The sequence below is a fragment of the Chiloscyllium plagiosum genome, unplaced genomic scaffold, assembly GCF_037043375.1.
Source record: "Chiloscyllium plagiosum isolate Xiang-an unplaced genomic scaffold, Cpla_swu_hap1 HiC_scaffold_6, whole genome shotgun sequence".
NCBI lineage: Eukaryota > Metazoa > Chordata > Chondrichthyes > Orectolobiformes > Hemiscylliidae > Chiloscyllium > Chiloscyllium plagiosum.
In genome coordinates, this window is record NW_028270144.1 from 61,718,044 (window position 1) to 62,871,476 (window position 1,153,433).

Consider the following 1,153,433-nt stretch of genomic DNA (forward strand, 5'->3'; position numbering starts at 1 on the left):
TGCAGGTCAGGTGAATTGGCCATGCTAAATTGTCCATAGTGTTAGGTACGTTAGTCAGAGGGAAATGGGTCTGGGTGAGTCATTCTTCCAAGGGTCGATGTGGACTGGTTGGGCCGAAGGGCCTGTTTCCGTGCTGTAGGGAATCTAATCTAATCTTATGCCTTTTAAGACATCCAGCACCTCCTCCTTTGTAATATGGATATTTTTTCAAGATGTCACCATCTATTTCTGCACATTCTATGTCTTTCATGGCTTTCTCCAAAGTAAACACTGATGCAAAATATTTGTTTAGTATCTCCCCCATCTCCTGTTGTTCCACGCATACATCAATGCTCCGTAGCAGTAGGGTACAGTCTACAAGATGCACTGTTTGAATTCACCAGAGATCTTTACACAGCATCTTCCAAATCCAAGACTATTTGCATTTCGAAGGTGTGTGTGGGAGAGAATTTTGGAACTACAGCTTAAGTTATAAAAAAGAGCAATTGAATTTTAGCAAGATGGTGGGTGAATTAGCAAAAGATCCTGAGACAATACCTTCCCAGCCTATGACCATTTCCATCTGGATGGACAAGGGCAGCAGGTCCATGGGAACATACAACCTGCATGTTCCCTTTGAAGGCACACATCATCCTGACTTGGAAATTTAATTATGTTCCTTCACTTGGAATTCCCTCCCCAGTGGCATTGTGGGTCTAAGTACAGCAAATGCATTACAGCAATTCAAGAAGACTGCTCAGTACCACCTTTTTAAGGGCAACTAAGGATGGGCACTAAATATTACCCAGCCAGTCATGCCCACATCATTCATGGGGAGAAAAAAGGAATTGATAGTTTAGTTGAAAAATACAGTTTTATTCAATAATTACAAAGTTTTACTGAGTTTTATATGTTAAAAGCTGCATCAGAGACAAAGAAAGACAATTCAATTCTAAGCAGGGATTGTTGAAATCGATTTGAAAATATTTCAGACAAAGAAAAACATTGATGCAAAAGATGTTGTGGCAATGGTTTTCACACAGTCAATTAAAGATAGAATCTTATTGATTGAAATCATTTTGAGACAATTTCCGTCTATTTTTGGAACTCCTTCAGTCACCTTGTAAAATGAAATATCTTTATTCATCCCTATGAAGATTACATATTGGTAAAGGAAAAACACTATACATTGGAAGTAGTATTTAGAGCAGCAGAAACATTAATAAATTTCAGTATTAATCCTGTGACAACAATCTTGCCAACAACAAAATTTCAACAGCACCTTTAATCGACAAAAATTGCCATAAGGCAACAAAATGAGGAGGTCAAAGTCCAAATAACCATTTTCCAAATCAGGAAAATGATCAACAACTTCAAGTACCTATCAATAATTAGTCATAACAACAACATTCACTGTGACCAGTCTTTCCACCAGGTTGCTGTTAACTTAATTTGACAGATCATCAAATTGGCAAGAATGGGAAGCACAATTCCTTTGATCTTGAACAACTTCAGCATTGGACACTAAATTAAATAAAGAACAGGCTAGCATACTTCTTGAACACATGGGAAGGACACCAGATCATGTAATACATAGAAAGCAGATCAATGAGAAATAAATTACCTTTGAAAACCTTATTACAACTTTTGATTAACATTTCATAGCCAAGTCCTGTTTATGTCTTATTGATTTTGCTCTCAGCTGAGCAGACCTTTTTTCTCCTTTTCACGCCTTTCCCACTATGATTACTCCCTTTGACATTTTGCACTCAGCAACCTCAAAATCTGTTCTATTTTCTCCTCTTTCACTGCTGTCAACAGCATAAATAACACCACTTTCCAGTTCCTTTCAACTCTGAACAAGAGTCATACCAGACCTGAAATGTTAACTCTACTCTCTCCGCAGATGCTGCCAGACCTGCTGAGTTTCTCCAGCACATTTGTGTTTATTTAAGTTTCACCTCATCAGATAAGATCATCTTGCCCAGCTCTGGACCTACAATGGATGATGAGGGGAGATCAGATTACTGACTACTTAAAGCACAGTAGAACATTCAAACAAAACAGGCAAAGCACTCATCTGAAAAACATACCATATTTTTCAACTTTAATGCAAAGTCTTAAACAATTTAATGTTATAGTATTTTGTCACATGTCTGGTTCCAAACCCCTGCATCAGCAAAGACAAAGCTGTCCAGTCTTACTGAACAACATATCCTCTACAGGAAAAGAAGCCACATAGAAGATGTGTGACAGTCTAAAGAGCACACAAAATATCAACACAATTTGTTCCCAATTTAATATGCGTATACTTCACTTGGAACAGAACCTGGAAGAAGAGATCAATAGTGTAATGGGACCATTTTCTTTTTACAAGGAAGGAAGGATGACATCACTCTTTTCTCAGAGAAGTAACACTGTCACACAATCCAAATTCTATTCACACAGAAGAAATAATGCAACTTTCCTATGCATTCCTGTGGTTGCATCAAAGCAAGACACTTCATCAAGTTCTACAGGTTCAAAATGTGTCGTCAGGCCACCAGATTAGTTTAAATCTCTGATCCAGCAGAGACCAGCAGTAAAATAAAAGGAAACTCATGATCTTTATCTCGAATGTCTATACTTTGTCCCAGACTTTCCATAACCACCAATCAACACAGATGAAACAAGTCCAAGTCTTGGAGGGGGGGGGGGGGGGGGAAGATAAAGAAAAACTATACAATAAAATAATATTAACTGAATTTAAAAATGATGCATTAAAAGAAGAATGGATGCAGCTCCCTGTGACAACATTGTGCATCTATCTACAGCAAGCAGACTGCGGTGCTTCAAGAAGGCAGCTCTCGAGTGCAACCAGAGATGGACAATAAATGCTAGCCCTACCAACAATGTCCACATCCATAACTGAACTGTCGAAAAGAAGAGACCTAGAATGAACTTGGGGACCAGTTCAGGGAATACCTATGGTCCACACACTCCAATCAACCCCAACTTCCAGTTGCCAGCAATTTCAACTTACCCTCCCACTCCCCCAACGACATGCCCATCATGGGCATCCTCCACCATCAAGATAAGGCCACACGCAAATTGGAGGAATATCTCATCTTCCGCCTCGAGAACTTACAACCACATGGTCTTAACATAAATTTCAACAGCTTTCAACAGCTCCTCACTGCCCAACTCATCCCAGGTCCAGCCCTCCCTCTCCACCCCACCCACTCCCCTTGACCTGACCTAACCTGTCCATCTTCCTTCCCACCTAACTGCTCACTGACCAATCACAATCACCTCTTACCTGTATCTACCTATCGCCATCCCACATACCTTTCCCCCAGACCCAACTCCCTCCCTCTATTTATTTCTCAGATCCCGATGGAAAATTCTGGCCTGAAACATTAACTCTCCAGCTCCTCTGATACCGCTTGACCTGCTGTGCTTTTTCCAGCTCTGCACTTTATCAAATCTGACTTTCCAGCATCTGCAGTCCTCACTGTCTTCAACTCTAGAAAAAAAGGAAGACAAGTAACACACTTGAGAACCATGAACTTTTTTTTTACAATGTTCATGATGTGGAGAAAAAAGCTTGGGAAGGACATTGTGCAAAAAACTTTAGGAGTGATGTTAGGATGATATCATAGAACTGGTTCCCACAGAGCATGAATAGCACAGGATGGATTGACTTCCTCACATGGATGGTTAGATTGAAGATGGAAGATTAATAAAGCACAATTTCATAATAATATCATAAGTTCAGAACCTGATATCTCTGATTACCATGTATAGGCACATATCATGTTAACCTGCAAAAAATAGAGTTCTACAGAAGACTAAGTTTGAAGACAACTCATGACTCTGCCTTGTCCTCAGGCAAACCACCTTGAATCCAAACCATCAGGTGTGGCCCTAAAACCATCTGATTAAATCAACTGTTCTGGAACTCTCAAAGATCCTAATAAGGTTAAGTAGCAAGGTGGCAAACAAAAATATATCAATTTAATGCAAAAATAAATAAAACTAAATCTCAGTCAAAACAGTGCAAAATTATATATTAACAACAAAGATTAAGGGGTGGCGCAGTGGCTCAGTGGTTAGCACTGCTGCCTCACAGCACCAGGGTCCCAGGTTCGATTCCAGCCTTGGGTGACTGCCTGTGTGGAGTTTGCACATCCGCCCCGTGTCTGCGTGGGTTCCCTCCGGGTGCTCCAATTTCCTCCCACAGTCCAAAGATGTGCATTTCAGGTGAATTGCCCATAGTGTTAGGTGCATTAGTCAAAGGGAAATGGGTCTGGTTAGGTTACTCTTCGTAGGGTCAGTGTGGAGTTGTTGGGCCGAAGGGCCTGTTTCCACACTGTAGGGAATCTAATCTAATTTTACTGAAGCAAATGGGTTTTGATTTGTCACATTTGATTTGAACTAACTTTTTGTAGACTGTCATGAAATAAACATGAGAAATGAATATTGCTTATCAGAATGGTCTGCTGAGTGTTTAAGTAGCAGCTTTATCTTAGTACTTAAGTATATTCTAGACACATGAGTGCATAATCAAGATTGGTATAGTGCAATACTGAGGAACTGCTGTACTGTTACAGGAATTGTAGTAAGGCCCTATCTGATCTCTTGGTCTTTGTAAAAGTCCTTGACTGCCACATTTCCGAGATTGCAGCAGTGATTATGCTTTAAATGTGTATCTCTGCCTGTAAATTATTTTCTGATATTTTTCTTATCTTACCAAAATGAAAGACTGAACACTGAAGTTTAAAATAATCTCTTCTAAGAGCATTTAATGTCACATTTACCTTAATATGAAAATTATTTTTGTAAGTAAAATACAGAGAAAGGTGCTGAGTGAAGAAATCAGCCAGGTGCCAGAGAATACCTTTCTTTTTTGCCCAGCAATCATGCTCTGGCTTGATAAAGATGTTGAAAGTTTAACAGCTGAAAGCTAGAATAATAAATTGATATAAAATGAATGCATCATGACTGCTGCTGGAATAACAATATATATCTGCCTGGGGCTCTTGTAGTTTCCCTGCCTCAGAATCATGAGACCTGGGTTCAAATCCACCCTGCTCCAGAGATGTGTCTTGACATCTTTTAATAGATTGATGAGAAGATATCTATATCAGCCTGGTCTACTGTTTGCTGTCACTATATAGCTGCACTGGTGAGATTTCACAAAACTATATGTGCAATCAATATCACACAAGATAATGGAAGAAATCACTATCCTGTTCAGTGTGTGTATTCTTCCTGATGGAACACAACAATGTTTTCCCTGGCATACAGAGGTTTTGACTGTGATATGTTAACTGTGCCACATATTCCAATCTGGAAAGATCTCGATCGAGAGAAAGTCAAGGAGCCACTGTAAATGCATCTGGCAGTGTTACTGTTACCCTGTTCTGAAGCCAAAGACTGATTGATTCAAAGATGCAGCATATTTCTTTGAACATCTGTATTATGAAGATAAATAAAATCTTCCTGGAAGTCCTAGGTGGAAGGCCTTTCTGCCTCACTTCCCCTTTTCTCTGCTTGTCATCTTCTTTGCTGACTCTGCACAATCTCCTTATCCTGCTGTAGTCTAGGAGAACTGCAATTGTACCCACAGCCAAGAACAAAGCCTTGTGCCCAGGCTCCTTACAGCAGAAATCAATGCCTTCTGCATGTATATCCTTCCAGTCTTTACCAACCTCAGCAACTGCAAGCAATTCTCAACACAGCCACACTTTCCAAAGCTCAAAGCAAGGCAGTAAAAAGTAATAAGCAACTAACCTGCAAGTTTTTATTGGTCACTTTAAGTAGAACTGGTGGGGTGTTTGTCTTGGTGCTGAACTTCCAGTTGTGTATGTATAGGAAACAGCGTAAATTGGAATCTCAAGATTCAAAATAGCAACACACACAACGATGTCACAAATACCCTCACCGAGATGGTTATGAATAGAAGCAGTGCAGACACCATTTTGGAACTAAAATGGCCTCTAACTATCAGCGCTACACGAGAAGGCTTTTGCAGTCATAATATCATATTGTAAAGTAATCTTTTTTTTGTTACAGAGAAATGAATTCACTGCTGCTTGATTCTACTTCTATCCATCATGCAATAAATTCTGTCCCTTGACAATTACCAAGCATGACAGCAAGTTAGCTGATCCTTTTCGCCATACTTCATGATTAATTAATATATAATGAGATAAGTCAGACGCAGTGTGAAAGATGAATGTCATCTGGTCAACAATCTGCCATTCATTCTGAAAAAAATATATTTTCAGCATAGAGGGAGATGAAGGTAAGATATATTGTTCAGATTTTATAACACATAACATCAATATCTATTTAAATTCCTTTACTGCCGATGCATGTGCTACTGTATTTGATCTGCTCTCCAAGGGAAACACTGTAATGGTTTTTAGAAAATAAAGATCAGGGCCATTAAAACAGTTATTATCTTTATCTCCGTCCACTAGGCAGTGACATGAATACAAAGCACTTTATAATGCCCTTTTCTGAAGGCAAGTTTACCAATAGACTGTTTCCAATGAGTGTTGAGCAATTTGACAAATATTCAGATTAAATTCTTAAGAAAGAAATTAAATTCTTGAGAAAGAAATTAAATAATTCTGAAAAATATTTCAAAACCTTACAGACTTGCAATTCTTACTGCCAGCTGTTAAACATCAAGTAGATAAGGAGTTTGCTGATGTGGCTCTCGTGTTGGATACAATCCTCTCACTAGTCTTGATCAATTGAACCTATTTAGAAGTTGGTTAATTGGCTTGTTTTCTTAAAAAAAAATCTTTCACTAGTATTGCACTGTGAGAAAGTGAAATTCAATTAACAATGATTTTAATATGTAACAATAATGTAGTTGAAATATGTCACTATCTTGTTTGTCATTATTATTAGCATTTGACAGTTGGTGTGATCAGCAATACAACTGAGCAGCACTCGTTAAGCAACAACCTGCTCTCTGACACTAGGTTAGGGTTCCACTAGAGCTATACATCTCGTGACCTTATTACCGAGTCATGACTCAATGGGGTAGCATGCTGGAGATCAAACCCTGCTATTGCCAGAGTCATCACAGAAGTTAAAGATTTTAAAATAAATACACACAATTCATTAACTTACCTGATAGATCTAGGTTGATAGAAATCATTGACCACATTTCTGTACTTCACAAAAATGACTTTATTGCACGTAAATGAACTCTAGATATAGGTAAACAATTATAACCATTTGGTATATAATATGACTAATTAACATTCTAATCCTATTCCAAACTCCCTTTATATACGCACGCAGACAGAGGGAAAAGCTGGGAAAGCACTTTATAGTTTCTGTTCACAAAAGTTGCTGAGATAATTTTTATGATTCTCGTACTGGTCAGAACACCACTTCTCAGTCATCTTTCTTCAGACGAATCCACTGGTTTACAAGATGCATACTTTGACTGATCCCATCATTGAAAAGATCCCTGATTTATCAATTAAAACCATTGCTATAGCAACAACTAAAAAAAAGACATTTTTCAGGTTTAAAGTGGCTTTCTGCAGAGAACAGGGAGAGAGCTCCTGGCTGGTTAGAGACTATTTATTAAACTTGATGGCTTCTTTGTTACTTGTTCCAAACCTCAAGCTTTTCAGTTATTTCAGAACCACTTATATGGTTGTTGGCAGGCAGAACGCCTTTCTCATCAATAACTGGATACTAGTCCAGAAACCAAACAATGTTTTGTTATCAACCAAAGCTCCATCTGTGCACACTCTATTGGTTCCAGTTCATCTGCAAAAATGGCTGTAGTCCACAGCTGTCAAAACCGTGCTTACAATGAGTTTCAACTTACTTTCAAGCCATGCAATGAGCCTTGGCATTTAAACAGTCCTGCAGCATCTCTGCACAGAGGGAGAGTTAGCAGATGCTGTGTTTCAGGAGGCAGTCTCACCTGCAGGTTAAGACCCTCAAATTTGGCCAGTGGTCAGGAGAATGTGGGCACAATGCTTTTGTGGGTGGCATGGTGGTTAGCACTGCTGCCTCACAGCACCAGAGTACTGGGTTCAATTCCCGCCTCAGGCAACTGTCTGTGTAGAGTTTGCACATTCTCCCCGTGTCTGTGTGGGTTTCTTCCGGGTGCTCCAGTTTCCTCCCACAGTCCAAAAATGTGCAGGTTGAGTGAATTGGCCGTGCTAAATTGCCCGTAGTGTTAGATGAAGGGGTAAATGTAGGGGAATGGGTCTGGGTGGGTTGTTCTTCGGAGGGCCGAAGGGCCTGTTTCCTCACTGTAAGTAATCTAATCAAATCTAAACTGGATCCTCCCCTTCTTACTCCAATATTCTTTCAAACTGGTTTGAGATTTCCCTTATGCTGGCACCAGGCAAGCAACACACCAGGTGGAACTCTTGATCCTGCTTACAAGGATGCTACCTGTACTCCTAATTATAGAATCCCTGACCACTACCACATTTCTTTTTGTTCTCCTTGTGTGAATGGCGTTCTGTGCCACTACCCACAGTAGTCAGTTTTCCTAAACCTCCAACAGTCCTTATCATCATACAGCTGAAATCATACTAAATGGAGGATCCCTCTTTGCCTTCACTTGTAGTCATACCCTCCTATACCTGACCACTGGCCAGATTTGAGGGTCTTAACCTGCAGGTTAAAACTGCCTCCTGAAACACAACATCTGCTAACTCTTCCTCTGTGCAGAGGTGCTGCAGGACTTGTCATGGCCCATGATGGGACCAACAGCGGAGGCAAGAAGTGGCATGATGTCCTGTTTGGAGAATATCAGGAATTAAAAATAAAATTAAAGATAGAACCTCAAGAGTTATAATCTCTAGATTATTACCCAAACCACACGTAAATTAGCATACAGATAAGACAATTAGAGAAGTAAGTGCATAAGTAAAAGAATGGTGGGGGAAAGAGGAGTTCCATTTCATGACCATTGGCATCAATATTGAGACAGGAAGTGATTGTACCATCGGAATGGGCTCCACTGGTTATAATTTGAGGGCAATGATTCTTGCAGAAAGGTTGAATAGGGAGGGTGGTCAGCCTGGGGTCAGTCTCATGAACATTTGTTGCATTCCCTCTATGGTAAGAGAAACTAAAAATGCAAGCAATACCGCAGGAATGATCTTATCAAGGCCTTGTATAACTGTAATAGAGACCCTTACTTCTGAACTCAAATCCTCTGAGCTGAACCTCCAAGGGGAGGTGAAAATGATTGACATCAAGGCCACATTTGACCGAATGTGTCATAAAGAAGGGCCTAAAAAACTGAAGTCAATGAGAATTAGGGAGAAATATTTCCACTGCTTTGAGTCAAACTTAGCGCAAGGGAAAACAGTTGTGATTACTGAAGATCAGCCATCTCATCTCCAGACCATCTCTGCAGAAGTTTCTTAGGGTAGTGTCCCAGACTTAACTATCTTCAGTTGCTTCACCAATGCTTTTCCCTATATCATAACCTCAAAAGTGGGGAGATTTGCTGGTGATTGCACATTGTTCAGCACCATTTGGACTCGTCAGATACTGAAAAGTCCATGTTCAAATGCAGCAGGACATGAACAATATCCAGGGGTTTGGGCTGACATGTATGTAACAAGTACCATTCACATTATACAAGTACCAGGCAATTACCATCTCTAAAAGTTGCTCCTTGACAATCAATAGCAAAACCATCTCTGAGATCTTCCACTATCAACATCCTGGGGATTACCATTGACCAGAAACTCAATTGGACTAGCCCTATAAATAGTGGATACAAGAGCAGATCATAAGCTAGGAATCTTGCAGTTAGTAGCACTATGATCCCTTAGCATTCCATCATCTAAAGGCACAAGTCACGAGTGTGACAGAGTACTTGCCTAGATGTAGTCATCTCCAAAAATACTCAAGAAGCTTGATACGATCCAGCACAAAGTAACCACATCCACCAACATTCATTGCCTCCACCATTATTGCTCACTAGCAGCAGTGTGTGTCAGCTACAAGATGCACTGCAGAAATTCACAAAGACTTCTCAGACAGCACCTTCAAACTTGCAACAACTTCCATTTAAAAGGACAAGGGCAGCAGATATGTAGGAGTACACCAATTGCACAATCCCCTCTATGCCACTTAATATCCTGATGATATATCACTATTACTCGAGGTTGCTGAGTCAAAATCCTGGAACTCTCTGCCTCATGGTATTATAGTTGAATGCAGCCAATGGAGTACAGCAGTTCAAGAAGGCAGCTCACCACCATTTTCTCAAAGGCAACTAGGGTTGGGCAATAAATGCTGGCCCAAAAAGTCTTGCCCACATTCCATGAGTAAGGAAAACAATTTGAGTAACTGTGGTGGTTGGAACCAGATTGACCTCATTGACTACAAGGTTGTAAACCTGGGCCAATCAGGAAAGCCCTGGCTGACCAATGTAACCAGAAGATATAGATGGGCACTGTGGGGTATGAAGTGCTTTATTCCACCACCACACTCCCCCTCCCCAACCACCTCCACCCCTGCTGACTCTATTTTCATTTGATCCCTGCCCTTTGTTGAGAAGGGAACTGCTTGTCACTGGACACTCCAGTGTTTCCTTTCTTCCTGGTGATGGAATATAAATAAAGATTTCTGCACTCATTGTTCTTCATTGTGTCCTACATCTGCATACACACAACATGGGCGCTGGGGAATGAGTAAGCACTGCTGCTGTTAGGTGGTAGTGTGGGGATTGAAAAAACAAACGTAACCAGAAAATATCTATTCGTAAATAATTGTAACCAGGAGAAAGGAAAAGCATATGATGGCAGTCATTTTGGTCTTGTTTCTCTTGAAGCTGTCCAGTTTAATGCATCAGCATGGTTCAGCTCTGACAATCCATGTCTTCCAAATTTTCTTTGGCTGTCAGTCTAACCGTCTGCTGTAATGTGGTGCTCTGAAGTGAAAAGTACAGTGGGTGATTTCATTAATTTGTCTTTGTTGCTTTTTAATATACTTCAGTACATACTTCATTTCATAAAAAGGCTAGTGTCTGAGCTGATGGGTTATATAATTGCTGTTAAGGGCTTGTAAATACTTTAAAGATGTTATCAGATCTGTAAAGAAGAATCTGTTATCAGAATAAATAGTTTTTAAAAAAATGACCAGAAGATTTAGAATCTCCTCAGTTCAAGTGACAGATTCTGAGCTGGCTAGCCTCAGCCGGTCTTACTGTGGGCTTTTGTTTTTTGGTTTTATTTGATTGTGGGGAACTAGCTCTTGAGCTGGCTGGCCGCAGCCAGTATGTCCCTGGGTTTTTGTTTTTGGGTTTATTCATTAATGGGGAACTGGCTCTTGAGCTGTACTAGCCACTGCTGTTGGTCTTTGTTTTGAGGGGCCTGATTTTTGAACTGTGTAGAACTGATCTACACAGCCAATTTGTCCTTTTTTGAGGACTGATTTCTGAACTGGCTGATCTTCACAGTGTGCTACTATTGTATGTCAGTTCTCACCAGGGTACTATTGTTTTACTGGCTCGTTGCAGCCTATGTGTTTCTGTTTTGGTTTTCTTCTGAGCAAGGACAATGCTGATTTTGTGCCAGTGCTTAGGCCCTGCACTCTGTGTTTTAGTGACTGCACTTTCTTTTTTGCATGTGTTTTCACTTTTTGGTCTTTGGACTGAGCCTCTGTGAGTCATCTGCATCTTTCCAGATGAACTGTTCCTCTGTGAGTTGGGCCTGAGCCTCTGTGGATGGAACAGGCCTCTGTAGAAACAGAACACCTGTGTATGTGGTGTGAGGTTGCCAGGAGTGTCTGTGACATATGCACTGTTTTATTCTTCAGTTGATTGGACTGTTTTGTATGTGTTTGTGTTACTATTTTCAGTTTAGTGAGATAAGGTGGGATTTGAGGTTTGTTCTCATTTCCCTGCAAACTGGTTGTACACTGGGGTTTGGGGTTTGGCCATGCTGCCCCTTTCCCCTGTAAATTGTCGTTTCTTGCAAACTGCTGCTCATTGTTCATACATATAAAAAAACCAGAAGATTTAGAATCTACTCAGTTCAAAGACTCCAAGTTGGCTGGCCACAGCCAATGTTACTGCGGGTATTAGGTTTTGGTTTTGGTTTTATTTGCTTGTGGGGAACTAACTCTTGAGCCAGTGGCCACATTCAATGTGCCCTTGGCTCCTGGCACTTGAGCTGGCTGGCCATAGCCAGTGTCCTGGGATTTTTTTGTGTACTTTCTCCTGGGAAACTGGCTCTTGAGCTGGCTGAACACAGCCAGTGTGCCTTGGGTTTCTGCCTCTTGAGCTGGGTGGCCACAGCCAGTGGTTGGTGGGGCCTTTTATTTTAATGGAGCTGCTTTTTTACCTTCTTCAGGAACTGACTTTAAGCTGACAGGGTACAGCCAGTGGCACTGCTGGGTTTATTCCTTTTCCTTGGGGAACTGAACTTTCAGCTGGCTAGTTGTACCAGCGGTATTGTGATATTGAGAAGATGTGTGAGTGGAAGAGGGGACTTGCCGTTGGGACTTATTATTTGCTCGATGGTCAGCTGTTTGGGCTGAACTTCTTACCTGCCCTGCCTCGATTCCTGTGAATGGACTAAACATCCATGGTGAGCCCAACCTCATGGAGGAGGCCGATTCGTTGTATGTGGGCTAGGTCTCCGGGAGTGGATTGTGGTGATGTGAGTGGACCGGACCTCATGGGGTAATCCAAGTCTTTGTGTGCAGTGTGTGCACCCTGCCAATGGAAGGAGGACCTGCCATCGGGAGCAAACCCTGCTATCGGAGGCAGGTTCCAGTTTGGGAAGTGGATTCTGGGTGAGATGGCGAACTCTAGGAGTGGCCCTGTGTCAGGGGCAGCCCCCATTTTGTGAGTGGACTATGTCTTGGAATGGACTCTGCCTCTCGCAGTTAAGCTCTGCATCTTTATGTGTATATTGTGTTTGCACTGTATGTTATCATGTATTTTGTGATTGAATTGTGTTTCTATATGTACATTGTGCTTTGTGTATCTCTAGGGAGAGTTAAGTTCGCTGTGCGTGCTGGCATGTGGGTTTCCTTTTATGCACTTTTTTGGTTGCTTGCTGTGTGTTTTTATTTGGAGGATTGTGATGTGGTTTATTTTGCTGGTTCTGTGTGTTGCTTTTCCTATTGGTTATTAGGGAACTTGAGGTGTTTGTTTTTGGGACCCTGTTTCTTTGCACTCATTTTTATAACTGTTAACTGTTGGTGTGTCATGTGTTTGTCAATTCATATAACATTGAATTAAAAAAAAACATAACCAGAAGATTTAGTATCTCCTCAGTTCAGGGGACTGACTCTGAGCTGGGTAGCCACAGCCAGTGTGTTACTGTGATTCTTTTTTGAGACCTGATTCTTGAACTGGCTGACTAATTTAGCCAATTTGTTACTGCTATTCCTAAAAAAAAGAAAAAAAAAGAAAAAATATAACCAGGAGATTAGAATATCCTCAGTTCAAGCGACTGACTCCAAACTGGCTGACTACAGCCAATAATTTGTGCATAAGTAAATAAAGGGTGGCTTGGTGACAGGATACCGGCCTCTGTGCAGTTATTTCACTAACATTATTGAGACTCTTCAGCTATTACAGTTTTATTTTCATTAGCATGGCTGCAGTCTCCAGGTCTAGGCAGAGCACTGTGGAGACTTTTGGTGACACTTCACATCAGTCAAAAACGCTTTCCAGTTCAACCGAAGAAACTTTAGAATGTGATATTTGGACTGTTTATACATTCCTCCTTTTAGAAACTTAATGACAGACAGGACAGACCAAAATTTAATTCTATGCTTTTATTTGGTTTTAAAAGTAGAATAATATCAACACTAGCAGCAATTGGAGCTGGGCAAATAGCCAAGTCAAATAACAGCATAGGAAGAGAGTCTCTCGGTTACTGCTTCTTACTGATGTCACTTAGCCACTCTAGATAATGTAGGTTACAAAGATTGGACCTAGTCCAAATTGAACATTATTTTAAAAAGATTAGAAGCTTTCTATTTTGTTATCGACCTTCCATTATCCTTCCCTTCCACATGAGGATCCATTTCCCACAACATCTGTTCTTAAATGTTGCTTGGGTTAACCCACCTTAATGATATTAAATTGCGGGCAACTGTGGAGGTTGTGGATTTTCTACACATGAATTTTATCAGGCAGTTGTCTTTTTGCCATTTCTAACAAATAATAAATAACTTAGTTTATATGATCTCTGCCAATATCTGTTTCCTCAGACTTAGGACTGGTATTCAAGGAAAAGGCAGGTTTGGCAGAAAGCAAAAATCTATAATTCCTGTCCTCTACCAATAGATAACAAAGCAGAATTAACAATTTTAAAAATGCTTCACCTGACAGAGTAACACTTAGGAATGAACACATTCACAAAATTGTCTTTGAAAACTTGTTTTCTTAAAACTTTTGTTTTGCAAGATAATTGCTGAAGATGCTCAGCAGGTCTGGCATCATCTGTAGAGGAAAAACAATTTACATCTTGAGTCCTGTCATCCTTCTCCAGAACTAGAAGCAGCTAGAAAAGCATGACTTTTATGCTGATGATGGGGGAACAAGATGGTATAAAGAGTGAGCAGATAGGTGGACAGGAAGCCCAAAGGGAGAAGAAAAAAACGTATGCAGACAAGGGGATCATTGGTCGTCATAGGTCAGGGAAGAACAGAAGCTAGTTAAGTGATAATAATTATTTGAAACTGGCTTATAGGTACTGAAAGCAGCCCATTTCATGGCAAGACCTGTGATAGTTTGGGTAGGTGATACCTTTCAGTAAAGGGGTAAAAACAATGACTGCAGATGCTGGAAACCAGATTCTGGGTTAGTGGTGCTGGAAGAGCACAGCAGTTCAGGCAGCATCCGAGGAGCTTCGAAATCGACGTTTCAGGCAAAAGCCCTTCCTGATGACGTACCTTTCAGTAAAGTCCATCGTAATATGTACATGACAGATGATGAAGTGATCATCGCCACTTCCCACAGCACCTTCACAGGTTTCTCAAGTTCTAGTTCACTTTTGGCCATCATTCCTCTCTTTTCATGTCATCGCCACTGAAATTCTACACCATTAAGATGCCAATGTTCAATTTGCAAGCACTAAAGGTATGGTGCAAATCATTGTTGACTAGTATTTGAACCTAAGCACATTCACTCTACTTATGTTGCAAATAAGCGATGAATTATTGTAACTGAAATAAAACTGCAGTTTTCATGCTCATGCTTCATGTATTATCCCTTCAATGTCCTTGCGTTCAGCAGACATGAATCCCACACTTCCACCCATTAAACTGACCCTGACTCTACCTACCCTGGACAATGACCCAGTCACACAATAGTGGTGACAGGAAATGAACCTCATGGTAGAAACCAACAGTACTGGGCTTCGCCTGACAGCCCAGTACCTCCACAGAGCCTCCATGCCTCATTTGCTGTGCCCTGATATCACCATGAGGACACACATTGAACTTTGCTGACTCATTGTCCCTGAAGCCTAATATTATATCTTCATGATGACCAGCCTGGTCCTATATATTCCTATGCATGCTCCGTGGTTGTCACTGCCAATTATAAACACATCCATGACCAATTATGCCAACTGCGATCAAGCCCTTGGACTGTATGCAGACTGTGCCCATGACTGACACTACTAGAATCCCCTAACTGACAGTGCTCCCCCGCCATTCATCTCTTCCTCTTGACTGAACTGATGAGCAGTTCCCAACAACTTTCCAACATGGTTGAATACGCCTGCAGTGTAATTGCTGAGAAGGCAATTGGCACACATTGAGTATTCGATTGATGTTTCAATATGTTGCACAACAAGATGACACGAATAGATCTCTACTAACAAGTATGATAGGCAATTTGCCTGTGTGTCTGCAGCATAAGAGTCAATATGTTAGTTCTGCTAGTCTTCAGGCTCTGACTGAAATGCCATAATCAAGGCTGGAGGAAAAACAGAGGCATCTGTTGAAGTAGGGATAGGGACAATGATGGGGAAATGTTAACAGGCATGGCACAGCAGGGCAAGGCAAGGCATGGATGCTGCAAGCATACAGGTAGGCACTCAGTGAGTAAGTGTTAAGAGAGTAAACAAGCAACCCTGGAATGCAGCCTGATCATTAATATAAATTTTCCTTGCAGTACCCATTCAATGCTGGTGACTTCTGCGCCCTGCAATGCAGGTCTGCACTTCCTAAGCATCCTCCAAATGAATCAGTGAGGTGTCATAAGGATCTTGAGGGTTACCAATTCTATGTACAAAAGTTGAATGTGGCTGTGCCCAAGAATCATGCACTGAGATGCTGATTTATGGTGACTGACATGTAGGCTCTTCACAGCCAGGCATGAGCTAAACTCGCCTGATACCTGTTCTGTTTTCATGTCAAGAATTATCAGTGGTCACAGCAGGTAGTAGGATAGAAAGCTTCATATTAATGAAGTGAAACGTGCAGTGCATAATTCTGTTAACAAGCAATAATCTCCCTTAATAAGCATCTCACAGCTGCCTAGTGAGAATCTTGCGTTGCTACCTGGAACTTTGTGTGTTGCTACTAACATCAAGATAGATCTCACTGGGCATCTTGTGTGATTCTATTCCATTTCACATCATGGTCCACATTGTTCAGGTCACTCGATGACTCTGTACCAATGTCATCTGGGTACAAGTTTTTTTAATGCAAAACAATCTGGCACGCTGGCTCAGTGGTTAGCACTGCTGTCTCACAGCACCAGGGACCTGGGTTTGATTTCAGTCTCGGGCAACTGTCTGTGTGGAGTTTGCACATTCTCCCCATGTCTGTGTGGGTTTCCTTCAGGTGTTCCGGTTTCCTCACATGATCCAAAGATGTGTGGGTCAGGTGAATTGCCCATGCTAAATTGCCAATAGTGTTAGGTGCATTAGTCAGGAGTAAATATGGGGAGTGGGTTTGGGTGGGTTACTCTTTGGAGGGTCGGTGTGGACTTGTTGGGTTGAAGGGTCTGTTTCCACATTATAGGGAATCTTATCTAATCCTTATGACTGCAACCATGACTTTCTGCAGCATGGACCTTATTGTGTTCCCAATATTGGTGGCTGGTGTCTTTTACATGCACTTCTCCTGTTGATGCCCCAGGGTACTCCTTGTCTTACAATCCGGGTTTAGAACACCATCTTTGTTCAGCCCATCTGGGATACAGCATCATCCAAAATGGTTTTTAGTGGATTAGGATGGAATTCACTGCTCACCTGTCCATGCCTCCTATGGTAGTGTCTGCATTTGTCAACAGATTAGTCTACTGATTATGTAGGTCTTAAAATCATTTGCCTGCTGCATTAAACTGTTGCTGGACTTCAGTTCAGGCATGCCTCATCACTTACCTCTGATTCTATGGTCTGGTCTGAACATTAACGCGTTTTATTAAGCATAATGAGATGATAAGATAGGACAGCTCTGGAATCCTACAGACTCAGGTCCCAGTTACATACGATCTGTCAGCATTATGACATCGTTCCTTACCTGGATTGGCTCCTTACCTGGATCTTAGAGTAAAACTATGTTTCTACTAGGTTTCTCAATTCCTCCATTCTCCAAAATAAAGTTAACACTTGCAGTGTGATAGAGTTTGGGAACTCATAATAGTGGTGTCATATAATTTTGAGGCAGCGGGTTCCATTTCTGAAAACATTAATGTCAATAAAATAAATTCCTACTGCTGATGCAGGACCATCAGTGTTAGTCACAGATGCCTTCCATCTCTCATACAGTTCACCAGTTGATTTTGTAATGGTTCACTGCCTCAGCTGGGCAAGTTAAACTACGTAAACAACCAACACAAGAAAGTTCATACGCACAAAGGCCCTGTGGTGTAAATGCTGAGAACTGTAGTGACCTTTGTTAGTATTGTTCGTAGCTGGCAAATAATTACGGGTTTTCATAGCTGCAAGGAAAATGTTTTGGTCACAGCCTCCATAGTGAGTCTGATGCTCTTGTAAAACTGCTCCTCTGCCATTTTCTGAGTCTGTCACAGTACGTTGCTTACTGCAATATTATGTACTGTGAGTCATGCCTCTCTAATGCTTCATACACCCTTGAGCCATTCTCTCCCACTGGCTTGTTTTATCATATACTCTTAAAAGACTTGCTGTATCCATTTTTATGGACAGAAAAGTCTCTCCTCTAATTACTTCTTCTGTTGTTGTGGTGATATTTTTAAACCTTCGCTTTTGTTAAAGTCAGGAACACTAGTTCTGACCTGGGAAAAAAAAACGCTTTTTTCATTTTTGATTGTGCATCTACACAAATTCCTCTTTATTTATGAACCCCAGTTGTTTGCTATTCTGATGCTTCAGCAATCTTCTAATGATTTTTGAACAAAGGAACTTTCAATGCACAACTCAGGGAAGAACATTCAAGTAGCATTTTTGTTACAACCAAGTCAGGAGGAATGAACACCCTCCTGAGCTAGTGACAACAAAGTTTGAATTTAAAAGAAGAGTGGTATTGCTAATTTAGTAAGTAAACGCTTTGCTGTGTATAACTTGGTATAAGCCAGCCAGTTTTGTAACGTTAGCAAGTAAGAAAATATTTTTATTTCTAAAACTCAATCAAAAACAGGAAATACTGACAAAAAGTTTAACATACATTCAAATATCCATTAGTGCAAACAAAACACACAATCTTGAGGACGTAAAAAAAATTATAATTGATCTCTACAAACTAACAGATCTTAAAATTTTGCCAAGTCAAATTTAAAGTCAGAAGAATACTTTCATGGATTATCTGAATGTTTGTTTTCAGCTGAGGATCACTTTCCACAGTAGCTTCTTGACATAGAGCTTCACACTGGAGCAGACATGGCTTTATTGATTTCTCTTTTCCCCTGGAGACATCAGTGTTGATTCAGAGTTCTCCTTTTAAGATCTCTCAGCTTGCAGCAATTAGATTTTTTGATGGGTTTTCAAATCAGAAACTTCGATAAGAGAATTTTCAGAGAAAGACAGAAGGTCAAAGCTATTGTCCCTGTGTGACTTCTCTCTGCCTATCTCTTCAAGTAAATTTATATATTTCCCTCCTATAAATGGATTGTCATTACTTTTCTTTCTCTCACTCTCCCACTCAAAGCATTCAAGATTTGGTGTCTTAATCAAGCAGTGTTCCTCACAGATGGAAGATGTTAGCTGCAGAGGCCTACGTCCATTATTTTGAAAAGCGTTCTTTTAAAAAACATCAAGGTAAATATATATTTAGCCAATGATGTAGATATATTAACCATATAAATAAAGATCAACCAGCCTAGAGCATTACAAAGTAATATTTTAGATGGCACAACTTCCTAACACTTTCTAATGATATTATACAGTTGTTATTCACACATTTCTTTATGCCAAGGTTTGCAAGGAGAAGAAAATATGACATTGTAAGATTTTGTTATTGCTGTAGCATTTATCATTATAGAATCAATTATATCTTATTGGGAAGTATCACGCTATGTGTGAGGCTTCACATGGAACCACACTACATTACAAGATAATGTGCAAAATTTGTTGTTATAATCCTTATCTGATACTTCTAAAAATGCATTTTCACTGTGTGTTCTATCTTGGTACAGCCAGTATTAGGTTGTTCATCATTGTTAGGTCTCATAGTTTCCAATGAGAGTCTGAGCCTGGTGGTAGCTTCAGGTACAGCTTTATTTTGGTACAACACACTGTTACAGCTTCAGATGTTCTTCACAGTAAGGCACACAAAAACATCAGATTGTATACAGTTAAAACTTAGAGTGTACATGCCACCCACGCCCCCATCAACCATGTCAGCCATATTTTGCTGTCTTCCGCTGGCCATTTTCTATTCAGTTAAGGGCAGTATTTGACTATTTTGTACTACTTAATTATGGGTTGCCTAACAATCATATAATGACAAAAACTGCTGGAAATACTTAGCCGGTCTTGCAGCCTTATGGAAAGAAAACAGTTTCAGGTTGATTATATTTCATTGGAGTTCTGATAAAAGATCATGAATCTAAAATTTTAATTTTGTTTTTCTTCACATATGTTTCCTAACTTGTTGAGTATTTCTAGCACCTTTTGTTTTTATTGTCAATTTCTACCATTCGTGGTATTTTGTAATAATTGTTTATCCCTAATCTTTCAGAAAAAATAATGATAACTGGGTCTTTTGTTAAGATTCTTCAGAAACAAATTACGAGATAACCATGATTCAAGTGAAATAAAAAGTGAGCTACACAGAAAGTTCACATGACTCAAAATGTTAATTCTGTTTCTCCAGCATCCACAGCATTTTGATCTGAAATAAAACGCAAGGTTTCCTTTCTTAAATTGTTGCTCTTACTGGACATTAGTAAACTAGTTTAATTTCTCATAGGCACAGGTACTGATATCAGCTTTTTATTTATTGACCATTTTTAAACTGAATACAAATTTCAGGCTGCCACATTGAAATTTGAACACATTTTCACTGGATTGTTGTCACAAGCATATTTTACCTTTATGGAGAAAGTGAGGTCTGCAGATGCTGGAGATCAGAGCTGGAAATGTGTTGCTGGAAAAGCGCAGCAGGTCAGGCAGCATCCAGGGAACAGGAGAATCGACGTTTAGGCATAAGCCCTTCTTCAGGAATGGGGAAAGTTTGTCCAGCAGGCTAAGATAAAAGGTAGGGAGGAGGGACTTGGGAGAGGGGCGTCGGAAATGTGATAGGTGGAAAGAGGTCAAGGTGAGGGTGATAGGTCAGACTGGGGTGGGGGCGGAGAGGTCGGGAAGAAGATTTCAGGTTAGGAAGGCGGTGCTGAATTTGATGGATTTGACTGAGACAGGGTGGGGGGAGGGGAAATGAGGAAACTGGTGAAATCCGAGTTCATCCCTTGTGGTTGGAGGGTTCCTAGCCGGAAGATGAGGCGTTCTTCCTCCAACCGTCGTTTTGTTGTGGTCTGACGATGGAGGAGTCCAAAGACCTGCATATCCTTGGTGGAGTGGGAGGGGGAATTGAAATGTTGAGCTACAGGGTGGTTGGGTTGGTTGGTCCGGGTGTCCCAGAGGTGTTCTCTGAAACGCTCCGCAAGTAGCCGGCCTGTCTCCCCAATATAGAGGAGGCCACATCGGGTGCAGAGGATGCAATAGATGATATGTGTGGAGGTGCAGGTGAATCTGTGGCGGATATGGAAGTTTCCTTTGGGGCCTTGGAGGGAGGTGAGGGGGGAGGTGTGGGCGCAAGTCTTGCACCTCCTGCGGTTGCAGGGGAAGGTGCCAGGAGTGGAGGTTGGGTTGGTGGGGGGTGTGGATCTGACGAGGGAGTCACGGAGGGAGTGGTCTTTACGGAATGCTGATAGGGGAGGGGAGGGAAATATATCCTTGGTGGTGGGGTCCGTTTGGAGGTAGCGGAAATGACGGCGGATGATGCGCTGTACATGGAGATTGGTGGGGTGGTAGGTGAGGACCAGTGGGGTTCTGTCCTGGTGGCGGTTGGAGGGGTGGGGTTCAAGGGCGGAGGAGCGGGAAGTGGAAGAGATGCGGTGGAGGGCATCGTCGACCACGTCGGGGGGGAAATTGCGGTCCTTGAAGAAGGAGGCCATCTGGGTTGTGCGTTTTTGGAACTGGTCCTCCTGGGAGCAGATGCGGCGGAGTCGAAGGAATTGGGAGAATGGGATGGCGTTTTCACAGGGGGCAGGATGGGAGGAGGTGTAGTCCAGGTAGCTGTGGGAGTCGGTCGGTTTGTAGTAGATGTCCGTGTTGATTCGGTCGCCTGAGATGGAAATAGAAAGGTCGAGGAAGGGGAGGGAGGAATTTGAGACTGTCCAGGTGAATTTGAGGTCGGGGTGGAAGGTGTTGGTGAAGTGGATGAACTGTTCAACTTCCCCCCCGACGTGGTCGACGATGCCCTCCACCGCGTCTCTTCCACTTCACGCTCCTCCGCCCTTGAACCCCGCCCCTCCAACCGCCACCAGGACAGAACCCCACTGGTCCTCACCTACCACCCCACCAATCTCCATGTACAGCGCATCATCCGCCGTCATTTCCGCTACCTCCAAACGGACCCCACCACCAAGGATATATTTCCCTCCCCTCCCCTATCAGCATTCCGTAAAGACCACTCCCTCCGTGACTCCCTCGTCAGATCCACACCCCCCACCAACCCAACCTCCACTCCCGGCACCTTCCCCTGCAACCACAGGAGGTGCAAGACTTGCGCCCACACCTCCCCCCTCACCTCCCTCCAAGGCCCCAAAGGAAACTTCCATATCCGCCACAGATTCACCTGCACCTCCACACATATCATCTATTGCATCCTCTGCACCCGATGTGGCCTCCTCTATATTGGGGAGACAGGCCGGCTACTTGCGGAGCGTTTCAGAGAACACCTCTGGGACACCCAGACCAACCAACCCAACCACCCTGTAGCTCAACATTTCAATTCCCCCTCCCACTCCACCAAGGATATGCAGGTCTTTGGACTCCTCCATCGTCAGACCACAACAAAACGACGGTTGGAGGAAGAACGCCTCATCTTCCGGCTAGGAACCCTCCAACCACAAGGGATGAACTCGGATTTCACCAGTTTCCTCATTTCCCCTCCCCCCACTCTGTCTCAGTCAAATCCATCAAATTCAGCACCGCCTTCCTAACCTGAAATCTTCTTCCCGACCTCTCCGCCCCCACCCCAGTCTGACCTATCACCCTCACCTTGACCTCTTTCCACCTATCACATTTCCGATGCCCCTCTTCCAAGTCCCTCCTCCCTACCTTTTATCTTAGCCTGCTGGACAAACTTTCCCCATTCCTGAAGAAGGGCTTATGCCCGAAACGTCGATTCTCCTGTTCCCTGGATGCTGCCTGACCTGCTGCGCTTTTCCAGCAACACATTTCCAGCTATTTTACCTTTATGTTGACTACAATATGTTTCATCTGCAGTTTTTAATGTTGACATCTTGAGAAAACCGGTATCAAACGAGAGAGGAACATGGTTGTGGTACATTAGCATTTGTGTAGAAATTTCATTGATCATAATTCCTCTGCACATATTTGCTGATTCAAGCTATATCAACAGTCAGAGACATTGAGCACTTGGACAAATTTCAGCTGATCATACTGAAGCAACTTGGGTTTGTAAAGGATAGGCCATGTCTACTAATTTTATGGGTTCTTTTCTGAATGAAAGACAGGGAAATATTTATGAATATTGTTTATATGTACTTTTAAAGAGTAATTAATAAGTTTCTTCATTTGAAGATATCATTTGAAAAATGAAAATGAACAGATTTAAAGTTAACCCTGTGAGATAGGTTGGTAATATGTTCAGAGATAAAAGGAAGAAACAATAAAGGGAATGTGCTCAATTGAGAAGAAGTTTTTAAAAATGATGTTTCCAAGGATCGGTAATGGAGCCTGAGGTTTTCAGCATTTTTATACATAATTTACAAAATATATATTTATATGTTAAAGGAATAGAGATTGTTAAATTATTTAGTCACTCTCAGTAGATGTGAAGATTGCAATGCACAATTAACCCATATCTGTTATATGCAATGCAGTCAGCATGCCAATTTTGCCTGCTCATTGGAATGATATCTGTGTCCATGCAATATGAATCATGCTTTACATTGGCTGCACCAAATGGTCTATTGTTCCATATGTTCTCTCTGCCACTATTCTCAGCTGAGGTGTTCTTAGATTTCTTTTTCCATTCTAATTTAAACCCAACACACAACAAAAGAATCTTTCAGCTATTCAAGATGCTATTACTCCTCATTTTTAACATATGTCACTTAGAGTCAATGGGTTTTAGCGGGCAAATTGAAAGAGCACCTATGCAATGGCATAATATCAGTTGAAATTGCTTCAATATCAAATTGCAGGCTGGGAAAAAAAATTCCAAAGTTTTAGATCGTAGCAATGCTGAAAAGAGTTTCGAATGTGGAATTAGTCCATTTAGGATTTAAAGTAAGACCTATCTGAATAAAGTGTAAAGAAAAAGCAAGAACAGTAATATAACATTTTTACAAACATAGTTTGTCTAAAACTGCTTTATAAAAAATAACATACTTTTGAATTTTCATCTTTGTAACATTAGGTAAATAGACAGCTACTTACATTCCCAAGACGTTTCTTCTGCAGGATTTTGAGATATTACTTTGAAACCCTGTGCCAGGTTTTGATTTGAACCCATATCCTATACAGATGTTTCTAATTTAAAAATATTTTGGCATAGTGGTAGTGTCCCTATCTCTGAGTCAGGAGGTCCCAGTTCAAGTCCCCCTGCTCCAGAGATGTGCATAACATCTCTTGAAGGGATTGATTTAAAATATATCAAACTTGGCTACACCTCAGTCAAGAGACCCAGATTCACGCCAGAAATTTGAATTAATAGCTCTGAACAGATTGATTAAAAATATCTAAAAAAAAATCAAATTCATAAGTAGATATATCGCCAATGGAAGCACATTCATTGTGTTGTACCTAACACAGCTGATTATGTTAAAAATCACACAACACCAGGTTATAGTCCAACAGGTTTATTTGGAAGCACAACCTTTTGGAGCACTGCTCCTTTGTCAGGTAACTAGTGGAGTAGGATCCTAGGATACAGAATTTATAATAAAAGATCATAGTGTCATACACTGATGCAATATACTGATTATGACTGTGGTTAAAAACAAACTTACAACTGCAGAAGTCCAAATACATAACCTGGCTGCTGAATATTGCCAGAAGTAAAACAGATGTAAATCTGTTGAAGAAAATGTATTACATGCAATGAAGAATAAACTATACTCAAGCGAGCCTATAAGTAATCACTAGAGACATTTCTGATTTTGGCTTTATTCCAGCCAGCCCAGAGGACATTAGAAAGTGTAATATTAAAACAAAATCTGACATAATCTCAGCCTAGGTTACATACTTAAGTCCTAGAACAGGGGATGAATTTATCATGTTTTGACTTAACGGGGAGAACACTATCACAGTGCAAGTTGACATTTGTACAAGTTGTACATTGTTTTTAGCATGAGGTAGTAAACTAGAAATATAAAACATTATGGATCAAAATATATATTTGATGAAATAAAGCTACTTAAAACAAAATAAGTCTCGTGGAATGAATAAATGTAATGAATTTTGTTTCTTTGTGAGGGAGACCCAAAGGGCCAATTTTCCTGAAGTGCTGGCACATGGAACATTAATCTACTGAAGACCAGGATGGCCGAAAATCAGCCTTAGAAAGGATGAAAGGAAACCAATTCCAAGACAGTGAGGTTAAAAGGCCCATCTTCATTCAGAGAAAATGTGGCCCCCTCCTTTACATCAATGGAAACCAGCCTTATACTTGCTCCCTTAACATCCCTACCTTTTGTGTCCATCTTTTACCCTCACACCTTCCCCTCACTCCCTTTGAACACCTTCAACACACTCACTACCCTATAGCTCAAACAACTACCTCTAATCTATTCACCAATCAGAACTCACAAGCTCTATAATACTTTTTAATTTGTTTTTATAGAACTCATAAATCTGTGAAATCTAAAAGAAATGAAAATAGTTTAAAATTTAATACATTTATCAGAACAAACACCAGAACAGGACATTTTAAAAAATCCTCTTTGAAAAGCTCATAAACAAGTGATATTTTTACAGTCTCCATTACACAGATTTACAAGGGGCTGCCAGTGCACTCTTAACAAAATAACCCACAATGTTTATTACCCACAAAAGGAAGAAAATCAAACTGTTTGAAATGGTCTTATTACAAATATTAGAAATGAATATTTAACTTTTTACTCTCAACAAGTACCTTATAGTTACTCAAACCTTAATGAAAAGTGATGCTGTCTCAATCTTAAAGCTCCTTGTTCACTGGACACAGTTGTAACAAACACAGAAACTGTTGGAGAATCTCAACAGGTGCAGCAGCATCTGCAAAGAGAGCAACAGAATTAGTTATTCGAGTCCGATATGACTCTTTCACAATAACACACATAGCTGGCACAGCTGTGTTTGGTTTCTGGAACTTTTTTCTTCCTAATTTTTAAACACTTTCAGAGGAAACACACTAGTTATCCATATGTTCAGCCTCGAGGCATGGTTTCTGGACCTTTTTTTCCTGAACACTGATTGTTTGAAGACTATTAAGTTAACAGACGTTTTGCTGTCTGACTGAACCTCAACACACTCCCTTGCTTTCTGGATTGTTCTGTCTGTCTGTCTCCAAGTGAATTAGGACATCCTGTTGCTAGGCAGAAGCTTTTTAAAAATATCTTCTATCTCTGTTTCTATTGCTCTGACCAGTTTACTTCAAGAACTTCAAGCATTTCTTTTAGCTGCAGGTAGACAAAATGTCAGGCAACCCTATATCACTCACAACTCAAAATATGAAAATAAAACAATGTCCTTCTCCTTCTTTGCTCACATAATTTAAAAATAAAAAGAAGTATAAAAATATCTTTAGGCTGAGGGTAATTGTAATGTAATATTTTCTGGATTATGGCTGCAATGTTTTATAATAGTGCTGTGTTTTCAACCATCTCTTAAATGTTTGAAACAATGGAGAAATGAAGAGAATCATGTGACCTGCTATGAATTCTATCTGACAGCTAGCTTGCATAAATTGGTTACCATGGAGACAGAGGTCCAGATTGAGACTTACTGAGAACAAGATGGAAATGTTCATACTTGAAAACAAAAGCAAGAACAGCTGTGCTGACTGTGAGTAGACTTTCAGTTTCAGAGATTTAAGAGAGAAAGAGAGCATTTGCAGAGACAAAGGCTGCAGCTGAATTGGTCAGTAGTGTGAAGAAGGCTGCAGGTCCCCTACAATTTACCAAGCAGAATGCTGAAGGAAGAAACTCTTACTGCAGCAGTTTAAAGACTCACAAATATTTGTCTTGACATGGTCAAAAACAAAGGACTCACCAGAGCGGATTTTACATCTGGTAATAGTCTATGTCTATGATCCAATTAAAGCTGTTGACAGAACGAGAGTGAGATAGTGCTAGTGGAGGAGCCTACCACAATATCCTGCCAGAAGTTCCATAAAAAGACTCTCCATACTGAAGATTGGGCGACCTAGGGGATTTCTCAAAATACACGTGATCTCAAAATGCTCATAGTCACCTACAAAAAGACGAAGTTCAGATCTGTGATAGGAATCAGTGTGGAGGCTTGACCCCACTACAAGAATGCCTGTGGCCACTTTGAGCTTTGCACCCACTGATACAATAATTTCATTCACCCTCTAATGATCCTCCAGCATCTTGTTGAGAAACTATTTCCACAGCATCGCCAGGCTCCTGATACTGTGAGGAACCATTCATAACATGATCATATTCAATGTAGCATTTGAAAGTGAAAAACATGAATCAGATTTTTAAAGTAGAGTTTTAAATTTAGGTAAGGTCAATTTTAATGAGATGAAATTACAGATCACACAGCATCAGGTTATAGTCCAACAGGTTTATTTGGAAGTGCAAGCTTTTGGAGTTACCTGATGAAGGAGCAGCATTCTGAAAACTTGTACCTCCATATAAACCTGCTGGGCTAAAACCTGATGTTGTGTGATTTTTAATTTTGTCTACCCCAGTCAAATACTGGCATCTCCACATCTTAATGAGATGAGACAGAGCCTGCCTACAGACAACTAGGAAAATCTGCTAGTGGGTAAAATAACTGAAGAACAGTGGAGAATATTTAAATAAACATTTAACACAATGCAATACAAAACCATTTTATACTCCACAGAGAAAACAGCCATGGATAGTCATAGAGATACGGGACAGCATAAAACTAAAAGTAAGGACTTACAAAATGCAAAGAACAGGACAGATCCTGTTGAATTCAAAAGATATATTGACCAGCAAAAAATTACAAAGCAACTTATAAAATCTACTGAAAAGGATTACAAAAGGAAACCTACCAGCGACATCAAAATCAATAAGAATAAATGTTATTGTTACATAAAAGTAAAGTTGACACAAAAAAGTCTGAAAGTGGGGATATTGCTGATGACTATGGGAAAATGGCAGACATGTTGAATAATTAGTTTACCTCTGTACTCCCTCCCTAATGGTATTGTGGGTCTACCTGCAGCATGTGGATTGCAGCAGTTCAAGAAGGCAACTCACTGTCACCTTCTCAAGGGCAACTCGGGACAGGCAATTAATACTGACCAGTCAGTGATGCCCACATCCTATGAATGAATAAAAAAGTATTTACAGTAAGAAAGGAGGATGGCTTGCCAGACATCTGGAGGAAATTTATATTGGATCAGGAACAGAGACTTAACAAAGTTGATGTAAGTAAAACATCGGTAATGAGGAAATCAATGGTATAAAAGAGCAACAAGTCCCTGGGACCTGATGGTTTCCAACCAAGTGTGTTAAAGGAAGTAGGGGTGCACATTGTAGATGCCCTGACTAATTGTTCAAAGTTCCCTAGATACAGGAGTCATCCCTCTGGATTGGAAATTGCACATTTCTGTCCACTTCTCGAGAAGGTCAAAAGAGGAAAAGCAGGGAATTACAAACCAGTTAGTGTAGGGAAATTGTTGGATTTGATAATCAAAAATGTGGTAACTGAACACCTTATAAATTTTCAGGTAATCAGGGAGAGGCAGCACGGATTCATTGCACGTAGATCATTTCTGATAAACCACACTGAATATTTTGGAAAGGTAGCTAAGGCAAAGGACAGGAAAATGCTTACAGATGTTGTTTATATGGATTGCCATAGGCACTTGATAAAATCCACATGAGAGATTGTTAAATAAGGTAGAAATCCATGGAGCTGTGGACAAATTACTGATGTGTTTGGGGAATTGATTGAGCAGCAAGCAACAGAAAGTCACAATAATGGGTAAGCATTCAAATTGGCAAGACGTAACCAGCAGTGTCCCACATGATCTGTTTTAGGGCCTCAATAATTCATATTATTTATTAACAACCTGGATAATGGAATAGAAAGTCATCCATAAGAATTTGCTGATGACATGATGTTGGGTAACATTTTAGACAGTTTAGAAAATAGCATGAAATTACAAAGGAATATTGATAGACTAAGTAAATGGGCAAAACTGTGGCAGATGGAGTTCAATGTAAGAAAGTGTGAGGTTATACATTTTGCATCAGGAAAAGACAGGTCAGGGTATTTTCTAGATGGTATGAAGTTAAATACAGTCGTTGCCCAAACAGACTTGGTGTTTAGATGGACAAGCTTTTAAAGTGACAGAAAATAATCAAGAAAGCTAATGGAATGCTGGTCTTTATATCTAGGGCCTGGAGTACAAGGATGGAGAAGTTATGCTGCAGTTATATAAAACCTTGGTTAGACCCCACATTGAGTACTGTGAGCAGATCTGGGTACCATGTTAAGAAGGATATGTTAGCCTTGGAGGGAAAACAATTTAGGTTTACAAGAATGATACCAAGACTTCAAGGGTTAAGTCATGAGGAGAGATTGTACAAATTAGGCCTATTTTCTCCAAAAGTGAGAAGGTTAAGGGGTGATTTGATTGAAGTCTTCAAGATATTAAAAGACAGAGCAGATAAAGATAAACGATTTCCATTGAATGGGGATTCTAGAACTAGGGGACATTGAGAATTAGGGTCAGATCATTCAGGAGAGATATTAAGAAGCATTCCTATACATGGAGGGTGCTAGAGATTTGGCACTCTCTTCCACAAATGTTAGTGGATGTCAGATCATTTGTTAAATTTAAATCTGAGACAAATAAGTTTTTGTTAAACAAGGTCTTAAGAGATATGGGCCAAAGGCAGATATACAAAATTAGGCCCAGATCAACAATGATCTCATTGAATAGTGAAACAGGCTTGAGGGGCTGAATCTTCCTAATGTCCAGAAACTTATACTTCTTGAGGAAACTGCCTTTAACTAGAGCCTTAATTGCCTTAGTGGCTTAACCACTTCTGTGTGGCAAGTGTCCATTGCCAGTGGTAGCACATCTCTGGAAAATACATGAGGAGTTGAGCGTGATAGCAATTGCTATTGCTTTCCAAGGCTCCAACTTCCAAATCATCCCCAACAGGACATGAAGATTACTCCCTAAGTTTATAAATCTTTCAGAATTTACAAATCAATTGTGAAGAAGAGCACCAATGAACAGGATTTGGCTATATGGTTCAGATGCAGAAAATTGTAATATGAAGAGTTGCACAGACTTGAAGAACCAAATTACTTACATCTATTCCAGAATTCTTTATGTGTAGTTTAACATGGTGGAAGTAATAGTAAACAGCCTATTGCTGCTATAACTTGTTTAATACAGTTTCTGAAGTCATCAATAAATAAAGACACCTGAAGTTTTATCCTTGTTACCTTTTAGAACTTAACATTCGAATTCACAGATGTATTTGGGTGAGAGTCTTCATTATCAGGTTAAAAAATTCAACTACTGTGTAACCCTCTCCAGTTCAGTACTTATAAAAATACTTGCATTTCTCTCAGTTACTAAAGTTAGTGATAAGATTCTTAATTTAATCTTATTTGTGCATCTTCAGACTCATTGATTCGATTTTTATATGGCATCTAACCGAGAATAGCACAAAGTAGAAGTGTATTTGTGAAAGGATGGTGATAGGAAGTAAGGGCTTTCAGAATTGGAGCTAAAATTGATATACACTTCTTGAAATGTTAATGCATAATGTAGTTAAATCAATATGTGCCAAGGAAACAAAAGCATGCCTGAATTCTACGTGTTTAGTGAAGGGCTCATCGTACACATTGGGATAAGTCATGACAACAGTCCGTTATCTGTAATGAGCAAGACATGGCCATTTGCAAGTAATCATATTACTCATGGGTTCCTGTTGTATCTTCATTCTGTGTATTCCCATTTGTGTCATATACTCTACTGGGGAGAAATTTATGATGGAGTAACTGCAGGCTCATTTGTGTCCAATGTTGCTGGAGTTTCATGCTGTGACAGCATGCTGTGTTCATTTAAGGGTGGTTTTAAGAATTCTGTGTTTCATTGTTGTCATTAACAAAGATACACTTTTATAGACTTAGGCAAAAGCACCCAGGGGATGGAATTTCCCTTTGTACAAAAACAGAAATTCAAATGATATTGGACACCGTGTTCATGAATCAGGTAACAATGCGGATCAAATACCAACACTGCCATTTTACGCTCCGGCCAATGCCTTGCATGGCTAACTATGACGTTGAGCAGAATAAAGGAACCCCATAAAATTATTTAGAGGGACTATGAACTTACAGGTTAGTTGGATTATTTATTCTGGCTTCTGGAGCAATTCTCTATGTTGCCGGAGCACTTTTATATTTGCTTGATGTTTGTATAAACTGCAGGAAATGGGCTGGTTGGCACTAAATACTTTTTTGTTCATTTAACAACTTGAACTGAAGCATGTTTCTAGACATGGTCTAGTCAGTATTCATTTTCTTCATTCTATTATGGGATATGAATGTCAGCAGAAATTGGTCCCCATCCCTATATGCCTGTGAGAAAGTATTAGCCAGCTGCCTCCTTCTTTGTATATGTACCCACACTGCTGCTGAGAAGGGGATTCCAAGGTTTTGATCCTGCAGCAGTGAAGGAATGGTGATATAGTTCCAAGTCAGGATAACATGTGGCTTGGAGGAGAACTTGCAGATGGTCATGTTCCCATATGTCTGCTGCCTTTGACCTTCTAGATATTATTAGTCACATGTTTGGAAGGTGTTGAAGGAGCCGCGAAGGTGCATTACAGTGCATCTTGTAGATGGTATACACCACTGCCACTATGCATCAGCGGTGAAGGGACTGAATGTTAAAATTGGTGAACAGAGTGGGCTGATTTGTCCTGGCTGGTCTCAAAGTTCATGACTATTCATTCCAAACCTCTGGACAGTATTCCACCACACTTATTCATGCAAGCAGATGTGGTAAGCCTTTGCGGAGACAGGAAATGAATCATTCATCACAAAATTCTGACCCTTTGATCTCCTCTTGTGGCCTGGTATTTATATGAGTTGAAAAATGTGGTACTGGAAAAACACAGCAGGCCAGGCAGCATCCGAGGAGCAGGAGAATCGACGTTTTGAGCAAAAGCCCTTCTTCAGGAATGAGGCTGGTGTGCCAAGTGGGCTGAGATAAAAGGTGGGGAGGAGGGAATTTGGGGGAGGGGTGCTGAGAATACAATAGGTGGAAGGAGGTGAGGGTGAGGGTGAGGGTGATAGGCCAGAGAGAGGGTGGGGGCGGAGAGGTCGGGAAAAAGATTGCAGGTCAAGAGGGCGGTGCTGAATCCGGGGGTTGGGATTGAGATAAGGTGGAGGGAGGGGAAATGAGGAAGCTGGAGAAATCTACATTTATCCCATGTGGTTGGAGGGTTCCTAGGCGGAAGATGAGGTGCTCTTCCTCCAGGCGTCGTGTGGCCAGGGTCTGGCGATGAAGGAGGCCAAGGACCTGCATGTCATTGGCGGAGTGGGAGGGGGAGCTAAAGTGTTCAGCCACGGGGCGGTTGGGTTGGTTGGTGCGCGTGTCCCAGAGGTGTTCCCTGAAACGTTCTGCAAGTAGGCGGCCTGTCTCCCCAATGTAGAGGAGACCACATCGGGTGCAGCAGATACAGTAAATGATGTGTGTGGAGGTGCAGGTGAATTTGCGACGGATATAAAATGATCCATTGGGGCCTTGGAGGGAGGTGAGGGGGGAGGTGTGGGCGCAAGGTTTGCACTTCTTGCGGTTGCAGGGGAAGGTGCCAGGAGTGGAGGTTGGGTTGGTGGGGTGTGTGGACCTGACGAGGGAGTCGCGGAGGGAGTGGTCTCTCCTGAATGCTGATAGGTGTGGAGAGGGAAATATATCCCTGGTGGTGGGGTCTGTTTGGAGGTGGCGGAAATGACGGAGGATGATACGATGTATCCGGAGGTTGGTGGGGTGTAAGGTGAGGACGAGTGGGGTTCTGTCCTGGTGGCGATTGGAGAGGCGGGGTTCAAGGGCAGAGGTGCGGGAAATGGAGGAGATGCAGTGGAGAGCGTCGTTGACCACGTCGGAGGGGAAATTGCAGTCTTTGAAGATGGAGGCCATTTGAGTTGTTCTGTAGTGGAATTAGTCCTCCCCCACCAACCTCCGGATACATCGTATCATCCTCCATCATTTCCGCCACCTCCAGACAGACCCCACCACCAGGGATATATTTCCTTCTACACCCCTATCAGTATTCAGGAGAGACCACTCCCTCCGCGACTCCCTCGTCAGGTCCAAACCCCCCCAACACTTTAGCTCCCCCTCCCACTCCACCAATGACATGCAGGTCCTTGGCCTCCTCCATCGCCAGACCCTGGCCACAGGACGCCTGGAGGAAGAGCGCCTCATCTTCCGCCTAGGAACCCTCCAACCACACGGGATGAATGTAGATTTCTCCAGCTTCCTCATTTCCCCTCCCTCCACCTTATCTCAGTCCCAACCCCCGGATTCAGCACCGCCCTCTTGACCTGCAATCTTCTTCTCGACCTCTCTGCCCCCACCCCCTCTCTGGCCTATCACCCTCACCCTCACCTCCTTCCACCTATTGTATTCCCAGCCCCCCTCCTCCAAATTCCTTCCCCCCCACCTTTTATCTCAGCCTGCTTGGCACACCAGCCTCATTCCTGAAGAAGGGCTTATGCCCGAAACGTCGATTCTCCTGCTCCTCGGACACTGCCTGGCCTGCTGTGTTTTTCCAGTACCACATTTTTCAACTCTGGTACTCCAGCATCTGCAGTCCTCACTTTCTCCTGGTATTTATATGATCCAGTTCAGTTCTAGTTTTAGTAACCCCCAGTATATTAACCATGAGTTTCTATGCTATGATAAAGCAACTGATTATGAAGAGAAGACGATTAGATTCTTGTTTAGGATCATCAATGTCTGGCACCTTAGCGGCATGGAATTTATTTGCCAAATATATATTATCTCACTGGGAGATGAGATGCATTGAGAATGATGCTGAATATCATGTAATCATTAGTGACCATGCACATTTCAGGTGTAAAATGGAAAAAAGTTCATTGATGAAGCAGCTAAATGTGGTTGGGCCTAGGATAGTCTCACGTGAAACTCCCACAAAGCTTTCCAGAGATTGAGATGATTGACCTTCAACAAATACAAACATCTTCCTTTTGTGCTCGGTATGACTGTAACCACTGAAGGATTTATTTTCCATTTTCCCATCAACTTCAGTTTTGCTCAGGCTCCTTAATGTGACAGGGAGGAGAAAGTGAGGATTGCAGATGATGGAGATCAGAGTCAAGAGTGTGGTGCTGGAAAGGCACAGCTGATCAGGCAGCATCCAAGGAGCAGGAGAATCGACGTTTCGAGCATAAGCTTTCCTGATTCAGAGCTTATGCTCAAAACGTCAATTTTCCTGCTCTTTAGATGTTGCCTAACCAGCTGTGCTTTTCCAGCACCACACTCTCGGTCCTTAATGTGAAATTAAATTAAATGCACCCTCACTTGAGTTCAGCTTTTGTTCATGTTTAGACCAAGTTTGTAATGAAGTGAAGTGCTGTCTGGTCCTGGCAGAACCGAAACTGAGTGCCAATGAGTAGATTGTTGAACATGTCTGGGAGAATGAAGAAAAGCCACACAAAGCAGGCTACAAAAAAGAGAAGGGATCCCTAAGGGTCTTTAGGGAGAAGGTTACTTATCTCAGCTTTAGCAAGGATTAATGCGAGATATTTTTATTTCAAAGAGGTTATGATTAAAACCTGCCATCTTTAGTCAAGGCAATGACAGCAATACCTGTACCTTTCAAGACAACAATTGTGTTTAACTTCTATGCATCTTAGAATCCCAACAGTGTGGAAGCAGGCCATTCAGCCCATCAAGTCACACCACTCCTTCGAAGAGCATCCCAACCAGACCACCCCCTTGTAATCCTGCATTGCCCATGGCTAATCTACCTAGCCTAGACATCCTTGGGCACTGTGGGACAACGTAGCATGGCCAATCCACCTAACCTGCACATCTTTGGACTTTGGGAGGAATCCCACACAGACACATAAAAAGAATGTGCAAACTCTACACAGACAATCGCCCAAGGTTAAAATTGAACAAGGGTCTCTGACACTGTGAGGCATTAGTGTTAACTATTAAGCCAACCATTGATTATCTGTGCTTCCAGGTTGCTTCTAGACCCAGAGAAACCCTTGTTCTTTTCCCATATCACTGCAATTTTTTTTCCTTCAAATAGTTATGTAATTCCCTTTAGAACACTACTATCGAATAGGAATCAATCACACTGCCAGACTCTGCATTCCAAATGCAAACCTCTCGATGCCTAAAACAAGTCTCATGTTGTCCCTGGTTCTTACACTAATTTATATCTAAATTGGTGCCTTCTGGTTATTGCTACTTCATGCACTAGGATGAGATTCTCTGTAGTTGGTCAATCCAAATGCCGGAAGGGTCTTGTGGTTAAATGCTAGTCCCTCTACCTCTGAGCCAGGAAGCCCGGGTTCAAGTCTGATCTGTTGCAGAGGTGTGTCACAATACCTCTGAGCATGTTAATTAGGAAAACATCTTAATAAACTTCCTGGGCCTTAAGGAAAATAACCCCAGCTTCTCCAATTTAGCCAAACTAATACTTGCTAATTTTTGACTATTTAAGAATGAATCTGAACATGCTCCAGAGATAATGGAGAGCAGTTGATGTACACTACTTTAAATACTTATGGGCTGTTTTTCCATCTGCTCTAGAGGTATGCCATAACATTTATGGACACATTGATACTGAAGAAAAAGAAAAAAGACTGTTTTGCCTCAGTAAGGAGAGTTGGAGGGTTTGGAAGGAGAGAGCAGACTGAAGTTTTTATTTGACCTGTAACTGTAAGTAAACAGTTGTGGAATACAGACTGACTCCTGCTCCTATAAATGTGATCAGCAATATAATATGGTAACAAAGGATTAACTTTAAAGTAAAACAAAAAATTGTGATGCTGGAGATCTGAAATACAAACACAAATTGCTGGAGAAACTCAGCAGGTCTGAGAGCATCGGTGGGAAGAAAGCAGAAGTGACAGTTCAAGTCCAGTGACTCTTCACCACAGCATTTAGTTCTCTTCTGGTGGGAAGATAAAAAATAAAAATATTTGTGACAAATGTACTGCTTCAGGAAGCACTTTATGCAAAATGCTTGAGTCATATTGCAGATTCTCTAATTATAATTACACACTATTTCTTTTTATTGATTTTAATCTTATGATCAACGGAAGAATGAGATGGAAATGTGGACTCTGGTTTTTCCAAAGAGTTGATGGGGTATTAAGTTGACTTTGTCTTTACTGGGATAAATCAGATTAGAAGTGTTTTCAAAACTAGATGTAAGTGCCTTGGACACCAAACAAGGATTTCCAATTCTACTCCAATTCACAGACAAGAGTTACACGAAAAGATGTTTTGCTGAAAGATGGCTGACCTTTGCTAAACATAAGATAGATACCCAGTTCATGGAAGAATATGTCCATGGATATAGAATGACAAGGACAGCAAAAACATGGGAACATCACCATTTGCAAGTTCTCTTCCAAGCCACTCACCAGCCTGCCTTGGATATATACCACATTTCTTCAGTGTCACTGGTTAAAAATCCTAGAAATACCTCTCTAATGGCATTTGTGGTTCTATCTATAGCACATGAACCATAGCAGTTCAAGAAGGCAACTCACTATGACCTCCTCAAGGGTAACATGAAATGGGCAATGTATGCTGACCTAGTCAGTGCCACCCATGTCCCATAAGTGAAAAAAAATTGAAAAGTTCCATAAAATACTAAACAAAAGTAGTATTCCTGAGTCTGTGCTTACATTCAAATTATCCGATTGTGTGTAAGTCACACATATAGACAGGGTCCTAGTCTTTGGCATTTGTACAAAGAGGGAGATACTGCATGATGATCTGATATGACCGTACTTTTATCAACTTTTGGAACCAGGCAAAATACTAGGCAGTAGAATGGCAGCAGCAAGCAAATGAAACAAGAATGATACCTGGACTTCAGGAGTTAAGCTATGGAGGGAGATTATACAAATTAAGCCTGTTTCTCCAGAATTTAGAAGGCTTGGGGTGATCTAATCAAAATTGTCAAGATATTAACAGGAAAAGATAGAATAGATAAAGATAAACTAGTTCTACTGGTTGGGGAGTTTAGAATCTGGAGGCTCAGTCTGAGAATTAGGGCTGGATCATTCAGGAGAAATGTTAGGAATCATTTCTACATGCATGTATGGAACTCTTTTCCACAAATGGCAGTGGATGCAGGATCAGTTGTTAATTTTAAATCAGAGATAGATAATTGCTTTTGTTAGCAAAGGTATGGGCCAAAGGCAGATGTATGGAGTTAGGCCACAGATCAGCCACGATCTCACTGACTGGTGGAACAGATTTGTGGAGCTGAATGGCCTACTCCTGTTCCTATGTTCTTATGTTTCTAAGAAATGAGGAACAAAGGTAGCAATACTAAGGAATTATCCATAAAACAGGAATTGAGTATTTGAACTAATCTGTTAATTGGAAACACTTGATATGTTAGATAAATGTAACATGCAAAAATACAAAGATACAACCTACTTCAGCTTCAGGGATGATAGTGCATTTAAAACAGTGGTCTTCCTTTGTGAAACAGCAGGAATGTGCTGATGTGGTCCCATGCGATATACCATTTTCACTAAAGAAATCTACAATGAAGAAAAGAAATATTTGATTCAACATAGAGATTGACAATAAATAATATAAAAATACCTGAGGATCACTTTAGTTCTAGTGGTCTAGATATTATGAGAGACAGGACATAGGGAATGAAGAGATCTGGGAAACATCTATAGATGTGAAGGGAAGACTGTACTAGTATAACATGGAAATCAGATCACAAAGCTATACTAATACAACATGGAAATCTGAACACAAAAGCAAATTGCTCACAAGTAGTAGGGATCCATTAATAACTTCCAACTACTGAGAACAGGATAGAAGGTAGTAATGATGATGTAAATCAGAGACCGATGTACTCTGTGAGTTCGAGACAGAGGGAGAGGATCTGATAGATCTGATAGGGATAGATGCTAATGCATGTTCTGATCATAATGAACAGGAAAGAGAATCTCATTCGGGGGTCGTCTGCCAAAAGTTGGGTTCCCAGCTAGTGCACCAGCCAGATAACTGGAGAAAGGTAATGAAAGTCTGGTTACCTTTGACGATTCCACCATAAGATATAGGAGCAGAATTAAGCCATCACTTCTGCTCCACCATGTGATCATGGCTGATATGTTTCTCAACCCCATTCTCCTGCCTTCTCCTATAACCCTTGATTCCCTTACCAAACAAGAATCTACCTATCACTGTCTTAGATATACTTAATGACTTGGCCTCCATGACCCTCTGCAGCAATAAGGCCCATAAATTCACCACACTCTGGCTGAAAAAGATTCCTCCTCACCCCAGTTCGAAAATATTGTCCCTTCACTCTGAAGCTGTGTTCTTTGATCCTAGTCTCTACTACGAGTAGAAACATCTTCCCCACATCCTCTCTATCCAGGCCTGTCGGTATTCTGTAAGTTTTAATTAGATCCCCTCCTCATCCTTCTAAACTCCACGGAGTATAGACACAGAGTCCTCAACCTCTCCTCATATGATAAGCCCTTCATTCTTGTAAATCTCCTCTGGACCTCGTCCAATGCCAAAAGCCAAAACTGCTCACAATATTCCAAACATGGACTGATCCAAGCCTTGTACAGCTTCAGCAGTATATCTATGCTCTTGTATTCTAGCCCTGTTGAAATGAATGGTAACATTACATTTGCCTTCCTAACTACCAACTGAACCTGCATGTTCACCTGAAGAAAATCCAGACCTACGACTTTGTGCTTCAGATTTCCAAAGCTTTTTTCAGACTTTAAAAACAAGTCTACACCTCTACTCTTCCTACCAAAGTGCATAATCTCAGTTTGCAACATTCCATCTGACACTTGTTTGCCCACTCTCCTCACCTATCCAAGTCCTTCTGTAGCCTCCCCACTCCTCAACACTTCCTGTCCCTCCAGCTATCTTTGTAACACCTGCAAATTTAGCAACAATGCCTTCATTTACTTCATCCAGATTGTTCATGTATAATGTGAATAGTTGCAGTTCCAATGCTGACCCTTGCAGAACACCACTAATCACCAACTGCCATCCTGAAAAATACCCCTTTATCCCAACTGTCTACATTCTGCCAGTCAGCCAATCCTCTATCCATGCCAGTACCTTGCCTTTTACACACTTGGACTCTTATCTTATTTAGCAGCCTTCTGCACAGCAACATATCAAAGGCCTTCTAGAAATCCAATAGATCATGTCCACTTGCTCTCCTTTGTTGCTCATTACCTCCTCAAAGAATTCTAACTGATTTATCAGGCATGACATCACTTTGACAAAGCCATGAAGAATCAGCCCTATTTTACCATGCACTTCCATGAACATTCCTGAAGAAGGGCTTATGCCCGAAATGTCGATTCTCCTGTTCCCTGGATGCTGCCTGAACTGCTGCACTTTTCCAGCAACACATTTTCAGCTCACTTCCATGAACACCTCAATCTCATCCTTAATAATGAACTCTTAAATCTTCCCAACAACCAAGTTCAGACTATAATTACGTGTTCTGCCTCCCTTCCTTCTTAAACAGGAATGATACATTAGGCAGTTTCCAGTCGCCTGGGACCATCCCTGACTCCAGTGATTCCTGAAAAATCAACAATAATACCTCTACAATCTCCTCACATATCTCCTTCAGAACTCTGGGGTGTAGTCTTACTGACCCAAGTGACTTGTTGCCTTTAGACCTTCCAGCTTCCCCAACACATTCTCCTTAATGTTGGCCAGTCACCTCTGCCCCCTTTACTCTCTTGAAGTTCTGGTATACTCCAGGTCTTTTCCACATAAAAAGTGATGCAAAGTACCTGTTCGGTTCCTCTGCCATTTCTTTGTTCTCTTTGTTGTGGGTGGCACGGTGGCACAGTGGTTAGCACTGCTGCCTCACAGCGCCAGAGACCCAGGTTCAATTCCCGGCTCAGGTGACTGACTGTGTGGAGTTTGCACGTTCTCTCCGTATCTGCGTGGGTTTCCTCCGGGTGCTCCGGTTTCCTCCCACAGTCCAAAAATGTGCAGGTCAGGTGAATTGGCCATGCTAAATTGCCCGTAGTGTTAGGTAAGGGGTAAATGTAGGGGTATGGGTGGGTTGCGCTTCAGCGGGTCGGTGTGGACTTGTTGGGCCGAAGGGCCTGTTTCCACACTGTAAGTAATCTAATTCAATGTAATCTAATCGAATAACTATTGCTCCAGTCTCATTTTCCAGAGTCCATTGCACACTCTTGCCTCTCTCTTACCTTAGATATCTAAAAAAACCTTTGCAATCTTCTTTTATATTATTAGCCAGCTTACTCTCAAATTTCATCTTCATATGTCTTCTGTTGGTTTTTAAAGGCTTCTCAATTATCTGGCTTTACACTAATCTTCACCACATTATATGCTTTTGCTTTTATTCTGTTCCTGACTTCCCTTGTCAGCCATGGTTTCCTCATCTTCCTTGTTGAATGATTATTCTTTCTTGGAATGAATTAGATTAGATTACTTACAGTGTAGAAACAGGCCCTTCGGCCCAACAAGTCCACACTGCCCCGCCGAAGCGCAACCCACCCATACCCCTACATCTACCCCTTACCTAACACTACGGGCAATTTAGCACGGCCAATTCACCTGACCTGCACATCTTTGGACTGTGGGAGGAAACCGGTGCACCCGGAAGAAACCCAGGCAGACACGGGGAGAATGTGCAAACTCCACACAGTCGTTGCCTGAGGCGGGAATTGAACCGGGGTCTCTGGCGCTGTGAGGCAGCAGTGCTAACCACAGTACCACCATGCCACCCACAATTTTAGCTGTACCTCCTGAATTACCCTCCAAAACTTCTGCCATTGCTGCTCCACCATCTTCCCTGTGAGTCTTGTCTTTCAATCAACTCTGGCCAGCTTCTCCTTCATGTCTTTGCAGTTACCTTTATTCAATTGTAATACTGTTATATCTGATTTCAGCTTCTCTCTCTCAAACTGCAAGGTGCATTCTATCATATTATGGCCATTGCCCCCTCGGGGTTCCTTCCCATTAAGCTCCCTAATCAAGTCTGCCTCATTAAATATCACCAAATCCAGAATTGCCTGTTCTCTAGTGGCAAGCTGCTCCAAACAAAAATTTTGTTAACATTCACAAATTCATTTTCTTAGAATCTGTTACCAACCTGATTTTCCCAGTCCACCTCCATATTGAAGTCCCCCATGATTATTGCAGTAGTGCCTTTCTTACACATCGTTTCTGTTTCCTGATTTATTTTCTGCCCTACATCCTGGCAACTGCTAGAAGGTTTGTACACAGCTCCCATCAGGGTTTTTTTCCTTTGCAGTTCCTCAACTCTACCCACACAGATTCTATGCCTTCCAACTATTCATTGCTTTTTGCTACCAATTCTATTTCATTTCTTACTAATAATGTAACCTTATCCTCTCGGCCCATTTGCTTATCCTTTCAATATAATACATGTCCTTGGATATTTAGTTCGAAGCCCCGATCCCATGCAAACACATCTCTGTGATATCCACGACATTACTTGTTCTGGAAAATTTATTAACTTTTGCAAAGCCCTCCCAATTTTAACTTCTTCTGTAATTTTCTATGCAACTGGATCCCCTCCCCCACTATTTAGTTGGAGCAGCATTAATTCATTCAACCCATTAAGATTGCTCTGCAATTAAATCATGATGATATGTTTGTTAACCCCATTCTCCTGTCTTCTCCTTGTAACCCCTGATTCCCTTACTAATCAATAAGCTCTGTCTGAATGAAATTCAATGATTTGACCTCCATAGCCTTCTGTGGCAATGTGTTCCACAGATAAGTCTGTGGACAAATAAAAAAAATGTTTAAGTATGCAAAAGAAAAAGAGACTGGACCATGGTTTGGCAAAAGGAATACAAGAATTGAAAACAAGAAAACATTGCTCAATGTCAATTAATGATTTCAGGAGATACGACAAGGACGAAAAGGTTAAATATTGCAAAGACCGTTAGTAGACAGTTTGTCTATAGCAATATAGAGATACTAAGGCAATAGAATAGAATACCTTTTATTGTCACCTGCACTCGAATGATATGTTTGTAATGTCCCCTCTTGGCACTATCTTAGGTACAGGGTACCTAGGTACATGTACTTTAAGTGTTGTTACAGAACTGAAATACTAAAAGAAAATAGGCTAGCATGGGAATACAGAGTTTAATAAGTCCCGAATGAAAATAAAAAATATGTTCAAAGTAGTCAAGATTAGATTACTTACAGTGTGGAAACAGGCCTTTTGGCTCAACAAGTCCACACCGACCCGCAACCCACCCATACCCCTACATCTAACACTACGGGCAATTTACCTTGGCCAATTCACCTAACCTGCACATTTTTGGACTGTGGGAGGAAACCCACGCAGACACAGGGAGAACTCCACACAGAGAGTCACCTGAGGCAGGAATTGAACCCAGGTCTCCAGCGCTGTGAGCAGTGCTAACCACGGTGCCACCGTGCTGCCCATAAAGACATTTTCCACTGAGTCTGTGCTTGCTGGGCTTCTGAACACAAGGCCTCACTGCCTCCACACGCTGGCCTCCATCCCAGCCTCGTCTTCATGACTCGAGTCCCCGATTGGCCAATGCTTGCTTTGCTCTTGCTCTAAGCTCTGGTTGCGACCACTCTGCTCTCCCACACTAGGCTCCTAGCTTCGGCTCTAACTCGATTCTGAGACTCGGCCCGCACTCCCTCTGCTCCCGCACTAGGCTCCTAGCTCCGGCTCTAACTTGATTCTGGGACTTGGCCTGCACTCTCTCTGCTCCCGCTCTGGCTCCTGGTTCCTGCTCTAAATCGATTCTGGGGCTCGGCCCGCATTCTCTCTGCTCCGTGCACTGAGCTCCTGACTGCAGCTGTAACTTGATTCTGGGACTTGGCCCGCATTCTTTCTGCTCCCACAATGGGCTGCTGGCTCTGGTTTCAACTCGATCCTGGGACTAGGTCCGCACTCTTTCTGCCCCCGCACTGAGCTCCTGACTACGGCTGTAACATGATTCTGGGATTCGGCCCACACTCTCTCTGCTCCCTCACTGGGCTGCCGGCTCTGATTCCAATTCTCTGCTCATTGCTCTGGGCTCCTGAGTCCAGATTGAGTTTAGAAGACTGAGAGGGGATCTGATTGAGACGTATAAGATTATGAAAGGATTGGACACTCTGGCAGCAGGAAACATGTTTCCGCTGATGGGTGAGTGCCGAACCAGAGGACACTGCTTAAAAATACGAGGTAGACCATTTAGATTAGATTAGATTAGATTACAGTGTGGAAACAGGCCCTTCGGCCCAACAAGTCCACACCGACCCGCCGAAGCGAAACCCACCCATACCCCTACATTTACCCCTTACCTAACACTACGGGCAATTTAGTATGGCCAATTCACCTAACCTGCACATCTTTGGACTGTGGGAGGAAACCGGAGCACCCGGAGGAAACCCACGCAGACACGGGGAGAACGTGCAAACTCCACACAGTCAGTCGCCTGAGTCGGGAATTGAACCCGGGTCTCTGGCGCTGCGAGGCAGCAGTGCTAACCACTGTGCCACCGTGCCGCCCACAGAGATGAGGAGAAACCTCTTCACCCAGAGTGTGGTGGCTGTGTGGAATGCTCTGCCCCAGAGGGCAGTGGAGGCCCAGTCTCTGGATTCATTTAAGAAAGAGTTGGATAGAGCTCTCAAAGATAGTGGAATCAAGGGTTATGGAGATAAGGCAGGAACAGGATACTGATTAGGAATGATCAGCCATGATCATATTGAAAGGCAGTGCAGGCTCGAAGGGCTGAATGGCCTACTCCTGCACCTATTGTCTATTGTCTATTGTCTATTGTCAGGTGTAACTCATTTCTGGGACTTGGCCCACACTTTCTCCGCTCCACGCACTGGACTCCGGCCCACAATTCGATTCCCAACTCGGCCTGCGCTCCTTCTGCTCCCACTCTGATTCCAGCCACTGCTCACTTCAAGGCTTCAGCCCATGTTCGCTCAGCTCCCACTGCGGCCATGACTCACTCTGGGACACCGCCCCACCAGCCACAACTTTTCTCCCATGCCAGGCTGGTCTTGGACTCTGTTCTGTAATCTCTCCCGGTAGGTACTTTCAGAAGTTGTAAGTTGGGAGGGAGAAGAAAAACTGAAGCAAAAGGAGACAAAAGAAAGAAATAGGAAAAGGAGCTGGTGATCAGAGGAGTTCAGGCTAGAGCGTTTCACTCTGCCACCATCTTAACCAGAAATCTAAAATAGAAACCTGATGAGACAACAAAAAACTAACCAAAGTGGAGGCCTTCTCTGCAAAACAACAGAATCAGAAATCCCATCAGAAAGAGGCATTTTAGGTACTGATCAATCAGAAGATAAAGTAATAAGAGCGGATAAAGTTAGAAAATATGAAGGAATTTTGGGTATATTCAAAGGATGATAGAAGCTAACCTGTTTTACCTCAGACAGATATCTACACAGACAAGATGTCTTATAAGGTGGGATCTATACAGTCAATGATAAGTTGGTAACCAATGCAGTTCTGAACATATTCAGCAAAAGCGAAAGATGATTTTGAAAATTGTTGGCCATGTTACATACACATTCACGGAGGGGTAAATCCATAGGTTTCAGAAGCAGCTTTCCTTCCTAGTAACCTGCTTCAGAAAAATGTTTCGCCAGCCTCTGAAGAGTGAGTCCAACATTGAAGGGTAACTCTGGACCTTCAATAAATGTGTCTTGTGAAATGCGTGATACCTGATGGTGTGGTACTTTTTGTTTGCAACTGCTTGCCTTAAACTGGGAGAATCAGAGTGATGTCATGGATTCATTGACTGGTAAGGAACTACTATTAGAGATTGCCTTGAAATAGATCTAAATTAGAAAAATATATTGTTAGCTGATTAACTGAAAACACTAGGGATAAGTGAAAGTCACAACCACCTAAATAAAGTAGATAAGCAATAATAAGATAAATAAGCCAAAGTAGGATAAGAGTATAAAATCAAGGTTTTGAGTGCAATTAACAGAAAGTACAAACAGTAAAGAGTAGAGCCTGGGAGTTTCGAAAAGGTGACAGTTTGGTGAAGTGGAGGAAGGATTACCATGTCTTGTTTTTCAAACCAGTTCCACAATCAGTGGGAGTTGGAAAAATGGTGAGGACCCAGAGCTGGGAGAAAAGTCGCAACAGTCGTACAACACTGAATGAACACACCAGCTTAACATCACAAGCGGCACAATGGTTAGCACTGTTGCCTCACAGCGCCATGAACCTGGGTTTGATTCCCGCCTCGGGCGACTGTCTGTATCGAGCTTGCACGTTCTCCCCAGATGCTCCGATTTTCTCCCACAACCCAAAGATGTGCAGTTTAGGTGAATTACGTGAGAGTGTGGTTCTGGAAAAGCACAGCAAGTCAGGCTGCATCCGAGAAGCAGAAGAATCGAAACTTCAGGCAAAAGCCCTTAATCAGGAATGAGACTGAGAGCTAAGGGGGTGGTGAGGTAAGGGGTAGGGCACGGAGCTATGGAGAAGGTAGCTGAGAGTGTGATAGGTAGGTGGAGGTGGGGGTAATTGTGATAGGTCAGAGAGGAGGGTGGAGCGGATAGGTGGGAAGGAAGATGGGCAGGTAGGACAGGTCATGAGGGTAGTGCCGAATTGGAAGGTTGGAACTCGGGTAAGTTGGGGGGAGGGGAAATGAGGAAACTGGTGAAGTCCACATTGATGCTGTGGGATTGGAGGGTCCCAAGGTGGAAGATGAGGCATTCTTCCTCCAAGCGTGGATGGTTAGGGAATGGCGATGGAGGAGGCCCAGGACCTGCATGTCCTCGGCAAAGTGGGAGGGGGAATTGAAGTGTTCGGCTACGGGGCAGTGGTGTTGGTTGGTGCAGGTATCCCAGGGATGTTCTCTGAAGTGCTTTGCAAGTAGGCATCCTGTCTCCCCAATGATGAAGACACCGCATCAGTCACAACGGATACAGTAAATGCAGGTAAAACTCTGATGGATGTGGAAGGCTCCTTTGGGGCCTTGGACGGAGGTGAGGGGGTAGGTGTGGGTGCAGGTTTTGCAATTCCTGCAGTGGTAGGGGAAGATGTCAGGAGGGAAGGGTGGTTTGGTGGGGGTCGTGGGCCTGACAAGGGAGTCGCAGAGGAATGGTCTTTACAGAAAGCAGATGGGGTGGGGGGGAATATATCGCTGGTTGTGGAGTCCATTTGTAAGCGGTGGAAATGGCAGAGGTTGGTGGGGTAGAAGTTGAGGACTGGGGGGGTTCTGTCCTTGTTGTGGTTGGAGGGGTGGGGTTCGAGGCCGGAGGTGTGGGAAGTTGATGATTTGTGCTGAAGGGCATCATCAACCACGTGGGAGGGAAAATTGTGGTCTTTAAGGAGGGAGGCCATCTGGCGCGTTCTGTGGTGGAACTGGTCCACCTGGGAGCAGATGCGGTGGAGGCGGAGGAATTGGGAATAAGGGATAGTGTTTTTGCAAGAGGCAAGATGGCAGGAAGTGTAGTCCAAATAGTTGTGGGAGTCGGTGGGTTTGTAGAAGATGTCAATGTTGAGTCAGCCACCCATTGATGGAGATGGAGCGGTCCAAGAAGGGAGGGAGGTGTCTGAGATGGTCCAGGTGAACCAAAGGGCCTTAAGTCTGAAGCCCATCTCACTTACACTATTCCATTCTCGTCCATATGCCTACCTGATGGCCATTTAAAGTTGACAAGTCTATCTCAGTTGCAGGCAGGGCATTCCACGCCCCTAATACTCTCTGAGTAAAGAAAATACCTCTGACATCTGTCCTATATCTATCACCCCTCAATTTGGAGTTATATCCCCCTCATGCTAGCCATCACCGTCCAAGGAAAAAGGCTCTGACTGTCCACCTGATCTAACGCTCTGGTTATCTTATAGATCTCAATTAAGTAACCTTTCAACCTTCTTCCCTTTAATGAAAACAGGCTCAAGTCCTTCAATCTTTCCTCATCAGACTTTGCCTCCTTACCAAGCAATATCCTTGTAAATTTCCTCTGAACTCTGTCTAAAGCTTCCACATCCTTCCCATAATGTGGTGACCAGAACTGCACACAATACTCCAAGTGGGGCTGCACCAGAGTTTTATACAGCTACAGCATGACCTCATGGTTCCGAAACCTGATCCTTCACACCATATGCCTTCTTAACAGCCCTATCAACATGGACACTGAGATCTCTCTGCTCATCCACACTACCAAGAATCTTACCATTCACCCAGTACTCTGCACTTCTGTTACTCCTTCCAAAGTGAATAACCTCACACTTTTCTGCACTAAACTCCATTTGCCACCTCTCAGCCCAGCTCTGCTGCTTATCTATGTCCCTCTGTAACCTACAACATCCTTTGGCACTATCCACAATTGTACCAACCTTAGTGTCTGCAAATTTACTAAGCCATGCTTCTACACCCTCATCCAGGTCATTTATAAAAATGACAACAGCAGTGGGCCCAAAACAGATCCTTGTGGTACACCACTTGTAACTGAACTCCAGGATGAACATTTCCCATCAACCACCATCCCCTGTCTTCTTTCAGCTAGCCAATTTCTGATCCAAACTGCTAAATCGCCCTCAAGAGGGTCAAGTGCTGGGGCTAAGAATACCTCATATGGGCTGCAGAGTAACTTGGAGTAGGTCCAATTATTGTGGTCCAGTAATATAGGTAGAACAAGTAAAGATGCTGAGGGAATGTGAGCAGCTAAGAAATGAATTAAAAAGAACTACAAATGTAATAATTATGGATCACTACCCAAGCCATGAGCTAATTGGCCCTTGACCTCACTTCAAGGCAATGCTTGAAGAAACACAAGTAGTTATCTGGTGTTATCACTAAATCCTTTTACTTTCTGGTCATGGAAAAAACGGGACATATCTCCAACATAGTTACTTTTAGAGTACCCTCCAAAATTTGGCAAAAGTCTGCACCTTGACCAAATTTTTTCATCCTACCTTCCTGCTGTCGCTCATGATGCAGTTCTGTCAGGAGATGAGTACATTTCTTGCCCAGTCACAAGACAAACCCTGGCTCATGGAACATCACTACAACCAATTTACAATTATGAACAGAAAACAAATAAAAGCACAGTTACATGATTCAAAGTGACTAATACAATACATGAGTAAGTAATGTTTTGGCTTCCAGATCTTTGGAGTATGTGTTGTGTTCAAAGTTTGTGAGAAGATTTGTAGCTCGGGTGCTCGTTGTTGTGGTTCTGTTCGCCGAGCTGGGAATTTGTGTTGCAGACGTTTCGTCCCCTGTCTAGGTAACATCCTCAGTGCTTGGGAGCCTCCTGTGAAGCGCTTCTGCAATCTTTCCTCCAGCATTTATAGTGGTTTGAATCTGCCGCTTCCGGAAGATTCAGACCACTACAAATGCTGGAGGAAAGATCACAGAAGCGCTTCACAGCAGACTCCCAAGCACTGAGGATGTCACCTAGACAGGGGATGAAACGTCTGCAACACAAATTCCCAGCTCGGCGAACAGAACCACAACTATGTGTTGTGTTGATTGAAGTGGCCAGATCTGTAAAGTACTACGTAGATAATGGATCACTTTGGAATAAAGTATATAAACATGAAAAGACTGAGAATGGATATAGCATAGCTAAAGAGAATGTTGGAGAGATGAATATCCAGAAAGGCATAGGTAACTACAAGTCACCAATTTTGGCCCATTCTAACAAAAGGAATGCCTCTATTGTTGGGGGTCTAGGAAGAAGAACCTCTCTCAATGTGAACCTTAGGAATACTTTAATGTGTATATGTTTGTCTTTTCTTTGTGCGTCTGACTAGACCAGCATTTATTGCCCATCCCTTATTGATCTGAGGGCAGTTAAGAGTCATTCACATTGCTGCGGATCTAGAGTCACATGTAGGTCAGACCATGTGTATAACTCATTATCTTCCCTAAAAGACACTTAGTATGTCTTTTAAAGTTTGATTTTCCCCAGAAAGGGGAGATACCAAACTGTATTAAATTATGAAATGTCTATAAACATTTGTGGAATACAGACTGACTCCTGCTTCCTGCTTCAGTAAATGAATGACTAGCAATACAACAAAATAATAATAATCCCTTTTCCCTCGATCTGTTGCAATCAATCCTTTTTATACAGTCAACATGGCCTAGACATTGTTCCTAAAATGTGATGCCTAAAATTGGAGGAAACATCTTGGCTGAGTTAAATTTCAGCAAATATTTAGCATAACTTCTTGAATTTTGCACTCTTTGCCTTTATTTGTAATTTTCAGGTTTTCATGTTTAGCAAATCTCTTCCACCTTCTTCAAACCTTTGTGTACAAATAACTCAAGGTCTCTCTTTTCTTGTATGCCCCATTTAAAAAACTGTGCCTTTTAATTTTCATTGTCTCAAATCGTTTCTCCTACCAAATTACATCATTTCATTGGGCTGTTATGCATTGAATCCAGTGTTGCCTGGACAAACATAGCTCAAACAACACTTGAATCTCAACAATTGTGTTATAACTTTGGAACTCCCAGCGGCATTGATTTTGTCTAGGACACATGACTGCAACTGATCAACAAGGGAGCACACTACCTCCTCACCACAATCAAGAATTGGCAGCAAATTGTGGCCCAAGCAGTCCGGCAGCATCCAAGGAGCAGGAAAATCGACATTTCAGGCAAAAGCTCTTCATTTAGGACTGAAGGCAGGGAGCCTCCAGGATGGGGGGTGGGGTGGGGAGAAGGTAGCAAAGAGTACAACAGGTGGATGGGATGAAGGTGATAGATCAGAGAGGAGGGTGGAATGGATAGGTGGGAAGGAAGATTGGCAGGTAGCACCAGTCCACCTTCCACGCTGACCTAACACCTTCATCCCCACCCCCATCCACCTATTGTACTCTTTTCCACCTTCTCCCCACCCCCAGCCCCTCCCATTTATCTACTTCACCAGTTTCCTTGTTTCCCCTCCCCCCACCTTACCCCAGTTCCAACCTTCCAGCTCAGCACCATCCTCATGACCTGTCCTACCTGCCAATCACCCTTCCCACCTATCCGCTCCACCCTCCGCTCTGACCTATCACCTTCATCCCCACCCCCATCCATCCATTGTACACTTTGATACCTTTCCCCATCCTCCTCCCTGACCTATCACCTTCATCCCCACCCCCCCCCCCCCAACCACCTATTGTACTCTTTGCTTCCTTCTGCCCACCCCCACACCCCTCCCATTTATCTCTCCACCTTGGAGACTTCCTGCCTTCAGTCCTGATGAAGAGTTTTTGCCCGAAACGTCAATTTTCCTGCTCCTCGGATGCTGCCTGACCTGCTGTGCTTTTCCAGCACTACTTTAATCTAGACTTTGATTTCCAGCATCTGCAGTCCTCTCTTTTGCCCAGCCCATTCATCACCTTATACACTTACTCTCTACCCCCAACTTACAGATGATCATAATGTAGGCCATTTACAAGATACATTGCTGAAATTCACGAAGACTTCTTTGTTTGTTCGTTCAAAACTCTGTACCTCTGTAGGAATATTATCAGGATCTTGAAATGGATGATTTTTGAACAAAAATCTGCTGAAAATTGTTAATATAAACTACATACATAGCACGAATTGGCTATGCTATTTTGTTCATGGATGTGCAGGTTAAGTGCATTAGTCAGGGGTAACTGTTGATAGGGGGAATTGGTCTGGGTGGCTGACTCTTTGTAGGGTCTGTGTGGACTTGTTGGGCTGACTGGCCTGATTCCACATTGTAGGGATTCTATGAATAAAAATCATGCTTAGCATATATTTAACATCACATAAAAGTGCCATCTGCTATTTCTTAGGTTACATCCCATTGATACTAATACTACCATGGAGGATCAGATTATGATAGATTTTTGTTACACAAGAATCAATATCCTTGGGATTATTGTCTTAACGAGGATATAGTTCTGGGAATAAATAATAGGCTATTGACAATTACGTTTTCTACTTTGATAAATGTTTTGTTCATTAGAGTAATTCCAATTGTTCTGGCATTAGCGCAGGATGACATTTAATGATTTATTGTCTGCTAACCCCAATCAACCCCATTCAAATCTCACCCAGGCTCACCAAGGCTCATTCAACACAGCCTGCCAAAACCATGAACTCTGTCACCTAAAAGGACAAGGGCAGCAAATACATGGGAATACCTCCACCTGCAAATTCCCATCCAAGCTGCACAAAATCCTAATTTCGAACTATGTTGCAGTTCCTCCACTGTCACTGTGTCAAAATTCTGCAAATCTTTCCTGTCAAAACTGTGGGCGTGCCTATACCACACAGACTGCAGCGGCTCATGAAGGTGGCTCACCACCAACTTCTCAAGTGCAATTAAGGTGCATGCTGGTCTTGCTAGTGATGCTCCCACCACACAAAGGAATAAGTAAAAAGATTCTTCTCCCTTTCCTGAAGTAGTTTGTGTTTCTTCTGCAGCTGGATACTGCTCTCCGTGCATAACTATGCATCACCGGTCTTGACTAGACAGTGGATCTGCATCTGAATCTGCATTCCAAACCTGCAATCTTCAATAACTTTGCTTGTTGACTGTATCACTTCATACTTTACTTCAACATGAGAAATGAAGGTTCCTTTATTCTTAAAATCTATAGAAATCTCTGCCTTGCTCTGCAAAGAGAATTGCGGAACTGTCTCATTATAAATGTATTGGGTGCTGTGCAACAATGGACAGTATCTTATGTCTGCAATCACTACATAGCTCAACATTTACAGAATGGTATTCTTTCTCCTAAAAAATACTACAGAACCCATTGATTGATATATTCACAGGCATATGGATATAATCCAATGGCCTAGAGATATTGGTGACTTTAAAACATTACCAGTATTCTCTCAACAATGTGAAGTTGCATCCATAAGTAAGTAAATTAATAAGCCAGCTCTATTTAGCAGTACATCTGTCATCCCACCTAATATAATTATTGAATTGGGAAAAAATATTAATACCTTTACTTCACAGACATGGTAAATGCATTCATGATTATTTCCAGAATGCCAGGTGACTGATGTAGCATATTCTTGAGATATTCATCTTTGTAGCTATTCAAGTAAGCAACTGATGGTAAATGTTTCTTGTCTGGATAGTTAACCAAGAGATTAGGTCAGCAATATATGTTTTTTTCCTTGCAAATTACAGGAACTGAAAGGTTTATATGTTCTTTCCAGCAGGCGTGGTCTGCAGGCCATATTGTTAGACTACCCTGTAGTCACCCATGATGTCTGGCTGAAGCAGGCATTAGGCTATTGCTTCAACAATTTTTTAGAATTAGAATTAAGTTTATTATCATGTGTCCTCAAGTACAGAAGTGCAGGAGTGCAGTGAAACATTTACAATGTCACCCCTCACGGCACCATCTTAGGTACAAAATATCTAAGTACACATTTTAGATACAAAATAGAAAAATAAAGAAGAAAAGTTACATTACCTTACAGTGATTCATAGTATAAGATAGAAAGTAAGAAATAAAGTTAGAAGGATAAAGATTACTATCAGATAAACATTACATTGCAGCAATGCAGCATTAAATTGGGAATGTAGCTTGGTACTTCAGCCCCTTTCTGATATTGAATCATAATGCGCTGCAGTATGGGTCATATAAGTTCAGGTAACTAACTAATAAAATAGTAGACCTTACATGTTTTACTTGCGTAAATGTGGAAACAGATGGAGCAGAACTTTAACTCTTCTTTCCACATCAAAATTACTATTTCCCACTCTCTCCTTTCCAGGCCCATGGTAGATCTGGTGCTGGTGTGTTCCGTAGCTTCCCTTTACCTTGTTTTGATATACCACCTTCTAGAGAATCACACCAGAATCCTGGTTGAGTTCTGATGATGCAAGAGAACAAATTTTTCATGATCCACTAATTTCATGTCCGATACCAGACACAGACTACTTTCCTGATCTCCTCATTTGTGTCCAGCATACATGGAAATACTTCTGACCCTTTTGTTCATCATGGAGGACAAAACACAAAGGGCTCCTTGGTCTTCTTCACTGATCTAAAAACAGAATAACATTCATATTTGCTTGATGTACAGATGAGATGCTGCTTAAGAGATGTTACATATCTCCTCAGTGAATGTTTGGAAAGAACTAGAGGTGTAGAAGCTGGTAACCATGTTAATGACAAGAAACACTGGCAATAGGTATCCACCAAACCCCTCATGGGTCACACTCAAATAAAAGCAAAATATTGCTGAGCTGGAAATCTGAAACAAACACAAAGACTTTTGGAGAAACCTAGTTACCCTTGGGAAGGTGATGATTAGCTGCCTTTTAAAACAACTGTAATCCATTTGTGTAGGTACACCCACGATGCTGTTAGGGAAAGAATTCCAAGATTGTTGCAAGTTCTTCAGCCTTATCTGTTATGTAGATGTACTTGGCTCCTACATTGTTGAGGATTTGAATATTTGGGGATGCTCCTCCTTTAGAGAGTTAGAGTTAAAATGTCCATTAAATTCAGTGCTGCACTGCATTTTGTAACTTATGTTTTCAATTAAAAAGGTTGCAAAGGTTTCAATGTGAAAATGTCCAGGTTTAACATTGTCTAAGTCTCTGATGTTCAAATTGCCCCAGGTTCAATCTGCTCAATTACACATATCGTTGCCATTGTCAATATTGGCTATTCCACTATTTTGAATTTTCAGGATAAGGATGCCACTAGCAAGGCTGATATTTTTCTTCCATCTCAATTATCTTTGAAATGGTGATGATAGGCCCCTTCTTGAACTGTTGTAGACCGTATTATAAAGGAATTTTCACAATTTTATTGAGTAGATTTTTACACAGGACTTCAGCAATTGTTCTGCAATTGGAAGGAACAAATGCATGTTCCTCATCCAATCCTATTCCAGAAATACTTCTTGGAGATTGCTAAGATCCTTTGCATCTGCGTCCTGTGCTTCTCCTATTAGACAACCTTGCAATCAAAGTACGCTAGAAATGAAATTAAACTTGCTGTAAGAACTGCCTTCTTATCTTTAAATAAACCAAAGGAACACAAATCCTGCCAGACACATTATAACAATGCCCAGGAATTGAAATATTCCAAGCTTTCTCTCAGCAGCTGAACATGAATTTTAAAATCACTTTGCTATTGACCCATTCAAAACCCATCCAGTGTAACAATGAGGACCAATACCTTTTATAGATAGAAAATGTCACCTTCACAATTTTATGCAATGGGGAGCATAGCAATGCAGATTCCATCCTGTTTTACCAGTGTTGTGTCAATAAAACCACTTTTTAGTTTGAAGTCTGAGATTTGTTGGGAACATTGTTGGTTTTTAGTCCTATTTTATTTCTTTATATATTAATGATCTGGATGAAGGGACTGGGGGCATTTTGCTGAGTTTGTCGATGATACGAAGTTAGGCAGACAGGGAGATAGTACTGAGGAGATGGGGAGGCTGCAGAAAGAGTTAGACAGTTTAGGAGAGTGGTAAAAACAATGACTGCAGATTCTGGAAACCAGATTCTGGATTAGTGGTGCTGGAAGAGCACAGCAGTTCAGGCAGCATCCAAGGAGCAGGGAAATAGACGTTTCAGGCAAAAGCCCTTCATCAGGAATAAAGGCAGAGAGCCTGAAGCGTGGAGAGAAAAGCTAGAGGGGGGTGGGGGTGGGGATAGAGTAGCATAGAGTACATTAGGTGAGTGGGGGAGGGGATGAAGGTGATAGGTCAGGGAGGAGAGGGTGGAGTGGATAGGTGGAAAAGGAGATAGGCAGGTAGGACAAGTCATGGGGACAGTGTTGAGCTGGAAGTTTGGAACTAGGGTGAAGTGGGGGAAGGGGAAATGAGGAAACTGTTGAAGTCCACATTGATGCCCTGGGGTTGAAGTGTTCCGAGGCGGAAGATGTGGCGTTCTTCCTCCAGGCATCTGGTGGTGAGGGAGCGCCGGTTAAGGAGGCCCAGGACCTCCATGTCCTCGGCAGAGTGGAAGGGGGAGTTGAAATGTTGGGCCACAGGGAGGTGTGGATGATTGCTACGGGTGTCCTGGAGATGTTCCCTAAAGCGCTCTTCTAGGAGGCGCCCAGTCTCCCCAATGTAGAGGAGACCACATCGGGAGCAACGGATATAATAAATGATATTAGTGGATGTGCAGGTAAAACTTTGATGGATGTGGAAGGCTTCTTTAGGGCCTTGGATAGAGGTGAGGGAGGAGGTGTGGGCGCAGGTTTTACAGTTCCTGAGGTGGCAGGGGAAAGTGCCAGGATGGGAGGGTGGGTTGTAGGGGGGCGAGGGCCTGACCAGGTAGTCACGGAGGGAACGGTCTTTGCGGAAGGCGGAAAGGGGTGGGGTCCAGGAAATGGCTGATGAAATTCAACGTAAGGAAGTGTGAGGTTTTGCAGTTTGGAAAAAAGAATACAGGCATGGACTATTTTTTAAACGGTGAGAAAATTCATAAAGCAAAAGTGCAAAGGGATCTGGGAGTGCTAGTCCAGGATTCTCGAAAGGTTGATTTGCAGCTTGAGTCCATGATTAAGAAAGCAAATGTAATGTTGTCATTTATTTCAAGAGGGTTGGAATATAAAAGCAGCGATATGCTTCTGAGACTTTATAAAACTCTACTTAGGCCTCATTTAGGATACTTTGTCCAGTTTTGTGCTCCACACCTCAGGAAGGACATACTGACACTGGAGTGTGTCCAGCGGAGATTCGCACGGATGATCCCTGGAATGGTAAGCCTAACAAATGATGATTGGCTGAGGATCCTGGGATTGTATTCATTAGAGTTTATAAGGTTGAGGGGAGATCTAATAGAAACTTACAAGATAATGCATGGCTTAGAAAGGGTGGAAGCTGGAAAGTTGCTTTCATTAGGCGGGGAGACTAGTACCCGTGGGCAAAGCCTTAGAATTAGAGGGGGTCAATTTAGAACGAAAATGAGGAGCCAGAGAGTGGTGAGTCTGTGGAATTCATTGCCATGGAGTGCAGTGGAGGGCGGGACGTTAACTGTCTTCAAGGCAGAGATTGATAAATTCTTGATCGCGCAAGGAATTAAGGGCTACGGGGAAAGTGCGGGTAAGTGGAATTGAAACCATCAGCCATGATTAAATGGCAGAGTGGACTCGATAGGCCGAATGGCCTTGCTTCCATTCCTATGTCTTATGGTATTATTTCCCCTGATTTGTTGTGTTTGCTCTAGATCTCAGTAACTCAAAGCAGTTTTAGCAACCAAATATACCCAAGTTCCTTTGTTAAAGGACACTACGCATAGACTGCAAAATAATAACACATCACAATTTTACAAACAACCCAGGTCTTTTTCATTATATAATTTCAGTTACATCACACTGTAAACGTTTGCTATAAATTCTGTGTCTTATGATCATATACTCGACAACCACCTGATTGAGGAACAACGCTCCGAAAGCTAGTGCTTTCCAATAAACCTGTTGGACTATAATCTGGTGTTGTATGATTTTTAACGTTGTACACCCTAGTCCGACATCAGATTGTCCAAATCGTTATTACCCAATCAATGCTTACAATCACGTGAACCTGTGTAAGGATCAGACTGAAATACATGTTCATTCTCCATGTCAACCTTCAGTTGCTGATCCATCTTGAAGTAGCTAACTAGTTGCTCTGAGATAGGCTTTCTTATACCTTTTTTTTTCCCATACAGACTGGCTACATGTTCAAACTTTGACACTGTCCAGGGTCAAGAGTGTGGTGCTGAAAAAGCACAGTAGATCAGGCAGCATCCGAGGAGCAGGAGAATGGACATTTTGGGCAAAACCCCTTCATCAGGAATGACCCTGTCCAGTCAAAATAATTGATCTGTTTGTCTGATGGCAAATATCACAAAAGTGTTGTGTTTTCCATGGCCAGCTTGATGAAGTACTCTAAGCCTTTTTGCTTGTTTCTGCAGAAAGAGACTTATCTTCCAGTTTAAACTAACTTTGACCTCAGCCTGAGCTTGATCATGCTGTTGCCACTTTATGTCACATAATCAGCAGTATGATATTTAAACAGCAAAGTTCTATGAACAAGTATTCTCTGTTTAGCTAATAAATGATCCACATTACAATCTAGTTTCCTATGTTTGTTTTAAATTAAGACACTAGCCTTTTAAGACATACTGTGACAGTTTAGTTTACTATTGTTCAGTTATAGCACTTAATCCAAGCACACATTCTTTCAGACACAGAAACACATTAAGACCAGTGACCTTTCTAATCATTAGGTCATCATCCATCCATTAACCTTTTAACAGAGCAGGCTTCATATATTTTTTCTTCTCAATTCATTTTGCTAGTCCAGCATATTGTAGATTAATATCTATAGCAGCAACTACCGTTTTGAAATGATTTATTGTCATACTACAGAATTGGTGTTTTTTTCTGGTTTTAAAACTCTAGGTATCAGCTACTGTTCACCTATTTTAGGAAAGCAAACTGCATTCCAATTTATGGAGGAAATTTAACCTTAACGCACATTTGAGGAGGAGAGTAGAAACCAAACAATATCCAAGGAAGTGAAAAAAATACAGAATAATGGAAAAGTATCAGTGCAGCAGGAAACCAGGGCAAATGGGAAAGGAGCAGAAAAAAGACATAAAGACACCTATGTTTGAGAGATAAAGAAAAAAAAGAGAAAGATTGTTAGAGAGAGAGATGCAAGACAGAGACCAAAAATTGAAGAAGTGGAGAACAAACATAAGAACAGAACTGATTGAGGGTCATCGGAACACAGAAAATATGAGAAGGAATAGGTCATTTGTTCCATCAAGCTCATTTCATCATTATTTTTCTGTATTATCTCCATATCCTCTAATGTCTTTAGTCTCCAGAAACCCAATAATTTATGTCCTGATAATGCTTAAAAATCACATAACACCAGTTTATAGTCCAATAGGTTTATTTAGAAGCACTAGCTTTCGAAGCACTGCTTCTTCATCAGGTGGTTGTGAAGCACAACCATAAGACACAGAATTTATAGCAAAAGATTACAGTGATAAAATAATACATTGAACAAACCTAGACTGTTAGGTCTTTCATTATTTTAGAATGGGTTTGCTGTTTTCCAATCTTTAACATGTAAATCCCAGAACTTCTTTTATATTACATTCTCAAGATAACTTAAGGTTTTATAACAAAAGGTGACATCTCAGCTCAGACAATGCATTAAAGGTAGGAGGTTAGAGTCTGTCTGTATCCCATTCTTGACTCAGACTGGTTCTATTTCCAAAGTGGATTTTACAAAATATTACATGGATTGACTGCCAGCATTAACTGCTTGCAGATTGTATATTTTTTGTGCAGTTACTCATGTGACTGAACCAATATTGTCTATCTCATATGCTGCAGGCAAGGATACCCTGAGGCATGGTACATTGGTGAGACTGAGCAGATGCTATGACAATGGATGAATGGACACTACACAACAATCACCAGGCAAGGGTGATCTCTCCCATTTGGGGAACACTTTGGCAGTCAGGGACATTGGGCCTTGGACCTTCGGGTGACCATCCTCCAAGGTGGACTTCGGGACAAGCAACAACGCCAAGTGGCCGAACAGAGGCTGATAGCGAAGTTCGGTACCTATGGGGATGGCCTCAACTGGGATCTTGAGTTCATGTCACACTACAGGTGACCCCACTGCATTATACTCTCTCTCTCTCTCTTTCTCTCTCTGTCTCTCTCTCTCTCTCTCGCACACACGCACACTCTTACATACTCACACAGACCCTCTCTCATACACAAGCTCTCTCTCATACGCACACACATACATCCACCACACTCACACCCATGCATAAACCCTCTCACAGGCTTATACACCATCACACCTACACACACATTTTACCAAGTTTGCACACACACAAACACGCACTCTCTCACATGCACTCACACTCACACGCACACACTCACATGCACACACTCACTCTGTGTCTCTCTCCTGCATGTGCACACATGTATAAGTCTATGGGGTGGATTTGTATTTGCCGAATTATATTTGCAGATACATTCTATTTTGCTCAAAAAATACAGAACCTGCAAGCAGTTAATGCTGGCAATCAATCTATGTAATATTTTGTAAAATCCACTTTGGAAATAGAACCAGTCTGAGTCAAGAATGAGATACAGACAGACTTTAACCTCACACCTTTAAGGCATTGTCTGAGCTGAGCTGTCACCTTTTGTTATATAACCTTAAGTTATTTTGAGAATGTGACATAAAAGAAATTCTGGGATTTACATATTAAAGAACCGAAAGTTTGTTCAATGTATCATTGTATCACTGTAATCTTTTACTATAAATTCTGTGTCTCATGGTCCTGCTTCACAACCTGATGAAGAAGCAGTGCTCCGAAAGCTAGTGCTTCCAAATAAACCTTTGGACTATAACCTGGTGTTATGTGATTTTTCAGTTTGTCCACCACAGTCCAACACCAGCTCCGTCAAATCCTGATAATGCTTAATTGTGAAGATTTACCAAACTCCAAATGAAGAAATTCCTTCTCAACTTAGTCTTAAATGGCCTGTCTCTAATTATGAGAAAGTGAGGACTGCAGATGCTGGAGATCAGAGCTGAAAAATGTGTTGCTGAAAAAGGCGCAGCAGGTCAGGCAGCATCCAATGAGCAGGAGAATCGACATTTTGGCATAAGCATTCCTGAAGAAGGGCTTATGCCCGAAACGTCGACTCTCCTGCTCCTTGGATGCTGCCTGACCTACTGCACTTTTCCAGCAACATATGTCTCTAATTATGGGACTGTGCCATTGGTTCATGTATCACGAACCATAGAAACTATTGAATTTATATACCCTGTCATGTCCTGTAAGAATTGTGTAAGTTTCAATATGATCAGCTTGCATTCTTCAAAACTCTAGGAAATAAGGGTCCAATTTTTACAATCTCTCATAAGAAAATCTCCCCATACCAAAGATTAGTCTGGTGAACATCCAATGCACATCCTTCCTTAAATAAGGAGACCATAACTGTGCATGATATTTCCTGTGTGGTCTCAGAATGGTCCAATACAATTTCACCAGGACATCTTTACTGTTGCACTCAAATCCCCTTGTGGATGATAGCCACATGCCAGTTGCTTTCCTAATTGATTGATACAACTGCATGCTAGCTTTTAGACACTTCCTGATATCTCTAACAAAAGTGCAGTGCAAGAAATGAAGTCAAGGGTGAAAATAGCTTCTTCTCCTGTGGACATCACACTACTGGAACAGACCTATGGCCATGGCATTTCCATGAGCTGGGTGCTCTTCATCTGCTTCAGCATTCTGCTGCTGCTGTTGGGCTTGCCATTGACCCTATCTCTCCTGCATCCACCTTCACCTTCTTAGAAGGGTCCTGCCCAAAATCTCATCTTCCTCGGATGCTGCCTGACCTGCTGTGCTTTGTCCAGCATCACACTTTACTGACTGATTCTCCAGCATCTACAGTCCTCACTATCTCCATGGAGGAGAGTGAGCTCAGCGTGGAGGAGCGTGAACCCATTGGGGAGGAGAGGAAATCCTGAAGTGATGTCAGTGAGATAGCCCCAGTGGCAAAACATGGTGCCTAAAGATCGATGACTTCATCGTTGGCTGAGTCTGGTGCTGGCGGTGGCAAAGCCGTGGCGGGAGAGCACCACAGCAACATGGACTATGGAAATGACCTCTGATGTTGGTGTGCCCAGCACGGGCAGTGGTGAAGGCGAAACGGCCCAGTGGCAAAAGATGGTACCTGAGGATTTGCAACTTCAACGTTAGTTGGTGAAGCAGTTTTGGTTCTGGGCCATTTCAGAACTCGTACGTAGATGGACTTACCTTTTCATTTTCTCTTATTCTTAAAGTATCAAAATGGCGCCAGATTGTAGTGACAAATTAAGACTTACCCCACTACTTTATTGCATTCCACTGTAAAGTCTGTGTGATAATAAATAAGTAATTCATTGTCTCATGTTCAGCACAAGGATCCTATGCATTCGCCCATCTAACTGATACTGACTGTGCCCTTCTGGATATTGTCCCAGCCACACTCCACATTGCATTTTGCACTAAGAGAATGGCAAGTGATGGCAGGGAACTCAGCTCATGGTGGACACTGTCAGCACTGGGCTCTACCTCGTTGCGAGGTAGCAAGCCCCTCCACCCCATCAGAGCCTCTATGTCTTTTACCTTATACTACCACAATAGCCCTTTTTCACTTATCTCCACCACATTGAGCTTCACCTCCAACATTCTCCTTGCCTTCTGAGCCCTGATATTACAACTTTAATAATACTCACTCTGTTCCCACATGCTTCCCCTGTAGTGTGGTCATGTGCTACTCTTCTGTAGCCTACCATGTTGTGCCTTGGTGTTCTGCCTTCCCCTCCCCTCATATGCCGTGAGCTCCATCCGGCCATTGATATTATGACTATTTCGACAAATGTCTCTTCTTTCCCCAACCAGCCGTCGCTTCCCCAGCCTTTTGGCAGTAATCTCCTGCTGCCCCTTCCGGTCACCTATTCAATGGACTGACCTCCAGGACTGTATTCTCCCATATCCCTGACTGAATTCAAACAGCCCATACATGACTTATAGAACCTTGACCTCTGTTTGCAGCTCCCTGACTGATGATATGAAATTCCCTTGACTGCAGTCGTTGATCCTATTGGACTGATTGTTGTCCATTCCCCAGACTTTAATTTGAAAGATCCACTGACCGTGGATCAGCCTGAGTGGATGAATAACCATGGCCAAGCGCTTGGACTATGGTTGCGACTGTTGGTACCAGAGTCCCCTATCAAATACCAGTCCTTAGGTAGACGAAAGACCAGCCGCATCCATTTTCTGACATTTGGTTGAATAAATGTACTGTGTCTCAGCCCACAGACAGTTGGCACATGCTGTAGATGTTAGGTTGACAACTCGGTGTATCGTATGACAAAATGTCCCCCTGTTACCCCAGACAGTTCCTTACTGACAATTGTGACATGCAGCCTTCTTTGTGTCTGCGAAAAAGGCCACATCCATGTGCCTCTGGCTGAAGTGACAATGTGTTAAATGGCATGGCCCAGCAAGATATGGAAAATGTAAGCAGGGAGGTACGGTAGTTCCCAAGTGAGAAAGCACTAATAGTGCAAATGAGCAACCCAGTGAGAGGCAGCCTGGTCAATCATTGAGCTGGATGTCTGTCCTTGTGCACAAAGTTTCCTTGCTTTAGCCTTTCAATGCAATGCTAATCTGTGTACAAGGGGTGCACGTGGCTGGTGTCTGTAGAATGTGTCCTGAGATGCAGTTTGGTGGTGAGTAACATGAAGGTTCTTCACAATCAGTGGTAAATGAAGTGGCCAGATACCTGCTTGGACTTCCACAAGAAGCATTCCTGAAACTTATTGAATCAGAGTGTTTAGTGAGATAGAAAGTGGAATATCAATGAGACAAGTTGTGCCATTAATAATGTGTTTAATAAGCTATAATCCTGGTTAATTGGAAACTCACTGCTTCTTAGCAAAAAACTTGCCTTGCCACTTTGTAAAAGATACAGTGAGTTGCTCTTGATATTGATTTAGGCCTTTTCAGACTTTTCGCCAAATTATGTTCATATTGTCCTTTCCCTTTCTTTACCAGTTTCTTCGTCATCCTTGGTTATAATTGCTCTAAAAAAATCATTGGCAAACTTATAAGCTACTTTCTTTGATCTAATTCAATGTTTATCTTTTTGTTTGTTAGCCATGGTGGATTCACCTTTACTATTGAATTTTGTATCATGAGGAATGCACATTTATTATAGACTATGCACTGCTTTGCCATTGTTTATCTATCATGAAACATTGAGATGTATTTTCCCAATCCACAACAGCCAATTTACATGCTAAATCTTCATTGTTCTTTTGTTTGGATTCAGAATCCTAGTTTCAGAATTAACTCTATCACTTTCATAGAAGATAGGAGCATGAGTGAGATGTGTTCCACTGGATTATAGAATCATAGAATTCCTATAGTGTGGAAGCAGGCCATTCAGCCCATCTAGTCCACATCGACCCTCCAAACAGCCACACACCCAGACCCACTTCTCTACGTTGTCCCTGTAACTCCGCATTTCATGGCTAATCCACCTACCTAGCACATCCCTGGACACTATGGACAATTTAATGTGGCCAGTGCACGTGACCTGCACATTTTTGAAGGAAACTAAAGCACCCAGAAGAAACTCACAGAAGCACAGGGAGAATTATGCAGATTCTACACAGGCAATCCCCAAGGTTGGTATAAAACCTGGGGCCCTGGCACTGTGAGGCAAAAGTGCTAATCACTAAGCCATTTCAATTTCAAACTTCAAGTAAAACTCTATCATGCCATTACTGTTTCCTAGTGGCCATTCCTTATTGACAAGTACTTGATCTAAAGTAGCCATATCCCTAGTTAGTTCGCAAAGCACTGCTGTAGAAATCCATCTTTTATACACTCCAGAAATTCACCCTCTACTGCATTAATGCTAAGTAGGTTTACGCAATCTGAATATAAATTGAAGTTTTCCATTATTACTCTTTTAGCCATGTTAGATGAAGTTCTAATTTCCTGATTTTTACCATACCCATCATTATCATTACAGGATCACTACAGCAGGTGAATGAATCACTTCGAGTGAACAACATTATTATCCAGTGTAGTGATTTGCATATGAAACAAGACCACTGCTTTCCACCCACATGTGCTGAGCTAAATTTCTTGACATAAGGGAATACATATAGTACCTTCTGGAGGATAGAAATAGCTGTGTAATTTCAAGAGAAGATTGTGTTTACAGCCTCTAGGCTTTTCACATTACCTGTTCATACTGAATCATGGTGGAGGCGCAAGATGAATGTTCTTTATAATTGTACGCTATGAACTATCATCAGTAGACTGCCTCTAAATCTAACTCATCAAGCTATACTCATTATCATGACCAATAGCAGAAATGACTACAAGCCTAGGAATGCTGAATAGGATTGTGCAGAAGGTGAGGGAGGACAGGAATGATTGAAACGATAAGAAAAATCCTGGAATGCTTTTTAAGCAGGAGGAAAGTATAATGTTCACAAAAGTCATAATGATTTTGAAACCATTCACATATTGCAAAATCTTACTTATATTGGAAACTGACAGAATAAATGAAAAATTGTATCACCATAAATTATAATTTGACATTGTTTGCAATTATCTACCTATACAGTATTGAAATTGCATGATCTTATGAATTTCATGAAAAATAATCTCAAAAAGAAATCCTGCTTTCAAATTTTATTATACATGTAAAATTCTACAACCTGCAATTTCATTATAATTTCAATGCAAACTGAAATAAAAGTCAAAGGAGATAAATCAGGATGACGTATTTGAAAAAAAATGCTAAGTATGGGGGGAGATTTAATTCGGGTATCACGGTTGAGAAAGGGATGTCTAGTGATTAAATTACTAAAGAGGTGAAAACCAAATCTCATTCTTTCGTGATTATGTCTATTTCCCTTTTAACTGCAGCAAGTTTTGGTTGTCCATGTAACCCACTTTGTGAAGGGTTCTTGTGGAACTCTGGTAGTATCTCTACCTCTGAGCTAGGAGGGCTGGGTTATAGTTCTACCTGCTCCAGAGATGTGTAATAACATCTCTGAACAGGTTTATTAGATAGAAATCTAACCCACTCTGGGATCACAGGCCTATATTAAAGTAGACTTTGTAATGCATAATGTAGGCTAGCCAGACATCCTGGAGTTTGAAGATTATGAAGTGGGGAAAGAAGCAAACACTGCAGGTAAGTTTCTTTGGAGCATTGCTTGTGGATCATAGAGGCACGTTCCCTTGGTCATTCAAAAAAAAGTTCTGTCATGATGAGCTGGTGGTAATCTCTCAAACCGCTCTGATCCACGAGCTCTAACAATTGGTGAACTCCACTATAATTCTGATCGACAACTAGTATGAGTTGCTAATGAATGTCCCAATACTCCTTGGCCACAAACTTCTTCTGTTGGCATTCCTGCCGAGCAGCTAGCCAGCTTATCAATTTAATCATTGCCAATTTAAAAAAAACATAGAAAATAAATAATAACAAGGTCCTACCATTAAATTTAACTGGAACACCACATTTGTGACACTTCGCAATTCAACCTCTCCCCCCCCCCCACCCCCCATCCCCAATTCCTGCAAACACTTGCTTTACCATTTGCTCCTCAGTCATTCCACGGTTTGTATCTATCTTAAGAAGAATAGGGGAGTTTATCTCAGTGTCCTGGGCAAAATTAGGACCCTACCAGCATCAATTATACATCAATCTGGTCATTATCTTAGTCATGTTGTGGAACCTTGCTGTATAACTTAGGTTGCCACAATTCCCTGCATAGGCAGCTACATTTTAAAAATGTATGCAATTAGTTATAAAGCATTCAAAACATTTGAGATCAAAGCTGGCCCTATATTAATGCTAATTCTTGCTTCTCTTGCCCATGTTAATGATGAGGTCTACTTGGCATTTTAGAGAAAATAAAAGAGAATTGAAAGTGTCACTCTTAATAGGGGGGCTTTCATTCATTTTGCTTCTTTGACATCTGTCTGTGCCATTTGCTTGGGGATGCCAATCTGTGAGGCACTGCTTCAGACAAGTAATGATAGGTTTCCCATGAGGAACCTACCTGTTCCCATTCTTTGGGGAAGAATAAGAACAGAAACAAATGGAAGTCCGCCAGACTGAAAGCACATGATATTCACTCATTGTTATACTCTGTCCAGAATATGCAGGCAGCATTACACATTCTCTCCTTTTTCACAGCAGTAGTTACTTAGAGACTTTGCTTTACTGAAGAAGCTTTCATTGGGTTATACTACACACAGTAATAGGAGGAGAAAGTGAGGACTGCAGATGCTGGAGATCAGAGCTGAAAATGTGTTGCTGGAAAAGCGCAGCAGGTCAGGCAGCATCCAGGGAACAGGGTTCCTGAAGAAGGGCTGATGCCCGAAACGTCGATTCTCCTGTTCCCTGGATGCTGCCTGACCTGCTGCGCTTTTCCAGTAACACATTTTCAGCTACACACTGTAATAACTCATCTCCACTGTGGGCATTGCAATGCCACTTGTTATTAAGGTCATAGTATGGAATGAGCTGCCAGAGGAAATGGTGGAGGCTGGTACAATTGCAACATTTAAAAGATATCTGGATGTGTATATGAATAGGAAGGGTTTAGAGTGACCACCCCACCAATCTCCATGTACAGCGCATCATCCGCCGTCACTTCCGCCACCTCCAAACAGACCCCAGCACCAAGGATATATTTCCCTCCCCTCCCCTATCAGCTTTCCGTAGAGACCACTTCCTCCGCGACTCCCTTGTCAGATCCACACCCCCCACCGACCCAACCTCCACTCCCGGCACCTTCCCTTGCAACCGCAGGAGGTGCAACACTTGCGCCCACACCTCCCCCCTCACTTCTCTCCAAGGCCCCAAAGGAAACTTCCATATCCACCACAGATTCACCTGCACCTCCACCCACATCATCTACTGCATCCGCTGCAGCCGGTGTGGCCTCCTCTATATTGGGGAAACAGGCCGCCTACTTGCGGAGCGATTCAGAGAGCACCTCTGGGCCACCCGGACGAACCAACCCAACCAACCTGTAGCACAGCATTTCAACTCCCCCTCCCACTCCACCGAGGATATGCAGGTCATTGGACTCATCCACCGCCAAACCACAACAACCCGACGGTCGGAGGAGGAGCGTCTTATCTTCCGACTGGGAACCCTCCAACCGCAGGGGATGAACTTGGACTTCACCAGTTTCTTCATCCCCCCTCCCCCCACCTTGTCTCAGCCGGATCCCTCCAGCCCGGCACCGCCTTCCTGACCTGCAGTCTTCTTCTTGACCTCTCCGCCTCCATCCTACTCCAACCTATCACCCTCACCTTGACCTCTTTCCACCTATCACATTTCCAACGCCCCTCCTCCAAGTCCCTCCTCCCTACCTTTTATCTTCTCCTGCTGAACACTCTCTGCTCATTCCTGAAGAAGGGCCTGTGCCCGAAAGGTCGAATCTCCTGTTCCCTGGATGCTGCCTGACCTGCTGTGCTGTTCCAGCAATAAAGTTTCAACTTTAGAGTGATATGGGCCAAATGCTAGTTTGTTGAAATATATATCACTTCAGCTTGCTTGTGTGGACATCAGTATCACTAGCCATTCATTTGTGCAGGTAAGTAATGAATTCATTGTCTATTAAAGCAAGTAAATTCATCTTCTTGTTGGGCAATTAGCAGCAAGAGAGGGCACTCAGGTTTTATAAAGTTGTAGGACTTCCCAAGCGTAAACGAGTGAGAATGTTCACCATTATTTCTGAGCTCCCTTGCTGCTTTCCTACATCAACAGAAAGATGCCATAGGTCAGGGCTAATACAACATTCAAAGTAGGCTCTAATTGATTCCCCACGAGCAAATTCCAGGTAGTGCTGCAGTGGGACATATTGATTGTGATTTCAATAGAGTAATAGAGTCATAGAGATGTGCAGCAGGAAAACAGACCCTTCAGTCCAACTAGTCCATGCTGACCAGATATCCCAACCTAATCTAGTTCCATTTACCAGCATTTGGCCCATATCACTCTAAACCCTTCCTATTCATATACACATCCAGATGTCTTTTAAATGTTGCAATTGTACGAGCCTCCACCATTTCCTCTGGCAGCTCATTCCATACATGCACCATCCTCTGCATGAAAAGGTTGCTCCTTAGGTCCCTTTTTATATCTTTCCCGTCTCACCCTAAACCTCTGCCCTCTAGTTCTGGACTCCCGCACCCAGGGGAAAAGACTTTGTCTATTTATGCTATCCATGCCCCTCATCATTTTATAAATGTCTGAGGTGACCCCTCAGCCTTCAACAGTCCAGGGAAAACAGCCTCAGTGTATTCAACCTCGCCCTATAACCCTGGCAAAATCCTTGCAAATCTTTTCTGAACCCTTTCAAGTTTCACAACATCCTTCTGATATGAAGGAGACCAGAATTGCACACAATATTCCAAAACTGGCCTAACCAACATTCTGTACAGCCACAACATGACTTCCCAACTCCTATACTAAAAGCCTTCTTCACTATCCTATCTACCTGTAACTCTACTTTCAAGGAGCTATGAACTTGCACTCCAAGGTCTCTTTGTTCAACAACACTCCCTATGACTTTACTATTAAGTGTATAAGTACTGCTCTGATTTGCCTCCCCAAAATGCAGCACCTTGCATTTATCGAAATTAAACCCCATCTGCCTCTCCTCAGCCCATTGGCCCATCTGATCAAGATCCCATTGTAATTTGAGCTAACCTCTTTCACTGTCCACTACACTTCCAATTTTGGTGTCATCTGCAAACTTACTAACTATACATATGTTCCTTCTATGTTCATATCCAAGTCATTTATATAAATGACAAAAAGTAGTGGACCAGCGCCGATCCTTGTGGCACTCCACTGGTCACAGGCCTCTAGTCTGAAAAACAACCTTCCACCACCACCCTCTATCTTCTATCTTTGAGCCAGTTTTGTATCCAAATGGCTAGTTCTTCCCATATTCCTTGAGATCTAATCTTGCTAACCAGTCTCCCATGGGGAATGCTTAATGAAGTCCATATAGGTCATGTCCACTGCTCTATCCTCTTTGTTATTTTTTCAAAATACTTTTTCAATTTCATGAGACACGATCTCCCATGCACAAAGCCATGTTGACTATTCTTAATCAGTCCTTGCCTTTCCAAATATGTATAAATCCTGTCCCTTAGGATTCCCTCAACAACTTGCCCACCACCAATGTCAGGCTCACCGGTCTATAGTTCCTTGGCTTGTCCTTCTCACCTTTCTTAAATAATGGTACCACGTTAGCCAACATCCAGTCTTCTAGCACCTCACCTGTGACTATCAATGACACAAATATTTCAGCAAGGAGCCCAGCAATCACTTCCCTAACTTTCCATAGAGTTCTAGGGAATACCTGATCTGGTCCTGGGGATTTATCCACCTTTTCAAGAAATCCAGCACTTGCTCCTCTGTAATATGGACATATTTCAAGATGCCACCATCTATTTTCCCACATGCTATATCTTCCATGTCCTTCTCCACAGTAAACACTGATGCAAAGTATCTCCCCCATCTCCTGCGGCTCCACACAATACATTTTATTTATGCCAATGTACAAACTATTTATTTAATCTGAGTCTTCCTAGGTGGTCTATCAATTGCAGTAGTGTGTGAGGTAATTTGTTGCTGTGGAACAGTAGGAGACTCTTATGTCTGTACTGGGCCTCATGCCACTGAAGCTGCAATTCCCACCAACTTGTAGTTCCATGGCAGCTGACCCTGAGTCTTCTGCCATATACTTTATTATCCCTAACCTAGAAGACTTTGACAAAGAAAATTTGTTTAATTTCCTGGTCTCTTTTTGTTGTACTCTGTCTCTATTTATTATTAAAGAGCTCATTCTGAAAAGCCATAGAAGGTGATTATACTCCACAGCACTTTGAGCAGATCGTGCACACGTGCTAAAGCCACATGTAGAAAATGATTAGCATAAATAGATATAAATCAAAGCTCACAGATTTGTAAAATGCACCACTTTTACATCACTGAGTAAGAAACAGTTAAGGTATTATATAAAACTAATTAAATGAAGAAGTAATTGCTGCATTATATTATTTCATCATTTGATTTCAGAGACAATGCTAATTAGACTGCTGTTGAGAGATGCTGCTTTAGAATGTTTGGGTGGATTTTAATAGAAGCCTGAATGCTGTGGGCTCCGCTGAGATTTGTGGCAGAATTAGACAAGAGGGCTTATGTAGGGACCAATCTGTGACAGGTTTTATGCACCTGCCCAGCAGCATATTGAGTTTCACACTCAGCAGCAGTGATTGCCAATGCAAGTTGTTGTCCATGCTTTGGGCACTTCAAACAGTTTATGTATTAAAATCACTTTGCCCAAGCTCTTGTCAATGAGGCAGACAAAGGGACACAGAATTTGGTTTACAGTTCAACTCAATTTTATTAACAAAGAATTCCTTACTAAAACACCATGTTAGTATTTCCCAAATTCCCACAGCATTTACTCTCTATCTAGCTCAGAGAAAGGATATTATCCACAAAAATCTATGTGTCTGAGCTGGGCCTCTGGAATCTTCTTCCTCTCTGATATGAGGCTGGCTGTCTTCCACAAAGGTGAGGCTCACAGGTCAGAGTGGATCTTCTCCTTGCTTTTCTTAAATTGCCGTGCAATTTTTTGGCATGAGTCTTGATGTGAGTTTTCACTGAGAGAGTGACTTCCAAATGTGTGTTTTTAGTTCCCTCACCCAGACCTTCCAGAAAGTTCTGTGGCCTTTTGGCCAATGAGGTCATGAGCTGCGTTCAAAGCCTCTCATGGATTGCACCAACACCCACCACACTCCATAGGCACTGACCACATGCAACTCACATCCATAGATGTTGGCATTCAACATGTACCAGACTCTAGGAACCCTCATGTTATACCTCTGATCCACTTACAGGATGCTTTTGCACCTCACCACAGCTGCATCAGTATTCATCAACGTAATGCTGCAACAAGGACACTGTGTTCACGGACATGCACCCAGCTCATGGACTGGATCCAACTGTATGTTTGGTCTGTTTGTTTGCTATTATGGTGCTCACTCACTGTTGACATTCCTGCACTACCTCACTCATGGCAATTTTTCATGCTGATAATTGCCATACTAGGAATGGGTAAAGTGCATGTCCTCAGGCACTGGCTGAAAATTAAGGTGCCAAGGTGATCAAAGATTCTTCAATACACACCCCTCAGGCTCATTGTAATTGAGTCAGAAGTCACATGATGCCAAGCTATAGTTCACATACTACCCACATCATTGTAACTGGTTCCCCTGAACATTTGTGACCTCTTTGACCTTGGTTTCCACTTTTGCCGATAACAGCTGGCTACTGTTTAATTTAGTTTGGCCAATTTTTGGTCAGGCCCAATTTCTCCATCTGTGGATCAATTTAGTATCTAATTTTGGGCCCATGGTCACTTAACCACGAGGTGGATTATAGCCTGTTAAATAACTTATTAACTTTATAATGGGCCACATTAATATTCAGTTTCTTATCTTATCAAATGGACTGAAGAAGCTAGATGGCAACAATTCTTGACATGGAAGTCAAAGTGAGCATCTGATAACATCATCTTGCTACTTCCTCCAAAAGGTCTCCTTGCAGGGCACTGTGCACCAAATTCAGGGCCACACTCCATCGGCACAGACCACATGCAACTCACATCCATAGATGTTGGCATCCAACATGTACCAGACTTTAGGAGCCCTCATATTACATCTCTGTTACAGGACTCTTCTGCACCTCACTACAGCTGCAACAGTATCCATCAACGTAATGCTGCAACAAGGACACTGTGTTGAGGGACACGCACCCAGCTCATAGACTGGATCCAGCTGTATGTCTGGTCTGTTTGTTTGCTATTGTGTTGCGCACTCACTGTTGACATGTTGACTCACTGTTCCTGCAGTACCTCACTCGTAGCAATTTTTTAATGCTGATAGTTATCAAATTGCTTGGTTATTGAAGACTTCACAACTAAGTTTAATCTTGTTATTTCCTGATGGAATATTAATGTGCAACCTTTGAGGAGAAAGTGAGGTCTGCAGATGCTGGAGATCAGAGCTGAAAATGTGTTGCTGGAAAAGCGCAGCAGGTCAGGCAGCATCCAGGGAACAGGAGAATTGACGTTTCGGGCATAAGCCCTTCTTCAGGAATGAGGAAAGTTTGTCCAGCAGGCTAAGATAAAAGGTAAGGAGGAGGGACTTGGGGGAGGGGCATCGGAAATGCGATAGGTGGAAAGAGGTCAAGGTGAGGGTGATAGGTCAGACTGGGGTGGGGGCGGAGAGGTCAGGAAGAAGATTGCAGGTTAGGAAGGCGGTGCTGAGTTCGATGGATTTGACTGAGGATATGCAGGTCTTTGGACTCCTCCATCGCCAGACCACAACAACACGATGGTTGGAGGAAGAGCGCCTCATCTTCCGCCTAGGAACCCTCCAACCACAAGGGATGAACTCGGATTTCACCAGTTTCCTCATTTCCCCTCCCCCCACCTTGTCTCAGTCAAATCCATCGAATTCAGCACCGCCTTCCTAACCTGCAATCTTCTTCCTGACCTGCTCCCCCACCCCAGTCTGACCTATTAATGTGCAACTCATGACAAATATCATACAGACATAACAGGAGTAGATAAAACAGGAACTCCTATATGTCAAGCAGGAGTGGAGATACTTTGAGTTATTTCCCCTTCCAAAGCTCAGAGTGACATAGTTAATCATAGTTCCATAATTGATCTCTCATTTGAGATTGGCTCATTGAGTAGGAAGCTGAAATTGAGTCTGACATCTTCAAGTGTATATAATTTACAGTTATCAATGTTTGAATTGTTTAGGCAATCCCCCATTATGCAAAAACATAGTAATTGCTTTTCTTGGTATTACTGACTTTAGATTGCAATATTTTTATTTTCAGATAAAGTGGTCATTTATTACATGGACCTTGCATTATTTATTATGTTTAATATTTTGAAATATATCAGCATATCTTGTGTAAAAGTCTTGAAAAGGACATTCACTTTTAAGAAATTGCCATTTCAATTCAGCTGGTTGGTGCTGATAGTGTCACTAGCTTTAATAAACCTCAACTAATAAGAAATCATTCTTCCTGCAAGATGATTACAACTGGGATGTAGACAGCTGAAATGTCCATTGAAAGCTAATGGTAAAAAAGAAGGAAATATGAGGCCAGTGTTTGTATACTGTTTTTCCAGTGCTTCCGGAATCTCTTCAGCAGTTTCTTACTTTTCTCATGTCAGTCAACCCTATCTTTTTGATGGTCAATGCAGTTAAAATGGAGACTGGGGAAAAGATGCCATTATATCATTTCATTCTACAAATGCTTTCAGTCTCAAGAAATAGAAGAGTCTCTTAATTTTTAAAGTTTGAGTTTAAGTAATTATCCTATGTGGCAGACTAATGTTAGATTCCAAATCAGTCGTTAATGAGTATACCACTGCAACAGATGTGGATTTCATGCTATGCTCATGACAGAGCAAGAATAATTATATAGTGCCAGGTACCACCATCAATCAAGGTCTATTTACTAGCCAACAATTTTGACTTCAAAGTTAAAAACATGTACCTATAAATAATTTCTGAAGGCAATTTGAAAGGACTGAAAAGTGCACAGAAATATATAGAAATTCAATATTCATGTAGCTATTGAGAATTTTAAATCCATAACTTGCATTTTATATCATAATCTATACTTAATTAGAAAGCAAACGAATGATTTGTATAGATAATGCACAACAATCAAGTATTAAATATCATGTACTAGCTGCATCAAGAATTAGACTGCTAAAATATTAAGGATTACTGTAGTCAGCAGACTTGAAGTTGCAAGGATAAAGGCACTGGCATAGAATATTTTGTCATGCCATTTGATTTAGAATGACTAATAAGTCACCTTGATGCCTCAGATTTTAGAAGTAGACCTCAATTAGCAAATGATTATAATTCAAGGTCTTTTTTATTGAGCATATATTTGCTACTGTTTTATACAGATACCAGCTCAAGGAAATATAAGCCAAGCTTAAAGGAGGAGCAATCTATTAAGCTGCTTAAAATGGTCAAAAAGTTGATTAAGTAAATAGAAATATGATGTCCTGTGATTAAAAAGCCAGGAGTAAATGGGAAATAATTTTAAAATTAGATCTTGGTCATTCAAGAAAAAAACCTTCACACAAAGGATGATGTAAATCTGGAAGATTCTCACCCCAAACAAAACTAGTGAGGATAGGTCAATTGAAATTTCAAAGCTGATTTTTTAAACAAGTGGTATTAGGGATATAGAACTGTTCTATGTTGATTGAATTAAGATGAAATTTAAGTAGAACACACTGAAAAGTCTTCACTTTTCCTATATTCTCAAGAAATAAGAAAAATTTACTTATTACTTGCAGTAGAAACCTGTTTCATTATCCAAGCTTAGCTGAAAGTCCAGAGATCCATTAGACTGTTGGAACAACTGCTCTACACTGTCAATTGTCCAATGTGCATTAATATAAGGCAGTGTAGTATGTTTCTATGTTGATACTTAAAATGTCAAGAGTGTAGTGCTGGAAAAGCACATCAGGCCAGGCAGCATCCTAGGAGCAGGACAATCGACGTTTTGGCCATAAGCCCTTTTCCTGCTCCTCGGATGCTACCTGACCTGCTGTGCTTTTCTAGCATAACACTCCCGACTCTGACGTCCAGCATCTGCAGTCCTCACTTACTCCTCTCAATATTTAAAATGGTCAGGATGGTTGTTAATTTTTTTAGAATTACAGGGGATTCTTGATTATCTGAAGGACATGGGCGGGCAGTATTTTGTTCGGTTAAACGAATTCCGGGTAATCGAATGCCAGGTAACACAATTTAGCCAAGCACTGGGACATTGAGCTGGCCATTTTGGGAATGCAGAGTTTGGGCTTGAAACACACACAGATAGCACCTTTAGTCTACACATGAATGAGATAGGGAATCCTGAAATGGGTGCCAGTTCCCCCTTTTTCACCTCCATGAAAATCCAACCCTTGACCCTTGAAAGGGCAGCTTGAGAGTGTCGGACAGCCAATATCAGTGAGGAAGTGCTCTCCACTGACACTACAGGCAAGAGGGCAGGAAACTAACCATCTGAAAAAATTCTGGTCTTAGAAAAAAGCAATCTTAATCTTCAAATCCCTACATGGCTTCTTCCTTCAATATCTCTCTAATCCCTTACAGCTTCTCAAATCTCTGAGATATTTGTGCTCTTCTAGTTCTGATCTATTGTGCCTCCCTGATTTTAAGCACTCTAATGTTGGTGATTGCATCTTCAGTTTGACTCTGAAATTCCCTTCTGACAGTCTCCCTTAAGACACTTCTGAAAACACACTTCTTTGATCACACCTTTGTTAAACTGATGTAGTATCTCCTTCTGTGATTTAGAGCCTTATTTTGTTTTATAATACTTCTGTGAAATACCTGGGGCTACTTATTACAATAAATAATTGTAACTGTTTGTTGTTGTAGTATTGTTTTCTTTGGTTAAGTATCATTTTTATCTGATTATAAACCTGTCAAACACTTCATTATACTATTTATTATTACATTAAACAAGCACACCTAAACGTACATTGATGTTGATAGCAATATACTGAATGTTACTGACGATTTTTACCAGTCTATTCTCAGTGCTGTGAACAGAATCAAAGCTTGATTGGAGAACCTCAAGCAAGGAGAGGCATAAATGTAGTTGCTTAGCAACAATGCATTTCAGGACTTCAAAAAGAAGTGGAAGGTTGAGAGAATAGAAATATATAGAATTTTTTTTTCGAAGACTTAACACCAGTATTTAGATAGGATAAAATTAATATCAATCATTATAGATCTGAGAGGGGCATGTTGGGTGGTCTACAGCTGGAATGGAAGAGGGTCACAAAATTCGGTGGTGGGATTCCAGCAAGATAAATTTAAAGACTGTGGAGGAGGAGCTGAAACTATCAAACAAGAGAGAATGAAAATTCCGAATTATGAGGGAGCAGAGATTAGCAATGGCAGAGTTAATGCACATATTTTGGACATGCAATTATAAACTGACACATTAGTTTTGATATGAAAGCTGAGTGTGTGAGAGCTGGTTGCTGGAAACAATTATTTGAATCAAAAAGGTGCTTGAGTTGATCTGAAAACAATAAGAAAGCTTGACTGAGGAATATAATTACTAATGGAAATGAAAGAGGGGAATTAGCCATTCCCTGAACATTGTGGACAAAGGCATGTCAGATGAAAAAATATATTGCGAGCAGAAAGTTAGACTCTCAATGAAAGACAACAAAATCCAGTTGAGCAGCAATAATCTGTGTGTTTACATTAACATCTCATGATTACCTAAACTTCCCCGATGTATATGAAGCTTTCCTTTTTACCAGGCAGTGCAGAGAAACGAGATGGTCACATTTCCCAACATGAAATTTAGAGGGATAGCTGATGGATCCAGATTACTGCCTGCTCCTCTGGACCTCCTTCTTTGCAAGCCATCCCCAAAAGCTTGGGCCACTCGCCATGGGCAGTGATTGCTTCCATCTGTTTTCCACAGAGGATGGTATTGGGCATTTATTAACATCACCACATCTTCATGGCACATCTCCAATTCCCATAGAATATATCTCCACTTAAATATTGCAGTTTGGAGTACACAGACACTTTTCATTGTAATATTGTTGCCAGTATCATCACTGGACTGTTAATTCAGAGACCCAAATAAGATTCTGGGGACCCAGGTTCGAATCCTATCATGGCATATGGCAGGATTTGAATTCAATAAAAGAAATCTGGAATTAAGAGTCTAATGATGACCATGGGTCAATTGTCAGAAAACCCAACTAATTCACTAATGTCTTTTAGGGAAGGAATTGCCATCCTTACTTGATCTGGCCTACTTGTGACTCAAGACCTACAGCAATGTAGTGACTCTTAACTGCCCTCTGGGCAATTACGGATGGGCAATAAATGCTACCCTTGCCAGCAATGCCCTCATCCCATGAATGAATAAAGAAAACAAAAGACTATTTTGCATTCAAGGGCAAGCACCCATCTCATGCCTTCTCGCTTGCTCTGTATGCGCTTATTGACTTTGCATGTACTTGGATACTCATCGAATGTTCTGCTTGCCCTGACTGTATTTCTGTGCATTGTCACCTATTCAGAACTTACAGCCTCACAGTACTTCTTTCCTGCCTTGTCTTTTAGTGCAGACTCAAAGCCAAGCAGCTTGTTATGTTTATCAACAATGGTCACTCAAGGGAGTGGATTTGTCACTGTACAGCACCATATTATGTCAGTGCCACACTGCAGCATGTGCTAACAGTTTATGTGGCAAACACACTGAATGTGCTTCAATGAAATGATCAAGTTTCAAAGTCAAAGAGGACAAATTCTCAGTCAGTCAAGTAAAGGGAAACTGTCATCACTTAGGGGAGTGGGCCAAAGGGTATTTTCCGATTTCAGTCCACGGCCTTAGATTACTTACAGTGTGAAAACAGGCCCTTTGGCTTAACAAGTCCACACCGACCCTCCAAAGAGCAACCCACCCAGACCCATTCCCCTATATTTACCCCTTCACCTAACACTACGGGCAATTTAGCACGGCCAATTCACCTAACCTGCACATTTTTTTTGGACTGTGGGAGGAAACCGGAGCAAACCCACGCAGACACAGAGAGAATGTGCAAACTCCACACAGACAGTTGTCTGAGGCGGGAATTGAACCCGGGTCTCTGGCGCTGTGAGGCAGCAGTGCTAACCACTGAGCCACCATGCCATCCTGATATGGTCAGTCAGCCATTTAAGGCAGTCTGAATTAGTCATTCTATATCATTACAGTCCAGCAATTGGGCCATGGTCAATCATGCAGATCCAGTGCAACCATCCAGTGGGTGGCATGGTGGCTCAGTGGTAGTGGGCGACATGGTGGCTGGGTGGTTAGCACTGCTGCCTCGCATCGCCAGGGACCCAGGTTTGAATCCAGCCTCAGGCAACTGTCTGTACAGAGTTTGCACATTTCCCCCATGTCTGCGTAGGTTTCCTCCAGGTGCTCCGGTTTCCTCCCAGAGTCCAAAGATGTGTAGGTTAGGTTAATTGGCCATGCTAAATTGTCCATAGTGTTCAGGGATGTGTAGGTTAGGTGCATTAGTCAGGCATAAATGTAGGGGAATGGGTTTAGGTGGGATACTCCAGAGGGTGGGTGTGGACTTGTTGTTTCTATACCGTAGGGATTCTATTTAAAAAAATCCAAGGAGTGATAGTAGGTCAGTTATGGAGCTGCACACAGATCGCTCAGGATCTGGTCAGTCATCAGTCAATATTGTTATTCAAAGTTATTCAAGCAGCTTACTGATGGCCCCCTTGGCTGGGGGGGGGGGGGGGGGGGGCGGGGTGCGGTGTTGCACGGGGGTGGGGTGCAGTGTTGCACGGGGCTGGGGGCGAGGTGCAGTGATGCATGGGGGCGGGGGTGGTGTCTATTCACTGAAAATTGAGTAGGGGGCAGCAGTTATCAACTGTTGTTTGGACAATTTGTGGAGGTGAACAGGGCACTGGAGGAGGTATGCCAGGATAATTTCTGTAGCTGACAGTGAGACATCAGAATGGTGCATTGCCCCCCTTGGTGCCAGGATCAAAGATATCTCGAAGAGGGTGCAAATATTCTCAAAGTGGAGAGAATGCAGCAGGAGGTCATTTTACAAATTGGAACTAATGACATACAAAGAGAAAAGGATGAGATTCTGAAGGGAGAATATAGAAAGTTAGGCAGAAATTTAAAAAGGAGGTCCTTGAGGTAGTGATATCTGGATTACTCCCGGTGCTACGAGCTAGTGAGGGATGGAATAGAAGGATTGAGCAGATGAATGCATGGCTGAGGAGGAGTCTGGAGGGACAGGATTTACATGTATTTGGAAAGGCAAGGGATGATAGAGATAGTAGACATGGCTTTGTGTGTGGGAAAGTGTGTCTCACTAACTTGACTGAGTTCTTGAAAAGTGACAAAGAGGATTGATGAGAGCAGAGTGGTGGACATTATCTGTATGGACTTGAATAAGATTCCTTATAGTAGACTGGTTAGCAAGGCAAGGTCACATGGAATACAAAGAGAATTAATCATTTGGATACAGAACTGCCTCAAAGGTAAAAGACAGAGGGTAGTAGTGGACAGTTGCTTTTCAGACTAGAGGCCTCTGACTCTTCCACAACTACCCTCTGTCTTCTATGACCAAGCCAATTTTGTATCCAACTTGTCAACTCAGAATGGATTTCATGCATCTTAATCTTCTGGATCAGCCTAACATAAGGGACCTTGTCAAAAGTAACATAAAGTCCATGCGGAGAACATCTATTGTCTTACCCTCAGCAATTATTGTTGCCACTTCCTAAAAAAAACTCAATCAAGTTGTGAGATGAGAACTCCCTCACACAAAGTCAAACTGACTATCCTAACAAATTATTATTCTCCAAAAATGAGTGAATTCTGTCTCTAAGAATCTTCTCCAATAATTTTCTTACCACTGGTGTAAAGCTCATCGGTCTATAATTCCCTGGATTATCCCTGTTGCCCTTCTTAAACAAAAGAATGACATCGACCATTTTCCAGCCTTCTGGGACTTCACCTGTGGCTGAAGAAGACACAAAGATCTCTGTCAATGCCTGAGTAATCTTTTCACCCTGTGTATCCCACCAGACCCTGAGGACTTATTTTTCAAGGCACCCAACACCTCCTCCTTCTTAATATCAACACACCCCACTATAACCTTACCATCATTCATGTTCTTTTCCTTGATGAATACTGACACAAAGGTCTTACACACTTCTTCAGGCGCTACGCATAAATTCCCTTCTTTGTCCTTAAGTGGACCTACTCTTTCCCTTGTTACCAACTTGCTCTTAATATATATATAAAAAATATCTTGGAATTCTACTGCTAAGGACATTCCATGGCCCTTTCTAGCCCTCCTAATTCCTTGTTTAAGTTCTTTCCTCTTTTCTTTATATTCCTCAAGGGCATTGTTTTATTTTAGTTTCCTAAATAGTACGTATAATTCCTTTCCCTTTTTGACTGAACTTTCAATAGCTCTTGTCAACCAAGGTTTCTGAATCTTGCCATCTTTATCTTTCATCCTCACAAGAACTCTGATCAACCGGCCCTAAAGACTCCCAAATGGCAGATGTGGATTTACTGTCAAACAGCTGCCCCAATCTAATTTCTCCATTTCTTGCCTAATGTTGTTATAATTAGCTTTCATCTAATGTAGCACTTACATCCAAGGACCAGTCTTATCCCTATCCATGACTACCTTAAATCATATGGAATTATGAACACTGTTCCCTGCATCTAACAGGCTTCCAGTCAAGATAGCAGGGGAGTAGGACACTCCAGCCAGATCTCTTCCACTCTGTCTGTTTCCATTCCTTTTTAAAATCTCCCCCTTTGGTGTCTTGGCAGGTCTCAGCCTGGTCTCCTGATGGCTCGTCGTAGGCTCTGCCTGGTCTCTCAGTCACTCGTGACAGCTTTCAATCTGATTTCTCAGCAGCTCATGGGTGTGTCCCAGCCTGGTCTCTAGATGGCTTATGGTAGCTGTCAGCCTAGTCTCTTGACCACAATGGCAGGTCCTGGCCTGGTCTCTCCGTGACCTGTGGCGGGTCCTGGCTTGCACTCTCAATACCTCTCAGCCTGGTCTTTGGCAGTATATGAGCTGGTCTCTTGGTGGCTCGTGAACAATGCGTTGGTTCGGTATGGAGTGACAGGGCATGTTCCCGATGCACTGGGGGAGATCAGAGAGGCAGCAGTTTCAGCAGCAGTGATGGTATCTGCGGCGGTGCTGTCAAGAACAGACAGCAGAATGTGATAAGTGGAGGATTCATTAAAGACTGTTAAACTGTTAACTTATTCCTTTATTTTCCCAGTTTAAACTATGAAAGACTTGAATGAAAACTATTACCTATTTCTTTTTTTTTACTATTCTTAGAAATAATGCTTAACTTTTTAAATTCTCATTTCTCTTACTACATTTGTGAAAATGCTAATCTTTTAACACAGTTATGTTGTCCTCATTTTTTTTCAGAGGGGTCATAAAGGCAGAGGTTCCGATATGTTTGGGTTTATCTACTTGAAGAAGCTTTTAAGTGTTTTTAAGGCAACAGTTGTACAATGAAAAGGGAGTGGCCAGTTAACCAAGTACAGTTTTTCTCTGGTTTGTTTTAGTTTTAGCAGTCTGACTATTCAGAGCTGCTGGTCAGTTTTGAGGCTGCTAGTAAAGGAGATAGCTCTGTACTGATCCTCAATCTCTCTCTCTCAGACATCTCTTCTGTGAGAACCTGTATTTGATTTTACCTTTTTTGCCAAGGGGGTGTTTATGGGGACTGTTGCAGGCATTTGGAGCAGCATCATTAAGTTGGGTTAGTCCGTTGGGTTTTTGAATAGGTTAAGTTATTTGGTATTTTGGTCTCTTTTGTTTGTGTTTCATTTCGTACTTTGTAAATAGATTTGTTTAAAACCAAGTCGTTATGACCAGCTTCATCACCCCTGGAATATCCAGTAAAAACCTGTTTAAAACAACTAGAAAAGTTAGGGTTTGGGCTGCTTTCTTGAAACGTTTTGAGGGGTCTGGCCTGGTCCATAACACCTTGTACCTAAGCTTTTTTGTCCATAAGTACCTTGGTACCTAAGCTGGCCGCAAGCATTATGCACTTTTTACTATACTCCTACACTTCTGTTCTTGAGTACAGAATCGAATCTAAAATCTAAATCAAATTCTGCCCCATCTCAGCCGTGGCACTAAGGGACGTTAAAACTACCCATTACCCAACTCTGTTACTTTTACATCTTTCCATGACCTATTCCCCTCTCCAGCTGGCCATTGTGATTGCCTGTTTCTTATTTCTGAGTTATAGCCATGTGGTCTTACTGGATGAACCCTCTTTGTGCAGCTGTGATTTTCTGTTTAATTAGTACTGCAATTCCCCCACCCCTTTTATATCCCTCTTTAACATGCCTGAAACATCTAAACTTCAGAACACTGAGCTGCCAGTCCTGCCCTTCTGATTAGATTAGATTCCCTACAGTGTGGAAACAGGCCCTTCGGCCCAACCAGTCCTCACCGAACCTCCGAAGAGTAACTAATGCACCTAACATTCCAGGCAATTTAACATGGCCAATTCACCTGACCTGCACATCTTTGGACTGTGGGAGGAAACCACAGGACCCGGAGAAAACCCGTGTAGACACAGGGAGAATGTGAAAACTTCACACAGACAGTCACCCGAGGCTGGAATTGAACCTGGGACCCTGGTGCTGTGAGGCAGCAGTGCTAACCACTGAGCCACTGTGCCGCCCCATATGACTAAGGTGCACAAAATTAAGAACATTAAATGCCATTAAAGTTGGCGGGTTTACTACTGTTGCAGACAGTGCATTCCACACCCCTACTATTCTCTGAGTAAAGAAACTATCTCTGACATCTGTCCTAAATCTATCACCCCTCAATTTAAAGCTATGTCCCCTCATGTTAGCCATCACCATCTGAGGAAAAAGGCTCTCATTGTCCAACCTAACTAACTCTCTGATTATTTTATATATCTCAATTAAGTCAATTCTCAACCTTCTTCTCTCTAACGAAAACAGCCTCAAGCCCCTCAACCTTTCCTTGTAAGACTTTCCCTTCATACAGGCAACAGCCTAATAAATCTCCTCTGAACCCTTTCCAAAGCTTCCACATCCTTCCTCTAATGTGGTGGCCAGAACTGAACGCAATACTCCACGTGCAGCTGCACCAGAGTTTTGTACAGCTGCAGCGTGACCTCATGGTTCTGAAACTCAATCCCTCTACCAATAAAAGCTAAAAGCTAGATTCTTCACTTTTGTAGTGGCAGATGCAGTGTGAGGAGTGATAGCGAGGACCAGAGGCCCAACTGGAAGGTAAATTTAAAATATATTAAAGCTTATCGCAAGAGTTCAGCATTCTTGATTTTTTCACCGGTAGTTGCAATGGGAGGAGCAACAGCGAAGACCAGAGGCTCGACAGGAAGGTAAATTTAAAATTCATAATAGACTGAATTATTGTAGGCATTACTGATGAACCAGATCTATTCCAGTCCAAAGAGCAAGAACCAAGATCAATCCTTAACTCAAACTCTGAACAGGAGGTTTTTAGAATTCATTCAGTTCTTAAGGTAGGGAATTATGAAAGACAAACATAACAAGCCAATGTGGCAAAAAGCATAGACAACAGGCACTAAAAGCCCTTGTCCATGCTGTGGAGTAAAGGACTCTCCCAGCATGATCCGGACCAAGCTATTAAGACTGAATGTTTTTATTTCAAAAATGTGCTGAAGTAAAAGACTGTCGCAGAAAAGCAAAAGCCCTATGAGCTACCCACACAAGGAGATAACTGAGGGAGAATAGTTTCCATTGGAAGGTTAACCAAATATTTTCTTTAGGGTATTCTGTGACCCCAAATGTCTCATTTTGGCAAGCTGATTTTTTGTTTTAGACATAGGTGTTAGCGTCAGAATGTTGTCAGCTATCAAATTTGTTTGAAAAATTACTGTACAGATGACAGATGTACAACTATATGGTCTGGGGGATATGGCAATTAACACTAAAGATCTGTTTTGAGCAAATCACTAACATAGGTGACAGCAAACACTAGAAAACCTATATGGACTTCACAACCAGGAATTCTCATCCCAGAGTAGGAAGACATGTCGCGATTTCAAACTCATTCGAAAGCTAGATAGGTTTGAACAACAAAAGGTTAGGAACAGACAGTAGAAGACTTTAGAGTATTCTGTACAATCTTGGTGGAACCTAAACAAGATGTAGTGAACATCCATAATGCCAAAATGACTACTGCACTGGCATAGACATGGCTGGTGCCATCATCTTAGATATGACAGGACATAGGAAGTATCTGGGCATGCACCAATGCCACTGTTGTATTCTATGTTGAGGGTGTCAGAAAGGCCAGGTGGAAACTGGGACCCTACTGGGTACAGGGACCAGTGCCAGTATCAGGCCTATACTGGAAACATGGGAGGAGGCCTGCACTTGAAGTTGGAGCAGAGATAGACCAGTAGCAGGATTCAGAGGAAGCCTACATCAGAGCTGGAGAATGGCCCACACCAGGATGAACAACAAAGAGTGGCTTGCACATAAAGTGGCAACAGGGAGGTGCCTGCTATACCACTGCCCTCAATTGGGCTACCTGAAGGTTCCTTCATGCTTAACATGACATCTATTCTGGTTATTAAAGGTCTGTCTTTAGAATGAAGGGAAGGTAGATAACTTACTTGAAATTGTACCTTCCTGGTCAGGAAGAATTGTGGTATGGCAGGTGCTGAGGGAGGCAAATGTGAGTGTACGGATTCTCCAAACTGTAAACTTGCCTCCCTGGAATAATTTTATTCCATCCTAAAAGGAAATAAGCACTTCTTTATTATTGTATGGCATTTCGGCATCCCTGGCAAACCCAGCATTTACGGTTCACCCCTAGCTTCCCTTGAACTGATTAGCCTTCTGGGCCTCATCAAAGGGCAGTTAAGAGGTAACCATTTTGTTGTGGATCTTGAGTCACATGTTGGCCGGAATGGGTTAGGATGACAGATTTCCCTCCCTAAAAGGAATTACAGATCAGTATTTACAGCAGTTAACACATGGTCACCGTTAGGCTAGCTTTTAATTACAGATATTTATTGAATTTAAATTCCACCAGCTACCATGGTGGAATTCAAACCTATGTTCTCAAAACAGTAGTCTGGGGCTCTAGTTTACTTTGCCAGTGACATTACACTATATCAGTACCATCTCCCCTAATGCAGAGTTAACCTTTATCCACCTAAATCAAAAATAAGAAAATGATGAAATTTTAAAACTTGTTGTGAAAATACTTTTGTTATAAATGTGATGATATAAATATATATATAAAACAGTTATTTTTATATGAACATGTTTGTTTGCATGGCAAAGTACATATCAGTAAATTCAGAGTTGAGAACAAATCTTTACTGAAATCTTAATCTCTGCTTCTTACATTGACAGTTGCAAAACCTTTAAACACTGAAAGCCTGTTATTAACTGAAACAAGCTCTTATTCACCTACTCAACAACACAGTATTTTTCCTGAGCTGTAATTCCTTAATTATTCCTTTTTACCCACCTACATAGATCACAGAGAAATATGCCTGCTCTGTACTGAATGTTCTCACCATGGCTATAATTTTCATAGTGACCTCTTAACTAAAAGTCTGATGGGTGAGTGAGACAGAAATTTAAGAAGTGGGTGTGTTCAGTCATTTAAAAAAAAACAGCAGCTGGTTGATCGGTCATGCTTTCCCTTTTTTATTTGAAGTCATGCACCATGACATCTCACGTGGGACATTAATCTCAGAATGATTTCTGCTCCCAATCATAATAATCAGGAGTGCACATATTAGTTTCATTTACCCAAAGAAGATAGAAATATAACTTTGCTACTAACTTCTTAATTCTATCCTATCTTTTTAACAATGTTTCAATCAATGTTGAAATAGGAATAAAACAAAGAACTGCAGATGTTGCTAATCTGAACTAAGTAAAAACAGGAGTTGCTGGAGAAATTCAGCAGGCATGGCAGCACCTGTGGAGAGAAATTAGAGTTAGTGTTTCTAGTCCAGTGACCCACAGATGCTGCCAGACCTGCTCAATTTCTCCAGTAATCACTGTTTTTGCTTGTGACTGAAGTAGCTGAGCAAATTTCTTATTAAAAGCATTAGGTAAAGGAGTGAAATAAAGGAAGACAAGGGTGATTTGAGGATCTGTCCCTGAGGTTTTGTCCAAAGTGCTATTCAAGAAGTTTGGGGATCAATGAAAGTGTTATTTGGCATGAAGCTGTTGTGGTTATGTGGACTATAAATCTGATGCACATAAATCATCATGGACCTTCTTACCTCCAGGAATATTTTGAAATGATGCTCTCCATAGCAGTCGGCATTGTAAGGATATATGTTAAGTTTTCAAATCTACCGAAGGATAGGACTGGATTACATTCTGGAGGGTGGAAAGCTTGCCCACAGTTTCAGCTCCCAATACAATCTGTGCTAGAGATGCTGAAACAATGCAATTTTTAAACGTAGATGAGCAAATTGGCTGGCTGTTGTTTGTTACATGACTCAGACTTATACAGAGGTCATACCAGTTTGTATCTAGATTACAAGCTTTATTTACAATGCTTTAAAATATTTCCTCCACGTATCTCTGAACTTTGGTTCTATTCACAATTTATTTACTTATCCACAGAACATAATTAAGCTTAACCATTCAAGAATATTGAGCATCAATTGTAAACAATCTGACATACTATATTGGACCATATCTTATGCATTTTCTCCAAATTTTGAAACAATCTTTGATGCATGAAAGTCTCTAATGACTGCACTGAGATCAATGAACTTGTGGTTATGGTTGGTACTTGGAAACCCACTTGTATAAATCTATAACATACTCATTGACTACCTGATCATTTGTAGATGCTTAAACACCAATAACCAAATCAAGCATTTGGTAATCAGGGTACTGAAAGAACCTTCTATTGTAGAGATGCATGTGCTAATAGTCACAAGAATATATGCAGACTGGGTTTTCTCGCTCTCCAGTATACTATTGGTCTCCAGATTCCAACAATGCTTTGGAACATAAGCAATTTATCATTCAACTTCCTTAAATATACAGTACCAATCAGAATGCCTGGGGTGCATCTGTTGTGACATATGTTGCTGCATGTGTGGTGAATTATGTGAGGACAAGTGGAAATCGTCACCTTCAACATTTAAAACACCGTTTATTGTGCTATTATCCATTTCTACTCAGCATCTTTGCACAATAGTTTTGAAAATGATTCCACAATCTCATAATAAAATATGTGAGTCCCAAGGGATATTGCAACTCTTTCACATTCGAAGGGTAAGAAACATATGAATGGTTTCAATGTAGTCATATGTCTTCTTTACTCTAGCTGCTGTCACTCTCTACCTTAGAAAGTGAATCACAGTTACCATGAGTGTACCTTTCTCCTTGTTAAGCGGCAACTCTGTTTAACAGTTTGAGTAGGTATCGCAGATAATCACTGATCATGTTCTGCTCTTTAATTGACAATGCCATCTTTAAATAAGTTGAGTGCCCATCAATGCCTGACAAAACTGAAGGAAAGATATTTTAGAATGTGCTAAAAACTGTACTTAGCTCACAGGGCATTCTGTGGCATCTTCATGAGTAACAAAAGATATAAGATATTGATTTTATTCTGCCCTTCAGATCTCCTTTAGTGATGTCTGGAGATAAAATTGAATAGAATAGAATACAACAGCCTTTATTGTCACATATACTCAATGAATATAGTAAAAAGTTTATACGTTGCCAATTACAGTGCCAATTTAGCTTCAAAGGTATCCAGACACAGCTTCTTTGTTACAGGATTTGTTACAGAAATAGAATGTCTAGCATTACAGAAAAGAGTTCAGTACAACAGACCAGCTTCCAGTCTTCACCAGTCTCTAGTTCCACACTGTGCTGGTGACACCCCATACCAGCTGCTACAGGCAGCTGGAAAGTTGCCACACCACACTGGCCACCTGTACAGGAGGAGGCTGCTGTGCCAGGCCAGGGGGTCACCATGACAACAGTGAAAGGTTGCTGCGGGAGGATAGGAAGTCGCCATGCCAATGCTAGAAGGCCATTGTAGGAGGACACCATGCCATGATGAGAGGCTGCTGCAGGAGACTGCTGCACCTGGCCAAGGAATCGTCGTCGGAGACCAGGAATTGTCCCCCACCAGAGGCCAGGGGTCGTCACTCTTGCCAGAAAATGCTGGAGGCCGAGAGTTGCCACCGAAGGCTGGGAGTCGAAGAGGAAAAAAAAGGAGAATAAGAAAGAAAAATAGCTCCATCAAATATTGGTGAAGACTGAAATCATGAAGGAATGCAGATAGTTCTTTAATTGCAGGAAGTGACTATTTATCTGTGAAGAAAGATTTATTGACAACATTGTGGTTATTTTTTGAATTATGTGCAATTACTAAAATTGATAACCATAACAATGAGTCAATTCAGTCAATGATATCATCTTCTTGTAGTTATTTCTGTTCCTGTGACTTTTTGACACAGATTACAAATGACAACTGTCTCACATTTTATGAAATTGGTGGAATTGATGTGTCAACACAATAAAGTGACATTTCCCCTCAATCTCCCTAAATCTGGAATCTAAGGAAGGACACAGTGTGTGTGTGTGATCTCCATTATGGATAACACTAATGTGTGCTATGGTGGGGTTTTTAGGTTTGAATCCAAGTCTATTGAAAATATATGCTTCCCTAAACAGTTAGGTACATAGAACAACATGACCCTGAGAACTGGAGTTTGTTCCCAAACATAGAATAAGATTTAATGCAAGATGAAGAGTGAGAGAGACTTGTGAAAAATGCCAATGTACAGCTTGTTGCTCAAAATAGATATTTCCACACCAACATCGATGAGAAACATTGTTGCAATGTTCATAATATCAATTCAACAATCTTTACAACGATCACTAAAATCCAAGTAAAGTATTGTAGACACTGGAAATCTGAATCAAAACTAGAAAAAACCCAGAATTTATGTTTCAAGTTAACAGGATTCTTCTTCAGAACTAAAGATAGGTAAAAGTATGATGGGTTTTATCATTTATTGGTTATCCAGAAGCCATACTGCAGTCACTGCACAATGTATAATGTGATGAGAAATATCTGGATATGTTGTTCCAGAATACAGTTTTTTTTTACATTAGATTACATTAGATTACATTACAGTGTGGAAACAGGCCCTTCGGCCCAACAAGTCCACACCGACCCGCCGAAGCGAAACCCACCCATACCCCTACATTTACCCCTACCTAACACTACGGGCAATTTAGCATGGCCAATTCACCTGCCCCTGCACATCTTTGGACTGTGGGAGGAAACCGGAGCACCCGGAGGAAACCCACGCAGACACGGGGAGAACGTGCAAACTCCACACAGTCAGTCGCCTGAGGTGGGAATTGAACCCAGGTCTCAGGCGCTGTGAGGCAGCAATGCTAACCACTGTGCCACCGTGCCGCCCAGTTGTACAACTGTAAATAGGGTTATATATTTCTTTCTTCAATCGAATCAGAGAATCATACAGCACAGAAACAGACCCTTCAGTCCAACTCGTCCAAGCCCACAAGACATTCCAATTTGACCTAGTCCCATTGCCACCATTTGGCCAATATCCTTCTAAACCCTTCCTATTCATATACCCATCCAAATGTCTTTTAAATATTGCATTTGAACCAACCTCCATCACTTCCTCTGATAGCTATTCCATAAACACACTACCTTCTGCATGAAAGGTTACCCCTTAAGTCCCTTTTAAATCTTTCCCCTCTCACCTTAAACCTTTGCCCTCTAGTTCTGGACTCCCTCACCCCAGGGAAAAAACCTTGTCTATTTACCCTAACCATGCCCCTCATGATTTTGTAAACCTCTATCAGGTCACCCCTCAGTCTCTGACGCTCCACGGAAAATAGTCCCAGCCCAATCATCCCTCCCTATAGCTCAAATCCTCCAACCCTGGCAACATCCTTGCAAATCTTTTCTGCACTCTCTCAAGTTTAACAATATTTTTCCTATAGAAGCATGACCAGAATTGAATGCAGGACAAATAAAGATTCTGCATGGTCATTATGATGAAATAGGCATCAAATTAAGAAGCAGAGCATCAAACATAAGGATCCCTGGGTTTTTAGGTAAAAACAATGACTGCAGATGCTGGAAACCAGATTCTGGATCAGTGGTGCTGGAAGAGCACAGCAATTCAGGCAGCATCCGAGGACAAGCAAAATCGACGTTTCGGGCAAAAGCCCTTCATCAGGAATAAAGGCAGAGAGCCTGAAGCGTAGAGAGATAAGCTAGAGGAGGGTGGGGGTGGGGAGAGAGTGGCATAGAGTACAATAGGTCAGTGGGGAAGGAGATGAAGGTGATAGGTCAGGGAGGAGAGGGTGGAGTGGATAGGTGGAAAAGGAGCTGGGCAGGTCGGACAAGTCCGGACAGGTCAGGGGATCGAGTTGCTGGAGGTTAGAAGCTAGGATGAGGTGGGGGAAGGGGAAATGAGGAAACTGTTGAAATCCACATTGATGCCCTGGGGTTGAAGTGTTCCGAGGCGGAAGATGAGGCGTTCTTCCTCCAGGCGTCTGGTGGTGAGGGAGCGGCGGTGGAGGAGGCCCAGCACCTCCATATCCTCGGCAGAGTGGGAGGGGGAGTTGAAATGTTGAGCCACTGGGCGATTTGGTTGATTGGTGCGGGTGTCTCGGAGATGTTCTCTAAAGCGCTCTGCTAAGAGGCGCCCAGTCTCCCCAATGTAGAGGAGACCGCATCGGGAGCAACGGATACAATAGATGATATTAGTGGATGTGCAGGTAAAACTTTGATGGATGTGGAAAGCTCCTTTGGGGCCTTGGATAGAGGTGAGGGAGGAGGTGTGGGCACAGGTTTTACAGTTCCTGCGGTGGCAGGGGAAAGTGCCAGGATGGGAGGGTGGGTCGTAGGGGGGCTTGGACCTGACCAGGTAGTCACGGAGGGAACGGTCTTTGCGGAACCTGACCCATGCATAAATTGGTATGAAGCATTAGCAAGACGAATATGTGGCATGGGGGAGTGGGTCCAGTGGGGCACTGTCAAGTGCTGGGAAAAGTGGGGGAATTTATTGTTGGAACAGTATACAGCCAAACCACGCTGTGACAAGTATTCTTGCAAGCCACATAACTACAGCAGTTGAATGGTTTGAAACTAAATAGCAGTGGAGAGGGATCAAATTCAGGCATTTCTGGTAAATCAAAAAGTACAGAGAAGGCAAAGAGAGCAAGATATTAATCTGAGAAATTATAATCAGTACGGGAAGTAATAGAGAGTATAGATCTAAAAACAAACTAGCAAATAAGTCTAGAGGCTACAAAAATAAGAAAAACACAGATGAATTGATAGTGCAAATTGAGATAAATGAGTATGATCTAAATGCCACTACAGATAGATGGCTGCAGGATGATGCAGATTGGGACCTGAATATTGAAGACCATGTGACATTTCAGAAGAACAGGACTTTAGGAAATGCTGAAAGGTGGCTCTGATGATAAAGATGATAGTAACAAAAGAAACAGCAAATATCTAAGTTCAAGAAACCCGGCAAAAGAAATGTTTTGAGAAGAGACAAAAGGTGAAAAAGGCAAGAAGTTACTTGTAGGAGTGGTGCACAAGCCATCTAATAGGAACCATATGGTAACAATGGATATAAACAAAGAACTAGTGGGGGTTTCTCCAAAGGATATAGTGATTATTATGGGTGATTTAAATCTAAATATAGACTGGAAAAATCAGATGATCAAAGGTCATACAGATAAAGAGTTTAGAGAAATCTTTTGTAATGGTTCCTTCGAATAGCATGTTCTGTCACGAACCAGAGATGAATCTACACAGGATTTGGTATTGACCAATGAGATAGAATTAATTAATGATTTCATAATGAAGGCACCCCTAGGTAGCAGCAATCAAAATATGAATGATTTCTACATACAGTTTGAGTGATATAACAATGGTTTAAAACTAATATATAAATTTAAATAGGGGCTAGATTATTCAAAAGCTCATGCATGGTGCAGGAGGTAACATAGTAGAAGATTAATTGGCTGGCAGATAAAAAAGAGAACCAGGAAATGAATCCTTGTTTATTTGGTAGGACGTAACAATTGGAGTCCCAAGGCTTTTGCTATTGCCTCAATATTTTACAATTTGCACCATTACTCAGTTGAGGGGAGAAAAGGCATGGTGGCTAAATTTGCAAATGTCACCTGGATAGGTGGGAACACACATTTTGAAGATGACATAGGAAATTGCAGACAGATATAGAAAGGTTGAGTGTGTGGGCAAAAACAATCTGGGAGATGGAGTATAATATGGGAAAATATGTAGTTGTTCACTTTAGCAGGACAAAGGTAAAAGCAGAGTAATACTTAAATAGAGAACAGCTGCAGAATTCTGAGGTGGAGAAGGATTTAAAAGTTCTTGCACTTGAATCACAAAAAAGTTAGAGTGCAGGCACAGTATGTAACAAGAAAGCTAACCTTTATTCTGAGAGGAAATTGCACATTGAGCATTTGGCTTAGAGATTATGAACTGGAGGCTGAACTATAGACATTGCAATTCATCAGGGAGGGGACAAATTACCTGGATTCTTTATACCAGGAGGTAAGCCCATCTATGATAAGGTGTTCTATAAGGTCAGTGTTCATTGGAAAAGAGGCTGTGATTGAAAGTGAGGCAAGTAAGAGGACCCAGAGGACAGGAGTACAGGATTGTCAGCCTCTGCAATTGTCCAATAGTTTTGAGGGTTGTCTCAGCTTGTTTGAATGAGATTGGGGACTGTAGGATGGGTGAGCTTAATGACTATGGCACTATGCTACAGGAAGCCATTCAAGCAAGAGGGAGCCAAAATAAATGTAGTTGGAATTAAGACGGCATTGTCAGAACTACTGACACTGTTTTTTACAGCAAAGAGTGTGAGTCCAGACTGCAATGTCATCTACCTGGTGCCAGGGTTCAGGAAGCTGAAACAGGAGGATCATTCACAGAAGGTAATACAATGCTGGTCTAAGACAGCAGAAGAGCTTCTCTGGGACTGCTTGGAATTGGTGGACTGGACCATATTCAAGAACTCAGCGGAAAAGCTAGACAAATGCACCACCACCATCACAGACTTCATTAACAAGTACATGGATGACTGCATGCCAAAGAAATCAATCCGGGTGTTCCCCAACCAGAAACCTTGAACGAACCCAGAAATCCACTGCCTATTGAAGACCAGGCCCACAGCATTCAAATCAGATGACCCAGACTTATAGACAAAAACCAGATATGACCTCCACAAAGCCGTCAAAGATGACAAAAGGCAGTACCGGACCAAATTAGAGGCCCAAAGCAACCATACAGACTCCCACTGCCTGTGGCAAGGCTTACAAAAGATAATGCTCAATGCTTTCTATGTCGGTTCGAGCAGAATGCCAGAGGTGTGGTTACCTGCACCAACAGCCCCGGACGCACCTTTTCCCAAAGATTAATGTTGGAGAAAAAGGTTCCAGTCCATGAGGCACGAATACTTGGGAAAGTGAAATCTTTACCAGTGGGATGGTCGACACCTGAACTGTAATGGCATTAGTGTTCTTAGGAACAGCCGAACTAGGAAAGTAGAGTAGGTTTTAAACTAATAGTGGGGGCAAGGACCCAACTCTGTGAGGATGTGGTGAATCAAAAATTGAGGAAAAGGCAACAGCAGAAGGAATTAAAGAGAAAAATGAGAAACAGGCAATAACAGAATCAACATGGAATACAGAAGGAACAGCAAAACAGCAGATAAGACTAAACACTGCAAAAATAATAAAAGAACAAACTTAAAGCAGTGTTTAAATCCACATAGTATTTGAAACAAAACAAATGAGCTAGTAGTAAAAACTGAGTTAAAAATATATGAACTGGTGGCCATCATTGAGATGTGGCTGCAGGATGACCGAGATTGAGAGCTGAAAATACATGACATTCACGAAGGACTGGAAGCAAGGGCAGGATGGAGAAGTGGTTTTGTTAATTAAAGATGATGTTAGCACAATAGAATGGGATGACCTAAGGCAGGGAGCTGGGATATAGAAACATCTGCATAGAGCTTTTGGATAATCAAGGCACGAGGTTACTTGCGGAAGTTGGAGACATGCCCCCAAAGAGTAACCACATAACAGGATGAGGTATAAAGGAAGAAATAATGGGAGTTCATCAAAATGGATATAGATAGGTTAAGTAAGTGGGCCAAGATCTGGCAGATATACTATTATATGGGAAAGTGTGAAATTGCCCATTGTGACGGGAAAAATTTTGAAAAGAAGCATATTATGTGAATGGCGTGAGCTCTGGGATGCAGAAAGGTCTATGTGTCCTAGTATATGAATCATAGAAAGGTCATATACAGGTTCAGCAAGTAATCAGGAAAGTAAATAGAATTATGTTTTATCGCGAGGGGAGTTGAATGAAAGACTAGGGAGGTTATGCTTCAGTTATACAAGACTTAAAACTACATCTTGAATATTCTGTACAGTACTGGCCACAATACTAATAGAAGAATGTCAATGTATTGGAAGCAGTTTAGAGAAGGTTTCCTAGTCTAATATCTGGAATGAGTAGATTGTTTCATGAGGAAAGGCAAGACAGGCTGTGCCTGTATCCTCTGGAGCTTAAAAGAGTCAAAGGTGATTTAACTGAAACATACAAGATCCTGAGAAAACATTCTGGGTGGATAATGAATGCATGTTTCCTCTTGTGAGAGAATCTAGAACTAGGGGTTAAAGTATAAAAAATAAGTCACCCATTTAAAACAAAGACAAAGAAATAAAAGTTCCCTGAAGTTTGAGAGTCTTTGGAAATTCCCTTTCTTGAAAGGCAGTGGATGCAGAATCTTTAGTATTTTTATGACAGAGGTAGTTAGATTCTTAATAATTAGGGGGATGAAAGGTTACCAGGGATATGCAGGAATTTAGAGTTGAGTTAAATTAGACTAGCCATGATCTTATTGAATGACAGAGCAGCCTCAAAGGCTCTGGTTTGTAATTTGTATGTTTGTATGTTCATATAAAAGTAAGGATGTTATGCTTCAATTATAAAGGGAACTGGTGAGACCATTTGCCAAATGATGTATGCAGTTTTGGTCTCCATACTTAAGGAAGGATGTAAGTGCATTGAATGCTTTTTGGAGAATGTTTAGAATCATTCAGAATTATAGAACTCCTACAGTGTGGAAGCAGGCCATTTGGCCCAAGTCCACACTGACCCTCCGAAGAGTAACCCTCCCAGACCCATTCCCCTAACCTATTATTCTACATTTGCCCCTGACTAATACATCTAACCTACACAACCCTGAACTCTATGGGTAATTTAACATGGCCAATTCACCTAACCTGCACATTTTTGGATTGTGGGAGGAAACCAGAGTACTAGAGGAAATCCACGCAGACACGGGGAGAATGTGCCAGCCGCCCAAGGCTGGAATCAAACCCGAGCCCCTGGCACTGTGGTGCCCCTAGATTGATATCTGAAATATATGGGTTGTCTTATGAAGATGGGTTAATCAGGCTGGGCTTGTTTCGACTGGAGTTTAGAGAGTGAGTAGTGACTTGATGGAAGTGGATAAGATTCAGGATGATGTTGACAATGTGGATGTAAATGTGATGCTTCCTTTTGTAAATTCATCCAGAACTAAAAGCACTGAATTTTAAAATAATTTTTTAGGTTATAAAATTAGTGGTCATTCTTTCAGGCCAGTGATGAGGACAATTGTTTTCTCGCAGCAAGTTGTACAACTTGGAATTCCCTGCCTCAGAAGGTAATGGAGACACGGTCATGGAATACTTTTAGGATAGAGGTGGGTCGATCTTTGTTAGGCAAGGAATCGAGGATTCTCAAGACTACATAGGATTGTGAATTGCTAACACAATTATGAGGGCTTAAAAGCAATGTAGCCAAAGTGGACTGGCGATTCAGGTTAAACCCACAATGCCAGACATTTAAATGGCTATTTTGTAATGTATAGAATATATAAATTCCAATGAAAGAAAAGAAATTCCCAAGAGGAGAACCCGCTTAAGAAGCTGAAGATCAGAGTCAAGCTTAAAGAAGATCCATTCAACTGTGCAAAGCTGAGTGGCAGGTCAGAGAGAGGTAAAATATTTAAGGAAACCAAAATGATTAATGCATTAATAGACAGGGAAATTAGGAAGAAGAGGGAGTCAGTTCAAGTGTTAAAACAGGTACTGGAAATATCTACAGCTATCCTAAAAGAAAAATCAACAAAATGATTTTGGTGCACTAGAAAATGTGTCTGTAGATTTAATAATGATAAATGGGAGATGCAAGATGAATTGAAACGGTATTTTGCTTTGTCTTCGCTGTCAGAATGCAAGTAACATCTTCGAAATAGCTGTCAGAGTGAGGAATTCAGGAAAATTGCAATATCCAGGGAAGTAGTACTTACTAAGTTGCTGAAAGGACAGATTGAGAATTCCTGGGTGTTAAGGTCTTAAAAGAAATGGCTAGTGAAATAGTTTTCAAAATTCTCTACTTCAGGTAATAATCCACTTGATTGGAAAGTGTCTAGTGTAACTCCATTATTCAAAAAGGGAGAGAAAAAGCAGAAAGCTATAGGCCAGAAAACTATAAAGAAAATGTTAGAAACTGTTATTATGATGTCCTAACAGAGTACTTAGATAATGTCAAGTAAATGAGGCAGTGACAAAGTGGTTTTCTGACAGAGAAATCATATTTAACCAAATTTATTCAAGTTCTTTCCTATCCTCCAAAATGCAGGATAGGAAAGAAAACTGTGGTTGTAAGAGCTTTTTTGAGGTGGTTTCAATGTTGGAGATGATTCCCTTGAATTCTAGGAGCAGTGATTATGTTTTTATAAGCTGTTGCATTGTTTTGGAACTTTGGGGAAGAAAGGATTTAAACAATGGTATTTTAAAATGGAGGAAGACAGGTAAAGGGCAGTGATGCAAATGGAGATGAACTATTATCTGACCTCGCAGTAACCTGCATAGCTACTGCCTTGCTGTCTGTTTTCAACTATCTCTGGACATTGGACTTTGTTCTAAGAAAAATAAACAAACAGCAAAATTCACAGCTGACCTGTTAGAGGCAATGCAGGGAGGGAGGTAAACTGAAGATACAATCAGGTAGATGGGTGACCTCCAGGAAAGGTAAGAAAGGGAGGCAAGTAATGCAAGAGTACCCTGTAGCTATCCCCTTCTCAAACAAATATGCAATTTTGGAAAATGTAGGGAGTGATGGACTCTCAGGGGAATGTAGCACTCATGGCCAGGTTTCTGTTACTGAAACTAGCTCTAATGTAACAGCGGGTGCCTCAGGTTCCAAGAAATCAATTATGATGGGACTGTCTCTAATTAGAAGCACAAGCAGATGATTCTGCAGCCAACAGCGAGACATCAGGATGGGGTGTTGTCTCGCTGAAGTCAGAATCAAAGGTATCGCAGAAAGGGTGCAGAATATTCTCAAAGCAGAGTGGGACCAGCAGGATATGGTTGTACACATTGGAACGAATGATATAGGAAGTGAGAAGGATGAGACTCTGAGGAGAGAATTTGGAAGTTAGGCAGGAATTTAAAAAGTAGGTCCTCAAGGGTACTAATATCTGGATTATTCCTGATGCTACAAGCTAGTGAGGGTAGGAATAGGAGGATAGAACAGATCAATGCATGGCTGAGGAGATGTTGCAAAAATGTTGATTCACATTTTTGGACCATTGGAATATCTTCTGGGATATAAGTGACCTGCATAAGAGTGGATTGCAACTGAATTAGAAGGGGACTAATATACCTGCAGAGAGATTTGCGACCGCTGCTTGGGAGGATTTAAACTGGTAAGGGACAGAGGTGGGGGTGAGACCCAGGGAGATAGTGAGGAAAGTGATCAGTCTGAGCCTGGTACATTTGGGAAAAAGAGTAACTGAATCAGAAGGGTAGACAGAAACAAAGTTGAGAATGAGGTAGGACTAATAAATTAAACTGCATTTATTTCAATGAAGGAGGCTTAAGAGGTAAGGTAGATGAACTCAGGGTATGGTTAGGAACATGATGTGGGGATATCATAGCAATTATAGAGACGTGGCTCAGGGATGGACAGGATTGGCAGCGTAATGCTCCTGAGTACAGCTGTTACAGGAAGAATCGAAAGAGAATTTTCTGATTCAGTATGAGGATGTACTTACTGGAGAAGGTGCAAAACTTGACCTACTCTTGGGAAATAAGACAGGGCAGGTGACTGAGGTGTCAGTGGGGGAGCACTTTGGGGCCAGTGTCTATAGCTGTACTAGTTTTAAATTAGTGATAGAAAAGAATAGACCGGACCTAAAAGTTAAATCTCTAAATTGGAGGAAGGCCAATTTTGACAGTATTAGGCAATAACTTTCAAAAGTTGAATGGAGATGGATATTTGCAGATAAAGAGGTGGCTGGAAAATGGGAAGTCTTCAAAAATGAGTTAACCAGAGTCCACAGACAGCATATTCCTGTTCGAATGAAGGGTAACACTGGTAGATGTAGGGAATGCTGGAGGACTAGAGAAATTGAGGGTTTGGCACACTGACCTTTACACTGCTGAGGCTAAACGCCAGCTCGTGGACACCTCCTCCTACTGCCCCCTTGACCATGACCCCATCTCCCAGACTATCCATAACCTCATCACCTCAGGGGATCTCCCATCCACCGCCTCCAACCTCATAATCCCACAACCCTGCACCGCCCGTTTCTACCTCCTGCCCAAAATCCACAAACCTGACTGCCCCGGCCGACCCATTGTCTCAGCCTGCTGCTGCCCCACCGAACTCATCTCTGCATACCTGTTGTTGAACAAAGAGACCTTGAAGTGCAGGCTCATAGTTCCTTACAAATGGAGTCACAGGTAGATAGGATAGTGAAGAAGGCATTTGGTATGCTTCTTTTATTGGTCAGTGTTTGAGTATAGGAGTTGGAAGGTCATATTGTGGCTGTACAGGACATTGGAAAGGGCACTACTGGAATATTGCGCACAATTCTTGTCTCTCTGCTATAAGAAGGATGTTGTGAAACTTGAATGGCTTCAGAAAAGTATTACAAGGATGTTGCCAGGATTGGAGGGTTTGAGCCATGGGGATAAGTTGAATAGCCTGGGGCTATTTTTCCTGGAGGGTCAGAGGTTGAGGGGTGAACTTTATAGAGGTTTGTAAAATGATGAGGGCATGGATAGGGTAAATAGACAAGGTCTTTTCCCTGGGGTGGATACGTTGAAAACTAGAGGGTATAGGTTTAAGGTGAGCGAGGAAAGATTCAAAAGGGACCCAAGGGTCAACTTCTTCACATATTGTGGTGCATATATGGAATGAGCTACCAAAAGAAGTGGTGGAGGCTGGTACAATTAAATATTTAAAAGGCACCTTTTGGATATATGAATATGAAAGGTTTAGATGAATATGGGCCAAATGCTGGCAAATGGGACTAGATTTATTTCGGATATCTGGTCGGGATGGATGAGTTGGACTGAAGGGTCTGTTTCTGTGCTGTATATCTCTATAACTCTAAGTAATATGTGGATAAAAGGGGATCAAGTACGTTTTCACAAGATATTTGACAAAATCCCATATCAAAGTTTATTACAGAAAATAAAGCTAATGGTGTGGGGGCAACATATTGACATAGATAAGTGAGTGGTCAACTAACAGAAAACAAAGCAGCCATAAGAACAAGGGACCTTGCACCAAACTGTTTGACATACCACTGGACAGAGGCTTCCAATCACTAAAACAACTTTTAACCAGCATCCTCTGCCTCCTGCCCTAGACTAATATTGGATCCAATTTGCCAAAATGCCCTGAATCTCAAGGCATTTACCTTCTTGACCAGTCTCCCATGTTCCCTTGACATTATTGCTTCACTCCCTGTCTCCTTTTTAAATAACTCTCACTTTTCTGATATGGGTTATCTTACAAATAGCTGCTTCTAGTCCCCTTTAGCCAGAACTTATCTTATCACATAAAAATCAGACTGTCCCCAAATCAGAACCTTTGTTACCAATCTAATTTTGTGTTAACTGTCAATTGTCTCCTATCACACTTCTGCAACCGCCCAGTTTTATTTTTATTTCCCCAAAATTAATTCCAGTATCATGCCCTCTCTTGTAGGATTTTCAACATGCTGGTTTAAAAGAATTCTGCAGCCTCTAAGTCTTTCACACTTTGCCTGGCCCAGTTAATATTGAGAAAATTGAAAACCCCATTATTATTAATCTATTATTTTCACACTTCTCTGCAATTTGCTTATATATCTGATCTATATATCACCATGACTGCTTGGGGGTGTTCATACACCTCCAATAAAGTGATTTCACAATTTTTATTTTTACTTTAACCCATGTGACCTCAGCTGGGAACCTTCTGAAATATCGTCCTTCCTCTTTGTATTTTTTAAATATTGAAATTCATGTCCTCTTTTACAACTCCATCTGCTGTCTTGCCTGAAGATTCTATACCCTGAATATTGAATTAATTAATTGATTGATTTATAGTCATGTGTTCTGGGGTACAGTGAAAAGATTTATTTATGAGCATTACAAGCAGATCATAGTAAGCAAGAATGCACAGATCAAAAAGACTTAGCTGAAGGCATACAGAAATTTTTACAGATTTAGAATTTAAGTTTAGAAATGTAGAACATTTATAAAAAATGTTTTTTTAGATCTGCTGTTGTGAGTTCTCAAGGCGTTGCATGGTGTTGGCACCATCTTGAATCTTTGCTAGTCCTGCCCTCCCTCAACCATGTCTCCAAAGTAGCAATAATATGATTTCCTAACCCTGTCCAACCCATTTCCCACACTTCTGCCCTCATCTCTTCTCTTCTCTTTGCCACAACACCAATAGGTTCCCCCTGGTTCTCACTTTGCATACCAGTAGCATTGCAACCAAAGGATCATAGTCCACTATTTCTTTCACCTTCAGTGATGCTACATCAGACATATGCCCCTCCCCTCACTTGTCAGCCTTCCCACAGTTACTGCCCTCTCTGGTACACCTTGGTCCACTCCTCCTCCACTCCCAAAGTCTCCCCACACCACCTTCCCATGCTATCACAGAAGGTGCAACACTTGATTGTTTTCATCCTCCTCCTCATTATCCAGGGGTCCAGAAATACCTTCCACGTGAAACAGTGAATTACCTACACTTCACTCAATCTAGTCTAATGTGTTCGCTGCTCATTGTATGGTATCTTCGTCACTGGGGAAATAAAACGCAAACTGGATGACTGCTTTTTGGAACATCTATTTTCTGTCTACAAAAATGACCTTGAGTTTCCATTTACCTGCCACTTCAACATACCACCATGTCCCCTTACCAAAGTTTCTGTCTCAGGCCTGCTGTCGTGCTCCAGTGAGGCTCAGCCCAAGCTGGAAGATCAGTATCTCATTTTCTGCTGAGCGACCCTGCAACCATCAAGACTCAATATCAAGTTCAATAGTATTAGAGCCTGAATCCCTCCTTCCATGTCCTTTACTCACCCCCAAAACTCAGGTCCCATCATGGCATGGACTGCTTTCAGCACAGCCAATGCATTTTCACCTACTTGTGCTCCTCATAATCAGCTTTCTTTCTGCTGAGCATACTGTCATCCATCCCTTTGTTTGCCTAACTATTGTTTTTTTTCTCTCTCTCTCTCTCTCTCTCTCTGGACTCCCTCTCTACATATGCACTCACTCCTTCTACACTAGTGCCTTCTACAAAACGGTGATTGGTGCATTCTTGGCTGGAATGGTCAGGGATGGAAACATTTCTTTGCCTGAAAAAGTGCTCGTTGTGCTCAAACTAGCAATGCTGTGCAGTCCAATTTTGTGGCTCGTATTTGCAAGCAATCCTTGCAACAGGGTTTGTCAACTATCTGAGCATTTTAACAGCAAAGTTACTCTACTTACTGACAAAAAATAAATAGATGATTAAGTATGACTGAAGTATTCATTCTTATGAAAATGTACTCTATCTTATAAAAGTTTTGCAAATTTTAAAAATTCCTTACTAATAATGTATGGATGCTTGTGCATTATGATTAAACATTACAGGAGATAGTCTGCATTGGATAAGCAGTTTTTAAAGTGTATTAATATATGTTGCTAAAATAAGTCAAGATGTTCCACTTTCTGTACCTTAGTCATTTTCATATCATTGATTTCAATTTGTCATAAATGTGATTATTAATAAGGTAGTGTAGGCAGATGTATTTATTCTCCGTTCATTCTTGTTGTGCTAGCCCATTTCAGAGTTCTTTAACATTTCAAAACATTGGGAAAAATACCTATTTTAAAAGTTTAAAGAATGGTAATCATCTTTTCTCTTTCTCAAGTATCAAAACATTAAAAGCAAAAAAGAACATAAGACAATTACATAATAATTACAGAACTGTCATACCTGTCACTTGATAAGAATTACCATTGAAAATATTTAATTTGTAAGGATTCCTTAAAAATGATATAACCTGTAATGAATTTATTCTTGGTTCACACTTCTTTGTGTACTGACATTTGCACATTGAATTAATCCAAACATTTTCTACGATCAGAACTATTTAATTAAGCAAATGACTTTGGGTATTTGATACTGGGAACATATAAATTCCAAACTGTCTTCTGGCCACTGGTCTTTCATTCCATTTGAACTTTTGGGTTTCAGGATTCTTGCATAAGTCAGCTGATTGTTTGCACTATTTATAGTACAGGTGATTTATGAAGGGAAGGAAACTGTTTGCAGAGTCTTGCATATTAAAAATTGCTCAAAATTTAAAAGAAAAAGAAAAGTAATCTCTTTACGAAAATGGATAGTTTCTTTACATCACCTTGTGATACATCAGTTTAAGGAAACTGACCTCTCTCAATCTCAGGGGAAGAATGCCACAAGGTCCTGCCATGATAATATGCCCCCTTTCTGTATAGCAACAGGAACTTTACAGAATGCATAGCTTTGGGAATAGCAAAGAAAAAGCAGGTAAGAGTTGTGCAGAGAGACATCATCCCAACATTGCTGTCTCTTTCAAAGGGTGTATACTGTTCACTTTGTTCAGAAGCATCTCCTTCTCAATTTTTCAAAAGTCTTTACTGTTTTAGAAATAATTATCTTTTCACATCTTTCTTTCCTCCAACTAACTTCAACCTTGTAAAATGCAGGTTAATCTCACAAATCATTACTGATAATTTTTTTCTTCTCTGTAACTTCATTCAACGTCATTATTGCACAGTATTTTCACCTAGTTTTATTTTTCCATTTTACCGCACTACAATTCTACATGCATTCTAAGATAGCTAACGATCCGCATCCATGAACATCAACTAGCCACGAAACGACACGACCAGCTATCCCTAGTAGCCACACACGCAGAGGACAAGCAACATGAATTTGACTGGGACAACACTACCATTATAGGGCAAGCCAAACAAAGAACAGCCAGGGAATTCCTAGAAGCATGGCACTCATCCACAAATTCCATCAACAAACACATCGACCTGGACCCAATATACCGGCCACTACAGCGGACAGCTAAAACTGACAATCGGAAGGGGCAGGGACAGGCCACTATAAAAGCCGGAGGAAACACCACAGAAGCGCTTCACAGGAGGCTCCCAAGCACTGAGGATGTCACCTAGACAGGGGACGAAACGTTTGCAACAAAAAGTTCCAGCCCAGCGAACAGAACCACAACAACATGCATTCTATTTATGCTCTTGTCTTGTTTCTGTCAGTAACAGAATGTGCCTATCCATAACTTATCAGTACATATGCTAGTCATGACGCAACTATATTTGAACCCGTTTTGGGTAATTCTATACATTTGGGTGAAGCCAAATCCGAGGGATAGGATTTACATGTAATTGGAAAAGCAAGGACTGATTAGGGATAGTAGACATGTCTTTGTGCATGTGAAATAGTGCCTGACTAACTTGATTGATTTTTTTGAAAAAGTAACAAAGAGGATTCGTGAGGCCAGAGCGGTGGACGTGATCTATATGAACTTCAGGAAGCAACAAGGTTCCACATGGTAGACTGGTTAGCAAGGTTAGGACACATGGAATACAGGGAGAACTAAACATTTGGATACACAACTGGCTCAAAGGTGGTGGAAGGTTGCTTTTCGAACTGGAGGTCTCTGACCAGCAGTGTGCCACAAGGATCAATACTGGGGTCCACTGATTTGGATGTGAACATAGAAGGCATGGTTAGTCAGTTTGCAGATGACACCAAAATTGGAGGTGCAATGGACAGCAAAGAAGGTTACCTCAGATTACAATGGGATCTGGATCAGATGGGTCTATAGGCCAAAGAGTGGCAGATGGAGTTTAATTTAGATAAACGTGAGGTATTGCAGTTTGGTAAGGCAAATCAAGGCAGGACATGTGTACTTAATGGCAAGGCCTTGGGGTGTGTTCTGAATTAACAGACCTAGGAGTGCAGGTTCATAGTTCCTTGAAAGTGGAGTCCCAGGTAAACAGGATAGTGAAGAAGATGTTTGGTATGTTTGTCTTTATTGGTCAGTACAATGAGTATAGGAGTAAGGAGGTCATGTTGCAGTTGTACAGGACATTGATTAGTCCAGTTTTTGAATAATGCATGCAGTTCTGATCTCCATGCTATAGGAAGGATGTTATGAAACTTGAAAGGGTTCAGAAAAGATTCACAAGGATACTGGAGAGTTTGAGCTATAGGGAGGGGATGAATAGACTGGGGCTATTTTCTCTGGAGCATCAGAGTCTGAGGAGTGACTTCATAGAGGTTTATAAAACCATGAGGAGCATGGATAGCGTGAGGTCTTTTCCCTGAGGTGGGGAATCCAAAACTAGATGGTAAAGATTTAAGGTGAGAGGGGAAAGATTTATAATAGACCTAAGGAGCAATTTTTTCATGCAGAGGGTAGTGCGCCTGTGGAATGAGCTGCCAGGGTAACTGGTAGAGGCTGGTACCATCACAACATTTTTAAAGGCATCTGGATGGATGTATGAATGGGAAGGGTTTTAGACAGATATGTGCCAAATGCTAGCAAATGGGACTAGATTTATTTAGGATATTGGTTGGCATGGATGAGTTGGACCGAAGGGTCTGTTTCCATGCTGTACAACTCTATGACTCTGTGACAATACATCTCTGAGTGGCCATGCTGAATAGGAGAATATTCCACATCGGAAGCTGAGGGGTGACCTTATAGAGTTTTAGAAAATCATGAGGGGCATGGATAAGGTGAATAGCCAAGGTGTTTTTCCTAGGATGGGAGGGTCAGAAACTACAGGGCATAGATTTAAGATTGGAGGAGAAAGATTTAAAAAGGACCCGAGGGGTAACTTTTTCACGTGGGGCAGTGTGTGTATGGAATGACCTGACAGAAGAAGTGGTGGAAGCACATATAATTACATTTAAAAGGCATCTGGATGGGTGCATGGATAGGAAGGGCTTAGAGAGATATGGGCCAAATGTTGGCAAATGAAATTAGGTCAGGTTGGAATGTCTGGTCAGCATGGATGAGTTAAATCTGTTTCTGTGCTGTATAACTCTATGATTCTAACTTAATTTAACCTCCTTAGTGTGTATTTTGCACGTGTTTTGTGTCAAAATATGGTAAATCAAGAAACTTGTCTTGCGATCTTACATTTAATATTTAATCAGTCACACATAGCTCAACTTGTTTTTGTGGAATTGTGCACAGCAAATTACATTTTAACTGCAGGACAATAAAATGATTGTAAATTCATGGGTTAGATTTCTTGAATGCAGTACTATACTGATAGCTTTCTTATATTTTGCCATGAAGATTGACTTTATGGTTGCTACAAAAATTAAGTACACAAAAATGTTTGGTTTCACTCATACAAGGGAAATGGACTTCATTGCCTGGGCCAACATTTATTGTCCATCCCTAACTGTCCTTGAAAATGTAGTAATGGAATGCCTTCTTGAACCTCTATAATCCATCTGGTGTATGTATTCACAATATCATTAGGGGGGATGGAGTTTCAGGATGTTGACCCAGTGATAGTGGTAGAATGGTGGTATATCTCTAAGTCAGGGTGATCATAGAATCCCTACAGTGCAGATAGAGGCCACTTGGCCCATTGAATCTGTAACACCTGTCAAAAGAGCATGCCATCTTATCTCCGTAACCCCATATTTACCATAGTTCACCCACCTAGCCTGCACATTACTGGGTAATTTAGCATAGCCAATCCAGCTAACCTGCACATCTTTGGACTGTGGAAGGAAACTGAAGCACACAATAGTGAGTGGTTTCAAAGAGAACTTGTAGATGCTAATGTTTCCATGTACTTGCTGCCATTTCTTCCGAAATAGTAGTGGTTGTGAATTTAGAAGATGCACTCTAAGAAGTCTTGATGAATTTCTGCAGTGCATCTTATAGATGGTACACGCTGCTGCTACTAAGCATCAGTGGTGAAGACAGTGAATGTGGTGCCAATCCAGTGGGCTTCTTTGACTTGAATAATGTCAAGACAAAAGATGGAAAATTTTAGGCCAATTAGCCTAACTTCGGTTGTTGGTAAAATTCTAGAATCCATCATTAAGGATGAGGTTTCTAAATTCTTGGAAGAGCAGGGTCGGATTAGAATAAGTCAACATGGATTTAGTAAGGGGAGGTCATGCCTGACAAACCTGTTGGAATTCTTTGAAGAGGTGACAAGTAGGTTAGACCAGGGAAACCCAGTGGATGTGGTCTACCTAGACTTCCAAAAGGCCTTTGATAAGGTGCCACACGGGAGGCTGCTGAGCAAGGTGAGGGCCCATGGTGTTCAAGGTGAGCTACTGGTATGGCTTGAGGATTGGCTGTCTGACAGAAGGCAGAGAGTTGGGATAAAAGGTTCTTTTTCGGAATGGCAGCTGGTGACAAGCGGTGTCCCGCAGGGTTCAGTGTTGGGCCGCAGCTGTTCACATTATATATTAATGATCTGGATGAAGGGACTGAGGGCATTCTAGTGAAGTTTGCCGATGATACAAAGTTCGGTGGACAGGCAGGTAGTACTGAGGAAGTGGGGAGGCTGCAGAAGGATCTAGACAGTTTGGAAGAGTGGTCCAGGAAATGGCTGATGGAATTCAATGTGAGCAAATGCGAGGTCTTGCACTTTGGAAAAAAGAATACAAGCATGGACTACTTTCTAAACGGTGAGAAAATTCGTAAAGCCAAAGTACAAAGGGATCTGGGAGTGCTAGTTGAGGATTCTCTAAAGATAAACATGCAGGTTGGGTCCGTGATTAAGAAAACGAATGCAATGTTGTCATTTATCTCAAGAGGGTTGGAATATAAAAGCACCGTTGTGCTACTGAGACTTTATAAAGCTCTAGTTAGGCCCCATTTGGAGTACTGTGTCCAGTTTTGGTCCCCACACCTCAGGAAAGACATACTTGCACTGGAGTGTGTCCAGCGGAGATTCACATGGATGATCCCTGGAATGGTAGGTCTAACATATGAGGAATCGCTGAGGATCCTGGGATTGTATTCATTGGAGTTTAGAAGATTAAGGGGAGATCTAATAGAAACTTACAAGATAATACATGGCTTGGCGAGGGTGGACGCTAGGAAATTGTTTCCGGTGGGCGAGGAGACTAGGACCTGTGGACACAGCCTTAGAATTAGAGGGGGTAAATTCAGAACAGAAATGCGGAGACATTTCTTCAGCCAGAGAGTGGTGGGCCTGTGGAATTCATTGCCGCAGAGTGCAGTGGAGGCTGGGACGCTAAATGTCTTCAAGGCAGAAATTGATAAATTCTTGATGTCACAAGGAATTAAGGGCTACGGGGAGAATGCGGGTAAGTGGAGTTGAAATGCCCATCTGCCATGATTGAATGGCGGAGTGGACCCGATGGGCCGAATGGCCTTACTTCCGCTCCTATGTCTTATGGTCTTATGGTCAAAACGTTTTAAGTGTTGGAGCTGCATTTATCGAATTATTATTCATCACACTACTGACTTTACCTTACACTTGGTAGTTGGGTCTTTGGGAGTTAGGAGGTGAGTTACACAAAACAGTATTCCTAATCTCTGACCTATTCTTGTAGCTACTTTATTTAGAAGGTTAGTCCAGTTCCATTTCTGGTGAATGGTAACTGCTAGAATTTTGAAAATGTGGGATTCGATGATGGTAATGCAAGAGAATGTTAAGGAACATTGGTTAGATTCGCTCTTGTAGGAGCAGTCATTGCCTGGCACTTATGTGACATGAGTGTTACTCGCTACTTGTGAGCTCAAACTTGATATTGTCCATGTTTTGTTGTATTTCGACATGGACTGTGTCTTCAGTATCTGAGGAGTCACGAATGGTGCTGAACATGATGCTACCAACAATAAACATCCCCACTTATGAGCTATTAGGAGGGAAGGTTATTGATGAGGGATCTGAAGATGGTTGGAATTAGGGCACTACCCTGAGGAACTCTTGCAGAGATTCACTAGAGCTAGGATGACTCAAACATCCACAACCATCTTCCTTTGCAGGTTTAATATCAGGGTCACATTTAGTTCACCTCTCAAATTCAAATCAGCAGGTTGTGGCTAAGCAAGTGCTGCTTGGCAGCACTGTTGAGGAGAGCTAATAATTGAGAGGAGACTGATGGGATGGTAATTGCCAGGTTGGATTTGTCCATTTTGTGTACCTGGCTGTACCTGGGCAATTTTCCAATGAACAATGTTGTTGAGAAGATATTAAAGTATAGGCTTTCCTCCAACATTTTTGGCATAAGCTCTTGGCAGAAAATAGTTTCTATTGATCGATTGATCCCCCTGTTAGCTGAAACCTATATCTTTGTAAGATCTAAATGAGTTGCAGAATTAATGACTACAGTTTAATTATAGTATGGCACATTGCTATGTGCATGCCAAAAATGCTAATCTGTGATTACGTACAGAAAATGCTGGAAACAACCAGCAGGTCTTGCAACATCGATAGAGATGGAATTAAATTGGGCAGGAAAAGATCAAATTTAACATTACTTTCGCAGGATTTAATTCTTAGTGCATACGTAAATAGACTTCCCTGGAGGGGTTAAGATTTTGTCGTGAAACTCGACACGTGTAATTAAATACATCGGCCCCAAGTTGAGTTTTATTTTATAAAAATCTATTTTAAGTTCCGACCTACTGGAAAGAAAGGACAAAATGTTTAATTTCCAGAAAACTCTTGGCCCTGAATTCTTCACAGCACCAATGTCAGTTTTGCAGAAAAAGGTAAATATTTTCTATATTCAAGTCACAAATTATTTCAGTTGTCAAATAAATTGTATTTCATTTAAATGATTAAATTGTATTTCATTTACATTCATTTGGTTTCATAAGAAGTGAGTTGAAAAGTGTGGTGCTGGAAAAGCGCAGCAGGCTAGGCAGCATCCAAGGAGCAGGAGAATCGATGTTTCGGGCATAAGCCCTTCTTCAGGAAGCCTGAAGAAGGGCTTATGCCCGAAACGTCGATTCTCCTGCTCCTCGAATGCTGCCTGGCCTGCTGTGCTTTTCCAGCACCACACGTTTCAACTCTGGTCTTCAGCATCTGCAGTCCTTACTTTCTCCTTCATAAGAAGTGAGACTGATATTAACAGCTTCTTCAAAAATCTCATAATTGATGTTTTGATCTGTAAAATATTGAAGTCTATGTTCAGATAATTCTCTTATAAGTTAAAGATTAATGCAACAAAATTACACCAAAAGAGCAGTATGTTAATGCATAAAAGCCAGTGGCTGTTTGAGCCATAGCACACACATGTAATCAAGAATGATATGACAGAAAGGGAAGAGACCTAAAAAGTTGCTAATATAAAATTAAGCCTCGGAATTCAGAGCATTTTACAACTTTTGCAAAAGATGACCAAAACATGAAAAAGAGGGAAAAGAGAATGAGAGTAAACCAGCAAGAAACACAAAATCAGAGTGGTTAAAAAAATCCTATTCTGTTTATGAAAGGAAAAGAATGTAACTCCACTATAAACAGAGTCAGGAAGGTTTATAAGAAAGAATAATGAAATGAAAGAGAAACCAAACAATGACTTTGTGCAAGTCTTCGGAGGAAAATTCTAAAAAAACTCCTGGAAATAAATCTAGGATCAATGTAAATGAGGAATTGCAAGATATTAATAATAAAGTGTGAGGGAAATGAATGGAATTTAAAACAGATAGATCCTGTGAAATTGATAATCTAAATCCTAGAATGTTGAAAGGGGTGAGTGGCTGTAGTGATCATAAATGCAATGGGGATAATCATTCAAAATTCTATAGACTTTGGAATTGTTTCTGCAGATTGGAAGATGGCAAATGTAACTATACTATTTATAGAAAAGAGGGAAAGAGAAAACAAAACTACAGACCAATTTACCTAACATCAATCATAGGGAAAATACTAAAGCATTAAATAAAGGTACACTTAGAAAATAATGTTTGGATTTGGGAGATCCAAATAAATTGATGAAAGGAAAGTCATTTTTGATAAACTTGATGGAGATTTTTGAGGTTGTAATGTGCAGATTAGATAAGGAGAACTAGTGAACATGAATAATTTTGCTTTTCAACGGGCCTCTATAAGGTCTTGCACAAGAAGTTGCAAACAAAAAAGCAAATAGGATTGAGAACCAGTTTATGAATACAAAAACAGACAATATGAACAAATGTACCATTTTCAGGTTGGCAGGTCTTGACTACTTGGGGCACTTCAAGGATCAGTTTATTGGTTCCAGATACTCACAATTTATATTAATATTTTAGACATGAGGGTTAAATCCAATATTTCCATTTTTGTGAAGAGGGTGCAAAGACATTTCAAGGGGTATTGGCGAGGCTACGTCAGTGGATGCAAATTTAGCATATGAAATACAATGTGGAGAAATTGATGTTAGCCACTTTGGCAGGCAAAAGGGAGTGTTTCTTAAAATTTAGGAGCTGATAAACTTGGAAGGATTTTCAGTGTCCTTGCTTATGAGTCACTGAAAACTAAAATACAGCTACAGCAACCAGTTAAGACAGCAAATGATATGGTGGTATTTATTACAACAGGATCTGAGTACAGGAATAAAGATGTCTTGCTGCAATTATAGAGCACCATGGTGAGACCATAATTTGAGTATTGTGTACATTTTGGTCTTACATGAAGAAGGGTAAACTTGAAATCAGGAGAGATTTCGAGTTTAATTCCTGTTATGGGGGTGTTGTGTAATGTGGAAAGATTGAATAGACTGGTCTATCTTCTCAGCAGTTAAGGAGAATGAAAGGTGTTCTAATTTAAAGTTTTTGCTGAGATCAACATAGAAGATGCAGAATCGATATTTCTAGAAATAAAAGGACCTGGAGCAGGGGCAAACAGTCTCAAAACAAGGGGCAAGTGTAGTGTTGTGTTTTAAAAAATCTCCAAAGCAGGTTGTTAAGGTTTAATCATTTAAGGTTTATTGAACGTAACCATGTGCAATTGAAGAAAGTGAAAAATTACTTCTTTGGAATGTGGGCTTTGTGAAAAACAGCCTATTTTGGCTGGAAAGTGACTGTACTGACCTTGGTTTGGGCCTTGGATTGGGACCTGAGAAGCAGACTATTATGCAGTTAACACACCTGGAGTTGTTTTTGCGTGAAATGCGTGAAAAGCTTTTGAAAGTACTAAGAAACAGTGATACAGCATGTTAGATTCAGAACAGTAGTGATATTGGAATTGTGCCCCACTCATAGAATCATAGAGTCATAGAAATGTACAGCATGGAAACAGACCCTTTGGTCCAACCTGTACATGCCGACCAGATATTCCAACCCAATCTAGTCCCACCTGCCAGCACCCGGCCCATATCCCTCCAAACCCTTCCTATTCATATACCCATCCAAATGCCTCTTAAATGTTGCAATTGTACCAGCCTCAACCACATCCTCTGGCAGCTCATTTCATTCCATACACGTACCACCCTCTACGTGAAAACGTTGCCCCTTAGGTCTCTTTTATATCTTCCCCTCTCACCCTAAACCTATGCCCTCTAGTTCTGAACTCCCTGACCCCAGGGAAAAGACTTTATCTATTTATCCTGTCTATGCCCCTCATAATTTTGTAAACCTCCATAAGGTCACCCCTCAGCCTCCGACGCTCCCGGGAAAACTGCCCTAGCTTGTTCAGCCTCTCCCTGTAGCTCAAATCCTCCAACCCTGGCAACATTCTTGTAAATCTTTTCTGAACCCTTTCAAGTTTCACAACATCTTTCCGATAGGAAGGAGATCAGAATTGCACGCAATATTCCAACAGTGACCTAACCAATGTCCTGTACTAACTCCTGTACTCAATACTCTGACCAATAAAGGAAAGCATAACTCTTGGGAGTTATATACAGGCCCCCAAACAGTAGTCTGGATGTCGGATGTAAGTTGAATCAGGAGCTGAAATTGGCCTGTCGCAAAGATGTTACTACAGTTGTTATGGGAGATTTCAACATGCAGGTAGACTGGGAGAATCAGGATGGTATTGGACCTCAAGAAAGAGACTTTGTGGAGTGCCTCCGAGATAGATTCTTAGAACAGCTGGTGCTGGAGCCGACCAGGGAGAAGGCAATTCTGGATCTGGTATTGTGTAACGAGCCAGAATTGATCAGGGACCTCGAAGTGAAGGAGTGACCATAATACAATAAGCTTCAATCTGCAATTTGAGAGGGAGAGGGTACAATCGGAAGTGACAATATTTCTGTTGAATAAAGGGAACTATGGAGCTATGAGGGAGGAGCTGGCCAAAGTTCAATGGTGCAATACCTTAACAGGGATGACAGTGGAGGAACAATGGCGGATATTTCTGTGTATAATGCAGAAGATGCAGGATCAGTTCATTCCTAAAAGAACGAAAGATCCTAGGAGGAGGCATGGGTGGCCGTGGCTGACGAGGGAAGTTAAGAAACATATAAAGTTTAAAGAGAAAATGTATAACATAGCAAAGATAAGTGGGAAAACAGAGGACTGGGAAGCTTTTAAAGAACAACAGAGGATTACTAAGAAGGAAATACGCAGAGAAAAAATGAGGTACGAAGGTAAACTGGCCAAAAATATAAAGGAGGATAGTAAAAGCTTTTTTAGGTATGTGAAAAAATGGTTAAGACTAAAATTGGGCCCTTGAAGACAGAAACAGGGGAATATATTACGGGGAACAAAGAAATGGCAGAAGAACTGAATTGCTATTTCAGATCTGTGTTCACTGGGGAAGACACAAGCAATCTCCCTGAGGTAACAGTGGCTGAAGGACCTAAACTGAAGGGAATTTATATTTGCCAGAAATTAGCGTTGGAGAGACTGTTAGGTCTGAAGGTTGATAAGTCCCCGGGGCCTGATGGTCTACATCCCAGGGTACTGAAGGAGGTGGCTCGAGAAATCGTGGATGCGTTGGTGATTATTTTCCAGAGTTCAATAGATTCGGAATCAGTTCCTGCGGATTGGAGGGTGGCTAATGTTGTACCACTTTTTAAGAAAGATGGGAGAGAGAAGCAGGAAAGTCTGACCTCAGTGGTGGGAAAGATGCTGGAGTCTATTACAAAGGATGAAATTATGACACATCTGGATAGTAGTAACAGGATAGGTCAGAGTCAGCATGGATTTATGAAGGGGAAATCATGCATGACTAACCTTCTGGAATTTTTTGAGGGTGTAACTCTGAAGATGGACGAGGGAGATCCAGTAGATGTAGTGTACCTGGACTTTCAGAAAGCTTTTAATAAAGGAGGTTAGTGAGCAAAATTAGGGCGCATGGTAATGGGGGAAAAGTACTAACTTGGATTGAAAGTTGGTTGGCTGATAGGTAACAAAGAGTAGTGATAAATGGCTCCGTTTCAGAATGGCAGGCAGTGACCAGTTGGGTACCACAGGGATCTGTGCTGGGACTGCAGCTTTTTACAATATATGTTAATCATATAGAAGATGGTATTAGTAATAACATTAGTAAGTTTGCTGATGATACTAAGCTGGGTGGCAGGGTGAAATGTGAGGAGGATGTTAGGAGATTACAGGGTGACCGGGACAGGTTTGTTGAGTGGTCAGATGCATGGCAGATGCAGTTTAATGTGGATAAATGTATGGTTATCCACTTTGGTGGCAAGAACAGGAAGGCAGATTACTACCTAAATGGAATCAATTTAGGTAAATGGACAGTACAAAGAGATCTGGGTGTTCTTGTACACCAGTCAATGAAGGTAAGCATGCAGGTACAGCAGGTAGTGAAGAAGGCTAATAGCATGCTGGTCTTCAAACAAGAGGGATTGAGTATAGAAGTGAAGAGGTTCTTCTGCAGCTGTACAGGGCCCTGGTGAGACCACACCTGGAGTACTGTGTGCAGTTCTGGTCTCCAAATTTGAGGAAAGACATTCTGGCTATTGAGGGAGTGCAGCATAGGTTCACGAGGTCAATTCCTGGGATGGCGGGATTACCTTACGCTGAAAGACTGGAGCGACTGGGCTTATATACCTTTGAGTTTAGAAGACTGAGAGGGGATCCTTTAATAATATTAGATTATTAAAGGATTGGACACTCTGGAGGCAGGAAACTTGTTTCCGCTGATGGGTGAATGCTAAACCAGAGGACACAGCTTAAAAATACAGGGTAGACCATTTAGGACAGAGATGAGGAGAAATGTCTTCACTCAGAGAGTGGTGGCTGTGTGGAATGCTCTGTCCCAAAGGGCAGTGGAGGCCCAGTCTCTGGATTCATTTAAGAAAGAGTTGGATAGAGCTCTCAAGGATAGTGGAATCAAGAGTTATGGAGATAAGGCAGGAACAGGATACTGATTGAGGATGATCAGCCATGATCATATTGAATGGTGGTGCAGGCTCGAAGGGCAGAATGGCCTACTCCTGCACCTATTGTCTATTGTCTATTGCTCTCTAGCTAAGGTGTTAGAGAAGTCTTCCCTCAGTCTCCCTCCTCTTCTTCTGGTCCATCTTCCATCTGCCTGGACTACTAGAGAAAGACTGCTCTCTAAGAATCACCTGATGAGAACCGTTGCTTGCAATGCCTGCTTGATGAGAACTCGCCTCTGAGAAAATTCCCCTTTGCCCCTGGGTCTAGATCCCTGCGTGGTATCCCCAGTGTGGAATTGGCCAAGCCAATGCATGCTTCCCCAGCAACTCCTATCCTGAGTTCTCCTCTCTGAGATTAGCACTATCTTTTTTATTGTCTTCATTGGGGCACGTCACTTCCACTGCCAATCAATTGTCTGAATCCTTTTGGCTGTAAGCAATGGGACAGCCACTCATAACATCAGATCATCGTTGTCCTCTTGCCTGCCCTCGTCTGAGGGTTAATTTACCATCCTTTCCAATTGCTTATTTTCAAAACAACACGTTGATAAAAGACCGAAAGAACTGTGATGCTGTAAATCCGAAACAAAAACAAAAGTGCTAAGAATGCTTTCTCTGTGAGAGAAATCAAAGTTAACGTTTTGGGTCCAATGACCCTTCCTCAGAACTGGACCTGCGAAGTTAACTTTGAGCTCTCTTCACAGATGCTGCCAGCCCTGCTGAGATTTTCCAGCAACTTCTGTTTTGTTGTTGAAATTAATAAAAAGTTGTGTTTGGCACCAGATGAATTGTTGTTGCTAGTCTTGGGCATTGCAACTTCTGTCTTGTTTTGTAGTTCTTCTTCCCTTTGTTTTCATATCTTTCCAAAATCCTATGAAATATAAGTACTGCTTTCGGGCTGTTAAGTGTAATCTCATGTTGCACAGTAAGTATTAGGGAAATTTCATTAAGGGATCCCAATCATAGAATCCCTCATATGGAAGTGGGTCATTTGGCCCATCAAGTCCACATTGACCCTCTGAAGAGCATCCCTCCCAGGCTCACTCCCCAATCCTATGCCTGTAACTCTGCATTTCCCATGGCAAATCTACCTAAACACAATGGGCAATTTAGCATGGCAAATCCACCTGACCTGCATTTCTTTGGAATACATTAGAAAATAAAGCTTTTCAAAAGTTGTTATATCTTTACTTGCAGCTTTGTTCATCTGGAGATAGATGCTGAACCTCTGGGGTCTTAAACCATATGAGTAGATAAGAGAAATGTGTGACCATCTGACAGAATTTCCAGAGGCATTGTGTGTCCTTGAGATAAAGTCCATCACAGCCGTGTTTCTGGCATTTGAGTACATGACTGCTTCCACTGAATGAGTGGGAAAAAGTGAGGACTGCAGATGCTGGAGATAAGAATTGAAAAGTGTGTTGCTGGAAAAGCATCGCAGGTCAGGCAGCATCCAAGGAGCAGGAGAATCAACATTTCAGTCATAAGCCATTCATCAGGAATGGGGGCGGTGGAGCTGAGAGATAAATAGGAGAAAGGGTGGGGCTAGGGGAGGTAGTTGGGAAGGCAATGATGATAGGGCAGAGGAGAGGGTGGAGCAGATAGGTGGGAAGGAAGATGGACAGGTAGGACCATTCAAGAGGCCTTTGCTAAGTCAGAGGGTTGGATCTGGGATGAGGTGGTTGAGGCCATTGAACGAGGGGCCAACTTCATAGAGAGTCTTATATGGTACATCAAAGAATGTATGTAGGTGGACAACAATAGCTTCTATATGGTGGGGGTGAACTTGAGAAGCTATGATCAAATAATTGCCTTACCGGTTAAAACTTGCTCTCAAAAGCAACCAAGTGCTCTTTTGCTGTTGGTTAAGAAGAACTGCAGATTATTCCTGTTCTGAGGACTCTGGTTCACGTCCTACCATGGCAGATGGTGAAGTCTGAATTAATTAAAATAATATCTGGAATTAAGAGTCTAATGATGACCATGAAACTATTGTTGATTGTCAGAAAAAAAACTATCTGGTTCACTAATATCCTTGAGGAAAGAAGCTGTCATCCACACCTGGTCTGGCTCACTCGTAACTTCAGACCCAAACCCTGGCTCTGAGCAATTAAGTATGGGCAATAAATGCAGGCCTAGTCAGAGATGCCCACATCTCATAAACAATTTTTTTTTTAAAAAACTGCCTCACACCCTAATCTTCCCTGCCTTACTGTCTCTTTAAATGTTATTCGAATGACTGTCATGCATTTTGCAGTATGGGGGCTTATCTTTCAAATTGTTTTCGATTTTGCCAATTATTCAATCAAGCTACTGCTTTTGAATTTCTTCTCACTCTTAATTTTTTAGATGGATTCCTTTTCTATCTATTACAATTTTCAAAGCCCAGTAATTATCGCAAAACTGTGAGCAACAATGCGCCGTTGGAATTGAGTACTGGGATGATGTAGGAAGTAAATGACATCAAAAAGTAACGAGCAAGAAATAAAGTGGGAGAAAATAGTGGTAAAGTTTGGAGTAATGGGATGCAATAGAGATTATGGTCTGGCAGTGAATTGAAGGGATTATTTCCTAAAGTGTTTGTGAGAGTAGTCAGGAAGGCCTTAAGGACACCAGTTAGGCTATGGCATGAGCTTTAGTGGACTAAAGAGATGGAATGGGGCATCTCTTATGACAGGGTAAGTAACACTTCAGCAGCAAATCCAAGAAAACCTGAAATAGTCTTGATGTAATAAAAGGTTGGAAGTCTTGGGTGAACTTTATGCTTCTCAGAAACAAAAACCTGCTGGAAAAGCTCAGCAGGTCTGGCAGCATCTGTGAAGAAAAATCAAAGTTAATGTTTCGGGTCCAGTGACGCTTCGGCAGGACTGTTCCTGATTTACAGCATCTGCAGTTCTTTTGGTTTTGTGCTTCTTAGGACTGGCTGAAAGACTGAATCATTTGTGGCTGGCTGACTCCGATATTTTAAAGACATTGTATAAAGCATCATATGGCCAAAAATTGTGCAAAACTGGCCAACTGGATGAAGGAATAGTGGGCAGCTCACCCAATCAGGTGTTGAGAGTGGGTGACCTCACAGAAAAGTAGCCATGCACTTAAAAACCCCATGGATTGAGAGCAACTTCTAGTTTTCAGGCATACATTTTGCAACCAGCTGTGAATTCCTTTGAACTGTTGGAGCGGGTTGCATTTACATTTTGGTTATGATTGTGCCAGCATTGTTTCATTCATGACTTTTGCCAAGCAGGAAAAAATATTTGAGCACAGTTGTTCCATTCTTCATATGGATAGAGCATCTACAGAAAAATACTCAAATATTCTCAGAGTCTGTAAGGTCCGCCATATGATGGAGAGAATAAAAGCAGCAGTTAAGAGGCCCAGATACAGGTTTATGATGGTGTGATGATGTCTCCCTGCGCATCTACCTCTGCTGTTAGTGACCAGCAAGAGACTTTCAGGGATGTCATAGAGTCAAACTGCCCAAAATGTCCATCCATGTTAACCCCATTTCCCTTCTAAAACATTCCTTTCTGTATATTTATCCAAATGCCTTTTAAATGTTGTTAATGTACTAGCCTCAACCATTTCCACTGGCAGCTCATTCCATATGAATACCATCCTCTGTAAAAAAAAATGTTGCCCCTCAGATTCCCTTTTATTCTTTGCCCTCTAACCTTAAACTGATATCCTCGAGTCAACAATAATCTACAATATTCAGACTGTATATTTCTTCCATTGATGGACTGGTAATTGTTATGCAGGTCACTGGTTGGATATTGGGTAAGCATTCTGATCCAATTCCATCACATTATATATGAATTCAGTCACATCCATGTCCTGGCTCCCCTCAGGAAAGCATGTGACCTCAGGACCATTGGACCTCAGGAAGGTGGATAAATCACTGTTGGCACCAAGGAGCAGCCTTTCCTCTGCCCTGCACCATTCCCCCAAGTGCATCAGAATGCCACAACAGTAGGTAAGTGTGTCCTGCCACTCCCATCAAGCTGAACCTCTCATAGCAACCAGAGTATAGCCACCAAAGTCTTCCCAGGCAAAGGGAAATAAAAGCTGGGAGCCTGTTTCCAGCACAGCTGTCAGTGAAAGGGATACACCATAGAAATAGCAGTCAGAAACAATTTAAGAAAACAAAATATGAGTCACAAGTGGTGTCACAAGAATGTCTAAAATAAAACAAAAGAATTACAAATGCTGGAGATCTGAAACCAAAACAGAAACTGCTGGTAACAGTCAGCAGGTCTAGCAACACTCTGGGGAGAAAGCAGTTAGTGTTTCGAGTCTGGTGACTCTTCATCAGAACTGCTAGCAGCTAGGAAAAGTGGCATTTTATGTTGAAGTCAAGGTTGGGGTTGGAAAAGCTGGGGGGAGGGAATAGGTGAGCAGTTAGGTGCAGATAGAGGCCAAAGAGAGAGAAAGATATGGAAGAGGTGGGCAAATGAGGGCATTATTGATAGTAGATTCTAGATTAGAGTGGTGCTGGGAAAGCACAGCAGTTCAGGCAGCATCCGAGGAGCAGGAAAATCGACGTTTCGGGCAAAAGCCCTTCATCAGGAATAGAGGCAGAGAGCCTGAAGGGTGGAGAGATAAATGAGAGGAGGGTGGGGAGAAAGCAGCAACTCCCAGGTACTCTATGCTACTTTCTCCCTACCCCCATCCTCCTCTCATTTATCTCTCCACCCTTCAGGCTCTCTGCCTCTATTCCTGATGAAGGGCTTTTGCCCGAAACGTCGATTTTCCTGCTCCTCGGATGCTGCCTGAACTGCTGTGCTTTTTCAGCACCATTCGAATCTAGAATCTGGTTTCCAGCATCTGCAGCTCTTGTTTTTACCCATTATTGATAGTAGCCCAGCTCAGAAGACTATTGAACATTCTTTATTGTCACATATACTCAAGAATGGAAGTACAGGAGTAGGTGAACATCTACAGTGTTGCCTCTTATGGCACCACCTTAGGCACAAAGTACATAGGTACAGATTTAAGACACAAAATTCAGAAATAAAGGGAAAAAGAAAGAAAAAAAGTTACATTGCTTACAGTTGTTCATAGTATAAATTAGAAAAATTAGAATAAAGTTTAAAAAGATAAGCATTACAGTCTTTCCATAAAGGGCCTGCTTTAGATCAGCACAGGGTTTTTCCACATGTGGTCTGCCTGGGCTGACCATCTGCATCAGTCCACGGTTCAACAACCATCCCTCTCCTCTTGGGCCTGCAGCCCACTCTGCTCCATACCTCCAGCCTGCTCTACATCAGAAGAGAACACCAAAAGGGGGACAGGAAGAAAAGAGAAGAAAATGGGGAAAAAAGCAGAAGGAACAGAGGAGCTCCAATTGGACTTCACTGTCTTCTTGACCAGAAATTGAACAGAAGAGAAGCTGACTAAGTGATAATGAGAGCTGAGAGTAGAAGAGAATAGGTAGGCTGTACTGAAAGAAACCCACATCGTGATAGGACCAGGGTGTGGGAGTGAGTAAAGAAATACATGGAAGGATGGAATTAGGCTCAAGTTATTGAATGCAAGGTTGAGTCCTAGAAGTTGCAGGGTCCTCACGAGATGCTGTTCTTTGAACTTGCACTGAGGCTCACTGGAACATTGCAGCCGGCCTGCAAAAGAAATATTGGCCTGGGAACATATGTTGAAGTGGCAGGCAACTGGAAGCTGGAGTCATTTTTACAGTCAATGTAGATGTTCTGCAAAGTAGTCACCCAGAGTGCATTTTATCTACCCACTGCAGAGGAGACCAGATTGTGAATACAGTAGACTAGATTAACTGAAGTCAAAGTGTGGTGCTGGAAAAGCACAGCAGGTCAAGCAGCATCTGAAGAGCAGGAACGTCGATAGATCAGGCATAAGCGTTTAATCAGTAGAAAGCTCTCCCCCTCACCCCTCCCAAGCTCGCCTTTAGTGTATGTATCACATTTTCCTAGTTGCTATCAGTTCTGATGAATAATAATTGAATTCAAAACATTTACAGATTTATAGAGTCATACAATGAGTCCACATTGACCATAATCCCAAAATAAGCTAGTTCCACCTGCCTGCACTTGGCCCAAATCCTGCCATACATTTCATATTCATGCACTTATGCAAATGTATTTTAAACGAATTAACTGTACCTACATCTACTAATTCCTCTGCAAGTGGATTCCACTCACAAGCCACTTTGTGTAAAGAAGTTCTTCCTCATGACTTCTTTAAAACTTCATCCTCTCAACTTAAAATTATGCCCCCTTGTTTTTAAACCCCTCACCCTAGAGCAAAGACATTCACTTCATCTTAGGGTTTTGGTTTTCCATCAGTTATTTTCTAATCTTTAAGTGGTTCAAATCTCTCCCATACTCCTGGTTCTGGACATTAGTCTTACTTGGGAAATGTGAAATGAAGAGGTAGTAAACATATGTTTCAGGGCAAGAGAATCTCTACATTTATTTAAATTATAAAAGGTAATTGTAACACAAGAAATAACATAGGTTCAAAGTTCTTTAGGAAGGTTTAAAGCAATATAGGCCAGCTGCTGGAAAATGGGACTAAATTTATTCAGATCTGATGAAAGGTTCCGGCCTGAAATGTCAACTCCCCAGATCCTCTGATGCTGCTTAACCTGCTATGCTTTTTCCAACTCCACTCTGTATTGACCATTAGAATACTATAACACAAGAAATAAGTATAGGTTCATAGTTTCTTGAAAGTGGAGTCGCACATAGATAGGATAGTGAAGAAGGCGATTGATATGCTTTCCTTTATTGGTCAGTGCATTGACTATAGGAGTTGGGAGGTTATGTTGCGCTGTACAGGACATTGGTTAGGCCACTATTGGAATACTGTGTTCAGTTCTGGTCTCCATGATATAGAAAGGAAGTTGTGAAACTTGAAAGGGTTCAGAAAAAATAACAAGGATTTTGCCAAGGTAAATGGATTGGGCTACAGGGAGAGACTGAGTAGACTGGGGCTATTATCCCTGGACCATTGAAGGCTGAGGGGTGACCTTGTAGAGGTTTATAAAATCATGAGGGACATGGATAGGGTGAAGAGACAAGATCTTTTCCCAGGGATGAGGAAGCCCAAAACAAAAGGGCACAGGTTTAAAGTGAGAGGGGAAAGATTTAAAAGAGACCTAAGGATCAACTTTTTCATGCAGAGGGTGGTGCATGTTTGGAATGAGCTGCCAGAGGAAGTACAACAGCAACATTTAAAAGGCATCAGGATGGGTATATGATTAAGAATGTTTAGATGAATATGGGCCAGCTGCTGGCAAACGGGACTACATTTATTCAGTTCTGATGAAAGTTTCCGACCTGAAACTTTGGCTCCCTGCTCCTCTGATGCTGCTTGATCAGCTATGCTTTCTCGAGCTCCACTCTTTATCGATGATTAAAATACCATTCTACTGACACACAGAGAAAACAACAGTGTTTAATTTCAGACTCTTTAATCATAATTTCTACCCTTGAGGTCCCAATGCACTATCACTACTTGACTTCCCCTCACTGCTAGCTAGGTTGGAAATTTAGAGTCTTAGGGGTTTGTGTTCACTACTCAGAAATGTGGTTTTAAGTGCTCCTGGTTATTCATAGAACATAGAACAATACAGCACAGAACAGGCCCTTCGGCCCACGATGTTGTGCCGAACATTTGTCCTAGCTTAAGCACCCATCCATGTACCTATCCAATTGCCACTTAAAGTTCGCCAATGATTCTGACTCTGCCACTCCCACAGGCAGCACATTCCATGCCCCCACCACTCTCTGGGTAAAGAACCTACCCCTGACATCTCCCCTATACCTTCCACCCTTCACCTTAAATTTATGTCCCCTTGTAACACTCTGTTGTACCCGGGGAAAAAGTTTCTGATTGTCTACTCTATCTAATCCCCTGATCATCTTATACACTTCTATCAAGTCACCCCTCATCCTTCTCCGTTCCAATGAGAAAAGGCCTAGCACGCTCAACCTATCCTCGTTCGACCTATTCTCCATTCCAGGAAACATCCTGGTAAATCTCTGCACCCTCTCCAAAGCTTCCACATCTTTCCTAAAGTGAGGTGACCAGAACTGCACACAGTACTCCAAATGTGGCCTAACCAAAGTCCTGTACAGCTGTAACATCACTTCACGACTCTTGAATTCAATCCCTCTGCTAATGAACGCTAATACACCACAGGCCTTCTTACAAGCTCTATCCACCTGAGTGGCAACTTTCAAAGATCTATAGACCCCAAGATCCCTCTGCTCCTCCACCTTACTAAGAACCCTACCGTTAACCCTGTATTCCACATTATTATTTGTCCTTCCAAAATGGACAAGCTCACACTTGACAGGGTTGAACTCCATCTGCCACTCCTCAGCCCAGCTCTGCATCATATCTAAGTCCCTTTGCAGCCGACAACAGCCCTCCTCACTATCCACAACTCCACCAATCTTCGTATCATCTGCAAATTTACCGACCCACCCTTTGACTCCCTCTTCCAAGTCATTAATAAAAATTACAAACAGCAGAGGACCCAGAACTGATCCCTGCGGAACTCCACTTGTAACTGGGCTCCAGGCTGAATATTTACCATCTACCACCACTCTCTGACTTCGACTGGTTAGCCAGTTTTCTATCCAACTGGCCAAATTTCCCTCTATCCCATGCCTCCTGACTTTCCGCATAAGCCTACCATGGGGAACCTTATCAAATGCCTTACTAAAATTCATGTATACTACATCCACTGCTCTACCCTCATCCACATGCTTGGTCACCTCCTCAAAGAATTCAATAAGACTTGTAAGGCAAGACCTACCCTTCACAAATCCGTGCTGGCTGTCCCTAATCAAGCCGTGTCTTTCCAGATACTCATAAATCCTATCCCTTAGTACCCTTTCCATTACGTTACCTACCACCGAAGTAAGACTAACTGGCCTGTAATTCCCGGGGTTATCCCTATTCCCTTTTTTGAACAGGGGCACAACATTCGCCACTCTCCAGTCCCCTGGTACCACCCCTGTTGACAGTGAAGACGAAAAGATCATTGCCAATGGCTCTGCAATTTCCTCTCTTGCTTCCCACATAATCCTAGGATATATCCCATCAGGCCCGGGGGACTTGTCTATCCTCAAGTTATTCAAAATGTTCAACACACCTTCCTTCCTAACAAGTATCTCCTCTAGCTTACCAGTCCATTTCACACTCTCCTCTTCAACAATACGGTCCCTCTCGTTTGTAAATACCGAAGAAAAGTACTTATTCAAGACCTCACTTATCTCTTCCGACTCAATACACAGTCTCCCACTACTGTCCTTGATCGGACCTACCCTTGTTCTCGTCATTCTCATGTTTCTCACATAAAATGCCTTGGGGTTATCCTTGATCCTATCCGCCAAAGATTTTTCATGCTCTCTCTTAGCTCTCCTAATCCCTTGTGTCTGAACTGGCAACTCTGCTAAAGTCCCCGCAATGGTTGCTGGGGAAAAGGCAGCTGTGGAAATGAACTCAGGAATGTGAGGAGGCTTACCAGCAGGTGAAGCAGCCCTAAAAGTGTCAGAAGAGTTGACTTGTTTTGACTCAAAATTGCCACTGGAGTTGATGTGCGACCCTTCACCTAATGGGGTTGCTGCTGTATGGTCACACAGAGAGGAAAGGTCAATTGCATTCACTTCGAGGTCACTAACAAATACAGAGGAGAGGTGTGCAAAAGGAATAATTGAGCATCATGTTCAGTGTTAAGAAGTTCACCCATTTTCTTTAGGGTAGGCACACTGTGCTGCTGACAGACCACAGTTTGCTAACCTCTGTTTGTGATCCACATACAGGGACACCGTCAATGGCAGCAGAGACAGGCACCGATTCTGTCAGCTCACTCATTTGAAATCAGACACCTACAGGCAGAGAAACACGGTAATGCAGGTACTATGTCAAGGCAACCAGACTGTGAAATAAGAATGTTCATGACTGGAAGCTGAAAATTATGTACTTTTCCCAGAAAGACAAGGTACTGGCAACAACAGTCAATCTGAGAGGAAGGTACTTGCAACAGGAACTTCTGGAAGCATGGGTGACTGCACTAGAAAAGGTTCCTGAGACAAGGAAAGCGTCTTCTGGAATCGCCATTCTCCCAAAGACTAATCATGTCAATATAGACTATGGAAGAGTCATTTTATTTTTCCATTCTTTTGGCAAATATTCCTGGCTAATGTATATGATGGCTTCAAAAGATATATAATAGTTATAATTGTTGGATGTATGTGTGTAATATGGAAATAATGAGGGAGGGATATTATCAGAGCATCCCTAAAGTGTGTAAGTAGGACATTCATCCCATCAAGTCCACACTGCCCCTGAAAAAAGCATCCCGTCCCCTGTCCTATGCCTGTAATACTGCAGAGGTGGCGTGGTGGTTCAGTGGTTAGCATTACTGCCTCACAGTGCCAGGGACCCGGGTTCGATTCCAGTCTCGGGTGACTATCTGTGTGGAGTTTGCACATTCTCACCGTGTCTCTGTGGGTTTTTTTCCACAATCCAAAAATGTGCAGGTCAGGTGAATTGGCCATGCTAAATTGCCCATAGTGTTAGGTGCATCATTGATGGGAATGTGTCTGGGTGGGTTACACTTCGGAGGGTTGGTGTAGATTTGTCAGGCCGAAGGGCCTGTAGACATACTGTAGGGAATCTAATCTAATTTCACATGGCTAATCCACCTATCCTGCACATCCCTGGACACAGCATGACCATTTCACAATCCACCTAACTTACACAGCTTTGGACTGTGGGAGGAAACCAAAGCACCCAGAGAAAACCCACAAAGACATTGGGAGAATGTGCAAACTCTACACACAGTCACCTAAGGCTGAAATCAAACCTGGGTCCCTGGCACTGTGCTGCCCAATATGTATGGCGTTGCTCCTTTATTAGAGTGGGTCAGGTGAACTGGTTGCAAGAGCTAAAGGGGCAGTCTAGGACTGACTGTGGGGCTGAGAGGACACGCAGTGAAGTATTCCCTACATCTACCTCATGTCCTATGTATGGCTCTAGTGAACCACAATTAAGTGATGTTATTCAAAAGTGATATCAATAAGCACCACGTTCTACAATGTTTCTACAAAAGGATTTTGTGGTTTGAAGGATTGAATGGTTGCCATAAACAATGCAATAATCCTTTAAATATTACTTAGTACTCATTTCCTTAGTACTATAATGTATGATAATGTATTTTTCAAATCTATATTAGCCATTTGTTTCCTTGTAACTTCATAATTTCCTTTGCTCAAAATTAAAACACTGGTTTTAAATTCAATGACTTAGAATCCCTACAGTATGAAACAGACCATTTGACCCAACAAGTCCACAGCGGCTCTCTGAAGAGTATCCCACCCAGACCCATTCCCCCAATAATTTACATTTCCCCAGACTAATGCCCCTAACCTACACATCCCTGAAGCACTATGGGCAATTTACCTAATCTGCACATCTTTGGACTGTGGGAGGAAACCCATGCAGATACAGGGAGAATGTGCAAATTCACACAGACAGTTGCCCAAGGTTGGAATCAAACACAGGTCCCTGGCACTGTGAGGCAGCAGTGCTAACCACTGAGCTACCCTTGCACAGGCTTCGATGGAGGATATGTTAATATGAGGCACCACTTTTTGCCTGATCTCTGATATCTCCCGAGTTGGATGTGGGTGATGAGCAGAGATTGATTTCACTCTCCTGGGTTTCAGAGAGTGAAGTACTACCCGGATATCTTTCAAACTTGGCACCCGAACATTGGAATCATGATTCCAGCAGGTTTCAGAAGTTGCTACACATAAAATTCAGCATTTTTCTCAGCATGAATATGTACTAAGCTGAGAAGAATGTAATTGTCTGGGAAACCCTGACCCACTCCCAAGCAGAAGTCCCTCCTAACTGAAGGCTGGCCCTATACTTAGTCTCAAAAGAATAAAATTCTGCCCAATATTTCCACTCAGACGAGATAGTGAAGAAAACAATTAGAGATTACAAATATAAGAGAGGCTCTAAAAAAACCCAAAAGGAAATTCCAGGATGAATTTCTTTACCAATGGAGGGAATCTTCAGCTGGCTACTAGAGGGAGTAATTGAGCCAAGAAGCATTGACGTACTTAGCTGGAAGTAAATAACCATGAATATTATGATCCAGCTGTGAGGATACTGGACAAATTGGATCTTTGTACTTATCAAGCTTGATTAGCCCTAATCTTTTACAGAAAATAATGTGTGGAAGAACAAAGAGTAAGCAAGTGAGTAACAGGATTCCAGGTTTGAGCTGAAATGTAAAAAAAACTTAATTAAGCGGACTTAAACAAAACAACATAAGCAACAAAATGTCTAAACAGTGCAAGGAACACAGCACCATGTTTTTAAAAATTTTTTTTGTACTATGGACTGAAACTTAGAAAAATTGATACTGCTTTAAAAAAGGAGAATATAATGATTTGTTGCAGCTTGGAAAAATCAAGTGAAGCTAACTGATGCATGGACTTTCTGGAGACACTTCATCCAGACAAAGCAGCACCACTTCTATGTGTTTAGGATTGCTTTTTCCAGAGACAGTTTTGTATTTGGCTTTTCAACTGGTAGTAGTTGCTGTTGGTTCAGAAGACTTCAGCATAGTAACAATTTTCTGATTGGATCAGCTACAGTTTTACACAGGGTAAAAACAATGACTGTAGATGCTGGAAACCAGATTCTGGATTAGTGGTGCTGGAAGAGCACAGCAGTTCAGGCAGCATCCAAGGAGCTTCGAAATCGACGTTTCGGGCAAAAGCCCTTCATCAGGAATAGAGTTTTACACAGACCCTGTGAGAAGAAACAAAAACAGATGACAGGACTCTCAGGAGCTTGCAAGATCAATAGCTCTCTCCCTTTCTTCTCTCTCTCTGTTCCCAAATTTTCAGAAATTGTCTATTCCAACTCTCCATTAAAAGAACAGGAAAAACTAGATTCAAAGTTGCTGAAATAAATAATTCTAAAACCCAAAAGTGAAAGAAAGACCCAGATCCAACCAAGCAAGAAATAAAGACTGATCATTGTTGTGCAAATAACATTACAATATCATTGAAGAAAAAAAACATATTGTAGAAGCAACCCATCAACACATCTATTTTTGCAATTTTAGACTGGTGATACAACTGTTCCTGTGACTAGTCTTTTTTTCACTTTTTCATAATATTTGCATTATGTCCATTTTTCTTTGTGTTTCTGTGTGTTGAGGGGTGGGGGAGCAGGAGCAGGGATTTTCAAAAGAGATAAAATTTAAGTTGCATAAATTTGAGTTCCTGTACTTGTACTGTTCTTGTTAAAGATGAGTGTGATAATAAATTTATTGTCACTAAAACAACCTGGTGTGGTTTGATTTTATCCTGGGTAGCAGTTAGTCAGAGGCAATGTGGAATTCATATTCATTTCATTGAATTTTAATATTTTCACAACTCCAGGAAAAGTCAGGCTTGATTTCCAGTGTACTACCCCAGTGAATCCTGAAAATAGGTGAACAGTATGTTAATGATTCAAACCACATACACTGCATTTACAACTTGGACTCTGGCATTTAGCATTAACATAAGGTTATTTTGAGTTAACAGTTAAATTGGATGAACATCAGCACTTTAAATGGCTGATGCAATCAAGACAGGTTCCCATCCTAATATAAGTGACTCGATAGATCACCAAAGTTTAAAATGTTGTCTTGTTCACAAGGAATTTTAAGTCCTCACTTTTGATCATCAGATTTTGGGAGTCCCTTAAAAGCCTCTCCAACTCAGGCTGCCTCAACCATTGCTTCATCTTGGTAGTTCAATCCACTCCCCAGAGATGCAGTTTTCCAGAACATCTGACCTTACTTCAAAGATCTAATTACAGATACTGTTTCAACTCCATGAAAAAGCCACTGAATTCCTGAATCTTTTTCAGCTGTCTCAAGCAAATACTGCTTGTAAGCTACCCCTCCAGCCCTGCTCTCAGCCATACTGAGCTATCAATGAATCCTAGGGAAGTCTCCTCTCCTAACTGGATATATGGCAAAGAACCGAAACCAGCAAATCCATTCTAAAAGATGGAAGAGTTAGCAATCTAAGTTTGTTCAATATATCATTTCAGCTGCACGCCACTGTAATCTTTTGTTATCAATTCTGTGACTTATAGTCCTGCTCCACAACCACCTGATGAAGAAGCAACGCTTCAAAAGCTACTACTTCCAAATAAACCTTTTGAACTATAAGCTGGTGTTGTGTGATTTTTAACTGCATGTAGTCTGCTAAAAGCAGTGCTCCTGTTATCTAAAGCTACGCCTTTGTTTCAGCACTCTCCCAATATCAAGATGCAAAAAACTTCTCCCAGCAAAGTACAACGCAGATAAATTGAAACCAGAGAACTTTCTTAAACTATACCCATGTCCATGACAATGTAATGTTTCTAGACACTTTAACCATTTAGAATTTCCTGAATTTTAAGGCTAATTAACTCTCACTGGATTGCCATCACTAACAGTTATGTAAACACCCTGCCTCCAGCTAAGACAACTATCTACTGCTTTCATAGCTCCAGCTCTTCTAATCTGATTCTATCAAACAACTACTGGCATTGTAGGAATCACCAAAGCCCAGCATTTTAATATTTTAACATCCTGGTTGTTAACCTCTTACAGCATTCTGATCCCAATCTTTTCAGTGCACTATACTTCAATGATTGCAATTATCCCATTTTCTATTGTTAAACTTTAATGCATAAAATCATACACTAAAACACATGAATCATGCTATATATTTACAATGCAAGGGAAAATAGAATTGAAGGATATGTTTACATTGTATGAAAAGGGCAGAGAGGAGGCTTATATGCAGCATACAACACCTTTTGCTCTCAATGGCAGTTTCTCTGTGTAAATGTTACTTTGTAATATATAAGTAATGTCAAAGTTAATTGTGGTCAAGGTGCAATCAGTGTGAAACAGAATTGACATGTACACATTGAAAAGTAGGCAAAGATTTAACAAAATAATTCTTTGATACTTAATTGTTTTGGTAACACTGCCTTCTGACAAACACCCACTGCCCCACTCAAAAGCCACCAGCTGTCTTCCTGTTCGGCCTTCCTTGCAGGAGAAGAAAGGTCTGGTAATCTAAATGAGGAGGCACAATCAGAGAGGCATCAATTTCATGGCCCTTAAACCATGAAAGGGCTAATTAAAATGCTCTGAAAATAACAAATGCTGGAGACCACAGCCGGTCAGACATCATCCATCGGGGCAAGCTAATGTTTTGAGTCTAGGTGATTCTTCATCAGAACTGAAGTGAAGCGTAGAGGAGACAGCATTTATGCTATAGTTTGGGAGACGTAGGGTTAGTGGGTATAGGGTGCTGATGCAGAAAATATGTTGATAGTTCAGATTAAAATGCTCATTAGATTGCCACCTGGTGGAACTTGTATGCATTTTAGCTTATTGACATGTAAATTGCTCTTGAAACGAATTGAAAACAGAATGGCTTTTATGAAGCACATATGAATTCAAATTTCATGGAGAAATGTTAGATTTTCACTTGCAAAGTCGGCAGCATGATTGTTGTGCTTCCGAGCATGAGGTATGGGCCAATTTGATGTCAGGGCTTATTTAAATCACATTGTCAATCTCTGTGCAAAATTGAATACCCCATTGCAGTTTAAGGGCTATTATATCACCTTGCCCCAAGGCAGAGTAGCAGGAATACAATTGCCCAGGAATCATGGGAAGCTGAACAGAGGAAGTGGTGAGGAGTGAAGCAAGGGATTCCTTGACTGTGCTGGCAATGGGCTGGAACTCAGCGGTTGGAGGAATCAACAGGAGTACCTTTACTTCTACTAAGTTCAGAGAGAAAAAAAACTGAAAGCTTCTTAAATCATTTTTTGAGAGGCCTACAAGGGTTCTTTCAAGTATCACTTGTTAGGCTGCTCCAGACTTAAACATCTAAGTAGGAGCACATGTCACAAGGTTCATTTATTATGCTTGATTATTGCTTTCTGTTATAACCCATACGATACCACCTGAGGTTACCATAGAGAATTCTGCTTCTTCCCTTATCTGAGGTGTGGCAGCCCTTCGGTTAAACCACCACCATGTATCTCTCCCTAATGTCAGAGCAGCCTATGGCTCAATAGCCTTTGGCAACTTTACCCATCTATAGGAATATTGTAAGAACTCCTGTAGTTTGTTTCAACTGGAAGGTTGGAACTGGGGTAAGGTGGTTCCAACCTTCCAGCTCCGCACCTCATGATCTGTCCTACCTGCCAATCTTCCTTCCCACCTATCCACTCCACCCTCCTCTCCCACCTATCACTTTCTCCCCCACCTCCATCCACCTACTGCACTCTCAGCTACCTTCCCCCTAGACCCACACCCCTCCCATTTATCTCTTCACTCCCGAGGCTCGACTTTCCTGCTCCTTAGATGCTGCCTGATCTGCTGTGCTATTCCAGCACAATTCTAATCTCTTTTTTAAAATTCAGTTAATCAGCTAAATCGTTGATTTTATTTAAGTTTTATATTTTTGATATATTTTAAATTTTTTTCATTATTTTCTGGAGAGAGTTAATTTATTTTATACATAAGGTGTTATTGAAAGTTCATCTTTTAAGCTGAATATTATTAAAGAGAAAGTGAGTCTGCAGATGCTGGAAATCAGAGTCAAAAAGTGTGGCGCTGGAAAAGCACAGCAGGTCAGGCAGCATCTGAGGAGCAGGGGAATTGTCATTTTGAGAAGAGGTTATGCTTGAAATGTCGACTCTCCCGCTCCTTAGATGCTGCCTGGCTAGCTGCACTTTTCCAGCACCACATGCAGTGTTATTAAGGCCATATATGAGGTACAAAGTGAACTGGCTCGTAGATTTAGAAACATTATTACACAGCACGGTATAGTGACTCAGTGGTTAGCACTGCTGCCTCACAGTACCAGGAACCTGGGTGCGATTCCAGCCTCAGGAGACTGTATGGAGTTTTCACATTCTCCCTGTGCCTGTGTGGTTGTGCCCCAGTGTCCTCCCACAATCCAAAGATGTGCAGGTTAGGTAAATTGCCCATGGTGTTCAGGGATGTGTGGGGCTGGGGCATTAATCAAGGATAAATATAGGATAGTAGGAGAATTACTAGTGAGTGACTTACTGTTTAGACTGTCGGTGTGGACTTGTTGGGCCAAATAGCCTGTTTCCACATTGTAGGGATTCTATGATTAAAAAAGGCAGGATCAGTCCAATAGATGGGTGATTGTCGGGGAAGGTAAGAAAGTAGTTCAAAAATCACTGGTAGCTTTTCCTCTATCAAATAGAGATTCAGTTTTTGGGACTCTAGAAGGGGTTAATCTCTATCAGGAAAATAAAAGGGCCAGCCAGTTGTTGGACAGTTGGAATGATTCTTGTTAGGCAGCGTTTGACAACATTTAATAGAATTATTGTTATAGGGGACTCTCCTTCCCAGCTACCTTCCCCCAGCCCCACCGTCACCCTCTGATTTATCTCTCAGCATCCTCCACTCCCCATTCCTGATGATGGGCTTACGTTCAAAACATCGACTCTCCTGTACCGCAGATACTGCCTGACCTGCTGTCCAGCACCACACTTTTCAACTCTCCAGTCAGGGGCATGGACAGGAGATTCTGTGTAAGTGACCAGAAATTTTGAGTGGTTTGTTGATTTTGTACTGCTAGGATTAAGGACGTCTCTAAACATTTCAAGCGTACAGTTAAAGGTGAGATTGAGAAGCCAGAAATCATGGATTACATTGGCAGGAATGGCATTTTAAGGGAAAAGATTACAGCTGTACAGAGTGAATTAGGAGGTTAGATAGAAGATTAAAAAGATGGAACCTTAAAAGTAATAACTTCGGGTTTAATCCCAATGGCAAATTCAATTGAGGAAAGGAACAAAAATTTAAAGGAGATAAATCCATGTTCAAGGATTCCGGTTTTTGGACAATTGGAATGTCTTCTGGGATAGAAAAGACGTTTTTCAAAAAGGATGGGGCTAACCTAAACTGGAAAGGGACCAATATCTTAGGAAGGTTTGCTGATTCCATTAAGGGAGACTTTATACTGAAAAAGAGGGGGAATGGAAGAATTCTACGTAGCAGTGTAAATAGCAAGATTAATGGGGAAGGTTCTGAAAGTGAGGAGAGTGCGTCAATTTGAAAAGAAAGACAACAGTGAGTCAGAGTATGTAATAACGCTGAAGAACTAAATTGCATTTATTTCAATGCAAGGGGTCTTCCAGGTAAGGCTGATAAACTCAGGGCATATTTAAGGAAATGGGATTGCGACGTCATAGCTATTATAGAAACTTGGCTGAAAGGTTTCAGTGGCAGCTCCATGTTCCAGGTTTTAGACACTATCGGAAGGGTAGAAAAGGAGGCAAGAAGGGCAGGGGCAGAGGATGTGGCATTTTTGATTAATGAATGCATTACTACTGTAATTAGAGAAGATATTTCTGAAATAAATAATCCAGTGAAAATATATGGGTAAAAATTGCAAATAAGAAAGGAAAGATAGCTTTGATTGGATTATATATCACCCCTCCCCCCCAATAATAAGAGGGAAATTGAGAATCAAATATACAAGGAGATCTCAGATATATGTAAGCACAATAAGGTTGTAATAATGGGGGATTTTAATTTTCTAAACATTGAATGGGGCTACTATAATGCTAAAAGGTTTGGATGGTGAAGAATTTGTCAAATGTGTTCAAGAAAATTTCCTTTATCAATATGTGGATGCTCCTACAAGAGAGGGAGCAAAACTAGACCTTCTTTTAGGTAATAAGGCAGGGTAGGTGACTGAAGAAAAAGCAGGGAAATATTTGGGTCTAGTGATCATAATTCTATTAGTTTCAAAATAGTGATGGAAAAGGATAAACCTTCCATAAAAGTTAAAGTTTTTAATTGGATTAAGACAAATTTTAACAGTATGAGACAAGAACTTCCAAAAGTTGATTGGAGTAGACTGTTCACAGGTAAAAGGACGTCTGACAAGTCAGATAAAGGAGGAGCCATTGTCATTCAGAATAGAACAGATTACTGCAAGGAAGTGTACCGAAAACTGAACAACCAGGAACACTACAGGCAACTACCAGCTGATCCAACCAAAGAACACACCCGAGAATTAAACACACTGATCAGAACTTTGGATCCAGTCCTTCAGAGTTCCCTACGCGCCCTCATCCCACGTACTTCTCGTGTAGGCGACTTCTACTGCCTTCCAAAGGTACACAAAGCCAACACACCGGGACGTCCCAGCGTGTCGGGCAATGGGACCCTATGTGAGAATCTCTCCGGCTATGTGGAAGGCATCTTGAAACCTATTGTACAGGGGATCTCCAGCTTCTGTCGCAACACTACAGATTTCTTTCAGAAACTCAGCACCCACGGACCAGTCAAACCAGGAACATTCCTCGGGGACGTTTCCACACTCTACACCAGCATTCCCCTCAATGATGGCATCGCGGCAACAGCCTCAGTACTCAATACCAACAACTGCCAGTCTCCAAACACCATCCTACAACTCATCCGCTTTATCCTCGATCACAACGTCTTCACCTTTGACAACCAGTTCTTCATCCAGACACACGAAACAGCCATGGGGACCAAATTTGCACCCCAATATGCCAATGTTTTTATGCACAGGTTCGAACAAGACTTCTTCTCTCTGCAGGATCTCCAACCAACATTGTACACCAGGTACATTGACGACATTTTCTTCCCCTGGACCCATGGCGAGGAGTCACTGATAAAACTACACAGTGACATCAACAAGTTTCATCCCACCATCAAACTCACCATGGACTACTCTCGACTATCTGTCTCATTCTTGGACACATGTGTCTCCATCAAGGATGGACACCTCAGCATCACACTCTACCACAAACCCACAGACAATCTCACAATGCTACACTTCTCCAGCTTCCACCCAAAACATATTAAAACAGCCATTCCCTATGGACAAGCCCTATGCATACACCGGATCTGCTCAGATGAGGAGGAACGTGACGGATACCTGGAAGTACTCAAGGATGCCCTCACAAGAACGGGGTACGATGCTCAACTCATCGACCCCGCCAGTTCCAACGTGCCATAGCAAGGAACCGTAATGACCTCCTCAGGAAACAGACACGTGCTGCAACTGACAGGGTACCCTTCGTTGTTCAGTACTTCCCAGGAGCTGAAAAATTACGCCATGTTCTTCGTGACCTGCAACACATTATCAATGAGGATGAGCACCTCACCAAGACCTTCCCCACACCTCCACTACTTGCCTTTAAACAACCGCCAAACCTCAAACAGATCCTTGTTCGTAGCAAATTGCCCGGCTCTCAGAACAACTCCATACAACCCTGTCACGGTGGACGCTGCAAGACGTGTCAGATTGTGGACATAGATACCACTATTACGCGTGGGAACACCTCCCACCTTGTACATGGCAGGTACTCAAGTGACTCAGCCAACGTTGTCTAGCTTATACGTTGCAGGCAGAGATGCCCAGAGGCGTGGTACATTGGGGAAACCGAGCAAAGGCTACGACAACGGATGAATGGTCACCGCACAACAATCAACAGACAGGAGGGTTCCCTCCCAGTTGGGGAACACTTCAGTGGTCCAGGACATTCAGCCTCGGACCTTCGGGTGACCATCCTCCAAGGTGGACTTCGGGACAGGCAGCAGAGGAAAGTGGCCGAGCAGAGGCTGATAGCTAAGTTCGGTACCCATAGGGAGGGCCTCAACCAGGACCTTGGGTTCATATCACATTACAGGTGATCACCATTAAACTACATACACTCACAGATATTCCTACACACACACACACTCAACATACACACGGACACAGGTTCACACAGATGTGCACACAGACACCCACACACACCCCCACACTCACACATGCACCCCCTCACAGACTTAAGACACTCTGCACTCACTACACACACACACACACACACTTTCTCACACTCACAACCCCCACCCCACACAGACAGACAAAGACCCACATGCACACATATATTTTGTGGGGTGAATTTGTACTTGCAGAGTTACATTGTACTTTGCTCAAAAACTGCATGCATTCATGTAGAACTCTGAGCTCAAAAACTGCATGAATTTATGTAAAACTCTGTTATATCACTTTTTAGATTAGGATCAATCTAAACATCATGGCATAGACAGAGAACACAGGGGGCTAACACCTTCAACATATTGTCTAGCTATCACCATTGTTAACAGCTAACCCGAGAATGCAACTTTTTTAAAAAAAGGTTTTGTGATTTACACATGAAAGAAGTGAAACTATCACTGTATTCTAACAGATGAAATGCTTAACAGACAATCAATTTTTCAATGTATAATTTCAGTTACATCACACTGTAAATTTTTGCTATAAATTCTGTGTTACGATCGAGCCCTCCACTATCACCTGATGAAGGAGCGTCGCTCCGAAAGCTAGTGTGCTTCCAATTAAACCTGTTGGACTACAACCTGGTGTTGTGTGATTTTTAACTTTGACAAGTGAGAGACTTTCAAGAGTGTGAAGATGAGAATTTCGAGGTATTATGTTCCTGTTAGAGTGAATGGTTCTGTGCAAGGTGGGACTATTACAAAGCAGATGGTCTACACCTGAACCAGACTGGAACTAATGTCCTTGGGTGAGTTCTTGCTACTGCTGTTGGTGAGGGTTTAAATTAATGTGGTAGGGGACTGGAAATCAGAAGAGAAGACTAATAGACAGTGAGGTGGAAACTAGCGACTGTAAGGAACAGGGTCATGCATTTGGCATTACAAAGGGGAAGATTAGGCAGAGAGCAGATGAACACAAAGGTAGTGGTGGTCTGAAGTCCATTTGCTTTAATGCAAGGAGTATAGTGGGTAAGGCGGACCAACATAGGGCTTGGATTGGGAGTATGATATCATTGTGATCACAGAGATTTGGTTGAAGGAATGGCATGATTGGCAACGAAATGTTCCAGGATATAGATGCTTTAAACAGGACAGGAAGGGAAGTAAAAAGGGGAGAGGAGTTGCATTGCTGGTCAGGGATGATATCACAGCTGTGCTAAAGGAGGATGCTATTGAGGGCTTGAGCAGTGAGGCATAATTAGTAGAGCTGAGAAATACGAAGGGTGCAGTCACATTGTTGGGGCTGTATTACTGGCCTCCCAACTGTGAGCATGAGGTAGAAGAACAAATAGGTAAACAAATTATGGAAAGATGTAGAGGCAACAGGGTGGTGATGATGGGAGATTTTAATTTTCCCAACACTGACTGGGGTACACTTAGTGTCAGAGGTCTGAATGGCGCAGAATTTGTGAGGAGCATCCAGGAAAATTTTTTAGAGCAGTATGTCAATAGTCCAACTAGAGAAGGGGCCATATTGGACTTTGTTGGGGAATGAGCCAGGCCAGCCGATAGAAGTTGCAGTGGGGGATTTCTTTGGGAATAGTGACCATAACTCCGTAAGTGTTAGAATACTTGTGGACAAAGATGAGAGGCCAATTATATCAAAATTCGGCAGGAGCTGGGAGATGTAGATTGGGGGCAGCTATTTGAAGGGAAGTCCACACTTGATATGTGGGAGGCTTTCAAAGATAGGTTGAAGATAATGCAGGGCATGTCCCTTTGAAAAAAAGGGATAGGAAAGGTAAGATTCATGAACCATGGATGACAGGAGAAATTGTGCAACTAGCCAAGTGAAAAGGGGAGTGTACATAAGGTCCAGGCAGCTAAAAATGGAACAGGCTTTGGAGAAATATTGGGTGAGTGGGACCAATCTTAAACGAAGAATCAAGAGGGCTTATAGGGGCATGAAATAACTTCAGCTAGCAGAATTAAGGAGAATCCCAAGGCCTTTTATTCATTTAAAAGGAGGCAAGAGGGTAACTAGAGAAAGGATTGGTCCACTAAAGGATAAGGAAGGAAGGTTGTGTGTCAAACCTGAGAAAATGGGTGAGATTCTCAATGAACTCTATTAAGTTGGTAAGGCATGATCTCTCCCACACAAAACCAAGTTGCCTATCACTGATAAGCACATTCTCTTCCAAATATAAATAGATTCTGGATTAGTGGTGCTGGAAGAGCACACCAGTTCAGGCAACATCCAAGGAGCAGCGAAATTGATGTTTCGGGTAAAAGCCCTTCATCTTGCCACTAATCTAATTTGTGTGGGAGAGATCATGCCTTACCAACTTAATAGAGTTATTTGAGAAAGTGACCACATTGATAAATGAAGGAAGGGCTGTAGGTGTCACATACATGGACTTTAGTAAGGCATTTGATAAGGTTCTCCATTGTAAACTAATGAAGGAAGTGAAGTCACATAATATGCAGGGTGTTCTAGCTAGGTGGATAAAAAACTGGTTGAGCAACAGGAGACAGAGAGTAATAGTTGAAGAGAGTTCCTCAAAATGGATAAAGGTGACCAGTGGTGTTCCATAGGGATCAGTTCTGGGGACACTGTTGTTTGTGATATACATAAATGATCTGGAAGAAGACATTTGTGGTCTGATCAGTAAGTTTGCGGATAACATGAAGATTGGTGGAGTAGCAGAAAGCATAGAAGACTGTCAAAAAATACAGGAGAATATAGATAGACTGGAGAGTTGAGCGGAAAAGTGGCAGATGGAGTTCAGTCCAGGCAAATGTGAGCTGATGCATTTGGAAAATCTAATACTAGAGCTAACTATACTATAAACAGAAGAGCCTTGGGAAAATTTGATGAGCAGAGAGATATGATAGTTCAGGTCCATTGTACTCTGAAGGTGGTTGCACAGGTGGATAGAGTGGTCAAGAAGGCATATGGTATATTTGCCTTCATCGGACGGGGTATTGAGTATAAGAGCAGGCAGGTCATGTTAAAATTGTACAAGACTTTGGTTTGGCCACATTTAGAATATTGTGTACAGTTCTGGTCACCACATTACCATAAGAGGGTGAATGCTTTGGAGAGGGTGCAGAGAAGGTTTACGAGGATGTTGTCTGGTATGGAAGGTGTTAACTATGAAGTGAGGTTGAGTAGGTTAGGATTGTTTTCATTAGAAAAAAGGAGATTGAGGGGGGACCTGATTGAGGTCTACAAAGTCATGAAAGGTATAGACAGGGTGAATAGAGATAAGCTTTTTCCCCAGGGTGAGGGATTCAATAACGAGAGCTCATGCATTCAAGGTGAGAGGAGGAAAGTTTAAGGGGGATACATACAGAAAGTACTTTACACAAAGGGTGGTAGGTGTCTGGAATGCATTGCTAGCAGAGGTAGTAGAGACAGGCACAGTAGATTCATTTAAGATGTATCTGGACAGATGCATGAGTAGGTGAGCAGCAGAGGGATACAGATCTTAGGAGTTGGGAGATAAGTTTAGACAGTGGATTTGGATCGGCACAGACTTGGAGGGCCAAAGAGCTTGTTCCTGGGCTGTAAATTTTCTTTGTTCTTTTCTTTGTTTTTTGGTAGGCTAATTAGTAAAGTTAGGTCACATGGTATTCAGAGTGAGCTTGCCAATTGGCTTAATGGCAGGAGACAGAGCGTCATCGTGGAGGGTTGATTTTCAGATTGGTGGGCTGTGTTCCACAGGGATTGGTTCCGGATCCTCTTTTGTTTGTCATTTGTACAAATGATTTGGATCAGAATATAGAAGGCATGGTTAGTAAGTTTGTGGACAACATCAAAACTGCTAGCATCATAGACAGTGAAGAAGGTTTCCTAACATTACAAAAGGATCTTGATTAAATGAATCAATGAGCTGAAAAATGGCAGATGGAGTGCAATCTGGATAAATGCAAGATATTGCACTTTGGTACAACAAACAAGGCTAGGGCTTATACAATTAAAGGAAGGGCCTTGGGTAGTGGTGTAGAATAGAGGGACTTAGGGCTGAAGGTACATAATTCTTTGAAATTTGCATCACACATAGACAGGGTGGTTAAAAAAGCTTTTGGCACATTTACCTTAATTGCTTAGACCTTTGAGTATCGGAGTTGGGATGTCTTGTTGAAGTTGTACAGGACATTGGTCAGGCCTCTTCTGGAATACTGTGCCCAGGTCTGGTCACCCAGTTACAGGAAAGACAGTATCAAGATGGAGAGGATTCAGAAGAGATTTCCCAGGATGTTGCCAGGTTTGGAAGGTGTGAGTCATAAGGAAAGGCTGAATAGGCTGATAACTGTTGGAAAATAAAAGATACAATCCTCTCCTCACATGACTTATATAATGTACATTTCTGATACTTGTAAAATAAATATTTAGGATATCACAATAATTCTGTCTAGTATTTCAGTTCTCCTTGCATAAGGGTCTGTTGTCCAGGTGCTAATCGTTAACAATATCGCATGTACAGTTAACATAAGGAACTGTCAGTTTACACTCCCAGATATTGAAAGGAATGGGTGGGGTAATTGATAATGTCCTACTCAGAATTTTCTAAAAGTTTCCAGATTCAAAAATAGTGCTTTTGGATTGGAAATTTGTAAATGTCACTTTTACCTGGGAAAGGAGTGAAGGAGAAAGCAGATAACTACAGATATGAATCAAACAAAGCACTGCAGATGCTGGAAATCTCAAATAAAAACAGAAATTGCTGGAGAAACTTTGCAGATCTGGCAGCATTTGTAGAGAGAAAGCAAAGTTAATATTTCAGAACTAGTGACCCTTCTTCAGACATATCAGTTCAACATTAGTTATAGGGAAGAAACGAAAACTTATCATGATCAGGATGACTGAGCTATTAAAGAAGTATAAACTGATCAAAGTGAGCTAACTAGATTTCTGAACAATAAATCATGTCTGACTAGTATAATTTATGGTTTTAAGATGATCATCAGTTGACAGGAGAATGTTAATGAACATTGTCTATATGAACAGTCTGAAGGTATTTGATACGCTACTGTGCAAAAGGCTATTACAAAAATAATAGTGCATAGAATTGTATGTCACCTTGCCATATGGGTTAACAATTGATTGAAAGATATGAGGTAAAGAGTAGTGATAGAGAAAATACAGTATATTAGCAGAATGTAATGTGATGTAATGTTGCTCAGGAACCATTACTGGGAATTCAGTATTCAATGAGACACGTTAAAAACTTGTTTAATGGTATAGAGTTGTATATTCAAAGTTATAGATGACATGCAGTGGCACAGGCAAACCACGTTCCCGCCCCCCACCATAGCTTTCACATGCTGGCAACTGAGAGGAATCTATGATGTAGGAGCCGGTGTTGGATGGGGAGGACAAGGTCAAAAATCACATGACACCAGGTTATAGTCCAACAGGTTTATTTGAAGTCATAAGCTTTCGAAGTGATACTCCTTCATTAGGTATACCTGCATTACAATGCCTCATGATAGATTTGTGAGAAAAGTTATAGGTATACCTGATACAAGAACAAGGAGGTGACACTAAACTTGTATAACGTACATATTAGACCTCAGCTGGAGTAAAGTTGTGCATATTACATTATAGGAAAGATAAGAATACACTGATGAGGGTGATGAAGCACTTTTTTAGAATGGTTGTAAGCATGAGAAACTTCAGCTATGAGGATAGATTAAGCTGCTCATCCTGGATAGAAGAAGGCAGAGGGGAGATGTGATTGAGGTTTTCAAAATTACGAGCAAGTTGACCAGAGTCTAAACAAGACTGCATGCTTTAATCAGACAAAGGGGAAGTAACAGGGAGCTGGAGCGCTGCCTCAATGCAATCAGGTTTGGATGGATCACAAATCATGACTGAAGATGGGTGCAGACATAATCTTTAGCTTTGAGCTATGCTATTTATGAGTGAAATTGGGAAATTATGTTTGCATGAGCAGTAATGTAAATCTTTCAACACTTACCCCCAAAAGCCTGGGGTTGCTAATTCAACCAAATTTCTTAAGACTGAGATAAGCTTTTCTTAGGAGTAACAAGAGATGTGAGGTAAAGGCATATAGATGTAATGAAAGTGTAACTCAGCATTAATCTAATAGATTGTTCTAGAGGGGATGAATGATCTCATGTTCCTTTATCAGCTACCAGGCAAAATTGTCCTCCTTTTGTCAGAGTGATTTTACAAAAGTAAGGGAAAGAATCGACAAATGTTGAGATAGGTTTCATTTCACTATTTAAAAGTTGATTTAATTATGCCATGTTAATTCTAATATACAACCTGAGGGAATGTTTACAGTTGACAACTTCAAAACTCATCTCAAGATGTCACAGAACTGTTTATTTTTGCTGGTTTTCAGAGGAGCAACTGTCTTACTGCTCTCTTTACCAATGCAGATGGAAACTGTTGGATACATAGACAGACTATCAACCTAATGATGCTGATATAATCGCCAGCTGGAGCTTAGAAAATGCTTATGTTATAGGATGAGATATTGGTGTGTTACTTCCACAGTTAAAGCTATAACTATGGTACTGACAGATTGTATTCCTAATCCTCTGCAATTTACAGGAGATTACTGGGTAACATCCTGTATGTAGAATTTAAATTGCCAACTTTACTGTTACCAGGAAAGAGAAAGATAATATCCGCAGGGGTCATTGACCTGTCTAGGGTATCCATCTTCTCCTCCATTCGTTTTGCAATGGTGAATTAACCCAGAAATAAATCTGTGGTAGTCATATATTGATTGAATGCATACATCAGTCTTTCCTCTTCAGAGCGAGTGGATTAACATCAATTTTTAGTTGCAAGACAATAGGACCCATGTTACAATTAAGGTTGCAACAACCCCATTTGCTGTGTATTAATCCAAACAAATGTATTTAATATTACTCAGGGTTGCAGTAAAATTTCTATTGTTTGAAAAGGAGCATTATGATTTGAGCAGTCAAAATGTTCCCATTTTTAACAATATTTATATGATAATCTCATTGGGACTATTTTGATCCTGCTCCTCAACCTCCAGATGCACATTTATTTCCTTTGTGTAACATTGTTATACAAAATGTGCTGGATGGTGACAACTTCTCATAATTTATTATAGCTGTTGAATCACTTCTGGAATGACCCTCTGACATTTACTCAAATGTTCCAAACAATAAACTCTTGTCTGACCAATATCCTGCACTGTGTCTGGATAACAGCCTAATCTTGATTGTTGCAGGACTGTATGGAGTTCCTAAATTGTTGTCAGGACTCATGTTTCCATTGTTAGCCCAGATTTCCTGAGAGCTATGTGGACATTCTTTCCCCAACATAAAAAAAATGCAGAGAATTAACCTAATTTGCATCATAGAAGTGTGAATGCCTCCAAGACTTGAAACATTTAACATTGTTGTAGCTTGAAATATGATTCACATTGTTAGAGTGGGAATAATTTCTATTTTTGGAAATGCAAGAATGAGCAGTTTGAGTTGATAGAAGTTCTGGGTTTTTTTCCAGCGCTACCCTTTTTCCATAGGATAGTGATAGAATGATCCACCCATGCAAAGAGGTGCACTGTGTAATATTTTTTATAAACTGGACTGGTTAACTGGCAACTTGCTTTAAAGTTAGTATTCTTTAGTTTTGAATTATAAAGGTCTGGAATTAAGCCCCATTCTAAGATATGAGAGTGTGGTGCTGGAAAAGGTCAAGCAGCATCCGAGGAGCAGGAGAATCAACGTTTCCGGCATAAACCCTTCATCAGGAATCTAAGATACAAATGTGTAATCCAGGCTGAGTGTATTGCTGAGACAGACTTGCATTTTTGGAGGTGCCATCTTTAGGTTAAGTTGCTAAACATATACCTGTTCGATTGGAAATGAACAATGCCATGAAACTCTTCAAAAGGATGGTGATGGCAGTGTAGCATTTTTGCTGGACTACCAAGCCAGGGACCCAGCTAAAGTTCCAGTGCCCCAGCTTCAGATCCCAATCCAGGTTTTAATTGAAATCTGAATTAAAACAATAAATCTGGAATTAACAGTCTAATGATGACAATGAAATGATAACTAATTATTCTAAAAACCCATCTGGTTTCATTAATGTCCTTCAGGAAAGGTCATCTGCCATCTTTACATGTGACTCCAGATCTCCAGCAATTGTGATTGATTTCTAAACTGCTTTCTGAAATGACTTAGCAAGCAATTCAGTTGTATCTAAACTCAAAACAGAAACAAAACCTGCACTGACCTTAGCACTGGAAATGACACTGACAAATGTATCAACTCCTTACCAATGTATGGAGGCTACTATCAGCAGCAATACTAGCAGCCACCTGACAAATAAAATGTTATCAAGGTATGTCCTGTACACAAGAGGCAGGACAACCCCAACCTGGCCAATTAAAGTCCCACCAGTCTACCCCCAATCATCAGTAAAGTGATAGCAGTGTCATCAACAATTCTATCAAGCAGCTTTTGCTCACCTGTCCAGTGTGGGTTCCGTCAGAGCCACTCAGCTCCTGACATGATTGCAGCCTTAGTTCAATCACAGGCAGAAGAGCTGGGTTCTGGATGTGAGGTGAGAGTGACTGGCTTTACAATTTGGCTACATTTGACTGAGTGTGGCATCAAAACATCTGAGCAAAACTGGAGTCAATGTGAATCAGGGGGAAAACTCATCATTGTGTGAAGTAGTACATGGCACACACCAAGGAAAATGGTTGTGGTAATTGAAGGTCAGTCATCTCAACTCACAGGATATCTCTGCAGGAGTTCCTAATGTCCTCAACTCAACCATCTTCATCTGCTTTGTTAATGATCTTCCCTCATTCATAAGATCAGAAATGGAGATGTTTGGTAAAGAGTGCACAATATTCAGCTCCATTCACGACATCGCAGACACTCAAAAAATTGATCTCCACATGGACCAAGACCTGGACAATATCCAGGTTTGACCTGACAAGTGACAAGTAACATTAATGCTATACGTGTGCCAGGTGATGAAAATCTCCCACAAGGTAAGACCTATCTCTCATTTCTTGGCATTCAATGGCATTGAATTCCCCACTATCAACATCCTGGGAGAGATCACTGACTGGAAATTTAATTGGAGTAGACATATAAATACTGTGGCTACAACAGTAGATCAAAGGCTAAGAATCCTGCAACGAGTAACTCACCTTCTGACTCCCCAAATCCTGTCCACCATCTACAAGCACAGGGCAAAAGTGTAGATATTCTTTAATCAACCTATTCAGATGTGTTACCTTACAACTCTGGAGCAGGTCGACTTAAATCTGGGTCACCTGGCTCAGAAGTAGAGATTTTACCACTGTGCTACAAAATCGTCCCAAGTCTGGGTGAGATCAACTCCAACAACACTCAAAAAGCTTGAAACTATCAAGGACAAAGTAACCCATGCAATTGACTTCACATTCACACATACACAATCAAGCCTTCTGCTCAAGAGCAGCAATGAGCAACACCTATGAGATGCACTGTAGAAATTCACTAAATATCGTTAAAGGACACCTTCTAAACACAGGACCATTACCTCTTCGAACTGATTTGGAGGTGTCAACTGTTCAGATGAGGAGGAACATGACAGGCACTTAGAAGTACTCAAGGATATCCTCATAAGAACAGGGTACAATACTCAACTCATCGCCAGTTCCAATGTGCCACAGCGAGAAACTGTAATGACCTCCTCAGGAGACAAACACGGTACCCTTCATTGTCCAGTACTTCCCAGGAGCCGAAAAACGATGCCATGTTCTTTGCAGACTGCAACACATTATCGATGAGGATGAGCACCTCACTAAGAACTTCCCCACGCTTCCACTTCTCGCCTTTAAAAAACCACCAAACTCAAACAGATAATTGTTCGCAGCAAACTGCCCGGCTTTCAGGACAACACCATGCAACCTTGTCACAGCAGATGCTGCAAGACATGTCAGAGTGTCAACATGGATACCATGATTACACGTGGGGACACCACCCACCATGTATGTGGCAGATACTCATGTGACTCTGCCAAAGTTGTCTATCTCATATGCCGCAAGCAAGGATGCCCTGCGGCATGGCACATTGGCGAAACCGAGCAGAGACCAAGGCAACGGATGAATGGACACCGCACAACAATCACCACCCAGGAGTGTTCCCTCCCAGTCAGAGAACACTTCAGCAGTCTGGGACATCCGACCCCGGACCTTCGGGTTACCATCCTCCAAGGTGGACTTCGGGACAGGCAACAATGCAAAGTGGCCGAGCAGAGGCTGATAGCCAAGTTCGGTACCCATGGGGGGATCCTCAACTGGGATCTTGGGTTCATGCCACACTACAGGTAACCCCACTGCACTACACACATATGCACACATGGGTACACGCACACGCACACATACATACACACACACACATACATAAGTTTGTGGGTGAATTTGTACTTGCAGAATTGCATTTTATTTTGTTCAAAAACTGCTCCTTCATCAGGTGGTTGTCAACCATCTGATGAAGGAGCAGCGCTCCGAAAGCTAGTGCTTCCAAATAAACCTGTCAGACTATAACGTGGTGTTTTGTGATTTTTAACAATATGACTTGAGAGGTTTGTGATTGGATTTAATACCACAAAATTATTGCAAAGTTTTGCAATAACTAGGTGTAAGTTCTTTGTTTTAAAGATGAATTCAGTGAAATCAGTCAGAAACAGTCACCTTTGGAATCACTATTGTATGCTGTTACAAATATTGGCCTCAGGGGAAATCCATTTTACCGGTATTCCTGCTATGATTCCTGAAGGAGATTGGCAGAGTGTTTAAGAAATAGGCTGTATCCAAATGTGGCAATGCCAGCAACACCATGATTGATTTTATCAAATGCAGAACATCTCCACATCTTGCAGAAGAATGGATGTAAAGAGGACAGAGCTGCAGAGGGACTCCCAGCGTTGGAAAGTTCAATTTCCCCATCCAGTTTAAGGGTAGAGATCAATGTGGAAGGATACACAGAGATTATTAAAGTTTCCAGAACAAGTAATAGGTGAAAGAGTATGAAAAAGGTCAAGAAATAACTTCAGGTATAGCTGTTGAGAGGACAACTATGAGACTAAGGGTGTTGTAATTAAATGCATGCAGTATTTGAAACCAGGCAAATGAGCTTCTAGTGCAGATTGAAATTGGCAGGTACAATTTTGTGGGTATTTCAGAAATGTGGCTACAAAGAGATCAGTGCTGGGAACTAAATATCCAAGGTTATGCTTCCTACCTCAAGGACAGGGTTTTCTTCTTAGCAAGAAATGAAACTAAAGTGAAAGCAAAAAATGATAGAGTTGAAAAGCATAGAAACTGTGTGGGTAGATTTGAGGAACCGTAAAAAAAGAAAGACCTTGATGGGAATTACGTACAGGCTTCCTAGCAGTACTCAAGAAAACAAATCAGGAAATGAAAAAGGCACTTTAGAAAAGCACAACTGCAATAACCATGGGGGCTTCAATATGTAGGTGGACCGAAAAAAATTAAGTTGAATCTCAAAGAAAAAGAATTTTTGGAATGTTAGTAAGATTTTCTTTTGGAGCAGATCTTTTGGAACCCACTAGAGAACAAAGGTAAAAATCACACAACACCAGGTTATAGTCCAACAGGTTTAATTGGAAGCACACTAGCTTTCGGAGCGACACTCCTTCGTCAGGTGATAGTGGAGAATGTGATAGTAAACAGGTGATGAAGGAGCGTCGCTCCAAAAGCTAGTGCTTCCAATTAAACCTGTTGGACTATAACCTGGTGTTGTGTGATTTTTAACTTTGTACACCCCAGTCCAACACCGGCATCTCCAAATCATTACTAGAGAACAAGCAATTCTTTATTTGGTGATGTGTTATGAGGCAGACTTGATTAGGGAGCTTAAGGTGAAGAAACCATTTGGGGGCAGTGACCATAATATGATAGATTTCACCCAATAGTTTGAGAGGGAGAAGTTTGAATCAAATATAATGGTATTACAGTTGATAAAGGCAACAACAGAGATAGGGACTGCCAGAGTTGATTGGAGGAGAAATCTAGCAGGAAAGACATTGGAGCAACAATGGCAGGAGTTTCTGGGAGTAATTCAGAAGACATAGCTGAAATTTATCCCCAGGAAAAAGAAACATACTAAGGGGAGAACAAGACAACCATGGCTGACAAGGGAAGTCAGGACAGCATAAAAGCCAAACATAAAGCATGCAATGTGGTGGAGATTAGTGGGAAGCCAAAGGACTGGGAAGCCTTTAAAAACCAACAGACAATAACAAAAATTAAGTAAGAGGGAAGAAGATGAAATATGAGGGTAAGTTAGCTAGTAATATAAAAAAGATTCCAAAGGCGTTTTTGTTGCATATCCAAAAAGGTAAGAGAAAGACAAAAATTAACATTGGACCACTAGCAAATGAGGCTATAGAGGTAGTAATAGGGAACAAAGAAATTATGGAGGAACCTGAATGGGTATTTGTTTTGATTCGATTTATTGTCACATGTACCTTAGTACAGTGAAAAGCTTTATTTAAGAACAGTTCGAGAGATCATAGTAAGCAAGGATGTACAGATCGTAGGGTGAAAAAATACTTGGACAGAGGCATACAGGTTCCATTGCATAGGCTATACACTGGGCAAGATCAGCATTAGGAAGATCAACATCTTTTGAAGTTGGAGAGTCCATTCATCAGTCTACTAATGGCAGGGAAGAAGCTGTTCTTGAACCTGTTGGTGCATGTGTTCAAGTTTCTGTATCTCCTGCCTGACGGAAGACTATTAGAAGAGTCCCTATTAGAAGAGGTGTCATGGCTCTTTCTCTGTTTGCAGCCTTTCCATGGCAACAAGCCATGTAAATGGAGTCCATGGATGGGAAGTTGGCTTTCTGTGATGATCTGGGTTGTGCATACAACCTTCTGTAGTTTCTTATGGTCCTGGGCAGAGCAGTTGCCCATACCAGGCCATTATGCAGCCAGACAATATGCTTTCAATGGTGCATTTGTAAAAGTTGGTGAAGGTTCATGTAGACATGCCAAATTTCCTGAGCTGCCAAGGAAGAAGAGGTTTTGTTGAGCCTTCTTGACTGTCACATCTACCTGGGAAGTCCAGGACAGGTTGTCAGTTATCATCACTCCTCAGAATTTGATGCTTCCAACCCTCTCAACCTCTGCTCCGTTCATGTAGATGGGGTATGTTCTCCTCCTTTGCATCAGTTTTCACTGCAAAGACACCAGCAGCATACCAGGATATCAAGAGAGTCAGGGATCAGAGGTGAGCATAGTGAACATCACTAAGGAGAAGGTGCTGGGGAAGCTGAAAGGTATGAAGGTAGATAAATCAGCAGAGCAAATGGACTACCCCCCAGACTTCTGAAGAGATAGCTGAGAAGATTATAGATCCACTGGTGGTGATCTTTCAGGGATCACTGGAGTCAGGGAGGTTCCCAGAAGTCTGGAAAATGGCTCATGTAATACCCCTATTTCAGAAAGGAGGGAAGCAGAAGACTGAGAACTATAGGCCGGTTAGCCTGACCTCAAATGTTGAAAAGGTGTAAGAGTCCATTACTTAGGGTGAGATGGCAGTTTAGCTAAAAAATGCATGGTAAATTAGGGCTGAGCCAGCACGGCTTCATAAGAGGATGTTATGCCTAACAAATTTGTTAGACCTCTTTGAGGAGGTAATGAGCAATTCAGACCAAGGCGAGGCAGTGGATGTGATATTATTGAATTTCAGAAGGCCTTTGACAAGGTGTCACATAGGAGGCTGCTAAATAAGAGTTTGTGGAGTTCAGAGCAAGGTACTGGCATGGATGAAGGTTCGGCTGGCTGGTGGAGGGCAAAGAGTCTTTTTCAGGATGGCATTCAGTAACTAGTGTAGTTCTGCAGGCATCCATGTTGGGACCACAGCTGTTCACATTATACATTAATGATCTGGACAAAGGTACTGAGGGCTTTGTTGCTAAGTTTGCAAATGACACAAAGATAGATGGAGGGATAAGTAGTGTTGAGGAAGTGGGGAGGCTGCAGAAGGACTTGGAGAGGCTAGGAGAGCGGGGCAAAGAAATGGCAGATGAAATACAATGAGGGAAAGTGTGAGGTTGTGCATTTTGTCTGGAAGACTCAAGGTTTAAACTATTTTCTGAATCGAGAAAGGCTTCAGAAAGCTGAAGCACAAAGGAACCTGGGAGTTCCAGTTCAGGATTCTCTTAAGGTTAACATGCAGTTCACTTGTCAGTTAGGAAGGCAAAGGCAATGTTAGCATTCATTTCAAAAGGGCTAGAATAGAACAACAGAAACATACTGCTGAGGCTGTATAAAACTGTGCTCAGATCAGATTTGGAATATTGTGAGCAGTTTTGGGCTCCGTATCTAAGGAAGGATGTTCTGACATTGCAGGAGGTCCAGAGTACACTGATAAGAATTCAGAGTGATGGGATGACCCTTTAGAACTGTGACAAAGAAGAATTCCTTCAGCCATAAGTTGGTTAGACTGTGGAACTCTTAGCCACAGAGAAGTGTGGAAGCCAAGACATTGAGTTACTTAAAACTTATTGGTAAGAGAATCAAGGATTATGGGGAGAAGGCAGAAGAGTGGGTTTGAGAAACATATCAATCATTATCAATGACTGAGCAGACTTGATCAGCCAAATGGCCAAATTCTACTCTTATGTCTTTTGATCTTATGATTTTGTGGATAACGGTGAGGTAGATTGACTGCAAGTGAAGACTGTATAACAAGGTGGGAGATTAAAATGGCTAATTGGAACAGAATTTTGTTTTACAGCCATACATACAAGCCAGAGGAAAAGAAAGATTAAAGAACATTGAAATCACCGGGGTGATTAGATGTCAACCCTCTGTAGTTCCCGACACTTTAAGACCATAGGACTACAAGAATATAAGACAGAAGATGTGCAAAGCTGTGCAGGTCCAGTGGATTGGCAATGCTAAATTGCCTATAGTGTCCAGGGATGTACAGGCTAGGTGGGTTAGGCATGGGAAATGCAGGGTTACAGGGATAGAGTAGGGGTCTGGGTCTGGGTGTGGGTGGGATGGGCCAAATGGCCTGCTTCCACACTGTATGAATTCTATGATTCTAGGAGCAAATCAGAATATTCAGCCCATCAGGACTGCTTCACTATTTGATCATAGCTAATATGTTTCTCAATCCCATTCTCCTGTCTTCTCCCCATAACCCTTGATCCACTTAAAAAATCAAGAATGTCTCTGTCTCTGTCTTAAATACACTCAATGACTTGGCATCCGCAGCCTTCTACCCTCTGCTGAAGAAATACCTCTGCACAATTGCACAACATGCTTGTGATCTCTTACAATTTGCTCTCACAATTTGCTTCTAACTGTTTACGTTTTACTTGTAGACTACCTTGAGGCTCAAACAGATCAACTCCAATGTCAAGAGAGAAAGGTTGATGTTCTCGGACTTTGTATTTAAGACCTGAATTCTTCAGCTATGCCCTTGCCCAGGAGGGATCACAGGGTGTCCACTGGTAGCCTTGAAGCTTTAAGAGATACATGATCACCGCAGGGCTGAGGTGTATTATTTCTCCCAATAACACCATTTTGATTTAGTCCCCTCCCTTGTCGCCACCATCCCCCATTTCTATGGTTATTGTTATATTGCCATTATTGGGAAGCGTTTGTTAATAGATTACCAAATTTGATAACTTGGTAGCAGGTTATTAAAAAGATTTTCTTGTCCTGCAGGGCCCTTGTTTCCCAGATTAATTCCCCTATTCTGCAGGATACATCTAGTGCTTCAGACAACAAAATGCTTTAATTTCCAGTCCTTACCATAGCTTTCTTCTGAAAGCACTATTTTCTGGGACTGTTGTGCTCAGGTCCTTTTCCTATTCAGACCTAGCCAGGTTTGCAGGAGTCAGTCAATGTGACAGCCTCACATGGGCAGACCACATGGCCTGGCCAGGCTTCATCTTGTACACTATAACTCGTTGTGTAAAGAAAAGCCTTCATTCTGAGGGAGCCAAGTTAGTGATGAAGAATGTACAGCCCTGAGGAAGAAGTCGACCCTGCCAGGTGCACTGCTCAGCTACATTGTCGGGTTTGTGAACACACTCATTTCTCATTTTTACTATACAAGATTGCACCTGTCAAGATAATTACTGCATGCTGGGGTGATAATGAGTATTCCTGCAATGCTAATGAATGCAAAAGAAGTTCTTGATCATGAGCGTCAGGAAAGCTGACCTGCCTGAAAGGTTCTGGGAGGTTACCAATAACAATTGGCCCACTGTCAGGAAACTGAATTTTTGCCTCCTGTTCAATCACATTCTCCTTCCCACCCTTGTAAACACTTCAAACATCCCTGATAGATTCAGTTCAGGGTATGTAAATTAAAATCAGTAAAGAAATTACGTTAAGAAAAACTGCAAAAGACATTCTACAGTTAATTTGCAAAACAAAAAATAGCCTCTTAAGGAGTAAGCCAACTAGAGTTAGAGATAGATTAAAGACAATGCTCATCGTTATGATAGGGAAATCACCTCAATATAAACAGGGATACAATGGCCTGGTGGTCCAGAGATCCAGGTAAGCTCCTGGGGATCAGAGTTTGAATCAGGCCATGGTAGAATTTGAATTCAATTTTGCAATCAGCAATGTAGTTGACTCTTAACAATTAGGAATGGGCAATAAATATTGGCCTAACCAGTGATGTCCACATCCTGTGAATGAATTTTTAAAAATTTAATGTCCAGTGGGACACTGATGAATAGTATACAGGCCTTTGATCAATAACCACGACGTGGAGTCATAGAGTTATAGAGATGTACAGCATGGAAACAGACACTTCAGTCCAACTCGTCCATGCCAACCAAATATCCCAACCCAATCTAGTCCCACTTGCCAGCACCTGGCCCATATCCCTCCAAACCCTTCCTATTCATATACCCATCCAAATGCCTCTTAAATGTTGCAATAGTACCAGCCTCCACCACTTCCTCTGGCAGCTTATTCCATACACGTACCACCCTCTGTGTGAAAAAGTTGCCACTTAGGTCTCTTTTATATCTTTCCCCTCTCACCCTAAATGTATGCGCTCTAGTTCTGGACTCCCCGACCCCAGGGAAAAGACTTTGCCTATTTACCCTATCCATGCCCCTCATAATTTTGTAAACCTCTGTAAGGTCACTGGGTGAGTGTGATAAATGGACAGCAATAATAAGGGGCAATTTTAATTTACATATAAACTGGAAATATCAGATTGGCAGTAGTATTTTTGTTTCTTAGAGCAACACATTCTGGAACAAACCGGTAGCAGCCTTTATTAGACTTGGCATTGTGTTTTTATACAGGATTTTTTGTATATTCACTCATGGGATGTGGACTTCACCAGCTAGGCCATTATTTATTGCCCATCCCTAATTGACCTGGACAAGGTAACAATGAACTGCCTTCTTGAACATACCCTTTGTGGATTTTAGCTACTTAAATAATTCTGAAAATCACTGAACACTGCGAGAGCCAGTAAAAGTCAATCAGATCAATTTGAGTATTAAGGAGGGCATTGGGGCGGCACAGTGAATCAGTGGTTGTTGGCACTATTGCCTCACGGTGCCAGGTTCAATTCCTGCCTTGGATGACTATCTGTGTGGAGTTTACACATTCTCCTGAATCTGTGTGTGTTTCTTCTGGGTGCTCCAGTTTCGTCCCACAATCCAAAGATGTGCAGGCCAGGTGAATTGGCCATGCTAAATTGCCCATAGTGTTCAGGCATGTGTAGGTTAGGTGCATTAGTAAGAGGTAAATGTCGAGTTATAGGGTAGGGGAATGGGTTTGGGTGGGATACTCTTTGGAGGGTTGGTGTGGCCTTGTTGGGCCAAAGGGCCTGTTTCCACACTGTAGGGATTCTATGATCTCTCAATTTTCAGAGGACTAATAGCAATTGAGAAGTACAATGTCATACAAATGTTTCTCAAATACAGTGTTTTGCATTTGATTCAGCATTATTTTTATCACAAAAACCTTTGTACTGTTTTGTATCAATCAAATTTTTTGAGTAATGGGTTTTTCTATGATATGATTTTGTTTGTGAAATGTTCAAACAGTTCCCATTTTGGCACAAAGACAACCACTGAAATAAAAAAAATTTAAAATCCTATGTCAAATCCAATCCCACTGTCCATTCTTATAAACAGCTCCTTCACAGTTCTACTGAGTCGAAAATGATTTTTTTTCATAAAATCAGAACTTATTCTGCAGGTAAACATGAGTCCAGTGGCCACTGAATAAAATCTCATGAATAAGGGACCTGGGACTACTCAACATCAGGAAATATTCTGCAACACTGACTCAAGTGACATTTTCATCCTTGCAGAGGTGAATACCTACATAACAAGTAATGTCATTCCTTTTCATTGTCAAACACGGTGATATTCATCAGCAGCAGTGATTATTGGCAAATATATTCAGCTTTTGAAATGACAGCATTAATTCTCAGCAGTCATGGGTTTATGCACTCAGGTAACCTGGTGAATAATTTTGATGTCCCACAGCTTGCTTCTGCATGAATGCATCTGATTTGTCTGTATGTAAAACTTGGATCATGTTCTCGCTCTTTCCAGATTTTAAGTCATTTTAAAAATATACCATTTAATATTGTTGCATTTTACACTAATCTCTGAAACCAGATCAATGTGTTATGGGGGTTCAAAATAAAATAATAATTAACAAAATCTAGTCTTTGTGAAAGCAGAATGTTTCACTGTTCTAGTGAACTAGGAACTAGTAACAACTGCTGATTTTGCTGCAATCAAATATCTTTTAGTTTCTTAATAAAGTACAACATTATATTATGGACACAGAGATCTGTAGCTTCTGTGATGCAACAATCTCTACTTTTTTCTGAACAAAACATGCTTTGAAACATATAGGATGCTTAGGGGGCTTAACAAGGTAAATGTTGGCAGAGAATTTTCCCCATATGGGAGAGTTTAGGAGCAAAGGGCATAGTCTCAGAATAAAGGGGTGCCAATTTAAGACTGAGAAAAGGAGAAATTCCTTCTCACAGATGGTTGAGAGTCTTTGGAATTCCTTTCCACGGAGAGCTGTATGGGCACAGTCCTTGAGTGTATTTATAAGTGTGAGATAGATATATTCTTGACTGGTAGGGAAAATCAAGGGTTATGGGGAAAAAGCAGGAAAGTAGACATAAAGCATGTTGCTCGAGGGTCCAGACAAGTTATTTCTTGTTCCTATTTCTTATGGTCTTAAAACAAGAATTACAAGGTTGATTGAATAATAGGACCATACAGCATAGGAGCAGAAATTAGGCCATTGAGCCCATTGAGTCTGCTCCGCCATTCAGTCATGGTAGATAAGTTTCTCAAACCCATTCTCCCACTTTCTCCCCAAACCCCTTGATCCCCTTTACAATCAAGAATCTACCTGTCTCCATCTTAAATATACTCAGTGGCCTGGCCTCCACAGCCTCCTTTGGCAGTGAATTCCAAAGATTCACCACTCTCTGACTGAAGACATTTCTCCTTATCTCTATTCTAAAAGGTCTCCCCTTTACTCTGCAGTTGTGTCCTCAGGTCCCAGTCTCTCCTACCAATGGAAACATCTTCCCAATTTAAGTTTCAATTAGGTCTCCCCTCATCCTTATAAACTCTAATAAGTATAGACCCATAGTCGTCAAATGTTCCTCAGATGTTAAACTGATCACTCTTGGGAACATTCTCGTGAATCTCCTCTGAACACGCTCTAGGGCCAATACATCCTTCCTGAGATATGGGGTCCAAAACTGCATACAATACTCCAAATGTGGTCTGACCAGAGCCTTATAGAGCCTCAGAAGTATCTCCCTGCTTTTATTTCAAGTCATCTTGAAATAAATGCCAACATTGCACTTGCCTTCCTTACTACTGACTCAACTTGCAGGTTTACCTTCAGAGAATCCTGGACTGGAACTCCCAAGTCTCTTTGCACTTCAGACCTCAGAATTTTCACTGTATTTATAAAATCGTCCATGCCTCTATTCTTTCTAGCAAGGTGCATGACCTTACACTATCCCATGTTGTACTCCATCTGTCACTTCTTTGCTCATTCTTCTAACCTATCCAAATCCCTCTGCAGCCTCCCCAACCCCTCAATGCTACCTGTCCCTTACCTATCTTCATATCATTTGCAAACTTAGCCAGAATGTCCTCAGTTTCTTCATCTAGATCGTTAATGTATAAAGCGAAAAGTTGTGGTTCCCAACACTGACCCTTGTGGAACATGATTTGGAGATGCCAGTATTGAACTGGGGTGTACAAAGTTAAAAATCACACAACATCAGGTTATAGTCCAACAGGTTTAATTGGAAGCACACTGGCTTTCGGAGCGCTGCTCCTTCATCAGGTGGAAGGAGCAGCACTCCAAAAGCTAGTGTGCTTCCAATTAAACCTGTTGGACTATAACCCGGTGTTGTGTGATTTTTAAACTTGTGGAACACCACTTGTCACTGGCTGCCACCCTGAGAGGAACCCTTTTGTCCCTATTCTCTGCTTTCTGCCAGACAGCCAGGATTCTACCCAAGCAAGCACCTTGCCTCTATCACCATGGACCCTTATCTTACTCAGTTGCCTCCTGTGTGACACCTTGTCAAAGGACTTCGTAAAATCCAGGTAGATAACATCCATTGGTTCTCCTTGGTCTAATCTGCTCGTTACTTCCTCAAAGAGTTTTAGCAGATTTGTCAGGCATGACCTACCCTTGATGAAACCATGCTGACTCTGCCCTATTTTACCATACGCTTCCAAATATTCAGAAATCTCATCCTTCACGATGGATTCCAAGATCTTACCCGCTGCTGTGGTTAGGCTAATTGGTCTGTAATTTTCCGTCTTCTGCCTTACTCCCTTTTTAAACAGGACTGTTACGTTCATGATTTTCCAGTCCTTTGGGACAATCCCTGACTCTAGTGATTCCTGAAGGATTATCATTAATGCCTCCACTATCTCGTCAGCTATCTCCCTTAGAACTCTGGGTTGTAGTTCATCTGGTCCAGGTGATTTATCCACCTTCAGGCCATTCAGTTTTTCTAGCACCTTCTCTTTGGTGATGGCCATCATACACAGCTCTGCTCCCTCATTCTCTTAAAGTTTTTGGGAAATTATCCATGTCTTCCATTGTGAAGTCTGACACAAATTATTCAGTTCCTCAGCCATTTATTTGATCCCCAGTACTATCTCTCCAGAATCATTTTCCAGCAGCCCAATACCCACTTTTGCCTCTCTTTTGCCCTTCATATATCTAAACAAACTCTAACAGTCTTCCTTTATATTACTGGCTAGCTTACCCTCATTTAATTTAATTATCTCCCTCCTTATTTCTTTTTTTTGTTGCTTTGTTGTTCTTTGGGAGCTTCCCAAGTCTCTGGTTTCCCACTGTTCGTTGCTACTTTATATGCTTTCTTTTGTTTTTATGCTATCCCTGACTTCCCTGGTCAGTTGTGGTTACCTCGTCCTCCCTGTACCATACTTCTTTTCCCTCGGGATGAATCTCTGCTGTGTCTCCTGAATTATTCCCAGAAACTTCTGTCACTGCTATTCCACTGTCTTTCATGCTGGAAAAGCGCAGCGGGTCAGGCAGCATCCAAGGAGCAGGAGAATCAACGTTTTGGGCATGAGCCCTTCTTCAGGAATGAGGAAAGTGTGCCAAGCAGGCTAAGATAAAAGGTAGGGAGGGACTTGGGGGAGGGGCGTTGGGAATGCGATAGGTGGAAGGAAGTTAAGATGAGGGGGATAGGCCGGAGTGGGGGTGGGGGCGCCCACACCTCCCCCCTTACTTCCCTCCAAGGCCCCAAGGGATCCTTCCATATCTGCCACAAATTGACCTGCACCTCCACACACATAATTTACTGCATCCGCTGCACCCGATGTGGCCTCCTCTATATTGGGGAGACAGGCCACCTACTTGCGGAACGTTTCAGAGAACACCTCTGGGACACCAGGACCAACCAACCCAACCACCCTGTGGCTCAACACTTCAACTCCCCCCCCACTCCACCAAGGACATGCAGGTCCTTGGACTCCTCCATCGCCAGACGGAGGAAGAGCGCCTGGAGGAGCGCCTGGAGCGCCTGGACGGCTGGAGGAAGAGCGCCTCATCTTCCGCCTAAGAACCCTCCAACCACAAGGGATGAACTCCGATTTCTCCAGTTTCCTCATTTCCCCTCCCCCCACCTTGTCTCAGTCCCAACCCTCGAACTCAGCACCGCCTTCCTAACCTGCAATCTTCTTCCTGACCTCTCCGCACCCACCCCACTCCGGCCTATCCCCCTCACCTTAACCTCCTTCCACCTATCGCATTTCCAATGCCCCTCCCCCAAGTTCCTCCTCCCTACCTTTTATCTTAGCCTGCTGGACACACTTTCCTCATTCCTGAAGAAGGGCTCATGCCCGAAAAGTCGATTCTCCCGCTCCTTGGATGCTGCCTGACCTGCTGCGCTTTTCCAGCAACACATTTTCAGCTCTGATCTCCAGCATCTGCAGTCCTCATTTTCTCCTACTAAATCCAGTATTGCCTGTTTCCTGGTAGGCTCCAGCACAAGCTGCTCCAAAAAGCCATCTTGTAGACATTCCACAAATTCCTTTTCTTGCAAATCACTAGCAACGTGATTTTCCCAGTCTACCTGCATATTGAAATCCCCCATGATAACTGTAACTTTGTCTTTCCTACACGTCTTTTCCATCTCCTGGTGTATCTTATGCCCCAGCTCCTGACTACTGTCTGGAGGCCTATACATGACTCCAACTATGGGTTTTTTTATGTTTGCGGTTCCTCAATTCTACCCACACAGATTCTACACCATCTAACTCTATCTTATTTATTACTATTGATTTAATTTCATTCCTTACTAATACCCCCACCACCACCATCACCCACATGCCTATCCTTTCGATATGATGTACGTCCTTGAATATTCAGCTCCCAATCCTGATCACCTTGCAGCCATGTCTCTGTGATGCCCACCACATCATACCTGTCAATTTTGATCTGTGCCACAAGCTCATTTACCTTGTTCCTTATACTGAGTGCATTCCGATATAACAGCTTCAGTCCTACATTAATGTTCCTTTTCTCACTGTCATTTGTTTGTCCAGTGCACTTGAAGTTTGATTGCTAACCCTTTCCAGATATGCTCTCCTATTTGTGTCTGTGCTGGCGATTTTAATAACCTCTCCAGAGTTCTGCACTCTTACCTCCTTTTAATTCGGCTTTTCTAATTTCTCCTATAACTGAACCTTTCCCCCCTCCTTCCCATTTAGTTTAAAGCCTGTCTACAGCCCTAGTTATGTGATTTGCTAGGAATCTGGTCCCAGCACAGTTCAGATAAAGACTGTCCCATCTGAACAGGTCTCTTTTTCCTGAGTACTGGTACCAATATCACATGAATTCAAACCCATTTCTCACACACCAATCTTTGAGCTATGCATTTACCTGCTTAAACGTATTGACCCTGTGGCAATTAGCTGGCAGCTCAGGTAGTAATCCAGAGATTATTACCTGTTTGGTTCTGTTTTATTTTAATTTAGCCCCTAGCTGTTTATACTCCCTTAGCAGAACCTTTACCCTAGTTTTGTCTATGTCATTGGTAACTGCATGGACCTCGACCACTGGATCTTTACCCTCCCACTCCAAGTTCCTCTGCAGCCCAGATGAAATATCCCAAGCTCAAGCACCAGACAGGTAACACAACCTTCATCACTGCCAATCGTGCTCAGAGGACAGTATATATGCCACTAACGACACTATCACCAATTACTACAACATTTCTCTTCTCTCCCTCCATTTGAATGGCTCCCTACACCACAGTGCTGTAGTCAGTTTGCTCATTCTCCCTACAGTCCCCATTCCCATCCACATAGGGAGCAATATCATGAACCTGTTGTACAAGGATAAGGACTGAGGCTCCTGCAACTCTACTTCTTGGCTCGCTCCACCTGCTTCCCTCACAGCCACACTCTGCTGTTCCTGACCACTTGCTGAATTAGAGTTAGTTCATCGGCTGTCCAGGTAACTCTCCCCCTCCCTAACATGTTGCAATGTTTGAAGCTCAGATTCCAGCTTTTCGACTCTGAGGTGGAGTTCTTTCAGCAACCAATCACAATGGGGTCCACCAGCTCCCACATCATGCAGAAATGACACATCACCAGACCCTCCAATCTTATTTTGTTTAATTACTTTTAATTTCTTTTTACATTTTTAACTGTTTTTGTATCTCTGCTTTTGCAAGTAGTAATCAATAAATAAATTATATCCAATAAATTAACTATTCAAATTTAACAGACTCCTTATTCGCCAAACTATTACAGCCCTCCTGTGACATCACCTTTCAGTTTCCCAATCAGATTCAGAAACAGAATCGCCCACCTTCCCAAGTTGCTCTCTGCTCAACTCTTCTCCCGAAGTGAAAGTCCCAAGTCCACGTAGTAAGTTTTTATATCATTTACCTTCCCAAGTTGCTCTCTACTTGGGTCCTCTCCCAAAGTCGATAAAAGTAATGACCACAGCTGTAGAGGCATTAGCGAATCTTCAAATATTAGAGATTATTAACTTACTCCAATAGGATGATGTCTACTAGCTTATGGCAGCAAATTATAGTGTTGTTCAATAGATTTTAGGATTTTAGTTGTACATAAGCAACACAAACACTCAACTAAGGGCTAGAATTGAAGTTACAGCCTTCCACAATTTAATATAATATTAAATGCTCCCACAAGAGAAACACCAACTTTAATTTAAATAAGTACATCTTTCAAATTAAAACAGGTTAACATTTTAATATTTGTAGATATTGCACTCAATGATCCATTTTCATAAGCCCTGTAAAACTTCTCCTTTGTAATAGATGCAGTAATGACTCCATTGTCACACACTGGATGTAAGTTCCACAGATATCAGAACTTAAATTGCTGAAGTAAATGTTCTTCAATTAAGATTTTGTATGGTAGCTTTGGTCTAAATTTAAAGATATAATTCAACTGATGTAAGGGTAACTTGCGTGTGCAGGCAGATGATATGGGTATAGTTCTCATGAATGCCTTTTTCACAATAGGGACAGATAATGAAGTTATTGCAATCAGGAAATAGTGTAAAATATTAGGTGAAAAGGAACTTTGAGGAGTTTAAAATATTTGAGGTGGATAACCCTAGCAAATAAACAAACCAAGAGTGGAAATAGTAAAAGCTTTGACAATATTTTTCAAATCCTTTTTGCTTACACACAGGGTGCTGGAGTACTAGAGGACATCTAATGTTGTGCCATGATTTAAAAAGAACAGTGGTATAGAGGTAAAGTCACTGGACTAGTCATCCAGAAACCTCAGTTTATTTTTCTGGCGACATGGGTTTGAATCCCACCTAATGGTGATTACGTAACCATTGTCAATTGTTGTAAAAACCCATCAGATTCACAAATGCCCTTTAGAGAAAGAAATCTGCAATCCTACTTGGTCTGACCTACATGTGACTCCAAACTAACAGCATTGTGGTTGACTCTTAATTACCTTCTGGACATTCAGGCTTGGCCAATAAATGCTGTCTCAGCCATCATTACTCATATCACATGAACAAATAATAAAAAGAATAGGCTAATTACTGTTTAGTCCACCTCACCTCAATGGTGAGAAAATTGCTGGAATAAATTCTAAGACTATGGATAATCCTTATTCAGAAAGACAAGGATTAATCAAAGAAAGCAAGATTTCCTGAAGCAAAGTTGTGTCTAACTAACATGATTGAAATTTTGAGGCAGTAACAAAAAAGGTCAAGAATGTGGTGCATTTCATCTCATATATATGGATTTAGCAAGGATTTTGATAAGGTCCAACAATAGCAGACATGTCAAAAAATGTATGAGCAAATTACTGCAGATGCTGAAACTAACAAATGCTAGAGATCATAGCAGGTTGTATCCAATAAATTAACAAGATTCAATTTAGGACAGATTCAAATTTAGCAGACCCCTTATTAGCCAATCAATTACAGCTGTCCTGTGACATCACCTTTCAGTTTCCCAATCAGATTCAGAAACAGAATTGCCCACCTTCCCAAGTTGCTCTCTGCTTGACTCTTCTCCCGAGGTGAAGGTCTCAAGTCCACGTAATAAGTTTTTATACCATTTACCTTCCCAAGTTGCTCTCTGCTTGGCTCCTCTTCCAAAGTGTATAATTGCTGGAAGTAATGACCATGGCCGTAGAGGCATAAGATCTATGGAGAGAGAGCAAGCTAATGTTTTGAATCTAGATGACTCTTCATCAGAGCTGAAGTAAAGTACAGCATTTGCCCCAAAGTTTTTTTTTGGGGGGCAGGGTGGATCTGGTGAGAGCAGCTATTGTGTGTAGGGTACTGGTGGAGAAAAGATGCTGGTAGTTCAGGTTAAGTGACTGCAATGTGAGAATGGCAGAACAATGGTGCATCTCCTGCCAGACTTCAAAGGACAGACAGTCCCAATGGGATGGGGTGGGGCTAAGGACATGATAACAGAATGTAACAAGCTAAAAGGAAGGGAAGAAATGGAAGTTGGTTCACAATTTGAAAGTGTTGAACTCAATGTTAAGTCCAGAGGGCTGTAAAGTGCCTAGTCTGAAGATGAAGATGTTGTTACTCCAGCTTGCGCTGTGATTCACTGGAAAACTGCAGCATGAAATGTAATGCCCATGGAATCCAAAGCAAAGAAGTAAGTTGGATCTAAAATTGATACAGAGGCAAGAAGCAAACAGTAGTACTTGGAAAAGTGTTTTTCCATCTGGACAGCTGATTTAGTGGGGCTCCATAGGGCTCAGTACTAGCTCTTTATGTTTTTTTGTCTTAGCATGTGACTGATAATGAAGAAGAAAACTGTATACTGCAAGATGATGTCAATGGCCAAATCAGGTGGGCATAACCACAGAAAATGCAGTTAAATGCAAAGAAGTGTGAGATTTGCGGAAGGCCAAAATGTTAAGAGAATACACAGTAAATGGTAGGATTTCTAGAAAGATTCTCCTTCACTGTTGTTTCATCAAAATCCTAGATCCTTCTTTGTAATAGCACTGTGAATATACTTATACACCAACTCACTATCAGCTTTTAAGAGTGGTTAGGGATAAACATAGAAACATAGAAACAAAGCATGGGCTAGTATGTGCTACAAACGCTGGCCTAGCTAGTGATGCCTCAACCAATGAATGCATTTTAAAAAAATGTAGAGAAGCAGCAGGGCATTAGAGTGCTTGTCCACAGATCACTGAAGATGATCGGACAGATAAATAAGGTGGTCAAGAAGATATATGGAATTCTTTCTTCATTGGCTAGTAAAGTGGTAAAGCTCGAACTGTTAAAACATTGGTTGGATTACAGATGAAACACTGCATGCAATTCTGGTCACTGCACATTAGGAATGTTGTAATCACATCATAAAGGCTACAGAGGAGACCTAAAGCGAGGTTGCATGGACAAGAAGCTTTTAGTTATGAAGTAAGATTAGATAAGGCTAGGACCTTTACTTTGAAACAAGGAGGGTAAAGGCTGTAGGAGCTCCTATCTTTTATAAAACACCCTATTTTTGCATTTGTTGACAAACATATTACAATAGAACAACTTACTCAAAACGTTATGTTAAATGGGTTTAAGTTTTACATGTTTACAGATATAACATGGGCACAGATTTGAAATGGTTATCCAAAAACTGAAATGGTTACCAAAAACAACTGCAGATTTAAGACATTGGAAAGCAGTTGTTTTAGTACTTACTCACAGCTAATCAATTCTTCACTGTTATCTTGTTTAAAAATTTTCAAATAATTTACTTTTCAAGCAGTAAGTAAATATGCCACAATACCTAAGTCAAGTATGCTGTTATGTGTGGTCACATAAACACCAGAAGCAGCCCATTACATACCCTTTTCCTGAAGATCAATTGGTTCTCTCTTAGAACTCCTTCTGCCAAGATATGACAATGCTTTCTTTGATTGCAGTAAATGTCTCTGTTCAATCTTTTAAACTTTATGTTTGGGGGAAGGAATTGTGTTATTTTGACAAGGCGCACCATCCTATGAAACTTCTTTTAAGCACAATGCCCAATTAACTGGAACACAGTCCTTTAACTTATCTCTGTTCAAGCCATATCTTCATAACTATGATGTTCCCTTGATAGTGTTAGCTCTCAGTTTGATATGTTCAGTAAGTCTAATTTTTTTTAAAAAAACAATGAATAAGTGGCTCTTCACCTGAGCATTTTATTGAATTTCAAGTTATAATTGCTGACACGTTTTATTGTTCTATTGAGCAAACCTAAGTAAAGTTAATAAAATTATGAGTGAATAAGATTGCCCTCATCTCCTTGTTGGACATGGATTTAGGATAAGAGGTAATCGACTCAATGAGATTTGGAGAAAATTGTTTTACCGAAGGATGGTGAGCATCTGGCGAAAGGGCTGTGCCTTGTGAAGGTGGTAGAGGCAGACACCCTCATAAAATTTGAAAATAAATGAAATCTTATATTGAAGTACGATAAAATGTGGTCCAAAGTTGGATGGTTCCTTGCCAGCCTATGTGGATGTGTTGGGCTGAATGGCCTCCTTCCAAGCTGTAAATTTATATCATTCTGGACATCAGTCAGCAAGGATTGATTCTACCAATTACAGTGATGAGCAACATTCACTGGGAGCACATCTCATGTTGATATAAATATTGTTACAAATCAACAGCCAGTGATTTTCTATGGAAATTAATGGTCCAGAACTTGTGGCCCACACACTAGTGAGTTTCTGAGACTCTAAGAGTGTCAGTTTGCAGAATCACTTTTAAAATCACTTCTAACTGTCATTGGCACCAAACAATTCAAACACAGATTGTTGAAATGTTATGTCCCACTGTCAACAATCATAAAATCATTGAATGATACTAAAGTGCATTGGACTGTTTATGAGCAAATCCCTCTGGAAAGGCATGTTGCCCACTAACAGATGTTAATCATTTAATTGGAGCGATATTTCAACAGACTTTCAAATTTAACAGTGCATTCACAGATCTCTTGAGCTTCCTGAAACTCAATGGCAAAAACAAAACAACACTGCATTAATTGACCAAATTGATTGAAACTTTGGAAATATTGCACTAAATGCTCAATATTGTCAGCTATCATTCAAAAGGGTTGAATTTTCATAGGATAGCAGAAGCCCTAATGCTGGGACTCAAACTAAGAGGTGACCTTGCTTTGAAGCCTGATCCAGGGTGGCATTAACAACAGCTGGAGATAGTCAAGCCACAGTAGCCAACCAAATACATTTAGCTGCCAACCTCAAGAGTTGCTGACTCAATCACAGGCTGGATGTTTGATGGCACCACCACCAGTGGTGACTGCTGTTCAGGCTGCAGATAGACAGAAAGAGCAGGTCAATGGCCAGGATCCCATGAGGAAGGGTAAATATTGTTGGTGGTAGCTAGGGCAAGATAGGGAGATCCTCATTTGTGGAGTGGGATTGGTGCTATGATAGCACCATAGATATAGCAGCAGGTATCCTGCGGCACGGTGGCACAGTGGTTAGCACTGCTGACTCACAGCGCCAGAGACCCGGGTTCAATTCCCGCCTCAGGCGACTGACTGTGTGGAGTTTGCACGTTCTCCCCGTGCCTGCATGGGTTTCCTCCGGGTGGTCCGGTTTCCTCCCACAGTCCAAAGATGTGCAGGTCAGGTGAATTGGCCATGCTAAATTGCCCATAGTGTTAGGTAAGGGGTAAATGTAAGGGTATGGGTGGGTTACGCTTCGGCGGGGCAGTGTGGACTTGTTGGGCCGAAGGGCCTGTTTCCACACTGTAATGTAATATCCATGGACAATGGAGTGTCCATATGTCTGTAACTCCCCTTCTGGAACCTGCTAGTTGGCCATCGGGTTTTAATGCGCAAACTTCTCACAAAGTGGTGGAACCACAAACAGAAGTGCTCTCTACGAGCATCTGAGCCACGAACATATCTTCTGCTAGCAAAATGGCATGATAGCAGAAGACACATCCTCTTCAGCATCCTCTTATGCTATTTTGCTGGCTTTACGATTGCCTAAATCATCCACAGAAAATCCTAGCTAATGTTATAGAAGTATAGCTTTTCATTAGACACAAAATAGGTCCTTGTAAGGGAAGAATGTTGTGGCTTCACTATTATGAAGGTGGCCATATTTCACTCAAAGTTGAATGAAGGCACTATTTCTTTGCATTTGTTCATGGAATGTTGGCATTGCTGATTAGATCAGCATTTATTGCCCATCACTAATTCCCCTGGAGAAAGTGAACCACTGCTGGAGTGTTAGAGATTACGTTCAGATGATTGAAGGAGTCTGGTGAGTTACTGCAGTGCATCCTTGAGGTGGTACACACTGTTGCGACTGTGTGGTGTTGGTGAAGGCAATTAATGTCGATGGTGGTGAATGGAATAGAAATGAAGTGGGATGTTTTGTCCTGGATGGTGTCAAGATTATTGAGTTGTGTTGGATGTTTACATACCCAGACAAGTGAGGAGTATTCCATCATATTCCTGACTTGTAACTTTTATAGATGGTAAACAGTGTATGTTGAGACAGGAGGTGAATCACATGCCACAGAATTTCGAGCTTTTGAGCTAATCTTACAGCCACAGTATCTACATGCCTGGCTATGTTCAGTTTTGGTTAATAGTAATCATCAGGATGTCAGTAGTGGTTCAGTGATTGAGTTTTGAATGTCATGCAGATTGCTGATTACACCAGGTAGCTGGGAGTTCCTCATCTCCCTACCTCTGTTAACTAGGGATATCAAAATGCCACTGATCTCTACTACTTCTCATATCATTCGTACGTATCATATTGGCAATGCAGCGTTTAGCAAAACAAACAGTTTTATTCCCCAAAATAAATGAAAACTAACCTTCAAATTAAGCTGAGCAAGTGAGGAACAGTTATTTGATATCGCAAGTAGTTGTCCTTTGGCTAGTAGAATTCAAATGGATGATTGGTAGAGAGTAAAGTACATAACCCTCGAAATAGGGCATATCAACAAGTGCTCTGGGTCAGATGATAGTCTTCTTCATGGCTGTCCTTGTCAGGGTTTTATTCATCATGAAGCTGTCTTCTTCAGATAGAAGATGGAAGAGAAGAAATTGGAGGAAAACCCAGCAAAGAGTTCCATAACACTTAGGCTAGAGAGTAGGATGCTACCTTCACAACTTTAATGGCACCAACACACTCCAGTGTTAACTGTCAGTTTCCTTTCTGGTATGAGTGAACTATCCTCAGTTGTCATGGATTGTATACTTTCTTTTTCCTACTTAACTAATGTATCATAAGTAAACTGCTGCTTCTTAACAACTTTTATAAAATAGCTGAAATTTCCTTCAGAATAGTCAACTGTCTGTTAGGTTACAGTGATCACAAAGCCCCAAAATCTAACAAAGGTGAATGACAGTGGTAGGTGGTTAGCTGAGTATGTGAAGAATGTGTAGAAAGAGAAGGTTGCATGTTATTGCAAAGTAATTGTGTGAGAGTGATGTGTTTAAAAATGCTCTTGCCAGTTTGCCAGTTAGGATTACTCAGGATGACAAAGATAGGATTGCAAATAGAGGAGATAAGAGTTTTCATTTTTGTGCATCTGACCTTATTATATCTCTGCCAATAATGTGTTCAAGAATCAAATAAATTCCCTCAAAAATACACTTTCCATTCAGTGTTAGCCCTTTGCCTTGTAGGCATTTTTACATTGTATGGGCAGCTGTTTCCTCAGCCACTTCCCTATGTATCAATATGTCATCCATGTGCATATGGCATCTTCCATTGAACATAATCCAATGGAAAATCTCTGTGGCTTATGTGATTCTGAATGGCAGTCTACTTACATAAATTTCATCAAATAGAGTAATAAATGTAGTATGCAGTCTTATCTGTTCCTTAAATGCTAACTGTTTGAACCCACTGTTGCATAGAGTTTCAGAAAAAGCTTTACTTTTTAACAATTTAAATAAACTCTAAACAAGTGTAGACATAGGATGGATTTCCCTCACTATGGCCTTATTTAGCTATTCTAGGTCAACACATAGAATGTAGAAGCAGGCCATTCAAGTCCACAGCAATCCTTCAACCAGCATCCCATCCATACTTACCCTATCCCTGTAACCCTGCCTTTCCCATGACTAATCAACCTGGTCTGCGCACTGTGGGCAATTTAGCACAGTCAGTCTACCTAACCTGCAGCTCATGCAGACACCGGGAGAATGTATAAACTCCACACAGTCATCAAGGCTGTAATCAAACTCAGGTCCTGAGCACTGTGAGGCAGGAGTGCCTACCACTGAGCCATCATGCCACCCACTATCCTAATGGCAATTGGATTTGGGTACAATTTGCTTCTGAACTTGATTTATTAAGATATGTGTAATCTTTCAGGGTGTACAAATACATAATGGCTTAGTATACTTAACTTGAGACTACATTTGATATTAACTTTGTCTAATTTTTTGAAAAAAAATTAAGGTATTTCAGATTGAAATAATTATAAAATTATATTCAAACTTCTTCAAAAGTATTTATGCCTCCATTTGTATTTTGGTTATTTATCCACTTTAATAGATGGTGATATCTGCTGCCCTTCTCCTTGGAAGTGTTTGTGATTTTTGAAGGTGCTATCTGAGGATCTTTCATGAATTTCTACAGTGCATCTTGGAGATGGAACACAGTGCTGTCACTGAGCTTCGCTGGTGGAGCCACTTGATGTTTGTCAATATGGTGCCAATCAAGCAGGCTGCTTTGTCCTGGATGGTGTCAAGCTTCTTGAGTGTTTGTTGGAGCTGCACCCATCCAGACAATTGTCACATTCTTGATTTGTGCCTTGTAAATGGTGGCCAGGATTTGTGGGAGTCAGGAGATCAGTTACTCACTGCAGCATTTCTAGCCCCTCTCCTGCTCTTGTAACCACTGTTTATCTGATGTTTCCAATTGAGTTTCAGGTTAATGGTAACCACCAGAATATTAATAGTGGAGGATTCAGTGATGGTAACACTACTGAATGTGAAGGATGGTGTTTTAGATTGTTTCTTATTGGAGACGATCATTGCCTGGCATCCCTGTGGTGCAAATGTTACTTGCCACATGTCAGTTCAGTACTGGTTGTTGTACAGATACTGTTGCATTTGAACATAGACTGTTTCAGTATCTGAGAAGTTGTGAATGGTGCTGAACATTATGCAATCATTAGCAAATATCCCCACTTCTGACCTTATGATGGAGGGAAGGTTATTGATGAAGCAACTGAAGATAGTTGGGCCTATGACACTACCCTGAGGAATGCCTGTAGAGATGTCCTGGAGCTGAAATGGCTAACCTCCAACAACTACAACCATCTTCCTACATGCATCGGACAATTCTCCTCCATACCAGTTCAGCTCAGGATCCTTAATGCCACACACAGTCACTTGCAGCCTTGATGTCAAGACCTGCCTTTCTCATAGTCATAGAGACACAGAAATCAGTCCATGCTGACCATAATCCCAAACTAAACTAGTCCCACCTGCCTGTGCATGGCCCAAATCCATCTAAACATTTCTTATTCATGTACTTACCTAAATACCTTTTAAATGTTACAATATATCTGCACCATCATTTCCCCTGGAAGTTCATTCCACACAGGAACCACTCACTGTGTTAAATAAAAATTGCTCCTCATGTCCTTATTAAATCTTTCCCCTCTCACTTTAAAAATATGTCCCTTTGTCTTGAAATCCACAACTCTAGGGAAAAAACACCTGCCAATCACATTATCTACAGCCCTCGTTATTTTATAAACCTCTCTAAGGTCACCCCTCAATTTCCTGCGCTCCAGTGAGAAATGTCCCAGCCTATCCAGCCTATGCCCATAACTCAAATCTCCCATTCCCGGCAACATCCTGGTAAATCCCTTTTGAATCCTTTCCAGCTTAATCATATCCTCCCTATACCAGTGCAAACAGACCTGGACACTGTACTCTAGAAGAAGACTCACCAATATCTTGGATAATCTCAACATAGTGACCCAACTCTTGTATTGAAAGGTTTGAGCAATGAAAGCAAGTGGGCTAAACACCTTCTTAACCACCCTATCTATATGTTACACCAATTTCAAAGATTACCTGAACCCCCTAGGTTTTGCTGTTCTATAAGTCCTTCCCTTGTTTGTTTTGTCAAAAGGCAATACCTTGTATTTCTTCAAATTAAACTCCATCTACCACTGTTCAGCCCATTGACCCAATTGATCAAGATCACTTTGTAATCTTAGATATCCTTTTTTACTGTTCACTATTCCACTAATTTTGATGTCATCTGCAAACTTACTAACCACGCCTTCCCTATTCTTATCCAAATAATTTATGTAAATGGCAAACAAAAGTTGATCCAGCACCGATACCTATGGAACACTGCTGGTCACAGGTTTTCAGTCTGAAAAACAATCCTCTCCCATCACTCTGTCTCCTGCTGTTAAGCCAATTACCAAGATTATAGTTTGTATCCTAAGTCTTCAGCTCTTCATCATCCTTTCTTCATAATTCCCTACGTTTTAGTCCATCTTCAATGTAGCAATACAGCATTCTCTTGGCCAGATTCCTGAAATAAAAGGCAACATAAAAAATGAATCCAGATTTATCAGATAGCATATCTAATAATAGATATAAATCTGAACTATTCATCCCTGTATGTTTCTTTAATTGCCTGGTTGAGTACGCCATTGCAATGCTATCCTTGTGGCTGCAGATCAAGCAGGATTCCGCAAGGATCTGTTTTGGGACCATTGCTGTTTGTCATTTTTATAAATGACCTGGAGGAGGGGCTAGAAGGTTGGGTGAGCAAGTTTGCGGATGATACGAAAGTCGGTGGAGTTGTTGACAGTGAGGAAGGATGTGTCCAGTTACAGCGGGATATAGATAAGCTGCAGAGCTGGGCAGAAAGGTGGCAAATGGAGTTCAATGTAGGTAAGGGTGAGGTGATTCACTTTGATAAGAGTAACAAAAAGATGGGGAACTGGGTTAATGGTCAGATACTTGGTAGTGTGGATGAGCAGAGGGATCTTGGTGTCCATGTACACAGATCTCTGAAAGTTGCCACCCAGGTAAATAGTGAAGAAGGCATATGGCGTACTGGCTTTTATTGGTAGAGGAATTGAGTTCCGGAGTCCTGAGGTCATGTTGCAGTTGTATAAGACTCTGGTGCGGCCGCATCTGGAGTATTGTGTGCAGTTTTGGTCGCCATCCTATAGGAAGGATGTGGAGGCACTGGAACAGGTGCAGAGGAGGTTTACCAGGATGTTGCCTGGTATGGTAGCAAGATCATATGAGGAAAGGCTGAGGCACTTGGGGCTGTGTTTCATTGGAGAAAAGAAGGTTTAAGGGTGACTTGATAGAGGTGTACAAGATGATTAGGGGTTTAGATAGGGTTGACCATGAGAACCTTTTTCCATGTATGGAGTCAGCTGTTACGAGGGGGCATAGCTTTAAATTAAGGGGTGGTAGGTATAGGACAGATGTTAGGGGTAGATTCTTTACTCAGCGAGTTGTGAGTTCATGGAATGCCCTGCCAGTAGCAGTGGTGGACTCTCCCTCTTTATGGGCATTTAAGCGGGCATTGGATAGGCATATGGAGGATAGTGGGCTAGTGTAGGTTAGGTGGGTTTGGATCGGCGCAACATCGAAGGCCAAAGGGCCTATACTGCGCTGTACTTTTCTATGTTCTATGATTAATAACTTGCCTCCAGCTTCTTCTATTATTATTGCTCTTCTGCAGTGAATAGCAAGAAGCCCAGTTTTGAGTTTGAGCTTGTCATGCAGTTCACTTCTTTCTGAAAGGAGGTGAGTTTCACCAGAAACCCAGCTGAGAAATGACAGATTCATCACAGTTTCACAGTTTACAGAAAAAAAATTAGCAACATTACAGCTTCTGTGGCTAACTCAAGTCTTTATCATCTCAGAACTACAGATAATATTTAATTTGTAACCCACAGGACATGAGGGTAACTTTGGAATTCATATGTACGCACCTCAATTCTATCATGTTCAAATTATTGCAGGTTTAAATTAGTTTGTCCTTTTTAAAATGAATACAAATGTTACATTCTATGGAGTTCTCTGATGAAACAGAACAGTGGCAGTTCACACTTTTTCTCTGTAGTAATCCTGCAGAATCTTCAGGCAGTTTCATGTGCATGCCAATATTCCTCAAGTGATAACATATCAAATTCTCACTATAAAATTAACAAGCAATGCTTGTCCATGCATAGTTACACATCTACAAAGGTGCTTTTGTTTAATATTGTCAACCTTTTCAACTGTTCAAACTGAAAATCTACTTGTTGGATATTGGTTCTTAATGTAATTAAGAACTATCATAGCCTCCAACTAAAATACCAGGTTCTGCATTTATTTCTTGTCAGTATACTAGTGAATATGTACACTTGGTCTCCACGTCTAGAATGAATGTGTCTCCAATTGAATATGATTATACAGGAAAAACTATAATTGAGTTTGGTGTGCTGAGGCTGAAAAATCTCATCAGTATTCCACTCATTCAGTATCATATTTGAAATTGCACAACTGCTTCACCATCGACAGTTTCCAATCTCACGCAGTCTGGGAGAATATTATCACATGCCCACATGGAATTTATTTAACAGCATAACTAAGCAGATTAAACATTTCCAGTCTTAAGGGTCATTTCTGTGAAACCAGTTTAAGATGTCAGTCTGACGAGGGTTCTAGTTATAAATAAATGTATGGTTGGTACAGCTGTTCAAAGTAAACAATAAAACAGCATTGAATTCCATAAAATAGAATCCCTACAGTATGGAAGCAGGCCCATTCACCCAATAAGTCTACACCAACCCTCTGAAGAGTATCCCACCCAGACCCATTCCCCTATAATTATCCATGAAGACTTCAGGGAATTTAGCATGGCCAATTCACTTAAACTGCATATCTTTGGATTGTGGGAGGAATCGCGCACAGACAATGTGAAAACCCCACAGAGATAGTCGCCTGAGGCTGGAATTGAACCCAGGTCCTTGGTGCTATGAGGCAGCAGTGCTATCCACTGAGCTATCATGCCATACTTTAAATATGATAGCAATAAAATTACTTGGTAGTAGGAAATGCCTCATAAGATGCATGCTTGAAAGCTGTTGAATGAGCTAGCTTTCCTCAAGTTTGCAGTCTTCTTTCCCATTTGTTCCTGTGCCTGACATAGCATTTACTCTTTCAGCATCTCCTGAATATCTCACCTCTTTACTGGATGTCTGAACATGTTGGAGAGAGTAGCTCATTGAATTCATATAGAAACATCTCAAATGTTAAAGTATCGAGATTATGCTTCAATTATACAGGGCAGTTATGAGATTACATCTGAAGTTGTATAGTATTGTTCACTTAAAGGAAAGTATAAATGCATTGGAGGCAGCTAAGGGAATGTTTACCAGAGTAATACAGGCACACCCTGGATTGCGAACTGGTTCCATTCTGGAGTCTTTTCAGAAATCGATTTATACGAAAGGTGGAACACAATGCAGGAGAATGTAAAACGACTGTTCGTAAGTATAGGAAATGATCATATCTTGGATTTTTAAAATTACACCTCTGTATGGGACATGTTTGCAAGACGAACATTCGTAAATAAGTGAGCCCCCCAACATATCTGGAAATGGCAGGTTGTCTTGTGAGGAAAGGGCAGCAAAATAGGCTTGTATCTGCTACAGTTTAGAAGAATGAGAGATGACTTCATTGAAACATATGGTCCTGAAGGGCCTTAACAGGTAGATGTGGAGGGGATATTTCTACCTAAAACTAGGCATTTAAAAATTAGTTCTAATCCTAACTCATTTAAAAAAGACATGAGATGAATTTTCTTCACTCAGTGCATCATGAGCCTTTGGAATCTCCTTCCTCAACAGATGGTGGAAGCAGAGGACAGAATATTTTTTAAGTCAAAGGTGGGCAGATTCTTGGTAAGCAGTGGGATGAAAGGATATCAGAGATAAACATTATTGTGGAATTTAGCAAACAGCTAAACACATTCAAAGCATTGAATGTCCCATTCTTTCTTCTTATTCATTGCTTTTAAGTATCAATTTTGGACTGTGTTCGTTTAAGCGCTGAATTTGTAACCACAGTTCCACTTGACAATAAGACAACACGTTACATTACCCTCTGTAATCCCTCAAGCAACAATAGCAAAATAAAATTCATGTCAACTGTCAGGCCACTGCACTGACAGGAGTTCACTATGAGCATGTTATGATTGCAAATTCAGGCATTTTGTGAGGAAAAAGCTACAAGCTGCAAATTTGCACAATGTCTCATACTAACACATAATTTTATTCTTATATAGCTATATGTTGTAAGAGGTACTTTCCTCATGCATTTGCATTCCAATGGGATAGAAACATTGAAACTAGGAGTAGAACTAGGCTATTCAGCCCTTCAAGCCTGCTCCGCCATTCATTATGATCTTGGCTAATCATCCAACTCAATAACCTATTCCTGCATTTCTCCTGTATCATTTGATTTCAGAAGAATAGACTGGAAGAAAAAGAAAGTGTATAAATTTTTGGTAAAGGAAGAGATCATGCTATTGTGAAAATTAATGTAGGCACTGACGATCAAGATGTCAAATCAGTCTGAGCAGAAATAGGAAATGGCAAGGAAAATATGTCCCTATTGGGAATAATCTGCAAGTCCCAACACAGCAGTTCCACAGTGGGATACTGTATAAACCAAGAAGTACTGCTGGTAAGAAAGTTACACAAAAATGGTGGGTGATTTTAATTTGAATATAGACTGGATTAATGAAATCGGCAATGACAGTCAATGGAAAGTTAATTGAATCTTTTATAAATTGAATTTTGGAGCAATATGTTGGGGAACCAATGAGGGAGCAGGCTAAAATAAAGCAAAAAAAAGTGGATGCTGGAAATATAAAACAAAAACAGAAATTGCCAAAGAAACTCAGCAGGTCTGGTAGCATCTGTGGAGAGAAAACAAAGTTAACATCTTGAATCCAGTGATCCTTCTTCAGAATCTGGCTGGTTTTGGACCCACCTGCTGTTGGGAACATCCTTTCTGCATCTGCTCTGTTTAGCCCTGTTAAAACTTCATAGGTTTCTATGAGCACCTCCAAGCACCCCATCCCCATCCACCCCAACCCCCTCATTTTCTGAACTTTGTAAACCTTCACTGTACTCCCACTGTAGCAAAAACATCCTGCCTCAGATAAGGAGACCAAAAATGCACACGATATTCCAGGTATGGTCTCACCAAGATCCTGTAGAATTGCAGCATGACATCCCTGCTCCTGTACTTGAATCCTATCACTGTGAAGGCCAACATATCATTTGTTATCTTTTCCACCTGCTGCACCTTCAATGACTGGTACATGAAAATACCCAGGTCTTATTTCACATTCCCCTCTCTCACTTTATAGCCATTGAGATAATAGTCTCCCTTCCTGTTTTTGCAACTAAAGTGGATAATTTCACATTTATCCATATTATATTGCATCAAACATTCACTCAACTTGTCTAAATCTCACCTGAAACATCTCTGCTGCATCCTCACAGTCCAGCCACCCACCCAGTCAGTCTGCAAAATGTGATCACATGTTGGTTCTGACATTTTTTTTTAATCGTGAGTTACTCATTAGGCAAATGTGAGGACTGCAGATGCTGGAGATCAAACTCGAGAGTATGGTGCTAGAAAAGCATAGCAAGTCAAGCCGCATTCAAGGAGCAGGAGAATTGAAGTTTTGGGCATAAGCCATTCATCAGGAATGAAGCTTGTGACCGAGGGTGTGGAGAGATAAATGAAAGGGGGGTGGGGCTGGGGAAAGGTAGATGAAAATGCGATACATAGACGGAGGTTGGGTAAAGGTGATAGGTCGGAGAGGAGAGTGGAGCAGATAGGTGGGAAGGATGATGGGTAGGTAGTACAGGTCATGAGGACGGTGCCAAGTTGGAAGGTTGGAACTGGGATAAGATGAGGGGAGGGGAAAATGAGGAAACTGGTGAAATTCACATTGATGTTGTGTAGTTGGAGGGTACCAAGGCGGAAGATGAGGCGTCCTTCCTCCAGGCATCTGGTGTTTAGGGTGTGGAGGAGACCCAGGACATTCATATCCGTGACGGAGTGGGAGGGGGAGTTGAAGTGTTCGGCCATGGGGCGGTGGGTTGGTTAGTGCAGGTGACCTGGAGATATTCTCTGAAATGCTCTACAAGTAGACGTCCTATCTCCCCAAAGTAGAGGAGACCACATCGGGTGCAATGGATACAGTAAATGATGTGTGGAAGTGCAGGCAAACCTCTGATGAATGTGGAAGCCTCCTTTGGGACCTTGGACAGAGTTGAGGAGGGAGATGTGGGTGCAAGTTTTGCAATTCCTATGGTGGAAGGGGAAGGTGTCGGGAGGGGAGGGTAGGTTGGTGGGAGGGCATCAACCTGACAAGAGAGTCACGGATGGAATGGTCTTTACGGAAAGCAGATGGGGAGGGGAGGGAAATTTATCTGTAGTGGTGGGATCCATTTGTAGGTGGCGGAGGATGATGCGATTAATGCAGAGGTTTATGGGGTGGAAGGTGAGGACCAGGGGTTCTGTCCTTGGTGTGGTTGGAGGGGTGGGGTTCAAAGGTAGAGGTGCAGGAAGTGGATGAAATGCGCTGGAGGGCATCATTGACTACATGGGAGGGGAAATTGTAGTCTTTGAAGAAGGAGGCTATCTGGTGTATTCTGTGGTGGAATTGGTCCTTATGGGAGCAGATGCGAATGAGACGGAGGAATTGGAGGTAAGGGATAGTGTTTTTACAGGAGGTAGGGTGGGAGGATGTGTAATCCAGGTAGCTGTGGGAGTCGGTGGGTTTGTAGAAGATATCTGCGATGAGTCGGTCACCATTGATGAAATGGAGAGGTCCAGGAAGGGGAGGGAGGTGCCTGAGATGGTCCAGGTGGACATAAGATCGGAGTGGAATGTGTTGGCTATGTTAACTATGCCTGTCTCTTTGTGGGTTACATGGAAAAGTCCATCTTCTGCAGTTACACCGGCACATTTCCTAGCTTTTCCTCTGTTACATTAATGACTGTATCAGCGCCACTTCGTGCTCCCATGAAGAGGTTGAACAGTTCGTCAACTTCACCAACCCATTCCACCCCGACCTTAAGTTCACCTGGACCATCTCAGATACCCCCCTCCCCTTCCTGAACTTCTCCATCTCCATCCCCTCTCTCGATAGTTACTCATTAGTGCCTATCAACGATTCTAATAGTCGTTATTTCTGTCAGAACACAGTGACTGATTTCTTGCTTGGGATTGTTAAATTGTTTCAGTAATATAGAAATGAGTAGATATCTGGCAATTTGAACTTGGTGTGAGCTATTGTCTCACTACTGAACACTAGATCATTTCATAAGAATGTTATCAATCTAGATACAGTGTCTCCAATTAGATTTGTAGTTGCAGGAGTGAATTACTGCAGATCTCTATACTGTAAACAAAACATGCTGGAAATTATAGCGGGTCAGGCAGCATCCGTAGAGAGGCAGTAAGCCAATGTTTCGAGTCTACATGACTCTTCATCAGAGCTCTGATGAAGAGTCGTCTAGACTTGAAACATTGGCTTGCTGTTCTCCATGGATGTTGCCTGACCCACTGTGATTTCCAAGTTTGCAGTTGTTTGTACTGCTGGTGTTCTGTGATTGCTTGATTTAGTGAACATTTTGTGTTCAGTCGCATTCAACTTGTGTTGCAGCTTGCAAATGTCCACCGAGAGTTCTATTCATGCAATTCCTCCAGGCCTCGCACTTCCCAAGTAAATATTGAATATTTGCAAGCACAGGCAGAAATTTTAGATTGTTTTCGCCAAAAGTGTAAACAAAGGCTAAACCGATTTGAAAATCCAGTTTTAACATATTACTCTGACCCCCTATGATATTTGTCATAATTTGTACTTTACTGGAGGTATTGAAAACACACCTAAGGCATAAAATTAGATGTAAATCAAAACCACAAAGGGTGATTTGTCTTTTATTATGACATTCGCAATATTGATTCTCTTCAAGTTTATGGAATTGAATATTAGATGAAGAATAGAATGCTGGAGAGCTACAAGACTTGAAAAATCTCTTGAATAATGGTACTTTGCAGCCTCGATTTTGGCAGTCTATGCCTTCTAATTCTGCTGCGATTTCATGATCTCAGTTTGAGCTTCCATTGAAGTGTTCAGGCAATGGGCAGCTTCTGTAATTGAAGCTGAAACTATTGTCATCAGCCAATGGTTGAAGCTGGTGGTGTAGCGGCAACATCACAGGACTAGAGTGTGGTTGGGAGGGGAACTTGCAGCCAGTTTGCATTTAACCATAAAACTGCAGAGTAGTTGAAATTGGTGCTGGCTCACATGACATTAGACCCCAGCTGTGTTTGCATCCAGCCAACATTGAGAAGTGCTAGATTGCAGAATATAATTATAGGGATGAGTAAAAAGCAGAAGCTTTCCTGTATCACTTCCACTCAAAGTGGGGTCATTGAACGTTGCAATCCCAATGTCTATCATTTTTTTCCCTTCCAATCATAGATTCATAAATTCATTACAACACAGAAAAATACCATTTGTCCCACTGTGTCCTTGCCAGTTCTCTCCAAGATCAAATCTCACTCACCCACCTTTTCTCCATGCAAACCTTTTTTCTTCAGGTGCCTATCCATTTTCCTTTTGAAAGCCAAGACTGAATCTGCTTCCACTGTTCTCTTAGGCAATACAATTGAGATTCTACCCATGTGCTACATAAAAATATTCTAATCATATCTCCATTATTTATTTTGTCAATGTGCTTTTGCAGTTCCCTTTTGCTTCCTGATATTTCTGTCAATGGGAAAGTTTTTTCCAACTAACAATCTATGCCTCTATTTGTGAAACTCAAGGTTCCACATGCTTTTAAGTCTCTTCCTCAACCTGTCCTGTGTGAAGAAAGGTGTGTGATTTACATATACATTAATATTGTTTATTTTTAAGTTTGGATCTTTGATCTCAGGATAATTAAGAGTGACACCCGCTGGTTATAGTAGAATAGCAGCATATATCAGATGAACACATGGCTAAAAGATGGTGTGAGGGGAATGGTTTCAGACTCCTGGGGCACTGGCTCTGGTTTTGGGGGAGTTGGGACCAGTACAAACCAATGGGTTACACATAAGCAGGATGAGGACTGGTGCCCCTGAGGGCGGTATTTGCTAGAGGGGTTTGGAGGCTTTAAACTAAATTGGCAGAACGATGGGAAACAATGCAAGGAGTCAGAGGAAGTGGAATGAAGAACAAGAGCAAAAGGCAGAAAGGGGAATAAGAAAAGTAATAGAGAGAGGAATCAAACAAGACTATAGTAAAGAAAAATGTGGGAATGGGACAAGGAACATTAAAAAGACGAGCTTTCAGGCTCTGTTCCTAAACCCATGAAGTATTCAAAATAAAGTGAATGAATAAACGGGTATGATAGAGTTGGAATTACAGAGGCATGGCTGCAAGGTGCTGGGGGTGGGAACTGAATATTCCAGGAACTCGATCTTTAGGAAGGGCAAACAAAAAGGAAAAAGCAGTGGTTAAAGAGGATATTAACACTACACTGAGGAAAGATATTAACTAAATAATGTGGAAGCTGTGTGGGTAATAATTGAGAAATACCAGGAGGCAAAAACATCAGTAAGGGTGATATATCAACCACCAAACTGTAATGGTGATATTGGGGATGGCATTAAACAGTAGATCAGAGTTGAATGAGGTAAATTATGGATGGATTTAATCTTCATACAGATTGGATGAATCAAATTCATCACAAAACTGTAGGATGAGAAATTCCTAGAGAGTACTACATATGTGATGGTTTTTCAGGACCAATATGTTGAGGAACCAACTAAAGAACAGAACATCTTAGAATGCAATGAGAAAAGAATATTTGATAAAGTAATTATGACAGACTCCTTGGGATGAGCGACCATAATATAGTAGAATTCTTCATCAAGGTGGAGAGTGAGGCAGTTGATTCCGAGAGGATTCTGGATTAGAGTGGTGCTGGAAAAGCACAGCAATTCAGGCAGCATCCGAGGAGCAGGAAAATCGACGTTTCGGGCAAAAGCCCTTAAGCAGGAATACAGGCAGAGTGCCTGAAGGGTGGAGAGATAAATGAGAGGAGGGTGGGGGTGGGGAGAAAGTAGCATAGCGAACAATAGGTGAGTGGGGGTGGAGATGAAGGTGATAGGTCAGGGAGGAGGGTGGGGGAAGGCTTTTGCCCAAAATGTCAATTTTTCTGCTCCTCGGATATTGCTTAATCCAGAATCTGGTTTCCAGCATCTGCAGTCATTGTTTTTATCTAGTTGATTCTGAGAGTACAGTCCTGAAGCTTAATGGAAACCACAATGGTCAGATGTAAATTGGCTATGATGGATTGAGAAATGTCACTGGAAGAAATGACAGCAAATATGTAATAACAAACCCTCAAAGAGCAAATGGGTGAACTGCAAAGATTGTTTATTGCTGTCCGGCACTAGAATGCAAGGAAAACAATGGCCAAACCTGGCTGATGAGTGACTTTAAAAATAGTAACCGAATCAAACAGGATAAAAAAGGAGAGCTGAGGATTGGGAACAGGTTAGAAGCCAGCAAAGGAGGACCAAGAGTTTACTTAAGAAGAAGAAAATAGAGTAATGGAGTAAGAGAACATAACAACGGACTGTGAAAGTTTTTATAGATATGTAAGGAGAAGAAGATTGGTGAAAACGAATGTCAGTCCTTACAGTCAGAAATGGGGTGTTTATTAAAGGGAATAAAGAAATGGCTGCTGAACTAAATTCTTAAATGAAAGCAGAAATTGCAGGAGAAACTCAGCAAGTCTGGCTATATATGTAGAGAGAAAGCAGAGTCAATGATTTGGGTCCAGAGACCTTTCAAAATTGATTGTGGAAAAGAAAACTCATGGTATATATGCAGAAGACAAAGTGGTGGGGGGTGAGGATTAAACAGTAAGTGGAAATGGAGCCAAGAGAGAGCCCAGAGCTGTTGTTTATTTCTTCCTCTTTCCTCCACCTTCTGTTGTCAATGTAATACCATCTTTTCCCAGCCACAACTAAAACATTAATTCTACTTTATTTCCACAGATGCTGCCAGACCTGCTGAGTTTCTCCAGCAATTTGTTTTTCCTTTCAGATTTCCAGCACCCACAGTTCTTTGATTTTTTTTAACAAATTTTGTGCTTCACTTTTGTCTGCACAACTGGGGATGTGCATAACATAACAGAAATAATGGAGATCACACTTTGTCAAGGAGGAACTGAAGCAAATATGTTTTAATATAGAAATAGCATTAGGGAAATTGATGGGATTAAGGCCAAAAGGTCCCCAAAACCTGATAATCTACATCCCAGAATATTTAAGGAAGTTGTCATAGAAATAGTGAGGCATTAGTGGTCACCCTCCATTATTCTTTAGATTCTGGAACATTTTATACAGATTGGAGTCATGATTTGGAGATGCCAGTGTTGGACTGGTTGTGTACAAAGTTAAAAATCACACAACACCAGGTTATAGTCCAACAGGTTTAATTGGAAGTACACCAGCTTTCGGAGCGACGCTCCTTCATCAGGTGATTGTGGAGGGCTCGATCGTAACACAGAATTTATAGCAAAAATTTGCAGTGTGATGTAACTGAAATTATACATTGAAAAATTGATTGTCTGTTAAGCCTTTCATCTTTTAGAATACAGTGATAGTTTCACTTCTTTCATGTGTAAATCACAAAACCCTTTTTTTCAAGTTGCATTCTCGGGTTAGCTGTTAACAGTGGTAATAGCTAGACAATATGTTGAAGGTGTTAGCCCCCTGTGTTCTCTGTCTATGACCTGATGTTTAGATTGATACTAATCTAAAAAGTGAGATAAGAGTTTTACATAAATTCATGCAGTTTTTGAGCTCAGAGTTCTACATGAATGTATGCAGTTTTTGAGCAAAGTGCAATGTAACTCGGCAAGTACAAATTCACCACATAAAATATGTGTGCATGTGGGTCTTTGTCTGTCTGTGTGTGTGTGTCTGTCTGGGGTGGGATTGTGAGTGTGAGAAAGTGTGTGTGTGTGTTGGTGAGTGCATAGTGTCTTAAGTCTGTGAGGGGGTGCATGTGTGGGAGTGTGTGTCTATAAGGGTGTGTGTGGGTGTCTGTGCGCGTCTGTGTGTACCTGTGTCTGTGTGTATGTGTCTGTGTCTGTGTGTGTGTGTGTGTGTATGTATGTGTAGTACAATGGTGATCACCTGTAATGTGACATGAACCCAAGTTCCCGGTTGAGGCCCTCCCTATGAGTGGCTGAGCAGAGGCTGATAGCTAAGTTGGGTTCAATGTATAATTTCAGTTCCATCACACTGCAAATTTTTGCTATAAATTCTGTGTTACGGTCGAGCCCTCCATAATCACCTGATGAAGAGCATTGCTCCGAAAGCTAGTGTACTTCCAATTAAACCTGTTGGACTATAACCTGGTGTTGTGTGATTTTTAACTCTTTACAGATTGGAGGGTAGCTAAGGAAACCGCACTATTTAAAAAGTGATAGACAGAGAAAACAGTGAATTAAAGACCAGTGCATCAGACATTGGTAGCAGGGAAGATGCTAGAGCCCATTATCAAATATATTTAAGCAGAGCGCTTCGAATATATTAAGGACAAAAGGGTAACTAGGGAGAGAATATGGCTCCTCAAAGATCAGCAAGGCAGCCTTTGTGTGGAGCCACAGAAAATGGGGGAGATACTAAATGAATATTTTGCATCAGTATTTACTGTGGAAAAGGATATGGAAGATATAGACTGTAGAGAAACAGATGGTGACAATCTATTACAGATTACAGAGCAGGAAGTGCTGGATGTCTTGAAATGGTTAAAAGTGGATAAATCCTCAGGACCTGATCAGGTGTACCCGAGAACTCTGTGGGAAGCTGGAGAAGTGATTGCTGGGCCTCTTGCTGAGATATTTGTATCATCGATAGTCACCGGTGCGGTACCGGAAGACTGGAGGTTGGCAAACATGGTGCCACTGTTTAAGAAGGGCGGTAAAGACAAGCCAGGGAACTATAGACCGGTGAGCCTGACCTCAGTGGTGGGCAAGTTGTTGGAGGGGATTCTGAGGGACAGGATGTACATGTATTTGGAAAGGCAAGGACTGATTCGGGATAGTCAATATGGCTTTGTGCGTGGGAATTATGTCTCTCAAACTTGATTGTGTTTTTTGAAGATGTAACACAGAAGGTTGATGAGGGCAGAGCAGTAGATGTGATCTATATGGACTTCAGTAAGGCGTTTGACAAGGTTCCCCATGGGAGACTGATTAGCAAGGTTAGATCTCACGGAATACAGGGAGAACTAGCCATTTGGATACAGAACTGGCTCAAAGGTAGAAGACAGAGGGTGATGGTGGAGGGTTGTTTTTAAGACTGGAGGCCTGTGACCAGTGGAGTGCCACAAGGATCAGTGCTGGGCCCTCTACTTTTTGTCATTTACATAAATGATTTGGATGCGAGCATAAGATGTACAATTAGTAAGTTTGCAGATGACCACAAAATTGGAGGTGTAGTGGACAGCGAAGAGGGTTACCTCAGATTACAACAGGATCTGGACCAGATGGGCCAATGGGCTGAGAAGTGGCAGATGGAGTTTAATTCAGATAAATCCAATGTGCTGCATTTTGGGAAAGCAAATCTTAGCAGGACTTATACACTTAATGGTAAGGTCCTAGGAAGTGTTGCTGAACAAAGAGACCTTGGAGTGCAGGTTCATAGCTCCTTGAAAGTGGAGTCGCTGGTAGATAGCATAGTGAAGAAGGCGTTTGATATGCTTTCCTTTATTGGTCAGAGTATTGAGTACAGGAGTTGGGAGGTCATGTTGTGACTGTACAGGACATTGGTTAGGCCACTGTTGGAATATTGCGTGCAATTCTGGTCTCCTTCCTATCGGAAAGATGTTGTGGAACCTGAAAGGGTTCAGAAAAGATTTACAAGGATGTTGCCAGGGTTGGAGGATCTGAGCTACAGGGAGAGGCTGAACAGGCTAGGGCTGTTTTCCCTGGAGTGTCGGAGACTGAGGGGTGACCTTATAGAGGTTTACAAAATTATGAGGGGCATGGATAGGGTAAATAGGCAAAGTCTTTTCTCTGAGGTGGGGGAGTCCAGAACTAGAAGGCATAGGTTTAGGGTGAGAGGGGAAAGATATAAAAGAGACCTAAGGGGCAACTTTTTCACGCAGAGGGTGGTACGTGTATGGAATGAGCTGCCAGAAGATGTGGTGGCGGCTGGTACAATTGCAACATTTAAGAGGCATTTGGATGTGTATATGAATAGGAAGTGTTTGGAGGATATCTGCCGGATGCTGGCAGGTGGGACTAGATTGGGTTGGGATATCTGGTCGGCATGTACAGGTTGGACCGAAGGGTCTGTTTCCATGCTGTACGTCTCTATGACTCTATGACTAATAGAATGTCAGTTATAACAAGTAAGTGAATATTTCTCAGAGCCTACTGGAAGCTATTTGCATTGACTAGTGTCTTCGGAAACTACGTAAAAGAAATCCCATGTGCCTGTGATATTACAGATCATGCAAGCTATTTAAGTGAACTGGCCAGTTACTTCTCTCATTTTAAAAAAATTATCTCTTCTTTCTCTATTTGTCGGTCTGCCTTTGTATGTGTGGGGGCGAGACTCAAAGACATCTCAGTGAAATCATATCCATTAATTAGATTACCTTGTTTAACTTTGCTCTGCTAAAGATACTGTATTAATAAGAATTTGTAACTTTTTTTATCTATAAACTTGATTTCTGGTATTAGTTATTCAAAGAATATGGTTATAAACCACTGAGGCAACTTTGAGGATCATTTTAATTTTAACTATCCTGTGAATACAGGGCGAGGGAAGCTGATTTTATTTGGGTATCTGTCTCCGCGTCATGTTAATATACACAAAAATGTTAAAGTAAGGGTAGCTTAGGGCTGCTAAAAGCAGAGGGATTATCACGACTGAGCCGGGTGCCGGCACATGGGACTAGATTAGGTTGGGATATCTGGTCGGCATGGATGGGTTGGACCGAAGGGTCTGTTTCCATGCTGTACATCTCTACGACTCTATGACTCATTGTGTACTGCACTGGAAGTCAAGCCCCGCTATTCCCAGAGTTGTCACAAATATGAAAATTTGATTAAACTACCAAATTGCCCAATTCCTCTTAATTTTTCTAATTCAGGTTAAATGAACATGCTCACCAGAATTTTAATTCCCCCTATTAATCAAATAATAGATTTTTTTGTAATCAAACTGTTCTGACAATGGTAGAAAGTGGTCACATTGAACTGCCAAATTATTATTTTAAAACATAAACATTACTCCCTCAAACAATTATCATTCACACATACATGGGCAAACAAGACACAAATATTAAATGTGGACAGGAAAAAGCAGGGCAACACAGTTCATTAGCACCAGTTCAGACCACAGATGTTGATGAGTTTTTTGTTTTCAGTTTCTTTCAATTCCTTTTAATTTCTCTGGCTCTTTGCTGAGGCAAAAGTGAGGACTGCAGATGCTGGAAACCAGAGTTTAGATTAGAGTGGTGCTGGAAAAGTACAGCAGGTCAGGCAGCATCCGAGGAGTAGGAAAATCAATGTTTTGGGCAAAGGCCCTTCATCATTCCTGATGTACAGTATGGAAACAGGCCCTTTGGCCTATCTTGTCATAGCCGACCAAATATCCTAATCTAATCTAGTTCCATTTGCCAGCACTTGGCCCATATCCCTCTAAACACCTCCTATTCATATACTCATCCAGATGCCTTTTAAATGTTGTAATTGTACTAGCCTCCACTACTTCCTCTGGCAGCTCATTCCATACATGCACCACCCTTTGTGTGAAACAGTTGCCCCTTAGGTCCCTTTTAAATCTTTTCCCCTCTTACCCTAAAGCTATGCTCTCTAGTTCTGGACACACCCACCCTAGGGAAAGGACCCTATCCATGCTCCTCATGATTTTATAAAACTCTACAAGGTTACCCTCCGCATCCAATGCTCCAGAGAAAACAGCCCCAGCCTATTATCTGGAATTTTCCCTCACTTCTCCAAAAGGCAACATTATGTATAAATTCACAATGTGCACTGTTAACTTTTTTTTAAAACTGCAACATTTTCTTATACAGCTACCATGGTTTAAACAGAATCTTTTCCTATTTTTTGTCTATGTTTCAAAAAACAAATAAAAGTAATTTTTTTTTAAGAGTTCTTGATTAGATTAGATTAGATTAGATTACTTTACAGTGTGGAAACAGGCCCTTCGGCCCAACAAGTCCACACCGACCCGCCGAAGCGCAAACCACCCATACCCCTACATTTACCCCTTACCTAACACTACGGACAATTTAACATGGCCAATTCACCTAACCTGCACATCTTTGGACTGTGGGAGGAAACCGGAGCACCCGGAGGAAACCCACGCAGACACGGGGAGAATGTGCAAACTCCACACTGTCAGTCGCCTGAGGCGGGAATTGAACCCGGGTCTCTGGCGCTGCGAGGCAGCAGTGCTAACCACTGTGCCACCGTGCCACCCACGAAGTGGGCTTAATAAATAGTCATAAAGTAGAAAGCACAGTTACACTCTACAATTATAAGTCATTTGCAAGACGTAAGTGGAGAATTGTTTCAAATACTGAGCACCGCAATTCTATTAGAATGCCAAGTCTCTCTGGAGGACAATGGAGATTTACTAGAATAATGCCAAGAATTGGGATGTCAGTAATGCTGAGAGTCAACAGACGCTCGGATATTTCTCCTTAGAGCTAAACAAATTAAGAGGAGTTTTGGCGGTGTTCATAATTATCAAAAACTCTGATGAAGAAATTGAGGAAGTTTGCTTACCATAGAAGACAGATAAAAGAGACAATATAACAAGGGAGGTGATGATGAGATGTTGTTTATGCAGTGACTTAGGGTGATTGGACCGAACTGCCTGGAACTATTATAGTAGCTGATTATAATTTCCAAAAGAAAATTGGATATTTGCAAGGCTGTTGGAAAAGAGCAGGAAATGAGGCTATTTGGAAGTGTTATGCAAGCTATGAATGGGTACTAAAAATGATGATTCCCCTGAATATACTGTCAGCGTATTACAGCTAATGGTTCAATTTTATTTGACAATGAGCTTGATAGGGATTGCCTGTATTGATGCAGCAGATTTACATTTTGGAGCTTTCAAAGTCAACAAAATCAAAATGTGAGACATTTTGAATGCATTTGACTGTCCATCATAACAGGAAGACCGTTGCTAATTGTGTTTCAATTGTGTTTGATCATTAGCAGTGGCAGGCATTCAGTCACACTCTTAGATTTTCCTACAGACTGCAGCTGTCATGGTTTTGGTGGAGATGTATGCTTACATTTTACAGAGTTACTTATTGCATGTATAAAATATGGCTGCAGTTCTACCAATCCCCAACTGACTTTTATGAATTGTACAACTATTACAATTTAGAGCTTTAATGATGTTCTGCTGCCTGATATCAGATCCACAGGTGTGGGGTACAAAGAAATTAAATGCACGGGAGTGAGATGCACAAAAGTGAATAAGAGAAAGATACTCAGCAGCAAGACTAAGTTATGGAGTTGGTATGTTTATAGACATAGTGCCAATCAAACAGGCTATTTTGGCTTGGATGGTGTCAAGCCTCTGGAGTGGTGTTGGAGCTGTACTCATCAGGCAAGTGGGAAGTAATCCATCACACTCCTGATTTGTGCCTTATAGATGGTGGACAGGTTTTTAAAAGTCAAGAGGTGAGTTATTTGCTGCAGTATTCTGAGCCACTGACCTGCTTTTGAAGCCAGTGTGTTAGTATGGTGAGTTCAGTTGAGTTTCTGATCAATGGTAACCCCAGGATGGTCATGGGGGATTCAGTGATGGTACTGCCATTAAATGTCGTGGGGTCAAAGATGATCTCTTAGTGGAAGTGGTCATTGCCTGACATTTGGTTGATACAAATGCTACTTGTCACTTTTCAGGCCAAGTCTGGATATCGTGGTGACCTTGTTGCATTTGAACAGGCACTACCTCAGTATCTGAGGAGCCACAAATTGTGCTGAACATTTGCAATCATTGGAGAACATCCCTACTTCTAAAATGTGATGGAGAGAAGGTCATTGATGAAGCAGCTGAAGATGGTTGAGCTTTGGATAGTACCCTGAGGAACTCCTGCACATTTGTCCTGAAGTGATGGCTGACCTCCAACAACCACAATCATCATCTTTTGTACCAGGTATGACTTCAGCCAGTGCAGAGTTTTCCCTCTGCTTCCCATTGACTTCAGTTTTGCTAAGACACCTTGATTCAACATTCAGTCAAATGCAGCCTTGTTGTCAATGGTGGTCACTCTCAGGTCAATCTCTGGAATTCAGCTCCTCTGTCCATATTTGAATGAAAGCTATAATGAGGTCAGAAGCTGAGTGGCCCTGGTGGATGCCAAACTGGGTATCATGGAAACAAAATTCAGAAGAATTGTAGGGTTCTGGCTTGTTGTCAGTAATTTGTTGATCTTTTTAGGTGGTTCAAATCAACGCAGAACCCTGAATTTATTTAAGGAATGTGAAATGAAGAAGGCAGTAGACAGGTGTTTCAGGGCAAAAACATCTGTGTTTACTAAATACAAAAAGGTAAGTGTAATCCAAGAAGTAAAGGCAAGTGCAATAAACAGTGAAATTAGCACAATTATCCAGAGGACAGTAATCAAATGCACTATCAATTTAAACACAGGTTAACACTATTAGAAGCTAAACAACAGTTTTAATCACAAACACTTTCATCAGGCTTTCTACCCTTGGGATTCCCTGTATTGTCACCACCCACCTTTCCCTCCTTGCTAGCTAGATTGGAAACGTTGGGGTCTCGGGAGTTTAACCTCACCACTGGGGATAAATGCAATTTTGAAGTAAAGCTGGCCGTTCCCAGTTCCTCGATGAAGATTTTGGACTGTGTAGGCTTTCAGACTGGATTGAGTTTGCTGATGCGTTTTGGATTTATCAGGTGAGTACTTGGTTTACTGGTGGTTTTGTGGGCCAGTTTTCACAACAGGATGTGGCTGAGGCCTTCAGGAGTTGGTCAGTTTGGTGGTTTTTCAGAAGTTGTGAGTTCTCAGGTCCTCTGGTCGTGGTCAGTTGCCATTGGTCCCCCTTGTATGGAACAAACCTGTGACGATAGGTTTCAGGACTGTTCTTGGGATCTCCTTTTTTAATTCAAAAATCTATTTTATTCATAAATTCTCTTTGTACATATACATTGACACAAAAGCAGTTCTGCACAGTTTCATATCAAGTGAACACGCAAAACATTGGAGTTTGACTATCCACAAAACAAAAGACCCCTCTTTCACATACTATTTACATATATTTGCTGTCGGGATCCCTCTTTAGAAGATAACTGTGCAGATAGCTCTCTCAGATGAGACCAGGGCCTACAATTATATTAATTGTGTGCCTGTTATCTTCATGCAAAATCTGTGCTTGTCATTGTGTTACTGGTTTCCCTTTGAGGTCAATTGGCTTCCTGACTATTAAGAGTATGCGGGGATCTATTTTGATTGATACTGAATGGCCACTATCTCTGTGAATGAATATTGATCTTTGAATGTCTGGTATCTGTTGGGGACTCATTCTGTCTGTGTTGGGTGTTTTTAGGCCTGGTTGATCGTTCTTTGAGTCGTGGTGTGAATTGGATTTTCAGGCTGAACAATAGTGCCAGGCAGCTGTGTCTGTGTATTTTTCCCACAGCATAGCCCAGCTGCTTTTGTTTTGCTTTTAAAAGTTTTCGTAAATTCCAGGCTTTTGGTGCAGTATGTTAGATGCTAGGGATGTTTGCTCAATCCTGCAGAATTGGCCTTTAGTGATTTATCGAAGTATTCACGAGCATCCAAAATGGCTTAACGTACAACAAGGTGAATAACTTAAGCCTTGAAAAACATTGTTTCCTCCAACAGCTGCACTAATGTGTGTGAACATTTGAGAAATGTGTGCTTAAGACATTACTGAGCCCTGAGCTAAACTTACAAAGCTAATGCCATTGTGGAGGGGGCAAAATTGGGGACTGTCAAATTTCATGTGACTGTTCCACTGGAAACAGAGAGGAAGGACAGTATTCTCCTAACCCCCCCCCCCCATGCAAAAGAAAGGATTTGCACAGGTAATGTAGGACCACAATTCCCCATTTTATCTTCAAAGTAAGTCATAGACTTAGATTTGGCATGTGTGTCATTTGGAAGAAAAGGCAATAAAGAGATGGGTATTCATCCAAGGCTGAGCTAAACTATCTCAATGTATCTCAGCGAAGAGGCTGGTGGAGGTGGAAGTGAGCACACTTTCCTATGTCATGCCAAACATCAACTGGAATGTCAAAGAACAAAGAACAAAAAATGGTATAGCACAAGAACAGGCACTTTAGCCAACCAAGACAACAGTGACATATGATCCCTTTCTGAAATAAAACCTTTTGCCTCTATGTAGTCCATATCACTCTCTTCCCTGCCTATTCATATAGCTGTCAAGATGCATCTGAAGCATTACCTTTGTATCTGCCTCTACCACCGCCTCTGGCAGTGTACCCCTGAGACTTAACACCCTGTGTATAAAAATAACTTGCCTTTTACATATCCTTTAAATTTTCTCACATTTACCGTAAACCTATATCCCCAGTAATAAACATTTCTACCCTGCCTTAAAAATGTTCAATGATCCCCACCTCCAGCACCTCCTGAGGCAGAGATTTCTAACTTTGCACACCCCTCTGCAAAAACATTTCTGCTTATCTCTGTCCTAAGACAGCTACCCTGCCAACCCACAACATTCGGCTTATAGGGCTAATTGTCCTACAGTAAGTGCCTACAATGGAGGGGTTCATGTTCATACCATCATGATAAATGCTTTGACCCTTGAGGGGTTCCTGCTGACTTTCCTATACAGCATGGGCATCAGTTGGCACTACATTATCCTTCTCTTCCTCCAAGGAATTGATGCTTCTCTATCTTCAAGATCCACACCTCTCTGAAGGGTCATGTTTTTAAAAACAGTCCGGACACTGCAACCACATCTCTGAAAAGCTGATGGTTTGCTTTTCAGATTACACAAAGGTGTCAAAAGGCATTTCTAGAGTCATCCCATCATCTCCCAGCAGCTGCCCAAAGATTCTTGTTGATGCTATGAAGATCTGTGACATCTTCAGTTTTGGGAAGGATGAATGTGTCATGGCAGCCATTTAGATTGCGAGTACACAAGGGCTTGTTATGGCTGTAGACCAAGTGAACTCTCAGGAGTAGAAACCTTATCAATCTCCCTGACTCCATCACTTAGTACCTTGATGGAAATGGATGCAAATCAATGACTCCTAGACCTGAGGAATCCAGTAATGGACACATTCCAATTTTCTTTCTTCATGCAATTGCTCAGCATTTGGAAACTCCACATACTCCCCTGCTTTCATAAATAGGCCAATCACAGTTTATGCAATTGTGACCTGAGAAATGCAACCAAGCCCCATTGGCAAACTTTGGAATTAATTAAAAGGAACTTATTTTAAAGCTATTGTGACCATAATTGCTATTGACAGGTCAGATCCACAAGACCTGCAAGATTTAAAGTGATGTTCTAGGAGGGCAGAGGTTAGGAGCTTTCTACCTGGAGAGACAAACTCTGCTACAGCATCATTATTCTGAGTTGAGGTAGCTTATTCCTTAATATCCACCTTACTCCTCCATGGTCTTCCTGCTCCATATTCCTTTCCTCTGCATCCTTCATTCCCAAGTGTCTGCATCTGCTGCTGCATATATTGCTCTTTGTCATTACTTGCCCCTTTCCATTCTCATTCTCCACACAAGCAAACCTCTATCAAGAAGAGTTCAGCACTGGAGATGCTAAGCTCTGCCTCCACCTCTGAGGAGGAAGCCACCCAACATTCAGAGGATGGACAAGCAAGCCTTTCGCTTGCACGCTCCACTAGTTCAGAGGACATTCAGAGTTGAAAGTCTCTATCGAGATTGGACTTGGGAGCATAATCTGGTGAGTACATCACTGACATGTCTCTGCAGCTGGTTGAAGAAGATATGCGTCAAGATTAGAGTGGTGCTGGAAAAAGTACAGCAGGTCGGGCAGCATTCCAGGAGCAGAAAAATCAACGTTTCGGATAAAGGCCCTTCATAAGGAAAGGCTTTTGCCCGAAACATCGATTTTCCTGCTCCTCAGATGCAGCCCGACCTGCTGTGCTTTTCCAGCACCACTCTAATCTTGACTCTGATCTCCAGCATCTGCAGTACTCACTTTCGCCCTGAAGAAGATATGCCCCTGGTGTCCGACATTCAGAGGACTACCAGAGACCAGGCACCTGCACAGGCCCAGATAGAAGGTGATCCCATGATCTCTGCCATTAATGGCTTCATCAAAATGCGCAGACAGATACAAGATCGACTGGCAGGTTTGTCAGAGGCAGCTTGTAAACAATATCGAAGGATCAGAGATTCCACCAATGTTGCCAGCGCCATGTTCGTGACAGCATTTGTGCATGTGGCTGTCTCCATGGACAGACTGGTAACTGTCATGGTGAATCAGATCCATCACACTCAGTGTCTGCTACATAGTCACATAAACCTGCACTCCATCACTCTCGGCAAAGGTGCTCAGCATCAATGACAAGGTGAGATGGGGATGAGAGACCACAACCCCTCTTTGGATGTCCTTCCATCTCAGGGAGATAGGCTGATGCCTGTGGGGCTCATACATAGAAAGGGCCACAAAAATGACCTTCAGACTCTTCCTCTCAGGAGAATCCAGAGGTGCCTGGGTCTTCCAGTGCCTCCTTGCCTGTGATGCTCACACATGTAGAAGTCCAAATAGAGCAATGTGAGCCTGTATTTAGCCCTCAGTAGGCTGAAACACTCTAGACACCAACATCTTTAAAGATAACCGGTCACATTTTTCAGGGCAACAGGGCCAACTGTAGAGCAGGATCTCTCTAACCTAACTGCAGATGTTGGGACTGTACTTTGACATAGTGGGAGGGAAGAAAAAGCTTACTGAGGACCCATTATGACACTGGGAACACATCAATAACCCTGTATTTTTGTAAATATATGTTCACTTGAAATCTTAAAACGTCTGCTCTTGTCTTTATGTGGCTGTCGGACTTGATGAAGTTGAATAGTTTTGAGAAAGGGTGGACGAAAAGGAAATGACTAGGCATTGCTCATCTCCAACAGGACATAACACTTTATCAATCTTTGGCCTATGACACTGAAGACTGCAATCAAAGGGACTTCAATGTAGACAACACTGAGCCTGCAAACAAAGCACAGGGATTGTGGTAGGTATGCCCTCTACAAATCATCCTCAAATCTCTCACTTTGAGTGGGAGGACGGAATTTGTGATAATTACACATGCTTCTAGAGGCAAATGTCCATTATATCAGTCAGTTTTTCAAGGGAGTGCACGACTTCTCAAGGCTGGAGATGTTGAATGGACTGGTCACATGGACATATTCCCTCATGGTTCAGTGGCTTGCTGCGAAAACCTACATGAAATACTTTAATTAAGCACTTACCTACTTGATGCCTTTCACACCTAGGAAGTGGGACTGAATTAAGATGACAGGGTCAAAGTAGGCCATTCAGACCATTGAGTCTCCTCTGCCACTCAATGAGCTTATAGCTGATCTGATAATCCTCAACTCCACTTTCTTTCCTTTTCCCCACTACCTTGATTTCCTTTCTGTTTAATTATCTGTCTATCACAACCTTGAATATACTTAAAAATCCAGCCTTGACAGCCCTCTGTAGTAAAGAATTCCAAAAATTCACTATTCTCTAAGAGAGAAGAAATTCCTCCTCATCTCTGTTTTAAAAGGATAACCCCTCATTCTGAAATTTGGTTCTTGACTCTCCCACAAAGGGAAACAACCACTCTGCATCTCGCCTGTCAAGTTCCTGAAAAGTCTTATTTGTTTTAATGAGGTTGCTTCCCACCTTTCTAATCTTCATGGAATACAGATCCATCCTATTCAAGCTGTCCTCATAAGACAGTCCCTCCATTCCTGGGATCAGTCTATAGAACTTTCTCTTGACTGCCTCCAATGACATTATATCTTTCTTTAGATAAGGGGCCCAAAACCTTTCACAGTATTTGAGCTTTGGTCTTGCATACTTTTAATAAGACTTCCCAATTTATGTACTCCACTCCCTTTGGAGTAAAGGTCAACATTCCATATGCCATTCCTGCTGAACTTGTATGTTAGTTTTTTGAGATTTATGCATGAGGACTCTCAAATCTTTCTGTGCTGTAGCTTTCCACAGTCCTTTTCCATTTAAATAATATTCAACTCCTCTATTCTTCCTGCCAAGGTGCATAACCTCAAGGTGATAGCCTGGTGGTATTATTACTGGACTGTTAATCCAAAGGGCCAAGTAATGTTTGGGGGACCTTGGTTTTAATCCCACCATGGCATGTAGTGAAATTTGAATCAATATTTTAAAAAAAGGCCTGGAATTAAGATTTTCCAGTAACATGGCAGCAGAATACAATGTTCAAGCTGGAGATCCTCTGCTCTACCCATTCTTTATCCTCTCTTTTTTTTCTCCCTTTCTCCTCCTCCTTACTCTTGAACTCGGATACATGGCCGTGGCCTCCAATCTATGGCCTCCAAAACAGGGTCAGCAGAGAAGCCAGCAGCTGGAGGGAGGATGATACCAGTAACACACAGCCCAAAGCAAAGATGCCAACAGCTGGAGCAAGGATGTTGGTGAGCAGTGGCCTGAAACAAGAATGCCAGCAAACAGCAGCCAGAGTGGGATTGCCAGTAGCCCAATGCGGAGCCAGTACCCTGTGGTCAGACCACAAGGAGGCCCCCTGCGCTGCGTCTGTCGCAGAAAGCTTTTAGAGAGAGACTGTGATGTTTATCATTTTAACTTTTCTTGTTTTCTGACTCATGGTTATGCTGTGTATAGCTGCAATGTAAGCTTTTTCTTCAATTCTCTACTGTGTAACTAAGGATTGTATCAAGGTACCTTTGTACCTAAGGTGGGGCAATAAGTGGCAACTTATAAACTTTTCAATGTACTCATGTGAGTACATGAGACAATAAAACTAATTCAATTCAATTCAGTTCAATTTTACTGATGATGATGAATCCATTATCAATTATCCGGAAAACTCATCTGGTTTACTATTGTCCTTTAGGGAAAGAAACTGCCAGCTAACCTGTTCTGGCCTACATGTGACTCCAGACCCACAGCAATATGATTTGACTCTTAATTGCCTTCTGGGCAATAAATACTGGTCTAACTGGTAATACTGTCATCTCGTGAACAAATCTTTTTAAAAATGATCTACCATCTGCCAAAACTTTGGCCACTCATTTGATCTGTCTATATCCCTCAGCAGACTCCTTGCATCATTCTCACCACTTGCCTTCATATTGATTTTTGTCATCTGCAAACTTCGTTGTAGTAGTCTCTATTTTCTATTCTCTAGTCTTTATTGCACAACCCACTTCCCTTATCCATATCGTTCATATATATTATTGCATAATTTCTCCTCAGCTACTTACGTATTACACTCTTGAAAAACATGATTGATTCTCCCTCCCTCAGGCACTCCAATCTTCATTCTAACCATGTGCTGTGGCAATTTTATTTACTCACTCTTTAGTTCTTTGTCAATTACATTTCATGGGTGTTCTCCGATTCTCGACCCTTCGCCAATGGTAACAGTTATTACTTATCTACCCTGTACAGACCTCTTATAATGTTATGTACCTCTGTCAAATTTTTTTCGCAACATTGTCTTCTTGAAGGAAAAGCCCAAATATCTTCAACTTATCACTAAATGAAGTTTTCCCATCCCTTGTGCCATTCTAGTGATACACCTCTCCAATACTTTCACTTTCTTCCTAAATAAGAATGCCCACAATTGGACACATTAGCCCAGCTGAGGCCAAACTAATGTTTAAAAAGGTTCACCTTAGCCTCCTTGTTCAAAGTACACTATGTCTCTACTCCACAACCATGAAGAAAAACAGCTCTTATATATATTTCCTACAGCCTGCAGGAATACTGATGTGTACTCGTATAACAATTTCTCCATGATCTCTGCTTGGAGTAATGAGAGGGAGAGATTAGACATGAACAGTGTGAAATCAGAGCTCTAGATTGGGATCATTTTTGCACGCGTGTTTGTGCAGAGGATTGTACGACTCGAGCATGATTTGTACCTGGCATTACTGACCTCTCCAGTAGCCATCCGAGCATCCATCCATCTCTGGATCCATAACTACAGAATCTCCAAGTAAAGAGATGTGACCAGTGGACTAATTCTGCCTCTTCAAGTACTGGCCTCATTAGGTACATGCCATATAAACTACACCAACAAAGTTGCATTTTGAATGACCACAATCCAATTTCTAGGGCATGATGCTCCAAATTGTCATGTGCTAAATATCACAGATATCACAGTGGTGTCATGTGCTAAGTGGAAGGCTTTTAAATAGAGACAGCTATGACAACTAATTAACTGTCCTTTCAGCTCTAATCTTTTCATTTGCATATGAGCCAGACACTGCTCCATTGTATAGCAATAAATTGCACAATGGCAATAGCAGGCTCATATCATCAGAATAATGTGATTAAGCCAGAGATTTCACTTTATGATGGCTGTAAGATCGAAGTTGCAATTATTTTTGGTAAATGAACTTTATCTTCATGACAGAATTGCAATTATACTTCTTAGTATGGTTTTTGAGCCTGCACTGTCTTGTTATCAACTGGTTGACCTTCAAACACCAGGCTTAAAATACTGGATCAGTGACTGGATTCTGAGAAACTGATCGAGACAGGAACTCATTATACTTCTCTTATACTTTGAAGTATTGTGTATATGTGTTTTTTTCACACAGTGACTTTAAAAAAATCCACTAAAATTTTAAACAGAAAAAAAATGACCAACTGTAGTTTAGCAATGATGCTGAGATTAAAATGTGATTTAAGCATTTGAAATCAGCACTATCCTTAACATATAAACATAGCAATTAAACATTGCTAAAATCACTAATTCTGACATTTTTCATCTTGCCTTCATCAAATTAAGATGTGAAAAACAGACCATAAAAAGAGAGCGCGATCATTTTTTACAGGGTAAGGTTGGACCATCATTGGTTTGGAGATGCAGCAAGAACAGTTAACTGTCAATTTTAATTCTCAGACCAGACAGGTAGATTCTAATTGGTCAGAGCACTGCCAATGGGATGCAGTAGAGTTTTGCTGTCGCCGTGATCCCTTTATTTGAAAATCCACCAGGTTCCATTTGCCCCAGTACTGGCAGCAGTGCCCATGAGCTGGAACCTGCTTCTCCTACACCAGTCTTTGACCTATGCATTCACTTCATTATGCCAATTTGTCTGTGGTTCAGATAGTAATACCAAGATTGTTAACATTGAGGTTTGCTTTTAAAGTTAGAAGCTAACTCCCACTTTTTCTGTAGCCCTGCACAGATATCTCAGACCCTGGCACTGGGCAGAGATTACAGCCATCGGGACTTGTACTCTTTACTGCAGAAAACAATGTCAATCCCTCACTGCACTTTCCCTGACTTCCACCACAATTCTTCTGGATTCCCTTACCACTGTGCCATAACTGGTTAGCTCTCACACCATATATTCCTTACTCTTATATAAACAAGCTAAGGAAAAGCTCAAACGAATTGGACAATTGTAAAAGCTGAGGCTCCAGCACTCCTGCTCTCTGCCTCCCCTGAACTGCTTGCCTTGCAGTCATACCCTCTGTCCCTGACCACTGATCAAATCAGATGAACTTGCCCTAAAGGTGTGTAACAGCTTCATGGAACAAAGTATCCAGGTAACTTTGCCCATCTCTGAAGTTCTACAGTGTCAGCATCTCAGCCTCCTGATCAGTAACTCTAAGCCAAAGATTCAAAAACTGCAAGTGCCGAATGCCAATGTGTATGTCCTGCAGCACCCCAGCACCCAGAAGTTCCCACTTTCTGCAATCGCAGGGCATCATATACACTGCCTCTCTAACATAGGTTAATGAATTAGTAGTTACTAATCAATAAGTTTATAACTAATGCAGCCTACACTTTCCAAATTTTTTAGCACTGCTGATAATTCTTACAATACTAATGAAATCATACAATAATTACAATGCTGATAAAAACTTAGTTTCTAATAATGCCAGTTACTGATTTCCTTGTTCCTTCTGTTGCACAAAATTGGAAATCAAAAATTTGGAGACTGAAAAAAAAATAGTTGGATTAAAGCACTCCTCCCTATCCTTCACCAAACTTCCCACTCCCTATACTTCAATTATTACAATAATCCTTAATAAAGCATCCCTTTTCCCATTACCACTGAATTTACACTTTGAATCAAATTCTCAGACATAGTCACTTGGTCTAACTCAGGGACTAGCTCTCTTACACTGTCTGTTCTCTCTTACTGAAATCAGTTTCTGCTTTGAAAAATACAAGCAAAGGATAGCAAGTCAGAAAGGTAGAAATTAACTTGTCATTTATTGATTAGTTGGTTATTATCAATTGAATTGGAAATTAGAATTGGCTGTTTTTTTTTTAATAACAGGTGGCCAACCTGACATGACAGTTTTTGCTCAGATGGTGAATTGAAAATGCATTCTGATATGCCCTTTTCTGTTTGCTTAATATAATAGCTGGCTCTCCTACTTCATTCCCCCACAATTCCTAATTAGCAAGGGCTGCTTCATAACTTTGCCCCTGTCTGTGCCTTTGTGCAATTAATCCAAACAGTAATTCTTTTTGCACTCATCTGGTGAGCTAGATTCAGTGAATGCTTCAGATGGCAGGGTTATCACAGCCTTTTATCGCATCCTTGAAATTGCATTGTAAACATTATGGCTTGGCAAGACAGTCTGGATTAATCCACATACCCAGTTTAACCTGCCTCCCTCCAAAGGTAGTGTGGAAAGCCTGGGGATCGATAATACACCGTGTTCTTTTTCAGATATGTTCAGCAAAAAACAAAAAGATTTCTAGTATGCTACACTTCTGATATTTTCTGGCAAAGGTCTCTTACAGCTTGATCACTTGTTAAATATTTGTATTTATAATCTCAAAAATAGCTTTTCAAAAATTATCAATAAATTTTGTCAAATACAAGAAGTAAATTGCACAGCCTGTTTCTCTGCAGTACTTGTTTCAATGATACATTACAGCAACAGACTGCTAAAAAAGCAGAAACTCTATAAAATGGTTAAATTGCCAGAATAGAAAAGGAAACTTAATACTTCAATGGTTTTGCAAACAGTATAAAATGAACTATTGAACTAAACTATTAACTGTTACAAAAACAAAACACTGGATGCTGGAGGTCTGAAATTAATCAGAATGTGCTGGAGAAACTCAGCAGGTCTGACAGCATCCGCAAAGCAAGAAATGGAAGTGTTAATGTTTTGAATCTTTTGTCTCTTATTTGGAATATCTTCAAAAATGTTACATATGGGTCTGGAAATGTTGATAATTGATTGAGTGCAGTAAGCAGTTCCCACCGTGATTGTGTCACCAAAAAGGAACCTGGAGGGAACAGATCTGAGTTTAATGTATTCCAAAAAATATGGTTTATAATCATGTACTCTGTAAAAAAACTACAGTAATTTAATAAATTTCCTTTTGTTTACTCAACGAGATTTTTTTGGTTAGACCAGAATGGTAACTATCTTTATCCACAACAGACCACCTGGAGCTTGAAGAAACCTACACACAACCATTGTTGTGGCTCTGCCACTGTCCAGTGAGAAGTGGTGACCAGCTTCTAAATGGTGCAACTAAGAAAAATTATACTTCAGGCCATCAGAAAAAAAAAACACAACATAATGGCAACCCAAAATACTTCAAGATAACCAGATACTACTGATTGCTCACATAAGTGAACCCCACAAACTTTGTGACAACACGCAACATAGAAGAATACTTCAAAGAAAAACACAGGAAGCATTTCAGACCTGACAGAAATGCACAAAACCAGAAGAAAACTGCACCTCCATGGCAGAGATATGGGATACAAAGCAAGGTGGTGATCTGAGGGAATGGTTCTGAGTCTGAGTTGAGCTGATGCTCATCAGACATTGATGACGACAAAAGTATGAGAGGAGAACAAGAGGAGAAGCCTTGAACAATGCAATAATTCAGGCTGAAAGGGTGGTCCTTTAAAAAGAATACAGCTCCAACCAAGTGTTGTCACTTTTGTATACGGATATCAAGAACCAGGCCAACATAAATGCAATAATTTAATCAGCCTATAGAGAATACTCTCATTTACTGAAAGCAGAGAACAGGAGAAATCGCTAGCAAGCCATTTAAATCTGGTAAGTGTCGGGCAGTTTAAAGATGTATGCGATTCAGATCTAACAAAGAAATTGTTCAGTAAACCTCTCGTAAAGCTGTAAAGCATAGCAAATCCTCCTTTTCAGCTGCAAACTCCTTCAGTAGTTAAGCAAAGCCTGAGAATACCTAAATAAAAATCTTTAAAGATAAAGTTCCTGATCTACAGATGTGTATTACCAAGAAGATGTTATTTAAATTGCATCATCCTTAGATTGGCAGGAACTCTCTCAGCTCTGAATGAGGAGCCACAAGACAAATCCAACCCTAGGACTTGAGCACATCATCTCGGCTGATACTTCAGCATAGTGTTGTGTGATTTCTGCAATATCAGAAGTTTCATCATTCAGATAGACATTAAACTGTGGCACCCATTATCACGGTGAGATGGATATTAAAAGTCCCATGGCATTAGTTGATGAAGAGTAGGGGATGACTCAGCTAGTATATGTCAAGAAACACTGCCAATAACAGATTAACTGGACACTTATTATTCCTTGTTTGTGGGATCATCCTGTGCTGAATTAAATTAACATGGTGGCAGCTCCGTCAACTGACTAGAAATCCAGGGCCAAAACTACAGCAGCCATTTTCAGAAGCTACAACACATTACCAGAGGTCCTACCTTTTAAGAGGTGTTGGTGAATCAAGAGCAACAGCCACTGCTGCTACTGCAGTAAGTCTGGAGCAATAAAGATGAGGGTGCAGAATTAAGTAAGTTTATGGTTCTTCTCTGACCCAATCAGACACACCCCGGGGTGGGAAAGAAGGGGTTTGAGGGAAGTTATGGAAAACAAGGAGGTATTTCAGCAGGACCAGACTTTGCTATCAGCGTACCCTCTGAGTCACAGAATGTCCTATTAGGACAACAGCCTCCCACAAGACATCTAACCCCTGACACAGTTAGAATGCCAGTGGCAGTGGGTTGAGATCCCCGCGTGGTCCTCAATTGACCACTTCATGCCCTCAGTCAGCCTCCAGATGGGGAGATTGTCCTCGACATTCCCACCACTGACTTAATCAGAGGAAGACAGAAAGGTGACGGATATTCCATTCCTCACCTTTCCTCCTGATTCCATGGCTCATCCTGCTTCCTAACCATATCCCAAGGTGGATTAAATTCCAGCTAATGTGTGCAAATTGGTACCACATTGGCAGCAAATGAATGAAAACTTTAAACATTGTGAGACTCATCTCCGAGAGGATTCAAATTAGATTATTATCTCATGACACTTCCAACAATTTTTGCATTGTTATATTCTTTTACAAATATTTCTGAGAGTCCTGGCAACCTTGTTTTCTATGTTTTGAACAGCGATCAATAATTACTGAAAAACACTTTGTTAATCATGAACTCTTTTTGGTGAGTTTATTTATTACATTTTTTTTTCATTCATGGTACGTAGGAGTCAGTGGCTGGTTAGTATTATTATCCAAGTTACCTTGAGAAGGTGGTAGTGAACTTCCTTCTTGAGCCACTGCAGGCCACATGCTTTGGGTTGACTCACCATGTCCTTAGGGAGGGAATTCCAGGATTTTGACCCAACAACGATGAAGGGACTATGATATATTTCCAAGTCAGTATAAGGAGAGGCTTTGATGGGAACCTACAGATGGTATTCTCAGATGCCTGCTGCATTTGTCCTTCTACATAAAGTCTTAGAGTCATAGAGTTATACAAAACATGAAATAGAACCTTCAGTCCAACTCATCCATGCTGACCAAGTTTCCCAAACAAATGTATTCCCACTTGCCTGCATTTGGCTCATATCCCTTTCTAAACCTTTCCTATTCATGTACCTATCCAAATGTCTTTTAAATGTTGTAACTGTACCTGCACCTACCATTTTCTGTGACAGTATGAAGCACCCATGTGTGAAAAAGTTGCCCCTCAGGTCCCTTTTAAATCTTTCTCCTCTCATCTTAAAAATATGCCCCCTAGTTTTAAGCTCCCCCACCTTAGGGAAAAGAACTTTTATTATTCACCTTATCTATGTCCCAGATGGTTTTATAAACCTCTATAAGGTCAACCCTCAACTGCCTATGCTTCAGGGAAATAAGTTCCAGCTTATCCATCCTTCCCTTATATCCTAAACCCTCCAGTTCTGGCAACATCTTGGAAAATATTTTCTGAATTTATTAATTTATTAATATCTTTCCATATGAGGGTAATAAGAACTGTACACGGTACTCTAAAAGTGGCCTCGCCAATATCCTACACGATCTCAACATGATTTTCAACTCCTATACTCAATTATCTGACCATTTAAGGCAAACATGCTAAATGTCTTCTTAACTAGCCTGTCTACCTGTGATGTAACTTTCAAATAACTATGTATCTGAACCACAGATCTCTGTTTGACAACCAGGGCCTAATCATTAAGTACTGCCCTTGTTTGTTTGACCAAAACGCAATACTTTTGCATTTATCCAAATTAGACCCACCTGCCACTCCTTGGCCCATTGGCCCAATTGATCAAGATCCCTTTGTAATATTAGATAACCTTCCTCACTGTCAATTATGCCACCAATTTTGATGGCATCTGCAAATTTACTAACCATGCCTCCTAAATTCTCATCCAAATCATTTATATTGATGACAAACAATAGTGCACCCAGTGCATGGAAGGGATCATTGGTTCAGAAGGTGCTGTCTGAGGATCTTTGGTGAATTTCTGTAGCGCATCTTGTAGATAGTACACATTACTGCCACTGAGTGTCGGTGGTGAAGGGAATGGATGTTTGAGGATGTGGTACCTATCAAAATAGATGTGCTGCCTGACATATAATATAACTTTTATTTCTTATTTCTCACTTTAAAAAACAAAGGTCAGATTTTTCCATATCTACATGAAGCAAAGCATCACAAGGGTGGAATGCATTATTAAACTTGGCTGTTGAGAATGGTACACCACTGTGTTCCAGATTGGTTCTGACCTTTGATTTTCTGGCATTAAGTCACATAACCATCTTACCAGGGTCTTCAGTTTTTGCCAGTTATCAGCTGAAAGCAGGAGCAGAGTTTGATTGCTGCAATGTATCTACACTGTTGGGAAATAGAAGAAAAACAATATAGAGAGCTTAGTTTATGCAATTGATCATTCTATAACAGAGTCCCTGACGTTTTTGCCCTTTTGTTATTAATAAGTCATTCACCAGTGTTGGTTGCCAGGGACAAAAGAAAGGTTCTTTGTGCTGGGCATGTTATGCTGCAAATGATGAAAAGTATGGTGGATGACATATCCCTATCAGTTGTTTTCACATTAAATGTGAAAAAGAAATTTGGCCTGTAGCCCATCATCAACTCATTTCGTTTCTGTCCTTTTTGGAAAATTCAGGAGCACTGAAGGGAGGATTACTGAGCAAGGTTGTAAGGAGAGGGCTGAGATTTTCCCACATGAAGACATGTTAAATTTGTACAGTCAATAACTGTGTTTGTTGCAATATTACGCTTTTCACGCTTTCGACCTCTATATCTTAGCGAAGTTTATGTTTCTAACTTTTGCCAATTATCTTTGTTTTTAATATCCGTATTCAAAATACTGATAATTTATGGTAATAAGAGAAATATTTGTGATAAGACTCTTTATGATATCCTATCATGATATCAATCTAATCTGAGACAAGGTTGATTTTTCTGTGATCTCCAAATTAGAAATGTTTCAGCTACTGTAACATTAATTTTGGGCATTATTTAATTCAATTCAAGTTAAACATATTACAAAAAAGAAACCTACTGTGTTGTTGGGAAAAAAATGATCATTGGTTCATTTCTGTTCTCTTTTAATTCTTTAATTGTAGTAGATTATATTTTTTCCCCAATATCTGAGCATTGATTTGTCTGTCAATATCTGCATAATTTTTATCATAGAGGCCTCCCCTCTGACCTATCACTTCCACCCTCACCTTCATCTACCTATCACATTCCAAGCTACCTTCCCCCCGCCCCCCCCCCCCCCCCCCCCCAGCCTCAGCCACCCCGGCACACAAACTTCATTCCTGATGAAGGGCTTATGCTCCTCGGATGTTGCCTGACCTGCTGTGCTTTTTCAGCACCACACTCTCGACTCTGATCTCCAGCATCTGCAGTCGTCGCTTTCTCCTACTTTCTAAGTGCAGGCTGGCTGTGTTTTGTGCCAGGCCTCCTTTTCTGGTCAGCAGGAGAAAAGATGGCTCTTCTCACCAACATCCTCTCCACCAGCATCTCAAGGTCCCTAAATGCAAAGCAGAGAGCTAACTTTCCTTTTTGGGCCATTTACTTCAGAATAATGCTGGAATAGCAGTAGAACAGCAGGAAGGGATGCTTCCTGGCTTGAAGTGTCTGAAGTGTGTAGCTAGTGCTTAAATATGGGATCAGTGGCATGAACATTGCAAAGTCCCAATAGTGAGAGCCACTTCCACCTTTCTGGTTGTGTGATTCTACAAGGCAACTGTCAATGAGGCCAGCTTTTTAATTTGTGACAATACAATGGCTTAAGAGGTGTATTTTGTCCCTTTTTTATGAACAGAGGTTGAGCCAGAGGAGATGAGTGGTCTGCCCTAGAACAATGAAGCAAACAGTTTGTGAGGATATTTTTTTAAAAAGTTGGATCAATAGAAGCATCTTGAAAGAGTCATAGAGTCATAACAATGTACAGCATGGAAACAGACCTTTCAGTCCAACCCGTCCATACCAACCAGATATCCCAACCCAATCTAGTCCCACCTGCCAGCACCTGGCCCATATCCCTCCAAACCCTTCCTATTCATATACACATCCAAATGCCTCTTAAATGTTGCAATTGTACCAGCCTCCACCACTTCCTCTGGCAGCTCATTCCATACATGTACTACTCTCTGCGTGAAAAAATTGCCCCTTAGGTCTCATTTATGTCTTTCCCCTCTCACCCTAAACCTATGCCCTCTAGTTCTGGACTCCCCAATCCCAGGGAAAAGACTTTGCCTATTCATCCTATCCATGCCCCTCATAATTTTGTAAACCTCCGACGCTCCAGGGAAAACAGCCCCAGCCTGTTCAGCCTCTCCCCATAGCTCAAATCCTCCAACCCTGGCAACATCCTTGTAAATCTTTTCTGAACCCTTTCAAGTTTCACAACATCTTTCCGATAGGAAGGAGACCAGAATTGCACGTAATATTCCAACAGTGGCCTAACCAATGTCCTGTACAGCCATAACATGACCTCCCAACTCCTATACTCAATACTCTGACCAATAAAGAAAAGCATACCAAATGCCTTCTTCACTATCCTATCTACCTGTGACTCCACTTTCAAGGAGCTATGAACCTGCACTCCAAGGTCTCTTTGTTCAGCAACACTTCCTAGGACCTTACCATTAAGTGTATAAGTCCTGCTAAGATTTGCTTTCCCAAAATGCAGCACCTTGCATTTATCTGAATTAAACTCCATCTGCCATTTCTCAGCCCATTTGCCCATCTGGTCCAGATCCGGTTGTAATCCCTCTTCGCTGCCCACTACACCATCAATTTTGGTGTCATCTGCAAACTTACTAACTGTACCTCTTATGCTCGCATCCAAATCATTTATGTAAATGACAAAAAATAGAGGACCCAGTACCAATCTTTGTGGCACTCCACTGGTCACAGGCCTCCAGTCTGATTTTAAAAAAAACCCTCCACCACCACCCTCTGTCTTCTACCTTTGAGCCAGTTCTGTATCCAAATGGCTATTTCTCCCTGTATTCCATGAGATCTAACCTTGCTAATCAGTCTCCCATGGGGAACCTTGTCGAACGCTTTACTAAAGGGTGCGGGTCAAGCTCCCACAGAAACAGGATTTTAGTGTAGCTTTCAGCAGTTGCTTGGGGTCTTGAAGCTGGATGTGGCAGCTATTATTTCTCCCTCTGTTACAGCCAAAAGCTTGGGTTCTCTTCCTGCTGCCAGGATGACATGTGAAACAATCTGTTTTACTGAATTTATCTTTGCCAAGGGTGCACTTAGGGAATGTTACTATCTTGGAATTGTTGCTATTTAGTAGTTAAATAATCTATTATTCTGTGAAGTTTTCTAATAGAGTTAAGTTATTCCAATTCTTATTTCTTTTGATGTTGCTAGGGTTGGAGGATTTGAGCTATGGGGAGAGGCTGAACAGGCTGGAAAATCTCAGCAGGTCTGGCAGCATCAAAGCTCCAGCTTTGACAAAGGGTCAGTTAGACTCGAAACATCAGCTCTTTTCTCTCCTTACAGATGCTGCCAGACAAAGTCTTTTCCCTGGGGTGGGGGAGTCCAGAACTAGAGGGCATAGGTTTAGGGTGAGCGGGGCAAGATATAAAAGAGACCTAAGGGACAACCTTTTCATGCAGAGGGCGGTGCGTGTATGGAATGAGCTGCCAAAAGAAGTGGTTGAGGCTGGTACAATTGCAACATTTAAAAGGCATTTGGATGGGTATATGAATAGGAAGAGTTTGGAAGGATATGGACCAGGTGCTAGCAGGTGGGACTAGATTGGTTGGGATATCTGGTCGGCATGGACGGGTTGGACCAAAGGGCCTGTTTCCATGCTGTACATCTCTATGAATCTATAAATCTATGAACTATAGGGTAAGAATTTAAGTATATTTTGCCTCAAGCCTGGTAGTCTGACCATTTGAATTGCATCTGGAACACAATGCCTAACATTTGTCTTTAAAAACAAGAAAAAGTTGGGTTCTAAGCCATCTTCTAAAAATATTTTGAGGGTGTTTGGTCTGGTCCATAACAAATTAATAAAGTGATTGGTACTAGTAGAAAGCGGATCTTTTTTACGAAAACTGTAGCTGTATTCCACTATACTAATCTGATAATCTCTGCCTATAGGCACACAACTCTTCCAAGAGGTCAAAGAAACTGAAGCTCTGTTGAGACACCCTGTTGTGTAGCTTTTATCTCCATAAGTTATTGTACCCCACTCCTGTGGATCTGCTGATCCCACCACAATGTCGTTCATGCTCTAGGTGGTGATTGTTGTGTACATCAGTTGAGTACAACAAAATCAGTTGAGAACATATGCTCCCTCAAACTTTCATCTCATCACCATCAAGCTTCTTTAAAAATGAGTGTTTTTAAAGGGATTAATTGTACTTCTGATCTCATTATTATCAGTTTTGTGCACATATCCCCTTTAAATTGCTTAGTGCCATTGAACCAGAAAGAGCAGCAAAACAACATGATGAATCACAGTTCTCTTCAGCATAATATTGTTTATTCAGATCTCCCAAAAACTGATCATGCTTTTATTTGCAATACAAAAGTTTTCCTTGGTACTATTATATTAAAGTGTGCCCAAAAACTATAAATTGTGTTTGGTCTGTGACCTTTTCCCTTAAATGACTGTTAAAAATATAATCTAATGAATCTTACCAAATTCAGCTGTCAGCTGCAGTATCACTAGGTAATTATCAAAAGCAGAGGGTGGCTGGGAAGGAAGAGGAACAGTAAATGAAGAACCAGTAATGAGCATCAGCAAGAGACGTCAGAGGTAGAAACCAATCATTTGCATAAATTAAGAGACAGCATGATCATTCTGGAACAAGGAAGGGAAAATTATTCCACATTTTAGGAAGAAAGGTTTTGCAAATAGATATAATGATATTTTTTCACTTCGGTTGTTTCTGTAGATTAGTTTATTTTCTAAGCTTGTCACTTTTAATTTCTTTATAACGCACAAAGTGCAGAAAAATAGATTGTCACATTACACTTTAATTTCTGAAACAAATTTTGCTTTGGCTTATTTAAGGAGAAAGTTCAAAGTTTTTAAAAAGTCATGCATTTATATGGCACCTTTCACAATTTCATGACATCATAAATTGTTTCACAGGCAATGAAGTATTACTTTCAAAGTGTATAGGAGTTGGGAGTCATGTTGTGCCTGTACAGGACATTGGCTGGGCCACTTTTGGAATATTGTGTGCAGTTCTGGTCTCCCTCCTTTCGGAAGGATATTATGAAACTTGAAAGGGCTCAGAAAAGATTTACAAGAATGTTGCCAGGATTGAAGGATTTGAGCTATAGTGAGAGGCTGAATAGGCTGGGGCTGTTTTCCCTGGTGTGTGAGAGGCTGAGGGGTAACCACATAGAGGTTTATAAAATTATGAGGGGCATGGATAGGGTAAATAGACAAGGTCTTTTCCCTGGGATGGGGGAATCCAGAACTAGAGAGCATTGGTTTATGGTGAGAGGGGAAAAATTTAAAAGGGATCTAAGTAGTAACTGTTTCATGCAGAGGGTGGTGCATGTATGGAATGAACTGCCAGAGGAAGTGATTGGGGCTGGGACAATTATCACATTTCTAGAGTCATAGAGATGTACAGCATGGAAACAGACCCTTCAGTCCAACCCGTCCATGCTGACCAGATATCCCAACCCAATCTAGTCCCACCTGCCAGCACCCGGCCCATATCCCTCCAAATCCTTCCTATTCATATACCCATCCAAACCAGGCAGTTGAGAACATATGCTCCCTCAACCTGGTAAATGGGAATACATTAATTTAGGATATCTGGTCGGCATCGATGAGATGGACTGAAGGAACTGTTTCTGTGCTGTATACCTCTATAGTCCTATGACCATTGTGATGTAGGAAATATGACAACCAATTTACACATAGAAAATCCCACAAGCAGAAATATGATAATGATATGATAACCTTTTATTGTTGGTTAAGGCATAAATATCACCCAGAACAGCAGGGCAAACTTTTTGATCTTATAGTAGGATAAAAAGTCGGCACAACATTGAAGACCGAAGAGCCTGTACTGTGCTGTACTGTTTTATGTTCTTCCCAGAGGGCCTGAGATCTCAACTGAAGTTTATCTGAACAGCAAGATCACCAACAGTACAGCACTCCTTCTGTACAACTGTGGGATGCTAAGTCTAAATTTTATGCTTAAATCTCTGAAGTGGGGCATGAATTCACAACCACCAACTTTCCAAAACTACACCCCACACCTAGAAGCTCATTAGTGCTCACAATGCAACCTAATAAGAGAAAAAAAATTGAGAATTTTTATAGTGTGCATTTTTGTTGGAAAATCTGACATGGGAGCTCAGAAAGCCTGTAAAACTATTTGAAAATTCCAAATAAGATTTGATCAGTGCTATGTTTAATGCAAGAATTTATTTCGTATTTATCTGTTCTAAATCTGTGTGAAGTCTATCATCCCATTGGACTTCTTGACTATTTTCTTGGTGTTTGAAATAACTGGTGTACTTGGACCCAAAAATACGTTATTCATCTACTCCAGGTATTGTCTCCCTATTTGTATTATTCTCTGACCTCTCATTGTTGCACAGAAAATTTGCATTTGTCATTCCAGTTGTTCTACCCATTTGTTTCATTATGCAAATTCTGCCAAGTCCTGCTTTCTTCTTAAATAAAAGCAAATTACTGTGGATGCTGGAATCTTCTTTCCTCACAGATGCTGTCAGACCTGCTGAGATTTTCCAGCATTTTCTCTTTTGGTTCCTGCTTTCTTCTTCATAGTTAGCTGCTCCTCCCATCTTAGCATCATTCAAAAATGTCACATCACCTCTCCTGTTCCCAAATTTCAGAAGCAATAACCCTTTGCTGGGACACATAGCTGGTCACCTCTGTGAATCCAAGTGTGTTATTTCTGTCTTTTGCCCTCTCTCAAAATCATGCTATACACATTTAGCAATTCCATCTGCCTCAATGTATAATGTATCTGATATACATTATGAAAATCTATGTGATACAAATTATATTCCATTGATGATACTATAGTACATTTACATATTTGAACTTTCAGGTTATCTTGTCCATAGAATGTAATGTACACTTCCCTTTGACTTAATGCTGACTATGTTCCTGTTACACTGAGTAACAAATGGCCCAGAGAGTTTACTCATATTCCTCAGTGAGAGGAAAATTGCTCTGTTATTAAACTGTTAGCATGCACTGAGGTGTCAAATCATGATGAGCTGCCACTTAATGGATCATTTTATCAAAGTATGATTGTATTTGAACGAGTTAAGGATGAAACCCACATTGAAAAATAGGAAATTGAGCCAAAACATGAATATGAACTTTGTGCTTAGTCTTGGATTTTCTAAGGTGGATATTAAAGCAATAGCTTCCACTGTCACAGCATTGAAGTTGAAATGTAATAAAAAAGTTTGGCACTGAACAAATGTATGCATAGAAGTGTGATGATTCCTGGAGTCATTGCTTGTTAGGTAAAATTCAGTTTCTATTAATGCTGCCAGGTGGTGTTTATTATTATGTAAAAAATATTAGATGTGGCAAAAATATTTTAAAATCATAGCAGATGTTCAGTGGTATTCTATCAAAACTTTTCACAAGATTCATAAATATAAAACACTAAAACTGAAGAATAACACAAATTTTGTATGCATGGATTCTCTTAAGAGATGTGGTAATGTAATTTGCTGAGCGGCTATTTTAATTGTAATATATCAAAATAACATTTTTAGTTTATTTCTAAATGTTAGACCAAATTTTTCAAGAGAATAATTCTATGTGAACGCCACATCATAGTGCAAGTTTGTCAGCAAATTCAAAGGAATAAGAGATACAAAACTTGCTGATTAATCGACTCTGTTCCTCAGTTGGATTTGCATAACTGGCATCTCAACCTTCATGTAAAATGAAATCCGAGCGATGGATGCATTCCCTGGCTTAAGAAGTGCTGACCCCTCTGCAGCCATTTCAAGTAGTTCAACTGGGATTAAGTTCCTTTGGTTGTCTTTGGGGTTGCAAACTCTACCATGTTTGACTTTCCACCAATGGCCTGGTATAAGACAATGGTCCTGTCTGTTGGAAAGTCTGAGCCAAAAGCTGCCCTGTACCAGAGATGCCATAAGGAGCACTTTGCTTTGGAGCTTAGTGGAAGGACCTACCCCAGAGAGCATGTGAGTGGATCTTTCCTAGGGCCGGTCAGGAAGCCTACAGCAATTGTGGGGCAGGTTGGTAGGAGGTTGATGGTTCATTTTCAAGAACAGGCCCATGTCTTTCCCATAGTCACTCTGTTTCAGTCAGTGGCTGCCTCTGTTGGACTCAGTATGTTGGAAGAGGAGGAAACACGGATGGTCCACATGATGTACCCCCCACTCCTCATTAGAAGAATACCAACAGCAGCAGAATGAAGTCCCTAAGTGGTCATGAGCATCAATTAGCCTCTAGTTGAAATGTTCACCCAAAACTTAGTCCTCTCTGGACTTAATCAGCTGGAAGGTGGAAAGATGACAGGGCTTGTGCTGTCAGTTTTGGCAAATATAATGAAGAGTTTCTCTCCACGAGGCCTAGTGTGTTTCCTTGCATTATCAGCCTGAACTTACCTCATTAACTATATTACATGTCCTATGGTGCCCCACTCATCCAATGCAACCCCAAATCATCAGTCACCACTGGCAGAAGTACTCACCACTCTTGGGAGATTTTGAGATTCCTGGCACTGGCTCTATGTTTAAACGGTTATTTTACACTTGGCCAAGCGCTAGCCATCTAGAATTACCCTGCATGGTTTATGACATTTGCTCAAAGCGTGTTAGGTATGGTTAATTAGTGACCTGCTTTACAGACAGAGACCTGGTGGTCCTGGTGGATGGGATGGTGCAGAGGAGAGCAGTCCTCCTCCCCCTAGGATCAGCAGATGAGGCCATGACACCAGACCCTGCCAGCATGATCTTAAGATGTCACCCAGGTCAATGTGGTCTCAACCCTTTCGAGAAATGCCAAGTGGAGGAAGAGGATCCATGCCTCAACCAGAGGTAAGCGCCATCATCTTCTCTCCACTACTTCACACACAATCTATCTCTGCTACACCCATCAAGACTCTCACTCTACTATGCACACTGTTGCATGCGATATACTCCCGCACCCATGCAATCCATCCAGACTAATAACCCTACATGGCCTCTGTACTCCCTTCTCTCTCACTCAGAGCATCTCACCATTCTTCTCCCTCTTGTACCAACACTAAGTATTGTGTCAGTCATTTTTATCTGATTTATTCCCTCCCTTTGTCTTATTTCAGGTGAAAGTAGCCCACAGCTAAGAAAGGGGAAAATTTAAAGTGAACAATTTCTTTTCTGAGCATAGTAATCTGTTATCAGTTTTTAAAATGTCATTTGTTTTTAATTTTTTCATATTTACAGTCTGTGTCTTTTCCTTTCAATCTTTCTTTCTTTTTATTTCTCCTTCTGTACCTGATTTGACTCAGATACTGATTCGGTGCTTAAATCTAATTGTTTAATGAGACACACTATTGGTCCCCCAATTCACTGAGGTCCCAGATGCCTCTCAGATCTTATTTTAAAATTTATATCCCCCAACAAGTTATAACACACAGAAATCTTGAGCTATAATGTGAAAATACATCACAAGCTGACCACTCTAGCAAGATCTGATATTATTTATGCCTTTTTGAACTATACTATTCTGAAGTAATTCATTAGATCTGAAGATCCATAAACAGCTTGTATGGGTGAAAATCAATCCATCAGAGGGCAGATGTCTCCAGGGAAAAAGCTATGGTGACATATATGAAGGAAATCTATTCGCATATCAATGGGATAGTTCCTAGAGTTAAACTGCCTTTCAACAGGAAAGAATTTGTTGGATTCAGCATAGGTAATGTTTAGTAGCATTACTTACTGAAATAGCCACTGCAAAAATATGTTATCTGTTCAGATAGGTGTGATACAGTTCATAGGAAAACTATGCTGGGCGGCACGGTGGCACAGTGGTTAGCACTGTTGCCTCACAGCGCCGGAGACCCGGGTTCAATTCCCGCCTCGGGCGACTAACTGTGTGGAGTTTGCACATTCTCCCCGTGTCTGCGTGGGTTTCCTCCGGGTGCTCCGGTTTCCTTCCACAGTCCAAAGATGTGCAGGTCAGGTGAATTGGCCATGCTAAATTGCCTGTAGTGTTAGGTAAGGGGTAAATGTAGGGGTATGGGTGGGTTGCACTTCGGCGGGTCGGTGTGGACTTGTTGGGCCGAAGGGCCTGTTTCCACACTGTAATGTAATCTAATCTAAGGAACAAAGGATATTTTCAGCAGAACTGTCAGATAATTGTGAATGGAACAGGTATCAAGGGCAATTGTCCACAACTATTCAGGGAACTTTGACAAACCCTTCACAGAAGAAAGAAAATCATGGTTGGCATAGGTCCCAGAATGAAGATGGTTAGTGTGTTCCTTTGATAATGTTAACCTTGTTTTGGAAGGGTAGTGTAGGTTCCTGTCACAGCTGTTTTACTGGTACTTAAAGTCCCCAATAAACAAGGATATGAAACAAAAACACAAATTGTTGGTGAAACCCAGCAAGTCTGGCAGCAACTATGAGGAGAAAACGGAGTTAACATTTTGAGTCCAATCAGGTCCTTCTGAGTTCCACCTGCAATTTCAGTTTTTGTTTCAGATCTCCAGCATCCACAGCTCTTTGTCTGGTAAACAAAGATATTTTTAATCCACTTACTATGTCTGATTCATCAGTCCTGAATTTAAATTAGTCAGAAACGCTGCATTTCATAGAGAAACCTATCAAGTTTGAACTGACTTTATCAAAGAGTAGTCTAATTAATTTCTCTGTTACTCTATCCCCATTTCCCTGCTATTTCTTTTTTCCTTAAATTTATCCAACTCACTTTTTAAGGCTACTGTTGAATCCATCATCATGTTGAAAACTGAGGTCCCCTTTAAACTGTTAATTAAATTTTATAACATAATTAATATTTCCTGTGTAGCCTGATGCCTCAGTTAACTGCGTTATAGAAATAACTAGCCATCTGCAAGCATAAAAGATTTATTAGGTGCCACACTACCCCATTGTTTTCACTGGCCTGCTATTTTTGAATGGTTGTTTTCTGGGTATCAAATTTACCTTCTCAAATCATGACAAATGGAACTAGTGAGAAATCCACACAGAGTTTGAGAAGAAAGTTACAAATCCAGTAAGACTGCTCAAATTAAATTTATATGTTTGGGCTGACCAGGAGGCACTCTACCACTTTTACTCAAGTACAGTATGATTGAAATCCTGCTGTGCTATACTTTGCACAACCTGGCTCTCTAAAGAGGGGAAGACCTGGCCAAGAAGAATCTATGAAGAGAGCAACCCAATCTGATAATGAGGAGGGTGAGCTGTGTCAACCAATTTCAATTTTCAAGATTTCCTAAATCTGCAAAGATTCCTGTCAACTGTGGGCTAGCTTTTCCCATTTCTTGGCAAAGTGTTGCTTTCAGGAAGATTCTTGGCAGATGATCCCATATGGAACATGTTGGCTTTTCTCTTGGATGCCAACTTCTTGTGATTCATGTACAAAGACTGCCAAAACACTCTGTGTTGCCAATTTCTGCGGTCATTTTAGATCGAAATAATATTCACCTCCTCTATTCTTTCCGCCAAAGTGCATAACCTCACTTTTCTCACATTATATTCCAGCTGCCAAGTTATTGTCCACTGACTTAACCTTTCTAAATCCCTCTGCAAACTCTGTGTCATCTTTATCATTTGCCTTCCCACCTATTTTTGTGTCATCCAAACTTGGCTATCGTACAGTTCATAGTGTGCAGTTGACTTTTTTAATGAATTTGATGACCAGGGTCTAACATACCACTGTTGATTGCATCAGCAATATTTCAGAGAATAGGCATTCAGTGCCACTCTGAGTATTGTTATGGACTAGGCCAGACCAATCAAAACACTCTTGAACAGGCAACCCAGACCATAACTTTACCATTTGTTTTGGTAAGTGTACAGTGAAAATGACCTGGAGTAAGTTAGCTAGGTTGACTACTAGGTTTTAAAAACTGACAGAAATGTATTCACAAAATTACACAATGAAACAAAGAACAGAATAAAGAACCCCTACAGAACTCAGTCTATCCAAACTGGACTTAATTATTCAAAGTTTGTGAGAAGATTTGTAGCTCGGGTGCTCGTTGTTGTGGTTCTGTTCGCTGAGCTGGGAATTTGCGTTGCAGACGTTTCGTCCCCTGTCTAGGTGACATCCTCAGTGCTTGGGAGCCTCCTGTGAAGTGCTTCTGTGATCTTTCCTCCGGCATTTGTAGTGGTTTGAATCTGTCGCTTCCGGTTGTCAGTTCCAGCTGTCCGCTGCAGTGACCGGTATATTGGGTCCAGACAAGCCAAACAGAGAACAGCCAGGGAATTCCTAGAGGCATGGCACTCATCCACAGATTGAATCAATAAGCACATCGATCTGGACCCAATATACCGGCCACTGCAACGGATAGCTGGAACTGACAACCGGAAGCGACAGATTCAAACCACTACAAATGCCGGAGGAAAGATCACAGAAGCGCTTCACAGGAGGCTCCCAAGCACTAAGGATGGTCACCTAGACAGGGGACAAAACATCTGCAACACAAGTTCCCAGCTCGGCGAACAGAACTACAACATAGACTTAATTATGCTGTTCCGAATATACATAACAGTCCCAATAAGCAAACCCCTGAAACACGGTTTAAAAACATGGAACAAATGCTTACAGGTTGAAGTTAGAAGGACACAAAAAGAGAGACCCTGTTCACAGAGTTCACTGCTGAACTCCCAGCTAGGTCTGGACTGAACTGTTCAGCTAGAGAGCTGACCACTCCCCTTCCATTATACAGGTCAATTCTAAAACATGACCACTTTGGCCTGAAGTGTCATCTGTTCACATATAAACAAAAGGTCTCTCAAAATCCTTTTCATCTCTGTACCAAACTAGTCTAATCAGAACCCGACCCGTTTACGACCCCTCTGAAAAATATCGAGTTCACATTATCCTTGAGAAAAAGAATGGCTTTTAGAAAACAGGGACCAGCTTTGTGGCACCTCCCCCCTTTAAAAAAAACAACCATCAATACCAAAATATGGCTTCATTTTTAAAACCCTTCAAAACAAACTGGTTAGTAGACTAAAACACACACATGCACAATACTAACTGTTAACATGCAAGTGCGCACAACCACATGCAAATTCAGGCCTGGGCACACCCACTACCGAATGCCCCCGTATCTCATTCGAGTATCGATAACACATCAGATATCACATTTTCGTGACCTGCCACATGCACAATGGTCAGATTCAATGGCTGCAACAACAAGCTCCATCTAAACAGTCTGGCATTTTTGTCCGTAAATTTTTCCACAAATGTCAATAGAGTGTGATCAGTGTATACAATTGTCTCAGATGCATTGCTGGTAATATAAATACGGAAATGTTGTAATGCCAACACCAAGCTTAAAGTCTCTTTCTCCACCATTGAATATTTCTCTTGATGAATGTCCAACGTCTTGGAAAAATACCAGATGGGTCCTTCTATCTTCTCGTCATCCTCCTGCAGGAGCATCGCACCAACACCCACATCACTGGCATCAATAGCCACTTGAAAGGCTTAGTGTAATCCGGTGTGGCTAATACTGGGGCAGTGGTTAACACAGTCTTTAGGCTGTCAAATGCCTTTTGACAGTCCGCTGTCCAATGAAACTTCTTGTCCTTTTTTAACAATTCGGTGAGTGGAGCAGCCACACTGCTAATGCTCAGCACAAAGTTCGGAAAAATCAACTCAATCCCAGGAACTGTAGTACTGCTTTTTCCATCGAAGGTGTGGGAAATTCCTCAATTACTTTCATTTTCACATCTCGTGGGGCCATTTGTCCATGTCCTGTAACATGGCCCAGGAAGGTAACTTGGGCTTTGACAAATTCACTTTTAGCTAGATTTACTACCAAGCCTGCCTCAAATGCTGTAAATATTCCTTCTCTGAGTGACTAAAAATCACCAGGTCACCAATGTAAACAACACAGTTGGGTAACCTGTCAACGACCTTATTAATCAGTCTCTGAAATGTGGCTGGAGCGTTTTTCATACTAATGACATGACTTTAATGGATATAGTCTATTTGGTGTTACGAAAGCCAAAATTGCCTTTGCTCTCTCTGACAGAGGTACTTGCCAGTAGCCTCTGAGCAAGTCCAACATAGAAATATAAGTTGCGTGTCTCACCTTTTCGACACAGTCCTCCAATTGTGGAATTGAATATGCATCAGTCATTGTAACAGCGTTGACTCTGCGATAGTCCACACATAACTGTTGGGTACCATCTGGCTTTGGCACCATGACTATTGGTGAGCTCCAGTCACTGTTATTCACTTCGATTATGCCATCTGGAGCACACACTCTATCTCTTTCTGAACCCATGCCAAGTTTAGAGAGTTGTGCCTATAAGGATGTTGCTTAATTGGAACAGCATCTCCTATATCTACATCATGCACAATTAGGTTATTACTTCCCAGTTTATTACCGTACATCTCCCCATGTGATAGTGATTCCTCTTTCAGGGCATTTGATGTTCTTGTGGAAGGTTACTCAATACTTTATCCCAATTTTTGACAACTTCCTCATTGCTCAATTTGATTTGAGGAATGTCTAATTCAGAATCCTCTGAACTTGGTTCTTCCTTATGTGCTATAATCATTAATACCTTTTCTTTCCTTCCCTATATAAATAGCTTCTGAGCATGTTCACATGACACACTCTGTGAGATTTCTTCCTGTCTGGAGTCCTTCTCAAATAGTTCACCTCACTCAATTTCCTCTTGATTTGATAAGGTCTATGAAACCTTGCTTTTAAAGGCTCACCTGTTATTGGAAGTAACCTTATCCCCTTTGCAAAATTGCGAATTTGTGACTTCTTATCCACTTTCTGTTTCATTGTATACTGCGAGACAATTAAATGCTGTCTAGCCAACTCTCCAGCTCTATTTAATTGTTCTCTAAAATTTGACACATAGTCTTATAGTCTCTGAATTCTGACTTATTAATTTCTCCTTAATCAATTTTAATGGTCCTCTTACTTCATGTCCAAAGATTAATTCAAATGGACAGAATTTTGTCAATTCATTTGGTGCATCTCTGATTAGAAAAAGTACATTGGAACTTCCTTATCCCAATCATCTGGATAATTCTGACCATAAGCCCTCAACATGGTCTTTAGTGTGTGAAGTAATCGCTTTTGCACTTCCTGGGATTCTGGATGGCATGTGGTAGATTTGAATTGCTTTATTACCAAGTTATCCATAACCTCCTTGAATAGTTTGGATGTAAGTTTGATCCTTGATCTGACTGGATCTCTATGGGTAGGCCGTATCTAGTAAAACATTTAAGTAATTCTTCAACAACTCTTTTAGCTATGATGTTGCGTAATGGGATTTCCTCTGGAAATCTAGTCAATACATCCAGGATTGTTAATAAATACCTATTCCCACATTTTGTTTGAGGTAGGGGATCTACACAATCAATCAAGACTCTTGTGAAAGGATCCTCAAATGCTGGAATAGGTATTAAAGGTACAGGTTTATTATTGCCTGTGGTTTTCCGCTTAGCTGACATGTATGACACGTCTGGCCAAAATTAAATTACATCCTTGTGTAATCCAGGCCAGTAAAAATGTTTTTGCATTTTAGCCTGTTGTTTCCTCATCCCGAAATGACCTCCAATTGGTAGCTCATGTGCCAGTCACTGCACCTCCTTTATATACCCTACTGGCAAAACAATCTGATGAATTGTTACCCATTTCTCACCTACTTGAATGTGTGATGGTCTCCATTTCCTCATGAAGACACCATTTGTTAAGTAATAACACACAGGGATGCATTCACTCTCCTTCTCTGTAAATGCCTTTTGATATAACTGTTTCTGCTGCAACTCAATAAACTTAACAGAGCTAAAGACACTTGCACGTTTATCTAGTTGCTCCAGCTCTGTCCCACTTCTCTGATCAAAACAAATCTCAGATAAAGCTGTCAGCTTCTTTATACGTGCCTTTTGATCTCTCCTGCTTCAGCTTGTACCTCTGTGATCTTGTGATCACATAATCAGGGAAAAGTCCTGAATAAAGATCCTTCATTTCTTCAGTTGCCTGTGTCTTCAACTAGCCTGCCTACCGGTGAATCAGCTATATCATTTGCAAGGACAATTGTATTCCTGGAACTGAGAGTTTGAATTCTCCACTCTTTTCTGGATTCTCTCACCTCGTTTTACACAATTGAGCGCTTTTTGTCTCACCATGAATTCCTGTTACCAGTACCTTCTCTGGTAATAGTCCCTCCGGAGTACGTATCTCCTCATCCTTCAGTATTACAGACTGACAGGATCCCGTGTCCCTTAATATTTCAACCTTTTACCTGCTACTGTGAATAAACTTAACCCTTGCATGTATATTTTTTAAGCAGACCTGGCACTTCCTCCTTAACCAACCAGTTGTTTAATTTCCCTTGTGCTTTTTGTTGCTAGTCCAACAAAACTTCCAGGCTTGTCTGGTTTTCCTACATCTGCCTTTCTCCTCGGCCACCAACACTGTGGTTTTGTGTGGCCCACTTTATTGCAATAAAAACATCAAAGCTTTTTAACTCTTTTGTCCCCCTCAAGGGTTTATTTTTTACCCTGTGGTAAGTTATCCTTATATCTTCACTGAGATCTACCTTTCCCTTTCCATGTGAGGATTTCTCTTTGCCCCAATTTTTATCCCTCATGGACTGAAATTGATTCTGGAAGCCAACCATGTTTTATGGACCAGCTCATAATCATCAGACACTTCAGCTGCTAACCTCGCTGTTTTAACTCTCTGCTCTTCCACACACTACTTCCTCACTAAGGTTACCTTCAGCCTTTATCTCCAGCCTTTTAAGCTGACTTTCCTTTCTAAGTGTCAGTTTTTAAAGTTCAAAAGCTCTCTTTCTTTTTCTTTCTCTTCTGCTGCTCACTCTTTTTCCCTCTCTTCTGCTTTTAATCGTAACTCAAACTGTTTCCATACTGCTGCACTTTCCTTATCTCTCGCTTCAAGATGCTTCAGTTGCAATTGAATGTTTGCCATCTCTATAGATTTGGATGATTTCTTCAGTAGGTTTAAATGCTAAGCTACTGCTGTAATTATCTCTCTTTCCTCACAGATGCAGGCAGGTCCAATTCTGGACTGTCTGTTAATTCCTGCAGCTTGGTCTTATTCACCTTTTGAAAAACTTCCAATGTCACCACATCCACTTCCAGAAAACTTCTGGCAACTGGAAGAGCATTACTATCCCGTGGTTTGTTTACCCAACCAAACCAACACCCAAAGTAAAGACACTGGCACCTACCACTCACTGTTTAAAATTCCACAAAGAGCCCTCAGTCTGTTATGGAATAGGCCAGACCACTCAAAACATTCTTAAGCAGGTAGCCCAGACCATAACTTTACCACTTGTTTTGGTAAGTGTACAGTGAAAAATACCCGGAGAAAGCTAGCTAGGTTGACTACTAGGTTTTAAAAACAGACAGAAATGTATTCACAAAATTACACAATGAAACACAAAGAACAGAATAAAGAACCCCTACAGAACTCAGTCTATCCAAACTAGACGTAATTATGCTGTTCCGAATATACACGTCCCAATAAGCAAACTCCCTTAAAACACAGTAAGACAAAAGGAACAGGTTTTTACAGGTTGAAGTTAGAAGGGTACAAAAAGAGAGACCCTGTTCACAGAGTTCACTGCTGAACTCCCAACTTGGTCTGGACTGAACTGTTCAGCTAGAGAGCTGACCACTCCCCTTCCATTATACAGGTCACTTCTAAAAAATGACCACTTTGGCCTGAAGTCTCATCTGTTTACATATAAACAAAAGGCCTCCCAAAATCCTTTCCACCTCTGTACCAAACCAGTCTAATCAGAGCCCAGCCAGTTTACGACTGCTCTGAAAAATATCGAGGACACAGTATCCTTGAGAAAAGGAACAGCTTTTCGAAAACAGGGACCAGCTTTGTGACAGTATCATGTTCTACCTTGACTTTGAGACTATAGCTTAGCTTTGCCTTCAATAGAAGGCAGAAAGTTATTTATATTAGTTATGGTAAACTATTTATGGATTATAGTAGCATCACCCGAGAGACAAAAGTCTCATCAGTTCTGAGGAAAGGTCACTCGACCCAAAACATTAACTGTGATTTCTCTCCACAGATGCTTCCAGATCTGCTGAGCTTTTCCAGCAATTTCTTTTTTTGTCACAGTTACCCTGATGGATTACATTGTTTTGCTTCCTTTGTTTGACAAAATTCTATTGTTGAAAAATGTGTTGCTGGAAAAGGGCTTATGCCCGAAACGTCGATTCTCCTCCTCCTTGGATAATGCCTGACCTGCTGCGCTTTTCCAGCAACACATTTTTCAGCTCTGATCTCCAGTATCTGCAGTCCTCACTTTCTCATAAAATTCTATTGTTGTCTGTTCAATATTCTGTTGGTTGTGTGAACCTCATTGAATTCTTACCCAATGGTTTCCCATCGTGTCCAGGTACAGAGTTTTCATTTAAATAAGAAGAATCATGCCTGATGTTTGGGAAATGAGCAAGTTCCTGTGAAATCCTGTGATTTTGTTTACTCACCATTTGGACACCAAACACTTTGCATTTGTGAGTGTGCCAGTGCTGTGTAAAGGATCCAGACAATGTTTTGAACGTTGGAGATTCCAACAGTTTGAAGGTTTGGGAAGAGCTGGAATCAGTCTCAGAAACTAGGAAACGTTTAATCACAATTTTTTCACTACAGGGGTTTATTCAATAGATGGTAATACAAAACCTGTGAATACAGTTGTCCCAATACATATTCAGGGTTGTGTTTTTAGATTTGTATGGATGGCTACATGCAAATAAATGAGCAGTGCATCTCTCGTGCAAGTAAACCTATCTCACATTCCACCTTTCATCTTTTTCTTTCATGCAATAATAAAGTTGAGAAGCAAATTCAATCTATTATTTATTTCAAGAATGAATGCTGCAAAAATAGTTTTGCATGCTCACTTTCTAGGGTATGCATGCCCTTTCTCACCCAATCATCACTTATGCAAGTTACAATCACAATACCTTCTTAATGAGAAAAATCAGGAAAACTCAGTAGTTCCTTGCAGATTTTGTACAGCACCCAATTGTTGAAAAATCTATCCTATAATTGACAGATTCCTGATGGTAGAATCACAATTTTTGTTATCTCAATGCCAAGTAAGGGATTTTTTCTTAAAAAAAAAACTCTTTCTGCATTTGCTTCTGAGGTTTGCATTCCCAGCACAAATAAGTTATCAAATATTAGCCCAGAGATAGACTGAGTTACTTCTCATGGAGTAGAACCTCTTGGCACTTCAACACACGCAATCAATTCTTCACCCAAGTAAAATTCAATCTCAGATAAAACTGTTATCAATGAGATTTAACAGCATGCCTTATTTTGACTAAAATAAAGCATAATATGCATGATTCTCATGTCCCTGTCCTGGTTGAGATCACTCTTGATCTTTCAAAATCCACTTAGAAAGCTGTGCAGACTTAGATTTTTGCTTTGAATCTATGTTCCAACCAGTTACACTTTAGGAAAAGTCCACAAGCCAAAATCGCATGTACAGAAATGACCAAACATGGTCAAATATTGCAAACAGCATCGTAGAAAATGTGACCAGTCAATTTCCAGTCCAATAATTTCAAAAATGACAAATCATATTCTACTGAGATGCAGTCACCATATTCATTTCTGAATTCACCCCGGGTAAACCCCTAGAAGTTAATGCTCCAATGTGACAAATGGATACATAATTAACAGTTCGGTAAAACTATCATAAATGTATCCATCACATTTTCCAATCAATCTAACAACTTTATTGCTACCACATACTTTTCTGGGGGGTCTAACAATCTCCACTGACATTTCCTCACACTGTCCCACTGCAGCAAAACATAGAAGTGATCAGAACTTCCAGTCTCTGACCACTCCCTGAAAGATGCATGTTGAAACCTCTTGAAAGTCCTGATGCACTTACTACATGTTATGTCTGTCAGAAGTTTAAAGTTCCCCAATGGACAATTTCCTGGCATCTTGAACTGTCCAGAAAAAAAGCCTTCAGCTCTGAATTAGGTTGGGGGACTGCAAAAGGTTCCAACTGTCTTACCTTAATTTTTTAAATTCATTTTTAGGGTGCTAGCGTCTTTGGCTGGGCCAACATTTATTGCCCTTTCCTAACATGCCTGGAGAGCAGTTAAAAGTCAGCAACATTGCTGCATCACTGGAGTCATATGTCGGCCCGACCAGGTGAAGATGACAGATTGCCTTCCCTGAAGGACATTAGTGAACCAGACATGTTTTCACAACAATCAAAAGTGGTTACACAATCACATTAGACTACTTTTATTTTTAATTCCTGATTTTTATTTATTTAAAATTTCACCATCTGTGAAGGTGTGGTGCAAACACATAACCCCAAAATATTTGCCTCGAGTTCTTGGTTACTTGTCGAGAGTGTGATGCTGGAAAAGCACAGCCAGTCAGGCAGCATCCGAGGAGCAGTAGAATTGACATTTCGGGTATAAGCCTTTCATCAGGATGGTCTTATGTCTGAAACGTCAATTCTCCTGCTCCTCAGATGCTGCCTGACTGGCTGTGCTTTTCCAGTACCACACTCTCGACTCTGATCTCCAGTATCTGCAGTCCCAACTTTCTCCTTCTAGATTACTTGCCCAGTGACATTACTATTTGTCACCAGCTTAGTTAGGCAGGAAATGTCAGAAGAATTAACTTGTTCTAAATCCTGGCTAACTGTAAAATTGCCACAACCGTCCATTCCAGAATTCCCACTCAGTGTTCCAGTTATTCCCCGACCCAACCACTGACAAATGACCATTGCTCCCAAAACCTGACCCACAACGAGCAGCACTCTCAATGTAAAACCCCACAACCCATGACCCCTGACCCCCATCTTCTCACTCACTTACTTGTTACCTATACATCTCCCAGTAGTTGTCAAAGAGGTTTTGCAACCTATAAACCTCTTATTTAGCAGGCATAGAATGGCTATCGCCTTAATAAGGTGCATGGCTTCTACAAAGATCCTCTCCGACACCACTTGCAGAGCTGCTGGGCTGTACCTCTTGGTATGGATTTTGCATTGGAAGCTGAACATCCCAGGAATGTATGTAGGCAACATTTTGTCTGATCTGTGTTGAAAATAACAATTGATTTTCAGAATCAAATGTGACTAGTTGTACAACCTTGAAAAAAGAGCTTGTTAAATGAGACACTGGCAGTCAGTTCTTGCGAAAACAGCAAGCAAGTAAATTTTACTTAAAAAAAGCAAGTTCAACATTGAAGTAGAATGCAAGATGCAAGCTATATTAGTACAGATTAAATAACTTCAGATTAGAATTGAAGGAGGTGGATCAATGGCAATGGTATGCCTGGATGAATTAAAGCTTATTAAAGTATCTGATACATATAGAGTTGGGGCAGGTATTAAGGTGGAACAAAAGTAGGATAAACCTAAATGTAATGGAAGGAAAGAAGGAGAGTTAAGTATTAATGATGGTTTCAAAGGAGGACTGAAGCTTGAGTGAGAAGGAGATTTCAGGAGAAAATTCAAAGAAGTGGTACACAGTTGCTGAAGGACCAGCTAACGATGGTGAGTAAAACATAAGTAAGCGACAGTGAAATTAGTATTGGAAGGTGGGAGGTTACTGAATAAGATGAGGTGATGTCATAGATGGGTTTAGACTCGTTGAGCAATTTTAAATCTGAAGTATTGGGGAAAATGAGGATATTACATTGGACAGTGAGGATGCATATTGGGTGAGTGAGACTGGAACAAATTGAATCAGGGTCAGCCTTTAGGATAGGAAATGACTCCATACTGACAACAATTGACTCTTAACTGCTCTCTAGGTAATTAAGATTAGCAATAAATGCTGACCTGGCTAGCATTTATCCATGAATGAATAAAAAATCTGAAAAAAGGGGAAATTTTTGGATGCTGCAGGAGGATTTGCTGGTAAGGGTGGCATGAGAGATGTTGCGTCGAGGGGTGACAAAAAACAAGTATATATCTGAGAATTGAACTAGCCAGTCTTTGTGAGATTGACGTTTGCCAGGATCACTGAAACTGGTTACATTAATTCACACTGTAGTTGTGGGTGTCCACATTTCCAAGACTTTATGATATTCTTCGTCTGAAAATTTCTACCGTGGGCATAATTTTGCATTTCTTCTACCAGTTGTACGTCTATATCCTAATGAAATAAAAACTTCCCAAGACATTTTACATTCCTAGCCTCAGGCTATATGCTCTTTCATTTCCACCAATTATGTTTTTTTCTTTCAGTCATTTCAACTTGCTTGAACTTAACTGCTGAACTGCAAAATTATTCAGTCATAGGTCAGACCTATAATAGAATATCTACAAAATACTTAGTGAGTTATCAGATTTTATCATACAGTGCATTTTTTTAAATAATAGACTTCTGAGACAAAAAAGAAACTAAAATGATAAACACTTTCTGTCTCATTGAAAATATTTTCACAATTTTTCAGCTAACTTTATTATAACAGCTAGAGCTGTTCACTCAGCCAATTGTCAGCTCACAATTTTCATCAAAATTTATAATTTTCATCTTGTCTCAAAAGGGTGCGACCATTTTTGCTGTCCTATTAGCTACATCACTGAATACTACGATTTGGAAAAATGTTGTTCAATATTTGGAGACCAATTTGAGACTATTTGCCACACTCTATTTGGTTACCTGATTGTCAAAGAGAGCAGAACCCACTTTATCTGGCATAATATATAAAAGCAAAAGACAATAAGCATTGGAAATCTGAAAAAGAAATAGAAAATGTCTGATTAAGAGTCATCTATCTGCCTGAAATGCTAGGTGGAATTTTGTGTTGCTCCCATGAACGTGAAGCATGACACACAAATAATATGGGAGGCAAAACAATCAACTTCAAAATGGTAAGTTGAAACGAAGATATCAAGGGTTGCAGGTTTGTAAGGCAAATTAAATTTCTTGAAAGCACACATTGAGAAACAAAGGCTGGCTCGCCAGAATTAGGTGCACCTTTCAAATTAATTATCAAGGAGCAATTAATCCACCTTCAGATTCACAACTGCATTTTGGTAGTGTGCAGCAGGTTATGCTTCTTGAAAGCACACATTGCGAAACCCTTTTGGATGTATCTGCATGCTGTACCAGAATAGCAATGATCCTAAAAGACAGAGTTAATGTTATTAACAGTGAGGTTCTGGAAGCTGGGAATTGACGCTATTGGAAAGAGAAAGGAACAGACACAGTAAGAGGAGGGAGTGGGGTTTGAGAGAGTGGGAGTTCCAGAGTCATAGTTGGGTATTAAGTGGTCTTATGGGGAAGTCACAAAGTCTAATGGATTATATAGTATTGATAAAGGGAGGGTTCAGGGTTAGGGTGACTGTAGGACAGTAATAGATGTAGACTCAGAGGGGAGAGAAGGCATGTGGAAGGTGATGATGTTAGATTTAAGGGTAATGGGTGGAGGTTCAAGAGAAACAAAGGGAAGAGGTTATATTGGGTAGGTCAATGCTGAATGTGTTGGGACCAGTCTGGAATTTGACATACACCACTTTTTAAATGTTTTCTAGAAAATAAAATCATTCTGAAAGTGTATCCTTTGAAATGGAAGAGGGTCATTTTCAGTGAATGGAGATATTGATGAGTACAATTAGCTGACTAATAATGATGAATTAAATGATTCAAATGACTGCTAACCTTTCCCCTATCACTATTGAACCTCAGTCCAATACTCTTATTTTGCCTTCACTGTGTTAGCTCTGAAAAGCTATCACAGCACCTTGAGCTTCCTCCCAGCTCAAATCCATTATTGAGATGTGTTTTCATCCCTACGGTTATCCTCTGATCACAGCAGCATTACTGCCTGGCCAATGGGTATCATTGAACTGAGATTCCAACAACTTTGGTAGAAGAAGTGGGCAGTGTACTGAAGAATAGCTCTTGTGAACCAAGGGAAGAAGGAAGGAAGGTTGGTGCCTGCCCTACAATCTCTTGAAGGGGACAGAGATAGGGTACTTGACCATGCAGGAATTTGATGTCTACAGCAAGTCAGGAAGAATTGTTGGGGGAGCAAAGTCATTCTTAAGAAGGTTATTTTGAAAGTCTTGAGATTCCAGGGTAAATACAGGAGCTGAAGAATAGCAGAGTGTTGAGCATGTTTGATTACAGGGTGAGGATTTTGTTGATGCACTGGGGAATGTACCATTAAGCTGAGAGGAGGTTCATGGCTCTATGATAGGTTTTCAGGGCTGACATGGTGAGGGCAAGACAATGGTATTGCACTGAGGTCCAATAGTGATGGAGAGAAGGTACACAGTCATAGCTTCCACTGCTCCAATGTTCACACACGTGACCACATCAACAAAAAGTGACATCGGTCATTAGCCTTCAGAATGGCATTGACCTTTGGGAAGCGGATGGAGGCCAAGGTATCAGGTATGGCTTTCCATTGGGTAGAAATGCTCATGACAGGAAGTAAGGCCTCAAAGAATATGCTGACCAGATCACTCCATTCAATTGGTTCACAGATCACATCAGGCAGACATTACGATGGTTTAAGTCAGCCCAGCAATTCTGCCAGCTAAGGGCAAGCTGCCAGAGGCTGGCCCAAAGCCAGCCTGAGCAATGACCAGAAATGGAATAGGGAGTGGAAACACACGGAGAAGCAGTACATGATGCTGCCAACCTGGGTCTAGTGCAACAGCGAGCTTTGCAATGGAATCAAATATACCACAGTCGTGCAATGAGCTGTAAATCTTTAAGAGGTAATATCAGTGACAACAGAAGATCTCATAGACTGTGGATACTGACATATAACCACACCTCCAGGAAGATCTGCATTTGGGACAGTGCCACCCACCCTAACCTAATCTAAACGCTGTATCACCTATACGCCACCCTATCCAGCTAGTACAGGTCGTTTTCCCATTACACAGGTCATTAATGCAAATTTGCTATAACACGATTGACGAATTGAGGACACTGTTTCTATAGTGAGAACTTTAAAAGCATGCATTGGTTATAACATTATCTTAAATGCTGCTGCTATTATACGATTTTCTTATAATACGGGATTGCATGAGAATGGAACTACAGCATTATAGCAGAACTGACTGTACCTTACAGTCATTCATTTACAGGAGGTGGGCATCATTGGCTCGGCCAGCATTCATTGTTCAGCCCTAATTGCCCTGAGAGCAGTTTATATTAGATTCCCTACAGTGTAGAAACAGGTACTTCGACCCAACAAGTCCACACTGACCCTCCGAACAGTAACCAAGCCAGACCCATTGCCCTCTGACTAATGCACCTAACACTATGGGCAATTTAACATGGCCAATTCACCTGACCTGCACAGCTTTGGACTACGGGAGGAAACTGGAGTAAACCCACACAGACACAGGGAGAACGTGGAAACTCCACACAGTCACCCGAGGCTGGAATCGAACCTGGGACCCTGGTGCTGTGAGGCAGCAGTGCTAACTGCAGAGCCACCGTGCCAAGTTAACAGTCAACCACATTGTTATGGGTCTGTAGTCATTCATAGACCAGACCAGGCAAGGATGCAGCTTCCTTGCTTAAAACCAGACAGATTTTTCCAACAATCAACAACGTTATGGCCATTGTTAAACTCCAGTTTTTTTTATTGAATTCAAATTCCACCATCTGCCACAGTAGGATTCAAACCAAGGTCCACAAACCATTATCTGAGTCTCTGGATTGATAATATTGTGATAATACTACCATACCATTGCCTTACCTAGCATCTTACTTCTCTGTCACCCGACCCTCCTGATATCCAAACTACACATTTACTTCCCATTTGGTAGCAGCTATCAAGATGTCTGTGATTCTAAACCTTTCCGTTTTACAATACAGCAGCTGACTGCTGTGAAGAGGAGATGTGGTTCCCTACCCCCAACAGTTTTGCATGACAAGAGAACTATCAGAATGGATTTGCATCTGCATTTTTGAAGGAGCCAAGATCAGAGCCTCCTGTCAGTAATACCTAGCTCTCTCTTTTTGTGAAAACAAATAAAATTGCCACCCCTTAGAAAATCTAACCCAATATTTCACTGCTTTGAACCCTCAGGCAGAACATTGCAGTACTTGCCAGAAAAACAATCCACTGCACCCTGTACAACCTCTCTCAGTACCTTCCCCTCCGCAAATTCCTCCCCCATTTGCTGAGTAAGAGAATTTAAATGTGACATCCAAAACAAGAGTACAAGACAATGAAACGAAGATATTTGCATCTCCAAAAATACCGTAGGCTTCCAGCAACTTGTGAATGAAAACCTATTGTGATGTAGAGATGGAGCATTCTGTCAGTGAAATCTGATGTTGTTAGGGATGTCACAAGCAGCATCACTGTGCCCCATTAGCCTGGCATCTGCCACTGCATCTATACCATCCACTCCCTTAGTTTCATGCTGCTGTTATTATGATCCTGTGTATGTACCAATCTGACATAAAACACATCCTCTAAACACTAGATGTGTTCTTAATCAAAACTATGAAATCAGTACCAGTGAGACCAGAGCGCTACCTGTGTAACACTGTATATTCCCTGACTTCTGGCATCTAAAAGCAACAATGATATAGACCCTTGTCAAAAACATACCCACACATTATATTTGAAGTCATATGCACTGTAATTTGGCTGGAAGTTATATGTGGCTCAGTGCCACATTCTCCAACAGACAGAAATGTCTTGAAAAGAACTTTTTCATGCGAACCCCAACAAAACCTGCATTGACTCAGCCACCAATGGTACTCAAACAGCAGTATCAGTGGAATGATAAGCTGGCGGTAAGCTATCGACTGAACCGCCAGATGCCAAGCCTCTTACTTTACAAATGATGCCCAAAGTTTAATCCTACACAAGTCAGTGTAATCAGTATACCATCACTGAAGAGGTGGAGATAGTGAGGACTGCAGATGCTGAAAGGTCAGAGTCCATAAAGTGTAGAGCTGGAAAAAGCAAAGTAGGTCCAGCAACATCTGAGGATTACGGAAATCAATGTTTCGGTCAACTTCATCAGGGCTGGGGAGGGGAAAGGGGCTAAGAAGTAAATCAAGGGAGGGTGGTAGGACTTTGGGAAAGGTAGGTGGGATGGTGATAGGTGGAGAAAGTGAGGTCTGCAGATACTGGAGATCAGAGCTGGAAATGTGTTGCTGGAAAAGCGCAGCAGGTCAGGCAGCATCCAGGGAACAGGAGAATCGACATTTCGGGCATAAGCCCTTCTTCAGGTGATAGGTGGATGCAGGCAGGAGGTGATTGTGATTGATTATTGGGAAGGGTGGAGTGGATAAGTGGGAAGGAAGATGGACAGGTTAGGTCAAGTCAAGGGGACAGAGTGGAGAGGGAGATCTGTACCTGGGATGAAGTGGCCTCAACATAGAATTCAACAGCTTCCAAATCTTACCACCATCCACCCCATCCCAGGTCCAGCAAACCCCCCTTTCACCCAATCACAATCACAATCATTTCCTACCTGCATCTACATATCACCATCCTTATGTAACAGCCTTAAATTGCAGCAACTAGCAACAGAGTAGAATTTGTAAATAAGGTAAAATTAAACATATATTTACTGTGTTTCATATACACAATGATTAGACTTCTGTGCCATCTTTGTGTCTTCATAGTTTCTTTCTCTTTTCCTATTACATTGATTTCGGGTAGGCTCATTGTCCACCACTAACAGAGGGTTGCCTGCTGACCACTATGCCCTGCAGCCTGAGATGTTTTCAATGAATGGTCCTGGTGGTCAAAGGGCCGAGAGAGCTCCAGATGCTGATGGTCTCTTGGACAGTTTTAGATGCACCCTCGCCAGCCTAACTTCCTGGAGGTGATGGTGATTATTAGCAAACATGCAATGAAGTGGTAGTACACTCTTAGAATGTCTTGAGATGAAGCTCCTGGTTTGCTTTGCTGGCATTCCTCCTCCCTGTCAGTGCCCAGGTTGAAACTCATAAGGAAGATGAACCTTTGAATTTGGCCATAAGAGACCTGATGGAGATGCAGGAACAGGCAGGGCACATCTGGTCAAGTGCACAATGACACTTCCTGGATTTCTTGAGAAGGCAGAGCAGTTGGAGGTTCAACGATCTGTATTGCTTAGTTATTACTGCATTAGACCCATTATTAGAATAATGGCATGCAGGTCTGACTGCATATCTGGCATCTGATGCATGTTCTGCTGCATCAAGATTTCAAAGGTGGTTGCTATCCTTTCCATGCCAAGAGACATGACAGCAGTCAGAAATTAGTTAGACTCCTTTTGCTCCAGTCTCCTGTTGTCTGTGGCATCACTGCCAGATGTGCCCCTGCCTGTTCCTGCATCTCCATCGGGTCTCTTATGGTCAAATTCAAAGGTTCATGTTCCATGTGCCTTTCAACATGGGCCCTGGCCCCAGCAGTCCTTTGAGTGTCAGAGACCTTGACTGTCATTTCCTCTGTCAGATGCAGGCATCTGACTGTGATGTATTTGCCAATCATGACCGTAAGCCTCATCTAGAATGCATGCTCACTAAGATGAATGTCTCTGCGCTGTCAGGGGGTGCAAAGGAATGTATCCTCCAATTGTCCTGTGTCATTATCCCCAGAGGTGGAGCTGGAGCTGGAGCTGGAGCTGGAGCTGGAGCTGGAGGTGGAAGTGGAGCTTGGGCGGGAGGAGGTGGTGGAGACTGTCGCCTCTTCATATTTTTAGCTTTGCTGTGACAACCTACAGTAAAGAATAAAAAAAAGAATTGAATGATGGTGCTCACAATCCCTTTTCACAACAATGTTGATATGTTAATCCTGTTTGTCCTTTAAACAACACTGGAGATTAACAGCACCCTCACTGGATTGCTGTGAGACTCCAGTCTCTCCATCACCCAGACTCTGCCGATGCCCCCACCAGTAGATTCGATCACCACCATCTCAGCTGCTGTCAGAATTCTGAAGACTGGGACTTCTCCTTCAGTCTCGGAGTGCTCTCACTTATTTATATGGTTTTCTACTGCATACAGACATAATGATTGAGTGAGATGCCAACAGGATCATGACCACTTGAAGGGTTACTCATGCCAACACCTGAACCCTTTGTGAGTGTTCAACAGCTATTAAGCCCTGGAACTGATAGAGTATTCATGACATGAAGTGATTCTCATACATTCAGACCACTTGCAGCATCTGATATCAGGCCTGCAAACCTAAACATTGTCTAATAACCCTCTGCAACTGTACATTTCACTGTTTGGAGTTTTTATGAATGATAAATTGCTGTGATTTCATGGTGCCACTTACCCCAGCAAATCATTCATCCTCTTCCTACACTACATCCAAGTTCTGGAATGGGCCCCAGAGGCACTAACACATGCTGCAATCTCCATTGAGGACACCTTTATCTGCTTGGTGGCCTCCTGCTATCATCCCCAGGAAACAGAATCTCCCGCCTTTTCCAGATGGACCTGGAACAGAATCTATAGTGAGGTGTTGCTAAACCACAGAGCCACTTAGCTGTCTGTGCTGAAACCAAGTGGGGATGATTACAAGCAACAAATGGTGAGAGTAGTTAAAGCTTTCAAACACTCCACAGTCAATGAGAATGGAGATCCTGGTTTGCAGAGAATGAATGCATCCCTCAGTGCCTCTTAAATAATGCACTTGAATCTCGCCGTAGCATTGTGTATGATCAATTATCCTGCCACTGAGTAATTGTGTTGCTCACTTCCTGTCCCATTACCAACAATCTCATGGTTACCAGTAGTTTCAATCCATTATTCTATTCCTCTCTACAGATGCTGCCTTACCTGCTGAGTATGCCCAGCATTTTCTGTTTTTACATTACTGTATCTGTAGAATGTCTGCACCCTTCATGTGTGGCATAGCTTTGTTTCTTCAAGAATGCTAAATAGCACATTGCAGCAGAATAGACCTTAGCAACAGTAGCCATGTGACTTTATGGTTTGGATTTCAAAGCAAGAAAACAGTTAATATGGCATTGTCTTAAAATATGGAGGCACTAAAATGATTTCTCCATACTGTGTAATTCCTTTTGTCCATTATTTTAACTGTAATTTTATTCTTTTTTTCAGATAAATGCAATTGAAAATGCAGATTGCAAATTGCATTATAAATGCAGTTAATTGTTCATGCACTAATATCTATGGAATAATTTTGAACCCTATTTACAGTATTTTTCAAACACTTATGATTTCAAAATTATGTTTTAGCAGGTGAATATGGGTCTAATATTAGGCAAGAATCAACAGCACAAGTAATTTAGCAGTTCTGATGTGCTGAAAATCTCATCAACATACTGTAGATTGTTCTCCAACAGAAAGCTTTTGCTAATTGAGAATATGCTGTGTTTTCCCCCATCTGGTGGAGGTAACAACAGGGCATCATTCTTTTTTTTTAATCTTTGCTACAAGGATCAGAATTCTAATCATGAAGGCACATGATTAAAATGTGTAAAGTAATCTCACTCACTCTGACTGTTTATGGCAAACCCAGCTATTTATATTTGCAGTGATCTGCAGTTGCTCTTTACCAGACAGAGCTGACTTATGACAGAACTAGTAGATGGTGGGCATTTTAAAATGTGCCAATTGATGCCATCTAACTGAAACTAAAATTTATATTTTCCTCAAAATCCAGCTTGATTTTTTATGTTTTTACAACTCTGCCTTTTGTCAATCTCCACTTTCTCAGCATAATCCTTTATCATTTTCATGGTGTAAGGTGAGACCTTCTGGGCCAGACAAAATGCAAAGTGTGACTGGGATAATATAAAGTGAAAGTCAGCATCACCAACCCATTAGGTAAAGCAGCCACCCAGTCAAAAGCAGATAATGCAAAAAATTGTGTGACTACATGGGGTTGCATTTATTTTATCTGAATTTTATGTGCAGGTGGAAAATCCAAAGTTAGTGCAATATTGCAAGCACTTTCACTGAATATGGACGCATAATAGTAGTTCACCACTGGATCACCATTGCAGCATTCTCAGATTGATCTCTTTCCTCACTATCTCAGAAAAAAAACCAAAAAAAGGCAATGGCATAGTGGCTCAGTGGTTAGCACTGCTGCCTCACAGTAGCAGGGTCCCAGGTTCAATTCTAGCCTCGGTTGACTGTGTGGGGTTTGTGCGTTCTCTGCGCAGGTTTCCTCCGGGTGCTCTGGGTTCCTCCTACAGCCCAAAGAGGGGCAGGTGAATTGGCCATGCTAAATTGTCCATAGTGTTAGGTGCATTAGTCAGAGGGGCATGGGTCTGGGTGGGTTACTAAGCAGAGGGTTGGTATGGACTTGTTGGGCTGAATGGCCTGTATCCACACTGTAGGGAATCTAATCTAATCATATCTCAAAAGATGCTTATATGCATTGCTAGTTATTAAGCAGGATAGTTTACATGACATCAACTTTTATTGTCAGGTTATTTTAGCCTACTCGGCAATACCATAGATATCAAAATTAACTCCAAGAATTATGTGTACAACATCACTGAAAATAATCAAATTGTGCAGAGATTGATTGTTTGTGTAAAAGATTGATTGTTTGTGGAAAATGAGCTGTATGTTATAATTCACAAGCATTGCAGAATAAAACCTTGACTTAACTTGATATAACTCATGAATTATCATGTCTGAAAGAAGTCATCTTTTTCCAAAGAAGCATAAATCCTTCTATATTTCATTTACAAAACACCATTCTTTTGCTTAGTTTTGTTGGGCGACTGTTGCAGATTAATGTTTACAATAAAGCTTGCAATAGGAACACAAATTGAGAATTCAGATTTAAAGATCAAAATATAGGGTAGATGTCAGAGGTAGTTTCTTTACTCAGAGAGTAGTAAGGGTATGGAATGCTTTGCTTGCAACGGTAGTAGATTCACCAACTTTAAGTGCATTTAAGTTGTCGTTGGACAAGCATATGGACGTACATGGAATAGTGTAGGTTAGATGGGCTTCAGATTGGTATGACAGGTCGGCGCAACATCGAAGGCCGAAGGGCCTGTACTGCGCTATAATGTTCTATGTTCTATAAAATGCAAAAGTTAAATACTGCAATTCTGGAAGGCCAAAAGAAAAACAAAGAAATGCCTGAAATACTTAGTCAGTCGTGTAGCATCTGAGGAGAGCAAAACAGAAATTTTCAAGACGATGATTAACATGTCTGATTCCTAGCCACTCTTGCCTATTTATGAATAACCTCAAAACATATTTTTATGAAACACTAATTCAGTAGCTGATAACAAGGAAATATTAATCAGCAGTGACCAATTCAGCAGTTACATCATGTTCTGCTAATTTGACTATCATTGTACCAAATTCATGCTTGGAAAACAGGCATAACAGTGTGGAATTTAAATCCCTAATTGTTCTGCAGGGATTGATATTAATCACAAGTCTAAAGCCAGAATTTATAAAACCAAATTCAGTAGCATTCTGTGTTTCTCAAAAGAAGTACACTCCAGAGTCTCATTTGGTAGCGTTGCCTTAGTTATAGTGGAATTGTTTTATTGGCTTCAGCAGCAACAGTAGCATTGCAGCCGACAGTCAGTGTGAAGTGCTGTGAATGCTTACATCCTTCTCAAATCAATCAATTGCATGATTATCAGCCACGGGACAAACAGATGAACAATAAGATTTAAATACTCATACACAAAAGGTTTAATGGATTTTTTTCAGGTGTATTTTCAGAAAGATAAATATTTGCTTCAGCTTTTGACATTTTTTTAAGAAGCAGGCAACATAGCAACACAGATAACAACCTTCATTAAATTTGACACCAACATTGAAAAGAATTCCTTAATCTAATAATTATTGTCATGTTACTGTAGACCCTTGAATAGATCATCGTCACTATAATAAAATGTGATAGCATATACTGTGTACTTCAGTCAACAGCAACATCTTTCTGAGCTAATGCAATAGTGACATCTATTGGATTAACTAGGGAAAGTTATTTTAATACCTTCCAAAGCAGACATTTTAGCATATGAATTTGTATGTTAAATTCATTATTTATTTAATTAAAAACATATGTATTAAAAAAAATTAAATTACCTTGCAAGAAAGTTTATTTGGCCTGAAAACCATTGATGCTTCAAAGTGATGGAGAATGAGTTCACACAAAAACTTCGTATTTAGAAAACCACTCTGGTAACAATGACTGAATATTTCTTCCAACAGAAACCTCATTTCTGGGAATGTTCCTTCAGTGGTACGTGAGCAGCTCCAAAGGTGTCCAAGTCATGCTTTTCTCTAGCAATGGTGTATTTTTGATGAATGCTGGTATGGCAGTCATAATAGATGGGGACATGAAGACTTTCCATTCAGTATCCTGAGTCAAAATGTAAACATATTCTTTTTAAATGTCTATTGTTTCAATAGGTATCCAGCCATGGGAAATTTTAATCTATGGAACGTTTTACAAATTCATCCCAGCAGTGTGGACTTCGCTGGCATTTATTACCCATCCCTGGTTGCCCTAGAGAAAATGGCAGTGAGCTGCAGTCCTTTTGCTGTGCTCACACCCACAGTACTGTCCAGCAACACTGAAGGAACAACAGTAATGATCAAAATCAGGATGTTGAGTGGCTTGGAGAGGACCTTGCAGGCAGTGGTGTTCTCATTTTTATGCTACCCTTCTCCTTCTAGATGGTAGTGGTTGTAGGTTTGGAAGGTGTTTTTAACGAACCTTACTGATGTACTTCATTCATCTTGTAGATGACACAAATTGCTGTGACTGAGTATGGTGATAAAGGATATGAATGTTTGTGGATGTGGTGCCAGTTAGGTGGGCTGATTTGTCCTGGATGGTGTCAAATATCTTAAATGTAGCTGGAGGTGCACTCATCCAGACAAGTGGGAATATGTCACTTTTTCTTATTTAATTACAGGATGAGGGCCTTGCTAGCTAGGCCAGCATTTATTGAGTCAATAATTGAACATATAGAAGAGTTAACTACATTGCTGTGGTCTGGAGTCAAATGAAGGCACTTTCCTTCCTTAAGGCACATGAGTGAACCAAATAAGTTTTTCTGACAATAGTTTCATGGTCACCATTAGACTCTTAATTCCAGATTTTTTATTGAACTCAATTCAAACTGCTACCATGGTGAGATTCAAACCCGGATCCCCTGGATATTACCTAGGTCTTTGGGTTAATAGGTCTAGTGATAATACCACTAGCCATTGCCTCCTTTCACTGCTTCCTTGACTTGTGCCTTGTAGATGGTGGATAGACTTTGGGAAATAAAGAGGTGAGTTACTTACCACAGGTTTCCTGCTCTGTGAGCTGCTTTTGTAGCCAAATTATTTCTATAGCTTGACAAGTTCAGTTTCTTGTAAATGGTAACCCTCAGATTGTTAATAGTGGGGGATTCACTGATGAGAATGCCTTTAAGAATTTTTAGATTCTCTCTTGGTGGAGATAGACATTGCCTGGCATTTGTATGATGGCAATGTTACTTGTCAATTGTCAGCCCAAATCTGAATATTGTTCAAGTCTAGTTACATTTGAACATGGACTGTTTCAATATCAGAGAAGTTATCATGGTGCTGAATAATGGGCAATCATCAGTGAACTTCCTCATTTCTGAGTTTTTGGAGGGAAGATGACTGAGGAGGCGTCGGAAAATGGTTTGGTTGAGCATATTATCTTGAGGAACTCCTGCAGAGATGTCTGGAGCTGAGATGACTGAGCTCTAACAAACACAACCATCTGCCTATTACCAGGTATGACTCTGAGGGTTTGCCCATTGATTCCTATTGAACTTTTATTTGCAAGACATTTTGCTGCTACAATCGGTCAAATGTGGACTTGGTGTTAAGGACTATCACTGTCACCTCAACTCTGGAATTCAGCTTTTTTGTCGATGTTAGAACCAAGTCTATAATGAGGTCAGGAGCTGAGTGGCCTTGGTAGAATCCAAACTGTGTATCACTGAGCAGCTTATTGCTAAACAGATGCTACTTGAAAGCACTATCGTTGACACCTTTCATCATTTTACCGATGACCAAGAGCAGACTGATGGGGCAGTAATTGGCTAATGGATTTTCCTAGCTTTTATGTCCAGGTCATATCTGGGCAATTTTCCACATGGTTGGTAAGATACCAGTAGCTATACAGGAACAACTTGGTCAGGGAGGCAGCGAGTTCTCAAGCTCAAGTCTTCAGTATAGTTAGATGGTTATTTTGACTGGTGCAGATTCAATGGGCTGAAGGGCATTTCCTGTGCTGTAGGCCCCTATGATTCTATTCTGATGGAAGGTAACCACACTGTGAAGATAAGACTCGGTCTCCTCAAGGATTGTGCAGTGGTCACTCTTACTTATATTGTCATGGGCAGATCATCTGTGACATCTGTCTTTTTCATTGCCTCACTACCTGTCACAGACCAAGTCTAGCAGCAAAGTCCTTTAGCAGTTGACCAGCTTGGTCTGTGGTGATGCTATTCTTGGTGATGACATTGAAGTCCCCCATCAAGAATATATTCTGAGCCTTTGCCACCCACAGAGACTCCTCCAAGTGGTACTCAACATCAACTGAGGGATGAGGGATGCAATTGTGATAATCATCAGGAGGTTTCCTTGCTTATGTTTGACCTGATGCCTTGAGACTTCATGGGGTCAAGACTCAATGTTGAGGATTCCTAGGGCAATTCCCTCCCAGCTGTATACCACTGTCTCACCACTTCTGCTGGGTCTGACTTGCTGGTAGGACAGGACATACCCAGGGATGGTGATCAGTCTTTTTTTCTGGGACATTGCCTGTTGAGTACAGTTCCATGAATATGATTATATCGGGCTTTTTTCTTGACTGGTGCATCCATATAACAACTCTCTCAATTTTGGCAAAAGCTCCCAATGTTAGAGAGGAGGACTTTGTATGTTAACAGTGCTGATTTCGCCATTGTCATTCCTGGTGATGTTTTCCTATGTTAGCTGTTGTTTTTAATCATATATATCGTTATTAGATTAATACAATATTTGAGCTAGAACAATGATTTTATTGAAGAATATTGTTTTGCCATATCCTAATTGAGTTGGGGTAATGTTCAGTATATCTTGATATATACAGCAGGGTAATTGTCATTGATTGATTCTCTCCATGTTCCAATAGCAATGCTTACAATTTCTAAACAGATCAACCTGGTAATATATATTAAATCAAACAAGATATTGAAATACTTTAAAATGCAGCACAGGTATACAAATGCCACAATCTCACACTTTCTGTAAAGGGCAACCTTAAAGGCCTTCTCATGGAAAATGTTCAGAGAATGGTGCAATTATGTGAATTATAAGCTGTGTTACCATAACAATGATGCCTGTCTGTACAAAGTCATCACTATTCAAATGGTGGATTCATTTCTATAAATTTTATCCTTGTTCTGAGAATTGAACAGATGTTTAAGATAGCAGCAGCAAAACAGACGCTCCCTGAATGTTTTATGGAAAGATCACATTTGGAAAAATAGCTGGTCTCAAAAACATTCCATTTGCTTTACTCTGCCAGCATTCTAAAAGCAATTTTCTAAATAGAATCACTGGTGATATTACCTGTGCTATAATATCTGTTATAAGTAATATTTGCTGATGTGATCTAGAAACTAACCTAAATGTACTAGACACAGATGACAACTCAGATGTGGAGATTCCGCTCAAAGTCACTCAACTTTGTATCAAGCTTAAAATTAAAGGAACGTCATTACCATAAATATCTTCTTTTCAAAACACTCAACTTAAATCATTTTCTTCCCCCAGAACTAGCTTCTCTGCTTTTGTAGCCTGTTCTACCATGAACCTATTTTCTGTGTAGCTATTTAACTTTCTGCTGTTCTGTGACAAGGCCTATTTCAACACATCTTCTGAAGGAAATCTTTATTTAACAGGTAAAGCATTTTTTTTAAATAGGAGGGCTCTTCTTGTGCCTATTAGATTTCCTTGGTCCACAATGCTGACAATGGGTTTTAGGGCCTTCTATCTGGCTTACTTATTGTACTGGTTTCTCCCATGTTTTTAGGGTTTTTGTACCATAACACCATGACACAGACAAGCAGACTTAAGCCATTCCACCCATTGAGGATGCTTTGCCAGTTGATCATGGCTTATATGTTTCTCAACCCCATTTTCCTGTCTTCTACCCAAGAGCTTTTATATCTCTGTAGCACTCAATGACTTGACCACCACAGATTTCTGTGGCAATGGATCCCACAAGTTCATCAACTGCTGGCTAAAGAAATTCCTCGTCACCTCAGTTAGAGTCATAGAGTCAGAGAGATGTACAGCATGGAAACAGACACTTCGATCCAACCCGTCCATGCCGACCAGATATCCTAACCCAATCTAGTCCCACCTGCCAGCACCCGGCCTCTATCCCTCCAAATCCTTCCTATTCATATACCCATCCAAATGCCTTTTAAATGTTGCAATTGTACCAGCCTCCATCACTTCCTCTGGCAGTTCATTCCATACACGCACCACCCTCTCTGTGAAAAAGTTGCCCCTTAGGTCCCTTTTATATCTTTCCCCTCTCACCCTAAACCTATGCCCTCTAGTTCTGGACTCCCCATCCCCAGGGTAAAGACTTTGCCTATTTACCTTATCCATGCCCTTCATAATTTTGTAAACCTCTATAAGGTCACCCCTCAGCCTCTGACGCCCCAGCCTGTTTAGCCTCTCCCTATAGCTCAAATCCTCCAACCCTGGCAACAACCTTGTAAATCTTTTCTGAACCCTTTCAAGTTTCACAATATCTTTCCAATAGGAAGGAGACCAGAATTCCACGCAATATTCCAACAGTGGCCTAACCAATGTCCAGTACAGCCACAACATGACCTCCCAACTCCTGTACTCAATACTCTGACCAATAAAAGAAAGCATACCAAACGCCTTCTTCACTATGCTATCTACCTGCAACTCCACTTTTAAGGAGCTATGAGCCTGCACTCCAAGGTCTCTTTGTTCAGCAACACTCCCTAGGACCTTACCATTAAGTGTATAGGTCCTGCTAAGAATTGCTTTCCCAAAATGCAGCACATCGTATTTGTCTGAATTAATCTCCATCTGCCACTTCTCAACCCATTGGCCCATCTAGTCAAGATCCTGTTGTAATCTGAGGTAACCCTCTTCACTGTCCACTACACCTCCAATTTTGTTGTCATCTGTAAACATACTCACTATACCTCTTATCATCCAAATCATTTATGTAAATGACAAAACGTAGAGGACCTAGCACCGATCCTTGTGGCACTCCACTGCTCACAGGACCCCAGTCTGAAAAACAACCCTCCACCACCTCCCTCTGTCTTCTACCTTTGAGCCAGTTCTGTATCCAAATGGCTAGTTCACTCTGCATTCCATGAGATCTAATCTTGCTAATCAGTCTCCCATGGGGAACCTTGTCGAACACCTTACTGAAGCCCATATAGATCACATCTACCGCTCTGCCCTCATCAATCCTCTTTGTTACTTCTTCAAAAAACTCAATCAAGTTTGTGAGACATGATTTCCCACGCACAAAGCCATGTTGACGATCCCGAATCAGTCCTTGCCTTTCCAAATACATGTACATCCTGTCCCTCATGATTCCCTCCAACAATTTACCCACCAACAACGTCAGGCTCACTGGTCTATTGTTCCTGGCTTGTCCTTACCACCCTTCTGAAACAGTGGCATCACGTTTGCCAACCTCCAGTCTTATGGCACCTCACCTGTGATGATCGATGATACAAATATCTCAGCAAGAGACCCAGCAATCACTTCTTTAGCTTCTCACAATGTTCTCGGGTACACCTGATCAGGTCCTGGGGATATATCCACCTTTATCCATTTCAAGATATCCAGCACTTCCTCCTCTGTAATCTGGACATTTTGCAAGATGTCACCATCTATTTCCCTACAGTTTATATCTTCCATATCCTTTTCCACAGTAAATACTGATGCAAAATACTCATTTAGTATCTCCCCCATTTTCTGCAGCTCCACACAAAGACCGCTTTGCTGCTCTTTGAGGGGCCCTATTCTCTTCCTAGTTATCATTTTGTCCTTAATGTATTTGTAAAAACCCTTTGGATTCTCCTTAATTCTATTTGCCAAAGCTATCTCGTGTCCCCTTTTTGCCATACTGATTTCCCTCTTAAGTATACTCCTACTTCCTTTATACTTTTCTAAGGATTCACTCGATCTATCCTGTCTATTCCTGACATATGCTTCCTTCTTTTTCTTAACCAAACCCTCAATTTCTTTAGTCATCCAGCATTCCCTATACCTACCAGCCTTCCCTTTCACCCTGACAGGAATATACTTTCTCTGGATTCTCGTTATCTCATTTCTGAAGGCTTCCCATTTTCCAGCCTTCCCTTTATGTGCGAACATCTGCCTCCAATCGGCTTTCAAAGGTTCTTGCCTAATACCGTCAAAATTGGCCTTTCTCCAATTTAAAACTTCAACTCTGGATCTGGTCTGTCCTTTTCCATTACTATTTTAAATCTAATAGAATTATGGTCACTAGCCCCAAAGTGCTCCCCCACTGACACCTCAGTCACCTGCCCTGCCTTATTTCCCAAGAGTAGGTCAAGTTTTGCACCTTCTCTAGTAGGTACATCCACAAACTGAATCAGAAAATTGTCTTGTATGAACTTAACAAATTCCTCTCCATCTAAACCTTTAACGCTATGGCAGTCCCAGTCTATATTTGGAAAGTTAAAATCCCCTACCATAACCACCCTATTACTCTTACAGATAGCTGAGATCTCCTTACAAGTTTGTTTCTCAATTTCCCTCTGACTATTAGGGGGTCTATAATACAATCACAATAAGGTGATCATCCCTTTCTTATTTCTCGGTTCCACCCAAATAACTTCCCTGGATGTATTTTGAGGAATATCATCCGTCAGCACAGCTATAATGCTATCCCTTATCAAAAATGCCACTCTCCCTCCTCTCTTGCCTCCCTTTCTATCCTTCCTGTAGCATTTGTTATCCTGGAACATTAAGCTGCCAGTCCTGCCCATCCCTGAGCCATGTTTCTGTAATTGCTATGATATCCCTATCCCATGTTCCTAACCATGCCCTGAGTTCATCTGCCTTCCCTATTAGGCACCTTGCATTGAAATAAATGCAGTTTAATTTATTAGTTCTACTTTGTCCCTGCCTGCCCTGACTGTTTGACTCACTTCTGTTCTCAACTGTACCAGTCTCAGATTGATCTCTTTCCTCACTATCTCCCTGGGTCCCCCCACCCCGACTTTACTAGTTTAGCAGCCCTAGCAAATTTCCCTGCCAGTGTATTAGTCCCCTTCCAATTTAGGTGCAATCCATCCTTCTTGTACAGGTCACTTCTACCCCAAAAGAGACTTAAATGATCCAAAAATGTGAATCCTTCTCCTATACACCAGCTCCTCAGCCATTCATTCATCTGCTCTATCCTCCTATTCCTGCCCTCATCAGCTCGTAGCACTGGGAATAATCCAGATATTACTATTCTCGAGGACCTCCTTTTTAAATTTCTGCCAAACTCTCTGTAATCTCCCTTCAGAATCTCAACCTTTTTCCTTCCTATGTCGTTGTTTCCAATGTGGGCAATGACCTCTTGCTGGCCCCTCTCCCCGTGAGAACATTCTGCACCCTCTCTAAAACATCCTTGATCCTGGCACCAGGAAAGCAATACACCATTCTGCTTTTTCGCTGCTGGTCACAGAAACATCCATCTGTACCTCAGCCTACAGAATCCCCTAACACAATCGATCTCTTGAAAGCCGACATACCCCTCGTTACATTAGAACCAGTCTCAATACCAGAAACTTGGCTGTTCGTGCTACATTCCCCTGAGAATCCACTACATTTTCCAAAACAGCATACTGTTTGAAATTGGTATAGCCACAAAAGACTCCTGCACTAGCTGCCTACCTCTCTTACCTTTCCTGGAGTTAACCCATCTATGTGACTGTAACTCAGACTTTCCCCCCCCCCCCTATAAATGCCATCCATCACATACTGTTGCTGTTGCAAATTCCTCATTGCTTCTAATTGTCACTCCAACCGACCCATTTGATCTTATAAGATTCTAATCCTACAGCATTTATGACAAATATAATCCGCAGTTACACTTAAACTCTCTTTAAACTCCCACATCTGTCAAGACATACATATCATTGTACTAAAGGCCATTTTTGCTCCTTCATAATCTACAGACCCGGAAAATAACACCATCTTATTACTCTACAAAACACTGCCCCAGGTTAAATTAATAGTTTTGGCTTATATTTTAAATTTAATCAAGAGACACATCTCCAAAAACACATAAACAAAAAAGAACTCATCCTACTCACTACTGCTGCCTTTCTGCTGGACACACTTACAACAACGATTAACTTATCTGATTCTGTGCTGTGAACTTCACCCAAAAAGGTTCCTCCAAGATTAGTTGTGAATTTCACTGTTTGTTCATTTTCCCAGACACACTCCAATGTCCAGCGATACATGAATTCAAAACAGCGAAGGCAGTAACTGTGCAGGTTCTCTCTCTCTCTCCCCTGCACTGTCCTCACCATGTGCTTCCTTTGTCTGTTCTTCTCCCTTTTAAAACTGCTTTTTTTTTACTTTTTTTTTCCAAAGTTCCAAAACAATGCAACAGCATATAAAACAGTAATTGCTGCTCCTGGAATTCGAGGAAATCACCTCCAGCACCTTTTTATGTCAATGAGCTAGACCATTGAATAGAAAATAGAAGAAGAATAGAATAGGTCACCACGCCAATGTTAGGAGACTGCCACGCCGCACAAGAGACCACTGCACCAGGCTGGGAGGACACCACACCAGGAGGCTACTGCACCAGACCGGGACGACACCACACTAGGAGGCCACTGCACCAGGCCGGGAGGACACCACACCAGGAGGCCACTGCACCAGACCGGGATGACACCACACTAGGAGGCCACTGCACCAGGCCAGGAGGACACCACACTAGGAGGCCACTGCAGCAGGCCGGGAGGACACCACACCAGGAGACCACTGCACCAGGCCGGGAGGACACCACACTAGGAGACCACTACACCAAGCCAATAGGCTGCTTCGCCAGGTTGGGAGTTGACACTGGAGGCCAGGAATCATGACTCGTTTGACGCCAGGAATTGTCCATCCTCGCTGGAGGTCACCAGAGGCTGGGAGTCAAAGAAAAAAAGGAAGAAGGAGAAGAGAAAAACAACTAGTAAGGAAAGAGAAGAGAAAGAAGAAAAGAGGAAGAGCAGACAGAGAGGACGAGGTCTGGCTGGAGCATCCTACCCTGCTGCCATCCACCTTCAACTAAAGCCCAAGTTGAATACAAAAGTGTATTTACTTGCTCAGCTTACTTTTTCTTATTTGTTCATGGCATGTGGGCATCACTGGCTAAGATGGCATTTGTTGCTAATTGCTCTTGTGAAGTTAGTGGTGAGTTGAACCACTACAGTCCACAGAGTGTATGTAGGAACAGTCACAGTGCTGTTATGAAGGGGATTAAATTTCGACACAGCAACAGTGAAGGAATGGCAATATAATTCCAAGTCAGGACAATATGTGTCTTAAAGGAGAACTTATAAGTGGTGGTGTTCCAATGAGCTGCTGGTCTTGTCCATCAAGGTGGTGAAAGTCATTGGTTAGGGAGGTGCAGCCAAAGGAGCTAGGTGTGCTGCTGAAGTGGGTAGTGCAGATGGTGCAGACTACTGCCAACAAATGTCAGTGATAAAAGGAATGAATGCTAAAGTTGTTTAATAGGGTACAAGTCAAGAGGGTTGCTTTATTCTGAATACTGTCAAGTTCCTTGAGTGCTTTTGGAGCTGCACGCATTCAGGCAAGTATAGAGTATTCCATCACACTCCTAACATGTGCCTTGTAAATGGTGGACACGCACTGGGGGGCACAGAACTCACTGATTTCTTAGGTAAACCAAAGGAGTGTAGATGCTATAGATCTAAAACAAAAAAGAGAAAGTGCTGGAATAACTCGGCAAGTCTAGAAGCATCTGCAGGGAAAAAAATCAGAGTTAATATTTCTAGTCCATATTATCACCATTTCCCAGCTGCTTTCAGTCAGATCACTGAACTCAAAATGTTAACTCCATTTTTCTCTCTATGCTGCCAGACCAGCTGAGTTTCTCCAACACTTTGTTTTTAACTCAGTTCTTGACCATTGACCTGCTCTTGTAGCCGTAGTATTTATGTGGTTCGTCCAGTTCATTTTTCAGTCAATAGTAATACCCAAGATAATGCCCAATATACAATCCATGCCTTGCTGCATATGGACATGGGCTACTTCAGGATAGAGGAGTGGCAAACAGTGCTGAAGATTGTGAAATTGTCAGCAAATATCTCAACTTTTACTCTTACAATGGAGAAAAGATTGTTTGTGAAGCAGTTGATGATTGGTCCTATGACATTACCTGACAAACCCCTGCAGTAATGTCTTTGGACTGACCCCCAACAACCACAATGATTTTCCGTTGTGCTATATATGACTCCAACTAATAGAGTTTTCCACTTGATTCCCATTGATGCTAGTTCTGCTAGCACTCTGTGATACCACACATCAATGTCCAATTTAGACACAATACTGTATCTTAAGAATTGTTTTCTATAATATCTCTAATTCTGTGATCTTGTTGGCCCATCCCTGAAATTAAATCTTTCTACCATATCAGTTCTATCATGTATTCAAGTTGATTATTTATTTTCCTTTCTCTAACGACTTTTAAATGCATAATGCAAAAATGCTATTAAAATGGTGGATACTGCTTTCTGTGAACTAAGTTGCCACCCAAGTGGATAGGGTTGTTAAGAAAGCAAATGATGTTTTGACTTTCATTAACAGGGGGATCGAGTTTAAGAGTCGTGAGGTTTTGCTGCAGCTCTACAAGTCCCTGGTGAGATCACGCTCGGAATATTGTGCCCAGTTCTGGTCACGCTACTATAGGAAAGATACAGAGGCTTTGGAGAGGGTGCAAAGAAGGTTTACCAGGATGCTGCCTGGACTGGAGGGCTTGCCTTATGAAGAAAGGTTAAATAAGCTCGGACTTTTCTCTCTGGAGAGAAGGAGGAAGAGAGAGACCTGATCGAGGTGTACAAAATAATGAGTGGAATAGATAGAGTCAATTGCCAGAGACTTTTCCCCAGGGCAGGATTGACTGGTACGAAGAGTCGTAGTTTGAAGATATTATGAGGAAGGTATAAAGGAGACGTCAGAAGTAGGTTCTTTACGCAGAGAGTTATGAATGCATGGAATGTGTTGCCAGCTGTGGTGGTGGAAGCAGAGTCATTGGGGACATTTAAGTTACTGCTGGACATGCACACGGATAGCAGTGAGTTGAGGGGTGCATAGGTTAAGTTACTATATTTTACATTAGGATTAAACCTCGGCACAACATCGTGGGCCAAAGGGCCTATTCTATGCTGTACTTTTCTCTGTTCTATGTTCTAAAATGGATGACTCCCACATTTTGCATGCAAAAAGGGATGATTCTAAATGTTTCCTACTGTTTGCAACCCTAATAGGTAATTCCCATTTCCTTAATGCTTTACAGAATATATCCCTGTTGTTTAAATAAATTATTTCCATTTTTAATAGCTTTACCAAATCCCTCTGCCTGTGGCTTTAATAAACTGTTCTCAATCTTTTGATGCTTTTAATTCGTTAATCCAAATATTCATAACTCTGTAACATGAATCCAGTTTCTTTAATGGATTTTCCTAGATGATTTCTGCTGTCTGCAGTGCTCCTAATAATTCTTGTTATTTTACAGGTTTTCCCTGGATCAATCTCACTGTCTGTGGTTTGAATAAACGTTTCCTGCCTTTAACTTTGCTTAACTAATGATTTCCTTCTTTTTTTATAGCATCAATAGTTTGCTAACTCACTTTTTCTATTAAACCTTGTTTGCTTAAACTTCTATCTTGGTCCTCTATTGCTTCAATTCAGGCTTTGTGATATTCCTGGGTCTGTGGCCTTATCTTAACTTGCATCTAATGCTCTCAATTTCTCTCACTGTAGCCATGCCTTGTCATGCCACTATGGTTGTGATGCTTGATCGGAGTTGTAGGTACCTTGCTTAACTCTAGGCATTCCAGCTCTGTAACCATGCCATTTCTTTAAGCTTTTCCCTATTCCATCAGACATTACAACTTTACTAATGGAGCCTCTGATGTCTATTAATTATTTGGCCGAATCTCAAGATGGGACCTCTCCCACCAGTTATTGGGAAGCCCTCAGGAGCTAATTTAGTATTGAATCCTGGATTGTCCTTCTTTAGAAGGGTTAGGATTAGGAACCCTACCTCTCAAACTAACCAAGATAGCCTAGGTGAGTGCGCTATCATCAGAGTTTTTTCAGTGAAACTGACAAATCCAGAAGGTTTTGATCAGTTCACAGAAGAGCACCAGCCATGGCCATTGAGAAACAGCCATTCAAAGTATTCCCTTTCTCCATACATGTTTCCACAGTTTAACAAGAGAGAGTAAACAGCTTGTAAGTCACTATTCCTGTCCTGCATTTCTTACACTCTTACAAATGCTGCCAAACTTTGCCACAGCATGAAGCAGCTTCTATTGGTTTCCTTTCCATCTCAGCTGAGGAGCAAGGATAGAGTCCATACTACAGACAATTTCTCCAGCAGCAACAACATCGGCACTAGTACAAGCTATCTCTTCCTTAACTGCATGCTGTTCCTCAGGAAGGAGTGATAGACAGGGATCTCAAGCTTGAAGGAAATGAGACCCTGAAGAGAAGTCACCAAGCAGTGGATTGACTGAGTACTAGTGCTCACTGAACCAGGTGGGCACCCAATGTCATCACCTGACAGTGTACTCTCACCCAACCCCACTCCACCGGTTTTTATTTCTCCCTAAGTTGTGTGTTCTTTTCTATAACAAAAAACAGATCTCCAATATTCACAGTTCTTTGTTTTATATGTTGGGTGTTCTCGTCTGCTGCAATCAGATAAAGCAGAGAATGTAAGGCCTTGTGATGACTTTTCATTGGAGAGACAGGGAAGGAATTAATTTGTAGAGGATCACTGTTAGGTTTAGGTGCAAGAGGCTGTGGGTATGTCAAAGTTTTTAGTTTATTCATTCATGGGAAAAGGATATTACTGGCTAGGCCAGCATTTATTGCCCATTCTAGAGGGCAGTTAAGAGTCAACTACATTACTGTGGGTCTGAAGTCACATTTAGGCCAGACCAGGTATGTTTTCTTCGCTAAAGGGCATTTTTCCAATAATTGGCAATGGTTTCATGGGTATCATCAGACATTTTTTTAATTGAATTCAAATTCTACCATCTGCAACAGCAGGATTTGAACCAATGTTCCAGAACATAACAGTCTAATGATATACCATGAGGCCATCACCTCCCCACAGAGTTTTGGCTCTTCAGATGAGGATGTGAAGAAGTAGCTACTTTCTGCAATGTATATTGCAAGAGATTGCTGTGAAAATCAGAGGGTGGGGACTGGCACCTAAAATTTATTCCACTCAGCTCCCCTGCCTTCATGTGGACCTGATTATCACAGTGCACTGTATCAAGGAAAAAGTATACTTCTGATAGATCAGCATGCAATCCCAGCAGATGAAAGTTCTCACCAGGGTCACAAAGTCAGGAATTGATTTTCACAATTTATTGGACAAAAACTTTCTTCATGTTAATATTTCAAAGCAGTGTTGCATAGGGAGAGCACCACAGACTTCTACATGCATGACCCATTTGAGTTTTCCATTTACATCAATTCAACTGCCTACAGAGAGTTTTCTGCAGGAGACTGTAAAGGAGAAATCTCTGATCCTTGAGTTTGGTAAATATGCCCAATGTTACAATAAAGGTAACCCAATAAGTGAAAGAAGTCATGACCGCAGTCTAGAGAAGCAGAACAGAACAACATAGGTTTTGGTAGGGCAAATCAGGGCAGGACTTCTACACTTAATGGTAAGGTCCTGGGGACTGTTGCCGAACAGAGAGACATTGGAGTGCAGGTTCATCATTCCATGCAAGTGGAGTCACAGGTAGACAGGGTAGTGAAGAAGGTACTTGGTACGCATGCCGTTATTGGTCAGTGCATTGAATATAGAAGTTGAGAGGTCATGTTGCGGCTGTATAGGATATTGGTGAATTCATTTTTGGAGTATTGCGTTCCATTCTGGTCTCCCTGCTATAGGAAATATATTGTGAAACTTGAAAGGCATCAGAAAAGATTTACAAGAATGTTGCTAAGGTTGGAGGGTTTGAGCCAAAGGGAGAGGGTGAATAGACTAGGGCTACTTTCCCTGGAGCATTAGAGGCAGAGGGGTGACCTTATAGAAGTTTATAAAATCATGAGAGGCATGGATAGGGTGAATAGTTATGGTATTTTCACCATGGTATGGGAGTCAAAAATGAAAGGGCATAGCTTTAGAGTGAGGAGAGAAAGATTTAAAAGGAGCAAATCTTTCATGCAGAGGGTTGTACATGTATAGAATGAGTTGCCAGAGGAGGTGGTGAAGGCTGGTATAATTATAACATTTAAAAGACATCATGTTATGGACCAGGCCAGACCCGCTCAAAACATTTCAAGAAAGTAGCCAGACCCTAACTTTACTAGTTGTTTTAAGCAGGTGTAGAGTGGCTATTTCAGGAGTGATGCAGCTGGCCCAACCACTTAGCTTAAAACAAAACAGAATTTATTTGCGATATTACTAAATGAAACACAAAGAAGAACAGAATATATAATAATTTTATCTATCTGAAAATCCAACACACTAACCCAACTTAATAATGCTGTTCCAAATTCCTGCAACAATCCCCATAAACACCCCTTGGCAAAAAAGGTAAAATCAAACACAGGGTCTTACAGGAGAGAGAGATGCCGAGAGATTCAGCATAGAACATGTAGCTGTTTGTTGGCGCAACAATCTCAAATTGACTGACTGCTTTCAGTGAACAGCCAGATTGCTAAAACCAAGCCAAACCAGAGAAAAGCTGAGCTGGGAGAACTGGCCACTCCCCTTTCATTATACAAGTGTCTTTTTTTATTTAAAAGCCTTTTGTCTAAGACAATATCTGTTAGTTATAATTAAATTGGCCCTAAAATCCTTCAAACCTAGACTTTTTGGAATCGCTGTTTTTATGACCTCTCTGAATAAAAAGCCAAGGATAGCATAACCTTGTTAAAGGAGCAGCATCATCACCATCTGGATGCGTACATGAATAGGAAGAGTTTAGAGGGATATGGCCAAATGCTGTCATTTGGGACTAGATTAATTTCAGATAGCTGGTCAGCATGGAGAGGTTGGACCAAAGGGTCTGGTTCCATGCTGTACATCTCTATGACTCTATGACAGAAGTTGGTCATTTAAGAACAGGCAGTTAGCTCACTAACCTGAACCAAATTTGCAAAGCTGCATTAGCAACATCAATAACATTAAAAATAGAAATTCAAAAGTTCCTATGACAACAGTGATGAGCCTTGGAATTGGTTCATGTCTTTCTGCCAGCACCAATGGGACACAAGGTGCAATCCTGGTACTGGAACATGAGGGACAAAGACAAATCTAATAAAATACCTTAATAGTCTGGACAGCTACCATCATCTCTTGGATGACCCCAGGCTACTTGTTAACATTGAGAATTTTAATTTCATGGTGCTGCATTGCCAGTAGTGACTTCCAAATAAGTCCTGCCAAGAGCAATCAGTAATCAGCATTCATCTGCTCTTCGAGTCTGTCACAAGCCAAAGAGGAGCACTTCTGCATCTTCCATTCCACAGTTATGTGAGTACTTTAAAAAAAATAAGCTTTGGTGATGACATGTAGGGGTCCCTTTCAGATCACTGGTTTGACTTCATATAAACTGCATTTGCCTGAAGTCAGTCAGTCTGCCTCCTGAAAGGTAGGCACAGCATCACTGACTGTCTCAGGCTTGGAGTCTGCTCTGAAGGTCACAACAAACTTTTAGTGAGTTGTCTAGCAATAGCTGCTTCTTCTGAATGTAAAAAGAATCATTTTAATTGTTATTTATTCCCTTTCTTTCCTTCCCTGTTTGGGAAAATGGGAATGTCACTCCAGTTAAACCAGAGTTAAAAATCACACAACACCAGGTTATAGTCCAACAGATTTAATTGGAAGCACACTAGCTTTCGGAGTGACGCTCCTTCATCAAGTGATAGTGGAGGGCTCAATCCTAACACAGAGTTTATAGCAAAAATCTACAGTGAACTGAAATTATACATTGAAAAATTGATTGTCTGTTAAGCCTTTCATCCGTTAGAATACAGTGATAGTTTCACTTCTTTCATGTGTAAATCACAAAACCTTTTTTAAAAAAATGTTGCATTCTCGGGTTAGCTGTCAACAATGGTGATAGCGAGACAATATGTTGAAAGTGTTGGCCCCCTGTGTTCTCTGTCTATGCCATGATGTTTAGATTGATTCTAATCTAAAAAGTGAGATCACGGAGTTTTACATAAATTCATGCAGTTTTTGAGCTCAGAGTTCTACATGAATGCATGGAGTTTTTGAGCAAAGTACAATGTAACCCTGCAAGTACAAATTCACCCCACAAAATATATGGAGTGAATTTGTACTTGCAGGATTACATTGAACTTTGCTCAAAAACTCCATGCATTCATGTAGAACTCTGAGCTCAAAAACTGCATGAATTTATGTAAAACTCCGTGATCTCACTTTTTAGATTAGAATCAATCTAAACATCATGGCATAGACAGAGAACACAGGGGGCCAACACTTTCAACATATTGTCTCGCTATCACCATTGTTAACAGCTAACCCGAGAATGCAACTTTTTTAAAAAAAGGTTTTGTGATTTACACATGAAAGAAGTGAAACTATCACTGTATTCTAACAGATGAAAGGCTTAACAGACAATCAATTTTACAATGTATAATTTCAGTTACATCACACTGTAAAGTTTTGCTATAAATTCTGTGTTACAATCGAGCCCTCCACTATCACCTGATGAAGGAGCGTTGCTCCGAAAGCTAGTGTGCTTCCAATTAAACCTGTTGGACTATAACCTGGTGTTGTGTGATTTTTAACTTTGTGCACCCCAGTCCAACACCGGCATCTCCAAATCATAGTTAAACCAGGGTTCTGTGAACAGGGATTTAAATGGCAGTCAACAGAATTTCAATTCAATTCATAAATCTGGAATTGAAATCTAATCTCAGTAATGGTGTAATGAAATTATCATCAATTGTCATTAACAACCCATTTGGTTCAATAATGTCCTTTAGGGAAGGAAATTTTCCATTCTGGTCTAATCCATATATAACTTCACAGCAAAGCTGTTGACCACCAGCAGCCCTCTGAAATGGACTATTAAACCATTCAATTGAAAGGTTGACCAGGAATGGGCAATAATGGGCCTTACCAATGATTTCCACGTCCCATCTGTAGTGATTGGGATGAAGTCAGCAGCTTGACATCATAGAATATGAGTTCTCTGATTGAGGCGTTTAATCTGGTCCAAACAAGGAAGCCTGGCTGGCATAAAAGGGTGAATATCAGGAATATTGAGGCCCTGAATGCCTGACTCAGTCAGAGACAATGCCATTGTCAAAGGCTATGCATTTGTAAATAAAGGGTGATTGGTGATGGAATGTCGGCCTCTGAAGAGTTATTTTAGTGGCGACAAGAGTAAAGCATGATCCTAAAGAAATTCACTCACAGCAGTTGTTTTGAAGTTGGAGGGATAAGCATTTTCTTACATCATGACTCTGTTTGGGAAGCTGGACTCATTTGACCCTGTCGTTGAGGACTGGGCACAGTATGTGGAAAGAATATGTTATTTTTTCTGGGCAAATGACACTGTGGCAGACAGCAAATAACAAGTAATTCTCCTGACAGTCTGTGGAGCTGCAGCTTTTTCTGTCATTAGGAGCCTAACATTTCCTGAGGCACCAGATACCAAAACCTTTCAAGAATTGATTGACCCCAATATTACAATAATACTCCTTTAATTCTGAGATTCTATTACTTTTACTAGACAATACGAGATCGAAGAGAATCCTGAAATTCTGAAGAAAGGTCACTGGACCCTAAATGTTAACTCTGATTTCTCTTCGCAGTTGCTGCCTGACTTGTTAAGTTTTTCCAGCAACCTCTGTTTTTGTTTTTGTTGCATCTCATGATTGTTCAATAATTTAGCCCCTACCTGCATACTCACATCAGCCATGCTTTGCTTTGTCATGCCTTGCTTTTCCATCCCTTGCTTTGCTTTGCCTTGCCTTGCTGTCCAATTAGCACAGTCACAAAAGAGGTTTGTCTTGCTGGTCAGCAGTTCTTAGTCAAGATGTCAAGCATCTTGCTGTATGGCAGTGTGCTATCAATCTCACATCTGCACCTTTTGTCAGTAGCTTACTTCAAGCAGTGCACACTTCAAACTTATTAGCCACAGATGGACTACTTTTCCTGTGTTATGGTTATTTTTCAATGGAATGCATATTCATCGAACATAATAAAAACTTTTTTTAATGTTTGCTATTTCTTGCCTACCTTTTAGCATAATTTTTCAAGCTACCAATGTTCAAAAGCCATTAAACACTCAAGAAGGTTAATCTGTGCTCTTTTATTTCCATTATCTGTGCCAGTGGCAAAACATTTGCTTTCAGTCTGTTTCATTCTCAAGATGTTTATTGCAAATTTCATCACAACTTCAGCATTTCCATGTGCCATATCTGCTTACTCACTCAGAAGTGGGTTCACCTCTGTGTTGTCATAGTTGCAGAACAGATACATAACAGAAATTCAAGTCAGCAGGAAAAGTGTAGAGTTAGCAGAGTTCTTATTAAACATATGGCAAGTATCCAATTGTATGAAAGTTACAATGGGATTAATGATGAGAAAACAATTTGCATTGTCTTGTCCCTTTAAGCAACAATTATTATGATGTTTATTTTTCAATCTCGAAAGAAACACTTTCTTTAATGTGCAGCAAAATAAGCATTTTGGGGACAACTTGGGAAAAATTCTTTACTAAAGTCCATGGAGATACCATCAGTCAGGGGATCCCCACACAGTGAGTCAAGGGCAACCTCTAATACCAGTCTACAGTATTGTCCACATTAAAAAATAAAGTCAGCATTTCTTGGTTGGGGTCCACCTCTCCACTCCAGGGAATGGGTCATGGTCAATAGCAACACTGCAGCCAGTCCGAGGGGTCAGGAAGATGAACAGACATCAGCCATGGATCTGGGCACTTGTCTGGGTCTGCATAGTTAAGTCACTTGTTTGAGAGGGGATGGACAAGAATGAACATCAGTCCGATGTGTTTGTTGGCAGAAACTAAGAGGAAAGGAGAGTGGGTGGGAACAAGGGACCCACTGTTGTGGGAAGGATACAAATTAATCTTTCGGAATCGGGTCTGCAGGCTGGATGGGGGAATGGAGGGATGGGACAATGTAAAGCACAGATTGGAAGAGGGCAATGTGAGAGTGAGGTTTGTCCACTTTCGGGGAGACTCTAGCTTCAGCAAGAGGGTGACCATACAAGACATAGTCACTTTATATGCCAGAGGCTAAAGAGCAAAGGTAGGCAGGTTCATGTAGAAGATTTGAGTGGGACCTAGGCAGGTGCAAGATGCATTATTAGGGAGCGGATTTTGATGTTTGATGTACTGATATGTAGATATGAAGGCTGCAAGCTACTGCCTTGGGAATGCTCACCATCGTTTTCCATCATACGAGTTGACAAGGTAAGTGTCTCAACCTGTGGGGGAGAAGGATGCAAGACCCACCAATGTGAGGATATTTATAGAGAAACAATGTTTTACACCAACTCATACAATGCACAGGGCATAGACCTGCGGGGTCCCTAATCCTCGGCTATTCTAATGCAATGGCTCCCTGTTTGCTGTGCATCTCCCTGTCCCTGACGTCACTGACCACCTCATTTGCACCAACAGTTTTGGACTAAAAGGCCTGAGAAAGAGTAAGGAAGTTGTAATACAAGATACAATAGTGGCAGTAAGATCCATTGTCTTGTAAATGCCTTGTTTACCTTGTTTCCACAAGCTGTAGCAAGCTATCAACACAGACACTGACTTATGATAGACCCTGTGTGGAAATGAAGTTTTTGATTAGATTCCCTACAGTATGGAAGCAGGCCCTTCAGCCCAACAAGCCCACACCGACCCTCCGAAATGTAACCCACCCAGACCCATTCCCCTGCCCTATATTCACCCCTGACACTATAGGGCAATTTAGCATGGCCAATTCACCTGACATGCACATCTTTTGGATTGTGGGAGTAAACCCACGCAGACACAGGGAAAATGTGCAAACTGCACACAGACAGTTGACCGAGGCTAGAATTGAACCTGGTTCCCTGGCACTGTGAAGCAGCAGTGCTAGCCACTGAGCCACTCTGCCACAGGAGTTATGCTTCCTGCTGAGAAAGTTAGATTCAGGAAACACAGAGACAAACAACAAGGCATAAGGCCAAAACAGCACAATTTATAGAAAAAAAAAAGTGTAAAGTAACATACAATGTATTGTGTACCTGTGCCACTGAAGTGACCTCATAAGTTTATGTCTTACAGTGTTGCTGACTGTTCCACATCATGGAGATGGCACTGACTAGAATGTGACCTCACACCAGGGTGCCAGGGTCTGGTGACCTCTGCTACCAGTACTGCAGGAAGAGAAATCCTCTCCTTTGCACCAGAAAAACACCTTTGACCACAAGTCTATCAGGAAGTGGTCAGCACGTAGTGTCCTGGAGACCCTTCGGGAAAAGGAGAGGGTGGATCCTGTTGAGCAGTTCCCTGAGCAGACTGTCAAAGTCATTTGGCAGAATGCCTCATCGCCAGAACTTTCCCACAAGCACCAAGGCATGGCTTGGCTGATGGTGAGAAGGGCTCTGCCTGTGAGATCCTTAATGCGCGGCCAGACCCTCTGCCGCACCGCATGCTGCCCTCGAAGTGGCTGTGGAGGGGATGAGACTGTCACACACCTCCTTCTGGAATGTGCCAATGCAAAAGAAGTCTGGACAGGAATGCAGTGGTGTTTATCGAGGTTCATCCCGAGCAGCACCGTGACATGGGACTCCGTGCTCTACGGTCTGTTCCCCAGGACGCATACCAAGACGAACATCAACTGTGCCTGGAGGATCATCAACTCAGTGAAAGACGCTATTTAGTCTGTCCAAAACCTATTGATCTTCCAGCTGAAGGAGCTGACCCCAACTGAGTGTTGCGGATTGGCACATTCCAAGGTCCAGGACTACGTGTTGAGGGACGCGCTGAAGCTTAGGGCAGCTGCCGCCAAGGCACGGTGGGGAAAGACCACCGTGTAACGTCTGCCTGCCAAAGAACAGGGGGACCACGCGGTAAGTGGGCTCCACTGACGCCTCAGCTAAATATATGGATGGTAACCGTACAGACCTGTATATAAGAATGATAAATTCTGATCTCTGTATGCAAAGAAATGGAATGTTTATGTATGTATGGCATGACCAATTGTACAGATCATCAAAATATTTTATGAATAAAGTATACTTTTGAAATTTTAAAAAAATACTCGACCAGAAAAGCCATAGCAGTCAGTTCTCTGGCACTGAGCCTGACACTGTGGCATAGAAGGGAAGGGGGCAGAATAGAAAAGTACTCATGGTAGGGGGCTCGATAGTTAGGGGAATCGACAGGAGATTTTGTGGTCAGGATCGGAATCCCGGAAGGTATGTTGCCTCCGTGGTGCCAGGGTCCGGGATGTCTCCGATCGGGTGTATAAGGTTCTAAAAGGGGAGGGCGAACAGCCAGAAATCCTGTTACATATTGGCACTAATGATATAGCCAGGAAAAGGATCGAGGATCTAAAAAGTGATTTCAGGGAGTTAGGATGGAAGCTGCAAAGCAGGACGAACACAGTAGTGTTCTCTAGTTTACTACCGGTGCCACGAGATAGCGAGGCGAGGAACAGGGGGCGGGCGCAGCTTAATACGTGGCTGTGCAGCTGGTGTAGGAGGGAGGGCTTCAGATATGTAGATAATTGGGATGCCTTCTGGGGAAGGTGGGACCTGTACAAGAAAGACGGGTTGCATCTGAACTGGAAGGGGACCAATGTCCTGGGTGGAAGTTTTGCACGAGTAGTTCGAGAGGGTTTAAACTAGTATGGCAGGGGGGTGGGAACCTGAGCTGTATACCGGAGATGAGAGTTGATGCAGATGAGGCAGTAGCAAGAGGTAGACCAGCTAGTGGGAAGGATTTTCCTGGCAAGGAACCAAGGTATCAGTTAAAGTGTGTTTGCTTTAACGCAAGGAGTATCAGGAATAAAAGTGACGAACTTAGAGCATGGATCAGTACCTGGTGCTATGATGTTGTGGCCATAACAGAGACATGGGTTTCTCAGGGGCAGGAATAGTTGCTGGATGTTCCAGGGTTTAGAGCATTTAAAAAGAATAGGGAGGGGGGAAAAAGAGGAGGGGGTGTAGCACTACTAATCAGAGAGGGTATCACAGCTACAGAAGCTTCCATTGTCGAGGAAGATCTGCCTACCGAGTCAGTATGGGTGGAAATTAGGAACAGCAAGGGAGCAGTCACCTCTTTAGGGGTTTACTACAGGCCCCCCAATAGCAGCAGAGAGATGGAAGAAAGCATAGCTCGGCAGATTTTGGAAAAGTGTGGACGTAGTAGGGTTGTTGTAATGGGTGACTTTAACTTTCCCAATATTGATTGGAACCTCCTTCGAGCAGAAGATTTGAATGGAGCTGTTTTTGTAAGGAGTGTTCAGGAGGGTTTCCTAACTCAGTACGTTGACAGGCCGATGAGGGGAGAGGCCATTCTAGACGGTGCTCGGCAATGAGCTGGGGCAGGTATCAGATCTTGTGGTGGGAGAGCTTTTTGGTGATAGTGACCACAACTGCCTCACATTTTACATAGCTATTGAGAAGGAGAGGATTAGGCAAAATGGGAGGATATTTAATTGGGGAAGAGGAAACTATGATGCGATTAGACATGATTTAGGAAGCAAGGATTGGGAGCAATTGTTCCATGGTAAAGGCATTATAGACATGTGGAGACTGTTTAAGGAACAGTTGTTGAAAGTGATGAATAAATATGACCCTCTGAGACAGGCAAGAAGTGGTAAGATAAAGGAACCTTGGTGGAGCTTCTCGTCAAAAGGAAAAAGGTAGCTTACTTAAGGTGGAGGAAGCTAGGGTCAAGCTCAGCTCTACAGGATTACAGGCAGGCAAGGAAGGAGCTTAAAAATGGCCTGAGGAGAGCCAGAAGGGGGCACGAGAAAGGCTTGGCAGAACGGATTAGGGAGAACACAAAGGCATTTTACACTTATGTGAGGAATAAGAGAATGGTCAAAGAAAGAGTAGGCCTGATCAGTGATAGCATAGGGAATTTGTGTGTGGAGTCTGAGGAGGTAGGGGAAGCCCTAAATGAGTTTTTTGCTTCTCTCTTTACGAAAGAAACGAACTTTGTAGTGAATGAAACTTTTGAAGAGCAGGTGTGCATGCTGAAATGGATAGAGATAGAGGAAGCTGATGTGCTGAAAATTTTGTCAAACATTAAGATTGACAAGTCGCCAGGCCTGGACCAGATTTGTCCTCGGCTGCTTTGGGAAACGAGAAATGCAATTGCTTCGCCACTTGCGAAGATCTTTTCATCCTCGCTCTCCACTGGAGTCGTACCTGAGGACTGGAGAGAGGCAAATGTAATTCCTCTCTTCAAGAAAGGAAATAGGGAAATCCCCAGCAATTACAGACCAGTAAGTCTCACGTCTGTCGTCTGCAAGGTGTTAGAAAGGATTCTGAGGGATAGGATTTATGACCACCTGGAAGAGCATGGCTTGATTAAATGCAGTCAACACGGCTTTGTGAGGGGCAGGTCATGCCTCACAAACCTATCGAGTTCTTTGAGGATGTGACTAGAAAAGTTGATGAGGGTCGAGCTGTGGATGTGGTGTATATGGACTTTAGCAAGTCATTTGATAAGGTTCCCCATGGTAGGCTCATTCAGAAGGTCAGGAGGAATGGAATTCAGGGGAACATAACTGTCTGGATACAGAATTGGCTGGCCAACAGAAGACAGCGAGTGGTAGTAGAAGGAAAATATTCTGCCTGGAAGTCTGTGGTGAGTGGTGTTCCACAGGGCTCTGTCCTTGGGCCTCTATTGTTTGTAATTTTTATTAATGACTCTATGAGGGGATTGAAGGATGGGTCAGCAAGTTTGCAGATGACACAAAGATTGGAGGTGTTGTTGACAGTATAGAGGGCTGTTGTAGGCTGCAGTGGGACATTGACAGGATGCAGAGATGGGCTGAGAGGTGGCAGATGGAGTTCAACCTGGATAAATGCGAGGTGATGCATTTTGGAAGGTCGAATTTGAAAGCTGAGTACAGGATTAAGGATAGGATTCTTGGTAGTGTGGAAGAACAGAGGGATCTTGGGATGCAGGTACATAGATCCCTTAAAATGGCCACCCAAGTGGACAGGGTTGTTAAGAAAGCACATGGTGTTTTGGCTTTCATTAACAGGGGTATTGAGTTTAAGAGTCGTGAGATCTTGTTGCAGCTCTATAAAACTTTGGTAAGACCGCACTTGGAATACTGCGTCCAGTTCTGGTCACCCTATTATAAGAAAGATGTGGATGCTTTGGAGCGGGTTCAGAGGAGGTTTACCGGGATGCTGCCTGGACTGGAGGGCTTATCTTATAAGGAGAGGTTGACTGAGCTCGGACTTTTTTCATTGGAGAAAAGGAGGAGAAGAGGGGACCTAATTAAGGTATACAAAGTAATGAGAGGCATAGATAGAGTCGATAGCCAGAGACTATCTCCCAGGGCAGAAATGACTAACACGAGGGGTCATAGTTTTAAGCTGGTTGGAGGAAAGTATAGAGGGGATGTCAGAGGCGGGTTCTTTACTCAGAGAGTTGTGAGAGCATGGAATGCGTTGCCAGCAGCAGTTGTGGAGGCAGGGTCATTGGGGACATTTAAGAGACTCCTCGACATACATATGGTCACAGAAATTTGAGGGTGCATACATGAGGATCAGTGGTCGGCACAACATCGTGGGCTGAAGGGCCTGTTCTGTGCTGTACTGTTCTATGTTCTATGTTCTAGGAGCTCCAGATCCCTGTCAGAAAATTGTAGTGCCATCTTTCCCTTCTTCCTGTTCAAGAATTGTCCTTAATCAACCAGGGCAGCTATCAAATGCCAGTGCTCGACTGGGTGTGCGCCAAACATTTATAAACAGCATGGAAACAAGGGGTATCGATGAATATCCACTGAGTAGCACATTGTTCTGGGACAGAGTACAGTAAGATGGGGACAAGAGAGACATTATAAGGATGGAGTAGGTAGTTAACAAGGTGTGCTTTTGTATGATATAGTGAGAAGTCCTGCTAAGCAAACTCGACAGGAATTCCTCTAAAACTCCCTCATCATAACATGCACCATGGCTAAAAATGATAAGATTTACTTGATAACTTCCTCTGCTCTGATATTATGTTGACACTTTATTGATGAAGTGTACAAACTTTGCAATATAAAAGTCATTAGTACCATTGAAATCATGCCATGCCTGTCACTACAGCCAGAGGTAAAGACTGTCATTACTGTCATATTAAGGTGCTCTTCACTGCATACACACAGACAGGTGGCTCGTCATGCTTACCAGTTCGGATCTGTCCAGGGTTGTAGGGGGGATCAACTCAGTGAATGGCACACCGAGACATCAATGTAACTCCTTATGGCATTTGGCAGCTTCCTACATGGCAAACAGACTGCATGTTCATTCAACTGAATGGATATATCAGAAACTGGTGGGTGTTAGTCCTCAGTCCAGTCAAGGGGGGAGCCCTTGTCAGTCAGAGGTTTCCAGGACCATCTGTCACAAGCACAGTCTACACACAGTGCAAAGGTTTGGCCAGATCAGTCTTGCTGGTCATGGTCACACATGGGACACCACCTGTTCAGAGGGTCTGTCCAACTACAACCTGAGGAGTAGGCAATGGTCAGTCCGGTGGGGCCAACACAAAGAATCAGGAGAATCATATTGCCTCAGTCAGGGAACTACGAACACAGCAGTCAGGGGCCTGATCAGCATGTATAGGGGCTGAAGTGGGGTGATTACAGTCCTAGGGTTCACTCAACAATCTTTCAGGAGGGCACAAGGGTGGCCTATACAGGCAGCAAGGCACTGCTCCAAAAGAATTGGGGAGTCAAAGCTGGGGACAACAGAAGGCAAACTCCTAGCATTTGTAAAGGTAGAGACAAGGACATTGATGGAGGGGAATCTCAAAATGTGTGAGGGTATATGCAGAACAACTTCAGAGAGTATGGTAGATTGTGAGGGTGTCTATTTGTGGCAGTGACCACCGCTATGACCTCCACAGCAAAGTGCAGAGGAGCAGAGTGGACATCATTAAAGTGTAATGTCAGGAGCAAGGAGAAGTATTGTCGATGAAATTCAGATGATGATGTTTGCACTCTGCAAAATTAAAGAGGACGTGGAGGCTTTGGAGGGTACATGGTGTCCAGACAGAACTCAGTGCTGACTGTGTACATTGTCAGCTGCATTCCCCAACATTACTTTCCATTTTACTGTTGTAAAGTGCCACTAGAAGATAGCTGGAGTAGTACCCTGAGTGGGGGAGTCAGTGTAACTTTGATGTATGAGAGTGCAGGATGTACATTTGCTGGACACTAGGATAAATACATAAAGCAGCTGTTTTCAAACCCCAGCTCCATTTAATTTGTAATCATTCATCGTTAGTTTGCTATTCTGAAAGAATATAGGTGCTTGGGGTCAGATGCTAGTTAAACACGATTTACAGCATGCAACTGGTGCTTGCATGGGCATCTCAATACGTTGAAGTTAGTAGCAATTACATTGTAAAAGGCTAATGTTGGCTGAACATGAACCATTATTCATTTAGCTTCCAAGGTGCTATGAAAACCACAGCATACTGGTTCATCACCGTGACGGTGGCACAGTGACTCAGTGGTTAGCACTGCTACCTCACAGCACCAGGGACCCGGATTTGATTCCCACCTTGGGTGACTGTCTATGTGGAGTTTGCACATTCTCTCCATATCTGTGTGGGTTTCCTCTGGGTGCTCCAGTTTCCTCCCAAAATCCAAAATATGTGCAGGCCAGGTGAATTGGCCATGTTAAATTGCTCACAGTGTTAGGTGCATTAGTCAGGGGTAAATATAGAGTTGGGGAACGGGTCTGAGTGGGTTAATCTTTGGAGGGGTGGTGTGGACTTGGGCTAAAGGGCCTGTTTCCAAATTAATCTAATCATCTGTCACGTTGATGTAATGATAGTCTGAATTGATTCTGTAGTGAGAAATTGGGCCTCTGATGTGAGGTGATGATAACTGGTGTGCCAGACCACTGTAGGTGGCAATCACTCAGCCAGTATGGTTCACTCACCAAGTTGTGGCACCAATTGAGCCTGAAGGTGAATAGATGATGGAAACATCTCCCTCATTATCAGAATGCAGCATGTGTCAATGTATCAAGAGATGTGCTTAGCCCTCACTGGCAGGGTATGCCATCAATGACTCTTCCGAGATCTAACGACATTTTCTGTTCCTTCTGTTCCCATGTTAGGTCCTCTCCACTGTGAATACTGAGCCCTGTCGCTGGTGAGATGTTGGTTGCTTTCTTAAGAATGTAAAGGTGGATGCAAGGGAGAATCCAGAGCAAACAGCAAACCTCAGAGCAGCAGCAGCAGACTACCACAGAGGACCAGGAGCACCCAGTTCAGGGGGAATTTGCAGCATTGGGGCACTTCAAATTTTGCAGGGTGTGCAGGAAACCTAGAGATTTTATAGCTCCCAGCTCCATTTCTTGGGGATGAGTGAGGCACTGTGCACAGATGCTGAGACAGAAATTTGCTGGATGCTGGAGTGGACTGCAGGAATAGGAGGCCACCCTCTCCTGGTGACTATGAAATTGACTGAAATATAGAAACTAGGAACCAGGAGTATGCCATTCAGCCCTTAGAACCTGCCTCACCAATCAATATGGTCATGAATGATCCTCTATCTCAGTGCCATATTCCTACCTTATCCCCTAATCTGATGCCTTTAAAATCTAAAAATATATCAAGCTCTCTCTTGAATATATTCAGTGACTTGGCCTCTACAGTGGTAGAGAATTCCAGATGTTCACTAGCTGAATTTTTCCTGGTGCCTTTCAGGGAGTGGTGGGTGACCTGTGTGGAATCTCTCTGTCATACACCAACAAATGTATTGGAATAGTGACCAGGCCATCTGTGCAAGGTCACACCAGTGCATTTCATTTCCCCAAGCTGCAGACAAGGAAAGCACGAGGTGTGATTGACTGAACACACGTGGCACTGAAGGATCCATATCACAGCATGCCAAATTCATAATCAGGAAGGAGCTTCATTTGTATCACATTCAATTGATCTGGGATTATCACTTCCTGGAAGAGTGTATCCATTATCTTGGCAGCTGCCATGACATCCATATTGTGGAGCACCCTCATGTGCCTGCTGTGTTTGAAGAGCCAAGTACCCTACTAGGCAGGGTACTGGAGGACAAAAGCTACATACCGCAACAATGGTGCATGACACTGTTGCACAACCCTGAGACTGATGCAGAGTACAAATATAATGGCACCTATTCCTTGACCAGAGTAAAGTATCGGGCTGGCGAAGAAGTGGTTCTGCCGCTCGGACCAGTCTGTGGGGATCCTCAAGGTGTGCTGTGCTCTGCACAATTGGAGCAGGCAGTAAAGCAGTGTGATAGATGCTGAGTAACTGAAAGAATGGGAATAATCTTCTGAGTGTAATTGTAATTCTCATTAAGTTGTCAGCTAATTTTTAGCTATGTCTGATGCTGCTCCTGTCATAATTTCGATTCCCCTGTATGAAGCAGGATTGGATTTCTAATTTGATGGTGATTGTAAACTGAAGAATATAGTGGATCATGTGTTAAAGGTTTGCAGTACAATTCTGCTTCTGCTGAATGCTGGAAACACCCCATGGATACTAGTTTTGAGCTGCTGGATCTGTTCTGAAGCTCTTTCATTTAGCATGATGGTAGTGTTCCATCACACAATGGATGGTGTCCTCTGTGTGAAGGTGGGACTTGCCTCCAGAAAAGCACATGAAGATATGAACAAGGAACAAGATTTGTCCATTCAGCCTTGCTAGCCTGCTCTGCCATTCAATAAGATCATGGCTGATCTGATTTTAACCTCAACTCCACAAACTTTCCTGACCCTCTTTCATTCCTGTCTTAATCAAGTATCTGACTACCTCTGCCTAAACATATGTAAGGATTTTGCATTCACTGACACTTGAGGGAGTGAGTTCCAAAGACTGTCAACCGTTTGAGAGAAAAAAATGTTTCCTCATCTCTGCTTTAAATTGGTCCCTCCTTATAGTTAATCTGTGACCCCTAGTTCTAAATTCTCACACAAGAGAAAAAATCCTTTCAATATCCAACTGGTCAAGTCCCAACAGAATTTCACATATTTCAATTAAGTCAGATGATTCCTTGAATAAACATCAGTCAAAAAACATTCATACAGCCACATAGCCATACAGCATGGAAATAGACTCTTTGGTTCAACTCGTCCATGTTGACCAGGTTTCCCAAACTAAATTAGTCCCATTTGCCTGCTGCACTGAAAAAAGGTATAGCGAGTGGTCAATACGCAGCGGAGTTGATTTCAGACACTTGCTTCGATGTCACCAACTGAAAAATGTCCATATTACAGAGGAGGAAGTGCTAGATGTCTTGAAACACATAAAGGTGGATAAATCACCAGGACCTGATCAGGCATACCTGAGAACTCTGTGGGAAGCTAGAGAAGTGATTGCTGGGCCTCCTGCTGAGATATTTGTGTCATTGATAGTCACAGGCGAGGTGCCTGAAGACTGCAGGTTGGCTAACGTGGTGCCACTGTGTAAGAAGGGTGGTAAGGACAAGCCAGGGAACTATAGACCAGTGAACCTGATGTCAGTGGTGGGCAAGTTGCTAGAGGGAATCCTGAGGGACAGGAAGTACATGTATTTGGAAAGGCAAGGACTGATTAGGGATAGTCAACATGGCTTTATGTGTGGGAATTCATGTCTCACAAACTTGATTGAGTTTTTTGAAGAAGTAACAAAGAGGATTGATGAGGGTAGAGCGGTAGATGTGATCTATATGGACTTCGGTAAGGCATTCGACAAGGTTCCCCATGGGAGACTGGTTAGCAAGGTTAGATCTCACGGAATACAGGGAGAACTAGCCATTTGGATACAGAACTGGCTCAAAGGTAGAAGACAGAGGGTGGTGGTGGAGGGTTGTTTTTCAGACTGGAGGCCTGTGACCAGTGAAGTCCCACAAGGATCGGTGTTGGGTCCTCTACTTTTCGTCATTTACATAAATGATTTGGATGGGAGCATAAGAGATACAGTTAGTAAGTTTGCAGATGACACCAAAATTGAAGGTGTAGTGGACAGTGAAGAAGGTTACCTCAGATTACAACAGGATCTTGATCAGGTGGGCCAATGGGCTGAGAATTGGCAGATGGAATTTAATTCAGATAAATGCGAGGTGCTGCATTTTTGGAAAACAAATCTTAGCAGGACTTATACACTTCATGGTAAGGTCCTATGGAGTGTTGCTAAACAAAGAGACCTTGGAGTGCAGGTTCATAGCTCCTTGAAAGTGGAGTCGCATGTAGATCGGATAGTGAAGAAGGCATTTGGGATGTTTTCCTTTATTGATCAGAGTATTGAGTACAGGAGTTGGGAGGTCATGTTGCGGCTGTACAGGACATTGTTTAGGCCACTGATGGAATATTGTGTGCAATTCTGGTCTCCTTCCATTTGGAAACATATTGTGAATCTTGACAGGGTTCAGAAAAGAATTACAAGGTTGTTTCCAGGGTTGGAGGATTTGAGCTACAGGGAGAGGTTGAACATGCTGGAGCTGTTTTCCCTGGAGCGTCAGAGGCTGAGGGGTGACCTTATAGAGGTTTACAAAACTTTGAGGAGCATGGATAAGGTAAATAGACAAGTCTTTTCCCTGGGGTCGGGGAGTCCAGAACTAGAGGGCATAGGTTTAGGGTGAGAGGGAAAAGATATAAAAGAGACCTAACAAGCAGCGTTTTCACACAGAGGGCGGTACATGAATGGAAAGAGCTGCCAGAGGAAGTGGTGGAGGCTGGTACAGTTGCAACATTTAAAAGGCATTTGGATGGGTATATGAATAGGAAGGGTTTGGAGGGATATAGGCTGAGTGCTGGCAGGTGGGACTAGATTAGGTTGGGATGCCTGGTCAGCATGGAAGGGTTGGACCGAAGAGTCTGTTTCCATGCTGTACATCTATATGACTCTATGACTCTACTGTGTATCTGCAGATTTAATACATATACCCTTCAATAAACATGAGAAACAGTTTACTCATTTCTGGTTCAACAAGAACGAGATTGCGAACAGTGACATTGATTTGAAGAACAATCATGCTGTCATGCAACATACAGCAGTCAGTATGGTGACAGTAATGACCCGCTGCGTCCTGAAACTTGGTATCTTTCTTGAGCGTTTCTTGTAATACTAAACTATCCAGTTGGTGCAATGAAAGGGAACCAATACTAATTCAGCTTACGTCAAACAGGGGATTGATTGCTGGCTTGCTTTGAAAATTGCCTGAAAACCTGCTTCTGCACCTTGGCTTTTCCTTCTGTTATGCACTAGGCCAGACCACTCAAAACATTCTCAAGCAGGCAGCCCAAACCGTAACTTTGCAACTTGCTTCCGTAAGTGTACAGTGAAAATTACCCAGATTAAGTTAGCAAGTTACCAGGTAACCTAGCAAGTTACCAGGTTTAAAACCTGGTTACCAGGTTTAATTTTCACTGTACACTTAGATTAGATTATATTAGATCTAATCTAATCTAATCTAATATAATCTAATCTAAGTGTACAGTGAAAATTACCCAGATTAAGTTAGCAAGTTACCAGGTTTAAAACAGACAAAAAATGTATTCACAAAATTTCACAATCAAACATGAAGAAGAATAAAGAACCCCTACAGAACTCAGTCTGTCCAAACCAGACTTATGTATGCTGTTCCGAATATACACAACGGTCCAATAAGCAAACCCCCTTAAAAACCAGTACAAATGGAACACATGCTTACAGGTTGACATTAGAAGGGCAGAAAGCGAGAGAGAGCAAGAGAGAGAGAGAGAGAGTTTCCACACACCTCACTATTGAACTCCCAACCAGTTCTGGACTGAACTAAACTGCTCAGCTAGAGAGCTGACCACTCCCCTTTCATTCTACAGGTCACTTCTAAAACATGACCACTTTGTCTCACCTGTTTACATATAAACAAAAGGCTTCTAAAAATCATTTTCACCTCCGTACCAGACCAGGCTGACCAGAGCCCGGCCTGGTTTATCACCCCTCTGAAAAAAAATCAAGGACAGAGGATCCTTGAACCAAAGAATAGCTTTTTGAAGAAAGAGGACTAGCTTTGTGACACTTCCCCTTCATTGTTGTTTCTTAATTCATAATCTCCTGCCCCTTCAGCTAAGCAGTAACCTACTTATGGGTAAAGATGCTTTTTGTTTGAAAGATAGATTATTAACTTTTTTTCATTAATTTTGATGGTTTAAATTTACAGTGTAAATTCCATGGAATTTACAGTGACTAGAATGTTATCTTTACTCATTAAATTTAATATTTTGACCCTGTAAATAATAACTTCCGTCAGGAAATGAAATGATCATGTTTTTGTTTCAGAGTGGATTGGAACCAGTATTCAACCTTTCAGAACTCACACGACAAGCAAATAGGTGATCTTCATCCTACCTCAGCAGATTTGGTTTAGTTAGTGTAGAAGTGAACATATATTATACGTGTCGGAGTACACAGAATTGAACCTCATCTTATAGCAAGTACAAAGCAATGATACAAGTCAAGATGTAAATTTTGAAAAATTAATTTCATGGACTCTTTAAAAAAACATATTTAGAGGATCAAAACTGCTTAAGCAGACATGCTAACCATCAGAGTTTAGGAGTTACTGTTTATTCATCCATGTTTCTGGCTATTTCCAGCTTGCTCTTTGTATTTAGTTCCAGTTCTTCCCTTCACCACCTCTTCTCCTTCCCGCATAATGCTATAACTACCGTTTCAGTGGATGTACCTCTGCTTCATATAGCGAATAAGAATTATCTTTATGCTTTAAAAAAAGCACATTCTTCTGTTGTGTAGAGAGTTTTTAACCTGAACAATACAAGAATAAACATTTCTTGAAAAAGGGATTTTCTAACTTGCATTTTTTCTACTTTATGATAGACTTTAATTAAAAAGCATAGTTTGTATTCAAACACGGACAGCAAAACACCATTATGCAAACAATAGGTTTGCACTGAAGGCCAATGTAAACTGGTGAATTTTGCAAAAAGCTTCCAATGAAACATGAATGAACCTGCTTCCTTTTCCTACAAATCCTGAATTGTACATTCTTTCCAAATAATTCTGTCCAGCCTTACATTATATTGTATTGCATTATTTGCCTTATGTTATGGAGGGCAAAAATAATACCATCATGACACTTTAACATTCCTTGGTTATTTAAAAGGAATATATCTATTTTACATAATTTCCTATGTTCAAAAATGTATTCACATTGTTTGTGCCAAGGGAGAATCAGATTTATTTCGTTTGAAGTGTAGTATTTGCTAAAGTTCCACTTATGGTCTTTAATTCGGATTGGTTACATTGCATATTTGTGTCATTTCCTGCAGATTGATCTGCTCTGTAATTATTTGAGCTCTGTAATTATCTACATGTATTATATTTTCATTCAGAAGCATGCATACATACATTTGTTATTGCAAAATAGGTGGGTAGTCACTTTTTGTAATAGCTAAATTCAAGGCAGTTAGTGGTAGTACCTGATGAGCATTTCGTGAAACATTGTTCCACGTTCATCAAACTTAGTGACTGTTACATACACATCTACTCGCTATGCATAAGAATCATAAGCAGATGTTGTACAATAAATGTTTTTTTTTATATTCACTCACAGGATGTGAGCCTCTCTGGCCAGACAGCATTTATTTGCCCAAAGGCCAGGTAAGAGTCAACCACATTGCTATGGGTCTGGAGTCACATGTAGGCCACACCAGGTAAAAATGGCAGATTCCTTCCTTAAAACCAGATGGGTTTTTCCAACAATCATGGTTTCATGGTTTTCTTTAGACTCCAGTTTAATTGAATTCAAATTCTGCCATAGGAGGTTTCGAACCAGGGTAAACCTAATGTGTATTTTTCTGAAAATTGACAATAGTTTTGTGATCTTCAATAGACCGTTAATTCCAGCTTCTTTATTGAATTGAAATTGCACAATCTGCTGGAGCAGATTTTGAACTCAGATCCCCAAACATTAGCTGAGTTTCTGGATTAACAATCTAGCGGTAGTACCATTAGGCCATCACCTCTCCTTTTGCAAAAAATCTAAATGATAGCACTCTCTGGAAGACTGTTCCATCACATTAAATTCTATTAAGATTCAAAATTCTAAGTTTGCACATTTATGCTTGTTTTTCAATCTACTGAGTAAAAAACGAAAAAGGACTGGAGAGTTATAAAATGTGTATTAATTAGCTATTTTAGTGCACATGTGGCTATTAATCCTAAAATTATTTTCAGATCGTAAGAAACAGTCATAAATCTTCCATTAATACAAAAGAAGGAAAGTTGAGCAGTTGATTTGATTGAAATGCATGTCAATTATTTAGATTTTTGCTAATTACTGTGCTGAAATGCTCTAATACACAAATAATGCAAATATTGAAAAATCTTCCCTCATCTCTGATTAGACAAGAAAGATCAATGTGAAAGTTTCACCATGCTGATATTGAAAATGGCAACTCTGATGTAAATAATAAAAAGAATTTTAAACTGGTTGGAAAATTAAGAGATAATAAAATGATAATTTCTTCTTGATTATATTTAATAGTGTATCAGAATCACTATATTGGTAATTACTGTAGCTGTAAAAAGTGTGGCTGTATTTATTTCAAGTTTAATTAATGTTAGATATCAGTACATCATTTATTCTTTGTAGAAAATAAACGGGACTAAAAGAAAATTTTAATCATTATTCTCAAAAGGTAGTCATTTTTTTGAGCATTCAACCTTGACGATATCAAAGAGTAATTAGCATTGAGAGATGCAAGGGCACAGAATGTACTCTGGATTGAAAACTTTGATGCCTTAATTTCATTGAATGGCATAGGAGCAGCAATTCTGATCAGCTCAGTGCTAAAGGACACAGCTGCCATATTTGGAAGCTGGTGTTCCAATTTTAAGGGAAAAGCCTTCAGGACCTTGTTCTCACTGATGTATTTGTCACAGAGCAGGTATTCAGCTAAATAATGGGGCATGCACCAAAGTTTGGCGAGTTGCGGTGAATTAAAGAGTGGAGGAAAGGTAACAGAGGAAGGAATTAATTTGGGCAATGATAAGCAGAAAGTGACAGGAAAAGACAGAGGAGGCAGATCTAAGAGCAAATCAACAGAAATGACTAGAGGTTACGAAAATAATAAATGTACAAAACTTAAGGCACTATATTTGAAGGAAGGTAGCATTCAAAACAAACAGAAGAATGAAGGAAGTGAGCTGAATAAATAGAATCTCTGAAGCATAGACATTCGTTCCACCAACACAAACATCACACTAAAACCTTTCCCACTCTGATGGACTGCCCTGCCAATCTGAGAAGCAATAATTAGCTCAGGGGCGATACTTACACCACCAGCTACAGAGGAGAACAGCCCCTGAGAGCTGCTGACAATCTGCTGAGTTTCTCACATACAGTTCTCTAATTCCCAGTCATGCATGTGACAGAGAACAAACACAAATCTGCCATTTGTGTCCTTTTAGCAAATAGTAAATTCAGGGCTCGAGCAAAGCAAACATGGTCATTCATAATTCTGTTTGACCTGACATAATTATAAGTCAGCACACATGTTCTTAGTTCAGATTAGTGAGTCAGCATTAAAGTACTTAATTTTTGTGTTGCTTTTTTTCTGTTTCATATGTGTGTGATTGATTTTGGCTCCCTTTTTATTTTGTCATTTTAAAGTAGGCCTTAAAGTAAGTCCTGGAAGCTGCTGGATAAATAGTAGAAGTTTCTTTTTAATGTGCCGGAATGAAGGAGTATGCAGATGGAGAGTGTTCTTTGCAGCTTTCTACATTGCTGTGAGATTCTCCCAACCTGTTACGTTTGTAGGTGGGTGTGCTGCCCCTCTAAGATAGGTTAGGAGAAAGTGAGGACTGCAGGTACTGGAGGTCAGAGTCGAAAAGGTGCTGCTGGAAAAGCACAGCAGGTCAGGCAGCATCCAAGGAGCATGAGAATCAACATTTTGGGCATACGCCCTTCATCAGGAAATTTCCTTTTCAACTCTAAGAGAGTTAGGTGACCTGGAGGGGCAGAGAGTGGGTCCAGTCAACACCTGGCTATGAAAGTGTGAGGATCATCAATAAAGACTTATTGTCCAGATTTACAATTTGTTACTCTATTATCTAATACCTGGCTCCAAAGGAAGCACCAACATAACAACTGACAACGAGAGTGAGATTTGGACTTTGAACTGTATGCACCTGCCATTCCTTTTGTCTGGAGGAGACATCGCCTGCACTTCAGAGTGGGCATAAGGAGGTAATGTCAAGCGAAGCGGTTGCAAGGGCACTCGAACTATGGTCAACACCAAAAAACATGGTATTCACTAGGGAGGGGTCCAAGAGCGACAGACATGAGGGGATTTGGGCCAACAGCTGAAGAAGAGAGCACTCACCCAGTAGCTTACGGAAGTCACCACAGATAGCAGTCATAAAGAGACTTGGGCTACGGGCTACATAGAAGCAATGCCAGGGAAGAGCAGTACATTAGCATAGCCGGCGAGGGGACGGCTGTGCAGAGAACATTTACAGAGGGGACTTGGGCTACTAAACAATTACCACAGTGGAGTAGTGGGCAAAATTCTCACCGGTGGGAAAACAAAATGTTGGGCCATTTTGCGACCATTTGAGGAAGAGACAGAAAATCAGACTTTATACACAGAATGCTTACAATATTTCTTAGAGGCAAACAATTTTGCTGAAGGCATCATGGCACCAGTGTTTTTAAGTACCAGCAGGCGAAAGATATTCAGAATTCTAAGGTGCCTGGTACAACCAAAGGAACCCGCAGAAAAGACATTTCAAGAGCTATGCAAAGAGTTGGGAGATTATTTCACACCTAAGCCCTGATGATCGCAGACAATTTCCATTTTTATAAATGGGCATAGCACGAAGGAGAGTCCATTGCCTTAAAGAACATTTCAAATTCCTAGGGTTCCTCCAAGATGCCTTATGGGCATGTTTGGTTTGTGTTCTCCAACACAGAGCCATCAAGCAGGAGCCACTGACAAGAAAAGACCCGGATTTCAAGGCAGCGTTTGGATTTGCCACCTTGATGGAGTTGGCCACCAGTGAAGCAAACCCAGTTGAGTGACGACATCGAGGTGCATCAAGTCATGGAAACTCGGCAGAGTGCGATACCAACCGTAAAATGCCTCCAATGTGGCAAGGGTGTTGAACTCGAGAAGCCCAGTGCTGCAGGTGTAAATAAGTGGATCATCTCACCTGAAATTGTTGGGTGCAACTCAAACCATGAAAATAAATCAGAAAGTAACAACCATGAGGACAAGGCATAAGGTATTACCCCCCCCCACCCCCACCCCAACCAGGGAGTAGACCAGGAGTTAGCTGGGTCAATGGAAGACGCAGGATCAGCAAAGTTTTAGTTAAACATCCCGTCGGTACAGGGCAAAGCTAATCATTCCACCTTCTTTCCAAAGTAAAGGAGAAGACAGTATAAATGGAAGTTGATCCGGATGCAGCAATGTCCCCGATTCACAAATCAGTCTATACGGGAACGTTGAGGGCACTACCAATTAAGCTGGCCACGATTAAACTATGGGTTTACACAAATCAAATGGTAACACTAAGGGGCAATATACTGATGATAGTACAGTTAAGGGACTGGTGTGGAGAATTGTCACTTTATTTAGTGAAAGGTGAATGCCCAGCATTATTCGGTTACAAAATTAAAGATAGAACTGGGGCGTGTTTAACAGGCTGGCAGGCTCAAACTCAGTGAATTTGCAAGAGATTGTAAACAAAGTATAAAGATGTCTTGAAAGGAACCGTGGTTGGGGGGGGCGGGGAGGAATGAAAGGAGTTGAAATTCAATTACAGTTGAAGCTTGTCCTAGAAGTCAGAAAGCACAACCAGTATGCTGTACCATCCGGCCTAAGATGAAGGCAGAACTGGAATGGTTGGTGAACCTGGGAGCATTGGAACTAGTAACCACCAATAAATGAGCAAATCCCATCATTCTCGTCATAAAGCAAATGGTGAGGTAAGGATTTGTGGCTCCTTTAAGCTCACAGTCCCAAGTGCGGATCAATACTCACCTCTACTCTCAAAGATCTATTCAGAGGACTGACTGTGGGTAAGAAATTCTCAAAAAAGAATCTGTCACAGACCTACCTACACACAGGATTCATAAAGGAGTCCCAGCCACCGCTGATAATAATGACACACGGGGGGGGTCTTTCCACTACAAGGGACTTCCTTTTGAAATCACATCAGTGCCTGCTCCGTCCAGCGGGCCATGGACCACATTTTGAGTTAATGGCCAGTTCTACAGTGTTATCTGAATGATATTTGGATACACCCAAGAGGAACATTTGAAAAATTTAGAAGGAGCCCTCCTCACATTGCAGGAGCATGGCCTACAAGTGAAAAGGGAGAAGTGTTTAATGGGAGATGAAGCAAGCCTTGAAAATGTTGGAAGCATTCACAACATTTTGAATGAAGTTGACATTGCAGTTGGTTTGTGATGCCTCGCCTTGTGGGATTGGTACTGTACCACTACACAGCTTGCTGAACAGAGAGGAAGAGCACATTGCTTTCACATCAAGGTCACCAACAAAGATGGAGGAGAAGTATACCCATGTGGAAAAAGAAGGATTGAGTGTTTAGTGTTAAGAAGTACACCCATTTACTTTACGGCAGGCACGTTGTGCTACTGACCATCCACAGAATTGCATTTTTGGGCTGTATACGGGAATACTGTCAATGGTGGCAGCAAACCAGAGATAGGCACTGGCTCTGTCAGCTTACTCATACAAAATCAGATACCAATAATGGGAGAAGCACAGTAATGCAGATGCTTTGCCAAGGTTACTCCAACCAGGAAACAAGGATGTTCCCAACTGGAACCTGAAAATTATGTACTTCTTCCAAGAAGACTAGGTACTGGTGTCAGTGAATCAGTACCCTGAATGACTTGGTCTTGAGCCAAGTGGTGGACTTTATCCTGAGAGGAAGGATCAGTCATAAAAACTGCCCATAATTACACCTTATCTGTCCAGGAGGTGGGAGTTGTCCATATTCAGAGGAGTGTTTAATGTAGGGAATGAGAGTTGTCATCCCAACCCATTAAGAGGAAAAGTGCTGGAACAAGTGCACCAAGGCACCCAGGCATGTTGTGAATGAAAGAGATAGCCAGGAACTACTTTTGGTGACTGACGGTAGACTCCCAGATTGAAGAGGAAGCAGGATCATGTGAATCGTGTGCATTATTAAGGAAGGCACCACTGTTAACACCCCTTCACCCAGGGCAATGGTCTCAATCACCATGGTAGTGGGTTACATTGATTTTACAGGACCAATAGAGTGAAGGATATTACTAGAGGTCGTGGATGCCCATTCCAAGTGGCCCAAGGTGGTGGTCATGAAGTTGGTATCAGTGGAATCAATAATAGATATTTACCAGGTTCTGGGACACTGAACAAGTTGTGAATGACAATGGTCTACAGTTTATGGTGCAAGACTTTGAGAAGCACTTGGGAAATTATGGAGTCAGACATGTGAGATCAGGTCCATATCACCCTGCAGCAAATGGCCAGGTGGAGAGATTTGTACAAACTTTGAAGCAGGTCTTAAAAGGCCTTACGGTGTTGGAGGGGAGAGGGGGGTTGTATTTACTAAGATAGTCAGTCAACAAGCTCCCCAGCAGGAACATCCCATATGTGACAACCATATGCTCATCAGTGTCCTTAATGTTCATCCACCAGCTGAGAACCATGGTTGAATTACTGCAGCCGGAAGAGACCACGAAGGCGATAGAGCAAAATCAAGGACAGATGCTCAAAAGGGCAGGAACCTCAAGATTGGGGGCATTCCAAAAAGGAGAAACTGTGTTGGCCTGGAATTCTACGTCTCGGGAAAAATGGATCCTAGCAGTGGTGGTGGCTCAAACAGGATGGTTATCATATACGGTACAGGCTGGGATGAACCAGTCTGGAGAAGACACACAGACCAGCTTGCTCACGACACCTCACAAACAGGGGAAGGTTCTTCAGAATACTGAGCCAGTCCAGACGGAACCAGTGATGTCAACTGAGTCATGTGTCTCTGAGCCAGCATTGGCCATTTCCAGGAAGGAGACGACAGCAGAACAGCCAATTAGAGAAGAATGTACCTGCAGAACAACAGGAGCTTCGGGAAGTCCAAGAGACTATTCTTGAAAGGGTTCCTGACATGAAGAGAAATTGCCATCCCCTCAGAGGTAGTTCATATCAATGTAAACTATGGAAGGGTTGTTTTCTTCTCCATGCTTTTGTTTGTATGCAGTCTTGATGATATATATATGTTAGCTACAATGCCTATGTAATTGTTATAATTTTAGTAATTATGTTTATTAATGAAAGTTTTAAAATGAAGGCAGGAGAGGTGTTATGTATGTAGTTGGGGGTGAGGCCCTTTAAGAGATCTGATCAAGTGACCTGGCAGGAGAGAGCTTGAATCTAGTCTAGAACCGGCTGTGAAGATATGAGGATCATTAGTTCCCATTCAGACTTGCCATTTGTCTGACTTGTGTATGATTCCTGATTCCAAGGGAAGCACCGAAATAACACAACCCATTCGTAATTTACCTGCATATCTCATTCTCCCATATATTCTCACATTCACTTCTTCAGTGCCATCACCTGCTACCTTGAGAAACAAAATATGGCTGATCCTGTTATGAAGGGATTCTCTTAAGAGCAACAGTTAAACAGGTTGAGACTCCATAAGAATTTAGAAGAAAAAGAGATGATCTCATTGAAACATGTAAGATTCTTAAGGGGCTTCATGGGAGAGTCTAGAATCAGAATGTTCTAGAGGTCAATAAAGGGGTGGCCAATTAAGACTACGATGAGGAAGAATTTAATCTCTCATGGGCTTGAGAATCTTTAGAATTCCTTGCCATACAGAACTCTGTGGGGAGAGTCCTTGTACTTTACTCTGAAATAGATAGATTCTTGATCATAGGGGAATCAAGGGTGACAGGGAAAGAGCAAGAAAGTAAATATGAGGCATGTAGGACCAGCCATGACCATATTTAATGAAAGGCTAAACAGCTTGCTCTTGTTTCTATTTTTTATGGTCTTTATAAGACTGAATTTGTGAACAATGGAATGCACTGACCTGAATGGTGTTACATTTCATGAGCAAGACATGTCTTGCAAAGTTTAATCATCAAAAATGCACCTTTATTTTATTGTTAACATTTTCCATTTCAAAGTAGTTCTGATAATTTATGGAGATATAAAGACTAATAACCAGATATCATGGATCACTGCACTTACTGAATAAGCAAAGTAGAACAAAGATCCATGCCTTTGGTCTGTATCCTTTTCTGTGAATTAAGGATGTATGAGCTTTGCTGATATCAGACAAATATGCAGGAGGTTAAATTCCTTTATTCATTTTCTGATATGTCTATAGCTTCTTTGGTACATTGTATATTTGGCAGGCTGGGACATTGAGATCAAGAAAATTTTGCAACCTTTTCCGCAGCCCTTGACAGTCAGAAGATTGGATAGGGCAGGCAACATCCTGTCAGCCATTAGCCTAAGGGTCAGAGATGGTTCGAGATTAAATGGTTATTTGCAAAGACAGATATTGTGGATGAGGAAGAATCACTTCGTTATATGGGGTCATGATAGCAGTTTATCAAGAATGCAATATGTAACATTGCATGAGATGGTCATTAGTTAATATTAACTTTGTTTCTGCACATTATCACTTATCTTCCTTTGAAATATGTTATTATGTATATTCTCCTTACATTAGCAGCCATAGCCATTTCATCTCTCTTGAGTAGCTTTCACATGTTTGACATTCCTGCTATTGTCATCTCTTGGAAAATTTATTCCAGAGAATGCTGAATATAAAAATTGAAATTAACATCTCACAACAACAGATTAATTAGCATACTCACCATATTGAAAACAAATCACAAAAAATATCATGCAGCATTAAACAATTTTTAACCTCTTCACCCAATTAACTTTACTTAATTCTAAATCTTTTTCACTTGGGAGTTATGAAATGAGGTCACTCAAGAGATGGAAATCTGAACCCTTGGGTCCTTGATCTGCATCTTTCATGTCACTGAGCTAATTACTATGCAATGTAATGCAATCATGGATGCTGCTTATCAACAGATTCTAATTCAGAATTTCTACTGATAATGTGGTTCATCACTATAATGACTATATTTGTCTCCATAAAAATTGCCTGCTTTAGAACTCCCCAGACAGAATAGAGCAGCCCTGAGGTTAGATTAAAGAAATGGAAAATGATTGTATCCCAACTATATATAGCCCTCTCTAGACTACTTTACATTTTTAGAAGTGGCAGAAAAGGTAAGGATGTTGATGCAATATAGTTTATGGTTTTTGATAATTAAGAGAATCCTGAGGAATAAAGGTTGCTAGGTAGAAATTAAAATTATATTTTATTGCTCCCTGCACTCACACTTGTCCTGATAAAAATAATGTGCGCAGATTAGAACATGATATCTTTAAGCAATATATTATTTCTAGCATTAATTTATCAAAATATAGTGTGCAATAACCTTTAACAAACAAATTTTAAAGCACTTTTCTGATGCAGAATGGAAATAATTAATCAGGTCCATTACTAGGCATGAAACTATATGGTAAACAAGCATGGAAATGCTGGAGAAACCCAGCAGGTCTGGCAGCATCTGTGAAAAGAAACTATAATATCGTATTTGGAATATAACAGCCCTCATTTTACAAAACAAATCTCTTTTATGGCAGCTGGAGGAAGATAGACATAATAAATATTCCCAATTGAAGTTATTTAATACCCATTGGATTTATACTTCCAATACTCTTGAAGATTGATTTGGGGACAGAAGCAGTCCTCCAACTTATTTTAATCATACATTTTTCATATATGATCTAGGCAATAAGCATTAGCCAGTTATTGGAAGCTTTAGAGTTTAAGTTCAGTTCTGTTGCTGCCTGAAGTTCATGCAACTACAACTTCCAATAGACATTGCTGGACACTGATATTTCTGGAGCTAAAATGAATGATAAAAGATTCCGAATCAATCCGCTAAGTGGTATCTGCTTCTGTTCTCACTGTTTCAGGTAAATAACATATTGGATACAATTCCCAACAGTCCAGTAAACCTGATTTTTAGAACTGCAGCCATCTCTTTGCCAGGTCCCCTTAGTTTTAAAGTAGTAGTTTCCATTTTTTTAGCCCAATGTCCACAAATGAAATCAATAGTAAGACATGGTCTTTACATGACTCTACCTTAGGAGGGATGAAACTTCATTTCAAAAATTGGCTTCATCACAAAGTATTTGACACAAAGTTTAAAAAAGCAGAACTTACATCCATTCTTTCTTGTAATCAGTCTTAAAGAATATTTTAACACCTCCTAAATCCTTAACTTACTTCATCATTTAACATTTGGGAAAAAACATTTGTAGTCACATTAACTTTACCAGAATGTGAATAATCTTTATATTAGAATGGTTGGCTCAATAGATTCCATCTCAACAGTCGGCCATTTTGATTTTTAACTTTTGAACAAAAGTATTTCTCAAAAAATAGGATATTCCATTAGCTTTTGTGCACAGCCACCCAGACCAAATAAAAAAAATGTTAATCTAAGATAATAATTCTCAATATGTGTATTCAAATTTTCATTTGAATCAAAAAAGAACTTTATTTGGTGCCGTAGTGAATTCCTCTGCAACATTGTCTAAAATTACTTTGATTTAATTCTGTTCCAAGGTAATACTCTTGGCTTAGAGTCATTGAATTCTTGCTGAAATTTTAACTCAAATTATTACTTCAATGAAATCATTCTCAAGGTACAAACTTGAAACATTCTCCCACACCTCTGTCTTTAGGTCTGTTTCCTTATATTCAACTGCAATTTCTTGTTTTGACACAATTGCTTCATTAATGTTCACTTCCTCAGGTATGAAGGAAAGCCTGATTGCTCCGAATAGCTGATCAGTATGTGTGTTAACCAAACACTATGTCATTGGAACATTTATTACTCTGAACCATTATATTAGACCCACGATATTTTTCTAGGGGCCAACTTACTAACTCTTGTTCTTTTTATTTAAAGAACGGCATTTAAATTTTCTGACCTTTATATTTTATTCAATTGAGCCCAAATTTTTGCATTCATTGGACTGAATATGATTGTAATAATCAGTGTGAGGAATTTAAATCATAGATGTTTCATGATGCAGATCTAAGCTTGATGTTTCTGATTCAACATTAATTTCTGTATCACAAATTTAATGCATTTCCTCCTTCCTCTTTCTAAATGTCCTGCTTCTTTTCATCAGAGTCACCAGGGAATTCCTCTACTTCAAAGTCTCCATCAAACATTCTGAAAAATATTGATATTTCCTGACTATAATTTGACAGATCTACATTGACATGAGATTTTATAGGAGGAGGCTCAACAACTATGTTTTATCTTTTCAATGGTACAATGGCTGTCTGCATAGCCTTATTATTCCATCCATCATGCAATATAATCATTTCTAAAGCATGGTATGAAACATCTGGACATGATATTACTGTGGAGAGTGTTAAAAAAGTGTTTAATGACAATATGGTCATTTTATTGCACAAAGGTTACCTGTATTTCCTTGTTCTCCTGCAGTTTGAGCAAAATTACTACTTCTTGAGCACTGTAATCAAAATTTAAACCCGATGGTATAGATTAATCTGCTAAAGGACACTGAAAGGTTGTTTCATATTCTTCGAACTGAAGAAGTTTTATTCATGCTATATTCCTGGATTAGTGCTTCAGGTTCAGTATCTTTATCCCTTGTTTCAAACAAAACAATGATTCCTTTATCACAATTAACATTTTCCTTTGAACTGACTAACAATTTATGCCAACGGTTCTTCCAAACTGTTATGGTGTTTAAGATGCCAGATTAATCACACATTGTGGGTTTCTACTACCTGATATATGTGACATGTTTTAAAGAACCGCACCATATCTTTTGAAATCTTGGTCTTAAAAAATGCCTGTTTATCAATGTTTGAGTTTTCGGTATTCCTACATATCGTGCAATAGGAATTTCACATGCTACTCACAATATATCCTTACAATATCAGAGTGGTACCACTATCTGTAGAATAACAATCAAATCCTTGCCTGCAGATCTGTGAATGTATCTTCACTTCCTCTTCAGAACTTGATTCTTAATGCAATAGCACTCTGGAACACCTTCAACCTCATCTTCAGTGTGAGCTGCCTGTGCCGATTTATTTAACTCTGAACCTCTTTCTGAGCTTCAATTAATGAATACATGTCAAATATCTTCTTTGAATTCTCCTCACCATTAAGGCATGCTTTGACTATCGTAACATTTGTTTGTGGTATAACTTTGATCTGTTGATGGTCATTGTTTAACCAATGCTCTGGTCAAGATACATGATGGAAAATATCTGGAGCTTGTAATTGTTCTGTCTCCTTAAACATCTTCAGGTATTTTGTGTTTATGATCTTTTGGGATTTTAGGGCTTTGATTTTCACCTCCACTCTCAGTATCATCCTTTCTGATCTGAGGAAGAGACCTTGGGGCATTCCTTTCTTTAGCTGAAAATGTGTTGCTGGAAAAGCGCAGCAGGTCAGGCAGCATCCAAGGAGCAGGACAATCGACATTTCGGGCATGAGCCCTTCTTCAGGAAGGGCTCCTGCCCGAAACATCGATTCTCCTGCTCCTTGGATGCTGCCTGACCTGCTGCGCTTTTCCAGCAACACATTTTCAGCTCTGATCTCCAGCAGTCCTCACTTTCTCCTCGCATTCCTTTCTTTACTCTGGTACTTGCATTTTTTTTCACTCTCCTATGCCTAATCCTTCTCAAGTTTATAGGGATGACAGAGAAAAGATTTAGTTTCATGAATCAGTTCATAATCATCAACAGTCATCATTACCTAGTGTTAATTATTGCAGCTTGTCCAGCAGCTGCATTCCTTCAGTCTTCAAAATGGGTTCTTATTACAAAGGGTAGTTATTTTTAAAATGATTCTCAGGGAATGATCTCTCTGAGAATTTTGTATGTATTTTCAACTCCTAATGCTCATTTCGACCTGTCAAAATGACTTTGCTTAACTCTTTTAAATTCAATGTAGATTCCTCCAGACTATGTCCTTAAATTTTGAAACTTCTGCTTGTATGCATCAAAACCTAACTCATATGCACCCAATATAGGCTGTTTTAAGTGTCATAATCCCTAGAAGCATCCTTCAATAGAGATACATAAACCTCCTTTGCTTTGCCCATCAACTTACTCTGCATTTTGAGGCACCCCCACAAATCTTCTTTCTACAGAAGAACTGTCAGAATGGGAGCAGGAGTAGGTTATTCAGCCGTTGAGTCTGCTGTGATATTCAAGGTAAACTAAATGCTGGCCCAATCAAGAATGTCCATTATCTGTGAAAGAATAAAAAACTTTTAAAGTAAGATTATGGTTAATGTGATTATGGCCCTTACTCCACATTCCTGCCTACCCCCATAACCCTACTCTCTTTACAATCAAAAGTCTGTTTAAATTAATGTTGAATATATTCAAAGACCCAACATCCATTCCTCAACAGGGGAGAAAATTTCAAATACTGATAACTCCCTGAGAACAAAAACAACTTCCTCATCACTCCTTAAATGCACCTTACTATATAACTGCGCTGCCTAGTTTTAGATTCCTGTCGAAGAGGAAATATTCTCTCAGTATTTGTCTTGTTAAGTATGATAAGAATTGTAATTATAGATGTGTAATTTATATATATTTTGATATCATTTATCTCTGAGTTTGGATTTTTGAATTTTATCCGGTGGTTTTGTGTAACTAAAGGGGTTTAAGAATTAATTTGCAAGTATTCCTGCAGTTATAGAGATTCCTTTGAAAACACTGTGCTAGAAAGATTATCTGGAGAGTGGTGAATTTTTATTTATATTGGGAGAATGTCATGAGTGAAGAAAGTAAATGTAGTTGCACATTAGTAGGTAAGGGAAATATCCATAGCTTGGGCGGGTGAAAAAATGTTCTTTAGTTTCAGTTTGAGCAGTATTGCAACAGTCTTAGCTGAAGCTGGAGGTGTAACCGTTTACATCTGAGAAAGCCAGAAGATAGTTTATAATTTTTTTTAAATAAAAGTTTACCCCAATGTAAGGAGTTTAATAAAATTTCCAGGCCAGAAGTGTTTGGTTAAAATGCTGAAGGGATTATTTGAAGCTGAGAAAGGTTAAGCTCAGTTGTGTGATGGGTCCATTATAGGCTGTCAGATTCTCAGGTGAGGAGTTGAAGCCACAATTAAGTTAAGCCCTGTAGGTGTGAGAGGGGAAGAAATCTTCTCTGGTGTGAATAATATAAAGGTGTAGTTTGTGGCTTTATGGGATGCTTAAAGTGTTTTTTAAAACCTCTACATTTGTATCATATGCATATTGTTTGATTTATTCTATTTTATCTTCATTTAGTTCTTCCAGAATAAACCTTTTCTTTATTGTTAAAACTGTATCTGCAACAATTACAGAATGACAGAATTGTTACAGTACCAAAAGAGGTTGTTTGTCCTATTGTGCCTGCACTAGGTCTTCAAACAAGCATCATTTCCTAATGCTAATCTCCTGCTTCTTCCCCATATGCTTGCACACTATTTCTGATCAAATAATTATCCAATGTCCTTTTAAATACTACAATTGAATCGGTCTCCATTAAATTTCCAGGCAGTGCATTTCATACCTTAACTACTCACTGAGTGATTTTGTTTTTCTCACATCAGGAGAAAGTGAGGACTGCAGATGCTGGAGATCAGAGCTGAAAATGTGTTGCTGGAAAAGCGCAGCAGGTCAGGCAGATACCCTCATGTTATCACCCTCGCCTTAACCTCCTTCCACCTATCGCATTTCCAACGCCCCTCCCCCAAGTCCCTCCTTCCTACCTTTTATCTTAGCCTGCTGGACACACTTTCCTCATTCCTGAAGAAGGGCTCATGCCCGAAACGTCGATTCTCCTGCTCCTTGGATGCTGCCTGACCTGCTACGCTTTTCCAGCAACACATTTTCAGCTTTTTCTCATATCACCCTTGTTTCTTTTGCTCATCACTTTAAATCTAAACCCTCTCATTGGTGTTCCTTTTATGGGTGTGAACAATTTCTCTCCATCTACTTTGCCCAGCCCACTCATGATTTTGAATACCACTATGATATCTTCTCTTAGCTTCTTCTCTCCAAGGAGGACAGTCTCACCTTCTTCATAACTGAAGTTTCTGACTCCTGGATTTATTCTTGCAAATCACTTCTGTACTTTTCCTAATGGCAATAGTCGGGGGGGGGGGGGGTCCCATGTATCTGCTGTCCTTGACCTACTGGTTGGTAGAGGTTACATCTTTCAAAGGCGCTGTCTCATGAGCCTTGATGAATTTCTGCAATGTATTTTGTAGATGGTACACACCGCTGCTACTGACTGTTGGTGATAGTGGGTGTGGATATTTGTAGATGTGATATCTAACAAGAAGACTGCTTTGACCTAAATGGTATCAAGGTTTTTGAGTGTTGTTGGAGCAGCACTCATCAAGCCAAGTGGGGAATATTCAGTAAAACCCATGACTTATGCCTTGTGGACAGGTTTAGAGAAGTCAGAAGGGCAGTTGCTCACTGCAGGTTTCTTAGCCTCTGGTCTGCTCTTTTAACAACAGTATTTACATGGATTATCCAATTCAGATTCTGTTTAATGGTAATGTTGATACTGCAGGGTTCATAATGGTAATGCCCTTGAATGTCAATGGGTGATGGTTAAATTTTCTCTAGTTGTAGATGATCATGGGTTTTGTGATCTTGTGCATCCTCTTCACACCAATTCCTTCTTCCATTCTCACACCATATTTCTTTTCCGCAGCACAGATAGTTGATGAGTTTGTAAGTATTACAGCCTTTGAAATCAGTTTCAGGTTTCATTCCTTTTCCTGGAGGATCCATTTCTGTTCATCATTTAACCTGCATGCTCTGTACTTTGTGGTAATTTTTAACTCCCATTCACCTTATTGTCAGCAATCCTTTGCCATTTGCTTGATGCCATATGCTAATTTATAATAATGAGCAAAACATACATTTCTGTACTGATCAGCTGTGGTTGCCTCATGTTAGATCTCATATGTTCAATAAGAGTCTGTGTTGCCGACTGTATTCAGGTGACCTTTAATGTGATTTACAGCATAGTTACAACATACAGCAAAAAGACACACAAAAATCTTCAGAATGTCTTAACTTATACAATATAAACTCAGAGTGCACATGCCCTTCCTTTGATTACTATTGGTCAATGGAGTTGAGTTGTCCCTCTCTAATTGACTCTCTGGTATAATTTAAACTTGCCTCAGCAAAATGACAAAGCCATCGACAGGCTTGTGGTCCACTCCCAGTCTTTCATGATGTCTTCCAGACTCTTATCTCCTTTCTTGAGACTTTTCACAATAGATCTTATTACTTCAGAACCTTTTAAGTTTCTAATTACAGGAAATAATATTGATTTTTGACCATTTCAAAAAAGATTATGTGGTTATACCTAATATTAGAATTATTTACCAAACAAGTTCAATCTACATTCCAATGTTTGCTAATCGCTGTATTCATTCCTGTCTGCAATGATAAAGAGGGATGGTTTTTTTACTATCTGAAACTGTTTTGAATATTTTCCTTTAATGCTTTTCTATAACTAATTTGGATCTATATTTATAATTATTGATTAAACAACTAATTAGTGTGAGATGTTCTTATTTAATGCCTTATGCATTAGCTGCAACCTTGATTGTTATCTAATGTAAAATTTTACTATGTCTTTATAGAGTGGTTATTGTTCTACTATACTAATCAAATGTTTAAAATGTTATTCTCTATGTCTTTATGCACATTCAGGAACCTTGAAATATTACTGTCAGCCTTGTTCTGCTGCATTTGCCATGGGTAGCCATTGGCTATTTTGTGAGCTCAGTTATGGGCAGTCCTAACATCTCATAATACAATTATAGGATTTTTGAGCAGATAAAGGAAGTTGACATATTAAGTGAGTCTAGACCGAAACATAATTTTTAGTGCCGAAAATTGAGTTGTCTTATACATCATATTGACATATACACAGTGATCTAGAGTATTTAAAATCATAATGGGATTTGAGACAGGGAAAACAGAAAAAAAAATCCAGAACAGAAGGAAGTTCAATAATAAAATTGGACTTTTGAGGTCATTTAAGAAGGGAGTGAGGAAGCACATATTTCACACAAAGGTGGTGGAAATATGTAACTTTCTTCCTAAAAAGCTTTTGATGCTAGGTTAATTGAAATTTTAAGGACTGAAATTAATAGATTACTGTGTGGTAATTGTATTAAGGATATGGACCAAAAATGGGCAAATGAATTGAGGTACAGATCAGTGAATAGGCTCAATGGGTTGAAGAAGGGCTAATGCCCGAAACGTCGATTCTCCTGTTCCCTAGATGCTGCCTGACCTGCTGCGCTTTTCCAGCAACACATTTCCATCTCTGATCTCCAGCATCTGCAGACCTCACTTTCTCCTCAATGGGTTGAAGAGCCTACTCTGATTCCTATATTCTGAACATGACGTACACTGTGAGTGATTATTGTTCACAAAGCAGACAAGTAATGATTGAATATTTAAATCATAACGGAGAAAAGAGTTAACTGCTTTAAGTTAATTAGTTAGTGGATCTGCAGATTGCAATATTAGACTCTAATTGATTCTACCTGTTCTTTAATAAGGTGACAGTTCATTGTTAGTTACATCAGATCCAATGTAAATTAAGTGCACCTTCATTCCCTGGGCTGTACGATAATATTTTCAGTCATCATCAACACTGAAAGTGCTTAGAGCAATAAGCTGGATGCCAGGATGAAGAGGTTGTACCTGCCAGAAAAGATTGAACAGGTAAAAGAGCTAGATGAGCTGATAGAGATTATGAAAGGGTCAGATGCAGAATCATAAAAAGAAGTTTTGGTTTGTTTATGAACAACAGTCACAAGGGAATTCAGGAAAAATATCTTTACCAAAGAGTGGTTATTGTTAGGAGTTGTGCCAATGGCAAGGATGCATTTAATGGAAACTAGATAAACAATTGAGGGAGAAAGCATTTTTGATGGGGTCAGGCGAACAACAGCTGGAAGGAGTTTGTGAGAAGCCTAAGCAATAACATGGAACTGTTAGGTCTGTATCAATACTCTAACTACTTTATAGTTAGCATTAGCCTGACATCACTTATCAATTTTTAACAATGAATTATATTTTTCCAACCATTTCTGGGAAAATTCTTTAACAATATAACATGAGTATAACTACAGTAATTGGAGTATAATCAAAATTCTGGACTTTCCAATATCTCAATACCATTTAATAATAGTTATTACATGTAATGAGAACATAATTGTTAGCCAATAGTAAGTTAAAAGTAACAGGTATTTTCAGGCCTTTTATTCTTCTATCATAAAAATAGTGATGTCAATGTGAAACAGCTGATCATTCAAAATTGCCGATCATTATTGGCACTCAAACAGGATGTTGGTGAGGTCTCTTCTGGAGTAGTCTGTGCAAATCTGGTCACCCTGTTATAGAAAGGATAATATTAAACTGGAGGGGGTTCAGGAAAGCTTTGCTAGGATGTTGCTGGGAATGGAAGATTTGAGTTATAAAAATAGGTTGGACAGGCTGGGGCTTTTTCGATGGAGCGTAGGAGGTTGAGGAATGAACTTAGGGGTTTATACAATCATGAGGGGCAGATAAGATGAATAACAAAGGTCTTTTCCCTTAGGTGGGGGAGTTCACAATTAAGAGGCTTATTTTTAAAATGAGAGGAGAAAGATGTAAAAGGGATGTGCGGGACTTTTTTTTTACACAGCGAGTGGTTAGTGTGTGGAACGAACTACCAGAGGAAGTGGAACATGCAAGTATAGTTACAATGTTTAAAAGACATTTGGATAAGTATATGAATAGGAAAGTTTTAGAGGGATTTGGGCCAAATGCAAGCAGGTGGGATCAGTTTAGGTTGGGAACATGATCAGCATGGACTAGTCGGACTGAAGGGTCTGTTTCCATACTGTATGACTCCATGACTCTGTAATTGCTTGTTCCATCAGTGTTTAGCTGCTGTGTGTGCTGAATTAAAATGCTTTCTCAATTTTCACAATTCATGCAAAGGAGGAATATATACATTTTGCAAGTGTTTGTTGATTTTTTTTCAGGTAAATTTTCAATTATTCCAGTTTAGTCAATTTCATGTTTTTCAATTCTGACAAATGTTTCACACCCATCAGAGGAAATTGACTTCAAGAAACATAACTAAAGACCATTCACAGAAATATTAGAGGAAAGAAAGGACAATTCCCTGTACCTATATTAATGAACAAATTAATTAGTTAGCTATTTAGCTAACAGGCGTTAAATGTTTCACAAAGTTCATTTATTAAATGTGCGTAGTAAGTATTGTTGCATACCTTCTGTCTCAACTGAGCAGTGATGAACCATTGACAATTTTCACTGTGTCCAAATTGAGTTGTGGATAACTTGAAAAGCATTCCCTCCAGCACATAATTTTGATGCCACAAATCATCAACAATCAATGAAATAAGTGAAAGCTACTACATTGCCAAGTAGTTGGAAAGAACAAGTAATTACACCATGCCTTTTTTCATACTTAATCTATAAAATGTATTGGTAAAGAACAAATTATAAATGTCAAACAGACCAAAACAAATCTTCCTTCCAGATTCTTACTGCTGTTACAGTAAGTTATTAGCATTAATAATATGTTAAAATTTCTGTTGCTAAAAATGTTATACAACACTGGAATTATACATGGACTTCTAGAAGAAATTCGTCAAACACTGGATACTGTTTCTTACCTGACAGCTAACAAAGCATGTGCTATTCTTTTATTTTGTATTCTACAGTTTGAAAGGAGTGACAATTCTTTCAGAGAATTTAAATTTAATGGCATGTCTGGAGGTTGGTGGATTGCAGTTCATGAAAATGTTTGTAGATGAGTGAAGCTTCATCACCCTCTTCCCACAGGAATGTAAACTGTCATTAACAAATTTGCCGGTGCAGAAGATGATGTAGAAATGTTACCAGCAAGTTCAGGCTCCCTTGAAAAAAAATTCCAAAATTATTCTTTGATCATAAGATATCTTAGAGTACACAATGTAACGGTTGAAATTTGACAATAGATATGCTGAAATACATTTAAATTCTTCCATTGCAATATGTGATACTCTGGCAATTGCATCATTACATTTCTTACAATTATATGTTACATTTACAATAAGCATCACATGGTTAACGTACATGTTTTTACATGAATTGCATCACCTCACTTAGCAATGATGGGAGAGCTTTGGTCAGAGGGCTTTCAACCTTTGCACCCTTTAATCCTGGACCTTAGACCAAAGAGGAATGCGTCAGTTTGCAATTGTGCTTTCAGTTTTCCCCTTTCTTCCTATGTCATGGCAGACAGTTTGTTTATGAGGAACAGTTTTGCCTGATCTAAACCTAGGAAATATCCACAGATATATATTTTCCCACAGTATCTCCTGGATAGCCCAACTACAAACTACAATTTTCTGAGAGATTAACTGCAAGATTCATGTTCTTGCTTCAACTTGGATCATCCAGCTCAGCATAAAGCTGAAATTGAAACCAGATTTTTCATTGCATATGTAAAAACTACCAGCAATCTTAAAGAGATTTACATTGAAACTGCTCTGTCGTTTTTGCTGACCAATTCGTCATTGTGTTTCTTGCTCAAATAAATTAATATTATGTTCTTCTGTTATGCAAGGACTTCAGGATCCTGGAACAACTTTATGATGGTGTTTCAGAGCTGCACTTCACGGAGTGTAAGCACCACAGTGCAACTTGAGTTAGAATAAATTGGAAATCACACTCTAGGAGATATGGTAGAGTGAGACTCTCTGGAAGAAACGCACATGACATAAACACATGAAGAAGATGATGAAAGCTTTCCACCAGTAGAATTAATGGTCAATTGTGGGTTTTGGCTGTGCCTTTGGATGAAATGTATTGACTCCTCACCACCTCCATTATACCTTTTAATCAACACTATTTCAATAACTACCCATTGGTATGTGCTCTGCTGGAGAGATTTTCCAAAATACCATGTCCAGCACTTTACAGGACTAGATAGCATCGTATACCATGCCGATGATATCCTAATACATGCTGAAAGTACCCAGCTCCATGATATCAGATTACATAAGAACATGAAATGTTCATTAGCAAAAAGCTTTACTGTAAATGTTGTAGGGATTCAATTTGTTTCTAAGATAATGTTTTCAACAAGGTGGTCAAAGCCTTCTGATTCTGAAGCCAGTCTGAAGACAGTTTCTAGTTATGATAAATCACATGGCCTAATTTTCACTATATCTCCACTTCAGTGATTAAACCTTTGAGAAGTCACTTTTAAAAATTCCAGACATGGTATTGGGATGGGCAGCAAAGAATGATCTTTCAGAAAATTTAAGGACATACTATTGTCCGCTGATGTCATTGCCCATTATAATCCATCACCTTCCAGGATTATACTTGTGGATGCATCAGCCACAGATATTGGAGTAGTCCTTTTTCAGGAACAGGTGGAAGGATACCGAACACTCATTTATTTGTGATTCAAGAGCATTGTCAAATGCAAAATCCCAGTATATCATTATCAGGGAAGAAGCTTTAAGTAGTTACCTGGGCCTGTAAAAAGTTTTCAGATTAAATTCTGGAGCCCTCAGGTATGATTGTGACTGATCAGACAATTCATAGAATCATAGAATCAGTGTGAAAGCAGGCCATTCAGTCCTTCGAGTCTGCACCACCCCTCCCAAGAACATCCCATCCAGACCCTGTCCCTGTAAGCTTGCATTTCCCCTGGCTAATCCACACCACAGGCAATTTGGCATGACCAATCCACCAAATCTGCACAATTTTGAACTGTGGTGGAAAACTGGAGTACCCATGCAGACACAAGGAGAATGTGCAAACTCCACACAGTCACCCAGGGGAGGATGTTCAATCCATTTGCAAAATTATAATTCACCTACATATATTCAGTTGAATAACAAAGCAGAAGCATGGTTCAGGCATCAAATAATCTGCTTAAAATATTTCCAGATATTCTTTCAGCTCATTTATTCCTCCACTCACCTCAGGGAAAACAGCTATTGGGCACAATAGGTCACTCCAGATTGTTTCTCAGAAGGAATGCCAATCCTGACTAAGCAGTTGTCGAACTATAATAAACCTTTTGCGCCAAAACACTGTCTACACCAGGACATGGACAAGTGGTCTGATAAGGCACCTCTGTAAGGAGGGCACTATTCGAGAGGAACTATCGAGACTGCATTGATCATGCGTTTCAGACACAACTGAACGTCTAATTGTTCTAACTGTTGTTACTTTATTCGACTATTAGAGCCTATCCAGTTATTATCCTTACCACAGGAATAACCTACTCAATTGGAACAAAGTCAAACACCACTGGCAGTATGCCATGATATGCCAGTCGGAATCCTAGATTTGTATTACCCATTCAAAGCATGTGGTCAGGCTACCAGATTGATTGAATGTCTTAGTTAAAGTAGCCAGCAAAGAACAAGCAGGATCTCCAAATATACCTGACATGTTTCTATACCTTATCATAGATTTGGGGATGGGTGGGCAAGACAAAGTCAGAATCTACAGTGAATATTGTAAAAGATCATCTAAGTTACTAGTTTGTGAAGGTATATAATCAATGATTATGACAGGAAGAAAACATATTTGGGAGCAAGGTCATGTAAAGGCTTCAGGACCTGGAAAAATATTGATACAGAGCTGCACATCACTGAGTATAAATGCTACTGTATGGTAGAGTTAGAACAAAGTAGAAAGAAACGCTTTGAAAAACACAGGGAGAACACATGGACAGGAGCATACAAAGAAGTTAAATTAGTCCTTACTTAATATAACTATGACATCAGATCCTGGTATTTCTATAATTGCCATATTAATATCAATCTATAATAAATAGCGTAACTTTGAGGTCTAAAGCTGGGCAGTTTTTGACTTTACCTTCTCCTCAACTAATCTGCAAATAAAACAAGTTCATAGTGTGCCATCAAGCCACATGATAAAAGACTTCTGATCACAAATAACGTTTTGATGTTTTATACATTAAAATTCACTGATCTGCAGTCACCACATCCTATGATGAACATAAAATACTTGTTAAACCCTTTACAGAATGCAATTCAGCAGTGCTGAATGAAGAAGAAGAAACATAAATCAGCAGTTATGACTTTCTAGGAAGGACATTTTCTATCGCTGCAGCTGCAACACTTATCATACAAATTTATAGTATAATGATCTATGTACTCTCATGGAAGCTTACCAAATTGGCTGTTGCTGAGCTATATTTTACATTCAGAAGCAAAACTCATTTGAGTAATACTTGATGATAATTTTATGGAAGACTTGCATTTAAAAAGAATTTTGCACAGGCTAAAGACATCTCAAAATATTTCATAACCAGTTAAGTGAATAATGATCAGATTATCAGATTAAATGATAGTCAGAACACCAGCAAGAATCCCCTTCATTTCTTCAAATACATCCAGCTAAGAAGAGACATGACCCAGATTTCTAATCAGAAGTAAAAACCCTATTTCCAAACCTGACCAAACAATAAACTACACATCTATCCGTTGGCCAGTTCTGCCTGGGAATTTCTGTCACAGAACAGTGGAGACCAATCCAGGAAACATTGCAGCTAGCAGCACAGTGGACCAGCATGGAAACCACACAACCCTCTTCAGCAGTAATGAAATATCCAGCAGGATAGGGGAGATGAATGCATAGCTGAGGAGCTGGTGTATGGGAGAAGGATTCACATTTTTGGATCATTGGAATCTCTTTTGGGGTAGAAGTGACCTGTACAAGAAGGGCGGATTGCTCCTAAATTGGAAGGGGACTAATATACTGGCAGGGAAATTTGCTAGAGCTGCTCGGGATGATTTAAACTGGTATGGTTGTTGGGGGGTGCGGGGGGGGACCTAGGGAGATAGTGAGGAAAGAGATCGATCTGAGACTGGTGCAATTGAGAACAGAAGTGAGTCAAACAGTCAGGGCAGGCAGGGACAAAGTAGGACTAATAAATTAAACTGTATTTATTTCAATGCAAGGGGCCTAACAGGGAAGACAGATGAACTCAGGGCATGGTTAGGAACATGGGACTGGGATATCATAGCAATTACAGAAACATGGCTCAGGGATGGTCAGGACAGGCAGATTAATGTTCCAGGATACAAATGCAACAGGAAGGATAGAAAGGGAGGCAAGAGAGGAGGGAGAGTGGCATTTTTGATAAGGGTTAGCATTATAGCTGTGCTGAGGGAGGATATTCCTCAAAATACATCTAGGGAAGTTATTTGGGTGGAACTGAGAAATAAGAAAGGGATGATCACCTTATTGGGATTGTATTATAGACCCCCTAATAGTCAGAGGGAAATTGAGAAACAAATTTGTAAGGAGATCTCAGCTATCTGTAAGAATAATAGGGTGGTTATGGTAGGGGATTTTAACTTTCCAAACATCGACTGGGACTGCCATAGTGTTAAAGGTTTAGATGGAGAGGAATTTGTTAAGTGTGTACAAGAATATTTTCTGATTCAGTATGTGGATGTATCTACTAGAGAAGGTGCAAAACTTGACCTACGCTTGGGAAGTAAGGCAGGGCAGGTGACTGAGGTGTCAGTGGGGGAGCACTTTGGGGCCAGCGACCATAATTCTTTTAGATTTAAAATAATGATGGAAAAGGATAGACAAGATCAAAAAGTTGAAGTTCTAAATTGGAGAAAGGCTAATTTTGATGGTATTAGGCAAGAACTTTCAAAACCTGATTGAAGGCAGATGTTCGCATGTAAAAAGACGGCTGGAAAATGGGCAGCCTTCAGAAATGAGATAACAAGAATCCAGAGAAAGTATATTCCTGTCAGGGTGAAAAGGAAGGATGGTAGGTATAGGGAATACTGGATGACTAAAGAAATTGAAGGTTTGGTTAAGAAAAAGAAGGAAGCATATGTATAGACAGGATAGATCAAGTGAATCCTTAGAAGAGTATAAAAGAAGTAGGAGTATACTAAAGAGGGAAATCAGGAGGACAAAAAGGGAACATGAGATAGGCTTTGGCAAATAGAATTAAGGAGAATCCAAAGAGTTCTTACAAATACATTAAGGACAAAAAGGTAATAAGGGAGAGAATAGGACCCCTCAAAGATCAGCAAAGCGGCCTTTGTGTGGAGCCACAGAAAATGGGGGAGATACTAAATGAGTATTTTGCATCAGTGTTTACTGTGGAAAAGGATATGGAAGATAGACTGTAGGGAAATAGATGGTGACATCTTGCAAAATGTCCATATTAGAGAGGAGGAAGTGCTGGATGTCTTGAAACGGGTCAAGGTGGATAAATCCCCAGAACCTGATCAGGGGTACTCTAGAACTCTGTGGGAAGCTAGAGAAGTGATTGCTGGGCCTCTTGCTGAGATATTTGTATCATCGATAGTCACAGGTGAGGTGCCGGAAGACTGGTGCCACTGTTTAAGAAGGGTGGTAAGGACAAGCCAGGGAACTATAGACCAGTGATAGTTCCAAACTTCCAGCTCAGCACTGTCCCCATGACTTGTCCTTACCTGCCTATCTTCTTTTCCACCTATCGACTTCACCCTTCTCCCTGACCTATCACCTTCATCCCCTCCCCCACTCACCTATTGTACTCTATGCTACTTTCTCCCCACCCACCTCTCATTTATCTCTCCACCCTTCAGGCACTCTGCCTGTATTCCTGATGAAGGGCTTTTGCCCGAAACATCGATTTTACTGCTCCTCGGCTTCTGCCTGAACTGCTGTGCTCTTTCAGCACCACTAATCCAGAATCTGGTTTCCAGCATCTGCAGTCATTGTTTTTACCTAGTTGGTTTTAACCCTACTGTGAATCCTCTTGCAAGGATGCCTGCCTTGAATAAGTTTTCCTCCTCTCTCTACAAGAATCTCAGGGAGTCCCTCTCCCACTGCAACTCCCAGGTCATTTCCTCTGCCCTGAAGCTCTTCAACCTTGTTCTGAAACAGACTTGCTACTACAGCCACATTTGCTTCCTCAGTGCCTGCCTCCGTAACCAACTCATCCCACACGGACTCCGGACCACCTTTAAACCAGCAGAGTTCGGACCCAAACAGGACAAACAATACAGACTACAGATCCAAAAACACTAGCAACGGTTCTCCTTCAAGATCCTCCTCTCCACGCTCGCAGCAATGCGCCGGCACCTAACCTCTCTAAAGTCAGCTCTGCCTTAGCTGAGGGCCACACTCTCTCAGAACTGCAAAGGACCCACTCTATACTATATCCTCAGGAGAATTCATACTCTCAACAAACAGTATTTCAACTCCATCTCAAACATCAAAAACTGTAAGTACAACAAATGTTTATCTACCCACCTCCATAACCAGCACTCCTCAAACATTCCAGTAGATTCCCCCGGCATCTGGAACTGCTCGGACGCCATTAGCCATGCGGCTGATGCAGCCACCATCCCCACGCTGATTGACGATGTCACTTCCACCCCCATCATAGCCGCTTCTACAGCCACTTCCACCCCTCACAATTCTCATGAACCACATGTGACATCACTTCCGCCCCTCACATCATCACTGATGTCACATGCTCAGTGACTTCCGCGCCCCCACTGCCGTGTTTGCCACCAATTCCGCCCACACCAACGCCACTCACCTGCATTCTGCTGACACGCTCCCCCACAGATCCCACTGTCACCATACCCGCCCCCCAGAACCCTGAGGGGAACATCACCCCTGCTCATGACTCCACCCCCATTCCCCCCCACCACCACACCCACTCCAGAAACTGGCTCCGCCCCCACTCCCAGCTCCACACCCACACCAGATCCCAGCTCCCAGCCCTGCCGAGTTTTCACATTCCCTCCAGACCTCCCCCTCACTGAGGACGAACGATCAGTCCTCAGCAAAGGATTCACCTTCATCCCCCTCCGCCCACGCGTCAATGAATTTAATACACGCCGTGACGTTGAACACTTCTTCCGCTGCCTCCACCTCCATGCTTACTTTCACAATCAGGATTCCCACCCACCTTCCGAGGACCCCTTCGCCCACCTCCAACACACTGCATCCACTTGGACACCCCACGTTGGCCTATTACCTGCCCTCGACCTCTTCATTTCCAAGTGCCGCCGGGACGTTAACCACCTCAACCTGTCTACCCGCCTCCCCCACTCCAACCTTTCACCCTCACAACGCGCAGCCCTCCAATCCCTCTGCTCCAATCCCAACCTCACCATCAAGCCAGCAGATAAAGGGGGCGCAGTGGTAGTCTGGCGCACTGACCTCTACACCGCTGAAGACGCCAACTCATGGACACCTCTTTCTACCGCCCCCTCGACCATGACCCCACCCCCCCCCATCACCAAACCATCATCTCACAGACCATACAGAACCTCATCACCTCAGGAGATCTCCCACCCACAGCTTCCAACCTCATAGTCCAGGAACCCCGCACTGCCCGGTTCTACCTCCTTCCCAAGATCCACAAGCTTGACCACCCTGGCCGACCCATTGTCTCAGCATGCCCCTGCCCCACTGAACTCATCTCCACCTACCTCGACACTGTCCTATCCCCCCTAGTCCAGGAACTCCCCACATACGTTCGAGACACACCCACTCCCTCCACCTCCTCCAAGACGTCCGTTTCCCCGGCCCCCAACGCCTCATCTTCATCATGGATATCCAATCCCTCTACACCTCCATCTGCCATGACCAGGGCCTCCAAGTCCTCCGTTTCTTCCTCTCCCGACATCCCCAACAGTACCCTTCTACCGACACTCTCATTCATTTGGCTGAACCGGTCCTCATTCTTAACAATTTCTCCTTCAAATCCTCCCACTTCCTCCAGACCAAAGGGATAGCCATGGGCACCCGTATGGGCCCCAGCTATGCCTGTCTCTACATAGAACAGTCCATCTTCTGTAATTACACCGACATCACTCTCCACCTCTTCCTCCGCTACATTGATGACTGCATTGGCGCCACCTCGTGCTCCCACGAGGAGGTTGAGCAATTCATCAACTTCACCAACACATTCCACCCTGACCTTAAATTTACCTGGACCATCTCTGACACCTACCTCCCCTTCCTGGACCTCTCCATCTCCATTAATGATGACCAACCTGACACCGACATTTTTTACAAACCCACCGACTCACACAGCTACTGGGATTACACCTCTTCCCACCCTACCTCCTGCAAAAATGCCATCCCGTATTCCCAATTCCTCCACCTCCGCCGTATCTGCTCCCAGGAGGACTAGTTCCACCACAGAACACAACAGATGGCCTCCTTCTTTAGAGACCTCAATTTCCCTTCCCACGTGGTTAAAGATGCCCTCCAACACATCTCGTCCACATCCCGCACCTCTGCCGTCAGACCCCACCCCTCCAACCGTAACAAGGACAGAACGCCCCTGCTGCTCACCTTCCACCCTACCAACCTTGCATAAACCAAATCATCCGCCGACATTTCCGCCACCTCCAAACAGACCCCACCACCAGGGATATATTTCCCTCCCCACCCCTTTCCACCTTCCGCAAAAACCGTCCCCTCCGTGACTACTTGGTCAGGTCCACGCCCCCTACAACCTACCTGCACCCCCCCCCCCCCGTCCTGGTACTTTCCCCTGCCACCGCAGGAGTTGTAAAACCTGCGCCCACACCTCCTCGCTCACCTCTATCCAAGGCCCTAAAGGAGCCTTCCACTTCCATCAAAGTTTTATCTGCACATCCACCAATATTATTTATTGTATCCGTTGCTCCCGATGAGGTCTCCTCTACATTGGGGAGACTGGACGCCTCCTAGCAGATCTCTGGGACATCCGCACCAATCAACCCCACCGCCCCGTGGCCCAACATTTCAACTCACCCTCTCACTCTGCCAAGGACATGGAGGTCCTGGGCCTCCTTCACCGCTGCTCCCTCACCACCCGAAGCCTGGAGGAAGAACGCCTCATCTTCCGCCTCGGAACACTTCAACCCCAAGGCATCAATGTGGACTTCACCAGTTTCCTCATTTCCCCTTCCCCCACCTCACCCCAGTTCCAAACTTCCAGCTCAGCACTATCCCCATGACTTGTCCTCTCTGCCTATCTTCTTTTCCACCTATCCACTCCACCCTCCTCCATGACCTATCACCTTCATCCCCTCCCCCACTCACCTATTGTACTCTATGCTACTTTCTCCTCACCCCCACCCACCTCTCATTTATCTCTCCACCCTTCAGGCACTCTGCCTGTATTCTTGATGAAGGGCTTTTGCCCAAAACGTCGATTTTACTGCTCCTCAGATGCTGCCTGAACTGCTGTGCTCTTCCAGCACTACTAATCCAGAATCTGGTTTCCAGCATCTGCAGTCATTGTTTTTACCTAACTATAGACCAGTGAGCCTGATGTCGGTGGTGGGCAAGCTGCTGGAGGGAATCCTGAGGGACAGGATGTACATGTATTTGAAAAGGCAAGGACTGAATAGTCAACATGACTTTGTGTGTGGGAAATCATGTCTCACAAACTTGATTGAGTTTTTTGAAGAAGTAACAAAGAGGATTGATGAAGGCAGAGCAGTAGATAGAAACATAGAACATAGAAAAATACAGCGCAGTACAGGCCCTTTGGCCCTCGATGTTGCGCCGATCCAAGCCCACCTAACCTACATTAGCCCACTATCCTCCATATGCCTATCCAATGCCCGTTTAAATGCCCATAAAGACGGAGAGTCCACCACTGCTAATGGCAGGGCATTCCATGAATTCACGACTCACTGAGTAAAGAATCTACCCCTAACATCTGTCCTATACCTACCACCCCTTAATTTAAAGCTATGCCCCCTCGTAACAGCTGACTGATGTGATCTATATGGACTTCAGTAAGGCATTCGACAAGGTTCCCCTTGGGAGACTGATTAGCAAGGTTAGATCTCATGGAATACAGGGAGAACTAGCCATTTGGACACAGAACTGGCTCAAAGGTAGAAGACCTTTGGAGGGGTGGTGGAGGGTGGTTTTTCAGACTGGAGGCCTGTGACCAGTGAAGTCCCACAAGGATCGGTGCTGGGTCCTCTACGTTTTGTCATTTACATAAATGATTTGGATGGGAGCATAAGAGGTACAGTTAGTAAGTCTGCAGATGATAACAAAATTGGAGGTGTAGTGGACATCGAAGAGGGTTACCTCAGATTACAACAGGATCTGGACCAGATGGGCCAATGGGCTAAGAAGTGGCAGATGGAGATTAATTCAGACAAATACGATGTGCTGCATTTTGGGAAAGCAATTCTTAGCAGGACTTATACACTTAATAGTAAGGTCCTAGGGAGTGTTGCTGAACAAAGAGACCTTGGAGTGCAGGTTCATAGCTCCTTGAAAGTGGAGTTGCAGGTAGATAGGATAGTGAAGAAGGCATTTGGTATGCTTTCCATTATTGGTCAGAGTATTGAGTACAGGATTTGGGAGGTCATGTTGCGACTGTACAGGACATTGGTTAGGCCACTGTTGGAATATTGCGTGCAATTCTGGTCTCCTTCCTATCGGAAAGATGTTGCGAAACTTGAAAGGGTTCAGAAAAGATTTACAAGGATATTGCCAGGGTTGGGGATTTGAGTTATAGGGAGAGGTTGAACTGGCTGGGGCTGGTTTTCTGGAGTGTCGGAGACTGAGGGCTGACCTTATAGAAGTTTACAAAATTATGAGGGGGCATGGATAGGGTAAATAGGCAAAGTCTTTTCTCTGAGGTGGGGGAGTCCAGAACTAGAGGTCATAGGTTTAGGGTGAGAGGGGAAAGATATAAAAGAGACCTAAGGGGCAACTTTTTCACACAGAGGGTGGTACGTGCATGGAATGAGCTGCCAGGGGAAGTGGTAGAGGCTGGTACAATTGCAACAGTTAAGAGGCATTTGGATGGGTATATGAATAGGAAGGGTTTGAAGGGGTATAGGCTGGGTGCTGGCAGGTGGGACTAGATTGGGTTGGGATATCTGGTTAGCATGGACGGATTGGACTGAAGGGTCTGTTTCTATGCTGTACATCTCTATGACTATGACTATAAGGTACAGTGAGAAGGTAACCGTGAGTGGTAAGGTAGGGTTACAGGTAGCTGAGGCACTCATAACAAGGTCAGCAGAGGGTTAGGGGGTATGTGGTGGAGTGGTGTAAGGTACCAGTCAGTTTGCAGGTATGTAAGGGGGAGAGGGTAGCGGGTAGGTGAGGGTTTAGGTCACAGAATAGATGAAGGTAGGAAGACAGTTGTGTTAGTGTATCAGATAGGAGATAGTGGGGACTGCAGATGCTGGAGAAGTCAGTCAATAAAGTGTGACGCTGGAAAAAGCACAGTAAGGCTTAGCCCTTTTGCTCCTCAAGCGCTGCCTGACCTGCTGTGCTTTTTCCAGCGCCACACTTTATCAATTTAGTGTATTAGATTGATGAGGAGATTGGATTGAGAGCCAGATAGCTATTTGGAATAGTTGCCAGAGGGGTGCAGGTCCACAGTGGAATTTAGGCTCAGGGCTAGATGGGTGAATGGTGTTGGGTCAGGGCAGAGGAATTGTAGGGTTAAGCGGACTTGGGTCAGGGCTGAGAGTGTGGTGCTGGAAAGGCACAGCAGTTCAGGCAGCATGGGAGGAGCAGAAAAATTGATGTTCCAGGCAAATGCCTTCCTGATGAAGGGCTTTTGCTCAAAACATTGATTTTCCTGCTCCTCAGATGCAGCCTGTCCTGCTATGCTTTTCCAGCATCACACTCTCGACTCAAACCTCCAGCATCTACCTCCAGCATCACTTTTGTCTTGGGTCAGAGTTGCATGTCGGGTGGAGAAGTTAGAGGTGTGGAGTGGTAGTGTCAGGTCCACAGGGTCAGGAGATGCTCAGGTTGGGATTTGTCAGGAATTCGAGTGATATTGATGTAAGTGCCAGCAGTGAGCCATGGGTTCAACTTAATAGTTCCCCAGGAATTAGAGCAGGTTTGATTTCTTCTAACTTTGCATGGGTAAGCTTAAATGAGTTGGAACTTTTGAACCCTCAAACTTAACTTCGAATTGGGTACTTTGTTTGGAGGACTTCAGATATGTGATTGCCTGAAGAAAATCTCAACTTCCTTGGTGGACTGTTTGGTTAAGCTCTGAGTCGAGGTTATCATTTTCAGTAGGATTAGGACAAACTAGGCAAAGGTGAGGGAGTGGTGGCAGTTGTTGGACCCAGAATAGGATAAGCATTGAGGGCTGTATCAGGTCCAGCAGGGTCAGGTCAGGAAAGAGGTGGGGATGGCATTAATGCATGGGTCCAAAGGGCTAGATCACAACATTAACTACCCTTTAAAAAGTAACCCATTGGCTGTAAAACAGTTTGGGGTATCATTAAGTCCTGAGAGGCCCAATACAAATGCTATCTACTTTCATGCCTTGGTGTGGGACTTAGACCCTATCATTTTCAGACTCACAATTATTCAAAACAATTCCCCATAGTTCTTGATGATGCAAACAGTCATCTGTGTTTTCAAATATCCTCATCTATCTTCTACATCATCATATGATCAATGTTCTGTTTGTTTTGAGGTTCTACCAGTCAACTTCACATTAATTAGTAATCTGGAAACTCTGCATAGATGTCAATATGATGTCATATGTATAGGCATTTTCATGGTATACCAAAAAGAGGGCATTTCACTTTGTTTGTAAATGAGATGTGTGCGCCAATATAATTATATACATTATGACAGCATTGTTGCTTTGACTACACAAGCAGAGGCATTTAACAGTGGCTGAAGTCAAAACAATGTTTTAAAAATAAAATCAGAAATGCATAAAGAAGTACACATAGTGCTTATAGAAACATACTTATTCCCTCGATCATGAAAAAATATCTTTGTGAGAAAGACTGTTCCAAAAACTGAGTCCATCTTAAGTAAGGCTAATGGTTCTTTAATGAGAAAATTAATCTTCAGAAATTTATATACAATTAACTTGACCCACTTCAGTTCTGTTGTTACCAGTTGAGTACTCAGATCTTAAGTCCACAGGTCAACCTGAGAGGTCAAACTACATTTGTTATTATTTGCAAATTGTGACCTGATTGACTCAACTAAAACTCACATGAAAACAAACATTCATGAATGTGCAGATGAATTGTGATTTATATTTCTGACAAGATGGACAGCAAGAATTTCATTAAATATATACAATGGAATAGAGAGGCTGAAGTTAACATAGATCCCTTAGAGAATGAGGCTGGGTAAATGATAAAGGGGAACCAGGAAATGGAATAGGAGTTCAATAAATACTTTGCATCAAACTCCACAGTAATAGATGCTAATATCATTCCATAGCAAAAGGATAAGAAGAAAGAAATAAGTATCAGTGAAAAATATATGCTAGAGAAACTTAAGATCAATAAATCCCTTGGGCCTGATGGGATATATTCTAGGATATTAAAAAGAAATAGCTACAGAGATAATGGATGCACTGACAGTAATCTTCTAAGAATCCTTAGATCCTCCCAACATAACACCTTTATTTAAAAAGGAAAGGAGACAAAAAAACAGGTAACTGTAGGCCAGTTATTGGGAAAATATGATAAAGGATGTCAAGGCAGTTAAAATTCATAATATGATCAAGCAGAGTCTGCATGGCTTCATGAAAGGTAAATCATGCCTGACAAATTTATTAGAATTCTTCAAAGGGGTAACAAACAGGATGGATAAAGGGGAAATAGTGGACACAATGTATTTGTGGGGATTTTCAGGAAGTGCTTGATAAGGTACCACACATTAAGTTACTTAATAAGATCCTAAGAGCCCCTGGCATTGGAGATAGTATACCAACATGGATAGAGGAGTGGCCAACTAATAGAAGACGGAGACTTGGAATAAACAAGGCATTTTCAGGATGACAATCTGTAACTCATAAAGTGCGCATTGCTGGGGCCACAATTACTTACAATATATGTTGATGATTTAGCTGAGGAAAGTGAATGTACTACAGCTGAGTTTGTAAATGACACAAAAATAGGTGGAAAGGTAAGTGGTGAGTCTGCAGAGGGATATAAACAGATTAAATAAATTGGCAATAATTTGCCAGATGGAATAGAATTTGGGAAAATGTGAGGTTATCCATTTTGGCAGAAAGAATAAAGGACCTGAATGGTATAAAATTGAGAATTGTTGCAGAAAGCTACAGCACAGGGGGATTTGGGAGTGACTGTGCATAAATCATAAACATGCTAGCATGAAAACTCAGCAAGTAATAGGGAAGGCAAATGAAATGTGGGCCTTTACTTCAAAGGAAATATAGTGTAAAAATAGGATGGTCATGCTACAAATATACAAGGCATTACTCAGACCACATAAGGAATGCTGTGAACAGTTTTGGTTCCCTTATTTAAGCAAAGATATATTTGCATTTGAGGCAGTCTGGAGGACGTTTGCTAGGCTGCTCCCAGGCATGGAGGAATTGTTTTATGAGGAGAGGTTGAGTAGGTTGGCTGTACTCATTGGATTTTGGAAAAATAAAAGGTAATTTTATTGAAACACATAAGATTCATGGGGAAACTTGTCAGACCTGCTTAGTTTTTCCAGCAATTCTTTTTTGTTCTGATTTCCAGCATCTGCAATTCTTTGGTTATTTGTTTAGCATATTAAATGGGTCGCCAGTGTGACTCTAGCAGGCCTCCCAGTAACCCTGAGGTTAGTTCTTGAAATAATTGAGAGAGCTACTGGCAGGAATCAAACCCACGAATGCACAAATTCTGCACGCAGATTTTTATCAACATCTCAATTTTTGAAAGTTCCTTCATATTATCTAAATATGTTTTAAATTCATATTCTCATATTCAATCTTCAATAAGAAATGAACATATGATGCAGCACAATTGCTTTCATGGATATGTACAGAGACTGTATTGCATTGACATTTTACTAAACAGTGAGAGTGTGGAAAATACAACACTCAAATGCAGAAATTTTTAGCTTGTAGTGAGCTTGCTTATGAATAGTATCTGACTCATTTACTTACAGTTTGCAGCAGATTCAATGCTAGAAATCAAATCAATGTGATGAAAGCTGGTATGTGAAAATATCTAACCTCATGTAAATAAACAAAAGGAATAAAACAACTAATGATCAAGGACTTACTTAATTTAACATTTAAGGCTTAATTTTGCAATGTGTGGAGCCTTTCTGGCAACAAATGTAGGTCAGACCAAAAATAGAACAAATTCATTTGATAAACAGAGGGTATATTAATGGAAAATTGGCTCCATGCAGACTGAAACAAAAAGTACTGTTAAATTACATCCTGTTAGAGACTACACTGAAAAGAATCACCATGGCAACTTTCAGAAAAGGGTTCCAATTCTGCTGGATATTTATTTAACATAGCTACCTGAACAATGTTGAAAAAGAATACATGATGAATCAATCCTAGGATGTACCTGAAGAAGCTTAATATTGGCAACCAATTGCCCTGGTAATGTGGTTCAAAACTAAAAGGACTGAAAACTGCAACCATAGGAAAAACGTGTACTTCCTCTATACTCTACCAAACCTGATCTCAGCCCCACCTCTATCAACTCCTCCACAGTTTCAAAATGAATAGACTGTTTGTTAAAATGTGATTCTAAATTAGCAGAAATTTTCTCTGATTAAGTATCATGGAGACCAAACTATTGACATCTGCATTCCGAAAATGCCATCTTTGGCCAGCTCCCTGTCAACTGGCTGAAACTGAGCTAGTCTGTTCACAATCTTGGTGTAATAGTTGACTCCAAGATGAACTCGTGATCACTAAAAGCACATATTTTCACCTCTGTTAATTGCCAATCTTTATCCCACTTTGGCTCATCCATTGCTGAAACCTGCATTCATACTTTTGTTAACTCGAGATTTAGCTATTGCAACATATTCCTAGCTGTTCACCCATATTCTATCTTCTGTAAACTTGAGGTAAATTCATTAATTTGCTGTAAGTGACATTCCCCAATCACCCCGTACTCGTTGAACTACACTATTGGCTCCCAATAAGCAACATCTTAATTTTAACATTCCCAGTTTTGTTTTCAAACCTCCTCATGGACTTACCTCTCCTTTTCTTTATGATCTCTTCTATGCCCACAACCCTCTGCGATATCTTTTCCTACCAAGTTATGATCTGTTTTGATTTTGATTGGTTCGCATTGGTGGCCATGTCTTCAGTTGCCCAAACCTTAAGCTCTGGAATTCCCTCCTTCAATCTCTCTGTTTCTACAGCTTTTCTCTCTGTTCTAGATGCTTCTTATTCCTTAACTTTTGAACCAGGATTTTGGCTATTCACACTACTGTTGTCTTTTGTAACTCAAATTTGCTGCCATGAAAGACCTTGCATCATTTTATTCCTTTAATATTGCTATATAAATACATTGTTGTTGCTGTTGATGTTCTTCAACCAAAATACTTCTGCCAGAATATTAATAAGGTAAGTTGTGCCATTAACAAAGCATTTAATAAGCAATGATGCCATTTAATTGGCAACATCTCACTGCCTACCCAGAAATTCACCTCACCGCTTGTCAAACCATAAGAGATGGCACAAAATGCCCCTGATGTTAAGGTAGGCCTTGCTGAACTTATTTGATTCTGCTCCAAGTCTCCCCTTCAGCCCCCTATCAGATTTTGCCCGTAGTTACCCAGTGGCATAATGACATAATGGTTCACACTGCTGCCTCATAGGACCAGGGACCCAGGTTTGATTCCAGCCTTGGGTGACTGTGTGGAGTTTGCACATTCTTCCAATGTCTATGTGGGTTTCCTCTGGGTGCTCTGGTTTCCTCCCACAGTCAAAACGTATGCAGGTTAAGTAGTTTGGTTATGCTAAATTTCCCTGTAGTGCACAGGGTTGTGCAGGCTTGGTGGATTAACCATGGTAAATGCAGGGTTATGGGTATAGGTTGTGATGCTCTTCAGAGAGTTAGTGCAGGCTTGATGGGCTGAATGGTCTCTGTCTGAACTGTAGGGATTCTATGAATTACAGTAAGCTTTAATCTCACTAATGTTGCCTGGCAAGTTATTTTCAATTAAGTAGGCCACAGTCGTCTGAAGTCTCAAATGTTATGTCAGAGCTTGAGATATTTTTGGACTGTTCCAAATGCAGGGCATATTCCCATGACAAATTTAGACTTCCAAGGAAAATCCCTAGTAGTCACAGTGTTTTGATTTCTGAAGAGTCCTGTAATGCTACTTTCACAGGACATCTGGAGACCAGAAGATCTGGGCTATATAATCAAATCATGTAGTTGGTAAAAAAAAGGCATTTTAACCAAATTAAAGAATAACAATATTCTCTGCTTTAAAACTTTACATAACTCCATCACCACCAAAGTTTCCAAAAAACAGTGGCAATTTGCAAAATGTTCTTTTGTTCCCAAATTAGATGATAAGACTTACAATAGTAGTCCTTATCATATCAATTGTCTGCCAACCACAACGTGAACAGCTGCAAATGAGGATACCAATTCCATTCTATGGATTATCCTGAAGCTTCCGAATTATAGTATTTATTTTCACATTGCCATTTACTTTAGACCAAGACCACATTTAAAATAAATTATATTATGTCTGAAGCAGTGGATGTAACATTAAGAGAACGTCCAGGTCTTGGGAAAACATTCTGAAGTGGTCAATATTGAAGAAATTCCAAAAAGGATTCTATTATCTTTCAATACATTCCATGATACAACAAATAGATGTAAGGATCATTTCTCAAGACTCATTTACTAAAAGTACAGACAAAAGTCACACCAAGATAGTGTTTTACTCCCCATGTAATAATAACTTTGATTATTTACATGCTAATTTTAATGGAATCTTCATTTTTGCAATGCCAAAGCTGGAGTGCACATGAGGTCTAATAAAGAAACCTAAACTGTTAGTGATTTCTGACAATGTTACAAGTCTCTATAACACAAACAGCACAATCCTTTGAGAATGAAGGCAATGAACTGAAAGTAATTTTCTTTTTCTTCTACATTACACTAGGGAAAGGTTAAAACACCAACTTGAAGAAAGGAAATTCTTTCAGTTACAACAAAGGATATCAGAGCTGTGTTCACAGCTGCTGGAACAATAACAGAATTATTAAATACTATCTCTGGGGATAGATAAGATAGCTAAAAAGAAGAATGAAAACCTTCAGAAGACCCAAATTCTGGAAATGAGGACTTCTCTACTACTCAAGAAAGACAAAAACATCTTTTACTGTGTATAGTGATGTCATTTACTATACTTGTTTCAACTCAAAGTTACTCCTATGAAGATAATAACATTTGTAAGCTCCAACAGAAGGGAAGATTATACCATTGTTAACAATGCAATAAGCATTTACACTAGGAACGAAAGGAATGCCTGCACAGCACTCTGGTCTCCAAATTTATTGCAAAATTAATCAATGGTGGTATGTTCAAAGTCTGCATACTAGTCTTAAACTTGTCCAAGGGTTTGGACTGACGAGATATTGAGGGCTTAAGTTATACAATTCCCTTCACTTTTTTTATATTTCCTTCTTTAAAAGATGATAATTGTTCTGAGGTTGATCTCTGTAATTAACAAAAGCTTGCTTTTCTTTTGCACAGATAAACTAAGATTGCCCAACAGCTTCCATTCCAGATGTGAGACCATTACATGTTGATTGTAGATTGCAGTCCTTGGAATAAAGTTTCTGAAGTGGAGACTGATTCTCAGGGCACTGAGTTGACTCCAGTTACTTCTGCAATTGCTGCAGCAAGAAGTTTCAAAGTCACATTAGCATTTACACTTAACAAAGAGTGATGATTAAAACTGAGAGACAAAGCATCGGTGATCTCCCTCCCTCACAGTGAAATACAACTGGTGTATGCCTCTCACCTTAAAATTGAATGGAGGAAGGTCATAAAATTCTTAGCCTCCATCATGGCTTTGCATGCAAAAGAAAGACATGCCCACCAGTGTATTCAATTTAAAATTCATTTTCTTAACCATGATATTTGTATATCACATTCAACTTGTAGGCTTATTTAATCAAAGGACCAAAGGTCCATTAAAACCTTTAAGAGGAAGTCATCTTGCCCTTCAATTTCCTCCAATCTTTTGATACCTGCGGAATGTTTATTCTGTCTCTAACATCTTGTGCTGCTGATCCAATTCAGAGATGATTTTTTTTCCTGGCATCAAGATCCTTTCTACTATTTAATAAAGTTCCCACTGAGTTCGAGTGCCCCAAGTCCAGGAGCAAACGGCTGTGTCCAACTGACCCTTAATAGCATCATATGCACACTGTTTCCTCCCATGTATTCCACTTGTGAACTTCCTGAGTGACTTTTCCTTCTCATATCTGCAAATAAATCTAATCTACAGTGATCCATTACTCTGTGAGTGACTGATTTTTCCTGAAATTTGTCAGCATTGTGCGGGGTTTTGCTGTCTGCAACTCAGTGACTTGCTTGACATTAAAGTCCTTTGCCTGCTGCACCATAAAACAGTTTGTCGTCAGACATTTCTGCCCTTTGGTCATCAGATTGCTGGACTGGCCTCATTACTGACAAACTGCACTATGCTGCCATTGGGCCTCTTTGCAGATATTCACTTGCCAACTGGCAGCAGTTCTGTGGATCTAGTTGCCACTTGCCCCAATGTAATAAGATCAGGTCTGGGTTGTTGATTGAAGATGAATGATGTAAGTAAACATCAACAACATTTATTGAGTACAAACTATAAAATATAATGAGAGTAAGGTCCTAATTCCATGCATTCCAACATCATTATGAAAATGGTCTGTAGAAATTATTAGTAAAATTATCAATCACATTCTATTCCACAACATATACGATTGAATTCCATGAGCCATATTTTAATTATGTGACACACTGTGCCAGTATGTGGCATTTAGCCACAATTGTAATTATTGTTCATCAAGGAAAAGGAAAAAAATATTTAAGTTGATGCAGTATCTTAATGCAACTCTTAGGAATGAATGAAAGCGCTCTGAATACAATTATGACTTTGAAAGGCAGAGATGGTGCTTGTAAACTAATAAACAATAAAGATACAAAACATAAGTAACTGCCTATAGTACAGGCTATTGAACATTGGTACTGCTTATATGGAACAGCTTGAAACCAACTGGAGTGCAATTATTATTTTTAAATAGGAATAGGAAACGTCAGTGAAATAGAAGCTTTCCTTTGAATTTGAAGTTTGCAATCACAATCCTATTGAATGCTTCAATAGACATTAGATAGTTCTATACTATACAATGCCAAATGGTACAGTATATTTATAATGATACATCCTGAATTACAGAAAAGGAGAGCTTGTATTTGTGTATTACCTTTTATATTCTCAGAACATGCTAAAATATTTTAGATATAATGAACTTTTGTTGTAGTAGACAAACATCACAGCCAATCTGCACACATTCCACAGACAAAAACTAAACAATTGAACAAATGATCAATTGCTTTTTTTATATAAAGTGGAGCAAGGAATATATTTGGCTCCAAAACAGGACAAATTCTTCATTTTTTTTAAAGTGCTTGGGATCTTTTCTGTCAACTTGAACTGGAAGATAATGCCTCAGCAGAATTTTTGGACTCAGACTTTTGCTGTCAAGGTGGGTAGCATGAAATAGGATCTTTTCCCAGTTTGCTACACCCACCTCAGGAGCAATTCCTCCTTTCAATCATGTTGGGACAGGGATAAAATGATGGGGGGCACTGCAGCCGTTACTGTGGATGGAGGAACGAGATTGGTACGTATGTGTAAATAACATCACAGATTAACAGGTTTTATTTTGTTCTTTCATGGGATGTCAGTGCTACTGGCACTTCCAGCATTTTGTTGCCTATCCTAATTTCCCTTGAACCGATGGATTTTCAAGCCATTAGAGATGGCAATAAGAGTCAATCACATTGTTGTTGATCCTTGATCACAGACAATGTAAGGATGCCAGCCTTCTTCCTGAAAGAATATTACTCAACCAACTGAGTTTGGTACTTTCTTGGTAACTACTAGATGATAGGTATTTGGTTGCCATAATTGAAACTAGCTTTCAATTCCAAATGTTATTAGTCAAAATGAAAATGGGAATGTATAGAAATGGAAACAATCTACTTACTTGGAAAAATTGGTTAGGGTTTAGGAGGCGAGAGGTTGGATTAATGAACTTGTACCCAAAACTGGCAGTGTATAACTAGCAGCCAGGACCGAGTGGCCGTGTCCAATCAAGCTCAGGGCCCCAAGGCCAGGACTGAGCGGCCGTGTCCAACCAAGCTCAGGGCCCCAAGGCCAGGACTGAGCGGCCATGTCCAACCAAGCTCAGGGCCCCAAGGCCAGGACTGAGCGGCCGTGTCCAACCAAGCTCAGGGCCCCAAGGCCAGGACTGAGCGGCCATGTCCAACCAAGCTCAGGGCCCCAAGGCCAGGACTGAGCGGCCGTGTCCAACCAAGCTCAGGGCGCCAAGGCCAGGAGCAAGCGCCGTATCCAACCAAGCTCAGGGCCCCAAGGCCAGGACCGCGCGGCCGTGTTCAACCAAGCTCAGGGCCCCAAGGCCAGGACTGAGCGGCCGTGTCCAACCAAGCTCAGGGCCCCAAGGCCAGGACTGAGCGGCCGTGTCCAACCAAGCTCAGGGCCCCAAGGCCAGGACTGAGCGGCCGTGTCCAACCAAGTTCAGGGCCCCAATGTCAGGACCGCGCGGCCGTGTCCAACCAAGTTCAGGGCCCCAAGGCCAGGACTGAGCAGTTGTGTCCAACCAAGCTCAGGGCCCCAAGGCCAGGACCAAGCGGCCATATCCAACCAAGCTCAGGGCCCTAAGGCCAGGACCAAGCAGCCGTGTCCAACTGAGCTCAGGGCCCCAAGGCTAGGACCAAGCGGCCATATCCAACCAAGCTCAGGGCCCTAAGGCCAGGACCAAGCAGCCGTGTCCAACTGAGCTCCCAGGCGCCACAGCCAGGACCGAACAGCCGTATCCAGCCAATCTCCCAGGCCTCACGGCCAGGTGCGACAGACATGGCCCCGGGTCCGGCATGTGTCCCTGAATCACTCACTGGGCCCTTGGCCCCAGCCTTTCCCCGCGATACTGCCAAAGCCCAAGTGCCAGGTTCTCTCCATCCAGACTAACATCAACTGCTACTTTGTGTTGTGGGTGGGCGGGGGTAGGGTTGGTTCGGGAGGGATATGTTTTTACAGCTGGGGTGTGAGAGAGGGGGATATTTTTACTGGGGGAGGTTGTGAGGAAGGGGGATTTTTCTTACTGGGGGAGGTTGTGAGGGGGTGGTGAGGAAGAGGAATGTTTTTACTGGGAAGGGGTGGTGAGGGAGGGGGATGTTTTTACTGGGAAGGGGTGGTGAGGGAGGGGGATATTTTTACTGGGAGGGATGGTGAGGGAGGGGGATGTTTTTACTGGGGATTGTGAGGGAGGGGGATGTTTTTACTTGGGGGGAATGATGCGTGAAGGGGATGTTTTTAGGTGAGGGGTGATGAGGGAGGTAGATGTTTTTACTTGGGGGGGTGATAAGGGAGGGGAATGTTTTTACTTGAGGGGATGGTGTGGGAGGGGGATGTTTTTACTTGGGGAGTGATGAGGGAGGGTTCTTCCGAGAGGGGCGTTGAGAAACTCTGGTTTCAAACCTCTGCTGCCTTGCAGTCATACCCACTTCGGGAGTAAGCCCTGAGGACACATCTGGAGTTGGAGTCCCTAACGCTATCCAACATTGACTTCACCTCGGTCTGGCAACCCTTACGACACACTGGTGCCAAGCTGTAACGGCCCTTGGCCCTCCCTTGAACAACATCGGTGGTGTGGATAGGGGAGACCTGCTGCATGGGCAACTGCTTCTATTCCATAAACCTTGCCCAGGCTGCGTCCTGCAGAGGACTCTCCAGCATCGCCTCACCACAATAGTGCAACACTGAAAGCAGCAGTCTACTGGTTATAAGCTTGCATTTGATTGGTGTAGGGCAAGGCACAAGGGGCTGCTTTTGACAGAGGAAGAGGTCATCGTGCCTCACTGGCCAGCTACTGCCCACCTCAAGCAGGACAGCCCTCAGCCAATTAGGTGCTGTCCTGCCACCGTCCACCCACTCCGCTGGGTGATACAAGTAGACCGAACTCCAGACTGTAAACCCTGCAGCTAGTACAACAATAAGACAAAGAGAAAAGCCAGCACTCAAACCAGGAATATATGGACCATACCCACTGGCGTATCAGATGACCTTCGGGAGATCAGCGACACACACAAGACAGCAGTGAGTAACAATGAACTGCTGAGACTCCAAGTGAACATTGCAATGCTCCAAGAGACACCCCCCCCACAGAATCAGGAACCCTACGGGAGAGAGACTATACCTTCAGTTGGCAGGCGAAGGGCTCAGACGAAATTAGAGAGCATGGAGCCAGCTTTGCCGCTGAAGATGTAGAGCCTAGTGAGAACGGGATGGAACAGACTTTCTCACTCTGACTCCGTACATCCGGCAAGCCTGTCAATCTTGTCAGTGTCGATGTTCCAACCCCCTATTCTACACAAGACGCAAACGACGAGTTCTAAAACCAGCTCTCGATAATAATGTAGGGGATCCCAAGTCAGGAACAGCTGCTGCTATTGGCGACTTCAATGCCACAGTGGGCTCCAACCATGACTCCTGGCCAAGCTGCCTGGGGCAGTATGGGATTGGCAGGATGAATGACAATAGGCAACAACTGCTCGAGCTTTGCACGCTCCACGAATTGTGTGTCACCAACGTCTACTTCCAGACCAAAGCTCAGCACAAAGTGTCTTGGTAACAACCCCGGTCTAAACACTGGCAACAGATAGACCTGATAATTACCAGACACCACCACCTGAGAAACGTGCACATGATTCGCTCCTTTCAGAGTGCCTACTGCGACACGGATCACTCTCTGCTTTGCTGCAAGGTCAGACTTCGGCCAAAAAAGCTGCACTACGCCAAGCCTCCAGGCATGTAGCACATCGATGCCAGTAAGACCCAACATCCAGACAAAGTGACGGAGTTCATCAACTCACTGGAAGATGTGCTTTTTGCAGACCCACCAGAAGGAGATGTTCAGCAGAGATGGGAGTCTCTCAGGGACACTATCCACAGCACTGCACTCAAGGCCTTCAGGAAGAAACAGGGTAAGACATAGGACTGGTTTGAAGTGAACTCAAGTAAGCTCACCGCTGCCATCGAGACAAAGCATGTTGCACTACTACAACACAAACGCCACCCTACCCAGGAAACACTGCAAATGCTAAGGACAGCAAGAGGCATGGCCCAGAAAACAGCCAGATGCTGTACAAATGATTACTGGCTACAACTATGCGAAAGCGTTCAGTCATCATTTGACACAGGCAATATCCATGGAGTGCAATGTTGTGGTCTCTCATGTCTTACTGCACTGCTCTCTCTTTCCAGTACTGATGCAGTAATTCATGCAGGCAGTTTAGCAGGACACCCTTTATGCACTTGATGGCCTCTGGTGGAATGCCATCCAATCCTGGTGCCTTCCCAGTGGGCAAGCTGTTGATTGCTTTACTTAGCTCTTCAGCAGTTGGCAATACATCCAGTTCCTCCATGACAGGTAGGCGTTCCACAGCGTCTGGCTCACTGTCCGAGATGCTGTTTTCTCTCTGGAGGAGATCAAGAAAACCTTCTGTCCAACCCAGAGGAAGACAGCACCACTGAAAACAATAACAGACGAGACTATCAAAGACAATGGCAAGCAGATGGAGAGATGGGTGGAGCATTACTCCAAACTCTACTCCAGAGAAAACAGCATCTCGGACAGTGAACCAGACGCTGTGGAATACCTGCCTGTCATGGAGGAACTGGATGCATTGCCAACTGCTGAAGAGCTACGTAAAGCAATCAATAGCCTGCCTACTGGAAAAGCACCAGGATTTGATGGCATTCCACCAGAGGCCATAAAGGGCATCCTGCTAAACCGCCTGCATGAACTACTGCGCCAGTGAAGGAAAGAGGGAGCAGTGCTGCAAGACATGAGAGACTACAACATTGTGACCCTATATAAGAACAAAGGGGACAGAAGCAACTGTAACAACTATAGGGAAATCTCTTTGCTCAGTATCATTGGGTAGGTCTTTGTCCTAGTGGTCCTAAACAGACTGCAGAAAATCGCCGAGAGGGTATATCCCGAGTCTCAGTATGGTTTCAGGTCAGAACGCTCTTGTAGCTGTTTCTCCCTTTGACAGCTACAAGAGAAATGCAGAGAGCAAAGACTACCACTCTACGTCGCCTTCATTGACCTCAAGAGGGCCTTCAGCCTTGTGAGCAGGGACAGCCTGTTCAAAACCCTCACCAGGATTGGTTGTCCCCCGAAGCTCCTCAGGATAGTTCAGTCATTCCCCACAGACATGAAGGGCATCGTTCTGTTTGACGGCTCTTCTTCGGAGACCGTCAACATTCACAGTGGTGTGAAGCAGGGCTGTGTGCTTGCCCCCACCCTATCCAGCATCTTCTTCCCAGTCATGCTGAAGCAGGCCTTTGGAACATCAACTGATGGTGTCTACCTCCACATCAGATTGGACAGGAGGCTGTTCAGTCTGTCCCCAGCTGAGAGCAAAAACCAAGGTTTGTGAAGTACTCATCAGGGACATGCAGCACTGGCAACACACTCGGAAAAGCAATTGCAATGACTCATAGACAGCTTTGCAAGAGCCGGCCAGGACTTCAGCTTTACCATCAGCCTGAATAAAACCAATGTATTGGGTCAAGGTGTTGAGTGCCCCCCGCCATTACCATCAACAAGTATGAGCTGGAGGTAGTCCACGAGTCTACATACCTTGGCTCCACTATCATGGACAGTCTCTCCCTAAACTCCGAAATCAACAGATAGATCAGACGAGCAGCCTCAACATTCATCAGCCTGACAGAGAGACTCTGGGAGAACAGAAAGCTGACCATACATACCAAGGTTGCAGTCTACAGGGCCTGTGTCCTCAGCACACTGCTTTATGGCAGTGAGACCTGGAGCCTCTACTTCAGAAAAGAGCAGTGTCTCAATGTCTTCCACCTTTGCAGCCTGAGACGCATCCTGGACATCAATGGACTGACCAAGTCATCGATGAGGTCCTAACCCGAATTCCCAGCCTCTTCACCCTGTTCCAACAATGCTGTCTCCACTGGCTGGGCCACGTATACCACAAGTCAAACAGGAACATCCTGAAAGACCTCCTGTAAGGGGAACTGGCCTCCGGCAAGAGAGCGTAAGGGCAGCCCTATTTTAGTTCCAAAGATGTCTGCAAGAGAGACATGAAGTCACTGAACATGAACGTCGAGAGGCGGGACGGTGGCACAGTGGTTAGCACTGATGCCTCACAGCGCCAGAGACCCGGGTTCAATTCCCGACTCAGGCGACTGACTGTGTGGAGTTTGCACATTCTCCCCGTGTCTGCGTGGGTTTCCTCCGGGTGCTCCGGTTTCCTCCCACAGTCACAAAGATGTGCGGGTTAGGTGAATTGGCCATGCTAAATTGCCCGTAGTGTTAGGTTAAAGAGGTAAATGTAGGGGTATGGGTGGGTTGCGCTTCGGCGGGTCGGTGTGGACTTGTTGGGCCAAAGGGATTGTTTCCACACTGTAAGTAATCTAATCTATAATCTAATCTAAAAAGACATTGAAAGTGATCGCTCTCGCTGGAGGCTGGAATTACACAAAGGTCTAAAAGGAGGAGAAGAGAAGCTGAGGTTTGCTGCTAAAGAAAAGTGCACCCGCCGAGAAACAGCACCAAGACAACACCGGAGGTCTCAGCGCCTTCAAGTGCATTCGCTGCAGCCGAGACTGCCACTCCCATGTGGGCCTCTACAGCCACAACAGAGGCTGCTCTAACAACAAAGACTGAAGCAAGACTTCCCAGGCACAGATCCATGGTCTCACAAGACTAACAGATTCCATCACTATAACAAGTGGTGGTCCTTAGGGAACTGTTCTGGGGTCATGCCTTTTCATTTTAGTTATAAATTATTTTGATGAAGGAATGGAAACAAATGAGTAGAAGATTGCTAATAACACCAGTTTAGGTGCAACATAAAATAATGTAGATACAAGCAAAAACTTACAAAGAGACATTGAATAGATCAGATGAATGGGCAAATCTGTAGAAACAGGTTAGTTTGGACCTGAGAAAGATGTGTTAAATATTTTCGAAATATTGGGAACCTAAAATATTTGGATGAGCAGACTTTAGGAAAAGCAGGGGTTGACAAGCATAATGATGATTTAAAAGGCTCTTTGAATGTTATCTATTATTTGAAGCAAGTTGGAATACAAAGAAATAGAAGGTATGTAACAGGCATACAAGACATTAGATGAAATCCCTTCTAGAGTACTATTTCCAGCTCGGACAATGCAGCTGAGGAAGAATATACTTGCCTTCCGAAGGGCACAGCAAAGATTCAGAAGAATGATGCTCATCTAAAATGTTTAAATAATAAAGAGAGGCTTTATTGAATAAAGTTGAATTTGCTTGAGTGTATAAATTAAGGGATGAGCTAATTGAGGTGGTTTACAATAATTAAAGGATTAATAGAGTGGAAGATTAAAAAAAACCTATTTTTTCCAGTTATAAAATCTTGGACAAGGGAAGCATAATGTTAAAATTAACTCTGAGGAATACTACAAGAAGCATTTCTTCACACAGTGAATAACTGAAACAAATTGCATCTCAAAAAGTGGCTGAGATTAGGCTAATTATGCTTATTCTACGCTTATTCCCCTATCTGTATATAGTGAGCAGAGAAAAATATAAGCACTACCACATTTAGGCAGCGGTGTGGGATTTAAAAAAAAATTATAGTGAGCAGAGATATCATTTTATTTTCAAGATTTAAAATATAATGTACCAGTTTCATTAGAAAATGAAGCTTAGCACACTTTATTTTCATGCAAATTGGAAAGTTTTACTCATGCAACCTTTTGACTGTTGATTATTTTGTTCCAATTGCAGCTCAGAATGCTTTTCTTTCCCTCATGCTGTTTTTTCATTTCCATTTGATACAGCACTAAGAAGCTACATAGTAGTGATGCCCCCAACAGTTGTGTGAGCCTGTTTGCTTCTGAAGTGCATGGATAATGTTGTAATTTATTGTCCTTGCAGAGATGTTGCTGTTGCTTTCTTTTGTTAATTGTCCATTCCATAATCTGGTTGGATCAAATAATGCTGTTTAATTTCCTGCAGGTTGATCCATGCGACTGTATTAAATGTTGTTATTTGTATCATTTAATGGTTAATCATAATGTGTCACTATAATTTATGTGCTTCCATCAAATAAAACTAAAAAGTGGAATGTTCAGTTTAAAATTTTAAAATTGATCATGAAATAATAGAAAATGTCAGAGGAGCTAACGTTGATGCTGACTTATAGGATTAGTCATACTACGAATCTTAAATTAATCATTTATTGCAGCCTTAAACATGATTGGAAAATAAAAAGTGAAGGAAATAGCACTGGCAGTTCCTTTGTCATTTATAATGTTAAACCAGAAAGGCATTGAGTAAATAAATGGTCAAATTACTACAGCCCAAAAATGTCTCTTTCAATAAAATTCTACACAAATTTTCTAAATACTATAATGAATAAAAGTGGAAAAATACAAATATTAATATTATTTATCATATAAAATATAACTAATTACCTAAAACAACACAGGGTACACAACTTAAACATGCAGGTTTAGTGCTATTTATAATGTCGGTACTTTTGCACTGTTCTTTGCTAGATGTGAATAAAGGAATATGAAATAAGGTGACAACAAAATGTTTGTCTTTGAAATTAACTTATGTAGTTTGTAGCACAATATACATTTATTGAGTCTTGGACATAGAAGATGTATTTCATTTCATTCCAGTCTTCTGTTGGCACAGTTTTGAATATTGCTTAAATTTGGCACCTTCCAACATGCTGAAAATTTCCAGTTTCTTTGTTCTAACCATTTTATTTTCACAACGGATGCACAATCTCTCTTCATCTTCATGCCACACTAGGACAGTCTGAGGGCTTTCTACTTCTTTCTTGATTGAAGACTCAATCAATGCCTGTCTATGACCACTTTCCTCTGCCTGACCGAACTTGATCTCATATTGAACAACTTCTCCTATGCTTCCATGCACTCTATCCAAATATGGTTATGGATGTCCATTTGGGTTTTAGCTATTCCTACTTTGTCACAAGACATTCTTTATTTCATTCCTATGCAGGTTCACTTCCACACTTTTTTTGCTTTTTTCACACTTTTACTTTATTGATTGTAGCAGTGATTTTGATTCAGTTTTGAAACTTTCATCCTCTTTGACCTCAATTTTCACTTTTCACTCAATTTCAAAATGGTCCACCTCCAATTCTTCCCTTCTTCAATACCTTCACCTCCATTCTATGACCAATGTCCACTAAAAGACCATGACTCGCACATAACTACACATCCTTTCAATTTGCTTCCCTGAGAAAATCTGTTCTATTCTCGCAGTTCTTCTACCACATCTGGTCAGACAATGCCACTTTCCATACAAGTGCTTCTGATATATCTTTCTTGTTCTCAACTAGAGTTTTTCTCCATCTTGGTTGACAGGGTCTTTGACTGGGTCCATACAGTTTTATACACTTCTGGTCTTACGCCTTCCTATGAACCCCTGCACCAAAAAGGATTTCCCCTTATCCTCACTTTCCAACTCACTAGCCTTCACATGCAACAAATCTCCTTGCCACTTCTACCACCTCCCATGTGGCGCAACCATCAAACACACCTTCCCTTTCTTCCCTCTTTCTGACATTCCTGGTGAAGGCCTTATGCCCGAAACATCAATTCTCCTGCTCCTCAGATGCTGCCTGACCTGCTGTGGTTTTCCAATGCCACACTTTTCGACTTCTCTCTATCACAGCCCAGAGGAATCGTTGCCCCTCAGCATCTTGGTCTTCTCCTCATAGTGGTACATTAAGTTGACAAGGTGATGTAAACAAGGATTTTGAAGGAAGTGAGGATAGAAATTATTGCGCACTGGATGATATCATTTGGTTTTCCATCGACCCAGGGGAGATGGCAAAAGTCTGGGGAATTTCAAAATTTATGTTTTGTTCAAGAAAGATTATAAGGTTATTTCCAGCCATTACTGATCAGTCAGTTCATGATGAGGAAGGTTCTAGAAACAATTATGTGGATTAGAATTAGTAATCACGTGGAAAAATCTGGGTTGATTTTGAAGAGTAAGCATGAATTTCTAAAGAGAATATCATGTTTAACTAACTTGCTGGAGTTTTTTGAAGTGCTAATGAAAGAATTGATGAGAGTCCTGCTTTGATGTGTTATACATTGATTTCCAGAATGCTTCTGATACTCATGCAAGGGGCTTGTGAATATCGTTATAGGTCATGGTATAAAAGGGACAGAAGCAACATGCAATCAAAGCTTAATTGCAGCGGAGTTCCCTAGGGCCCTTCATCAATACCCTTGTTTTTTTCTTGATATGTATGCATGAACTAGATCTTGATGTGCAGGGGAAAATTTCAAAATTTGCAGATGACACAAAACTTAGAAGAACTGTAAATTACAAGAATTTAATCCCAAAAGATATTAACAATTTGGTGAAATAGGCAGCTAGATTGGTAGATCAGAGAAGTGTGAGATGAAGCACTTTGGTTGCAAAAACCTTGAAAAACAATATAAAACAGATGGTACAATTTAAAAGGGGGTGTGGGAGCAAAGGGCCCTGGGAGTATATATGCACATGTGAAGGTGGCAAGACAGGTGGGGAGAGCAGGAAAAAAGCTTACAGTGTTCTTAGCTTTATGAATAGGGGCAGAGAGTACAAAAGCAAGGAGTTGATATTGGACTTGCTAGGCATCAACTGAGTATTGTGTACAGTTGTGAGTGTCGCATTATGGAAAAGATTCAAATACATTGGAGAGAATGCAGAAGTGATCTATAAGCATGATTCCAGGAAGAATAAGAAGTTGGAACTTTCTTCTGGGAGAGAATAAAACTGAGAGGAGATTTGATCGAAGTTTTCCAAATTATGTGTGAACCTGATGGAGTAGATCGGTAAAAGCTGTTCCTGCTCATAAAATGAATACAATGTGAGGGCATAGACCTAAAGTGATTTGTAAAAGAAGCAAGGGTGATATGAGTTTTTTTTTCACTCAGTGAGTTGTTGGATTATTGAATGCACTGCCTGGAAGTGTGGTGGAGGCAGGTTCAATTGAGGCATTTAAGAGATTTGAGTGATTAGTTGGATAGGAGATTGATTTTAGATCCAACTTTGGAAATTTGGATTTTTTAGATGGAAATAATGTGCAAGAGTATGAGGGGAAAGCAGAAAATTTGTGCTTATTTGCAGATACAATGGGCTTCTGCATTGTGATAATTCTGTCAGGGATAATGAACTTTCCAATGATTGACAAATTCTTCTCACTCACTCCATTTTTTAAAAATTTCACTCAAAATTCAATGTCAGATAGCTTATTGTACAGCATTATTGTATTCATATGTAAAGATACAGCTAGTGATATGATTAGGTTAGATTCCCTACAGGAATTCATTGGAAACAGGACCTTCAGCCCAACATGTCCACACCGACCCTCTGAAGAACAACCCACCCAGACTCATTCCCCTACATTTGCCCCTGGACCTAACACTACGGGCAATTTAGCATGGCCAATTCACCTAACCTGCACATCTTTGGACTGTGGGAGGAAACTGGAGCACCCGGAGGAAACCCACGCAGACATGGGGAGAAAGTGCAAACTCCACACAGACAGTTGCCCGAGGCGGGAATTGAACCCAGGTCCCTGGCACTGTGAGGCAGCAGTGCTAACCACTGAATCATCATGCCACCCCCAATGGTTAGACATGGGTATGTTCTTAGTTAGAAATGTCAGTTTTCAAACTGAAGGATGCACCAAGCATGGCACCCCAATTCCTCCAGCCTTTCAACTCTTGCTCTAGGGTTACCCTGTTTCTATCCATTTCTCTTGTAAAAAGCTGTTCTGTTCAAGAGACTGTTCTGAAGTAGCTGAACTGCTGTGCTCTTCCAGCACCACTAATCCAGAATCTGGTTTCGAGCATCTGCAGTCATTGTTTTTAACCTGAAGTAGAGGCACACTGGATTCAAAACATTACTCTGTTTTTCTCTATGTACAGATGCTGCCAGACCTGCTGTGTTTCCCAAGAATTCTGTGTTTGCATCCATTGTAAAGAGGTTTAGTTCTGTTATACGCACAGGCTGTATATCATGCTAAGTCCTCTTGCAGCATGACATGCTGAGGGAAGCATGCTGGGAGTTGTTTCTTTATAAACAGTCACTGCTGCTAACCCAGATCTGTTCTGCTCTCACAAGCTGCTATGGATGCAGTGGTGGGCTTTTTACTGAGTTGAATAAGGCATCCTCATGATTTAACTGGGAATTTTAGGAATTGTTAAAATCTCTGCTCAACTTTCTTATGTTCTTTGAATATTGATACATTAATTGATAATTCTTAAACACATTTCATTAAATGAAATAAATTTATTGTGTTCAAATCTAATTTTAGAAAAACCTTAAGCTGGTCAAATGCTGGTTAATCTGTAAATCACAAAATAATTATCAGCCTCTGTTAATCTGCTCTAGTACAATTTCTGATTGTTTCCCACCCAGAACCCTCTCCAATTTCTGGATTCACTAATAGGCCTAAACACAAGCTGCAATGTGTGAGACATTCCCTTAAGTTAAAACCAATTAAATGTGTGAGTGACTAACTGGTCTTGTATACTTCACAATAAAAGCCCACTCTGACTAGTACATTCATTTCTAAGTATTATTGTTTTCTTTTACTGGATATTTCTTTGGGATATGCTGTAAGGCACCTGCATCTTGCTTCATTGTGGTGATGAAACCTAAGGAAGATTTTAGTTTTGTCCTCCGGGCTCCCCATTCTTCTATGTAGTTTCTGTATCACATCAGAATCAAGCCCAGTTTTGGCTTCTATGTGTGCATTTAACATTGACTCATTATTTGCTTTCAGTTTGATAGGGACTTGTGTCTTCTCTACATTCCTGAAGTGTACAACTAATTATATAATGATCACAAAAAAAATTGTGACCTTGACTTCCATTTAAATGGAACTTGTCCAAAGCAATTTTTCTAACAGATAAGGTATGTCATTTTAAAAGGTATGTTGGCAGTGTCTGACCAAGATGGAAGAGGGACTCAAGAGTCCTGCCTTAGGGTCAAAAAGGGGAAAGCTTGATAAGTCTATACTAGCTTTTTTTCCTATTCCAAAGCCCTTTCTCTGAAGGAATTAGCTATTGCTGCTTTTAAATGCATTCCCAAGGGTCTATTTTCTCCAAGCGGTCCCCCAAAGAAGATCAAAATCTAAAGAATTGCAACAGTTTAGTGAAAACGTTTTGAGAGCTGGCATCTCTAATATCAGATGTTGGTATCCCTTTGATGTGATTGTCAATATTACTGATATTGGCATCAAAATCTAACTTTGATCTCTTTTTAATGCAATGTATGCAACTCAGAAATAAATAGCCTTATGTTTTTATATGTGTTCTTACACTACCCTTTAAACTAGATTCACAACTGCATCCCTTTACAATTCAATGAAGCACATTTTGAATGTCAAAGATTATCTCCATTTTTCATTCATAGACCTCTGCTCTTTTGAATTAATTATTCTGTTCATATTCCCAACTCAGCTTTATGTTAACTCTCAATCAGCTCCTCACGATTCAACTAGGAATTTTAGGAATTGTTAAAATCTCTGCTCAACTTTCTTGTGTTCTTTGAATATTGATACATTAATTGATAATTCTTAAACATATTTCATTAAATGAAATAAATTTATTGCATTCAAATCTAATTTTAGAAAAAACATATGCTGGTTGAGTGCTGGTTCATCCCTAAATGTAACCACACTGTCCTCTAGTGGATATTCTTGTAAAGCTGCAGTTCAATAATTTGTTAACACTCACTTGTTGTTCTTTCACACTTGTGGGCACAGTTTTATCGTCATTAAAAAGGCTTTTGTATCATATACAAATGGACAATATTTATACTGGCCAAGCCAAATGACTATTTAACTATAAAAGCCAGTACAACCAAATCTAACACTGAATTAAAACTGAAAGAAGTGCAGGTGCTGTATATCAGAAACAAAAACAGAAATTGCTGGAATTGCTCAGCAGGTCTGGCATCATTTGTGGAGAGAAATCAGAGTTAACATTTCAGGTTGAACGACCCTTCCTCAGAACTGATGGTAATTTAGAAAATGTCAGGTTACATGCAAAAGATAGGGTTGAAGGAGGAGGTAAGGAGTGAATGACAGGTAGGGATAAAGCCCAAAGAGTCAGAAGAACGGTTGGACAGACAAAGGCGTGGATAAAGATCTAGCTAGGAGGGTGAACAGCTATTAACGGGGACTGTTAGTGGCTAATAATGGATTGTTTGTAATAGTAGATTATGTGCTAATAAGGTCAGGTGTGTGGGGGTTGGGGCAAGGACATGGGAGAGCTCAAGCCCGAAAGCTGTTGAACTTGATGTTCAGTCCAGAAGGCTGTAGAGTCCTCAAGCGGAAAATGAGGTGCTGTTCTTCCAGCTTGCGTTGAACTCCACTGGAGCACTGCAGAAAGCCTGATACAGAGATGTTGGCCAGAGAACACGATGGTGTGTTGAAGTGACAGGCAACGGAATGCTCAGGGTCTTTTTTGTGGACAGAACATAAGTGTTCTGTGAAGCCAGTCTATGATTTGTTTCCCCAATATAGCGGAGACCACATTGTGAGCAGTGAATGCAGTAGACTCAATTGTGTGAAGTGCACATAAAGCAATTGGAGATTTTATGCATTCAAGGTTTGTATGTTCCCCACCAGATTACTCTGATACTGTATTTTCCACCTCTTACTCAATCTATTTGTCCTCCTATGCTGAAATCTAAACTGCTCCCAATTCTCAGGTCTGCTACATTTTTTGGCCAATGTATGTGCCCCTTCCTTGAATCTAATACAATCTCTAAATTCCCTGTTTAGCCATGGTCGGGATATCCTTCCTGTTTTATTTTAGAATCAGATAGGGACAAACAATTGTTGTAGTTTTTCCATACTCTCTTTGATTGTTTGCCATTGCCTATCAAACATGATCTCTTCAAATAACATATCCCAATTTGTTATAGCTAGCTCACACCTTATACCATCATATTTTCCTTCATCTAGATTCAGGACCCTAGCCTTAGAATCAATTATGTCACTCATATTTTGGTCCCATTTACCCCATTTCTAATTATTCCTTTTTTGTTACATAATACCCTGTTCTTTTGTTGGTACCTCAATGTATTGATCCAGAAAACCATCTCATATTGCAGAAAATCCCCCTTACAGCATTTTACTGATTTGATTTGCTCAGTCTATGTGTAGAATAAATTTGGCCATAATTACAGCTGTAATTGCTTGCATTCATTACTTGCACCTCAAACTTCCTGTTCAATGATTTCCCCAATGCTACCACAACAGTTTTGGTGGTCTGCACTTAACGCTATTATCGTTTTCTGCCCCTTCGTATTTCTGCTCATATGCTAATATGCTTCCTCACTGTCGTGGTAATCTTCTCCTTAATAAACAATGTTACTGAATCCCTTTTCCTTTTTGTCTGCCTTTCCTAAAAACTGAATACCCCTTAATATTCAGTTCCCATCCCAACTTATCCCATGATCTTTTAACCCCAATCATATCATCGAGGAGAAAGTGAGGTCTGCAGATGCTGGAGATCAAAGTTGAAACTTTATTGCTGGAACAGCACAGCAGGTCAGGCAGCATCCAGGGAACAGGAGATTCGACGTTTCGGGCACAGGCTCTTCTTCAGGATTCCTGAAGAAGGGCCTGTGCCCGAAACGTCGAATCTCCTGTTCCCTGGATGCTGCCTGACCTGCTGTGCTGTTCCAGCAATAAAGTTTCAACCCCAATCATATCATACCTGTTTATAAATATGTTCGTGATTAATTCATCCATTTTATTGTGAATGCTTAGTGTAGTAAGACACAAGGCCTTGTGGCTTGTCTTTTTCACATTCCTACAACTGTTCACATTATTTTTCACTCTAGCCATGTTTGATTTTTACTCTTAAATTCTCTGCCTATCGCTTTTCTTATTTCCTATTCTATCTTTGTTCTGTCCCTTGTTTCTCTCTGTTATGTCTCCCTATGCAGGTTAACATCCTCCTACCATTTTAATTTAAAGCCTCCCCAACCACATTAGCAAATACTTCCCCAGGACATCTGTTCTGGTCCTGCCAACATGCCATCTATTCAGCTTGTACTGGCCTCACTTCCCCTAGAACTGGTCCCTGTATCTGAGGAATCTGAAACCCTCCCCTTTGGACCATCTTTCTAACTTGCTATGTTTCACTTTCAGGACCGCATCCCTTCATTTTTACATATGTTGTTCGTACCGATGTGTACAACAACCACAGGCTGTTCATTCTCCCGCTCCAGAATGTTCTGCAGTTGCTCTGAGATATCCTTGACTCTAGCACCTCGGTAGGCAACAAACCATCTTGAAGTCTCATTTGTAGCCACAGAAAAATCCATCTATATGATTAAATCCCCTATTACTTTAGCCTTCACACACTTATTCTTCCTCTGCTGTTCAGCAGAGCCAACATATACACTTTGTGCATGTACGATACAACTGTGATACAAGCTGCTTAGATTTACATATATCACTAATAATCTGATTGAGGTTAAAGGTTGCTTCTCAGTTTGGTTTAAGGGGAAAGTTTAATCCTAATATACTGAAATGTCAGAATATTATAATTTATCAATGCTCAGCACAGCAGTGGCTGAGGCATTTGCAATCATCTTCAACCGGAACTGCCAAGTGGATGATCCATCTCATCTTCCTCCTGAGGTCCCCAGCATCACAGATGTCAGACTTTGACCAATTCAGTTCATTCTATATTATATGAAGAAATAGCTGAAGGCACTGGATACTGAAAAGGTATGGGTGGTGACAACTTCCCATCAATCATTCTGAAGACTTGTGCTCTACAACATTTTGCACTCTTAGCCTAACTGTTGCAGCTATAATCCTGAAGATTTGTGCTTCAGAACTGGCCACATCTATATCTAAGCTGTTCAAGCACAGCTACAACACTGGCATCTACCGGACAATATGGAAAATTACCCAGTATATGCTGTACACAAAAAGCAGGACAAATCCAACCCAACTAATTACAACCCCATCAGTATACTTTCAATCATCAATAAAGTGATGGAAGTTGGAACAACAATATTAACAAACAACACCTGCTCAGCAATAACCTGCTCACTGATGCACAGTTTTTGTTCCACTAAAGACACTTAGCACCAGATCTTATTACAACATTGGTAGAATAATGGACAAAAGAGCTGAACTCTTTTGTAGAGGTGATGGTGACTGTCCTTGTGATGGAGTGTGGCATCAAGGAGTCCCAGCAAAAGCAGAGTTATTGGGAATCAAGAGGAAAGCTTTCCACTAGTTGGAGTCATATCCCACACAAGGAAAATGGTTTTGGTGATTGGAAGTCAATAATCTCAGTCCCAGTACATCTTTACAGGAGTTCCTTGAGATACTGTTCTAGGCCAAAACCCCTTCAGCTGCTTTATCAACAGTTTAACTTGCATCATAAAGTCAAACTGGGGATATTTGTTGATGATTACACAATGTTCAGCACTACTCATGACTCCTCAGATACTAAAGCAGTCCATGCCAATTCGCAACAAGACCTGAAACATATTCAGGTTTGGTCTGATAAGCAGCAAGTAACATTCATACCACAGGAGTGTCAGGCAATGACCATCTCCAACAAGAGAGATGTTACAGTTGTATTCAGTACTATCCAGTGCCTTCTTCCTATTTTGAGATCAAGTGGAGTGAATTGAATTGGCTGAAGATTGACATCTATGACGCTATGGACTCAGAAGGTTGGGATGGATCACCCACTGGGCACTTCTGGCTTTGAATGGTGGCAAATGTTTCAGCATCATCTTTGCACTGATGCACTGGTCTTCACCATTAAGGTTGGAGATATATGTGGAGTCTATTATTTGTACTATCTACTGCTAATTATTTATTTGTACATCCCTATTTATGACAGGATGTAGCAGGACTGCAGAGTGTGCAATATATTTTAGTCATTCATGGTTAGGAGGTGTGACTAGTGGAGTCACCATTTATTGCCTATACCTAGTTGCCTTGAAAAGGTGGTGGTGAGTTGCCATCTTTAACAATTACAGACAGTTTGCTTTAGGGAAGCACACAATGATGTTACGGAGGGAATTCCAGGATTTTGATCCAGTGACATGAAAGGAATTGATCTATTGGTTGTAGGTTCTCAGAGTTTACAGATTCTATTTAAGAGACAAGGTCAATGTTTAAAAGCTCAATACCTGCAGGTTACTGTGAAGTGCACAACCAGAGTTAGTGATTTAAAAAAAAATCTTGTCTTAAACTTAAAACAAGCTTCTTTTTTGGGTGAAGGACTAATGAGATATGAAAACAGAGCACAAAAATTGGATTACAGGTATATGGCTACTATGATGAATAACAGCCAATATAAATTGGTTGGTTCAGACTATTTGTTTCTGTTATAATTTCTATCCAATTCAATGTACATTTTCTCCCTGAATATTTAAACGAAATAGTGCCTTACTTCAGGTAATTTCTCTGGAAATATTTTCTGGAAGCGGTTACAATTATGATCAAGTGTACTCAATAACAGAGTATACCGGTTGCACTTAATACACCATTCAATTTGCATGAGTTAAAAACTACAGACTGAATTTTTACATATGAAAATGAAATAAAATAATAAATTAAAAGACATTGCTATTTATCATTCTGAAGAGGCAAAGATACAAAGTATTAGCTTTGTGCATTTACTTATGCAATTATGTATTTTGTCAAAAAAATCACAAAATACACAAATTTTATTGCACAAATTTATTAGAAACTAATAATCTTTTCCTTCCTCCCTCTCCTCATTCACCAGTGTTATCGGTCCCGTCACTGCTTCTCACTGCTGACTGAACACAATAATACACCAAATAGTCTATACTCACAATCAGTTACCAGCTTTTGCAAAGCCCTACATCTTCTTTTTTCCCAATGCTGATAAATCTCATGGTCAACCCCAACTTTCAGTAATGTCTAATGCTCGGTACCCAACTTCCATCTAGACACAACTTGCATATAATCTTGTTGTATATTCTATCTTGAAGATAAAATACAGGAAACGTAAGCCATTATTATAACGAGAATAATTGAAGTGAATGATTTTTCAGTTATTCATATAAGAACTAAGAAGTAGGAGCAAAATAGGCCATATGGACCCCTCAAAATCTGATTGTATACGATTTAGACAATAGACAATAGGTGCAGGAGTAGGCCATTCTGCCCTTTGAGCCTGCACCACCATTCAATATGATCATGGCTGATCATCTTTAATCAGTATCCTGTTCCTGCCTTATCTCCATAACCCTTGATTCCACTATCCTTGAGAGCTCTATCCAACTCTTTCTTAAATGAATCCAGAGACTGGGCCTCCACTGCCCTCTGGGGAAGAGCATTCTACACAGCCACCACTCTCTGGGTGAAGAAGTTTCTCCTCATATCTGTCCTAAATGGTCTACCCTGTATTTTTAAGCTGTGTCCTCTGGTTCGGCACTCACCCATCAGCGGAAACATGTTTCCTGCCTCCAGAGTGTCCAATCCTTTAATAATCTTATATGTCTCAATCAGATCCCCTCTCAGTCTTATAAACTCAAGGGTGTACAAGCCCAGTCGCTCCAGTCTTTCAGCGTAAGGTAGTCCTGCCATTCCAGGAATTGACCTCGTGAACCTATGCTGCACTCCCTTAATAGCCAGAATGTCTTTCCTCAAATTTGGAGACCAGAACTGCACACAATACTCCAGATGCGGTCTCACCAGGGCCCTGTACAGCTGCAGAAGAACCTCTTTGCTTCTATACTCAATCCCTCTTGTTATGAAGGCCAGCATGCTATTAGCCTTCTTCACTACCTGCTGTATCTGCATGCTTACCTTCATTGACTGGTGTACAAGAACACCCAGATCTCTTTGTACTGCCCCTTTACCTAACTTGATTCCATTTAGGTAGTAATCTGCCTTCCTGTTCTTGCCACCAAAGTGGATAACCATACATTTATCCACATTAAACTGCATCTGCCATGCATCTGACCACTCACCTAACCTGTCCAGGTCACCGTGTAATCTCCTAACATCCTCCTCACATTTCACCCTGCCACCCAGCTTAGTATCATCAGCAAATTTGCTAATGTTATTACTAATGCCATCTTCTATATCATTAACATATATTGATTTGAATTGATTCATTATTGTCTCATGTGTCTAGGTACAATGAAACGTTTGGTTTTGCATGCAGTACAGGAAGATCATACAATGCAAAGTGCATTAGGGTAATAAAACAGAGTGAAGAATACAATGTTACAGCTGCAGAGAAGGTGCAGAGAGCGAGATCAGCATTAAATGTAAAATTTGAGAGGACCTTTCAGAAGTATAATTATTGAGGGAAAAAAGCTGCTTTTGAATTCTCCCTCGTATGTATTTACAAACTTTTTTTTCTTCTGCCTGATGGAAGAAGGTGAAAGAGAGTACAGCCAGGGTCTGTGATTATGTTGGTTGCTTTCCCGAGACAGCGGGAAGTATAGATGGAGTTAATGGCTGGTTTGCGTGATTGATTGGACTGTGTTCACATCTCTCTGTAGTTTCTTGTGGTCTTGGGAAGAACAGTTGTCAAACCAGACTGTGATGCGGCCAGATTAAATGCTTTCTATGGTGCATCTACAAAAATTGGTAAGAGTCCTTGCGGACATGCTGAATTTCCTTAACCACCTGAGGAAGTAGAGATCTTATTGTGCTTTCTCAACCACTGCATCAACATGGGTAGACCACGACAAATTGTTGGTGATCAGTTTGCACATTCTCCCCGTGTCTGCGTGGGTTTCCTCCGGGTGCTCCGGTTTCCTCCCACAGTCCAAAGATGTACAGGTCAGGTGAATTGGCCATGCTAAATTGTCTGTAGTGTTAGGTAAGGGATAAATGTAGGGGTATGGGTGGTTTGCGCTTCGGCGGGTTGGTGTGGACTTGTTGGGCCGAAGGGCCTGTTTCCACACTGTAAAGTAATCTAATCTAATCACTTGCTGGCACTTGCTCCACTCCCTTGGTACTCCCTGTCTACCTCCTCTTTAAATACTTCCGATGATATAACCTTCACAACTTACTCTGGTAGGCAATTCCAGACATTCATAATTCTTTGGGAGAAAACATTTCTTTACATCCAAGTCTTAAATTTGTATCCCCTTATTCTGTAACTATATATTATGGTTAGAGACTTGCCCTCAAGAGTAAAATATCTTCTCAACATCTACTTTATCAAGTCCCCTCAAAATCTTGTATGTTACAATAAGAACACCCCTCATTCTTCTAAACTGTACTGAATAAAGGGCCTAATCTGTTTAGCTGTTCTTGTACATCAAGGTTTTCAACCCAGGAATCAATCTAGTGAATTTCTTTTGAATTGCCTCCAATGCCAGTAAATTCTTTCTTCAATGCAAGCCAAAGCCATGCACAGTATTCCTGATACAGCCTCCCTACACCCTGTACAGTTGCAAAAGGTTTTCCCCATTTCCAACTTTGAATGCCCTAGCAATAAGGCCAAAAATCCATTTGCATTCTTAATTACTTGCTGGATGCTAATTTCTTAAGTTTCGTGAACAAGAGCACCCAGATTCTTCTGCGCTGCACTTTTTGGACTCTCTCCATTAAATAATTATGCGCCTTTTGATTTTTTGCAACCAAAATACATGCCCTCACACTATCCTTAAATAAACTCCAGCTGTCAAGCTTTTTCCCACTCACTTAACCTTGCAGCATTGCCCTCCCACCTATTTTTGTCTTATCAGAAAGTCTGGATATATTACACCCCGCTCCTCCTCCAAATGCTGCTCCTATTCTCCGTAATATACTTTCATGTGGCACCTTATCAAATACATATCCCTCTAATTCTATTCTATTTATGTACCCATCCAGGTGCCTTTTAAATATTGCAAATGTACCCACCTCCACCACCCCCTCTGGCAGCTCGTTCTATACCCTCTGCATGAAAACTTTGACCCCTGGCTACCTTTTAAATCTTTTCCTTCTCATCTTTAACCCTCTAGTTTTGGATTCCCCTACCCTAAGGAAAAAAGACCTTGGCTATTCACCCTATCCATGCCCCCCCATGATTTCTTAAACCTCTGTAATCTCAGCTATCAGTCTCCAGTGCCATAGGGAAAAAAGCCTTAACCTATTCAGCTTCTCCTTATAGGTCAAACACAAATCCCGGCAACATCTTTGTAAATTTTTTCTGAACCCTTTCAAATTTAACGACATCGTTCCTGTAATAGGGAGACCAGAATTGAATTTAGTATTCTAAAAGTAGTCTAACCAATATTCTGTACAGTCATGACATAACATCACAACTCCTATACTGAATGCGTTGACCAACGAAGGCATGTATGCAAAATGCCTTCTCCACCATCCTCTCCACCTGCGAATTCACTTTCAAGGAACTATGCACCTGCACCCCTAGGTCTCCTTGTTTGGCACCACTCCCCATGGCTCTACAATTAACTGCACAAGTCTTGCCCTGGTTTGCTTTACTAAAATACAACATATTTACCTAAATTAAACTCTATCTGCCGCTCCTTGGCTCATGGGCCCAACTGATCAAGGTCCCATTTTACTCTGAGAGAACCTTCTTCACTGTAATATATTGACCGATGCACCCACCTTCTCTGCAGCCACTTCATTTCAAATCCTTGAATACAATCAATTAGATCCTGGCAACTTGTCTGACCTCAATCTCTTCATTTATCAAATGTCTTATCCCTGATGGTAGAAATGCGTACAAGGTATTTCTTCTCTTTAGCATATTGCTCATCTGTTACCTTTGTGACTTTCATGGAGTTTTCCAACATGAAGACAAATGCAAAATATTGATTTAAATTATCTGCTATTTCTTCCATTATTAATTCCCCAATTGTATCCTCCAAAGGTCCCATATTCACTTTGGCTACATTATTTTTTTACACATATTTGTAGAAGCTCTTGCTATCTATTTTTACATTTCTTGCCAATTTACTTTAATAATCAATTTTTTTCCTTCTTTGTTAGTGTCTCAGTCATCAGCTGATAGTTTCTAAAAGATTCCTAATCTTCTGGCCACAAAGTTTTGCCACTTTGCCTGTCATTGGTTTTGATTGGATACTGGTTTTGTGTTAATCTGTTTCAATCTTCTCATTAATTCCTTCTTTTGGACCAAAATAAAATGTTATTCAGGGGTTATGAAATACATAACTCTTTCCTGAATCCTCTGTAATTGCCCTTATTGAGATTGATGACACTGGTTTGAGACCTGAGTTGTTCTCCTGAAGCTGAATTCAAAATTCTACCGCATTGTCAAGGCTATCCCCTACTAGGTCCTTAACTATGAGATCTCTTATCAATTCTGCCACATTCCACGTTACACATTACTAGATCGAAAATAGCCTATTCCCAGATTAGTTGTGCAATACACTGTTGTAAAAAAACAATGTTGATTCACTTTACATCTTCCATCTTATCCTTGCCCATTTGATTTGTCCAGTCAATATGTAGATTAAAATCACCCATGACAATTGTTGAACCCTTCTTACATATCTCCATTATTTCACAATTTATACGTTGCCCTATATTGAAACAAATCTTTCAAGACCTGAAGACGACTCCCACTTGTAAAGTTTCTCCCTTATTCTTCTTTACTTTCACTCAAACTTATTCCACATCACTGTCTATTGTGCCTACATCACTATGCACCACTACATAAGTATCTTCCAAAAACTGGCGAGGAAGACATGAATGGAAGATACAGGTTCAAACTACTATTATAAAGATGTATAAATTAAATGTTACATAATAAATAAAAAAGTCATTCCTCTGCAATACTAGAGCCCTGAACATACCTTCTTCACCAGTCTTGACAAATTACAAATAAACACAGCATCATTCTGATGCACAAGGCTTTTATAATACAAACGGTTTTCCTAACGGCCTTCCATAAGTTGAACTCAACTGGGACAAGTAAAGCACAACAAATGACTAAATACCAGTTAGTAGCCATTTCAACTGTCCCAGTTAAACCAGTGATTTCCTTCAGGTTTAGGAAGAAAATTTTGGCAATTTGGGGCTACCTTGTGCAAAGGCCCAGAAGATCAGCTTGCGACAAACAAAAATGAAATAACAAAAGATCAAAGTAATTCAGCATTAAATGAGAACCACTCATGCATTAATATTAGTTTTAAATGTTTTTGATATGCAAGCAGATAAAGGAAAATACAATTTTTCTGAATTTTCTATTCTAATATTTACATTTCAAAGTCCAGGCTCTTTTAATCTTCTGTGGATTTGAAGAATAATTCAAAGCAATTAAATGCAGTTCTATTTAACATTTTCAAACTAAACGCTCATTCTCTTAGAAGAAGCAAAACAGTAACATGATTTAGAGTGGCATCTGGGATCTGAACTGTAAACCCAACTTCTTAAACAATACACGTAAGGAGGAATAATCCACAAAGAGCAATAGATAATTGTCTTCATTAAAGAGAGCCAATGGTAATGTATAGCTTTGGGGTAACCACTTCACAAGCATGGGGTAAAATATGGAAACAGGCTCCTGTGAATTACCACAGCTGGTACCAGGATTGAACCCATGAGGCTTGCTTTAACCTGCAACATACACTAGTCAGTCAATTTGATTGATTGATTTGATTTATTGTCATGTGTTCCTAAGTACAGTGAAAAGCTTTGTTTGTGAGCAGTACAGGCAGATCACTTAGCTAATCAATTCCTAAATAATATACACATTATATTCTATCTATTCACTGGCCTATTGTGTTTCTGTGCAAGATTGTGATGAAATCAAGTTCCAGGTTCAAGGAAATTGTTTATTAATTTTATATCAGTTGCGCTCACCTATATTCATATTAAAACCTTTAGTAGAATAGTTCAGACATTCAGGGTCGGAAAGCATTCATATTTTTTAGCAAGGGATCTTTACAAACCTCATGGCTTCCATCGATTGCACAGCTATCACTAGAGGGCGGTCAGCTACTAGAGTTGCATGTAATTTACATTTTGTATGAATCAGGTGCAAAGCCACATACAAAATATGTGTCAAACTGTTTTAGCTAATGTCTGAAAGAATTAATGTAACCCTCCCACCCCACTGCAACCCCTCCATTCCCACCCCTGGACCCCAGCCCAACCCTGAATAAAAATATTTTTTGTTCATTAGCATTTGTTTTGCATGACTTACTCTGATAACAATTACAATTTTTTTTAACCAATTGCAGAATAGGAAAAATGTGTTGGATTCGCAATTTGGTGATGTTGAAGGTGGATGCAGTAACTCATAGTAAATCCAAAAGTTAGTGCATTTTGTCAATTAGTGCCTTTTTAGCCCAGCCGTTATATTAATACATTATTTCTGGTTGTCCAGCTCAATTAGCGGAATACATATGATGATAACCCACACTTAATCAATTTAAACTCCTGTCTTTAAAGACGCATCACAAATATGAAACTTGATGGATTCTGGAGTGTTAGAAACAGAATTTAAGTCACAAAATGCATGTTTTAGGTGCTCACAGCTGTACCTTCCTTTATTGATGTTTCTCTAGGTACAAGCTGATGGTTTTCTAAATTTGCAGGGAAATACTGTTCTCTACTAACTGGAGGAATAAGCCCATCAGTAAAACCAAGGTAGTGTGACTGGAAGTAGTGGAGTAGGTCAGCAACAGGAGTCTGATGCCATATTCCTCAATTCAATGCTGAAACCATTTTAACAATGTAAACAGAGTGTACATTCTAAGACAATGTGAATTACACATCATCCAACCACCTCACATTGCCATGTATGAGTTTACTCCAGCACTTCATCCAACCTACCTTACCAGTACAGTCACCCTGACTGCACATGCAACTCTTCATCTCCCCATCTGTCCAAGACCACTGACATTTGCAATTGACATTCAACATTACTATGATTCTCCTTCAATGTCATCATTAACGTATATCCTCCATTTGTTTGACACATTATTCTCATTCATAAATGCCTTCCTTCCCTCCTGGCAAGACTACATGATAAAGAGGCAAAGAACCAAAGTCTTGCAACTTGCAGTTCACAACTGAACATTAGTAAAGTTGCAGTGTACCTGATCAGAGGGACACCCTCGTAGCTACTGCTGACAGATTAAAGGTCAGACAGGCATATAGCATATGACACACAATGAGGATGTCAGAAGTGAATGAAATATGATCATGGACTTAACGATTACTTATAATATCCTTATCTTCACAGTTCTAATTTATGCTCTCAGTCTCTAATCGGGCCCCCAAGCATCCTGCAGGAGTTGATCCTGAAGGACAGCAATGACTTCTCACATCACAGGACCTATTTAGACTGCACAGATTCAATGGGACCAGGAAGGAAACTGGTTTTCATCTCATGAATCAACCATCATGGGTGGCATGGTGGCACAGTGGCACAGTGGTTAGCACTACAACTTCCAGTGCTAGGGACCTGGGTTAGATTTCAGCCATGGATGATTGCCTGTATGGAGTTTGCACATTCTCCCCGTGTCTGTGTAAGTTTCTGCTGAGTGCTCCGGTTTCCTCCCACAGTCCAAAGATGTGCAGTTTAGATGAATTGGCCATTCTAAATTGCCCAAAGTGTCCAGTACAGGGATAGGGCGGAGGGAGTGGGTCTGGGTGGGATACAGTTTGGAGGGTTAGTGTAACATAATAGACTGAATGTCCTCTATCTGCACTCTAGGGATTCTATGATCACAATGTTAGGAAAAGTAGATGGCAGAGGCAGGGATAACAATGTGGTAGATATTGCAAGATTCTCAAAGTTCTGCTTATCTGGAGGTAGATGCTAAAATTAAGGTGCCATTGATGAAAAATATATTGCTGGAGCAACATAGAGCCATAGAAAATAGGAACAGGAGTAAGACATTTGGCCCTTTGAGTCAATATGATCATCTAACTCAGTGCCCTGTTGCTGTTTTCTAACCATACCATTTGATCCCTTTAGCCCTAAGAACCATATCAAACTCCTTCTTGAACACATTCAACATTTTGGCCTGAGCTGCTTTCTGTGGCAGAGAATTCCACAGACTCACCACTCACTGGGTGAAGAAATTTCTCCTTATCTATCCTAATGGTTTGCCATGTATCCCTGGTTCTACACTCTCTGCTCTGTGGGAACAGCCTTTCTGCATTTATCCTGCTGAGTCCTGTTAGAATTTAATAGGTTTCTATGAGATCCCACTCATTCTTCTAAACCCCAGCGGGTATATTCCTAACTAATGTAGTCTTTCTTCACTCATCAGTCCTGCCATCCCAGGAATCAGTCTGTTGCACTCCACCAGAATATCCTTCCTCAGATAAAGAGACCAAAATGGCACACAGTTCTTGACGCATGGTCTCATCAAGTAATAATTGTAGGAAGACATCCCTGAGTGGTACATGAATCCTCTTGTTGCAAAGGCCAATATACTATTTGCCTTCTGTACTGCCTGCTGCACCTGCAAGTTTACCTTCAGTGACTGGCCCACAAGGGCACCCAGTTCTTATTGCAACTTCCCCTTTCCAGCACTATTCAAATAATAATTTGCCTTCTTGTTTTTGCTACTAAACTAGATAACTTTGTTTATCCACATTACACTGCACCTACCAAGGATTTGCCAACTCATTCAATTTGTCCAAATCACATTGAAATACCTCTGCATTTGCCTTACAACAGGGAGGGTTCTGCTGGGTGTTTTCTTGTCTTTAAATTTCAAAAGCAGAGGCATGGCTATACTAATACAGAAGAATCTTCATTCCAGTTCATAGACCAAATTAAGGATGAGCACGGGTGATTTGTGATCCACAAAGCCCTAATACGTGAGGAGGAGTACGGCATTTTGAATGTCTATTGCCCGCTGGCACACCCCCTAAAATTTTTAATTGATGCACTTTTCAGGCTGATGACCCTTGGAGTGCATCACCTGATTACAGGGGAAGACTTTGACTGTCTTATGGATCTCGAGGTGGATAGGATGCCAAGCGATCTTTTGGGCATCTCCCACAATCCAAACAGTTGGTGGATCTATGTGGGAAGTTGAGCTTGGTGGATGTGTGGAGATGCCTTCACCCTAAGGGAAGGGGTTTTACTTTCTTCTCCAACCTGCACAAGGACTGATATGTTTTTTGCCCCACCAACGTTTTTGGATTTGTTACTAACCTGTAAGATTCGGAATGTAGCCATTTTGGACCATGCAGCAGTATATTTTTTTTTTAGATTTTTTTAGATTACATTACAGTGTAGAAACAGGCCCTTCGGCCCAACAAGTCCACACCGACCCGCCGAAGCGAAACCCACCCATACCCCTACATTTACCCCTTACCTAACACTACGGGCAATTTAGCATGGCCAATTCACCTGACCCTGCACATCTTTTTGGACTGTGGGAGGAAACCGGAGCACCCGGAGGAAACCCACGCAGACATGGGGAGACTCCACACAGTCAGTCGCCTGAGGCGGGAATTGAACCCGGATCTCAGGCGCTGTGAGGCAGCAGTGCTAACCACTGTGCCACCGTGCCGCCCAAATACCTCTGCATTTGCCTTACCTGCATTTGGAGGTAAAGATCAGGGGTAATGGGACAGATACACAGCATTGGTATATGGATTCTTTTCTCTTGAAAGACAGCAAGTTCATTGAGTATTTCACAAGGGAGTTTAAGATCTTCTGGAATATTAATTCGAGTATGGCCAGAAACCCATCGGTGCTCTGGGTGACTGCCAAGGCTTATTCAAGGCTTATCTCATAATCAGCGACCCAGAAGAGACAGAGGGAAGAGCAACAGCATATACTTGAAGTCCAGTTGAAGGCACCCAAGACAGCATATTTTGACAGACCATCTGTGATTAAGTTATAGCGCATTACAGCTCTCTGGGCTGCCCTGAACTCCGTGCGCACCCAGGCAGCGAAAAGAGAGGTCTCCTTCATGAAGCAAAAACTATTTGAGAACAGTGATAAGCCAGGTAGATACTTGGCACATCTGGCCAGGAAGATGAGTGCTCCTCAATCTGTCATGTCCATTAGAGAGGGTACTGGTACTCCCACTCGTGAGTCCAAAAAAAAGTGTTTAGGAAATTTTGTGCAGAGTTTTATACTGGTGGGAGGGCTGTGAGGATGGGTTGGTGAGGATGGAGTCCTTTTTTGAGAACTTGGATCTTCCAGGTATAACTTTGGAGCAGGCCTCCCTTTGAATGCCCCTCTGACAACACAAGAGATACAAGAGGAGGCAAAGTGCCTGGCCCGATTGGATTCCCAAGCGAGTTTCATATGAAGTTTATAAGCATGTTGGCCGAGCCAATGTTATGAACGTATAACCATTCGTGTAGTCAGGACTGCCTCCCGCCCTCTCTCATGGAGGCTAATGTTTCCCTTATTCTTAAGAGAGGGAAAGATCCTGAGGATTGCACCCTGTACAGACCTGTCTCACTGCCAAATATGGATTTTAAAATTCTGTCTAAAACGTTAGTGTTGAGGCTGGAGAAGCTATTGCCCTCTGTTGTAAAGGAGGATCAGACCAGTTTCGCTAAGGGTCACAGGTCCTCTAACATCAGGAGAGTGTTGAATATGGTCCAGGTGTGCCTTGGGCTTGGTAGTCTCCTTAGATGTGGAAAAAATGTTGGTTTGGGTGGGATTTTTACGTCTTGGAACGGTTTGGTCTGGGGGGGTGGGTGGACTCTTTGCCAGGTGGATGGCAGTGTTGTATAGCAATCCCATGGCAGCGGTTCTCATGAATGGCATAAATTCAGACAATTTTAGAATTGGTAGAGGCAGCCAATAAGGGTGCCCCCTCTCACCACTGCTGTTTCCTTTAGCGATCGAACCGCTAGCGAAACTATTTGAAGGACCCCAAAATAGTTGCTGCAGAAGTGGGAACAGGAGGGCATAAAATCCCTCTCTATGCAGACAATGTTCTTCTCTTTCTAGCTAACCTGACAATGTCTTTGCCCTGTTTAATACAAAATATTAACTTATTTGGTTCTTTTTTAGGGTATAAAATGAATTTTATGAAATCAGAGGCAATGCCCATGGCGGGGGCGGTGGTGTGTGTGTGTCTTGTGGGAGTACCTGACCTTGAAGATGGAACTCGATTTCTTTTTAGGTGGTGGCAGGGAGGTTTCCTATATTTTGGTGTTTTCATTACCCCACTTTTCGACAAATGTACAAAGTTAATTTCATACAATTACTTGAAGATAAGACAAGACCTACAGCGTTGGGAGATGCTACCAATATCCTGGTTGGGTCGAATAGCTCTGATCAAAATGAATGTTGTTCCTCGCCTACTATACCCCATGTGAATGCTCCCTCTGGTGCTACCTCGGTAAGCACTGCAGAGACTTAATGGTTGGCTTGGATCTTTCATTTGGCACTGCAGGTGCCCTCATTAAGTTTGCTAAGCTGCAGATTCCACAGGGAATGGGGGTTAAACCTCACAGACTTCAAACGATATCAAATAAGTTCTTTATTGTCTTACAGGAATGACTGGGCATGTCAGGATCCCAGGTCAATATGGCTCAATATTGAGGTCTCCCAGGCAAAATGTCCCCTTAATAATTTGTTATTTATGGACAGGTTGAGAACTGTAGTGGAGTACTGTAAAATTCCGATCATAATTAACACAGTCAAAGCTAAGAGAATGATACGACAGAGCAAGGGTAACTTACATAAGATATTCCTGCTCACCTCCATAGTAGGAATACCAGGATTTAGGCTGGGATCAATGGATTCCAGCTTTAACGTATGGGGATCAAGGGGAGTCTCCTATTTGGGAAACCTATTTGAGAGGGAGGTCATGATGTCTTTTGATCAGCTGAGTCATAAATATGGGTTATCCAGTCAGGATCTCTCCCGCTATTTTCAGATCATGGAATTTATACAGAAAAAGACCACGCTATTGGTTCATCCCTATAAGTCCAATGTGGAGAGGAGTGCGCTTCGGACCACAGGTACTCTCTCAAATCTGGAATCAAGAACTGGGAGCAGAAATTTCATCAGAAGTATGGAAGGTTATCTGGGAGAATGTGAAAAAGATTTCAATTTGTAATAAAACACAGGCCATGCAACTAATGTTTCTACAGAGGGCCCATCTGGCTCCAGAGCAGCTAGCAAAATGTGAAAAAAATAGCATCTCCAAAGTGCCCTAAACATAAACCAGACATTGGTACTCTCACACATTGCTTGTGGTCATACCATAAAATTTGCAGATATTGGGGTGCCATAGCAAATGTGTCAGAGGAAGTCTTGGGGACTGAGGTTAAGGCAGATCTGGTATCCCTCTTTCTGGGATTGCCGAATCTGCCTTCTCTAGATGAGCATGGGAAGAAACTGTTTAACATTCCTACATATTCTGCGAGGAAGAACATTCCGATGACCTGGGTCTTGGAAAACACTCCAGGCCTTCCGGGATGGCATAGGTTAGTGATGGAGCATGTTCCCGTAGACTTCCTTACAAGTATGGTGCACCAGAAAACAGAACACTTTTTTATAAGACATGGTGGCCCTTTTTGAATCAGACTTGTCAGCCATATTGATTAAGACTTTTTGTATAGCCACGAAGACTGTATTTGGTGGGCCGGGGACCCAGATAGGAAGAATCCTGAATAAATACGGAAATGTTAACTGATGCTCCCAATGATGGGAGCTTTGGTAGGGTGGTGCCGAGTGGTGTAAGTTAGTTTAACTCAATTTAACCTAATTTAATTTAACTTACATCTAATTATTGATTGAATTGTAGCATGGGAAGATTGTTCTTTTCTTTTCCCTTTCGTATTTTTGATTTGTTTTGTAAAGTAGCATAGTAATAAGTGTATTACGGTTATTGCACCATAAGATTGTTATACTTTCGCTTTAGTAATTTTATAATTTTGCTTAAAAAAATCTTTCAATAAAAAAAGTTGTACAAGGGCAGGTGCATGGAAAAGCTATATAATGTTTGTACAAGGGCACGTGCATGGAATATCTATATAATGTTTGAGTCACGTACACATCATTTGTTTCCACCACCTCTCTACACTGCTGCCTGAAGCTTGTGGTAATCAGTTAAAACAGAAATTGACATTGGGAAAGAGATGCTTGGTAGTTCACATGATTGTCAGTGTTGAGGGAAGAAAGAGGCTGGGTAAGTGTTGGTAGGCAGGGTGAAGGATTTGTGTTGCTGTCAGATGAATATAGGGTATTGTTGACATTAATACATGCCACTGTTGTAGCATTGGCCTCATTACTTTTCCCCTTTACCTCATCCTCTCATGCACTTGGTATTCTGAATCCTCCTTTCACCATAGACCTAGGCCTTGTGCTGTATAATGTAATGCAGAGCATGGTACACCACAAGTAGACTGGACTCTCTGTTTGATGCACATAGAACACCTGAAGCACGTTTTCAACAAACCAATGGCTTGCTCAGTGACAAATCATATAGTCAAAAGGCTTACATCATATTTTTCTAAGGCTTCATCAACTGGGTTTCTCCCAAATATATTTAGCCACATTTTCAAAGCACAGCTCTAACCTTTTCTGCTGGTTGATAATAAATAATCAACCAAAATTGAACATTGTATTCTAGCCCAACTGAGACAAGGATCAAAGTTATGAAGTTATTTTCCAGTTTTGTAGATCCTAGGTCATACCCTGTTAACTTGTGATAAGATTTTCACAACCTGTAGAGACAAATTGAACCTGGAAGCCATGTTTAACCCATATTACCATCATCCTCAATTTTCCTCGACTTTATGAAGTTCTTTACTTGAAGAATGAACCACTTTGCTTCCCTTGAATTCTATTTTCTTACCATTTAGAAATTACTCTAGGGTGTTTTCTGCCCACATCAAACTCCATCTATCACAGATTGATTCACTGTCAATCTATGCTTCACAACTTCCTGACCACATCTGTCCATTCTTTTTGCCATCCGCATCTTTATAATACTTTATCTAAGCTAGCAATGAATGAAAATACTGAAGCACCAAAAGTGATCCCCGTGAACAGTCACATCTCAATTCCTTTAACCTAACTTCTCAAGTAATTTCCAAATTGCCAAAATTCACCTCCAATTAAGTGCACTCTCATTTTTGTTGATAATCCAGATACAATCTTGTCAAGTATCTTCTGGAAATTTGTAGAAATTATTGATCAATTTCTTTAGGCATTTTAACATCTCTCTAAAGCAGGAAGGCCTTAAACCTGGACCTTCTAGCCCAGAGGTAGCGTCACTACCATTGTGCCACAAGCACACTTCTGGAATTTTATATATATCCAGACACTCCCTCATTTACTTGATTTAGATATTATGAGAAAAAAAAGTTATTATTGAGCCTCGTTTAAAAATGCATTCTGCATTTTTATGATTAGCTTATATTTATTCACGTGCCCAGTCATTCTGTTCCTACTGATAGATTCTAATGATTTCCCCTCAGCTATGGTAAACTGACAGGCAATAATTGTCTTGCTGCCATCCCATGCTCATTAATAAATGGAGGACAATCAAAAATTGTCAATTAACATCTCAAGTCCCAAATCAAGAGAGCATTGAAAGGGATTATGACTACCCATCCAGGATTTTTTCCTTTACAAGTATTAGGTGAGACATAGAAAATAATAGCAGGGAGATTCTGCCAAACTTTGGTTAGATCAAAACCAGAGTAGTGAACACAGTTTTAACCACTGCATTTCAGGAAGGCTGTAATTAGACTACAGAAGTGGTGTGTGAGGATGTGCCAGGAATGATGAATTAAAGCCACAACTAAAGATTGACTCGGCTGAGGTTATGCTCTTTGGAACAGAAGAAGCTGAGGGAAGCTTTAATGGAGTTGCATAACATTACAAAGACCTAGGTGAACGGATAACAAGGATCTATTTCTTTTAGTTAAGAGATCAATAACCAGGAGGTATAGAATTAAAGTAATTCGCAAAATGGTTAGGAAGCGTTGAGCAGAAACCTTTTTGCTCTGGTCGTGTTGGGTCGAAACGGGCAGAACCCCGTTTTACTGGATTTCTCTGGCACCTTCCTGTTCGAGAAAAACTCTTGACATCTTATTCTGTGCTCCCATATCTTCCTTAGGAATCTAGAACAGATCTGAGATACTAACTCAGCAAACTTTAAAATTCTTGTGCTACTTAGCAACATCTCCATGGAACAGACCTATTGTATCACATGGAATATGCATGTCACTGGCAAGGTCAGAAAGTTTTGTCCATTTCTTATTGACTTTGGTATGCTACATCATTTCAGAAAGGAAATCAACTACATTGCTGTGGGTCTACAGGCTCCTGTAAGCTATACCAGGTAAAGATAGCAGATTTTCTTCCTCTAGGGACTTTAGATTAGATTGGACTAGATTCCCTACAGTGTAGCAAATAGGTATTTAGGACAACCAACAATAGGTTTGTCATCACCATTAGAGACTAGCTTTCAATTCCAGAGTTAGTATTTGAATTCATATTTCAACAGGCTCCAAGGATGGATTTGAACCTGCACTCCGAGAATATTAACTTGGGTCTTTAGATTACCAGTCCAATGACAGTTCCCCCAAATTGCTGCTCCAGGTGGCAGATTGAGTAGGTGTATAAGTGGGATTATTTGTTCATGGGATGTAGGCCTCACTGGCTCGACAGGCATTTATTGCTCATTCCTAAATGCCCACAAGTCAGTTCACAATCAGTCAACCATACTGCTATGACTCCAGAGTAAAGGACATTCATGTACAAGATGGGTTTTAATGACAACAGACAATAGTCAACATTAGGCTCGCTTTTGATTCCAAATTTTACTGAATTAAAATTTCACCATTTCCCACAGCGGGATTTAAACTCAGTCTCAGAACATGTACCTGTGGTTGTTAATTATTAGTCCAGTGACATTACCGCTGTACCAATACTTTCCATAAGTGAGTGAACGAGGTGGGCAAAGTGTGAATGATTTAGGTGGTGTGGAGGTCGGGGGAATGAGTGGGTGAGACGAATTGGTGGTGAGTGGTTAGCTGGGGTAATTGAGTTGGGTAGGGGAGAGATACCCAGGTAGCTGAGGAGTAATGAGGCGGTTATTGGGTTAGATTGATTTATGAAGTGAGGTGTAGGCAGACAGTTAAGTGGTCAGGGAGTTGGTTTTTAATTGTCTAACATTTCCTGTGCAACTATCCAGTTAAATGCCATGAATTTGGTCCAACTCTAGTAGTTCAGAGTTGGAGACATTCATGGAAAGTCTTGGGGAATAGGAAAATTGACTGTCAGAAGTTTAAACTTCTCAGGCAATTCCCAGTAGATCTGTATGTCAGGCCACTTGCAGAGTCCTGATGCATATTGTCTGTCATATGTTGAGACTGGAAAACTGTTAAAGTTGCAACAATTCAAAGACGGACTAATATTTTAATGTTGCTACAGGGATCAGCTTAAAGTAAATGCAATCTAATTATAATTGTTTTTTTTTGCAGTTGCTAAACATTTAAAATGAACTGTTACTTGTTTCACTTTCTGCTACCATTAGCACAAAAGAAATCCTTTGAACTCGATTGTTCATTCGTTGCAAAAAAATGTTAAAAATGCAAGTATGACAAAGACATTTGGAATTCCAGTACCAGGGCATAATTGCCTGTTTCTTCAGATTGGATAGAGCATATCACTTTTATTAATGCTTAGTAACTTGCTCTTCATCAGGATGAATCAAAATCATGGTGAAGGCTTCTTTTTAAATTGCACTTAAGAGGTAGCTTTTAAATAGTTGGAACTGGGTTGAGGAATATATATAAAGGTTACTCATATATATCATGAAAAGAAAGGTAAAAGTATGACAATATGAGATAGCATGCACCATTGCACAAAATTAGGAATGTCCACATAAACATAAACAAAACGTATTTTATATAGCATACAAAATGTCAATGAACAATTATTTCCAACAGGAGAAAATCATCAGTGCATCTCAGGTCAATAATATTCATCCGTGCCAGCTGCCAAATAGACTGTCACTCATGAAACGATCTTCACAGTCACAACAGCCAATATTAAGTCCAGAAACAACATACACCAGAGGTACAGTCCATCATCTCCTTAGATAGTGGGATCAGAGTCTAAATACTCTTGTTGCAGATTATATTTGCATAAATACTGAGAGTTTGAAGAAACTATTATTATTGGCTTTAGGTTACTATCACTAACCAAAAATAAATATTTGCATTTGTAAAAAGCCTCTGACGATCACTGGACAACCAAAAGAACCATTTGTTGATATGTAGTCATTGCAATGTAGTGCCAATTTGCATGCAACAAACTCCCATGGTGTCAGATGATCAGAAAATCTGTTCTTTGTGATGTTGATTGAGAAATAAATATTGTTCGATCACCAAGCATAACTCCTCTACTTTTCTTCAAAACAGTGCTATGCAACAAATTAAAACAGGCATTATACAAATAATACTAACTTCTATCATTACTATATGTAAAAATATACTTGGCCTCATTGATGTTTTATTAGCATTTTAATTGTTAAAATTAATAGCCATTTATATTACTTTACAAATGTGTTAAGATACAGCCTTAAATTTATCACATGATTTACATATTGAGACTTTTCCCTACAAAATTGAATGCAATTAAATGGTAGAATTTCTAGATTTACTGTGCCATTATTTGCGATGAAGACATTTCATACAGACCACTGGAGTCTGTCGACATTGGAAGGGTTCATGCCCTTTGTTTTCCTTTGTGTTTCAAACACAAGTTTTCCAGGAAGAGATTTAAGGCAGTATGGACAAATTGAGTGATGACAAACAAAAATCAGGCTCTTTGCATATTAAGCTATACATAAACAGGGACAAATTTCCCTTTAGCCCTTTGTAACTCAATGTGTGTACACCAAAGCAATAAACTCTTTTTTTAAAAACAAAAGACATGAAATCCTTTTGAAGTTTGACATGTTTTTGAATCAATTTTTCCAATCTAATTTTTACCAGGGAAAAAAAAAATCAATGCTTCCAATATGTTGAAATAATTTGAATGCTCAGTTTTAATCAAAAGTGCCAAAGTAACTCATCACAATGTGTGATCAGTCCTACTTATGAGGTAATTAATCTAATTCTACTGATGATCAATCAGACACTATTTGATGGAATACAAGTCACAGCTTTTGTCACTCCCAACCACTTGTGTTTTGAGTAAATATATTGTTCACATAAGACTTCACAAAACTATAGCACTTGCCATTCTAATTGCATCCACCACTGAAAATGATGTATGTGGTACAATTAAATAGCTTAGGTATAGCTAGATTTTAAGATTAAAACAGTGACTGTGGCCTCTTTAATAATTAGATATACAAGATCTAGGAAATCACTATTTCCAATTACAGCATATGTAATATATTAGAGTAATTCCTGTCATCATATAAAAATCACTTGTTAAGCATCTGTTTTTTATTGCAAGTTCCTAAAACTGCTCAATTTATACCTCAGCTGTAGGAATAATGTCAGTTCTTATAGATCCAGCATACATCCATTTATTTGCTCAAATAAAATAATTTTCACACGGTTGCAGACTATGTCCAGAAATTACTTTTTGAAAATTTTGTGGTGGCATAAAACAGATTCAATTGGTAAGTATTTAAATTTATTTCACTTTCAAATATTTGGAATTTCAATTTCTACATGACATCCTTTTTGAACAAATTACTCGGTGACCGGTATTTCATTATTAGAAACAAAATCTCTTCAGCACTTGAAAGGCTCATGAAGCCGAATTGCAACAAAAGCCTCTAGGATCAATTTCACAGTCATGTTTCTAATTGAATTGCTTTATTTGTTTTAATTTTGTGACAAAATTATTCTTCGGAAATACACCATTGCATTTATAGGCAAAACTATTCTTTATAATTTTTATAATATTCCAGAGTATCAAAAGTTTCCATTCAGTCAGAAGAAAATTAATAAATGCTGCAACAGAAAATGTTACTAAGATTTTCATTAAGATAGCTGTATGGATAGCATTTAATGATAAAGAGATTACTTCCTTAAAGGAAACTAAAAACAACACAGAACAATTCAATGGTAAAAGCAAAGTTTCTTCAGCAGTGCAAGTGGGTGGTTTAATTTATATAGCTGGATGTAACTTATTTTCCATCAAATTCTGTTTCCTTCATTTGTTTGTCAACCATTGGTTATAAGGAATGAAACCATAACCACTGACGACATGAAAGAGAAAACATATTAAATTTCTCCAACAAATCTTTCAGTACTGCATGCATATAAAACAGGTGAGACCCTACGAAGAAAAAGGCTGTTGGCATGACATTTGTAGTAACCTGAATGTGTGTATATAACATTTAAAATAACTAGCAAAAATTGTAACAAAATCTGGATCAATTAACAGAAGCTACTGAAGTTCCAAAAAAAGGTATTTTAAGCATTCACATTTCTCTTAATTATAGAAGAGGGGCTCAATTAGATAGCCCTTCTCTTAAGGAAAACAGCAAGAATATGATTATTGACCATTTTTATTTTAAGGAAGAACACCAGAATTACTTATTGCTGTTAAACCTGCCAGGAGAATTGAAACACTGCACCAAAATTTTATCCTGGCCAATAAAACAGAGCAAGTCAGGAATGGATATCAAGTTCTGGTGTTACAACAGTGTATCTTGGGTCCAGTCTTGGTATGAATCCTTTGAAGTCTCTGGAGGCTTGTGTGCCAAAAACATCCAATGCTCTTCTGTTCATCAGAGCAAACCTAATTGAAACAAAATTATAAGGGTGAATACTGTTACGAACATAGATAAAATCGCCTACAAATATTCCATTTTCATAATTTGACTTTAATATCTCAGACTTTCATGGACTAGAAAACAGCTTTAAAAAGGAGTAAACTGGCCTTAATTAGCTGCTGTGATTATCTGACAAGCACAGACAACTCATTTCCAAAACCAGCTGCCTTGGCGTTATCATTATAATCAAGAGACGTTAAAACTCAGTAAAGTCTGAAGAAATTGGCATCTCTTGTTTCACTCACATTTGCAAAATAACAGAACATACTGAGAGATAATGTGGAGGTGCCAGTGTTGGACTTAGGTAGACAAAGTTAAAACTCACACAACACCAGGTTATAGTCCAACAGGTTTAGTTGGAAGCACTAGTTTTCAGGGCACTGCCCCTTCATCAGCTCTTGGGGCAGGATCATAGGCACAGAATTTATAGTAAAAGATCAAAGTGTCATACGACTGATATGATGTATTTAACAAATCTATATTGCTTATAAGTCCTTAATCACTTAGAATGGGTTGCAGGTTTCAATTCATTAATATGTAAATCCCAGAACTTCTTTCAAGTCACATTCTCAAGATAACTTAAAGTTTTATAAAAAAACTTTGACATCTCAGCTGAGGCAATGTATTAAAGGTGTTAGGTTAGAGTCTGTCTGTATTCCAACCTTGATTCAGACCTGTTCTTTTTCCAAAGTAGGATTTTTAAATAAGTCATATGGACTGACTGCCTACAGATTGTGTGCTATTTGAACAAAATAGAATGTATCTGCAAATACAAATTCACCCCATAGACTTGTGTGTGTGTGCATGCGAGAGAGAGAGAGAAAGTGAGAGCACACGTGTGTGGGGGTGGGTGGGGTGGGGGGAAAGTGTGTGTGCACACAAGTGTGATGGAGTCTATGCCTGTGAGAGGGTATGGCGTGACAGTGAGTATGGGTGCATGTATGTATCTGAGAGAGAATGTAAGAAGAGGGTCTGCCTGAGTGTGAGAGTGTGATCGTGTGTGCGCGCGCATGTGCGTTTATAGCACTGTGGAGTCAACAGTAGAGTGAAATGAATGCAAGATCCTGGTTGAGGCCACCTTCATGGGTGCCGAACTTGGTATCAGCCTCTGCTCAGCGACTCTGCGTTGTTGCGTATCCCAAAGTCCACCCCGAAGATCCGAGGCAGAATTTCTTGACCGCTGAAATGTTCCTGTGCTGGGAGGGAACATCCCTGCCTTGCGATTATGTTGCAGGTCACATTATCAATGAGCACTTCGCCAAGACCTTCCCCACAGCTCCACTGCTTGCCTTTAAACAACCGCCAAACCTCAAACAAATCATTGTTCGTAGCAAGCTGCCCACCTCTCGGGACAACTCCATACAACCCCATCATGGTAGGCGCTGCAAGACATGCCAGTGTGGGGACATAGATACCACCATTACACGTGGGGACACCTCCCACCTTGTACATGGCAGGTACTCATGTGACTCAGCCAACGTTGTCTATCTTATAAGTTACAGGCAATGTTGCCCGGAGGCATGGTACATTGGGGAAACCGAGCAAAGGCTACTACAACGGATGAATGAGCACCGCACAACAATCAACAGACAGGAGTGTTCCCTCCCAGTTGGGGAACACTTCAGCGGTCCACGACATTCAACCTTGGACCTTCGGGTGACCATCCGCCAAGGCAGACTTCGGGACAGGCAGCAGCGAAAAGTGGCTGAGCAGAGGCTGATAGCTAAGTTCGGTACCCATAGGGAGGGCCTCAACCGGGACCATGGGTTCATGTCACATTACAAGTGACCACCATTGCATTATACACACACACACAGACACTCCTACACACACACACACACTCCCACAGGCATCCTCTCAGAGACTTCGACCACTCTACACTCATGCACACACATATACACTCACTCTAACAGACACTCACAAACCCCCATCCCAGACACGCACACACACTCCTACACTCTCACATGCACCCCCTCACAGACACTCTACACTCACTACACACACATATATACACTCTCTCTCACACTCACAACCCCCAACTCAGACAGACAGACAGACAGACACACACACACACACACACACACACACACAAAGACCCACATGCACAAATATATTTTGTGGGGTGAAATTGTACTTGCAGAGTTACATTGTACTTTGCTCAAAAACTGCATGAATTCATGTAAAACTCTGTTATCTCACTTTTTAGATTAGAATCAATCTAACCATCATGGCATAGACAGAGAACACAGGGGGCTAACACCTTCAACATATTATCTAGCTAACACCCATTGTTACAGCTAACCTGAGAATGCAACTTTGAAAAAAAGGTTTTGTGATTTATGCATGAAAGAAGTGAAACTATCATGGTATTCTAACAGATGAAAGACTCAAAGTATTTTTCAATGTACAATTTCAATTACATCACACTGTAAATTTTTGTTATAAATTCTGTGCCTTAGAATTGTGTCCTCCGCAATCACCTGATGAAGGAGCGGCGCTCCGAAAGCTAGTGTGCTTCCAATAAAACCTGTTGTTCAAACCAGCAGACAAGGGAGGCGCGGTAGTAGTTTGGCGCACCGACCTCTACACCGCTGAGGCCAAACGCCAGCTCGCAGATATCTCCTCCTACTGCCCCCTTGACCATGACCCCACCCCCCACCACCAAACCATCATCTCCCAGACCGTCCATAACCTCATCACCTCGGGGGATCTCCCATCCACCGCCTCCAACCTCATAGTCCCACAACCCCGCACCTCCCGCTTCTACCTCCTGCCCAAAATCCACAAACCTGACTGCCCTGGCCGACCCATTGTCTCCGCCTGCTCCTGCCCCACCGAACTCATCTCCGCCTACCTTGACATCGTCCTGTCCCCCTTAGTCCAAGAACTCCCCACCTACGTTCGGGACACCACCCTCGCCCTCCACCTGCTCCATGTTTTTCGCTTCCCCGGTCCCCAACGCCTTATTTTCACCATGGACATCCAGTCCCTGTACACCTCCATCCCCCATCACGAAGGACTCAAAGCCCTCCGCTTCTTCCTTTCCCGCCGTAACGACCAGTACCCTTCCACTGACACCCTCCTTCGACTGACTGAACTGGTCCTCACCCTGAACAACTTCTCTTTCCAATCCTCCCACTTCCTCCAAACGAAAGGAGTAGCCATGGGCACCCGCATGGGCCCCAGCTATGCCTGCCTCTTCGTAGGATATGTGGAACAATCCATCTTCCGCAACTACACAGGCCCCACCCCCCACCTTTTCCTCCGCTACATCGATGACTGTATCGGCGCCGCCTCGTGCTCCCATGAGGAGGTGGAACAGTTCATCCACTTCACCAACACCTTCCACCCCGACCTCAAATTCACCTGGACAGTCTCAGATTCCTCCCTCCCCTTCCTCGACCTTTCTATTTCCATCTCAGGCGACCGAATCAACACGGACATCTACTACAAACCGACCGACTCCCACAGCTACCTGGACTACACCTCCTCCCATCCTGCCCCCTGCAAAAACGCCATCCCATTCTCCCAATTCCTTCGACTCCGCCGCATCTGCTCCCAGGAGGACCAGTTCCAAAAACGCACATCCCAGATGGCCTCCTTCTTCAAGGACCGCAATTTACCCCCTGACGTGATCGACGATGCCCTCCACCGCATCTCTTCCACTTCCCGATCCTCCGCCCTTGAACCCCGCCCCTCCAAACGCCACCAGGACAGAACCCCACTGGTCCTCACCTACCACCCCACTAACCTCCATGTACAGCGCATCATCCACCGTCATTTCCGCCACCTCCAAACGGACCCCACCACCAAGGATATATTTCCCTCCCCTCCCCTATCAGCATTCCGTAAAGACCACTCCCTCCGTGACTCCCTCGTCAGATCCACACCCCCCACCAACCCAACCTCCACTCCCGGCACCTTCCCCTGCAACCGCAGGAGGTGCAAGACTTGCGCCCACACCTCCCCTCTCACCTCCCTCCAAGGCCCCAAAGGAAACTTCCATATCCGCCACAGATTCACCTGTACCTCCACACATATCATCTATTGCATCCTCTGTACCCGATGTGGCCTCCTCTATATTGGGGAGACAGGCCGCCTACTTGCGGAGTGTTTCAGAGAACAATTCTGGGACATCCGGACCAACCAACCCAACCACCCTGTAGCTCAACATTTCAATTCCCCCTCCCACTCCACCAAGGATATGCAGGTCTTTGGACTCCTCCATCGTCAGACCACAGCGAAACGACGGTTGGAGGAAGAACGCCTCATCTTCCGGCTAGGAACCCTCCAACCACAAGGGATGAACTCGGATTTCACCAGTTTCATTTCCCCTCCCCCCAGCCTGTCTCAGTCAAATCCATCAAATTCAGCACCGCCTCCCTAACCTGCAATCTTCTTCCCGACCTCTCCGCCCCAACCCCAATCTGTCCTATCACCCTCACCTTGACCTTTTTCCACCTATCACATTTCCGACGCCCCTCCCCCAAGTCCCTCCTCCCTATCTTTTATCTTAGCCTGCTGGACCAACTTTCCTCATTCCTGAAGAAGGGCTAATGCCCGAAACGTCGATTCTCCTGTTCCCTAGATGCTGCCTGACCTGCTGCGCTTCTCCAGCAACACATTTCCATCTCTGATCTCCAGCATCTGCAGATCTCATTTTCTCCTGTTGGACTATAACCTGGTGTTGTTGAATTTTAACTGTGTACACCCCAGTCCTACACCAGCATCTCCAAATCATGGCAAGGATACTAGAAAGTCTGTCTGTCTTCCTTTCTCAATCTCCATCTTTAATCACAGAAGCCAGCACTGGTATAAATGCAACATGGAAAATATAACAATTTACTGAGGACTTAAAATCTAGAAACTTTGCCATTGCCAAAGAAATACCATAACAGCTAAATAGTTGCACTCAGGTCTTTTCATTCTCGCAACCCAAAGGACTTTATTAGAAACTGCTTTGCCTTTTACTTCCTATCTGTAAAAGACACCCTCAACCATCTTTGTAAAGTATTTCAGTGCATGACTGATATCACATCTTAGTTTATTTTCACGGTAGTAGATAATGATATTCAACTTAAGAAAACTTTAGAATTGGTTCTCCTTCATATTTGGTTTGGTTACCTGAGTCTAAGTGAAGTTTAATTGTTAAAAAAAAGATTAAAAAATATATTTGTTCTGACTGATGAAGGGGTTTTTTAAAAAAAGAGCTGTGACACCACATTATGTGGTCAAAGAAAATTCTAATACTTGAAGATACACAAGTTACTCATTGCTAATCCACCGAACCGTGTGGGCGGCACGGTGGTTAGCACTTCTGCCTCATGGCGTCAGAGACCTGGGTTAAATTCCCGCCTCAGGCAATGGTATGTGTGGAGTTTGCACATTCTCCCTGTGTCTGCATGGGTTTCTTCCAGGTGGTCCGGTTTCCTCCCACAGTCCAAAAATGTGCAGGTTAGGTCAATTGGCCATGCTAAATTGCCCGTAGTGTTAGGTGATGGGGTAAACGTAGGGGAATGGGTCTGGGTGGGTTGCTCTTCAGAGGGTCGGTGTAGACTTGTTCGGCTGAAGGGCCTGTTTCCACACTGTAAATAATCTAATCTAATCTAATATTGTTGGCTAGTACCTTTGAACAGTCATGTATTTCTTTTGTTGTTCACTTAGCCCACTTTATCTTGAGATATTTTAAACTATAAGTCAAAATCTAGTATGATATTCACATTCAGAAAGATTAGTGGAAAGGAGGGGGTGAAGGTACTAAGATGGGGAGAAGGGAAGAGATGCAGCTGAAGGTGAGAAAAGAGATGGAGTGGAAAGGGGAAGAGATGGAATAGAGGAGAAAGAGATGGGATGGAGGAAGGAGAAAAGAAGTGGGGAGTGTGTAGGAGAAGAAAGATCGGGTAGAAGTGGGTAACAAGATTGTTGACTTCAGTGCACAAATTGTGATAAATGGGTATAATTTAATTGGCAGAAAAGCAGTGTAGCAACAGTGACCAAGACTGCAAAATGAATATTTAAAGATCATCATTTAGGAATGATAGGCAAAAAATAAAAGGAGGTATTAAGTCATTCTTAATAAGGCATGAGATCACAACATTGGTGAGACATGAACTTAGAGCAAAGGATCAAGATGTAGAATCAGTCTCGGCACAGCTTTAAAAAAAAACAGCAAGAGATAGCAACATTAATGGGGAGTTGTTTATAGGCCACCACACAATAATGGTAATGTTGAGTATTGTTACAACTGAGATGGGAGGATTGCACGGACTGTGCCTAGTCACACGACTGAAAGGATCACAATACAAATTTAATTATTTAGCCAGTACATCATATGAATGCTCTCTCAATATTAGATTTAAAATATCAAGCAGAGTTCTTTAACAAACACAAAATTATTGATTGTAAAACAAAACATATCCAACAAAAATATAGAACTGGTTAACACAGTTTGAAATATTGAAGGCATAAATGTTTAACTGTCTAATTCATTAAAGGATACATATGCATGCACACAGCAGGTTAGAAAAAAATAATTTCTGTCCGCAAAGATTCTTATTTGGGGAAGATAAAACACATTTTTTGGCCAGTAATGGTTACTTCTTAAAGGAATAAAGGATAAGGTGTGGAATGTTTAGGTGGTTGTTCCACTGGTGTTCTGGTAGACAGAGAGACCACTAGGCACATGCAGTCGGTTCTGGGGTCCTGGTTGTCACAGCTTTCTCAGAGGACATAATATTGAGATGCATTCCAGCCATTGTTCAAGAGGAAATCAGGTTTCACAATGGATGCACAACTGAAGTGTTGTGACTAGGCAACGATACGAGCTGGGTAGCCTTTTTTTTTGCAGCAGGCCATGTGCCAGTTGACAATACACAAACAAGATAATCACAAAACCCAGATAGGTGATTTCTAAAATTGAGTCCAAACAATTAGCTGATAATGTGATTTTTCAGAAGCATTTTTTAAATGTTCTAACACACTCATTCCATTGACATGTACGTTAAAGAAAGCACAGCACTTGAAATAAATCAATTGTGCACACCTTATCAAAAGTCAAGACCTTAAAAAGATTAAATATTTAAGTTTTCATAACATGATAAATCCGTAAATTAGGGTACAGTATATTACAAAGTACAGTTGTATCGGGTGACTTCAATGTACATATAGACTGGGTAAACCTAATAACACAAATGCTGGAGAGGAGGTATCACAGAAACTAGCAGGTAGTGGTCATTCAGCCCTTTGAACTTGTCTGCCATGGCTAACCATCCATCTGAATAAACTGTTCTTACTTTCCATAACCTCCCCCCACCTCAACCATCTCCTTTAATCGCTTCAGCCCCAAGTGTTCTATCTAACTTCTTCTTCAAATTGTACAATGTTTTGTCCTTAACTGCTTTCTGTGGTAGCAAATTCCACAGGCTTACAACTCTGAGTGAAAAAAAGTTCTCTTCATCTCAGTCCAAAATTGTTTACCTGACATCTTTAGACTGTGTCCCCTGGTTCTGGATTCCCACGTCATCAGGAACAACCCTCATGCATCTACCCTGTCTCATCCTGTTAGAATATTAGACGTTTCCATGAGGCTCTGAACTTGCACAAATATATTCTGAACCAATTCAATCTCTCCTATTACATCAGGAATCAGTCTGGAAAACCATTGATGCACTCACTTTATAGCAAGACATGCATCCTCAGATAAGGAAATCGAAACTGCAACAATATTCCAGATGTGGGCTCAGAAAGGCCCAATGTCTTGCAGCAAGACATCCCTGTTCCTGGACTCAAATCCTCGATGAAGGCCGACATATCATTTGCCTTCCTTACTATCTACTGTATCTACATGCTTACCTTCAGCAACTGGTGAACAAGGACACCCGGATCTCATTGCACATTCCCCTCTCAATTTATAGCCCTTCAGATAATAATCTGCCTTCTTGTTTTTACTACCAAAGTGAACAACCTCACATTTATGCACACAATACTAGTTCTGCCATTAATTTGCCAATTCACTTAGAATGTCAAAACCACACTGAAATGTCTCGGCATCCTCCTCATAGCTCACCCTCCCACCAAGCTTTGCGTCTGCCGATTTGGCGATATTACATTCAGCTTCCTGTTCCAAATCATCAATGTATATTGTGAAAAACTGGGGTGCAAGTACTGATCCCTGCAATATCCCAAGAGTCACTGCCTGCCTTGTAGAAAATAACTTATTTATTCCTACTTTGTTTCCTGTACACCGACCATTTTTCTATCCAATGCAATACACAACTGAGCCCAAGTGTTTTAAAATAACACAATAATTTCTAATGTGGGACTTTATTTGGACTTTCAGAAAGCTTTCACCAAACTACATCTGCTGGTTCCCCTTCATCAACTCTACCAGTTCCATTCTCACAGAATTCCAGTAGATTTTTCAAGCATAATTTCCCTTTTTAAATCCATGCTGACTCTATTTGGTCTTGCTACTGATTTCCAAATGCTCAGCTATTACTTCTTTTATAATGGACTCTAGCATTTTCTCTATTCCCACCATCAGGCTGACTGGTCTGTAATTCCTGGTTTTCTCTCTGCTTCCCTTCTTAAATAGAGGGGTCACATTAACCACTCTCCAATCTTTAGAAATATTCCAGTCCATAGAATCTTGGAAGATGACCACTAATGTATGAACTATTTGTAGGGCCACTTCCTAAGTACTCAAGGATATGGATTATCAGTGCCTGGTGATGTATCAGCCTTCAATCTCATCAACATCCCTAACACCATTTCACTAATAATATACATTTCCTTCAATATCTCCCTGTCACTAAATCCTGTGTTCCCCAATATTTCTGGTGTGACATCTGTTCTGATGATGCCACTTTCTGCAGGAGGGCCTCAGAAACATCCACTGTTTTCCTCAACTGGACCCTTACTCACGTCTGACCCACTTCCTGTACTTTTACTCTCACCTGTTCTGTTCCCTCCTACACACCGTTTTGGTCTTCCTGATCCTCACTTTTCACCCCATCAGCATCTGCATCCACAGGATCATTTGCCACCATTTTTGCCATCTCTTGTGGGATGCCATCACAAGACACATTCCTCCCACATCAGCATTTTGCATGGACTGTTCCTCCGCAACAGAACAATTTTGCTTCTCCACCACTCCCAACATCTCCCACAGCGCTTTCCCATGCAACTGCAGATGGTGCAACACTTGTCTGTTTACCTCCCCCTCATCACTATCCAAGGCTCCAGATACACTTTCCAGGTGAAGCACCAATTAACCCATATTTCACTCAATCTAGTCTTTTGTATTTGCTGCTCACAGTGTGGTCTCCTCTATTATAGAGAGATGAAGCACAGCTGTGCAACTGCATTGTGGAATTTATACTTTCTATCCTCAAAAATGACTTTGAGATTTCAGTTGTCTGCCACTTCAACACACCATTGTGTTCCTTGACCAACTTTTCAATCTTGGAGCTGTTGCAGTGCTCCAGCAAGGCTAGAAGAAGAACATTAATTTTCTGCTCGATAACTGCAGTGTTCATGACTCAATATCAAGGTCAACAATTTTAGAACCTGAACATCATCTTCTATGCTCCCACACCCAGGCCCTGTCATAACAATGGCTACTTTCAACACATCTAACCCATTTTCACCTTCTGATAGTCCCCATTATCAGATATTCTTTCAGCACATTCTCACCTTTTGTCTGCCTATCTGTCTTTCTCTGTCCGGGTTCCATTGGCACCTATTTCCTCACCCTTCCTCCTGCCTCACTTCCCTCCAATTCATCTGTTTCAACTCACATATCACCTTTTCCAAGCTACCATAAGTTCTGAAGGAGGATACTGGACTCAAAATTTCAAATTCCACTTTCTATCTTCAGATGCTGCCCGACTTGCTGAGTTTCTCCAGCAATTTCTGGTTTTGTTTCTGATTTTCTGCATCCGTAGTTCTTTGTTTCATTTCTGGTATGTTATTTTTATCATCCTTTACAAACAGAATCAATATATGCACATTTGTCTCTACCAATCTTTTTCTCTTCACATACTTATAGAAAATTTTACATTTGTATGCCCCCATATACACTCCAGGAATTCCTCCTCAACAACATATTTACTAATTTAATTTGCCCAATCTATATGTGGATTAAAGTCACCCATAATTACAGATGTTCCTTTATTGTTTGTTCTCTGATCTTCTATTTATTGCCATTCCAAACATCCTACAGTTTGGGGGTTTATGTAAAACCCAATAACTTTTTCACCCCTTGATATTTCTCAGCTCTACCTATGCATTTGCTACATCATTGGAGCTAATATTCTTTCTCACTATTGTGTTAATTTCCTCTTTAACCATCTATGCAACTCCATGTCTTTTCCTTTTTTTGTCTGTTATTCTTAAATACTGAATGCCCTTGGATATTCACTTGCCATTCCTGCATCCATGACTCTGTTATACTGACTATGTCATACTTGGTTTCATCTATTTGTGCGATTAGTTCAAGCACTTCATTGTGAATGCTCCATGCATTAAGATGCAGAGCCTTCAGTCTTGTCTTTTTAACATCACTTGTCCCATTCCCATTATATTTCATGATGTTCGTGTATGATCATGATCCTTGATTTATGAGCATATCACTTTTCTATTCCCCTTTCTATCTTTTATTCTTGTTCTTGATTCCCCTTCCTCTCATTTAGATTCTCCTTCACCTGCTTTTTTAGTTTAAAGATTCCTCAACCACTCTAGCAAATATTCCTCCCAGGTCATCAGTCCCAATCCTGCCCAGATGTAACCTGCCCAGTTTGTATCGATCCTACCTTCCCAGAATTGGTTCCAATGCTCCACGAATCCAGCTCCACCTCACACCATTTCTTCAGCCACACATTCATCTCATATATCAAACCATTTCTGCTGGCTAGCACGTGGTATTGGTAGCAATCCTGAAATCTTACCTTTGAGGTCCTACGCTTCAACTTACATACAAAATTTCTATATTCTACTTTTAGACCTCTTGCCTTCTTCTCATCTATGTCATTTATGTTAACGTTTACCACAAACACTAGCTGCTGACTGAATGTTCCGTAGCTGTTCTGAGATATCCTCAACCCTTGCATTAGAGAGCCTACACACCACCTTACAGTCTCGCGAGCAATCGTAAAATGCCTGTCTCCTCTCCTTACTGTTTAATTCAATGTCATTATTGCTTTTTACTCCTCTCCTGTGCAGCAGACCCAACCGTCATGCAACATATTTGGCTGTTGTTCTTTTCCCTGAAGAGGCCATTCTCCTCAACAATATCCAAAGTAGTATATCTGTTTTGCAGAACAGTTACAGAGGAATCTTGCACTGACTAGTCCTCTTGGTCTGCCTAATGGTCACTCTTTCTCTCTTTGAGGAGAAACATTCCTGAAGAATGTAGGAATGTTTTCTACAGTGGAGACACTGTAGAAAACATTCCTACAGTGTCTCCAGCTGCTGACCTAGCTCTGAAACCCAAGTTCCAGGAGCTGCAACTGGAGGTATTTCCTCAACACATGCTGGTCCAGGGCACTGGAAATGTGCTTGGCTTTCAACATAGAGCAGCAAGTGTACACCACAGCTTTGAGCCCTCCTGCCATGGATTAAATCTTTTGGATTAAATCTTTTGGAAGATGACTATTAACAGGTAAAATCAATTATTTAAGAGTTTTTATTCACTGGTCATCATTCCTATAGTACCATAGTGCTTACAAACTGCAAAACATAAAAAAAACACATCTTTTCCTCTGCATTGGTTTCTGCCATCTGTGAAGGATAGAAATTAGGGAAAAGAGAAATCCTCAGCTAGTAAAGGAAAAAGATGATCTCATTGAAGTTAGCAAAGATAGTTTTCCTTCTTAAAAAAGAACCGCATGAGAAGGGAAGAGATATAAAAATCCTCAAGTTACAGAAAGTATATTCTGGAATTTTTCTTGACTGTGTGGTAACAAGGTTACAAAGCCACAGGTTGAAACAGGAAGAGAAATCAAAGAAAATAGATAAGGAAGTTAAAGTAAACCAAGGAACTGAAAGAAATTAACTTTAATAAAGTAGTAAGATTTGAAAAACTTAATGGATCAAAAATTAACAAATCATTTGGACCTGATGAGTTAAATTCGAGTACTAAAGGAGGTGGCTATAGGGATGGGCGATACATTGGTGGTTACCTTTCAAAATTCTATAGTTTCTGGAAATTTTCCTGAAGACTGAAAAATAAAAAATGTAACCCCACTATTTAAAAGGGAAGCACAAGGGAAATGGAGAACTACATGATAACTAGACACTTGGTAAATTGGGCAGAAGCAACATGGATTTATGAAAGGGAAATCATGTTTGACAAACCTGCTGGAAATTTTTTAAGGATGTTATTTGCAACATAAATATATGAAAACCAGTCAATCTGGATTTCAGAAGGCGTTTGGTAAGGTCTCAAATAGGAGATGGAACAGAAAATTAAGCATATGGGTTTTGGATAATATACTGGAAAGGACTTAAAATTTGTTAACAAACAACTAGGTCCACAACTATTCACAATCCCGATAAATGACTTGGATGTAGAAATCAATTGTAATTCTCCCAGATTAATCTATGTTTCAAAACTGGGTGGGAATGCAAGTTGTGAGGGGTAGACAAGGAAACATCAGGACAATGTGCTCAGGCTAAATGACTGGGCAAGAAAATTGAAGATTGAATGTAATCAGAATAAGTTCAAAGTTATTCATTTTGGAAGATGATCACAAAAAGACAATATTTTCTAAATGGTGAAACATTGGCAAGTGTGGATTTCCAAAAGGACTTAGGTGCCTTTGTTCATGAATCCTTCAAAGCTGGTATGGAAACTAAACCTGAGAATTGGATATGCTGCCAGTTGGATACTGGCCAAATGGAAATTTAAGGGAATCGCGATGTTGATAACATTTTGTAAAATTAATTTCAGGTTACAGGTTTCTCCTAACCTTGTTTATTCACCTATTTCAAAAGTGCTTCCATTGCTAGAGGTTCAGAATCTTACACTGCTCTATGGCATCCCCAGTGGCCAGGTTATTATTAAATGCAGAGATAGCTACATGAAGGTTCAAATCAAATTGCAACTTCTGTATTTCCTTGATTGCTACCACTGTTTAGCATTACTGCTTAGTGACAACCCATCACAAATAGGTCTCTCAGGTTTGTATGTAAATATAAGAAAAATAAACAGTTGATATAAAGATTTTCATTACATTCTAAAATAGAATATTGAGAAACCTTCTAAATATATATTGATAAATATGAATGGTGAATTCAGAACAATACATATAATAAATTGCAAAAAGTAAAATCAGGGTCAAGATTTAACCCATCAAGCCCTCGCAGAATGTTGTGTTTCAATGAGATCATCCCTCATTCTTCTAAACTCTCATGAATAAAGGCCTAACTTGATTAGCCATTTTTGATAAGCCAATGCCTTCATCCTAGGAACCTGCCTGGTGAATTTCATTTGAACTGTCTCCCATGTCATTATATCCTTTCTTAAATACAGAGGCCAAAACTGTAAACAGTACTCCAGGTGCAGACTCACCAACACCCTGTATAGCTGTAACAAGACTTCCTATTTTTAAACTTGAACCCCCTAGCAATAAAGGCCTAAATTATATTATTTTTAAATACTTGTTGTACCTGTATGCTAGCTTTTTGTGCTTCATGCATAACAACATAAAGATACCCCTGTGCAGCATTTTTTGGAGTCTCTCGTCATTTAATAGTAGCCTGTCTTTTGATTCTTCCTACCAAAGTGTATGACCTTACACTTTCTTACATTAAGTTTTATCTGCCTGGATTTTGCCCATTCATTCAATCTATTTCATTTTTCAGATTCCTTATGTCCACATCTAAATATGCCCTCTCATCTATTTTTTGTAACATCTGCACATTTGGATATAGTTCACAATACCACTTCTAGAAATCACCTTCTATGTGGTACTTATTAAAACCATCTGTAAATTCAAATACACTACATCTATCAGTTCCCCTTGTCAACACTGCTTGTTATATTGATAACTAGAAAATTTGTTAAACATGATTTCACTTCCACATAATCATGTTGACCCTGTTTGATTGAGTTAAGCTTTTTTAAATGTCCCATTTCTTCCTTAAAAATGGACTTAGGCATTTTGTCAACAACACAGAAAATATATTTTCATACTATTATGTACATCATCTTGGGTTTTACAAACAGGGGCACAGATTACAGAAGCAAGGAAACTATTTTTACAGAATGACTGGCCATGATCTAGAAAGGATTGGCTGAAATGATGGTGAAAGCAGATTTAATCAATGCTTTGAAAAGGGAACACAATAAGCATATGAAGCAAAGAAAAATTGAAGGATTACAAGGACAAGGGAAATGAGACCATCTGAAATGTAATTGTGGAGGAACAGTATGGGCTAAGCAGACCAAATTAGCTCCTTTCTATGCTATAACTATTTTATGAAATCAAGAGACTAACAGGTTGTTGGACTGATACTTTCAAGGGAATTAAGCATAAAATTCTTTGAAATATTATCAGTCAATATATCAAAACACATCAAAGGTAGACATTCTCAGCTGGCCTTTCTAACTAGTATTCTAAAGTTTTAAAAGAAAAAATATAAACCTAGACCGTCCTTAATGTAAGGCCAATCTATCATTAGATATGTTGCATCTTCGAAGAATTTGCATATCGGAAGCTTAAAGAAGAAACACAAAACTAATCTAGAAAAAATATCTTTGTAAATTTTACCATTTTAATTTGGAAAACCTGCGCTCGATCAGAAATTTTCACACTTTCAAAGGATAAATTAAGGGGAGCCAGAGGCGGCACAGTGGCTCAGTGGTTAGCGCTGCTGCCTCACAGCACCAGGGACCTGGGTTCGATTCTAACCTCGGCCTGATTCTAACCTCGGCCGACTGGCTGTGTGGAGTTTGCACATTCTCCCCAGCCTGTGTGGGTTTCCTCCAGGTGCTCCGATTTCCTCCCACATTCCAAAGATGTGCAGGTATTATGGACTAGGCCAGACCACTCCGAACATTCTTGAGAAGGCAACCCAGACCATAATTTTGCAATTTGTTTCAGTAAATGCACAGTGAGAATTACCCAGAGAAAGCTAGCTAAATTGATTACTAGGTTTTAAAACAGACAGGAATTTATTCACAAAATTACACAATGAAACACAAAGAACAGAATAAAGAACCCCTACAGAACTCAGTCTATCCAAACTAGACTGGATTGGAAGCACTTTTGAAATAGGTGAATAAACAAATATACACAACAAACCCAGTAAGCAAACCCCCTTGAACACAGTTAAAAATGGAACAGATGCTTAGAGGTTGAAGTTAGAAGGGCAGAAGGAGAGAGAGAGTTTCCACACAGCTCACTGTTGAACTCCTAACTAGTTCTGGACTGAACTGCTCAGCTAGAGAGCTGACCACGCCCCTTTCATTGAGCAGGTCACTTCTAAAACATGACCACTTTGGCCTGAAGTCTCATCTGTTTACATATGAACAAAAAGGTCCCCAATATCCTTTAATCTCTGTACCAAACCAGGCTAATCTGCACCAGGAGCATTTACAACCCCACTGAAAGAAAGGGACATAGTATCCTTGAGAAAAGGAACAGCTTTTAGAAAAATGGAACCAGTTTTGTGATACAGATTAGGTGAATTGGCCATGCTAAATTGCCCATGGTGGTCAGGGATGCATAGGTTAGGTGCATGAGTCAGGGGTAAATGTAGGGTAATGGGTTTGGGTGGGATACTCTTCGGAGGGTCGGTGTGGACTTGTTGGGCCAAAGGGCCTGTTTCCACACTGTAGGGAATGTAATTCCAATTCTAATATCAAGTGTCTTCAAAACAGAAATCTAAGAGATTCATTTCTTAAAAAGATAGAATGTGAGGTTAGGTTTTCATTATCAAGACAGACTATCTCTGAGTGAAGCTAGCTTTAATAACATACCACATTGCTGCTGGGTCTGAAACATCCACTGTTTGAACAATATAAAGGCAGCATACAATGAGTTCCAGTAACTTGCTTTTAAAAGTGCAGAACTCTTTCCACGGTCCTTGCTTTAAAGCAGACCCAATCCTCTTTTGATCCATAATACAAAATAAAGAAAAATAAAGGGATATCTTACCAGTGTCCTGTACAAATGAGGTATAAACCCCCTACTTTGGTATTCAAGTTTTGCATTTGCAATAGTTAACCTTGTATTGGCTTTCCTGATTAGTTGCTGCACCTGGATGCTAACTGTGTAATTTATGCATCCATATCCCTCAGCATCTCAGACTCTGTAACATCCTGCCATTTAGATAATATGCTTCTTTATTATCCTTCCTGCCAAAATGGATCACTTCACATTTTCTCATATTGCATTCTACTTGCCAGATTCTTGTCCACTCACTTAACCTATCCAGTTGCTTGGCGGTATTTTTATGTCAGCTTCACAACTTATTGTCTAATTTACTTTGTCTCATCAGTATATTTGTAAATGATACGTACTGTCCCTTCATTCAAGTCTTTTATAAAACTGGACAGTTGAGTGCTGTACTGTGCCAACCCTGATTGCTATGGTCTTGTGGTACACCACTTGTTACATCTTCCCAACTCAAAAGACCATTTATATCCATCCCTACGTTCTGTTAGCCAGCCAATCTTCTATGCCTGCTATCCTTCACACATTAAAATTTTGTTTCCCACAATAGTTTTTGATGCGGCATGTTATCAAACATCTCACATTGTAGGATAAGGCCCTGGGAATGCAAAATTGTATCAGTTTGAACTCAGCAAGTACAAAGTTCAAATGGTCTTGCTAAGTTTGGGTTTCCCACCTATGAATTATGACCATAAGCAATTGGATTTGTCATAGGTGGAGACAGGGACCTCTATATCTGGTTTAGCATGCCATTTTTAAAAAGATCCTCAGAACCTTCCTGACTCCACAGAAATTCAGCTCCAAGTGACTGATGTTAACTGAGGCACTTACCTTCCCTTTGTTAGCCTCAGTAAAAACTTCCAGTAGGAAGGCCGTAAGTTCTGTACTTCCATCACAGCCTAAAAGTGAAGAAGAAAGTTGACCATAATTTTTCAAACAAAAAATGAATGTAATTGGCCTGAGTACATAAAAGTAATGTGCAACATTTTATGTTAATTTAAATGCACAGAAAAGGATGTCAAACCTGCATTTTCCTGACAAGTACATCATGTTCTGTTTAAAGTTAACTATTTACTTAGTCCCATTTTCTTATAAAAATTAAAGGATGAAATAGGTCAGATGATCAATAGCTTTGTCAAAGAGATAGGATTTAAAGAATATACAAAGCCCCTGTTTTATGTTGCCCATTTAGAGTCAATTTTTCCTTAACACTGGACAGTTAATGAAACCAATATCTAGATTTAGTATCAGAGAGTACGCTTTAATGTCATTTAGCATCTGGTTATAGTCCAATAGATTTATTTGGAAGTACTAGCTCTCAGAGCGCTGCTCTTTCATCTGGTAACTAGTGGGGCATGATAATAAGACACAGAATTTTAGCAAAAGATCACAGTGTCATGCAATTAAAATGATATATTGAACAAACCTAGATTGCTGTTATGTCTTTCATCTTTTAGCATAGGTTGAAGGTTTTGGTTCATTCATATATAAATCCCAGAACATCTTTTAAGTCACATTCTTGAGATCACTTAAGTTCTTGTATAAAAAAAAGGTGACATCTCAGCTCAGACAAAGCATTAAAGGTGTCAGGTTAGAGTCTGTCTGTATCCCAATCTTGAGTCAGACTGGTTCTATTTTCAAATTAGGAATTTATAAAATGTTAAATGGATTGACTGCCTGCAGGTTGTGTGTTCTTTTTTAGCAAAAATAGAATGTATCTGCAAATACAATTCTGCAAATGCACATTCACTCCATTGATTTATATGTGTGCATGTGTGTGTTTGTGTGTGTATACGTGCATGTGAGTGACAGAGAGAGAGAGAGAGAGAATATGAGTGTAAGTGCGCATGAGAGAGTGAGTATGTGTTTGTGTGCGTGCGTGCTTGGCAGAGTGTGTGCGTTAGTGTGATGGAGTAGAAGCCTGTGAGGTGGTGTGTGTGTCTTAGAGACAGTGTGTGAATGAGAGAGGGTCTGCGTAAGTCAATGCAGGCAGTCAATCCACATAACATTTTATAAATTCTTACTTTGGAAATAGAACCACTCTGACTCAAGATTGGGATACAAATAGACTGTAACCTCACACCTTTAATACATTGTCTGAGCTGAGATGTCATCTTTTTGTTATCAACTAAATTATCTTGAGAATGTGACTTAAAACAAATTCTGGGATTTACATATTAATGAATCAAAACCTGCAATCCATTCTAAAAGATGAAAGACTTAACAGCAACCTAGGTTTGTTCAATATATTATTTTAATTACATGACACTGTAATCTTTTGCTTTAAATTGTGTCTTATGATCCTGCCCCACTCGTTCCCTGACGAAGGAGCAGCCCTCTGAAAGTTAGTACTTCCAAATAAATATGTTGGATTATATCTGGTATTGTGTAATTTTTAACCATGTCCACCCCAGTTCAAAGCTGAAAATGTTTTGCTGGAAAAGCGCAGCAGGTCAGGCAGCATCCAAGGAACAGGAGAATCGACGTCTTGGGCATAAGGCTTATGCCAAAAATGTCGATTCTCCTGTTCCTTGGATGCTGCCTTACCTGCTGCGCTTTTCCAGCAACACATTTTCAGCTCTGATCTCCAGCATCTGCAGTCCTCACTTCCACACCAGTTCAACACTGGCACCTCCACAATTAGCATCTATTCAACTTCGGTTAGAAAACCCAATAAGTAGCTAGGAAACAGAGTTTTGAATGGGAGTGAAAACAATGGCTTCAGTCTTTCCAATATTCAATTAGAGGAAATTCAATTAAATAAATGTAAGTATACAATCTATATTTTGGGGAAAAAAGGGATAGTAACAAGGCAACTTTGTAGGCTTCAGGTCATTGGCCCATCTAGCTTACAAACACAAATATTCTACTGGGTTTCATCTCATGATTCCACGCTAATTGCTCGTTAGCCTGTTATTGTCAAGAATTATTCAATCTACATTTGCCATCGTTTCTGATAACAATTACACTGATAACTTCTGGAACGAAAAAAGTTGTGTCAATCTTTTTGGTCTCTAAACTTAATGTTCTATACTTTGTCCTTGCATTTGGTACTGGACAGACTTAACTCCAAAATCTGCATACTCTATTAAATAATTGCACAAAGTTGACAATACTCTGGTTCCTGTATGGATTGTCAACATTTCAAGACCCTAGAAATCAGTAACTTTCCAGCATCCCACACTAGTATTACACACTGCTAATATTAGTACAGTGTTTTAAAAATTGGAGCAATATTCACCCAAATAAATAAGGCGATACTGGATATGGAAACTTGAGAATAGTAATTTAGTTACTGCTCTCTTCTCATTAAAGCCTGTTGGGGAAAGAGAGGAGAAGCAGTTATCGGGAGAGGAATATCTGACCTCCATCTTTCAGATGAGGTTGCAGAAAGATATAGAAAAGGGTTTAAGGAGACAATTGATAGGGGAAAATCAAAACTGAGAACTACCTACAAAGTGGGTTACTTTGATGTAAATTACTTAAACCTGGTGTTGGATGGTCAAACTAGCTGCACACCAAATATGCCAAGTTGATGCTCCCTTGGACTTGAAGGATGCAAATAGGTAGGTGGTGGCAATCACTCGTTAATGATTGTTCACCTTGGAAATTCCATGTCACTGGACTTGGGTCCTGTGCATCCTCACAAGCTGATGAGCCTGATCCTAGAGCTGCATTTCCAACAATACATTAGTACACACCATGGACAAGCGGGATGGGAAAAAAATCAGTATTTTCATGGGGGCAAGATCAATGATGGAAGCGAGGGCATGTTTAGTACAATACGATAGCGGCAGATATGAACAGGATAGGCAGTTGGGAATTTGAAAGTGTAGTTCAGAGCTCTAGATAATTAACATCATCATGGAGTCTATTAGAGTTTGTTATATGCCTCATCAATTTTGATGATAATGTTAAGTGAAAGAAGGCTGATCAACTAAAACTAGAAGTGCATTCCTACTTAAATGTACTTCAAAATGTTCTTCAGTTTTGTATATGGTATTGAATCACTAATTCTTCTGAATTTTTCTGAGTCTATGCCTTCTATTACCTCTGCCATCACAACCAAAACTCTTTTAGTATGCCCCTTGTAATAAGACAACATTGTGCAATTACAATGGATGAGAAATAAGGTCAACCCAGAAGAGGGGCATACTAAAAATATTACTGTACATATGTAAAACTCCTTCTGTATAGTAATTTGAAACATGGTGTCCTATTCTTCTGTATGTCTTCATGACATCAACTTGGAATTTATGAACTTCCTAATCGGTCAAAGAAGTTACTAGGTTACCTATGACAGAATCAATTTCAATTTATGAACTGACCTTTTCACTACATCATTCCATTGTTTTGTCTACCCTGACATGGATTGGGACTGGTCTTTGGATTACTGGAAATAGAAGCTTAACTTGGGGTTGGTATTTTGGTTGAAGTAGTAAGGGCATTTTTTTAAACTAACTCTTTAAAAGCAAACACTGCAGCAATAACATGTTCTAAGTGGACTAAATTAACTATTTCTATTTCCAGTCAATTTCTCACAAAAAGACTATTAACACCCATTATCTACTTGCTGCTTGCCTGTCAATGGCACAGGTTTTCACAACAACCTGCTTCTTCCATACCTGATCCCACATTCTGCCCAGTGTGTCATCCTCCATTTCTCAATTGTGCACCCTTATAGTCTCTACCGCTAAATAATTACCAATTTATTTCCAATCAAAACCATTTTTACACAGTTCACCCATGTCCATTGGGTTTAATTTCATTATGATCATTACAGCCAGCAGACATCAGTCCTGGCTAGATTTCAAACCGAGGTAAAGAAAAGATCTGTCATCAAACATCTTCCTTCAGAGAATCCTTACAATGTGGAAGCAGGTCATTTGGCTTATTGAGTCCACACTGACTCTCTGAAGAACAGCCCACCCAGACCCATTCCCCTTACGTCTAGCCCTGCACATCCCTGAACACAATGGGGAAATTTAACGTGGCCAATCCATCTAACCTACACATCTTTGGATTGTGGGAGGAAACTGGGGCACCCAGAGGAAACCCATGCAGACATTGGGAGCATGTGTAAACTCCACACAGACAGTAGACAGAAATTTTTACCATTAATTTCAGCTGAATTGGATGACTGACAATTACTTTAAGTGGATATGTTCGAATAGCAAATTTTCAAAGCCATGTCTGAAATATTGTTTGAATCTTTGCTTTAGAGCATGTAGAGCAACACGTTATATGATAAAGTAATCAATCATTCTAGTTAATGTAAGATTCTCCTTATTTGAAATTCCAAGAGATGAGTTTCTAAACAATAACGTGTGAAAACCTGTCCCATCATTTGGTACTTACTGCTTGAAAGCATATAGCTGTGGAAATCGCATAGATGACTGTGTCTGCATGTGCAACATATGGACATTTTCCTGCTTCAATGCCTTTGAAATACATTGCCTGCCAGTAAAAAAAAATGTAAATTTAATTACTTATGGAAGTAATCTGACTGTCATAATTTTAATTTTAACACTAATATGCAGTATCCAATATCCAATGTTAGGTTACATATTTGAATTCACCACAAACCACTACTGGAATTCGTCTTATGAACAACGATCAATACGGCCATTCAGAAAAACAATTAATGTCATGGCTAAAACAATGAATGAAAGTAAGTGCAGCCTTATGTAAAGTAATACTGCGTCCAACGGCAAGAGTTTTTACCAGTAGGATAACCATTAAAATTCTTATTACTCCCACTCTCTTGATTCAAATGGCTTCAATGCACAAGGAAAGAGAAATTGACTTTCTAGACTGCTATCTCACGAGCCCTGCTTGAAGTGCATGCCTGAGCACTGAGATAGGACAGTATAATGCTCAGCTATGATGCCTTATAATAGTAGTCTACTGACACACACACCACCAACTCTCACAAATGGATAATGTTAATATAAGATAATATTGTATATGATCAGATAATATATGATAACATGAAGGCGATGGAGGAATCACAAGACTATTAAAAATGTGTTGCTGGAAAAGCGCAGCATCAAAGGAGAAGGAGAATCAACGTTTCAGGCATAAGCCCTTCTTCAGAAATGAGGAGAGTGTGCCAAGCAAGCTAAGATAAAAGGTAGTGAGGAAGGGCGTTGTGAATGCGATAGGTGGAAGGAGGTTAAGGTGAGGGTGATAGGCCGGAGAGGGGGTGGGGGCAGAGAGGTCGGGAAGAAGATTGCAGATCAAGAAAGCGGTGCTGAGTCTGAGGGTTGGGACTGAGATAAGGTGGGGGGAGGGGAAATGAGAAAGCTGGAGAAATCTGCATTCATCCCTTGTGGTTGGAGGGTTCCTAGGCGGAAGATGAGTCGCTCTTCCTCCAGGCGTCATGTTGCCATGCTCTGGCGATGGAGGAGGCCAAGGACCTGCATGTCCTTGGCGGAGTGGGAGGGGGAGTTAAAGTGTTCAGCCACGGGGCGGTTGGGTTGGTTGGTCCAGGTGTCCCAGAGGTGTTCTCTGAAACGTTCCGCAAGTAGGCGGCCTGTCTCCCCAATGTAGAGGAGGCCACATCGGGTGCAGCGGATACAGTAAATGATGCGTGTGGAGGTGCAGGTGAATTTCTGATGGATATTGAAGGATCCCTTGGAGCCTTGGAGGGAAGTGAGGGGGGAGGTGTGGGCGCAGGTTTTGCATTTTTTGCGGTTGCAGGGGAAGGTGCTGGGAGTGGAGGTTGGGTTGCTGGGGGGTATGGATCTGACAAGGGAGTCGCGGAGGGAGTGGTCTTTCCGGAACGCTGATAGGGGGGGGGGGGGGGGGGGGGGAGGGAAATATATCCTTGGTGGTGGGGTCCGTTTGGAGGTGGCGGAAATGACGAAGGATGATCCGATGTATCTGGAGGTTGGTGGGGTGGTAGGTGAGGACTAGTGGGGTTCTGTCCTGGTGATGATTGGAGGGGTGGGGTTCAAGGGCGGAGGAGCGGGAAGTGGAGGAGATGCGGTGGAGAGCATCGTCAACTACGTCTGAGGGGAAATTGCGGTCTTTGAAGAAGGAGGCCACAGCTACCTAGATTACACCGCTTCCCACCCTGCTCCCTGTAAAAATGCCATCCCATATTCCCAATTCCTTCGCCGCATCTGCTCCCAGGATGACCACTTCCAATACCGAACGACCCAGATGGCCTCCTTCTCCACCGCATTTCCTCCACTTCCCGCTCCCCCGCCCTTGAACCCCGCCCTTCCAATCGCCACCAGGACAGAACCCCACTAGTCCTCACCTACCTCCAGATACATCGGATCATCCTTCGTCATTGCCGCCACCTCCAAACGGACCCCACCACCAAGGATATATTTCCCTCCCCCCCTCTATCAGCATTCCGGAAAGACCACTCCCTCCGTGACTCCCTTATCAGATCCACAGCCCCACCAACCCAACCTCCACTTCCGGAACCTTCCCCTGCAACCGCAAAAAATGCACAACTTGCGCCCACACCTCCCCCCTCACTTCCCTCCAATGCCCCAAGGGATCCTTCAATATCCGCCACAAATTCAGCTGCACCTCCACACACATCATTTACTGTATCCGCTGCACCCGACGTGGCCTCCTCTACATTGGGGAGACAGGCCGCCTACTTGCGGAACGTTTCAGAGAACACCTCTGGGACACCCGGACCAACCAACCCAACCACCCCGTGGCTCAACACTTCAACTCCCTTTCCCACTCCACCAAGGACATGCAGGTCCTTGGACTCCTCCATCGCCAGACCATAGCAACACGACGGCTGGAGGAAGAGTGCCTCATCTTCCGCCTAGGAACCCTCCAACCACAAGGAATGAACTCCGATTTCTCCACCTTCCTCATTTCCCCTCCCCCCACCTTTTCTCAGTCCCAACCCTCAGACTCAGCACCGCCTTCTTGACCTGCAATCTTCTTCCCGACCTCTCTGCTCCCACCCCCTCTCCGGCCTATCACCCTCACCTTAACCTCCTTCCACCTATCGCATTCCCAACTCCCCTCCCCCAAGTCCCTCCTTCCCTACCTTTTATCTTAGCCTGCTTGGCACACCCTCCTCATTCCTGACGAACGGCTTATGCCTGAAACATCGATTCTCCTTCTCCTTTGATGCTGCCTGACCTGCTGTGCTTTTTCAGCAACACATTTTTAAGCTCTGATCCCCAGCATCTGCAGTCCTCACTTTATCACAAGACTATTGCCTAGTCCTGTACATTAACAGCAGCAACTGCCAAAATGTGGACAGCAACTAAAAAAGCAACAATGGACTGTACAGCAGTCTGGAATGGAATGAAAGCAGAAATTGCTGAAGAAACTCAGCAGGTCTGGCAGCAACTGGGGAGAGAAAATACAGTTAACATTTCGAATAATGTGACACTTCTTTGGAATGGGCCATGATTAAACCAGGGGAAAAATGAGTGGATCTACAGACATATTTGAGATCTCAAATTTTTACTTTAAATAGCATATTTTGATCTAATGTGACTTTACTCAGCTCTAACTTCAATATACTTCATGTAAAGTCTCCTTTACATATTTCATTTTCCACCTACTGTTGGAGCTGATCTCCAACATATTCTGTTTTGATTTTGTAAAATTAGTATTTTAGCTTATTTCCCAATCTTTCCTATGATAAAATACTGTTAGGAAAACAGAACAGAAATTGCAGAAATTCAAGTTTTTTAAAAAATTGCTACACAAAGCTATGGTGGCTTATAAAGTTATTTTAAACTGTTGGAGAACGAAAAACAAAATGACAGATTAAATTTAATGCTATTCATTTGAAAGCACTCTGCTTTACACAGACCAGCTTTAGTAGAATGATAAAATGATATTAAATAAATTTGAAGAGGAAAGCTTTTACACTGACCTAAGTTAGATTAAGACCTAAACTGAATTTATCTGGAGCTATTTGGAAAAATAAACAGTATGAGGAAACTCACTACAAATAGTAATATTTACAAATGTCTGATAAATAGAATGCAAGTGAGCAATGCCTTAAAAAAGCAAATGACTTTCATTTATAGGGCTATTAAATACAAAAGTCAGGAAGTGACATTGAATTTAAACATATAAGTTAAATAGAACAGTTAGGCATTCTATTAAAAAATATTAAATTCTACAGAAATTTTGACTTCGAAATGAACAGCCCAAAGTGCACAGAAGATCTAATGAGACAAATAACTACTGAGCCAAAGGGTATATTTGGTAAGAGTAACCACTAGCAGATTCAATGAGATGGATTTTACCATGGCCCTTAAAGAGAACAGGCAGATAGAAATGTACATAAGATTAGAGAGACATTTCCTATGATAGCTGGAGGCATGTCTGCCATGATTTAGGCAAAGCAAATGCACAAAAAGCTCAAATCAAAGAAACATTGAGTTTTATGAGATTATATGGGTGAAAAAAATTACCTTTCATGATGGCCATGATGGGATATAACACAAGGATGAAATTTTAAATTGGATATGCTGTGGACAAAAAGCACAAATGTACATAGTTGGAGCAGGAATGGAGAGGGGTACAACTAAGAGAGCTTTGTGATGGAGAGGGGTTGGATTCGAAGCTCAACTCAGGGTTGAATTATGAACAGTTTGATTAAATCGTGGAGATGGAATTTGAATTGGTACTAAGCATTTGGAATTTGTAGTGATACTGCAGAGGATGTTGGCATTTATTTTTAATGCAGAGGGTAGTGGTTGTGGGTAATTCACTGGCTGAATTGAGGTAGAGACTTTAGACTCTTTTAAAGCATACCTGGACCTGCACCTTAAATGCTGTAAGCCACAGAGCTATGGGCTGTGTGCACCAAGATGGGATTAGAAATCGTATCTGGGTGTCTTTGTGTAGATACAGACAAGATTGGGCAAATGTCCCCCTTCTGTGCAGTTTCATTTTAATGATTCCAAGATGGCTTCAGTCATCCCAGTGTTTGAGCAAAAGAAATTAATGACTTCCAAACAAGCTGTCTGGAAATCTAGATTCACTGGAAGAACCCAATCAGAATGTAAACAGAACTTTATCCCAAGAGTGGGAATCATGCTGGAGTCAAGAACGTATTTTTTAGGATCCCAGGAAATAATGAAGCAAAGGCAGAAAGGGAACAAACTCTTCACATCCACACTCACTGTGTGTAATTGATTGGCCCTTGCGATAATTTAGACCACTGTAGCAATAATTTCCGTCTTTCTGTCCAGATGTTGAAAGGGAGAACAAAACACTGCAATGGTTATGGTTGCCACTGTTTGCATCTTCTGGGTTGCCACTGTTTGCATCTCTCGTCCCAAAGGGAGGACCAAGCAGAACTAACATTATTTTAAATTTAATGTTCTGCAATAAGACACGGTTAATAAGTAATTCAATAGCAAAAGATCTACTTTGAAAAAGTGACAATAAAAGTGAATTCCATATATAGCTGAAAAGCGACATCCATTTGTCTCAATTAAGAATCTTAGCCTTAAACAAAGCAAATTACATCGGTATAGAGGGAAAGCTTGTTAAGGTTGACTGAGTAAATAGACAGAAGGTATGGTGTAAATAAATAGTCTGAAAGGTATAAAGAAACAATTTAAAATGGTCAACTAACTCAAAAACCATTAAAAACCAAAAGGTCAGCAAGAGAGATCTGTGGTTTACTAAGGAAGTTAAGAATAGTTTTTGATGCAAAGAGTAGTTTTATAATGTTGCAAAGAATAGAAGTGGAGAACTGGGAGCTTTTCAGAAATTAACAAAGAATGAGCAAAATGATGATGAAAAAGTCAACAATTGAAAAGAGGAAACTAGGTCGGAGCTTGAAACAGATGTTTTTTATAGAATCTGTACAGTGTGGAAGCAGGCCATTCAGCCCATCAAGTTTACACCAACCCTTTGAAGAGTATCCCACCCAGGCCTACCCCCTATCCTACCCTATTCCTGTAACCCTGCCTTCCCCATGCCTAATCCACCTAGCCTACATATCCCTAGACACTATGGACAATTTAGCATGGCCAATCCATCTAACCGGAACATCTTTGGACTGTGGAAGGTAACTGGAGCACCCAGAGAACATCCAAGCAGACACGGGGAGAAGGTGCAAGCTTCACACAGACAGTCGGCTGAGGCCGGAATTGAACCCAGGTCCCTGGTGCTCTGAGGCAGCAGTGCTAACCACTGAGCCACCGTGACACCCAATTATGAGCGCTTTTTAATAAGATTTTTAAAAAGGGAATAGCTAAAGTTACCATTGGTTCCTTGAAGGAAGAGACAGGATAAATTATCATGGAGATTAAGGAAATGGCAAACACTGAACAAAGATTTTGTGTCTGTCTTCACAACAGAAGACACAAATTGCATACCAAAAACAGAGCGTAACTAAGGGGCTATAAACAATATGAACCAAAGGTAATTAATACCATAGACAAAAAAGAACTGGAGAAACTCGCAAGGGCGAAAATCTGACAAAACCTGAGAACCTAAAGCTTATAACCTAGAATTCTAAAGGACATAGTGGCTGAGAGAGTGGATGCTGTGGTTACAATTTTCCAAAATTTCCAAGATATTAGAATGGTCCCAGCAGATTTGAAGTTCACAAACATAACAGTGATATTCAAGAAAACAGGAAGAGGGAAATCTCAGAATCAAAGCCCAGTTACCCTATTAGCAGTTATTGGGAAACTGCTGAAAGCTATCGTTAATGACCTCTTAATAATGCACTGAGAAAATCATCTGATCAAAGTCAGCATGGTTTTGCAAAAGAGAAACGTGTTTGACAATTGTAATAGCATTTTTGAGGATGTAATTAGTATGGTTAATAAAGGGGATCCCAAAGATGGAATATACTTGAATTTCCAAAAAAATTAATTGATAAAATGCCACATGAAAGACTACACTAGATAAGGGCTCATGGGTTCAAATAAAATATTAACATTATTGAGGATTAGACAGGAAGCACAGAGTAGGCATAAGTAGGGCATTCTTGGAGTTAGAAGATTGAATATGGAAGAGGCAATGACCTCATGGTATCAATCTATCAATCTCAAGACCCTAGCAATGGTCTGGGGACCTGAGTCTGAATCCTGCCATGGCAAATGGTAGAATCTGAATTCAATGAACATCTTGAATCAGGAGTCTAAATGATGACTATGAAACAGTTGTCAGCAAAACTCATCTAGTTCATTAATGTTCTTTAGGGAAAAAAAGTTGCTTTCCTTACCTGGTCTGGCCTAGAGAGGACTCCAGGCCCACAACAAGGTGTTTGAGACTTAACTGTCCTCCAGGAAAGTAGGGATGGGTTATCAATCCCTGGCCAGTGGTGTCTCACATTCCGTGAATGAATAAAAATAAGTAGAATGCCATAAGGATCAGTGCTGCCACCCCAGTTATTTAAAAGTTATATTGCTGACTTAGTGCAGTCAATGCTCCATTTAAGTGTGAGATAGTCAGATTTTTGGTCTCCAAGGGAATTGGGGAGAAGGTGGGAAAAGAGTGTTGGGGCTGAACATTGGCTATAATCATAGTGAATAATGGAACAATCTCAAGGTGCAGCATGCTCTACATTTGTTGCTATGGATAGATAAGAACAGAAATAATTGGAAACACGTGGGAAAATGGTGGGCCAGATTTTCTGAGGACTGGCAATTTCTTGAAAATTGCCATTTTATTCCTTCATTTTTATGAAAGTAACTCTGCAACTTTAACACGTTAGGGCTCTTTCAGAAATGTGAAGCCATACTACCATTTTGACACATCACTCGCAACTTAGAATAGTTGGGAGAAAGAAACCATGCTCTCTTTTCGCAGTGTCAGCTATTGTTTTCTGGAATCTATGAGCAATTTAAAGAATATATAGACTTGGTGCTGAGTGATTTCACCTTTTTTCACTCTTCTTCTATACTGTTCTCGTATGAAAAGAATATTTTCCCCATTCGGTAAAGAGACAAAGATCTTATTTTCTTAATCTAGCTTACAAAATACTATACCCAACATATGAAAGCATCGGAACACATATATATGTATATTAAAAACAAAACAAAAACTTTTGTTTTTACCTCCACAAGTTTAGAAGCCAAGTACATGGAGATGGTTGTGCTTTTGTAAAACATCATTGACATTCCCGCTAAGAAACCTGAATAAAAATATGATTGACGCATTCTTATAAACTGAAACAGTGACTAAATGTAAAACTTCCTTAGCTCTTCTTGACATTTGAGGTTGCACTCTATATGAGTATAGTTGCCTCAAAAATATTTCAATGATGTAATGTATCGCTGAAAACTATCTGTGGAAGACAACATTTGACAAGCTGGATCTGAAAATGAATTGAAGTTTATTTTTATTCCGGAGATCACACGTAGAAAGAATAACACAGGGCATTATTTAGTTATGTTTCTTCTTCTACTTTGAATACATATTCACCCTCATTTTCACTCTGAGGTCATGTGCACATAAGAAAGAGGAACAAGATTAGGCCACTCAGCCCTCACACCTGACCCACCATTCATAAGATCATGGATAACTCACACCGGGACTCAACTCCAATTCCGTGTTACCTGATCATCGCTTTCAATTCCAATCTCCCTCCTCTTTAAATACTTTCAGTGATCTAGCCTTCACAACTCTCTTGGGTAGAAAATTCTAGACATTCATTACTCTCTAGCAGAAGAAATTCTTCCACACGGAGTCATACAGCGCAGAAACAGATGCTTCAGTCCCAATAGTCTATGCTGAACATAATCCCAAGCTAAACTAGTCCCACCTGCCTGCTCCATCTCAGTTTTAAATGTACATCCCCTTATTATAACTAAAGTCTCCTGGTTAAGAGATTCACCCACTAGTGGAAACATCATTTCAACATCTTTCTTGTCAACCTCCCCTCAGATTATTATTCAACAATATCACCCTGTATTCTTCTAAATTCTAATTAGTAAAAGCCTAATCTTTATAGCTGTCTTGATATCATTCCAGACATCAGTCTTGTAAATCTCTTTTTAACTGCCTCCAATGCCAATATATCCTTTCTTAAATAGAGGTAACATGGAAAGGACCCTAACCCTCCTAGTTTCTAAAGGAGACAAAAAGCTGAAATTGCATTTTAGATGAATTTTTCCAGCCCCTAAATGACATGGGCATTGGTGAGACAGTTGGAAAAATACAGCAAGAACATTAAAATGAAATTCTCAACATCGAGAAAAAGGGATAGTTTCCTAGTTATTGATTTAACAGCTCAAGGGGAATCTCTATTCTCACTTCATTTATATGTATATTGCTATTTCCCCAGGCAGTGAAGAGGAACTAGGTGGCAATAATTCTCGACATAGAAGTCAGAATGGGACCCTGTCAGCTGAAGCTTGCTGGTGTCTTTTCCAAGCCGCCACCTTGGCCAGCATTCTCCAACATCTCAGGTTATAATCCATGGGCAGCAGCCACATGTACTCTCTGATCCTGAAGCTGACATCCACAAAGCACCAGGTGAACATCTCATTATGGCACACCTCACAGTCATGTATAATACACTGCAGGACTTCAGAGCTCACTGATATCTTATGTTACAATACTGCTGCCAAGTCACTTGAAGTGAAGGGACAGATACCCCACTGCACACATCAGAACAAGGTGCATCACACAACTCTTGGCTTGATATCTTAGTGCACTCACTTTGCATTTACTTGGATACCAGTTATCTCTCTTTCTTGCCTTGCCTTCTCCCCTCCATTGTCAACTTACTAAGAAATTAAAGGCTCATAGTACACTATATGGCAGCAGCTGATGTGGCAAATACACTGAAAATGCTTCCATCAAATGGTCATTCCACAAAATGGTGGAATCCGTAGTCATATTCAGGGGCAGTTTTTGTAAGTCAGAGTGCTGCCACATTCAGTCAACATCATCTCATTTCGTTCCAGGGGCTCAGACATAGTCAGTCAGCTGCTTGGATATTTAGGGTCAGGGATTCTGTATCATTATAGTTAAAGCAGGGAGCCATGGTCAGTCCTACAGGTCAGCACAACTAATCCAAAAGTAGCTGTAAATCAGTAAGGGAACTGTACATATATCAATAAGGGACCTGGTCAGTCATCAGCCAGGGAAATCGTTCCAAACGAGTAAGTGATGTAGGCTGTGGTCAGTTCTGATGGTCTGTTCAGGGGGATTACCATGGACTACAGCAGTGGTAGGGAAGTTGGGGAGGTCAAGTACAGGGATGTAGAAGGGACAATAATTGTGAAGTGGGTGGCAATTTAATGTATAAGAATGGGAAACAACACAGGATAGTAGGGCACAGGGTACTATGTGGTTGAACTGGAGAAGTGTATTGACAGTCATCACCACCCCGAATCACTGGGCATGATGCATACAGGGTGCATAACGATGTTTGTTACACGGGATAAAATGGGAAAATGCCAATGTTAAATAAAGAGCTGGGCAGGAATGTTAGGAAGATCAAACCCAATGGAGTTGACAGGGTGGAAAAAACAGGAGAAAGATGAACATTTGGGGTGAGGGTGTCAGGAGGTCATTCAGAGGTCAGAATTGTTTTCCTCACACATTGTTCATAATATTGTGAAATATTTACAGTTCAGTCTTAAGCACAATTCTGCCTGACTTGGATCATCTGTGGGAGTTGGAAGAGAAAATGTCATTGTTCCTACCACATTTACAATCTCCTACTGTCAGTGTGCAATCTGGCTTGAGCAGCATACATCCATTGCTGGAGAAATGCAGCAGATCTGACAGCATCTGTGGAGAGAAAACAGAGTCAACATTTCGGGTCCAGTTCAGGTCTAGTTCTGAAGAAGGGTCACTAGATCCGAAACATTGACTTTGACTTTCTTTCCACAGATGCTGCCATACCTGCTGAGTTTCTCCGGAAATTTCTGTGTTTGCTTCAATTCAGTTTGCTGTGCATCTGCAATAAATCTCCTGCGTTTGTTTGTGCATTTTGATGAAGCTTTAAGTGGCCATACTATGGAGTGCCCTCTTGTCTGGGGCTGAACAGGTACCTAGTCTTTGGCACCTCTCCAAATATCAGCTATTTGGGTTTTTTTTCCCCTCAACCAGCTGTGGAGATGTGGCAGTTCACCATATGTACTCCCACTCTAATCTAGCTATTGTACCCAGTAAAGCATCAATATCTGAGTTGGAGGAGGATGCAGAGGACACTTTTGGAGGTCTGAGGAAAGAGTATGGCCCATGTTTCTATCACCTGTCCTCAAGGTCCCTGTCAGCAAATCAGTGTTAATTTCCTCTATCAGTTGTTACTGGGGTAATTCTTCCCACACTGGAACTGTGAAATCCAATTCTTGGTTTGCACCATTTGAACTAATGCACAGCTGGGCTTTAAATACAGTGCCAAAATCCAGTCAATTCCAGATGTGGTAAGTATTTCCACCACTGGTGAGCTCAAGATAGCACAAAAGTGGTGCCATAGAGGGATTTTGTGACTTAATGAAATAAGCACTATAACATTGCACAGAAAAACTTGTTTGTCGTGAAATCTTCCATGAAACCCCCAAAACTTTGATTTAGGAAAACTCTGCCCTTGGAAACCAAAGCTGCAGACTCACCTAAGCTTAGTACTTGCAGTTTAGACCCAGTTTGGTTGGTAGCTCAAAGAGATAGCAGGAGTAAATGGCAGTTAGCTACGCCTGCCCAATAAGCAGACCAAAAACATTAACTTAATTATTCACTACATGGAATGCTGGTGAGGCTGAATTAAATTTTGTGAGAACACAGACACTAAAGGATTGCCTAGCTTGAAAGTATAGAAAGAATATACTGTGGACCAACAGAGTCTTGAGACTAAGAAAAGTAACCATTAAATTAGCTAGGAAATGTTGGAAAAGTAACCAGTACAAAGACCAAGGCATCCATTATCAAGAGGTGGCAAATTAAAGTTTTATCTTTGTGGATAGCTGGGGTTGAGAATTCAATTTGTCTCTAGAGAACCGCAGCATACTTAAAGCTATGAACTTTGCTTTGCTTGAACTATCTGTAAGATATCATCATGTATAAAATAATTCTTTTGTGAAGTCAATAGTAAACCCAAAGGCCTAACATTAAATTATCTTAATTGTGTTTGCTATGTTTAATTTGTTTCATATACAAAGTACGCACTTTGTTTAAAAGACATACCATCTTGTGAAGTTGCTCTACTGATTAAAACAAGGTGCTCGGATTTCTCTTTAAATATTAGCAGTCCCTAACTGAATTTCAACAGTAGGCAAAACAATAGGGGTGCATGTTACATCGTGATGTGCAAACTGTGAGAGTATAAACATCATTTTAATGAATTAAGATAATATAAACAGAAAGAAAATAACTTTACAAAAGGGTTCTATTCAAAAGCAATTTTGCGTTTTAGTTTGTTATCCCTACTTTTAATTTGCATTGTATAATCCCTCAATTTGCATACACTTAATGAATGGATCATAAAAACTTTTGTAAGGGAGACAGCTGAAAAAAAGATTACTCTCACCGGCAATCAATGCGTGAAGTTCATTGTCCAAATTTCTCATCCATCGGAGGAAGCAACTTACACCCTTGACATGAAATAAAAACACTATGATCATACAGCAAATCACTGTCAAAATTTTGTAATTACCTTTTTTCAGACTTTAGAAAGCAAAAAACTATCAGCTTGCTAACATAGAACAAAGCCTTTAAGTAATGATTCAGAATGATAAAAAAATCAACCAAAGCTTGAAAATTGGTTGGAAATTGATTTTTAAAAAACTGTATGAACAAAACACGGTCATTTATGTGCAAACTGGTTGGCAAAGTTCAGAAATTAGGGGAGATATCAGAAGTTACAAATCTTCAGAACTTGCCATAGTTGATTCTTAACTGCCCTCTGACATGATATAGGAAGCCGCTCAGCTCCAGGGCAAATAGAGATGGGCAGTAACTGCTGGCTCAGCCAGCAAAGCCCACATTTCATGAGTGAATTGAAGAAAATTAGCCACTTCACCATCTATTTCACATGAAGAGCATCTTATTACCCTTTGCTTCTCTCACCTTTATAAAAATAACTTGCTGTAATTGAACATCATTTGCTCATTAAGCTCAGTAGAGAAAATCTAACAGGGCACTTAGCCATATCTGACCCATTTCCCGCACTACTTTCCTCACCCCTTCCCTTCGTAGGTGCCTTATTAACAATGTAATAGACAATTGCCCATCAATCCCTTCACCAGAGAAAGTGAACAGTTTAAATTGTGGTACCTCATTCCAACAATGTAATGATTGTTAATGACTACCTTTTGAGAAATTCAAAAAATGTTTTTAAAAAACTATTTGTTCTGTAATTGATTTGGCAGTAATTCACTTATTCTAATTCATCTCCTTTGTCATTCCTCTGTTTCTCAATCTTTCAATCTATTTGATTAAAAAGATATTCTGTTGATCATCCCATTCACTAAGATCCTAGACACCCTATTGCCCTTCACATTCATGGCTTCGGGATACCCCACTCCAGCCTGTTAATGGGTAGAAATTTTCTCTCAGCAGTGAATGACAATTGTCAAACTTTCTCCCATATTTTTGAGGTTTTGCACTTCATAGGAAGCCAGTTTAGTGCCAAACCTTCGAGAAGATCTGCCACGAGGTGAACTGGCAAAACAACTGTGTAACTCCTTAACCAATCAGAATGAAGAATCATTACTGAATTGAGCTGAACTAGAACATATCAGTTAAAAAATTTAATAGTAAAATAATGTAGTGACAGTGCAATAAGGAGGGAAAGAAAAATGTTATTAAGACTTATACGTTTAACTTTTTCTTAAAATTTCTTATTAAATTATTTCTTTTTTAAAAAAAAATTTCCAACAGTATTTAAAATCTTTAGGAATAAAAATCTATATTTGCAAAAGTAAATTATCCAGACAGGTTCTTTGATAGAAATTAAGATGGATTACCTGTTAGGAATTTATGTACACCGGTAAGGGGGTATCCTAGAAAGGGGCTTTTGAGGCAATGTTAAGTGTTCCTACTTTTGAGCCAGAAGGCCCAGATTCAAGTCTCATCTACTCCAAAGGTGCATCATAAAACATCCGAACAGGTTGTTTAAAAAAATCAAGATAAACCCTAATTTTACCTGGCAAGCATTGTAGGGACATATCAAGTGAATGCAACTAGTCCAGCTATTTCAATACCAAGTCTCTCTTGTAGTGAAATAAAACAAATGAGTGCATATACTGGATATCTGAAACAAAAACAGAAACTGTTGGAGAAACTCAGCACATATGGCAGCATTTGTGGATAGAAAAAGAGTTAACATTTTGAGTCCAGTAACTCTTTGCCAGAACTGAAAGCAGCTGGGAAATGGTGGTATTTATTGAGGACAGGATTGTGGGGGGGGAAACCAGCAAGAATGACAGTGAGATAGAGCAAGGGAGACAGCAATAGAGAATTGCTGTTAAAGTGCGAATTCTTAAAAGTGAGTTGGCTGTACTGGAATCAACCCACGCAGAACAAGATTTGGACAGGGTGGGGGCATTAATATCTTCTTCACAGTCAACTGTACATCAATTTTGGTGTTACCGCAAACTTACTAACCAGAAAAGACCAAAGAACTGCAGATGCTGTAAATCAGAAAGAGAGAGAGGAGCAGAACTTCAATGTGGGTATGCCAGTTCTGACAAAGGTAGACAAACAGCAGGTTGGAAGAATACAGCAAGCCAGATCGCATCAGGAGTTGGAGAAGTCAACGTTTCAGATAATCTTGGATTCCTGCATTTGCAGATTTTATTTGTCTCTAACCAAGTTCTGAGGAAGGGTCACCAAACCCGAAACGTTAACCTTGATTTCTCATCACAGACCTGCTGAGATTTTCCAGCAACTTCTGCTTTTGTTTCTAACTTACTAACCATGTCTCCTAAATTCTCATCCAAGTTGTTTATATAAATGACAAATGACAGTGGACCCAGCACAATCTGCGTGGAACACAGCCCAAAAGCAATCTTCCACCACCACCCCCTGTGTCCTACTGGTAAGCCAATTTTGCATCCAATGCAAAAGCTCTCCCTGAATCCCATGTGATCTAAAAGGTCAACCATGTGGAACCTTGTCAAAGAATTTCTTCAATTTTCTCCAAAGCTACAACCCTGCAAAAATTCAGTTTGTGTCCTGTTCTGACTGCATGCATATCTTTAAATTCCTTTACCCCACCTCTTGCAGTCATGCCTTCATCTGTGTAGCCTCCAAATTCTGGAATTCCCTCTCTAAACTTCTCTGCAAACTTTAAGGTGATCTTTAAAACCTACCACTTTGACACAGCTTTTGGTTCATTATTATGATTTTTTTCTCAGTGTCTTTCCCATCACTTAACAAAACGTTAGTACTTCTCAGTGGTGCACAAGTGGAAGTTTAATATTCATATTTGTTTCTTCATCAGTTCCCAAGATAGAAAGAGAAAAAGTTGTGGAGTCTTAAAATATATCCTCTGGTACAAATCAGATACTTAAATTTTGTATACGGTACTGAATTTAATGCAAATTATTTCAGATATTAATAAAGGCAACAGCCTAAGGATCAATGATTCAATGCTTCTTTTGCAATGCTTATATGTTAATTATTCATTGGAGTTCAATGTTTAAACTGCAAGAAACACACAGTTGCTCAACCCAGTAATGTTAAATCCTGGTTAAACAAACGCAAATGTACAAGTACAACTACATATTTGACAACTAGTTTTGTATTTAAACTAATTTTACAGGGCTGACTCTGCACATGCTTTTGAAATGGTGAAAGATATTTCTTGTGATGTACAATAATTTTTCATAATACTTCAAGCCATCCTAATCTGAAACGTGCAAGATCTCACAAAAATAGGACTTAACATTGATTATGTGAACTGTTTGCTCCATTGTACTTCAATATGCCCTATTGTATTAATACAACACAGTGAACACATTTTGTATAATCTTACAGCATATACCAAGTCGACTAAAAACTTGTTCAAAATTGCTGTCCAACTTGTATGTTTTATTCCATAATCAATTGATCACATACAGTAATCAATAAAGGAAATAAAAATGAAGTCTAGCTTCCAGATTAATTGGAATTAGAGTGTTGAGGAATGATGAATCTAGGGACATTAAGATACAATTAAATCTTCAGCTTAAGATCATTAAATTATGAGCAGAATACGTATATTATATATTCATTGTAAATGGATACCTCCCCATTTATAAAGATGACTGATTAAATAATAACACACTGCTGCCCCCACCGCAAAACCTCCATTGACCACAGAGCCTCTACCGTGAGAAAGAGTGCAACTGCAGCATGACAAATTGACTGACAGTTTTCATTACAAATGTGGTGGTAGAAATTTATAATGCAAAAGTTGGTATGAAATACACACAGATAGACTTTTCAAAAACGTATTACTATAAATGGATAGTCATGAGAAAACTGAGGTCTACACTAGAAGTTGAAAGTTTTAGTGAGATTTGGGAGGAGTGGTCTCGTGTCACTGAATATTATCGCATGTGTAATTAATCAATGGAAAGATGTAGCTTTAGCACTCATGCTGCTCAGCTCCCAATCTATGTCATGGACAAAACCACAGAAACAGCTAAGGTTGCAGACAGGTGATTCAACCAATCACAGCAAATGAGAAGGCTCTGTTTATTTCCCCATAATTCTGTATTTAAATATTTATCAATTCTTCCTTCAATGATAAAATGGGTTTTAACCCAAATATTCTCTTTGGCAAAGTATTTCATATGGTAACACCCTGTAAAAGGTTCTCACCTCATTCTTTTTGTGAATATGTTAAATAAAGATTTATTTGTCATTTAATTAGAAATCAGAAGAAATAGATTGACTAGGAAAAGACTATCAAAATGGTTGCTTGGCTGTACAGAATTTGAATGTTATTGAAGAGAGACAGATGCATGTCTGACATTCCTAAGGACAAATGTAAGAATGACAACATTTAAACTGTCACAACAAATTTCAGGAGGGGAAAAATGGAGAAGGTAATGGGGGACTATAGGCTCTTATAACTCCTGGTTAATTTGAAAGGCACACAATTGAACATAGTCCTTCTTTATTGTAGAGAATACACCTATATTTGAATGTACATTGTTTCTAGCAAGTGTAAATGAGCTATCAAACTATTTCAAATGATTTTAAAACACTTAAATGCCAATTTAACTTTTTTCAGGACAAGTAGAATATTTCAACTCCATTCCACAGGATTTTAGAACACAGGAAGAGGTAACTCAGTCCACTGTACCACAGTCAATTCTTTGCAAGACCAGTAATGCTTTGCCCACAAACCATTTTTTTGTTGACAACCCTGGAAACTCTTCATCCTCAAATACTTGTCCAACTCGCTTTCAACAGTGCTAACGGAATGAGTTTTCACCAAATTTTCAGGTAGTCTGTGCCAAACATCTCTTTTGAAATATCTCTCCTCATCTTCCCTTCAGATCTTTCTAATGATTTTGAATCTATAACTTCTAATTATTGGCCCACTTATTTCCAGTGAATATTTTTTCTCTACCTATTCCATAAAAACCTTTTCTCATACTAAAACCCTCTTAACTTTCTTAGTTCCAAAGAGCAAATTTATAACACTTCATAACAATAATTTCTCATTCCAGTAGTCATTTTGGCGAATACATGTTGTAGGCTCTTGAAGACTCTCCATATGTTTTAATATGGTGCGAGTACAAAACAAACATATTAGTATTCTTACTTTCAGATAAGAGTTATATTATTAGTTCTCCAAGAACATGAATGCATTGTTATATCTTTCTAAACATTTCGTGTAACAAAAACATTCAATGGAATCTCGACTTTTCTTCATTTTAGTACATTTCTACAGGAATCAAAATTCTTAATTCTGGGTTTTGCATTTATTTTCCATACAGCTCCAAATTTCCCTCGTCATTCATTCTAAATAAGCTAAGAAATATTGAATATTAATTTCCATTTCTTTATGCACTTTATTGTCACAATATTAACTCCAATGACATAATATTCAAATGTTGTCAAAACTGCAATTTCCCAGTATCTCAATTTCAATCAAGTAAACCATTAATCAAGCATTGTATACTGTTGTTACCTTGTAAATACTGACAAAGGATCCTAGAAATGCTCCAAGCTGGAAGTTTTCTTTATTGTACAAAGCAGACAGTAGCCGAGATGGCTTTGTAAACAGGTGTCTAAGTGCTGATGGAATACGAAGGCAGCACTGAATTAAGTAGCCAACACTGAACATCCGTATAAAACTCTGGAAATAAAATATTTTTAAAAATAACATGACATTTCAGGCATCAAGTTACATTTTCTCTATTGCTCTAACTCCTAATGCAAAATAGAACATTGTAAAAAGCAAGTATAACATGAATAATGAGTGCTATATAATTCAAACAATAGCCAGGATCAGGGTTACTATAATTGATATAGTTAATGCAGCCCTTATAAGTGTTCACTTTGAACAAAACTTCAAATATCATTGTACTGAACCAATATTAACTTCCTGACAATAGTGCTTTTTGCTATTCTCCAAATAACTATAATAGCATTCGGTTGTTGTTGCAGAGAACCCAATATTTGAATTTAGTTTAAAAAATATAAACAAAGCTAGTAAAGATCATCGTGAACTAATCAGGTTGACATAAGAACTATTTTGACCACTAGGATGTCTAAGATGGTTATGCTTTAATCTGTCTCTTTGTTTACTGTAAAACAAATGCTCTCAAGAGAGGGAATAATATAACTTGTAATAAAGACTCATGTAATTTGGTTACCATGATGACAATGGGCCTTTCTCAAGCCCAATTTAAAGTCCGGTTTCAGTTTTAAAGTCTAAACATTGCCGAAAAGGTTGCAATTCTGGGCTTCTTTCAGACTCATGGGCTACCAGAATCTGTCATAAACAACATTCTGCGGAAACTGATACAGCTACATAAGGATGGACAGAAAGTTTGTTTTTAGGGAACCTGCATTGTGAATAGTTAGAGATCAGAGAACCATTAAAAAAAAACATTCAAATGAATGCCTATTTGATTATATTCCAAGTGCTGAGTGATGTGGACTTTGATTATGAGAAAGCTAGAAGATTCACTTTAGTGAGAAAAGGGAAAAAGCATCCTGTTAGAGTTGGAAAGAGCTTTGAACTTTAGTTCAAGACTTCAGGCTAGATTTCACTTGTCCCTTCCAGATGTCTTTTCAGTAGTGGGTAGGAAGGCTCATAAAATCAGTAAATAAGGTGAGGTGGGTAGCTCACCACTTCCCATCGATCTTCTAAGTTCATCCATTAATCTGCTAGGTTACTATCAGGATACAAAACTGGCAGGCAGTCCCATTGTCATGTATAAATAAAGGTCAATTGAGCTTGTTAGTTTCCCGAATTATATGCTGCACATACTAAAATATGGTTGTCATGATTTGGAGATGCCGGTGTTGGACTGGGGTGTACAAAATTAAAAATAACACAGCACCAGGTTATAGTCCAACAGTTTTATTTGGAAGCACTAGCTTTCGGAGTGCTGCTCCTTTCACAACCACCTGATGAACTAAAATATGGCTGGCATGGACAGGAGGTTCATGTCATTTTTATAATTTCACACATGATAAAAAGCAGGAAGTTCGGTCATTTGGGAACACCCTGCCAAGATGTCACCCCCCAAATTTCCTTCATCACCCTCACATCTCCATCTGGTGATCTCTAGGATTGCTCTCCATTCTTAAACTCCAGGACTTACCTTTCTGGGTAGCCATGATCCTGTTTATGCTTCATTCTGCATTCTAAGTAGTGCACCACTGAGCTCTGAAGTACCTGATTGGCTGGCAGTTCCTGAGGGCAGTACCTCCTCCCACTGAGGGCCAGAAGTGCTACTGTTTAACTTAATGAGCCTGCTGCCGTGACCACAGGACAGGTTTCCGAGTATGTCAGCTATCGGTGATCTTCCTTCTGGGATGTAAAGTTGGGGGCAGTTTCCACCCACTGTAAAACATAGCGCTACATTTCTACAGAGCTTGTGATACAATATGTAAATATAATGTGGAGTTGTGTTAAGTTAAGGAATGGATAACATTCCTGTAGTTTAATGCCTTTTTTCTGGTTTCCAAAATATTTATTGCCTACCAACTAACATTTATTCATTTTGATTTTTACATTGTTTATTAGAGTACAGATTTTAAGGTGTGAAATATTTCATGCAGTTCTTTCCATAGGTTACAGGAAAATTCATCTCAAGTTATCATTCTCTCAAAGGAATCGTACCAACTCCCAATTAGTTCATGAAAGCCTTGAGGGAAGGAAACTTGCTTGGTATGGTTTATATGTGATTCTAACCCACCACCAACTTGGTTGACCTTCTAATGTGCAGAATTCTTTTTCTACTATGTTTACACAAATATACCGAAAAGAAGGAAAAAGTATAAATGCTAGGAACTGAAAATAAACACACAGAATGTCAGTGAAAATTTGTTAAAATGAGGATATGATACTTTGGATAAAAAACTATTTTGATACAGGATAAATATTCAGAGCTTTATAGCCTGTGAATGATGCACTGAGAATTTTGAACATCTGTTGCTTTTAATCTGATTATATTGATTGACTAGGATACAAATAATCTCTAATGCTATGGGAGGCAGCAATTAACTAAAAGTGGTGCCATTAGGAAATAGCTGTTTGGCTTTTGCAATGTCAGTGAGCAGTATTGGTGGATAGCAGAACACTTATCAGCACTTCAATAGTTCATCTAAGGTGTGACAATGCTCTCATGGACTGCTTGGCCCCTCATCTTGTTCAGTACGTATACCTGCATTGGTTTAAGGCTGGAGTCAATGATCTGACTTTATGAAATGGTCTACATAAACTACTTAAAATGTTGCTTAATGGGCACCCCTAACTGGTCCCAACAAGCCATCCTTCTGAAATAACAACTTTGGGATTATTTGACTAGAACCCCTGAGGTTTGGAAGAGTTCTTCTATATTCTGACAGAAGGTTATCGACTTGAAGTACCAATTACAAACATATGAATTAGGAGAAGGAGTAAGTCAATCAGCTCCTCCAGGCTTCTCTGCATTTAAAAGATCATGGCTGATCTGACTATAACCTCAAATCTGCATTCTAGTTCACCCTTAATAATTCCCTTGCTAAACAAGAATCTATCCATTTCTACCTTAAAAAATATTCAAGGTCTCAGCTTTCAGTACCTTTTCAGGAAGACAGAGTTCCAAAGATTAAGGATGTTTCCAGGGTTGGAGGATTTGAGTTGTAGGGAGAGGCTGAACAGGCTGGAGCTGTTTTCCTTGGAGTGTTGGAGGCTGAGGGGTGACCTGATAGAGGTTTACAAAATTATGAGGGGCATGGATAGGCTAAATAGACAAAATCTTTTCCCTGGGGCCAGGGAGTTCAGAACTAGAGGGCATAGGTTTAGGGTGAGAGGGGAACGATATAAAAGAGACCTAAGGGGCAACTTTTTCCACGCAGAGGGTGGTACGTGTATGGAATGAGCTGCCAGAAGATGTGGTGGAGGATAGTACAATTGCAACATTTAAGAGGCATTTGGATGGGTATATGAATAGGAAGTGTTTGGAGGGATATGAGCTGGGTGCTGGCAGGTGGGACTAGATTGGGTTGGGGTATCTGGTCAGCATGGACCGAATGGTCTGTTTCCATGCTATACATCTCTATGACTCTATTTGTGAACCATTGAAAGGGAAAAAAAAATCTCATCTCTAACTTAAATAGAAAACCCTGACTTTTAAACAGTAGTTCCCAATTCTAGATTCTCTAAAAGAGGAAACATCTGCTCCACAATCTGCCATGTCAGCGAATGTGGGCAGTTTTGGAGACTAGTGCATACTTTCCATGCTTTAGGATTCCTGCTTCAGCCATGAAATAATACATTCCTAAAAACGAGCAAAACATTGCATAATGAAAATAGAATGCGTTGCAAATATTCAGCATTATGAAAGCATCTTTGAAGAAACAGAATGAGTGTAGCAAGATATTTTGCAAGTAGTGCCTGCAATAAAGTAGCATTCAACTAATTAAGAGAACACAAGCATTCACAAAGAAAAAGAACAACCATTCATGAGGGATACAAGTACAAATGGTGCAAAGTGACTTCCTATCTTCAACTGGAATGTGTTAGGAAAATTCTAAGAGAGCACCTGCAATAGTCATTCAGCACACATCTCATGGCAAACAACTCTGACCAGGGGCTGCTGGCCTGTTTCCTTGATGAGGTTTGGTGAAACAAACCAAAAATGGAGAAAAGAGAGACAGAAAGAAAATAACTTAACAAATAGGAAATCATATGCACATGTCTACCAGACATAATGGAAACATACAAATTATGTCAAAGCATAATTATGCTGTAATAATGATGCTCAGGCATCAATGAAGTTGGCGAATGAACTGGTTAACTACGAAAGCCATTTTGATGTGATGTCACTGTTTGAAGAAAATGTGCAAATGCATGATAGCCTGGAGTTCCGAAAAGCTTTTTTTCTCACTGCAGATGAGTATTTCTAGCATCTGCAGACTTTTGTTTTTGTACATAAGAACTGAAAATGTTTAAAAAGCTAATGGTTAGTGATTATAATCTGATAAAGACAATACCATAATTTTAGTTCAATGGTAGTTAAAAAGTAAAAATGCTATAAAATATGAAGAACATGGAGCAAGTTAAAAATGGTCTCCTTTAAAATAGCTGAAAAATATCAATTGTTCTTAAAGAAAAAAGAAGCATTGTACAGAAAGTTAAGAAACTAAAATAACTTATCTCATAACTAATTCTTGGATGAGAGCCCAGATTTCAACACATTACACTCCACACCAAATCACTTAGCCAGTATTTTTGATTTTCAAACAAAACCGTTTTAGTTAGTCGAAACAACAGTTACCAACATCATGAGCTACATGGTTAATTGCAAAGTGTCACGCTCTGTCACTTATGCTAATGAGGTGTTGCCCATTTTATTTTAAAAATACTCACTTTAATGCAGTAGGAGATACAGTTGTCTTCATAATGTTTACAACATCTGTGCCTTGGACCATGTTTGCAGCTGAAATAAAAGAAAAGTTTTAAATATCCAATCCCCTCAATTACAGTATATTTTCTTTTATTAATACTATTTTAAATGGAGTTCCAAACATTTATAATGTACAAGTTTTATTTTTGTTCTGAGAGAGTGAAATAAGCTATCATATTACATATACATGTTGCACAGCTTTTAAGACAGTTTTGCTAATTGATGAAACACTCTGAAAGGGTCGATATACATTCTGCCCTCTACATCAGACTTCTATTGTGCTCATTGTATATGGTTAGTTATTAAATACATGACAATTTAATGTACCTCATAAAACAAAATGAACAAGCAGCACCATACCAGTTAAATTTCAACTGACAACAGTCATAAATTAAATGGCGTGCAAGCCTTAAATCACAGAAGTAAAATATTGGGTCATACATCATATTACAAGCAGCATTCTCAGATTCAGTGATTAAAGGTCAACTTTAAAAAAAAACTCAAGCTTGACATTGTGAGATTACTTCATGTTTCCAACTCATTGTCAAAGCCAGAATTTCTCTACACAGCTGTACCAACAACTTGTGCAAGCATTTCACTGGAAGGTATCTTTTGGTAAACTACACTTCCATTCCTGACCTCAGTTCATCTTTCCTAACATGGAAATAATACAAAGCAGTCAGTTATGTTGTGTAGCAAGCCATCATCTTCAGAGATTATACTGATAATATATTGCCAGGCTGTGCAGGGTTTTGAAGTTGAAGGCATGGAATTTTAACTCAATTCATTGGTGAATAGGAGTCAGTGGAAGTCAACAAAGTTACAGATGAATGTTTTAGAAAATAATGTCAAATAAGGTCAAGCTGGAATGTTTAGAGGGTAAAGGATAGAAATCCAGGAAAGCGAACATCCCAGAGTGCCCAAACTATGGCAAGAATTCTGATAGTGATAGGATAAGCAGAGCAAATGTACTTTGCAATATAATTTTCATCCAATGTGGTCAAACTAAGAAAATGAATACGGCATCTGTTCCAGGCTTCTTCTGATGAACTTATAACTGATTGCAAGGAGAAGAGAAAGCAATTTAGGGTGGTGAACTGTCAGGTTTGGAACATTTTGATGAGAAACCATTATTCACATTCCCCTTTGATGGAACATAAGACAAAAAAAGTGATAGAAATCATTGAATACTTAACCGGATATCAATTGGTTTACATTTCTCTAGTTACAGTTAATAATTAATAGTTAATAACCCTGTTCATGTGTGTGCTTGGAGCCATTACAGTACACATGCTATTTCATGAACTTCAATTCCATGAAATTTCATAGAGGGTTTCTCTCCATGAGCAAGCTCTTTCACACAAGTACCCACCATATGTGCACACCAGCCCTATTGCACTGCATTTGCACCATCGTGAGCTCACCAGTGGCAGAAGTACTTCCATTTCTAGGATTATTTCAGGATTTCTGCCATTAGTGCCATGTTTAAAACCTCATGATGCATCAATTCAAATGTTTCCAGCCCTTCACAGTATATGTAGTGGGATAGAAACTAATTAGCAAAGCAATTAGTTTAGCAATATATTGGCAGTTGACTCATATCTGCAGCTCACTGAGTGACATCCCAGTAATCCCTAGACAGATTGCACTGGACCTCTAGGACTTGATGACTATAGCCCATTCCGCAGGCTGTAATGATACAGACCCTGAATCTGACTGTACTCAAGCCCCCTGCATGTTGATAGTCCCCCAACTTGACCAAGGACTATATCCCTTAGACTTTGAGACATGGTCATTTCATTGAAGCACAATAAGTTTGCTGCATAAGCTACTGGCTTTCTCTCTGCACTAAAAGGCATAGTGTTATGAAGTTTAAGGCATGTACCATACCTTTAAGAGAGGATGAGAGCTGAAAGCTGGCAAGCACCTGTCATGTCGCAGAGTGTGCTGGAAAATTGAAAGATGTAACATTTTGGCTGTAATCTAGATACTAATTGTTTTCACAGCAGTTTGACTTTAACCAGTTTAAATTATGCCCCAAGATACTAAAACCTAATCCAATTTGAATTTTACTGCTTTGACAACATTGAACCAATGAGACAACCTGATGTTTGGAGTATAAAAAGCAAACATTTTGGACAGTTAGCCATAAAGAGCACCACCCGTCAATGTCAGGCAGACTGCCCTAAAACTCTGTCAAAGGTACCTTTCTCATATGAAACATCTTTACAGCAGAAGACCAAAGACTGCCCAGAGAGATCTACAAACAGAGGAAGATCAACATTGGAGACAACAGCCACTGTCTGGTTTTGAAAATTAAATTGCTGTAAATTTAATAAGGGCTTTATTGGATTAGTATATTGTTATAGAGCAGGAGATAGATACCAAATCTTTTAGAGAAAGGAGACTTAGAGTTGTAAATAGTTGTTGTTTAAAGTTCATTTTAGAGTTAAAAGAATAAAATTGATATTTTTTGTTAAATAGTGGGATTTGGGTAGTTCCCTGTCACTCATACTTTAATAGATTATGGGGCAAGGTGAGTTTTTCTGTATGTTTGGTTTAATTAGCAAAAGGCTCTACTGCTGTGTTGTAACAATAGCAAGACACAAGTACTGCGAGACATTAAATTCTGAATGAGGCAGTAATGCACAAGGCACAGCAGAGATGGTGTGGGCATCCACATAGGTGCAAGGTGAGTGAGTACTAAGAAAGCAAGCAAAGAACCAAGGAACACCATTTTTTCCTGAAGCATGAGATGTGTGCCTGTCCCTTTGTGCAAAGTGGCTTAGCAACAACATTGCAATCTGTGTTGGTGAGCTTCAAGTGCAGTAGCTAATAATAAACTGTATTATGAGAATCCAAGATGTGCTAAGATGATGTGTTAAGACGGTGCTTTGCAGATGGCAACCTCCACGGTCAGGGGGTACAGGCAATTGCTACCCACTTAAAGCATACCCTGAAATGTTGGGAAATTCTGGCCAAGATGGACAGCTTGAAGAAGCAAAAAACGGGACACAGTCACCAGGTACCTGCTCAGATTTTCATGTTAGGAATTGCAGCCATTTAGTGCTTCTCTCTGCTGCCTGGGAAAAGAACTTGCATTTAAATGAAGCAAGAATAGGTAAGAATGAGCTATTAATACATGCAAGTTGCCTCTCACCAGTGAGATTCACATCTCACCATTAAAAGCTGAAGTGGAAAATTGGATTTTTTATTCTTAATAGAAAATAATAAGACTTCCAGCATCTTGTCACATTTTCCCCCATCAGAATCACGTGTATATGTTGTTCAAGGGTTGGAGAAAGTCCGCTGCTTATTTTCAATCTTAATCAGATTAAAAATTACCTCATTTATCTTTAGAATATTCCTGCAGTGGATGATGCCGGAAAGGGGGCCCTTGCTATGAATGAATTATCCACAAATCCAGCAGCAAAGATGATTTTTTTAGTGTTTTTCCTTATTCATTCATGGGATGTGGGCATTACTGGATAGACTAGTATTTATTGTTTATCCCTAATTGCCCAGGGGGCAGTTAGGAGTCAAACACATGTAAGACATACGAGGTGAAGATGGCACATTTCTTTCCCAAAAGATTGAGAGTGAAACAAATGAACTTTAAACAACAGTTGACATGCTAGTCATAGATGCGCATTTCATTTCAGAATTTTTAAAATTCAAATTTCACCATCTGCCATGGTGAGATTTGAACCAGTGCACCCCAGAACATTTGCCTGGAGTTCTAAATTACTAATCTGGTCACATTATCACAACACCACTGCCTTCCCCCAGTGAGTTGTAAGACTTCGAATTCACCGCTTTGATAGACTTTTATTGAAATTTCCAGATGGAAGTGAGTTGCACGTCAGAATCTTCAATTTCCAGGCAATTGACAGGAATTCAGATGTTTCCAGGATTCTGCACAGTCCAGATGCAAAACGTCTAACCCTATTTCTGGCCATCAGAATATTTAAGTCAATGAAATTTCTTCTTGTAATCACAAATCATCATAATTATTTATTTATTGGATTGTTGAATTAATCAAAATATTGAATAAATTAGTTTGAATGTTTAAGATATTCAAGGGAAACAGTTGTGCCAGAAATGGCCATTTCATATAAAAAACAGAAAACACTGTGCAGGTCTGGCAGTATCTGTGAAGGGAGAATTTGATCCTTCTTCAGACCTGAAGAAGGGTTGCAATATGATGGGCTTTATGTCAATGGAGAGTGGGGGAGTGAGGTGCAAAACGAAGGGTAATTCTGAGATGGGTTAAAGAGTAAATGACAAAGGGTCATGGAACAAAAAAAGCAAAAGGAGTGGTGATGGCTGAGAAAAGAGCCAAAGCATTTGTCAAGAGTTACTGTAAATGCTCGAGGGAAGAACAGAGCAGTCCAAAACTAAAGACAAAAAAAAAATTAAAATCATCACACGGCAGAAACAAGCAACAAAATGGAAGACAAACTTGTGACTTTGAGTTCAGCAACTGGCAAGACCAGAAAGCTGTGAAATACCTAATTTGAAATGAGATGCTGTTCGGTGAGTCTGTGTTAAGCTTCCCTGGAGCACAGCAGCAGGTCGAGGACATAAATGTGTTAGAAGGAGGTAGTAAATTAAAATGGCAATCAGCCAAAAGTTCAGGGTTATGCTTGTTGACCTGGAGAAAAAAAGTTCTGCAAAGCAGTCACCCCATCTGGGTTTGGTCTGCCTGATGCGGAGGTGACTGCAGTGTCAGTGCAGAAATACAGGATAGAAATTGGAAGTAGGACAAGTAAATTGCTGCAGCATTTGAAACAAGTGTTTGAAGCTCTGAACAGCTTAGAGAGGACAGGTTTAACATCTCCTGAGACTGCATGACAAGCTGCTTTGGGAAAGAGATGAGGTTGAGTGTAATTGAAAAGTGAATCAGGGTGTTTCTGAGGGAATGGTTACTTTGGGATGCGCCCTAAGAGAGGGCAAGATGTGTTTAGTATCATGACGGGGGATCAAACTGGTGGAGGACAATCTTGTGAATGTGCAAACTATTAGAGTGGAAGGTGAGGAACAGGGTAACACCCCTCGCAGTTTTAGCTGAGAGCAGACAGCTGAGAGCAGAGGGATGGGAAATGAGTCGGATGTGGGTCAAGCTCTGTCAACCAGTGTGACAGTGAGTGTGTAAGACTGAAAGTGTAAGAGGTGTGAGAGATAGAGACTATGAGCTGAGAGAAAAGAGAGTATGAGATGAGAGTATAAGGTGAGAGAGAGAGAGAGAGAGAGAGAGAGAGAAAGAATAGGTGGTGAGAAATAGAGAAAAAGAGTATGAGACAAGAGAGAGTGTGATGAGAGAGACAGAGGGGGAGAGACTGAGAGATGTTGGTGAGAGAGTGAGGTGAGATAGAGAGAGAGGGTGAGGGGTATAGAAAGAGTGAGGGAGTAGAGAGAGAGGGGAAGGGGGGGGGGAGAGAGAGAGAGAGAGAGAGAGAGAGAGAGAGAGAGAGAGAGAGAGAGAGAGAGAGAAAAGAGAGAAGTAGAGACCGTGCGAGAAAGAGTGCACGAGGGAGTGAGAGGGAGAGAATGAGAGAGAAAGAATGTGAGAGAGTGCATGTGAAGAGAGAGAGAGAGAGAGATAGAGAGAGAGAGAGAGAGAGAGAGAGAGAGAGAGACACACACACACACACACAGAGGGGGAGAGGGAGATAGTGAGTGTGTAAATACATGCAACAGCCATTTCATCACACTGGCAAAAGCATACACCATGTTGTAGACAACATGGCCCTTTACATTTACATCTGAAGTTTTTAACCATTGTAAACAAGAAATGACAAAACCCTAGCCAGAGAAACAATAGCCAACCTGCTGGACACACAGAACAGACAACAGGACGTTGAACCTATCAACAAAGACAGCATACTCAAACTACTGGACCTGTGCCTCAACACACTTCACATTCAACTAACAAATATATGAACAAATCAATGGCACACCCAGACCCCCCCCCATCTCTGGACTCATTGCAGAAGCGGTAATACAAAGGTTAGAACAAACAGTCTTACCGCAAATCCAACCCAAACTCTGAGTCAGATATGTGGATGACACCTTAGTAATCATTAAAAACATGGAGATAGAGAACACACACCTGATCATCACCACCACACTCACAGGAATCCGATTCACTAGAGAGGAAGAAAAGGACAACCAACTCCCATTCCCAGATGTGATAGTACAGAGAACACCTAACGGAGAATTCACCACAAAGGTATACAGGAAAGCCACACACACAGACCAAGTCCTGAACTACGAAAGCAACCACCCCAACACACACAAAAGAAGTTGCATCAAGACACTGTTCAAAAGGGCCACAACACTCTGCAGTACACCAGAACTGCAAAAAGAGGAAGAAGAACACCTATACAATGTATTCGCCAAAAACGGATAGCCCCGCAATTTCATTATCAGATGCCTAAGGGAAAGACAACGGAACGAGGACATGCCACAACCCAAAGGACTAGCCACGTTACCATACATCAAGAGCATTTCCAAACTGACTGCCAGACTACTGCGATCACTAGGACTCATAACAGCACACAAACCAACAGCCACTCTCAGACAACAACTCACCAGAACGAAGGACCCGATACCCAGCATGAGCAAAACCAATGTAGTGTACAAAATCCCATGCAAGGACTGCACAAAACACTACACAGGACAAACAGGAAGACAGCTAACGATCCGCATCCATGAACACCAACTAGCCACGAAACGACTCGACCAGCTATCCTTAGTAGCCACACACGCAGATGACAAGCAACATGAATTCGGCTGGGACAACACTACTATTATAGGACAAGCCAAACAGAGAACAGCCAGGGAATTCCTAGAGGCATGGCACTCATCCACAGATTCAATCAATAAGCAAATCGACCTGGACCCAATATACCGGCCACTGCAACAGACAGCTGGAACTGACAACCGGAAGCGGCAGATTCAAACCTCTACAAATGCCGGAGGAAGGATCACAGAAGCGCTTCACAGGAGGCTCCCAAGCACTGAGGATGTCACCTAGACAGGGGACGAAACGTCTGCAACACAAATTCCCAGCTCGGCGAACAGAACCACAACAACGAGCACCCGAGCTACAAATCTTCTCCCAAACTTTAAATGACTGCACAAATGATCCAGCTGAATGAACGTCAACCAACTGAATAATAAAAAACAAAGCTATGCACAAAAATAATTTTATAATGTTATTTGAGTACATACACTCATCTAACACACTGGTTGACAGGGCCTCGATCCCACAACCACTCACATCAACCTCCCAATCAAAGGGAGCATTCTGAAGAGACCATTCTCTCCATGACATCCTGATCCACTTTTCAATACTGTTTTGCGCCATTTGTTTAACCTTAGTGTATCATTCTGATAAAGTCAGTGAACAGAAGGATCCATTATACAAAAGTATGATATTTAATGTTTGGTCTTATATATTACTCACACTCAAGAATTTTGAATTTGTACACTTAGACTTAAATATCAGACAAAATTCAGATTAGTGCTAGGTGGATATGAAATTGTGGCTGCTTAAAAAGTGGTATTATAAATGTTTTTTGGTAACTTCCACACCCTACCCTCTTATTTCACATCTGTCCCTCCCTTTCCTTTTCCAACTAGCCTGTGCCTGCAGAGAGGGTGGGCACACAGAACCTGTGCTAAGATTCCTGCAGTGACATCCCATACCACACAGTCAACTGGCAGGACAAATTACTTTTATTTTATTTCCCTTCTTTTACCATTCCTCCTTGCTTTCTGCATAATATGGCTACTGATGGACAGCTAAGTGAATCTGATAATTCTCCTATTTCATTTAGGACTTGAATATTTTAGTTGTAAGGCATTGGAGTAAGATTTCCGTTCTGCTAATTAAGAAATGGTATTTGCTCTTCCTGTCTCAGGTCAAATTAATCATCCTGTGGCCAACTCACTTCCTTAACCTCTAGTTAAAACAACTTTAGAAAAGGAAATCTTGGGACCCAACAGATTTGACTGCTTTCCTTTCAAGCCTGAACTTTGGGTTTAATTCAATCTCAAGTGAGTATGGGTGAGACTCACAACACAAATCAGCAAGAGGCAATATACAATGTGAAACACTACAAATCCTACAATAGTTGTGTTTTGAAGTTGAGGTTCAAGCACAGTCTTTGAATTAAGCAGTTGACTAGCGTTTTACTCTGCAACTAACCCATATTAATCTTTACTGACAATGATACTGACAAAATAAAAATGTGCTCTTTCCTTTACAACCATCGCCTTCATCTCTACAAACACTGATGCCATCACAAAGTTTAAATACAAATGTACTATGTTATTACTGTTTTAATAATTAACTATTTTGTTTGATTACACATATTTGGAATTTGTATAAATGCAAATTTTATTCAGAAAAAAATTTTTTTGAAACTCAACAGAAACAGGAGACAGAACAAGCCATTCAGCCCGAGCCTGCTCCACAATTCTACATGATGACATTTACCTGCATGTCTCCCCGTATCTCTCAATGTCATTGGTATCTAGAAATCTACTGATATTTGTCATGAACATACTGAATGACTAAGTTTCCAAAGCTCTCCAGGCAGAGAATTCCAAAGGATTTCACCATCTGATTGAAGCAATTCCTCTTCATTTCAGTCATAAATGGTTTCTCCATTATTTTGAGAATACGTCCCGATGTGTTACATCAAAATAGGGTAGCACACAGGAAATCAAGCCCCACTAGTCCCAGAGCAGTCACAAAGGTAAAGATTTTTATTCAAATACAGAGAAATTCCCCAACTTACCTGTGTGTTCAGACCCAAGTGAACAGAAAACACAGATCAAATTTCTGGACTTTATAAGAATTACAATTTATTACATACAAATAAATTCCAGCTACAAGTAAACAACTATGAACTCCTGACATACAGCACCATGGGTTGAAACTCTAACACCCTTCTACAACACACACGCATAGAGACACAGACAGTCAAAAAAAGCAGTGGTCTTAAGGGTAGAGGGAAGATCAGCTGGAAAGGCAGGGTTTGTTAGATGATCATCTACTTGCCATGAATTGCTGTTTTTCAGTCTCTCAGCTCAAAGTACATAGACTTCCTTGCAGGAGGTAGTGAGCAATCAATTCACAAATTATAAAGTCTCTGACTTATTGTTTATAAGTAATAGCTTACAGAAACCGATGGCAGAGGGCTTTCTTTTGTATTTTCTGCTGCACGAGCACAGAAGCATAGAATTCCTACAGTGTGAAAGCAGGCCATTCGGCCCTTCAAGTGCACACTGCCCCTCCAAACAGCATCTCACCCAAATGCGCACACATGTATCCTATCCGTTTCCCATGGCCAATCCACCTAACCCACACATCCTTGGACTGTGGGAGTAAACCAGAGCATCTGGAGGAAATCCAAGGAGACATGGGTGGAATGTGCAAACTCCACTAAGACAGTTGCCCAAGGCCAGAATCAAACCCAGGTCCCTGGAGCTGTGAGGCAACAGTGCTAACCACTGAGCCACCGTGCCACCACAGTGAGACACACTGCCTCCCCTTCCAGAAGTCCAAAGGCTTCTCTGGCAGTGTCATTTACACACATGCTGTACATGTCTGCTGACAAAATCTCACTTTGTACACACCCCTGGTGCAAGTCCATGTGCAATCAGATTTCTCCACCGAATGAATAAAGCAGCAGTATAAACACCATTTACAATGAATTTTGGCAACTTACTTTAAAAATGTGCCGCAATCCTTTCCACAATCCTTGGCTTTTAAAACAGCTTGTTTTCTATTTCAGTCCATAATCAGAAATACAGAAAATTTTAAAAACAAAATTCCTTTATACCTGGTTCTAATCCTTGCCTTGGTGGAGAAAAAATATTTTTGCATCCACTCTGTTGAATCTTTTAAGAATTTCGTAAATGTAAGGACATTACTTCTCATTCCTTGATACTCTGCAGAACATAGACAGTGCCCTCAATCTCTCTTCATAGGACAGTCAGAGTCATACAGCATGAAAACAGGTCCATCAGCCCAACCTGTCCATGCTGATTAGGTTTCCAACTGAATGAATCCCATTTGCCTGCATTTGGCCCAAATCTCTCTAAACCTTTCCAATCCATATACCTGACCAAATATTGTAATTGTATCTGCCTCTACCACTTTGTTTGACAGCTCGTTCCATATCTACACCAGCTTTGTGTGAAAACGTTGCCCCTCAGATCCCTTTTTAAATCTTTCCCCTCTCACCTTAAAACTACGCCCTCTAGTTTTGGACACCCCCCTACCCTGGGAAAAAGAGCTAGGTTATTCACCTTATTCATACCGTTCATGATTTTATAAACCTCTAGAAAGTCAGCCCTCAGTCTCCTGTGCTTCAAGGAAGAAAATGCCAGCCCATCCAATCATTCCTTATAACTCAAACTCTCTAGTCTCAGTAACATTCTCGGAAATCTTTTTTGCACCCTTTCCAGTTTAGTAATATCCTTCCTATTGAAAGGCAAGCTGAATTGTACACAGTGCTCCAAATGTGGCCTTACCAATGACTTGTACAGAGGTAATATGACATCCCAACTCCTATACTCAGTGCTCTGACCATTGAAGGCAAGTATGCCGAATGCCTTCCTCACTACCCTGTCTACCTGTGATGCCACTTTCAAGGAACTACAACCCTAGGTCTCTTCGTTCAACAACACTCCCCAAGATTTGACCATTAACTGTGCAAGTCCTGCCCTGGTTTGTCTTAGCAAAATCCAGCACCTTGCATTTATCGGAATTAAACTCCATCTGCCATTTCTCAGCCTTTGACCCAACTGATCAAGATCTCAATGTACTCGCAGAAAACCTTCTTCACTCTCCACTATACCACCAATTTTGGTATCATCCGCAACTTACTAACCATGTTTCCTATATTTTGACTTGAATCATTCATATAAATGCAAGCAATAATGGGATCTAACCAATCCTTCTGGCACATTGCTGGTCACAAGCCTCCAATCTGAACAACAATCTTCTACCACCACTCTCTGTCTCCTATCGTTAAGCCAATCTTATGTCCAAATGAGTTAGCTTTCCCTCTCCCTGAATCCCATGTAATCCAACATTAGCCAGTCTACCATGTGGAACCTTGTCATAGGCCTTGCTAAAGTTCATGCAGACAATGTCTATCATTCTGCCCTCATCAATCTTCTTGGTCAGCTCTTTAAAAAATTCAAATTTGTGACACACCATTTCCCATGCACAAACTCATGATGATTATCTATAATCAGTACTTGCCTTTCTAAATGCATGTGGATCCTGTCTCTCAAAATTTCCTCCAAACACTTACCCACCACTTATGTTAGGTTCAACAGTCTGTAGTTCCCTTGCTTTTCCTTGCAGCTTTTCTTCTTTTTATAAATATTTTTATTAAAATATTTTTCAAATCTTTTACAAAACAACAATATATATTAAAAAAAAACAAAATACAAAAAGATAGAGGTAATACAACAACGTCATATCACAATACTATTAATAATAAACGACCTAATATTCTATCAGAACAAAATGTATCGACTTAACTTAAACTAAACTACAATCAAATTAAATAAAAATTAAATTAAGCTGAATTCAAATTAGCTTAAATTAAATTATATCACATTACTTTATTCTGTTTCACTCACCACATCTCCATTAAAACTCCCACCCCTGGGAGCACCATTCATTGTGCGTGTAATTTCTTTTCCCCAGCTTCCCCTTCAATCACCAGCCTGCGCCACCCAATAAGACTTGGGGGTTTTTCCAAAATCCAATTCATTAAATGTTCTTCCTCGCACAGACTGTTCCCCCAGAGAAGGCAAATTTGACAACCCCAGAAGAAGAAATATCGGGTCCAGTTTGATATTAATTCCCAGAATTTCCTTCAGCTCCCTTACTGTGGCACTCCAGTATCTCTGGATCTTGCAACATGACCAAAAGCAGTGTGTAAGAGTGCCTATTCTAATTTTACATTTGGGACACCTTGGAGATGCTCCTCTCTTGAACTTAGCTAGCCTCTCTGGCACCATATGACCCCTGTGTACAATCTTCAATTGCATGGCCTGTGCTTCGTTCCATATTGAAATTTTCTTTACATTTTCCCATGTACCTTCCCACATTTCCAATGAAATATCCTCTCCTGGTTCCCAATTCTAAGTCCTACAGAGTCTCTCCACATCTCCGAAGGCATGTCTTTTATGTAAATGATACAGAGTACTAACTGTACTCTGTATCAGAGCGCCCGTGCACCAGAGCACTCTTTTCTCCATATCTGACATGTAAGGCGGAGCCAGGAGCATGGTCCTCCTCTGTATACAATCCCTTATCTGAAAATACCGGAAAAGGTCCCTAATAGACAATCCAGATTTCTGACTAAGTTGGTTAAATGATATCAGTACCACCAGCCATTCTATCCAGTGAAAATTCTTTTCCGTGTCTAGGAAGACCACCAAACCAGAGATCAATCTTTGCTGGCATACCTGCACTATGTTCAACCCCCTCTTGATATTGTTGGAGGAACTACGGCCCTTGATAAAACCAATCTGATCTTCTTTTATAACATAGGGCAATACCTTTTCCAACCTCAGGGCCAGCACCTTTGACAGAATTTTAAAGTGTACATTCAACAACAAAATTGATCTGTATGAAGCAATTCTTCAAGGTCTTTCTCCTTTTTTAAAATGAGGGAGATATTAGCCTCGCTAAGAGAGGGTGGAAGGCAATCCTGTGTATATGGATAGCTATACATCCCCAAAAGTGGCTCCGCCAACACATTTATGAATCCCTTATAAAACTCACTAGGGAATCCATCTGGTCCTGGTGCTTTGCCACCCTGGAGATGCTTTATTGCTTCCTGCACCTCTTGTATTGTCATGGCGCATTTAACAGGGAGACATATTCAGTGATTATACCGGGGAGGTCCAGGTTCTCACTGCACCGTCTTCACTGCCTTCCAACTGGTATAATTCTGTAAAGTATTTCCGAAATCTAACATTGATCTTCGTCAACTCATGGGTAAATGTGCCAGCCCTCTCTCTAACAGACATAATGGATTGGGAAACATTTTTCTTGCTAGCCAGACATCTACCTGGCTTATCTCCAAATTCAAACAATCTTTGGTTAGCAAAGGAGACCTCTTTTTTTTGCCACCTGTATATGCAATGAGTCAAGAGCAGCCGGAGAGCCATGATCCACCGTAGCTTGACCACTGAAGGCTTCACAATATGCTTCTTCAGCTACCTTCAGCCGGGCCTCCAGCATCCATTGCAGCTCCTCCCTCTGCCTCCTTCTCGTCGTTGAATACGAAATGATCAGGCCACATAAACATGCCTTTGTGGCTGAACTGGCTGTACCTGAGTTGATATCCCAGAAGGCCCTGAACTCTCTTGTAATGTACTCAACAAATTGCTATCCCTTAACAGGAATGGGTCCATGTGCCAGTGCCTTGCATCTATTCTGCCACCCTTGATTTTAACATCTAAATACATTGGCGCATGGTCTGAGATAGTTATATTCCCAATTTTGCAAGCCAACCTTCTGTCCAAGCAAAGTGATGGCATAAGGAACATGTCAATTTGTATGTGGCACTTGTGTGGGTTGAATTAAAAAGTCTCTTCCGTTAGGGGGAGATCCATCCATTAATCCCAACTCCTCACAGAAGTCCACCAACTGTCTAGATTGCATGGGCGTACCTGCCGGACCCCTTGGCATCCTGTCCAACCCAGGACTCATTAGGCAATTAAAATCCCCTCCTGTGATAGTGTGGCACACCCCAAGATGCATTAATTTAGCAACTGCATCAATTAGAAATTTAAGAGGGTGCGCCAGGGGATAATAAACATTCAAGGCGCCATACTTTTCTCCTGTATTAGAGCTTTAAGAATGATGAACTGTCCATGGCGGTCCTTAATTTGCTCAGTTATCTGAAATGGGAGGTTATTTCTTACCAGTATAGCCACTCCTCTACTTTTAGAGCTAAAGAAGGAGAAGAATACCCAATCATAAACCCCCTGCTGCAGCTTCAGATGTTCCTTATCAGTTAAATGTGTCTCCTGTAGCAGGGCGATGTCAACCTTTCCTTCCTAAGGCTTGACAGCACCTTCTTACTTTTAAAGGGGGAGTGGTTCCCTTTTACATTCCAGGTGCAGCCACCTGAACAAATCATTAGCCATGGTCGTCCAGGGCAGCCCGTGTTTTCCCAAGAGGAGGAAGCTTATCTGAGGTGCAGCAAGCGAAAAATACATGAACTCTATAAAGTCTACAAACTAATCCTATAAAAACTACTACAACTGAAAAACTAACCACCACATTTAATTTAAACAAACACCCAAATAAACCCCAATTCACTAGAGATTTCCTCCCATGCCCATAGGGGGCAATCCTCCCAATCCTTGCTACCATCATGGCTCCTTCCAGCTGAGGGCATGCCCTAGTCCCAGGCAATGCACAGATAAAGAAAACATGTCATTTTACATTCTGAGAGTTAACAATGGACGCCCACCTTCCCCCCTCCACATCTATTCTCCATACATCTTAACCACAGGTATAGGCACCCCCGATCCAAAAAAAAGGACAGCAGCAAAAAAAAATACCATAAACAATAACCAAACGACCAAAATGATAAATAAATCAGGTTTTATACCAAGGCAGTACAAAAGTTATAAAACCGATAAACACAAAAAGGGGAGAGAGGAGAAAAAGAGGGGACACAAAATAAAGAAAAACTGAACCATTGTCTGTAACAGTGCCCCATCCCCCCACTCCCAACCCGAGCCCTTTAATTCAATGAGTTCACAGAGTCCTTTGCCTTTTCTGCTGAATCAAAATTATATACCACCTCTCCATGAGCGAAACGCAACACTGCTGGGTACCTCAAGGAATACTGAATGTTCAGATTCCTTAATTTTCTCTTCATCAAATGCCTTTCTCTTCATGATTATGACTCCTGAGATGTCCTGAAAAAACATTATTCTGGAGCCTTTGTATGTTAAAGCCTGTGGATCTCTTCCCAGTCTTCTTACTGCTTTTGTTTATAGCGCTGGAGTCGCACTAGGACCAGGCAGGGGCACGGATCTGGCCTAGACCGGCGCACTGTGATCCACCAGGCCCAACTCCAACTCACCAGGACATCCACCAGGCCCAACTCCAACTCCAGCCCCAGGAATTTCGGGAGCCATTTCTCCAGGGATCCAACGAAGTCCAATCCTCGGACTCCAGGAGACCCACGAGCCGTAAGTTTTTTCTTCAGCTTTCCAGATCGTCTACCTATTCCTGAAGGACCCGAACCTGGTCTTCCAGTGTTCGGATCCTTCCTCCTGAGACCTCCACCACAGTCTCCGATGCTGCAGTCCTCTGCTCCACTGCTTCTACTCTTCGAGTCCAGTGTTTTAATCTCCTGCTCATGCTTTTTCAGCATGGTAGATATTGGCTCCATTGCTGTTTCAATCTTTTCTTGGAGTTTGGCAAACTCAGAGTAAATGTTACTGCCCCATTAAATCCAAAGTGGCTGCCCCGGGAGTTTGAGCAATGGCTACGGGCATCCCTGACACAGTAGGGGAGTGCCCTCCTTGCTGTACTCCGTTCACCCCATTTCTTTTATTCGCTTTCATCCTGATCTTAGAGCTGTCAAACCACAATTTTAGCAGGTCCAGATGTTCAGTAACTTTATATTACTGTTTTTTTCTCCTAGGAGTGGTTAACGAGAAGGGTAAAGGTCCATCTTGCCAGGGGGTATGGCACAGAGCCCAGCACAGCACACCACTCAGACCACCGCCATCTTGGATCTCCCCAGCCTTTCTTAAGTAATGGCACAGTGTTAGCCAGCCTCCAGTCTTCTAGCGCCTCACCCATGGCTGGAAGCGATACAAATATATCTGCTAGGGGGCCCATAATTTCTTTCCTAGCTTCCCACAATGCTCTGGGAAACACCTAAGCAAATAAAAAATAGGTGCGGGTGTAGACCATTCAGGCCTTGGAACCTGAACCACAATTCAATATGATCTTGGCTGATCATGCACACTTAGTATCCCATTCCTGTTCTCTCCCATACCCCATACCACAAAGGTCACGTCCAGCACTCTCTTGAATATCTAATGTACTGATCCCAACAGCTTCCTGAGGGAGAGAATTCCATAGGTTCACAATTCTGAGGGAAGAAATTCTTCCTCATCTCAGTCCTGCATGGTTTACCACTTATCCATGGACTGTGATCCCTTGTTCTGGACTTCCCCAACATTGGGAACATTCTTCCCACATCTAGCCTGTCCAGTCCCATTAGGATTTTGTATGTTTCTATGAGATGCTCCCTCAATCTTCTAAATTCCAGTGAATACTCACCCAGTTGGTCCGGTCTTTCCTTATATGTTAGTCCTGCCACTTCAGGAATCAATCTGGTGAACCTTCATTGGACTCCCACAATAATAAGAAGAGACTAGTAGACCAAAATTGCACATAATACTCAAGATGTGGCCTCACCAATGTCCTGAACACATTTAAATTCCTCTTCATCCAAGCTTTTAACTCAATTGCAGTCCCAGTCTGTGTTTGGAAACTTAAAATCCCCTACCATTACAATCTTATTATTCTTACAGCTATCTGCAAACTCCCGACATATTTGCTCCCCGCAGCGGGGAATGAGGAAGGACTAATGAAATAAATTAATTATCTGAATTCCAGAGGCCTGATAGGCGAGGCAGATGAACTCAGAGTATGGATGGGAACATGGCACTGGGATATCATAGCTATTATAGAAACATGGCTGAGGGAGGGACAGGATTGGCAGCTCAGTGTTAGAGCATGGATACTTTCGGAAGGATAGAAGGGGTAGCACAAGAGGAGGTGGAGTGGGGCTTTTGATTAGGGCAAACATCACAGCAATACTTGTAGAGAATATATGGATAGAATTGAGAAATAGTAAGTGGGTGGCATTTGATGGGATTGTACTATTACCACCAGTGGTCTGTGTAAAGTTGAGGAGCAAATATGTCTGGAGTTTGCAGTTAGCCCCCATCATAATTGCTTGGACTTTGTCATACCCTGTTTTACAGCAGAATTAGTTGCGATGCCAAAGACCTGGCTGCTGCTGCTATCTGCCCCTAAAAGGCTAGCCCCCCCAACTGTATCGAAAACGGTATATTTGCTTGCGGGAGAGACAGTCACTCTAGACTCCTGCACTACCTGCCTACCTCTTCTTGTAGTCAGCCATATACCTGACTGAATCTGTGGTGTGATTACCTCCCTGCAGCTACTATCTATCACAGTTTCTGCCTCCTGTATGCTCCTGAGTGTGTCCACCACTACTCCTACTGTCCATGTTTCTGAGAGGACCTGCAGCTGGACACAATTCCTGTAGATATAGTCACCAGAGACACTCAACTGCTCGCTTATATGTCCCACATCTGGCAAGAGGAGCATACTACTACACTGACTGGCATCTCTACCCTTTTAGCAACTAGTGGACTTCGAAAGAGAAGAGCTTACCTTGCCGCTGCTTGCCCTTAACAAAACCCAATATTCATCTAAGCCTCCGATTGGACCTACCAGTAGCACTTTGACCACAAAGCAGCCCCTCTGAAATATGGCCAGAAGATGACACAGCAATGTTTCCCTATCCCACTCACCTAATCCCGCACACTTAGCTCAACTCCCAGTGTTTTCACTCTCTGTAGCTCGCCCACCATGCTGGAGCATTTTAGATCTTGCTTTTATACTTTAGGCCTGCCCTAAAGAACCAGACTAAACCAATATACTTAACCAGCTGCCCTTTATGTGCTACAGCAGTAGGAGAGCTTGTTTAAATTTTTCTTAGGCCTGAAAGAAAAGAAAAACAATCTTAAATGACCACCCTTCACTTATCCACAATTTGCTAGATTTTAAGAAGGCAAAAGGTTAAGATTTATACCCTAAAACTCCAAGGTTTCGCTCAACTCTCAGCGTTTTCACTATCCTGCCAACCACAGGATTTAGTCTCGTGAAATCTCACTGCTCTCCATCTTTGGAAAATATATACTTAGGAGATCAAAACTGCACAAAAAAATCCAGGTGTAATCTCACCAACAATTCAATAGAACTGAAGCAAGACATCTTTACTCCTGCATTTCTTCTGATAAAAGCCAACGTATCAGTTCCCGTCCTAATTGCAAACTGCCCTTGTATGTTGGCTTGCAATTACTCAAACAAGGAATCCATGTTTCTTTAGAATCAAATTTGCCAATCTCTCACCATTCTAGAAATACTCTACACTTCTGATTCTCTTGCCAAAGTTGCTAACCTCACATCTATCTACATTATATGTCATCTGCCAAGTTCTTGCCCACTTACTCTAAGACACCTTTTAGGTGCTATTCTACCTCCTCAAGACCCACAATACCTAGTTTTGTGTACTCCTCAGAATTGGAAATATTATATTTGGTTCCAATATCCAAATGACTGATCAATACTGTAAACAGCTGTCATTCAAGCACTGATTTATTAGTCACAGCTGCCACCTGTCCTCTGTTTACTTTAACCAATCCTCAACTCATGCAAGTTTGTCTAACAAGATTTCTCTTTCTTAAATGCAATCAGTATTATTTTTTCAATGCCTAGTTTCATATCCTTCATAATCAATTCCACTATTTTCTCTACTAACAGATTTGCAGTTCTCTGTTTTCTCTCTCTCCTTTCTTAAATATTATGGTTACATTTCTGCCTTTTATATTGCAAGCACAACTTCAGAATCAATAGAAATTTGAAAGATTATCAATTGTCCATCCATTATCACTATGACCACCTCTTTTAACACTCTAAGATGTAGATAATCAGCACCTTGCATCTCATTCATTTTCCTAGTGCTGCTTTTTGCTGTTGGTAATTTATTTCAGTTCCTCATTCTCAGTAGTCCCTTGGTTGTCTATTATTTCTGGAAAATTTTGTGTATCTTCCTCCACAGAGATAGATACTCTATTTCTCATTATATATTCTCCTGTCTTTGTTTGTGATAAGCTCATATTTTATTTTTCTCACATTTTCCTTTTTACATAACTACAACAGCTTTGCCAATCAATTTTTACGTTCCCTGCTAGTTTATACTTCGGTTCTATTCTCCCTTTCTTTTATTAAATCCTGATAAATCAAAAGACACAAGATGATAACAAGAATAAATTGATCAGAAATTAGAGTGGCTTACTACTTCAAGTTTATTTAACATAATGGAATATGGTGAAATGACAACAGACCTTAAGTAATTAATGAAGCTGCAAGTCAATTCTAGGAACAGTACTTTATCATTTCATAAAAGCAATTCAAAGCTCTTTGGATTCAACATTCTATTTGAGAATTTCAAATTGTAATCTCTGTCCTCATTTTATTTTTTCTCTCTTTGCGGATTTGAATTTTACTTTCATTCTATAGAAGCACAGAAGATGACCTTTGGCCCATCATATTTATATCACAGCTGGAGCCAGACAGCTCATACTATCCCCCATATATTCCTTGAAGTCCAACAAGTTTTTGTTTCACTTCAGATATTATCCAATGCCCCTCTGAAAGGTATGATTGAATCTGCCTTCCCCACACACACATGCAATTTATTTCAGTTTAACCTTTTGCTAAATTAGAAAGCATTCCTTCACACCACCGTTGGCTCTTTTACTGTTGGACTTAAACTAGCGTCCTCTGTCCTTTATTCTTCTGCCAATGGGAAGAATTTTGCAATATTTACTCTGTCATTACTCCTTCGGATTTTGAACACTGTCAAATGTCCTCTTAGCAGTCCTAGCTTCTCCAATCTATACTGTAACTGAAGTCCCCCATTCCTGGAGGTGGTTTTGGAAATAGTTTCTGAAACCTCTCTAATGCCATTGTAACCTCCAATGGAGCCATATCATTATTTTGTAAAGGATCACCATAACTTCTTTGTTTTTGTACTGCATGGCAGTACTGAAAAGGGTGCAGAATCAGGCAACTATGCCTGAGCGAGAGATACAAGTCAGAATCAATCTACTTTCACATGGGGACTTAGCCAATGGCAGAAAAGTGTGCTTAAACAAAAGCAATTGCAACTTGTGAAGTGTGTTAAATATTGTCAGAATTAACAGTACTAGTAAAGTTTATCTGTAGTTTTATAGTTTTAAGTTTTATTCCACAAAGTAAAACAGAGTTAACCCAGACTTAGATGTTTACAGCACAATAATTTGACTTCTTGTATCAGCACCAGTCTACAAGGGTCTGACAATACTAATCAGTTTCCAGCTCTTCGCTCATCGGTTTGGAGGCTAAAGCAATGCAAATGAATATCTAAACAGTGCTCAAATGTCACAAGAGTTTCTGACTCAACCACTCCTTCAGACAGTCTGCACCAAATTGCCAACATTCACAGCGTGAAAAGATCTCTGAGTAACTTAAGTGAAGTAAGGTTAAGACATGGCAGGACAGCTTAGTCAGATAGGCAGCATGCCTGCAGTATGTCAGAAGTCATAGATGCTACCACTAACTGCATGCTGCAAGTGTCACCAACTGCAGAAACTGGAGATCCAGGTTTCTGTTCAGACAAGCAATGGCAGAAAGCACTGTGGCACATCCACAAGACTGAAAATTATGTGAATAGCATGCTCATAGTGGTGGTCATATGGCAGCCCAGGAGCAAGCAGGCATAAAGGGTATGGGTGATCGCCAGGCAGTCTAAGAAACTAGGAAGGTGGTGCAGGAGACACACCAGGTCTCACTCATTAATTGCTTTTCTATTTTAGATGTTGATTAGGGCATAGGATGTTTCGAGGAGAGCAGTCAAAAAGAAGCTTTTAGCTCTAAGGATGGTTCAGCTGTCCATGAAGGGAAGAAGATGGGAAGAGCAGTAATGATAGGGGTTTCATTAGTTTCATTAGTCAGAAGCTGTAATTCCCAATTCACCCAATGATATGGGTAGGCAAGGGAATGAGGACCTCAAAGCAGATTGCAGTGAGCTCGAAAGGCGACTGAAAAGCAGAATCTCTAAAGCAATAATCTTAGGATTACCTATTTCTTCTCAAACATAGTGTGTTCGGAAACACCATATGAGAATTGTGATTGAACACTTGGCTGTAAAACAAAATTGGAGAGACAACCCCAGACATTAGAGACATTAAGAGCTGTCTGGGGTTGGTGGGACCTCTACAGATGATCAGATCTAACAGGACTGGGACTTGCACCTTCACAGAAAGACCTGCTGCTATTTCAACAAGGATTGAAATTAGATTGGCAGGGGAGCTATGTTTCAAGGGAATTAAAAGTAGCATGAGGAAAAGTAGAAATTAAAATTAGAAGACAGGTGAAACGTAGATAAGCATCAACAGGATTGGAAGAAGGAAAAACATTAAAGAAAAAGCAAAATTAAAGGCACTCTATATGATGCATATAGCATTAAAACAGGTTGAGAACTTGAATGCACAAATAATACTAATTTACCTCATTTAATTGACATGATGGAAAGGTAGCTGCAGGGCAGCCAAGACTTGGACCTGAATACAAAAGGGTATTGGACATTTCAGAAACGTAAGCAAAGAGGGAAAATGATGGGTTGTAGGAATTTTAATAAAGAACGAGATCAGTACATCAGATCATTAGATCAAAGGATCAAATGTGGAATCCAAGTATGGAGCTAAGAAGCTGCAAGGGACAGCAAAATTGAAGGAGCTGTTGGATAAAGCTGGCCACAGTATACATCACGAAATTAGAGATACATATAAAGTGGCTAATGCAGCAATAACTTCAATTAACATAGACTGGCTGACATAAATCAGCAAAAATAATGCAATGGACACTGTAGCATTGAACAGAAATCCCCGTCATATAAAATACTGGACAAGACCCTGGACTTTACTAACATCTAAAATAGTGGGCTCAGGTTGCAAACACACAATACAGCCAGAATGATTTCTGCCTGGGACTGTTGTTCAGCCTGGAATTCCAACTTAAACCTTCACTCTAAACTAAACCTAGCACCGTAGACCAAAACTAACTTCTACACCTCGGGCAACCAGGCACAGAAAATATAGGACCAACATACATACTGAACATTCAACTTCAATCAAAATCCATTCACTCATATTCTTAACTACCAGGAAGCCAATTGACTTCAAAGGGAACACCAGAAACACAATGGCAAGTACAGATTTGGAACCAAGTTAAAGGGCTCACAATTAGTACAATTGCAGGCCCCAATCTTACCTGAAGCAGCAATTCCCAGGTGAGATCGCAGCAGCTATCCTCAGGCGGGTTCAAGGGAGCTCTTCCCCAGGTGTTCCAAACAACTATCCCCAGAAACATTCTGAGGAACCAACAGCTAATTCTAGTTGCTTTTTATAAGAGCCATCTCGAGAAGGTGGATCCTGACAGCAATTCTGAGAGCTACCAAAAAGAGTCTGTTCCGAACCAGGGGAACCAGCCGCAACCAACCACAACCATGAGATCCAAGAACTGACAAACTCCAAAAACCAACCGACATCACATGGCCTCAGACATGTCCTTAGGTGAAAACTGGGCCAGCAAAACCACCAGAAACTAAGGAAAACCAAGTACTTATCCAACAGATCAACTAAGTGTCCTACCGCATCAGCCCAGACTGAAGGCCTACGCAGTTCAAACTCTTCATCCAAGCACTGGGTACAGCAAGCGGGAAAAACCAGCTGTACTTCAAAATCGCGTTTTCCTCAGTGGTGAGCTTAAACTACCGAAACCCAAACCTTCCAACTGAGCTAGCAAGGAAGGGAAGGCGGGTGATGACAGGAAGCCTGATTTAAGTTTCTGTGGTTAAAACTGTTGCTTTAGGTTCTAATAGTGTTTAATTTAATAGGGTATTTAATTACTATCCTTTATATAATTATATTAATAATTTCACTGTTTACTGTTTTTACCTGTATTTCTTGTATTATACCCTTTGTATTCAAATAAATAGAGATTCTTTTGCTCTGAAACATCTGTCTCCTGCTTTCTTCACTTCACATTCCCTAAACAAGTCTAGTGTCTAGAACTAGAGATCTAGAGCCAGACAGGATATACCCAAGGTTACTACAGGTAGCAAGGGGAAGAGATTGCTGAGTCTTTGGCGATGATCTTTGTGTCCTCGCTGTCCACTGGAGTAGTGCCAGATGTTTGGAGGGTTACAAATGTTATTCCCTTGTTCAAGAAAAGGAATAGGGATAATCCTGGGAATTACAGGCCAGTCAGTCTTATGTCAGTGGTGGGCAACGTATTGAAGAGAATTCTGAGAGACAGGATTTATGATTACTCAATATCCTCATGTAAAAGTCGATCTCATGTAAAAGTCCACCTTTTAATTTTATCCAAAATTCCATCTCTTCTAAAAGGTAATCCTACTATACTGCATTATAAACCTCTCACAAAGGAAACTGCATGTTTCCATTAACCCATTAAATGAAATCGCATTCACTTATTCCGGTAACTCTACTCATCATTGTCTGTTTACTATATTGCATCTCTACTGATTCATTCATTCATTCATTCATTCATTCATTCATTCATAACTCTACTTAGCCCACTTGGTTTACACAGCATGTTTTGATTAATTGATTGATTCATTCATATTGGTACTAAGTCGTTTGGTGCTTACGCACTTTGTTCACAATAGATCCAAAAGTTAATACTATTAAAAAGTTCATCATTTTAATTGTGCCATTATATCTGAATAAAAAGGGGATATATTAGCTACATATATCTTTAATTCCTTGACAAATTTGTTAATGTTGTTGAGGTTCATTACATAAGAGAGTAAATGGGAAGGAAACTGAAGAATTTGATGGGAAAGTTTAAGACGCTTACACATAGAGAATTTAATAAATGTTTCACTTTATGTGTGCCATTATACCAGGCCATGACAATGTTGAACGGTGTGATTTTTCAGGATTTCAATGACTCTTTGACATGTTAAATTTTCATACTGGTACATGTAAATATAATTTACTACCAGTAATTCATTCGTGTTTCTCTTACTTTTATTCGTTAATTCCTTCTACTGTAATTCATTGTGCTTTTCTTCTTTACCCAGGACTAGTTGAGCGATCAAATCAACTTCTGCTAATATGGTATTTCGAACTGCAGCATGAATTTCAGCCACTCAAAACTAGTGCCTGTGTAATAGTCAACCCTATAAATTGAACCTTTAAAAATAGTGTAAAAAAATTTGACTTTTACATGAACATATACGGTACTTGGAAAACCATCGTTTGAATAGAATGAGTCAGCATATGGCTTTGAGAGGGGCAGGTCATGCCTCACAAACCTGAATGAATTCTTTGAGGATCTGACATAACATGTTTTTAGATTAGATTACTTACAGTGTGGAAACAGGCCGAAGCGCAACCCATCCAAACCCATTCCCCCACATTTACCCCTTCACCTAACACTACGGGCAATTTAGCATGGCCAATTCACCTAAGCTGCAAATTTTTGGACTGTGGGAGGAAACCGGAACACCCGGAGGAAACCCACATAGACACGGGGAGAATGTGCAAACACCACACAGACAGTTGCCTGAGGCAGGAATTGAACCCAGGTCACTGGCGCTGTGAGGCAGCAGTGCTAACCACTGTGCCACCGTGCCGCCCACACTGATGAAGGTAGAACAGTGGGTGTGATGTACATGGATTTTAGCAAGGCATTTGATAAGGTTCCCCATGGTAGGTCCATTCAGAAAGTAGGGAGGCATGGGATACAGGGAGACCTGTCTGTCTGGATACAGAATTGGCTGGCCCACAGAAGACAGGTGTTTGATGGAAAGCATTCATAGAACATAGAAAAATAGAAAAATACAGCGCAGTACAGGCCCTTTGGCCCTCGATGTTGCGCCGATCCAAGCCCACCTAACCTACACTAGCCCACTATCCTCCATATGCCTATCCAATGCCCGTTTAAATACCCATAAAGAGGGAGAGTCCACCATTGCTACGGCAGGGCATTCCATGAACTCACGACTCGCTGAGTAAAGAATCTACCCCTAACATCTGTCCAGCCTGAATGACCAATGGTGTTCTGCAGGATTGGTTCTGAGACCTCTGCTCTTTGTGATTTTTATACATTACTTGGATGAGGAAGTGGAAATGTGGGTTAGTAAATTTGCTGATGGCACAAAGGTTGGTCAAGTTGTGGATAGAGTGGAGGGCTGTGGTAGGTTGCAATGGGACATTGACAGGATGCAGAACTGGTCTGATAAGTGGCAGATGGAGTTCAACCTGGAAAAGTGTGAAATCATTCGAATTTAACAAGGTTAAAGGCGTGGAGGAACAGAGGGATCTTGAGGTTCATGTCCATATATCCTGCCACCCAAGTTGATTGGGTTGTTAAGAAGGTGTATGGTGTGTTGACTTTCATTAGCAGAGCGATTAAGTTTAACTGCTGCAAGGTTATGCTGCAGCTCTAGAGTCGAGAGTGTGGTGCTGGAAAAGCACAGCAGGACAGGCAGCATCCGAGGAGCAGGAGAATCAATGTTTCAGGCATAAGTCCTTCATCAGAAAAAACCGAAACGTCGATTCTCCTGCTCCTCTGATGCTGCCTGACCTGCTGTGCTTTTCCAGCACCACACTCGCGACTCTGATCTCCAGCATCTGCAGTCCTCACTTTCTCCTCCCTGCAACTCGAGAGCACCCTGGTTAGACCACACTTGCAATATTGGAAATGTCTGTCATGAGCGGGCATAATTTTAATGTAATTGGTGGAAGGTTTAGGGGCAATGTCAGAGGTAGGTTCTTCACTCAATGGGTGTGTGGAATGCATAGCCAACAGTATTAGTAGAGTCAGATACATTAGGGACATTTAAGCAACTCTTGGACAGGCACATGGAAGTTCGTACAATGAAGGGTATGCAGGTTATTTGATCTTAGAGTAAGATAAAAGGCCGGCACAACATCAAGGGAAAAGGGACTGTATTGGGCTGTACTGTTCTATGTTTTCTATGTTCTATCTGGGGGTTATTCAACCTACCTAAAATCAACAAATTACTGATTGTTAACAGAATCCTGTACGACATTCCTCAAATGCATATGTGTGATGGTTTCTGGTGCAATATGATGAGGAACCAACTAGGGATCAGGTTATTTTTCTTTTGATGTTAATTAATGAGAAACAGCTAACTAACAACATTAGTGTAAAGTAGTCTTTGAGAAGTAGTGATCATAACATGATAGTATTTCACATTAAGATTGAAGACAATATGATTCATTCCTGAAGCAGGACCTTATATGTAAAGGAGATGATTATGCTATGAAAGTTAGGTTGGCTGTGATGAATTGAGAAAATTTACAAAAGATTGGATGGTAGACAGGCTATGGCCAACTATTTAAATAAATTGTATGTAGTCTACAATAGATATACATTCCTCAAATACACACAGCACAGTGAACTAAAATTAAAGTCTGCATTAGATCAAAGGAAGTGGATAACAAGAATGCCAGAAAAACTGGCAAATCTGACAAACGGCAGTAGTTTAGAACACAACAAAGCAGGACCAAGAAATTGATAAAGGAAGGGGAAACTGAATATTAATACAAATAAGGAACATCAAAGTGGAGTGTAAAAGATATGCAAAAAGAAAAAGATTAACTGGGACAAATGCAGACCCATCACAAATGGCATTAGGAGAATGTAAAGGGGAAAACAGAGAAATGTCAGAGAAACTAAACAGTTAATTCATGTCTGTCTTCACAGAAGCAGCTGCAGAAAATCTCTCAAAAATACTCGGCAATTAAGAGACTCGCGTAAATCAGGAACTGAAATAAATCAGTATTTGAAAAGCTAACCGGATTCCAGATTGATTAGTGCCCTGGAGCAAATAAGGTTAACTCCAGAATGTTGAACGTGCCGAGAGAATCAGTGAGCTTACTTCTAGTTATTGTTTAAAAATTCTATAGGTTCTGGAAAGGTTCCTGTGGATTGTGAAGTAGAAAATATAGACTACTATTTAAGAAAACTGGAAGAGAGAGAATGAAGAACTGTTAGTTCTAACAGACTTGTTAGTTGACCTCAGTAGTTGACCTTTGTGGGCGGCACGGTGGCACAGTGGTTAGCACTGCTGCCTCACAGCGCCAGAGACCCGGGTTCAATTCCCGACTCAGGCGACTAACTGTGTGGAGTTTGCACATTCTCCCCGTGTCTGCGTGGGTTTCCTCCGGGTGCTCCGGTTTCCTCCCACAGTCCAAAGATGTGCAGGTCAGGTGAATTGGCCATGCTAAATTGCCCGTAGTGTTAGGTCAAGGGGTAAAATGTAGGGGAAAGGGTGGGTTGCGCTTCGGCGGGTCGGTGTGGACTTGTTGGGCCGAAGGGCCTGTTTCCACACTGTAAGTAATCTAATCTAATCTAATCTAGTCAGGAAAATATTAGACTTTAATTCAAAGGATAGGATAATTGGATATGTGCAAAAGGATGAGTCAACATGGTAAGAGTCAACATGGATTTATGAAAGGGAAATAACAATGAATAAATTTGCAGAGTTTTCTGAGGACATTATTGTAACAATGATAAAGCAGACTCTGTGGGTCTGGTGTATTTGAATTTCCATAATGCACCACACAGAAGCTTAGTAAATAAAATAGGTGGCATGAGATTTAAGGAAATATACCACAAAGAATTGACATTTGGTTATTAGGCAGAAAGTGAGAATAGGAATGAACAAGTTGGGTACTACAAGGATAAGTGCTCAGTCCATGTCTGTTATCACAACTATAAATACTCTGGCTGTTGTCAACAACTAAAATTTAAGACCATAAGATGAAAGGGCAGACGTAAGCTGTTCAGCCTATTGAGTCAGTTCCACTATTCAATAAGATCCTGGTTGATCTGATAATCAACTCCACATTCATGCCATAATGAATTCTACAAGTTCATTACTGTCCGAAAGGAGAAAATCTTCCTCTTCTTTGTCTGAAATGACTGACCATTTTGAGAATATGCTACTCCTTTAACAAGGTTATATTGTCCTTGTTAAGAGGGGTTTTAAAGGCATAGGTTCCGATATATTTGGAAATGTCTACCTTGAAAATGCTTAAGTGCTTTTTGAAACACTTGTACAATGAAAAAGGGTGGCCAGTTCTCCCAGTTTAGGATTTTGTTTGGTTTGGTTTTAGCAAGCAATCTGTTTTGAGGCTGCTGGTCAAAGTAACAGCTCCATGCTGATCCTCTCTCTCTCTAACATTTCTCTCCTGTAAGAACCTTTGTTTGATTGTACCTTTTTGCCATAGGGGTGTTATGGAATGTTGCAGGAAATCAGGACAGCTTTTGTTAAGTTGAGTTTGTGTTGGTTGGGTTTTCAAATAGTTATGTTATTCTAAATTTAGTTTTCTTTTATTAGTTTATAAATAAATTCTGTTTTGTTTAAAACTGTGTGATTAGGCCAGCTGTATCACTACTGGAATATCCACTTTAACCACCTGCTTAAAACAACTAGAAAAGTTAGGGTCTGAGCTACATTCTTGAAATATGTTGAGGGGGGAGTGGATTGATTCATAACACCTTGCTCTGAGATGATGCCTTCTGGTTCTAAAATCTCCCTCAAGGGAAAACAACCACTCTGCATCTAATCTGTCAAGTCCCTTAAGAATCACGTATGTTTCAATAAGGTCAATTCTCATCTTTTTAAATGCCAATGATTACAGGCTCCTCCTACTCATAATACTGCAACCTGTCCCATAAAATATCCCTCCAAAGCTGAATTCAACCCACTTCTCTCCAGTGCCTCCAATGTCAGTTCATAATTACTTTGATAAGTGGATTAAAACTGTTCACAGTATTCCATTTCAGTCTCCTACTTTTGTACTCATTCACTTCAAAATAAAGGCAAACGGTCCATTTGCAATCTCTATTTCCCAATGAACTTGGATGCTAGCATTTTGTAATTCATGAATTCAGGCGAGTGAGGGAAGGTTGTCATAGAGACTTACAAAATTCAAACAGGAATAGACAGGGTTGATGTTCCCGATGGTGGGTGTGTCCAGAACCAGGGGTCACAGTTTGAGGATTTGGGGTGGACCATTTAGGACAGACATGATGAGACATTTTGTCACTCTGAGTAGTGGACCTGTGGGATTCATTGCTACAGGAAGTAGTTGCAACCAAAACATTTAATGTATTCAAAGGGCAGCTAGATATAGCACTTGGGGCAAATGGGACCAAAGATTATGGGCAGAAAGCAGGATTAGGCTATTGAGTTGGATGATCAGCCATGATCGTGATGAATGGCAGAGCAGGCTTGAAGGGCAGAATGGCCACCTTTTGCTCCTATCGTCCATGCTTCTATGTTTTCATGTACAAGGACCCCCAAATCCCTGCATGCTGCAGCTTTCTGCAGTCTCATTCCATTTAACTAATATTCAGTTCTTCAAGTCTTCCAGCCAAAGGGCATAATCTCATGTATTTCCACATGATGTTGCACCTGCCAAGTTTTTGCACACTTACTAAAGATGTACCTACACCCCGAGGTCTGCAGCAATTCAAAAAGGCACCTCATATACGGACAATTAGGTTTGGAGATTAAACTTTGGCTTGGTCAGTGATGTCCACAGATCACAAATGTGCAAAAAATCTCTGCATTGTCCCTATTACACACACTCCCTTATAGTCTGTTATCACTTTTCCCCTTTTTACTCATTTGCTTAAAACTATTACACTTTTAACATTTCCCAGATACGATGAATAGTCTAGCGTTTCCCGATTTTCTATTCGACAAAGATTAGGCTACCTTAAGAAAGCAGGGAGTGTAAAACTGTCAGATTTTAAATCAGAAAAAATACAACTATTACCACTTCAAAGCTGATGTTGAACTGTTCAAGATGGAAAACAGCCATTTTGTCTGGCCAACTGGCATGTGGGATCCCATTAGTACCAAAGGCTCCTACCCTGAATGGCATCTATATTTATATGCTTATTGTCAGACAGCCAAGATTAGAAAATTTAAAATTAATACTGTAATAGAAAACCTTATCCCTTACTATAGGCTTCTTTAAAGTACTTCTGGTTCTATTGTGTTGGTCTCAACAAAGCAATAAGAAATATAAGACCTCTTATTCATTTTCTTATGATCCCAACGATTTGACTGTTAGCATTACCCTCGCTAGGCAATAAAGATGTTTGAAACATCTAAGATAATATTGTCTGCTGGTCATATGATCTGTTTTTTTTTAAAAGAAGTGATTTACCATTCAAACCTGCTTCATCTCCACTTAAATAATGAATATAAATCACCCAGACTATCCACTGAGACATGTCCTAGTATGAATTACTTGATTCAATTTGAGATTTACAAAAGCACGTCTGTCTCTCAAATTATTTCTGTTTCTCATTTTGTTAAGCAAAAGTCTGGGTCATTTTTCACTTAGCATCCCATATTCCACAATGGCACATCAACAACTTACTATTTAGTATGTTGAATTAATGTCTTCAAAAGAAATTTATGCTTGAAAAAACAAGAAAAAAAATGAAAAGCTCTTCATTTAATTCAGACGTCAGACCAAAAGGTTTGGTAACACTTCACTATCACAATTTTAGTTTGTTATGATGTCATATGTATGTTGTGAACTAATTCTTCCCCTCTGCCCTTGTTGTTTGAAACATTTGCATTTAAACTTTGCACTGACCATCCCACATGCACTTTCGAGAAAATTACATCTGTTGATAATCACTGAAGTCACAACAGTATCAATCCTGCTGCAAAATTATATTTAATTGAGAAGAAAGCATGACTTCCTATCAAAAGTGGGAGAAAGTGAGGCCTGCAGATGCTGGAGATCAGAGTTGAGTGTGTGGTGCTGGAAAAGCACAGCTGGTCAGGCAGCATCCAAGGATCAGAAGATGAAGGGCTTATGCCTGCTCCTTTTTCTATCAAAAGTGACCTGCTTAGCTTGGTTGTAAACAAAAATCACACCAAACTGTTCTACGATTATCTAACTGAAGCTGAAGTAAAATCTTAATCTAAAATCTTAAATTCCATTGATGGCATTTACACTTTTGAATCAAGTGTTATAGGGCTGAAGTCTTCATATGAAGAGACTTGAACACAGACATTCAAATTCAGTGCTAAGAGAGTGTGTTGCATGGCTGGAGGTGCCATCTTTCAGATCTGATGTTAAATAGAGGCCCTTCTGCCTGTCAAATAGATGAAAAACATGATTTTTAAGACAAGCTGACGAGTAATACCCAGTAGCCTGGCTAATGTCCATCCCTCAATCAGCAACACAAAGCAGATTAATCTTGTCATTATTGCATTGCTGTTTGTAGAAGCTCATGAGGCATGATTGTTCACACACAAGCTATTAACGATCCTTAATCAGTTTCCCTTTCCACATACATGAAAATTCCATCCTTCAGGAGTTCCTCCAACAACTTCCCCACCACCGATGTCAGGCTCACCTGTCCATAGTTCCCTGGCTTTTCCTTACCACATTTCTTAAATAGTGGCACCGCGTTAGTCAACCTCCAGTCTTCCAGCACCTCACCTGTAACTATCAATGAGCCAAATATCTCAGCAAGGAGCCCAGCAATCACTTCTCTAGCTTTCCACAGAGTTCTAAGTACACCAGATCAGTTCCTGGGGATTTATTCACCTTTTTGCGATTTAGACAATAGACAATAGACAATAGGTGCAGGAGTAGGCCATTCAGCCCTTCGAGCCTGCACCGCCATTCAATATAATCATGGCTGATCATTCCTAATCAGTATCCTGTTCCTGCCTTATCTCCATAACCCTTGATTCCACTATCTTTGAGAGCTCTATCCAACTCCTTCTTAAGTGAATCCAGAGAGTGGGCCTCCACTGCCCCCTGTGGCAGAGCATTCCACACAGCCACCACTCTCTGGGTGAAGAAGTTTCTCCTGAGCTCTGTCCTAAATGGTCTACCCCGTATTTTTAAGCTGTGTCCTCTGGTTCGGCACTCACCCATCAGTGGAAATATGTTTCCTACTGCCAGAGTGTCCAATCCTTTCATAATCTTATACGTCTCAATCAGATCCCCTCTCACTCTTCGAAACTCAAGGGTATACAAGCCCAGTCGCTTCAGTCTTTCAGTGTAAGGTAATCCTGTCTTTCCAGGAATTGACCTCGTGAACCTACGCTGCACTCCCTCAATAGTCAGAATGTCTTTTCTCAAATTTGGAGACCAGAACTGCATACAGTACTCCAGGTGTGGTCTCACCAGGGCCCTGTACAGCTGCAGAAGAACCTCTTTGCTTCTATACTCAATTCCTCTTGTTATGAAGGCCAGCATGCTATTAGCCTTCTTCACTACCTGCTGTACCTGCATGCTTGCCTTCATTGACTGGTGTACAAGAACACCCAGATCTCTCTGTACTGCCCCTTTACACAAATTGATTCCATTGAGGTAGTAGTCTGCCTTCCTGTTCTTGCTACCAAAGTGGATAACCATACATTTATCCATATTAAACTGCATCTGCCATGCATCTGCCCACTCACCTAACTTGTCCAGGTCACCCTGTAATCTCCTAACATCTTCATCACTTTTCACCCTGCCACCCAGCTTTGTATCATCAGCAAATTTGCTAATGTTATTGCTGATACCATCTTCTATATCATTAACATATATTGTAAAAAGCTGTGGTCCCAGCACGGATCCCTGCGGTACCCCACTGGTCACTGCCTGCCATTCCGAAATGGAGCCGTTTATCAGTACCCTTTGTTTCCTATTAGCCAAGCAATTTTCAATCCAATCTACTACTTTGCCCCCAATACCATGCACCCTAATTTTACTCACTAACCTCCTGTGTGGGACTTTATCAAAAGCTTTCTGAAAGTCCAGGTACACTACATCTACTGGATTTCCCTCGTCCAACTTCATAGTTACATCCTCAAAAAATTCAAGATGATTAGTCAAGCATGATTTCCACTTCATAAATCCATGCTGACTCTGTCCTATCCTGTTACTACTATCCAGATGTGCAGTAATTTCATCCATTATAATAGACTCCAGCATCTTTCCCACCACTGAGGTCAGACTAACTGGTCTATAATTACCTGCTTTCTCTCGCCCACCTTTCTTAAAAAGTGGTATAACATTAGCCACCCTCTAATCCTCAGGAACCGACCCCGAATCTATTGAACTCTGGAAAATAATCACCAACGCATCCACGATTTACCGAGCCACCTCCTTCAGTACCCTGGGATGCAGGCCATCAGGCCCCGGAGACTTATCAACCTTCAGACCTAACAGCTTCTCCAACACCAAATCCTGGCAAATATAAATTCCCTTAAGTTCAGGTCCTTCAGCCACTGTTACCTCAGGAAGATTGCTTGTGTCTTCCCAAGTGAACACAGATCTGAAGTACCCATTTAATTCCTCTGCCATTTCTTTGTTCCTAGTAATATATTCCCCTGTTTCTGTCTTCAAGGGCCCAATTTTTGTCCTAACCATTTTTTGGCCTTGCACATACCTAAAAAAGCTTTTACTATCCTCCTTAATATTCTTGGCCAGTTTACCTTCGTACCTCATTTTTCCTCTGCGTATTTCCTTCTTAGTAATCCTCTGTTGCTCTTTAAAAGCTTCCCAGTCCTCAGTTTTCCCACTTATCTTAGCTATGTTATACTTTTTCTCTTTTAACTTCATATGTTTCTTTACTTCCCTCATCAGCCACGGTCGCCCATGCCTCCTCCTGGGATCTTTCTTCCTTTTAGGAATGAACTGATCCTGCAACTTCTGCATTATACACAGAAATATCCGTCATTGTTCCTCCACGGTCATTCCTGCTAAGGTATTGCACCATTGAACTTTTGCCAGCTCCTCCCTCATAGCTCCATAATTCCCTTTATTCAACAGAAGTACTGTCACTTCCGACTGTACCCTCTCAAATTGCAGATTGAAGCTTATTGTATTATGGTCACTGCTTCCCAATGGCTCCTTCACTTCGAGGTCTCTGACCAATTCTGGTTTGTTACACAATACCAGATCCAGAATTGCCTTCTCCCTGGTCGGCTCCAGCACCAGCTGCTCTCAGAATCCATCTCTGAGGCACTCCACAAAGTCTCTTTCTTGTGGCCCAATACCATCCTGATTCTCCCAATCTACCTGCATGTTAAAATCCCCCATAACAACTGTCGTGACATCTTTGCGACAGGCCAATTTCAGCTCCTTATTTAACTTACATCCGACAGCCAGACTACTGTTTGGGGGCTTGTAGGTGACTCCCAAGAGGGTCTTTTTATCCTTGGTATTTAAGACATATAGCACATTCTCCTCTGTAATATGGGCATTTTTCAAGATGTCACCATCTATATCCACACATTTTATAACTTGCATGTCCTTCTCCACAGTATTGTTTCTCAATTTCTCACCGAGTATTGGGTGGTCTATAGTACAATCCCAATAAGGTCAAGCCTTCCTTATTTTTCAGTTCCATGCAAATAATTTACCTTGAGGTATTCCGAGGAATATCATCCCTCGGTACAGATGTAATTTTATCTCTTCGCAAAAACGCCACTCCCTCTCCTCTCTTGCTACCCCTTCTTTCCCACCTACAGCATTTGTATTCTGGAACATTAAGCTGCCAGTCCTGTCCATCCCTGAGCCACGACTCTGTAATTGCTATGAAATCCCAGTCCCATGTTCCTAACCATACCCTGAATTCATCTGCCTTCCCTATAAGGCCTCTTATACTGAAATAAATACACTTTAATTTATCAGTACTACCTCGTTCTTTGCTTTGTTCCTGCCTGTCCTGACTGTTTGACTTGTTCGTTTGCCTAACTGTACCAGTCTCAGACTGATCTGTTTCCTCACTACCTCCCGGGGTCTCCCCACCCCCAACAAACGTACTAGTTTAAATCCTCCCTAGCAAATCACCCTGTTAGTACATTAGCCCCTTTCCAATCCATCCTACCTGTACAGGTCACTTCTATTCCAGAGATTCCAATGACCCAAAAATGTGAACCCTTCTCCCCTGCACCAGTTCCTCAGCTACGCATTCATCTACTCTATCCTCCTATTCCTAACCTTACGAGCTTGTGGTATTGGGTGTAATCCAGGTATTACCACCCTTGAGGACTGCTTTTTTAAATTCCTGCCTAACTTCCTATATTCTCCCTTCGGAATCTCATCTTAATCCCTCCCTATGTTGTTAATTCCAACGTGCACAACGACCTCCTGCTGGTCCCTTTCCCCTTTGTGAATATTCTGCACTCTCTCAGAGATAACCTTAATCCTGGCACCAGGGAGACAACATACCATTTTGATTTCTCACTGTTGCCCGCAGAAACATCTGTACGTGCCTCTGACTAGAGAGTACTCTTTCACAATCGATCACTTGGAACTCGATGTATCCCTCGTTATATTAGAGCCAGTCTTGGTACCAGAAACTAGGCTGTTCCTGCTACATTCCCCTGAGAGTCCATCACCCCCTACATTTTCCAAAACAGTATATTGGTTTGAGATGGGATAGCCACAGGAGACTCCTGCACTACGTGCCTCCGTCTCCTACCTTTCTTGGAGGAAACCCATCTACCTGTCTGTATCTGCAGTTTTTCTCCCTTCCTACTGAAGGAGTAATGAACAGCACTGATGAGGGAAGAGTGGTGAATGTGATCTGTATGGACTTCAGTAAGGCGTTGAACAAGGTTCCTTATGGTAGACTGGTTATCAAGGTTAGATCTCATGGAATACAGGGAGAACTAGCCATTTGGATACAGAACTGGCTCAAAAGTAAAGGAACAGGATGATGGAGGAGGGTTGCTTTTCAGACTGGAGGCCTGTGACCAGTGCCACAAGGATCAGTGTTGGGTCCACTGCTTTTCGTCATTTATATAAACGATTTGGATGTGAGCATGGTTGGTATAGTTAGTAAGTTTGCAGATGACAGCAAAATTGGAGGTGTAATCAACAGCGAAGAAGGTTACCTCAGAGTACAATGGGATCTTGATCAGATGGGCCAATGGGCTGAGGAGTGGTAGATAGTGTTTAATTTAAATAAATGTGAGATGCGGCATGTTGGAAAGGAAAATCAAGGCAGGACTTATATATTTAATGGTAAGGTCCTGGGGATTGTTCCTCAACAAAAAGGCCTTGGAGTGCAGGTTCACAGTTCCTTGAAAGTAGAGTTAAAGGTAGATGGGATAATGAAGAAGGCGCTTGGTATGCTTTCCTTTCTTGGTCAGAGTATTTAGTACAGGAATTGGGAAGACAAGTTGCAGCTGTACAGACATTGGCTTGGCCACATTTGGAATATTTTGTGCAATTCTGGTTTCCCTCCTTTCAAAAGTATGTTGTGAAACCTGAAAGGGCTCAGAAAAGATTGACAAGGATGTTACCAGGGTTGAAAATGTGTTGCTGGAAAAGCGCAGCAGGTCAGGCAGCATCCAGGGAACAGGAGAATCGACTTATGCCCGAAACGTCGATTCTCCTGTTCCCTGGATGCTGCCTGACCTGCTGCGCTTTTCCAGCAACACATTTTCAGCTCTGATCTCCAGCATCTGCAGACCTCACTTTCTCCTCAAAGATTGTTACCAGGGTTGGAGTGTTTGAGCTATAGGGAAAGGCTGAATAGTCTGGGGCTATTCTTCCTGGAGCTTCGAAGGCTGAGGGGTGACTTTATAGAGGTTTATTAAGTCATGAGGGGTATGGATAGTGTAAGTAGACAGGGTCTTTTCTTTGAGGTGGGGGGAATCCAGAACTAGAGTGCATAGGTTTAGGGTGAGAGGGGAAAGTTTAAAAGGGACCAAAGGGGCAACTTTTTCACACAAAGGGGGTGCTGTGTGTATGGAATGAGCTGACAGAGGAAGTGGTGGAGGCTGGTACAAATGAAAACATTTAAAAGGCATCTGGATGAGTATATGAATAGGAATGGTTTAGATGGATGTGTGCCAAGTGCTGGCAAATGGTAGTAGATTAATTTAGGATATCTAGTCAGCCTGGACGAGTTGGACCGAAGGGTTTGTTTCCATGCTGTACATCTCTATGACTCTATATCATGCAAATCGGCTGCTATGCTACTTGCATCACAACTGCAGTTAAAAAAATACTTAACTAGTTGCAGAACACTTTGTATCTCCTGAGGTTGTTAAAGACACTAAGTATGTGTTTCTCTTTAAATGAGAGTCTTTTTTTTAAAAAAGACTGGTTATCACATTATCTTCATGGAGAATGCATAAACTTGCAATCTGTTTTTGATGTGCCTGAGCATTCAATGTATTAACTCGTTAAAATAAACGTCCAAGTTTTTAAATTCTTGGCTTATCATCTGATTTTGTTATTTTTAAATGTTGAAGTTAAACCATTTCATATAGGAGGAAGTAAGGACTGCAGATGCTGAAACTCCTGAAGAGCTCACGCTGGAAAAGTCAACTCTCCTGCTCCTCAGATGCTGCCTGACCAGCTGTGCTTTTCCAGCATTACACTCAGAGTCAAATTTTTTCATAACTGATCATGCAATCGGTGTCTACTGAAACTTTGGTCTCTCGCTAATGTAATGAATAATGCCACAGGTTATCTGGACTTATTCAAAAAAATATTTTTCCTATGGCCTCTTGCTTACATTGTTAGACAATGGAAATAATGCCTCTCTCAGACAAAAAATAAGATTGGTAATTGAAATATTTTCTTACATTCTGTCAACAAGTTGTCTTGTCAAGGCTAGCAGAGACTTCTTGGTCTTCTTGTTTGGATCTTCTATTGCCTGGTGCTCAGTCGTCTGACTACTGGGTACACTGATATTCCGCGGTTCTGCCAAAATGGGATGTGTTGGAATTTCTTCCTTTCCAACAATAAACCTAACATATGGGAATCAACAACATCTTTCATGAAGTAAAATGCAAACAAACAGCACTGTGAATCTTTAAATTTCCAATGTGGTGAGTCATTGCATTACTTATAAAATACAAATCAGGATTGAGGTTGGAAATGATTTAATCTTTACATTTAAATCCAAGGCTCCTTGATAGCTTTGTTACAAATGAATTACCATGTAACTCCCAGTCTGGTTTCAGTCAGCAATCGCAGTTCCGGGAGCAGTTGAAATACCATTTGTGGTTTTGACACCCTTAGGTTAAGGGATGGAAATCATTATTCAAGTTTCAAAATCCAGATAATTGCCTTGTGGCCCAGCTGGAAATTCTGTGTGTTAACACAGAAGGGACAGAGTAACTTGCCAGCATTCAATGCCAAGCATTACATATGAAGCACGGCCATTTCAGTTATGTACAGCAGACATGGACACGGAATTGCTCATTCACACAAATCAAAATTTGAATACAATAAGAAAAAAAAACAAAGTTGAAGACCTCAAAATGTATTAAAGCAAAAATTAACTACTTACACAGGTCATAATTCAGAAATTAAATCAGATAAACAAAAACCTGGCAAATTTATGCTACTAATGCACAAGGAAAACACTGGTGACTTGTAATTGAAACCATCTGTAATTTACATTGACAATACCACATTTTAGACGTCAGGTCATCAATGGAGTTGTGATATTCCAGATGCACTACAAGAATTCAGGCATTTCTGCCATAAAGAGAGGCTATTTGTAGGCTTCATAACACAGAGATTGACAGTTTGGTAATGCTGGTTACCAGTCTACCTCATTATCTTCAACAAATACACCAGTCATTAATATCAATTAATAGCTATGATACAATAAAGCGATTTCTTTTAAATTTAACAAGTTGAGAGTCATAATATTTCAAAGTGCAGATGTTTTATCTATAAATTAGTGAAGGCAGATTCAATGGTTTCTATTTATTATTTTTAATTATTCTATTCTTTCTCATTATTCTATTTATATTCTTACCAAGATCTGAAAAAAAATTACTATAAAATTCAATACTGCTTTAAAATTGAAGTTGATTTTCAACTTCTACCTTCTTCAGTTTTTACCTAAGTTCTCATGAATAATGCTATTTTGAAACACTCACAAGAGTGTCTTTTTCAGAGTCTTTACATCGCCCGTCGATGTTTTGGACTCTCTAGCATCACCACAGTCCAAGAGTACTGGTGGTACTGGGTATTGGTGGTCCTCCATCGGTCTGGTATCAGACTGATTGTGTTTTTGGTGGGCCGCGTCCCTGTTTTTTATTTTTATCTTTTTTTTAGCAGGGGTTGGCCGGTCCTGGTCTCCGGCCAGAGCCGGTTAATGGTAGTTTGCTCACTTATCACTAAAGAGTTGTAATACTTCGAGTCTCAGTGATAATGTGAATCTGGATGTCTTTTGGGCGAAGGTTTCAAATCTTTCTATGCCGAGGAATTTCATTAGGCTGTTTTTCAGGCCCAGACACTTGCCTCGAGCGCCCATCACAAAGCGAAAATACTTAGGTTCAGAGCCTCCCATCAATTCCGTTGTCTCGGTGTTAAGGTGTTTATATTTCTCGCCTTCCTCACGCTATGCCATTTCCAGTGCTTTGCTGTCATTTTTGTACCGCTCTGTGACATCGACTACCACGATATTTTGATCTTTCTTAAACATGAGATCGGGTTTCCACAGTGAGCCGTCTTTTGCAAATAACCTGGGCTCAACGTACAATGCCCAGCTGTACTTACTGATATGCTTTTGCAGCTGGTCTGTGATCTTATTATGGTGTTTTATTCAAGCGTTTTTGACAAATGGGCAGCATCCTGACATGTGTGAGATGTCTCACACCTTCAGCAAGTTTTGTTTCTATTCGGTCTTTTCCTTGATAGGGTGGCTCTTGTTGGTAATAGATTACATTGCAAGAGCAAGCTGTTTATAAACTGTGAGGATTTCTGTTGGATTGCTGATTTCAGCCACGTGTTAGAGATCCTGTTGTCTCCGAAATACTGGATGCCTGTCCCTTGACATTTCAGCCTTCGCCACTTTTCAAATTCCCGCTCTCACCATCCTGCATATCTGTTGGGCAGTTTTTGTCGCCCGGCGTCTGCCTCCTGGAGTGCTGACATTATGGCCTGGATGTGTGTCATCAGGACCATTTCCCCTTCGCTGCCGTTTTGGCTGCTGGTTGGAAATCTTCAATTTATTTAAGGACTTTGAGCTTGTGCAGTCCTGCAACGGTGTCTGTGTTGCATTCTCCTTTATCCTGAAAGGAGGCCCGAATTATCACATTGTTGGACATCTCTAGTGCCTCCCGTTTGTGGAGGATCATGGATAGAATTTGCACCTCCAGTTTTGGGATGGCTAGACCACCGTTCCTGTTGCTGGCATACAGGACTACATCAGTGGTATGAGGTGGAAGGTGGCATTACGGATGATCAGGTTCAGTTTTATAAGTGTGCATTGAGATGCTTTGGATAGGATCAGATGGAAATACAATCTGGGGATGACATGAGTTTTTAGGATCTCCAGCCATTGCCTTGGTCGGAGAGATGTTGCCTGTATTCCTTTAACCCAGGTCTTAAGCCTCTCCTCCCATTCTCCTTCTGACACACCTGCCCACAGATCGATACGGGCACCCAGGTATTTCTCTGTATCGCCTGGGGATATATAAGCTATGGATTCACTGCGCAGCTTCCAGTTATTGAAGTGGCTGTTTCAGAAGATCTTCCTCTTTAACATAAAATGGAAGCCCTTTGTCTTCGCAATGTTAATACTGAGACCCGTATGGTCACAATATGACTGGAGCAGCCTCAGATTCATCGCCATACCGGTGTGAGTGTCAGTCAGAAGATCTATGTCATCTGCGATGGCCAAAGTCGAGCAGTTGACTCTTCTGCCACCCAGGAGCATGGCGATGTTAGCAATGTTAAATGATACTGGTGAGAGTGGGTTGCCCTACTATACGCGGCACAGTGGCACAGTGGGTGGGCAGCACGGTGGCACAGTGGTTAGCACTATTGCCTCACAGCGCCAGAGACCTGGGTTCAATTCCCACCTCGGGCAACTGTGTGGAGTTTGCACATTCTTCCCGTGTCTGCATGGGTTTCCTCTGGGTGGTCTGGTTTCCTCCCACAGTCCAAAACGCGCAGTTAGGTGAACTGACAACACTAAATTGCCGGTAGTGTTAGCTGAAGGAGTAAATGTAGGGGAATTGGTCTGGGTGGGTTTCTCTTCGGAGTGTCGGTGTGGATTTGTTGGGCCGAGGGTCCTGTTTCCACACTGCAAGTAATCCAATCTAATCAATGTTTATTGGGGTGGTACTGGTACCGTTCCCTTCCACCATGTTGTATTGCCAGTGTAGAGATCCTTGATCAGACCTACAAAGGCTTTGGGAGGTTGTGCTCTTTGTAAAGTTTTCAGTAGTAGCTTGTGCCCAACTGAGTTGAACACTTTCGCCAGATCAACAAAGACAACTGAGAGGTCCTTGCGGTTATGCTTTGCTCCCTTAATGATGTTCTCGAGGATGACAATGTTTTCATTGCATCTGGGAGTGGCTGCTAAGAACCCCTTTTGCCTGTTGTTAATTTCGACTGTTTCACCGAGGCATTTTGCCTTTATTTTCGTGAACGTTCGTAGCAGATCAGACCAATAGTTATCGGCCGCCAGTTGTCGATGTTTTTCAGGAGGTCTTTATCCTCACTTAGGAATCAAGACTGTTTGACTCTTTCTCAGTGATTCTGCTATCCTGCTTGATTTGAGCCAGAGGGAGAAGAGTCGGTGTAGATACGTTTCCTCCTCTTCATGGATTAATCGTATATCGCTCAGTTTCAGGCCGTCTGGTCCAGTGGCAATGTGCGTGTTCATCCCCCTTGATGGGTGCCTCGACATCTTCTACCTCTAGGGGTTTCATCAAGGATCCGTCATCTACGTTCCCGGTATATGGGGCGTACTTATTGAGGTTTGATTTCTGGTTCGGTATCGACAGTTTCTCACGGAAACATGCCTCCAGTCCCTCTTTTGAGAGAGGACAAGTGGATGAGGTCAGCACTCCCATGATCCCACAAGCTAGTTGGTGCCGGTTGGTTTTGTAGTGCTGCTGTATCGCTCTAAAACAGCGCTCTACATGCTGCCCATGTTTTCTTTGTCCCGGTGTTGTTACTGGTATTTTGGTATTTATTAGCCTGGTCTTTCAGAAGCTTATTTTGTTTTTTCTGTCTCTCCCTACTATTCATTAGTAGGTTGATAATACTTTCCATCGGGTAAGTGTGTCCAGGTAGTTCCTCGCGCTAAAGAGCTCCTCAACTTGTGTTAGCTGGTCATCTATGTCCCTATGCTTAGAGATGGAGGCTGGTGTTCTGCAGCTGGCTCTCTGGCACAGGTTTGGATCATTGAAATTTTCCTGGACCTCTCTGCCTCCGATTCGTGCGAGTCACTGGTTATGCTTGACTTGTTTGGGTTTGGACCTTTGTCAGGGTGTTTGCAAGGTTTTTGCATTTGTCCAAGATGTGCTTGGGTGTTTTCATTTTAAGGATGCTGACAATCGATTTATTCATGAATTTGCATCCTGCAAATCTCACTTCTAGTTCCCTCAGGAGTGCCATCTCCTCCTGTGACTACACGCGATCACTTCTCCCTGGTTGAGTGCAGTTTTGAGGAGATTTTCATTCCGTAGAATAGGATGTTGATGCCTCTCGTGTTGACCAAATCTTGCCTGAATTGTAAACTATTGGTTACATGCGCTGCATGCAAAGTCCCCTGTTGGAGGGGGTTTCTTACCTTTGCATTTGGGGTAATGGCAGGAGATTGCGTGGTACTCTCCTGCTTTGTCGCAGCATTAACATTTTGTTCGAATGTTCTTAATTTTGTGCACTTTAGTCATATGGGGCAGCACAGTGGCTCAGTGGTTAGCACTGCTGCCTCACAGCACCAGGGTCCCAGGTTCGATTCCAGCCTTGGGTGACTGTCTGTGTGGAGTTTGCACATTCTCCCCGTGTCTGCGTGGGTTTCCTCCGGGTGCTCCGGTTTCCTCCCACAGTCCAAAGATGTGCAGGTCAGGTGAATTGGCTATGCTAAATTGCCCGTAGTGTTAGCTGCATCAGTCAGAGGGAAATGGGTCGGTGGGTTACTCTTCGGAGGGTCAGTGTGGACTTGTTGGGCCGAAGGGCCTGCTTCCATGCTGTAGGGAATCTAATCTAATCTGAATCTTAAACAGGCTCACCATGGGGACGAGAGTGTTGCAATCCTTGCAAAACAGCCCGTTGATGGGGTAATGGATTATTACCTCCTGGACAGATGTTCTGACATATACTGTTTCGATCATAACTCCTCCTATGAAGGCAGTTGTCTTGGCTGTCATATCACCAGTCTTAGTTTCAGTCTCTTTAGCCATATGGTCTGTGCCCTGTATTGAAATTTGATAACTCTTGCTGTCGAAGGTTTGGGTAGTCATGCTTATCCCGTCTAGAGGGTGGGCCACCCACACAGTTCCTTCTCTAACTTATCTATCTCATCTACTGGATGAGCCGGCTCCCTAACAGGGGTGGCCAGCTCAGCTGCATGTAGAGCAGGAGATATCATCTCAAGATCGCTGTCTCAGTTTGAATCGAGATGGATCTTGTTGCCGGTTTTGTTGAGCAGGCACATTTACAACCTAATGACTTAACACAGCTCGCAGTTGTGGACAAGGCTGCGGGGAAGTTGTTTATCCGGGACACTTCCCAGCCGGATTGTTCCAGTGAAAATGGAAAACTCATGACTTTTGAAAGCCATACCGAGGTATCTGATCTGCGTGGACCATGGCCGACTCACTTTTTCTCAGTCGTTTTGTCACTCAGCAGCCAAGGCTACTGAGCTTACCAGCGGTGCCAACGAGGTGGCATGACACCAACTATGTGCCAAAAATATGTCAAAACGTCATTGTTACTCCCGCCTTAGGAAGAGCTGCTTTTACTTCCTGCAAAAAGAATGCCATCAGTCTGACATTGTACAAATACAACCAAGGGAGAAAGTGAGAACTGCAGATGCTGGAGATCAGAGTTGAGAGTGTGGGGTCAGGCAACAGCAGGTCAGGCAACACCCGAGGAGCAGGAGAATTGACATTTCAGACATACGCCCTTCATAATAGTATGAATAGTTTGGGAAACTTGGTTGGCATGGACGTGTTGGACCAAAGGGTTTGTTTCTGTGTTATGTGACTCTATGACTAATTCAGCAACAGCTATACACAGGCGTTGATCATCTTTATTTAAAGTGGTGTCATCCAGGTTGCACAATCCTGAAACTGGAACAGAAGCTATCCATAATAGAAAGCTTCTTTGTAAACTTTTATGTAACTGCATTTATGTTTATTGTTTAGTCTTGTGAGCAAAAAAAATTTAGAAAATTCACATTTGATCTACTTACTTGAGTGCTGAGAAAGCAAATCCCTTGAGGCCATCTTTGCATCTGGAAAACAAATGTCACTTGATTCATACATGCAGTTAAAACTGCCATAAAGCATGTATATTCTGCTGTAATGTCTGGTGACTTATATTCTTTTACATACTGTTTTCAGCAAAGAAACAACCATTCAGCCCAATAGATCCAGGTTCCATATGACGTCCCTCCAATCATTCTTTCTCAAGTCTCATCAACATAACTATTCTGCTCCTTTTTCATTATTCTATTCATTGTTTGGGTAAAAAAAGTTCCCTTGCTAAAGTCCCTATAGGAATTATTAGTAAATATTCTATATTTGGGGTAAAGGGTAAAACAGAATGAAAAAAAGTTAAAATTTCTACCTTTGATCTCTATTTCTTTAAACTTCTGCTGGAAAGAACATATCAGAGAAAGATGGCAACAACAATGTCAAATCCAATATCGTATCTCAAGATGGATTACACGCAGACAACGTAAACTGGAGCCCACACCTGAATCTACTCTCCCCTAAGCCACATACTTCAAAGCTCCTAGGACTGAAGGAATCATACCTCAGCTGGATTCAATGTCTTCAGGTAAAGAACAGGAGAGAAAAGAAAAAATAGACGTTTCAGGGAAAAATGGGAAAGTAGTGTAAATACTAATATACAGAAATTTACCAGATCATACATTTCAATCTTCTGCAAATTCAGTTAGCAACTGCCTACAAGGTGAAAGGAATGGAGGTCACTGATTTTCTTGAGATAGAGCTGATGGCAAAATCAGACAAAGTTGTTATGGCACAGAAGGAGACCATTTGGCTCATTGCGCCTTACCAACTCTTCAGTCGAACATCATTAACCTGTGTTAATCTCCTGCATTTTTTCCATACATTTCAACACTATAATCATCCAATGTTCTCTTGAATGCCTAATTGAACCCGCCTCCACGACACTTTCAGGCAATGCATTCCAAACTATATTAACTCTCAGTATGAAAATGTTTCTCACGATCACCTTTGCTTCATTTGCATATCACTTTAAATATATATGCTCTTGTTCCTCTTCTCTAACCATCCTGCTCACAATTTTAAAAACCGGTGTCAAATCTTGTCTCAGCCTTCTTCCTTCCAAGGAGAACAGTGCCAATTTCTTCTATCAATCCTCATAACGGAAGCTTCACATACCTGGAACTATTTCTGTAAATCACTTTTGCTCTCTCTCCAATGCATTCACATCATTCTAATAATGTGGCACCACAACTGTAAACAAAGCTCCAACTGAGGCCTAACAAGTGTCTTGTACAAGTTCAACATCATCTTTTTGTAATCTATGCCCGTATTAATAGATCTGAGGATATTGTATTCTTATTAACTGCACCTGCCATGCCACCTTCAATAATCTGTGCGACGTTTATACCCAAGGTCACTTTGCTGCTGCCCTCCCTCCAGAAAATACCCTCTATTATATTCAAACAAAGAAATGCAGATCAGAAACAGAAATAGAAATTGCTGGAGAAACTCAGCAGACCTGGCATCATCTATGGAGATAAAGCAGAGTTAACATTTTGAGTTTAGTGACCCTTCTTATTTTGTATTGTCTTTCAATGCTCTCCCTACTGAAGTGCAGTACATCATACTTCTCTGCATTGAGCCTGTCACCAGTTACCCACTCCAATAACTTGTCAATGCCCTTTCAGAGTTACATATTGTTCTCCCCACAGTTTAGAATTCTTCCAAGTTTCAGGTCATCTACAAAGTTGTCCCCTGCACACCAATATCCTGATTGTTAACATAGATCAGGAAAACCAAGGGTCCCAGTACTGACCCCTGGGGAACTCCACTAATAAACTTCATTGATCATTACTTTCTGTTTCCTATCAATCAGCCAATTTGTATCCATATTGTCAATGTCTCTTTTGTACATGACAAATCTTCCTCACAAATCTTGCTTGGCACTGTATCAAATGCTTTCTGAAAATCCATGTATACCACATCAACTGCAATACCCTATCAGGACTCTTACCTCTTCAAAGAATTCCAGCAAGTTAGTTAAACACAATTTGCCCTCTAAGAATCCATGCTGATGATTCCTAATCAATGTACCTTCTTCCATGTGACTACTAATTCTATCCCAAATAACTGTCTCTAGAAGCGTCCCACCACTGAAGTTAAAGTGACTGGTCAGTAATTGTTTGGATTCTCCTTACACGCTTTCCTAAACAAGGCTGTACTGTTCAAAATTCTCAAATCCTCCCAGAGTCCAGTGAAGACCAAAAGATCTTGGCCAGTAACCCCTGCAATTTCTACCCTCAGGCCCTTCAAAATACTTGGATGCATCTCACCCCGTCCTGGGGCCTCATCAGCTTTAAGTACCAACAGTAAATTGAAGACACTTACCTTCTTAATTGTGCACCCTTCTAATGACAGAGTTTCCTCTCTGTCACCATGGCCTTGGCAGTATTCTCCATTTTTGTACAGACAGAAGCAAAGTATTAATTTAACATCTCAGCCATTCTCCCTGCCTTCAGACATAAATCCCTTTATGGGCCTCTAATGAGCCTTACCCTTCCTTTAGCTACTCTTTTACTATTTATGTGACTTTGGAATTCCCCTTTATGTTAGTTGCTAGTTTTTTCCCATAATTCCTCTTTGCTTCTCTTATTTGCTTTTACACCTGCCTCTAAACCTTCATATTGTTCTTGGTTCTCAATCATAATTTGCCGCACAGCTGTCATATATTTTTTCTTCTTCTGCTAATCTCAATCTCCTTTTGTCATCCATGCAACTCCAGACTTTTTTTTGTCCAATCTTTTCCATTTGAGTTCTTGTTCCATCTCTGCCAATTAAATTTTCTTATTTTGGATTGTTGCATGTCATTCTCCAACATCATGTTGAACCTTATGATATAATTACTTGTGCCTCCCATAATTCCCTGGGACAATTGATCCACTTGGCCCATGTCATTTCCAAGGACCAAGTCTAAAAGTGCGTTCTTTCTTGTTGGACTGGACAAACACTGATGTAGGAAACTCTCCTGAACACCTGGCCCTCGCCACCAGTATCCCCAGTCTATATGTGAGTAACTGAATTCCCTCAATATTCTATAATGTTGCCATTTCTCTGTAATTTCTCTGCAGATTTGTTCCTCTTCATACTAGTTGGTGGTCTACAGATCACAGAGTAATGTAATTGTAACCTTTTTATTCTTTAGTTCTAGCCAAAATGGCTCTATCCTTCAACCCAGAGACATCTTCCTTCTCCAGCACTGCAAAAACCCTCTCTAATCAATACTGCTACCCTTTTCTTTTCCTCCCTTTTCACCTTGCACCTAGGAATATTTAATACGCAATCTTCCTTGAGCCAGGTTTCTGTTATTGCCACATCATATTTTCACATTGCAATCTACACTTGTAACTCCCAACTTTATTCGCTATATTCCATACATTTACAAATATGCATACTAACTCTATTTTAGACCATTTCTCACATTTTACGCCAACTTCACATATTATTTTGCTATTCTCTATGTGAGTGCCAGCTAAATTTTGCAAAACCTAGTAGTCTGGTCTACTGTTTTCTCTTGGTTCCCCAATTCCTGCCAAGTTAACTTGAAGCCCTCCCAACAGCACTAGCAAAACCACTTTGCAAGAAACTCAGTCCCAGTCATGACAGGGGAGAATGTGTTGGAGAAACTTGGTGGTGAACTGAGAAACCTGATTTCAAGCTTTTACTTAATACTAAATTTACCTCTAAAATGCAACATTATTTTGTTAGGGGGAAATGATAGCAATATCACAGGCCTAACAGTTCTCTCATCTTGGAGGTATAGTTTCAAATCCCACCACAATGGTTAATGACATTTAAATTCAATTAATAAATGGCAACAATAAAATTAGTCTTAGTAACAGTGATCATGACAACTGACATCAATTGTTGTAAAATTCCATCTGGCTCACAAATGCCTTTAAGGGATGGAAATTTGCCATCTCTAGCCAGTTTAGTGAAATCACCAGACCCATTGCAATGTATTTGTTTTTTAACTGCCCTGAAGAACAGACTAACTGCTCTGAAGAACAATAAAGATTGCTAGCAGCAACCACATCCCTACAAAGAATACAGTAAAAAAAATTACAATTACCTGCCTAAAAATGCTACATTTGCTGACACTGATGCAATGACTCACAAATGTGCATACTTCAGGGGGACACAGCCAGGCTGGGGAAGAAAAGATTAGGGTTGAGGCATGAGAGTGGTGTGTGGTGGGGAAATGAGCAATCTGGACGGTGGGGAGAGAGAGAGAGGTAGACAAATGATCGGGACTTTGGGGAAGGGAGACATTGTTACATCGAGGGTGAAGAGATTGTGACATAGTAGATAGGGTGGTCAAGAGATTGGGACTGCAGTGAAGCGTTCAGGAGGACCTGGAATGGGAAGAGGGTGGGATTTTTGAGATCTGGGAGAGAACTAGAGGGGTGGTTTTGGTGGGCCTTAAGAGGAGCCTAGAGGCCAGGAGGCTGTCTCCCCGTTTGTATCCCTTCTACATAGAACATAGAAAAATACAGCGCAGGACAGGCCCTTTGGCCCTCGATGTTGCGCCGATCCAAGCCCATCTAACCTACACTAGCCCACTATCCTCCATATACCCATCCAATGCCCGTTTAAATGCCCATAAAGAGGGAGAGAGTGAGGTCCGCAGATGCTGGAGATCAGAGCTGGAAATGTGTTGCTGGAAAAGCGCAGCAAGTCAGGCAGCATCCAGGGAACAGGAGAATCGACGTTTCGGGCATAAGCCTTTCTTCAGGAATGAGGAAAGTCTGTCCAGCAGGCTAAGATAAAAGGTAGGGAGGAGGGACTTGGGGGAGGGGCGTCGGAAATGTGATAGGTGGAAAGAGGTCAAGGTGAGGGTGATAGGTCAGACTGGGGTGGGGGCGGAGAGGTCGGGAAGAAGATCTCAGGTTAGGAAGGCGGTGCTGAATTTGATGGATTTGACGGAGACAGGGTGGGGGGAGGGGAAATGAGGAAACTGGTGAAATCCGAGTTCATCCCTTGTGGTTGGTGGGTTCCTAGCCGGAAGATGAGGCGTTCTCTTTCCAATCCTCCCACTTCCTCCAAACGAAAGGAGTAGCCATGGGCACCCGCATGGGCCCCAGCTATGCCTGCCTCTTCGTAGGATATGTGGAACAATCCATCTTCCGCAACTACACTGGCCCCACCCCCCACATCGATGATTGTATCGGCGCCGCCTCGTGCTCCCACGAGGAAGTTCATCCACTTCAACACCTTCCACCCCGACCTCAAATTCACCTGGACAGTCTCAGATTCCTCCCTCCCCTTCCTCGACCTTTCTATTTCTATCTCAGGCGACCGAATCAACACGGACATCTACTACAAACCGACCGACTCCCACAGCTACCTGGACTACACCTCCTCCCACCCTGCCCCCTGTAAAAACGCCATCCCATTCTCCCAATTCCTTCGACTCCACCGCATCTGCTCCCAGGAGGACCAGTTCCAAAAACGCACAACCCAGATGGCCTCCTTCTTCAAGGACCGCAATTTCCCCCCCGACGTGGTCGACGATGCCCTCCACCGCATCTCTTCCACTTCCCGCTCCTCCGCCCTTGAACCCCGCCCCTCAAACCGCCACCAGGACAGAACCCCACTGGTCTTCACCTACCACCCCACCAATCTCTATGTACAACGCATCATCCGCCGTCATTTCCGCTACCTCCAAACGGACCCCACCACCAAGGATCTATTTCCCTCCCCTCCCCTATCAGCATTCCGTAAAGACCACTCCCTCCGTGACTCCCTCGTCAGATCCACACCCCCCACCAACCCAACCTCCACTCCCGGCACCTTCCCCTGCAACCACAGGAGGTGCAAGACTTGAGCCCACACCTCCCCCCTCACCTCCCTCCAAGGCCCCAAAGGAAACTTCCATATCCGCCACAGATTCACCTGCACCTCCACACATATCATCTATTGCATCCTCTGCACCCGATGTGGCCTCCTCTATATTGGGGAGACAGGCCGGCTACTTGCGGAGCGTTTCAGAGAACACCTCTGGGACACCCGGATCAACCAACCCAACCACCCTGTAGCTCAACATTTCAATTCCCCCTCCCACTCCACCAAGGATATGCAGGTCTTTGGACTCCTCCATCGTCAGACCACAACAAAACGACGGTTGGAGGAAGAACGCCTCATCTTCCGCCTAGGAACCCTCCAACCACAAGGGATGAACTCGGATTTCACCAGTTTCCTCATTTCCCCTCCCCCCACCCTGTCTCAGTCAAATCCATCAAATTCAGCACCGCCTTCCTAACCTGAGATCTTCTTCCCGACCTCTCCGCCCCCACCCCAGTCTGACCTATCACCCTCACCTTGACCTCTTTCCACCTATCACATTTCCGACACCCCTCCCCCAAGTCCCTCCTCCCTACCTTTTATCTTAGCCTGCTGGACAAACTTTCCTCATTCCTGAAGAAGGGCTTATGCCCGAAACGTCGATTCTCCTGTTCCCTGGATGCTGCCTGACCTGCTGCGCTTTTCCAGCAACACATTTCCATAAAGAGGGAGAGTCCACCACTGCTACTGGCAGGGCATTCCATGAACTCACGACTCGCTGAGTAAAGAATCTACCCCTAACATCTGTCCTATACCTACCACCCCTTAATTTAAAGCTATGTTCCCTCGTAATAGCTGACTCCATACGTGGAAAAAGGTTTTCATGGTCAACCCTATCTAAACCCCTAATCATCTTGTACACCTCTATCAAGTTACCCCTAAACCTTCTTTTCTCCAATGAAAACAGCCCCAAGTGCCTCTGCCTTTCTGTATTCCCTCTGGCTCCTGGGTCCCTCTTCTCATCTCTTCTTACAGTGGGGATTCCTCACCATCCACTATCGACATCCAACATCACTCTCCCCACCAGCCCACATCCAGATCAGTAAGCTTCGCAGAGTCAGGAAGGCGTGATCACAACAGGAGTGAGACATAACCTGAATGAGTGTATAATTCAGGGAATTTGGAGGTAGCGTGGCAATTTGGTGCAGTGGGGAAAATTGCTTTTCACTTGCTTTTTTTGCTTCATAATTTGTAAGTTTTTTTTAACAGGATGAATTTTAGCCCAAGATTAGGGACTCAGGACAATACAGTGACATCACAGGTCAACCATAGATTCATTGGCCGGTGTTAGCTACTAATTTGACTATAATAGATTACTTTCAGATTTTTAAAATTCATTCATGCTGCTGGCTAGGCAGCACTTTTTGCCCACCCCTAATTGCCCAGAGAGCAGTTAAGATGCAACCACATTGCTGAGAGTCTGGAATCATATGTAGGGCAGACCAGGTAACACCAACCAGGTAACACCAGGGCAGTTTCCTTCCCTAAAGGACATTAGCAAACCAGATGGGTTTTTCCGACAATCAACAATGGATTCATAGTTATCATTAGACTCTTGATTCCAGATATTTATTGAATTCAAATTCCACATCTACTCTGGCAGGATTCAAACCTGGTCCCCAGAACATTACCTGGGTCTCTGGATTAACAATCTAGCAATAATACCATTAGGCCATCACCTCCCCACTAAAGATTAATGGTAAATAAGGGAAATGTTCACAGGCTACCAACAGAAGACCAGTACGACAGTTTTAAAAAGGAAATCAGATCATAGTGACCATATCTATAACCAGTGTTGGTTGCTTAGGAACTTTGGCTCAGAGTTGATAAGTTGGAATCAAAGCTTCCAACACTGTGATACATCAGGGAAGGGGAGAGTTACTTGGGCATTGTTTCAGGAGGCAGTCACCCATTTTAAATTAACTATCTCAAATTCAGTCAGTAGTCAGGGACAGGAAGCGTGACTATAGGTGAGACATACACAGGGATTCAGGAGGTAGTGCTGAAGGAGCCTCAGCCCTTGAGGTTATCTAACAGGTTTGAGATTCTTGCATTCTGTTTGGCAAGAGTGGAGGCTATAGGAAGAATGAGCAAACTGACCATGGCATCGTGGTATAGGGAGGTATTCAAGACAGGGAAGAAAAGAGAAATGTAGTTGTAATTGGAGATAGTAAAGTTTGGACTCTTGACACTGCTCTTTGTGGCCAGGATTGAGAGTCCTGAAGAATTTATTGCCTGCCTGGGTGAGGATATCCAATCCAGGTTGAAGAGGAACTTGGAGTGGGAGAGGAAAGATCCACATGTTGTGGCCCACCAACAATATGTTGAAAGAGGAAAGAGCTTTTGCTGAGGGATTATTAGCAGTTGGGGCTAAATTAAAAGCAGAAGCAAAAATGATAATAATCTCTGGATTACTACCTCAGCCGTGAGCTAATTAGCACAGGGTCAACAAGATTGAGGTGGTAAACATGTGGCTCAAAGATTGGTGTGGGAAAAATGGATTTGAATTCAAAGGATATTGGCACCAGTACTGGGGAAGGAGTGAGCTGTTCCGATAGGCTCCACCTGAATTATGCTGCGACTAGAATCCTGGTGAATCGCTGTGGGCTGTGGACAGTGCTTTAAACTAAATAGTTGGGAGGTGGGGTGGGGGGAGGTTGCCCGAATTGCAGGAAACATTACATAAACAGTTAAGTGGGGCAAGGCTTAGCAGAGAGTATTAAAGTTGCCAAAACAAATAGAAGGGGTCAGGAATCTAAATTCGAGAACAGCAGATGAGGAGACAACTATCAGAAGGAGGGCGGTCATTGCAGGGTATTGTACTGAAATTCATAGAAAACAAGGTGAATTAGCTTATAGTACAGATTGAATTTGGCATTGTGGGTATCATGGCAGCAAGGGGATCAGGGTTCAGAACTACATAACCAAGGAGACACATTCTATCAAAAGGACAGGTAGTTGAGCAGAGGGCGTGAGGTTGCTTTGTTCGTAAGAAATTAAGATAGCAAGAAGTGATATGGAATTGGAAGGTATAGAATCTATGTGGGTAGAATTGAGTAACTGCAAAGGAAAAGATACCCTGTTGGGAGCTGTGCACAGGCATCCGAGCAGTAGTCAGGATATGGGGAAGAAAATAAATAAGGAGATAGTAAAGGCCTGTAAGAAACATGATTACAATAATCATGAGGATTTCCAATATGCAGATGACCAGGGAAAATCAGGTTGGTAGCAGATCCCAAGAAAAGGAATTTTTGGAATGTGTACGAGATGACTTTTGGAGCATCTTGTGATATAACCCACAAGGGAACAGGCAATTCTGGAGTTGGTGATGTGTAATGTGGTAGACCTGATTAGGGAGATAAGGTGAAAGAACTCGGCACGGTGGCTCAGTGGTTAGCACTGCTCCCTCACAGCACCAGGGTCCCAGGTTCGATTCCAGCCTCAGGCAACTGTCTGTGTGGAGTTTGCACATTTTCCCTGTGTCTGCGTGGGTTTCCTCCGGGTGCTCCGGTTTCCTCCTACAGTCCCAGGTTAATTGGCCATGCTAAATTGCCCATAGGGTTAGGTACATTAGTCAGAGGGAAATGGGACTGGGTGGGTTACTCTTCGGAGAGTCGGTGTGGACTTGTTGGGCCGAAGGGCCTGATTCCACATTGTAGGGAATCTAATCTTAAAAAAAACTCCTGGGGTGGCAGTGACTGCAATATGATAGAATTAACCCTGCCTTTGACAGAAAGAAGCTGGAATCAGATGTAACAGTATTATAAGTGAGTAAAGGTACAGTCATTCCTCTTTTTTGTTGGAAAAGATTTTTCTTTTCCTGAGAACACACCCCAAGAATGATGAAATATGCGACTGCAGAGCTCGCTTAAAAATAGGTTAAAGTGGTTAAAAATATTGTTGATTTTTGTTATTACTTATTTTTTGGCACAAATAGGAACAATTGTGATTTGTGATTTCATGGATACAGACGATTTATGATACCTGCAAATACATGAGGCAGGAGTTGGCCAGAAATGATTGGAAGCGAACCTAGCAGGGAAAACAATGAAGCACCAATGGCAGGAGTTCCTGAGGTAATTCAGGAGGCCAAGTAAAAATTCATCCCAAGGAGGAAGAAACGTACCAAGGGAAAAAATAAGGCAACTATGGCTGAAAAGGGAAGTCAGGGAAAGCACAAAAGCACAAGAAAAAGCATACAATGTGGTGAAAATTAGTGGGAAGCCAGAGAATTAGGAACCCTTTAAAACCTAGCAGCGAATAACTAAGGAAGTACTAAGGGGGAGAAGATGAAATATGAAATACAAACCATCTAGTAATATAAAAGAAGATTTCAAGAGTTTTTAAAAAAAATGTTAAAAGGTGAGCAAGAGGCAAGAGTAGACAATGGACTGACAACTGGGTAGTAGTAATGGGGAACAAAGAAATGGCAGTGAAACTGAGTCGGTAATTTGTGACAGTCTTCACTGTGGAAGACACCAGCAGCATACTAGAACTTCAAGAGATTCAGGTTTAGAGGTGAGTGCAGCAATCACCATTAACGAGAAGGTGCTGAAAAGCTGAAAGGTCTGAAGATGGATGAATCACCAGGATCAGATGGACTACACCTGAAGGTTCTTAAGGAGATAGAGACAGGAGGAGATTGTAGATCATTGTGGTGATCTCTCAGGAATCAGAGAAGTGCCAGAGGATTGAAAAATGGCTAACATAACACCCCTATTTAAGACGAAAGGGAGACTGAAGAAGGGAACTACAGACAGGTTAGCCTGACCTCAGTAAAATTTGAGAGTCCATTATTAATGATGAGCTTGCAGAGTACGTGGAGGTGCATAGTAAAATAGGGCTGAGACAGCACAACTCCATCAAGGGGAGATCATGTCTAACTAATCCATTAGAATTCTTTGAAGAGATAACAAACAAGTTAGACAAGGGAAATCTATTGGATGTGATCTATTTGTATTTCCAAAGGCCTCTGACAAGGTGTGGGACAGGAGGCTGCTAAGTACAATAAGAATTCATGGTGATAAGGTACTGTGAATAGAGGATTGGCTGACTGAGAGAAAGCAGACAGTAGGGATAAAGGGTTCTTTTTCAGGATGGCAGCCAATGACTAACAAGTTCTGAAACTACTCAAAGTACATTAACAATCAGAATGAAGGAACTGAAGGAAACAGTAAGGACTGCAGATGTTGGAAGCCAGAGTCAATAGATGGGAAGCTAGAAAAGCACAGCAGGTCAGACAGCATCGGGGGCATTGTTGCTGAGGTTGCAGATGATACAAAGATAGGTGGAGCGGTAGATAGTGTTGAGATAACGGGAAGGCTACAGAAACATGGACAAGCTAGGAGAGTAGGCCGAGAAATGGTAGATGGTTACAATATGAGTAAGTGTGAGGTCATGCACTTTGTAGTCGAGAGTGTGATGTTGGAAAAGCACAGCAGGTGAATCAATAATTTGGGCATAAGCCCTTCATCAGGAATGCTCATTCCTGATGAAGGGTTTATTGCCGAAATGTCGATTCTCCTGCTCCTCGGATGCTGCCTGATCTGTCGACTCTGACCTCCAGCATCTGCAGTTCTCCCTTTCTCCTTCATGCACTTTGTAGAAAGGATTGAGGTGCAGGCTATGTTTCTGAACAGAGAAGGCTTTGTAAATCTGAAGCACAAAGGGACTTAGTAGTTCTAGTCCAGTATTTTCTTAAGGTTAACATGCAAGAATGATCCTAGGGATGAAGGACTTGTCGTAGAAGGAATGGTTGAGGACTCCATGTTTCTACTCGATGGAGTTTACCAGGATGAGGGTATCTGGTTGAAACTTACAGAAAATTGAGAGGCCTGGATAGAATGAATGTGGAAACAGCTTTTCCACTAGTAGGAGAGACTAGGAGCCAGAGACAGTCCTTTAGAAAGGAGATGGGGAGGAATTTCTTCAGCCAGGGTGGTTAATCTATGGAACTAATTGTGCTCCTATGTCTTATCCCTCTTGACATCACCCCATCCTGTCCCCATCACCACCCCTATCCCATATCCGGAATCCCTTTCCCCTCACCCCCATTCCTCTCCCCTACCAGCTCCCGTCCCATGCCCAGCATGCTTCTCCCCACCATTCCCATCCATTCCTCCATCCCCATCCCCCCCACCTACCTCCCCAACCCCTCTTCCTACCGCTGGAGCCCACTTCAAAATTGTGCACACTTCACTAAATATGCACAGTAATGCATTTGCACATGATGTCACATGCAAATTTAAACTGATCATGTCAATGCATTTTGCAATGAGTACACATGCTTAGTTGCCTGCAGTTGTCTGTCAGCAAACACTACCACTTACAAATAGAAACAGCTGTAGAAATTCAACAGAACTGGTATTATTACATTTGGTATGTTAACTCCACTTCGCTTTCGACAAAGAGATTAGATTACTTACAGTGTGGCAACAGGCCCTTCGGCCCAACAAGTCCACACCAACCCGCCGAAGCGCAACCCATCCAGACCCATTCCCCTACATTTACTCCTTCACCTAACTCTACGGGCAATTTAGCATGGCCAATTCACCTAACCTGCACGTCTTTGGACTGTGGGAGGAAACCGGAGCACCCGGAGGAAACCCACGCAGACACGAGGAGAATGTGCAAACTCCACACAGTCAGTCGCCTGAGGCGGGAATTGAACCCGGGTCTCTGGCGCTGTGAGGCAGCAGTGCTAACCACTGTGCCACCATGCCACCCAAAATTGAATTCAAAGTCCATCATCTATTGTGCCAAGGTTTGAACCCAGATCCCCAGAACTTTAGCTGAGTTTCCTGGATTAACAGTCTGACAATAATACCACTAGGCCATTCGTTCCCCTAAAGGACAAGCCATGAAGAGTCAGACACCCCAGATGGGACTTGAACCCACAATCCCTAGCTTAGGAGGCCAAGACCTTAACCATTAGGCCACGGGGAGCTTTTGCCTACCAAGCCTGCTGAGTTTATCCAGTCTTTTTAATTTTTATACAGATTTCCAGCATTTGCAGAACTCAGCTTTTGTTCAAACATCTGCCTCTTGCATTAACCAGATCAGAATCATAAAAATCTTCCTTTAAGTGTACTGAAGATATTTCCTGAAATCAACCTGTCAGAATTTGTAATTGCACACCTCTGAAGCAGGTGGGACTTGAACCTGGGCCTGTTGGATTAGAGGAAGGGGCATTGCCACAGTATCACAAGAGCCCCTATTATATGTGGAGGATACTTTATCAGTGTCCTCTTCTTGTGCAAACTTAACTTTAATAATATAATAAACATGCCATTAACACTATCCTAATTTGGAACTGCAATCCCTTTACTCTTGGAAATATACCTTTTTTGCGTCCCTGGTACTTGGTTGAAATCCTGGAGCTTCCTTGCTAACAGTATTGTGGTGTACCCACAGCTCCAAGAAACACAACAGTTCAGGAAGGAAGCTTCCAATCACCTTGTGAATCACAATTAATTATAAGTGCAATAAGTGCTGGTTTATCTAGAGACGTTCCTACTCTTAAAAAAACCCAAAAGCTTGCTCCCCAACCCATCCTACTGCAAAGCCAAATCTCACTCCCAGTTTCCCAAAGGCATTCAATGCGCTCCAAATGTGATCCTTCCCATCTCCCCAACCACACCAATCCCCAATTCAATCTCTTCCACTGCTGAGGTCTTCAATCTCTCCCTTCCCGACTCCCTCCAATTATTTTCCCCTCCAAATTCTACATATGCTTTTAATTTACAGGAATACTTTGCATGGTTTGGTTTCCAAGTCACTCCTGGCCACAGCAGGTTCCTTATTTTGTAGCTTCCACTTGTACTTGACACCATTCAGCTCTCATTATCCACAACCTGTGATTCTACAAACACCCTAAAAACTGCTGATCATAAATGAGGTACAACTTTCTCTAACTGAGTTCTTGAAAACTATAAACCATTTTAGTCAGCTCCCACCAAAGTTCCACAGTCTAACTCCGGCTGCACCAACCCTTTCCCAGCTGTTGAGGCACACATTCACTGTTACATTCTGCAGTATGTTGTTTCAGTTCTAATATATTCATCACTTAGACCTTTGATCTCTTCTACAAAGGTTGCCACCTTTGTCTTTACTTCATCAGACAAACAATGAAACTCCAGTCTAAGCTTGCAATATCTCAAATTTTAAATCTCCAGCACCATCTGTCAGCCCTCAGAGTTGTACGAAGGGTTTGGAGGGATATGGGCCAGGTGCTGGTAGGTAGGACTAGATTGGTTTGGGATACCTGGTCAGCATGGACGAGTTGGATCGAAGGATCTGTTTCTGTGGTGTACATCTCTATGACTATGACGCTAATAGTCATTGCAGGTTGCCCTTCAATTGACAATTAAACAATATAGGTTATAATTTAATAACAGTTTCAAAATCTCTGGGTGTTCCACATTCAGAACAGATTTGAACTGAAGGCTCCAAAGTTCCCACTGCGGCTTTCCAGCCCAAGTTTTTGTTTGTCTCTGGAAGGAATTTCAATCCTACAATAATTGCTTTTTTGCTTCAAACTGGCTGCCAAAGGTACAAGGTTATAAACACACACATACATCCACATTTATGTTAGGTTACTACTACAGAAAAGAAATAGTGAGTGAGTCTTACAAAAAAATGAACAGATACAAGGTGCAAAATCTTAAAATAACAGTGTGTATTTCAGAGAGCACAGGCACTCAAAAGGTTGTATTTTGAGCCAAATTTAATACACAGCAGCCACAAGTGAAAATTTCACATCTTTTCAATATGCAAGAGCAAACTGGCATGTGATAAAATTGTATAGCTGCTGTATAACTGGAGGAAATGAATTATCGACAAGAATCTTGATTTAAAGTATGAATGATATATTATATTCAATATTAATTTTGAAACTACATTTCAGAAGTGAATATATTTCATTAACTTGCCATTTGATTGCTTATTGTAATACTCCAATTTGCCTAAAGAGGTCCTCAATCTACTCTTGTTCACTTTGTACAATCACCATATTCTATGGTTTGAAATAAATTATTTCAATGTACTGTACATTTTGCATTAATCTCTATCAAAAAAGGACCTCAACTGTTGTTTAACCTTTCTTTTTAACTGTGGCTTCAGACAAAACAATCTTTGCATTATATTTATTTTACTTAATAGTGTTGTTCCTTTAGGCTTTTTTATATGAATAAAATGTATGGTTCTTTCTCATATAACATGTCCTACATGTTTGGTGAATGGAGAAGAAAGCTATGAAAATGTACTCAGACCAGAAAATGTTGGTGGGGCTGGTTAAACATGCAACAATAATATGGATTTAATATGTAATAATACATGATCTAACGGGTCACAATATTAAAGCAATCACCAACTTCTAATATCCTCAACCCGTGACCACCTCAGCCTATACTCTGCAATTGCTTTTATAAACTGCATCAAGCTTTCTTGTCTTTCCAATAACAACCTGCACAAAACCCATTTATTTGACCAAGTCCTCAATCATCTGTCCTAATAGTTCCTTCTTCAGCTTGTTGGCAATTTTTGTCTCATTACACTCCTTTCTATTGCTTTGCTGTGGCTTTCTTCTGGTAAGGGCACCTTTTATATGAACAAATCTCACAAGACAGACAAAATGCCCATTTGAGGATCCTCTTAGCATATCTGATTTTAGCCCTGAATTTTGACACATACCTTATCTTCCCGTGATCTTGTTGTTCAATCACTAGTTTCATCATCACCTGTCAATAGTTTGACCAACATGCTTGAACTGCTGAGCATTCAACAGTGTAAATAGGCTTCTGCTGCATTTTGACGCAAGTTATGGTTTTATATGTATCTCCAATGAAATATTATAATTAGATATAGGGAATGAAATAGTCAGAACAAAAGTTCTTCAACAATAATGATATAAACACAACAGAAACACCCAACTAAAAATGTATTAGAATGACAAAAGAAACATGCAGATTCCTGATGACTAAGAGAGCAATATTTGATACGGAAGTGAACCAGACAATCAGGAAGTCGCCAGGTTTGAACTCATGCCAAGGGAGCTGTTCTCAGCACATGCTTAAATGTGGCTGTTACAATTTTACCAACATCTCTAAACTAGGAACAGGAAACAAAACTTAGCCAGTGTCTATTGTCAGAAAGTGTACTTTCCTGCACAAACTTTGGGAAAATGAAAATCTACATTGCCACGTTTCTGAAAATCTCTCCTTATATTGAACAATAAGGCCAAAGGAAATTAAGTGTATACCTTTTGTTTGGAAGGAATGGGGTGGATACAACCCTAGAAATTTGAATTACTCTCATTTATTCTTTAGTGATCAGCATCTAGAAATTGAAATGATTTCTCAAACAATCTTGGTGGATCAATTTTTTCAAGCAATTTCAAGCATTGCTGTAAAGTAATGTATTGATGCAGTTAAAGGACTGTTAGGAATTCAGGCTCATTGACATTGGTACATCACATTTAAATTACTTGATCTGAAGGGTTCTTCTTTCATCAGCAATAGTTGGGAAGGTGCAGACAGGTTTTTGCAGACACAAGGCAGATAAAATCTAACACAGCTGTGATACATTTAGTAGGAAAAATGAGAAGAAATATTATGAAAACCTTGGTACAATTTTAAACAGAGTGCAGAAGTAGAAAGAAATGTGAGTATAAAAGTATGTGCAATCATCTTTGAAGGCAGCAAGACAGGTTGAAAAGTTGTTGAAAAGCAAATGCCCTCTTAGACTATTTTTAATAGAGACAGAGTATAAAATCAAGGAACAAATGCTAAATCTTTATAAACAAGTAAAGCACCATGACCAATGCCCTGTTTTAGGAAGAAGGTTGAAGTCTCCTTAGCAGGAGAGCTAAAATTATGCTAGTGATGAGGGACTTACGTTATGTAGAGACTGCAGAAGTCGGGTTTATTCTCCTCTGAGCAGGGAAGGTTTAAAGACGTTATAACAGAAATGTTCAAAATTCTAAATAGATTTGGGAAATAATTAAAAAAAACTATTTCCATTGGCAGGAGGATCAGTAACCAGAGAGCTCGTTTTTAAGTGATTGGCAAAAGAAGTACAGGTGATTGAAGATAGTTTTGATTTATAAAGTGAGTTGTAGTAATCGGAATTGCACTGCCAGAAAGGATAATGGAAGCAGATTCAACTGTAGCTTTCAAAATTGGACAGGTTCTTAAAGTGGAAAAATGAGAACTAGCTATTATGACAAAGCAGGATAATAGGATTAATTAGCTAGTTCCACCGAACAGGAGATGCTAGAGATCAGAGACAAAACGTGTGGTGCTGGAAAAGCACAGCTTGTCAGACAACATCTGAGGAACAGGAGAGTTGATGTTTCGAGCATAACCTTTTCATCAGGAATTGGGGGAGGGGGCAAAGAGGCTGAGAGAATAATGGGAGGGGGGTGTGGGGCTGAGGAAAGGTAGCTGGGAATGTGATAAGTGGATGAAGGTGGAGGGTGATGGTGATAGGTCGGAGTGAAGGGTAGAGCAGATAGATGGGAAGGAAGGTAGACAGGTAGGACAGTTCAAGAGGGCAGTGCCAAGTTAGAAGGCTGGAGCTGGGATAAGGTGGGGGAAGGGGAAATGAGGAAAGTGGTGAAATCCACATTGATTCTGTATGATCGGAGGGTCCCAAGGCAGAAGATTAGGTGTTTTTTCTCCAGTTATCAGGTGGCTAAGATTTGGTGGCGGCCCAGGATTTACATGTCCTTGGCAGAGTGGGAGGGGCAGTTGAAGTAGTTGGTGACAGGGTGGTAGGGGTTATTTAGTGCATGTGTCCCAGAGATGTTCTCTGAAATGTTCCGCAAGTTGGCATCCTGTCTCCACAATGTAGAGAGGAGGGTGAACAGCTGATACAGCACAGTGGGCTGAATAGCCTCTTTCTATGCTTTATCATTCTAAGATTCTAGATTTGAATTATAAGTTAGGATGTTGGTTGATTTTGCATGCATAAATACAGCTAATATATTAAATGTACTCTCAGAAAGAGCACTACAACTAGATTTCTCTCATGTTGATAGTTCAATGAAAACAGATTCAAAAAGCAGAAAAATAATTTAGAATAAATTCTACAAACAGCACCTTTATATGAAAACAGAAAACACTGGAGAAACTCAGCAGTTTTGATGGGGACTATGGAAAGAGAGAAACAGTGTTAATGTTTTGAGTCCAAAGACTCTTCTTCAGTTCCAATGTACAGCATGTACAGCATAGGAAGTGGCCACTCAGCCCATTGTGTTTGCAATAGACAACAAAGATCTGACTACACTAATCCTATTTTCCAGCTTTTAATCCATGGAGCTGGAGGCTATGGCAACACAAGTGAATATCTAAACTCTGATTAAATGTTGCGAGACTTTCTGATTCAATCGTCCTTTCTGCCAGTGAGTCCAGACCCCCATGTGGCAAGCTATGTGCAGTATGGGCATACAGAAAGGCTCTAAGTGAATGCATGCTCAGACAGCAAGGGAGCAACTTCAAGATGCAACCTGGATCAATCCATCAGCTGGGTAGCTGTGCCTCTGTGCAGCCTTTCAAAATTAATTGCCACTGTGCCCTGCAATCTAAATCTGTGCTTCCAGAGTGCATTGTCAGTGCAATAGAGAGATGTCAAAGTTGTGTTGGCTGTGGCATCTGACATAACTCAATATCCATGGAGGAAGGGTGCATGAAGCCCGTTCTCCTGGATCATGCCTTGGACTGTAGTTTGGTTATTTGGAGTAAGCAGCAAGCTGAATCTGTTGGTTATACACTCTGATTTCTATGTCAAGTTTTGCCACTGTCTCACATTTATGTTAAAATAGGAGGGTGAATACCAACAAGGCAATTTGTTCTGTCAACAAAGAATTTAACAACCAATAATCTCCATTAATTAACTGACAAGTTGTTGCTATCAAAAAAGAAACTCATTATAATATGTCACTCTCCAAAAACATGAACGATGGAGCAAGTTGCATCTGTATCGAAATGCACCTCTGATCTTCTCATCGGACAGTCCTCCTTGTCTATGCTCCTATAACACTCCACCCTAAGTACTAACTGAATCACTGATGATCACAATGCAATATACACAAATTTTGTAATTCCGATCAGTTAATTATAGTGAAATCTATTCATGAAAAATTGTTTGATTAAAAAATTCTGATTCATGTAACAGTATCAAGTAGAAGAATATCTGAAGTAGAACAGAACACATTTTTTGGACATGAAGATGACTCCACAGAAATATTACAAAGCCTCCAGCATACCCCTTCTGAAAATTGCAGTTAAGCCACACCAAAGTCACATCAACCTTGGAAGAAACAATTAGGAGCCTCTAAACTACGGCACATACATTTAAACTACTAAGTATAAAAATACAAACGTTACATATAAAATTCTTAACACATGATTACTGATTTCTCTAAACTGGTTGCCTCTATTGTGCTTGAATCTATTAACACATCTAGGAACAAGTATGTTTGTCTTGTGCACATGATTCTGTGGTTAGATGAATCTCAAATCGAAATTCCCAAAATGGGGGGAGAACCCCACTGCTGATTTACATGATTTCCTTTTTCATTTTAAATTTTTCAACAGGTTTTGTATCATTGAATATGAAGTCTTCAAATAATTAAAATCTGTTTAAATCATAGCTATCGCCCCATGACTGAATCTACTTGGGAAACTGTGCATCATAAATGTATCTACAAACCAGAAGGATTGGTAATATTACATGTTGCAGTAAATAGTCATCATAGTCCTAAAGGACTATAAACTCTCATTAGAGAAAGGTTGTGGTTTAACTTGAGGGTCACTATACTTCAGGCGAGGGGTGAGGTTGAGAAGGAGAGTCCTTCATGGTGACCTCAGCTGGTACAGGAATTTAACCGTACTGTTTGTGTCACCCTGCATCACAATGCATCGTAAACCAGCTGTCCAGTAAGATATAATGTAAATATGCTGGTTATGCGTGTGAAAACATGTATTGAAGATAATATAGTTCTGCCCATGTCTCAAACAACAACAATGGATATAAATTACAGAAATTCTAACACATTGTTCATTGTTTAAAAAGCTATATATACTAAATTAGTTGTTCCATCCATTACATAGAGTCTGGCAAGGAATGAGTGAAAATTAGAAAATAAACCCTGGTAGTGTTGGAATGTGCTGAAGTCATAGGGAATGTGCAATGTAACTAATTTATTTCAAGGGGCAGAGCATTAATACATTCCAAATTTAGTATTTAAACAATAAGAACTAATACCTAAAGGGGAATAAAATGTGCAATCTGCAAAAGAATCTCAAAGTTTCCTTCCTGGCAAGTAAGCATGCATTTTTTTCTTCATGTATACAGTATCAATTTGTATTCTGGATTGTAAAATATGTTTTCTTTAACAAAGTATATATATTGTGACTGTTTAGAAATTCATCATAATGAATTACAGAAATTTTACATTGCTGCAAAACTAACTGCCCTCTGGATATGTCTAAGTTATTTCCCCTAAACATCAGAACCACAAAAATAACATAGATCACGAGTCCTTTAGATTCAGTTTTTAGCTTTCTTTGATCAAACAAAATATGTATGGAAAATTACAGTAAATATGTTATCCTAGGTAAAATCTGGCTGTTCCTTCCTTCCTTTTATTTCCAGTCTTTCCTTTTGACATCGGAGGCAGTATTTAATGCTTTTCCATGTGACAAGTTTAGTTTAGAGGCATCAACTGTGTTAGGTGGATACCTACCTGTCTCCTTCCTAATTAAGTCCGTGGTGGGATAGCCTGCAGACAGCATCCCATCTACTGTCAATTGAGACTGTGAATGGGGCAATTAATGCATACTTAAGAGTCTCATTCTATTGCTTATTAACCAGTGGCAGATGGAGAGCTTACCATGCAGGGGATATAGCGACCAGGAGTCACTTTCAGGGTTCAAGGCTGTGCAGTGACAGCACCCATTATGCTTCTTGCCAACTGCCACTGCTCTTTTCTCACTATCCCTACCCTGTCGACTGTTCTCCCACTCCCACTTTGCCCCAGATCTATTGAAGATCCGACTGCTTGAGTGGGGATCACATATGTACCAGACACTGCCTCTCCAGTTGTATTGCAACTCATAGAGCTGTCAGCCTCTGAATATCTGACAGATCTCAACATGAGGGACATTTGCCCAAAGGGTCTGTTGACCGGAAGAAGGCCAAGCTGTCTTTTGACATGGTGCTGTGGGTTTTCCCAAAATAAAGCAGTGCAGGCTTTCATCAGCACTCCAGCTGGTGAAAGAGACTCCCATCACCTCCATTAAAATCTGCCAATACTCAGCCTTATTCATTAATACCTTAGTGCCAGGCATTCCATTCACATTCTTAAGATAACATGGCTTTTTTACGACATTTATCAATACAATTGTCTCACGTCCAAAGGCCTACAGGAACCTATCAAAGCCAATTGCCCCACCAATGAATTGATAATATTGATCAAGATAATTTACATTAACTAAGAATGTCCATTAATTAAAAACTGCTCCCCTTCATTGTTCAAGCCACATGTCAACATCCCAATGCATAATCAAGCTGAAGATCAAGGAGGTAGCTTGACAAATATCCATGCTCTGCTGAGTTAACAGATCACAGCCACTGCTGTGGTAGGGACATAAGAATTCTCCCCTGTAACCCTGAACTTTAGAATGCAATAATATACTGCCACAACTGCCATTGCTCTTTGCTGTCCAGAATCACCAACATCAGATGAGGATACAACCATTCTCGACTGTGATACTCGATTTTGTAAATGATATGGCAGCACTCAAACTTTAATTTCAAACATATTGGGTTATTTAAGTAACAGTGCATAAAAGAGCATGGTTATTCCTATTTTGGAATGGCAACGCACCAAATTTAAAAGAATTGAAGAATTGAAATAAAATGCTACAAAACATAATTACCAAATCCCAATGAATGGGTCAATTAACATAATATCTATTAATCAGTAGGGAGAATAAGCACTTTAGAAAATATTCAAACTAATCCCACATTTTACAGTGAGTAGAAAAGAAACAGCACTCATTAATACTATGGAAAAAAGATGTCCAAGCTTTAGCGAGCTTTCAAGTACATAAGTAGGCCTGGGTTGTTAGACTTTAAACTCAATGTGACCATTTTAAAACCAACTTTACATTCACTGTAATGGAAGGGGAAGGTAATGGCCTAGTAGTATTATCGCTGGACCATTAATCCAGACATCTTGGTAATGATTAGATTAGATTCCCTAGAGCGGAAACAGGCCCTTCGGCCCAACCAGCCCACAATGACTCTCCGGAAGAGTAACCCACCTAGACCCATTTCCCTCTGACTAATGCACCTAACACTATGGGCAATTTAGAATGGCCAATTCACCTGACTTGCACATCTTTGGACTGTGGGAGGAAACTGGAGCACTCGAAAGAAACCCACACAGACACGGGGAGAATGTGCAACCTCCACACAGACAGTCGCCAAGGGTTGGAATCAAACCTGGGACCCTGGTGCTGTGAGGCAGCAGTGCTAACCACCGTGGTAATGTTCTGGGGACATCAAAAAGTCTGGAATTAACAGTGATTCCGTTGTCAATTGTTGAAAAAACTCATCTAGCAATGTCCCTATCCCATGAAAGAATAGAGAAAAAAAATCTAAACAAACTCTAGGAAGCCATTGTTATATGAAAACCTTATAGAAGGCATTTTGTATTAACCACATGAATTATCAAATTACTGCACGAGGTAGCAACCACTCAAAGCAGATAATTATTCATCTAAGCAGTGAGCTTCAGTTGAATTAAAATGAATGAATCAATAATTATAGTATTAAGATTGAATTTTCAGGTAAAGCTTGTAGATTTATTGCAAGTTTCTTATGTCTGAAAAGGGCAGTTTAAATAGGTTATTCAAGCAGAGTAGTTCTTAAATCCCTGATAAGTTCCTGTGGGGCAGCACTGTGACCTCAAAGGGTGGAATCTTGTTTTTCCGAGATGAAGTGTGGCATTGGTTCTAAAAGTGGGAACTACTTCTGCTTGGGGTCAGGTTGAGCTGAATCACGTGATTATACTCATCTTAGCATGGAACTATACATGATATATAATGCCATGCTAATGTCACTTAATTATTCTACGTGTCTATAGGGGAAGAACATGCACAATAGGCACAAACGTGCCCAGCCCTGGAGGGTCTAGGTGTTGTGCGAGTGGAATAATGTACTCGCAGGAACACATGGAACAGCAATATCTTCAAAACATCTCTTAAAAGAGAGTAGCTTGAAAAACTAACAAATCCTTATGTTTTTCTATGCAATCTCCAAATCTCACAATCACAACAGAAAGGAAAATAGTACAACGCCATCCCTCAGGCCCATCTCTTGCGCAACCTCAGAGGAAGAGGAGTCAGCACTCAAAGGCAGCGCTGTCAAGCTCTTTTCACAACCTTTTCCACCAGTGTGGAGACATTGAGCTTTGTCAGTTATTTATCTACACGAGGTTCAAGGTCATAGTCTGATGAATGTAGCATTGACATATGTTCACAGCAAGCACAGAAATGTAGAGTGGAGTTTCTGATCGATATAGAGAGAGAAAATGTCAGTAAATTGGTAAAAAAAAATCAAAAAGCAAGAACTCCACAGATGTAGAAAAAGAAAGAATAGCTGAAGTAAGTATGAGATCCTTGGAGGATGTGACTGGGGAATTATTAACAGGGAAAAATGGAATAGAACATAGAACAATACAGCACAGAACAGGCCCTTCGGCCCACGATGTTGTGCTGAACATTTGTCCCAGCTTAAGCACCCATCCATGTACCTATCCAATTGCCGCTTAAAGGTCACCAATGATTCTGACTCTACCACTCCCACAGGCAGCACATTCCATGCCCCCACCACTCTCTGGGTAAAGAACCTACCCCTGACATCCCCCCTATACCTTCCACCCTTCACCTTAAATTTATGTCCCCTTGTAACACTCTATTGTACGCGGGGAAAAAGTTTCTGACTGTCTACTCTATCTATTCCTCTGATCATCTTATAAACCTCTATCAAGTCACCCCTCATCCTTCGCCGTTCCAATGAGAAAAGGCCTAGCACTCTCAACCTATCCTCGTACGACCTATTCTCCATTCCAGGCAACATCCTGGTAAATCTTCTCTGCACCCTCTCCAAAGCTTCCACATCTTTCCTAAAGTGAGGCGACCAGAACTGCACACAGTACTCCAAATGTGGCCTAACCAAGGTCCTGTACAGCTGCAACATCACTTCACGACTCTTGAATTCAATCCCTCTGCTAATGAATGCTAATACACCATAGGCCTTCTTACAAGCTCTATCCACCTGAGTGGCAATTTTCAAAGATCTATGAACATAGACCCCAAGATCCCTCTGTTCCTCCACCTCACTAAGAACCCTACCGTTAACCCTGTATTCCGCATTCTTATTTGTCCTTCCAAAATGGACAACTTCACACTTGACAGGGTTGAACTCCATCTGCCACTCCTCAGCCCAGCTCTGCATCATATCTAAGTCCCTTTGCAGCCGACAACAGCCCTCCTTGCTATCCACAACTCCACCAATCTTCGTATCATCTGCAAATTTACTGACCCACCCTTCGACTCCCTCTTCCAAGTCATTAATAAAAATTACAAACAGCAGAGGACCCAGAACTGATCCCTGCGGAACTCCACTTGTAACTGGGCTCCAGGCTGAATATTTACCATCTACCACCACTCTCTCACTTCGACTGGTTAGCCAGTTTTCTGTCCAACTGGCCAAATTTCCCTCTATCCTATGCCTCCTGACTTTCCGCATAAGCCTACCATGGGGAACCTTATCAAATGCCTTATTAAAATCCATGTACACTACATCTACTGCTCTACCCTCATCCACATGCTTGGTCACCTCCTCAAAGAATTCAATAAGACTTGTAAGGCAAGACCTACCCCTCACAAATAGAAGATAATTTAAACAAATTTTTTTCAATAAACCTTCACAGTGGACGACACAATAAACATCTCAATGATAAATAATTAACAAGGTACTAGTGGGTGAAAAGATTGGCACTATGTGACAAACTAATGGTAGTAAAGGCAGACATGTTGCCAGGACCCAATGGCCTGTACTGAAGGGCTTGAAAGGACGTGGTTGCAGAGATAATAAAGACATTGTTTGAAATATTCTGGAACAAACTGGATTCTGGGAGGATTTCATTGAACTGGAAAACCACTGATCTGATGTCCATATTCAAGAAAGAAGGGAGTCAGAACTCAGGAAACTACAGGTCACGGGGTTGTGGGCGGCACGGTGGCCCAGTGGTTAGCACTGCTGCCTCACAGCGCCTGTAGACCCGGGTTCAATTCCCGACTCAGGCGACTGACTGTGTGGAGTTTGCACATTCTCCCCGTGTCTGCGTGGGTTTCCTCCGGGTGCTCCGGTTTCCTCCCACAGTCCAAAGATGTGCGGGTCAGGTGAATTGGCCATGCTAAATTGCCCGTAATGTTAGGTTAAACGGGTAAAGGTAGGGGTATGGGTGGGTTGCGCTTCGGCGGGTCGGTGTGGACTTGTTGGGCCGAAGGGCCTGTTTCCACACTGTAAGTAATCTAATCTAAAAGGTCAGTTAGCCTAGCATCTGCTGCTGGAGAAGGAGCTACAGTTCATTACTGAGGAAGAAATAGCAGCTCAGTTGGAAAGGCTTAACACAATCAGAGTCCAGGTGGTTTTGCAAAAGGGAAATCATATTCAACAAATTAATCAGAATTCTTTGACAAAGCGAGTTGATAAAGAAGATCCGGTACGTGTAGATTCAATCTAGATAACTGCGAGATGCTGCATTTTGGTAAGGAAAATCAGTGCTGAATGGCCAGGTCCTGGGGAGTGTTACTAAAGAAACAGGCCTTGGAGTGCAGGCTCATAGTTCCTTGAAATTGGAGTCACATGTAGACTGTGAAGGCAGCATTTGGTAATGCTTGCCTTTATTGTTGAGTACATTGAGTAAAGGAGGTCATGAAGTAGCTGTACTTTTGGTTAGGCCACTTTTAGAATACTGCATGTAATTCTGGTCTCCCTGCTGTAGAAAAGATGTGGAACTTGAAAGGGTTCAGAAAAGTTTTTCAAGGATGTTGTTGGGGTTGGAGAGATAGGGAGAGTCTGAATAGGCTAAGGCTATTTTCCCTGGAGCGTTCAAGGCTGAAAAGTGCCCTTACAGAGATTCATAAAGTCATGAGGGGCATGGATAGGGTGAATAGTCAACGTCTTTCTCTCAAGGTAGAGGAGTCTAAAACTAGAGGGCGTAGGTTTAAGGAGAGAGGGGAAAGATTTAAAAGGGACCGAAGGAGCAACTTCTTCATGCAGAGGATGGTGTGTGCATGGAATGAACTGCCAGAGGAAGTGGTGGAGGCTGGTACAATGACAACATTTAAAAAGCACCTGGATGGGTATATGAACATGAAAGGTTGAGGGCATGTGGGCCAAATGCTGGCAGATGGGACTAGATTAATTTAGAATAGCTGGTCAACATAGACCAGTTGAACTGAAGGGTTCGTTTCCATGCTATATATCTCTATGACTCTAGTGGCATGGATATCCACATGACTGTCACAAAAATTAAGATTTCTTTCTATTTGCTCTCAGAGAATCCTGAAATGAATCTACTAGATTTAGACCATTTGAACTGGTTTATATTTATGAGATTAATGCTCATTAACATTGATTATGGAGAAGTTCTTGAATGCTGAATTGCATTCATGTTTGTAGAAAGACTCTTAGGCACATGTAAAGTAGCACAAGAATATTTGAGAGATTCACATGCAAAATGGAAACGTTCAAGCAAACATTCAGTCATTAGAATGTCTCAAGCTGGAGATTAAGTATTGGTATTGTTGCCTAGATAAAGTGAACCTCTGAAAGCAGAATTCAGTGATCCATATAAATTAGTTAGAAGCATTAATATAGTGACTTATGTAGCAATTACTCGAGACCATAGGATGAAGAATCAGTTTTTGACATAAACATACTGGAAAGATATTATAGTGAAGAAGAGGAACAACAATTGTATCATATGGTAGGAATAGTATAAAATGACAGAACAAATGAAAGTGAGGTACAGACAGAGGTAGAGAATTCTCAAAGTAAACCTCCCACAATTCGACTTGTTAAGGAAGGTATATTAGGACAGTTAAACACTGTGTTCTCATAATTAGAAAAAAGATAACAGGAAGATCTTGTTAGATTACTGAGGAGGTATGATGCAATCTAGAGATATACCTAACTATAGCACATTAGCTAGGCACACTGTGGATGTGGATCAATAAGAACCAAGAAAACAACATCCAAATTGGTTGAGATCAGAAAAACAAGCTCAATGGAAAATAGAAATTTAATACATGCTGGAAAAACAGTAAATTGAACAGAGTCAAAGCAACTAGAGTTCATCGAGAGTGTTGTTTCTGCAACTGAATGGAACAACTAGATGTGCATAGATTATAGAAAGGTCTATGTGGTCACAAAGACAAAATCACCCTAATGGCACAGTTGGAAGACCGCTTTCATTTCATTTGGCAGTGCCTCACTCCTTTCCAAGACTAAGCTATTGAAGGGTTACTGATGACCCATTGAATTCAAGGGCTAAATAAATATCCTCTTTTGTCAGACCAAATGGGTTATATTAGTGTTGAGCAATGCTATTTGAGTTAAAGAATGTCCCTTCCACATTCTAGAGATTATGAATCAAATTATGGCTGGAGTTTGCAACTGCATAGTTTATCTAAATTATGTTATAGTATATACTAACAACTGGGAACAATATGCGAGACAAGTCAAAGACTTACTTAAGCAATTATGGTTGGTTATTGTGGCTGATTTAGTAATAAAGTTGCCAAAATTGAATTCAGAAAGGCAAGAATAACTTAGTTGGGGCATACTGGTGGAAAAGGACAAATGTTACCTAGGCCAGCGCAAGTGAAGAATAATACCCTGTTCCTAAAACAAAGCAAGAAATCATGAGGTTTTAGCAATATGTAGATTTTACCAGAAATTTCAACACAACAGCTATGCCTTTAACAAATTTGTTAAAGAAACAAGCAAAAGTGGTAAAGTCAAGGAGCCTTTGAGAAACTAAATGAACCAGTGTTGGCCATTCCTAATTTTTCCAGGCAACTCAAAATGGCAACTAATACCAATGACTTAGAGGTAAGTGCTGTCTTGTTCCAGGATGATGAGGCAAGAGGAGAAAAACAGGCAATACTTCACACAGAAATTAAATCAATATTAGAAATATTCCTCTACTGTGAAAAAAGAAACTTTGGAATTGTTAACTTTTTAAACACTTAGAAGTCTATATCTGACATAACAAAGAAATGCTAATTTACAATGATCATAATTCAGTTGCTTTCATTGAAAATCTTAAATATAGTCTTTTATTACAACCATGTGATGTAAAATTTATTAATGTTATGGTAAAAGAAAGAGAATATACTTGCAAAGCATTGTCCCAAATATAAAATGCTGGAATAGGTGAGATGTTAAATGAATATTAAGACTGTATAAGGTTGCCCAAGAAGGGAAGAAGAATGAATGGATACAAGTCTTGTATTTTGTTGCTTTTGTATCCCAAATTAATAATGAAACACATTATTTTGAAAAACATACCTTTTTTTTAAATAAGTGGACGAATGTGAAGTCCATGAACTTTTATTTTTGTGCTGTTATGACATGGAGGGAGACAACTAAGTCAAATCAGCCCCCTTAGCTCGTAGCACAATAAAGTTAAAACTTTCAAAAACCCTTAAAATGGACCCCAAAGGTTCCTAACCAGACTTTTTGAATAGCCAATCCTACACTCTAGAATAATCAACGTTATACTTTAATTAAAAGACTAAACGATTTATCTTTACGATAACTTTAGCAGAGCAAAATTAAAGAACATAATTTAATTGATGTCCGTGATTTAAACCTAACAACCTTTGTTTTCAGCCCCATTCACACAAAAGAAAAGCACATGATTAAGAGATAAATAAGGAGATTATAAAAAAATTGGCCAGATCAATTAAACAATTTCACAATGCATATGTTTGTTTCTTGGTGGATTTTCTGAAGATGTCGATCAGGGTCACCTTTTCAGTTCATTCTGGGGAGGTTTCTGCAATACTTATAACTTAGTTTCTATTATCTGAACTTCCAATAGCTGATAATGAGAGGTTAGGCAGAGTTTTCAGGTCTTCATGCTATGCTATCAACCGCCAAATTCCTTCTCTCAAGAAACATGCTGCAAAAACAAAACCAGTTCAATCTCTCCAGCCCATAAGACCATAAGACCATAAGACATAGGAGCGGAAGTAAGGCCATTCGGCCCATCGAGTCCACTCCGCCATTCAATCATGGCTGATGGACATTTCAACTCCACTTACCCGCATTCTCCCCGTAGCCCTTAATTCCTTGATCTTTCCTCCGGCATTTATAGTGGTTTGTCTCTGCCGCTTCCGGTTGTTAGTTCCAGCTGTCCGCTGCAGTGGCCGGTATATTGGGCTGGTATATCAACAAACACATCGACCTGGACCCAATATACCGGCCACTGCAGCGGACAGTGGAACCGACAACCGGAAGCGGCAGAGACAAACCATTATAAATGTTGGAGGAAACATCACAGAAGCGGTTCACAGGCGACTCCCAAGCACTGAGGATGTCACCTAGACAGGGGACAAAATGTCTGCAACACAAATTCCCAGCTCAGCAAACAGAACCACAACACCTAGTTAGAATATTAGTTTTTTTTTTAAACTGGCTAGGGTTTGTCTACCTTTATACTGCAGAAAGAGCTTTATTTCAGCAAAAATGTACTCAATAGAGTTCTGGTACAGTCTGTTTTATTTTCTTTTATTATCTTTCTTCATGGACAGTTGATTGCTTGAGCTGTGTAGGAACTCATGCAAATAGACCCTCCCATTCCTATGATGCATTCTCAGTGAGGGATTCTACAGTAAACTACCAAAGAGAGGAATGATGCACATTATTTTTTGTTTTGATTCCTTCACTATGAATCCTCCCCCCTATACTTACACTCAGCTCCCCATCACTATGGACGATCTACTCTTTTTCTCTACAAACCCCATTATGCTGCAATCGCCTCCTGGGTATCCATGGCCCTATTCACAATTTCCTTTGACTTTTCTGAACTTCCTGCTGAGTCTACACCAACCCTTACTCTGGCAATGTCCCTTATTCAATTCACCTGCTCCCTCACCAGCATTCATCATAACCCATTGTGGTTCCCATTCTTACTATACAGCTCTGACTCTTCCTTGTCCTCTTTGCCCCACTCCCTTCTCCCTTCTGCCTACCTCCATTTCCAAGATACTTCTGGAACTGAACACTAAGTTTAACTCACTGCCATTCCCACCCACATTTATCAATAACTTGTCTATGAAATAATTTTTCTGTACAGCATCCCAAGCCTGCCTTGGTCAAATTTGATGGCACCAGCCAGTCTGACTGTCCAGTTTGTGGAGGCTTGGTGGGCCATACAGTCTGCAAACTTTACACTAATAGCGACTGACAAAGCTTTGTAAGACTGTTTATGATTGACAGTTCTTGTGAGCCATATGGCCAAGGTCGACCAAATTCCTTAAAATGTCTTAGCAATGAAGGACCTTGTTATTGAAGTAGTATGTACTCAGCTAAATTTCCAGGAAACTAACCCATCAGATCCATTCATTATATGTACAGTTGACTTATGAACACATCGTTTTCTCACTTTTGCAGAACAAATTGCATCCGTGAACATCACGCAGCAATGCTAATAAATGCTAAAGTGCTTCCTGACTCTCACCATTGGGACAGTATGTTGACCAGAAAGCCTCTGAGAACTTAGTTCAGAAAATTTAATGTGATATAGTAAATCTGAATTTTGGGCAATTAATTAGTTTCAACCTGTGAAGAATCAATTAAATTAACCTAATAACAGCAAACGCCAATTATTACCTTGGAAAAAACCCAACTCTGAAGAGGAATGATGATCCCTTAGGAGTTAAAACCTGGGGTTATAGAGTCATAGAGTCCTACAGCACACAGACAGGCTCTTTTGGCCCAAACTGGTCCATGCCGACCAAAATGTCCATCCACACTAACCCCATTTCCTTGCACTTGGCCACTATCCTTCTAATCCGTTCTATCCACGAATTTGTCCAAATGCCTTTTAAATGTTGTTAATGTGCCTGCCTCAATCACTTCCACTGGAAGCTCTTTTGTATGCATACCACTCTCAGTATAAAAATGTTGCTCCTCGAGTTCCCTTTTATTCTTTCACCTCTAACTTTAAACTGATGGCCTCTCATACTCGATTCCCCAACCCTGGGGAAAAGACTGAGTACATTCATTCCTGGTGAAGGGCTTATGCCCAAAATGTCTATTCTCCTGCTCCTCGGATGCTGCCTGACCTGCTGTTGTGCTTTTCCAGTGGCACATTCTCGACACTTCACCCTATCCATTTCTCTCATTATCTTATACACTTCTATAAGAACCTCCCTCAGTCTCCTACCTTCTAAAGAAAAACTTCCGAGATTGTCTAACCACTCCCTGTAATCAAACCCTAGAATCCTGGTAACATCCTTGTAAATTTCTTCTGCACTCTTTTCAATTTAACAACATCCTTCCTATAGCAAAGTGACCAAAACTAAACACAATACTCCAAGTGCAGCCTCACCAACATCCTGGACAACTGCATCACAACTTCCCAACTTCTACACTCAATACCCTGACTGATGAAGGTAAATGTGTCAAAAGCCTTCTTCACTGCCCTGTCGACCTATGACTCCACTTTCAGAGAACCAAGCACCTGAAACTCCTTAAGGCCCTACCATTCACCATGAAACTCTTACCTTAATTTGACTTTCCAAAACGCAACACCTCACACTTATCTGTATTAACTCCATTCGCCATTACTTGGCCTACTTCCCCAGTTGATCCTGCTGCAACATCTGATAAACTTCCTCACTGTCCACAACACCACCCCCATTTCAGTGTCATCTGCAAACTTACTAATCATGCCTTATACATTCTCATTGAAATCATTGATATAGAAAACAAACAGTAATGGGCCCAGCACCCACCCCTGAAACACTCCACTAGTCAAAGGCCTCCAGTCCAACAAACATCCTTCTGCTGTTCTCCTCTGCTTCCTCCCATCAAACCAATTTTGTATCCAATTTGCTAGTTTCCTCTGGATTCTATGCAATCTAACCTTCTAGAGGAGCCTACCATGTGGAACCTTATCAAAGGCCTTACTAAAATCCATAGAGACTACATCTACCGTCCTGCCCTTGTCAACCTTCCTGGTCACTTCATCAAAGCCATGTTGACTACTTCTAATCAAAGTCGAGAGCGTGGTGCTAGAAAATCACAGCAGGTCAGGCAATAACTGAGGAACAGGAGAATCAAACTCTGTCTTTCCAAATGCATGCACATCTTATCCCTCAGAACCTTCTCAAGTAACCTACCCATCACAGATATTAAGCTTACTGGTCTATAGTTCCCAGGCTTTTCTTTGCAGCCCTTTTACAATAATGGGACAACATTGCTACCCTCCAGTCTTCCAGGACCTCATCTGTGGCTAATGATGATGTAAAAATATCAGCCAGCGTCCCCATAATTTCTTCTCTCGGCTCTTGCAGTGTTCTTGGACTTACCTGGTCAGGACCAGGAGATTTATCAAAGTTAAAAATCACACAACACCAGGTTATAGTCCAACAGATTTAATTGGAAGCACTAGCTTTCAGAGTGCTTCTCTTTCATGAGGTGGTGGTTGAGTGCACCACAACCAATTAACCCTGTTGGACTATAATCTGGTGTTGTGAGATTTTTAAACTTTGTACACCCCAGTCCCACACCAGCATCTCCAAATCAGGAGATTTATCCACCTTCATACATTCTAATATATCCAACACCCCCTCGACTGTGATATGAATTGTCCTCAAGATATCACCATTAAGTTCTCAATTCTTCATGTCTTTCTCCATAGTAAAGACAGAAAAGAAATATTCATTGGTTCTGTAAAGTTTAATCATTAGCCAAATTCTGAAAACAGTTATAGAGTCACTCAATATGGAAACAGACCCTCCAGTCCAACCGTCTATACCAACCAAGTTGCCCAAACTAAACTAGTCTCACTGCCTGAGCTTGGCCCATATCCTTCCAAATCTTTCCTATTTATATATCTATCTAAATGTCTTTAAATGTTGTTACTGTATCTGCAACTACCACTTCCCTAGCAGTTCATTCCATATACGAACCACCCTCTGTATAAAACGTCCCCTTTCCTCTCATCTTAAAAATATGCCCCCGAGTTTTGAATTCCCCCATTTTAAAGAAGACACCTGCCAATCACCCTATCTGTATTCCTCATGATTTTATAAACCTCAATATTAACCCTCAACCTCCTATGCTCCAGTGAAAGAAGTCCCAGCGCATCCAGTCTCTCCTTAAAACTCAAACTCTCCATTCCCAGCACCAACCTGGTTAATATTTTCTGAAACCTCTCCAATTGAATAATATCCTTTCTATAGCAGGGTGACCCCAGAACTGTAAATAATACTCCAATAGTGGCCTCACCAACGTCCTGTACAACCTCAAGATGATGTGCCAACTCCTATACTCAATGATCTGAGCAATGAAAGCAAGCATGCCAAATGCCTTCTTAATCACTCTGCCCTACCTGTGATGCAAATTTGACTTTCAAGGCAAAACCATCTCATGTTAGTATGCTTAACGTTTTGAGAGCTATAGAGTCAGTCAGCAATACTTAGACTCATATAAACTTGAGTAATTACAAGTCAATTAAAAAATCTCAATCTTAAATGGACAAGCTTAAGTTTTCCATTTTTCAGACAGTGAAGCAGGATACACTTACATAAAGCAAAACGTGGACAACATTCAGGCTTGGGATGATTTGTGCCACATAATAACCATCTCATGCAAGAAAAATCTAACCACCTTCACTTTACATTCAATGGCATCATATTGCTAAACCCTTACCATGAACACTCTGGATGTCACAATTTACCAGAAACTGAACCAGACTTGCAAAATAAATACTAACGTGATAACTTTGGGTAATTAGTTAAGTTTCATGTCATGACAAACATGCAGAACCCATGAGTCAATGTAACAAGGAGTCTATTGGAAGAGCAATCTTTCACTAGATTTCAGTTACAACAATTGCAACAAGCTGAAAATGTGCAATTTTGCCCAGGTATGTTTTGTCCATAACATCGAAGATGAACAGAATCTTACCAAATAATCCCAATAAATCTATATACAATTTATCAGTAAAGTTTGGAAGGTGCTATTGACAGTGCTATCAATGAACATTTATTCACCAATTCTGCCAGTGCTATTTGATGCCAGACTTCACTACAACGTTGATCCAATCATGGACAAAAGAGGTTAATCCAGAGCTGAAGTGTGAGACTGACTGACTTTGGCTTCAAAGCAGCATGTGAGAAAGTATGGCATGAAGAAACCATTAGAAAACTGCAGTTAACAAAAATCAGAGAAAACTGACGGTTGGCTAGAGTCCTGAAACGAAAGAAAATGGCTGTGGCTGTTGGAGGTCAATCAGAACAACCCCAGCATAAGTAGTCCAGGGTAGTGTTTTAAATCCAACCATCTGCAGTTGCTATATCAATGACCTTCCCTCCCAGGTCAGAAGTGGGGAGGCTTGCTCATGATTGTAAGATATTCAATACCATCTGTGACTCCTCAGACAGTGAAGCAGGATACACTCAAATGGAGCAAAACATGGACAACATTTAGGCTTGGGATGATTTGTGCCACATAATAACCATCTCATGCAAGAAAAATCTAACCATCTTCACTTTACATTCAATGACGTCACATTGCTAAACCCTTACCATCAACACTCAATGTCATAATTTATCAGAACTGAACCAGACTTGCAAAGTAAATACTACTGCTAAAATATAGGCCAGAGACTAGAAATTCTTAATTAACTTACTTCCTGCCTCCCCAAAGCCTGTCCACCATCTACAAAGCACAAAAGCACAAGTCAGGAGCATAATAGAATACTTACAACTTGCCCTGGAATAGTGAACAACTTTGAAGAATCTTGACACCATACTGGACAAATCAACCCACTTGATCAATACACCATCCAGCCCATTGAATGGTCACTCCCCCCTACAGCAGCAAGCAACAGCAGCCTTGTGTACAAACTACAAGATGCACCACATAAATTTGCCAAGTCACCTTTGCAATACCTTTCAAACCTGTGACCTTTATCATCAAGAAAACGAAGTTCAGCAGATACATGGGAATACCATTACCAACAGCAATTTGCCCTCCTAGTAAAACTCCATTCTGTTGTGGAACTATGCCACCCTTCCTTCACTGCTACTCAATCAAAATCCTGGTCCTTCCTCTTTAACAACACTGTAGGCACATCTCCATTACGTGGACAGCAGCAGTTTATGACCACTTTCTCAAGGACAATTATGGATGGATAATAAACGAAGGCTTGTCAGCAATGTCCACATCCTACAACAAAATAATTAGAATTTGCATACATCAGAACTTACTGTTAGTTTTGTACAGCAAATGTAGGTTGGCAGTTATTAGTACAAAGAAAAAGTGAGGACTGCAGATGCTCGAGATTAGAGTCAAGAGTGTGTTGCTGGAAATGCACAGGTCAAGTAGCATCCAAGCAGCAGGAAAATCGATGTTCGGGCAAAAGCCCTTCATCAGTTATTAGTACAACACAACCTAGACATCTAGTTTGTACCAAAGTTGGAATGGGGAAGGTTAAGAATCAGTATTTGATAGCAGTTTATGTAGACTAAAATCTTAGGTGGAACAGGTTTTACATTTCTAATAAAGAGGGAGCAATGATTTTTATCCCATAAAAGTATTTCCTTCTGTTGTTTTACATGGGATTAGATCCAAGTAATGTGCACAGGCAATACTTTGTAAACACTGCCATAAAACTCTAGATTTCTGATTATACAGTAAGAAATTCATAGTTGCACTCTGACATGCTTTGACACTTGTTCCTTTACCAATTACACAATCTTTCAAAACTTCTTTATTCATCAAAAAGTTCCTGTAGTGTTTATTTGCCAGCTTTTGTACATGAGATTCTGAAAGAGGCACTGTCATCTCCACTTTGCCTCCAGTTTCTTGTACTTGACTAGTCAACAGCATTTACATTGGAGGTTCTGATCATATTTCAAATAATATATAAACAATGTTCTTGCATTTCAATGTATTTTATCATTGAATGGACAGGACAAAGTGCAGAATATAATCATAGCATTGTTTAAAAAAACCCTGAATTAATACATCACCTGATTAATTGAAACGTCTTGTAGAGAGTGACCATTATGGAATTGCTTGCCATTATTTTGACAGCAATTTTTGGAAGACAGACTTTGGCCCTCAGCAAACACAATGCTCTTAAAATTGCTTGCATTTCCTGACCAGTCACTATCAAAGATTGAATCAAACTCTCAACATATGTGTTTCAACCCTGGGCTTCATTTCCAAAACAATATCCCCTCCATAACAAACATTATTCTACCACCCAGTTGACAATGAAACAAACTTTTACTTCACCTATCTGTCTCTGCAACACAGTGTGAATTACTCCAAGGCTTTCATGAAGGCCTTCTGTCTTCTAATCCCAGCACACTTCACTCAAGATTCCAAGTGAAATCCTGCTTACTCACCTTCACTTGAGATGCTAACCAAAGACTGCTTGACCCCAAGCCTTGCATTCAAAATTTTAATCATGTACAAGTCCTTTAGTTTCATACTATAACTGAAACCTTCTCCATTTCCACAATAATTCCTTGACTTCAGCTTTTTGCAAACCCAAATCTACTTGCATTATTCCATGATTAGCCTTCAACTGCCTAAACTGCAGTCAAATTGCCTGCATTAATCCCTTAGCCCTTCACCTGCACAACCCCTCCCCATCAAACTATTAAAACCAACCTCCGACACTTAGTCAACTCTTTGAATCCCTCCACATTCTCACCATTTTCAGAATTTCTTTTCTAAACTTAAGCCATCATTAAAAATTATTCTAGTATTGCCAAAATGTTTGTTGCATCCTGGTTGGAACAATTACTCTAGATACAATTTAACACTTCAATTTGTTTGAAATTCTGGATTTTGACATGGAAGTTACATACAGGGGAATTATTTCTCCCTGCTAAGATTGAAATTCAGGGGACTGCATGTGAACAGCACAAAAGACGAACACATTTTCACACAAGGTAAATACCTTGAAAAAAAAAAGAAAATCACAGTTCAACTTGGCTACTAATTAGGTAAAAGATATGGGAAATAAAATTGTACACATGGTTTTAAAAACATATGCCTTCAAAAGTAAAAGATCCTAATTAAAATTAGCTTTCTCTCAGGCATATGCTTCTCCATAAGCAAAGATGTTTAAAGGCCTATAATAAAAGGAGCATATATAATGCCTAGAGTGATTTTCTCCACTGGAATCTCATGCTTGAGAAACTGGACTGAATGAATATCTGATGGTCTGAAGGCGGCAAGCAATTGCAAGGTGCTGTCCATTTGAATATGATTGTTAAACATACTGCTGTAATCACTGCAATATACAGAACAAACCATACAGGTCTGGGAATGAGGTACAAAGAAATGAATATTTTGTTGAACAAAGCTATGTTCTCTTTCAAATCACGTATCAACCAATGGTAGAGGTTTTATAACATAACAGTTACACTACAGAAGTAGTGATTCAAACATTTGGGTGAATAACCCAATCGAAAGTGTATTGTAATTCCTTCATAGTTGCTGGTCAAAATCCTGGATTCCTTACCTATGCAAGTACCTTCACCAATTGGACCGCTGTGGCTCAAGAGGTTTACCCACATTACCTTTGCAAGGTAACTAGAAATTGAACATAAATACTGATCTTGTCAGTGATGTTCAAATCACAAAAATATTTTTTAAAAATTTAGTTTGGAGCTAAAAATTGATTCCAGGTTAATATCGTTGTTTAGTTTAAAGAGAGACTTGGTATCTAATTTGGTTCATTGAAGTTGATCATAAATTATTTTAGGTTTGAACAATTATTTTAATGTCATGACAAAAAAAACAGAATTGTTCTTTTTAGAGGAAATCTGGTAGCTATGAATTATGGCAAGTATTATATAGGTTCACCTATACAATAAGTGCTAACTGTAGGCTAACAGTGCTCAAAATTAACTTTAAGTGGTATTACTGGTACATCGTGTTCATAAGAAAAATAATTGCACACAGTTTAGAATTATAATTTTTAAATGAGTTCAAGAAAACTTGTCAAACAAAGGAGAAGGTGCCAGGGTTAAGTTACAAGGTTTTAATAAAACTAACTGCATTTAGTAAATGCATTTAGTAAGTTATACTTATCCTGAAAAAGCACCTAACTTGTTCATTTATCCGAGTAGCAGTGTGAACTTTTCACATTATTCTGAAGCCACTCATTCAGACTTCATGTGTGTTCAGCACTTCTTAATTCCTACATACACACGTTTTACTGACATGTGAAGTATACTGTTATGGACCAGAGCAGAGCCCCTCAAAATATTTTAAGCCTAGACCCTAATTTTTTCATATTTAAAGGAAGCTGTTAAGTGGGTGCTCCAGGTGTGATGCAACTGCTCAAACCACTCAGCTTTAATCAAAACAGAATTTATTTAAACACTAGAGTTGAAACTCAAACAGAAGAAAGCAGAATTTGGAATCACTTAACTGACCCAATACAATAAATATTACTCATTAACTGTTCCAATATAGGAGCATGCCCTAAACATATCTCTGGGCAAAACGATAAATTCAAACTCAGATTCTCTTACAGGCAGGAGGGAACAACATCCAGAGAGATTTCAGAGAAAGTCAGTTAGGAATTATTTACTGAAGCTTGCAACCCTTCTGGTACTCATTCGTCTTATAACAGCAATAGCTAAAAACAACTGAACAACCTGAACTGGGAGAACTGGCCACTCCCCTTACATTGTTCAATTATTCCAAGAAAAAAAAACATTGTTGACTCAGTCTGGCTCACTAGCCACTCTAGCACCCCTGCCTTTCCAACCTCTCTTCAAAACAAAAACCAGGGCAAAATAACCTTTTCAAAGGGACAGCACTGTCACAATACCCATATTCATCTGTAAATAAAAATGAAAAAGTAAAAATTTAATATCTTTAGTACCCTTGGCAAAACCATCTGTTTACTTGTCTTTGCAAGCGCAAATGTAGGCATTAATGGTCTTTCTAATAGCTGATAGAAAGAAAAAAACATGGTGAGGCAACTCTTATTACCGAGAAAAATGCCTTTGTATCAAGGCAGAGTGACTGGAAACCTCGCAGACCAGAATTGCCTTGGTCATTAAATTAATTCTATAAAGCAACATAGTTCAGCAAGGAGATTGTCTCTTCTAATGAGCAGGTGGAACATGGAATTGTGCAGCATTCTGTCATAATATGACAGATGATTACAAATTCTTTTGCCAAAGACACAAAATATCCAAATCATAGGTAAGCCTAATGACTTAAGCACTGGGTTTCCGCTGAAACAGCAAGTTGCCAGACAGATCAACAATTTCCTATCTAGCAGATTGATGAGTTCAACCTTTCCATTATATTGATGACTCTGCTAAAGCTGCTTTTTGGTGTCTCCCGTTCTACAGAATTTAATTTACTGTGTTTCAGATTTGCACCCCTTGCTATCAGGTCAATTGCCTTGCAATTCAATTGTGTCATATCAAGAAGATGTCCCTGTGAAGTTGGGGTCACAGCAAATGTGTAATCAAAAATATTACAAATACACAATGAAAGTAAAACCGATAAAAGGGCCATGAGAGTTAAATTTAAAAATATAACAGATTCTTGTAAGTTAAAAAGTTGGGAGTAATAGGTTTAAATTGACACTGCAAAAGTAGGTGGGAGAAGAATTAAGATGAACCTACTAAACATGTGCATATTAGCAAGTTCATGGCTAATGAAAACATTATGTCAATGACCAATTACTAACATAATAGATTAAATGATTAATTTGAGACAAAATAATTGACTAGCTTCAGTTTACTTTTATTTTGTTTTGTGAACAAGTTTAGAAAATAAAATTAGAAATTAATTGAAGAGTGCCAACATTTCATTAATCTGAATCAATTGTTCTAATGATTTATGTTGGTTGCCCATTGTCAAAGTCAAAAAGTGTGGTGCTGGAAAAGCACAGCAGGTCAGACAGGATCCGAGGAGGAGAGTCAACGTTTCAGACACAAGCCCTTCATCAGGAATGTCACCGGATTGTAGTGACTCATTCAAATATGAAACTTGAAATTCTACAGCTGTAGCATTTCCATCTTAAAATTTTCATACTGCGTAATCTCATTAAAATTAATAATTTTCCCTCAAGCAAATATCATTACAAGTCTCTTCTTTTTCCATATAAATGTAGGCATTTCATAAAATCATGGCGATGAAAGAAGGCAGACAGTTGGTGTCACCCAATACTAGAAGCACTTAATGTATGGATTAAGAAAATTCCAACACCACCCCAGTCATTCTACAATAACTGACAAATATTTGTCATTTATTTGTCAATTATCTGACTGTTTTTGTTTATCAAATAACTGTTAGGCAGCTTTCTTTCTTTAGTTTCAAGGGCTGGTTATACATATCTGATTAAGTTATGTGAGGGACAGGTATGATTTACCTTAGATTTTAATTTCAAAAATATTGTGCTTCAATACATTTGAAAGAAAGCAAATGCAACATTCAAAGATTAGTGTCAAGGAAGACGACTGATTAGGGTTTAGAAACCAAAGGATGAGTGTTTAAAAAATTGGAGTGTGAGTGAAAACTAGCAAGAAATACATAATAGTAAGTAACAAGAAAAGAAGTCTCCACCTTAGGACAAGAGGGCATAGTTTCAGGGTAAGCAGTCACCAAGTTAGGACAGAAATGAGAAGGAATCTTCTCTCAGAGGGTGAATTGTCAATGTGTGGAATTATTTGCTGCAAGGGCTGTAGAGGTTTGGGTTACTAAATATACAGAACAACTTCGGTTATCCAAACCTCAATTATCGGAATTTTGGATTATCTGAACAAGATCTCAAGGTGCCATAAAAATGTTACATGAAAGAGGTAAGTGAATTCAGATTACCTGTACTGAAGTACATGTGAAAATGCTGGCAAAAACAAAGAAACACAAGCACCTCTAGCAACAGCAACTGGATATTTTTATGAAAGGGTTAGTTTTACAGACCTTTGCAAAAGTAAGTGCTTTATTCCCGTCACTTTACTAGGCCATTCATGAAAAAACATGGCAGAGAAAGTAAACGCATGTGTGAAGAAGTGCTTCTGTCTATCACGACACTGAGTTCAGCAGAAATGCTCTTGTGATTGTCGAAGCTGTTCAGGACCTTGTTTAACGCTGGTATTTCGATATTTACGTGATGGTAAGGGTTTAGTCCTTCTCAGTTTAACCTGCAATTTGTAGGATGCAAAGATTCGTTCGTTTAAGTAGCAGACTCATCAAAATTGTGGATTTAAACAAACTCTCCGATACAGCACAGCATTAAATCCGTACGGCTTCCTTTGTTCACGATCAGAACAGTTATCCAAACAATTAGGCATTCCAACAAAATACTCCCTGCCCATCTCATTCAGATAATCGAGGTTGTTCTGGATTAAAGACTGAGAGAATTAGATTTTTAATCAGCAAAGATATCAAGAGTTAGGAGGAAAAGGCAGGAAAACAGAGTTTAGGATTTCCAGATCAGTCACAGTCTTATTGAATGGCACAGCAGATTCAGTAGGCGGACTGGTTTACTTCTGCTTCTGTGTCATATAGTCTGTAAGATAGGATACTCTCCACTTGATTAGTTGAACGTGGCTCTAACAAGACTCAAGAAACCTCATCACCATCCAATAATAGCAGCCTGGTTGATTGGCACTCCATCTGCCACCTTAAAACATTCACACCCTACAGGACTGACTCACAGTGGCAGCAATATGTGGTATGTACAAAATGCACTGCAGCAACGCACCAAGGCTTTTCAATACATGCTTCCAATACCATGACCTTAATTCTCTAGAATGACAAGCGTAGCTGATTCACAGGAACATAAAAGATTGCAATTTCCCATTCATGCCACACAAGATCCTGACTTGGAACTATATTGCCATTTCTTTACTGTTACCAGAACAGAATCCTTCAACTCACTTCTTTATAATACTCCAGGTGGACCTGCACCAGGTGAATTGCAGGGACCACTATCTTTCAAAGCCAATAAGGGTTGATCAACAAAAGTTAGCTTTGTCAACGACATCCATGTGCCTTGAAGAAAATGAAAAATGGAACCATAAACAAACTTTACACAACCCAATGTCATCACTTAAACCTTGAAGCGCTGCTATAAAGTATAGCTTTGCAAAACGCGTTGTGCATACACATAGGTGTGTGTCCTGGTTTGAGATTAGTTTCTTCTGTTTCCTGATGCCAATTTGTTCAATACATACAAATTAATTTAGGTGAAGAAAAGACGACAATCACCATAAAATAAATGTAGCTAGCTTTTCTTAAAAACTTATTCGTGTTACGTGGGCTTTGCTGGCTGGGCCGGCATTTATTGCCCTGTCCTAGATACTCTCGAGAAGGTGGTGACGAGCTGCCTACTTCAATCGCTGCAGGCCATTTAGTACAGGCATACCCACAGTGCAGTTAGGAAATGAGCTCCAGGTTTTGACCCAGCAACACAGAGAAGGGCAATATATTTCCAAATTCAAGATGGTGAGTAGCTTGGAGATAAACTTGCAGGTAATGGTATTCCCATCCATTTACTGCCCCTATCCTTCTGAATGGAAGTGGTAATAGGTTTGGAAGGTGATGCCGAAGTAGCTTTGGTGAGTTTTTTTGCAGTGCACTTGTGGATGGTACACATTGCTGTTATTGAGCAGTGGTAGTGGAGGGAGTGAATCTTTGTGGATATGGTGTCATTCAAATGAATTACTTTGTTCTACATGATGTGAAGTTTCTTGAGTGCTGTTGGAGTTGCACTCATCCATGCTGGTCAGAGTTAATCCTTCAGACTCCTGACTTTGCAATTTTTTTATATATAATGGTTTTATGTCTCCTGTGAAACACTTCCAGAGTTTTGACATTAATCCAGGACATGTTATCTGCACCATGTAAATGCACCAATTATAGGATGAGATAAGTCCATTTAATGAAACAGAAATTGATGTAATCTGATATTGCAACAAGGCAACTATAGTTTGAGTAGGAAATATTTGTTAAGATTGCTTTCTAATAGTTATATTACTACAGTGCATAATTTATCTTTTTTTTAAAAACAGTGCTATCATAAACACCTCAAAGTATTTAACAACTGTTTCATGTTTCCTCATTTTTTGCCATGAACGGCATTACTAATTATTACCTCTGAGTAATCCATTATTTGAATAAGGGTGACTTGTAGTTGAAAATATGTTAGTGCAATCATATGTGTTTACAACTAAATACTTGAGAGACATTGGCATGTTGGCACTGTTCTACATTCTTGTGTGAAAGATGCCTTTACCGTGTAATACAAACAAAATACCAACACTTTTAAAGCTATCACTTAATGCATTAGGAACCTTTACAATAAAGTGCAAATTACACAAGAAATATCTGTTTTCAAACAAATTGGTCAATTGAGATTTCAGGGAGTCAGACAAAAATACGGTTTTGTGCAAGATTGTTCATTCTACTTTGCTAGTTCCTTGGACATCTAATTCTTTAGTCAAGACAGAAAGGAGAATTTTCACTCATGCTGCCAATTCAGCTCTTTACAGCGAGTGCAACAGAAAATTCTGTTTTCTCACAACTCCAGTGAATAATATCACTGAAATTGACTAGGTCTACGTTTTCCCACAGCCAGGTAGTCATTTCTAAAGCTTAGCTGGGAATTGCGTATGGGGGCCCTGTGGAACCCCCTTTGTAGCTCCAAAGGAATTGCCTCAGAAGTTGAAGATTCTACTGGGCAATTCCGCTCGACCTGGATCCTTTTGAAAGTCTTCATTTAAATCCGAGAATTTGGAGGGTTCTGACATTAAGCAAAGGTTAGTTGATTAAATACCTAGTCTCACTAGGTAACTATTCAACTAAATCTGAACTTACTTGACTGATCCTAACTACACTGCTTAAAATCATGGCCCTCCACCCCCTGGACCTAACATGCAATCACCCACATCCTAACATCAACCCCTTCCTCCTATACAAATGCACCCCATTCACCAGGCTTTGGCATCCCCTCCTCCCCTGCATCACCACCAGATCTGCCCTGGCACACCCCTTCTCCCTGGGATTCTGTAAATTATAGAATACACCAAATGACTGGTGTGGAAAGGGAAAAAGGGGGGAGGGGTGTGTTTCATGGCTTGTCTTTCCTCAATTGTGTTGCGTTATGAAAGACCTGGCGGACTGCAAATACATCCTCGTAATTCATTCAGGAGCCTTAGAGCAGAAGGCTTTCATTTTGTGAAAAAAGAGCACAATGGCATCTGCTAGCTACCTGGAGGAGGAGCTCGGCTCTGAAAGCTTGTGATTTCAAATAAATCTGTTGGACTATCACCCAGTGTCACGTGATTTTTGACTTTGTCCACCCTGGTCCAACATTTAAAAGACATTAGGACAGGTAGATTAGATTAGATTCCCTACAGTATGGAATGTCAATAGATACATGAATAGGAATGATTTAGAGGGATATGGGTCAAATGCAGGCATATTGAATTAGTTACTCTGATTTGCCTTTCAAAATGCAGCACCTCACATTTACCCAAATTAAATTGGCCCATCTGATCAAGATCTCATTGTACTCAGATATAACCTTCTTCGCTGTCCACTACACCTCCAACTTTGGTCTCATCTGCAAACTTACTAACTATACCTCCTATGTTTACATTCAAATCATGTATATAAATGACAAAATCCAGTGGACCGTTCAATGTTTTAATGTGCATCATATTAGGTTATTTTCAGTGGAGAACAGGCCAAACATAATGAAATCTGGACACACCTTTGATATGAAGGATTGGCAGTGACTGTGCCCTCTGCACAATGTTTCTGTTTCTTGCTGGCACATTGACAACCATCCAATTAATGAACAAAATCAGAGTCAGTGCAGCCATGCATTAATACCAAGATTTTAATGTATTTGACAGAAGAGAGCTGGAAATCAAGCTTACATAAACTAATGAACATTTATTGGCCGTTTACATGAGTTACAGGTAAACAGTTTTGCAGATTCATCAGACATTTTCTGGGTCAGGTTCCAATTATATGTAATTTTAAGTCATTTGAGTGCACTGATGCTTCACTCTAGCATTTCATGTAATAGCTATTAAACCCTTATACTGCAGTAATGGCAGAGTCAGTGACTTCCTGCATGCCCTCTCCACACAATTAGCTGATCTCGTTGACATGTGATTACATGGGCAACTGTCTCACCTCCAAACAAAATTCCTGCTTCTCCAAGAGAAGTTCCTGTTTCTCCAGGGATGTTCACCAGAGCAAGAAGATTCCACCATTTTCAGGCAAGAGTAATAAGGTTAGAATTATTACCAGAGTGCTGCAAATAAACAAAAATCAACTTCATTTTATTTTTAACATGAAATATGACAGGAATTGGAACTTTGCCACTCATATTCTCCTACTTCCTATGGGGAGGTGATGGCCTCATGGTTTTATTGCCAAACTATTAATCCAGAGACTCTGTTAATGCTCTGGGGACTTGGGTTCAAATCCTATCATGATAGATGGTGGAATTTGAATTCAACAAATACCCAGAATTAAGAATCTAATGATGACAAGAAATCATTGTCAGGAGTTTCAAGAAAACATGCATCTGGCTCACTGATGTCCTTTAAGGGAATGAGATTGCCATCCTTCCACGATTCCAGACCCACAGCAATGTGATTGAAATTTAATTGCCCTTTGGGCAGTTAGGGATGCATAATAAATGCTGGCCTGGCCAGTGATGCCCACAGGTTGTGAATGAATAAATTTTAAAAATTGGGGAACCAAATATTCATATTTGGACTCTTCGAGCTCTATTCTAACAACATGCCGTGGTAGTCTAACATTTTTCATTCCTCACGTGATTTAGCATTGGTTTCTCTGAGGGACAAATATACCATTCATGGCTGGTTTTGTGCAAAGAATCCATGTCAAAATAACAAGTGAACTGAGACTGCCCAAAATAATTTAGATTAGATTACTTACAGTGTGGAAGCAGGCCCTTCGGCCCAACAAGTCCACACCGACGCGCAACTCACCCAGACCCATTCCCCTACATTTACCCCTTCACCTAACACTACAGGCAATTTAGCATGGCCAATTCACCTAACCTGCACATTTTTGGACTGTGGGAGGAAACCCACGCAGACATGGAGAGAATGTGCAAACTCCACACAGTCGCCTGAGGCGGGAATTGAACCCAGGTCTCTGGCGCTGTGAGGCAGCAGTGCTCACTACTGTGCCACCGTGCCACCCACAATCAACTTTTTATAGCTACTAAGTTCAACCCAACGTTATATTGTCTTTCCAGTGGCCGTGGTTTATTTCTATTCCTTCAGAGTGATATGAACAGTTTAATCATAGTTTGTGGTGAGTTCGAGGAGATTTGTCATTTACTAGTTTCTCCCAAGCTTCTGTTTAATTTCAAAAAAGGCAAATCAGCTCTGTTCAGGGCATTGTCATGAGAAGTGCTTCAGAAAACAGTGTGTGCCCAGGTTATTGTTTCATTAAAAAAGTTTCAATGTCTGGACACGGTCTTTCTATTTACAATGGACAGGCCCTGCATGTGAACATATGTCACTTCTAACAAGCACCAATCCTTGTGGCACTCCACTGGTCACACACCTCCATGTCTGAAAAGCAACCCTCTGCCACCACCCAGTCTTCTATCTTTGAGCTAGTCCTGCATCCAAATGTATCTGTATTGCATGTGATCTAACCTGGCTAACCAGTCTATCATGAGGAAACTTGATGAATGCCTAACTGAAGTCCATGTAGATCAAGTCCACCATTCTGCCCTCATTAATCCTATTTGTTACTTCAAAAACCCAATCAAGTTAGTGAGACATGATCTCCCACACACAAAGCCATGTTGACTATCCCTGATCAATTCTTGTCTTTCCAAATACATGTAAATCCTGTCCCTCAGGATTTCCTCCAACAACTTGCCCACAACCAATGTCAGGTATATAGTTCCCTGGCTTCTCTTCAATAGTGGCACCATGTTAGCCAACCTCCAGTCTTCCGGAACCTCACCTGTAACTATCAATGATCCATATATCTCAGCAAAGGGCCTAGCAATCACTTCTCCAGCTTCCCACAGAATTCCAGGAGATACCTGATCAGGTCCTGGGGTTGTATCCACTTTATGCATTTTAAGACATTCAGCACATCCTCCTCCGACATACGGACATTTTTCAAGGTGTCACCATATATTTCTCCATGTTCTATATTTTCCATAGCCTTCACCACAGTAAACACTGATGCAAAATACTTGTTTCGTATCTCCCCCATTCCTGCAGTTCCACACATAGGCTGCCTTATTGATCTTTGAAGGGGCTTATTTTCTCTCTCTTTACCCTTTTATCCTTAATGTATTTATAAAATCACTTTTGATTATCTTTACTTTATTTCCCAAAGCTATCTCATATCCCCTTCTTGCCCTCCTGATTTCCCTCCGAAGTGCATGCCTTTACACTCTTTAATATCTCTGGACTCCCATTATTTTGTTTTTGAAGACTTCCCACTTTCCAGCCATCCCTTTACCTCAGAACATCCGCCCCCAATCAACTTCTGAAAGTTCTTGCCTAATACTGTCAAAATTAGCCTTCCTCCAATTTAGAACTTCAACTTTTAGATCTGGTCTATCCCTTTCCAACACTATCGTAGAACGAGTAGAATTATGGTGTCTGGTCCAAAGTAGTCCCCCACTGACACATCGGTCACTTACCCTGCCTTATTTCCCAAGAGTAGGTCAAGTTTTGCACCTTCTCTAGTAGGTACATCCACATACTGAATCAGAAAGTTTTCTTGTCCTCACTTAACAAATTCCTCTCCATCTAAACCCTTAACACTATGGCAGTTCCAGTCTAGTTTGGAAAGTTAAAATCCCCCACTATAACACCCTATTATTCTTACAGATAACTGACATCTCTTTACAAATTTGTTTCTTAATTTCCTGGTGACTACAGGGGGTGGCGGGGGGGAATCTATATTACAATCCCAATAAGATGATCATCCCTTTCTTATTTCTCAGTTCCACCCAAATAACTTTCTTGGATGTATTCTCAGGAATATCCTCCGTAATTACAGTTGTAATGCTATCCCTTATTAAAAATGCTACTTCCCCATCTTTCTTGTACCCCGCCTTCTTTTCTACCTATAGCATTTGTATCCTGGAACACTAAGCTGCCAGTCCTGTCAATCCCTGAGCCACATCCCTGTAATTGCTATGAAATCCCAGTCTCATGTTCCTAACCATACCCTGAATACATCTGCCTACCCTATTAAGTCTCTTGCATTGAAATAAATGCAGTTAAATTTATCAGTCCCATCTTGTTCTCTACTTTGTTTCTGCCAGCCCTGAATGTTTGACTTGCTCCTTTTCCCAACTGTACCAGATCCAGATTAATCCCTTTCCTCACTATCTCCCAGGGTCCTCACCCCCACCCCCCCACCCCACTTTACTAATTTAAATCCTCCCAAGCAGCTGTAGCAAATCTCCCATTGTTTGCGTACTAACAATCTATCGACCCAGAAACTAGCACCATCTTACTGCTCTAAATTTTCTAAGAAACACTCCAATGTCCAGAGATACTTGAACTCAAACAGCAACGGCAGCAGCAGTGCAGATAGCAGTGTGGGCTTCTTTCTCTGGCCATGTGGTCTCTGCCTTTGTCTCTCTTCCTCCTTTTTAAAGTGCAATTGGTTTGACCTTTCTCAACTTCACAAAGTTCCACAAGAATACAACAACTTATAAAGCAGTAACTACTGTTCCTAAAATTCAAGGAAATCACCTCCAACACCTAAAATACCTCAAAAACAAGCAGCTCTTACAGCCACAAATATTTCCCATCCTCCATCTTGGATTACCCAGAATACTTTTTCTGTTGGTAAAAACAATAATGTGCTACAGGAGTCAAGAATGGAACCTCAAATGTTGACAAGTTTTATAAATGACTGGGACGAAGGTATGGTTTTCAAATTCGCTGATGATACTTAGGTCGGTAGAAAAATATGTTGCAGAGAGAACATAAAGAAGTTATAAAAAGATACAGATTGGGTAAGCGAGTGGGAAAAGGTTTCGAAAATGGTGTATAATGTGAAAAATGTGAACATTTTCATTTTGGCAGGAAGACCTTTTTAAAAAACATATCTAAACGGTGAAAGGTTGCAGAGCTCTTATGGAGTGAGATGTATGTCCTAGTGCATGACTTGCAAAAGACTAGGGTGCAGGTACAGCTATAACATTATATGTTAATAGGTAGTTAGATTCTTGGTAAATAAGGGAGTGAATGCTTATCAGGAAAAGGAAAGAATGTGGATTCGAGGTTACTATCAGATCAGTCATGATCATTTTGAACGATAAAGCAGAAGCGAGGGTCAAATAGCTCCTTGTTCACATGTTTGTTAAATTTGCTTTTTTCTCCCACTCCATCTTTCTCATACTATCAATTCCACCATAATGTATTATTTTTATTGTGTTTTAATACACCTGCTTCATAAGGTCAGATAAGGACAATTAAGTTAAGGTGGTAAGTAAATGAATTAAACTGATCAGAAAGTTTGATCCCTAGTTTCTGAGATATGAGATATCTAATCTCAACAGGATACAAGTTGCTATTGATTTCCTTTACATGACCTAGAGATTTGTTCCAGACTCCTCCCGTTAACAGAGTTTGCCATCTGCTTTTACTTCAAACCAGACTATTTAGTGATTTTGTTTTTCTTCTGGTGAGATATAATTTCAGTTTTTCTGAATTCTTATAATGGAATATTTAAAGCTAAAATTGATCGTATGGTTTAGGTAAATTGGGGTGCATTAAAAAAATTTATAGATATTTATGAATTATGATTTATTTTACAGTTTTTTAAACTTGTAAGCATTTATTAAGCTGGGTAATGAAGCTTGTTTTTTTTTTCAACATTATTTTCAAGTTAGATTTATGTTTCATACAGCAGAACTCAATCTGTACCTTCTCCAAACCTCAGCAAAGCTCTCACATATTGAAATATATTCAATGAATATTTTTAAAAGTATATATATTCATTTGAATCTTAAGCTATGTTAAATTACTTTAAAAATTTACTCCATCCAAAATCGCATGAAAATAATGACAATAAAGTTCAAAACTGGCGATACAAAATATTTAACTTATCAAGTAAAACGATTAGCTGCTTTTCTACAGGTCAATGAAACAAATCGGGGTTGCGAACATAAAACGGATGAAGGATAAGCAACAGATCAATCTAAAAGTCCAAGTGATTTTGGGTTGTGATTTTATAAACAAGCAGGTCGCAATACTCTTACAAGCTTCATACCCTCAATCTGTCACAATCTTTTTCTTTTGGGCTTAACACCATGATGTTAAAATGGGATTAGGTTAAAAGAAGAGACTTGGAAGCCCAATTCTTCCAACAGCAGCAATCACTGTTGGATTGCTGATCTTGCAGGTACTTTAGTAATGTGCCCATTCTCTGCATTTCTCAGCCAACTTCTGATGTTGGGAGTGTTCTGTTAATTTAGCAGAATCCTTGCAGTGGTGCATAATCAAGGAAAGCCTAGTTACGCATTTTTGCTTACATAAGTAACTGCCATTGATGAAAGTGCTTTCATTTATCAACACATTGTACAATGATAGGGCATTTAAATTGCTTTTCAATGTGTTAATGAATGAGTCGGAGTCAGATATTTGGGTAAAGGGGTTTGGGGTGAGATAAGGAGGTAAGGGAGAGGATTAATAGTGTTGCAGGATGGAGAGTGGGACAGGGGTTAGTCAAAACATCTTAGTGATAGGGATAGTTGGATCAGATTTTTTGGAGGGGTTGGGCGACATGTGGCAAGAGTCAGATCAGGTCGAGGTGGGAGACGAAGCTGAGATCGGTCAATAACATAGTCACATGCTCAGGATGAGACCCTGATCATTTAGAACAAGAGAATGTGGGGGATTTCATCACACAAAGGGTTGTGAATTTTTGGAATTCTGTGCTCCACAGGGTCGTGGATATTCTATTGTTCAGTGAATTGAAGGCTGAGATGAACCCATTTTTACTCTGTTGGAATTAAGGGATAGGCAGGAACATGGACATGAAACCCAAGATCAGCCACTGTTATAATGAATAACAATTGATATTATACCCACTGGCAATAACACTCCACTACTCCATAAATCATAGCATTTAAACAAGTGTTTCAATTAAATTACCAAAATGGCCATTGTTTCCCTGATTCGGTACTATCTAGATTGACAGATTCTTCATAAGGCCATAAGGGTTCAGCTGCCATGATGATCTAACAATCCATAGCTACTTTCCTGCTTTTCTCCATAATCCCTGATGACTAAAAATATCTATCTCAGTCTTGAATACACTTAAATGACTCAGCCCCCACCACCCTCTGTGGTGAAGAATTCCACAGATGCACGACCTTGTGCCATTCTCACGACTTGCCTTCCTACCTGTTTTTGTGTCATCCACAAACCTGGTGATGGTACATTTATTTCCGTCATCCTAGTAATCAATATATATTGTAAGTAATTGTGCCCTGGCGTGGCACTCAACTAATTTCAGGTCATCGTCCTGAAAATTCTAACATCGTCTTTTATTAGCTAGCCAATCCTATATCCATGCTAATATATTATTCCCATTAGTCTCCCTAGAATCTTTCTCCAGTGATACTTGCTTCTCTATACCCCAGCCTCTAAATTCTTTAAACTGTTTCCTATGTGATACCTTATATTGTGGATATCTCAATACTCTGCTATTGCATCCTTTGTATTAGACCCCAGCAATTCCTCAATTACTGATGTTAAGCCAATTGACCAAGTTATCGATTTTTGTTTCTTTCCATTTTTGATTGAGGGTTTTACTTTGACAGTTTTCCAATCCTCTAGGGAATTTCCAGAATCGAAGAAATTGAGAACGATTACTACCAATGCATCTACTATCTCTTTAAAATGTTAGCATGAAACCTGTCAGGGATTTAATGGTCATTAGCCCCCTTAGTTTCCAGAGTACATTTTCCTCTAGTGACACCAGTTGTGTCTATTTCCTCCCCCTTTTGGCCCCGTTTAGTATTTTAGTATTAGTATCTGCTATTGTGAAGACTAATGCAAAGTATTTGTTCAAATCCCTGTCACCTCATGGCTCCCAATATTATTCCTCAGCCTCGTTCTTTAATAGGCCTATATTCGGTATTGCCTCTCTCTTCTTTTTTAATAGAAATGTACAGCATAGAAACAGACCCTTTGGTCCAAGTCATCCATGCCAATATATATCCTAAATTAAGTCAGTCCCATTTGCTAGCATTTGACCCATATCCCTCAAACCCTTTCGATTCATATACCCATTCAAATTGCTTTTTAAATGTAATTATACCAGCCTCCATCACTTCCTCTGACAGTTCATTCCATACATGCACCATCCTCTGCATGAAAAAGTTGCCCATTAGGGCCCTTTTAATTCTTTTCCAACATGGCAAAACTGAATGGGTGATGCCGGCACAAGAATCCTCCATGAAAAATGTTGACAGAAAAGTGTAACCAAAAATTGTGACAAGTAGCAAGGCTGTATTGGTGAAAGTTTATTTTATTATTTAACAAACTTTTTTTGTCAAGGGAAACAGTAACATAGTGGCAATATTACAGGTCCTTGCAATCTACAATCACAGGCTAATGCTCTGGGGATATGTGTTCATATCACGAGAGCTCAGAATTGGCATTCAATTAATAAAACCTAGAATGTAAAGCTCTCTCAGTAACGATAACCATGACCGTAAAAACCTATCTAGGGCATCAGCTGGTAACTGAACCAGCCAACAGGCGACTCCATAGCCACAGCAATGTGGCTAACTCCCAGCTGCCCTTCAAAGTGGCCCAACCAGCAACACCATGATTAGGAGTAGACAACAAATGTTGCCTTGCCAGCAACAGCCACATACCATGAAGGAATACACTATTTTTTAATAATACTCAGTTCAACTCTACATTATTGAAAAATCATACTTTAGAAACAGACTTAAAGTGTTGGTGCTGTAATCATGTTACAGCTAACACACGTTTTAAAAATTCATGCAGGAGAAACAGCGCCCCCAATTCATCAATTCCATTACAGCAAATTTGGATTGACAAAACGCACATTATAACAGACAACCTGCATATACTATATATGTTTCAAGATATTTTTCAATCAATTAATGTCCATTTTTGTGTTTCATGCTAGATTGCCCTCTAGTATATTTTCTCCCTTTATTATTCTTTTGGTCATCTTTTGTTGTCTTTTAAAATTTACTAAATTCTCTGACTTACCACCAATCTTTGCCATGTTGTATATTTTTTTTAACGTTCAATTTGATACCGTTCCTTAACTTCCTTGGCTAACCGTGTTCGTCTATTTTCATCTGAGAGTCCTTCTTCCTCACTGGGATATACTTTTGCTGTGAGTCATGAACTTTAAAAAAAAAAATCTGCCATTGTTCATCAATCTGTCTGTATGCTAAGCTCCTCTTCCAAGTCCACTCAGCCAACTCTACCCTCATTCCAATGTAATTATCCTTATTTTAGGACTGTGCTTCCGAATCAAGTTTCTCAAATGTAGAGTGGATCCACTAAGATTGGCCACAGCAACAGAGAGTCATGGAGATGTACAGCACGGAAACAGAACCTTTTGTCCAACTCGTCCATGCTGACCAGATATCCTAACCTAATCTAGCCAGCAGTTGGCCTACATTCCTCTGAACCCTTCCTATTCATATACGCATCCAGATGCTTTTCAAATGTTGTAATTGTACCAGCCTCTACCACTTCCTCTGGCAGGTCATTCCATACACGCACCACCCTGCGTGTGAAAACTTTGCTCCTTAGGTCCCTTTTAAATTTTTCTCCTCTCACCCCAAATCTATGCCCTCTAGTTCTGCACTTCCTCACCCCAGAGAAAAGACCTTGTCTATTTACCCTATCTTTACCCCTCATAATTTTATAAACTTCTATAAGGTCACCTCTCAGCCTCTGATGCTCCAGCGAAAACAGCCCAAGCCTATTCAGCTTCCCCTGATAGGTCAAATTCTCCAAACTCGGCAACATTCTTGTAAATCTTTTCTGAACCCTTTCAAGTTTCACATAGGAGGGAGGGGGACCAGAATTGCACACAATATTCCAAAAGTGGCCTAACCAATGTCCTGTACAGCCACAACATGACCTCCCAACTCCTGTATTCAATGCACTGACCAATAAAGAAAAGTAAACCAAACGCCTTCTTTACTATCTTATCTATCTGCAACTCCACTTTCAAAGAACTTTGAACCTGCCCTCTAAAGTCTCTTTGTTCAATAACACTCCCAAGGATCTCGCATTTATCTAAATTAAACTTCTTCTGCCACTACTCAGCCCATTGGCCCATCTAATGAAGATCAAGTTGTAGTCCAAGGTAATTTTCTTCGCTGTTCACTACACCTCCAATTTTGGATGTTGGCTAGATACCCAAACCATTCTGTACCGTAAACAGGTTACCAGATCACAAATTTCTGGGCACTATATCTCCTATCACAGAAGGACACCTTCAAGCAAGGTATCAAGATAACAGAAACAGGTACTGACAACGGGAAACCTTCACTGATGAAAACTGACTTTCGGAACAAAAAACACAAACGCAGTGCTCAGTTATGCAAAAGGGATCAGAGACAACAGAGGCCAGTGAATTGCAAAGCTCCTCCGCTCACTGCTTTCTTCTGTCACAGATGAAGCGTAAACTGTCATGCCAGAGTTAGACTGCTGAAGTATTCTGGGCAATGCTTAACACAAAGTTGATCACTTTTATATAAGATGGAAGACTGCAGCTGGTGGGGGCGGCTCCACTGGTCCTTGAAATGATCCAGTGGAGTTTTAGGCAAGTTCCAGGGAGTAAGAATTTTAGTTCAATAATACATTGGAGAAATTTGGGTTGTTCTCCTTGGAGCAAAAGAAAATGAAGTGAGATTTAACAGAAAAGGTTTACATAAGACAACAGAGAAAAGCCGTTCAGATTAACTGATGGCGTAAAAGTTTGAGGGCTCAGAAAGTCAGGGCTACTTCAAAGGGAAAAATAGCAGCTAAAAATACAATAATACTTGGAAGCAAACACACTACCCAGAATAGAGCTCTATTTTGAGGTGTAAAAAATTATTTGACTCAGCATACATCATGCACAAGTTTTAACTTTTTTTCTTCTAGGATGCAAGGAAAAGGCTTGTTACACAACAAGTTGTAATGACCTGTAACTGTTTACCAACAAGAGTGGTGAAAATGGAGATGAAGAATGTGTTCAAATTGAAATGGGATAGGCACGAGTGAAATAAACTTACAAACCTACATAGTTGGAGCTGGGAAATGGGACTGAACAGATCACTCTTCAGATACCTGGCAAAGACTTGATGGACTGAGCAGCCTTCCAATGATCAAACTGCATTGCGTAGTAGCTACTAAACCTGTACTAAAGTGAGAAGTTCAGTGAGTCTGGAATGTAGCCATATAAACCATCCCTTACTGTCAGCATATGTTCCATTGTACTAACATACCTGATCTTGAGCAATATGGGGAGGCTGTGGCATCATGGCAATCCAGAATCCAGAATCCCAGCCTAATGTTCTGGGGACATGTATTCCAGTTCCACAGTGACAGGTGTTGAAATTTGAATTCAATAAAAAATCTGAAATGAAATGCCCCCCTAATGGTGATCATATGGCCACTGCTAACTGTCATTAAAACCATCTGGTTCAGTAAATGCCCTTTAGGAAAAGGGATCAGTCACCCTCCCCCGGTCTATACATGACTCCAGACCCACAACAATCTCTGGGCAGGGACAAATAATAATGCTGGCCTCACAGAGACACCCATATCCCTTGAACAAATTTATTTTAAAAAAAAGTTCCACATGTAGAGTCGTTAGAGAGAGCACAGAAAAGATTAACAAGTGATGAAGAACTTCAGTTATTTAGATTTATTAGAAAGTTACAACTTTGAAGGAAAAGGTGAATGTAAGATTTAATAGAAGTACTCAAAATTGAAACGTTTGGCAGAGTAGATCATGAAAAAAGTTCCCTTAGTGTAAGGATCAAGACTAAGAGGGTACAGATGTAAGCTAATTGGCAAAAGAAGCAATTGCAGCATGAGGACATGGTTAGGTTCTGGAATGTACTGGTTGACAGTGTGATGGAGGCAAGTTCAAAGGAGGCCTCCAACTGGGAATTAAATGAATATCTCGAAAAAAAATGAATACAGACAATTACAGAGTGGGGTAGCGGCTATAGGTTAAATGTCCTGCAGATAGCTGACTCTACAACAATACAGACTGGCCTCCTCTGTAACAATTCTGTGAAATATATAAAATATTTTGACATAGCTTTATGAAATACCTGAAGTCACATGGTCACATCACAGACATGTTACTGAAAAGACAGAAATGGTTCTCAACTCTAAATCAGGTGGCATGGATTCCTGGCCTACTTGAGCATGAGGTTGGACATCTTTGTTTGAGGTGTGACCTTTCAGATCCACTAAGCTAAGGCCCTCTCAGGTTGTAATAAAAAATCCTAAAGCGCTAGTCAAAGAATAGCAACAATTTTCAAACTGCCTTGGCCTAACACATATAACTTAACTATCTGAGTAAAAACAATTTGTTGCTAGTGGGGTTTTGTAAATTGATTGCATTTTGCCCACAACTGAACAGTGATTGCAGTTCAAAACTAACTCCGTCTGTAAAGTACATTGGGATATCCTGAGGATGTGGAGTTCAAGTTCTTCATTTAAAGATACATACCGAGAAAACTGAAACCTCAGAATATGCTCTCACCCTCCTTTTCCTAGGCATGCTCTGAAAAATCCAATAACTTTTCACTTAATCTCCATCTAAACATATCTTATCATTTTCCACAAGAGTACAGCAGACATATCAGAAAACAGATCATTTTACAGTGTGAAAAGCAGATTTCCTTCAGAGAGAATCCTAGACTCTCTCTAGAGAGAACACTAAACATAGTCATTTATTCTCAACAAAGCATAAAAACATAATATGATCCAACATTGTTCACAAGAATAGAATTATTCACATATAGTTAAGAATTCACTTAGATGACCTGCCTTTTTCCTGTTGTCGGCTTTTCATTTCGTTTTTTGAAAAAAAATGATGCCAGACTTCACTTAAACAGGTAATGCTAATAAGCCCTTAAGGACTTGGTGGAGCCACAAAGAACAAAAAGAAACCTTTCTTTGCTGGTAAGCAGTCACTGAGCCTTAAAATAAAATTAATTTTCTTTTAACCTCTCCAACATTAAGTTTGCATATCAACTATCATTAATCTGTTCAATAAGTTCTTCCAAAGAGAATTCAATAAATGTCTGAAGTGCAGAAAATTACAGGCCTATCGGAAAGGGCAGAGCACTGGGACAAATTGGATAGTTTATTTAAAGGACCAGCACAAACATGATGGGTTGAATGGGTTCCTTCTATTATGATTCTGTTCTTCAAAATTCCGATCAGCGTCAGGAATGTAATGGATTAGACCTAACATATTGGGGCAACATGGTGGCTCAATGGTTACCACTGCTACCTCAACACCAGAGACCCAGGTTCAAGTCATCTTGGGTGACTATGCAAACTCCACACATTCACCCCAGGTCAATGTGGGTTTCCTCCCAGTGCTCCAATTGGCAGGTCAGGTGAATTGGCCATGCTAAATTGCCCATTGTATTAGGCACACTAGTCAGAGGGAAATAGTCTGGGTGGGTTACTCTTTGGGGGGGGGGGGGTCAGTGTGGCATTGTTACGCTGAATGGCCTGTTTCCACATTGTGGAATCTAACCTAATCTAATATGCAGGTTAAGTGGCCATGCTAAATTACCCATAATGTCCCTGGGATGTGCAGGCTAGGTGGGTTAGCCAGGTAGGAAATGCAGGGTTAATGGCACAGGGTAGGGAGTGGATCTGGGTGGGATGCTCTTCAGTAGGTCGATGTGGACTCAATGGGCAGAATAGCCTACTTCCACACTGTAGGAATTCTCTGATCAGACCAAAAATGGATACCGCAATCTCACACTAGTGGAAAAAACTACAAGCTTGAAAATGGAATTGTTTACTTTTCATGTTTGTTTGGAAAATGGTTCAGGTTTATTATAAAGTAATGATTTTATCAGGTACAACATCATAAATTCAGAGTGACAAATTTGCAGGGCCACGATATAGTCCTGTTTTTGTATTAGCTTGTACTAAGACAAGAACAGTGTTGTAAAATGTGTTGCTGGAAAAGCGCAGCAGGTCAGGCAGCATCCAAGGAGCAGGAGAATCGACGTTTAGGGCATAAGCCCTTCTTCAGGAATGAGGAGGGTGTGCCAAGCAGGCTAAGATAAAAGGTAGGGAAGAGGGACTCGGGGGAGGGGCGTTGGGAATGCGATAGGTGGAAGGAGGTTAAGGTGAGGGTGATAGGCCGGAGAGGGGGTGGGGGCGGAGAGGTCGGGAAGAAGATTGCAGGTCAAGAAAATGGTGCTGAGTCAGAGGGTTGGGACTGAGATAAGGTGGGGGGAGGGGAAATGAGGAAGCTGGAGAAATCTGCATTCATCCCTTGTGGTTGGAGGGTTCCTAGGTGGAAGATGAGGCACTCTTCCTTCAGGCGTCGTGTTGCCATGGTCTGGCGATGGAGGAGGCCAAGGACCTGCATGTCCTTGGCGGAGTGGGAGGGGGAGTTAAAGTGTTCAGCCACGGAGCAGTTGGGTTGGTTGGTGCGGGTGTCCCAGAGGTGTTCTCTGAAGCGTTCCGCAAGTAGGCGGCCTGTCTCCCCAATGTAGAGGAGGCCACATCAGGTGCAGCAGATGCAGTAAATGGTGTGTGTGGAGGTGCAGGTGGCGTTTTTACAGGGGGCAGGGTGGGAGGAGGTGTAATCTAGGTAGCTGTGGGAGTTGGTCGGTTTATAGTAAATGTCCATGTTGAGTCGGTCGCCCGAGATAGAAATGGAGAGGTCTAGAAAAGGGAGGGAGGAGTCTGAGACGGTCCAGGTAAATTTGAGGTCGGGGTGGAAGGTCAAATTTACCTGGATAACACCTTCCACCCCGACCTCAAATTTACCTGGACTGTCTCAGACTCCTCCCTCCCCTTCCTAGACCTCTCCATTTCTATCTCGGGCGACCGACTCAACACGGACATTTACTATAAACCGACCAACTCCCACAGCTACCTAGATTACACCTCCTCCCACCCTGCCCTCTGTAAAAACGCCATCCCATATTCCCAATTCCTTCGCCTCCGCCGCATCTGCTCCCAGGAGGAGCAATTCCAATACCGAACAACCCAGATGGCCTCCTTCTTCAAAAACCGCAATTTCCCCTCAGGCATGGTTGACGATGCTCTCCACCGCATCTCCTCCACTTCCTGCTCCTCCGCCCTTGAACTCCGCCCCTCCATTCGCCACAAGGACAGAACCCCACTGGTCCTCACTTACCACCCCACCAACCTCTAGATACATCGTATCATCCTTCGTCATTTCCGCCACCTCCAAACAGACCCCACCACCAAGGATACATTTCACTCCCCTCCCCTATCAGCGTTCCGGAGAGACCACTCCCTCTGCCACTCCCTCGTCAGGTCCACATCCCGCACCAACCCAATCTCCACTCCCGGCACCTTCCCCTGCAACTGCAAGAAATGCAAAACTTGCACCCACACCTCCCCCCTCACTTCCCTCCAAGACCCCAAGGGATCCTTCCATATCCGTCACAAATTCACCTGCACCTCCACACACATCATTTACTGCATCCGCTGCACCCGATATGGCCTCCTCTACATTGGGGAGACAGGCCACCTACTTGCAGAATATTTCAGAGAACACCTCTGGGACACCCGCTAACCAACCCAACTGCCACGTGGCTGAACACTTGAACTCCCCCTCCCACTCCACCAAGGACATGCAGGTCCTTGGCCTCCTCCATCGCCAGACCATGGCAACACGACGCCTGGAGGAAGAGTGCCTCATCTTCCGCCTAGGAACCCTCCAACCACAAGGGATGAATGCAGATTTCTCCAGCTTCCTCATTTCCCCTCCCCCCACCTTATCTCAGTCCCAACCCTCGGACTCAGCACCACCTTCCTAACCTGCAATCTTCTTCCCGACCTCTCCGCCCCCACCCCCTCTCCGGCTTATCACCCTCACCTTAACCTCCTTCCACCTATCGCATTCCCAACGCCCTCCCCCCTACCTTTTATCTTAGCCTGCTTGGCACACTTTCCTCTTTCCTGAAGAAGGGCTTATGCCCGCAACGCCGATTCTCCTGCTCTTTGGATGCTGCCTGACCTGCTGCACTTTTCCAGCAACACATTTTTCAGCTGTGATCTCCAGCATCTGCAGTCCTCACTTTCTCCAAGAAAAGTGTTGCTCCTGCAGGAGTCTCCAAGTTTTTTTTTCCACTATACTTGGAGCTATACTCATATCTTAGATCATATATATTTCAGTATAGAAATAAACCATTCAACTATTAGGTGCAACAATTCAGAATTAAACCTTTACCTCAATGTCATTCCATTACCCATTATATTTTGGGTCAAATGTTGATCCTTTCTTTTTCCCTTTGAAGATGCAATGTTCTGCACCTCAATAATTTCCTATGTCAAAGTAGGTGGACATGGGCAAACGCAGAATAGTCAATGCTACTGAAGTGGAAGTAGGTAATGTTTATAAATTATGCACTTGGAAGTTTACCTTGTGGTCAAATTGAATATCTAAGTTTCAAACACTCAGGATAAACCTGAAATACTAATGGGCAAAGGGAATGGAATTTGTAACAACTGAACTGACTTTATGACATGTCCTGTAGATAACAACATTCAGTTTCCCAATGTTCAATTGGAGAAAATTGCAGCTCATCCAGGAATACATATTGACCTCATTGAGTGGCTGAGCATGATTTTGGAAAGGTAGAGCTAAGTGTCATCAGTGTAGATGTGGAACCCATATCTTTCAGTCATATCACCAAGTTGCAATATGCTGATGAGGGAAAAAAACTGAGCCAAAGACAGATCTGATAGACTGTGGTGGTTATGATGCAAGTGCAGGAGGTGCAACTACCAAAGAAGTTCCATTGCAATTTGATATCTAAAAGTGAACCCATGCGAGACAAAGGAAAAGTAGTTAAAATGGGTGGGAAATGGTTTATTCCAAAGTCAAAAGGTTACAGGAAGATCAAGAAGGGCAAAGTGGGATGTACATCATAATTTGTCATAAGGGACTTTGATCAAGATTGCTTCAGTAATGTGGCAGGGTAAGAAACTTGATCAAGAATTTAAAACTGACTATAGCAAATAAGGGCACAAACAATATTTCAAAAGCTGAAGAACTGAAAGGAAATTTGGAAAAAGGGTTAGAGGCTCAAGGGTTGACCTTCTGAAGAGAGGTGGATGGCTGAACTTTGATAGGATCAAACAGAATCTGAGGGAAAGGGAGAATTTACCATATTGACTAGCATACAGACTGGGAAGGGTAGTTAGTTGCTCAGTATTTGAAGTAAGAATGCAGTAAAGTGGAAATCTAACAAGTCTCTAAAATTGATTCAGAGTACATGAGGAAAGAGATGAGAGAATCCAAAAGATTACGCAAATTTAAGTCTAAGTCAGGAGGAAAGATATTTACCTTGCTGAATAAGGGTTAGGAGGGAATCAGAAGAAACATTCAAATGGATGGGCTCGATCTTAGTGACACAAAGTCTACAAGCTCGTATACACTTCATCAGCGGGATAGATGGTTTAAGGTTTAGAAAGGTTTAAGGAGATGGATGCAGCTGACAAAAGGGATTATCCATATTACCCAAACGATCTCCCCATGTGGAGTAGTTTAGGCCAAAGCGAGCAAGGCACACGTTGCATGATGTCGTCAAGCAAGATCCGAAGAATGCAATTGGAGCTGTGTGTCACATACACTCAGGATCCCACTTAACAGGAGCTGCTGTACATGATTTTTATGATTTGATTTGCAGAATAAATACTATCAGGAAGGACCTTTACAAAGTAACAAACTATTACAAAGTACTCTTGATTTTTACAAAATATTAGGTCATCTGTATACAGGGATTTTGTTCTGTATTGCACCAAAAACATGCTTCATGGGATACTCTGGAAACAAATAATCAAAGAAGGAAGGGAAGAGAAATAAAGGAAATATTAGCAGCATCAACCCCAATACTTACTACTGCACTAGGGAGGAATGAAACAAAAGAAGGGTCAAGACAGAATCTATTCACGAAGAATTAAGGGAGCAAGAGATCTATTGCATTATTGGGTGCACGTTACTTGCAATAGTGGAAAATATATATTTGTCCAGATAAATACTTGAACTGATAGAGCATTTTAAGTGCTTTAACATAGACTGGGATATTGACAACATAAAGGATAAAGAAGGGAAGAATTTATGAAATTTGGATAAGACTATTTTTAAATTGTGTTTTCCCAGCTCAATAAGGAAGGAACAATGCTGGGCTGAGACATTGGAAAACAAGTGGGGAAGTGGAGAAAACTTCAGTGGGAGAGCTTTTGAGAAACAGTGACAGTAATATCATCAGGATTAGAACAATTATGGAAAGGAACAAGAGCAATGTAGCATAAAAATACTTCAAAGGAAGAGGTCAGATTACAGGGAATTAAAAAGACACTTGGTTCAGGTGGATTAAAATCAAGAACTGGTCAGTAGTTCATCAATCAATGAACAATGGTGTATACAAAGGGATGGTTTGGGTATGGCCAGACATTTCCACAGAGGCGAAGGAAGAGCATCCAAAATTAGCATTTCCTGTGTGACAGAAAATGGTGAATTAAGTTATATCCAAAAAGGAGGCTTAGGACAAATGTAGATAGATTTTAGATTGTGAGATTAATAATGCTTTAGACATCAAAACTGAATGTAGAAAGTATAGACAAGATACAAAAATCAGAAAAACAGGGGCAAATTTAAAACATTGGAGTATGGTCCAGGGGCAACAATCATCACACATGGTCCAGGGCATTCCAGTCAGACATGAACCAGCTTCAATGCAAACCTCATGGTACAGCTCCAATCCATTTACAATACAGTTCTCAACTTGAATGCCACACTTTGAAGTACATCGATAGCTTTCCTAAAAATGCTATATCAGGTTCTTTGACAGACATTGATCTTGTGGACTGAACCATGGATGCCTTTCTGTGCTTCTCACTTGCTCTCCTGGATTTACTCACATATATCAACTGATGATGACTTTGCAGAACACTACTGTTCAATCCATAAATATACCCCAACCTGTGGTCACTTATCATTTTGATTCTCCACCCAATTCCCCTCTACACAGCTCTACTTTATCTCCTGCATTGTTCCAAAGAAGATCAATTGAAGATTGGAGCTCAGAAACTCACCTTTTAATTATTCATTACACAGCCTATTAAACAACACAGAATTCAATAACTTCAGTCTATCAAACTCAACACAGAATTAAATAATTTCAGGTCATCATCTCAATTTCCATTTTTGTTCATTTTTTTTCATCTTTGGATAGCAGCTGTTGGCCATACGGTTGTTTTTTCCACTTGCACCTCTCCTCAACCAAATTTTTGCTTTTTTTAATTGCCCCATTACTGTCTCCTCCTGCATGTCACCATTACGCAATTATTTTTGCCAATTAACTTTAATTGCTTTCCACTTGATTACAGATATTCCTTTTTGTTTTTTTTCATATTAGCTTTCCTTAATTATATATATCGTTTCGTTTCCCTATGCTGACAGAACAACATCAACATAAAATGTTAATCATGCTTCTCTCTCCTCAAATACTGCCAGACTTGCTGAGCATTAATTTTTAAAAACTGGGCAATTCTCAATTGGAACATCACATAATATAAGTTGGAAGTGTTTAAAGTTATGTAGAAATGGGAAAGCAGAACTAGTAGCTACTGGTTTCCACCAATTCAGCAATTATGAAAAGATATGTTGACATTCAAGGTAAGACAAGGCTGAGTGCATGCAGTTGCTAGGTAAGAAAGTCTGAATCTTTAATTTGTACAAATCTAATTTAATTTGTAGTCATCATTAAATTGAAATTTACAATTTAGATTCTGAAAGTGCTAGCCTTAATGAATGTTGTTTCCCAAAGGTTGCAATGAAAGAACAGAAGACTGTATTGATGCCAGGGGTCCAGCAATTTCTGGACATTGTGCAGTGAACTGAATTAGAAGAAGACTGGTATTTGTGATTTTGGGGTTCACTAGACAGGAACAATGCACATGGGACTTCTGGCTGAAGATTGCTGCAAATGTTTTAACCTTTACCTTTGCACATTATTTGCACAGCCTCCTCCTCCAGTGAGTCATTACGTTAGCCATCACCATCCATGACTAGATGTGACAAGACTGCAGAGCTTCAATCTGATCCACTTCTTTTTGGCTTCACCAAGTTGACATCACAATTTTAGGTTTGCTGATGGTGGTCCTGATATGCTCTCCTGCATTCTTAATTGAATCTGGCTTGATGCTAATGATAGTGTAGGAAAAATGCCAAGGCAATGAGGTTGAAAGTTGTTGGCAGTACAATTTTGATGCTGCTGATGGCCCATCAAGTGCATCATGGATGCCCATTCTTAAGGTGCAAGATCTGTTTGAAGTCTATCCCATTTATCACTGTGATAGTGCCACACAATATAATGGAAGGTATTCTCAATGCGAAGATGGCACCTCATCTCCATAAGGTCTGTGTCATGGTCACTCTTCGCATTATTGCCATGATAGATTTGGGAAGAATGAGGTTCAAGTCTGCTTGTTCCTCACATTGATTTCTTCACCTCCTGTTGTAGGCCCAGTCCTTTAGGACATGACCAGCTCAGACAAGAGTGGGCCTTCCAGAGTACATTCTGCACCCTTGCTTCTCTCAGTAATTCCTCCAAGCATTGTTCAACATGGAGGAGAACTGAATCATCAACCTTGAGGACAGTATGTGGTAATCAGCAGGAGATTTCCTTGCCCATTACCTGATATTGTGAGCGACACAGTAATATTGAGGACTTCCATAGTAACTCCCTCCAAATTGCGTACCACTGTGCTGTCACCTCTGCTGAGTTTGGCCTACTGGTGGTACAGGATATACTCAAGGCTATTTATGATATTGTCCGAGACATTGTGTACAATTCTATGAAAATGTCTGTGACAAGCTATTACATACTTGATGCCTAGGATCCTCTCCAATTTTACTCCTCTTTTGAGACTTTTTTTTAATAAAAAAGAGGTTAACACAATTGGACAGTTCGAGTCAACCCCATTTCTGTGGGTCTGGAGTCACATGTAGGGCAGATCAAGTAGAGACGCAGTTTACCTTCCTAAAAGGCATGTGAACAAATAGGTTGCTGCGAAAATCAACAATGGTTTCATAGCCCCCACTAAAAATTTAATTCCAGATTTTTATTGCATTCAAATTTAACCACCTGCCGTGGTAGAATTTCATCCTGGATCCCCAGACTGTTACTTGGGTCTCTGGATTACCAGACCAGCAATAACACTACCATGACACTGCCTCCATTAGCTAATAGAATTCAGAACGCTGGGTTAAAGTGGGCATTTTCAGGATAGTAATCTGTAATTAGTGGAGTGCCGCAGGGGCCACTGTTGAGGCCACAATTATTTACAATATATGTTAAAGCCTTGGATGAGGCAAGTGAATGTACTCTTGTCAAGTTTGCAGTGGCAAAAAACAGGTGAGAAGTCAAGTTATGGGAAAGACACATTTGCAGAACATACAGATAGATTAACTGAGTGGGAAAAAAACCTTGGTATGTGGAATATAATGTAGGAAATTGAGAGGCTGTACTCATTCATAAGAAGAATTGAAGAAACTGATATCATTTAAATGGATAAAGACTGCAGACATATGCAGTACTCAGGGATTTGGGGGTACTTAGACATGAATCCCAAAAAGCTAGCACCCAAATTCAGCATGAAATAGGGGAGGTAAATGAAGTCTTCTCATTTATTTCAAAGGGAATAGAAGGCAAAAATACAGCAGTCTTGCTAAAACTATACAAAGCACTAGTCAGATCACACATGGAATACTGCAAATAGTTTTGGTTCTCTGGAAAAGATATATTTGCATTGGAGCAGTCCACAGAATGTTCACTAGCTTGATCCCATGTTCTGCGAGAAGTTCTCAAGAGGACAGGTTGAGTTGGTTGGTTCTGTACTTCTTGGACTTCAGAAGAATGAGTGGAGGCCCTGCTGAAACAACTAAGATTCTTAGAGGGCTTGACAGGATAGATGTGAACAAACTGGTTTCCATTGTCAGAAAGTCGAGGACTAGAAGGCTATCCTCAACAGGGTTGCACATTTAGACAAATAAATTTCTTCTCTCAGAGAGTAGTCAATTTGTGGACTTCTTTACTGCAAAGAGTCACTGAGGCTGGGTCATTAAGTATATTCAAGGCTGATATAGTCATATTTTAATCAGTAAGGGCATCAATAGTTTTGGGTAAATGACAAGAAAGTGGAGTTGAGGATTGTCAGATCAGCCCTGCTCTCACTGAATAGCAGAACAGACCTGATGAGCGGAATAGCCTACTCCTGCTTCTACGTGTTATGGTCTGAAAAACATGTAGGTGGATTTGAAAACAGGGTGAACCATCGTTAGTAGTCACATGGAGAACAAGTGGTGCAGACCAGTTGAGCCAAATGAACAGTTTGTATAATGTAATTTCTTTGCAAGATATCACAAATCTACCTTGCCACAATGTGAAAACTATTAGTGTAATCTGCACCAAATTGGCAGTGGTTTGCGGAAACTTATATTTTATAAATTGTCAAGAAATACAGCTTTAACAATTATCTATGTTTTTTTTTTAAATGTAAAATAATACAATCTATACTGAGGCACTGTGCCAAAATAAGAGTATAAATCATTTTAGAGCTGCTTAATTGTATTTCTGAAATATGGCTCACTGAAGTAAAATTTTCGTGCACAATCTCTTTCCTAATTATTTCTTTTAGCTTTTCAGTTTCAAGTTTCATGGTCACCAAGTATTCCTGAAATGTTTCTTGTATCTTCTTCCATGAAAACTAAGGCAAGGTAACTGCTTAGGTTCTCCCCTATTTCCCTGCTCTCTTCTATAAATTTGCCTGCTCTCAACTGTAAAGGGCCTATATTTATCCTTGCTGATCACTTTTGTTTTAAAAAAATCTCACAGATGGAAGATTACATAGTCCACCTTTATGTTCCTGGCTAGATTGCATTCATATTCTTTTTTCCTGATAAGATTCTTGGCTCTTCTTTCCTGGATTCTATAAATTGCTCTCCATGCTCAAAGTTGGATAAGCCACAAGCCACAAAACAGACTTTGAGAAGGAGTGGACGTGAGCAAGAAGAAGGTGCAATGAGTTGCAACAAAGTTCGACAGATCACCAAAGAAAGCAGACAAAAAGCTTGAGTAGGACGGATGGGCTATCAGCAAATGTAATTGGCTTGTATCATGCGAATATAAGCAACAGGCCATGAGGGAGCAGGGGGCCATAGCAGCAAGTGAAAGGGCATTAGGGAGATTTGGTGAAAACTGGAAAAGGAAGTGATGAACCACAAGGAGGAATGGGAGGAAAAGATTGGGCACGACCAGAGAGGGGAAACAATGGGCTACAAGTAAGACTGATAAGTACTTAAAGGATCTGAGCAACAGCAGCAGCAAGAGTGTGCAACAAATTGCAAGATGGTGCAATTGACAGTGATGGATTTTGTTTGGGAGTGGACGAGAGCTGCAAAAGAAAGTGACATGTAGGAAGAGGCAGAGGGCAACAGCTGCATCAGGGAGCAAGTGAGTACCATGACATGGAACAATGCGCCTTGACAGCAACAAACCATGACAGGAAGCAGGCAAGAGTCCTAAAAAGAGCAAAAGAGTGCAAGAAGGAGCAGTTGTGAGTCACAGATCAAATGAGAAAGCAAAGTTCTGCAAGTGGAAGCAACAAGCCATGACTGTGAGGGTTCAAGAGCTGCAAGAAGGAGCAGTGGGAACTAACGGGAAGGAGGTAAAAGCTGAAAGAGTGAGCACCAGTCAACAGTGACAAAATTGATAAATGGGCCACGCGAGTTAGCATTAAATGGTAAGAGTGGAGGAGAGTAAAAAGACATGGTGTTGGGCTGAGAGAGAGGGATTACAATTTAACCTATTACATTAAAATAACCTTCTATAAAATCCATTTCTCATTTGTATTTCGTGCAGCCATATTTGATAAACATCTGTCTACAGGGTTTTGGTGGGTTTGATGTATTCAATCATATGCTTCAAAAAAGTGAATAAATCAATTTTAGTGAAAATAACCTAATTTACTAAAAAGATACAATAACTTTCCTGGTTAATTAATTCTTTCAAAATCTGGAACTTTCTACTTTTATGTTGTTATTTATAAAAGGATCAAAGGCAAAATATCTGCAAAATTTCTTTCACCTCCTCTAGTTTGTAGTATCATTCTAAAAAACAGGTACTGACTAGAAGACCTGAATCAGTGAGATGTAATGCATTTTAATCATTAAAACCAGACAGAAATCATTCCAGGGCAGCTGGGACATAGGTCCCTACAGCAACAAACAGCTTATTATCTGTGGCCTGAGAACCATACAGCCACTTTCTCCCTTCTATGCTTTCAGATGACAGGAACATGATAAACAGCAAAGGCACAGCAACATCAATGAGCTTACATGACAAAGACGCTTTGTGATTGACAGAAGGAGCTGCTGGGAGGGTCCCCTCTTTTCTTCCTCAAGGGATGGCTCTGAACAGAGATGTCTGAAACTTTAGACATTAAAAGCTTCTCTTATTACCATCTCCTCACCTAACAGGTGAACACCTTCCTGGTTTGCTAGATTGCAGTCACAGAACTGAAACCAAATACCCAGGGACAGCAGAAAACAGCAAGCAAAATCTTACAATTCCGTTGTACTGTTGTAATTTATGCAGTACTTGTCCAAAGGCTAAGCACTTTCCTCTCAATCTGCCTCAACAATCAACTCATACTGCAAAAGAAGTAATTGTCTGTTAAGCAGCAGATATGAATCATTGCTACAAGCTGAGGGTATCTTTCAATTAGCACCAGGTGCTTCTCATATCTTGCCATCTGCCATATGTCGGCAAAAGAACAAGAGGAAAATCAAAATGCAGCACCTACTTCTTACTGTTGCATATTATTGTGCTGTCAGGAAAAAATAAACAAGGTTTATATTCTCCTAAATGCACTAATTTTACTCCATTTTTCAAAAACAATAAGTGGAAGCAGAAAACCTCTCTCAACACACTAAACTTCCAGATTTAACACATACTACAGCACATTTTCTCTCATATTGAATCTTTTTTAATAAAATACTGCAAATAGATATTACCTGCACAACAATTTTAAAGTGTTTCACTTTTTATTCACTTGTCGGATGTGGGCATCACTGGCAGCCCAGTATTTTATTGCTAATTCCAACATGCCCTTGAGAAGATGTTGGGGAGCTGCCCTCTGAAGTCTCTGTTGTCTGACTCACAATGCCATTAGGGAGGAAATTCCAGGATTTTGATCCAATTGAATTGAAGGAACAGTAAAAAAAAAAGTCCAATTCAGTACGGTGCATTGCTTAGAGGGGAACTTGCAAGCGGTAGTGTTCCCATATATCTGCTGCCTTTGTCCTTCTAGATGGAAGTGGTTGTGGGTCTGGAAAGTGCTATCTAAGGATCTCTGGTGAATTTCTGCAATGCAACTTGTAGATAGTAGACACCGCTGTTACAGAGCTTCGATGGTGAAGGATGTGGTGATGGCGGTTTTGGTGCCAATCAAGCAAGCTGCTTTGTTCTGGATGGTATCAAGTTTCTTGAATGTTATTGGAGCTGCACCCATCCAGACAAGAGGGGAGTATTCCATCACAGTCCTGATTTATACCTTGTAGATAGTGGACAGGATGTGGGGAGTCAGGAGGTGAGTTACTCGCTGCAGTATTCCTAGCCTCTGACCTGCTCCTGTTTTCAAGATGGCAGCAGCAGAGTTGGCAGTGTCCGAGCTCAGCCCAGGGCTCGTCCTTTCTGCTTCTCTTCTCTTTTTTCTTTATTTCTAACTTTTTTCAGTGTTTTTAAAATTACCTTGGCTTGTGAAGAAAACGGCATTTGAGGGCCCGGAATGGGATGACTAGCAGACCTAGGCCAGAGATGAGTGGGACAGTCAGTGGTCAGTAGGCCCAACACAACCACAACAGCCAATGATCGCAGAGGCAGAGCAGACTGGCCAGCAGACTGGGGACCCAGAAGAGTAGGCCAGCGGACTGAGGCCCGGTGCAGTCAGCCTGGCAGTGTAGGGAAAGCAAGGCAATGTGTAGAAAGCCCACAGTGTGAAGAAACTGCAGGCTGTAGAAGGTCTGTAACATTTATCTTTAACTTGATTTCTTTATCTTCCTAATTTTTGTCATCAAGAACTGTAATGTAGAACTTTTATCTTTTTCCCTTTCTCTATTTTTGTACCTATTTTAGTACCTAAGGTTTGTGCCTAGATACTTTGCATCTAAGATAGCCCCTTGTGTGGCGACACTGTACACATTTCACTGTATTCTTGTATTTTGTACAGGAGTATGCATGACATTAATCCTAATTTTAATTCTAACCATGGTATTTAGGTGGGGAGTCCAGTTGAGTTTCTGGTCAATGGTAACCTCAAGGATGCTGATCATGGGGAATTCAGTGATGGAGACATGATTGAATGTCGAAGATTGGTAATTAGATTTTACTTACTGGTGATGGTCATTGCCTGGCACTTATGTAGCATGAATGTTATTGCCACTTGTCAGCTAAAACCTGGATATTATCCAGATCTTATTGGATTTGAACATGGACTGCTTTAATATCTGAAGTGTTGGGAATGATGCTGAACATTGAGCAATCATTGGCGAACATCGCCTCTTCTGACCTTATGATGAAGGATAGGTTATTGGTGAAGCAGCTGAATATGGTTGGGTCAAGAACACTACCCTGAGGAACTCCTGAAGAGATATCCTGGAGCCGAGATCTCCAACAATCACAACCATCTTCCTACGTGCTAGGTATGATTCCAAACAGCAGGGAATTTGCACTTTGATCCCCATTGATTCCAGTTTTGTTGGGGCTCCTTGATATCACACTGAGTGAAATGTGGCCTTCATGTCAAGGGCTCCTCCTCTGGTGAGTTGCTTAATTGTCCACAATCATTCATGACTGGATGTGACAGGACTGCAGAGCTTAGATCTGATCTGTTGGTTGTGGGTTGGCTTAGCTCTGTTCTATCACTTGCTGCTTATGCTGTTAGGCATAGAAGTAGTCCTGTTTGGTAGTGTCATCAGGTCGAACACCTCATTTTTAGGTATGTCTGGTGCTGCTCTCCTGAACTCTACACTAAACCAGGGTTGATCTCCTGACTTGATGTTATTGGGTGAGAATGTTGGGCCATGAGGTTGCAGATTGTTTTGAAATACACTTCTGCCGTTCTCATGCATGCCCACTCTTACCAATACGGTCATGGATAGATTCATCCACAGCTAACAGATTGGTAAGGGAGAGGTCAAGTATGTTTTTCCCTCACCACCTGTTACAGACCCAGTCCAGCAGCTGTGCCCTTTAGGACCCAACTAGAGGTATTACTTGCAAGCCATTCTTGGCATTGAAGATTGAAAGCCCCCAACCATGATACATTTTGCACCCTCGCTACCCTCAGTGCTTCCTCCAAGTATTGTTAAATATGATGAATATCAGCTGTGGGAGAAGGATGCATGGTAATCAGCAAGAGGTTTCTTTGCCTATGTTTGACCTGAAGCCATGAGACTTCAAGTGGTCCAGAGTCAGTGTTCAGGACTCCTAGGTCAAATCCTTCCAGACTGTATACCACTGCGCCACTACCTTTGCTGGGTCTGACTTGCCTGCAGGACAGGACATTTCCAGAGACGGTGACTGTGGTGTCTGGGTCATTTTCTGTTAGTGAGCATGATTTTGAGACTATGACTATGTTGCAGTGTTCTTTCACTTGTCTCCCAATTTTTGCAGTAGCCCCCCGAGGTTACTAAGGAGGACTTTGTAGGGTCAACAGGGCTGTTTATGTTGTTGTTTTTTCCTGTGCCTAGGTCAATGCCACGTGATCTGACTGGTTTCATTTCTTTGTTAAGACTTTTTAGTGACTGATACAACTGAGTGGCTTGCTAGGCCATTTGAGAGTCAACCACATTGCTGTGGCTCTGGAGTCACATGCATACCAGACAAGGGAAGGTTAGAAGACTTCCTTCCCTGAAGGACTTTAGTGAGCCAGATGGGTGTTTCCGATGATTGACAATGATTTCATGGTAATTCCTATCTACAGCAATGGAGAGAACTTTAAAGTAAATAGTAGGAGAAGGAATTATGAGAAAAATGTGAGGTTATATACTCTGGCAGGAAGAACAGAGGAGCTGAATATTATCGAACTGGAGAAAGACTGAAGAAAATTTCAGAACAGAGGGATTTGAGAGTCTTTGATCATGAATCACAAAAGCCTAGATTCCAAGTTCAGCAGGTAGTAGAAAAGGTTGGTCTTTATTTCAAAGGAATGCAATATGTCAGATGATTTTGATAAAACTATACAAGACATTAGTCAGACTACACCTGGAATACTGCAAAGAGTTTTGGGCCCCTTATTTAAGCAAAGATATATTGGCATTGGTGGCAGTCCAGAGAAGGTTCACTAGGTTGTTACTAGGTATGAAAGGACTGTCTTAGAAGGAGACTATCTACATCTTGAATCTGAACCTATTTGAATATAAAACAATGACAGGCAACCTCATTGAAGCGTACAAAAGTCTTAGAGGACTTGATATGCTTTCCCTTGTGGGAGAGTCTGGTAGAAGGGGGCATGATCTCAGAATAAAAGCACATGTAACACAGAGGCAAGGAGGAAATTCTTCTCTCCAAGGGTTGTAAATCTGTGGAACCCTTTACCACAAAGACTGGATTATTAAGTATATTCAAGGCTGAAATAGATTTTTTAATCAGTAAGGGAATTAAGGGTTAAGGGAAAAATACAGGAAAACAGAGTTGAGGATTATTAGATCAGCTGTGATCTCATTGAATGACATAACATTCTGGTGAACCTTCCTCAGAATAGTGAACCCAAAATGTTAACTCTGATTTCTCTGCACAGATGCTGCCAGACCTGCTGAGCTTTCCCAGCAACTTCTTTTTTTGTTTCTGATTTACAGCACCCGCAGTTCTTTCGGTTTTTATTTGACGTAACAGACTTGATAGGCTAAACTATCTACTTCTATTCCCATGTCTTATGGCTTTATGAGAGAAGATGTCATAAAACAAAGAGAAACAACAAGGTAGGAATAAGTAGGGTTGCAAATTTAACGAGTGATAACCAGAGTGTGACAGGAAAAGGACAAGGAGTATGAAGTTAAGAATACACCAGGGGATTAAGACCAGAGATCGCAAAAATGGTAATAAGATAACTGAATGCACACAGCATTTGAAACAAAATGGATGAATTGCTCGTCCAGCAAAGTCGAGTTGAGACCAAAGCCAGATCAGCTAATCTGTACCATTGGATGAAGAGACTGAGTTCATGCTAGCTAAAATTATTGATAACATCAAGATAGTTGGGAAACTAACATGTCAACAGGAATTAGACAATCTGCAGAGACATATAGACAGATTAAAGTGAATAGATCTGGCAGATGGAGTATAATTTGTTCATTTTTCCACTTTGGCAGGAAGGAGGGAGATGGATACTATCTAAACAATGAGAGATCGCAGAACTCTGAAGTTCAGAAAGATTTGGGCACCCTATTACGTGAATCTCATCAAGTTAGTACTGGATGCAGCTTCAACAAGTGAAGCTTGGAAGGCAAATGTGACGTTGGAATTTATTGATAGTGGATTGGAATATAAAAGTATGGAAACTCTACTGTGGCTGAAGTAACTGTATCAGAGTAAAAAAGACTGTTCATTCCTGGAATGTTATGCACAAATTTGGGCATGTAACTATGAGAGGTGACCGTATTAAAACATAAGCTGCTGAGGAGATGTGGATGTGATGTGATAGCTGAATACAGAATACAGAAGGATGTTTTCTTTTATGGCAAACACCAGAACTAGGGGCCGTGGGAGACCAAGAGATCTCATTTTTAAGACTAAGAGGAGAAGAATGCTGTTTTCTTTCTGTCAAACACTCTAGAATGTGTAATTCATTTCTTCAGAAAGCAGTGGAGACTGGGTCTTTGAATTTATTCAAGGAAGACTGAACGATATTTGTAATGAACAAGGGAGTCAAGGGTTCTGATGTGAGGTGACTGGAGAATGGAGTTGATGCCATTTTCAGATTAGCTATTGAATCTTATTGAATGCCAGAACAGTTTGCAAGGGTTGAATGTCCTGTTCCCATTCCTAAGGCCCATGCTCAGACAGAGAACTTGCATTTATTTCACAGTTCTGAGTAACATCACCAAACATAAAACCAAAGCTTTTGAGAGGAGTTAAGATCAATGCTTTAACCACAGCTTTAGAAGGCACAAAATACAAATCTGGGCAGAAATGAAACTCTGAAATATGCAATTTCTTGAAATATTTATGTACAGCATTAAAAGTCATTACTGAGCAAAAATGGCAGACTCATTTTTTTTCCAGAAATCATTAAGCCATTTGCAGAGAATAGTTAATAGTGGTCCAAATCACAGTACAGCACAGATCCATAGCAGACAAGTGATAAAAGATACAGCTGATACAGCTTTCACAATCACCCTAATTAACAGTACTCAGGGAGCCCAGCACATAAATGCAAAAATCAAAGCTGAAACCATTTGTATCCAACTTCAACATTTCTGACTAAGTGGATGGTCTGTCCTGGTCTCCTCCTGCAGGACCATGACTTGCAGCCAATTTGATTCATTCCACAGATGTTGCAAGACCTGTTGAGGTTTTCCAGCAATTTCTGTTTCTGTAACATTTGTACCATACTAGTGCCAGGCACCACCACCCAATAGGTACACACTACACAATGTCACTGTTTCAAAATCCTGAAATCAGCTTCAATTACAGTTGTGTCATTTTACATTTAGCTGGTAGATTTTTGGTGTAGCCTTTGATACTTTTTCATTCTTATACTGCTTTTGGATTTGTTTTGCCAAGGTACAATTTACTGTGCTTCAGTTGTTTGTTGAAACAGAACAATATATGATTGTACTTACTTTCCTGGCAAAATTAGAAAACATATAGCCAAGACAGCTTGGAATTAATGAGGTGAAACAATGTAGACAAGTAAAAACAATATCTGTTATTTTGTTAAAGAAAATATTTACGGTTAGGATCTTGTCACAATAAACATTTGCTCTGCTGTAATCAGTTGTCATAAAATCATTTGGTCCAGCACGCTCCTGCTAGCTCTCTGCAAGAGCAACTGAACTAGTTCCACATTGTTACACAGAGCCTTGCAATTTTCTTCCTCTTCATGCTAACAAAATTCCTTTTTTGGAAGCCATAATTAAATTAGTTTTCTCCATGTTCTCAACCCTTATGTTTCTGACTGCAACCATTCATGGCAAAAAGGTTTTTTCCTCATGTTTCTGTTGGTTCTTTTACGAAATTACCTTAAACTAGTATTTCTGGCTCTCAACAGATCAACCAATAAAAAGTTTCCATATATCTTCTGACTAAATCTCTCATAATTTTGAACACATCTTTTAAATTATGTTTTGATCTTCACATCTCTAAGGACAGCAGCCCAAGCTCCTTCAATACTTCCACCTAACTGAAATCCCAAATCAGTGACAAGGTTTTGCGACAATCCAGCTATAAAGATGACAAGTGTTTTTGATCAAGTGCAATGATAATCAGGAAAGGAACAATAAGGCTATTGTCTTAACTGGGGAAAATTAAAACATATCTACATACTTCAGATCAAATTGCAGACCAAAATACCTGATACTGAAGCGCTTGTGCGAGCTAGTTTAGAAAATATTTGAACCTTATTGAGGCAAACACAACTTAAGTTGGGCTGGCCATACAGCGAGACTGTCTGACACTTGCTTACTAAAGTGCATCTTCCATGGAAAACTTGAGTGTATGATGTGTTCTCATTGTTGTGAAAAAATTACTTTAATTAATAGTTTTGAAATGGACTTCAAGACCGGGGAAAGCTTGTTCAAGATCACTGCATCTGACAACACAATAAAAAAGGATGCAATTTCCTTTGAAAGAAAGTGCACACAAGAGGCAGAGAGAAAATGCAAGAACAGGAATGCTAAGTCAACAACTTGTTTTTTTGATACAGGTTTCACATGGGAGGCAAGTTAAAAAGCTAAAAGCTCTCAGGCTCCAGGGTAATTTGACAATTAGATCCAAAATTGATTGAGTGGCAAGAAGCAGAGGGTGATGGCGAACAGTACCCATATCTTTTTGAAGGCAAAACATTTGTGTCAGGTCAAGGTTTGCTTGAAAGTACAGAAACTCACAGGACAGACTTGTAATTACATGAACTACAATAAAGACAAACCAATTCATAGATTTCACACCTGATTTAAAATAATGTTGTTCTCCAATAAATTTGTTGATTTGTGAGATTAATTTAATTGATATAATTTGAGAATATATCAATATTTCAACAGGATGCTGTGCCATTGTTTAAGAAGGGACGTAAGGAGAAGCCAGGAACTCTTGACCTGAGAGTCTGATTGGTGGTGGGTAAGTTGGTGGAAGTGATCGTGAAAGATAGGTAGGCTCTCTATGCATTTAGAGAGGCAGGGAATGATTAGGAATAGTCAGCCTGGTTTTGTGCAAGGGAAATCATGTCTTACAAACTTAATTGAGTTTTTTGAGTAACCAAGAAAATTGACAAGAACAGAGCAGTAGACACTGTTTACTTGGAGAAAGTGAGGACGGCAGATGCTGAAGATCAGAGTCGACAGTGTGGTGCTGAAAAAGCACAGCCGGTCAGGCAGCATCCGAGGAGCAAGAGAATCGACGTTTTGGGGATAAGCCCTTCATCAGGAATGAGGATTGACCTTGGACTTGTTTGCTTGGACTTTAGTAAAACGTTTGACAAGGTTCCATGTGGTAGACTAATTAGTAAAGTTAAATTACACGGGATTCTGGGTGAAACTGCCAATTGGAGACACAATTAGCTCAACAACAGGAGAGAGTGAGTAATGGTGGAGGGTTGTTTTTTGGACTGGAACCTGTGACCAATGGTGTTCCACCGTGATTGGTGCTGAATCCACTTCTGTTTGTCATTTATATAAATGATTTAGATGAGAATATAGAAAACGTGATTAGTAAGTTTGTGGATGGCACCAAGATTAATGATATCATAGACAATGAAGAAAATTATCTAAGATTACAAAGAGATCTTGATCAATTGGGTTAATGGGCTAAAGAGTAGCAGATGGAGTTAAATTTGAATAAATGTGAGGTGCTACATTTTGGAAAAACAAACAAAGACAAGGGTTATACAAATAAAAGTGGGGCCTTGGATAGTGTTGTAGAACAGAGAGACCTAGGGGTCAGGTACATAATTCTTTGAAGTTTGCATCATACATAGATAAAGGCATTTAGTATGTTTGTCTTCATTGCTCAGACCTTAGAGTATAGGAGTTGGGACATTATGTTGAAGATGTACATGATGTTGGTGAGGCTTCTTCTGAAAGACTCTGGTTGCCCCGTTATAGGAAGGATATTATTAAGCTGGAGAGGGTTCAGAAGAGATTTACCAGGATATTGTTTCTTTCACTTCATTTACGGAATATGGACATTGCTGGCTAGGTCAGTATTTATTGCCCATCCCTAATTTCGATGAGGGCAGTTAAGTGTCAACCACATTGCTGTGGGTCAGGAGTCACATGTAGTCCATTGAGTCACAGTCCGACAGCATGGAGACAGGCCCTTTGGCGCAGACTGGTCCATGCTGACCAAAATGTCTGTCCACACTAACCCCATTTCCCTGCACTTGGCCCACATCCTTCTAATCCTTTCCAATCCATACATTTGTCCAAATGCCTTTAAATGTTGTTAATGTACCTGCCTCAACGACCAATGCTGATTGTTCATTCGATATGTGCACTACCCTCTGTGTAAATATTTTCCCCTCTGGTTCCCTTTTATTGTTTCCCCTCTAACCTCAAGCTGATGCCCTCTAGTCTTCTAATCCCTGACCCTGGGAAAATGACTGAATGCATTCACCCTATCCATGCCTCTCATGATCGTATACACCTCAATAAGATCCTTCCTTCAGTCCCCTATGCGCTAAAGAATAAAGTCCGAGCTTGTCCAACCTCTCGCTATAACTCAGACCATTGAGTCCAGGCAACATTCTTGTAAATTTCTTCTGCACTCTTTCCAGTTTAATTACATCCTTCTTATAGTAAGATGACAAAAACTGAACACAATACTCCAAGTGCAGCCCCACCAATGTCCTGTCTACAATTGCAACATTACTTCCCAACTTCTACACTCAGTGCCCTGACTGATGAAGGCCAGTGTGCCAAAAGCCTTCTTCACTGCCCTATCTACTCGTGACTCCACTTTCATAGAACTATGAACCTGAACTCCAAGATCCCTCTGTTCCACCACACTCCTTAAGGCCCAACCATTCACCATGAAACTCCTACCTTGAATTGACTTTCCAAAACGCAAGGCCTCACACTTGTCTGTATTAAACTCCATTTGCCATTTCATGGCCCACTTCCCCAGCTGATCAAGGTCCTGCTATAATTTCTGGTAACTTTCCTTACTGTCCACGAGGTTTTAGTGTCATCAGCAAAAGTACTAATCATGCCTTGTACATTCTCATCCAAATCAGAATAGGCCCAACACCAACCCGAGGCACTCACTAGTCACAGGCTTCCAGTCCAACAAGCATCTTTCCATTATTATTCTCTGCTTCCTACCATCAAGCCAATTTTGTATCCAATTTGCCAGCTCGCCCCCCTGGATTCTATGCAATCTAACCTTCCAGAGCACCCTATGTGGAACCTTATCAAAGGCCTTACTGAAATCCATATAGACTATGTCTACTGCCCTGTTCTCGTCAACCTTCCTGGTCACTTCAAAGATCCCCCCCACACACACTAACTACTTTTAATCAAACCCTGCCTTTCCAAATGCATGTAGATCTTGCCCACCACAGATGTAAGCCTACTGGTCTATAGTTCTCAGGCTTTTCTTTGCAGCCATTCTTGAACAGTGGCACAACATTCACTACCCTTCAGTCTTCCGGGACCTCACCTGTGGCTAACCATTATGCAAAAATATCAGAAAGAAAGGTTTGGCGGTTATATGGGCCAGTTTGGGACAATGGCCGGCATGGACTGGTTAGACCAAAGGGTCTGTTTCCTCTAAGATTTTCTTCATGTTAAATATTCCAAGTTTATACTATTTGTTGGTGTCATAATAAATTTTCTCAGCTCCTTAGAGCAATCAGTGGCAGAGAAGAGAGTAATGCCAAATCAAAACAACTGGAGTGTGCTAGGAGACAGCTCTGCTTATGTGGACCTGGGTAGTTGCTGGAACAGATGTTAATTATCCTTAATCAACCTGTTTCGAGATTGTATGACACATGGCAGGAGTAAGTGGGATTCTATCCCAGAACTACAGAACTATAGGTGTAGAAAATAGCATATCCATGTTAAAGCTTTTTTTTAAAAAAACAAACCTGTTCAGGCATGTTATGACACACATCCAAGGCAGGAGGGACTTGAATATGGGCCTTCTGGCTCAGAGGTCAGGATGCAATCATTGTTCACAAGGCCTGGAAAACATATTCTAAAATTGCCCCAAGATCCTCCATCTCCTTAGAAGAACCAGCAGTCAAGGAATTTTCAACTACAATTAGACACTTTCTCCTTTTAAAATTGCTAGATATATAAATTTACTCCACTGCCTTTCCCATTCTCCCTACTTACTGCCACAAACAATGGTGCTATCCATTGTAAATCTGAGTGTGCATTGTAAAAAAAAATCTTGCATACTGTTTATTGAGACTCAGATTTATAGTTTGCAGCATGATAGTCTTGGCTCTCTGCTCACAATATGATCAGGAGTAGCAGTTTTCTGCTTCAGTCTAAGTGTAGTATGTATTTGCTCCCTGGTGGCTTGTTTTGTTGAAGTCATCATTTGATATAATGACTATAACCTAATCACTACTCTCATGACTTATAAGCAGCAATACACCCAAAGTGACATAACATGGCATAGTCAAAGAATTCTGGTACAGGCTATGGCTGGACAGGCTGCTCAAAATGATGGCTAGATGGAAAAATGGACAATAAATGAGGCATGCTGGGAAATTGAGGCAAGCCTTGGCCAAAACTGACTGTGCTCAAAGACTCTGAAATAAACAAGCTACAGACAGACAGAATACACTTGACTCAGCAGATGCATATAATACTATATACACTTGAACTTGAATTGAATGGAATTGACCTGAGTGCCATCCCTAGGACAATCAGAAACATCAAGTTGTTTACCAAACAAAGGGGCACTTCACACCCTCATTGGAAAAGGGCTACCTGACCTATGTGCCCCCAACACCTCAGGAATAGATGCTCAAGGACCACTCTGCCAGCGACATGTCAACACCTGGTTGGGTCTAATCGAAGAGGGCAATCGAGCCCTGATCGATCTGTGGACATTGAAGACCCTCCAAAAAGGGTGCGAAGACTTCTAAGTATAAGAATCACCGCAACACACCCTCAGGATGGTAACTCAACACCAAGCACTGTGAAGCAAAGATATTCCTGGGACCACTGGAAGAAGACAACCAGACAATCATCACCACGTGGATCAAGGCCAAGATCTAGTGTGGCGGTATATGATCATCCAAAGTTAAAGCACATTATAGTTGATTCAATTTATGGTGTAAATTGTTAGTTTGTAGTTATTTATTTATTTAGCACAATTAATATAATTATATAAATGTATTTATTAAGCATTGACTCGCAGTTCCTTTGCTAGATATAAGAGTTAAATAACACTGTAACAGGTGCAAATTGGCACCCCAGATGGGACTTCTAGAAGAAGTGACTGTCACTCGGAGATCAAATCCCCTAGAACCTAATATTCCTCAAGATTTTGCCGAAGACAGTTATTAAAAGGACAGCTCTCCCAAGCGAAGGTCAGGAATTGAAATATATCAAAGGAAATAGAAAGGTCTACACTGAACTGTTCTTTAAAGGAAAATATGCCAACAGATGTTTACTCCTGATCAAGCAAACAGCTTTTTTTTTGTGTGGGAGAGGGACCCTTAGTGGGACAGGTAAGGTAAAACATTGAAAGTCAGTAGAGAACCAGTGGGATTATGACCAGAACATACGAAAGCCACCTCCTCAGTCGGATACACCCCCTATAAGCCTTAGTTAATCAAGAATGGCAGAGAAAGGCACCGGAGTAGGAGACTCTCCCATACGTGTAAAGAAGCTAAGGCAATACATTAGTAATAAAAAGTAGCCCATAAGGGCAGAACCTGGCTGTCATGATGGAACTGGACCAGATCCCTCCAACAAAAATATTGGGAGGATTTCAGGAAAATTCAAGGAAAGCTGGCTTCCAAACTTGAAAAGGTCACAGCAATGCTGTGCTATCTGGGACAATCGTGAGGGACAGAATAGGCATTGAAATAGTTTGTGAAGTAGTAGAAGACACAAAGAAAGAAATAACGGAGTTGCAACTGAAAAATGCAGTTCAGGACCAAAGAAATCAAGTAAATCTACTACACATGGGGCAATTCAAAACTCAGAGAAAGCACACCAGGCACGCAGTGTCAGCGAAAGGCCACTGAAAATGAAGTGAGTCAGTTAAGAAGTAAATGTGCATATCTACAAGCAGCAGTAAAGGTAGTGCACCAGGCAAATATGGAGAAGAAACAGGCAGACGCAGACCACACTAAGTGCATGCTGAAGATTAAGAAGTTAAAAGCTCAACTCTCAATCCACAACAGAATAATGTATGCATATGGGGAAGTTAAAAGGGAAGGAGCACAGGGGATAGACTGGGATGAGCTCAAAGACACTCAGCAGTAAGCTATGTGCACAGAGGATTGGGGTTCGCCCCCACTTTTCCCAAGGAGTCAACTGCTTCTGCGCTCTCAGAGACACACCCTGTTGCAATGAACTCCATTACCACCAAAAGACAGACTGGGGGTGCCAGTGCTCCAGCAATAACATACACCACCCCATTTATGGAGGCACAATTAGCAGAATTCACTAAAAACGTTCTAGACTTTGAGCCATCGGACGATACATTTGTATTCTTTAAAAGGGTCAGAAAACATAAGTTTTACATGGGTTGGATGAGAGAAGAGCTAAAACTTATTATAATGCATCTGAGTCAGTGTAGTCTGCAATCCCAGCCCCACTAAATGTAGGGGAAGAAATCTTTGCTGATATGAAAAAGGCAATCCTAACGGCACCTGGGGACAAGTTTAAGCAGAAGAACAGGAAACACCTGTCATTTATGGGTGCACCTTTCTTGAATGTACGGAGGCCTAAACAGGGGTCAGTTATCCGAGGCTGACTCACCTAAGTGGACTAGGACTTCAGTTTCACATGCCACTGAGGAGAGCAGAAAGGCCTGTGTGAACTTCAGTCCCACAGAGCCAACCCACAATAATGCATGGGTTTTGAGGAGAGTGTCCTGGGGGTGGGGAAAAAGAAGCCCATGTACTAAACAAGAGTAAATGCATTCTTTCTAAATCTCCAATCAGGGTCTGTTGTGGAGGAATGAAAGAAAAGGAACCCAGTTCCACCTTACACAGCCACAGGGAGAGATAGAGGGACAGAGCAGGGAAATACGTGGCAGCCAGTGCTGTGCTACCACAGAGTACACAGAGCCCATGTGCAGCCACACACTCACCCACAGGGACCAATGAGTAATAGAGGGAGTCACCAATTCCCATTAGAAGGCCCAATTCAGCAGGGCTGGTCCATGCCATGGACATTAGCCAACCCATGTACTCCCCACTCCCAACCTATGGGCCATCCACATGACGGTGTCAGGCTTTTGCCTCCCCTGTGTGCGATGTGAACTGGGATAGTGTAGGTAGGGCAGTAGTCAATGGCGAGGTAGGAGGCCACCCTGTAGAATGAACTTACAGAATTTAAACGAGGCGACATTACAGGTCAGCACCTTGCTATCTGAGTCAACTATCCCCCAGGTGCAGAACATATCTTTGGGGCCGATTACATGACCACATGCAAATCTTACCTTTGATCCAGTAAATGCCTGCACATGGCAACTGTTAGCAATGCACCACCCATCGGCTCAACAGGAAACTACGCTAATCAAATCAGTTTTGACTTAATCCCTTGACAATGACCAAGGATCCAGCTATGAGAACGATCATAGTGAAACACAAAGGGTTATTCACCCAGCATAAATACGACTGTGGGCGTATCCCAGCAGAGGTGATAATCGAAAGGCCCAATCCAAAACTACAAAGACAATACGGTTTCCCCAGACAGCCAGAGAGGGAGGTGGCCAATGTGATTAACAGTCTGTTACTGCAAGGAGTGCTGCAACCTGTAGCCTCCACTAATAATGCCCCAATTTAGCCAGTCGGGAAGCCAGATGGTTTAACCATTGATAATCAGGAGCTGAAAAAAGTCAACCCTCTCACTGCCCCAACAGTAGCCACCAGCCCAGCCACAACAATGAGGCTAGCCCCACAAGCGAAGTACTTCACAGTACTTAATAATAGTAGTGGTTTTTGGTCCATGCCCTTAAATCAGTCCTGTCAGTACAAAGTTGCATTTACCTTCCAGAAACAGCAGTATACCTGGACCTGACTACGCCAACGGTTCCAAAACTCATCCTCGATTTTCCATGGATGATTAGGCAAGGGACTAGAAAGGTTTTCCCGGCCTGACTGCTTAATCCAAAATGGAGACAACCTACTCCTGCAAACTGAAACAAGGGAAGAGCACATCCAACTCCTAGACAAACTGCTCAACCTTTTACACTTGCTAGCTGTAAAATAAACCTGAAAAAGGCACAAATTCTACAACCAAGGAAAAGAGAGAAAGACCAAAAGTGAATAGATTCCATAGCGCCAACTCCAACTGCATGGAGATGTTAGTGCATTCTCAGATTTCCTAGCTCTGGTGGAATACTTCAGGAACTACATCAATGAATTTGCTACCGAAGCAGCCCCATTCTCAGAGCTGCTGAAAAAGGCAGCTGCTTGGAATTGGACATCTCAACATCCAAAGGCAATGACTGATTTAAAACGCATCCTCGCAACACCACCCACCTTACTAGTTCCCAACCCTGACTTACCATATACCTTAGAGGTTGCAGCAACAACCAGAAGAAAGCTGCTGTTCTACTCCAAGAATGCATGGTAGGCCAGGCCCAATAGCCTAAACCTCCAGGGTCCTACAGCCTGGGAAACAAGGGTTTTCCATGTGCTAACGACACCTTCTCATAGTCTTTTGGGCAGTCCAGTATTTCAACTACGTTATTGGTTTAAACCCACTGACTATATTAACTGAGCACACAACTCAGCTCCTGCTGGACAATCGAATCACACAATGAGCCACACAATAGTCTCTGCTGTTCCAAGTTCGGGACATCATGGTCAGACGTACCAAGGTGCCCTCCTTCCAAGCCAATAACCTAAATTATGGGGGAGACCCACATGACTGCCAAATCATAGTCACTAAACACCACACTGGCTTTTTTATACCAAAGCAGCACGAGAAACAACTAGGAATGAGACAAAAGAGAGAGACAGGTAGACTCTGCAGCCAAAACACATGTGGACGGATCCTCCACCATAGAGGATGGCAGTCAGTCACTGGCTATATATGACTGACACTCAAGGACAGCCACGAGTTGAACTAGCTTTAAAGTTACACAGCCATCTAAGTGCCCAAGCTGTTGAACTAGCAGCTGGTGACGATTTAGTCAGCTAGCCTGATCTGTTCCCTTCCTATTCCCCGCCGATATACACTCTGGTAGCATGTATGTATGCAACAGCCTCACTAAATTTTTTACCATTATGAGAAGCTAGAAGACTTATCTTTGCATATGAGAAACCCCTACCATAGAGCCCCCTTATTAAAATACATACTGCAGGCTACCAGTGGAAGGAAATATGGCATAATTAAAATTAGAAGCCACCACACAACATGCCAGAAGGTAACCGCAAAGCAGATGAGTTAGCTAAGAGAGGTGATCATGAAGAAGAATTCTGGCAGCCAGCCACAGGTGAGCAGGCAAATGGAGTCACTAAGCCAAACGGATGTGGAGGACCGTAGGCAAACACAACACCGTGATGATTCCTTGAAACAGATTTTGCGAGGGGTTTATCCGGATACTATGATAAATGGAAAGATTCCCTACGGGTATGGGATGGATTAGTTTTAAAAGCAGGAAATTATGTAGTTCCAATTCAAGATAGAAATCAAATCATATGCCAATACCATGATGGGCATGGGCACCAGGGAATAGAGGCCACTTCCAAAGAACTGTGTTGGAGGCCCGAGTTACATAAGGATGTAGCACACTACATAGGGAACTGTCCAGTGTGCGCCCAAAACAATGCAGACAGGTATGCTTGAAAGGGAGAACTGAGGCACATCCGTCCAGTGGAAGGGCCCTGGACAAATCTATAAATTGATTACATAGGTCCTCTTCCATGCATGTAGGAATGGATTTACCTATATTCTAGTCATCACAGACATGTTCACAAAATGGGAGAGGCTGTTTCCGTTCAGACAAACACAGTCAAAACAATTGCACAAATCCGAACACAACAGATATTTACGAGATTTTAGTATTGAGTCAGATCAGGGAACCCATTTCACTGGCCAAGTCATGCAAATGTGATGACTATGCTTGATATGAAGCAGAAATTTCACATTGCATACCACTCCCAATCTAGTGGAATTGTGGAAAGGATGAACTGCACCCTAAAAGGAATGATTAGGAAGATGATGCTACTGCATAATAAAACCTGGGACATAGTACTTCCAATTGTCCTCATGCCATCTCACACACCATCTCACTATTACAGGGTATACCCCCCCCCCAACAACCCCATACTCTAATGGCAAGTCGATCCATGAAAGGAGTCGGCTACCTGTTCGGCCTCAACCTTAGAACCTGCCCTCACACTCAAAAAGGCGGTGCAACAGCTCACTGAAAATATCAGTTAGCAGCAGCTGTCAGGTTAAAGACCAAGAGGAAATTAAGTAAGGCTTACATTGACAGTAAAATTAACCCTGTCGAATACCCACTAGAAGAGCAGCTGATGCTACAGATATACAACTCTAGTTCCTTTCTCTCCCCTAAATACTCAGGTCCCAACACCATGGTGGATAACGGTGGGGCCCTGTTATGAAGGTGTAAGGGGTAAGTTAGAGAGAGTTAAAAGCTAGCAGAACTACCTGATACAGAAGCAAGTGTTCTGAACAAGATACAATGGTCCAGCAGCCAGCATAGCTGGTTGCTTGGAGACAAAAAAAGATTTGAATTGGGTCAATCAGTTTAAATTATAACCTGAAAAATACCAAATTCCAATCAAGTTTGAATTTAGTATATTGACAATATTAAAAGCCAAAGACACAATCCGGTGCTTTGAGGGTATAAGACCGGGGAAAATTAAACAGTTGGGGGAAGAAGTGCCAAAGGCCAACAGATGTAGGCTGCTAGTCAGAGCTCTCTGAGAGGTACCTGTCTAGAGAAGGAGTCTGCACAGAGAGAAACATCAACACTGACCTAGAGAGGAAGATATAAAGAGAAGATTTGAATGTTGGCTGGTTCTGTAATATGAATTTTTCATTAATTCTTAATTGGGAATCTTTATTAGACTAGTATCATAGAAGGGAAAGTAAAAGATAGGTTAGAGAAGAGAGGTGTAAATAGTTGTTAATTAATTATTCTTAATTATACTTTAAGAAATAAAGTTGTTAATTTTTACTTTAAATAGTTCTTGGCGTCTCAAATTTCACAGATTACTGCACAGGATAAATCTTTTTTTGGGTTGCTGGATTGAATTAAGCAGGAAGGTTTACCCAGTGATGTGATACCCCTCATTATACAAGGTTCTACTTGCTACAGGAAAAACTTGCTAGTACCATGTAAACCAACTAAAAGCCTATGGCACTCAACATAATAACTCTCACCACATTGAGATGTATATGCTGCATGACTCTGCCCTAGAACAAGTGTCAAGACCAAATTTAGCCCAGGTACCAAGGACAACCTCTGACACATCCTCTCAGTCAAACTGTACCCCTGATAAAAATTATATTTTCCCATTGCTACCACCGACTACAGTTTCAACACCGAAGTGACCCCCAGACTGTCTAATTGACTTAATGGAAGACACTCTAACAGATTGGAACAACTCGCTAGTGATTGACAGCATGCACGTGTTTCTCATTCCCAACAGTCTAGACACGACAGTCTCTGCAATAACTTTCTGATAGACAAGGAAATCAAAAGACCCCAAGTCCATATAACTCAGGCCCCCAGACAATGTATCCACAACATTCAGGGCATCATCACTAGAGGGAATGTCAGGACACAGACATAGGAACTGGGAGGATACAATGTTGTCAAGACTCCAGAGACAGAGGATTCACAACAAACTGTTGGGTACATATTTAATGAATGCACTAATTCATTAATCCAGATGATGAAACAGCTCCTGACAGTCACCCAAGGCAAGGGGTCACTGTTTCTGATAATGCAAACTCACATGCACTTTCACATATCTCTACAGTCCCAGGGGACGAACTCTTATTCCTGTACATGCTGATGGGATTAACCAGGTTACAACTGTTCGGTTTTCCTAGCATCATTCAATGAATATAATCTCCGTACCAGAATCTGGCCCATGGTCACAATGAATGTCTCATCTTCAGCTTAATATTCCCTTCATAGGTCACAGCAACCACTTCGTTTTCACATTTAATTCATTGGTCATGATGATCATCTCATTTCAGTCTTTTCTGACTGTATGGTCAGACCATTTGAAGCTACAAACTCCTACCACTAGAAACAGAGGCAAAAATTTACCAGGCATCGAAACCAGAATTAACATTCCATATGGGTTCCTATCCCTTTAAAAAAAAAAGCAGGGGAGGGTTAGGGTGCATGCATTACACTTGTTCTAAACTCTTCAGATATTAGACAAGGTTAACAACAGAAACAACCTTAATCTCTCCTCAGAACGACCATGACCACACATGGAACATAATTAAGAGCAATTTCATTAGGATCATCATCATCACCGGAAACAATATACAAGAAACACCAAATAGACCAGGACACTTATGGTTTGGCCCACCAGACGCAGGCGAACGTGAGGATGGTGTGGTATGGGTATACCCCAATAAAAGTACAAAATTCAGATGCAACAATCAGTGGACAGTATATAAGAAAACAAATGATCAGATGATTGTTATTGACATTAAAAAATCACAGGTGATTTGTCGGGATTCTCAAACAATGGGTGCCTGATGTAGGGCAAGCAGGCCGGAAAGGGATTGGAACCTGACGGCAATGCCCTGGAAAACTCATAGACAACCTGGTGTGAAGATTTCTGGGATTTGGGCTCCAACATACAAATCCATCCCCGAGTCCATATTATGCTACATCTGTCTGTGTTGTTAATTCTGGTTACCTTGATATACCTCACCATTCTCTGAGTCAAATTTGCCCTATGGAGAAGATAATTATCGCAGAGACTGGACATAAGGACCTCACTCAATTCATGGTCTCCAGAGCTTATTAAAAGCTATGGTGACATGGTAAATATTCGTTTAGCCTATTGTTTGTATAAAATATTCTCCGGATTATTGGTTCATTGTACACAGCAACCTTTGCTCGATCACTGTTCTCCGGTTTATAATGAAAAATCAAACAAACGTTATGAACTGTTTTTTCTTTTCTTTTCCAATGTCTTATTTAGTTCTAATTTACCACACTTGCTTGATTTGCCATTAAGCCCAAATTTTGATATTCCACTTAGGTATAGTTTAATGATGTTTGCTTGATCTTAGTTAGGTGTGATTTTCCAATATGCCATCTGTAAGAGTTTAATTATTTAAGTGTATTTTGTGCTTTGCTTGAGCTTGGATGATCATATAGTCACCACATGGAAATTGATCTGTGATCATGCGATCCATCATGCTTCACATTCAGGATCAAGAGGAGGGACGGTGGCCAGACGAGCTGCTCAAAATGATGGATTTATGAAGAAAGGGAATATAAATGAGGCACGCTTGGAAACTGAGGCGAACTCAACCATAACTGACTGTGCTCAAAGAGTCTGAAATAAAGAAGCTGCAGAATCCAAACAGGCTGCAGTGACTGACAGACAGTACACAATTTACTCATATGCAGACAAAACAATATACACTTGAATTTGAATTGAATGGAATTGACCTGAATGCCGACCCCAGCACAATCGGAAACATCGAATTGTTTACCAGACGAAGAGGTGTCTTGCACTCTTATTGGGAAAGAGCGATCTGACCTATATGCCCTCAACATCTCCATCAATGGATGCCCAAGGACCACCCTGCCTGGTTGGGTCCAATCAATCAGGGTGATTGAGCCCAGATTGATCTATTGGAGGGCAACAAAGACCTTCCCCAAAAGGTACAAAGACCTCTAAGAATTGCCGTAATATGGCCCTTGGGGCGATAACTCAACCTATTATCGTGAAGAGAAGACGACCAGACTATCATCGCCACGTGGACCAAGGCCAAGATCTAGTGTGGTGGTGTATGATCACCCAGAGTTGAGTTAAAGCACAAGATAGTTGATCAGATTTAGTGTAAACTGTTAGTTTGTAGTGTATTTTATTATGACATTAACTATGTTGAATAACACTATTGTGTATCATTATTGAATCGACTTGCAGTTTCTTTTCTATGAGTAAAAACACACTGGCAGGTGCAACAGGACTGTCACAGTGCAATATGACACCAGCAGGTGTTCTTGAAATAGAGCAAAAAAGCAGAAATTTAACGTTGTGTCTCAACTCAGTCCACATTTTTGACCTTCTATTCAATGCATGAACTTCAATGTGATTAAAAGAATGTTGTGCCTTTTGTTCTGGAAAACTGTAGCCTCATCATCAACATTTTTGTGAACATGTCCAGGAAACATGCTGTATGACTGCTCAACCCAGAATTTGCTTCAGTGTTGAATCTGATATGGGGATGATTACACATAAACTAGCTGTCTGGATTGACTACACCCACTAAAAGATCAGCTGTGTCCAAGAAAAGTGCTCCTGGACCAGTGCATTCCAGCCTCCCCACCCCCCGCCACTCTGGGCAGTATGTGGTTGTTCAAATCTGATATCTCATTGATCTTATATGTTTGAAATGGTGGTGGTTGCAACACTCCTGCACCTACACTAAGAGGTTTGGCACAAGGACAGCTGACATCTTAGTACTCAGTATTTTTTGCCCACCAGGAGCCACCAAAAAAAGTTATCTGGTGATATGAACAGCTCAAATATCCACTGCTTTTTGTCATTCATATAAATGATTAGGATGTGAATATAGGATATATGGTTCATAAATTTGCAGATGACACCAGAATTGAAGGTGCGGTGGACAGCAAAGAAGGTTACCTTAGAGTACAACAGGACCATGATCGGATAAGCCAAAAAGTGGCAGATGGAGTTTAATCAAGATAAATGTGAGGTGCTACATTTTGATGGGGCAAACCAAGGCAGGACTTATACACTTAATGGTAAGGTTCTGGGGAGTGTGGCCGAACAAAGACCTTGGACCGTAGGTTCATAGTTCCTTGAAAGTGACAGACAGCTATTAAAGGTGGTGTTTGATACGCTTGCATTTATTGGTCAGAGCATTGAGTACAGGAGTTGAAAGGTCATGTTACGGTTGTACAACTTTTAGAATCCTGCATTCAATTCTGGTCTCCCCACTATAGGAAAGATGTTATGAATCTTAAAAAGAGCTCAGAAAAAAATTACAAGGATGTTGCAAGGGTTGGAGGGTTTGAACTCTCAGGAGAGGCTGAATAAACTGCCGCTATTTTTGCCGGAGCATTGGAAGCTCACAGGTGACCTTCTTGAGACTGATAAAACCATGAGGGGCATGGGTAGGGTGAATAATCACAGTTTATTTTCCCAGGAAATCCAAAACTTGAGGGCATAGGCTTAAGCTGAGAGGGGCAAGATTTAAAAGGGATGTAAGGGGCAACCTTTTCACGCGGAAGGTAGTATGTGGATGGAATGAGCGGTCATTAGAAGTGATGGACGCTGGTACAATTACAACATTTAAAAGGCATCTGGATGGGTTTACAAAGAGGATGGGTTTAGAAGCATATGGGCCAAGTGCTGCCAAATGGGAGTAAATTAATTTAGGATATCTGGCTAGCAGGGACAAGTTAGACCAGAGAGTCTGTTTTCGTGCTGTACATTTCTATGACTTCATGATTCTCTAACTCCTGAGACTGCCTGACAATTGCCAGGACACCTAGCACATACACGAAGGAACAGCTTGTACACCAGTCGCACATTAAATGAGGAAAGTCCTTTCTTGATGGTCATTCGGGTACAGTACTGCAGCTGAGGGAGTCCTGCCATTGAGGCAAACCCCATGGCCTTTTGAATATGACTGGTTTCGTCCGAGTTGAAGACAATGAATCAGATGTCCTCGTTAAAAGTGTAACTATCACTTCAGGAATGCAACTGCAAGCTGCCAATTGCAAGATGCTACACAGATTTTTTGTCAATCGCTAAACTGAGCTTGAAGATACAAAACGATCACTGCTAGATTGACAGCTAGGGCACATGAAGCTCACTGTGCCTTGTACCAGAAAGTTATTCTCCATGAATGCACAGAACTGTCTCAATAGGTGCAGCTGGCAGTAGTGCTGCAACTCAAGAAACCAACCCAGTTTCTAGGTATCATCCTCTGCCACTACCCCACCCAGTGACCAGCACCAAGTGCACCAGGTAACTGTTTTTCTTATTGGGACCACTGTTTCTTCCCACAACTCAAGCCCAGATCCAAGTAGATGGGCTCATATTCAGGTATTGCCTCAGTCATTGGGACTTCAGCTGGCAAATTTCCCCTGTATATTGATGAATACACCATTTTTTAAGATCCATAATTTTAGTCAGCACTGTCAATTCTTGAGCTCTGATGACACCATTAGAAATTAATAACTACAAGTAAGTTTATGTCTCAATGACCCCGCAACTTCACACAGATAACTTAATGTCAACTGTTTTAAACAAAGGGCTTCAGCTGAGAGGTGACCTCATCTGCTTGGATACGATGCTAACACAGCATGGCGCCCACATATCTGAGAAAACTGAAATGCTGTGTTGAAAAGCTTCACAAGTGCTTATTTAACAGACTGATGCAACCAGGCATTGTCGCAAAGGAACCTCCAGAAAAAGTGTATCCAGCCGAAGCATCAGGCAACCAGCACGCCATGCTGCAGCATGGATTTCAGAGCTTTCACTCCTTACCCAGTCTAATGCCAATGGAGCACTGAAAATACCTATAGGATGCTCAGCTTAAAAAGAACCCTTTTAGATAAAAGTTTGACTTTTGCTTTTTATTCTGTAGTGTGCATGGGGAGTACTGAAAAAATTGAATCTGTTGATATTAGGTACCCTATTGTTAAAATAATGTTCACAAGACCACCTTTATTATGCAGTTTTTAAAATATTTAATCAACTTTAACACCACTGTATCTTAGCATGTGTCAGTGGAACAGAGATAGCCAAGTAATTAGAATAGTGCAGCAGGGGGAGCTGGAAGATAAATTGTAAAACCATAAAACCTCAGTGTTTCAAAATCTGTTGATTCAACATTTCCTGTGGGCAGAAAGTGAGGTCTGCAGATGCTGGAGATCAGAGCTGAAAATGTGTTGCTGGAACAGCGCAGCAGGTCAGGCAGCATCCAGGGAACAGGAGAATCGACGTTTCGGGCATAAGCCCTTCTTCAGGAAGGGCTTATGCCCGAAACGTCGATTCTCCTGTTCCCTGGATGCTGCCTGACCTGCTGCGCTGTTCCAGCAACACATTTTCATTTCCTGTGGGCAGCCAATATTCTCCTGCTTTATTTCATAAAATGACTAATATAACTGATGGTGAAACATGTAATATAGGCTTTCCTTCTAGAATGCCTGTACATATTATTTTAACATCTGAACATCTGATCTTTTTAGTTGATTTAATGCTTGTAATTATTGATTACTGATTCCTATAATTTATGTGATCATATACTTATATAATATGACTTATGTAATAAATCAACCCAAGGCACTTTTACAGGTATATGACATCAATGATACCAAGCTATATAAGGAGATAGTAGGTGGAATGATTAAAAGCTTGGCCAGAGAGGTAAGTTTTCAGACATGTCATAAGGGAGGGAAGTAAAATTAGAAACGTGTAGTGGGAGAACTCCAGAGCCTGGATTCCACGTAACTGCAGGAAGCAGTTATGATTGGGAATGCACAAGAAGCTAGAATTAGAAGGAGTGCAGATCCCTCTGAGAATGAGGGGTTGGAAAAGATTAGAGATAGGCAAGGACAAGACCAGAAAGACACTTGAAAACAAAGATGAAAATTATAAAATTAAGACATTGCTGAGAGCCGATGCAAGTCAATGCTAGGGGATAAGGCCTTGCTGGACAGGAAAAGCAGAATCATGTATTCTTTCAAGTTCACAGGTGGTAGAATATAGGAATCAGCGAGGAATGTAATGGAATAGTTATGTTTAGCATCAATTAAAATATAGCTCGATAAGGGTTCCAGCAGATGAGTTGAGACAGGTGCAGTCAACCAATGTTACAAAGTGGAAATAGGTAGTCTTAGATAGAGCATAAATGAAGCTGAAAGTTCATTTCGATACCAAGTGTGACACCAACGTTGAGAAGATGTTTTAATCTCAAACTATTACCAAGCAGAGTGATGGAGTCAGTAGCAGGGGACAGAGTTGAAGCAAAGACCAAAGGCAATTCTTTTTATCTTCCGAACTATTTAATTGGAGGAAATTTCTGTTCATTCAGTACTGTGTCAGATAAACCATTCAATAGACTCAAGAGATGGTAATAAAGTAGAATTGCATGTGGTCAGTGCACCTGAGAACTAGCATAAGTACCTGTGGAGGATGTTGCCAAGGGACAGCATGTACATCAGCAATAAGAAGGGGAGCATCAGAACAGGAGCAGGGAGAGAAGCCATTGCAAGTGACTGTCTGGAAGTAATTAGAATGATACCACATGAAAGCAGTCCCAACCATCTCAATGACAGTATTGAGGTTTTGGAGGATAGTCATACAACATGGAAGAGGCCCTTCTGCCCATTGAGTCTGCACTGATCAATCTACACAAACCTCACTTTTCAGCACTTGGCCATTATGACATTACAAGTGCTCATCACCACAAACCCCGGGAACCCCATCCAGGACAAACATATAAATAGAAAGCAGGTAATGAAACATCTGGATATCAAACCTACAGCTCAGCGAGCAAACCTACACCCTAAATCTCATGTACGTTTACCCTCTTATCAGTCTCCCGTTTAGAGCTTTATCAAAGGATTTGCTGAAATCCACATATCAATACCTGGTCATCATCTTGAAAAATTGCGTGTGTTAAGCAGACCTCCCTCTGACAAAGGTTTGCTGATTATACCTGGCCAGACTTGGCCTCTCCAAGGGGAAATTAAGGGTCTCTTTCAGAATTTTTGCCAATCATTTCCCCACCACAGTTGTGAGATTCATCAGTCTATAATTCCCAGGATTATTCCTATCACCCTCCTTGAGAAATGGAATCACATTAGCTATCTTCTGGTACCTCCCCAGGGAGGAATTAAAAATTAGCTCAGAGCCCCTGTAATTTCCTCTCTTATTTCCTACAACAGCTTGGAATACAACTCAACCGATTCTGGGAACGTGTCCACCTTTTAAGCCAAAACCTCCTATGTCAATCCTTTCAAGAGTCTCTCAGTCCCTCTTCCTGAACTGCAGAGTATTTGTTTAAAACCTGACCAATGTTCTCTAGCTCCCGACATGGATTGGCTCCTTGATCCCTAATGGGCCTTTCTCTTTCCCTGATTATCCTCTTCTTCTTAAAGAATATCTTTGGATTCTCCCAAATTTTGGCTGGTAGTGTGGTTAACACTGTCATAGTCTGCAAAGCTTGGCCTGGTCAGATACACAGGATTTAATTTGTCAATGTGATGAGACCCATTTGGATACTGTCACAGGCATGAAAACTTCTAGATTCAAACCTAGAGTCCTAGGAAAATTAGAAATGAATTTAGAAGGGGGCATTATGCTCAAGGAATTTGGAGTGAAAAGCAAGGTTTAGCATGAGAAAGTAATTTTCACAGACAGAAGGGTCTTTTTTTTTTTACAGCAGATTTAGAAAGAGAGGCAACCCTTGAAGAGACGGAGGAAGTGGTGGAGGCTGGTACAGTTACAACATATAAAAGGCATCTGGATGGGTTTATGAATAGGAAGGGTTTAGACGGATGTGGGGCAAGTGCTGGCAAATGCACTAGATTAGTTTAGGCTTTCTGGTTGGCATAGATGAGTTGGACCTTAGGACCTGTTTCCATGCTGGACATCTCTATGAGGATTCGCAGTTCTTTGAAGAAGCTCTCTTCCTCCCTCTACTACTGCAAATCCTCTTGCAAGGATGCCTTCCTTGAAGAAGCTCTCTTCCTGCCTCTACTACTGCGAATCCTCTTGCAAGGATGCATTCCTTGAAGAAACTCTCTTCCTCCCTCGACAAGGATTTCAGTGAGTCCCTCTCTCACTGCACACCCCATGTCATCTCCTCTGCCCAGAAGCTCTTCAGCCACGTTCTCAAACAGACTCGCTACCACAGCCACATCTCCTTCCTCAGCACCTGCCTATGGAACCGACTGACCCCACACAGACTCCGGACTACTTTCAGACCAAGAGAATTTGGACCCAACCAGGCCAACCAGTACCTACAACAAATCCAAAGCCTCCAGCAACAAGGGATGAATTCAGATTTCTCCAGTTTCCTCATTTCCCTTCCCCCGACCTTGTCTCAGTCCCAACCCTCGAACTCAGCACCACCTTCCTAACCTGCAATCTTCTTCCTGACCTCTCCGCCCGCAACCCTACTCCGGCCTATCACCCTCACCTTAACCTCCTTCCACCTATTGCATTTCCAACGCCTCTCCCCCAAGTCCCTCCTCCCTACCTTTTATCTTAGCCTGCTTGGCACACTTTCCTCATTCCTGAAGAAGGGCTCATGCCTGAAATGTCGATTCTCCTGCTCCTTGGATGCTGCCTGACCTGCTGCGCTTTTCCAGCAACACATTTTCAGCTAGGACATCTCTATGACTGTATAATATTGACATAAACGTGGCTGTTGCACAGGTTTCACAATGCTATAAACTTGATCATAATACATTTTATAATACATAATACCAGTACTTTATCATTAGTTAAAAATAAATAAATGATATACCAAAATGGATTGATGCCAGAGACCCGAACAATAAACGTAACTACCCTGAATGATCTGTTCAGGGCTGTAGATCTACAATGAAGTTTCCAATGGTGCACATTATGCAACTGTGTGCCACTTGCAGCTGCTCCTTCCCTAACTTTAGGAGAATTCTGAATATATACTTTCTTCTGTCCATGTACAGCACAATACAGAACAATAAGAAATTGTCACAGAAATTGTCAATGGCATATCTTTAATTTGTTAATTATAACAATCAGTTGTTATTTTTGCTACTTCACTACATAAAGTTGTAAATCTCATTTTTTTGCTGGATTCCTTGAAAAGGTCATAAAAGCATTTTACTTTCAATCTCATTTCCTCATTCCATTTTCCACTGAATCTAACACAAGTTTATTATGTATTTATTATTTTATCGAAATGTGTTCATAAGTCTCCACGAAATCCTGTTTAAAAACATCACAATTGTGATTACACTCAAGTACTTATTCAGCTTTAAAACACATTTTGGACGTTGTGAAATCATGAGTTCTACGCAAATCCTCTTTTTTTTCTTTTGTCATGCTCTCAAGCAGATGTATAAACAAAAAGAAAAATCCAACAAGCCCAATGGAAAAAAATCAGTTAACACAATTTTGCTTCTTTTTAAATTTAACCTTTACTTGAACAATAAAACCAATAAGGTGCAGGGTATATACATGTCCATTTTATCGGCAAAGAACAGGGCTCTGACTAGCCACATATGTGGCTTTCATTAAGTGCAAACATACCACAACACAAGCCCGAATGACAATCCGAAATAGACTGTCCAAGGAATTCTTGAAATCTGGAATATGGAGTTAGTCTCAATAATAGTGAAAACGATTATCATTGATTACTGTAAAACTCATTTGGTTTGCCTGATAAGTTAACAAAAGTGAACTGAGACAGCTAAGCAGACAGCCAATTTGATAATGATTTCTTAAAGGCTAAAAATAGTAACAAATTTGTTGCCTTGTCTTGGCAGTCAGCAAACACCACAAACTCATTGGTTCGGGAGGTCTGTAACCCTGATTACAGAACCACAGAATTGTTATGGTGTAGAAAGAGGCTGTACATTACTCGGCAGAAGACTAGTAAGACTTCTCTTAGTTGCACTTGTATTTTTGCTTGCATGAAGGTGAGTTGAGAATAGTTAAAGTTGACACAATTCAAACAAAAATCATAAGGACTATTAATTTGACCATTACAAACAATTTTGTTAAACATGTTGGCATTTTGGCAAAGGGTATTGGTAGATTATTCCAATAATTCCAGGAAAGCATGGTAAAATGCAACTAATGGCATGATGCATGTATGTAAGTGGTCTCTCCAGATTAATGCATACAACAAATCTGTTAATTTTCTGGAAATTCCAGGCCATTGTTTTCATTTGTTGACAAAATTTTAATGGCAGCAAAAATATAATCTAACATTCTTAACAGGACTTTTTTTTAAAACCACAAAACCATGACAATAGCAGTGACTATGAAGTCTCTTTAAAGGGGAATTATATCTTCAGCCCTGGGATGTGGCCATCATTTTTGCCCACCCTTAATTACTCTTAAGAATATGTTGTTGAGTTGTTTCCTTGAACACTCCAGTCATTGGGGGTTAGGGACATCAGCACTGCTGTCAGGGGGAGAATTCCAGGATTTTGATCAAAGAGGGAATGAGAATACATTTCCAAGTCAGGATGATGTGTGACTTGAAGGCAAGGGGTGGCATTGTCAGGCATCTGCTGTCCTTGATCTACTTGATAGTAGGTTTAGAAGATGCTGTTGGAGAAGCCTTGTTGACTTATTGCAGAGCATCTTGTAAGTGATACATTTAATTGCTACTGTGGGTTGGTGGTGAACAGAGTGAAAGTTGAAGGTGGTGGATAGGGTGCTAATCAAGTGAGCTGCTTTAGTCTGAATGATTTCACATTTCTGGAGTACTGTTGAAGCCCAGTCACAAGTTCATAGAGTCATAAAGCACGCAAATAGGCCTTTCAGTCCAACCAGTCCATTCAGAACATAATCCCAAACTAAACCAGTCCCACCTGCCTGCTCTTGACCCATATTCCTCCAAACCTTTCCCATTCATGTATTTATCTACGTGTCTTTCAAACATTGTAACTGTGTCTGCACCCATCACCTCTTCAGGAAATTAATTCCACACTATGTAAAACATTTGCCCCTGCCCCATGTTTTTTAAAACCTCTCTCCTGCAAGTGGAGAACATAGCACCATACTCCCGACTTCTATCTTGTAGGTGGAGGACTAGCTTAAGGAAAACAGAGGAGAATTTTTTTAGATTAGATTCCCTACAGTGTGGAAACAGGCCCTTCGGCCCAACAAGTCCACACCGACCCTCCGGAGAGCAACCCACCTGGACCCATTGCCCTACATTTACCCCTGACTAATACACCTAACACTACGGGTAATTTAGCATGGCCAATTCACCTAACCTGCACATCTTTGGACTGTGGGAGGAAACCGGAGCACCCAGAGGAAACCCACGCAGACACTGGGAGAATGAGTTACTCTCCACAAAATTCCCAGTATCCGACTTCTTCTGTAGGCATAGTATTTATACGGCTGGTCCACTTCAGTTTCTAGTCAATGGTAACCTCTTCTAGTTAAAAATCACTCAACACCAGGTTATAGTACAACAGGTTTATTTGGAGGCACTAGCTTTCGAAGCTCAATTTCTTCATCAGGTGGAGTTTTTAAGGATAAAAGCAAATTACTGCGGATGCTGGAAAATGCTGGACAATCTCAGCAGGTCTGGCAGCATCTGTACGGAGAGAAAAGAGCTGACGTTTCGAGTCTAACTGACCCCTCATCAAAGCTAAAAAAAGGGGAGAAATAGGGAGGTATTTATACTAGGCTGAGAGAAGGTGAGTCATGGCTTCAGAAGCAATGGGAGCAATAAAGAAGTGATAATGACAGTGCATAGAGAGATTATAGGGAGATTAGGATCTGTGAATGACTAAGGCTGAAGCCAGTGTTATGTGACAAAATATGGGGGGGATGGGGGGGATGGATGAAGCAGAGGCAAAATGGAAAACAGGGGAGAAGGGTAGCAAAAGGGGAAGAGGAGAGGAAAAAGGTGATGAGAGTGTGGGGAGCGAGAGAAAGAGAGACAATCAAGAAATAAGAGGTACAGAACAGTAAAAAAAAATAAATGAAATAAAATGATCTGAAGTTGCTGAATTCAATGTTGAGACCGGCAGGCTGTAACATGTCTAGTCAGAAGATGAGATGCTGTTCCTCTAGTTTGCGTTGAGCTTCACCAGAACATTGCAGCAGGGCAAGGACAGACATGTGGGCATGGGAGCAGGATTGGGTGTTGAAGTGACAAGCCACGGGAAGATCCGAGATCTGATTGCGTACAGACCGAAGGTGCTCAGCTCCGACAACGAATGGGAGCAACGAATGCAATAGACCAAATTGATAGAGGTACAAGTGAAACACTGCTTAATCTGAAATGAGTGTCTGGGGCCTTGGATGGTGAGCATGGAAGAGGTAAAGGGGCAGGTGTTGCATCTTCTACGATTGCATGGGAAGATGCCACGTGTGATGGGAGAGGTGTTAGGTGTGATGGAGGAGTGGACTAGGTTGTCCTGGAGGGAATGATCTCTGCGGAATGCAGACAGGGGGAGGGAAGGGAAGATGTGTTTAGTGGTGGCGTCGTGTTGGAGTTGGCGAAAATGGCGGAGGATTATTCTTTGCATGTGAAGGCTGGTGGGGTGAAAGGTGAGAACAAGAGGGACCCTGTCCTTGTTCTGGAGGAGACGGAGGGGTGAGGGTCATGGCGCGGGAGATGGACTGCAAGCTGTCGAGAGCCCTGTCAACAATTGTAGGTGGGAAGCCACGGTTGGAGAAGGAGGAGCACAAATTAAGAGCACCACTTTGGAAAGTGGCCTCATCGGAACAAATACGGCGGAGGCGAAGGAGCCGAGAGAAAGGGATAGGGTCCTTACAGGACGTAGGGTGAGAACAGCTGTATTCCAGATAGTGTGGGAGTCAGTGATGGATATTAGTGGATAGACTATTGCCGGAAATGGAGACAGAAAGGTCAAGGAAAGGAAGGCAAGTATCGGAGATGGACCAGGTGAAGGTGATAGAGGGATGGAAACTGGAAGCGAAGTTTATGAATTTTTCCAGGTCAGGACGACAGCATGAAGCTGCACCGAAATAGTCATCAACGTACTGATAAAGCAGTTGTAGGAGGGGACCCGGGTAGGCCTGGAACAAAAAATGTTCCACATACCCCATGAAAAGGCAGGCACCGCTAGGGAGATTATAGGGAGTACCCATTGCTACACCTTTGATTTGGAGAAAATAGGATGAGTTGAAGGAGAAGTTGTTGAGAGAGAGAACAAGTTCAGCCAGGCGGAGGTGGATGGAGATTGTTCGGGCCTCTTTTCGAGAAAGAAGCGAAGAGCTTTCAAGCCATCTTGGTGTGGGATGGGCCAAGCTTTTTTAAAAATTCAATTTAGAGTTAAATAACTTTTGATTCATTTGCTTGTGAACAGAAATTTCAACTTCAAACAGAATCAATCAGCACAAAACAGTCTGTCAATACTCATTTAGACAGTCAGTGTGGATTTATTGGACCGAATGGCCTGTTTCCACACTGAAGAGATTCTATGATCTTTTTTTTGTCTGATTCGAAATAACTGTTTCGAAAAGCTTCCACATCATTGAAAATAAACTGAATGATCGGTAATTGCTGGCTTTTCCTTACAAACCCTTGTGACCAATGGTGTAATAGCTGCAATTTAGCAATCATCTGGCATTTCCTGTAAATTTCCTGTAAAAGATTAGGGTAATGTTTCTGAAATTTCCACTCATCTTTCAACAACCTTAGGTATGCTTCATTCGATCTTCGTGCCTTTTCAACTTTGAGTATCAACAACATATCCAACACATCCTCCTGACTAACTTTGAACCTTTCTAATGACAAAGAAGCATAGAAATTCAGAGCAGGAGCGAGCCATTCAGCCTTTTGAAACTGCTCTGCTGGCCAATATAATCACGATTGATCTTCTTTCTCGTTTTCTCCTCATATCCCTTGACACTTTTAAATCTAAAATTTATCTCTTTCATGAATACATTCAATCACTTGACCCCCACAGATTTCTGTGGTAGAGAATTCCACAGGTTCACTGGCAGTTGAGTGAAGAAAGTTTTCCTCCTCTTAATCCAAAATGGCTGACCCCATATCTTGAGACTCTGTCCCGTGGTTCAAGGGTCCCTAACCAGTGAAATATTCTCCCGCCATCTAGTCTATCAGATCCCCTTTCTTCCTTCTAAATTCCAGTGGATGCAGACACAGTTGAACCAATCATAAGATAGTCCTACCATCTCTGGTATCAGCTTAGAGAACCTCTGTTGCACTCCCTTTAAATAATATCCTTTGTTGGGCAGGGAGACCAAAAGAGCACACAGTACTTCAGGTGTGGTCTCACTAAGATCCTGTACCACTTCATTTTTTTTCTCTGCACAGGCTGATTAGAAAAATTGGTATTACTTCAGTAAGATATGCCTACTTCTGAACACAAATTCTCTTGCAATGAAGGCCAACATACCATTTGCCTTCCTAATTGCTTACTGCACATACCTATATACTTTCATTAACTGGTGTACAAGGACACCCAGATGCCTTTCTGAATCTATATATTAGATTTCCAATGTATTAGCATTTAAATAATACCTTCTCTTTGGTTTTCACATCGAAAACTTCACATTTGACTATAATGTACTGCATCTGCAATGTGTTTGCCCACTGACTCAACTTATTTCAAAATTAACTTAAAGCTTGCATCCTCTTGACAACTCCACCTAACTTTGTGTCATCAGGAAATGTTGCATTTGGCTAGTTCATCCAGGCCATTCATAGATAAACTGAATAGCTGGGCTCAAATACTGATCCTTGCAGTACCTCACTAGTCACCATTCAGAAAAAGACTCATTTATTCCCATACTCTGTTTCTTGTCTGTCAACCAATTCTTGATCTGTGCTCATATAGGACCCTCATTCCATGGACTTCAACTTTGCCCCCTAATTTCTTGAGCAATCTTATCAAAAGCGTTCTGAAAATTCAAATGCACCACATCCACTGGTTCTCCCTTGCCTATTCCAAAGTTGCATCCTCAACAAGCTCCAACAGATTTGCTCAGCAGGATTTGCCTTTCATAAATCCATGTCAACTTTTTCTGATCCTGTTAATGCTTTCCAAACGTTCTGTTATCACCTGTTTTATACTAGACTTTAGCATTTTCTGGACTACTGATGCCTCTTGCCTCCATGTGTAAATCCCTTTTTTGATCCCTAATTGGCCTCACTTCTCCTTTTATCACCCCTTTACTACTAATGTGTCCACAGGAGATATTTGGATTCAAACATAATCTGGCTACATTTGAAATTTCCTAGACAATGTTTATATGGGCAAGAACTTGGGATACTCATAACTTTGATCTACAGAGCTTGACGAACTCAGATCTCTTAAGAAATATATTACTTGAGATTTCACTTGCTTCATATCTTTTACCACCATTTTCAAAGTTAAATTTTACATTAAATTTAGACATTTTTAATACTGTCTGCTCATTTGCTCAAGATATGTATCAAAACACACAACTGAGTTGCAACAAAAGTACATAAAAGTCTTGTTGAAAGACACAGTTTGTATTTATACTGAACTTTTCACATCCTTAGCATGTCCCACACCCAACTGATTCGGTATGTAGTCACCAGTTACATAAACAGATAATGTCTCATAAGCATTGAGATAATTGACCAATTAATCTGTTTTATACTGTTAACTGAGGCATAATGTTGGCATGATATTGGATGCAAGGGCTCTTCTGGCACAATGATCGTGCCTCTTCCTCAGTGCCAGAAGAATCAGGGTCCAGTCCCACCTGCATTTGAGATGTATCATATCATGTCTGCATAAATCATTTCAAAATACTTAATGAACACACTTCCTGCTCCTCTTCAAAGTATACCATGTGCATTTTTACACTATCTAATCAAGAAAATAGGGTCTCGGGTTAACATTGATTAATTTGGTTACATTACAGACTAATACAAGAATGCAGCAGCTAAGATGTTATTCAAAATTCATGGGGAAAGTAAAATGCAGAATAGTCTTTTTATCAATCCATCAGTGCCTTTAAAAATCTCAAAACAATACTGATCACAACGTTAAACAAGAGTAGATAAAGAATATTAGCTCACACACATGCGGTTTATTAGTATTAAATGGTTAGCTGAGAAAACCACTAAAAATCCCACCACATTCTCGCATTGTTTCCAATGAAATTCTGATTGAGGTTTTGAACTTTTATGGAAAGTTTTTTTTTAAATTGCTGCAGCAAACAGCTAAATAATTAAAAATACTAACTGTGGAGAAACAGCCAATTAACCAACAGCTATCATTACACATTTGTAGGCACTAACATATGTTAGCAGGATGATTAAAAATATCTACAATTGTAGGCACTACTAGCAAACCCACCAAAAATTAAATTAACTCATAATAATGAAGTGGGTTCTTAATGAACCAACAGAATTATTAGATATTCAATTTCGTAAAACAGAAAAGGCTTGGATTGTTGTTCACTTTGTTATTCTCAATGATTTCATAAAAGACTAACATTCCTTAGAGACAATTATAAATGTGTGTAATTTTGCTAAGTCATGATATAATTTTGATTATTTTGTAGGCCCAACTTCCTATGTGCAACCAGGTGATGCTGAAGAATTTCCCTGGCGTGGGCAGCACGGTGGCACAGTGGTTAGCACTGCTGCCTCACAGCGCCAGAGACCCGGGTTCAATTCCCGCCTCAGGCGACTGACTGTGTGGAGTTTGCACGTTCTGCCCGTGTCTGCGTGGGTTTCCTCCGGGTGCTCCGGTTTCCTCCCACAGTCCAAAGATGTGCAGGGTCAGGTGAATTGGCCATACTAAATTGCCCGTAGTGTTAGATAAGGGATAAATGTAGGGGTATGGGTGGGTTTCGCTTCGGCGGGTCGGTGTGGACTTGTTGGGCCGAAGGGCCTGTTTCCACACTGTAATCTAATCTAATCTAATCTAATCTAAACTAGCAACCCAATTGTTAAGGATCACTTTCATAAATTAAAATTGCATAATTCATAGAATAATAGTTGTGAATGTTAATAATGTTGTGTGGCACAGAATAGTCTAAATAAGTCAGGGAACCCTTAATTTCCTGTTCACTGTCACATATAAATTGATGACACCCACTTCTAACTCTCTTGACTCATTAATTGTTGGTAAATTGTCAGACTACTCATCCAACATACAGTGCTGAATGAGCAGAAATTCCCTCTAACTTTGGTCCTTCCTATTGGGAGGATCAGAGCCATTGTCCTTGGAAACCACTACAAGCTTCATTCCCTAACTACTGATTCCATTCCACTCCCTAGCAACTGTCTAAAGGTGAACGAAAAACTGCTTAAAGTAGCAATGTCAATATCTAACCAAGATATGAACTTCAGAATGCAAATTGCACCATGACTAAAACAGCCTATTTTGTTATCTATAACATTATTCACCTCCGTCCTATTTTAGTGCATCTACTATAAAAGATGGTACGCATGTGTGTGAGGTGTTATTTGTGGAGTCCTACTCGAGTTCTCTGATGTGGAGTGTGATACACCAAAATGACTGTCATGCCCTCCTGAGCTGAGGGCTAATTAAAATTCAACAACTATAATCCTCTGAAAAAATGAGACAGCAAGAACCAAACTGACCACCATGACTGCTTACATTGATTAGATCAATGAAACTTTAGCCATCATAATCCACCAATTATAAAGAAGTTTCATCGTACCAATTTCTTAGCACTGCATTAGTTATTACTGTACTGCATTTGGAATAGTGTCATGTGCAGGAAAGGCTTGGAAGAGCAAAAGTTGAAAAATCTCAGAATTATTGAAGTGCAGAAAGCTGGGAAAGGAGTGCATAATTTGCTTCTCCATATTGAGGGCACTTTTTAAATCAACATTTGAAGAAAATGGAGCATATTTAAAGTCTCCTTCCAGATGGCCACAGAGAAAGACTAAGGTGGTGGTGAAACTTCTGTGACAATAACCTGAGACTGTACAGCACTGCCACTTCTGTCTCTGCTGCAACGATCTGATCGTCCTACATACCCACCTGATCATCGGTACTAATAGTTCGCATTCAATGTAAAAGTCAACATCTCAACTTTCATACAATGGACCAATGGGCAACTCGTCTGTTGAAATCTTTACTGTCCCTAGATTGACTTTTCAAAAGACTCCTAATCGGTTTCCTACATTCTCCTCTTTAAACCTGAGATCACCCAAATTCTGCCGTTGGTGTCCTTATTCAGACCAAATCATGTTTTCTCATCCGCCTTCTGTTCTTTGGCCTATATTTGTTGCCAGTTTTGTAATGTCACAATTCTAAAGTTCAAATTCTTATGTTGAAATCTCTGTGTCCTCACCCAAACCTATCTTTGCAATCTCCTACACACCACAACATTCGAGATATCTGAGCTCAGGTAATTCTCATCTCACACAACCCCAATTATAAGTGTTCATCCTTGGCAGCTGTGCTGTCAGTTTTTTTTAGTAGAAAGCTCTGGTATTCATTTCTTCTCCACGTCTCTCCCTGAGTTTTCTTCTTTAAGAAACCTTAAAATCTACCTCTTTAGCCAAGTTTCAGTAATTTGACCTAATGTGAATTAGATCAGATAAGATTCTCCTACAATGTGGAAACAGGCCCTTTGGCCCAACCAGGCCACACCAACCCCTAATTCCCTCTGACCAATGCACCTAACATTATGGGCAATTTAGCATGGCCAACTCACCTGACCTGCACATCTTTGGACGCTGGGACGAAATCGGAGCACCCGGAGGAAACCCACGCCGACATGGGGAAAATGTGCTAACTCCACACAGTCGCCCGAGGCTGGAATCGAACCTGGGTCCCGGGCACTGTGAGGCAGCAGTGCTAACCACTGAGCTCCCAAGCTGCTCCCGAACCCAAACCGTTCACTGGCAAACTGGCCAAGCCTCCCCCCGGAATCATCCTGGCACCGGGATAACTTCCTTATATATTTGCTGTGTTTTTTTCCTGTGAAGCATTATTTATTATTTTAATAGTGCTATGTAAATGAAAGTTGCTGCTCACATTTTACTCCATGGGAGATGTTTGCAGAGCTCTTGAAATGTATTAGAAATACTTTTTTCTGAGTGATGAAGAGGGACACGGAGGCTCTTCATTAACTGTCAGAGAATGATTAATTCAACCCTCCTTGTTAAAATGTTATAGTAAAACATGAGGCAGTTAAAAATTCCAAGATTCTCAAGAGTTACACCTGCAATTTTTGGTCCGTTTTCTCTCCAAGCCTCCTCGCTTGAAAGCCAGTAATTATTCCCAATGCCAAAGCCTCTGGATATTCTGACTAACAATGTTAAGGCTTGCAAAGGATCACTGTCAAACCCGATTGTGCCCTCACTTAGCAGACATACCTTCAAGAGTTGAAAGCCCGGCTTTGTAAACTTTCCTGAGCATTGGACATTTAGTGCAATTGCAGCACCTTTATCACAACCCAGCAAGATCATTAAGTTCAGTATAAACTGGAATTTGAGGCCAAAAATCTCCTGGTTTGTACATCTTGGCAACATTTAGCTTTGTGAACTGAGCTTTAAGCGAATGCACGCAGGCTTTTTTCAAATCTTCTCTTGATTAAGATTTATAACAACTTGTGGGCGGCATGGTGGCACAGTGGTTAGCACTGCTGCCTCTCAGCACCAGAGACCCGGGTTCAATTCCCGCCTCAGGCGACTGACTGTGTGGAGTTTGCACATTCTCCCAGTGTCTGCGTGGGTTTCCTCTGGGTGCTCCTGTTTCCTCCCACAGTCCAAAAATGTGCAGGTTAGGTGAATTGCCCATGCTAAATTGCCCGTAATGTTAGATGAAGGGTTAAATGTAGGGGAATGGGTCTGGGTGGGTTGCGCTTTGGTGGGTCAGTGTGGATTGGTTGGGCGAAGGGCTTGTTTCCACACTAAGTAATCTAATCTAATAGAACAATCTAATAACTATTCAAAATAACTACCATCATTATTCTCTTATTTTGGTAACAATTTAAGTCATTTCCAGCTTGCTTTGAAGAATTAATCAGAGCAGTATTATTTTTTTTGGTGAAAGAATTACTCTCTTCAAGAAACAACAGAATAGCCACAAAAGGACAATGAAAAGCCATGAACAACAAATATTTAAATTCAATTTAAAAGAACAGGGCAAGTATTCTGGTTATAATTTAAATACGAGTGAAGTTCATGCCAGATCCAAGAAATTTGTTTGCCTCACTGTGGACGAGGTGATCGTCACAGTATATATCTATTTACCTTCTGAAAGGATGCAACAAAATTGAGTACATGCATAGCACAAAGAAATTTCCAGTATTTATTGTTAGAAAAGAAAACGCAATGCCACTATGCTTTCCCTTGATTTGGGAAAGTATTTATTGTAACTTAATTACAAGTGTGCACTAGAGTATCCACTTTTCAGATGAATTAAAATGAAGCAAAACTTTTGTAGGCCTGTATAATAGAGAAACTGGATTAACTACCATGGTAACGTCATGTTTTCTACTCTCACATCTTCACTGGTTGATCACAGGTAAGCTTTGGAACACAAAGCTCATGTTTATTATTCCCATCTCATCCCACGAAGCTTTACTGCTTAAGTTAATTTTTTCCCCCCCGCAAGAAGTGTTTCATTATCTTTTGAAGTCTGGTAACCATTGTTATGCTTATTAAATTCAAATATCATTTGAGATGATTAAATTGTTTGTAGTGTATAGGCAACAGTGTTCATGTTTTGATTGCTTGCTACTACTTCAATCAAACAATAGAGGAAATGAGCAATTACCTAAAATTGTCAGCACTGCATCTTTCAATTTGAACATACCTGTCAATGTTCTTTGTGATTCATCAATGAACCATGATTGTACTTTACTGTGTCTTGTCTAATATGTAAATCAATCTATTCCAAATGGCTTTGTTCAGAAGAAAAATAGGCTGACCTGTGGTGCCATTCTAACTAGTTCGCTCAGCCCAAGTCTTTTGCAAACATATTCAAACTCATTGCTCTGACCCAGAGGGCTCGAGGGAATGACAAGGTTTCAAAGCTTTGAATACAATTCTCTTCGATGGGAATAACATTTCAGCAAACCTCCCAATAATTGGGAGCATTGGATCAACACACTAAAAGACGACAGAAAACAGCAAACTCAGTAATTAAACAGGCCGAGAAATACAAAGACCATATACTTACCTAAAGAAGAACATGTACAGGGCAGCTGTGAAGCAAAACAACAGGACCTGTACAAAACATAAAGGTAAAAGGAAAGTTATTCTAAGTGTAAAAATATGCCAACCACTTTCTCTGTCCTTTCAAAATATAACAAAATAAAAATCCAATGGGCAATGAAAATCTGAAAGTCGTAATTCAAAAGAAAGCACATCTAGCTGAATTTTAGTATCTGTCATTTTCTGATAAACATCAGTGCAGGGTTTCTGAGAAGTTAATTTGAACACAGATTTATTGATCAAAATAACTCCTATTTGAATACTTTATTTTATAATACCTATTTATGATTCTGCAGACAAAAAAAAATTGGTGATGCCAGTAATTCACTTATGAAGAACATAATCAATAACCCTAAAGCTCAAATAACCACAACATGCCATTCACTCAATGATCAGATAAATAGCTTCTTTGAGAATCTTATTTTGATAACAACCTTATGACTCAAATATTTTCACGGTGACTTAACTGTATGTAAAAGTTATACAAAATCAAAAGTTAACAAAGGATTCAAGCTAAATTGTTTTATGGCCAATATATTGTTGTTTAGGTAATTCTATAAATACACTCCTTTGCATTTTCTCATGGCACGATATAAAGAAGTGGTCCTGTACTGTATTGAATAATTCATGCCTGGAAGAAGCCAATTTCAAGCTCGAGGTCTTTGGAATCTTCTATTTTTGCTGGAGGTGGGAAGAGCATTTAATTAGTTGGGGTGGTGTTGCGCCTAAACATCACAGCCTGCACACTTCAACCAAATTAAGCTCTTGTTGAGATGGTTCATAGTTGACCTGCCACCCTTGCCACTAATTAAGGCTTTTAAGTGGCCAATTAGGGACCATTTAAGAACCTCATGCCACCACCTTTGGGATTAATTCAACTGCAAACTGGTCTGTCTTCATGCAGTATGCATGACAGGTCAAACTGTGGGGGCCACCTCTCACCTCAATGGGTTGGGCAGGTGTTATCTCCTGAAACAAAGCAATCACTAAGGCCTGGACACCAGGAAGTGAGTGTCCACACTGAGCGAAAACCACACGCCACCCTCTTGTTTCATCAGTACCACCTCCACAGTTCTTCTGGTATGGTCCGCAATCCCTGTGATCCTTGTACTCCAGCAAACGTTATTCTAGCAGTAGTCCCCTCATTGATGTGCTGAATGCAAGATATATAACCACCAACAGTTCCATGGTGCTTTGGTGAGATGTTTCCCTGGAGTCTTGTTTCCACGGAAGGATCTACTGGTGGCCTTACCTGATTGATGTGTGGATAGCAGGCCTGCCCAAAAATAGACACCATAAATCTCACTCAGCTCGCCAGTAAGCAGGCCATGCCTCATAAAGGTTATGCTCTTGGTCTTTTCTGAATTAGGTAATCAGAGACTGTTGATTTCAGCAATCTCTCAATTATACAGAGAAACCAGTAAAAGAAGGCACTAAATGCCCAGCTAAGAGATGTGTAAACATCTGTAAGGATTCCTTTTGGGTTATTCTCCAACACTCACCAATTGCTGACAGGTAGGTGACTTAGAGAGAGTTTATTTGTCCCCTGCTCATTTCAAGTTCAAGTAACTCAGCATGTTCAGGGGAGAAATTAAAAAGTGCATGAAGCTGATGGGGAGGAAAAGTAAATCAAATCTGATGAGGATTAAGTCTTCGCAAAGTAAGTAATATGTGTGCACCATATCCAATGTATCACAAAATTAGCTGAGAGTTTTCCTTCAAGGTGTAAAATTAAAGCAACATAGCTCCAGGTAGTGTTATTTTAATCATTGTGCTCCTGAAACAATAGATCGGAAACTCAAGATCAACAGTGGAAGGTACAAACGATCCTATAGTTCTTTTCAAAGAAGAATAGGGGAGTCCTCTTGGTGGTGCTGGTAAAATACTAATTTGTCAAGAAATGTCATTGAAATTGTATTAACTTGGTGGTGGAAATGTCACTGGACTAGTAACACAATGCCAGTTCTGGTGTGCATGTACTAGTGTTGGACTGGGCTGGACAAAGTCAGAAGTCACTCAACATCAGGTTATAATTCAACAGGTTTATTTGAAATCAAAAGCTTTCAGAAGTGACTTCACCTGATGAAGCAGCTGCACTCCGACAGTTTGTGATTTCAAATACACCTGTTGAACTATAACTTGGTGTTGTGTGACTTCTAACTTTGTTAGTTCAGGGGCGTGAGTTCAAATCCCACCATGACAGATGGTGAAATTTGAATCCAATAAAAATCTGGAATTAAAAGCTAGCCTAAATGTTGTGAGGGAAGAAAATCTGCCAACCTGTATAAACCTCCATGTGACTCCAGCCCTACAACAATAGTTGACTCTCCACTGTCATTTCAGCAAATGGGGATTGACAATAAATGTTGGGCTAGACAGTGATGTTTATTCCTATGAATAAACATCGCTAAACTAAAAGTGATTTATTTACTTGTCATACTTGTATTGTTTGTAGGGCCTTAACACTTGTAAATGGATGCCAAGTTTCCTTGCAAACATCTTCAGCTGCTTCAATGATTTTCCTTCCATCCTTAAGTCAGAAGTGGCAGTGGCACTAATGATAAAACAATTTGCAGCACCATTTGCATAGTCTCAGAAAATGAAGTAGAACGTGCCAATGTGCAACAAGTCCAGGACAAATCCAGGCTTGGGTTAATAAATGACAAGAAAGATTCACGCCAAGTAAGTATTGGGCAATGATAATCTCTAACCATCACCCCACGGCATTATTGTGGCATTTGAAAGAGGCATATCACGCTGATCCCTGGGATGGCTAAAAAGGTTAGGCCCTTGTTCTTCATACTTTGCAAGAATAAGGGGCAATCTTATTAAAAAATGCAAAGTTCTGAGCAGACTTTGCAGGTACAGTAAATCCGCTGCATCTGTAAAATCACAAATCGCAAATTCACCTTTCCACGCCAGAAGATAAGTAACAACATAAATGAACATCCTCAGAACTTGTGTTTCAGTTATATTTTTATCCACTTTAATCTATTTTTAATGAACTCTGCACTCATAAATTTCATCATTTGCAGAGGTTCTGTGGGACGGAACACTCACAGATATGGAGGAATGACTGTAGATGTTGAAATGATATTTCCACTAGTGAAGAACCTCAAACTAATGGACACTATTTTGTTTCTCCCAGACGGTAGTAAATGTCTACTCCAGAGAGTTGCAAAGGCTATATTACTCCAAGTATTTAAAAAGGCAGTTGATAGATTTTTGAAATATTAGACAGTTGAGGGTTATTAAGAGCTGGTACTCTTCACAAAGTAGTTGTGGACTAGGCAGATTGGCTATGATACTACTGAAAAGCAGACAGGTTTGAGCGACCAAATGGCCTATTCTTGCTCCTATTTCTAGTGACTACCATGAACTGCCCACTGGTAATATACTGAGGATGACCATGGATTAGAAACTGAACTGGATAGATAAATCAGTACAGCTCCAACAATACCCAAAACACTTAACACCTGTACAGGAAAAAGCAGTCCACTTGACCAGCACCCCCAACATTCATTTTGTTTACCCCCACACACTGGCAGCAGTATGCATCAATTAGAAATTATTATAGTAACTCATCAAACCTCCGATTTCTAACATCTTGAAGAAGGGCAACAGATGCATGGGAACACCACCATCTGCAACTCCCCCTCCACATCACACTATCCTGACCTGGATCAATCAAGCCTATAATGATCTATACCTCTGGTACTAGGTCAAAATCCTGGAACTTCCCTCCTAACAGCACTACATTCCAAGAACTACAGCAGTTCAAGGCAGCTCACAACTTCTTTCTACAGGACAATTAGAGATGGGCAATAAATGTTGGCATAACCAGAGATGTCCACATCCCATGCATAAACAAAATAAAACAAGTGATTGCACTGAAAAATGTACTTCATTCATTGGCGTGCTTTGAAACATCTTGTAGTCATGAATGAAAGACATGATGTAAAGTGATTTTTTTTTATTTACTCCTGGAGAAATTGTAATAGAATGGGACCAAGGAGATAGTTCTTTCAGAAAGCCAGTGCAGGTGCAACAAGCTTAGCAAAGGTCCATGTATCTATAGACACCTGTTTATCTCTAAGAATAATTGCATCAAAGTGAAATGACAATCCCTATAACATATATTATATTCCCAGTTAACATAACTAGAGAGACATTTCTCCAAAAAACTCTTTTAGCTAATTTAATGTAGCTTAAATTTGACTCAAAAATAATTACATGCAATACTGCTTCAGATTAGAAACAGATCATTGTTAGCTTTGGTAAAGCCTTTCTTCTCTCAATTGTCTACTTACTGTGTTTACGTGTACTATGATATTACTCCATTACCCTACAAGGTTGGAGGTAGATCTTAATAATCATGATGGTGACTTGACATGATTAACCACAAATCTTTACTATACAGAATTGCTAAGGCATTTAACCAATAATTAGCAGCTATTTCTAAATGCATATCAGAATCACACAGATAACAGTGGCTGATGTTGTGGTTTTAATTTTTGAATACAGTGATTTTAATTCCGCCAAGCTGTTAGTCATCCGTGATCGCAAAAGGAGTAGTTTTAATTTTTGTTCCATGGAAAACTGTTGCAATTCCACAAGTGTCCTATTTTGTTAATGACAAAATAGTAAGTTCTTCTAATACTGACATGGTGACATGATTATTGTCACATCGGGAATTTTAAGTCTCACTATCAAACTAGCCCTGACTATTTCAGCTTAAATCTGCAGACCAAACAAAGCCCTAACTTTCATTAATCTGAAGATGTAAACATCCTAACAATCTCACATAAGGAAAAATGTTTCAGAACATTTTACTGAACAGGAAGTAAGTGGGCATCGACGAGCTGTATAGAAAGAAAAAAAGACAACACTGAAGAGAATTCTTTTGACAGTGAATGGAAAAGCTGAAGGATTTTAGACAGTCCTGTAGAGGGTAGTGTCCTGAGAAGTTGGAAGGGGTATGAATATAAATAATCTAGTATTAGAGCAGCAAATAGAGCATGCGAGGAAAACAACCATGGGAGCAAAGGCAGATAGCGAGAACCTGCGGTCATTTTGACAAAAAAGATGAGCATTGTTAAATTTCAGCATGCTGAGAAATGGTAAGCAGAACAATATGACTGAAGAACTAAACTTTGGGAAGGAGTAGTGTTTAAAAAAAAATGTTGATTGCAAATTCCTTCTTTCTTTCCATTTTCCTACCTGCGTGGAGAGATGAGGAATGCTGAGGGTTTAGGGTAGAGAGAATTTAAAGGAGGTTAATTGAGGTGTTGAAAATTATTAAGGGTTTTGATACAGGAAATAAGGACAAAGTGTTTCCACTGGCAGCAGGATCAGTAGCCAGAGACAATAATCAGTGAATATAACTGGTAAAAATTTACCAGACAGGAGATGGATTTTTAAAATTAAGAGGGGCATGGATAGGGTAAATAGACAAAGACTTTTCCCTGAGCTCAGAGACTCCAGAACTAGAGGGCATAGGTTTAGGGTGAGAGGGGAAAGATATAAAAGAGACCTATGGGGCAACTTTTTCACGCAGAGGGTGGTACGTGTATGGAATGAGCTGCCAGAGGAAGTGGTGGAGGCTGGAACAATTGCAACATTTAAGGTGCATTTGGATGGGTATATGAATAGGAAGGGATTGGAGGAACATGGGCCAGGTGCTGGCAGGTGGGACTAGATTGGGTTGGGATGTCTGGTCGGCATGGATGGGTTGGACTCAAGGGTCTGTTTCCATACTGTACACCTCTATGACTCTATGTTGTTAAAACCTGAAACACATATTCTCAAAGTAGAATGGAAGGAGATAAAATTGTGACTTTAACAAAGAAATTGAAATATACTTAGAGGAAAAACAATATGGATAAAGAACAGAAGAGCTGGACTAATTGGGGAAAAAAAAAGTCTTTCCACAAACCAGCTCAAACAAATTTAGCACAGTGATCTCCTGTTCTGTAAGTATCGGATACGTGAAGCATTTAGTACTGTAGTTTCATGTAGGGAAAACACATGTCCTTAAAATAATCAAAAGTCAGAGCAGGCTGAAATGGTGATACCTCATAACTAGAAAGACCAACCTCTAATTTTGAAGACTGGCTAAGCTATAAGAACACCAAGACTGGGCTGAGCTCAGTCATAACCATACTGGTGAATGACTGAGGCCAAAACACAGATGTGTGTGGAACACCACTGGTCACAACTTTCAGCCCGCTCCATCATTCAATAAAATCATGACCGATACATTTATTCAGAATTTCACATTTCAATCTACCCCTGATAAACGCTTATTCCATTGTCTAACATGAATCTATCCACTCTCTCAAAGACATTCAATCCCCCCACCCCAGACACACACACACACTCCCAGACTTAGACACTCTACACTCTCATACACACACGTATACATTCTCTCTCTCACTCACAACCCCCCACCCGAGGCACGCGCACACAAACACAAAGACCCACGTGCACACATATACATATACGTTTGTGGGGTGAATTTGTACTTGCAGAGTTACATTATACTTTGCTCAAAAACTGCATGAGTTCATGTAAAACTGTGTTATCTCACTTTTTAGATCAGAATCAGTCTAACCGTTATGGCACAGACAGAGAACACAGGGGGCTAACACCAATTGTTAGTTAACCTGAGAATGTAACTTTTAAAAAAAAGTTGAGAGATTTACACATGAAAGAAGTGAAATTATCATGGTATTCGAACAGATGAAAGACTCAACAAACAATCAAGATATTTTTCAATGTATAATTTCAGTTACATCACACTGTAAACTTCTGCTATAAATTCTGTGTCTTAAAATTGTGTTCTCCACAACCACCTGATGAAGGAGCAGCGCTCCAAAAGCTAGTGCTTCCAATTAAACCTGTTGGACTATAACCTGGTGTTATGTGATTTTTAAACTTTGTACACCCCAGTCCAACACCAGCATCTCCAAATCATGACCCCTAGTTTTGGACTGACTTACGAGAAGAACCATCCTTTCCACATCCACTTTAGCAAAACCATTCAAGATCTTACAAAGTTTAATCTGGTCACTCCTTATTCTTCCAAACTCTAGTGGGAAAAAAGTCCAGCCTGTCAAACCTGTCCTTATAAGGCAACCCACTTATTCTAGGTGTCTGTCTAGTAAACCTCCTCTCAGTTGCCTTCAATACAGTTCCACACTGAAAGAGATGAAAATTAGGAGTTCAAAGCTGAATATGGTTTGAGATATGGTCTCAACAATCTTCCGTGCAAGTGAATCATAGCATTTTTATGTTCAACTCTTCTCATAATAAAACATAGATTCAATTTGCATGCATTAGTCGTAGAGGTGTTCCCTTGCTGTCTATCACAAGGAAGGTCATTGCAAGGATCCTCCTCAATCACCTTTTCCCTGCAGGGCTCATAATGGGATTAAGTCTTTCAAAATGCACAGTGGACTTAATCTTAATAGCAAGAAAAGTCCAGAAAATGCAGACAGCACCAGCAATCTCTATACGTGGTCTTGTTTATTGCGTGAGGTCCTTTGCTTCAACTGGTCAGTCAGGACGAGCATCCTCCTTAATCAGAGTCAATCCACCCTCCTGGAATTTGGCTGCCTGTAAAAATTCAATACCATCCTCCACCAACTGCATGATAATATGCAAGCCATTGTCCTCATTAAGGAGTCTGCCAGTAGACCTAATACAAGTGCAATGTGAGGACAATCAACATTGTATCATTGCACGAACATTCCTTTCCAGATCCCTCCCACATCCACGAAGCTTCTCAATGAAAGGCCTTTGGAGGACCAATGGAAAACCTGTTATCTCCAGTCCAGAAACAAATCACTGAGCTGCAGTGTACTGACGATACTTGTATGAGCACACTTTGAGGCTGAGCTCCAAAACATTCTTGATGCATTGGCGGAGGTCTGAGAGAATTGGTCTTATGCTAAACATCCTGAAGACTGAGGTCCTCTACTTGCCTCCTCCCGCTACACAACACAGCTGCTGACAATCAAGATCCATTGCAAGCTGCTGGACAATGTGGATTAATTCTCATACCTTTGGAGCCTCCTTTCAGAGAAGGCCAACACTAGTAATGAAATTCAACATTATCTCCAATGTGTAGCCTTTAGCTGTTTAAGGGCAAAGGCCTCAAACACAACACCTATCTATCTCATGGTCTAAAATTTTACCTGCATCAGAGACATGAACAATGTACAGCAGATGTCTTAAATCCCAAGGGGAACACCATCAGTGGTGCCTCCATAAAATCCAGACAGGATAGATATTCAACTATCAATGTCCTCTTTCAAGCTAACATTCCCAGATTCAAGTCTTTGGTAACAGTCAATTCGTTGTATTTGGCCACCCACATTGTACTGACACAAAATTTCTAAAATAAGCTCTCCTCTGAAAGCTCCATCGTGGAAATGATTGCCAAGAGAGCAGAGAATCATGCAAGCACCTGATCATGCCAGGCAACAACCTGTTTGAACATCACCTGTGGAAGGAAATGTGGATCTAGCATTGGACTGTTTACTCACCTTAGGACCCACAACTCTGGATTGGAATAAAGTCATCCACAGTCCGGAGGAACTACTTATGATGATGATTTTGCTTGTAGTATACTCCAAACTTGCAAAACATTTTTTAAATACACAGGCAAAAAAGTAATGACATTTTAAAGTGCTATTCAATCACCCTGGTTTATAGAACATTTTACTTTGGTGATATGCAAGTGAATTTGAGCAAAAGTTTTCATTGACAATACCAGAATAATTTTAAAAATCAATGTGCACTGGATTGCCAATTTGTACCCAAAACTGAAATTGTCTTCAACTACAAATGGATAAATTTGGGCTTTATTCCCACATCAAATCATAATTGTGGCATTTAAATAATTTATTTAGAACCTTTGATAATTACTTACATGCCAGAGAAACCCGGAGCCAGTACATCAACAATCTACAGCTCGGGATTAGAAATCAACACTGCTGTCAACTGTTTGAAATCACTTTGTATGTTATGAGGTTGTATTGCCCTCCACCATACTCTTTCTCCACCACTATCCTCCCTCCCCCTACTTTAGACAGGAATAGATCAAACAAACGAATTGCCCCATGCAGCAAGCCATCAGACAAAAACATGCCAAGTATATATTATCAGCAAAGCTTAAGTTGAATTGCTTCAACGTCCTGTGACATTTACAAATGGTAGTATGGCAGATGGTCTGAATAGCTAAATGAATCGAATATTCCTCAGGTGGGACTGTGAAACCTGACAACTCGGATCAGCTTCATACGTGAAGTAAACAAGTACAACAAGCAGACATACTGACTGCTTTTTTGAGGGGATTATGTTGCATAGAAATGAAATTTGAGCTGCGGATGTTTAACTTTGTGAAAAAATCCAGCTGTACAAAAGATGCATTTTGCTGTACAAATAAAGGTAGCTCAGGCAAAATAAATTCCTTTAAATCAATTCACAATTATTAGCTCACCAGATATTTCATACTCTAAATTAATTTAATTAGCTGCACTAAACTCGCAACAAAACAGTTGACAGATCTGAACTGGAAAACAATTCAGGCTAAAAGGCTGCTCGTTTGATCACACTGTTCAGTAGCCTGGGTGTGACCAGCAGTTTATTAAGTAACCAAATAGAGGTCAGGAACCTCTCTATGTTGGGCTTGAAAGAGCAGAAAGAAAGAGGAACAAATTCAAGCTTGCTGCTGTATTTGTATAACCTAAGAGTTGCAGAGACAAGTTGCCTATTTAAAAATCCAGGTCCAGCAAGCTCCGTACATATGTATAAATTGACCTTTAAAGGTTCAAAATATTCTTCTAAAAATAGGGATCACCTTATTAGTATAAAGGTGAAAGGCCAAATGGCGTGAATGGTCACCATCTGCGTATTTCCCCACATGGGGTCTGTTATATGTAGGCATGTCTTTAAATTCCCACACAGCTTTGAATGTAGCCCAAAACACTGCAACTTTTTTGGGTAGACCCTCAGGATTGAGGATGACTTTTTACAAACGGTTTCAAAGTTGAAAATGGTTGATTAGTTCAATGTGCAAGCTGCAAATTGTTTCACTTGTGCGAGAGAGAATTTGAAGGATTGAGTAAATAGATTGTGTATAAGATTGTGCAATTCCTCTGATGCCTCAACTTCACTTCTACATGATTCCAATCAAGTCATTTGATATATATGATGTTATCATGAATACTCTATTTCCTTCTCAAATGACATTGTCCGGCATGCTGAGATCTCTGGCATTTTCTGTTTCAGATTTTGAGTATTTTGCTTTTAAATTTGCCTTAAGATGGTACATTTTTATATTCAACATACTTCCTAATGAAACTCAGTTGGGTATTGAGGCCAACTGCAGTCCTGTACTGTTATTTTGGCTAAGATCAAATGATCTGGGCGGCACAGTGGCTCAGTGGTTAGTGCTGCTGCCTCACAGTGCCAGGGACCCAGGTCCCAGCCTCGGATAACTGTCTGTAGGGCGTTTGCACATTTTTCTGGTGTCTATGCAGGTTTCCTCCGGGTAGCTCCAGTTTCGTCCCATAGTTCAAAGATGTGCAGGTTAAGTGGATTGGCCAAGCTAAATTGCCCATAGTGTCCAGGGATGTGCAGCCTCCTTGGGCTGGCCATGGGCAATGCAGGGTTATAGAGGTAGGATAGGGGAGTGAGTCTGGGTAGGATGCTTTTTGGAGGGTGTGGATTCAATAGGCTGAATGGCCTGCTTCCATAGTGTAGGGATTTTATGATTCTATGAGGAACAAAGATAGGACATCTTTTCTATGTGGTTCACCAATAATGAAGTACTGCATTTTCTACTGCTCTAACAAAAGAACTGTGTAATTTAGATAAATCACTGTACTTAATATCTATTAATGAATTGAGGTGCCGGGGCTGAACTGGGGAGGGCAAAGTTCAAAATCACAACACCAGGTTATAGTCCAACAGGTTTATTTGGAAGTACTAGCTTTCAGAGGGCCGCTCCTTCATCAGGTAGCTGTGGAGCAGGATCATACGATACAAAATTTATAGCAAAAGATCACAGTGTTATGCATGCAACTGATACAATATTTTGAACAAACCTAGATTGCTATTAAGATTGCTACTAATTATTGTACTTAATATCGACATAATATGTATTTTTGCAATTCAAATGGTTTATTATTCATCACCTAGTTAGAATTCCTACAGTGCAGAAAGAGACCATTCAGCCCATAGAGTCAACATTAACCCTTCGAAGAGCCATCCTATCCAGACCCAGTCCCCTACCATATTCCCATAACCCCACATTTACCATGGTTAATCCTACCTAGTTTACATTTACAGACCTTTTTTTTTAAATCATGGCCAATCTATCATACCTTTGGAATGTGGGAGGAAACAAGAGTGTTTGGCAGAAACCCATGCAGACACAGGGAAAATATGCAAACTCCATACAGTCACCCAAGGCTGGATTCAAACCAGTGTCCCTGGCCCTGCGAGGCAGCAGTGTTAACTACTGAGCCACCAGGTCGCTCTTAGGGAATTTTATTTGAAGTGCTTTCCAATTTTACATACGAATGGTATACTTTCGAAGACTATAAACTTATGGAAAAGCAATTACCTTGTTGTTACTATTAAGCAGATGCTAAACTTCAGACTAATCTGAAAATCAATTCAGAGCCAAATCAACAGTTGGAGTCCAGCTGTGGAGCAGCAGTCCAGTGAGAGTCTGGCCTCAAAATTTATAATGGGGCCACTCCAGTGTGCAAAGTCACAATTAGAAGATGACAATATCACAGAATCTTCAATTTTCAGATGGTCAAGTTGAAAGGCAGTGAACCATTCTCTCAAATATATATATATATATATATATATATATGCGATCCAAAACCTCTGGCTTGGATGAAACTATAGAGAGTTGTGAACACAGTCCAATTCATCATGCAAACCATGATGAATTCCGTTGACTGAGTCAACGGAATTCATCATGGTTTGCATGATGAATTGGACTGTGTTCACAACTCTCTATAGTTTCTTACGGTCCTCAGCAGGGCAGTTGCCATGATGTATCCAGAGAGAATACGTTCTATGCTGCATCCATAAAGATTAGTAAGAGTCTTTGCAGACATGCCAAATATCTTTAGCCACCTGAGGAAGTAGAGGTGTTGTTGTGCTTTCTTGACCGTAGCATCAATGTAGGTGGGCCAGGATAGATTTCTGGTGATGAACATCACTCCTGGAAACTTGACGCTCTCGACCATCTCCACCTCAGCATTATCGACATAGACAAGGGCTTGACCTCCACCTTGCTTCCAGACGTCAATGATCAGCTGTTTCATTTTGCCAGCATTGAGGGAGAGATTGTTATCTTTACACCACACCAAGCACTCTATCTCTTTCCTGTATTCTATCATTGTTCGAGATCCTGCTGACAATGGTGGTATCATTATGAAACTCGTAGATGTAGTTAAGACGAAATTTGATCTCACAGTCACATGTGTATAGGGAATATGGCAAAGGGCTGAGTACACAGTCTTGCGGGTCACAAGTGTTGAGGATTATTGTGTTATTGCCTATTCTCATTGATCGGGGAGGGTGGGTCTTGAAGTCGAGGATCCAGTTGTAGAGAGTGGAGCAGAGACCTAGGTTTTGGAATTTGGAAATTAGTTTGGTTGGAATTAGTGTTGAAGGAGGAGCTGTAATCAGTAAGTAGGTGTCTGACATATGTATCCTTGTTACCCAGATGTTCCAGGGATGAGCTTAGGGCCAGGGAGATGGTGTCTGCCATGAACTGTTGTGACGGGAGATGAATTGCAAGGGATCAAGGCAGGTTGGCAGGCTAAAGTTGATATTAGCCTTTGAGATCTCAAAGCACTTTATGATTATGGAGGTCAGAGCCAGGCAGTAGTCATTGAGGCATGGGTGAGTTTTCTTTGGTACTGGGATGATGGTGGTCTTTTTGAAGCAGATAGGGACGTCAGGTCGTAGTAAGGAGTGGTTAAAGAGGTCAGCAAATACGTCCACCAGCTTGTATGCGCAGGATCTGAGTGCACAGCTGGGGGCTCCATCTAGGCAAGTCGCTTTCCAAAAAGGCCAATCTGACATCTACAACGGTGACTGACAGAACAGGTGCATGCAAGGCTGTCAGGACAGGTGACTTCGTTTCACTGATCTTCTGTTCAAGATAAGCATAAAGTGCATTCAGTACTTCAGGGAGTGATGTGTTATTGTTCGCAATTCTGTACTGCTTTGTTTTGTAGCCCATTAAGTCATTTAAGCCTTACCACAAATGGAAGATGTCAGTGTAGTTAGTTTGAGTATCTAGCTTCGTCCAGTACTGGTGTCCCTAATGACCTTACAGAGGTTGTATCTGGATTTTCTTGCAAAAGTCAGGGTCATCTGACTTGAACACCTACTGAAGTCCAGGTGTATGCTTCATCCATGGTTTCCAGTTGGGGATCCTTTGGATTAACTTCTTTGGTGTGCAGTCTTCTACACATTTGCTAATGAGTGTTCAAATATAGACCAGTCCACCAATTCTAAGCAATCCCATACAAGCTCTTCTACTGCCTCAGACCAGCACTGTATTGGGTCTTCATATTCCAATTTCCACTTGTCCAAAATGCACAAGAGGTATGGAGCAGCAGGCACCTTGAATGGTTGTGTAGATCTGGTCAAGAATGTTGGGACCTCTGGAAGGACAGGAGACGTGTTAATGGTATTTTGGTAGCACACTTTTATTTGAGGTTGGCCTGGTTGAAGTCACTGGCTACAATGAACAAAGCTTCAGGGTATCCATCCAAAGTCCTTTAAAAATCTATACTTCATCAAGTGCGCTCTTTGCTTCCGCATTTGGGGGAGGCGGGTGGGATATATAGACTGCTGCTGTCAGGATAGCAGAGGTGAACCCACTCAGCAGGTAGTAGGGATAATCCTTCCCTCGGAAGTGCCTTAGGAATCATTTAGGAAGGCTATAATGTTCAAATGTGGAATTATCAGTTAAATTTTAATTGTGAACAATTAATTTCCTCATACAGCTCAATACTCCCATTTTCCAAAATACAAATAGAACAACATTATGACAACAAATCATGGATGACCATCCAAAGAGTCAAGGAACTCCTTAAATGTTGAGCTAAGAAATTTTATAAAATTGTTGAATGATATTCTGTTTCAATATGCATGCTGGCAGGGTAAAGTGTTTAAAAACCTTTAACTTTGTGAATCTCAGTATTAGAGAAACAACTTTTTAAATTGATTTTAACTCCTACTTCGATGGCACAGAAATATAATTCAACTTAACTGCTCGTACTGTTCACAGTTAGGGGAGCTGTATGAAAACTGATTCAGCTCAAAAATACCCACTGTTTTAATTTTTTAGCTTCAACAAAGCTTTGGAGGAATATGCTTTGAAAGGATTATTTTTGAAGTTTTGATTTGAAAGACTCTGAATTTTACACTTAGCATCACATGTTCTGTATGTCCGTACAAGAGAACACTATAGCATTATCTTGGGAAGCATGTCCAACAGAGATCCTCCTTTGTTCCAAGTGACATTCTCATTCCCACCATTACATAGAACATAGAAGAATACAGCGCAGTACAGGCCCTTCGGCCCTCGATGTTGCGCCGATCCAAGCCCACCCAACCTACACTAGCCCACTATCCTCCATATGCCTATCCAATGCCCGCTTAAATGCCCATAATGAGGGAGAGTCCACCACTGCTGCTGGCAGGGCATTCCATGAACTCACGACTCGCTGAGTAAAGAACCTACCCCTAACATCTGTCCTATATCTACCCCCCCTTAATTTAAAGCTATGCCCCCTTGTAATGGCTGACTCCATACGTGGAAAAAGATTCTCACTGTCGACCCTATCTAAACCCCTAATCATCTTGTACACCTCTATCAAGTCACCCCTAAACCTTCTTTTCTCCAATGAAAACAACCCCAAGTGCCTCACAGCCTTTCCTCATACGATCTTTCTACCATACCAGGCAACATCCTGGTAAACCTCCTCTGCACCCGTTCCAGTGCCTCCACATCCTTCCTATAGTATGGCGACCAAAACTGCACACAATACTCCAGATGCGGCCGCATCAGAGTCTTATACAACTGCAACATGACCTCAGGACTCCGGAACTCAATTCCTCTACCAATAAAAGCCAGTACGCCATATGCCTTCTTCACCGCACTATTTACCTGGGTGGCAACTTTCAAAGATCTGTGTACATGGACACCAAGATCCTTCTGCTCATCCACACTACCAAGTATCCATCCATTAGCCCAGTACCCCATCTTTTTATTACTCTTACCAAAGTGAATCACCTCACACTTAGCTACATTGAACTCTATTTGCCACCTTTCTGCCCAGTTCTGCAGCTTATCTATATCCCGCTGTAATCTGCCACATCCTTCCTCACTGTCTACAACTCCTCCGACTTTCGTATCATCCGCAAACTTGCTCACCCAATCTTCTAACCCCTCCTCCAGGTCATTTATAAAAATGACAAACAGCAATGGTCCCAAAACAGATCCTTGCGGAACACCGCTAGTGACGGCACTCCAAGATGAACCTTTGCCATCAACTACTACCCTCTGTCTTCTTCCAGCCAGCCAACTCCTAATCCAAACCTCCAACTCAACCTCAATGCCATACCTCCGTATTTTTTGCAGTAGTCTACCATGGGGAACCTTATCAAACGCCTTACTAAAATCCATATATACCACATCTACCGCTTTCCCCTCGTCCACCACCTTAGTCAGCTTCTCAAAGAATTCAATAAGGTTTGTGAGGCACGACCTGCCCTTCACAAAACCATGCTGACTATCCTTGATCACATTATTCCTATCCAGATGTTCATAAATCCTATCCCTTACAATTCTCTCTAAGATTTTGCCCACAACAGAAGTGAGACTCACCGGCCTATAGTTACTAGGGTTATCCCTCCTCCCCTTCTTGAACAAGGGAACCACATTTGCTAGCCTCCAATCTTCTGGCACTACTCCTGTAGACTGGCACTACTCTTGTAGACAACGAGGACATAAAAATCAAGGCCAATGGCTCTGCAATCTCCTCCCTTGCTTCCCAGAGAATCCTAGGATAAATGCCATCAGGCCCAGGGGACTTATCTATTTTCACCCTTTCCAGAATTTCCAACACCTCTTCTCTACATACCTCAAAGCCATCCATTCTACTTAATTGTGACTCAGTACTCACATTGACAACAATGTCCTGTTCCTGATTGAATACTGACGAAAAGTATTCATTCAATGTCTCCCCAATCTCTTCAGCCTCCACACGCAACTTCCCACTACTATCCTTGACTGGACCTATTCCTACCCTAGTCATTCTTTTATTCCTGACATACCTATAGAAAGCCTTAGGGTTTTCCCTAATCCTACCAACTAAGGACCTTTCATGTCCCCTCCTTGCTGCTCTTAGCTCTCTCTTCAGGTCCTTTCTGGCTACCTTATAACTCTCAATCGCCCCAATTGAACCTTCACGCCTCATCTTTACATAGGCCGCCCTCTTCCATTTAACAAGGGATTCCAATTCCTTATTAAACCACGGCTCCCTCACTCGACCCTTTCCTCCCTGCCTGACGGGTACATACTTATCAAGGACACTCAATAGCTGCTCCTTGAACAAGGTCCACATATCAATTACGCCCTTGCCTTGAAGCTTACTTTTCCAAGCCACACATCCTAAGTCATGCCTCACCGCATCATAATTTCCCTGCCCCCAGCTATAACTCTTGTAACTCTTACGTTCCGTAAGTGACCATTTTCAGACTAGTCTTTGCTGCTGACAGCAAAATCCAGGCCAATAAGCAGGCATCTAACCTTGTTAATGGCTTGAAGATCTATCAACTGTCACTAAAAGCAAAAGTAAACAAATTAATTTTGCTAACATCAGCAATGTCTATATTTCCACTACAAGTCTGAAGAGTCAGACATTAAATGCATGTTCCAATCTTCAGAGACACATTTTAAGATCAAGCAAGGAACCTTAAATGCCAGCATGATATCATTCATTTGGAAACTTAGTTTAAAAAATTGTAGAAGCAAAAATCTCAAAGGAATCACAACAGTTGAAAAGGCAGACACATGACGTATACTGGACAGGACTGCATTGTTACAAAGACTCATACTGCACGGAAACAGACCTTCCAGTCAAACCAGTCCATGGTGACTATAATCCCAAATTAAACTAGTCCACTGCTTGCGCTTGGTTTAAAACCTGCCAAATATTTCTTTATTATATACTTGTCTACATGAATAGAAAAGAAACAAAGCCATACTATTAAAACAATTTTTAAAATTGGATGCTGGAAATCTGAAACAAAGCTTGAAGTTTCATTTCCAGATGTTTCGTCACCCTGCTAGGTAACATCTTCAGTGGGCCTCAGGCGAAGCACTGCTGAAAATTCCTGCTTTCTGTTTATATGGTTGCGTTTCTTTGGGTTGGTGATGTCATTTCCTGTGGTGAAATCACTTCCGGTTCCTTTTCTGAGGGGGTGGTAGATGGGGTCTAACTTGATGTGTACGTTGATAGAATTCTGGTTGGAATGCCATGCTTCTAGGAATTCTCGTGTGTGTCTTTGTTTGGCTTGTCCTAGAATGGATACGTTGTCCCAGTCGAAATGTTGTCCTTCCTCATCCATATGTAAGGATACTAGTGAGAAAGGGTCATGTCTTTTTATGGCTAGTTGGTGTTCATGTATCCTAGTGGCCAGTTTTCTGCCTGTTTGTCCAATGTAGTGTTTGTTACAGTCCTTGCACAGTATTTTGAAAACGACACTAGTTTTACTTCTCATCTGTATAGGATCTTTCAAGTTCTTAGCAGCTGTTTTAGTGTGCTGGTAGGTTTGTGGGCTACCATGATGCCAAAGGGTCTGAGTAGTCTGGCAGTCATTTCTGAGATGTTTTTGATATAGGGGAGAGTGGCTAGGGTTTCTGGACGTGTTTTGTCTACTTATTTTGGTTTGTTGCTGAGAAATCGGCGGACTGTGTTCATTGGGTACCCATTTTTTTTTAATACACGATATAGGTGATTTTCCTCTGCGCTGCAGTGTGTGTTGGCTCGTTGAAATAATGTTCTGATGCAGTTTCGTTTGTGGATATTGTGATGATTGCTTCTGTAGTTCAATATTTGGTCCGTATGTCTTGTTTTCCTGAAGACGCTGGTTTGAAATTCCCCATTGGCTGTTCGCTCTACTGTGACATCCAGGAATGGCAGTTTGTTGTTATTTTGTTGTTATTTTCCTCCTCTAGTGAATTTTATGCCAGTAAGGGTATTATTGATGGTCTTGAAGGTTTCCTCTCATTTGTTTTGTTTCGTGATGACAAAGGCATCATCCACGTAGCGGATCCAAAGTTTGGGTTGGCTGGTTGGCAGAGCTGCTTGTTCAAGTCTCTGCATTACTGCCTCTGCTAAGAACCCTGACAGTGGATGTGACATCACCAACCCAAAGAAACCCAAACATATAAATAAAAAGCAGGAGTTTTCAGCACTGCTTCGCCTGAGGCCCACTGAAGATGTTACCTCGTAGGATGACAAAATGTCTGGAAATGAACGTTCAAGCTCAGGACGCAAACCTACATCCAAAACCTCAACCTGAGCTACAAATCTTCTCAAAACTCGATAATCTGAAACAAAATCCGAAATTGCTGGAGAAACTCTGCAGATCTGGTAGTGCCTGCAAAGAGAAAGCAGAGTTAACATTTCAATTGCAGTGACCCTTCTTCAAAAATGTTTTTACCTGGAATTAAGGAGGAACAGAAATATTGACATTAGAATTAGTTTTCATGCAATCAGAAGGCAAGTAAGAATGTAATGGAGAATAGGAGATCAGAAGTAACCTGGAGGCCAGTTCAACACATTCAGTCCAGAAATGCATTGAAAGTGTTACAACTGCAGAGTCCATAGTTGTCAAGGAAGAAATAATTGGTATGACATAATTGGTAACTTCCAAGGCAATAGGTCATTTCAGCAATGCAGAGAGTGTCACTAAGCTATAAGCAGTTGGTTGTTCATGAGTTTCAGACTATTTAAACTTTATTATCACTGGACAGAAAGAATACTGAAGATAATATTACTCGCTGGTTTCCGAACAGAGAAAGGTTTTGACAATGTTTGAAACTTAGGTAGGCTTTCTTCCTATATTTAATTCAATTTCTTCTCCATCACTTAAATGCTTTCTTATAATAAAAACAGTGAGAGTGGCAACAGTGTTGTTGGATACCCACAACACTGAAATTACTCTACTGTGTGATCAGAGTTTTCAATTACACACTTTGGATTGGATGAAGTAGCAAGTCCAAAAACAGCATAAAAATATTGAGGGCAGTTATTTTCCCCTCTCTCTTGAATTGATCACAGCTGTGATTGGGTGATCAGTACTCAATTCGAGAACAAATATAAAAAGTGCTGGAGAAACTCAGCAGTTATGGCAGCATCTGTGGAGACAGAAACAGAGTGCACTTCAACTCTTCTACAGAACTGAAGGTGGTTGGAAGACATTGTTTTTTTATACACTTTGGATGTGGGTGAAGAAAGGGCGAAGGGAACAAATAATGTGGTGGCCCAGCACAAAGTCAAAAGGTTTCACCATTAATGGTGGTGGAACTGAAAAAGATGTAAAATGAGAGTAAACTATGGTTTGATGGGGAGAGAATAGGTCTTCTCTACTGACAGCGAAGTGAACAAGACACAAAAGCAACACAAGACTGTGGGGGTGGGTATCATGCACACAAAGAAAGTGACTGCAAACAAAATGGACGACAGGTATCATACGGTCAGGCTTTAAAATTCTTGAATTCAATAATAATTCCGAGGCCATAAAATGTCTGAACTGAAAAAGAGAACTATATCGAATATCATCTTCTAATTTGTGTTATGCTTTGGTTGAATGGAAGCAAAATGGTTTATTGAAATGAGGAGTCACTGGAAGATCAAGGTCATTCCTTTAGACATACTGGAGGTGTTCTGTAAAGTGGTTACTCAGTTTGCATTTCATCTCACCAAGGTAAAAGAAACTGCAATGTGAATGGTGAATGCAGTAGACTAGATTGAAATAAATACAAGTAAAACACTGATTCATCTGGAAGGTGTGTTTGACACCTTGGAAAGTGAGGAGGGAAGAGGTTAATGGGCAAGCATTACAGTTTTTGCAAATGCCTGGGAATATGCCATAGGGGAGTGAGGAAATGTTCGGAGTGGACAAAGGTGTCAGGGTGGGAAAGGTTCCTGCAGCATGCTCATGGTGGAGACAGAGGGGAGGATGTGTTTGGTATTGCCATTCTACTGGAAGTGATAGAAATGATGGAGGATGATCCTTTGCATAAGGGGGTGGCAAATGAGGACAAGGGGAACCCTATTGTTGTTCTGGGAAGTGGAGAGATGAGGATTGAGGGCAGAAGTGCAGGAGGTGGGTCAGAGGCAAAGGCTGAGTGCCCAGTCAATTGCAGTGGGAAAAATTCTCAAAGAAGGAAAAGAAAGTCATGTGAAAGGCACCCTAGTGGAAGATAGCATTATCAGAACAGATGCAGCAGAGATTAAAGAAAATGGGAGAATTCAAATGGATTCTTTGCAGGAAGCAGGGAGTAATGTGGTGTGTTTGAAGTAACTAAGGCAGTCAGTGAAACAGTAATTGATATTGGTGGACAGCCTATCCTAAGAAATGGAAGCAGTGAAGTCAAAGATTGGAAGGGAAGAGTCAGAATGGACCAGGTGAAGGTGCCAAAAGGATGAAAATTGGAAGAAAAATGTATTTATTGTTTCAATTCTAGACAAGAGCAGAGTTGCACCAAAGACTTAATCAATATATTCGAGAAGTTGAGAGTAGAGGCTCAAGTAGGACTGGAGCAACAAATGCTCCATACCCTCACAAAGGGACAGGCACTGCTGGGACCCATTCAGATACCCATAGCAACACCTATTTCAATTCTAGGAAACACTCAATCAATCCTAGAGGTTAGCAATCCTATCCCCTCATGCAATTTCAATTATAACCATTCAGTAATTCACAGGAATGAAAATCAGACTTTCCAATTCAGTATAATTAAACCAAAGGCGCAAAAAAAGGATTGGTTTAAATATCCTAAAACGAGACATGTATGAACATAAGAATCCTTTACTAGACATAGAAGGCACAGATGACGTTTCTCAACTTGCATACAACTTTTATCTTTCAACAGAGTTTAGAAAATGACCCATCAACAGCTTATAACAAGTATAAAGATTGTGAAGCAATGGCATAATTCCCAAGATTCTGGACCCTCTAGAGATCAACTGATTAAACTGTTGCAGTGAGTCCTAATACCTCCTGACATTTTAACTGCGGTCAGCTGTATTCCTTTAAGCAATAGGATATTTTATGACATACATTTATTAGGATTCTTTTTGAGTTTCTCTTCAAACAATAAAAGAAAAACAGAAATCTAGATAAAATCTTCAAACAAAAAAATAGTTTTATTTGCTTTGGGTAGGTTATGACATTGTGATAATTTTTCAATCTTTGCAACTCCAGCTATTTTTAATTTGTAACATCTGCAAAATGCGTACCCAATTTCACAGTTAATTTTTGATTATGAGTGACTCTATGGTATTACATTCACCCTAGTTCTCAGCAAATTAGATTTGGTCATCTTGACCTCCACCCCAAAGACATCCTCACATGATACTTCACATGAATTACTTAAACTACTACTAGGTTTTTCACAGCAGATTCTACAAGATCTCTATTTATAGGCAAACAGAAAGATGCTTGTATGACAAAGCTATTTCAATCATATTGATATCTGTGCTATATTGCTCTTATTGCAAAAAACAAAGATGTATCTATTTTAATAGTACACTTTTGAACGATAACTTTTTTAGCACAGTGTTTTTTCAAGCACATTTATATGAATGTGATTACATATACAAAATTAAACTAACTATTGATCTAACTGTCTGACAATGTAACTTGCTGCTACAAATAAAAGTGATGGTTTTACTACTTTGCACAGTACATTGGGTGTATGAAGTAGTGTATGGAAGGTATACTGGGGCATCATTTTAAAAAAATTACCATACAAATTCAACAAATTTATGAAGAGAATCAATTCCTTTCCTACCCAACATGATTATTGAGCAATGATTGAAGTTAACCAATAAACCATGGAAGCAATGTTCTGAATTTTACCTTAAACAGGTCAAGTGCCAATTTTGAGGAGCTTCATATATGGAACGCCATCAAATAGTTGTAATCATTCATTTTTATTCAGCAAAAGCAAAGAAATAGCAAAGAAAAACTGCTTGCCTTTAGTAAATTTATGATCATTGCATCCAACTGGCATCTCTTGGAACCATGTGTCAATGAAACCTTGCCTTGCTTGTTGTGCATGATGCTGCTTCACTGTATGATGCCAAAGGTGATGTTCCTCCTCTTCAATACCCTCATCCACTGCCACAGAAGAGTGTTGTCCAAAGCACTGAGGATGTCACCTAGACAGGGGACGAAACGTCTGCAACACAAATTCCCAGCTTGGCGAACAGAACCACAACAGTGTTATCACTCTCCCAGCTCTTCAGTATCCATCGCATATCCTCTTTGCCTGCACCAGTTACGAAGAGCGCAGGATGTTGGGGTTGTGCAGTACATTCTATCTGGACTAACATATCCTCCCTCCCAAAAAGACTGATCGAAGCATTTTCAGCCAACTTATCATTTGCTCCATGACGGCCCTGCTAATAAGAATGAGCTGCATTGTATTTACAATCAGCCTCATTCAGAGGGTTGCATAACAGAGTCATGAGCAATAGTTGCAGAGTATAGCTCTTGTCTCCTAGTAACCATCCTTGTATGGTTTCTGACCTATGAGACAAAGCAGGAACATAAAAGTTTTCAAGAATACCTGCATCATAGCTGCTCGCAAAATACCTGGCTGATAATCACAAATATCTGCACACAGACTACAATTATTCAAGAAACTGGTTCATCACCACCACCTTCTCACAGGCAACCTGGGATGAGTAATAAATGCTGGCCCAGCCAGTGACATGCATTTATCTGTGATCTAATTAAAAAGTAACTTGTACATTGATGGAATTGAATCCTTAATTGATTAAGTCAGTTGCATTATGATATGGCGCTCTCAATGTGACATGCATACAGTCTACTATACCCTTTACCTGCAAGCAATCAAATCCCTCCACATCTCCATCCGCCATGACCAGGGCCTCCAAGACCTCCGTTTTTTCCTCTCCAGACGTCCCCAACAGTACCCTTCCACCGACACTCTCATTCGTTTGGCCGAACTGGTCCTCACCCTTAACAATTTCTCCTTTGAATCCTCCCACTTCCTCCAGACCAAACGGGTAGCCATGGGCACACATATAGGCCCCAGCTATGCCTGTCTCTTTGTTGGCTACGTAGAACAGTCCATCTTCCGTAATTACACCTACACCACTCCCCACCTCTTCCTCCGCTAAATTGATGACTGCATTGGCGCCACCTCGTGCTCCCGCGAGGAGGTTGAGCAATTCATCAACTTCACCAACACATTCCACCCTGACCTTAAATTTACCTGGACCATCTGACACCTCCCTCCACTTCCTGGACCTCTCCATCTCCATTAATGACGACTGACTTGACACTGACATTTTTTACAAACCCACCGACTCCCACAGCTACCTGGATTACACCTCTTCCCACCCTACATCTTGCAAAAATGCCATCCCGTATTCCCAATTCCTCCGCCTCCACCGTATCTGCTCCCAGGAGGAGCAGTTCCACCACAGAACACACCAGATGGCCTCCTTCTTTAGAGACCGCAATTTCCCTTCCCACGTAGTTAAAGATACCCTCCAACGCATCTCGTCCACATCCACACCTCCGCCCTCAGACCCCACCCCTCCAACCGTAACAAGGACAGAACGCCCCTGGTGCTCACCTTCCAGTCTACTAACCTTCGCGTAAACCAAAACATCCGCCAACATTTCCGCCACCTCCAAACAGACCCCACCACCAGGAATATATTTCCCTCCACACCCCTTTCCGCCTTCCGCAAAGACCGTTCCCTCCATGACTACCTGGTCAGGTCCACGCCCCCCTACAACCCACCCTCCCATCCTGGCACTTTTCCCTGCCACCGCAGAAACTATAAAACCTGCGCCCACACATCCTCCCTAACCTCTATCCAAGGCCCTAAAGGAGCCTTCCACATCCACTAATATCATTTATTGTATCCGTTGCTCCTGATGCAGTCTCCTCTACACTGGGGAGACTGGGCGCCCCCTAGCAGAGCGCTTTAGGGAACATCTCCAGGACACCTGCACCAATCAACCACACCGCCCCGTGGCCCAACATTTCAACTCCCCCTCCCACTCTGCCGAGGACATGGAGGTCCTGGGCCTCCTTCACCGCCGCTCCCTCACCACCAGACGCCTGGAGGAAGAACGCCTCATCTTCCACCTCGGAACACTTCAACCCCAGGGCATCAATGTGGACTTCAACAGTTTCCTCATTTCCCCTTCCCCCACCTCACCCTAGTTCCAAACTTCCAGCTCAGCACTGTCCCCATGACTTGTCCGGACTTGTCCTACCTGCCTATCTCCTTTTCCACCTATCCACTCCACCCTCTCCTCCCTGACCTATCACCTTCATCCCCTCCCCCACTCACCCATTGTACTCTATGCTACTTTCTCCCCACCCCCACCCTCCTCTAGCTTATCTCTCCACGCTTCTGCCTTTATTCCTGATGAAGGACTTTTGCCCGAAACGTCGATTTCGCTGCTCCTTGGATGCTGCCCGAGCTGCTGTGCTCTTCCAGCACCACTAATCCAGAATCTGGTTTCCAGCATCTGCAGTCATTGTTTTTACCTCGTTGGCTTTATATAAGTATGACTCAGCTGTCAACAATCAATCATCATTGGCCAATTAAGATGACCAAGTCTCAAAGGGATTTAAAAAATAAATAAACCATTTGCTATTGTGCTTTGAATAATCCACATTAACACAATACATTTTTCCACTAATGAGGAAAAACACTGCTTTCTCTCAATGCAATGTATTCAATAGGTTAATACTCCTTACATTGTACCCTGCAGCTGTGAAATAAAATTTTCCAGAAAACACTGCCTTGTAAAAGAACACTGAAATAAATCCCAAAACACTGGAAAATGTCACATGTATGAAACATAACAATCTACATTCCCAGATCACTTTGTTTGCAGGAAGCACGTGGTAATTAAAGTAAATGCTTGCACTTACACAATGTCTTTCACAACCTTGGAACATACCAAAAATACTTTGCAGCCAATTAAGTATTTTTGTACTGTGGCCACTCTTGTAATATAGGAAAGTGGGCATCCAAATTGCCCTCAGCAAGTTACAACAAACAACAATGGAATCAAAGACTGAATAAACTGCTTTAATAGCATTTGTTGAGGGATAAATCAATCAGGATACCAGGAGGATTATCGTCATCTTTTTCAATAAGTTTGCTATATCCACTGAGTGCTAGATAGTGTTGTAAATTAACAGTTCATTTGAAAGATAAACTGCCAGACTTTGAAATAAGTATGTTAGCACTGACCCATGGTGAGCTTCAGCCTTATTTTTCAGAAAGCAAAGCAGCCAAACTGGACTACATAAAGTACAGTGAAACACTAAGCTGTAATTTAAAAATCTATAAAACAGCAGTACTGTTTAGAAACAGTAGACACCACACTGATATTTATAAATCTTGACATAAGTAATAGTTTGGCCTACTCAATTTAGTGCAATAACTAACAAGATTCTACATTCTGCTTACATACTTAAATGTTGGTCACTGTACAATCTGTCATACTTTTGCCTTTAAGTCACTTGGTTGCAGGTTAAAATCTCACAAGAACTTCAGCACATTGACCCTGGCTGACTCTCCAGTGCAGTACTGTTGGAGTGCTGCAATGTCAAGGTGTCATTGTTCTCCTTTAGCTAGAAGAGATCTCATGGCATTATTCTCAAAAGAAACAGGAGAGTTCACCTGAAATTTTTGACCTATATTTATTCCTCCCTCCAATATCATAAAAACAGATTGAACATTACCACAGTTCTGCTTGAGGTACTTTGTCATGCATGGTAGTTGCTTTTTTCCTACATTATAATATCATATATAGTTAATAGTTAGCAGCATTGATGTACAGAGGAATATTGGCGTTCAAGTTCACAGCTCCCTGAAAGTGGCCAAAAAATTAGATAGGGTGGCAAAGCTGGCATATGGCATGCTTGCCTTTATTTGTTGGGGAATTGAGTACAAGAGTCAGGATCAAGGTTAGTGGGGTGCTGGAAAAGCACAGCAGGTCAGGCAGCATCCAAGGAGCAGGAAAATCGATGTTTCGGGCAAAAGCCCTTCATCAGGAATGTGGCCTCATTCCTGATGAAGGGCTTTTGCCTGAACCGTCGATTTTCCTGCTCCTCAGATGCTGCCTGTCCTGCTGTGCTTTTCCAGCACCACTCTAATCTTGACTCTGATCTCCAGCATCTGCAGTACCCACTTCCGCCTACAAGAGTCAGGATGTCATGTGGCAGCTTTGGTTAGGTTAGACTTAAGAGTTTTGTGTTCACTTCTGATTGCCACATTACAGGAAGGATGTGAAAGCTTTGGACAGGGTGCAGAAGAAGTTTAACAGGATGCTGCCTGGATTAGAGGTTTAAGGAGAGGCCTGTAAACCTCAGGTTGTTTTCTCTGGAGCAGTAGAGGCTGAGGGGAGACTTGATAGAAACCTATAAAATATGAGATGCATAGATAGGGTTGATGGTGAGAATATTTTTCTGAGTTGAAAGTCTAATTCTAGGGGACATGCATTTAAAGGTGAGAGTGGAAAGTTCAAAGGACATGTGAGGGGCAAGTTTTTTATTTTAAACACAATGTTAGGAGCCTTGAACTCGCTGCCGGGGTGACGATTGAGGCTCATGCGTTGGGGCATTTAAGGGGCTTTTAGATAAACAAATGAATATACAAGGAATGGAGTAATATGGACACGGGCAGGCAGAAGGGATTTGTTTAATTTGGTGTCATGTTCAGCACAACATCGTGTGCTAAAGGGCCCGTTCCTTTGCTGTACTGTTCTATCATCTATGTTCTAATCACTACACTCCAAAGAGTACTTTGTTGACTATATAACTCTTTAGGTCATCTGGTGGTCATGAAAGGCGTTGCACAAATGCAATTTTTTTAAAAATCTGGAAGCAAAGTCCCACATGTTTAAAAGTCAGATCAAAAACTTGTGATCATCAGCCACTTATTTAAGTCATTTGTAGAAAATACTTGTCAATACACTGGAGCTAATGATGCTATGATTACACTAGTGGGTTCTTGTCATATCAACAAAAAATTGAATTACTGTATGAATGGAAAAAGATTTTGCAGAAATTCCTCTTGGATAATTAAGAGAAGCTCTTTGTCTTTTGTCGACAGGCAGGAAGCACTAAATAACCCAGCAGTTTGTGCACAATTACATTCTGGCCTGTTTCCTGTAAGTTTACAGAATGTCTTCCTGTAAGATTTTGCTTAGTCCCAAAACTCGCATCTCTTGAGCCACGTAAAAATTAAAAGAGGCACACATTTTGGCAGTCTTTTTGCAGCCAAGCCATTAAAGTAAGCTTTTAAAAGGAAAACATGTTTTCCAAACACAGTAATAAGCAGAACACTCCTTCAATGGGACACCTGTTTTCAGGTGAATTCCTGAATTCAAAAAGTTCTCTTTTTAACTCAACAGCTTTTTTTAGCATCTGCAATTCCTTTTAACACAATGTGTAATTCCTGCTAGAGCAACACAATTTAGTTAATATGTTTCAGTGAGACACAAAGTACTGGTCATATAGTGAGATAAATATGCCAAACTGAATATTTCTTCATGCCTTACCATTAAAACATGGGATACCTTCTGTATCTGCCACCAACTAATATGCCAACTTTTTTTAAAAAAAACTAGCAGAAGCCTCCAGCAATTTCAAAATACAATCTGAAGGTTGACAGCTGCAACTCTTAATGCAAACTCATGATGTGTAAAAATGAGTACTCAAATAGGCTTAAAAGGCTGTGTTCCCCAAAATTCAAAGTACATTGAACATGCCCATCCTGTCCTCTGCGGAAAAGTATACATATGTGAAATCCCAAAAGAAGAAATACTAACCTTGAAAATATGAAACTGGTAGTGTATCTATACGAGACTCCAGGGTATAATCCCTTGGAGTAATTTTACATTATAATAATGCATTCAGGCTAATGTTAAACAGAAGTCAGCCATTTTGCCCCTTGAGTCTGTTCTGCTATTCAGTGAGATCATTGCAATATGGTGACCTTTGTCCTAGATCCCTTAATACCTTTGGTTAAAAAAAGTCCTCAGACAGAATTTAACAAATGAACTATCATGTGAGGAAGAGAGCTCCAAATTTCTACCACAACGTATCAGTGAAGTGTTTCCGAACTTCGCTTCTGAAAGATCTGGCTTTAATTTGTAGATTATGCTTTAAGAGCTCCTGACTAGAAGTAGTTTCTATCAATCACTTCATTTCTTTTGTTACAATGATACGAAATGTGGACTTTTGATCTTTGAGCTCCACCAGCTGACAAAATCTGAGACAATCACTGACTGAAACCGTTTTAAAAAGAGACCAAAAACACTGACTTAAAATGGCCACAGGGATTACCTGACCCACACAGGTTGGCCATGTTTCATGAAATCAACATGGATTGAACAAAAGCCAGTCTGTACGGAAATTAATATTATACCTAAAGGTAATGAAATCAACAAGCCTTCCTAACCATACCCGCCGCCACCCCCAGGGGTGGAAAGATCATAATTTCCTATTCTGATTTGCACTTTTATCAGAATCTTCATAAGTGAAAAGTCAAGGCTGAAAACAATGAACTCAACCGACAGAATATACAAGCAAATTGTTAAATTGGATTTTTGACTGCAGAATTGAACAGGATTGAAAAGCCTTCACTTGACCTCTTAAGTAGTAGAGTACTTGGTTATAGCACTGATTGGAAAGAGACATCGAGAAACTAAGAACTTAAAAAGAGAACTCTATTCCTGATACCTCAAAAACACAATGAATGAACCATTCTCACAAAGCATAACTGATCTCAAAATGTTAAGTTTGTTGCTTTTGCCACAGATATTGCCAGATCTGCTGAGACTTTCCAACACTTTGTTTTTGTTTCAGATTTCCAACATCCACAGTTTTGTTTTATTAACGAATCATGGTCTCAGCTTAAAATGTTAGTGCCTCAAGGACATCTAAATAATTCTAAACTGTGAACTCTATGGTGTGCTTCTGCATTGAACTAGAATTCAAAGAGTCCTAGCAAAACTGGAGTTGGTGAGAATCAGGGAAAGCATTTACCTGGTTGGAGCGAAACCTACTATAAAAGGTAGATGGTTATGGTCATTGGATTCCAATCATCGCAGCACAATTTACTCACTTTAGGCATTCTTCAGAATGATATCCTAGGTCCAAACCATTTTCAACAGCTTCATCAACGATATCCCCTCCAAGATGAATTCAGAGATGAGGGTATTAACTAATTACTGAATAATGTTCAATACCATTTGCGAATGCTCAGATTTTGAAGCAGTCTATGTCCAAATGCAGTCCTCACTTTCTCCAAAGCTTTGACAACATCCAGGTTTAGGCTAATACATGGTAAGTAACATTCACAGCACTCAGTGCACACATCTCCAAAACACTGAACAGAACTTTTGACTGCTTGATGTTCAATTGCATTACCATCACGGAATCCCCACTATCAGCATTCTGGAGGTTACCATGAACTAAAAATTGAACGAGACCAGCCATAACTTTTGGAATATTGCATGCAATTCTGGTCTCCCTCCTATCGTAAGGATATTATGAAACTTGAAAGGGTTTAGAAAAGATTTACAAGGATATTGCCAGGGTTGGAGGGTTTGAGTTATAAGGAGAGGCTGAACAGGCTGGGGCTGTTTTCCCCAGAGCGTCAGAGGCGGAGGGGTGACCTTAGAGAGGTTCATAAAATTATAAGGGCCACGGATAGGGAAAATAGACACAGTCTTTTCCCGAGGGTGAGTGAGTCCAGAATTACAGATATAGGTTTAAGATGAGAGGGGAAAGATTTAAAAGGGATCAAAGGGGCAACTTTTTCATGCAGAAGATGGTGCGTGTATGGAATGAGCTGCCAGGGGAAGTGGAGAAGGCTAGTACAATTACAACATTTAAAAAGCATCTGGATGGGTATATGAACAGGAAGGAATTAGAGGGATATGGGCCAAAAGCTGGCAAATGGGACTAGATTAATTTTGGATATCTGGTCAGCATGGACAAGTTGGACCAAGGGGTCCGTTTCCATAGTGTAATCTCTATATAAACCATGGTTACAAGAACACATTAAAAGGGTAGGAATTTTGTGGCAAGTAACTCACCTCCTTCTCCCCAGTACCTGTCCTTCATTCACAAGACAGAAGGCAGAAAGATAACTGAATACTTTCATTTGGCGATATGGGTGCAGCTCCAACAACACAAGCATGACATTATCTACGATAAAGCAGCCCACTTGATGGCCATCACATCCAAATGTTTAATGCTTACAATTTTCAAAACTAATGCACAATGCCGGAAGTGCATACTTGATGACCCATAAGGCATTGGAGCAGAAATTAGTCGATTCAGTCCATTGAATCTGCTCCGTCATTCAATCATGGCTGATAAGTTTCTTGACTCTATTCTCCTGCCTGCTCCCCATAGGTTTAGATTCCCAACAACTAAGAACCTATCTAACACGGTCTTAAATATATTCAATGGCCTGACCTCCACAGCTTTCCGTGCCAATGAAGTCCATAGATTCACCACTCTCTGGCTGAATAAGTTTCTCCTCATCTCTATTCTAAAAGGGTCTTCCTTTACTCTAAGGTTGTGCCCTCAGGTCTTGGTCTCTCCTGCCAATGGAAACATTTTCCCAACATCTATGCTGTCCAAGCCATTCTGTATTCTGTCAGTTTCAATTAGTAACCCCCTCATCCTTCTAAACCCCATCGAGTATGGACCCAGAGTCCTCAAACATGTCTCATATGTTAAGCCTCTGCATGCTTCCTGAGATATGGGGCCCAAATCTGCAAATAATACTGAAAATGTGGTCTCACCAGAGCCTTATGGAACCTCAGAAGTACATCACTGCTTTTATAGTCTAAGCTTCTCGAAATAAATGGCAATGTTGCATTTGCCTTCCTAAATACCAACTCAACCTGCAACCTTAAGAGAATCCTGGAAGAGGAGTGAATTTTCTCCACTTTTAGAAAATAGTCAATGCCTCTATTCTTCCGACTAAAGTGCATGACCACACACTTGCCCACATTGTATTCCATCTGCCACTTCTTTGCCCACTCTACTAACCTATGTAAATTCTTCTGCAGCCTCCTAAAGCTCCTCAATATTACCGGTCCCTCTACCTATCTTTGTACCATCTGAAAATTTAGCCAGAATGCCCTCAATTTCTTCATCTAGATCATTGATATATAACCATAAGACCATAAGACATAGGAGTGGAAGTAAGGCCATTCGGCCCATCAAGACCACTTCGCCATTCAATCATGGCTGAAGGGCATTTCAACTCCACTTACCCGCATTCTCCCCGTAGCCCTTAATTCCTTGTGACATCAAGAATTTATCAATCTTTTACCAATCAATTTATAAATATAACGTGAAAAGTTTTGGCCCCAACATTGACCCTTGCAGAACATCGCTACTCATCAGCTGCCATCCTGAGAAGGAATCTCTACTAGATGCCCTGCAGTTACCCATCAAAGATCCTTCTAAGACATCATCCAAACCCACAACATCTACCACTCAGAAGCTAGACATATTGGAACACTATCACCTACAAGTTTCCTAAAAGCCACATATCATCCCTACTGAGGATTATATCATCATTCCTTCACTGTAGTTGGGTCAAAATGCTGGACCTCCCTTCCTAGCAACACTGTAGGTGCCCCTATATCACAAGGACTGCATTTCTTCAACAAAGCAACTCCCCACCATCTTCTCCAGGACAATTCAGGCTTGGCATTAAATGTTGGCGTAGCCACTGATGACCACATCCCACAAATGAAATTTTTAAAAGTCAACCAATCAATAGCAATACCATACCAACAATAATAATTGTAATAAAAATCTACAAGTAAAAAAATGCACTTGGTGAATTCAAGTCTCTCATATGTAGTGAAGATCACCAAAATTAAACATAAGGAAATTGTACCTGTTATAGACCAGACCCAACCCTCTTCAAATATATCAAGAAGGTATCCTAGACCCTAACTTTTTTTTTTAAGTTTAAGGGTCTGTGTTCTAGCCATTATTCGATTGGTTACACCACTCAGCTTTAAGCAAAGCATGTTTTATTCTTCATCGAGAGTGTAGTGCTGGAAAAGCACAGCAAGTCGGGGAGCATCCGAAGAGCAGGAGAATCCTTTGAAGGACTTATGTCCCAAACGTCAATTCTCCTGTTCCTTGGACGCTGCCTGACTTGCTGTGCTTTTCCAGCACCACACTCTCCACTCTGATCTCTAGCATCTGCAGTCGTCACTTTCTCCACATTTTATTCTTACCCTACAATTAAAATACAAGCAGAAGAATTGTTCAAACTTTAATTCTACTGGAACACTTAATAGAATAATACATTGTTGTAATTCTGTTCGCCGAGCTGGGAATTTGTGTTGCAGACGTTTCGTCCCCTGTCTAGATGACATCCTCAGTGCTTGGGAGCCTCCTGTGAAGCGCTTCTGTGATTTTTCCTCCGGCATTTGTAGTGGTTTGAATCTGTCGCTTCCGGTTGTCAGTTCCAGCTGTCCGCTGCAGTGGCCGGTATATTGGGTCCAGACCGATGTGCTTGTTGATTGAATCAGTGGATGAGTGCCATGCCTCTAGGAATTCCATGGCTGTTCTCTGTTTGGCTTGTCCCACTAGGATTCATAACAGCACACAAACCAACAGCCACTCTCAGACAACAACTCACCAGGACAAAGCACTCGATACCCAGGATGAGCAAAACCAACATAGTATACAAACTCCCATGCAAGGACTGCACTAAACACTACATAGGACAAACAGGAAGACAGCTAACGATCCGCATCCATGAACACCAACTAGCCACGAAACGACACGACCAGCTATCCTTAGTAGCCACACACGCAGATGACAAGCAACATGAATTCGACTGGGACAACACTACTATTATAGGACGAGCCAAGCAGAGAACAGCCAGGGAATTCCTAGAGGCATGGTACTCATCCACTGATTCAATCAACAAGCAAATCGACCTGGACCCAATATACCGACCACTGCAACGGACAGCTGGAACTGACAACCGGAAGTGGCAGATTCAAACCACTGCAAATGCCGGAGGAAAAATCACAGAAGCACTTCACAGGAGGCTCCCAAGCACTGAGGATGTCGCCTAGACAGGGGACGAAACATCTGCAACACAAATTCCCAGCTCGGCGAACAGAACCACAACGACGAGCACCCGAGCTACAAATCTTCGCACAAACTTTGAAAAATAATACATTATTTAACTACTAAACAGCAACTGTTCCAATACAGCAACATCCTATAAACACACCTTTGACAAAAGCAAATTCAGTCAAATAGATTGTCTCACGTGCTATGCTTCTCCAGTGCGGGAGAAAAGAACACCAAGTGAAAACTCTGGTAGAAAGAGAAGTAAGATAGCTTCCACAACCAACTTCAAAACCCCAACAACGGAAAGCTAAACTAAAACCATGGCTCTTTGGGAGTATGGTTCCACACGTTTGTGCTATTTCTATCGTTCTAACTTTAAAATACCCAAGGCCTCGCAACTGTTTACTTTATCGGCTTAGATGAGATAGCTCAATGCCTGTGGTTGAAGACGGCTTTCAAAAAAAGGATCAACTCCACCTCTTAATATCATTACATACCATTGAAAGATTTACTTCCTGAATTTGAGCCAAATTCAGCAATTATACTTGAAATGTACTCCATTGGTTGTAAAAGTATGGGACGTCCTGAGGTCATTAAAGTTACCTTATAAATGCAATATACCATTACATATTTTACATCAGATTTCCATGTTGATTTGCTTGGCTTTTCCATATACTTCTGTATATCACAATGGGGTCAAATTGTATATTTGTTTGGGTATGTTTGAGTTGTATCAACTCTTTTGAAAGGTATTTCACCACAAAACCTAATGAGTATTTTTGCCATATCTTACCAAACCCATTCCATAAACCATCTAATCTGCCGCTAGGGCAACCCTCTGATCTGATTCAAGCCCAATCTTACCACAGACCATTCCCAGAACAACTCACATTGCCTGCAGAACTGAGAATTGACTGGCATCTCATGGACCATGTCCTGAGAGGTGACTGGTATCTAACATTGAGATTGTTTAGAGCAAGCTGTTGAAGTTGCCAGGTACCCATTCTAACAACCATATCGAGAAATTGTTACGTCTAGTTTGTTCAGCATGTTGGTAAGATCAGAGAGCGAACATTAATGAGACCAGTTGTGGCATTAATTAGCCATTTAACAAGCAATAACCCCCTTATGTGACAATTCAAGCTCACCACTGAGCAAACACATAAGATGCTGCAAGCCGCTCCTGATGTCTAGACAGGTCTCACCAGATCGCTGGCCTGATTCTCTACTGCAGACTGTGTGGCATAGCTCACATCATTCAGACATCTGCAAGATCCCGCCCAGTGTTTCTTACATAACACACTGCAACTGATTTGCTCAAGTTATTGGACAGTGTGTTTCTGCTGGAATTTAAAATTTAAAACATTTAAAATTTAAATGACAAGAGAAAACATACCATACATACTCAAGGAAAAATCGATCTCATGTGAAAAACAACCCCTTATTTTTGACCAAAAAATCTGGCATTTTCCATATACCTTCTGTAAACGTTGACCCTAGTTCTTCTCAGATAACAGATCAACATTTATGAGTCAGCCTGCCAGTCATTCCACCCTGGGTCTTCCAAATTACGATAATTTGTTTATTTTTCTTTACTCATTTAGAGGTCAATTAGGCTTCTGTTATTGATATTGGTATGAATTTCAGCCACTCAAAAGTAGCATCTAGTAGTAGCTATGTAATTGTCAACTCATAAAAAGTAGTCAAAAGAATTTGACTGTTACCGGAGTATATACGGGTAGTTCAATAGAGTCACACAGCACAGAAACAAACCCTTTGGTCCAACTTGTCCATGTCGCCCAAGTCTCCCAAACTAAACTAGTCCCACTTGCCTGTGTTTGACCCATAACCCTCTAACCTTTCCTACTCATGTACCTGTCCAAATGTTGTTTAAATGTTGTAACAGTACTGAATTTCCCACTTCCTCCGTTAGTTTATTCGACACATGAACCACCCTCTGTGCCAAAACATTGCCCCTCAGGTCCCTTTTAAATCTTCCTCCTCTCAACTGCTATTCCATTTGCATTCTTAGAGGAATGCAAATTTGTGGGTTCAATTCTACAACAGGACATAACAGTACTAAGAGGGCGCTGCAATTCTAAATGCCTCGCTAACCTTTTCGATAAATATTGAAGATATCACAGCATTCTTCAAAGAAAAAGAAAAAAAGTTCCTCCCTAAATACTACCACCAGAAACAGACTTACCATCTTCGGACTGTTAATCAGATATTTCCTACATGAAATGATTGTTGGATTTATCTATTAGTAGTACGAGTATCTAATAATAGTTACATTCAAAATATGATTCTGCATCTAATGCCTTGAGATACTAGGAAATTATTTTAAAAATTCAAATATTATTTGTTATCTGAATTTAATTTACTGAGCTTGATTACAAATGAACATTCTCATGCAATAAAGGCTTAGAGCATTCATCTAGTCTTATGGTATAGATGGCAAAAATAGTCAGATTAAGCTATCCTTGTAAAGCTTATGAAGCATGTGAACCTTTCAATGGGCCTTCGTCTTTGCCAAACGTGAAAGGCACTATATAAAGAGGAGTCTTTTTCTTTATATAATTATTTCAAACATCCACAACTGTTTTCAACCAATCTCCATTTAATACCAATAACACTCTTATTTCTTACAATGCAATAAGCAATACTACAATTCACTTGGATAGTAGAATTATTCAAGGTAGGTATCCACCAATCCACTTCCAAAACCTAAGCTAAAATAAGTCAGCTTACAGGAACACAAGCAATTGATAAAGTATTTGATTGCATTAAAAATTCAGGAATTTTCTCAATGACCACAGTCAATACATATTATTCAGATTCTTGCAGTGTCATGCACATATCCATACTGTTTGCATATCTATTTCAGAAATGTTGATTAAGCCCTAAATTATAATGAGGTAAGAGGTGGATGACATATGATCTGATGGTGCAACAAAATCTATAGTTTCATTTAACAAGTTGTTGCCTCCACTATTCCCAGTAGACCAATTCCACCACAGAATATCCCAGATAGTCTCCTCCTTCAAGGACCATAATTTCCCTGCCCACATGGTCTATGATGCCCTCCAGTGCGGTTCCTCCACTTTCCACACCTCCACCCTTGAACCCCCACCCCTCTAATCGCAACAAGAACAGAACCACCCTGGGCCCCACCAACCTCCGGCTACAATGCATCATCCTCCACCATTTCCGACACCTACAAACAGACCCCACCACCAGGGATATATTTCACTCCCCACCCCTATCTGCGTTCAGCAAAGATCATTCCCTCCGCGACTCCAGTTTTAGGTCCACACCCCCCCACAAATCACCTTCCACTCCCAGCACCTTCTGCCACCACAAGTAGTACAAAACCTGCGCCTACACCTCCCCCCCTCATTTCCATCCAAGGCCACAAAGGATTCTTCCACCACCTCCGACATAGGTTTACCTGTAATTCCACACACATCATCTACTGTGTCTATTGCTCTCCTCTACACTGGGGAGACAGGATGCCAACTTGCAGAACTTTTCAAACATCATCTCGTGGACACACTCACTAAACAACCCCAGCACCCTATAACCAACCACTTTAATTCCCTCTCCCACTCCACCAAGCAAATGCAAGTCCTGGCCTCCCCCACCGCCAAACTCGAGCCACCCGCCTCATCTTCAACCACACAGAATCAATGCTGACTTCACCAGTTTCCTAATTTCCCCTCTCCCACCCTATCTCAGATCCAACCTTCCAACTCAGCATCCCCTTCAACTGTCCTACCTTCCCACCCTCCTCTCCAACCTATCACCATTATCCCTCACCTTCACTTACCTATTGCATTCCCAGCTGCCCTCCCCCTATCCCATTTAGCTCTCAGTCCCCTTGGGCTACCCTCTCATTCCTGGTGAAGAGCTCATGCTCGAAATGTTGACTCTCTTGCTCTTCAGATGCTGCCTGATCGGCTGTGCTTTTCCAGCACTAACCTTTTTGATTCTGATCTTCAACATCTGCAGTCCTCACTTTCTCCAAGTGGTTGCTACAGTCATGACTGAGTGAGCAAGGAGGTGGGATATTAAAGCTTTTTGGAATAGAAGAACCAAGATGAGCCAATTGATTCTCCTTAGTCTGTTTGTAATTTTGTGAATTTGCGATGACTAATATTTCAGTTTAAGGGAATGATTTTGTGGCTGCACTACTTCCATGGCAATTTGATTTGTACAGTGCTTTTTATTAAGTGTGCTCTCACAGACATTCAGATAGCAAATTTATCTCTCAGCTCACCTCTTACTTCAATAATTCTGTCTACATAAACCAAAAGTGAATTTCCGTATCAAACTTTCCCAACCTCCTTTTCGTCCTATAAACCAATCCCTCTTGGAAAAAGCAATGTATGCTGGTGTACAATTTAAGGCCTGACAGACTTTTGGAACTTCACCCAAGATGGTATTCTTTACACATATGCCCATACAGTAAGTGTCACCGACTGGGAGACGGTCGTGACAGCAAATCTCAATTTAATGCATAAGGCATTCATGAACATCTGACTTTTCAGCAAACGCATGGACAGTAATCTGAGAAGATCTGCACTGATTATTTCCTCCCAGATTTTACCGCACAGATACTTAAGGCCAATTATAGCAGCTCCAGTGCAACCCCAGCTGAGTCAAGCTATGCAACACATACTCAAAGCAGACTTAGAACTTCCTGATATATTTGGCACAGTCCCAACACACTAAAAACTTACCCATCAGGGAGGTTATAATATGTTTCAGACAATGTACAGAGCAAAAGAAATTAACACTAGGCAGTCTAATCAATCAAGTGCACTGCATGTTCTTAAAAAAATTGATATAACAGTCAAAGTCAAAAGTTTTTTTTTACATATTACAAATCTCTCTACCAAAACATTTTTTCTTGCACCATAAAAAATTCTTTGCTTCCTGCAGTCAGTACAGTTCAGTTCAGGAACATAGCATTTACATGACTGTCAAAAATAAGCAACAAGTGAACAGACCTATAAGCAAATCATATAATCATATTAGTTGATAAAATGTGGAGCTGGAGAAAGCACAGCTGTTCAAGCAGCCTCAGCAGAGCAGGTGCGTTGACATTTTGGGCAAGACCCTTCATCAGGACCAAAACGTTGACTCTCCTGCTCCTCTGATGCTGCTTGACCTGCTGTGCTTTCTCCAGCTCCACAGTTTATCTGACTTTACAGCATCTGCAATCCTCACTATTTCCAATTATAATCATCTCTCTATTATGGAGTGATGTAAAAATACAAATGCTGGATGATAATGGTCAATGCATATTAGTAGGTGTGATCTTAACTCAAGTTAATTACTACTCTTCATTGTGAAGACTACATTATAACAAGAATGTTTATTCAATTTTTTGCTTTAAATAGAGGTAATAAGGAGGAAGGAAGGGAGCTAAGAGAGTTGGAGAAGTTGGGGAACCAAGAGATGACCTGGGGGGATAGAGACATTTTGTTTTTTATGAAAATGGACCGAAGAGCAATATGAACAGGAAATAAAGAATATTTCACTGAGCTTATGCAGACTGGTGCAAGCCCTGTAGCTTTACGTAACACAACAGTGGAAGACAACACACAGTATTGCTTGTAAGCAGCATTATTACATTTCTATTTTCAGCCAAAAGTTCCAAATCCATCAAGCTGCATCATAGTTCTGAATGTGTGCTTTGTCTTCATTGTGTACGATGAGGAATCATGACAAATTCAACAGCACATAACCCTTTGGGTATCTGATTTATTCATCGGGATATTTTTAGTACCCATATGGTGGAATCAACATATTAGAGGAAGGTATAGAAAGGAATGTCGAACAGCACTGCAAATCAAATGTCAGAATTACTCACAGAAACTTTCTAGTTAGGTGGAAGGACAAGTTTCAGTATGATGGTGAGATAATGTTGTTTGACCAATGCTATTACTTTGATCCTAGCTAATGACAATAAAAGTTTAAGTGGCCAGTATTATCAGTCTTTGAGAACAAAATTTCTTTATCGATCTTATGTAAACCAGTCATAATATCCTATTTGGAGAAAGTGAGGACTGCAGATGCTGGAGACCAGAGATGAAAAATGTGATGCTGGAAAAACACAGCAGGCCAGGCAGCATCAGAGGAGCAGGAGAACCGACATTTCGGGCATAAGCTCTTCTTCAGGAATGAGGCTGATGTGCCTATTTGTCCAGCGAAACTCCTTTTCATTTATTTGGTCCAAGGAGAATGACCCCAAATTCTCCAAACTTCAAAGCTAAATTTCCTCATCCCTGCAACTGTTCCGGCAAAACTCCTCTATAGCGTTCCTAAAATATGATCACCAAAACTGAGTGCAATACTTTAGTTGTGGCCTTACCACAGTTTATAAGGTATAGCCTTCCTGTTTTCATAACCCATTTATGAAGCCCCAGATCCCAAATATCTTCCAAACTACAGGTCAACTGCAAAGATCAACGCACGTGAATTCTCAGGTCCTTTTGTCCCTGCATTCTTTTGAAATGTGCCACTAAAACTATATTGTTTCTCTCAATCACTATCAAAATAGGTCATTAAGTTCTACAGCTATTTTTCTATACATTTTCTGAGCCTATGTCATATTACAGTCCATTGGAGTGCTACATTTTAAACTCTAGGAAAATGAATAAATGAATTACTGAAAATCCAAAATGGAGAAACAGAAGGATAAATTTTAAAAAGCATACTGAATTGCAAAAGCTCCATAGAATATAGTAACAGTTTCAGTTCTAAGTAAAAAATGATAGGTGATGGTGAGGTATCACGATACTGGAATTCAAAAGCCTTACAGAAAATGCAAGGACCAAACTCCCCTTACTTGTACACTTTTCATTATGGAAGAAAAAGTAATAAACATGCATATTATTTCTTTCAAACTTTGTTTAATAAACTTTCAATAACTAGGCTGTCTTGTAGAAACCAGATGGACCCATGATCAAAGTGCAGCTTGACAACATAAGAAATAACTATTTTATCAGAGATTGGATTAGTAGTGCCCAACATGAAGTCATCAGACACCATCATTCCAAGGGAATCATCATTATTAGAACAAACAATTCCTCATCGATATTTATTTTCTTCCACTTTTCTTCCTGAATGCTTCCATCCTTGAAAGTGGTGCTTCACGCTGGTGCTTGGTCTCACAAGCAGCAGTTTCTCTCTAATGTTTAACACAGATGGCCTTTCTTGAAATGAGTTACTTTATAATGTACAATATAATCACTGAGCTTGAGGTTTATTGTGAAATAATTGCTAGCTATATGCATACATGAACACACAATTTTCTCTTCATAGGGTTGGTGTGGACTTGTTGGGCCAAAGGGATTGTTTCCACAATATAGGGATTCTGAAAGAACCTTCTGGAAACACGAAAGTCTTTAGAATATTATCTGAAGAGTACTTATTCACAGAATGGCCAAATGTTGGTTTGCAGCTGAAATTTATATTCAAAATCCTGACTTGGGCCTATGTAATCTCCCTCTCATTGCAGAATCAGTGACTATACAAGAAATTTGTGTTTCTTGTCAATTAAATATTTTGATTGCTATAGTTAGTGTCTCTGCTTGAAAGTGTTTTCCTCAAAAAAAGTCAAGGCACACATCCATATAAATTAATATTTTAGATAATACATCTTCACAATGCTGTCTCGGTATTTCTAATCCTGTGATGGATCATCCTCAAAGTGAGTGACCTCCTCTTAAGAATTTCCATCCTCCTCCTGCACCACTTGAATATTGAAGAGTCTGTGAATCTGGGTAGAATAATAGTGAGTTGAAAAAAAAAATGGTCCCCTTTAAGAGAGAGTTTAAGGTACAGCAAACGCTGCCAATATACAGAGCAGCTGGGAGGCAGGCTGGTCCAAAATAGACACATGTATCAATTGGCTGTTAAATGGACACTTCAGGTTTGAAAAAGGAGAAAGTGAGGACTGCAGATGCTGGAGATCCGAGCTTAAAAATATGTTGCTGGAAAAGTGCAGCAGGTCAGGCAGCATCCAAGGAGAAGGAGAATCGAAGTTTCGGGCATAAGCCCTTCTTCAGGAATCTTGAATGCTGTTTTGACAATTCAAATCCAACCAATTGATTTAAACCAAACATTCAGCCCTTCAAAGCCAAATGAATTTAAAATCCGATGATGTTGACAGCCTGAAACCAATCCAACTCTAAGAATTTCAGGTGTAAACAGAGTATAAAAATGAGTGTTTTTGAAAATAAGGGAAGAGCAACTGCCACTGATAGACAGCCAACAGCTCTGAAATAAATCTCAGAAAGAATCAAGGAATTTTATACGAAGATATTCAGACAGTTAAAAAAAAATCACAGAAGACGGTCCACGGAGAAGACAGCAGAATCAGAAGGATGGAAGGAAACAGCAGATTCAGAAGACCGGAAGGAAGACAGCATAAGAGATTGCATGGACTTTGACAGATTAAATTAATTTAATGTTTAGAATTTGTTATTAGAGCAGCATTTTTAGAGAGTTGGAGTCAGATAGTGATTAGTTAAGAAGAAGGGGGCTTGGGTTTGTTAATAGTTTTTGTTTAATGTTCACGATTAGAGTTAGGAAAATAAGTTATTATTCTTTATTTAAACAGTGGAAATCAGGGGTTTTCTTTCTTTCACTCACTCACATTTTTAACAGATAATGAGACGATGCGAGCTTCTCTGAGTGTTTCAGTTTTAATTAGCAGAGGGGTTTGACCTCCATGTCATAACACAAGATAAAAAATGTCAAGATCATCATAGCATATATCATTATTTTCAAAGCCTGTTGACATTAAGTTAACATGAATAGTGTTGCATGCCATGTGACTGCACACCAATTCAACTCTGTCACCAGGTGCATCAAGGTCTGGCTTACACCGAATGCCTCCTTTTCAACAGTTGTCAAAATAGAAATGATTGGAGGGCCATCTCTGCTTCTCTGTCTCTTCAGCGACTCTGCATCTTCTTCAATAATGAAGGCAACAGGAGAGAAAAATATGGAATATACAAATATGACAGAAAGACTATTTATATAAAGTCACTGTAAAGGGTTGATATGACATTGCAGTAAGGTAAGGCGAAGTAAAAGTGGTGGCTGGTAAAGATGGTGATGTGAGAAAGTGACAAGGAAACAGATGTGTTAATGAGGTGTGATATGCAGGAGGTTTGAGAATGTAGTGACGTGGGTTGGGTTAAGACATATCAGGACACAGTTGGAAGCGCCATCCAATCATCCATGCAGCTCCAATTAGGGCATTTAACCTCTTCTACAACTCGATTTAGGAGCATAACATCCCACCAAAACAGGTTGTTTTCTCCCATATGCAAAGGAAAGAATCTTTCTATGGATCAAGTTAAAAATCATACAACACCAGGTTATAGTCCAACCGGTTTATTTGGAAGCACCAGCATTGGCACCTCCAACTCATTCCTATGGATCCTCACATAACACAGCAATATTTGCACATACATATCACTGAATCATGGCAATGCTCTGGAAACACTGTCTCTTCATTTGTATTTGTGTTTTCATTTCTCATTGTGACACTATATGAAGATCTTTGCAATGTTTCAAATTTGATCCTTGCAGGATCCCTTTGAAGAGTTGAGCTGAAATGTAAGCCGTCATTACATCATATCACTTCAATTGGCAAAGAAAGCAGAAGTTCGACGCAGCTGCAGTAGGTGGGTTAAAAAGACATCAACAAAGTGCAATACTGAAACCGCTAACCTTTCTTTTATGAGCAGATCAAGTTCAATTTCAGCACTTGCACTTTACTTAGATTTGGTAAGCTCCACTGGTACAAATCAAATTGAAGTCATTGGACAGCATTTTATCAATAAACTAGGTTAATTGCAGGAAAAACTCTGAAAAGTGATTCAATAATAAAATATTGCAGATGCTTATGCATTAGTCTGAACCACTGTAATATTAGCTTTTTTCATGAAACATAGAGTCAATTATTTTAATTCTCTCAAGCAGTCACATTTGTGGCTGCAATATTATAACTCAACCAAGATGGGACATTCCTGAGGGGAACTGATCTCTTCAATGCTTTATCAATAGTCCTTACTTAATTAGCAGGTACATTGAAAAAAAAATCACCAACTGGCAAATAGAAACAGAATGTAATTTTACAGCAATATTACTGCTAAAATTTCTGCACATGGCTTAAGTTAACATGAAGAATGGTTGTTCCTTGGTCACTTCAAAAGCCACGTCAAACAGCCATAACCAACAGCTTGAGAAAAAGAAATCATCCAACTTCAAGACTGAAAGTTTATCTCAGAAGAACCAAGGGCATAATCATCTGCTGTCTGGACTCAAGAGAGTGCTCACATCAACTACAATATAATGGCAGACATCATACACATCACTGCACCTAGTCAAGTACAAAATGGGGTTCAGGATCAGTTTAATCCTTAGTCATAGAGTCAGAGATGTACAGCATAGAAACAGGCCCTTTTGTCCAACTCATCCATGCCAACCAGATATCCCAACCCAATCTAGTCCCACCTGCTAGCACCCGGCTCATATCCCTCCAAACCCTTCCTATTCATATACCCATCCAAATACCTTTTAAATGTTGCATTAACCTAGTTTAGTAATAAAATGCTGTCCAATAACTTCAACTTGATTTGTACCAGTGGAGCTTACCAAATCTAAGTAAAGTGCAAGTGCTGAAATTGAACTTCACCTGCTCATAAAAGAGGGGTGAGCGGTTTCAGTATTGCACTTTGTTTTTAACCCACCTACTGCAGCTGCGTCGAACTTCTGCTTTCTTTGCCAATTGAAGTGATATGATGTAATGACGGCTTACATTTCAGCTCAACTCTTCAAAGGGATCCTGCAAGGATCAAATTTGAAACATTGCAAACATCTTCATATAGTGTCATCCCATACACGTACCACATTTTGTGAGAAAAAATTGCCCTTAGGTCTCTTTTATATCTTTCCCCTCTCACCCTAAACCTACGCCCTCTAGTTCTGGACTCCCCTACCTCGGGAAAAGACTTTGTCTATTTATCCTATCCATGCTCCTCATAATTTTATAAACCTCTATAAGGTCACCCCTTAGCCACAGACGCTCCAGGGAAAACAGCCCCAGACTGTTCAGCCTCTCCCTATAGCTCAAATCCTCCAACCCTGGCCACATCTGTGTAAATCTTTTCTGAACCCTTTCAAGTTTCACAACATCTTTCCAGAATTGCACGCAATATTCCAACAGTGGCCTAAACAATGTCCTGCACAGCTGCAACATGACCTCCCAACTCCTGTACTCTATACTCTGACCAATAAAGTTAAGTATACCAAACGCCTTCTTCACTATCCTATCTACCTGCAACTCCACTTTCAAGGAGCTATGAACCTGCACTCCAAGGTCTCTTTGTTCAGCAACACTCTCTCGGACCTTACCATTAAGTGTATAAGTCCTGCTAAGATTTGCTTTCCCAAAATGCAGCACCTCGCATTTATCTGAATTAAAGTCCACTTGCCACTTCTCAGCTCATTGGGCCATCTGGTCAAGATCCTGTTGTAATCTGAGGTAACCCTCTTTGCTGTCCACTACATCTCCAATTTTGGTGTCATCTGCAAACTTACTAACTATACCTCTTATGCTCGCATCAAAATCATTTAGATAAATGATGAAAAGTAGAGGAACAAGCACCGATCCTTGTGGCACTCCACTGATCACAAGCCTCCAGTCTGAAAAACAGCCCTCCACCACCACCCTCTGTCTTCTACCTCTGAACCAGTTCTGTATCCAAATATCTAGTTGTCCCTGTATTCCATGAGATCTAACCTTGCTAACCAGTCTCCCATGGGGAACCTTGTTGAACGCCTTACTGAAGTCCATATAGATCACATCGACCACTCTGCCCTCATCAACCCTCTTTGTTACTTCTTCAAAAACTCAATCAAGTTTAAAATCACACAACACCAGGTTATAGTTCAACAAGTTTAACTGGAAGCACACTAGCTTTTTTGGAGCGCCGCTCCTTCATCAGGTGTCCGCTCCGAAAGCTAGTGTGCTTCCAAATAAACATGTTGGACTATACTGGTGTTGTGTGATTTTTAACTTTGTACCCCAGTCCAACACCGGCATCTCAAAATCAATCAAGTTTGTGAGACATGATTTCCCACACACAAAGCCATGTTGATTATCCCTAATCACTCCTTGACTTTCCAAATACATGTACATCCTGTCCCTCAGGATTCCCTCCAACAACTTGCCCACCAATGACGTCAGGCTCACCAGTCTATAGTTCCCTGACTTGTCTTTACCGCCTTTCTTAAACAGTGGCACCACGTTTGCCAACCTCCAGTCTTCCAGCACCTCACCTGCGACTATCGATGATACAAATATGTCAGCAAGAGGCCCAGCAATCACTTCCCTAGCTTCCCAAGAGTTCTGGGGTACACCTGATCAGTTCTGGGGATTTACCCACCTTTACGCATTTCAAGACATCCAGAACTTCTTCCTCTGTATTATGGACATTTTTCAAGATGTCACCATCTATTTCCCTCCATTCTATATCTTCCACGTCCTTTTCCACAGTAAATACTGATACAAAATACTTGTTTAGTATCTCCCCCATTTTCTGCGGCTCCACACAAAGGACACCTTGCTGATCTTTGACGGGCCCTATTCTCTTTCTAGTTACCCTTTTGTCTTTAATGCATTTGTAAAAACCTTTGGATTCTCCTTAATTCTATTTGCCAAAGCTATGTCCCTTGTTTGCCCTCCTGATTTCCCTCTTAAATATACTCCTACTGCCTTTATACTATTCTAAAGATTCACTCGATCTTTCCTGTCTATTCCTGCCATATGCTTTCTTCTTTTTCTTAACCAAACCCTCAATTTCTTTAGTCATTCCTACCTGAACTGCTGTGCTCTTCCAGCACCACTAATCCAGAATCTGGTTTCCAGCATCTGCAGTCATTGTTTTTACAGTATTCCCTATAGCTACCAGCCTTTCCTTTCACCCTCACAGGAATATACTTTCTCTGGATTCTCGTTATCTCATTTCTGAAGGCTTCCCATTTTCCAAACATCCCTTTATCTGTGAACATCTCCCCCCAATCAGCTTTTGAAAGTTCTTGCCTAATACCATCAAAAAATTGGCCTTTCTCCAATTTAGAATTTCAACTTTTAGATCTGGTCTATCCTTTTCCATCACTACTATAAATTTAATACAATTATGGTCGCCGGCCCCAAAGTGCTCCCCAACTAACACCTCAGTCACTTGCCCTGCATTATTTCCCAAGAGTAGGTCAAGTTTTGCACCTTCTCGTAGGTACATTCACATACTGAATCAGAAAATGTTCTTGGACCCACTAAACAAATTCCTCTTTATCTAAACCTTTAACACTATGGCAGTCCCAGTCTATGTTTGGAAAGTTAAAATCCCCTACCTATACCACCCGATTATTCTTACAGATAGATGAGATCTCTTTACAAGTTTGTTCTCAATTTCGCTCTGACTATTAGGGGATCTATAATACAATCCCAATCATCATCCCTTTCTTATTTCCCAGTTCCAACAAATAACTTCCCTGTATGTATTTCTGGAAATATCCTCCCTCAGTACAGCTGTAATGCTACCCCTTATCAAAAACGCTACTGCCCCTCCTCTCTCGCTTCCCTTTCTATCCTTCCTGTAGCATTTGTATCCTGGAACATTAAGTTGCCAGTCCTGCCCGTCCCTGAGCCACGTTTCTGTAATTGCTATGGTATCCTAGTCCCATGTTCCTAGCCATGCCTTGAGCTCATCTGCCTTCCCTGCTTGCATTGAAATAAATGCAGTTTAATTTATTCGTCCTACGTTGTCCCTGCCTGCCCTGACTGTTTGACTCGCTTCTGTTCCCAACTGTACCAGTCTCAGATTGACCTCTTTCCTCACTATCTCCCTGGGTCCCACCACGCGCACCCCACCTTGCGCCTCCCCCTCCACCTTACTCGTTTAAATCCTCCCAAGCAGCACTAGCAAATTTCCCTGCCAGTATATTAGTCCCCTTCCAATTTAGATGCAATCCATCCTTCTTCTACAGGTCACTTCTACCCAAAAAGAGATTCCAATGATCCAAAAATGTGAATCCATCTCCCACACACCAGCTCAGCCATGCATTCATCTGCTCTATCCTCCTATTCCTGCCCTCACTAGCTCATAGCACTAGGAGGAATCCAGATATTACTACTCTCGAAGACCTCCTTTTTAAATTCCTACCTAACTCTGTCATCTCCCTTCTGAATCTCAACCTTTTCCTTTCCTATGCCGTTGGTTCCAACGTGGACAATAACCTCTTGTTGGCCCCTCTCCCCTTGAGAACATTCTGCACCCTCACTGAGACATCCTTGATCCTTGCACCAGGGAAGCAACACACCATTCTGATTTTTCGCTGCTGGCCACAGAAACGTCTGTCTGTACCTCAGACTAGAGAGTCCCCTAACAAAATTGATCTCATAGAATCAGACGTACCCCTTCATTGCATTAGAGCTAATCTCAATACCAGAAACTTGTCTGTTCGTACTACGTTCCCCATTGAATCGATTACCCCCTACATTTTCCAAAACAGCATACTTGTTTGATAGCCACAGAAGACTCCTGCACTAGCTGCCTACCTCTCTTACCTTTCCTGGAGTTAACCCATCTTTGTGACTGTACCTGGGACTTCCCTCCCTTCCTATAACTGCCATCCATCACATACCATTGGTATTGCAAATTCCTTATTGCCTCTAACTGTCTCTCCAACCAATCCATTCGATCTGATAGGATTCGCAACTAACAGCATTTATTGCAGATATAATCCACAGTAACCCGTACACACTCACATCTGACAAGAAGCGCATATCACTCTACTAAAGGCCATTTTTTCTCCTTCACAATCTATATACACTCAGAAAATAACACCATCTTATTCATCCACAAAACACTGTCCCAGGTTAAATTAATAGTTATGGCTTATATTTTAATTAAGCTTCAAAGGAATACTGCAATCCAATGTGCAATTCACAATTTACCCCATGCCAAGTTAACACAAAGCCTGTGCAAGAATTAACAGTGACATTGAGTGAACTACTTTCAAAGCATCCCTTACAAAATCATGTTTTACATATACAGTATCAATAAATTACCATAAATTACTTTTTGCCTATTTGTATCTCCACCAATTGCATTGGATAAAAAAAGAGATAATTTTTGGCACTGAAGGTGAAAGATACTTAATAGAACTGCATTTCTAAAGTGACACCACAGTCCACTTTCAATGAACATAACTCTAGAAAAAAAGGAAAGCTACTGAAGTAACACAGATTGACTGTTTTAATCACTCTTTTGCACTTTGACTCTGGATTCTAACACGAAGGACATTTTCAGCATTACCAACACTAATAGATATCCACTGTGATGATGCTGCTCCTTTAACTAGGTTATGCTGTCCATGGCTTTTTTTTTTGCAGAGAGGTCGTAAACAACACATACTCCAAAAAGTCTAAGTTTGAAGAGTTTTAGGGCCAGTTTGATTATAGCTAACAGATACTGCCTCATGGAAAAGGCTTTCGAGTTTTTGAAAATAAACACTTGTACAATGAAAGGGGAGTGGCCAGTTCTCCCAGCTCAGCTTTCCTCTGTTTGGTTTGGTCTGGCTATTCACCGAAAGCAGTCAAGCAATTGTGAAGCTGCTGGACCCAAAGAAGTGGGTCCATGCTGGTACTCTTTCTCTGACTTCTCCCCTGTAAGACCCTGTTTTTTATTTTATCTTTTATGCTGAGGGGTGTTTATGGGAATTGTTGCAACTATTTGAAACAGCATCATTAAGTTGGAATGATTTGTTGAGTTTTCAGATCATTTATGTTATTCGGTATTGTGTTCTCTTTTGTTTGTGTTTACTTTGGTAATCTTGTAAATAAATTCTGGTTTGTTTAAAACTAAGTGGCTTGACCTCTCTCCTGGAACATCCACTTATACCTGCTTAATACAATGAGCAAAATTAGGGTCTTGGCCACTTTCTTGAAATGTTTTTTTGAGGGGTCTGGCCTGGTCCATAACACCACAATACCTGAACTTGTTTTTGATAGAGTTACTTCGAAAGGCAACTTATTTGCAGTTTTGACTAACTTCTATCTTTCATTCAGAGTAGCAGAACAGGCAGCACCAAGGAATGAGTGAACAATAGGAAGGTGAAGCAAGTTTCCCTGTCATGATCAGTTATTCTAAATAAGAAATTTTGTGTATCATACTTAATGAAATAATAACGTACCCATTTGTGATTAAGTACTGTCTATTTTATTCTGAAGTAGCTATCCTCACGAGCGATTACCAACAAATACTATTCACACGCACACCGCTCAGAAATATCATTGATACCCACAAATCAAAATGCCTGATGTGTCCCTTAACGAACTGCAGTTCTGTAGGCTGCATGTGAACTGAATCACAATGTTATAATAGGGGCAAAATATTGCCCCTATTCATTCCTGAAGAAGGGCTCATGCCCGAAACATCGATTCTCCTGCTCCTTGGATGCTGCCTGACCTGCTGCGCTTTTCCAGCAACACATTTTCAGCAAAATATTGCACCCATGAAGTAGTTTCAAAGGCTAATAGAAATTGAACTTTATGAGTTGATGACCTGGTTATATTGGTCTGGTAATCCAGAGACCCAGTTAATGTTTTGGGAACCCTGGTTCAAATACACCATGGCATACAATGGGTTTTGAATTCATTAAAATCTGGAATTGTAAAAATCATCTGGTCTGCCATCGACATGACCCCATGTGCTATCTGCCCTCTGAACTGATCCCCAAGAAAACTATTCAATAGGAAAGAAAAATCTCTAAAATGACCACCTCGCTCTGACTAAGGAACCAGATATAACAACAGCAAACTCAGCCTTATCGGCTATGCAAAGTCCTCCCTTCTAAAAGCTGGGTGTCAGTGCCAAATTTGATAGTGCTGATTCATTGACTAGTCAAGCTACAACCTGACATAATCATACTCTCAGAATTGTACCTTACAATATCCCAGATAGCACCATCATCATCCCATCCCTGGGTACGCCCAGTTCATTGGCACAGGTCGCTGCAGAATGGAACTTCTCGACATTGACTCTAGACGACTTGAAGTCTCAGGTCTCACATAAGCAAGGTAACTGATTGTTGATTACCACATATTACCAATTCCAACACTGACCTCACCCAGCTAAACAGATCAAGCAACTCAAAACTGGCATTGTGAGCAATTAGCAACAGCAGCCAATAGTATTCCAACACAATCTACAATCTCCTATCCCACTTATCCCCAACTCTGCAAATTATCATCTCGCTGGGAACCGACCTTTGGTTCAATGAAGTTTGCAGGAGTGCATGCCATTAACAACGTTAAACATATGTAAAAGTGAGGTGCAAACCTGAAAATATAAAACAGGACTACTTCTCAGTCAAACCGTGTAAGCAGGAAGTGACACACAAAAGATAGCTCTTCCACAACCAATGTATCAGACTTAATCTCTGCAGTCCTGCCACATTCAGTTATGAATGGTGTTGGATAATTAAGCAACTCACTGGAGGCGGTGGCTACACAAATATCCCCATCTTCAATCACGCGGGAGCTCAGCGCATCGGTGCAAAAGAAAAGGCTAATGTATTGCAATAATGTTCAAAAGTATCAGGTGGATGGCCCATCTCAGCCTCTTCCAGAGATCCCCTGATTCACAGCTGCCAGTCTACAGCCAATTTGGTTCACGCCATGTAATATCTAGAAATACCGAAGGCACTAGACATTGCACATGTTATGGGTCCTGACAACATCCCAGCAACAGTACTGAAGATATATGCCATCTCAGATCCAGGAGATCTCCACAGGACGTCCTCAGCGTGATGTCTTAGGCATAATCACCTTCAGCTGTTTCATCAATCAAAGTTGGTCCATTGTAAGATCTGAAATAGGGATACTCGCTGATGATTACACAAACTTCAGTACCATGCACAACTCTTCAGTAATGAAGCAGTCCACGTCAAAATGCAGCAATACCTGGACAAAATCTCAGTTTCAACTGACAATCAATAATGGATTCATGTCACACAAGTGCTAGGAAATGTGCAGATTCAACAAAACGGAATCTAAACATTACTCCATAACATTCAATGGTATTATTGGAACTGAATTCCCCCACTATCAACAGCCTGGGGGATTCTCAATGACCCGAAATGAAACCGGATTAATCATGTATATTCTGTGGCTACAGAAGCAGGTCACAGTCTACAAATTTTGTAGTGAGTAAGTAGATTTTTGACTCCCCAGAACCTGTCTACTATTTACAAAGCACAAGTTAGGAGTGTGATGAAATATTCTGCACTTGCCTGGAAAGAGTGCAGCTCTAACAGCACTCAAGAAGTTTGATAACATTAAAGACAAAGCAGCTTGTTTGATGACATCACACTCATAAACATGCAGCCCCTCCACCACTGACAATTATTAGCAGTAATGTGTACTATTTACAGGATGTATTGTAGAAATTCGCCAAGGCTCCTTAGGTAGCACATGCCAAATCCACCACCACCACTACCACCACCTCCTGCAGGGAAAAGGGCAACATATACATGGAAACACACCACCTGCAAATTCCCCTCCAAGCCTCTCACCTTTCTGACTTTAGAAATACATCATCACTCTTTCAGTATTGCTGGGTAAAAATCCTGGAAATCATTAACAGCATTGTGGGGTCTACCTACAGCACGTGGACTGCAGCAGTTCACTGCCACCATCACAAAGGTAACCAGGGATGGGCAATAAATGTTGGCCCTGCTAGTAATACTCACATTGCATGAACGAATTAAAAAGATGTAAGAACAGACAGAGCAGCAAGTACTGATACTGGATAAGCCAGGCTGCAGAAAAAGATGCTACAGAGCAACCTAGACTGTGCAAAGCAAAACTGTGCAGCAGGATTCAATTTTAACATGTGAGGATTGCATTTTTCATCATCAAGGGAGAGTGTGGATTTTTTCGACAATGGTCGGAAGATTCAGTTTAGTTTTGATTTGCTTTTGTAAAATGCATTCACTCAACATTTGCATCATGTAGACCCAGTTCCCCACTCAAAGTTTGGATGCTTGTCCTATTCTTATGACAGTTATGGATCGAGTTATGTGAAAAAAACATGTTGTTGTGATTTTAAAAAATTCTTTAAACTAACTGCAATATGGCATTTTGAAAGATGCTAAAACCTTTAAAAAGTCAAGTGTCGGATCTACTATTAGGGTCACAGTGACGTTGATGAATGGTCAAAAGTGGGAATGTAATGAGGATGAAAATGACCTTTGTCTTTGCCTGCTGGGCAGATGTTGTAGTTCGTATGTAAAGACAAGTAGGTCAGAGGTGTCCAAGCACAGAACAGCAGGAAACCAGGGTGAACTAGAAATTGGATTTTCATGGCCATTCACTAAAATTGTTACTTTCATGGAAAAAGCAAGCCAAACTACAACACATTGCTCAAATTCTTAAAATTAACTTAATGACTGACTTACTAGTTTTCATTAAAATTCAAAATGCAGTATTGTAATAGATTGCAATTATATCTTAACGTCCTAACAGCAATGATTTCAGATGATGCCATAAAATGCATGTGTAACCGAATGATTTACAGCACCTACAGCCCATCACTTACAAAGGGTCACTATTTTCAACCCACACATCACCATAGAGTACAGTTCTTACTAAGTTGGAACTTCATCTTTTGACCTCTGGGATCAAAGTTACCACACGCTGTTGAGACAAGATTTCTCAATGACAGAGTCAAAAATGCTCACTGAAAACAATTAACGCAATGACAACTAGTTTGAAGTTAAATAACTTTTCAAATAAAGTTGCTATTAAGTCATATCCTCACTCAGAAAAGCCACAACTAGGATGAATAGGAAGGTCATATTTACAGTGTGGAGTGGTCTTCGCTGGATGTAGCGAAACCAATGAATGATGCAGTATCAGAATTCAAAAAACATTTTCATCAGCCAAAGGTATGCACGCTAAAGTTTTTTTTCTCATATCATTGTAAATAGTTTTAAATCACTAAAGCTAGAATAAATATTTGACACTGTTATAGATTCTGAAATACTTTGGGCATCATTATGAATACTATGATTCAGAGAAAGCAGATAGCAGCATGCTCAGAAAAATTAAGCTTTTCAATGAGACCTTAAGACCACAAGAAATAGGAGCAGAAATAGGTTATTGCAACCAGAGTATATTTTGCCATTCAATATGGAAACAGCAAATCTGATTACAGCTTCAAATCTACTTTCTTGCCTGTACCCCACGATCCTTAATAAAAAAAATCTAAGTCAGACCTGAATGTATTCAATAATACAGTCTCCACCACTCACTGGAGAAGAACAATGACAAGTTACGCTATGAGAGGAAAATATTTTCCTAATCTCCACTTAAATAGGAGACTGTCCGTCCCCCAATTCTAGATTCCCCAGGAGAGGAAATATCCTACTTGTATCTACCTTGTCAAGTTTCCTCAATCTTTTTTTTTATTTTCAACAAAATCACTTCTCATTCTTCTAAACTCCAGTATATATATAGAGCTTTCTCAACTGATTCTCATATTACTTCATCACAGAAATCAAATTAATGCACCTTCCCTGAATTACCAGAAATAAAAATGTCCTTCCTTAAATCCTTGAGTTCTTGTGTCAATTGGCAGGAAGATTGAAACCTCCTTTGACTATTGCAGTACATTTCTTAAAAGGTCCGACTATTTCTTGACTTATAACCTGCCCCATGTCAAAGAACTTCTAAACTATTTCCACCAATGACTACTTCCCAGTATTTGTCCTATTTCTTATCTCCAATCAACAGACTGTGTATCCTGCCAAAATGTCAAACTCCCTTCAATGTTTAAATGTGATCATTTTCCAACCACATCTGAACAATCATACCCAGCTCATTTATTCCACTTGCACTAACAATTCATCCACCTTCTTACAAATGCTGCATGTATTCGGATAACGACATTGCAAACACCGAAATTGGGAGCAGAATTGGGCCACTCGACCCTTTCAGCCTACTCCACCACTTAAGATGATCATAGTTGATCATCAACATCAACTGATTCCTGAAGAAGGGCTAATGCCCGAAACGTCGATTCTCCTGTTCCCTAGATGCTGCCTGACCTGCTGCGCTTTTCCAGCAACACATTTCCATCAACTCAATACCCAGTTGCAATTTTCTCTCCTCACTCTTTTATTCCTTTAGCCTTAAGAATTATATCTAATTCCTTTGTGAAAACCTTCAATGTTTTCACCTCAATTGTTTTCTGTGGCAGAGAATTCCTCAGCCTCAGCACTCTGAGTAAACCAATTTCTCCTCATCCCAGTCCTACATAGATTGCAACTAGGGTCCTGAATCAAAACAGAGGAAACTATGATGGCATGAGGTATGGCTTGGTTACGACAGACTGGGAACGGTAATTTTAAGGGATAACGGTGGAAAAGCAATGGTAAAAAAATTCAAAGAGCATATGGGTAAATTGCAACCAATTGTTCATTTCTATGCACAAGTCAAAGATGTGGGCATGGGTACCCACATGGAGCCCAGTTACATTTGTCTCTTTGTGGGGTATATGGAACATTCTTTGTTCTAAACTTATTTGGTTCCTTCCTCACAACTTTTTCTCCAGTAACTTTTTCATCAATCTTTCTTTCACCTAATTCTCTCTCAATCATCAATTTTCCATCAACGAAGTCACCAGTGCTGCTTTCCTCCCTCATTCAGAACTGGAAAAAAAATTATCAATTTCGCTTCCAATTTCCATCCTGCTCTCATCTTTACCTGGTCCATTTCTGACTCCATTCTTTACTTCCTCAGCATCTCTGTTTCTATTTCTGGGGATAGGCTGGCCACTGATACACACTACAAACCCACCGACTCCCACAGTTACCTTGACTATACATCCTCTCATCTGATTCCTATAAGGACTCCATCCCATTTTCCCAGTTTCTCAGTCTCTATCACATCTATTCTGACAATGCCACATTCCACAGGGAAGCCTCCGAAATGTCCACCTTCTTACTTAACTGAGAATTCCACACCACCTTGGTGGACAGGACCCTAAGTTACATCTAACTCTTCTCCTGCTCCTCTGCCTTAACCCCTTTCCTACCTTCTCACAACAATGAAACAATCCCTCAAGACTTCACTTACCATCCCACCAGCTCTGCATCCAAAGGATTGTAAGCCATCATTTCCATAACTTCCACTGGGTTGCCATGATCAGACATATTCTCTTCCCCTCCATTGTCAGCATTCTACAGGGATCATTCTCTCCAAGACACTCTGGTCCATTCCTCCTGCACTCCAAATACCTCCCCACATCCCCAAGGCACCTTCCCATGCAATTCTTGAAGATGTAACACCTGCCAGTTTACCTCCTTCCCCCTCATCATCAAGGCCCCAGACACACTTTCCAGGTGAAGCAGTGATTCACCTGCAATTCACTCAATCTACTGTATTCGCTGTTCACAACGTGGTCTCCTCTACAGAAGGGAGATAAAACCACTGGGCAGGTTGACCACTTTGCAGAACACCTACATTCTGTCCACAAAAACGAACCCAAGCTTCTGTTGCCTGCCACTTCAACACGCAACCATTTCCTCTGGTCAACATTTCTATCGTACCCCTGTTGCAGCATTTGAACAACGCTCAGTGCAAGGTCAAAAGAACACGCCACCTTTCTCACTTGGGGACCCTGCAGCCTTTAGGACTTGACATTGAGTTCAATAACTTTAGAGCCTGAATCTATCCTTCAATGCATTTGATCCATCCCACACCCGGTCCTGCTACGCCATGAGGTGCATTAAGCACAGCCAACCTATTTTTTGACCCTTAGTACTTATTACCTGTTATTCAGCTCTTCTTCTGTCCTGGCCTGCAATCAATTATCTCCTTGTTTACCTACTCCTTTCATATCTTTCTCCCTGGGTTCCGTCTCCTCATATCCATTAACTACTCATCACTCTCCCTCTTTCCACCACCAACTCCACCAGTCTCCCAATTCAGCTTCAGCATAAATACTACTTTTTCCTAGCTACTAACAGTTCTGATGAAGTCACTCGACTCAAACCATAATCCCTGCTTTTTCCTCCCCCACAGATGCTGCCATGCCTGCTAAGTTCCTCCATTTCATGTCAAAGTAAAGTTTGTTACTGCCAATGCTGGAGAATGAAATAAATTTCGCCAGAATCAACAGCATGGGCAAATTCAACACAGTTTTATATTGCAGTACAAAAGTAAATGTAATTTTAACTATACTTTTAAGATGTTGTTTTAAATAGTAAGTGACGTATATTGAAAGCAAAAATAAAATGCCTATTGTGGAAATTTGTAGATGAAGGTCACAGTGGCTTTGTTATTTGTGAGGGAGTAGATGGTGCATTAACCCTTACCCAGCTGAACAAATAAGAGCTCCATCTGGTTACCATGCAAAAACAACAGACTAGAGTTAAAGAATAACAAGATGATAATTGACTGAGGTAAGAAGCTCATCATCCAACTCATACTGCATTAGTTTGCTGAAAAACAATTTGGAAGAGAATAGTCTAAGATGGGTATTTCAACAAATCCTGACGAAATAATCAGCAAATTACCTTAACTTATATTTAGTGAAAACCTGCAGTGCAACATGTCATCAAATGAATAAACAATGTAAAAGCTACTGTCCTTTTCTTTAATAACTTGATCAGTGAGTACAGAAGTATTGGCTTGAAAAAAATAAAGCAGATTGCTTTGTCCTGCATCCAGTTTCTTGAATTGATGAGCTGTATACATAGAGACCTCTGAAAACTATTCACCACATTCCTAACTTAAACCTTGTGGAAAGTAGCCTGGTTTTAACCAGTCAGGAGGGGACCTCCTCGCCACAGACTTGGTCATGTACTCATAGTACAAGTTTTAGTTTTGGATGCCAAGCCAGTGGTGGTTAGTACCCGGGGGTGGGGATTCTCCAAATTTAGAAGTGGCTGGTACCATATTGGCCAGAACGAACCTCTCCATCATGGCCAGTTTGGCTCTGGGGTCAGGAGTGGACTTTTGGGTTGAGGGGAAGAGAAATGCTGCTGAACACTGGCTGTGGCAATGGCCAGATGAAATTCAGCAGTTACAGCAAAGCAAACGGTGAGAGGCTGTATGTTGGCAGGCTGGGAGTGATCTCAGGTTCGAGAAGAGGAATGATAGTTCCAAAATAGCATTAATCAGGTCAGCAAACCTAGTGTAACAAACAACTTTTTCAAATCTCGTGATGCCCCATAAAATTTCCAGTCTCAATAATTAATCAACATTAAAGCAAATTAATGTTAAATACATTACTTTAACTGTAGGCTGCCTGTAAGGCTGACTTAGCCTGGTCTCTGGTAACCCAAAGGTATTGATAGTATGAAATTCAGCATTAAATGACAAGATAGTTAGTTCCACTCTCTCATTTGGAAATAGTTGCTGTTTGCCACATGCAACTTGAATTTTCCTCGTCAATTTACTATTGTAAGCCTAAATGCAGTCCAGGCTTTGTTGCATTGGAGGAATATCTGAGCATAAACAGCAGGTTATTGCTGAGCAAGTATAGATTGATGGCCAACCAACCCGGACCAACCAACCCAACCACCCTGTAGCTCAACATTTCAATTCCCCCTCCCACTCCACCAAGGATATGCAGGTCTTTGGACTCCTCCATCGTCAGACCACAACAAAACGACGGTTGGAGGAAGAACGCCTCATCTTCCGGCTAGGAACCCTCCAACCACAAGGGATGAACTCGGATTTCACCAGTTTCCTCATTTCCCCTCCCCCCACACTGTCTCAGTCAAATCCATCAAATTCAGCACCGCCTTCCTAACCTGAGATCTTCTTCCCGACCTCTCCGCCCCCACCCCAGTCTGACCTATCACCCTCACCTTGACCTCTTTCCACCTATCACATTCCCGACGCCCCTCCCCCAAGTCCCTCCTCCCTACCTTTTATCTTAGCCTGCTTGGACAAACTTTCCCCATTCCTGAAGAAGGGCTTATGCCCGAAACGTCGATTCTCCTGTTCCCTGGATGCTGCCTGACCTGCTGCGCTGTTCCAGCAACACATTTCCAGCTCTGATCTCCAGCATCTGCAGACCTCACTTTCTCCTCCATTACAGATTCCATGCCAAGTTTGTCAATAACAATAAAATAAAATTGGCTCAAGAGAACAGCATTTTCTCACAGCTCTGGGCACAAGGCAATTCAACAAGTGGACTTTTGACCTACACCATGGAACATCAAGTTCCACAGTACAGTGTTCCAGTTTTTGATTACAAAGAAACAAACTTGACAGCTCCCAGAGGAAGCACAAGGCTGATCTACAACCAAACAGATATGAGTTGCAAAAACGAAGTAGAGGTGACTGGAGTTTATACATGTCCATACAGGCACTGCCCTGTGTTTGGACTGGAGAGATCAGTGAGAGTGATTGCAGGTTCACTGAAACTGATTAATGGGGCTTCAGTGCAAGCGATTGGCAGGAGTTCAGTGCGAGTCATTGACAAGGCTTCAGTGAGAGTCATCAGCAGAGTCTCCGTGTGATACACCATCCCCTCTCCAGATTAAATGCCCGACATCTGATCCACTCTACCTTCTTAGCCATTTAGCTGACAGTCAACCTCTTCACCCTTTTACCAGCTTACCTTATCCCCTCATTCATTTACCGTCCACTTGTGAGCCTACCCACATACACACTTATTTTTAACACTTACATTCTCTCTTCGTTAAAGAGATTTTGAATCTATGCCCAGGAATATGGCAATTGCTTCTATGAAAAGGTGGCACAGTTTGGCTTCCAATGCTGATCCTGCATTGTACTGGAAAGCTTCCTCGATAGATCTACATTTGATTCAGGTCTATGCTGAAATAAGAGTTTCAGGCCAGGAACATTGAGCTCTGATACAGGGTATGTGAAAAGGATTGCAATGGTAATCTGTGATTGCCACTCTTTGTCATAAACCATAACCAACTTAATCCTTTATGGCAATCCAAATATTAGAATACAATAAATACTGTAACATACTCACTCAAAAACCGTGTGGAAAAATATTCTGACTAGGTACTGCACAAATGGAATCAGCTGCCAGAGGAAGTGGGGAGGCTGGTACATTTACAGCATTTAAAAGACATCTGGATGAGTATGTGAATAGGAAGGGTTTCGATGGATATGGGACAAATTCTGGCAAATAGGACTAGATTCATTTAAGAAAACTGGTCCACATGGATGTGTTGGACCTAAGGGTTTGTTTCCATGCTGTATAGCTCTACAATTCTAAGTAGATTGTGAAGGGTTGAATTGGCAGTTGCAGCTTTTGCAATGTAAAAAATGAAGTTAAATAATTTACGCACCACAAAAGATCTGGGAAATTTGTAGCACAACAGAAATACAACAATTATAATTTTGGACAGAATGCTTTTTAAAATAAAATCCTGCAACTTGGGAGCATTATCCAAGAGTCCAGACATTTCTGTTGTGTAAAACTGCCTCTGCAACTTTATCAAATCAGTAATTTGACAAACTCAACGGATTGCTAAGAACTAAGTTATAACCAAAATATTTAGATTGAGCAGCAAGAAAAAAAGGTATGAAATAAATTTAAAAGTGGTTTCCAAACCTGATTCATGTAAGTGCACACCATTCTCCGTTGAAAGATAAAATTGATAAGTCACTTTAGCATCATTAGCAAGTAAGATTTTAGACTAATCAAGGGAAAAAATAAAATATACTTGGAGAGCTCTGAGCTAATTTGTCATATTTTACATGGATTAGTAATAAACACATTCACTATACTAATTGAAGTTTTTAAAGAAGTGACTAAGAAGGATGAAGACGATAATTCATAAGTGCCTATACAGATTTTCATGGTGTATGATCGTATTCTAAATAAGAGATTAATTAACAATATCAACGGTAACAAAATAGGTGAGTATGTATCAGCCAGGATATAGAAATGATTCAAGGCCAGTCAACAGTGAGTTGTGATAACTCTAGTTACCAAGGATCAGTGTGAAGACTCCACTGTTTTTTTGATGAATGCAAATAGTTTGGATATTTGAATACAGGATAAAACTTTAAAGGTTGCTGTCAGTACTAAATTTGAAGCTATTGTAAACAGTGACAAAAGTAAAGCAGTGATCAACTGCCTGCATCAGGACATAGATTGGCTAGATGAATGAGACGACAAGCAAGCAATGCAATTTAATACAAAGAAATACGAAGTAATGCATTTTGGCAAAAGACATAGCAAGGGGCAATATAGTGACATGATGGCAAGGTTCTATAGGGTATAATTGATCTTTCTAGGTATCAAGGCATATAAAAAGATTAGTTAGCAATACATATCAATCTTGGGCTTGATAAATTAAGCATGACAAAAGGAAATTATTCTGAACCTTCTCATCTTGCTATTAACACTTCAAGGGGAAAATTGGGCTTTTATTCTCAACATCGCCTTTTCATTATACTTTGCCAACTTTCTTGCCATTGCTCACAGTATTCAATGTTAGGAAAAACCCCCCTGTACTTCCAAGACAAGTATCAGTTGTAAGCAGATACTCCTTCCAGTTCCACAGTTGATGTACTCGCACATAATAATGATGCTTGTGAAGTACACTTACCCTCAGGCAGCAATAAACAAGCCTAACTTCTTAAGGGACAAACTAAAGGAGAACCCCGAGTGCGTGTTTGTGCAAACATATGGAACACAAAGACAGCATGGTGCTCAGTTCATGGATTGTGCCATGATGACTTACTTCGAATACTGGTAGCATTCTCTATTGTTTTCAATGATCAACTGGTAATCCCCCTTGCATTGTGGGAAGACATCCTTCAGATGCTTCACCAAGAGCACAGCAGTGAGGCTGTTTGATATCGAGGGATCTTGAAACCGTTCAAGGTTCTTGTCATCAAGTACAATACACGTGCTCTACACAGTAATAAACAACAAGAATGTTTCATTTTTTAAATTTCCTGGTATACCCTGGGCCAGTTTGGGTGTGTACCTGTTTATATATGAGAATCATCCAGATCACGTAATTTCAGCCTGGGATAGTTTGGATTAGAAAAAAACCTGACATCAGGGAACACTAAAGCAGTTTTAGGAGCCCTACTGGGAACATCATATTCTGGATGCTGTTGGAATGGCCATCTCTAATGTTCAAAATAGCAGCAATGGCACTGAGATTTTAACATGTCACAAATTAGGTTAGATACCTCTGTTTCAACGAAGAGGCAAAATGAGCAGTTCACTTAGAAAAATATCAGAAGATAAATACAATTTTTCTTACTACATGAAGCATATGTAACAGCTCCCTTGGTTAATACTACCCATTCAAGGTGTGCAATCAGACCACCAGATCAAATGAACAGTTTTGACAAAGGGACCCGAAACATTAACTCTACTTTCTCTCCATAGAAGCTGCCAGACCTGTTGAGATTTCACGGCAATTTCTGTTTTTGTTTCCGATTTCAGCATTTGCAGTTTTTTTTTAAAACACAAGATCACCAACTTTATCACAAATGCTTCTATACCTGGTCATAGACCTTCCTAATTTACCAATCAATACAGACAGATCAAGACAAAGACCCCAAGAGGAATACAAGAAACAAGAAAACTATGTACCTTAAAATGTAAAAATTAGGAATTTAGGGAATGCATTTGAGAAGATATGTGATTTTTATTCAATGTTTATGATAAGGGACAAATAGATAGAAATTTGTGACTCGTATTTGTAAAAGTACAGTAAAACATGCGAATATCTCCACAGAAACAGCACCATTTAATCATATAAACTATACATTCATTAAAATCAGACACAGATAAACATCATCTTTTGTTTATTCCATGGTCTCTTCATTTCATGAACGGACCAGTGCCGAAGATCAGGGCCTGCCCAACTGCCATGGATGGAGGTGGGCTGCCACAACTGCCAAGGACTAGGGATTGCCTGTCAAAACTGCCAAGGTCCATGAGCTTGTTGAAACAGCCAAGGACGGGGGTCTGCCAAAACTGCTGAAAACCTGGCACTAGGTGGAAATAGGTACTGCAAATGCGGGAGATTAGACTCAAGGTTAAAGTGGTGCTGGAAAAGCAAGCAGGCAACATCCGAGGAGCAGGAAAGTTGACATTTCGGGCAAAAGCCCTTCATCAGGAATGGGACCTGGGACTCTCCAAACAAAACTACCATGCCTCAGCCACAAAAAGAAGAAGAGATTTATTTGATACAAAAGGTAAAATTAAGAAATAATAGAAGGATGCAGCTGATCAGCCAAAAGGATGTGGACAGGCCAGGAGCTTGAACAATACCTAACCTGTCGAGTCCGCCATCTTGATATCATGGTGTTTGGGGATCTTAGACCTGTGCAATGATGCTACTGAATATTAGTAGCACAGTATGGAGAATATTCTCAAAGACTGTATCACACCAGACAGTGCACCCAGAATGACAGAATGTGTGAAGAGCTCGTGGACATGAACACACGAGATAGATCATTTGTTCCTATTTCATGTAAATATAAGTCAAAGCCTGTTATATCAATAAAAATCATGAATAATAGTATTTAGTATGAAAGTATTGTGTTTCTTTGAAGTACTTTGAAATAAGAATAACACAGTGGTTATGGTAGGGAATTTTAACTTTCCAAACATAACACTATGGCAGTCCCAGTGTAAGGGTTTAGATAGAGAGGAATTTGTTGAGTGTGTACAGGAAAATTTTCTGATTCGATATGTGGACATAGCTACTGGCTCAGAGATGGACAGGACTGGCAGTTTAATATTCCAGGAGACAAATGCTACAGGAAGGACAGAGAGGGAGGCAAGAGAGGAGGGGGAGTGGCATTTTTGATAAGGGATAGCGTTATAGCTGTACATAGGGAGGATATTCCTACTAGTGAAGGTGCAAAACCTGACCTACTCTTGGGAAATAAGGCAGGGCAAGTGACTGAGGTGTCAGTGGGGGAGCACCTTGGTGCCAGTGACCATAATTCTATTAGTTTTAAAATAGTGATGGAAAAGGATAGACCACATCCAGAAGTTGAAGTTCTAAATTGGAGGAAGGCTAATTTTGATGGTATTAGGCAAGAACTTTCAAAAGCTGATGGGGGCAGATGATCGTAGGTAAAGGCATGGCTGGAAACTAGGAAGCCTTCAGAAATAAGATGAGAGTCCAGAGACAATATATTCCTATTAGGGTGAAAGGAAAGGCTGGTAGGTATAGGGAATGCTGGATGACTAAAGAAATTGTGGGTTTGGTTAGGAAAAAGAAGGAAGCATATGTGAGGTATAGATAGATCGAATGAATCCTTAGAAGAGTATAAAGACAGTAGGACTATACGCAAAAGGGAAATCAGGAGGGCAAACAGGGGACACGAGATAGCTTTGGCAAATAGGGTTAAGGAAAATCCACAGGGTTTTTATCAATACATTAAGGACAAAAGGGTAACTAGTGAGAGAATGGGGCCCCTCAAAGATCAGCAAGGTCGCCTTTGTGTGGAATTGCAGGAGTTGGGGGAGATACTAAATGAGTATTTTGCATCAGTATTTACTGCAGAAAATGACATGGAAGATATAGAATGTAGGGAAATAGACGGTGACATCTTGCAAAATGTCCAGATTACAGAGGAGAAAGTGCTGGGTGTCTTGAAACACATAAAAGGTGGATAAATCCCCAGGAGCTGATCAGGTGTAACCAAGAACATAGAACATAGAAGAATACAGCGCAGTACAGGCCCTTTGGCCCTCGATGTTGCGCCGATCCAAGCCCACCTAACCTATACTAACCCACTATCCTCCATATACCTATCCAATGCCCGCTTAAATGCCCATAAAGAGGGAGAGTCCACCACTGCTGCTGGCAGGGCATTCCATGAACTTACGACTCGCTGAGTGAAGAACCTACCCCTAACTTCAGTCCTATATCTACCCCCCCTTAATTTAAAGCTATGCCCCCTTGTAATACCCGACTCCATACGCGGGAAAAGGTTCACACTGTCAACCCTATCTAACCCCCTAATCATCTTGTACACCTCAATCAAGTCACCCCTAAACCTTCTTTTCTCTAATGAAAACAGCCCCAAGTGTCTCAGTCTATCCTCATACGATCTTCCTTCCATACCAGGCAACATCCTGGTAAACCTCCTCTGCACCCGTTCCAGTGCCTCCACATCCTTCCTATAGTATGGCGACCAAAACTGCACACAATATTCCAGATGCGGCCGCACCAGAGTTTTATACAACTGCATCATGACCTCAGGACTCCGGAACTCAATTCCTCTACCAATAAAAGCCAGTACGCCATATGCCTTCCTCACCGCACTATTTACCTGGGTGGCAACTTTCAGAGATCTGTGTACATGGACACCAAGATCCCTCTGCTCATCCACACTACCAAGTATCCGACCATTAGCCCAGTACCCCATCTTTTTGTTATTCTTCCCAAAGTGAATCACCTCACATTTAGCTACATTGAATTCCATTTGCCACCTTTCTGCCCAGCTCTGCAGCTTCTCTATATCCTGCTGTAACCTGCCACATCCTTCCTCACTGTCTACAACTCCTCCGACTTTCGTATCATCCGCAAACTTGCTCACCCAACCTTCTAACCCCTCTTCCAGGTCATTTATAAAAATGACAAACAGCAATGGTCCCAAAACAGATCCTTGCGGAACACCGCTAGTGACGGCACTCCATGAAGAAACTTTGCCATCAACTACTACCCTCTGTCTTCTTCCATCCAGCCAATTCCTAATCCAAACCTCCAACTCACCCTCAATGCCATATCTCCGTATTTTCTGCAGTAGCCTACCATGGGGAACCTTATCAAACGCCTTACTAAAATCCATATATACCACATCTACCGCTTTCCCCTCATCAACCTCCTTCGTCACCTTTTCAAAGAATTCAATAAGATTTGTGAGGCACGACCTGCCCTTCACAAAACCATGCTGACTATCCTTGATCACATTATTCCTATCCAGATGTGCATAAATCCTATCCCTTACAATTTTCTCTAAGACTTTGCCCACAACAGAAGTGAGACTCACCGGCCTATAGTTACTAGGGTTATCCCTACTCCCCTTTTTGAACAAGGGAACCACATTTGCTATCCTCCAGTCTTCTGGCACTACTCCTGTAGACAAAGAGGACATAAAAATCAAGGCCAATGGCTCTGCAATCTCCTCCCTTGCTTCCCAGAGAATCCTAGGATAAATGCCATCAGGCCCAGGGGACTTATCTATTTTCACCTTTTCCAGGATTTCCAACACCTCTTCTCTACATACCTCAAAGCCATCCATTCTACTTATTTGTGACTCAGTATTCACATCGACGACAATGCCCTGTTCCTGAGTAAATACTGAAGAAAAGTATTCATTCAGTGTCTCCCCAATCTCTTCCGCCTCCACACGCAACTTCCCACTACTATCCTTGACTGGACCTATTCCTACCCTAGTCATTCTTTTATTCCAAACATACCTATAGAAAGCCTTAGGGTTTTCCCTAATCCTACCGACTAAGGACCTTTCATGTCCCCTCCTTGCTGCTCTTAGCTCTCTCTTCAGGTCCTTCCTGGCTACCCTATAACTCTCAATCGCCCCAATTGAACCTTCACGTCTCATCTTGAGATAGGCCGCCCTCTTCCATTTAACAAGGGATTCCAATTCCTTATTAAACCACGGCTCCCTCGCACGACCCTTTCCTCCCTGCCTGACAGGTACATAATTATCAAGGACATTCAATAGTTGCTCCTTGAACAAGCTCCACATATCATTTACACTCTTGCCTTGGAGTCTACTTTTCCAAGCCACACATCCTAAGTCATGCCTCACCGCATCATAATTTCCCTGACCCCAGCTATAACTCTTGCCCTGTAGTGCACACTTATCCCTCTCCATCACGAGAGTAAAAATCACCGAATTATGGTCACTATCCCCAAAGTGCTCACCTACCTCTAATTCTAACACCTGGCCTGGTTCGTTACCCAGAACCAAATCCAGTATGGCCTCACCTCTTGTTGGCCTGTCTACATATTGTGTCAGGAAACTCTCCTGCACACATTGAACAAACACTGACCCATCTAACGAACTTGAGCTATAGCTTTCCCAATCAATATCAGGAAAGTTAAAGTCCCCCATAACCACCACCCTATTACTGTCACTCATCTCCTGAATCACCTTCCCTATCCTTTCTTCTACGTTTCTAGGACTATTGGGAGGCCTGTAAAAGACTCCTAACAGGGTGACCTCACCTTTCCTATTCCGAACCTCAGCCCAAACTACCTCAGATGGCAAGTCCTCATCCATCGTCCTTTCCACCACTCTGTGGGAAGCTAGGGAAATGATTGCAGGGCCCCTTGCTGAGATATTTGTATCATCAATAGTCACAGGAGAGGTGCCGCAAGACTGGAGGCTGGCTAACATGGTGCCACTGTTTAAGAAGGATGGTAAGGACAAGCCAGGGAACTATAGACCAGTGAGCCTGGCGTCAGTGATGGGCAAATTGTTGGAAGGAATTCTGAGGGACAGGATGTATATGTATTTGGAAAGGCAAGGACTGATTAGGGATAGCAAACATGGCTTTATGAGTGAGAAATTATGTCTCACAAACTTAATTGAGTTTCTTGAAGAAGTAGCAAACAGGTTTGATGATAGTAGAGTGGTAGACGTGATCTATATGGATTCAGTAAGGCATTCAACAAGGTTACCACAGACTACAACAGGATCTTGATCAGATGACCCAATGGGCTGAGGAGTGGCAGATGGAGTTTAATTTAGATAAATGCAAGGTGCTGCATTTTGGGAAAGTAAAGTTTAGCAGGACTTATACACTTAACGCAAGGTCCCAGGGAGTGTTGCTGAACAAAGAGACCTTGGAGTACAGGCTCATGACTTCTTGAAAGTGGAGTTGCAGGTAGATAGGATAGTGAAGACAGCATTTGGTATGCTTTCCTTTATTGGTCAGAGTATTGAGTACAGGAGTGGGGAAGTCATGTTGTAGTTGTATAGCATATTGGTTAGACCACTGTTGGAATATTGTGTGCAATTCTGGTCTCCTTCCCATCAGAAGGATGTTGTGAAACTTGAAAGGGTTCAGAAAAGATTTACAAGAATGTTGCCAGGGCTGGAAGAGTTGAGCTATAGGGAGAGGTTGAATATGCTGGGGCTGTTTTGCCTGGGGTGTTGGAGGCTGAGGGGTGAGCTTATAGACATTTATAAAATCATGAGGGGCATAGATAGGATAAATAGACAAAGTCTCTTCCCTGGGATGGGGAAGTCTTGAACTAGAGGGCATAGGTTTAGGGTGAAAGGGGAAGATATAAAAGAGACCTAAGGAGCAACTGTTTCACAGAGGTTGGTACACGTATGGAATGAGCTGCCAGAGGAAGTGGTGGAGGCTGGTACAATTGCAACATTAAAAAGGCATCAGGATGGGTGTATAAATAGGAAGGGTTTGGAAGGATATGAGCAGGTTGCTGGCAGGTGGGACCATAGATTGGGTTGGGATATCTGGTCGGTATGGATGAGTTGGACCAAACTGTCTGTTTCTGTGCTGGATATCTCTATGACTCTATAAAAGCCTGAAGAAACTCTTGATTTTGCCTTCTTCTAAACCATAAAGAACCCAAATTCAGTATGGCATTAAACCACAAATAAAAGAGCTGTCACTAGTAGGAGAGTTAGAAATTCAGAAATTCAAAACAATTGATGGCAAAAATACAGAAGGAAGTGAGAATTTGTTTTTAACCTCATGAAACATCATGATTGGTTATTGCTCAAGATCAAAGCACATGGTATTAGTGTAATACAATTTGCATGGATTGAGGATTGGTCAACAAAAAAAATACAGTCTGGATTAGCATGCATTTTACACGTTGCAAAGAAATACATTGTGGAGTGCCACAAGGGACAGTCAAATGGCTTCAATTATATACTAACTATACTGATAAGTTGAAAGAGCAGTTAGAACGTAATGTATTCAAATATTCAAAGATAGGTAGGAGGGCATGTTGCGATGAGGACAGAAGAAATCTGTAAGGTAATATAGTTAGAGTTAAAAATCTCACAACATATGGTTATAGTCCAACAGGTTTATTTGGAAGTCCTTGCTTTCAGAGCGCTGGCCCTTCTTCAGGTGGTTGTGGAGTAGGACCATAAGACACAAGTTATAGCAAAAGATTGCAGAGTCATGCAAGTAAAATGATATAATTAACAAACCTCAGTTGGCGTCAAGTCTTTCATCTGTCAGAATAGGTTACAAGTTTTGGTTCATTAATATGTAAATCCCAGAAATTCTTTTAAGTCACATTCTTAAGATAAGTGAAGGTTTTATATTTTAAAAAAGTGCCATTTCAACTTAGACAATACCTTAAAGGTGCGAGTCTGTCTGTATTCCAATCTTGACTCAGACTGGTTCTATTTCCAAAATGGAATTTACAAAATATTATATAGGTTGACTGCTCTCTCGGAGGGAATTTTGGCAAAAAGCTTAATATTAATGGTTCACTGTTATGTTTAAATTTTTTCTACAATTAAACCATTTAACAGTTTATTTTCTGTTGTTCAGAGAATGTGGCCTTTGCTGGCAGGCTAACATTGATTACCCAACCCTATGTGCCCTTGCTAAGGCACAGTGAGTAGCCTTGAACTGCTTTAATCCACGTATTGTACGTACACCCACACTGTTCTTTGGAAATAAGTTCCATAATTTTGGTCCAGCAGCAGCAAGACCATGGTAACATAGTTTCAAGTCAATATGATACATGGCGTGAAGAGGAATTTACAGGTGGTGGTGCTCCCAAATTGAAAATAAAAATCTTCAATTAACTTTAGAATGATCATAATTGTCATGAAAAACAACGAATCAGGAGGGACTCAAATTTGTCCATCTGCAAAGTTTGACCTCCGGCTATAAAGAAAAACTGGAAGCCTTTTCAACTTTGTCACTGGTGACAATTACATCTATTTGTAACCTTGTTTCTGTTTTCTAAATAATAGCAAGGAAAATTGCAGGTGCGATCCAACAGTCTGTGAGGCTAAAATTGAACAGCTCAGACTCAAAAAGAAACTATTGTTGTGTCAAGTGCATAAAACTGTGCATTGAAAGAAAGCTATGAGAATTCAATTTCCAGGGTTTTATAAGAAGCAAGAAATTTCACAAATTTCCATACCCTAAAATTATCTCCTGCTTACTAGTATGTGTGCCCTGACACTTTGGAGACTAAGGGTATTTTCTCCAATAGGAAGTTTGCATTTGAAGTGTCTTGAAATATTTCACTATGTAAAAGGCACTATATAAACATGCTGTCATTGCTGAATTAAGAAAAAGACGGCTTTTTGCATATCTATTAATGAAAAGATTGAGGCAATACATACTCTCTCAATGACCGTGACACCCACACACATACAGAGACACACACACTAACGTTATCTGTTTATCATTTTGTAAGGATTTCTCTGACCCACTACCGAATCCACATCTTTGAAACATCATATAGGTCCTGCTTGATATACATTAATATTTTCTTCTGCATTCATATCTTTCATACTTACACCATTTCTTCCTTTCTCTGTACATGCCTCATCTTTGGTTTTTGAAAACAGGCAGCACGGTGGCTAGCACTGCTGCCTCACTGTACATGAGACCCAGGTTTGATTCCAGCCTCGGGTGAATGTGTGGAGTTTGTACATTCTCTCTGCATCTGTGTGGGTTTTCTCCGGGTGCTCTGGTTTCCTCCCACAGTCCAAAGATGTCCAAGTAATTGGCCATGATGTGTAGGTTAGGTGCATTGGTCAGGGGTAAATAGAGGATAAAAGGTTGGGGGATGGGTCTGGATGGGTTGCTTTTCAGAGGGCAAGCGTGGACTTGTTGGGCCAAAAAACCTGTTTCCACACAGGAGAGATTCTATTATTCTATCTCTCTCCTTTCATCTGCTCATCAGGTCTGCAGCCAGACTCTGATGCTCCTATCATGCTAAACATGATCCTGATAATATTAGACTATTTAAAAGGAGCCACACAACATATAAAGGCTGGCCAAAGAGTGGATGCAGGCCAGGAGTGCACAAAAATCATCTCCCGTGGCCATATAATTAGGAGTAAGTACTCTTGGAATCATATGAAGTCAGACTTAATACTCCAATATTTCAGATAGATGAATCAAATGACGACAATGGAATTTAGATGGATATTTATTTCTAAAATCTTTTGATTCAACAGTTGCTGACCTTTCACTTTCCTCAGGTGTGTATTAAAACTTGTAAAATTTAAAGTGACGCTTACCTTGTCATATTTAAGACATAGTGTATTACATAGAATAAAAAATCCAGTTAGTTCTTTAACACATTGACAAAACAATTTTAGGATCTTTACCATTTCTTTTCTCTGTTCATAGTAATCGCACATAATATTATTTTTCTCCCTCAAAAACAAGATTGTTTTACTATAACCAATAATGTACATTAACTTGCCTACTCAAAGACTGAACGGGACCACACGATATGCATTGCTATTTAATATACAACTTGAAATTGTAAGGATCACCTCATATAGAATACAACTAACAACACTCTTCCCCAGGGACTTAATACACAAGAAATTATTCAAAAGAGACAAGAAATTTGGACACAAAACTAGAAATTGGAGATGTCTCACAACCCATGTGAACAGAACTTTTGAACTCTTGGCAATAATAACATCTTTGTAATTTGAAAGCAACAGAAAATTGTAAGGCTGGTATCACATCACTATTTTCTACATAACGTGCCTGTGAGTGATTATGCCTGGCATGCCCGTAGGCTGAAATCATAGGAAGCAACTGCATCCAAATGACACTAATTGCAATGAAACTGGAAGATCACAGTTTTAAATCTCATTTAGGGCTTTCACCCCTTCTTTCATACACTGTTCAAGTAACGTACTTTATGAACTCTATCTCTCTTACTTTGACATTTTCTCAGGCTCTCTGTGTTGTCTGTCTGTTAAGCTTTAATCGAATAAAGTGAACAGCACACTGACTGGGGGAAATAAAGACCATAAGCACTTACTGCAGAAATATATTTTCAAACAGTTTATATTTAAAGGAGTGATTAAAACGCACACCAATAAAATACAAAAAAAAGCTTATCTGAAAAATAGATAAAAAGTTGAAACTGAGAAACATTTGCTTTTAAAGTCACAAGTACTTGCCAGAACACTTGTGTAACAAAAGTCTCGGATGACTTAACTACTTTGTACAAGCATTGCACTACGAACATTAGGTTTAGTAATACATTACTAATACTGGCTACTTTTAGAGCTATAAATATTTTGAAAATCAAATTATTGTAATCTTACAAATACATTTTTCATTTGTTTTTAACAATGACCAATCTACTATGTACTGCAAATGAGAGTTACAGTCCTGTACTAATACACAAACTCTATCAAATTGGATCAAAATATATTCTTTATTCCAAAGGTTCTGAGAATTTGTAGTACTCTAAATATTCAGTGATACTAAAAACACATTTCAACTCTGAAGGCATCATGCATCATTTTGAAAGGTGAAATTCTCAGTTAATTCCACTAAAAACACCCGACCTCAATTCCCTCAACATACAAAATAATTGCATATTATTCACAGAATATCCCTCTTACTTCCTCACGTATCATGCATCTTTTGAGGCAGTGCAGTATACTATTGAGTTGGAGAGGCCCTTTTTATTCCATGCCATTACAATTTAAGAATGGTACACAATTATGTAACACAAGTCTGTTGCTGAGGCAGAAATGAGCCTTTACTGATATAACAAGGGTCGACTGGTTTGGAGCAACCTCGACGCTCCAATGCTGACCCACAAGCAAACAGGGAAGACCGAATAACATTTGGGAGTTGAGAATGGTGATATATAAAGAATTTATGTTCATTATTCCTGCCAGTGAATAAAATCCTTGCTCTGCCAAGACAGTGTGTAGTTGGGAGTGCAACAGCCCAACTCGTACACTGGTATCTTTCACCACCTCAAAATAAAGTTCAGGACTTAGAGCATCAGAGCCAAGCAGTAACAAACTTCAATATCACGCAGATATCATAACCCAGGTACCCTAATGCTACGACATTGGCATCACTCTCCTGAATGACAGACAGTGGGCAGGAGAGGTCAGCTCAAAGAAAAACATGAGTACATCTGCTTCTGAAAGACTAAAGTTGAGGAAGAACGCTAACTCCATGGGGTTGATTTCTTTGTAAAAGCAAAGTTGTTGACTCTCTTAGTGAGCCCTTGGGGGACAAACAAATATCTCATGACCCAACTGCTCACCCTAACCTAGGAGTGCATCACAGTGATTCATGCATACATCTCAACCTAGAAAGATCAAATGGGGGATTCTCATCCAGCCTTGATCAGTCACTGCCTGTATCCAAAGGTTGACCAGTAAACTCTCTTTAGTGATTTCAGTGCCTGAGCTAGGAAGGCCACAAATTTCTGGAAAGAAAGGATTAGCATAGAATGGGTCAGAAAAGCAAACATCAAGAAAGTCCTTCTCTTGACGAAACAGTTAAGCGGCATTATGAAGAAGGCTGAGGTGCATTAAAGCCTTAAGCTAAATATCCAGACATAAAACATCCTGTTGAACTTGGAGATAGTAAAGACTGCAGACGCTGAAAGTCACACTCGATAAAATGTGAAGCAAGAAAAGCACAGCAGATCAAACAGCATCAGAGGAGCAGGAACGTTGTTGTTTTGGGTCAGGACCTTTCATGAGGACTGGGCAGAGGGAAGGGAGTTCAGAGATAAAGAGAGAGAAGGGGGTGGGGCTGGGGGGGAAAGGTCGGTGGATGGTGATAGATGGATGCAGATAGGTGATTATTGTGGTTAGTGGAGCAGATAGGTGAGAAGGAAGATGAACAGGTTAGGTCAGGTCTAAGAGGCAGGGAGGAAAGGGATGGTTGGACATGAGATGAGATTGTGGGAGGGGAGATTATGGAGCTGGTGAGCTCTATGTTGGGCTGTCAGCTCCCGAGGTGGAACATACTTGTTGTTGTTCCAGCAGTTTGTGTGTGGCCTCATTTTGACAGTGGAGGTGGCCCAGGATGGACATGTCACCAAGGGAGGGGAAGAGGGTGTTGGAATGGCTGGCAACCAAAATTTGATGTTGATTGGAGTGTACAGAGTGCAGACACTCCGCAAACTTGTTTCCGAGTCTGCATTTGGTCTCTCCGATGTAGAGGAGACCACATCGGAAGTAATGGATGCAATAGACCAGGTGAGACATGCAGGTGAATATCTGCCCAATTTGGAATGATTGATTGGGCCTTGGACAGAGGTGAGAGGGGAGATGTAAGAGCAGGTATTGCACTTCCTGCAATGGCAGGGAAGGTGCCAGGTGTTGAGTGGTTAGAACTGATGCGAGTCACAGAGTGATAGGTCCCTATAGAAAGCAGATTAGGATGGGGAAGGAACTATCTTTTGGTGGTTAGGCCTGACTCCAGGTGGTGATAATGTCAAAGCCTGATGCATTGGATTTGGAATTGGTGGGGTGGTATGAGGACCAGGGGAACTATTGTGGTTTGGGGGGGGGGGGGGGGGGGGGGGGGGAGTGTGTTTGAGGGCATTTGATAGCAGAGATGCAGTAAACGGAGGAGATGCAGTTGAGTATATTATTAATCATGAGACAAGGGAAATTATGATCTTTGAAATAGGAGGGCATTTGGGGTATCCTGGAGTGGAATCCCTCATCCTGAGAGCAGATGCAGCAGAGGCAGAGTTATTGGGAGTATGGAATCACATCTTTACAGGAGGGCGAGTGAGAGGAGATGTAGTCGAGGTAGCTGACGGAGTCGGAGGGTTTGAAATGGATGCCAGTGCTCCGTCGGTTTCCAAAGATGGAGATGGACAGGTCCAGGGAGGGGAGGGAGGTGTCAGAGATGGTAGAGGGGAATTTATGGTCAGGGTGGAAGGTGTGGGTAAAGTTAATGATCTGTTCAAGTTCCTTGTGGGAGCACGAGGGAGCGCCAATACAATCATCGCTTTAGTGGAGGAAAAGGTGAAGCATGGTGCCAGTGTAGCTGCAAAAGTGGAACTGTTCCACACATTCTGCAAAGAGGCAGGCATAGCTCGGACCCATAGCCATCCCTCTGGTTTGTAAGATATGGGAGGAGTCAAAGGAGAAATGTCTGAGGGTGAGGACCAGTTCCACCAAGCAAACCAGTGTGTCGGTGGAGGGGGACTGATTGGGCCTGTGGGAGAGGAAGAAACAGAATCCTAATAGGCCCTCCTCATGGGGGATACAGAAGTAGAGAGACTGAATGTCCATGGAGAAGATGAGCTGTTAGGGGTCAGAGAATTAAAAGCTTATGAGAAGGTGGAGTGCATGGGTTGTATCCCAAACATAGGTGGGGAATTCCTGGACTAAAGAGGACAGGATGAAGTCAAGATTAAACGTGATGAGTTCCATGGGGCAGGATCAGACAGAGACAGTGGGTTGACCGAGGCAGTCAGGTTTGTGGATTTTGGGTAGGAGATAGAAACAGAAGGTGCACTGTTGGGGATCTATCAGATTAGGAGCTTTCATGGGACAACATCCAGATGATGAGATTGTTGATGATCTGAAAGATGACGGTTTGGTGATGAGGTGTGGGGTCACGATCGAGGGGATGATAGGAGAAGGTGTCAAAGAATTGCTGTCTGGCCTCAGCGACATAGAAGTCAGTACGCCATACTACCACCTTGTTCTGACAAGGAGAGGTTGGAGTAGGTGAGAGGGGTGGAGAGATTCAGGCGAATGATGTTGCGAAGGCAGTTGGAGATAAAGAGGTCGAGGGAGGATAGGAGCTCCAGGAGAATGGAGTTTGTTGGAGTGGGAGAAGAGATCTTCACAGAGTGGGTTGGATTCATGTTCGAAGAAGTAGGCATGGAATTGAAGGTGGCAGAGGAAGAGTTCGACATGCAGATGTGTGCAAATTAGAGGACATGTGAGCGTAGGTGAGTTCTTTGCTGAGAACTGATTGCTCATCCACGGTGAGGGGGCGGTCTTTGGGGGGGAAATGATGAATACCCAGCAGGGCTTGGGGCTGGGGCTTAATATTAAGCTGGAGTTGTTCCTACCATGCAACAATATCCGCTTTACTACCTGATCATAAGTTCATGGTCTGACAGTGAATTATTATAAATTTTAACCAATTGTGTACTACAAGTAACACATGTTTTCCATCTGTAATACCTTCCATTCTTTCATAAACTATAAACCGTAATGGAGATATCTTCTGCAATTTTAGAATACATCACAATAATTACCTGAACTAACCTTATATTGCAATTTCCTGTAAATGGTAATGACCGAAATACACACAGAATTGTGGAAATCTGGAACTTTCTCACACAAAAGGCAGACGTTGGGTCACTTTAAATTTTCAAGACTGAGATAAGTAACTTTTTGTTCCATAAGACTATTAAGGATTTGGAGCAAAACACCCACTAAATGAAGCTGACGGACAGATTAACCATGATATGTTTCGATGGCAGAGTAAATGGAGGCTAAATGGCCTCTTCCTTCTTCTTAGGCAGTCCCTTGATCCAAGGATTAATTTACCTGGCTGTGGAGTGGTGGATCCTCAGGTGACTGAACTGACCCCCCACCCCCCAGCACTAGATCGTCAAATACATCTGCTGTTCACACTTGATTTCCAATGTGCCTTTTAAATGTTTTTAAACTCCATCTGCCACTCCTCAGCTCATTGGCCCATCTGATCAAGATCCTGTTGTAATCTGAGGTAACCTTGTCGAATGCCTTACTGAATCCATATAGATCACGTCTACCACTCTGCCCTCATCAATCCTCTTCATTAATTCTTCAAAAAAACTTCTTCAAAATCAAGTTAGTGAGACACAATTTCCCACACAGAAAACCACGTTTACTATCCCGAATCAGTCTTTGTCTTTCCAAATACATGTAAATCCTGCCCCTCAGGATTCCCTCCAACAACTTGCTCACCACAAATGTCAGGCTCACTGGTCTAAATTCCCTGGCTTTTCCTTACCACCTTTCTTAAATATTGGCAACATGTTAGCCAATCTCTCTTTCCGCACCTCACTTGTGGCCATCAATGATTCTTTCTTGATCTCAAAATGCCCTAGCATATTAGCATGCTCCACACAAATCTCACTATCCTCCATATACGTTTCCTGGCTAAGTACCAACACAAAGTACTCATTTAGGATCTTGCCCACATCCTCCACCTCCAAGCACAAGTTCCCTCCTTTATCCTTTAGCGGTCCTATCTTCTCCCTAGTTATCCTCTTGTTTTTAATGTATGCATAGAATGCATGGGGATTCTCTTTAACCGTACTTACCAAGGTAATTTCATGGCTCTTCTTGCTCTCCTAATTCCTGCTTGAGGCAAGAACTCCTGCTTGAGGCATTTCCTGCTTTAAGTTCCTCATGGGCCCTGTCTGATTTTAGCTTCCTAAACCTTAGATATGCTTTTTTGCCTTTTGACTAAATTCACAACCTCCCTCGTTATCAAAGGGTCCCTTATGTTGCCATCATCATTCTTCCCCCTTACTGGAACATGCTAGTCCTAAATCCTCATAAGCATGTCTTTAAATAACTCCTGCATGTCAAATGTGGGGTTGCCTAATACTGATATAATTTGCCCTCCCCCAATTCAGTACCTTTCCTCAAAGTCCTGACTTAGCCTTATTCATAGCTATCTTAAAACTTAAGGAGTTGTGATTATTGTTTCCAAAATGCTCTTCCATTGAAAGGTCAGTCACCTGGCCAGGCTCATTAGCCAATCCAAGGTCCAATATGGCCACTACTCTAGTTGGACTATCCACATACTGTTTCAAGAATCGCTTTTAGATGCACTTAAATTCTGCTCCATCTAAGCAAGTCCCTGTCAATATTGGAGAAGTCAAAATCACCCACTATGACAACTCAGGTTTATTGCATCTTTCCATAATCTGCCAACATATTTGTTCCTCAATGTCTCAGTGGCTGTTGGGGGACATATAGTATAATCCTATCAGAGGGTGATTGCATCCATCGTATGTTTGAGCTCGACCCATATTGCATCAATGGATGAATCCCACAACATGTCTTCTGAGAGTGCAAATGTGACATTCATCCTGATTAGGAGAAAGTGAGGTCTGCAGATGCTGGAGATTAGAGTTGGAAATGTGTTGCTGGAAAAGCGCAGCAGGTCAGGCAGCATCCAGGGAACAGGAGAATCGACGTTTCGGGCATAAGCCCTTCTTCAGGCTCCAAGCTCAACTACCTTACCTTAAATACTCCTTGCTTTGAAATAAACACAGTTCAACCCATTAGTTCCATTGTGTTCATTTACCTGTTTTTGCCTGTCCTTCCTTTCTGATTTAGTAGTCCTACCTTCCCCTCAATCCCTCAATTCATCCTGATTAGTAATGCAACTCCTCCAACTCTTTTACCTTCCTCTCTATCTTATCTGAAAACAACGAAACGCTGGAAGGTTCAGCAGCCAGTCCTATCCCTCTCTCAACCAAGTCTTCGTAATGGCCACAACATCATATTACTGCATACTGATCTAGGCTCCAAGCTCAACTACCTTACCTTAAATACTCCTTGCTTTGAAATAAACACAGTTCAACCCATTAGTTCCATTGTGTTCATTTACCTGTTTTTGCCTGTCCTTCCTTTCTGATTTAGTAGTCCTACCTTCCCCTCAATCCCTCCACTTGCAGACCTGCTGCTCTAGGTCCCAGCCTCTTGCCACTCGAATTAAACCCTCCCGAGTAGTATTAGTGAACTTCCCTGCGAGGATGTTGGTTCCATTCCAGTTTAGGTGCAACCGGTCTCTCAAATGAGAGAACCCAATGATCCAAGAACCTGAAATAAATTTATACCTCAAGTCACACAGTAAATTTCTGCTTTCTACGAGTTGCTACTTCTAAATTGCCTCTCACTTCAAATCTTCTCCAGTTTCTATTTGTTATATTTTATTTCATTTGAGTAGCAGTAGATGGTATAAACAATCTTGTCTCCCTACTCCCCTCCACCCAACTTTATCTCTGTTCTTTTCTCCCTCACAAATTTCACCTGATCTTCCGTCCTCCCAAACCTTGCCTCTCCTCCTCTTCTTCCACAATGATTTCACCAACTGTTCTCACATTGTTCCAGTACTCAGCATTCAGCTGTTGCCCTCACACTTCCCCTGCTTTCATGTCCCTTTTCTACCCAGTTGTTGATGCATTTGGTCTTGAGCCTTCTCTCCATCAGTCTTTCGTGTTCCCTCTCTTCTTACCACATTGCTTCTATCTTGACATTATTTTCCCATATCATGTTCTTGCTGAACTGTTGCTCCCTCCCACCCTTTATTCTGAATAACTCCTCCTTTGCTTCTACATCCAACTGTCTTTTCTATTGCTTCTACATCAGAGTCCCATCTATCTCAATCTTTCCTTTGTACCTTTTAGAAGTTAGAATCTGTGGTAAGCACAATAATTAAACAAACCAACAACATTGGAAGGTAAAAGGATGAGATTCTGAAGGAAGTTGGGCAGGAAATTAAAAAGGAGGTCCTCGAGGGTACTAACATCTGAATTACTAGCTACAAGCTAGTGAGGGTAGGAATAGGAGGATAGAGTAGATGAACGCATGGCTGAGGAGCTGGTGTATAGGAGAAGGATTCACATTTCTGGATTATTGAAATCTCTTCTAGGGTAGAAGTGACCTGTACAAGAAGGATGGATTGCACGTGAATTGAAAGGGGACTAATATACTGGCAGGGAGATACTAGAGCTGCTCGGGAGGATTTAAACTAGTAAGGTGGGCAGGGGGTAGAGAGAAGATGGGAGCCAGAGAGATAGTGAGGAAAGAGATCAATCTGAGACTGGTACAGTTGAGAATAAAGTCGAGTCAAACAATCAGAACTGGCAGGAACAAAGCAGTGAACAAGGTAAATTAAACTGCATTTATTTCAATGCAAGAGGCCTAACATGGAAGGACATGGTCAGGAATATGGGACTGGGATACCATAGCAATTACAGAAATGTGGCTCAGAGATGGACAGGACTGGCAGCTTAATGTTCCAGGATGCTACAGGAAGGAAAGAAAGGGAAGCAAGAGATGAGGGGGAGTGGCGTTTTTGATAAAGAATAGTATTACAGCTGTACTGAGGGAGGATATTCCCAGAAATACATCCAGGGAAATTATTTGGGTGGAACTGAGGAATAAGAAAGGGATGATAACCTTATTGGGATTGTATTATAGACCCCTAATAGTCAGCAGGAAATTGAGAAACAAATTTATAAGGAGATTTCAGTTATCTTTAAGAATAATAGGGTAGGGGATTTTAAACTTTCCAAACATAGGCTGGCACTGCCATAGTGTTAAGGGTTTAGATGGAGAGGAATTTGTTAAGGGTGTACAAGAAAATTTTCTGACTCAGTATGTGGATGTAGCTACTAGAGAAGGTGCAAAACTTGACCTATTCTTGGGAAATAAGGCAGGGCAGGTGACTGAGGTGTCAGTGGGGAAGGACTTTGGGGCCAGTGACCATAATTCTTTTTGTTTTAAAATAATGATGGAAAAGGATAAAGCAGATCTAACAGCTGAAATGGTAAATTGGAGGAAGGCTAATTTTGATGGTATTAGTCAAGAACTTTCAAAAGATGATTCACAGGTAAAACGGACAACTGGAAAATATGAAGCCTTTAGAAATGAGATGAGAGTCCAGAGAAAATATATTCCTGTTAGGGTGAAAGGAAAGGCTGGCAGACATAAAGAATGCTGGATGAATACAGAAATTGAGGTTTTGGTTAAGAGAAAGAAGGAAGCATATGTCAGGTATAGACAGGATAGATTGAATGAATCCCTAGAGTATAAAGGCAGTAGGACTGTACTTAAGAGAGAAATCAGGAAGGCAAAAACGGGACGCGAGACAGCTTTGCAAATAGAGTTAAGGAGAATCCAAAGGGTTTTTACAAATACATTTAAGGACAAAAGGGTAACTGGAGAGAGAATATGGCCCCTCATAGATCAGCAAGACAGCCATTGTGTGGAGCAGCAGGAGATGGGGAGATACTAAACGAGTATTTTGCATCAGTGTTTACTGTGGAGGAGGACATGGAAGATATAGAATGTCGGGGAATAGATGGTGAGATCTTGAAAAATGCCCATATTAGAATAGAAAGTGCTGGATGTCTTGAAACGCATAAAGGTGGGTGAATCCCCAGGACCTGATCAGGTGTACCCTAGAACTCTGTGGGTAGCTAGAGACGTGATTGCTGGGCCCCTTGCTGAGATATTTGTATCATCAATAGTCACAGGTGAAGTGCCGGAAGACTGGTGGCTGGCTAAAGTGGTACCATTATTTGAGAAAGGTGGTAAGGACAAGCCAGGGAACTATAGACTAGTGAGCCTGGCGTCAGTGGTGGGCAAATTGTTGGAAGGAATCCTGAGGGACAGAATGTACATGTATTTGGAAAGGCAAGGACTGATTCGGGATAGCAAACATGGCTTTATGAGTGAGAAATTATGTCTCACAAACTTAATTGAGTTTCTTGAAGAAGTAACAAACAGGTTTGATGATAGTAGAGTGGTAGACGTGATCTATATGGATTCAGTAAGGCATTCAACAAGGTTACCTCAGACTACAACAGAATCTTGATCAGATGGGCCAATGGGCTGAGGAGTGGCAGATGGAGTTTAATTTAGATAAATGCAAGGTGCTGCATTTTGGGAAAGTAAAGTTTAGCAGGACTTATTCACTTAACGCAAGGTCCTAGGGAGTGTTGATGAACAAAGAGACCTTGGAGTACAGGCTCATGGCTCCTTGAAAGTGGAGTTGCAGGTAGATAGGATAGTGAAGACAGCATTTGGTATGCTTTCCTTTATTGGTCAGAGTATTGAGTACAGGAGTGGGGAAGTCATGTTGTAGTTGTATAGCATATTGGTTAGGCCACTTTTGGATAATTGCGTGCAATTCTGGTCTCCTTCCTAACCGAAGGATGTTGTGAAACTTGAAAGGGTTCAGAAAAGATTTACAAGGGTGTTGCCAGGATTGGAGGATTTGAGCTATAGGGAGGGGTTGACTAGGCTGCGGCTGTTTTCCCTGGAGTGTCAAAGGCTGAGGGGTGACCTTATAGATGTTTATAAAATCATGAGGAGCATGGATAGCATAAATAGACAAAGTCTCTTCCCTGGGGTCGAGGAAGTCCAGAATAAGAGGGCATAGTTTTATGTTGAGGGGGGCAAGATATAAAAGGGACCTAAGGGGCAACTGTTTCACGCAGAGGGTTTTGCATGTATGGAATGAGTTGCCAGAGGAAGTGGTGGAGGCTGGTACAATTGCAACATTAAAAAGGGATCTGGATGAGTATATGAATAAAAAGGGTTTGGAGGGATGTCGGCCAAGTGCTGGCAAATGGGACTAGATTAGGTTGGGATATCTGGTCAGCATGGACAATTTGGGCCAAAGGGTCTGTGGCCGTGCTGTACATTTCTATGATTCTATTTCATAGCTATTACAACTAGCAAAATCAAGTTTATGAACTTTGTGGAATAAAATTTCCTCAAAGCTAGTTCCTAAAAATAGCATACCTATTGAGTCGTGTTAATTTCTAGTTTTTAAGATAGAAAATTTTGATATTAATGACTTGCAAGTTTTCAAAACCACACCCTTGATATAGTTTCCAATTTTGTGAAATCTCCATTGAAATTGCCAACAATGATCATCAGCATTGATCTTCATGTAACTTAACTCTGAACAGGCTGCAAATGTAAGCCTTAAATGTTAGCTGCAAGAGTGTCCAAAGTCACATTTATGGGAACGACATGATCGTTAAAAATTCTAGTTACTGAGTAAAACAAACTACAGATGGAAACCTTTTCCTGATTTATCAGAACACAGTGACCAGATTATACAATCCTAAAATGATAGGCTAAACGCAAAACGGAATCAAGAGGCCAAGAAAGGGAAGTGTCCAACTTTTAACATTGAAAATAGCTATCAAAGTACCACCTACAGCAGTCACAGATATTGCAAGAATTTCAAAAGTTATCAAAGAAATTCAAGCATATTATATCAAATTTTATTTGCAATAGAATGAATTCACTCAGATCAACATCAAGAATTACTATTTCCATGAGGTAGGTATTGGAGAAATTTCTTGAAGTCATACCCCAGCAAGAGTCATGGTTTGGAGGTGCTTGGTGTTGGTCTGAGGCGTACAAAGTTAAAAAAACCATACAACACCAGGTTCTAGTCCAACAAGTTTATTTGGAAGCACTAGCTTTCAGAGCGCTGCTCCTTCATCAGGTGGTTGCGAAGTAAAAGATTGTACGACACAGAATGTATAGCAAAAGACTGTCACCTGGTGTTGTATGATTTTTAAACCAGCAACAGTGAAGGATGGAAATTTCAAAAGAAGAATCGCTCTTGCAAAGACAGTTGAGTTAGTCACAATACCACGTCCTCTCCCAGAAACCCTACAAATATTTTTCCTTTTCAGTGCTTATCCTTTGAAACTCAAATGAAACTATCCTCAACAGCCTCTCAGGCAGTATGTTGCAAGAGATGCTGTTCTTCTGTTTCTCATTGAGTATGTATTAAATATTTCAAGTATCATATGGCTCAATGCACACCTCACCATGTGAGGCCATCGAAGGCCTGTATGGATTTCAGCAACTATCAAGGATAACCTTCAACTAGAGATAAGAGCTGCAAATAATCAGCTGCACAAAACATTCTTGAGCAAGTGCAGTTTGTTTAACATTGCTGTCAATATCATGGAATCTAGCCCACACTAAAAGCAGCAACACATACAGCGTGAATTAATACCAACTCCAATAAACACAATTTGACATTAATATGCCTGTGCATAACTTGGCACAACTGAATTTCTAATGAGCACATTTTATCAAGTGCTGTAAATGACAGTACAGTTGCACCATGACAAACAGAAAATAGAGAATAATAAAGAACAGCTGAATATGCAATTTCTTCCCCAGAAGACATCATGACATTACAATGAGAAAGTTGTTCAAAGTGGACTTTTAAATCATAACTCTAATAGTTCAATATTGCTGGGAAGAACTGATTACTTGCTTGATAGAAAAATATTTAAATCAATCAATCAATAATGGGACATCTTACTCAGCTTTATTCAACATTTCTCACAATTCAAAAACTTGAATAAAAACATTATTCTCTGCCCTTCCCTTGCAGCCAACATACAAAATGGTGCAGTTGACATAATTAAAAGGAAAACCAACTAGCCAAGACAAATACACAGACTCCAGAAAAATGAAACAAAGTTACTTAAAAACTTAACCTCTTTATACCTGTATTAATAAAACTGGGTGGCTACAGGGAACACTACAAATGCTTTACAATAACTTCACAAATTTATAAAAGACAAGCTTAGAGTCACTTCATATGTTCATCTAAAAGATTACTTTCTTTATTGTTTTTTGACAACTCTTTCAGGTCCATAACATTGCTGAGACAAGAGCACACAAATTGCAGATTGTACTGACTTTCACAGAGATAAGGAAATGATGGGTAAAGCCTAGCAACACATCTGGTTCCAATACTACTTGGATGAGTAGAATTTATTCCAACCTTATTTAATTCACCTCATTTAAAGTATAAAGCATCAACGTGAGAAAAACAATGCAGGATAAAGTGAAAACCGGTTAACAAAAACAAAAATTGTGCTCATTTATATTTCCATAATTTGAAAGACCACAATAACAAAATGATTTAAATGCTGTTTTCAATTGTCATTTTATTCTGCTCCCTTCCATCAAATAAGACTTGGCAAGTTACTTTCTTGTCCTCAAAGGACGTGATTAACAATATACTAAAAAACAATGTATTTCACATCAATCACTGTGGATCTACATGCCCATTAAATGTAATTTTTGCATGCTTCTTTGTAAACTGTATTCCTATCCGTCACATTATACTAACTCACAGCATGAGACAATATTCATCACTTACGCAGGTATAACAAACTCAGGTTCTAATCTAATCCTGCGTTTAATTGTTACTAACCCAGAGTTATATAAGACTTCTTACTAATCATACTGATCTTCCGCGTCTTCAACTCAAATTTACTTAAATTTTACTATAAATAAATTTGTGCGCCAATATTCAATGACAAAACAATAACCATGTAACTGCAGTTTTAATTGTGCATTTTAAAGGGTGAAAATAGAGATGACAAAGTAATTGGAGGAGGCAGAGGAAAGAACTCAGATAGTCAAAGTCTTCAAGCTGATTTGTCTAGTCTCTAAACAGATGCGAGACAGCCAGTGATTGATGTAAATATAGTGATTTTTAGATCACATAATTCAATCCAAAGGATGGACTATTTAATGTGTACTAACCAGTGCTAAGAATTTAGCCAAAAAACTACTTTCTTTACCCAATGTGGTTAAATGTTCCACTATTGTGCCTGCATTAGCAGACAATAAATGCTGCATTATGGCACATTAGCCAAAGTGATTTCCCAAACTATTTGTTCCATAACAAATCAACTGGAATTTAGCCAATCATATGTATACAGTACAAGGTTCAACCTGTTGAAATGCTACATGATGTCAAAAATCTGAGAGATGTGAACAGTCTGGGTCAGACATGACAAAGAACAGACTTACTATCAAATTAGCAGTTAATGCAACAGGGTAATGCAATCATCCCTCAGATGCTAGAGTAGTCCAAATTTACTAATCCCCAATCTACTTGTATTTTTACTTCTTAACACCCCTCAACATCCTCTGAAATAAAGCTGGAAAAGAAAAATGGTGAATGTTCCAACAATTAAATGTTTTATAAAAACGCTACCTGCAGTGAATGATTTAATTTACATTCAAAGGTCGTGTCTCTACCCCTGAACCTGGGTTCAAGTCCCACCTGCTGCAGAGGTGTAAGATAACATCTCTGAACAGATTGGTTAGGAAAGTAAGCAAATTCTATCATCTGAAGAAAACTGGAGTCCCCTCTTGTGGCGTAGTGGTAGTGTTCCTATCCCTGAACCAGGAGGTCTGGATTCATATTCCATCTACTCCAGAGATGTGTTATAACATCTCTGATCAGACTGATTAGGAAAATAGGATAAATGAAAATAAATCAATATAAATTCTATTGTATTTCAGTAGACTGTGGTACTTTGACAGCTCAAGAATACTTGTAAATTAGTCCAAAATTAAATGTAATTCTGAAGACTTGTACCAAGAACTGTACATGGAAATAGTGCAACATATCATCTTCAAAACAGAGATATAAATATCCCAGCATTTTAGATCAGGAGACAACTAAATGTTAGACATCATCAGTACTTGTAGCTGAACTTCACTGTTACTAGTTATAAGCAATTTCACACACACAGAGCATGATGGGAGGTACTAATGGATGTAGGGAAGAGAGGAAGCACACCTTGGAAAGAGCGAGTAAGGGAAACCAGTGAGCATATACAAACAAGCAACAGATAGATAACACACCAATAAACATAATGACAATGGTTTTAAATCTAGTCGTGGAAATCCTAATTAGCAAGATCATCTATGCCCTAATTTAGTTAATCTTGCAATTGCCTTTGGGTACACTTTCACACTAATTTAAATCCCCTTGTATTTTGCAACCACATAACTTTACAGTCTTTCAAATGGCTACTTGGCAGACTCACCAGTATTCCGAGCTAGTGGGGCACAAGCTCTGGAGACACTGCCTGCAAACAAGAACCAATGGATTACTTCAAAAAACCCTCGATTTCTGATGCTTTCAATTGTAAGTGTCAGATCACTTTCATATTCTGAACAGACAATGGCAATCAAGATTATTTTTGGAGGATTTGGGGTTGAGAAGCACAAGATGGTATAATACAATATGCGACCAAATATATTCATCAGCTGTTTGTTCTGGATATATTCTTCATGCAGCTAAGTTATGAATTCTACATGCTGCTTTCTTGTCTGAAGTGATTAAAATCAGGTAATTTGGTACTGTAGACAACTGGAAAAATAGTTTAATCTAAGTTCAGTTTTAAGTATGGAAGAAAATTAATCAAATTTTATTAGAGATATTAATTATTCATGCTATGGAGCTACTTTGCAGTTCATTAATCCAAAGATATAGTCTAATTGCTGTACACAATGGAAAATTAATGCCACAAGTCCAGAACATACCATTTTATTATTAAAAGGGTCTAACTTGATATATTAGAAATACAATGGTACCAAGTCTCTATAATTATTTCCTTTCAATATTTAGAAACTACTGACAGTGCCTTTTGTCTCTAAACAGTTGGTTAGTACTTTTTCTCTTTACCATTTCTTACTTTTTAATGCGAACAACGTCAGTCTAAGGAAAACATGTGTTTCGACCATTGTTAATTTGCTAAGGACATGCTAAGGGTTCGTTTCAGGAATGCTAGTATATTGGAACAGTTACTGTTTAGTAGTTAAATAATCCATTATTTTGTTAATTTTTCCAATTCCTTCTTCCTTTTGTTGTATTTTAACCACAGTATATGGGTCAAGTGTGCTTTGCTTCATAACAGATAATTTGACCAATTGATTTGCATCCAAAACACAATGCCTGGCACTTGCTTTAAAACAGGATAAAGTTAGGATCTAAGCTATCTTCTTAACATAATATGAGGGTTTGGTCCGGTCCATCATACATTGTACTGTCAAAATGTGTGAAGATCCAAAAGATATCAACATATCAACAAGACATATCAGGTATGACTCATTCTAGAATGTATTTGCTTTCTTATTTGACGGAACATTAAGTCTACACACAATGTCCCAGCCTTCAAATTTAACTCAGATCATGAAGTCACACAAGGATATGTACAGGGTGTACAGCTGCCAGTGGCCCAATTTTTCCAAAATTCTCATTGTACTGCTTTGTAATTGGGCACTCATGCAATCCTCCACTGGATCTGCAGCAAATCATTATACCAAAGAACAAACTTGCTCTTACTCTGCACATTAACCATCTTATTGTGCACTGAGTCTTCCAGACATTATGACAAGATAAATTTGACATAATAATATAAATCTGCAAAATACTGCATTGAAAGGTGCAATTAATCTAAAGAAATATGCATTAGAAGATCACTGTTGAATTCTAACTCAATGTCACTGCATCCACTACCAATTGCCTTCTACCCACCCTACCTCCAATGTTCCAAATAAAAAAAAGTTCTGTAAGACTTAAAGAAGTTGAACTCTCCAGTGCATGATGTATGGCTCCTTTGACAAATAATTAGATCTAGGCACAGAAAAAGACCAATTTGTTTGCACAGCATTAAGGAAATGGTACTCATTTTAGAGAAAAGAAGAGATAAATTAAATTAAGAAGCACTTTTATTCTTGAAAGTTAACAGACTGAATTTTCTCCAAATATACAAACTAAAAGAGCTAATTTAAACATTGTGAGGCATCATAAATCTGCATTATGGTTTCTGTGAAAAAAGTTCATCCTTCTTTAAAAAAAAGACATGAATGTCTCACAAAATGACCCTCAGAAGCCAAATAAGTTCTCTTGTACATGTACAACAGCAGCTAAAAACAATCAAACTGTGTTGTCTTAAGAGACAATTACTCAAGGTCTTTAAATAATTCTCAAATTCCAAGACTGACATTTGTGAAAATACTATGGTTTTAATTGGGTTTTTTTTTTAAAAAGAGAGGTGTTGAAACAGAAGTGATAAGCTGTCTATTTGAATCTAACAAAGTAAACAGCTTGAGCAGCCTTGGGTTTTTTTTAGTTGGAACAATAGAAGCAGCCTGAATGGGTGGGGTCGAGCTCCCCCAGAACCAGGACTTTTCATGTTCAGTTGCAGTTGCTAGGGTCTTCAAGCTATGTTTAGAAGTAGCAGTACATCTCTTCCTGTTACCTACCTACCTACCCACCCACTCAGGTTTTGCATGTTTTTTCTTCTTGGACTGGAGAATTACCTGCAAGACAATTTATTTTACTGAAATTGCCTTTGCTAAGGGTTTGTTTCCGGAATGCTAGTATATTGGAACAGTTACTGTTTAGTAGTTAAATAATCCATTATTTTGTTAAGTTTTCCAATGAGTTAATTTTTCCAATTCCTTCTTCCTTTTGTTGTATTTTAACCACAGTATATGGGTCAAGTGTGCTTTGCTTCAAAACAGATAAATTTGACTAATTGATTTGCATCCAAAACACAATGCCTGGCACTTGCTTTAAAACAGGATAAAGTTAGGATCTAAGCTATCTTCTTAACATAATATGAGGGTTTGGTCCGGTCCATCATACATTGTACTGTCAAAATGTGTGAAGATCCAAAAGAGTTGATAGGGTCAAAAAACGAGAGAACAGAAACGGCACAAGACATATCAACATAACTGACTTTGATTTGTGAAACTATGAAGAATTAAGATTATTAGGCTGTAATCATTTTGCTGGATTGTGATAAAACTGCCCAACAATAGCCATTTTACGGCATCTTAAAAGAACACTACTGTTTCTTAAAAGACGGGGATATCCAGGATTGCTGTACTAAATCAAGCCGGCAAGAGCCACAAGCTGAAATGATATGAAAACAAAACAAAGGAGCCTTCACTCACTCCTACAATCACATCTGCCCAGTTCACCTATAGCAACTATGAAAATCGTGATAGCTGCTGACTCAAACTACAAGTTTTCAACCTTTTCGCTTCAAAAACAGAATCTTCCAGTAGCCAAACCCACAATTGTATTATTTTTGTTTTTATATTTAACTTTTACCCTTACTTTATATATTTGCAACTATAGTTTAGCTAATTTTATTTTTCTCACTTAAATACAATAAAGTAAAAGCTTTATAATTATCTAACCTTATACCTTGTGTTAATTAAGACTTTTCATATTTAATAATGTTGGTGAACTTGAGTTCAAAGTATTGTGCAAATGCCTAGATTTTTTTAAAAAATGTCAATAAAAATACACATTGGAATCTTTTATTTTAAAAGAAACAAGGCATTTGAAACCATAGGTTTCTAAATAATTGCAGATCTTATTCAATTCATTTCAGGTAAAACACCAAACTGTTTAATATTTTATATCTCTCTGTTTGAACAGTGTTTGTAGACTTGGACTTTGTATTTGGATTGTTTCAGTTGAGCAAAATCCACTGTAGAACACACTGCTTAGCTTCTAACCCTATTCCTGAAACACCTCTACTCTGAGATCAGGGTGACACTTGTCTGTTTTTCTGCAATTGCAATGGAACGTATGACTAAAATATTTCCTGAGCAAGCTGTATCTTCAAAGACTCCAGGAAAACGTGTATTAAATGACTTGACCATATATGCAAGAAGCTGAAAATGTGTTGCTGGAAAAGCGCAGCAGGTCAGGCAGCATCCAGGGAACAGGAGAATCGACGTTTCGGGCATAAGGTCTTCTTCAGGAATTATATGCAAGAACACAAGATCAACAGATTTAGAAACATTCCACAATTTAATTTTAAGAATACCCATCATTGACTTTATTTTTAAGTGAATCTTTGGAAAGAGAAATCAGTTTTATTTTCTCTTTAACTGAAATGAGAAAGATCAACAGAGTAGGTGTACGTACACATACGTGCATTTTGGGTTATTTAGAGGAGTCAATATTTATATTTTCATGTTACAAACTACAGTTACTAAAATCAATTTTTGCATTTTCATTAAATGGGTTAATGTATCGATATTTTTGTGTTTGTGAAAGAAACCTGGCTGTTGGGTCTTTTCATTTTAAGTCTAATATAGTTGATTATATCAGGATTCGGTAAAATATTGTTATCTTATGTTGCAAGCCATGGAGTACTGGGATTAGAGTGACAATGCACTCTTAACACATTGGTTATAACACTTTTCCACATATATAGATATGCTGCTATTTAGCTTTACATTAAACCACTCAGACTAAAAAAAAAGACTATGGATAAGCTTGTAAAATTTTTGAGTTCATGAACCACTTGGAGAACATCGTGACAAAGATGTCACTTAACCACCTTAATGAAACAATACAGAAGTTTCAAATAATCTGTGTACCACTCTCCCAGTGGATGACCTTTACAAGATCATACTGGCAATAATTGACTAATGTTTCTGATTGTATTAAGTTAATCTACATTGTAGAACAGAAATGAGTAACCTAATTCCACTTATAGTTACAAACTGAGACACTGGTGTGATTCACTGCAGGCTGTCGAAATAAATCCAAAGTCCACTATCTCAATTACACACAAACACACAGCAGTATGATGATGCCATTATAATAGCAGGTACAGCCATCCAAAGACAATGGCAAAATTAAAGGGCAGTGATAAATTTTCTCTAACAAAGACTCTGATCATTTACATTTTGTACTTCAATTACCAGAATTAATGAACACCTACATTAATAGCAACAGTTTACTTCTAGGACTAAAACCAGAAAAAAAATTAAGGGTCTCAAATAATAAGACATATTTTGAAGTAATTAAAATGAAAATTGGTGTGCAACTTGGTGACTGTAGACGCAGTTAAACCTAGAAATCAGGAAACTGTTGTTCTGAGTTGGCCCTGTGTTTCAGATGCCTTACCACATCAGAAATTCAAGAATAGAGTCAGCATGAAATTTGTGAGTAGTTGCTGTACTGTACTTCGATGGCAAAGCTGATTGGGTGCAGATGTTTGCAGGTAAAGGGACGACTGGAAAATGGGAGGCCTTCAGAAATGAGATAATGAGTGTCCAGAGAAAGTATATTCCTGTTAGGGTGAAAGGAAAGGGTGGGTAGGTATAGGGAATGCTGGATGACTAAAGAAATTCAGGGTTTGGTTAAGAAAAAGAAGGAAGCATATGTCAGGTGTAGACAGGATAGATCTAGTGAATCCTTAGAAGAATATAAAGTCAGTAGGAGCATACATAAGAGAGAAATCAGGAGGGTAAAAAGGGGACACAAGATAGCTTTGGCAAATAGAGTTAAGGAGAATTCAAAAGGTTTTTACAAATACATTAAGGACAAACGGGTAACTAGGGAAAGAATAGGGCCCCTCAAAGATCAGCAAAGTGGCCTTTGTCTGGAGCCGCAGGAGACAGGGCAGATACTAAACCGGTATTTATGGATTCATGCAAGACTCTGTTGCCTCACTTTTTAGATTAGAACATTATGGCACAGACAGGGAACACAGGAGGCTAACACCTTCAACACCTCAACATCTTATCTGCGCTGACACCAATTGTTACAGTTAACCTGAGAATGTAACATATTTTTAAAAAGTTTTGTGATTTACATATGAAAGAAGTGAAACTATCATGGTCATTCTAACAGATGAGAGACTTAAACAATCAAGGTATTTTTCAATGTATAATTTCAGTTACATCACACTGTAAACTTTTGCTCTAAATTCTGTGTCTTACAAATGTGCTCTCCACAACCACCTGATGAAGGAGCGGTGCTCCTAAAGCGAGTGCTTCCAACTAAATCTGTTGGACTATAACCTGGTGTTGTGTGATTTGTTACTGTAGAAAAGGATATGGAAAAATAGAATGTAGAGAAATATATTGTGACATCTTGCAAATGTCCGTATTACAGAGGAGGAAGTGCTGGATGTCTTGAAACGCATAAAAGTGGATAAATCCCCAAGACCTAATCAGGTGTACCCCAGAATTCTTTGGGAAGCTAGAGAAGTGATTGCTAGGCCTCTTGCTGAGATATTTGTGTCATCGATAGTCATAGGTGAGGTGCCGGAAGACTGGAGGTTGGCTAACGTGGTGTCACTGTTTAAGAAAAGTGGTAAGGACAAGCCAGGGAACAATAGACCAATGAGCCTGACATCGGTGGTGGGCAAGTTGTTGGAGGGAATTCTGAGGGACAGGATGTACATGTATTTGGAAAGGCAAGCACTGATTAGGGATAGTCAATATGGCTTTAAGCGTGGGAAATCATGTCTCACAAACTTGATTGAGTTTTTTGAAGTAACAAAGAGGATTGATGAGGGCAGAGTGGTAGATGTGACCTATATGGATTCAGTAAGACGCTTAACAAGGTTCCCCATGGGAAACCAATGAGCAAGGTTAGATCTCATGGAATACAGGGAGGACTCGCCATTTGGATACAGAACTGGCTCATCAGGTGGTGGTGGCGGCGGTGGAGGGTTATTTTTCAGACTGGAGGCCTGTGACCAGTGGAGTGCCACAAGGATCGGTGCTGGGTCCACTACTTTTCATCATTCATGTAAGTGATTTGGATGTGAGCGCAAGAGGTACAGCTAGTAAGTTTGCTGATGACACCAAATTTGGAGGTGTAGTGGACAGCGAAGGTGGTTACCTCAGATTACAATGAGAACTTGATCTGATGGGCCAATGGGTTGAGGAGTGGCAGATGGAGTTTAATTTAGATAAATAGGAGGTGCTGCATTTTGGGAAAGCAAATCTTAGCAGGACTTATACACTTAACGGTAAGGTCCTAGGAAGTGTTGCTGAACAAAGAGACCTTGGAGTGCAGGCTCATAGCTGCTTGAAAGTGGAGTCGCAGGTAGATAGGGTAGTGATGAAGGCGTTTGGTATGCTTTCCTTTATTGGTCAGAGTATTGAGTATAGGAGTTGAGAGGTCATATTGCAGCTGTACAGGATATTGGTTAGGAACACAGCATGCAATTCTGGTCTCCTTCCTATTGGAAAGATGTTGTGAAATTTGAAAGAGTTCAGAAAAGATTTACAAGGATGTTGCCAGGGCTGGAGGATTTGAGCTGTAGGGAGAGGTTGAATAGTTTTCCCTTGAGCGTCGGAGGCTGAGATTGTACAGGTTTATAAAATCATAAGGGACATAGATAGGATAAATAGACAAAGTCTATTCCCTGAGGTGGGGGAGATCAGAACTAGAGGGCATAGGTTTAGGGTGAGAAGAGAAAGATATAAAAGAGACCTAAGGGGCAACTCTTTCACTCAGAGGGAGGCACGTGAATGGAATGAGCTGCCAGAGGAAGTGGTGGAGGCTAGTACAATTGCAATATTTAAAAGACATCTGGATGGGTATATGAATAAGGAAGGGTTTGGAGAGAAATGGGCCAGGTGGTGGCAGTTGGGAATAAATTGGGTTGGGATATCTGGTTGGCATGGACGAGTTGGACCAAAAGGTCTGTTTCCATGCTGTACATCTCTATGATTCTATAAATACCGATAGGTAGGTAAAAAAAACGTTAAGGTACATTCATTCCAGTATCAGTAAATTTTAACTTCCACGATTGTCAAATCTCATTCTCTCAGACTTTGTTTATTATTGAACATATTAAATTAAAATTGAACATTTTCTTTGGTTTTTCTCCCTCTCTACGCCATTTTCTGTACATAATTTGGCATAGTATTATTTTTCTAACTTGTAGGATGGGAACAGAGGTGGACAGGCAAAGTAGTTTGTTAGGTCAATCAAGAGGCTATTAAAGCCATTAATTAGGGTTCCATAGGGTCCAGTTGGCGTCACAGCCAACATGAATCATCAGGAGTATGGTAGATGCCTGAAGGTGATGGTCTCCCAATGACAGACAGAGGAGACCCTTGTCAGGGTCACTTTGAGGTCCCACTGTTTGCGGCTGCAGCTGTGGCCAGCTAAACTGCCTGCACTTGCAATACTGACCATTTTTATTTTATATATGCTATCAGTGCGGAGGGGGGACGTCAAAATGGAGACATTCTTTCTGTCCCTTTCCCCTTACCTGCATTACATGTTGCACCACCTCTAGTGATGGCAGATGTCTACTGACCATCCCTCAAGTTTCAACACCTGACAGCCATCCTTAATTGAAAACAAGTGTGCTTTTGAATCATTCATTAGCCGAAGCATCCAAAATCTTGCCTATAATTTATACTTCAGACTATGTGCTGCAAAGAATTCTTTATTCAGATCAACAAAATACATTGCTGCTTGAAAATACTCAACAGACTTTGCAGCACTTATTCCAGATGTTACCAAGCTTGCAGAGTATTTACCACATTTTCTTTTTTCACATCAGATTTACAGCACCTGCTCTATTTTACTTTTGTGAAGAGTTGTTTGTCATGTTCACAGGTTTCAGTTCTCTTTTAGAGGGCTGTGTGCCAAAATAGCTTTCCAATCACAGCAAGTTCAAGGGCAAAACCTCATGAAAGGTTTGTAGGTAACAGTAAATGGCTCACAACACTCATTCACTGATGACGGTAAATTCATGACAGATGGTGAAATCCAACCAGAATGACTGTGGTTAAATTGAGTTAACTAGTGAGACCATGTTTGCAACAAGTTCACTGCATAATCTATAAACTGACACCTTCATGGAAGAACTTAATGGTTGTTTTTATAGTGAACTTGATGGGCCGAATGGCTTTACTTCCACTCCTATGTCTTAAAAGCTCTAACTTATTCTATACTCACATAGAATATATATGATGTCTCAAATTAATTTAGATTTTTACATTTTGCTTTCCTGATCAAAAGAATTATACTGTTCCCATAACATAATTCTTTAAATCATTTAATAACTTACTAATGCTACAAGTTAACTATCAATGAAAAATTATAATTCTAATAACAGTGGCTAAAAACTAATGCTAATTTTAGTGAGACATTATTCAAGTATATAACATAATGAAATGTAGATTAAGCTCATAGGAAGAGCATATTATATGATCCTTTAGCACATTTCTCTTTTGCATTATCAAGCACAAATAAACATCATAATGTTTACCCCATCAATGGAATTAAGTTAAAAATTGTGAACAAAACCACCTGATGAAAAAGCAGTGCTTTGAAAGCTAGTGCTTCCAAATAAACCTGTTGGACTATAACCGGATGTTGTGAGATTTTTAGCTTTGTACACCCCTGTTCAACACCAGCACCTCCAAATCAATGGAATGAAGAGTCACAAAGCACAACTTAACTGATAGCTAGTCTATTTTTTTTTAAACTCTATTCTTATCTAATCTATTGGGTGCATATACTAAATGCAGATTATCAAAATACTACACAAATTTTCAATGTGCACCACTGTCTTTTTTTTAATTGGTAGGTATTATAAATTATTAACAATTGTATTACAAAGCTGGGAGTAGCAAATCTGGTGCCATTTCCTGTACTAAACTTAATGTGACTGCAAGTAGTTTCAAGTTTATTACCAATGATCAAAAGGGGAGGAATAAAGATGCTTTATACTTAAGAATGCATTGTTTAACTTAGTCGAGTATTTCTGCAACCTAAAACTATTAAAATACCCAACTTTTTGACTGGATAAGACAGATAATAGCATTACTCTGCTTCACCAAATTAAGGCTCACATTTCACTCTAATAAATCCAAAATGTAGTTATGCTAGATGATAATTTGCATCACTTAAAATATTGACTGGAAGAAGGCTAAGACAGGACATGAGGAAAGTCTTCTTTCCCAAAAGGGTGGTGAGTGCCTGGAATCCTCTGCCCAGTTTAGTAGTTTAGGCAGAAACACTTAAAGACATTTTAAAGGAACCTAGATGTGCACTTGAAACACTGTAGCCTTCAAAAGCTATGGACCAGAAACTGATAAGTGGGATTACAATGGACAGTCTGTAGATAGACAACAGTGTGAATTACAGCTTAGAAAGCACTCACTTTTCTATGGTTCAATGATTAATTAAAATCCAACAATAAAATTCAAACTTGCCTTTATTGTTTGCAGTATATTTTAGCACTTATTGTCAGATTATGCCAAAAAAAAGTTTGTGTTGATCGTCTTCACTTGTAAGTTGATGTTTAAATATTATGGAGTAATTTACTCGAGCCAGAGAACAACATGATAGGTTCAGATCGATCTTCCTAAACAATCCCTTCCCCACAAAATAAGAGATACCATAATTTTCATGTTTGGGACAAGAAACTGAAATGGAAGTTGGACTGCAGTAACTGGAAAATCAGAAAAACTTTTGTAACCTGAAAATCAGTAGCTGCATTTATTGTTAAACTGCACGCTTTGATGTTGCTTCTTGAAGTACTAAAAGGGAGTACTCAAGATGGAAACCCCAGCACCGAGAAGTTTTTAAGTCTAAGAAATTCAACCTGACAACAGCCCTCTGATACAACTTTTTAAACACTCTGTAGACTCAACCTGTGGCAAGAGTGACAAAGAAGTAGAACATCCAGAATCTGCAGCCAGAAAGCACCCATTTCTCCCTTTCTCTGTCTCCTTGTGGGAGAAGGACAGAAAAATGAAGCTTAGAGAACAAACTTATACGAGAAAATGAACTGATCAACCATCACCCTACAAACAGCATTTCATCATTGTTAAAACTGAAGAGTGCAAGACAATAAAGTTCTACCCATAGTGTACGTGTTAAACCATTTTTCTTTTGCTGCCTTAATCATGACTGCATGTACTTGGAGGGTACTTTAAGGGGGTCTTGTTAAAATTGCATAGATTAGAAATTCTTTCTTTTCACTATGTTGAAGTTAAATGTGTTATAAAAAATAGACTTTCTCAAACACTGATAAAACCTGGTATGAATTGCTTTTGTACTGAGTTTCAGTCAGTCAGTGTTTTAGTGATCTCTTCAGGATATTGTACATTTAGACATTTCAGGGACTGCTTATAGAATAGTGGGACACAATTGTCAGTGCATGCTTTCCAGTTAAATCATGCTAAAAGTGGTGAAATACATACAGAATCCAGGGTCCAATCCTGAGAAAACAGCAATAGCTGTCAAGCAACATAATTTCAACCTCTCAGTCAATCTAACAAACTAACTTATACTTAACATACTTTAAATCAGGTTCCAGTATTTACAAGTCATTCAGTTTCAACAAACCAGTTCATTAAGTTTCACAGCTTTACACATCATCTTTTAAATGATACAGGACAGTAAATTGTTTGAATAAAGGCAAAATACTGAAGACACAGAAAATCTGGAATAAAAGCAGAGTGCTGGAGAAACTCAGCAGGTCGAACAACATCTGTGGAGACAGAAACAGTTAAAATTGAGTCAGATTCTACTCTTCAAGAGTTCACAGGGGCTGCAAGACCTGCTGGGTTTCTTCTGCACTTTTTGTTCATATTTCAGTAAATAGTTTTAGCAGGACAATATTTCATTGAAATAAAAATAATGAAAATATTCACCATTTTTTCTTATGAACTATTTTTGTTTTGGTTAAGACAATTGCATGAAATGTGTTGGAAAAGATAGTTAAAAACCAAGCGTGTTCCTCTGGTGAACTTGCTTTTGAAAGACACGGAATTCAGTACCGTTCTGGTATTTTGTTTAATTTTCTCCACTTTCTTGATGGGAAGACATTGCAGTAGTTGTTTTGACACCAGTCTAGCAATCCAGAAATCCAAGTAATGTTTTGGGGACCAAGTTTCAAATTCAGAAAGGTCACCATGTAGAACACCAATTGGAAGAAGGGTAGCAAGAATGCAGAATTATATTCTGGTTGAGGGTCTTTACTTGGCAGTACCACAACTGACTAAGCTGGTCAAGTCCTAAAGGATAGCTCCGAGACTAGGCGAAAGTGAGTACTGCAGATGCTCGAGATCAGAGTCAAGAGTATGGTGCTGGAAAAGCACCGCAGGTCAGGCAGCATCTGAGAAGCAGAAAAATTGACGTTTCGGGCAAAAGCCCTTTATTAGGAATCAGGCTGAGCGCCTCTGGGGTGGAGAGATAAATGGAAGGGGAGTGGAGTGGGCTGGGAGGATGGTAGTTGAGAATGCAATAGGTGGATGGAGGTGGGGATGAAGGTGAAAGGTCAGAGGGGAGGGTGGAGCGGATAGGTGGGAAGGAAGATGGACAAATGGGACAGGTCATGAGGATGGTGCTGAGTTGGAAGGTTGGAATGGTGGTAAGGTGGTGGTGGGTGGAAGTGGGGGGGGGGGGAGAAGAGTTTCTGCATTAGAATCGATCTGAATATTGTGGCACAGACCATCTCACACAGGGCAGCTCACATCTTAAATTCAATGTCTGGACCGACATGACACCAATTGTTAAAGTTCACTTGAGAATATACTTTTTAAAAAGTTCTGGGATTTGCATATGAAAGAACTGAAATCAACATGTTAATTCTAAAAGATGAGAGACTTAACAAATAATCCACGTCTTTTTCAATATATAATTTCAGTTACATTACACTGTAAACTTTTGCTATAAATTCTGTGTCTAACGATCTTATACGCCACAACCACCTGATGAAGCAGCAGCGCTCAGAAAGCTAGCGCTTCCAAATAAACCTGTTGGACTATAACCTGGTGTTGTATAATTTTTAATGAAAAAACTCAAAAGCAAGAAAAACACACCTCACGTCATCCTCACCAATCTACTTGACGCAGATGCATTCGCCTAATATGGGATCCATAAAAATAAACATTGCACAATCCTTGTGAAAACAAATTCCAACCTTGATGTTGAGGATACCCTCCATCGTATTGTGTGGCACCACTGTCATGATAAATGGAATAAATTTCAAACAAATCTCGCAAACGCATGGCTCTGCATCCGTAAGGCATTGTAGACAACCTATAGCAGCAGAATTGTACTAAATCCTAACCTCATGGCACAGTATTTCCCCCTACACAACCATTAGATCCAACGGAGAAATCAGCCCTGTTACAATGAAGAGTGCAGGAGGGCATGTCAGGAGCAATAACAAGCATACATAAAAGCATGGTGAGACCACAACCAAGTGCTCAAATACCAAGTAGCATTAGTAAGTAAGTAATTCAACAACCAACATATCAGACCAACACACTGCGATCCAGCCATTTTGTGAATTATGGTGGACAATTAAAAACTCTTTGGAGGATGTGGTTCCACAAATAACCTAACCCTCAATTATAGGGGAGCCCTGCATATCAGTGCAAAAGCTGGGTCTGAAGCATTTGCAACACTCTGTAGCCAGAAGTGTGAATTAAATGACCTATCTCAGCTTTCACCAGAAATCTCCAGCATCATAGTCTTCAGTCAATATTGCAAGATATCAAGAAACAACTGAAGGCACTATGGACCCTGACAATATTTCAGCAATAGTACTACTGAAGATTTATGGGCCAGAAAAAGCCACTCCTTGAGCAAAGCTTTTCCAGGACAGTGACAATACTGACATCAACTTACAAGAGGAACATTTTACAGGTATGGCTTGTGCACAAAACGCAGAACAGCCCTGCCAATTACCACCCCATTGGTCTACTCTCAATCATCAGGAAAGTGATGAAAGGGGACCACTCAGCCCCTGACCTTGTTGCAGCCTTAGTTTAACAATGAACAAATGAGCTGAACTCCAGAGGGAGGGATAGAGTGACTGCTCTCAACATCAAGACAACAACATTTGAACAGATGCGGCATCAAAGAACCAACTCTCCATCAAAAGGTCAGAAGTGTGGTTTTCAACGGTGACTGCTCAATGTTCAACACCATTCACAACTCCTCAGATACTGAAGCAGTTCATGACCAAATGCAGCAAAAACATGCAAGAATAGGTCAGAGACTACAAATCCTGCAATGAGTAACTCACTTCGACTCCCCAAAGCCTGTCCTTCATATACAAGGGACAATTCAGAATGGTGATGGAATATTCCCCAGTTGCCTAGAGTTTAGCTCCAACTACACTCAAGAAGCTTGACACCATCCAGAACAAAGCAGCTTGTTTGGTTGATCACATCCACACTTCCCACAATTGAAGTATAAAGTGACAGCAGTGTGTACCATTTACGAGATGAAATGCAACAACTCATCAAGTCTGCTTAGTCAGCACCTTCCAAACCAGTGAACACGAGCATCTGCAAGGACAATGGTAACAGATACAGGGGATCACCACCACCTCAGGTTCCCCTTTAAGTCACCCATCATCCTTAATTGGAAATATATCACCGCTCCTTCAGGTTTGAGAGGTCAAAGTCCTGAAACTTTGCTCCCTTGTGGATATCTTTGAGGAGAAAGTGAGGTCTGCAGATGCTGGAGATCAGAGCTGGAAATGTGTTGCTGGAAAAGCGCAGCAGGTCAGGCAGCATCCAGGGAACAGGAGAATCGACGTTTCGGGCATAAGCCCTTCTTCAGGGCTGAAGAATTCCTGAAGAAGGGCTTATGCCTGAAACGTCGATTCTCCTGTTCCCTGGATGCTGCCTGACCTGCTGCGCTTTTCGAGCAACACATTTCCATCCCTTGTGGATATACCTACACCAAATGGACTGCAGCGGTCAAGACAGCAACTCACCACAACTTGCTGGAAGCCCACATCCCATGAATAAATAAAACAACTTTAACAGAAAATTGAATATAAGCATTATAATTTTCCATTTCAATCATTTAAACAATTTATTAAGCAATGCACTTAAGCATAATGTCTCCAAATGCTCTTTCTGCCACATTTTGCAGTCGCTCTTCATAGATTAGATTAGATTACTTAGATTACTTACTTAGATTACTTACAGTGTGGAAACAGGCCCTTCGGCCCAACAAGTCCACACCGCCTGCTGAAGCACAACCCACCCATACCCCTACATTTACCCCTTAGCTAACACTACGGGTAATTTAGCATGGTCAATTCACCTGACCTGCACATCTTTGGACTGTGGGAGGAAACCGGAGCACCCGGAGGAAACGCACGCAGACACGGGGAGAATGTGCAAACTCCACACAGTCAGTCGCCTGAGGTAGGAATTAAACCCGGGTCCCTGGCGCTGTGAGGCAGCAGTGCTAACCACTACAGGTATAGCTACAGGTAATATTTAAAGCTCTGACTGTTACCATCATAACTGGAAAGTATGTGACTGAAATATTTTAAGTGCAAAAAAAAGATTCAATTGAAAAAATATTAAATCAAAGTCTGTTTGGAGACTTACTTAATCTTCCATGGATTTATCTTATTCTGTGTAGAAACACTCAAACATAGTGAATCATTTGTAAACCACTCTAAACTAGATTTTAAATCTAAAGTACTAGTAGTCACCATAAAACAAATAATGGCAACAGGGTAGGTCCCACTCGATTCGAAACATAACATGAAAACTATTTTCAAGGAATGTTATGAAAGAAATCAAAGTACGAGAGATAAAAGCAAAATATTGCAGAAGCTGGCAAAGTTAAATAAAAGCAGAACAGTATGAAAGAAACTCAGCAGGTCATGCAATATCTATAGAGAAAGAAACAGAGTTAACTTTTCAAGACATGATGAGTCTAGAGAACTCCAGTACTACAATAAGTACTAGAGATGGCTTTTTAAAATATTGCTAAGTAATAATAGAATCAGTAATGTGGGCGTGATGAGTATCAATATGAAAGTCCAAACTTAAAGTCAGAGTTGCCATCTAGAACTCAACTTTAAAAAGTTAAAAAATTTATGCAAAGTGTTGATTCTATTGGAATCAACCTTAAAATTGAAGTTAAGTTCCATACAGTCATGAATGTGGTGCTGGAAAAGCACAGCAGGTCAGGCAGCAGCCGAGGAGTGAGACAATCGACGTTTTGGGCAAAAGCCCACCATCAGGATCAATGCTGTGCTTTTTCAGCAACACACTCTTGACTCTTATCTCCAGTATCTGCAGTTCTCATTTTCGCTTAAGTTCAATACAGTCTTGCGAGCAGAAAACGTTTAAAACAATATATCTGCAATCACAAAATTGAAATAAAGCACTTTAAATGCCTAATTCCTACATAGGTTAACAGTTATCTCAGTTACCAAAGTTTCAAAACATAAATGAAAATTGCAGCATTCTACTGACAGTACTTCCAATCACGGACCTTCAGAGTGGAACTGTGGGACCACTGCTCAGGATCAGTATCGTTGCTCAGGGCTTTTATTCACTGCGCCCAAGCCATCTGAAGTAGTTATTTATTCCTGGTTACTGTCCAAAGGCATCTTTTTGGGTTCAACAGCAGCCCTTCTAATAACCAGTGCCTCTGGTAGCCATTTGAATCAGTGGTCAGAGGACATAGGTTTCTTGACAGCTAGGGCACTTTGACTTTTGTTTACCCCCTCCTCTTATGTGGAGGTTGTAGATTGTAGAGATGTGCAGCACGGAAACAGACCCTTCGGTCCAACTCGTCCATGCCGATCAGATATCCCACTTGCCAGCACCCAGCCCATCTCCCTCCAAACACCACCTATTCATATACCCATCCAGATGCCTTTTAAATGTTGCCTCCACCACTTACTCTGGTAGCTCATTCCATAGACATACCAACCTCTGCGTGAAACATTTGCCCCATATGTCACATTTATATCTTTCCACTCTCACGCTAAACCTATGCCATCTAGTTCTGGACTCTCCCACCTCAGGGAAAAGATCTTGCCAATTATCCTACCCATGCTCCTCATGATTTTATGCCAACCCCAGCCTACTCAACCTCTCCCTGTAGCTCAAATCCTCCAACCCTGGCAACATCCTTGCAAATCTTTTCTGAACCCTTTGAAATTTCACAGCATCCTTCAGATAGGAAGGAGACCAGAATTGCACACAATACCCCAAGAGTGGCATAACCAATGTCCTGTACAGCAGCAACATGACCTCCCAACAGCTGTACTCAATACTCTGACCAATAAAGGAAAGCATACCAAACGGCCTCCACTTGCGACTCCACTTTCAAGGAGCTATGAACCTGCACTCCAAGGTCTCGTCATGCAGCAACACTCCCCAGGACCTTACAATTAAGTCCTGCTAAGATTTGCTTTCCCAAAATGCAGCACCTCACATTTATCTAAATTAAACTCCATCTGCCACTCCTCAGCCCACTGGCCCATCTGATCAAGATCCTGTTGTATTGTGAGGTAACCTTCTTCGCTGTTCACTGCACCTCCAATTTTTTGTGTCATCTGCAAACTTACTAACTATACCTCTTACGCTCACATACAATTCATTTGTATAAATGACGAAAAGTAGTGGACCAAGCACCAATCCTTGTGGCACTCCATTGGTCACAGGCCTCCAGTCTGAAAAACAACCCTGCACCACCACCCTCTGTCTTCTACCTTTAGCCAGTTTTGTATCCAAATGCCTAGTTCTCCCTGTATTCCACCAAGATCTCACCTTGCTAACCAGTCTCCCACATGCAGTCTTGTCGAACGCCTTACTGAATCCATATAGATCACGTCTACTGCTCTGCCCTCATCAATCTTCTTTGTTACTTCTTCAAAAACTCAATCACATTTGCGAGACATGATTTCCCACGCATTTAGCCATATTGACTATCACTAATCAGTCCTTGCCTTTCCAAATACATGTACATCCTGTCCACCACCGGTGTCATGCTTTCCTGACTTATCCTTACCACCTTTCTTAAACAGTGGCATCATGTTAGCCAACCTTCAGTCTTCCAGCACCTCACCTGTGACTATCGATGATACAGATATCTCAGCAAGGGACCGAGTAATCACTTCCCTAGTTTCCCATAGAATTCGAGGGTACGCCTGATCAGGTCCTGGGGATTTATCCACTTTTATGCGTTTCAAGACATCCAGCACTTCCTCCTCTGTAATATGGACATTGTTCAACATGTCACCATTTATTTCAATACATTCTATATCTTCCATGTCCTTCTCCACAGGAAACACTGATGCAAAATGCTCATTTAGTATCTCCCCCATCTCCTGCTGCTCCACACAAAGGCCGCCTTGCTGATCTTTGAGGGGCCCTATTCTCTCCCTAGTTACCTTTTTATCCTCAATGTATTTGTAAAAACCCTTTGGATTCTTCTTAACTCTATTTGCCAAAGCTATCTCATGTCCCATTTTTGCCTTCCTGATTTCCCTCTTAGAGTATAAAAGGCAGCAAGAGAATACTTAAGGAATCACTCCATCTCTCCTGTCTATACCTGATATATGCTTCCTTCTTTTTCTTAACCAAACCCTTCATTTCTGTAGTCAATACAGCATTCCCTACACCTACAAGCCTTTCCTTTCACCCTAACAGGCATATACTGTCTCTGGACTCTCGATATCTCATTTAGAGTCATAGAGATGTACAGCATGGAAACAGACCCTTCGGTCCAACTCGTCCATGCCAACCAGATATCCCAACCCAATCTAGTCCCATCTGCCAGCACCTGGCCCATATCCCTCCAAACCCTTCCTATTCATAAACCCATCCAAATGCCTTTTAAATACTGCAATTGTACCAGCCTCCACCACTTCCTCTGGTAGCTCATTCCATACACGTACCACCCTCTGCATGAAAAAGTTGCCCCTTAGGTCTCTTTTATATCTTTCCCCTCTCACTCTAAAACTATGCCCTCTAGTTCTGGACTCCCACACCCCAGGGAAAAGACTATGTCTATTTATCCTATCCATATCCCTCATGATTTTATAAACCTCTATATGTTCACCACTCAGCCTCCGATGTTCCGGGGAAAACAGCCCTAGTCTATTCAACCTCTCCCTATAGCTCAAATCCTCCAACTCTGGCTACATTCTTGTAAATCTTTTCTGAACCCTTTCAAGTTTCACAACATCTTTCCGATAGGATGGAGACCAGGTTGCAGCTGGGCTTACTGGGATTTCCCACTGGAATGCTCTCCAGTGCTGAATCATGGCTGGTGAGGAACTGCAACAGAACTGCTGGGGTTTGCTTGGTCTGTGGTGGTGGTGGTGGTGGAAGAGAGACAGGGAGAGGGTTTGCGGAGAGAAGTAGAGAGGAATAAAGGTTGAGAAGAAGATAAGGGAGGAAGGTTGGCAAGGATCCCATATAAGTGAATGGGGAAGGCTTCTCAGGGAATAGTGCCAGGTTCAGCTGTGCTGAGTCCTCTTGTGAGGAGCTCAGACAGTGGTGAGAAATAGTTAGAGAGCACAAGTCAGGAGGCAGGGAGTGGCTCGAGAGGCAGATGCTGCTCCAAAACAGCACCAACTGGATCAGGAAAAGTACTGCAATAATGGAAATTACATTGGTCTTGTTATTGTATGGAAACAGGGCTGCAGCTATTTCTGCATCACACTTTCAGTAGTATTGACAGAACATGGTCAGTGCCATTAGGTTTAGCAGCATCCAGTGTCTTGAGCCAGTTCTTGATAGCGCATGGAGTAGATTGATTTGGCTGAAGACTGACATCTGTAATGCTGGGGTCTCCACAGGTGGTTGAGCTGGATTATCTATTCAGCACTTTTGACTGAAGATGCATACAAATGCTTCAACCTTGTCTTTTGTACTAATGTACTGGGCTTCTCCATTACTAAGGATGGCCTCAAAGTGAATACCCACCCAATCAAGCAGAAAAGGATTAGGTGAATGTCAAAAGCTTAAAAATTAAAGTTTTACCCCAAATCGTCACATTCCTAACCACAACAGAATTAACATAGGCCTCATTTTCTTTTTTTGGAGACAACTTTGCGATATACCTCAGTGAATAATGCAAGCTCATTGGTAGATGAATAGTAAATTGGAATTATTTTCAATGACACAAAAACAGACAGTGATAAATTCTTACCTCGCCATGTTTAACTGGTGTGATAAGACCCCTTGTTACTGCCATTCGGAATATGCTTTCAGTTGCCTGTAAAGAAAGACAGTTTTAAGAATACAGAAAATGAGAACCATTCTAAAAGTGAACATGGCACCTTTTTCTTCTCCCCCATAAACTAGTACTTACAGTAAGTCTCAGAAACAAATATCTCAGAAGCAAAGTTCTCATTTGTAGACATGTCAGCCTTAAATAGAGTCATAGAGATGTACAGCACGGAAACAGACCCTTCGGTCAAATTTGTCCATGCTGAACAGATATCCTAACCCAATCTAGTTCCACCTGCCAGCACTTGGCCCATATCCCTCCAAACCCTTCCTATTCATACTACCCATCCAGATGCCTTTTAAATGTTGCAATTTTACTAGCCTCCATTCCTCTGGCAGTTCATTCCACATAGGCAACAACCCTTGTGTGAAAAGGTTGCCCCTTAAGTCTCTTTCATATCTTTCCCCTCTCACCCTAAACCTATGCCATCTATTTCTGGACTCCCGACCCCAGGGATAAATCTTTGTCTATTTACCCTATCCATGCCCATGATTTTATAAACCTCTACAAGGTCACCACTAAGCCTCTAACACTCCAGGGAAAACAGCCCCAGCCTATTCAACCTGTCCCTATAGCTCAAATCCTCCAACCCTGGCAACATCCTTGTAAATCTTTTCTGAACCCTTTCAAGTTTCACAACATCTTTCCGATAGGACGGAGACTAGAATTGCACGCAATATTCCAAAAGTGGCCTAACCAATGTCCCGTACAGCCGCAGCATGACCTCCCAACTCCTGTACTCAATACTCTGACCAATAAAGGAAAGCATACCAAACGCCTTCTTCACTATCCTATCTACCTGCGACTCTATTTTCAAGGAGCTATGAACCTGCACTCCAAGGTCTCTTTGTTCCGCAACACTCTCCAGGACCCTACCATTAAGTGTATAAGTCCTGCTAAGATTTGCTTTCCGAAAATGCAGCACCGCGCATTTATCTGAATTAACTCCATCTGCCACTTCTCAGCCCATTGGCCCATCCTGTTGTAATTTGAGGTAATCTTCTTCATGTCCACTACACCTCCAAGTTTGGTGTCAGCTGAAAACTTACTAACTATACCTCTTAGGCTCGCATCCAAATCATTTATATAAATGATGAAAAGTAAAGGACCCAGCACTGATCCTTGTGGCACTCCATGTGGTCCACTGATCCTGTGGTCACAGGCCTCCAGTCTGAAAAACAACCCTCCACCACCACCTTTGAGCCAGTTCTGTATCCAAATGGCAAGTTCTCCTTGTCTTTCATGAGATCTAACCTTGCTAATCAGTCCCCCATGGGGAACCTTGTCAAACGCCTTAGTGAAGTCCATATAGATCACATCTACCACTCTGCCCTCATCAATCCTCTTTGTTACTACTTCAAAAAACTCAATCAAGTTTGTGAGACATGATTTCCCACGCACAAAGCCATGTTGACTATCCCTAATCAGTCCTTGCCTTTCCAAATACATGTACATTCTGTCCCTCATGATTCCCTCCAACAACTTGCCCACCACCGATGTCAGGCTCACTGGTGTAAGGACAAGCCAGTTCCCTGGCTTGTCCTTACCACCTTTATTAAACAGTGACACCACGTTAGCCAACCTCCAGTCTTGCGGCACCTTACCTGTGACTATCGATGATACAAATATCTCAGCAAGAGGCCCAGCAATCACTTCCCTAGCTTCCCACAGAGTTCTAGGGTATACCTGATTAGGTCCTGGGGTGTCATCCACTTTTATGCATTTCAAGACATCCAGCACTTCCTCCTCTGTAATATGGACATTTTTCAAGATGTCACCATCTATTTCCCTACATTCTGTATCTTCCATTTCCTTTTCCACATAAATATTGATGCAAAATATTCGTTTAGTATCTCCCCACCTTCTGCAGCTCCACACAAAGGCCGCCTTGCTGATCTTTAAGGGGCCCTATTCTCTCCCCAGTTACCCTTTTGTCCTTAAAACTCTTTGGATTCTCCTTAACTCTATTTGCCAAAGCTATCTCATGTCCTGTTTTTGCCCTCCTGATTTCCCTCTTAAGTACAGTCCTACTGCCTTTATACTCTTCTAAGGATTCACTCGATCTATCTTCCTTCTTTTTCTTAACCAAAACCTCAATTTCTGTATTCATCCAGCATTCTTTATTTCTATCAGCCTTTCCTTTCACCCTAACAAGAATATACTTTCTCTGGACTCTCATTATGTTATTTCTGAAGGCTTCCTATTTTCCAGCCATCCCTTTACCTGCGAACATCTGCTCCCAATCAGCCTTTGAAAGTTCTTGCCTAATACCGTCAAAATTGGCCTTTCTCCAATTTAGAACTTCAACTTTTAGATCTGTTGTATCTTTTTCCATCACTATTTTAAAACTAATAAAACTATGGTCGCTGGTCCCAAAGTGCTTCCTCACTGACACTTCAGTCACTTGCTGTGCCTTATTTCCCAAGAGTAGGTCAAGTTTCGCACCTTCTCTAGTAGGTAAATCCACATACTGAATCAGAACATTTTCTTGTGCACACTTAACAAAAATTTTAAAATTCCAACGTTATTCAATGGCTGAAACATAAATCAGATTCTAAAAGTTCCAAAAACTTCCCTTCAAGTAGCCCTGCATATTTTCCATAAAACTCATACAAGTATTTTAAAGCAACTTGAAATGATTCCTCTCCTCTTCAACCAACAAACTTAACTAACAAAACTATTAGAGAAACATTCCCTCTATCAGATTGCCTTTTTCTCCAGAGGATTTAAGTACAGGAACAAAGAAGTGTTGCTTCAATTGTACAGGAAAGACAGCACCTGAAATATTCCATTCAGTTATGGCCCTTTAGGAAGGAAATAATTGCCATAGAGGGAGTGCAGTGAGCTTCACCAGACTAATTCTTGGGATAGCGTAACTGTCCTAGGAGGAGAGATTGAGGAGATTGGGCGTGTATTTTCTGGAGTTTGGAAGAATGACAGGTGACCTCATAGAAACTTCACAACATTCTTAAAAGGGACTGCGTAGATGCATAAAGGGTTTTCCTCAGCAATGACGTCCAACAACAGGACACACAGACTCAGAACAAAACATGAGTTATTTAAGATTGAGATGAGGAGGCACCTCAGATAGTGATGAATCTTTGAAATTTTGCTCTCCAGACAGCTGTGGAACTCAGTCATTAAGTTCAAGATAGTAATTGATAGATTTCTAGTAACTAATAATGTCAAGAGAAATAGCGACAGCATTGAAATACAACACTGTGTTATGATTGTCCATGATTTAGAATGGCAGAGCAGACTGAAAGGCATGCTCCTATGTTTCAAAGTTCGTAGGCCATTGCAAAAAAAATGTTATATTATCATCGATATGGCTGTGGACATGGAGTCATGGCAGATTTCTTTCTTTAAAAAGGGCATTACTGAACCAGATCTTTGTTTTACAACAATCGAGCGGTTTCCTGTTAATGAGGCTAGCATTTTATTACAAAGTTATAAACTGAATTTAAACTTCCTCAGAATTTTTAAAGCAATGGTTAATGACAATTTCATGGTCACCATCACTGAGGCTAGGTTTCCAGAAGTTTTTATATTAATTAAATTTAAATTCGAATATCTGTGTCTCCAAATCAGTAGCTTGGGCCTCTGGCATTCTAGTCAAATTACAATGCTGCTAACTAGCAACGAACAGGGAAAGCAACAGGGAGATTGATTAATCAATGATTAACCAGTAACAGGAAAACTGATTAACCAAAGCAACAGGGAGAGTGAAGAATTCTCACAAGCAAAGCTGGAGGCAAAATCTTGGATTATAAACCATATATAGTTCTGTATAGTGAAAGTAAAATAAAGACTAAAACAGTAACAAACACTAGAGCGAAGTATTGTCAAATTTAAAAGTGACCCCTGAAGAAGAAATTACCAACAAGACTGTACTTTTCATGGCTTTCAATTTAATATGAATCAGAACCAATGCAACTAATGAATTAACAGGCAAAATGTAACATGGATTATTTGATATCAAGATGATCAATAAATCAAAAATTCAGTCATATTTTAGGGCTCCCAAATATTTGAGGAAAATATCAAAGGACAAAACATTATTTGAAACCCATTATCTGCGCCACAATACCACCTAAATAATGACAAATAGCCTCAGATGTTTGTATGAATAGGCCTAGATTAAGGAAGGCACAGCAATCAACTCTGCAGTATTAATTTGATGGGGAAACAAAGTGCAACAAGATCCATGCAAAGCTGGGGTTGATAGGCAGGATACAATATTGGAAATTGCAGCTAATGACTGGTGTATCAGATTTCAAATGGCAAGTTAGGATCAAGGAAGAGGACAGGTTGGGCTGAGATGTGCGTACTGTCAGTGACACTGAAGGATGAGCCAAAAGAGTTTACACAACTAGTGAACGCAACTAGATAGAACTGTGCACAATCGGTATGTATATGAGCAAGCAGAAGGAACACCCATCTCAGGACACAGTGTAAAAGCCCAGGTGACAAGTCTAGTAATGAACTGAATGGTCAGACAGAGTTCCTGGTTAATAACAACTGGTTCAACAGGCTCAAATGAAGACCTGGGATAAAACAGTTAAAGATCTTTTAAGAGATTCAGGTCAGCAGACAGAGTTGCAGCTGAAACCCTGAAATTGAACGTCTAGCTCAAGTACGAAGGCTTCACACCACAGCAAACGAGACAGGTCAGTTTGCCAAGAATCTGCCTGATGCCATTTGGCAGCAAAGACTGAGACCACTAAGACTTCAGGATTTAAGCAAACAAAAAAATGTAGGCAATGCAAGTACCAAGAGACATTCATCTAACCTGTAAGAAGACAGAAAACCATAAATTCTCTCCAGCTCTTCATGTAGCTTTTTGTTGTGTTTGCAGCAGTTTTTTTTTACCATAAGCCAAACTATTTCTTCGGTAACATCCTTCTGTTGGTATTGCTTCTAAGGCAATGCTTGCCCAGTCATATTGCCCATTAATGTACAAGTGATCCCTTTATTACAATTGATGCAAACTCTTAAAAGTAATTTTAAAGCACTTTTAAAATAAACTCTATAAACAAATTTTCCTTGCTGAACTACTTCTGAGCCAAAGGTCGTCACAAGACGTAACATGAGAAAAAGGTAGAAACTTAAGTCTCAAACCAAACATTAAGAATAACTTTTTTTTAAAATCTATAAAATGTACTTTTTTTTGAAGAAATGAGATTATATACGTGCAAAGTCAGAGAAATTGTTAATCTGCCCTAATCCTGATTAAAACAAGGTGTAATGTTTTATACAGTCCTTACAGTGAGAAAGCAATATTAGATAATTAGTTCAAATTCATGACTTAACAGTGATTGTAATGCTGATTCCATCATCACAAATTGCAATAGCCCACTCATTGGAGTAGGTGACCAATAATACAACTTCTGGATCCCATGGTAAAGTACAAACATGCAGATGCCACAAGTTGCCTTCAGACTCACCTAGTTAATAATGGGAAATGCTGACAGCCTTGCTGTTATTACAACTGGAAACTCCAGAACAATTTTGAAACATCTTTCTTGAGCCTTCTATGCTTCAGGGGAAAGTGAGCACTGCAGATCCTGAAGATCAATGTCAAGAGTGTGGTAATGGAAAAGCACAGGTCAGGCAGCCCTCCTGATGAAGGGCTAATGCCAGAAACGTTGATTGTCCAGCTCTTCAGAAGCTGCCTGACCCTCTGTGCTTCAGTGGAAATAGCACAAACATTTCAATTTGTTCCCATTCAGCTTATGGCTTAAATGCTCTTTCTATAACATGTCAATGAAAAGTAAACAAGGCACTAAAACTGTGGTGTAAACCATCAATTTATACCATTATATTATATGCTTGATCTTTGATTGTCATGTTTGTCAGCTTTTATGTTTCAACTTCCAATTTGCATTTGATAGATTAGGTGGAGTGAGACGCAAAGCAAACCAATAAAAATACACATGAAATGTTCACATTTTTGAACAATGCAGAAAATTAGAGATGATTCAACATCTTAACTTAAAATGTTCAGTACATACATATTTTTTATTAAATGCTGGAGATCACAGTTGATCACACAACATCCACGGATGCCAATGTTTCGAGTCCAGCATCTACAATAACTTGTTCCTAAATATTTGTTATTAAGTTGGTTTCAGGTATCCACAGCTTTTTCTTTTTTGCCTTTTTTGATTATAGAATGCCTTCACCCTCAGAAATTATGCGGTCACTTCTAACAATTGACTTTCTGACCATTTAACAGCTTGCTTCTCAGGAATAGATATAAATAACAATGTCCATTAAGGTCTTCATTGTCGGTTAGTTTAAAAAATAATTTGAATACATCTATACTTTTTTGCACTGGTAACTTTACACATTTATAAATAAACAAAATTATTCTGCACCATAATTGAAGCTGAAGTGTTCCTAATTTAGATATAAAATGAAATCAACAAATGTGACCATTATTGGAACTCAGTTAAAAGCACAAATCTGAAAAGTCACTGCTGATCAATCAGACCGTCGGGCTGCTCTCTCATTAGAGAGACAGAGCTAGTGATAGTTTGACCTGAGGGTCGTCACACCTCAGCTGAGGGGAAAGGTTGCGAAGGTCAGTCCTTCATAGTAACCTTAACTGGTGCAGGAACTGAACACATGCTGTTGGCATCACTGCGCATCGCAAACCAGCTATCCTGCCAACCGAGCTAACCCCAATCTTAGGGTTAGGGGCATGCACAAACAAACCTGAATACAAATCTTAACTGACAAGTAATCATACTTTGGAATCATCCAGAAGGGAAAACTGTGATCACAAAATAAATCTTGAGTAATGTCCACAAGGTGATCTAACACACAAGTGTAGATTAAAAGAAAAAAATACAGAGAAATTGAGGCTTCAAATACTGTTTCATTGTTAATTAAGCATTCTATTTGCAGCTCTTCAGAAGTTAACACACATCACATGGGATCACAAAAAGCATGACTAATTCTTTAAGGTCATGTTCCTAGATTTGTCTAACATAAGATTTATTGGTTCTCTTTAATTCTAACTATGACATGAACAACCTTACAAGTAAAAATAATGCAACATAAATGGGGTTCACACCAATGCAGCAATTGAAAATAAAAGAACAATTATTTTCTCGTCAATCTAAGCAACATAACACAAGTAATTATACACCTGTTAGAGGGTAGGGCACTGACTGTACAATGGCATTTAATCTAAATGGGTCTGATGTGAACTTACTTAAATTATCTAACATCTATGGTAACTTCAAGCTCTTTTTCTCACACAAAAAAGAGGACAGAAAAGGGGAGGGAACATGTTAAACAAGTTTTTGTATTCCATGGAATTGCTTTCTTTCATCAGTCTTCCCACCAACGTTTTAAGAATGTTTCAGCCAAACAGAGTAGACTGTGAATCCAGTTAAGCTTCTTTTTTCTATTGAGAATCACTGATGTGTGGACTTTTCTTTTCTACAAGCAAGAGATCTTTTTAATACACTGGTACTTATACAACTACACCACATGTCAAAACCATTCAAATACAAGACAAATCTGCAGAGCTTGAAAGGTTGGTACCACAGATCCTTGATAGAAACTGCACACTTGATGTGTTCTGTGACACTAAGAAGATTAACACAACAAGTACAGCTTCCTTTCTGAAAAGGGAGAAGAGACCACCTGGACCTATTACAAACTGACAAAGGATAAGCTTCTAATGGCTGTAATAACTTCATTGCGTCAAAGAGATGGCAAAAGAAATTTCCAACATGGGGAAAAGAACCAAGAAAAAAAGAGTATAAGTCATAAAACTTCACTGCATTGACATGTTTTTGTAAGGGGAAGGCATAATAATTTGACAAGAACCTGGCAATTTTCTTCAACCATATTTTAATTACCTTTATTGATTCAGTCATGCAGTTAAGCCTATACTTCAGCAATAAAAAGACCCTGAAGCAATTTCAATGATTATGACAAATAAACACCATTTACCTTTATGTATGAACTTGATCATTAACAAAAGAAAGCTTTTTGGTTAACTAATTGTAATGAGGTGAATAGAGCAGTTAACACTATAGGACAAATCATACCAAAAACTGAAAGATAGCACGTACAGAATATAAGCATACTGATTTCATTGTCTAGAATAATTCAGGTGAAATAAGGACTGCTTATTCAACAACAACCACATGTATTTCTATAGAATTCTTTAAATAATAAACTATCAGAAGGTACTTTACAGAAGCAAAATTTCACACCAACCAGCATCTGAAGATAGATGATGAAAAACTTGGTCAAACAGGTAGGTTCTAAGGAGTGTCTTAACACAGCTAGTGGCATAGGATAGTGAAGGCGGTATTTGGTATGCTTTCCTTTATTGGTCAGAGTATTGAGTATGGGAGTTGGGAGGTCATGTTGCGGCTGTACAGGACATTGGTTAGGCCACTGTTGGAATATTGCGTGCAATTCTGGTCTCCTTCCTATCGGAAAGATGTTGTGAAACTTGAAAGGGTTCAGAAAAGATTTACAAGGATGTTGCCAAGGTTGGAGGATCTGAGCTACAGGGAGAGGCTGAACAGGCTGGGGCTGTTTTCCCTGGAGCATCGGAGGCTGAGGGGTGACCTTATGGAGGTTTACAAAATTATGAGGGGCACGGATAGGATAAATAGATAAAGTCTTTTCCCTGGGGTCAGGAAGTCCAGAACTAGTGGGCATAGGTTTAGGGTGAGAGGGGAAAGATATAAAAGAGACTTAAGGGGCAACCTTTTCACGCAGAGGGTGGTACGTGTATGGAATGAGCTGCCAGAAGATGTGGTGGAGGCTGGTACAATTGCAAGATTTGAGAGGCATTTGGATGGGTATATGAATAGGAAGGGTTTGGAAGGATATGGGCCGGGTGCTGGCAGATGGGACTAGATTGGGTTGGGATGTCTGGTCGGCATGGACGGGTTGGGCCGAAGGGTCTGTTTCCATGCTGTACATCTCTATGACTCTATTTCGGAGGGAATTCCAGAGAAAAGGTTGTGAGAGCTAAATGCACACACAACCAGCAATGGTGGTGTGATTAAAATTGGGGATGCTAAAGAGGCCCAAACAGGAGAAGTGCCGATATCACAGAGGGCTGCAAGACTGCAAAGATATAAAGAAAAGACAGATAGAGGGCTGAATCTTACCACTTTCAACTTTGGAGCACAGTAAATACACTTCCCGGTCGCAAACTTGCCTTCCCAATTAAAGGCTTTCCAGGTACCCTTTCCAGAGCAGAGAAATTAACACCCGTCTCTGGCTTGCTTTCCAATTATGGGAAGCAGGTGGGATACCATTTCAGCAACAGTCATAAAGGTTCACTACTTAAAGAGACCCAACAATACTCTCAATGGCTCAATTATCTGGTTTGATCCACTTACTGCAGGGTGCAAAAGAGAGAAATGAAGGAAAAACATGGAAAGGCAGGACTTGGTTCTCTGATGATAATGTTAAAAGCAGTCAGGGCAAGAAGGCAAAATGCTCTTTCAAGAGCATGGCAAGAAAATAAACAGTTGAAATGTGGTGCACAGGACTTGGATCCAATGCCATAAATATTTCATCCTCAAGTCTCCACTCCAACAGACAGCACTAATTTACAGTCTGATACCTTCACACAGACTATTTTATTGTCATCCCTCAATGACCTTGCCTCTCCCCTTAACAGACATCTCACACCTCAGTCCTAACGCTCTGCCATTTCACATTGCGGAAGACAAGAGGGGCAAGGAAGTAGTGGATGGCCATCCAAACAGTGTCAGGGAAGGATCCCCTGAAGATTGATGGGATAATAATGCAGGTGGTTGGCAATGAAGCAATCTGTGGCACAGTGACCTCATAAAAACATTAGCCACTACATTGCCACTTAACAGTCATTCATGTTAAACTAATATATTAGCATTGTCCAGATTATTATGATGAAGGTGAAGAGACATTTTACCTACGAGCAGTACAAATATATGCGTTTCGTCTCCTGAAAATGCATTGTTAGGATCACACCAGCAGCTGGAGGAGAAAACAGTGAAATCTGCAGATGAGGAGCTTCACTTTGAGCTTCAAAATGCCTCATATATTGTGCACACACTCTACCAACACAATGTCACAAACCTGAATGGTTCAGCATTGCAAATAGATAAGGTGCTGCATGGTAACAAGAACAGCATGAGAGCAGGAGCTGGTCTTAGTAGCAGGAACAGCCATGGAGAAATTTTATCAAAGACCTAGATACAGATGTTGAGTCTTACTATTGTAGTCCAAACAGGTACCAGAGAAACACTAAAGGGAAATGGGTGTGCATTTTTCAAAGTTTATAGGCAGTGTACACCCTTGTGCAGAAAATGGAAGGAAGTCCATAAATGCAGTGTTATCTCATGCACTCATGATAACACTTACCTCCAACAAAACAGTGACAAGTCTCCTGACAATGTCAACTGGCAGGTCACCAAAAGGATGTAGGGCCCTGGCAACAGTATATATACACCAGACAGCAACTTGACAAATCATTGATCAAAGGATCACTTTCATAGCTGAACATTACACTCAACTGCAGCAAGTGCTATCCTGCTTTTGGTTACCACTTCAAGTACCCTGATGGAGAAAACAGAGACAGGGACAGCAGCAATAGTGACTCTACTCAAGTTGTCACAGGTCATGGACCATGCCTTCAATCTCTCTGACAGAGTCACAAACGCTGCATTCTGCTTTCACGACCAGAGCTGTCACTGTACAGGTGCAGATGGTCTTTGGCAGAGATCTCCTGGGTTTCACAACTCAGAGGACATCCACCAAGATATATAGTACTACTAAAATAGCACATGTTTTTTTCAAAGCTTTTTATCTTGTATTCATTAGAACAAATTACAAAAATTACCAATAAAATAGTATAAGATGGAAGTGCTAATTAGGTTTCAAATGGGCTGTGAATAGTCAAGACACTGCCAGAAAATGACTCTTATCCAGTTTGTTAAGTTGAAACAAATGCAATGCATATACATGTTCTTTTTATCTCTTTTATGTAGCTTCCAGAAGACGAAGTTTGCCACACTGCAAGCCCAACTGACAATCCTAAATTCTTCAATTAGCATTTCCATTCAGTAATTCATAAAAGCAAACTGTGACTGTACCAACCAGATTATTGTATTGCAAATTTTGCAAGCACAACCAAAATTATCTTTGCTTCTGTCATTGAAAGAGTTTTGCCAAATATCCCTATGAGCATGCAAACATGCTGGCAATTGATGATTGTCAGTTCACCTCACAATGTGGCATATTATTGTGTACTAGAAGCCAAAATCATTAATATTCAGGGATTTACTTTTGCAGAAAGAAAAAATAAGTACACACACAGTTTGCCATTTGTTCTCAGATTCAAGTAATAATCAAAGTTTTCAGAACTTATTTAAAAGTATCTGTACCTTCTTTCGTGTTTTGACAATTTATAATGTTATCAGTTGGAGATCCGATTGAATGCAGTGGGTGGTCATGAAGTATTAAGGTCAGAAAGAGTCCTTCAGTACATCAAGCCCACCTTGGTCAAGAACCTATCAACTCTAACTTTATTTTCCAAAACTTGGCCTGGAGCCTTTCATGGTATGACTTTTAAGCATTCATCTAAATACTAGTTAAATTGTGATGGCTCCTACCTCTACCACCATTTCAGGCATCAAGCCACAGAAAACTCACAAAAACAACTTTCTTTTATCCTCCCTAAACCTCCTGCCCTTTACTTTTAATCTTTGCCCCATGTGTTGGCTCGTCTACTAGGAGGAAAGGTTCCTTCCTCTCCATCCTATTTATGCTCCTGATAATTCTGTAGACCCCAAACAGGTTTCCCCCACCACCCGCAGCCTTCTCTGTTCTGAAGAAAACAAGCCTAGATTATCTAGCTTTTTCCTCTTAACTGAAACATTCCAGCCCAGGGAACATCCTGGTAAACTTCTTCTGCAGTCTCTCCAGTACAATCACATCCTTCTTATAGCCATTATATACAACTCCATCATAATTTCCATACTCTTGCTTTTGTTGGCCTAGGCCATGCATACAAGAATCATATCGCCTTCTTAACCACTCTGTCCATATGCCCTGTTGCCTTTAAGGATACGTGCACATATACACCTCTGATTGCACATATACACCTTTTTAATTGTACCAAAGTGCATCAGACGATAAGACACAAAAGCAGAATTAGACCACATGGTCCATCAAGTCTGCTCCACCATTCGATCATGGCTGATAAGATTGCTCAGGATTAAACCCCACCTGCCATTGTTGTACTCATCTGACAAGCCCATCTGCATCATCCTTTCAAGTAAAACTTGCCTCCTTGCAATTTGCCACACTAGCAATGTTTGTCTCATATACAAACGTACTGATCAACCATCCTGTATTCATGTTGAGAACATTAATGTATGCTACAACTGCAAGAGGACCAACACTGAGCCTTGTGGTACGCAGGTTTCCAGTCACAAAAACAATTTTTGATCATCACATTCTGCCTCCTGCCACCTAGCCAATTTTGGATTCAATTTGTCAAATTGCCCTTGATCCCATGGGCTCTTAACTTCTTGACCACTCTTCCATTCAACCTTCATTGGTATGCAAATTTTATTGAAATCCATGTAGACAACATCAACTACACTACCATCATCTAAACACCGAGACATCTCCTCAGTAAATTCAATCAAATTTGTTAGACATTTTCTCCCTCTGACAAAGCCATGTCAATCACCCTTGATTAATACTCGCCCTTCCAAGTGGAGATTAATTCTTTCCAATATTAGAGTCATTGGCTTGTGGTTCCCCAGTTCATCCACACGTTTTGAATAATGGCATCAAATTAGCTGCCTTCCAGACCTCTATCACTTCTCCCATGGCCTGTGGGTGATTTGAAAATTAAAGTCAAAGTCAGAGTCCCTGCAACCTAGCCCCTTGCTTCAAACAGCAATGTGCATTCATGGATTAATCAGGATTCTACTAAAGCCACTCACATCTCCTCCCTCTCAATGCTAATTTATTCAAAATTATTACAGTCCCCCCTCCCTGATTTCTATATATACAGTGTCCTTATCCATATAGTGATTACAAGTGCAATGTATTTGTTCAAATCATCACCTACATTTTCTAGTTTTTGATATGAAGTGCCACTTTCATCCCTAATGGGCACCACTCTTATCCTAATTCTCTTCTTGTTCCTAATATCTTACAAAATACCTTTGGATTTTCCTTTATTTTATCCACCATTTTACATGACCTCTTCACTTTCCTAATTTCTTTTTTAAGTAATTCCATGCACTTTCTATACTTGTTTCTCGCACTCGGTATCTGAAAAAAGCTTAATTCTTTTCGCTTTTCCAATCTTGTACATTCCCCAATTCAAGCTCCCTGGACTTGCTAATATCACTCCTCACTTTAATAGGAACATGTTGGCTACACACACACTATTTCCTTTTTGAATGACACACACTACTCCGACGTAGATATTCAAGTTAAAATTAGCTACTGCCAGTCTACCTTCGCCAGATTGTATCCTATCTTATTAAGGTTGGGCTATCCCCCAATTCAAAAATCTTATTCCGTCTAACTTTGTCCTTTTCCAAAACAACGACACCACTCTCACCAAAATGCTCGCCTACTAATACTTCTATCACTTGTCTGGCTTCATTCAATAAATTAGGTCCACTCTGACTTATCTTTTGTACAATTTTCCAATTAATACTGGGGAAGTAGAAATCCTCTCATATTATCACCCTATTGTGTTTACTCTTCTCAGAGATTTTCCTATATAGCTGTCTTCCTATCTCTCCTAGACTATTTAGGGATCTAAATAACAATTCCAACAATGTAAATGCCTTTTTATTATTTTTATATTCTACCCATATGGCTTCAATTGAGAAACATTCTTAGGTAACATCCCTCCTCATTGCAGTAATTAACTCCCTAATCAATACAGTAATACCTCCTTCACTTCTATACACCTCATCCCCATCTTACCAAAGGAGTCTATACCCAGAATACCGAGCTACCAATCCTGTCTCTCCGTCAGCCATGTCTCCATGATATCATATCCCCACGTGTTAATCGACACCCTCAACTCATCTGCCTTAAAATGTCAGCTGGCCTTGCCATACTTACCTTAACTTGACTATGTACACTCTGCTTTCTACAGCGACTTGATTTTTCCTCACCTTTGCATCGCCCTTACTGCAACTTCTAATCTCTATCTCAGCCCACTACACTAATTTAAACATCCACCAATAGCATTAGTAAGCATTCTGCCCCCTTCTGTTCTCATCAATAACCCCTGTATCCTCCCCCACAAGGACAGTAGTCTCATTTAGATTTATTCCAAACTGTCAGGCTTTTACGAGTCCCACCTTCCCGTAAAATGGATCCAGTGATCCAAGAATCAAAAGGATCCCTCCTGCATAAACTTTTCAGCCATGGATTCATCTGTTCTATCCACCTCTTCTGATAGGTACGAGCACATTGCACCAGGAACAATCCAAAGATTACACCTTGAGGTTCTGCTTTTCAATCTTCTACTGAGCTTCCTGAATTCTTGTTTCAGGATTTCATCCTTCCTTCTACCGGTCATCGATACCAATCTGTACTATGATCTCTGAACATTCACCCTCCACCTTTAGAATGCCTTGAGGCCAGTAAATGTCTTTCTTAACATTGGCCCACAGGAGGCAACATACAAACCTTAAATCATGTCTCAGCAACAGAAATGCCCATCTGTACCTCTCATCATTTTGTCTGCCCTTGCTGTGTTTCTCCTCCTCCCTTGTTTAGCTGGGCTCGGGCTGCATTCCCCAGAATAACCATCACTTCACACTGTTTTCCAACATAGAAAGAATGTTCTTGAATTATGTATTTCTTTGTGCAGCTTATGATTCAGTGTATAAGCTTGAAGCAATTCTGTATCTTGAGAACTGCATTAACTGAGATATCCAATCTTGTGTTTAACTGATCCCAACTCTTATATTAAATCTTGCAGTTGATATTACTCCTCCAGTCATGTCTTCATAAAGTGAGTATTTCTTCTTACCATAAAGATCTTGAACTTTACAATCTCTAGAAGACTTTTAGTTTCGCAAACAGCAATGCTGCTTTATTTTCCATATCTTAAAGCTTTTAAACTGTGCTGTATTATTTTATTTAAAGCTCATAATTCTGCGACTCATCATAGAATCCGTACAGTGTGGAAATATACCCTTCGGCTCAACAAGTCCACACAGACCCTCCAACCAGTATCCTGCCCAGACCAATTCCCTGACCCTATTACTCTACATTTCCCATGACCAATACATCTAACCTACACATCCCTGAACACTATGGACAATTTAGCATGGCTAATTCATCTAAGCTGCACATCTTTGGACTGTGGGAGGAAACCGGAGCATCCAAAGGAAACCCACGTAGACACGGAGAGAATGTGCAAACTCCACACTGACAGTTGTCCGAGGCAGGAATCAAACTCGGGTCCCTAGCGCTGTGAGACAGCAGTGCTAACCACTGAGCCACCGTGCTGCCAGTGTTAAAAATTCATGCCGTATGACTGTACTGCGTACTGGGGGTTTACCCATACTTTGTCAGTCATAACAGATACTTCCCACTTCCTGCAAGCAAAATGATGACCTCCCGTTCTTCAACCCAACAAGATAATGCAGGGAAGATGGTAGCAGAGTGGGACTGTCACAGTGCTAATAAACCTGTCCCTAGGCTAATGTTCTGGAACAATGGATTTAAATCCCATCATCATATATGGTGAAATTTGAACACGATAAAAATCTGGGATGAAAAGCTACTCTAATAGTGATCATAAACTACCATGAGCTGTTGTAAATACCCATCTGGTTCACTAATGCCCTTGAAGAAAATCTGTTGTCTGGCCTTAACCACCCAGTCTGGCCTCCACATGACTCCAGACTCTCAATATGGTGAACTTTTAGCTACCATCAAAATGGCCTAGAGAGCCAATAATTTCAATGCCAATTGGGAATGGGCAATAAATGTCAGCCATGCCAGTGACACCTTTCTACCGATGCTTCCACAGATCCACACTGACAGATGGTAGCTACAACTACCCGAATTACTTCTTACCAGGTTTGAAGCGAGAGCTTTAATCTGCAATGCATTTTCTCCCTTGTTGATCTTTCCATAACTTCCTATTGGTTGGCCATTTGTTCAAGTGCTTGCAGTGGCTAATTGTCTATGACTAATTCTTAAAAGGGGTGAATACTTCAGCACTAAAACTCACTTGAGCTTCTGCAAGCTTCATTGTACTACCAGTAATGAACAACATACCTACTGGTAATCACCATGGTGTATTTGTGGATAGCAGGATACAGCCATCATTCCTTTTTGGTGATAGGATTTAGGGACATATCTGGATTACAATGGTCAAAGAACAACCATTAGTGACCCTTAACAAGAATAGAATTTTGTCTTAACACAAGATAGTTTATTGCATGATAACAAGAAGTTACATTAGCTAGATAGACATTGTTGCTGGGTCTGCAAAGTGGGCGATTTACATGTCATACCTGTCTCTTTCAAGATCCAGACTGCTCTTCCCGAGTAGCTTTGGCAGAGGGGAAAGATTTCTTAACCAGTGGAATGTAGGAAACCAAAGACTGTACGATACTGCTCAACTGGGTGAAACTTAATGCACCCCCAACACTAAACATTTCAGAACCATTACCTTATTACATAGAGTCAGAGATGTACAGCATGGAAACAGACACTTCGGTCCAACTCGTCCATGCCAACCAGATATCCCAACCTAATTTAGTCCCATTTCCTAGCACCCGGCCCATATCCCTCTAAACCCTTCCTATTCATATACTCATCCAGATGCTTTAAATGTTACAATCATACCAGACTCCTCCACTTCCACTGGCAGCTCATTCCATATACGCACCACCATCTGAGTGCAAAACGTTGTCCCTTTAGCTCACCCTAAACCTATGACCTCAAGGTCTGGACTCTCCCACCCAGGGAAAAAACTTTATCTATTTATGCTATCCATGTCCCTCATGATGTTATAAACCTCAATAAGGTCATCCCTCAGTCTCCAATGCTCCAGGGAAAACAGCCCCAGCTTATTCAACCTCTCCCTATAACTCAAATCCTCCAACCCTGGCAACATCCTTGTAAATGATTTCTGAACCCTTTCAAGTTTTACAACATCCTTCCAAATAGGAAGGTGACCAGAATTGCACGCAATATTCCAAAAGTGGCCTAACCAATGTCCTGTACAGCCACAACATGATCACCCACCTCCTGTACTAAATACTCTGACCAACAAAGGAAAGATTACCAAACACCTCCTTCACTATCCTATCTACCTGCGATTCTACTTTCAAGGAGTTAAGAACCTGCACTCCAAGGTCTCTTTGTTCAGCAACACTCCCGAGGACCTTACCATTAAGTGCATAAGTCCTGCTAAGATTTGCTACCCAAAATGCAACAGCTCGCATTTATCTAAATCGAACTCCATCTGCCGCTCCTCAGCCCATTGGCCCATCTGATCGAGATCCCATTATAATCTGAGGTAACCTCCTTCACTGTCCACTACACCTCCAATTTTGGTGTCACCTGCAAATTTACTAACTATACCTCCTAAATTCACATCCAAATCACTTACATAAATGTCAAAATGTAGTGGACCCAGCACCATTCCTTGTGGTACTCACTGGCCACAGACTTCCAGTCTGAAAAACAACCCTCCACCAACACCCTCTGTCTTCTTCCTTTGAGCCAGTTCTGTATCCCAATGGCTAGTTCTCCCTGTATTCCATGACTTCTAACCTTGCTAATCAGTGTCCCATGGGGAACCTTGTTGAATGCCTTACTGAAGTCCATATAGATCACATCTACCGCTCTGCCCTCATCAATCCTCTTTGTTACTTCTTCAAAAAACTCAATCAAGTTTGTGAGATATGATTTCCCACACACAAATCCATGTTGACTATCCCGAATCAGTTCTTACTCTTCCAAATGCCTGTAAATACTGTCCCTCAGGATTTCCTCCAATAACCTACCCACTATCGAGGTCAGACTTACCAGTCTATAGTTCCCTGCTTTTCCTTACCACCTTTCTTAAATAATGGTACCACATTTCTGCACCTCACCTGCAACTATCGATGATACAAATACCTCAGCAAGGGGCCCAGCAATCACCTCTCAAGCTTCCCACAGAGTTCTCGGGTACACCTGATCAGGCCTGAGGATATTTCCACCTTTATGCATTTCAAGACATCCAGCACTTCCTCCTCTGTAATATGAACATTTTTCAAGATGTCACCATCTATTCCCCTACATTCTGTGTCTTTCATGTCCTTCTCCACAGTAAACACTGATGCAAAATACTAGTTTAGTACCTCCCACATTTTCTGCGGCTTCACACAAAGACCGCCTTGCTAATTTTTGAGGGGCCCTATTCTCTCCCTAGTTATCCTTTTGTCCTTAATGTATTTGTAAAAACTGTCTGGATCCTCTTTAGCTCTATTTGCCAAAGCCATCTCATGTCCCCTTTTGGCCCTCCTGATTTCCCTCTTAAGTATACTCCTACTGCCTTTATACTCTTGTAAGGATTCATTCGATCTATCCTGTCTAAACCTAACATATGCTTCCTTCTTTTGCTTAAGCAAACCTTCAATGTCTTTAGTCATCCAGTATTCCCTATACCTAGCAGCCTTTCCTTTCACCCTAACAAGAATATACTTTCTCTGGACTCTCATCATCTCATTTCCAAAGGTTTCCCATTTTCCAGCTATCTCTTTACCTGCATATATCTGCCCCCAATCAGCTTTTGAAAGTTCTTGACCAACACTGTCAAAATTAGTCTTCCTCCAATTTAGAACTTCAACTTCTGGATCTGGTCTATCCTTTTCCATCACTATTTTAAAACTAATAGAATAATGGTTGCTGGCCCCAAAGTGCTCCCCCACTGACGTCAAACACCTGACGTGCCTTATTTCCCAAACGTAGGTCAAGTTTTGCACCTTCTCTAGTAGGAATATACTCCCTCAGTACAGCTATAACGCTAACCCTTATCAAAAATGCCACTCCCTCCTCTCTTGCCTCTCTTTCTATCCTTCCTGTAGCATTTGTAACCTGGAATATTAAGCTGCCAGTCCTGTCCATCCCAGAGCCATGTTTCTATAACTGCTATGATATCCCAGTCCCATGTTCCGAACCATGTCTGAGTTCATCTGCCTTCCCCGTTAGGCCTCTTGTATTGAAATAAATGCAGTTTGATTTATTAGTCCTACCTTGTAACGCTGCTTTGTCCCTGACTGTTTGACTTGCTTCTGTTCTCAACTGTACCAGTATCAGATTGATCTCTTTCCTCACTATCTCCTCCTCCTCCCCCACCCCTCCCACCACCAACTCCCAAACCTTACTAGTTTAAATCATCCCGAGCAGCTCTAATAAATCTCCCTGCCAGTATATTAGTCCCCTTCCAAATCAGGTGCAAACCATCCTTCTTGTTCAGGTCACTTCTACCCCAGAATAGATTCCAATGATCTAAAAATGAGAATCCTTCTCCCAAACACCAGCTCCTCAGCCACTCGTTCATCTGCTCTATCCTCCTATTCCTACCCTCACTAGCTTGTAGCACCAGGATAATACTACCCCAAGGACCTCCTTTTTAAATTCCTGCCTAACTTTCTATATTCTCCCTTCAGAATCTCATCCTTTTTCCTTCCTATGTCATTGGTTCTAACATGTACAATGACCTCCAGCTGGCCCCTCTCCCCTTTGAGAACATTCTGCACCTTCTCTGAGACATCCTTGATCCTGACACCAGAAAGGCAACACACCATTCTGATTTTTCACTGCTGGCCACAGAAACATCTGTCTTTGCCTCTCACTAGAGAGTCCCCTAACAATATACAATAGAGCTTTTCATTTCTATGTATTTCCTCCATCTCACTGCAAAATCTGTAGCAGATTTTGAAAAGCTCTCCATTGACGGAATATACCCATGTTGTCACATGCGAAGACATGTCAATTTTAATTCAGCCTCCCAGGTCAGCCTAAGGAAGGCTCACATTAAAGGAAACGTCTTTTATAGAAGTTAAAGTTTTGTATGTTGTGAAAGAGAGAGATAAAGTAGGGGATATTGCATAAATGTTTCTTCTTTCAGAATTTCACTAAATGGCAGCACCAATGAGGCAAATATATCCAAAAATTAAACTTAACTGAAACCCTGCCTCACATAAAAAGGAAATTGTCAATTACAGTATTTATAATCCTTTTGAGAAAGACCAAACTTCCTCAACCTCCACTCCCATTCGTAAAGAAAAGTAATTTAAGTAAGAATTCTATGGCTGTGCACTCCAAGATAAGCATTTCCTCCCAAGACAATTACTGCAAACTTTGGACTTCAGTTGTTACCATTGCTTACTTGCTTAAATCTTGAGTAATGTTTTCAAAATTTCCATCTGCTCTACACAGAGGAAGTGAAATACATATGTTTCTCTTCAGGGTTACAAATCATTTTGGAGAGCTATTTTAAAAAAGATTCTTCAAGAGTCTTGATTCGAATTTTTCTACAACTCAGTTTTGGTAATTATGAATTTTGGTGTTTGAAACAATTGAACAAAATAAAATTGCCTTCATAGTTCCGCAGAGACTTTAAAAACTGTTGCGATGATGGACATTGCCTTTACCTCTCTCTTCCTCCTCATTCTTGGCATAACTCTTGCTATCGTTCCCCCTACCACCTTTGCTAAAGCTAGTCTGTGGACTAATTGCTAGATGGAGGAATTACACCAATTCTAAATTTTCCTCAATTCCCTGCCATAGTTAGGATGTTTTTGTTAAAAAGTCATTCACAACATTCACTAACACTAAATGACAACTAGTATTTTTAATGTCACAATTTAATAGAATGGAATCCATATTGTGTAGAAGCAGACCATTCAGCCCACTGAGACTGTGGACCAGTGAGCCTGACCTCGGTGGTGGGCAAGTTGTTGGAGGGTATCCTGAGGGACAGGATGTACATGTATTTGGAAAGGCAAGGACTGATTCGGGATAGTTAACATGGCTTTGTGCGTGGGAAATCATGTCTCACAAACTTGATTGAGTTTTTCGAAGGAGTAACAAAGAAGATTGATGAGGGCAGAGTGGTAGATGTGATCTATATGGACTTCAGTAGGCGTTTGACAAGGTTCCCCATGGGAGACTGATTAACAAGGTTAGATCTCATGGAATATAGGGAGAACTAGCCATTTGGATACAGAACTGTTTTTCAGACTGGGGTCCTATGACCAGTGGAGTGCCACAAGGATCGGTGCTGGGGCCTCTACTTTTTGTCATTTACATAAATGATTTGGATGCGAGCGTGAGAGGTACAGTTAGTAAGTTAGCAAATGTCACCAAAATTGGACGTGTAGTGGACAGCGAAGAGGGTTACCTCAAATTACAACAGGATCTGGTCCAGATGGGCCAATGGGCTGAGAAGTGGCAGATCGAGTTTAATCCAGATAAATGCGAGGTGCTGCATTTTGGGAAAGCAAATCTTAGCAGGACTTATACACTTCATGGTAAGGTCCTAGGGAGTGTTGCTGAACAAAGAGACCTTGGAGTGCAGGGTCATAGCTCCTTGAAAGTGGAGTCGCAGGTAGATAGGATAGTGAAGAAGGCATTTGGTATGCTTTCCTTTATTGGTCAGAGTATTGAGTATGGGAGTTGGGAGGTCATGTTGCGGCTGTACAGGACATTGGTTAGGCCACTGTTGGAATATTGCGTGCAATTCTGGTCTCCTTCCTATCGGAAAGATGTTGTGAAACTTGAAAAGGTTCAGAAAAGATTTACAAGAATGTTGCCAGGGTTGGAGGATCTGAGCTACAGGGAGAGGCTGAACAGGCTGGGGCTGTTTTCCCTGGAGTGTCGGAGGTTGAGGGATGACCTTATAGAGGTTTACAAAATTATGAGGGGCATGGATAGACAAATAGACAAAGTCTTGTCTCTGGGATTGGGGAGTCCAGAACTAGAGGGCATAGGTTTAGGGTGAGAGGGTAATGATATAAAAGAGACCTAAGGGGCAACTTTTTCACGCAGAGGGTGGTACGTGTATGGAATGAGCTGCCAGAGGATGTGGTGGAGGCTGGTACAATTGCAACATTTAAGAGGTATTTGGATGGGTATATGAATAGGAAGGGTTTGGAGGGATATGGGCCAGGTGCTGGCAGGTGGGACTAGACTGGGTTGGGATATCTGGTCGACGTGGACGGGTTGGACTGAAGGGTCTGTTTCCATGCTGTACATCTCTATGACTCTATGAGTCCATATTAACGCTCTGAAGAGGATCCTACTTAAACCTACACCCCCTACAGCTAATTCACCCATTTCCCACAACTAATTCACCCAAGCCTGCACATCCCTGGATATTAGATTAAATTAGATTAGAGTCGAATCGATTCCCTACAGTGTGGAAATAGGCCCTTCGGCTCAACAAGTCCACGCCGACCCTCTGAAGAGCAACCCACCCAGTCCCATTTCCCTCTGACTAATGTACCTAACACTATGGGCAATTTAGCATGGGCAATTCACCTGGGGCTGTGGGAGGAAACCGAAGGACCCGGAGGAAACCCACGCAGACACAGGGCGAATGTGCAAACTCCAGACAATTGCCGGAGGCTGGAATCTGTGAGGCAGCAGTGCTAACCACTGAGCCACCATGCTGCCCTATGGCCAATCCACCTAACCGGTATGTCTTTGGTCTGTGGCTGGAAACCACAGGAGCCAGAGGAAACCTACACAGACAGTCACCAAAAGGTGGAATCAAACCCAGGTCCCTGGTGCTGGTGCTAACCACTGAACCATGCCACCCCTAATTGGCCACAAACCTTCATGAAAATTTAAGAACTAATACTTTGACCAGTGCAGTAGATCGAAGCACAAAGTTTTCACTAATAAGGTTAAAACTAGAATTGATGACATTGCAAAACACAGGCAGGAAACTGCACTTGTGTACCCGTACATCAGAATGAATTATTCCTGTTCTTTCCCTAAATGTGCATAAGAGAAATTGGAAAGTAACACAATTCGTACAGCTAAAAATGTTTCAGATCTGCCTCAAGTGCTGCAGTGGTGGCAACTCCCACAATCAGTGTTAACTATCTTAAATTGAGAAGTTATCTTTAATGGCAAAACATATCAAATGCTTCAGGGTATTGATGGGTTTTGAAAAAGAAAATTTGACACCAAGCCACAACAGGCAAAACTGAAACAAACGAGCAAAAGCTCCCCTAAAGAGTCGGATTTTAAGGAACATTTGAAAACAGATGAGACAGGTGGAGAGGTGGAGAGATTTATACAGGAAATTGCACAGCTAAGGATTTAGGCAAAGAAACATCAAATTAACATGCAGATTAATAGTTACATTCAATTTCTATTTAGATCCACCCAACTCCAGAATGCTTTACAAAAATAAGGAATATCATTTAAAGCACACCGCATTTCCACTGGTCTTCTGATTTGACCAGCTGTGAGCTCAAGATTACTGCTTCATTAATAAGCCCAGCTTTCTTCTTACCAGCTAACCGATGGTCTATTTGTCTTTATTCGCATTCACCCAAGTATCCACAGGAAGTAGAATGGAAGAGGTTCACACTCCTCTACCAGTCAGGGCTGCATGACTGGACCCACTAACCAACCATTCTCTCCACATATTTTCAGTGGGCATTGCGTCCTGATCTCTTTTGAATAGAATTATCCTCATTACATCAATTGAGGTTTTTTTTGGGTGATCAGATCTTTGAGAAAGAAATTGTATCAAACCCCCATGATTTTAGATAATTGGAACTGTAAACACGATAACACCTCAATCCTGCCTCAGTGTTGCAACCTCAATATTAAAACCTGTGTAAATCTTGAATTAAAACAGAACCTCAAACATAATAAACAAACTTTTTCACTCAGAGTGGGGTGGGAATCTGGAACTCATTGCCTATAAGATGGTATAGGCAGAAACCTTCACAATAATTAAGAACTATTTAGATATGCATAAATGATGCCAATGCATACATGGCTATGGATCAAGAACTAGAAAACAGGATTAGAATACTTAGGTGGGTGTTTTTGACCAGGGCGGAATAATGGGCCAATGGGCCTTTTTCTGTACTGTAGACCTCTATTACACTATGAGTCCTCCTAACGTCTCTTAACAAAGAAGAAAGTTACGTATTCCAAAATGTGATGTAGCTTAGCATAAATATGGCTATTATCACAGAGATTCATGGCTGGTCAAGTAAAGGACACTGCACATAAATTGTCTGGTAGTTCATAGTTGAGTGCTCTCTTGTTAAGTAGGTCATAAATTTTAATTTTGTTTCCAACTACTCCAAATTCACTTATTTCAACGAAAAATAGAGTTAGCTCATCATAAGCTGTAGCACAAATGGCTATGGTGAAGAGGCACATCGATGCTGGGGAAGCAAAAAAAAAAGTAGCTTGCTGTCTCTGTTTTGCTGGCGCGCACAGGAATCTTGTTTGCCTAGTTCAAGGATGTGGCGTGTCATACATTCAAGAAGCGGAGAAAAAAAATGAACTAACTTTTTTAAAAAAACTATAACAGGAGTGTACAATACCCATCTGTTTATGTATGCCAAGAAGGAAACGCTGACAGCTACATTCGAGGATATGAAATGCCTTTTGGATGCAAAGTTAAACCAATTTCCCAATTATACAGTCGTGAGAAACAAATGACATCAAGAGTTAGCATATTTCCTAAATTGCCTTGGAGGCTCCTGGAATACAGTGCAGATTTCCTGGCCAGACCAGAGGGTCCTGAAACTTACCCCTTAAACTTCTCTTATTCTGGAAGGTCATTTCTATCACCACAGGCACCTGAGACTTTCTGATGTGTTTGCCTCAAGAGAAGTGCAGATTGAAAATAAGTGGGAGAGTCAGTGGAAGATGTAATTAAGAGTCAGTGTATTTTTTGGTGGGGGTGATGTGCCTCAGGTGCTCAGAACAAGTCAAGGGTCAATGGAAGCCTCGGGGAAAGGGCTAAATCTTTGCGGAAGGCGGAAAGGGGTGGGGAGGGAAATATATCCCTGGTGGTGGGGTCTTTTTGGAGGTGGCGGAAATGTTGGCGGATGATTTTGTTTATGCGGAGGTTTGTAGGGTGGAAGGTGGGCACCAGGGGCGTTCTGTCGGCGTTCATCCGCCGACATTTCCCTCCCCACCCCTTTCCGCCTTCCGCAAAGACCGTTCCCTCCGTGACTACCTGGTCTGGTCCACGCCCCCCTACGACCCACCCTCCCATCCTAGCACTTTCCCCTGCTACCGCAGGAACTGTAAAACCTGTGCCCACACCTCCTCCCTCACCTCTATCCAAGGCCCTAAAGGAGCCTTCCACATCCATCAAAGTTTTACCTGCACATCCACTAATATCATTTATTGTATCCGTTGCTCCCGATGCGGTCTCCTCTACATTGGGGAAACTGGGCGCCTCCTAGCAGAGCGCTTTAGAGAACATCTCCGAGACACCCGCACCAATCAACCAAACTGCCCCGTGGCCCAACATTTCAACTCCCCCTCCCACTCTGCCGAGGACATGGAGATCCTGGGCCTCCTTCACCACCGCTCCCTCACCACCAGACGCCTGGAGGAAGAGTGCCTCATCTTCCGCCTCGGAACACTTCAACCGCAGGGCATCAATGTGGACTTCAACAGCTTCCTCATTTCCCCTTCCCCCACCTCATCCTAGTTTCAAACTTCCAGCTCCACACTGTCCCCTTGACCTGTCCGGACTTGTCCGACCTGCCTAGCTCCTTTTCCACCTATCCACTCCACCCTCTCCTCCCTGACCTATCACCTTCATCTCCTCCCCCACTCACCTATTGTACTCTATGCTACTTTCTCTCCACTCCCACCCTCCTCTAGCTTATCTCTCCATGCTTCAGGCTCTCTGCCTTTATTCCTGATGAAGGGCTTTTGCCCGAAACGTCGATTTTGCTGCTCGTCGAATGCTGCCTGAATTGCTGTGCTCTTCCAGCACCACTGATCCAGAATCTGGTTTCCAGCATCTGCAGTCATCGTTTTTACCTCAGATCAGACTGTGACAGCTGACTTTCACCAGTGAAGCCTGAGAACACATTAGCTCTGACGGAGGAGTTCCCATCTTCATATGCAACTCAAGTTCATCCAAACCAGGGCCTAAAGAGACTGGAAGGAAGGTCAGATTTGAAAAGCAACACTGACTGGAGCACCTCTCTGTACAGGGTGCAGCTTGGTGAGCTTTGGCCTTAATTTCAAAGTAAATGTCAATGAGGTTACAGGATTACTACTAGTTACACATATGGAGATATTATACCCATTACAAGCAGTCATGTGCAGCCTATCATCCTATTAGATTATCAAACATAGCCTTCAGCCTTGCTGGTATTCCAAATGAGGCTATCAAACTGGTCAATCTTTGCTTACATCAAGCCTCTTATATAATGATTCTAAAGATTTAAACAGATAAAGAAATCATGCCATCCCATATTTCAGGAATATGAAAATTGTAACTTACTATCTTCACATAAGGAACTAAGTCATGCTCTAGAAATTATCAAGATATTTCTCTTTTGTCTGCGCACGGGGCGGGGGAGGGGGGCGGGGGGTAGGGGGGAATGCCTATGTGCATGCTCCTGAATGTGGATGAAAAAATTCTACCAGGGACTGGGTGGCTTTAGATCTTCCAGGAAAATAACTCACTCCCAAATGAAGCATAGCAGCACGAAAAAGGGAAGAAAATGATGCAAAGTAAAACTCTAGATCCCACTTCCTCATAGGACATCCTGAACCATATGCACAAAGATCAGCAGATTAAGAATCTGCTTCATCAGCTAAAACAAATACCAGGGCAGATTCTCCCAACACTCTACTGACATCAATTTCAAATTGAAGGACAGGCTGCTAAGCGGCAATTAACAATGATGGGACACAAGTCTCAGATAACGACGATCTCAATATGAGAGAATCCAATGACTTTCCCTTGACATAACAATAGCAATACCATCGCTGAATCCAGATAAGTGACATCCTGGGGACCATCCTTGACCGAACGAATAAATTGGACAAGTACAAGTAATTTACTAACATGAACAGCCAGAAGCGGAGCACTGTGCAGTGAGTAACTTACCTCTTGACTCCTCAGATCTTTTCACCATGAAAGAAGTTCCAACATGCTGAAAGAACTTGGCATCACGCAGAACAAAGCAATTCAGTGGACAGGGAACATCCGCCATATTAAATATTCACACTCTCAAGTCATTAGCAAAATTAGCTGCACTGTACCAAGGCTCCTTCAACAGCATCTCGAAAACCTGTGACCACTTGGACCTAGAACAGGGGTTCCCAATGAACATTCCCATAGGGACCTATAAAAAGCTGGAAAAACACTGTGACCCTTTGTTGAGGACTATAAGAGCAAGGACAGAGAGGAGGCTTTAGGAGGGCAAATGTGCATAAGAAAGGATTATTAGGCAATATCATTGTAACACCTTGAAAGAAATGTGAGGATTTTAAAGCTATCTGACAGCAGTTCACTCAGCTGAAGCTCTTGGTACCCTTTACTGCCTTAGATTTTGCAACCCCAAAGTTTAGACTCATCCTCCAGTTAGGAAATCCCTGACCTAGAAAAATGAGGATAACAAAAGCACAGGAACCATTACCTGCAAGCTCCCCTCCAAGCCGCATGTCGTCCTGACCTGCTATCACTGTTCTCTCACTATCAGTGGATCAAAGTCCTCAAACTCACTTTATAATGGCACTGTGACCATAGCTGCAAACAGTGGGATGGTAGCAGCTCACGATGGAAGCCCTCCAGAAATTTCTCAAGGGAAATTTAGGATGGGCTATAAATGTTGGCCTTGCCAGCAGTACTATATGCCAAAGCAAATTAAAAACCAGCTCATCAGTAGGACATATTATTTTTGGCTATGACGGGAATCAGTGTGTTACCAGAGTTTATCAGTGGTATTTTACTGTTATTATTAATTACTGGTGAAATTGAAGCTCCACCCTTCTGTGGCTCCCACCCCTTAAGTATGTCATCACTTCAGCTTCTCCCTTCACCAGCTTCTCATTGTTGCATGCTCAGAAGCAGTCTTCTGAATTTCACAGGCAGAAGCACAGATCCACAATTCTAAAGTATTAACTGTTATAATGCATATTCAACAATCGTTGTAGATGTGATGTCAGATCATATGATATTTTCAGACAACCAGGAATTTTTTCAACAAGAGCTGACAGTTGTAATAGCACCTCATGCTAAACTGACTGTGCAAAAGTTTCTCTCTCTGTTTGGACCTAGAAGACAGCTGCAAAGAATGGTGATGTATGGGACACATGCCAATGCTGACCACAAATTCTCCAATGCATTTGTGATTTCTAAACTTGAAGATTTGCACAGACTTCAGGGCTTATGAGTTTTGCGTGTCTCAGAATTTTCATCAGAAAGTTTTGTCAGAGAATTTTGATAGTTAGCCACACAGTATTCAATACATACAGTCCTGATGCTATGCTCGGATTTTCTGCGGCTGCTGGAAATCAGAAATAAACTCAGGAGGGTCATTGGACCCAAAACATTAACTCTGATTTCTCTCCACAGATGCTGCCAAACCTACTGAGCTTTCCCAGCAATTTCTGTTTTTGAAAACTAACTTACTCCGAGTTAAGATTCATAAAAAATAATTACTTTCAAACAATTCTGATAAAAAAGGATCCAAATATTAAAATCAGAGGGAGATTGGCAGTCACTTGTGTTGCAATTTACAACACAAAGAAATGCATCATTTTTGAAGCGCAGAAAAAGTCAGATGTCTGAACAATAACATCTTGTTCAACTGACTGAAACAATTTCATGGATAAGATAGCTACTGATACATGCTTTTTGAAGTGGACCTTCCTTGTTTAGCAGCTTAAGACATTACCAAATCTTCTGTGTTATTCATTTACACATACAAAAAAAGCCAATGAAAAACAGATATGTTTCCAGATTGCAACCTAACAGTGGTCAAAAGTTCAGATGTGAAATTTTAATTCCAGGATGAGACAGAATGTCAAAATAAGTTATTAAAAATTCACACATCACCAGAGTTGCTGAAGGGCCAGATGAGAAATTCTTGTGTGACAACTTGGCCCTCATGTGAAATGCTAAATGTCATTCAAATGATGAGAACAGAATTTAAACAGGAAAGTGCCACTGAAGCACTGGGAACTGACAAGGTAGAATACAAGAAATGGACCAGACAGAAGCTTTGAAATACAAGGACTCTAAATAACTTCATGCCAGGATGTGAATGGTTTTGATTGTAAAACAAGGAGAAGAAAAAATATTGACAATATGCTGGAAAACATTCAAACTCTGCATGTGTGAAAGTATTACCCTTTCTCTAATTTGCTAATTAAACAGTCTAAAAAATGTTTCATTCAATCAGAAAAATTAGCAAAATACTCATCCTTTCAGATGGTTTAAGAACTTTACAGCTTTTCATTCAAATCCAACATTTTACTTTCATTCAACTCTCTAGATGCACGCACAAAGGCAAATCTTAGATTCAGCTGTTTGACCACATTTTGTTTCCACATCTAGAAAAACACAAGACACTTGCAAAACCAGCCAGTTAATTTTGCAATATATCAGAATTATGCAAATTTGAACTTAAAAATAAAAACCATGCATAAATGTAAAGGGAACAATAGTCTATAATGCTCTGTAATAACTCAAATTGACCACCCATTGAAAAACAACCAATAATTTGTAGCCACTGCCCCATTTGTGATAATTTCTTTTATTGCTACCTCAGTTTCAGATGTCTTGGTAATGATTTCCACATTTGATCAAACAGAAATGAGTACCATATGTCCAAACAGATCTTCAGTATTTACAATGTTGAGCAATAACATGCTGGCTTTTGTGCAATCTGGCTAGCTTAATGACGTGGAGTATATGAATTTTTTTCCCAGGTTACATCTATTTGGGCACAGGATGTGCTGTTAGAGACAATCTCCTGAAAGACAGAATAGAGGTCTTATCGAGCGTTACAAAGTAAAAATTTAACCAAATAGCCCAGATGGCACCAACTACAAAAATGTCATGTATTTTCACCTATCGAACTTAGATTTGAATGCAGTACAATCTAATAAAATTAAAATCACTGCTGACTCAGAAACCATATTGAAACATGTTTGACAAAGTTTTTTTAATGACCACAAATTATAAGCACCTTCTCACAGTTTAGCACCAATTTGTATTTTCACGCAAACAAATCTCAGGCATAATTAGTCTGGAAACAAAGTTTTAACCTAATGCTCCCAAACAGGAAGCCAGCATGATTTCATCAGCTTCCCATCTTTATTTCCCATTGCCTTGCAGAAAATAAAACCAAGAGACATGTAAAGCAATGGCAGCCAATCCAATTATGGCAGCTCCTAATATATACAGGTTAGATTAAAATTATACACAAAATGCCACAGCAATAAAGAATGCAGCCAAAAGATTTTAGATTGGATGTAGCTGAAGCAATGCATTGACAATCAACCCTGTTAAACTTTTATCTAGACCAATTAGATTAAAGGGTTAAGAAACAAATAGCAATCATGAAAAAGGAGAATGTATTACAATGGGTGAACAAAAATCAAATCGGGTGAACAGAAGTGAAAAGAGGGAACTAAAAACAGGATTGCAAAAGATAGTAAGAATAGGGCAGATAATAATCTTAACTATTATATTTTTAAAACTGCTAAAAAGGGTAGAAGTAACAGTGATTTTAACCATTTCATTTTTAAATTTAGAGGAACCGATTACCATTGTATGAACAATTTTCACACCATCTCAAAAGCTGCTTATAGCCTTAATTACAAAACTAACTTCCTGTGACAAGTTTAATGGACAGTCAGTGTGCAAATGCAGCAAGTTTCTAAAACTAACAGGAAGACTAAGCGGGAAGATTCCACTTGAGCAAAGAGGAGTACAGTGGTACATATTACCAAGCCAGATCGCCAATTCACAGTCAATGCAAATATCTCTTAATCCACTGAATTCACTGGCTAAATTACATATTAATAACAGCCTACAAAAATAAGTCAGTATTATTTTTCCAGCAAAATCATCCCAATGTTGCACAGATTAGTAAATTCTACTATACCACAGAGAGCACTCTTCAGAGACAAGAATAATTATTTATCTTACTACAAACTAAGATGCTAGGGAATTGTGCATTGAAAATATAATCTGGTTTAGATCACATCTGGAAACACTTTGAAGTTATCAAGGTACATGAAATAGACGCAGTGCTGTGTTTATATCAGCAGCATCAGTGTTAGCCCAAATCAGTGCATTTATAAAGCATCTTTCACAATCTCAGGACATGTCTAAGTGTTTTATACAAGTAAGTTTTTTTTGGTTTAGGCGCTTTTATTACGTTCTGTTGCAACAGAATCAATTCGTACACAGAAATTTCCCTCAAAAAGCAATGTGATAATGACCACTTTTTATGATGAGGTTGGCAAAAGATTGGACAATGCAATGCTATTAATAAATCCACAGTTCTTAGTTTATCCAAAACAAAAATGGGCTTCAAATCAATGGCACATTTGAAAAACAGAATCTCTTACACTGCAGCAGTTCCTCTGCACTGCACAGATGTATGTTCAAATCTCTGGATTGATAGTTAAATCCACAACTTTCTAAGTCAGAAGTTAAGAATGCCTCCAACTCAGTAATGCTAATGCCATAGTGCTTTATCATGCAGATCTTCAGCATGCTGATAAAGAAACACAAGGATCAAACATTCTACTGGATCATAAACTTGGAACAAGCCATTTTCTATTACATAATAGTTGTGGCCAGTTGATTCAAACATTATTTTAACTCATGTTAAGTTACACTCTAGCATTCTATACTCTTCAAGTGAAATTAACCTTCATCTTTCCTGGTTACATCAGGCTAGTTAGTTAATAAATTAAACCCAACATTCCCTCACAAAGTTTTATTCTCTCTCGAATGATTTTGTCCGCAATCAGCACTATAGTAGGAGCCATCTTAATCATAGATAACATACATAATATTGATAAAATAGAAACAAGCAATGACCATGGCAAAAAATAAAACACAGAAGAGGCAAATGAGATGGTGATGGTGGAAATTAATCTGTTCACAGGACACAATTTCCTTGCCCAATGAAGGACACCTTGTTGGCTGGCTTCCAAATCAGTGGTTCCTGCCCCATTCCCAAACTCGCAATTTTCATCAACATAAAAAAGGGGATGTTCACAGGTCAACACCCAATTGCCTCAACATTGTCACCACAAAAGTATGAAGTCCAAACCTGCTACAAATAATTAATTCGCTAAATTTGTACTTCGGGCAGCCGTCAAATTGTCAAGGGATGAACAGCATTGTTAAAATGAAAAGGTCTTCCAATTCATTAGAGTTGGTTATCAAGTGGATAAAGTCTTATCCTAATTTGCACAGTTGTGATCAGAACATATAGCAGCAGAACGAGGCCATTTGATCACAGATGATGTGTTTCTCAAATCTACTCTCCGCCTTCTCCCCTTACTAATCAAGAACCTACCTATTTCTGTCTTAAAGAGAAAGGAACTAGTTGTTTAATGATTCTCCGGTCAGTGTTTAATGTATTTTATATCCTTAAATATTAATATACAAAAAAATTGGTAAGGTTGAAGATATAAATGAATGTTAAAGCTCGCAAATCAGATGATGTAGCAAGGCTGCAGTATGTGGAAGCTCAGGGATACCATTATGACCCAAGACAAACATGCTTGAAATAAATGGTCGAAGTTTAAGCAGCTTCAGATCAGAGTTTTAGAGCTGGAAGCTGATGTACAAACACAGCAATGCTTCAGGAAAGGAGAAAATCACCTGAATTCTTTGTACAAGGAAGCAGACACATTACTCAGGACAGAATCTTATGATGGAAATGTGTTGCTGGAAAAGCCCAGCAGGTCAGGCAGCATCAAGGGAACAGGAGAATCGACGTTTCGGGCATTAGCCCTTCTTCAGGAATGACGTTTCAGGCATTAGCCCTGAAGAAGGGCTAATGCCCGAAACGTCGATTCTCCTGTTCCCTAGATGCTGCCTGACCTGCTGCGCTTTTCCAGCAACACATTTCCATCTCTGATCTCCAGCATCTGCAGACCTCACTTTCTCCTCAAAGACTAGAATCTTATGATGGTAAGTGAGGAGGGACAAAGGCATGCGAATGCAAGAGAGATAGATAAGGAGACCTAGAGGGCAGAAATGTTGGTTTCAAGAATTATTCAATAGTTTTGAGTTTCTCTCAACTTGTTTAAAGGAGATTGGGGGCTGCAAAGTGGAGATGCAAACTGACTATGACACATAGTAGAGAAATGTTGGGGTAGCAACTCTTAATGTGGTAGTAGTTGATCATATAGCCAGGGAATTGGTAGCATTCTCTCTTGCAGAGTGACAGTCCAAACAGACAGGTCACCTGCTCCATGGCAGCGATTAGGAAATATCCTCAGAATTGGAAAGGGAGATGCACTGGGAGTGGGAAGGAACGGATCCAATGGTTATAGCCCATACAGGTACAAATGAAACAGGTAGACTCGGAAAGAGCTTCTGCAAGACTAAAGGCATGGTTAGATAGGAAAACAGTAATATAGGAAATGAGGGTCAGGAAGAGGACATCAACAAAGACGAATCAATATTACAAAGGTCATCATAAGAAAAAAGAAAAGGCTTTATATCTATTCACATGCAGCATTCATAACAAAGTAAACAAATTCATAGTGTGCACTGAAGTAAGTGAAAACGATCTTGCACAATTAGAGAGAAATGGCTTCAGCATGACAAGTACTGGCTCCCAAATATGAGGGGTATAAGATATTTGAGAAAAACAGGAACCTAGGTAAAGACAGCAGGATAGTACTGTTAAACAACCATTTGCGCAAAGGTTCAGAAGATCATGGTGCAGGATCAGTTTGGTAAATGAGAAAAATATTACGGGAAATAAATCACACAAGTGAAAGTGGTCTACAGGCCCCCAAACAGTCACAATCATGTGGGACAAAGTATGCAACTGAAGAAATTTTGGGAGCTTATATTGAAGGGATAGCAATAAACACCTAGGGCTTTAACAAACCCAGACAATGCTGAGATACTCAGCAGGTCCTTCAGTATCTGTGGAGGGAGAAACATTTAACATTTCAACTACAGAATGACGCTACTTCAGAACGGAAAGATCTTGGATAGTAAGGTTCTGTTTTATACTTTTGACAGATGCAGAGAAGAAGCAGGAGGACAAGGTGCAGTGGCCCAGTGCAAAAGACAAAGGGGTTGTCAATGGTGGAGAAAGAAGACAGATGAAAACTGGGTATAAATTAAGTTGTGAAACTGAAGAATCAATCCCCTCTATCAAGTGCAAAGTGGACAATATACAAACACAATGTGGCTTTTTCTTTGGCAGACAAAGGTAGACAATTTAAGAAAAATGTAGAACAGGCTTTTGTGAAGTTATTGAATTCAACAACCTCTCCCACCCCAACTCCCTCAGATCTGTATCATATTTGAAACACATTTTGAGGCTTATCACTGAGAAGTTATATTAGATTCAGCAATTGCGTAACGTGACAGGATTAAGTAATGATTGCAGATTAAGGCACACTCAGTGGGCAATAACCACATTAATGATTGAATTTTACATCCGGTTTCAAATACAGAAGATTGTGTTTAATACTAGCATTTTAAATTTATAGAAGGGCAACTGTGTGAGGTTGAATGGTGAACTGCCAGAAGTGAACTGGCATACTAGACGAGGGTATATATCAATACAGAATATTCCTACTACAAAGAAAAATTCCAAAGGGAAAGCCTGTGTTTAACTGAAGTAGGAAAAGCATTAAAGACAAGGGGGAAAAAAAGTCACAACTGTGCAAAGATGAATGACCGGTCAGGTGATTCGTCAGAATATAAGGAATATAAAGAGTAGCTTTAAAAAAAAGTACTCAGGGTAAGGAGTTTAAAGTAAGAGAAGCTGCTAGCACGAACTGTAAAAATTGACAGAAGTTTCTACAGGTATTTTCTACAGGAGTAACTACAGTGAGTTTTGACCCTCTAGAGAAGGGAAAGATGAGCGAAAAGTAGATAATGAATAACTGACAGATAAGATGAACACATCGTGCTTCTGCATTCATTACAGAGAATAAAACAAATATTAGAGTAATAGCTACAAATCAAGAGCTATAAAGGAGAGGGGAACATTGCAAAATTACAAACAAAAAAGTAGTAGAAAGCAAGCTAATAGAATTGTGGTCTGATAAGTCTCCTGATCCAGATGAATTGCATCTTAGGATTTTAAAAAGGTTGCAAATAAGGCAATAAATTAATTGTTTTCAATTTTTCTAAACACCTGAAATTCAAGAAAGGTTCCAATGGATTGAATGGTAACAAAAATAACTCTTCTAAAAAAAAAGGATGGAGGCAGAAAATAGGAGATTTTAAGTCAGTTAGCTTGATCCTGCCGTGGAGAAAGTATTAGAATTGATCATTAGAACAATTACAGCTATGCACTTACAAGAATTCAAAATAACCAAGAAGCAAGTCAATGTGGTTTTCTCAAAGGGAAACCATGTTTAACCAATTTAGTGGATGCCTTTAAATGAATATCATTCACTGTGGGTAAATGGGAGCCAACAGACATAATATACTTGAATTTCCAAAAGACAAGATGCCATGTGAAAGGGCACTGCAGAAAATAAACACTCATGATTTAATGAGTAACATATTAGAATGGACAAAGATTGGCTGGCTATTGGAAAACAGACAGTATGCATAAATGGACCTTTATCTGACTGGCAGGATATGATGAGTGGAGTTAATGGTTACAGGTCAGTGCACGGACCTCAATGTTTTACTCTTTAAATCGATGACTGGTAAAGGGAACAAAGGCATGGTGGTTAAATTTACAGATGAGGCAACGTTAGGTAGGAAACTGTCATGAAGACGACATAGGGAGGTTTCAGTGAGTGCGTAAAAATCTGGTAGATGGACTATAATGTGGGAAAATGAGAAACCATTACATTCAACAGGAAGAATTTTTTTTTTAAAAGGCATTGCTTACAGAGGAAGCAACTAGAATTCTGTAATACAAAAAGTATTTTGGTACACGAGTTTAAAAAATAAGTAGTATGCAGGCACAGCACATAATCCAGAAAGCTAACAGGATATAGGAGGAGTGGAAATGAACAGAAAACTAAGGATAAAAAGTACTTGAGAAACTCAGCATCTGTGGAGAGTGAAACAAAAGTGTTTTTTTTTGTTTTCTATGAGAACTTTTCATGTTGCACTTTATTTTAATTTCTGGAAATCCAAGTATAGTATGTCTACAGGTCTCCGTTTATCCACAGTACACGTTACTCTTTCAAAGAATGTTAATATTAAATACAAGTTTTCTTTTACAAGAAAACGTTGACTCTTTCCAATTACGTTGAGGTTTTCTAAGCACATAGCCATAATCACTTCAATAATCCATTTGAAACACCTTCCCAGTAAGTGGCACCAAGCTAATTAGCTTTTAGTTTCCCGTTTTATGCCTCACACCCTTCTTGAACTATAATTGCTCATTTGCATTCCTTTGGAACCTTTCCTGAATTAAGGGAATTTTGGAAAATTATCAATATATTTGCTAATTAGCTAATTCAGTTAAGGGTCAAGGTGAATTTCATCTGGACCTAGACAGTTGGCGAGCCATAGCTCCATCAGTTTGCTCAGTGAAATTACATTCCCAATAGAACTGGTACTAAGTTCCTCTCTCCCTTCCACAAATCACTGGATCCTCCCCCTTCTTTCCAGCCCTGAGCATCTATCCTAAACTCTGTCATCCAACAGCCCAGACCCTAACATTTTCAGTTATTTTAGGCAGATCTAGGGTGGATATTCCAGGAGTGATACAACTGATCAAACCACTCAGCTTGAAACAAAACAGAATTTATTTACAGACTATGGTAGAAACGTGAACAAAAGAAAACAGAATTCAGAATAATCTAACTATTTGAAAACCCAACCAAGACATCGCAACCAACAAACGAGCTGTTCCAATTTCCCGCAACACTCCCATAAACACACCCCTTGGCACAAAAAGGTAAATTCAAACACAGGTTCTTATAGGAGAGATGCTGGAGAGAGAGAGTCAGCCAGAAACATCTGTTGAATCAGGCAACTTTTTCCACAGTAGATTTGTTTGACCAGCGGCCCAGGACTTGCATGCCCTTGGCTTGGAGGGGGAGTTGAAGTGATCGGTCACAGGGCGGTGGGGCTGTTTAGTGCGTGTCCCAGAGGTGTTCTCTGAAACGTTCTGCAAGTTGGCATCCTGTCTGCCCAATGTAGTGGAGGCCACTTCCAGAGCACAGAAGATGAGGTTTTGGAGATGCAGGAAAATTTCTGCCAGATTTGCCTCCATCCAAGGTTCCAAAGGATCCTTTCACAATTTTATCCAACAGTTTCCCTTTCACTGATGTTTGATTCACTGTTCTATAGTTTCTTGGTCCATCTCTTCCACCCTACTTATAAATTGGAACCATATTAGTTGTCCTCCAGTTCTCTGTCACCTCCCCTGTGGCCAGAGACAATTTAAAAATCTGGTTCAGAGCCCATGTAATTTCCCCCCTTATCTCGCACAATAGCCTGGGGCACAACTCCTGTGAACTGGGGATTTTCTTGAACTTTACATCCAGCAAACCCTCCACTACTCCTCACTTTTTGTTGATTCACAAATGCCTATACTTCAGCCGCCAGCTCAAACTCTGAGCTGAAGGTGCTCAAATTTGAAGCACTTCCTGCAGACAGAAGACATGACCAATGTGGACTTCAGTAAGGCATTCGACAAGGTTCCTCATGGCAGACTGGTTAGCAAGGTTAGATCTCATGGAATACAGGGACAACTCACCATTTGGATACAGAACTGACTCAAAGGTAGAAGACAGAGGGGGGTGGTGGAATAGGAGAAAGTGAGGACTGCAGATGCTGGAGTACCAGAGTTGAAAAATGTGGTGCTGGAAAAACACAGCAGACCAGGCAGCATCCGAGCAGCAGGAGAATCGACGTTTCGGGCAGTGGAGGTTTGTTTTTCAGACTGGAGACCTGTGACCAGCGGTGTGCCGCAAAGATCAGTGCTGGATCCACTACTTTTCATCATTTACATAAATGATTTGGATGTGAACATAGGAGGTATAGTTAATAAGTTTGCAGATTACACCAAAATTGGAGGTTTAGTAGACAGCGAAGGAGGTTACCTCAGAGTATGGGATCTTGATCAGTTGGGCCAATGGGCTGAGGAGTGGCAGATGGAGTTTAATTTAGATAAATCTACGGTGCTGCATTTTGGAAAAGCAAATCAGAGCAGGATTTATACACTTCATGGGAAGGTCCTGAGGAGTGTTACTGAACAAAGATCTTGGAGTACAGGTTCATAGTTCTTTGAAATTACAGTTGCAGATAGATAGGATAGTAAAGGCGGTGTTTGGTATGCCTTCCTTTATTAGTCAGAGTATTGAGTACAGGAGTTGGGAAATCATTTGCAGCTGTACAGGACATTGCTTAGGCCATTTTTGGAATATTGCGTGCAAGTCTGGTCTCTTTCATATCGGAAGAATGTTGTGAAACCTGAAAGAGTTCAGAAAAGATTTACAAGGATGTTACCAGGGTTGAAGGATTTGAGCTATTGGGAGAGGCTGAATAAGCTGGGGCTAGTTTGCCTGGAGTGTTGGAGGCTGAGGGGTGACCTTATAGAGGTTTATAAAATCATGACGGGCATGGATAGGATAAATAGACAAGGTCTTTTCCCTGGGGTGGGGAGTCCAGAACTAGAGGGCATAGGTTTAGGATGAAAAGGGCAAGATTTTTCACAAAGATGGTAGTGAGTATATGGAATAAGTTGCCAGAGGAAGTGGCGGAACCATTACAATTATAGCATTTAAAAGGCATCTGGATGGGTAAATGAATAGGAAGGGTTTACAGGGATATGGGCCAAGTGCATGCAAGTGGGACTCGATTAGGTTAGGATATCTGGTCAGCATGGACGAGTCACACCAAACGGTCTGTTTCCATGCTGTACATCTGTCTGACTCCATGTGCTATTTACATGGATCTCCCACATGCTGCAGTCTTGACACATCTCATATTCGGTAATCCTTATGTAATTAATGAATTAATTTGTGATCTTATTCAATGTTAAAGTTCAAGAATATAAAATAGAACAACTTAACTTACATGAGACTGAAACTCATGTTATCCAGCAAGAACAAATTCCAATCATTTCCAAACAAACAACCTCTCTCTGACTCTAATTGTTTGTCTTGGCATTGTTTTCTCACCTCCACTGCCAGGTAATAGTGACTGCCTGTTTAGGGATCCTCATCTCACTCGCTCCTTTAGATAACACGGATTATCTGTGTCCGAGTCATCCCCTCACAACTCCTCTAGGTAATGCTAGCTGCCTATTGAGTGTCCTCAGCTCACCTTGTCCTTCCAGAAGCATTCGGGAAGCACTATTACTATTAATAGAAAATTGTTTAAACATATTCATACTGCAAATTTTAATCACCTTTTTGGTTCTGTGACTATTTTTTTTTTCCTGATTAACACCTGGAGATGCAGTCTCAAAAGACAGAGAAATGTTTATGAAAGGAGTTCCAAAGCCTTTGTTTGTCCTTGGAGAGCTGGTCAGTCCCAGAAAGTGACCATAATGGGCAGTGCAGGCTTAGGTAAGTAAGAGGTGACTTAATTTTGTGGTAGACAAGGTTTAGTGGTGTCAGGTCATTTAAGGTTTACCTATCTCCATGGTGCATTGGCTACAGTGGGAGATATCTCACTAAATCAACATTCAATAATGTGACAAGAAAGTTAATTAATAAATTAGTCTTGCCAACTGAAGCAAGTTATAAAATCATGCTTTTCTTGTTGTTTTCTTCACAGTAAGATTATTCTCTAATATCTTTCTGAAATTTGCTCACACATTCTCTGTGAGATAAAAATATTGAAACAAATCCCCTCATGTGGAAAAGTCAGACACTTGATGCTGGATAGACTTGTCTGAACATGGTTGCCACAACACTAAGGAAGAAGTATAACTTTTCTCAGTTTCCAACTCTAACTTCAGTGTTAGCATCGGAACTCAAAAGTTCAGCTATTGCTAAAACTGACCATTTCTGCTCCAGCTCCAAAAGTGCAAAAAGGCAATTGGAAGTAAACAGATATTTCCAGCAATTAGATCTGGGTTGATCAGGTCTAGAAATGGAGGACATATCATCAATATTACCATTTACCTGATACATTTTACTTGTTCAGCAGGTTAGGAGCATCTTCAAATTTCATCATAGTCTTTATTGAAACATAACACAAACTGAAATGCAGAGAAGACATTCTGAACCACTGAGGTTCAAGAGACAGCTTGTTGCCAGCTTCTCGGGGGTAATTAGGGATCAACAGCAAATGCTGGCCTGGCCAGAATAAAAGCAATTGACCTCTCACTCCTCAGCCTTGGATACTTTCCAATGAAGCTGAACACAAGCTTGAGAAACAGCAACTCATCTTTCAATAAGGCACTACTTTATTTCCTTTTGGAATTAGTATTGAATTCAAGAGTTCTGTTTTCTAAATAACAGACAGGGATACTGCTTGCTGCAACAGATTGTACATTGGTCTTTACTCTAAAAGATTAAACCACAAGTGTAAACAAGTCTTGATGCAATTCTACAGAGCTCTGGCGAAAGCACACCTGAAGTGCCTGAATAGCCGTGTTGGAGGAGTTTTTTTTTATTTATTAATTGCCAGCAATGTGGGCAATAAAGAAACTATAGTTTATATCAAGACAAAACTTAAGTAATACTTGAAGCAGAAGAAGGAAAGTACATGGCAATGTTTTGGGTTGTTCTCACCAAGAGCTGGCAAAGACAGAATCTTTTGAAAGATCTCTTTCTGTGCTGAAAACATCTAAGGTCATATAGCACTAGTACTAAACATTCCTGTACTACTCCCACAGTTCATCATGCATACCAGCCACTACTGTCTTCCATCAAGAATGATGTTTACAACCAAAATTATAAAGGAGTGGAGAACTGAGATAATCTTCATTATGTACTCCAAGAGCATATTAATGAGATGAGATTTCACTTCTCTCAAATGCCAGAGTGATGAGTACTTACACAATTCAGACTGTTTACTATAAGCACTAAGTTTATAGGTAAGCCTGCTTTTGAAAAAGAAACATATTTTTAAAAAGCATTTGGAACTGAAGCTTATTCCCAAAGGTCAAGTCACAAAAATTAGATGAATAAGGAGCTATATCATTTAACTGCTTCACCTCAAAAGATACATTTTTTGCTCTGTTAGAATCACTAACAAAATGCATGAGCTCCAATTTACAAATTATCCATTCAACAACTATATTGTCATCATTGGGTAAATGCATGCAAATCAGAATACTTGCACCGTAAAATGCTGTAGAAATAGTATTTCAGAATCATATACAAATACCTATATTATATGGATATTTTCATGTTGTGAAATCTTATTCCCAGTTTTAAGTTCTTATAAAATTGATTTTTTTCACACAGCTGCCTATCTGTTGCAGATATAAATTTTTTGTTTGTATAACTAGCAGTGAACACTTTGCGTACTATTGATTATTGAACTGTCAAGATCACATGGTTTATTTCCTTCATTTTTAAGGCTGCGGACTAAAAATGGACGGCACTGCTTTAAACCAAGGAGATTGTGCAAAGTGATGGTTGTGGTTTAAAAAGTGTGTTTACTGGAACACCTTGTGAGCTGTTCACAATGTTGCTTTTTCCTGGAACAGTGAAAACAAAGCAGTTAAATGGAACAGACAGGGGTTCTGAACTGGTGGACAATCACTAGATATCAATGTTTTATTGGCACCTCACTAGTTTACCATGGCTTGTATGGGACCAATACTAAAGAAATATTCAGCCTGCAAAGTGAAAATATCAAAAATCTCTCACTCATTCTTTCCCATGCAGAGGTACCAAATAGCCTACACTAAAAGTTAGCCGATTCCCTCATACCTTCCTTTGCAAATCCCTATTGAGAAAAAGGAAAATAATCTTCAAAGACATTGAAAGTGGCAATATCTCATTGAATGAAAGATAGCATCAGTTAGTAAACTTCACCTCATCAGTAAAGAAATAAAGGAATTGGAACAAACCAGAAAACAACACCAACTTCTATGATCCAGATGAATACAATCAGTTTCCTTATTTTGTTTTCTTTTACCGCCCTTAATGTTACTGTTTTATCTATCTTTGTGCATCTGTCCATATGTGAAAGAATTAAAAGATATAAACTTAGTGATACCAGTTAATAATTCATATTTCATTGTTACCATACGTTAAAGATAATTTGCCCATGATAAACAGTTATTTTCATGTGAAATACAGAAACCCAGTGACCATTTTCTTTTAACCTGAGTTCATAATTCGAGTAAATTGGGGACTTTTAATTGTTTGACTAATTTTTTTTAATTGTCACAGCTCCGGGAATAGTGGGGCTTGATTTTCAGTTCACTACCCCAGTGAGTTGTGACAGGACTGGTGGACTGCTATTTATGAAGTAAATATGGCTGCAACTTATTGTTGTTGTTTTGTGACCAATACTGTACCCAAATTCTGACATGAACATTATTTTTCATTTCCTCAAATCACAAAAATTGAGCAGCAATACCGATCAGGAGATTCACTGTCATAGTATGCTAAGCTCACCCATCTTGTGCCATCCTCATACAGCCGCTGTAGCTCATCTGCAATTGCAGATTGTAACATGTGTCATCCAACTACACCTAGATTGATTCCAACATCCACAACTTTTGCTTTATTTCAATTTTAAAAATGCCATGTTGACAAACAAATACCAAGAAACTTTGCAATTACTCCTTAAACTTGTATAAATAAATGCTTCATTTATCAGTAAAAATGCATGCTTTTTCTGTTTGTTTTCTCAAAAATGTGAGCTACACGTCCACAGATAACTGCATGATCCAGTACTTAAACAAAAATGCTTTGCTTGACATATGTTATAGATTGTTAGGAAGTTAACCTACTGCATGATAGTAGAATGGCAGAAAGAGCCCAGACTAGTGTGAATCTAAGTGAGTTTGGCAAGTTTCTCTGCAGGACGGTGAAATGCCAATGCAAATCCTGTGAATGTTGGCATATTTTCCTGTAGGAAGTTGAATGGCAGCGTGATTCCATATACAGGTAGTTCTCGGATAACGCACTTTGGCTATAATGTCGCTGAAGAATTAGGGAACAGTATTTCAAGAACGATCATCTCTGCTCTCAATGCGCGATTCCAGCAGGGATTGGTCCATGCGCTTCATTCTGCGCGTGCGCCGATGTCAGCGCCAAAATCTCCGTGCTGATCTGAACATGTATCAATGTCCGCATCGAAGTCTCAGTGCCGTTCTGTACATGCACGACATCAGCACCAGTCTTCATGTCATTTTGCACATTCGCCGATGTCAGCTGCCGACAGAGCAGTTTTCTGAGAGAGGTACTGTACAGAGAGCAGCTTTCTTACATTTTCTAAATGTACTGAATTAAATTTACTTTTGCTTCATTAATAAATATGATTTCAACCTTCATTCTGGCTGCTATACTTTGTGTTAGACTTTCGGGTGATTTTTGAGCGATCGTGAGTGATATTTTTTGCTGGTACGCCCCTAACCCCACTTTTCCCACAGGCCTCATTATTTATATTAAGTGATTTGCTATTAAGCGAGGTTTAGCTGGAATGCAATTATGGCGTTATAGAAGAACTACCTGTAGTCAATAACTGAAACAGACGTTATATGAATTTATATCTTTATGATGCCTGTTCTGTCAATTTTTTTTCTTTGAATGCTGTCTTCAAATTTCTTCTTAATTTGCTTGTCCTGAGGTGATCACATTTTTCGTACCACAATGTTAACTTGCTATGACTGCTGCTTAAGTATATCCAGGTCCCCCTAAGTACAGACATTTTCCAGTCTCTCTCAATTCATTTTAGAAAAGTCCTGCTCGTTTTCATTCTTCTGAGCAAAGCAGATAATTGCCTCTTTAACACTTGCCCACTCATCCACCTTAAATATATTCTTCTGGAGGAAAGACATCCAATCAAGCAAAAAAAAAGTGCAAAATACATCTGTATATTTAGAAGTGTTTTCTGTATGCAGAAAACACACTGATTCTGACTAGCCATTACATATAAATATATCTGAGGTTGATATTTCCACAAGGACATTTTTGTCATGTCAGAGAGTCACATTTCAAATATCTGGTTTTAGTCAAAGGAAGCTGTCCAATAAGAAGAACAAGATTTAACCTGCAACTAACAGTTATTTAATCCAGGTAGTTGAGTCTCAATGCAAGTATATATGGAATTTATTACCTACAAGTTTCTCTACACACCATTTCTAACTTTTCTCCAACAAAACAAAGCACATTCTAAGGACCTGGGCACTGCAACTAAAAACATGACAGAGATAATAAGTGCTTTGGGCATTTCATTCACAATTAAAGAGTGAAATCTGCCCAGCCTCTGAATGACGTGGTATTAGCAAGTCAGTTGGAAAACTGAGTTGAAATTAGCAGAAATTAGATTTAACATAAGAATAAGGCTGATTCTCCTACCACTTCTTGAATGGCGAGATGAAAATCTCGCTAGTAATTAGTAAGAGGCCTATTTGCACCCATTTGCGTGTAAGAGCATGCCATCATTATCAAACCTCATCTCACTGATATGCTATTTCCCATTCTTCCACCTTCCACCTACCCGTTAGAAACTAGACGTTGACAATTCCCAAAATGAAAGTCAGAGCAGGTACCTGGTGACTGCAATGCAATATTTGTTCCTCTGAGGCTCCAGCAGTCATCAACATCCCAAAGCAAGCTGCAGGGGCATTAGCATGGACACATTCCAGCCTTACCTTATCCTAATGGCACACCTCCAACATACTTACAACACAGCTCTAGACTTCACTGTTGCACTGCGGAGAACATAGTGGCCTGGCATTACTACCAGGGCATTTTGTGCTCGGGAACAGACACCCAAACCATGGATTAGATCAGGGTACATCTCAGGGATCCTTGCTTGCTCCCTTCACACTCACTCACTTTATGGCTACTTAGATGCTCACAGCATCTTCTGCCTTGCCTTCCCCTTTAGTACTTCTGGTCTCTTCAGCCAGATCCTAAAAGCTCACAGTACCTCTACCTTGCATTGCTGTTTAGCTCAGGCACAAAGCCAAGCAGCTTGTCATGTTTGTCAGCAGTCCTAAGTCAAGGGAATGAACAAGTTGCTGTTTGGCACAATGCTATATCAATCTCACACATGCAGCATATGCCAGCAGCATACATGGTAAACATAGCGCATATGATTCAACCAAAAGACCATGTCTGAAAGCCTAAGTGGACAAAATTCTAAGTCAGGCCAAGAGAGACTGTATTTATATGATGGCAGAGATGCCAGGCATCCAGGAGGCATTGGAACTGATCAGTACTTCACCACTGATGAGAGGGAAGAGGAGGCAAACAGAGCACCACAAAGGCATGGTGCACAGGTAATAAGACAAATTTCAAACAACAGTGATAATCTCACTCGGGCTCACAGGGAGAAACCGTACATTAAGCTTGTCAAATTGACAATTAGCTCATTTCTGATAAAACTTCAGACCATAGTATCATCACTCCTCATCACCATTACAGACCTTTCCGAAGCTCTGTAGAATTTAGCACAATCTAGAAAAGGGAGTCCATATTGCCAGACTGTGGTGATACACCTACAATCCCTCTTAGGATGCAATACTGTCTACTAAGTTCAAGACGTATTGGTTGGCTTTGAAAATTATGGTAAAGTAGATCTCGACATGGCTCCTGAGGCTTTCTGTGGTGGTTAGTGGGCGATTTGACTTGCAGCATATAAAGGTAAAAGGTGCTGGGTGGAGGACATGGGTCGCCACTTAGTGACCACAGGGAATAAAGGGGGTCATTGGTATTGGATATGAGGGGTGATGACTGGTGGGTAGCGAAGCATTGGTTGGCATTGAATGCAAATGCTAGAGTTCCTTCTTATTATTTTTGTCACAACTGGGATGAAGTCTCAAAGCATTGAGGTGGGCCCTTTAACCAGACCACATCAATAGTTGTTAGTCGTCATAGCAGTCTCCAAACTATTCTTGCTGGTGGCAAGCCAGACTCTAAAGTGCACCCCTGTCCACATACAATTCTATGTCTCTAACCGCACTAGAATGAAAATCTGTCCATTCAGGGCTCTTTCGCCTGAGGGGGGCTCAACAAGCCAGGAAATAGTCAAATTTGTATATCAACCTCAAAAACATACACACGGGTCATAGTTTCTTGCAGGACATTTAGGACAATCACTTACATTCCATCATTTGGCAAATGCACCTTGTCGAAGCCCAAGAAACCACAATGTCATAATACAAGGAAGATGTGATATTACTTTAAATTTGAGAAAGTTGAACGAATACACTGGGACCAATAGTGCACTGAAGATCCTTTTGAGAGATAATATAGCCATTCATGAATAGAAAGGAACATTATGGGAATTTTCCCTCTGAGTTCTTGATTGCATGACAAGTATAAGGCTGAGATATGGTTTTCATTTCAAAAGTGTATTTATACCACACTTGCGATGGTTATACATGGGCTAAGAACATTTATACTTTTCTTTCTCATCTTTTTATGGGCCAAATAAAATTGGATTCATCAAAACAAAAATCAAGCAGTCAATTTTGTTAAAGACATACATGAAAACAAATGTTCAGCTTTAAACTATACTTGTAGATGAACACTTAGAAAGTCAGAATATAAACTAAACAAAACTGTAAGCTCTTCGAGCTGCAGCCATTTCAGCTATCTAAATACACATCTGACACAAATCTTCAAACTGTAATGTTTCATTTCATGCCTAACGAACTTCATCAATCCTCCTACCTCCCTGAAGGAAAAACCCATAAACTATTTATCATACTTCCCAGTATGCCTCCGGTTAAACAATAACAGACAAGTGTTACCTTAAAATTAATCTTTACTTGCTCAGTTTCAGACAGGAGTGAATGTATAGATGTCAGGAAAGTAGACAAAAACAACATTAACGTATGTAATAATTTTCTTATCCGTGACGTTTCCGGCTCTGGACTTTTAATATGGTTCAATTGTTGAAACATCAGTTATGTACTCATTTACACAGAAAAATAAACCACATACTTGTCAACTGAAGCAAGGACACAGGAATCCAGAGAATTATTTATTGAGATTACAGAAATTTGTATCAAGATCTTTTTACAAACATCCAGAAAGTCTGTCAACAATTTCAGATGATAAGAGCAATGAATGAGAGGAGAGGACAATTATTCCAGACCCAACTTTTCCTTCAAATTCTGGTCAGGCCCCAGTCCCAATGGGATGATAATTTTGGATGACTCATACGATTGCTGGCAATTTTTCAGTTGAATTATACTCCAAGGAGAACCTGAAACCTTAACATGCAGAACAGCACTGTAATAAAATGGAGAGACATTGGCAGAATGGAAAGAGGAAATAATATGCTACCAAGCTCAGGATCATTCAGGGCAGAAACTGAAATGAAATAAACTAAATTCACTCCAGGCTTTAGTTTAAAAGAAAAGTACAGAATCATTTTCCACTGAAACTGGAAGGAGGGGAAACTGAATTATCTCTTTAATAACAAAGAAATCTTTACAAAAGAAGATGGCTAAATGCACAGTCATTTCAAAATGTAGGCGGAAGTGGATACTGCAGATTGGAGTCAAGACTAGAGTGGTGCTGAAAAAGCACAGCAGGTCAGGCAGCATCTGAGCAGCAGGAAAATCGACGTTTCGGGCAAAAGCCCTTCATCAGGAATTCCGCCGATTTTCCTGGTCCCCGGATGCTGCCTGACCTGCTGTGTTTTTCCAGCACCACTCTAATCTTGACTCATTTCAAAATGCAGTCCTGATGTTAGTTTAGCATTCTGGTCATGCTTTACGCATGACGTAGTACGTATTATTTTATATGAGCTTTTCAAATAAACTGAGCTAAAAATTTGAAATGTTACAATCAGCTTTAATATTAAATGAACACTGCACTAAGTTTTCAATGCAGCTGATTGATCTGGCCAATCAGATTTCAGTGGACATGCTTAGTGTGACCAAATGATCAATCAGTCCTTCAAAATGACAATGAAGAATGTCATTATTTTACCACTATCTTATAAATATATATATTAATGTTCTTTCCATGCCGATTGACATGACCTCTGCAACGATCATAGCTACACACTGAGGTCTAAACCAATCATTGTGGCCAAGCTTTCGCCCTGAGCTAGGCAAAAGTGAGGACTGCAGATGCTGGAGATCAGTGTCAAGATTAGAGCGGTGCTGGAAAAGCACAGCAGGTCAGGCAGCATCCGAGCAGCAGGAAAATCGATGTTTCGGGCAGGAGCCCTTCATCAGGAATGAGCTTCCTGTCAGTAGCGGAACGGCCCCTCTGTCTCTATCTATCTCTCTCTCTCTGCCTGCCACACTTGATGCATTCCCAAATATGTTTTTGCAAATGGCTGTATGATAGCAGCATCATTCTTCCCAAGTGACAGCCTGCAACTAAATTTTTAAAAAAATTTACTCCTTAATTACTGCTCTTACCACTTTAAAGAAATGCGAAGACAGCAAAACTAATTTTTTCCATTGCAACAACATGCATTTTCCTTGTACTACCAACAATTTAAAATATGTTAGAAGTTCACAATTTGGACTTTGAAACCACAAACAATTTCTAAATTTGCTGATATTAGACAATACAAACAGTAGGAGCAAATGGCTGGCAAATGAAAGTCAACGCATATAAATATCAGATAATACTTTTTTTCGAAAGAATAGGGAGGTCACTTATGAATGCACTAATTACGAAACATTGCACTGTAGGTTAGCAACATAATAAAACAAAAATCAAACACTAGTTTTTATTTCTACAAGGACAAAATCAAAAAACTACACAAGTTATCTGAATTTGTATCAAACTTCAGTTGGATCAAATTTAGAAGGAATGTAGTTCTCATTGCCATATTATAAATGGATGCATGCATGGAGAAGGCAAAGAAAAGGGATCTACGTATGTGCAAACAAATGCAAGGGTATACATATCGGTACAGGATATCAAAAGATGGGAGAAAAACATTCATAATATTAACCGAAAGGTTGCCCACGGAACTGACCCTCATTCCATGTTTTATGCGTTTTGTATAGAGCAGCATTAAATTGGAAAAAACAGAATCTGAGTGGCTGTACCTCCAATGACAGCATCAATCTCTGCCAATGCTCCAGGCCCTCAAATGACAGGTTCCTTCCCACCTGTGCTTGTCACTCCTTTATAAACAGAATCTACAACTGGAAGATCAGAAAGGATGGGAAGGAGTATGACCAGTAAGCTTTCCATTGTCAGGAAGGAGAGATCAAATCCAGAGAAGACACAGCCCGAGTGAGTATATAGTTCAGGGAGTTTGATAAGGGTTACCCATGGTAGGCTAATGGAGAAAGTGAAGTCGCATGGGGTCTAGGGTGTAGTAGCTAGATGGATAGAGAACTGGCTGGGCAACAGGAGACAGACAGTAGTGGAAGGGAGTTTCTCAAAATGGAGACTTGTGACCAGTGATGTTCCACAGGAATCAGTGCTGAGACCATTGTTGTTTGTGATATTTATAAATGATCTGGAGAAAGGTATAGGTGGTCTGATTAGCAAGTTTGCAGATGACACTAAGGTTAGTGGAGTAGCAGATAGTGAAGGGGACTATCTGAGAAGGCAACAGAATATAGATAGATTGGAGAGTTGGGCAGAGAAATGGCAGATGGAGTTACAGAATGGCAGATACAGGAAACCCTGGATGAATCAGTACATATAGAATCTGCTAAAAACCAGGCATGAGGCCTTCAGATCATGAGACCTACTCAAACATAAGGAATCCAAGTATGACCTTCGCAGAGCCATTAAGACAGTCAAGGACCAATACTGGTCCAAACTAGAGACCCAGACAGACACTTGGTGACTACTGCAAGGACTGAATGACATCAGAGGTTCTAAAAAGAGACAGTGCAAGATAGCAGACGATGATATCCCTCTCAGATCATCTCAATGCCATCTATGCTCACTTTGAGCAGAATTCCGGTGGAGAGGTAACACGTATTCTGACAAACCTATCCCAACAATCACTGCATCAGAGGTCAGATCAGTTTTCCTTCGTGTGAATCCAAGGAAAGCGATGGAATACCAGGCAATGCATTCAGAGCATGCACAGAACAACTGGTAGAGGTCTTCTCAGACATCTTCAACCTCTTCCTGCAATAGGCCACTGTCCCTGACTGTTTCAAGAGAGCCAACTTCATCCCTGTGCCTAAGCCGGCTCATGCAGCATGTCTCAATAATTACCGCCCAGTGTCCCTGACTTCAGTGGTCATGAAGTGCTTTGAAAGGCTCGTCATGGCATTAATCAACTCCAGCCTCCCCACTACTTTTGACATTCTCGAATTTGCCTATCGAACCAACAGATCCATGTCAGATGCCATATCACTTGCCCTTCACTCCTCTCTAGAACATCCTGACACCAAGAACAGCTACGTAAGAATCCTACTCATTGACTACAGTTCAGCCTTCACTAAACTTAGTGATCTCAAACTAAGGCCCACTCTCTGCAACTGGATCCTCAGTTTCCTGACCCACAGGCCACAATCAGTGAAGATTGGGGACCATATTTCATCCTCACTAACACTCAACACCAGAAACTCCAGGGGTTCGTACTCAGCCCCCTACTATACTCACTGCATACCCATGACTGCGTCGCCAAATACCAGACTAATGCTATTTACAAGTTCACTGATGATACCACCATAATTGGGCGAATCTCAGATGGCAACGAAACAGACCACAGATTGTAGGTCAAAGACCTGGAAAAATGGTGCACTGAGAACAACCGAGCTCTCAATGCCAGCAAAACCAAGAAACTCTGTTGACTTTTAGCGGGATGTTACTCGTGTCCCCCCCTACACATTAACAGCACAGAGGTGGAACGAGTGGAGAGTGTCAAGCTCCTGGGAATGGTCATCCTCAACACGCTTTCTTGGACTCATGTGGAAGCACTTGTTGCAAAGGCCCAAAAACATCTGGTCTTCCTCTGGCAGCTGAGGAAATTTGGCATGATGGCGAATACCCACTTTTATACATGTGCCAGAGAGCATTCTGTCTGGATGTATCACTACCTGGTATGGTAACTGTACCATTCAAAATCGGAGACTGTTATAGAGTGTGGTGAACTCAGCCGGGGCAATCGCCAAGGTCAACCTCCTATCTACAGAATCCAACTACCTGGCCCACTGTCAAGGAAAGGCCGCCAGCATTCCCAAAGATCCATCCTACCTTGGCAATGTTTCTCTACAACCTCTACCATCGGGGAGAAGGTACAAAAGCCTGAACACACACACACACCAGCCAGTTTTGAAACAGATTCTACCCTACTGTTGTTAGGATATTAAAGGGACTCAAACTCTTAACATTCACCTTCACCTATGTTTTTGTTTTGGCCGCTGATTACCTATTATTTACTTATCTATGCTATTTAACAATGTGATTTGCCTGTATTGCTCGCAAGACAAAGCTTTTCACTGACAAGACAAAGAGATTTAATTCAATTCAATTCAATCCAGGCAAATGCGAAGTGATGTATTTTGAAAGATACAATTCTAGAGCAAACTATACGTTAAATGGAAAAGCCCTGGAGAAATTGATGGACAGAGAGATCTGGTTGTTCAGGTCCATTGTACCCTAAAGGTGGTAACACTGGCTGATAGAGTGGTCAAGGCGGCATAAGACATGCTTTCATTCATTGGACATGGTATTGAGTACAAGAGTTGGCAGGTTATGTTACAGTTGTGTAAGACTTTGGTTCGGCCACATTTGGAATACAGAGTGCAGTTCCGGTCACAACATTACCAGAAGGATGTGAATGCTTTGGAGAGGGTGCAAAGGAGGTTCACCAGGTGTTGCCTGGTATAGAGGGTTCTAGCTATGAAGAGAGGTTGAGTAGATTAGGATTATTTTCATTAGAAAGATGGAGATTGAGGGATTAGATTAGATTCCCTACAGTATGGAAACAGGCCTTTCAGCCCAACAAGTCCACACCAACCTTCCAAAGATTAACCCACCCAAACGCATTCCCTTACCCTACATTTACCCCTAACAGATGCACCGAACATAATGGGCAATTTAACATGGCCACATCACCTGACCTGCACATCTTTGGATTGTGGGAGAAAACTCACGCAGACACAGAGAATGCGCAAACTCCACACAGACAGTTACCTGAGGCAGGAATTGAACCTGGGTCCCGGGTGCTGTGAGGCAGCAGGGCCAACCACTGAGCCACCATTCCACCCCTTGATTGAGGTCTACAAAATCATGAGACGTACAGACAGGGTGGATAGTACGAACCTTCCCTCTCTCCCCCTGCCCAGAGTGGAGGATTCAATTACTAGGGGAAGGATTGATTGGAAGGGGACTCTCGCAGGGAAGACAGTAGAGCAGCAAGGCAGGAGTTTGAGGGTAATTAGGGATGCACAGCAAAAATTCATCTCAAATGCAAAAATTGTATGAAGGTGAGGATGAGGCAACCATGGCTGACAAGAAAAGTCAGGATCGGCATAAAAGCAAAAGAGAATGTTTATAATGTGGTGAAGATTAGTGGGAAGCCGAAGGATTGAGAAGCCTTCAAACACCAGTAAAGAGTAGCTAATAAAGCATTGAGGCGGCGGTTGGTGGTGGTGGTGGTGTTGCAGAAAATGAAAACGAGCGAAAGCTAACTAGTAATAAAAAAGACGATTGCAAGAGTTTTTTTTAGATAGATAAAAGGTAAAAGAGAGGCAAAAGTGAACATTGGACTACTGGAAAATGAGGCTAGAAAAGTACTCATGGAGAAACAAACAGCAGAGAATAATCTGCATCAATCTTCACAGTGGGAGACATCAGTAGGACAGCAGAATCTAAAGACGGTCAGGGGGCAAAGGTGAGTGTACTGGCCATCACCAAGGAGAAGGTGCTGTAGAAGCGGAAAAATCGGAACATGGATAAATAATCTGGACCAGATGAACTGCACCCCAGGGTCCGAAGGAGATAGCTGAGGAGATTATGGCTGCATTGTTGATGAGGTCTCCAGAGAACTGGAAAATAGCTAATGTAACACTCCCATGAAACTTGAAAGGGTTCGGAAAAGATTTACAAGGATGTTGCCAGGGTTGGAGAATCTGAGCTACAGGGAGAGGCTGAACTGGCTGGGGCTGTTTTCCCTGGAACGTCGGAGGCTGAGGGGTAACCTTATAGAGGTTTACAAAATTATGAGGGGCATGGATAGGATAAATAGACAAAGTCTTTTCCCTAGGGTTGGGGAGTCCAGAACTAGAGGGCATAGGTTTAGGGTGAGAGGGGAAAGATATAAAAGAGACCTAAGGGGCAACGTTTTCACGCTGAGGGTGGTACGTGTATGGAATGAGCTGCCAGAGGATGTGGTGGAGGCTGGTATAATTGCAACATTTAAGAGGCATTTGGATGGATATATGAATAGGAAGGGTTTGGAGGGATATGGGCCGGGCATTGGCAGGTGGAACTAGATGGGGTTGGGATATCTAGTTGGCATGAATGGGTTGGACCGAAGGGTCTGTTTCCATGCTGTACATCTCTATGACTCTAAGAAGGAACAGAGGCAGAAGACAGGAAATCTCGGTCACTGCAAAGATGTGAGAGTCCATTACTTAGGATGAGATAGCAAAGTATTTGGATGTGCATGGCAAAATAGGACTGAGCCAGGACAACTTCATCAAGGAGGTGTCATGCCTGACAAATCTGTTCGAACTCTTTGAGTAGGTAATGAGCAAGTTAAGCAGAGGAGAGGACTTAGATGTGGTCTATTTGGATTTCCAAAACACATTTGACAAGATGTCACACAGGAGGCTGTTAAATAAGATAAGAGCCTATGGTCTTAGGGATAAGGTATGGCATAGATAAAGTATTAACTGACTGACAAAATGCAGAGAGTGGAGATAAAGGAGTCTTATTCAGAACATCAGCCAATGACTCGTCGAGTTCCACAGAAATCAGCGTTGCAATCACAATTATTTACATTACATAACAACAATCAGGATGAAGGAACAGAGGGCATTATTGTTAAATTTGCAGATGACTCAAAGATAACTGGAGGAACAGATAGTGTTTAGGAACTGAGGAGGCTGCAGAAGGACTTAGACAGGCTAGGAGAATGGGCAAAGTAGTGGCAGATGGAATATAAATGTGGGAAAATGTGAAGTTATGTAATCTTGTAGGAAGAAAAGTGGCATAGATTATTTTCTGAATGCGGAAAGGATTTGGAAACCTGAATCAGCAATGGACTTAGAGGACACTCAAGGTTAACATGCAGTTTCAGTGGGCAGTTAGGAAGGCAAATGCAATGTTGGCATTCATTTCAAGACGATTAGAATACAATAGCAGAGATGCACTACTGAGGCCGTGTAAACCTCTGGTCCAACTACATTTAGAATATTGTGAGCAGTTTTGGGCCCTGATCTAAGGAAGGATGTATTGGCCTTGCACAGTCCAGAGGAGATTAACAATAATGATCCCAGAGATTAAGGGCTTGTCATATGAAGGGCGGTTCTGAACTCTGGGTCTTACTCAATGGAGTTGCAAAGGATATGGGTGGATCTCATTGAAATTTATAGAATATTTGGAAGTCAGAATAGAGTGAATGAGATGATGTTTCCCCTTGTCGGAGAGACTGGGACCCAAGGACAATGCCTCAGATTGAAGAGACGGCCCTTTGGAACGGAGTTGAGGAGGAATTTCATCAACCAAAGGGTAGTAAATCTGTGGAATTCATGGCCTCAGCAGCCTTCTGTGGTAAAGTCGGAGAGTGTTTTAAAGACAGACATAGTTAGCGTCTGGACTGGTAAGGACATCAAGGCTTACAGCGAGAAGGCAGGAGAATGGGGTTGAGAAACATAGCAGCCATGATCAAATGGTAGAGCAGACTCAATAAGCTGAAAGGCCTAAATCAATTTGTATATCTTGTGTTCTTATGTAACCTATGGGGGACTTCAGCCTGTACTATCCATCAGTTTCACCTGTCAACCTCCTCTTGGATGGAAGGACAAAATAAAGAAGCAAAGTATAAGACAACACATTCAGTAGAGCTTTACTGAGAGCTAAAGAAATGATTTACTGTCTCATGAGATGAAAAACATTTCACAAAGACAAAAAAGAGAAAAGACAAAGGGAAACTGAGATCAACGTGAAATACAGGAAAGCATTTCTATTGCAAGTCACTAACAATCTCTATTGTTTATCGGATGAAAAAATACAAGTTTAAAAACTCTTAAAAACTGACACAGCTTCAAAACAGCTGCCATGTGTAATAAATATTTAACAATACAAAGCTCGTCTAGTTTATAAGTTTTTGACATGAACACACAAAAATACACGTGAATTTGTAATTTATGATGACTGAGTGAGTTGGTGAAAATGAAAAAGGAGCCCCAGAAAACCAAAAAGTGCTGCTGTCAACCTGAAGGCAAGCAGTTTCCTTCCTCAAAAATTATTTTGACCCAGGAAACCATTAATATGGGAAATTCACTTGTGATACTTATTTACTCAAGAAGTGGTGAGAACACGAAACTCATTACAGAGTTTGAAGACCCATTAGCATGGTTGCCTAGCTCCCCCTTCAATGCAATCATGTCAGGAGAAAGTAGAGGGCTGTATTCATAGGTTTATATGAGCAAAGACAGGTGGTGGCTCGAGTGGAGCATTAATGCCACCTTGGACCTGGTGGGCTGAACAGCCTGTTTCTGTCTTACATATCCTGTGCAATATCATTTTTATTTCGATCTCCTCACTTGGATCAATTGCTCCGCAATCCCTGCTCGCAGCATGCAGCTTTATAGAAAAGTGCTACTAAAACTTACATTTACAGAGCATGTTTTAAAGCACAAACCCATAATAAAAAAAATCACAATGTGTCCTTTGTCTGTTAAAATACCTAATTTGTTAGTTCACAAAGTTGGATTTTTAATGCCAATTCACATAAATTTGACATGCATTGTAAATAAACCTTAAACAGCAATTAATGTACCACTTGCAACAGCACATAATTACAGCTATGCAATGGCAAATTTCATTATAATTGACTAAATGGCCAATACATTTTACTCACACAAACTAATTATAATACTTACAGCTGCAGAAAAAAACATAATGGAAAGTGATAATGTGAAACAGTTTTGGGGCTAAGATCTATTATTTAAAAGCTTCCTTGGAGTATTACCAAAGATTGTGAAGTCTTGCATTCTTGAACAGTTCTGAAGATAGTTTGATGGACTGGAAAGCACATTGTATCAAGTTGGAAAATTCAGCAGATAAACCAATTCTCTGTTGCCAAACTAAATTTCTAAAGGCTGTTTAGGTAGGATATGGAAAATAGCCACATAGATTATGAAAAGAACCGCCATTTTACATGGAGATATCCTGAATTGGAAACTTGGGAACTTGGAAACCTATTCCATGGATTAACACTTGCTTAATTTTTTAAAAAATCTATATATTTGTTTTATGTTTGTTGAATCCCTTTAAAATTCTACAAAAAGAAAACCACTTCTCCACCCATTTTCCAGTTAGCACACGCATATTTTGTTTATTTGCTGCTCTTATCCAATCAATCGATCCCAGCCATTTTGTTTACCTGATTCAGTTAACTGTCAATTGTTTAAATATCCAGTTCTATCTGAACTGAATGCATATTCTCAACTGTTGTCACAATGATTTAGCGAATGTCACAATTGCCCTAACTATGTGCAGTAGATGGGACTGCAATGCTGATTTGCATGAGGTTAAGAGATTAGACTGAAACTCTAACAGGACTTCCCCAACCAGATTCTGATCTTGCTTACAGTGGATTACAAAGCATTGGAGTCGATGCTTCAAATATTTAATTTTCATTAATCAACTTGCACTACAAGGATTTTGGTGCAGGCAGAAACTCCAACATTGGGAAAATTTCCAGCTGAACCAGTATGGGAAGGGAGAGATTAGGAAAGAAATACAGTATAAGTGATAGTTTGAAAGCAAACAAAAGACATGAGAGCAGAGTAACAGTCAAACTTGTGCAACAGGCACTTCATTTGGGAACACAAAAAAACCATTCAGCCTGAGAAGCCTATTCTACTATTCAGTGAAATCACCAAGACCAATTTCCTCAATTTCAACCTTCCTGTGCTATCTCCACATTCATTGATATCACTAGCCTACAGTTAGAGTCATAGAGTCGCACAGCAAGGAAACAGACCCTTCAGTCCAACCCGTCCATGCCGACCAGACATCCCAACCCAATCTAGTCCCACTTGCCAGCAACCGGCCTATATCCCTCCAAACCCTTCATATTCATATACCCATCCAAATGCCTCTTAAATGTTGCAATTGTACCAGCCTCCACCACATCCTCTGGCAGCTCATTCCATACACGTACCACACTCTGCGTGAAAAATTTGCCCCTTAGGTCTCTTTTATATCGTTACCCTCTCACCTTAAACCTATGCCCTCGAGTTCTGGACTTCCCGATCCCAGGGAAAAGACTTTGCCTATTTACCCTATCCATGCCCCTCAATTTTGTAAACCTCTATAAGGTCACCATCAGCCTCAGACGCTCCAGGTAAAACAGCCCCAGCCTGTTCAGCCTCTCCCTGCAGCTCAGATCCTCCAACCCTGGCAACATCCTTGTAAATCTTTTCTGAACCCTTTCAAGTTTCACAACATCTTTCCGATAGGAAGGAGACCAGAATTGCACGCAATATTCCAACACAAATGTCCTGTACAGCCGCAACATGACCTCCCAACTCCTATACTCAATACTCTGACTAATAAAGGAAAACATACCAAACGCCTTCTTCACTATACTATCTACCTGCGACTCCACTTTCAAGGAGCTATGAACCTGCACTTCAAGGTCCCTTCGTTCAGCAACACTCCCTAGGACCTTACCATTAAGTGTATAAGTCATGCTAAGATTTGCTTTCCCAAAATGGAGCACCTCGCATTTATCTGGATTAAACTCCATCTGCCACTTCTCAGCCCATTGGCCCATCTGGTCCAGATCCTGTTGTAATCTGAGGTAACCCTCTTCGCTGTCCACTACACCTCCAATTTTGGTGTCATCTGCAAACTTACTAACTGTACCTCTTCCGCTCGCATCCAAGTCATTTATGTAAATGACAAAAAGTAGAGGGCCCAGCACAGATCCTTGTGGTACTCCACTGGCCACAGGCCTCCAGTCTGAAAAACAACCCTCCACCACCACCCTCTGTCGTCTACCTTTGAGCCAGTTCTGTATCCAAATGGCTAGTTCTCCCTGTATTCCATGAGATCTAACCTTACTAATCAGTCTCCCATGGGGAACCTTGTCGAACGCCTTACTGAAGTCCATATAGATCACATCTCCTGCTCTGCCCTCATCAATCCTCTTTGTTACTTCTTCAAAAAAATTAATCAAGTTTGTGAGACATGATTTCCCACGCACAAAGCCATGTTGACTATCTCGAATCAGTCCTTGCCTTTCCAAATACATGTACATCCTGTCCGTCAGGATTCCCTCCAACAACTTGCCCACCACCGAGGTCAGGCTCACCGGTCTATAGTTCCCTGGCTTGTCCTTACCACCCTTCTTAAACAGTGGCACCACGTTTGCCAACCTCCAATCTTCCAGCACTTCACCTATGACTATCGATGACACAAATATCTCAGCAAGAGGCCCAGCAATCACTTCTTGAGAAAACTAATCAGTCTAAAGCAAATAAACCAGAAAAGGGAAACAGAAATCATAAGTAAAACATTAAAGTAAGAGAGGAGTCTGTTACCTAAATAAACATTCCTTATCCAAGTGTACTCAGTACACAAAACAAATGGAGTGAATTGCAACCACAATAGAAGGAGACAGTGGGTGTGACTGAATACATCAACATGTCAATTTATCAGAGAAAATTAGCATGAATTTCTAAAGTCAGTTCGTGTCTGACAAAGCGAATGAATTTTTGTTTTGAAGTGGCACCAAAAATATTGGAGTGGAATGTCTATGGATGCTGTTATATGGACTTCCTAAGGTATTTAATAAAATCTTTCATGAATGTTTTCATGAGTTTCAACTTCAGCGAATGAAGACAAATTGTGGCCCTGTTAGAAAACTGGATGATGACAGGAGACAGAATAGGTTTATTGGTTAGGTAGCCTAATTTGCAGGCTATGATGAGGACTGTCTGCGAGGATCTGTGTTGTGGCCTCACCTGTGCACCAGACTGATTAACTTAAAGGACAGTAGTCATGATTTGGAGATGCCGGTTTTGGACTGGGGTGTACAAAGTTAAAAATCACTCAAAGTTAAAATAACCTGATGTTGTGTGATTTTTAACTTAAAGGATGGCATAGAAAGTCCCATATCCAAATTTACTGATAGCATAAGTAGGGATAGTATTCTTAGTAGTGGAGATGAAAAATAAAATTGAGAGATATTCAATGAATGACAGAACAATAATAGATGGACTTCAATGCAAAGAAAGGTCACCCACTTTGAATCTAAAATGATAAACAGGGTACTTTATAGATTTAAAATAGTAGAAATAGAAAGAAGCAACAAGACTTTGGGGGGGGGGGGGGGGGGGGGGGGAGAGAGGGGGGCTGATGTACCCAGATCATTAAATATTATGAATAGTTGTAAAAGATTTTCAAAAATTTGAAGAAATTATAGCCTCATTTAAAATATTAATGAAATGGAAGTTTGTGCACCATAGAGTCTACCATTACAATATCTGACCTCCAAGGGTTAAAGAATGAGAAGAGATTCAACAAACAAGGTCATATACCCTAGAATTTAGACGGTGAAGCCATAATTTGATTAAAGTTTTCAATAGGTCATGGGAAATAGACAGGACATAAATATAGATAATTTTGTTTGCTGGTTGAGAGATTGAGAACGTAATCCAAAACTGGAGCCAAATCTGACAAGATCTGAAAGTAAAGGCTGAGAGAAATTTGGAACTCAATTCCAAAGGCTGTGACAATTTTGTTAACCCAAGGCAATAATGGAAGTATATGCAACAAAAGTGGCACACACAGTTAAGTTGTAGATTAACCATGATCTCAACTTCAAAACAGGTTCAAGGTTTAAACAGCTTACTCTTTTTCAAATTTGCTATTTCAGCTCAATACATTATTTAAATATATCCAAATATCTCAAGTGCTTCACTCACTCAGCATAATTAATTTAGTTCCCCCAAACCTCTCATTTTTTTATGCAAAATATTTTCTTCCATTTAACTGTCGGTCTCACCTTGGACACTTTGTCCCCATTTAAAATAATTTACATTTCACAGTATTAAGTTTCATCTTCTTCTATGTGCCAAGATTCTAAGTGTATTTATAGCCTTCTACAGTTTATTCAACTCAGTTTTGCAGCATACCAACTTTATTTGCTTTGCATCATCTGTAAATTCAACCACTGATGTGTTCTGAGCTCCATAAAATTTATTAAGATCCTAAGCAAGGGGTGCCAAAACAGAATACAATGACAAGCTCTGTACCACCATTGTCTAACTTCTACCAAGTAACTAAATACATATCTATTGCAAAATATTCCCACAGATTCATAATTCATTCACTGTAGGAGACTTTTCAGAGGTACCATACCGAAGACCTCATGAAAATACACGCACACCATTATTCACTGCCTTCATTTATCTAAGAATGGGTTGAAAAATGGTAGATGGAGTTCAATTTGGGTAAATGTGCATATTGAATTTCAGTACAACAAACAGGGGTAGGTTGTGTATGAGTAATGGTCTTGGATAGTGTTGTAGAACAGAAGGACCTGGGGAGGTCAGGTACATAATCCTTTGAGTTGCCATCACATATAATTAGGGTGATTAAGAAGGCATTTAGCACAGATGCCTTCATTGTTCAGTCCTCTGAGTACAGGAGTTGGTAAGTCATGTTGAGTTTGTACAGAATATTGATGAGGCCTCTTCTGGAATACTGTATCTAGTTCTAGTCATCCTGTTATCGGAAGGATATTGGGGTTCATGAGAGATTTACCAGATGTTGCCAGGTATTGAAGGTTTGAGTTATAAAGAAAGGCTGGACAGGCTGGGATGTTTCTCACTGGAGCATAGAAGGTTGAGAGGTGACCTTAGACAGGTTTATAAAATCATGAGGAGTATAGATGGGATTAATGGTAGTTGCCTTTTCACTAGGATGTGGATTTCCATTCTAGGAGCCATATTTTTAAGGTGAGAGGAGTGAGATTTAAAAAAATGAGGGGCAAATCTTTCTACAGAGGGTGTTCAGCTGTGGATGAACTTCCTGAGGTACAATGTTTAAAAGACACTTAAATCAATACATGAGTAGGAAAAGTTTGGAGGGATATGGACCAGGAGCAGACAGGTGGAGTCACTTTAATTTGTGATTATGTTTGATATGGACTGGGTAGACCAAAAGGTCTGTTTCCATGCTGTGTATGATTCTATTTTATTAAGTATTAAAGCAAATGTACTGAGATGTTAAAAGATGTTAAACTATTCTTTCCCAGAGTATAGTAGACCAATAGGAGAACAAACTCTCAATGTGCCTTCAGGAGAGTTTTGAACTAGTTCCTGGATGGCAAGGTGAAGTTTTAAAGAAGGCAATTTTCTCTCCAATTCATTTACAGGAAATGGGAGTCACTAGTTGCCTCTCCTGAATTACCCTTGAGAAGATGGTGGTGAACTGCCTTCTGGAGCTCCTGTAGTCCATTTGTTGTATGCTGGCCCCTATGGGCAGAGTTCCAGCAACTGATCCAATAACACTGAAGTTAAAATACCAAGTACTATATTTGTGGACCATGAGGGTTCCTGGACTAGTTTTCATCATCTAAGGGAGTTGGGGAGGACAGACAGATGCACATATATCCACACAAGACTTCATGATGTTGGCTTTGATTTCCTAAACAAGACGTTGCAGGCACTGCCATTGTCTTGGGCAGATTTGGTTGTTAATTTGTTTGGTTGTTAACTTAGTCAAGGAATTAAGGGCTACGGGGAGAATGCGGGTAAGTGGAGTTGAAATGCCCATCAGCCATGATTGAATGGCGGAGTGGACTCGATGGGCCGAATGGCCTTGCTTCCACTCCTATGTCTTATGGTCTTATTTCCTGTCTGCTGATCTTGTACACGTATATAGTATGTTAAAGCTGGAAAATTAGATTGCCATAATCTTCCTTTGATGGACACATATCGGCTATGACTTTTTTTTCTATTCAGATTGCCAGCAAGTTATCTATAATAAGGTCTTCCATAACGAATAGGAATATCATCTCTCTTTCTTCAGTTCTTTAGTAACTCTCTAGTGTTCAGTGATTTCTAGAAGATTTATGCTGAAGTTCTTTCAATCTCCACTCTTTGTTCCCCAAGGATCATAGGATGCATCTTATTCAATGCTCGAGAATTATTTCCTTGGAATTTTCACACATGTTTGGCAACTACACAGGCAGCAATGTTAAAAGCATCACAATGTATCTCTGCAGCAGCCTCTATCTAACTTCAACTAAACAAAACTACCTGCCTTACTTCTTAGTAAAAACTAAACTTAGATAGCACATTTCCTATCTGTGTAACATTGACTATCAAGTCCTTACTTGTCTTTACTTTCAGTTGTCTCATGTACTCATGATGATCTCAGTACTTATGACATTCTTTTCTAATGAAGATGGAAACCTAATGACAAAACTACTATAGGATCTCATTAGCTTTTAAACTAACTCTTCTGGGCTGTCATCGGACGTATACCAGATGCAAAACACCTGCCATGTAATCAAAAAGGAATCAATTTTCTTTTCACATCAGGAAGGCTTGGGCAGGGTACAACAATAAAAAGACCACAAAAACTTGTGTACTTAAGTGAGACAAGTAGCACGTGTCTAATTATCAGTAGCCAGGACTGAGATACCTTGGCTACAGTCTTGCTTTTCTGTTAAATGACTATCATCCTAGTTAGGAAAAATGGGGAGTTAAAAGGAAGTTCCTCCAAAGTTAAATTGACTCCAATGTGAATACCTGAGACCAACAAATTGAACACCCACAGAATCAAAGAAGTAGGTCTCCAGTTTCTTCAACCTGCTCTACCATTCAATAAGATCATAGCCGATCAACTTCCATTTCCAGTTCCACATTCCCACTTATCCTGGATAACTTTTGATTTCTCTGCCTAGCAAGAATCCACCTTAAAAACAATGAACAACACCAGCTCAACCACCTTCTAAGAAAGAAAGTGACACAAACCTTAGGGGCAAAAAGATTGTTTTCATCCCTTTCGAAAATTATTCAAGATTCTATTAATTTAAAATCATGTCACCATGCTCTTCTCAACCCAGTGCAAAGAAAGCAAAGTCTTTCAAAACCTGTCCTCACAAAGTAAAAATCCACTCACCAGGCATCAATTTAGTAAACTTGTGCTGAACCATGTCTAACACAATTATATTTTCATTCACTAAGGAGACCAAAGCTGCACATAGTACGCAAGATGTGGTGACATTAACAACTTTATGCTGAAGCATGATACCTTTATTTTTATAAAAACAAAACACAGCGGATGCTGGAAATCTGAAACAAACATAGAAAAAATGGTGGAGAAATTCATCACGTCTGGCAGCAGAAATAAAGTTAATGCGTTTATTCCAATGGGACCAGACCATAAGGTGGAGGAACAATCAACCTCACCATCCCTCTGCTGTAACAAATTTGAGATACACTAAACAATAAAAAACTGAAAAAACTGCAGATGCTAGAAATTATTAAAAATCAGAAATTTGTTGTGAAGAAGTACCACTATACCCAAAGCATTTACTCCAATTTATTTTCAAAGATGCTGCCAAATCTGCTAAATTTTTCCAACAATTTCGGTTTTGTTTTTGCTACAGATTCACTGTCCTCTGAAGGAAGAAATTCCTCATCTTCAATATGCAACACCTTAATGTGAGATTATGTCCTCTGGTCCTCGACTCTCCTACAAGGGGAAACAGCTTTCCCACAACCAAGAATTTTATATGTTCCAATTCAGTTGCCTTCATTCTTTTAAATTCCAGTAAGTACAGGCTCAACCTTCTCAACTTCTTTTAAGACCATCCCTCATACCCAGGATCAGCCTGGTGAATCTTCCTTGGACTACCTCCATTTCCTGAGATAAGAGGCCCAAAACTGTTCAACCATAGTGTGACCAGTACTTTGTGTTGCTTTAGCAAAACCTCTCTACTTTTATATGCCATTCCCCTTCAGAACTGAAGAACAGTCGTATCAGACTCAAAACATTAACGTTGTTTGTCTCTTTCCACAAATGCTGCCAGAATATCCTTACTCTTATGCTAATTTCCTCTTATAATAAAGGATAACATCCTATTGGTTTCCTGCACTACATGCTGTACCGACATAGAAACTTTTTGTGATTTGTGCAGCAGAATACCTAGATTCCTCTACAGTCATTCTTTGTTTAAGTCATACTGCTGTTTTATTCTTTCTACCAAAGATAACTTTGTAATTTCTCACGATATTCCATCTAACAATTCATTTTTACCTATTCATTCAACCAATCTATATCTGTCTACAATTTAATTATGTCTTCTTCACACTATATTTTCCTGCCTATCTTTGTGTTACTCATGAATTTAGATACAAAGTTTTCATTTCCTTCATCTGAATCATTGATGCAATTTGTTAAAAAATGAAGCTTCACCATAAACCCTGGTGGGATTCCATGAATCACATCCTGCCAACCAGACAAACAGTTACCATTTATTCATACTCTTATTCTTTTTCCAGTCAGCCAATCTTCGATACATAAAGCATTACCCGCTATACCATGAGCATTTATTTTCTATAACAATCTTTGATGTGGCACCTTATTAAATACCTTCTGAAAGTCCTAGTATATCTATAGGTACCCCTTGATCCACAACACATGCTATTCTTTCAAAGAACTGTAATAAATTGGTAAACACATGTTCCCATTCACAAAACTATGCTGACCCTTCCTGATTACCTTCAGTTTTTTTAAGTACTCAGCTACAAACTTATTCATGACCAATTCTAATATATTTTGTATGACAAACATCAAGCAAACTGGCCTATAATTTGTATTTCCTGCCTCAGTCATTCCTCGAATACAAGTGGTTTTTAATTCATTCACAGGATCAGAGCATCGCTGGAAATTTATTGCTCATTCCTAATCACCCAGAGGACAGTTAAAAATCAACCACATTGCTGATAATCTGGAGGCACATGGAGTTTCCAGTAAATGCAGGGTTACTGCAGTAGATTTTTTTTGGGGGGGGGGGTGGCAGAGAGAAGGGTTGTCTGGCTGTAACGCCTCTATACAATCAGTGCACACTTCATGCACTATAAGGATTCGATGATTCTGCTGCACAAATTTCCACTTTTATTTTTCTTTGATGTCATATAGACCTCAATATTCAAGACCCAAACCTTGTCATCCTACAGCCATGTCTCCCTATAAGCTACAAGACCATATTATTTGCTTCAATGTATGCTTAAAATGTATTTGATTTGTTATGAATGCTCCAGATACAAGGGTATGAAGTATTTTATCTTTGTTATTTTTGCAATATCTAATCTTGATTATTGGTACACTTGTAGGTTTTTTTTTCCTTTCCCTTCACTCAATTCCCATTTTACTACTTTTCTCTCTCACCTGGTCTCTACTCTTCGATATGCCAGATTGATTCGTATCAATCCCTTGCCTGCACCTTTTAGCTTAAAAACTTCTCTACTTTTCTAATTAACAAGGACACTGGCCCCAGTACAGTTCAGGTGTAGACCATTGCATCTGTAAAGCTTCCACTTTCCCTAATAACAGAGCTAGTGACCCAAAATCTTGAACTCACTTCCCCCACACCTGTTTTTCAACTATGTATTTTTTTTTATAACTTTATGCACTGTATGCCTATTTGCAAACACCTCAAATAATAATTTAAATATTATCAGCTTTAAGATTCTACCCTCTAATTTAGTGCTCAGCTCCTCATACTCCCTACGCAAAGCCCCTTTCCTGGTTTGACTTATATCATTGGATCCTGCATGGACCACGACCACTGAATCCTCTTCCTCCCACTACTACAGGTTTCTCCCCAGCTCCATGTTGATGATCTGAACCTTGGTGCCAGGTGGATGACACAACCATGAGTTCTCATTCTTTGCCACAGAAAACATTAACAATTCCCTTCATGGTAATCTCCCCTTCTGCCACAACATTCCTTAGAAGACCTCCCAGTTGAAAGACCTCCTGTGCCATGGTGTTATGATCAGCTTTCACATTCATCCTGCAGCCCCACTTTCATCCAAATAAGCTGACAGAACCAAAAAAACTACTGGACAACTGACAATTCTACCCTCTGGGTCACCTTACTAGCCTCACACTCAGTCAGACTCTTCTGTTCTTGACCACTGTCCAAATCAGAAGATCCTATCCCAGGTGGTAAGCGATAGGGTACATGGCATCTAAATATTTTTGGCCTGCTCTGATGTGCTGCAGCTCAGCTTCAATGTTAATAAGTAGAGCTTCTAGAGGCAAAGACACTGCACAGATGTCTGCTGTAAATTGCAATAGTATCCACTGTTCCGATGTGCCGCAATCTTGGCACATTAGGTTTTTTTGCTATCCTTAATGTATTTTAGTTACTTAATTATATTATTCACTGTTTACATATATTTTATTAACTGTATGATCAATTTGCATACTACTTTAAACCTCAAGAATAAAATACCTTAACCACTTGCTTGATACTCACCAAAAGCTAGCCCCTTTCCCTGGAGAACAGCAAGAATCAATTCCTACAGGGAGAGAAACATAGTAAAGCAAAACCAAATAAAAACCTTCCCTGAACTCCCCATTCACCAAACTTTCAAATTTCCACCTAACTTCCTTAGCTACACTTGTTTGCCTCTGCCAACACTGAGGAATCATATATTTATAGCCAACTAAACCGAGGATGAAGTAGCCAGTTAGCTAATCAACTACACAGCCTATCCAATGTGTGTTTACCCGGAGTAGGTTGCGAGAAACAGAAATCTGTCTGTTTATGCAGTGCTTTCCAATTCCTGCTAGTTACAGAATAGATTAGAGTGACGGATAAAATATAAGGACATGACACTTCAAACTCCCTGTTCACCAAACTCTCAGGTTTGCATCATCTTCAAAATTTGAGAAAATTGAAGAGGTGCAAAATATTTGGTTGCACCATTAGGTTTCAATCTTTTCCTAAAAATAAACATTTTGGAGTGGGTCATGTTCACAAGTTAAAAGACAGCTTTTCAGGACTCGATACTTAATTTTGCTATTGCTTTGAATTACAAAGTGAGAAAGATGTACTTTTTTTGGTTTAGAAATGTTTTTAAAAAGTCAAAGTAAAAACACCCCAGTCTGACAGAGGTATTACAATTTAGTATCAAACATTCTTTCTGGTCAGATTGCCTTTATAGAGAATACATAATGTACAGGTACACAATAAGCACAGGTAAATCAACAAAACTTTCAAAGCCAAAGGGAAATTTTAGTTACTGATTACCATAGTTCTTCGTCTCATGAATAATACCAAAATCACAGGTTAATGCAGCTGAAACTCATCGATATTTCAAGTTCCAAAAAAAACTGATTTATTATGAGAGCTTTAGCATAAAGTAACCTCTATTTGTTATGCCAAAACTAATCTACAGCATTCTATACAAATTCCTTAAAGAGCTGGATCCTGATACAAATACACTTTATCAAGATTTGGAATAGTACTTATATTAGCACTAAATAAAAATGACCAATCCATACAACATTGAAATCCTTGAATGCAAGCTTAAAAGATGGATGGCACAAAAAAATCCCTAGATGTACACTCTCTAAAGATAGAGTAAATTGGTTAAAATTGCTGAGCAGAAGATTAAGAAAGAGATAATCCTGGATACAAAAGGCAGGTTGTAGCCACCATCCCCCTCACAAGGAACAAAACAAATAGGAAAGTTACTCTGGTCACTGGTCTACAAATAGAATACTTGTTTTTCTCTGTTGACAGGGAATAAGTATATTATTAAGTTACCCAAACAGCATACGGGGAGGGGGAACCGAATAATAAATAACAATGATGTTTCTGATGCATTTCAACATAGTATTCCAGCCAATAAGCCGTGAGAACTCGCACTGAATCAGGAATATAGTAATTAACAGCATTAATAAGTATTAACTCAAAGATTCTACAAAATGTAAGCCTTATTCATCCTAATGATTCTGACCTTGCTCTAACATCAACTCATACAATTATCAGAATAAGATTCTTAAAATTTAATTACATATTTTAAATAAAAATTGAACTTAATTTTCATTATTGCATTCTAAATCATCAACATTCAAGCTAAATATAAGCAAATAATTATGCATCATGGAAAATATTAGAAGATATATAAGGTCATCTTACAGTGAGTCATCTCTCAAAAAGCAGCCTCACAGAAGTATTAGCAATGTCCACCCTCTTAGTGACAGGTCATACACAAGGAAAACAAAGAGGTCACAAGCATTGGTAGCTTTGTTGATGACTGTAGTTTTGCAGTATGAAACAGAGCCATAAATAACTGGAAGAGTTCAAATTTATTGCCTTAGATTGTTTTGAATGAACTGATCTCTGCCAGACTATTATGATGGCCATTAGAGATAAGCTCTATATCACTTAGTTAATAAACATGGTCAAAGCAGCCACTTACAACAACAAATGAGTGATTGATGCTAGAAAGTGCATTCAAAAAGAGAACAGGGTCGTATTCATCTATAATGTCTTCCAACTGTTAAATAACCTGGAAATAAAAAAAAACAAAGAACTATGGATGCTGGAGAGCTGAAACAAAAACTGAAATTGCTGCAGAAACTCAGGTGGTCTGGCAGCATCTATAGGGAAAAAAGCAGACTCAACATTTCGAGCCGTGACTCTTCATCAGAACCTGGTAACACTTGCTGCCACAGTTCAGCCTTGCAGATTGCTTCAGAAAGATAAAAATTTCTGGCATTATAGGAAGTATGTTCCATCACACATTAGTCCCAATCAGGGAGAAATTAGAGATGAGGAACAAATACTTTCATTGAGATTTGAAAACTTACAATTATAGATATATCTATGACATAAATAAAGTTTAAGGTCACTAACTTATGAGAACAAAGAAACAGGAATTAGCTATTTAGCATTCTCTTGTCATTTCTTTTTTGGAAATGGCAGTTCCTAATTCAGCATTCTTTTCCTCAGCTCTTATCGCTGCTAATTCTGAAGAAAGAATTGAAACATTTGAATTTTTTTCACTTCTTGATTTTATAAATCACTATACGAATTATTAGGCAACCCATTATGGGAAGGAAATTTCTGTACGTATTTTCAACAGGCTTACTTTGAACTCCAGTCCCTCAATACAAGCTTTCAAGCTAATAGAAAATGGGATCTAATTACAACACAATGTTGGTTCTGGGGGGGCGGTGGATCGACGGGTGACAACAGAAGTATGGGAAAAGAACTAACAGGGTCAAAGGTCCTTCAACCATAATGCAGACAAGATCACCAGTCTGTTAACAAAAACAGAAGCAATATCAGCACCGCTTATATGGAAGGCTGCACTCAGAATAGATACAACAGAAAAATGCATCAGACTCCTTACACTTGCCAGTTCTGTTAACATCCCTTCCCCCTCGTCCAAGAATCATGTTTATTTTTCCATACTCTGACTTGCTCTATTGCGTTCCTAATTTTTCCCAATCCTGATGAAAGGTCATTGACCTGAAACATTATCTTCTATTTCTCTCTCACCAAGCACTGCCTGACCTGCTAACTATTTTCAAAGTTTTGTTTTTATTTATTATTTCAATCACACATGATGTTTAGTTGCTTTTCTACTGTCATGGTAACTTTCTTATGTTTATATTCTAAATATTTAATTTCTATTGTACAAAGTGACTTGTCAGATTTGTTTCAGGGACCCATGTCAGGATACATTTCGGCTTTTCTTATATTGTTTTAACAAAGGCCACATGTGTAAGTTTATTCCTTTTCTATGCTTATATTTTAAATTTCTGGGTATCAAAAGTTTGACTCAAATTATCTGAACCAAGTTAATTTATCAGAGATTTTTGCTCTACTCACAAAAGCAGTTGCTCCATCAGGATTCTTAGGCTGTGTGCAACTATTTCCACAGCTCCCACAAAAACATTCCAGAGTCATTAAAAACTGGCTCACATCTGAAACTTTATAGGAAGCATCTTGGACAACACTACCACTAAACACTTCCTTTTAATTCTCTGTTTTGATTCACAATGTACTTACACTCAAGCTTTTAATGAAAAACATGAAATTTTGAAATCGGTGTTTAGCTTCTCTTCCAACCCCACTACAGATCAGGGACTGCAAAAATATCAGGAACCAAAAGTAGATTATTCTTTTGCGTGGCTCAGAGTATGTCCACAAGGTTCAACTGTCAATCAAGGTGGCGACACTGTAAAAGTTTAATTTAACTTGAGTGAGATGGAAAGCCACATTTTTTTTTAAATTAGTAGGGTATTCTTGTGACAAAGCAAATGTATTCACTCAGCAATGCAAATGAGAAAGTTCTGAGTTTGGTTTCTGGCATGTGTACAAACTTAATTGAGTTAAAAATCACAACACTGGGTTATAGTGCAACAGGTTTATCTGGACTATAACCTGGTGTTGTGAGATTTTTGACATCGCACACCCCAGTCCAATACCAGCACCTGCAAACCATAACTTAACTGAGACAGTAAAGCAAATACTACCATTGGCTCTTAAGTACGGAGATCACTTGCAGAATCATTTCATCTACACAAGATCATGCAAATGCAGCAATTCAAATCTGGTGACAGTGGGATAACTTCAGACATTCCAATTTTGCTGATAACCAAGGAAATTAATCTGAGGGGCAATCAAGGGTCTGCTCACAAGTGCAACAAAACAAGAAGTTATCATGTGCTATTCTAGATTGTCATTTTCAGTACTGGTATTATTGTCAGGTCATTCTAACCGCTGACCACCATGGTGGCACATGCTAGCCCACAGGTAATATTGCCATTTTTCTTTGACAGCAGCTAACGTCACCCCGGGGCGAAAATCAACATTTGGACATTCACGTCAGTCTTGAAAGCCTCCTTGAAAAGGAGCTGTGGGCATTTTACACACATCCAGATAAATTGAAACCAGAGGACCTTTTCAAAGTCCACCTATTTCCATAATAATGTAGACTGCTCCGAGCTATCCTTAATGTGACCATAAGGGTTTAGTCAGTTAATTCAAACTTGCTCTGGATTGCCATTATTGCAAGCTTTGCAGGAACCATGTCTCCAGCTACGTTTCAGCTCCTGTAGGGTTACTTAATTATATTCAGCAGCGATAAGGGGACCCAGCATAGAGTGGGCCCAGTGCCAACCTCAATTTGGTGGCTGGTGGGCCCAGCATGGACCTCGTGGCTGTGGCAAGTCAGCCCTGAGTGAATTTGAATGAACATTAATTTTCCAGGACTCACAAGGGACTTGGCATTGAAATTGGTGGCTACTAGATCGGCGGAGGCGACGTCGGCAAAGTAGGCCCAGTGGGGAAAGATGGTACCTGAGGTTTGGCTTCTGCCTACAGCTACTTCAACACACAGAAATCTCTTGGAAACTTAAGGTTCGTGCATCTTGTGAACATGGTACTTGGTATGCTTTCCTTTATTGGTCAGAGTATTGAGTACAGGATTTGCGAGGTCATGTTGCGGCTGTGCAGGACAGTGGTTAGACCACTGTTGGAATATTGCGTACAATTCTGGTCTCCGTCCAATAGGAAGGGTGTTGTGAAGCTAAAAAAGGGTTCAGAAAAGATTTACAAGGATGTTGCCAGGGTTGGAGGATTTGAGCTATAGGGAGATCGAATAGGCTGGGCTGTTTTCCCTGGAGCATCGGACGCTGAGGGGTGACCTTATAGAGGTTTATAAAATCATGAGGGGAATGGATAGGATAAATAGACAAAGTCTTTTCCCTGGGGAATCCAGAACTAGAGGGAATAGGTTTAGTGATTTGAGAAGAACTGTTTCAGACAGAGTCATAGTCATAGAGATGTACAGCACGGAAACAGACCCTTCGGTCCAACCCGTCCACACCAACCAGACATCCCAACCCAATCTAGTCCCACCTGCCAGCACCCGGCCCATATTCCTCCAAACCCTTCCTATTCATATACCCATCCAAATGCCTCTTAAATGTTACAATTGTACCAGCCTCCACCACATCCTCTGGCAGCTCATTCCATACACGTACCCCCTCTGCATGAAAAGGTTGCCCCTGAGGTCTCTTTTATATCTATCCCCTCTCACCCTAAACCTATGCCCTCAAGTTCTGGACTCCCCAACCCCAGGGAAAAGACTTTGCCTATTTATCCTATCCATGCCCCTCATATTTTTGTAAACCTCTATAAGGTCACCCCTCAGCCTCAGACGCTCCAGGGAAAACAGCCCCAGCCTGTTCAGCCTCTCCCTGTAGCTCAGATCCTCCAACCCTGGCAACATCCTTGTAAATCTTTTCTGAACCCTTTCAAGTTTCACAACATTTTTCCAATAGGAAGGAGACCAGAAATGCACGCAATATTCCAACAGTGGCCTAACCAATGTCCTGTACAGCCACATGACCTCCCAACTCCTGTACTCAATACTCTGACCAATAAAGGAAAACATACCAAATGCCTTCCTCACTATCCTATCTACATGCGACTCCATTTTCAAGAAACTATGAACCTGCACTCCAAGGTCTCTTTGATCAGCAACACACCCTAAGACCTTACCATTAAGTGTATAATTCTTGCTAAGATTTGCTTTCCCAAAATATAGCACCTCGCATTTATCTGAATTAAACTCCATCTGCCATTTCTCAACCCATTGGCCCATCTGGTCCAGAGCCTGTTGTAATCTGAGGTAACCCTCTTCGCTGTCCACTACACCTCCAATTTTGGTGTCATCTGCAAACTTACTAACTGTATCTCTTATGCTCGCATCCAAATCATTTATGTAAATAACAAAAAGTAGAGGGCCCAGCACCGATCCTTGTGGCATTCCACTGGTCACAGGCCTCCAGTCTGAAAAACAACCCTCCACCACCACCCCGTCTTCTATCTTTGAGCCAGTTCTGTATCCAAATGGCTAGTTCTCCCTGTATTCCATGAGATCTAACCTTGCTAATCAGTCTCCTATGGGGAACCTTGTCGAATGCCTTACTGAAGTCCATATAGATCACATCTACCGCTCTGCCCTCATCAATCTTCTTTGTTACTTCTTCAAAAAACTCAATCAAGTTTGTGAGACATGATTTCCCACGCACAAAGCCATGTTGACTATCCCGAATCAGTCCTTGCCTTTCCAAATACATGTACATCCTGTCCGTCAGGATTCCCTCCAACAACTTGCCCACCACCGAGGTCAGGCTCACTGGTCTATAGTTCCCTGGTTTGTCTTTACCGCCCTTCTTAAACAGTGGCACCACGTTTGCCAACCTCCAGTCTTCCGGTACCTCACCTGTGACTATCGATGATACAAATATCTCAGCAAGAGGCCCAGCAATCACTTCTCGGGTACACCTGATCAGGTCCTGGGGATTTATCCACTTTTAACCGTTTCAAGACATCCAGCACTTCCTCCTCTGTAATCTGGACATTTTGCAAGATGTCACCATCTATTTCTCTACAATCTATATCTTCCATATCCTTTTCCACAGTAAATACTGATGCAAAATATTCATTTAGTATCTCCCCCATTTTCTGTGGCTCCACACAAAGGCCGCCTTGCTGATCTTTGAGAGGCCCTATTCTCTCCCTAGTTACCCTTTTGTCCTTAACATATTTGTTAAAAAGCCCTTTAGATTCTCCTTAATTCTATTTGCCAAAGTTAGCTCATGTTCCCATTTTGCCCTCCTGATTTCCCTCTTGTATACTCCTACTTTTTTTATACTTGATCAATATATCAGAGCGAGCTGTCTTTTAGAGAAATGGCACAACCGATTTTGTCCTTCCATGAAGTAACCAGACACACAAGAAATAACAATTGTGATGTTTGTTAAGTTTTGTTGTGAAATTCTACTTCATGACTCACGTGTTTTCGTAGAATAAGTTTAGCTTTAGGAATTAGACTATCAGTGGAAATAGTTTAAATGCAATCGAATCACTTACTGAATGAACAAATGAATGATTTATTGTCCCTTGTATTTTATAGTGAGAAAAACAGTAAAATAGAGTGAAAAGCATTTTCACTGTCACCACAAACCAGCACCATTTTGAATAACTTTAAGAATAAGAAAGAAAAAGATATAGATTAAAGCGAGTCCATTAGTCCTGACCCAGGTTATCAATGACGCCTATGCTACCATCCTTCCTCCACCAATTTGCAACTATCTACACTAGACCCAACCATGAAGTTGCCACTATTCAGGTGCCATCCATTGCCACCAGGCCAATTGCCCTCTGCCACTGGTTCACCGCCACCTGCACTGGATCAACCAATTTCAGAGTCTCATCTCTGTCACTGGGTCCTTCCTGTCGGTGTTTCTGTGATGCCCTTCCACCACGTAGCGCCAGACCTAACCAACGATGAAGTCACCAAGTCCGCTCAAGTCCACTCTGGGCTAACTTGTCACCACCATGAGGTCCATGCTGGGCCCACCAGCCACCACCATAAGGGGGTGATACAGAGTCAGTATGGATAGAGCTGAGAAATTCTAAGGGTAAAAAGACCCTCTTCGGAGTTATCTACAGGCCCCCAAACAGTAGTCTGGATGTCGGATGTAAGTTGAATCAGGAGCTGAAATTGGACTGTCGCAAAGATGTTACAACAGTTGTCATGGGGGATTTCAACATTCAGGTAGACTGGGAGAATCAGGATGGTATTGGACCTCAAGAAACAGACTTTGTGGAGTGCCTCCGAGATGGATTCTTGGAACAGCTGGTGCTGGAGCCTACCAGGGAGAAGGCAATTCTGGATCTGGTATTGTGCAACGAACCAGAATTGATCAGGGACCTCGAAGTGAAGGAGCCATTCGGAAAGAGCGACCATAATACAATAAGCTTCAATCTGCAATTTGAGAGGGAGGGGGTACAATCGGAAGTGACAATATTTCTGTTGAATAAAGGGAACTATGGAGCTACGAGGGAGGAGTTGGCCAAAGTTCAATGATGCAATATCTTACCAGGGATGACAGTGGAGGAACAATGGCAGATATTTCTGTGTATAATGCAGAAGATGCAGGATCAGTTCATTCCAAAAAGGAAGAAAGATCCTAGGAGGAGGCAAGGGTGGCCGTGGCTGACAAGGGAAGTTAAGAATTTATATTTGTCAGGAATTGGTGTTGGAGAGACTGTTCGGTCTGAAGGTTGTTAAGTCCCCGGGGTCTGATGGTCTACATCCCAGGGTACTGAAGGTGGCGGCTCGAGAAATCGTGGATGCGTTGGTGATTATTTTCCAGAGTTCGATAGATTCAAGATCAGTTCCTGCGGATTGGAGGGTGGCTAATGTTGTACTAATTTTTAAGAAAGGTGAGAGAGAGAGAAAGCAGGAAATTATAGACCAGTTAGTCTGACCTCAGTGGTGGGAAAGATGCTGGAGTCTATTATAAAAAGGATGAAATTACGACACATCTGGATAGCAGTAACAGGATAGGTCAGAGTCAGCATGGATTTATAAAGGGGAAATCATGCTTGACTAATCTTCTGGAATTTTTGAGGATGTAACTCTGAAGATGGATGAGGGAGATCCAGTAGATGTAGTGTACCTGGACTTTCAGAAAGCTTTTGATAAAGTCCCACGTAGGAGGTTAGTGAGCAAACTTAGGGCGCATGGTATTGGGGGCAAAGTACTAACTTGGATTGAAAGTTGCTTGGCTGACAGGAGACAAAGAGTAGTGATAAACGGCTCCATTTCAGAATGGCAGGCAGTGACCAGTGGGGTACCGCAGGGATCAGTGCTGGGACCGCAGCTTTTTACAATATATATTAATGATATAGAAGATGGTATTAGTAATAACAATAGCAAATTTGCTGATAATACTAAGCTGGGTGGCAGGGTGAAATGTGAGGTGGATGTTAGGAGATTACAGGGTGACCTGGACAGGTTAGGTGAGTGGTCAGATGCATGGCAGATGCAGTTTAATGTGGATAAATGTATGGTTATCCACTTTGGTGACAAGAACAGGAAGGCAGATTACTACCTAAATGGAATCAAGTTAGGTAAACGGGCAGTACAAAGAGATCTGGGTGTTCTTGTACACCAGTCAATGAAGGTAAGCATGCAGGTACAGCAGGTAGTGAAGAAGGCTAATAGCATGCTGGCCTTCATAATAAGAGGGATTGAGTATAGAAGCAAAGAGGTTCTTCTGCAGCTGTACAGGGCCCTGGTGAGACCGCACCTGGAGTATTGTGTGCAGTTCCGGTCTCCAAATTTGAGGAAAGACATTCTGGCTATTGAAGGAGTGCAGCGTAGGTTCACGAGGTCAATTCCTGGAATGGCGGGACTACCTTATGCTGAAAGACTGGAGCGACTGGGCTTGTACACCCTTGAGTTTAGAAGACTGAGGGGGGATCTGATTGAGACATAAGATTATTAAAGGATTTGGAGGCAGGAAACAAGTTTCCGCTGATGGGTGAGTGCCAGACCAGCGGACACAGCTTAAAAATACAGGGTAGACCATTTAGGACAGAGATGAGGAGAAACTTCTTCACCCAGAGAGTGGTGGCTGTGTGGAATGCTCTTCCCCAGAGGGCAATGGAGGCTCAGTCTCTGGATTCATTTAAGAAAGAGTTGGATAGAGCTCTCAAGGATAGTGGAATCAAGGGTTATGGAGATAAGGCAGGAACAGGACACTGATTAAGGATGATCAGCCATGATCATATTGAATGGTGGTGCAGGCTCGAAGGGCAGAATGGCCTACTCCTGCACCTATTATCTACTGTTTGCACAGGCCCTTCTCCAGTCTGTGCTGGGTCCCCTGACTGGCTGACCTAAACAACTGTCAAGCAAGTTCACATCGGGTAGGGTTTTGAAAGTGTTTCAAACCCAGATCATTTAAAATTTTAAAATTTAAAATGCCTTGTAAGGAAACAAAGTTTGAATGAGATCTATTATGTTTGGGCGAGTTCCATCTTGACGGCATCAGCCATTTAAAGCATATTTCATGCTGAGTTTTACTGTTAACTCATTGACCTCGGACAGCGGTTCCCAATCCTTTCAATAGCAAGGCCCACTTCAATGAGACAAACAATTCTATGATACACCTACTGAACTGATTGCTCATAAACATCACATTTACTTGCATTTCCTATGGTTATGGGCTTACTGGAGAGGTTTGCAACATGATGCGTACAACAAGCTAAAGGAGGATCAAAACAATAATGTTTCAAATTCACTAGAAATGGAATGTTGGCCTTCATCTCAAAGTGAATAGAAAGTTCCAGTAGGGAGATCTTGCTAAAGGTATGATAGGCACTAGTCAAATCACACCTGAAATACTGTGAACAATTTTGGGCCCCTTGGCTGAGGAAAGAAATACGGGCATTGGAAGCAGTCATAGATGGTTCACTCAGCTGATACCATGTATGACAGGACTGTCTTATGACATTCAATTGAGTAGGTTGGATCTGTACTGATCAGAGTTTAGAAGACAGACAGAAAAATGTATTGAAACACAGAATAAACAATCAAGGTTGAATGTGGATGTTTCCCCTCATGGAAGAGTAAAGGACTAGATGGTACAATTTCAGAATGGGGGGGGGGGTCACCATCTAAGACACAGATCAGGAGGAATTTCTTTTAAGGGCAACAAATCTATGGAAATTTTTAATTTACTGTCGAGGTTGTATTGTTAAGTGTATTCAAGGCTGAGATGGGCATGTTTTTAATCTGTAAGGGAATCAAGCATAATGAGGAATAGGCAGGAATTTGGTGTTGAGGATTATTAAACCATCCATAATCTCATTGAATAGAAGAGCAGATTCTAGGATGAACAGCCTATCTGTGCTCTGATGTCTTATGGTCTTATGAATGCCAACGCTCTCTGCTGTTCTGCTTAAATTTTTAGAAGGGAGATTATCCAACAGAAATTTTGATTCAATCCTGGAATTCTGCTACATTATTTTCTTACAACTGGCTCTCCGTACCATCTGTTCTTTAAATGATTATGGTCTATCAAGCTAGATCAGAACAAATATGCAGGTCTTTGGACTCCTCCATCGCCAGACCACAACAACACGACGGTTGGAGGAAGAGCGCCTCATCTTCCGCCTAGGAACCCTCCAACCACAGGGGATGAACTCGGATTTCACCAGTTTCCTCATTTCCCCTCCCCCCACCTTGTCTGAGTCAAATCCATCGAATTCAGCACCGCCTTCCTAATCTGCAATCTTCTTCCTGACCTCTCCGCCTCCACCCCAGTGTGACCTATCACCCTCACCTTGACCTCTTTCCACCTGTCACATTTCCGACGCCCCTCCCCCAAGTCCCTCCTCCCTACCTTTTATCTTAGCCTGCTGGACAAACTTTCCTCATTCCTGAAGAAGGGCTTATGCCCGAAACGTCGATTCTCCTGTTCCCTGGATACTGCCTGACCTGCTGCGCTTTTCCAGCAACACATTTTCAGCTCTGATCTCCAGCATCTGCAGACCTCACTTTCTCCATAACAAATATCCAACTTCTCCAGTATTCTATAACTGGGATCGTCACAGCCTCTTTACTACAGAGTTGCAATGTATCTATGTTTTACAACATACAAGGTGCACATGAGTTAGAGTTGAAACTTTATTGCTGGAACAGCACAGCAGGTCAGGCAGCATCCAGGGAACAGGAGATTCGACGTTTCGGGCACAGGCCCTTCTTCAGGAATTCCTGAAGAAGGGCTTATGCCCGAAACGTCGATTCTCCTGTTCCCTGGATACTGCCTGACCTGCTGCGCTTTTCCAGCAACACATTTTCAGCTCTGATCTCCAGCATCTGCAGACCTCACTTTCTCCATAACAAATATCCAACTTCTCCAGTATTCTATAACTGGGATCGTCACAGCCTCTTTACTACAGAGTTGCAATGTATCTATGTTTTACAACATACAAGGTGCACATGAGTTAGAGTTGAAACTTTATTGCTGGAACAGCACAGCAGGTCAGGCAGCATCCAGGGAACAGGAGATTCGACGTTTCGGGCACAGGCCCTTCTTCAGGAATTCCTGAAGAAGGGCTTATGCCCGAAACGTCGATTCTCCTGTTCCCTGGATACTGCCTGACCTGCTGCGCTTTTCCAGCAACACATTTTCAGCTCTGATCTCCAGCATCTGCAGACCTCACTTTCTCCATAACAAATATCCAACTTCTCCAGTATTCTATAACTGGGATCGTCACAGCCTCTTTACTACAGAGTTGCAATGTATCTATGTTTTACAACATACAAGGTGCACATGAGTTAGAGTTGAAACTTTATTGCTGGAACAGCACAGCAGGTCAGGCAGCATCCAGGGAACAGGAGATTCGACGTTTCGGGAATTCCTGAAGAAGGGCCTGTGCCCGAAACGTCGAATCTCCTGTTCCCTGGATGCTGCCTGACCTGCTGTGCTGTTCCAGCAATAAAGTTTCAACTTTGATCTCCAGCATCTGCAGACCTCACTTTCTCCCCGCACATGAGTTAGAGACACAGGTAACAGATCTCATAAACTAACATCTTCATCTTAAGATTGTCCACCAGTTTAATACCACACCTTGCATGCTTGGTGAAACGACAAAAGGTTTTCAGCAAGTTCTACATCAAGATACAATCATCTGTCACCACAGATTCGAGGCAACGGAGAATTTGCTAATGAATTTCAGCAAGGGTTTATTCAGTGTAATCAAGAGCAGAAACATGACACGCTTTCCAAAAAACGAAAGTTTTCTCAGAACAGAAAGTAAGGGAGCACAAGTTAGGGGGATGAAGACAGATTATAACATTTGTCAGTTGAAATTGATCGGCCGTCACCACCCCTTAAAATTGGTTGGAACAGGTGAATATAGGAATGCTCAGCACTAACTTGACTACAGGTAGTTCTCCTATAATGCATGATTATTAAATGAGATTTGTCTGTAACACGATTTGTGAACTGCCAACCTTTTTTTTAAATAAAGCAAACGCCTGTTCCAGCACGTGGTGTCACGGTGCCGATGACTGGAATCCATTTCGGCATCACGTGATCAGTCGGCTCATGCACTTTCTCGCGAGGAGCTTCATGAAAGGTACTGGGAAATGTTTGTGCTAGTGGACTTGGAAAAGTGTCATGAAAATGTTTCTGCAGCCCAAGGCCAAGAAGCTGGGAAAAATCCGTTCATTTAAAAACTTAAAGAGTTTAAATAAGGGTGAACTTTCACTGAAGTTAACGAATAATAGAAGGAGAGAGATGAACAGCAGTTTGAAACTTGGCTTTGTTATTTGTGTTAAGAGCTTTTTTCTCTCTTTTTATTTAAAAAATATATTTCGATATTAAAGAGTATATGCAGACTCATTTGAATCTGTTTCAGTGACTAATCACTCTAGTAACCAACTGCAAGAAAAAACCTGTACACAGGCTTGGACATGGTCAGTCAGCTGCTCAGAGTGGTCAGAGTCAGGACACTCTGCACATACTGGGTGAGGGAGAGAAAGGTGGGTGACATACTGTTACTTTTGGCACATGTGTCGAGTTGCCCTGAAGGGGTGAGTCGGCTGTGCAGAAGAGATTCAGGGTTAATCAGGTTCAGATGTTAGCAAGGATAAGCGTGAGTGGGGAAAATGTTGCAGGAAATGGTCGGTACAGTGGCAGAGATGGAGTGTGTGTGAGGTATCAACGAGAAGGCAGTGGCACTTTCACTGGCAGAGTGGAGAAGATCATTTGATCTTCTTCCTACATTCTGTGCATTTCTTCAGATGGTTGAGACTGCACTGGCTTGGATGGTAACTCTGGTCCAGGTTGGCATGGTTCCAGTAGAATGGCCTCCTGTGTTAGCCTGTGAGAAAAGAACATCCTGCCTCTGCATCATCCTAGCTGCATCAACATCATCTTCATGTCCTGGCCCACAAATGTATAATAACCTATGCCCAGAGAGCTGTGGAGGATAGATCACTGACAGTATTTAAAGAGCAGGAAGATAAATTATTTAAAGATCAGGGAGTTGAGGGCTATGAGGAGATGGCAAGATAATAGGAAGTCTGGGGCAGATCAGCATCATCTTATTGAATGGCAGGGCAAGCCTGAGGATCTGAATGACCTTTGCTGATCCTATTTCTTATGTTATTATTGCAATAATGACAAAGGCTAAGTATTAGGAGTTGAGGTGGAAAGGTGAGGTTGAGGTAGAGTGGTGTTGGTCAGTGAGATATTAAGGCCAAGGGGAATCTGTCATGTCTCAACAATGCAAGTCCTCTCCTATTTCTAATTTATATGGTGCCTTTCAATCAACAACAGCATCCATAATGGATATAATATTTTGCATTGTTAAGAACTGCTATGGACAAGATAGAACCCTCTCAAAAAATATCCAAGAGATAGCCTTGACTCTAATTTTTATCTTATTTAGAGGCAAGTATAAGGCGCTACTCTCCAGATGTGATTCGAATGGTCAAACTAATAGACTGAGTAAAACACAAATCAAAAAAAGGCATAACTATAACTCTTCCAAAATACTTTAAACAGTATATTTTTTAACAACTATTCGTTAACTGTTCCCATATAGCAGTACCCCATAAATACACCCTTGGCAAAGGCAAATTCAGCAAAACAGACTTCCCTCATTTGTTAATTGCCTCCAGTCCACCAGAACAAAATACTAAGAATGAATCTAGCAGCAGAGAGAGAGAGAGAGAGAGAGAGATCAAGCCTTTTTTGCAGCAGCAGAGAGAGAGATGGATCTAACAACTTCAGCTCAAAAAACTCCCAATTCAACAACTGAAAACAAAACTAAAACAATGGGGCTGTGTGAGCCTGACTCCATCTACTCATGCTTTTTTTGGCTAATTTAGAATAAAAACCCAAAGCTATTTACTCTGTTTTCCATAGAGCAGAAAGTTCTGCACCAGGTTTACAATACCCTTCTTCAAGGGAAACAGAATAGAACAAATCCCTCTTAAAGGCACATATCATCACAGAACAGTGAATTATTGTTAAGAGCATTAACTTTAAATTTAATTTAATCATGCTAATAAAGAAGAGATATGGGGCTGGAGTTGGAGCTGAGATCATGAAAGGTACTATATAATTATCTCAGCCTTCTTGAAAGTCCCCAGCACGACAGGTGCCAGTATTCTGCCAAGTCTATTCACTCCAGTGATATCAAAAAACAGTTGGTGACATGAGCTATGGACCCTGACAACATTCCGGCAAGAGTAATGAAGCCATCTACTCCAGAACTTGCCATGTTTCTAATCAAACTGTTCCAGAACAGCTAAAACATTGTATTCTAACTGACATGGAAAACGACAAATACAACTTGACCAGTTACTGTGCCACTAATCTACTCTTATCATCAGTTAAAGTGACAGAAAATGTCAAACTTGTTGATTAATAATCTGCTCACTGATGCCAGTTTGGATTCCAATAGGGTCACAAAATTTTCTGACCTCAATACAGCCTGGTTCAAACATGACAAAATAGCTGAAATCAAGAAATGTGGTGAGAGTGATGAACCTTGACATCAAGGTCATTGTCTTGGACCAGACCAGACCCCCTCCAAAGTATATTATGGAGATAGCACAGATCCTAACTTTTAATTTTTTTTGAAAGACATTTGTAAGGTACTGTTTTCCAAATATGATTTAATTGGTCCACCACTAAGATTTAATCAAAATACACTTTATTCTTCAACACAGTTAAAATACATCAAAAAGAAGAATTGACATGACTTTACTGTAGTGAAATACCTAACAAGGTAATGTATTATTTAACCATTAATCATCAAACTGTTCCAACACAATCTGTCTAAGACCTCACTGTAACAGCAAAGAACTCAAGTTTTCAGCTCCAGCAACCAGCAAAAAACCACCAAATAACCAAATTAACACAAAATCAAAACCTTCTCAGTGAGCCTGATCCAGCACACTCATGGTTCTTTTGTCTTTGTTTAAAAATAAACCCAGGGAGAACTCAAAGCTGTTTACCAACTGCTTGCCTGGAGTAGAAATTTTGCCACCACTGTGACAATGCCCCTCTACAAAGAAACAGGAAGAACACATCTCTTAAATGCACAATATCGTCACACCTCCCGCCTAAGAAAGAACCATTAATAGCCAAAGATGGCTTCATTTGCAAAGCCTTTAGTCTCACACTATTAGTACAAAATTAGACCATGTCAACATTCAATAATACAATCCATTTCAGTCTTTAGTCAATACCTCCATCATCAAAGATGTGACAAAGCATCAGCAATTACATTTTCTTGTCCTGCTACATATATAATTTTCAAATTGAATAGCTGTATCAGTAAACTCCATCTAGATAGTCTGGGATTTTTATCCTTAAATTTTTCCAAAAACATGAACAAGTTATGACCAGTATATACAATCATCTCAATAAGTTGCTGTGTAATTGGGTGTTGTGAACACGGGAGCAGTGGCCAACACAGGTTTCAGGCCAGCAAATGCTTTCTGACACCCATTTGTCTGCTAAACGTTTCTGCACTTCAACAGTTAGTGGAGCAACCAGATTGCTAAAATTCAGTATAGATTTCTGATTTTAAAAAAACACTCAGGCACAGGAATTGTAAAACTCCCCTCTTTGTTGACTATATGGGAAACTCACCAATAATCTTTGTTTTAACATCCCATTAGGCTATCTATGCCCAATGGTATGGCCTCAGAACGTGATTTGGACTTTTGTGATCTCACTCTTAGTCAGTAGCCCACCTCCTGAAGTTGATCGAAAAGTTCAGCTAAAAGCTCCAAATGTTCCTTCCATGTGACTAAAAATCACCAGATCATCTGTGCACATCATACAATTGGGTATCTTGAAATTATCTTTTTGGTTTATTTTTGAAATGTGATTGTGCATTCTTCACACAGATGGCATGACTTTTAACTGGTACAGTCCATTCAATGTCACAAAAGCTGAAATTTCCTTTTTTTCGGGAAGCGACCCTTGGAGTTAGTCAAGCTTTGTGATACAAGTTGCTTGTCCCACCTTCTCAATACAGTCTTCCAATCTTGGAATTGGATATAAATCAGATTTTTCTTTTAAACTGTGGCGACTTTTTGATAATCCACATACGATTATTGCGTACAATCTGGTTTTCATACCATCGCTGCAACTCACTTCGATTATATTGTCTCTGAGCATGCCTTCAATCTCTTTTTGAACCAGTGTCAATTTTAGAGGGTTAAGTCCGTAAGGATGTTGCTTAATTGAAACAGCGTTTCCTATATTTACATAATGCATAATCAGTTTTATACTTCCCAGCTTATTCCCACATGTCTCGTATTGTAGGAGCAAATTGCTGCGGATACTGGACTTTGTACTGAAAACAAAAGATGCGAGATCGCAGCATCCATGGAGAGAAAGCAAGTTAACTTTTCAAGTCTACATGACTCTTCATCAGAACTGACATGAAGTGCAGAGGGAACAGCATTTTTGCTATAGTTGGGAGTTGTTGGGGGAAAAAGGGTGCTGATAGTGCAGATTAAGTGACCGAAATGTGAGAATAGCAGAACAATGGTGTAATTAACTGCCAGACTGGAAAGAACAGATAACCCCAATGGAGTGGCGGAGTGGAGAGAGGACATGATGGTACAGAATACAATTAGTAAAGGCAAAAGAAGGGGAAGGAATTAGAGTGGGTTCACAATCTTCATGTGAACATCATAACTCTTTAATGTCACATTCGCACCACACAAGTGCTAGACAATGACCATCTCAATTCAACAGCATCATCATCACAGAATCCCCCACTATCAACATCCTGGGTTATCATTGATCAGAAACTCATAAATACAGTGACTACAAGAGGTGGTAAGAGACTAGGAATATTGCAATGAGAAAGGCACTAAACTCCTAAATCCTACCCACTATCTACACTATTTACAAGTCACGAGTGTGATGGAATACTCCCCAGTTGTCTGGCTGAGTGCAACTCCAACAACACTTAAGATGCTTGACACGAAAACAAAGCAGACTATTTGACAGGCACCACATCCACTCTATCCACCACGGTCACTCAGTAGTAGCAGTGCGTATCCATTTACAAGATACACTGCAAAATTTTATTAAGGTTCTTTAGGTAACATTTACCAAACTAAGACCACTTCCATCTAGAAGGGTAAGGCCAGTAGATACATGAGAACACTAACATCAACACTTTATATCCTGACTTGGAAAAATATCACTTTTTCAATGTCATTGGGTCCAAATCCTCGAACATGCTCTTTAATAACATTAAGAGTCTACCTGCAGCACATGGATTGCAACAGTTCAAGAAGGCAGCATGCTGCCACCAAAAGGGTAACTAGGGATAGACAAAAATACCCATTAAAAATTGTTTTACAAGTCAAATATTCACAAGTGTTTTTACAAACAATCATGAAACATTATTGTATTAACAATAAATGAGTTCATGAATAAAAATAAAAAATAAAGTTTAAGCTGATTTTTCAACTTTTAGGTCTCCCCTTATACAAATAATTGTGGCACAACCTAGACATTTAGAGACATGTCAACTTTCATATCAGCTTCACCGCATAAGCCAGAAAGTTGCATTAACACACGTACTTTTTCCCTTTAACTGCCAAGCTTCCTGCACTGAAGTGATGGACGAGATTTCCTGGGGCTGACATGCCAAAGCCAATTAGCCATGTCAATCCACAAGAATACCAGCTGCTAGAATCTAAAAAGGTTTATTACTGTAAGATTCGAGGGCAAAGAGGCCACAACTGGCCAGGTTCATGTAAACGGCCCTGACAAAATTCTTTCAAAACATTTCTTAACATTTGTTAAAAAAAAAGCCCTCATCTAATAAACGGGTGTTAGAAAACACAGTTACAGTCAGGCTTACCTCTGGAATAGGTTTTAATGCTAACTAGATCAACTAAGATATATTGGCATTAAATAAAACCAAGTTACATTTCGTGTTATGAATACAGAAAATCACTTTACAGCTGTTTTATGAATTCAGTCACAAACATTTTAAATGCAGACATTTGATAGATTCCAGATAGGGTCTTAAAGTTTTGCAGCTATTCTAGGGGAAACTACAGTTTCTTTCATTTCACTATTTTGTACTAATTAAACATTAGAAATATACTCAGTGTATTGTTGTCATCATGTCTACTTTCAAGAATAATTGCCTCCCTAATCACCATCAACCACCCCCCTAAACCTGTCATCATTACATATATAGAAGGCTAAATAGGTAGCTCAACTAATAAGTAGTACAGCTGTTACTGGATAAAAGGCAACAATTGTGAAGAAAAATGCTTTTACTTCTATTTTCTCTAATTATAATGTTTCAAGTTTAAGTAAAACTGGCCTATAAAAACAATTATATTGTATATAATATAAAGTATACTACATAACTTATAAAGTATAAACTCAGGCCGAACAGCAAGTTACAATACCCGTTTCATTCCAATTTCTACTCAAGAGCATTACCTCACCACAAAGTCTCAATAAAGTCATAATTTACAAAATCGGCTTCTTCACACACTTCCGCCAGTTTACAGTTGTGTCATTTCTTTGGCCCAAGCCCATAACTGTTCATGACTGTAACTTCTCCCTAAGAAACAGAAATGGAGGCCTAAGTATTAAAAGACTGGATGTTTACTACAACTAAAGGGTCAGAATTCTTAAATAAATGTTCAAAATCATAAATATCTTTTCTCAAACCATTTGGATATAATCAGGTCAATTCTTCCAGTTCTACTTGTTCTTACGCACATTGCTAATGTGTATTGACTACAGTCTTAAGAAATGCAAACAAGACTTCACAGTTACAGCTGATGGCCTTATAAAACAACATAAACCATAACAGGAATAATTTCACACCATGTTGTGCATTCTGACTAAAACATCTGAAGCAATATTGCACAATCTTTTTTTTTTACATTTCAGAATGGCTCCCTCACAGAAATAGGGAAAGAGCAAGGATCATCAATTGTCAATAGCAAATAAACATTGACTTGCAAGTTTCGGATTGTTTGCTATAAATCCAAAATTCACAGACATTGATGGCAAAATTTGAGAGAACCAAAATTATGCATATATCTTTAAAACTAACAAAACATTCCTTTTCACTTTGAAGTGGAAAGATTCTCCTGAGGCAACTCAAGTATATAGTACCAAAATAGTTCTTGGTAAACCAAAACGAAAAAGTTTTAAAATGTCTCTGAAAGATTTTCATAATACAATCGTCAGAAACCCTATTTTTTTTTCTCACTAACAATGAACACAGGTATGAAAACGGCTCAAAAGAGATTGCGTTAAAATACACAATAGTGTAGGAAATGTTGGTATTTGTAAAATTTATAAAATTATTTTTTTTGGACTGTGTCTTCAGTTTGAGATAAACTGGAGAATCTCATTCTGCAGTCTACCTAAAAACAAGTCTGGATAATGCATAGCGATTAAGGATGGATTAAAGGAAGTGCAATTTGTCCACGCTTGGAAACAACGATAGGAGCATTGGTGTTTAGACTGCAGTTTCAAAAGTCCCAGAAAGATGCTGAGTATGTCAGTTTGCAAACAGTCTGTTTTCGCCTATTCAACTATTTCCAAGATAGAATGTAGTTGGGATCTGAGTGGCACGGTGGGTCAGTGGCACTGCTGCTTCACAGCGCCAGGAACTGGGTTCGATTCCACCCTCGAGCGACTCAGTGTGGAGTTTTCACATTCTCCTCATATCGGAGTGTTTCCTCTGGGTGCATTAGTTTTCTCCCACAGAATGCTGTGTACATTCAGATACGCGCCCTTAACTTGGTCTTTTCGACATCATTCCATTTTAGAAGCATCTTTGATGCTCAGCTTTGTTTCTCCTGTCTTCTATTTCCATATCATCTTTTTGACTTCGTTACCCACCATACTTCATTTAAATTTGGGTTACTCCTCAGGTTCCCATCCCCTGACCAGCTAGTTTTAAACCCAACCCAGCAACACAAGTAAACCTCCCAATATAACTATCAGTTCCTGTCCCGTTAATGATGTTGGTTAGCCACTTTGGAATATTGCGTGCAGTTCTGGTCCCTGCTTTAGGAAAGATGTTGTAAAACTTGAAAGAGTTCAGAAAAGATTTAAAAGGATGTTGCCAGGGTGGGAGGGTTGAGCGAAAGGGAGAGGCAGAATAGGCTTGGGACTGTTTCCCTGGAGCGGCGTAGACTGAGGTGTGACCTTATAGAGGTTTATAAAATCATAAGGGGCTTGGATAGATTGAAAAAACAAGGTATTTTCCCGAGGTGGGGGAATCCAAAACTAGATGGTATAGTTTCAGGTGAGAGGGGAAAGATCGAAATGGGACCTAAGGGACAATATTTTCACACCAAGGATGCTGTTTGTATGGAGTGAGCTACCAGAGGAAGTGATGGAGGCTGGTACAGGTACAACATTCTACAGGCATAGCATTTTATGGGCAAGTGGTTGGATAAATGAATAGGAAGGATTGAGGGATAGGGACCAAATGCTGGCAAATGGGACTAGATTAAATTAATTTAGGACATCTGGTTAGCATGAACGGGTTGGACCGAAGGGCGTTTCCATACTCTATGGTTCTAAAAGGAACAAGGAGCAAATGGACTAAGCTGCTGGTATTCACTTCTGGCATACTTAAAGGAAGGAAGGAGGCCATTTTCAAGGGATACTGGATGACTCAAGAAGAGGCAGGCAAATCTATGATGCAGAATAGAGAAATTGATAAATGATTACTTTTGTGCCTATTTTCACTGAAGTAGTTACCAGAAATAGTGCAGAATTAAAGTGCCAAAGGGATCGGGAGAATGAGTAAAAGGAAATTAACTTTAAAGATTGCATTGGAGAAATTAATGGAGCTGAAAGTGGATAAAGCCCCAGGACTTGAGGGTCCACACCCCAGACTGTTGAAGGGGTAAAAGAGAGATATTGATGCATTGGTGATTATCTTCCAAAATTCTATTGATTCTGGAATAATTCCTGTGGATTGGAAGGTAGAAAATGGCACCCCACTATTTAAGAAGAGAGGAGAGAGAAAACAGGGAACTATGGAACTGTTTGCCCAACATCACTAGCATAGAAAATGCTAGAATTCAGGGAGATAGCCATAGCGTAGGTATTCTACAAAACAATTTTAGAGTGCAAACACCCCTATCTCCACAACTCCATGTCCTAGCAAGAAAGGAGTTGCTTTCAGTGCAGCCAATCCATTTTTAAACTACTCATAGTTCTCATTACCATCTGTCTGACTTCTTTTCTTCCCTACCTAACAGTCAAGAATCCCTTTGTCTGCCTATCTTTTCTCTCTCTGGGCTACCTTTCCAATTGTCTGCTAATTTGTTCACTTTACCCCATTCTCCAAACTCATCATCAGCAGAAATACCACCTTCTTCTAGTATCAGGTTCTGAAGAAGGGTCACTAACATCTCAAATATTAAATGTTTTCTCCTCTGGAATTTCTGTTTTTGTTTGTTTCAGATCTCAAACACCTGCAGTTCTATGGTTTATTTATCAGGAAGGATGAGTTGGGATGGCAGCCCTAACATTTCAGAAGGGACTGGATCAGTTAGAACTATATCCACTGGATAGAAGAAGAATGAGGGTGTATCTCACAAAAATCTATAAAATTCTAACACTTCTAGACAGGACAAATGCAGGAAGTGTGTTCCCAATGACCGGAATTCCAGAACTAGGGTCACAGTTAAAGATATAGGACAGGCCATTTAGGATTAGGTTGAGGAGAAATTTCTTCATCCACAGAGTAGTGAGCTGAGGAATTCTTTGCCACACAAAGTGGTTGACGCTAAACATTGAATGATGTCAAGGAGCTAGATATAGTGCTTCGTGCTATAGGACTCAAAGGGATGGGGTGAAATTGACAGCAGATGACTGAAGAATGATCAGTCATGTTCACATTGAATGGTGAAGCAGGGCTGAAGGGTCAAATGATCTACTCTTAATCCTATTTTCTATGTATGAACATTCCCCTCATGATTTTTTTTTTTAACATTCTTGCACTAATAATGATTTTTGATCAAGGTACTGAGGGGTTACCAGTATTAATACAACAAAGACCAACATGAACTCCTGCTTTCAGGAGATGAAGGAATCTTTCTATAATTGAAGTAAAAGTTCTTTGTTATAGAGATAGAGGTTGATGCCACAATTTAGGTTTGCTTTATTTTTCATTTCCAGTATTTTAGTTTTGTCACTCACTCACAACTTCAAGTCAACTAATTAATTTCAATAACTCCAAATTAGCAATAAATAAATAAATAACCTCATATACAACATGCTTCTAAATTTTACAAGGAGAAACAAGTCATATTTCTTATTTGGGCACTAACAATTAATTTTTCTCTTACAAGTTAGACAGGACCATTGTGGAAGCAATACATTGACTCTCAATAATTAATACTTATACACCACTTATAATGTCATGAAACGTCTTTGAAAGTTGCACAGGATATAAAACCAACCAGGACACCTAGTCACAAACTGTATTAGGGCAAATCACCAAACATTTGGCCAAAGTAGTAAGGTTTAAGAGTCTTAAAGGAGATGAAGAGGCAGAGAAGTGAAAGAAGTCTTTATCCTGCTTGAGACCAAGGCAATGCAAGACACAGGTATCATGGAGGGGCTGGTGGAAATTACATAGATAAGGATTTTTAAAGAAAAATGAGCACCTTAAAATTAAGACATTGCTTGATTGGGAACCAACAGAGGTCAGCAAAAGAAGGGAAGATAATGGACAGGAACTTGTTGTGAGTTAAGATATATTCTAAGCATTTTGGATGAGCACAAGAGGACAAGAACAAAAGAGTCAAGTAAGGAGTCCATTGAAAGTCAACTCCAGATGTAACAGATGCATGGATGAGGGTTTCACAGAAAATCAGTAGAGCCAGCAGCAAATTTGGTCAATGTTTGAGATTTGGAGAAAAGTCAATTTAGTAATGGCAACAATGTCAGGTCAAAAGCTCACTTCAGAATCAAACATACCAAGCTTGTAAAGAGATGGGTCTACCTCATACTGTTCCATTATCAGTTTTTCAATCGCATGCAACTTTACTAGCTGGGCTAGCATTTATTGGCCAACCTGGCTTGAAGTGGTGGAGGAGAGCTGCTTCTTGAACCACTGCAGTTCATTTGTTGTCAATAAATCTACAATGCTGCTACAGAGACTGATCCTGGGGTTTTGACCCAGCAACAATCAAGCTGAACAATAAAGCATTATTTGAAATAATTTCATATAATTTCTGCAACATTCTATGACAACTACACCTTCTAACAGGTGACACAGCTTGAACATTTTCAGATTTTTCATCTGGAGTCAAAAAGAACCAATATTAAACATGTCAAACAATCTCCCAATTCAAATGAACTAAAGTAAAAATGTGAAATTTAGTTACTAATATTCCCCTACTACCATCCTTCCAGCGGTCAAACAAAATGTTAATTAGTTACACATTTTGCAAATTTTTTTATTTTGCTTTCATGTTTGTACATAATTTAGTGAGATCCTACACATTATTCTAATCTAATAAATGTGATTTTATTTCACTCTGAATAAGGATTTTTTAAACATGAAAAATTACAATCAGAAGGACTATTGTGCCAATAATGTGTAATAGTGTATTGTAGAAAAACATTTTAGATGCACTCTTGACATTTTTTCCCTTAAATGATTGCTAGTGCACTTCTGTTGTGTAATATTATACAGACATCCATAGTTCAGCTTCAAGACAGGAGAAGGCAAGATGAAGAACTGTCTTCAGGGTTGGGGTTCTTTATGAAACTGTTAATTACATATTAAGACTAAATACTACAGTACATGGTATTCAGAGATATACGAGGATCTAATCTTACTGTTACATTATGCAAACATTATTCCAACAATTCAACCACCTAATGCTAGTTGGTCTGATCCACATGCTTCTCTGAATGGGTCTTCTCTTCTCTCATTAACTCTGTCCGCACTGCTATTTATGCCCAATGAGTAGCAGTTTTTATAAGTATAAGCTGTCCCAGCGTCCTAAAGTCCTTAGGTAACTGGTGCCACATCCAAAATGCAATTATAGTCAGGAATGAGGTACTAATGATCTTTTTTGGGGTCCTCCTGTGGAACAGTGGTAGTGTCCATACCCCAAGGTCTTTGCTGCTCTTATTGCCCAAAGTAATACCCGGATTACATTTTATTCTGTTAATGAACGATCAGAGAACCTTTGACCGTACAATGTGGAAATACTAGGATATTGTTTGGCAAATCTGAAATAATTATATTAACTCAATTAAATTGCGCACACTACATGTACGGATTGAAATACGTGTTGTGATTGCTAGAATTAGACCAGAGAAACTTAGTTCCTCCATTTTTGAGGGGAAAGGTTCCTAATGACAAGGCATAACCAAGAAATTTCATAGAAGTAGACTTTTTTTTGAGTAATGGATTATAAAATTAAGCAGTAATGAGTTACTTCAAATATCCCCCATATGGGATCTCTTTTTTAGGAGCAAACCTTTACATCGTAAAGACATCATTGTGCAACAAAAACCTAAATGTTACATGCTAGATTTCTCTTAAATAGGAGACTGTTATGCAATGATTAGGACAGAGAGTAAATGATTTTGATGAGTAAGCTTTTAAAAATAGCTAGTTTTCAAAGTCCTTAGCCAAGCTTCTGCACACAGCATTTCATGTCAGTCAGAAGAGACCAAGTTGGCAGAAACAGTTGTGTATTAAAACCCTTTGACTAAGCAATGTCACAGAAATGGCAATTGAGGCAAATTCTGTCTCCCAAACCATTTTGCCTTTCCAGCTGTAAGGAAAGAATAGAAACCTAAGTGAATAAAATAAGGATAATGGGGAGATTAGAACAAAGGGCGATTTGACGTGAAAGACCATTCTATTTGCAGTCATCACCAAGTCGATACTCATCCCTGGATTAATTGATGAAGACGAACAAACCCTCCACATATATTAAATTACCATACTGAATTTTAAACAAAAGAGAAGCCTCATTAACCTCAAAAGAGTCAGACCCGAGAGTTAAAGTCTAAAACAGTCATGAAGTAGACAAATTCACATCATAGATCAAATGTAAGCAAATGTCTCAACTAAATGATTCCAAATGTGTGAGGTCAGGGGGAAAAAGAACATAATTCTTAGCATTTCAAGATTTCATTGTTTCAATGTCCCTTGAGCACCACATTTTTGTATTGGTAAAAATAATGACTCAAAAATTACTGTCAAAATAACAGAGCTAAGACAGGTCACCAACATCTACACACAAGTGCCACAGCAAGTTCAGGCAAAGCGCAGTCCACAGTTTAAATGTGGATATCAAAAAGTTGCTATCTGAGTTGCATTGCTCCACTGCTAACTTTACAAAAATGGCATCTCACTGTTAGCTCAATCTGTTTCAATGGGAACCTAAGATAAAGTTGCAGTTTGTGCAAGGTAGATGTGACACAACTTCACCACAGAAAGTTATCATTTTCCAAGTCTTCAGTTCAAATTTGGGACAACCGGAAGCGGCGGTACAAATTACTATAAATGCTGGAGGAAACAACACAGAAGTGCTTCACAGGAGGCTCCCAAGCACTGAGGATGTCACCTAGACAGGGGACGAAACGTCTGCAACACAAATTCCCAGCTCGGTGAACAGAACCACAACCAAGTCTTCAGTCTCCTCTCAAAACGATGTTAAATGTTAATTATGGTATTTCAAACTCTTTGGCATAGAAAATTAATTATTAAAACATTGTCAAAGTTTTAACTGTTACTGGAGATTTTTCCACATGGAAAGACCATTTCTTTTTATGTTCCTGTATTTTTGATTGTGAACTGAAAATGTGAAAAGGACAGTTTCATAAACCAAGGATTGAGGAAAGGATTTCTGCGCTTTGAAAAGCAAGCAACCAGTACTGCTTATGAGGGCTGTTTATATTGTTGTTTGACCCACCAGTGAGGAATGTTTAATTGCACACATACTGGCACCAGGGAGTGTGTGCAAAGAAAGATTTGGCCAACAACATGTAGCTGACAGGTCTACGGAGGATGACCATTTGTCAATGGCAAAGGCCTTCTGCCTGTCAACAACTGTGTGATTAGCTCGCAGAAACCTTTGGATTAACAAGAACCAACCCAGCAAATCTTGTGAACAAAAAATACAGAACTGTTTTCTCAGTTTTCCTGCAACCAGGTGTTTCATTTTCTGTTTATGTTTGTCCATCTGTGTGTGTAAGGAAGTTTATAAGGGGTTTCAAGTTTTAATTTGTAGAGTTTATTTAATTTAGTTTAATTGTTAATATTTAGCTTGAATCTAATTATCTACAATAAAACAGTGATTCTTATTAAGTACAGAGACCTGGGTTATGCTTTTGATCAACCTAACCCTATCACCAAAACAGCTAATTTGGAGAAATTCTCTTTTAAGACTTTCAACTTTTGTGATGACTCCAGCAATAGTGGGGCTTGATTTCTAGTGTACTACCCCAATGAGGATTGACATGAATTGAATTGAAAATTTGCAATTTTGAGAAGATTGTATTCAAACGTTTCATCACCATGCTAGGTATTATCATCAGTCAGCTTCCGGTGAAGCACTGGTGTTCTGTCCCGCTTGCTATTCATGTGCCTTGGTCTGTTGTGGTGGGTAATATCATATCTGGTTCTGTTTCTGAGAGATTGGTAAACAGGGTCCAAATCGATATGTTTGTTAACGGAGTTCCGATTTGAATGCCAAGCCTCGAGAAATTCCAGTACGTGTCTTTGTTTGGTCTGTCCCAGGTAGCCCCAGTTGAACTAGTGTCCCTCTTCCTCTGTGTGTATGGCTACTAATGACAGTTGGTGGCTTTTGGTGGCTAATTGGTGCTCATGTATCCTGGTGGCTAGTTTCCTGCCCATATGTCCAACGTAATGTTTGTTGCAGTCCTCGCAGACCATTTTTTTATATGACATTGAATAACTTGGGCGGCACGGTGGCACAGTAGTTAGCACTGCTGCCTCACAGCACCAGAGACCCGGGTTCAATTCCTGCCTCAGGCGACTGACTGTGTGGAGTTTGCACATTCTCCCCGTGTCTGCGTGGGTTTCCTCCGGGTGCTCCGGTTTCCTCCCACAGTCCAAAGATGTGCAGGGTCAGGTGAATTGGCCATGCTAAATTGCCCGTAGTGTTAGGTAAGGGACAAATGTAGGGGTATGGGTGGGTTTCACTTCGGCGGGTCGGTGTGGACTTGTTGGGCCGAAGGGCCTGTTTCCACCCTGTAATCTAATCTAAACTGCTTCTGTTAAAAGTCCTACACAAAGGTTAGAATGAACAGCCCTTCCCACAATCCAGCCCAAGCTTTGGGTGCGCTGTGTGGATGAGACCTTTGTCATCACAAAACGAAACAAATTGGAAGAAACCCACAAACACAAACAACATCCTTACCGATACAAAGTTAACACTGATTCCTGCACAACAGACTTAAAACAAGATGACACAACACGCCCAGAGACTCAAGCCACCCTGCCATACATAAAAGACATCTTGGAGATGACGACCAGACTATTCCAGCCCCGAGGCATCATGGTAGCCCACAAACCTACCACCACACCGAAACAGCTCCTGATGAATTTAAAGGGGTGTCACAGTGGTTCAGTGGTTAGCACTGCTGCCTCACAGCATCAAGGACCCGGGTTCAACTCCAGCCTCAGCTGACTGTGTGTGGAGTTTGCACATTCTCGCTGTGTCTACGTGGATTTTTCCAGGTGCTCCAGTTTCCTCCCATAATCCAAAAATGTGCAGATTAGACAAATTGGCCATGCTAAATTGCCCATAGTGTTCAGGGGTGTGTAGGTTAGGTGCATTAGTCAGGAGGTAGATTAATGGGGAATGGGTTTGGGTAGGATACTATTCAGAGGGTTCATGTGGACTTGTTGGGCTGAAGGGCCTGTTTCCACAAGGTTCTATCCTATTGTATAAAGGACCCTGTACCAATAACCAGCAGAACGATAATATACAAAATACCCTGCAAGGACAACAGGAAACATTACATTGGACAGATGGGCAGGAAACTAGCCACCAGGACATATGAGCACCAAGTAACCACGAAAAGACACGACCAACTATCACTAGTATCTATACACACAGACAAAGAGGGACACCAGTTCAACTGGGACAGGCTCAACAAAGGCACGCACAGGAATTCCTAGAGGCCTAGCATTCAAATCTGAACTCTATTACAGACATATCAATTTGGACCCCACTTAGCAATCTCTCTGAAAAAGAACCAGAAGTGATATCACCTACCACAACAGACCAAGACACAAACAGTAAGCGGGACAGAACACTAGTGCTTCACCGGAGGCTCACTGATGATGTGACCTAGCATGGTGACGAAACGTCTGAGAACAAATCTACCAGCTCAGCGAGCAAACTTAAAACCTAAATTAAAAGTTTTGCTTTTTCTCCCCTTTCTTTGCATCACTTAATCAGATTTTTCTATTCACCCTTTACTTGTCCTTCTAAATTTGATTTGACAGTGAGTTCATGATAGTAAGTTATACTTCACTGTACAAGCCTTGTACTCTATATTTGACTAATGTGAGTGATAAAGGAGATAATAGTTACAGAGTAAAATAATGGGACACTGGAAGTCAAATACTAAAACAGAAAATGCTGGAAACATTCAGTAGGCCTGGAAGAATCCATGAAAGAGTAAAAAAATTACCATTTCATCAACCAAATATATTAACCCTGTTTCTCTCAGAAGTGTCAGAATGCCAGATGCCCTGAGTTACACAGATAGTCGTCCTCATTATTCAAATGTCAGATGCCTGTAGAGGTAGTTAGGTAGCTTGAAGGGCAAAATATCATCAAGTTAAACAAGTTTAATTAACAGCAGGTGCTGTTCATTATCCAGATATGGGAATCTTCTGGGTCATTATTCAGCTTACATGGAATTAATTGCATTAAAAAATGCTGAAGTCTTAAATCATGTTTGCAATGTTACTAAAAATAAATTTGCTTTTCTTCTTTAATTATATCAGTGCTTTGAGCCAAACCAGACATGAAGCAAGGCCCGGGGCAGTCTGGAGACAGGTGCTGGCACGGATTGGACTGAAAGACTTTTTATTCCTTTATTTTTCTAACTTATTCCTATGGTTTTGTACTATTGTACCGAAGATGGTGCAAAGGTCTGTAATGCTGGATATGTTATGCCTTTCATTTTTCTATTTTTTATCCTAAGAACTTGTACTTAAGAATCTGTACCTAGGTACTTTTGTACCTGAGATGGCGTCATAAGGCGACTTGTAATCTTTTCACTGCATGCCAGTGCATGGACAATAAATCTAATTCGAATTCTAAAATAATATTATTCATTGTGTGTCCACTTGCAATACTGATATACTGTAAACAATGCAGAAAATGAACAAACGTACACGTTCTCAGAACCTGTTGATTTTTTTTATACCTACATTTTTAAGAGTAAAATAAATTCTCTCATCTGTTGTTTCAATCAATTTGTTCAATATCGGCCAGGGAAGTCACGGTTTGGTGCCCAATTTGTGCTAAGTTAGAAACTTTCAGCCAAGATGAAAGTTACTTTTTGGAGGGTCAGTGTGGACTTGTTGGGCCTAAGAGCCTGTTTCCACACTGTAGGGATTTTAAAAATATCTCTCTCAACACAGAACTGTTCAATATCGTAAAAAACATTTTTCTCCAGGTTACGTTATAGATTCTCAAACAAAAGCTCAATCAATTTTGTGTGTTATTTACTGATTAGTTTGTTCTTAGATTAAGATCACAAGTTCCTTTATCCTATTTGAAATCTTAAATTCATTTGGGCGGTACAGTGGCTCAGTCATTAGCACTGCTGCCTCACAGTATACATGGGTTTCCTCCGGGTGCTCCGGTTTCCTCCCACAGTCCAAAGATGTGCAGGTTAGGTGAATTAGCCATGCTAAATTGTCCAGATTGGGTGCATTAGTCAGAGGTAAATGTAGAGTAATAGGGTAGGGGAGTGGGTCTGGGTGGGATACTCGGAGGGTCTGTGTGGACTTAGAGTCATAGACTTGTCCAGCACAGAAACAGACCCTTCGGTCCAACTCGTCCATGCCGACCAGATATCCCAACCCAATCTAGTCCCACCTGCCAATTTGAATTCAAGAAATATTGGGAATTAAGAGCCTCTGATGATTATGAATCCATTGCTGATTGTTGTAAAAACCCATCTGGTTCACTAATATCCTTTAGGGAAGAAAGCTACTGCCCTTATCTGGCCTACATGTGATTCCAGACCCACAGCAATGTGGTTGACTCTTAACTGCCCTCTGGGCAATTAGGAATGGGCAATAAATACTGGTTATCCAGCAACGCCCTCATCCTATGAATGAGTTAAAGAAATACACAGAAGGCCCAGATTTTACTTGGAATGGGGAAAAGGGCATGGTAATGAGTGACAAAACTGCAACATGACGTAATGTGGAAGGCTGCCTTTGGCTTTCAAAGGGATTTCAATTCCATGACCAAACACTGTTAGGGCAAGGGATTTCTGGTCATATAAGAATGGCAGAAGTAATACATGTCTAAGTTTCATTCAGAGGATGGGAGTGTCGCTGGCTAAGCCAGCACTTATTGCTAATTCCTAATTATTTCTTGAGAAGGTGAGTTGCCTTCTTGAACCGCTGGAGTCCCTGTGGTGTAGCTATGCCCATAGTGCTATTAGCTGGGGGGTGGGGGGGCTCTTCCAGGATCCAATGGAGCACTGAGTTATGCATCTCAGAGTACAAGGTGTTTACCAAAGCATGCGTCATGTCCTCCCTCTTCTTCACTGACTGAGCAAAGCATCATTTGCCAAGCATCCTTCAGCAGCAACTATCAAACCCACGAGCTCTACCCCCTGGAATGACAAAGGCAGCAGATACATGGACTGCAGTGGTTCAAGACGGCAGCTCACCACCGCCTTCTCAAGAGGCAACAGGAATGGGCAGTAAATGTGATGCCCACATTCCATCAATAAATATAAAAGGTACCTGAACTCAAACTGAGCATCAGCTACTTTCTGCTTTATCTTGTAGTTAAATGACTGTTGTTGTACCTGTTCTGCTGCAGTAGGATGGGGTTCTGAAAAGGCATCATCTGTGATGATAGAAGAGGGTGACCACAGCCCAAAGCATTCAACCTCTAAGACCTGTACTAGTTTGAAAATGTTTCACACCTCCCCTGAACTTGGTATGACTGCTCATCTGGCTCCTGAACTGCTGGCTCTGACATTCCCCCAAGGATCTATCCCTTCCTATTACTCATCTTCATGCTGCCCTTTGGCGACATCATCCAAAAACATGAGATCAGTTTCCACGTCTGACTGTTTATCTAACACCCACGTTTGGCTGTCAGAATTGTGTCTAGGTCAATCTGAGGATTACCATAAAACAACTTGGATTCCTTGCCAACAATGCAATTGCTCCTCCTCAGTCACCATTTCAGGTTGAAGCCAATTGCTCTCACCCACTATTCAACCCCATATCCTCTCCATCACAAAAACAGACCAGACTACAGCTCTGTAACACCACCTGCCTCTAACACTGCCTCAGTTCATCTACTGCTGAAACCTCTCATCCTTGCCTTTGTTATATCTTGACAATTCCAGTGCTCTCTGGACAACATTCTTGTTCGGCAGTAGGGCCTGTTTCCACAACGTAAGAATTGTATTAAAAAAATCTTCAATGGTATCCCACTGTTTTCAAAAAATACTTTCAAACATTTAAACAGATGAAAATAAAAATACATGACAATAAGAATACATTCCTTAAACTATCAACATCAATATAGACAGGAAAATTTAGCCATTTTGAAATTCAAAAATAAATACAGAAATACACAGGTTAGTTAGCATCTGCCAAGATGAAGCATATAACATAATTTTCCTGAGATCATAGATAGGAATTGTGGAGTAAATGAACCTAGCAGTGCTCAGGAGTTCCTTTCATTTCAGCCTCCACAGCACTCATGTTCTGCATGAGCCCTCCCGTTTCACTTTACATCTGCTCCTTCAATTCCTTACTAATATCACTCCTTCTTACCAACCTTCAGTCCACTTGCAACATTTACTTTTGACCCTTCGAAATGTGTGTCCTGTGATTCTCTCTTCTGATGTTATTCATTTCAAGCTTAACAGTCAATCCACTTGCCCCTCTCTCATTCTCAAGGATCACACTCAGGCTCTTACAGCTTTTTTCTATGCTATATTCCCTGCAATCTATTTTGCTCAAAGAACCCTCGTTGCTACAATGAACTTTGGTTCATTGGAGAGAGAGACTAGGGATTAATAGTGGGAAATACAAAAATGGCAGAGACACTAAATCAATATTTTGCCTCAGTTTTCACAGTTGAGAATAATACTATCTCAATAATGATACGTAATGCAGTGGGTATAGAAAGGGAGGAACAACCATCACTGGGGAAAAAGGTACAGCACAAACTATTGGGATTGAAGGTAGGAATTGAAGGAACTTCCCAGCACCTGATGTCTACAGTCTGGGGTCTTAAAGGAAGTGACAGCAGAGATATTGGATCCACAGCCTTTCCCTGGATGCAGGAAAGGTTCCAGTAGATTGGAAAAATGTAAATGTAATGCCCTAATTCAAAAAGGAAAGAAATCACAAAGTAGGAAATAATAGACTTGCTAGTTTAACATCTCTAGGTGGGAACCTTGTAGAATCCAATATTAAATGCAATAACAACAACAGTTTAGAAAGTAAAAACACAATCCATCAGAGTTAGCATAGTCGCATGAAGCGTAAATCGTGTTTGATTAATTTCCTATAGTTCTTTGAAGATCTCACAAGTAAAGTAGATAATAGGAATGTACATGTATTATAGATGGACTTCCAGAAGGCACTGGATAAGTTGCTGCATAAAAGATTAATACACAAGGTAAGATCGTGTGGGGCTAGGGGTAATTTATCAGCTTGGATAGAGGATTTGCTAACAAACAGAAACCAGAGAGTTTGGGTCTTTTTCTGGTTGACAAGGTGTAACTAGCGATGCCACAGGGTTCGGTCCTTGAGCTTTGTAATAACTCAGGAAGCATGACTGGAAAGGGAAATCATTTATTGTTGAATATCAAAAGAGCCATTATTCTTGACATACATAAGCTAGTCCCAGGTAATAAAAAGTGAGGACTGCAGATGCTGGAGATTAGAGTCGAGAGCTTATGCCCGAAATGTCGATTCTCCTGCTCCTCGGATGCTGCCTGATCTCCTGTGCTGCTCATATATTGTAGTCTGGAGAACAGACCTCTATGGCGCAGAGGCCAAACGCCAATTATTCAACAGCTAAAAAAAAAATTAAACTAACAGCCAAATTCACAGCTGACCTTGGAGAAACCAGTGTGGGGGAGCTCACGGCAAGGGACAGCTAAGTGGCTAGTTTTATAATGTAACCTCACTGTTTTATTTTGAAAATCTACAGCAGTGAGTAGAGTGGTTCTTGGATTATATCTTTTTATTTAGATCTGTCTCTTGATTAAACTTTAAAACTTTAAAACCATAGCTACGAAGCTAGCCTGGAGCAGTGATTTTTGGAACAGTAAAACTGCTATTTTCTGGGTCTGTAAATTATTAAGGTGCAAAGATGGCCTTGAATAGAGTGATGTGTTCTTCCTGTCGAATGTAGTACATTGCAAAGAGTTTCTGTGCTACTAATGATTATGACTGAAGGAAGTGTGTTCAGTTGCGAATCCTATCAGATCGCATGGATCAGTTGCACTGGCAGTTAGAGGCGATGAGGAATTTACCAGAGCTCGGGGGTGTGATGGATGGCAATAAGGGAAGCAGGAAGGGAAATAAACTGGAGATAGTCAAGTAGATGGGTTACCACAAAGAAAGATAGGAGAGGGAGACTTGTCCTGCAGGAGTGTCCTGTGGCTATCCCCAACTCAAACATAATTGGCTTCATGGCAGGAGACAGAGAGTAATGGTGGACTGTTGTTTTTCAGACGGAGGCCTGTGACCAGCACTGTGCCATAGGGACGGGTTCTGGGACCTCTTTTATTTGTTATTTATATAAATGATTTGGATGAGAATAAAGAAGGTGTAGATAGTAATTTTGCAGATGACACCAAAATTAGCGACATAATATACAATGAAGAAGGTTTTCGAAGATTCCAAAAGGATCTTGATCAAGTGGGTAAATGGGCTGAAAAATGGATAAATGTGAGCTATTGCATTTTGGTGCAACAAACGAGGGTAGGGCTTATATAAGTAATGTTAGGGCCTTGAGTAGCTTTGTAGAACAGAGGGACCTAGGGGTGCAGGTACATAATTCTTTAAAGTTTGCATCACACATAGGCAGGGTGGTTAAAAAGGCATTGGCACACTTGCCTTCACTGTTCAGTCCTTTGAGTACAGGAGTTGGGAAGTCATGTTGAGGTTGCACAGGACACTGGTGAATATTCTTCTGGAATACTGTGTCCAGTTCTGGGCACCCCGTTATAGGAAGGATACTATCAAGCTGGGGAGGGTTCAGAAGAGACTAACCAGAATGCTAACCTGGAGGAAGAGTGCCTCATCTTCTGCTTAGGAACCCTCCAACCACATGGGATGAATGTAGATTTCTCCAGCTTCCTCATTTCCCCAACCACCGGATTCAGCACCGCCCTCTTGACCTGCAATCTTCTTCCCAACCTCTCCGGCCCCACCCCCTCTCCGGCTTATCACCTATCGTATTCCCAGCGCCCCTCCCCCCTACCCTCTATCTTAGCCCGCATGGCACACCAGAAGGGCTTATGCCCGAAACGTCGATTCTCCTACTCCTCGGATGCTGCCCGCCTGCTGTGTTTTTCCAGCACCACATTTTTCAACTTATACACTTAATAGTAAGGTACTGGGCAGTATCACAGTACCTTGGAGTGCAGGTTAATTGTTCCTTGAAAGTGGAGTCACAGGTTGATAGGATAGTGAAGATGGCATTTGGTACGTTTTCCTTTATTGGTTAAAGCATTAAATACAGGAATTAGGTAGCCATACTGCAGCTGTTTAGGACATTGGTTAGGCCAATTTTAAAATACTGTGTTCAATTCTGTCTCTTTGCTATAGGAAGGATGTTGTGAAACTCAAAAGGGTTTAGAAAAGATTTACAAGGATGTTGCCAGGGTTGGAGGATATGAGCTATAGGGAGAGGCTGAATACACTGAGGCTATTTTCCATGGAGCGTCGGAAGCGGAGGGGTGACCTTATCGAGGTTTATAACATCATGAGGCATGGACAGGGTATATAGACAAGGTATTTTTTTCCTGGGGTGAGGGAGTTCAAAAGTACAGGGCATTGGTTTAAGATGAGGGGGGAAAGATTTAAAAGACACCTAAAGCACAACTTTTTCACAGAGGGCCATGTATATATGGAATAAGCTGCCAGAAGTGATGGAAGCTGGTACAATTATAACATTTAAGAGGCATTTGGATGGGTGTACGAATAGGAAGGGTTTACTTGGCCAAATGCTGGCAAATGGGACTAGATTTATTTAGGAAATCTGGTCAGCATGGACGAGTTGGACAGAAGGATCTATTTCCATGCTGTACACCTTTATGACTGTTATTAAACACCTCTGGAGCAGGTGGACTTGAACCTAGGCCAACTGGCTCAGAGGCAGGGACACTACCATGACACAACCCTCCTCTGTTTCTGCTTTTTTTTCCAATAATCAATCTGGTCAGAGACATTAGTACACACTTCTGGAGCAGGTGAGACTTGAACCCAGGTCTCCTGTTTCAGAGGTAGGGATACTATCACAAGAGCTCCTCTGGGTCTTTATTAATATATCGAGAAATACCCTTAAACACAACTGAATAGCTTTCCGACCACTAAATCACCTTGTCTTCTCATTTGTTTTTAAAATATTGACCGCCATCAATAAATTACAATGTAGCCAATTTACTCTTTACATGCAAAGCCCATCACAGTCCTGGGTCTGCTAGTTCTAGTTTTCAAATTAGCTTTCTAATCAATCTGTTCAGTGATGGTATCACGCATCTCTTCAGCAGTTGGGACTTGAACCCAGGCCTTCTGGCTCTCAGTGACTACCACTGCACATCAGCCCTCATATTCTCTGCGTTGATATTTTCTAATGAAATTGTTCAGGAGCACATAATTACACACCCCTGGAGCTTAACATCAGGTCTTCTGGCTCAGAGAGACAGACACAACCACTACGCCACAACAGCCCTCCTACTCACTGGATTTATTTTTCTAATCAACCAGTTATAGAGTCAAAGAGTCCTAAAGCACAGAAACAGGCCTTTTTGGCCCAAACTGGTCCATGCCAACCAAAATGTTCATCCATACTAAATCCATTTCCCTGCACTTAGCCTGACTCCTTCTAATGCTTTCCTATCCATATATTTGCCCAAATGCCTTTTAAATATTGTTAATGTAACTGCCTCAGCCACTTCTGCTGGCAGCTCATTCCATATGCATACCATCCTGCCCCTCAGGTTCACTTTTACTCTTTCCCTTCTAACCTGAAACTGATGCCCTCTAGTCCTTGGTTCGCCAACCCTGGGAAAAAGACCGAGTGCATTCACCCTTTTCATGCCTTTCATGATCTTATACACCTCTACAAAGTCCACCCTCAATCTCCTACGGTCTAAAGAATAAAGTCCGAGCTTGTCTAACCTCTCGCTATAACTCAGACCCTTGAGTCCAGGCAACATTCTTGTAATTTTCTTCTGTACTCTTGCCTGTTTAATAACATCCTTCTTATAACAAGGTGACCCAAAACTGAACACAATACTCCAAGTGCGGCCTCATCAACATCGTGTATAATTGCAACATAACTTCCCAAGTGCTATACTCAATGCCTTGACTAATGAAGGCCAGTGTGCCAAAAGCCGCCTTCATTGCCCTGTCTACCTGTAAGTCCACTTTCAGAGAACTGTGAGCCTGACCTCCTAGATTCCCTCTGTTCCACTACACTCCATAAGGCCCTACCATTGATTTGACTTTCCAAAATGCAAGACCTCACACTTATCTATATTAAACTCCATTTGCCATTTCTCGGCCCACTTCCCAAGCTGGTCAAGGTGCTACTGCAGTTTCTGACAACCTTCCTCACTGACCACGATACCGCCTATTTTCACGTAATCAGCAAACTTACCAATCCTGTAACTGTACTTAGATTCAACACTTCCTTATTGGATGTGTTAGCTTAACAAGGGTGCTTTAAATCCACTGACTTCCTTAAAAGAGGAAATCTCTGCACGAACTATGTAATTTAAATCTAGTTTCCAGTTACACAATCATGATGATGAGATAAGACAGTGGCAGAGAGAAGTGAGTTTAGTTAACTGCAGTCAAGAATCCAGTGACAGAAATACATGGTGGTGTGCTGAGGAAGAGGAATTTAAATCAATAACTGAAGGACAGTTAATCATTTGAGAAGAAATAATGCTCTTCACTGTCCACAACTGTACCACCAATATTGGGATCATCCACAAACTTACTGGATACACCTCCTAAATTCTCATCCAAATCATTTATATAAATGACAAATAACAGTAGACTCAGCACCAATTGCTATGGCACACTACTGGTCACATGTCTCCAGTCACTACCACCACCCTGTCTTACATCATCAATCCATGATTCGGAGATGCCGGTATTGGACTGGGGTGTACAAAGTTAAAAATCACACAACACCAGGTTATAGTCCAACAGGTTTAATTGGAAGCACACTAGCTTTCGGAGCAACGCTCAATCACCTGATGAAGGAGCGTCGCTCCGAAAGCTAGTATGCTTCCAATTAAACCTGTTGGACTATAACCTGGTGTTGTGTGATTTTTAACATCATCAATCCAATTTTGTATCTAACTGGCTAGCTCTCCCTGGATCCCATGTGATTTAACCGTACTGAACAACCTACTATGTGGTACCTTGTCAAAGGCCTTGCTCTCATCTACTTTTTTGGTCACCCTATCAAAAAATTCAATCCAATTTGTGAGACACTATTTCCCACACAGCAAGCCATGTTGACTATCCTAAATGAGTCCTTGCCTCTCCAAAAGCCTGAACATCGGGGTCTCAGAATTCCCTGTAACAACGTACCCACCACTGATGTTAGACTTACCGGTCTGTAGCTCCCAAGTATTTCACTGCAGCCTTTTTTTAAAAATGGCATGATATTAGCCACCATGCAATCTTCGGGCATTTCACCCATGTCTGTTAATGGTACAAATATCTCTGCTAAGGAGCCCACAATTTCCTCCCTAACCTCCCACAAAGTCCTGGGATACACGAAAGCAGGTCCCTGGGATTTATCTACCTTACTGCCTTTTTAAGACTTTCAATACCTCCTCTTCTGTAATGTCAACTCTCTTCAAGACATCACTAATTACTTCCCCAAGTTCCCAAGCATCCATGCCTTTCTCAGCAGTAAATACAGATGAGAAATATTCATTTAGAATCTCAACTATCTCTTGTGGCTTTGCATGTGGACAACCTTAATAATTTTCAGGGGGTCTTGTTCTCTGACCAGTTACTCTTTTTCCCTTTATGTACTTTTAAAACGTCTTTGGATTATCCTTTACCTTACTAACCAAGGCCATTTCATGTCCCCCTTAAGCCTTCCTGATTTCTCTCAAGTATACTTTGACACCCTTTATACTCAAAGAATTCACTTGATCCCACTTCTTTACCTCTTCTCAGTCTCTGTCCCTGTCTATTTCTTAACTAAACATCACCCTCTCACCTTCCAGTCTTCATCTGCCCTCTCCCTTGCTACCTTACCACGAGAGTCGAAAAGGTTAGCAGTGGAAAAGCCCAGGTTAGACAGCATCCAAACAACAGGAGGGTCAACCTTTCAGTATCCTCACCATTTCTATCCTCTCCTTCTCCCATCTTTTCTTCCATTTCCATTTCCTTAACCCCTGCTTTGTAACTACTCAACATGAAACATTCAAACTGATCTTTACCATCTATTATTATGGTGGTCAACCCTTGCTTTATTGTTGTGGTTCTGTTCGCCGAGCTGGGAATTTGTGTGGCAGACGTTTCGTCCCCTGTCTAGGTGACATCCTCAGTGCTTGGGAGCCTCCTGTGAAGCACTTCTGTGATCTTTCCTCCGGCATTTGTAGTGGTTTGAATCTGCCGCTTCCAGTTATCAGTTCCAACTGTCCGTTGCAGTGGTCGGTATATTGGGTCCAGGTCGATGTGCTTATTGATTGAATCTGTGGATGAGTGCCATGTCTCGAGGAATTCCCTGGCTGTTCTCTGTTTGGCTTGTCCTATAACAGTAGTGTTGTCCCAGTCGAATTCATGTTGCTTGTCATCTGCGCGTGTGGCGAACAACAACGAACACCCGAGCTACAAATCCTCTCACAAACTTTGAACCCTTGTTTTAATTAAACAGTGAAATTAATTTATTTTAAAACATAACTCATTTATTTCAACAGCTTGCATCCAAGACTGGCTTTGCTACTTACTGAGCCAAAGGATGAAAATTCTGGTGATAATCCAAGATGGAGGAAGAGAAAAATTTGTGGCTTTAAGGGTTGTTCCTTTTTTGAGGTATTTTACATGTTGGAGCAGATTTCCTCGAATTCCAGGAGCAGTAATTACTGCTTTATAAGCTGTTGCATTGTTCTGGAACTTTGGGGAAAAATAGATCAAAACAACGGCACTTTAAAAAGGAAGAGAGGGAAAGGTCAGTGTGTGTGTGTGAGTGTGAGTGTGAGTGTGAGTGTGTGTGTGAGTGTGAGTGTGTGAGTGTGTGTGTGAGTGTGAGTGTGTGTGTGTGAGTGTGTGAGTGTGTGAGTGTGTGAGTGTGAGAGTGTGTGAGTGTGTGAGTGTGTGAGTGTGTGAGTGTGTGAGTGTGTGAGTGTGTGAGTGTGTGAGTGTGTGAGTGTGTGAGTGTGTGTGTGTGTGAGTGAGTGAGTGAGTGAGTGAGTGAGTGAGTGAGTGAGTGAGTGAGTGTGTGTGAGTGAGAGTGTGAGTGTGTGTGTGAGTGAGAGTGTGAGTGAGAGTGTGAGTGAGAGTGTGTGTGAGAGTGTGTGTGAGAGTGTGTGTGAGAGTGTGTGTGAGAGTGTGTGTGAGAGTGTGTGTGAGAGTGTGTGTGAGTGAGTGAGTGAGTGAAAATTGATCTCTGACACAGCAATGAATTTACATAGCTACTGCCTTTGCTGTTGGAGTTGTGGACAAAATGCAAAGAAAAATAAACAAACAATGAAATTCACAGCTGACCTTGGAGGAGACTTTGTGAGAGAGATCACAGCATAGGAGCAAATAAGTGCATGTTTTTAAAGTGTAACCTTGCTGTCTTTTTTTTAAATAGTGAGTACAGTGGGTTCTTTTTGGTTATATATTCTATTGAGATCTGTCTTGATTAAAATTTAAAAATATAAAACACAGGTACTAACTTAGCCTGGAACAGTGCTGTTTAGAGCAGTAAGATGGTGCTATTTTCTGGTCTGTAGATTGCTAAAGTGCAAAGAATAGCCTTTCATAGAGTCATGTACTCTTCTTGTCAGATGTGCGAGATTAGGGAAAATTTCCATGTTACTAACTATGATGTCTACAGTAAATGTGTTTGGTTATGAATCCTATCAAATCGCATGGATCAGTTGGAGTGGCAGTTAGAGCAATGAGGAATTTACAGGAGCTAAGGGGTGCAATGCAAAACAGTTATAGGAAGGGAGAAAAACTGCGGATACAGTCAGGTAGATGTGTTACTGCCAGAAAAGGTAGGAGGGAGAGGCAGGTAGTGCAGGAGACTCCTGTGGCTGTCACCATCTCAAAAAAGTATGTTGTTTTGGAAAATGCAGGGGACAGAGGACTCTCAGGGGAATGTAGCATGAACAGCCAAGATTCTGCTACAGAAATTGGCTCTAAAATAACGAGGGGTACATCAGGTTCCAAGCAATCAATTGTGAGGGGGAACTCTCTAGTCAGAGGCATGGACAGACAGTTCTGCAGCCGACAGCGAAAAATCAGAATAGTGTGTTGCCTCCCTGGTGCCAGTATCAAGGATATCACAGAGAAAGTGCAGAATATTCTAAAAGAACAGTGGGACCAAAAGGCCATTGTAAACATTGGAACTCAAGACATAGGAAGGAAAAAGGATGAGATTCTGAAGGAACAATATAGGAAGTTAGGAATTTAAAAAGGAGGTCCTCAAGGGTAGTAATATCTGGATTACTCCCAGTGTTACAAGCTAGTGAGGTTAGAAATAGGAGGACAGAGCAGATGAATGCGTGGCTGAGGAGCTGGTACGAGGTGAAGGGTTCACATTTTCGGATATTTAGAATATCTTCTGGGGTAGAATTGACCTGTAAAAGGACAGATTGCACTAAAAATTGGAAGGGGACTAATAAACTGGCAGGGAGCTGCGCTAGAACTGCTTGGGAGCATTTAAGTTACCAAAGTGGGGAGGTGGAACCCAGTGAGATAACGAGGAAAGTGATAAGTCTGAGACTGGCACAATTGGGAAAAGGAGCAAGTTAAACAGTCAGGGCAGGCAGGAACAAAGCAGACAACGAGGTAGGGCTGATAAGTTAAGCTGCACTTATTTCAATTCAAGAGGCCGAACACAGGAGGCAGATGAACTCTGGGTATGATAAGGAACATGGGATTGGGACATCAAAGCAATTACAGTGACGTGGCTCAGGGATAGACAGGATAGCAGTTTAATGTTCCAGGATACAAATGCTATAGGAAGGATGGGGGGGGGGGGGGGGGGGGGGGGGCAAGAGAGGAGGTTTAGTGGCATTTTGATAAGGTTTAACATTACAGCTGCACTTAGGGAGGATATTCCTGGTAACATGTCCAGGGAAGTTATTTGGTAGAACTGGATGTTCATCTCATTGGGATTGTACTATAGACCCCTTAATAGACAGCAGGAAATTGAGAAACAAATTTGTACGGAGATCTTAGTTATCTGTAAGAATACTAGGGTGGTAATGGTCACAAATTTCAACTTTCCAAACATAGACTGGGACTGTTATGGTTTTAAGGGTTTAGATGGAGAGGAATTTGTTAAGTGTGTACAAGACAATTTTCTGATTCACTCTGTGGATATATGTACGAGAGATGGTGCAAAACTTGACCTACTTTTGGGAAATAAGGTGGGGCAAGTGACTAAGGTGTCAGTGGGCATTTTGGCTGAGTTCAAAAGGGTAAATTTTTAAGGGGAGAGGAAAAATCCTTAAAAAGAACACAAGGACCAACTTTTTTTTAATACAGTATCGAATAGGAAAGGTTTGGAGGGATATGGGCCAAGCACAGGAAATTGGGACTAGTTTGGGAACATGGTGGGTGTGGACTGGTTGGGCCAAAGGGTCTGTTTCCTTGCTGTATGACTCTGTGACTCTAATATCAGATTCAAACACTTCCGCATTGCAATTAGATTAATGGATGAATAAATTTCTTACTATATCGCTCCTATGCTTCTTAAATAATGCAGCAAAATTGACAGTTATCCAGTCCAAGGAATCAATTCCTAGTTTTGGAAGTGAATGAAAATGCTTCAAAATTTTCCTTACCTGCTTCTTTCAAAACCCCAAGAAGAAACTACCTCTAGATCTTTAAAATTAATTTCTCTTCTACCTTTCATTTTACTTGTACTCAATCTAACTTCCTATGATTTATTTTTAGCTTTCTTCATATTTCTGGCACTGTAACCACATCCTTTGTAGTGACACCTGATATAAAGCAGATATTTTGTAAGGGTGACATCTCCTGATTTCCAATTAAAATATAACCTGTACCTGCATGTCACTGAGATGCTACATATCTTTTACCACCTTTAGCAAACATACTAGCTAACTACAAATAGAGGTAGGTCACTGGTTTCCCCGAGCCTATTTTGCCATCCAAAACAATCATGACTGGCCTGATTACTCCACATTCCGTCTACCCTGATAACCTTTTACCTTCTTACTTATCAAGAATCTAACTACCTCATTCAGTCTTAAACATATTCAAAGACTTAGCTTCCACTGCTTTGAGGAACACATTTCTAAAGACTGATTATCCTGTGTACAAAGAAAATCTCATCCATTTTAAATCTGTAATACCTTATTTTGAAACAGTGACTTCCATGCTCGATTCTCCCATAAACTGGAAGTACCCTTTTCGTATCTACTGTGTCATGAAGCCTCAGGATCATTGCCTATTACCCATCGAAACTTTAACAGACAGAAGTCTGAACTGTCCAACCTTTCCTCATCAGACAACCTGTCCACTTCATTTTAAATAAAGGAGCTACATTCACTATTTACTTTTCTAATAGAAACTTCTCTGGAAAAATTAGAAACAGTACATCAATTCTGTCATTTTAAGATGCTAAGATGAAGTCAATCAGGATTCAGATACTTGGCTTGCAGTTCCAACAATTTTCTCGAAACCACTTCCCAAGAAACTGGCATTTTCTGCAAGTTCACTCCTTGCCTTCTATTTGACTCTCTGACGCTGTTTAACCTTTTCAGTTAACCATGGGTGATCGGTCTGCCACTCTCTCTCTCACTGGAATGTAACTGTGCCCTTAAATGCCTGTCACTACATTGTGGTTGACCTATCCTTTAATTTGATTTGCCAGCTGACTTGCTTTCATGCCATCCTCACAATTCCTGCATTTTTAAGCTCAAAATACCAGGTTTGGACCGACTTCTCTCTCCCTCAAAATGAAAGTGAAACTCAAACATTATGATTGCTGCTACCTAGATTCATCTTTGATTTAACATAATTAATTAATCCCACCTCATTGCACAATTGTGGTTTCTGTCAATCAGAGACAAAATGGAAATTGCTGAAAAAACTCAGCATGTCTGGCAGCATCTATGGAGAGAAATCAGTCAACATTTCAGGTTGAGTGATCCTCAAGTTCTATTTTTGGTCATAGCTTGCTCTCGGGGCAGATGTGCTGTTTTAAGAATGTGTCTTAAAAATAACTCATCTCGGCTACCTTGGATCACTGGGGTATGTTTTGTGGTAAGCATAAATTCTACGAGAGAGACGGTTTGCACCTTAATAGGTTGGGGACCAGCATTCTGGCAGGCAGGTTTGCTACTGCAACACAGCTACATTTAAACTAAGTAGCAGGGGGGAAGGGGACAAACTGGATGTTTAAGAAGGAAATTGAAGGGAAAGTTAGAACAAGGGAAGTCAAGAAAGACAACTGTATCAATGAGGCAGAAAATTCAAAAAGGGATCATGCTGTAAGGTTGAGTGAAATAGGAGTTGATGGGAAGGCTGAGGGCAGTAACAAATTAAAAATACTATATATGAATGCACGAAGCATTAGAAATAAGATGGATGAGCTGGAGGCTCTTTTGGAAACTGGCAGATACGATATTGTGGAGATAACTGAGACGTGGCTTCAAGTGTACAGGGGCTGGGAAATGAATATTCAAGGCTACACGTGCTATCCTAAGGACAGACTGACGGGCAGAGGGGATGGGGTGGCGATGTTGGTAAGGGATGATATTAAGTCCCTTGCGCGGGGGGACCTAGAATCAAGGGATGTAGATTCAGCATGGATAGAGCTGAGAAATTCCAAGGGTAAAAAGACCCTCTTGGGTGTTATCTACAGACCCCCAAACAGTAGTCTGGATGTCGGATGTAAGTTGAATCAGAAGCTGAAATTGGCCTGTCGCAAAGATGTTACTACAGTTGTCATGGGGGATTTCAACATGCAGGTGGACTGGGAGAATCAGGATGGTCATAGAGTCATAGAGATGTACAGCATAGAAACAGACCCTTCGGTCCAACCCGTCCATGCCAACCAGATATCCCAACCCCATTTAGTCCCACCTGCCAGCTCCCGGCCCATATCCCTCCAAACCTGTCCTATTCATATATCCATCCAAATGCCTCTTAAATGTTGCAATTGTACCAGCCTCCACCACATCCTCGGGCAGCTCATTCCATACACGTACCACCCTCGGCGTGAAAATGTTGCCCCTCAGGTCTCTTTTATATCTTTTCCCTCTCATCTTAAACCTATGCCCTCTAGTTCTGGACTCCCTGACCCCAGGGAAAAGACTTTGTCTATTGATCCTATCCATGCCCCTCATAATTTTATAAACCTCTATCAGGTCACCCCTAAGCCTCCAACGCTCCAGGGAAAATAGCCCCAGCCTGTTCGCCCTCTCCCTGTCCCTCAGATCCTCCAACCCTGGCAAAATCCTTGCAAATCTTTTCTGAACCCTTTGAAGTTTAGTATTGGACCTCAAGAGAGAGACTTTGTGGAGTGCCTCCGAGATGGATTCTTAGAACAGCTGGTGCTGGAGCCTACCAGGGAGAAGGCAATTCTGGATCTGGTATTGTGCAACGAACCAGAATTGATCAGGGACCTCGAAGTGAAGGAGCCATTCGGAAATAGCGACCATAATACAATAAGCTTCAATCTGCAATTTGAGAGGGAGAGGGTACAATCGGAAGTGACAATATTTCTGTTGAATAAAGGGAATTATGGAGCTATGAGGGGCCAAAGTTCAATGGTGCAATACCTTAGCAGGGATGACAGTGGAGGAACAATGGCAGATATTTCTGTGTATAATGCAGAAGATGCAGGATCAGTTCATTCCAAAAAGGAAGAAAGATCCTAGAAGGAGGCTGTGGCTGACGAGGGAAATTAAGAAACATATAAAGTTAAAAGAGAAAAAGTATAACATAGCAAAGATAAGTGGGAAAACGGAGGACTGTGAAGCTTTTAAAGAACAACAGAGGATTACTAAGAAGGAAATGCGCAGAGGAAAAATGAGGTACGAAGGTAAAATGGCCAAAAATATAAAAGGAGGATAGTAAAAGCTTCTTTAGTTATGTGAAAGGCAAAAAAATGGTTAAGACTAAAATTGGGCCCTTGAAGACAGAAACAGGGAATATATTACGGGGAACAAAGAAATGGCAGAAGAATTGAATTGGTACTTCAGATCTGTGTTCACTGGGGAAGACACAAGCAACCTCCCTGAGGTAACAGTGGCTGAAGGAACTGAACTTAAGGGAATTTATATTTGCCAGGAATTGGTGTTGGAGAGACTGTTAGCTCTGAAGTTTGTTAAGTCCCCGGGGTCTAATGGTCTACATCCTAGGGTACTGAAGGAGGTGGCTCGAGAAATCGTGGATGCGTTGGTGATTATTTTCCAGAGTTCGATAGATTCAAGATCAGTTCCTGCGGATTGGAGGGTGGTTAATGTTGGACCACTTTTTAAGAAAGGTGAGAGAGAGAAAGCAGGAAATTATAGACCAGTTAGTCTGACCTCAGTGGTGGGAAAGATGCTGGAGTCTATTATAAAAAGGATGAAATTACGACACAGCTGGATAGTAATAACAGGATAGGTCAGAGTCAGCATGGATTTATGAAGTGGAAATCATGCTTGACTAATCTTCTGGAATTTTTGAGGATGTAACTCTGAAGATGGATGAGGGAGATCCAGTAGATGTAGTGTACCTGGACTTTCAGAAAGCTTTTGATAAAGTCCCACATAGGAGGTTAGTGAGCAAAATTAGGGCGCATGGTATTGGGGGCAAAGTACTAACTTGGATTGAAAGTTGGTTGGCTGACAGGAAACAAAGAGTAGTGATAAACGGCTCCATTTCAGAATGGCAGGCAGTGACCAGTGGGGTACCGCAGGGATCAGTGCTGGGACCGCAGCTTTTTACAATATATATTAATGATATAGAAGATGGTATTAGTTATAACATTAGCAAATTTGCTGATAATACTAAGCTGGGTGGCAGGGTGAAATGTGAGGAGGATATTAGGAGATTACAGGGTGACCTGGACAGGTTAGGCGTGTGGTCAGATGCATGGCAGATGCAGTTTAATGTGGATAAATGTATGGTTATCCACTTTGGTGGCAAGAACAGGAAGGCAGATTACTACCTAAATGGAATCAAGTTAGGTAAAGGGGCAGTACAAAAAGATCTGGGTGTTCTTGTACACCAGTCAATGAAGATAAGCATGCAGGTACAGTAGGTAGTGAAGGCGGCTAATAGCATGCTGGCCTTCATAACAAGAGGGATTGAGTATAGAAGCAAAGAGGTTCTTCTGCAGCTGTACAGGGCCCTGGTGAGCCGCACCTGGAGTATTGTGTGCAGTTCTGGTCTCCAAATTTGAGGAAAGACATTCTGGCTATTAAGGGAGTGCAGCGTAGGTTCACGAGGTCAATTCCTGGAATGGCGGGACTACTTTACGCTAAAAGACTGGAGCAATTGGGCTTTTGTACACCCTTGAGTTTAGAAGACTGATGGGGGATCTGATTGAGACATATAAGATTATTAAAGGATTGGACACTCTGGAGGCAGGAAACATGTTTCCGCTGATGGGTGAGTGCCGAACCAGCAGACACAGCTTAAAAATACAGGGCAGACCATTTAGGACAGCGATGAGGAGAAACTTCTTCACCCAGAGAGTGGTGGCTGTGTGGAATGCTCTTCCCCAGAGGGCAGTGGAGGCCCATTTAAAATTCATTTAAGAAAGAGTTGGATAGAGCTCTCAAGGATAGTGGAATCAAGGGTTATGGAGATAAGGCAGGAACAGGATACCGATTAAGGATGATCAGCCATGATCATATTGAATGGTGGTGCAGGCTCGAAGGGCAGAATGGCCTACTCCTGCACCTATTGTCTATTATCTATATGACTTTTCTGGTGTATACACAGATCAATATCCCCCATGATTTTGTATTTATTATTCAGGTGCTTGTACACTACTTCCAACTAGTGAATTCTTGCCTTTATCTCTACCCCAACCGTTTCTACATCCTGGTTTCCTCAAGTTGAGCTATCCCTCTTTATTGTGCTGGTACCATGATTAATTAATAGGTCCACCCCTCCTCTTTTTCCTAGCTTCCTGTCCATGCTAATCTTTCAATATTCAAGTTCCAATCTACATTATCCTGCAGCCATGTCTTTGTAATAGCTATATCATACATACGTCATTTTATTCTCGCCTTCAGCTCATGTTTTATTCTGAATGCTGTGTATTCAGTTACAGAACCTTTCACTTTGTTGTTTTATGACTTTTCTAATCTCTGCCCTTAGCTGTCGTTTTACTCTTCTATTCTTATTCCCCTGCCTTTCCTGTCAGTGTTTATCAATCATTGTCCCTGTACTAAATCTTTCTTTTAAAATATTTATGAAATCTTTAGAGCTGTTCTTGCTATTCAAGTCTTTTTTTTAATTTTTGCAGTTCCTATCATTTTGTTTTAAATCCCTTTATTGCTCTTTATACCTCTTGCTGTGCATAAGGCATCTCCTGCTGTTTAACTTTTAAAAAGTCTTTTGTTTGAATATTATTCCATTTGTCATTTGCCTTTTTTGACCAAGATTGTTTAATCATACAAGCTGAACTCTTGAAGTTCTTGAACTGTATATGCAGTGCTGATATTTTACCAGTTCATTTGTGGATACTTTTCACTGCTTATCAAAGTTTTATTCATCAACACTTATATAGAATACTATATAGAATCCCTATAGTGTGGAAACAGGCCCTTCAGCCCAACAAGTCCATACCGACCCTCTGAAGAGTTACCCAACCCAACCCATTCCCCTACCCTACATTTACCCCTTCCTAATGCACTTAATGCACACAACTCTGAACACTATTGTTGACACAATAATGGTTCTGAAAGCACTAACTTTGAAAACCGCATTAAAATCTAATCAATGTGATGATGTCATGCAGTCTTGGATAGGGAAAAGTGTCATCTGGCTTAAGATCCCAATATAGACATGTTATTAGTGTCTGCTGATTGGCTAGTTAAGCATAATAACCAAGATTAAATAATTCATACCTGTTGTTATAATGCAATAAACCACTTCATTAAAGCAACTGACTCTTCCCATTAAGACTCACTAGCAATTCATCCTCGACCACCGTTGACCATATAAATTCAGTCTAAAAGCCAGGATCAGCAGCAGCACCCTACCCTAGCGATTAACTGACAGTGGTTGCTTTGACCACATACAGAACAATTCAGTCCACCTATCTTATTGAACCAAGGTTAGCCTTACCTAAAACTATTAGCTTTTGTTCATGAAGCATCTCTTTGCTCCTTTGAGAACAAGTGAAGGTCAACATATTACTGTCGGTAACTAGTTGAGATTTTTTGACTAATGCAGATTCATTTACTCACCACTAAATATCAAATATTTATCACCTTTGATATAAAAACATGTGTAAATAAATGCCAATATCTACCAAAATTTCCCAATTAAATACAAGAATTTTTCCTTACTTCTCCACATAACCAAATTTCAAATGATACTTTTAATGACAGTTCCTCCTATTCTTAAAAAAAAACTTTTTTTCTTATTTTAGACAAATGGCAATTGGGTTTAACCTGGAGGTAGAAGGCAGGCTAAGACAGTAAAACTGGATAACCCTCATTAAATACCTATTTGCACATAAAGAAAGCTTTGCCCAATCAACACCATTTGCCACAAAAAATATTATTGCTCATTGCATTCGCAACTTATTATTGTGCAAATTTAGAGAAGTTTTTCACTCTTCTTCATCCCTTTTTAATAAGAAGGAATCATTATACACTCATTGTATTAAATGCATTCTCACAAAAAGAATAAGACGGGTTTTCAAATTTATGTCTCATTGACATAAGACATAAAAGAATAAAAATTCAACTCCAATTAATAAAATCATAATAATTAAGACAATTAAGGCCATTAATTTCACCTATGGCTTGAAAATATTTGACTTCTCACTTAGAAGTCCAATTTCAATAAATGCTCAACTTTAAGCTAACGATTGTCGGTTTCATTTTAATTCATACAGCTTCAATGAAAAAGCATTTCGACGAGTTGTTTGAAACCTGAAGGCAATGGCTCATGCCATTGCATAGACGCTGGCTATCCTACAAACTTGTCTTTTGTGAGTCATAAAAGCTCAGGAATAGGCTAATCAGATCATCATGCGTGCACTGGCTGAAAAAGAAAAAGAAAAGTAACAATTCATTCTAATCCTACATGGAGGTGGCAATGTGAGCCAGGGACCCCCAAAGACCAGCAAGGTCCACCCAGACAGCAGGGAAACGGAGTCTGGTGGCTCTGTAATCTCTGTAATGTTAAGACATGCAATGTATATATATATGAATGACGTGACCAATTGTACAGGTACCAAAGATTTATTTCTATGAATAAAGTATATTTTGAAATAAAAAAAGGTTTTGGTAGATTCTTCAGCTGTGCAATGACAAAACCCACCCATCTGCCACAAAATATATACTTCCCAGCAGGAGTAATTGGTAAAAAGAGCCCTGGTATGTTTTTTCTTTTCTCAACCAGGAGCACCAAGGGTAATCATAATATTCCCCACAACAACTCTACTACGGCTGAAGCTAGTTAACTCGGCATAGATGAAGGATTGTTATTGACTTGTGACCCTGTGCTGTTTATTTGATGTGCAGTTATATTAACTTTCTGCAAATTGCTGGGTCACCTGTGACAAAGAATCATGCTACACTGCTCAGATGTACTCAAAATTCTCCCAAAGTAAGTCAGCTACGTTAATCAAGTGATTTTTCCTGGGGAAGAAGGAAGGAAGAAAGGAAGAAAGAAAAACACCTTTTCTCTGTCAGCATTTGAGCACAGTATTTGAACATCAACAGCCAAATGGTACTGAGGTCAATGTTAATTATGAACAACCTGAAAATATTTAATTCCTATTTAATATTCATTCTAATATTATCAAAGTGGCTGGATAAGAAGTAATTTTCTTTTATTCTGTGGTATTTAACACATTCTATGCAGAAAAGGAGGCGCAGATTATGAACAGTACAATCAAGATCACCATGTTCAATAACGCAAAGCCAAACATCAACAAGTATCTAGGAAATAAGTGGATAAAAATTACATTTTGCAATCTTACAAAAATAGTATCAACCAAAGTGTAAGCAACAAAAAGCATCGACGGAAACAGAGCAATTTCCAAAAATAAAAATGTCACTTACCAAGTTCGCCATATAAATTGTTAACAGCCCTCGCCTGTAAACCAAAGAGACATTTAATTATGTACTGGATATTTAGTAAATATGGCTACATTACATTGGCTGAATGCATTTCTAGATAAAGGTGGTAAGAGTTTTTCAAATATTATATAAAAGCCTTTTTTGGGATGATATTGCAACATAAAATGGCCAGAAGCTGAATCGCAAAAATTGGCAAGTTTTTAATCTGAATGACATTTTTGTTAAAAATCACAACACCAGGTTATAGTCCAACAGGTTTAATTGGAAGCACACTAGCTTTCGGAGCGACACTCCTTCATCAGGTGATAGTAGAGGGCTCAATCCTAACATAGAATTTATAGCAAAAATTTGCAGTGTGATGTAACTGAAATTATACATTAAAAAATTGATTGTCTGTTAAGCCTTTCATCTGTTAGAATACAGTGATACACATGAAAGAAGTGAAACTATCACTATTCTAAAAGATGAAAGGCTTAACAGACAATCAATTTTTTAATGTATAATTTCTGTTACACTGTAAACTTTTGCTATAAATTCTGTGTTAGGATTGAGCCCTCCTCTAACACCTGATGAAGGAGCGTCACTCTGAAAGCTAGTGTGTTTCCAATTAAACCTGTTGTACTATAACCTGGTGTTGTGTGATTTTTAACTTTGTACACCCCAGTCCAACATCGGCATCTCCAAATCATGACATTTTTGTGAAATTTATAAATTCATCAAAATCTAGTCCCAGTAGCGCTGATCGTGAAATTCTCATCAATTGTTGTTAAAAGTCACCTGGTTAACCTATATCAGTTAGAGAAGGAAATCAGATCCACAGCAATGTCAATGATTCTCAGGTACCCTCTAAGGGATACAAGAAACCACTCCGTTCAAGAGCAATTAGGGATTGGCAACAATTGCTGGCCTTGTCAGTGAAGTCGACACCCCATGAAAGAATTTTTTAAAAACTGTGGAGAGGTGCTCAGTGGATCAGGGGCTTTCCAACCAGAAAATCAAAATCAAAGCCATCAGTCACCAAGGTTGCTCTGGCAGATTTTGTACAACAGTATAAGAGACTCCTCAAAACCATAAGCTATACTTTGAGGAGCTGGGATACAGGCTTGACTATATCAAGATTGATGAAGTTAGTGTGCTGGAAATTTTGGCAAACATTAAGATTCCTAAGTCCCCAGGGCCAGACCAGATTTATCATAGGCTGCTCCAGGAAGCAAGAAAGAAGGTTGCTAAGCCGCTGGCGAACATCTTTGCCTCCTCACTCTCCACGGGAAGCGTACCGAAGGATTGGAAGAATGCAAATGTTGTTCCTCTTTTCAAGAAGGGTAATTGGGAAATCCCTGGCAATTACAGACCAGTCAGTCTTACGTCTGCGGTCAGTAATATTTTGGAAAGAATTCTGAGGGAAAGGATCTATGACTATTTGGCAAAGCATAGCCTGATTAAAGGCAGTCAGCATGGCTTTGAGAGGGGCAGGTCATGCCTCACAAATCTTATTGAGTTCTTTGAGGAGGTGACAAGACAGGTTGACGAAGGTCAAGCAGTGGATGTGGTGTATATGGACTACAGCAAGGCATTTGATAAGGTTCCCAATGGTAGGTTCATCCATAAAGTCAGGAAGTATGGGTTACAGGGAGATTTGGCTGTCTGTATTTAGAATTGGTTGGCTAACAGAAGGCAGAGAGTGGTTGTAGATAGAAAATATTATACCTGGAGGTCAGTGTTGAGTGGGGTCCCGCAGGGCTCTGTTCTTGGGCCTCCGTTCTTTGTAGTTTTTATAAATGACTTGAATGAGAGGGTTGAGGGGTAGGTTAGTAAATTTGCAGATGACACAAAAAGGTTGGAGGTGCCGTTGATAGTATCAAAGGCGATTGCAGGCTGCAACGCGACATAGACAGGATGCAGAGCTGGGATGAGAAATGGCAAATGGAGTTCAGCCTGGACAAATGCGAAGTGATGCATTTTAGAAGGTCGAACTCGAATGCTGACTATAGGATTAAAGACTGGATTCTTGGAAGTGTGGAGGAGAGGGATCTTGGTGTTCAAGTACATAGATCCTTCAAAGTTGCCACCTAAGTGGATAGGGTTGTTAAGCAAACATATGGTATTTTAGCTTTCATTAACAGGGGGATTAAGTTTTAGAGCCGCGAGGTTTTGCTACAGCTCTACAAGTCCCTGGTGAGACGACACTTGGAATATTGTGTCCAGTACTGGTCTCCCTACTATAGGAAAAATACAGAGGCTTTGGAGAGGGTGCAAAGAAGGTTTACCAGGATGCTGCTTGGACTGGAGGACTTGCCTTATGAAAGAGGTTGACTAAGCTTGGACCTTTCTCTCTGGAGAGGAGGAGGAAGAGAGGTGACCTGATCGAGGTATACAAGGTAATGAGAAGAATGGATAGAGTCAATAGCCAGAGACTTTTCCCCAGGGCAGGACTGACTGGCACGAGGGGTCATAGTTTGAAGATATTAGGAGAAAAGTATACAGGGGACGTCAGAGGAAGGTTCTTTACGCAGACAGTTGTGAATGCATGGAATGCGTTGCCAGTGATGGTGGTGGAAGCAGAGTCATTGGGGACATTTAAGCGACTGCTGGACATGTGCATGGATAGCAGTGAATTGAGGAGTAGGTAGGTTAAGTTATTTTATTTTACATTAGGATTAATCCTCGGCACAACATCATGGGCCAAAGGGCCTGTTGTGTGCTGTACTTTTCTACGTTCTATGTTCTATAGGAGCAGAATTAGGCCATTTAGTCCATCAAGATAGCTCCACCATTCTCAACGACATTGTTTGGGTTGAGATAGGTTTCTCAATCCCATTCTCCTTTCTTCTCCCCTTAATCTGTGAAGCCCTTACTAATCAAGAACCTATCTACAGGTATTTCTATCTTCAATACACTCAATGAATTAGACTCAATAGCCTTCTGTGACAATGAGTTTCACAGATTCACCACTTTCTGAAGAAATTCCTCCACATCTTAGGTCTAAAGGGTCATCCCTTCACAGAGGCTGTGCCCTTGGACCCTAGTCTCTCCTACTAATGGAAACATCTTCTCCAAATCAGCTCCATTCTCTCAGTACTTCTCTAAGTTTAAATGAGCCTTGTGCACTCTCAGCAGTACATTTCCGCTCTGTATTCCAGCCCTCTTACAATGCTAATGTTGCATTTGCCTACCTGTCAACTGAAACTGCATGGAGAAAGTGAGGACTGCAGATGCTGGATATCAGAGTCAAAAAGTGTAGTACTGGAAAAGCACAGCCAATCAGATAGCAGCCCAGGAGCAGGGGAGACGGCTTTTTGAGCATAAGCTCTTCACCAGGAATGTGGGGGTGGCCCAAGGGGGCTGAGAGATAAATGGGAGGGGTGTGGGGCTACGGGGGAGGTAGCTAGGAATGCAATAGGTGGATAAAGGTGGGGAGTCATGGTGATAGGTTGGAGTGAAGGGTGGAATGGATAGATGGGAAGGAAGATGAACAGGTAGGACAGTGCCAAGTTGGAGGGTTGGATATGGGATGAGGTGGGGTATGGGAAGATGAAGAAACTCATGAAATTGACATTGATCCTGTGTGGTTGGAGAGTCTCAAGGTGGAAGATGAGGTGTTCTTCCTCCAGGTGTCAGGTGACTAGGATTTGGCAGTGGAGGTGGCCCAGGACTTGCATATCTTTGGCCTAGTGGGAGGGGGAGTTGAATTGCTCAGCCACAGAGCAGTGGGGTTGATAAATGCATATGTCCCGGAGATATTCTGTGAAACGTTTCGTAAGTTGGCGCCCCGTCTCCCCAATGTACAGGAGACCAGATCGAGAGCAATGGACACAGCAGATAAGGTGTTTGGAGGTACAGGAAAATCTCTGCCAGATGTGGAAGGATCCTTTGGAGCTTTGGATGGAGGTGAAGGGAGAAGGTGGCTGTGGCAAGAGAAGGTGCCAAGAGTGGAGCGTGGGTTGGTTTTCTTGGGGGTGCGCGGGTTAAACTTTATAGAATCCTGAATTAATACTCCCAAGTACCTTTGTGCTTCAGATTTTCAAAGCCTTCCCCCATTTAAAAAAAATGTCTTACACCTCTCGCCAACAAAGTGTAAAACCTCACATCTTCCCACACTGGATTCCATCTGCTACTTCTTTGCCCACTCTCCCCTCCCTGTCCAAGTCATTCTACAGCTTCATTACTTCCTCAACACCAATTGTCCCTCCGCCTACCTTTGTGGCATCTGCAAATTTAGCAACATTGCCCATGTTCCTTCAGCCAGATCATGAATGTATAATGTGAACAGTTATGGTCCCAATGCTGACACATTCAGAACTGAACTAGTCACTTGCTACCATCCTGAAAAGGACCCCTTTATGCTCACTCTGTCTTCTGCCAATCCTCTATTCATGCCTGTATCTTGCCCCTAACATCATGGGCTCTTATCTTATTTAGCAGTTTCCTGGATGGCACTTTGTTAAAGACCTTCTGGAAATCCAAATACAGCATGTCCACGGGTTCTCCTTTGTCTAACTTACTCGTTATCTCCTTAAAGAATTCAATGGCTCAAGGATGAGAGAATATATCACAAATCTGGAAGAAGAAAAATGAAAAAATAAAATCTTAAGAAAATAACTAATTTTAACCGTGCCCATAAACTTGCCTCATAAGACTGCAAGCCAGTCATTGTAAATCGTGCTCCAGTTGCAACTTGCAAGATGTGATAACTATAATATTTGACTTTCTATTCCATTCGGGATAAGTTCAAACTTCCACTGATCACCTCTGCTCTCAATCACTTTAGTGGTTTTCAAACACCATCCACTACTCATCTAAGTACAGAAACAGCATTATGCCTTTTCCAAGTTTGACAAACAGATCCAGCAGCATAATTTGAACCAAAAGTACAAAAGGTAGCTACAACATTCCAAGAGCGTAAGTCTATGTATATACAATGTATATCAAAGCCAATATCAAATGTCACTCATTACCAGATGCGTTAGTCAAGAAACATCACAGCATGGTTTCTGTTTTCCACTATCTATTTTAATTTACCGTGAAGGCTAAAACTAATATCATATTTCAGGCTGTTAAATAGATTAAATTTTGATATTCATGATTTGGGAGTGCAGTTTTTCCATCAGTCATTCCCTTTAAAATTTGTCCTTTTCTTTAACAGCTTCCAGCAGACCAAGCTATCTGCCCAGAATTCCCTGATGATCTTGGACACGCACCAACTTCTGCATAGTACTCTCAGTGCTTCTGTGACAAGATTTAGGCTGTGAGGCTTAGGATGGATACTTCACAACAGATTTGGGCAGTGATCAGGATGACTATTCAGGTTTGAACATAACATAACCTAGTTGTCCAGCAATTGTAATTAAAGTCACCATAGGCCTAGAGGACAATAGGGCTGACTTTAATCGGAGAGTCTCCACACCACAAGGGGTGATGTTGAAAAGGTACTGAAACCTCACCCAGTGGAGGACTTCTACCTGCACTATTGGCTTCACTTTGCATCACAAATCACTTGTCCAGCCAACTGAACTAACAAATATTCTATCAGCAATCATAGACAAAAAAAAGACTAGAGGGCATTGCAAGATGACAGAACGAACCAGCCTCATTTATAGTCACATGGGAATATAGAATGTATGCATATGCAGATCCTAATCAATCCTGGAGAAACATTGTTTGTGGTGGCATTGGTTGCTACTACATACTTCTCACCACTTCTCATTTCTAAAATTATAGCAAGAAAATTCAAACTATTCATCATTTTTATTAGCAACAAATAACATGATCATGAGCCAGATATCCACGTTAGTGACCAACACAATAACTGGAGTCATTGAAAGCAATGAGGATGACCAATGAGATATTTGTTTATAATTAAATAAGTAATTTGAACAAGTGCAGTGTAGATTTAAATTTGTAGTGAGAATTGTTTCTGAACTGCAATGGTTTAAATATAATTACACAAAACTATGGTGTAGTCACAGGAACGTAGAAGGTTAAGGGGTGATTTAGAATCATAGAGTCATCCAGATATACAGCACAGAAACAGACCCTTTGGTCTAACCAGTCCATGCCGACCAAACATCCTCAACTAATCTAGTCCCATTTGCCAGCACTTGGCTCATATCACTCTAAACCCTTCCTATTCAAATCCCCACACAGATGCTTTTAAAATGTTGTAATTGTACCAGCCTCCACCACTTCCCTGGCAGCCTATTCCATACACACACTACCCTCTGCATGAAAACGTTGCCCCTTAGGTCCTTTTTGAATTTTCCCCTCTCACCCTAAATCAATGCCCTCCAATTCTGGACTCCTCAACGCAGGAAAAAGACCTTGCCTTTTTACACTATACATGCTCTTCATGATTTTATAAATCTATAAGATCGCCACCTCAGTCTCCAAAGCTCCAGGGACAGCCCCAGCCTATTCAGTATCTCCCTATAACTCAAATCCTCCAACCCTGGCAACATCCTTGTAAATCCTTTCTGCTCCCTTTCAAGTTTCACAACATCGTTCCAATAGAAAGGAACCAATGTCCCGTACACCCACAACATGACTCCCAACTCCTACACTCAATGCGCTGACCAATGAAGGAAAGCATACCAAACACCTTCACTATCCCGTCTACCTGCTACTCTACTTTCAAAGAACTATGAACCTGTACTCCAAGGTGTCTTTGTTCAGTAACACTCCCCAGGACCTTACATTAAGTCCTTTCCTGATTTGCTTTTCCAAAATAAAGTACCTCACATTTATCTCAAACTCCATCTGCCACTCCTCGGTTCATTGGCCCATCTGATCAAAATCCTGTTGTACTCTGAAGTAATCTTCTCCCCTATCCACGACACTTCCGATTTTGTGTCATCTGCAAATTTACTAATTACACCTCCTATGTTCACATTCAAATCATTTATGTAAATAATGAAAAGCAGTGGACTCAGCAGTGATCCTTGTGGCACAGCACTGATCACCAACCTCTGGTCTGAAAAGCAACCCTCCAACAACACCCTCTATCTTCTACCTTCAAGCCAATTCTATATCCAAATGGCTAGGTCTCCCTGTACTCCATGTGAGCTAACCTTGTTTACCAGTCCACCATGAGGATTCTTGTCAAACACCTTACTGAAGTCCATATAGATCACGTCCACCTCTCTGCCCTCATCATCTTCATGACTTCTTCAAAACACTCAAATTAGTGGGACATGATTTCCTATGCACAAATCTGTGTTGTCTATCCCTAATCAGTCCTTGCCTTTCCACATATATATTTCTCAGGATTCCCTCCAACAACTTGCTCACCAATGTCAGGCTCGCCGGTCTATTCCTGGCTTTTCCTTACCATCTTTCTTAAATAGTGGCACCACATTAGCCAACCTCCAGTGTTCCGGCATCTCACCTGTGACAATCAAAGATCCAAATATCCCAGTAAGGGGCCCAGTAATCACTTCCCTGATTGACGGCTTCAAAACATTTGGTTTGTATTTTCAAAATTTCTCCTGGAAGTGCTGGAAAGATTTGAGATTCAATAGCAACCCTATTAAACCCCATCATGAATTGCCCTAAAGAAAATAAGTGAAACAGATAGCATAACTATAAACTATTTCTCCTGTTCCTAAAGCAACTGAAATATAAAATCACCTTGGTTCCAAATCCATTACACGTTCGGACTAAATGCACATTTGCACAAACTCATGTACCTAGTCTCAAGAATGTTCCTCTTTAGAAATGTATTGCAGAATCATGGTCCAGATGTCAAAGATATTTCACCTATTCAGAATAAACTTTGAGCTGTTGATGCATTAAGGTGCAATGCATATACTACATCTCTGACCCTATTTAACATGACTCCTATAAATCCCCTGGGCTACTGGTGAAAGCAATTGTCAAACTATCATAATGGAGCTCTGTTACAAAATACTGCAAAATATTTTCACCTGATCAACAGATAGCTTCACTCTACACTTAATACCAAAATATGGCAAACTCAAACTTTAACCAAGTGATTTTAATTCAAATACAACTAAAGTCTGATTTATGATTCCAGTTCACACCATTTTAGCCTCAGGTCTGGTCATTTGCTGTAATATTGGGTTATATACATCCTAAAGCTTCACCATAGAATAATGCTGTATTTATCTCTAACCACATTTCAATGACAGCCTCTGTTAAAGATACATGCACAATCATGGAGTATGTTAGACTAAATCCTATAAACAGTTAACTGTAATAGTTTGTAAATACAGAAAAAGTGACAGAATCTCAGGCCACAAGTGTGTAAGAAAAGGTAGCATGGAAAGAAATGAATATAGCCATGTGTTAATAACTGTAAATATGTTTATAATAAAGTTAGAGTGTTTTATAGCCAGCAGATTGAGAGTTATTGATACTTCAATGCAAAAATTCAATAATTATGTAAATATCTCTGCAGATTTTTTAAAGTTATGTGTTTATATTATGTGTCCCAATATTTTTAAAGTTATGTGTTTATATTAAGTTCAAGATTGTCTTTTCAATTTCATTTACACAAATCCTGATTGTGTTTTGCTACTTGAATATGGGAGAGATCTTCCTTAAAGTCTTTACTAAAGTAATTACTTGCGCAGCGAACAGCAAATAAATATCTGATAGGAGCCCAGAGTAGATGACTCACCAAAGTAGCAATACCTAAAGATTAGCATAACCAAAGAAAGGTGACAGATAAGCTTTAAAAATATACCCAGCTGACAAAAAATTGTCGACAAACAAATGCCTGACCAGCCATGGATATCAACAACCCATGAATGAATTAAAAAGCCCTCAATTCATGGCAGTGATAGATAAGAACACAAATTCAAAGAAAGAAAATGTCTAAACAAAAAAATTATGAATAAAATAAAGCAGTGCAACAGTTCAGGTATTTTAGTTTTATATTGTTTGAATGATTACATTTTTAGGTGAATTCATTACTTGGACGCTATAACAGTTTTTCAAGTTTGCAGATAGGCAAAGATAAATGTAACAATAGCATTTCAGACTCTTTCTCTTTGAGCAAATATCCAATTGTCAATGTATTATGCAATCCTAGTAAAGATATTTAAATTTGTTGGAACCAGCCATTTGCAGATGAATTTATAAACACACAGAACAGCTGCATTAAATTAAATTGGTTTTATAAGCACACACAAGCCAAACAAGAAAAAAAATCTTAATGGATCAATTAGTAAAACGTAGCGACAATATGTAACATAAAAACTAACATTATTCACATTTAGCAAAAGCACATTTTAAAATGATCACATACATTCATGAATCCAATTGCTGTTACACCACAAAATAGGTGGTCTGAACCCAGTACCTGTCAACAGTAAATAGAGGGCTGCACAACCAGCTGAGTTGCATTGTCTGCTGTAACTTGTACTGATTTCAGTGGCAGAAAGTCCTGCACATTCACTATTTGCACAATAAGGTGAAACACCAAGGAATTAGGAGACATCATTTATTAGTTTGTTGGAAAAAGGTCAGAGAGTTCTATTGTTATACATTTAGTCTTCTGGATCAGATATTAAGCTAAATTCTCAATTGAGAATAGAAGATTCTATGACAATATTCAAATTAGCTCCAACTTTCCAATCAATATCCCAAGAACGAATTAAGAACACTCACTTCATAGTAGTGACAGATAAGACCACAAATTGGAAGAAAGAAAATGCCTAGAAGTTTATGAACAAAATTAAGCAGTGCAACAGTTCAGATATTTTAGTTTTATATTGGTTCTTACAATCTTTAACAACATCAGCAAAAATAGATAAGAAGAAAAAAGGAAAGAACTTAAACAAGAAATTGGGGGGGGGGGGAGGGGTTGCTGAAAGGGGGCTGAAAGCAATATCCTTTGCAAGTAGGATTAAGGATTACATAGTCTGATTTTATATTAGAACTAAGAGGGTAGGTCCACCCTAGGACAGAGGGAATGTATGCATGCAACTCGAGGAAGTTGGATGATGAGTACTTTGCATCATTATTCACCAAGGATGAGGACTTGGATGATGGTAAGATTAGAGAGGAGTATGTGGATATTCTAAGGCACGTCAATATTAAGATGATGTTGATGTTGGGAAACATTAAGATAGATGAGTCCTCAGGGCCTGATGAGATCTGTCCCAGGATATGGTTGAAGGCAAAAGAGGAGATTGCTGGGATCTTCACAGAGATCTTTGTATTCTTTTTAGCCATAGCTGAGCTCCCAGGAGACTGCAGAATTGCTAATGTTGTTTCTTTGTTCAAGAAGGACAACAGGGATAATCCAGGAGATTATAGGACACCGAGGCTTACATCATGGAAATTACTGAAAAAGGTTCTTAGGGACAGTTAGAAAAGAATGGATTTATTCAAGATACTCAGCATGGCTTTGCATAGGGTCTTGTGTCTCAAACTTGGCTGAGTTTTTTGAGGAAGTGATGATGTTGATTGATGACATTAGGGCAGTAGGTGTTCTCTACAGGTGCCTCATATAGACTGGTCCAGAAGACTAAGTCACACGGAATTCAAAGTGAGTTGCTAAATTGGATACAAAATTGGCTTGGTCATAGAAGACAGAGGATAGTTGTGGAAGGGTGTTTTTCTGATTGAAGGTCTGCAACCAGTGATGTTTTGCAAGAATCAGAGCTGGGACCTCTATCATTTGTAATATATATACATAAAAATGTAACTATTTGGATGCAAAGGTAGGCAGCTATATAGTAAATTAACAGATGACATGGAAATTGGTGGGGTTATAGTTAGCGAGGAAGGTTGTTGAAGGTTATAGCAGGACATAGGTCAGTTGAAAAGTCGGATTGAGAAACTGCAGGTGGAGTTTAATCTGGACAAGTGTGAAATGATGCATTTGGGAAGTCAAATGCAAGAGGCAAGTATACAGTAAATGGTAAGATCCTTAGGAGTATTAATATACTGAGGGATCTTGTGGTGCAAGTGGATACGATCATAACGAAGGCATATGGCATGCTTTCATCGGTTGGGGCACTGAGCGTAAACACTAGCAAGTCATGTTGCAGCTGTACAAGACTTTAGTTATGCCGCATTTGGAGCTGTGTGTGTAGTTTTTGTGGCTACACTATAGGAAAGATCAGAGGCTTTGGAGAGAGTGCAAAGCAGGATTACCAAAACATTGTCTGGATTAGCTTTTATTATCTATAAGGAGGGTTTGTACAAACTTGGATTGTTTTTGCTGGAGCATCAAAACCAGAGGAACAACATGTTACGAGTGTATAAAATTATGAGAGACATGGATAGGGCGGATAGTCCGGTTTTTTTTCCCCAGGCTGGAAGTGTCAAATACTAGGGAGCATAGTTTTAATGTGAGCGGCAAAAGCTTAAAGGAGATATGCGAGGCAAGCTTTTTCTCTCCCCCCCCACCCCCACCCCCAGACAGGATGGTAGGTGTCAGCAGAGATATTGGAAGCAGGTATGATCGGCACACTGAAGAAACATTTCAGCAAGCAGAGAAGAGGGATACAGACTATGTGCAGGCACATAGAATTAGCTAGAATGGCATCATTGTCAGTGCACAGATGGTGGGCCAAAGGAGCCTGCTTCTGTGTTTGACGTCCTAGATGGCCATCCACTCGTTCATCTGTTTGCTGTGCATAAAACTGACTGCCACATCTGCTTACGTTATCTTTCATGAACAACAATAGAAATTACAGGGCAAAACCAAGGACCAGGGGACTGTCAGAAAGGTAAATTTCCCATTTCAACGAATGGGTTTGCACCTATCCACGGTTTTGGGCTTCCGTAGTCGGTCTTCGAACGTGTCCCCCGCGGGTACGGGGAGACTACTGTATTATACCAATTTACTAAAGTATAGCAATGTTTTGAAGATCTAGCTAGTGGAGTCAAGAATTATTTTATTAATGTTAACCTTTAACATACTACCCATACACAATTTATTTTGCGTATAGCACAACCAAGAATGAGTTCGGAAACTTACTTGTCAGAGAATAGTTAAAATTTAATTGATTTAAGCAATTTCAGATTTCCATAGGAATGGAAAGAAAATAATATTAAACAGCATATGGTTTGCTGACCTCAGCTTTAGATTCGTAGTGCCTGCCAATTGCAACTAGGAGCAAAAGGAAACAGTAGAGGACATTCCTAAGTAATGGTACTGCATTTGGAAACAATGGAAAATAAATTTAACTCCAGCTTTTCCTGAAACTTACAAGCACAAAAACCTTAACCACTAAAAGCATTTCAATTTACAGGCTATTGAGGAAGTCTGAAATTTGCACTGAAGAGACCAACAAAAGACCAAAAATAATTGCACCTTGTTGCTGCTGGAGAGGCACAAGGGGAAAGAGACCTCGAGTCACAATCATATTATATTGAAAGAAAATTGTAAGCAATGTGTTAAAATCCTACTCATGGAATCTCAACTGAAAAATATCCTGAAAAAATTCCTACGGCCCACGGACCGTAGGAATTAAATTATTTGGCTATCAAATCTGCTCTATCATGGTTGTTATGTTTCTCAACCTCATTCTTTTGCCTTCTCTCTATAATCTTTGATGATCTCCCTCATCAAGAACCTTTTTATCTTTGACTTAAATAATCTCAATGAATTGACCCTCACAGCCTGCTTTGGCAGTGAGTTCCACAGATTACCCTCTGGCTGAAGAAATTTCTCCTTATCTCAGTTTTAAAGGGTTGTCCTTTCACTCTGAGGCTGTGTCCTTGGGTCCTAGTCTCTCCTGCTAGTGGAAACATACTCTATTCTCCACATCCACTTTATCCAGGCCTATCAGTGTTCTGTAAGATTCAATGAGATCCCCCCTCATCCTTCGAAACTCCATTGAGTTCAGACCCTGAGTCCTCAACCATCCTCATATAAGTCCTTCAACCCTGGAACCATTCTTAAACCTGGCCTGGCCACCCTCCAAGGCCAGCACATCTTTCCTTAGATAAAGGGCCCAAAACTGCTAACATTCCAAATTTGGTCTTCAGGACCTTATGCAGCCTGAGCATAAGCCCTGTATTCTAACCCTCTTGAAATGGACGCGAAAATTGCATTTTCCTTTCTGACTGCCCACTGAACTTACTTGTTAACCTTAAGAGGATCCTGAACTAAAACTCCTAAGTCCCTTTGTACTTCAGATTTCCAAAGCCTTTCCTCATTTAGAAAATAGTCTATGCCTCTCTTCTTCCTACCAAGGTGCATAACTTGACATTTTCCCACATCTGTAGAGGTAGTTCTCCTATAACACTGTAGTTGTGTTCCAGTGAACCCTCGCTTCATAGAAAAATTGCTTAATATAAACAAAGGGGTCTATGGGAAAAGTGGAGTTGAGGCGGACCAGCAAAAAATGTTACACTCAATCGTTCAAAAATCACCCAAAAGTCTAACCAGAAGTATAGCGTAGCCTGAATCAAGGTTGAAATCTTAACTTATTAACAAAAAGTAAATTTAACACAGTATGTTTAAAATATGTAAGAAAGTTGCTTTCTGTACAGTACTTCTCACAGAAAGCTGCTTTGTCGGTAGCTAACATCGGTGCATGTGCAGAATGCAGAATGGTGTGGCGATTTCGGTGTGCATATCGGTGCATGCGCAGAACAAAGTGTGTGAACTGATCCCCACAGGAATCATGCTATTGCCAACGGAGGTAAGCGTTCTCCAAAATACCATTCCCTAATTCTTCAGCGACGTTATTGCCAAATCGTGCTGCCAAAAAATGCATTATCCCAGAACTACCTGTATTCCATCTGCCACTTATTTGCCCACTCTCCAACCCTATCCAAGACGTTTTGCATCCTCTCCACTTCCTCAGCTCAACCTTTCCACCTACTTATCTTTGCGTCATCTGCAAGCTTAGCAGCAATGCCCTCCGTTCCTTATTTGTACCGTTAATATACAGTATAACATTATCTTGTCCTGCTATCTGCCGTGCTTGCCACAACTTTCACCTGCATTGTATCATGATTTTGATCCCAAACCCTGTTATGAAATCTCTGTATAATTTCACATTATTTAGTCCCTAATTTCAGCCAGTCATCTTTTTCCAATAGTTTTGTTCTGTAGCAGTGGTGATATTACCCAGTCAATTGAAGTCTTCAGCCATTTCTTTGAAGTCTCCAGTGCCTATTGAGCTATTTATGTACCTGCTTTATATGTGTATAATTTGTAGTTTACTTCTTTCTTCACTTAGTGCTTTTAAACAGAGTATTCATCCTTTAGTGTGTACTGATGCCTTGACTTTTTCATGGTGAATGCTTCCATTAAGTAGCTGGTGTACCACAACTTGCACTTGTTCTCGACTCACCTCTTGTTGACAAAGGACACTGGTAGAATTTGAATAGTTACTACTGGGGCTTAGTTGCTTTTTGTGTCTTGTCAGCCTTTCTGAAGGCACAGCTGATAAATCTGAACATAGTTTTGAAGAATAAATGGTTGACTTTACAACAACCAAAATTCAAATAAGACTGTTTAAATTGTTAACGTTTTGAACCTGGGATAGTTTTAACTTGAATCGCCACAAATAAAGGTTCAGTCACACTTTTGCACCTTGCCTGATTTGCTTTTTTGTGTTTGAGGGCAATTAAATGTGTTGTAAAGAGAGTGGGAGTCGATAAAATGTGGTGCTGGAGAAAGCACAGCAGGCCAGACAGCATCTGAGAAGTAGGAGAGTCGACATTTTGGGCAGTGCCCTTCGTCGGGACTGGGGAAGGGGAAGACGACTGACAAATAAATACTGTGGGGCGGCGCTGGGGTAAAGGTAGGTGGATGGCATTATGTGGATGCAGGTAGGAGAGTCAGACCTGCCGTGCTTTTTCCAGTGCCACATTTTATCGATTTAACTCTTCAGTCTTACACTCTGCAGTCGTCACTATTGCCTTGTAATGAGGGTAACTAATTTACTATTGCTATTTCATTGGCTGGTGATAAGAGGTAAAATAACTTAGTTTTCTTGTTAACCTTGTGTTATAGTAATAGCTTTAGCCTGTGTGAGACACATTTCTAGTCATTTAGTCAGTAGTTTTCTAGTTTATGCATATACTTAAGAAATCATTCCTTCAGAGACAAACTGTTCATTTGGACAAGGAGTCTTTTGGTAATTTTATTGGGCCGTAGGAATTTTTTCAGGATATTTTTCAGTTGAGATTCCATGAGTAGGATTTTAACACATTGCTTACAATTTTCCCACGGACTGCAAAACCAATGTAGGATACAAAATCCCATGCAAGGACTGCACAAAACACTACATAGGACAAACAGGAAGACAGCTAACAGTCCGCATCATGAACACCAACTAGCCACGAAACGACACGACCAGCTATCCTTAGTAGCCACACACGCAGATGACAAGCAACATGAATTCGACTGGGACAACACTACTATTATAGGACAAGCCAAACAGAGAACAGCCAGGGATTTCCTAGAGGCATGGCACTCATCCACAGATTCAATCAATAAGCACATCGACCTGGACCCAATATACCGACCACTGCAACGGACAGCTGGAACTGACAACCGGAAGCAGCAGATTCAAACCACTACAAATGCCGGAGGAAAGATCACAGAAGCGCTTCACAGGAGGCTCCCAAGCACTGAGGATGTCACCTAGACAGGGGACGAAACGTCTGCAACACAAATTCCCAGCTCGGCGAACAGAACCACAACAACGAGCACCCGAGCTACAAATCTTCTCACAATCTTTAGCTTATATTCTGTGAGACTTTGAGCCATGCCTTCAAGATCCAAAGCCAGCATTGAATAGGATTAGTCAATGTAATTTTCCCTGGAGCAGTCAATTTGTGGCAGCAATAGTCTCTTGAAGCTGAATAGCCTTCCAAAAAGAAAGCAACAGCAGAATGTCATAGCAAGCGAGAGGGAGGATGTTGCAAAATGAAGACTCCCTCTTCCCAACTCTTCAACATTTAAATAATAAACTAAATTCGCAGGTACGCCATTACCATGGCGTACCTGCGAACCCCAACACAGAAGGCCTGCAGTTGCCACTGCACCCAAATAAGCAGGGAGGACCTGTTAGCTTGCCTGAAATGTACATACCAGGCCTGCTGTCAGGGGGCTGATTGCAGGCAGCTAAAATCATTATCAGCCACCTATGGAAATCTACAGGCCAAAGGAAAACCTCAGTTGCTCAAAATTAACAGGCTTTATTACTAATCACATGGTCCCAACAGGCCCAACACATCTCAAGTCTGGAAAAATGGTCTCAAACCAGGATGGCACGCAGATTGGCGATGCACATGTACCTTTATTCCCAGTTTTGGCAGGAGCTGAAAAATCCAACTTCAGGAAATGACTACTCAGTCTTGAGAAATAAAATGATATTTACACTTTGAACGTTACTTGACATTCGAAGCAGGATTTTATCAAACAAACATCTCAAATGTCAGCTTCCTGAATTTCACAAGCTAAGTTTAGTTTAAGAGTTACGGACCTCATTGACTAGACCAGCATTTATTGCCCATCCCTAATAGCCCTTGAAAAGACGGTGGTGAGCTGCCTTCTTGAACTGCTGTGGTCCTTGCAGCATGAAGTAAGCAGTGGGTGAAAGAAAATTGGACTTGAACAGTCGAATTTAATCACTGGGCATGTAATCATTGTTAATTAACATGCTCATACATGCTGTGATATAGCTTGGGGACAGGTGAGACTTTAACCCCCACCTTCTGGTTCATAGGTAGAGATGTAACAATGTAGCAGCATATTGTTACTGGCTCTCAATTCCTCCCAACAGAGACAAAACCTTACAATTGGTGCCAGCCAAATGTTGTAAAATACAAAGTTTGCGTAAAGATTTGTAGTTCGGGTGTTGGTTGCCATCGTGTGGGTATGTTCGCCAAGCTGGGAAGTTGATTTGCAGCTGTATTGTCCCCTGTCTAGGTGACATCTTCAGTGCTTTGGAGCGTCCTGTGAAACATTGCTATACTGTGTCTTCTGGAATTTATTTGGTTCCATTCCTGATGCTTCTGGTTGCTGGTTTCAGTTGTTCGCTGCAGTGGCCGGTGTATTGGGTCTAGGTCTACGTGTTTGTTGTTGGAGCCCATGGAGGAGTGCTATGATTCTAGAAATTCTCTGGCTGTCCTCTGTTTAGCTTATCCTATGATCATTGTGTTGTCCTAGTCAAAGTTGTGGCCCTTGCCATCTAATGTGGATGGCTACTATGGACAGTCATGGCATTTAGTGACTCGCTGGTGTTCATGGATGGGGATCGCTAGTTGTCTGCCTATTTGTTCTCACTAGTGTTTCATGCAGACAACAAGAACATAAACATAGACAGGGATGAAGTGATGATCTCATTCAAAATAACAGCACTGTTCGCTTCAATTGACAAAACTCTAGCCAGACAGACAATAGCCAACCTCCTGGACAAACAGACCAAATGACACAACGGGGAACCTATCAACAAGAACTGCACACCCAAACCACTCGACCAGTGCTTGACGACACACTTCACATTCAACAAGCAAATAAATGAACAAATCAATGGGAAACCTATGGGCTCACCTAACCCCAGGCTCGTAGCAGAAGCAGTGATGCAAAGACTGGACCAAACAATCCTCCCACAAATCCGACCCAAACTCTGGATCAGGTATGTGGACAACACTTTTGTAATTATTAAGAGAACAGAAATTGAGAACACATACCAGATTATTACCACCATGCTTACAGGGATCAAATTTACAAGAGGAGGAAGCTAACAACCAACTCCCATTCCTGGATGAGGTGCTAGAAAAAACGCAGAAGAGTGAATGCACTACAAAAGTATATAGAAAAGCCACACACCCGGACCAAATCCTGAACTACAACAGCAACCACCCAAACACACACAGAGAAGCTGCATTAGGACTCTGTTCAAAAGGGCTACAACACACTGCAGCACTCCCGACCTGCAGAGAAGATGAAGAAGAAGAACACCTCTACAGGATCTTCACCAAGAACGGATATCCCACAACTTCATTCACAGATGCCTGGCAGACAAACAACGTGACTAAGACATGCCATAACCCAAACACATTAGCCATGCTACCGTATATAAAAACATTTCGGAATGAACAGCCAGACTTCTCCGACGACTCGGGTTCATGACAGTTCATAAACCTACAGCCACACTCAGACAACAACTCACCAGGATAATAGACCCTATACCCCTCATGTGCAAGACTAATGTAATTTACAAGATTCCATGCAAAGACTGCATGAAACACTATATAGGACAACCAGAAAGAGCAGAAACGGAACCAAATAAATTCCAGAAGAGACAGTAAAGCAGCGCCTCACAGGAGGCTCCAAAACACGGAAGATGCCACCAAAACAGGGGACGACACATCTGCAAATCAACTTCCCAGCTCGAACATACCCACAACAATGGTTGCAAAATTTTTTTTTAAAAACTCAGCAGAGTTTACTTGGTAATGAAACTCTCCAAACAGGAACTATAATTTAAGAGTTGAACTCATTAGCACAGGTGGGGAGGGAAAGACATTGTGGTGCACAGCATTTCAAGTTAAACCTAAGTGTAATTTAACTTGGTAACAGTTTAACGAACAAATAGCCTGTTATGCAATTTTATGTGTTTTTTAGTGATTACTCCGCAATTTATAACCCTCGGTCTAGCCAGTGATTCCATGTGTTTTAACAAATAAAATGTTATAGTAAATAAGTTTTGCTTACCCAATTATATATTATGCAGTGAATAGTTTAATAAACACAGCTGGAACGAGGCATATGTGGTGAGCAGAACTGAAATGCTGGAGTCTCCTTCAGGGCTCAGGAACCCAACATTGGGAGATCTTCCAGATACGGATCTCTCAGTACAATGGAAATATATCCCTGCGACAATTTTCCAGTGTCAGGGCCAATTAATGGCCAGAGGTCACACTCATCATTCAAACAAGCTTGATGGTAAGGCTCTCAAGGCTAGGTGGCCAATGTCACATTGACATCGCCACCATCCAGGGTTGGAGCTGCCAATGTATGAAGGACAGAGGCAATGCCTCTGCCTCCGAGCTTACTTTTTCAATCAGGACTCCCGCCCACCTTCCAAGGACCCCTTTGCCCACCTCCAGCGCACTCCATCCACCCAGACACCCCATGCTGGCCTATTACCTTCCCTCGATCTCTTCATTTCCAACTGCCGCTGAGACATTAACCGCCCCAAACTGTCTACCCCCCTCCCCCACTCCAACCTCTCACCCTCAACACGCAGCCATCCACTCCCTCTGATCCAATCCCAACCTCACCATCAAACCAGCAGATAAAGGGGGTGCAGTGGTAGTTTGGCGCACTGACCTCTACACTGCTTCACCGGGACCATCTCTGACACTTCTCTCCCCTTCCTGGACCTCTCCATCTCCATTAATGACGACCGACTTGACACTGACATTTTTTACAAACTCACTGACTCCCACAGCTACCTGGATTACACCTCTTCCCACGCTATCTCCTGTAAAAATGACATCCCGTATTCCCAATTCCTCCACCTCTGCCGTATCTACTCCCAGGAGGACCAGTTCCAACACAGAATACACCAGATGCCCTCCTTCTTTAGAGACCGCAATTTCCCTTCCCACGTGGTTAAAGATGCCCTCCAACGCATCCCACACCTCTGCCCTCAAACCCCACCCCTCCAACCGTAACAAGGACAGAACCCCTCCCCGGGTGCTCACCTTCCACCCTACCAACCTTCGCATAAACATCATCATCTGACGACATTTCCGCCACCTCCCAACAGACCCCACCACCAAGGATATATTTCCCTCCTCACCCATTTCCGCTTTCCGCAAAGACCTTTCCCTCCATGACGACCTGGTCAGGTCCACGCCCCCCAACAACCCACCCTCCCTTCCTGGCACCCTCCCGTGCCACCGCAGGAATTGCAAATCCTGCGCCCACATCTCCCCCCGCACCTCCATCCAAGGCACCAAAGGAGCCTTCCACATCCAAAGTTTCACCTGTACATCCACCAATGTCATTTATTGTATCCGTTGCTCCCGATGCAGTCTCCTTTACACTGGGGAGACTGGACGCTTCTGAGCAGAGCGCTTTAGGGAACATCTCCGGGACACCCGCACCAATCAACCACACCGCCCTGTGGCCCAACATTTCAACTCCCCCTCCCACTCTGCCGAGAACATGCAGGTCCTGGGCCTCCTTCACCGCCGCTCCCTCACCACCTCACGCCTAGAGGAAGAACTCATCTTCCACCTCGGAACACTTCAACCCCAGGGCATCAATGTGGACTTTACCTCATTTCCCCTTCCTCCACCTCACCCCAGTTCCAACCTTCCAGCTCAGCACCGTCCCCATGACCAGTCCTACCTGCCTATCTTCCTTTCCACCTATCCACTCCACCCTCCTCTCTGACCTATCAGCTCCATCACCACCCCCATTCACCTATTGTACTCTATGCTACTTTCTTGCCATGCCCACTCCCCTCTTATTTATCTCTCCACTCTGCAGGCACCTTGCCTCGATTCCTGATGAAGGGCTTTTGCCCGAAACGTCGATTTTCCTGCTCCTCGGATGCTGCCTGACCTGCTGTGCTTTTCCAGCACCACTCTAATCTAGGCAATGAGCATGTGCACACCCTCCATCTTCCTACACATTTTAATATGGAAGCAAAGAGAAGTAGGCCATATCTATCAGGTCATCCACCATATTGCAGTCTCCACAGACAACCCACCTCCTAACCAGAAAATTCCAATCACTGTGGGACTGAGGCCTTAATACACTCCTTATAATCCCTTTGTAAGTACTTACCACAGATAGCAATTTCACCTGCACCCAGCCTTTTCACTAAATCCTTCATTATCAACATAGTGGGGAATACCACTGACCAGAAACTGAACTAGGCTAGCCACATACATCCATGGTTATAAGTGCAGGTCAAAAGCTGGGAATTCTGTGGCGAGTCACTCATCTCCTGTCTCCTTGGAGCACGTCCATCATCTAAAAGACACAAGTCAGGACTATAATAGAATACCCTTCACTTGCCTGGTTGAGTGTAGTTCCTACGTAACTGAAAACACTATCCAGGACAAAGCAAACTACATGACTGGCTCCCCATCCACCACCTTAAATATGCCAACGAAGTAGTGGTAACATCACTAGACGAGTAACCCTGAAACTCAGGTTATCGTTTTGGAGACATGGTTCAAATCCCACCACGGCAAACAATGAAACTTGAATTCAATAAAAATAAAATCTGGAAATGAAAAAGAAAGCTGACCATGGAACCACAACTGATTTTTTATAAAAACCCATCTGGTGTACTAATAACCTTTAGAGAAGGAAACCAGCTGTCTTTACCTGGTCTGGCCGACATTTGACTCCAGACCCGCAGAACTGTACAGTCATAGAGTCAGAGATGTACAGCACGGAAACAGACCCTTCGGTCCAACTCATCCATGCCGACCAGATATCCTAACCTAATATAGTCCCATTTGCCATCACTTGGCCCACATCCCTCTAAACTCTTCTTATTCATATACCCATCCAGATGCTCTTAAATGTTGTAATTATACCAGCCTCCACCATTTGCTCTGGCAGCTCATTCCATACACAACCACCCTCTGCGTGAAAAGGTCGCCCCTTAGGTCCCTTTTAAATTATTTCCCTCTCACCCTAAATCTATGCCCTGTAGCTCTGGATTCCCCCACCCCAGGTAGTTGGCTCTTAACTGCCCTCTGAGCAATTATCATTGGGCAACCAAGGCTGGTCTAGCCAGTGACACCCAAAGTTCGATAAGCAAATTACAAAAAACCCAACACAATAGCAGCAGTGTGTACCATCTACAAGATGTAGCGCAGTAACTCACTAAGTCTCCTTTGACGTACCTTCCAAATAAAATCAAAGGTAGCAAATGCAAGGAAACCATGACCTGAAAATTCCCCTCCAAGCCACATCATCCTGACTTGGAACTATATTGCTATTCCTTCAATGTCACAAAGGTCAAAATCCTGGAATTTCTTCCTAACCTGTAATATATTGGGGACACCGTCCAACCAACAATTGTAACTGGAATGTCAAAAGCTTCATGGTCTGCTCAATACTGGTCCTTAGGAGAGATTTGTCAGTTGAAACCTATGTGGGGCTCTACTGCAGATGCATGAAAAGTTGTCATTAATCATCTATTCAAGAGATACCCCTGTACTGCCAGGAGGTGCAGTGGCACTCAATTGCCCAAGAATAAAGGATGGATAGCAGCTGCCAAGATGATAAGTGCACAAAAACAAAGTCTTTATGGTAATCGCAGTCCATCTGAACATTTTGTGAATGAAGGCTCTCCCAAGCTGCTTACTCAATAGCCACATGTTTGCTTCAATTATGCACTGGATTACAAGAATACAGCTATAGACATGAATTTCACTGCCCTTGGAGCATACAAGACCACATCTGTTTGGAAGTTGATGCACTCTAATGCTCTTGTAAACAGGGCACGAGTGACCTCCAATTTGCAATAATATACTGCTACTTGCAAGAATTCACAAAGATCTACTGCTGATTTTTGGAATGATCCCAAGGCAACAAAGTTCAAAGCTGACCTTACAGAAACTGACAGAGCATGACCACATGAGTTCTGTAACCAGTGAAGTCTTCCATGCAAAGGACACAAACATCAGAACCCATCTGCATAGATACGCACAATCTCCTGTGGCCCTGATTTTCTGACACATCATGTAGCACATTCTTCTGTAGTTTACTCAGTATGGAGGGTATGATCATCATTGCTTACATGCCCCACTTTTGACTTTTTTGCCCGTCTTATCCCCAATGCTCCCTAGATTCTCCCTTTTCATCCCACACTTCCCTCTTGAACTGCCCTCTATGCACTCCACCAACTGTCTTAGCTGCACAAAGAATGGCATTAATGTGTCAATAAATGAGCGCACCTGCGAGCCTTCCACATTTTTTTTTAATGAACCTGCATCTCAAATATATCCACTGCGGATGCCGAGTGACGAGGCAGGCAGAATAAAAGGGCCAACTCAAATCTCTGGAACCATGTCCCAGTTGTTCATATTACATATTATGACCTCTCGCCCTCAGCTTCCACACACCCTCAACCCTTTCCCCTCACTCTCTATGCTCATCCATGCTACTTCATGCCAACTTAGTCCCCCACTCACCCCATAGTCCCTATATTCTCTGTGCAAACTTTGTTCTAACTTATACCAACCCATACACTACCATTTACACTTACACCTTGCACACTTACCTAAAATACTGGTTAACTGATTTATTTTTGTCACATGTACCAAGATACAGTGAAAAGCATTGTTTTGTGTGCCATACAGGCAGATAATACCATACAAAGTGCTGTAGGGTAGCAGAACAGAGTGCAGAATACAGTGTTACAGCTGCAGAGAAGATGCAGAAAGAGAGCGATCTAAATTAACATTTGAGAGATTTGTTTAAAAGTCTGATATCAGAAGGTAAGAAGCGGCTCTTGAACACGTTTGTCCATGTATTCAAACTTTTATATCTTCTCTCTGACAAAAGAGGATGGAAAGCGGTATAACCAGAGCGAGAGGGGTCTTTGATTATGTTGGTTGCTTTCGTAAGACAGTGGGAAGTATAGATGGAGTCAATGGATGGAAGGTTGGTTTGCATGGAGCTGGGCTGTGATCACAACCCTCTGTAGTTTCTTGCAGTCTTCAGAAGACCAGTTTCTATACCACGCTATGATGTATCCCGGTAGGTGCACCTTTCCTTATGGACATGATGACTTTCCTTAGCCTCCTGAGGAAGTAGGGCGTTTGTGCTTTCTTGACAGTCATATAGACATGGGTGGACCAGGACAGATTTTTGGTGATAAGCACTCTCGAGAACTTTACTTTCTTAACCATCTCCACCTCAGAGCAGGGGCATGGCCTCCACTCCGCTTTCTGAAGTTAGTGACCAGCTCCTTCATTTTGTTGATGTTGGAGAGATTGCTGCTTTGATAACATGTCGCTAAGCACTGAATCTCTTTCCTGTATTCTGTCTTATCATTGCATGAGACCCATTCAACAACAGTGGTGTCACCAGCAAACTTGTAAATGGAGTTGGGGTGAAATATAGCCAAATAGTCATGAGTATATATAAGGAGTATTGTAGGGAGTAGAGTACGCAGCCTTTTGGGGCACCAGTGTTCAGGACTATGGTGGAGGCCATAACCTTGGGAAGACCCCAACTACCAAGGAAGATGAAATAAACTCAAATTTGAAATATCCATAATCAATTTCACTTATGACTCTCAGAGAAATAGACTTTACTTCACTTGTGTTGTAAATGGATTTTAAAACAGCAATCTCCAGTTCTAGACGCTCCCATAACAGAGCACATTCTCGGCACCCTGTCAAGGGACTTCACAATCTTCTGCTTCATTGAAGGCACCTCTTAGTTGTCTAAACTCCAGCAGATACAAACCTACACTGTCCAACCTTTCCTCAAAAGACAGTCCTCTCATTTCAGGTATTTGTCTAAAACCTTTTCTGAACTGCCTCCAGTGCACTTACATCTTTCTTGAAAGAAAGTTGAGCAATATTGTGCAGATGCAATTTCACCAATGCCCTGTAGAAGTGAAGCATAACCTCCCTACTCTTATATTCAATTCTCATGACCAATAATAATATTCTACAACATTCCATTATTAATCCTTTCATTACCTCTTATCTGTCAATCAAACTGCAGGCTGTGGAAGCTGTTAAGTATTCATAACGCTATAATGACAGCACTAAAGTTGTATCAACAAACAGCAAATTTTAAAGGGCATGTACTTTAAATAACGTGACATCTGGGACAGTCCCGCATACTTCACCCACCTTTCAAAAGCATTTACATTCCCAGCATAAAGTTATGAAGCACACTGCCACTTTAAGTTATTCATATCAGCTTGTCCTACGCAACAGGTTTACATGTGTTAACTTGTAACTCGTGCCTAAGCGTTTCATGCCTCACCTTTTTCCCTTACTATCAAGAAAGGGAACTTCCAAACAATGGGGCATAAGTTCCAGATCCTATTCACATCAGGCATTATTAGAAATCTTCAATCATGTTGACCCATAGTCTTGTTTTTCCAATCACTTTCTGAGGGGATTCTATTCCACTTCAATTCTATAAAAATCTGCTCAAAAATATAACTAAATTCTACAGGATTGGGATAACATAGCAATTACAGAAACATGGCTCAGGGGTGGACAGAACTGGCAGCTTAATGTTCCAGGATACAAATGCTATAGGAAGGATGGAAAGAGGGGAAAAGGAGGGAGAGTAGTGTTTTTGATAAGGGATAGCATTATTACAGCTGTACTTGGGGAGGATATTCCTGGAAATACATCCAGCGAAGTTATTTGGTGGAATTGAGAAATAAGAAAAGGATTATCACCTTATTGGGATTGTATTATAGACCCATAATAGTCATTGGGAAATTGAGAAACAAATTTGTAAGTAGATGTCAGTTATCTGTAAGAATAATAATGTGGTTATGGTAAGGGATTTCAACTTTCCAGACACAGACTGGTTCTGCCATAGTGTTAAGGGTTTAGATGGAGAAGAATTTGTTAAGTGTGTACAAGACAATTTTCTGATTCAGTATGTGGATGCACATACTAGAGAAGATGCCAGACTTGATCTACTCTTGAGAAATAAGGCAGGGCAGGTGGCTGAGGGGTCAGTGGGGGAGCACTTTGTGGCCAGCAACTATAATTCCAGTAGATTTAAAATAATGATGGAAAAGGATTAGACCAGATCTAAAAGTTGAAGTTCTAAATTGGAGTAAGGCTAATTTTGATGGTGCAAGTCAAGAACTGATAGGGGACAGATGTTCGCAGGTAAATGAACGGGTGGAAAATGGGAAGCATTCAAAGTGAGATAAGAAGAGTTCAGAGATAGTTTACTCCTGTCAGGGTAAAAGGAAAGGCTGATAGGTATAGGGAATGCTGGATGGCTAGAGAAATTGAGGTTTTAGTTAAGAAAAAGAATGATAAGTGTATGTCAAGAACAGACAGGCGACATTGAGTGAATCCTTAGAAGAGTATAAAGGCAGTAGGAGTACACTAATCAAGAGTGTAAAAAAAAAAGGACATGAGATAGCTTTGGCAAATAGGGTTAAGAAGAATCCAAAAAGTTTTTACAAATACATTAAGGACAAAAGGGTAACCAGGGAAAGAATTTGGCCCCTCAGAGGTCAGAAAAACAGCCTGTGTGTGGAGTCACAGGAGATGAGGAAGATACTAAACGAGTATTTTGCATCAGTGTTTACTGTGGAGAAGGAAATGGAAGATACAGAATGTGGGGAAATAGATGGTGACATCTTGAAAAATGCCCATATTTCAGAGGAGAAAGTGCTGGATGTCTTGAAATGCATACAAAAAGTGGATAAATCCCCAGGACTGTGATCGGTGAACCTTAGAACTCTGTGGGAAGCGAGGGGAGTGATTGCTGGGCCCCTTGCTGAGATATTTGTATTATCAATAGTCACAGGTGAGGTACCGGAAGACTGGAGGTTGGCTAACTGGCCACTATTTAAGAAAGGTGCTAAGGAAAAGCCAGGGAACTATAGACTGGTGAGCCTCATATCCTGAGGGATAGTATTTACATGTGTTTGGAAAGGCAAGGACTGATTAGGAATAGGTGGAGAAAGTGAGGGCTGCAGATGTTGGATTAGGAATAGTCAGTATGACTTTGTGCATGGAAAATCATGTCTCACAAACTTGATTGAATTTTTTTGAAGTAGTAATAAAGTGGATCGATGAGGGCAGAGCAGTAGACGTGCTCTATATGGATTCAGTAAGGTTCCTCATGGAAGACTGGGTGAGCAAGGATAGATCTCATGGAATACAGGGAGAACTAGCCATTTGGATACAGAACTGGCTCAAAGGTAGAAGACAGAGGGAGGCACTGGAGGCCTGTGACCAGTGGTGTGCCACAAGGACCTGTGCTAAGTCCACTGCTTTTGTCATTTATACAAATGATTTGGATGTGAGCATAGGAGGCATAGTTAGTAAGTTTGCAGATGACACCAAAATTGGAAGTGCAGTGGACAGCGAAGAAGAATACCTCAGAGTACAGCAGGATCTTGATCAGATGGGTCATTGGGCTGAGGAACGGCAGGTGGAAATTAACTTGAATAAATGTGAGGTGCTGTATTTTGGAAAAGCAAATCAGAGCAGGACGTTTACACTTAATGGGAAGATCCTGGGGAATGTTGCTGAACAAAGAGACCTTGGAGTGCAGATTCATAGTTCGTTGAAAGTGGAGTCGCAGGTTGATAGGATAGTGAAGGTGTTCGATATGCTTTCCTTTATTGGTCAGAGCATTGAGTATAGGAGTTGGAAGGTCATGTTGCAGCTGTACAGGACATTGGTTAGAGCACTAATGGAATATTGTGTGCAATTCTGGTCTCCTTCCGATTGGAAGGATGTTGTGAAACTTGAAAGCATTCAGAAAAGATTAACAAGGATGTTGCCAGAGTTGGAGGATTTGAGCAATAGGGAGAGGCTGAATAGGCTGAGGCTGTTTTCCCTGGAGTGTTGGAGGCTGAGGGGTGACCTTATAGAGGTTTATTAAGTCATGAGGGGCATGGATAGGGTAAATAGACAAGGTCTTTTCCGTGTGTGGAGGAGTCCAGAACTAGAGAGCATAGGTTTAGGGCGAGAGGGGAAAGATATAAAAGGGACCGAAGGGGCAACATTTTCACAGAGGGTGGTTCGCGTACAGAATGAGCTGCAGAGGAAGTGGTGGAGGCTGGTACAATTTACAGCATTTAAAAAGCATCTGGATGGGTATATGAATAGGAAGGGTTTAGAGGAATAAGGGCCAAGTGCTGGCAGGTGGGACTAGATTAGGTTAGGATATCTGGTCGGCATGGACGAGCTGGACTGAAGGGTCTGTTTCCGTGCTGTATACCTCTATGACTATGATACTGGGGGAAGATATAGAAGCACACTTTTGCAACATAACATGTTCTGTAGAAGACACAGTTGACTGTCATCAAAGCTGACGAAGAGTCATCTGGACTCGAAACATTAGTTTAATCTCCCTCCATGGGTGCCACCTGACCTGCTGTGATTGCCAGCATTTTTTGCTTTCCAACACAAATTCTAGCATTTGCAGCAAAAGTGGAAAATACATAAAGTACACAGGTCAACCTTCTACGGAATAATAAGACAAATGTTTATCATTTGTAGTTCTCCCAAACAGAAATAGTTGGCAGAAACAATAACATGATTTGAAAAAAGGACTAAATCTTTTATTAAGAAACATCAGTGAAAAGATCATATCAATAAAGTAATAGATGAAACATTAAGACATTAAAGAAACAAAAAGGTGCACAAATAGCTAAAGCAAAAAACAGCAAACTTTTTTTGAAAGTGGAGAGAAACTTTAGGGTATAGTTAAATTCCAAGGTTGCTGAAATCAATTTTCAGATCCAGAGTACCAAAAAAGGACACATCATTTCTAAAACTTTCCGAGTTTCATTAGGACAGTATACCAAGCAAAATGAGAATAAAAGTTAGGAGGGGACAAAAGCAATTTAGATTGGTGGTTGCCAACAGAACAGCAGCAAAGCAGTAATTTCAATTCAGTCTCCCCAAGCTACAGCAGACCACACCATGAGCTGAAAGTAGAGTTTGCTAGAATTGCGGGTGCATTAATAAATTGTTCTCACAATGTGTGTCAAAGCTCAATGCACAAGTTTTACATTTTGCAGAGACAAGTATGATTAAATAAAGGTCAGGATAATTTAAAAAAATGAATCTTGTTGTCACAGAGAATAATTCCTCTTAAAAACAGTAGATGATCCAATTGATTTCTGGACAATGCTGTAGATGGCCAGCAAAATATTTAATGGTGACATTAAAAGGAGATTTGCTGCAAGTCTTCTCTAAGAGTTTGGGAAGAGATTCAAGGAACTTGGCTGGACTAGGTCGATAGCAGTGGTGAACTATAGAGAAGCAAACTTTCAAGTAAAAATAAAGGAGAACTGCTCAGAAGCTCTAAACATCACATATCAACACAAATACATTAGAAATTAGAGCAACTTGGACAAAGAGATGGAGTATTTAAAGGAAATAGGATAGGAAGAAGAATGTGTCAAGTAAGTGTGGGCATTGGGGAGCTTGCAATGGATTTCAACAGAAAGCTCAGCACCAAGGATAAAAAGGAAGATGTCCAGATTTGGAATCAGAGGAGGAGTAATGATAGTACAGATCAACATAAAGGGTTTGAAGGAAACTGGAAACACGTTGTGAAATTCTGAAGAACAAGAGCAAAACCAATAAGTTGAATGCACGATTGTCATCAATGCAAGTGTGGTGGACTGGGACCGGAATAAATAATCTTCATTATACCTGTCAAACAACAGAGATTAAAACAAAGCCTGCGTAGCCAAAGTAATTATAAATCAATTAGAAAGTATAACAGATTGTGACATGCAGCATGCATGCACATCAATTATCAAAAACAATAAGGCAGCAAGAGGTAAGCAACAAGTGTATTTTTTAATGACTTTTTTTTAATAGAATACTAAATCCTCAAGTTCCAACTTTATCACAGAGAGTGTTTTGCTATGCCTTCGAGTTCTTTGAATTTCATATAAGACATGAGCCTGGACTACACTTCTTCGGCAGGTAAAGCATTCAAGCCTGCAGAAACAAATGTCATCTCTTCTAGACATGGCTTCACATATCATGATTCTATGGTCAGTTTGACTATTCACCCTGCAGTCCTTGTTCTCAGCAGTCAGTGAGCAACCATCTCAAAACTGTTAGTCAAATGCAAAAGCTGAAACTATTCCAAGACTATATCCTGGATCCCCATGCCAACTGATTTAATCATCACATTCTCCTGCTCTCAGTCACTGACCAGCTAAAGTTCCACTTAATCTAATTTACGCACCTCATATCATTGCTAAACAGATATGAATTTTGAAGAAGTTGTTAAACAACCCAAAGCTAATCAATGTGGCTAATTCTGACTGTCATAAATCTGGAGAAAACACTCAAACTGGAACAACACAAGTTCTAGAGCAATACTGTTGAAAAAGAAAGTCCTTGTCTCAATAGACCTGATAAAATGCCAGTTAGAGAATCACAAAAACAGATGAAAACTGAAAAACCATAATAAAACCTAAAACTAAACTGCTTAATTCTGTTTTTACAAAAGGTAAACACATCAAGACAGTGAAGTATCTTGAAACAGTAATTAAATGGAGACATTTAACCAAAAAAAATGAAGACAACAGCCATAATAGACTGGCAGTTTTTTTAAACCTGTACTAGTAGTTAGCTACTGAGTCAGTGTCTTCAATTTATTCATGGAATTTTAGTCTCACTGGCTGGACCAGTGTTTATTGCCCATTCCCAATTGCCAAAGAGGCAGTTAGTGGTCAACCGTGTTACTGGAGGTCTGGAGTCACATGTAAGCCAGACCCGGTTTAAGAAAAAAGGCAGATATCCTTCCCTAAAGAATATTAGTGAGCCAAATGGATCCAGACATTAATTCAATTCATGTTTCACCATCTTCCATGTTGGGATTGAATTCATAATCCTAAAACATTAGCTTGGAACTCTTGACATCTTCACAGATGCATGTATGCACAGAGCAACATATTTTGATTTGCGAACACTACAACACGTACCGTCAACAGGCATTTTTCGTTCAGACAATAATATAAAACCATACGAGAACACAACTAGACTGTCTAATTGCTTCTGTCACTGGAAATGTGTTTAAATCCTGAAATAGTTGATTAAGGAAAATCCACTTTAATAACAGTTATGTGTTTGAGTGGAAGCATGTTTCTACATGCACCCATGTTCAACAGAGGCAAAGCCCTGATTTAATTTCAAAGTAATTATCTCCAAAAATTGTGTTGTTCATTTCAAAATTGTCAATTTTACTTGGACAAAGCTGTTACATAAAATCTAGAACAATACCTCATTACTCATCTGAACACCTAAAATCTAACAGTTTCAATATCCAAGAACCATTGTAGCAAATTATTTTCAAAAATTGCCAACTAAAATGTTTGTGTTGCTAATATCACATCCCTATGGCCTTGCACAATATAGAAACTAAGTGTCCCTTCATCAGAACCTGACCCGAAATGTTAACTCAGATTTCTCTGCACAGATGCTGTCAGATCAGCTGAGCTTTTCCAGAAATGTGTTTTTGTTACTGATTTACAGCATCTGCAGTTCTTTCAGTTTTCAAAAACAGGAAACAATTGCTTTATACTATCAAAAAGTGACAAATGCACTAATAGAAATCAAAATACATGGTTAACTATCAAGACACAATTCACAACTGACACAATCTTAGATTTGTAGATGGATGTCATGTACAAAACATCTACAAAGACAGATTAAGTGCACTGAAATAACAAACCTGCTGTTTCTGTTATTAATTGTCAAAGTCTCTTAGGCCCACTGATTTCCTTCAGGTAGTTGACCCCCAGCAGTGCAGTCAATGGTGCAAAAGATAATGTGCCAGCAATGAGACTGGAATGCAAAAGAATGGTCCTACACTAATCAGGTACAACTAAATAAATTAATGTCTGGCATCTTTGCTTAGAAATAATTTTAAAAATGGAAGCAATGAGATAATGATGAAATCCAGTCTCATGCTTCCAAATTTCATCAGATTTTGAACCACAAGAGTAAGAACCTGAGCTTTGAAATTGCTTACTATGAACAACTAAATCCTCCAGTAAAATATGGGTGGATCTCTGTCAAATGTTTTAAGTTAAAGCTTGTATCCCCACGGTGTATTTTTAAAGTCTGTACATTGACAAGAATTTTTAACAAAACTTCTCCATGTTTAACATTATGAAAACTAGTCTAGCAATGCCCAGTGATCTTCAGATACTAAATTCATCATTCAGCTGTGACAAAAAATGTTTTCAATGAAAAACACGAAGTGAAGTTGTAACAATGCAAATTAAACATAATTTCTAAGTGATTGACTGTCAAACACTCCAACAAAGTTCTAATGCAGAGTCATGAGACTTAAAAAGTTAATGCTGTTTCTCTCTCCAGAGAGGCTGCCAAATGTACTAAGTTTCCCCAGTACTTTGTTTTTATTGCTCAAGTCGCTTTCCTTCCTTTCCTATCCCCTACTATTAGATACTATTATAGAGGCAGTCATAGAGACGTACAGCATGGAAACAAACCCTTCGGTTCAACTCGTCCATGCTGAGCAGACATCCTGAATTAATCTAGTCCCATTTGCCAGAAGAATTGGCACACATCCCTCTAACCAATTCCTATTCATATACCCATCCAGATGCCTTTTAAATGTTGTAATTATATCAGCCTCCTCTACTTTCTCTGGCAGCTCACTCCATACATGCACCACCACCTAAGTTAAAAGTTGTCCCTTGAGTTTCTTTTAAATCTTTCCCCTCTGATCTTAAACCTATGTTCTCTAGTTTTGAAATCCACAAACTTGGGGAAAAGACCTTGACTTTCATCCTATCCATGCCCCTCAGCCTCCAAACACTTATAATCCTAGCCCCAGCCTACATTCCGTGTAGCTCAAACCTTCCAAACCTGACAACTTGCTTGTAAATCTTTTCTGAACCCTTTCAAGTTTAATAACATCTTTCCTGTAGCACGGAGACCAGAATTGAACGCAATATTCCAAAAGTGGCCTAACCAATGTCCTGTATGGCTGCAACATGACCCAACTCTTATACTCAAGGCAAGTGTACCAAATGCCTTCATCGCTCCAGTCTCTCTGCAACTTCACTTTCAATGAACTATGAATCTGAAGTCCGATGTCTCTTTGTTCAGTAACACTCCCATGACATTACCATTAAGTGTGTAAGTCCTGCCCTGATTTGTCCCATCAAAATGTAGCACCTCATATTTATTTCGATTAAATTCCATCTGTCACTCTTCTGCCTATCTGATCAAGGTCCCATTGTACTCTAAGGTAGCCTTCTTCGCTGTCCACACCACCACCAATGTTGGCGTCATCTGCAAACTTACGAACCACACCTCCGATATTCACATCTAAATCATTTGTACAAATGACAAAAAGCAGCAAACTCCCAACCAATCCTTGTGGCACACCACTGGTCATAGGCTTCCAGTCCAAAAAGCAACCCTCCACCACTACCTTCTTTCTCCTACCTTCTAACCAATTTTGTATCCAAATAGCTGGTTCTCCTGGTTTTTTCCTTGTGATCGAACATTATTAACCAGTCTACCATGTGGAACCTTGACAAACGCCTTACTGAATTCCCTATAGATCACGTCCACCACTCTGCCTTCAATGTTTCTTTGTTCCTTCTTCAAAAAACTCAAGTTAGTGAGGCACAATTTCCCACGCACAAAGCCATGTTGACTATCTCTAATCAGTCTTTGCCTTTCCAAATACATATAAATCCTGTCCCTCAGAATACCCTCGAACAACTTGCCCACCAGTGATGTTAGGCTCCCTGTCTACAGTTCCCTGGCTTTTCCTTATTACCTTGCTTAAATAATGGCACCACATTAGCCAACCTCCAGTCTTATGGCACCTTACCCCTGGTGATCGATGGTACAAATATCACAGCAAGGGGCCCAGCAATCACTTTCCTAGCTTCCTACAAGGTTCTAAGGTACTTCTGATCCAGTCCCACAGATTTTTCCAACTTTATGCATTAGTAGTAAGCAGCCAGAAGATTCAGTAAAATTTCGCATTAATTCAAATAGTTTTTTTTCTCATTGAATGGTACAAAGTAGTAGTGAAATCCAAACACAAATTCTGAACTTACAATTTTTCAGGAAAATAATATGCATCGTACAAACTGTTGCAAACTCAAAGGGAAAATAAAGATGAAGGAGTTACTTTACAGAATAACTGTTCTTCAAATTCTGAGCTTATGTTCCCTAATTTTAGGGATGCAGAATCTATCAAAAGCCAAACCTGACAGCATACGCCATAAATACCAAGCTCATGCTTTCAAAAAGTGACTTCTAAAGTTGTACAATAACTGCGATTATTAGTGCTTGTCTCATTGACTGTATTCACTATTTCCTAAAGACCACTTATAAATGTTTATCCCATTATTGAACTCAATCAAGGTCACAATAACTTTGTTTGCCATGATATTAAGCTTTTTCATCTTTCATAAACTTTCAAACTTTCAAAGCATTTATTTTATGCACTGAAAACTGAAAATCTACCTACACAAGAACTGTCAGCTTTTACAGCACTTTACTGAAATTGCTAAAGTTTGGAACAAATCAAGTGGCATGATTTGGCATACAAGAATATAACTTAACATTGAAATCAAAACTGTTTAATCTCAACTTTTTTTAAATCTCGTGGCTATAATATTTTCTAGCTGTTAAGCTATTAGCAGAGACCAGTGAAGGCACCATGAAATTCAGTATGTTATCCCGAGAAACAAAGAAAATTAGACGTAAGACAAAAACGTTGTTAACATGTTTTACTTTTAGGCTGTAGGTCTGATACCTTCTTTCACTGCAAAAGTGCAAAAAGCATTGAAAAAAATTGAGTTATTTCACAGCAAAGTAACCACCCTTCCCTTTCTAAAATTGTTTTTCCAAAAACTTTGACTCCTCCATTAAGCAGAAAAATAGCAAGAACCCTGGCCAACACTGCCATGCCAGTGTTTGGACATTTAAAAAAAAATTTTAAAACACCAATTGTGTCAGACACTCTTGGAAGCAAAACATCTCCCACAGGGAAAACCAGTTACAGAAATTTACCAGTGAGTTACAGCAGCTTGATTCTGGCCAAACTCCAATCACACTTCATTTTTGTTAAACACAGCAAACCCCTAACGAGTCTTTTTCACAATGCACCCCAGTCACAGATTTTGCACTTCATTGCATTCTGGACAAGTACAGCTTATTCTGTCACGTACAACGAAACAAAAAGGCCTGTAACTACACCACATGCACTTACCATCTATCATCAGCTATGGCTTAGGCTTCAGTTGAAGTTAAAAAGTATTTAAACTGAGGAATACCAATCCTTTCAGATAATAGCACAACCATAATGTCAATTAGTCAGTAGTTATTGATTGAAAATAGAGCTTAGTAAAGTGTGTTCAATAACATCTGATCAAAGGCGACAATTCCAAGCAGTGACATGCCTGAAGGCTACTCTTTCAAATTCACTTCCTAATCAAACTGCTTCAACCATTATCCTGCATCCTATTAGAAATCCAAAAGAATCAAATCATAAACATTGTTCATTTACTACCTAACACAACTTCTATGATTACATTTCTGAAGTTGTCAGCATTTGTTTCCAGCTTTGCACTCTACAGAACGTAACTTATAATACGCATTGCTCTATGATACGATATTCAAATCCATTTTAGCATCTGTAAGAAAGGCACTGAACAGGAAACTGCAAAAAAAATCATTTCTGCACATTATCTTTTCTGATTGACTTTCTCTCCATACTAATGCAGGTCTTAAGCTGTTTTCACAGAGAAATGGAGAATTGATTGATGGTCCAAATATGAATGAGGAGTCCAGTATAATCAAACAAGCTTCTGGAGTAACATGGGCAATCTCCTTTGTGTTGTCTTGTTCCCCCTGTACAAGCTATCAGTTATTCACTAGTCTGCTCAACAAGGCCCATTATAGCCATCAGGTCTCAAAATTAAAACAAGACGACAAAATAAACTTAAGTAAACAATGTATAATAAAATGAACATATTCAGAAATCTCAGTGATCACTGAAGCAAAATGTAAAAATGTATTATACAGTGAGGTGCAAAGAAATAGTCCACACATGATGCTGTTATTAGTCAATCTTTACTCAAATTTGGATTGTTTAGAAGGTCACTAATTTGTTACTGTTTACCAAAACAAACATTTCATCACCTTTTAATTCCCAATGATTTTTCCTAAATTTGCTTTTTTACGATGCCTTGGATAACAAAACCTACTTCTACATATAGAAAGACTTTTGTTCTTTCCCTACCAAAACAGAAATTGTGAAACAACATCAAATTTGATGTACATTAATTTTTCAAAGGGATTTAGAGAGAAGTACAGCATGGAAATAGACCCTTCAGTCCAACTCAACCATGTCAAACAAATATCCTAAATTAATCTAGTCCCATTTGCCAACACTTGGCCCATACCCCTCCAAACTCTTCCCATTCATATACCCATCCAAATGCCTTTTAAATGTTGCAATCGCACCCACCTCCAATACTTTCTCTGGCAGCTCATTCCATACACACATCACCCTCTGTGAGAAAAGTTGCTCCTTAGGTCCCTTTTAAATATTTCCCCTCTCAACCTAAACGTATGCACTCCAGTTCTGGACTCCCCCACCCAAAGGAAAACACCTTGTCTATTTACCCTATCCATGACAGTCAGATTTTATAAACCTCTAGAAGGTCACCTCCTCAGCCTCTTACACTCCAGGAAAAATAGCCCCAGCCTATTCAGCCTCTCCCTATAGCTCAAACCCACCAACCCTGGCAACATCCTTGCAAATCTTTTCTGAACCCTTTCAAGTTTCCCACCATCCTTCCAATAGGAGACCAGAATTGCACATCATATTCTAAAAGCAGCCTAACCAATGTCCTGCACAGCCGGAACATGACCAGCAGCATGGTGGCAAATGCACCGACGCTTGGGAGGTGTGCGAAGTAGAAACATAATTGCTAAATCTTAATCTACTGGAATGCACTGCAAGGTAGAAACACATTTGTGTGCACCATACCAACAAAAACAAACAGCACGGAGCGCCCCTGGGACAGCCCACCCCTCTCGCCAGCCCGGGCTCTCTACAAGTCAGCAGCATATTAGACGTTGCGTCTGACCTATGATATATCGTAGGTATATGCAATGTCACAAGCAGCTAATATGTTTATTGCACGAAATGGCCATGTGTGGTTTCTATTGGGGAAGATGTCTAGATGTGGAAAGCAGTGTGTTAACAAACACTTTGCAGTCTGCAGGGCTCTGCTCCGCAGGAGTGCAATTGAGCCCCAGCACAGTCCAGTCCCTTACAGCTATGTAAGGGTTACAGCTTTTATAGGTCTCACAAAAGCTCCAGGATACCAAGAAGTGAGCTAGAAAACAGTTAGAGTGTGTCCCCAATGAGACACGAGCAACCAAAACTTTAATTTTGAGAAAGACCTTACATATGATATAGACCTTACAACATGGTGACAATGGATGAATATATTGGTCAGCTTCTTGCAGAGTGGCAAGTGGACTCTGAAGAGAGAAGCAATTTATCAACCTTGACATCCAGGACCTTCCCCCAGTTCAGATACTCAATGAATCATGGGTCAAGATCTTGAACAATGCTAAAGAGGAATTCAAAGTCAATGGTGCCACTGCGGTCTTCTCCACATGGACAGTAGAAGCAGAAGACCCGCTTGACATCGGCGACGTAGAGGTTGCTGATGGCATTGAGGTCAGGGTAGGCCACATGTCCCTGGAAACTCACATCATAGATGAGAAAGCAGCACAACTCCTTACAGTACAAAAAAAACAGTTCCTGCGCGAGTGGGATGAAGGTAACTGAGTCGGTGAAGACAAGTTTGATCCGGTTCAGACTGAGAAAAAGGAGGACCAGGACATCATCGAAGGAGACCAGCCCAGGTTTCTTTACCGGCACCGACAAAGTCTTCTACCAGAATGCATATCCTGCCACCGCTGTTATTTATGGCCTCTACTCCCTAAGGGAACCTGATGTAGCAAATCTGGCCCCGTTCAGAGATGGTGACCTCAACTGCATTGTGAAAGGGTCCACGACCTGGCACCACTGTTGACGATGTGGCTGAGCTCAAGAAGATCCTTAAGTGGGCGATCATCCTGAAAGACATCGCTGGTGCAGGCATCTACAACTTTGGCAAATACCAGTTTGGAGGAATAGTGTTAGAGGAAAAGTGAAGCTCATCGTCCACAACGGCCACACCTGGCCCAAAGACTTTCACTTCCCCCCAGAATAGGCAGGTTCACATATACAAGGGCAATGTCTGGGAAGCCATTGAAGAGGCCACACAAAACAAGCCAATCACCATCTGGCCCTTTGGTAGCCAAGACAAGCAGCTCAGCATTGACCAGTTCATCCTGCAGGATGGACGAACCTACACAACCTTGCACAAGCTTCAAGGAATCAAGGCTTATGTATCCCTCAGTACCTGTGGCTGCGAGGAGGAATGGTGCGTCTCTTGCCTCAATGGCAAAGAGTATCTCTTGTCAGTAGCTCTGGCCCAGTGGCGTGATAAGTGTGAACAACCATGCATGCCTCAGGAGCACGCCACTTACCTCCCCAGGCCAGAACAGTACAGCCAACAAAAAGACGTTCCACCCTCCACAGCGCTCTGCTGTAATGACCCCTCACCCACCATCAGCTGAGCTATCTCAACGGCGGTGGTGGCTTGGGCAAGACGACAAGAATGATTGAGCTCTTCAAGGTGAGAGGTTCCCTGGTGTTCGCCCTGACACATTAGCTGGCCAAGGAAACGTCAGCCAGAGGTGTCAAGGCCCAGACCTACCACAGCTTCTTCCGATGTTCGCCAGACCGAATGGGTCAGATGTTCACCCCTCCACGTCATCAACTTGGACAAGGTTTGCACAGCTCTGCAACCCATCCTGGAAACCTTCGTAGCCTGGCTGGAGCAACCTGGAGTCTAAGTTATCTGCTGCAGCGACCAAGGCCAGCCCCCACCAATTATGGGAGAGATGCCCCACAATTGGCTCCGGGAGCATGTTCACTACTACGAAGAGGTCGAGGTTGACCATAGAGCTAAGAAGAACACCCTCAAGGCTTTGAAAAGAGCAATTTGTCTACAGACCAATGCCAACATATGCAAAAGGAATTGGGTCGGACAGATTCGTGGAGCAATGGAATCCCAGTGATCTCATCCTCATCAGCTGCCAAAAAGTCCAAGACAGGGCACAGGACTTGCTGTTCTAGAGACACAAGGAGCAGTACCCAAATACTCTAGTCTCACTCCTCTACCACCCGAAGGACAGCTAGAAACAAAATATCATGGTAACAGTCCCCAAAACAAAGGACTATGAAGAGTTTGTCCTGGACATCATTGTGGAAGTCACCATCGAGGCCACTAAGCAGGCCACTGCATTCCTGCATAGCGACCGGCATCTCAACTATGCATTCACAGTCCACTCTTCCCAAAGCCTCACAATCCACGACCCGCAACAGGTATGAATAATTGACAACCACCTCCCGTAGGCAAACTTGGCCTACCTCTCGGTCTCTAGGATCAAATACATGTGCCAGCTTGAATGGGTGCTCTGTCCACCAGTACAGGGGACTGAGGTCAGGCAGCCCACCGAGCAGCAGCACCACAAAAACATCGTGAAAAAGTTCGTAGCCGATAAGCACCAGGACCAGGCGAAGAACTCCCAGAGTTTAACCTCAATGTCAACTACATCTTGCAGCTCAAAGCGAGCCAGTAGAACTCTCATGCAGCATGCAACATCGAAATGTTCTGGGCTGACCAGCCAAAGGACACACAGCAATTCAGCACTGACCGGCTGGACAACAGTAAAGGGCACTGCAAGGACAATGTGTGCCTTTGTTGCTTAAAATGCAACTGAAAACGAAGGGCTGCAGCTCTCAACAAGCGAGAACATCACCTGGTGGCAGCTGGGTTTCGGGAGGCACCACAAGCAGCTCTTCCCAGACAAAGCCACAACCTGGTCCGTCCTGAGGTAATACAAGACAGATTCATCAACCTTTGTCTCGGACTTTCCCAGCCTGTAAATCTGGAGGGACCACACAGGGTTTGTAGCACAGCGATGATCTCCTCTAACTCGCCTGGCTGGTACAGGTATCTCACCCCAACACCAGAGGGGAGCTTTGGCTCTTCCAAGCCAACAGCGCGACTTGCAGGCAGAGGGGGCTTTTGTGCGATAACCTTGGCCTTGATAGCATCAGAGGGTTTTTCACCAGTCAGGCGAGTCACCTCATTGTTCAGAGCTGACACAATGGCAGGTAGTTGGGCAACCCATTTAGTTGACCTTTAGCCCTCAGAAAACCTCATTTCCTGCACGTACTAGTGCCCAAATAGTCTTTCAGCAATGGTACAGTTGAAGCGCTCCACGATAGCCTGGTCTCGGTGGACATCCACACGACTGCACCTCACCGAAATATCATGCTTTGCTCGTAACTGAGTTCCCCCGTGAACTCACGCCCAGGATCTACCTGAAGCAGCTTAAGCCAAAGGGGGTCCCGTTTGTACACCCTTTCGAGGGGACCCATAACCTCACTTGTCTCTTTTGTGGCCAGGGGGTTCTGCCTCTTTGTAGCTGGAGACCACATCCACACCATGAGGGCATACTTGGAGGCCTTATGACCACGGGTCAAGCGATCATGTGGCAGAAACAGTAGATTGGCCTGGTGGACCTCATTTGGCACACATAAATTCAACATTGATCATGGAATATGCCTTATGGCTGGCAGATATATCTGCCAGATGACCTGTTTGTTCAACCAAACCCAAGCCATATCTTGGTAGCCACTACCAGTTTCCTGATGGCTGAGATGCTTTTCTAGCAGTCCTTGGGGTTGTAGTATACTTGAGACAACTTCCATTCCATGGCTGGAATATATCTAATATTCTGGCAAAGTTATAAGCTTTCAACCGGCTTGCAGAGAGTCCTCCGACAGCTGCCCAGTAGTTACGCTTAGGTCGGTTGGACCCGAGAGCACCATAGCAGCAAAGTGTGTGAGATCATAGTGTGAGCCAGAGTCCGGGGATTTTACACCTCCGTGTGTAGTACTCTACTTCTAGCATTGCACAATATAGTTGTTCAGGGATTCCCTTGATGCTATACATAGGCGCACAAAATAAGCCCAAAATCAAACACTTGAGCCTCAGGCTATGTCAACGTGCTGCCCCAAACAGCAGGTGGCAGATAAAACACAGTCTTTTCCGATTACTCGCTCGGGTTTGTAGGTAACAAGGCCTGTCATGGCCACCCGACGACAATGAAGGCGATCTCGCAGTCCCTATGACCATCTGATGATGTATAACAGACTAAACACCGAGGCTCGAGGCCAAGGGGGTTAAGTGTTTTGCCCACGACCAGGGCGTACTCATGGATTGCGACGTCAATGTGCCAGAAAGCTTGCACAGCATGACCTTGCCAGTGGAGGTCCTCACTGATCCAATCGAGGCATTTGGTTAATTTCCATGGCCATTTGGCCTGCGCAGCTTGTAACCGTTCTATGGCCTTATTGTGATTCACGCAATGCGTCAGCCTCAGAGTTTCACTGCATCAAGAAAAGGTAGTTGCTTCTGCTGAAGGCCAAGGCGTTCACAATGAACCCCTCCACACCACTCCCTGACGAGCACTGCAATCAAGGCCATGTTGCTGCAGAACTGTGTTCAGTTACTTCATAATATCGGAGGGTATGATGCCCTGTTTAATTAACATGCCCTTTGCCACCACGGCCACAGCCACATTGACCATGACCATGCCAACATGACAGGGAGTGGAGTTGAGTTAGAGGGGACTGACCGCCAATGACCATCTTGTCTAGGTATGACCAGCCCATCACAAGGCCAGATTCAACGGTGCTGTGGTACAGCGCATTGATTCACATTTTTCCATCGATGCTAGGGTAAGACATGTTTCGTCACTCGTTGTTGCAGCAACAATACTCACTGCATGTAGAAAGTTTGTCTAGCGTATAGGAAGGGTTTGGAATGGCTCTAATTGCTCAGAGGTGGTGGGTTGTTTAGCAGCAAGAGGCAAGACTCAGTTTTTGGTGCCTGCGGCCCTGCCATGCTTCACCTCGGTCGCCTCTCAGAGCTCGGCCAGGAGATTTTCCTGCTTGGCCTTTCTGGCGGCAGCCTCAGTCCTCCCTGCAGTCACTTTTTGGGGTCCTTTTGGTGCACTGCGTTTCTAGAAGTCTTGGGGGTCTGCGGTTCCAGCTCCTGCGACAGCACAGTCACTCTTGACGTCTCATGGGTTTTTTCCGACATCCTCAATCTGCTCGTCTTCTATTGGGTTGGGGGGTGCAGTGTCCAAATCAGCAATACTTGGTGGTCGTCAGGGCTGCCGTGAGTGGAGTCAAGTACATACACAGCGGTAACACTGCTCAGTGTGTGCCCGACAAACGGGTCAGTATCAAGGTCAGCTACCCATTTTGATTGATTTTGTGGGGTGGGGGAGGGAATACTTCCCGGATTTCCCACTGTGCTATAGCAAACAGTTCGCTGATCAGTCTTCAACAGCAGCTTGCTATGTCTCTGTCAGCAGCTGGCAGACAGCAGCTGGCTCTTACCATGTGAGGATCACGTCTTTCTCTCGAAAGCAGTCCTCAAAAGAATCATGGTCCATGCATTCGACCCACCACATCTGCTCGCGCAAGTCCTTCAGGACAGAGTTGCACTTTTGCGTTAAGAACCAAATGCTTTGGCAGCCAGAGAAGGCCAGCTCTGATGGTATGTTCTTCTTTTGGGTCAAGGCCTTTGTTGCTGAGCAGTCGTCAATCACGTAAAGAGTGGGCTCGCTGGCAAAGCAGCTGTACAAGGCTCTGATGTAATTATGCAGCCACTCACCTGGGTCGACAATGAAGACCTTGGGATCAGCCCATAACTGTGGGCATGTTTAGTAAGTTTTATTATATTGCGCTGTGGGGCAGGGGATCACAATATGTTCAAAGACGCTTCAATAGGGGCCCTCCAACAGGTCAAAAAAGAAGAATGTTTTCCCACGGCAGTCTGGCCACAGATGACCGAGTTTGGATCCTTCGGAAGTACATCAATACAAGGCACTAACGAATCGGTTGTCTTCAATGTTGAGTTGGGCATCCATAATGACGTACAGGTAAATGGTCAAAATGTCAGCTGCCTCTGCAGCTTGTGAGATCTGGATTGTGACACCCTTAGAGGCATTTTCAATGTGCCAGCCACTGTCATGAAGCTGGACATTGTCAGTTGTCCTGAGGTCCAGCCACAGGGTGTATTTGCTGCTGAGGAATTGGCCGAGGGAGGCATCTGCCAGCACCAGGTCTTTTGCGACCATCGTCTCCTCGAGGTACTGCTGCTGGGAGAAACTGCGAAGAACTTCCTGACCTCATCCCAGCACTGGTGTGGGCACATGCCCTGAGAGTACAGCTGATTCAGAACGCCCTCGATGGTCACCTTGACAGTAGTGATCTTCGGGTTGCAGAAGGCCTCTGTATCCTGAACAAAGGCTGCGGCCGGATCCTCAAATAGCATCACGATTCCCTTCATGCTGCAGGCTGGTTGACATTCCACAGAGTGGTGCTTTTGTTGGCCGCAGTCTTACATGGCGCCCCGGGTACTGGTTGTGGATCTGTTGAGCAACCATGTCGAACTCCAGGCTGATGTATTTGATTGTGTATCTGGCATTTGCATCACCGGCGGCCTGCACCACCCAGCTGTAGTCACTGAAGTTAGTTCATACTCTAGCCTGCCACCAAGGGCGCTCTGGTAGCAGGGCATGTGGCTCTCCAGCAGGACGAAGTCGAGTGGGATGCAGAGAGGTTCCCAAACGCGCTCATGATTGCACTGTCAACTGCATATCCATGCCATCTCCACGCCAACCCGCAACTTGAAGACGTATCTTACCGCTCAGGTGTTGGTGCCCTGGTGTTGGGCATTCTCCCTCTCCTGGGCAGTTTTCCAGAGATCTCCATAGCACTGATGTACATCTGAGTCGTCAATACTCATGACCTCGTTGCCGCTGATTTTGATCATCGTCTTCTTAGAGTCATAGAGATGTACAGCATGGTAACAGACCCTTCGGTCCAATCTATCCACGCTGACCAGATATCCCAACCCAATCTAGTCCCACCTGCCAGCATCCGGCCCATATCCCTCCAAACCCTTCCTATTCATATACCCATCCAAATGCCTCTTAAATGTTGCAATTGTACCAACCTCCACCACATCCTCTGGCAGCTCATTCCATACACGTATCACCCTCTGCGCGAAAAATTTGCCCCTTAGGTCTCTTTTATATCTTTCCCCTCTCACCTTAAACCTATGCCCTCTAGTTCTGGACTCCCCGACACCAGGGAAAAGACTTTGCCAATTTATCTTATCCATGCCCCTCAATTTTGTAAACCTCTATCAGGTCACCCCTCAGCCTTAGACGCTCCAGGGAAAACAGCCCCAGCCTGTTCAGCCTCTCCCTGTAGCTCAGATACTCCAACCCTGGCAACATCCTTGTAAACCTTTTCTGAACCCTTTCAAGTTTCACAACATCTTTCCAATAGGAAGGAGACCAGAATTGCACAAAATATTCCAACAGTGGCCTAACCAATGTCCTGTACAGCTGCAACGTGACCTCCCAACTCCTGTACTCAATACTCTGACCAATAAAGGAAAGCATACCAAACACCTTCTTCACTATCCTATCTACCTGTGACTCCACTTTCAAGGAGCTATGAACCTGCATTCCAAGGTCTCTTTGTTCAGCAACACTCCCTAGGACCTTACCATTAATTGTATAAGTCCTGCTAAGATTTGCTTTCCCAAAATGCAGCACCTCGCATTAATCTGAATTAAACTCCATCTGCCACTTCTCAACCCATTGGCCCATCTGGTCCAGATCCTGTTGCAATCTGAGGTAACCCTCTTCACTGTCCACTACACCTCCAATTTTGGTGTCATCAGCAAACTTACTAACTGTACCTCTTATGCTCGCATCCAAATCATTTATGTAAATGACAAAAAGTAGAGGACCCAGCACCAATTCGTGTGGCACTCCACTGGTCACAGGCCTCCAGTCTGAAAAATAACACTCCACCACCTCTGTCTTCCACCTTTAGCCAGTTCTGTATCCAAATGGCTAGTTCTTCCTGTATTCCATGAGATCTAACCTTGCTAATCAGTCTCCCATGGGAAACCTTCACCATAGCCCGGCCTAGATTCTGGACCACAGTCATGTCAGCGTCAGTTGAGTTCAGAACAATCATGAATGCCAGGCAGGCAGTTCAGGGTACAATGATGTCATGGGCGCCAAGGTTGGTGAATCGGATCAGAAGCTGCCAGTTCTGATCGATCATGCTCTGATTGTTTGTGATAACAACCAACTGGTGCATGCCTTTGATTCTGAGGGGGTTGCGCAGTCTGCGACGTGGGTTAGGCTTGCAACCGTATTGACTGGCAGCCAGGTGTGTATGCTGTATTGAACCGACCGCAATGATTCTTCAAAATGCAAAGACAACATGCAGGCTTTGAGATAGGTGACTGGTGACACTGCAGAGAGGCCTGACACCTCTGGCTTGACTGAAGAGACTTACCTTATTTACTCATCTGTTGGTGTGGGGAACGCTGTGGATCCCGCTATTGGCCCTACCGTAGAGCCCACCAAGGTAACCATAGAGACGCAGAGACAGAAGCTTCTTAATAATGCTGTCGATAGCTATTACAAAGCCTTGGCCAGAAAAGGCCAAATGCCATCGGACAGGATTATTTGAAATTTGAGCTTGTCAGTGGGTGGCTGCGGATGAAAGCCGACCCCAACTTTGATATCATAAATCATCAAGATGGTAAACCCTTCACACGATCAACAAATGTTGGACGACATGGGGGGTTGTGTCATCCGTGATGAGCTGGGATTTGAGAGTTTGAGCTTGAAAAAAAAAACAGCTACCACTTTGGGCGACTCCAGTCCTCCAGGAAACTAATACTCAGCTGAGTGAAGTGGCTACTGCCGTAAAGAGTATTGAACTGCAGGACCTGGGGCAAACCGCAAGTGAAGCTTCAGCTGTAGTCCACGAACTGGAAACCAGATTGATGGACGCAGACATTGACAAGATTCTCAGAACCCTGGATCCCCCCCCCCCCCAACTAACTCTCCGCGAGCTCAGGGTGCTTGACAAGGCAATGCAGACCATCCAAGGTGAGTTGACGAACAATCTGGCCAAAATATCTGAACTGGTTGAATACATCGCTGAAGGCCTGTGCTAAATTGGCAGGAAAAGCGGCTGCGGCTCTTCCGGGGATCATTGGCTCTATCATTTCCTGGCTGCTCAGCCTTCTCGCAAAAATGGCTGGCCAAAAGCCTGTGGGCCATGGCCCTCGCAGTCAGAGGACTTCTTCTCGTTGCTGCCCGTGACTGGCTGCATGCAGCAACAACGATGTGACGAAAGCACAAGTCGGCCGACAGCAACTCTACAAAGGTAGTTTCTTCACCTTGGTGTTTCTCAGCTGCTGCGCTCGCAGGTGCTGTGGCAGGAGGCGCAGTGTCCTGTTGCTTCACTAGACCAGTTTTTTCTGACGTTCCGCCAGAAGGCACCCCAGCGATGATTCTTGTGGCTTCACTCGAACGATTTCTCCTGTGGTATGGCTTGGTGGAGCATCTTGACACATTGGTCCTCGGTCCTGCTACTTGGCCTATAGCAGCATGCCGCTTGGGACCATGTCGAGCCCGAATCCAAAGACAAAGTCAACCTTACAGCCTGCATACTGCAACACATTTTGATAGTGCTCGATTGCTGAAGGGAGCTCCACAGGGCAAGAGATGGCATTTTCCAGGTTGGCTAAATACGGTGTCTGGGCATCGAATGCTGTCGAGTGTGAGATGCTGCAAAAGCACAGCAGGTCAGCAGCATCCGAGGAGCACGAAAATCAATGTTTAGGGCAAAAGCCCTTCACCTGGAATCGGTGTGCCAGCCCCAAGAATGCGTGTGCTTGTCTGAGCTTATGACTCCAAGATCACTCATACATCGGTCCTACTGCTATCAGTTAGCTGTTCATTCCCTGGCCAAGTGAATCCTTGTGATTTTTCAAGGAGGAAGGTGCTCCAGGCACAATCTGCATTCAAAGAATCCTGCTTGATGAAGTCTACATGCAGGACCTCGTTCGTGGTCGGTTTTGTGAAAGATATACTGACTGGGTTGTACGTCCCATCACTCATGGAGTGATATCCATTCTTGGTCCAGTAGTTGTACACCCGCTCCAGACCATGGTTTTGGCCCTTAACATGCCAGTGTGTGGGGACATTCCAAACTCACTACAAATTCACTTATATGCCCTCCGATCGTATGGATTGCTGAAGGCTGCCCAGGCCCAATCCACAGGCAGCAGAGCCTTTATTTCAAGCAAGATTCTGCAAATCTGGTAGTACATGTGGAAGTAAAATTGGGCCCGAAGCAAAGGATTGGCAGTGGTGAGATGGTCCTGTGCTGACAGGCTACAGCCTGTTATTGCACACCATACAGCGAAATTCACTTGGTTCTGCCTGAACTGACGGGTTGCTGTTCCACACCTGAATTAGCTGGTCAGACGCCTCGTTAAGCAGCCGATAATTTTGAAACACGTTGGGGACCTTGGTTTTCAAGGCCTCCACTGTTCCTGTTTAGACATGAATGCTGGGTTGAGTTAGTTGTGCGACCTCCAAAGCAAGGGAGAAGACCCCATCAGTCTGGTATTTCACATCCTTGTTAAAGCTAAATGCTTGTGTATCACCCATTGTCGCAACTATGTTTCACACACTGACAAACGTTTAAAGAGGAGAGGCGGTAGGCCTCCTGCAATATACTGACAACCAGGCAGGCAACCTGCAAGTTGGTCTCCGTCCATTATCGAAACAGTAGCTTGGTAAAATGTTGGGCTGCAGGAGATGCTCTTGTGGAGGGGAACTGACTGCTTTGAGCATAGCGTTGACATTCCCTCGGTTCTTTACAGCTTCACGCAATTGAAAGATTTTATCAAGTCTTAATCTGCAAACACTTACCGTCTCGTTTCTACTCGAGCTAGACAATGGTGCAGGGGGGCAATGGCTCCATGAAGGAACTTTTGAGGGCGATAACCCTGTAAACGTCGCAACTACAAAACACTTAATGTGTGCCACAACCAGATAAACACCACTGCAAACACGGACGCTCCAAAACCTTGGGCTTGGGTGCCATTCATTCGGTGATTTCGAGCACCCCGTGTTCAAGTGCCCCCAGAATGGTACAGTGAGTGAGTTAAAGATTACTATCAGACATAATACTGGAAAACTTCTTGACAATGAAGATCTTCCTATCTCTGTGGTACTTGAAATAATCCAAAAATAGCATTTATGGACCCAATGCCTGTTGCAGGGACATAAACTCCAATGATGATCTCTCCGATTACACCAAAAAGAACTATGTCGATGCCTGGAACAACCTGAGAGTTCTGAAGGCCAGTGACAGCATGGCTGGGACCATTGAGATGGGCAACAACATAGTCAAAAATGTGGCACAACTCACGGGGGCACAAGATGCAGCCACCAAAGGCTACACGGATTCCCTCGCTGAGGGCACAGTAGCCCTCATTGAACCGAAGACATTGCAGCTTGACAACATGACGGCCCCGATACAGAACATCAGCTGGAGGGGGGCCCTAAGATTACACAGATGGCAAATCCTAGGACGTAGTCACCAAGGACTACATAAATGCCCGGGTAGCGTCTCTTGCCGATATGTGACTTTCAAACACCCCACCTGGTTTCTACTTTTCATTAATGTCTCAAAAACCTACACGGCTGAAACTTGGAGCTCGTATGACACAGCCAATCTGATAGCCCAGGTTCCTAACTGTATGGCAGGAGATTATCTAGAGATCTACATCATTGTAGTGAATGACTACCCAGTTAAAACAATATAGACAATCTTATAAGGGTCCCCAACACCAATTCTACTGGCGACAGCATCCTTCCGATCACTCAGACCCGAGTGTTGCTGTTCACAGGCGGTGACAACAGTCTCAAACTAGGTGATATCAGGGTACCAACCTTGTATCATTCCAGCTGGAGTAACTGGTTTATGTGTCGTTTCTCTAGAGATTCAAGCAAAATCAGATAACCTACGCACATGGCAGGCTACTAGTTTTGGCATTCTTGTTAAGAAATATGCCCCTCTAACATCTTCAGAACAGAACATCCAAACCTGTTTATGCTTGCGGTCCCCACCGAGAATCTCATATTCATTTTGCCATGTAGTGCTGTATACATACATACTGAGAAATGAAATGAAGCAACCTACTGCACCGCTGTATCCCGCACTACCAGCTGAGGCCCCCACTCATTCCTAATACAATCGCCCCAACAGACCAGTCCTCCAGGCTACAACACATATGCCAACTCAACAAACGCTGGAGAATGAGAGAGAGATGTGGGCGACCTTGTACAAAAAAATACCACCGCAGCATCAATGTTGTAGATAGCGTTAATACGACTCTAGTTGCAGCCAGCATTGGGATGGGTATTGGCAGAGTGGGGTTTCTGTCTACCATCACTGCCACATCAGTTGGGGTGGGCCTTGACATTGCGGCCCTGGGTTGTGGCATTCTCAGCGTGGCTGGTAAGCTCATTAACCTCCGCCTGGCCAAAAAGGCCAAAAAGCACGATGAGATCAGAGTTTTGGCCGAAAGCAAGCTGAACTCAATCTCAGACCACGTGCCTACCATCCTAGTCGACAGGGAAATCTCAGATCACGAATTCTGGCTCATCCTCAGCAAGTTGGAAAAATACAAGATGGAGCGTAAGATTCGAGCTGGCGCCAGGAAGGCCCACACCATGGTGACACTTGACAGGAATACACAAAACTCCCTCATCCAGCAGGGCAGGGACGAGACCTGGGCAACTATCATAAAAAGATTGGCTGCACAATGAAGTACTCCTGTATCTGTTGGCTTGACAGAGTGGGCATGAGCAACCAGAATGACTCACCCCCGCAATACATCCCATAATCATGTTTTTGCCCCTTTCTTTAACTACGTATGGAAATCCCCAATCTTTGTTTGCCTGACCGTCCAGCCAAAAATGACTCATCATGCATTTTGAGCACACCCACCTATAGGCGCAGTGTGACTAATATCCAGGTGTGCAATACCAGTTTTCTCAATTTTTCTGCAGAGGCAATATATATATAAAGTCTGTACATGTTCCTTTACTCATCGTGTGACAAACATCTCATCGTGACCAGACAGCATGGATATAGACAGATCACAGCAAAGAGTTCTCTTTTTCAGAGCAACTGGCTAAGGAATCAAAAATTTCTAAAGGAAAAGTCCACCTCGAACTGGCGAGAAAACTAAACCAAAGATCTAAAATTATTCAGAACAGGAGAAAACAGAGAGAAAGGATCAGAAAATTGATTAAAGACTTGGAAACCACAGAAGGTCAATTACAGTTGGTTGAGGAGGATATCAAAAGGATCGACTCTATGGTGGAAGAAGGGACGAGTGGTGAGGATGAGTAAATACCTCACTATTATGGCTGTTGATAATGGTTTCTCATGGCTGAAGCCTTAACCGTCTCCACTACAGGGCCTGCTCTCAGGCCTAGGCACACCAACACTGTCGGGGATCATCAATACCTGTCAGGTATTCTGATGAGGCCTGACAGGCCGAAATGGCTTATGTATAAGTGTAGAAATTTTCCTAACCTACTCAAAGGGCAGTAGAGCCCGGGCCGGCAAGCCTGGGGCGGACTGTCCCAGGGACTCTCCATGCTATTTATTGTTTGTATGACGCACACAAATATGTTTCTACCTCACGGCGCATTCCAGTAGATTAAGAATTGGCAATTGTGTTTCAAGCTTGCACACTTCCCAAGAACCAGTGCATTCACCCAACCCCTGCTGCTTGACCTCCCAACTCCAATACTCAATGATCTGACCAATAAAAGAAAGCATACTAAATGCCTTCCTCACTATCCTACCTGCACTTTCAAGGAACTATGAACCTGCACTCCAAGGTCTCTTTGTTCAACAACGGTTCTCTGGACCTTACCATTAAGTGTATAGGTTCTGCCTTGATTTGCCTTTTCAAAATGCAGCACCTCACGTTTATCTAAATTAAACTCCATCTGCCACTCCTCGGCCCATTGGCCCATCTGATCAAGTTCCTGTTGTACTTTGAGATAACTTCTTTGCTGTTCACTAAACTTCCAATTTTGGCGACATCTGCAAACTTACCAACTGTACCTCCTTTGTTCACTTTCAAATCATTTATATAAATGATGAAAAGCAGTGGACCCAGCCCCGATCCTTGTGGCACGACTGGTCACAGGCTTCCAGTCTAAATAGCAACCATCCATCATCACCCTGTGTCTTCGAACTTGTATCCAAATGGCAAGTTCTCTCTGTATTCCATGTGATCTAACCTTGCTAACCAGCCTACCATGAGGAAACTTGTAGAATCAACGCTGTGATTTGTGGCACACTGAAAGCAGTTGCTATTGCTACTCTCCCCAATTACTGACCACAACCACAACCATAACCCCAGGCACACACTTCGTTCAGAAGCACCACTTTTAACAATGCAGCATCTCATTACTTCAGGAAACTTCTCAACAGGCTATCTGGGGTCTGCAATTTGTCTAAACTAAAGGGCAACACAGCGGCTCAGTGCTTAGCACTACTGCCTCTCAGTGCCAGGCACCTGGGGTCTATTCCAGCCTTGGACGACAGTCTGAGTGGGTTTCTCCCAGGTTCTCCTATTTCCTCCCATGATCCAAAGATATGGGGGTCAGGTGGATTGGCCATGCTAAATTACCCATAGTGTTCAGGGATGTGTAGTTAGGAGCCCTAGCCATGGAAATGGCAGCATTACAGGGATACAGTAGGGGAATGGGTCTAGATGGGATGCTCTTTGGTAGGTTAGTGTGGACTTGTTGGGTCAAATGGCCTGTTTCCACAATGTGGGATTCTATAAAACATGCCCTATCTCCACCTGAAAATCTTATTTGAAGATCTATCATAATGATTTAATTACAATATACAAATGTAATACCTTAGAAAATGCCCTGATATAAGCCAAATGCATCCTCTCTGCCCTACTGAGTCAAGATGACAGTGTAAAAAAGGTTGAATTCATTAAAATTAAAGCAGTAGTTATGACCCAGTTGATCCTCAAATGTAGTTGCCTAATCTTGTATACATATATATCACAAGCATTATTACGAAGATCAAAAACCTGACCCAATTAATCCCATTTTGGAGCCACCTTTCCCACTTCATCTTATGGCTACTCCAGGCTATCTGACCCCTACCTGTGCTGCAATTCGATGTGAGGTATTGATCAGGAAGTCATGACTGAACAAACTGCCTGTCAGAGCCACAAACCAACAGTCCCCCAACTAATCACCACTGTAGCTGGACCTATGGAAGCCTGACTTTGGTGGGTAGGAACAGACCCCAACACTCCTAGTATACTTGCCCCGCAGGTCTTGGAAGTTCCATCCACCAACCCAATCCCTTTCACCATTGTGACTGACACCTCTCCTCTTCTCTTCCCCCGACCTCTGCCCCCTCATTCCCCCCATCTCTTTTCCCTACCACCTCTCCCACTCTCTTGCTCATACTCAAGAGTATGAATCTCTAAACCTCTCCTGGCACCACTTACTCCTAGAAATAGGAGGTTAGGGCAGATGAATGCATGGCTGAGGAGTTGGTGCAAGAGGCAGGGATTCAGATTTTTGTATCATTAGTATCACTTCAGGGACAGAAGTGGCCTGTACAAGAGGGGCAGGTTGCAACTGAACTGGAGGTTGACCAATATTGGCAAGAGCAACTCGGAAGGGTTTAAGCTAGTCTGCATGCGGGAAATGAACCTAAACAGTAGTGAGGCAAAAGAGCAGGTTAAACAGACAAAGTAGACAAGCCCATATCAGGGCATGAGGGAAGACTGTTGAATTAAACTGTATTTATTTCAATGCAAGAAGTCTGGCAGGTAAGGCAGATGAACTCAGGGCGTGGTTGGGAACATGGAATTGGGATATCATCACAATTACAGAAACATGGGCAAGATAGGGGCAGGACTGGCAGCTCGATGTTCTCGAGTACAGGTGCTATAAGATGGATGGAGGATTGGGAGGGGGTGGGGTGGGGGTGGTGCTTTCGATTAGGGAAAACATCATGGCATTACTCGAGAGGTTTTTCCTAAGGGATCCTCCAATAAAGCTATATGGGTGGAACTGAGAAGTAAGAGGGGGGTGATCACTTCCATGGGATCGTACTATAGGGCACCTAACAGTCAGCAAGAAATTGAGCAAATATGTAGGGAGATTGCAGACAGCTGTAAGAATAGTAGAGTTGTAATAGTGGGGGATTTTAACTTTCCAAACATAGACTGAGACTGATAAGTATTAAGGGGAGGAATTTGTTAAGTGCGTTCAGGAAAACTCTCTCAATCAATATGCAAATGGCCCTACTTGAGAAGAGGCAAAACTTGACCATTTCTTGGGAAATAAGGCAGGGCAAGTGCCTGAGGTGTCAGTGGGGTAGCACTTCAGAATCAGTAACCATAACTCTATTAGTTTTAAATTAGTTATGGAAAAGGATAGGCCTGGTCCACGAGTTAAAGTTCTAAACTGGGCAAAGCCAATTTTGATGGTATTAGACAGTAACGTTCAAAAGTTGATTGGGGGGGGGGGGGCTTTTTGCAGGTAAAGGGACTTTTTGCAAGAGGGAGGCTTTCAAAAGTGAGATAACAGAAGTTCAGGGCCAGCATGCTCCTGCTAGTGTGAAGAGCAGGACTATCAGGTGTAGGGAACATTGGATGACTAGAGATATTAAGACTCTGGTCAAGAAAAACATGACGTGTCCGGTATAGGCAGCTGGGATCAAGTGAATCACTTGAGGAGCACAAATAAAAGGGGACATGAGATAACTTTGGCAGATAACATAAAGGGATTCTACAAGTATGTTAGAGGCATAAGAGTAACTGGGAAGCTAAAAAAGCCACTTAACCATCAACAAGGCCAGCTATGTGTGGAACCACAGGAGACAGGGGAGATCCCAAACAAATATTTCACATCAGTATTTACTGTGCAGAAAGAAACGGAAGCTAAGGAACTCTGGGAAATAAATAGTGATGTCCTGAATAAAGTGCATAATGCAGAAGAGGAGTTGTTGGAGGTCTTAAAACACAAAGGTAGACAAATCCCCAGAACCTGATCAAGTGTACTTGAAGACATTGTGGGAAACAAGAGAAGAAACTGTGGGACCCCCAGCAGAGATAATTCTACCATTAACATGCACGGTTGAGGTGCTGGAAAACTGGAATGTGGCTAATGTTGTGCCACTATTTAAGAAAGGCTACAAGTAAAAGCCAGGAAACTACAGATTGGTGAGCCTAATGTCTGTGGGGTTAAATTGTTGGATGGGATTCTAAGAAACAGGATCTACATATATTTGGAGGGGCAAGGCATGGCTTTGTGCTTTGGAAATAGTGTCTCTCAAATTTGATTGACTTGTTTGAAGAGGTGACCAAAATGATAGATGAAGGCAGAGTGGCTGACATTATCTACAAGCACTTTGCCAAAGCCTTTGACAAGTTTCTGCACAGTAGACTGTATCGTAAAAGTTATATCACATGAAATCCAGGGAGGAGGATAATGAGGCAACACATATGGAATTGGCTTGATAGTGGGAGACAGATGGTGGTAGCAGAGTTGTTGTTCAGAATGGAGGCCTGTGATCAGTTGTGTGCCGCAAGGATCGGTGCTGGGTCCACTTTTGTTTGTCATTTACGTGAACAATTTCAATAAGAATATAGCAGGTTGGATGAGAATATAGGAGGCATGGTTAATAAACTTGCAGATGACACCAAAATTGGTATAGTGGGTAGTGAAGAAGGTTATCTAAGAGTATAAATGGTATCTTGATCAATTGGGTCAGTGGGCCAAGAAATGGCAGATGGAGTTCAATTCAGATAAATGCGAGATATTACATTTTGGCAAGACAAACCAGGGCCCAGGGTGGGTGGTCGAACAGACAGACCTATGTTGCAGGTGCAATTCCTTGAAAATGGCATCACAGGTTGACAGGGTAGTGAAGAAGTTGTTTGACATGCTTGTCTTCATTGATCAGAGTATTGATCTATATCAAGAGCTGGGACAACATATTACAACAGTACAAGACATTTGGAGTACTGCATACAATTCTGGTCAATCGGCTAAAGGAAGATGTTATTAAACTGGAAAGGGCACAAAAGAAATTTGCAAGGATGTTACTGAGACTGGACGGTTTGAGTTAAAAGGAGAGGCTGGATCGGCTGGGACATTTTCCCTTGTTGTGTGGGAGGCTGAGGGGTGACGTTATAGAGGTTTATAAAATCATGAGTATAGTTCACGTGAATAGTCAAGCTCTTTTCCCCAGAGTAAGGGATTCCAAAGCTAGAGGGCATAGGTTTAAGGTAAGAGGGAGAAAGATTTAACAGGGATCTGAGGGCAATTTTTTCACACAGAGGGTGGTTCGCACATGGAACAAGTTGCACAGTAAGCGGTAGAAGCAGATGCAATTACAACACTTAAAAGACATTTGGACAGGTATATAGACAGAAAAGGTTTCAAGGGATATGGGCCAAATGTAAGCAAATGGGGCCAATTCAGTTAGGGAAGCTGGTCAGCACGGAACAGTTGGACCAAAAGGCCCATTTCCATGCTGTATGACTGTATGAGGACCTACCCTCCTTTTTGCCACCCCCACTTCTGCCCCTTGCTCGTCTTCTCACATCACCCTCTCTTTGCCTTACTACCTCTGCACCCCTCCTCCATCCCACCTCTTTCCATCCAACCCCAACTTCTTCCCCTCACATTTTTTACCTCACCATTACCCTTTTGCACTCCGAATTGTTCAGACTCCATTCTGGTCTGATTGGAATTGGAAACAAAAACAGGAAACGTTTCCTTCTTTCTGAAGAAAAGACCTTGCATTTACATAGCAATTTTCACAAAAACAAGTCAAAGCAACGTACAAATAATAAATTAAAAAATAACACAGAAACCAAATTGGTTACTGGCTTCCACAAAACATCAATAAAATAAAAGGTCACATTGTCTGCTAATGAAGCTGGTGAGAGATAAATATTGTCCCAGGGAGAAGAACTTGTTTAGTGTTCTCAAATAATACAACAGATCTTCCATGTCCACCTGAAATGGACATAGCCTCGAGTCTCATTTTGAAAGACAATATCTTCACCATGGCAGCACTCTTCCAGTAATGTACTGAAGTGCCATCCAAGAATACCTGCTTCAGTCTTGAAGGTATAACGTGACTGCATGGCCATGTGACTGAAAGGCAGATTGTTACTGCTGAACTCAAGTTCACTCAGGTTTAATTTCACTTAAAAACAGAACCAGGTTCTGAGATCAGGTTGAGGAATTGAACAATTACTTCATGTCAGTCTTCATAGTGGAAGATATGAGTAATATCCCAGAAGTTCAAGAGAGTTAGGGGGCACCAAGGAGAAGGTGCTAGAAAAACTGAAATGTCTGAAAGTAGTTAAATAACCTGGACTAGATGTACTACACCTCAGAGTCCTAAAGGAGATAGCTGAAGAGATAGTGGAGGCATTCATGGTAAATCTTCAGGAATCACTGGAGTCTGGGAGGGTCCCAGAGGAGTGGAAAATCATGATGTGATATCGCTGTTTAAAAAGGGAGTAAGGCCTAAATCAGAAAATTACAGGTCAATTAGCCTAACCTCAGTCATGGGTAAAACTTTGGAGTCCATTGTGAAGGATGAGATTTCTGAATACTTGGAAATGTATGATAACATAGGGCAAAGTCAACATGGTTTCTCCAAGGGGAAGTCATACCTAACAAATCTATTAGAAATCTTTGAGGAAGAAACTCAGTGAGGAGCTAGTTACACTAAGGAGAGCCAATGGATGTTATATACCTGGACTTTAAGAAGACCTTTGAGAAGGTGCCACACAGGAGGCTGCTGAATAAGTTAAGGGCCCATGGTATTAAAGGCAAGGTGCTAGCATGGATAGAAGACTGGCTGTCTGGCAAAAAGTAGAGAGTGGGAATAAAAGGATCCCTCTCAGGATGTCAGCTGGCAAAACAAGGGGTGTTCCGCAAGGATCAGTGTTGGGACCACAACTTTTCACTTTATACATTAATGATTTCGATAAAGGAACTAAGGGCATTCTGGCTAAGTTTGCAGATGATACAAAGATATGTAGAGGAACAGGTAGTATTGAGGAGGCAGGGAGGCTGCAGAAGGATTTGGACAGGTTAAGAGACTGGGCAAAGAAGTGGCAGATGGAATACAACATGGGAAAATGTGAGGTCATGCATTTTGGCAAAAAGAATAGAAACATGGGCTATTTTCTAAATGGAGAGAAAATTCAGAAGTCTGAAGTGCAAAGAGACTTGGGAGTTCTAGTCCAGGATTCTCTGAAGGTAAACTTGCAGGTTGAGTCAGAAGTCAGGAAGGCAAATGCAACACTGGCATTTATTTTGAGATGACTTGAATATAAAAACAGGAATGTACTTCTGAAGCTCCATAAGGCTTTGGTCAGACCACATTTAAGAATATTTTGTGCAGTTTTAGGTCCCATATCTCAGGGAGGATGTACTGATCTTGGAGCAGTTTCAGAGGAGGTTCACAAGAATGGTCCCAGGAAAGAAAAGCTTGACATATGAGGAATGTTTGAGGACTCTGGGACTATACTTGGAGTTTAGAAGGAGGAGGAATGATCTAATTGAAACCTACAGGATACTGAATGGCCTGGACAGAGTAGATATTGGGAAGATGTTTCCACTGGTAGCAGAGATTAGGACGCAAATCAGCCTTAGAATTAAGGGAGGACCTTTTTGAACGGAAATAAGGAGTAATGTCTTCGGCCAGTCAGTGGTGAATCTCTGAAAGTCATTGCCACAGAAGACTGTGGAGGCCAGGTCAGAGTATATTTAAGACTGAAATAGGTAGGCTCTTGGGTATCAAGAGGATCAAGCGTTACAGAGAGAAAGTGACAGAATGGGGTAATGGGGTTAAGAAATTTCCTGATGAAGGGCTTATCCCTGAAATGTTGATTCTCCTGTTTCTCAGATGCTGCCTGACCTGCTGTGCTTTTCCAGCCCACACTCTCGACTCTGACCTCACTTTCTCCTAAGAAACTTAATCAGCCATGATTGAATAAAGCAGCACACTCAATGGGCTGAATGGCCTAATTTCTGCTCCTATATCTGATGGTTTAATACACAATTTATGTAACTTATCTGGAAAGATATTTTTACTTCATGAACATAACCTCATACAGTAGTCAAATTTGTTGCTACTTTACCAAATGCTTCAAATATTACAAAAGGTTCAGCACTGAGAATTTATGATTTTATAATGCATAAATATCAGAATACCAATGCAAAAACAACCTAGAACATTTTTCTTCACTGCAAGAGAGCAGAAATGCATCCACTATTTCAGTTTACTGCACTGGCCAAGCATTTCTTGGTCACAACCTTTTACTTGTGCACCTAAATAAGTTCATGTCCACAGGAAATGCTAACTCCTCTAGCTTAAAAGAAATTGAATAGGTCATTTCTTCTTGGAGGAGAAAGTAAGGACTGCAGATGGTGGAGATCAGAGATGAAAAATGTGTTGCTGGAAAGGCGCAGCAGGTCGGGCAGCATCCAAGGAGCAGGAGAATCGACGTTTCAGGCATAAGCCCTTCTTAATCCCTGAAGAAGGGCTTATGCCCAAAACGTCAATTCTCCTGCTCCTTGGATGCTGCCTGACCTGCTGCGCTTTTCCAGCAACACATTTTTCATTTCTTGTTGGAGGTCAACATTACTACTAAGGCTGGCATTCATGGCCCATCCTTAACTGTACATGAGAAAGTAATCAAAGGTTGTGAACCATCTCCTTGAACTATTGTAGTCTGTGTGGCATCAAAACGTGAATAACACTGATAGGAATTTGTAACAGCGAAGGAATAGCAGCTGAGTTACAAATCAGGATAGTTTGAGACTTGGGGAGCGGGGGGTGGGGGGGGGGATCTTAGTGATATTCCCATGCATCTATTGCCTTCGTTCTGGCTGGTAAAAATTACAGTTCTGCAAATATGTTGTCAAATGACTTTTATTTTAAAAGAGTTGCTGCATGCATCCTGTGCAATGGCACATACTATTGGTTCTCTCAACATCAGCCACAGGCCAGTCTGGCAGGTTTGACTTTCAAGATGTATCAGTGTGATCAGTCGTTGTGTTGGTAGGTACCGCTCATTGATGGACATATTGATGTCTGCCTTTTATCAAAGAGTTTTCAAGAAGAGAGAAAATTAAATAGATTTATTCAGCAAAAGAGACATGATGATTGGGTGTCACATGAACACCACCCATAGGTTTAACACTATGAGAGAAGCTAAGCACAATTCTTACTCCAATTATCTTAAAATAATTGTCAAGATTCATTTTTAAGACTTTGAATCCTTTTTCTTAATATCCAAATATAACCTTATAATCAAAGATCTGCCACATATATATTGCACTAAATGACCAAATAGGAGAAAGTGAAGAGCTGCAAATGCTGGAGATCAGAGTCGAAGACTGTAGTGCTGGAAAAGGAGCAGGAGAATCAACGTTTCAGGAATAAGCCCTTCATCAGGAGGGCTTATACCCAAAACGTCGATTCTCCTGCTCCTTGGCTGCTGCCTGGCCTACTGTGATTTAGAGGTGCCGGTGTTGGACTGGGGGTGTACAAAATTAAAAATCACAACACCAGGTTATACTCCAACAGGTTTATTTGGAAGCATTACCTTTCGGACCGCTGCTCCTTCATCAGGTGGATGTGGAGTACAAGATCGTAAGACATGGAATGCATAGCAAAAATTACAGTGTGATACAATTGAAATTGCTGTGCTTTTCCAGCAGCACACTCTTGAACTAACCGACCAATGGTATATCTACATACCGTACTATTCTATAATATTCTAAAGATATGAGATTCTAAAGATAATGAAATGCCAAAGAAAAGGCATGTACAACTTTTAAGTTCAAACTCCCAATCAAAATATAGAAATATGGGTGGACGAGGAAAAAATAACTCCACTTCCTGACAAAAAGTTAAGTTGAATTGGCACTACGAATCTTTTTTTATATTCTTTCATGAGCATCACTGTCTGAGCAGCATCGAATGCCCCAGTTCTGAGTGGACCATTTCAGAGGGTAATTAAGAATCAAACATATTAAATTCAATACTTCGATACCAAAGAGGAAAAATGATGAAACTTCTGTTAAACAACATAATATAAATCTACACAATCTAGATTAAATTCTATGGTCAGGCTGTAATAAGAGGGTTCATTACACTGAGTAGCTTTACTTTCCCCATAAAATTTAACAGGTCACTAAAATATCAGAGATGTTCATCCTTGCAGTAGAATGTGCCCAGAGGCCAGATACTCAAGAAGAGGTGGAAAGGGCTGGCAATGAAATGGTACAAACAAAAGAGCAGATTCTTGAGACACAATGCCAGCACAGCAGTCAAAATATATATCTGTGTGCTTAGAAAACCAATTTAATGATAATAAACCTTTCCCAAGTATAAACAAAATAATATATTGCTGAAGCAAGACTAAATAATAGATAATAAAACAAGCTCAATTTCCTACAAAAATCCTTGGAGGTGAGGAATAGTAAAGGAAAAAAGTCACCAGTAGGTGTGCTCTACAAGCCCACTAGCAGTAAGCATACTGTCAATCAAAGTATACAAGAAACAACAGTGCTTGTTTGTGATAAAAAGTTGGCAATAATCATGGGTAATTTTAAACACCATATAAAGTCGGAAAATCAGATCAGCTAAAGTCCAGAAGTCAGCATGCTTTTAAGTAATTTCTTACAGCAACACAGTCTGCAACCGACAAGACAGCAAGTGATATTAGACATGATCTATATGAACTTCCGTAAGGCTTTCGACAAGGTTCCCCATTGGAGACTGGTTAGCAAGGTTAGATCTCATGGAATACAGGGAGAACTAGCCATTCGGATACAGTACTGGCTCAAAGGTAGAAGACAGAGGGTGGTGGTGGAAGGTTGCTTGACATACTGGAAGCCTGTGACCAGTGGAGTGCCACAAGGATCAGTGCTGGGTCCACTACTTTTCATCATTTATATAAATTATTTGGATGTGAGCATAATAGGTATAGTTAGTAAGTTTGCAGATGACACCAAAATTGGAACAGTGGATAGTGAAGTTTACCTCAGATTACAACGGGATCTTGATCAGATGAGTCAATGGGCTGGGCAGTGGCAGATGAAGTTTAATTTAGATAAATGCGAGGTGCTGCATTTTGGGAAAGCAAATCTTAGCAGGACTTATACACTTAATGGTAAGGTCCTAGAGAGTGTTGTTGAACAAAGAGACCTTGGAGTGAAGGTTCATAGCTCCTTGAAAGTGGAGTTGCAGGTAGCTTGGATAGTGAAAGCAGTGTTTGGTATGCTTTCCTTTATTGGTCAGAGTATTGAGTACAGGAGTTGGGAGGTCATGTTGTGGCTGTACAGGACATTGGTTAGGCCACTTTAGGAATATTTTGTGCAGTTCTGGTCTCCTTCCTATCGGAAGTAGTTGTGAAACTTGAAAGGGTTCAGAAAAGATTTACAAGGATGTTGCCAGGGTTGGAGGATTTGAGCTATAGGGAGAGATTGAATAGGCTGGGGCTGTTTTCCCTGGAGCGTCAGAGGCTGAGGGGTGACCTTGTTAAGCCAAACGGCATGTTTCCACAGTCTAGGAATTCTATGAATCTTCTATGTGTCTAAGACTGCTTTTTAAATCTAAATAAGGACACACAAGTCGACATGGAAGCTAAGCTAGCTGGACTGGAATACTCGGCCCAGGAACAGATCAAGAGAGATTCAGTGGCAAACATTTATATTCCAAACATTCAATATGTATACCCTATGAAAAGAAAATTCTGAGTGGAGGACCCACCATCCATGGCTAACAAAATAGTTTAGGGAGGAGTCATATTTATGGAATAGCATATAATTGTGCAAAGATGAGTTGCAACTAAGATAATTTGGCGAAATACTACAAACAACAGAGAATTAATAATCAGGGAAAGAAGTTAGGGCATGAGAGAAAGCTAACTAGAAATGTTAAAACGGTCAGCCAGTTTCAACAGGTATTTAAAAAGGATACAAGTAAAATGAGCCTGGACCTCCAGAGAGTAAGGTTTGACAATTACATGATAGACAACAAAAAGGCAGATCAAATTTTGCTTTGATTCTGTCTTCACTACAGACGATAGAAACAAAATTCCAGTAATGACTGAAATCAAGAGGTGGAAGTGAGAGTAGAAATGATCATCACTGGGGAAGCAGAACTAAAACTGTGGGTTGAAATGTCTCTGGGCCCTGATGAACTTCATCCGAGGAAATGAAAGATGTGGCTAATGCAGTTGTAGAAGCATTGGTGGTAATTATTCGAAAGCACACTAAATTCTGTAAAGTAGCAAATATAATTTCTCGACCAGGGTGTGGGGGGAGGAGAAAAACAAAAAGGTATAGGCCAGTTAGGTTGATGTCTGTTGTCTGGAAGATGTTAGAATTGATCATTAAGGTTAGAAAAACTCAATGTAAGCAGGAAGAGTCCACATGGCTTTGTGAAAAGCAAATCATGTTTAACCAATTTATTGGCGTGCTTAGAGTAATACACACTGTGGATAAAGGGGAGCCTGTAGGCATACCAGACTTGGATTTCCTCAAGATATTTGACATAAAAGGCTATTTCACAAAGTGGAGCTCATGGTGCAAGGTTTAACATATTTGCATGAACAAAAGTCAGATTGGCTGACAGAAAAAAAGAGTATACATAAATAGGCATTTTTCCAAAGAACAAAACATGCCAAGTACAGTTCTACAGAGATCGGTGCTGGAGTCACAACTTTTTACAATTTATATCACTGACTTGGAAACAGGAGTGAAGGCATGGTAGTTAAATTTGCAGATGACTCAAAGTTAGGTCAGAAACTATGATTTGAAGACCACCTGAGGAGGTTGCAGTGGGGTACAGATAGGTTGAGTGATTACGCAAAATCTGGCAGATGATATATAATGTGGGGAAATTACAAATTGTTAACTTTGGCAGGAAGAATGAAAATGTAGGCTATTACTCAAATGAGGAATGACTGCAGAACATAGGTATGTGGATATATGGCACATAAGTCACAAAAAGTTAGGATGCAGTCACAGAAAGCAATTATGCAGGCTAATTGGATGCTTTTGCTTATTGCATGATGAGTTGAGCATAAAAAAGATGTTATACTTCAGTTGTGTTGGTAATTGATGAGATCTCATCTTGAACAATGTGCGTCGGTTTTGTCTCCTCATTTAAGGAAGGATGTAAATATGCTAAAGGTGAGTTAAAGGTGGATTACTATTGATACTTGGAATAAGCAGGTTATCTTACGAGGATAGGTTAGACGGGGGGGGGGATTGTTTCCACTGGAGTTTACAAAAACATGGTGCGGGTGGGGGGGGGGCAGTGATGGCTTGATTTCAATGTATAAGATCCTAAATGATCTTGATAAGGTGGACATGGAAAGGATGTCCTTTCTCTACCCTGAGGAGCTCTGTCTTTCCTGTGCAGGTTGCTGTAAAGTCCTTTCACCTATAACTGGCATTAAGACTTATCTTCAGAAATACAGAACCTCCCTAACTTGCTCCCAGCTCTTAAGTAGAGTCATAAAGATGCACAGCACAGAACAGATTCTTTGGTCCAATTCGTTCATGCCAACCAGATATCCTAATCTGATCTTGTCCCATTTGCCAGCACTTGGCCCATATCCCTCTAAATACTTCCTGTTCATCTACCCATCCAGATGCCTTTTAAATGTTGTAATTGTACCAGCCACTACCACTACCTCTGGCAACTCATTCTGTACACGTACCGCCTTTGTGTGAAAATGTGCCCCTTAGGACACTTAGCTTCTCCCACACAGGTTCCTCCAACGTCAGCTATGAATTTTGCTGTGTTTGTTCATTTTTCCTAGACACACTCCAATGTTGAGATACTTGAACTAAAACAGGAAAGGCAGTAACTGTGCAGATTCACTGCTGTGTCAGACAGCATGGTAGGTTTCTTTCTATGACCATGTGGTCTCCGCCTTTGTCTGTCTTCCTCCTTTTTAAAGTGCCGTTATTTTGGTCTTTTTTCCCCTCAAAATTGCAAAACAATGCAACAGCTTTTAAAACAGCAATTGCTGCTCCTGGAATTCGAGGAAATCACCTCCAGTACTTAAAATATCTCAAAGAAAGCAGCTCTTATAGCTACAATTTTTTCCCCTCCTCCATCTTGGATTACCCAGAATCCTTTCTCTATGTCAGTAGCCTACATCAATTTTGTTTTAAAACTTCAGTCCTTAACTGTACTAATTGGCCTCAGTAACAGTACAGCAAGTTTGCAGGCACATACTTTCAAAACCACATGCCCACTAAAATTTCATGCAAATAAACCTGAAGTCAGACTTTGGTAGCATTTTTCTGCCTTCCCCTTTCCCTCACCCTGTTTAGCCTCACTTTGAGCTACAAAAATCTATCCCAGGAATCAAAACATGTAATATTGGAAAAATAGAATTGTGCAAATAAAGACAACAAGTGCAAGATATGCTCAGCAGGTCTGGCAGCATCCAAGAAGAAGAATACAGAAGAATTCAGATTGACGACATTACTTCAGTATTGGAAACATTGTCTCTCAAAGCATGTATGACATTTAACTGCTGTGCTTCAAAGCATGGATATCTTGAATACTATTCTTTCCAGTCAAAATACTTTCCCTCAAATCCTTAAGCTTTTGAATATCTATTTCTTCAAATAGAACCAAACTGCAAAATACATTTGGCTCAGAAAGGGACAATGATTAAATCAGTGTGAGTTTCCCAAGTTGTTCTTGACAGTTATCAGACATATTTATCATAGCATGTCAGAAAAGCTTTAGCGTTTTGGGAGAGTTTAAAAAAACAAAATAAAAAGCTTAAAAAAAACAAATCATTTTACATTTCATTGGCATTATGATGATTATGAAATAACTCATCAATGTACTGTGATGCGATATACCTGAGAGTTAGAACAGATGTTAGGCCAGACAGTGAAGCAGGGTGAACCACCAAAGAGACAACAGGCTGAATGGTTTCATTTTTACCATAAATTTTCTATGTTTCTATGTTGATGGTAAGGGATAACTGGACAAGAGTGCAAAGATGTAATTTAGTGCACATTTTAATTTTTTTCATGTATTTATTTTAAATGCCTGTTGCTATATTTAACAAAATGGTAAAGCACAGAACTGGAGTACAATAACTAACATTTTGTTGAGTAATATATAATTTTGTTTTTCAGAATATACTACTTTCATAATACTGCATATTACTTCACACTGGCCCTGGAAAACAAATTTTATATTTATGAAATGTCATTGTCTCTAACACTATATAATTTTCAAGTGTCTTTAATATAGTGTAAGTTAAAGTATATAATTTATATATAATTTAGTGAACTTTGTTTTAGAACTTGATTTTGATCTAGCGATACCTGGGTTTGGTCTGCAGGCTTGAAGGGGTTGATTGATTAACTGTCAAGTATGCCGCAGCCATAGTGACTTCTTTTAAAGCAGTGTTAGACAGATTTCCTGGAAAGTAATGATGTTGTAATTCGTAGCGTTTACTTGGAAATAATAATAAACATTAGGGTTTATTATATTTTAAATGATCAGAATTTTTAAATTTCATTTACAGGAAACACCGTAACTTAGGAAGAAACCTTTGGGTTTCAGGTTGGGCAGTTCTGCAGAAGTTTTGACTGAAACTAGAAAAGTATTACAGTGGCTCCTAAGAAAGGAAGGAAATTTAGGACTATTAAGAAATAGGTTTAGAAATAGGACTGTTAAAGAGTTTAGTTTAGAAGTTCAGTTTAGAAATGTTTGGTTAAAACCCTGAAGGGGTTATTTGAAGTTGAAAAAGTCCAAACTCAGTTGTATTGAAGCTCCAGAACAGGCTACCAGATTCTCAAGACATGGAATTGAAGCCATGATTAAATCAACTCTGTTTAACTGTTAACCCCAAAGCTGCATAGTTTTATATTTGCATTTCAGTTATAAATATAAAAAAGCAAAATATGATCTATCAAGCCAGATTTCAATCTGGGATTCCACCAGTCAGAATAACTGACTTTTCAGCATCTATCAAATTCCAAATCTTAATTATTTATTCTACTATTTAAAAATTAAACTGACATTGAAAAACAAAGTGCCTTTAGTTTCCTCGTTTGAAATCTGTGAGAACAAATACTTCAATGCAGTTGACTGTGTAGCCTGCTTAGTGATCCCCTTGACTTGGCACCAAATTCAAATTAACATTGGGAAAGAGTAAATCCATGCAACAAAAATATTTCTGGATAGATTTCTCCAAAGTCAACAGCTAGCACAGAAGTTATGGTGTTTCCTGCTTTGTTTCACAATAACCTCAGACCATGAGCTAGGGCAATGAATGTGAACTCACTGCAAATATCAATTCCTTTGCAGCCTACATACTATAGATAAAAGATTAGTGGTTACTGCTTCTAGCCATTATGGTCTCCTTGAATTTTCTTTATCACCAGAGAGGAGCTTCCCAGAGTTCTGTTCCTAAATTGACTAGATATTCTGCTTTCCCAGGTGTCTTGGTGATTTGTTGGAGTGAGTGAGAGAAAGAATCTATCAGGAAAGAGAGTGGCCTTATGAGATTCATGACGTGCATCATAACGATATGAGCCAGGTGAGCTTTATCTGTCTCTTATAAGAACATTTTTTAAAAATTGTCCTGATGGCGATTCGCATATGATTCACTGACAGCTTACTGGAACATTAACACACTGCCACTACAGCCCTTCAATTTCCTCAAAGATGCCCTACTTGCTGTTACCTCAACAGGAAGACACTGGGCACAAATAAAAGAAAAATAAAGAGGTATACACCCAAAATGTCCCTGCATCCTTTCCAATAGCTAATTATAAACCAGCATTAAAAATGCCAGAAAATAAAATCAACAAGCTTCTCAAGGCTATCCAAAGAAGTAGAAGAAGAAATAAAAGTACAACCAGGTAAATAAATTGTCTAAAAATGATATGGTAAGAAATTTCACAAGGGAGGTAAATCAAAAATCAGACAATGATGAAAGATATGCTGATCTGTCACTGAGATCAAAATACTAGGACATTAGACAGGTGTCACAAGCGCTTATGTTGCAGTAATGTATCAAGTTCACATATAGCTGGATTTATTGCATATAACAGGACATGTTTTATTTGCACACACTGAGTATGCAAATTAGTGTCTAAAACATTCCATGATCATAATAGTACATACAGTATTTCATTTTCAACTATAGAACACAGCTTCATTTTAATCAAGAAGAATGTTGGCAAAATGTGCAACCTGTGCTCTGCCAAATATGAACGTTCTAAAAATAAAAAAACAAACTCAGCTTTACTGCAACTTGTAGAATTATAATTAAGGTTAAACTAGGAATGGTTTTTGCATTTAAAGACTCTCGAAGTTCAAAGTATAACATCATGCAGCTGCATCTAAGAATAAGAAAATAGTCTCAACTTCATTATTTAAAACGTGTGGATTAATGGAGGGGGAAAAGGAAAATCATGACTTGAATATGGAATATATGCTGACCACAAAACATCAGAAGCAGAAGTCGGTCATTTAGCCCATCAACTCTTCTCTACCAATCAATATGATCGCAGCTGATCATCCAACTCAGTATCCTGTTCCCATTTTCTCCTCTTACCCTTTATAACTTCTAGACCCAAGAACTATACCCAACTCCTCCTTGAAAACATTCAATACTTTGGCCTCAACAACTTTTTGTGACAGAGATCTCCACGGGATCATTATTCTCTGGTGTGAAGAAATCCTTACTTGTCTCAATCCTAAATGACTGACACTGTATCCTTTAGCTGTGACCCCTGGTTCTGAAATCCCTGGTCATCAAGAACATCCTTGCTCTCACTTTCTGGATTTATGCTGTTAGAATTTTATACGTTGCTATGAGATCACCCCTCATTCTTCTAAACTCCAATGAATATCATCCTTATCTCATGTTTCACTAAGATTGCCTCTTAACCTTCTAAATTTCATACAGTCCAAGCCTAACCTACTCAATCTCTTCTCATAAAACACAGACTTCAAGACCTCGTATCAGCCTATTGAATTTTCTTTGGAATGCCTCCAGTGCTAGTATATCTTTCTGTAGATAAGGAACTCAGAACTGTCTGGTATTCCAGCTATGATCCAACTATGCCTTATATAGTTTTAGCAAAACCTTGTTACATTCATACTAAATTACCATTGAAATAAAAGCTAACATTCAAATTGCCTTCTCTATTACCCACTGAACTTGAATGCTGGATTTTTATGATTGATGCACGAGGATTCCCAAATCCTTCTATTCTGTCAATTTATGATGTCTTTCACCATTGAAATAATATTCAGCTCCTCTGTTCTATAGGTTAAAATGTATAACCTCACATTTGCCCACATTATATTCCATCTATCAAGTTTTTGCCCATTCACTGAAACCGGTCTATACTTCTGCAGAATGTGCATAATCACCACTGCTTGCCTTCCCACCTACTTTTATGTCATCCGCAAACCTGACTATAATACATCCATTTTCCTCATCCAAGTCATTTATATATTTTTTTAAATAATTGCAGCCTCAGGACTGATACCTGGGGCATTCAACTAATTACAGGATGCCATCTGCAAATGTCCCACTTTATCCCAACTCTCCAAATTCTATTAGTAAGCCAATCTGCAATCCAAGCTAATATACTACCTTCAACAAGAAGGGCATTTTTTTTTTTTTAAGTAGCCTGATGCGTGGTACTTGCAAAACAATTTTGAAAATCCAAATATATTATATCCACTGTTTTCCCTTATTCATCCTGCAGGTTACCCCCTCAGAGAATTCTAGTAAATTTGGCAGGCATGATCTTCCCTTCATTAAAACATGTTGATTCTGCTCAATCTCATGTCATGTATTTCTAAATGCTCTATCACATCCTCTTTTTAGATTTTAACATTTCCCAGTAAGAGACGTTAAGCCAACCAGTCTTTAGTCATTTGTTTGTTTCCTTGACTTCTTAAATAAAACTGCTACACTGGTAATTTTACAAAGGCTTTTCCAGAATCTAAGGATTGTTGGAAGATTAATACCAGTACATTGACAATCTCCATACTTACTTCCTTTAAAATTGTACAATGTATCCCACCAGGGCCATGCGGGCGGCACGGTGGCTCAGTAGTTAGCACTGCTGCCTCTCAGTGCCAGGGACCCAGGTTCAATTCCTGCCTCGGGCAACTGTGTGGAGTTTGCACATTCTCCCAGTGTCTGCGTGGGTTTCCTCCAGTGCTCCGGTTTCCTCCCACAGTCCAAAGATGTGCAGGTTAGATGAATTGGTCATGCTAAATTGCCCGTGCTAAATTGCCCATAGTGTTAGGTGTAGGGGAATGTATCTGGGTGGATTGCTCTTCGGAGGGTCGGTGTGGAATTGTTGGGCCACACTGTAGGGAATCTAATTTAATCTGTCTTCAGCCCCAGGAGTTTCCCTGGCACCTTTTTCCTGGTGATAGTTACTATACGTATTTCCTCACCACCTTTTGCTCCTTGATTATTCAATAATTCTTAAATGCTATTAGTGTCTTCTACTGTGAAAACTGATGCAATATATTTATTCAACCCCCCTGCCATTTCCTGGTTCCCCATTATTTCCCAAGCCTTGTTCTCCAAGGGGTTCAGGCTTTTTTCTTTCAATTTGATGCTATCTTTAACTTCCCTCATTAATCATGATTGTCTTATCCCTTTCCAAGAATCCTCCTTCTTCATTGGAATATATATTTGCTGTAAGCCACAAGCTATTTTCTTAAACTTCTACCAATGTTTCTCAACTGTCTTTGCAAATAAACGCCTTTCCCAGACCACTCCACCTGGCTGCTCTCATTTTTTTTACACTTGCCCTAATTTAAGCTTAGCCCAGTTATTTTGGACCCAAGTTCCTTCCTGTCAAATTGAATGCTAAATTCTACAATACTATGGAAAAAGTGAGGACTGCAGATGCTGGAGATCAGAGCTGAAAAATTTGTTGCTGGAAAAGCGCAGCAGGTCAGGCAGCATCCAAGGAGCAGGAGAATCGACGTTTCGGGCACAAGAAGGGCTTATGCCCGAAACGTCGATTCTCCTGCTCCTTGGATGCTGCCTGACTGCTGCGCTTTTCCAGCAACACACTTTTCAGCTCTACAATTCTATGGTCAGTGTTTCCTTTGGGTTTTTACTCTGACGTCATTTATTAAACGTTCCTCATTACACATCATTAGACTCGATTGTACTGACCAGTGACCGCACATGCCACAAACAGAGCAAAATTTATTTGACTTGGAGAGTCCTTATAAATAGCTGTATTCTTAAAAATGCTTTTCACTGAATAAAGAAAAAATTCCAGAGTGATATAATTATCCTCATCAATAAGTGATCAATTAAGTACAATGGACTTTAGCAAACTTTAATACTTTCAATATAGATCAGGTCACTGATATCCACTAACATCTGTTGCACATAACTAAATACACACTTACTTTGTTAAGGGGCCAGCAAGTATTTGTGTTGCTCATCAAACGTGATTTGATTTAACTCAAAGAAACAAACTTGCATTTAAATAGCAGCATATGACCACCAGACAGCTCAAATGTCTTAAAGTCAATCCAGCACTTTGAGAGAGAATGGATGTGTTTACAAGACGACTCAAAATTATGAAAAGGAAAATACTCATAAGATGCCACATTCTATCCATTTTGCCAGATGCTTCAGAAACCTTGATAATAAGTAAAGATCACCCTTGATCCCATGAGTTTTTACCTTTGTCAGTTTTTCACGTGCAGTCTTGTCAAAGGCCTTGCTGAAATAAAGATAAAGATAAACTACTTTAACCGCTCTACCTTCATCCAATCACTTGGTCAACTCTTCAAAAAATTCCACTACATTTGTTAGCCATGACCGCCCTCTGACCAAGCCAAACTGACTATCCCTGATCAAACCTGGTCTTTCTAAACGAAAATAAATTTTCTCCTTTCACTATTTTCTCCAATAGGTCCCTACCAATGATTTCAGACTCACTGGTCTGTAGTTCTAGGCCTACCTCTGCCACCCGACTTGTAAAGTGAAGTCACATTAGCGGTCTTCCAGTCCTCTGGCACCGCCCATGCAGCCAGAGACAATTTAAAAATTGCGGCTGTGACTTCCTCCATTATCTCCCACAAATACGATAGTTATGGTAAGGGATTTTAACTTTCCAAACATCATTTGGGACTGCCATAGTGTTAAAGGTTTAGATGGAGAGGAATTTCTGAAGTGTGTACAAGACAATTTTCTGATTCAGTAAGTGGATGTACCTACTAGAGAAGGTGCAAAACTTGACCTACTCTTGGGAAGTAAGGCAGAGCAGGTGACTGAGGAGTCAGTGGGGGAACACTTTGTGGCCAGCGACCATAATTCTATTTTTTAAAAAATAGTGATGGAAAAGGATAGACCAGATCTAAAAGTTGAAGTTCTAAATTGGAGAAAGGCCAATTTTGACAGTATTAGGCAAGAACTTTCGAAAGCTGATTGGAGGCAGATGTTCGCAGGTAAAGGGACGGTTGGAAAATGGGAAGCCTTCAGAAATGAGATAACAAGAATCCAGAGAAAGCATATTCCTGTCAGGGTGAAAGGGAAGGCTGGTAGGTATAGGGAATACTGGATGACTAAAAAAATTGAGGGTTTGGTTAAGAAAAAGAAGGAAGCATATGTCAGGTAGAGACAGGATAGATCGAGTGAATCTTTAGAAGAGTTATAAAGGAAGTAAGAGTATACTTAAGAGGGAAATCAGGAGGGCAAAACTGGGACGAGATAACTTTGGCAAATAGAATTAAGGAGAATCCAAAGGGTTTTTACAAATATATTAAGGACAAAAGGGTAACTAGGGAGAGAATAGGGCCCCTCAAAGATCAGCAAGGCGGTCTTTGTGTGGAGCCAGAGAAAATGGGGGAAGATGCTAAATGAATATTTTGCATCAGTATTTACTGTGGAAAAGGATATGGAAGATATAGACTATAGGGAATTAGATGGTGACAGCTTGCAAAATGTCCAGATTACAGAGGAGGAAGTGCTGGATGTCTTGAAACGGTTAAAGGTGGATAAATCCCAAGAATTCTGTGGGAAGCTAGAGAAGTGATTGCTGAGCCTCTTGCTGAGATATTTGTATCATCGATAGTCACAGGTGAGGTGCCGGAAGACTGGAGGTTGGCAAACATGGTGCCACTGATTAAGAAGGGCGGTAAAGACAAGCCAAGGATCTATAGACCGGTGAACCTGGCCTCGGTGGTGGGCAAGTTGTTGGAGGGAATCCTGAGGGACAGAATGTACATGTATTTGGAAAGGCAAGGACTGATTCGGGATAGTCAACATGGCTTTGTGCTTGGGAAATCATGTCTCACAAACTTGATTGAGGTTTTTGAAGAAGTAACAAAGAAGATTGATGAGGGCAGAGCAGTAGATGTGATCTATATGGACTTCAGTAAGGCATTCGACAAGGTTCCCCATGGGAGACTGATTAGCAAGGTCTGATTCTCATGGAATACAGGGAGAATTAGCCATTTGGATACAGAACTGGCTCAAATGCAGAAGACAGAGGGTGGTGGTGGAGGGTTGTTTTTCAGACTGGAGGCCTGTGACCAGTGGACTGCCACAAGGATCGGTGCTGGGCCCTCTACTTTTTGTCATTTACATAAATGATTTGGATGCGAGCAAAAGAGGTACAGTTAGTAAGTTTGCAGATGATACCAAAATTGGAGGTGCAGTGGACAGCAAAGAGGGTTACCTCAGATTACAACAGGATCTGGACCAGAGGGGCCAATAGGCTGAGAAGTGGCAAATGGAGTTTATTTCAGATAAGTGCGAGGTGCTGCATTTTGGGAAAGCAAATCTTAGCAGGACTTATACACTTCATGGTAAGGTCCTCGGGAGTGTTGCTGAACAAAGAGACCTTGGACTACAGGTTCATAGCTCCTTGAAAGTGGAGTCGCATGTAGATAGGGTAGTGAAGAAGGCATTTGATATGCTTTCCTTTATTGGTCAGAGTATTGAGTACAGGAGTTGGGAGGCCATGCTGCGGCTGTACAGGACATTGGTTAGGCCACTGTTGGAATATTGCGTGCAATTCTGGTCTCCTTCCTATCGGAAAGATGTTGTGAAACTTGAAAGGGTTCAGAAAAGATTTACAAGGATGTTGCCAGGATTGGAGGATCTGAGCTACAGGGAGAGGCTGAACAGGCTGGGGCTGTTTTCCCTGGAGCGTCGGAGGCTGAGGGGTGACCTTATAGAGGTTTACAAAATAATGAGGGGCATGGATAGGATAAATAGGCAGAGTCTTTACCCTGGGGTCGGGGAGTCCAGAACTAGACGGCATAGGTTTAGGATGAGGGGGGAAAGATATAAAAGAGACCTAAGGGGCAACTTTTTCACGCAGAGGGTGGTACGTGTATGGAATGAGCTGCCAGAGGATGTGGTGGAGGCTGGTACAATTGCAACATTTAAGAGGAATTTGGATGGGTATATGAATAGGAAGGGTTTGGAGGGATATGGGCCGGGCGCTGGCAGGTGGGACTAGATTGGGTTGGAATATCTGGTTGGCGTGGACGGGTTGGACCGAAGGGTATGTTTCCATGCTGTACATCTCTAATGACTAACAGCCTGGGATATTAATATATTTGTAAAAACAGCCTGGACCTGGGGACTTGTCCACTTTTAAGTCCACCAATGTAGTGTTATGGGGTACAGTGGAGGTCTGGGTCTGGGTGGGCTGTTCCTCGGAAGATCGCTGCCAGCCCAATGGGCCAAATGGCCTTTTTCCAACTGGGGACATTCTACCAACTCTTTTGCTGTTGTCCTGTTTCCTCTGGGGTGGCAAACTTTAAGGTAGCCTTGACTCCTTGGTAGACAGTGGTTTCCCTAAGGTGTTACTTCACCAGTGCTAATTTCTGAAATTGAGAGAGGAGCAGGGAAAGAAAGTACAAAACTCTTGCTGCTATTATTAATACATGTTGCAATTTTTGTCCTTTGTTGCTCAAATGCCACTATTGATAAACTGTTCCTTTGCGGATTCTGATATGTATGTCAACGTTCATTCTAAGCCGAAAAATTGTGACAACCTTATAAAAGTGTCACTAAAACAAGAGGTCAAAATTTGTTTATGTATCACTGAATTTCAGTGCCTCTTGATTAATAGAGTAATTCCAATACAGCCAGCTTTGGATTTTCCTTTTGAGTTGTCTGGGTTTGTCAGGTGATTACATTTTAGGTCAATATTGTACTACTTAAAACCATAAAAATGTGAGCTATTACAGTAAAATAATGAAAGCTGAACATTGACAATCAAGTTTCACATTAATCATAATACCTTCATACCAAAAATAATGGATGTAAACAATATTCCTCTGACTTGTTTACGTTGAGCATTCCATTACAAAGTCAATATGAAAAATCAACATACAAAATCAGGATGATAACACTCGCACTTTACGCCTTCACATTCTGTCCTAATCTGGATTCACAACTGAATTTGGGAATGGCAATTAGATGTGTTTGCTGACTTTTAACCCTTCATTGCAACAACTCTATAATCTATGTACAGGTCGTTCTGCTATAACACGCACTTCGTTAATGCAAATTGGCTGTAATGCAATTGACGAACTGGGATCACTGTTTCTAAAGCGCAAACTTTGAAAGCATGTACTCGTTATAACATGATTCCGACACATTAGTTTAAATAGTGCTATTACGCGATTTTCGTATAACACGGGATTGCAAGAGAATGGAACTACCGCTTTACAGCAGAACCAACTGTAACAGATTCTATCATTTTACAAATTTGCGTTCTTGAGGTTGATAGGTAGCTGTCTGAGGTTTGTCTCCTTTATGATATCTAAACTTACATCCTGTACTCCCCTCTCAATTACATTTGACTGGTTGAAGTCTTGGTCCTGTTCTTGACATTTGCAAGTGGATAATTGCATGTTTAACTCACTGGTATGCTCCAGGTAGCCTTCACCAGTCTACAGTGGGGTATATTCCTTTCTCTTTGTTCTAGGAATAGGTTTTCCCCGAAGCTGTTCCACTTTATCTGGAACACTACGGTCATCAGTTGGATTGTCAGCTATGCTGTGCCTTAGGAAAGTATTCCTAATAGGTTTTGCCTTCACTTTCCCCCAGCCTTTATGACTGAGAGAAAGTGAACCTGCACCCTTTTACTCCTTCCAGACCATTTCTGACACTTGTGGCTTGACATTAGCCCTATTTAAAAAAAAAAGCGACCCTTCACACGCACCCCAAATCTCTCAGTTCTTAATGCCTCCTGCATGTCTTCAAAATCGCTCTCAGTTCCCAACCTCTTTGTTTCCCATTGGTTTAATTCAAATGACCCCTCTTCAGCCACTCAAATGGGACAGCTGGGGTCTGGGCACAAGTTCCCAATTCATTACAATTCCAGGCAGGATAGCCACAAATAGTTATTACCTGGGTGATGAGGGATGAATTGGCTCCCTTCTTAATTAAACCCCTCTCTTGACTGGTCACAACAAAGGTAATTCAAAAAGAATCCCTTTCCTCATGCAAACCTTTTCAAATACAAAATGTTTTTAAAAGGAACCAAATTAATGAGGCTTTCTTGAGTCCAAGAAAGAGTGAATTTATTAGCTACTAAATGCATGAAAAGATAATACAATGGGACACCTGCAGACTCTGATTTGAAACGTGAAGAGAGTAAAACAATAGCAGTTAAAAATGTATCCAAATAAGTCTGAGTTTTGTAAAGAGTAGAACATTCCGACCATTAAATTGGATGATAATGGTAGTGAAGCATTAATTTCAAATTCTTGGCTATCCAAGCTAGTTGACAGACTTTTGTCCTTTTTCTTTTTAACAGTGACTTCAATGGCTGACCTAATTTCCAGCACTCTAACCGAGAGAAGTGTTTCATTTACCTGCAGTGCAGGGGTATCTAATAGCTGTCCTCAAGCTGTGAACTTCATGGCACACTCAATTACACAAGTACATCAGCCCATGAACACACTACGACTAGGGCTGAGCGAATTTTTAAATCTCTGCTCTTAATAAATTAACACACATAGTCTGGGATATAACCTACAGAAAATGGCATTCTTGCTGAGAAGGGTAATTAGTTTTTGTCTTGTATCAATTGTTTTTAAGCCTTTCTGAAATCTCCCTGACACTTTATAGGTGTGACATTCCATGGGTTGACACAAAGACCTTCAGCAGTCAATGAATTCTAATCTCAGGACTTACGTTATCAGCTATTCTGGGCTTCTGGACCTTTTTTTTTCCCCAAGATAAGTTTTGTTTAATTTGTCAGTCAGTAATTTTGGATGATGATCCATTGTCAAGACAGCAATTCTCATTAGCTTTGCTTCCTGTTTAGACCTTCTGAAGCTCTTTCAGTCCCCAGCTTTCCTGCCACTAGCTTTCTGAGTCACCTCAGTCTCTCTGGCTTGTCGTCATCTGTTTGAGAAGTATATTTTACAAAATCATACCCTTATAAAATATCTCTATCTGGCATTGGCAAGTTAATCTTACCCTTAAGTGACAACCTAATAAATGGTACCTCTATATCATTTCTCATGAGCCACTTCATTGGCACTCAGTTGATCTGCCTTCAGGTGAAAGTTCTCATTTTTCCCAAAGCAAGAGTAGTCAGCACCCAGTGTCTCAAAGAATACAGATTTCTTTTTCTGGATGCTTAAAGCAGTCAGTGGTCACCATTACTTTTGATAAAATCTCAACAGCTATCCTGAATACCTGAAAATAGCACAGACCAATGCTCAAGCCATATCTTGCTGAGAGTTCCTGGAGGATGCAGTAACCAACAGATTTCCTTTACCTGCCCTGGGTTCCTGCAGTGGAAGCACCATGGGTGTTTTCCCACCTGTCTCCCATTCAAATGTCTAAGGACATTTCCACCTTCACTGTCTGGTTTCCTTTTTCGTTCTAGCTGACTCCTGCAGTATTTACCTTGCCCTCATTCCCCTCCAGTCTTTGAAAGTTGAGACACCAAATTCCCATGGTTTAATGGACTTGTGGATTAGATTGGAGTCATCAGACATAATTTCTGCCTGTTCCTCAACAGGAGTACCATTTGGAAAGAATATGGAGATTTTGAAACCATTGAGGAAAATCACCTCAACCACGTTTTCATAGATGGTTTCAACTTTAAATTGCTGTACTCACTGGTCAAAAACAATTTCCTCAAGCTATTCATTTTCTAGGTATACTTGGTGAGACCAGTTTCTTGATGATATGGAAATTTCACACTATATGTCCCTGAAACTAACAGCAATGCAGTTAAAATAACCCTTTTGGCTCAAACTGGTAGTAGTTTCTGGGTCAGCCTGCTCTGTAACAGTAATGTCAAACAATGGACTAGCCACTTAAACTGCTGTGCTAAATTTGTTAAGAGACAGTATTCAACTCTCCTAATTATTAGAGAAGGCACACAGAATGTTAACTTTTTTTGCAAAGTAATAGTATTTTCCATTTTAGCTCATCAGCATTAATAAAATGCCTCTAGAGATTTGCAGCTAATTAGATGGTAAATTAGTTGACTGCTAAACTGGTTGCTAAATGATTTAGTACCAGAACAGATTGCAAGTCACAACCCAATTCCAAAGTCACATGCAGGCAATTAAACTCAGCCAACTTGACTGGGCACAAGAGTGAGTGCTAAATTTTAGCAACTTTTGCAGTTACTCCTTCCTCATCTTCAATCTCTCTTTTCCCTTGACCACAAATTCCCTTGGACATACGGCATCTCTCAAAATACAAAAGCTGGAAATTTAAAATAATAAAACACTGAAAATCTAGAAAACACACTAAGGTCATTTGAAGGGAGAAACTGCTGCGACAAGTCGTATTTTTAAGTTTTTGGCTTTTGTTCCATACACAACTGCAAATTATCTTCTCCAGTTAATCCACACAAGACTAACCAATCAAGCCCATGGGTTGCACATCAAGATTTGATTTCAAAACATAATTCCAGCTTAATCTTGTAGCTACTAAGAGTTTTCTTTTTGAATGACTTCAAAATAAACAAATTAGGATTTTCTGACCAAGGTGCTGTAAAAAGTTTCCTGTGTCTGGCTCTCTGAATAAAATTAAAAATAGAACAGTTGCTTTCAAACAAGTATGACCTTTAATTGAGAACTGCCCTTTTTGTAAAGGACAAGCCTCCACTTCTACTATCCACAAGTAATTACAAGTCCTATTTTTGATGAGCAATAGGAAGTATCCACAAAAACTGCAACCAAAAAGCTACAAACTTTATTACTATCAATTGTCAAGAGGGATTTTTTTATAAATATTTTTATTGAAAAGAAAGTAAGTTTTCAAGTTTTTACAAAATTACAAAACTAATACAAAATTGTGTAATCTCTTTACAGTATAGTGACAGTATCAGTATAAAAAAAGCTAACTTCTGACCTACTCTACAAACTACCAAAACACAAAATAAGATACAAGAAGAAAAACTCTATACATTAACAAACAAAACTACAGTTTAGTACATAACTAGCAACAAAAGAAGAGAAAAAGGAAGTGAATAAATAAATAAGCAAAGTAAAATTATGTCAAGTCATAATAAAACCCGTATTTATACGAGATTCTTCCTCCCAGGGGCCCCGTACTGACACACAGTCCTCAAGGCTAAACAAAGGTCAATACATCTGCATTGATGTCGCTCAAAAATGGGCCGCCACATTCTATAAAACAATTCCATTTTTTGGTGCACACAGTCGTAAGAAAGTCTAGATGGATATATTCCATAACTATCCTATGCTAGTTCGAAAGTTCAGGAGGACTTTTGGATACCCAACTTGCTATTATGTTTTTCCTTGCACAAAATGTGAGGAGAGAAAATAATTTCTTCCCATATCCATCTAGAGAGGAAACATTTGAAGAGCCCAAAAGGCGAGACACCAGGTCTAACCCAATCTCCGTTCCCAAAATCTTTGCCAAGACATTCACTACACTGTTCCAGTAACTACGAATCATATGTAATGTCCACAAACAATAAATGAGAGTACCAACTTCTATTTTACGTTTAGGACACATTGAAAATGCTCCTGCCTTAAACTTTGCAAGTCGCTCTGGTGCCAAATGGGTCCGAGATGTATTTTCAATTGAATAGCTTGAGTCCTATTACAGATAGTGACCTTCCTGGCATTTTCCCAGATGTCCTCCCACATCCATAATTCTGGAGTCCAGGTTTCATATAGCCATTCCATTTCCTTCGATACATTATTACCTAGTGAGTGATAGAGAGTACTGTCCGAGGGTGTGCCCATCGTCTGAAGCACTCTCCTTTCCATATCTGATTTATAAGGATTGGTCATTAATGTGGTCTTTTTTTGAACAAAATCTCGTATTTGAAAATATCGAAAGAGATCCTTGCTAGACAACCCGAACCTCTGACGTAACTGTTCAAAGAACATCACGATCTCCCCACCAAATACTCCCAGCATTCCCACTATAGGGATAAAGGGTGAGTTTTTTTTGTAAATTACCCTCACCCTGTCGTATCATCCTCCAAGCTTTGACTGCGTTTAGGACAATCTGGCTTTTACAATGATCCGTGACAGTTCTCATCTTATCCATAGACAATAGATCGATGAGCGGGCATTTTGATTGGGAAGCCTCAATATCCAGCCAAATTGATTGTGAATCACAAGAGACCCAGTCAGCCACATATGATAGTAGAGTGGTCAGTTGGTACTTTCTAAAAACCGGAAAATCCAGACCTCCCCTTACTTGTGGAAGCTGTAATTTATCTAATATAATAAGGGACCGTCTATGATTCCAAACAAAGGAACCAAGCCAACCATAAAGCTTGCTCAGCGCCTGTCTCAGCAACATCAAGGGAAGCATTCTCATGGGGTATAATAAGCATGGGAGGATATTCATCTTAACCAAAACTATTTTTCCTAACCAGAATATCAGGAGATCTTCCCAACGCTGGAAGTCCTGCTTTATTTTCTTTAATAAATGAATATAATTAGCTTTACATAACTGACCAAATACCGGAATAATAAAATACCTAAATAGAGAAAACCTCTCAGTGACCACCGAAAGGGGAAGCAGGATCCATCCACAAAGTTAGTTATACTGGTAAGACCTCTACCTGCATGGCCTCTGATTTCGTGAAATTAATTTTGTATCCTGAAAACATACCAAACAAATTAACCATTGAATTAAACAGGGCACAGATGTCAATGGATCATTTAAGAAAAGAAGAACATCAGCATAAAGAATAATTTAATGCTTGCCTGATCCTACCTTCGGGGCCGTTATACTGGGGTCAGTTCGGATGGCTTCCGCCAGCAGTTCGATCATTAGTGAAAATAGTAGTGGCGAAAGAGGACATCCTTGGTGACAACCTCTGCCAATACTAAAACTATCCGATCTTATGCCATTAGTAGTCACCGCTGCTTTTGGGCCATTATGTAAAACTGTGACCCATTTAGTAAAAAACCTCTCCAATACCAAACCACTCCATACTTTAAAAAAGGTATGGCCATTCTTCCTGATCGAATGCTTTCGCTGCATCTAGGGTGATAACTAATCGATTGCTTTTTGCTGGCAGACTTGTACCATATTTAACACTCTGCTGATATTAGTAGATCTGCGACCCGTAATAAACCCCATCTGATCCTCTTTTATAATAAATGGCAAAACCTTCTCCAGTCTTATTGCTAGCACTTTCGAGAGGATTTTAAAGTCCACATTTAATAAGGATATAGGCCTGTGCGAGGTACAGTCGTCTGGGGCTTTCCCCTTCTTGAGGATGAGAGAGATATTTGCTTCTCTAAGAGAGCGCGGGAGACAACCCTGACTAAATGAGTAGTTGTACATGTCTATAAGTGGTCCAGCCAACTCATCTACGAACTTTTTCTAAAACTCAGCCTGGAATCCATCTCGCCCGGGAGCTTTGCCACTCTGGAGCTGCCTCACCGCCTTCTGCACCTCCTGAATTGTCAGGGAGGCATTCAAAGTGGACCTGTTCCAAGGTTATGTCCAAAAGATCCAGATTCTTAAAAAAAAAAAGACTCCATCTCCTCGTTCTATCCGCACAGCCCTCTGACTGGTACAGCTCAAAATAAAACTTTCTCAAAGCTGAATTGATCTTTTTATGGTCAAGTCAAAATACCATCTCTCATAGATGCAATGGATTGGGGAGCTTTCTTCTTTCTGGCAAGCTATACTAGATACCTGCCCGGCTTATTGCTGTACTCGAATAGTCTCTGCTTCGCAAATAGTATCTCCCTCTTTGCTGTTTGAGTAAGAGTAGCATTCAAGGTAGCCCTGAGGGCTGTAATCCGCTGCAAGTGAATTATGGATGGCTTATCAACATACACCAACTCAGCTGCCTTCTGGCGAGCCTCAAGCAGACGCTGTTGTTCTCCTTTTTGTCTTTTCCAGGTCGCAGAATATGAAATAATTAAGCCGCGCATATGTGCCTTAGCAGTCTCCCACATCATCAATGGGTTACTGGCTGTACCTATGTTAATGTCCCAGAAAGCTTTAAATTCCTGCAAAAAGTATTCTATGAACTTACTATCCTTCAGTAGGAAAGGATCCATACACCAGTGTCAGGAGTCTATCTTATCACCACTCGTGTTGACCTTCATATAGACTGCTGCATGGTCAGAAATAGCTATATTCCCTATTTTACAGGACAGTATCGAATTCAGAAAGGTCAAGGGGACAGAAAAAACATATCAATTCCGGTGTGGCACTTGTGTGGGTTAGAATAAAAAGTGAAATCTCTACCTTCAGGGTGAAGACATCTCCACACATCTACCAGTCCCAACTCACTATTCAAATCAACCAGCTGCCTAGATCGCAGAGATATGCCCGCAGAGCTCCTAGGTATCCTGTCCACCTTGGGATCAATAATACAATTAAAATCTCTCCCTATAATTATGTGATGTACCCCAAGGGCCATCAGCCTGAAGAATGCATCCGTTAGAAATTTAAAAGGATGTGCTAGAGTGGGGGGGCAATATACATTCAAAATCTCATACGCTTCTCCACATATTGGAGCTTTAAGTATAATAAACCGCCCGGACTAATCTTTTATCTGGCTTAACATTTGAAATGGTAGATCTTTATGAATAAGAATGGCCATTCCCCTACTTTTCAAGTTGAAGGATGAAAAGAACACCTGACCAAATCCTCTCTGTTGCAGCTTCAAATGCTCCTTATCAGTTAGGTGTGTCTCCTGTATAACGGCTACATCAACCCTCTCTTTTTTAAGACTCGATAACATCTTTTTCCTTTTCATTGGCGAGTGGCTCCCTTTAAACATTCCAAGTGCACTATTTAAACGAATGGCTAGCCATGATCGCTCAAGAAAGTCAGAGAACCCCCCAGGAGGAAGAACCCCACACAACAAACCGAGTAAAAACCGTAAACAATTCGTAAGTTTTAAAAAAAAACCTTTACAAAACTACTAAAAATTACTCCTAAAAAATAATAACAGTATAAGGGAGGACTTCCACCCTTATACACAGGGGCAATCCTGCCATAACTCCTTCCAACTGGAGCTATGCCCTTGCCCCAGACATTGCAAAATAAAATGGATAAATACCAATGTCTTATACCAAGGAAATTAAAGGTGGGCATCCAGCCCATCCCTTCCATATTATTAACCTAGGCATTCTTAACAAAGCAGCATCATGAAAAAATATATATAAAATTACAATCCCAGAAAATATTCAAGGAAAACCCGAAAAAATTCAGAAACAACCCCCAACCAGATCAACCAAGCAAATTATAAATAAAAGTTAAAGGACAAGCCCCTCAGGAAACGATAAGAAGTAAAAGGGGGAAGGAGGAGAGAAAAAAAGGGCATAAAGAAGAAAAACAATTGTTCATATAATTCGAGTCCTTTAGTCTATTTAAGAGCATCCAAAAATTCTTTTACTTTTTCCGGTGATCTAAAGTTATACACAGACCCTCCATGACTGAAGTGCAGTGCTGCTGGGTATCTCAAGGCATACTGAATATTTAAATCCCTCAGAAGCTTCTTTACCTCATCAAATGCCTTCCTCTTACGTGCCACGACAGGAGAGAAGTCCTGGAACAGCATCATTTTCAACCATTTGTATACCATAGCTTGGGGATCCTTCCCCAAAGCTCTGGAGGCCTCCAGCAGCATTTGCTTATCGCTGTAGTGCTGGAGTCACACTAGGCCCAGGCGGGGGCGCTGGTCCGATTCAGGCCTGCAAACAGCAACCCAGTGGGCCCATTCAACCCGCACCCGGCCTAGCCCCAACCCCAGCTTCAGCAGTTGTGGGAGCTCTTCCAAGGTCCAGACTCTGCTTACCAGAGGCCGGACCTGACCCACAGAGGATTCAGCAGCAGTCTTGGAGGCCACCCCTCCAACACTCTGCCCGTGTTTCTCAATCTCTCTGTCATGCTTCTGCAGCATGACCAAGATTGACTCCCACCTGGACCGGGTCTCTTCCACTGAAGCATCGATCTTCTCTCGAAGTTGACAAACTCAGAGATCAGGCTCTCTGAGTTTGTCAACTTCGAAACTTTTGAAAAGTTTGGTACATTTCAAAATGACCAAAGGAAACGAATCATGCAGTTTGCAACAGGCAGGGACCCTTCCCCTGCCTGCAGCAACAGATGCGGCCACCCCGGGGAACTTGCCTGCAGAGACGAGCCTGATCTCTGAGTTTGTCAACTTTTAAAAGTTTGGTGCAAAATGGCTGTAGCAACTGGGAAATAGCTAGTTTTAGTGGTTTAAAACATGAGAGGAGGGTGGGTACCCCACTTTTTCTGGGTCCTGGGCAGAGCTCAGCAAACTCAGACCTACTGGGTCGCTGCCATCTTGAAACCCCCAGGAATTTGTTTTTAAAAAAAGCCTCACGCGCACATTCTGAAAGCAGGGAGATCCCTTGTTCAGCACAAACATTTTAATCACAAAATCCAACCCAGACCCGGGTTCGATTTTAGTCACAAAATCAATACAGCATTTATACTGGAGAACTATACATTGGAAGGATTTACCATTACAGGCTATTGCTTCTATAGAAATTGCAAAGTTTATATTGCAGGACAATTTCAGCAGTGTGTAGATATCCAATGGGACTGTACAAATTCATTTCTATGTTAAAATCAAAAAAATTCTACAAAAACTTAGCAGGTCTGGCAGTATTTCTGGAAGCGAAACGGAGTTAATTTTTCAAGTCCAAAGACTCTTCTTTGGCCACCCATGACAGTAGACCGGTGTTTCAATTCCAGACTAATCAATCAATTAAATTTAAATTCCACCAGCTGTCATGTTGGGACTTGAATCCTTGTTTCAAAAGTATTAGCTTGGACCTTAGGATTATGATTCTAACAGCATTACCACTATGCCAGCGCCTACTTACGGCATTACTACTTTGGATCTATCTTTACCATAGAGGAAGACACTGCTCAGGTTACAGTGAGAAGGTGCAAATCAGACTAATGAAAGATTTAAAACTAATAAGGAGGCAGCATTGTATAGGCTGCCTGTATACAGCTGATGAAGCACCAAGAAAAAGTGCATCAAAAGATACACAGGGAAATGAAACTGCAAGTTGCAGAGGCAAGAGATAATTTTCTAGTCTTCCATTATCTCTGGAACCTGCTAAACGACTACAAATTTGCAAATGTTACATCCTAGGGGAAAATGATATAAAGATAAGCCCAGCAACTACAGGCCAGTCAGTTAAGTTTGGTGGTATAGAAGCTTGTAGTAAAGGTTACTTGGGCAAAAGTTGCTTAACAAGGAGCGTCAGAGTGGATGTGTCAAACACAAACCATGTTTAATTAACTTCTAGCTTATTGACAAGGCAACAGAAGACTGATGAGATGTATTTGATTTCCAAAAAGCATTTGATACAGTAAGCACAAAAGACTTGTGAGCAAAGGAATAGGTTACGAAATGCAAGGGACAGGATCAACACAGATACAAAACTGGCCAAATAAAACAGAAAGCAATAGTTGATACGTATTTTCAAGACTAGATGAAGATTTGTCAAGATCTCGACTCTCCTAATTATATATTAATGAAGAGCATAATTTAAAAATCTGTAGATTTTTCTATAAACTGCACAATTGTGAACTGGGGAAAAAGGAACTTAAGCACACGGAATTGTGTTCCACTTAAAAGGTTGGGGCCATGTTGTTTTAAGAAATTAACAATTAGAAAGATAGGATAGAAATAGGTGAACTTGCCAAGCTGGAGACATGATGTCTACTCTGCTTGCAGTAATATCAGTCCAGAGATATTCGTGTTTTTGTTAAGTTAAATTAGTTAAAAGCATTCTGTGAACTCTGCAAGGCTGCAAAACCAATTTACTTCATCAGGTCAAAGAAGAAATTATAAATAATACTTCATTCAAAAAGTCAAATTAAAAGGTAGTACAGAGTAGGAATAGGGAACATCATCATGGAGATGTGTACAGCCTAAGGTTTCTCTGGTTTCAATTTATCTATATGCTTGTTGCAAGAAGCACTGGCTGAATTTTGCAGCTGGAGGAGTGCTACATCAAAACACTGTTATTCTCTAATGCCCTTCAGGGAACAAAATCTGCCATAGAAACATAGAAAATAGGTACAGGAGTAGGCCATTCAGCCCTCTGAGTCTGAACCCCCATTCAATATGATCATGGCTGATCATACAACTTCAGGATCCCATTGCTGTTTTCTCTCCAAACTCCTTGACCCCTTAAGTCACAAGGGGTCACGTCCAGATCCCTCTTGAATATATCTAATGAACTGACCCCAACGGCTTCATGTGGGTGAGAATTCCACAGATTCACAACTCTCCGAGTAAAGAAATTCTTCCTCATCTCAGTCCTGAAAGGTTTAACCCTTATTCTTAGATTGTGACTCTTAGTTCTGGACTTCCCCCAACATCAGTAACATTCTTCCCATATCTAGCCTGTCCAGTCCCATCAGGCTTTTATATATTTCTATGAGGATTCCCCCCCCCCGCCTCATTCTTCTAAATTCCAGCAAGTACAAGCCCAGTCAATTCAGTCTTTCCTCATACATCAGTCCAAGAATACATTCGCTGGACTCAGTCAATGGCAAGAATGTCCTTCCTCAGACAAGGAGGCCACTGCATACAATACTCAAGATATGGCTTCCCTCAGGCTGCATCTACATGCCAACCTTCAAATGACTGTTCCACCATAACACCAAGGTCTCATCGCACCTCACCTTTTCCGAAACTGCCACTGCAAGGCAGGTTATCATTCAGATGATAACCTGCCTTGCGACCAAAGTGGATAGCCTCACATTTATCTACATTATATTGCATTTGCAAGTATTTGCCCACACAACCAGCCAATCTATCCAAGTCACTCTGCAGCCTTTTAACATTCTCCTCACAGCACACACTACCACCCAGCTTAGCGTTATCTGCAAATTTGGAGATACTGCATTCAATTTCTTCATCCAAATCATTAATGTATATTGCAAACAGCTGCAGCACCCCACTCATCACTGCCTACCACTTTGAAAAGCACTCGTTTATTCCAACTCTTTGCTTCCTGTCTGCCAACCAGTTCTCTACCAATGTCAGTACATTACCTCTGATACCTTGAGCTTTAATTTTCCTTACCAATCTCTTGTGTGGAACCTTGTCATAAGCCTTTTGAAAGTACAGATACACAACATCTACTGATTGATACTGGTCCACTGTACCACTCACATCCTCAAAACAATTCTAGAAGATTTGGCAAGCATGATTTCCCTTTAGTGAATCCATGCTGACCAGGACCTATTCTGCTACAGCTTTCTGAATGCTCAGTTATTACATCCTAAATAATTGACTCCAGAATTTCCTCCACTATTGATGTCAGACTAACCAGCCTGTACTTCCCCATTTTCTCTCTCCCTCCTTTTTTTTAGAAGAGCTACCCTCCAGGCAATTGGAACTCTTCCAGAGTCTATAGAATGCTGGAAAATGATCACCAATGCATCCACTATTTCTAGGGCCACTTCCTTCAGTATTCTAGGATGCAGAGCATCAGGCCCCAGGGATTTATCTGGTTTTAATCCCATTAATTTCCCCAATATTACTTCCTGAATAATAAAGATTTCCTTCAGTTTCTTTTTTTTTTAATAAAAGTATTTATATTGAAAACATTTTTCAAAATTGTAAAATTACAGAAATATGAAAATATAACATTAGAATGACAAAAACAACAATAAACAATAAAGCAACTACTATACTACTCTACAAAAGAACTCAACTACACTCATTACACAGCAATAAATAAATAAGTACATAAATAACGCTGCTCAGCATAACAAGACCTCAGCTCTCAACTTTCGACAGCATTAATTATTAAACTCATGTTTGCTCAAAATATATCCTCTTGGGACATTAGGTTTATTAAACCAAACCAACATGGCTGGACAAAAGCCCTAATTAAAATCTGCTCTCAAATAGTGCAAAAAGGGCTGCTATGTCTTATAAAAATTGTCCATTTTCTGGTACACCATGTTTGTAAGGAAGTCCAAAGGAATGTGTTCCAGAAATTAACTAATGCCACCCCGACAGACCCGGGGAGTTCTCAGCACATCAAAATGTTCTTCCTCACACAAAAAGTGAGGATGCTAAAAAAAAATTTCCCATGTACATCTAAGGAAGATAAATTCAGCAAACCCAGAAGAGAAAGCAGGTTCACCTTGTCTTCAGTTCCCAAAACCCTCTCTATTACTCCTGCCACAGCGCTCCAATATGTACGGAGCCTGTGGCAAGACCACAAACAATGAGTGAGGGTACCTCTATTTATTTTACATTTGGGGCACACTGAAGACGCACCCTGCTTAAATTTTGCTAGACAATCTGGGGCCAGATGAGCCCGATGAAGAATCTTTAACTGCAAAACATGGGTCCTATTACATATCGAAATCTTCGTCACATTCTCACAAATGTCCTCCCAAGTTTCCAGAGTGATCTCCACCCCTAACTCTCTCTCCCAGACCTCCCGTAATCTGTCAATGTCACCCAAGGAATCTCCTCCCAACAAATGATAGAGAGTACTCACTGAAAGAGTGCTCTAAGCCTGAAGCATCCTCTTTTTCCATCTCAGACCTAAAACACTCAGTCAGAAGTGTAGTCTCTTTTCAGATAAAATCTCTGATTTGAAAAAAAAACAGAAGAGGTCCCTACTCGATAATCCATACTTAAGAGTTATTTGATCAAATAACATTAATTTTTCATCTTCAAACAGGTCACCCAAACAAGAGACTCCCCTATCAGAGATCCATTATCCCTGGCCGGAAACCTGGCGTACCAACTATGGGACTATGGAAAGATGTTTTAGACATATTACCCTCCATCTGTCTCATTGCCTTCCACTTTTTGTCAGTATTAATAACTATTGGATTGCGGCAATGTTCCACAACTATCCTCATTTTGTCCAGAAACAACAGGTTAATCAGAGGTCACTTTGCCTGGGAGCCGCAAAGTCCAATCATATCGACACCGAATCCTCATAGGCCCAGTCACTCACAAAAAAATAGAAGGGAGCTCAATTGATATCTTCTGACTCCTCCCAACCCCTGGAGCATCTGTTATTTCATAAACTTGACAAGGAGCCGCTTATGGTGCCAAATAAAAGAACTACACCAATTAATTCCCAAAATGTTTCGCTAAAAAAGCAAGAAAGCATCTGCAGAGGTTACAATAAGCCAGGAAGAACATTCATTTTAAGAAGAGCAGCTCGACCTAACCATGACATTGGAAGGGCTCCCCATCCTAGAAGGTCTTGTTTAATCTTGTGAAACACATTAACAACATTAGCCTTGAATAACTGATCAAAACTAGGGGTAACAGAGGCCCAATTTAAGAAAGCCTCCCAGTGCCCACTTAAAGGGGAACCCACCTTCAACGTCTGGTATTTCCCCAAGACCCCTGTAGGCATAGCCTCCGATTTTGAAAAATTGATCTTGTAACCTGAGAAAACGCCAAATGAATTAATACGTTGTATCAAATAAGGTACTGAAACTGCCAGGTTTGAACAAAAAACGAAAACATCATTGGCATATAATGTGATCTATGCACCTTCAACACTACTCTTGGGACAATTATATTAGCGTCCCGACGAATGGCCTCTGCCAGCAGCTCAATCACCAATGTGAAGAGCAATGGTGAGAGGGGACTGCCTTGCCGACTGCCCTATCATGTTAAAATTACCAGCCATTATACCATTCGTGAGAACCGCGACCAGAGGATCACTGTAAAGGATCCTTATCCATCTAGTAAACATTTCACCCAGGCCAAACCGCTCCAGGGTATGAAAAAGATACAGCCATTCCACCCAGTCAAATGTTTTCTTCGCATCCAAGGAAACCACCAACCCTTGAACTGACATTGCTGGCACATTTGAATCATGTTAAACAGTCTCCTAACATTACTAGAAGACCTGTGACCCTTTATACAGCCCTTCTGATCTTTCTTAACAAACAAGGGCAACACCCTTTGCAACTTCAATGCCAGAGTCTTCGATAAAATTTTAAAATCAGAGTTTAAAAGCGAGATGAGTCTATAAGAAGCATAGTCTTCCAGGGTCTTCCCTTTTTCAAGGATAAGAGAGATATTAGCCTCTCTCAAGGAAGGCAGGAGGCGATCCCAATGACATGAATAGTTATACATGTCTAGTATCGGTCCTGACAGTATGCTTACAAATTCTTTATAAAACTCACTGGGCAAGCCATCAGGGCTGGGCACCTTACCACATTGAAGTTGCCTCACCACCTCCTGTATCTCTGGACTGTTAACAGAGCACTAAGGAGAGACACCTGCTCAGCAGACAAATCAGGAAGATCCACATTCCTAAAAACAGACTCCATCCTACCCAGTCTGTCCTCACAGCATTCAGATTGGTAAAGTTCAGAGTAAAACCTCCGAAACATCTCATTGATTTTTTTTAGCATCGTAACTAAGAGAAGAAATAGGCTGGGAGGCATTCTTCTTCCTGACCAAAGTATTTACCCATCCTATCACCATGCTCAAACAGTCTCTGCTTTGCAAAGGAAGGTTCCTTCATTGCTGTATGTGTTAACGTTGAGTTTAAGGTGGATTGGAGAGCTGTGATCCACTGCAGCTTAGTCACCGATGGTCTACTTGTAATATGCTGGCTCAGCTGCCTTCTGTCGTGCCACAAGCAGACGCTGCTGTTCTCCCTTCTGTCGCTTCTGGCTGGCAGAGAATGATATAATACTCCCTCCAGCATAAGCCTTAGTAGTGTCCTAAAGAATGGACGGATTACTAGCTGTACCTGAATTGGTGGCCGAAAAAGCTTCAAATTTCCCAGAGAAGTATTCTACAAACTTGCTGTCCTTGAGGATGAAGAGATCCATTCGCCAGTACCATTAGCTCATTGCATCACCCTTAATCTTAACCATTAAATACACCACTGCATGATCAGAGAGGGCAATATTCCCAATTGAGCAGGATACCACCAAATCTCAACAAGCCATGGGAGTTAGGAAATAATCAATCCTTGTGTGGCATTTATGAGGATTAGAAAAGAATGTAAAGTCTCTACCTGTGGGGTGTAAACGCCTCCAAACGTCCACCAACCCCAGTTCCACACATAGATCACCCAACTGCTCAGATTGTGAAGAAAGCTTTGGGGGGCCTGTGGGCATTCTATCCAGCACAAGATCCATAAGGCAATTAAAGTCCTCCCCTGTAAAAATATGCCGCGACACCAAGGCCATCAGCTTAGTGGATCATTCAGAAATTTACGAGGGTGGGCCAGAGGCCAGAAGTCATTCAAAATACTATATTCTTCACCATGTATAAGGATCTTAAGAATAACAAACCAACCATACTCATCTTTAACACAATCTATTAAATTAAATAGGAGACCTTTCCGGACGGGTTTTGCCACTCCTCTGCTCCTAATACTAAAAGACAAGAAAAACACCCAATCAAATCCAACCTGTTGCAACATCAAGTGTTCTTTGTCATTAAGGTGAGTCTCCTGCAACAGGACAACATCCACCCTCTCCTTTCTAAAGCTTGACAATGCCTTTTTTCTTTTAACTGGTGAATGAATTCCTCTGATATTCCAGGTGCACCATTTAAGAATGCTACTAACTATGATCCTTTACAATTATCTTTGACCTGCCAAGAGGAAGAATTTATCTTGCAACACACTGACCATACTCAAAAGGAGACTCATAGAACCTATTTACAAAAAAAAGCTAAACTACAAAACACACTTATTGGGGGACTCTTCCCCCTATCCACAGAGGTGCTTACATTTCCCACACATACCTCCATCCCCCCCGCTTCCAGCTTGAGCCACACTCCAAACCCAAGCAATGGAAGAAACCAAACAAAGGACATTGTAAATGCAAAGGCATAATAAAAGCAGTGAGCACTCTGCCCACCCCCCACGCTATATCAATACCACTCTAGCTCAAAGAGGGAAAAAAACCCACCAACAACATCTTTGGGAAAAGAGTGAAAGTACAAGGAATAAAAGCAAGACAAAAAAAACAGACACTATTGTCCATTTCCATAAATACATCTACATTATTTTAAGGTGTCCAAGAGGTTTTTGGCTTGTTCCAAGGAATCAAATGACTGCTCGTAAGTAACACAAATCACCGCGGAGTATTTCACCCAATTTTGAACACAGCGGTCCTTTAATCTTCTCAATCTCAAACAATTTCCTCTTAAGGGTCACTGCCGCAGAAAAGTCCTGGAAAAACATTATCTTAGTTCCTTAATAGGTCAGGGCATGTTTATCTCTCCCCAACCTTCTACAAGTTTCCATGACACACTGCTTGTCCCTGTAGCACTGAAATCATATCAGAACCAGGCGGAGGCACTGGCCCTGACCGGGTCTGCGCACTGCAACCTGGTGAGCTCTGTTCAACCTTCGCCCAGTCCACTTCAGCATCCCAGCCAAGAAATTGTGGCAACCAGTCTTCAAAAATAATTTGCTGGCTGCCCACCTTCTACTCCCTCCAGCAGGCCAATGATCCAGATATTTTTCCTCCTACCTCTATTTTCCAGGTCATCAACTTGCTCAGTCAAGGTTCCAACCTGTTTCTCAAAGGCCTGGATCAGCTCCACCGAGGACTTTACCTCAGTCTCCTATGCCACGGTCTGCCGCTTAACCTCTTCAACTCGCTTTCTGAGCCCTTCTAACTCCTCGTGCTTTCACAGCATGGCTGAGATGGGCTCCAGTTAATTACAAGTCTCTTCCCTCATCTCCTGGATCAGTTGTCAGTTCGCTCAGAGTTCCTCCACAATGTTTTGCTGTGCAGGCATTTCTTTCACAGCTGCAGAAGGAGCTGCAACGGCTTCCACATTTACAGGCTCGGGCCCGCCCAATGTTTCAGTGTTCAGAGTGTTGAGACTTGGCCGTTTGCTTCCCCTTAGTCATTCTCACACTTTTGAAAAAGGATTTAAACAGTTGTATTACCATTTAATAATAATATTTTTCCATAAAAAAAACTAAGGTGGGAGGGGAGGTGAAAAAATATTACTACCCTGGTTTGGGGTGCAGAGCTCAGCAAGGCTGATCTTTTCAGATCGCCACCATCTTGAATCCCTCTTCAGTTCCTCCTTAATGCTTGACCCCCTGTTCCCTAGCATTTCCTGAAGGTTATTGGTGCCCACCTTAGTGAAGGCAGATCCGAAGTATTTGTTCAACTGGTCTGCCATCTCTTTGTTGACCATTATGAATTCATCTGATTCTAACTGCAAGAGACCTATATTTGTTTCACCAGTTGTTTTCTCTTCACTTATCTATAGAAGCTTTCGCAGTCAGTTTTTATGTCTTTCTCAAAACTTACCTCCATAGTCTTTTCCCCTTCTGAATTAAACCCCTTCTCCTTTGCTGAATTTTAAATTTCTCCCAGTCCTCAGGTTTGCTGCTTTTTCTGGCTAATTTATATGCCTCCACTTTGGCTGTAACACTGTCCCTGATTTCCCTTGTTAGCCATGGTTGAGCCACCTTTCCGGTTTTACTCTTACAGCAGACAGGGATGAAGGAATTCCTGATGAAGAGCTTATGCTCAAAATGCTGATTCTCCTGCTCCTCGGACGCTGCCTGACCAGCTGTGCTTTACCAGCATCACACTCTTCGACTCTGATCTCCAACATCTGCAGTCCTCACTTTCTTGCAGACAGGGATATACAATTATTGAAGTTCATCCATGTGTTCTTTAAATGTCTGCCACTGCTATCCATCAACCACCCCTTAAGTATCCTTGTCCAGCTTATTCTAGCCAATGCATGCCTCATAACATCAATGTTAACTTTCTTTAAATTCAGGAACCTAATTTCAGGCTTAATTGTGTCACTCGCCATCTTAAATGAACAATTCTAACATATCATGGTCACTCTATCCCAAAGGATCTCACACAACAATGTTGTTAATTAATCCTCTCTCATTACATAATACCCAGTCTAGCCCTCTAGTTGGTTCCACAATATATTGGTCAAGGAAACCTCATATTCCAGGAAATCCTCCTCCATCACATTGCTACCAGTTTAGTTAGTCCAATCAATATGTAGATTGAAGTCACCCATAATAACTGTTGTATTCTTCATGCATACATCACTAATTTCCTGTTTGATACAATAGCCAACGTCTCAGCTACTGTGTGGTGGGCTGGACACAACTCTCATTAACGTCTCTTTCCCTCTGGCGCTCCACAGCTCACCCATACAGATTCCACATCATCCCGGCTAATGTCCTCTCTTACTTTGCGTTAACCTCCTCAACTAGCAATACTACCCCACTTCCCTTTCCTTTTCTTCTATCTTTCCTGAAAATTGAATAACCCTGGATATTGAGCTCCCATCCTTGGTCACCCTGGAGCCAGGTCTCCATGACCCCATTATCCATTATATCCATTAATAACTATCTGCGCAGTTATTTCATCCACCCTATTACAAATACTACTCACATTGAGACACAAAGTCTTCAGGCTCTCTTTTTTTGACATTTATTACCCATACTCACCAGGTCTAGCCCACATGCAACTCCAGACCAACAGCAATGTGGTGATTCTCAACTGCTCTCTGAAATGATCTAGCAAGCTACTCAATTCTATCAACCACTACAAAGTCTCAACAAAGAAATGAAACTGGACAGACCACCTGGCATCAACCTCAGCAGTGGAAATGACAACAGGAAAAACCACCCCAATCCACCCAGCAAAATCCTCCTGACTAATGTCTGGGCACTAGTGCCAAAGTGGGAGAGCTGATTCATAGATTTATCAAACAACAGCCTGACATATTCACCCTCACTGAATCATGACCTAGAGACAATATCCCAGGCACCATCATTAACATTCCTGGATATGTCCTGTCCCACCAATAGGACATACCCAGCAGAGGTGTCAGCACAGTATTATACAGTCTGGAGGTGCTGTGTTATGAACCTTAGTGAATTTCAGCAACAAACTCCAGGCTGATGTAAAGTTGCTTTCGTGCAAACATTAAAATAACCTCCATAATCTCCATAGTGGGTGGCACAGTGGTTAGCACTGCTGCCTCACAGCGCCAGAGACCTGGGTTCAATTCCCGCCTCAGGGGACTGACTGTGTGGAGTTTGCACGTTCTCCCCGTGTCTGCGTGGGTTTCCTCCGGGTGCTCCGGTTTCCTCCCACAGTCCAAAGATGTGCAGGTAAGGTGAATTGGCCATGCTAAATTGCCCGTAGTGTTAGGTAAGGGGTAAATGTAGGGGTATGGGTGGGTTGCGCTTCGGCGGGTCGGTGTGGACTTGTTGGGCCGAAGGGCCTGTTTCCACACTGTAATGTAATGTAATCTAATCTAACCCAAACCTAAAAACATTATAAGACTGCTAGCCCAAATGTCCTTCAGTTCATAGTCCATTACTACTCAATTGCCAAATTTAGCTTCTTATTTGAAACGGCTCTGCATGACTCAACATTTCCTTGAAGAAAATAGTAGTTTCTCTTGCAAAACAGGTACAGACAATAATGTTCCCTTCCTCTCCCTTTTGATAAAGTCTGAGGAGATTTGAAACAAATCCTGCCATCATTGTAGGATCTTTCCTTTGAAAATGCATTACATACACAAACAAAAATTTTAATCTTTTATCTGGAATTGCACCTTTAGCACAATTATTATGGCATTTCTGACCATCAATTTTTTCTCATCTTTTCTCGAAATCATTATTTTATCATGACCACATCATTCAATTAACAAAGTGAATTAATTCCAGAATGTCCAGACCGACAACTGTTCTATGGTAACCGATTACATATCCAAACATTGGAATATGCCAAACCTAAACACGCCATTACATAAATTCCATCAAATTGAAGAACCCTTATGAGAACATAGCATAAATGATAGCAAAATGTGAAGAACACTGTTTCAGACATAAAAGCAAATTAAAAAAACAGAAATGTTAAAACACAACTAAATACAGGCTCAAAAATAAAAGTTAGATTGATATAGGTTTTAAATTTGATTTTATTCAGTGCTTAAAAAATACATTTGTATTCATAATTTAAGAAAATGATTTGTTGCACATGGTAAATGTCTTCGGATTCCAAAATGAAGAATTACTGTCCATGTTCCAGTCTGACAAACAGAAATTTACTAGATCTTTGCATTTTATAAACAGTAAACAAAGAACTTATGTAGGGGAGGTCCATTAATTCTAAATAGTACATTGGCATTGTTGAGAGGCTGTGGAACCAAAGTTTCTAAATTTGTTTGGAAGATTTCGATTTAACTAGCAATTTAGAATGCTGGGGACAAACAGTCAAGCTCAAGCACTTTTACAACAGGAATAGAAGAATTCTTATTTCTACAAGATGGTGCCTTGTAGTTACAATTAGGAGAATAACGGGTCTCAATGGTCAAGAAAGTCACCTGATTACTGAATGAATTTAAGTGTGCAAGATTTAGTCAATATGTGATAGCAAACACCAGCAGTTGACTCAATCTACAATACTCTCAGAGGTGTGTCACGGTTTCTTTAATGGCTCAGTAAGTTTATCCTGAGATCAACACATCACAAACCAGGACCCCTGCTGAGTTAACTGACTGCAGTTTGGATGGCCATTGGAATGCTACAAGTAAATTAGCACCCTGACTGAATGGAGAGGAAAATAAAGACCCCACTCCTTACTGCAATCCAACTCCTCCTTCTGGCTATGCACACCACCATCATTTGATGTCCTTCACAGCTGAATTATCGCCTGACCCTCACATATAAACACACATGAAAACCCATGTGTGATACAATCTTCAGCGCAACAGCAACTTTTCTACAAAGAGGAAAAGCATTTAAGATATGAGATGGAAGAAAACTAACAACTGGTGGGGTGTGGGTAAGAGTTGACAATGGTGCCAATAGATCTCAAACACAAAAAAAACAAACATTCTATATAACAGCATTATTAACCCTTGAAGATAGGGATCCAAAGAAGTGTTACTCATTTGCCATTTCAGAATTTCATTGCAATATATTCTTGCAATACATGTATCAAAAGTACTTTATAGGGCAAGTCCCTACTTATAGTGGTAGTAATTTTAAAAATAATACCTGCTTTTCCTCTCAATCAAAATGGCCAAGTAGGAAGCAGGCAAAGCAGCACCAAATCCTGGGGACCATATGTAGAATTTCCCAAGAAGTTTCCTAGATTTGGAGAAAAACAAAACCCGACACTTAAACTAGTTTTATTAGCCAGATTAATATAATCATCTGATGTATCTGTATAACAATTTCCTCAAATAAATAAAAATAAAGCATGAGAGAATTGATGGAATTGCCAACTGAAAACCTCTTCTGGTTGGATTTTTATTTACAGAACTGCAATTTCTCCTTAATTCTGTGGCCAACAGATAAATATTACCCATTAAAATTTACCAAACATTCATAACTTGCAGTGTTTGTTTAGGTTTGCTCATGAATAATTTCAGAAATGAAAAATGTATTACAGTACTAAAATTTTAAAGCAACACATGCAGTACAACTCAATTCTATTTTCTACAAATCAAAGTACGTTCCTGAAAATAAAGAGCCATTCTGATAAAACTTTCTGTTTTGTATTCAAGTCAGAATTGCAAGAATATCAAATTTCAAAGCAAACAATTCACACTACATGATGGTGCTGGCTAGTTGGCCTGAGATCTGTAATTGGTCAAGTCCTCACAATGGAAGATGTACCAGGAAACAATCTTGTATTTTCAGTCAAACCAGACAACTGTGATCAGTAAAGGCATTACCATTGGGAATGCATCAGGAAATGGCTGTCCTACCTCTGCTTAGTTAAAACAGGCACTAAACATGAAGACTTTCTTTATGTTTGCGAAGAATAGGGTGCTATATATGAATATATATAGGTTTTAGAATGCATAAGTGAACTACAAAGCAAGCTCAACTGATAAAAATGAAATGATTGCTGGCATAGTTCTTCATACAATCTGGAGTGCTGATTAAATATTGCCTAACTGTGAAATCATAACTAAGGTTAACAGGATGTGTTGAACTTTGCAAGAATGGTCTAGTTAAGTACTGTCAACAGTATCCCAGTTGAGACTGGCCAAAGAAGTGCGTTATTTCATAAATTTACCCAGTCATTATGACATACAACCTACGTTCTTGGCATCAAATCAGCAATTAAGCTCATATCACAGTACTCATTGATGGAATAGGCAGAACACCTTTCAGTTTGATGGACTCTGTTAACGGACAGTTATTACAGCTTAGCAGCAACATAAAATGGCTAGCTACACCTTCAAAGCTGCAGACAAGGTGCCTCAGGGTTGATCCATTATAGTCAGTGGGACAAGGTAGAGTTAATATCTACTGTGAGATGGGGTTGCAGTACAACAGGCATAGGGAACAAAAGGCTATGGAGCAAGACCCAAGCAGTCTGCAAGGGAAAGGAAGACATACCTGAATGAAGGGCAGGATAAGCATAAGTAAGTGAGGTAGCTGGCTGGTATGACAAAGGAGAAGGCCACTTCTAAAAGCGCTGGAAGATTGCAAGATATTCATGAGGACACAACAGAGTGGGGGAGAGCATGTATGTAGTTGAAACTTTATTGCTGGAACAGCACAGCAGGTCAGGCAGCATCCAGGGAACAGGAGATTCGACGTTTCGGGCACAGGCCCTTCTTCAGGAATTACAGCCATTCCTGAAGAAGGGCCTGTGCCCGAAACGTCGAATCTCCTGTTCCCTGGATGCTGCCTGACCTGCTGTGCTGTTCCAGCAATAAAGTTTCAACTTTGATCTCCAGCATCTGCAAACCTCACTTTCTCCTCGAAGAGCATGTATGTAGGCACATCAGGGGGGTAGGGAATATTGATCAGTTTTCTGTGATAATGACACAGTTATTTAAGCCAGTGTTTTATTTCTCCTTTATATCATTAATTTTAAATGTGATTTTTAAAAAGGTAATGGTTACAATTTCAGCTAAGTTGCCAAAAACCAAGTTACAGGTCATCTGCTGTAACTCAGACTTTGTTAATGCAAATTCGCAGTAAAGCGTTTTGACAACTTGGGGACACTGTTTCTAAAGCACGTACTTTTAAAACATGTGCTGGCTGTAATGTGATTACATGACTAACATTTTAAACGCTGTTGCTAAAGCGCAATTTTTCTATAATGCAGGATTGCGCAAGAATGCAACCATCGCATTATAGAAGAACTGCCTGTACCACTTGTACTCTGTAGTGTGATAGTTGGTCAATTTTGCAGTGTTCAGAATTATACCAGCAATATCTAAATACAAATCACTCCATTGTATTTTAACATTCACTCAGCTAAAAGTAGCAAATACAATCACAAGAATCAACTCAATCAAATTAACTTCAATTGTTTAATTTAAACTGCATTACTTCATGTGCGATGAGGCAGGTGTCATGAAAATGAAGTTGCATTTAGCCAAGTGAAATGCTCACAAAAACAAGTTCATTTATTATCACATTTACAAGTTTGATGGGCACTGTTCAGCTGCACTTGTCAAACAGTTTTATAGTAGCTATTGCCTACAATTGGTTGGACATATCAGCACATAGGCTAAAGCCTCCAACTACTTTAGGACAGATCCTACAAATCAATGCCCCCCATCAGTTAGTAACCCCCCTCACCTGAGGATACAGAAAAACATAATGTATAAGCCACCATTTGCAGTCAGGAATGAGGTCGATTGGAGAATCTCTGGAAGCAGTTTGTGAATGTAGTAGTCTAACTTCCGCCTTCTAAGAATGGCTGCAATCTGAAAGAAACATGGTAAGATTTCTATTTGTAAAAATGACAGAAATTGAGAACAAGCTGCATTCAATTCCATATCAGATTGCTTTGATGCTTCATTTCGTCATCACAAAATTGCAATTAACATCCATCAAGTTGATAAAGTTTTACTTCCTTGCTATTCTTGCAGCCCAAGCAGATTATTTCAAAACTCTATTTAATTTACTATTTAAATCAACTTGTCTCAGCTTCCAGTATCTTCGCAGGTAGCATGCTCCTGGTTGTGAAAACTCACATCATAAAAAACTTTCCTCACAACCAAATTACAGATTTTTGTTTTTCCAAAAGTAAAACAATCAGATGCCATAGAAAATGTTACTACACAAGGGCATATGACATCGGCAATGATACACTACCTCAGACAGATGACTGGCTGACAGCAGAGAATCAGGATGAACTGGCCATTTTCAGCTTAGCAAACAGTAGCCAGTGGAGTGTCAGAGATCAGAGCAGAGACCCAAACTATTTAGGGTCTCCATTAATGACATGGATAAAGGGATGGCATACTACGGAGGAGTCTCGATTAGCAGAATACCAAATATTCAAATTTCGGATTATCCAAAGAAGATCTCAAGGTCCTGATAGAATTACATCAAACAGGTGTTTCAACACTAATCACGTCTTTTGATTACAATGATTAAAAATGAACTTGGCTTACTGAAATGCTGCCGAGAACAGTCCTGGACATCGATGTGAGCCCAAGCACCATCTCCAAATGACTGACCGCCTGCCCCATCTCTCTCTCCCCATACTTTCCCTGGAATGCTAAGCAGGGGTGTACCCAATCCCCAGATAATCTCTCCACCATTGTCCTGTACAGGACAAAGGTAGGACTTGTCAAAAAGTTGCAGTAAAAAGTGTGCACATCTGCGTGTGTCCGTTATTTTGAGACTCACCCCTGAAAGGCAGCAGCTGTCTTGCCGTTGTTGTCTTGCCCGGCTGCCATGGAGATAGGGTGGAGCTGGTGGCGGACAGGAGTTGATGGGGCCAGACCTGCACGGGGGAGCCGAGGCAGACAGGGGGGGTCCGCACATGGGGCAGGGTAGGAGTGGACGGAGGGGAATGTTTGGATGGGGTGGGGGGGGGGGGGTGGGAGGGCAGACAGGGGAGGAGGCGCGGATGGGGGTGTGGTGCTGGACAGGTGTGGGGGCTGAGGCTTGCACGCGGTGTGCTACTGCCCAGTCTCCTGATCAGGCAGTGGACATAGCAAGCGCTTGCTGTGTCAATCCCATTTGAACTGATTGGTGGGTGGGTCTTCAGCAAAGCTGCAAGTCCCTTACGCACAAGTGTGTGTCTGCTTAGAAACAAACCCTGAGACACAGAGAGAGAGCAAGGCAGGCAGAGTAAGGAAAAAGAAAACTTCAGGTTCCAGAGGAGAGGCATGGAATCAATTAACCGAATAATCAATTATCCAAACGAAATAGTGCCCACCCATCTTGTTTGGATAATCAAGGTTCCTCTGTATTGCAGCCAAATGTGTAGACTATGCACAAATAGGTAGGAATTTTTAAAAAAAGGAAAGCAAGTTATGAGAAGGATACAAAGAGTTTGCAAAGATACATAGATGAGTTAAGTGAGTAGACAGAAGTTTGGCAGATGGAATACAATTAGAAAATGTGAGGGTGGCTACTTCAGTAGCAAAAGCAGAAAAACAAATTATTATTTAAATGTAGACAGACTACAAAATGCTGCAGTACGGAAGGGCTGGGGATCCTTATTTCATAGAATCTCTACAACATGGAATCAGGCCATTTCCACACCAACCCACCAAATAGTAACCCGCCCAGTCCCATTCCCCTACCCTATTACTCTACATTTACCTGACTAATTCACCTAACCTATACATCCCTGAACAGTATGGGCAATTTAGCATGGCCAATTCACCTAATCTGCACATCTTTGGATTGTGGGAGGAAATCGGAGCAGCCAGAGGAAATCCATGCAGACATGGAGAGAACGTGCAAACTCCACACAGACAGTCGTCCGAGGCTGGAATCAAACCCAGATCCCCCGTACTGAGGCAGCAGTGCTAACCACGAAGACACCCCGCAGCCCTTGTACATGAATCACAAAAAGCTAGCATGTAATTATGGGAAATACATCAAACTTTCTTTCAGCCAGCACCTTATGAACCAGCACGCTCCATAAACTGTCAACAACTATACACCAAAGAATCGTGGAAGTTTACTGTATTTACCGTGATTCCCGTAATGTCCAAGTAACCAGTTTAGGGTGTAAGTGAGAAGGTTCTCTGCCAGTAAGTTTTATTTAAGGCAATGTTGGATTAAAGTGATTTATGTTGTAAATAAAGTATAACAGTGATGATCGTATGCTCTACATTACATTTCTATTACTTGGTGTGTGTTTTTATGTCAGTTATGTGGACCCATCAACCAGAACATGTGATCAACTGATACACTCCTGGACCCAGATGTGCCAGTTAATAAAGTGTTTGCTACAATTAGGAAGGGAAATAGAATACTGGACTTTATGGCAAGGATTTAGGAGCACAAAAATAAGGAAACTTTGCCCCAACGGGGCATTAGTGAGACCACATCTAGAATAGAGTGTGCAGTTTTGGTCGTGACTCAAAGACAACCACACTTGCATTAGAAGCAGCTCAGAAAGGATTCACTAAGCTGTTTCCTCGTTTCACGTAACTTCTTTGTGAAGAAATGTCAAACAGATTAGGCCCCTTACTCACTAGAGTCAAGAAAAGTAATCTTATAAAAACATATAATGTTGCATCTTCCATTATGAACCACAATTGGTTTTGCCTAGTCCTTCTTCAAAGTAATTTGCACACATTCCATTAAATAGAGCCAGAGTCAGACAGCACAGAAACAGACACTTCAGTCCAACCATTCCATGCAGAACGTATTCCCAACCTAGAGTCAGAGTTGTACAGCATGGAAACAGGCCCTTCGGTCCAATCCGTCCATGCGAACCAGACATCCCAACCCAATCTAGTCCCATCTGCCAGCACCCGGCCCATATCCCTCCAAACCCTTCCTATTCATATACCCATCCAAATGCCTCTTAAATGTTGCAATTGTACCAGTCTCCACCACATCCTCTGGCAGCTCATTCCATACACGTACCACCCGCTGCATGAAAAGGTTGCCCCTGAGGTCTCTTTTATGTCTTTCCCCTCTCACCCTAAACCTATGCCCTCCAGTTCAGGACTCCCCCACCCCAGGGAAAAGACTTTGTCTACTTACCCTATCCATGCCCCTCAATTTTGTAAACCTCTATCAGGTCACCCCTCAGCCTCCGACACTCCAGGGAAAACAGTCCCAGCCTGTTCAGCCTCTCCCTGTAGCTCAGATCCTCCAACCCTAGCAACATCCTTGTAAATCTGTTCTGAACCCTTTCAAGTTTCACAACATCTTTGCGAAAGGAAGGAGACCAGAATTTCACGCAATATTCCAACAGTGGCCTAACCAATCTTCTGTACAGCCGCAACATGACCTCCCAACTCCTGTACCCAATACTCTGACCAATAAAGGAAAGCATACCAAATGCCTTCTTCACTATCCTATCGACCTGTGACTCCACTTTCATGGAGCTATAAACCTGCACTGCAAGATCTCTTTGTTCAGCAACACTCCCTAGGACCTTACCATTAAGTGTATAAGTCCTACTAAGATTTGCTTTCCCAAAATGCATCACCTCGCATTTATCTGAATTAAACTCCATCTGCCACTTCTCAGCCCACTGGCCCATCTGGCCCAGATCCTGTTGTAATCTGAGGTAACCCTCTTCGCTGTCCACTACACCTCCAATTTTGATGTCATCTGCAAACTTACTAACTGTACCTCTTATGCTCGCATCCAAATCATTTATGTAAATGACAAAAAGTAGGCCCAGCACTGATCCTTGTGGCACTCTACTAGTCACAGGCCTCCAGTCTGAAAAACAACCCTCCACTACCACCCTCTGCCTTCTACCTTTGAGCCGGTTCTGTTTCCAACTGGCTATTTCTCCCTGTATTCCATGAGATCCAACCTTGCTAATCAGTCTCCAATGGGGAACCTTGTCGAACGCATTACTGAAGTCCATATAGATCACATCTACTGCTCTGCCCTCATCAATCCTCTTTGTTACTTCTTCAAAAACCTCAATCAAGTTTGAGAGACTTTATTTCCCACACACAAAGCCATGTTGACTATCCCGAATCAGTCCGTCCTTTTCCAAATACATGTACATCCTGTCCCTCATGATTCCCTCCAACAACTGGCCTACCCACTGAGGTCAGGCTCACCGGTCTATAGTTCCCTGGCTTGTCTTTACCGCCCTTCTTAAATAGTGGCACCACATTTGCCAACCTCCAGATCTTCTGGCACCTCACCTGTGACTATCGATGATACAAATATCTCAGCAAGAGGCCCAGCAATCACTTCTCTACCTTCCCACAGAGTTCTCAGGTACACCTGATTAGGTCCTGGGGATTTATCCACCTTTGTGTTTCAAGACATCCAGCACTTCCTCCTCTGTAATCTGGACATTTTGCAAGATGTCACCACCTATTTCCCTACAGTCTATATCTTCCATATCCTTTTCCACAGTAAATACTGATGCAAAATATTCATTTAGTATCTCCCCCATTTTCTGTGGCTCCACACAAAGGCCACCTTGCTGACCTCTGAGGGGCCCTATTCTCTCCCTAGTTACCCTTTTGTCCTTAATATATTTGTAAAAACCCTTTGGATTCTCCTTAATTCTATCTGCCAAAGCAATCTCATGTCCACGTTTTGCCCTCCTGATTTCCCTCTTAGGTATACTCCTACTTTCTTTATACTCTTCTAAGGATTCACTCGATCTATCCTGTCGAAACCTGACATATGCGTCCTTCTTTTCTCAACCAAACCCTCAATTTCTTTAGTCATCCAGCAGATTCCCTATAACTATCAGCCTTTCCTTTCACCCTGACAGGAATATATTTTCTCTGGATTTTTGTGATCTCATTTCTGAAGGCTTCCCACTTTCCAGCCGTCCCTTTACCTGCGAACATCTGCCTCAAATCAGCCTCCGAAGGTTCTTGCCCAATACCGTCAAAATTGGCCTTTCTCCAATTTAGAACTTCAACTTTTACGTCTGGTCTATCCTTTTCCATCACTATTTTAAAACAAATAGAATTACGATCGCTGGCCCCAAAGTGCTTCCCCACTGACACCTCAGTCACCTGCCCTGCCTTATTTCCCAAGAGTAGGTCAAGTTTTGTACCTTCTCTACTAGGTACATCCACATACTGAATCAGAAAATTGTCTTATACACACTTAAGAAATTCTTCTCCATCTAAACCTTTAACGCTATGGCAGTCCCAGTCTATGTTTGGAAAGTTAAAATCCCCTACCATAACTACCCTATTATTCTTACAGATAGCTGGGATCTCCTTACAAGTTTGTTTCTCAATTTCCCTCTGACTATTGGGAGGTCTATAATACAATCCCAATAAGGTGATCATCCCTTTCTTATTTCTCAGTTCCCTGGATGTATTTCCGGGAATATCCTCCTTCAGCACAGCTGTAATGCTATCCCTTATCAAAAATGCCACTGCCCCTCCTCTCATGCCTCCCTTTCTATCCTTCCTGTAGCATTTGTATCCTGCCAGTCCTGCCCATCCCTGAGCCATGCTTCCGTAATTGCTATGATATCCCAGTCTCATGTTCCTAACCATGTTCTGAGTTCATCTGCCTTCCCTGTTAGGCCCCTTGCATCAAAATAAATGAGGTTAATTTATTAGTCTTACCTTGTCCCTGCCTGCCCCGACTGTTTGACTCACTTCTGTTCTCAGCTGTACCCGTCTCAGATTGATCTCTTTCCTCACTATCTCCCTGGGTCTCACCCCCCCACCTTACTAGTTTAAATCCTCCCAAGCAGTTCTAGCAAATTTCCCTGCCAGTATATTAGTTCCCTTCCAATTTAGGTTCAATTCGTCCTTCTTGTACAGGTCACTTCTACTCCAAAAGAGATTCCAATGATCCAAAAATGTGAATTCTTCTCCCATACACCAGCTCCTCAGCCACGCATTCATCTGCTCTATCCTCCTATTCCTGCCCTCACTAGCTCGTAGCACTGGGAGTAATCCAGATATTACTACTCTCGAGGACCTCCTTTTTAAATTTCTGCCTAACTCTCTGTAACCACCCTTCAGAGTCTCAACTTTTTCCCTCCCAATGTCGTTGGTTCCAATGTGGACAACGACCTCCTGCTGGCCCCTCTCCCCAATGAGAACATTCTGCACCCTCTCTGAGACATCCTTGATCCTGGCACCAGGGAAACAACACATCATTCTGCTTTTTCTTTGCTGGCCACAGAAACGTCTGTCTGTACCTCTGACTACAGAATCCCCTAACACAATTGATCTCTTGGAAGCCGACGTACCCCTCGTTGCATTCGAGCCAGTCTCGATACCAGAAACTTGGCTGTTCGTGCTACGCTCCCCTGAGAATCCATCACCCCCTACATTTTCCAAAGCAGCACACCTGTTTGAAATGGGTATATCCACAAAAGACTCCTGCCCTCGGTGCCGACCTCTCTCACCCTTCCTGGAGTTAACCCATGTGACTGTATCTGAGACTTTCCCCCCTTCCTATAACTGCCATCCATCACATCCTGTTGCTGTTGCAAATTCCTCATCGCTATCTGTCTCCCCAACCGATCCACTTGATCTGATAAGATTCGCATCCAACAGCATTTATGGCAGATATAATCCGCAGTAACACTTAAACTCTCTTTAAACTCCCACATCTGACAAGAAGTACATATCACTGCAAAGGCCATTTTTGCTCCTTCACAATCTACAGACCCAGAAAATAACACTGTGTTATTCCTCTACAAACACTGCCCCAGGTTAAATTAATAGCTATGGCTTATATTTTAAGTTTAATCAAGAAACTTATCTCCAAAAACATACAATCAAAAAAGAATCCACTATACTCACGGTTGCTCCAGGCCCATATCCCACCAAACCTTTCCTATTATGTCCTTGCCCAAATGTCTTTTATATGCTGTAATTGTACCCACATCCACCAGTTCCTCAGGACGTATATTCCACATGCGAACCACCCCCTGTGTAAAAATATTGCCTCTCCCCCTTGGCTTTTCTAAAAATCTTTCTCATCTCACCTTAAAAATGTGACCCCTAGTCTTAAAATCCCTCATCCTACCACTAACTCTATCTATACCTCTCATTATTTAAAAACTTCTGTAAGGTTACCTCTCAACTTCCTACGGTCCAGTGAAAAAAATCCCAGCCTGTCTAGTCTTTATTTATAACTCAAACCTTCCATACCTGGCAATATCCTGGTAAATCTCTTCTGAAACCTCTCCATCTTAGTAATACCCTTTCTATAACTCTCCCACACGAGCACATGGAAGGCACCAAAGCATGAACCATAAGCGTTAATGTGTCTTTTCCTTAAATTAAGGATGTCCCCATTATTACTATAATTTCTGCATTTAACTCTGACCAGGCATTAAGTTAGTCCCATATGCTACAGTTCTCCCATATTCTTTGGCATTTCTTTTTCATTTTTTATTAATTTCATTTAAATAATACCAGTCACATCCTCAGGCCACTAAAAGCACTTCATAGTTGTTACAACACAGTGTTGAACCTAGTGATTGGTTAAATTTGAATTGTTGTCAAAATAGCAAGCAACTCAGGTATCCATTCCACAGCCAAATGTTATATATTTTCAATTTTCCAGTACACTCTGACTGTTCTTGTAAGCTTTCAGTAGACAGGCAGGAGGCTAGAAGAACACAGCAAGCCAGACAGCATCAGGAGGTGCAGAAGTCAACATTTCAGGTGCAACACTTCTTCATGACTGGGGGTGGGTGTACGAGGAGCTGAAGATAAAGGGGTGAGGCAGAGGCAGGATGGTGAACTGGGGATAGGTGAAGACAGGTAGAGGGTAAGACCTGGTTGGTCAATGGGAGGAATGAATCCGGTTGGTGCAGGGTGGAGTGGAAGGGAGGCGGAGGGGTTGGCAAGAGAGTCGGAGGATGGGACGGGAGGTTATTTAAAACTGGAGAACTCAATGTTGAATCCTCCAGTCTGTAGGCTGCCCAGGTGGAAGATGAGGTGTTGTTCCTCCAAATTGTGGTTTGGATCATTGTGGCAATGGAGGCAGCCAAGGATGGTCAGAACAGCAGTCACTCTCTCAAAGGTACTGCACATACCTTCAACTTCATAACATCTCCCCCTTAAGAGAAAAATGAGCCATCATAAAGAAAAGATGGCTTTTTTTTCTAATTCATAATCTCATTGCAATGAATACATAGGTCATGAATCTAAGTTCACATTAATTTCTGCACACATATATAACATTGGTATCCATTCAAACTTATTGATACTTTTTCCTTTAAATACGTAATAACACATCTGCTATCACATTCTTACAATGCACAACATGCACATTTTGTAAAGTTTGTAACATAAGACTCCAACGAAATCTCCAACTTCGGCCCTGTCAATTTTTCTTTAATTAATTTCTGAGGCCCTCTCACTTCATGTTTGAATATTAACTCAAAGGGAGTAAACAGAGCAGATGTGTTTGGGGCATCTTTAATGGAAAACAATACGAATGGGATACCTTTCCAATACCAATCCTGACAGTATGTCCTTAACATGGTCTTCAGGGTCTGATGCCACCTTTCCAAAGCTTCTTGGGATTCAGGATGGTACGCACTTGGTTTAAAGCGATGTATACTTAAGATATCCATGACTTCCGTAAACAGCTTAACTGTAAAATTAGACCCTTGGTCTGACTGAATCTCTCTTGGTAGCCCACATCAAGAATGTGTATCGGTTATAAGTAGGCAGGGAAAGAGTTAAATTCTGAGTTTTGTGAAACAAGAAGTTCAGCTGAGCATGGCTCAAATCAGATAAGAACTTGAAGTGAACAATGAGGTGCTGAGGCAAGGGTAGTGGGTTAACAAGGTGGAAAAACATTCATTATGTAAAGCCATTTAACAAGATGATGAAGCATTCAGTATGTAAAGTCAGTTAACAAGGTGAAAAGTATTCATTATGTGAAGCCAGTTAAGAAGGTTAAGAACATTCATTGTGTAACAGCAGATGGCTTAATCTCTACTATTGACACTCACTGATTGTAACGGTCACCCAATCAATATGTACGTCACCTCATCTGGATGCTCCTCCTTGCAAATGTCTATAAAATTCATTAAGAAACTGCTGTTCAAGAGAAGACTGAGAACCCATGTCTCTGTGCACATGGGTGATCATTCTCTCTCCCTCCAGGGCCTGGAATAAAGATGAAGGAGGTAAAATTATACTGCGTCTCTGAGCGTTTTGCTTCAACTGAGGCAGGAATGGGACAACAATACTGTGAAGAAAGCTACTAACTTCTCTATCACCCTTTTTGCCTTAATATTCCATAATGGAACTGCCTCCAGAAATCTGGCACACACATCCATTATGGTTACCAAGTAGTGGTTCCCACTTTTACTTTTAGGGAGGAGACCGACACAATCAATCATGGCCCACGTGAAAGGTTCTTCGAATGCAGAAATTGGCAAAGGTCTTGGTTTTATTACTGCTTGTGGCGTACCTACCATTTGGCATGTATGTTATGTACAGCAAAATTAAACCACATCCTTGTTCAATCTAGGCCAAAGTGCTTTTGGACTTAACTTGAGTCTTCCTCACACTTAGGTGACCTCCTACTGGTAATTCATGTGCTACCCAGAATACCTCCTCTCTGTAGGCTACCAGCAACACAATCTGGTGCACTTCTGCCCATTTCTCCTCTGCACTAACCTGCCATCGTCTCCATTTTTGTTTTAGGATTCTATCTTTAAGATAAAAACCCTCAGGAATACATTCGGATTCCTTTTCTGAGCATGCATCAATATATATACATCTTTTATTGTCTCATCTTTCTGTTGTAAGTCCATTAGCCTTTCAGGACGAAACACTTCTGCTTGACTCTGTGCCTGTTCAGATTTTTTTCTGCACCATTAAATCAAACATGGTGTCTGTTAACTGAACCTCAACTCCTTCATCTTTCTCTTTAATTTTTACTTCTTACTGTGACTTACGATAATGGGATCTTGGTACTACACAATCTGGAAAAATTCCAGGGTATTTTTCTTTCAACTCCTCAGTTCCCTGGTCTTCCTTTGGCTTCTCCACAACAAGAGGTGTCATCCCACCTTGGATCCTGCTCAATCGTTCCCAAGAACAAACTATATTCCTGGAACTGACACTCTTGTCAATCATTCCCACTGTTACTTCCCCAGTCTAGAGTTGGCACTCCAAACTGATCTTAAATAGGTGATGCTATAAATTTCTGTCCATCTATCCCACAAATTACCACTCTCTTGGGTCACAGGTCAGAAGGAGCGCAAATATGTTCATTTCTTACTGTTAGAGACTGATTATAGAACATAGAACATTACAGCGCAGTACAGGCCCTTCGGCCCTCCATGTTGCGCCGACCTGTCATACCAATCTGAAGGAGAAAGTGAGGACTGCAGATGCCAATCTGAAGCCTATCTAACCTATACTATTCCATGTACGTCCATATGCTTGTCCAATGACGACTTAAACGTACTTAAAGTTGGCGAATCTACTACCGTTGCAGGCAAAGCATTCCATACCCTTACTACTCTGAGTAAAGAAACTACCTCTGACATCTGTCCTATATCTAATCACCCCTCAATTTAAAGCTATGGCCCCTCGTGCTCACCGTCACTACTTGGAAAAAGGTTCTCCCTGTCCACCCTATCTAACCCTCTGATTATCTTACATGTCTCTATTGAATCACCTCTCAACCTCCTTCTCTCTAATGAAAACAGCCTCAAGTCCCTCAGTCTTTCCTTGTAAGACCTTCCCTCCATACCAGGCAACATTCTAGTAAATCTCCTTTGCAATCTTTCCAAAGCTTCCACATCCTTCTTATAATGTGGTGACCAGAACTGTACACAATACTCGAAGTGCAGCCGCACCAGAGTTTTGTACAGCTGCAGCATACCCTCATGGTTCCGGAACTCTAGCCCTTTATTAATAAAAGCTAAAACACTGTATGCCTTCTTAACAACCCGGTCAACCTGGGTGGCAGCTTTCAAGGATCTATGTAACTGGACACCAAGATCTCTCTGCTCATCGACACTACCAAGAATCTTACCATTAGCCCAATACTTTGCATTCCAGTTACTCCAACCAAAGTGAATCACCTCACATTTGTCCGCATTAAACTCCATTTGCCACTTCTCAGCCCAGCTCTGCAGCTTATCTATGTCTCTCTGTAACCTACAACATCTTTCATCACTATACACAACTCCATCGACCTTAGTGTCGTCTGCAAATTTACTAACCCACCCTTCTACGCCCTCATCCAGGTAGTTTATAAAAATGACGAACAGCAGTGGACCCAACACCGACCCTTGCGGTACACCATTAATAACTGGACTCCAGGATGAACATTTCCCATCAACCACCACCCTGTCTTCTTTCAGCAATCCAATTACTGATCCAAACTGCTATATCTCCCACAATCCCATTCCTCCACATTTTGTACAATAGCCTACTGTGGGGAACCTTATCAAACACCTTGCAGAAATCCACATACACCACATCAACCGGTTTACTCTCATCTACCTGTTTGGTCACCTTCTCAAAGGATTAGATTAGATCCCATATCTCTCAAAACTATAACTTCTTTCTCTTCTTCCCCCTGTTCTTTCTGAGTAAACTTTATCCACAGAGGCAGAGTCTTTATAGAGATCAGGCACTAACTCAATACCCAGCCTCTGCCAGGCTGCACACTTTCCTGTAGCTCCAAGACTTTCTTGGGATTTCCTTCACAACTTTCACTAATTCCACTTGCTTTGCCTCTTATACCACATCTTTTCCCACACTGCCTTTCTTTAATGACCAGCACTGTGACTTTATGTGTCCCACGTTTCCACAATGGAAACACCCGAGGCCTTTCACCTCCTTTTCACCCTCTTGGGCTTCCTTTTTAACCTGTGGTGAACTATTTTGCCTATTACTAGTGTGCTTTAATCTTTGGTTTGTAGTGCAGGATCTCTCCTTCTCCCAATTTCACAAGGTGAAATTCTTGCCAAAGATAAAATTTACTAATGCATTGTCATCTACCATCTCTGTTGCTCTTCTCACTTCTTGAGCTTTCTGTTCATCCACATGGGTTCTTATCATCCCTGGAAGTGAATTGTTAAACTCCTTCAGCAGAATAACCTATCTCAGAGCCTCATATGTTTTATCTATTTTTAAGGCCCTCACTCATCTATCAAAATCATTATGTTGAATTCTTTTGAACTCAACATAAGTCTGATCTGATTCCTTCTTTATGTTTCTGGACCACTGTCTACATGTTTCTGGTACCAATTCATAAGCACTCAAAGTACCCTGTTCGATAGCTGCACAATCTCTCGATCCTTCATCTGAAAGCAGTGCAAATACCTCACTAGCTCTACCTACCATCTTAGCCCGAACCAGCTTTACCCACATGTTCTCTGACCACTCCATCTGCCTCGCCAATATTTCAAATGAAATAAAAGCAGGCGTTGACATCTTTCTCATCAAAACGTGGCTGTGTTTTAGCATATTTGAATACATCATTATCATCTCTCTTCATCTCCATCCTGTTAACTTGACTTTCCTGACTAATTTGCAACTTTTGAAGTTCAAATTCTCTCTCCGTTGCTCTTCCTTCTCTCTCTCTTTGCTCAGCTAAGAACCTTTTTTCTTTTCTCTCTCTTGCTCTTTTCCTTTCTTTATCTTCTAACTCCATTTGCCTCAATTGCAATTTAAGTTTTTCTAACTCTACTGCACTTGTCTGTTTCGCTGATACACACACCTAAAGTGTTAACTAACACCGTTACAATTTCAGCTAGGTAAAAACAATGACTGCAGATGCTGGAAACCAGATTCTGGATTAGTGGTGCAAGAAGAGCACAGTGGTTCAGGCAGCATTCGAGAAGCAGTAAAATCGACGTTTCAGGCAAAAGCCCTTCATCAGGAATCGAGGCAAGGTGCCTGAAGGGTGGCGAGATAAGCTAGAGGAGGGTGGGGGTGGGGAGAAAGTAGCATAGAGTACAATAGGTGAGTGGGCGAGGGGATGAAGGTGATAGGTCAGGGAAGAGGGTGGAGTGGATAGGTGGAAAAGGAGATAGGCAGGTAGGACAAGTCATGGGGACAGTGCTGAGCTGGAAGTTTGGAACTGGGGTGAGGTGGGGGAAGGGGAAATGAGGAAACTGTTGAAGTCCACATTAATGCCCTGGTGTTGAATGTTCCGAGGCTGAAGATGAGGCGTTCTTCCTCCAGGCGTCTGGTGGTGAGAGAGCAGCGGTGAAGGAGGCCCAGGACCTCCATGTCCTCGGCAGAGTGGGAGGGGGAGTTAAAATGTTGGGCCACAGGATGGTGTGGTTGATTGGTGCGGGTGTCCCGGAGATGTTCCCTAAAGCGCTCTGCTAGGAGGCATCCAGTCTCCCCAATGTACAGGAGACCGCATCGGGAGCAACGGATATAATAATTGATATTAGTGGATGTACAGGTAAAACTTTGATGGATGTGGAAGGCTCCTTTAGGGCCTTGGATGGAGGTGAGGGAGGTGGTGTGGGTGCATGTTTTGCAATTCCTGCGGTGGCAGGGGAAGGTGCCAGGATGGGAGGGTGGGTTGTAGGGGGGAGGCGTGGACCTGACCAGGTAGTCACAGAGGGAACGGTCTTTGCGGAAGGCGGAAAGGGGCGGGGAGGGAAATATATCCCTGGTGGTGGGGTCTTTTTGGAGGTGGCGGAAATGTCGGCGGATGATTTGGTTTATGCGAAGGTTGGTAGGGTGGAAGGTGAGCACCGGGGCGTTCTGTCCTTGTTACGGTTGGAGGGGTGGGGTCTGAGGGCTGAGGTGCGGGATGTGGACGAGATGCGTTGGAAGGCATCTTTAACCACATGGGAAGGAAAATTGTGGCCTCTAAAGAAGGAGGCCATCTGGTGTGTTCTGTGGTAGAACTGGTCCTCCTGGGAGCAGATACGGTGGAGGCGGAGGAATTGGGAATACGGGATGGCATTTTTGCAAGAGGTAGGGTGGGAAGAGGTATAATCCAGGTAGCTGTGGGAGTCGGTGGGTTTGTAAGAAATGTCAGTGTCAAGTCGGTCGTCATTAATGGAGATGGAGAGGTCCAGGAAGGGGAGGGAGGTGTCAGAGATGGTCCAAGTAAATTTACGGTCAGGGTGGAATGTGTTGGTGAAGTTGATGAATTGCTCAACCTCCTCGCGGGAGCACGAGGTAGCGCCAATGCAGTCATCAATGTAGCGGAGGAAGAGGTGGGGAGTGGTGCCGGTGTAATTACGGAAGATCGACTGTTCTATGTAGCCAACAAAGAGACAGGCATAGCTGGGACCCATACGTGTGCCCATGGCTACCCCTTTGTTCTGGAGGAAGTGGGAAGATTCGAAGGAGAAATTGTTAAGGGTGAGGACAAGTTCGGCCAAACGAATGAGAGTGTCAGTGGAAGGGTACTGTTGGGGATGTCGGGAGAGGAAAAAATGGAGGGCTTGGAGGCCCTGGTCATGGCGGATGGAGGTGTAGAGGGATTGGATATCCATGGTGAAGATGAGGCGTTGGGGGCCGGGGAAACGGAAGTCTTAGAGGAGGTGGAAGGTGTGGGTGGTGTCTCGAATGTATGTGGGAAGTTACCATTACAATTTCAGCTTTCCTTTTGTCCCTTGTTAAACCCAATTCTAACCTGTTTGCTCATTCTAAAAGTATGACTTTTCTGTCTTTTTCAACTTTCTTGGCAACATTTGGAATCATCTTCAAATCCCAGAACCTCCTTAGCAATCTTAAGAGCCATTTCTCTCACTTTTAACTTAACCAACAACAAATAACTGAAATTAAACAAATTATCTCACCTACATTTTATTTAAAGATTGAAGACACTAATCTGCAATGCTGGGATCTTTCATACCCCAATCTGTACAAATCTATCCAAATCTCAAACTGGACCTGTCTAAACCAGCCCAAATTAACAAATTCATGACAGCATTTGTCAATGCATTATTAACATTATCCTTAGCACAATATGAACTGAATGGTAATTCTCCCAGTTGGAATTTCAAAACTTCAACCCAATCAAGAAAGGCAAAACCTTGAATAGAAGAACAGATATTCAAATATTTGGTTGAGGTAATGCTTTCCGGTAGCTGTCATGCGTAGCCTCAGCATTACCATAGAAAGGCAAGCACCACAGGTGCATGCATTCACCAGTGTATCCAAATTCTCCGGCAAGCTACACAGCATCCTGCCATGGAAATAAATTGCTGTTCTTTCATCATCATTAGATTATGATCTTGGAAAGCTCTACCTAACAGGAAGCAGCTTCACCACACATGGGGTGCAGTAGCATAAGAAGGGATCTCACCACCAGGTTAAGAAAACTAAGGATGAACAGCAAAAACAACTTTGGTAACACAATACCTACATCCAAAAAACAAATGAAAAGCTTAGCCAATACAAGAAAATAGATTGAATATGAGAGTACATAATACAAGGAGAACATCCAGGTGAAACATAATGATTTGAGTTCCATAAATATCACTTCAAAATAATCTGTGCTCTTCATTACTAAATAATGAATATCAGATACAACATTTCATTATGGATTAAACAACGTTTTTGTTAAACAAAAATACCTGTCTGCTTGACCGTCATTAATAGTAAATCACAAATGAAGATTTGAATACAAAAATAAAAGTGGACTGTATTTGAAAGAGCACTCTTAATGCTGAAATATGAAGCAATAACCATATTGCAATGTGCATATGAAATCAAAACATTACAATTATTAGATTAGATTAGATTAAATTACATACAGTGTGGAAACAGGCCCTTCGGCCCAACAAGTCCACACCGCCCCGCTGAAGCGCAACCCACCCATACCTCTACATTTACCCCTTACCTAACACTACGGGCAATTTAGCATGGCCAATTCACCTGACCTGCACATCTTTGGACTGTGGGAGGAAACCGGAGCACCCGGAGGAAACCCACGCAGACACGGGGAGAACGTGCAAACTCCACACAGTCAGTCGCCTGAGGCGGGAATTGAACCCGGGTCTCTGGCGCTGTGAGGCAGCAGTGCTAACCACTGTGCCACTGTGCCGCCCAAGGACTATCCCGGATATAATCTCTTCTGGAAGATCTCAGGCAGAAGATACAAAAGTTTGAAAATGCATACTAACAGATTTAAGAATAGCTTCTTCTCCGCTGTTCGTAGAATCATAGAATCCCTACAGTATGGAAGCAAGCCATTCTACCTATCAAGTCCACACCAACCCTCTGAAAAGCATCCTACCCAGGTACACCTCTCGACTTTATCCCTGTAACCCTGCATTTCCCATGGCTAATCCACCTAGCCCGCACATCTTTGGACTATTATCAGACTTATGAATGGATCTCTCTTATATCAGAGTTGATCTTTCTCTTCACCTTCTCTCTCTCTCAGTGTAACACTATAATTTGAGATAAAAGAAAAACAAAATAAAAAGACGCTGGAATCCAACGTAGACATGCAGGAGGCTGGAAGAACACAGCAATCAGGCAGCATAAAGATGTGGAGAAGTCAACATTTTGGGTGTAACCCTTTGTCAGGTCTGGGGGTGGGTGTAAGGAGAGTTGCTGATAAATGGGGGGGGGGGCGGTGGTGAGAGAGGGTTTTGCGTGGGGAGAGGCAGGTGGTGAAGTAGGCATGGATGAACACAGGTAGAGGGTACGACCTGGTTGGTCAATAGGAGTAGTGAATCCAGTTGGCAGCTGGAAGGGTCAATGAGAGGAATGGAAGGGAGGGGCAGTACTGGAAAGGGAGTCAGGGGATGGGAAGGGAGGTTATTTGAAATTAGAAAACTTAATGTTAAGACCTCTCCACTTCCATCACCAGTGACAGTCTCCAGATGGACATTTACTCTAAGCCCACAGACTCCCATAACTATCTAGACTTCACTTCCTCCCACCTAGCATCCTACAAGAGCTTCATCACATTTTCCCAATTCCTCTGCCTCTACCGCATTTGCTCGGACGAGGAGACATTCCACTCCCAAGCATCCAAGATGTCCACTTATTTTGAACAATGTGCTTTCCCTGTCATCTACACATCTACACAGCCCTCTGCCACAAAACCTCCATTCTCCACTCCACTGCTCAAACCTCCACCCTTCCAAATGCAATAAAAACAAGATCAACCTTGTCTCCACCTACCACCCCACCAGTCTCTACATCATGAAACACTTTTGCCAATTCCAATTAGACCCCACCACCAAGAACATCTTCCCCTCCCCACCACTCTCTGCCTTCCGCAAGGACCATTCCCTTCGTCAATTCTTGATTCATGCCACTGTCTCCACCAACCCCCAGGTACCTTCCCCTGGCAGCACACTGCACCCCTCATCTCCATCCAGGACCCCAAACAGTCCTTCCACATGGGACAGAGGTTTACCTGCCTCTCCTCAAACCTAGTTTACTGTATCCAGGTGTTCTCTACATCAGTGAGACCAAACGTAAACTCAGGGCACGTTTCGCCAAGCATCTCAGGTGTGCCCCCAGGGGCCAACCTGACCTGCCAGTCACAGCCCATTTCAATTCCCCTTCTCACTCCCTTTCTGACATGACCATCCTCGGCCTCTTCTATTGCGACAGCGGATCAGACCGCCAACTGGAGGAACAAAACCTTATCTTCCACCTCAGCAGCCCACAGTCCAGAGGACTTAACATTGAGTTCTCCAATTTCAAACAATCTCCCGTCCCATCCCCCAACTTCCTTTTCAGCCCCATCCCCTCCCTTCCATTCCTCTAACTGACCTTTCCTTCCAGCTAAGGACCGATTCATTCTTTCCAACCAACTGTGTTCATCTATGCCTGCCTCACCACCCCACCCCTCTCCCCAACCCCCTTTATCTGCAGCTCCCCTTACACCCACCCCCAGTCTTGAGGAAATGTTACACCCAAGACATTGACTTCTCCACCTCCTGATGCTGCCTGACTTTTGCTGTGTTCTTCCAGCCTCCTGCTTACCTATCCAGTATCACGATAATTCTGCATTCTAGTCTTATATAAAGGTATGATTTGTCTGGTTAGCATACAGAACAAAAAACTTTTCACTGGATCTCAGTACATGCGATAATAATAAATTAAATCAAATATAAATAAAGTGTTGCAGTTATTTAAAAGGCTGTTGCTAATAGTCAAAACAAAACAGTTCAGTACAGTACATTTTCCAGCATCCAAAATCCTTATTTAATTACTACACACTTTACATTCATTTAACACAATAAAATTTCATAAAATAGTATAAATCAAATTTTATTTACGCCTGCAAATGCTAGCTTTGAACTAAGATTTCAAAGAAATAATGAACATCTCCACCGAAATGTAGAATACTGCATATATGGGAACGAGATTATATTGGCTAATCATAGAGGAGACAGTACAGTACTAATTAAAGGTCATTTGTATTCTAACAACCAATTCATTCAATGTTTTTGAGTATTGCACGTTTCACATGAGGCCTTCAAAGGAAAAATTGGCAATTATTTAAGTGAAAAAAATGCCAGGCAACAAGGAAAAGACAACTTGTGGGGCTAATTGAGTTGGTCTTACGGAGAGCTGGTACAGAGATAAGGGCTGAATGGCCTCCTTCCATGCTGTAACTATTTCATGACTCTCAGGGAGATAGTTCTATAGGTAGCGATAAAAAGGTAAAAAGAAAAGAAAAACTTTTTTTAAAAATTCATTCATGGGATGAGGGTATCACTGGATTGATATGCATTTATTGTTTTAAACTCAGTGTCTTCCTTCCCTTTTTAATGACAACCCAGCTTGTGTTATAGCTTCATTGGGGAGCTGGGCGAGTTTAAGAACTAGTATGCTGTGTAAAGATTTCCTCTGGTAGCCCTCCCCAGTCTCAACAATCTGTTTCCTTTTGGAGCGACCAGGCCTCCCCCAACCCTGCGCCCCGCTTTCTTACAACGTACGGCCGTACTCACGATGTACAGGGGCGCATAAATTTTCAGCGACTCTTGGAATGCTCCGACAGTGACTTGAAAGGCGGACATGGTGCAGGAAGTGCTCCATGTGTGACCAATCTCATAGCAGCCGTGCGGGATACTCTTGCTGAAGGCAGCCATAATGATGACGGGAGCGCCAGTGCCACGGCGAGCGGGGCAAAGGTCAACGCCGCTGGCGGGGGTTACTCCCGGTCAAAGGCAGGGGGAGCGTTGAGACCGTTGGCTGAGTAACTGGAGATGTTCGTGGCGAATGGTTATGTTTCAGACGAGGGGAAACAGTGAGAATTCCTCAGGCATCCTGACAGAACCAATGGCTTGCTTGATTTTATTCGCAGAGACAAATTCAAAAATCGAAGCTATTGTGAACTGTGAGAAGGACGGTGTTCAACCTCGAGCTATTTGGCTGATTAAATGGGTGATCTTCAGAAAGTTGAAATTCGAATTCGGACAAGTGCGGAGTGGTTCGTTTTTTTGGAGAAACAAAATAAAATAGAGGATAAAGTTCAAATAGAGGGTGCAGAAGCAGAAGGACCCAAGGACTATAATGTGGCCAAATCGTTGAAAGTAGCCTTGCAATTTGAAAAAATAGTTCATAATGCATATATGATGTTGGTCTTTTAAAAGAGATTCTAAATTAGAGTGGTGCTGGAAAAGCACAGCAGTTCAAGCAGCATCCGAGGAGCGGCAAAATCGACGTTTCGGGCAAAAGCCCTTTATCAGGAATACAGCTGTTTTTGCTGCTCCTCGATTTTGCTGCTCCTCGGATGCTGCCTGAACTGCTGTGCCTTTCCAGCACCACTCTAATCTAGAATCTGGTTTCCAGCATCTGCAGTCATTGTTTTTACCTTTTAAAAGAGAGCCATTGAGTACAAAGGAAATTACTTTCTGTTAAACCTGTGTAAAGAGTAGTTTGTGGCTTCAACTTTACTGTGTTCAGTTCTGGGCACTACACTTTAGGGAAGCTTGGTGCAGAAAGTATTCATAAGAATGGTTCCAAGAATTAGGAACTTCAGCTAAATGGAAAAGTTGGAGACCCTGATGCTGTTCTCCTTGGAGAAGATTTAAGATGAAATTTGATACAATTATTAATAATCATACAGGGTTTGAACAGAGTAGATAGAGAGGAGTTCCCAATAGTGGAAAGGCAGAGGAAACCAGTTTAAGGAAACTGCCAAAAAAAGGGACATGAAGAAAAATGTTTTTAACATAGAATGTACTATGTGAGAGTATAGCAGAGACAAACATAATTGAGGCCTTCAAAGGAAAAATTGGATAATTATTTGAGTGAAAAAAAAAATGCCAGGCAGCAAGAGAAAGACAACTTGTGGGGCTACTTGAGTTGGTCTTACAGAGAGCTGGTACAGAGATCAGGGCTGAATGGCCTCTTTCCATGATGTAACCATTCTATGACTCTCAGGAGATACTTCTATAGGTAGTGATAAAAAGATAAAGAAAAGAAAAACTTTTTAAAAATTCATTCATGGGATGAGGGTATCACTGGATTGACCTGCATTTATTGCCCATTTTAATTGCCCAGAGGGCAGTTAAGAGTTGACCATATTGCTATGGGTCTGTGGGCCAGACCAGGTAAGGATGGCAGTTTCCTTCCCTCAAGGATATTAGTGAACCAAATTGAATTTTCCTGACAATGGCCATCATTAGACTTAGTTCAAGGTTTTTAATTCCACCATCTGCCATGGCAGGATTTGAATCTGGATCCCCAGAACATTATCTGGGTCTCTAAATCAACAGTCCAGCGATAATACCACAAGGTCATCACCTTTGCTATGATTTTACAATATGTAATTTAAACACTTTTATACTCTAACCCCAACTGTATTAATCCAGGCATATTATTAAACATGCCTGAATTTTTGGATGTGAAAATATTGTTAAGTTGTCGGGAACTCAGCCTCACTTAGGAGCATAGTCTGACACATGGGATCCCAAAATATACAGTAGGAATGAAATGGAAATCTGAAAAATGCATTGATCACATCTGAAAGTTGGTATGCTGTCAACTCACTTTTCCTTTCAAAATGCATACTTTATTCATAAAATTTGTCAAAGTATATTACATAAGAGTTCATAAAATTTATCATTACACAAAGTGTAATTTAGTTTAATTTAGTCAAATGCAGTACGTTACACTCTGAAGTGCCTCACTTCAATTACAATAATAAGTCAGATTTACAATATACATTTCATATCAAATATTCCCAAGTGCATACAGGTGGGGGTTTTACACAGTTTCCAATTCTTTACAATGACAGAAGCATCTTAGACTGTGGAATATTCCCAATGAATCTAGGGTTAGCTATCCTAAGATTTTGTGCATCGCTCAATATATGTTTGCATTTCTGAACGTTGGTATATGTCATTCAACAACACTCAAACATTGGCAGTGAAATAACTCCACAAAGGTTGCTAGGGCTTTTCTTATTGGAGCAAAGAAGGATGAGAGGTGATTTGATAGAAGTGCACAAGATGTTGAGAGTGGATAGCCAGAGACTTTTTCTCATGATGGCAGTGTCTATCACAAGGGGCATGATTTTAAGGTAATAGGAGAAAGGTTTTGAGGAGATGTCAGAGGTAGGTTCTTTACTCAGAGGGTGGTGGGTGTGTGGAATGCACTGCCAGCAGTGGTAGTAGAGTCAGATACATTAGAGACATTTAAGCGACTCTTGGATAGGCACATGGAACTTAGTACAATGTAGGGTATGTAGGTTAGTCTGATCTTAGAGTAGGATAGAAGGCTGGTCCAACATCGAGGGCAGAAGGGCCTGTCCTGTACTGTTCTATGTTTCATTGAACTTTGGCAAAAGCTGGTTCCACAATCACTGACACAGCTGCGCCAGTACTGACCTCCATTACAATTGGTAACCATTTACCAAGATGTTTATTTTGATTGGTTCTGCTTTGGATTCTGCTAAGCAATTTAATTGTTCCAAACCAGCTGTGGGTGGATTTTCCAGGGTGTGTAGTCACTACGATACTGGGTTATGAGTTCTCTTGCTCAACTCAGACCTCGTGAGTCTGTTTTGTCATCTCAGGTCCACCTACTGATACCAATTACAATGGCCTGCCAGCCTGGATCCTCGAGAAAGTTTTAACCATTTGGCCGAGGCTTGGCTTTATTTGAGGTTTTGCTGTGGGCTGACTTAGAGTTTCTCTGTTCAGGATATGTTATGGCTATTTGAATTCTCTTTTTGTCAGAAGACAGTATGTAAATTCAAACTTCTTTGAAGAATCCTCAACTTGTGGCACTGAGATCTTTCTGTGGGTTTCAGCTCAAACACTTTGAGAGGGGTTTCAGAGAAAGAAAAAGAAGCAAATACTATTTCCCCCATGCAAGTTCTCTTTGAATACCAATATTTATTTCACCCACAAACTGTGTCACGATATCTCTCTTTGAAAGTGTTGCACCTTCAGTGTGTCCATTCAGAGCTTGTGATTTGCAAATGCCATTTAGACTGTATCTTTGCAGAGAGCTTTTTCCAAAAAGTCCAAGATGTATATGTCCAGTCACTGATATTTAGATTTATATTTTGGATAACATACTTCATAACAACTCAGTTTCTGTTTACAAATGCTGCTGAACCTGCTGAATGGTTCCTGCATTTCAGGTTATATTTCAAATACTTTCCAACTTGATATATTCTTTCATTGTTGATGTCAAAATGCTGATCTCCTTCCTTCATCAGCAGCACTTCATGGAGAAGGCATGCCCTATTATTTTAGGGCAACTAAGGATAAGCAACAGCTTTGTCAGCACCATCTATTTTCCATTGCCAAGTCAAATACAATGCTTGAACTTCTCAGTTCCAGCTGACAGTGCAAATGCCAGAAAAGTATAGAACAATTATATTGAGAAAGGACATTAAAAAGGGAAAATATATTGTAAAATAGAGAGAGGGAGAATTGAGGAAAACAACAGAGATTGATACAAATCAACAGTGAAGTTGTATATTAGAAAGATTGAGACATACAGATTTTGGAGAAAAGTGCATGTCTGACAATATAGATAATTAAACAACATTGAGAAATCAAATGGAATTAAACAGAAGCATCAGCATTTTAGGGGAGATGGTGACACAGTGGAAATGTAGTTGGACAAATAAACCTGGGATAAAACTGTGGACATGTGTTCAACTGTCACTATGTTAGCTTGTGGGATTAGAATTCAGTTAATACAATGTGAATTTGAAAGTTAGTCACCACTAATATTGACCGTAAAGCCATCTTTAAATATTGTACAAATTCATCTGATCACGATTGTCCCTTGGGGAATGCCATGAAGCACTTCTGAAACTATGTTAAACTGGACTCCAATATTCCTGGGACCTTCACAAAATTTAAAGATTTACTCAAAGACCCAATTTTCCTAACTGATGAACTCAGGTTAACTCAGCATCTGCACTTAATAAGAAACTGTCATTTTTTTAACAAATAAATCAATTTGAACCACTGACAAATAAGACTATGAATTGTCAACTTATAAAATTAGTAACTGAACCTCTAACCCTCTCCTTAAACCTCTACACATACGTAAGACAAATAAACAAATGTAGATGTTTGTGGAGATAATATACTAAGGAAATGCAGTTCAGTAGAAATACAGTACAAGATTTGATGAGGCATTCCTTCTACTTTCCAAGTGCTAATGCCCTCTTGAGCATCTTAGACTTTCCAATTTCTTTCAGTTCTTTACCACAGACATGGAACAATTGACAGTAATTGTTCAGTATTTCAGTCTTAGGTTAGTGGCATCAGCTTATAGCAAACATTGGGAGAGAATTTCGGCATTCAAGAGGGCATTGGATGATTATTTGAAAAGAAGTAATTTGCAAGGGTATGGGGAAAAGCAGGAGATTAGCACTACATAGTGACTAAGATGGTGCAGACGTGATGAGTCAAAAGGCTTCCTCTGCACCACAACTCATTTTGATCCTGCAAAAGTTATCTACTAGTTATTGCTTCTGCACCTATATTGTTTACACACTTTCTACTCATCCTGTCGAGGAGCCAAGCAGAGGATTGTTGTCATGCTGATGACTCCTGGCCTCTTTAATTGATCCTGATTTCACAAATCAATTAACAATCTGTCTTTGATTGAAGCTTGCTTTGCACGTGCGTGTGCACACACATACACATAGTGCTGTGCTGTATTAGACATCTTCCCTCATTGAACTTTATAGAAGCATAAACAGCATTCACGATGTGTTCCAGTAAATTGTAAGTGCAACAACTCCTTCCACAGTGCTTGATTTAAAGTAGTCTGTTTCCTATTTTCATCCACAACCTAAAAGAAAGAACATTTTTTAAAAATGCCACAACAAGGAAGCATATGTAAGGTATCGACAGGATAGGTCGAGTGAATCCTTAGAAGAGTATAAAGGAAGTAGGAGTATACTAAAGAGGGAAATCAGGAGGGCAAAACGGAGACATGAGATACTTTTGGCAAATAGAATTAAGGAGAATCCAAAGGGTTTTTACAAATACATTAAGGATAAAAAGGTAACGAGGGAGAGAATAGGGCCCCTTAAACATCAAAGCTGAAACTTTATTGCTGGAACAGCACAGCAGGTCAGGCAGCATCTAGGGAACAGAAGATTCGACGTTTCGGGCACATGCCCTTCTTCAGGAATGAGCAGAGAGTGTTCAGCAGGAGAAGGTAAAAGGTAGGGAGGAGGGACTTGGAGGAGGGGCGTTGGAAATGTGATAGGTGGAAAGAGGTCAAGGTGAGGGTGATAGGTCGGAGTAGGGTGGAGGCGGAGAGGTCAAGAAGAAGACTGCAGGTCAGGAAGGCGGTGCCGGGCTGGAGGGATCCGGCTGAGACAAGGTGGGGGGAGGGGGGATGAAGAAACTGGTGAAGTCCAAGTTCATCCCCTGTGGTTGGAGGGTTCCCAGTCGGAAGATAAGACGCTCCTCCTCCGACCGTCGCGTTGTTGTGGTTTGGCGGTGGATGAGTCCAATGACCTGCATATCCTCGGTGGAGTGGGAGGGGGAGTTGAAATGCTGTGCTACAGGGTGATTGGGTTGGTTCGTCCGGGTGGCCCAGAGGTGGCCAGAAGATTGGAGGCTAGCAAATGTGGTTCCCTTGTTCAAGAAGGGGAGTAGGGATAACCCTAGTAATTATAGGCCGGTGAGTCTCACTTCTGTTGTGGGCAAAATCTTAGAGAGGATTGTAAGGGATAGGATTTATGAACATCTGGATAGGAATAATGTGATCAAGGATAGTCAGCATGGTTTTGTGAAGGGCAGGTCGTGCCTCACAAACCTTATTGAATTCTTTGAGAAGGTGACTAAGGAGGTGGACGAGAGGAAAGCAGTAGATGTGGTGTATATGGATTTTAGTAAGGCGTTTGATAAGGTTCCCCATGGTAGACTACTGCAAAAAATACGGAGGTATGGCATTGAGGGTGAGTTGGAGGTTTGGATTAGGAGTTGGCTGGCTGGAAGAAGACAGAGGGTAGTAGTTGATGGCAAAGGTTCATCTTGGAGTGCCGTCACTAGTGGTGTTCCGCAAGGATCTGTTTTGGGACCATTGCTGTTTGTCATTTTTATAAATGACCTGGAGGAGGGGTTAGAAGGTTGGGTGAGCAAGTTTGCGGATGATACGAAAGTGGGAGGAGTTGTAGACAGTGAGGAAGGATGTGGCAGGTTACAGCGGGATATAGATAAGCTGCAGAACTGGGCAGAAAGGTGGCAAATGGAGTTCAATATAGCTAAGTGTGAGGTGATTCACTTTGGTAAGAGTAATAAAAAGATGGGGTACTGGGCTAACGGTCGGATACTTGATAGTGTGGATGAGCAGAGGGATCTTGGTGTCCATGTACACAAATCTTTGAAAGTTGCCACCCAGGTAAATAGTGCGGTGAAGAAGGCATATGGCGTACTGGCTTTTATTGGTAGAGGAATTGAGTTCCGGAGTACTGAGGTCATGTTGCAGTTGTATAAGACTCTGGTGCGGCCGTATCTGGAGTATTGTGTACAGTTTTGGTCGCCATACTATAGGAAGGATGTGGAGGCACTGGAACGGGTGCAGAGGAGGTATACCAGGATGTTGCCTGGTATGGTAGAAAGATCGTATGAGGAAAGGCTGAGGCACTTGGGGTTGTTTTCATTGGAGAAAAGGAGGTTTAGGGGTGACTTGATAGAGGTGTATAAGATGATTAGGGGTTTAGATAGGGTTGACAGTGAGAATCTTTTTCCACGTATGGAGTCAGCTATTACAAGGGGGCATAGCTTTAAATTCAGGGGAGGTAGGTATAGGACAGATGTTAGGGGTAGGTTCTTTACTCAGCGAGTCGTGAGTTCATGGAATGCCCTGCCAGTAGCAGTGGTGGACTCTCCCTCATTATGGGCATTTAAGCGGGCATTGGATAGGCATATGGAGGATAGTGGGCTAGTGTAGGTTAGGTGGGCTTGGATCGGCGCAACATCGAGGGCCGAAGGGCCTGTACTGCGCTGTATTCTTCTATGTTCTATGTTCTATCGATTGTCACAGGTGAGGTGCCGGAAAACGTGGTGCCACTGTTTAAGAAAGATGGTAAGGACAAGCCAGGGAACTATAGATCGGTGAGCCTGACCTCGGTGGTGGGCAAGTTGTTGGAGGGAATCCTGAGGGACAGGATGTACATATATTTGGAAAGGAGAAAGTGAGGACTGCAGATGCTGGAGATCAGAGCTGAAAAATGTGTTGCTAGGAAAGCACAGCAGGTCAGGCAGCATCCAAGGAGCAGCAGAATCGACGTTTCGGGCATAAGACCTTCTTCAGGAATGAGGAGAGTGTGCCAAGCAGGCTAAGATAAAAGGTAGGGAGGAGGGACTTGGGGGAGGGGCATTGGGAATGCAATAGGTAGAAGGAGGTTAAGGTGAGGGTGATAGGCCAAAGAGGGGTTGGGGGGAAGAGGTCAGGAAGAAGAATGCAGGTCAAGAAGGCGGTGCTGAGTCCGAGGGTTGGGACTGAGAAAAGGTGGGGGGGAGGGGAAATGAGGAAGGTGGAGAAATCTGCATTCATCCCTTGTGGTTGGAGGGTTCCTAAGCGGAAAATGAGGCGCTCTTCCCCCAGGCATCGTGTTGCCATGGTCTGGTGATGGAGGAGGCCAAGGACCTGCATGTCCTTGGCGGAGTGGGAGGGGGAGTTAAAATGTTCAGCCACAGGGTGGTTGGGTTGGTTGGTGCGGGTGTCCCAGAGGTGTTCTCTGAAACGTTCCGCAAGTAGGCGGCCTGTCTCCCCAATGTATAGGAGGTCACATCAGGTGCAGCGGATGCAGTAAATGATGTGTGTGGAGGTGCAGGTGAATTTGTGATGGATATGGAAGGATCCCTTGGGGCCTTGGAGGGAAGTGAGGGGGAAGGTGTGGGCGATCTTTACATTGCTGAGGCCAAACAGCAGCTCGCGGATACCTCCACCTACTGCCCCCTTGACCATGACCACACCTCCCACCACCAAACCATCATGTCCCAGACCATCCATAACCTCATCACCTCAGGGGATCTCCCATCCACCGCCTCCAACCTCATAGTCCCACAACCCCGCACTGCCCGTTTCTATCTCCTGCCTAAAATCCACAAACCTGACTGCCCCGGCCGATCCATTGTCTCAGCCTGTTCCTGCCCCACCGAACTCATCTCTGCATACCTTGACATGGTCCTGTCCCCCTTAGTCCAAGAACTCCCCACCTATGTTCGGGACACCACCCACACCCTCCACCTCCTCCATGATTTTCGCTTCCCCGGCCCCCAACTCCTTACCTTCACCATGGACATCCAGTCCCTATATACCTCCATCCCCCATCACGAAGGCCTCAAAGCCCTCTGCTTCTTCCTTTCCCGCCGACCCAACCAGTACCCTTCCACTGACACCCTCCTTCGACTGACTGAACTGGTCCTCACTCTGAACATCTTCTCTTTCCAATCCTCCCACTTCCTCCAAACCAAAGGAGCAGCCATGGGCACCTGCATGGGCCCCAGCCATGCCTGCCTCTTCGTCGGATATGTGAAACAGTCCATCTTCTGCAGCTACACTGGCACCACCCCCCACCTTTTCCTCAGCTACATCGATGACTGTATCGGCGCTGCCTCGTGCTCCCATGAGGAGGTTGAACAGTTCATCCACTTTACTAACACCTTCCACCCCGAACTCAAATTTACCTGGACCGTCTCAGATTCCTCCCTCCCCTTCCTAGACCTCTCCATTTCTAACACGGAAGACCGACTCAACACGGATGTTTATTATAAACCGACTGACTCCCACAGCTACCTAGATTACACCTCCTCCCACCCTGCCCCCTGTAAAAACGCCATCCCATATTCCCAATTCCTTCACCTCTGCCGCATCTGCTACCATGGGGACCAATTCCAATACCAAACAACCCAGATGACCTCCTTCTTCAAAGACCGCAATTTCCCCTAGAATGTGGTTGACGATGCTATCCACCACATCTCCTCCACTTCCCACTCCTCTGCCCTTGAACCCCGCCCCTCCAATCGCCACCAGTACAGAACCCCACTGGTCCTCACCTACCATCCCACCAACCTCAGATACATCGCATCATCCTTCGTCATTTCCGCCACGTCCAAACAGACCCCACCACCAAGGATACATTTCCTCCCCTCCCCTATCAGCGTTCCGGAAAGACCACTCCCTCCGCGACTCCCTCGTCAGGTCCACACCCCCCACCAACCCAACCTCCACTCCCGGCACCTTCCCCTGCAACTGCAAGAGATGCAAAACTTGCGCCCACACCCCCCCCCCCCCCCAACTTCAAGATCAAGGTATGCAGAGATAAGTTCGGTGGGGCAGGAGCAGGCTGAGACAATGGGTCGGACGGGGCAGTCAGATTTGTGGATTTTAGGCAGGAGGTAGAAACGGGCAGTGCGGGGTTGTGGGACTATGAGGTTGGAGGCGGTGGATGGGAGATCCCCTGAGGTGATGAGGTTATGGATGGTCTGGGACATGATGGTTTGGTGGTGGGAGGTGGGGTCATGGTCAAGGGGGCAGTAGGAGGAGGTATCCGCGAGCTGCTGTTTGGCCTCAGCAATGTAAAGATCGCCCACACCTTCCCCCTCACTTCCCTCCAAGGCCCCAAGGGATCCTTCCATATCCATCACAAATTCACCTGCACCTCCACACACATCATTTACTCCATCCGCTGCACCTGATGTGACCTCCTATACATTGGGGAGACAGGCCGCCTACTTGCGGAACGTTTCAGAGAACACCTCTGGGACACCCGCACCAACCAACCCAACCGCCCCGTGGCTGAACATTTTAACTCCCCCTCCCACTCCGCCAAAGATATGCAGGTCCTTGGCCTCCTCCATCGCCAAACCATGGCAACACGACGCCTGGAGGAAGAGCGCCTCATCTTTGCTTAGGAACCCTCCAACCACAAGGGATGAATGCAGATTTCTCCACCTTCCTCATTTCCCCTCCCCCCACATTTTCTCAGTCCCAACCCTCAGACTCAGCACCGCCTTCTTGACCTGCAATCTTTTTCCTGACCTCTCCGCCCCCAACCCCCCTCTGGCCTATCACCCTCGCCTTAACGTCCTTCCACCTATCGCATTCCCAATGCCCCTCCCCAAAGTTCCTCCTCCCTACCTTTTATCTTAGCCTGCTTGGCACAACTCTCCTCATTCCTGAAGAAGGTCTTATGCCCGAAATATCGATTCTCCTTCTCCTTTGATGCTGCCTGACCTGCTGCGCTTTTCCAGCAACACATTTTTCAGCATATATTTGGAAAGGCAAGGACTGATTAGGGATAGTCAGCATGCTTTGTGCATGGGAAATCATGTCTCACAAACTTCATTGAGTTTTTTGAAGAAATAACAAAGAGGATTGATGAGGGCAGAACAGTAGTTGTGATCTGTATGGACTTCAGTAAGGCATTCGACAAGGTTCCCCTTGGGAGACTGATTAGTAAGGTTAGATCTCATGGAATACAGGGAGAACTCGCCATTTGGATACAGAATTGGCTCAAAGGTAGAAGACAGAGGGTGGTGGTGGAGGGTGGTTTTCAGACTGGAGGCCTGTGACCAGTGGAGTGCCACAAGGATCAGTGCTGTGTCCTCTACTTTTTGTCATTTACATAAGTGATTTGGATGCGAGCATAAGAGGTACAGTTAGTAAGTTTGCAGATGACACCAAAATTGGAGGTGTAGTGGACAGCAAAGAGGGTTACCTCAGATTACAACAGGATCTTGATCAGATGAGCCAATGGGCTGAGGAGTGGCAGATCGAGTTTAATTCAGATAAATGCGAGGTGCTGCATTTTGGAAAGCAAATCTTAGCAGGACTCAGGACATTGGTGAGGCCACTGTTGGAATATTGCGTGCAATTCTGGTCTCCTTCCTATCGGAAAGATGGTGTCAAACTTGAAAGGGTTCAGAAAAGATTTACAAGGATGTTGCCAGGGTTGGAGGATTTGAGTTGCAGGGAGAGGCTGAACAGGCTGGGGCTGTTTTCCCTGGAGCGTCGGCGGCTGAGGGGTGACCTTATATTGAGGTTTACAAAATTATGCAGGGCATGGATAGGGTAAATAGGCAAAGTCTTTTCCCTGGGGTCGGGGAGTCTAGAACTAGGTTTAGGGTTTAGGGTGAGAGGGGAAAGATATAAAAGACACCTAAGGGGCAACATTTTCACGCAGAGGGTGGTACGTGTATGTAATGAGCTGCCAGAGGATGTGGTGGAGGCTGGTACAATTGCAACATTTAAGAGGCATTTGGATCGGTATATGAATAGGAAGGGTTTGGAGGGATATGGCCCGGGTGCAGGCAGGTGGGACTAGATTGGGTTGGGATATCTGGTCGGCATGGACGGGTTGGACCGAAGGGTCTGTTTCCATGCTGTACATCTCTATGACTCTATGACTCTAAGTAATATAATTTGAGAGTGATCCAAATATAGAAAGACTTGAAAATTAAATTAAACTAGAGTATGAGAGTAAAAGTGGTACTCGTTGAAATGCAGAAGAGACATTATGAGAAATGTGCAAATGAAATGAAGGAGAAAAATATGCAAGGTATCACAAAATAAACTTTGAGAAATCTATGTTACTGAGTTAGGGAATGCACAATTTTGTATATTACAGAAATTATTTTTTGCATCAAAAATGAAGAAAATGTTTCGAATGAGAGAGATAACAGTCCTATTTTGAAATGGAAACTTAGATATATAATAAACATTTCCCCAATATATTATTTGATTCCCTCATCACATTTTTTTTCTGCTGGCATTTCTTCCCTGCATAGGTTCCAAATTTATAATGTTGGAAAAGACATATTGTTATATTTTTGTTCCTTTGTTTTAGATTGTGGATCAAAATGGGAAAAGGAGTGCTTTAAATCAATGATTGAGGAAGATGTAACAGCACTTTTAAAAACCAGTTAATTCATTCTGAGTTGTATTTACATGATTACTTTGTTCAAACAGTGGAAGGAAAATGGATAATATGTCACAGCTTTGTGGGTGTGTGCCTAATAAGCTTTGCCCAGAGATGGATTGTTAATTGGTTTATGCAGCAGGACCTGTTGTGCAGGCCAGAATTCACCATCATGACAAAAACTCTCTGGCTTCTGGACTGGTTAACAAATAACAGATGAACAATACGGGTGTAGATTGAACAATTAGTGTGCCAATTGCTCTCTGCAGTAAAAAACTGAAACAACTCAGGAAGATTAAGAAGCTTGGAAATCGGAAGAACTTGGGAAGCAAAAGGGACAGCTTATCTAATCCTGTGGACCGGTACTATTGAACTATGTTTCCCCAGTAATATTTTTCTCGACCCCATAATATCCATTTTTGCTTGCCTGTAAGGTTTAAGGAGGGGATTAAGAGTTTCACCTCATAGAGCCATATGTTGATAATTCACAGTTTTGTTTGCTTGTGGCTAAAATTCATTCCTTTGTCATAAATAGTAGTTTCTTGTTAAGCACAGATACCTGGTCAGTATTTTCTATTAAGCTGAGTTCATTAGATAGGAAGACTGGTTCTTCGGGTAATTTGATTAAAGCTTTAAATTTTGTAATGACCCCAGGAGTGGTGGGGAGTCAAGTATCAATGCAGTTTCCAAAGTGGATTGTGGCAATGAACTTTATCCATGTAAATTTCTCATGTGTCACTACAATGTGCTATGGTGCCTCAATTTCCTTTGATCCATCTCTTTGCCAGTGGCGAGTCTTGCTATTAAATATCCTCTTACCATTGATCTTCTCGCCAACATGGCCAAAAATTGGCATCACTGTTCTGGAAGCTGAATGTATCTGTTGGTATTAGAAATAAAGTTCTGCTTTCTCCAGGTCTCCATCCATTCTGATTTTCAAACTTGCTTTAAGCACCAGTTCTGGTTCAGCTCAACAGAGTTACTGCCAGATTTCCCAGCCCATAGCAATCAATTAACTATCTGAAAGAACTCGTTCAGCACTGCCAGCTTACCAATTCTATTCTAATGAAGAGCAGCCAAGAAAATAGTTTGACCTGCCACTGACCCTATCAGGTCAGCAGCTGAGTCTCCACCCACCACCAGACCAATGTGCACATAGCCCAGAATTCAGCCCTAACGTTGCTACATTATGTGAGCAAAACATTTTTTGAATAATGTTAAAATCTCTCTTTTGCCTTTTGAGATTTCTAACATTTTGAGTTGAAGTATTAATGGTTTCAAACCTATATATATATATATATATATATATACAATTGATGTGAAGCGGTCTGGCAACCCAACAAGCGTGTTGCAGAGTAACACAGAAATGAGACAAAAAGCGCTAATTAGAGTCATAGAGATATACAGCATGGAAACAGACCCTTTGGTCCAACCCGTCCATGCCGCCCAGATATCCCAATCCAATCTAGTCCCACCTGCCAGTACCTGGCCCATATCCCTCCAAACCCTTCTGATTCATATACCAATCCATATGCCTTTTAAATGTTGCAATTGTACTAGCCTCCACCACTTCCTCTGGCAGCTCATTCCATAGGCGTACAACCCTCTGAGTGAAAAGGTTGCCCCTTAGGTCTCTTTTGTATCTTTCCCCTCTCACCCTAAACCTATGCCCTCTAGTTCTAGACTCCCCCATCACAGAGAAAAAACTTTATCTATTTATGCTATCCATGTCCCTAATGATTTTATAAACCTCTATATGGTCACCCCTCAGCCTCCGATGCTCAGGGAAAACAGCCCCAGCCTGTTCAACCTCTCCCTATTGCTCAAATCCTCCAACCCTGGCCACATCCTTGTAAATCTTTTCTGAACCCTTTCAAGTTTCACAACATCTTTCTGATAGGAAGGAGACCAGAATTGCACGCAATATTCCAACAGTGGCCTAACCAATGACATGTATAGCCGCAACATGACCTCCCAACTCCTGTACTCAATACTCTGACCAATAAAGAAAAGCATATCAAACGCCTTCATCACTATCCTATCTATCTGCGATTCCACTTTCAAGGAGCTATGAACCTGCACTCCAAGGTCCCTTTGTTTAGCAACACTCCCTAGGACCTTACCATTAAGTGTATAAGTCCTGCTAAGATTTGCTTTACCAAAATGCAGCATCTCACGTTTATCTAAATTAAACTCAATCTGCCACTCCTCAGCCCATTGGCCCATCTGGTCAAGATCCTGTTGTAATCTGAGGTAACCTTCTTTGCTGTCCACTACACCTCCAATTTTGGTGTCATCAGCAGACTTACTAACTATACTTCTTCTGCTCACATCCAAATCATTTATATAAATTATGAAAAGTAGTGGAGCCAGCACCGATCCTTATGGCACTCCACTGGATACAGGCCTCCAGTCTGATAAACAACCCTTCACCACCACCCTCTGTCTTCTACCTTTGAGCCAGTTCTATATCCAAATGGCTAGTTATCCCTGTATTCCATGAGATCTAATCTTGCTCACCAGTCTCCCATGGGGAACCTTGTCGAAAGCCTTACTGAAATCCATACAGATCACATCTACCGCTCTGCCCTTACGGATCCTCTTTGTTACTTCTTCAAAAAACTCAATCAAGTTTGTGAGACATGATTTCCCATGCGTAAAGCCATGTTGACTATCCCTAATCAGTCCTTGCCTTTCCAAATACATGTACATCCTATCCCTCAGGATTCCCTCCAATAACCACCAACATCAGGCTCACTGGTCTATAGTTCCCTGGCTTATCCTTACCACCTTTCTTAAACAGTGGCACTACGTTAGCCAACCTCTAGTCTTCCGGCACCTCACCTGTGACTATCGATGATATAAATATCTCAGTAAGAGACCTAGCAATCACTTTGCTAGCTTCCCACAGAGTTCTAGTGTACACCTGATCAGGCCCTGGGGATTTATCCACTTTTATGCGTCTCAAGACATCCAGCACTTCCTCCTCTGTAACATGGATGTTCTTCAAGATATCACCATCTATTTCCCCACATTCTGCATCTTCCATGTCCTTTTCCACAGTAAATACTGATGCAAAATACTCATTTAGTATCTGCCCCATCTCCTGCGGCTCCACACGAAGGCCGCCTTGCTGATCTTTGAGGGGCCTTATTCTCTCCCTAGCTACTCTTTTGTCCTTAATGTATTTGTAAAAACCCTTTGGATTCTCCTTAATTCTATTTGCCAAAGCAATCTCATATCCCCCTTTTGCCCTCCTGATTTCTCTCTTAAGCATACTCCTACTGCCTTTATACTCTTCTAAGGATTCACTCGATCTATCCTGTCTGTATCTGACAGAAGCTTCCTTCTTTTTCTTAACCAAACCCTCAATTTCTTTAGTCATCCAGCATTCCTTGTACCTACCAGCCTTTCCTTTCACCCTAACAGGAATATACTGTCTCTGGACTCTCGTTATCTCATTCCTGAAGGCTTCCCATTTTCCGGCCATCCCTTTACTTGCGAATATCTGCCCCCAGTCAGCTTTTGAAAGTTCTTGCCTAATACCGTCAAAGTTGGCTTTCCTCCAATTTAGAATTTCAACTTTTAGATCTTGTCTATCTTTTTCCATTGCTATTTTAAAACTAATAGAATTATGGTCACTGGCCCCAAAGTATTCCCCCACTGACACCTCAGTCACCTGCTCTGCCTTATTTCCCAAGAGTAGGTCAACGTTTGCACCTTCTCTAGTAGGTACATCCACATATGAATCAGAAAATTTTCCTGTACTCAGTTAACAAATTCCTCTCCATCTGAACCCTTAACACTATGGCAGTCCAGTCTATGTTTGGAAAGTTAAAATCCCCGACCATAACTACCCTATTATTCTTACAGATAACTGAGATCTCCTTACAAATTTCTTTCTCAATTTCCTGCTGACTATTAGGGGGTCTATAATACAATCCAAATAAGGTGATCATCCCTTTCTTATTTCTCAGTTCCACCCAAATAACTTTCCTAGATGTATTTCCGGGAATATCCTCCCTCTGTACAGCTGTAATACTATCCCTTATCAAAAACGGCACTCGCTCTCCTCTCTTCCTTTCTATCCTTCCTGTAGCATTTGTATCCTGGAACATTAAGCTGCCAGTCCTGTCCATCCCTTAGCCATATTTTTGTAATTGCTATAATATCCCAGTCCCATGTTCCTAACCATGCCCTGCGTTCATCTGCCTTCCCTGTTAGGCCTTTTGCATTTAAATAAATGCAGTTTAATTCATCAATCCTACCTTTTTCTCTACTTTGTCCCTGCCTGCCCTGACTGACTCGCCTTTGTTCTCAACTGTACCAGCTCAGATTGAAATCTATCCTCACTATCTCCCTGGATCCTACTAGCTCATAGCACCGGGAGTAATCCAGATATTACTACTCTTGAGGACCTCCTTTTTAAATTCCTGCCTAACTTTCTGTAATCTCCCTTCAGAATCTCAAACTTTTCCCTTCCTATGTCGTTGGTTCCAATGTGTACAATGACCTCCTGCTGACCCCTCTCCCCCTTGAGAACCTTCTGAACCCTCTCTGTGACATCCTTGAATCTGGCATCAGGGAAGCAACACACCATTCTGATTTTTCGCTGCTGGCCACAGAAATGTCTGTCTGTACCTCGGACTAGAGAGTCCCCTAACACAATCGCTCGCTTGGAATCCGACGTACCTCTCATTACATTAGAGCCAATCTCAATACCAGAAACTTGGCTGTTTGTGTTATGTTCCCCTGAGAATCCATCACCCCCTACATTTTCCACAATAACGTACTTGCTTGAAACGGGGATAGCCACAGAAGACTCCTGCATTACCTGCCTACCTCGCTTATCTTTCCTGGATTTAACCTATCTATGTGACTGTATCTGCAACTTTTCCCCCTTCCTATAACTGACATCCATCACATCCCCTTGCTCTTGTAAATTCCTCATTGCCTCTAACTGTCTTTCCAACCGATCCATTCGATCTGATAGGAATTCGCAACAAATGGCATTTATTGCAGATATAATCCTCAGTAACCCGTAAACTCTTGCTAAATGCCCACATCCAACAAGAAGAGCATATCACTGTACTAAGGGCCATATTTACTTCTTTCAATCCACAGACCCAGAAAATAGCACTGTTTTATTCCTCTACAAAACACTGCTCCAGGTTGAATTAGTACTTATGGCTTATATTTTAAGTTTAATCAAGAGATATAGCTCAATAAAACATGCAGAGTTATTTTAAGGCCACGCTTACAATTCACTTATCTGCTTCTGTGCTGTGACCTCTCCCAGATAGGTTCCTCCAAGATCAGTTGTAAATTTCACTTTTTTAATTTTCCCAGTCACACTCTGATGTCCAGCGGTACATTAATTCAACAGCAAAGGCAGTAACTGCTAACTCTGTCGGTTAGCAATGTGGATTTCTTTCTCTCTCTCTCTCCTGCGCTGACTTCATCATGTGCTTCCTTTGACCGTTCTTACTCCTTTTAAAAGTGCTGTTGTTTTGACTTTTTTTTCTCCAAAGTTCCAAAACAATGCAACAGCATATAAAACAGTAAATGCTGCTCCTGGAATTTGAGGAAATCATCTCCAACACCTAAAATACCTCAAAAAAGGAGCAGCTGTTACAGCCACAAATTTTTCCCGTCCTCTGTCTTGGATTACCCAGAATCCTAATTGATCGATCTTTGAAAATTTCCAGTGGTTATGTTGTGGGAGCAGGAAAAGATAACGCAACTGAGGGTGCTTTGCTTACTATCAGTTAAGTAAAAGAGAATCAATAAGAAAAATTGAAGGAGGATTGTGTTGTTGATCATGTTAAAGGTTTCCAGAATGTCAAAGACAATAGTAACATCAACCTGTGATCATCTGGTGTCTGGTAGTCTTAAAAGATTTGAAGACATATCACAGAATCATTCTTCTTGAGACCTCTACCTGAAGACAGACAAAATAAACTTCATCATAGGTAGGTCAAGGAGACCAATCTCAAATCCACTCCTGGAGAAACAGGAGCTGAACCCTATACTATTGACACTAATCTGATCTGTACCAACAGCCCAGTCAACTAAGCTAACCAGCTGGCCAAGGAATTCAAGTTGTGACAACTTCATGTACTTCAACATGCATGTTGTAACCTAGCACTCGTGAAAGTAAAGGCTCCGAAATTTTTCCATTGCATAACTGATCAAGATTCTCTTCCACACATACCTCCTGCCATTGGTGTATATTGGCAGATTTGCAAGTTAGGTGAAGGAGCCTTGGATGACAAGAGAAGAGGAGCTTCTCTTCAAGAGAAAGAAGGAAGCTTACTTAAGTTTGAGGAAGCCAGGATTGGCACAGTTTTAGAGGATTACAGGGTAGATAGGAAAGAACTCAAAAATGGACTGAGGAGAGCAAGGAGAGGGCACGAAAAACCCTTGGTGGGAAGGATTAGAGAAAACCCAAATGTGTTCTACACTTGCATGAGGAATAAGAGAATGATCAGACAGAGCTTAGGGCCGATCAGAGATAGTGGAGGGAACTTGTGCCTGGAGTCTGTAAAGGTAGGGGTGACTCTAAATGAGTGTTTTGCTTCAGATTTACTAGAGAGAGGGATTTTGTTGATTGTGAGAACACTGTGGACCAGGTTAATAGGCTTGAACAGATTGATATTAAGACAGTGGATGTGCTAGAAATTATGGGAAGCAACAAGATGGCTAAGTCCCCAGGGCCAGACCAGATGTATCTAAGGTTACTGTGGGAAGCAAGGAATGAGATTGCTGAACCTCTGGTGATGATCTTTGCATCCTCACTCTCCACGGGAGTGGTACTGAATGATTGGAGGAAGGCAAATGTTGTTCCTCTGTTCAAGAAAGGGAACAGGGAAATCCCTGGGAATTACAGACCAGTCAGTCTTATGTCTGTGCTGAGCAAGGTACTAGAAGTTCTTCTGAGAGATAGGATTTACGACTATTTGGAAAAACATAGTTTAATTAAAGATAGTCAGCATGGCTTTGTGAGGGCAGGTCATTCCTCACAAGCCTTATTGAGTTCTTTGAGGATATGACAAGACAAGTTGACGAAGATCAAGCAATAGATGTGGTGTATATGGATTTCAGTTAGGAATTTGACACGGTTCCCCACGGTAGGCTCATGCAGAATAATAGGAGGTATGAGATACAGGAAAATTTGGCTGTCTGGGTACAGAATTGGTTGGCCAAAAGAAGACAGCGAGTGGTTATGAATGCAAAATATTCTGCCTGGAGGTTGTTAATCAGTGGTATCCTGCAGGAATCTGTTCTTGGACCTCTGCTTTTTGTAGTTTTTATAAATAACTTGGATAAAGAAGTGGAAGAGTGGGTTAGTAAGTTTGCTGATGATACAAAGATCGGTGTGTTGTAGATAGTGTCGAGGGCTGTTGCAGGTTTCAACAAGACATTGATAGGATGCAGAGCTGGCAGATGGAGTTCAACATAGATAAATGTGAAGTGATTCATTTTGGAAGGTCGAATTTGAATGCTGAATACAGGATTAAAGACAGGATTCTTGGTAGTATGGAGGAACAGCAAGGTCTTGGGGTCCATGTACATAGATGCCTCAAAGTTGCCACCCAAGTTGAAAGGGTTGTTAAGAAGGCGTATGGTGTTTTGGCTTTCATTAACAGGGAAATCCCCAGGACCTGATCAGGTGTACCCGAGAACTCTGTGGGAAGCTAGAGAAATGTTTGCTGGGCCTCTTGCTGAGATATTTGTTTCTTTCATAGTCACAGGTGAGGTGCCAAAAGACTGGAGATTGGCTAACGTGGTGCCACTGTTTAAGAAGGGTGGGAAAGATAAGCCATGGAACTATAGACCGGTGAGCCTGACCTCTGTGGTGGGCAAATTGTTGGAGGGAATCCTGAGGGACAGGATGTACATGTATTTTGGAAAGGCAAGGACTGATTAGGGATAGTAAACATGGTTTTGTGCATGGGAAATCATGTCTCATGAGTTTTTTGAGGAAGTAACAAAGAAGATTGATGAGGGCAGAGCAGTAGATGTGATCTATATGGACTTCAGTAAGGCACTCGACAAGGTTCCCCATGGGAGACTGATTAGCAAGGTTAGATTTCACTGAATACAGGGATAACTAACCATTTGGATACAGAACTGGCTCAAAGGTAGAAGACAGAGGGTGGAGGTGGAGGGTTGTTTTTCAGACTGGAGTCCTGTGCCCAGTCGAGTGCCACAAGGATCGGTGCTGGGTCATCTACTTTTGTCAATTACATAAATGATTTGGATGCGAGCATAAGAGGTACAGTTAGTAAGTTTGTAGATTACATCAAAATTGGAGGTGTAATGGACAGCAAAGAGGGTTGCCTCAGATTACAACAGGATCTGGACCAGATGGGCCAATGGGCTGAGGAGTGGCAGATGGAGTTTAATTCAGATAAATGCGAGGTGTTGCATTTTGGCAAAGCAAATCTTAGCAGGACTTATAAACTTAATGGTAAGGTCCTAGGGAGTGTTGCTGAACAAAGAGACCTTGGACTACAGGTTCATAGCTCCTTGAAAGTGGAGTCGTAGGTAGATAGGATAGTGAAGAAGGCGTTTGATATACTTTCCTTTATTGGTCAGAGTATTGAGTACAGGAGTTGGGAGGTCATGTTGCGGCTGTACAGGACATTGGTTAGGCCACTGTTGGAATATTGCATGCAATTCTGGTCTCCTTCCTATCGGAAAGATGTTGTGAAACTCTAAAGGGTTCAGAAAAGACTTACAAGGATGTTGCCAGGGTTGGAGGATTTGAGCTATAGGGAGAGGCTGAACAGGCTGGGGCAGTTTACCCTGGACCGTCGGAGACTGAGGGGTGACCTTATAGAGGTTTACAAAATTATGAGGGGCATGGATAGGGTAAACAGGCAAAGTCTTTTCCCCGGGGTCAGGGAGTCCAAAGCTAGAGAGCATAGGTTTAGGGTGAGAGGGGAAAGATATAAAAGAGACCTACAGGGCAACTGTTTCACGCAGAGGGTGGTACATGTATAGAATGAGCTGCCAGAGGATGTGGTGGAGGCTGGTACAATGGCAACTTTTAAGCGGCATTTGGATGGGTATATGATTGGAAGGGTTTGGAGGTTTACGGGGCCGGGTCCTGGCAAATGGGACTAGATTGGGTTGGGATATCTGGTTGGTATGGACGGGTTGGACTGAAGGGTCTGTTTCCATGCTGTACGTCTCTATGACTCTATGAGGTGTGTAGGTTTGGTTGATCTTAGATAAAGATAAATGCTCAGCACAACCATGTGGGCTGAATGGCCTGTACTGTGCTTTACTGTCCTATGTTCTTTGTTCTGGTATTCAACTTGTATGACTCATTCTGAATGGACCTTCCTTGGCCACAAAGTTGTCGAGTGGGAAGATGAGCTTTGAGGGTAATCTTGCAATAATATAAAGACAGACAGCAAGACTTTCTTTAAATGCATTAAAAAAGAGAGAAGCCAAAGTGAACATTGGTCACGAAGAGAATGAAGCTGGGGAGACATAATGGGAAACCAGGAAATGGCAGAGAAGTTGCATTAGTACTTTGCACCAGTCTCCACAGTAGAAGACATTAATAGTATTCCAAAATTACTAAATTATTAAGGGGCAAAAGGAGGCAAGGAAATACAAACACTAATTATCATGAGAGGAAAAAGTGCTTGTGAAACTAATAGGACTAAAGACACATAGGTCCCCTGGACCTGATGGGATGCATCCTAGTATTTTGAAGGGAATAGCTACAAAGATAGTGGATAGACTAGTAATAATCTTACAGAAATCTTTAGACTCTGTAGAAGTCCCAGGAGATTGGAAAACTCCCAATGTAACACCTTTATTTGAAAGGAAGAAGACAAAAATCAGGTGGCAATAGGTCAGTTAGCAAAACATCTGTTATTGAGCAAATGTTAGCCTATTATAAATAATGTAATAGCAGAGCATTCAGAAATACATAATATGATCAGGCAGAGTCAACATGAAATGAAATCATATGTGATAAATTTATTAGTATTATTTGAGGAAATAACAATTTTTATAGATAAATGGGAATCAATACATTTGGACTTTTAAAAAGCATTTGATATAGGACCACACAATCGGCCACTTAATACAATAAGAACCCATGGTGTCGGAGGTAATATATTAGCATGGCTAGAGGATTGGCTAACTAATAAAAGATGGAAAGTTGGGATAAGGTGGGCATTTTCAGGATGGTAATCTGTAAGTAGTGGAGAGTTACAAGTTTCATTGCTGGTGCCACAATTATTCAGACTCTACATTAATGGCTTAGATGAAGAAAATAAATGTACCATAGTCAAATTTGCAGATGACACAAAAATAGATAGGAAGGCAATTGGTGAAGATTACACAAAAAACTCTGCAAAGGGATATAGATAGATTAGGTTAATGGGCAAAAGCTTGGAAGATGGAATACACTGTAGGAAAATGTGAGGTTATGCACTGTGGCAGGAAGAATTGAGGAGCTAATTATTATTTAAATAGGGAGAGATTGTGGACAGTTACAAAACACAGGAATTTTGGGAGTGCTCAAGAATTAATCACAAAAAGCTAGCATCCTAGTTCAGCAGGTATTAGGGAAGGCAAATTTCTCTATTTCAGGGGGGATGGAGTAGAAATGTAGAGAGGTTTTGCTAAAGCTCTCCAAGCCAACAGCTGGAACAGTTTTAAACCCCTTATCTAACGAAGGATATATGGCATTTGCAGCAGTCCAGAGAACATTCACTGGGCTGACACTGCTTGTGGAAAAATCTTAAGAGGAGAGGTTGATTAGTTGAGTCTATACCCACTGGAGTTTAGAAGAATGAGAGGCAACCTTATTGAAACCTATATGATTCTTAGGAGACTTGACAGGGTAAATGTGAAAATGTTGTTTCCCCTTATGGGTGAATCTTGGACCAGAGGACATAGTCTCACAATACTGCAGGAAAGGAAGAGGGGTAAGTAGTGATGGTTAAGGAGCATATTGCAATGCTAGAGAAGGACGTTATCTCAGAGCATTCAAGGATGGAGTCAATTTGGCTAGAACAATGGAATTATAGAGCAATGCATTACATGGCTTAGTATGGTGTACAGACCACCAACTAAGGGAAAACATGTAGAACAAATCTGCAGGGAAATTCAAGGGAAACACCAGGATTATTGAGCAGTTATAATTGGAGACTTCAGTTTCCCCAGATATAGACTGGGATACTGGTAATGAAAGGGGCTGCAAAAGACAGGTGTTCCTCAATTATGTTGGGGAGTGCTTCCTACAGCTCTTTGTGTCCAGTCAAACAAGGAGGGATGTATGTTTGGATCTGGTAATGAGATAGGCCAAGTGGATCAAGTGTTTGTGGGGAATGTTTAGGAGACAGTGATCATTGTATTATAAGGTTCAGGTAGGTGTTGAAAAATAAAATACAACAATCTAGACCAAGAAAAATCAATTAGTTGAGAGCTGACATCAGTGGGGCTAGAACTGAGCTGACAGGATTGATTGAAATAGGAGGTTGGTAAAAATATCAGTAACTGAGTAATGGGCCATCTCCAAGGAACAGATGATTTGGTATATTCAAGCTATATTGCCTCCAGTGCAAAAGGTAGGACAAACAAATCCAAAGTACCCTACGTGACAAATGAGATACAAATTAATATTGAAAGGAAAGGTTGTGCTTATGACAGGTATAAGGCAGGAAATTCGATTGGGAATCAACAGGAATATTAAAGGTTTTTGTGGGTGGTGAGGTGAAAAAGCCAATAAGGAAAACGAAGAGGAACTATGAAAAACACTAGCAGTAAACATAAAGGAAAATCGTGAAGTCTTCTATCAGCACATAAACAGCAAAAGAGTTGTTGAAGGATGTGTAGGTCCAATCAAAGTCCAAAAAGGGTATTTACAGCTGGAGGCAGGAGCATGGCTGAAGAAGGAAATGAATACTTTGCATCTGCCTTTACAAAAGGGGATGCTACCCAGGCTGTAGTAACAGAGGAAGAAACTCTGTCACTAGAAGGGATCAAAAATAATAAGGAAGAAGTCTTTCTTTTATTGGTTGGGGAACTGAGTACAAGAGTCAAGATATCATGTTGCAGCTTTATAAGATTTTGGTTAGGCCAGACTTCAAGTTTTGCGTTCAATTCTGGTCACAACATTATAGGAAGGATGTGGAAGCTTTGGGAGGGGACAGAAGAGGTGCTGCCTGGATTCAAAGATATGAGCTGTAAGCAGAGGCTAGAAAAACTCAGGTTGTTTTCATTTGAGCAGTGGAGGCTGAGTGTAGACTTGAAAAATATCTATAAAATTATGATATGCATAGATAGCTTTGACAGTCAGAATCTTTTTCCCAGAGTTGAAATGTCTAATAATAAGGGGCATGCATTTAAGGTGAAAGGAGTAAAGTTCAAAGGAGATGTGAGGGGCAAGTTTTTTACACAGAGAGTGGTAGGAATCTGGAATGCACTGCCAGGGGTGGTTGTTGAGGCCGATAGGATAAGTACATTTAAAGGACTTTTAGGTGAGCAAATGAATATGCAAGGAACAGAGGTATCTGTACCAAGGGAGGCCGAGAGATTTATTTCATTTACCATCATCTTCGGCAGAACATCGTGTGTCGAAGGTCCCATACCTGTGCTGTGCTGTTCTATGTTCTAAGTCTTTGATAGATTGTTGGCCCTTATATTTAACAAGGTACCAGATGCATCCATGGATTTTGAAGGCAGTGAGGGTAGAAATTGTGGAGGCACTGGCCATAATATTTCAGTCTTCCCTGGTCTGGAAAATTGCCAATATTATGGCCTGGTTCAAAGAAGTTGTAAGGCCAATTCCAACGATTACAGATCAGTTAGTTTAACTTCAGTAGTGGGGAAACCTTTTGCAAACAATTGTTTGGGATCGAATCAGTTGTCTTGTGGAAGAGGTTGCATTGATTAGGATGATTCAGCATGGATTTCTAAAGGGGAAATCATATTTAGCTAACTTGCTGGAGTTTTTTGAAGAGGTAACAGAAAGGGCTGATGAGGGTAACACTTTTTGATGAGGTACACATGTATTTCCAGAACGCATTTTGTATAGCAGACTTTTGAGTAAAGTTAGAGGACATGAATACAAAGTTAGTCAGTATTGGGACTGACCAGCAGTCAGTATTGGGACTCCTTCTATCTTGAATTTTAAAAATGTATTCATGGAACAGGGCATCGCTAGTTGGCCAACATCTTTATTGCCCATCCTTGTTCACCATGAGAGGTTGATGGTAAGCTGCCTTCGTGAACTGTTGCAGTCACCATAGAATAGACAGACACACAGTGCCCGTAGAAGGGAATTGCAGGATGTTGACTCAGTGACAATGAAGTAATGGCAATACATTTCCAAGTCAGAATAGTGAGTGGCTTGGAGGGGAACTTGCAGATGGAGGTATTCCAATATAGCTATTGTCCTTGTCCTTCTAGACTGAAGTGCTCTGGATTTGGAAGGTGCTATCTATGGATCTTTGGTGAATTTCTGCAGTGCATCTTGTAAACCGTACACACTGCTGCTGCTGAGCGTCAGTGGTGAAAGTGATGGATGTTTGTGGATCCAGGTTTTGTTGCATTTGGGCATGGATTGCTTCAGTATCTGAGCTGTTGCAAGTGGGGTTGAACATTGTGCAATCATCAGTGAACATCCCTACTTCTGATCATACGATGGAGGAAGGGTCATTTATGAAGCAACTGAAGATGGTTGGGCCTAGGGCATTGCCCTGAGGAATTCCTGCAGTGATGTTCTGGAGCTCAGCTGACTGACCTCCAACAACTACAACCATCTTCCTACATGCCACGTATGACTCCAACCAACAGAGAGTTTTCTCCCTGGTTCCCATTGATTCCAGTGTTCCTTGATGCCACATTTGATCAAATGCAACCTTGATTGCAAGGGCTGTCACACTCATCTCAACGCTGGAATTCAGCTCTTTTGACTATGTTTGAACCCAGGCTGCAATGAGGCCAGAAGCTAAGTGGCCCTGGCAGAATCCAAACTGGGCATCACTGAGCAGGTAGTTGTTAAGCAGGTACTGCTTGATAGCACTGTCGATGACACCTTCCATATGTATAAATGATCTAGATTTGGGTGTGCAGAGGACAATCTCCACATTTGCGGAGGACACTAAACTTGGAAGAATTGTAAACTATGAGGAGGATAGGATAGGTTGGTGGTTTGGGTAAATTGGTAGCAGAAGAGGTTAATGCAGTGAAGTTTGGATGATGTACTTTAGTTAGAAGATCATTGAAAGACAATGTAAAATAAAGGTTATATTCTAAAGGGGCTGCAGGAACAGAGGGCTCTGGGTGTATATGCAAACGACGCATTGAAGGTGGCAGGATAGGTGGACATTGCAGTAAATAAAACAGACAATTTTGTCACATTTATTAATAGGCGCACACAGTATGAGAGCAATTAGGTAATTTTAGACTCATACAGGTCACTTGTTAGACCTCAGCTGGAGAACTGGATACTATTGTGGATGCAACATTATAGGAAAGATATGAATGAAATGGAGAGAATGCATAAGCAACTTATTGGTATGGTTCCAATTATAGGAAACTTCAACTCTGAAGAACTTGGACTATTCTTCCTGGACAGAAGCAGATTAACAGGAGATTTGACTGCGGTTTACAAAATGTGTACTCAATTGATTACATTGGGAGAAACAGTTTCTGCCTGTAAAAGAAACAAGAGTGAGAGTGGATAGATTTCAAGTGATGTGAGAAAAAACTTCCTTCCTTACAGCAAGTTGTTAGGGTATGGAAGGCATTACCTGGAAATGTAGAGGGAAGTTCAATTAAGGCATTAAAAAAAACATTTTATGATCATTTGGATAGTAAGGGTGTGCAGAAATATGGGGAAATGGTAGAAAACAGAGCTAGTGGAGGCTCAATGGCCAACATACAATTTCTGTGAAATTCTGTGAAAATTTTCCAAGACGTCAATTCTAATCTGTATTCCATCTATTTCTACCTATGGATAAGGTTTGCATTTTCATTAATTGCATTCACTTACATCTTTATATGTTCTTTTATATAGTTTCTTTCATGTCTTAATAGGCTCCATCCTGTCTTCAAACTTACATTTGAAATGGAGCTGTCAAATGAGCTCCTTTTCCTTGATGTTGTTGAGAAATCAGCCAGCAGATTATCTATTACTGTCTACTGCTGGTCTTCACTGGTCAATATACATAATAGGATTCCTTCACTTGCAATACATAGGATTGGGTTTATCAACAGCCTTAATAATAGGGCTCAAGCCCCATGTGCAAGTAATGCTGAAAAAGAGTGTATCAAACTATCTGCAAGATAATAACTACACTGATCGGATCATTTCACACAGTATATCATACAAACTCATGGATAAGCTTAAGACATGAAAAGTTCTGTAAAGGACTGGTCCTCATCTTGAAAAATGACCAGTCTACCTCAGATGACCCTCAAATCTGAGCAACAGGCGTTGCTAACTGTTTCATGCTTTTACTATCCAGTAGCAATATAAGTGTTTTTCCACATGAGCAGGATGCTGTTCCAATCATAGAATCCCTACTGTTTGGAAGCAGGCCATTCAGGCCATTGAGTCCACACCAACCCAACAAAGAGTAACCTGCCCAGACCCAGCCCATCACTGTAACCCTGCATTTCCTATGATTAATCCATCTAGTCTGCACACCCCTGGACACTATGGGCAATTTTAGCATGTCCAATCCACCTAATCTGCACATCTTTGGGCCGTGGGAGGAAACCAGAGCACCCAGAGGAAACACACACAGACACGGTGTGACGAAACTGTTCCTTTAACAAGGTTAGGTTGTCCTTTTTTTTTCAGAGAGGTCCTAAATGACACATGTTCTGAAAAGTCTGAGTTTGGATTGGTTTTAGGGCCAATTTGTTTACAGCTAACAGGCTGAAGGCTTTTAAGTTTTGAAAACTAACACTTGTATCGAGAAAGGGGAATGGCCAGTTGTCCCAGATCAGCTTTTCTCTGGCTTGGTGTTTTTGTAGCAGTAGTGTGAAAAGCTGCTAGAATTCATAAGCAAGCTCAGGCTGGTCCTCTCTCTCTGATTTCAATCCTGTAAGAACTTGTGTTTGATTTTACTTTTGTGCCAAGGGGTGTTTATGGGCATTGTTGCAAGTATTTTGGAACAGCATCATTAAGTGTGATGATCTGTTGGGTTTTTTGATAGTATACACTATTCGGTATTCTGTTTTCTGTTCTCTGTGTTTCATTTGGTAATCTTGTAAATAAATTTTGTTTTGTTTAAAATTAAGTGATTTGACCAGCTGAATCTCTCCCTGAGTATCCACTTTACACCTGCTTAAAACAACTAGAAAGATTAGGGTCTGGGCTACCTTCCTGAAAGGTTTTGAGGCATCTGGCCGAGTCCATAACAATGGGGAGAATGTGCAAACTCCACACAGACAGTCACCCAAGGCTGGAATCGTACCTGGGTCCCTAGCGCTGTGAGGCAGCAGGGCTAGGCATTGAGCCACCTTGTTGACTATCAAGCCAAGAAAACATTCTGCCCATCAAATTAGTCATGTGGTTTACAACGTTCAGTACTGAGGTGATGCTAGGCATGTAGGCTGTATGCCCCAAAACACTGGTGGACCATATCAAGAAGCATATCCCTCTGGTTGTTTACAATAAGCAGAGCACTTGCTAACTGTACCCAACTAGCCCATGCTTGCAAACATCAAAACAATATTATGGGTGATTCTGCAATTGGCCAACATTTGCTAAATAATATTGAGAATGTAAACATTTACACTGACAATCAATTTAAGGCTTTGCAGTGTGCCCTGTAAGCTACATATCTTCATACACAGGGCTGGTACTTTACTGAGATAAAGAACATCTACAAAAACTGCATTTGTTTCAACTCAACAAAATAAATGGCCACCATTCTCTGATTCATTTCTCAGGAAAATTCCTTGACCCATCAAAGGCGGCACGGTAGCACAGTGGTTAGCACGCTGCCTCAAAGTGCCAAAGACCTGGGTTCAATTCCCACCTCAGGCAACTGTGTGGAGTTTGCACATTCTCCCTGTGTCTGCGTGGGTTTCCTCCCACAGTCCAAAAATGTGGAGGTTAGGTGAATTGGTCATGCTAAATTGCCCATAGTGTTAGTTGTAGGTGAATGGGTCTGGGTGGGTTGCTCTTTGGAGGGTCAGTGTGGACTTGTTGGGCTGAAGGGCCTGTTTCCACACTGTAAGTCATCTAATCTAAAGTCAATCTGCCTGGTGTAAAATCTAAACAAAAGCTTAGCAGTTAACTGTCAGTCATCACCCAACTGATAACTTGCATGGTGAACATGCTAAATTCTCATAGCAAGAAATAGAGCTCAATTGCCAACAAGTAAACAGAATAAACATTGTTCTCCTCTTACATTTGCATTTCTTGTTAATACTCCTGATAAGTGCAGATAAAAGGTTTCAACAGTGCATGTCATTATACTGGATGGAAATAGACCCTTCGATCCAACTCATCTGCATCAACCAGTTATCCTAAACTGATCCAGTTCCTTTTGCCATCATTTGTCCCACATCCCTCGAAACCCTTCCTTTTCATGAACTTATCCAGATGCCTCTTAAATGGTCTAATTGTACCCATCTCCACCACCTACGCTGGTATCCTGTTCCATACATGCACCACTTTCTGTGTGTAAAAGTTGAGCCTCAGATTCCTTTTAACTCTTTTACCTATTACCTTAAACCCTCTAGTCTTGGACTCCCGTACCCTGGGAAAAAGACCTTGGCTACTCACCCTATCCATGATTCTCATTATTTTATAAATCTTTATAAGGTCCTTAGCCTCTGATGCTCGGGGGGGAATAAAACCCCAGTCTATTCAGCCATTCCCTATAGTTCAAACCCTCCAATCCCAGCAATATCCTTGTAATTTTTTTCTGAACTATTTCACGTTCCCCTGCTCTTCCTTCAAACACACGACTCTGACATTGGGCATAATCCCTGGAGTTGTTAAACCAATTTGCACCAATTTAATAATAGAATGACCTGCACCCATTTTGCACAGTCATTTATCACATTCTCAATTTGAGGGCCCTATTTTTGAAGCACCTGATGTCAAAACCAAATGTTAATTTTCTTGAATACATAAACTTGAAACCTAATAGCTGTTACACTGTTCTTTTACAAAATGAGTCAGAAGTGCATCCTAACATATATGGATAGCTTGATTAAAAATCTTCAAGATGAATTACCAATAAGCAGGGGAGGTATTGGCCTCTAACAAATACAAATAAACTACCTGTCTTGACTTGACAGCCCTGGCAACTTAATCATTTAATTGATACCTCAGGGTCAATTTGGCTGACCTCTGTAGATTCGCATGGCACCAGATCTGAGTCAGTAAAATGGGAGCAGACTAATTTGTGCACTCTCTACATTATATACAGTTCTGCAAGAGAACTCCATTTTGATCTAAAAATGCAAATTGGTGTTTTCTTTAATCTGCTGATTCCTACTTCACCATGACAAGGGTGTTGACTACAATTCCCTCAGCTCTCAAGATCACCCATAGCTACTACAACATCAGTCACACAGTAACTGATCAGAGCACAGTAACTGATCAGAGCACAGTAACTGATCAGAGCACAATTGCCCCAAGTATACTGCATGTAGCATTTTTCAGTGTTGAACTCCAATTTCCACCAGTCTGTCGTAGTGAGCTCATTTGGATCTCTCGAGCTACCTACCAGATTGTACTCGGTCATCATTCCAGATAGGAACATGTGCTCAATTTTTGGTATAGTTCTCGGTGTATGAAGAAAATGAAGATTAGGCACTATAGAAAATCCAAGAGTACGTCTGAGAAAATCTACTCAGGACTTTACACTGCTTCAACAATATTCACCGAAAAGGATTAGCTGTTTCTATTCCAAAGGATTAGCTGTTTCTATTATTTTATTCAACACATTATACAAATTTCACCATAACTATTTAGAAATTTCATTCAGTCTTACTTTCCTCATAAAGTTTTTATTTTGTTTAAAGGTAATCTCATTCAGGTAGAATCCGATGCGAACTAAGACCCGGCAGGAACCATGTCCGGCAAAGCTTATGTCTTCTGGCAAGTACACCCAAAGGTTCACTGTTACTTTTCAAATGTACACGTCGTGTTTTTATTAAACTGGTAGTTTATCGTAATATCCTAAATGTTGGAGATCGGATTGTATAACAGAACAATTTAATTTAGCATCTATTTAAAAATGCGTAAAAGGTTTTCAGAATCTGACCCTCAATAAGTGCAGACGAACAAACGACTAGTTAATGTGCAGACATCCAACTATTCCTGTGTTTGTGTGCAATTAGTGTCAGTAATTGTGAAGGATAGACCGAAGCTTGAAATTACATTCGCAGAGGGCAGACATTCACCAGACTGGAATGCAACGGGCTCTGCCTTGCAATGTTTGTGTTTTGATAACAAATGCCTTAGAAATATTTGAGCTCTAAAAGAACTTTCCATACACACAAAAAGTTGCCAAAGGTCAGCTAATTTAACTCTCCGCGATATAACTGCATTATTTAGTACATGACACATTCCTTTGTCTTTCTAATCTATGTGTCTACCTACTAAAAATGGTGGGGGTGGGAGGCGGTGTTTAAAATAATATCGGAAAACCTTTAAAGAAATCGTGAAACATAACCCCGTTTTTCAATTGTGTTTCAAATTTGTATTCCCAATTATTTTTCCAGCCCGTTCCCAGTTTTATTTCCATTATGGCGCGTTTTTTTGTGTGTGGAATTCGAACTGAGAGTTAGTCTCTGCCGCAGTGCATGGAAACAACTTTGAAAACCCCTTCCCATTTATCTCTCAGTCCCCTTGGCCCACAAGCCTCATTCCTGATGAAGGCCGAAACGTCGATTCTCCTGCTCCTCGGTGCTTTTCCAGCACCACACTCTGATCTAGAGCATCTGCAGTCTTTACTTTCTCCAACTTTGAAACTAAACCTCCCAAGACTGATTAGAGATGACCACAAAAGTTACATGCACGCCAAATTTGCACAATAAAACGACTGTTAAATCTATCAGTTTTTACAATTTTACCTGAGGGGTAACTTATTTTCATAGAGTTGACTTATCATCAGTTTATTTTCCTTTTTAAGTTTTCTTTTACAACTTCTGCAAAATAATAACCATTGACCAGTTGGATCGTCCACAGTGACCACTGTGGCATAGCAGATATATCATTAGACACATGGAACACTAAGGTCCCCTCCCATCCAGCTCCAACAGCAAAACACTTCCCGATCTCTTGGAAAATATTTGTCATTTTTCATATCGTGGGCATCTCCTATATATTAGGAAAACATTTATGAAACATTGTCTCCAATGTGCCAGTTTGACCTTTGGCCAGCTAATTGAGGATTTGAGAACAAGGGTAAGGGTTCACCAGCCAACAATGATTGCTGAATCCTATTTGCTATGGAGATTTTAACACCCTACAGCAGTCACTAGAGAACTACCTGCAACAATGCCTTCAGAAGATCCTTCAAATCTATTGGTAAGATATGTAGTCGAGCAGCAGCATTCTCTCCTAAATTTACTTGCCAAACACCAAGGTGCTAATCACTCAAAACCAACTGTGCTGATGTGTGTCTGCATGTGTAAGGGGTAGAGGAAGTTATTTGCATGCCTGACACCAGACTTCTCAGGCAACTGCTCAACTTAAACTCATTCTAGGCAGGAGACGCTCAGGAGCACAATGGAAAATCTTTAGGGCTGTCCTCAGAGAATCCCAGGTTAAATCCCAAGGAACTTTCCAGGATGCAGTTTATGTTACAGGGATAGTTATTCAAACGCTTATAGAAATGTTCCAGAGTCTTGATTGCTCCAAAAGTTTATCTTACCTGTTCTGGCCTATACTGTTAATGAATTCCTGATGAAGGGCTTATGCTCAAAAAGTCGATTCTCCTGCTCTCGGAAGCTGCCTGACTGGCTGTGCTTTTCTAGCACTACACTCTTTGACTCTGTATATGAATTCAGACCAACAGCAAAGTAGTTGAGTCAAGTACCTTCAGAAATAGCCCAACAAACCAGTCATAAAGTCATACAGCACGGAAACAGGCCCTTTGGCCCCACTCGTCCGCACCAACCAGACATCCCAATCTGAACTAGTCTCATTTGCTAGCATGTGGTCATTGTCCCACTAAATCCTTCCTATTTATATATCTATCCAGACACTTTTCAAATGTTGTAATTGTACCTGCCTCTACCACTTCCTATAGCATCTCATTCCATACATATACCAACCTCTGCATGAAAATGTTACCCCTCAGGTTCTTTTTAAATATTTCTCCTCTCACCTTAAACCTATGCCCTCTAGTTTGGGACTCCCTCAGCCTGCTGGTGGATTTCTCAACAATTGCTCCTCGTGATTTTACAAGCCTTTATGAGGTGACTCCTCAGCCTCTGATGCTGCAGGGAAGAAAGCCCCAGTCTAGTCAGCCTCTCCCTATCTCTCCCTATAACCTCAAACCAGTAACGTTCTTGTAAATCTTTTCTGCACCACCTCAAGTTTAACAGCATCCTTCTGAATAGAAAGGCAATCAGAATTGTGTGCAGTATTCTAAAAGTGACCTCACCAATGTCCTACACAACCACAACATGACATCCCAACTCCTATACTCAATATTCTGACTAATGAAAGCAAGCATGCCAAACACCTCTTCACCACCCTGACAACTTTCAAATACTCCACTTCTAAGGAATTATGCACATGCACCACTAGGTCTCATTGTTTAGCAACACTCCCCAGGGTTCCACTATTATCTGTTTAAGCACTATCCTGGTTTGCCTTACCAAAATGCTAAATCAATCTTCGGAGAAGCAAGATACTAATCACTCAAAACCAGCTTATCTGGTGCATGTCTGTGTGTTTGTGTGTAAGGGATATCCATATTAAACTCCATCTGCCACTTCTCGGTCCATTACCCAACTGATCAAGATCCTGTTTTCTCTGAGATAATCTTCTTCACTGTCCATTACACCATCTATTTTGGTGTCATCTGCAAACTTCCTAACCATACCTCTTATATTCATTTATGTAAGATCATTTATGTAAGTCAGTTTATCAATTTACAACAAAAAAGTTAAGTAAAACCTCAATGAATTAACTAATGTTGGTCTAGGCCTGAGACATGGAGACACTGCAAACTCTTCCTTCCACACTTCTAGGTACAGTCAGCGAATGTTCTTTCAGCTAATGTTCCAGAATCCTCCATCACCACCCCAGGTATGTCTTGTGGCAGGACAATGCCACTGGAGGTGGTAGAATAGTGTCATACAGAGGTGGCACAGGAAATCTTCAATGTTAACTCTTGGATCTCTTGAATCTACATGCCATAAAATCATGTCTGGAAAAAAAAATCTTCTGTCAAATGCAGTCTAGTCTTCTGCTTCAGTCACTGAGCTGTACTTCTCACATCACATAGTACTTCTCAAATTTGCATTCTACTTGGAAGAAGCACTGTTGTATGACTGCAGAAGGTAATCAAGGATGGAGCCATATCTAACATAAAGGCATATGGTTGTGGTTGCAGGAGGACAAACATTTCAGTACAAGGATAGTTCTACAAGAGATCCTCAGGGTTGCGTTCTTGACCTAACCATCTCTACCTGCTTCATTAATGAACTTTCCTACATCCAAAAGTTAAGAGTGGATATGTTTCTTGATGACTCAGCAGCGTTTAATATCAATCATAACTCCAATCCAATTTTGGCTGATAAATGGCAAACAATATTCATGTCAAGATCTTTTGCTATATTGAATCACTTCTGCTTAAGCTTCAATGGCAAAGCCGTGACTAAATCTCCACCCTTAAAATCCTGGTTGTTTCCATTGACTATACTGGTAACAAAAAGATCAGCTAAATGATCGATCTGTCTACAAAAGTAAATCAGAGGCTGAGTGCTCTTCAGTGTGTGACATTCCTCCTAACTCGACAATGTCTTTCAACTATCTACTAGACAAAGTCAGCATCGAGATAGACTATTCTCCACTTGCCTAGATCAGTGCAGTTCTGAAAATACTCAAGAAATTTGATGCCATCCAAGACAAGCAGTCTGCCCTCCAATGGTATTCCATCCACTACCTCAAACATATACTCCACCACCAATATATAGTGGCAATACTGAGTATAATTTACAAGATGTATTGCAACACACCAAGGCTCTTTTGACAGCACCTTGCAAACCAATGACCTCTACTTCTTCAAAAGACAAGGAAAGCAGAAACCTGGAATTCCACCAGATAACGGTTTCTTGCTCATATTGGCAGAACACAAATTTTGAAAAGTTTTGGGAAATAGTTTATAGAGCTTTCAAGGCTTTGTGGACCAGGTTCTTTCACAGTGCAACTAACTCAGATGATATTTACTGTATTGGGATCCTTAATCCTGTGTCAAGGTCTTGAGCGCCACGTTGGTGATGATTTTATTTAATCAGTAAGGTAATAAACTGTACTCAATTAACTGAGCAATAAACCTTTGAACAATATAGTTTGAGCATGGTTCTTTGGCAGATATAACTGTTTCCATAATGAGTTGTTATGGTTGACACATTAATTGGAAGGTATCTGAATTTACCAAACTGAACTGATTATTATTGCTGGCACTGCTGCAACATTTTCATTGGCATTTTATATTGTTACCCTGTCACAGTTTTGTTGCATCTGGTTTCAGGCACACATTTAGGGGTGGATTGGATAATAGATGCAAACCTGTGACACCTGCCACTATAAAGCATCTGTATATGTGCAAGAAGTGCTCCCCCCCCTCCCCATGCTGTGGCACAAATAAACACGATAATACAGAATCACCAGATTGTTGCAGCACTGATGGACAACCTATGGTCTGCTGTGGAGGGTCCTATGGGACAGTATCCCTACCTCTGGATCAGGAGATCTGATTTCAGGTCCCACCTATCCAGAGGTGTGACCAATATATCTAAACAATTTAATGTTTTTACAATCCATCAATACCTGTGCTGCTATCATTCCTCCAAAACGAATAATTCACCTTGTGACATGACCCCCATCTCCCTATATCCCTGTACATTCACTCTTTTTGTATAATAATACAATTCCCTCTTGAATGCCTCAACTGAATTTACCTCCACCATACTCTCAGACAGCGCATTCCTGATCATAACCACTCACTGTGTGAAAAGCTTCTTGTGTCTCCTTTGCTCCTTTCCCATTGATCTTAACTCTGTGCCTCTCAGTCTTGATCCTTTAATGAGTGGCAGCAGTTTTTATCTGCTTTGTCTGCACTTTTCAAGATTTTGAATACCTCTGTAGGCTCGTCTCAACAAAAACAGTCCCAAATTTTCCGATCTGACTCTGTAACTGAAGTTTCTCATCCCTGGGCCCATTCTTGTGAATCTTTTCTACACTCTTTCTGATGCCTTCACATCCTTCCTCAAGTGTTGGAAGGGGACTAATATACTGGCAGGGAAATTTGCTAGAACTGCTTGGGAGGATTTAAACTAGTAAGGTGTGGGTGTGGGGGCCAGGGAGATAGTGAGAAAAGAGGTCAATCTGAGACAGTTGAGAACAGCAGCGAGTCAAACAGTCAGGGCAGGCAGGGACAAGGTAGGACTAATAAATTAAACTGCATTTATTTCAATGCAAGGGGCCTAACAGGGAAGGCAGATGAACTCAGGGCATGGTTAGGAACATGGGACAGGAATATCATAGCAATTACGGAAACATGGCTCAGAGATGGGCAGGACTGGCAACTTAATGGTCCAGGATACAAATGCTACAGGAAGGATAGAAAGGGAGGCAAGAGAGGAGGGGGAGTGGCATTTTTGATAAGGGATAGCATTGCAGCAGTGCTGAGGGAGGATATTCCCGGAAATACATCCAGGGAAATTATTTGGATGGAACTGAGAAATAAGAAAGGGATGATCACCTTATTGGGATTGTATTATAGACCCCCCAATAGTCAGAGGGAAATTGAGAAACAAACTTGTAAGGTGATCTCAGCTATCTGTAAGAATAATAGGGTAGTTATGGTAAGGGATCTTAACTTTCCAAACATCGATTGGGACTGCCATAGTGTTAAAGGTTTAGATGGAGAGGAATTTTTTAAGTGTGTACAAGACAATTTTCTGATTCATATGTGGATGTACCCACTAGAGAAGGTGCAAATCTTGACCTACTCTTGGGAAATAAGGCAGGGCAGGTGACTAGGTGTCAGTAGGGAAGCACTTTGGGGCCAGTGACCATAATTCTATTCGTTTTAAAATAGTGATGGAAAAGGATAGACCAGATCTAAAAGTTGAAGTTCTAAATTGGAGAAAGGCCAATTTTGACGGGATTAGGCAAGACCTTTCGAAGGCTGATTGGAGGCAGATGTTCGCAGGTAAAGGGACGGCTGGAAAATGGGAAGCCTTCAGAAATGAGATAACAAGAATCCAGAGAAAGTATATTCCTGTCAGGGTGAAAGGGAAGGCTGGTAGGTATAGGGAATGCTGGATGACTAAAGAAATTGAGGGTTTGGTTAAGAAAAAGAAGGAAATATATGTCAGGTATAGATAGGATGGATTGAGTGAATCCTTAGAAGACTATAAAGGCAATATGAGTATACTTGAGAGGGAAATCAGGAGGGCAAAATGGAGACATGAGATAGCTTTGTCAAATAGATTTAAGGAGAATCCAAAGGGTTTTTAAAAATATATTAAGGACAAAAGAGTAACTAGGGAGAGAATAAGGCCCCTCAAAGATCAGCAAGGCGGCCTTTGTGTGGAGCCACAGAAAATGGGGGAGATACTAAATGAATATTTTGCATCAGTATTTACTGTGGAAAAGGATATGGAAGATAAAGACTGTAGGGAAATAGGTGGTGACATCTTGCAAAATGTCCAGATTACAGAGGAGGAAGTGCTGGATGTCTCGAAACGGTTAAAGGTGGATAAATCCACAGGACCTGATCAGATGTACCCGAGAACTCTGTGGGAAGCTAGAGGAATGATTGCTGGGCCTTTTGCTGAGATATTTGTATCATCGATAGTCACAGGTGAGGTGCCGGAAGACTGGAGATTGGCAAATGTGGTGCCACTGTTTAAAAAGGGTGGTAAAGACAAGCCAGGGAACTATAGACCAATGAGCCTGACCTCAGTGGTGGGCAAGTTGTTGGAGGGAATCCTGAGGGACAGGATGTACATGTATTTGGAAAGGCAAGGACTGATGCGTGGAAAATCATGTCTCACAAATTTGATTGAGTTTTTTGAAGAAGTAACAAAGAGGATTGATGAGGGCAGAGCAGTAGATGTGATCTATATGGACCTCAGTCAGGCATTCGACAAGGTTCCCCATGGGAGACTGGTTAGCAAGGTTAGATCTCATGGAATACAGGGAGAACTTGCTATTTGGATACAGAACTGGCTCAAAGGTAGAAGACAGAGGGTGGTGGTGGAGGGTTGTTTTTCAGACTGGAGACCTGTGCCCAGTGGAGTGCCACAAGGATCGGTACGGGGCCCTCTACTTTTTGTTATTTACATAAATGATTTGGATGTGAGCATAAGAGGTACAGTTTGTAAGTTTGCAGATGACACCAAAATTGGAGGTGTAGTGGACAGCGAAAAGGATTACCTCAGATTACAACAGGATCTGGACCAAATGGGCCAATGGGCTGAGAAGTGGCAGATCGAGTTTAATTCAGATAAATGCGAGGTGCTGCATTTTGGGAAAGCAAATCTTAGCAGGACTTATAAACTTAATGGTAAGGTCCTAGGGAGTGTTGCTGAACAAAGAGACCTTTGAGTGCAGATTCATAGTTCCTTGAAAGTGGAGTCGCAGATAGATAGGATAGTGAAGAAGGCGTTTGGTATGCTTTCCTTTATTGATCAGAGTATTGAGTACAGGAGTTGGGAGGTCATGTTGCAGCTGTACAGGACATTGGTTCGGCCACTATTGGAATACTGCGTGCAATTCTGGTCTCCTTCCTATCGGAAAGATGTTGTGAAACTTGAAAGGGTTCAGAAGAGATGTATAAGAATGTTGCCAGGGTTGGAGGATCTGAGCTACAGGGAGAGGCTGAACAGGCTGGGGCTGTTTTCCCTGGAGCGTCAGAGGCTGAGGGGAGACCTTATAGAGGTTTACAAAATTATGAGGGGTATGGATAGGATAAATAGACAATGTCTTTTCCCTGTGGTCGGGGTGTCCAGAACTAGAGGGCATAGGTTTAGGGTGAGAGGGGAAAGATATAAAAGAGATCTAAGGGGCAACTTTTTCACGCAGAGGGTGGTACATATATGGAATGAGCTGCCAGAGGATGTGATGGAGGCTGGGGCAATTGCAACATTTCAGAGGCATTTGGATGGGTATATGAATAGGAAGGGTTTGGAGGGATATGGGCCGGGTGCTGGCAGGTGAGACTAGATTGGGTTGGGATATCTGGTCAGCATGGACAGGTTGGACCGAAGGGTCTGTTTCCTTGCTGTACATCTCTATGACTCTCTGATTCTATGTTGCAATCAAAACTACAGTCAATACTTCAATTGAGATCGAACTGGTATTCTGCATAACATATTAAAATAAAGAACTGCAGATGCTGGAGATCTGAAACAAAAATAGAAATTTTTAGAGAAACTCAGCAGATCTGGCAGTAAAAATGGAGAGAGAAACAGAGTTTCGAGTCCAGTGACCATTGGAAGTGTTAACGATGCTGCCAGATTTCATTTGTTTCTCCAGTAATCTGTTTTTGTTTCAGCATTCCATAACTTCGGTGCTCTCATATTTTCTGTCCCCATAATTACAACCTTCAATTGTCTCATGTCGGCAACGTTCTGAATTATATTGTCATGATTTTCCCTGTGACGATATCCAGCTTTATTATTCAGCGACGATCCGACCCCTATATGAAAATTGTTCAACATGGTATTATTGTGGAAAGCACTTATCAATGTGTTGCGAACTCAGAGATTTTCCTTATCAAAGGGCAACGTCCCTGGGCGCAATACACTTTTGGTACATTAAAACACAATACTAATATGCATCTTTATCAAATGGACAAATGCAAGCCTGAATGTTTTTTTAACAAAAGTTCTTCAATATCTATAACAGAATATAATAGTAATCACAGTTTTATTTCGTCAGTTTCACATATAAAGTTGCGACCATGATTATGAACAACCGCACTGACCACAGCAGAGAAACAGCCAAGAGCTCGCAAGTTGCCGGAAATAACTCCAAACAGTCTGGCTAATATTTGTGACTGCCTTACGTATGTTCATTCAATTTGAATGTGATTATGCATATCTCGAGGGGCACACAAATCGAATATGTAAGTTATTTCTGCACTGCAACACGAGACTGTCACTGGTGATCTGGAGAACTTAAAGAGCAAGGAATAAACTGACAAGCCAGGAGGGAGGCAGTCTCCCGGTCAAAGGCACAGCCTTTGGATTGGCCCTGGACGCTTTCGGTAAGGTTCAGGGCTCAGCCCAGAGAGCTCGGCAGCGCCGCCTCCCTGCTCAACTTTCACTGGCGGTTGCTTTGGGAACACAGCAATGTGTGGCGATGTCAGGAGCAGCAGCACTCTCGGTCACGTTAAACTGAGAAGGAGACGTCTTTCACCTTCAGCGGAATAGTTGGGACTAAGATGTATAATCTTTTGGGGCTTCGAGACAAATACTTTAGACATTGATCTGTTAATATTGTGGTGTTCGCGGCTAACAGATGATTTCATTCCATTTGTGTCGATTGTCCGACAAGAAATGGCGTTAAACAAGATTAAGTATTAAATCAACTCAAAGTGACCGAACTGTGGCAGAGACGATCGCTGTTCGTCTTAAACGTTAACCGTTCTGCTTTTCCAGCTTTTCAGCAGCAGAACTAGGAAATCTTGACCACTGGAGATGAATTGGTTTTCGACACTGGATTTGTTGGCGCTTTGCTTAATTTTCTTCCAGCATAAGTTCGGCGCTGTTAAAGGATATGGGGACGAAGACGAACGGAGATGTGATCCTATCAAAATCGCAATGTGCCAGAATTTGGGCTACAATGTGACCAAAATGCCGAATCCATTGGGTCACGAGTTACAAACAGACGCCGAGTTACTGTTACAAACTTTTACACCTTTGATTCAATATGGCTGTTCCAGTCAACTGCAGGTTTGTAACATTGGACGACAGAATATAAAATGTTTCTCAGAGTATATCTGTTGTTGTCAGTGCGCGGGCACGTTTATTGAGTTGACTTCAAATAGTCTGTGAGAGTTGGGAAATTGCCGCTATTGCCAGAAAGCTCCAAGTAATTAGAACATGAGGGTTGCTAACTTTGGATCGTGGCTAAAACTTCCTGAAACACTAATATATATTGATGTAGGACACATGAGGAATATGACTTGATTTCAAATGACGTAGTTTAGAACATATACAATCCTGATACAAAACGTTGACTACCTTTTTTTGCAATATAATTTCAATTCAATAAAGAGCTAAAACACAATGGAAATGTGAATATACACAATTTTTTTTGAAAAAGTTTAAAGAGGTGACCTATATTTCCATCATACGTGCAGTGCTTTTCCATCTTTCGATGGCAATTAAAATCTTCCCTTATGCCAAGTAGACGTTGGAACAAGAGACAATTATGTGATGGTTTTCTTCGAAAGGATCCTTCAGATATTCAGCAATTTATATGCCCGCTTGACGGGCAAGTCTCTGCACAGGAGTTGATTTATGCTTAAGACGGACTCTTGCTTTCCTTACTAATAATTCATGTTAGTTTGTTCGGTGCTTTTCTGATGAAAGGTACTTGTAAATGTTGAACCGCGCTTTTGACGAAAGGCCCGTCAGCCGCGATTTCGCAGGTAAGTGATTAAGCTGTTCCCCCTGTGAGTCAGTTCATCGAAACGGTCATTCATTTGAGAATGAAATGGTTACCTTCCCGAGATTGAGACTGAACCGCACCGTACACAACGGCAGTACATAGCAGCTTGTAAAGATGTATCACGGGGGAGTGGAATTTTGTCGTGTTTGGTGTTTACTCTTTTGATTGATCACTTTGCTTTTCTTCACAGTTTTTTTTATGCTCTGTTTATGTGCCGATGTGCACGGAAAAAATCGACATCCCGATCGGCCCGTGCGGCAGCATGTGCCAATCTGTGAAGCGGAGATGTGAACCTGTTCTGAAGGAATTAGGTTTCTACTGGCCCGAGACATTAAACTGCAGCAAATTCCCACCGCAAAATGACCACAATTATATGTGTATGGAGGGGCCCGGGGACGAGGATGTCCCCTATCATACTAACAAAATATCCATCTCAGCAGAAGAGGAGTGTCTGAACATGGGGGGCAAGTTGGATAACTATATCTGGGTCAAGAGAAGTCTCACTTGTGCCCTGAAATGTGGTTACGATGTCGGTTTGTTCAGTAGATCTGCCAAAGAGTTCACAGACATTTGGATGGCAGTTTGGGCCAGTCTGTGTTTTCTATCGACAGCATTCACAGTTCTGACATTCGTCATCGATTCTTCTCGGTTCTCGTACCCAGAGCGACCGATTATTTTCTTGAGCATGTGCTATAATATATATAGCATTGCCTACATAGTGCGGCTTACAATAGGCAGGGAACGTATATCATGTGACTTCGACGATGCCGCCGAGCCGGTGTTAATTCAAGAAGGACTCAAAAATACTGGATGTGCCATTGTTTTCTTGCTGATGTACTTTTTTGGGATGGCGAGCTCCATCTGGTGGGTAATTTTGACGCTTACTTGGTTCTTGGCCGCTGGTCTGAAATGGGGACATGAAGCAATAGAGATGCATAGTTCCTACTTCCACATTGCAGCATGGGCCATCCCAGCGGTGAAGACTATTGTTATACTAATCATGCGACTAGTAGATGCTGATGAACTCACGGGTTTGTGTTATGTTGGAAACCAGAACATTGATGCAGTCACTGGGTTTGTGGTTGCGCCTTTATTCACATATTTAGTCATAGGAACTTTGTTCATTGCAGCTGGCCTGGTGGCATTGTTCAAAATCAGATCTAATCTTCAGAAAGATGGAACAAAAACAGACAAGCTAGAAAGACTGATGGTAAAAATTGGGGTCTTTTCGGTTCTGTATACAGTACCTGCCACCTGTGTCATTGCCTGCTACTTTTATGAAATATCAAACTGGAACCTTTTCAAGTATTCAGCAGATGATTCCAATACAGCTGTTGAAATGTTAAAGATCTTTATGTCTTTGTTGGTGGGCATCACTTCTGGCATGTGGATTTGGTCTGCAAAGACATTACATACTTGGCAAAAGTGTTCAAACAGACTTGTGAGTTCTGGAAAAACGAAACGAGATAAACGTGGAGATGGCTGGGTTAAACCAGCAAAAGGCAGTGAAACTGTTGTATAAGTGTGTATATATATATATGGGAAGAAACATGTAATGGTGTCGCTTTTTGTTTGTTTACAAAAGCTTGATTTCAAAGCATCACAGAGAAATTTGCTGTGTCCCATCTCTTATAGAAACTTCAAAATAAGTGAGAATGTGCCTTTGTACTGAAGAAAATCAGTTGGAAACCAATGTACATTACTGAACAAAAATGTTTCCTAAGTCTACAATAAAATAGAATATGACTTTATATGAACATTTGGTCCAAGATTGTGGAATTTTATATCTTTTGTGTATTGTATTTTAGTAGTTCTTACTGTACTTTTGGAAAAACAGTGTATGTAAACCAAAGAAAAGAGAGTAATACTGTAGTTCTTTAATGAAACTTTGGATAAATAACCGTGATACTCGAAAAGCATTACAATGTCTAAATAGATAGATCTGTGACAAAATTAGTTTTATTTTAGTTGAAGAACAACTCATCCATCTCATATAGATATTAAATTTGGTACACTGGAAATGTGGAGCTAAATATGAATGTGTGGTTGAAGCACCACCAATAGCCAACATTACAATCTAGACAACATGGTGTGCTATACCTCCTAATCTTTGGATAAATGAAGTAGGCTATTATTTACAAATGTTTAAGCACAGAAGTAGGTCTGCTGGTTTTATGTATTATTCTGCATGAATATTTTAAACATAACGGAATGACCTGTGTGAAGAAATGTTTGTCAGGTGCTTGAAATTCTCTGAGCCTTAAATGCAAATTGACTGCAAGCTGCTTCATTCAGGGCAACACTGAAGGATATTTTCTATGTTTTGCTGTGACAGGCTCCCCAGGGATCCATCATAACTAATTCTTTGAGCACTGTTGGTTTTAAGCTTCTAAAATTAAAGATCTATTAAGAGAACCCAGTTGTTTATGCAATTGTATAATTTAAAAAATCAAAACTTTACTCAAGGTGCACGATCAAACTAAACATAGTAAGTTTGAGAAATACACAGTGGGTAAGTCAGTGTTGTAAGAATAAAAGGCAAAGTTAGGACACTTCGAATATTTTAGTGGGATAATCTTAACTTGAAATGTCATAATTTGTCTCTATTTGCAGTTGTGACTTCCTAGCATTTTCTGTTTTTATACAATTGTATACATTTCACTAAAGAGGCAGAAGATCCAAGAATAAGTATTTTCCATTCAAAATAGATGGGGATGAGTAATACGTACCATACAGAAGCTTCAATCATTTTAATGTATGTTGCTACTTTGGATCAGACTCAGAGCCATATCCCTGTAAACATTCTACCATCTATATGTTTTATATTTCCCAATCCTACAGTTATACTTGCAATATTCATCATTCAAATTTCATAGAGCAACAACCTTTCAAGTAATATGATATGTTGGAAACTGCTGGTATGTTTTGTAAGTGACTAGTGAAATTCAGTACTCAAAAGTTTAACCATGGTGATATTTAGTTGATAGCTGTAGGTTCAAAACTGTTGAGGGATAAAGAGATATTATTCTCTATTGATTAATATCACAGAGGATACAACCCAAACTAAATCTTATTTGTTGTATTGAGCTCTGTGGGCTGACTATGCAGTTAATTTTAAGTTTGACTTGTTTATTTTTGTCCGTGGACAATAACCCTTGTTATAAATAGACACGTGAAACTCTGCTTCATTGTAAGAAGAGAAAACTAATGCGAAAGGTTAGTTACTTATTAGCGTGTCTGTAGTTTTACAATCATTCTCTTACTCATTGTGAAGGTATACAAAGTATTCAGTTATTCAATGCCAGTTTGTATTCCATTAATAACTATTTGATGTTGTTTTGCAAATGCCCTCGAGCATATCCTGTGTTTAGTACCGATGAATCCCACATTGTTTTGGGGTTCACATTACCTGAATAAATAAACAGCCATTCAGGATTTGCTACAGTTTTCAAAGGAAATGTCAAAAACCATTTATTATTACTTGTAAATGTAAGTGATGTAAATTTCTAATTTATGTTTTTGTCTGGTCTTATTTAAATTTCATTTGTACCTGAGGAAAGCAAAATTAAATTTCTCATTCCTTATTTGTACAAGTGGTGAATTTTAAAATAAAAATGTTAACAGATTCTGATGAAAATATGTCTCATATACCTCTCTGGGAATGATATTGGGGCGAAAATAGAAAGACCCTGAGAATTAGTGTAAGGAATACAATGTGCAGTTCACCCGTGCCTTTTGAGTGCAACGTGCACACCAATTTTGCCATTGGCTGCCAATTCTGCAGGAGACCGATAACATGATTGATCAGAAATACATAATAGTAGCCTGCATCTCTTAGATCATACAATCAGGGAAGATATATTGTGGCTCAAGCAGATGTTGAAATCATGGCTAAAGAGGATATGACTTGACAAAGGATGAGGAAAAGCACAACAGAATTGAGTATAAGCTGCAAAGTTTACTCACATCGAGCTGAAGGTCTTTGGTGGAGGAGATGCAAAGGGAGAGAGATGGCTGCAGAGGGAAAAAGTTGAAACTTTATTGCTGGAACAGCACAGCAGGTCAGGCAGCATCCAGGGAACAGGAGATTCGACGTTTCGGGCACAGGCCCTTCTTCAGGAATGAGCAGAGAGTGTTCAGCAGGAGAAGATAAAAGGTAGGGAGGAGGGACTTGGAGGAGGGGCGTTGGAAATGTGATAAGTGGAAAGAGGTCAAGGTGAGGGTGATAGGTCGGAGTAGGATGGAGGCGGAGAGGTCAAGAAGAAGACTGCAGGTCAGGAAGGCGGTGCCGGGCTGGAGGGATTCGGCTGAGACAAGGTGGGGGGAGGGGGGATGAAGAAACTGGTGAAGTCCAAGTTCATCCCCTGTGGTTGGAGGGTTCCCAGTCGGAAGATAAGACGCTCCTCCTCCGACCGTCGCGTTGTTGTGGTTTGGCGGTGGATGAGTCCAATGACCTGCATATCCTCGGTGGAGTGGGAGGGGGAGTTGAAATGCTGTGCTACAGGGTGGTTGGGTTGGTTCGTCCGGGTGGCCCAGAGGTGCTCTCTGAATCGCTCCGCAAGTAGGCGGCCTGTCTCCCCAATATAGAGGAGGCCACACCGGCTGCAGCGGATGCAGTAGATGATGTGGGTGGAGGTGCAGATGAATCTGTGGCGGATATGGAAGTTTCCTTTGGGGCCTTGGAGAGAAGTGAGGGGGGAGGTGTGGGCGCAAGTGTTGCACCTCCTGCGGTTGCAAGGGAAGGTGCCGGGAATGGAGGTTGGGTCGGTGGGGGGTGTGGATCTGACAAGGGAGTCGCGGAGGGAGTGGTCTCTACGGAAAGCTGATAGGGGAGGGGAGGGAAATATATCCTTGGTGCTGGGGTCTGTTTGGAGGTGGCGGAAGTGACGGCGGATGATGCGCTGTACATGGAGATTGGTGGGGTGGTAGGTGAGGACCAGTGGGGTTCTGTCCTGGTGGCGGTTGGAGGGGCGGGGCTCAAGGGCGGAGGAGCGGGAAGTGGAGGAGATGCGGTGGAGGGCACCGTCGATCACGTCGGGGGGGAAATTGCGGTCCTTGAAGAAGGAGGCCATCTGTGTTGACGGTGCCCTCCACCGCATGGCCTCCTCTATATTGGGGAGACAGGCCGCCTACTTGCGGAGCGATTCAGAGAGCACCTCTGGGCCACCCGGACGAACCAACCCAACCACCCTGTAGCACAGCATTTCAACTCCCCCTCCCACTCCACCGAGGATATGCAGGTCATTGGACTCATCCACCGCCAAACCACAACAACGCGACGGTCGGAGGAGGAGCGTCTTATCTTCTGACTGGGAACCCTCCAACCACAGGGGATGAACTTGGACTTCACCAGTTTCTTCATCCCCCCTCCCCCCACCTTGTCTCAGCCAAATCCCTCCAGCCCGGCACCGCCTTCCTGACCTGCAGTCTTCTTCTTGACCTCTCCGCCTCCATCCTACTCCGACCTATCACCCTCACCTTGACCTCTTTCCACCTATCACATTTCCAACGCCCCTCCTCCAAGTCCCTCCTCCCTACCTTTTATCTTCTCCTGCTGAACACTCTCTGCTCATTCCTGAAGAAGGGCCTGTGCCCGAAACGTCGAATCTCCTGTTCCCTGGATGCTGCCTGACCTGCTGTGCTGTTCCAGCAATAAAGTTTCAACTTTGATCTCCAGCATCTGCAGACCTCACTTTCTCCTTGCAGAGGGAAAAAGGCCTTCCACACAGATTGCCACATTTTTAAGATGAGAGGAGAAAGATTTAAACAGGACCTGGGGGCCAGCTTTTTTACACTGTGTGGTTTGTATGTGGAATAAACTGCCAGAGGAAGTGATAGATGCTGGTACAATTAAACACTTAAAAGACATTTGGACAGGTACATGAATAAGGAAAGATTTAGAGGGATCTGGGCCAAATGCAAGCAAGTGGGAGAGGTTTAGTTTTGGAAATTTGGTTGGTATGGAGTTGCACTGAAGGGTCTGTTTCATGTCATATGGCTATTGCCAAAACGCAATGTGCACTGTTAGCCAAGAGTCAAGTCAAGTTTTAGATGCAGTCCCACAAGACATTTAATAACCTTACACTACTGGTCAATGTCAGTGATGCATATTCAAATGTAATTTCCTACCAAGTATAGCACTGACTTGGGCCACTGCTTAAATCATCATATAGTCATCACATGATTTTCAATAATTTATATCAATCAGGCTTCATTTCCAACATTCATATGTTTCATCTCACCCTTACAGTTATCATTGCTAGACCAATGACCAATGTAACCACATATCACATTTCACACATTCTAGCTATTCAAACATTACAACAAGAACAAGCAATTTGTATGACACTCACACACGTCCTTCAATTTTGCAGGATAAGGTAATACGTAGCCAAAGGCAACAGGATCAACCAAGTGAAGAGGACATTGAGTAGAGCACATAATGTCCACCCCACTTGTTAGCTCATTATTTTTACAATTATGTAACTCTACCTTGATGCTTTCCATGCCCAGTTAATGCTCTGGACATTAAAAATTGCAAGTATATTTTTCTTATTAAGAACTTCAATTGTGAAGTATGCATCCACTACTCTCTATCCACTACTACACATCTAAACCCACAAAATACCTTACTATACCACAAACTTATCCTTGAACCTTTTCCTTTCAGCTGAGCAGGCGGTGCAACCTAGTTAGGCAGAGGAACACAAACAGGGGATTGATGTTGAAGACACAACTTCCCCACTTGATCTCATTGACACAGCAACCAGCTTCTGTACTGACTCTGCAGGTGTTATTGAGGCTTGATTGACATGGTGAGGTATTAGACATGAGTGAACTGCAGCCAGAGTGGTGAGGAGAGGTATGATTTTGCTGCAGAGGATGCACATGAAGATTTTGAAAGTGCAGGACATGGAAGAATGTTGATGAATATGCCAATCAAAACTTGGCTATTGTAAGAAAGCTGTGGTCAAGATTCAGGAGTATGGTGGTTCAAATTTCCCCCTGGGCTTTGTCCAAAGCTTAGAAGCCATCCCTGACAAATTGGAAATGGTGACCAGCTCCATGCACATTTGTGGACTCAGCAATGACACAGTATCAATGCTGCACTTTCCAAGGTAACAAACGCAGCGGCGATCCAAAGTTTGAGTGCTGCAGTGAAAGCTCCAACTGTTGTAATTCAAGATTAGATTGCTATCCTGGCTGTGGATATCAGTGTGCATTTCAGCAATCTTTCCTCAATAGAATACGAAGACACTGAGGTGCCACCCTATAGGAGTAGCAATGGCCTATTGTTGTCTTTCAGGAAGATGTTATTCATTTCCCAGTGCCCTTCGTGTTTTTTCATTTTTTAGTTCATCCAGTTGTGCTACACATGCCAAGATGGTGTAGTTCAAAGTCAAGGTTTTCTAGGCTCAGATCTGTTTGAGCACATCCTCCAAAGCCATCTAAAATTTCCTCCATTGAATCCCAGCAGCCTTCCATCACCAAGATAGCACTTTGTGGGAGCATGACAGTCATCAGTGCAGAGAGGATATTTTCTGAGGGACTGTGCATGGGTGATTACTTGTCAGATATATGCAATGTGGAATTATTTCACTTATAAACTTATTTTGGAATATTTTCTTTACCATACGTTTTATTTTTGCATTGTGGCAAAGCAGACAGTGTTCAGTGACAGCGGGCAATTAAGGTGTGGAGCCCATTGGCAAAGAGGAAATAGAGCTGTGGTTATTTGTATTGCACCAGGTTAGGTCTTCAAAGACAGGCTGGGAAGAAAGTGACTGCATATTTTGCCACCTCCTCTGCTTCTGCTCCTCCTCCTACTCATGTTCCTGCTACTCCCGTTTATTACATAGCTGCTGGCAAGGACAGCATGATGAAGTAGTAAGCATGAGGCAGGCAACTATAAATCTTCACACTTATTCTGCTATGTACTGTAAGGCTTCTCCAAAGCGATCCATGAAGCAGATGCATTGCGTTAGCATGTCAGTAACTGTCTATCAGTACACAGTAACTTGACATTGAGGGAGTGGAATCTTTCTTGTTTCTGGACTGTTTGCAAGTTTCCCCATGGTACAGAATGCTACTGCTTGCATGTAAGTATTTGCAGTGAATTATATACAAGCAATGGCATTCTGTACATGGGGAAACCTGCAAACAAAACAGATCTATGTATTCATTTCATTTGACTGACTTCAGCAAACAGAGTAGTGAATTTCATTGACAGCCCCCAGATTACAGTGGGCAGAAAACGGCAATGTTACAAATACTCAGAATTCTAATCGCCAAAGATCCAAATAGAGAAAATTCAGTGCTACGATTACCCGCACAGCCACTGGCAGTGCAGTTCTTGCCTCTCTCTGACATTGCAGTTATGGCTGCAGCAGGTAACAGATTATAGAGAGGAGGTCTTTACTGAAGCTCAGGTTTTGTTCATTGCTGGGGTTCAGGTAGGAGAATTGCACCCTAATCACCCGAGGCAAATATGGACTTTCATTCTCCGTTTTCTCCTCCTGCTGCTTCCAACAGCCTGCCCTGCTTTTCTCATTTTCAAACTTTACTATATTTTGAGTGGAATGTCCAATGGTACACCACCATCAGATATCAAGGGTCAAAACCTTGAAGTTAATAAAATGCCCTTCAGCATTATTACACCACTCCCTGTTGACTTTTTCAGCTTCAAACGATTGTAGAAATTATCAAAATTTGCAGAGTTGGAGCAATTCTGCAAATAAGAAATCGCTAAACAATTAAACTGTAACTAGTCGAGGATCCCTTTTCATTGTGTCCCAGGGATTCTATCTGCTACTGAACCTGTGTTTAGCTGTTATGAGGTTATGAGAGGAAGTTGACTGAAGCATTGATTTCCAAAACAGTACTGCTGGTGTCAAGTCAGTGTTACATATGAATTGATATCATGATTTGCCTGCTCTGTAGACCTGTGATTGATAATCACTGCATGCAAATATATAGCCAATCCTCATGCATAACACAAAAGTTATTTTAAAGGTGTGAGGGCAATTGTAGCACCCCTAAAGACCAGAGCTAATGCATCCAATTTCTTGCCGGAGCATCTTAAGTGAATTTGGGAAGTTTAGTTCCATATCCAGTAAGAAATGAAATATGCAATAAAATTGAACATCATTTTGCATGAAAGATGTGAATGGACGAAACATTGATTTTCCTGCTCCTCAGATGCTGCCTGACCCGCTGTGTTTTACCAGCACCACACTTTTCAACTCTGGTCTCCATCATCTGCAGTCCTCACTTTCTCCCGGCCTAAAATGAAAGCAGAACTGGAAAACTGGTGAAACTGGGAGCATTAGAACCAGTAACAATCAGTGAATAGACTACTCCAACCATCCCTGTCTTAAAAAATAGATGGTATGGTGAGACTCTTTGGTGACTTTAAGGTCACAGTCAACCCAGCCCTGTGTGCGGATAAATATCTACTTCCACTCATGGAATATCTATTCAGTGGACTAGCTGGGGGAAAGGCATTCTCAAAAATGGATCTGTCACAGGCCTACTTGTAGGTTGGGGTCGCGAAGGCGTCCCAGCCACCACTGATGATAGTGACACACAAGGAACTGTTCAACTACAAACGACTTCCTTTTGCCATCACAACAGCACTGGCTGTGTTCCTGAGGGCCATGGGCTAAATTTTGAGTTGATTACCGGGTATCCAATATTATCTGGATGATATTTTGATTACTAGATCTTCCAGAGAGGTGCATTTGAAAAACCGAGAATAAACTCTAAATAGGTTGCAGGAGCATGGCCTACAAGTAAAAAGGGAGAAATGTGAGTTTTTTTTAAGACTGCATAGAATACTTGGGCCATGGAATCAATGACAATGGACTATACAAGGTGCCCAAAAAGCTGGAGGCTATCATGAAGACTTCTAGACCAGAAGATGTGTGTCAACTGAAAGTTTTCTTCAGAGGTGTTGACTCATTTTGACCCAAAGTTGGCACTGCAGCTAGCATGTGATGCCTTGCCTTATAGGGATGACGCTGTACTGTCACACATCTTGCCAAATGGAGAGGAAAGCCTATCACATTTGCATCGAGGTCACTAGCGAAGATGGAGGAGAAATATGCCCAAGTGGAAAAGGAAGGATTGGTCACAGCGTTCGATGTTAAGAAGTTCATCCATTTCCTTTATGGCAGGTACTTCATGTTGTCAACAGACCACAAGCCACTAACCACCATTTTGGGCCGTAGATGGGAATACTGTCAATGGTGGCAGCAAACCTGCAAGGACAGGCACTGACTCTTTTAGCTTACTCATATGACAGCAGATACCGACAGGTGGATAAACATAGTAATAAACATTGTATCAAAGTTACCACAGTTGGGAAATAAGGATGTTCCAACTGGAACCTGAAAATCATGTACTTTTCCAAAGAAGACAACATATTGTCAGTGAGTCAGTACCTGGAATGACCTGATCTTGAGCCAAGTGGTGGACTTCTTCCTGAAAGGTAGGGCATGTCATAGGAACTGCTCAGAATTACCTGTCCAGGAGGTGGGAGTTGTCTGTGTCAGAGGAGTATTTAATGTAGATAATAACAGTTTGTATTCCACCTCATTAAGAGGAAATGTGCTGAAACAAGTGCACCAAAGGCACCCAGGCATGTTGTGAATGAAGGAGATAGCCAGGAGCTATGTTTGGTGATGAATTGTGGACTTTCACATTAAGGAGGAAGCAGGATCATGTGAATCCTGAGCATTAGTAAGGAAGGTGCTACCATTGTCACCCCTTCACCATAGAACTGGTTTCAGTCACCATGGCAGTGGATCATGTCGATTTTGCTGGACCAGTAGAGCGATGGATGTTACTAGCGGTCATGGATGCCCACTCCAAGAGGCTTGAGGTGGTGGTCATGAAGCTGGTATCAGTGGAAGCAATGATAGATCGACTCAATGAAATATTTCCTAGGTTCTGGAACCCCTAATAAGTTGTGAATGACAATGGTCCACAGTTTATAGTGCAAGAGTTCGAGGAGCACCTGGAAAATTATGGAGTCAGCCATGTGAGATCAATTCCATATCACCCTGCAGCAAATGGCCAGGTGGAGAGATTTGGAGAAACTTTGAAGCAGATCTTAAAGGCCTCATAAGGGGAGGGTTCACTACGATGGTGGCTCAACAAGCTCCTCCGCATGTATAGGAACATGCCAGACACAACAACCTTAATATCCTTAATATTCAATCTCCAGCTGAGAACCATGTTTAACTTAATATAGCCGGAAGAGACCAGAATGATGGTAGAGCAAAATCAAGAAGAACAGATGGTCAGAAGGGAACCTTCAAGGTTAGGGGTATTCCAAAACGGAGAGCGCGTGTTGGCCCGGAATTATACGTCTTGAGAAAAATGGTTCCCAGTGGTGATGGTCACATAAACAGGATGGTTATCATATATAACACAGGCTGGGATGAACTGGTCTGGAAGAAACACAGAGACCAGCTGCTCGCAGCGCGTCACCAACTGGGGAAAGTCCCTCAGAATGTTGAGATGGCCTGGATAGGACCAGTGGTGTCAACAAATCATGTGTCTCCAAGGCAGCGTTGGCCATACCCAGGGAAGAGACAATAGCAGCAACATATATGTTGCCTTTTAAGAGAGCAAGTCAGGTGACACGGGAGCAGGAGATACGGGAGGCAGTCTAAAATCAACTGTGGAGCTGAGAGGATGCACAATAAAATATTCCCTATTCAAGTTTACCCTCCATCTACCTCACGTTCTATTTATGGTTTTAGTGAACCACAACCTAATCATAATGGTGGAGGTTGGTAGGATGGAAGAAGCGGATTTAGAGGATTTTTCAGATGGGAAAGGAGCTTGGAAGAATTTTCTTGCTCATCAGGGCCCCACAAAAATATTGGTTGTCTGGGAGGTTTCATTTATTGGAGTGACACTAATTGTTGCTCTGGCCAGTAGACCTTTGAAATCACCTTGATGCCATTTCTTAGTGATTGAACCTGAATTAGCCAATATTAATGAAGAATCCACTTGAATCAGACAACTATCCCTATATTGTCCACACTAAAAGCGGAACAGAAAAGAGTTATTGAGTTTTGATTCCTGTTTTGCTTGATTTCCTCTAAGATGGATTTTGTCTCCAGGTGGTTTTGGGCAGCTAATAATATCAATGTGAGACATTGACATTTTGACAGCTAGGTTTTGGCAGCATGTTGTAGACAGACATGGAACAAAAATTGAGTGCTTTAGACAGCCTGTCAGTTTCAAGTGCTTGAATACTAGGCAGATCTCAGGGAAGAGTCAGGCCTACGCCAAACAGGTGGGAGGAAGGAGGTTTTGAGGGAGGGTATGAGGTGTGCAGTTAGGATATTATAGTTAAACTGTGGACCTAGAAACAGCATTTCTGGAACTATATTGCCTTTCCTTCACTGACTTATGATCAAAATTCTGGAACTGATTCACTAATAGCATTATGGGTGTATCTCCAGCACATAGACTGCAATAGTTCAAGACAGCAACTTAACTATTGCTTTCTCAAGGGTGGTTATGGATGGACAGTAAATGCTGCCTAAAGGAATGACATCCATGTCCCAGAAATAAAACGGTCTGACCGCTTGCCCAATATTCAGTACTAGAACTTTCATCCAGTTAACTGCTGGAAGACTGAAGCATTGTCTTTGGAGCCCACCACAAACTGCATTCCCTAATTTTTGAGTTAATCAATCTTCCATACAGGTTTCTGACGCCATTCTCAAACTCAGGGCTGAATTTTACAGGCCATTAATGGGCGAGTAAACGGATGGATGAACCTTCAGTGCCACCTTCTGACCAGCTTTAGTTTTAAACAACTTGTTCCAGTTTTACAAAGTTAAAAATCACACAGCACCAGGTTATAGTCCAACAGATTCATTTAGAAACACTAGTTTTCGGAGCACTGCACTTCAACAGGTGGTTGTGAAAGCTAGTGTTTCCAAATAAACCAGTTGGACTATAACATGGTGTTGTGTGATTTTTAACTTTGTACACCCCAGTCCAACACTGGCATCTCCAAATTATGTTCCAGTTTTCTCTGCTCTCAGGAACATTGACTCCTTCAATGGGGTGCAATTTTACATGTACTGATTGCATTTCCATCATCTTTTTAAATAACTTGTTTTGAAAGTATGGCTCAAATAGTGATTGTAGAGAACAATCTTCTCACCTGATACCCATGAGGGTGACCTTTCAGTAATGGTTGGTGTCCAGTACCAGGAACTAGTTGATTTTCTTTTTAGTAAACCTATGAGCTGTGGACAGTTGAATCACCCTGCAATTGCTACCATTTGCAATGTTTGATAAACGTTTTGCTGAACTGGAAGGAAATACATCTCTTCATCTTTCTTGACCTGCCTGAAGCTTTTGATGCAATTTACTGCACCAGCCTCCTCTAATGTCACTCTAGTGCTGTTGAGCTGATTATGCTTGTCTAGCTTCATTCTCATTTGTCCCCTTGTAGCTAAAGTCTCTTCATGTGTCCTTGCTGTTTTCCTTTAGTGTTTCCCAAGGAGCAATCCTTGGAACTCCCCCAACATCTCATCTAACTGCTGTCCCTCGATTACATTACTCCACAACCGAGTCAGTTTCCACAAGTGAATTGATAACACCCAGCTCTACCTCACCATCACCTCTCGCAACCCCTTAGACTAATAGAACAGTGCAGATGGAGGCCAACCAGTTCACTGACCCTCCAAAGACCATCCCACCAAAGAGCATCTTTCATCCCCACTCTATTCCTGTAACCCTACATTTACCATGGCTAATCTACCTAGCCTTCTCAAAGTTATCAGACTGCTTGCCTAATATCCAGTCGAGTCATAGTCATAGAGTCATACAGCATGAGAATAGACCCTTTGTGCAATCACTGGTAGTGCCAAACAGTGAGAGGAGTGCAAATATTATTTTTTTGTTCAAAGATGAGAGGAAGATAAATCTGGCAATTTAATATGGGGATGCTTTTAAAAACAGTAATCTTGGAGAAAATCACTGGACACTTGGAAAAGCATAGACAAAGAAAGAAGACCTAATATGGATTTGTTGAGGACAAATTATGATTTATTCCATTGATCAAATTTTGAGGATTTAACAAAAATGGATATACAGTCCATTCTATAAGTGGGCTTCCAAAGCAACTTACTAAATTATATTACGTAGAAAACTTGAAACCCATGTGATTAAAAAAGTAGTAACATTATGGATACAAAATTGACAAAAGGTTAAAAAAGTGTTACGGTGAATGGTTGTTCTTGAGACTGAAGGGAGAGTTGTAATGCCGATAGATACAGTAGAAGTGTGTGTGTGTATATATAAATATATATTTGTTGCGAGAGATATAATCAGTATAATGTCCTAAGAGTCTACATTAGGAACATTTCTGCTTTTAAATAAATTAATAGCTTAGATTTGAGGATGAAAGGGTAGTTGCAGAATTTGCAGATGGCTCAACGCTTGAAAATGTAACAAACAGTAAAGAAGATAGTAGTAGATGTTAAAAAGACATAAACAGTGAAATAACTGCACAAATGCTATTATCCCATCACCAAGTCACTCTTTATTTACCCAGGATATTTCCTTGACACTGATCCAGTTCCTTCAGAGTCAGCTGCCAGAGTGAACAAGATGTATGACTTTCCTGTTTTTATCTGTCAGCCAGGGCTCCCTGCTTGGACCAGATTAACAGCCCCAATCAGAGAAACCATATTCTACGAAGCCCACCTAGCTCACCTTGTTACAATCATTACATTCTTCCCACTGGGTTCTTTTTTTTTTGTAGGTCCTCCTAGGCGTTTTAGTCCCAGGTCAGGTTCCTCCAAATCTGTTTCAGATATGGGCAGTGTGTAATGCCGAGTAGCTCACCAGTTTACTTTGCTCAAAAACTGCATGAATCCATGTAAGATTCTGTAAATCCATTTTTTAGATTAGAATCAGTTTGACCATTGTGACACAGACAGCCTCACACAGGGAGCTAACACCTTCAATACATTATCTGGGCCAACATGACACCAATTGTTAAAGAACTGAAACCAATATGGTCATTCTAAATGATGAGAGACTTAACAAACAATCCAGGTCTTTTACAATATTTACTTTCAGTTACTTCACACCGTAAACTTTTGCAATAAATTCTGTGTCTTACAATCTTATTCTCCACAATCACCTGATGAAGGAGCAGCACTCAGAAAGCTAGTGCTTCTAAATACACCTGTTGGACTATAACCTGGTGTTTTGTGATTTTTAACTTTGTACACCCCAGTCCAACACCGGCACCTCCAATCATGACTGCCAGCTGATGAAGGTGAGCTCTGTTTAAGTACTTTCTTCTAACACTTTTATAGCTCAAAATGGTGCCATATTCTGCCAACAGAACACTTTTCACAATGTCTCCCAAGGTATATATGACAATAAGTCATTCAATCATGAGCAAGTGCGAGGTCTTGCACTTTGGCAAAAAGAATAAAAGCATAGACTACTTTCTAAATGGTGAGAAAATTAATAAAGCCAAAGCACAAAGGGATCTGGGAGTGCTAGTCGAGGATTCTCTAAAGGTAAACATGCAGGTTGAGTCCGTGATTAAGAAAGCGAATGCAATGTTGTCTCTTATCTCAAGAGGGTTGGAATATAAAAGCAGAGATGTACTACTAAGACTTTATAAAGCTCTGGTTAGGCCCCATTTGGAGTACTGTGTCCAGTTTTGGTCCCCACACCTCAGGAAGGACATACTGGCACTGGAACGTGTCCAGCGGAGATTCACACAGATGATCCCTGGAATGACAGGTCTAACATATGAGGAACGGCTGAGGATACTGGGATTGTATTCGTTGGAGTTTAGAAGATTAAGGGGAGACTTAATAGAGATGTACAAAATAATACATGGCTTGGAAAAGGTGGATGCTAGGAAATTGTTTCCGTTAGACGAGGAGACTAGGACCCGTGGACACAGCCTTAGAATTAGAGGGGGTCATTTCAGAACAGAAATGCGGAGACATTTCTTCAGCCAGAGAGTGGTGGGCCTGTGGAATTCATTGCCACAGAGTGCAGTGGAAGCCGGAACGCTAAATGTCTTCAAGGCCGAGATTGATAGATTCTTGTTATCTAGAGGAATTAAGGGCTACGGGGAGAACGCTGGTAAGTGGAGCTGAAATGCGCATCAGCCATGATTGAATGGCAGAGTGGACTCGATGGGCCGAATGGCCTTACTTCCACTCCTATGTCTTATGGTCTTAATCATTCATTCAAAGAAAGGCCCTTACGGGTATATTTCCATATGTTAATCAGCTTCCTGAGGCCTTGCAGCAGACAGCTGCTGTGCATCCAATCCCATGGTTGATAAATAGCCGCAGTAGCAGGACTTCATTGGGAAGTCATCCTGATGAAACTCCACATGATTTTTACAGGCCCCCATCCCAGCACCACTACCTCCCAGTCCACCATGTGGGACCAGTCAAATTTTGTCTGGTTCTCTCACTACCCTTTACAGATGATTTTGAAGAGGCTATAGAAGAGCTTTACAGGAATGGTTGCAGAAAGGATAGGCAGAAAAGACCAATATTCTCTTTGGAGCAGAGAAACCTGAGAGGAGATTTGTTACAGGTGTTTAAAATGATGAAAAGTTTAAAAAAGAGCAAATACAGAGGAACTGTTTCCCATGGCTGAAGTTTGATAACCAGAGGCTAGGGATTTAAGGTAATTACGAAGAGAACCAAACATGAAACAACATGAAAAATGACATTTTATAATTCAATTCTTTACAATTTGGAGGACACTGCCTGAAAAGCTGATGGAAACAGGTCCAATAATAGCTTCCAAAAGGAAATTGAATTAATGGTTGGAGAAATAATTGCAGGTGTATGCAGGAAGAGCCAGTGAGTAGGGTAAAATAGAATGGTCTTTGAAAAAGCTGGTACAGCAACAAAGGTTTGAATCTCTTTGTTCCACTCTCAGGTCTGCTGCTACACTTTTCTGTCTTACAGTAATAACTTGGATTCAGAAATACAATGCGCATAGGTTAAATTTATATTTTGTACCGAATTCAGAGAGAAAGTTGTTTCTGGGAAAAATAAGCACTACCGCAGTTAGGTGGTAGTGTGGGGGAAGCAAAAAAGAGTCAACCACATTGCTGTTAAAAAAAAAGGAGTGTCAAGACGTACTGAAAAGAAAAACATGTAAACAGGAGTGTCAGACGCCCTGAAAAAAAGAAAGTTGTTTCTGAAAGGCAACTCAGAACTCAGAGAGTGTGTTAAACAAAATGCATAACTGTCAATAACCTGACATAAAACCATTAAAAAAATCCTGAACTGGGAGAACTGGCCACTCCCTTTTCATTGTACAATGTTTTTAAAAACACTTTGACATCTTTTTCAAATAGATATTTCCTGACATAGCAAAACCTCTGCCTTTACAACCTCTCTGAAAAAAACCAAAGACAGAACAACCTTGTAAAAGGAGTAGCATCATTAAAGCAACAAGTAATAGCACAATGCGATCTCACCCCCAGTGGATTAGACTTGGGTTCTGCACTTCTTCCACATCCAACATTTTGCAAAAGCAAATCTCAGCAGGACTTATACACTTCATGTTAAGGTCATAGGGAGTGTTGCTGAACAAAGAGACCTTGGAGTGCAGGTTCATAGCTCCTTGATAGTGGAAGCTCCTTTATTGGTCAGAGTATTAAGTACAGGAGTTGGGAGGTCATGTTGCGGCTGTATAGGACATCGGTTAGACCACTGTTGGAATATTGCGTGCAATTCTGGTCTCCTTCCTATCGGAAAGATGTTGTAAAACTTGAAAGGGTTCAGAAAAGATTTACAAGGATGTTGCCAGGGTTGCAGGCTTTAAGCTATATGGACAGGCTGAACAGACTGAGGCTGTTTTCCCTGGAGCAACGGAGGCTGAGGGGTGACCTTATAGAGGTTTACAAAATCATGAGGGGCATGGATAAGATAAATAGACAAGTTCTTTTCCCTGGGGTGGGGGAGTCCAGAACTAGAGGGCATAGATTTAGGGTGAGAGGGGAAAGATATAAAAGAGACCTAAGGGGCAACTTTTTCACGCAGAGGGTGGTACATGTGTGGAATGAGCTGCCAGAGGATGTGGTGGAGGCTGGTACAATTGCATCATTTAAAAGGCATTTGGATGGGTATATGAATAGGAAGGGTCTGGAGGGATAAGGGTCAGATTCTGGCATGTGGGATTAAATTGGGTTGGGATATCTGGTCGGCATGGATGGGTTGGACCAAACAGTCTGTTTCCGTGCTGTACATCTCTATGACTCTATGACTCTATCTTGTTATGAATGGTGGTGGGAAATTGAACAACTCACTAGAGGAGGCGCTTCCATAAATATCCCCATCCTCAATGGTGGAAGAGCCCATCACATCACTTTAAAAGATAAGGCCAAAGCATTCACAACAATCTGTAAAGTGGATGATCTATATCAGCCTCCTCCAGTAGTTCCAACCATCACAGATTCCAGTCTTCAGCCAATTGGATTCACTCCATACAATGTCAAGAAACAGTTGGAGACACTGGATACTGCAAAGACTATGAGCTCTGACAGCATTCCAACAATAGTACTGAAGATTTGGATTCCAGAACTTACTGCATACCTATCCAAGCTGTCAAGTATAGCTACCACATTGGCATCTACCTGAGAATGTGGAAAATTGCTTCTAAAAATCTGGCCAAATCCAGCCTGGTGAATTACCGCCCCATCAGTAAAATGATGGAAAGTGTCATCAATTATGCTATCAGCAGCACCTGCTCAGTAATAACCTTCTCACTGACACTCAGTTTGAGTTCCACCACAGCTACTCAGCTCCTGGCCTTTTATCCCTACAAGCATGGACAAACCGCTGAATTCCAAAGGTAGCGTGAGAGTGACAGCCTTTGATATCAAGGCCAAATTGACTGAATATGACACCCAGGAGCCCTAGTTGAAATCAATGGGAATCGGGGGCAAAACCTGCACTGTTTGGAGTCATACCTGGTCATAGCAGTTGCAGGTCAGTCATCTCAGATCCAGAACATAGTTGCAGGAATTCTTCAAGGTAGTGTCCTCAGCCCAGCTATCTTCATCAATGACCTTCCCTCAATCATAAGGTCAGAAATGGGGATGTTTGACAATGATGCATGATGTTCAGCACCACTTGTTACTCCTCAGACACTGAAACAATCCATGTTCAAATGGACAATATCCAGGATTGAGCTGACAAGTGGCAAGTGACATTTAAGCCACACAATGCTAGGCCTTGACCATCTCCAACAAGAAGGCAGCACAGTGGCTCAGTGGTTAGCACTGCTTCCTCACAGCACCAGGGACCTGGGTTCAATTCCAACCTCAGGCAACTGTCTGTGTGGAGTTTGCACATTCACCCATGCTTGCGTGGATTTCCTCCGGGTCCCCCGGTTTCCTCCCATAGTTCAAAGATGTGCAGGTTAGGTGAATCGGCCATGCTAAATTGCCCATAATGTTCAAGGAGTGTAGGTTAGATGCATTATTCAGGGGCAAATGTAGAGTAATAGGTTAGGGGATTGGGTGTGGGTGGGAGGGTCGGTGTGGACTTGTTGGGCCGAAGGGCCTGTTTCTATACTGTAGGGATTCCATGATTCTATGAAGAGACGATCTAATCACCATCATTGGTATTCATTAACATTACTGAATCCCCCACTATCAACGTCTTGGGGGTTATCATTGACCAGAAAATCACTGGATTTACCGTACAAATAGAGTGAAGACAAGAGCAGGCCAGAGGTTAGGAATACTGCGGTGAATAATTCACTTCCTGACTCCCCAAAGTTTGTCCAACATCTACAAGGTACAAGTCAAATGTAATAAAATTCTCTTCACTTGCCTGGATGATTGTAACTCCAATGACACTCAAAAAGCTTGACACCATTGAAGACAAAGCAGCCTGCTTGATTGGCACTACATTCAAAAACATCTACTCCCTCCACCACTGCCATTCAGTGGTGTGCTACCTACAGGATATACTGCAGAAATTCATCAAATATCCTTAGACAGCACCTTTCAAACCTCCATCCTCTTCCATCTAGAAGGACAAGGGCAGCAGATCCATGGGAACGTCACCACCAGCAAGTTCCCCAACAAGCCACTCACCATCCTGACTTGGAAATATATTGCTGCTCCTACTTTGGCACTAGGGCAACCTCTTGGAATTGCCTCTCTAACAGCATTGTGGGTCAACTTACAGCACGTGGACTGCAGCAGTTCAAGAAGGCAGCTCACCACCACCTTCTCAAGTGTGATAGACTTGGCCCATTATAATGAAAAACAGGTTAATTAGTCTCAAAGCCAAATCATTGTGAAATCCACAGAGATACAGTTGTAGTTTGCCTGACATAGAGTGCATGATCCATGCTATATCCTCCAACTCTATTCCTTTCAGGACCTGTGTTTTACGCTGAAACAAATTGTTTGCACATACTTAATCAGAAATGTAACTTTGGTCTCTATAGCTTTACTCATTTGAGTCTGTACGTCAGCCCATGTACTGCTGAAACCCTCATTCAACCCTTGATTACCTCTATAGTCAATAATTCCAAAGCTTTCCTGACCAACCCACCTTCTGTAAACATCTGCGGCCTTATTCCAATTCTATACCAGATCCTACTTAGTCTTCATCACTTTGCTCACTAACCTATCCTGGCTCTAGCTCAACTAAAATTTAGAGTTCTGATCATTGTGTTCAAATTTTTTGTTTCCTTTTTCTCTGGAATCTCCTCCAATAATACAATTCCTTGTCCTCACTGAACCTTGTTTCTTCTGTCTCTTGTGCATCTCTCTTCCCCTTTTACTCCTCCATTCGTGATTGTGACTTCAGTTGGTCTTAGGGTCCCATCAAAGAGATTTCCTCATCAAATCTTTTTCCTTTCTACCATTGTCCTACTTTAAAGCCCTCTCTAATGATTCACTTTTCTGACATTGTTTTTGAAAACATTTGGAATATGTTCTTTTTATCTTGGGTTGGGAGGATACCAGATTTAACCAGGCAGCTGCCCAACCACCAGCAGGTACCCAACATGGGCAAAATGTTTAGTTGTGAACTTGGTAGGCAGTCAATCTAAACTGATAGACAGATATGTAAGGGAATCAAGGGTTATGGGGAAATGGCAGGAAGTGGAGTTAAGAATTATCAGATCAGCAATAATCTCACTGAATGACAGAGCAGACTCATTGAACTGAATAAACTACTTCTGCTCTTATATCTTATGGTCTTACTCTTCGAAGCTTTTAAAGGGTGGATGTTTTTTCATCTGGCTACAGGATCAATAGTAATGGTTACAAAACATAGGCCATTTTGGAAATTCCTTTGTTAGAAGCAGTATGAACATTTAATTCTCTGCCTTGCAGTCTGTAGGTGCTGAGTGTTTGGACTAAGATCAATAGATTTTTAAGTTCTAAGGCTAGCAAGAGAAAAAGTGATTGGTCAGAAAGTGTGAGTGGTGTAAAACCTTAGCAGTGATTATTTTGAGTGGCTCAACAGGATTGAGCACTCCTGCTCCCACTGGTCTTATGGTTTTATTGTGTGAGAACATGGTAATATGTCACCGTTTCTAGATTGGGTGACCTCCAGTAGGAGTGTATTCTCTTTCCAGTAATACTGGATTTGGAGACAAAAACTGAACAATGTGAGGACTCAACAAATTCTGGACTCTGTTTCTCCCAGAGCAGGCACAATTACCTGACAATGGCAGTAGAGAATTGGTTTAGCAGAAACAGTGTGACAGAATTATATCTTTACAAAGACATCCACACTACATTTAGCATCCATTTAGCACTGCCACCAAAATAACTTGTTCAGTGTTTATTAATGTTTAGCTCCTTCCAAGTTATTGATGGGATAGCCACAAAGTGTGAATAAACTCCTTCCAGGGCTATGATCATTTACTGTCTTTGAATCCTATAATAAGATACACAATCTCATTCGATACTTCTGAAGTTCAACTAACAAATGTTCTGGGATGGCTCAAGGAAAACACTCCAAAGACACCCTGAAGCTTTTCTTGAAGCCCAGCAGCAGTCACATCGGTGATTGGGCAGAACATGTTATCCATCATTCAGAATGAAAACAACTTGTTCATCAAGCAGCATTAGGTGTTGGATTCCAACACAGTAAAAATGAGGTAGAGTCACTGCAGAAAAGAAAATTAAACAATTTCTGTTCTCCAGATTGCACCACTTCATGAAAAGTCCTGCTGCATGTTCCCAGATGGTCCCAGTTAAAAATTAGCCTGTTCAGTCATATGGAGTCCCACGGCAGAATATCATGACTGTAGAACAGACATCATTTTAAAATGGAGGACAACTAAAGACAATATAGTTGAGGAATAGACATGAGTCCCTTTCAGAAAATGCCTTCATTTTCTGAATCCTTGGAGGAGGGGTTTCCGTATTTTGTGAATAAGTGTCTTCCTTTTCTCAGTCTGTAAAGCTTTAATCATTTGGTGAGCAAACAACTACTTTTGCCTTCTCTGTGCTATTTCAGGGGCTCAGCTAGTCTATAATTGGAGCTAAGAGTTAATTTAAAGAATTTAGTCCTTCTCCCTTCATAGTGTTTTACCCACTAAGCGAGAGAGATTTCCCTTCAGTTATGCCCACAGACTGCAACCAACAATACCATGGGTAAGCCAACAGGATTAGGTTCTTCCAGCAACTTTATTAACATGTAATCTATCCAAGAATAGTACGCCAACAACAATTCTTAAGCTTACGGAGACACACTGACGGCAGCCAAAAACCCACAAAAATGCAATCCTGCTGCTGCGATAAGAAGCCTACATTTAGTTATGCAATTCAGGGGATCCTTCTTGTCTGTTTAGTCCCAATAAATCTCCATCAAAGAACAGAGTCCTGTGCACCTACAAATGTTGTCTCCCTATCTTAGTGCAGCAGCAGTATGCTACATGTATGTTGATCATCCAAAACAGGATGTGGTGGCAATTGTGAAAAGTGCCTTTTGGAATGTTCTGCTTAAAACATGTTTCCATGTTGCCTTTCCCATTTCCAATTAAACTCTAACCTGTGACTGTACTTTTAGTCATTTTAATTTTTACCTTTAAAGTTGGGTGCAGCTGTTGTTTCCAAGGCCTAGCTATGGTTACTGTAACTGGGACTGGATAGGTTGAAGCCTGCATTTTGTGGCATTCAGATCCTCCTTCAACATTCCTCATGCATCTCCTGTCTCCTTCAGATAAAAAAGTTCATCCAGTGTGTAATTTTGGTTAGATGATGTGTTCTATTATCTCTAAAGCTTTGATTAGTTGCTGTTTGTACTTGGCTGTCACTGATCCTCCCCGACTTCATTGTAAATTAGAAACAGCACCTACTGTTAGTATTTGTGCTGAGCCATCTATTTTCAAATAAGTAGTTGCTTCTAAAGAAAAATAATTATAAACACTTTTCACTTTGAGTAATAATCATTTTTAGTTCTAGTATAAAATGAGCAAATGAAAATGAAGGATGGTAAAAGATCAATTTACTCAGTGCTCATGCAACTTATGACTCCCAGCTGTTAACACCAATCAGTTATGTAATCTTCTTGAAGAGATAAAATAAAGACATAAAATAAAGATGGTGAAGGCAGTTAAAGTAATATCAGACCACAATTGCTGAGAAGCACATTTCCCAATTGTCTTATTCTCATAGAGAGACACAGCACGGAAACAGACCCTTTGGTCAAACTCGTCCATGCTGACCAGATATCCTCAATAAATCTAGCTCAATTTTCCAGCATTAAGCCCATATCCCTCTAACCCCTTCCTATTCATATACCCATCCAGATTGCTTTTTAAATGCTGTAATTGTATCGGCCTTCACCATTTCCTCTGGCAGTTCATTTCATACACACATCACCCTCTGCTCGAAAAAGTTGCTCCTTAGGTCCCTTTTAAATCTTTCCCTTCTCACATTAAACCTATGCCCTCTAGTTTTGGACTCCCCCCAACCCCAGGGAAATTACTAAACCTATGCATGATTTTATAAACCTCTGTAAGGTCACCCCTCAGCCTCCAATGCTCCATGGAAAACAGCCCCAGCTTATTCAGCCACTCCCTATAGCTCAAATTCTCTAACCCTAGCAACATCCATGTAAATCCTTTTTGAACCCTTTCAAGTTTCACACCATTCCTCCTATAGCAGGGAGACTAGAATTGCATACAGTATTCCAGAAGTGGTTGAAACAATGACCAGTACAGCTGCAACATGACCTCCTAACCCCTATATTCAATGCATTGACCAATAAAGGCAAGCATACCAAACACCTTCACTATCCTATCTAACTCTGACTCCACTTTCAAGGAACTATGAACCTGCACTCCAAGGTCTCTTTGTTCAGCAACACTCCCCAGGACCTTCCCATTAAGTGTATAAGTCCTGCCCTGATTTGCCTTTCCAAAAAGCATCACCTCATATTTATCTAAATTAAGCTCCATCTGCCACTGACCCATTGGCCCATTGACCCATCTGATCAAGATCCCCAAGTACTCTGAGGTAGCCTTCTTCGCTGTCCGCTACACTTCCAATTTTGGTGTCATCTGCAAACTTACTAACAATACCGCATATGTTCAGATCCAAATCATTTATAAAATGACAAAAAGCAGTGGACCCAGTACCGATCCTTGTGGCACACTGCTGGTCACAGGTCTGTTGTCTGAAAAACAGCCATCGACCACCACCCGCTGCCTTCTACCTTTGAGCCAGTTCTACATCTAAATGGCTAGTTCTCCTTGTATTTCATGTGATTTTTGCTTGCTAACCAGTCTACCATGAGGAACCTTGTCGAAAACCTTATCTAAGTCCATATAGATCACGTCCACCACTCTGCCCTCATCAATCCTCTTTGTTACTTCTTCAAGAAACTCAATCAAGTTAGTGAGACTTGATTTCCCACACAGAAAGCCATGCTGACTATCCCTAGTTAGCTCTTGCCTTTCCAAATACACATCAATGATACAAATATCCCAGCAATTATGTCCCCAGCTTTACACAAAGTTCTAGGGTATACCTGATCAGGTCCCGGGGATTTATCCACCTTTATGCAAAATAAGACATTTAACATCTCCTCCATGGTAATATGGACATTTTTCAAGATATCCTTAAGGGGCCCTATTCTCTCCCTAGATACCCTTCCATCTTTAATGCATTTGTAGAATCCCTTTGGATTCTCCTTAAGTGTATTGCCAGAGCTATCTTGTGCCCCCCTTCTGCCCTCCTGATTTCCCTCTTAAGAGTAATAAGAGGCTTTATACTTTTTTAGAGATTCACTCGGTCTCTGCTGTCTATACCTGACATATGCTTCCTTCTTTTTCTTGACAAAAACCTCAATTACTCTGGTCATCCAGCATTTTCTATATCTACCAGCCTTGCCCTTCACCCTAACAGGAACATACTGTCTCTGGACTCACATAATCTCATTTTTGAAGGCTTCCAATTTTCCAGCCATCCCTTTACCTCCAAACATCCATTCTCAATCAAGTTTTGAAATTCTTGCCGAATACCATCAAAGTTGGCCTTCCTCCAATTTAGAACTTTAACTATTAGATTTGGTCTATCCTTTCCATCAGTAATTTAAAATGAATAATATTATGGTTACTGGCCCCAAAGTGTTCCTTGACTGACACTCTGTCTTTTGCCTTGCCTTATTTTCCGAGACTACATCAGCTTTTGCACCTTCTCGAGTATGTACATAACCAAACTGAATCAGAAAATTTTCTGGTGCACACTTAATAAATTCCTCTCCATCTAAACTCTTAACACAATGGCAGTCCCATTCAATGTTTAGGAACTTAAAATCCCCTACCACAACCACCCTATAAATCTTACAAATGAAAACTGAGATCTCCTTACAAATTTGTTTCTCGATTTCCCGCTGACTACTGGGGGGTCTAAATTAAAATCCTAATAAGGTGATCATCCCTTTCTTATTTCTCAGTTCCACCCATATAACATCCCTGGACGTATTCCCAGGAATATCCGCAATGATATCCTGAAGCAAAAACACCACCCTCGCTGCTCTCTTGCCCCACCCCTTTCTATCCTTTCTATAGTATCTATACCCTGGAACATTAAGTTGTCAGTCTTGTCCATCCTGAGACACATCTCTTTAATTGCTATGATATCCTAGACCCATGTTCCCAGCCATACCCTGAGTTCATCTGCCTTTTCTGTTTAAATTATCAGTCCTACCTCATTCTCTGCTTTGTTCCTACCTGCCAAAACTATTTAACTTGGTGCTTTTCCTAATTGCACCAGTCTCAGACTGATCTCTTTTCTCACTATCTCCCTTGGTCTAATCACCACACTCTCCCTCCCTTTACCAGTTTAAATCCTCCTGAGCAGCTGTAGCTAATCTTCCCACTGTATATTCATCCCTTTCCAATCCATGCGCAATCCATCCTTCTTATACAGATCACTTCTACTCCAGAAGAGAATCCAATGATTCAAAAATTAAATCCTTCTCCCCCACACCAGCTCCTCAGTCACACATTCATCTGCTCCATTCTCCTATTCCTACCCTCACCAGCTCATGGCACCAAGAGAAATCCAGATATTGCTACCCTCAAAAACCTCCTTATTAAATTCCTACCTAACTTCCTATATTCTCTCTTCCAAATCTCATCCTTTTCTCTTTCTATGATGTTAATTCCAATGTGTACAACAACATCCTGCTAGTCCCTCTCCCCTTTGAGAAAATTCTGCACCTTTTCTGAGATATCCTCAATCCTGGAGTCTCCTATCACAATCGATGGCTTGGAACCTGACATATCCCTCATTACTTTAGAGCCAGTGTCGGTACCAGAAAACCGGCTGTCAGTACTACATTCCCTGAGAGTCCATCACCCCCTACATTTTCCAAACAGCATACTTGTTTGAGATGGGGATAGCCACAGGAGACTCTCTTCAGGAGTGGAAGTGATCTGTATAAGAAGGATGGATTGTACATGAATTGGAAGGGGATGAATATACAGTTGGGAGATTAGCTAAAGCTGCTCAGGAGGATTTAAACTGGTAAAGGGAGGGCATGTGTGGTGGTGGGATCTAGGGACTTAGTGACTTGCTTCCCTTTCATACCTTTCCTGGGGGTCACCCATCTACCTGATTGTATCTGCAGTTTATTCCCTTCCTGCAACTGTCATCCATCACACCCCCTAGCTCCTGTAAGTTCCTCATTGCCTCTAACTGCTTTTCCAACCAATCCAAGTGATCTGATAGGATTCCCAATCAAACACATTTCCTGCAGACATCAGTGACATGTAAATTCTCCCTAACCTCCCACATCCAATGGGAAGAGCGCATCACTCTACTAAATGCCATCTTTGCTGCTTAACAATCTGCAGACCCAGAAAATACCACAGTCTTACTGCTTTAAAAAAGCATGGTTCTAGGTCAACTTAGTACCTATGTTTTATATTTTTAAAGTTTAATCAAGTGACAGATCTTAATAAAACATATAATCAAAAGGAACCTATTGTATTCAGTATTGTAAATTTATAAAGCAAAAAGTCATGTTACGCTTTAAAAAGCCACTTAAAATGTCCCATGCTGTGAGCTTCCCCACACAGGTTTCTCCAAGGTTATTTGCCTTCCAAAGTACTCAGGAACTCTTCCAGCTTCATTCTGAACCTTGTTTAAGATTATATCAGCCAGGTTTCGTATTTGACAACTTTTCATGAGAAAAATAACTCTTGACCTGTAACTTAGGTTTCCTGCTTACACAACTTAAACTTATGTTTAGCTGCAATCAGATGGGAGTGTGGAGCAATCAAGCCCAAAAGACTGCTATTGGATTGGGAATTCAACAAAATCCTTCTGAGTTCTAAGAAGGGTCACTGGTTGTGAAACGTAAATTCTGCTTTCTTGCCATAGATACTGCCTAATCTGCTGAGTTTTCCAGCAACTGCTGTTTTTCTTTCAGATCTTCTGTATCCATAGTTTTTTTTGTTTTATTTCATGATCCTTTGCCCATCTGGGTTGACCTGGATAGAATTGGAGGTGAGTAGGAAACCCCCTTGATGTTGACTACAAAGTAATTTCAATATTGAAATCCCCATTGAATTAAGGATTTAATCCGGCATTTTGACATTAACATTCAGCACATAGGTTTCCTGCACTGTGTGGAATACATCAAAGTCAACAAGATGACAGCACAGCAGTGAGTCATTCCTCAGTGAAACTGGTGATTTGAAAAGCCTTCAAACTGTAAAACAACATAGTTGTTGGCATGTCTTTGTGAAAAAGTAAAACTCACAGGACCTGACTAGAGAGCATTGCTTTATGGTTTTGAAGGTGAATTTGACCTTTTGGTAGTCATTTCCCTACATTGGACAATATTCATTTTGATCTTTATTACTATGAGCCTTCACAACAACCTAAAAACAAGTCATACAGTATAATATGGACCAATAATGAGTAGCAACAACTACAGTCACACCAACAATAGTAAAAATAGGGGCCACAGATGCCACAGCAGCATTAACAACAGAAAGAGCAACAATATCAGCTACCTTTTCTGCAGACTTATGCCACTCCAAGGACAGGGGGAAAGGACAAAAAGTAAATGCTTGACAGAAGCCACACTCACAGAGCCTGACAAGGAATCAGGATTCTGGATATGGCAGAACACCAGCACCTCAGGAGGCTCAGGCTTTCACAGAACAAATAATAATATAACATCGAAACAGGACCTTTGGACCATCATGCCTGTGCCAGCCAAGATACAAGTCCCATCTTCCTGCACATGCTCTATACCCTTCTATTCCCTGCCTGTCCGTGTGTCTGGCTAAATGCCTCTTAAACTTTGGTAAAGTATCTGCTTCCACCACGTCCCATAGCAGCACATTCCGGACACCTACCACCTCTGTGTAAAAAACTTTCTTTGTATATCTCCTTCAAACTACCCCTCTCTCACCTTAGGTCCATGCTCCATAATATTTGATATTTCCACTCTGGTAAAAAGACTCCAATTATCCATCCATCCTGCATGATCTTATATTCTTCAATCAGATCACCCTTTAACCTCTGACGCTATAGCTAAAACAATCCCCATATATAGCTAATGCACTCCAAACCAGGCAACATCCAAATAAACCTCTCTTGCACCTTAAGACCATAAGACCATAAGACATAGGAACAGAAGTAAAGCCATTCGGCCCATCGGATCCACTCCACCATTCAATCATGGCTGATGGGCATTTCAACTCCACTTACCCGCATTCTCCCCGTAGCCCTTAATTCCTTGTGACATCAAGAATTTATCAATTTCTGCCTTGAAGACATTTAGCATCCCAGCCTCCACTGCACTCTGCGGCAATGAATTCCACAGGCCCACCACTCTGTGGCTGAAGAAATGTCTCCACATTTCTGTTCTGAATTTACCCCCTCTAATTCTAAGGCTGTGTCCACGGGTCCTAGTCTCCTCGCCTAACGGAAACAATTTCCTAGCGTCCACCTTCTCCAAGCCATGTATTATCTTGTAAGTTTCTATTAGATCTCCCCTTAATCTTCTAAACTCCAGTGAATACAATCCCAGGATCCTCAGCCGTTCCTCATATGTTAGACCTACCATTCCAGGGATCATCCGTGTGAATCTTCACTGGACATGCTCCAGTGCCAGTATGTCCTTCCTGAGGTGTGGGGACAAAAACTGGACACAGTACTCCACATGGGGCCTAACCAGAGCTTTATAAAGTCTCAGTAGCACAACGGTGCTTTTATATTCCAACCCTCTTGAGATAATTGACAACATTGCATTCACTTTCTTAATCACGGACTCAACCTGCATGTTTACCTTTAGAGAATCCTCAACTAGCACTCCCAGATCCCTCTGTACTTTGGCTTTACGAATTTTCTCACCGTTTAGAAAGTAGTCCATGCTTGTATTCTTTTTACCAAAGTGCAAGACCTCGCATTTGCTCATATTGAATTTCATCAGCCATTTCCTGGACCACTCTTCCAAACTGTCTAGATCCTTCTGCAGCCTCCCCACTTCCTCAGTACTGCCTGCCTGTCCACCTAACTTTGTATCATCGGCAAACTTCGCTAGAATGCCCCCAGTCCCTTCATCCAGATCATTAATATATAATGTGAACAGCTGCGGCCCCAACACTGAACCCTGCGGGACACTGCTTGTCACTGGCTGCCATTCCGAAAAAGAACCTTTTATCCCAACTCTCTGCCTTCTGTCAGACAGCCAATCCTCAATCCATACCAGTAGCTCACCTCGAACACCATGGGCCCTCGCCTTGCTCAGCAGCCTCCCGTGTGACACCTTATCAAAGGCCTTTTGGAAGTCTCCAAAGCCTCCAAATTCTTCCTATAGTGTGGTGACCAGAACTACACAAAAACTCTAAATGTGGCCGAACTAAAGTCTGGTACAACTGCAATATGACTTGCCAACTTTTATAGTCAATGCCCCATCCAATGCTGTATACCTTCATTGCCACCTTATCCACTTGTATTGCCACTTTTGAGGAGCTATGGACTTGCACCCAAGATGTCTCTGTATATCAATGCTCCTCAGGGTCCTGCCATTTACTGTATATTTTCCTCTTGCATTTGACCTCCCAAAATGCATCACTTCCCAGTCCAGATTCAAGTCTATCTGCCATTTCTGTGCCCCATTTTCCAACTGATCAATATCCTGCTATATCATTTGATAACCTTCCCTTCTATTCACAATTTCACTAAATTTTGTGTTGCCTAAAGTCAGAACACTTTCATTTTCATCCAAATCAGTCACATGCATGTTACAAACAACAGAGGTCCCAGCACTGATCCTTGCAGAACAATTGGTTACAGATCTCCAGTCAGAAAAACACCCTTCCAAAGCTATTCACTGTCTTCTATGACCAAGCTAATTTTGTAGCCAACTTGCCAACTCACCATGGATCCATGTGACTTAGTCTTCTGGATTAGCTGACTGTGGAGATCATGTCAAATGCTTTTGTAAACTTCATGTAGACAACATGCACTGCACCAACCTTATCAATTATATTTATCACTTTCTCAAAAATCTCAATCTAGTTTGTAAGACAATAAGTGCATAAAGCAAAAGCCATGCTGACTAGCCCTAATAAGTCCATAATTCTTCAAATGCGAGTAAATTCTGTCCCTAAGAATCTTCTCCAATAATTTCCCTACCACTGATGTAAATCTCACTGGCCTATCATTGCCTGGATTATCCCTTTTATCCTTCTTAAACAAAGGAATAATATTGACTCTTCTCAAGTCTTCTGGGACCTTGCTTGTGGCTAAAGAGTATAGAAAGACTTCTCTTAAAGCCCCAGCAAGCTCTTTCCTTGCCTCATAGAATCCTTTAATCTCTCCAGTGCAGAAAGAGACCATTCAGCCCATCAAGTCTGCACTGGCTCTCTGACGAATACTCCCTCCCCTTCCAAAACCAATCCCACTCTTCCCTCTAATCCTACATTTCCCATGGGTAATCCACTAGTCTGCACATCCCTGGACACTACAGGGAAGTTTAGTATGGCCCATCCATCTAACCTGCGTATCTTTGGACTATGGGAGGAAACTGGAGCACACGGCAAAAAATCAAGCAAACACAGGAGGGAGAACATGCAAACTCCACACAGAATATCACCCAATCGAACCCCGATTTCTGACACCATGCCTCCTTCAGTATCCTGGGATAGATCCCATCACAGACTGGGGACTTATCTACCCTAATGTTTTTCAAGATACCCAACACTTCCTCATTCTTAATGCTCTTCTCTAATTTTACCATCATCCATATCCTTTTTCTTGGTGAATACCAATGAGAAGTACTCGTTCAGGACCTCACCCATTTTCGCTGGCTCCATGTATAAATTCCCTACGTTGTCCTTGAGTGGACCTATCCATTCCATAGTTACTCTCTTGCATCTGATGTACACATAAACTGCTTTGGAATTCTCTGTTATCCTACTTACCGAGGATATTTCAAGGCCCCTTCCACCTCTCCTAATTTCTTGATAAAGTTCCTCACTCTTCCTTTATACTCTTCAAAGGTCTTGTTTGAGTTCAGTTTTCTAAATCTTACATATGCCTCATTTTCTTTTGATTAAATTCTCAATCTCTCTTGTCATCCAAGGTTCCTGAATCTTGCCATCCCTACCTTCCATCCTCATAGGAACATACTGGCCCTTAAAAGACTCCCATATGTCAGATGTGGATTTACCCTCAAACAGATGTCCTTAGCCTACAACAACCCTGTTATTCTAACATCATTCCGTGATTTGCTCTATCTCCTGCTGGCTATTGGGAAGCAATAAACTTCTTCATAGTGATTGCTTCTTTCTTTTTCTTACGTTCCACCCACATGGCCTCAAAGATATCCTCTCTAAGTACAGCTGTTACATTCTTCTTTATCAGTAATGCAACTCCTCCACCCCTTTTATGTTACTCTCTATCTCACCTAAAACATCTAAACCCTGAAATGTTGAGTCACCAATCCTACCCTTCTCTTAACCAAGTTTCTATAATGGCTATTTCATCATAGTAATGTACTAAGCCTTGTCTGCCTTACCTGTTATACTCCTTGCATTAAAATAAATATGCTTCAACCTGCCCAGTCCTACCATGTTCATTAACCTGCCCTGTGTGTTCTTCCTATTCAACTTACTTTACTTAACATTAATCTTCTCCTCAATCACTCCACATGCTAACCTACTGCTCTCTTTCCTAATCCTCTGCCACACTGGTTTAAGTCCTCCAAGTGGCATCAGCAAACCAAAGATATTGGTGCCCCTCCAGTTTAGGTGCAACCCTTCCTTCTTGTTCAGGTCCCACATACCTTGGAAGAGATCCCAATGATCCAGATATCTGAAGCCGCTCTCCTACACCAGCTCTTTAGCCACACATTTGACTCTTTAATCTTCCTATTTCTGGCCTCAGTAGCACATGGGTCAGGGAGTAAACCTGAGATTACAAACCTAGAGGTCCTGCATTTCAACTTCCTACCTAACTCCCTGAATAACCTTTGCAGGACCTCATCTCTCTTTCTGCTTATGCTGTCAGTGCCAATATGGACCATGACTTCTGGCTTTCACAATATTCACTGCCTGCTCAGAGACATCCTTCACCCTGACATCAGGGAGGTAACATAACACCCTGGAGTCTCCGCTTTCAAGGTATGTCTTTGCTGAACTTGGAGCAAGATCTCCTTTCAAGAAGACCAGGACAGCATGCTTTTCCAGTGGACATTAAAATCACCAAAACGTTTTTTCAGATTCTGGCACCTTGCATGAATCTACTGTGAACATCTACAGGATTGCCCTTAAGGGCAAATCATAGGTCACTGTTGACTTAGAGTCATAGAGTCATAGAGATGTAAAGCACGGACTTCAGCCAAACTCATCCAGGCCAACCAGATATCCCAACTTAATCTAGTCCCACTTGCCAGCGCTGACTCAACTGTCTCCAAACCATCCCTATTCATGTATCCATCAGATACCTTTTAAATGTTGCAATTGTAACAGTCTCCACCACTTCCTCTGTCAGTTCATTCCATACACACACCACCCTCTGTGTGAAAAAGATGCCCCTTAGGTCCCTTATATATCTTTCCCCTCTCAAGCTAAACCTATGCCCTCTACTTCTGGACTTCCCCACTCCAGGAAAAAGACCGTTTCTATTTACCCTATCCATGCCCTTTATGATTTTATGAACCTCTATAAGGTCACCCCTCAGCCTCCTATGCTCCAGGGAAAACAGTCCCAGCCTATTTAACCTATCCCTATAGCTCAAATCCTCCAACCCTGGCCACATCCTTGTAAATCTTTTCTGAACCCTTTCAAGTTTCACAACATCCTTCCGATAGGAAGGAGACCAGAATTGCATGCAATATTCAATAAACAACATCCTGTACAGCTGCAGCTTGACCTCCCAACTCCTATACTCAATGTTCTGACCAATAAAGGAAAGCATACCAAATGCCTTCTTCAGTATCCTATCCACCTGTGACTCTATGTTCAAGGAGCTATGAATCTGCACTTCAAGGTCTCTTTGTTCATCAACAATCCCTAGGACCTTACCATTAAGTGTATGAGTCCTGCTAAGATTTGCTTTCCCAAAATGCAGCACCTTACATTTATCTAAATTAAACTCCATCTGCCACTTCTCAGCCCATTGGCCATCTGACCAAGATCCCGTTGTAATCTGAGGTAACCTTCTTCGATGTCCATTACACCTCCGATTTTGGTGTCATCTGCAAATTCACTAACTATACCTCCAAATCATTTATATAAATGACAGACAATAGTGGATCCAGCACCGATCCTTGTGGCACTCCATTAGTCACAGACCTCCAGTCTGAAAAACAACCCTCCACCACCTCTGAGTTCTACCATTGAGAAAGTTCTATATCTAAATGGCGAGTTCTCCCTGTATTCCATGAGATCCAACCTTGCTCATGTGTCTCCCATGGGGAACCATGTCGAAGGCCTTATTGAAGCCCATGTAGATTACATCTACCTCTCTGCCCTTATCAATTCTCTTTGTTACTTCTTCAAAAAACTCAATCAAATTTGTGAGACATGATTTCCTGCACGTAAAGCCATGTTGACTATCCCTAATCAGTCCCTGCCTTTCCAAATTTGTGTAAATCCTGTCCCTCAGGATTCCCTCCAACACTTTGCACACCATCGACATCAGGCTCACTGGTCCATAGTTCCCTGGCTTGTCCTTACCACTTTCTTAAATAGTGGTACCACATTAGCCAACCTCCAATCTTCCGGCACCTCATCTGTGACTATCGATGTTACAAATATCTCAACAAGGAGCCCAGTAATCACTTCCCTAGCTTCCCACAGAGTTCTACGGTACACCTGATCAGGATCTGGGAATTCATCCACCTTTATGCGCTTCAAGGTATCCAGCACTTCCTCCTCTGTAATATTGACATTTATCAAGATGTCACCATCCATTTCCCGACATTCGATATTTTCCATGTCCTTCTCCATAGTAAACACTGATGCAAAATAGTCGTTTCCAAGAGACTGTCAATTATGTCCACTTTTAAAAGGAAGAGGCTAAATAAACACAGAGTCATGAGTTTCACTGCTTTTATTGAACTCCTATATGTCTATGGAATTATTGGCTGTGCACTTGCAGCAATCAAAGTGCCCTCAGATCCATTTATAGCAATGAGTAGGAAGTCCATTTCTCAATGTTCAGATGGTTTGATCACTGGAAATCATCATGAATGCCTGGCTTAGATATCCAGGGAGCTGTTATGATTCATTTCGTGTGCAGCAATCACACCTCCCAGAGAATTCAATTCCACTACACAGTGAGTGGCTAGGTCCTTGGAGATAATGGCTACTCCCTGAAGACATGGTTGCTCGTTGTTTTGTAGAAACTTTGAAATGTATATATGTGTATTTCAATATCAACTATTGCAAGTTTGTGTTCTTGGAATTCTAAGTTAAACATTTGTGTATGTCTGTATGTTTGAAGGTAGCAATAGCTTTTAAAAACTACAATACCAATAATTCCAAGTGAATCCTAAATTACCCAGAGTTCCCATGATGTGGAAGTGTTGGTGTTGGACTGGGGTGGATAAGGTCAAATGTCATATGACACCAGGGTACAGTCCAACATTTGAAATCACAAACATTCGTCAAGTGAAGTGAAGAGAGCACCCTGGCACAGACTTTATAATCAGAAAGATCAAAAAATCAAGCAAATGGTGTGGGTGGAGTGGCAACAGGCCAAATGATAGGTCTCTGCAGGTGATCAAGAGTGTCATATGGCATGAGTTAGGTGTCAACAGCTAAATAACAAGTGAAGGGATGATTTATAATCTGATTAATTGAAGCAGAGAGGTAATTACAAAAAAACAAAAATAAGGTGGTGCTGGAGACAATCCAAATGACTGGAAAAACATGCTAGATATAAAAGTCATATGCTGAGGGTCTAATCAAAGTAACAAGTAATTCAAAACTGTATAAACTAATTAAGGTAAAGAGATCATAACAAGTTATCAAGGTGATGGTGTCAAAACCCAGAGCTCCCAAGGAACTGCCCGGAATGCTTAGGGGAGATCATTCTGTGACTTTCATTTGTTAATCTGAGGTAGAAATTCATTTGCAAGTAAAACATGTATCAAGCTCTGCAGTACTAAGAAATCTTCTAATATGGTAACATGTGCGAAGCAGCACTTCAAAGAAAATGAGTTAAAAGTAAATAAATTATCTGAAAATAAAAAGTTATTATTAATCCCAGATTGAAGTGTTGGGATAAGGTTGGAGGAAAAGTAGTGAAGTTTTTGAAGTTTTCAAGTAAAGAAGTAAAGAATTTGAACCTACATCAAAGATGATATAGCGTTGGAAAGAAGTGAAGTCTGGCGCATAATAATAATTAATGTAAAATTTCCAGTTCCAGCAGATGAGTTGACATTTTCAGTATTTCAAGCCAAGCAAAGTATTAAAAAAGAAAAGGGTATCTCTCCCTCACTTAGAAATGAACTGGGCTGTGTCTTCCTATATGTTTAGCATAAGAGGTTCTTAAAATTACAACAATGTTTGTAATTTGTAACAGCATGTACTGTTACTTATGCAAAGCTGTGTTTTCTGTTCAATCCATTAAGAGTACTTAGTTTAGTTTTACCATGTGTTTAGAAATCTTTACATCTATGTGGTTTGAGTGGTTAGTTAGAGTGGTTTGCTTTCTTGCATATCATAATTGAAACAAAGACAGCAATATTGCATGCTTCTGTTTTATTAAAAGATCAGTTGAGTCACAAAAAAATTATGATTATCCAGCCAGATTCATGTCAGGTATCTGATTTATCTGGTATTAACATTATCTGGTCAATACCCAATAAAAAATTGGACCACAAGATCATCATAAATCCTTTCAGTGAGCCAAAGCAAAGATTCAGCAGGAGTCACACCTCTGACAGGGTAATAATAGAGGGTTAGCTTAGAATAATAGAAGGCAGCCTTACCCTAGCTTAATTCACAAATCCAAATGTATAAGGGCATCTGTTATCGGACAATATCACAATATCATCAATATCTTCGAAATAATCAAATTTATGGGACACAATTTGCCCTGCACAAAGCCATGCTGACTATCCCTAATCAGTCTTTGCCTTTCCAAATGCATGCAGACCTCATCTCTCAGAATCCCCTCCAACAACTTACCTACCACTGATGTCAGGCTCACCAGTCTGGAGTTCCCTGGCTTTCCCTTGCAGCCTTTCTTAAATAATGGCACAATATTAGCAACCCTCCAGTCTTCCGGTGCTTCACACGTGGCTATCAATGACACAAATTCCAACAGATTCCAACAGTCAAAAATCTAACTGACACATGCACATCCTTTCTTCCTCATTAAACCTAACCATACAAGTCACCTGAAGACTACAATTCATGGTGAATTGAAGCTGCAGCAAAGTACAGGTCAGGATAATGAAGAGTTTGAACAGTGTTTCACTTATTGAAATAAACATCTAAATAACATCATAAATATTGCTATGCACAATCTGAGGATTAAAGGGTTAACAATACCTTTATTCTAAGAATAACTGCTGTGTCATTGTGCTGTCAAATTGTATGGGACTGGATCTTGAGTTTGCAGAGTTCCAGAAATGTCTTCTCTTAGCATAATAAAAAGAAATTACTGTGGATGCGGCCCTCTATAAGTTCATCCCTCAGCCTCCAACGTCCCGGGGAAACAAGTCTCAGCCTATCCAGCCTCTCCTTATAAATCAAACCCTCGTTTTGCACCCTTTCCAGTTTAATAGCATGCTTCCTGCATGTTTGCAGTACTCCAAATGTGACCTTACTGATGTCTCATACAGTTGTAACATGATGTTCCAACTCCTATACTCATTGCTCTGACCAATGCAGACCAAAAGCCTTCTTCACCACTTTGTCTGCCTGTGACAGCATTTTCAAGGAACTATGTACATGTACCCCTAGATCACCCAAGATCCTACTTAAGTATGTAAGTCCTGCCCTGGTTTGTCTTACTAAAATGCAACACCTCACATTTACCTAAATTAAACTCTGTCTGCCATTCCTCGACCCACTGGTCCAGTTGATCAATCAAGATCCAATGTTTACTCTGAGAAAAATTTCTTCACTGTCCACAATACTATCGATTTTCATATCATTCACTATCTTATTAAACATGCCTCCTTTATTCATATCCAAATCATTTGTATGAATGAAGAACAACAGTGGGTGCAGCACCAATCCTTGCAGTGTACTGCTGATCACAGGCCTCCAGTCTGAACTGCAATCCCCTATCACCACTTTCTATTTCCTACTGTCAACTCAATTTTGTATCCAGTTGGTTGGCTTTCCCTGGATCCCTTGTGATCTAACCTTACTGACTATTTTCCCTTGCAGAATGTTGTCAAAGGCTTTGCTAAATTCTATGTCTACAGTTCTGCCTTCACTTATCTTCTTGATCACCTCTTCGAAATAATCAAATTTATGGGACACAATTTGCCCTGCACAAAGCCATGCTGACTATCCCTAATCAGTCTTTGCCTTTCCAAATGCATGCAGACCTCATCTCTCAGAATCCCCTCCAACAACTTACCTACCACTGATGTCAGGCTCACCAGTCTGGAGTTCCCTGGCTTTCCCTTGCAGCCTTTCTTAAATAATGGCACAATATTAGCAACCCTCCAGTCTTCCGGTGCTTCACACGTGGCTATCAATGACACAAATACCTCTGTTAGGGGCCCTGCAATTTCTTCCCTAGATTCCTATTAGGTCTTGGGATACACTTATGAGGTCCAATTGTACAAAATACGGAGTTTTGGGATTGAAGGTGATTTAGCGAATTGGATCAGAAATTGGCTAGCTGAAAGAAGATAGAGGGTGGTGGTTGATGGGAAATGTTCATCCTGGAGCTCAGTTACCAGTGGACTGCCACAAACATCTGTTTTGGGGCCACTGCTGTTTGTCATTTTTATAAATGATCTGGATTAGGGCATAGAAGGATGGGTTGGTAAATTTGCGGATGACTTTAAAGTAGGCAGGGTTGTGGATAGTGCTGAAGGATGTTATGGGTTACAGAGGGACATAGATACAATGCAGAGCTAGGTGGAGAAGTGGCAAATGGAGTTTAATGCGGAAAAGTGTGAGGTAGTTCACTTTGGAAGAAATAACAAGAATGCAGAGTACTGGGCAATTGGTAAAATTCTTGGCTGTGTAGAGAAACAGAGAGATCTCGGTATCCAGGTGCATAAATCCCTGAAAGTCCCCCCCAGGTTGATAGGGTTGTTAAGGAGGCATATGATGTGTTGGCGTTTATTGGTAGGGGGTTTGAGTTTCGGAGCCATGAGGTCATACTTCAGCTGTACAAGACACTGGTAAGGCCGCACCTGGAGTACTGATTATTGTTCTGGTCACTGCATTATAGGGAGGATTTGGAAGCTTTGGAAAGGGTTCAGAGGAGATTTACTAGGATGTTGCCTGGTACAGAAAAAAGGTCTTATGAGGAAAGGCTGAGGGAACTGAAGCTGTTTTCTTTGGAGAGAAGAAGGTTGAGAAATGACTTGGTCGAGACGTATAAGATAATCAGAGGGTTAGATAGGGTGGATAGTGAGAGCCTTTTTCCTCAGATGGTGAAGACTAACATGAGGGGACATAGCTTTAAATTGAGGGGTGATAGATTTAGGACAGATATCAGGGGTAGTTTCTCTACTCAGAGAGTAGTAGGAGTGTGGAACAGCCTGCCTGCAACAGTAGTAGACTCGCCAATGTTAAGGACATTTAAATGGGCATTGGACATACTTATGGTTAATAATGAAACAGTGTAGGTTAGATGGGCATCAGATTAATTTCACAGGTTGGCACTACATTGAGGGCCGAAGGGCGTGCACTGCACTGTAACATTCTATGTTCTATGTCCTGAGAATTTACCTCACTTTACATTTTTTAAGACCTCCAACACCTCCTTTTCTGTAATTTGGACTTTTTTCAAGACTTCACTATTTATTTCCCAAGTTCCACAGTTTCCATGTCTTTCTCCACAGTAAATACTAATGCAAAATATTCATTTAGGATCTGCATATCTGCTGCGGTTCCACTCATAGCTGACCTTGTTGATCTTTAAGGGGCTCTATTCTCATCCTAGTTACTCTTTTGTCCTTAATATACTGATAGAATCTCTTTGGATTCTCCTTAACCTTATGTGCCAAAGCTATCTCATCCCAATTTTTCCCTCCTGATTTCCCACTATACTCCTATACTCCTCAAGGGATTCACTTGATGCCAGCTGGTTATACCTCACATTTGCCTCCTACTTTCTCTTGACCAAAGCCTCAATATCTCTAGTCATCCAGTGTTCCATACTCCTGCCAGCTTTGCCCTTCACACTAGCAGGAACATGCTGTCCCTGAACTCTCATTATCTTACTTTTGAAAGCCTCCCACTTGCCAGACATCCCTTTACTTGCAAACAGCCTTTCCCAATCAACTTTTGAAAGTTCTTGTTCAATACCACCTAAATTGGCCTTGCTCCAATTTAGAACTTTAACCTGTGGACCAGGCTTATCTTTTTTCCATTTATGGTTTAAAACTATTAGAATTACGGTCACTGGTCCCAAAGTGCTTCCCCACTAACACGTCAGTCACTTTCCCTGCCTTATTTCTAAAGAAGAGGTCATGTTTTGCACTTTCTCCAGTAGGACCATCTATACATATTGATTGAGAATATTTTCTTGAACACATCTAACAAATTCCTCCCCATCCAAGCCCTTAACACTATGGCAGTCCCAGTTGATAGTTGGAACATTAAAATGCCCTATTATTACAACCTTTAATTCTTCCAATAATCTGCAATCTCCCTACATGTTTGTTCCTCAATTTTCCACTGATTGGTGGGGGGGCCTATAGTACAATCCTATCAAAGTGATCACCCCCTTGTTATTTCTCAGTTCCATACATATAGCTTCACTGGTTGATCTCCCAGGAATATCCTCTCTAAGTACAACTGGGTTATTTTCCTTCATCAAAAACACTACTTTCTCTCCTCTCTTGCCTCCCCTTATATCCTTCCTATAGCAGCCACATCCTGGAACATTGACCTGCCAGTCCTGTCCCTTCCTTAGCCATGTTTCTGTAATAGCTATGATATCCTAGTCCCACATTCCCATCAGGCCCTGAGTTTATCTGCCTTACCTGTCAGCCTTCATCAATCTTCCCTCATTCTCTGCCATGCTCCTACCTGCCCTATTTTTTGGCTTGTGCTTTTTAACTTCAGTACCAGCCTCAAACTTCTCTCTTACTCACAACTGCTTAGAGTCCCAGCCTCTTGCCAGGGTAGTTTAAACCCTCGAGCGTAGTTCTAGCAAATATCCCCACCAGGATATTGGTTCTTCCTCCAGTTAAAATGCAGCCTGTCCCTCTCGTGCAGGGTTGCTACTGAACCAGAAGAGATCCTGATGAACTAAACATCTGAATCCCAGCCCCCTGCACCAGCTCTTCAGTCTCACATTCACCTGCCCTGTTTTCCTATTTCCTACTCTCACTATACACGGCACTGGGAGTAATCCAGAGATTATTACCTTTGAGGTCCTGCTTTTTAACCATCTGCCTAACTCCCTATGTTCACTCTGCAATGACCTCACCCCTTTCTCTACCTATGTTGTCAGTATCAATGTGTACAACAACCTCTGGCTGCTCATGCTCCCCTTTGAGAATACATTTCCTGCTGCTGCTCTACAAGTTCCTTTTTTGCAGATGGCTTCCGAGATTGAACACCTGCATCCAAATAAGCAGAGCTTGGAGTGATCTGTGTCCTCCGATGGGTGCTCTACACTGCAATCCCTGTCTCCAGCACCAGCTCTTGCTCACATGAGATGAATGCCACTGAACTATGAGTGTCTGGGCATTGTAGTATATCAATCAATTATATGGTAGTGTGTCTTTCGAGAGCTCCAATTATTTGTCTTGGTCCCTCAACAACTCTTCCATCACCCTTGAAGAACCTGGAGGAGATTAAAAAATGAGTTAATTCAGATATAGGGAATGTGAACAACTCAACATTGTGCAAATCATTATATTTCAGGTAGTGGTGACAACAATTCACCCTGAGCACATAGAGTCATACAGATGTACAGCATGGAAACAGACCCTTCGGTCCAACTCGTCCATGCCAACCAGATATCCCAACTCAACCTAGTCCCACCTACCAGCACCTCGCCCATACCCCTCCAAACCCTTCCTATTCAGATATCCATCCAGATACCTTTTAAATGTTGCAATTGTACCAGCCTCCACCACTTCCTCTGGCAGCTCATTCCATACACGTATCACCCTCTGAGTGAAAAATATGCCCCTTAGGTCTCTTTTATATCTTTCCCCTCTCAACCTAAACCTATGCCTTCCATTTCTGGACTCCCCCACCCCAGGGAAAATACTTTGTCTATTTACCCTATCCATGTCCCTCATGATTTTGTAAACCTCTATAAGGTCACCCCCCAACCTCCAATGCTCCAGGGAAAACAGCCCTAGCCTATTCAACCTCTCCCTATAACCCAAATCCTCCAACCCTGGCAACATCCTTGTAAATATTTTCTGAACCCTTTCAAATTTCATAACATCTATCCGATAGGAAAGAGACCAAGATTGCACGCAATACCCCAACAGTGGCCCAACCAATGTCCTGTACAACCTCAACATGACCTCCCAACTCCTCTGACCAATAAAGAAAAGCATACCAAACGCCTTTACATCACTATCCTATCTACCTGCGACTCCACTTTCAAGCCGCTATGAACCTGCACTCCAAGGTCTCTTTGTTCAGCGAAACTCCCTAGGGCCTTATCGTTGAGTGTATAAGTCTTGCTAAGATTTGCTTTCCCAAAATGCAGCAGCTCACATTTATCTAAATTAAACTCCATCTGCCACTTCTCAGCCCATTGGACCATCTGATCAAGATCCCATTGTAATCTGAGGTAACCTTCTTCATTATCCACTACACCTCTAATTTTGGTGTCATCAGCAAACTGACTAACTGTACCTCTAATGCTTACATCCAAATCATTTCTATAAATGATGAAAAGTAGTGGACCCAGCACCAATCCTTCTGGCACTCCACTGGTCACAGGCCTTCAGGCTGAAAAACAACCCTCCACCACCACACTCTGTCTTCTACCTTTGAGCCAGTTCTGTATCCAAATGGTAATTCTCCCTGTATTCCATGAGATCTAACCTTGCTCACCAGCCTCCCATGGGGAACCTTGTCAAACACCTTACTGAAATCCATATAGATCACATCTCCTGCTCTGCCCTCATCAATCCTCTTTGTTACATCTTCAAAAATCTTAATCAAGTTTTGTTAAGTGCCACTTGACAGTGCAACATTTAATGCTCTCAGCAGGTTTATGGTCTGACACCACCTCCAATTTTTTGATGTTCAGTGCATGTGCCACCCTTCCAATTTCCACTGGGCCCTCCTTTATTGTAATCATTGCTGCAGGCCCATGGTTCTCAGCTTCCTTCTGAAGTTGTGTACTCTATTCTACAATAAGGGAAAGTAGACAGTTCTGAAGGTGGAATGTGAACTTATTGAGGATGGCTGAGAGGGATAGGTGCAAGATGACAATGGTATAAAGGTGAAGGTAAGTCTTTTCTGTTGAGATAGAGATTTGATTACAGGCCTTCTCGCAATCACAGCCTCTCGCCACTGGTATGATCAGCAAAACCACGACCCCGTTTCCTCTGACAAATAACTCCAATCTCTGGTGTACTCCGTAATCCATGACTCCCCTCTTCCATCCTGGCCTGCCCCATGATCAGCGACCCCATCTTGCTCCTGATTTCTGCCTTGCCCCACAATCTGTGGCATTATGCCCTCTCCCCAAAACCCCAGAATCTTGGACAGCCAAACAATCATTAACAACATTCCCAAAATTCCTGAGCTTTCTGTTTTGCAATCTGATGGTCTGTCCTCACCGGTCCATGAATATTAGGGCTAATGAGTCTTACCAGGTCAGTAAAATTCTGAAAATGTTGGCTCTGATTGATTGCTTTCTGTTTTTGTGCTGAAAATTAATTAGACATTTTTGACATTTTTGAACTGATCCTGGAAATATTTAAATTGGATATGTTGAATAATAATTTATATTTATTTTCAACATTGGCTAAATAAGTGGTTGACTCGTTTCTAATGTGCACTCAACATGGTGGTTGTCATGATTAATTAAAATCTAGTTTAAACATATCACATTTAACTAATCCAAGCTCACTTGCTTTGCTGTGATGATACAAACTTGATATGTTTATTTAGCATCGACATAAATTAAATTGAAAGTTTCAAAAAGAATCAATTTCATTTTTCTTTTCTTTGCATGGCAAAACAAAAATTAGATTAGTCCCTGTTTTCTATTCATTCTTTCAGAATTCACCTTGCGTCACAGCTGTATTTGAACTCTGGGTGCTTTGTTAACTTACTGTTTGCTCAATCAATTGAGTTTTTACTGTTCCAAAGAAGGTTAAAAATTTCAAAGTAAAAATTGAAACAGGTCTAACAAAATCTGAGAAGGAAGGCTGCTTTGATATAATATTGCTGTATAAATACTGTACAAATCACTTTGAAACTACCCTACAGTAATTTTTTTAAATTTAAAAAAGAACAACCAACCAATGTATTGTTGATTGTTACTTAGTTAGTCACACAACAGTAATGGACCCATGGCCAAGATAACACAGAGGACGTGTTTTGGGGAATTGTTGATCAGAAGCCAGGTGCCTATACATCCTCGCAGCTAGACTGTCTGACGTCTCATGAATGGTTGGTCAGGCAGCATTCCTAACTTTGGGAGGATCAATACTGCAGGGTTGTTGTGGAGAAAACATAGAGCATCACCAGGAGACGCAGAGAGTTCTTCAAGATTAGGTCTTTTATTTGCAAACAAAAAACCGTGACACAGAGAAAGCAGATTCTCGAATGCCCTCGAACCTCAGGGTCCGTAGATTTTTATATCTTTTTTTATCATGTTTCTGTTAGCTTATCAGCATGTCCAACTATATTAATCAAAGTACCTCACTCTAGCTACAAAATAAACCAGTGATGTTATTCCCCATTATCTCTTTAGTTGTACATTCTACTTATTGTTATTCTAATGACACGGTTAGATATTTATTGCTAACACTGCTACAGTGATCTTCTATTCCAGACTAACCTGTTATGATAGATATTTAGCTATTCCATCTATTACAATAGTCTCCTGTCTCAAGCTGACTCTACTAACTATTAATTAGATATTTTGATGTCATGTACCAAATATTTATGGTCCCAATCCTGTCATAATGACACTTAACAGAGAAACTTGCTTTATTACTTGTGTTATCTCAGCTTGCCATAGTGACCTTTCAGCATTAACCTTACTCTGCTAATTGGTGTAAGAGCATTCCACTATTCTTATCCCATCCTGCCTTCCACAGACCACAGATTGCCAGTGGTCTTCATGCTTTAACCCTTCCCATGCTTGCATAGCGTGAACTCAGTCAACAGACTTTCCAGCGAGTCAACCCCATGTTCTCATTGATTTTTACATGAATGTGTGTGTACTGCAAATGTTCTGTATGTAGACATATCTCACATGACTGGGGTGTTCTTATCACCTGGAACCTTAAGAAATTATTGTGATATTTTTTCACCCTCTGACTGCTGAGCTCAAAATCCCTTAATTTTGTTTCTGGTTTGCTTATACTTGTCTTGCACATCTCCTGTGAAGGGCTGATTTACCTTCCAGTTACTGTCTAATAGAAAAGAGCTAAAATGGTAATTTTAGGTTCCATGTAACAATATACCAAGCTGATCTAATATGGAATACATACTATTTCAGAATCTCTTCCCCAGAGGGAAGTGAAAGCTTAGATTTTGAGTATATTTAAAGTAAAGTTTGATATGTTTTTGATGGTCGATGGCATGAAGGGTTATGGGGTTAGTGTGGTAAAAAGGCTTTGAAGTGTTTAATCAGCAAAGCTCATGTTAATGGTAGAGCAGGCTCAACAGGCTGAATGGCTTACTCCTATTCCTATACACCTGTAATCTAGTACCAATGAGCTCCTCTGGGGTGGTGCCATATGTAAGTCAGATGCCTTTTTCAAGTGGTCAAGAGAAATATCTGAGGATCCAAGGTAATGCAAGAAAACTAGATGAGCATTGAAGCAGATTACTTACTAATGTTCCTTTTTATTTTCTCCAACTTTTACAAGGACCAGGAAAGTTGGACAGAAACCTGATGGAGATTACCATCTCATAAAAAGGCAGAACATAACAAAAACAGTACAGTGCATTCCACAATTAGACTCAACACATCTTCTCTCTCCTATTGAATTTCTCCTTGAAAATACAAGCGATCCAAAGAATGCCCCTTTATCCCATCTATTTTCACCATCCAAGATCCTAAATACCTCTTTCAGGAGAAATAATGATCTCCTTTTATATACTGTATTCACTGTTCATGATAGAGCCTCATCCACATTAGTGACACCAGTCATAGACTGGGTGACTGCTTTGAAGAACACCTCCATTCAATCTGCAAGCGTAACCTCTAGCTTCTGCTTGCTTGTTTTTTCTCTTGTCCATCTTGGTCCGACACTGACCTTTCTGTCCTTGTCCTGCTGTAATGTTCCAGTAAACATGTTCAAGGACTAGCACCTAACTTTTTACTGAGTGCTCCACATCCTTCTGGATTGGCTTCAACACTGGAATCAAATAAGACTCTCATCTTTGCCCCAATTTGTTCCATTTTCTTTGCTGAGTTGTTCTTTTGATTCCCTCTGGTTTCTCCTCCTTTTTTCAACTGTAGATATGATTGGCCTTGCCATTCACAGCTCCCTCTACATATATTTTGTTTCTTGTCTGATCATCATTTGCTGTGACCTCATATCCGCATAATTTAGTCTAATCCTGCATTCTTCCCTAACACAGATCGTTTTTTGGGATCTTTCTGCCCCCCCCTTTCACTTGTTCAAAATTTATTACAATTTTCCCCAACTGAAGAGAAAGGCCATAAACCTGAAACACTAACACATCTTGTCTCTCCACAAATGTTGATTCTGATGTCTCATTACTCAAACCTGACTAGTATTTTCCGTATTTATTTTATGGCTTAATGCAACTCTTTTCAGTGCACCTACCTAATGAGCTACCAGAAGAACTGTTCAACAATTTCTAGAATAGATATAGACCACAACAATTCAGGTTTTCTTTCACATAAGGGCTAAATATATTGTTTACTCTTGTGGTGAAATATGGAGGCATTAGTTATTAAAGCCATTGATTGTTATCATGACAATTTAAATTTGCCTGAAGGGTTTTCTTGATAGGTCAATTAAAAGAACAGATTGGAACTTTTTTCAAGCAAGGCATTTGCCAGAAACATAGTTCTAGATAATTGTTTGTCTTGGTTATTTGAACTCAATTCTGGCAAATGCCTTACTGCTTTATGTCTGTTCTCCTTGAAAAGTGTTTGCAGACTTTGGGTTCGTGTTTACATTTGTTGTTTAGAAAAGTCTGCTATAAAGCCGCTCTGTTTTTGAAGTAACTTTGTGGCCAATTTGGTATGAAATTTGATTGTTCTTGTGGAAGAGTAACTGAAAGAACTTGTCAGTATTATATTTTCTGAGCAAACCGTGCCTGCCAAAATCCCAGAGATAACTGGGCATATTTGACCAAGCATGCAATAACACCAGGTTTACAGACATTAGTTATTAAAGCCATTGATTTTACTTCTTAATATATTTTGCCTTCAAGGTAACTGCTGTTGGTATAGAGATGGAAATGTGTTGCTGGAAAAGCGCAGCAGGTCAGGCAGCATCTCGGGAACAGGAGAATCGACGTTTCGGGCATTAGCCCTTCTTCAGGAATGAGGAAAGTTGGCATGTTATAAAGTGTATCACCGCAGAGAGAAATCATTTTCTCTCCAGCTACCTGAAATGTATCCGCTTGGGTTATTTAGAGGGTTAAACATTGATATGTTCATGTTACAGGTTGTGTGTGTTAACCAGTTCTGCATCTTAATTGAATATTTTTTCTAATAAATAGATAATTTTATATTTGATGGATCTTTTCATTCTAAGTCTAATACAGAGAAAGTATACAATTGGCTCCAATTGACTGTAATATTTGGAGTAATGGGGAATAGAGAAACAGTGCACTCTTCTCATCTCAGTAGGAACATAAGATCGAGGGTTCATAGCAGTATGTCCAGTACAGACAATGTCTCATTGGAAATTAGGACAATAATAATTGAAAAAGGATAACAAAGGAAAGATTAGGATGGAATTTTCCCAGCCTGTAAACAATATGGACAATGATGAGTTAATTGGAATATGATGTGATCAGAGAAATGAGATTCTTGACGGTGAGAAAAATAATTTTACACCTGAGATTTCAGTGGAGAGATGAAAAGTTTGCAAATGAACAGAGAGAGGCCTATTTGCATGAAATAACATTCCCATTAGTACTGAATTGTACCTCATTTGTATGCAGTTTGCTATTCTCTCACACTGTATAGAAAAAGTAGATGCTAACAATTCCCACCCCGAAAGTCAAAGTGTCTGCCTGGCAGCTCCAGCTCACTGTTTGCTTGTTTGGACTTCCATCTTTGCTCTCAGTCCCAACATTTCAGAACACACTCCATGGCTAGAGGCTATTCTTTGTCCATGGAGTTATCCACTGGCCTCACCACATCATCATAGCATATTTCTACACAAATGAAAGTGGGGCAGTCACACTTTACCCTGTTTACAACTGGCAATCATATCTATAATGCAACATCTTCCACTGGGCCCAACAAGGGCCATCAGATCTTTCTTCCACATTAGGTTTCCATTGCGGTCATGTCATGTGATCTGTTACAGTAAGGTGCAGAGAGAGCAAATCACTTAATCTTCAAGTTCCTGCTCTAGGCAATTGGAGGATGCACTAAGGTGATATTATGGACAATGAGGATCTATATTGACCGCAACATTACACCAAGTGCAAACATAAGAAAGTTTTTTATAGAGAACAACATCTTTAGCATCCAACAGTACAGCAATATAAGCCAAAGGCGTGCAGGCAGGATCTCTTTCTGAACCCCATTCAGTGGATCTGAGTTACATGAAGTCACATTTCACTGACTGCAAATGTTTGATGCTACTGAGGCCAGTAACCCCTGTGTAAACCTAACTGCAAATGCAGCTTACTGTTTTGATCTATTTAAGCTGTTCTTGTTTTTGAATAAATGTTAAAGTTACAAACTGATGTTCAACATTCAACATGAAACAGTTTTATGCTCACGTGGCACTAGGAAGAGGATAGTTATCATTCAGACATTATGCAGTGCTAAGAATTGCTACCCTCTCTATATTCATTCCTATGGGAGCAGCTTGAATTCTAATTGCTCATGCAGCTGAAGATGAAAGGTGAACATATATTTCCAAATCTGATAGGGTATTTACAGTGAGGTTTCACCTGTGCCCTCATAAATTTTATATTTTCTTTTCCCATCCATTATGTCCAGGTGCACTCCCAAGTTTCACTGCTGGGTTGGTGGGAGCCTGACGTAGAATGGAGCCAATTGGCCTTGAACCTTTGAGTGGGCAACCTGGTGAGTGTTTATTGCTAGAGAGCCCAGATGTTCTCCCATTGACCCACTCAGATTTTAGGAGAAAGTGAGGTCTGCAGATGCTGGAGATCAGAGATGGAAATGTGTTGCTGGAAAAGCGCAGCAGGTCAGGCAGCATCCAGGGAACAGGAGAATCGACGTTTCGGGCATTAGCCCTTCTTCAGGAAGGGCTAATGCCCGAAACATCGATTCTCCTGTTCCCTAGATGCTGCCTGACCTGCTGCGCTTTTCCAGCAACACATTTCCACCACTCAGATTTTAACTGACCGTTCTCAGTTTGCAATCTCACTCAGTAAAGGAGGACAGGCATGGTGGAGGTGGGAACCTCTGGAATATCTTGAGAGGAGGTATCATGGAGGGTGCCTTTCTTTTTCATTTGTGGGATGTAGGTGTAACTGGCTGGCCAGCATTTATTCCCCATCCTTGCTTGGGCAATAAGTAGCTGAAGATGGTTGGGCCAAGGACACTATTCTGAAGAACTCCTGCAGAGATGTTCTAGAACTGAGATGACTGACTTCCAACATTTACAACCATCTTCCTGTGTGTCAGATATGACTCCAGTTTGCCCTCTGATTCCCATAGTTTCCAGTTCCGCTACAGTTCTTCAATGTCACACTCTGTCGAATGCAGTCTTGATGTCAAGAGCGATCACTCTCACCTCACCTCTGGAATTCAGCTCCTCTGTCCATGTTTGAACCAAATGAATTCAGAAGCTGTGTGGCCCTGGCAAGACCCAAACTGGGTGTCACTGAACAGGTATTGCTAACCAGGTGCTGTTTGATAGCAATATTGATGTGACCTTCTAACACTTTACTGATGATTGAGAGTTGACTGACAAGGCAGTAGTTGGCTGGGTTTGATTTGGCCTGCTTTTTATGTACAGGGCATAACTGGGAAATTTTCCACATTGTCAGATACTTGTTAGTGTTCTAACTGCTGGAAGAGCTTGGCTGGAGTGTGGTAAGTTCTGGAGCACAAGCCTTCAGTACTATTGCCGGAATGTTGTCAGGGCCCATAGCCTTTGCTGTTTACACCCCACAAATGAAAAAGAAAGGCACCCTCCATGATGTTTCCTCTCAAGATATTCCAGAAGTTCCCACCTCTACACTCTATCATGTAGAGTGAATCAAATTGGTTGAAGACTGGTATCTATTTGCTAGGCACCACTGGAGGAGGCTGAGATGGATCACGCACTTGACACTTCTGGCTAAAGATTGCTGCAAATGCTTCAGCCTTGTCATTTTCACTGATGTGTTAGTGGTTCCTTCTGGTTCCTTCTCCAAATGATGACTATTGGCACTGCCCTGTCTCCTTGTGAAGAAAGGGCACCTGTAATGAGGCCAAGTTGCCTCACTGCACTTGTTGTCTGTCATTGCTGCCGAGCACCAATATTTAGAGCAATAGTAGGTAAAAACAATGACTGCAGATGCTGGAAACCAGATTCTGGATCAGTGGTGCTGGAAGGGCACAGCAATTCAGGCAGCATCCGAGGACAGGCAAAATCGACGTTTCGGGCAAAAGCCCTTCATCAGGAATAAAAGCAATAGTGCAAGTCTGTGCTGGACCTTGGTCTCCATAGCAGCCATTAGTCTGTCCGGGGGGGATAGCCAAACATACACAAGTGAAAGACAGCATAGCACATTTATTGTTGGTGGAAACCTCAAAGTTTTCATTCAGTTCCCCTTTCAGGTCTGACAAAGTTGTCTGCTTTGCTAGTGACTTGATGGTATTTAAATGAAGTTATTAATGGCCAACACTGTGGACGCTTCTCCAGTCCTGTGCTGAGCGGGCATCAGGTCTCTGACAGTCCTCTGAGTGCCCAAGTAAGCCACTCAGTTGTATCAAACAACTGCAGAGTGAAGTATAAAGATATAAATTGTTTTTGTTCATCGAAATTGCCTTTTAAAGAGTTTGCAGAATTTGCATGATTTTGCCTGAAGAATATGTTTTTACCCCAAAATATTCAGAAACATACTCGAGTATGCACATAAGAATGATGTTATTTATACTAGTGAAGAAATATCACAAAGGACTACAAAAGCCAGTGATGAGTTTTCTAACTGCTGATGAGAAATTACCTTTATTTACAGATCGAACTGACCCAACAAAAACATTAACTTGACTTTTTCTTTGTTGGTGTGGAAGATTTTTTGTTAAAATCTCCAAGGTCTTATGATAAATGTGGAGATAGTGAGGACTGCAGTGCTGAAGATGTCAAAGCTGATAAGGTTTGGCTTTGGAAAAAGCACAGGAATGCCGTGCAGCATCTGAGGAGCAAGGGAGTCTACATTTCGGGCTTAACCCTTCATCAAGACTGGGGAGAGGGAAGGGGGCTGAGAAATAAATGGGGAAGGGAGGTCGGGCTAGGGTAGTTAGGATGGTGATAGGTGGGTGAAGTGATGGTGATAGGTCGATGGGAAGTGTGGAGTGGTAAGGTGGGAAGGAAGATGGACAGGTAGGTCAGGTCAAGAGGGTAGAGCCAACTCAGAGGGTTGGATCTCGGATGGGGTAGGAGGGGAGGGGAGATTTGGAAACTGATGAATTCAATGTTGAGACCATCTGATTATAAGCTCCTCCATTATGCGGGAGGCCTTGTTTAAACAGTGGAGGTGGCCCAGAATGGACATGTCATGAGGGGCAGTGGGAGGGGGAGTTGAAATGGATAGCCTCAGGAAGGTGGGGTTGGTTGGTGTGTACAGACCAGAGATGTTCCCTGAACCATTCCGCGAGTTTGTGCTTGGTCTCTCTGATGTAGAGGAGACCACACCGAGAGCAACGGATGCAGTAAACGAGGTTTGAGAATATGCAAGTAAATCTTTGCTGGATTTGGACTGATCCAATGGGCCTTTGGACGGAACTGAGGGGGGAGGTGTGGGTGCAAGTTTTGCACATCTTATGACAGCAGGGAAGATGCCAGGTGTGGAGAGGGGATTGGTGGGGAGAGTGTACCTGACAAGGGAGTTATGGTGGAAACAATCCCCACGGAATGCAGATAAGAGGTGGGGAGGGAAATATGTTTCTGGTGGGGGGATCTGACTGTAGATGACAAAAATGGTGGAGGATGATACACTGGATTTGGAGACTAAAGGGGTGGAATGTGAGGACCGGGGGATTCTATCCTTGTTGTAGTTGGGTCAAGAGCAGGGGTGCAGGAAATGGAGGAGATGTGATTGAGGGCATTGTTGATGACAGGAGAGGGGAAATTATGGTTCTGAAAATAAGAGGGCATCTGGGATATCCTGGAGTGGAATTGCTCGTCCTGGAAACAGATTCAGCAGAGGTGGAGGAATTGAGAGGAAGGGATCGTGTTTTTACAGGAGTGGGGCTGTGGGAATCGGTGGTTTGAAGTAAATGTCAATGTTAAGTCAGCTGCCGGAAACGAAGAGGTCCAGGAAGGGGAGGGAGGTGTCAGAGTTGGTCCAGGTGAATTTGAGGTCAGGGTGGAAGGTATTGGTGTAATGGATGAAGTGTTCAAGCTCCTCATGAGGCAGTGCTGATACAGTCATCAATGTTGCAGAGGAAAAGGTGGGGGAGGATGCCCGTGTAGCTGTGGAAGAAGCCACACTTAATGGACTTATGATAAATGTGCGCTATTCACGCTTTCCATCTGTTTAAAATATATCTCAAGAAATTAACATTTTTCCTTTCTTTACAAGAAAAGTGTCCTTCAACAATCGTAACCATGCCATGATTTTTCCTCATTACAAAGTCTGCATCATAGTCATTATAATTTGGAATCTCATATTATACATGGACTACACTGGAGTTTAAGATGAAAACATTCTGATTTTGGTGCGTAGACATATACATTTATTTTGTTTTCCTTCTGCACAATACATGGTCTGTGGCCAGCTAGCTCAGAGTCAGTCACCTCAACTGAGGAGATTCTAATCTCGCGATTATATTTTTTTCTTTTTTCTTTTCTTTTGTTCTTCTCATTTTTTTAAATCCCCTTCCCACACTACTGCCAAACAGCAGCAGCATTTATTTCTCCCCCGCTCCAATTTGGTGTTGCATGTAGGTGCAGGACACAGTGAAGAAACATCAAATGGAGAAAACCTTATTCATATTCCATCACCAGGAAGAAAAACCACCCAAGAGGCCAGTGACAAGCAGTGCTCTTCTCTTCAAGGGAACATATACATTTATTCTGCAAAATAATTTTCTCTTTAATCGTAATGGTGAATAGAACTGTTCAACAGAATGTAAATAGTAGTGCGAATACATCCATTCTTGTGTAACCTTTAATTTTATAGAAAAGCCAAAGGTCTAGATGGAGGAAGCAGAGACAGTTGGACCATAATCCACACTTCAGTAGTCTGCCTTGTCCTTATGTTAGGCAGGTTTAACACCATACCAATCTTCAAAATGGCACTGAGTTACTTATCATTCAGTTTTTGCTGGCCCTCCACTTGCTGTCATCTTCATCAGGCCTTTTATATTGCCAGATGAATCATGCACGTGTTTACATGGAAAGCTATTTTAATAATACAAATCTGAGTCTTATGAAGTGCATACAACTCCAATTATGATTTTGTATTACAAATGGGTATGTTGAACATGCTCCATGTATTTGTACCAGCTTTGAGAAGCCTAACCAACTAATACACTTTTGGAAGCTGCTTAGAAAATGTCCTATGCCATTTTCATCCTTTGTTTTTGTTGGAGAAATAATACTACACCTGGCAGTACAGAATAAATCAGTCCTGTTACCAGTACTTCCAGTGATTCATTTCACCCCTCTGTGAGGTTCAGACTTTCCCCAAACAACAAGCACATAGGACTACCATGAAAATGGAATCCATCCCCATGCTAATTAGGGACTTTCAAATGTGATGTCAGGACAAGGTGGAACTGAGACATGAGTGTGTAGGGTCTCAGCTCATCAGAAAACTGTTCATGTGACAGCAGTCAGCAAACTCGGGAAAGAATTTACTGCTGTAAATCTCAGTACACAACTCTTTGTCATTGTTCAGACCAACACTGCTATGGCTGAGATCAGTGAAAGGCCGTACGTGCAGGCCTGCTTATCTTGTGAGAGTAGCAGAAGCCAAATGGGGAAAGATTTACAATAGACAGCTCATCTAATGTCATGAGTACTAAACGTTAACATTAACCCCACTCAAGTACCATTTTTTTCTGTTTCCTCCTTCAGGTACCATGCTCGAAGAGGGCACTGGTGATGTGGACTTCCATTGGATTGGCACTAATTATCCTCCACAAAGTATTATTGTGGCTGTATTCAACAGTATGGATGACTAAGAAACTCGCCTGTTCTAATTGCCTATCACCAGATGGGCTGGAAAGAGTTATGACTGATAAGCAGACTGGACATTTTATGAACACATTTTCTGTGATCATCAAGTCCGAAATAGGAACTTGAACCCAGACGTAGAGAAGCAAGTCACTGTTCCAAAAGACTTCCTCTTTACACTTCTTAAACAAAAAATAAACATCAGCATGAGAGTGATCATTGGAAAACATTAACAATCATTTACATTAAAATTATAAAGACACATTAATTTTGCCATGTTTCCTGTCTTCTGGCTTTCTCAATTGTGGGCTTTAGTAAATACCAAAGTCTGCCACTAGATGATGCTGTCAACACATGGTTGGGAATATATTCACAACGAAATCTTGAAAATTCATATGCAGCATTTTGTGGCTCTGACGTTGCAGAAATAAAACATCCTCCCATTCATATGACCTGCCAGCAGTCCCAGTGTCTGCCTGCCCACTGAGTAACAGTGCTGCTGTGGCGCAATCTCTAAGGTCAGCTTATCCTTGTGCTGAATGACATGAAGGCATTGTGGCTCCAAGGCAATGTAGGAGTACTATATTCATACGGGGAAACTTTATTGAATGATCTGTTGTGACATGCAGTATTTGAGAAAGAAAGAATGATCTGTTGTGCCCATGTTCAAAAAAGGGAATAGGGATAACCCCGGGAATTACAGGCCAGTTAGTCTTACTTCGGTGGTAGGTAAAGTAATGGAAAGGGTACTGAGGGATAGGATTTATGAGTATCTGGAAAGGCACTGCTTGATTAGGGACAGCCAGCACGGATTTGTGAAGGGTAGGTCTTGCCTTACAAGTCTGATTGAATTCTTTGAGGAGGTGACCAAGCATGTGGATGAGGGTAGAGCAGTGGATGTAGTATACATGGATTTTAGTAAGGCATTTGATAAGGTTCCCCATGGGAGGCTTATGCGGAAAGTCAGGAGGCATGGGATAGAGGGAAATTTGGCCAATTGGATAGAAAACTGGCGAACCGGTCGAAGTCAGAGAGTGGTGGTAGATGGTAAATATTCAGCCTGGAGCCCAGTTACAAGTGGAGTTCTGCAGGGATCAGTTCTGGGTCCTCTGCTGTTCGTAATTTTTATTAATGACTTGGATGAGGGAGTCGAAGGGTGGGTCAGTAAATTTGCAGATGATACGAAGATTGGTGGAGTTGTGGATAGTGAGGAGGGCTGTTGTCGGCTGCAAAGGGACTTAGATATGATGCAGAGCTGGGCTGAGGAGTGGCAGATGGAGTTCAACCCTGCCAAGTGTGAGGTTGTCCATTTTGGAAAGACAAATAAGAATGCGGAATACAGGGTTAACGGTAGGGTTCTTAGTGAGGTGGAGGAACAGAGGGATCTTGGGGTCTGTGTTCATAGGTCTTTGAAAGTTGCCACTCAGGTGGATAGAGCTTGTAAGAAGGCCTATGGTGTATTAGCGTTCATTAGCAGAGGGATTGAATTCAAGAGTCGTGAAGTGATGTTGCAACTGTACAGGACTTTGTTAGGCCACATTTGGAGTACTGTGTGCAGTTCTGGTCGCCTCACTTTAGGAAAGATGTGGAAGCTTTGGAGAGGGTGCAGAGAAGATTTACCAGGATGTTGCCTGGAATGGAGAATAGGTCGTACGAGGATAGGTTGAGAGTGCTAGGCCTTTTCTCATTGGAACGGCGAAGGATGAGGGGTGACTTGATAGAGGTTTATAAGATGATCAGAGGAATAGATAGAGTAGACAGTCAGAAACTTTTTCCCCGGGTACAACAGAGTGTTACAAGGGGACATAAATTTAAGGTGAAGGGTGGAAGGTATAGGGGAGATGTCAGGGGTGGGTTCTTTACCCACAGAGTGGTGGGGGCATGGAATGCACTGCCTGTGGGAGTGGCAGAGTCAGAATCTTTGGTGACCTTTAAGCGGCAATTGGATAGGTACATGGATGGGTGCTTAAGCTAGGACAAATGTTCGGCACAACATCGTGGGCCGAAGGGCCTGTTCTGTGCTGTATTGTTCTATGTTCTATGTTCTAACAGTAGACTGCAGGAGAGATTCAATGATTTGCTTGAGTGGACAGTAAAGTAGCAAATTAAATTCAATTCAACGATGTGCGAGGTTATGCATTTGGAGACGGTAAACAAAACACAACAAACAAGAGGATATTAACAAACATAGAGGAAGTGAGAGACCTTGTAGTGCATATCGACAGGTCCCTGAAGGTGGTATGTAAGGTTGTTAGGTGGTAAAGAAATCATATAGGATGCTTTCTTTACTGTGCAAAATATTGAAAACAAGAACAAGGATGTAATGCTTGAACTCTGTAAAACATTGGTTCGGACAAAGGGAGAGTTCTGTATGCATTTATAACCATTACATTGGAGGAAGGGCATAATTACTCAAGGGAGAGCACAGAGAATAAGAAGAATTTTGTCAAGGCATTAAAATTGCTGTTACAATGAAAGATTAGCCAGGGTAGAGCTGTTCATGTTGCAGCTGTAGAGGACATTGATTAGGCCATTGTTGGGATATTGCGTGCAATTCTGGTCTCCTTCCTATCGGAAAGATGTTGTGAAACTTGAAAGGGTTCAGAAAAGATTTACGAGGATGTTGCATGGTTGGAGGATTTGAGCTATAGGGAGAGGCTGAGGGGCTGTTTTGCCTGGAGTGTCGGAGGCTGAGGGGTGACCTTATAGAGGTTTACAAAATTATGAGGGGCATGGATAGGCTGAATAGACAAAGTCTTTACCCTGGGGTCGGGGAGTCCAGAACTAGAGGGCATAGGTTTAGGGTGAGAAAGGAAAGATATAAAAGAGACCTAAGGGGCAACTTTTTCACACAGAGGGTGGTACGTGTATGGAATGAGCTGCCAGAGGAAGTGGCGGCGTCTAGTACAATTGCAACATTTAAAAGGCATTTGGATGGGTATATGAATAGGAAGGGTTAAGAGGGATATGGGCTGGGTGCTGACAGGTGGGACTATATTGGGTTGGGATTACAATGGTCAATGAACAACCATTAGTGACCCTTAACAAGGATAGAATTTTGTCTTAACACAATATAGTGCATTGAATGATAACAAAAAGCTACATTAGCTGGATAGACATTGTTGCTGGGTCTGCAGAGAAGGTGATTTACATGTCATACCTGTAAATGTCAAGATCCAGGCTGCTCTTCCCGAGTAGCTTTGGCAGAGGGGAAAGATTTCTTAGCCAGTGGAATGTAGGAAACCAAAGACTGTATGATATTGCTCAACTGGGTGAAACTTAATGCATCCCCAACACTAAACAGATATCCCAGCCTAATTTAGTCCCATTTGCCAGCACCTGGCCCATATCCCTCAAAACCCTTCCTATTCATATACCCATCCAGATGCCTTTTAAATGTGTGAAAAAGTTGCCCCTTAGGCCTCTTTTATATCTTTCCCCCTCACCCTAAACCTATGTCCTCGAGTTCTGAACTCCCTGACCCCAGGAAAAAGAACTTGTCTATTTATCCTATCCATGTCCTTCATGATTTTATAAGCCTCTATAAGGTCACCTCTCAGCTACCGACGCTCCAGGGAAAAACAGTCCCAGCCCATTCAACCCCTCCCTATAGCTCAAATCCTCCAAACCTGGCAACATCCTTGTAAATCTTTTCTGAACCCTTTCAAGTTTCACAACATCTTTCCAATAGGAAGGAGACCAGAATTGCATGCAATATTCCAACAGTGGCCTAACCAATGTCCTGTACAGCCGCAACATGACGTCCCAAAACCTGTACTCAATACTCTGACCAATAAAGGAAAGCATACCAAATGCCTTCTTCACTATCCTATCTACCTGTGACCCCACTTTCAAGGAGCTATGAATCTGTACTCCAAGATCTCTTTGTTCATCAAAACTTCCTAGGACCTTACCATTAAGCATATAAGTCCTACTAAATTGCTTTCCCAAAATGCAGCATCTCACATTTATCTAAATTAAACTCTATCTGCCACTTCTCAGCCCATGGGCCCATTTGATCAAGATCCCATTGTAATCTGAGGTAACCTTCTTCGCTGTCCACGACACCACCAATTTTGGTGTCATCTGCAAACTCACTTACTATATCTCTTAGGCTCACATCCAAATCATTTATATAAATGATGAAAAGTAGTGAACCCAGCATCGATCCTTGTGGCACTCTACTGGTCACAGGCCTCCAGTCTGTAAAATAACCCTCCACCACCACCCTCTGTCTTCTACCTTTGAACCAGTTCTGTATTCAAATGGCTAGTTCTCCCTTATTCCATGAGATCTAACTTTGCTCACCAGTCTCCCATGGGGAACCTTGTGGAATGCCTTACTGAAGTCCATATAGATCACATCTACCACCGTGTCCTCATCAATCGTCTTTGCTACTTCTTCAAAAAACTCAATCAAGTTTGTGAGACATGATTTCCCACGCACAAAACCATGTTGACTATCCCTAATCAGTCCTTGCCTTTCCCAATACATGTATATCCTGTCCCTCAGGATTCCCTCCAACGATCTCCCCACCACTGACATCAGGCACACTGGTCTATAGATCCCTGGCTTGTCCTCACCACCTTCTTAAACAGTGGCACCAGGTTAGGCTACCTCCAATCTTCCGGCACCTCACCTGTGACTATCGATGAAACAAATGTCTCAGCAAGCAGTCCAGCAATCACTTCCCTAGCTTCCCACAGAGTTTGAGGACACAGCTCATCAGGTCTTGGGTATTTATCCACTTTTATGCATTTCAAGATATCCAGCACTTCTTCTTCTGTAATATGGACATTTTTAAAGATGTCACCGTCTATTTCCCTACATTCTATATCTTCCATGTCCTTTTCCACGGTAAATACTGATGCAAAATACTCACTTACTATCGCCCCCATCTCCTGCGGCTCCACACAAAGGCTGACATTTCTCTCTATTCTCTCCCTAGTAACCCTTTTGTCCTTCATGTATTTGTAAAAACCCTTTGGATTCTCCTTAACTCTATTTGCCAAAGCTATCTCATGTCCTCTTTTTGCCCTCCTGATTTCCCTCTTAAGTATACCCCTACTGCCTTTATACACTTCTAAGGATTCACTCGATCTATCCTGTCTATACCTGACATATGCTTCCTTCTTTTTCTTAACCAAACCCTCAATTTATTTAGTCATCCAGCATCCCCTATACCTACCAACCTTCCCTTTCACCCTAACAGGAATATACTGTCTCTGGACTCTTGTTATCTCATTTCTGAAGGCTTCCCATTTTCCAGCTGTTCCTTTACCTGCGAACATCTGTGCCCAATCAGCTTTCGAAAGTTCTTGCCTAATACTGTCAAAATTGGCCTTTCTCCAGTTTATAACTTCAACCTTTAGATCTGGTCTATCCTTTTCCATCACTATTTTAAAACTAATAGAATTATGGTCACTGGCCCCAAAGTGCTCCCCCACTGACACCTCAGTCACCTGCCCTGCCTTATTTCCCAAGAGTAGGTCAAGTTTTGCATCTTCTCTAGAAGGTACAACCACATACTTAATCAGAAAATTTTCTTGTACACACTTAACAAATTCCTTTCCATCTAAACCCTTAACACTATGGCAGTCCCAATGTATGTTTGGAAAATTAAAATCCCCCACAATAACCACCCTATTATTTTTACAGATAACTGAGATCTCCTTAAAATTTTTTCTCAATTTCCCTCTATTAGGGGGTCTATATTACAATCCCAATAAGGTGATTACCCCTTTCTTATTTCTCAGTTCCACGCAAATAACTTCCCTGGATGTATTTCTGGGAATATCCTTCCTCAGTTCAGTTGTAATGCTATCCCTTATCAAAAGCGCCACTCCCCCTCCTCTCTTGCCTCCCATTTGTCCTTCCTGTAGCATTTGTATCCTGGAACATTAAGCTGCCAGTCCTGTCCATCCCTGAGCCACATTTCTGTATTGGCTATGATATCCCAGTCCCATGTTCCTAACCATGTCCTGCGTTCATCTGCCTTCCCTGATAGGCATCTTGCATTGAAATAAATGCAGTTTATTTAACACTCCTACCTTGTTCTCTGCTTTGTCCCTGCCTGCCCTGACTGTCTGACTTGCTTCTGTTCTCAACTGTACAGTCTCAGATTGATCTCTTTCCTCACTATCTCCCTGGTCCCCCCCACCTTACTCGTTTAAATCCCCCCGAGCAGCTCTAGCAAATCTCCCTGCCAGTATATTAGTCCCCTTCCAATTCAGGTGCAATCCGTCCTTCTTGTACAGGTCACTTCTACCTCAAAACAGCTTCCAATGATCCAAAAATGTGAATCTTTCTCCCATACACCAGCTCCTCAGCCATGCATTCATCTGCTCAATCCTCCTATTTCTGCCCTCACTAGCTCATAGCACCGGGAGTAATCCAGATATTACTACTCTCGAGGATCTCCTTTTAAAATTCCTGCCTCACTCTCTGTACTGTCCCTTCAGAATCTCAACCTTTTCCCTTCCTATGTCGTTGGTTCCAATGTGTACAATGACCTCCTGCTAGCACTTGGCACCAGGGAAGCAACATGCCATTCTGATTTTTCACTGCTGGCCACAGAAACATCTGCCTGTACCTCAGACAAGAGAATCCCCGAACACAATCAATCTCTTGGAACCCGAAGTACCCCTCATTGCATTAGAGTCAGTCTCAATACCAGAAACTTGGCTGTTTATGCTACATTCCCCTGAGAATCCATCACCCCCTACATTTTCCAAAACAGCATACCTGTTTGAAATGGGGATAGCCACAGAAGACTCCTGCATTACCTGCCTACCTCTCTCATCTTTCCTGGATTTAACCCATCTATGTGACTCTATCTGCAACTTTTCCCCCTTCCTATAACTGCCATCCATCACATCCCCTTGTTCTTGTAAGTTCCTCATTGCCTCTAACTGTCTTTCCAACCGATCCATTAGATATGATAGGATTCGCAACCAATGGCATTTATTGCAGATATTATCCTCAGTAACCTGTAAACTCTCCTTAAACTCTGACATCTGACAAGAAGAGCATATCACTCTACTAAAGGCCATTTTTGCTTCTTTCAATCTACAGACCCAGAAAATATCACTGTCTTATTCCTCTACAAAACACTGCTCCAGGTTAAATTAATACTTATGGCTTTAAGACATGGGAGAACAAAGGAATTCTATGTTTGGGAGATTTGTTCGAGGGAGAAGTCCTAATGTCATTCAGTCAGTTAAGTCAGAAATACAGATAATCCAATAAGGACCTTTTCCGATACTTCCAGATAGGGGCTGTACACAGAGGAAGACCACACTCCTGGCCCAATGTTATAAATCAGATGTGGAGAAAAGGGTACTTCGGTGTACAGGTACTCTTTCACTTAGTACTTTATATCATTTACAGAAAGACTGTGCTCTGGCGGTTATGGAAGGACTCTGTAAAACATGGAACCGAGAGTTAGGACAGGACATTGCACCAGAGATATGGGAAGATAACTGGGGGAACGTAAGGAAAATCTTAGTATGTAACAGAGCATAGGCTATGCAATTGAAAATCTTACACAGGGCTCATATGGCACCAGAAAGGCTAGCTAAGTTCAAGAGAGGAGTGTCACCAGAATGTCCCAAATGTAAAATTAATATAGATACTCTCACACATTGTTATTGGTCATGTTGCAAGATCCAAAGATATTGGAGTGCTATAGTAAGGGAGCTAAAGGAAATTCTGGAGACTGAAATTTACATGGATCCAGTAATTTTTCTTTCGGGGCTGCCAAACTTGCCCTCTCGGGGGGGAAACATGGGAAGAGACTGTGTAATATCTTTGCCCATTGCAGAGGAAGAACATTTTACTAAATTGGACGTCAGAGAAACCATCAGGTCTTATGGGGTGGCGTAAGCTGGTGATGGATCATCTCCCCAAGCTTACCTTACAAATATGGTGCACCACAAAACGGAACATTTTTATAGGACGTGGCAGCCTTTTTGAAATTATATTGAAACTGATGTGTCGGCAATATTAGTCAGGACCGTGGTCTAGCCGTGGGAACCTTTATGGGCACCCATGGGGCCCCGGGAGGAGGAGACTGGAAGGAAAAAATATAGGTACTACAGGGGTTGTTCCCGGGGATGAGAGCCTCAGCAGAGGTGTGATGAGTAAGACAGAACAAAGTAGTAAGACATTATATAATTTAAGTAACTTGAATGTAATTTAAGCCAGTATTTATTCAATATGTTTGTAGTTTAGTTTTAGTTAAGTAGATAGGTTTGTTTTGGTAGAATAGTGGGTTGTTTAGTAACAATGATACTATGTTATAGCCTTGTTCTTTGTTTCTTTGTACTTTTTTTCTGTTTTGATGAGTTTTTTATATATAAATATTTTGTAAAAGATTTTAAAAATCTTTTCAATAAAAATATTTATAAAAAATACTTATGGCTTATATTTTTAAATTTAATCAAGAGACATAGCTCAATATAACATATAATCAAGAAAGAAGCCACTGTGCTTGCTACTGCAGACTTACTGTAAGGCCATTCTTAAAATATTCACTTATCTGTTTCTGTGCTGTGACCTCTCCCAAACAAGTTCCTCCAAGATAAGTTGTGAATTTCACTGTTTGTTAATTTTCCCAGATACACTCCAATGTCCAGCGACACATGAATTCAAACAGCAAAGGCAGTAACTGCTAACTCTGTCAGTTAGCTGTGTGGGTTTCTTTCTCCTTCTCTTGCCTGCACTGACCTCCCTCTGTGCTTCCTTTGTCTGTTCCTCTCCCTTTTAAAAGTGCTGTTGTTTTGACTTTTTTTTCTCCAAAGTTCCAAAACAATGCAACAGCATATAAAACAGTAATTGCTGTTCCTGGGATTTTGAGGAAATCACCTCCAACACCTAAAATATCTCAAAAAAGGAGCAGCTGTTACAGCCAGAAATTTTTCCCGCCCTCCATCTTGGATTAGTGGACAGGTAAAACCCATTTTCCCTAACAGAGAGTTTAATTACAAGGGTATATAGATTTAACATCATTGGTAGATGGATTAGAGAGGCCACGAGGAAAAACCATTTCACAAAGTGGGTGACGTGTGTGTCTGGAATACATGGGCCTGTTTATGGTTGAAGCAGAAACCCTCATCTCATTTAAAAGAAATCTGGATGTGGACATGAAGTGCTGGACAACCTGCAAGGGTGGCTGGTTTATTCAACCACACTGATATAGTGGCTAAATGGTGTCTACCTATGCTGCATCTTTTGTAGTTTTTATGGTTCTCTTCAGAACCAATCTGGAAGCTCAAAAGATGATATTCAAGACTCTCCATGGGCTATATGTGGTCGCAATATTATATTTTATACCACACTGCAACTTGATAGCCCGGTAGACTTGATCAATGGACTGTGTGGAGGGTTTTGCCCGGAGCAGTGCCAGGCATATCAAAAAACAAGGTATAAACCTCGTGAAACTATAGCAGAGGACCATGTGCAAGTTAAACAGAAGAAGCAGCAAGCTATGTATAGAACTAAATGATCCTATAACGAATCAAATCAAAGGAGTCCTGTCATAGCTAAGTATGAATGATGGTGAACAATTAAACAACTAAAGAGGAGGAGGATCTAAGAATATGCTCATCCTCAATCATAAAGAGTCCAGTATGTTCGTGAAATATGCAAGACTATAGCATTTACAACTATCTTTACCTCAAATCATTGAGTGAATTATTCATTTTGTCTCCTCTCACTCCAATCAACACTAAAGCTAGTCTTCAGTCAATTTGATTCACTCCAACAATACCAAATGTCACACCTGATACATACAGCAAAGGTTACATTTGCCCTGACAACATCCCAACAGTGGTATTGAAGAGTTACAATCCAGAACCAGTTATCCCTCTAACCAAGTTTTTCCAGCACATCTACAACACTAGCATCTGCTCTGCAAAGTGAAAATTTGCCAGGTATGTCCACAAAAAGCAGGACAATTGTAATTTTCACTCTATTACCTTATTCTCAATCATCAGCAAATTGATAGAAAGGTGTTTTTGACAGTATAGTTAGTGGCACTTACATACCAATAACGCACTCAGTGATGCTCGCTGTGGGATCTGCCAGAATCTCTCTGCCTCAGGTCATGTACTGCCATGGTTCACAAATAGACAAAAATGAGGAATGCTAGAGATGAGGGGAGAGGATATCAAGATAGAATTTGACAAAATGTGGCATCAAGGCATCTGGTCCATAGGATGCCAATGTTCCACTGGTTATTGACCATAAAGGAACATGCTTGTAGTTATAAAAGGCCAATCATCTTGTTCCCAGGACTACACTGCAAGAGTTTGTTTAGGGAAGGATTATAGGCCCTATCTCACCATCAGAATAGGGATATTAGCTGATGATTGTGCAGCATTCAGAGCTACTCACCACTCCTCAGAAAGGTGTGTGTCTGCATACAACTAGACCTGGACAGCACTAACGTTTGAACTTATGTGATAGGTACCACTTATACAATACAAATGGCAGGCAATGCTGAGGGTCTAACCATCTTTGCTCGATATGCAGCCTATTAACAAAATCAATTCCGTCACCATCAAAGAGATCCCACTTGTCTAGAACTCAACTGGATCATAGAGTCAATGATTTAGAGAGATATACAGCACAGAAACAGACCCTTTGGTTCAACTCGTCCATGTCGACCAGATATTCTAAATTAATGTAATCCCATTTGCCAGCATTTTGCCCACATCCCTCTAGACCCTTCGTATTCATGGACCCATCCAGATGCCCTTTAAATGCTGTAATTGTACCAACCTCTACCACTTCCATACAGACACAAGCCTTTGCGTGAAAAAGTTGTTCCTTAGGTCCCTTTTAAATCTTTTCACTCTCGCCTTAAACTAAGCCCTCTGGTATTGAACTCCCCTACCCTGGGGAAAAAGACCTTGGCTATTCACCCTATCCATGCCCCTCATGATTTTATAGACTTGTATAAGGTCACCCCTCAGCCTCTGATGCTCAACAGAAAACCACCCCAGCTTATTCAGCCTCTCCCTATAGCTCAAAACTCCAAACCTGGAAATATCCTTGTAAATCTTTCTTGAATGCTTTCAAGTTTCACAACATCTTTCCTACAGCAGGGAGACCAGAACTGAATGCAATATTCCAAGAGTGGCCTAACCAATGTCCTGTACAACTGCAACATGACATACCAACTCCAATACTGAATGCACTGACCAATAAAGGCAAGCATCCCAAGCTCCTTCTTCACTATCCTGTCTACCTGTGACTCCACTTCCAAGGAGCGATGAACCCGCACTCCAAGGTCTTTGTTTGGCAATACTCCCCAGGACCTTGCCATTAAGCATATAAATCCTGCGCTGATTTTCCCTCCCAAAATGTAGCACCTCAGGTTTATCTAGATTAAACTCCAGCTGCCACTCCTTGGCCCACCGGCTCATGTAATCAAGGTCCTGTTGTACTCTGAGATGAGTGCCATAAATCTGAACCTTATTGGGGTCTGAGGGAAATGAATTACAGTGAGACCTGTGGCAGAGCTGGTTGAAAAGTCAGGCATTGCTCACCTCGATGTCAAGAGCATTTCATTCCACCTTTTATGCTTTTCACAGACAATGTGATGAGTTTCATGCTAGGCAGTGGCGCGTTGCCAACTCTGGAGGATTATTCTTAATTAAGTATCTTGTTGATGGCTCAACTTGCCAAACAAACAAAACATTGAGAAAAAACTCGACATGGAATTCAAAGTTGATGACTCAGCTCACTGCTTCCTCTGAAGGATTTACATTTTGCTCTGCATCAAACAGCATCTCAGGGCACAATCCATGGGCACCAGACCCATGCATCTCTCGTCCACAGGTATTGGCATGCTGTATTTGCTAACTCTTCGTGACCTCGACAGCACTTCTCCGATGTAATCATAGAATTATAGAATCCCTATTGTGTGGAAGCAGGCCATTTGGACCTTTGAGTTCATACTGACTATCTGAAGAGCACATCCCTTAGGAAGTACTTGCACATCCCTTAGGAAGCGTAGACTCACATGGTGGGGTGGGGTAGCATTGGAAAGTCACAGGAATACCCGGATCATTGTCTGGACTGGGCTGCATCTCACGGCTGCTCATTTGCTCTGAGCATTGTCCCAGTTAGTGGTTACCTGCATGATCACAGCATCCACGACTTCCTTAGCCTTATCATGCCTGTTGTACATTGGTATTTAAGCGAGAGTAAAAACCTATTAAAGTTGCTGGGTATTGATGCTCTCAGGGTTCAGTGTTCTTTAGCACTGCCACATAAACAGGCTGCTAGTCACGGTCATCAGTTGGGATCTCTTCCGGGACAGGGGTGATCCATTTTGTCATATAGGATACATCAATCTAATAACTACCGCATATGCCAACTCCACAGCAAACTCCTGAAAATTTATTCAAGAAAATCACCATGTCAGAAAATAGGTGGGCCTGGTTGTCAGTCCAATTAAGGGGGAGCAGCTGTCAGTCAGGGGTTCATGGTCAGGGAGTCTGTCATGGTCATCGTGGCACACATTTCAAGGGCTTGACAACAGTCAGTTGTCTGCTGAGGCTGAGAATGTCAGGGACCTGTCCAACTGGGGAGAGGCCAATGGCCCATCCTGTATGGTCATCGCAAATGGTCAGGGGAATCATTCATGCATTGACAGTCAGGAACTGCACATACAGGGGTAGTTATAGGTCTGGTCAGTTATGTATAGGGGTCAGGGTTGAATAATGCCCTGAAGGTCTGTGCAAATGAGCTCTGTAGGGGCAACTTGGGGAAAGTGTCAAAATTCACTGAGGTGGGGCTGGGAGGGAAAAGCAGAGGCATCTATAGAGGTAGGGACAAGGTGGCTGCTGGTGGTAACATGAGATTCAAGATATATGGGAGGGGGTAGGTGGAAAGCACAGAGGGTTATGCTGGTATGGTTGTCTATAGGAGTGGTGTTATTGGCAGTGCCCATCACCATGTTTTCTACAGGAAAAGCCAAGAGGAGGATAGTGTAATGTCAGATTTCACTTGGAAGTGAAATTCAATGTTGTGGAATAGGTGGAAATGGATTGCCAATGAAGAACAAGATAAAAGGGACATGGAGGTATCTTGGGGGTACCTGGTGAGCACATAAGGCCAGATGTTAACAGTGTCCACTGCAAGCTGTGTTCCCTGTGTTAACTCTGATATTCCTTCACAGATGCTGCCAGATCTGCTGAGTTTTTCAAGCAATATTCTTGTTTCTGAATTCCAGCATCGGCTGTTCTTTTGGTTTTTTATGTTGAGTGAAATCAATGTCTGTTTGATGAACGAAGTGCAGGATCCATGCCTGCTAGACCCTAGCCCACTAATGGGACAAAAACATGAAGTAGACATTTGCCAACTTCAGCTACATTTAATTCGCAATCATTTCATCCTCCATTTGCAAACCATGCAGAGTGAATGCACTTAGGCTTCAAATGCTGGTCAAACCTGGATTGCACCAAGCCATAGGTGCTTGCAAATTTAATATTGTCATCTCAGAATTTAGAGACATGACTTAAAAAGAGGCAAAAGCTGGTCAAACGTGTCCCTCATTTGTGAACCTTCCAGAGTTGCTGTGGGAGGTAAGAGAACATTGTGCATCATATGCCGTGTAACTCTACTTAATGCAATGGTTAATAAAATGATCAATAAATGATTGATGTGAATCTGGAATGTGAAAGGGGTTCAGAGTAAAGAAAACACTCCCTTTTTGATGTAATATAGGGGTCACTCAGGCAGAAAAGCACATTCACCAAGTTGGTGCACATGCTGTGACTACAGCCATAGTGGAGCAGAATATTGGGCTGTTGATGATGTGGTTCCACAGCTTGGATTAGTCTGGTTATGTCCTCCAGTATAGTTCAGACACAGTGTGCCACATTATCCTGATGTGCCATGTACATTTGGAGCAGACAATGAAGCTGTACAATAATTGGCAAAAAGCTGGGGGAACAGGAATAACCTCCAGGGATGAGGAAAGGAACATTTTAGGAGAGGAAATTCTTCTTGTGCACCAACAGAGTTCATCCAGGATCAGGTGTTACAAGCCAGATAGCCACCAAATTCCAAAGAAGCGTCATACTGTCTCAAAACATTGACTGTTTCTTTGGGTAGAGAGCAAGAATGACAAAGACAAGACGTGGGAGTTGTGCACAGGTCCCTGACCAATAACCATATGATAGGACAGAGTATCAAGGAAGGAATAATGGGAGTTGCCATACATGTACAGTGATTAATGTGGTGGATTTTAACCTACATATAGACTGGAAGAATCAAATGGGAAAAAATAGTCTTGAGGAAGAATTTATTGAATGTTTTCAGAACAATTTCTAAGACTGGCATGTTATGGCATCGACCAGAGAGCAGGCTGTACTAGGCTACATTTAACCAAAGATAGAGGATTAATTACTGATTTCAGAGTGAAAGTACTTAAGGGTAGAAGCATGGGTTCAAGACTACTGTTTTGAATTTAAACAAGGGCGATTACGAGGGCATAAAAGCAGATCGAGACAAAGCAAACTGTAAGTTTAGGTTAATGGATAGCTCAGTAGGCAAACATTTAAGGGGATATTCCAGAAAGAGCAAAATAGATTAGATGCCCTACAGTGTGGAAACAGGCCATTCGGCCCAACCAGTCCACATCGACCCTCCAAAGAGTAACCCACCCAGACTCACTTCCCTCTGACTAATGCACCTATCACTATGGGCAATTTAACATAGCCAATTCACCTGACTTGCATATCTTTGGACTGTGGGAGTTAACCAAAGCACCCGGAGGAAACCCACACAGACAACATGCAAACTCCACACAGACAGTTGCCCAAGGCTGGAATTGAATCTGGGACCCTGGTGCTGTGAGGCAGCAGTGCTAACCACTGAGCCACCACGCCATCCCATAGATACATTCTAACAAATAAAAAAAATTTAAGAGACAGACCATTCATGTGTTACTTAAAAAAATCAAAGAATGTAGCAAACTCAAAGTAATGACATATAATTGTGCAAAGCTAGGTGGCAGGTAAGAGGATTGGGCAAACTATAAAAAAATCAAAGAATTACTAAAAGGTTAATAAGGTGGGAAAATTATAATACAAGGGAAAGTTAATCAAAAATATGAAAATTGACAGGAAAAGTTTTCTCAGACATTCAGAAAAGAAATGAGTTAACAAAACAAGTTTTATTGAAACTGGGTCTGGGGAATTAGTTATAAAGGGTAACGAGACGACAGATACATTGCGCAGATATTTTATGCTAGTCTTCACTAAAGAGGATGCAAATAGCATTCCAGAAATAGCTGTAAGTCAGGAATTGAAAGGGAGGGAGTAACTCAAGTAAACTAGTAAGAGGAAAGTAATACTGATTAAATTATTAGAACTGAGAGTTGACAAATGCTCAGGTCCTGAGGAATTTCATCCTAAGGTTTTAATTAGTTGATATTTGATAAGATAGTTGATGCATTGGTTTTAATTTTCTGAACTCATTAGATTTGGGGAAGATGTCTTTACATTAAAAAATAGCTAATGTAGCTTATTCAAAAGGGCAGGGAAGCAGAAAGTAGAAAATTACAGGCTAGATAGTTTAACATAGGGAAAACATTAGATGCTATCATTAAAGATGTTATACAGGGCATTTAGATAAGTCCAAGGTAATCAAGCAGAGCTAACATGGTTTTGTTAAAAACAAATTGTATTTAACTAATTTATTGGAGTTGTTTGAAGAAGTAACTTGTTCCAGATAAAGGGTAACCAGTGAATGTATTGTAATTAGATGTCCAAAAGGCATTTGAGAAGGTGCCACATGAAAGGTTATTGTGGAAGATAAAAGATCATTGTATTTGAAGAACATATTGGCATGGATAGAAGATTAGCTGGCTAACATAAAGCAGAGATTAATTAACTTGAGTCTTTTTCAGTTGGCAGAATGTCATGTGTGTTTGTGTCACAGGGGTCAGTATTGGGCCTCAACTCTTTACAGCTGGAAAATGTGTTGCTAAAAAAGCGCAGCAGGTCAGGCAGCATCCAAGGAGCAGGAGAATCGATGTCTTGGGCATAAGCCTTTCTTCAGGAATGAGGAAGGTGTGCTAAGCAGGCTATGATAAAAGGTAGGACTTGGGGGAGGGGCGTTGGGAATGCGATAGGTGGAAGGAGGTTAAGGTGAGGGTGATAGGCCGGAGAGGGAGTGGGGGCGGAGAGGTCGGGAAGAAGATTGCAGGTCGAGAAGGTGATGCTGAGTCCGAGGGTTGGGACTGAGATAAGGTGGGGGGAGGGGAAATGAGGAAGATGGAGAAATCTGCATTCATCCCGTGTGGTTGGAGGGTTCTTAGGCGGAAGATGAGGCGCTCTTCCTCCAGGTGTCATGTTGCCATGCTCTGGCAATGGAGGAGGCCAAGGACCTGCATGTCCTTGGCGGAGTGGGAGGGGGAGTTAAAGTGTTGAGCCACGGGGCGGTTGGGTTGGTTGGTGCGGGTGTCCCAGAGGTGTTCTCTGACACATTCAGCAAGTAGGCGGCCTGTCTCCCCAATGTAGAGGAGGCCACATCCCAAACAGACCCCACCACCAAGGATATATTTCCCTCCCCTCCCCTATCAGCATTCCGGAAAGACCACTCCCTCCGTGACTCCCTCGTCAGGTCCACACCCCCCATCAACCCAACCTACACTCCCGGCACCTTCCCCTGCAACCGCAAGAAATGCAAAACTTGTGCCCACACCTCCTCCCTCACTTCCCTCCAAGGCCCCAAGGGATCCTTCCATATCCGTCACAAATTCAGCTGCACCTCCACACACATCATTTACTGCATCCGCTGCACCTGATGTGGCCTCCTCTACATTGGGGAGACAGGCCGCCTACTTGCGGAATGTTTCAGAGAACGCCTCTGGGACACCCGCACCAACCAACTCAACCGCCCCGTGGCTCAACACTTCAACTCCCCCTCCCACTCCACCAAGGACATGCAGGTCCTTGGCCTCCTCCATCGCCAGACCATAGCAACACGACACCTGGAGGAAGAGCGCCTCATCTTCCGCCTAGGAACCCTCCAACCACAAGGGATGAATGCAGATTTCTCCACCTTCCTCATTTCCCCTCCCCCCCACCTTTTCTCAGTCCCAACCCTCGGACTCAGCACCGCCTTCTTGACCTGCAATCTTCTTCCTGACCTCTCCGCCCCCACCCCCTCTCCGGCCTATCACCCTCACCTTTACCTCTTTCCACCTACCGCATTCCCAATGCCCCTCCCCCAAGTCCCTCCTCCCTACCTTTTATTTTAGCCTGCTTGGCACACCCTCTTCATTCCTGGAGAAGGGCTTATGCCTGAAATGTCGATTCTCCTGCTCCTTGGATGCTGCCTGACCTGCTGCGCTTTTCCAGCAACACATTTTTCAGCTCTGATCTCCAGATCTGCAGTCCTCAATTTCTCCTCAACTCTTTACAGTTTATATAAATGATTTGGATGAAGGATTGAAGATATGTTTGCTGATGACACAAGGATAGGTAGGAAAGTGAGTAGTGAAGAGGACTTATGGAGGCTAAAAACGACCTAGATGGGTCAAGTGTGTGGGCACGGATCTAGCAAATGAAGTGCAATGTAAGAAAGGATGAAATTGTCCATTTTGGTGGGAAGATTGTAGAATATCCTTTATTGTCCATATTATGTAAATGGTGAGAGGTCGCAGGGGTCTGAGATGCAGGGAGGTCTAGTGTCCTAGTGAATTAATGACAGAAGATTATTATTCAGCTATAATAAGTAATCAGGAAAGCTAATCAAATGTTATATTTTGTTGCAAACATAATTGAATGCAAGAGTAGGGAGGTTATGCTTCAGTTATGTAGGATATTGGTGAGACCGCATCTGGACTACTGTGTACAGTACTTACGGAAGGATGTAACATGTTGGAAGCATTTCAGAGAAAGTTTACTGGACTAAAACCTGGAATGAATAGATTGTCTTATAAGGAAAGGATAGACAAAAAAGGCGACAGTTCTAGTGTTTAAAAAAGTCACACATAAGTTCATTGAAACATATAAGATCCAGAGAGGACATGACCAGGTGAATGTGGAAGGGATGTTTCCTTTAATGGGAGAATCTAGAACTAAGAATCATAGTTTAAAAATAATGGGTCGCCCATTTAAGACAGAAATGAGGATTTCCTTTTTTCTCACAGATAGTTGTGAGTCTTTGGAATTTCCTCCCTCAAAAGACAGTGGTTGTAGAATCTTTAAATATTTTTAAGGCGAGGTACATAGATATTTGATTACCAAGGGGATGAAAGAGTATCAGGGATCCGTAAGAATGTTCAGTTGAGATTAATATCAGGTCACCCATGATCTTATTGAATGACAGTTGGGTTCAATGACAGATGGCCTACTCTTGTTCCTTGCTAACATGTTCTCGCTCCACAAATTGAGACCTGCAGTTTCTCCAACACTTCCTGTTTCTATTTTAGATTTCCAGGATTGGTAATCATTTTCTTTTATTACCAGCCAAGTTGGATCTGATTGATACAGGATTCAAGTAAATGTGGGCTGGGTGCAGAAGATCATTATGAACTGTCAAATGATCTTCCGTCATGATTCTAACACTTGGTTTGCATTGTGGGACAGACTGCTCCCTGTTCTAATTTTGTTTCTAGTCCCTTTTGCTATCTGTGAGCAAGGCCCATGTTTGGAGCAACCTGATTGCTTGTCTGGATGTAATGTTCTCATATTGGACAGTGATAAGATGTGTGTGTCCAGCAGGCACTGAGGACAGAGTGGCAGTGACTTAGAGAGGATATTCAGGTATGATGTAGCTAAGGACAGATAAACTGTGTGATACTGTGGTTAAACAGTGACTAAGGTGAGGATATGTCTGAGGGAGTATCAACCATAACAACTCGTGTTGTGAACAGTGTGATTTTGTGACTGCTGTTCCAATGTGTTGTTGGTGAGGGGCAAAGTTGGTACATAGTTAAATATGGCGCCGGCACAAAGGGATGCCTGTTTTCTGGTGGGTTATCTGCTAAATGACAAGTTGATTCAGGAATGATGTAGCAAAATGAGTATGGAATCGGGGAACAGGGACATTATTGGGGCAGAGTAAGTTGTTAAGGAGGTGGGTTCAATAATTTACAATGAGAAATCTTGCTAGGCTTCTTGGTGAAAAAACCTCCAAAAAACTCGATGCAATTGATACTCAGACGAAAACAATTCAGCCCATTAATACATTAATAATTAGTAATAGGCAATAAATGCTTGCCTTTCTTGTCTTATCCATGTCCTATGAATGAATTTAGAAGGGATAAGTTAGGATGCAAGATTGTGTTCAGTTGCCTTAACACAAGATTTGTGTCATTTTATAAGAATTACTTTACTTTTAAGAAAAGGCAGACATGCACAAAGAAGGGGTGAATGTGCTGTTCCCTCAAAGGTAGAGAAAAATACCAAATGGGATGAAAATGAGCATGTATTGCCCTTGTTTTCCATATTTATACCAGCTGAAATTTAGCTTTGGGATGAATTATTTCCCATCTGTGAAGGTAGTGATCTCACTGTTAAACTAGTAGGGCCCATAATTACAAGCTAGTTGAAGAATCATTTATAAAAATAGTCAGACCTGCCTCAAGGGAATTCTTCAGTAGGCTCCTCAGTGTCAATGACTGGTATATTTAAAAATGTTTTCTGAAAACCACATCTTGATATTGGAAGAAAAGACCAGTGTAAGTCCCCACCAAACTCCAAATATATTTGCAATTGCTTCTTCCCCACCCCTCACACCTCCACCTCCACATTCTTCTGGGATTTACCTCAGGGTCACTCATATTGAGGCAGCCAACTTTAAAGTGGCGTTGAACTGCCTATTGAGGTGTGATTGGTGCTTGAAGCTTGATTCAAATCTGTGGATGGCCAGAAATCTGTTTACTTTATTTTAAATTCATGTAGTTCAGGGATAGCGCTGAGCCCAGACTAATTTTGAATCATAATGTTAAACATTTTGTCCTCTGAAGTTTGGTTTCATGGACTTAAACAAATAATAGCATGGATAACACAAATTAAGCTAACAATCTTTAATGACAGTCCAGTGAGAAATATCAAGTTGTGTCAGTGAGGTTATCCACTTTGACAGCAAAAACAGCAAGGCAGATTATTATCTGAATGGGAACAGATTGGGAAAGGGGGAAGTGCAACAAAACCTTGATATTCTTGTACACCAACTGTGATTAAGCATAGATTTGAAGGAAGTGGTGTGGAAGACAAATGGTATGTTGGCCTTCTTAGTGAGGAGCTTCGAGTACAGGAATAGGATGACTTGCTGAAATTGTACAGGGCATTTATAAGACCACACCAGGAATATTGTGTGCAGTTTTGGTCTCCTTATCTGAAGAGGGATGTGCTGGATATTGAAGGAGTTCAAAGAAGCTTTCCCAGACTGATTCCTGTGATGGCGGGAGAGATTAAATCAGTTAAGACTATATTCACTGGAATTTAGAAGAATGAGGGAAAAATCTATACAGTTCTAACAGGATTGAACTGGATAGATGCAGGAAGGTTGTTCCCAATGACTGGGGAGATTAGAACCGGGGTAATCTTCTAAGGAGATGCAATAGGCCATTTAGGACAGAGATGAGGAGAAATATCTTCGCCCAGAAAGTGGTGAGCCTGTGGAATTCTCAGTCAGAGAACGTTTGAATATTTTAAGGAAGAATTAAGTATAGTTCTTAAGACTAGAATGATCAAAGGAAATGGGAGGAAGTGGAAACAGGGTACTGAATTGGATTACCAGTCATGATCTAATTGAATGGTGGAGCAGGCTCAAAGGGTCTAATGGCCTATTCTACATTTCTATGTTATGAGATATGTTGTTTTAAATGTATGTTGGCAGGATTTTAATCAATGATAGACTTGACAGAAAATGTCTGTGTATGTTAGACAAGTGGGAAATATGGGGTGGCACAGTGGCACAGTGGTTAGCACTGCTGCCTCACAGCGCCAGAGACCCGGGTTCAATTCCCGACTCGGGCGACTGACTGTGTGGAGTTTGCACATTCTCCCCGTGTCTGCGTGGGTTTCCTCCGGGTGCTCCGGTTTCCTCCCACAGTCCAAAGATGTGCAGGTCAGGTGAATTGGCCATGCTACATTGCCCGTAGTGTTAGGTAAAAGGGGTAAATGTAGGGGAATGGGTGGGTTGCGCTTCAGCGGGTCGGTGTGGACTTGTTGGGCCGAAGGGCCTGTTTCCACACTGTAAGTAATCTAATCTAAAAAAAAATGTCAAATAAGCCCTTTCACCTGCAGCCTTGAACCTCACTCTTTTCACCATCACACAGTTGCTGATATTTGGCAATGACATATTGTAATCAAAGACATTAGTGTTATCCTAATATGTGATATGCAAGTATGATAAATCACTAAAGTAATGAAAACAGAAAATACTGGTAAAACCAAGTATTTCTGGAGGGAGAAACATAATATTACAGGCTCATGACATATCATCAGAAAAAAATAAAAACACTGGAAATACTGATTCCAGCTTTCCAACATCTGCAGAATTTTGTCTTTGTGTTATATCCTTTATAGAAGGACAATTATAGTGCAAAAAATGCAGACTATTAGTGACTGAGAATTTGCTTATCACTCTAAAATTAAGGAAGTATTTAATCAAAGATTTGTCTGAGGTGAAACTTTCAAGACATTGATTTTTTATGAATATGTCGTAAGACTTTTCCTGATGTGAATCAGTGCAACACTGTAATTTAAATAACCTGCCCTCATGTTATGACATTGAAAAATAGGAAATGTAACTAACGTAGATTATTTTGAAAGCTGTAGCCTATCATCTACCTATATTTAAACAGCAGTCTATCTCATAGTTAAGACATTTCACATTAATGTACTGTCTACTATAAGAGGATAGTAGAGATTTGATTTAAATTATAGTCACTCAGTTACTTCAGAACAGTTTGGAAGAGTGGCAGTTAATATTTGAAAGTAATTCAAGAGAGAACAATTCCCCTTAAGCAAATCCATTCTAAATATTTTGGATGATATATTTTCTTGAATTAATGCTGAGACAACAATCAGATTTCACAGCATTGCATTTTAAAAGTTCAGTAGTTCTACCATTCTTCAACCCACTGCTATGTAAATAACTTCCATTTTGCTATTTGAAATTTGGTGTGTTTTGAAATATAATAAAACAGAATAACTTGTAGATGTGCTTTGATAATGTCAGTAATTAATTTCAAATAATTATTATATCAATTATTTCAATAGTGCTAATTATTTTATTGTAAAACACAGTTAATTAATGGTAGATTAGAAACCTTACACATATTAATTTTCTTTTAGTGGGATATGGACATTGCTGGTTGGCCAGCATTTATTGCTCATCTCTAGTTCCCTTGAACCATTGCAGACCTGCTTGGGTTGACCCACAACACCATTAGGGAAGGAATTCCTGGTTTTTGACCCAGTGATAGTGAAGGAATGGTGATATATTTCCAAGTCAGGATGGTGAGTGGCTTGGAGGGAAACTTGGAGGTGGTGGTGTTCTCATATATCTGTAGCCCTTGTCCTTCTAGATGGAAGTAGCCATGGGTTTGGAAGGTGCTGTCTGAGGATCTTTGGTGAATTTCTGCAGTGCATATTGTAGATAGTACACACTGCTGCAACTGAGTGTCAGTGGTGGAGGGAGTTGATGCTTGTGGATGTGGTGCCAATCAAGAGGGTTGCTTTGCCCTGGATGGTGTCAAGTTTCTTGAGTATTGCTGGGGCTGTGTTCATCCAGGAGGAGAAAGTGAGGTCTGCAGATGCTGGAGATCAGAGCTGAAAATGTGTTGCTGGAAAAGCGCAACAGGTCAGGCAGCATCCAGGGTACAGGAAAATCGACGTTTCGGGCATAAGGGCTTATGCCCGAAACGTCGATTCTCCTGTTCCCTGGATGCTGCCTGACCTGCTGCGCTTTTCCAGCAACACATTTTCAGCTGTGTTCATCCAGGCAAGTGGGGATTATTATTCCATCTCACTCTTGATGTGTGCCTTGCAAATGGTGAACAGGATTTTGTGAGTCAGGAGGTCAGTTACTAGCTGCAGTATTCCTAGCCTCTGACCTGCTCATGCAGCCACTGCTTTTATGTGGTGAGTCCATTTAAGTTTCTGATCAATGATAGCTCCCAGGATGTTGATAATGGGGAATTCAATTATGGTAACACCATTGAATGTCATGGGGCGATGGTTGGATTGCCTCTTGTTGGTTATGGTCATAACCTAGCATTTGTATGGTGTGAATGTTATTTGCTACTTGTCAGCCCAAGCCTGGATATTGTCCAGATCTTGCTGCATTTGGACACGGACTGTTCCAGTATATGAGGAGTGGCAAGTTCCTGAACATTGTACAATCACTGACAAAATCACACTTCTGACCTTATGATGGAGAGGCCATTGATAAAGCAGCTGAAGATGGTTGATCCTAGGACACTACCCTGAGTAATTCCTGCAGAGATATCCTGAAGCTGAGATGACTGACCTCCAACAACCATGACCATCTTCCTATATGTCAGGTATGACTCTAACCACTGGAGAGTTTGCCCCAATACCCACTAATTTGCTAGGCCTCTTTGATACCACACTTGGTCGAATGCAGCCTTGATGTCAAGAGCTGTCACTCTCACTTCCCCTCTGGAATTCAGCTTTTGAACATGCTTAGACCAAGGCTGTAATGAGATCAGAAGCTGAGTGGCCCTGGCAGAACCCAAACTGGACGTCACTGAGCAGGTTATTGCTGAGCAGATGCTGCACTGTTGATGACCCCTTCCATCACTTTACTGATAATTGAGAGTAGATTGATGGGGTGGTAATTGGTTGGGTTGGATTTGTCCTGCTTATGTACAGGACATAGTTGGGCAATTTCCCACATTTTTGGATAGATGCCAGTGTTGTAACTGTACTGGAAGAGCTTGGCTAGGGAAGCAGGAAGTTCTGGAGCACAATTCTTCAGTACTATTGCCAGAATGTTGTCAGGATCTATAGCCTTTTCAGTATCCAGTCCCTCCAACTGTTTTTTTGATATCACATGGAGTAAATCAAATTGGCTGAAGACTGGTATCTGTAATGCTGGGAACTGCTGGTGGAGGCTGAGATGGATCATCCACTCAGTATATCTGGCTGAAAATTGTTGCAAAAGCAATACCTGGATGTGGCAGGACTGCAGAGCTTAGATCTGATCTGCTGGTTGTGGGATCACTTAGGGCTGTCTATCATTTCCTGCTTATGCTGTTTGGCTTGCAAGTTGTCCTGTTTGGTGGCTTCACCAGGTTTTACCATCATTTTTAGGTATGCCTGGTGCTGCTGCTGGTATGCCCTCCTGCACTGTCCATTCAACCAGGGTTGATCCCCTGGCTTGATGGTAATGGTTGAGTTGGGGGTATGCCAGGCCATTAGGTTGCAGATTGTGCTGGAATATAATCCTGCTGCTGTTGATGGCCTACAGTTCCTCATGGATGCCCAGTCTTGAGTTGCTAAATCTGTTCAAAGTCTGCCCCATTTAGCATGGTGATAGTGCTCTACAACATATGTTAACATCTACTCATTGGCACCAAACTTTGCAGAGGTAGTAGGTGTTTATAGAATCTGATTTTACACCTCAGTAAACAAGGGCATTGTGTACAGATACTATCAATGTTTTCATCATCCTCTGTTGAGAAATATTCCTATAATCATGCACAGGCTACTGAGTGTTTGAGAAGCCAGCAGGTATATTTTGAGTCATGTACATTTCTGAAAATTATTCGTTAAGATGAAAAAAAAAGGTCTGTGGAGAGAAGGGAAGCAGATGCAATAGGAGGCAATAGGAATGTCAATGACCAGGAGGCAGGAACAAATGTTGATATTACTTTAATTAAAAATTGTGGTTGAGATTTGCAAAGTTATCCAAACCAGGAGTATCAACAGTTTCAACGGAATATGCAATGCTTTTTGCAGGAGGTAACTTTACAGAAAAATTACCAAAACCTACGAGCATGTTTTACCAGGTCAAAAGACTTTCTTAAGTAAAGTAACCTGCTTAAAGCTGCAGTTTTATTTTTTCATGAACAAAAAGGTCACAGGACAAAAATGGAAAACAATGTTTTCAGACCTTGGGTTCATAAGCTGACATCAACAAAGCAATCATACTTCAAAGCTGCAAGTGGCTTTGGTGTAAAGTTAGAAACATAGTAGACAATAGACAATAGACAATAGGTGCATGGGTAGGCCATTCTGCCCTTCAAGCCTGCACCACCATTCATTATGATCATGGTTGATCATCCTCAATCAGTATCCTGTTCCTGCCTTATCTCCATAACCCTTGATTCCACTATCCTTGAGAGCTCTATCCAACTCTTTCTTAAACGAATCCAGAGACTAGGCCTCCACTGCCTTCTGGGGCAGAGCATTCCACACAGCAACCACTCTCTGGGTGAAGATGTTTCTCCTCATCTCTGTCCTAAATGGCCTACCCCTTATTTTTAAGCTGTGACCTCTGGTTCGGGACGTAATGTTTCAATAAGAAATAAAATTGGATATAAAGAATCTAGAGACAAATTGTCTATTTCAGGTAGTTAGGCGCCCAACCATTGAAATAAAGAAATGACCATTGTGATGATTTTTGACCCAGACAGGATACAGTAGGAAAATTTGTAATTTCTTTAAAAGCTTGGTGGAATCCAGAATTAATTTTTAAAAGTTTGACAAGGAATTTTAATATGTTGCATTATTTGTAGAACTAGACATTGTAATTTTCTAAGATAATAGTTCCTTGTGTGATGATGATCCTTGAAAAGGAACTAATTACAATAAAATGAAAGAAAAGGAAAGTGTGTGGAGACCAGACTCAAAGGAGAGCTAAAAGCAGAAGAGTTGGAGAATAAAGACAATCAGTGTGCAGCTGCATAAACAAAGAGGAGCATTGTGAATTCTCATAGAATCATACCCATCACTCCAACAGTCCATGCTGAACATAATCCCAAGCTAAGCTAGCCCCATCTGCCTGCTCCTGGCCCATATCCCTCCAACATTTCCTATTCATGTACTTATCCAAATGTCTTTTAAATGTTATAATTGTACCCACATCCACTCCTTCCTCAGAAAGTTCATTCCACATGCGAACCACTCTCTGTATAATAAATTTGCTCCTTTTGTCTTTTCAAAATCTTTCTCCTCTCACCTTAAAAATGCAATCCTTGGTCTTGAAATTCCCCATCCTAGGGAAAAAAACAATTACCATTCACTCTATCTATAACCATCATTATTTTATAGACTTCTATAAGGTCGCCTCTCACTCTCCTATGCTCCAGTGAAAAAGTCTCAGCCTATCCAACCTTTCTTTATAACTCAAACCTTCCATACCCGGCAGCATCTGGTAAATCTCTTCTGAACCCTCTCCAACTTAATAATGTCCTTCCTATAACTGGGCAACCAGAACTGGACACAACATTCCAGAAGAGGCCTGACCAATGTCCTCAACATGACTTCCCAACTCCTATACTCAAAGAACTGAGCAAGGAAGACAAGCACACCAAACGTCTTTTTAACTACTGTGTTTATGTGATGCAAACTTCAAAGAATTATGTACCTGCACTCCTGGGTCCCTCTGTTCTACAATACTAGCTAAGGTCCTACCATTGATTGTATAAGCCCTACCCTTGTTATGAAGAGAAACAAATTGCTTTCAGATTAGTTTTTATTTATTTGGCAGAAAATGAGGCAGAAGCACTTTGAGGTATTATGTAAGCTGTTTAAAAAGGTCAAAAATCTTGAAAGCTGTGTGAATAATTGAGAGACTCTAAAAATTTGGTGTTTTCCAACAGAAGACTAAACCAAAAATTGAATTCTTATTGGTTGGTCAGTTGAAAATGTAATCTGAAACTAAACCATCTGTATTGTCATAACTGCAGAGAGACAGAAGGTTTGTAGATGTGTGCTTTGCTGATGATAATCATATCCATGAAACGTGAACATCAAAGCTGTTGGTGGATAGAACCGCTGATAGATCCTCTGTGAATGAAGAACAACATATTGTGAAACTGTGTAGTACATACTGCCATAAGTTTACAAGGGGTGATGCGAATATTTGTGATTGTATAAAATGTATCTTTTTTGTTATAATTATTTTAATATTTAAAATGAAATTTACATTTTCAACTGCCTGTTAATTTTGGTTTAATTTGCATTAATGCTGACTTATGCTAAAGGGTTCAAAAACTGAAACCTTGTCAATAATTTCTTCATTTGTGTTCATTAAGTAAATTTGGTTACTTTGGTTTACAGTTTCCCCATTGGGATTAATACGCTATAGCTGAACATATTAAAAAGTTCAGTTGCTTTAACTTGTATGAAATTTACTTGGAAGCTTCAAGAAACTGGCCTGAGCTGGCGTTAGTTAATGAGATCAAGGGCTGAGGGTGGCAGGCAGGGTGGAGATAGAAGACCCGGCCAACTTTGAAGTGTCCTGAGAAGCAATGTCAAGGGGGAGAGCAGGATGTATTGTTCCTCCTTTGGCTGAACACCACCCTGACTCTTTGTGAGGAGGGGACAGCTGCCGTGAGCCCAAGGTTCCTCATCCTGCAATCATAGAATCATAGAGCTGTACAGCATGGCAACAGGTTCTTTGGTCCAACTTGTCCATGCCAACCAGAAAGCCTAAACTAATCTAGTCCCATTTGCCAGCATTTGGCCCATATCCCTCTAAACCCTTCCTATTCATGTACCCATCTGGATGCCTTTTAAATGTTGTAATTGTACCAGCCTCCACCACTTCCTGTGGCAGCTCATTCCATAAATGCACCACCCTCTGCATGAAAAAGGTTGCCATTTACATTCATTTTTAATCTTTCCCCTCTCACCTTAAACCTTTGTCCTCTCGTTCTGGACCCCCTTACCTTCAGAAGAAGACCTTGGCTATTCATCCTATCCATGTCTCTCATGATTTTATAAATCTCTCAACCTCTGATTAGTCAGGGAGAATAGCCTCAACCTATTCAGCCTCTCCCAATAGCTCAAATCCTTCAACCCCAGCAGCATCCTTGTAAATCTTTTCTGCACCCTTTCAAGTTTAACAACATCTTTCTTATAACAGGGAAACCAGCAATGAATGCAGTATTACAAAAGTACAGCATTCTAATGTCCTGTACAGCATTGCCATGCTATGAGCTCGAATGTCTGAAGTGATGAAGACCAGATATATGCACTTAGCCATCAGACTCTGAGATTGCTGGACGTGGCTTTTCTTTGCAGCCACCAGTCTGTTCATGGAGGTAGGCAGAAAGCTTGCAGGCCTGAGGCAGAAGTGATCTAACTGCATTACCCCAATTCTGCAGCTTTTGTGTCAGGTTATAATGAGAGAACTGGAAGAATTGAGTAGGTTACATGGTTGTAGTGCTTGGAGGAAAAGTCTGGAAGAGTCCCAAGTGAGTGAGTAGGCAGTGCAGAAGGTATGTAGGGCCCATCGTGTGGGAGCATTTGGGAGAATGGAGAATGACTGAGGGAAGATATTGCATGCAGTAATGACAATGGTAGCTCTGCCCTGATTTCCTATGCGTACTAATTCATATTCATATTCCCACAAGAGTTATTTCTAGTTTCTCTTATCAACAGTTTGTTAATCATCAAAACCTGATATGTTGTGATCTGGACAGGTATTACATATAACGGTCCAATGGTTTAATTCCACCCAGGGTCTTCCTAACTTTTGAAAAACATGCAATAGCTTTATTTTAGCAATCTGTTTTATTACAAAATGATTTCCTTTGTGATTTTAAAAAGATTCTCACTGAAACATGAACAATATTTAAACAAAATGTCACTCTCTGCTCTCCAATTCTTTTGGATCCCCAGTAGATTAAAGAGGACAAAGCAGCTGGATTGAACATTCCAATGTGTACCTCTGTTCTGCATCATAATGCACGGATACAGGAACAGAAGAATGTAGATATTCTGAGAGTGTTCCCTCACATTGTGTTTATTACTTTAAACTGGTTTCTACTTTGCAGCACATGAGCTCTGCAGGAAGTTGTACATTAACTTAATGCTTAAGAAAGTTGTAGATCCTCCATGTCTGTTCTAGTGTGACATCTCCTAACCAGAACTTTGGTTCTGGTTAGGAGCCATGGTAAATGTAGGATTACGGGGTAGGTTGGTAGGGAGGGTGTTGGATTGGATGGGTCCAGGTGGGATGCTCTTCAGAGGGCAAAAATTCGATGGGCAGAATGAGTTCTATCTGCAAAGTAGGGATTCAGTGAATTCAACTTTCCCAGACATTTGTATATTTCTTACACTCTTTTGCTGTAATAATTGGGGTCATAATTTGGCAAATTGAAAAAATTAGTTGAGAGCCTGACTTCTGGAACTCCATTCTACTGTCCTCCTAAAACTCAACCAATTTTTTTGGTCACCTTTCCTCATATTTCAGCTTTTAATTCAGCATCTAGTTTTGTCTTGTATTTGCTCAATGAAGTGCTCATGCAAAATGATTCTACAAATAAATTTATAAATATGAGTTATTGTGGTTACAGGATTGTTTTCACAGAAAGAGTATCCTTATATGAAGCAAAGTCCATCATATCATTTAAGAAAGCATTAAGCACTATAATAGATTAGATTAGATTACAGTGTGGAAACAGGCCCTTCGGCCCAACAAGTCCACACTGACCCGCCGAAACGAAACCCACCCATACCCCTACATTTACCCCTTACCTAACACTACGGGCAATTTAGTATGGCCAATTCACCTAACCTGCACATCTTTGGACTGTGGGAGGAAACCGGAGCACCCGGAGGAAACCCACGCAGACACGGGGAGAACGTACAAACTCCACACAGTCAGTCGCCTGAGTCGGGAATTGAACCCGGGTCTCTGGCGCTGCGAGGCAGCAGTGCTAACCACTGTGCCACCGTGCCGCCCAAAGAATAATGTGGGAAAATGTGAGGTTATGCTCTTTAGCAGGAAGAATAGAGGAACTGAATATTATTTATTGCAGACAGACTGCAGAAAGCTTTGGAACAAAGGGATTTGGGAGACCTTGTCCATGAATTACAAAAAGCTGGCATACAAGTTCAGCGGATAATCAAAAACGTAAACGAAATGTTAGTCTTTATTTCAAAAGGAATAAAAGTATGCAGGCTTTGCCAAATCTAAACAAGGCTTTTGTCAGACCAAAGCTGGAAAAAGCAGGGAAATGGAAATAATGATTACCAGATGAGCCATAATCTAATTGAATGACATTGCAAACTCGATTAGCTGAATGGCCTACTTCTGATCCTACATCTTATGGTCTTACTTCTGGAACAAAAGCACTGACATTGAAGAAGGCAAAGGGATAAAAGGCTATTGCTCCAATATGAAGGTGAGACATTACAGACATAATGGACTAAATTCCCCATTTTCCCATTCTAGCACTTCAAACTTCTATTGATAAGTGGAATCTGGAATCTACATATTAATAACATGAGTAGGGATATGCTCATTGCTATAAATGTTGTCATTTATAAATTTTAAAGTGCATTTCAAGGATTTGATACACATACAAATTAAGCTACCTTATTCATTGCTTTAATGAGTAATACGTTGACATACATTGCATTAGAAATTGTCTGCATCAAAGCCCCAACAAAATAGAGTAGCCACAAGATATTAAAAACAATTCTCAGTGCAGCACAGTACATTTTAACAAGGTTTTTTAAAATATGCATAAAACAATTTTGATCATTTTGTACAAAATTGATACTGGTAAGTTTACATTCAGATTGATATAAATGCAACTGGATACTTCACCACTGAAAGTTCTACTGAGTTGGCACTGTAAGAAAATTGACAACAAAACTGTGATACATTGCACCCTATGTTAATGTTGTGGTGTAAACTAAAATTTCAGACATTTCACACATCACACACTGAGACCATCACTTTAAGACACACCAAGTATTAAAACAAATTGTTTTAAATATTCACACAGAATTTTATGTACATGTTCACATTCAGTACTGTATCTTGTCCAAATGCAACCAATAATACATGGTCAATTTTTTTTGTTTTGTTGTCATTGATAGCCAACAACAACTTGTTTATTTCCTTTTGAGTAATATTCAATCCAAATCCTATGGAGTTCAGCTGGTGTAGTATCAAGATCTTTACTCCAAATTATTACAGTTTCAAGTTCAAGTTAAGGTAAGCAAACACAATTAAATATCTGGTGGGATCAGTCATTAATGGCATCGTTGATGTAACTGCAAAGAACTTCGAGGGAGTGGTGATACTCAAGTCATAACCTGAATTTGTCAAATCACAGGTGGAACACTTTTGGTGATCCGTTGTACTTTTTCTTACTTTGTTTGCTCAGCTCAAACATGCTGATCCATATCAGCAAATTTAAACATGTCAGTGTTCGCTCAAAACTGGAGTGATACTCAGTTATACACGTCACTGCAGCAGAGACGGGATATTGTCGGACCAGGAACGACTTATTAAAATAATCTCTGTTGACATGTCCCAACTATTCAATGAATAATCTCAGGTACATCACAAACACATTTTCATTGACTAATCCTACCCCAGAGTCCAAAAACTAATTGTTATGCATTGTGATTCACCGACAAGACTGCTCCTAAACTGCAGCTGCTCATCTTAACAGCAAGTCACAACTGTCTGATTAATATAGTGAGTAATCTGTTTATAGTATCTGGATTAAATTTAGGAGAGATCTTTAACTGTTTACAGCTAGAGCTTTTCTACCAGCATTTAAAATGTAAGATAATGTTAATGACAGCACACATTATGCAAAAGTATGTAAAATTAATTGTAGATTCTAAAAAGAATTAAGATTCCAGAGACCACAGGGAACTTTTAATTCGCACTGGATTAAGAAGTCATACAGTTTATAATGTCAAACTGAAACAAAGTGAGATTTCCTGCACTAAAAGATTCTTAATCTTCTTCTCTCTAGATTCAGACTGGATCCTGCCTCTTCATCTCCACTAATACACTGACATTGGGAATTCTATGACTCTGTAAATTGGAACACCACTCTAGCAGTCAGCCACCTTAAAGTGATAAGAAGGAATAAGGAATGTGAATGAATTAAAATGGGATTTAAAAACAAAATGGATGTTTTAAAAAGCAGCTGTTGCTATGATTTCAGTTAGCATTGGTTGTTATGATTTTAGTTGACTACACCCCAAAGCCTGGAGTGTCCTTCCTACCATTTTTTACTCTCTCTGACCTTCCACTTCCAGAACACATTTTAAAATCGACCTCCATGACCGAACTTTAGTCTCCTGATCCAACAGGTCCATCTGTGGCTCAGTGCCAAATTTGTTTCCTAGCCTTTCTGTGAAACACCTTGGGAAGTTTCATTACAAGTTGTTACAATGTATGCTACACTAGTGAGCATTACAAAATACTGTGTAAACTTTTGAGTATGCTTATAAAAAATATGATACAGAAAATCATTTCAAAATATTAATGAATGATAATAATTCCACAACTGATCAACATATAGTAGAACAACACCAAGAGGCTTTCACTAAATGCTTAGCAATTTCAAAATGTTAAAACTGGAGCACTGACTGTTGGAGTTTTCTTCAACATCCCAAATGGACTTTGAATATGAGTTGCATATTTATGCAAACAATGTTATTGATAATCACAGCTATTTTCAAGAAAGATTATAGCATTACTTTGTTCAAAAAACTTTACACTAGTAAACATACCTTATCCTGGAATATGACATTAAAAATAAAACATATCTAAATAAGATAAAGAGATAGCATGACATGCTAATAATGTGAGTTGCAGGGATAAAATGAAAATAGCTCTTCCCAAGTCATTCCACAGATATTATGTGGAAAGCAGGAAAGATCTGCCATCAGATTGAGGATGAAACATGTTCTTTAAGGGTAACCCCAACGGGGAGTTAATTGGCCACTCATAAAATATTCATTTTTTTAGAGAAGAAGGCTCAAGAAATGGAATACATAAAAATAAGAAGATTTTGTGCCAAGAAGTACTTAACAAAATTTAATTGGCTAGCACATCTGCAAGAGCACCCAAAAAGTTTAATATTATCCGCAACACAGCAGTTCACTTGATTACCAGCTCATGCACTACAAGCAATTCAGGGTGTATGATCAAAATGATACAGAAACTCATCAAGGTTTCTTCAGCAACACTTTCTGAACATGTAATTTTTACCAACTAGAGAACAAGGACAGAAAGTACATAGGAACAGTGCCACTTCCAAACTTTTCTCCAAGTCAAATCATCATTCTGAATTAGACACACTGTAGTTATTTAATTGTCATTGGGGTAAATTCCTAGAACGCAATATTTAACAGCATTGCTGGAGTACCTTTGCCATATGGACTGCAGGTATTCAAATAAACCACCATTACACCATCAGGGAAATTCATGTTGACCTCATCAGGAACTCATATGTGATAGAAATGGACCAATAAAACATGAAGACAACCTTGAATTGTGACTAATTTGACAGCTATTTTACTTAATGTTCCTGTTAATATTAATGAAGCTTTCATTCTTTTATCATTGTGAAAGTTTAGATTAGATTAGATTCCTTATAGTGTGGAAACAGGCCATTCGGCCCAATAAGTCCACGCTGACCCTTCAAAGAGCAACCAACCCAGACCCATCTCCCTCTGATTAATACACCTAACACTACGGGCAATTTAGCATGGCCAATTCAGCTGACCTGCACATCTTTGGATTGTGGGAGGAAACCCGAACATCTAGAGGAAACCCACGCAGACACGGGAGGATGTGCAAACTCCACAAAATTTTAAAACTTCAATTTTGCACTGCTATAGGAAGGATATTATTAAATTACAGAGGGTTCAGAAAATATCTACCAGTTTGTTGCTGGGAATGATGGGTTTGAGTTATAAAAATTAGGCTGGATATCCAGTGAGTTTTTTCACTGGATCATGGTAGGTTGAGGGGTGACTTTATAGAGGTTTATAAAATCATGAGGGGCATTGATTTGGTGAATAGCAAAGGATTTTTCCCTAGCGTGGGGGAATTCAAAATTAGGAAACAGATTTTTAAGGTGACAGGAGAAAGTTTTAAAAAGGACATGAGGGGCAACCTCCTTTAGACAGAGAGTGGTTAGTATATAGAATGAATTGCTGGAGGAAATGCTGGATGCAAGTACAATTATAACATTTAAAAGACATTTGGAAAAGTACATGAATAGGAAAGGTTTGGAGGGATATGGGCCAGATGCAGGCAAGTGGGAGTAGTTTAGTTTAGGAACATGGTCAGTATGGACTAGTTAGACTGGTCTGTTTCCATGCTGTTTGACTCTATTAGAGTCAAGGACAGGTTCTGTATAACTGTATTAGCACTGTATTAGATGTACTACATTATGTCACATCCCTACATAACTGTTGTTAATAACTTGCTTTTGAGTTCTGGTCCATGGCTAAATAAAAAGAAAAAATGCAATTCTGCGAGTAGCTCTGACATTTGCGACCAGCCTTACTATGTATGAAAATATTTTTAAGCAACTGCTTCCATACTTCTATACTCAAAATTTACAGTCTTATAAAGGGGACAGAAGAATCTCCACACTTGCTGTGCAAACATCTGTCTGGTAAGATTGTTTCCATATTAAATGCAGTGACTCAGTTTTGCAAAAAATGGCCTTTTAACATAACAAACTCATTTGAAAATTCACTTTAAGTGCTGCAACATGTTCAAGTAGCATTGTAAATCAAGACACCAAAAGGCATTTCATGCTATCTTATTAGACTGACTGTTTAAATTATTTAAACAATAATGGCCGGGAGAAAAGAAATGGTTGCAACATTAAACACAACATGTATTAAAGGTGTTCGAAAATGCAGCAAAAGGAAATTATTAGAGGGTTGCTATCTTTTTTAAATTCAATGTGCCACAATAATGCAGTTACAAAGCATTTTAAAATCTTTTTTTCTATATTTTTAATTGAGCACTGTTGCAATATTTTGTTCTTGCATTGCAGTCACATGACATGTATCCACAGTACATTAAGTTGAATGTCTCTTGGATACGAAAGCTTACCAGCTTACACAGTGCAGTTTTAAAACCATCAAATAAAAACCTTCATCCATCTCTACAGTCAACATAATTTCCTTTGATCCAGAAACAAATCTGTGCATATTTCAGAGGAGTGATCCGAACAGCCACATTGTAATCCTGCTGCATGCCATTCTTGTCCACCCACTGATGCCCTGAGAATATGCCAATCACTTTTCGCTCCCACTTCCGACTTTGCCTTTTCCACATTCGAATGTAAACACCTGAACCACTAGCTCCTGGCTGAGCATCACAATGTTGATACAAAAGGTCATACGTTTCATCTTTGACCAAGCAGAAACGATAAACAAGATCTCCTGGACGGTCATTATCAAAACCAGAAAAGTGAATCCTACCACCAGGCATCCTTCCCCGAGGTGGAGTAACTCCTATTTTCATAAAGGGTTTCTTGTGAGGTCTTTTCAATTCCAGTAGTGCATAGTCATAATCCATGCCGATTTCATTTGCTGAACCTTTGATCCATCCCTTTGGGACATGTGTCCGTTTTACTCGTATCCAATGGAGCCTAGGTTTTTCTGGAAAGATTGAGTTGGTTTGATTTGTGGCTTTTTGTTTCTGCTTTAAAAATCCAACTTTCAACCTTTGCGCACCCTTCACGTAGTTCTTACCATCATGAATACAGTGGGCAGCAGTTAGAACATGCTTCTCTGCTACGAGAATCCCAGTGCAACCTGTGGAAATTTTCACTGATGTTGAGAAAGGATAGCTCAACAGAAAGTTTTTTGCCAAGATGCTGAATCTACCATCCAAGCCAAAGACCTGCCTTTTCGTTCTTCGACCACTGCTGTAATGTTGTTTGTTTACCAAATTGACAGAATTGAAACTATAAATGTTTACACTTGTGAGGGTTCTGCTTCCATTCAAGTACAGAGTTTCAAAAGACAAATATTCTTTTAGATCTTCATACGTTGGTAGGGGTGCTCTTTTCTGACACTCTAATTCACATGGAGAGGTTACTTCTAGTTTTGCTTTACCCTGAAAATGAGCTTTCTCCAGTGTCACTGTATCATGAGGCAAAATAGCAGGTATTCTTGTCTGTCGCCATTCTGCCTTAAGCAGCATTACATGCTTGATGGAACAAAGGAAAATGACTAGTATTGGCACTGTTACCATGATGAATAGTGCTTTGCTGTTGAAAGAACACAGACTTTGGTTAGTAATGCGAATCACTTTAAACACCTACAATTTGAAAGGCTAGCTCAAAAAAATTAACACCTGTGTGATAACATTCATGAAATGCTAATCTGATGGTAGGGTAGCACCACATTCTGCTGACTGATGTAAATGTAACAAATTCACTTTTAACCACTGGGAAACATCTTACATAGAATTTCTGGGAAGCAGAATACTTGGATGCTAAAAATCTGAAAGAAGATAAAATGCTGGGAATAGTCATTAGGCTATTGCAGCACCTGTGGAAAGAAAAAACAGAGTTAACATTTCAGATCTGTGTCTTATCATCAAACCGTGAAAAATTAGAAAATTAATAGATTTAAGTAAGACAAGGACTAAAAGGAAGGCCTGTGAAACAGAGAAAGCCAGCACAATTAGTCTTCCAGGGCCAAGGATAGTGATGGGACAAAGTTAAAACAAAAAAAGGAAAGGATGGACCTGGGGTAAGTGACTACTGCTTCTGCTGCTGGCTAAAAGCAAACAATAAGCAGAAAATTGTAACATACAAAGACCATGAAACAAAATGAGCACTGAGATTATGATTTGAAATTGCTGAACTGTGTTGACCCTGGTAGGCTGTAAACTGCCCAGTTGAAAGATAAGATACTGTTTCTTGAGCGTCATTGGAATAGTGCATTAGTCCAGGATGGAAATGTCAGTTCGAAACCAAGGTGAAGAATTAAAAAGATTCTAACAACATGGAGTCACGCTTGCAACTGAACAGAAGAGATCCAAAAAAGTCACCCAATTTGCGTTTGCTCCCCCAGTGTACAGGAGACTGCATTATGAGCAATAATTAAAATAAGCTACATCAAAGAAAGTACTTAGAAATCACTGCTTCACATGAAAGGAGTGTTTGGAGCTTTGAACAGTGAGGGAGACAGGAGGGAAAAAGTCAGGTTCTACATCTCCTGTGTTTGTATGGGAGGTTACTGTGGGAAGCGAAGTGGTTGGGTATTGTGGATGTCTGAGGGATAAACCAGGGTATTATTGGAGGGAACAGTGGAATGCTGAAAAGAGGGAAAATGTATTTGGCAAGGTGCAGGTGGCAGAAATAACTGAAAAGGTCTGTTCAATAGAGGCTGATGGCTGTAAGATGACGAAAACAGGAACCCTCGCATGGTTTCAGGAGGAGGAGAAAGGATAAGTCAGAAATGTAAGAAACATGGCACACACGGACAAAGGCCCTGTTAAATACAGCAGTGGAGGAATCTTCTATGAAGGAAGAATGTAGGCGTCTCAGAACTGTTTTGATGGAAAGCTGAATTATCAAAACAGATATGATGTAAGCCAGGAGTAAGCTTGCTGTGCTGAATTTAATTTTATAAAACTATATTTTGGCAAGGTTGAGAGAATGAAAAATTTTCTTTTCAAGTTTATTACAAGATATTCTGCAAAAGTGACAGACAACTTTCAGTGGAAATGTGTTTTATTTATTTTCAAACTAATAAACTGCTGGCTATAGTTATCTTGTACACAGAATCATTTAAATTTGTTCCTGTTTTATAATATCACAAATGCCTAGTTTTAGGATTAGCCAGTAGTGGGTGTTTCAGATATTTGATATTTCAGCAAAGACAAACAAAAGGGCTATTGTCTCTTCAAATGACTAACTGTAAAAATGATAGCTATGCAGAATTATGAGCTCTGTCTCTACACGTTATGTTGTCAACAAAAAGAACAAAAATACGAACAAGAGTATGTCTACTTTAAAAAATATCCATTTGTCATATGGAAAGTGGCTGAAAACATTTTAAAGATGCACCAAAAACACATCTTTTTGATATCACAATACCTTCATAGTTATCAAAGCTGACAATGTATGCAAAAGTCACTAAAACCATTTCTTCAAAGCTCAAAAACACTCAGCAGTAGCTTTAATGATTAACAGTAACTGGTGGTGTATATTTAATGCACCCATTTAACCATAAGCATTATATTTTCTGGTGTTTCTGATGGTACTGCTGCCTGTTTTATTTTAGCAAGGATATAACATAAATGTTATGAATTACCATTTGTCAAACAAAAGTCACTAATTAAGCTAATTATCTGGATTATTCATTTTTTCTCCTTTCCACTTCTCTATTCATCTTTTATATCACTCTCCCTTGGGAGGACAGGCATTTCCTGACAGCAGGAATAAAAAGCAAATACCTGATGCTGCAGCTGGAATTCTAAAGTTAGTGGCTCAGATTAACGTAACTCCATCTGAGCCACATTATCATCAACCAATTCAATGGTGTATGTAAATCATAAAGACCAACATTCCATACTTAAGAGATTGGTGAATAATGCCCAGAACATAATGCAGCAAGTATCTGTAAACTGTCTATTAATTGAATCTTAGTTGATTTTATGTTCCTGATTTATTTGAACACTATTTAAAATGGATTTTGTGGAACTATGGCCAAAATCAATGTATGGCATCTATGTGCCACCTTAAATTTTGAGCTAAACATCAAAGTAATCATACAAATCAGACATTCATTATTGAAAGAACATATTGCACAGTAATAAATGCAAGGATACCTTAACTAAATTTTGTCTATTTGTACCCAATGTATATGACATGGAAAGTGCCCAAATTGTTTGTTTGGCAATCCAGGCATAGCCATCTTGTTGCAATTAATGAAAAAAAGCAGTGGTCTGATGACAAATGAGGCAAATTTAACAACATATTAGTTGAGCCTTTTGGCAGCCTCCTTGGAGCTCACTTTAACTGAAAATAATCTGTTACAGCAATGTCAAATCAAACTTGTCAATGTACTGACAGTCAATATGGCGGTACACAGCATGGTAAATATTCTTGAAATCCACCCCAGTAGATACCTAACTTAATTCATAGGTAACAGAAGTAAGAAAAGAGGTGACAAGCATCCAGAAAGCTTGGTTTCTATCCTGTTAAGTTTGGAACAAGCCCTGAAATCCCATGTCAAGTCACAGATCAAATGTTAAGTAACAACATTTCCATGCCCAATGTATGATTAGTAATGAAATAGTATGGGCAATCTTGGCTTTCTCATTGTTAAAGATCAAGAGCTGGCATCGGCTATTGTATCAGAGAGACTGAGGAAGCCTGTCAACAAGGAAGATACCTTATATCAGGTGGAATCTGTTTTTGAGAGTAATGTTTTTGTGGGTGGCACGGTGGCTCAGTTGTTAGCACTGCTGCCTCACAGCACCAGGGAACCAATTTGATTTCAGCCTCGGGCAATTGTCTGTGTGGAGTTTGCACATTCTTCCCATAATCTGCATGGGTTTCCTCTGGGTGCTCCGGTTTCCTCCCACAGACCAAAGATGTGCAGGTTAGGTGAACTGGCCATGCTAAATTGCCCATAGTGTTAGGTCCTTTAGTCAGAAGGTAATGTGTGTGGATGGATTACTGTTCGGAGGATCGGTGTGGACTTGTTGGGTGAAGGGCCTGTTTCCACACTGTAGGGCTAATCTACTCTAATTTCCAGATTTGGGGCCAGTGGCCTGGTCTGCAGTTGTGACCTTTTTTTCTTCTGGAATACCATTCCAAGCTGTGAGCCTAACTTTAGCACACAGCCCCCCAGCAACATCAGCACCAATAACCTCTGGTCTTTCCTCTGTCCTTTTAGGAAGGAAATCTGCCATCCACTTGTGGTCTGGCCTACACATGAATCCAGATTCAAAGGAACGTTGCCCCCTCGGCAGCTATGAATGGGCAAGACATGAAGATCTAAATACTAATGTGGTAAGTGGGCATCATCATCAGAAATCAGCAGAGATAGAGAATGTTAGATAACTGAGTTAAGTTCAGACACAAAGAGTGATGGGATGAAGAATAATCAAGTTAGCTCTGGAAGTCTGCAGGCTTATAGGCATTGTTGACAAGCAGTCTTTGATGTATACTTGCAAACAGGTAATACTCAATATTAAAATCCCCTCTTTTGGCTCAGATCTAAACATAAAAGAGTCAATGACAAAATGTACAGGTTGCCTTACCTATTTTATTATATTTAAGTGAAAGAAAAACATCATTTTCTGACTACCATTAACTACTAATGTGCCACTAAAATTATTTTGAGAATATTTCTATGAATAAACAAACTTGTTTATTAACTGTAGATGAAAAAAAGTCCTCAGATTGCAGATCTTACTTGCCCATCTTACATAATTGCTTCAACTTCCTTTTGTATGGTTAAAATCCTTTAATTTCTATTCAACCACCTTATCATTGCTGCATGATTCACAATTGCGTAATTTCAGATGGCACCAATTACAGAGCCCAGCCTGGTCACAGTTCTCTGCACAACGAGATTCTTCTCAACTTCCATGAACTTTGATATCTTTATTTTCAGCTGTAAATATACCATTTTGTGACCAGATGTATTTTTTTCATCATTAGCACCTTCCAGCTCTTTATGTTGTTAAAGCTTGTTATGGCAAATGTGGTTTGACTTGATTGTAGTTAATTATTGCATAAAGGATGAGATTGCCCAACTTTCTTGATAGGCAATGAATTTTTACAGTACAAATGTACTTTGATAAGCTCAGAAGCAGGGAGAATATTTTATATTTAATAATACATCACTGACCGTGAATTCCACATATTCAACTACTTGCACAGCTTACATATGTCTGCAGCTCTTTTGATTTGAGGCTGTAATTGACTATGGGAATAATTCTTAAAACAAACATTTTGTAGTGCAACTGTATTATCGCTTCAGGTGGTTAAGACACTCAAAGTAGGTTGACATGAATTTCTTATTAAAAGTGAATGACTTAACAAAAGAAGCTGTGGATGTTACTTATTGTAGTTAAATTATACCTTTTTGATTTCATAGAATCCTTACAGTGTGGAAGTAGGCCAAACTTCCCCGTCTGAAAAGCATTCCACCCAGACCCTCTCCCTGTAACCCTGTATTTCCCATGGTTAATCCATCTAGCCTACATATCCCTGGACACCAGGGTCAATTTAGCATGGCCAATCCACCTAACTAGTACATCCTTGGACTGTCAGAGGAAACTCATGTAGACAAGGGGAGAATGCATAAACTCCACATAGATAGTTACCTGAGGCTGGAATTGAACCCAGATCCCTGGTGCTATAAGGCAGCAGTGCTAACCACTGAGCCACCATGCGACCCCAATGAATTTAATGAATGAAACAGCCTGAACGCAAAAAGATTGATATTAGTACATTTGTTCAAATCATCGATAAAGTGAAAAGAAACAAAAGAGCTAAAAATTAATTTAAAAATAATATATATACGTATACATGGGGTGTCTAGTCTAAGAAAAACTCTGCATAATTCGACAAGGAAATTCATTTGAGGCATGCTATGACTTCTGTGTGGTTTATCAGTGGACATGTATTCATTTTTCATTTAGGTAATATTTTTCCTTTCCCATGGATGGCAGTAGTAGATAGTAGATGAACACGAAAGATCCTTTGGGATGAAGTTGGCCAATCTCATTATCTGGGCTCCAGTAAGGCTCCAGTTAGAACATAAGTGACTGCTGAGCCCAATCTGTACTCAGATCTGCTGCAAATAGGTCAGGATACAGAAGATGATATGAATTCTGGGACAAGTTCAGAGCTGGGGACTTCCTCTCGATAAGTACAACCCAGACTCGATCCCTATATTGAAGACAAGCAAATATCAGTATTCTGGTTACATAATTAGCCTTTCTCAGTTGCAATTTTCTCATTATAGTGTTAATGGTTGGCATGCCAGTTTGAATAAGCACCTCAGGGTTTGGTACCCAATCTTCAGAAGCTTCTGAAGGCACCTCAAAAGAAAGTGGTTGAGTTTATTGACATGACGCCAAATCTTGCCTGCAGAGAGCTCAGTGGGAAGATCTGTTGACAAAAGCAGACATTCTGCTCTTCATTCCTGATTGATGTTTTAAGTCTTGCCTGTGTCTTATTGTTAATGTTGAATGGGTCAAAAGGGGCAACTAAAATAAATGCACTTATCCTTTACTGATGGGTTCTGGTCATGGTCTGTAACCTGAAGCTTGACAGAAGGCCCTCCTGGAATAGGCTGGTAGATTACCTCCATTTTCTTTGTGCTGGTTGTAAAAGCCAAGTTCTTCACATACAGTGCCAAACAACCCCATGCTACATTGCAGCTCCAGCTGTGAACCAGCAGCAGGTGTCCAGTAATTTGCAGTAGGTAATCATAAGGTTTATCCTGCTCACAATCAGGCTAGTTACACTGTTTGGAGTGACTCATCTCAAACTGGCTCTACCTTTACCTAACTTAAAATCATAGAATCCCGACAATGTGGAAATAGGCCATTTGCCCCAACAAGTCTACACCGACCCTCCGATTAGTATCCCACATAAAACCATTCCCCTACCCTATTACTCTATATTTCCCCCAAATGATGCACCTAACCTACACATCCCTGAACACTATGGGCAATTTAGCATGGCCAATTCACCTACCTTGCACACTTTTGGACTGTAGGAGGAAACCGGAGCACCCAGAGGAAACCAATGCAAACATGAGGAGAATCAAACCTGGGTCACTGCTGCTGTGAGCCAGCAGTGCTAACCACTGAGCTACCATGCCACCCCTTGGTTGTTAGGGGGAAGGTCATGATATGGTGGTTAATTTCACTGGACTAATAATCCAGAATCCATGTGGGACATAGGTTCAAATCTCACCATGGTATTTGGTGAATTTGAATTCAATAAAAATCTGGAATAAAAGAAGCCACTAAATGGCAACCATGTTAAAAAAAAATGTGGGTCACTCATGTCTGTTAGGAAGGAATTCCATTGTCCTTATCTGATCTGGCCTACATGTGACACCAGACCCATAGAAATGTGGTTCACTCTTAACAGACCTCTTGGCAGTTAAAGATGGTAATAAATGAAGTCCATGTCCCATGAACAGGTTTAAAACATTTCCCTAGATATAAATTATCGTGGATGACTTCACAGGTCTGTGCAGTGGGCTGTGTTTTGCCCTCTGCCTTTATTTAATATTGGCAGGATATTTATTCTTCAGCAACAGATTTTTACTTCTCGTTGACATCAACCTAATTCACCTTAGTTTACTCTCTAAAATAAACAAATATTCTGTCTATTGCAGTTGGTTGTATTGCATTTCATCTGCTATTAATCACTTTTTTCCACACTCCATCTTTGAAAGTTCCATCCAAACCTTGCCTCTGACCATGATGCAAGGGCGATGCTGACTCGTATAATGTCAAACATTTACATGAAGAAAACCCAAAAATGCACTATTTCAAACATCTTTTAATGTCAATTTATAGATGTTTAATGTATATCAATTGTAGTCAGAGTGCTATTTGTATTTATCCATATAAAACAGAGCATCATACTACAAAAGTCCGCTTCATCATTTGCCCCAATCACAGAGTCTAAGTCCTTGCCATATTAATTACCATTATTACGAAAGGTCCTAGCTGCAATGCCCAGTTCAATTTCAATCCAGGATAGGACCCCATACAGGAGGTAGAGATAAAGTCCAAATATAAAGCCTAAATAAAATCAAAGCTATTGATTCCCACCTTCAGCACAAAGTGAGGTCATAAATGTAGCAACAACATTGGGAAGCACAATAGTAATAACATGAGAACACAAGTCATAATACAGACCGCTGAGTCTACTCAGCTATTTAATATGATTAGAACTAACCCTGGTTTCAACTCCACTTTCTCATCCATTCCTCATATTCCTTGACTTCCCAAGAGATCAAATATCTCTCTCTTAGACTTAGATATGTTCAACAATGGAAACCTATAACCATCTAGGGTAGAGAATTTCAAAAGATTAACAACCTTTTGGGTGAACAAATTTTTCATCTGAGTGCGAAATGCCCTTTCATAATTGTGCATGCTTCCATTAGATAACTTTATATTCCTCTAAACTCCAAAGTGCACAAGCTCAATTTATTCAACTTGTTATCATAGAACAACCCTCTCATCCCTGATTCCAATATAATGAACCTTGTCTGCACAGACTTCAATGCAATTATATCCTTCCTTAAGTTTGGAGACTAAATCTTCATGATATTTGAGCTCTTGTCTTACCAAATCTGTGAACTATTGTAGAAGACTTCTTTATTCTTATACTCCAAATTTGTTGCATTAAAACCCAACATGCCATTTGCTTTCCTAATTGTTGATTGTACCTATTTGCTAACCATGTTTCTAGTAGGGGTATACTCAATCTCTCTGAACAGAAATATGAACAAATTTCACAAATTTTACAAAGTATTCTGGGCTTTTTCTATTTACAGCATGTCATCTTAAAGATGTCCCAGTTAACTGTTTGCTTTGTTTCCTGTCTATTATTTATTCCCCAAATTATACCATAAGATTACCACCAACTTCATGAGGCCCTTATCATCTGTATGAATCTTTCATGTGGCAAGTTATAAAATGCCTTTTGAAAACCAAATCTACTACATCTACTGTTTCTCTCTATTCAAATAGTCACATCCTAAAAAAAGACATTTATCAAACAATTTCTTTCATAAAAGCATGCTGACTTGTTTTGATCAGACTATGATTTTGCATTGCTCAACTTCCTTAATAGTAGATTCCATCATTTTCCGAACACTGATGTCAAACTGACTGACTGACTGAGGTACATAATTTTCTCTCTCAGTCCTTTCTTGTTACATTTTCTAATATCCAATCTGCTGTATTTTGTTCTAAAATCATGAACTTTTGGGAAATCATAGCCAATATATCCATTATCTTTGTTGCTATGTATTTTAGATCATGAGGATATATGGTATCAGGTCCTGGGGATTTACTAGCTTTTAGTCACTTCAGGTTTCTCCAGTATTTCTTCTCTACTGATAATAATTACCTTAACTTCCTCACTCATCTTAGCCCCTAGGTTACTCTTTATTTACTGGAATGTAACTTACGTCTTCTAATGTAAAAACAGACAAAATGCTTGTTCAATGGTCTTTACTATTATCTAATGCATCATGATAACATTTCCTGTCTCTGCCTCTAAAGAAGGAAAGTTTACTGATAGGTAGAATGTATTTTGTTTTGTACCAGACTATCCTCACAATACATGTTCAATCTGTTTTTACTAAAGTTACTCTCATTTTGTTCTCCTCCCTCAATTCAAGATGACACTTTTTTTTACAGTTTATGCTGACGTTTAATATAACTCTACAATTCTGGTTCAGGTGAATCGTTTTTCACCTCTCCAGTGCTTCACTCACTTTCTCCTGGCTCAGTATTTTCTGGTGCTCTTAGTTTATATTGTCAGTCTTTTACCGTTAGTCCAAGTTATTGCTTTTCACTTCATTCGACTTTAGTTATACTAACACATTTCATCTCTCCTGCCTACAGATCACTGATATATTTCCAGATTCGCTGTGCAGGTTTCTTGATTGATCTGTTTGCTCCCTTCATGCCAGGATCTTTTAACTTTCCTTCCCTGATGGTGCTCTCTTTTTGTCTATCCCACTCCTTATTACTTCTTTCTCCAGCTCCATCCCTGGCCCTCCGTGCTATGTGGGTGTGAGTTCCTGTTTCTTAAATCTAGTTGCAGAAATTTGTACCCCTGGAGTATTTCAAAGGACCAGGAGTGGAAATGGTTCTAAGGTATAAGTTGACAGCTTCACATGAAGTTTCAAAATGCACATCATCTATGTCTATGACATATCAACATACTAATGGTGACCCCTGGACCACTTAGCTCATCTTCACTCCTACCATCACTTCCCTAACAAATGCCCACTGTTTTTCTTTCTACACAAATAAATTAATCAACTGATCATGTGGAGGATAATCACTGACATGAACTGATGTTCTCATGTCGTGATTACTCCATCACTTCATGTACATCAAGACTTTATTGTGAATTCCCCGTTTTCTATCTTATTAGCAACTTTTCATAAACAAGTTTATTGAACCCTTTCTGAAAATCAAGCCATATCACTTTATTTTCCATAACCCTCTGAAATGTGCTACCCTTAAAAATGCTCAGGCAATATCTTTCTTCTGAAGCCAAATTTGGGTTGGAATACTCCCAACATAGTCTTTGGAGAAAACGTAGAACCAGTAACTGGTTGAGAATCCAAAAGATGAGGAATCAGTTTAGCCAAGATTCTTTAACTGTGCCATGTTAACACACCACCTTTGGGTTCCCTGGTCATTCAGGGAGAGTAAGTGGGCTAATACACTGGATCTATAAAAGGAAGGATCGTGCAATAAAAGAAACTCCAGCAGAGATTACCTTAGCTCAAATGTTTGCAGTTCCAGCAGTCACTGTATTGGAGAGAAGAGCTGGGAAAACTGCTTCCCGAGTTCTTACATGTCTACATGGAGGTCTTTCTGAGGGATCTGCTGCATTCCAGTTTGGTGACTGTTTCCAGTTTCCCCCAAGACAGGAAAAAGAGAACAGCGTCTCCAACGACACATGTCTATCTGGCCCACAGGGAAGAAGATCCTATTCCAAAAGACTGCAGATGTCAGCAGTGAACCAACCCAACAGCCTGAGCCTCTTCCACTATTGATGCTCAGATATGCTGAATGAACCTGTAGACATATTTAAGGGATTTTACCTGGCTGGATCTCAATGTCCTTCTCCTCTGCCCCATACAGTGGTTTACAGCTGAGATAGCTGCTCGCATTGCTGATCTTGGACTTACTACTCTTGTTTCTCCTCAGGGGTTCAAAGTAGAGGTATTAGCCAATCCCATGTTGTGGTCAAAACTGGAAGCAGGGAAGTGCAGATGAAGATCAGAAAAGTATTAACTAGGCAAAGTACTTTCCAATGAGTCAGCAATCAATTGTCAAGCATCTTCTCAGAAAAGTGCCTTGAAAAGCCTCCTCTCACCTGGTCATGACTGGAGCTCTGATGAAATGTTTCCCATTTTTGTCGGTTTCACCGAAGAAGATTTCCCCACTATGCATTCACTCCAGTGACTTTGGTGAGTATCTGACAGTTGGAAAACAACTGCCCTGACCGTTAAAACTAGATTCAAGAGTTAAAACAGCACTTAGTTACCTATTACGTTGCATGTTGCATATTGACAGTTGTTTGTTGGGGGCTGAATCATCACCTGCCTTCAAACTTGCCTGGATGAAACCCAGACGTGGGTAGGATGATGTTGGGATCATGACCTGACAGGGGTTTTAAACTGCCCAAATGCTACCAGATCCACTTCACTCTCCCTGGGAAAATCCTCCACCCCCCAACACTGCTGAACAGTTATTATACAGATAGTTCTCAGATATACTTGTGATAACTGATTCTAACTATTTACAGGTAAAAAGTTTTAAAGTACCAGAAGATGCATTTTTATCATTGTTTTAAAAAAGTCCTATGTAGTCTTGCCCAATGTGCTGGTAAGTGTTACAGTTACCTTCCTCCGCAAACTTTGCATGCATGATTCATATTACTGGAAGTGATCCATCATTTTCTCTCTACTTTTTAAATAAATATTTTATTTAAACTATCATGGGCATCAGGCACTTACTTGGATTACAGTATAAGTAATCAGTATATAAGAGAATTACAGCATACTTATGAAACCACTATAATGTGTTGCAGCTTGTAGATTTCCATTTGTTTTTATTCGTTGTAAAACTGTAATCATATTTTATCATTAAAATAGTAAAATCCTTCAATTTCAAAATAATTCTGTCTTGTACAGGAAATTGCTGACTAAAATCAAAGGAACCTTTTGAATATTCCATTAATGAATGGCCTGAATAAAAAGTTGCTTGCTTATGCAGTACATGCTATGGCATTGTGCCATTAATTAAAGAACAGTGTCCTACCACCACATCAATCATCTTTAATATGAATGCTGTTCCGTTCAGTTCACAAATGTCCTTGAGAGAAGGGTATCTGCTGTCCTTTACTTTATATGGGCAGACCTCTATGTGATGCTCCAGGTCCACAGTAACATGGTTGATTCTTAAACTGTGATGTAGTCTAGCACATAGTTATATATAGTAGGGTACTCAGACCATCTTCACAATGATAAATTCAAGATGAACAATGAATGCTGAACATCCCAGCGAAGCCAAATCCCATGAATAAGAAAAAAATGAACAACTCCCAATCAAAGCTAAAGATTCTGCACCTTTCTGCTTTTCTTCAGTGGAATGAACCTGTCAAAAAATCTAGAAGAATGAAACTAGTACAGAACAGTAAATCCTTGTTGATTCACAATGTAATATCTTCTAATGTCTGGTGTCGTAATATAGTCAGCACAAGTCAGGACTGATTTTCACAGATCTGTATCCCAAGTTTGGAAAGATATAAACAACTGTTCAAATGGTGAATGTGTTGAAAAAGCCTAAATTTCACCTAATATACTTTGTTTACCTAAATTCTTTACAGAAAGGTTGCTTTTTTGCTCCTTAAATGGAGCTGTTTACTTGTATGAAGAGTGATTTTCCTTGGAGCCAAAACTGTGATGAGTAAAACTGGAACAACCCACCACACCCACCAACCTTATAGTCAGTGAACCAGATCACAAACGCTTCCTTCACAACACCTTCCAAACCCATGGCCTTGTCCTGGAAAGACAAGGGTAGCAAATGCATAATCTAACATCTGGAAGTTTCCTACACATTATATCCATCCTGACTTAGAAAAACATCATCACTCCCTCACAGTCAGTGAGTCACACAGCTTAAATCCTGTCGCAGATTGTGGGTGTTCAAGAAGGCAACTGATCACCACCTTTGTAAGGAATAAATGCTGAATTTGCCAGCAATGATCATATCCCATAAAAATGAAATTTGGTCCCATCGAGTTTGAGGTCCTCATCTTGTTTAACTTGCTTATATACATTCCACTCAACCATAAAGTCAAGAATTCAAGCTTCATTTATATTATTTCATATTCCAGATGATACTGTTATACTATGAAATTGCTGATATTCAGTGTTTGTCCATTCATCTGGCTGTCAAAGACCCGATGAAAAGAATAAGGATTTCTTGAATCTTCCCTTTACTGACACCACCAACAATTCATTAACTTTTTACCCTACAATGGGAGTATTCTAAGTTGCTAAGAAAAAGACAAAGACACTTTTTGTTTATTCTGTGCATTAGTTTTAAACAATCCTCAAAGACATTTACAAATAATTTTATCCTGAAATCATTAGTCAAGAACTTTAGTGAACAAAATGTATAAGTGTGCGTCAAGAACAGAGCAGGGATCAAACTGAACTTTTATGTTTTCCTTATTAAAGGAAATCCACAAACATTAAATTCTTTCAGTTTCAAAATCTGTTCTTTAAAACTCTTCAGGGATATGGATTTACATGTTTATCTGAAAACATATGATTCTTCTGGCATATGCTAAAAGGTTAACAACAATCCCACGCTCCTCCAAGTGGGCTGTTTTTCTTTACACAGGTGTCACGTTAATGTTACCATCACAAATGGAATGTCAGCACAAAATCAGCCAGTAGTATTTCACAATTACAGTAAACAGTTTGGGGCCTGGTCAGTCGATTAGAGGATGTTGACTAAGTACAGTTAGTCTTTATTACTTCTAGTCCCACACCTTCAAGTCCAGTGACTACAAAGAACCAGACAGGCTCTGCTCTCCCCACAGCATACGCCAGAGAATAGCATCTCCCTAGTTTGCTGCAAGGAAATATTCCAAAAATATGTGCTCACACTGATGTACAGACACAGCCGTTAGCTCTGTGGACAACCATTACACCAGGAGCATGCAGGAAGGACAGCAGGATCTGCCTATTGCATTAATAGCTGATTCAAATTAGACTGGAGAAATGGGCAGTAGTCAGAAGGGCTAAATGGATGGCAGTGAAAGGAATAACATAAGAGTGAATGTCAGTAACGGGGAGACAAGGAGCATGTTAATAGCAAGGAAAGGGCTAGAATCAGCGGCAATTTTTTAAGAGAAAGGTAGAAGTGGAGAATGATGTTTTATCACATTATCCAAATAATAAGGGAGAGGGTAGGTGCTAGAATGAACTCTGGAGGCACACTACAGGATATGAGCATGAATAGACAGAGTGGAATGGGAGTATTAGCAGAAGAGGCTGGAGTAGATGTAGATTGCCCGGGTCAATTGCTTGGTAGACAGGAGGTGGGGAGAGAGGGAGTGAGAGACAAAGGAATGGCAGTACAAAGTGAGACAACTGGAAGAGAAGCAAGGCTCTGAGTGGAAAGATGGGTAGTTGAATGGGTTTCAGTATTTCTGTGAAGCTTGAATAATGTACTGTCATGAATTAAAGGGAGGATTGGGGGAAGGAGGCTGAGTGCAGGAAAGTCACAGTCTGGATGGACTTGCAAAAATCCAAATTCATTGTTTTCTTTTGCAACTAATTAGCTATTTATCAATGAGGCACAAAGTGGCTAAAGATGAACAGAACACATATTTTGATGCAGAATACCAGTTTTTTTCAAATGATTTGCTTAATAAATCCACTAATTTCACAACCCCATTCTTTGGATTTCACTATTAACTTTTTATGCACTTTTTTTTCCCTTTCCATTGCAAATGAAAGAATGTTTTTCAAGTCCATCATTTCTGTTACAGCAATGCCAATGTAACTATGATTCCACATGTCATAGACTCATAGAGATGTACAGCATGGAAGCAGATCCTGCGGTCCAACCTGTCCATGCCGACCAGATATCCCAACCCAATCTAATCCCACTTGCCAGCACCCGGCCCATATCCTCCAAACCCTTCCTATTCATATAACCATCCAAATGCCTCTTAAATGTTGCAATTGTACCAGCCTCCACCACATCCTCTGGCAGCTCATTCCATACACGTACCACCCTCTGCGTGAAAAAGTTGCCCCTTACGTCTCTTTTATATCTTTCCCCTCTCACCCTAAACCTATGCCCTCTAGTTCTGGACTCCCCAACCCCAGGGAAAAGACTTTGCCTATTTATCCTATCCATGCCCCTCATAATTTTATAAACCTCTATAAGGTCACCCCTCAGCCTCCGACGCTCCAGGGAAAACAGCCCCAGCCTGTTCAGCCTCTCCCTGTAGCTCAGATCCTCCAACCCTGGCAACATCCTTGTAAATCTTTTCTGAACCCTTCCAAGTTTCACAACATCTCTCCGATAGGAAGGAGACCAGAATTGCACGCAATATTCCAACAGTGGCCTAACCAATGTCCTGTACAGCCGCAACATGTTCTCCCAACTCCTGTACTCAATACTCTGACCAATAAAGGAAAGCATACCAAACGCCTTCTTCACTATCCTATCTACCTACGACCCCACTTTCAAGGAGCTATGAACCTGCACTCCAAGGTCTCTTTGTTCAGCAACACTCCCTAGGACCTTACCATTAAGTGTATATGTCCTGCTAAGATTTGCTTTCCCAAAACGCAGCACCTCGCATTTACGACCATAAGACCATAAGAAATAGGAGCGGAAGTAAGGCCATTCGGCCCATCGAGTCCACTCCGCCATTCAATCATGGCTGATGGGCATTTAAACTCCACTTACCCGCATTCTCCCGTAGCCCTTAATTCCTTAATTCCTTGTGACATCAAGCTAATTTATCTGAATTAAACTCCATCTGCCACTTCTCAGCCCATTGGCCCATCTGGTCAAGATCCTGTTGTAATCTGAGGTAACCCTCTTTGCTGTCCACTACACCTCCAATTTTGGTATCATCTGCAAACTTACAACTGTACCTCTTATGCTCGCATCCAAATCATTTATGTAAATTACAAAAATTGGAGGGCCCAGTACCGATCCTTGTGGCACTCCACTGGTCACAGGCCTCCAGTCTGAAAAACAACCCTCCACCACCACCCTCTGTCTTCTACCTTTGAGCCAGTTCTGTATCCAAATGGCTAGTTCTCCCTGTATTCCATGAGATCTAACCTTGCTCATCAGTCTCCCAAGGGGAACCTTGTCGAACGCCTTACTGAAGTCCATATAGATCACATCTACTACTCTGCCCTCATCAATCTTCTTTGTTACTTCATCAAAAACTCAATCATGTTTGTGAGACATGATTTCCCACGCACAAAGCCGTGTTGACTATCCCGAATCAGTCCTTGCCTTTCCAAATACATGTACATCCTGTCCCTCAGGATTCCCTCCAACAACTTGCCCACCACCGAGGTCAGGCTCACTGGTCTATAGTTCCCTGGCTTGTCCTTACCACCCTCCTTAAACAGTGGCACCACGTTTGCCAACCTCCAGCCTTCTGGCACCTCACCTGTGACTATCGATGATACAAATATCTCAGCAAGAGGCCCAGCAATCACTTCTCTAGCTTCCCACAGAGTTCTTGGGTACACCTGATCACGGTCCTGGGGATTTATCCACCTTTAACCATTTCAAGACATCCAGCACTTCCTCCTCTGTAATTTGGACATTTTGCAAGATGTCACCATCTATTCCCCTACAGTCTATATCTTCCATATCCTTTTCCACAGTAAATACTGATGCTGTCTGATTGGTTTTGGATTGACAGCTTCTGCGAGGCTGTGTCAGCCTATTTGATGTGATTGATTGGCTTTTGTTAGTGTTATGGTTTGGTATTTGTTGAACTCCTTGACATTTCTAGATACCACTCATTTTGTTCCTCTCCTCAGTTTATCTTGTAGAAAGAAGCAGCACTTAATGAGGACATTCAGTCAACTTGCTTCTGCTGAGGACTACCAATTACAGGTACATAATCCTTTATTCAAAATTCCGAAATCTGAAAAGCTTAGAAACCCAAATTTTTTTTCGTGGAGTTTGGAGAGTCATTTTGGCATGTGAACAGGTGACCCAACTCCACACCCCTACAGATACCTGTAATCTACCTGTTCAGAAAAGTTGATACCTCTAAAGCAAATGGGACTTGATTTCAGTCCTAGGAGTAAGCGAGGACTGCAGATGCTGGAGAGTTAGAGTCTCTCCAAAGTCCCCTCAAAAAAGGCTAGGGGGAGATGTGTTCCAACATTCCTGATGAAGGGCTTATGCCGGAAACATCAACTCTCCTCCTCTTCAGATGCTGCCTGACCTGCTGTGCTTTTCCAGTGTCACACTTTTCAACTTGAATTCAAGCCTTCTGGCTCAGAAGTAGGGACACTACCATTGTGGCACAAGACATTAGCTTAGCAACCCAAATCCTTAAGTATAAACCAAAGTTCCTTTGGAAAGTGACGAACGAAACTCCTCCCACCACCCTCTCAGGTACAAACATCCCAGAGCATAACAACGCAGCGTGAAAAACGTTCACGTATCTCCCCCTAGCCTTTTTTGAAGGGATTTCTTAATATGTTTTCTGTGTCCTCAGGTGACTGACCCGTTGCTATTGGGAACAGCTTCTCCTTCCCAATATTATCCAACCCTTTGCAACAGCTCTTGTTCAAATCTCCAAATCTGCTTTCCTCTAAGGAGAGGGATACACCTTGCTCCCGAATTGATGCAAAGGAAGCTGTGATGATAACTTATGAGAAATAGTAAAGACGGTTTGACCTGTCCGGGCTGAACCCAGATCCAGCTGCTGGGATGTGTGACCACCAGGAAACCCGGGTAACCACAACAAACCAGCTTCTGTGACATGGCTGATTTCTCAGGATGAGAATCTGAAGCCAGTCAGAGCTGTAAGAGCTCCTGAAAAAGCGGCAACTGTTTAAGACCACAGATTCAATTTTTTGTTTGCAATCTTCAACACTTAGGCTCGATTGCAAAGGATGTCATCGTCCTGGAAACATGAAAACTGGTCTGAAAACTGAATAAACCTTTCAGCAATCAAAGAACTTCTGGGAAATGAGAGACAGGAGTAGTCGAATCGCTCGAGCAGTGATCTGCTTATCGGGGTCGGAGTACTTTCTGGCGCGGAAAGCAGCCCCCTTCAACACGCGAGTGAATTCCACTAGCTCCTGGCCGGGCTCGGTCTATCCCTGCCGGCTCGGAACTGGCCTGGAGTTGTCCCTGACAGCCAGGTCACCAAGCAGATTTCACCCAGGCTCACAGTTGGAGGAAGGAAGGTGAAAATGGGCGACTGTCGGAGACTCACAAAGGTGGCTGAAGAAAAATAAATGATCTGAAAGAAGGAGATCTCCTGTAGCTCGGGCACAAGGTGTTAGCTTAAATCTTAATTGAATTCAAATAAAGAATAATCTTACCCACCGCGGAGTGACGCCCTGACCCTGTATGAGAAGAGAATATAAGACCACAATGTGCACGCAATGTGCTCTCTTCTCTTTCCCTTTCACCAAACACACCTCAGTGAAGCATAACTGGGCTATTCGTGGCCATGATTAATTCCCAGCCGGATTAAACAGCACACACAGCAAACGTACAGTGAGGACACAACGCTGTACCTGACCTCTCTCAATCTTTGCCTCACCTCAAACCACGGACATCGGACCTCAGAAACGGAAACAGCTACAGTTCAAACTTGCAACCAAAGTTGTTTCAATCTGAAGATGAAATAGTCAAAAGTACCGAACGTGACATTATTTTAACAGCTGGCCATTCTCGGTTGCAAAGTATGGAACTTATTTTTATACACATTTTTTTTGACTTGGTTGAGAATTCATTCTCTTCGTCTTTTCTATGATCTGTCAGGATTAGTTTATTCCGGAGATATTGGTTTAAATGCATACTTTGCTGTTATAGCAACTCGATGAAAGCGCATTCCCGCACGCAACTCTTGAAGTGACACAATGAAATATTCATGCAGAAACTAAAAGGATGAAACAGCGGGACACAAGATACCTGGGCTCGCTTTTCAAACGGCCTGCTCCCACTTGCAGTGCTGTGGCTTTTGTTCAGACTCCGGCAGGTGCACCGACTTTCATTCTTTCTCTCCTCTGAGATTTATGGTGAGAGGATGTTCAGCCCTCTCTCTGTTTTGTACAACTGGGGATCCGGCTGGTTTCTCTCCCGTCAATATGCTCTCTTTACTCCCAGCCTGCAGAGATGTTTGTTTTCGTGTAGCTGCGAGAACTGCTCCATACAGCTGTGTGTACCTCCCTTTTAGTCGCTACTCACCAAACCCTCAGCACAAGTTCCTGGGAAAGTTTTTTTTTGCTGAACTTTCCCTAACTCTCGCTGTGCTGGATGTTTGTTCGTCACGTGGGTCCAGACGACGTCCGACGTTCACATCAGCCCAGCTCTTATCGGTCCCTTCCCCCCTCCCCTCCCCAATCAAACAACACCACAATGTAAACTATTATAACATTTTAAAGCTAAGTAGTGCCAATTAGATTTTTTTACTAAGTGGTGTAATACCGCTATGAGCCTGGGTTCAAGACAGGCTGAGGAGAAGGCAAACTGAAGAACTGTCTTCAAGCTGAGACCTCACAGTAATATTATTTACTATACAGTAATATTAATACTATGATGCATGGAAATCATACATATGCCAGACTCAGAGTTACATTATGTAGGGATTAATCTATCGTCTTCACCTGTCCATGTCCACATGAATCTTTTAGTCTAGATTGTTGTTTGTGGCTTCCAGAGAGTGCAATGTGTTCTAACTCTGCCACACTGCTCTATTTATACTCAGTGATGTGCAGCGCTAGAGCCACACAGTTGTCCCAGGGTCGTGAAGCCCTCGTCCACATTTTGTTAATTATAGTGAAATTTTAAAAAGGCTGTCCAAAAGCTTCACCAGACACTTGGACGGATTCATTTCCAGTACCTGCAGCATCATAAGTTGTTTGCAGATCTAGTGAACTACAAACTACTGCAACAATATGCAATAATATTATACTCGTTACCCCTGATGGTTTGACAACCACACTGAAGGTTGCTCAAATGCACATCCTGCATGCTGGCCTCCATCTGTCAACATTTCTTTCACAGAACTTCTAAAATCAAAAGCTTCAAGACAGTTGAGAAGATCTGAAATATTTACAGTGCTAGTGACAAGTGGAAAGGTAGACCATATTTATCCAGGTCAGGTGATCTCAAATTGTGGGATTGTACTGAGTCAGACTGATTTAGTGAATGTGTGAAAGTACAGTTTGTTTCCGCTCTAGCACAAAGCAAAGAAGTGCACAGATCTAAATCAATAAAATTACTATTCAAATTGCCATATTCAAAGTCTGTTTGTGTAGACAACTAAATTTGACCAAATGATTTTAAATTATATGGGTTGTATTTGAAACATGTCTGTATACCTATTTATTGCTGTTATATTAATTAGACAAATTTGCATGAAGAATGAAAATTAATCACACTTAAGAATGTAGGAACATGCAAAGACCATTTAGATAATCCACCATGTAGGTGCTGTTTCAGGTAAATTTGACCATTGTTCATATTTTCCCAAGCTCCATTCCATAACAAAGACATATTTCCTTCAGTCATTATTTATTCCAATTTGCCACCTTGATATGGTGTAAAGACATGCGTGGTCTCTTGAGTGAATTTTTCGGGAGTTCTGTGCTCTTAGTAGGGTCACCCATGTGACAAGGTCAGGGTGAGATGCCAGATAAAGTCTGGCCCAAAAGGTTGCCCATGCAGAAGAGGCAAAGGAAGACTGTGCATCTCACATGCTACAAAGGTGTCAGAAGGCTTCAGCAGTGAGGAGGTCTTAGTCATTATGGCTTGACAAGTTACCAAAATGTGATCACTGACCTGTTAAAATTGTGTGGATAATGATGGCTACCCCAACGTCCCCATGTTAAACAAAGTCACGAGCAAGCTTCTAATGAGATCTATTTGTCATTTGAATTTGGCAATGGGGACAAAGTTGTAAACCTGGGAGCCGCTACTCAAGAATTTCCACATGGGTAACAGATGCATCAGGTCATTAGAGGCATGTACTGGGACAGAGTCTTTGGGCAATTGCATTTATAACTGTATATCCTCTTCAGAATATCCTCTGTTCATGCCAAGGGGGAAGGGGCTACAAAAGAGGCATGTCCAACTTTCTCCTGGTTGGGAAATCACACCCCATGGGATCATCATCATCTTGGTGGTCAAATAAAGAAAAGTTAACACATTGCAATTTGGAACATTACAAAGCTCAAGGCAAGTCTCAAGGCTGGCATGATGGAAAAAAAGACAGCATACAGTCATAGAGACATAGAGATATATACAGTATGGAAACAGACACTTTGATCCAACTTATCCATGCTGACCAGTTAGCCTAACCTAATCTATTCCCATTTACCAGCTGTTGGCCCATATCCCTCTAAACTCTTCCTATTCATATAATCATCCAGATGCCTTTTAAATGTTGTAATTGTACCAGCCTCCACACTTCTTCTGGCAGCTCATTCTATACACGCACCACCCATTGCATGAAAAAGTAGCTCCTTAGGTCCCTTTTAAATTTTTCCCCTCTCACCCTAAACCTATGCCCTCTAGTTCTGGATCCACCACCCAAAGAAAAGATTTTATCTATTTACCATATCCATGCCCCTTATCATTTTATAAACCTCTACAAGGTCATCAATTAGCCTCCAATGCTCCAGCAAAAACACCTCCAGCCTATTCAGCTTCTCCCTATAGCTCAAATCCTCCAACCCTGGAAACATACTTGAAAGAGTTCAGAAAATATTTACAAGTTTCACAATATTCTTCCAATAGGAAGAAGACCAGAATTGCGCACAATATTCCAAAAGTGGTTGAACCAATGTCCTGTACAGCCGCAACATGACCTCCCAACTCCTATACTCAGTGCTCTGAACAATAAAGGAAAGCATACCAAATACCTTCTTCACTATCCCATCTACCTGTGACTCCACTTTCAAAGAACTATGAACCTACACTCCAAGGTCTGTTTCTTCAGCAACATTCACCAGGATCTTACCATTAAGTGTGTAAGTCCTGCCCTGATTCGTCTTTCCGAAATGCAGCATCTCACATGTATCTAAATTAAACTCCATCTGCCATTCTTCAGCCCATTGGCCCATCTGATCAAGGTCTTATTGTACTCAGAGGTAATTTCCTTTGCTGTCCACTGCATCTCCAATTTTGATGTCATCTGCAAACTAACTAACTATACCTCTAATGTTCACATCCAAATCATTTATATAAATGACGAAAAGCAGTGGACCCAGCACTGATCCTTGTGGTACACCACTGGTCACAGGCCTCCTGTCTAAAAGGCAAAACCCCCCCACAACCACCCTATGTCTTCTATTTTAGACCCAGTTCTGTATCCAAATGGCTAGTTCTCCCTGTATTCCATATGATCTAATCTTGCTAACCAGTCTGCCATGAGGAACCTTGTTGAACGCCTCACTGAAGTTCATATAGATCATGTCTACCACTCTGCCCTCATCAATCCTCTTTGTTACATCTTCAAAAACACAATTAAGTTAGTGAGACATGATTTCCCACACACAAAGCCATGCTGACTATTCCTAATCAGTCCTTGCCTTTCCAAATACATGTACATCCTGTCCCTTAGGATTCCCTCCAACAACTTGCCCACCACCGATGTCAGGCTCACTGGCTTTTCTTCACCACCTTTTCTTACTGCAATGTATAAAGCCTTGGTGTGACTGAAGTACTAAGTGCAGTTTTGGTCTCCTTGCCTAAGACCTTACCAAGTGCGTATCTAAAAAAAACTGAACTGAAGGTTCACTGGGCTCATTTCTGGGATAAGGGTCCTGCCCTTTGTGCAGTATTTTAGTAGACTATGTTCCACACTCATTATACACAGAAGGAGGTTATTCAGCCCAAATTGAATCCTTGTTGGCTCACTAGGCCTGTGTTCCCTAGAATTTAGAATAATGAGATATTATATCATTAAAACAAAGAAGGGGTACAAACTGATAGCTGCTGAGAGAATGTTTTCCATAATATGGTAATCTAAAGCAAGGGATCTCAATCTCACAATAAAAGGTTGGCTATTTTGACTGAGGTGAGGAGAAGTAACTTCACTCAAAGAGTTATGAACCTTTTGAATTCTTTAACATGGAAAGCTGTGGATGCACATTCATTAATTTTGTTCAAGTCAGAGACGGACAGATTTTTGAATGCTAAGGAAATCACAAGTTCGAGGAATAGTGAAGTTAGGGCTAGCTGAGGTTGAAGATCAACCATGATCTTATTGAACTGTGAAGCAATCTTGAGCAGCTGAATGGCCTATGCCTGCTTTTATTTCTTATGGTCTTGTGTTCAATCTATGCAAGACTGCAACATGTTTGGTATTTTTTTCTCTGGTTCAACCCTGATAGATGATTTTATGACTCTTTGAAGCAACATTTCCTCTCATTACTTTTTTTCCACTTTGATATATTCCATTTTGATGTTTCACAGTGTATGTGGAGGAAATGAAGAAAATCGTATTGAATAAAATAGATCCTCCACACACCACGGTGCGGTCCTTCCTCCTCACAGGCCCCTCAGGAAGATAATTATGGTGGTTTGAAGTGAAGATGCAGTTGCTTCCAATTTATCTTGTACTGATGTTTATAACATCCAAAAGTCATAATTATGTCAGTCCTAAAGCTGTGTGTGAAGTCAGAGGGAAATAATTAATTAGCTGGAGTGTTGTGACATTTTCACATGCAATTATGAAATTATTTCTCCAATAGGTACTATGACAGAACCGTATTTTTGCTTCGGAGTGCTCTTTCTCGAGGTTGGGTCAGACCAGCAGACAGCTTGTGTGAAGCAATTATAAAACCACAGCACCACACTCTCAGGGTTGTGCCTTGACAATTCTAGCAATTGTCAGACCACATTTGGAGGATAGTGTTCAGTTCAGTGTACCTTATTTAAGAAAGAATGTTAAAGGCTCTGGACAAAGTGCAAAGGAGATTTACTAGAATGATCTTAGGAATGAGGGATTTTAAGTACAAGGAAGGATTAGAAAAATTGGGCATATCCTCCATGGAGCAGAGAAGATTAAGAGGTGATCTTATTGGTGTTCAAAGTTATGAACAACTTTGACAAAGTAGAAAACAATATTCTGTTTCCACAGCTTGGTATGTCAGTAACTAGGGGGGTCACGATTTGAAGATTGTCAGCAAGAGAGCTAAGGGTAAGGTGAAGAGAAATTTCAATACTTAGAGTTGTTAGGATTTGGAATGTGCTGCCTGGCAGAGTGGTGCAATTCCAAAGTAGGTTTCAAAAGACAACTGGATATATATATTTGAAAATGGTGAATTTAGAGGGTTACAGAGATAGGGTTGGAGAACGGGACTAGCCGGGTAGTTTTTCAGGAGCCAGTACAGACACAGTGGGTCAAATTGCCTCCTTCTGTAGTATAAACTTCTGCGATTCTTTAATGTGTTGGACAACAAATTGTGAAATTGCTGATCTTGCATTCTTGTTCATAATGCTGGAGAAACTCAACAGGTCTGGTAGCATTTGTAGATGAAGAAACAGAGTCAGTGTTTTGAATCAAATGACTTCTTCAGGTGCTGTGGAAGGTTTTGGCATAGGTTTAATTGAGGGTCATGACCTCTGCATCCATTTTGAAGCTTATCAAATTTCCTGTAAGAACTATAAATTGCTAACCAGTTTTCACTTGCAAACATAAAACCTGTCAATGTTGCCTACCACAAACAAAATACTAAAATAGCTGTTCAGTTTCTCAAAGGGAATTTATGAACTTTTGGTTTTCTTTCGATGGCTATTTTACAACAATGTACAAATAGCCTCTTGTCTTTTACACCCAGCAGGGTGAATTTGGGAACAGTGTGAGAAAAATAAAGTGAAATAGAAGAAAACATCAGAAATGGAAGCTGAGGAAAAAAGGAGCACAATCTTAAAATAGAACAAATAAAACTAAGGACAGAAATAAGTTAGAAAATAGAGCAGATTGTAAATATTCAAATTGCTTCCAGAGTCTCATGTATATTTTATTAAAACACAAAGATTGCAAAAATTGGATCATGTTATTTTACAGTGTATTACAATTTGTGGACTTGGAAAAGATAGAGGTATATGAACTGAAATTAATAGTAAAACTGTTAATTATAATGAAAAAAAATACAAAAACAATTTACTTCCTAATTTTGTTCCCATTCGTGGGAACCAGGAAGATTCCACCTTGCATCTCAGTGAGGACTCTTATATCCGTTTGAAGAGAAATGCTTGCACTTGCCCTGTTCATACATGCCTGAGATCGACTGTGGAGAATGCCATGTAGAAAAGGATTCTATGCTTTTCAAAAACTCTTAAGAATGTCTGTGAGTGAGCATAATGAATGAAGTGTTCTAATCCTTCGCTGCAGCCTATAAAATCAGGGTATAAAATCATGAGTCACACTTTTCAAAAATCAACGATTTGATAAATTCATATCTAAAGCTATTGGCTGACAATTTATCTGTGGGAGAATTTTAACCCATAGAAAAAAGTGAGAGCTGTAATGGAGAATGTTCTGATTGCAAGTAACAATGTAATAATTACCTGCCTTTTGCACATGCCTCAGATTTCCTCCCTCTTCTTAGGTGTAATTGCAGATTCAAAGGCAATTAAAACAGTGTTTATTAAACCTCCTGTACAATTCTCAGTTTGTGAGAATTAAGATGTGGCACAGTCCTCAGTCCTCATCCAGTTGAAGTCCATCAGGGAGCAAATGTTTATTGAAGTCTTGAGTTAGCATGACTTCTCCATATAGTATCTCTTTGTTGAGTCACTTGAAAAATGGAACAGGAAAGGCAGGAGAAAATGAGCTGGGAGTTCTGAAGTGCAGAGGATGTCATTCTGAGACTGGCAGTAGCCCAATTAGTTAGTTTAGGTTTAGATTTATTGTCACATGTATACAAAAATACAGTGGTGTTTTTCGTGTGTTAAATGCAAAGTATCACCATACTCTGGCGCCACATTGAAACACTGAATATAATATGAATGAGCAGTGCTTTAAACAATGGTTCCTGTGGAAAAAGGTAATCACTGATATGTTTAGTTAGTTGAAACAGACCGGCAGATGCAGTCAATTGATAAAACAGAAACAGTTATGGGAATTAAAATGACGACTACAAATTTAATTCACACAGAGTTACACAAAACAGAAACTGGTTTTCTAGATATTGTTGAAAAGAGACATGTTAATGAAGCTTTTCATGCAGTAGTCATTAGGACAAATGTAAAGAGCTAAATTTCAAATAATTGCAATAATTTATACTCTAGGAGTAAGAATAGTATTGATTTGTTGGCAAGTTCTGATTGGTCAAGGCATTGCTTTAGAGGAAACACTTGGGTGCCTTAGGCTCCCAAATAATTTTAAAATGCACAAGGCTTGAAAATCTGCCTTTTGTTTGCAGAGATTGGATCCCTAAGAATGTATGGCACCATTCCAAAATTTAAATGAAGTGCCTTACAACAACTTATGCCAGGTTCCCATACAATTCTTGGGAACCTGACAGAACTTGGGTTTGGCAACATGGTTATCATGAAGACTGGATCCCATTGGAAGTACCAATATGGATAAGATACTGAGAATATCCTCTCAAACAAATGCTGGACAATTCTCCAGTCCTTACCATTTGCCCAGATCAATTATGCAAGAAGATAATGTTACCAATAATGTGACCTGAATATTGTAGACATAATGACATAATTGAATCTAATGATCATACAACTGCTTTGTAAACGATCACCGTGTTCTATGTATTGTTACAGGATGGCAAGTCTAACATGAAAATGTGTGACCTCAAGCATTAGGTGGCAGTAGTAACAGAGGACATTAAGTAGGGGAGCTCAAGTAGTCAAATGGACCTTCTTTAGTGGGAAAGGTATCTTAGTTAGAAATAGGTCTGCTGGAAAGAGAGACAGACAAAGGATTTCTTTAACCCAATGTGAACTACAGGTTTAATTCCATATAAATACTGTTTCTTAGTTTAACTTTAATTTTCTTTTGTGTTTGTAAAGCCCAAATGCCAGTGAAATAAAGAAACTTTGCTTCATGATTTTCAGACTGTCTACAAGCTCCAATTTTGTGTTACACAGGTATGTAGAACTTTAGCTACTAGAATAGATAGGAGAAGCTGGAGTTATGTTTCTTAGAGAAAAGTAGGTTGAGAGGAGATTTGAACAAGCTGATGCTGCTGAAACTCACGTTCATGTCTTTGCCTTCCCCCTGTCCTGACAACTTTCATACACTTCTGACTAGTCTCCCAAATTCTAAAAGACTGTAAGAACAAAAGGTCCATTAGATGTGCTCTGCCATTCAATACAATCATGGCTGATCTGGTAATCCTCAACTCCATTTTCCTGCCTTAACATCATAACCACTGACTCCCTTATTGATTAAAAATGTGTGTAAGTCACCTTTGAATATTCTTAATGACCTGGCTTCAACAGTCCTCTGTAGTAACAAATTCCACAGTTGCACAACTTTCTGAGAAAGGAAATTCTACCTCATCTCAGTCCTAAAGGGGTGACCTCTTATTCTGAGAGACTTGCCCCGACCCTAGATCTTCCTACAAAGAGAAACAACCTTTCCATTTCTACCCTATCAAACTCCCAATGAATTTAATATGTTTCAATAAAGTCTTCTTTCATTCTTTTAAACTCCAATGGGTATATACCCAAGCTTTTCTTCAGAGATGGATCAGCCTTTGCTGGACTGCCCCTAATGTCTTGGATAAGAGGATCATAACTGTTCATGGTGTTTTAGGTGTGGTTTGAATAGTTTTAGCAATACATTATACTCCAGTCCCTTTGAAATAAAGACCTTTCCCTTCCCTATATCTGCTTCACATAGAATAAGAGTTTTACAGCATGGAAATAAGCCCTTTGGTCCACTCTGTCCATGATGCTCATCACCCATCCATCTATTCTAATTCCATTTTCCAGTAGCTGACCAGTAGCCTTGTATGCTATGGCATCTCAAGTGGTCATCTAAATACTTCTTTCATATTAAGGGTTCACACCTTTATCACCCTTTTAGGCAGTGAGTTCCAGCTACCCACCACCCTTTGGGTGAAAGATATTTCCTCAGATTCCTTCTAAATCTCCCTAAAATTGTGCCTCTGATTGTTGACCTCTCTACTAAGGGAAAGGTTTCTCTGTCTTTACCCTGTCTCTGCTTCTCAGAACATTGCAAATCTCAATCCGATCCGCCTTCAGCCTTCTCTCCTCCAAAGAAAATAATCTACACCCTTCTAGTCTCTTTTTCAAAGCTGAATCATTCCAATCTAGGTAACATCCTGGTGAATCTCTTCTGCATCCTCTCTCCTGCAATTACATCTTTCCTATAGTGTGGTGACCAGAACCGCGCACAGTAGTCCAGCTATGGCCTCGCTAGCTCTATCATAATCTCCCTGCTCTTGTATTCAATGCCTGATTAATAAAGTCAAGTATCCCATTTGTCTCTTAACTACCTTTACTACATGTCTTGCTGCGTCAAGGATACATGGACACGCACAGCAAGATCCCTCTGATTCTCTGTACTTTCAATGGTGCTACCATTCAATGTGTACTGCCTTGTTCTGTTGGTCCTCCCAAAATGCATTACCTGTACTTGCCAAGGTTAAATTCTATTTGCTTCTGTTAAGCCCATCTGTAGGCTAAGGCTTTCCTCATCACTACTTATCTAACCAATTTTCATGTCATCTACAAACTTGCTGATCATATCACCAAATTCCTCCATACCCACATCAATGTACACAACAAACAGCAAAGGACTAGCACTGAAGCCTCTGGCATACCACAGGCTTCTGATCCCAAAATCTTCCTTTCACCCTTGTTTCCTGCCATGAAGCCAATTTTGGACGCAATTTGTCAAATATCCCTGCCATGACAGACCTTGGCACAGAGCTTACTGGAGTCTAGATTAGACTGGAGCTGGAAAAGCACAGCAGGTCAGGCAGCATCCGAGGAGCAGGAAAATTGACGTTTCTGGTAAAGGCCCTTCATCAGGAAAGGCTCCTGATGAAGGGCTTTTGCCCAAAATGTCGATTTTCCTGCTCCCTGGATGCTGCCTGACCTGCTGTGCATTTCCAGCACCACTCTAATCTTGACTCTGATCTCCAGCATCTGTAGTCCTCACTTTTGCCACAGAGCTTACTGGAGGCCATATTAATGGTACTATCCTCAATTACTCACCGGGTCATCTCCTTGAAAATTTAAATTTGTTAGACATAATCTCCCCTTGACAAAGCCATACTGACTAACTTGGATCCATACTTTTTTGTGATCTATGCACTAAGATGCACGGATGACACTGAGCTGCAGTTTTCTGCAGTCTGTCTCCATTTACATAAAACAGGTCATCTATTCGTCCTGTCAAACTGCATAGTCTTACATTATCCTACATTCTATTTCATCTGCCAAGGTTTTGCCCACTCATTAATCTGTCTATATCCCTCTGTTGACTCTTTGTCCCATCTTCCCATTTGTGCTTTCTCATCTATTTTTGTGACAGGCACAACTTCATAGAATTCCTACAGTGTGAAAGCAGGCAATATTTGTAAATTTATAGACATGGGGTCCTCTAACCCACTTACAGCCAAGATGTGGTGTCTTCTGATTGGCACACAGTGAAACATTGAAATATGGCAGAGGGACCGCGACAGAGAAAGCAGGACAGCAGAGCTGAAAATGTGTTGCTGGAAAAGCGCAGCAGGTCAGGCAGCATCCAGGGAACAGGAGAATCGACGTTTCTGGCATAAGCCCTTCTTCAGGAAGAAGGGCTTATGCCCGAAACGTTGATTCTCCTGTTCCCTGGATGCTGCCTGACCTGCTGCGCTTTTCCAGCAACACATTTTCAGCTCTGATCTCCAGCATCTGCAGACCTCACTTTCTCCTCAAAGCAGGAGAGCAGACAAGTTCTCTCACAGAGCAGGATGTCCTCAAGGAGGAGAAGCTCCAGAGACAGGTGAATGTCTTGTGCTCGCAGTGGGGTAAAGACAATACCTCACCAACCTTGATCCACCTTGGCCTCCTGTCCCTCTCTCCTCCAGCAGCTGGTACTGTACTACCTGATCTTGTTTAGTTTTCTCACTCTTTGTACAGATCAATGAAAACCCCTACAAGATACCCAAGATCAAGCACTGACTTTCTGTTGATGCTTCCAAAAGGTGTTCAATTAAGTACAGGAGCACAGCACTCACTTCCTTTAGGTAATATCATCAAAGAATTTCTGAAATAAATGTTGCTAAATGTCTGTGAAGTCTTGACAAAGTTTACCAGAATGTATCCTAATGTCTTTCAAGGGTACTCGTCATAGCTCCACTGGCAAGTGAACATGAAATAATAAGTATCCCTATAATTGGAACTTGAAATCAATATCAATATATATTTACTCACAAATAGCCAGCCACTAATAGAATATTGCAATAGAAGAAATGCTAGTCACCAAAGTTCCATACAGCCTCCTTAATGAACATTTCAAGTGGCAAACAGCACCTTAATTAGTCTCCAGGCAACTGTTCCTAATGTCAACTTCAATTTCTTTACCATTGAAGATGAGTTCTTTTGCAGGCTAACTTCACATTTCAGTTCAAGGCCCCAACTAAGCTGTTTGGAAATTGTTAGTATCTGAAAAAGGCAGTCAAAAGCATTCCTTTGTACATTTTACTATTCTAACTGACAGCTTTCAATACCATTGGGAATGATGGAAGGACATTGCTCCCACTTTCCATTCTTAAAGCATACATTAATATAACATCAGAAACTGTGAAGTATTTGTAGTAATTATTTTTAAATCTAGGCCTAAATTCAAAGTACTATTTAGATTAGATTACTTACAATGTGGAAACAGGCCCTTCGGCCCAACAAGTCCACACCAACCCGCTGAAGCGCAACCCACCCATACCCCTACATTTACCCCTTTAACCTAACACTACGGGCAATTTAGCACGGCCAATTCACCTGACCCGCACATCTTTGTGACTGTGGGAGAAAACCGGAGCACCCAGAGGAAACCCACGCAGACACGGGGAGAATGTGCAAACTCCACACAGTCAGTCGCCTGAGTCGGGAATTATTATTTTCCTTAAACTCAAATACATCTACAGGGCCTGTAGCATTTGATTTGCCTCATTTTGTCACAGTGACTACTACCCAGTGGCTCTGACCTGCATATTATGAAGTGCTTCGAGAAATTAGTCATGGCTCACATCAACTCCAGCCTAGCAAATTGCCTTTATCCTTTGCAATTTGCCTATTGGTGCAACAGGTCCACAGCAAATGCCATTTTCCTGGCCCTACACTCATCCCTGGAATATCTGGATGACAAGGAGACCTACATCAGGCTCTGACCTTTTGACTAGTTTTCTGCTTCAACACCATAATTCCAAACAAACACATCCCAAAATTCCAAGACCTAGGGCTCAGTTACCCCTCTGTAACTTGATCTTCAATTTCCTGACCCATAGACTGCATTCAGTAAGACTAAGCAACAATCCCTCCTCCATCATAATCCTCAACATCAATGCCCTGCAAGGCTGTGTACTCAGCCCCATACTATTAGTCTTTACGTACTTATGGCTGTTTGGCCAAACTCCTCCCAATTCAATTTACACGTTTGCTGATGACACCACCATTGTAGGTCAGATCTCGAATGATGAGACAGAATATCTGAAAGAGATTGAGTGCTTAGCAGCATGGTGTAAAGAAAACAATCTTTCCATCAACATCAACAGAACAAAGGAGCTGGTTATTGACTTCTAGAAGCAGATTGGAGGGTACACCCCTGTCGACATCAATGATACCGAGATGGAGATGGTCAAGAGTGACACGTTCCTGGGAGTGATGATCACCAACAACCTGTCCTGGTCCACCCATGTTGACACGACGGTCAAGAAAGTACAACAAAGTGTCTACTTCCTCAGAAGGTTAAGGATATTCAGCAAGGACTGATAAATGCACCATAGAAAGCATACTATCTGGATGCAGCACAGCCTAAAATGGCACAGCCTAAAAGTTCTTCCCAAAACCACAAGAAACTACAGAAAGTCATGAGCAGAGCCTAGTCCATCATGCAATCCAGCCTCCATCCAATGACTCCATTTATACTTCTTGCTGCCTCGGGAAAGAATTCTGAAATGTTAATTCTGACCTCTGTCTCTGCAGTTTTAACATTGTATTCCGCACTCTGTTCTGCTACCCTGATGTACTTTTTATGGTATGATCTACCTGTATAACATGCGAAACAGCACTTTTCACTGTATCTTAGTACATGTAACAATCAATCAATCTGGATGCAGCATCGATACAATGATATCTATGAGTTTCATCCTTGTATGAGTTTATACTGCATTTGGGAACACATTCTTCAATTTGAATTCTGAATTACTTTACCATAGCAAGGACAACAGATCCAGTCTCAAAATATAACTTGTGGCCTCAGACACAGTTAAGAAATCTATGTTCATTGAGATAAAAGGTATAAAATATAAAATGTTATATTTTAGGATTTGGGTTACAAAATAGAAGTACAGTAGATGAATATGGGTCATGTTGAGACAGTTTTATTTTCAAAACACGTAGCAAAGTATTTTAGAACAGTGATGTATGTACATTAATTTAAGTACACAGCAGAACCTCTGTAGTTTATGCTATTGAATTTAGAACAGACCAACAAGTCTTTAGTTCAGTTTTATTTTCAAAAGGGAGAACAGATTATTTTAGCAGGGGAGGCAACCTTTTAATTCAGGGGAACCAATCATCATTTTTGAAGTGTTTTCATTTGTGGAGCTCTAAGCCAGCAGTACACGATTAGAAATTTTCAAGTTCTTAGAACTGAGAAAGATTAGGCTATATCATAGTGATAAGATGATGCTGATGGACTTGTAAAGAAATTGTAAAGTTGTCTTCATAGTCCAAGGCAAAGAAACTGGAAGGAGCCTTTTAAAATAAACTTAGAGTTCAGATCGTAGTGAAATTTCTCTGGAATTTAGTATCTGTGAAATAACATTTCTGGGGAACAGGTTAAAACATTGTTTTGCTGTTTGTGTAAGATCATTCTTCTGTTTTAATATATGTATATTGCTTTGTGCTAAACTTATGTTCTGTTGTTAAAGAACATTTGTGGCCTCATATTAATCTGTTTCAATGACTAACCACCATAGAAGCCAAGGAGGAAAATTATAGTTATGATCTATCAAACCGATTTTATACTAGCATCTGACGTGTTCAGTGTTTCTTCAGCTGTGATCATATTACCTTGAGTTTGTGAGAGAAACAAATTGACCAAAGTCAATTATTAATAACGTAGTTTTTTCTTAAGTAGGAATTGTACAGCAAATTTCAGTAAACATCAGACAGATGAAGAACATTTTATTTTTCTTTAAGAGGCATTTAGCTATCAATATTTATTTGGCTTAATTTTAAAACAGTTGGAATGGTTCAATTGTTCCAGTTAAATTAATGTGTCTGGGGATGACAACATCAAAAATATGTGTTTTAAATCTTACATCTTTGAAAATACTAAGAATGTGGAAAATTGCACTTCAGACACAATGCACCCCAGTTCTCAATGTCATCCCTAAAAAAATAAAGACAAGATTTGTTTCATTAAATATATTTATGAAGATACTACTGTTTGCTTGTAATTTCAAACTTGGAACTTGAATCTGCTCTGGAAGCAAGTCCCAGGTTCATAAGGAACCGAGTTACATCCCTCCCTGTTTTACATTTCAATTTTCTTACAATTCAACTTTTCTCAGGACCTTTGCATTATTTAGCTTTTCCTGCCAGGTCATAAAGCCTTTCCTGAGTTAAATAATCAGTTTGAAAATATGTAAAACGTGAGAAAATAACATGGCATTGAGGAGACTGGAAAATCTGCGCCTTACCAGGGACTGCTTTATGTTTAAGAACCACTTTGTGTACGAATGCCCACTTTTTTATTTGACTTCTTAGATATGACTTCCAAGTCATTTTCCTACATGTGTTGTACATAACCACTGCTTTAAGTTTAACTCCAATCCATCAAATGTTTGACACTGTTGATCAGATTTTAATACTTCTCCAGGTTATTAGGAATGAAATTGTTAAGGTGGATGTTAGTCCCACTTTGGTTCACCTCAACACTATATTCCAGAAGCTATCATCCATAGTTCCGCTTTTGCTGCTGGGCCAGAGATAATGTGTCTTCCATATGGAAATGTTTTTGTATTTTGTAAACATGATGTGCTAGAAATCAGTTAAGTAATGAAGTAAGTGCAATAAACATTTAACTATAATTAGTATTTAGTTTTGTTTATATTATTCCAAACAGAGGAAACTTCGTTATGTAAGATTCTCTGGAAGCCAGACATCATTGCCAATAAAGGGAAACAAAACTGCAGCATTAATGATTTGTGAGACTCTGTTTTCAACGCAGCATTATTGACTCTTTTAGTTTTGATTATAACTGTTCCCAAACTTCAATCTGCGATCTCCTAAATTCAAGCTCTGTATGTAAAGGACTCATGTTGAGGTCCAAGCATTGCAATCCATTTCAATATTTTGATCCATTCTTTGATCTGAGCATTTCCTCTTTCAGCTTAATATTTACGTCTTTATATTATCAACAATTGAGAAGTACAATAAATTTTTTTTTTTCAAATTAGCTGAAGATGATTTTAGTTCTTCATTTGGCCTTATTTTTAAAGGACACGTACTGAACGTGCATTTTTGTCTCCACTAAAAAATGTACATTGCTGCAAAACTCTAAGGTTCTAACTGATCAATGGTCAACTTTTCTCATTTGTTCCTGGGATTTGGGCATCACTGGCTGGGCCAGCATTAATTGCCCACCCCTAGTTGCTCTTGAGAAGGTGATGATGAGTTGCCACCTTGAACCACTGCAGTCCATCTGACGTAGGCTACACTCACAATGCTGTTAGGAAGGATGTTCTGGGATTTGGGATCTTAGAGGTCCTGGCTTGGAAGGTACTGTTGAGTCTTGGTGAGTTACTGCAGTGCACTGTAGCAACATTTCACCCGAATTCTTAAAATCTTCATTCAACTAACATCATAGTCAGTCTTGACAATTCCAATGCCCTCTAGATCACTTCTAAAGTTTATTTTATTAAAATCTTTGCTCCCAATATTGTCTCTGATATGAGGCCTACTTGACAATTTCCCTTTCCACAAATACTGCTGGAATTGCTAGGTATTTAGGGCATTTTCTGTTGTCATAATCAACAATAGCAGAGGTGATCATGTAGTGGTGAAGTTACTGGATACGTTATTCATAGACCCAAGCTAGTGGTCTGGTGACATGAGTTCAAATTCCACCACTGTAGCTGGTGGAAATTAAGTTCAATGAATAAACTTGGAATTAAAAGGTAGCCTTAAGGTGATTTTTTTGCCACACCTATCTGGTTCACAAATGCTCTTTAGAGAAGGAAACCTGTCACCCTTATCTATTTTAGTCTACTTGTGACTCCAGAGCCACAGCAGTACGGTTGACTCTTAAATTACCTTGGAATTGACCAAGCAAGCCACTCAGTTGTATTAAACCACTTCAAAGTCTAATAAAAGGAATTAAACTGGTTGGATTAACTAACTTTAACCAAGGCACCAAAAACAACATTAGCAAACACAGCCCTGTCTACCCTGGAAAGTTTGCTTTCTTAACAGTTCGCAGTTTGTGCCAAAATTGGGGGTGCTGCCTCACAAAGTAGTCATGCTTTACCAGCATCATACTCATAAAATTTTGCCTGTAGACAATGTCCCAGTGTAACCTTCATCATACTGTCCCACCTCCTGGCAAAACTGAGCAGAGGTGGTGGAACAGTGGTAGTACAATCAGAAAGGAGGCTTGAGAAACCTTAGCATTGACTTCAGAACCCAGGAGTTTCATAGTATCAGGTCAAACGAGACCAAAGAAACTTCCTGCTGATGATTCAGTACCATTTAGTACCTTCATATTGATCAGCGCTTCCAGGAAGCATTATGGATGGAAAAGGTGCAGAATTTACACTGGATAGAGTATTTCAATGGCCAGCACTAAAAGTAGCTCAGCAGCAGTACTACTGATTGAGCTGGTTGGGTCTGAAAGGACATAACTGCTAGAATGGTGTGCGGCAGTGGTGAGGGAAACAACTAAAATGAAATTCTGTGTCTTGCAAATATGGAGGGATACACCAGACCTGTAATGGAGACAGATAGTCATTGGAATTTCTGATCCATTTCTTTCAGTTCTTTGTGATCAAAGGGAGATTTCACCTTGGACAAGACTACCCAAACTGAGTTAGAAGCAGAGATTTGGAAATGCCATAGAAAGATCTGAGGAATAGAAGAATAAATTTACTCCAGAAGACCATCGGAACCTATTAATTTCATAATGTACAAACATTGAAGCATGCCTTCACCCTCAATATTTTCAGCAGCAGTGGATTTTGTGGGAGCATTATATCCAGATGTAGATAACCATTCCTCCATGAAACAGGTGATGTAGCTATCCCTCTCCTCCTGCAATTCTGCTCTGCTTCCTTACATATGTGCCACTTTGTCCTGCAGAGAGAGAGAGGGCAAAACATTAGTCCGATTGCTGAAGATCTGGAAGTATGTGGAGACAGTGAGAGGTATGTAAGGTTGAGGTGGAGTATCTATCTGAATGTGAGGTTTGATTCCTGAGTGCCAGTGACTGCTGTTGAGAGAGTGGGAGTGGGATATAATGAGCAGCAAGAGAAGTTTGTGATGTGGTGGATCAGAGATTTGTGCATCTACTTTGAACACCTGTATGAAGCCATTACCTTTATTGTGGCATTACACCTCAGGTCCAGATTTCAGAAATTAACTTCCTTGTATTCTCTTCACACTCCCCTCTGTAGGTGGTCCTTAAGGGCCTTTTAGCTGCCAATGGAAACATGGAGTTCCTCCTGCCTAGCAGTGGTTCCAGCATTGTATTTGTTATGCAAGAACTCTGATACTTCTCTGCAATAAATCATTACAGCAATATTTTTTGTATAGATTCCCCTTAAAGCAGGGAGTGAAAGATTATCTACTACATGTAATGAGTAAACAAATTGCTGTATGCAATTTTGCGGGCAACTGGAGGACAGTGATTTGGCACTGGAGCTGCTTTGGTTAATGCAACAATCATGCAGATGAAGTGAGTAATTGAACATTTCATGGTCCCTAAATTCAATCTCACTGGGCAATTACAAGTTATAAATTGTGATCTCAAGGTTCAAAAACCAGGGCAACACAAATTTATAGTTTACATTCCTTCATGAAAAAGTGATAGAAAATTAAAGAAAGTTTCAGATCCAAGGAAGAGGCATACAAATTGGGCAAGCAGTGATCCTTGTGGAACCCCACTGGATGCAGGTTACCAACTTGAAAAAAAGAACCCCTTAATTCTGTTTCCTGTCCGTTAGCCAATTCTCTATCCATGCCAATATACTACCTGCAGCACCAGGGATTCTTATCTTATGACTTACCCTTTCGGAGGTACCTTGTCAAACACCTTCTCGAAGTCCAAATACAACATACCTACTGGTTCCAGCCTTCATCGATAAACTCTGCAAGTCAGATATATTTCACTTTTACGAAACCATGTTGACTCTACAAGATAAGATGATAATTTTCCAAATGTTCTGCTGTTACTTCCTTTCTTGCTCATTATATCCTTAATTACTTATTACTTCCTTAAAAACTGATTCCAACAATAGATGTTTGCCTAACCAGACTATAGTTCAGCTAATTTTTTCCTCCCTCCCTTTTTGAATAAGAGTGTCACTTGAGGAGTTTTACAATCCTCTGGTACTTGTCCAGAATCCAACGACTTTTGGAAAATTACAGCCAATGCATCCACTATGTTTGTAGTGAATTCTTTTAAGGTCCTCAAAATCAAACCATCTGGGCCAGGGGACGTATCTGCCTTCAGCTCCATTAGCTTTGTATAATACTACATCACCAATCATGGTGGTGGTATTTATTTCCTCTTCCATATTATTTAGTATTAATGTGATATTTGAATTATCTTACACCATAAAGACTGATGCAAAATAGGTGTTTAACACCTCTGCCATTTCCCTGTTCCCCATAACTATCTCTTGGATTCATTTTCTAAACAGCCTATGTTCACTTTGACCTGTGTCTTTCTTTTTATATATTTAAAGAAGCTCTTACAATGGTTTTTATATTCCTTGCTAATTTGCCTTATTTTGTCTTAATTTTTTTTTTGGTCATCCTTTGCTGGATTCTGAATTAATCCCAGTCTACAGGACTAAAACTGACTTTTCCCACGGCCTTTTTCCAGCGAGAGACAGAGTGGATGTGATATTGGAGACCAGGAGGTTGTCGGGAAGGTAAGGGCTTAGTATATATTTGGGCAGCAGCTAAACCCGAGATACTACATGTGTAGTATCTCCCTTTCGCACCTCCCCTCCTCTAACCAGAAGAAAAGGACTCTGTAAGGTAAGTTTATTTTTTATTTTCTTTCATCTATTTAAGTGCATTGTTTGGTTTTAGTTAGTTGATATAAAGCAAAGGCTTACAATGGCAGGGGAACTCAGACCCGTGGCACGTGCCTCTTGCTTGATGTGGGAGCTCAGGGATGTAGCTGATGTCCCTGACTCTTACACTTGCAAGAAGTGTGTCCAGCTGCAGCGCTTGTTTGACCGTATGATAGCTCTGGAGCTGTGGTTGGACTTACTGTGGAGCATCCGCGATGCTGAGGAGGTCGTGGAAAACACGTTTAGTGAATTGGTCACATCGCCGATTAGAATTGTTGAGGGAGACAGTGAATGGGTGACCAAAAGGCAGAGAAAGAGTAGGAAGGCAGTGCAGGTGTCCCCTGCGGTCATTTCCTCCAAAATAGGTATACAGTTTGAATACTGTTGGGTGAGATGGCTCACCAGGGGAAGGCAGCAATTGCCAGGATCGTGGCACCATGGTGGGCACTGCTGTTCAGAAGGACAGGGAAGAGACTCGTAGTGAATTCTATTGTAAGGGGTGTAGATAGGCATTTCTGTGGCCAAAAAGGAGACTCCTGCATGGCACATTGCCTCCCAGATGCTTGAGTCAGGGATGTCACTGATCGGCTGCAGAGCATTCTGAAAGGGGAGGGTGAACAGCATATAGGCACCAATGATATAAGTAAAACATGAGATGAGGTCCTGAAAGCAGAATCCAGGGAGCTAGCAGAGAATTTAAAGAGGAGGACCTCAAAGGTAGTGATCTCAGGATTGCTACCAGTGCCACGTGCTAGCCAGGGTAGAAATGAAAGAATAGGCAGGATGAACACGTGGCTTGAGGGATGGTGTAGGAAGGAGGGGTTCAAATTTGTGGCACATTGGGACCAGTTTTGGGGAAGGTGGGACTATTACAAATTGGATGGTCTGCACCTGAACCAGACTGGAACTAGTGTCCATGTGGGAGGTTTTGCTACTGCTGTTGGGGAGGGTTTAAACTAAATGTGGCAGGGGCTCAGAACCAGAAGAGAAGACTAATAGACAGTGAGATGGAAACTGGAGACTGTAAGTATCATGAAGTTAGCATTACCATGGGGAAAAGAAGGCAGAGAGCAGATGAACGCAAAAGAACTGGTGGCTTGAAGTGCATATACTTTAAGGCAAGGAGTATAGAGGGTAAGGCAGATGAACTTAGCACTTGGATTGGTGCATGGGTGTATGACATTATTGCAATCACAGAGACTTGGTTGAAGGTAGGGCACAATTGGCAACTAAATGTTCCAGGATATAAATGCTTCAGACAGGACAGGGAAGGAAGTAAAAGGGTGGGGGGAGTGCATTTCTGGTCAGGGATGATATCATGGCTGTGCTAAAGGAGGACACTATGGAGGGCTTGAGCAGTGAGGCATTATGGGTACAGCGGAGAAATATGAAGGGTTCAGTCACATTGTTGGGGCTGTATTATGGCCTCCCAACAGTGAGTGTGAGGTAGAAGAACAGATTATGGATGCAGAGGAACAGGGAGGTAATGGGAGATTTTAATTTTCCCAACATTGTCAGGGATACACTTCGTGTCAGAGGTCTGGATGGGGCAGAATTTATAAGGAGTATCTAGGAAAGTTTTCTAGAGTATGTCAATAGTCCGACGAGGGAAGGGGCTATATTCAATCTGGTTTTGGGGAATGAGCCAGACCAGGTGGTAGAAGTTGCAGTGAGGGATTTCTTTGGGAATAGTGACACAATTCTGTAAGGTTTAGAATACTTGTAGCAAAAGATGAGTGGTCCTAAAGGAAGCGTACTAAACTGGGCTAAGACCTATTATATCAAAATTCATAAGGAGCTAGGAAATATGGATTGGGAGCAGCTTATTGAAGGGTAGTCCACATTTGATACCTGGGAGGCTTTCAAAGATAGGTTGAAGATAGTGCAGAATAGGCATGTCCCTTTGAAAACAAGGGATAGGAAAGGTAAGATTCATGAACCGTGGATGAAAGGAGAAATCGTGCAACTAGCCAAGATGAAAAGGGAAGCATACATATGGTCCAGGCAGCTAAGAACAGAATGGGCCTTGGAGGAATATCGGGAGAGTAGGACCAATCTTAAGCGAAGAATCAAGTGGGATAAAAGTGGTCATGAAGTAACTTCAGCGAGCAGAATTAAGGAGAACCCCAAGGCCTTTTATTCATATATAAGAAGCAAGAGGGTAACTAGAGAAAGGTTGGTCCACTAAAGGATAGGAAGGAAGGTTGTGTGACAAACCTGAGAAAATGGGTGAGATTCTCAAGGATTATTTTGCTTCAGTGTTCTCTGAGGAGAGGGACATGATGAATGTTGAGATTAGAGGTAGATGTTTGTTTACTCTGGATCACATTGACATAAGGAGGGAAGATGTGTTGGGAAGGCTAAAGGATATTAAGGTAGACAAATCCCCAGGATGAGATGGGATCTATCCCAGGTTGTTGAGGGAGCAGAGAAAGGAAATAGGTGGGGCCCTGACAGATATCTTTGTTGCATCCTTAAACACAGGTAAAGTGCCGGAGGACTGGACAGTTGCTCATGTTGTCCCCCTGTACAAGAAGGGTAGTAGGGATATTCCAGGTAACTACAGACCAGTGAGCCTGACATCAGTAGTGGGGAGGTTGCTAGAGAAGATACTGAGGGATAAAATCTATTTATATTTGGAAAAGAATGAGCTTATCAGTGATAAGCAACATGGTTTTGTGTGAGGAGATCATGCCTTACCAACTTAGTAGAGTTCTTTGAGGAAATGACCAAGTTGATAGAAGAAGGAAGGGCTGCAGATGTCATATACATGGACTTTAGTAAAACATTTGATAAGATTCCCCATGATAAACTAATGGAAAACATGAAGTCACATGGTGTCCAGGGTGTTCTAGCTAGGTGGATAAAGAACTGGTTGAGCAACAGGAGACAGAGAGTAGTAGTTGAAGGGAGTTTCTCGAAATGGAGAAAGGTGACCAGTGGTGTTCCACAGGGATCAGTGCTGGGGCCACTGTTGTTTGTGATATACATAAATGATCTGGAAGAGAGCACTGTTGGTCTGATTAGTAAGTTTGCAGATGACAGGAAGATTGGTGTTGTAGAAGAAAGCATAGGGGACTGTCAAAGAATACAGGAGAATATAGATGGACTGGAGAGTTGGGCAGAGAAGTGGCAGATGGAGTTCAATACAGGCAAATGTGAGGTGATGCATTTTGGTAAGTCTAATTCTAGAATGAACTATACTGTAAATGAAAGTGCCTTGGGAAAAGTTGATGAGCAGAGAGATCTGGGAGTTCAGGTCCATTGGACCCTGAAGGTGGCTGCACAGGTGGATAGAGTGATCAAGAAGGCATATGGTATGCTTGCCTTCATTGGATGGGGTATTAAGTATAAGAGCTGGCAGGTCTGGTCACCACATTACCAAAAGGATGTGGACACTTTGGAGAGGGTGCAGAGAAAATTTATGAGGATGTTGCATGGTATGGAAGGTGTTAGCTATGAAGAGAAGTTGAGTAGGTTAGGATTGTTTTCATTAGAACAAAGGAGATTGAATGGAGACCTGATTGAGGACTACAAAAAGATGAAGGGTATAGACAGGGTGGATAGAAATAAGCTTTTTCTCAGGATGAGGGACTCAATAATGAGAGGTCATGCATTCAAGGTGAGAGGTGAAAAGTTTGAGGTGGATACACGCAGAAAGTACTTTACACAGAGGGTTGTAGGTGCCTGGAATGCATTGCCAGCAGAGGTGGTAGAGGCAGGCACGGTAGATTCATTCAAGGTGTGTCTGGACAGATGCATGAGTAGGTGGGGAGCAGAGGGATACAGATAGTTAGGAATTGGGCAATAGGTTTAGACAGTGGATTTGGATGGGCACAGGCTTGGAGGGCCGAAGGGCCTGTTCCTGGGCTGTAAATTTTCTTTGTTCTTCTTTTGTTCTTTTGCCTCCTTGTATGCTTTTTCTTTCAACTTTATACTGTCCTTCACTTTCTTGGTTAACCAAGGTTGATTTATCCCTCTCTTAAAATCTTTCCTCCTTACTGGAATATTTTTTTGCTGACAGTCATGAAATAGACAATAGACAATAGGTGCAAGGGTAGGCCATTCTGCCCTTCAAGCCTGCACCACCATTCAATATGATCATGGCTGATCATCCTCAATCAGCATCCTGTTCCTGCCTTATCTCCATAACCCAAGAGAAAGTGAGGACTGCAGATGCTGGAGATCAGAGCTGAAAATGTGTTGCTGGAAAAGCACAGCAGGTCAGGCAGCATCCAAGGAACAGGAGAATCGACGTTTCGGGCATAAGCCCTTCTTTAGGAATCTGATTCCTGAAGAAGGGTTTATGCCCGAAACGTCGATTCTCCTGTTCCTTGGATGCTGCCTGACCTGCTGTGCTTTTCCAGCAACACATTTTCAGCTTATTTCCATAACCCTTGATTCCATTATCCTTGAGAGCTCTATCCAACTCTTTCTTAAATGAATCCAGAGACTGGGCCTCCACTGCCTTCTGGGGCAGAGCATTCCACACACCCACCACTCTCTGAGTGAAGAAGTTTTTCCTCATCACTGTCCTAAATGGCCTACCCCTTAATTTTAAGCTGTGTCCTCTGGTTCGGCACTCACCCATCAGCGGAAACATGTTTCCTGCCTCCAGAGTATCCAATCCTTTAATAATCTTATATGTCTCAATCAGATCTCCTCTCAGTCTTCTAAACTCAAGGGTATACAAGCCCAGTTGCTCCAATCTTTCAACATAAGACAGTCCTGCCATTCCAGGAATTGACCTCATGAACTTACGCTGCACTCCCTTAATAGCCAGAATGTCTTTCCTCAAATTTGGAGACCAGAACTGCACACAATATTCCAGGTATGGTCTCACCAGGGTCCTGTACAGCTGCAGAAGAACCTCTGCTTCTATACTCAATCCCTCTTGTTATGAAGGCCAGCATGCTATTAGCTTTCTTCACTACTTGCTGTACCTGCATGCTTGCCTTCATTGACTGGTGTACAAGAACACCCAGATCTTTTTGTACTGCCCCTTTATCTAATTTGACTCTATTTATGTAGCAATCTGCCTTCTTGTTCTTGCTACCAAAGTGGATAACCATACATTTATCCACATTAAACTGCATCTGCCATGCATCTGACCACTCACCTAACCTGTCCAGGTCACCCTGTAATCTCCTAACATCCTCCTCACATTTCACCCTGCCACCCAGCTTTGTATCATTAGCAAATTTGCTAATGTTACTATTAATACCATCTTCAATATCATTAATATATATTGTAAAAAGCTGCGGTCCCAGCACTGATCCCTGCGGTACCACTGGTCACTGCCTGCCATTCTGAAAGGGAGTCGTTTATCACTACTCTTTGTTTCCTGTCAGCCAACCAACTTTCAATCCAAGTCAGTACTTTGCCCCATACCATGCGCCATAATTATGCTCACTAACCTCCTATGTGGGACTTTATCAAAGGCTTTCTGAAAGTCCAGGTACATTACATCCACTGAATCTCCCTTGTCCATCTTCAGAGTTACATCCTCAAAAAATTCCAGAAGATTAGTCAAGCATGATTTCCCCTTCATAAATCCATGCTGACTCTGACCTATCCTGTTACTGCTATTCAGATGTGTCGTAATTTCATCCTTTGTAATTGACTCCAGCATCTTTCCCACCACTGAGGTCAGACTAACTGGTCTATAATTTCCTGCTTTCTCTCTCGCTCCTCTCTTAAAAAGTGGTACAACATTAGCCACCCTCCAATCCGCAGGAACTGATCTTGAATCTATCGAACTCTGGAAAATAATCACCAACGCATCCATGATTTCTCGAGCCACCTCCTTCAGTACCCTAGGATGTAGACCATCAGGCCCCGGGGACTTATCAACCTTCAGTCCGAACAGTCTCTCCAACACCAATTCCTGGCAAATATAAATTCCCTTCAGTTCAGGTCCTTCAGCCACTGTTACCTCAGGGAGATTGCTTGTGTCTTCCCCAGTGAACACAGATCTGAAGTACCATTTCAACTCTTCTGCCATTTCTTTGTTCCCCGTAATGTATTCCTCTGTTTCTGTCTTTAAGGGCCCAATTTTAGTCTTAACCATTTTTTTCCCTTTCACATACCTAAAAAAGCTCCTTAAATGTCTCTCACTGCTTGCTTACAATAATCATCGGGGAGACATCAATATGCAGGTGCAATGGGAAAATCAGGTTTGTATCGGAATCCAAGGAAAGGAATTAATAGAATCTCTACAATATGATCTTTTGGAGCAGGTTGTAGCAGGACCCATGAAGGAAAGGCAATTCTGGATCTGGTGATGTATAGTCAAGCAGACTGGATTAGGGAGCTTGAGATGCTTTTTTTTTGCTCTCTTTTTCTTCTCTTTTGTATTTTTATTTCCTTCTCTTTTCTTTCTTCTCACAGTCACTGACCCGTGGTCTTGTGCTCAGAGCGACCCAGTAAAGGTGGCTCCGGGCCTGGTGTGGCGGATTCATGGCCCTGCATGATGGAGTCTGGTCTCTCAGACTGGTATAGTGGTCTTTCGGCATTATGTAGCAGTCTCTAGGTCCAGTGTGGCTTCAGCATGGACTTCTGGTCTTGAGGTGATTCCTTGAAGCACAGTCCCATTGAGGCTAAGCACTTAAGACTGTAATGTTTGAACTTTCAGCTTTATTTCTTTATTTTCAAGTTAAAACAAAGGAAGTCTGCAATGTGTAACTTTAAACCTTACTTTATATGTTTTACGCGATACTGTAATTATTGTAATGTTTAACTTTTAACTTTGTTCTTTCTTTCTACCTTGTTCTTAAGATTCTGTACTGAGGTACTTGTATCTAAGATGGCACCTTATGTAGCAACATGGTACATTTTTCACTGTACTCCTGTAAGGAGGCTGGAGAGGTAGTAATGGGAAAAAAGGAAATGACGAAGGAACTGAATAGTACTTTGCATCAAATTTCAATATTGGAAGATGCCAGTAGCATACCAAAACTTCAAGAGAATCAATACACAGAGGTGAGTGTAGTGGGCATCACAAGGGAGAAGGCACTAGGAAGCTGAAATATCTGAATGTGGCTAAATCACTGGACCATATGGACTACGTCTCAGGATTTTGAAGAGATAGCTGAGGAGATTGTGGAGGCATTGGTCGTGATCTTTCAGGAGTCACTGAAGTCAGGAGGATCCCAGAAGACTGAAAATGGCTAATGCAACACTTTACTTAAGAAAGGAGGGAGACAGAAAAAAGGAAATTATGGGCCGGTTAGCCTGACCTTGGTCATTGTTAAGATTTTAGGAGTCCATTATTAAGAATAAGACTGCAGAGTACTTGGAAGTCTATGGTAAAATAGGGTTGAATCAGTGTGGCTTTGTCAAGGAAGGTCACGCCTAACAAATCTGTTAGAATTCTTTGAGGAGGCAATAAACAAGTTAAACAAAGGAGAACTAGTGGATGTGATCTATTTTGAATTCCAGAAAACCTTTGACAAGGTGCCACAAGTCAAGATAAAAGCAATAGACTAAATAAAGTAAGAGTTAGGGACAAGGTACTAGCATTGATGGAGGATTGGCTGGTTGGCAGAAGGCAGCAAGATGGGATAAGGGTGTCTTTTTCAGGATGGCAGCAAGTGATGAGTGAAGCTCTGCAGACATCAGTGTACAGACCACAACTATTCTTGTTTTACTTTAATGATTTAGGCAAAAGAACTGAGGGCATTGTTGCTAAGTTTACAAATGAACAAAGATGGGTCGAGGGAAAAGGCTTCAGAAATCTGAAGCACAAAGTAATGTAGGAGTCTTCCTTCACAATCCTCTTAAGAGTTAATATGCAGGTTTGACAGGAAGGCAAATGCAGTGTTAGCATTCATTTCACGAGGGCTAGAATACCAAAGCAAGAATGTACTGATGGAGCTGTAGAAGGCTCTGGACAGACTGCATTTGGAATTATGATCAGTTTTGGGCTCCGTATCTAAGGAAGGAAGTGTTGGTCTTGGAGGGATTCGAGAGGAGGTTCACAAGAATGATCCCAGAAATTAAGGACGATCTGTTGAAGTCTCTGGGGCTGTATTCAATGGAGGGATGAGGAGGGACCTCATTGAAACCTGCAGAACACAGAGAAGCCTGGATAGAGTAGACATGGAAAAAATGCTTTAATTAGCAAGAGAGATTAGGACTCAAGGGCACAGGCTCAGAATGAAGGGATGGTCCTTTATAACTGAGATGAGGAGGAATTCCTTCAGCCAGTTGGAGGTGAACCTATGGAACTCATTGCTGCAGAGGGCTGTGGAGGCCAATTGAGTGTATTTTTATGGAAGTGAGGTCAACACCTCAGGTCTCTGATAAGTAAAACCAAAACATCCAGAGAAGCTCACCTCACCTTGTTATCTGATAAAAGAAGTGTTAAAGGAGTGGTTAAATGAAATGGAATCATTTCACTCAGTCTATGATCAACAAGTAACAATTTATTTATCTAACTCCAACAGTCAACAAATTAGCAGAATTACTAACCAACTGAACAATCCCTCTCTAACTACCTATTTCCAAATAAAATAAGATTGTAATAGTATGCTGTTCAATAACACAGGTCCCACTTATATCAATCCATGTAATAAGAAAATAATAAATTAAAACTTAGTCTCTCAAAGTTCACACAGAATGTGTTTTCCAAAATGTTTGTCGCCCTTTCCGCTGATTTTCTTTTCAGAATGCCTTCCCTGTTGTTTTCCTCTGTCTGAAATGTCTTCTCTAACATTTTCTCTGTAATGTCTTTTGTTCAGAATGCCTCTCCCCATTGAATTCTGGTGTCAGGAATATTATCTAAGAGTGCCATGTACTTTGTGAATGGCTGGTGCTTTTTTCTGACAGCTGAACAGTTTCTATCTCTTCAGATGGTATTTGGCTCTCCTCATTCTGTCCAATTGTCCTCATCTTTATACCTATGATGACATTTTAATTTCTTTACAAGCAGATTGGTTCAAGGTTGTCAACGCCATCAGATTTAAATTTAATTGACTTTCAATCTCTAAGTGCCCTGGGACATCAGTCCCAATCCTTCCCAGGTATAACCCATTCAGTTTGTAGTGGTCTCACCTCTCCCAGAACTGGTCTCAATGTCCAACGAATCTGAAACCATAACCCTTGCACCATCTTGCCACATATTCATCCAGCTATTTCGACTCTGATAGACACATGGCATTAGTTATAATTCGAGATCGCTACCATTAAGTCCTATTTTTCAACTTACTAACTCTCCCATATTCTGCTTTTAGGACCTCATCTTTATTTTTAAATCTTGTCATTGGTACCAATATGCCCCATGACCCCTGGCTGTTTACCCTCCCCCTTCAGAATGTCCTATAGCTGCTCTGGGACATCCTTTACTCTCACACCAGGGAGACAATATACAATCCTGGAATCTCATTTGCAGCCATAGAAATGCCTATCTATTCTCCTTAAACTATTGCATTCACAATCACCTTCTCTCCTAAACAGCAGAGCCAACCATGGTGCAATAAATTTGACTCTTACTTGTTTCCCATATGAGGTCATTACCTCCAACAGTACACAAAGCAGTATATCCATTTTTTTCAGGAGAGTGGTCACAGGAGGTTCCTGCACTGCCAACCTAGTCCTCTTACTCTACCAGGTGATTGCCCATTCCCTTTCTGCCTGTGCAGCTTTAGCCTGCAGTATGACCACCTCTCTGTATATGCTTTCCATAATGCACTCAGCTCCAGCTTGAAACCTGTACTTCCAGGAGCTGCAGCTATAGACACTCATGTGTACATGCTGGCTGCATACACTGACAATGTGCCTAGCTTCCCACATAGAGGAGGAGCAAATCATGACTTACCCCTTTGGACTAAACCTTTAAAAGGCCCTTAAAAATCAAATAATACAAATTACTTTTGGGCCCTTCTTCCCTTGACCCCATCAAAACAGAATTATAAACTATAAACATTTACAAACTATAAAATATTTACAATCTATAAGTAATCACAGTACAAATATTTGCTGTTTGTACTCACCCAATCAGCAGCTTCCCCATGTCCTGTGTCACTTTTTAATCCTGATTGCAGAGCAATTCTGATCATAAAAGACCCTGGTTATAATCTCTTCCAACCTCTTGTGTCAGGCAGAAGATACAAAAGCTTAAACACACATATCAACAGTTTCTTCCCTGCTATTATTAGGCTTTTGAATGGATCTCTCAAATTTCAAATCTAATATTGATCTTGCTTTTTGTACACCTTCTTCACAGCTGTAACTTGTATTCCTTGATCTGTTCAATCACCCTATGATCTTGTATGTTATGATATGCTGCATTGCCCACAAAACAAAACTTTTCACTGTACTTCACTACGTGACAATAATAAATCAAATCAAATGATGTCACCTCAGGGGCTCTGCCTCTGGATTGAGTGAAGCTAACACTAGGCCGCAACTTTGAAAGTTCTCCCGCTGCCCTGCTCAGCTGCCCCTTGCCATGGCCATGCTCTCTCTGACTTCCGGTGCTCTACATTGTAAGAGTTCCTTAAGGTCGCACATTCCCCTTATGCCCCAAATTCTGCAAGACCTTTTATATAAAGACCAGAAGTGAGAGAAATACAGGCTTCTGAAACTGAATTAAATTGTTTGTCTAATTATTAGCTGCAATAAATCATGCTTGACAAATCTACTCGAAGTTTTCATGGATGTAATTAGTAGAATGCATGAAGGAGAGCCAGTAGATTGGTATATTTGGATTTTCAGAAGGCTTTCGATAAAGTCCCACAAAAGAGATTAATGTGTAAAATTAAACCACATGGGATTGTGGGTAATGTATTTAGATGGCTACTAAACTATTTGCAGGGAGAAAACAAAGAATTGGGATAAACTTTCTGAATGGCAGGCAATAACTGGTGGGATACTACTGTTTAGGACTCCAACCATTTGCAATATATATTAAACAATTTGGATGAGGAAACAAAATGTAATACAGCATCTCCAAACATTGCAGATGGCACAAAGCTGGGTGAAAGGTGAAATGCGAGGAGGCTGTAGAAATACTTCAGTGTAATTTAGACAAGTTGAGTAAGTGGGCAAATGCATAGCAGATGACGTATAATGTGAATAAATATGAGGTTACCTACTTTGGTCACAAGAACAGGAAGGCAGATTATTATCAGAATTGCTATGAAGTGAGAGAGGAGAACATGCAGTAAGACCTGGGTGTTCTCGTATACCAGTCACTGATGGTAAGCATGAAAGTGCAACAAGCAGTCCAGAAGGCAAATGGTAATTGGCCTTCAGAGAGAGAGGATTCAGGTACAGGAGCAAACATGAAGTTTTGCAGGGTTTTGATGAGACCACACCGAGAATATGGAGTGCAGTTGTGGTCCCCTTATCTGAGAAAAGATGCTCTTGCTATAGAATGATTGCAGCAAAGATTTGCCAGGCTGATTCCCGGGTGAAAGGATTGATGTAAGAGGAGAATCGGTTAGGATTATATTTGCTACAGTACAAAGGAATGGGGATAGGTGGGATCTCATTGAAATATATAAAACTCTAACAGGACTAGACAGAGTAGATAGAGGAAGGATGGTCTCAATGGCAGAGGCTCTAGAATCAGCGGTAATAGTCTAAGGATATTATATAAACCATTTAGGAAAGAGATGAGGAGAAATTTCTTTACCCCAAGAGCAGTGACCCTGTGGAAATTGCTACCACAGAAAGCAATTGAGGCCAAAACATTGTATGATTTCAAGAATGAATTGTGTGTAGCACTTAGGTTTAAAGGGATCTAAAAATATGGGAGCAACACGGGAACAGGCAGTTGAGTTGGATGATCAGCCATGGTCGTTTTAAGGGGCTCTTGTATCACAGTAGCAGTGTCCATACCTTTGGACCAGGAGGCCTGGTTTCAAGTCCATCTGCAATAGCATCTTTGAAAAGGTCAATCAGAAGCACCTAAAAATGAACGCTGGAGTAGTCTTGAAGGATTGAATGGTTTATTCCTGCTCCTATTTTCTATATTTCTAGATCATTTGAACCAAGGCTTTAGTACAAAACATAGCACGAAATAGTAGGTAAAAATATTCACGACAAATCATAAACAGAAAACTGATTTTGTAACATCTGTTCTGTGTAAATGAATACTCAGATATAAACATCAATTAACACAAACTATGCAATCCCTTTTTAATGCAACTTAAGTAAAATACAGAGGGAATATTTGGTAAAATCTAATTTTGGATCTTATGTCTCTGGTTGGAACTTGACAAAGAAGTGATTTTCATGTGTTAAGAATGAAAAAGAATACCAAACAACATCTTTATCCATGTATCAAAATCCTGGCTTGATTGTTACATCAGTACTTTTTGTGCATCATATGTGAATGTTTCAGTGGAATTCCACATTTGAGTCAAAAATGTGTTTATCTGGAGTTGATTGGAGTTGGCTACATAAAGTTATGAATGTTTATTGCCTGCAGTTTGTATTACTGTTTAATCCTCCCATGAGCTGAAAAATGTGTTGCTGGAAAAGCGCAGCAGGTCAGGCAGCATCCAAGGAGCAGGAGAATCGACGTTATGCCCGAAACGTCGATTCTCCTGCTCCTTGGATGCTGCCTGACCTGCTGCGCTTTTCCAGCAACACATTTTTCAGCTCTGATCTCCAGCACCTGCAGTCCTCACTTTCTCCTAATCCTCCCATGAACCAGGAATCTCATGGACAGTTTCTCTCAGTAATGGTGACCAACAGTTCACTAAAGGCCTCTAGGGAAGGCAATCTCCCTCTGACTGACACGTGACTCCAGACCCACTGCAATGTAGTTTGTTCTTTTGCCCTCTGAAATGGCCTTGAAAGCCATTAGTTCATGGTCACTTACAGAAAAGAAACAAATACTGGCCTCACGAATAATGCCCAAATCCCATGAAATATCTTATTAAAAATCCCTTCTGTTTTGAAGCATAGAAAGGAATCTTTAATATGGGCATGTTCTGATATGCTTACAACCAATTTCCTATTTTCCAATGATTCAGAGATTTTTTTCTAGTTGGTGACCAGAGTCCTACATGCAGAGACCAAGAAGGTTGCAAATGTTATCTCTAGTGTCAAGATTCCAATTATTGGTCACTGGAGGGGCAGTTCCCATCTGACCTCAATTTTGAAATGGCAGAAGGAATTAATGGGCAGGGAAAGCCAACAATTCACCCTTCTTGTACCTCAGGCAGGAAGGCAAGATGCCACTTCCTAACCCCCAAAAAGATCATCTTCTGAAGTTTGCAGAATCCCTCCCTCCACCCTGAATCCCGCTCAACATCCCCTTACAATCCAATCCCCCCAAGATCTGCTTCCCTCATCCAATGCTGGCTTACTCATCCAGTGGTACCCTTCTTCTCTGGCCTCACCAAGTCCTCATATCCTCTCTGCATCCTACCATCTCATTCCCCATCTCTTCTGCCATGTCTCCCCTACACTTATCTCTTCCTGAATTCTGGGACTTTGAACCTTGGACCTGCTTCTCATCCCAAGTCTGATCACTGCAGCAACTTCTAGGAATCTGAATGTCTGAAGCTCTCTGAGGCAGGGCCCTCACCTTAAAGAAAGTCCTGTCTCCAGCCATTAAAACTTGATGAAGTATTGCCTGTCCTAGGGCTGCTGTGTGCCTGAAATATGTTTGTGTGGATTGTTGGGATCACAAGGCAAGACGGGAAACCCTGCCTTCCAAAAATTCTTGCCTCATGTGTATGCATGTATTTCATATCAATAGATGATGCAGACCACATTGGGATGAGCTGCGATGTTCCATAGACAAATAACCTGCTGCCACTTATTGTTAAACCTCACAGATATATACTGACAATAATAGGAGTCGCTGGGCAGCAAGTTCCATCATTTAAATCCCTGTAAGGCATCTGTGCTTTCAGGAGAGAAAAGAAAATTGAGAAAAATTAGCAGGAGAATATTATTTCAAGTTAAGAGTACAGCCAATTTGTTTAAAGCAGGTCCCATTGCTCAAATGAACTCTGGGACTAAGATACTTAACTGAAACAAAAACAGAGATTCCTGGAAAAGCTCAGCAAGTCTGGCAGCATCTGCAAAGAGAAATCAGAGTTAATGTTTTGGGCCTGGTGACCCTTCCTCATCCAACTGTCACCGAATGCTGCTGGACCTGCTGAGCTTTTCCTACAACTTCTGATTTTGTTTGATTTACAGCACCTGCAGTTCTTTCAGTTTATACTTAGAATATAGAACATTACAGCGCAGTACAGGCCCTTTGGCCCTCAATGTAACACTGACCTATGGAACCAATTTGAAGCCCATCTATCCTACACAACTCCATTTTCATCCATATGTCTATCCAATGATCATTTCAATGCCCCTAAAGTTGGCGAGTGTACTACTGTTGCAGGCAGTGCATTCCATGCTCCTACTATTCTGAATAAAGAAACTACCTCTGACATCTGTCCTATAACTATCACCCCTCAATTTAAAGCTACGTCTCCTCCTGCTAGTCATCACCATCTGAGGAAAAAGGCTCTTACTATCCACCTTATCTAACCCTCTGATTATCCTGTATGTCTTAATTAAGTCACCTCTTAACCTTCTCTCTAAAGAAAATAGCCTCAAGTCCCACAGCCTTTCCTCATTAGACCTTCCCTCCATACCAGGCAACGTTCTAGTAAATCTCCTCTGAACCCTCTCCAAAGCTTCCACATTCTTCCTGTAATGCAGTGACCAGAACTGTACGCAATAGTCCAAGTGCAGCCGCACCAGAGTTTTGTACAACTGTAGTATGACCTCGTGGCTCTGAAACGCAAACCCTCTACCAACAAAAGTTAACACACCATTTGCCTTCTTAACAACCTTATCAACCTGAATGGCAACTTTCAGGATCTATGTACATGGACACACAGATCTCTCTGCTCATCTATGTTACCAAGAATCTTAACATTAGCCCAGTACTCTGTATTCCTATTGCACCTTCCAAAGTAAATCACCTCACACTTTTCCAAACTTAACTCCATTTGCCACTTCTCAGCCCAGTTCTGCCACTTAACTTGTGTCCCTCTGTAACCTGCAACATCCTTCAGCACTATTCACAACTCCATCAACCTCGTGTCATCCGCAAATTACTAACCCATCCTTCTATGCCCTCATCTAGGTCATAGAGTCATAGAATCATAGAATGTACAGAATGGAAAGACCCTTCGGTCCAACCCATCCATGCCGGCCAGATATCCCAACCCAATCTAGTCCCACCTGCCAGCACCTGGCCCATATCCCTCCAAACACTTCCTATTCATATCCAAATGCCTTTTAAATGTTGCAATTCATTTATAAAGATGACAAACAACAGTGACCCTAAAACAAATTCTTGTGGTACACCACTAGTAACTGAACTCCAGGATGAACATTTCCCAACAACCGCCACCCTCTGTCTTCTTTCAGCTAGCCAACATCTGATCAAAACCGCTAAGTCACCTTCAATCCCAAGCCTCAGTATTTTGTGCATTTGCCTACCGTGGGAAATCTTATCAAATGCCTTACTGAAATCCACATACACCACATCAAGTGTTTTGCCCTCATCCACCAATTTGGCCAACACCTCAAAGAACTCAATAAGGTTTGTGAGGCATGACCTACTCTTCACAAAACCATGTTGATTATCTCTAATCAACTTATTCCTCTCTAGATGATTTTAAATCCTATCTCTTATAACCTTTTCCAACACTTTACCCACACCAAAGTAAGACTCACTGATCAATAATTACCAGGTTTGTCTCTCCTCCCCTTTTTAAACAAAGGGACAACATTTGCTATCCTCTAGTCTTCTGGCACTATTCCTGTAGACAACAACGACAAAGATCAAAGCCAAAGGCTCTGCAATCTCTTCCCTGGTTTCCCAGAGAATCCAGCCCAGGGGATTTATCCGTTTTTACACTTTCCAGAATTGCTAACATCTCATCTTTGCTAACATCAAGGAGATAAGGAAGTGTCATATGGTTTTAAAAACAATTAAGAGCCTTTTCTATTCCAGAATTGAAGCAACACATTTGTAATTGACAACAATAGACACATTCTCATCAGAATCTATGCTGCAGTAATACAAACATACAAAGTTCAAAAAGCATAAAAACAATGACCCTTTTAAACAAAGCTCCTTAAAATCAACTGCTCCAGATTCTCTCTCAGTTTTTAACAATTCAGGATGACTTATTTCCCCAGATGTGCTGCACATCCAACTGCCAGGAAGTTGGTTGCAGGACATTTGCAACATTTAAATGGAGATCAGCCTGTTTTGAGCCAGAGTTTCTGACACTTGGCCCTGCACTCAGTTTTTACTTGGTGCCATGGAAAATGGTCAGAAATGATTTGCAACTGATCTTTGCCCATTTTCTGTTTTTCTGTTTTAGTCAGTTCTGTTTGTTTCTGAAGCATGATGCTGTACTCTAGATGAGGTACTAAACAAAGGATCTATCTGTCTATTCAGATGGCTCATATTGATGTCAGAGACTCAATGGCACCATTCAGAGAAGAGATATCCAGGCCATTATTACTTTCAGCTAACATCAGTATACAAACAATTTAATCTGGTATTCACATCATTTATTGTTTGCAAGTTCTTGCTCTGTACAAATTGATTACTGTGTTTGCCCATTCATTAACAATAATGGTCAAAATTTGAAATTAACAAACTCTGCTCTAAACTATATTGTTCGCTCCCAAGGTCTCTCCCTTTCTTTATTCAGGTTCACAAACATAGACAGGGATATTTTGAGGAAATGACCCATTCAAAAGTTACCAAGATCACAAGAATTCAGCCAAGGCCAAAAGCAAAAGGAAGATCCACTCATCAGAAGTTATGACAGTATATGAACCAGAAGAAAAAAAAAAGTCATTTTATGCTGATTTCTGGCAAATGTATGAAAAACCTAAACAAAGGAAATATGTGGAACATAGATCTAAATTCTGTACAGTATATCAATTGTGAGAGACTGGGCAAGACAATGAAGTGGTTTGCCTGACTGGCAAAAAGGATAAAAGCCAAGAAACACAAGACATGTTTATCAATGTTTGCTCTTTTACTCCTGTGGATGGCAGAAAGTTGGCTCATCATTTATATGGGCATATTTCCAATGCAAGAATAAAGAAAGTTCTGTATTGCTAGACTTTATTTCTCTTAGAAATTAAATAAGATCAGGCCAGTACAGTTGTTGTCTAATTTTCTAATTTAGGATTTAAATTAATCAATTTACATTTAGACTTTGAAGAGTTGCTGAGATGGTTATCGCTTCAATAGGATTTCCTATTGATATAGAATCAAAGAAACATTAAGTCATAGTAAATAGGAGAGAAGTATGCCATTTGGCTTCTTGGGTCTACTCTGCCACTCAGCATAATTATGCTTGATTCTTTATCTCAATACCATACTCCTGTTCTCTCCCAATACCTTGACACCTTTAGCCTCTGGATTTTTATTTCTTTTTTAAGCAGATTCAAAGACTTGACTGACACAACCCTCTTTTGTAGTGAATTTCACTGGTCCAGCACCCGATGAGTGAAGAAATTTCTTGTTGTCTCAGTCTGAAAAGGCTTATCCAATATTCTGAGATGGTGACCCCTTGTTCTGGATCCCCTGACCAGGACAAACATCTTCCCAGCATCCAATGCATGTCGACCTGTCAGAATTTTATGATTCATAAAGATCCCCCCTCATTCTTTTAAATAATCAATCCCAAAATGAACCTGCCTTCCTGGGAACCTTCACTGCATTCCCTCTATGGCAAATATAACATTTTTTTAGGCATGCACACATCCAGATAGTTGTTCAAAATATTTGCATTTAGGATTTTTCATTTTAGTCATAGGGTGGCATGGTGGCTCAGAGCTTAGCACCGTTGCCTCACAGCACCAGGACCCAGATTCAATTCCATCCTCAGATGGCTGTCTGTGTGAAGTTTGCACGTGCTGCCTGTTTCGGCATGGCTTTCCTCCAAGTTCTCCAGTTTCCTCCCACAGTCCAAAGATGCGCAGCTTAGGTGGATTAGCTATGCCTGTAGTGTCCAGGGATGTTTAGAATTAGATTAGATTAGATTACTTACAGTGTGGAAACAGGCCCTTCGGCCCAACAAGTCCACACGAAGCGCAACCCACCCATACCCTTACATTTATCCCTTACCTAACACTACGGGCAATTTAGCATGGCCAATTCACCTGACTTGCACATCTTTGGACTGTGGGAGGAAACCGGAGCACCCGGAGGAAACCCACGCAGACACGGGGAGAACGTGCAAACTCCACAGTCAGTCGCCTGAGGCGGGAATTGAACCCGGGTCTCCGGCGCTGTGAGGCAGCAGTGCTAACCACTGTGCCACCGTGCCGCCCCTAATTCTACGTATTCCACGCCCCTAATGTGTACGTTAGGTGGATTAGCTATGGAAATGCAGGGTTACAAGAATAGGGAGGAGCGTGGGATGCTGTTCAGAGGGTTTGTGTGGACTTGGTGGGCTGAATGGCCTGTTTCCACACTGTAGGGATTCTATGACTATGAGAATTTTCTAACTTAATTTTAAAAGATCCATAATGTTAAATGGAGCTCACATTTCAAATGCATTGTCATTCATCTGCTGCTCCCTAAACACTAGCTTTTATGCTCAAACCCTAAAAATATGTATTGAATCTGGAACAGCTAATTAGTTCACATAATTTGTTCAATCTTCTTTTTATTCCCAAATCTTCCAAATTATATTTGATGCACATTCACGCAAATAAATTTCACTACTGGTAACTTTACTTAAAAACAAAAGTTCCATCCTGTTCCCATTATTAACTGTTTTAGAATTATTGGAAGATCCCTGTGGTCATCGTAATTAAATGAGCATTATCAAAAAAAAAGCACAATAGACTAATAGAGTCATAGAGACGTACAGCACGGAAACAGATCCTTCGGTCCAACCCGTCCATGCCGACCAGATATCCCAACCCAATCTAGTCCCACCTGCCAGCACCCGGCCCATATCCCTCCAAACCCTTCCTATTCATATACCCATCCAAATGCCTCTTAAATGTTGCAATTGTTCCAGCCTCCACCACATCCTCTGGCAGCTCATTCCATACACGTACCACCCTCTGCGTGAAAAAGTTGCCCCTTAGGTCTCTTTTATGTCTTTCTCCTCTCACCCTAAACCAATGCCCTCTAGTTCTGGACTCCCCGACCCCAGGGAAGAGACTTTGTCTATTTATCCTATTCATGCCCCTCATAATTTTATGAACCTCTAAAAGGTCACCCCTCAGCCTCCAACGCTCCAGGGAAAACAGCCCCAGCCTGTTCAGCCTCTCCCTGTAGCTCAGATCCTCCAACCCTGGCAACATCCTTGTAAATCTTTGCTGAACCTTTTCAAGTTTCGCAACATCTTTCCGATAGGAAGGAGACCAGAATTGCATGCAATATTCCAACAGTGGCCTAACAATGTCCTGTACAGCTGCAACATGATCTCCCAACTCCTGTACTCAATACTCTGACCAGTAAAGGAAAGCATACCAAACACCTTCTTCACTATCCTATCTACCTGCGACTCCACTTTCAAGGAGCTATGAAACTGCACTCCAAGGTCTCTTTGTTCAGCAAAACTCCCTAGGACCTTACCATTAAGTGTATAAGTCCTACTAAGATTTGCTTTCCTAAAATGCAGCACCTCGCATTTATCTGAATTAAACTCCATCTGCCACTCCTCAGTCCATTGGCCCATCAGGTCAAGATCCTGTTGTAATCTGAGGTAACCCTCTTCGCTGTCCACTACACTTCCAATTTTGGTGTCATCTGCAAACTTACTAACCGTACTTCTTATGCTCACTTCCAAATCATTTATGTAAATGACAAAAAGTAGAGGGCCCAGTACCGATCCTTGTGGCACTCCACTGGTCACAGGCCTCCAGTCTGAAAAACAACCCTCCACCACCACCCTCTGTCTTCTACCTTTGAGCCAGTTCTGTATCCAAATGGCTAGTTCTCCCTGTATTCCATGAGATCTAACCTTGCTAATCGGTCTCCCAGGGGAACCTTGTCGAACACCTTACTGAAGTCCATATAGATCACATCTACTACTCTGCCCTCATCAATCTTCTTTGTAACTTCTTCAAAAAATTCAATCAAGTTTGTGAGACATGATTTCCCATGCACAAAGCCATGTTGACTATCCCGAATCAGTCCTTGCCTTTCCAAATACATGGACATCCTGTCCCTCAGGATTCCCTCCAACAACTTGCCCACCACCGAGGTCAGGCTCACTGGTCTATAGTTCCCTGGCTTGTCCTTACCACCCTTCTTAAACAGTGGCACCACGTTTGCCAACCCCCAGTCTTACGGCACCTCACCTGTGACTATCGATGATACAAATATCTCAGCAAGGGGCCCAGCAATCACTTCTCTAGCTTCCCACAGAGTTCTTGGGTACACCTGATCAGGTCCTGGGGATTTATCCACCTTTAACCGTTTCAAGACATTCAGCACCCTCCTCTGTAATATGGACATTTTGCAAGATGTCACCATCTATTTCTCTACAGTCTATATCTTCCATATCCTTTTCCACAGTAAATACTGATGCAAAATATTCAGTTAGTATCTCCCCCATTTTCTCTGGCTCCACACAAAGGCCGCCTTGCTGATCTTTGAGGGGCCCTATTCTCTCCCTAGTTATCCTTTTGTCCTAAATATATATTTGTAAAACCCCTTTGGATTCTCCTTAACTCTATTTGCCAAAACTATCTCATGTCCCCGTTTTGCCCTCCTGATTTCCCTCTTAAGTATACTCCTACTTTCTTTATACTCTTCTAAGGATTCACTCGATCTATCCTGTCTGTACCTGACATATGCCTCCTTCTTTTTCGTAACCAAACCCTCAATTTCTTTAGTCATCCAGCATTCCCTATACCTACCAGCCTTCCCTTTCATTCTGACAGGAATATACTTTCTCTGGATTCTTGTTATCTCATTTCTGAAGGCTTCCCATTTTCCAGCCGTCCCTTTACCTGTGAACATCTGCCTTCAATCAGCTTTTGAAAGTTCTTGCCTAATACCGTCAAAATTGGCCTTTCTCCAATTTAGAATTAATAGTTGGATTGAGCTGCTATTGATACCCCAGTACATATCTTCTTGAATATGGATGTTTATATTTGGGACTTAAGCTCCTACCAGCATATATTACTTGCAGGTACATTAGCAGTAATTAAAAATGCTAGAGTTTGGTATAAAAGCTGTTATTTTAAAACACTTCAAATTTTAAGGGACAAAAGCCATGCTGGGGAAATTCTTGGGGCCATAGGCTTTTCTTCCCTGCCTGAAGGCTCTAAATTTTCTTCAGAAATATTGCCCCTGATCTCTATCTTGCAGCTATTCAATGCTGCTTCGCAAACTCTGGCAGCCTTCTCATAGAAGTAGAGGAGGAGGTCAATCCACCATTGATGCTGTTAAGTGGCCATGATTTGAATCCTTAATCTTGGAAATTAGCTGTTAGCCACCTTAGTGCAAGCAGCCTGTAGGATTTTGGTCCTGCTTTCTGCAAAATTCTCCAGTGTTGGAGCATATAAAAGTAGGAGCAGGAATAGACCATTCAGCCCATTGCACCAATTCCACCATACAATTAGACCATGACTGATCGCCTACCTTTCCTGTGGCACTTCTATACGATATCTTGATATGATGTGCAATTATTGAGCCTCGGGGTAGAGAATTTCAAACATTCACCATCCTCAGAGTGCAGCTATCATAGATCTTTGTGCCATGGTGGCAGATAAGGTGAGCCTCAATGGTGTTGGTAATCTGTTGTATATTGCATAACCTGGCACTGGAGAGTGGGAATCCCGTGGGCAAAGAAGATATAATTGAAAGTGAAGAGGATGATGTTGAAGCATCAGTTTTACTAGGGAAAAGATTTGAGGTATCTTTAGCATTTCAGTTTAAAAGGATCCTGCACTTAATTTAAGTGAAAGAGAAGCCCCCCACAACTTTTCTAAGTAACTGCTCTCCAGGAGGTTTAGGCGGTTGGCACCGGATTCCCATTTCCTGGCTTGTCTTAGCATCTCTCGCCCGTTCAAAGTTTGGGAGAAGATTTGTAGCTCAGGTGCTCGTTGTTGTGGTTCTGTTCGCCGAGCTGGGAATTTGTGTTGCAGATGTTTCGTCCCCTGACTAGGTGACATCCTCAGTGCTTGGGAGCCTCCGGTGCAATAATTGCTCTCCAGTTCTGCTCAGAAAATCTGGCCATGGATTCAGCCTGCATATTGAGATTGGTGTTACGTAGTGAGGAGTGTTAAGAAATAAGTCAGTTTATTACAAACATTATTTTGTATATTTACATGTAATAAAGTTCAACTTGGCTCACTGTTTAAAAGAGAAAGAACAAGAGAACTAGATACTTGCAAAATTACAGTGTCCAATGCACATGCAAGACTACACCCTTATGTGACTACATGTTGACCAAATATAGTGAAGTCAATCTTGACTGTAAAGGATATTTGGGTCTACTTGGAGAGTTTGGACTTCTGAAGAACATCCTGAAATTAGTAACAGTGACTCATTTTTTTACAAAAATGGGCCAGAAGACTCAGGGGGTCCTGTTTTGACAGCCTAAGTCTCGTGGAGCAGGATCTCCGCATAGCCTTGCTTCAGGCCAGAGAATCAGTGCCAAATACCAGCCCATGGGCAAGACCAAATACAGAGTGGGTGACCACTTTGCAGAACACCTCTGCTCTGTCCATAGGAATGACCCTGACCTCCCATTGCTTGCCATTTCAACAAGCCACCTTGTTCTCATGATGACATTGCTGTCCTAGGCCTGCTGCAATGTTCTAATGAAGCATAAGGTGATTTCAAACACCTCATTTTCCACTTAGGCAATTTATAGTCTCTAAGTCTCAATAAGAAATTCCATAATTTCAGAAACTAACTGTATGAAGTTTGTTATAGAGACACACAGCTGTAGAGCATTGAAACAGACTCTTTGATCCAACTCAGCCATGCCGACCAGATGTCCTAAATTAATCTAGTCCCAACTGCCAGCATTTGGCCCAAAACCCTCTAAACCCTTCCTATTCAATACCCACCCAGATGCTTTTAAATGATGCAATTGTACCAGCCTTTCCAATTCCTCTGGCAACTCATTTCATTCATGCACCACCCTGTGTGAAAACGTTGCCCCATAGGTCCATTTTAACTCTGTCCCCTCTCACCTTAAACATATGTCATGTAGCTCAGGACTTCCCCACCCTAGGGAAAAGACTTTGTATACTTATCCTATCCATGCCCCTCATGATTTTAAAAGCCCCTAAAAGGTCACCCTTCAACCTCCGACACTCCACAGAAAATAGCCTCAGCCTACTCAACCTCTCCCTATAGCTCAAACTCTCCAACATCCTTGTAAATCATTTCTGAGCTATTTCAACCCTATAGCAGAGAAGCCAGAATTAAATGCAATATTCTGAAATTGGCCTAACTAATGTCCTGTACAGCTGCAACATGACCTCCCAACCCCTATACTCGATGCATTGACCAATAAAGGCAAGTATGCTAAACTCCTTCTTCACTATCCTATCTACCTATAGCTCTACTTTCAAGGAACTATGAACCTGCACTCCAAGGTCTTTTTGTTCAGTAACACTCCTCAGAAACTTACCATTAAGGTGTACAAATCCTGCACTGATTTGCCTTTGTAAAGTGCAGCATCTCACATTCATCTAAATTAAACTCCATCTGCCTCTCTTCAGCCCACTGGCCCATCTAATCAGGGTCTCGTTGTACTCTGAGGAAACCTTCTTTGCTGTCCACTATACCTCCAATTTTGAGGTCATCTGCAAACTTACTAACTACGCCTCCTATGTTCATATCTAAATCATTTATATAAATGAAGAAAAGCAGTAGACCCAGTACGATCCTTGTAGCACACCATTGGTCACATCTCCAGTCCTAATATCATCCCTGCACCACCACCGTCTGTCTCCTACCTTTGAGTTCTGTATCCAACTGGCTAGTTCTCCCTGTATTCCACATGATCTAACCTTCCTAACCAGTCTACCATGCAGAACCTTGTTGACCACCTTACTGGAGGTTCACATAGATCACATTCACCATTCTGCCTTTATCAATCCTCTTTGTTACTTCTTCAAAAAAAGCTCAGATTAGTGAGACATGATTTTCCATACACAAAGCCATGTTGACTATCCTTAATTAGTCTTTGCCTTTCCAAATACATGGAAATCCATTCCCTCGGAATCTCCAAGAACATGTCCACCACCGATGTCAGGCTTACCGGTCTACAGTTCCCTGGCTTTTCCTTACTACCTTTCTTAAATAGTGGCACCACGTTAGCCAACTTCCAGTCTTCCGACATGTCACTTATGACTGTTGATGATCCAAAAATCTCAGCAAGGGGACCAGCAATCACTTCCCTAGCTTCCCCCAGAGTTCTCGGGTCAAGTCATGGGAATTTATCCACCTTTATGTGTTTTAAGACATCCAGCATCTCCTCCTCTGTAATACAGATGTTTTTCAAGATATCTCCATTTTTTTTACATTCCTGTCCCTCTTCCCACAGCTTTGTCATGTCGATCTCTTGTTCACTTTGCTCCCAGAGAGAGGACTCATTTTCTTCCTTTCTTACCTTAATTTTTACTCATTTTTAATTTCTGTTTCTCTTTCACCACCTTTAACAATCCCTTTGTCTGTTGCACTGGGCCTCTTTACCCTATCCCTGCACCCCTCTTTTGCCTCAGTCATAGAGAGGCACAGAAACAGACTTTTCGGTCCAACACATCCATGCTGACCAGATATCCTAACCTAATCTCCTCCCATTTGCCAGCACTTGGCTCATATCCCTCTAAACTCTTTCAATTCATATACCCATCCAGATGACTTTTAAATGTTGTAATTGTACCAGCCTCCACCACTTCCTCTGGCAGCTCATTCCATATACACACCAAACCCTGCTGGAAAAAGTTGCCCCTTAGGTCCCTTTTAAATTTTTCCCCTCTGACCCTCAACCTATGCCCACTAGTACTGGACTCCCACACTTCAGAGAAAAGACTTTGTCAGTCAATAATTTATATTTTAAAAAATCTCATCACCTTTCAGAAAAAAAATCATATTCGGCTTGACATATTAACTGTTTTTCTCTCTCCACAAATGTTACCAGACTTGCTGAGTTTCTGCAGCATTCTTGGTTTGTTTCAAATTTCCAGCCTCTACAGTGTTTTACTTTAATCTATCCAGAAAATAAAATCAGGTGTAAGATTAAGTTATCTATATTTAGTGAGGGCATTTTCTAACTTAATAGGTTGAGAGGATGAGTGAAAGTTGATTTAATATCCTTGATGAGTGCCGGTGTTCCTCAGATTATAATTAAGCATGTACTTGCCCAGTGGTTTAAATTGCAGAATATATTATTTGGAGGATGTTTGAGTTTTTCCCTAATAAGGTGTCCCCAATATTTCAGTTTGTAATAATCCTGCACTTAAAGACTCCAGGCCACAACACAGAGCATATTTCTGCTTGCTGGCAGTATGACACATGGTCATATAATAAGGCAGATGAACTGAGCACAGATTGAAGTGTTATTATGATACGGTATTAAAATGGCAGATCAACATTCCTTATTACAGAATTTGCAGATAAAAAGGAGAAGTGAACAAAAAAAAAGGAGAATTGGTTGCTCTTTGACAAAAAGAGAAATTTACAACTTATTAATTGGGATGATATTGCAGAAATCATTAAGTAAAGCCACATACTTTGAGCTGAAGCACCAAAAAAGGCAATCACACTGTGAACATGTAATGTAAGGAACTCTAAACTATCAGAGGGAAGCAGACGAGCAAATTACCCTGACTGGAGAAACTCTCTTCCTTCTCATGATTAGAGTGGTGCTGAAAAGGTCAGGCAGCATCCGAGGAGCAGGAAACTCGATGTTTTGGGCAAAAGTCCTTCTCATGTCTACCTCTGTTCCAGGCTGACATTCTACATAGCTGCAGTAGAGCAGCATTAGGAAGCATGTGTTTGAGAAGTGCAGAAACAATAAGGCTGTAATAGTGAGAGATTTTGATTTTCTTACATTGGTTTGAACTGAATTACTTTGAAACACCACAGAAGGAACTGAGTTCTTAAAATGTATTTGGGAAAACTGTTATAGCCAGAAACTAGCAAATACAGCCAGAACACAGAAAATTCCGCCTTTCATTTTAGACAATGAAACTGAGCAAGTGAAAGGAGTATTAATTGGGGAGCATTTTGTTGGAATTGATTCTTATTTAGTTACATTTAATTTGAGTTTCACTGCAGATAACTGAGGTAACCTGAAGAGGTGGTAACCTGATTTAGAGATCCTCAGCATGTTCTTGAGTCATGTGTTTCTGGTGCTGCCCTAATTTCCAGTCTCACAGTCAACTCCTATTTATATTGCTGTAGGAATAAGTCATAATGTTGCAGATGTTCTGTCCTTTGATGTTTAATGATATAATCACATCATTATGTATTCAAACTATGTAGAAAATAGAAGTTTTATATCTGAATGGATTTCTGTGAGTTTAATGACTATAATTCAAATAACAGCTTGTATACATATTGCACTTTTAACATAGTGAAGTGTTTTGATTTTAGGAATTCCAGAGTAGGACCATGACAGCTGAAAGCATGATTACAAATGGTGGAGCAATTAAATCAGGAATGTGCGAGAGATTTGAATTGGAGGAGCAGAAAGATTTTGAAGGTTTGTTTTGTTGGTGGAAGCTCCAGAGATAGGGATGGGCCAATGGCGATGAGTATTTTAAGACAGAAGTAAGCCAGATTATAAACTAATGTAGGTCCGAGAGGACAGTGTTCATGAGTGAATGAGATATAATGCAAGATATGAGCAAAGTTTTAAATGAACTCAAGTTTATATGGTGGAAAATCAAGGACAGTCTTTAACTAATCAAGTTTCAAAGTAACAAAAGCATGGATGAGCACTTCAACAGCAAATGAGATGAGGCAGTATTGTTGGGTGGTGTTACAGAAGAGGGAGTGGGGCAAATATGTGATTAGTATCTCGGCTCAAAGTCAAACACATTACCAAGGTTGCAAACAACTTGGTGGAGCCACAGACAGTTTCTGGAGAGGGAGGATGGAATCAGTGACCAGGAAAGTCAATAGATTTGTTCTTCCCAATATTTAGTTAAGTACAATAATGGTAGAAAAACATCCATTCAACATTCAATTAACTGTACTTGGAAATATCAAAATGGGGAGGCTGTCGATATTTTGAAAATAGGTGCCATATAAAACATCAACAAACAAATACTTTGTTCAGAAACAATTCAGGCTTACAATATAAGCTTTCAAATTGTATACGATTTAGCAAATAGATTTAATGGTACAATTATTTATGATGAATTTAAGCATTATTCCACTTCAAAACTGTGACAATTTTAGATTTTCTGGAGTATGGAATGAGGTATTTTGCTCCTGGCAAGCAAATTGAGGCTGAAGACACTTACACTAATTTTCTAGTTTAACAACTGTCTACCCGAATTTTCTGTGGCTTGCTAAAAGTATATCCAGGTGTGGTAGGGAATTCCACAGGTATATGATCCTTGGAGTGAAGAAAGTTTTCTTCATCTCAGTCCTAACTGGTCTACCTCATATTCTGAGACTGTGTCCCCTGGTTCTAGATTCTCCCACCAGGTGAAATATTCTCTCTGCAGTTAATCTGTCCAGCCCTCTTAGAATTTTATATGTTGCAATCAGGTCACTTTTCATTCTTTTAAACTCAAGTGAATATATTTCGAATTCATGCTAAGCTCAACTTTCATAGAAATTTTATAGAATCCCTACAGTTTGGAAACAGCCCATTTGGCCCAACAAGTCCACACCAATCCTCCAAAGAGTATCCCACCCAAACCCATTCCCCTATTGTTCAACATTTCCCCTGACTGTTGCACCTAACCTACACTAAGGGCTATTTGCCAATTCACCAAATGTGTACATCTTTGGAATGTGGAAGGAGCACCTGGAGGAAATCCACACAAACATGGGGAGAATGTGCAAACTCCACACAGACAGTTGCCTGAGGCTTGGGACGCTGACACCGTGAGACAGCAATGCTAAGCACTGAGCCACCGTACAGCCCGAAATCTTCTTGGCTTCTCAAAATCTTCTTGGCTTCTTGAAATCTTCTATTACATAGCTACCAACAGTTGAGCAGTAGTTGGAATACTTGTTTGCACAGATCTCTGTATAGCTGTAATTCATGATGTTCAAAAACACACCAACTGTGATGGAATAGACTGCATGTGATGCAATTGAATCAGTCAATGATTGCCAAGCACATGATATTGAAGCAAGGTATCAGCCATGTTACAGAATGATTATTTCTGACATGCTGAGCAGATTACTCAATCGAGAAAAAAACTGAGTATTCATCTTGACCTAGAAATGTATGCTCCAGACTACTGTTATGACATGGAAATACAGAGTTCAATGAAATCAGTCTTTCTGCTCTGTATTGACAACACAGTAAAATTAACCTAAGCGAAGACCCTCAATGGTTTCTTCAGTGGTTCCTAACCAGATTTTTGAACAACTAGTCCCAGTCTTAACATGTGTTTAATTGCAGATTCCTGTTTTGTATCTTAAACATACAATAATGTTTGCAGACAAATAAACAAAGTACTCTAATTAATGTCAATGCTTTAAATGTGAAAGTTTTCTTTCATCCCATTCACACAAGAGGTAGCCAATCAAGGTTAAGGAATAAGCAACAAAAGTGTGATTATTTAACTGTTTTTCATCTGCATTGCTTCAGAGATATAGATGTGGACTCTTTGGTTGTTTTTCTGGAGATAATCAGGGTTACATTTTCAGTTCACTCAGATTGTAATACTTCTAACTCAGCTTTCTACTCTCTGGACTTCAAACACCAGTACAGAAGGTTACGCAAGTAGTTTTCAAATCTTTATGTTGTGCAATCAGTAGTCAAAACTCTTCTCTCCAGAAAATACGGTCCAAACACTATCCAACTCTGGTCCTAACTTGATCGGCATCTGCCTTTTCCTAAGGACAAAAACCAAAAACTGTTGGAAAACCTCAGCATGTCTGGCAGCATTTATGGAAAGAAATCAGAGTTAATGTTTTGGGTCCAATGGTCCTTCATCAGAACTTCCTTTGGCTCTTTCCTGAGGCTATTCAACATCTGTCATTTGCTTGAATATAGGGTCTCCTCCAGACTTGCCAAAACCAATTCCAGATACTGACATCATTTATAATGAACTTCTGCTTTCTGTTTTGACACAATGCTCTACCCAGGGTTGTTGTGTCTGTAGGAACCCTTTTAATTAGGACTCAGCCTTTGATTAACCTCCAGGCCTGGCTGCCCATACATACAAAAGCTTGTTTGGTCTGTTCTTTTCCTTTTACCACAAGGTGTATCACAAAGTCAAGGGTCATCTTCAGCTCAAAATTATTAGTTCACAACTGCAAACTAAATTTGATAAAGAAAAAAATAATAATACGTAATGAAAAATCAATGAGGATTCTCACATGATAAAGATGAAGACCCTCTCATTGTGAACATGAACAGATGAACTCAGTAACTGATGAAGATGAGCACATAAAACAAAAGTTGCTAAAATATTGTCCAGGGATGGCCTTGACAGTATAGAAGAAGTACCTGAGACGATTTGTTCATTTTCACAATTTGAAGACATACATATACTGTTACAAATTATTTTCAAGGACAAAGAAGTTCTAATACCAAAACATCATTGTTATGTTACACCAAGGACACTTGGGTTACACCTACATCTAGGTAAAAATGAGGACTGCAGATGCTGGAAGCCCGAGTCTGGATTAGACTGATGTTGGAAAAGCACAGCAGGTCCAGCAGCATCCAAGGAGCAAGAAAATCTTCAGAAGAACTACAAGGAGTACAGCATTAAGATGACACTTGTGCTGAGAGTTTGCTGCAGGAAATATTAAAATATAAGTGATACATTAAGTGATCTAATCTGTTTAACCAACCATCTTGTCACCTCTACTTAGCATGTTTAATCCATCTTGAAATAAAAGGACAAATCCTTCAATCCCATACCTATCTGGGAACATCATATCAGATATCCTTCATGACCAAGTGTGCCCAGTAATATCCAATTATTTGAATAAATCAACACAACATAAATCTTTCCATTTGTGATAATTCTTCTCTGGTTTGTGTCCTTGTATATTTGAGGGTTGCTGATAATTACTGTGATTTTACTACAGGGGATGAGGACAAGGTGGTAGGGCTGATGTTTAACTCAGGCAGAAGGGGTATTGAACCTTCTGCTGTTGATATTATTCTGAACTATATGCTAGCCATATAGAAATCTGAGCTAAACAGTCTCTTTGAATGTTTTTGATGTCCATAAGTAACAGAGCACAACATAAGTGCCACTTCCTTCTTTAAGATAACAAATTTCAAAATGAACAGAAACAAATTCCCTTTCTCCATGCACCACATATATATCTGCTGGCTGTCTAACAAACTTCTTTCAATTTCTCATTCTTCCCACTGTAACAGGAGAATCAATATTACAATATTACAATATTGGCGGCTTCTGTGCTATAGATTGCATTGGATTCGGATGGCCCTCATCTCAGTTTAGCTTGTTCCTGACTGGAAGCTTCCTTTCCAGACACCTTAGCCTACACTGTTGTGGTATGTTGATACAAAAACCAAAAGACTCAGCATGTGCTGAAATTTCAGGAGCAGCAAATTCAAGAAAGTTTATTCCTGCTACTGCTTTGCCTTTGGGTCTCTCCCTGCTGACCAAGAATAGCTGGTCAAATAGCATGCATGATATGCTGAAAATCCTGAATAACAGTATCCTGGCCTCCAAAGTCTTGGAATTGGTCGGCAAATCTGTCATCTGATACCATCAGAGTTCCTTCTAGCAGTCTTGAACTGCAACCTTAAGAGTGATTCAGTTGGCATACTGCATATTTATTCTGCAATGTTGGTTAGAGTCATACAGTAATACAGTATGGAAACAGGCCCTTCAGCCCAAACTGGTCCATGTTGATGATGGTGTCCACTGAGCCAGTTCCATATTCCTCTAAACCCTTCCCTTTCCAAATGTTTTTGAAATGTTGCTTTGAACCTGTCTTAACCTCATTCTCTGGCAGCCCATTCCATATATGCACCACTCGCTGCATGAAGAAGTTGCCCCTCAGGTCCTTCTTAAGTCTTTCCCCTCTCACCTTTAACCTAACTTCTCTATTTTCAATTCCCCATCCCTCGGAAAAAGACAATATTGCATTCATCCTGTCTACACTCATGATTTTATACACCTTAATAAGGTCACCCCTCATTCTTCTAGGAATGAAGTCCTATCTTGGCCAACCTCTCCCTATAACTCAGGCCTACTAGTCCTGGCAACATCCTCAAATCCTATTTGCACTCTTTCCAGTTTAACTATGTCTTTCTTGTAACAGGGTTACCAAAACTGTACACAATACTCCAAGTACAGCCTCACTAATGACATATGCAACTGTAACATAACATCTAAACTCCTATTCTCAATGCCTCAACCAATGAAGGCCAGCATGCTAAATGCCTTATTCACCATCCTGTCTACCTGTGGTGTCGCTTTGAAGAATTATGTACTTGTACTCCTAGGTCCCTCTGTTCCACAACACACCTCAGGATATCATCATTTACTGTAAAAGTCCTACCTTGGCTTGACTTTTCAAAGTGCTACACCTCACACTTATCTATACTGAATTGCATTTGCCAATCCTCAGTCCACTTTCCCACCTAATCAAGATCCCTCTAATTTTTGATAACCTTCCTCGCTATCAACAATACCTCCTAATTTCCTATCATTCGCAAGCTTACTAATCATGCTTGTACATTCACATCCAGATCATTTATGTAAATAACAAATAACAAAGGTCCCAGCACCAACCCCTGTGACACACCACTAGTCACAGGCCTCCAGTCTGAGATAAAACCTTCTGCTTCCCACCATCGAGCCAATTTTGAATCCAATTAGCTAGCTCTCCCTTGATCCTATGCAACCTTGCTGGAGGTCAGTCATCTCAGTTCCAGGAAAACTCTACAGGTGTTCCTCAGAATAGTCTTCTAGGCCCAACCATCTGCAACTGCTTCATCAATGACATTCCTCCAACATAAGGTCATCCATGGGGATATTCATTGATGATTGCATAAAGTGTAGTGCCATTTGTAACTTCTCAGATATGATACATCTTAACATGGACGGTTTCAAGATGTGATCAATTGTCAGGCTTGGGCTGATGTGGCAAGTAATATTCATGCCATACAAGTCCCAGGCAATGACCATTTCCAACAAAAGAGAATCCAACTATTGCCCCTGACATCCAATGGTATTACCATTGCTGAATCCCCCATTATTAACATCATAGAGATTACAATTGATCAGAAATTAAACTACACTAGCCATGTAAGTACAAGGGCTACAAAAGCAGGACTAGAAATTTTGAAACATGTAACTCACTTCTTGGCTTCCCAAAGCGTATTCACCATCTACAAGACATGAGTCAGGAGAATGATGGAATACTCCCCACTTGCCTGGATGAAAGCTGATCCGACAACCTTCAATTTGACATTATCCAGGAGGAAGCAGCTCATTTGATTAACACCACATGGACAAATATTCACGCCATCCAACACTGACACTGTGTAGCAGCACTTACCATCTTTATTTCAAAATATGATAACATTCATTCAGTGTCACTGAGTCAAAATGTTTGAACTCCCTACCCGATGCCATTGTGAGTCTCCCTACACCAAATAGATTGCAGTGGTTCAAGAAGGAAGTTCATCACCACCTCTTCAAGGCCAACCAGCATCACCTACATTCCACAAGTGAATAAAAGAAAAGGAATATCTTCCTCATTCGTCTCAACTGATTTTCCTCAAGGAAGCCAGGGTGCTTCACCTAACTGGAATTTTTCTGTTGTGTTTCTGCAAAGGTTGGCCATCTCTGCCAGTTCACCAAACAGAGGACATTTTCAAAAACTGGGATCACACAAGAGCAATCTTGTACATACTCAATTCAGTGATTGAAATACATACCCACATATTATACTGCTTCCCCAATCTACTCTAACTTTCAATTAGCAAAGAAGTACTGTGGATACAGGAGATCTGAAATACAAACAGAAAGGGCGAAAGAAACTCAGCAGACTTCACACTATAAGTGACTATCACCTGGATTTTATGAACAGATCATCACTTCAGAAGTAAAAATGAAAGCTGTGCATGGAGACCTTGCAAAATCCCCATTACAGGGCAACTTAATGGAATTGAAGATTCTGCTGGCAATTACTCTTTGCCTTGAAATCCCAATAAGTATCCATTTAAGTTGGAGAATTAAAATGGTTTTGCTGTAGTTAAATAAATAGCTGTTCTGAAAATGTTAGGCTGTTAAGTACTTAATCTAACTCTTGGGTAACCATTAAACTGTTCCCCAACTTATCTCACATACCCCTGGTTACACCTCTCCCAACCACTTACACATACCAGGATCCCTTACCCCCTTACATCTACTTATCTTGCAATTTACCCATCTTATATCTTTAATCCTACCTACTTATCATCCTACCCACTTTGCACTCTACTTCACTCGCATCCACTTGACCACTAACCCTCCAGGCATCCTCACACTTACCACATTTACTTATTGTTTAACAGCAACTGTCAAAATCACTAGCTGAGATTTTAGTCTTTTACATTTCAAAATACAGCAGCTGTGAAAAAGCGGAAGCGTAGTTTGCCTTTCCTTGATTACAAGTGAGCTGCCAAAATTGGGAAAATGGCTGTTCATTTCTGAAGGAGTATTAATTGGAGTCTCCTGTCGGAAAACATTCTTTTATTGGAGAAAAAGGAGCAGAGTGTCAACCACTCTGTGATTGTTCAATCTACTTTTACTTCTAGGTACCGTCTCCCTGGTCTAATTCCTGAATCGTATCACATTTTCTGACATGTGAATCAAATGGCTGATGTACTGAAATTCCAAACCAAATCTGGTGACATCAATTGACTCTCAATTAACTTTCTCCTATGACTAGCACGTGTGACCTGAACCTGAGCCAGAAATATATCACTCCAGGTTACTGGCAACAAATATGAAGCAATTATACATTCAGACTACCCAAATTCAACTAAACATGGCTTGCATTTTTCACCATTGGGAAAGAAATAATGTATTTATTGAATAAACATTTGATACATATTAAATATTTAAAAATTGTCCAACCAGTATAAACACAAGGAATTCACAGCTGTTGAAGTAATTAGTAACAATCAAACATTGTCAAACCAATGTGATTAATTGGTTTTCTTATTCAGCAATTTCAGAGCATGTTGACTGTAACTGATATATTAATCAGGGGTTACGATTCAGTTAGGGATTATGACACTGTGGTTCTGTCCCTATTTCTGTGTCAGGAGACTTAAGTTTCTGTTTCATCTGCTTCAAGTGGTATAACTTTTGTGAAGAGCTATTCTGAGGCACGTTAATTTACCTCTGACTTTGCATTTTTGAGGACACGGGGAGCAAATAATCTGCAATAACAGAGTGATTAATCACAACACCAAAATGGCTGTTGCTCATGCCCAGGCATGTAGTGTCAATTTGTCACAACACAAAATGCTACAGGAAGTGTCTGAGTTTTTGGGTGGCATAGTGGCTCAGTGGTTAGCACTGCTGCCTCAACTCTGGAGACCAATGTTCAATTCCACCACAGAGTGTGGAGTTTGCACATTCTCCCTGTATCTGTGTTAGTTTTTTCTGTGTGCTCCAGTTTCCTCCCACAGTCCAAAAATACGCAGGTTAGGTGGATTGTCCATGTTAAATTGCCTGTAATGTGCAGGGATGTGTAGGTTAGGTGGATTATGGGAAGATGGGTTAGGTTATGGGAAATGCAGAATTACATGAAATAAGTTTGGGGGTATGGGTCTGGAAGAGACGGTCTTCAGAGAATTGGTGTGGACGTGATGGTGGAATGGCCTGCTTCCACGTGTGGGGATTCGATTATTCTACATGTTGATGACATAATTGCATTCTATTCACAGTGACATCAGTATATGTGCTGGGTGCCAAGAAGGAATGTGGTGGCTAGGACCCTGATTAATGTTTGCCCAGCACCACGAGCAGTGAGAGGACCTACATTGGGAGGAAAGGAGCAGGCGTGTACCAGGAGCAGATCTGGGGGTGTATTGTACAAAGAGCAGACTTGCACTGGGAGCAATGGCATGGGTCTGCACAAGAGCAGGGGGTGGGTCAGCATAAAGAGCACAGAGCTGCACATGCTCTGGATGCAGGAGCAGGGTGAGCCTGCACTGGGAGTGAGAGTAACGGCTGGCCTGGGAGTGGATGAGGAAATGTCCATTTTGTGTATTAGTTTTTATTACAGAGAAAAATTAAAATCTGAAGTAATTTTCTAAACATACATTACCTATAATGCCATTGAGACTGGCTTCTATTTGTGATCCCTTATCAATGATGTTAGCTTACTTTTTATAATTGCCCACTTTTTGCGCCACCTATAAGTTGTTCATATATGAATAACAGCGACAAACAGACTAAGAAGATCAAAAATGTGAGTTAACATTTCACCATAGCATTTAGTCATTTAAACCTTGGAAACTGCAGTGAATGTTCAGACATTAATGGTGCAATACCACCATGTTTGCTGTCATACAAAATAAAACTAGTTTGATGACTAGATGCTAGACGTTCTTCCATAGGGAATGAAAGGAAGGAATAATGCCATGTATGGTAAAGATTGTAGGAAGCAAGATTTTATGCATTTCCAAGCAGGATTTCAGCTCTTCAGTACACTACCCATAACCATCAATATAAACCGTAACTCAGTAATTCACTGCTGTCGGCCAACTCTGCAAAGCAATCTCTTCTGGTCATTTTCACTATTGTAGAAATGTTTACATTGTTATAATAAGACCAGCAACAGATGCAATTAAAATATGGTAACAAGCTACATTCCTGATAGGCCAACCTTATAACGGAATCACAAACAATAAAATGCAATTAAACACCAGGATGTCAAAATATGCCATATTAAGAAATATTACGCTATTGAATACCAAACAATTTAAAAAGCTGACCTAAATGAGTCATAGAATAATAACAGAGGATGAGATATTGCAAGGTTCTTGTTTAGTTTGTGCATACTTGTAATGGTTAAAGGTAAAATCATCAAAATCCCAAGATTATTCAAGAGACACTACTGGTGATGGGGTTAATCTGAGAGTCACCATGCCTCATGCAAGGGGCACGGTTAGGAAAGTGGGAACTTAAGCTCTCAATCAGTACAGGAATTGAACATGCTCTGTTGGCATTGCAAACCAGTCTTCCAGCCAACTGAGCTAACCAACCCCTCTGGATGTTACAATAGAGAAGTTATGCATTAGGCCTATCGTGTTTATTGTGTATAGTAGGTAATTTTTGAAACCCGAACCACTAGAAATTTTTATGAGACTCTACTTACAACATGGGGCCTGAGCTGATGGGGGACAAAAACAGGTTTGGGAGGGGTCATCACTTCCAATTTGCAACACTCTGCATTGGGGTTGATGATGGTACAATGGTTATAATTTCACTGAGCCAATACTCCGAAAGGCTAGGCTAATGCTCAACCCCCCCACCATGGTAGAAAGATACATATGATCATGGCTGATTCTCTATCTCCATTCCATTCCATATTCCTTTCTCCTCATACCCCCTTTCGCCTTTAAATTTTAAAGTATTATTTATCTCTTTTTTGAATATGTTGGCCGCCACAGCTTTCTGTGACTCAGATTCTACAGGTTCTCTGGTCTTTGAATAAAACAATTTTTCCTCATCTCAGTCTTGGATGGCCACCCTGTATTTTGAGTCTGTCCAGCACTTTTAGAATTTTATGTATTTCTATCATATTGCCTCTTATCCTTCTAAACTCTAATGAATGCAGACACTGTTGAACGATCCTTCCTTGTAGGACGTCCTGCCATCCCCAGTATCAACCGAGTAAACTTCTGCTGCACATCCTCTATGGCAGGTATGCCTTATTTTTAACTGCATGCAAAACTCCAGTTGTGCCCTCACCAAGGTCCTGTATAGCTGCATTAAAGATGTCTCTACTTCTGACCTCAAACCTCCTTGCAAATAAGGCCAATAAACCATTTGCCTTCCTGGTTGCTTGCTACATCTATGTATTTACTTTCAAAGACTGGTGTACAAAGGCACTCAAATCCTTTTATACATCTACATTTCCAATAGTTCACCGTTTAAATAATACTCTTCATTTGTGTGTTTCACACCAAAGTGAATAACTTCACATTTAGTCCTGTTATACTTCATCTGCCATGTGTTTGTCCACTCATTGGTCTTAGTCATATCCCCTATAACTCCCTGCCCAGTTTTGTGTGATCAGCAAACAGGTAAATATTGTATTTGGGTCCCTCATCTAGCCATTTATAAATACCATGAATAGCAGGGACCCAAGAAATGTCCCTTACGGTGCCCCACATGCCACTCTGAAAAAAGACCTATTTATTGCCACACTCTGTTTCCAGTGTGTCATCTAAATCGCCATCCATCAAACATATTACTTTTATTCCATGTGCTTTAAAGGTGAAAATTAATTAATAAATCTGGAATTGAATACCGATCTCAGTTTTGGTAATTGTGAAGACAGGTTTGTTGTTAAAAACCCATCTAAAGCTCTTCAGGGAAGAAAATCTTCCTTAGCTGCACCAGTATACATGTGACTCCAGAGCCATTGCAATGTGATTGACTCTTAACTGCTTCTGAAAATCCCTAGGCAGTAAATGCCAGCCCACAGCAGACCTCCACAACAAAGCCAAGCCTTGGCCAAGTGGCCAGGACAACATTGCAATTGCTGCCAGTATACAGACAGCAAAGGAATCCTACAAGGCCTGACATGAATAAGAAAACTTGTAGGACAATACCCAGGAGCATACACACCCTGGAAAGCCCCCTTATATATAGGTTGGAACAATTAAATTGCTTAGCATCGTCCAAATCAGAACCAATTAAAATTAGTGTTCAATTAAATGGTCACCCAGTTTCCGTGGAGGTTGACACTGATGCAGCTGCATCTGTCATTGCAGAACCTGCCTTTAACAAGATTCACTTGGATCTCCAACCCTTAAGTTTGTAAAGACCTCATCCAGACTGAGAACATACACTGGGGAACAATTGCAAATTAAGGGTATGACTATGATTCCAGACTCCTATGAGAATCAATTGATGCAGTTACCACTGATGATACTAAGAGGCTCAGCCCCAAGCCTATTAGGGCAGAACTGGTCGAGAAAGATTCACCCAGATTAACTCAAAAGTTTTTGATTAGAAAATGGCTGCTTCAGTGAAGTCCGAGTGAAATACCCAGGGTTTTTTCAAGAAGGACTTGGGACTGTAAAAGGTGCCAAAACCACTTTGCATAGAGTCTACATGTTGACCAAGAAACAATTCCACAATTTTACAAGGCACTCCCGGTGCCATTTGCCTTGAGGGCAAAAGTAGAGGCAGAAATCAGGAGGCTGGAGAGTGAAGGACAGCTTTCAGAATAGACAGCATCAGTCGTACCGATTGTGAAGCCTGATGACTCAGTTCGCATTTGTGGGGATTTTAATCAAATGGTAAAGAGCTTCTTGCAGCTGGATAAATACCCAATCCATCACATGGAAGACTTGTATGCAAATTTGGCGGTAGGCTGTCCTTTACAAAGCTGGACATGAGCCACACCTACCTGCAATTGCCTCTGGATAAGGAGTCCCAGAAGTACGCTACAATTAATACCCGTAAGGGTTTATTTGGGATCATCAGCTTGTGTCCTTTTCCAGTAGACTATGGAGAACATTTTACAAGGTCTATCCAAGGTTGCCATTTACTCGGATGGTGTGCTGATAACTTGGAAGACCAATAAAGAGCAATTGGAGAACTTGGACATAGTACTTAAATGTTTCTCCCAGGCAGATGTGTGCCTTAGAAGGGAAAAATGTGTGTTCCATTGCCCCAAGTGACCTGTTTGTGTTACAGAGACAACAAAACTAAGTTACTCATGTTGGAAGAGAAAGTGAGGGCAATCAAAGGAACCCCGGCTTTCACTTCTGTACCGGAGCTTAGGTGCTTTCCTTAGATTCATGAAATATTACAGAAAATTCATACGTAATCTTGCCTCCATGTTGGAACCCTTACACCTGCTATTTAAAAAGTGTCAGCCTTGGAAATTATCGTGTTGCCCAAGATGTAGTGTTTAGGGAAATGATAAAGCAGCTTTAGTCATCTAAGGTGTTGGCCCATTTCGATCCAAGTGAGAGGTGGTGCTGACAGGTGATGCCTCCCCGTATAGTATTGGAGTAGTATTGGCTCACCAGTGGCCTGATGGAGAGGAACACCCAATAGCTTATGCTTCCCAGACTTCGGCTGATGCTGAAAACAAATATGCCCAGAGAGTGAAAGAGTGTTGGGCAGTCATCTTTGGTGTGAGGATGTTACAGACAGGAATTTGTCATAGTAACAGATCACAAACCCCTTCTAGGACTACTGGAGGAAAACAAGGCAGTGCCATCCATAGTTTCTGGTAAAGTTCAGCGCTGGTCCCTTATTCTCTGTGCATACAAGTTAGAGCATTGTCCAGGAAACCAAGTAGCTAATGCGGATGCCTTGATCTGCTTCCCACTGGCAGGTACTCCACCGTGGTGCCACCTCTGAAAGAGTCCATTCTGGTTTTAACCTCCCTGGACACTCTTCTGGTCATAGCTGACAATATGCAACTGTGGGCACAAATATCATGTTTTAGCAAAACTAAAACAGCTGGTGGTCATAGTGGAGACAGAAGAGCCATCGCAACCAGGACTGAAACTTTTCTGGATCAAGTGAAACCAGATCACTGTAGAGGATGGCATATTACTTTGGGAAGTAAGAGTGATTGTCCCGAGTAAAGGTCGCCTTGAGATACTGGCCGAACTCTACCAGGGGCTCCCAGGCGTTTCCAAGATGAAGATGCTAGCAAGAAATGATATTTGGTGGCCCGGATTGGATGCTGATAGCTGCATTGGTGTGCCAGCGTTTTCATGGGCTTATTGTTCCTGGTCTTTGTGGATGCCAATTCAAAGTGGTTGGACGCACATAAAGTTCGGCAAACTCGGATCATAATTGAAAAGCTCTGAGAGAGAGATCCAAGATGGCGGCGACCAAGCAAATCTGAGTCTATGGTGCTCCTCCCAAGACTTGGGCAAAGTGAGCCGCCTGCCTCCAGCACACTCACCAAATCATTTAAAATAGTTTTTATTCAATATAATTAGTTGCTCTGTACTAAATTTAAACAGTCTAGTCTCCTGCAAAAATGACTAAAGGGAAAGGTGCCCACACTTCTCAGCACACAGGAACCCCTCCCCCACCCTCCCCAGCTGCAGCAGAGGCGCCCGCAGCCGCCCCGGGGGACTTACCTACGGTGGCGAGCTTCGTGGAAGTACTTTCCAAACTTGACGCGAAGATCGACGCCTTCATCGAAGAGTCCCGGAGCAGATGGAATTTACTCTCGGTCGCGCTACAAACGCACAATGGAGACATCGAGGAAATCGAGCACCGAATCGGAGGGACGGAGGGGCGACCTCCGAGACTACCACAGAATTGGCTGTGGGTTGGGTCCAGACTCTCGAACAGCAAGTCCGGACCTTAGAAATACACATCGAAGACCTCGAGAATCGAGGTTGTCGAAAAAATATTCGTTTGCTGGGCCTTCCCGAACGGGAAGAGGAAGGCCAGCTTACAACATTCCTCGAGCAATAGCTTCCACAGCTTTTAAATCTGCAAGCTGGATCAGGCCAGGTAAGGGTGGAATGGGCCTACCGGGTTGCAATGCACTGGCCCGGCTCGAACCAGCGCCCCCGCCCGGTCCTGTTCTGGTTGCAGAGCTACAAGGAGAGGCAGATACTCCTAGAAGCCTCTAGAAATCTCAGAAAAGACCCCCAAGCTATGATCTACAAAGGATCAAGATCATGCTATTTCAGGACTTTTCCCAGGCTCTGGTTCGAAAGAGGAAGGCATTCGACGAGGCGAAGAAGTGTTTAAGGGACTTAAACATCCAGTACTCCCTTCACTACCCAGCGACGCTACGTTTTAGCCATGAATGGTCCATGCCCAACTTCAGATCGCTGGAGAAGGCCAAGGAATTTCTGGACTCTCTTAGATAAATTGTAAGAGTTAATTTGAGTGGTGAATGATGTTGTTCTTCCCTCCCCCCACCCCGGTTCATCCCTTTTTTTTCCCTTTTATTACCTTACTGTTTAATATTATCTCTGGGGGGTGGGGGGAGGGGTTTATTTATTTGTTCTTCACTTAGTGATTTTCCCCCCTTTTTTTATATATATATATATATATATATATATATAGGCCGGGTGGTCTAGTTAATGTAGGTGGGGGGAGGTGGCTACCTTATCCTATTTTATCTCTGTTTTCAATTCTGGTGTGACATTTATGGGATTGGAGTAAAAAGAAAAATCTCTGCCTTGTTATTTTGTATTACTATATTTAATTATTATTTGTTGAGACTGTAATTTTATAGTTATATATGTTCATACATAGTATTAACATTACCAAATATACCTAGGTGTTGGTGTGGGTGGGGAGGTATGGTACTCACTGTTAACTTTAGCTTTATAGTATATTTGAATTTTCTTTATTCTATCATGGGGTGCCTGGGTCAAGGGTGGGGCACTGGTTGGGAGAGGATATGATGGGCTTTCGGAAAGAAGTGATGCCCCCTGGGAACAAAGGGGAAAATCTCCGTTTAAATATTTTTTTAAAATTTAGAAATAATTTTTTATTATATTGATGTGAGTATTGAAGAACCTCTATTTTTGTGAATTTTATATGTTCTATGCTTGGGATGTTTTGCATGGGATTTCTTCCCCTGAGGGGTCTCGGACTTGCCCGGAGGATTATGGTTAGTAATTTGATTAAATGGTGCACCTGGAATGTCAAGGGGAGTAATTTGCCAATCAAAAGGAAGAAAATATTATCAAACCTCAATAAAGAAAGGGTTGATATAGCTCTCCTACAGGAGACACATTTATTGGATAAAGAACACTTGAAATTACGACAGGGTAGATTTGATCAGGCCTTCCTTTCTTCCTTCAGCTCAAAAGGTAGGGGAGTTGTCATCCTTATTTGGAAGAATCTCCCTTTCAAAATCCTAAATCAGATAAAAGACGGATCTGGACAATATATTCTCATTAAAGCCCTTATAAGTGGAGAGGCATATGGGATCTTCAATCTGTATTGTCCCCCGGCACATCCTTTTAAATTTATAACGGAAGTCTTCCCCAAATTGATGGTTCTCAGTGCTCATCATACAATTATAGGGAGAGACTTTAGTTGTATTATGGACCCAGAAATAGATAGGATTCCCAAGAGTACTGCAGGAGTATTCCCCAGATCCAGACAATTGGTGGATTTGAACAAAGAAATAGGATTAGTAGATGTGTGGAGATGCCTTCATCCACAGGGCAGAGATTTTTCTTTTTACTCCAATCCACATAAACGTCACACCAGAATCGATATGTTTTTTGACCCTCAATTTTTAAAAATTCCATATCATCCTGTAAAATAGGTAGTATAACAATTTCTGATCACGTTGTTGTACATATGGAAATCAAGGCCAGGAACAATGAGACATCCCCCAGCATTGGCGTATGGATTCCTTCCTGATGAAGGATAGTAAATTTGCAAAGTATTTCTCTCAAGAATTTAAAACTTTTTTGGAAATTAATTCAGGTATGGCTAGCAACCCATCAATGCTGTGGGAGACCATCAAAGCTTACGCGTGAGGTTTGATCATTTCATACTCAGCGACCCAGAAAAAATTAAAGGGAGAACAACAGTGTCTGCTTGAAGCTCGCTTAAAAGTGGCTGAAACAGCATACGCTGACAGACCTTCTATTATCAAATTACAAAGGATTACGGCCTTTTGGACAGCTCTGAATACCACGCTTATCCAAATGGCTAAGAGGGAAATATTATTTGCAAAACAAAGGTTATATGAGTTTGGCGATAAACCTGGTAGATACTTGGCATTTCTCGCGAAGGAAAAAAGGTCCCTCAAACTATCACATCTATAAGGAAAGTGCGGGCAGTCTGACTCATGATCACAAAAGGATTAACGCAACCTTCAGAAAATTTTATTCTGATTTATATAAATCGCAGGATTACGAAGATGGAGCCAGGAGGATGCAGTCATTTTTTAAAAACTTGACCTTTCCGGACCTAACCCCAGAACAGGTATCAGTCCTGAATGTTCCCCTAACAATCCAAGAAATATTTGACGCAATCAGGCAAATTCTGAGCAGTAAGGCACCTGGCCCAGATGGCTTTCAAGCTGAATTCTACAAAGAATTTACAGAAATACTGGCTGGCCCACTTATGAACATGTATAATTACTCATACAGTCAGGGGTGTCTCCCACCTTTGCTGAAAGAGGCGAATATCTCCCCTATTCTCAAAAAAGGAAAGGACCCAGAAAATTGTGCGTCATACAGACCAATATAATTGGTAAACGTAGATTTTAAAATCCTTTCTAAAATGTTAGCATTGAGGCTAGAAAGGATATTGCCATACATCATAAAGGAGGATCAGACAGGATTTATTAAGGGCCGTAGATCATCCAATAATGTTAGAAGGGTTTTGAATGTGATTCAAGCTTGCCATCAGGGAAAGATACTAGGAGTAGTAGTCTCATTAAATGCGGAAAAGGCATTCGACAGGGTTGAATGGTCATACCTGTTTTACACATTGGAAAGGTTTGGCGTTGGAAAGGTATTTGCCAAATGGTTCTCAACACTGTGTAATGATCCCAAGGCAGTTGTGATTACCAATGGACTAGGCTCGTATAGCTTCAGTATGGATAGGGGCTGCCGTCAGGGATGTCCTCTCTCACCATTGCTATTTACGCTAATAATTGAGCCACGAGCAGAAGCTATATGGGCTGACCCTAACATAACGGCCCTGAGGATTGGTACAGGTAAACACAAAATTACCCTTTATGCAGATGATGTTCTCCTATTTCTCAGTAATCCTTTGATGTCCGTACCTCGCTTAATCCAAGTTATTAATACATTTAGTGTATTTTCAGGCTGTAAAATTAGTTGTTGTGGTTCTGTTCGCCGAGCTGGGAATTTGTGTTGCAGACGTTTCGTCCCCTGTCTAGGTGACATCCTAAGTGCTTGGGAGCCTCCTGTGAAGCACTTCTGTGATCTTTCCTCCGGCATTTATAACCACTATAAATGCCGGAGGAAAGATCACAGAAGCGCTTCACAGGAGGCTCCCAAGCACTGAGGATGTCACCTAGACAGGGGACGAAACGTCTGCAACACAAATTCCCAGCTCGGCGAACAGAACCACAACTATGAGCACCCGAGCTACAAATCTTCTCACAAACTTTGTAAAATTAATTTTTCAAAATCGGACGCTATGCCAATGGGTGGCCTCACTAGTATATCCCACCTATTGGATGGATCCCACTTTGCCTTTCGGTGGTCCCTGGAGGGTTTCTTATATTTAGGCATTTTTATCACCCCAGTATTTGGCCAGCTATACAAGGCTAACTTTGTGTATTTACTGGAAAGGATAAGGCAGGACCTCCAGCGATGGGGAGACCTTCCAATTTCCTGGTTAGGCAGAATATCACTAATTAAAATGAATGTCCTGCCCCGTCTCCTATACCCTATGAGAATGCTCCCAGTGATGCTGCCGAGGTTGGCACTACGCAAATTGTATGGCTGGCTGGGTTCCTTCATCTGGAATCATAGACGGCCCCCATTAAGCTGAGGAAGCTACAGCTTCCACAGGCAAGGGGAGGACTGGATTTTCCAGGTTTTAGGAAATATCAGTTAAGTTCTCTATTAATCTACATAGCCGATTAGGTCTTGTCTGACCCGCAATCAATCTGGCTGGACATCGAGGCTTCTCAAGTAAAATGCCCACTTATTAACCTCTTATTTTCAGACAAGAGGAAAATCATTACGGACCACTGTAAAAACCTTATAATACTAAGTACAATTAAAGCTTGGAATATAATGCAGCAAAATGAGAGCAATTCACATAAAACATCCCCCTATACTCCGATAATGGGGGCATGGGGGTTTCAACCGAGGCTTACAGATGCCACATTCAAACTCTGGAGATCCAGGGGTATCTCCTGCTTAGGGGATCTGTTTAAGGAAGGGGTCTTGATGTCTTTTGAACAGCTGCATCAGAAATTTGGATTACCTAATGGTGATCTCTTTCGATACTTCCAAATTTGAGATTACATACAGAAGAAGACTATGCTATTAGATAGTCTTTATAAATCAGACAGAGAACGTAGAGTATTATGGCCAGTGGGGGTATCTTTGGTCAGCACTATTTATCACTTATTACATGATGAAGTATCGGAAGATATGGACAATCTGCTTAAAACATGGGTTCAGTATTTGGGGCTGGAAATCTCCATAGAAGTGTGGAATGACATTTGGGAAAATGCCAGAAAAATCTCCATCTGCAACAGAACCCAGGCCATTCAGTTGAAGATACTTCACAGGGCCCATATAGCACCGGATCAATTGGCAAAATTTAAGGCAGGAGCATCTCCAGTGTGTCCCAAATATAAAATAGAGGTGGGCACTCTTGTACATTGCTTATGGACGTGTCATAAGATCCGTAATATTGGATTAAAATAGCAAATGCCCTGACAGAAATCTTGGGAACGGAAATTAGAGTGGATCCAGTATCTCTCCTTTTGGTCTTTTCGAGCTTGCCTTCCCTGGATGTGCATGGGAAGAGATTATTTTCCATTCTCTCTTTCTGTGCAAGGAAAAATATTTTGGTAAACTGGGTGGCTGAGGGCCCTCCTGGCACAGAATAATCATGGAATATATTCCCCTTGACTTCCTTACAAACATGGTGCAGCAAAAAACCAAATTATTCTATAAAATATGGCAGCCCTTCTTGAATTACACAGATACAGATATTTCGGCCATTCTATTAAGGGCTTTTATCTAATTGAGACAACGACTCTGGCTGGTCCGGGGCCCCTTAGAAGAGGAATCCCGCATGAATACGGGTTTTGTTACGATCTGCTGTTAACACATTCCGAGCATGTACTTTACTACTCAATTTCTGTGTTATCCGGTGTTTTTTCTTTTCTTGAGTAATGTAAGAGATTTAATCATACACTCTGGTTAGTTAGAGGTTAGATTAGTAGTTAGTTGAGTTTTGTCTTTTTTTTCTTTTCAGTATCTCTTGTTTGACAGATCTTAGCTATTATTTATTTAAGATTTAATTGTATATCAATGTTTATACTTGGGGGTTTTTATTTGTAAACTTGTAAACACATGTTAAATTTTCAATAAAAATATCTATAAAAAAAGAAAAGCTCTGAGCATCATTTATGATTCATGGACTCGCAGAAGTATTGGTCACAGATAATGGAACATCATTTACCAGCAGGGAATTTGAATATTTCTTGAAGTCAAAAGGCATTCGGCACATAAGAACAGCTCCATATCATCCATTATCCAATGGTCTGACAGAATGAACGATCCAAACTTTGAAGGCAGGTTTGACAAAGCAACCTAAAGCATCACTTGATACTAAACAGTCCCAGCTCCCGTTTGATTATAGGACCACTCTGCATGCAACAACAAGGATAGCTCCAGCAGAGAAGACTCTGTACCAGGGTAAACCTGATATTCTCAAACCTGGAGGTGAGGGTGAAATGACAGCAGCAATACCAATGCTGCTAATTTAGGGGATGAAGTTTGGTGCCAGAACCATGGAAATTGCCCTGTATGGGTATAAGGTGAGGTCAGGTCCCATCACTTAAGAAGTTTGGGTGGGTTAGTCAGTCCTGAACAAATGTGTGGATCACCTGAAAGCTGTTACCTCACAAATAGCACAGAAGCAAAACATACCCGACCCCTCAGAACAACCCAAAAGCCTGGCAGAAATCGTAGGTTCTCCCTCTCCAACTAGTGTCAAGGAAAATTCAGAGTCTGAGATGGATGCAACTTTGATTCTATTATTGGCAGAAGAAGACGAGGAAATTCTTCTGAGATGCTCCAGATGCAAGGGACAGGCTGTGGTCTGGTACACACTACCTGTGTCAGATTCCGAATCAGAGGAACCATATCTGGAGTGAAAATGTCGCAGGAAAAGCTACAAGAAAAAGACCAGATAAAAAAGAATTGTGAATGATGTAAATCAGAAACAAAAATAGAAGTTGCTGGAAAAGCTGAGCAGATCTGGCAGCATCTGTGACAGAAATCAGAGTTCATGTTTCGGGTCCGGTGACACTTCCTCAGAACTCAAAGACCAGGCCTATATCCCTAGACTTGGAGGTGGGGGTAGGGATGCAGTGGGTGAGGGGGGGGTTGCGGATGGAGGGATGTAGTGATTGGAACCAGGCGGACCTCATTGACTACATGGTTTCTGATTGGGGTTGTTAGCTTTGGTGAACCAGCAGGTACCAGCTTGTCAATATTAATGAGGGTTTAGGGGATTGTTCAGGGGATTGACTCTGAGCTGGTTGGTTACAGCCAGTGCGCGCCTGCTCCCTAAACTGCCTGATCTTCACACTCAATGAGTTTCGAGCATTTCAGTTTTCATGAGGAAACTGGTGTTTCACTGGCTAGTTATAGCCTGTGTGTTACTCTTTCCTCCTACTTTGAGAAAAGGACGATACTGATTTTGTGGCAGGGCTTAGCCTTTGCACTATGTTGTTTTGGTTACATATTTTCACTTTTTTTGTGTTTGGACTGGGCTCCTGTGAGTCAACTGCACCTTCTCCAGGTGAACTGTTCCTCTGTGGGTAGGCCTGGCCCTCTGTGGGTGGACTAGACCTCTGTAAAGACTGAACACCTGTATGCGTGTGCTGGGAAGTGAGCATTTGCAGCATGTTGGAATGCACTCTGCCTTTGGGAGTGCACCAAACCCCTGTGAGTTAACTGCACCTTTACAATGAACTGTATTCCTGTGAGTGGGCCTGGTCCTCTGTGGATGGACCAGGCCGCTATGGAGACTGAACATCTGTATAATGTGCTGTTGGGTGTCCATTTGCTGCCTTCAGGAGTGGACTTTGCCTTCAGTTGTGGACTCTGTTTTTGGCAATTGGTTTTGCATACTGGAGTGGACTCTATTTCTGACAATGTACTTTGTATACTGGAGTGGACTCTGTTCCTAGGAATGGATTCTACATTCTGCAGAGAACTGTTTATGATAATGAACTCTGTCTACCAGAATGGACTTTATTTGTTGGTAATTGACTCTGTTATTTTGCTTGTTGGATTTATCACCTGCACTGTCTTGTGTCCCTGGGTCTGGCAGGCCTTACTGTGAGCTGGGAAGCCTGAATGCTGTCACTCTGAGAGCCAGAGGGTGTGTAGGCTGTCCTGAAAACCGGAAGGTGGGTAGGCTGCCCTGAGAGCTGGAGGGTGGGTAAGCCACTGTGATGCCAGTTGTCCTGAGAGCTGGATGGTGAGTGGATGGGTCTGAGTGTCATCCTAAGAAGGAGTAATTGGGATGGGCTGTTCTAGAGGTGGCTGGAAGGTGTTGGAGTGGCTGAGAGCCAGAAGATGCATAGGGGCAGGCTGAGATCCAGAAAGCTTGTGAACTGCCCTGTCCCAGGTAGTGGAGCAAGCTGTTCTAGATGTGGCCTGGACGTCTGTTAGGGCAGTCCACAGGCCGGATGGCGCATTGGAATGGGTAAGAGCCAGATGGTACGTAGAGTGACACTGAAAGCTGGAAGGCGGGTAGGCTGACCTCAGCGCTGTCACCCTGTCACTGGGGTGGGCTGTCCTAGAGGTGGCCGGAAGGGCGGTTAGGGAAGGTGGAAGGTGGGTAGGCCGTCCTGATCTCTGTTGTCCTGGGGGTCAGTGGGGAAACAGGCCAGGCTGTCCTAGAGGGTTCCAGAAGGTGTCAGGGTGAACTGAGAGCCAGAAGGGGCATGGGGTGGGCTGCCTTTGAGTTGGAAGGTGGGAAGGATGGGTGGTTTGCTGGGTTGTCAGGGGTGTTTGCGCTATATGTACTATTTTTATGTTCAGTTTATCAGACTGTTTGTATATGACTGTGTTTACTGTTTCTTTTTTGATAATATAAGGTGGGATTCAAGGTTTGCCCTTGTTTCCCTGTGAACTGGTTGTGCAGTGGGGTTTGGGATCTGGCTTGCTGCCCCTTTGCCCTGTATATTGCTGTTTCTTGTATACGGCTATCAATGTGAACTGTTTGTTTGTAACTTGTATTATTTAATAAAAATTCTAAAAATTAATTAGAATCTCCTCCACTCAGGGGATTGACTGAGATGGCTGGCCACAGCCAGTCTATTGTGCACAAGTAAATAAAGGGTGACTTAATGATGGGATACCAACCTCTGTGCAGTTATTTTAAGCACCTTAGAGAGAGCTATTAGGCTCAGTATTGGTGCATTTGGTGCAAACCCAAGTCAAACAAACTTGTCATGGTTGTCTGCAGGTCTCAGTCAAATCAACACAGTTTGGGGCGGCATGGTGGCTCAGTGCCAGGGACCTGGTTCGATTCCTATCTCGGGTTTGCACGTCCTCTCCATGTCTGTGTGGGTTTCCTCTGGGTGCTCCAGTTTACTCCCACAATACAAGGATGTGCAGTTTATGTAAATTAGCCATGCTAAATTGCCCATCGTGTTCAGGAATGTGTAGATTAGGTGCATTAGTCAGGGGTAAATGTAGGGGAATGGGTTTGGGTGGGATACTGTTTGGAGGGTTGGTCAGGGCTTGTTGGGCTAAAGGGCCTGTTTCCACACTGTAGGGATTCTATGATTCACCCAGAGTCCTGGCACAGTAAGTCAAGGGCAGCTTTTGATCTCTATTTAGCCACCCATGGTAGTCATTGTCAAAATTCTCTTTTTATATGAGATTCAATGGGCAGTCCATCTCTCTTGACTCTTTCTGCCCTATTTGGGATGACACCAATTCAGGTAATACAGAAGAGCTGACATATGTGTTTTAGTGATGTGGATCTTGAAGTGGATGACAGCAAGTGAGAAGATGCTTCAGGCAGTAGTGAGAGTGGTATATTCATAGAATCCCTACGATGTGGAAATAGGCCATTCAGCCCAACAAGTCCACACCAACTCTGAAGAGCATCCCACCCAGATTTGCTCCCTTACCCTATCCCCGTAACTCTGCACTTCCCATTGCTAATCCGCCTAATCTACACATCTCTAAACACTGTGGTCAATTTAGCATAGCCAATCCATCAACCTGCACATTTTTGTACTGTGGAAGGAAACCAGAGTACCCAGAGAAAACCCGCACAAACACAGGGAGAATGTCTGACTATCTGTCCGACTGTGTGTACAGTTGCATGGGGTTGGAATTGAACCTGGGTCCCCACGTGCTGTGAGGTAACATTGCTAACCACTGAGCCACTGTGCCACCCCAGCGCAGGAACTAATGAGATGTGGGTACTATAGATAGTATGAGTATCAGTGAGAAGATGATTGTACTTATCCTGATTGAGTGGAGAAGGCCATTGCCTCTCTATTTGTAGTGCTTGGCATTCCTTCAGACAATTGAGACCATGGTGGCAACCTTGAACTAGGCCAGACAGACAGTGCTTGTCCGGGTGCACCAGAGATTTTTAAAAATGGCACAGGCCAAAGGAATCTTAGTCTATCAGCAGATATCCACTGAGCAGCAAGTTGTTTCAGGGCATATGGTAGGATGAGACTGATATCAGACATGAGTGATGCCATGGGGCAGTGCAGGTAATTTAATGAGATGAATTTGGAGATAGAATGAGAGAACCTGTTCGCACCCATGGCACCAAACCCTCCAAAAATCTCAATGCAACTTTGATTTAGCTAAAAAGATTCAGTCCAAAAAGTTTTTAAACATGCATAAAATGGGAATGTTGGAGTAGATTTTATTCTGGCAATGGAAAATGATGCTTAGTCTCCACCAGTAATTTTGAACAAGCTGCTGTTACTGCAGACATCCAACTAGAACCAAGACTTTAATTTCAAACCAGTAGCTGAAGCAACAGGGATCCTCAAATAGTTCTAGGATGAAAAAGAATGGGATGGGGACTGCATAGGGTCATAAGATGAATGGCAATAAGATGAATAGCATTTTCAATTCCTGTGAAGTTGGTGAAGCACTCCAACTTCACTGTCTCCAAAGAAATGGGTGACATAACTGGGGTCATCAGTCAGGCTGAAGTTTGAGTGAGGCTGGCCTGACATTTGTCCTGTTTATCATTCTCTAATTTCAAGATGGATCCTTCAGCAGGCATCAGATCAATAGTTTTTGTAGTTGACCAGGCTGGCTCTGTGGTTTTGTTAATCAATTGACATTGCTACTACAACATTCCCTGTGCTTTAGATGGTCTCAGCCCATATTTGACTGGAATTTCAAAATGGAGATTTAATTTCAAATCAAATTGCCTGTACCTACATACTAGTAGTACAAATATAATGTCCATAATAACAGTTCAGCTGGCTATACACACTGAAACGAGAGCGGAAGAAATGACCTAATTCCATGGCAGAGAGAAAGCATTCATTATACAGTTACTTCAAGTCACATAGATATGTAGGAGTTATGAATTAAAACCAATCAATTGTTAGGTCAAACTGGCATAGCTCTGTTCTATAGCATAATGCAGGCTCATGAAGCTGAGTCATCTCTTCCTATTCAAAACTATTTTCTAAGGGTGAGCTCATTCTTTTGAAAACATTTCAAATGAATTTTGTATATAATAGAAAGGGCATGAGATAACCTCAACAGAGGAAATTAAAATCATAAGTGTTGCAGAAAATGTTTGGAATAAAACCAGCTAATAAACTTACAACATCACTATTTGATATGCGGTCATGATGGGCAAAGTCCTGCCACAAAAACAAGCATTTGGAAAGTAGACCTTGCAGTGTTACATTATACTACCATTGTTCCTACCAGTGAGTAACATTTAAATCAAGACCGTTGCCAACCAAAATTCTAACAATCTGTCATTGGCTGTTCCTTGATGTTTAAAGGAACTCAGGGTCTCAGGTTTTGCTCTGGATTTTCATAACTGAACACACCAATTTTTGACCCGAATATCTTTAGACACGTAGGGCAAGAATAAGTTCTTATTCATTTAAGTCTGCTGTAGGGCCATCAAGGAAAGCTTCAGCATTTCTCTATTGTGTTTTCTTGGTCACCCACTGAAATGTTGACCAAATTTAGTGAAAAGAACCAGGCCGGGTGATGACTTTCAGCCACGTAAATACAGTTGACCAGTCTATTGAAGGTGCTTTTCCAGGGGTTTTGCCGGCATGCTTGTGAACCTGGTTTCAGCTTTTGTTTGGCCATCCTCCCACTCTGTCTGGAGGATGTGGTAGAGGCACTGCTGATGCACTCTCTTATCACTCATTTTTGATACATAGTCCAAATCATTTTGCAGTATTAAAGTGTGGTGACACCAGCTGCTCTTGGAAAAAAAGGTCTTCTTGTCTAAACATCCACATCATGCTAAAACATGAGATAGTTTACAAAAGGTCAGAATAGGTCAAGGGTTGTGCAGCAGGTTAAAAACTAACATTTGCCTTCAGGGATGTGGATAGAAATGCAACCAAATCTAATAGGATACTAAATTCCTTTGCCAACTAATTTCCTTTCTGAAATGCATCTGAAAATTCTCCTTGAACCATAAGCCTCTCTCTTTTTTTTCCTAGATGCCAACACTCTCTCTGTGAGGTTCCTGGATTTGCTGTTTTTGTTTCCTTTTTGTTGTTATTTTGTACCATTGACCATTATCCTGAGGAACACAAAGTTTCTTAAAAAGTGATTACTTTCTTTGCCTGCCTTTGATTTATTTGGAACAAAATTTTACTTGTTGTTGATGTTTTCAAATTTTTTTTAAGGAGGTGTCATTCTTGATCTGTCCACAGTCTTTGACACACTTGATCACATCGTTTTGTTTCAATAGCTCTCCACACTTTTCTAGCTGGGTGGGACTGCATTACCTGGTTCCAGCCTATCACCCTCACCTTGACCTTTTTCCACCTATCGCATTTCCAACGCCCCTCCCCCCAAGTCCCTCCTCCCTACCTTTTATCTTAGCCTGCTTGGCACATCCTCCTCATTCCTGAAGAAGGGCTTATGCCCGAAACGTCGATTCTCCTTCTCCTTGGATGCTGCCTGACCTGCTGCGCTTTTCCAGCAACACATTTTTAAGCTCCATCATTATCTATCTATTCATGGCCATAAAACAGTCAATGTCTTCTCTTGCTGGTCCTGACACATTACCTCTGGTGTTCCCAGAGATCAATCCCTGGCTCTTTCTATTTCTCATCTATTAACTGCCCTTTGGTGACAGCATTTGAAATTACAGCGTCAATTTCCATGTTGATGGCACTGAGCTTTACCTCATCAGTACCTTTCCCAATTGTTGTATTCTTTCTAAATTGTCAGACAGCTTAACTGAAACCAGTTAATGAGTGAGCATGACTTCCTTCCAATTAAATTAAAAGATTGAAGCTGTTAGCTTTGGACATGACACAAACTGCATTCCTTTGCCACCCTGGCAACTGTCTAAGGCTGAGGAATAATGTTTTTTAGGCTTAGAGCCATATTTGACCTCAAGAAGAGATTACAACGATATACATGCTGTGACTGCCTATTTCCATCTGCATAATATCATCTAAATCTGTCCCGACCTCAGCTCAGCTGTTGCTATAACTCTCATTATTGTCTTTGTGACCTCTAGACTCGACTAGTCTAACATATTCATGGCTAGTCTCCCAAATTCTGTCAACCTGAGGTCAAGCAAAGTTCTGCTGACCATGTCTAATTTACACCAAGTCCCATTCATCATTAACCTTTGTGCTCATTGACTCCTGGTTAAATGTTTCAGTTTTAAAATGTTCATCCTTGTGTCAGATTCCCCCATGGCCTAGCCCTTTCTATCTCTGAACACTCCTCCAGCTTTGACCTTGGTGGCCATGTTTTCAGTAGCCTCTGTACTAAACCCTCAGAATTACCTCTCTAAATCTCTCATTCATTGTCTCTTGTCTCTCTTTCCTCTCTTAACAATATTTAAATTCTATTTATTTGAGTAAGTTTTTGGTCATCTGCCCCAGTACCTCTTTATGTAGCTTGGTCTGCTTAATACCTCTTTTTGAGGTATCTTGGAATATTTTATTAGTATAATTTGCTGTATAAATGCAAGTTATTCTTGCTGTTGTTGTAAACTTGTTGTTTGGCTCCTCACTTCATCCTGAAGAAGGGCTTATGCCCGAAACGTCGATTCTCCTGCTCCTTGGATGCTGCCTGACCTGCTGCGCTTTTCCAGCAACACACTTTTCAGCTCTTCACTTCATCAGGATGGCCAAAACATCAAGAGGCTCACACTTGGAAAAGCTAACCTGCCTTACTTAAAAAAAAACTGTGGATGTTGGAGATCCAAAACAAAACTTAAATTGCTGGAGAAACTCAGCAGATTTGGTAGCATCTATGGGGAGAAAGCAGCATTTCATGTCCTATGATTCTCCATTAAAGTTCTCTAGCAATTTCTGTCTTACTTAAAGTCAGCCAGCCCTTTTAAAGAGAGTATGACCAACAATAGGTACATGTTATAATGAAAGGCATTCTAATGCAGAAAGAAAATGCAATAATTGTACAACCTGGAAGACAGCAGCTGGAAGATTTTCCAACCTTATTCTTGAGAGAACGGATACCCAAATGCAGCTGGTGGATACAGTGCTCACACTCACCTTTGCTAAGTCAGTGAACAGAAACAGGGCTAAAATCATTAAAGGTAATAGTATCCTTAATTGCAATCTTCATTTTCATATCCTACGTGCCACTTATTCTGTATGTCCTTATGTAGAAGATGCAGATGATGTAAGCATGTGCCTCTTATTTTTTCACACTTTATTATCTACAATCAAACATTTGTGAGTTTTTCCTTTTCAGATAGTCAAGAATTGCAACCTGACCAGCCAGTGATGGAAGCTGCAACAGGTAAGAAGATAGCAATGATGAAGAATTACCATTACTTGCTTTGATAGCAAGAACTAACCATACTGTTATGAACATTGTGTGTCAATGCATTGCAAAGCTGGCTGTATTATTACTGCCTGTAAAGTTTTCTCTGCCCTAATGGAACTGTACATTTTCAAACAGGACATTTGATGTTGATGGATGAGTGAGTGGAGAAGTGATTAGGTGAGTGAGTGGATGAATTTGTGGGTGAGCATGTGAGCAGGTTGGTGAGTAGATGAGGTAATCGGTGGATAACAGGTTAATGAGGGAACAAGTGGATGAGTAAGTGAGGGAGTTGGTGTATGGGCAGCCAAGTCACTTAAGATTCCTGGGGGTAGTTGTGTCAGTGGTGGTCAGGTTGAATTTGGTGTTGTTTGAAGTACAGATTATGGTTGCTTAGCTCAGTTATGCTGACTAATCACTATGTTAGGCCGGGCATTGACCAATGGAACATTTCCTTGGTAAGTATCCTGGCAAATCCTGTGTTTCTGACTCGTCTTTGAAGCTGAGATCAGTGTTGAAGACAACCATGGAGACAGTGCAAATCAGTTCCAAAAAGCAGACACTTTGCGTTTCAATGTTAACTTTATTTCCTTTTCCACAGATACTAGCAAATCTACTGAGTTTTTCCAGCACTTAGCTGTTTCCAGCATCTGCAGTACTTAGCTTTTATTTGAATGAAAATCAGTTTGTCGGAAGTTTAAACTTTCCAGGGAATTACAATGCATTTGTTTGTGGCAGGGCTTTTGTGGGGTCCCACTGTATAACACAGCCTTAAGTCCAAATTTCTCTGTCCTGGACATCAGACAACTTGGGCCAGGCAGTGTTATTTAATGTAAGATATCTGCCTTTTGGTACTATTTGGCATGCAAACTTTACAAAAACGAAAATAGGACAGAGTTCAAACTGTGAATAATACAGACAAAGGCTCATTTGTGGAACATGATGCAAATCCTACACAGAATTCATATGTGATAAGTTAGCATAGAATCATGGAATGTTTTGTACAAACTGTGCGTTAAAGAGGCACTGCCTTTATTTTAAAGATGAATACTTTTTTAAAAATTGATTATGTTGTATTTACAAGATATATTTTGGAAACCTCTATTAGATATTGCTCTGAATCTAAGTGCAACTTTTCACGAGGGTCTCTCACATCCTCCAGATTTCAAGGCAGTTGGCCTGAGGCCTGCAGATGTTAGACCTGTCCCACAAATATCCCTTTTTAAAACCAAATCCATTTCCATAACTACATCATACTATGTTGTTCTATGTATTATGCTTTATTTAAAATAATTGGAATGTTATATAGGGATGAATGAAGACTATTCCAAAGGTTTCAAAGAGACCATTTTGGCATCATGTCAATGATAATTTTGCTAAGATTGTTTAGGATTAAATGCGACAACAATGATAATTTGTTTTTATATCACATATTTGGATGTAGGAAAACACGTCTAGGCACTTCGTGAGTGTTATCAAACAAAAGTTGACACTCATATAAGATGACTAAATGCCTGGCTAAAGAGGCAGCTTTTAAAGAGCATCATAAAGGACGTTGATGAAGGAAAGCAAAGGGGGTGGGGTGTGCTGGGGAACAGTCATTACAGAGTTTAAGTTATTGACAGCTGAAGGCTAGGCTGATGTGTTTAAAATCAGATGTTCTTGAGGTTAAAATTGGAGGAGTACAGATGTCTCAAGGGCTAGTAGGGTTGGAGAAAATTTGAGAGATGGACAAAGCCACGGATGGATTTGAAACAAACATAAGAATTTTATATTTTGAACTGTTGCTTAAGAGGGAGCAAATATAATTTAATAAACTCGCGTGAAAGTTGAGCAGAACCTGATGCAAGTTAGGACATGGCAGCAGAAGTTTGGATGACCTCAAGTCTTTGGAAGTTGGAAAGTGAAAGGTGGGTCAGGATTGGTTTGGAATAGTTCAATTTAATAGTAATAGAATGTCATTGGTTTTTTGCAAGGGTAATTTATCACAGAAAAATGGAGCTAATGCTTCAGTTTTACAGGGCAATTGTGAGATTACATCAGGAGTGTACTGTTGGTCACCTTACTTAAGATGGTAATGCATTGGAAGCAGTTCAGAGAAGATTTATGCAATGATCTTGGAATGGATGGTTTGTACTATGAGGCAAAGTTAGGAAGCTAGCTTTGTGTCTGCTAGAGTTTAAAAGATTGCGAGTGACTTGATTGAAACATATATGATCTTGAGGAGTCTTGACAGCGTGGATATGGAGAGGATGTTTTCACTTCTAGGTGCATCTAGAGCTATGAATTATTATTGAAAAGTGGTTGACCATTTAAGGTATAGATCAGGAGAATTGTTTTCTCACAGGAAATTATGGGTCTTTGGAACTCTCTTTCACAAAAGGTGGTGATTATTTTTAGGTCAGAAGTACATAGATTTGTAAGAAGCAAAGTGGGTGAAAAGTTTTGATGGTAGCTGAGAATATGATCAGCCATTATCTTACTGAAAGTCAAGGACCTGAAGGACCTACTCCTGTCTTAATGTGTTCCGATTGTTGCAAAAGTGGATATAGATAGTTGTAGTGATGGCATGAACATGGTTGAAGTTTCACATGGGATCAAATATGACATCAAGATTGCAAACAGCCTGGTCCAGCATCAGACAAATGCTGGGGAGAGAATTGGAACTGGTGGTCAGGGAGTTGAGTTTGCAGTAAGGACTAAAGGCATTGATTTTGTCTCTCCAATATTTAGTTTTGAAGGAATTAATAATGGATCTCTGCTAAATAATCTCAAAATTTAGAGACTGACATAGAACCCCTATAGTGCGGAAACAGGCCATTTGGCCCCACAAGTCCACACTGACCCTCTGAAGAGTAACTCACTCAGACCCATTCCCCTACCCTACCACTGTACATTTCCCCTGACTAATGCACCTAACCTAAGCATCCCTGGACACTATGGGCAATTTAGCATGGCTAATTCACCTGACCTGCACGTCTTATGATTGTGGGAGGAAACCAGAGCACCCGGAGGAAACTCACACAGACAGGGGGAGGATGTTCAAACTCCGAACAGAGGTTGGAATCAAAACCGGGTCCCTGGCGCTGTTAGGCAGCCGTGCTAACCACTGAGCCACCGTGCCACCCTGACTGCAGAGTAGTTGAGAAGTTGTAGTATAGTTGAGCTGTGTGTCATTAATGCATATGCAGATACTGACTCTGCTTTCAGATGTAGGTGAGAAATAGGCAAGAGTCGAGGATAGAAACTTGGGGAACCCGAGAATTAATGGTGTGGAAGCCCTAGTAGAAGAACTGCAAGTGATTCTCTAGCTCAAACTAGATCGATAAGAATGGAACTCGGTGTGTGGTCCTGTAGCACTGGACAATGTTGGCAAGGTGTTGGAAGGCTGCAGACAGGTTGATCATGAAAAGGAGAAATAATTTACCTTTGTCACTAGCATTTAAGATGTCATGGGCTTTGAGTAATTTTTGACCCAGGAGCAATTTCTTTTGATGTTCTGATAGATTGAAGAATATCAGATTACACGGTGAGGGCTTCTTGACAAGAGATATAGTATTTTCGATAGCCTTTCATTTAAATGCCTTTATCATGGAGTAAAGGAAATAGCACAAGTGCGGTAAAGTTAGGCAAAATTTAAACAGAATATATTTATTGGATATTAACATCCCTAACCCCTTACAGAATGTATGATAAGGGCAATCATATGAGGATGTTAATGAACAGATGTCTATAGGGGTGCACTTCAACAATGAGACAATAAGAGGGTCTGCCACCAGCTGCATTAGGGTTGTTTGCTCAAATTTCTGTATCAATGAAGGTGTTGCAAGCGCCTTTTTGTTCATGGCACAATGTTATTCTAGACAACAAGGTATTTTAATTACAGGTAACTGCATCGCAGCAATTTTAGGTTTCAAGCAACAATGTACAATTCAGTTTATATTACCACTCCAACTGGAGGTTGGAGTGGTAATACAAACTGATGTGAGAGAAGCCATTTCCCTTGAGATTTTGTTACTTCTGAGGATTTTACTGCTATCACTTTGGTGCAAACATTCTCATACCTTTGAAAGCAGGTTTAAAGGTGTGGAGGGAGTCAGGAAAATGTGGAAGAGACTTTGGACAAGCAATGCTGTGTCTCTCTTCAGACACCCCCACCTCCATTCTCTACATTTTCAGGTGGCTGTTAATGAAGGTGAAATGCAGTTGATTTGGATGATTCAGAAGCCAATAAAGACACATCAAATGGGAGAAATGGCTCTTTCCCAATGCATATGGGTTGCATCTTATGTCAGCAATGTGGGCATTAAGGAAGGCAAGAGTGCAAGGACACTCATTGACAGCTTGCCATCATTGCAGGACTATTAAGAGAAAAAACTAATATTTAATATTTCAATCATAGTGTAAAGCTAGCACTGATGAAAGTAATTCCTGAAGTAATTATGTTAAAATTTGCAGTCTGAAGATCTTAGCATAATTTGAGACCACGGAGAAATAAAATTGTTGTAATGGCCTTTAAGGCAGTGTGCTTACTCAGGAATATACATTTGACCTAGTCTGAAGTCAGCTTATGTCCTTTTGCTATCTTTTGGAAATAGTACCTGCTTCCATACTATCGCAGCTTCCAAAATAACTTCAAATGGTATATCTGTGTATCCAGAGACTGTCCATTTCATTCTGACATTTATTTCCTCCTCCTTTTGCTGCTGCAATTTTGCAATCCAGATATACAGTTCTATTATTGTTCATGCTGCCAGTGTCACTTTAAACAATCAGGCATCCTTCCAGTTTCTGACTGCTGAGGTATCTACTCTGACAGATAGAAAAAATGTCTTCAGATACTTCTGAGCCTGGGGAATTAGTAGTAGAAGATGAAGAGATAGCAGATGAATTGGATAAATATTTTGCTTTGGTCTGCATGAAAGAGGATACAAGTAATATCCTGGAAATAGCTGTAAATCAAGAATTGAAAAGGAGGGAGGAACTCAGGAAAACTATGGGGAAGTAGTACTGAGTAAATTGTTGGAACAGCGAGTTGACACATCCTTTGGTCCTGTTGGATTTCATCCTAGGGTCTGGAAAGGAATAGCTAGTGAGATAGTTGATGTGTTGGTTTTAATTTCCCAAAACTCATTAGATATGCTGAAGGTTCCTTTAATTTGGAAAATAGTTAATGCAACTCATTTTATTTATAAAGGGAGACAAAAGAAACTACAAGCCAGTGAGCTGAACATTTATCATGGGGAAATTGTTAGAAGTCATTATTAAAGATATTGTAACAGAGGACTTGGATAAGTTCAAGGCAGTCAGGCAGAGCCAACATGGTTTTGTCGAAATGGTTAACTAATTTATTGAAGTTTTTTGAAGAAGTAATTTGTATTGTCGATTAAAATGAACCAGAGGATAGTGTATTTAGATTTCTAGAAGGCATTTGATAAGGTGCCACATTAAATGTTGCTCTGAAAAATAAAAGTTCATGATGTAGAGGGTAACAATTTGGCATGGATAAAAGATTGGTTGGCTAACATGAAGCAGAGTCTCTTTCAAGCTGGCGGGATGTCATAAGTGATGTGCCACAGAGGTCAGTATTGGGGCCTCAACACGTTAAAGTTTATGTAAATTATTTGGATGAATGGTCCAAAGGTATGCTCACTAAATTTGCTGAAGGCACAAAGATAGGTAGGCAGGTAAATTGTAAAGAGAATATAAGGAGCCCTCAAAGGGATATAGATAGGTTAAGTTTAACTGAGTGGTAAAGATCTGCCAAATGGAGTATAATGTGAGAAAATGTGAAAATACACATGTTGATAGAAAGAATAAAAGAGAATCGTATTATCTAAATGGTGAGAGTTTTCAGAGCTCTAAGATGTAGAGAGATCTATGTGCCACCATTTTTGAATCACAGGTTAGTATGCAGGTACAGCAAGTAATCAGGAAAACTAATCAATTCCTATTTTATTGCAAGGGGAATTGAATGCAAGAGTAGGGAGGTTATGCTTCAGATGTTTTTCATATGGGAGACTAAAAGTTTAAAAGTAAGGGGTTACCCACTTAAGGCAGAGATGAGGAAAAAAATATTTTTTTCTCAAAGGATTGAGAGTCTTTGGAATTCCCTTTCTCAAAAAGCAGTGGATTTTTAGATATTTTAAAGCAGAAGTAAATAGACTGCTGAATACCAAGGGATATGCTGTAATGCAGAAATTAGGTTAAAATCAGGTCAGCCATGAACTAAGTGAATAGCAGAGCAGTCTTTAAAGACCAAAGTGACGTACTATTCTACCTTGTTTGTTTGTGTGTGCTACTGCTGTCCGTTGCAGCTAATTGGATGCCAGTTCTAAAGATGGCCATTGGCTGGCTACTGCAAAATGCAACAAGCAGGCCCAACACTAGAAGGGCCAGGTTGCAAATCTGCACACAATTAATCAAAAATGAAAGTAGTAATATTCTACTATTGGATTGAAGCTTGTCAAAAATCCCACAAACTAGTAATATGATTGTATAATAATGCTGGAAATTTAACTTGCAGGTTATCCATGCACTGCTAACCAAAGAATGTTTAATACGTCTCTACTTCCTTTTGCTACATCTACACCAGAATCCTAGATTTTGGGCTAAATCTTATCAGAACACAGCTAAGTATCTATGTTTGTAGATTTCATGGAGAGTTTCTCACTGCAAAGCCTCATATTTTCTCACATTACTTTCCCAAACTTATTTCATTACCTATGTGCCACACACTCATGGCACTCCAGTTGTTGTATTCTCCCAAATGGCATAGGCTGAAGTACTCACCATTACTGGGACATCCCAGAGTCTCTGATGCTGGTGCCATCTTTGAAGCCCAGCTCTGCACCTAGTCAAATATTGAGGTTAAAATCAGCTAGGCAAAAGTGAGGACTACAGATGCTGGAGATTAGAGTTGACAGTGTGGTGCTGGAAAAGGTCAGGCAGCATCTGAGGAGCAGGAGAATCAACATTTTGGGTGAAAACTCTTAATTGTCCTTCGCCAAGCAGGCAGTCGGAGCACAATGACAAACTAATGCTTCTTAGGACACGTAGGTGACATTGTACATGCTTCCTTGCACACTGTTACATCTATTGCTGTTTTAGAACCAAGCCACTCAGCTTATCCTCCTTTAGCCTAATGCTATCTTATGACTCCTAGCCTTTGGCCCTAGACTCGCTCCCACAAGGAAAACAACTTTTCCACAATTACCCTGTCAAAACCCCTCATAATTTTGTGTGCTTTAATAAGGTCAGCTCATTAGAGCCATAAAGGCATAGAGATATAAGCATGGAAACAGACTCTTTGGTTCAACTTGTCCACGCTGACAAGATATCCTAAACTAATCTAGCCCCATTTTCCAGCACTTGGCCCATATCCCTCTATACTCTTCCTATTCATGTACCCATACAGCTGCCTTTTAAAAGTTGTAATTGTGCCAGCCTCCACCACTTCCTTTGGCAGTTCATTCCATACACGTACCACAGTCTGCGTGAAAAAGTTGCCCCTTAAGTCCCTTTTTAATTCTCCCCCTCTCAACTTAAATCTATGCCCTCTACTTCTGGATTCAGCCAACCCAGGGACAAGAACTAGTCTATATACCCTATCCATGTCCCTCATGATCTTATAAACCTGTAAGTCACTCCAGAGAAAATAGCCTCAGTGTATTCAGCCTCTCCCTATAGCCTAAACAATCTAACCTTGGCAACATCCTTGTAAATATTTTCTAAATCCTTTCACATTTCACAAATCCTTCCTTAAGGAGGCAGACCAGTATTGCACACAATATTCAAAAAGTAGCCTAACCAATGTCCTGTATAGTTGCAACATGACCTCTCAATTCCTATAATCTATGCTCTGATCAATAAAGGAAGGCATACTAAATGCTTCCTTCAATATCCTACCGATCTGTGACTCCACTTTCATAGAACTATGAACCTGTACTCCAAGGTCTCTTTGTTCAGCTATACTCCCTAAGACCTTACCATTAAGTGTGTAACTCCTGCCCTGAATTGCCTTTCCAAAATGCAGCACCTCACATTTATCTAAATTAAACTCCATCTGCCACTCCTCAGCCAATTGGCCCACCTGATCAAGATTTCCTTGTACTCTGAAGTAACCTTCTTCACTGTCCACTTCAACTCCAATTTTAGTGTCATCTGCAAACTTACTAACTATACCTCCAATGTTCACATTCAAATCATTTATATAAAAGACGAAAAGCAGTGGACCCAGCACCAATCATTCTGGCACACCACAGCACTCCAGTCTAAATGGCAACCCTCCACCACCATCTTCTGTCTTCTGTGTTCCAGCCAGCTCTGTATCCAAATGGCTAGTTCTCCCTTTATACCATTTGATCTATCCTTGCTAACCAATCTCCCATGGGGAATCTTGTTGAATGCCTTATTGAAAACCATATAGATCACATCCACCACTCTGGCCTCATCAATCCTCTTTGTTATTTCTTCAAAAAAACTTAATCAAGTTAGTGAGACATGATTTCCACACACAAAGCAATGTTGACTATCTCTGATCAGTCCTTGCCTTTCTAAACACATGTAAAACCTATCCCTCAGGATTCTCTCCAACAACTTGTCCACCGATGTCAGGATCACCAGTCTCTAGAACATCAAACATTGAACAATATAGCATCGTATAGGTCCTTTGGCCCACAATGTTGTTCCGAGCATTCATCTTAATCTAAGATCAACCTAACCAACACACCGCTCATGTGCTTGTCCAGGAGTCACTTAAATGTCCCTAACCTATCCGAATCTATTACTACCACTGGCAGTGCATTCCACATACCCACCACTCTGTGCGCAAAGAACCTACCTCTGACATCTCCCCTATACCTTCCTCCAATCACCTTAAAATTTGACCCCTTGTGACAGCCATTTCTGCACTGGGGAAAAGTCTCTGGCTATCTACTCTATCTGTGCTTCTCATTACCTTGTACACCTCTATCAAGTAACCTCTCTTTCGTCTTCTCTCCAGTGTGACAAGCCCTCCAATCCAGGCATTATCCTGGTAAATCGCCTTTGCACCCTCTCGAAAGCATCTACATCCTTCCTATAACGAAGCAACCAGAGCTGGACACAATATTCCAAGTGTGGTCTAACCATGGTTTTATAGAGCTGCAGCAAAACCTTGCAGCCATGGCAAATGGCGGAATTTGAATTCAATAAAAGAAAATATCTGGAACTAAGAGTCGACTGATGACCATGAAACCATTGTCAGTTGTCGGAAAAACCCATCTGGTTTACTAATGTCCGTTAGGGAAGGAAATCTGCCATCCTTTCCTTGTCTAGCCTACATATGACTCCTAAGCCATAGCAATATGGTTGACTCTCAACTGCCTTCTGAAATGGCCGAGCAGGGACCTTGGGTTCATGTCACATTACAGGTGATTACCATTGCACTACACACACACACACAGATATTCCTACACACACACACTCTCACATACACACGGACACAGGTACACACAGACGCGCACACAGACACCCACACACACCCTTATAGACACACACACTCCCACACATGCACCCCTCACAGACTTAAGACACTCTGCACTCACTACACACACACATACACTTTCTCACACTCACAACCCCCACCCCCGACAGACACATACACACAGACAAACAAAGACCCACATGCACACATATATTTTGTGTGGTGAATTTGTACTTGCAGAGTTACGTTGCACTTTGCTCAAAAACTGCATACATTCATGTAGAACTCTGAGCTCAAAAACTGCATGAATTTATGTAAAACTCTGTTATCTCACTTTTTAGATTAGAATCAATCTAAACATCAGGTCATAGACAGAGAACACAGGGGGCTAACACCTTCAACATATTGTCTAGCTATCACCATTGTTAACAGCTAACCCGAGAATGAAACTTTAAAAAAAAGGGTTTTGTGATTTACACATGAAAGAAGTGAAACTATCACTGTATTCTAACAGATGAAAGGCTTAACAGACAATCAATTTTTCAATGTATAATTTCAGTAACATCGCACTGCAAATTTTTGCTATAAATTCTGTGTTACGATCGAGCCCTCCACAATCACCTGATGAAGGAGCGTCGCTCCAAAAGCTAGTGTGCTTCCAATTAAACCTGTTGGACTATAACCTGGTGTTGTGTGATTTTTAACTTTGTACACCCCAGTCCAACACCGGCATCTCCAAATCATCCCCACAGATAGGTACCTTTCAGAGAGCTCTTCAGCTAGCAATCTACATTTGTTGGTCTTTGGCAGTTCTCCCTAAATGTTCAAAATGTCTGGTTTAATATCCAAAAATATTGAATCATTTCATTGGTTTTGATGTCATCAAAAACATTATATTTCAAATTCGATTGGATTTTGGTAATGTAATTGGGGATTTATCCACCTTTAACCGTTTTAAAACATCCAACACCTCCTCCTGTGAAATATGTACATTTTTCAAGATGTCACTATCTATTACCCCACATTTGTTATTTTCCATCTCCTTCTCCACAGTAAACACTGGTGCAATATACTCAATTAGTATCTCCCCAATCTCCTACAGTTCTACATATAGACTGCCTTGCTGATTTTTGAGGTGTCGTATTCTCTCCCTTGTTACCCTTTTGTCCTTAATGTACTTATAGAATCCCTTTGGATTCTCCTTAACCTGATTTGCAAAGCTATCTCATGTCTCTTTGTTGCCCTGCCGATTTCCCTCTTGAGTATACTCCTACTGCCTTTATACTCTTCTAAGGATTCACTCGATTTCTGCTGTTCATATCTGATATATGCTTCTTTCTTTTTCTTGACCAAAACCTCAATTTCTCTCGTAATCCAGCATTCCCTACACTTACGACCCTTGCCTTTCACTCTAACAGGAATGTACTGTCCCTGGACTCTCTTTATCTCGTTTTTGAAAGCTTCCCATTTTACAGCCATCCCTTTACTTGCAAGCATATGCCTCAATCAACTTTTGAAAATTCTTGCCTAATATCATGAAAATTCGTTTTCCTCCAATTTAGAACTTCAACTTTTAGATCTTGTCTATCCTTTTTCATCACTATTTTAAAACTGGTAAATTATGATCACTGGTCCCAAAATGCTCTTCTATTGACACCTCAGTCACTTGCCCTGCCTTATTTCCCAGATCTCATGGAATACAGGGAGAACTAGCCATTTGGATACAGAACTGGCTCAAAGGTAGAAGACAGAGGGTGGTGGTGGAGGGTCATTTTTCAGACAGGAGGCCTGTGACCAGTGGAGTGCCACAAGGATCGGTGCTGGGTCCTCTACTTTTTTTCATTTACATAAATGATTTGGATGCGAGCATAAGAGGTACAGTTAGTAAGTTTGCAGATGACACCAAAATTGGAAGTGTAGTGGACAGCAAAGAGGGTTACCTCAGATTACAACAGGATCTTGACCAGATGGGCCAATGGGCTGAGAAGTGACAGATGGAGTTTAATTCAGATAAATGTGAGGTGCTGCATTTTGGGAAAGCAAATCTTAGCAGGACTTATACACTTAATGGTAAGGTCCTAGGGAATGTTGCTGAACAAAGAAACCTTGGAGTACAGGTTCATAGCTCCTTGAAAGTGGAGTCACAGGTAGATAGGATAGTGAAGAAGGCGTTTGGTATACTTTCCTTTGTTGGTCAGAGTATTGAGTACACGAGTTGGGAGAACATGTTGCGGCTGTACAGGACATTGGTTCGGCCACTGTTGGAATATTGCGTGCAATTCTGGTCTCCTTCCTATCGGAAAGATGTTGTGAAACTTGAAAGGGTTCAGAAAAGATTTACAAGGATGTTGCCAGGGTTGGAGGATTTGAGCTATAGGGAGAGGCTGAATAGGCTGGGGCTGTTGTCCCTGGAGCATCGGAGGCTGAGGAGTGACCTTATAGAGGTTTACAAAATTATGAAGGGCATGGATAGGGTATTTAGGCAAAGTCTTTTCCCTGGGGTCAGGGGCATAGGTTTAGGGTGAGAGGTGAAAGATATAAAAGAGACCTAGCGGCAACTTTTTCACACAGAGGGTGGCACATGTATGGAATGAGCTGCCAGAGGATGGTGTGGAGGCTGGTACAATTGCAACATTTAAGAGGCATTTGGATGGGTATATGAATAGGAAGGGTTTGGAGGGATGTGGGCCGGGTACTAGCAGGTGGGACTAGATTGGGTTGGGATATCTGGTCGGCATGGATAGGTTGGACCGAAGGGTCTGTTTCCATGCTGTACATCTCTATGACTCTAATAGGTCAATGTTTGCACCTTCTCTAGTAGGTACATCCACGTACTAAATCATCATATTTTCTTCTACACACCTACCAAATTCCTCTCCATCTAAATCCTTAACACTATGTTAGTCCCAGTCTCTGTTTAGAAAGTTAAAATCCCCTACCATAACCAACCTATTATTCTTACATATAACAGATCTCCTTACAAACTTGCTTCTCAATTTTCCACTGACTATTCAGGGTCTACAGTACAATCCCAATAGGGTGATCATCCTTTTCTTATTTCTCAATTCCACCCAAATAATTTCCCTGGATGTATTCCTAGGAACATCCTCCCTAAGTAGAGCTGCAATGTTAAAAATACCACTCCCCCATGCTATCCTTCCTACAGCAGTTGTATCTTGGAACATTAAGCTGCCAGTCCTGTCCATCCCTGAGACACGTCTCTGTAATTGCTATGATTTCCCAGTCATGCGTTCCTAACCATGCCCTGAGTTCATCTGCCTTCCCTGTTATGCCTCTTGAATTGAAATAAATGCAGTTTAATTCATCAGTCCTACCTCGTTCTCTGCTTTGTTCCTGCCTGTCCTGACTGTTTGACTTGCTACTTTTCCCAACTATACCAGTCTCAGACTGACGTCTTTCCCCACTATCTCCCAAGGTCCCACTCCTCCACCTTACTAGTTTAAATCATTCCAAGCAGCTCTAGCAAATCTCTCTGCCAGTATATTAATCCCCTTCCAATTCAGATGCAATCCATCCTACTTGTACAGGTCACTTCTACCCCAGAAGATATTCCAAAAATGTGAACCCTTCTCCCCTGCACCAGCTCCTCAGCCACAAATTAATCTGCCCATCCTCCTATTTCCACCCTCACTAGCTCATAGCATCGGGAGTGATCCATATATTATTACCCTCGAGGATCTCCTTTTTAAATTCCTGCCTAATTTTCTATTTTCTCCATTCAGAATCGTATCCTTTTCCCTTCGTATGTCATTAGTTCCAATGTGCATGATCTCTTGCTGATCCTTCTCCCCTTTGAGAATATTCTGCACTCTCTCCAAGATATCCTTGATCCTGACACCAGGGAGGCAATACACCATTCTGATTTCTCGCTGCTGGCTGCAGAAACATCTGTCTGTCCCTCTGTCTAGAGAGTCACCAATCACGATCAATTGCTTGAATCCTGATGGATCCTTCATTACATTAGAGCCAATATCAGATTTTTCTAAATTCCAATGAGTACAGTCCCAATCTACTTAACATCTCTTCATTAGACAGTCCCCCTATTGCTGGTATCAGTCGAGTGAACCTTCTCTGGACTGCCTCCAATGCCAGTATATCTTTCCTTAGATAAGGATCCAAACTGTTCACATTATTGCTGCTATGGTCTGACAACTGCCTTGTATAGTTTTAGCAAAACCTCCCTACTTTTACACTTCAACCCCTTTGAAATAAATGCCATCATTCCATTTGTTTCCCTATCACCCTGTCAAACTCTGATGCAATTTAACTTTCATTGAGTTGCATCCCAGGACTGACTGCCTCTATGAACAGCCCCTACTGATGAGTGATTAGATTCCAGACTGAATTGTGTGCAAGTCCCCGAACTGACACTGCAAATCCCCTCAATATTTACACTGTGCTTTCAGGACTAACCATGGCCCATTCACTGGACTGTACAATAAGAACCCTTAACTGTGACTGCCCAAACCAGGTTTACTGACGGTGCCCAAGGCCCTTTATTAACGTTGGATGATGTCCTTAACTTACTTTACAGGAATCCCCTGACCAACAGTGGCCCCACTGACTGATGATTACTCCCCTTAGATGGAGGGGTGGTGGATCAAGCAGTAAGCTGCAATTGTCGGGTTACTGGTATCATTTTCATTTTGGGAATTGTCACCATCTAATTTCTATCCACTGTGTAGAAGAATGGGAAACTACATATAAAGGAGCTGAGATTATTTAATAAAAGGAACATAGAAAATAAGAATAGGCCATTTGGCCCTTCAAGCCTGCTCCACTGTTCAATATGATAATGGCTTATCCATTACATCACGGTTCCCATTTTGACCCCTTTAGCCCTAAGGACTATATCTACATCCTTTCAAAAATATTCAATGTTTTGGCCTCAGCCACATGCTATGGCAGAGAAGTCTACACGTTCACCACTCTCTGGGTGAAAAATCTCTGTCCTAAATGGCCCACCCCATTTCTTTAGACTGTGACCCCTCCTTCTGGAGTCCATTGTCATCGGGAACACTTTCATATGTTTACCCTGTTCAGGCTTGTCAGAATAGGGCGGCACGGTGGCACAGTGGTTAGCACTGCTGCCTCACAGCGCCAGAGACCCGGGTTCAATTCCCGCCTCAGGCGACTAACTGTGTGGAGTTTGCACGTTCTCCCCGTGTGGGTTTCCTCCGGGTCCTCCGGTTTCCTCCCACAGTCCAAAGATGTGCAGGTCAGGTGAATTGGCCATGCTAAATTGCCCGTAGTGTTAGATAAGGGGTAAATGTAAGGGTATGGGTGGGTTGCGCTTCGGCGGGGCGGTGTGGACTTGTTGGGCCGAAGGGCCTGTTTCCACACTGTAAGTAATCTAATCTAATCTAAAATTTTATAGGCTTCTGTTGGATTCCCCTCATTCATTTAAACTCCAGTGAATATAGTACTAACCAATCCAGTCTTTCTTCATACATCAGTCCTGCCATCCCAGGAATCATTCTGGTAAACCTTTGTTGCATTTCCCCCATAGCCAGGATGTCCTTCCTCAGAGAAAGTTCAAAATCACACAACACCAGGTTATAGTCCAACAGGTTTAATTGGAAGCACATTAGCTTTCGGAGCGACGCTCCTTCATCAGGTGGTAGTGGAGGGCTCAATCCTAACACACAGAATTTATAGCAAAAATTTACAGTGTGATGTAACTGAAATTATACATTGAAAAACTGATTGTCTGTTAAGCCTTTCATCTGTTAGAATACCGTGATAAGGTGTCCAGATAAGGTGTCCAAAACTGCACACAATGCTCCAGATGTAGTCTCACTAAGGCCCTGTACAATTGCATCAAGACATCCCTGCTCTTGGACTCAAATCCCTTCTCTGTGAAGGTATATGTACCATTAACCTTCTCATGGCAAACTGTACCGGCTTGCTTATTTTCAGCAAATGGTGTACAAAGTAGGCAGGTCTTGATGCATTTCCTCCTTTTCCAATCTATCACCACACAGATCTGCCTTTCTGTTTTTGCTACCAAAGTGGATAACCTCACTTTTATTCACATTACAATTCATCTTCCATGCATTTGCCCACTTCCTCAACTGGTACAAATCACATGAAGCTTTACCTGCATCCTCCTCACATTTCACCCCCACCCATCTTTGTGTCCCATGTTAATATGAGATGTTAATATTTACTAATAAATGCAAATAAGCTCTTGCTGCTCATTAGTGAAAATCTTGTTCAACATTTGATTGGAATCTCTCGACATTGAGAAGGCAGACATCTCACCCAATTTTCCCAACTTCCTCAACATGGCCATGTCAATCAGAGTCTGGGAAGAATCCATCCAATTAATTGTATCATCTATAGATAATATTATCACTCATCTGAAACTTGAGTGACTTCTGATCCACATTAATTATTTTATTATCTGATGAGAAATAGTATATTGAGAGTTACACAAATCAAATCAATCTCAATTGAAGAGTAGTGTACTGCTGAGTACTATATCAAAGAGAAGATTGAACACAGATGCACACAAACCGGTGTTATTTCTTAATTTATATATAACATATTTAGTGCCACCATAATGTTACAAAATTACTCAAGATGATAATATTAACTTATCACAGACAGAGGTGTAGTTAAAGTGTTGCAGTGTCAGCATACTTTATTTGATTAGTGAACAATGATACAGTTTGTCCAATGTTCAAGGTAACTATACAATTTAGCTAGATTGTTTTACAGTTTGAATTCAACATGTTGCTGATAAACTGCCAACTTTGAACAATAGAACCATCCATTGGTGATCTGAGCATAAGTATACAACTTATACTGTCCTTCAATTGAAGTTAGTTTGATTTAGAATTTCTGAATTCATCTCTGGGGTTCCTGGGATCAATTGTCCTCTTCTCATTGCAATGTTATTAAGGGTGTATGTGTATATTTCTATGTTGTAATATGTTTAGTTTATCTCTCTGTTTTTAACAGATTTAAGCTACTGCACAACTGCATGATGCACTTTATACATTTTGAAGACAAGCAGAGGAAGTCTTCCAGTGTCCTCGCCAATATTTATCCTATGTAGTCATTATCACAAGGCTATTTTTTGGGATTTTGCTTTGGGCAAACTGCTTCCTATTTTTATCTAGTGATTGTGTTTCAAAACTACTTAAGCAGTCATAAAGTACATTGGGAGGATATGAGCTCTGTAAGCTGTTTTTCTTATATTTATCAGTATTTCACAAAAAGCAAAAGCTAAGGCCAAACATTGATAGAAAATTAAGGCACCTAATCAGAGTTGAGCCACAATAATCAAAATTTAGCATATTATCAGGTTGCTAATATATGTCTTGGACATTAGGAGATACTAGATGAGTTTGTGGAATGCATTAATTGGAATATTGCAGTGCACTGTGCTGGAAAACTAGAAGGGTGCACTTTATTATGGTAGATGTGTACATCATTTTAATTAAGGCATATTGAAAAAAAAAAGTCAATTTAATGCACAGGATGAAACTTATTTATTCAAACTCCAGGAGGCACCCCACGGAATAATAAGTAATGTGCAGTTACTACTGACTTGCAGCGCAACTTGGCAAGGGATTCAAAAAGAATTAACAATGTTAAGAAAATAATTAATTAAACAATAGCAAATCAACCCTAACTCAGAAGACCACCAGGGAGAACAAAAGCTATTTACATTCTGAAACAGCCAAAATAGATAGTAATCCTCAGGGTGAAAGCTCCAAATCTGAACCCTTGTCAATGTATCATAACCTCTGAGAAATTTCCTGGAAATTCAGGCATGTACAGTACATCATTTCCCAATCATTTTTGCTTGATTAAGCATGTGAGGAACTAAATTACATTCTATTTAGTTATGACTAGTTGTAAAACAATTTCTCTAGTGAAGAAAGGATATGGCCTGAGTATTAAGCAGAGTTTATATTTTTATTGCTATTTTAAGGGTCAAGTTCATGTAAACTTAGTGTCTTAATCAAAGAAACTTTATGTTTTAAATGAGTAACTTAAAATATGTAATGGGCCTAAGTGTTCTAGGTTGTGGATTGTTTTGAGCTTACCTCAGCTCAACTGGTTAAAATAATAATAATAAATGCTTTTATTCCTCTGGACTGGACTATTTGAAAACACTCCTGGCCAGCTGCCAATATTCTACTCCCTACAACTTGTTTTAGGCATCAACAGTTATTATGGCATCACACAGTTTTGTAGCTAAAGGATATTGATAGATCTTTGAAAATATTCAGATGTATGATTTTGGAATGACAGTTAAGTTCAACAAATAATTTGTTGAAATATTCCAAATGCACAAGCATTATAAAACAAAATAAGATGCTTAGACATATGACAATATCTTTGATGAAAGCAAGAGGCCATAGGGAGGGAATTTCAGAATTTATATTCTCAAGGTGGAGCTACCATTGATGGATGTCAATAGGCCAGAATTAGATGAGTGCAAATATTTTGAATGATTGCAGAGTTAACCATTGAAAAGTGTTTTTAATCCTCACCATTATTTAAGAAGAGTTAACATTGAAGTCAGCGAATCAGTGAAACATCATAGGAGTGGTATTTTCAACGAACAAATTCACATCCTATCCTGCAAGTAATATATTGTGAAGGGCAGTTCCTACACCTGTCTAGTACTTATTCTTACAGGTGTAGCCAATGTCCTATCAATTCTATCAGTAAAACATCTACGTCTACTTCTTTTATGTCACCAACTCTACTTTTACCTCAGTTCAACTGTTAAAAGAATTCATTAATCTTTTATTCCTCTGGACTGAACTATTTGAAGACACTCCTGGCCAGCTGCCAACTTTCTATTCCCTACAACCCCTGTAAACTCTTGACTCATTGTTTCATACATGTTTACAGAACAAAGGGAGGGCATTTGGTCCATTATGTCCACACCTTCTACAAGGATCTGACCACACACTGATCCAATTTTCCACCTCCTGGCCCACAGCCCTATGAGCTATGGCATTGTAAGTGAATATTTAAATACTGCTTAAGTGTTTTGGGGGGTTTTGACTCAACTAGCTTCTCAAGCAATAAGTTCCAAACTCCCACCATCTTCTGGGTGAAAAAGTTTCTTCTAAAGTCTCCTCTTAGCCCCTTCCTCTTCAGTAAACCCATCTTTAAAATAGTTGTGCATGTTTTAACTTGTACCAAATCCTGTTCACCAGTCGGACTTCACTAACTTACATTGTCTCTGTTGAGTAATGGTTCAATTTTAAAAATCTCATCATTGTTTTCCAATCCCACTGTGGCCTTACCCCTCTCTATCTCTGTAATCCCCTGCAACTGCTCAATCCATAAAAATGTGTTAACTTCTCTAATTGTCACCTCTTGAGCATCCCCTTTTTTAAAAGAAAAATCAATTCACAATTAGTGATCCTCCCTTGGTTCTAAGCTGTGGAATTCCCCAGCCTCTCCTTCCACTTTCTCCTTTAAGAGTTGACTCACAAACCCAATCTTCCCTGACCAAGCATTTGAACATGTTTAGTCGAAGAGTGTGATGCTGTTTGAAAGGCTTATGCCTGAAACATCGATTCTCCTGCTCCTTGGGTGATTCCTGAACGGCTGAGCTTATCCAGCACCACATTTCTTTGACTCTGATCTGCAACATCTGCAGTCTTCACTTTCTCATTTTGTTGTTTAGTAACAGTTATATGTTATTTCATAATGCTCCTTTGAATAGATATTTTAATGACATAAATAAAAGTTACTGTTGGGAGTGCATGATCAAACGCATAAATTATGGATTTAACGAATATACAACATCCCACAGAAGGCCTTTGGTTGCACAATGCTTGAAGAAATGGGGCCTATGCAATCTTCTTAATTTGTCTAACATATGGAAATAATTAAAATGTAAATAGAGATTGCAAACTCCTTTGTCAAAGCCACGTCCCGTTTAATGAAAAAAAAAGCTCAAAATGAAATAAAAATGTAAAACAGCAGCATCCAATTTGTGCCATGACTGCCCTCCTATTTGTCGCGCTTGAAGCGCGAGATTGAGTGCACCGCCAGCCCGCGGGAGGTAGTGAGGGCGCGTGCGGAGCAAACTGCCGCCGTTATGAGGAGAGCGGAGTCGGGGCAGTAACCGCTGTCATCGTGCAGGCTCTATCACGATTGAACTTTGGCCTTGCAGCTGGTATCAGCGGTCAGATATCCCGGAGACTGCACTGATCGGCGGTGTATCCTGGGGCAGCTGCTGTTTCCTCACGGTTGGAAGTGAGTGAGTTTGTACGGTCTGGGCCGTGGGCCGGGGGCCGGGGGCCGGGGGGGGGAGGGGATTTGACCCTTCTCTCCACGTTCCTCATCTCGCCCGCTCTCCTTTTTTTTTTGCAGATGAATGCGGCGAGGAGCATGAGCTCTTTGGCGTTCGCTCGGCGGCTCTTCAGCCGAGAGACTTTCAGCAAGCCGGCGCTCAGCCGCCTGGCAGGAGTGGGAGTCCTGAGCGATTTGGGGCCGGACAGAAGGAGCAGTAGCGGCCCAGGGCCAAGCCCCAGCCATCAGCCTCACATCAAGAAACGCGGCTATGAGATCACCCGCAACCCCCATCTCAACAAGGTAAAAAAAGAGAGTAGGTCCCTTGGGGAGAAGGACTGGGAAAGTTGGGGTGGGGTTCCTCCAGCAGCTTCCTTGTTCAAAATAGGCCAGGTCAAGGCAGCTCCAGCGTAACCTCTGCCTGCAGATGCACAACAAAAAATTGCTCATCACTGGAAAAGAAAGCTGCAAAAATGCTGGCATTTCCAATTACATCGATTGCTGTGTGAAACTTGACAAAGCTGTCTCGGGCGACATGACAATATTCAATACAAAATCTGCAGGAATGGGTGACGGGTCCCGAGATCAGCAAAGTTACATGCAGAACGTTTTTCCAGGGAGTCAGGATCCAATTTCCTTTCTCTTAAGAAAAACATTGTAGTACTGTAAAAGAAATGAAATGCTCTGGCCTAATCATTTGCATTGCGAAAGCAGAAAACCATCCAGGGATCTAGGCTTTACACCTCACCGTATACAACTCCAGTGTCCTGTTTGAAACTGTTCGGGAGTTTATTTGAGCAAAGCACGGCGTAAAATAAGCAGATTCTTTCTGAAAAAAAGAAAGCTGCAGATGGTGAAAAATTAAAGCAAAAGAAAAATGCCGAAAACACTGAGAATGTCGAAGCAGCATCTGAGGAGAGAACAAATAAATGGACATCTCAGAAATGGGTCTTTTTATCAGAATATTATGTTTTTGCTTTATATGATAACATTTAAACTCAACTTACCAGAGACTAGGCTCTGTGAGCTTCCTATCCTACATTATATTGGAGTGCTGGTGTGCAGGTCTCTCCTTGTTAATGGCCCAAAGTAGGTATTGTAGTATAACTACTAAGTTGAATAGTGTAGCATGAATCCAGTCATCAGTTTACTGCAGGTGATAGAATCATCATGTCCTTGTGTGTGTGTCTTTTAGCAAATGCGGGAGAGATTTGTGGAATGTTGCAGAAAATCCAAGCCATACCAACTGTACAATTCCAATCGCCATCTTAAATGTAGAAAGGAAAAACTACTTTTTCAAGTTATCCTCAATCATTTTGATTTTTTATTATTTTCTGAATAAAATACTGTAATGAAAACTGACCCTCTTTAGCTTCTAAATCTCTTATCCCTGAATGCTTACCATAGTCGTGTTGTTTTCCTTAACACAGAATTGTCCCTCATAATGGATTGGCAAAAAGTATAGATATAATTTACCCAAGTCCCAAACAAGTTTACATAAAAGACAAAGCTATAGAGCAAATCATCCCTTGTGTACTGCGGCTTGGTCTTCTCATGGCTGCTGGACATGTGTTGTCTTCCTGATCCTTGGCACATTAGTGCATTCAGAACCACATTATTGTTGGGGGCAGAAAGGGACAACTCAGCCCGTCATGTCTTCATTGGCTCTTTGAGCATTTTAAATTCATGTCAAACTCTCTACCTTTTTCATGTAACCCTGCACATTGCTTATATTTAAATAATCACTCCAATACACCATGAATGCTCTCTTCTATTTAACCTGCCTTCATCACTTTTCCAGGCAGTGCATTCCATACCCTAACTGATTACTGTGTGAAAATTGTTTTATCACTTTGCATTTGCTTCTTTTGCAAAACACTTGCAAATGGATTCAGAGAATACAGTTTTAAAGTGAGAACAGTTTCTCCCTATTCACTCTGTTCAAGACCCTTAATGATTTTGAAAAAAATGTATTATGTCTCCTTTTAGCCTTCTCTCCAAGGAACACAGTCCCATCTTCTCCAGTCTTTCCTAATAACTGAAGTATCTCATTTCTAAAATCATTTCCTCTGTGCGCTCTCTCCAATATGTTCACGTCATTCCTATAGCATGGCATCCAGACTGCACAGTACTCCAAGTGAGGTCTGACCTATTGCCTTTAAGTTCAACATAACCTCCCAGTCTTGAACTCTAATGATTGTACACATATGCATGCAGGTCTTTGCACCAGTACACCTTGTATGATTTGTCCTAATTTTATATTGTTTGCCCATGCTCTTTGTATCAAAGTATAATGCCTCTCAGTTCTCTGCATTAAATTTTGTCTGCTACTCCATCAGTGTGCCAATGTCCTTTGAAACTCTGTCTTCTTCACAGTTTACAATTCTCGTAAGTTTTGTGCATGTGGCTAACTTTGCAAGTGTCTTTTGCACACTAAGATTTTGGTTATTCATATAATCAGGAAAAGGATCCCCAAACTGATGACTGGCTCACTTCTGAATCCACATTAGTAACGCCCTTTTATTCTGTGACCTGGATCTTTCCTATGTGGCATTGTATTGAACATTGTTTTGGAAGTCTATTTACACCACATCAACAGCCTTCTTGTGAACTGCCCCTGTGTGGGGGAAAAAAAACCCTCCAAATTAGTTGCACTCCATTTTCCCTTAACAAAGATTCTGGGTAATCCATGATGGAGGATGGGAAAAATTTCTGACTGTAACAGCTGCTCTTTTTTTTTTGAGGTATTTTAGGTGCTGGAGGTGATTTCCTTGAATTCCAGGAGCAGCAATTACTATTTTGTATGCTGTTGCATTGTTTTGGAACTTTGGGGGAAAAAAAAGTCAAAACAACAGCAGTTTTAAAAGGGAGAAGAACAGACAAAGGAAGCCATGGTGAGGTCAGTGCAGGAGATAGAGAAAAACTGACACTGCATTTGCTCTTTGAATTCATGTATCACTGGACATCGGAGTGCGTCTGGGAAAATTAACAAACAGTGGAATTCACAAATGATCTTGGAGGAACTGTTGGGTGAAGTTCACAGCACAGAATTGGATAAGTGAATTGTTGTTTTAAATGTGGCCTATAGAAAGTCTACAGTAGTGAGTAGAGTGGGTTATTTCTTGATTATATATATTGTTTGAGATATGTCTCTTGATTAAACTTAAAATATAAGCTATAATTATTAATTTAACCTGGGGCAGTGTTTGTAGAGGAATAAGATGATATTTTCTAGGTCTGTATATTGTGAAGGAGCAAAAATGGCATTTAATAGAGTGATATGCGTTTCTTGTCAGATGTGGGAGTTTAAAGAGAGTTTAAGGGTTACTGTGGATTATATCTGCCATAAATGCTGTTTGTTGCGAATCTTATCAGATCGAATGGATCGGTTGGAGAGACCGTTAGAAGCAATAGGAATTTGCAACAGTATATGATGGATGGCAGTTATAGGATGGGGGGACAAGTCTCAGATATAGTCACAAAAATGGGTTAACTCCAGGAAAGGTAAGAGAGGTAGGCAGCTAGTGCAGGAATCTTTTGTGGCTATACCCATTTCAAACAAGTATGCTGATTTGGAAAATATAGGGTGTGATGGATTCTCAGAGGAACGTAGCACGAACAGCCAAGTTTGTGGTATTGAGACTGGCTCTAATTCAATGAAGGGTACGTCGAGTTCCAAGAGATCAATTGTGTTAGGGTTTTCTCAAGTCCAAGGTACAGACATACGTTTCTGTGGCTAGTAGTGAAAAATCAGAATGGTGTGTTACTTCCCTGGTGTCAGGATCAAGGATGTCTCCGAGAGGGTGCAGAATGTTCTCAAGGAGGAGAGGGGCCAGCAAGAGGTCATTGTCCACATTGGAACCAATGACATAGGAAGGGGAAAAAGTTGAGATTCTGAAGGGAGATTACAGAGAGTTAGGCAGGAATTTAAAAAGGAGGTCCTCGAGAGCAGTAATATCTGGATTACTCCCAGTGCTACGAGCTAGTGAGGGCAGGAATAGGAGGATAGAGCAGATGAATGCATGGCTGAGGAGCTGGTGTATGGGAGAAGAATTCACATTTTTGGATCGTTGGAATCTCTTTTGGGGTAGAAGTGACCTGTACAAGAAGGACGGATTGCACCTAAATTGGAAGGGGACTAATATACTGGCAGGGAGATTTGTTAGAGCTGCTCAGGAGGATTTAAACTAGTAAGGTGGGGTGGTGGGACCCAGGGAGATAGTGAGGAAAGAGATCAATCTGAGACTGGTACAGCTGAGAACAGAAGTGAGTCAAACAGTCAGGGCAAGCAGGGATAAGGTAGGACTAATAAATTTAACTGCATTATTTCAATGCAAGGGGCCTAACAGGGAAGGCAGATGAACTCAGGGCATGGTTAGGAACATGGGACTAGGATATCATAGCAATTACAGAAACATGGCTCAGGGATGGGCAGGACTGGCCCCTTAATGTTCCAGGATACAAATGCTACAGGAAGGAGAGAAAGGGAGGCAAGAGAAGAGGGGGAGTGGCGTTTTTGATAAGGGAAAGCGTTACAGCTGTGCTGAAGGAGGATATTCCTGGCAATATATCCAGGGAAGTTATTTAGGTGGAACTGAGAAATAAGAAAGGGATGATCACCTAATTGGGATTGTAATGTAGACCTCCTAATAGTCAGCGGGAAATTGAGAAACAAACCTGTAAGCAGATCTCAGCTATCTGCAAGAATAATAGGGTGATTATGGTAGGGAATTTTAACTTTCCAAACATCGACTGGGACTGTCATAGTGTTAAGGGTTTAGATGGAGAGAAATTTGTGAAGTGTGTACAAGAAAATTTTCTGATTCAGTATGTGGATGTACCTACTAGAGAGAGTGCAAAACTTGACTGACTCTTGGGAAATAAGGTAGGGCAGGTGACTGAGGTGTCGGGGGGGGGGTGCGGGAGCACGTTGGGGCCAGCAACCATAATTCTATTAGATTTAAAATAATGATGGAAATGGATAGACGAGATCAAAAAGTTGAAGTTCTAAATTGGAGCAAGACAAATTTTGACGGTATTAGGCAAGAACTTTTGAAGGCTGATTGGAGGCAGATGTTCGCAGGTAAAGGGATGGCTGGAAAATGGGAAGCCTTCAGAAATGAGATAACAAGAATCCAGAGAAAGTATATTCCTGTCAGGGTGAAAGGGAAGGCTGGTAGGTATAGGGAATGCTGGATCACTAAATAAATTGAGGGTTTGGTTAAGAAAAAGAAGGAAGCATATGTAAGGTATAAATAGGATAGATCAAGTGAATCCTTAGAAGTGTATAAAGGCAGTAGGAGTATACTAAAGAGGGAAATCAAGAGGGCAAAAAGGGGACATGAGGTAGCTTTGGCAAATAGAATTAAGGAGAATCCAAAGGGTTTTTACAAATGCATTAAGGACAAAAGGTTGACTAGGGAGAGAATAGGGCCCCTCAAAGATCAGCAAGGTGGCCTTTGTGTGGAGCCACAGAAAATGGGGGAGATAGTAAACGAGTATTTTGCATTAGTATTTATTGTGGAAAAGGATTTGGAAGATACAGACTGTAGGGAAATAGATGGTGACATCTTGCAAAATGTCCATATTACAGAGGAGGAAGTGCTGGATGTCTTAACGTATAAAGGTGGACAAATCCCCAGGACCTGATTAGGTGTACCCTAGAACTCTGTGGGAAGCTAGGGAAGTGATTGCTTGGCCTCTTGCTGAGATATTTGTAGCATCGATAGTCACAGTGAGGTGCCGGACGACTGGAGGTTGGCTAACGTGATGCCACTATTTAAGAAGGGTGGTAAGGAAAAGCCAGGGAACTATAGACCAGTGAGCCTGACGTCGGTGGTGGGCAAGTTGTTGGAGGGAATCCTGAGGGACAGGATGTGCATGCATTTGGAAAGGCAAGGACTGATTCGGGATAGTCAACGTGGCTTTGTGCATGGGAAATCATGTCTCTCAAACTTGATTGAGGTTTTTGAAGAAGTAACAAAGAGGATTGATGAGGGCAGAGTAGTAGATGTGATCTATATGGAGTTGAGTAAGGCGTTCGACAAGGTTCCCCATGGGAGACTGATTAGCAAGGTTAGATCTTACGGAATACAGGGAGAACTAGCCATTTGGATACAGAACTGGCTCAAAGGTAGAAGGCAGAGGGTGGTGGTGGAGGGTTGTTTTTCAGACTGGAGGCCTGTGACCAGTGGTGTGCCACAAGAATCGGTATTGGGTCCTCTACTTTTTGTCATTTACATAAATGATTTGGATGCGAGCATAAGAGGTACAGTTAGTAAGTTTGCCGATGACACCAAAATTGGAGGTGTAGTGGACAGTGAAGATTACCTCAGATTACAACAGGATCTTGACCAGATGGGCCAATGGGCTGAGAAGTGGCAGATGGAGTTTAATTCCGTTAAATGCGATGAGCTGCATTTTGGGAAAGCAAATGTTAGCAGGACTTATACACTTAATGCTGAGCAAAGAGACCTTGGAGTGCAGGTTCCTAGCTCCTTGAAAGTGGAGTCGCAGGTAGATAGGATAGTGAAGAAGGTGTTTGGTATGCTTTCCTTTACTGGTCAGAGTATTGAGTACAGGAGTTGGGAGATCATGTTGCAACTATGCAGGACATTGGTTAGGCTACTGTTGGAATATTGTGTGCAATTTTGGTCTCCTTCCTGTCGGAAAGATGTTGTGAAACGTGAAAGGGTTCAGAAAAGATTTACAAGGATGTTGCCAAGGTTGGCGGATTTGAGCTATAGGGAGAGCCTGGACAGGCTGGGGCTGTTTTCCCTAGAGCGTCGGAGGCTGAGGGCTGACCTTTATAGAGGTTTATGAAGGGCATGGATAGGATAAATAGACAAAGTATTTTCCCTGGGGTCAGACAGTGCAGAGCTAGAGGGCATAGGTTTAGGGTGAAAGTGGAAAGATATGAGAGACCTAAGGGGAAACTTTTTTTCACAGAGGGTGGGTATGTGTATGGAATGTGCTGCCAGAGGATGTGGTGGAAGCTGGTACAATTGCAACATTTAAAAGGCATTTGGATGGGTATATGAATAGGAAGGGTTTGGAGGAATATGGGCCGGGTGCTGGCAGGTGGGACTAAATTGGGTTGGGGTAGCAGGTCGGCATGGACGGGCTGGACCGAAGGGTATATTTCCATGCTGTACATCTCTTATGACTCCGTGACATGCACTAAGAGTGAAAAAACATATACATTGGGTAGTTGTAAAGCTATTTGCACTGAAAAAAAAGTAAGATTGAAAAATTTATGTCAAAGAGTCTGTAATATATAGGTGGTTTGACTATCCTCTCTGATATTGTGATCGTATAATTGTTCACATGTCTGGATGCAAAATTTGGTCGTTCTTAAATTGATGCATTTTGGTCTGTTGCATTTTTAGAATAGGTTGTTTTCTGAAGGTTTCCATATGTTCATTGTCCAAGAGTATCTTTTATGTGTTCTCTGCACAACCAAAAGATTGTACTATTGATTGAGCTGATTTCTGTTTCTCCTCAATGTTGCTCCATTAGGTGTTATGACTTAGTATCTAGGGTCACTGCAGTGTCCCAGCAGGTTACCAGGTTGATTGATTTAAGTTGTATGACTCTGACGTTCTGTGCAATTCACAGTTTAGGCAGTTTTTGGCATTTGCACAGCAGTCATGGACCATTTCTATTCTCCATCTTCTTTGGGAGCTTTTCCTGGATTTCTGAGAACTCAGAGAAATGATGGCTTGACAAAGTTCTCTAAATTTGTCTTCCAAATGCAATCCCTGGTGACAGTAAGTGCGTGTCTGGAGGTGTGGTTCTTAAGTGCAGCAGAGCAATTTGAAGGACCTTTTTTGTCACCCAAACTTCACGATAAGCACTTTAATGATGTGAACCATTTGTTTGGCGAGGCTGTCGAGTTTAAGATAAACCACATGACACTTTGCTGTATTATGCCCCATTTGGCACACATGTCCCTAAAAGATCATTGTCAGACATGATCACATCAGGTGTACTGAACAGAGTGTATATTGGACTAATGACGTGAAATGTCATTTAATTGTCTGACAACTGGAAATTTGAAAAAATAGTCAGTGACAAGGAGAGAATTGTTGCTGTGAATGATAAATAGATCTGTTGTAATTTTTGACCAAAGGAGTGATGAAATCGTGTCCGCTTCTTTGTGTTGCGGTGGTTGGTGGCTCTGTCATATCTCGCATACCCCACATTTTTTTCTGCTTCATTGTTGATCTCGGGCCAATATGCAGTGTCCTGTACCACACATCTTGTTCAATCTGTTCTCAGATTGCACCTGTGACTATATGTCCTGGCAAAGGGCTTTGACTGTATGTACTTATTTCCTTTCTAAAAATTACACCCCGCGAGACATGTAGTTCATCTCCTGTAGGGTGTTTCTATTGCATCTTGTATTGTGCCAGACCATCCTTTATGATAACATTCCATGGTGCCTTTGGCCATGAATCATTAGCTATTTCATCTTGAAGTTGGTTGAATTGGTGCTGACCAAAGTTCATGAAAATAGCCTTGAGTAAATCTTCCATCTCGATGGCTGTACTGTCTACTTGTAAGCTTAGTGTAAATTCAGCGTTCATATTTTGCTTTGGTAATTTGCTCAGTATGGAGAACTGTTTAATACCAGTTTGAAGAAGACGTTAACATTGTATGCAGTCGTTTTCCCCCACCAACCATACTTTTACTAAATGTTGTTATACTTTGGGTAATGAACTTTCCAGTTATTTATGCAAAATAATTTCCTATGATTTATGATCAGCTTTTACAGTGAATTGCTTATGGAACAGATTTACAAAATGTTGTGATATAAATACTGGAGCAAGTGTTTCATGCTATTTGTTGGAATAGTTGGAGTGCTCTTGCAATAGACATTTGGATCCAAATGCAATTGGTTTGCCATCTTGCATGGTGCATGCTTTTTATCCTTTTTAGATACATTGATTTTTGAAGAATGTTTTCTTCCTTGGGTCATCGTATTATGGATACCACTTTCTGCTGTCAATAATTATTTGAGTGATTCATGAATTGTTGGTCCTTTTGCTGTACATATGGTATGTCTTAAGCATTGTCTGAATGATGGTGCTTTGTTGGAAAAGTTCGGTTTGTATGGTGCTAGGAAGTTTTAATAATCCAACGTATTTCTATGGATCTTTGTCTTGGGGAATATGTATGTATCTCAATACTGGATCTGTTGCTTCTCCAGCCCAATTCAGAACTGATTGGTTAACTACATGGATCACATATCTGGCTCTTAAAACATTAGCATAACAACATGCATCCAAAAACCCTTTAATCCTCTTGGCTGTAGTTAGGGAGTGCAGAGGAGGGAAATAGTAGTTTAAATGACTTTCTTCTGTGGCTTTCACACCCATTGCAACATTCTAATAAGTTTCAGTGCACCTTTCACGGAGCTTTTATATTCTTTCTGTAATTGAATACTCAAAATGGTAAATTGTATTCTAACTGCAGCTTCATTCAACATCTGCTGTTGGATCTGTTACGACACTGGGTAAACCCTCCTGCTTAATTTAAATCAGCAACACAGAAAAGATTTATCCTGTGCAGTAATCTATAAACATTCGAGGGGCCAGGAACTATTTAAAGTAAAAAAAAAATAACAACTTTAAGAAATAAATTGTAACAAAGAATAATTAACTATTTACAACTTCTTCCTCTAACCTATCTTTTACTTTCCCTTTAAAATACTAGTCTGATAAAACTCCCAATTAAGATTCACCAAAATTCAAGTTTTCAAAACCATCCAGATGTCGAAACTTCTTGTTATATCTTCCTCTGTCTTCTTTTCTTCTTCTTAAGGATTACTGATTGGTAAAGGTACCTTTTTAAGAAAGCTATTCTCCAGGCAGTCTGCACATGCTGGTGGCTTGGCAGTTCTCCTCCCAACTGTTCAATTTTCCCCAGTCTTCTATACCCAAAGTGTCAGATTGTATCATTGGCTTTTAAGATTGTCAATATACTAAGTTCAAACTTGATTGGAGTTTGGGATTTCTCAGGGTATAATTTAAACTGATTAGCTTAATTCAAATCTGTTTTGTCATTTCCAGGCAACCAGCTACCCTAGCTACTGGACTAAAATGTTACATTATATCTTGTTCGAAACATTTGATGCTGTCGGGTAGTTCTGCTAGCTTGTGACTCTCTCTCTCAAAGGTACAGTACATCCACATCTTCATAATACCTTCTCCTCCCCCCCCCCCCCCCCCCCCCTTAAGAAAAATGAACCATCATAACGAAAAGATGGCTTCAGTTTTCTTTCTACTACTCTTTAAATACATTGCCCTAACATATTGATAACTTTAATCTAAGTTTATCTTAACTTAACATAGAACATAGAAGAATACAGCGCAGTACAGGCCCTTTGGCCCTCGATGTTGCGCCGATCCAAGCCCACCTAACCTATACTAACCCACTATCCTCCATATACCTATCCAATGCCCGCTTAAATGCCCATAAAGAGGGAGAGTCCACCACTGCTACTGGCAGGGCATTCCATGAACTTACAACTCGCTGAATGAAGAACCTACCCCTAACTTCAGTCCTATATCTACCCCTCCTTAATTTAAAGCTATGCCCCCTTGTAATACCCGACTCCATATGCGGGAAAAGGCTCACACTGTCAACCCTATCTAACCCCCTAATCATCTTGTACACCTCAATCAAGTCACCCCTAAACCTTCTTTTCTCTAATGAAAACAGCCCCAAGTGTCTCAGTCTTTCCTCATACGATCTTCCTTCCATACCAGGCAACATCCTGGTAAACCTCCTCTGCACCCGTTCCAGTGCCTCCACATCCTTCCTATAGTATGGCGACCAAAACTGCACACAATATTCCAGATACGGCCGCACCAGAGTCTTATACAACTGCATCATGACCTCAGGACTCCGGAACTCAATTCCTCTACCAATAAAAGCCAGTACGCCATATGCCTTCCTCACCGCACTATTTACCTGGGTGGCAACTTTCAGAGATCTGTGTACATGGACACCAAGATCCCTCTGCTCATCCACACTACCAAGTATCCGACCATTAGCCCAGTACCCCATTTTTTGTTATTCTTCCCAAAGTGAATCACCTCACACTTAGCTACATTGAATTCCATTTGCCACCTTTCTGCCCAGCTCTGCAGCTTCTCTATATCCTGCTGTAACCTGCCACATCCTTCCTCACTGTCAACAACTCCTCCGACTTTCGTATCATCCGCAAACTTGCTCAACCAACCTTCTAACCCCTCTTCCAGGTCATTTATAAAAATGACAAACAGCAATGGTCCCAAAACAGATCCTTGCGGAACACCGCTAGTGACGGCACTCCATGAAGAAACTTTGCCATGCACTACTACCCTCTGTCTTCTTCCATACAGCCAATTCCTAATCCAAACCTCCAACTCACCCTCAATACCATATCTCCGTATTTTCTGCAGTAGCCTACCATGGGGAACCTTTTCAAATGCCTTACTAAAATCCATATATACCACATCTACCGCTTTCCCCTCATCAACCTCCTTCGTCACCTTTTCAAAGAATTCAATAAGGTTTGTGAGGCACGACCTGCCCTTCACAAAACCATGCTGACTATCCTTGATCACATTATTCCTATCCAGATGTGCATAAATCCTATCCCTTACAATTCTCTCTAAGACTTTGCCCACAACAGAAGTGAGACTCACCGGCCTATAGTTACTAGGGTTATCCCTACTCCCCTTTTTGAACAAGGGAACCACATTTGCTATCCTCCAGTCTTCTGGCACTACTCCTGTAGACAAAGAGGACATAAAAATCAAGGCCAATGGCTCTGCAATCTCCTCCCTTGCTTCCCAGAGAATCCTAGGATAAATGCCATCAGGCCCAGGGGACTTATCTATTTTCACCTTTTCCAGGATTTCCAACACCTCTTCTCTACATACCTCAAAGCCATCCATTCTACTTATTTGTGACTCAGTATTCACATCGACGACAATGCCCTGTTCCTGAGTAAATACTGAAGAAAAGTATTCATTCAGTGTCTCCCTAATCTCTTCCGCCTCCACACGCAACTTCCCACTACTATCCTTGACTGGACCTATTCCTACCCTAGTCATTCTTTTATTCCTAACATACCTATAGAAAGCCTTAGGGTTTTCCCTAATCCTACCGACTAAGGACCTTTCATGTCCCCTCCTTGCTGCTCTTAGCTCTCTCTTCAGGTCCTTCCTAGCTACCCTATAACTCTCAATCGCCCCAATTGAACCTTCACGTCTCATCTTGAGATAGGCCGCCCTCTTCCATTTAACAAGGGATTCCAATTCCTTATTAAACCACGGCTCCCTCGCACGACCCTTTCCTCCCTGCCTGACAGTTACATAATTATCAAGGACACTCAATAGTTGCTCCTTGAACTTCTTCCCATATAAATATATAGAACATTAAATACAAACCTCATCTAAACTCTATTAGTTAAATCCACGATAATTCATCTGCGATTACATTGTTACAACCCGCAACATGTATGATTTTTAAATTTTAAAAGTCTGTAACATAAGACTCCAATGAAGTAGTCTCATATTCTTGTCTTTAAAGTGTTCTAAGAATGTAAGCGGATTGTGATCCTTATACACAACAGTTTCTGACATATTGTTTGTGACAAACACATTAAAACCTAGTCCGGCCAGTACCAAACTCAGTAATTCCTCTGGTGGATGTTGATCATCTTCGAAAAGTAGCCAACTGGCAGTTGAATCCTATCCTCACCTTCCTGTAGGAGTACAGCTCCAACTCCAATGTCACTAGCATTGATGGCAACTTTAAAAGGTTTTGAACAGTTTGGCGTAGCTAAAACTGGTTTGGTGGTGAATATGGCTTTGAATTATTTGAATGCCTCCTTGGTATGGTTGTATCAACTGAAACTTTGTGTTCTTCTTCAGCCAATTGGTTAACTGTGCCACTACGCTGCTGAAGTTTGGAACAAACTTCCGATCGAATTCGCTGAGTCTTAAGAATCAAAGCACCTCTTTCTTCGAGGTTGGTCGTGGAATTTCCTCGACAGCCTTCGCCTTTACATTCTGTGGGGTCAACCTTCCATGATTGATGTTATGTCCCAAGAATGCACCTCTGCTTTCGCGAGTTTCAACTCTGCTTTCAACTGCTTTCTATGCTCCTGAGACAGATAGATAGCTTACTAACCTATCCCACTACTCAAGGACTTCTTCATTTTTCAATCTATTTTGAAGCACATCAAAGTCCACATCATCTGGATTTGATTCCTCTCTCTGCGGGGCAGTAACTAACACCTGTTTCTCCAGTTCTTTCTCTCTAGTATAATTCGGTTTCAATATGTTCACATGACATACCCGATACCTTTCTTTTTCTATCTGGAATCTTTATTAGGTAGTTCACCAGACTCAACTTTTTCCTCAATTTGATAGGGACCACTAAACCTGGCTTTGATGGGATCTGCTGTCACTGGTAACAGTACTAACATATCATCTCCTCAGGAAAACATCTGAGTCTTGGAGCTTTTCTGTCACCTGCTTCAATCTATACTGTGCCCTCTTTAGGTGCTGTTTAGCTAACTTACCTAATTTATTTAATCTCGCCCTCACCTCTGATACATAAATCTAAGCACGAGATCTCCGATTTTGGTCCTGTCAATTTGTCTTTAATTAATTTCAAAGGGCCTCTCACTTCATGCCTGAGTATTAACTCGAAGAAGGTGAATTGAGTAGATTCGTTTGGGGGACCTCTAATGGCAACAGTACGAATGGGATCGCTTTATCCTAATCATTGGGTAATCCTGACAGTATGCTCTCAACATAGTCTACAAGGTCTGATGCCACCTTTCTAAAGCTCCCTGGGATTGAGGATGATATGCACTGGATTTAAAGTGCTGTATACCTAAGCTATCCATAACCACCTCAAACAGCCTAGCAATAAAATTTGACCCTTAATCTGACTGAATCGCTCTGGGTAGCTCATATCCTGTGAAGAAAGCTACTAACTCCTCTACTACCCTTGCCATGATAGTCCATAATAGAATTGCCTCCGAAAATCTGGTAGACACATTAATTATGGTTAAGGGATTTTTTTAAAAAAAATTATCTGGAAACTTACCAATCAAAGAGGATGTAGCTTCCATATAGGAAAGAAGAGGGCACATTGTAAGTGCAAATGATTGCACATTGTAAGTGTGCTATATGCAAAAGAAAAGCCTCGTGCTCATGCAGAGTCTCTTTGTCAGATTGGTTTGCCCTGAGGTAGCCTGTGCCAATAATGACTAGTGACAGAACTTGGGATTGCTGTTAATCCACAAAGCAAGTGCTCCTCCAACCTCCTGTCTTAGCCTCCCAGGTTACTGTTGCCACTGCCCCACATACCTGAAGTTGCTGCATGATCCTGCATATTTGAATAACAGTGGCATTTATGCAGCATTATAGTCCATGTTAATACCTGTGGAACAATATTTGGGTGTTTTCATGTATTGAAGTCCTTTCTACAACAAAATGTTCCAAGATCATCTTGTGGACTCAACCTCCATATTAAGAGAATAATTATACTAAAATATCGATGGAAAAATTATGACATTATCCTCTGTTAAGCTTTTAAACCTTACTGGATATAGAATGACAGCCGAATGATTTGTGTCTGATCAAAGAATTCAAATCGAGAACAATAGAAGTCCTAGCTCAGCAAGGAGTCAGTTTTTAAAAATTCAATCTCAAGATGAGGGCATTGCTGGCCCAGCCAGCAGTTATTGCACATCCCTAATTGCACAGAGGGCATAGAATAGTCAACTGTATTGCTGTGGGTCTGGAATCACATGCAAACCAGACCAGGTAAGGATGGCAGTTTTCTTCCCTAAAGGATATTATTGAAAATTGACATTAGTCAACTCTGAGTAGGGTTATGACTCAACTTCCTGTATGTTTTAAAAATAACTTCAAGTAACTTCGAAACCTAAGAATATTTTAATAGCTGTGATTGACAAAAATACCTATTTCAAAAAGGTATAGTAACTTTTTTTTTGTAATTGCACCACCCTTTTAAAATCCTACAATGTAGTAATTCTGTTTTGAACTATTTCTGTTCTCCAGTCATTTAGCACAGTATTGCTGGGGTATGAATTGCACTGCAAATAAACTTGACCAAAAGCAAATAAAGAATGCTGCAACGAAAAGTATATTTAAGATAAGCATTTTGTAGATCTGATAGGAGGTTTCCTATAGAAACTTTCTTTTGACCCGAATAGTACCTATATTGACAGTACGTTAAATTTACCATTAATATCATTAAATGTGTGTCGCCTTTTGCTGTGGAACTGGTTGCTGTGGGCAATTACTGCCTTTGACTGAAAGAGTTTATTCTGAGAACTTAACAAGCAATATTGCTTGATGTGTGGGAAGAGCATTTGTCCATCTATATAATTATATTTTGCCTCTTAAAGTAAATGTAACTTTAGCAACAACTAATTTCTATCATGCATTGATTTTATGTCTGGTATTAGCAGCAGTTTTTAAGAGACAAAAATTCTATAGCTGCTGGAATCCAAGGTAGACAAGCAGGAGGGTGGAAAACAGCAGCATCAGTAGGCGGAGAAGTCAAAATTTCAGGAGTAACCCTTCTTCAGGACGGGGGGTGGCGGTGGGGTGGGTGCAAGGGAAGCTACAGAGAAAGGGGGTGGGGAGAATGGCAGGGTGCTGAGGTGGGGATAGGTGAACACAGGTAGAGGGTACAACCTCGGTTGACTGGAGGAACAAATCTGGTTGGTGGCTAGAGAGGAAGGATCAATGAGATGAATGGAAGGGAAGGGAGGGGAGGGGATGAAAAGGGAGTTGGGTGATGGGAAGGGAGGTTATTTGAAATTGGAGAACTCAATATTGAGTCTTCCAGGCGGAAGATGAGCTGTTGTTCCTCCACTTTGTGGTCTGATTCGTTGTGGCAATGGTGGAGGCCAAGAATGGTAATGTTAGAAATGAAATGAGAAGGGGAATTAAAATGGGTGGTGGCTGGGAGGTCAGGTTGGCCCCTGCAGGCTCAACTGAGCTGCTCGGTGAAACATTCCCTTAGTTTATGTTTGATCTCCCCAATGTAGAGTAGGCCGACTTGACCTCCCAGCCACTGCACTTTTAAGAGGCACTGTTAACTTTGTCCATTACATATCACTTCTTGTCAGCTTGAAAAAACTAACAGCAAATGGAATATTAATGCAATGTGGTGGTTACCATTTAAACCATTGAGCATGGTTCTACGGTTTCATCTTGGACTACAGAAATGAATGGAGAGCTCTCAATTGAGAGGAAAAACAGCCTGTAGGTTGAGAATATATTGATGATCAACTTCCAGAATAGATTTGGATTCACTGCTTGCCTTTCAAAAGGAGCTGAACTTTGAATTATTTTCTAACCCGGCCTGAAGCTTTTTCTTTTTGCTTCTCTTTTTTTTTTCCCCAGGTGATTGCATGAATAGGTAGGCTGAGGAATCTCCTTCATAAGCAGTTCCTTGTGATCGAGGATGACATGCTTCCACAATAGAAATGAGTTCTCAGGTGACTTAAGAGTTCAATGCACACCTTACAGTCTTTGCCACAGTTGGATGAATAAGTAGGTGACCAGAGTTGCCACATGCTGCTTACTCTTTTGACGCTTATCTCTTTCAGCGATGTGACTCAGGGGTACACTTCTCACCAATGCTTTCCCTCCACTTCAGGCGGTTTTGGGCTAGGGTGTTCCAGGTGTCATGGGAATATTGTATTTTTTTCAAGGAATCTATGACTGAGTCCCTGGAGCATTTATTTCTCTTCCTGGGACTTACTTGCTGTATAGATGTTCCAAATAGAACACTCGTTTTGGGAATTTTGCATGAGGCATGCAGATGGTATTGTCAGCTCAGTGGAACAGATCGAGTAGGATCAGTGTCATATAGATGTACAGCATGGAAACAGACCCTTCGGTCCACCCTGTCCATGCCGACCAGCTATCCCAACCCAATCTAGACTCACCTGCCAGCACCCGGCCCATATCCCTCCAAACCCTTCCTGTTCATATACCCATCCAAATGGCTCTTAAATGTTGCAATTGTATCCGCCTCCACCACATACTCTGGCAGCTCATTCCATACACGTACCACACTCTGTGTGAAAATGTTGCCTCTTGGGTCTCTTATGTCTTTTCCCTCTCACCCTAAACCTATGCCGTCTAGTTCTGAACTCCCTGACCCCATGGAAAATACTTTGTCTATTTATCCTATCCATGCCCCTCATAATTTTGTAAACCTCTATAAGGTCACCCCTCAGCCTCCGCTCCAGGACAAACAGCCCCAGCCTGTACAGCCTCTCCCTATAGTTCAAATCCTCCAACCCTGGCAACATCCTTGTAAATCTTTTCTGAACCCTTTCAAGTTTCAAAACATCTTTCCGATAGGAAGGAGACCTGAATTGCACGCAATAGTCCAACAGTGGCCTAACCAATGTCCTGTACAGCCGCAACATGACCTCCCAACTCCTGTACTCAATACTCTGACCAATAAAGGGAAGCATACCAAACGCTTTGATGATTAGGATGATCTGAGCAAGAACAGTGATGTAGGTGCTCCACATCTGCCATTGAATTTGCAAGATCTTCTCGATACATCAAGGTTTTTGAGGTACGTCCCGTATATAGTTTATGTCTCAGCCCTATTGGGTGTCAGGTATAACGACTGCTCTGTAGACCACCAGCTTGGTGCTGCTTTTGAGATCCTGGTCTTTAAACACTCTCTTCTTCAGGTGACCAAACAGGAAGGTGAGTGTAGGTGGGTGCAGTCTGCACCATTGAATAATTAAGTGCATCAAATGCCCTTTTTTTTTGTATGTTTGATCTACTGCTGAGAGAGACAAACTAGTTCCCACTGAAACAATATTGGAAGTATAGATAAAATCATTTTCTTAGACTGAGGGCTTGTATTTGAGCTGTGAATAATGAAGCATTGAAATTCGATTCAGTAGCAACATGCATATATTTATTTCTTTAATTCATACCACCTATTGAAAAAATAAATCAGGTGTGAAAGCAAACAAAGTTTTTAAAAATAAAATTCATTAAGTCTGATCATTGATCATCAGCATTAGTATTGAGTCAGATTCTTTTGTCACTCATCAAGTTCATTGTTGTTAGACCGGAGAGGGATCTTCTTTGTTGTTAGACCGGTTGCTAGATTTGCAGACATAAGTAAACTTCAAAAGTGGTTGCTTTT

At 41.1% G+C, this 1,153,433-nt stretch overlaps 3 protein-coding genes and 1 long non-coding RNA gene across 8 annotated transcripts; 2 read left to right on the plus strand and 2 right to left on the minus strand.

Annotated features, from left to right (window-relative positions):
• The first annotated feature begins 5,992 nt into the window (after positions 1-5,992).
• On the plus strand, positions 5,993-59,430 carry LOC122550595 (uncharacterized). 2 transcript variants are annotated; one of them, XR_015757355.1, is made up of 4 exons: positions 5,993-6,268; positions 19,078-19,187; positions 35,650-35,778; positions 58,412-59,430. It is a non-coding gene; the product is annotated as an uncharacterized LOC122550595 (long non-coding RNA). The 2 variants fall into 2 exon arrangements; XR_006311892.2 differs by lacking the exons at positions 5,993-6,268; positions 19,078-19,187 and adding an exon at positions 26,553-26,666.
• A 285,501-nt stretch (positions 59,431-344,931) lies between these two features.
• tmem135 (transmembrane protein 135) lies at positions 344,932-888,958 on the minus strand. Of its 4 annotated transcripts, XM_043691562.2 has the most exons (15): positions 888,713-888,941; positions 869,518-869,645; positions 866,965-867,057; positions 770,562-770,595; positions 651,168-651,233; positions 545,216-545,262; positions 436,185-436,226; positions 429,598-429,762; positions 391,975-392,044; positions 387,076-387,243; positions 381,475-381,538; positions 377,051-377,127; positions 369,378-369,476; positions 364,851-364,918; positions 344,932-347,807 (listed from the first exon to the last, which is right to left on the minus strand). In XM_043691562.2, the coding sequence occupies exons 1-15, from the start codon at positions 888,851-888,853 to the stop codon at positions 347,678-347,680; spliced, it is 1,392 nt and encodes a 463-aa protein (XP_043547497.1). In that variant the 5' UTR covers positions 888,854-888,941; the 3' UTR covers positions 344,932-347,677. The 4 variants fall into 4 exon arrangements, with proteins under 4 accessions (XP_043547497.1, XP_043547498.1, XP_043547499.1 ...); XM_043691563.2 differs by lacking the exon at positions 651,168-651,233 and having other exon boundaries at positions 888,713-888,947; XM_043691564.2 differs by lacking the exons at positions 377,051-377,127; positions 381,475-381,538 and having other exon boundaries at positions 888,713-888,958.
• A 40,715-nt stretch (positions 888,959-929,673) lies between these two features.
• fzd4 (frizzled class receptor 4) lies at positions 929,674-934,629 on the plus strand. Its single transcript, XM_043691566.2, has 2 exons — positions 929,674-930,282; positions 931,194-934,629. Exons 1-2 carry the CDS (start codon positions 930,028-930,030, stop codon positions 932,523-932,525), a joined length of 1,587 nt encoding a protein of 528 aa, XP_043547501.1. The 5' UTR covers positions 929,674-930,027; the 3' UTR covers positions 932,526-934,629.
• Positions 934,630-1,016,443: 81,814 nt separating this feature from the next.
• LOC122550599 (serine protease 23-like) lies at positions 1,016,444-1,041,185 on the minus strand. The gene is made up of 2 exons (XM_043691567.2): positions 1,040,839-1,041,185; positions 1,016,444-1,022,128 (listed from the first exon to the last, which is right to left on the minus strand). Exon 2 carries the CDS (start codon positions 1,022,110-1,022,112, stop codon positions 1,021,006-1,021,008), a length of 1,107 nt encoding a protein of 368 aa, XP_043547502.1. The 5' UTR covers positions 1,022,113-1,022,128; positions 1,040,839-1,041,185; the 3' UTR covers positions 1,016,444-1,021,005.
• Positions 1,041,186-1,153,433: the final 112,248 nt, after the last annotated feature.

Excerpts from the sequence above, each read along its gene's own strand:
- fzd4 (XM_043691566.2), top strand. The coding sequence starts at position 930,028 with ATGAATTGGTTTTCGACACTGGATTTGTTGGCGCTTTGCTTAATTTTC. Across the intron at positions 930,283-931,193 it reads GCTGTTCCAGTCAACTGCAG|TTTTTTTTATGCTCTGTTTA; the intron begins GTTTGTAACATT and ends TTTTCTTCACAG.
- LOC122550599 (XM_043691567.2), bottom strand. The coding sequence starts at position 1,022,112 with ATGGTAACAGTGCCAATACTAGTCATTTTCCTTTGTTCCATCAAGCAT.
- tmem135 (XM_043691562.2), bottom strand. The coding sequence starts at position 888,853 with ATGGCTGCCTTCAGCAAGAGTATCCCGCACGGCTGCTATGAGATTGGT. Across the intron at positions 387,244-391,974 it reads GTATCTCCTACTGCATTAAA|AGTTTTATACGGATGTTCAG; the intron begins GTGAGTATTTTT and ends TTTTATTTCCAG. Across the intron at positions 377,128-381,474 it reads ACTTCACGCATTGATTGCCG|GTTTCTTAGCGGGAATGTCA; the intron begins GTGAGAGTAATC and ends ATTTTTATTCAG.